This window comes from Prionailurus bengalensis, chromosome C1 (genome assembly GCF_016509475.1).
Source record: "Prionailurus bengalensis isolate Pbe53 chromosome C1, Fcat_Pben_1.1_paternal_pri, whole genome shotgun sequence".
NCBI lineage: Eukaryota > Metazoa > Chordata > Mammalia > Carnivora > Felidae > Prionailurus > Prionailurus bengalensis.
Genome location: NC_057345.1, coordinates 63,355,420 through 64,508,852, shown reverse-complemented (window position 1 = coordinate 64,508,852; position 1,153,433 = coordinate 63,355,420). Strand labels below are relative to the sequence as shown.

The following is a 1,153,433-nucleotide window of genomic DNA, read 5'->3' as shown; positions in this document are numbered from 1 at the left end:
GAGTCGGATGCTGTACCGACCTAGCCAGCCAGGTGCCCCGATACGTTATTATTTACTAAAGTCCATAATTCAGATTTTCTTAGTTTTTCTTGGTGTCCTTTTTTGGTGCCAGGATCCCATCAAGGACACCGCATCACATAAAGTTGTGCACCTCACTTTCTTCTGAAGGTGCAGTATTGAGAGGAGGCTAAAGCAGCACAAAACTGCCGACCTTTTCCTTGGCTTTAAGTCTGAGTAAACGCTAGGGCTGGGGCTGCATTTGGGTTTTGGTGTTCTGCCTGACAGGTGTCAGCTGAGTGGGGCTCTTGGGTCCTTTGCAAAAGGAAGGGCACTGAGGAGAAGCCCCACACCCCAGACTATCCCCTCTCAGAACCGCCCCTCGGGCGGGGGGTGATGGGGAGTTATGGTTTAATGGGTTGCAAATTTCTGTTTGGGATAATGGAGACATTCTGGACATGAATGGTGGTGAGTGAGGGCTGCACAAATTTACAGATTTCCTTAGTGCCCCTGATTGCACACTTAAAAATGGTTCAAATGGTAAGTTTTATGTATTTTCACCACAATTGGTTTTATTTCTTTTTAACGTTTATTTGAGAGAGCGTGTGTGCATGCACAGGCGAGGGGCAGAGAAAGAGGAAGAGTGAGAATCCCAAGCAGGCTCTGGGCTGTCCATGAAGAGCCCAGTGCAGGGCTTGATCCCACGACCTCAGGATCACAACCCGAGCTGCTATCAAGAGGCGGACACTTAAGCCACCGAGCCACCCAGGCGCCCCCACGATTTGTTTTAAAGCTGAAGAAACAAAGATGCAATTTAAACAAGACTTCTGCTCCTTGCTTTTCAGTAAAGCAAACCTGTGTATTTCACCGCAAAATGAAGCTGTCCCTTGAAGGCCTTCTGTTCCCCAAGTCGGCTTCCTCCACAGACCTGGGACCTGCCATCGGTGCAGATGGGGCTCCGGCACCGTCACCTTTACTGTTACCGCTAATGGCGTCAGTAGGACAGCCTGTGATTGATCACTCCCTGTGCTGGCAGCCTTGCCACTTGACCTCACACAGCCCCAGAGGCGGTTCTGCTCATAGGCCTCATTTAAAGAAGGACACCTCAGCACAGAGAGATTAAGGGACTCACCTGCGGTCACACAGCTGGTGGCAGCAGTGCCAGGATTCTACGTGAGCCGGGACTTTCTCGCCACCCACTGCAGGGCCAGCGAGGCAGCCCAAACTGCAAAGCCATCCTCATAACAGATGTGTCCTTCGACAAGCCGGGCGTATGGGGGAGGGGGCGGAGTGAGGCTGGTGTGTGGCTGCAGAATACTCCCTCTGGTCAAAATAAGGACTGGCAAAAGGGACTGGTCGCCTTCCTTACAAGCAAAACAAACAATGGGGTGCCTGGGTGGCTCAGTCAATTAAGCTTCCGAGGTCGGCTCAGGTCGTGATCTCAAGGTTTGGCTCAGAACCTGGAGCTTGCTTCAATTCTGTGACTCCCTCTCTCTGCCCCTCCCCCATTGCGCTGGCTCTCTCAAAAATAAACAAACATTTTTAAAAACCCTGCAATAATGGCCATGTTTATCAAACACGTGGCTCCGGGTTCTAGATAGTGCTCTCCAAGTATCCCCATAGATCTCTAGCCCCACTGTGGCTGGGTATTGATGTTCCACCAAAAGAGGCCCAGAGCCAAGTAGCTTGGGAAATGTTGCACCTGCGCCTGTCCCCAAAGATTCAAAGGACTTCCTAGAGGCTCTGAAAAGTCTTGTCATGAGGAAACAGGTTAAGCTTTGTCTAGTCCAGAGATTCCTGAACTTAGTTGACCCCCGCCACCCATTTCGATACGAGACCCATTGACAAGGGTGCCTGGCTGCCTCAGTCTGTAGAGCGTAGAGCATGCAACTCTTGGTCTTAGGGTGGTGAGTTCAAGCCCCACACTGGGCGTGGCACCTACTTAAAAAACAAACAAATATTGACAGCCTCCAAGTTGCTATGCACAGACAGCTCCCTGTGCCTTGATGGGTGATGTGCCTCTTAGTACAGGGTCTTGCTTTTGTCTTCACTCTAGGTGAGGAATGGAAGTGCTGGGTCCTCTACATACTCAATTTAGAGATAAATACTAGGGGGGTGCCTGGGTGGCTCAATCGGTTAAGCGTCTGACTTTGGCTCAGGTTGTGATCTCGCGGTTCGTGAGTTCAAGCCCCACATCAGGCTCTGTGCTGACAGCTCAGAGCCTGGAGCCTGTTTCAGATTCTGTGTCTCCCCACCCCACCCCCCGCCCCTCTCCCACTCATACTCTGTCTCTCTCTCTAACATAAATAAACATTACGAAACAAAAAAAGAAGATAAATACTAGGGATTTCTGGCTGGCTCAGTTGGGAGAGCATGTGACTTTTGGTCTCAGGGTTGTGAGTTTGAGCCTCACACTGGGTGTAGAGATTACTTAAAACCTTCATACATACATACATACATACATACTAGAGTGTTCAATATAGAGAAACAGCAATTGATGTCAAACTTAAAGCCTAACTGGCAATGCCAGGAGATGCCAGCATCTATTGTGATAAAAATGTTGACATGTTCCCCTCCACCCATGGTGAAAGTGAGCATTGCACTAAAGTTAAGCAAAGTCCTAACCTAGCAGGACACTAGGTGTCCTGTGCTTTACATCTCACTAGACCCAGCGCATTCTGCTGGAAATTTTGGGTTGTCTCTGTAAAATGTTTACATTTACTCTTTGGAGTAAAGTAGGAGGTTCTTTCTTAAAAGTGAACACTAGTGGGGCACCTGTGTGGCTCAGTCAGTTAAGCATCTGACTCTTGATTTCAGCTCAGGTCATGGTCTTGCTCTGATGGGATCAAGTCCCACATCGGGCTCTGTGCTGACAGCACGGAGCCTGCTTGGGATTCTCTGTCTCTCTCTCTGCCCCTCCCCTGCTCATGTGCACACTCTCTCAAAATAAATAAACTAAAAAAAAAAAAAAAAAAAAACAAAGTGAAAAAAATCAAACAACAAAGAAAAGTTTTAAATACATTCAAAAGCTAATAACCCCCCAAAACATAATCAATAAAATAAAATTAAAAATCCCAGTGATTGGAAGCTGAAACCAGAATGGTAAGCATATGCAGAAAGCTGGGCTGGCCTGAGTGGGGAAGGGGAGAGAAATGCAGTTCCCAGTAAAGTAGAGCTTCGAAGATTGGTCACATACAGAGATGAGGAATATGAGGCCTCAGGCCTATGCAGTGTTGGCAGCTGAACAGGTCAATGCTACGTACGTTTAGAACACTGTAAGGAGGCTGACCCTCACCGAGAAGCAGGGGCTAGAAATTGACAATGAAACTGGCCTATCTCTGCCAAGCAGAAAAACAAAAGTATCTCCTGAGAATTTGCTACCATAGATTTACTCTTGTGTAGTGTCTAGGGCTTAAATTTATACTACCTCTGTGGCCAGGCAAATATCAAGCCAAGATATTAAATTAAACTGGTTCTGGCATCTGAAGCTTTTGCAAATTTGAAGATGGAGAAAGCCATCTTAAGCTTAGGCTACTTAAATTCTCCAAGATTAAGTTCAGGCAAATACAAGCTCATGATTAAAAAACAAAACAAAACAAAACAAAACAAAACAAAACAAAACAAAACACCACCAAAAAGAAAAACTTACCAAAGATATGAGGAAACAAGCTACCATATTTGAAAATCAGCGAAACAGCCAATCAAAGATTTGGACTCCGGAAGCAGCAGATATTTAGATTAGCTGATATAGAATATAACACACCTATGTGTGAAGTATCAAAGAATGGAAAAAAAAAGCAAACAACAAGATGCTATCAAAAACCAACCAGAAATATTTAGGAAAAATACACATATAATCATTGAAATTACGAATAACTCAAAAGAATCCAGAACACCACTGGTAGGAGTGTAGATCGGTACAAATACTTGGGAAAACTGGATGTGTCTATTAAAAGCAATGTATAGCAAAGCCTTTGACCTGGCACTCTACAAGCTTAGAAGATATGTGGATTTCTGTGCACCAAAAGCACAACCTAGAATGTTCATAGCAGTACTGTGTACAATAGCTCTTACCTGGAAACCACCCACATGGCTGTCAATAAAGCATTATGATGATAATGCATATATGATGATATACATAATGATGTATATGAATATAATAGAAAACTATCTGGCAATGACAGTGACCAACCTAGAGCTACACACAACATGTATGAATCTCACAAACACCTTATTGTGTGAAAGAAGTCAGACAAAAAATACACTTATGATTCCCTTTAAAGTTCAAAAATAGACAAAACTCATTCATGCTGGAGAAGTCAAGATAATAATTACTTTTGGTGGGAGTTAGTGACTGAAAGGAAGCATGAGGGGGCTTCGAAGGAGTTGGTAAAATGTTTTTTGGTCTGGGTGCCAGTAACACAAATGTGTTCCATGTATGAAACTTCATAGGTTGTATATTTAGGATATGTAAGTGTACTTTTATGAATGTATGTTGTACTTTTTTTTTTTTAATTTTTTTTTCAACGTTGGTTTTTTTTTTTTTTAATTTTTTTTATTTTTGGGACAGAGAGAGACAGAGCATGAATGCGGGAGGGGTAGAGAGAGAGGGAGACACAGAATCGGAAACAGGCTCCAGGCTCTGAGCCATCAGCCCAGAGCCCGACGCGGGGCTCGAACTCACAGACCGCGAGATCGTGACCTGGCTGAAGTCAGACGCTTAACCGACTGCGCCACCCAGGCACCCCTGTTGTACTTTAATAAGAAAGGTTGAGGATAAAAATAATTCTACCTTAAGAGATACTGAGTAGTGTATCAACATTTATTCATTCATTCAATGAATATATTTATGCACTGTTCTTGTCGTTACTGGCAATATAGCAATACACAAGAAAGATCTTGCCCTTAGAAAGCTTATATTCCCCTAGTGGGGAGAGAAAAATAAATAAAAAAGAAAAGAAAAAGCTAGTAAGTACATTATAAAAGCATAGGTAATAAGTGCAGTGAGGCAGAAGTTAAGAAAATGCAATGAAGAGTGTAAGGGAATAGATAACATTGGCGGGGGGCCATCAGAGTTCACCATAAGGAGGTGGAAACAGTGCAGGAACTGGAAAGGGAGAGCAAACCACGGAAATATTTAGGAGGAGACAAAAGCCCTGAAGTATGAAGAACCTTGAGCTTCTGCTGGAAGAGGTAAAAACTCTCCTTAAAAAATAAAGATTGGGGGCGCCTGGGTGGCGCAGTCGGTTAAGCATCCAACTTCAGCCAGGTCACGATCTCACGGTCCGTGAGTTCGAGCCCCGCGTCAGGCTCTGGGCTGATGGCTCAGAGCCTGGAGCCTGTTTCTGATTCTGTGTCTCCCTCTCTCTCTGCCCCTCCCCCGTTCATGCTCTGTCTCTCTCTGTCCCAAAAATAAATAAACGTTGAAAAAAAAAATAAATAAAGATTGGCAGTCTTTAGCTATTTTTTCCCTCATGAAATGAGATATTTAGCTAATTACATGTCCATAAGGTTTCCTTGACAAATACTTGTGATAGTATTTGCTTCTCCATGAGATGGGGGGTGGGGGGTAAGTGTTGGTCACCAATGGGTGGGTTCTAACATCTGAATGACATTTGTCCTGCGTGTTGCAGTGGGGAAACCACTGAGAGAGCCACTGTCCTAGGCCATGACAAGTCACTGTAGGGAACTAAGTGGAGGAGTGACATAAGATTCATGTTTTGGAAGGATTATTCCAGCCATGATGTAGAGGATCCAGAGAAAAGAGAAACACATAGCCAAAGAGCATGTGGCATACAGAGAGGGCAGGAAGGAGGGCCTTTTTAGACTTGACAGCACAGGGCAAAAACAGTCAACAGCATGGTCTAAGTAAAATGACACTGCAAATGTACCTTATTGCATATTCTGTGACACTTGTGATGCCCGTGGAAGGGTGAAGCTGTTCCAGGTTATCTTTCCCTCAGGATAGGAGCTGTTAAGGAGAGATTGTTCTGATAACATAGGTTACCAACTTAGTTTTCATTTAGTTGAGTGCGTTTTCACTTAACGTGTGTAAATACTGATGGAAGGCTTCTGTTTTTGTTTTGTTTTTCTTTTTTAACTTTTATTTAAATCACTCTTGAGATCCAAACCAATTTAGTCATTCATTTCCAAATTCTTACAGATATTGAATAAAATGCTGGTTGGCACCTTTTTAACTGAATCCCGTGCATCAAGCAAGAAAATCTATTTGCTGAATTATTTAGATAATCCAGTAAGAAAATAGTCTTAACTGGACATTTCCTCTCTTGTTTTTCTTAAAACAACCTGTATCTAGAAGAAAGGTTCCCCTCCGTCTTGCCTATTCTCATAGTGTTTTCCCTGTGTAGACTCATACAGAGTGCAAGGGAAGATAAACCCCACCTTCCCCATCACCTTCACCATGACTGGTTTTTTTGTTTTGTTGTGTTTTGTTTTGTTTTTTTGACAGAGAGAGAGCGCACGCACGAGGGAGCTGGGGAGGGCCAGAGGAAGAGGAGGAGGAAGAGAGAGAATCTCAAGTAGGCTTTGTGCCCAGCTCAGAGCCCAATGTGGGGTTCCATCTCATGACTGTGAGACAACGACCATGAGATCATGACCTGAGCAGATGTCAAGAGTCGGAAGCTCAACTGACTGAGTCACCTTGGCTTTTAATCTTCAGTAATGCAGTGAGAGAAAAATGTCTGTTACTTTTCAATGTGAGTGGTTTTTGACTTCTCTCTGCTAAGTAAGTCCAGTCCACCTGGCATCTAAGACACTTTTGTTTCTATATGGACATCAGCTCTCAACTTCCTCCGGGTCCCTCATGGACACTCACAGGTGCTCTGTAGTCACTCTGCTCACATAAAGAGGAAGCACTCCTTTGTTCCACCAGTTTAATTAAGAAGCACTTGTTGAGGGCCTACACATGTACTGGTCACACTTTTTTAGTTAAGGAACTAACTCTTCCAGATTACCTTTGATAAGTGGATTTATTGCAAGGATGCACAGGACAGTGGATTATTGTATTTTCAGTCTGTGAAAGAGACAACTACCTGCCTCCCACTGTTTTTTCTCTCCTTTCTGTTGTAAAGCCCCCCGCCGAACCCCACCAAACTTTAGCAGGGTACATAACTGTAGGCTACCCAACCTCTCTTTGCCTAGAACATGACTTCCTTTCCCTTTGCAGGGATAATTCCTTCATTTTAACACTCCGCTGAGGCATCTTCTCCTCTGCAAAATCTGCCCTAAGCCCTTGTCTCCAGCCAAGCAGGCATCTCACATCTGTGCTCCCACAGCACCCCATGCTTTCTTTCCTCTGAAGTAGGATCTATTACTCTATGTCACAACTTTATGCACACTGACACATTTCTCTTAATCAACTGTAACTTTCTTGAGGGTGAAAACTGGGCATCTGTCAATCTCTCTGGTTTGCAATCAATGTTTAAGGAACCGAACTGAAGAATGTCAGTACCTAAATTCGACACTGCATCTACATCTGTCTTTAAATTCAACATAAATTCTATGCCAGGTTATAATTTCCTACAGGCCTTCGCATTCTTTGACATTTGCCCAAGAGTAACACTTCATAATAGGAAGGAAACAGATTAGATCCCCTCTTCTGGTAATTACAGAGACTGAGTGAACAGAAGTTACTCAACGTTAAGTTAGAAGTTACTCAATTGTCAAGTCTGGACAATTGTTCTGGCCTCCAAGGCATCATCGATGCAGCTCAATCTTGGAAGCAGTGGTGCTTGGAGTGACTTTGTGGTTGTGTGCTAGGACGGAAGTTGAGCTGCCCTAGCAAAGGGAGCCCAACACGTTCAAGCTTAAATAAGATAGAAGTTTATCTTTCATATAACAGGCCCGAGTTGGATGGATGGGTATACCAGGCTGAGTAGGTAGATCTGCTACCAAGCCAAAGACTAAGGCTTCTTTGTAGCTCATTTCTCACTCGAGGTTGTTTTTACATCTCATCTTTTACCACTTGGGGTCTGGAAGCAGTTTTTTCAGTCCTGCAAGATCCCACATTTCTAGACTCTCTACTACATTTCTGCTTGGAATTGCCCATTTTCCCCCCTGAAATATTGTCTTATAATATTGCCAAGTACAGCCAGAAATATCAAACATGAAATTAAATTGCAATTGCCCTACCCCTCCCTCTGAGGATTCTTGTTCAGTGGGCACATTATCTGCTCCCCGTGTTACCTCAGGAGATGGTTTTACCAATTACGTGACATGGATCTCCATCTCTCTGACTTTACATAACACTTTTCTAAACACCTCAGTGCCATGTGTTATAGGTTTTGTTTGTTTGTTTTTGCTTTTTTATTTGGTGACAGCTCATTGCTCTTGTTCCCAAAATGTGTATTAGCATAGGGAAGTGTAAGAGATTGTATTATTGTTTCCAATTATTTGCTGCCCTCCCTGTGAGGAGATTTTAGTTCTCTGCTTCATTGTAGCAAGGCTTAACCATGTGACTTTCTTTGGGCAATGAACTGGGGACAGAAATGTTGTGTGCCACTTCATGGAGGTCTAAGAGCCATCATGTGGTTCCACCGGCTATCTTGCTGTGTCATGAGAACAACAGTGCTCCAGATAGGGGCTGCCTCTTCACTCTGAAGGAAGAAGACACATAAACCAGAGAGACAGCCAATCTATAACCACCCTGGTATTTTGGGCATAACTTAGTGAAAGCTAACTGATAAAGATAGACTATACTGCAGTAATAAATAAATCCTCAAATCATAATGGTTAACATAAAAGAGTTCAATGCTCTCATTTAGGGTAGGGTAGGGGTGGCTTTGTTGTCTTTAGGATGCAGCCTCCACTTGAGATTGCTTGTCAAATTGTCACGGACAGCCAGGGCTTTGAACTTATCTGACCAAGTTCTCTTGGTACCACATGTAACTAAATCCACTAGGATGGAACCTCATCATGGGCCGAATTTTTATTTTTATTTTCTTGTACTTCAGATCCTCTTAGCTTGTTTATATAGTTCGACTCTTGCCATTTTGAGATTTGTTTTTATCTTGGATGCATGATGTTTGTAATCATTAAAGAAGGATTAATTTGGTTGCTCCAAAATGAATTCCATTCTATTTTTTCAAATTTGATATTCTTTTGAACTTATTCCAGAAACTGCAAAGGGCTACTGGCCTCATGGTGTGGAGAGCTACTTGGGCTTCTACAATTTTGGTATGAGGGGGAAGGTTTAGACTCAGTATTCCACCTCTCTACTCTCAGTCTCGAACCTCCCATAGAATTTCTAAATGTACCAAAGTGACCTGCTTATTTCTTTCTTATCTAAAGATGGTGATTAAAATTAGCTCAGTGCTAAAGCTCTAAAAGCCTTTGAACAGATTTTAGCTGCTCAGTCTAACTTTGATTAGGATATGTTCATTTAGGTGTTCCAACTCTTTTAAAAACTCTTCAGTAAATTTCCAAGCCTCTTGTCTAATACAACTGACCGATTGCCTTTCCAACTCCCAGCCCTAAAGGAGTCTAAAATCATTCTCTGACATTCTCATTGACTAATTGGACTTTGATTGGTGTCAGCTGCTGCCAGCTGTGATAAAACTGTTTTTAGTAAGCCTTGACATTCTAGAGGTGACATTAGGTCACTTCCTCACACTTATATACAGCAAAGTTTTAGAATTGAGAAAAGAGTTGATGCTACAGATAGTCTTTCATTCAACAGACCTAAATTAAGAACTGACTTTGTGCCAGGTACTTTTGGATTGGGGTAAAAACTTATTCCTTCTTCCAAATTCCCCCCAAAAAGAACAAATTAACATAATTGGAAAAGATGGTGAGTCTAGACAGAGGGAAGAGCTATCCAGCTTTGAAACTGCTCTGTGGGCAGGAAGATCCCATGTGTGGCTAAAGAGGAGGAGATGAGGGGCTCCTGCATGGCTCAGCTGGTTAAGCATCAGACTGTTGATTTTGGCTCAGATCATGATCTCACGGTTCGTGAGTTTGAGCCCTGCATCAGGCTCTGTGCTGACGGTGCAGAGCCTGCTTGGGATTCTCTCACTCCTTCTCCTTCTCTGTCCCTCCCCCAATCTCTCTCTCTGTCTCTCTGTCAAAATAAATAAATAAACTTAAAAAAAAGAGGAGGAGATGACATGGAAATCTACAACCTCTGACTTACAACCTCTGACTTACCCACCTACCCAGCAGTGTAGGTGATGTGGCACATGAGTGTGTGTGTGTGTGTGTGTGTGTGTGTGTGTGAGAGAGAGAGAGAGAGAGAATCTTCATGCAACCCTTACAACACTGCCAGCAGGTGAGTATCAGCATCTCCACTTAGAAATGAGGAGATCAGCCCCCTCATAGTACTCACTCAGAGTTTGTAATTGGATCAGATGGTAAGTTGTGCAGGCGCCTAATAAAGGCAGTTGTGCCAGTTAGAGAAGGGATGCAAGAGCCGCAGCTAACTTCCTGGATGCCATGAAACACATGGGAAAGAACCGCTCACACAGGGATGAGGCTCCCCGAAGTGATGAACCTGGGGCTGCAGCTTCCTCCAATTTCCCTGAGGGTCGGCCAGACTTCTAGTCTTGCAAAATGAAACTGCAGTAAATCTAAATGCTCTCCTTTTCTATTGGAGCCTGAAATATTTGATCAGGGACCCATATTCTCTGTGGCAGAATCTGCCTGACCTCTCAGTGCTGGGCAAACAGAGAATACTTGCTGGATGTGTGAGAAGGTATAGCAGCTCAAAGACAGTGTGCATGCTAATGAACCAGGGCAAATGCTGCCCTTTGAATTATGGGAAGAAGGATCATTCATGATGAAAAAGCAGGCAGTCCTGAAAAAGGAAGGATCTGAAAGTAAAAAACTATTTCTTGGAGATGAAAAACATCAACTCTGGGGGCGCCTGGGTGGCTCAGTCAGTTGAGCGTCCGACTTTGGCTCAGGTCATGGTCTCACAGTTCATGGGTTCAAGCCCTGCATTGGGCTCTGTACAGACAGCTCAGAGCCTGGAGTCTGCTTCAGATTCTGTGTCTCCCTTTCAATCTCTGCCCCTCCCCAGCTTGCACTCTGTCTCTGCCTCTCTCAAAAATAAACATTTTTTAAGAATAAAAAAAAAAAAAAGAAAAACTCATCTCTGAATTCCTGCAATAGAAGAAGCAGACAATGAATTGACCACAGGAGAGAACGGAATTAATGAATAAAAAAGTAAGCTTGATTAATTGTCCCAAGATGCTAGGGGAAAAGGGATAAAAGAATAAAAACAATGAGAGCAAAGAGACACGTGACATGATCTAAGTGAGCTGATGTTGTATAAATGAAATACTTTTAGGAGAGGATACAGTTGGTGGAGGGAAGTAACAATCAAAGAAATAGTAAAAGAAAAATATTTTTAAGTGGAGAAAAAAACTTGACTCTTAGAGTTGACATAATCAAAATGATTGGATATTAGGGCAAAGTTTTTTTTTAATTTAATGATTTCTCAATGCAATGAAACAGGTTCATTATAAAGGAAAGTAATTGGCATCAGAATTCCTCTTGAAAAATGAACACTGAGGTTGCCTGGGTGGCTTAGTCATTTAAGCCTATGACTATTGATTTCAGCTCAGGTCATGATCTCAAGGTTGTGAGATTGAGGCCCACATTGGGTCCCTTGCTGGGCATGGAGCCTGCTTGGGATTCTCTCTCTCCCTCTCTCTCTGCCCCTCCCTCTGGTCTCATACACCCATGTGCCTGCACTCACTCTCTCTCTCTCTCAAAAAAAAAAAAAAAACACTGGCAGAAAACAATGGACATTGTCCATATAAAGTCAAGGGGCAAAATATTGTATTCCCGGAATTCTAAACACAGCCCCATCAGCCTTCATATGGGAAGATAGAGGAAAACAATCTCTAAAGTGCAAGACTTCAGAAAGCGTATTCTTAGTGTACCTATCCTGAAAAAAACTATTGAATAAGTGCTCCAGTGAACCAAGAAATTAATCACAATAAAACATTTATAAATCAGGAAGATTTATAAAAGAAAATGTAGTGGAAGATGGAACCAATGAAATAGCATTAAATTTAGATTACTGTTGCTAATATAGTTATGAAAGTTACTGCAAATGTCAAAAATAAAGGGAAAGAGTAGATAGGTAATGTCAAAGTGTATTAAAAAGATTGAGATCTAAAATCCTAGATTATTTTAACAAAAACTCAGTGGTAAAGAGCAGGGTAGAATTTCACATTTTACAAGAGGTTACATTTTACACTGTTACATTCTTGATGTTGATACAAATATGTATCCTTATATATGTTTTTAAAACATTTTAAAGATGAATACCAATCTAGTAGGTTAAACCCTCTTTTTTTCCAGCGGCTGAAATCCTCCCCTCTCCCTACACCCCTACCCACGCACCTGACTATGTAAGAGGTACCAGTGAAGACTGCTGTGGTTGAGCCACAACCCAGGGCTCTAAGCCCTGGGCTGCACTTTCACCCTCACAAGGGCCCGGAGGCCATGCGGCAAAACACTGCAGTTCACAGACAGAAACTTGAAAACCACGTACTCGTAGAATAAGATGAAGAAAACTTCCATTAGATCACAACTTTTGCCAAGGTGCTATGGGTGGGTTACAGGCGAGCCATGAGATAATGATCTCTGACTGTGTGGCTGGGCAGGCCTGGGGCTAAGGTTTAACCCGCAGCTGCCTCCTCCAGGGCCCCTTGAAGGCTGGAGTGGTCAGATAGTGTGCACCTTCGTCCCCACAGGCTGGCAGTGTGTCATCTCATTTGCATTCTGCTCACTATGCTGTGCAGAGCCAGGGCAGGGACTCACTCGTAGCACCTGCATATCTCTTTCGGCAGCTACAGTGTTCACAAGATAATGTTGGGGGGTTCTGTAGTAGCTCCAGGTGAGGTTGGTCCAGTGCAGAGACTTCCTGTTTCCACATGTACACATATCTGAAGCCTCTGTCCATTTGTGGCAGAGTGCCTCTTTAGTAGCAACTTAGCTAGCTTCAGGATGGCCTGTCCAAGAATATATCCTTATCCCGAAAATTAGAGCATTGCCATATATATATATATGTATATAATATATATAGTGTATATGTGTATGTTGTATATATTATATATATTATTTTGATATACTTAATATGAAAGAAATTCAATGGATTCAAAATCCATTCATATCGTCATAATCAATTTGAATATTACATTAATACATAAAAGAAAAAGGAAGAGCCTAGTTTCTTTAAATATAATTTGAATGTGTACATTTTTGTATAATTATAAAATTGCTTTAATTTTTTAAATCACCAACTTGTGCAAACCAAGTTTCTTATTGATGGTGCCTATTCATAATTTGAGGGGTGCCTGGATGACTCAGTCAGTTAAGTATCCTCTGACTCTTGATTTTGGCTCAGGTCGTGACCTCACACTGACAGCAGAGAGCCTGCTTGGGATTCTCTTTCCCTCACTTTCTGCTTCTCCTCATCCCTCAAAAATAACTAAAGAAACTAAAAAAAAAAAAAGAATTTGAAAATATCATCATGAAAAATTCTTTTCTTCTTTTAATTTGAGAGAGAGAGAGAAAGAGAGAATGTGGAGAAGGGCAGAGGGAGAGAGAGAATTTTAAGCAGGCTCCTGGAGCCACATGCAGGCCTCGATCCTACAACCTGGGACCATAACCTGAGTCAAAATCAAGAGTCAGACACTCAACTGCCTGAGCCACCCAGGTACCCTGAAAAATTCTTCACCAGGAATTTGGTGTAGTTATGTCAAGCATAAAATATAATAAAATAAAATTGAAAGCACATTCAAATTTTTATTAAACACCTTGAGAATATTTTATTTGGAAGCTTTATACATATTCAATATTCAATGTGTTCTTCAATTTTACTCTTTTACTATTTTACATTTTAATCATAATTTTATAATATAAAGAAAATATATTTTACACCAAGCCCTATATAGATGCCTTTATATTTCCTCCAGTTTACTGATTATGCAGCAAAAGTACTATTTTCCTTGCGTGTGTGCCATAACGTGAGAGATTGGGAAGCACTGTATCAGGGAAATACACATGCAGAGAAAGTCTGATCAATAACCAAAATAAAGGGGGAATAAAAGAAGCCCATTTAAATATTAGCCCAGAGTTATCAACTGAGAAGGGGTAGTTATAAAACAATATGTATCGGGGCGCCTGGGTGGCGCAGTCGGTTAAGCGTCCGACTTCAGCCAGGTCACGATCTCGCGGTCCGTGAGTTCCAGCCCCGCGTCGGGCTCTGGGCTGATGGCTCAGAGCCTGGAGCCTGTTTCCGGTTCTGTGTCTCCCTCTCTCTCTGCCCTTCCCCCATTCATGCTCTGTCTCTCTCTGTCCCAAAAATAAATAAACGTTGAAAAAAAAATTAAAAAAAAAATAAAACAATATGTATGGTTTATTTCCACTTCTGCAAAATAAAAAAAAAATATTAAAAATACTCCTAGTGGACATCTGTGGCTGTCTTGCCAGCTTACTGTGATTCCTCACTTCTGGTTACTGCCCCTCTTCAACTCGAACGTTCTGGTAGGATGAAGGCAGCCATGTTTGTGGAATGTAAGCACGCCCCATCCATGGCTGGTTGGATCAGGGTGGGTTCTTTAAAGAACCCTTATTCCTTTCCCAGGGAGCTTTGGGATTGTGACCCAGAATGTCCAGTCTCAGTCTGGCTGCTCACTAGAATAGAGAAGATTTAAAAATCACATGATGGTGGTACTTGCCATTTTCTGCCACAGGATGAGGAAGCAGAGATGAAGGATGGAAAGAACAGATTTTCCCAATTCCCTGCAGTGTTTTAGTCTGTTTCTAAGACCTTCTTGTAAATTCAGGGAGACATCCTACTATCCTTATTGTAAATCTCCCCCGTTTGCATTAATTTCTTCAGTTAGGTTTCCTATGCCCACATCCAATGAATACATTATATATTAATTCATATGAAAAGATGAAAGACAGCAATATCTACATTAAAATATTATCAGAGCTTAACTCTGGATGGTAGACTATGGGTGAATTTTACTTTTTACTTTGTTTTTAGCAAAACTTTTCCAAAAAGCGTGTATTGCTCTTGTGACAAGAAAAAAGTTAAAAAATGTATTTATTTAGGGGTAAGAATTTGGGTAATTATGTTTATGTCTAGTTATTACATTTGAGCTCCTAATTTTGAGCCTTATTATACATGACATAAAATGGAAGACTTGAAAAATAATTCTGAGAATACTGGTCTTTATTATTTTAACTATGATACTAAAATAAAATCCTGCAATATACTCTTTAAATATACATAAAAGAATGCTTCCAACTTTGGCTCAAGTCATGATCTCACGGTTTGTGGGTTCAAGCCCTGCATCGGGCTCTGTGCTGACAGCTCAGAGCCTGGAGACTGCTTCGGATTCTGTGTCTCCCTCTTTCTCTACCCTCCCCCTGCCTTGTGCTCTGTCTCTCTCTTTCTCTCTCTCTCAAAAATAAAAAAACATTAAAAAATTTTTAAATTATTATATATCTCATTTGCTTGTTAAGGGAGGAATTTATAACCTTTTTATTGCTGTATAAGTTGTACTCCATTTACAGATTTTTTTTTTTTAAGAGAGAGAGAGAACATGAGCTGGGGAGACGGGCAGAGGGAGAGAGAGCATTGTAAGCAGGCTCCATGCTCAGCACAGAGCCAGATGGGGGGCTCAATCCCATGCCCCTGGTTGGGATCATGACCTGAGCCGAAATCAAGAGTCGGTGCTCAACCAACCAAGCCACCCAGGTGCCTCTAGAGAAATATTTTATGAAAATAAAGGTATTTCCACTCAATTTCTTTTAGTTAGTCAAAGTGAGCCGTCAGAAAATCAACAGATTCCCTATCCTTATTCTCATAGTGGACTTCCACTTCCCTGCAATGTCTCTAACATCAACAAAGTGAGATTTCAATGAACTTCAGCCAATGTTATTTTCCTAGGGGGATGGGGAAGTAAGAAAGCATAGTTAATTTGGGGAGCTGCCCACTGGTCAGTGGTCTACTAGGAAAGTATGTTTTTAATGAAGCACAAGAAGAAAAAAAACGGATACTAAGTCTCAAACCTCAGACTGCTTTCAAAATACCAGGAAAATCTGAGCCACAAAACACCTGATTTAAATTTAAGATACTAAGGAGGTGAGAGTGAGAACTTCCTTCTCAATGGTCTCTTTCTGAGGTAAAATAAAAACACCCAACACATTAATAATTTGGCAAAGTTGGCCATCTGACTCAAAAAGCTTAAATGATGCAGTAATTCATCCTGAAGACTGTGTACTTTTGTGCTTAGCATGGACAGGTTTACCTCAATGAATTTTGGTGCTTATTTAATGTTGTCTTTAAGATGAGAAATGGAAGGGTGACATTTCCTGATACATTTTCACTGGCAAGTCTTGAACAGAAATAATCCCTAGCATGATTTGTCTGATAACAATACAATGGAGTAAATGGCACCTGTATTTTGGGTGAGAAAGGAAAAAGAGTTTGCCCAGTAGAGAAAGGAAATGTTTGCTTAAAACAAAAAGGTATTGGATAAGACAGTGTGAATAATTCTGGTTTTTTTTCTGAATACTAACCCTAAATGTTGCTTCCATCTGGTTCTTGAGTCTGTCACAGACCTTGGCTAGTGCTAAATGTAGGCTTTGGATTCAGGAGACCTGGTTTGAATCCCTGGTGGTGAGACTTTTGAAAGGTAGTTTAATTTTGCTAATTATAATTTCTCTTCTTTGTAGAACAGGATAATAATACTCACCTCCCAGTTGTGGAGATTAAATCTGATGAAAGTATCTGTCGCATTCTCTGACATAATGCACACTCTTGCATAGTATTTCCATTCTTTATCTATATTATATCTGGAGGCTCTAACCTTGTCTGCCTTGAAAAACTTCCACCACACAGCCTCCTTATCTTTTACAAATATATTTTGTTCATTGCAGCTGCATTCACATTTCTTCAGGATCACTTATATATTTGCTATTTGAAGATTTTCTAGAATATTCTTCTAGGGACACCTTCCTCTGTCCAAGGACACAGATTCCATTAGTTGTCAGGATCTGGGAACTATCAAGTCAGTAGCTTGGAAATACTCACTTTTCAAACTTGAAACTATCATAAAGTAGGGATTAGTTGTCCTTGCCTCATATGGTTGTTGGGAGAACTGCATGAGACAATGTCTAAAGCCCTTTGCATATGCCTAAACATGGCTATGTGGGTGATGATGTTGATCGTGTTGGATAGTCCAAAGTGTGCATGCCAAAACAATAATTTAAACGAAGTAATGATGTTGAATTTTTTTTTCAATCAAAGATTAGAGTATAGCTCTAGATTGCAAATAGGATTTGACTCCTTTGCCCACATGCTTTCTGAAATGGCTAGGTTAAGAAGGATTCTGAAGCTGCATCTTAGCTCAGTGGGACTGAGTGCTGTATCTGATTAGAGATGTCAGCCATGAGGAAAGGGGGGAGTGACATTTACTTAGCATTCTTCTTCTAGGTAAGTTTTGTTTTGTTTTGTTTTGTTTTTTGACAACTGCTTAGGTGGAACAAAAGATTCCTTGATCCATTTATCTTACCCATTCCCACTCTCTAGTGTAAAAAAAAATACTCTGTGGTAACCAAAAATTGGAGAAGAAGGCCCCCCAAAAGTCATTACTGATTTTAGAATTATTACCTCACAAACATAGAAGTAAAAATAAGGAAGCTAAAAATGTATCAGTAACTTGGGTAATAGTAATTCAAAAGCAAGCATAGCACTGCCTGAAAACCCTGATAAATCAAGACAACACTAATTATATCTTCATAACAAGCCTTGTTCCCCTAAAAAGTGGGGATATTGACTATGTGTATATTCATGCAAGAAAAGGTTTCCAATGTTGCCAAGGCTTGAAGAGTGGTCAGACTTAGAAGAATCCCAAATCAGAGGTTTCTACAATTTCTGATTACATACTAATTTTAGTTTAACATGATAAATACTACTAATGGCCCCCAATATCCTCAAAAGGACACTGGGCATAATAATTGTATATATTCACAAGGCTTGTGGAGTTGAATGAGATGCTAAATCTAACAGTGAGCACACTGGCTGGCACATAGCATAAGCACAAAAAATGTTAGTTATTATTAGATCGTGCAATTTTAGGAATTCTGGTGAGATGCTGCTAACTCCTTAAATTCTTTTCTATCTTCTTTGTGAGCCCCACTACACCACTTGAATGCACTTCCTTTCATTTAAGGTTTTGATCTATGTTTTTTAATTTTTTTTATTTTTTAATGTTTATTTATTTTTGAGACAGAGAGAGACAGAGCATGAATGGGGGAGGGGCAGAGAGAGAGGGAGACACAGAATCGGAAGCAGGCTCCAGGCTCTGAGCCATCAGCCCAGAGCCTGATGCGGGGCTCGAACTCACGGACCGCGAGATCGTGACCTGAGCTGAAGTCGGACGCTCAACGGACTGAGCCACCCAGGCGCCCCTGATCTATGTTTTTTTTTGTTTTTGTTTTTTGTTTTTTGTTTTTTTTAAATTTTTTTTCAACGTTTATTTATTTTTGGGGCAGAGAGAGGCAGAGCATGAACGAGGGGAGGGGCAGAGAGAGAGAGGGAGACACAGAATCGGAAACAGGCTCCAGGCTCCAAGCCATCAGCCCAGAGCATGACGCGGGGCTCGAACTCACGGAGCGCGAGATCGTGACCTGGCTGAAGTCGGACGCTTAACCGACTGCGCCACCCAGGCGCCCCTGTTTTTTAAAAAGGCATATTGTGGGGCGCCTGGGTGGCGCAGTCGGTTAAGCATCCGACTTCAGCCAGGTCACGATCTCGCGGTCCGATCTCGCGGTCCGTGAGTTCGAGTCCCGCGTCGGGCTCTGTGCTGACAGCTCAGAGCCTGGAGCCTGTTTCAGATTCTGTGTCTCCCTCTCTCTGACCCTCCCCCGTTCATCTCTGTCTCTCTGTGTCTCAAAAATAAATAAACGTTAAAAAAAAAGGCATATTGCTTTGGGAAAACTGACACTTTTTTCTTTTGTAGGTTTAACATATTTATTAGTGTCTATAATGAGCTAGACACCATGCAATGCCCTGTATGTGAAAGAGGGTCACAAAGATGAATGTCATGGTTCCTGACTTCAAGGAACTATCAGTCTTTCTGGGATGTGTGTGGCTGCCTGGATTAATCTGATAACTTCTATGATCAGGCCTAACCCACCTTCCCACATGAATTCTCTATAACGGTACGTTATGCTGCGTCCACATTGAACCACCATATTTCCTAAGCAATCTTTATGCTTTCCAATCTCTGCCTCTTGTCACTTTCTATTTCTTCTAACTTGGAAAGATTACTGTTCTCACTTTTAGGAGAAATAGGTCAACTGTAGCATCACCTGTGAAATCTCCTTTATTATCACAGTCTGAAAGTGAGACTCCCTTCTTTGAATAGCTGTTGTGGTATATATTTTTGGTGGATGAATCGATGTGTGGATGAGTAAATAAGTTTGTATCTTATAGTCGTGGGGCATGGGTAAAATCATGTCTTAGGCATGCTGAGTGAATCTGCAGAATGGCAGGAGATTCTGAAGGCAAGTATCAGAGGTTTGGGAGTTACACATGCGTACAGCAAGATGTACTGTGTACTGGGGTATAAGGGCAGTAGCTCTGGAATCCAAGCCCAATTCTACCACTCTATGTATGACCTCAAGCAAGGTTTTCAGTTTTTCCATCTGTGAAATGGAGATAACAATAGTACCTACATCACAGGGGCATGAAGATTAAATGAGATAATAACTGTTAAGCTCTTGAGATGATAAGAACTCCGCATATGGTAGGAAATCAATAAATGTTAATTATCATTATCATTTGCTATTTTATGAACTTCTCATTCTCTGTGTATCTGCAAGACTAGACACAGTGGTGGTCTTGAATCCAGCTCTTTAGGTCCATCTTTCTTCATACAGAAATTTTTAAATTTCTTATGCAAATGTAAAACTGGAGACCATTAGGAGACTATTTGAAGTATCAGGAAATGCAGCCTGTCGAACTTCTATTATCTGTTTCAGAGGAGCCCGTTCTTCAGTTGGAGTAGTTCCTGCTCCACTCTCTTTCAAGTGCATACCTACAGCACTTGATGTTCACCTCTTTCTATTAGCTGGTAATAGTTGAAGCCAATTAAAATGCAATTAATAAGTGATAACTCTTGTGTAGAATGATGCTGGCTTGTGGCAGAGGCGTTTGGAGACGAGCTGCCCGGCAGGCCTGTCAGGTTGGTGGATTAGCTGGAAGCCCATTTAAATGCTCTTTGAAAAATAACTGAAATGCTTTCCTCTGAGTGTCACCAATAAAGCACAAAACACATCCCCAAGAGCAACTTGATGTGGTGCTGTTTACAGCAAATTGCCCTGATCAAGAACAAATGCATCATTTATGTTATGTGTGTGTGTGTGTGTGTGTGTGTGTGGGCGTTAAGTAATGTACGCCAGCCACTGTAACAGGAAATTTAGATAATGTAATTTGGAAAGAAGAGCACAGATGAGAAGATTAGAACCTTATCTTCAACGCTACAGAGGATCAGAACCTAACATTTGAGGTCAGTCAGAGTTTCTTTCAAATCACTTTTCATTCGGTACTTAAGCCATACCTCACTGTGGCTTCACAGTTTGGTGTGGACTGGCAGGTTGGATGGTGGATGAGTAGCGCTGAGGGACATCGGAATGAGGGATGAGACACGACAGGAGGAAACATGGTGGGGGAGAGGAGTGGGAGAAAGGGATGGCACTCTGAAAGGGGGATAGCCACATGGTTAGCTCCCCCGGGTTTTTCAGGAGAGTTCCGGTTTATACCTGTGTTCAAGCATCTTATCTATTTAGCACCCTCTTCATTCCCAGCATCCCAGTTTATGCAATAAATTATATACCGACTAGAGTTTCAACTGCAATGCTCAATTTCACTCTAATAAGCCAGAAAAAAGTAACGTAGAACAAAATCTGTCACTGGCTGCTGAAATTCCAATTTGTCTAATAGGGATTTAGAAGGAAAGGCAAGAGACTGCATGCCGAAAGGCGTAAGCACATTCACTTGGTTACTTAAGTGATAAAGGTGACACATCTGGGGCTAGCAAGATAATCAAATGTATTAGTACCTAATGCAAATTTGGTCCTCTGGAGGACTGACAATCCCTTCGCCTGGGACCTGCTGCTGCTCACTTTGTGATGGAAATGTTGCCTCACTTTTCAAGGTAGTTGAAGTAAGAGAACACAGACAAGTGTCATGGCTGCTTAAGAGATGAAGATTTTATTCAAGGAGGTGGGCTCCAGGGAGATATAGTCAAAGGGCTGATTCTAGGCCAAAGACTAGAACTTGTTGCCCTGGAAATAGTACCTCCCTCCTCAGAAAGCAGAGCCCACTTGTACAATCATCAACTTGGGTCCCTGCATGACCACCCAGGAGGGGCCAGTTGCCACCCGAAAGAGCACAGAGTATAGCTGTGTCTCACTCCATCAGCTCACACGCTAACAATGGAGTGAATCAAGAGTGTTAACATGGCTCTTGTCCAAGAAGGTTATTACTTTATCTCATTTTTTTGAAGCCAAGTGTTATAGCTTTTATCCAGCATTGTAGTGGAGGCTCTAGCCATTGAAGGTAAGAAAAGAAATAAAAGTTACCACAATTGGACAGAAATAAACAAAACTAATTATTAAGAGATGACATGAAAATTGTCCAAGTGAAGGACCTAATTTATGCACATGTACACACACACACACACACACACACACACACTCACACACATCATGAGAATTTAACAAGATTGCTAGATATAAGACCAGTTGTGTAGCCACACAATAGCAACCAAAAGTTATAAAGTGTTGTTAAATTTAATTAAAATACAGTTTAACATAACAAAAACTGTGCTACCAAGAAAGAGATGTCACAAAAGATGTCTGCCTTTTATGTGGAAAAGCACACAATTTTACTGAAAGACATGAAAGAAGAGCTAAATAAATGGAGACATGACATGTTTCTAGACAAGGTGATCAGGTTTTCCATAATTGATCTGTTAACATAGCAATTGAATTCTTGATGAAACTTGATAGATAGCATCTAAGTGCATATTGAAAGAGGAAAGGATGAACAAACAGCCAACAACAGCTTGAAAAAAGAAAAATGTAGGGGAACTTGACCCACCAGCTATAAGGATTTGTTATCATGCTTTCCGTTAGTTCAGTGGATGGCTACACAAAGGGATCACCTAAACAGAATGAAGAGCCAGGAACAGAGCCGCCTGGATGCAGACCTGACTTTACAGAGCCCACATTGCAGACCAAGGGGGGACAATTAACTATCCCCGTGGAAACAAATAACATTGGATCTCTGCTGCATATTCTAAACAAATCTAGTTCAGGTGAATTGAAAGTTGAAAAGTGAAAGAAATTTTAAAGCTTCTAAAAGAGAATATAGGATAAAATCTTTTACCTCAGGTAGGGAAGTATGTTTAAACAATTCACACAAAATACAAGCTATGAAAGAAAAGGCAGTAAATTTGATTATGTGAACATAACATTTTTTTGTTTACTGTAGGCAGAGAAAAAGAAAACCTCAAGAAAATTGGCAAAGGAGATGAAAAAGACCTTCTATAGCACAAACATCCCTGATGCTGGTAAATATATGAAAATATTTAGCCTAATTAGTAACCAGAGAAATCCAATCAAAACTACAACGAATTTGTGTCTTACACCCATTATACTGACAAAGTTGGACCACATTAGTCTTGATGAGAATGTGAGAGTGTAAATCAGTACAACCACTTTGGAACATTCTTTGCCATTATTTTTTAAACTTGAACAAAACATATCCTATTAACTAACAATTTCATTCTTTTTTTTTTAATTTTTTATTTTTGAAAATTTACATCCAAATTAGTTAGCATATAGTGCAACAATGATTTCAGGAGCATATTCCTTAGAGCCCCTTACCCATTTAGCCCATCCCCTGTCCCAAAACCCCTCCAGCAACCCTCAGTTTGTTCTCCATATTTATGAGTCTCTACTGTTTTTCCCCTTCCCTGTTTTTATATTATTTTTGTTTCCTTTCCCTTATGTTCATCTGTTTTGTCTCTTAAAGTCCTCATATGAGTGAAGTCATATGATTTTTGTCTTTCTCTGACTGACTAATTTCACTTAGCATAATACCCTCCAGTTCCATCCATGTAGTGGCAAATGGCAAGATTTCATTCTTTTTGATTGCCAAGTAATACTCCATTGTATGTATGTGTGTGTGTGTGTATATATATATATATATATATATATATACACCACATCTTCTTTCTCCATTCATCCATCAGTGGACATTTGGGCTCTTTCCATACTTTGACTATTGTTGATAGTGCTGCTATGTACATGGGGGTGCATGTGTCCCTTCAAAACAGCACACCTGTATCCCATGGATAAGTGCCTAGTAGTGCAATTGCTGGGTCCTAAGGTAGTTCTATTTTTAGTTTTTTTGATTTTTTCTATTTTTAGTTCTATTTTTATTTTTCTGTTTTCCAGGTTGGCTGCACCAGCTTGTATTCCCACCAACAACGCAAAAGAGATCTTCCTTCTCCTCATCCTCACCAACACCTGTTGTTGCCTGAGTTGTTCATGTTAGCCATTCTGACAGCTGTGAGGTGGTATCTCATTGTGGTTTTAATTTGTATTTCCCTGATGATGAGTGATGCTGAGCATTTTTTCATGTGTCTGTTGGCCATCTGGATGTCTTCTTTGGAAAAGTGCCTATTCATGTCTTTTGCCCATTTCTTCACTGGATTATTTGTTTTTTGGGTGTTGAGTTTGATAAGTTCTTTCTAGATTTTGGACACTAACCCTTTATCTGATATGTCATTTGCAAATATCGTCTCCCATTCTGTCAGTTGCTTTTAGTTTTGCTGATTGTTTCCTTCGCTGTGCAGAAGCTTTTATTTTGATGAGGTGTCAGTAGTTCATTTTTGCTTTGGTTTCCCTTGCCTCCAGAGATGTGTTGAGTAAGAAGTTGCTGCAGGCAAGATCAAAGAGGTTTTTGCCTGCTTTCTCCTCGAGGATTTTGATGGCTTCCTGTCTTACATTGAGGTCTTTCATCCACTTTGAGTTTATTTTTGTGTATGTTGTAAGAAAGTGGTCCAGGTTCATTCTTCTGCATGTCACTGTCCAGTTTTCCCAGCACCACTTGCTGAAGAGACTGTCTTTATTCCATTGGAAATTCCTTCCTGCTTTGTCAAAGATTAGTTGGCCATACATTTGTGGATCCATTTATGAGTTCTCTATTCTGTTCCATTGATCTGAGTGTCTGTTCTTGTGCCAGTCATACTATTTTGATGTTTACAGCTTTGTAGTATAGCTTGAAGTCTGGGATTGTGATGCCTCCTGCTTTGGTTTTCTTTTTCAAGATTGCTTTGGCTCTTCGAGGTCTTTTCTGGTTGCATACAAATTTTAGGATTATTTGTTCCAGCTCTGTGAAGAATGCTGGTGTTACTTTGATAGGGATTGCATTGAATATGTAGATTGCTTTGGGTAGTATCAACATTTTAACAATATTTGTTCTTCCTATCCAGGAGCATGGAATCTTTTTCCATTTTTTTGTGTCTTTTTCAATTTCTTTCATAAGCTTTCTATAGTTTTCAGTGTATAGATTTTCCACCTCTTTGGTTAGATTTATTCCTAGGTATTTTATGGGTTTTTGTGCAGCTGTAAATGGGATTGGTTCCTTGATTTCTCTTTCTGTCGCTTCATTGTTGGTGTATAGGAATGCAACCGATTTCTGTGCATTGATTTTATATCCTGCAACTTTGCTGATTTAATGGATTAATTCTAGCAGTTTTTTGGTGGAATATTTGGGGTTTTCCATATAGGGTATCATGTCATTTGTGAAGAGTGAAAGTTTGACCTCCTCCTGGCCGATTTGGATGCCTTTTATTTCTTTGTGTTGTCTTATTGCAGAGGCTAAGACTTCCAATACTATGCTGAATAACAGTGGTGAGAGTGGACATCCCTGTCTTGTTCCTAACCTTAGGGGGAAAGCTCTTAGTTTTTCCCCATTGAGGATGATATTAGCATTGAGTTATTCATATATGGCTTTTATGATCTCGAGGTATGCTCCTTCTATCCCTACTTTCTTGAGGGTTTTTATCAAGAAAGGATGCTGTATTTTGTCAAATGCTTTCTCTGCATCTATTGAGAGGGTCATATGGTTCTTGTTCTTCCTTTTATTGATGTGATGAATAACGTTAATTGTTTTGTGGACATTGAACCAGCCCTGCATCCCAGGTATAAATCCCACTTGGTCGTGGTGAATAATTTTTTTAATGTATTATTGGGTCTGTTTGGCTAATATCCTGTTGAGGATTTTTGCATCCATGCTCATCAGGAAAATTGGTCTATAGTTCTTCTTTTTAGTGAGGTCTCTGTCTGGTTTTGCAATCAAGGTAATGCTGGCTTCATAGAAAGAGTTTGGAAGTTTTCCTTCCATTTCTATTTTTTGGAACAGCTTCAAGAGAATAGGTGTTAACCCTTCCTTAAATGTTTGGCAGAATTCCCCTGGAAAGCCATCTGGCCCAGGACTCTTGTTTTTTGGCAGATTTTTGATTACTAATTCGATTTCCTTACTGGTTATGGGTCTGTTCAAATTTTCTATTTATTCCTGTTTCAGTTTTGGTAGTGTATACGTTTCTAGGAATTTGTCCATTTCTTCCAGATTGCCCATTTTATTGTCATACAGTTGCTCATAATATTTTCTTATTATTGTTTTTATTTCTGCTGTGTTGGTTGTGATCTCTCCTCTTTCATTCTTGATTTTATTTATTTGGGTCCTTTCCTTTTTCTTTTTGATGAAACTGGCAGTGGTTTATCAATTTTGTTAATTCTTTCAAAGAACCAGCTTCTGGTTTCATTGATCTGTTCTACCATTTTTTTTAGTTTCAATAGCATTAATTTCTGCTCTAATCTTTATTATTTCCTGTCTTCTTCTGGTTTTGGGTTTTATTTGTTGTTCTTTTTCCAGCTCCTTAAGGCATAAGGTTAGGTTGTGTATCTGAGATCTTTCTTCCTTCTTTAGGAAGGCCTGGATTGCTATATATTTAACTCTTATGACCGCCTTTGCTGTGTCCCAGAGGTTTTGGGTTGTGGTGTTATCATTTTCATTAACTTGCATATACTTTTTAATTTCCTCTTTAACTGCTTGGTTAGCCCATTCATTCTTTAGTAGGATGTTCTTCAGTCTCTAAGTATTTGTTACCTTTCCAAATTTTTTCTTGTGGTTGATTTCGAGTTTCGTAGTGTTGTGGTCTGAAAATATGCATGGTATCATCTCGATCTTTTCGTACTTACTTAGCACTGATTTGTGTCCCAGTATATGGTCTATTCTGGAGAAAGTTCCATGTGCACTGGAGAAGAATGTATATTCTCCTGCTTTAGAATGAAATGTTCTGAATATATCTGTTAAGTCCATCTGGTCCAGTGTGTCATTCAAAGCCATTGTTTCCTCACTGATATTTTGATTAGATGATCTGTCCATTGCTGTGAGTGGGGTGTTGAAGTCTCTACTATCTATGAGTTTCTTTATGTTTGTGATTAATTGATTTATATATTTGGGTGCTCACACATTTGGCACATAAATGTTTACAATTGTTAGGTCTTCTTGGTGGATAGACCCCTTGATTATGATATAATGCCCTTCTGCATCTCTTGATACAGTCTTTATTTTAAAGTCTAGATTGTCTTATACAAATATGGCTACTCTGGCTTTCTTTTGTTGACCATTAGCATGATAGATGGTTCTCCTTCACCTTATTTTCAATCTGAAGGTGTCTTTAGATCTAAAGTGGGTCTCTTGTAAACAGCATATAGATGGGTCTTGTTTTCTTATCCATTCTGTTACCCTATGTCTTTTAATTGGTGCATTGAATCCATTGACATTTAGAGTGAGTACTGAAAGACATGAATTTATTGCCACTGTGTTGCTTGTAGAGTTGGAGTTTCTGGTGGTGTTCTCTGGTCCTTTCTAATCTTTGTTGCTTTTGGCATTTATTTATTTATATATATATATTTTCATCTTTTCTCCCCTCAGAGAGTCCCCCTTAAAATTTCTTGCAGGGCTGGTTAAGTGGTCACAAACTCCTTTAATTTTTGTTTGTCTGGGAAACTTTTTATCTCTACTTCTATTTTGAATGACAGCCTTGCTGGATAAAGAATTCTTGCCTGCATATTTTGCTGATTCAGCACACTGAATATATCCTGCCCCTCCTTTCTGATCTGCCAAGTTTCTGTGGATAGGTCTGCTGCAAACCTGATCTGTCTTCCCTTGTAGGTTAGGGACTTTTTTCCCCTTTCCCCTTTCATGATTCTCTCCTTGCCTGAGTATTTTGTGAATTTGACTATGATAAGCTTTGTTGATGGACGGGTTTTTGTTGAATCTAATGGGGGTCTTCTGTGCTTCCTGGATTTTGATGTCTGTGTCTTTCCCCAGGTTAGGAAAGTTTTCTGCTATGATTTGCTCACATAACCCTTCTACCCCTGTTTCTCTCTCTTCCTCTTCTGGGACCCCTATGATTCTGATGTTCTTCCTTTTTAATGAGTCACTGATTTCTCTAATTCTCAAATCGTGCTCTTTTGCCTTAATCTCCCTCTTTTTTTCTGCTTCATTATTCTCTATAAGTTTGTCCTCTCTGTCGCTGATTCTCTGTTCTGCCTCATCCATCCTCGCCGCTGCTGCATCCATCCGTGATTGCAGCTCAGTTATAGCATTCTTAATTTCATTCTGGCTATTTTTTAGTTCTTTTATCTCTGCAGAAAGGGATTCTAATCTATTTTCGACACCAGCTAGTATTCTTATTATCATGATTCTAAATTCTGGTTCAGACATCTTGCTTGTATCTGTGTTGGTTAAATCCCTGGCTGTCGTTTCTTCGTGCTCTTTCTTTTGGGGTGAATTCCTTCATTTTGTTATTTTGACAGGAGAAAAGGAATTAATGAGGTAGAAAAATTGAAATTAAAAAATTAAAATTAAAAAATATTAAATTTAAAAAATATATTAAAATTAAAAATTAAACACACACACAAATCGAATAAATGATGCTAGATCCTAGGTATATTTTGGTCTGGGTGTTGAAAGTGGTTTGACAGATTAGAGAAAAAAAAGGGGGGGGGGGGAAGAAGGGAAAAAAAAAGGAGATCATTTGAGAATTTGAAAAAATGAATACACTGAAGTAGACTAAAATGAGATGATGGGGGTAAAATAGAATTTGAAAAAATATACACAAAAGTAAAGAATATAGTAGAAAAAAATTAAAGAAAAATATTTTTAATAAAAGTTAAAAATAAATATGAATTTTTTCTTTTTCTGTATTTAAGAAAAAAGAAAAGAAACAAAAAAGAGAAAAAAAGAAAAAAAAAGAAATCGTTTGATAATTTGAAAAAGTGAATACACTGTAGTAGACTAAAATAAAATGCTGGAAGTAAAATAGAATTTAAAAAAATTTACATAAAAGTAAAAAATAGGAATAAAAATTAAAGAAAAATATTTTTAATAGAGATTGAAAGTAAAAATGAAGTTTTTTTCTTTCTGCATTCAAGAAAAAGAGAAAAAAAGAAAAAGAAAGAAAAAAGAAATTGTTTTAAAATTTGAAAAGGTGAATACACTGAAGTAGACTAAAATAAAATGATGGAAGTAAAATAGAATTTGAAAAAATTTACACAGAAGCAAAAAATATAGTAATAAAAATTAAAAATATTTTTAATAAGAATTGAAAATGAAAATGAATTTTTTCTTTCTGTATTCAAGAAAAAGAAAATTGTAAAAGAGAAAAAGAAAAAAAGGAAAAAAAAAAGAAGGAAAATTGAATGGGCGAACCTGCTAACAGATTGAAGTAGGACTGAAATTGCTTCGTTTTCCCCTAGAAGTCAGTCTATGTAGCGCTTTATAGTCCATAAACTAAGCCAGCAGTGAGACTTGTGAGTTTGAAGAGCGAAGTTGGCCCAGTTGGGCGGGGCTCAGTGTAACAGCTCTGCTCTCCACTAGATGGCGCTGCTAGCCTACTGGGGTGGATTGTTGCGGGGCTTGTAGGTGCGTATGCGCATGCGCGGGAGTGGTGACAATAGCGCCCCCCCCCCCCCCCCCCAGCAACCGAGTCTGTTCTCCCGGATCGTGCACCTGTCCTCTGTCTTCAGCTCTTGTCCACTCCCCGCTTTTTCACTCTCCGTGACCAGGCCGCAGGCAGTACCTCTCTCCCGAGTTTTGTCTCAGATGCAGCTGTTTTCCCCGGCCCCTTACTTCCGAAGGACTGTGGCTTTGACCTGTTCTGCCCCTCTGCGGGAGGGTCTCACCGAGCAATGGCCGAATGAGCAATGGCCGAATGTCGGCTGCACCCAGGAACGCTTGCTGGACCCTGCTGCCGCTGGTGCCCTGAGACTGTGGCCAGGTGCCAGCCCACCCCAGAAAAATTTCACGAGATAGTGTAGCAGCAGCTTTTCAGGGATTATGGAAAATCGCAACACACATCTGGCACCAGTCTTCACCCTCAACAACCTTGCCCCAGCACCAGCGAATGTGGCTGCCTTCCAGGGTCTGCTGGGACCAGGTGGCTTCAACAGTCTCTATCAAATGTCCTTCCAGCAGCGGAACCGCTTTCCCCGTGTGGCCCGAGAACCTCCCAGATCCCACTCTGTTCCTGGGGATTTGCCCTTCCCACCAAAGCATCGCCAGGTATCTAGCTGCGGAGTTGCAGCCTTTGAGCTCCCCTTGTTTACAGTCTTACTGGAATTTAAACCCTCTCCTTTCTCCCTTTTTAGTTTAGTCCCTGCGGCTGTTTCCAATTTTCCACTTTCTCTCCAGCTGCTTTTGGGGAGGGGTGCTTTTCCCATATTCTCCGCCCCCCTCCAGTCTCCCTCCTCCCTCCGCTCACAAAAGCACCTCCCTTCCTGCTCCTTCTTGCTCCCCAAGTCACCTCTCTGCGCCGAGTACCTGCTGAATTCTGTGGTTCAGGTTGTGCAGATTGTTGTGTTAATCCTCCAGTCAGTTTTCTAGGTGTGTAGGATGGTTTAGTGTTGGTCTGGCTGTGTTTCAAGGACGCGAGACACACAAAAAACTTCCATGCTGTTCTGCCATCTTGGCTCCTCCCTCCTGACAATTTCATTCTTTGATGTATAGGTATGTGGATAAATTCTTGCTCATGTGCATAATGTATAAAAATATTCAGGGCACCTGGGTGGCTCTGTCAGTTAAGCGTTTGACTGTTGATTTCGGCTCAGGTCATGATCTCATGGTTCGTGAGTTTGAAGCCTGTGTCAGGCTCTGCACTGACAGTGAGGAGACTGTTTGGGATTCTCTCTCCCTCTCTCTCAAAATAAATTAAAAATCAATAAAAAATCAAAAAAAATATTCATCCTGGTTTACACAAATGTCTATTCAAATGTCTGCTGACAGGAGAATGGATCAATAATTTGTGGACTATAGAGAGGTGAAGATGTTTGAATGCAGCTTCATGCTTCAACATGGATGAGAACCACAAACATAATGTGCAGTAAGGAAAATAAGTCACAAAAGGACACACAGAGTGTGATTCTACTTAATAAATTTCAAATGCACAAAAACGAGTAGCATATATTTCTGGGTTACATGCATATGTAAAAAAGTATTTTAAAAAGCCATAATTTTTGGTGGGGATGGAGGAAAGAAGAAAAACTTGTGGGTAAAGATATCAGGGGCTGTGTCAGAATTAGTAATTTGCTATTTCTTAGGCTCTCTTGGACATATGGATGCTCACTTAATCATTCTTTATACCTTAGCCATTCACTAGGTATACTTTTTGAATGTATGAAATATTTCATGAAAAATACATTTTTAAAAAGCTTCCAGCTGGCCACAGACTCCCATCAACTGATGCAGGCAGTCCAATTATTTCCTTATTTACAGCTGGATTTTATACTTTTAACTTTGGCTCATCCCTGAACAAATTTACCGAACATGGTCTAGTGATCAGATTAGCAGCCCTCTATAATGTTTTAGCTAATCCCAACCTCAGCATATGCATAATACAATTTTAATGACCCAGAACAACATATTTAGTCATCTAGTATAGGCAGTTTCCCCATTAGCAATTGCATCGGAAATCCCCCAGTATGTAATTTCTATTAGTGACTTTATTATGAAGTTCCATCGCTGCCTGCTGGGGGCTATACCAGGAACCAGATTTGATGATCCCAACAAATGTTACTTCCTCCATGAAGCCTCTCTCAACGCCTGAAGGCAGAATTTGTTGTTCTCTTCATCTCAGTAGCATTTCCTTGTTTGCAAAATGGAGAGTACTGACTTACACCTTATAGGTTGCCATGAGGAATAAACGAGATAATGCATTTAGGCTCGTGGTAAACACTCAGCAAATATTAGCCATTCTTGTGTTTGTGTTTGTATTTGTATTCTTGTTATTATTCTTATGCCCTTATTGGAATACATGGCGTCAGATGACTTGCATTAGCTAATCATGTGTAGCTCTATCTCCCTCTGCATCTGCAAGCCCATTGAGGGTGTGATGTGTGTCTTTGCCTCTATGTGCTTCTGGTGCCTAGTATTGTTCTCAGCATGTAGTAGGCACTTGATACATACTTCTTGAATTTCGTCAAAATATAACTGTTTTTACGATTTCAAATTCTTTTAAAATTTAGGATTTCCAGATCTATTCCAGAATCCAGGCCCTTGAAAACCCCTGAAATTTGTGTCTCAACTCTGTGCCTAGGGGATGCCAGTCGTATTTGGACTTGGCCCTTGCTGGCTATAATCAAAGGTTTGGTGAGATGATGGCAGGGCTCCCATAAACCCTTCCTGAGGAAAATGAGAAAGATTCACCCTTGGCTGGGCAGTTCGCTATTCTGGTAAGAAAAAAAAATTTTTAAACGTCATTTGTTACCGCCTGGCTTGGTCAGAAAACATAGGACCCAAACATGAACAAAGCCTTCTTTTCCTAAGTCAAATTGTTTTCTTGAAAAGATATATTTTGGAAAGAAGGAAAAGAACGCAGCATTATTGATCATAAGGCTATAATAATGTTTTCGTAGAGAATGTAATTTGCTGCTGAATATAATCCAATGAACATTTAGAGCTAGAGCTTGGGTCACTGATGCTACTCTGCTACTCCATGTGGATCTGAGGAATAAGTGATAGCTGATATGATGTATGGCAAGGAGAGGGCCAGAGAATATAGACATTGAAGACATTCAGTTAGTCTGTTCCTCCGAAGATCTTACATGCTAATCTTGATCTGTGACTAATTCTAGTTGTATAGTCACATGCTAAATATATCCAAGAATTTCCCCATTAGAAAGAAATAGTGTGATGTGATATGTAATATAGATAAGTATGAAATTTTATTGGGAATGTTATTAGTTTAATTAATAAGCATATAAAATGTATTTGGTTAGAGGGTTTATAAAGATATAATTATGTGGTTATATATGCTTAAAATAATTTGTGTAATATTAATAGAAATAGAATATAATAAATCAATGAATTTGAGGGAAGAGATTTTTAGATAGTGAGCTATTTTAAGGCCCTATCAAGATGGAGAGTTGGACGCCAAGAGGATCTCTGTTTTTGCGATCATAGCAATGGCAAGAGCCAAGGACAGCAATCAGTTTCACTAAGTAGGGCAGAAATCTTGGATAAAAATGGACTCTATAAGCATTACTCTTGTTGGTTCAGGTACTGAGTCCCTCTTCATCTCGAGATACGAGGATGAGCAAAACTCCATGCAAAGGCAGTAAGCAGCCATCGAGGCAGGGCAGAACATGGTCTTATCAGTTGACCCCTGGAGTAGGACTTGGACTGAAGGAATGGTGGGAGGAATGGTAATGTGTGAGATCAAATGGGGAAGGGTTTTCATGGTTAAAAAAGAGGTACCACCCTTTCCCCTTCAAGAGCCTAGGATGCATTGCTCTTAGTATTCATTTTGTCCACCAGAGTAGCCATGATACAAGTCACTAAACTGAAGTTTATAAACTCACGTTGCCTCCTTGGTACTGTCACATTAGTGACAGGGAAGGAAACCCTAGAAGTAGCATGTACGGGAGCCCACATAGTAGAAAGAGTATGACTTTGGAGTCAGGCAATGCTTTCTTTAAGTCCAACCTCTGCCACTCACAGGATCTCAGATCTTGTGTAAGTTACTTAATATTTCTGAGCCTGTTTCTTAGTTTTTATAAAATGCAGTGGAAACAGGGTCTTCTTAAGCACACTTCTATTGATTTTTGTTTTGTATTTTAATTAAGAACTAGAGATTACATCTATCAAATGCCTGGTACATTGGAGGTGCTTCAAATTCTCCTTGACTAATAAACGTTTATTGAATGTAACTCTGGTCAGGCCCTGGGCTAGAATGTGGGAAAGAAAGATGAATGAGATGCTATTGTATTTATTTATTTCCTTCAAGAAACCTGCTATCTGGTTGAGAAAACAGGTGAACCGGTGTGGTAACCATTTCACAAGAAGGAGCAGAAGAAACCAGAAGGCTGCTTTCTAGTATCTAGCTGTTCCTCTATTTTCTTACAAAAAAGAACCTCAAATTTTTGTTGGGGACATTGCCCTTCTGCTAACCTTTACGATTAAGTTACAGCCAATGGGAGATAGTAAGTTCTTTGTGCAATGTCTGAGATGTTTCCTGAAGGTGAAGGGATATTCCTTTATTGCCTCCTTTTCTTTTTTTGCGGTCTGGAATGTGGGAGCTGGAGCTGGAGTGGCCAACTTCGACCTGAGGTGTAAGTCATGTGAGGAGAGAATAGTGTGGCAGCAAAGCAGATTTACCATTGAATCTAGATCTTTGGTAATAGTGAAGCTAACCTCCAGCTTTGAGTGTCTTACCTTCCAATGTAATTTATATGAGAGAGGAATAAACATATGTTTTGTTTAAGCCTCTGTTCTTTTGAGTTTTCTATAACTTGCAGCCTAACTTAATTGACTTAATGCAATAGGATACAGTGAGGAATACTAAGGAGAGACTGGAGACTTTTGAGTGGGGGGGGGACCAGGAAAGGCTTCTCAGAGTAGGTGATGGTTAACAGGTTGGAGAGGATGGGCAGGGGCTCTGTCACCTGATATGGTATTCAGACATTAGGAGTTTGGTTCTGTATCTGCTTGTATATATTGCTGGCATTACCTAGGCAACTTTATTAGAAAGAGGGTTTGAGAGTTCTTATATAAATTGACCTACCATTTCCCAAATAAGAGAATGCCGGAGATTTTCACTGAGAGGCTGAAACATTTTAAATTTACACTGGTATTTTTAAATTTACACTGTGTGTGTGTGTGTGTGTGTGTGTGTGTGTGTGTTCATGTGTGTGTGTTCATGTGTGTGTGTGTTCATGTGTGTGCATATGTTATGATGCTTTGGAAATGCTAATATCTGCTTTCTCCTAATATTTCCTCTTATTCCTTGACCCTTCTCCCATGTTTTGACCAACTCAATTAGTTTGTGTTCACTGGCTCAAAAGAAGAAAGTGGCCACGCAGAGCAGAGCAAAGGGAATTGTTTTGCTGGCTTTTCAACTTCAAAAGTATAGGCTCTGAGAAGATTCTCAGACTGTCCAATGAAGACTGGAAAAAAATTCTGTCACTGGAGATAGGATCTGGTCAGACAAGAAGCACTGATGGGTTCGTTAACAAGTCCTGTGCACCCTGGTTTCTGAGCCCAGCCCTGGGCCAAGGGAGTGAGGCCACTGGAAATGGCAGATGGCTTTGTGGGATCTGAAAACAGAGGGTCTGTTAGCCCTCTCCTAGGTAGAATCCTGGGTTGGTGATAAGGCTCCAGAAGAGAAGTGACTGTATTATGTCTAGGCAGAATGAACCTTAGATACTCAGAATTCCCTTGAATTCCAGTATGATATGAGAGCTGCAAAGTGATTCCAATGTGTCCAGAAGTGACCAGAAGTAGCAGCAAGAGTGCCTCTAGATCCATAGAAGTCTGGGGGAGTCAGAGGAGTGACTCAGAGGTGACTGGAGGGCATAATTCTGTGGATCTTAACATGGAACAATGACTGTGAGAATGTGGTGCCCACCCTCAAACACCTTGATACTGTGTAAGGCCCTAGACAATAGACGTGAAGGGTGATCCCACCATAGAAGAATGGAGCTGAATCCCACGCTGCCAATCTTGTGAAGGGAAGCTCAGTTCAGTTATAGAAAAATAAAGAAAATGATTGTTCTTGTAGACCTGAGTATGAGGAAGGATAGAGATTAGAACCTGCTGCATATTCATTCCCTCAACAATAGTTTATTGTTTACGTATGAAGGAGTTGGCACTATACTAGGCATTTGGGATACTGCAGCAAACAAAACAAATGAAATTCCTGCCCTGGTGTAGCTTACTTACTTGTCAGGGAGACAGACAATATATAGAAAGCACATAAATGTTATATTATTCACTGAGGTAGTCATAAGGATGAGGTAGAAAAGTAAAGCTGAGTCAGGAATAATTTATCTATACTAGAACGTGAATATTCATACATTAATGACAAGTCTGGATAGAATTCCTTCCTCTTATTGCCAATCTTGTGTGTCATATTGATCCTGTGTAACTGATGAGAACGCACAATCATTGATCACTCTCAAGGTGGGGGATGCCAGAAATGATGATGAAGTAGGTAAATTGTCTATGATACCTTCTAAAGATCAAGGCCAAAGCTGAAGTTGAGTGCCAGATTTTGGTTAAGCCCCAGGGCTGAAACTGAACTTCAATGCAAGCCTCATGTATCATCTGTTTTAACCCTTCATTCACCCCACTGGGTAGACATTTGTATTCAGTTTTCTAGATGACAGCACTGACTCTCAGAAAGGTTAGTCAATTTGGCTAAGATTCCACCAGGATTCAGGCCCAGGACTGGAAATTCATGGCCCTCACTCTACACTAAACTGGGAAGAACATTCCAGCAGGATCCATGGGCTTCACTGCTGGACTCTCTCTAGCTTTGCAGCCAGTTTGGGGGTTTCAAACAGAAGAAGGGGTTTTGGAAGGGGGTAAATAGGCCTGAGAAATCCTCTGCCATCCTCTGTCTACCCTCTCTTGGCTTAGGGAGGTCTCAGAAAGTCATTGCACAGCCATTCAGAATGGAGGGTAGAGTGGGTTAGGAGGGGCAGGAATGTTTTGCAGTGAGACTCGGAAGCGTAGATTATTCTGCAGCAAACCTCTGTGGATTGCATTCAGCTATAATCAATCTGCAGACCATGGCAGAGACATATGTTACGGTATTAAACAGGAGGATTAGAAGGTTTGAAGGGACCTTGGGGATCATCCAGTCCAATCACCACCCTAATCTATGAATTTCCTCAGTAGGATCTCTGACTTGGAGACACCTCACCTTTTTGTTCTCCCATCTCTTATTAGAGAGCTTCTAACCTAGACTGAGCAAATGCCTGTGCTCAAAAAGGTCTTTCTGTTCTAGAGGTGAGTAAAGGGTAATGACCAGCTACAAGGGACAAGTAGCCCTGGGTTGTTTAAAAGAGACATCTAGGGACAAAACTCAAGGGTCTCTGTCCAAATTCCAATGTATCCACTGGTAATGACAGAAGAAGAAAATTGGAGCTGATTTTATCATAGTGGGGGCTATAGACCTCAATTTCATGGCCCTCCTCAATATAGATATCAACACTTTGACAAAGTTATTGGCCAATTGACTCACAGAATATGCATTAATAAAAGAATTCAACCCGAACAATGTGCTGTTTTATGGCCAGTACATGTAGGCTCACCTGTATGAATTTACTGTGCTTATTTAATATCCTCTTTAAGATGAAAAATGATGCCAGCTCAGTATTAATAGCATTTTTTGACACTGAGAAAGTATTCCTGTGGATTGAATGGCAGTTGCTTCTTCCTCAGACAGAGATTGGAAACTTTATCTCGAATGTCTTGCACAGGTGATGGCATCCCAGGCAAACAAATGTTTGCACCAGGGAGCTTGCTTATGGAACAGTGCATTACCGCAGGCACCTTGACTTTGCAGGCTCATTGGTCAAGGTTGTGCTCTTTCAGAGAGTCTTTGTCCATTGCCAACAAGCCAGTATAAAAGGAACTTCTAACTCACTCCTATATCAATTTACATGTTAGCTCTTGAGATATTCTCTATCAGATGGCATATTTTGCTTTTTCATTATTCTATAGCTTACAACTTCTTTGAGTCGTAGAATCCTATCATCATGAATAATGCAAGACTTATAGAGACACCCTGGGTATGAAATTATTCAAAGTTTCCTTCGAGATCCTGAAAGTGAGGGGGGAAATGCTATGGAAATACTTCAGGGAACATGGGGAGCACAAGATAGTGATCTTTCCCAAGGCTCTGATTCTCTGCATATAAACTCAGGGAGAGTCTGAAAGTAGCTTCTAGCCCTAATATCTCAAAAGTCTATAATTTCTTTCCTGCTTTTAGGAACAGATTCTTAGAGAAGTCTTCCTATTCAGGCACATGACATTTTATTTCTCATTATTTTCTATGTAAGATAGTATAGGCTGGATAAGGTGTTTGGCAGAAAATAACATTGGATTAAGACTCAGGAAGCAGATTGTAGCTTTGGCCAATGAAAGTTGTATGGCCTGAAATAAATCACTTAAGTAAATCATGAAATTTTGGTTTGTTCATTCATAAAATGAAAGCTCTGGATTCAACTCTATTTTTTGTTTTGTTTAGTCCTAAGAACTTAGGTCTTTCAGACCATTGGAATACATAACAAGTCACAAAAACAAAAGAAAACATAAAATTGTTATTTTAACTTCTTTCTAAAAGGATTACATCCCTTTAAATAGAGAAAGAGTTAATGCATTGGGTTCTTATTTGGGGGAGGAAATACTAGGTAAATACTAGGGAGGAATACTAGGTAAACCAGTGTTTTTCACAGTGGTATTCATGAACTCTTGAGAAGCCATACCTGTATTTTGAGAGGTCTGCAAGTTCCTAAGTCACTGGTGTAGAGAGACACCAAACCAGGCAGTACCTAGAACTGGGAACGGGTGGGTGGTAGGTAGAGGTAGATGGTAAGAGGGCATATGGGTCAAGGTTTTGGCAGTAAACAGAAAGACATTTAAATTGAGTAATTTGAGGAGAGCTTACTAAAGAGAGTATTTCCAAAGGTGCATTGGGTGCAGAAAAGCATAAAGGGAAAAACAGTGCCCAGATACTGTTAACACTCCTAGGTTAGCAAGGGCGGAGATAGGAACAATCCCCAGAACAGAAACAGAAAAAGCTGTGACCTTCAACTGAGGCACACAGCCAGTGCACAGATGGGGTCTGAGAAAATACTTTAACTTCACCCTCCCTTCCACCTCAGTCTCCTGCAAGGTTCCACTACACTGAACTGGACCAGGGCAAAGGAAGCCACAGTTGTAGCCAGACAGGTCTGCCTCCAGGATGGCAAAGCAGGGAGATGGGTCTGTAGAAGCAAAATGAAGATATCCAATACAGATAGGTAGAGAAAAAGGAAAGTTTCAGACCTTTTAAAAGGATGACTCAAATGTTCAGTACCATCTATACTGAAGGTTGGCTTTCCTTAATGTGTTTCTGTTTCATAAAGTCCTATAAATTAACATGGCTCTGAATTTCTTCTCTCCTTCCAGTACTTGATGCAACACATTGCCCACGAGAACCTCAGCAAAGACACGTTAATTTGATTAGATGGATACTTATTAGTGAGTACTTTGGAGGCAAAATCTAGAGGAAAGTGATAGTTTCTCAAAACTCATACATTCCCTTACAAATTGAGAAAAGGAAGAGAAATAAAAATATTCCAGATTTGAGGTTTCTGAGGAAATGAAATACAAAGAGGAGAGGGATGCCAAGATTTTGTTTTAACTATTAACCGTTATTAATGAGGCCGTTCTGTTTTACAATGCCATTTCATGGTTGCTATCTTAGTCTGGTCTTTAAAACAACTTTTGAGTTTCTTTTGGTCCGGGAGTTTGGGGGGGACTTTTTTTGGTTTCGGTGTTGGTTTTTACCGCCATTTTATAGATGAGGCGGATGAGGCCCAAGGAGGTAGAGCAATTTGCCCAAGGTTACCTACTAGTGCTGATGCCACTGTTCATTCCACCACGCTGCTCATTACTTTAAAAAGACTCAATGTAAGATTCCCTGAGGGGGGATGTTAGCCTACTAATTTATTCATTCTCCTTTTTGTAAGTGGAAAATATGACAATTTTATTTGAAACCTAATGGACTATTTTTTTTTTGAGGGGGGGAATTGAATTTAAATGATATCATCAATCACCTAGCCAGATGATGTATGGCTTCAGGAAACAAAATTAAAGGAGCTAAAGCAGTTAAGCATTTATTTTATTTCTGTTTTGCATTTTTAACAGAACCAGAATACAGTACATTCACCAACACCTGTTTGTTATTTGCAAAATACTATATTTAACTCGTTCTTTAATTGAGCCAGGATTTCATGTCAAATTCAGATTCTGCAGATGGATTGTTTAGAAATAAAATGTCACATTTCTTGTTCACACATCTAATTTCTTTTTGACCTCAGAGAATTCCTCAAATCTAATGAAACTGGTAGGTAGAGGAGCGAGGAGAATCCGGCTGCTATCAGGCAGTTTTCTTCCTCTTTATGTATTTTTATGATATCTATTTTGCAATTACCAAATGGTGGTCTCAGGGATACCCATCTGTCATGCCTAATTAGGACTATTAGGGATGATTTTATGATCTCATTTGTATAAAAATCAATGCATATAAAAATATTTATACACCTCCACCCCCCCACCCTATATTGGCTGTTCGTCATGATGACATACATTGAAACAGGGAAGGGAGGGAGAAGACTATAACTTTCTACCTTTAGCATTTTTTTTTTACAGTATGCATTTGTTTTATAACCTAGTAAATGTGATCAAATGCTTTAACAATTTAACAAATATATGAAAGATGAACCAACAATAGAAATTACCTTAAAATTTAGCAATGATTCTGACCCCAAATACTGGGATCTATGAATTACTGCCTACCATCTACAGCGGACTACCAAAATGCTGTCATCGCAGTGTCCCAGACAACTAGGTCGTACATGAGAATACCAAGTCAGGCTGCTGCTGCTGCCGCTGCCACAGGCTTTGGGTACTTTGGAAGTCACTAGCACTTTCCTGTAACCAGATCAGGTCAACATAGTTCTATTAAATTGTTCTTTTTAGTCCAGTCATTTTGGCTCATCTACGTAGGAAATTATTCTGATGAAAGTTAGAATTTTCAATATCCTACAATATCCTACAGTTCTTTCTCTTTTCAGGCAAGTGGAATACGAGAGCAAGTTAGGAAGAGAGTTCGACAAAAAGCAGGTAGTTAATTCCTCACATTTAGGAAAGATGCTGTTATGCGTGACATCTAATTTCACCAGGGACATTTTTGAAGCTCCCTTCTGGTTTTCTCTTTGGAATGAAAACCAATCCAAGGTATGACCTTGCAACCAACACTACTTCTCTTTTAACAAAATTTCTTTTTTTTACCTTTTTGGACATATGAAAAGAAATTGTTTTTACAACACAAACCACATTTTCAACTCCACTGATGTGTTGCATTTGAGCATCCGTGAAAATTTTAAGCCAGGAACGCTGAACGACAACATGTAACTCATATTTTGTGTGTGTGAAAAATTCCAATTCTCTAAGAAATGCTATTTTTCTCTAAGATGATTTACTGAGAATGGAAGTTCAGTAACTTCTCTTTGATAATGATATTTTTATGTTATTGATGATTTTATGAATTATTGATATGCAGTCTGGCTGTCCAAAATGCAGACAAAAATGTGTTTTGGTTTGTCTATTTGAGTTAGGGTATGTGTGTGTGTGAGTGTCTGTGTGTGTGTGTGTTTGTGTGTGTGTGTGTGTGTGCAGTCATTAAAATTTGGGACTGACAAAGCAAGGATGATCCTCTTACCTTCACCATTTTGGGTTTTCCTCAAGCTACTGAGACCTGCATTAGAGCCAAGAAGGCAAGAATTTACCTGAGGGTACAGAACTCAGAAATAGTTCTGTCATGGGCCTTGTCAAATTAGTGTCCTTGGGGTTCAATCATTTATTCAACAAGTATTTAAGAACCTGATATGTGTCAGGCAGAACTAGGCACTGGGGATACAGCTGAGAACAAAATTAGGATTTCAGTGTTTTAAGTAATGTTTGCTCCCCAGGGAGCAGACTCTGAGCTGGAGATTTATTAGGTTGTATTCTTGGCTTCAACACGTCGGGGAGAGAGGCCAGGAAGAAGGATTGGACAGAAGGGAGAGTGAGCTACACTATAATCTCAGTAGATTATAATTATTTTGTGCTCTCTAGAGAAGAAGTAATTCTTCTTCTCTAGAACTTGTTCCTGAGATTCCTATCTTTCTTCTCTCAAGCCCTTGCCGAACCAACCAAGTTTTCATCAGTGTCCATGAGTCCACTGATATCTTGCTTTTAACACAAACTGGATGACCCTGTAAACTGCTCAAAGCGCTGCCCATTGGGAGGATTTCCAGTCATCACTGTCTCTCAAGGACACCTCTGAATGAGGTGGTATTGCTGTTACCATTCCTTTTCAGCTTTCACTCCCATACCAAAGTAACCTGTGAACCAAGTTTCAGGGTCTTTTCCTCATCCGTTAGTACGTCATGAGAAATCTCCCAGGCAGCCTTACATGTTGCACTGCACGTGAGGGAGAAGTCCTGGTACAAAAACAGTAGTGGATGACATGTGTCTTACTTCCTCTGATAGATGGCACGTACACTCCAGAATTACTTGTGCTCAGTCCTGGTTGTACCACTTCCAATTTAAGATAAACTTCTGCTGGGCCCATCCAATCTTATGACTTGGTGAATCTGACAGAATTCAGGTCATGATGGACAGTTCTGGCCACATGGTCATTTGATGCCCCATAGTCTGTCTTTTCCCTACAGCCCAAGGACAAGACTACAAATATGTATTGCTGTCTGTTCAAGTGAGTGCAACTATTTCTGATCCTCTTTTCTGATGGGGATGGGAAAGAATTCATTGCCAGATCAATAGCTGCCTAGCATGTATCTGAGGTTGTGTTAATCTGCTCTAGAATAGATGGCACATCCAACATAGCACTGCAATTGGGGTTCCAACTTTCTGAGTTTGCAGTAGCATACTGTCATCCTCCAGGATCCATCTGTTTCTTTATAGCGGCCAGACTTATGAATTAACTGCTGTTCTGATGAGAATCACCATTTCTACATCCTTTAGGTATAACAGTGGCACTGGTTTCTGTCACCCTTTTGAAATGTAACATTATTTTTCATTTCTTAGCTTAGAATGCGGAGCAATTTCACAGCCTTCCGCTTGGCCTTCCCCGCTATGATAGCTCTTGCCTTGCAGGTCAAGCATTCTCTGTGTCAGTTGTGCCTACTGCTAGGTATAGTGAGACTATTAGTCCAGGGCTATGATTTTTCTTGACCTTTCTATATCCTCATACTAATGGGGGACCATGATGCCACCTTTAGGTGTCAATGTCAAGTCATACTCTGTGTCCAAGAGTCCTTTCAATGTTTGGGCAATCTCTTTTCTTTAGTGTTCAGCTACTCAGGTAAATGGTAATAGGTCACTTTGGGGGAATTATTAGTGTGCACCCTTTGGTGGTGTAAGAAAGCCCTTATTCATGGGGCCACCCTCTTTTTTAGTCTGTGGATTCTGGGTCTAACACCTGGCTGAGGCCTGGAAACTGGGCAAAGACTTGTGATTTTTTATCAGGGTGACTGACTTCCTCCTTGATTCTCATCTTTGCAAGATATCACTTCATCTATCCTTCCCTGATACTTTTGATTGTGTATATTGACAAGTACCCTTGTTGAATGCTCATTTATTGTCTACACCCCCACCCAGGGATGCTATATATAATTAACCATCTCCATAATCCTCAGTAGGTCCAGGCCTTCCTGCCTACACTTCTGACTCTGTCAACCACCATAATTGCATCCATTAGGTTTCTGGCATCTGGACTTTAATGTTTAAGTATCTTATCATCCATCTACTATTGATGACTCACATACTATAAAGGAATCTCTGATTTCAGCTCTGGCCTACGGAGAAGAACCACTATTGAACCTCTTACTGATACAGGAACCCATCTCACTAGTGCATTCTTTATTGCTCTGGTAATTGGTGTATCATTTGGGTTCTTTCATGGAATATAGTCCTCTAGTTGGTTGTTTTCAGCCTTGTGTAATGTATCCACTTTATTATGGTTCCCTTCTCTGAGTCTTTTCCTCCCCACCTTTTTAAACCATATGTCATAGTTATTCTAGCTCACTTTGTGGGGATCATCATTTTTGCCATGCTCTAGGTGTTATCCTAGTAACATATTCACATTATCTTCCAAAGTCCTTGCCAGGGTGTTAAATCTTGTATCCTGGGAGAGTGCTCCCAAATTGATAAGCTTTTCCTTTTTTTAAAAAATTTCAAGTTTTTATTTAAATTCTAGTTAGTTAACATATATGGTAAAATTGGTTTCAGGTATAGACTTAGTGATTCATCTCTTACATATAACACCCAGTGCTCATCACAGATAAGCCTGAGGTGGTGACTAATGTATCAAAGTTTTGGCAGGGGGGGGAGTGCCGTTAACTGTAGAAAGATGCCCAGTTGAGCAGAGAAGCATTTGAACTGGGATACAGTCCCAGTGGAGGCTGAGCTGATCCTAAGGGGAGTTCCAAAGCCAGGATAAGCCTTCAGAGTTGTCCTGACTTGGGGTGAGAGAGATGGGGCTTTGTGTCCCCTGGGGACCAGTCATCAGATGCTTAGTTCTCCAGGAAGGGTCTGCGACCTAGGGCAAGGTGGCTGTCTGCAATCAAGGCTATTCCTGTTGAAGTTGACCCCTAAGAGCTTTCTGTTGGAAGTGCTCTCCATTCTTCCTGAAGAGGAATCTGGATGGTAGTGTATCAGCATCAAACTGCAGTTATAATAAATGACAGTCAGCATCGCCTGGGTCTTGGTCTGTCCAAGCACAGTGCTATATGCACTATTAACATTATTTCATCTAATCTTCTCAAGAATCTGATGGGATAAGTACCATTATTTTCCCCATTTCAAAAATGAGAGCACCAAAGCCTGTAGAGGTTAAGTGGCTTTTCTGGGGTGATACCTAGTAAGCAAAGGAGCTGGAATTTGAACGTAATCACTCACACCAAGGGATCCACACCCAGCCTTCCTCATATTCTGAGTTAAAGATATCTATGCATCAGAATGTAGCCCAACTGAATGAAAATGGTGGTAGGTCCTTTGTTGCCCCTGCCCTGTTTTCTGGGTATTCTTTCATACTCAGGAGTGCTATTTGTTTATCCTACACTTCTGTGCAAATTAGAAAAAGTACTCCCTGTAACTGTGGTGGGTGTCACAGTTCCTTGGGCACATGGATTGCCTGGCAGATAACACCTTTTAGTGAAGAATAAAACATCTTTATCTCCAGGGACCTCAGACTTGCTCTAGTATACAAAGCTTGGCAAACCAAACTCAGGCTGGATTTCAGCCTCTCCCTACCCCCTTGGATAAGTACCAGTGTGTATAGCACTTTGTCATATAAATGACTTCCAATGCTGCTGTCAAATACAGGTGGCTCTTAAATCCCCATTTCCAGCCCATAGCAGTGCCCTGAGCTTTATATGTGTTTAGTCAGTGGGCCACTAGATACCCCCATTCTCCAAAAACTTAAAACTGACACTTAAAACTGAAAAATTTTCAAAGCAGAATTCCTCATCTTCCTCTTCCATCTCCACAAAAATCTGTTATTTCGTCTATATTTTCTAACTCTGTCACTGGCCCTGCATCTCTTAGTTGCCCAGTTTAGAAACATGAACTCAGTTAACATTTATTATGCACCTACTATGTGTCTGGCCCTATGCTGATGAACAAGACAAACAAGGTCTTTCTCCTCTTGGAATTTACAACCTAGTGAGAGAGACGGACAAAGGCTAGTAAACAAATAGGCAAAATAATTCCCAGTTGAGATTGCTATTATGAAAAACATTAGCAGGGTGATGGTGATAGACAGAAAATGAGGAAGGGCCTTATTTTTAATAAAGTTTTCATGAATTACTTCTTTGAGGAAATGACATTTTAAATGAAACATGGAGAGAGAAAAGAAGCAAGGGCAGATGTTTCAAGTTTGACGAGTCATTTATAATGCTTCACTCTGTTGCATCTCACACAACCCTGGTCTAGTGCTTTTATTTCCTAAACAGTTCATAAACCAACCTTCTTCTTTCCAGTTTCCTTGCATGCTGTCGCATTTAGGACATCATGTTTTCTTTCCCTAATCTCTTCATATGCATCCTAGTCCCTGCCATGCCTTTGTCATGGTCTCTCTCCATTCCAGGCTCCATAAAAAGACATAAATTTGATCATATCATTGCCCTCCTTAAAATCTGACTATGGCTCCTCTTCTCCTTCAGTATAAAACTTAAGTTTCCTGGCATGGAGTACCAGATATTCCTACCTTGGATCTTGCCAGGCCTCTGGACTCGCTCCCATAGTTCTCTGTGTACATTCTGCTTTTCAGCCATATTGAATTGCTTACTATTCACCAGGCGCTCACCTGCCTCCATTCCACTTATAGTTGCTTTCCTGGAACACCTCACCACCTCCCGTGAAGCATATCAACACACCTGGTGCTGTGCAGATTGTGATTGATTCACTTCCTCACAGCCTTTCCTTGAGAATTGTCAGCTGTACCCTCATGATGGCACCTTTCTTTGTCACACTGTCCTCTGTAAAATGTGGCTTGGTGGTTTTATTTTCTTTTGCCCGTATCTCGGTTAAAAACACTCTTGTTTCAGGTTACTGAGTCTTCTTCCAAACATATTCTTCCCAGTTTTTTGATACGTATTTCATCTCTTGCCAGAAATTGCATCCAACAGCTAAATCTTGTTCATCTAACACCCTATGTAGAGCTATGTGACTTGATGTGATCCTCTCTCTCAGAGTCAGAAATTTTTACTGGGAAAAAGGATTAAAATGCCATGAGACTCCCCAGTTCCCTGATTTCCTAGCTAGAACTTTAAACTCTCCATGGATAAATTCCAAGTTTCTTTTGATTGCATCATTGGCTTTTGAGATCATGTTACATTCAGTATCTATTCATGTATTCAAATATTATACACTGAACACCTTAGTGGTTCTGAGTGCAGCTATGAAGCCAAACATATGTTGGTCCAGTTCCACTCCACCATTTACCAATACTTGGGCAAGTTATATAAACTCTGGGCACCAGTGTCTTTATCTGAAAAGTGGAAATAAAAAGTCATTTTTATGTTACAAGGATAATAGTAAAAATATGATTTATCTGTCTACTAGGTACCTACTTCATGCCAACCTATACTAAGTGTGTCACATATCTTGTCATTAATTTTCAGTTATCCTACAAATGGGTATTATTAGCCCCTGTTTTATAAATGAGGAGGCTGAGGCTCAGAGATTGTGACTTTTCTAAGATCACTCAGCTGGAAAGTGGTGGTAGTCTAGGTCTGTGTTACTCCAAATCATGAACACTTAGCTGGTTCTCTGGCAACTGCAAGAGAATTTATCTTATCACTTAATACATGCCTCCCTTCTTTGATCTTAATAGAGATGCTGATTTCAAATTTTCACTCCAGAAGCAGTATCATATACTTATTACATCTCTAGTGTTATTAATTTCCTTTTATTTTAGTTCTGTTAAATTTGTTGAACTCACCAAAAGCCCAGGTCATTTTTTGAATAGCGTTATTGTTTTATCTGGACACAGGTAGTACATACTTAATGAAAAAGAAAAAAAAAGATAGGGATAGAAATGAAGAACACTTTTACCTTCCAGGTCATTATTAATGTAGAATTTTATTTCTTTTGCCACATTTGTAATATTTTTTAAATATTAAAATATTTTTTAAAGTTTATTTATTTATTTTGAGAGAGAGAGAGTGCGAGAGAGAGTGGGGGAGGGGCAGAGAGAGAGGGAGAGAGAGAGAGTCCCAAGCCGGCTCCCTGTTGTCAGCAGGGAACCTGAAACGGGGCTTGATCTCGTGAACTGTGAGATTATGACGTAAGCTGAAACCAAGAAACCGAAAAGCTCAACTGACTGAGCTACCCCCAAGTGCCCCAAAATATTTTTAAGTAATATTGTTTGTTGCTCAACTCCTAGATTATTTATTTTATCTTGCCCAGGTTATCTTTTTTTTTTTTTTCTGTCTTTTCATCTTAATTTGAATATCTACTTAATTTGATTTGATTGCATTTTTAACATCTGCAACTGGTCACCACCTAGAAAGGAAGTCAAGTAGAATTCTTTCCTTGAAGACAAATAACTATCATTTCCTTGAAAACATTGGAGACTTCGGAGTTATCCTCTCCTAAAAATGCCTGCTTTATGGGTGGTGTGGTTATATAAAGATCACTGGTTGTAGATAAAAATTTTAAGCTTTTTGTTAGTCTTCTCAATCTTCGTGATCTCTTTGACCATCTTCTAAAATTTTCTTAGTAACTTAGGGGCGCTTGGGTGACTCAGTTGGTTAAGCGTCTGACTTCAGCTCAGGTAATGATCTTGCAGTCAGTGAGTTCAAGCCCTGTATTGGGCTCTGTGCTGACAGCTCAGAGTGTGGAGCCTGTTTCCGATTCTGTGTCTCCCTCTCTCTCTGCCCCTCCCTCGTTCATGCTCTGTCTCTCTCTGTCCCAAAAATAAATAAACGTTGAAAAAAAAATATATAAGGGACTCATAAATCTTTAAGAAAATTAGCAAACTGCCCAATAGAAAAATAGGTATATAAACATATTTTATAAAAGAAGATATTTAAACCACAAATAAAATATTTTAATTGATTTCCATTAATAATCAAAGATATATAAATTTTTTTTTCAACGTTTATTTATTTTTGGGACAGAGAGAGACAGCATGAACCGGGGAGGGGCAGAGAGAGAGGGAGACACAGAATCGGAAACAGGCTCCAGGCTCTGAGCCATCAGCCCAGAGCCTGACGCGGGGCTCGAACTCACGGACCGCGAGATCGTGACCTGGCTGAAGTTGGACGCTTAACCGACTGCGCCACCCAGGCGCCCCAAAGATATATAAATTTAAATTGCTATTATTACTTATTGGAATATTGAAGATTTAAAAATTTCTAATACTTAAAGCTGATGACCATGTGATGGAATGAACTCATACTGGCAGTGGGAAGCAATTTGGAAATATGTATTGAAAACCTTACCCTTCATATTGTTTGATGCAAAAATTTCTTCTCCAAAATATGGCTTAAGGAAATAATGATGTATATAGACAAAAATTTAATGCAAAATGTTTATTGTGGTGTTATATAATAAAAGGAAGAAAAGGGACATACTTTGAATTAGGACTAGTATTAAGTAAAATATGTATATATTTATAATGAAATACTATGTTAGCTATTAAAATAACATCTATGACATTTTTTAATGACATGGTAAAAAGATAATACTATAATATCTTATAAAAATAATACAAAATTGTATATTTAGTTGTTAACAGCTGTGTAAAATGTTTATATAAAATACTGAAAGTAAATATGTCTGATCAAAAATTAAAAGAGGTTATTCCTGGGTGGTGTAATTATTTGCTAATTTTTTTGTTTGTTTTTTAGAGAGAGTGAGCAGGAAGAGGTGCAGAGGGAGAGAGAGAGAGAGAGAGACTTTTAAGCAAGCTCCCACGACTCTGGGATCACTACCTGAGTCAAAATCAAGAATCGGATGCTCAACAGACTGGGCCACCCAGGCACTCCTATTTACTGATTTTTAATCAATGTCTTTCTACCTCTTATATTATATTATCATTTCTTTCAAATCCTCAGTAGCAAAACAGTAAATGTTGTTTTTTATAAAGCAGTACACTAGAGCATTGTCCATTCTGTGTATCACCATTTACAAGTTATTTTGGTCATGTTGAATATCTCAGAAAAACTGTCCTGATTTTGTTTCCCTCCTGTCCTTATTTGAGATGAGGAACCAGAGTAGCTGGTCATCAATAAGCCATGACATTTATCATCCTCAGAGTTTCTGCTCCTCCTGCTCTTGAAATGGTCCCCAAATCCCAGTCTGCCTTTGTTATTGCCCTCAGGACTGGGGTCCTCTTGAGACCCTAAGTAAGGATGCACCCCCGCCCCTCTGCTAAATAGAGGGATATACCATGTTTTTACCTAGAGGCTACCAGCTCCCAGCTACAAATCAAAGTAATTGGCTGGAGTTGGTCAGAAATACTGGAGGGCACATTTCGCAGAGATAAGAAAATGATGAGTTGGTTCTGTCTGTGCTCATCTTCCTACGCCTTAGTTCTTTGTCTCCACCATTACGTCCTTGATGAGTTACGGGGTTCTGAGATGGGGAGAGTTGAATAAACTCTTCGTTTTATCTGGTTCAGATCAGAACACTATATTTATTATAGAAATATTTAAGAGACATTAATAATCAAGATGAATTGTGTTTTTGAGCCATTGCTATCACAAGGCACCTAACAAAATACTAGGTTCCTGAGACTGCCAACCAAACCCAAATGCAAGGATGCTGCTAGTATGGTGCTGTGCAAGACAGGTTGTGTAGATACTTCTCTCTGTCATTTCATATTTTATATTGATGGTGGGCAGCAAACTGCCCTTTGTCCTTCCACCCTAGATGATAATGATAGAAAAAAAAAAACCCAACAGCCAGTAACATCTTTTACAAAGTACTCTCCCCTACACTGTCTCATTGAAGAGAGGACATCAGCGTGGTGAGGTAGAAAGAATTCAGGCTTTGCATTCAGACAGACCTGGAGTTAAATCCCACCTCACCACTTACTGCCTGTGAAAGCCATCTGCAAATTTGGATATACTGTCTACTTTGCAGTTTTGATATGAAAATTATCAAGCACATATGTGACTACCTGGTTTGTTCATTCTTTTGTTTACTATTCAAAACTCACTATGCTTGTTAAGTTTTAGTAACCAAAGAAATAGAAATTAAAACAAAGTAGTACATAGGGCACCGAATCAGGCATTGTTCCTCTTTACATAGAATTTATAGTCTAGTGGGTTTAAATATGCATTAATCAAATGCTAACAAATAAATTAAAAGTTGCCACTGTGGTAAATGCTATCAAGGACAGTTTCATGATCTCAACCAAGTAGAAAGTTGTGCTTAAGCTGAGATGTGAAGAATGTGTAAGAGTTCCCTAGGGAAAGAGGAGAAAGACAAACATTCTAGAAGAGAAATTGGCAAGTGCAGTGGCTGGGGAGTGTGGCAAGTGAGCAGGACAGAGAACAAAGGACAGGGTGACAGGTGTGCCTGGAAAGATGGGCAAGCTCCAGACTGTGAAGGAACTTTTGGATGAGTTAAGGAGTTTGTCTTAATCATAATATGTCATGTTGAAAATTATGACAAAATTGTAAAAACTATATTAGAAAGGACCCAGAGAATATGCAAAATACTAATTACGTAGCTCAGGAGAGAGATCATAGTAGCTTCGACCAGGATGGTGATGGTGGAAATATAGAAAAGTGGATGAAACCCAGAGTCTTATAGGAGGCAGAATAGCACTCGGTTATGGAAGGAGTGTGTGCATTGAGCAGAGTATCTACAAAGCCTACTAAATTTCTGGATTGCATAACCCAAAGCCATAAAAAAAAGGTTGAATGGCAAATATTAGGAGTTTCTTATTTGGAAATGTTGAATCTGGGGTACCTTTTGATATCCTAAGGAAGAGTTAAGTAGAAAAATGGCGCACAGTCAGCTTTTTAGAAAATGGCATGTATTATTCATCATATTATATAAACATTTTATATTCACAACAGTACAAGAAGCTGTCTATAACCCGTCCCACTGGTCAGCATGTCCTATACTGAATCCACCCTAGCTACTTGTAGCATGGCAGTATTCATTAAAGAAAACTTGGTTAACTAAGAAAAAAACTTTAAGAGAGCCACAGTGGTAGCAGCACAGCAACACATTCAGGACAAATCCCAAACATACCCCTGGACTGTTCAGTACCTAGGAAGCTTAAGGATGGGACCCCAAAACCCAGGCAGCACCAGGAGAGCAGCTATTTTTGTCAACTGCTTGTTAGGAAAACTGAAATCCTGATGAGTCTTGGTATTGCTCACTTCTACATCCAAAATTTGGGAGACTTTGTATGATGGGTGTAAACTAGATAATATGAAAGCATCCTCGCTGCAAATGAATCTAGGAATCCAGTTCAGGAAAGCAAGTTAGGAGAGGGTGCAATGGGTTTTGAGAGAGCCAATCTACAGTATCTTTCAGGCCACCTTTTGAGCCCTTTTAAATTCCAACACATTTCTCTTTTCGTCATTCAACTTATGAGCAACAGCACGCTTCTGCCTAACATAGCACAGCTGTCCCTCGCACAAGCAAACCATGCTCACCCTCCCTTCGAGAGATGGAAAGGGATGAGCAGGGACCCAGGCAACTTGCAGCCTGTGAAATATTCATTTTTGTCTTCTTCCTTTCAAAGCCTGAATTAGTCTGGGCTGGTAATAGACCCCATCAAAAAAAAAAAAAAAAAAAGATCAATGTTTCTCAGGCTCTCTTGCACATAGTGTTGGGTGTGGTGACACAGTTCTGAATAGTTGAATGTAGGTAGAAGTTACTGTGTAGAATTCTGGGAAAGACTTTTTAAAGGGGGTTCAGATCAATGCTGACATGTTCCATTTTTGTCTTAGTGTTTCCTTTTTCTTCCTGCCTGAAGTGTGGATGTACTGGTAGATGCTTTAGTGGTCACCTTGTGATCACCCCATGAGAGAGAAGCCCAGATAATCATAGAAGTCTCAGCCCTGACATACAAAAGCCTCTGCCCCAGCCCTGGGTTACTCTTTCAGGCTTACTCTTACACAAGAGGAGAGTCAGCTGCCAGCTTTTTGTAAGCCATTGTCTCTGGGCTATTCTATTACAAGCAACCAAACCCAAATTTCTAACCAAAATGTCTTCTCATTGGGCTCTCATATTCCCTTTTGCCCCTTAAAATCCATTTTCTACACCACAGACCAGTGATCTTTTAAAATGAAAATGACGGGGTGCCTGGGTGGCGCAGTCGGTTAAGCGTCCGACTTCAGCCAGGTCACGATCTCGCGGTCCGTGAGTTCGAGCCCCGCATCAGGCTCTGGGCTGATGGCTCAGAGCCTGGAGCCTGTTTCCGATTCTGTGTCTCCCTCTCTCTCTGCCCGTCCCCCGTTCATGCTCTGTCTCTCTCTGTCCCAAAAATAAATAAACGTTGAAAAAAAATTTTTAAATGAAAATGACTATATAATTTTATCACTCAACCCCCTTCAATGATTTCTCATTACTTGTAGAGATAATTCTATAGTCTTTAGCATGACCTGATCTCTGCGTACCTCTCCAACCACATCTCAGGGGACTTCCCCTTTTTCACCAGGCTTTGGACACACCAACGTTCTTGTCAGAAGTCATTCTTAAATGCCTTCCCTTAGCAGGAAATGGTTTCCCTCTGTCTTTACCTCCTTTATACTTATTAGATCGTAACTTTAAATATCCCTTCACAATATGATTTATTCTGACCCCATAATTTAAAAGAAATCTCCCCTGTTAATCTCCCTTGCTGTGCTATGTTATTTTTTCTTCCCTGGCTCTTATCACAAATTGTATTTACGCACAAGCTTATTTCTGTATGTCCCTCATTTGATCATAACTCCATGAGGGCAAGGCCTTTATCTACATGGCTGATACTTAACACTGAGTACAGATCCTTATACACAGTAAATGTTTAATAAATATTGGTTGAATGTTAAGTGAATTAATCTGTAAGATTCTGCCAACAGCAGACATGTTTGAGCAGTTCAATCTTATGCATGTTCATAGACAGCGTCAAATAGAGTTATGGGATTTTATTGTGATAAAGGACCTTAGTTATCAATAGCCAAACACAAAGATGGAAAAGATCAGGATGATTAAATGAGTTTTTCAAGGGTCATGGCACCCCTTTCCTCAAATTCTAAGATAATTAGATAACTAACTTGCTAAGCAACTTTTGTTCATTTAGTCATTCGACAAACATTTATTGAGCATTTCCTATGTGTCAGACAGTACACTGGAGAGAGGTATTACAGATGAAAGACATATGTTGCCCAAGAAGAGTGCACACACAGGTAGATATGGAGACAAGTGTTTCTGCAGAAGGAGGTGTAACATCCTCTGGGACCACAAAATGAGGGCACCTCAGCCAGCCGAGGAGTGTAATAGAAGGCTTCAAGGAAAAGATGATGTGTGTGAAGTCTTGAAGATAAATAGGCATTCCATAGGCCAATGGGAATGGAGATGGGCATTTTGACTGGAAGAAACAGCATATATAGATATGGAAATTGAAAAGAAGGCCAGAGCAAAGTGGGGCATTTATGGGAGATTCAGTCAACTCCTGACATTCCCTTAGGACTCAGTTCAGCCGTCACCACACAGGGGAACTCTCTTGATTTGGTTTGCCAGGCCTTTCCCTATTATAGAATGTACCACACTGTATTATGACTCCTCACTTGCTTCTCTGTTTCCTACATAAGACTGCACATAAAAGTCCGTAATGAATATGTACTAAATGGAAATTGGGGTTTGGGCAAGGACCAGATCATAAAAAACTTGAGCAGGTGAGTTGTGTGCCTGAAATTTTATTTTTATTTATTTAAAATAAAAAAAAAATGTGTATTTATTTTTGAGAGAGAGAGAGAGAAAGGGGGGGCAGAAAGAGAGAGGGAGACATGGAATCTGAAGCAGGATCCAGGCTCTGAGCTGCCAGCACAGAGCCCAACGTGGGGCTGAGATCATGACCTAAGCTGAAGTTGGATTCTCAACTGACTGAACCACCCAGATGCCCCTATTTATTTAAAAATGTTAAAATTTTTTTATTTGTTTTAAGAGAGAAAGAGAGGGATATGGAGAGGGAGAGCGCAAGCAGCAGAGGGTCAGAGAGAGAAAGAGAGAGAGAGAGAATCCCAAGCAGTCTCTGTGCATCAGTGCAGAGCCTCTGTGGGGCTTGAACTCACAAACCTTGAGATCATGACGTCAGCTGAAATCAAGAGTCATATGCTTAACCAACTGACCCACTAGGCACCCCTAGAATTTTATTTTGAATGGATTACCATGGTCTTGGGAATTGAGGGCAGGTCTGATTCAGAGAGGCTGAAAGTGAAGGCAGGGCGAGTGACAGAAAGATATTGAGAAACTATTTTTCAGATCCACTTTATGCTTAAGGTAAAATCTCTTTAAACCAGAAAATGAAAAAATGAAAATTTATTTGAAAATAAAAAAAATAATTTTCATTAAAGAAAAACTTGGGGTCAGTAAACATGCATGACTCAGGCTGTCTCCTACATGTTATATAATGTCAATGCAATGCCTCTTAAGTAGTTCCTTACTGCAATTTTATAATGAAATTCTATAAGTAATACTGCCCTCTCCTGTGGTTCCCTTTGGATGCCCTGTCCATCTATCCATCCCCCTCTTCCTTTCCTCTTCACCAGCAAACTTCCTGGAAAAAAGTCACCATTTTTTTAAAAAACTCAGCCACTTCTCAAAGATGCCAAAATGTGCTTTTACTACTTGCCTAAAAATTCTCACATTGTCTGAATTGTTCATTCTGTTGATAGCTTTTGGGCTTCAAAAATATGTTTTCTCTCTTCCTGCCCCCAGCCTTGTCCCCACTCAACAAATGATGTGCTGCACTGAACTGCTCTTTAAATGTTACAATTCCCTTCCCTTCTTTTCCCAGTCTACACAGAACAATGTCATTGTCATTCACCTCCCATGCTTCCAGTATAACCAGCACATCTAACTTTTAAATCAATATTTCCTAGTCTCTGTTTCTTTCAAATGAATGTATCATGATATCTCAAACTCAGTAGATCCTAACACAATTGCATCATCTCCCTCCTCCCCATAATGCCTTCTCTTCTCCTGTGTCCTTTATCTCAGGTAATGAACTCGCCATCTACTCCAAATGTATACCTCAAGAGTCAAGGTGTTAACCAAGCCGAGGTGTAAACCTCAGAGTCATTCTTGGATCCTCTTTCTGTGTTTCATACCCTTCCCCGCCCCGCCAATCCAGTTATCACCAAGGCTGACTCATTCTCTATAAAATAACTTTTGGGTTGTGGTTGTAATGATCAGAATTGTCCAAAAATGACACTGGAAGCTCACCTTCATTGTTTGGACAATGAGCTAGTGGGACTAGGGGTTCCTCTTTCAAAAGAAGGGCTGCACCCAAGCACCACTTCCCATGGGTCAAGAGGTTTTCTCTTTCTAGGAAGGTCAACTGCATCATTTCATGGGCCCAAGCTTTCTAGATTTTGAAGAGCCAGCATTCTTGGTCACTTTCCAAACTGCTGCCACCTCAAGTTCAGACAATTTTGTACTGGGCAGCCTGCAAAGCAAGACTGTTTTCTCAAGCTTGTCCTATAAAGACAGAGACCTATGGCTGAGTAGGGGGCATCTTTCCGCTGGAACGGAGACCCACAGTGCGTGTCCAGCTGAGCGTAGACTCATGCACTTCTGTGGAATAATGTACAGATCCAGAGACCTTCTCTCTTTCTTGGCTTCCTGATCCAGCTTCTAAGTTATTCCCTTTCCAGTAAAGGCTGTTCCTAAACCCTGACCATATGCTCTTATAAAACATATCCCAAACCATTGTAAAGAACAGGAAAGAAGCCACAAGGGACCCAGCTGGCATGTCACAGTTCCTCTCCATCCTAAAGCAGTAGGTTTTGTTAAAATCCTCATTACTTCTCACTTGGAATAGTGCCTGCTAATTCAACTCCTGTCTCAGGTCTTACCCCTTTTTCATTCTAACCTTCATACACTGTCTCAGGGTAAGTTTAAAATGGAAATGTGAGCACCTACTCCCCCTTTTAAATCTTTTAGTAGTAACATAGGGCCTATAATGGTGTTTTTCTTTCAAAGGAAAAAAATTCTTTCAGACTCCTCATGCTGACTTAAATTATTTATTATATTATTAACAGAACCTATAGATAAGGCTAGGTATAACAACTCCTTTTTCTCATAGATAATATACAAATCTAAATCCCAAAATAAATATACAATTAAATATAAACAAAACTATAGAGCCAATACAATTCTAATTAACAACATTAATTTAACGTGGAAGATTAATAGTAGAAATATAAAGCTAAATCTTTCTATATTTCTATGTTATGTCTTTAATCTGTTTCTGTATCTTAAATTTAAAAATACTAAGGAGGATAATACTGCTTACCCAAGGATGCTGTCCATAATGGTATTACGTGATATCACATTATTGTTTATCACTTTAGGATATTCAGACCACCTATTTATTCTAATTCTGCCCGTGCAATCATCATCAAATGCCAATTTTAATGAACGGTCCCTTGATCCCTCTGAGGCTATATTGGCAATTCCAAGATAAGGTGATCATTATGGCAAATTTAAATATGCATTAAATGATTGCTTAATCCAATTATTGCTGGGTTTTTGAATGGGAAAGTAATATTAAAGTTATTTTTTGTTTCTTATAGTTGTTGAAAAATATTCATGGCTGCAACACAGAGCCAGTGGAAAGATGTCAGTAAATACTGGATATGACTCATTCAGACCATTTTGAAATGACTTGGCCATAAATCAAGGTTTCTGTCATTGTTTCCATTTTGTCTTAAATCTAGAAGTCTATTCAGTCTAAACAAGTACAGTACATGTATATGTACAGTGCCCCATGATGTTGTATGGCCTTTATTTGGAATAAACAAAGCATTTTATTTAATAAATCTGTCTCAGATAATTTGTTATAAACCAGAAACACCAAAGGGCACGTCTTTCCCCAGTACAATGTTGTTTTCATGATCTCACATCAGAGCTTCAATTTACCATCCAACCTAAACAAAAGTCATATTCTAGGATGTGTTTTATTTCAATTATCAATAAGAAAGAAACAGTTTTTCATAATAACTGGTAAAATAATTCAACATAAATACAATGAATTCAATGTAGGACAATTGCCATTCTACCCTTAGGCTGTAAATGTAACCCCATACAATCAAATCAACTTACTAACACATTACAAGTTGAAAACTGTCACTTTAGGTTGGGATGCAAACTGATTGTACAGTGTTTTGTCTGGACTGCACAGAATTATTTTTTACAATCGCACGTGAATAGTTTTTTAACTGGCACGTGATCTCTAATATACCATGGACTCTACCACTCTTGACTATTTTATAGCCAGTGTGAACATTTGTTTGCAAAATGGAATCAATTGAGTATTCAACTCCTGCATTGGATCTAAGGTAACAGTGTAACCATGGGCAACAACTATGGTGGTAATCAAAATGGTCCAGAATATACCTGCATTCATTGTAGGACTTTTGCTTGTTTGCTTTTGTTTTGTTTATTTTGATTCTTATCCAAATGGGGGGAAAAAAGCTTTTCTGGGAGAAATTTTGCATCTCAGGTGTGTGCTTCACTTCTTCCACCCCAAGGGTATGGACTCCTTTGAGAACTACTGGTCCATAGGATGAAATCCAATTTCTTAATTGAGTGTTTATTCCATTTTAGTGCCATCTCAATTGTTCAACAGATCTTTCCTTCTCTCCTATCATATACTCTATCTTCCAGCCAGATCAATTGCTTTGTTTGTTTACATTTCTGTACTTGACATTGTATTTTCAAAAATTGGAGGACTACGATAATGATACTTTTCTCCAAAGAGGATTTGGCCTCTGCCGGGAGCTTGAGGCAATACTAATCTCAGACAACATTCATCTGAATTTAAACTTTGAGGTTCCCTGGGTGTGCCTGGGTGGCTCAGTTGGTTAAGCATCTGATCTTGATTTCTGCCCAGGTCATGATCTCAAACTTTGTGAGTTTGAGTCCAACGTCGACCTCTGTGTTGACAGCATGAAGCCTGCTTCAGATTCCCTCTCTCTCTCTCTCTCTCTCTCTCTCTGCCACTCCCCCACTCATGCTCTCTCTCAAAAATAAATAAACATTAAAAAAATTTAAGCTTTGAGTTTCCCTGGACCCCCTAGTCTCCATGAGCCTAGGCTGCAAGTCCAGGAAGGTTGGTTTATTTCTGGTCCACTATTGACACCAGCTCCTTAGGGTCCCACTTGAATGTGGAACAATTGCTGGACTCCCCAGATGGGGCAGGTCCTAAGGTTTTATTTTTTCCCTCTGTTCTTTCAAGACCACCAGAACCACAAATTGGTTTTATAGCTGTTGATTCCAAATAAACAAGTGCTCAGGACAAAAGCAGTTTTGGATGCTTCCTTCTCTGGGCTTCCTTCTCTAGATCCTGAGCAACTCCTAGACTGTGTCTAAGTTATTCTTGGGGTCTTGTTAGTTCTCATGTGCTTTTAAGAAGATGTTTTTTACATTTCATCCCTCCTCTTTGTTACCTGCAGTGAGAGGGTTAATTAAAATCACTTAGACTGCCATCATTAGAAGAAATTTCACTATAGTACTTCTCTGAGCCATCAGTTTGATCATCTGGTACAGAACAAGGCATACAGTTGAGGCTCAGTAAATGCTGTCGAAAGAATCTGTAGCAACACCAAACCTAAAGAACTATATTAAGGAAAAAAATGAGATAACACATGTAAAAACACAAATTCAAGGTGCCATTGGATGGGCCTAGCTAGAGAGGTGTAGTGACCTGCCCAAGGTCCCAAAACCAAGTGTGGGAAGAGGCAGAAGTAGAAATCAGAATTCCTGATTCCCTCTCTAGGGTTCTAGGAGAAACAATGCTCTAATGAATAACTGTGTTGTGGTCTTAGAAAGACCACATTCTGGGAGTGATGGAGCTCATTGCTAATGGCCTCCTGTCAGGACAAAACTGTTTCAGGGCAATGTGACTGCTTCCCAGGATGTCTCTGGTTGCACATAAATTGACTGTCTCAACTCAGTCTGGTGAAACTGCATATGGCACGCGCAATCCAGTGAAACAACAAACCAAATAAATGGAACATGTATAGCCCTGCTTAAAAAGGACAAAAGCCTCTGGCCAGTGTCTCTGCCTTTAAATTGAGCCAAGATCTGTGTTGAATCTGACTGGGGCTACATAGTGGAATGTGATAACGGGTTTGTTGTTGTAGCCTGAAACTTTAATGTATTAATCTTCTGCTTCACTCATTAAGCATGGCTTAGCTAACATCCTCTCAGTTCCACTTGCCTTAAAAAGTCTTTATTGAGGGCCTGCCATGTGCACTGCTCTAGGGGGTCAGAGGTCAGGAATATTGGTAAGACACACACAACCTTCCTTCGAAGAGACTGTACCACATGGAGACAGGCATAGGAACACAATCATTATATTCCAGAGTACTTCACTATCAATGTCCCCAAGGGTCAGGGTGGGGGGCCTTTCCTGCAGATGGGTTTCTTTGACAGTTTTGGTCATAGATTACATGTTAGATCTTCAATCCGATGAAAGCTAACACCAGAGTAAACACTGATGTCTGTATTAGGCTTAAATTGAACTCAAATGGTGCTGACTACAGACTCACTTAATATTTCTAAGAGCACATTTGTTTCCCTCAGCTGTGTGTCCTTCAGCTGTGAGTCCATTCTATTTCTCCGGACCTGATTTCTCAAACTGCCAGAAGGAAAGAGTGTTCCTAGTTGAAAATTCAGCCCTAAAGAGAAGCTGGAGACTATGCAAATCTTTTGAGAAATCTGTTTCTCACCAAATTATTCATTCACTTCTACAAATTCAAAAGCTGGGATAAGTTTCAGGAAAAAAAAAAAAAGAAGAAATCTGATCAGATAAGCTTCCATGCTTTCTAGCTTTTGGGCACTAATTCACTCTGAACTGATCCAGCTCTCACCATCTAATATTTCCAGCCATTTCTAAAGGGTATAAAGAGTAGATAGTTTCTTGATTTATCGGTCAGGCAATGGTCAGGAAAGTGTGTGTGTGTGTGTGTGCGTGTGTGTGTGTGCGTGTGTGTGTGTGTGTGTGTGTGTGTGTGTTGTGAGTGTTATGGGAAAGACAGTGGGAATAAAACCTACCTTGAATAAAAATAATGCATATCTAAAGTGGATCTGGCATTTGACACTGAGCAGGATGAATTTTCTGCACAGTATTTGATATAAATGGGAAAATGGAGGGAGGGAATGATGCAGTGTCAGCACATGGGTTGCAAATGCAATAAAAACGGTATCTGAAACTAAGCAGGGGAAATGGGAAACAGTTTAAAATACTCTGAGTGGAAAAAGGAAAAGGAGGAAGAGTAGTTTTAGTGGAGAAAAAGAAATGTGAATCAGAAAAGGAAGCAAGGGAGGAAGGAATGGAAGGAAGGAGAAGGGGATGGTGGACAGAGAGACAGAGAGAGAGATGGAAACAAAGGGAGACAGAGACAGAGACAGAGACAGAAACAAAGAAAAAGACCTGCTTTGCTGTAGACACTTCAGTACTTACCAAATCTTGGAAACAACTCTGCAAAGTAGAGGTTACCCTTATTTTACAGATGAGGATACTGAGGCTTTGAGGGTACAGTGAACTTGCCCAAGGTCATACAGCCAGAAAGGGATGGAGTTGGAATTTAAAATTAAATCCACCTAACTCCAAGGCCTGTGCCCTTCCAGTTTCCTGTAAGGCCCCTTGAATGTGTTCCGGGGAGTAATCCTGTGCTCACAGTGGGGCAGGGGATTAGAATTCTGAACAAAGTGCTTTCTAATCATTTTACTGTCAGAGGGCCTCCACTTTACTTAGTACCAAACTCCAATTTTTTCCAGTGTGAAAGGAGGGTTTTGCAAAATAGAAAAAGTGCTTTCATTCCAGAGAAAACCCTAGGAATAAGAAAAAAGGAATCCGTAAAGAAAAGCCGTGGGGGAGATAGCTAATACCACTAGTTTCATTCTCATGAGGGAAAAAGAGACATTTTAGAAAAGATCTATTGTGTGAACTTGAAAACAAGAAGTAAGGTCAGAAGTGCTATGGTGGCAGGTCCGTGGAGGAAGTAGCCACCAGAATAATAGCCTTGATTGCAAGCCAGTGTTAATTAGGCTTGTGGGCTCCAAATGAGCAAAGAAGATTGAGCTCTAACCATCAGTTCCCATGTGGACATTTTTTTTTCTTTTTTTGTAGTACAAAAAAATTATTTAATTTTCCTTTTACGTTGTTCTTTTGAATCCTCACATTAATAAAATCATTTTTAGTGGAAATAGCAGCAAGAAATATAAAATACTAACAGCAAGCATTTTTTTTAAATGCCCATGAGAAGAAGCAGCTAGGAAATTGACACCCAATTGCCAGGCATGTTTTACAGCTTTGCTCTTTACCATGGATCAGAGATGGAGCATTTGCAAGTTTCCAGATGGATCATGCTGAGGATAGCCAGATCTAGCACAAGGCAAGTGCCTGCTCCATGCCTGGTTGAATCAATGAGAAAAAACACTAAGGCAAGGGGCCATGTACCAGAGACGAGGAGGGGTAAAGCATTCAGGAAGAGAGAAAGGGAGAGACCATTTCCCCTTGGTTCATTCTCCCTGTAGCTTGCACGTCTAGTTCTTGATAGTCATTAACATTATTTGCTTAATGCCTGGCTCCCCAAATAAACAGAAAAGCTGCATGAGGTTGGGGCTGTATCAATCCCATGTAAGGCACAGTGTAGTGGTTAAAATTTTGGCTGTGGAGCTAGGATTACTGTATTCACATCCCAGTCCAATACCTATTAGCTTTGTAACCTTGGGAAAGTTCAGTTTTCTGAGCCACATTACAGGGGTGATAGTGTAGAAAAATGGCATGATTTAATATTTGTTATAATAGTGGCTGCTACCTATATAAACTAGATAAACTTTTACTGCTATAATTATTCTTTATAGCTGTATACCTAGTACCCAGCTCATGTAGAATTGTTTTTTTTTTTAAAGAATGAATGGATAAATAAGTGAAACAAAAATTTAATTTCTTTTTCCTCCTTGAAGGAAATGATTTTCTTCTTAAGTGAAGAGAAAGCCCGGATTTGCCAGATTACCTTAATTTTGTGGCAAATGCTAAAATAAAGTCAAATTCAGGACAAATGCCCAACGTGGTACACTGATCTATTTTGTTCACATATCCACACTTCTAATGTTTCCACTAATACACATAACTTCTGTTTCATGATTGTTTACAGGGCACTTATGCCTGTGAAAAGGCAATTCACATCCACCCTTGAATATATTCTGGTTCTTAGTGAACATGCTTTAGCTTTACTTCCAAATGGAATCAACATTGTCCTACTGGGAATTCTGTAGAACAAAGAGCTCCCCTGTTTAGAACAACCTTTGAAGCCAATTCATTATTCTTACTGTGAATTTTAATGTCTTTATCCTTTTCCTCTTTCCCTGTTTTCCTTAAAGTTCTACTCCAAAACGTCTATTGCGGACTATATATCTGACCAAGGAATGAATAATTCCCCTCTGATGGTGGTGGAGAAGGCTGGGTCAAGACCACTGTTTACTCATGGAAGTGACACCATCATTCAACAATCCCTATAGTATGAGATGAGGCTAATAAATGTGGAACACTCTAGTATTTCAGGCTGGGCTGTACCAGCTCTAGATAGCCTCTATAATCTTTGTTGGGTGCTTTTGTATTCGATGGACGTTCTTTTAAGAGTTTCTCTTCTCCTGCACTGAGAAGTGTCTCCTGCACTGAGACATCCTGAAGAGATGAAGCAAGGTTGCTTAGAGGTGCTGCCTGAGGTTCATGATCTCCCTGAATTCTAAACAACATAAACATTCTTGGTGACCAGTGGCACCGATGTCACCTCTGTTGCGTGTATTCTGAGACTATGACTTCTTGCGTTTTTGGAAGAGTGCTGTCAAGTAGCATCTGACAGGAATAACTTTGAAGAGTATGGCCTAATAATAATGAAATGATAATAATAATGAAAAACCAGGAATAGCATGCAATATGAGGGCCCACGTACAACCTCAAATTGCTCATGTAAGAGAACAGGGCTCATTTCCATATTTCAACTATTACCAATTTAGTACTTGGCTTCCTTTATTATTTATCTCAAATGATTGATGTTAAACTTGAAGTGTGTCTTTTGTTGATTTTTTTTAAATTTTTTTTAACGTTTATTTATTTTTGAGACAGAGAGACAGAGCATGAAGGGGGGAGGGTCAGAGAGAGGGAGACACAGATTCTGAAACAGGCTCCAGGCTCTGAGCTGTCAGCACAGAGCCCGACGCGGGGCTCGAACTCACAGACCGTGAGATCATGACCTGAGCCGAAGTCGGCCGCTTAACCGACTGAGCCACCCAGGCGCCCCGTCTTTTGTTGATTTTTAAGGATTAAACCTTTTACTTTTAAAGAATTTCAGAGTCCCATGCAGTGGTAAGAAATAATACAGAGAGACCCTGTGTATCCTTTATCCAGTTCCTCCTAACGAGAATCTCTTAAAACTGTAGCACAATATCATAACCAGGAAGTTGATATTGATACAGTCAAGACACAGATCCACAGCAAGAGTCCCACACACCCACTTCCTCCACCCTCTATTATCTTTAACCCCCAGCAATCACTGATCTATTTTCCATTTCTACAATTTTGCTCTTTCAAGAACATTTTATAACTAGAATCACACAGGATATCTATTATTTTAATCTTTAGGAGAAAGAATGCTGTAGCTAATGATGGGGATAAAAGTTAAAAATTAAGGTCCTTGCCTGGTGCCACTGCTAAGTAGTACTGTGACCTCAGGAAAGTCATATCATTTCATCTGTAAAATGAATTAGATCTGAGGATCTCCAAGGTCCCTTCCAATTCAAAATTGTTATGATTCCATGACTCACATGCTACCACATCTGAATTGAAACGATAGGAAGGCCGAGCTAAGGCATTGGGAATGAGGAGGGAATTAAGCCTGTCCAGGCTTCTCTCTGAAGATGTTTCCAACATGTTCTCATCTTTTCTACTAGAATGTCACTCTTGGATACTCTCTGCCATGTAAAATCTCTCTCCATTTGCAATTATAGGAAGTAGTAGAATAGTCAGGGATTTTTCTCTCTGCCCTTTCATTAAGTGGGGTTATAAAGGCTTCTCTGAAATGCACCAACATAGGAAAACCATAAAAGCTTTATCAAAACTCCATCTTCTCTCATTCTCCATGAATACTAAGAAAAGACACTGGGGTAATCCATATATAGGAACACCTCCTGGTCATGAAGAGTCCAAGAAGAATGGAGGGCAAAGCAGATGGGAGGATAGGCTGTTGGCTGCTGTTGCTCCAAATGCAAGGTGTAGCAGTTCAGGGCCAGCTTCCTGGTGTCTCACATGTACGCTTGCACAGGGGCCCAGGTGTAGAAGTGGTTTGTCCACTCTCGCTGCCCTGAAAGTCTTAATAATTTTATCTTTGAACTTATATTTTATAAGTAAATTTTGATGAGATAATGAAGTAGGTGTGTGAGTAGAGAAGGGATGGGCAGTGCATGTTCACTGTTTGCCACCCCATTTGCATGGAGCCTTCCAGTGCCCCACGAGCACAGAATTCTTGGGGATATACAATGTGTGGGTGTCAGAGAGACTCAAAGCCAGTACAAGCTAACTATGGTATGTCTACAACTGAGTAAATGGGGTGCTGAGCTCCAAGAGACCATGCTTTCCATTCAAACTAGAACCTGCTTTGAATGCTTAAAGAAGGCAATTGTTTCTCTCTTTTTTTAATTTTTATTTATTTTTGAAGGCAGAGAGACAGAGCATGAGCGGGGGGGTGGGGGGGGAGAGGGAGGGGCAGAGAGAGGGAGACAGAATCTGAAGCAGGCTCCAGGCTCTGAGCTGTCAGCACAGAACCTGATGCAGGGCTTGAACTCACGGGCTGTGAGATCATGACCTGAGCTGAAGTTAGATGATTAACCGACTGAGCCACCCAGGTGCCCCAGAAGGCAATAGTTTCTAAGAAACACGAATGACCAACGGACCTTTGCGTATCTTTTCTTACTTGTATTGCTTCCCCATGACGACATAAGGGGAAGGTTCCTGTAATTCCTACTCCTTTCAGTCCTTCCTTACTCATTAGCAAGTCAAAGGTGGACTGTACATGTGCCAAGGAGTGAAAAGAAAAATTGTCTTAGTGTTGTGCACTGTTCTGGGAAGAACAAAATATATATATATGGATGAGCCATAAATGGTGTAATTTTGGTGATTCTGCATAATAGTTAAATGCTGTGATGTATGTATGTATGTATGTATTTATAGAGAAAGAGATAGAAACAGCACAAATGGGGAGGAACAGAGAGAGGGAGGGAGAGAGAGGATCCCAAGGAGGCTCCACTGACAATGCAGAGTCCTACATGGGGCTCTATCCCATGACCTGAAAACCATGAGATCATGACCTGGGCCAAAATCAAGAGTTGGTCACCTATCCAACCAAGCTACCCAGGCACTCCGTGATATTTGCATTTAAAACAGACCTTGCACAATATAAATATAAATAGTAAAATTCATCATAATAATTTCACATTTTTTTTTACTTGGGACCACATTAAATAAAAAAAGAAACTCCATGATGAACTGAGAGACATATCACAGAAGAAAGGAAGAACTTTGTATGTTAGTGCCTTTAATGACACTCTCCCCTGTTCTGTATAAGAAGCCCCACATTTTCATTTTGCACTGGGCTCACAAGTGATGCAGCCAATCCTGGGTGGTCTGATGGTGGTGGGATGCCAAGCACATGCAAATAGAGAGAAGCTTCCTTAGATGTACTTCTTGAATTTTTTGGTTTAAAGAAAGAAAAACCAACTTGGCTAACTCAATCAAAATATTTTTATTTTGTTTGGGAAGGATACAAGGTACTCACAGACCTGAAGGAACAGCTGAGAAAACAGGCTCAGTAAAGGCAGAAGTCAGGAAAGCTCTAGAGATTCAGGTGCAGGAACCAAAGGTCAGTCCTGTGGGTATCATAGTGGGAGTGAATCTGTTCCAGCTGGTTGTTTCTGCTTGGGCAGCTCCACTCAGCAGCCTCAGTCTGGAAGGAGACTTGGACTGGTCCACTGTGGCTTGCCATGTGGTTAGAAGAGGGCAGATCTCCTTGATTGATAATACTCGAAGATTGCACACAGTGGGGAAGAAGTCATTCCCCAGATAGAAATTGGGCTGCTGTACTACAGGAAGAGAAAATGCAAGCTGAGTTGCAAAAGCAACAAATGCTCATTGCACGAGCTGAGTATTTGTACCACCAAAGTGTTTGACTATTTGTGCACATCAAAGTCCTTATTTTAATAATCAGATAGAGACCACCAGTCCACATACCTATGTACAACAGAACTTAGATTATTTTTATTTATTCCTTCATTATTCACGCAAGAACATATATTGAGAGTTTACTGTAGATTGTACTATATTAAATACTATTGTTAAATATTGATGATACAGTCATGTGAAAGACAGACATGTCCCACCTTCAGGGAATTTATAACCTAGAAAGAGATGAGAGATACAGTATTATCAGAAATTATGAAATCCTAACAAATATACACCAACACCTGTGAATGTATGCACAAAGGACATATGGTAGGATTCTGACATTGATGTCCACATCCTTCCATCTGAGTAGCTGATGGAAAGCTGTAGTAGTGTCTGCAAAAGCACAGTCTTCTTCATTTTCCAAACGTCACTGGCTTAAGCTCCATCTGTCTGGCATAGCTAATTCTTTTGCAGGCTCTGTGAATCCTTTTCTATAGCCCACATAGTGGTTGAGAGAATGAGCTCTTGAAACCCAACTGTCTGTATTCAAACTTGATACCACTACTCATAGCTGTGTGAGCCTGCGTATGTTACCTATGTTCCCTTCCGTAAAATGAAAATAATCCCCCTACTTACCTGGGCTGGTGCTTAATAAATGCTAATCTATTACTCCTACCACCACTATTTGACGCTACTTTGTGATGTCGCCTTTATTGGCCGCACTCACTAAACTCTCTAGCCCCTCCCCTTTCTCTCCATTATCTGGATTTACAGTGCTGTTCACTAGAATTTTCTCCAGTGATGGAAATGTTCTATATCTGCATTGTCCAAAGTGTAGCCTTTAGTCACACATGGCTCTTGATTTCTTGAAATGTGGTTAGTGTGACTGAGGAACCAAAGTTTTAATTTTATGTCCTTTTAATTAGTTGAAATTTAAATTTAAATAGCCACATGTGGCTAATAACTACCATATTGGATAGTACAAGTCTAGAGAAAGGAGCTTTGATTGAATAGAGGACAACATAGGAGCTTTGAGTCACATGCAGGGGATTTCTCTGATAGGGACATAGCTGAGTTGGAGGAGAAAAGATATAAAGGTTGTTGTATTCTCCCTCTCTTCATCTTGCTTCTCTTTTTCTCTCTTTTGCTCTTTTTTCTTCCATCTCATACAAGATTGACATTAGGGATCCTGGGTTGTCAACTTTTTCATCATTTGAGGAGTCAAAGGTGGGCCCCAAGGTGAAGGTGAAAGGGAGGTCAGCCCCTAGCCTTGACCTTAGCTTGAAAGGTTAAAGTGTTTGTGCAGTCTCACACATACCAGCTCAGTTCACTGGCATAGAAGACCTGAAAGAAAATGGGAACAAAAGCCTAGCTGGTGACAAGGAGGTTGCATTTTTCTAAGCTCTCTATTGGACTGCTCTATTCATTAGAAGCTTAGTTGGGGGCCAGGATTCAAGGACTTCAGTTCTTTGTTATGAAAGTTTAGAAAGGGTTATCAGCTTTAAAAAGTCCCTATTTATGGCCCTGCTCTTAGTTCCCTTTGGTTACAATCTTTAGAAATAATATTACCAAGTTTTTTTCCCTGCAGAAGACTGCAAAATGCTGGCCATCTGATTCCTATTAGGATAGTACATTAAAATAATGCCAAGAAATGTGCGCTTTTGTCCTCAGCATTTCCTTGAAGGTGATTGACATGTTCCTTAGACTGTCGGAGGCATCCACACAGTCTTGAAAAGAATTTAAATTGTTGTAGCAGAAATGCAAAGAGGGAAAAGAGCCAAGTGGAGGGTTTTTGACTTCTGTTACAGGCTATTGGAGTCCACAGCAGAAATAAGTTTTGAAAGACAAAACTTCTGAGTTTTCATCAAGAAAGGAGAGGCTTTGAAAATCACAAGGACAGCCCTCAAGCATACAGGACCTAAAGATTATGCCAGAATATTATACTGGAAAGGGAAACAAACAAAAAAAATCAGATGATTTTATCTCCAGGGGCTTGACATGAGGATCACTGAGATCTAGAGGTAAGCAGAAAGTGAAATGGGGCATGGGCTTAGAGAAGGAGCTGGGAGAAGCACCCCACATAAGGAAGCCACAGGGAAGGGAAAAGTGTCAGCAACAAAAGATCACTCTCCCCTTACACAGTGGTGCCTTGTGGAAGCCAGACCAATCCTGTAGACCACCTATCAGCATTCCAGGAGGTACTGCCCATCATCTAGCTAGGAATCCACATTAACCCCTTCGTGTTGTCCCTGATGGCTCGTAGTAATGGCTTCCAGCACACCCATTATTGGGTTGTTCACCAGAAGAAGTGAAATTTTATACACTTTGCTAAGTGAAATTTTGCGAAGCCCCACCTGAACTGTTCCAAGTAGACTTTCCTCCATTTTTCAATCCCCCTGGGACACTCACAAGCCCCTTAATTACAAGATGAAAATATCTGATGCTGATAGGCATGTGGCCAGCGTGTAGGAGAACATGGATGGGTTGCAGAGTAGAGAAACCCACCCCAGTTATATAGGGAATGCTTCATGGGCTTACTTTGTTCAGAGCTCAAGTTTCATCTCTTTATAATCTGGATGCTTTAGTCACCCCCATCTATGTTTTGTCTTCCCAGTTTTGCTACCATGTAGGAGATACTGTTTTGACTTTTTAAATTTTTTTTTTCAACGTTTATTTATTTTGGGGACAGAGAGAGACAGAGCATGAACGGGGGAGGGGCAGAGAGAGAGGGAGACACAGAATCGGAAACAGGCTCCAGGCTCTGAGCCATCAGCCCAGAGCCCGACTCGGGGCTCGAACTCACGGACCGCGAGATCGTGACCTGGCTGAAGTCGGACGCTTAACCGACTGTGCCACCCAGGCGCCCCCTGTTTTGACTTTTTAAAGAAAAGTACCTTTCTGATTTTTTTCCCTTTTGGGTAGAAACATGGGCTCCATGTATTAAACATTCACTTCTGGTTGAGAGCACATTTGATTCAATTTAATCAGCTTCACCAAGCGTGTATTGAGTTCCAGTTCTAAATCAGGCATCATGCTACTTACTGGTGACACAAAGTTGAATGAAAGATGGTTATTTGTACTCATGGTCTGGATAGAGCTTAGTTCTGTGTAACTCCTTAAAGATCATGATGTTCATTGATATATTCCTGTTGCCACTGTGGAGCAACTGGTAGGCATTAAAACATTCCAGTAAATGAGTTTGGCTTTTTTTCTTGGCCACAACTATTACTTGACTTATTGAATAGTGAGTAATATGGCTATTGAAAAGAGGTTAAAGAAGGTATTTGGTGGTTCTGCCTACTTCAGTTTCTCTTTTTGCCAGTTCTTACATTTGTCATTCAAACTTCTCAGCTCTGAAACCCTTTCCTACTCCCATGACTACCTCGTGCCCCACCTGCCTGGCACTGGGTCAGGCTCCTGTATGCTTCCAAAGCTGAATTCCTATTGTCTTGGTTGTTCCCATTTAGCTTTTGGAGACAGCTGCTTGAGGGTAGTTGATTGGGTAGCTGGAGGCTGTCCAGCTCTATTTGGCTTGTGCTAATAATTTAGAAGGTTTTCTTTTATTTGTTTCCCATTCTGGATTTTAAAAATGGAACTTTGCTGAGTGGGATGGAAAGGTAGCAGGTGGGTGAGGCTGGGAGAATGGGACCGGGTGCATCATTCCTGCCACCTGTTAGGCTGAGAAATTCATTCCTTTCTCTTTTGTGCTTTGTCCCCACCATCTGCCAACCTATATTAGTTAGGTCTCTTTGGTTACAAGTAACAGGAATTAACTTGACCTCATTTAAGTGAAATGGAAGTTTATTGTAAGGACATAGGGATCTTCACAGGACCCAAGGACAGGTGGACTTCAGGAGGGATTTTGAATGAGCATTTGGAAAGACTGGCTTTCTCCCTTTTTCACTCCTTACCTTTATTTCACATGATTCACTGGCTTTCTCTCTCTCTCTCTCTTTCTCTTTTTTTGAAAAATTTTTATTACATTTATTTATTTTTGAGAAGCAGAGAGAGACAGAGAACAACTGGGTGAGGGGCAGGGAGAGAGGGAGACACAGAATCTGAAGCAGGCTCCAGGCTCTGAGCTGTCAGTGCAGAGCCCAATGTGGGGCTCAAACTCACAAACCAGGAGATCATGACCAAAGTCAGAGGCTTAACCAACTGCGCCACCCAGGTGCCCTATCTCTTTCTCTTTTCCTATCTCTGTTTCTGTCTTTGTCTACAGACTCTCTTTCTAGGTATCTTGTCTGACATGTGGAATGTGGCTACCCCAGAGCATTCAAAGTCAGCTTCAGAGACTGACCAGTACTTCTAAGTCCCAGTTCTGCATCCACTTCCAATTAGTAAGTATTGGTCTGGTGCTTATTCCTTGTACAGTCAACCAGGAGGAGAGGTGTGGGGACACATAGTATAAAAACTTGCTGGAAAGATCCACTTCTTGGACCAAGAAACAATCCCCAAATAAGGGAAGATAATTGAGAATACAGGCAGATTTACTAAGTTTACTTATCCCTAGAGATGTGCTGTATTATATGCTTCCCCCCCACCCCCAGATCCATCCAGTTCATTATTTATATGATTTTTCCATAGGAAGATGTGATCACTGCAATTCTTCAAGGCTACCCATCTGCATCCAATCAGACTCATATGGGGTTAGGCATTGAAATTCCACTGGCTAAAGATCTCCACATAGTAACATCTTGGTCTCTAAATTCTTGAGTGGCTGGTTTTTCATTAAAGATGCTGAGGCCTAATAATGTCTGAGTATCTCTGCTCAATTAAGTATTGCATATCCAATAACAACAATAAAGGAACAATAGCTCTTTGCATTTCTGGGCCCTCACTTCTCCTACTCACCAAAAAAGGGCAATAGTGATATTTGGAAGGTCAGGGTATCTGACTTAGAGCCCTGACTCTAGTGATCATCCATAGACTAATGTGATCGTAACCTCAGTTTTCTCGTTGTCTCCAAGTAGTACAATAATATCCACTTCATTAATTAATTCTGGGATTTATTAGATGCCTACTATGTGCCAAACATTGTTCTAGGCTTATGATACAAAGGTTCTGCCCTTATATATTTTATAGTATAATTTGAAGACCTACACTAAGGAAAAAATATTTTAGTAATCATAAAATATATATTTTATTATTATTATAAAATATTTTAGACATAAAAGAAATGACAAATAATACAGTAGATACTTGTATACATGATCAGCTAAAGAAATAAAATATTCCCATGGCTTTTGAAGTTCCTGAACACATCTCCCTCCTTTTCCTTTGAAGTAATCACTTTACTTAATTCAGCATTTATCATCACCGTGCATTTCTTTATATATTCATGTTATAAATCGAATTGTATCCTCCCAAATATGTTTAAGTCCTCACCCCCCCATACCTATGAATGTGACCTTATTTGGAAGTAAGGTGTTTGCAATTGTCAAGTTAAGAAAATATTATTAAGGTGGGCCCTCACCTATTATAACTATGTCCTTATAAAAGGGGGAAATTATGACACAGAGATGGACAGGCACACTGCATGCCAGGAGAAGCCGGCAGAGATCAGGGTGATGTATCTACAGGCCAAGAAACACTAATAGTTGCCAGCAAACTGCCAAAAGCTAGGCTAGAGGCATGGTACGGGTTCCCTTACGGCCCTCCTTGCTGACACCTTGCTGGCCTAACCTTGCTGGCACCTTGATCTCAGATGTATAGCCTCCAAAACTGCAAGACAAATTTCTATTGTTTAAGCCATCCAGCTTGTGATACTTTGTTACAGCAGCCAGACCAAACTAATACAATTTTATCTATATATTCCCCAAACAAGTTATAATTGTGTTGAGATATTTTTAAACTTTATATAGACAACACCATGCTACAGATAGTATTGTATGACTCAAGTTTTTCTCTTAGAATTATGCTTATGAGATTCATCCACTGGTACATATAGCTTTAATATCTCTATTTTTATTGTTGCGTAGTAATCCATGTTATTAATGTATACTAACACCTTGGATTGCAAGTAACTTGTTCTGTGAATGTTCTGCAAGATGAGGAAACATTTCTAATAAATTTTAATTTGATAAATGAGTGGTCTTGCAATACCAGTAGTATGCGATGCTGAATGCTATATGATCACACTGGGCCAATGGTTCTTCTCTCTCTCTCTTCCTCTCTCTTTCTGTCTCTCTCTTTCTGTCTCTCTCTCTCTCTCTCTCTCTCTCTCGCTGTGGGATTGTGGGTGATCATCTCCCATGCTTGGATGCTTGGTCTCAGGCTGAGAGGTGTTTGGCAGAAATTAGTGATTTTTCAGAAAGGTGGAAGGTGCTCACAACTGGCATTAGTGTATTTTTTGTCACTTCAAAGCATCTGTGGATAGTCCTTTGCTTTTCCATACAAGAGTAAGCTTAGGAAGGCTTTGCTTCATTCTAGGCCAGGCTGCCTGCAGCTATAGACTCTTTCTTCTGCTGCTTTATTGCCAGTTATATTAAATACAGCATATGCCAAGAGTTATTAATACTGTACTATAGTCAACAGCCATGGGAGTGTATACAATGGCCCCCATGCAGAAAAAGATTCCATTGAGCCAATAGATAGCAGTGATTCTGCTAGTGATAGTGAAAGTCGTCCTATAAAATAACTCCCGTCTCTTGTCTCCCTCACACCAGCCATGAAGGTTTTCAGAGGTAAGTGCAGATTGTTTCTTTTTCTTTATATTTTGTATTTTCTTTATTATTTTGTATCATATTACAGTATTTTAATCATTTTTATATGAATATTTTTGGGTTGTGGAACGAATCATCTGAGTTTCCATTATTTCTTATGGGGAAATTCGCTTTGATATACATGTTCTTTGGATACAAGAATGTTTCTGGAACGAATTATGCTCACAAACCAAGGTTTTACTGTACTTTGGTTAATATATTTTAATTATCCATTTTCCTGATGATGTACATTACAAACAATACTACTATGTACATTCTCATCAATATGTCCCTGAATACATTGAGGTGGTTTCCCTGGTATTTATACTTCGGAGTTGAAATTCTAGGCTGTTACATATTGTGCAAATTTTCACTCCCACCGGCAATGTTAAGAAGTTTGTATTGTTCCTGTTGCTGCACAACCTCACTAACATACAGTATCATCCAACTTATAAATTGTTTCCAATCTGGTCAGTGTGCCTAGAGCAGATATTGAAAATTATGAAGGGTCCTATGAGCAAGTAAATACAGGGTCCAATGAAGATGCATAAAGCAGGTCCAAACTAACTTGACTGGTGTGGTAGAGAAGGCTCCCTTGAGGAGTTACCACCCCAGCTGAGACTTGAGACACAAATGGGCATCAGCCAGGTGAAGAGAGGGTCAGGAGGGTGGTGGGGGTAAAGGAAGCAGCTTGACCAAAAGTGTAAGAGAGAGAATAAATGTAGCATTGTTGAGCGGGGGGACAGAGAGCACAGCCACTAATGTTAATATAGACCTTATGTGGTAATTCAGGTAGATCCTCTTCCTGGAGGGGCAGCAATGGTCAAAACGTCTTTTTGAGCTCAGTAATGGCTCCTGTTGACTCCAAGGCTGGGACATATGCTTTCAAGGACATATTCTTTTCTCAATAGGGATTTAGATCAAAGTCCAAAAACTGGGAACAGTGGGCTGACTTAGATTTCTCAATTGCATTTTCTTTGTATGTCACAATAATTTTTTTTATAATTTTTCCATTTTAGGCCTTTGGTATTTGTGATACCTACTTTTGTATGTTAACTTGACTGGCCACAGTGTGTGCAAAGTAAACATTATTTCTGTGTCTATAAGGGTACTTTTAGAGGAGATTGGCATTTGAATCAGTGGACTAAGTAAAGTAGATTGCCCTCCCCCTTGTGGGTGGGCACCACCCACTATGTTGAGGGCCTGAATAGAATAAAAGGCAGAGGAAGGGAGAACTCACCCAGTTTTGCTTCTGGCCTGCCTGCTTGAGTTGGGTCATTTCATTTCCTCTTCTCCAGCCTTTGGACTGGGATTTAAACCACTGGCAACCCCCATACTCAGGCCTTTGGACTTGGACTAAATTACACTACTGGCTCTCATGGGCTTGCAGACAGCAGATTGTGGAACTTCTCAGGCTCCATAAATGAATGAGCCAATTCCTCATAATAAATTTACGTTATGTATATATGCAAACATATATATGGAAATACACACACACACACACACACACACACATTCATATCCTACTGGTTTTCTTTCTCTGGAAAACACTAATATAGTGTTAAAAAGCATTAAATGAATTAAGCCACCAATATTCTTTACCATCTTATACTCACTTATCTCCCTGACCTCTGAAGTTATTTAAGTTTGAGAACCCAAACTAAGACTACAGTGATATGTGTAAGGAGTAGGAAGGGACAGATAGCTTACTCTGGACATAGGTTGCTTAATTGCAGATGCTCTAGCTGAAGTCACTGGTAGGAATACAACTCTAGTGGTCAGCTACTGCACAAAGAAACCTTAACTGGACTATCAGGGATCACTCTGGCCCCTGGGACTGGATCTCATTACTCCTCTGGCAAGTTGAGGAGCTTGGAAAGCTAACAGTATCCCTGCCCACTTGGCTTACACATATGGCCACTTCCCAAGACTCAGAAATCTGATTTGGAATATGGTGTAATGGCGGGAGGATCTAGGAGTGGGGAAGGTTGAGTTTTCCAGAGAAGATAGAGATTTCTACTGAGGGACTTTAAATAAGGTTTTTAGCAAACGAGCTTGCTACCATGCTGGCAGGGAGCCTTGGTAAATAGTGGGGGAACTACCCATGAGGGATAGCTTCTTTTTGAGGCTCAGGAAAGTCCAATTCAGTAGGACCTCCTGTTCATTTCTAGATTTATAACTCCTTCCCAAAATTGCCCTAACCCTTTCCTTAAGTTTTCAGCCTATGTGCTACATATCTGGTGTATTGGATTTGGGGAGACTGAGAGGTCAGGTGGCAGGGAGAGGGGAGCCTAATTCATCTATGAGCCTCCCCCAGAAAAGGGCACCAGGTCCATTCACTATGTTACAATTCGGACTTACAGTATCAGAGATGATTCAGGAAAGATGCCCATGGGGAATCCTGGAAGGTCGGGAAAGGAACAGGGTATTAGAGATATAGGTCTCAAAGGACAATCAGCCCGCATGCTATAGGTTAGTTTCATACTAGTTCTCAACCATGGCTGCAAATTAGAATCATCTGGGAGCTTAAAAAAACCATAATGCCATACTGCAACCCAGACCAATTATAAATCAGAATCGCCAGGGAGGGAGGATCCAGGCATCAGAATGTTTTTTTACAAAACTTCTGAGGTGATATCCCAGGTCAGCCAAGATAGAACATTGAGTTAGAGGATGCTGCCTTCTGGAAGTCTGTGGAAGGCAATGGTACACTTGTCTTACAGTTAGCCTCCATGATAAAATAAAGTGTATTTGAATAGAAATTCATCTTAGGACTTGCACATTATTGTTAAAGTGGTTTATTAGTGGAAACAAAACAGAAAATGGGTGGCATGGGGGTGTGAAAGGGAGAAAAACTATTAGAAATGAAATGCTTTGTGGTTCTAGGTGGCTCAGTCGATTAGGCATCTAACTCAGTCTTGGCTCAGGTCACAATCTTGTGGTTTGTGAGTTCAAGCCCATGTCAGCATCTGTGCTGACAGCGTGGAGCCTGCTTAGGATTCTGTCTCTCCTCTCTGCTCCTCTCTCGTTCTTTCTCTCAAAATAAATAAATAAACTTAAAAAATGAAATGTTTTGATTTCTTTGCTCGTGAAACTTTGCAAAGCAAGACTATGAACTTTGCCAAATGAGATTAGATTCCCACCATGTTTCATCTCTTGTAACAATTGTAATTCTTAGCAACAGAATGTCCTCCTGCACCCCCCTCTGGTTCATAGATCCCAAAGAGGTTGGGTACTCCATCTCAGAAATTCATTCTTCCTTGAACTTACAACATGTTCCCACTCTGGGGGCATTTGGAAGGAATTGCTTAGAAAAAGCCCTGCAGGGATGCTGTCATAATGATGCAGTTTTAAAGAATACCCCAGACCACTTGTGGGGAATCACTAACCATCCTCCTGCGTTTCGTTTTCTTTCCCAATCTCCAAGCTTTTTGCAATCCTTTGGCTTGGCTTCCAAGGCAGAATTTACGATATGTTGCTGACAGAAGAACAATTGCATTTTATCCAACAGTCTTGTTGGGTTTCAATTTCTCACCAGGAGAACCAAGGTTCCCTCTGTGTGTTCATCTTTATTTTGTTCCACGGAATGGAGAGGGGAGGCAGGTAAACATGTGTGCCCTTGGCAAGCAGGTCGCAGGACAGATGTTTTTCCTCCTTTTTCTAAATGGGGAAGCAGAAACTCTTGTGTGCACGTGTTCACGTGTGTGTGTGTGTGTGTGTGTGTGTGTGTGTGTGTACTGAGTCGTCTGCAGTGTGAGAATAGGAAAGACAATGGATCTTCTTCTTTGGCTTCAAATAATGGCCAAATGGGAGTTCGGGCTTCTCTTTCAGCCAGTGCTTGCTTGAGTTTCATGACACTAACACTGCACTGGCATCTCAATCTCTGATCTGTTCAGCTAATCATTGCACCTGGCAAGCAGTTGTTTCCCGTGGATAAGGGCCTATGTTTGGAATTTAGAGGCTATAATTGAAAGCCCTGGAAATTTGCTTTCAAAGCCTCATTTTTAACCAGAGGATGCCAGTTGCCTTTTATTACGAGATCGCATTGCCTTTTATGTGAATTCAGTTGAGTGGGTTTTCTTTAAAAAACAGACATCGTGTTCTTCCCCCATCTGTTTTCAAATGTTTTATTCAATATTTGTGTCTCATCAAAATTCGGGTATCACTTTCCACATCTTCACATACCTGAGGCTAGTTTGCCTTCCAATTAAATGCCCCTGGTTGGCTGTCCTTCTCCTCTTGCACTACTGTTGTTCATTTCTTCCTTTTCTGTATCAGGCCTGAAAAAGACTCCACAGGTGTTGTCTCATTTAGCATATTTTTACTTTTAGCTCTGAATGAAGATAGTGGTTCTGCAGCGTCTGATATGAGTCTATGGGCTCAATCGATAATGAGCCTGTTGAGACAAACAGGCCGGCAATTGTTCTGGCCAGGCCAAAGGAGGTGAGCAAAGTGCCAATTGAAGACCCAGTGGTGAACCAGATGCGGAGAGCAGAGGCTGTACTGGATTAAGGAAAATCGCACGGACTCAGCTTGCACCCGGAACTAAAGCAGCTTTGGGAAAGGCATATGGCGAAAAATAAGCCAAAGTTAATCGCAACGTCAGGCGTCCAATAAAGCAGCATCTGCTTGAGAAGGAAAGCATATCGGCCCCTGCACAGTGACTTCTCTCTAGCTCCTGACAAGCAGGGAGATGTGCAGAGTGGGATTAGCAGGGCAACGAACCAGTGCTGCTGTGGCTCCCAGGGTGGCAGCCGAGCTCCAGCCCATGTGCGCCCGGGGCCCAGAGACCGCCGAACACCTGCCAGAGGCGGCCAGCTGCGGATCTGATAATTGGCAGCTGTAGGGCAGCTACCGCGCTTGTCCCCCCTCCTTTTCCTCCCCACTCGTAAAACAGCCACCACCGTGCTCTATTGTTTCCCACCAATTCTGCCTGCACTGCCGGTTATCAGCAATAGTCTGTGCACTCAAGTACATGACCTCATTTAAAGAGCTTTGGCAGAATGTCAGCATCATGTTTTCCCCTCTGCCTTTAATGATGGCGTCCCTTTTGGCCACTTGATTCTGAGTCTGTCATAATTGTCACAAAGAGCCTCTATGTCCAGGATTTGTAACCCTCCTACTCTCCTCCCAAAGAGACAAGAAGGGGCCAGAAGGTTACAGACTGTCATAGGCTGGCTGCCATGCCTAGAATTGGTTTTCTCAGTTATGGTTTCAGCTTTGGGCTGCTCTCCTGCTTGAAATTCGATGACGTTTTCTGAGGGGCATTTCATGGAATATTGAGGTGGGATATAAATAAGTGTCACTTAAGAAAATAGTTTTCCAAGTCACTAATTTTGAGAAACACTGGGTTTTATTAAGTTTTCTTATATACAAATTTTATTTTATTTAAAAAAAACACTTTTTTAATGTTCATTTATTTTTGAGAGAGACAGAGACAGAGTGAGAGCAGGGGAGGGGCAGAGAGAGAGGGAGACACAGAATCTGCTGTGAAGCAGGCTCCAGGCTCTGAGCTGTCAGCACAGAGCCCAACGTGGGGCTCAAACCCCTGAAGTGTGGGATCATGACCTGGGCTGAAGTTGGACGCTTAACAGACTGAGCCATCCAGGCACCCCCAAAATTTTCTTTATTTTAGAGAGCCTTAATATTTTTAAAATGTGATGTGCCTTATGGATGTGGATAATGTGGAGTTGACGACATTTCCCAGTATCTTTGGACTTAGGACTCTTTTGGAGGAATATTTGTTATGGGTTGAATTGTGTTTTCCCCTGCTCCCTGCCCAAATTCACATAATGAAACCCTGTCTTGTCAGTGTCAGCTGTTGTAACAGAAATACCATAGACTGGGTGTATTAAACAAGATTTATTTCTCACGGGTCTGGAGGCTGGAAATCCAAGATCAAGTCACTGGCAGATTCAGCGTTGGTGTGAGTCCCCTTCCTGGTGTATAGAGGGCCATCTTCTCTCTGTGTCTTCACATGGTAGAAGGGGCAAGGGAGCCTCAAGGGTCTCTTTTAAAAGGGTGCTAATTTCATTCATGAAGATTCTGCCCTTGAGACCCAATCACTTCCCAAAGCCCCCACCTCCCAATACCATCACCTTGGAGATTAGGTTTCAACTCATGATGTTGGGAGGATGGAAGCATTCAGTCCTTAGCAAGCCCTGATTCTCAGTAGCTCAGAATGTGACCTTATTTCCAAATAATTCCAAATATTTACAGATGCTATTAGTTTAAGACGAAGTCATACTGGAGTAGTCTGGGCCCCTAATCCAATATGACTGGTGTCCTTCTAAAAGGGGCAGATTTGGACATGGAGACAGATACATACACAGGGAGAAAGAACTCCATGTGATGTGATGATTGGAGTTATGTTGCCCCAAGATAAGGAACACCAGAAGCTAGGACAGAGGCCTGGGACCTAGCTTGCCCTAGTGACTAGAGAAGGAAGGTGGCTCTGAGGATACCTCAGTCTCAGACTTCCAGACTCCAGAACTGTGAGAGGAAAAATAACCGTTGTTTAAACCACTCAGTTTGTCGTAGTGTGTTATGGCAGCCCCAGGAAACAAATACAGTATTCAGGGCAATACTGTTTTGAAGAACCTACTTTGAGAAATTCTGCTTAACAGGCTTCCCTGAATAGCAGTTATAGCAGCCTGTGATCATATTTGCAGAAGTTAGAGATTTTAAGAAGTCTAAGGCTCAATATAAGATGTTTGATATATTTGTGGGAAGAGTTAATTCTGATTAAATTGATGTTATTTCACATTTAGAAGACAAATGTTGGGTCAACCATATGAGATCTTTTTGTTAAGCAAATGGACACACTGCCTTCTTACATCCCCAAATGCTCAAATTATAAAACTAGTTTCATTACTTAAGCTGATGGTAATCTTTCTGCTTTGCCTGAATAACTGCTGCAGTCTTTAATTAGATGGGTTGGCAAAAGTGTCCCAGGAGTTACACTAGCTGTCTTTATTGTATTCCTTTATCCCACTGACTTGAATTAAAATGGAATGTGCTACGATCTGCAGCTGCATGTGAGCAAGTGGTGCAGCTATTTGAGAGAATTCCTAAGGTTGAACAGTGGTACCCAAACTGGGGGCCTTCACGGATAAGCACATTTTAGAAATTCATTTGGAGAGTGGCATAGGTTTGTAAATTTTTTCTTTTGCTAACTAGGGATATTAAAACAATAAGTGATGAAATGAACAACCATCAACAACCACCATGTGCTAATGACATCATTCACACTTTTTGTTTTATCAAATAAGAATATTAAAACAATAGCCAACTAAATATGCCAGAGAAACACCCCAAAACAACATCTGTAACAACCCCATACTAGTGATACTGTTTATAAAAGTGAAGAATATTTCCTGAACTAAGAAGATAGAAAGATGTCATGATTATACCAGTGAGTTGTTTTGAGTGCTATGTTCCAGGCATATTCTTAAATGTTTTATATGCACGAACTCAATCAATCCTCATAAAAAAACTATAAGTTTCTATAAGAGGGGAAACTGAGGTACCAGGGTAGGTAGTGAGGCTGGGATTTGGATTGGCAAGTCTGGCTCTGGAGTGTGTGATGTTGTGATCTTCAACATCTCATGATCCTGCCTCTCTAACAAGACAGTCCTTTCCAAAAAAGAAACCTCAGCAAACTGAGTGTGTATGGATGTTTTTATTCTCTTTTTTCCATGTTGGTGCAGACCTGTAATAACATCATCACAGAGCAGTCTGGACTGGCATTTGAGAAGCCACTATAGCTGAAGTCTCTGTGCCAGCCAGGGACCAGAATAGAAATGGCTTGTACTATTTGGGGAGGGAATTCCTAAGGTATACAGGGAAATGGCTCATTTTTCTTTAATCAGTCATCTACGTTGTGTGCTAGAACTTGAGCAACCATAGCAAAGTGAGGACAAATCAATCATTTCAGCTGACATTTTGAAAATACTTCAGGGTGGCAGAAAGTTAATGTATCAAATGTTATTAAAGGTTTAAAACAGCCAAACCCAAACTAGCATTCTTTAAATGTAACCTCAGAATCTGGGCTGTGATTCAGTGCTGGGCCTGGTGTAGGTTTGTGTGTATGTGATATGATTTGGATTCCAGAGCTGAGATACATATGAAAACAGACCACATAAGCCACTCAAAAGTACATACATGGTCTTCTGTACCTGGAAATTGCTACAGAGATGTAGCAAGTGAAACCTTCACTTTGCAAGTAAAAACCTTCATGGTGTAGTGTGAGTTAATGAAAAGAGCACTGCTTTGGGAGCAGATAAACATCCTGGCTCTTATTCTGCCTTGCTGAGTGACCTTGGAAAATTCACTGAGCCCCCCTGAGTCTATTTCATTTGTGAAATTGGAACAATTAAACCTTATATTATAGGTTTTAAATGAGGATTAGGCTAATTGAAGTCCAATGGTTAGCATTATTACTGACCAAAAGAGAATTTTATTTTTCAAACAAGTATTTTATACAGTGTTCATATTACCAGATCCTGTTCTAAGTGACCTATAAATATTTATCACATTCTATGAAGGTAGATATTATTAGCCTTTTCATTTTAAAGTTAAGAAAAATGAGATATAGAGATAGAGTAACTTGCCAAGGTTACAGAGCTGGTAAGGGTCAAAGGAGGGGTCCCAACCCAGGCATTCTGGTGCCAAAGATCATGCTCTTAATCACTGTGCTGTAACGTCCTGATAATTGAAGTTGAAATACTTACAGTTTTAAGTACTTATCAGTCCACCATAATTGAAAGATGTGCTTTACCAGAACTTTAAAAATTTTTTTTAATGTTTATTTATTTTTGAGACAGAGAGAGACAGAGCATGAACGGGGGAGGGTCAGAGAGAGAGGGAGACACAGAATCCGAAGCAGGCTCCAGGCTCTCACCTGTCAGCACAGAGCCCGACCCGGGACTCGAACTCACAGACCATGAGATCAAGACCTGAGCCAAAGTCAGACGCTTAACCGACTGAGCTACCCAGGCACCCCTTACCAGAACTTTAGAAACAAAGGAAATAGTTGGGTCTGGACAGATTGTATATGGATTTAACTAGCTGTGCATCTGCACTGCTAAATGCATAGAAATTGTACAGTGTGGGTTTTCCTACTAACCACCACTTTCTTTGCACTACGGGTTGGCACTAGTGTGTGGGCATCAGCTTCCCAGACGGCTTCTATTCCTCTCCCATCTCTATCTCTTCCCATTTACCCGCTATGGTCTGGCCTGACTCCCTCCCTCCCCACCACTCCAGGTTCTGCCCTGTCACTAGACGCAGGAGTTCTGCAACTCTCTCATGGGCTCCCTGCCTTTATTAATGTTTTCAGCGTGGGCCTCCACTCTCCTAACTTCTTCCCTGATTCCCGGCCACTTCCTCTCCAGATATCCTTTCCTCCCCTTGTCAGGCTCCCACTTGTATCCGGTCCCCTCGCTGTCAATACAGGACTTTGCCTCCTTGTTCTCAGAAGAACAGAGGCCAGTGCACACAAACCCCTAAGCTTGCCTCATTGCCATCACTTTGACACAGGCACAGCAGGATACAAACAAAGGTCCTTCCGCCTTTCCAGAGCTTCCCTGCACTTGTGCTTCTGGTCTCACTGTTTGGTCTACAGGGCCTTTCTTGGTCCATGATTCTCCCTCTTTCTCTTCAGCATCTTCCTTTTTGTCAGGTTTTCCCCATCTTAAAACAAATCCCGAGTCAGCCCTATAGTGCTTCAGGCTCTTGCCCTTTCTCCTTTCCTTTGTTGACACGCATCTTGGAAGAGAGTTGTACTAGCTTTCTCTCTTTTCTCTTGTGCAATCTAATTCTCAATCCTGCATTTGGCTTCTTTCCACAACACTTGACTAAATTGCTCTCCCGATGGTCATCAATGGTCTGTTAATTGTTGAATCCAATAGCATCTTCTCAGTTATCACACTTGACCTCTCAGCGAGACCCTGCATGGTCTGGCCCAAGGCCAACTCTCTTGCCTCATTTCCTATTACATCCCCCTTACCACACCACAGCTACACTGGCCTACCCACTGTTCTGCAAACAACCCAACAGTGCTATTTCATGGCCTTCGTATGTGCTGGTGCCTTTGCCTCTAGAATATTATTCTCCCAGATATTTGCATTGCTCTCTTTTTCTTTGTTTGGATCTCTGTGTACATGTCACTTCTTAAAGAAGCCTTCCCTTCCCATGTTATCTAAGATGGCAGGCATCTCTTCTCCCATCACTTTCAATCCTCTTGCCTATTTTAGATTTTTGCATAACATGTATTACCACCTAGAGGGCAGGGACTATTCCTTTTTTTCTTCTTTGACCATATATTTGCAGCACTTATGGTAGGTCCTGGTGCATAGAAGTTCTATCAATGTTAAGTCAAATGAACCAATTCGAATGTCCCTCACCTCTTAGCTTCTATGACACCACACTTTCTGGTTCTCTCATTGCTTCCCAACCATGCTTTCTCTCATTTGCCCTTGTCTTCATCCACCTTGGATGTTAGGGTTTTATTCTTGGTCCTTTTTCTTCTGTGCTCTGTATCTTGCTGTTGGCAATCTTACCCATTCTGATGGGTAAGCCCTTGCTTACATGGTGATGTCTGCTAGGTCTTTAACTCTTGGATCTTTCTACCCAGAGGAGGATCCATATTTCCAACAGACTACTAAACACCTCCACCCAGAGATACTCAAACTTAATACGCATTATCCTACCTCCAAGTTTCTTTATTCCCATCTCAACTAATGGCACTGCCACCTACTGAGTTGCTCAAGCTAAAAACCTCCCATTTCATGTCCAAATTCTTGTGAGTCTACTTCAGAAGATGCCCATTTCTTCTGCCATGCTTGAGTCCAGATCCTCATCATTTCTTGTTTGGACTATTCCAATAAGCTATTATATGGTCTCCCTGCCTCCAGCCTCTCCTACCTCCAATCCAGTGTAGCTACATAAACTGTTGCTAGAAGTATTTTTCTAAAATGAAAATTTGATCATCATTTCTTCCTGTGAGAATCTTAGTGGTTACTTACTGCCTTGGGATTAAAACCCACCTCCTTAGTGTGACCCATAGGCCCTCATGATTGGGCCTAAAGTACTTTGAATCAGTTCTAAGGTCAAGACTCAGACTCACCAGTTACTTGGTGAGCCATGTTCAGGTGAGAAGACCAAGGCCTTCTCAGTGTAAGGTGGGAAAAGGTTGGGATAGTTAACCTAAGGAGCATATTGACACAATGCCAACTGGCTAAATGTCCTTTCCTCCAATGATGTGGAACTTTTCCTGAGTAAGATTAATAAATATCTTTGTGAAGTATGCTTACCTCAGAGGTAACAGTGGTAATATTAACCAATTACTGTAGACTAGCATTATTCTAAATACTTTATATATTTTAATTAGAATAATCATAAAACAACATCAGGTAGATACTATGTGATTCTCCCCACTTTACACGTGAAGAAACTGAGGCACAGAGAAGTTAAGTAACTCTCCAAAGTTCTTATAGATAGAGGTTAGGTTAAGTAACTCTCCAAAGTTCTTATAGATAGAGGTTAGGTTAAGTAACTCTCCAAAGTTCTTATAGATAGAGGTTAAATGGGGATTCAAATTCAGGTAACATGACTTACTATTAGTGAGGAAGTCAGGGGGAACCACAGGATTTATTGAGAAGGAGACGAAATTGGAATTGAGGAAGCCCTAATCCCTTCTTCCTTCTCTGGGGCCCTCTGACTGGGCTGCAGAGAATGCCATGAGTAATGGAGGCAGGAATGTACAGGAAAAAAAATTATGGGGAAGATGTTAGTTTTTTTGAACAATAGTTTAGATGACTGAACAGAGATATGAGGGGGTGGTATGAAGAAGAGAGAGTGAGAGGAGGCAAGGAGCCACAGAGGAAAGGAGAGAGACAGAGACAGAGACAGAGATAGAGACACAGATAGACGACCAAGAGTACTTGGTGGACTTCCTTCCTATGAGGCACTGAGTCTGAAAAATCCTTGTTTGGTACAAGTGTATAATTCAGTTAATTAAAACATGGCCTTTCATCTCTCTGATCCTGGCTTCTGCTATCCTTGCAACAAGCCACAAGCCAGTGCATCTTTCAGAGTGTTTGGTCAGGGGGAAGTGGGAGGATAGGGTAGCTTAGAAGAAGGGCCAATTTTACCCCCCTGTTGCATTTTGAATAAGAGAGGACTGAAAAATATTGGGTTTTTTCAATCAATTAAACTTGGATACTGGAGAGAGCAGTAATTAAGGGGGTGTCTTAAATGGTCCCAGGTTCCAGAGTCAATGGTACTATACTAATTGTTGCCCCAGGTTGGTGTCCAAGTACAAAGCAAGGGCCTGCCACAAGAGGATTTGTGCATTTCAACCACATCCAAAGGCTCACTGCTGACTCATCAGTCAGGATCTCTCCCATATCTGGGAGATATGTCACTCCATGTGCTTGCTGCCCTTTCTGTCTCAAAGACCTTCGTTCCCCCTCCCTTATCCTCCTGCTTTTGTCACTCCCTTCAGTTCCTTCCCCTTTTGATGAGGGTCTTAAAGGTATCAAAGGATGTGGGGTATATTTCTATGACCATAGAAAGCACATTCAAGTATGATTTTCTCATTGAACTTTGAGCTTCTAAGAGTACACTTTCCAATTTTATTCTTGGTATTCCCAACAAGAAGCACAGAGCACATGGTAGGTGCTTAATAAATGTTTGATGAATACATAAATGAATGAATACCTGTAAAACATTTAATGGTGCTGCAGCTGTTGCTGCTGTCACTCCTCATGCATCTTGGTGGATTTTTTTCTTTCATTCTTTTTTTTTTTTTTTTTGCACTGGCACACTGCTGCCACTAAGAAGTAAACAATCCCTTTTCCCCTTGGGGGATTCCAAGAGTGTCATTTGTTACATGGCACTCCTTATGGCATGCAAATAATCCTTGATCCAGGGTCCTTTCTGTTTCCTTATTTGAAAAAAAAGGAACTGGCTTTGCATTAGAATTCTCTGATTGCAAATCCACACTAAAAAGACTTTGATTCTTGATAATGATGATGGAAAATTCCACTGAGGGATTAATTGACTGTATGCTGGATACTGTGCTGGCTACACTTTTAACACATTTTCTTATTTAACCCTGAGAGTAATCTCTGTTTGAAAAAGCATTATTTTTCATTTAAAAATGAGGATACTGAGGCTAGGTGAGGTTGAGTGACTTACTCAAGACCATCTTACTACTAAGTGGAGACATTAGAATTTGAAACCAGACTCATTTGAACCCCAAAATCGATGCAAGGGGGGAGCCATGATGAGATTCATGTTCAGAAGGCCCTTCCAACTGCTACATGTTGGGTGGCTCCGAGGTGAAGGGCAGGGCCGGGTGAAGAGGCAAGTATGAGCACATGACAGTGGTTCCTGGGACAAATGACTAGGACTTCAGCAGACGTGACTGTGATTACTGTGATTGGTTAGATGGAGGAGGTTAGGCAGAGGAAGACTTGCCCATGACATTCAAGTTCCTGGTTGGTTGTCTGGGCATCATTCAGTGAGGAGGGAACGTTAGAAAGAAAACCTGGGTTGGTGAGAAGATAATAAATTCAACTGGGGCGTTGAGTGTTATGTACTTGGAATATTTAAGCACAGCTTCTAGTAGACATTTGTATATGTGAGTCTGAAATTGAGAGAGTATACCTTGAATCTTTTGTATAGTCATTTGTGCTGTGCCATCATTCAATTTGAAGTTCTTTTTAGTTACCAAAAGTTTTCCACTTACTGGTAAGAGAAAATCGTGGGAGTGTCCGTTAGTGAATAAAAGGCTCCTGGGGAAAGTTTTCCATATTATTCTGCTAAATGCTTGGGTAAGATTTTCCCATTTGTTGCATTTTCCCATTGCCTGAAATCCTTCTGCATTCTTAAATGTATTGTATCAAATATTGCTCATTATCAGGACAAATAGCTGGTTGTGTCATAAGTATCCACCTTCTATGAGTTATCACCACTGTCTTTTTGGAAATACATCTTGTAGAAATATCTATTTTTCTTCCACACCATCATCTAGTTTGAACAAATTACTATCTTTCCCTTTGATTAGGCATTTGGCCCTTCAATATAGCCTTGTTTATAATCCTGGGCACAACCCTAGAAGTCCCAGCTCAGACTATCTCACCAAGGAGACTGCTAAATGCTCTAAGATAAAAGGGATAAAAGGATGCTATCAAGTGATAAAAAACATTATCTCATTGGGCAAAAGAAAGAGGACATGTAAGCCCAAATGGGCTGCTTACAGATCTCCTTTCCTTAAAATGGGTGTCCAGTATAGCTTGCTTGATATAGTGGATGCTGCAATGAATTTTAACCTCCCAGCATCTGAATACCCTTCCTATGTTTGTGAATCCCCCTCTACAACCTATCCAATTATAAAAAGCTGGTTCCTACTCGACAAAGTGAAAACATCATGATTATTCTCCCAGACCCTTGAATTTACCATGTAGGCACATGACCCCGATGCTGGCAGTGAGAGATAACCATTGAAGGTTTGCAGCTGGATGCTGGTGACGTGGAGAAGCAGGAACTGCATGGGTTCCACTCTGATGAGAGGGACAGCAGCAACACTTGGTTTTCAGAGAATGCAGAGTATGGCTCTGGGGCCAGAATGCCATACCCACTGTCTGTGAGTTGGTAGTAGATGTTGTGGAATCTGTGTTCAGCAATCACGGCAGAAGTGCTTTCATCAGACAAGCTCTGTGGTATGTGATTTTGGACATGGCTTTTATCTGCAAAGCCTCCACGCCTGGCTCTCCTAGAGAGTTTGTAAGCTACCCAACACCCCTTTATTAAATCTACTTTCTGCTTACATTAGCCAGGACTGTTGTCTGTTGCTTGCAGCTGATCGATGCCTCCCAATTCCATGTGATATACTAAATTTTAAGGATTCTCAACACTTGTCCACCTACAGTTTCTCTCATGGAATGTCTTTAAAATGAATTTCACTTTTCCTTGCATTATAGTAACATGTTTTGTTTTTTTTTTTAAAGAAATCAGATTTTTGAGATCAGAGACTGTGGCTTCTTATCTTTGTATTCTTCTGTTAATGCCCCATCCCAAATGCCTTGCACATAGTAAAGATTATTTATAAAATTCACTTAAGCAGCCGTAAATAAACCATACCTTTATGGCTGCAGGGAAATTACATGGGCTAAGTCCACATGTAAGAAGGGACTGTGGAACTCAGAAAAACATTGGTGGGAATGGTCAAAGGGTGTTCTCTCACAGTTAAGAGTTAGGCAGTGAGAAGCTCCGTCTGAGGCTTTGTCTGTTAATAGGCATAAGCCACTGGTCAGAAATAGCCAGAGTGATGGCAGTAATCCCTTCTCTAAAACTTTCCATCAGAGTTTACTCACTGAGCAGTAATAGTCTGCATCTCAAAGCCTACTGGGTCTTCTGGTGAATTATTGTAGTGCACCTAATGCTATTTCTCTTTTCAGCAGAGTGGATAGAAGCTTCTATCCTTGTTAGAGAAAAAAAATGTCCATAGCATCAGCAGCATGTGCTCTATATTGCAGTCTTTATTTCTTGGGTCTGACTTTCCTTTTATGGGTAGAAAAGAAAACATTGTGTGAAGTTTGCATTTATTTCTCATATGCAAACAATTACCAGCCTAATTTTTTCATAATGCTCATTGGACACATGCATAATATGGCACCTGAAGTCACATTTCACTGCTGTTTGGCACGATTCTAGTGTGCAGACCTTTACTAAGCTGTGCTCATCAAACCTGAAATTGATCATAGATCTAGCTTGTAAGTCACAGGGATGAAAGATACAGCATAGGGGTGCCTGGGTGGCTCAGTCAGTTAAGTGCTGACTTCGGCTCAGGTCATTACCTCACCATTCGTGAGTTAGAGACCCTCATTGGGCTCTGTGCTGACAACTCAGAGTCTGGAGCCTGCTTCGGATTCTGTGTCTCCCTGTCTCTCTGCCCCTCTCCTGCTTGTGCATGCTCTCTCTCTCTCAAAAATAAATAAACATTAAAAAATTTAAAAAAAGAAAAGAAAGATACAGCATAGAGAATACAGTCAATGGTATTGTGAATTGAACTCCTTTCTCTTTTACCCCATTTCTGTGAAGCTAATTATTGGTGTTATTACATATCTGTTTTGTAATTTCAATTTGGTCTTGATCCCTTCCCTGCAGTATGGACTTAGAAGGCATGTGAATTCCTTTCCTACCCCTCCTCTTACCTGTACTGTATATTATGACTTACCAAAGACTATTATATAATATACTTGCCCTATACTCTAAAGATAATAAATAAATATCATTTCTTTTATTTTCCTAAGGGAACAAAATCAATGCTCATTTTAAAATATTTTTTTTTGTTTTTATTGAAATATCATTGATACACAATGTTGTTAGTTCCAAGTGTATAACAAAGTGATTTCACAACTTTGTACATTGTGGTAGGCTCCCCACAAGTTTGGCTACCATCTGTCACCTTACAATGCTCTCACAATACCATTGACTATATTCTTTATGCTGTATCTTTCTTTTTTAAAAAAAAATTTTATGTTTATTTATTTTTGAGAGAGAGAGAGAGAGAAAGAGAGAGAGAGAGAGAGAGAGAGAGCACAAACAGAGGAGGGGCAGAGAGACAGGGAGACACAGAATCCGAAGCTGGTTCCAGACTCTGAGCTGTCAGCACAGAGCCTGACACAAGGCTCGAACTCATGAGCTGTGAGATCATGATCTGAGCCGAAGTTGGACGCTTAACCAACTGAGCCACCCAGGCGCCCCTATGCTGTATCTTTCATCCCTGTGACTTACACATTCCATGACTGGAAGCCTGCACCTCCCAGTCCCCTTCATCCATTTTGCCCATCACCCCACACCCTCCCCTCTGGCAACCATCAGTTGGTTCTCTATATTTATGAGTCTGTTTTTGCTTTTTGTTTGATTTAGATTCTTCATATAAGTGAAATCATATACTATTTGTCTTTTTCTGTCTGAATTATCTCACTTAGCATACTACTCTCTAGTTCCATCCATGTTGTCACAAATGGCAAGACCTGTCTTTTTATGTAATATTCTATTGTGTGTATGTATGTATGTATGTGTCTATCTATCTATCACATCCTCTTTATCCATTCACCTACTTAGGGACACTTGGAAATATAATTACTTTTGCTAGAGAGAGGTCTTTTCAAAGGATTTCAGAGTAGAATAACTTCTAAGTCCCACATTCACATTTATCCTGAAAAAATATAAAAACTATCCTAGTTCCCCTCTCTCTCACTGCCCATTTGTTAAGTGTGAGTTTGCCTTTATCTAGCTATGGTCTTCAGTACAGGGCTAAAGAGTATAGTATAGTGCAGAAATTAAAAGTATACCCTTTTATATCAGAGTGCTGGGGATCAAATCCCAGCTCTTCCACTTAATGGTTTTGAACAACTAAAATAATAATGTCTTGGTTCCTCCTCTGTAAAAGAAATTAGTAACCTACCTCAGTGTTGTTATGAGGGTTACCTTTTACATGTAGAGACTTAGAGCATGGTTCTAATAACCCCTGAATAAATGTGAGCTACTGTTATTCAATTTTCCTTTTATTTATAGCATTTAAAACTGCAATGAAAAGGCCATTCTTTAGGTCTACTAAAACAATAACCATTGGAATTCAAAAGGAACCAAAACATTAACATTGAACCATTAAATATCTGAGCATATAAGAGATCTAGAAGTTAAGTCATAAATTACTTTTAAAAATGTGGGAACTTCATCACGTATTTTAATTACCTCCTATGCCATTAAAACATTCTCTCATGGACTAATACATTTTGTCAACTTAGGTGTTAGTTTTTTGTGGATCATAAACATATGACTCAAAATGGGCTCACAGCATTGCAGATATTTTAGATTTGGAAGAGGTCTTCAGTATTCAATGTTGTCATTTTTTATCTGAGAAGGAAACATCATTGCACAAGGACTCATGATATTTGGGGGTTTCAAGCCCGAGAAGGCACATATTTTGAGCAGCAAAAGGACTAACTGGAAGAGAGTTGGCTTTTCCCTGACTGTCAGAGTCTAGCAATTTAGAGCATACACACAAGGACAAAAATTTAGTCTTCAAGGAAAGAGTATGCAGAAATAGACAAAATTAGACTGCTATTCAAAATAATTTTTATGAAATAAAATTCATATATAGGGAATAATGAGTTCATAAAACTGAATTTCATAGGTAACTAACACTTTGAGTTAAGAGTTTATAATACTATATGGGGTGCTTGGGTGGCTCAGTCGGTTGGGTGTCCGACTTCGGCTCAGGTCATGATCTCAGGGTTCATGAGTTTGAGCTTTGTATCTGGCTTTGTGCTGACAGCTTGGAGCCTGGACATTGCTTCAGATTCTGTGTCTCTCCTCTCTCTCTGCCCCTCCCCTGCTCATGCTCTGTCTCTCTCAAAAATAAATAAACATTAAACAAATTTTTAAAAAGCGTTTATAATACTATGTAATTATTATAAACCCTTAAGTGTTTAGTCACCTTGTCATTCAGGTCTCAGATCAAATGTCATCCCGGCAGGGGCGCCTGGGTGGCTCAGTCGGTTGAGCGTCCGACTTCGGCTCAGGTCACGATCTCGCAGTCCGTGAGTTCGAGCCCCGCGTCGGGCTCTGGGCTGATGGCTCAGAGCCTGGAGCCTGCTTCCGATTCTGTGTCTCCCTCTCTCTCTGCCCCTCCCCCGTTCATGCTCTGTCTCTCTCTGTCTCAAAAATAAATAAAAACGTTAAAAAAAATTTAATAAAAAGGTCATCCCAGCAGAGTTCTTCCCTAGTCACTCTACCTAAAGACCCCTTCTGCCAGCTACTCTCTATCTTATCCTTCCTTATTTTCTTCATTGTTTATATCAGAAATTATATGACTCGCTTAATTTTATTGTGTCAACCTCCCACAATAGAATGTAAATTCCATAAGGGTATATGACTTCTTCTTTAATATTGTATCTCTGTGTACTAGAACCATGCCTGACATATAGGCATATACTGACAAATGTCAGTAAGGCACATTTGTTTGATTGAATGACTAAATCAAGTTTTTGATAAGGAAGTTTAATTTTATTCTGAGTGCATAATAAGGGCAGCCAAAGAATTTTACAGCAGAGTAAGATGACAGATTTACATGTTAGAAAGACATGCTGGGAGAATGTTGTGCTTTCACTGGCAACCAGGAAATTCTGTTTACTTTTGGACTTAAATTGAGAATACTAGCAAATGTCATTTGGGGCAAAGAAAGCCATGAGAGTTGAGGAAATAAGAGATTAGAAGAATAATTTAAAGAAAGAAAGAAAGAAAGAAAGAAAACATAATGGGAAAGGTTTATGAAAACAAATGCCTAGGAAAATTAATTCCAGACAACTGAACAGGTACATCTCAATGAGAGGCAGTGAAGCTTAGATGGATTAAAAGAATTCCCAGGCAAGAGCTTGAAGTTATGAAGTGTTCTACCTCTAGAGATTAATTTCAGCCCTTACAACGTTATTTTCAGAGCTGCTCTACCACCTTTTCCCTCCTAAAGTTTTTGTGCGATTTTGTGCTGATACATGGACTCAATGATCCAGGAAGTTGCCTGTATCTTGGGAACTCTATTTAGCCTCCCAGGTCATATATAAGCACCAAGCAGCTGCTGGTGGGATTGGGGGAGGAGCTGATGATCTGAGCTGACTTCTGTGTTTTTCAATACAACAGTGGTGGCTGTCGACCACAGCAAAGAGAAACAGGGCCTCTTACAATGCTGGATTCAATTTGAGACTCTCAGGTGGTGTAAAGAAGAGGTCACATAATTAACTCTGAGTTAATAGAAAGAGAACGATGTCATGAATCACGCCAAACAGTAGATCATTTTAAAACTGCATATAAAACAGCCTTGGAATGCACTATATGACTTCTTTGGCAAAGGATTTATGTATTATTTGCTTTGCTTAAGCTAATAGTTAAATTAGTTTATATTCTGTCTGCATTGGAAAGGTGTTTGGCAGCAAGTAGATTGGATAGAAGGAGAGAGTAGGAGAAAAGGAAGGGAAAGATGGAGAAAAGCAGCCTGGAAGCAGGTTGTCTGGCTGAGAAGTTCAGGTGAGGCCCAAAACTTGCCACACGAACCTGCATGGTGCAAAACATTTAGGTGCGTGATGAGGAATGAACTATATCATCAACTGATATAATTATAAGCACCGGTCTGATAAAACCAGCATGCAATAAATACTTGTTGAATAAATGAAAATAATCATTGTCTGTGATTTTGAGGTAATGACTCCTTATTTCATTGGAAATCTGTAGAAGTTTTATTCAATGCTGTTTAATTTTATTTGGCATTGTTCTGGTAAGAAGACACAGAGATCCCCTTCTTCTTCTTCTTCTTCTTCTTCTTCTTCTTCATAAACTGACCCCTGGTATAGTGGAAAAAAGTTTTAGGTTATAAAACCAGTTGTTGTAACCAGAGCTTGATATATCAGTTTGAACTCAAAAATGCTATTTTTGAAAAGCAGTATGTGATTGGCTTTTAGGTACATGTCTTTAAATTTTTTTACATTTATTTATTTCAAGAGAGAGAGAGAGAGAGAGCATGAGAGGGTGAGGGGTAGACAGAAAGGGAGACAGAGAATCCCAAGCAGGCCCCACACTGTCAGCGTGGAGCCCGACATGGGGTTCAAACTCACAAACCTCAAGATCATGACCCAAGCCAAAACCAAGAATCAGACGCTCAACCGGTTGAGCCACCCAGGTGCCCTTTTTCGGTATATGTTTTTAAAAGACTGGAGAATTAGTTACTTTAGTCTGGGGTCTCCAGCTCTTGAATGTCTGGCCATTTTTGCTACCTGTCCATACAATATGTGTACACCTGGTTACCACTGACTGAACCGGAAGCCTGATCTCTGCATGCTCTGCTACCTCTTAAGGTCAAGGCTACTGTCACCTAGCCCTATCAGAGGAGGGTGATATGGCCAACTCTCAGGACAGCCTGGGACAGCAGGACACTGAACCAACCCACATTGCTAGTCCTTCTACCAGTTGGGACCCACTGAGGATGTGATCCAGATCAGAGAGTATCTGTGGAACCACACCCACCAGCAGGTCACTACACACCCTGCCTGGAGTAGTGAGAAACTTGAAGCCTTAATTTCTTCACTGGCAGGGATCCTCCGTTCTCTTTTCCACTGGATCTCAGCAGGACCAAGACATTAAAGCTTGCTTGTGTTTGTATCCAGATGGTGTGAATCTGTAACTCCATGTAAATAGACTAATCTGGAAGATAATCTGTTTTGCAACCCTATCATGAGACTACATAGGCATCTGTTCTAAGATACTATGTTTCTAATAGCTCACATACACCTATACATAAGTATGCAAACTCTATGTGTCATGGCAATACAGCATGATACAAATAGGGAGAGGCACACAGGGAACAATTCTGACCAGACACCATCCTAGGGATCACTATGCTATTCCTAAAATTGCAATCTAGCAGCCATAGCAATAGAAATTTTAAAGAAGTCAGTTAAGAACACTTATTGTCATAGATTATTCTCATTTTTTGCTTTCAAACTGCTAACATAGTACAGAGAGAAATCAAAAGCCTGGGCTTCTCTGTGACATTTATCAGCTTTCTTTTATGGCAAAGAAAGCTGGTGGTGTCCCTCACTGCTAATAAAAGAAGGGCTGTGTGTATATTGGTAATTGCACTTGGCTGCTTGTAACAAAAATTTGACCTCAGTGGTTTAACAGAATAGAGTTTTAATTTCCATAAAGTCCTGAGGTTTGGATGTTGATACTCTAGTGCTATAGGATGGCTCTGTGATATCACTAAGGACCCAGGTTTCACCTACTTTGCCACTTTGACTTCCTACTGTCAACTTTCACTCTTGCTCACAAGATAACCCATTCATCTCTGGACATCACATCCAATTCCAGGAAGTAAACTGGGGGGTGGAATAAGGGAGGGTTGGTAAAGGGAAAAATAGATATGTTAGATAAGCTTGTCCTTTTTTAATCAGGAAAATAATAATTTCCCCCTAAAATCTTAACTGAGTAGATTTCTATTTCCATATATTTGGTCAGAACAGGACCAAATAGCCACCTTAGCAGCAAAGGGAATTGGGACACTTGTTTTTTATTTTTTTTCTTTTTCTGTTCTAAACAAATTCAGGGTTCTATTGGTAAGAAATATAGGGAAGATTTAATTGGTAAGGATATTGGTTGGGCAACTTGTGTTTGCCTCAAGCTATAACATGTGGGATACAGTTTTTTCTAATTCATTAGAATTTGTTGACACTTGAACTGATTCATCAGAGAGGTTGTTCCAAGCTTCCAATATGTGAAGCTAACAGATAATCAGATTCTGACAAACTTTTGTTGGGCCAGTGATGGTGTGGCAATTACGCCTAGATCTTAAGGGCCTTATTCGTTTTACTTCCCTATTAGGCTGGCAGCTCTGGCGAGTGGTGGGGAAGGCAGTGGGGGAGCACAGAACGTATGTTTTTCTTTTTCACTGTCCCCACCCACCCCAAGCATCTAGTGCATCATATACATTAAATGCTTTAAAAAGAACACGTTTAATGAAGAGTGAATAGACCTAGGATTCAGCACCGTAACCAACTGGCTATAGGATCTTGAACACATGACTTGACTCTTCTGTGTCTGCTTTCTCCCATTTCTGAAACGGAGACGTCACATGTGCAAATGTGCCTCATGGGGCTGTAGACAAAGTCAAATAAGGTAACACATGACATTTCTTAAGCGATGTAGGTATGCAGAATCCCGTAAGATGCTTTAGCTCCATTGTCTCTCTAGACTACTTTTCTTCACCACCCAGATCCACCCCTCACCTGTGGTAGAGTGAAAGCAGGCACCACTCACCCACTTTTGATAGATTAAGAAAGTAAGGCTAGGATGGCTTGTAATTGGTCTAAGCTCAAATAAATTGAAAGAGGCAAATCTTGATGTTTAGGCTTGAAAAAAATGTATTCAATAAGTCTTCCTTATTTACAACCTTTTTTTCCCTCCAAAAAGGATTTAAGGAGGTGGGAAATTGTTATTTCTTTAATTTGGTTACTCTGAGAAACACATACATTTGATAGCTTATACATAGCTTAATAAATAAGGTGTTGTTTAGCTTCCTGACTAAAAGACTGAAAGCCCTTATGAAGAGTTTCAAGAATATAAGGACATACGGATATAGAACAAAAGGAGTTGAAGCTCAATAAAATGAGGCTAAATAGTAAGGGGTTTAAAACTCTAAAATGGGTTAATAAGGTTAATTTCTCTGTGGGTTTTTAAAAATAAGATAGATTCTCATCTGTGGGAGGTAGTTTAAGTGCAAAACACTAAGAACAGACCATGTGGTCTGCCTTCTTAAGTGTGCCTTTGAGCCTTATAATCTCCAAACTCTTAGAATTCATTATCACTTCTGTTTATTTACTTCAAAATAACAACTGACACTTTGCAATTTACAAAGTGCTTTCACACATAGCCTCTCATTTAATTCTCACAACAACCTTCTAATATATTATGCACGTTTCCCAGAAGGAAGTAGCAAAAAATGAAATTTAAACTGAGTTCTTCTTGAACTACATGTGATGCTCTTTTCTGAATATGTCATCTACCTCTCACTTCCATGTGGTCATGCTACAGCTGGAGAACTGATGAATTCACGGGCTTCTGATTCAAACCTGGCTTCTCTTATTAGTCTGCGTCTTGGTTGATGGAACCAGTTGCCTGAGTCAGAGACTCCAGACTGGAAATAGACTATGTCCTGTTTTTCTCTCCCATTTCTGCTCAGTCGAGAGTCCTGTCAATTTTAGCCCCTAAACATATCTCAAAAATTCGCCTTATCTACTCCACCACCACTTTTTTTTAGTTCTAAGTGTTCACCACCATTTATCTGAATTATGAAACCATTTTTCTTCTTAGATTTTCTCCTTTCTGCATCACTTCCTTAACCACAACATAGGCCAGAGTGAAGAGCCTTTAACAACAGAGTAAGGTGGGGAGATTCCCATGGAAATTTCTGGTCTAGAGCCCTTCCGAAGCTCCCTGCTTCCTACTGTAGTGTTTCTTAGATTTTTACCATTTTCCTAGTCTTTTGTATTGTTGCCATAGTCTCAACCATGAAAAGTGATATTCAGCATACTGTTGAAAAGAACACATTGCAACCCATAATATTCAATATAGCAGAATCCATATGTTTAGTCCATACCATTTGCTCTTTCCAACCTTCCATAGAATTGTGAGAGAAGTTTCAGTTCTTCAAGCTCTGTAACATTCCTGCTAGATCACTGGGCCTGATGCACTGGGTCCAGGTAGAATGGCTCATCACAGCAATGACTATTTCAGTCCGTCCAAGGCAATAATATCTATGAATCTTGAGTGTGATATGTTAGCTATGTTTCCTTCCAATATACATTCAAATATGCTTATAGACAGGACAATAGTAATATTTTATATATTTATATATATATATATTTTTCAATATATGAAGTTTATTGTCAAATTGGTTTCCATACAACACCCAGTGCTCATCCCAAAAGGTGCCCTCCTCAATACCCATCACCCACCCTCCCCTCCCTCGCACCCCCCATCAACCCTCAGTTTGTTCTCAGTTTTTAAGAGTCTCTTATGCTTTTAGCCAGGACAATTTTTAAAAGTTTGTGTATTACTGGGGCGCCTGGGTGGCTCAGTCGGTTAAGCGTCCAACTTTGGCTCAGGTCATGATCTCGCAGTCTGTGAGTTTGAGCCCCACATTGGGTTCTGTGCTGACAGCTCAGAGCCTGGAGCCTGCTTTGGATTCTGTCTCCTTCTCTCTCTGCCCCTCCCCACTCATGCGCTCTCTCTCTCTCTCTCTCTCTCTCAAAAATAAACAGTAAAATATTTTCTAAAAAAGTTTGTGTATTACCTAAAACTATCTCCTAATCCCAGTGGCAAGCCCAACATGCTTTTGGAAGCTTCTTGGTAAGAGATAAATGACTATGCTTTGGCTTCCATTTCACTCTGTAGCCTTGTATTCAGGGTTATTGTAAGGTGGCCATATAATTTATCACCCAAACCAGGATACCTTTGAGTGTGAAATGATATTCACACTTAGTTGGAGCACCAGGTATGAAATTATACCATCTGGGCCCATGGTCACCCTATTCTCCTGCTCATTCCCTAATTTCCACTTTATTCCTTGAGTGATGCTTAGATATATCCACCAGATGATTTCAATCTTCTGAGTTTTTGTAAATCCTGTTCATTTAGCCTGGAAACCCTTTCTTACATTTCTTCAGATACCTAACTTCTATGCATTGGCTTCTCCAGGGAGTCTTTCCAGCTCCAGGTTGGACAAAACGACTGTTGCCTGTATTTCCTGAAAATTCTAAACATATCTTTATCTCATTTGCACATTAAGGCACTCTCCAGGGCAGGTACCATGTCTTACTGATTTTGTTCCCTGCAGCACATACAGACAGGGTCAAGGCATACATAAATGGTGCATTTGACTCTCTATCGACCAACCCAGCATAGGGATCTATGTTGTTCTCTGTAGGTAACACCAAAGTTAACTCTAGCCTGTCTGATGATGCTGGCATCACTTGAAAGTATTGCTCTGGAGACAATTGCTTGTCTCTTCTCTCTTTTCTATATTTATCTTCACCTTTGGCACAGAAGAAGAGCTTCTCTGTGCTTAAGACACGGCTTAGGGGTTAGACAGAACTGGTACTTACTGCCTTTGTGACCTTAGGCAAACTACTCTAACTTCCCACACCTCAGTTTCCTTGTCTGTAAGATCTGGATGGTAATAAAACCTTTCTCATGGTAATGTTATGATTAAGGGCTGTGATGCATCTAAAAGGACAACACAGTGCCTGGTGTGTGGTATGTATTCAATAAAAATTTCAGAAAAGAGCCATGGGGAGATGTGGTGAGATTATAAAGACAGTAGTATCTTTCTTCTGCTGGCTCATTAAGGAACCTTGAATTTTCTTTTTCTTTTTTTAAAAAATGTTTATTTATTGAGAGAGAGAGAGAGAGAAAGAGAGAGAGGGAGGGAGAGAACATGAGTGGGGGAGGGGCAGAGAGAGAGGGAGGAAGATAATCCCAACCAGGCTCTGCGCTGACAGCATAGAAGGGGGAGGGGGGTGTGCTTGATCTCATGAACCCAACCATGAAATCATGGCCTGAGCCAAAATCAAGAGTCAAATGCTTAACTGATTGAGCCACCCAAGCACCCCAAGAAACTTGGATTTTCAAGGTCACTTGGTTTTTTTTTTAAATTTTTCTTTTAAGTTTATTTATTTTTGAGACAGAGAGAGACAGAGCATGAATGGGGGAGGGTCAGAGAAAGAGGGAGACACAGAATCGGAAGCAGGCTCCAGGCTCTGAGCCATCAGCCCAGAGCCCGACGCAGGGCTCGAACTCACGGACTGCGAGATCGTGACCTGAGCTGAAGTCGGACGCTTAACCGACTGAGCCACCTAGGCGCCCCAAGGTCACTTGGTTTTAATCAAAGTCATAAAGTAAAATCCAAGGCTCTGAAGAAGCATAGAATGAGCACAGAGAATTAAGATCTTCCTTTAGGCAGCATATTTTTCCTGATGTAGAAAAATGAAGGTTTTAAAGACATTAATGTTTTTCTCCCACAGTATGGCACTGAGATTATCAGCTGCCAGAGTTTGATTTGGAACTTTTGATGTCACAGGTTCTGTGTACCTGAAACAGTAGATTTTAAGTCCGTGATGCCATCGTCTCTACCCATGAACAACCTGGTTAATTAATCAATCATGCAACAATTAATTGGTTAACCAGAGTTATTGTACGCCCATTACATGACAGATGCTTGTCTGTGCTCTCATTGTGTGTTAGACATGGCAATACGTACCATGGATAAAATGATGATAAAGTAAGAATCTGGCCTTGGGGGTTTAAGTGAGTCAGACAAAGCTTACATTACATAAGCTCCATAAATGTAGTAGGCGGGTCCTGAGAAAGCTGTGTCCAAGTGCTAAGGGAGCATAGAGGGGTGGTATCTCACATCCCATGGGTGTGGGGATGGCATCAGTAAAATCTTCTGTTCTGTTTCCTTAAGTTACTCCTCAGTGCAGATGATTTGACATGCACAACGTACTTATACAGTGTTGACCTCACAGGGTCAGAGGCAGGGCTTTTTTCACTGGGTCCTTGGACCTCACCTTTTAAAGAGACTAGGCGATTGCCATGCATGGCTTTGGGGACTCAGGCCTGTAGGTCTGCAACATACCATCCTCCCCTCCCCAGTCCTCAGTGCCAGGAACAGAGATAATTAGGTACAGCAGGCAGGAGGGTAATTTGATTAAGCAAGTTCTGCAATGCTAGAAAAAAAGCACAGGTCAGAACCCATGGAGTCGAAGAAATCTGAGCTTAGGAGGCAACAAGAGGGAGAGAGACACATAAGTTCTGATCCAGGTTTGAGCCAGGGTGACCATCTGATGATGGTGAATAGTAGTAAGAGTTAGGGAATCATAGAAGAAGAGGGGAAAGCAGCAGTGAGAGCTTTACCCTATTTTTTTTTTTAATTTTTTTTTCAACGTTTATTTATCCTTGGGACAGAGAGAGACAGAGCATGAGCGGGGGAGGGGCAGAGAGAGAGGGGGACACAGAATTGGAAGCAGGCTCCAGGCTCTGAGCCATCAGCCCAGAGCCCGACGCGGGGCTCGAACTCACGGACCGCGAGATCGTGACCTGGCTGAAGTCGGACGCTTAACCGACTGCGCCACCCAGGCGCCCCTACCCTATTTTTATAAGATACAATTTTTTAAAAGAATGAATCTTTCTGACCACAAATGGCAATTGCCTTCTGCCCAATGTTTACATTTTCTTCGGGTTCCAAACAAAATGAATACTGTCAAACATGTCCTAGTACTACCTAAATATACTTGGTACAGAGTATATTTAAACAATGATTAAAGGGACAGTACAATTCCAGTTCGTGTGCAGCTCCAATCAAGCTCTGTCAATGGTTAGCTAATGATTTCCCGCAATTCATCAGTCTTTTTTTATGTCTCTATAGACACATGTTTAAAAAATACAGAGATCAAATCTATGGTGACTGCTAACTAATATTTGGCATGCTATCCTTGACCAGCTTGTGGGATGTGCATCCTTGAAATGTTCTTTGAACGACCCCAGTGTTGATGACTTAACATAAACCTTGTCACATTGGCATTCGGTGCAAAAGATCATGTCTAATAAACAGTTCCAGTTTGGAGTAATTAGTAACATGTCTGAACTGTGGGCTCTTTTAAAACAATTACAAACATCACTCTGTGTGGTGTCAGAAATTATTCCAGCCAATGTGTTGCTGGACAGCTGTCCTGCCCTAACACAGAAATAGAAAAATGATTTCTAACTATTAAATCTAAGTATGGGCATAAGCATTTAGATGATCACAGAGTTGGTATGAAAACGGGTGCTTCCAAAGTGTGTATAAAAGCTTTGTTCTATGACATAGCCAAGATCCTCTTGAAAATCTTGTTTATACATTTCATTGTTCTGGAAGCACATCACTTTCATCTCTATTAGTAAAGAATTACATTGCAGACCATCTTCCATTGAATTTTATGATACCACTTTCAACAAATACTTATTGAGGGTGTGCTTCACATTCAACACTCTCCTAGGTCTAAGAGATGCAGCATGGACTGTATGCCCCATGTTCCTGACCTCATGGGGCTTTCATTCATTTTGGTGTGTGGGGGTGATGAGACAGAACATTTCTTATAGTAGCATGTTTTTATATTGGTAGATCTTACAAACACACCAACTAGAGGGTTGGAATAGGGGGTCCCTAGGGGAGTAGAAGCCACTTTAGTTTGAGTGTTGGGGAAGATATCTCTGAGCTTATGATTTTGATCTAAGATCTCAGTGATGACAGAAAGACAGTCAAACTAATATGTGGGAGGAAGAGGATTCCAGACAGAGAGGACATCGTGTGCAAAGACCTTGAGACATGATTGAAAATGATGTGTTCAAGGAACAGAAAGAAGGTTTGTGTGGCTAGAATATATCAAGTGAGAGAGAGGGAGGAGGAGATGATGTCAGCAGGAGATAAAGCTTTCCCTACTTCTTTACCATGAAAAGACAGAAGTGGGTGGTGTGGTTTACTGTAAGCATTGAGATCACCATGGCTGCAGTGTGGCACATGTGATTTGGGAGACAAAAGGGAAAGAGGGAAGCAATTAGGAGATGATGCATTAATCTAAGTGAGACTAACTGAAGCTTTCCACATTAGAGATGGTGAGGAGTGTTTGGGTTGGGATTTATGTTGACAGTCAGGTCTACAGTACTTGCTGAAGTGCTGAATGAAGGATATGTTGGAAAGAGAAAAATTAGAGATGGCAATTTTGAGGTTTTGGTTTGAACTCCCTGGATGGCAGTACATTTAGTGAGTTGGAAAACACCGGGAAAAGTTGGGCAGATGAAAATCAAGAGCTTAAATACATATTAAGTTTGAGGTGGCTTTTTAGACATCCAAATAGAGGTGTCCTGTAGGTAGTCATAAATATATGTCTGTAGCTTATGGAAGGGTCATAACTGGAGAGGTAGATTTGGAAATCATGAGGAGAGTGAAGGTGCGGTTTAGTAGACTGACCATTCCTGTGGGGTCAAAAGAGAGTTAGATTGGGAGGTCCTAAGTAAGAGAGTTGGAAGGGTAGAAGTATTCAGAGGGTAGGATGAATTGAGAGGTTGTATTTGTTATTGGTAAAAATGATGCCTAAGTTAGGACCATAGGAGGGAGGTGTTCGAGTAGAGGGTAGAGGATAATATGTCAGGCAATAGTGGTTGACATCCACTGGGGATGTCAAAGTCACTTAGAATGACTGCAGGAGTAGAGGCAGAGATGGAGTCAGAGGTTCAGATACTCTAACTGCCATAACTGAAGAGCTGGAACCTTGATGCTGATAGATGGCAACTACCCAAAAGGATGGTGGGCACCAAACTTTGATGACCTGCATACTAAACGTCTGGTCGAATGGAAGACAGTGGGTTTGGGTGCAGGAGGGCAGAACCAGCAGGACATACCCTCCCCCTATGCCTGAGATACAGGTTGTGGGGGAGATTGGCAGGGGTGGGAAACCATCTTTGAGAGTGTTGATAGGAAAGCAGCATCTTCTAGGGAAATCCTACTTCCAGTTACAGCATCGATATCCTCTGGGGGACTTTTTAAAACACAGACCTCTGGGCCCCATCCCCAGAGTTTCTGTTTCTGTAGTTCTGGGGTAAGGCCTGAGAGTCTACATTTAAAACAAGTTCCTGGGAGCTGCTGATGCTGCCAGTCCACAGATCACACTCTGAGAACCATTGAGTTAGAGCCAGAGAGCAAAGCAAAGTTTCAGAGAAGAGGTTGAGGTATGCGGAAATTGCTAATAACAGACTGAACACCAGAGGATGACACGCAAGCTTTGGGAGAACAAAGAGGGTGTGATGATAAATTAAAATGATCAGGTTGGCTCTCTGGCGGTGCCTGAAGAAACCAGAGATGTGAGCTCTCTGGGATTAGTCCTTCTTGTCTACGGGAGGGTAGTGATCAGTGAACGCTTCATGGTTGGGGTCACCAGGCAGCTCCTTATTTCTGTCACTTGGTATGGTGTGGAGACCTGGAGGATAGTCAAGGGCCTCCTGAGGGGCAACTCAACATCCAGGGAAGCTCTTGAGTGCAGAGGCAGTGGAAAGGCATCTTCCTAGGAATGGAAGAAAATGTGACCTCCAGGCCACTGCTCTCTCCCTGGAAAGGGGCTGATTCAGCAGCAGGATCAGCCTGGTTGAAGAGCACCAGGCAGCCGAGGTCATTGGCTCAGCTTGAGTTTGGGGTGATTTGAAAATGAGTTAGCTCAAAAGACATTGAGCACCCCTTTTGCATCACCAGTAGCAGCAGGGCTGTTGTGGCAGGGTGGGCTTTGCCCACTGGGATCTCAAAATCCCGGAGGCGCTGGAAGCAGAGGAGCTTGTCCAGTCAGGACTCTGTATGTGGCCAGTCACGGGCAGTGATTGTTTTCAGGCACAACTAGATCTAGGTGCTCAAACCTTATCATTTGGAATCTCTCTGTCTCCCTCCACCCCCTGCCCCTGTATCTCCATCTCCCTGTCTCTGTATAATTTCAGCTGTGTTGGTTTCATTTCCAGAAGGGCCCTCCCTTTATCCCTGCCCCATACTGAAAATGTGCCCCACCCTATGTGTACAGCAATTGGCAGCCCCAAGCTTACATCTCACCATGCAGAAAATGCAGTGAAAAGAAATCTTCCCTTTCCCAATAGTCCCTCATAAATTAGGGCAGTATACCAGTCACTGTGGCCAGTGGGACAGATGCTCTGGTTTGACCTTACGTCATGCGCTCGCCTCTGGAAAAGGAGGGGATGCCTGGAGGTTCTCTGTCAGCTCCATCTGAGCCACATACACCAAAAGTGGAGGAAATTGGTTTCTTAAAAAGAAATGAAGATGTTATGATTTAAAAAGATAGTAATATCAGTGTTTATTGAATGTGTACTCTTCCTAAGTCACGGTGCTAAGTATTTTACATGCTTTATTTCATTTAATTTTCACAAAGCTTGGTGAGAACAATACTGTTATTATTTCCACATTACTGAGGTGTGGAGGGGTTAATTCAGGCCTTAGGTTTATATGGCTTGTGAGGAGTAGGGCAGAGCCTGGAGTAAAATACTGGGTGAGGAGCAAGGACAAAGGGCAGCATGAGGACAGGGATGTCGGGGAGAATTTCTGATGAAGGAGGCTGGGGACAGTAGCCTTGAGGTAGATGGAAGGAGTGGGGCCCACAGGAGTGGGGGCAGGTGGACACGGGGTGGACACATTTTCGGTGTAGGGCGTGCAGCATAAACAATGACAGGGCAATGCTAGAAAGCAAGGTACTCCAGGGCAGAAGAGAGTGTCAAAGAGAAGTGCTACCAAACTCAGAAAACCAAATAAGTGACGATGGACTTAATGAGGCTTCACTGCACTAAGCTGTTGCTGTCATGATCACTTACTCCCTCTGAAAACGAGTTAAAGCTGAGGTAGCACAAATGTCGAAGGAGAGAGGATCTGAGTCACATGGCTTATTGGTACCTCATTGATGTGTTTGTGCAAAGAATCATACATGTCCCATCTGTTTTTCAATTTCACTCAATGAATCTGGATCTTTTGTTTACAAATCCCACCCCCTTTTTCTCATACACAAAGTTGTGCATAATTGTACTGAACTTGAGTAGAAAACATGATTGTGATTCCAGCTTCAGCCATAAGAATGTTCATTTTGTTATCACACACAACACTTTTAAGAAACATCATGGGAATGAGAAATTACAGGGAAATTTCCGCAACCGTGAAGCTACAAAACATGCACTGCACTCTTTGCTGGTTTCCAGATGGAAACGCTTTTGGCGAAGATTCACCAGGATCACAGTCAGTGTCAGGTGCGATTAGGCCAACATGGCGAACTTCTAGATTCCCTTGGGAGGAGCCCCTCCTCTCCTCTGTGTAGATTTCTCTTTCCCTTTTTTTTGCCTTCAATTGATCATAACAGCTGCAATAAAACCCACTTCACCTTAATAAAAACAAATCTGAGACGCTCCCTCTATATATTCCAACCTCACTTGCACAAAGGCTGATTATTGATCTGAAAACATGCTAAGTCTTAGCCTTGTAATGTTTAGCTTCATTTTCCCCCTTCAAGCTTCACCCTTGGCTGCAATGGAATTGCCCTAGCAGAACGATATGATAGCAGACTGGTCAGAAAATCTATCTTGGGTCAACAATTTGTCATAATGAAAATTGCAGAGGCCCAAATGTGTTCACTGAGCAGTTAGCTAACTTATGTTTTTCTCACCGATATATTGTATGCATCAGGCTTGCTGACTCTCACTGATAATTTCAATTTTTTTCAGAATAGCTGATAATTAAGGTATTGAACAATTGATTTTGCATAACCTCATAACCAAAGCTGATATGGTTGTCACTGCTGAGAAAGAGGAGATGACAGTGGTTGCCACTGAATGCCATGTACCCCTGAAGAATTGTTAAGGAAGGCAAAACTCAAAACCATCTAATTCTTCTTTACAGATGAGCTGTTTTCCCAGCTCCTCATTGTGAAGTGAGAAGGAAATACCTTGGAAGTGATGGCAAAACGATGCCAGGGCCATGGTTACCTTTACTTTTATTCCATAATTTCCATCCTCTTCAAACCACAAGATCTAGGTTTGTGAGGTTGATGAGGTCATTTTGCCAAGGGCAAGAACCTCAGAGCCATTCCAGGATGGGAACATCAAGCTGTGTGTTCTGCCTCTTATTTTATTGTGAACAATAAAGGCTGTAATATTCCATTCTATTCAATAGAGGTTTATTGAGTATCCACATGTCTCAAACTCTCTGCTAATGTCTACAGATTTGTGTGATTTGTATGTACCTTGTCTCTGTGTTTGAAAGTACCACGGGGATATTTCCTGGGGTAGGCATTTCACTCAGCTAGATTTCTGCTCAGCTCCATGGCTGTCATAGTGTGTGATTGTGTTTTCCACATTCTCACACAAACCATAGACTGAGGGGAGCAACTTCACAGTTGAGATCCCAGGTACCTGTAGGCGGGGAGGTGTTACTGGGCTATACAGAGGTGGGCTGTCCCCCCAATTTACGCTGCTGGGCAGACTCAGTGAAAGTATTGAGGAGTAAGAGCTTGCTAGGGAATCCCAGGCAAAGGTATGATAATTAAAGAATACTTAGAAATTACAAACATTATCCAAAAGAGAAGAAATGATAAAAACTGTTTATAATCACCTAGAGATAACCACTGTTATTATTTTTGCTACTTTAATATTTACTTTGTATGCACACACAGATACATACACATATACTCCATTTACAAAAAATGTAGATGTGCTATAGTGTAGACTTTTTTTTCATTAAAAAGATACTGTGAATGCGGATTCCTTTATTCTACACTTCTAAAAATAAAGTACCTACTATACACCAGGCACTGTTCTGGGCATGGAGATTTGTGAACAAAAGAAGCAAATTCCAGATTTCATGGAGGACGCATTTAATGGAGGTAGAAAGCGAACAGAAAATAAAGAAACAAGCAAGAAAATATGATGAAAACATAACAGGCTGGTGTGATGGATGGAGCCTGGGGGATGCTTTTGTTTGGATAAACAGAGAAGGCTCCCTTCATTAAACAACATGAAACAGTGACCTGAATGACAAAAGGAACTGGCCATGGGAAGATTTCAGGAAGGCATAGGAAGACCAGCTAGTTCAAGGGCTCAAAGAGAGACCCAGCTTGGCTGACTGTAGGAATGGAAGGAAGGTCCTTGTCGCTGGAGTAGGTGAGGGAGGAAGACCAGTAGGAGATGAGGGTAGAGAGGGAGGCAGGTACCAGCTCTTGTCCACAGAGTTTTTTCTGTGTGTGAGCAAAATCACTGGAGAGTTTTAAACAGGGCGGTAATATGAATGGATTTGTATTTAAAAAGAAAACAAAACCAAATTCTAGTTGCTGTGTGAGAATGGATTACAGGGGGGAGACTGTAACTAGGGATGCCACTAGGAGGTCATTAAAGTGGTCCTGAAGAAAGGTGATAGTGGCTGAACCAAGGAGTTCAAGCCATTTCCCTAGAAAAGGGTTACACATACCATCTAGGGATATTAAATTATTCCAAAAGTAACAAATGTATGGTCAGAATATAGTAGTATGTTCTTGAGAAGAAGAAAACCCATGGGAATCTTTGGATATTTTAATCAGAGATGAGAAAACTCTTTAGCCTTGAGTGTCACTGATAGGGTGGACATTGGAAAGAGAGGAGAGATGAAAAAGACAAAGTCAGCAAAAAACAAGGAAGAGGAAGAAAGGAACATGTCAAGAGGGGAAATTATAAAAACAGATATTAAGTGGTTGTGAGTGGTAATGCCATTAAAAGTTTCTACTCATTGGCACCTGTGCCCCAGATCATTTACCTCCTCTAGCATTGTGTCGTTGATAAAATTATCTAATTGTTAGGAATTGGTAAAGAAGTATGGAATCTAGTGGGTTGTTCACAGCTGTAGGTGTTGTTCTATTGTCTGAACTGTGGTGGAGCCTTATTAGAATATGAACACAAGCAGCACAGGGTCTCAGACAGGAGTAGACATGCAGAGCAACAAGATATCAGCTCAAAATCACTTTCCTGATAATTACACATAAAGGGCTTGGTCCATGTTCTCCTTTATGTACTTAACTCCCAAATGAAGCCAATTATAAGTCGAGAACCTGACATTCATGGTTTCTCATAGTTTATTTTCATACCCTTTCTTCTAACGACTCCCTTTACTTGTTCTCCTGTGTTGGCTAGTCCATCTCTACAGTGTATGAGAAAGGCAGAGAGGAAGGGGGTGCAGAGAGAGAGAGAGAATGACATATTTAGAATCTAAGTGACTGTCTCCTTACTGAGACAAATATCTTCTAAGTGGGAACTGTGTGGCAATCTTATTTTGCTTGAAATATCTGGGCAGTAATTAGAGAAATCCTCTATCATAGAATGCTTAACATAAGGAAGAGCAGGAGAGCTGCAGAAAAAGCAGGCATTTTGGTGCCTGGGAAATGCTGATTTGAATCCTGGGTCTGACATTACTCTGTGGCCTTGTCGATTGAGGCAACTTCTTTTGGGGTCTTGGTTTTGTCATCTGCAAAATAGAAGCAGGATTACCTCTCCTGCAGAGCCATTGGGAAGAATAGATATGTTCATTGTGAAAAATGCCTCAGGTCCAGTAGCCATTCTTTTCTCTTCATTGCTTTCTATTGTTTGGGCCATTTACCCAGTCTAGCACTACATCCCCAAAGCCTATTTCTGCATAGGTATAGACCCCAACACTTCCTTGCCTCTCTCAGTTGTAACTTGCCTCCCATCCACTAGATCCTGCTGCCGCTTTTGGTGGATGAAGCTTTGATATTTCAAGCTGTCAGCTCATTGGACCACAGTTTGGATCTGTCAGCTTTGTTATGGGCCATGTAGTATGTAAATAATGACACCTCTTAAAATATTTTTAATCCTTCATCTTGATGGATGCTTTTGTGTCTCATATTTGTCCTTTAAGGAAGAAGGAAAGTAATAGCTCCTCTAGGTGACAGGGTAATTGCACACCCAGAGCTGCATTAGCACCGAGAACTACGCTGAGATATCTTGGTAAAGGACAGAGTTGTTCAAAATTCCACCCCTCTTCCTAATGGTTTGAAGAGAAGGTGGGTGCACTTTTAATTACACTTAAACATTGGATCATAATGGGAGTGAAAAGCTGTGGCTGACTCAGCCAGTTTCAAAACTGCCCAGCAGTGGAGTCAGGAGAAAACGCCTTGGCTTCAGCACCAGGCTAGGAAAACCATTTCGATTGGCACTTGGAGCTGAGTTCATGCACTGCATGCCTACAAAGTCACACAACTAGAGGAAAAGATTTGGTTCATGGTCTTGGTTCTGTTTCCTTGTTTCTGCTTGGCATAACCTGATTTGATTTGATTTGATTTGATTTGATTTTTTATTTGATTTTTTGTTTTGTTTTGGTATAATTTATTGCAAATTGGCTAATATACAGTGTGTACCGTGTGCTCTTGGTTTTGGGTGTAGATTCCCATGGTTCATCACTTACATAGAACACCCAATGTTCATCCCAACAAGTGCCCTCCTCAATGTCCATCACCCATTTTCCCCTCTCCCCAGTGCCCCCATCAACTCTTAGTTTGTTCTCTGTATTTAAGAGTCTTATGGTTGGTATAACCTGATTTTAGTGAAACAATCCTCTCCTGCTCTGCAGTTGCCGAAGAGTAGGTTGGCTGTAAAGCACCCCACAGAAGGGATCCATGCAGGTTAACTGGATGAGGCAGTGTAATGTAAGAATAGCTAACGTTTACTGAGCACACTCACCATGTGCCAAGCACTTTACATGTATGTATCCTCACAATAACCCTGACATAGGCAGTCTTAGTCCCTTTTTAACAGATGAGTAAACTAATGACTAAATGATTAAGTAGCTTCTCCAAGGTTACATAGAAATAGGAACTAGGCAGCCTATGTCTAAAATCTGAGTCATTAGCCACATCGCTGTGTTGCCTAGTGTAGACTCACAGAGTAGAAGCCCAGTAGATTGAGAGTCCAGAGATCTGGGCTTGAGTGCTGTCATGCTTGTGTGCGCACAGGAAAGCCACTTACATTCTCCAGTGTTTAGTTAAAAGGGTGATAATACTGCATTCCCCAGCTCTGAGGACAAATAACTCTATATTAAGAATAGATCATGTTTCAGGTGTCTTATATACATTTTATGTATTTCTTTAAAGTACCTGAAAGGTATGAACAATTATCCCCAGTTTCTGGCTAACATTTTTAAGTAACATGCCCAAGACATGTTGGAGCCAAATCCATCTGGATGCAAAGTTTAAACTCTTTCCAAGCTGTGTAAATTTAAAGTATAAACCTGAATACAAGTTCCTGAAGTTGACAGGTCATGTCAGTCTGCATGTACTCCTTATGTCCTGTGTGACCAGCCTGAAGCTCTTCTCTGTCTCCCTGACCCACAGTGACTGGCTTTTCATCTCCCCTCATCTTTAAAAAAATTTGTTTTAAGTTCATGTATTTTTGAGAGACAGAGAGAGACAGGGCAAAGGAGGGGCAGAGAGAGAGGGAGACACAGAATCTGAAGCAGGCTCCAGGCTCTGAGCTGTCAGCACAGAGCCCGATGTGGCGCTCAAACCCATGAACCACAAGATCATGATCTGAGCCAAAGTTGGACACCCAACCTGACGGAGCCACCCAGGTGCTTCTCTCCCCTCCTGTCTTGTACCATTTTGTGATTGCTTACATGTTAGGGATTGTGCAATGTGCTTTTCCTCCTTTTGATTCTCAAATAACTCTAGAAAGTAGGAGTTTAGAGCTCTTTTCTTGGTTGTTCTTTTATGAATATAGAAGGGAATAAAGGAAGGAACAATGAGAGCAAGAAATAACATTTTATTAAACACTTACTATGCACCAAGCAGTGTCTTAAGAATGTTAGGTACCGCCATCCTTCCATTTTATAGATGAGAAAACTAAGGTATAGGGAGATTAATAGTCCAACAGGCAGTCTGACTCCAGTTCCAACAGTCTCAGCCACATTGCATTCTCCCAGAGCCTCGTCAAGGTAGATAATTTGTTGAGGAGCAAACTGAAGCTCAGAGAAGTTGACTTAGCACACACGCCTATTGTGCGTCAGAGCTGTGATGCAAACTGAGTCTCCCTGACTCGTGAAGGCCACCGTTTTTTTATGGTACCCCACTGCTTCATGGCCTCTCAGTCACTCAACTCTGCCCTGTTCCCAGAATTTCAGTTTGAGAGGCGCTCTGTGACATGTGACGCCACATTTACATAAATTTTCTGTGTGTGACCCCAAGAGCCAGATGACACTCACTCCTTTGCCTTTGGCACCACCATCAGCTCTATCAATTTGGAGGCAAGCACTACTGTGGGGTAAAGTAGCCTGGAGGGGATCAGACTGAGATTGAGCAGTATGAGGCAGGACCCCTGTTCTACTGCTATAAACTCCCAGACATGTGGTTATGCCTTAAAGAGGCACGATCAGCAGTGCACGTGTGAGAGATATTTAACACCTCCCCAAACACAGAACTCTTCCTGCTGCTGACAGGAAGAGTTGCCTCATCTTACGATGTCTCAAACAAAATACCTTTTTTTTTTAAAGTTTATTTATTTTTTTTTAGAGAGAGGGAGCGAGCATGAGCAGGGGAAGGGCAGAGAGAGAGAGAGAGACAGAGAGAGAGAGAGAGAGAGAGGAGGGAGAGGATTCCAAGAAGGCTCTGTGCTGTTAGTATGGCCTTGAACTCAGAAACCATGAGCTCATGACCTGAGCTGAAATCTAGAGTTAGATATTTAACTGAGTGAGCCACCCAGGCGCCCCAACAAAAAAAAAACCTTTCTAAATTGGTTGTTCACCCCAAAACATAGGGACATTAAATGATTTTATTTAGCTCATGGTTCTATTTGGACAGGGCTCAGCTGGGTGGTCTTTAGTCTGGGAAAGGCTTGTCTATTTCTACTTGGCTGCTTCACATGTCTGGGGCCTCAGCTGGGAAGGCTGGAACCACTGGGGCCCTTTCTCCAGAAGGTCTCTTAGTCTCCAAATAGCCAGCTTGAGCTTGTGTACAGGTACGGAAAAAGTCTCCTTGCACAAAGGCACAGCCTGCAACCAATGGAGTCCTAGGCTGGAAACTTGCACAATGTTATTTGATACATTCAGTTTGTGCAAACAAGGCATAAAGTCAACTACAAGTAGTATTCATGGGGCAAGGAAGTAGAGTCTATTTCTTGAAAGAAAGTTTCAAAATTGTATGGTCATATTTGCCGTCACATTTTCCTTATTTGACTCCTCCCATCAGAAATTTCCAAATTCTTTTCTGTTCATAAATCACCACGTATCTGGTTCGTTTCAAGGACTCAATCTTACTTGAAGCGCTCTCAGTTATGCAGACCATTTCTAGTGTCCTCTGGCTATGGTAAATAATTTAAATCATAATTACACATTATCTTGTATAGTGCTTCCAATTGAATTGTTTTGTTGGAAGCGGCTATTGCCACTCCTGCTTTCTTCTTGCTGGCATTTGCCTAACGGAACTTTGCCTTCTTTATTTTCAATATTCTATGTTATTTTACTTGAGGTATGGCTCTTGCACACAGCACATACCAGAAGTTTGGTTCCAAATCTATTATTAGGAAAATACAATACATTTGGATTTATTATAACTCTTTTACCTTTACCTACATTGCTTTTCTTTTTTCAGTTTGCTTTTTTCCTCAGGGATTTTGAAGGCATGTTTATATCTTTCTGTCTAGGCTCTCCTTCCTCTCTATGGCTTCGTTATATTTTCTTACACATATTTCATCTCCTTACATCTTCCTACTTTAACCAAGACCTTTGGCATGCTTTTATAACTCCCCTATCTTCTCCTGTGCTTTATTGAGAGAACTTCAGATTTTAGTTCTAGATACTTATTTGTTCCAATAATCCTGTATTCTTCTTAGAAACCAAGTCTTTCAATTTATCTTAATTATCACCATACGTTTATATGACATATTAAGGAAAATTAATAAATGTAGGTAAAAAATGTTGTAGACATAGGTACACTCCTCAAAGTTCAAGTTCGTATGGTCAAGAAATCTATTTTGATATAATTTTTCTTTTCATGTTTTGAATGAGTCCTATCATAGCTTAAAAATAATAAAACTCACCAATTTTAAGTAAAATTCAGTGTTTTGGTAAATATAAGTTGCTGTGTAACCACAGCCCAAATCAAGATCTAAACCATTTCCTTCACTCCTGAAATTTTCCTAGAAATGCTTTGCAGTCAGTGCTCCCCACCCAACCTCCACCTTCCTATGGTAACTTTATCAGAAACCAAATGACCATATCTGCATGTGTCTAATCCTGGACTTCCTATTCTGTTCCACTGATCAATTTATCTCCTTTCACCCAATACTACACCATCTTGTTTTCTGTAGTTTTATACTAAGTCTTAGAATCATATAACATAAATGCTATTACTTTGTGCCTGGCACCTGAAGTCACTGTTCCATTAGTTTAGTAGTCAATAATGACTGGATAGAGATTTACTTAAACCCTTGGAACCAACAAAAATTCAAGTCTTTGCTGAAGTATATTCTCGCAGAAGGGATTCTTGGATATGCCTCTGAACCTTCATGTGTCTAAAATTATATTCCTTTATTTGTTGGCTTGACAAAGAAATCTACGTTCAAAATAGATATAGCTTAAAGACCTTGCTTTATTGTTTTCCAGAATCTAGTGTTTCATATAAGATTTCTCACATCAATTTTTTGATAGTCTGTTTGTATCTCTTTAGAAGCATTTAGAATTATCTGTTTTCCTTGGTATTCAGAAATGTACCAAAACTCATTTGCTTTGGTGGGAGGAGAATACAGGAAGATATTTTAAAAACCTATAATTCTGGGGGAAAAACTGTGAAGATTGCCTTCCCCCCACGCCCCCTCTAGATCTTTGTGAGCTCCTACTCACACGGAGGAGTGATGCCTCTCAGATGTCCCAGTATCTTTGTCCCCAGTATTCCTGTCTGTGTCTTCATTACTTTGAAATTCCTCATTCAGTCTGTCAATGGCCCTTGCCTTTTATAGGATATTTTGAGTCCTGTGGACCAAGCCTGGGCTACTTGTTTAGCTGACAGTCATTTTTGCTTTACATAGAAACACAGTCTGAAAGTTTATTCCCCTTATAAAAAATTAAAGCTCAGAGAGTTATCTGCTATAACTTATAGATTTTTACAGTTTGGCATACAAATATTCTGAAATTAGATATATCAACTTTGCAGCTAGGTCTAAAAGAAAAACGTTTCAGGTAGAAACCCAATTTGCAATACGGGATGACATATACTTACTGGTAAATGTTATTGCCTACGAAATTAATTTGAGGTTTAAATAGGCACAAAAGATGATCTTAGAGGTGATAACGTGTTAAAGGGAGCATTGCATGCCCATTTTCATTTTGCGAATTGTTCTCAAATTATGTAATAGCATTAAGATTGAAGCCAACCTATGGAAGGCCGTGGCTACTTATTAAAAGTGGTTGAAACAGCTTTGCCTTTGTGTGGTGTGTTTAACCTAGTATGTCTGCTGTTGTATAACGTAAGAAATGGCTATTCCTTTCCCAAACATTCAGCAGAAAAGAGGGGAAAAAAGATAGGATATATTCTAGGGTAGATGCTTTTTGTAAAACTGTGGTCTCTGAGTGTAAGTTTTAATATCATTCTATTGTAGCATATTCTAACAGAGGTTTGATGGATACGTGGAAAGTAAGAGGAGGGTAAGTTACCTTCTCTTGGAATTTTAACAGGTGTACAATGAAGTATTCATTTAAATACTTTAATCAACAATATTGATTGTGTTGGTGTTTTTCGTTAGTGTTCTCTAGGGCTGCAGCACAAACTATTTTTAGTGCCAAGTATGTGTCCTTATGGTGGAAATTAGTTTACTAGGGGTTCTGTTTCCCTTAGGGACTCTGGACAAGTTGCAGAGTTCAACTGTGTGCTCTTAAAGAGGAGAAAATGCAAAAGGAGGTTAGAAGAATAAAATAAAAGAAGAAAGTGTGAGAGAATACACATTTAAGAGTTAATCTTAGAAAACAAGGTAAAATCACCTCCAAATTTCTGGCGTCAATTTCAGTGTTTTCTCTATGCCTCTCCAGCAGGTATGTGGATTCCCTGATGAGGTATTTTGAGTAGGCCTACGCATAACTGGTCATGTCACCAGGATACTGTGATGGGCTCCCACTGGAGCAAAGAAGCCCAGACCTGGACTTACTCAATGAATCCTGTTCTGGACTCTAATTTTCTTGTGCTTCAAAATACAGACAACAGAAAGTGGCAATGGCAGGATGGTAATTCCATATAGCCCTTTCCTATGTGGAAAGACTGGCTGAAAAAGAGGGCTTTTTTGAAAAGAAATGCTTTCAAAAAATAAAGGATAAGATACAAACAGGACATGCTGTAGGTGGTATAGGGAGAAGGTTAAGGTCCAAGATTTAGACAGAAAAACAAGCATAGCATTCAATATAGAAAGTCTGTTTGGGAACAAAGATCTTAAAAAAACTGAGATATACTTGGGCAAGGCAGGAATCCTGTGCAATATAGACTCCTTATAACAAATGCCTGGTTATAGCCATTATGAGCTCCTCCCACAAAAGAAACAGCAGGTGGTGGAGATGGTGAGCCTACTGTTGTACCAGATCCAAACTATTATGGCAGGGAACCTGGGTGGCTCAGTGGATTAAGCGTCTGACTTTGGCTTAGGTCATGATCTCATAGCTCATGAGTTTGAGCCCTGCATTGGGCACTCTGCTGTCAGTGGAGCCTGCTTCAGATCCTCTGTTCCCCTCTTTCTCTGCCCCTCCCCATTCTCTCTCTCTCAAAAATAAATAAACATTAAAAAAAAGTTGTGGCAATACAGTTTAGCTGGTGAAGAAATTTTGGACCAGCTAAAATCAGGGATTTTAATTTTTCAAAAGGGAGAAAAGCAAGGAGTCAAGAATTTTTATCTTGGGAGAAAGAATTTAGAATGGCAGAAATGATTAATCCCACAAATGCCAGATAGTTACATTCAAATTGGCATTTTGGTACACTGCCAGTGATAACTGTAAACTAGTGTGATTCTCTCGAAAGCAATATGGCAACACAAAGCAAGAGCTGTAGAGATAGTCATAGCCCTTAACCCAGGAATCTCACCCCAGGGAATGTGTCCTAAGGAAATAATTCCACAGAAGCAAAACATCCACATGCAAGAAAATATTCATTGTAGCAGCTTTATAATAACAGTTGCAAAAATGTCTCTGAGAAACAATATATGTATAAAACAGTTGCACAATTGTTTAGTAAATTATGGAGCATTAGCCTATGGAATATTATTCAGCCATTAAAATTATAATTATGAAGACCATGAATAACAAGGAGAAATGTTAATATGATGTTAAGGCGAAAAGTGGAATTGAAACACTATTTACATTATTATCGCATCTGTTTAAAAATATGCGAGTGGAAAGAAAATGTGCAAAACAATATAGTTATGTTAGTTTGGTGGACTTAAGATTTATTTTCTGTTCCAAAATTGTGCTTAATAAATGATAAATATATTTTAATAAAGTATAGTGGAGAAAGAACTGGTCAAGGAGGATAAAAATAGTAAATAATGGAGTACTGGCAAAGAGGCTCTAGAAAGCAATCCTATCTGATACCTGTGGAAATTTTGTTGCTGCGATGGAGATGTTCTAAGCCTTGGGTTTAAGTGTATAGTTTTCTTCCCATAATAATCAGTTACAGACATGGAGTGCAAGCAAACTGATGAAACCACTAACTTATTGGAAACAGATTTGCAGACTCCTTATCGTGCATCCCCAGTAACTATTGCCGTTGTCCGCTTCCACCACAACTCACCCCCATGTGTTTAATATATACAAGTGAATATGCAATATGTACATATACTTGTGTCTGTATGTGTCTGCTAATTTGCTTTTGCCTTTTAAAAATTATGGACTATTTTATACATACAGAAAGAGGCATGAAACTTATAAGTGCAGTTTACTAGATAGTTACGAAGTGAGCCCTTATATAATGACCATCTAGATTGGGAACTGGAGAGTTTCCAGTACCTTAGAAGCTCCCAGTCACAGCTCTTTCTCTCCACAAGTCATAGCCATGGTCAGGAAGCACTACCCTGCTTTTTTGGGATAATCATCCCCTGGGTCCCAGGTGCACAGAATTGTATTAGTCATAATTCTTGGTTCATGGCACACTATCCTTGTGTCTATGCATAGAGTGCTATTTTCATTCACTTTCGTAATAATATAATGAAGCATATGAATTCATCACCTACCCCAAGAACTAGGACATTATCACTAACTTACAGCTTCATAAGTGTTCTTCAACTATCCCATTCCACTGCTTCTTTCTCAGAGGTACCCAGGATCCTGAATTGTGTATTATTCTTCCCTTGCTCTTTTTTATTTTTTATTTATTTTTTATTTTTTTTAATGTTTATTTATTTTGGGGACAGAGAGAGACAGAGCATGAATGGGGGAGGGGCAGAGAGAGAGGGAGACACAGAATCGGAAGCAGGCTCCAGGCTCTGAGCCATCAGCCCAGAGCCTGACGCGGGGCTCGAACTCACGGACCGCGAGATCATGACCTGAGCTGCAGTCGGACGCTTAACCGACTGAGCCACCCAGGCGCCCCAGCCCTTGCTCTTTTTTAGATACAGTTTTAACATCTGCAAATGTATCTTCAGACAATAAATATTTAATTTTGTCTAGTTTGAATTTACATGAATGGAATTTGTATCACATGTATTCTTCAGTGACTTGATTCTTTCACTAAAATTGTGTTTCTAAGATTCATGTCTGTTGATGTGTTTATCTCAAGTTTGTTTCTTCTTGCCTTTAAGTAGCATTTGATTGTATGTATATACCACAGTTTTGTTTCAATTTAATGTTGATAGGCATTTGTGCTTTCAGTTTTTAAAATTATAAACAGTACTGCTATGAACAATTTGAACATGTGTCTGGATGTACATGTATAAGACATTCTCTAGGTAATATTCTGGAAGTACAGCTAATGTGCATTTCAGTAGGGTATTGAAATCAATATTTAACCAAAATTGAAGCCAAACATAAATGCCATACTAATAAAATAAGTTCTGTTGTATGAAAGTAAAATTTTAAATTTTGCCTCAAATTATAATTTCATAATTTAAATATTATAATTTTAGTAACCAAGATATTGTTCAAATTTTTAAAATGCTTTTATTATTTATTTTTGAGAGAGAGAGAGAGACAGACAGAGCATAAGCGGGGAAGGGGCAGAGAGAGAGGAAGACACAGAATCCGAAGCAGGCTCTGACATGGGACTCAAACCCACAAACCATGAGATGATGACCTGAGCCAAAGTAGGACACTTAACCAACTGAGTCACCCAGGCACCCCTAGTGACCAAGTTTTAAACATTTGGAATGGCCCACTGATTTCTCAGTGCTGTTGATTAGTATCAGTTCCGTTGGTGACACTGTGACCACCATATTGCATTTTTATAATATACACTTTGAAGTAGGGTCAGGTGAGAAATAGGTATCATTTCTTTCACTTGGCTACTATAGGGCTTTTTGATGGGAATGTTGGCACCAGTTATTATGCATTCTGTCTTTCTAATGGTAATGGGTTATCAAAAACATGGCTTTACTTCAACTCAAGAACTTGAAAATTTGGTCTGTGGTGATGATGCAATTTCACTGAAGCAAACTGCAGTTTGGGGTATGGCTTGAAGAAGATTATGTCTGACTATTTCTGAAGTAGATTTAAGACTAATGTCCACACATATGCTTTTTATTTCTTTTTTGTCTTTAATAGTTCCTACAACCATCAAATTGAGAAAAATTTTAAGTATTGGATTTAGAAATGGAGCAAAGCAATAATGTGATTAGCTTTCAAGATTAAAAAAACAAGTCATAAAAAATTTTCTATCTCTGTCTCAACTTTCACTGCATGCACAATAACTTCAGATTCTTCTTTTTTTTTTTTAATTTTTTTAACGTTTATTTTTGAGACAGAGGGAGACAGAGCATGAACGGGGGAGGGTCAGAGCGAGGGAGACACAGAATCCTAAACAGGCTCCCAGACTCTGAGCTGTCAGCATAGAGCCCTTCGCGGTGCTCGAACTCACGGACCGCGAGGTCATGACCTGAGCCGAAGTCGGCCGCTTAACCGACTGAGCCACCCAGCTGCCCCCAGATTCTTCTTTTGAGTAGAATGATGGAAGAAGTTTTTCAGCAAGTGTCAGGTAAGATATACTTGCACTTTTAAAGCAAATGAACTTGGTTGCTTCTTCCGCAGCTTACAGCAAATAAATTATTTCATTGTGTGCTAATACACCCTCATTTATTGATATTGGTCGCTGCAATATCTAGTACTAAAGTTTTTGTTGTTTTTTTCTAATGTTTATTTATTCTTGAGGCAGAGAGAAAGAGAGCCTGAGCAGGGGAGGGGAAGAGAGAGAGGGAGACACAGAATTGGAAGCAGGCTCCAGGTTCTGAGCTGTCAGCACAGAGCCTATCATGGGGCTCAAACTCATGAACTGCGAGATCATGACCTGAGCTGAAGTCAGAGGATTAACTGACTGAGCCACCCAGGCACACCCCCTCTCTTTTTTAAATGTTTATTTATTTTTGAGAGAAAGAGAGAGAGGGAGAGAGAGTGAGCCCGGGCAGGGGAGGGGAAGAGAGAAAGGGAGGTGTTTTTTTTGATCAGCACATAGTAGCTGCTCTTCTGGTTTTGTTTTTTTTTTAAACATTCTGTAAGTATATATCTGTATACTTATCTGTGTAAGTATAATACAAGTTTGTTCCATATTCTCTTGCATATCATTTAGGTTGACTTTAATGAGTAAATAATAATGAAAGTAGCCCAACATCAATCTGTCTGTGACCACTAATTCTGTAACATTAACGTCAAAAATTGAACATACCACTGGAGGGTGTGAACAAAATGTCAAGTTAATGATTTTGTGAACCACTCATAGTCTTGGCATATGGTTTCATCATTACTGACAACGTGCCATACTTAATGTTCATTGATTTTTCCTGGGGTTAAGCCATATAAGTAGTAACATTCATGCAATGGACATACGTAGAACACTGCATCCAGCAACTATAGGGAACACATTTTGTTTAAACATATGCAAAATTTGAACATTATCTGGTTCATAAAACAAATCTCAGCAAGTATTTAAGAATTGGAATCATATAGACACATTCTCCGACCATAGTACAATTAACCTAGGAATCAATCAATAATTTATAAATTGTGTATTTGGAAATTAAAATATATATATACATTTGTAAAGTAAACCAGTGGATCAAAAAAGAAATCAGAAATCAGAAATTAGAAAACACGTTGACCTGGGGTACTTGGGGGTGGGTCTGTCAGTTGAGCATTGAACTCAATCTCAGCTCCAGTCTTGATCTCAGCGTTGAGTTCAGGTCCCTATTTGGGCTCAATGCTGGGCATGAAGCCACTTAAAAGAAAAATTATTTTGAACTGACAATAATTAAAATGGTACATATCAAATATTGTGGGATTCAACAAAAACTAGGGGGAAATATATATAGCTTATAGCCTTAAAATGCTGACATTTGAAAAGTAGGAAAAATTTAAAAAATTAATAAAGTAGTTATCCAAATTAAAACTAGAAAACAACAGTGTAATAAACTCAAAGAACAAAAAAAGAATAGTAAAGTAAGAGTGTTAATTAATGAATACAATTAAAATTTTAAATATAGAGAACTAAAAGGACAAACTGTTGGGTTTTTTTTTAATTTATTTTTGAGGGAGAGAGAGAGAGAGACAGAGAGAGAAAGAGAGAGAGACAGAGCATGAACAGGGGAGGAACAGAGATAGAGGGAGACACAGAATTGGAAGCAGGCTCCAGACTCTGAGCTGTCAGCACAGAGCCTATCATGGGGCTCAAACTCATGAACCATGAAATCATGACCTGAGCCGAAGTTGGACACTTAACCGACTCAGCCACCTGGGCACCCCAAGAACAAACTGTTTTTTAAAAAAACTAATCAGGGGGGCGCCTGGGTGGCTCAGTTGGTTAAGAGTCCAACTCTTGGTTTCAGCTCAGGTCATGATCTCACGGTGTGTGAGTTCGAGCCCTGCATCGGGCTCCGTGCTGACAGCACAGAGCCTGCCTGGGATTCTCTCTCTCTCTCCCTCTCTCTGCCCCTCCCCCACTCATTCTCTCTGTCTCTCTCTCAAAAATAAATAAATAAAACTTTAAAAAAAAGTTAAAAAAACTAATCAGGATGCCTGACTGGCTTGATCAGTAGAGCACATGACTCTGGATCTCAGGGTTGTGAGTTTGAGCCCCACTTTAGGTATGGAGATTACTTAAAAATGAAATCTTTAAAGAAAAGACTAATTTAATTAAGAAACCTGTGCATGAGAATGAAGAAGCAAAAAAGAAATGACACAAACTATATAAAGAATGTAAAAGTGTAGAAGCTGCAGACATTAAAGAGATAATAAAATATTAATTTATAGGCAGTTTCATGGAAATAAGCTAGAAAATATATATTAAATAGGTTATATTCTATTAAAATGTAAGGTACAATATAAAAATAAATATAATAGATTGTATTCTATAATGGGTTCTATTCACCATTCCAACTCAAAAAGAAACAGGAAACCTGATAGAGCAATAAACATTAAAGAAATTGTATTAGTAGTCAAAATTCTTCCAACACTGTAAACTCAGGGACCAGGTGACTTCCCTGGTAAATTTCACTAAGCATTTAAGGAAAAGTTATTTCCAATCTTCAACAAACGATTCAAGAGGCACAAAAAGGAAGGAAAGCTTCCAAACTGACCTTATGAGACTAACTTAATCTTGATACTGAGAATTGGAAAAGATTATTCAAGAAAGGAAAAATGTTGCTTATAAACATAGATGCAAAACTCTAAAAATATTAAATTGAATCCAGCTGTAATATAAGGGACATCATAATACATTATGGCCATTTTGGATTTAATCCAAGAATTAGAGATTGATTAAACATTAGAAAAATTAATGAGTATAATTTATCGTGTCAAAAAATAAAAGGAGAAAACTCACATGATTATCTCCATAGATGCAGAAAAATTCTTTAACAAAACATCTACTTATGATTAAAACTCTAAGCAAACTAGGGAAGTTTCTTAACCCCTAAAGGTATATACAACAATTTTCATTAAACCTCATGTTGAAAGTGAAATGTTGAGATCTTTGCCTTTGGAATCGGTAAAAGACAACAGTTTCTCACCTTTCCTTCTTTTGGTATTTGGTGGAGATCCCAGCCAGCACAATAAGGCAAGAAAAATAAAAGGATTATAAAGAATTACATGTCATTTTCAACTAGGATAATGAGCATTATTAGCATTCATATTATTTTACATTAAGTGTATAATTTTTTTTATCAGTTGTTAAACCTCATCATTATTTTATACTAAGAAAAACATGATGCCATATAAAATCTGACACTGCCTTAACAATAGTCCTGCATACTGTATGAATTGCTCTTTATATGTACCAAGGGATTTGTCAATTTCTCCAGTCTTTCCAGAGTTTGGGGAAGATCTTCCTTCAGTGTTATTGCTTGACATATGGTAGATAATTATTTTGCATTTATTGTGGTAATAATCTGTCACACATCTTTATCTACTAATGGGAACTTTTCTTTCTTTTCTTTTCTTTCTGAATAGCTCTCAGTTATTGTTTTGTAAGTAAATATGATATTTTCATTATCCCTCCTATAATGAATATTTACTATATTATTATCTAGTTTATGCTCTGTTGCTCTGTTTCTGGGCCTTTTAGTGTATTCAATAACTTTCCTTTCCAAAACTTAATAATAGTGTAATTGTTTTAAAGACATTTTAACTGACAGTTAATATTCAGCACATGTATTACTAACTATATATACAATTCAACTGAAATGATGACAATGGCTATGACCAAGTTCACTCATGCACAGGCAATGATGACTACTACCTAGAAAATAGTGATTATAAATTAGATTATAAGATTCATTTCAATTTCAGAGATGTTAAAATGTATAAAAAGATGCACTTTGGAGACAGTTTAGTTGGTTTTCAGGATACAAGATCAATATAGAAGAAAGATTGCAATTTTTTTACCAGCAAGAGACAGAACACCCAATTAATTGAGTTGGAGTTGCTGAGTTGTTGCCCTATGTAAGGCAATACAAAATGGAAGAAAGAGCATTATAAGAAAGTTTTTCCTCACCTCCCTGCTCCTCTTCCACCTTAGGTTCTTCCCTGCCTCCTTCCCACCCCAACACACATACTGGGACGTAACTACCTTCTGTTTCTCCAGAGGTTTCCTGCATTGCATTTGTAATGTTTTGGCACTGTGAATCTTTCTATGGATTCTGTGCCTCTCCAGGATTGGACTTGGATAATGGAATCACATCTGGATAAGTTTTCCATAGAATCAGTTTAGACTTTTCTAAACCTCTTTGAATATCTCATACTTAACGTGTGTATTTTTATTTCTTATAAGAAACAAGGGTATAAGAGGGGTTTAAGTCATTCAATGTTTCTATAGAACAGGGAAAAACCCACCATATGATCCCTTTATCTGTGTCACCATTTGAATTTTCATACATATGTACCAAATAAGTACTTTTTATCAAACTCTGTCATTTAGAATAGTTACTTTTAATAAATGAACACAGTTTGTTACTGGAACTTTCAACGATCTGATAAAAGCTTTTGAATGTACTAAGTAGTTAGAGTGACAGATCTTGTAGCTATTTTCTCTAGTTGTGTTAATTCTTGGTGACACCTCAAACCTAAAGAGAACTTGAGCATAAAAGACATTCTTTTCTTTAACTACTTTATACTCAATCCTTTCAGAAAACTTTCAAGAGTTGATGAGCCAGTTTTATCTTGCACTGAGTAGACTGTAATGATAGTCACTTTATGATTGGCAAATTTTTCACAAATTCTATTTTTGGTAGTTGACTATTTTCTAAAATATGGCACCACCAAAAGATCACCTGCCTAATGAGACAGGCAAGGAAGCTGTTTGCAGACATGTGGATGCTTATCTTTTCACTCCCTCTCCAATTATTTCTGTAGCCATTGTAGTCATTCTCCCTGGGTGATGCCTTTAACTTCATCAGGTAATGTGCTTCTCTTTGTTAATCACACAATATGGCTTTCTTATCGACCCTACCTATGCTGTGCTCTTTTTTTTTTTCCATCTTGACCATTGTGTTGTGAGTAAATGAGCAAAATAAGATACATTTACTGTATTGCTTTGGAAGAAAAGTGATTGTCAAAATAATACCATCCTACTCCATATATCTCTTCCCCAAGTGACACAGCTGACTGCTTTATTGACAACAAATGTTCACTTTTGGGAATGTTGCAAAGCCAATATAGCCAGGGAAGAGAAAAAGAAATGTCATTCAGTTTTTGTTGTCACCAATCAAATTATATCTAAAGTCTTACTACAAAATTTATGTTACTGATATGTGAAAGACACCTGAACACTTTGGTAGAGTTTTTAAGATGGACTCAACTGTGTTAAATATATTAAGTCTATTTTTGTCTTTATAGGAAAGTTACTGGGACTAATAAACCATAAGCCACTCTCAGGTCAATTTTAAAGTTATTTCCTTTAGTCTATTTTGTGACCAGGCTTATTATGGAGGAGAACTGACAGTGGAATAATTCTATCCTGGGTGTCTATTTTGCCCTGTAACCCTAGGCAAGTTGTTTTCCTGATCTGTCTGGAAAGTGGCAGAATTCTCAAAGAGTTATTTAGCATTTACTGCTTCATCAAGATATCTAAGTTCTTCTCACTATTTATAGAAGGATTCCCTTTACTATAATGTCAAGATGTTAAGAATGTGAATTCTGAGCTCAGTACTTAGTTATTAACTTTATGCAAATTACTTACCTCTCTGAGTCTGTTTCCTCATCTGTAAAGTGGGAATAATAAATTTACTTACCTCATAGGGATTAAATGAGAAAATGTATGTAATCATGTAGTACAGAGTCAGAATGAGAGTAAATACTCAAAAAATGTGTGCATTAAGAGTGGTTATGACATAAGGGGTATAACTTGATTAACACTATATCTGATACCATGAACCATATTATTAAAAGTGCTACTATTGGCATGCCTGGGTGACTCGGTTGGTTAAGCGTCTGTGAGTTCAAGCCCCTCATGGGGCTCTATTCTGTCAGCATGGAGCCCACTTTACATCCTCTATCCCCCCTCTCTCTTTGCCCCTTCCCTAGTTGCATGCATGCTTTCCCTCTCTCTCTCAAAAATAAACATTAAAAAGGGGCTTCTATTGTTCTTACCAAAAAATGAAATTTGCTTTACATCACAAAAGATTCCCAAAAGAACATAGAGCTGAAGTCACTTGGATAAAGGTATAGTGCTAACCCATTGACTGTAAAAAATATTTTCAGCTTCAGAAGGAAATAAAAGTTAATGCAATGAATGGATGTGAAATAAAATAACCTTTAAAGTGATGATTAACTGATGAATAGATGATTAGAAAACTGTTTAAAAATAAAATGTGACCTAGATCAAAGCTTTGGGCTAATATTTGAGTACTTAAGAAATATTAGATATCTTAAAAAAGACCTTTCAGCCTAATGCTGAAACCTCAAAGCAAACAAGCAAGCAAACAGACAAAAAGAAACAAAACCAAACAAACCGAGAGATGCTCAATTGTAATACAATAAGTTAGAATATCTTACCATTTCCCTATCCATCTTTATTAATATAACTTCCCAAAGTAACACAATCCATTGCAGACAGAATAGGTAAGCCCAGACCCGAGGATGTGACATATCCAGAAATGTCAAGCAATAAACGGAAGGCATTTGCTTTATTACCATGAACATCGCAGACAGGGGGGTTAACAATCCCATAACCTCTGACCAAGATATCTCTCATTTGATGAAAAAGTCCTACAAATTTAACATGATAAGAGATAAATCAAAGCTTTTGAAAAAACCATTAAGTCTTAAGTGTTAATTTCCTTAGTGAAATCTTCACTCGATCACCTTGTTATATATGAATCATGGCATTAAAGTGAAAAAGCGGTGGTCACAGGCATTGAGGGCTCAGTTTTATGTCTCCCAGCCTAGGTCAGATCCTCAAACTTCTAGTAAAATATACCAGTTTGGGAGAGCCTATTTAGAAGATTTAAAAAAGGAAATGGAAGGTTGGGGAGGGGGGTATCTGAACAAATAAAAAATGAAGACATATTTCACAGAGATCTCATTGACTTTTAGAAATACTTTGAACAATAGCCATGGCCACTGGGGTGCTGTAATGACATGCCCCATTATAAAATGTAACACTAAGTAAACGTAGGAGTGGAAATTTAACAATTGAACATTTAATGGCTGCAATTATGGCAAAAGAATAATGAACCTATTAGACAGGAGAACTGGCAATTACTCTACAGCTTATTGGAATACAGCTGTGAAAAAGTAATACAGCAGCATACTTAAGAATGGTTATTAAAAGAGGATAATGCATTCTGTTTACACTGACAGAAGCAATTTTTCTTTTGAAATGAAATGGGGCTTTTTGGCTATCAGACATATGAACTCAGATATGATGAATCCTACTATTTAAAGGTAATGCATTTTCAGATATGCCTCTCTAGCTATAAATGATGCCTCTACTAGGATCATAAGGGTGAGACTTTTTTGGTGAAAGAAATGGAAGAAGATGTCAAAATGGACTTATAAACACTAAATAAATCACCTGGAGAAAAGTGGGCTAAGTTTTAAATGATCCAAATAGCTGCAATAAATGAAACAACTACAAGTTCAAAGATGAGGGTTATCAAGAGAAGGTGTTCAGAACAATTACATGATCTATGAAATCATCATCTTGGTGTCCAGGAGTGATGGATGGGCCCCATTAAATTTTCAAATGTATACACTTCTAAGTACAATTTATGTGGCCCTCTCCATTTTCAGATATACCCTTCCAAATGTAGTTATCAGAACCCTGGGAGTCAGCCAATCACCAGGCTGGCTGAAAACAATATCTAGACAAAGGGTCAGGCACTGAAGTGTAGGTGAAATGTAGGAAAAACGTCCTATCTAAGTGCATTTGACAGAACAGAGAGAAGGCTCGGTGCCTCCAGACCTACACACCTGCTGGAGACTGGTTTTAAAGATCCATTCTTGTAACAAGGTGTCATTTATGGCCATTTTCAAGGTAGGCTGGAGGAATACAAGATAGAGGCCTCAAGTTTACAGAATGCTGGATATTCAGAGACCTTTGGAAGAAGTCCTCTCATTTATCCCTCTGCTAACCAGCAGGACCATGTTTAAGCCATCTAAAACATAGAGAATCTTCCATTTTGTCTTTCACTGAGGGAAGACTTGCTCAGTGTTTATGATAATGAGAGCCATTGTGTACCTTCCTCTCTGTGGGGAAAGTTTGCCTGAAGCTCAAGCTCAGATCCCCTTTCCTATTACTCTCCATAATTTCATAGGACAGGATTAAAGCAAAGTGAACCAGGTCTTGAACTTCAATTTCCCTAGAAAACTAGGGTGTGCAGATGCCCCACCCACTTCAGTCTGCATTTTGCAACAATCTGGTCTCATCCCTGGAGCTTCAAACCTGCTGTGCTCAGTATGCCTTAGATAACACGCTTATGCAGAAGGGACTGTTTTTAATGGTGTATTCTGTCTGGTCTAGGACCATTTTGATGCCTGGCCTACGTAAAAAGAACAAAGTAAATTATCTTTTGACCCAGAAGGAAGTTGCTTAGGGCAGGGAATGAATGTGAACTTAAAAAACAATAAGATATTTTCTACATTTCCAGTGTCCTTAACCTATTTTTTAGGATCTAATGGAATGTGTAGACAATAACCCCAGAAAAATGCATATGCATGCTAGTTTTGCATCAAATTTCAGGGCTAAAAACATAGTAGGAAGTTTACAGTATACAAGAAGTGGCCAGTATCAACCTCCCCAGATAACGCTTATGCAACTGCCGGTTCTAAAACATGTGATTTAATGAGGCCAATGATAGTGGTGAAATTAAATCCATATAATGAAAAAAAACAACACTTATAGCTAAATGGTTTTCTCAGCCTTCTTACCAAGTCAGATTCTAGCTGGTTTGGATTTCACCTTCCCTTCCTTTCCATGTTTACCCTGGTAGAGGAGCAATGGAGAACAAATGTCTAGTGTGTGGACAAGAGGATTTTAGATGGCCAGCTCCTGAGTAATGGACATCGACTATTAGCCTTGAGTTAGGGAAGACATGAAAGATTTGAAATGGTTTTGCCCATACTTTCCCACCAACTCTGGCCTAGCCTCTGAACCAAACTATTCCCCATTTAAATTCAAGATGATGGAAAGGAGTAAGAGCCCCTTCTTTCATAGGGGGCAATAAAAATGGGCTGAAAAGGACAAGCCCTTTGTAGAATTTTCACAGTGAACTCTAGGGTCTGACCTGCTCTACTCAGTTCAGTAGCTGCCCTCCTCTGCCCACACCCCTTGGCTTTTCATTCAGGTTTCTCCTTGGACCTTGGGTCTGGTCTCAAAATCAAAATCATGGTTACCTTGTTTACTTTCTGACTTGGTTTGCTCTTAGATTTTGTTCCCTTGAAAGGTTGTTGGTGTTTTCTTGCGTGAACTCCCCTTTTTGGTATGCAGCTGCCCGACTAATCTCCACCTCCCAGACTCTGAACCCCAGAGAGAGGGTCGGAGAGTGGTCCTGATCTTGTGCTTCTTGAAACCACTCTGCTGTCTCTGGATACAGGCAGTGGAAGAAAAGGAAGGGCTGTGATTATTAAGGTGGTGTACAAGGTAGAGGGAAGGGGTTGGTACTTGGTTGGTGTGTGCACAAAAATTCCTCAACTTTAGACTTTTGGTTTCTCTAATCCAATCAATCACACAGACAGGTTAGAAAGGTGCGAAATGCAGGTTAGAAAGAGGGCATCCTTCTTAGAATTTTAGGCTTGTGCACCATTTCAGATCACAGGGTTTATTGTGCAGTGAAGTGATTCTTTTAAAATATAATAATTATCTTATGAATTGTGCAATTATATTGGTTTGTGTGTGTATTAAAATTGTCAGTTTATTAAATGAGACCATTTAATATGCAATCCTGATTTGTTATTTCTTTATTTTTATATACGTGGAGCCTCAAAAAAAGAAATTAAAAACAGAGTGAATATCCAAGACCCCTATTTCTGAAATAGTCCAGACTTCTATCTATTTCTAAGTAGTCCTGAGGAAAGGAAAGAAAGGATAAGAATGGGGAAATAAAAATGGGTAAAAAGAGAAAGGAAGCACAGGGCTTCCAGTTTAGGTGCAGAACAGATTTCCTCTGTCTTTCCTCATAATCCCTTTGTTATCCCCTTCACTTCTCATGAAAATGGAAATGCTCTCTTCCTTAGTGCTGTCTATTGCCTGATTGTGTGCTGATGAATATATGCAAGTTAAAATATGCAGAGGACAGGGTGTGGCTTCCTTGAGAGTATTCGATAGGGTTTTATTAGATGTTAAAATACAAACGGCCAAAATTCCCTGATTCTGTGATTTCACATGGTAGGGTCACCATAAACATTGGTTATAATGAATTCAAGTGAGTAAGTTTTCATGCATTTTTAAGTTCCTCTCCAAATATCCATAGCACATCAATTAATAGCTCTCCCTACAGGTATCCCATCAATTCAGTACCTGTAGGTACTGAATTGGCTTCCATTCACTCATGACTTATCTGGTCAACCTTATGCATTGTATGCAGAAGATAAATGTTTGACTATTTGAAAGACCTGAATTTCTAGCCCCAGATCCACATTTAACCTGCTGTGTGATCTTGCATAAGCCACGTTACCCTTCTAAGCTCTGGTTCTTTCTCTAAAAATAAAGACATTGAATTATGACAGTGTATTTTCCAGATCTAAATGCTTGTGATTCTGTGATTGTACTTATCATTCAATATGATGCTCTTTATGCTATATGACACAAAAACTCAGTCCTACATATTTTGTTGTCTGAGTACACTATACCAATATTTCTAAAGCAGATTAATATTTCTATCCATGCATACAGGTGGAGTCTTTGTTTTTCTGAATACATCAACAGTTTATTTTCACCTGGCATGTCAATACAGAGGTAATAGGAACTTGGTCTGAGGGACGGTTGAAGAAGTAAGGCTTGTGATTATTAAGGAATTTATGCAAATTTTCAACTGAGCACGGTCCCGTCCCAGATTGCCATGATGAGATTTTTAAAAGTCTGACGCCAGCCCTAGCCTACCTCTAGAGATTATGATTATATGTTTAGACACATTTTATCATATCACAGTAGGAGATGGTTGAAAGCGCCAACCAACTGTGCTTTCCTGCACTAGAATTTTCAGCCACGCAGTAATGGGACAACCTGTTTTCTTTAGGAAGTGCATTTAGCTGATTAGAAAAGACAGGAATAAAGCTAAAGCCTGGCAAATGAGGAGCTCAGAAAGGTGATTAATAAGAAAGAGGAAATTACACACTGACAACATATCTTTATGAATGTGTACTCCCTGTAGCTAATATCTGTGGATTTTGAATTGACTCATAAATGCAGCTATCAACAGAGGGAGAGTAGCATAATTCTTAAAGAATGCATATGTTGCTTAAAGAATAAACATAGCTCTTTCTTATTAAGGAGTGAAGTTTGTTGCTTATTAACAGAAAAACTAAAAAAAACAGTAAGGGAAATATTCAGAAGAAACCTTTCCAGCCCATGCCACTCTAGATCAAGTGTGTTTTACAGAAAAGAGAAGCAGAAAATCCTGCTTTGTTGGTATTGCAGCATCATCTTTTCAATGTTTTCTTTGCCAGCATTCAATGTTCATGATGAAGAAACTAGCTGTTTACAACCAAGGTAACTTTTCTTGGCTTTCTTCATCTTTAGCAGACTTTGAGAAAAGAACATATTTCTTTTACAAACATAATACAAAAATTCCTGCACTAGGAATAGCTCTACCCTCTCAAATCTAACAAATTGGTGCATGGTCTTTATTTTTTTCTCATTTACTCTCCCTATAGCATATCACTGCATATATCACTGCTGGTGTATTAATAATATTTAATGATAATTATGTTAGCAACATTAATAGAGCATTTTAATTCTCTTTCCCAATTAAATCAATTCCCTTGTGCTAAAAAGAAATCATTAGTAATTCCACATTGACTCACAAAATTTTCCAATTATTTTAATGTTGAATTTTCAGACTTCCACAGAGATGTGGTAAATAAACAAGGCCCTTGCATGTGATAATTCAAGCCTTCCATTTCAGCTCCTACATGTGGAATTGGAAGAGTAAGCTGGTGACGTATTGGAAGGGGATAGGGATTTGCACCTTCATTTGACAATTTCAACAAGAAGCTTCTTCAGTAATAAACAAGTGGGGTTGGGATTGTACTTTTTCCTTGGTTTCTTTTCTAACATTTTAATGAATCATGTTCATCTTTTACTGTTTTCCTTTGTCTCAACATAGAGCACAGTCTTTGGTGTTTATAAGAAGACTGCTCATTAAATAAAGCCCTGAATCTAGTTGGGTTAATGCAGTCAATGTTTCCTTCTTACTCATGGCACAGTCTAATGTGGATCATGTGGCAATCCTGCATAGCTCTTATCCAAGCTATGTCTTGGGGACCAGGATATTTCCAACTTGCAACTGAGGAATCTCAGAATCCTTTGCTTTTAGCTTCTTGGTTGGAAGATGGAAAGAGTGTGTGTGGAGAAGACATATCCTCTTATCTGCCTCAGATAAGAAAGTATGCAGACTTCCTTTAATTTTCTGCCAGGGGGAATTAGTCATATGACCCCACCTACTTATATGAGGGCAGAGAAATACAGTGAATCACAATGATATTTTGTGAGTACCAACACTCTCAGCCATATCTTTAAAATACATATAAATATTTCTATTGGGAAGGGGGAAAAGCAAAATTCAAGGTGTAGCTAAACAAAACAAAGAAATTTTCCATTCTCCTAAGAGTGTAGAGGACTTTTTGGATTAACAAATTCTAGACGCTCAAAAATACCAATAATTCTGACCTTAATAATGCTGGGTATTTCCACTTTGGAAAACACTTTTACAATACTGTATATTCAGAAACATTTACAGTTTTTGACATATACCAATTGCTCAAGAAATATTTGTTGGATTCAAAAATGCATGTCAATTCAATTCAAGTCTTTGATGGCCTTTCATCCCATCACTGGCTGGCTGATGAGGCCACTGGTAAATATAACTTTGGTTACAAACTCTTTTGCCACAATTTGTAAAGATCATCAGGCAGCAAATGAGCAGAGTTACCCTCTTCTCTCTTTGGCTCTGCCCAGCCAGCTAGTGAATATGGAACTGCTCTGGATCTGTTCTCCAGGGAGAAAACAGAGACATACATTTGTTCCCTCGGTTCTCCTTTTTCTTTTCTTAACTAGCTCTTCTGATATTGATTAGGATAATCAATGGATTAGGCTGTTACAGATAAACCCCAACATGTTTGAAGTATCTAATCACTGAAGTTTATTCCTTTCTCATGGCATCCAGTGCAGGCGCTCCCGGACAGGCAGGCTCTTTTGCAAGTTATGTTATGGTGACTAAGGATCCTTCCATCTTAAGGCTCCACGGCTTTCCACTTGTGTCCCTCAGGTTACAGTGTAGGGCCTTCTCCACTCAAGCCAGCTGGAAAGAGAATGCATTGCAGATCCTACCTGGGAGGTTTTGTATATCAGTTTTTTTAATAGGCCTGAAAGGTTTTTTTAATTAAAATTTTTAAGTTTATTTATTTATTTTGAGAGAGAAAGAGCTGAGAGGGGCAGAGAGGGAGAGAGAGAGAATCCTAAGCAGGCTTCCACACTGTCAGTCCAGAGCCTGATGTGGACCTCCAACTCATGAACTATGAGATCATGACCAAAGAGTCAGACACTTAACTGAGCTACCAGGCGCCCCTGGCCTGGAAGTTTTGTATGTGATTCCCACCCATATTCCACTGACTGAAATTCAGTCCTATGACCTATGACCAAGGGGGCCTGGGAAGTGTTTTTGAGTTAACATTCTCGGAGAAAAATAGGCAGTCTCTGTCACAATAATCAACACGGATTAAACAGACATGGTGTTCATAAGTTAGATACGAATTCCCAGGAAACATGAGATACTTATGTTAATAGGACTTAAAAATTTTACCCAGACTACACACAGATACATATTTTATCTATTAGCTGGTCACTCTTTTTCACAAGCTGCCATCCACTGGATAATGGAAAAAAGAAATGAAACTAGATTTTAGCTTAATCCCATGCTACAATACCACAGAAGCCTTCTTATCTCATGTTCTTATTATCAATATTTGGTTGGTTACTAGAAAAAGGTTAGTAAGGCAGGAAATCATGAAAATAGATTCATAAATACATCAAGGATTTTAACTTAAGACATACAGATGCACATTGCTTTGCCTAGCTTATAATATAAATACAGATTTTCATCTATGTGTGGATGTATTGATTAAAGTGCACCTTTTCAGGGCGCCTGGGTAGCTCAGTCGTTTGAGTGTCTGACTTCAGTTCAGGTCATGATCTCACAGTCCGTGTGTTCGAGCCGTGTGTCGGGCTCTGTGCTGACAGCTCAGAGCCTGGAGCCTGCTTTGGATTCTGTGTCTCCCTCTCTCTCTGCCCCTCCCCTGCTCATGCTCTGTCTTTCTCTGTCTCAAAAATAAATAAAAACATTAAAAAAAATTTTTTAAGTGCACCTTTTCTTCCATAAACTACCTCCACTATGTGTTTTCTATAATTTTCATTTTCTTAAAAAGGAACAAATTTCCAACTCCTTCTATTTCTTAAAAATATGTATTCATTTTTGAGAGACAGGCACAGAGCACAAGCGGGGCCGGGGTAGAGAGGGAGAGGGAGACACAGAACCTGAAGCAGGCTCTGTCAGCACAGAGAGCGACACAGGGTTCGAACTCACAAATTGAGTGGATAGTTTGTGAGTTTTGCTACTGTGAAAATTCTTGTACATGTCTCCTCATACATATATACAAAACTTCCTCGGCTGTATCTAGGAGTGAAGATACTAGTGGTAGGTAATGGACATGTTCAAATTCATTAAAAATGCCAATCAGTTTTCCAAAGAGGCTGTATCAATTTACAGTCTTACTAGCTGTATATGACAGTTCTCATTATTCCATAGGATAATCAGTGCTTGATGTTTTCCTACTGTTTGTCTGGACACTAATCACTTGTGGGATAAATGTAGTAAGCATCTTTTGAAGTTTTTTTTTAATTTCTTTTTTAACATTTTATTAAAAAAATTTTTTTAAATGTTTATTTATTTTTGAGACAGAGAGAGACAGAGCATGACCAGGGGAGGGGCAGAGAGAGAGGGAGACACAGAATCCAAAACAGGCTCCAGGCTCTGAGGTGTCAGCACAGAGCCCGACGCGGGGCTGGAACTCACGGACCGTGAAACCTGAGCCGAAGTCGAAGGCTTAACCGACCAAGCCACCCAGGCTCCCCTGCCAGCTTTTGGATTCTTATGCCTCTCTTCATTGTGCCTTCTAGTGAAGAGGAGGAGTTAAAAAAAATTCTACATAATTAAGCATACTGTGTTTTGGTTTATAAATTGATGTCTTATTTAAGAAATGTTTCCTATCCCAAGGTCATAAAGGAATCCTCCTATATTCTGTTTTAAAGGTTTTATAATTTTTCTTTCACAGGTAAATATTTGAACTATCTGCAATTGATTTTTGTGTCTGTGTAAGGATCCAATTTCATTTTCTGTTCAGTGAAGAATCAATTGTTCTAGTGCCTTTTATTAAACAATCCGTCATTGCTCCTGCCCTACACTAATCTGCAATGTCAATTTTCTCATATATCATGTTTCCACATTAAATAGGGTTATTTCTAGACTCTTGCTGTTCTAGTGGGCTATTTACCACTGAGACAATTCAAAGCTGATAATTATACTTTTATAAAAAGACTTTTTTACTACCTTGCAGGGAAATGTTCCCTAATTTCCCTTATGGAAAACAGGCAACTTTATGGTATTGATTTCTTCTATCCATGATCATGGTACAGTTCTCCATTTATTTACATGTTTTAATGCCTTTCAACAAGAGTTTATAATTATATCCTCAAAAGTCTTTTATATCTTTTCTTAAATATATTACTGGATAGTTTATATATTTTTTAATATTATGAAAGTATATTTAATGCTATATTTTCTTTTTTTAAGTTTATTTATTTTTAAGAGAGAGAGAGCAAGCAGGGGAGGAGCAGAAAGACAGGGAGAGAGAGAGAATCCCAAGCAGGCTTTGCACTGTCAGTGCAGAGCCCGATGTGGGGCTTGAACTCACAAACTGTGAGATCATGACCTGAGCCAAAATCACGAGTCAGATGCTTAACCAACTGAGCCACCCAGGTCCCTTTAATGTTATGTTTTCTAATATAACATTATTAGGTGCTGTGTAGAAATGCCAAACACATTACTTTAATAACTCAGTAGGATCTTTTGGGCATCTATGTACATGGTAAAATATAATTATCAAATAATGACAATTTTGTCTCTTGCTTTGTTGAAATTCATTAAATGCCTTTACTATAGTGTTGAGATGATCATATGTTTCCTCTTCTGTCTGTTTATGTAATGAACTATATTTATTGGCTTTCTAATGTTAGGCCAATCTTGAATTTCTGGGATAAATACAACTTGATAATTAAATTGTTCTCTAACTATGTCTGGATTTGGTTGGCCAAATAGCACTTTACCTTTATGTTCATAAGAGACATTGGACTGTCACTGTTCCCTTCCATGTGGTCATTGTCAGATCTTATACATTGTGTCAGCCTCAACAAATATGGAAAGGAATGTATTTTTTTCTCTACTCTGTGAATAGTTTGTGTAAGGTTAGAATCATCTTGAATATTTGATAGAATGCCAGCAAAACCAGCAAAAATAAATTCTGGTTACCAGGTTTCACAGATGGTTATATGACTCTTCAGTTTTCTTATTTATTTGTGAATGGGGCATCTGGGTGGCTCATTCGGTTAAGAGTCCAACTTCGGCTTAGGTCATGATCTTGTGTTCATGGGTTTGAGTCCCACATTGGGCTCTGTGCTAACAGCTCAGAGCCTGGACTCTGCTTCAGATTCTGTGTCTCCCTCTCTCTGTGCTCCTCCCTCACTCGTGCTCTGTCTCTCTCAAAAATAAATAAATATTAAAAAAATTATTTGTGAATCAACTTTGGTAAGTTAGAGTTGTTAAGGAATTTCTCTACCTCATCTCAGTTTTCAGATTTTTTGGCATGAAGTTGATTCTAATATTGTTTTTTATTCTTCATCTCCACTCTATGTGTACTTATGTTACCTGTTGCCTTCTGAGAATTATTAATTTGTGACCTTTTTTCCTCTGATTATTCTTCCCATCGTTTTGCTTGTTTTGAAGTAAGTTATCTTTCTTAAAGAATCAGTATTTGATTTGTTCATAGTCTTTATAGTAGCTTTTTTCCCCTCCATTTCATTGATTTTCTCCATCTGCTATTTTAAGGTTTACCTGGTGTTGTGATTCTAACTAAATAGGTTGAATATTTAATTCACTAATTTTTAGCTGTTCTTACTTTCTTTTTTTAATTTTTTTTTTATTTTTTTTAATGTTTATTTATTTTTGAGACAGAGAGAGACAGAGCATGACCAGGGGAGGGGCAGAGAGAGAGGGAGACACAGAATCCGAAACAGGCTCCAGGCTCTGAGCTGTCAGCACAGAGCCCGACACGGGGCTCGAACTCACGAACTGTGAGATGGTGACCTGAGCTGAAGTCGGACGCTCAACCGACCAAGCCACCCAGGTGCCCCTTCTTACTTTCTAATATAAGCATTTCAGGCTATAAATTCTCCTCTCAGTAACACATTAGTTGCATACCACAAGTTCTGACAAATACTCCTTCAACTACCGTTCAGTTATAAATATTTCTTAATTTCCATCGTGATTTTTGCTTTTTTAAATATTTATTTATTTATTTTGAGAGAGAGGGAGAGTGAGGAGTGGGGTAGGGGAAGAGAATCCCAGAGTATCTGTCAGTGCAGAGCTCAATTGGGGCTTGAACTCACAAACAAGCAGATCATGACCTGAGCCAAAATCAAGAGTCGGATTCTTAACAAACTGAGGCACCAAGGTGCTGCTCATTGTGACTTTTTCCACCAGGAGTTTTTTTTTTTTAATTGATTTTAAACTTCCAAACATTTAGGGTTTTAAGGGGTTTTTTGGTTATTAATTTTTAACAATATGCATTGTGATCAGAAAATAAACTATACTTGGTACTAATCCTTTAAAGTTTATGGCCCGGCACATCATTAATTGTTATGAATATGCCATATGTACCAGAGAAGAATGTGTGTTCTGGAGTTTGGGGATACAATGTTCCTACCAGTCCTTAATTATTCATTGTGCTGTTTAAATTTCATCTATCCTTATTCAATTTTGGCTGCTAATTCTACCAATTATTGAGATCCTGTGTCATGTACCCCATTTTGATAGTGGATTTTCAATATCCAGTTTTAAGGTAATGACTTTCAAAACTCTTGAGTAAGCAGGTGCATACATGAGTGTGGAGTTCAGAGAGGTCCAAATTGGGAGTGCAAATATGGGAATTCTTACTTTGAGATGATATTTTGGGTAAAGGCTAGATGAGATCACACGACTGAAAATAAGAAAAAATATTAGAAATCTAAGGATTGAGCCACGGGGCACTCTAGTGTTTATGGGCTGTGGAGATAGGGAGGAACAGACAGAATGACTGAAGACAAGAAAGAAGCTAGTGGCCCTTATCAGGGAAATACAAATCAAAACCACACTCAGATATCACCTCACGCCAGTCAGAGTGGCCAAAATGAACAAATCAGGAGACTATAGATGCTGGAGAGGATGTGGAGAAACGGGAACCCTCTTGCACTGTTGGTGGGAATGCAGATTGGTGCAGCAACTCTGGAAAACAGTGTGGAGGTTCCTCAGAAAATTAAAAATAGACCTACCCTATGACCCAGCAAGAGCACTGCTAGGAATTTACCCAAGGGATACAGGAGTACTGATGCATAGGGCCACTTGTACCCCAATGTTTATAGCAGCACTTTCAACAATAGCCAAATTATGGAAAGAGCCTAAATGTCCATCAACTGATGAATGGATAAAGAAATTGTGGTTTATATACACAATGGAGTACTACAGGGCAATGAGAAAGAATGAAATATGGCCTTTTGTAGCAACGTGGATGGAACTGGAGAGTGTGATGCTAAGTGAAATAAGCCATACAGAGAAAGACAGATACCATATGTTTTCACTCTTATGTGGATCCTGAGAAACTTAACAGAAACCCATGGGGGAGGGGAAGGGAAAAAAAAAAGAAGAAGTTAGAGTGGGAGGAAGCCAAAGCATAAGAGACTCTTAAAAACTGAGAACAAACTGAGGGTTGATGGGGGTGGGAGGGAGGGAAGGGTGGCTGATGGGTATTGAGGGCACCTTTTGGGATGAGCACTGGGTGTTGTATGGAAACCAATTTGACAATAAATTTCATATATTGAAAAAAAAAAAGAAAGAAGCTAGTGGCTAGGAAATAAACCCAAAAAGAGTGATATGCTGGCAGCCAAGTGAAGAAAGTTCTTCAAGGAGTGTGGCCCAATTAACTGTGTCCAGTGTTGTTGAATGACCAGCGAGGACTAAGAATTGAACAACAGACCCAAAGCAACTTGTAGCCGTGTATCTCAGTTGAGCAGAAGTCTATGTGTGAATGGTGCCAGGGAGGACCTAGAACTAGCTGTCAGCACTCAGGGTGCTGGCCCCTGTCTTTGCTATCAAGGAACCAATGGAAGAGGAATCTGATAAGAGCACTCAGACTCTTCCTGTCTGCCCACCATTCACCTTCACTCTGATTGGGCTGCCTCCACTCTGTTTTTCACAAACCTATGAGGTAGACTCCTTCAGCTGCCTATAAGGAGAGTGACACAAGAGTCCTTGTGCCCTCAGAGTTCCAGTCCATAATCCAGAGCCCTTGTTCATCCTCTTGGGGTAGAGTTTACAACACAATGTTGTCACTGACAACCTCTCTCCTTTTTCTGGTGGACTCGTGCCCAGATTTCCTTGCAGCCAGAAGACATAGGGCTTTTCTTGTTACCTCTATTGTATTATTTTCTAATTTTCCAGTCTTAGTTATACAAAAGAAGTATTCTTCTCTATACTGGTACAGAAACATGTGGTGAACTAGGAGCTGAAGAAGTTTGCCAAGTGTTTAATGTTTGATAATTAATAATCCGTCATATTTAGCGTGTAAGAAAGTTGAATTTCCTATCTCACCCTTCCCTCCTACACGTGCTCACACACACACACACACACACACACACACAGGTTGTTGACTCTGGCTTGGAGGAAGATGGCTGCAATAGACAGACCTTTACAGGGAGATTAAAATTAACGGTTAAACGAAGGAGTCATCTGACTGGAAGCTTTGGGAACATCAGCATAAAAAGTCCTCAGTTCTAAACATCAGGACTGTGCTTAGAATAGTAAAGGTCTTCAGATAACTCCATCAGTACAAGGAAGGGTGAGGGAAATACTGCTCTGAGACCTGGATCAGAGGCCCCTTTCCTGTATCCTGCACTTTGGGGGACCCAACTCTGGCCCTTCTCTGTCCATACCCCCTCACTGGGGTAGAGTGCCAGGGGCAAAGGAACGGCCCACCAAGAACCTGCATCTCCCCTAACCCCAGCTATTAGGTCACATTTTTGGTATCAATGATTCATGGCTCAAGTTCATCACTAAGGTATATGCAGAATTCTTCCTGGAATCTGTTCTCCCAAGAGTAGACTACACCTCAGGTGAACATCCCTCTAGGTCCTGGGTGGGCCAATGGGTGGTGGTGGTGGTGGTGGCGGTGGTGTGCGTGTGTGTGTGTGTGTGTGTTGGTGGGGGGTGGCTATAATGGAGTTCAGCAAGGACAGAAGTGTCCAGATACGTTTGAATATCCTACAAACGTGGGAAGTGAGATAGAATCGGGGTGGCAAGAGTGGGCAGTGGATTTTTCCAAACTACCAGATTCCAGTCTGGAACTTGGAAGATTCCAGGAACCCTTAAACTCAAAACTGATCTTCCGGCTTGTTATGAAGGTGTATTTGTCAATGGAGGAAGATAGAACAGTTTTCACTTAACATTTTGTTAGATTGATTTAGAAGTTGTAAATGTTTAAACACATTGTATGTCTTGCTCTGAGTCCTATACATGCTAGGGGTAGAGTGTAGGTGGTGGTATGGGTGTAAAATAATGTCATAAAACAATGCGTGTACATGTAATATAAAGGCATAAAAATGATTTCTGTGTCCCTTTTAGTACAACACAGCATCTTGCAGTCCTTCCCAGTACAGCATCCTGGCAATACCCTAACTGCCAAATCTCTGATCAGATTGGCTTCCTCATTCCTCTGAAATTCCCCTCCAAATAACAAGCCACTTCCCTCCCCAGGCTGTGCACCTTTCCTACCCTCCTGCATTTCTCTTGTCCTCTTACTGAGCTGAACAGTGTCATCCTACCAACTCCCTTGTGCTCTGCAAGTAGTAGAACTTTACTTGTCTTTCCAGTCCTAACATAAAGCCCAACCATGATGATTTCTAATCACCCATTTATGTTTCTGTCACTCCGAGTAGCATTCGAGCCCCTGAGGTCAGGGAGAATGCCTGATTCATCTTTGTTTCTCTCAGCCTCCACCAGTATCCTACACATGCAAGGCATTCACTGAATGTCTTTGGGATAAATGAATAAATTCCTCAAGTCTTACAGCATACGTATCTAGCACAATGGGTTTAGTTCTGGATGATATACTGAATATGTCAGCAGTTTCCCCTCTGTATCCTCTTTCTTACCAACTGATTTAAAATTCTAAAAAGGATCCAGGAGTTATCTTTCTGTGAATCTTTCAGAGTAACTAGCATAGTTGTGAGATCACAGTTGGTTCCTGATAATATCTCATTAAATTGATTAGAAAAAAAAAGATGTGAAGAAAATGATTTAGAGTAAAAATGAGACAAGTAGTTTAAAATGATGGTAAGAATGTCCTATGTCTGCACATGTGTTTTGGTTAGCATGGGGTGGGAAGGAGAGAAAAATTGGAGAAGATTAGAAATTATCTCAAGATCCTATAGTGAGAATTTCGTTTCTATTTCCTCCCTTTCACTGTCCTTATTTTTAGGATTCAAAGTGATCTTTGAGGTGATCCCCACTGTCACTGCACCCTTTCCTCTTAGTGCAGGCTGTCACATTGCTTGACAGTTGCATATTTCTATCTAGTTTATACAACTTGCAAATACCATCCTAAACATCATTCTGTCTTGAAAAAAAAAAAAAAATGATGCTAGTGGTTTTGACTTTGTATCATCCCCTAGACTAATAATAGAGCTTTAAAACCCCTTCTACTAATTCACATTGGTCTCTGGAATACTTTTTTTCTGAACATTAGCACAGCAATGAATTAATTTCATCATGACTTTAATTAAGTTTTTTAAAAAAACCATAATCACAGATAATACAGTTAAGATGGCTAAAAAGAGTCAGTATCAAGCCAAAAACTACTCTATGATTAGGCAATATATCAGGACAACACCTTTTCTCACAATTCAAGTCAAATAAAAATGAGGAATAGAGAGTGAGGTGGCCGCTGAGACAAGGGAATCTTATACAGTCATGCCCCTTTTGCATTAGTGGGGAGGGCAGGGCTGGAGTGTGAGGCAAGCCAGAAACAGAGGTAGTGAAAAGTAGATTTGGTAGCAAGAGCAAGCATTGGATTTGCACGCATTTTTTTTCTTTTTCAAATGGCTTGTTTTTAATGGCTCAGAAAATAGTGCAAACTCATCCACTTTGCATACATTCCTCTTATTCTTCTTGTCTAGTGAAGTAAGTATATATACACACAATATATATATATACCCCCTACAGTTATGATACACCAAACTTTTAATTTGTTTTCTTTTTTTTGGCTTTTTAAACTTTTACTTTAATTATAGTTAGTTAACATCCAGTGTTATATTAGTTTTAGGTATACGATATAGTGATTCAACAATTCCATACAGCACCCGGTGTTCACCACGACAAGTACACTCAACAATAGCAAAAGCTTCATGAATTTGTGTGTCATCCTTGCGCAGGGGCTGTGCTAATCTTCTCTGTACCGTTCCAATTTTAGTATATATGCTGCTGAAGTGAGTACTTGCATGCATTTTTAATGATAGAACTGAGTGCAAATTCCACTTACTAAAACCTTGGGCAGCTTAAGCATCCTTAGTCTCGATTTCTTCATTCTTCATGTTTTATTAAATATTAACATGAAACTAAGACTAACGAGCAATATTTAGCACAGCACAAGATTTTAATAGGTTGCAGCAACTAGGCTCAATCTTGAAAAAAAATTTAATAGGGAAATATAAAATTCTACTCCCATGATTAAAAAAAAATGACCCAATCATCAAACACACAAATATGGTAGTAATTACACACACACTCCTAAGTGGGACCATCAGAACTTATCAAAGAAAAAAACACACCAGCTTTTAACTGTCACACACAAAAACTTTCCAAAGAAATGGCATATGAATTAAGGTGTTGGAGGACAAATTTAAATTCCCAGGAAAAGGCTTTTGGCAACAGACAGATTAAACCTTCTTATTACTCCAGAGGCCTATCTAGGTAGAAATATTAGAGAAGAAGACTTTAGGTCATTGGAAGACGTGTCTAACTACCAGAACAGACAAGAATGAAATAGTCTATTCCTAAGGCTAGTGAACTCTTCATGCCTGAAGGTATTCAAGCAAAACCTGAACTGAAGGTTGTATAATGGGCCATCACACATCCTAGAGACAGATTGCCTGGGTTGAAACCCCAGGTCTGCCTCTTTTACAAGCTGTGTCTTTTTGTCCCTCAGTGTAAGATGAATAAGAAAGCAATGCCTGCCTCACATCGTTGTTGGGAGGATTAAATAATTAACAAATGTAAGGCATACTAGTGCTATGTAAGCTTTAGACATTATTAATGATAGTATTTCTTGGAGGGATTATTGTGGAGGAATTCATGCTTTGGATGGGTTTGGTGAGGTAATCAATAATGGATCTGCCTCCTCTGAGTTCCCAAAACCTATGTTTCTATAATCCCTGACTTTAAGGGATTGAAATTGCCCATCGATTGAGTGCAGGCTGAAGCATCTTTGAAAAACAAAACAACAACAAAAACCCATGTTGCTCTAAAAAAGATCTCCAACATCCTTTCTAAAATAGTAATGAGTGACATATTTGAGCAGTTATTTATATAATTATTTTATGACTCCCAAAAGAAAGTAAGTGGCTCCCCTTAAACCTGCACCTTGGAGCCGCAGGGGTAAGAGGAAAGGAGAGGGGGGATAGGAATAAAACTTAAATTTATTTCAGAAGAAATCAGTCTGTAAATGATTTTATAGTGTGAGGTATGTATAAAATGAAAGATGGCTGGTTTGGGCCATGGTGAATATGTTCATTTGCTGTGAAGAGTGAGCCTCATTAGGGGTCAGGATGGCAGCCCTAATGGGTGTCCATACCTTGAGGTAATGCAACAATTCCCTTTTGCAAATAGCTTATGCACTGTTCTCACCTACCTCCATCCTCCCTGTCTCCAGTTCAATTGTGTGCTAGTATCTGAGTGTTCCTTCTAAAATGCTGATTCACCCCCTCCTCACACTTCACAGGGGCTTCCCAAAAGACATGGCAATTCTCTTTCTAATGACTCATCATCAGCCATACTAAAGTTCTGTTTTGACTGTTTTCAAGTAAGGCTGCTGCCCACCCATGAGGCTTGTTAAAATGCAGCTAACTGGGCTCCACTCAGATGCCCTAAAATCAGAGTCTTTGCAGCTGGACCTGGAGGTTAAGAAACTCAACCCAACTATCTATCCACATCTGGTCTGGCTGCCATGACCGAGGGGGTCTTTTTTCATTCCATTTTAAATGGAATGATGTTTGGCAGCCTTCACATCTACCTCCCTATCAACAGCAGCAGCAGCAAGCCCTTAACAAAGCTCTGATTGAGGCAAATAGCCAAAGACAGCTTAGCCTTTCTCTCTGGCACTGTGTCTTCCAGCTGAACCGGAGATATAATTCACGGCAGCAAACCTGAAACTGCAACTCTTGACAGATTAATTCCATAACAAAAATCAATCATGGCACTTGTTGCCGGCATACATAATATTTTGAGTTTCCTGTCTAGCACCACTGAGAAGCAGACCTCCTTGACCTTGACTACATTAAACGAATGCGCTGATACGGTAATGTAATCAGCTGATCACTGCATGTGCCAGCATCCCAGGTCTGTATAACAGTGATCAGCATTGAGCTCTTGTTTCCTGTGGCGCCTCCTAACCCCACCAAGTTGCCATCCTTACTAGCAGAATGTCTCTTCTAGCCAAAAATAGTAGTTGCAGCAACATCCTGAGAAGGTCTTATTTTTCGACTGTTCGCCTCAGGCAATATGTCACTTGATTTGCCTGCTAGCTTCTCCCTGAGCAAATATCAGCCAGCCAAAGTGTGGTGGGGTTGGGGGCGGGGGTGTGGAGCTCACACTGGAAAATCCCACTTTGACCACAGATAAAATACCCTCTTATTTAGAAAACTTCTTGTTCACTCCTTGGGCCAAAGAGGCTAAGCAGGAAAGGAAACATGGATAGGCAGCTGGGGGAACACATCTCTTATATAATGAGCAAATTGCAAAGGCTAGAGCCATGGGGGGTGCCAGGTGGATGGAATGGAGAGAAGAAAAACACTTCTCCTTTTTAAGATTAGAGAAGTTGAGGGACTAGATTACAACTGACAATGTGAATTGCATTCGGTGGAAGAACCATCTGGAAAAGGGCTACTGACAATTCCATTGGATTGCCTAACATAGGATGGGTCAAGAACTAGGTGAAGACTTCCATGGTTGATCTCTCTTGAGAGACAAAGCTTCTAAGTAATAGAGTGAACTTCACTGGAAGTATCTTCCCAGAAACCAGAATCACTGTTGCTGATTTGCCCGATTTGGTTATTTCTCAGATAAAACAAGTGATATTTGGGCTGCTGAGGAAGGAGAGCTGATGTGGCCTCCATCAGCCAGCAACCAATACCAATATCAATAGAAAAGTCTTGTGTATCATGTCTAACCAGAAGCATCCTTGCATGAGTATTTCAAGTATTCAAAGATGGTTAGGAGGCATACCTAGATTTAGATACCTACGTGCCAAATGGAGATGTTTCACTTTCAAGTCTCTCAATTTACCTTTTAATCAAATGATCCTGTGGCAAAAGGGAAGAGCTAATTAAGTATTTCATTATCTGACTGATATAACAAAGCACAAAGTGACAGTGGGGAAAAAAAATCAGCATTGGGAAACATCTGTCTCACTCTAATGCTGAGAATGTCACAGCCTAGGACAGCATCTGCAGATGGAGGATTTTAAAAATTGAAATAGAGGAATCTTCAAATAGCATGTTATAGAAATACCTCCAGGTAATAAACTCCAGGTAAAATTTGCTCTTTAAACCTGTACATAGAATTTACTGTTCTTAGCAATGATAGTGTATCTATACAAAGAAAATCATGTTCAAGTTGGCAGTGATTTAATGAATACAAGGAAATTATACTAGAATTTACTGTGTATTGTCTCTCTCATGCTCAAAGCTTTCCAAAGTGTCTTACTAACAAGGAATTAAAATGCCAACAGACCAGGTATGGTGGGCAATGGTAAAATATCTGCTCTTATCCCAGTAGCTTACAAATTGCCTCTCCTTGGTTGCTGAAGAATGTTGATTGTGGATGTCACAGCTGTCCCTGCAATTCTTTGAACAGGAAGTGAGATCTGGGATTCTCCCTGGTTAGTGTAATTTAAGAGAGAACTCCATTTGTAGCCTCTTCTACTAATATTGGAGTAAACCAGTATGCATATAGGGCTATGCATTTATCCTGAAAATGTGCTGCCCAAAGTCAAATCACTCAAAAGTACCTAAGCAAATAGAAACCCACAGCTAAATTATTTCTAATGTATAGAAATGATAGATCACTAGCATAGAAATATAAAAAATACAGATTAGCAAAAGAAGAAATAAAAACAATTTATAATCTGACTCCAAGAAGAGTTAATTGGCACAATGCCTGGTGCATAGTAGGTGCTTCAGAAATATTTGTTGGGGTGCCTGGGCAGCTCAGTTGGTTGAATGTTTGACTTCGGGTCAGGTCATGATCTCGCAGTCAGTGAGTTCAAGCCCCGCGTCAGGCTTATGCTGATAGCTTAGAGCCCAGAGCCTACTTTGGATTCTGTCTCCCTCTCTCTCTGTCCCTCTCTTACTCATGCTCTGTTCTCTTTGTCTCTCAAAAATGAATAAATGATAAAAAAAAGAGAAATATTTGTTAAATATTTCCTATTCTTTTAATGCAAATATATACATTCTTTAAATAAAAAATTGTATCATATTGTAGCTACTTTTATGAAACCTGATTGTAAAAACTTTGGCACTAGATTGTAAATAGCTTTCCAAGTCATTAAATATTCTAATAGTTTACCCGACTGTTTAGCATTATAATTTTGGGACAGATTTGGACTAAAAATTACACAGCATTTAGTAACATATTCTCATTCTTTCATCCATTCAATAAATATTTTTTGAGTACTTACTATATGCAAGCCTCTATTCTGAATACTTGTATGCATCAGGGAACAGACAAAACTCTTGCCTTTCAAGGAACTTACATTGTATTTGAGGGAGACAGGTCACCAAATTGAGCATAATAACTAAGTGTTTGAAGATGGATATTCACAGACGAGAGTACAGTGGGATAAATAGTATCAGGAAGATAGAGGAAGAGTAGCAATTTTAAAAGATGAAATTTAAAGTCTTAAAGAAGGAGAGGGATTTGGTTACAGGAATATTTTTTGAGGAAAGCGTTTCTGGCAGAGGAAACGGTCAAAGCAAAGGCCTTATAGTTGGAATCTAACGGGCATGTTCAGGGATCAGCAAGGTGGCCAGAGCAGGTAGAGTGGAAGGAGAGCAGAGGACGTGGTTGGAAAAGCACAGAGGGAACAGGAGTTTTGGCATCTCCTCTAAGGGAAACTGGGAGACCTTGCAGTGTTTTGAGCAGAGAAATGACACAGTAGGACTTCTATTTTTACAGGATCTGCCTGAGTGCTATGTCAAGAATAGAATGTACAGGAAAATGTGTGAGAGGCTACTGCAGTGAGGCAAGCAGCAGTGGTGATGGCTCAAACCAGAAAAGGACTGTGAAGGTGGTAAGAAGTTTACTTTTGGATAGATTTTGAAGGTAGTGCTAGTAGTGTTTACTGATGGGTGGGATGTGTGCAAGAGAAAGAGAAGTGTGAAAATTAACCCTAGGCATTTGGGCTGAGCAACTGGAAAGGTAGAGTTTCTTTGTATTAAGACAGGAAAACTGTGGGCGGGGCAGATTTCAGGATTCCGTTTGGGGTATGTGAAATTTGAGATGTTTATCAAACATTCAAGTGGAGATATTGAGGATGTAGTTGGATTTAAGAGTTTGGAATTCAGGAGGAGTTCAGGAAATATGAGTCCAAGCTGGAGATCAATTTTGGGAGTCATGGACATAAAAATGGTATTTAGGTCAATGGACTAGGTGAGATCACATAGGTGTTAAGTGTAGGAAAAAGAAAGAGAGAGAGACAGAGACAGAGGCAGAGACAGAGAATCCAGAGGGCTGAGGCATTCCAACATTACCATGTCCACCATGAGAAGATAAAGACCTAGCAGAAAAGACTTAGTGGGAACCCCTGGTGAGCTAGAAGGAAAACCATGTGTGTGTGTGTGGGGGGGGGTGGTCCAGGAAGTCATAAAGAAAATGTATTTAAAAAGAAAGGTAGGATTATGTCAACTGCTGTGAACAGGATCACTGCTACTAGTCAAGATCTTTGTGTGAGGTAGGAAAAGTCACCCTCTCCAGGTGGTAAGACCAGTGGGGACTAAACTGACGTCCACTCATCCCCTTTTTCAGGAGCCAGGTACAGGTACAGCTGCACAACTGTATGTAGTATCCCTCACCAATGGTGGGAAAGATAAGGTCCAAGAATTAACCACTGAATTTAGCAACACGGATGCCACGGATGCCCTTGACAGGAAGGATTTTGGAGGAGTGGTGGTTATAAAACCATCAATGTTAAGGGTTTAAGAGAGAATGAGAGCAGACGAATTAGAGACAGTGAAAACAGATAGCTCTTTGGAGGAGACGTGCTACAGAGAGGAGCAGAGAAGTCAGACAGTAGCCGGTGGGGGGTAGAGGGCCCGAGCAAAGGAAGGGACAGCGGTGTATTTGTGGGCTAATGGGACCGAGACACGGTATCATCCTCTTGCCTTGACCACTGCAGTGACTTTCTGTTTCTTATATCCACTCTTGGATCCTGCAGTCTTTTCTCCAAATATCCCCTTGGTGTGATCCTCTTAGATTATAAATTCAATAATGTCATAATCTCTTCCCATCACACTTAAAATGAAATCCAGAGTCTCGACCATGACCTGCCTACCAAGATCCTGCCTGCTTAAGTCACCCCCATATTTCCTACCTCTTGTTCCCTCAAGTATGCAGCTCCAGCCGCGCTGGCCTGCTCCCCCTGCCCCCCCCCCACACACACGCGGAGTCCTCCCAGCTCAGGTTCTGTACTTGCTGTCCCTTCCATCTGGAACTCTCGGCCAGGCCAGTTTGCACAGGCCTCGCTTCCACATCTCACCCAGATCTCCGCCAAAACGTTGCTTCCCTAGTCCTTACCTGACACATTAGGGTCTCCCTATCACAAGCTGTTACTGTGCTGTTGGTCTTTCCATGGTGCTAATCACTATTTGACTTTGTGTAATTCCTTATTTCTGTTTGTCTTCCCCCAAACGTGCAAGATCTGTGAAGACAGAGATGTTGTCTTATTCACATGTTTACCCCCAGCCGTTACAGTAATGTCTGGCACATGGCAGACACTTAGTAAGTATACTTTACATACACGAAAAATGGGAAAATTACCACAATTGCCATTTTTTTAAAGTTTATTTAATTTTAATTTATTAAAGTTATTTATTTATTTTAAACATTTTTTTTTTAATGTTTCGTTTTTAGAGAAAGAGACAGAGCATAAGTGTTGGGGGGTGGGGGGCAGGTGGAGCAGAGAGAGAGACACAGAATCTGAAGCAGGCCCCAGACCCCGAACTGTCAGCACAGAGTCCGACGGGGGCCTGGAACTCCCAAACCGCGAGATCATGACCTATGTTGATGGTGGATGTTTAACCGACTGAGCCACACAGGCACTCCTCTTTATTTATTTTGAGAGAGACAGAGAGCATGAGTGGGGTAGGGGCAGAGAGAGAGGGAAAGAGAGAATCCCAAGCAGGCTCTGTCCTGTCAGCGCACAACCTGACATAGGTCTCAAAGTCATGAACTGTGAGATCATGACCTGAGCGGAAACCATGAGTTGGACACCCAGACCCTATGAGCTCTTTAATGATTTTTAATATATTGGCAATTAAAGGCCAATTAAGGGTCATTGGCCTTGACAGATGAGCAGAGGGGAGCTCCAGTGCACACCTTTCTTTTCAGCATATGCACGCATGTGCCCTGAAGATGGGCAAAGGTCTTGGTTCAACCTAATCGCGCTGTTTAGAATTTTAATGTAACGGAAAAAGGTTGGTAGGCCACAAAATCAGCGATGTCCTCTTTTGTAGTGGAGAGGACACTGGCTACGCATCAGAATGCCCGGATTCCAGGCTCCACTCTGCCAGGTGTCCATGCTGGGTGCTTTCTGCAAGTCACTTAATCTCTCTGTGTCTTTGGTCTCTAATTTTAAACTTGTGAGAAATAATACCGCATGTAGTTCTCTCACCTCATTGCTTGAGGGCCAAGTGAGATATCTGGGATAGTGCTAAACAAATGTGCATAGATATTTTCTCTGGATGAAAAGAAAGTGTTTGAAGTGAACTAGGCAGGGTGGGGGGAGAGAACGCAGAGTTCTGCTGCAGTGTAGGCACCATCTGGCTCTTTAAAATGTGTCCCTCAGGAAGAAAAATGAGCCTGTTGTTGAGGCTATGGTAAAGAATCATTCCGAAAGTGATATTTTCCAACTCTAATAAGTCTGTGATCAAACAATCAGTTTCTAGGGTAAAGGCCACTACTTTCCACTAACTGACCTGGAAGCATGTACCATATATTTAATGTCAAGACTGTGCAAGCATAGCAGTTTCTGCCTGGAGAGAATGGAAAATAAAATCTGGTGGAAGAGACCAGACACTCCCATCTAGCTGGGAACTGGGAAAGAAACATGCCTCCAAAGACCTCCTGAGGTGCTGCCTGGCAAATGCCAGCCTGTCCCTGGAGTGACCAGAGGTAGTATTTAAAATGCAGTAACTGTGTACAGCATAGTTGCCAGAAAGGATGAGCTGCCTGAAGGGATGTGCAAGCCAGGAATGGCAGGGGAGTCGGCATAGCTCGGGGCTCTCTTTACATTCCCTCTCCCTCCCCACAGCATTTTCTTCCTGCTCTCCTTACCTGCTCCAGTCCTCTCTTCCACCATCACCTTCCTCTGCTTACTCATGCTTCTTCCCTCAGTTACCTCAGTGTATGCATGACCCATGGGGGTCACCCTGAACCTGTATCATTCTATGTGCAGGGGCCCAGATAACTAAGATAGCCTCTTAGTTTCCCAGGTCCAAGTATCTATGGAGAAACATTCTGAGTCTGGCCACATAAATCTAGGGCTCCTGGTCTCTCTATTTTGCACTGTCCTTGAGGGAGAAGTCCATCCTGGACTATAGCTGTGTGTGGCTGGAGTGACATCACATGGTGCAGAATGGGGTTCTGCTCATTGGCAGAGACTGTGGACATGGGCAGATTCCCTGAGCAAGGATTAGGAGGGACAGACATTTTAAGTGATACCTTGTATAGGTGAGGTCTGTGTGTGGGCTGCTCCCATAGTCTCTTCTAGAATTGGTATTTATTCAAAAAGTAAAAAAAAAAAAAAAAAAAAAAAAAATAGAAGACTGTTAAAAGAGACAGGTTCAATAGGTTACCAAATCTCACACTTAAAATCTTTCTTCTTGTCTATCAGTCTAGAATATTTTATGTCAGTCTTATTCATTTTCAAGGCTAACAAACTGGTTTCTAATATGTCAAAAAAGGGGACTAGACACTAGTCCCATTAAATTGTAAGAGCTATTTGACTATACACACTTTTATCATTGTAGGCTTGAGCTGCCCATGCCATGTAGCACAACTGGGGATCTCTTCCTCTGATACCCACCCACCCAGCTCTTAGTCAGTTCTCCAAGAGGCTCTTCCTGGTTCCTAGCAGTGAGAAATGGACATCACACTATGACCTCATATTCCCAGAAACACCCTTTTGGCTGTACAGACAACCAATGTTTGGCAAACATTCAATTCAAACGAGGAAATCCTAAAACTTTTTCACCTGCCAGATTGAAAATAGAAGCTTCATTGGACAGATGGAGGAGATCAGGACTCCCTGCTCTGACCATCAATGCCCCTGATACCATCCTTCTATAAAAATGAATTTTTGTGCCATTGTCATAGAGATGGAAACTGGGAATGCTCTCCTCTTGGCACTCAGCTACCGGCACTGCCTGAGTGTGCAACTGGCCCAGGGCTTGGACAAGTATGTGGCCTCTTAAGAGATTGTCTCAGAGCAAGAGTGGGCTTGGAACTCTATATCCCAGAATCTGAATTTCAGTGAAACTGTCACCCCCACAAACCATTAACAGCCAGAGATTTATCTTTTGGGATTGTCTTGAAGTGGGGGCTTCTAGGGCTTTCTTGATTGTACCCTGTAACCAGCCACTTACCATTTATTTAAAAAAAAGCATGAGGACCTCTGGTTCTGCTCAGTTAGTGGCACTGATTGTGAAAGGTTGTTATGACTCCCATTCAATCCTAGATTTCTGGACTTGTTCAGGGAGGCATTCACACAGATAGATTTCTAGCTGGCAGACAGCCTCTTTATGGTTGAGCAAGCCACCAGTGAAAGATGGAATTTCACACCTCACCCTGGCAGTTTGACTACCACTAATGGGTGTCTTAGAACACCTGAAAGTAGAGTCTTTAAATAATGTTCTTTCTGACCATAAAGTCCAGATGAGGATGAGGATGATGAGGATGATGATGATGATAGTATCAGTAAGCCCCATAAGATACCTGGGAGTGTTAAGTGACTTGGCTAGGGTCACATACATAGTAAATGGCCCCAGTTTTAGAAAGGTTTCTGTTATCATTAAGGATAAACATACAGGTGTTTAGAGTTCTACATGTGCATAGATGATTCACTCTCAATTTTTCCAACCTAGTTTCATTTCTGACTTTCAAAAGGGGGAATATTGACTTGGATTCTAGATATTTAGGGGCTAAAAAGGTTCCATCCACCTCTCTTTACATCCTGAACCACCTACAGGATGCACTGTGGCATGGGGGGGGGTGGTGTTGGAAGACAGATTTAATAGCAGAAATTGCCCTTAGAGGGCTGACCTGTGCCTGTGTTTACTCTTCAGACAAGGGACACTGGCTAAGAAAGCACACATCTTTGCAGGAAGGATGGCTTTAGAGGTTCTGAGACTGGACTGTCATGTGCAGCTGGGCAGTCTGGTACTACAAAAGGCACCTGGCTTAAATCAAGTGTGGAAGTATTAAATTACATGCCTAGGTCATAGGGCTGTTAAGTGACAGAACTCCAAAGACTTTGCCTGAAAAACAGCAGACTATCAGTATATGGTTATTGAATGAATGACAGAATCCAAATCAAACTTTCCATTCCAAAGGCAATGTAGTTTCCCTTTGGACAGTCTGCTTCCGTCTTAAATGTCTTTTATTAATTAACATCGAGAATAAAGGGGATTCTTAATTTTACATGTTATCTCTGAAACAGAAACATCATGTTTCAATAGTAAATAATCACATCAGAGCAATGCTATTATGAAGATTGTAGGAACTTAGTCATTCTGACTATCCTCCTTGTCGACCTGGAATTTCCTTTGTGTTTGGCAGTGGAATAGCAAATGAGTCTAAAATTAGTTTCAATGAATATCAGAAGAAAAGAATCCCACTTGAGATGATTATGTTACTGTGAATATGATAGGCTGACTGAGATGTCAGTTACCCCTACTGAGAAGAGCAGTGTATCAGATGGAAATACACAATGACTCACACCTGAGTGGGACCATTCCTGAGATCCATCAGGTAAGCTAATTCAGGACTGCTTCATGTTTTAAAGGCCAGTTGAAAATGATCACTGTGGTATTGCCATAACACAACCTGTCACAGTTTAGAATGCAGCATACAGTTAAATAACCTATCCAAGGATGTTACCTTAATCCAGTAGCAGCATGAAAGAGCTTGTCCACTAGTAAGGCATGCCCATAACATGGGTGGAGATGGCGCTTGGTGAGCACTCCACTTGGTATTTAACAGAGGAGAAAAGGCTTAATGAGGTCCTTTTTGGATTTAAAAATCTGAGAAGTGGTGCCTGGGTGGCTCAGCCAGTTAAGTGTCTGATTTTGCTCAGGTCATGATCTCACAGTTTGAGTTTGAACCCCGCATTGGGCTCTGTGCTGAGTCTGTTTTGGATCCTCCGTCTCCCTCTCCCTCTGCCCCTCTCCTGGGTGCATGTGAGTGTTCTTTCTCTCTCTCATTCTCTCTCTTTCTCAAAAATGAATATTTAAAAAATATCTGAGAAATTTTTCTCTCTCTACCTCTCTACCCCACCCCTTCTTCCTTTTCCCCCTCCTCTTTTCTTTCTTGAGCTCCCAGGATCAGTGAAATTTGTAAACTCCTAACTATGTTAGTGAAGTGCTCTGTAATGCAATTCTTAGTGCTAGAAATGGAGCCATTGAGCCCAGTTGAAACCCTATAAAATAACTTACCTCCCTGGATTACTCCAGTGGTGATTTGTCTTCTCATCAGTTGATCTCACTCAACAACAGAGTGAATTTTATTTTTCTTTGAATGCAAGCAAATGCTTTGCTGCCTACTTGTCTTCTGACCTGTCTGTGGATATTGGGAACTGAAGTAGGGAAAATTGGCAGAAGGAATATGGAGGGGTAAGGGCAGAGGGTGCCAGAAACATGGCTGGAATCCATGTTTCTGCATTCCTAGCCAGAACGGACTTATTAAACCATTTAGATATGCAAAGGGCAATCGCACCTCCAAGGTGACCTTGAGGGTGAGGGTGAGGGAAAGGCTCACTCCTGTTCCAGTTCTGTCTCACTGCATCTTCCTTTCATTATGGCATGACACAGCCATAGTAGGCAGCATGGGAGGGGGGCTGAAAACAAGTGATGCACCACCCAGGATAGGCTTGTATCCATAAAAGGACCCATCACAGAGACCCAGGGTCTGGCCTGGACTAGAAAGAGGAGATTTTCAAGTTCTTGGGCTCCAGCATCTCTCTTCTTCAAAATGGAGAAACTGATCATTTAAAATGCTAAATGATCTTCAAGGTCTTTCTAGCTCTGCACAAACTTATTGAATCCAAAGTATGATTTTAATTATTGTTCACCTAGTGCCCATCACTAGCACATCACCTCCAATTTTCCCTTGGATATATTTATTGACTTAAAGGTTTTCCTCCCCCTCAAGTTTTAGGAACTTAAAATGGAATTAGGATTGTCACATGTCACATTTGAATGGTGTCTCTGTCATACAAAAGCACTCTGTTCTCTCAGAGGAATAGGATGCAAAATAATTCCTTAATTAGTTTAGGGGTTGTGAACAGGGTGAACAGAACTTGAGGATGAGAAGTGTTATAAAATTTTTTTTAGTTTAAGCAGAAAAAAATATTTCTGGGAAGAGACTTATTTCATCAGATTGTCACTTAACAGTTTAGTAAGATTTATAAAATGTTGACTCCAAAATGATGGTTCAATAGCCACGTTTGGGTGGTCTGTAGTAAGTGAACTTGGGGGCTGGGTAAAAACTAGATTCCCTTTGGAGCAAGGCAAAAATAGCCCAAGTAACCCCACAGCGTGTGGGCGACTCATTTCCAACCATATCTCACATTAACAGGTCACGTGGAAAAAGTGTCATCTTGGTTAAAGTCAGTTGCATAGTTTAAACAACAAATCCTGCAGCCCAGAGATCACCTGGGGGGCTTAGTTCGGTGACTAGAATACTGATCTAGAAAACCTTACAAGTCTGGAGAAAATTACCTGCAACTGCCTGAAAAGCACGATGAATTTCAAGAAATATCATTTTTATTTTTAGAGTTTGGTGACTAACACCCTACTTAACCTTAAGATACTGATATTACAAGGAGCCATGGTGTGGTCCAGCATTGGCATATAGACAAAGCTGCTTTGTCAGAGATAGATTTATGTGAGGGCTATTGTGTTGTTATCATGATGATTATATGATTATGTTATTCTGATATTAAGATTGAAAAAATATGTATATGTAGGCGGGTAAGCAAATCAAGCTTTGTATTTTGATCTGAGAGAAACTGAAAGACATCTTCTAAGGCAAAGAATTTTCTAAGTTCCTTTTGTTTGAATGAATTGTCTGCCTCCTACACTTGTGTAGGATATTTTGGGTGCCGATTAGAGGTTTAGGAAAACTTTTTAGTGACATGGTTTCTACTTGATAAGACTGACTTCTGCAATCATCTTTTTTTCCCCTTTGGTTTTTGCTTGTGAGACACATGCACAGCTTAGGTTTTGCAAACTTGCAAAATTAAGTTTTGTCTGAAGCACAAGAAGGCATGCCACCTCCAGCTGGGAGTGAGCAGTTCGTTCTCTGGCCCTTGCTCAGCATGGCAGTACCAGTTTAGAACTCACATTTGGAGCCAGTGTCAGTCGAGTTCTTGGGTAGCATGGAGACCATTAAGTAAGGTATTAAAGCTAGAAATGACTTAGTTGAGGCTACACTTGGAACCTACAACCACAGCTTGGAGTTTTAGGCCATTAATATCTCTAGCTGCTTATTCCTCCTCTTCTTCTTCCTCCTGTAAATGAGCAACAGAAGACCAGGCAATACATCTACCGCGTGCATGGAATTCTCTGTTAATTTCCCCAGGTCCTTTGAAGACACCTCTTCTTTCCCTTGCTAGCTTTTCTTGGGTCTGATTGCCTAAGGAAATCAGAAAGAAGATTTGAATGTTTAGGGTCATTTCCAAGGACAGAAGATGTGAATATTCAGCAGGGTAAAGGAAACCAAAACAGAAAGAGTATAGACACCCAGGGAGACACTGGGAAAAAACAACAACAACAAAGTTAAACAGAGACTGGCTTGAGGCACAAGGAAGTGGAACATTAGTCATGAAAATGGAAAGAAATCTAACAGAATTCTTATTTGAGAGATGGTCTCCAGATGTACAGCCCATGTGTTTGGTGAAAAATGCATTGTATCATCATTACTCCCCAGAACTGGTATCAGAAACCTTTAGAGAATTAAACTCTGCTTTTACATAATTGCCATTATCTTAATCTTTTGTTGTTTTGGTGGTGGTAAAATATAAGTAATGTAAAATTTGACATTTTAATCATTCTTAAGATATAATTAAATTCAATGGCATTAATTACAATCACAATGTTTTATAACCATCACCACTGCCTATTTCCAAAATATTTTAACACTCTGGATAGAATCTCTGTAACCATTAAAGCAGTAAATCACCATCCTCCCCCTACCCTAGTTAGTCCTTGGTAACCTCTAATCTACTTTCTGTCTGTATGAATTTTTCTATTTTAGATATTTTATATAAGTGAAATTATACATCAGTCCTTTTGTGTCTGGCTTATTTCACATGCCATAATGTTTTCAAGGTCATCTATATGGTAACATGTATCAGAATTTCTTTATTTTTTATGGACTAATAATATTCCACTGAATGTATATACCACATTTTGTTCGTCCATTCATCTGTAATGAATATTTGGGTTGTTTCCATCTCTTGGCTCTTGTGAATAGCACCACAATTACCTAGTCTTTTAAAACTTACAATAGCCATTTTTTGAAGAATCGTTCTTTCCTGCAAGGTTAATTCTTCAAGGGACAGTTTTCAAATAACTTTGCTGGGGAAAAGAATTTCCAGATCCATTCTGGCTGCTTAATATGGTGGGAGCCACATTCTTGATCTGAGTATCAAGTCTGCAGAATCACTTCTGAACTTGTTCTTGTTCCACAAGGTGAATTGAGGGTTATCAGAGAACATTACTGCCTTAGGACCCTGAATGAACCTGGATGGTAAACAATGCTCAGCATCAAGTCCAAAAATAGAAGAGAGGTGAGATTTAAGAGAAGAGTGAGTGACTGAATTATCAGCTGAGAGAGTTAACAAGAGGAACTATGTGGTTTTAGAGCTAAGGAGAATGAGTCAGTCAGGGATTCATATAGAAGACAGACCCACTTTAAATACTTAAAGCAAGAAGGGATTGAAGATGGGGAATTTGTTGCTTCCAAAATTGTCAGAAGGATTGGTGGAGTGGGTATGAAGAGGGCACTAGAAGGTTCTCAAAACCATTCTTCACTGACCCCTAAGAGAGTTACCATCTGAAACCATCCCTGGAACTAAGAATTCAAGAACATGCCTTTGTACCAGTGATATAGGGTTCTGGAACTGGAAATCATTGCAGTTGGTGCTGCTTCTGCCTCAACTATCCATGGCAATTGACTTGGGAAATGGATTCTGGATAATACCTGCAGAAATGTCTCACATTCTACAGCCTTGCTTGGCAGCAGAAGCGAAAAGGGTATCTATCTCACTTTCACCTAAGTTCAGTCTGCTCTTATCTTGGGAGACTTTGCTTTCCAACATAGTAGAACAAACTTGGACAACACTGCAATTCTCCTTCCCTGAATTAGTCTGATGGGCATTAAAGACAATTAGGCTGAATCAAAGGTCATGCATTCCCTGATGTGATTTTCTTTTTTTTTTTTTTTTTTTAGGTAGGATCAAAATAGAGATAGATTGTCTAGGGCTATTCACTGAAATCTGAAGTTTGTTAGGAAATTGAAAATTAGAAAGAGATCTCATCACTTTGTAGATAATTTTTTTTAATTACAAACTTACAGATGGTGATGAAAAATAACATTTCCATACTAATGAATTTAGATGAGTGTCTGGGTCTGTGCAAACAAAGAAGAACTCTATGACTTTAGAGAGAAGTTTCTCCTGGGGAAAAGGGTGGAGGCACCACTATGGGAGTCTAGGGCATCCCAAGCAGAGCTCAGCAACCTCTGGAATGAGCCTCCTAGTTTCCAAGGACAAGGTTCTAAGTTGGAGACTCAAAACACAGTTCTGCTGCTTTCTAACAGAATGAAATTGGTCGTATTTTCCACAAGTGTTAAATGGGCTTGAAAGCACCCATTCTACCTAATTTTCTTAAAAGATGTTGAAAAGACCAGGTGCAGTAACAGCTCTGACAGTATTATGTGAAAACAATTGAGAGCTATCCATATATAAGGTATTGTTTTTATCATTCTCTTGAGATTAATAAAGTGCCTTATACTGCAGGATGCTCTGTTTAGGTAGATTTTTTAAAAAATTGCCATTGAGTTAACTAATTAACTCAACACATATTCATTGTGTTATGTGTCAAGACATCATGCTGGGGCTGGGAAGACAGAGGTAGTTCTTGCCCTTAAAGAACTCCTAGTCCAAAAAGCTCATAAACAGCATGCCCACTAGATACATAAACAGATCATCTCACTGCCAAGTGGAAAGAGCAATAATTGAGGAATACACTGGGTACTGTGGGACACAGCAACAGATACCTCATGTGGCCAAGGAGAGCTAGGAAAGGCTTATTAGAGGAGGTGAGACAGAGAGAGAGAGGGACAGCATAGCATAAAGGTGCCCTTTGACACTGGTGTCCAACTTTTATTTTTTCTTTCAAGAAAGAAGTCTGTTCAGAGAGAAACAAAAATGTTTCCAGGTCACATTAAAAATGGTTTTGGGGTGCCTGAGTGGCTCAGTCTGGTAAGTGTCCGACCCTTGATTTTGGCTCAGGTCATGATCTCATAGTTCGTGGGATCCAGCCCCGTGTTGGGCTCTGGGCTGTTGGTGCAGAGGTTGCTTAGGACTCTCTCTCTCACTCTCTGCCCCTCCCCCATGCATGCATGCGTGTGCTCTCTCTCAAAATAAATAAGTAAACATTAATTTAAAAATTGCTATATTGAAAAAATGATTTTAAACTAGGAAATGTAGTACAGTTGACCCTTGAACAACATGAGTTTGAACTGCATGGGTCCATTTATATATGGATTTTTAAAAACAAATATAATACAGTACTGTAAATGTATTTTCTCTTCCTTATGATTTTAGTAACAATTTCTTTTCTCTAGCTTGCTTATTACAAGAATACAGTGTACAATACATACAACACACAAAATATGTGTTAATTGACTGTTTATGTTCTCATTAAGTCTTCTTGTCAACAGTTGCCTATTAAGGGTTAAGTTTTGGGGGAGTCAAAATTCATACATGGATATTTAGCTGCACGGAGGGTCAGTGCCCCTAACCCTCACGTTGTTCAAGGGTCAACTGTACTTTGTGTCAAAGCAGATTTTGGTGTTTCTTCTGTTGCTGAAAGATTTTTGGTTTTGGATAAAATTTTAGAAACTACATTTACCATACTTTGCAGTATCTAATTGTATGTAAGTAGCATCTCTGCAGAAATAGACATTGAGATCTGGTAGTGAGGTAGTGAGACTGAGCAATTAGGAGAGGGTGATGAACTGGCATCCAAATCCAGTCCCAACACATGTAGAGGAAGCCATGGTAGAGAATTCCTAGGTATGAGGAAGTCAGGAAGAGGGGAGCTGACATTGGGTAGGTGTGGGTCTAAGTGGGTTGTAAAGTTTCTGAATCCCAGCAAGAAACGGATCAGGGATATATGCAAAATTCCATGTGAATTCTGAACTCGACTTCTCTATTCTATTTGTAAAATAGCAGTCTTGCTGCAACACTTCTGGGAAGTGTGTATGTGGGGAGGAGGGGGATACTTTTCTGAGCTGCCTTCCTTGAGGACCTCTGCTAGAGTATCACTGGTGGGTGAGTTTGGGAGAAGGAATAAGGCAGGTATGATTTAGTATTTTATCTCTCTCTCTTGGGGAGCTGGCTGCCTTCAGAAAGTACACAATGTACTTTCCTCTGTTCCTGGATGTTCATTGTTTTGCAACGGCCCAATGGAGAGGTAAGAACTATTAGTGTTCAGCATGGCCTACACTTCTTTGGACTTTAATCTTTGAACTCCAATTTCTCCTTGGGAATTCCATAAGGGAAGATGGCTGAAGTTCAAATATGTTGCAATCTTTTTGGTACTACTGGAGAGTCTTCAGGTTGTCATGTAATCTCATTGCAGAACCACTAATGAACTAAATCAGACATTACGACTGGACATGATTTAGGTGGGGAAACCAAATGGCAGAATGAATTGTCAGCTTTGAGTCTAGAATGAGCTTGTACTGTCCTGTCCTGTCCTGTTCTGACTGACTTCAGAGTCTTCTGGGGGCAAGATCTAAACTCCCTGCTAGTGCTTTGTAAAGGGTGACTTCTTCCCTCAAGAAAATAACCACACCCCTGATCAAATTGTTAGGTTAGGGAATATCTGGGGGAAGTTCATTTTTCCAGCTTCATGTTTCCATATGAAAAATCTCAGTTAATTGATGCATTTGGGGACACTGAGTTCACAATGTTCAGTTTCTCCCTCTCCCTGGGGTCTTTGGAGAGAATAGTTGACAGAAAGTATAAATTATGTTCTTCTTTGCTCTCCACCTCCAGGGGAAGCCTGTGGTTGTTCAGCACTTTCAGAGATTGTGGGTGGGTAAGACAAAGTATTACCAGGACCACTACCGGTAGTTCTGAATCACCAGTCTCCAATATCAGCTTTCATCATAATCTCCCTGACTTTTGTGTCTCTCTTTTTATTGATTCTAAACTTGGGTCTTTTTTGTTTTTTTTGTTTTGTTTTGTTTTTGGTTCTGAACTTGGGTGAGGAGGGGAGAGGAATGTTAAGGAATAATCCTCTCAAACCCTTATAGGTGCCTGTTGAGAGGCTGTTCCCCATTCCTTGAGCCCATGCTGTCTCATGGTGTGTACCAAAGAGGGTGCCAATGTCACATCCTGAGTGGTTGATTCTGCCAGTGATGCATCTCCCTAGTTCAGGCTGTGAGGTCATCAATTTGGGAAGGGCTTTTGCAAAGAAATTCCAGGGTTTCACATAACTCAGTGTCACCAGTGTCTCACATAAAGAAACACAACCTGGCAACCAAAAAAATTTTGTATTTTCCAGGTTCTGTGATAGTCACATTACATAAATCATCTCATTTAATTCTCACCGTGAGTATTTTTGACCACATTTTTATAGATGAGGAAATGCACACACGTGTGCACACTCACACGCACATGCACACACACACACACAAATAGAGAATGGCTGCACTGTACCAGGTATTCTGCTAGGTGCTAGGGCTAGAAGGTGAGTGAACAGTAGTTATTGCCTTCTGGTAATTAACAGTCAGGTGTGTGGAGGTGAGGGGAGGAATATAAATATCATAATATAATCACACACTGTAACTAACATACAAGCTAACCAAGGACTGGGGGGCTAGGAAGGTTTCCCTGAGGAAGGTGCATTTCAGCTCAAACCCAGTACATTTGATAGCAAACATTTAAAACCCCAGTTAGTTGAGAACTGTTGAAATCATGATTTTCAGGTTCCAACAGACCTGGATTCAAATCCTAGGTTCTTATTTTGTTTTGTTTTGTTTTTCACTGTCTGTGTCAAACCGATCTAAGTCTCAGTTTCACTTTTGTAGAGTGGTGATGGTGATGATGATGATGATAGTGACACAGTGACAGAGATCTCATTTGGTGAGGATTAAAAGCAATTATACAGAGATGCCTGGGTGGCTTAGTAGGTTTAGCATGCAACTCTTGATTTTGGCTCAGGTCATGATCTCATGGTTGATGAGTTCAAGTCCCCCATCAGGCTCTGTGCTGCCAGTGCAGAGCCTGCTTGGGATTCTCTCTGTCTCTCAAAACAAATAAGTAATACATTTTTTGGGTGCCTCGGTGGTTCAGTCAGTTGAGCTTCTGACTCTTGATTTTGGCTCAGATCATGATCTCACATTTGATGAGATCCAGCCCCTGTTGGGCTCTGAGCTGATATCACAGAGCCTGCTTGGGATTCTCTCTCCCTCTCTCTCTGCCTCTCCTCCCACTTGCTCTCTCTCTTTTTCAAAAATAAATAAATAAACATTTAGAAAACAGTTAAATATGTAAACATTTAGCTCAGTGTCTGGCATATGGATTTTCTTTTCTGTTCCTCTTGCTTTTGTCCACTTTTTCCTTCATCTTAGTTGGGCAGTCTTAATTCTGATTCCCAAGAGGCTGACTGTTGATTTTAAAGTTCATTTCCTTTTGGAATGTCCCTTTTGCATGGGAAATTCATGCAAATAGGATTGGTAGAGGTATGTTCTCATACCCAAATTCCCTAAAGTGGATATGTAGATTAAGTGCGCACATTGCAAACCAAAGATCCATGCCTTATGAGAAAAAGCCCCTCACCATGAGCCAAAGATTAAAAACAAACAAACAAACAAACAAACAGAATAGCTTATCTCTGACAGCATCCTTGCCAGGTGGCCAGTTTTTCTCAGCCCTGATTCCCTGGGGTTTTACTTTCCTTAGGTAAGTTAGAGACCTCTGCTCATTGCCATTGGTTATGGACCTCTGTTCATTGCCTTTGGTTATGGTGCCTTTGGTTATGGTGCAGGTAGTGGCAACTTTGCTGAGCCTTGCTGCCCAGGACACAATTACTCCCAAATGCACTGGGATATTTTGTGTGAGAGAATGCCCTGTTACAAAACACACAGAGAGAAGCAAAACACTGCTTATTTAATTTGCATTGTTTTCCCATGAATCTAAAGAAACTCCCTTCTGCAAGGAGCGTGGAGGCAAAATGATTAAGACAAAACAGCCAGAATAGAATAAAATAAACCTAGTTGCTTACAAGAAAAAAGTTGGGGGGGGGGGAAACTCATGGAAGCAGAAGCAGTCATAAAACACAATGTTATTTAAATAATACTATATCTCTCCTGCCTTATCATTCTGATTACATTCAACTAATCTACAAAATTGAAAGGTAATGAGCAGTATTTCCTTAAAGCACATTAAATAATAGTGTCAAAATGCAAATTTATTCATTAAGTATAGATGAGTGTGTTAAATATTCATGAATTGTTGTTCACAGTATATAATTAATCCATGGTCTTTGTGTCCAAAGCATTGAGAAGATAAAGGGTTGCACCACCACTGTTATAAAATTATATCATTCCCCCCAAATACTCCTCAGGGTAAAGGTCAGGCCCCTAGCAGATCCCAATCTGAAACTTCATTTTATCAATACATTGCATTGTATTTTAATAGGAACATGGTCATCTGATGACACAGATTTATTTTTCCAACTCGTGCTGTTTGATAATCTAGGTGGGAAATAAATATTTCAGGCTTGAAGAAGATCTTGTTTGGATTGAATACACCAGATCTGAGATTCTCTTTGTGTTTGGCCTCGGGCAAATGGAAGCATTTTATAAAAGTCCCCTTCTTAAACAGAAAATGTCATGTTTCTACCACCTTTTCTTCTTTTTTCTTTTTCTCTCTTTCTCTTTCTTTCTTTCTTTCTTTCTCTTTTTCTTTTTCTTTCTTTCTTTCTTTCTTCCTTTTCTCTCTCTCCTCGCTCTCTTTCTTTCTTAGTTTCTAAGATTAGCCCTTTCAATGGGGGTGGAGCACCTTAATTTTATAATCTTTTGAGAATACAGCCCATTTTCTCTATGTGGCCCATCTTATCTAGGGCCATATGGAGTTTAAAAATCATTTCTCTCCCAAGATAGCTAATGTATCTTTGTAGGTTCTGGAAGGTTAAAATCATCCATTCGAAGTGTTTCTTATTTACTTTCTAAATTATTTGTATTACTGTTTATTTTGATTCACGAGTATTGTTGGTCTCTGGAGAAACTCATAAGTGCAAAACAGCAAATGAAAAAAATCAGATTCATATGAAAAGTCAAAGAAACTATATGTTTTATTCCTCTTCATATCTAAGTTTATTAATAAACTTTGTAGTGTTTGGCAATTTTAAAGTTAGAAACCCGGTTCTTCCAATTCTGTGATTTATCAGTTATGAACTAGATATGCATGATGTCTTGTATGTAAAACTACATAAACATATCTTTATGTCAGTGTATGCATTGGATTCTCGTTCTCAACTCTTTACCCTCTGTATGTTATAATTTACAGCTCTACCTTTTGCCATGTGATTTTTGCAATATATTCCCCAAGAGTAGCCAAAGTATATTTCTCTGCTCCATTGATGCGGGATTTAAGCCATATAACTTGTTTTGTCCAGTGAAATGTTGGCAGAAGTGAGAATGGGCCAGCTCAAAGCCAAGGCTTAAAGAGGTATCATGTGCTTCTACTCTCATTTCTTTATGCTTTTGTCATTCACCACAAGAAAAACATGTCCCAGGGAGCTGCTAGTCCAAAAAGTATGAAAGGAAAAATGGATCTCTTTTCGGCTGGAGCCAAGACCAAGTTAGTTCCATACAAACTCTAGCATACCTGCCGATCTGTGAGGGTGAACACAAATGTTATAATAGACTACTGGGTTTTGGAAGGTGTGTTTTTTTGTGGTAAGCATACACGGCATAAAATTTACCATTTTTACCAGTTTTTAAAGTACAGTACTGTGTCACTAAGTACATTCACATTGTTGGGCAACCATCACCACCAGCCATCTTCAGAACTTTTTCATATTCCCCATATAAAACTCCTTATCTGTGAAACACTTACTGCGCTTATCTTCCTTCTACCTGCCCTTAGCAACCACCATTTACTTCTTCTTTCTCTGAATTTGATTACTCTAAGAACCTATATAAGAGGGATCATACAATTTTTGTTCTTTTGCGGCTGGCTTATTTCACTTGGCATGTCTTCAAGGTTCATCCATGTTGCAGTTTGTGTGAAAATTCAGTTCTTTTTTGAGACAGAATAATATTCCATTGCACGTATATACCATATTTTGTTTATCCATTCATCCACCAATGGACAGTTGAGTTGCTTTTACCTTTTAGCTATTGTGAACAATGCTGTTATGAACATGGCTGTACAAACTTCTACTTAAGTCTCTCTCTTCTTTCTCTTCTTTGGAGTATATATCCAGAAATGCAGTTGCTGGATCATACTGAAATTGTATGATCAAGTTTTGAGGAATTTCCGTACTACTTTCCATAGCTCTGGACCATTTTATATTCCCACAGTTTTCCACATCACTTGTCATGGTAGCTTCATTTGAATTTGTGACTCCTTGGAAACACAGAGATGTATAGGAACTTGGGACATTTAACTTTCCCATTTACTTTCCCAGGTCTCCAGATTTCATGTGTAACAATGGGCAACATGGAGTAGTGGAAAGTATATAAGATTTGTAGTCAGAGAATCCTGAGGTCAAATCATGTTTCTGTCTTGGTCTCTTGGAGACCTTGCATAAATATCTTAACTCTTCAAAGGCTCTGCTCTGTTATTTATAAAATGGAATTACTCATATTACAGTGTTACTGACTATACACACACACACACACACACACACACACACAAATATATATATAAAATGCCTAGATGAGTACTTGGCAAAAGGAAGCCCTTCTATAAATGAGTTCCCTTCCCCTTCTGCTGCCCCAGACTATCAGTGTTTAATAAGGACAATAGCAGCAGCAGCAATGATAGCTTTCATCTTTTGAGTGCTTATTAAATGTTAAATACTGTTAACTACTTTACAATCACTATCTGGAGACTCATGATTTCCAGTACTGCTTGGAAAAGTCTTCCTATGGATATCCATGTGGTAATCAATGTCGTTGCCTTCTTCAAATTTTTGCTTAAAGGTCATCTTCTCAATAAGACCTATCCTGACCACCCTGTCATTTGTGTTTTCTCTCTGTGTTTCACTTTGGATAGATTCTATTGCTTCAGATTCTGTTTGTACAGATTCTATGTCTTCAAGTTTACTAGTTTTTTCCTTTCTCATTTATCTGCTGTTAATTTTACCCTGTATCTTTTTAATCTCATACATTGCAATTTTCATGTCTAAAAATTTAATGAGTCTTTTACATATATTACATGTCTTTATTTAACTTTTTTGAGCATATTGAAATAATTATAATAATTTTTAATATCCTTGCCTGCTAATTCTAGTATTTGTGTCAATTCTGGACTGATTTTAGTTTATTAATTTTTCTTCATTTTTCCTACTTCTTTGCATGCTTAGTCATTTTTTATTGGATGCCAGATGTTGTAAATTTTACTTTTTTGGGAACTGGATATCTTTGTATTTTTATAAATAGTCTTGAGCTTTGTTTTGGAGCACAGTTAAATTGCTTAGAAGCAGTTTAATCTTTTCAACTTGTTCCTACAACTTGTTAGGTGAGACCAGAGCAGTATTAAGGCTAGGACTAATTATTCTTCCTACTCAGTCGAGAACTTTCTGAGAACTATACTCAGCACTCTATAAATGATGAGGTTTTCCAGACTTGCTGATAAGAATGGGTAATATTCCAGGCTCTGTGTGAACCCTGGCAACTGTTTCCCTCCAGTTCTTTTAGGTAGTGAATTACCTAACTTCAAATGTGTGCGCTGATACGCATCTGAAAACTCTAGGGGAACCTGCTGCAAATCGACAGAATTCTCTGTCCGTGTACTTGTCTCCTGTCTGGTACTCTGTCTCGCCAACTATTATCACCTCAGTCTCTCTAGAATCCCAGCCTTCTCCTCTTTACTCAGGGTAACCACCAGAATTCATTTGGGTTCCCCCTTCCTGAGAAATGGCCTGGAAACTCACGTAGTAAGCTGGGACAGTCATAAAGCACACCTCATTTGTTGCCCATTTCTCAGAAATTACTGTCCTTTGCTGCCTGGTGTTCAGTATCTTGAAAACATTTCACATATTTTATTTTCTTGGCAGTTTCAAGAAGAAAGGTGAATTCAACCTTTCCTTTTCTTGGTCAGAAGAAGAAGTCTTTGATTATTAAATTTTCTTATTAAAATATCTTTCATGTATATATCACAGAAAAAGTCAAAGGGCTTTAATTCACTTTTGTCATTAGTGGGAAAAGCTACTTTTGGTATGTGTAGTGGTCCATTCCATTTTTTTTATGATAAATTTAAGAATTTGGAACCAGACACCACATGAAAACCTGGAATTAAGCATCTTTTCTGTAAATAGCACACCATCAACAACAAAAGGTAAAGTAAGAATGCTTTTGTTTTCCCTTGTGAGTGTTTAGAGGTGGAAGGGGCAGAAAAACATCTGGATGTAATTGGAATTACCAGAAAGCAGGACTACAGACACACAAGCTGAATTTCAGGACATCTTTTATCATCATCAGATTATTAATAAGACAAAATAATACACTGTGTAAAGCATTAGAATAGGATGGTGTCATTGTGAAGGACATCTCTTTGAGGTGTCATGATAGATGGAAATGAATAGTGACCACATTGATTCTTCTCTCTGGAGTTGTGAGACCATAGATGCCCAGCATGATAAACAAAAGGAGTCACTAAGCAGGGCTGCATTTGTGTGGTCTTCAATGGGGAAGCTGAGCTTAAGTTGCTTGATATAACATGGTATAGGCTATAAAGTGGGCTGAGAGCTATGGCACCTGGAATTTCCTCACATAGTTGGATATGGAGGTAAAGGTGAAGAAGCATGGGGGAAGGCACACCTGTCTGCCTAAGTATCACTGGTGATCCAGGGACATTTCTAATATTTGAAAAGTGATACTGGATTATTTGCTTATCTTTAACTTGATGCCTCATCCCAAATGTTTATATCTTCAGTTCTGTATTTATAACCCAAATTGAAACATATTGTCAACTATCTCCAAAATGAGTACCTTAATCTGAGCAATTCAATTTGGTGGTATCTCTTGGATATAATTGACTAGGTAGTGTTTTTGTTTTGATTTCTTTATACCATATATAAATGATTCACATATGGGAGTGTGGAAGGTAACAATAATAGTATTGGCAGAATGCTCATTAGACTCACTAGAGACCAAGTTCTTTATATGTATCAACTCATGTAATCATGTCAATAGCTACAGAAATTAAATATTTTAGCTTTGTATGTGAGGCTTCGGAGAGTAAGTAACTTGCCCAAAGTCATACGCTTTGTGTAGTGAGATCTGAAATGCCTCAGATACCTCATCCGGCAATGTGGGTGTTCACTGGATTCCCCTGAGTTGTTGATGGTGTTAAATGAGATATGGTGTGACAAGTTCTTAGCCACAATGCCTACCACAAAGTAAGTATCCAATACATGATAGATAAGTACTAGCTTCATTATCAGTGTTCTGCTCAAGATCATGCACTTAGTAGGTTGGAATGAGGATTTGGAAACCACTTCTGATTCCAGAACCTAAGTTTTTTTTTTTTTTAACGTTTATTTATTTTTGAGAGAGAGAGAGAGATAGAGCATGAACGGGGTGGGTCAGAGAGAGAGGGAGACACAGAATCTGAAACAGGCTCCAGGCTCTGAGCTGTCAGCACAGAGCCCGATGCGAGGCTCGAACCCACGAACTGTGAGATCGTGACCTGAGCTGAAGTCGGACGCTTAGCCGACTGAGCCACCCAGGCGCCTCCAGAGCCTAAGTTTTTAACCACTGCTTTCCTGACTGAAATTTATTCATCTTGCCATATATTTTTAAAATATATATATTAGACAATTATTTTTGTTGACATATGATAACTCCAATCTTTTATTTCCCATAAGTTGCTTTCCATTGTCTGCTATTTTCCCTGTTGATCCCTTCTACTACTTTGTCTAATAGATTTTTTACTTTTTAAAATATTTGGGTTTCGCATATAAAAAAAATAGAAATAATCTGACTCTGCATCACATTGTTTTCTTTGAAAGAGAGTTTTTTGTTGTTTGTTCATTTGTTTTGTTTGTTTTCCTGAAAGCAGTTAGGCTGGGGCCAAATCACTTTAATTCAACTTGAGATCAAGATGATTAGAATCCAGTTTCAGGTGGGCTGGTCTATTTCTTTTTCGGCTTTCGTCTATGGAGAGGTCCTTTAAGGGTCTCAACTGAAAGTCTTAGGTGTTTACCATAGCTCCTTCTTTTTTTTTTTCTTAAGATATTTTTTAAATGTTTATTTATTTTTGAAGGAGTGAGAGACAGAGCACAAGCAGGGGAAGGGCAGAGAGAGAGGGAGACACAGAATCCAAAATGGACTCAAGGCTCTGAGCTGTCATCACAGAACCCAACACAGGGCTGAACTCATAAACTGTGAGATGATGATCTGAGCTGAAATCAGATGCTTAATTAACCGAATGAGTCACTCGGGCACCCCTATCTCCTTCTCTTTAGTAGGACTTGAACTTGAATTTTTTACTCCCAACTCCACAGACTACTGAAAAGTTTGCTTAGCTTCTCAGTGTCTCAGAGGCTGCCTACAAATCAACAAATATTTTGAAGGGAAAAGCAGACATAAATATCTGGCTTATGTCTTTATTTCCCTTCTTTAAAGGTCTTGGTTCCTTGCATCCTTGATGACTCCCCAGTGTTATCCAACAGATTTTTTTGGGGGGGGGGGTTCATATTTTATCCAGTTTTCCCAGTTGGTCTTGGCAGTAAATGTTAGTCTTGTGCAAATTAGTATGCCGTTGCTGGAATCAGAACCTCTTATGCTTTTTAAAGTGTAATATTTGATGTACATATTTTATCTTTACTACTAGGTGGTAAACTCCCAGAAGACAGGTCCATTTTTTATTTGTAACACCTTGCCCTACTTATAGTATGTACTCATATTGTCTGACCGAATTAATGCATTTTTTATTGGGAATCTCCCAATTTAAAAAATAATATTAAAGTCATTTTCTTCAGGAGTTAAAATTTCCCATAAAGATGCCATTAAGGAGTCATTGTGATAAATGAATATAGACTCTTAAAAGTGAGCCAAGTAAAGTACATCAAAGTTTTAAAATAATGTCAGAGAAGTCAGACACAGAAATTCTGAAAACCTTTAACTTCCTAGGATTTATTCATTTTATACCAAATAGGTGTTCTGCTAGTGACACTTTGATCCAACATTCTTGTATTGTCAGAGTTCAGAAGCCTTAAGGCTTCAAAGTGCTCCTCTGATTTTGATCCAAAACCATAATCAGGTTTTGATCCATTGCAGACAAGAGATCTAATCTCTAGAGTCCAGTGGCAGCTATGGCACCAGAGGAACCATTAATGCACATACCAAAGGCCCAGTGAAGAGCAAACAACTGATAGACGTGTTGCTAAAAATGTCCCCTTCCTTCTTCTCTTTCTTTGATTACTTGCCATAACCATATTTGTTTCTTTTTTTGTAGTTTTTTTTGAATTATAGTTTTTGTTATTTATTTAAGAAATATATTTAGTGTTTACCATGAGCTAAGTTCCACGTAAATATTAGGGCTGGGTAGATGCAGACAGGGTTATAAAAAAATTAAATAGAATACTTGACCTCCAAATGAGGAAACAGATTTGTGTGTGTGTGTGCGCGCGCACATGCGTGCGTGATGATGAAGAGAGTAGATACCCAGACAGGATGAAACCAGACCCAGCTTTTAAATTCCAGATTGAAAAAAACTTACTGTGGAAACTATGTTTATTGACTGAACAAATGGATTTCAAGGAAATTGTTAAAAGGTGGGTTCGGATTGCTACAGTACATGCTTAGATCTGAGGTGCTTGTAACTTAAGTCACAGGAAGATGGTAAGTTAGGTTCGCAGGATTTGGCAAAGGATATTTCAAAATAAAAGCAACTCTGAATTTTTGCCTATTTTTGTAAGTGTAAAGAGGGATTCTAAGATTCCAACAGACAAGAAAGTTTGGGAACTCACAGATCCTAAAACTAGAGTTTTCATTTAAGTCATACAGTCCAGGAAAATTTGGGCAGGGGAAGTCTCCGCAGGGAATGTGAGACTAGAATCAGGTTCAGAAGAGAGCTGTCTCCACTCACAGCTGATCAGTCAGAGTCCTGGAACCTGAGCCAGGAGAGTCAGACTGCTTTAGATTGAATGGTTTTAAACAAATTGAGCAGATTATATAGTTTGGTGGATCCATAGATGCAATGACTGATTTATTCAGGATGGGCTCAGTCAAATTCTTTGTTTTGCCAAAGAGGAATGATCCTGGACAACATTTGTCTTTCAACTCATTAGTGAAATGCTTCTAACAATATTTTATAACTGGCCAAACTGAGGAATACAATATTTTGATAATTAAGAGCTAACATTGTGTTAATCTTTCTTTGTCCAATGTTTATTTATTAAATAGGTATGTGTTACTAGATACCTGGGGAATCATAAATAAAAGATATTGATTATTATTTAGAACAGTTTTGACTGCTACCGATGGAAAACCTTCAAATAACAGACCTCCCAGTATAGGGCTAGTATGTTGCTGATTTCCAGGTAATTTTCACCATCCATGTTGTCATAGTTCAAGTTCATATTCATGTTCCCAGGACAAAGTAGAGGGGACAAAGGATAAGTGTCAGTTGTCTAGTTTTGAAAGACTTCATCATTATTTTTGTTTACACACAAAAAAATTCACTCTTTGTGCACAGTTTTGAGTTTTTTTTTTAATTTTTTTTTAACGTTTATTTATTTTTGAGACAGAGAGAGACAGAGCATGAATGGGGGAGGGCCAGAGAGAGAGGGAGACACAGAATCCGAAACAGGCTCCAGGCTCTGAGCGGTCAGCACAGAGCCCAACGCGGGGCTCGAACTCACGGACCGCGAGATCATGACCTGAGCTGAAGTCTGATGCTCAACCGACTGAGCCACCCAGGCGCCCCCCAGTTTTGAGTTTTAATATGTATATAAGTTTGTGTAACCACTCCCACAAATAGGACACAAAACAGCTCTATCAGTCCCCCAAATTCCTTCATGCTGCTCCTTTGTAGTTAACACACACCCCCTGACAAACTCAACACTTGGGAACCACTGATTTATTCTCTATCCCCTCCCCAGCTCGTGCTCTCTTTCTCTCTCTCCCTCTCTCTCTCAAATTAAATAAGCATTAAAAAAGGTGGAGAAGGGGGGGAGAAACCATTGAGGGCATGCTCTCTCTCCCTCCATCACATGACCACACAGCAGGAAGATAGTCATCTGCAATCTAGGAGGAGGGCTCTCACCAAACACCAAATTGGCCAGCACCTTGCTCCTGGACTTCCCAGCCTTCAGAAATGTGAGAAATAAATGTGTGTTATTTAAGCCAATCTGTTTGTGGTTCTTTGTTATTGCAACCCAAGCTGACTAAGACAGTTTTATGTAAAAATCCTTTGTTAGATATGTGATATCCAAATATTTTTCCTGAGGGGTGCCTGGGTGGCTCAGTCGGTTAAGTGTCTGACTTCAGCTCACGTCATGATCTCATGGTCCGTGAGTTCTAGCCCCACGTCAGGCTCTGTGCTGACAGCTCAGAGCCTGGAGCCTGCTTCCGATTCTGTGTCTCCCTCTCTCTCTGCCCCTCCCCCGCTCATGCTCTGTCTCACTCTCAAAAATGAATAAATGTTAAAAAAAAAAAAATTTCCCCTAGCTATAGCTCTTTTTTCCCCCAATTCCCTCAAGTGTTTTTCTCATATCAAACATTTTCAATTTTTATGAAGTCCAATTTTTCAATTTTTCATTTGTGGATTGTGCTTCTGGTGTCATATGTGTAAGAATTCTTTGCTCAATCCAAGATCATATAGAGTTTCTTCTAAAAGTTTTAGTGGTTAAAGTCTATGACCTATTTTGAATTTAACTTTTGCTTGAGGAATATCTACGTTCTTTGTTTTGATTTGCCTAGTGATGTCCAATTGTTCCAGCACCATTGATTGAAATGACTATCCTTTCCTTATTAAATTGCCTTTGTACCTTGGACAAAATTCAATTGAAAATACTTATATGGGTTTATTTTTAGACTCTTAATTCTGTTCCATTGATCTATGTTTCTATCCTTTTACCACACTGTTCTCATTACTGTAGCTTTATAGTAAGTCTTAAAATTGGGTGGTTTGAGTCCTTCAACTCTGTTCTCATGTTTTCAAATTATTTAAGTTATTTTATTTCCTTTGCTTTTCCATAACATGTTAGAGTCAGCTTGTCTAGATCCACAAAAATATCCTGTTGAGATTTTTATTTATGTTTCTTTAACTATATAAATGTTGAAAGGGTAGTTTGGAACAAAGAGCAGCCAGTGCCTTGCTTACAAGAAAGACATCAGGAATGTGAGAGACCCATAAAGTATTGTCTCTACAAAATTTACGCCTAAATATTTCTTATTCATATAGCTATTATAAATTTATAAATGGAGTTTTTTAAGTTTCCAATTATTCATTGTCAATGTATCCCAATACAATTGGCTTTTGTATATTGATCACTTTTCCTGCAATTTTTCTAAAATCTCTAAGACTAGAATTTTTTTTGTAGATTTGTTGGGATTTTCTATGTAAAAAATTCTGTCATCTAGGAATAGGGAGACTTTTGTGCCCATCATTTGCTTTTTATTTCTGTTTCTTGCCCTATCATGCTGAACAGAACTTCCAGTATAGTGACAAATACGAATGGTGAAAGCAGACATCCTTGCCTTGTTGCCAAGCATTGGCAGAAAGTCATTCAGTCTTTCACCATTCGGTATGATGTTAGGTTGTGGGCTTTTGTAGATGCCACTTGTCATACACAGATTTAAGGGACTCCTTTCCTCACCTCCTTACTCCCTGTGATTTCTCCCATAACTCTGGCTCTCAGAAGCACACTTTTCTGATGCTGTGTCCATAAATCCAGGCCTTAACCTCCCTGTTTGCTCAGCACTTCCCCCTACTGGGTCTACCTTGAAGTGGAGAATTCAGAGAAGAGCTTTAGGTGCCATTTCTTTTTTTTTTTTTTTTTTTTTTTTGCAGGTTACATATTCATTTATTTTATTTATTTATTTTTTTATGAAATTTATTGACAAATTGGTTTCCATACAACACCCAGTGCTCATCCTAAAAGGTGCCCTCCTTAATACCCATCACCCACCCTCTCCTCCCTCCCACCCCCCTTAGGTGCCATTTCTATTCCTGCCACCACTATTGTAGGGATGCAGCTTCATTACTGAGGCTCCATCCCATAGAAGGCTATCTTTATAGCCTTCTTATTAGAGAGAGAGAGAGAGAGAGAATTTTGGGAGGCAATTTTTCTGTTCATGCATAATGCACTGTTCTAGGATTTAGGACACCTAGAGTGTAATCCAAGAGATACAAGGAGAAAAACAAATAAGGAATCCACTGCTATATGGAATATTCTTCACATTTTTGTTTCTGTCTCCAGTCTGACTGCTAATATTTACTTTTCAAAGATCTCAGTTCATTTATTTTTTTGACTAGGGATTTTTAGCTGTAAACAGTGAGGGATAGGATGTTCACTCCTTAAATGAAATCAGAAAACTATCAGCCATTTTGTAAGGTTGCAGCCTCAAGCTTACACAACACTCAGGCTTACACCTCATTGACGAAAAAACTTAATAATTTGACCATACTCACTGGCAAAGGTGCATGGCCAAATGGCCAGCCAAAACCTAGAGGCTCTGTCACCACAAAAAAAGAAAAAAATGGAAAAATAAATATAGAAAACATCTAGCAGTTTCTGTACCCCTATTCTTTTGTTTTTATTTATTTTTGAGACAGAAAGAGACAGAGCATGAACAGGGGAGGGGCAGAGAGAGAGGGAGACACAGAATCCAAAGCAGGCTCCAGGCTCTGAGTTGTCAGCACAGAGCCAGATGCCGGGCTCGAACCCACGGACTGTGAGACCATGACCTGAGCTGAAGTCGGACGCTCAACCAACTGAGCCACCCAGGCGCCCCTGTGTACCCCTATTCTTACCTACAAAAATTTCAATGTCTAATAGGGGAAAACGGCATGCAAGCCATGAGTTACATTATTATGTTGTAAGTACTATAAGGAAGATTTGTCTTTGTGAGCATAGTTTCCACAATGGAGTCTCTGGAATCTAGGGCACTCTGAAGATAGTCATGTAGGTCCCAAATCATTGTCATATTTTGCAAAACTTCACAGAAGCCTTATGTTTATCTTTGATTATTTTTCAAAAGTTAGCAAAGCATTAAATATCTTTCTCTTTGGTTGGAATTCTGTCCACTCAATTAATAATCATAGTTTTCTCATCCTGATTAGAAATTTAGAATAGATGTAAAATTTCTCAGTTATTAAAAATATAAAACAAATACTTTTCATGTAATAAGTGCAATATAGTAGATAGTATCTTTCAAAACATATTGTTGGTAGATTTTATTAGTCTAGATTCTTCTGACAGCAAATAAAATAGTAAAATTCAGGTTTTAGATGGTTTTTATGAAACAAAAAAGAAAAGGGGCATTTATTGCTCATATAATTGAGAAAAACATACTAGAATAAGCATTATTCATGATTTTTTGAGGGTTCAAAATATCACCAGCTAGCTTTTTGTCTCTTCACTTCTATGCAGCAGGGGCATTTTTCCAACTGAAGGGAAGATCGTTATTGGCCAAATAGGCTACCGGTCTACTTTCATAGCTATATCACTGGGAAGAGTCAATTCCTTTCTTCCAGAATCTATATTTCAATCACAGGAATGAGATCTGATTGACCTTGCTTGGGTAGATACCCATTCCAAACCAATTACCATGGGCAAGATGGTATGGTCCAAAGTTTGACCCATTATGGATTATAGGCTCACCCTTATGATCATGGTGCGGTTTCTAGATGAAGAAAGAAGACAAAGAAAAGAATGTGTGTTGGGAAAGGAAAATAACAGGTACCACGAATTAATCTAGAGTATAATAAGAGAACTAATATTACACCTGAGATTATTTACTTGTCTTTTAGTTGGCTATCTTATTTCTTATTCACCTCCATAGTTATATCATTCACCAACATTTTCCATTGAGAAAGATCATAATCAAAAAAGTTTCTGAAATTATTAGTTAGAATATATTCTAAATTGAACTTTCTTCTTTCTGTCAAGGGTTCTGAATTGTCACTTTGTATCCCCAAGTCAAGAATATTTTCTGTCATTAGAGCCAGAGAGGAAATATCAACTTCATTTTAGCTATAGGTGGTATAGATCAGAAAGCTCTTTATTTTATTTTTTCTCCATTCCTTTGCCACATTCCAGCTGTGAGAGATAACCTAGCACCAGGCCTGAGTGTTAATTTGAAATATTATAGTTTCCTACTTAAAAAAAAGTTCCAAACTGTTTTTACTTAAATTTTCAACTGTCACCTAATAAATATATATTAAATGAGTAAATTATAAATGAATACCCAATAAACATTGTTCATTCAGAATATCAAATACAAAAGTTTTTTGTCTTTTTGTGAGATCTTGTAATTTCTCCTCTATACACTTAATGTTTGTGATGCATGCTTCACCCTAATTTAAACTGCGATTTCAGCTTTTTTTTTTTCTTTTTCTTTTTTTCTAGCCTGTGGCTCATGCATTTCTGGAAACAGTATTCCTAACATCACATCAATTTTAAAAACTTGACTGCATTTCTCATGTTTCTGTCCTCCTTCCAGCATCTCAGAATCTATCCAGTGCCAATGTGTCTGGGATTCTCAGTTCCCAATGTATTTGTTCCAGTTTGGGAAGCCAAATAACAATGTATACTTAGAAACAGATTTTACTCCCTTAACTAACTCTTGATAATGACTGAATTAATATTCCTTCATTTAGACCTATGCACCCTGTTACGCTTTTTACTACCAGAACTCCATTCTAAATATGTAACGATCTTTTCTCCATTCTGTACATGTGTTAACACGATAACTTCTTAAAAGCTTTCCCCTTCTGTTTTTTGTTTGTTTGTTTGTTTTTGTTTTTGTTGTTGTTGTTGTTTGGTAAAGGCAAATCCATGGGATTATTTTTGGCTGTAGTCTTTCTTTCTTTCTTCTTTCTTTTTAATGTTTATTTATTTTTGACAGAGAGAGAGACAGAACATGAGCGGGAGAGGGGCAGAAAGAGAAGGAGACACAGAATCTGAAGCAGGCTCCAGGCTCTGAGCTGTCAGCACAGAGCTGGACACGGGGCTCAAACTCACGAACTGTGAGATCATGACCTGAGCTGAAGCTGGACGCTCAACCAACTGAGCAACCCAGGCTCCCCGATTCTTTCAGTTTTATACTAGATTTAGTACAACTTTGTGTATTTCGGTCATTTGATCCATGAACAATCCTGACATAGGAAAATATGGAAATTTTTGGCTAATCAATATCAAGATGAGAAATTGAGGCATCACCAATCTGCCCTTTTTTACTATGTAGAATTCACATATCTTCTCTCATGTTTATGTGTCACTTTCATGTAGAAACTTTTTTTTTTTTTTTTTTTTTTTTTTTTACCTCTTCTAGGTAGAGATGGAGAGGTAGATAGCTTGTGGGTACTCTGTAATGATCCTGACTATTGGTATTCATGGCTTTGGGAACTTGCTTCTAACCAATAGAATACCTCAACATTGAGGTGATGTCATGTCCATGATTAAATTAGAAGAGATTATAACTTTTGATAGCAGACTCTCTTTTTTGGCGGCTTTGATAAAGCAAGCTGCCTTGTTGGTGAGCTGCCCTATAGAGAGGCCCACATGACAAGGGACTAAGAACAGCCTCCAGCTTACAGCCATCAAGCAACTGAATCTAGCCAACAACCACATGAACTTGGAAGTATATCCTTCCCCAGCTGAACGTTCAGAAGAGGTATATGTCGTAGTCAAGACTTGATTGCAGCTTTGTGAGAAACTCTAAAGAAGAGGTACCAGATAAGCCAAGCGTATATTCCTGACTCACAGAAATTGTGATATAATAAATGTGTGTTGTTTGAAGTAATCGAGTTTGTGATAATTTGTAACACAGCAACAGATAATTAATACAGATGGTCTTTAGGCCTTTATAATATTCTGTACATATTCTTATCATAGCACTTATCACATCCTATTCTCTATTATACGGATGACTCCCAAATTTGTATCTCTAGACTAGACCTTTCTCCTGAGCTTCATATGTAAAACTTCATTTCAATGTCCTATACATACCTCAAACTGATTATGTCTAGGATTCAATCTCTAATAGCTTCTTTTACTATATTTCCTATCATAAATAGTGGTATCGATATCTGCTCAACTGTTGAAGTTAACTGGTGAATTATTCTTGATTTTCCTCTTTTCTCTGCGATCCTTTTAAAAAGCAAGTCAGGGGTGCCTGGGTGGCTCAGTCGGTTAAGCGGGCTGACTTTGGCTCAGGTCATGATCTTGAGTCTGTGAGTTCAAGCCCTGTGTCGGGCTCTGTGCTGGCAGCTCAGAGCCTGGAGCCTGCTTCAGATTCTGTGTCTTCCTCTCTCTGCCCTTCCGCTGCTCATGCTCTATCTCTCTCTGTCTCAAAAATAAAAAAACATTTAAAAAAATTTTTTTTAAAAAGCAAGTCAGATATCTGTCTTTGTTTAAAACCTTTCTATGTTTTCCATGGATTGCTCTTATAATAAAAATCCTTATGATAGCCTGTAAGACTTATTAAGTTGCTTATTTATCTCTAACCACCACTTTCCACTTCTCACCTTATGGTTTTTCTCAAGGCAGCCATAGTAAGTAAACATCTAGATTTTTGAACTTGTCGTGCTTCCTCTTTTCATGATTTTCTATATTATACTGTTCCCTGTCCATGCTTATCTACTTCATATGTCCTTTGCTCAATCTGCTTCCACTGATCCTCTGATCTCAGCTTAAATTCACTTTCACCAGGAAGCCTGCCTTGATAATTCCCTTGTCCAACCTGTCTGTGTAAGGATCTCCTCTGTCATCACCTCCAAATGACCTGTATTTTTTCCTTTCCCAGCACTATCCCATTGTTATACTGTAAACTTCATAAAGGCAGGGACTGTGTTGAATTTTTCCACCCAGTGAATCCCTTATGCCTGTTTTAATTTATATTTCCTGTTCACTGTGATGATCAGCATCTTTTCATGTGCTTATTCGCCATTTATGTATCTTCCTTTGTGAAGCATATGTTCAAATTGCCCATTTTAAACTGAGATGTTTATCTTTTTTTTTTATTTATTTAAAAAAAAATTTTTTTTTCAACGTTTATTTATTTTTGGGACAGAGAGAGACAGAGCATGAACGGGAGAGGGGCAGAGAGAGAGGGAGACACAGAATCGGAAACAGGCTCCAGGCTCTAAGCCATCAGCCCAGAGCCTGACGCGGGGCTCAAACTCACGGACCGTGAGATCATGACCTGGCTGAAGTCGGACGCTTAACCGACTGCGCCACCCAGGCGCCCCTGAGATGTTTATCTTATTGAGTTGTAAAAGTTCTTTATATCTTCAGGATACAAATCCTTTGTCAGCTATGCATATTACAAATATTTTCTTCTGTCTGTGGGTTGTATTTTCATTTCCTTAACAGTATCTTCCAAAACATTTTTAATTGATTAAATTCCTTCTTTATAATATTTTTCTTTTAAAATGATTTTTGCTTTTTGTATCCTAGGGAATTTTTGTCTAATTCAAAGTGATGAAGATTTTATACTTTGTTTTGTTCTAGAATTTTTATTGTTCTTTTATACTTAGATCAATCATACATCTCAGGTCAATTTTTCTATATGTGAGGTAAGAGTTAAAATTATTATTATTATCTTTTTCCATATAGATACTCAGTTGTTTCAGCACCATATGTTGAAAAGACTATTCTTTTTCCATTGGATAACTTTGGCATCCTTATGAAAATCAATTGACCAAGCGTATGTGGATTTCTTTTTGGACTCAATAACCATAGCTCATGAGATCATTGGGTAGCCTTTTCAACTTAATATATAATGTAGAAGAAGAACCTTTTGGAAAGAACATAAGATTTCAGCAGAGACTGAGAAGAGACAAGGAAGATAATAATCTTACAACTAGCTATCTCCTCTCCCTTTACTCATTCTCCACTCAGAATAACTCACCTACCACACAGGATTAGTCACTTCCAGGAAGACGGAAGTAGGTTATTCAGGTCACAAAAGCCACTTAACCACATAAGTGTGACTCCTCTATTAGATTTTCTTTGGAAGTTGTAGATAGCAAGTGAAAGTCAGGACAGGTGCATATTATGATTTTTACTTTCTCAGTCTGTTTCTTAGCCCTGCTTAAGTCTCCAGTTAGATGCATATAGCTATCATTACATTAGAAAATTTTCATTTAAGCTCAGTAGATAAGTATAGATGAAACCATCATAAGAAAAAAAAACCTAATCAGGGTAATTCACATTCATGGTAACTACTAAAGCGGAGAGTGAATGCATATCAAGAATAATAATACAAGACTAATTGATCTATATGGATAAAAGGGATAAAACGAATCTATATTTACACTTACATTGGTTCCACATCCTATGCTATTTTAATTCACAGCTTACTTTGAAATGTCTTTGAAAGGTATTGTTTGTTCAATGAATACATTTAAAAATAGTACCTTGACTGAACCCTGGGGTCCCCTAGCAGATTTCAGAGCAGATAGAAGAGTTTTTAGCATTTTGAATAACTCCTAAATTTTCAAGTAAACATTGCCCTTCTATAAGATACTTCTGTCAGGAAGCCTCATGTTGTGTTAGATGAAAGCATCTTTTTGTCTTGGTGGCTGTCTCCTGTATTAACCATTTCTATAAGGCATTGCTAACAGAAGTTCAAGATGCACTTCCTGAGATTCACTGTGTGTTGGGTCATCCTAAGAGTAAGAATCACCCTGTAGGTATATTTGAACATTACTTGCACATATAATGTAATGACAATTTTTATATTTGAATCATTTCCTTATACTTCTTTTACTTCCGTATCATATGCAACATTCTTATTTGCATCATTTTTGTGGCCATTAACTTGTTTTGGGTTATCTTGGTTATTTGGAATTTTGATTTATTCTTCTATTTTTTTGGTAAACTTCATAAAGATAAGTACTACAGCTTACTCATCTCTGTATTCTCCAAAGCACTAATGAAGCACCATGCATTTGGTTATATTCAATGTATATTTGTGTAGTATTAATAAATACCAGGACTAATTCTATAGTTATATACTAATCATATTATGAAGCTTCCAGTCTACTTACATTGCCAGGAACACAATTAAGCTCATGGCCCATTCAATTCTCAATAATGAGAAGACAGGTTCGACAGTGTGGGATGATTAAAATGTTTAATGTTCAATTAGTCTTCTTGGATTAAGTCTAGTAAAGAAAAAGATAGGTAATTTAAAGTTATATTATAGAGAATATTATTTTACAAAAACCTTAAGAGGGCAATTTGAAAAGGGCATTGATTGCTCAAAACATAAAATATCCAAGGCACCATTTTTGAAACTACAAAGACCAGATAAAAGGATTATAAATATACTGAAAGTGAGTGATACAGACTAGAAACCTGAAAAATGTGGCAAAACTCGGTATGAAGAATTTATTTAATCTAGCAGAAATAGGAAAAGGTGGACAATATAAATGACTCTTAAATCTACAGTGACATCTATTATCATAAATTACCAACATGAGGAATGCCATGATATCAAAAGTAATTTTCTTGAGTCATTACATTTCAAAGACATAGCACAATAGCAAATATATAAAAATATGAATGTGTGAAATGTGAACAATTTCCCCCACTGGGAAGCGAAGGAAGTTACAGGTCTTTGTGAAGCATTTCAAGAATGAAGTCAGCAATAAACAGTGGTAGAGTTGGGGTTGGGGGTTGTGGCGTGTACTTGTGGGCACCTACCAGCAATGGAATGTGCTCCCAAAGTTTAGGAACATGAATTTGGTGACATTTGCCATTATTAGAAATAACTTGTTTTAAGAGATGGTATGTGAATATGCTGCCGCTAAGGCAAGGAGCCCCCATAGCACAACCATTTTAGGCTAATTTTTTTAAGAGCGCTCATGTCAAATCTCGCTTTTCCACATGGAATTGCATTCCATTTGACAGAACATGTGCTTTGGAGGAGACCTTGGGGGCAAAGGAGTTCCACTTTCTGTCTAATTACATAAAATACTGAACAAGTAGGTAGTCTTGGTCTGTGAAAACTTTCTACAAATTTACTCATTCTAAAAACCTACACTCTAATTCTGGATTTTTTTCTGAATGTCCTTCTGAGATAAAATCTGCAATTTGACTCATTTTAAAATGAATTTTATACCTGAATTAATGCCTTTCAAATGTTTGAATTTAGTTCTTCCTGAAAACTTCTACCAAGCTAGCTAAGTGTTTCCAGTCGCTGGTGCAACATGACTTCCAGTTCTCTCGTGATCCTGGTTGCTCTTAACTTGTTCCCTTTCTTTTGAACGAATTCTCATTTTTCTGTATCTTTTAAAATAAATTTTTTTCAACGTTTTTTTAATTTATTTTGGGGACAGAGAGAGACAGAGCATGAACGGGGGAGGGGCAGAGAGAGAGGGAGACACAGAATCGGAAACAGGCTCCAGCCTCCGAGCTATCAGCCCAGAGCCTGACGCGGGGCTCGAACTCACAGACCGTGAGATCGTGACCTGGCTGAAGTCGGACGCTTGACCGACTGCGCCACCCAGGTGCCCCTCATTTTTCTGTATCTTTAAAGTATTGTGACTCCCACTGCCATAAATAATGGGCAATATATTGGAAGAACTAATTCATGAAAGAAGAAATATAAATTTCCAAAAAATATGCAAAAATGTTTAATTTCCATAGTAATCAACTGGATGCCAATTAAAGCAAGATACCATTTTTGGCATATGTGAAATTGGCAAAGATGGGAGAAACAACACAAAATTCTGGCAAGGGTGCGAGGAAGCAGGCACCTCAGTACATTGGTACACTAAAAGAAAAAAAAATCAGAGAAGTGCCCAAAAACTCTTGAACAAACCTGTTCGTATAGAAAAAAATGAAAATGGGGGAATGGTTAAATAGATTATGGCACAATATAGCTATTAAAAGTGTTTTAAGATAATTTAATGACATTGGGGAAATGCTTGCAATTTCTTATTAAGGATTAAAACAAGTTTTAAAAATACTTCCAGAAGTGGTCTGATCAATTCTGAACCTTGCTATCTCTTCTTGGACTTTTCTATGCATCTTAGGGCACAGTGACCTTTCAAATTGCTATGTATCATATTAGAGTGCTCTAAAACCTCCAAATATTTTTCATGAGTACTGCTGTAAAGTCATGCTCTTGTCTTTTCTGAACCTAAGTGCCCTGCTTTACATTTGTTCCTGTCAGATTTCATTTGGTTTTATTGAACCCATATGTTTGTGTTGTTGAATGCTTTTTTTCTTTTTATATCGTTCCATATTGAACAGCCACTCACAGCTCTGCATGATCCACAGATCCATTTGCATGACATTAATGTCCTCATCCATCATTAATGCCCTTTTATCTATCAAAGATTATAAAGTATGTCCTTTTTCTTTTTTTTACTAGAGATGAAAACCACTACAATCAGCGTCACCAAAATATGTCTTGGACAAGCCATTTTAATTTGAGGTAAGACTGGCACTAAAGATGGAAAACCATTCTAAGCGAATTGAATTGTATCTGTTACACTTCTGGGGAAATGTAGGCATGTGGAGGAAAATTATTTTGGAAGATTACATAGATTTTTAAGTGACTTCATAAGCATAGAAATAGTATGTTTGCAAAGTTTTACAATGATAGATGCAAGAACTCTCAACGATGCATGGTGTAAGAGGCTGCTGGTGTGCACACACTGCATATTTGTATTACTCAACAATTTTAGGCATGGGTTCAGGGGTAGTAAACCTCAATTTAATCCTGTAAAGGACCTACAGATATTATCACCAGTTACAGCCCTTAAACAGAATGTCCAACCTATGTCATTCATCAACCAGATGCTATAGTTTTTTTGTCCTTAAAAGGAATTTCACATTGATCTGGAAGAAGGAAAACACTGGCTGCTTCTCTTCTCTAATTATTTTGTTTTTAGAGTCTCAACTAATCTCTCTCAATGGACAAACTAAGAAAATTTATATGCTAACATGCAAAGCATTTTTCCCAAGACAGCAAATAGTTTCCTATTAGGTGAGAAAGAACTTTAGGATGTGAAATTCTGTTTGCATTAAGGGAAAAGAATTTCTAGATAGCTTAAAGAAAATAATGTGCAAAACCAGAAAGTATTGAGAGGGGAAGAAAAATGTTGGGAGCTAAAGAGAAAAAAGTATGAAGGGCCTCTCTCCGGGGGAATATACCTTATGTCATTTTGGCATGGACAACCAAATATGGCATATTAAGTCCCTTTTCCCTGAACAAGCTCATATGCCAATGTGCATAGGGAAAGGGAGGGGTGTGCAAGAGAGAAATTTGTTATTTTCAGATATAAGAACGGCCAGTTTCATTTTTTACTTTAAAAAAATCATCGCAACATTGCATAGACCTGAAGACCAAAGGGAAGTTGAAAAGGGAACTTAATTTTTGCAACATCTTACACGAGAAGGAAAGAGGCATACACACAATATTGGTTGATCAGAGGCAAGGATAGATCTATCTTATGTTAACCAAAGATCACGAAGACATTAAAAGTCATGTTACTTCTACTGTTGGTAGAGTTAAGTCACTTGAAAGTATTTCTAGCATATTAATTTCTGTCTTTATTTTTTTGGGTAAGGGAAATCATTTCCTCTCTTTTTGGCATTATAGGACCTAAAACAATATTCCCTAGTTTATTTTGTTTGAGGCATGGATACTGACATCCATTTAAAGAGAAATTTTTCTTAGGTGTTCTTAGTAAGGACTATCAACATAATTCATCTATACAGTTGCACAAAACTGAGTAATTTTTTTTTAGGCTATATGTCATCATGACTAAGAATACTATGCCAGAGACTGCTACATATTCATCAAACTCTGTTCCTTTTCCTCCCAGGCACATCAGACAACACTGCCCACCTCTACCAGGCCACGTGACTGAAACTACCCAGTGGAATATGGATGGAGTGTTGCATACTTGTGGACTTGTCCACAAAACCCTCCAACACAGAATCCTCCATACTCTTTCACCATTAGCAGGCCAAATGGAGAGGTTTCCAAGAATGCAGAGGAGGGCAAAGCTACATGATGGGAGAAGCCTGGGTCACTGAATCATCCTCAGAGACAAGCTGTTTGGAGAGAAGCATCTAAACAAACCTTATTCTCTTAAGCTACTGAAATTTTGGGGTTGTTGTTTACATCGATTAGCCTGCCCCAATGAGGTATGGACTTTGGGTCAAATTGCCTGAGCTCAAAACCTCATTTCATCACCAGCTATGCAACCTTGGACAAGCTACTTAGCCTCTATGTGCTCCTGTTTCCTTATATGTGATATGGTGATAGTAACATTACGTACCTCACAGAGTATTTGAGGATATTGAATGAGGTATACAGCCCTATAATAAACATGGCATATAAGTTATTACTACTTTGTTCCCAAAGAAGACTTTCATTTTAAGATCATATCCAAATAAGGGTCACCTACAGAGCTTGGTAAAGTACTGTAAGTTGATCTGTAAAATGAGAAACTGTCTACATATAATGTTCAACTTCAAGAGTGTCGAATTTTCTAGAAAGAAAATCAGGGAGGAGCAGAGGAGGAAAGGAAGGGATGTAATGAAGGAGGGAGAGAGTTAAGAATGAAGACTTTTGTATTTTAAGCAGCTTATGTACTAACCCAACTTGCTAACAGGTCTGATACAGCAAGAAAGGAAATATACCTCAGCATTAGATAGTTAATGTGGAAAAAACTCATTCTGGAAGCTGACCAACATTTTCTCTTGTCATTGTTCACGATAGTAGCCTAGACCTAGCCTTTCTGCCTTCAGTACTGAGTATATTGAATATCTTCTCCCCCAACCCCAGCCTTGCTTTTTCTCTTTCAATGACAAATACTCTCTGCTTTATTCACATGTCCTTGCTTATCTTGTAAAAGCAAACCAAACTGAAATGTACCGGTAGCCCTTTGCCATTTAGTACGCTTTATTCTATGGCATGGTGCCTATAAATAAAGCAATTTGATGCTAGGAAAAAAAAAACCTCACCAAGTGCACAACTCTGTGCGTTTACAGTCTCTTCTATAAATAGATGAAGATTACAGGTTTTTAAAGTGAATGAGCGACTACAGCAAAGATTGTGAACTCAGAAAAATGAGTGAAGCATAAAATATACTGTATGTAATAGAAATGGGTATTTACTCAGTAGCAATGACAACAAAGTTAAACACAAGAAAATTAGTACTTTGAAGATTTGGTAACAACGAACCATGAAATGCCCTGGTTTGTGTCCCTTTGTAGTTTCTCAGAAGATACTGTTCACTATGTAGACAAATACGTGAATATATGAAGTTGGCTATTTATTCGTTAAGATGTTCTTCACTTTTATGAAAGTGAGCTCCTATTTTTCTGAAGTCTCCAAGGCACAAACAAAAAGAAACCTATCTGTAGAGAAAGAAGAGCTTTTCTACTCCAAAAATAAATTGTGCCTATTCTGAAAAGGGGGAAAAAAGTAGAGGACTTAAAAAAACACAACTAAATGAGATTTTCTGCAAAGTTACAATGCCCAAGGACAGCCCTGATTTGATGCTTTAGCAATTTACATGGAATTTTACTCTGGTGGTTTCTCTAAGGTTCCACAGAAACAAGCAACAAAACAATATGTTATCTCTGAGTCAAAGAAACCATTTTCAGAGCCTAGTGACTATAGTTTCAAAATTCTCCACTTCTAACAGTATCATATGAGTGGACTATAAAGAAAAAACTCTTTCAGTTTTGCATGGTGATTAAGTCGTGTGGGGCATTTGGGGCTTTGATTTATCTTCCCAGAGGGTATCTGGCTCAAAGATCTTGTGTGGTACAGAGAGGATGAGAAAACAAAGGGTAGCATTTCACCAGCCTGTGCAGTTGGATAATTTCACTAATACAGGCAGCCCAACTGGTGTGAGAGATTAGGTCACGGGGTCTGGGGATATTTCGACATTAAGATGTACCAGTTCCACCAATCAACCTCCATAATCAACACCTCTTAGAAGAAGAGTATCAGTGACATGATCATCTTCAATAACAAAGAAGCAAGAAACTCACTTTTACATTCTCTAAATTAGTCCTAGAATTCATGATAAAAGAATGTGGTGTAGTCTTAGCAATAAACATAGAGAACAGAGATATGGACAATTACTGGGATATGTTCTTTCAATTATGTGAATCTTTCTGCACTTCAGTGTAGGGATTTCTCTGACCATAAGTAGAATCAACACTAATTGGAGCCTTAGGATTCCAGGCATAGACTTTTTCAGTAAGTCTTTTATGCATGTTTCCAGCTACTGTTTTGTTCTTTAAAAAAAAAATAGAAGTGGAAAAAGTATTAGAGGAGACATGAGGTAAGAATTTGACTCTCAGTATTGCCATTAGTCTATTTTAGAGCTGTGGACAAGTCACTTCACTTCTATAGGTCTATTTTTTTCAAGACAGAGCGGTTGGATTGGCTAGTCTCTAAAGCCCCTTGAAGCTCTGAAAGTCTAGAATACTTAACAAAGGCTAGCACTGGCTTCTTCAGTCACTGGATCTATGAATACTATTAAAATGATGAGGTCTTGACTTTTAAAAATGCAGTTCAGGGAAAGCATCTTTATCCCCCCTCATGTCTCTGGGACTATAAATCACTTGTGCTAAGGCATGCAAACACCTGACACTGGACGACATGGTTTGTTCTTTGCATTTGACATGCCACATTAAACGCTAGATGGGTATGCTAAATAAATAAATAAATAAACCATCTGATTATATTATCTTGCTTATTAAAGTTAAAGCTGAGCTTACTATTAGCATCTAATTAACACCACCAGGTAAAGTACTTAGTGTTGTCTTTTTTCTAAGGAAATAACCAGTGATTCTCTTCTGATGCCTTTATACTTCTGGAAAGGTCAGCAAAGTCCCCAATTCAGACTCTTGCTCTCACAATGGCTGATTCATTCCAAATCTTCAAAGAACCATCTCCTTATATATTTTTCTCTTCGCACAATGGTCACAGTTCTCTAACCATATAATAAAAATCATGCAAATCTGAGTTCTGCTTATGCTAAAGACAGGCTGATTTTAATAAGGGGGTCAGTGTTCATTCACTTCAGTGTGAATGCAGCTTGATGTAGTGTTTTTCCATGTGACTTTGGCAGAGCTGTGATTGTCAGAGCCTACAATACAGAAGGTTATACTTGCGGGTCTGATCTTTGACGACTGTGGCATCTGTGTTCTCGGTTCCAGGTTAAGCAGCTTCTCTTTCTTCAATGGGCCAGCCATTGAATATTTTTATGTACTCTTTACAATTGGTATGTTTCATTTGGACTTTTGCTTTATTTTTTCATCAGGATTCAAAATGTAAACCAACACATTTCATTGAAGTCTAAAATAGGTTTTCTGTGATTCATACACATCACTGAAAAATATAGGATTACATGTATGCATTTAAACATACACACAACACACACACACACACACACACACACACACACATGGACTCTGTGCATATATACAAACATCCTTGGTTTTTCTTTGATAGGTTTGATAGCAAGGTAAAACATAGTCTAGAAGGTTTATAATTTCCATTACCATCATAACAATATAAATCATTACTACTTATCACTATGCTAACTTAGAAAGGATTCAAACGTTCATATTAAAACCCTTTTTAAAATTTCCTTGCTTTCTTCTAAATTCTGCATAATTAAAAATAATATTTACTCTATTATTTCTAGCTTGCATGCTTTTACACTGATTTCAGCAAATTGTGGCCATTTTCAATAGTCCATTTGTCTAGAGCATTGGATGGAATTGAAATGTGTTTGTTTTTTACAGATGTTAACTCCTGGAATACATATACATCAGTGAGAGAGAGTTCAGTTGAATTTTTCAATGTTTAGCTGCTGGGTGAAGCCTTTTAGTTGACTAGAACTAGTGGAAATGGCCAGAAATTTGTGTGACAATTTTGAATTGCTCCTTTGTCGTTCTCTTCTCTATCAGTAACTCTTGGATGAAAAGTTTCTCAATATGAGAGAAATTAGACTTTGTATTTCCACTAGAATTAGGAAGCCAAGGGCAAAAAATACAGAACATGGAAGCAGAGAACATTAAGACTGCAGAGAAAAATAAGCTATGTGATTCTATCAAAATTCTGATTACACTGGAAATCATCCAATTAGGTCTTCAAATTGAGAATAATGGTTTTTGTTTCCCACTTTTAGAAAAAAAGAGATGAGAGACAATGACAATAAAAAGTGGGATTGAGGTTTAGTTAAGAAAAAAAAAGGGGGGAAGGGAGGGGAGGGAGGAGAGGAAAGGAGAGGAGAGGCCACCCCTACCCCTCCAGAGGAAACACTGCCTGCTACAAACAACTCCTGCCACAGAGCGCTGTGGCCACTACAAAGTCTCCTGCTAAGTCTTCTTCATAGAGAGACAGGAGAGCAGGCAAGTGCTGAAAGTTTCTTTTTGGTAAGGACTGAAACAAATAGGTTTACCCCTGCATTTACCAGAAAACTAAATAAATTGTGTCATTCCCTGAATCATTCTGAGAATCACATGTTCCTTTATATTTAAAAGTGGAACTTCTATATCACAACAGGGGGTTAAACAGTCTGTATAACAATTTTAACGTTTGCATCTGTTTATTTTTCTTTGCGTGGGCAATTCTATCCATCATTAGCTCAAAAAATCTTGACATACACAGAACTAAAAACCATATGAGGAAACAACAGAAGAATAACAACAGTAACAGTTCCACCGTGGTGTTTGGTCATTTTCATGGATGTATTGGTGTTATCAAAATGGCAGCAGAGAGCAGCAAAGAGGCTTTGGTCCAAGATGGCTCATTTAATGAGAACTAATCATGGGACCTAGCATGGTAAAGACCTCCTAAGGTGAAATGTATCATCACTCTCATCCTCCAAATCATTCTCTGTAAGTTAAGCTTGGCTGCATCTTTTGAATAATTTGCAAGGATATTTTTGATCTCTCAGCAACTCTCTCAGCAAATCAGTCCTCTAATATTTAACGAACAATGACTATATGGAGAACAATGTCATCTCAAGATGGGGACAGGAGACTGTATTTCTCTGCGTTCATTCCCTCCTGTTGTCCTGCTTCCTCATTTTTCTCTACCTAAAAAGAGTCATTTAAAAAAAAAATCAAAAGTACTTACGTTCACAGGAGTCCTAGTGTATGGCCAAGACCATCCTTGTGATACTTTTTGCATATCCTGATGTATTATATTTGGCACTGAAATCAATTGGTTACTAGTCTACATAAATGCTATTCTATACAAATATTAGCAAAGGGAAGACCTGGAATATATCAAAGCAATTAACAAATTACAGCTTATCTGCTAAGGAGATGTCAGAATGTGCAGGCAATAGCCCAATGGATGGTCACAGGCATCACATGAGACAGCATATGTATGAGGACTCTACATGACAAAGCACTTTGGACATTAAGGTCATTATTATTGTTGTTATTATGGTATAACAACTGATACACTGTGGGGAAAATAAACCCCAAGAAGGCAAAAGTTCTGGTCAGATTTAATACAAGGAATCATCTCCTCTCCATGTCTAACAGTTGGCACTTGGCAACGATAATGTAATGTATGGAGAGATGCATCTTGAGCCTATAAAATAGAAATTTGAATATACAAATATATATTATGAAGTATGGTAGGATACAAATTGATGTAAAAATATGCTTTGCTTTCCTCGTTTCATGATTTTAAAAAGCATATATTTTTGTGTTGTTGGATGTTGAAATAGAGTTAGTAAACCCTTTTGGTTATGTTTTAAGAATGTTTTCACAGTATATGTTATTACAGTGTTGGTATCTTACATGTTAAATAGCTTTCTGAAATATTTAGGACTCAACCAAAAATAACTAAACAGTAATAGAGATCACTCTAGTACCAGGTTAGGTTATATTGTTTGGGGTAGTGAGAATGGAGTGGTGGGAGCAGAAATCCATCAAGATTTGCTAGTTGGCCCATTTTGAATTAAGTGTTTGAATTGTTGAATAATCCTGATGGGTACGATGGCCATGATATCTCCCTTGTTAATCAAGAAATGGCCTGAGGCTTCAGCTGTAGGAGGTACTCTAGGACCATGGTATGTCAGGAAGATTCCTTCACTGCCTCTAGGCTAACTAGTAAGTGTGGTACAATACTTGTACCCAGATAGAATTTCTTGGGTCAGTGTTTGACAATCAACCATTCAAGATGGTGGAGCTGCTCAAGTTGAAGAGACCATAGAGTCAATAACCTAGTCTCACGAGGCCAAATCCCATGGCTTTTGAAAGTTACTCACTGTTCAAGAATACTGGGCAGCTATCTTGAAGGATAATCTTCCCATTTCTTAGGTCACAGCTGTCATGTTACTGGCCTTCATTTCAATTCCAGTTAAATTATAAAGTGCAGTATGTAATGTTGAACCTTCAGAATAAATGGAAAGAGCACAACCACCCTCCATGAAATCCCAAGTTCAAATTACTGGCAGGGTCACCATCCATATCTGAGAATGTACAGACTTGATCATCATTGTTGTCCTTGTCATCACCGTCATCGTCATTAGCATCAATATCATCACAGTTGTGGTATTACCATGTCAAGTGTTGTGGCAAGATCAGAAAAACTAACATCAAGACACTGTCCAGTTTGGGTGTGTGAATATTATCCTGTGTTTCTTGGCCCATTTAGCAAACACTTTCTTTTCAGTGATAAACCTATGCCCCCCATATGGAGCATGTTCATGAAGAAAATATTCATCACACTCATCTCTTCCTTGTTCATAGTAATGATAGGGGACTTTTCTATATCCTTCTGTCCTAAAAAAGAACAAAAAAAAAAAAAGAAAAGAAAAGGAGAGAAGAATTAAGATGAAGAATGAAGCAGTGATTTGCAAGAATCCATTATGTGCCCAGTAAATGCATTTACTTGCAAACCCATGCATGATTCTTGTCCATGAACTCAGTTAAAAGCTATTATGTATAAAAGCTTTTAGGAAGATGTACCAGACCCTTAGTGCTTTAATAAATCAAATAAAATTTATACATCACACCAATTGCATTCAAACATATACCTATCCCTTGAAGGAGGAAATGGTATATAATGGAAGCAAACTTTGGATAGCCTGATGCTCTTGCAGAGCTTGAAGAAGCTTTGCAATTTTTCAGGGTAAGATATTCGGTTCATCTGTGCTCCATTATACTTATAGTTAGGGTAGAAATATTTGATCATGAAGATTGTGGTTTAGTTACCATTTGGACAATATGATTACAATACTCTCTGAATTACATTATGCCAATTCTTAGTAGGAAAATCCATTTCATTACTTTGATGAAGCATGGAAGGTTTTTTTTTTTATTAAATAATTAGAAACAACCCCTCCAGCAGGGATATACTATGGACAAACATACACATTTTAAATAAGTATCTGGCAGATTACTCACTTATTAGTGAAATATAATTTCCAGGAATTCTTGTTAAGCTGTCAGCTTCTCTGAGGCTTCAGGACATTTTGTCCTTCATGATCAAATATAACCATTGAGTAGCTAGCTATCCATCAAGCCCTTAGAGCAGCAGAAATGACAAACTTGCTTTGCAAATTAAATAACCACTAAACTTGTTCTGTATTTCCAAGCCACAAATCCCTGATATGCCACTGATTAAGGGAAAAATGTTCCTTCTGACATTTGACATTAGATTGTAGTAAATATTTTTCTTTTTATCACCCCTAAAAGTCACAACTTGATGTGCTGACAATAAAATGTCATGTCAGCAAAGAGCACTGGGAAATAATTGTTGCTTTATCTGTTTTTCCGATTTATGGTATTAAAATGAATTGTGATATTTTGACAAGATATCAGAATTGGAGATGCATAAAAATAATTTCCTGTGATCTTACTTGCAGTAGGTGTCATTTATCATCCCGTAGACGTGAATGCCATAGCAGGCATCCATGGCCAGAATGAAGGTAAACCACCCCGTGCTGAGATAAGAGCCAGACTGGACTCTGTGGGGGGAACAAAAACAAACAATAATAATGAACAAAACAAAACAAACAAAACACATACACAGAACAACAATAAAGTGTGGTGAGAAACGAGCAACCTTTTATCAAAAACATAGCACTTGTTATCAGGAAGAAGCATTAAGAAACTTGACAATCTGTCAAAGATACACACTTATTTTGAATTATCTCTGAATAATTTATAGGCATGCTCTCACTCTTACTACCTTAAGCCTAGGAGCTATGCTGAATGGAAGAGAAGCCATATGGCAAATATCTGAAGTCAAATAATTCTGCTCCCTTCGGGTAAAAAAATAATTTATTTGATTTTCCGTAAGACACAAATTAGTGCTGTATATCAGAGGACAGGTTTTCTAAAGCTGCTTGGAGCCCTGATGGAAACTGAATGATAATGGTGTTATCTTGCTTACCTGGACATATCACTTTCTTTAAGACTTGTTGGGTTTCTCAGTGTAAATTAGATGCAGTGTGTAGGTGAATTACTTGGTCTAGGAAAGCATCTGCAAAGTTTTCCTTTACTGATTTCCAGACATCATGAGACAAGACTTTTCCTTTGTAAGACCCATGTTACCAATCTTTTCAACACACTTTTATTGAACACCTACTATGTGCATTCACTGTTGTAGATGCTGGCGATACAGCAATTATCAAAACAACCAATGCTTCTGTCTTCATAGATTTTGAGGTGGCTGTGTTTATAAAGGTTGGCCAGAGAAGGCCTCTTTGATAATAGGAGCAAAATCTGGGGGTGGGGGACAGGGGACGGTTGTTGGCGGTGCGGTGGGAATAGGAAGAAGCTATGGTGGAACATATTGGAAAAGACAGTCTCATGCGTACAGTCTTCCAGCTCTCATCTTGGCTGCATTAAGAATGAGCCTTGAGCCTGGAACACTTCCTTAATAAGAGATACGGAGCCCTCACAGCCTGTTCCAGGCTATTGCCTTGTGTGGGAATATCTTTCCTTGTTTCAGACTCAATATGTACTCCTTTGTTCTGCTTAAGTATGCATGTTACATGACACCTGACCAAACCCACTATTATATCTGTCCCCTGCCAAGAGTGGACAGGGTTCTTTGTTCTGCATCACAAAACAGGTTGCATGTAGGCCAAGGGCTCTGAATTAGCTGCCAGGAAGGACCCATTGGCCGTGGGGACCAAGGCTCACTATTGGAGCTGATCTTGTTCTGTCTCTTCTCAATGTGAGTAAAGTAATGCTCCATCCAGTGTTTGACCGTGTTGTATTTTTCTTGCCAATTCAAATAAGGTACAGTGGGAAGAAGTGCTTGGATTTCTACCTTTGGTGATAGGAGACAGATGCCACTTGCTCAACAGACCATAGGAGAGGAAAGTGTTCCAGGAAGAGGAAATGTAAAGGGCAAAACCACAAATGTGGAAGTGCGCTCGGTATGTTTAAGGAAAAGATGGGAATCACAGTCACTGAAGGAGGAGAGTGGCTGATGTAGTTAAGATGTAGTGCTGACTGGAAGAGTCTGCCAAAATTCAGCAGCTCAAGGGAGCATTGGATGAAAAGCTGGATCTCCATGCTTGGCTTTAGTCAAGGGGACCCAATCCATCTAAATGAATGACTGCCTATCTCCTTAATGTCTTTCCATAGGGGCATTGGGTCTTGCCAGGTTATCTGGCAACTGTGCAGCACCATTTCTAAAAAAGACTAAATTTTGTACCTTCCATTTAGACTTCCTGGCATACGGGAGCATAGCCAGCTCTTCTAGAAGCTGACACGTAGCCACTGATAACCACTCTCTAGGTAGAGCCCACCAGCCAGCAGATGCTGCCCACTGATGTCCTATATTGTGGATACAGTTCTCTAGTACCAAACCATCGGTGTGCTATAATTAGAACCCCGAATCCTTTGATTCTTTTTTTTTAAACAGGCATCATTTAGTACCAAATTACTTACAACATGTAAGCGGTTCAGGAGCAATATAAGCTCACAGTGGGGGTTGGTAACTGGATTTTCTCACTTTCATTTTAATTGACTTGGATGATTTGTAAGGAGAGAAAAACCCAGTCCATATATATCCATCCCCTCTGCTCATTTGCCACTGAGTCTGAAATCCACTATGTAAGTTGTCTTTCTTTGTATTTCCTGGTGTGCGTCCTAAATGGGAAATATTCCAGAAACAGGACCACATTGAGTTACATGCACTTTCCTCTGTGATAAGAAGAGCAGCAGCCGCATGGGTTAGGAATCGGTGTCAAATGGATGGGAAGATGTACCAGAGGGAGGCTAAATACACTCAAGAGCAACTTTGCTTATTATACAACTTAACTTGTGGTCCACCCTGTGTTCTGGGGCCTGAGGGGGAGCAGCAATGATAACTGCTTAAAGCACCATCTGCTTAAAAGTCCTTATTTGAAAACTGGGAGAGATCAGAATAGGCAAGAGTCTTGATTAAAAGCTCCCAAATCGAATCTAGAAATTTTGTCTGCGTGCTGAATTTTTTCTGGTTATATTCCTACTTGAATTGTATACACCATTTACTCTTCTTGCCTTCTCATTCTATTTTTTTCAAGCTTTCTATCCTCTCTTTCTTCATTACTAGGCTGACCATGCACTAGCAGAGATCAACTAAACATTACAGCATTTATTTGTACATGAGGAGGAAAACAGGTCGTACTCATTCACCCATTTATTGGTATTTTTAACAGACATTTATTGGGATCCTATGCTAGAAGTTAGTGATGAATACTTTCTTAAAGAATATATAGTCTAGTAGCACACCTGTTAAAACAATCACAATACAGTTTCACAAAACACAATCCCATGTGTTCCAGAGTCAGTAGAGAATAGGTATGGAATTGAGAATGTGGATATCTGGTTTCACATTCCAGGTTTGCCACTATCAAGCCTTGGAAAACATGTTTATCTTAATTTCCTTGTCTCTAAAATGAGATGGTTGGACTAAGTCACATCTAAGGTTTTTTCCAATTTTAAAATCAATTGCTTCTGTGATCATCACCCTTAATAGCTTTACCCATCTACAGTAACATGCTCCACACATGTTGAATGTGTAATTAATGTACACCTTAATCAGTGAGATCACATTTAATGTCCACTTCTGTGGTGGGTCTGCCACTAAATGCCTAAGGCATATATAAAAATGGTACAAAGTTTTTACCTTGCAATGGTAGTGGCTATAGCCACTAAACTTTTGGAGGAAGGAGCTCCGTATTTCCTTCTTTCACACTACTGCTCATGGAATGTGCTGGAATGGATGTCCAAGACCAAGGACACAACTAGATCGTAGTATTGAGACTAAAGCTTAATTTGAGAGAAAAAGTAAACCTAAATTAGGGCAAATTTTCTTTTTATGTGGTTTTCTTGGGAGTCAGTTTGGCGTTGGAGTTGCTAACTGTTAAGGCCAAGATAATATTATAACTCCAGGATAAAGGAAGGAAGATATTTGTGTGACATATGGACTCTATTCTGTAAAACAACTCTCCTGGCTCATTCTGGTTCAACTTAGATAGTTGAGAGCTGAGCAACAAACCTTCAGAACAGAACCCAAGGATAAATAGGATGCAATTGTCGAAGTGGGTCCTCTACGTATCTACCTTCTCTCTACCACAGAAAAAGAAGGTCAAGAATTTCAGAGTTTGGCACCTGGTTAAATATCTTTCCATGTTACCAACTACTAAGGAAAATTTACCATGTCTCTGATACTTAATTACCTTTAAGCCTAACCTGATTTATTTTATTTCTGGATAGACAGATCATAATTGCCTGAAAATCTTCAAGCAAGCTGTGTTGCATTTGATTCAGGCTGAGGGGGCTCATACTGCTTAAGCGTCCTGTCCTAAAAACAGCACTTTAATTAGACAGTTGCATTTTCTCTCTCTGGTTCCTCTGATAAATTTGGGATGTGAAATCATGTGAGGTTTCCTACCCATGTCGGTGACTGCAAAGTGGTTTCTTCTCAAAATACTTGGAGCTAATGTCATCTAAAGACACTTGCAGTGGCATAATGGCAACTGCTACATTAATCCAAGAATTCTTCTGAATAATTGCCCTGGTGATCTGGGTCTCTAATGGAACTCATTGGGCCTGGATGGCACTGGCCCTGGGAATTTTTGTAGCTACACCATTCCAAACTCTCCTGCTGTGTGGATGTACTAGAAATAAGGATATATAAATTTTACTCAAGTAGACCTTTTGAGGTTCAATAAAAACAACAAAAAGACTTAAGCTGACATATGTGAAATTGTTTATGCTTTTCAGATAGAAGAGAACTAGTAATAACTATAAGATGCTTTAAAAATTCCTAAAGGGTCTCCTCTGGGGCCAAATATTGTCTTGTAATTTGTCACTTGTGCACGCAGCCCTAACTATGTACCAGCTGGCCATCAGCTATAGCACTTTTTACACCTTCTACATTTGGGGATCGATAAAAACAATTATTGTCATTTACAAATAAACAATCAAAATTCCCATAGGGATGATAAGAGAATTTAAGCCCCTAATTCAATACAGTAAGAAAGCTTAAATTAATGTGGCAGAATAATGAGCCGTGCAGAGAAAAGTAAAGGCAGGAGTGTTAAGAGGAAGCTATCAATCATTTGTTTCCACTGGCCACACTTTACATCCCATTGCTCTTTGGTAATCAAGATACTTACTACTTGGAAACTACTTAAATTTACTTGCTCATCTCTTGGAAAAATGATGCTGTCAACACCTTGATATAGCACATGCTTGAAGGCATATCATTTAAAATATGATCTTTCATCTAGTTTATTACCAATAAAATATAAGCTACCTTGCCCCTTGATGTTTACTTACTGTTTCTTGATGTCTAAAGGTCATCACATGCCCACAGGGATTCGTTGTCTGTCAAGCTATCCTTATTTTTACCAATCTCACTATCTTTGGCTGTCAGCATGCTTCATTCACCTGTACTTTTGCTTCTGAGCATGTTCTCTCATCTTCTCATTTCTGGAAACATATTGTGAAGCATTTTTCTCCTATTACCTGGCAAGCTGGAACTTTCTAATGAGTGAGATTTCCCTTTTGGCTAATTTCAGGGGAGGAACTGAAGAAACTAAAATGAATACCCTTCAAAAGAAAACTGGATTAAACTGAATCTACTATGTATTCACAGGATGCTCTGCTAATTATTGAACACATTAGCTCAGTGACTTGGGTTCTGAACTCAAGAAGCTTATCTTTGATGGATGAAATAATAGCACTTTCTCTATGTCAGAGTTTCTCAATCTCAGCACTGCTGATATTTTAGATGAGATAATTCTTTGTTGGGGGTGTGTGTGCTGCTCTGTGTGGTAACTTCTTTTTGATATCTCACCAGATTCCCCTCTGTTCCAAGATCACCTGTGCCCTAAAAGGGTAATAGATTTCTCGATTCCCCAGTGCCTACTCTTGGCTTAGAGTAGTTTGCCCCAAAGAAGTCCCTGATCCTAAAAATTCAGGTTATCCCTATCTACAGTTCCCATTCTGCCCACTCTGTTGACTGTCCCACTGGTTCTCCTCATTCAGCCAAACATCTTATTCTTTCTCTTTACAAATCTATCTGAAGCCATTCACGTTTGGCTAATACTAAATCATTATCTCAGCTTCTAATACAGCCCTAGGAATCAGCGAATTCACTTGGCCTAGGCCCGAAGGGCAAGTCCTGACCTGTAGTGGGGAATGTGCAATGGGAAAAGGAAAAATGTGTCAGGTAGGGGCAAGGATGAGGAGTCTAAGTTGCTTCAGTCGCTAGCTGCTTCCTCCTCATGGAAGGGTTCCTTTGGGGGTCTTTAGCTCAAACTTTGCAGCCTAAATTTTATTGTTTCTTACTCATTTCTTCTATGAACTGATGAAAACAAAGCCTGGGGCACTCCAAGCTAACATTTTAAAAGCATAATTATCATTTATCAAAGCCCAAAGGGGATCAAGACCCTCTAATAATGGAGGTTTATTGGAGAGCACAATATTGGCAGCAGCTTCTGAAATCTGCTATACTCAGGAGTAAAAAGGGAATTTAAAAAAAGAATTAATCAATATTTCATGTCTTGTTTTAACACTATTGGATCTCAGTTCTCTCATCAATATACGATACTGGCAGGATAAATAAAAATAGCAAAGTAAGTTTCCATATACTCTCCTAGGGAGGAGGAATACCTGACAGAATACAGATTATTCAATTAAAAACCTTCTTTCCCCCATTTTTTCAAAGGCCCATGGATAATGAAAGAACACATTTAAACAAAGAGACTGGGCAAGAAAAACAGCTGATGATTATCAGTAGCACCTTGGGATTCAATCTAATATTGTGAACCAGTCTAATGGAAGCAGAGCTCAAAGTGTGGAAACAATTTCAGCTGTCCCCAAGTCATATATTTTTGTATATTATTCGATAGTCAGGAGCTATGGAAATACTCTGGAGTTTTCCCATTATATTAACACTGTATATTTGCACTATCTATCAATGGTACATGCCCAGCAAATCTTTAGGCAGCAACAAGTTTCTGCAAATGGGGCAGCAGAATTCTTGATGTTGGCTTGAATCACTTGTAAATGGACATACACTTCTCAAATGGGTGAAAATATCATATTGTGGACAGTGATTCTTAAGAGAATGCATCAAATGAAAGAAATCTAGGCCTGAAAAGTAATGAAAAATGGACCATGAGTAAATGGAGAAATCCCAATCAGCAAATATGATGCCTGGGCTAATCAGTAGGCATTTGGACTGTGAATATAACAAATAGTTTTCCTGCCATAGAATCAACAGGACTCTCTGGCTCGTGATGAATGCAGTGAAATTGTACAAAAGGAGCATAATAAGAAACGACTGTGTTCTTTTCAAAATGTACATTTAAAAGTAAAATGGTACAGCTCCCAAAGGTATGATTTATGGCTGCTGTAGAAATAGAAGATACCACTCACAAAAATTACTTTGTTCATTCATCTCAGAAATTAAAAGGCTATTTTGCTCTTGCCCTTTGGCTTTTAAGCCCCTTCAATTGGAAATGTTGATTTCTGGAGTTTCATTCACTTTCTTAAATGAACAATGTAACCTCAGGAATGTCAGGGATGGACGGTGAGATCTCGTTGGCCCACTTCATTAAGGCCAGTCTGGCTCCTTAACCATACACTATTGACTGAATGGTATTCCCTCCAAATTCTTATGTTGAAGCTCTAATGCCCAATTTGATGGCATTTGGAGATGTGATTTTGGGAAGGTAATTTGCTTTACACTAGGTCAAGAGGACGGGCCCTCATGATGGGATGAGTGCAAGTAGAGGAGAAGGAGGAAGAGGAGGAGGAGGAGGAGGGGGGAGAGGAGACAACAGAGCTCTCTTTTTTCTGCATCATTTGAGAACACAGTGAGAAGGCTGTGAACCAGGAAGACAGCTTTCACCAGAAACTGTCCATGCTGGCACCAAGATCTAGGACTTCCAGGCTCCAGCACTGTGAGAAAGTAAATTTCTGTTGTGTTCAGTCTAGGGTATTTTGTTATGGCAGCCCAAACAAGCTAAGACAATGGGCATCTCTCCCACAAACCTAAACTCCCCACTGTATTTTCCAGGACTACTCGTGAACTCCCATCTCGTCATATGTGTTAATTTTTTGAGCTTTAAACATATCTTGTACATGCCAGTTTTTGTCTTTTTACTCATTTTGCTGATATACACCTTCCTTCTTCCTGAAATGCTCTCTCCCACGTTCCCTTCAGTTTCTAATCTCATCAAGCTCATTCTGCTTACTCTCCTCCAGTCACATGTGGGTGTGAGGCACAGTACGATAGCCTGGGAAATACCAAGTTGCCCCTGATCTCAACTCAGGGTCAAGTGGGGGAGACAGGCTTAATGACCACATTCAGCAATCGAGCTATCAAGGAGGTAATTTCCTTAAAGTGCTGTGGGACTACCGTGGGAAGAGCAACAGACACAGCTGAGGGGAACTGGCGATTCTTTTCCCAGCTAGAAGTAAGAGTTGGGCTGTGGATTAAGGTGAAATGAGAACACCAGGCAGAAAAAGGAGAAGGAAGAGACTCTCAAACAGAGGGAATGGCTCTGTAGTTGCACTGAGGTATGAGAATAAAGGGAATACAGAGTAGTTCTCATATGTCCTCTAATCTGGAATGGACCTCAAAACATCATGCGTTTGTTTATTTTCATAATAGATTATTGGTTAGAGACAGGATACATACATAACACTGATTTATTTTTCTTCCTTACATTATGCTTTGAAATATTAGAGATATCTTGATGTTCTATATAGTTAGTCTTTTCAGATGATGGAAATTTATGGATCTGGATGAAAGTATCTAGGGAAAAATTGGCAGAATTATGTTTTTTCCTTCCTCATTAAATTCCTCATTAATTCAGGATTGAGAACAAATGTAAACAATATATGACTAAGAATAAAAACAATTAAAATATGTGTGATGATAACAGATGTGCCCAGTAGTGTCTGTCTGTGTTATAAACTAAGTTACAAGTCCTGAGCAAGCAGCCTTCCTCAATACCTACCTGGAGGCTCTCGATCTATGCCATTTTAAAGGGCAACACTTTTGATATAAACATTGAATTTACTGGATTTTTCTGATGAATGAAAATTTAAAATGTGAACCTTTTAAAATACATTTCAGCTCTAGAGACACCGAACTAAATGACCTCAAAAGCAACATCTCCACCAGCAAGGAAAGCTTGTACAGGAAGAGATGCTACTGTGTCCCCTTATAACCAATCTCTGTCTCCAAACTCTGTTGTTTGCCTTGGACCTCTGCTTTCCCTAATGGCCCATAATTTGGAAGACATGAGAAGTTATGGACAGCCTGTGTAGGTTCTACTTTCAAACTATTCAAGCTACCTTAGAGGCCCTTGTCTCAATAACCATAGATTTTTTTTTTCATCTTTCCTGTATTACATTGTATTGTTCATTCCCTCCCAGAACATGGCTTGCTTGTGAGTGCAGTAACTTCCCTGCCTCACTGACTTTGGACTTGGCCAAATGACTTGCTTTGACCAATGGAACAGAAGTAGTATTAATAGTTCCCAGTAGAACATTTAAAAAGCATCACGTGGCTCCCATTTCTTACAAGTCTTCCCTCCATCATAGGAACAACACATCCCAGGAGGGGGTGCTTTTTAGCCCGGGTCCTGGGATGAGGTAACGCATGCAGCAGACATGGGCCCAAAACTGGAGCCAAGTTCAGCTAAGCTTAGCAGAGTTATAGCTGATCATGACCTGTGAGTAGGAAATAAGTGTTCTTATAAGCCATTGAGTTTCAGGGTTATTTGTTATGCAGCAAAGAGCTGACTAAACTTTTCTTTTTATTATTAATAATAATAACTGCTACCACTCATGGAGCATTTATCTGTAAGAGACATTGTTCCAAGAGCTGTGTATAGGTCATGTCATTAAATCCTCACATCAACCCCAACCTATGGGGGGTATTAATATCCCCATTAAACAAATGAAGCTTCAGGGAGTTATAAATGACTTACCCAAGGGCAGTTGACACCAGAAAATTCAGGTTCTTAACTAAACTCTTTCTCAGCCGTGGGTCTCAGAATCGCCCAAGGCGATCAGACACCACTGTCTGATAGGACAGTAATCAAAGAACTTCAAGTCTACAGATTCTATTGTTAACCCTCTAGGAAATCTTGAACATGCCACTTCTTGGGCCACAATTTTTTTTTTTTTTGATGGCAGAACAAGAATAGCATAGGTAGGCTTAGGGTCTTTCATCACTAAAATCCTGTAATAGCAGTCATGGTAACATAGCCCATGCTGGAGGGTACAGCTGTATATTTTAGCACAGAGTTACTACCACCACTTTATAGATTTGTATTTATAACTTCAGGATTCAAAACAGTTTTTAGAATTTCAGCCATGGTCATGTTCAAACAATAGCTGTATGCCACAGGTGCAGATATATGCATCAACTTTAATATTTTTATATTTTTTATTGTTTTTATTCCTTTTAGAGAGAGAGAGAGAGAGAGAGAGCATGAGTAGGGGAGGGGCAGAGAGAGAGGGAGACACAGAAGTCAAAGCAGGCTCCAGGTTTTGCGCTGTCAGCACAGGGCCCTTTGTGGGGCTTGAACTCATGAACTGTGAGATCATGACCTGAGCCAAAGTCGGATGCTTAACTGACTGAGCCACCCTGGCGCCCCTGCATCAACTTTAAAAAAAAAAATGAAGGCACAACTCCTGAAATAATGATCAAGTTCCTAGATCTACTTCATTCCCCAGACATGGCTTTCAGCCCTTAGGTTCTATAACCTTTCAATAAATTCTTCTCTTTGGCTTGTGTCTGCTGGAGGAGGAGTCTGTTACTTGAAACCAGAGATATGATGTTGGATTGGTTGACTTATAAGACCGTTTCCAAAAAAAATGAGTCTATTAAAAACTCTAGGTATAATTAGGGGCTTTACTTCTAACTAATCTTTAACTCTTATTAACAATCATTATTTGATCTGATCCTAGTTATACTTTGGCTTAAGAAATTGCTTCTTTCTAACTTACCCTTCAGCTTATCTTGAAATCATGCCCTTCCTAAATTGATGTGGGCTTCAGTATTCTGAATGCTAATCACCTTCCTCTACCCAAGGCATAGGTGCCTGTTCCACTGCTAACCTGATAAAGGTAATTAATAGGAGGTTTTGACTTTTTCTTCTAGTTCTCTTATCCACTTTTTCTGCATATACTTTCTTTAAGATTGAAGCAGAAAAAAAAAGTAAAGATTGTAATCAGGTAGGAGTACATCTAAGTAGATAAAAGCCCTTTCTTTCCTACTTTTCATTTTTTAAAACAGAAATGAAATGAGTCACTTTCCCTTAGCTTTTTGACTTAACTGGAACTTGAATGAAACCAACCAACCAATATTTCCTCAAGAAATAATCCTAGCACAGAATCAGACTCAAACTTGCTTCTGACAAAAATGCTTTCTGAGCCCTTGTTTCTCTTTCAAAATGAAAATTTGTGTTTAGAAATAACTCTTAAACAACTGAAAGTTTTAACAAGGATTGAAGACAGAGATTTGAGGTTATTTCACACCATTGAAGGAGAGTGGATATCCAAGCTTCTTGCTAAAGCCTCCAATACCGCTGGGATCGTCACTAAACCAGCCTCAGCCAGGGCCTAAGCAATCAGCTATACATAATTGTGAAACTTAAAAAAACACAATGTAGCTCTCACATTCTTCTGGTTAAGAAAGACGAATTTTGCTACCTATCTGAAGCTATTACCACTTTTTTGACGGAGTTAAATGGCTCAATAAGTCCTGAAATAAATTATTTCGTGTGGCATATTTATTTTTAATAGGAAAAGCTAAGCAGTATCCCCATGTCCCCCATTTATTAAAATTGTTTTTATCTGGCTCACTAAAGAAGGATAATTCAATTAGAAAAGGTCAGAAGCAACAACTAACATACAAATCTCCAGGCACTGATAAGTTTTGTTTCTAAGAGAAGGAGGCCTATTTGTCAGTTTTCCAACAGGCTGACAGTCACTGACTACCTTACACAGCACCTTTGCAAATGATAGGCCATCACCTGTATATCCAAGCAGGCACTCATCTAGTTCTTCTACTCTAGCATGAGCAAATTCCTCGAAAGGGAGTCTGTCTGCTGTGGCAGAACACCTGAAGTCAAATGATGTGGTGATGGAATCTTCCTTGAAACAGTCAAAGCTACTGGAGTCTCACCTATAAACCAGCTGTTTGCCCACTAAGGTAGAAAGTTTTCCCAACTTAATTTTGTTCAGGAATTTCAGTCCTAAAAAAAAAAAATCCATTTTTCTCTCTATTCTTGAGACAGGATGTGGTTTGAGAGGAGAACATTCTTACTTTGAAATCTAATCCAGATTTTCCAGTTGAGCTAGACTCCCTGCTTAGTGAAGTGAATAATTTCTTTCACGGAGGTGGTGTTTTTCCCATAGTGTTGCCACACAGCTTAGCCAGCAATCTATGGGGGAAAGGACCTGTGTGTGTTGATTACAGTAAATTCACACATGGGAATAAGTCTTTCTGTGCATACTCTCTCCACACCAGAGCTTCCCCCATACCTGTATCTCCAGAAACTTACAGAACCAGGGTATCCCCTCTTCTTTTTCGCAGTAACTTACTCTACCCATATAAGGAAAAAAAATCAGGAATATCAAAAAATGTAAGGAAGAGAGAAGATAACGGCAGTAATTCCTTTGCTCCAGTCAGAAGAGAACACTTTCAGGTGTCTCCAGAATTCTCATAGCCCATATTTTCATTGATCCAGAGTAGACAAAATGCCATAAAGAGAGAACTACAACACAGAGCTAAGGCAATATATCCTAGAAAGGGCCAGGAAGAAAGAAATACAGAGTACAACTCAGAACTTGAGTTCTAATTTTATCGGATTGAAATGTGAGAGTGTTATCTCCCCGGATCTCCCTACATTGAAACAGTGGCACAATGTCAGAAAAAGAAATCTCCACACCCAAACTATAAAGAGAAGGGCAGAGGAAACAGTTGAAGATATCGTCCACCTGGCATATTTGTTTTCATCAGCTGTTGATAACACTGTGAGCCCATGTTTCTGATCCCTGACATTTTAACTAAAGATGTTGCAAGGGAGTGACCAGGAGTGAGAGCTACAGAACTCTGGAAGCTGTTGGATAGTGACAGCAGATGGACAGAATCACCAGCCTACTCGTATTTTTGGAGTCTGTTTATTGGGTTTCATCCATTCCTCTTCCATTCCCCTTAACTCTGCTTAGTCCTGAGGGTCCAAAATCATGTCAAAAGGATGAAGAGAACCACCACATTTGGTTTTGTAGAAGGGAAATACAAGGCATGAAATTCTGCCTTACCCCAAAATAAGAAAGTGATTTGAAGGTAGAGCTGCCTTCCTTCCTCATGAACTGGACAAAGACAACTGGTGAGTGATGCTGACGAACCGGGTTCTCACCAGCTCTCTCCCCATCATTGCTGCACCAATCCAATTCTGTGTTCCTGGAGCTGAACCCTTTTCTCCTTCCTGAAAAACCCTTTACTGTCACCAGAGACCAAAATCTCCCAAAAGTTCTGAGTACACAGTCTATTCCTTCTCCAAGGGGCATCCTTTCTTTTTATTTTATCCATCAGTGCCACAATACCCAGACCCCACCATCTATCCCCCACTGGAGCACTGGCCTCCATTTCCTAGTGATAGCCCTGATGCCACTCTCCTTGGAGACCTTCTTTCCAGTCTTCTCCACCCTTTCCCAGGCTCCATTTCCCACCACTGCTCTGAAAATGGATTCTGACTTTATTGTTCTAAGGATATGGTCTGAGTCTTTGTATTTGTTTTAAAAAATAAATAAGAAAAAAAGCCTTCCTAGGTGATTATAGTGTGATGTGTGCAGCCAGGGCTGAAAATCACTGCTATAAATGGTAGTTAGGTTTGAGGATTCTATTAGAAGTTGAGTTCCACTTTATTATAAATTAAATTAGCTTTTGAATATTGGCTTGGAAATCTAACCACTATTTTTAAATTTGTTTCTTTAGCAAAATGGGTCCCAATTTATAAATAGCTGACTTGCAAACCAACTGCAAACTTGCCCGTGAAGGGATACGGGTTAACAAAAATGTCCCATCTTAACTATGTCTGGCACACAGTAGGCACTCAATATGTCCAATTTAATGGAAAAATTTTGGAATGAAGGATGTTCCTAAGTGGAAAATTGCCAATATTTTTTTCCCAGGGAATTTTAAACAGTTTGCCAATGTGTTCTCATTGATGATGTAACAGAGAGGCTTACTGATATGCCTATGGATACACCACACGTCTGGGATGTGGCCTAAATCACCACTCAAAATTTGGTAAGTCTCACACACATCCCTTGCAGCCATTTACCTCCAGAATCAGGTCCCCCCACCCAGCTTTACTGAGATCTTAATGACATATAACATGTGTAAGATTAGTGTACATCATGATGATTAGATACACATACATATTGTGAAAAGTGATTCTCACAATAAGGTTAGTTAACATCTCCGTGTCTTACATTATTACAATTTGTGTGTGTGTGTGTGTGTGTGTGTGTGTGTGTCTGTGTGTGTGTGTGGTGATAACATTTAAGTTCTAGTCTCTTAAAAGTTTTCAAGTATATAATACAGTATTGTTAATTGTAGTCACCACAGTATGCATTCGATTCTTAGATATTACTTACCTTTTAGCTGGGACAGAATCAGGTTTTAAACCCCCTTTTCTAGTCAGTTGACCCATAACTTAGCCAGAATTCTGATTTCATCTATCAGGATTGAACTGTGCTCTGTACATTTTATAAATAACAAATCATAGCAAAGGGCTGTCTACATGTAGTATGCTAAAGAAAAGAGAATAAATGAACCCACAGTAGATATATCAACATCAAGAGGCATAGTCACTATTAAATCCCTGAAATCATAAGATAAAATATCAGCTTAACTAAATTAATTTCAGTCTCTTGAATTTTCACTGCAAAACAAACTCAGAAAATTAAGAGTGTCATTTATATCTTCCTGATTTGGTAAAGCACATACTTAATGAATCTCATGGCAATTAATGTCTTAGGTCATAATACAGACACAGGCAAGACTCAGGCACCTCTCCTACTGGTATGGTCTCCAGTTTCACAGTCAACAAAACCCAGAAAGTGACATTTGTATACTAGCCTCCCATAGGAAAGCGTCCTTAGTCTTCTGTCAGCACAAAGCTCTTTCAATTATGTTCAGACTGAGAAGTGCCATTTCATTTATCAGAAGGCCATTTTCCAGTTTTTAAATGGCTTTGGACCTGCCACTTCTCTGAGTAACCCTGACTAAAGAGCATTTGCCATTCACCTTGGACTGGGCTTGTAGCAATCCCCCATGACTAGCATGCTGTTAATATGGCTAATGTCTTCAGGATGATGCCCTGACTTACTGAGGCTTCCTAAAACCCAAGCTTGCAACTGATGATTTGTACATTGTAAGAGAAGAAAAACTAAGTGCTCACAACTGTGGTGCTGCTGTGAATGCTGTTTCCTTCTGCTTGCTTATGGTTCAGGAACTAATGATGATATTAATGCAGCCAAGAGGTATATCAGATAGTAGATGGCTCCAGCTCCTGAATTATTTTAATTTTTTTGGATGGTGGCACCATTGTTCTCCAAGCTATGTGCATCACCCTTGACTTTGCCCTCTCCCTCATCTTTCATGTCCCATTAGGTACTGAGTCATGTGAGTTCTTCCTTTATGTTATCTTTCCTGTTTCTTACTTTGCATCCCACTGCTACTTTAAAACCCTGGGTAACAAAGTGGCTTAGATGTAGGCCTCAGATAACTATATCCACCCATTGTGGTATATCTATGAAATCCATATTCACCTTTAACAGAAGGCAATGAGGTGATGACTGTGCTTGTAGCAGCAGTGGAAAGGAGCCCAATCCCAAGGAGCCACCATCAATACCCAAGATGTCCCTTCACAATCTTGGCATTTTCTTTAAAATCATGGAGGGGCTTAAAAAATATGTATATATATACATACATACATGTGTATATATATATATTTGGATAACACTCAAGTATTTCCATGGAAAAAGATGTTTTCCTATCTCCCTATCCAATAATTTTCTCTAGTCACAGGTGACTTTATTGTGGAAACAGCCTCTATGTATTTCCCAGTGAGGTGTTGGAACTGAGAAAGTGCAAGCTGGGTTAGACACAAAATCAATATTCTTTGATTCAGTCTCTGCTCTTCACCATGGCACTTCCCCCATCATCTCTTTCAAGCAGGCAATGCAACAGGAAAATCAGATTTTTCTCTAATCAGGGGTAAGGAGTGATTTTCAGCTTTGTGATTGATAATCAAGGAGCTTCAAAGAACTCAGTGTTGGTTAAAATATTGCAGCCATTCAAATCCTGGGTTCATATTGCTTCACGCCGCCAAAATCTTCTTTTGATTTTTCTTTTTCCCTTTGTGCACCACTACAGAAGTAGTAGTATTTTATAAGCATGTTAAGCATTGGCCTAGCACTGTTCAGTGGAAGGATCTTTGAATAGATGAATGGATGAGTTAGTTTCTCCCAACAATTCACCTTTAGACAATGTGCTTCTTTGAAGGGAACAGTGGTGCATGGAGGGGAGGGAACCACTTTTCTACTGACAGGCATTATTTTCCTCTAACATACGTGTTTCCTTTTTTTGGCATTCATCACATTATAGAGTCACTCAGGGATGTATAATCTTAGCAGTTTCTTTTTGTCTTGAAAGAAAATACAAGCTGGATTTGGTTAAAGAATTGTATTTTGTGCAATTTGTGCTTTGGACAAAGGTATATTCTTTTTATGTTTATTCTACCCAGCATGTGAAAATACAATTAGAAAAAAAAGCTGGCAACTTATTAGCTTATTTGTAAAAAATCATTTTGAGTAGTAAGTTCCTGAAATATTTGGGACCATTATTGCACCTTGAAAGTACTGAAATTTAAAGTTTCAGGGCTAAGAAATGCACTAACTAATGAAGGATTACAAAAACCCCATATATTTAGCACTTAGGGAGGGAGTTATTATATATAAACCTGGAAAAAAGATGCATTTAATTTATGTTCCACATTTTAGGAGCACATCGTTGCATAATACCGGGGAAAGACAACACATAGGCCTTTATTTAACAAACAATATGCAATTATTCAACAAACACTAAACACATCAAGTTGCCTGCTACTAGTTTGGCCCTGCACAGATAAAGTATTTTGCCTTTTACTGTTGAGTAATCTTTGTATTAGAAGGGAAAACATGTAAGCATTTTTGTGTGTTTTTATGCCTGAGCTTTTAGAAGATCTGTGAAGTATTCTGTCTATGATCATGTGGCATCTCTCTGAATAAAAGGTTCTGTGGTTTGGGGAGGAATTTGTCTCCAAAGGGACCTTAACACCCCATTTCTCCCCTTAATATTGGACCATAAAATGTCCAATATCATCCCAACACTGCTTCAAAGTGTTAAAAACCAAATCAATAGTCTTCAACCCTCTTCTTGGGATTCTAGATCCATAATTCACCCAGCTCTGTTTCCTCTCTCCCTCCAGGCCTTCATTCCCGTCACCTCACTTTGTGCCCAGCGTCAGTGACAATATGCTCATGGAGAAGTGTGGTGATTCTTCCTGTCTGGGATTCTATCATTTCCTTCTTCCCTGACCTGACTTTGGTGACCCCCTGTTCTGTGGCGAACTGGAGTGACAAGAGCAAGGAGTTATTGCTTCTAAGCAGAGTAGGCTGTCTGCACCGTTAACCCTCTGGAGCAAAGAGCAATCATGTTTACTCGGAGCGAGGAAAAATGGAGACACTTGAAGCCTCATCAGTAAAGAAAATAGAGCTAACAGGGGGATTCATTTATAAGCTCACTGACAACCAGTTAGCACTGTGTTTGGGTTTGTCTCTTTTTTGGCTATTTTATAAAAAAATATTTCAAATTAAGAAAATAAAATCCTATGATAATTCCCATGTTGCATAAGTTGTTCCAGAGCCCAGAAAAATATGGAACATTTCCCAATTCATATTACCAATCCAGCATCACAGTGATACTGAAACCTGGAAAGAGCCAAAAGGGGGTAGGGATGAAAAATGACAGTACAGTTACACTTATAATTACAGACTCAAAAATCCTCAATTAAAACCCAACCAACTGATCTTAGCACTAAATTAAATAGTCATACTCCTATGGCCAAGCAGGTTCTATTCCAGGAGTGCGAGGATAATTTAATATAAGGAAAGCTATTAATATGGCATTCCTCAAGTGTGTTAGACTGAATGAACCCTAAGTCAATGGGATACTAGTAAGTATTATACGAAGGAAGGGGGAACATGCAATGTTTGGAAATATAATGGTGGGTTTAACAAAATTAACTGGATTGTTTTCTTTGTACTGAGATATAATTGACACACAGCACTGTATAAATTTAAGGTGTACAGCATTAATGACTGGATGTGTTGTGAAATGCTTAGTTAACATTCATCATATCAATACACAGCACACAAATGTTTCTTTTCCTTGTATGAGAACTCTCAGGATCTATTCTCTTAGCAGCTTTCAAATTTACCATACAGCAGTATGGGGTGTGCGTGTGTGTGTGTGCGTGTGCGTGCATGCGTGCGAGTGTGTGTGTACTTTTTTAACTGAATTTCTTAACTGCCAAATTCAGACTTCTCAGCATCTTTCACATGATAATGAGCTAATGAATCTGTAAGAAAAGAATATGCTATGCAACATTTCCCCAAGTTATTTGAACAGATGACAATTTCCTCCCTCCCTCAGTTTTTTTCATGGACCAGCCTGTGGAAAAAGTGTTCTCTGGGAAAACATTTTTGGTGGATCCTACATTAAGTTAATTCACTGTGCCAATCATTCAAGAAAACAAACACTACATCATTTCTTCAACAGATGCCAGAAAGAATTTGACAAAATTCAATATTCAATCCAAATAAAATTTTAATCTAGGACTAAAGAGATATCTCCTAACATAAGAACACCTCTCTTAAACGAAGGGCCAGCATCACAAGTAATGGTAAAAGGCTAGAAAATATGTGGCATTAAAATGAAGAACAAGTGGGGGCACCTGGGTAGCTCAGTCAGTTAAGCATCTGACTCTTGGTTTTGTCTTGGGTTGTGAGTTCGAGCCCCACATCAAGCTCTGTGCTGACAGAATGCAGCCTGCATGGGATTCTGTCTCCCTCTCTCTCTCTGCCCCTCCCCCACTCGCTGTCTGTCTCTCCCTCAAAAATAAATAAACATTAAGAAAAATAAAAATGAAAAATCAGTGCTCCTTTAAAAGAATGAATAACAAGAAAAACATGTATGCTATTATCTTGTTTTTCTTTAACATTGGTCTGAAGATTTTAGTGAATGGAATAAAACATGAAATGTTAATGATAAGAAGAAACAGAGATATTACAACTACAGGAAAGATTGTATAAAACTTGTAGAATGAAGCTAAAAACAATTAGAATACAAGAATGTGGGGGCGCCTGGGTGGCGCAGTCGGTTAAGCGTCCGACTTCAGCCAGGTCACGATCTCTCGGTCCGTGAGTTCGAGCCCCACATCAGGCTCTGGGCTGATGGCTCGGAGCCTGGAGCCTGTTTCCGATTCTGTGTCTCCCTCTCTCTCTGCCCCTCCCCCGTTCATGCTCTGTCTCTCTCTGTCCCAAAAATAAATAAAAAACGTTGAAAAAAAATTAAAAAAAAAAAAGAATGTGATAAACTGGTCCAATACAAAATACATAGATTTAAAAATGAAAAGTTTTCTCTCATAACCAGAACCAATAGGTAGAAAATATAATGTACTGAAATAATCCTAAAATTCATATTAACAGTAAGAATATTTTTAAAATACTACATAATAATCTTAATAAAAATTTGTGGGACTTTCAGGACTGGACTACCAGTTTCACTGACTGGGAAATATGTCCAGTCTCCCAAATGAATACATTCAAATGCAATTCTGACAAAAATTCCAGAGGTGCAAAGACAATCGCAAAGGTAAAATGCATCAACAAAGTTGGAGAAGCAACATTGGTAACACATATGAAATGCAAAGAGTTGATGTTTTAATATAAAAATTACTCTTTAAACATCGCTGGGAAAAGGCAAACATGGAAGAAAATGGCACAGGTACATGTCTCACACATTTTCAGTGTAATGACTTGGTCTTCTTTCTGACAAATGCTCCTTCTTAGTGAGCTCTCCTCTGCCTTCTGTGTCAGTGTCAGATGCCCCCCACCCTCTCCTCTGGCCCTCTCACCCAGCTTCATTCTGCTCCACCTGATACTATCTGATATAGCAGAGGTTTGTTTATTTCCTGTCTTCCTCTTCCCACTGGATTATAAATTCCATGAGTATCATTTATTTGGTTAATCTCTGTTTTCCCAGGGACTAAATAATATTCATCACATAGTAGTGGCTCAATTAATATGTGTTGATTAAATGAAAAAATACCATTTAGTTTCCTCTGTTTATTTAAGTATTTCCTAAATTCTTTGGACTTTTGACTCACTTAGTCTATGTGTACCTGACCTTTTAATTCATATCAGCATGTTCATGACTTTGGTTCATGTACTTAGGGCTACCTCATTGACTTGGGATGGACTTGCTATTTTGTAATGAAATTATATTTCATATGAAGTAAGGCACTAAAGCTTTGGGTAAAAACCACATTTTAATCGGAATCTGTCACAGGCCCATGAAAATTCCCATTTGTGTTGACTGATTGGCTCATTTCAATGTATCAGAAGATTCTTATAAAGGAAGTAGTTTAAAAGGAATTGTCACCTAGCAGCAGGCTGGCTGCCAAGTATAATTAGGCAAGTGGTATGCTTGGTTGGGGCCGTCACAGGACCATATAAGGTACAGGGCTGCTGAGTCAGAATCAGAGCTGTAGGTCATGGCTGTGCGGCTTGTCTGCTCCACAAGGGCACAAGTCTAGGAGGGAAGCTCAGGGCACATGGGGCCTGAAACCAGTTTTTAGTCCACTTGCCATGGTTCTGGTTGCAACAGCCCAGAGAAAGGAATGCCTTCCAGGAATCTCTCACCTAGAAGGGGCATCTTTTTCTATTAGAACAAAGTTTAAGAGTATGATAGCATTGGGCCTGAACATAATGGAAACTTTCCTTAGTAATTTAACCACTAGTTCAGAAGGCAGAGAAAAAAGGAAATTATTAGCAATTCCACAGCTAGAGCATTTGTTGTCAATGAAGGGAAAAAGAAAGCTCCTGGGAAGAGCCACTATTCATTAGCAATAAGGAGAGCAAAATGCCTTATTTTAATAAATCTCAATAAACGTAACAAAAAACAATTTTTTAAAATAAAGAGACTTAAGTGAGAATAATCTTGGAAACATGACCTTAACAAAGACTGAATAAGTTTATACTCAAAGTTAAGTTTAGTAAGATTGATAATAAGAAAGGTTCAAGTACAGAAGTACCATCTGTCCTTTTATTCATTAATTCTTACATTTAGTGAAATTCTTCCAAGTGCTAATAGGTAATGGAAAATGCAAGGAAGATGGAGTTTAGGTGAAGGGACAGTACAATGGGTTAGGTGAAGGTCCAAACAGATTCTTGGTAGTGTAGAAAATGAATTGTCTGGCTTCTACTTGGAATGTTGGAGAAGGTGTTCTATATGAGGGATATTTATGGGTATATAAAGTGTGAACAGGAGTTTGCTTAGTAGATAAAGAAAGAACATTCCTGGCAGAAGGATCAGTATATGATCAAAGACAGAACTTAAACTGTGGTACACTCAGGGGATGATGAAGAGTTTAATATCACCACACCATAGAGTATCTATGATTGGATAACAGAAAATAAGGCTAAGGAGGTAGATTTTGAAATGCCGGACTGTGAAAGAGTCTTTGCTACGTGTGTGTGTATTTGGATTGTACCTTTTAAGCTATAGAGGTAGCAGATGCTTATTAGAAAATAATATGATTAAATTTTATGATAATAAGCTTATGTGGATTATGAATTGCATTTGGGAAATACTGGTGATAGAATGACAAGATAGGAAGCCCGGTCAAGCCATAATGAAGATGGAGACTAAGGTGCGACAAAGGATTCGAGAGAATAGAGGCCACAGCTAAGGAACATTCTAGAAGAATAGCAAGATGGATGCAAGTAGATGATGCAGCAAAGAATCAAACTAAAGTTATTTCTAATTTGAAAACTAGGTGGGATGACGACACCATAATGGAAATGGAGAATCCAGAGATCACGTTATTTTAGGGTGTAAGATAACAGAGTCTGGTTTGCATGTTTTAAATTTGAGATGCCTGTGGGACTTCAGTTTGTGAAGTTCCAAGATGAATTTAGAACAGAAGTTTGGGTAAGTCAGGTCTAGATAGAGAGATCTTGAAATAATAAGATTATCAATTGTAAGGGAGGAACTGACATCAAGGAGATAAATGGAACAAGAATGGGTGTTTAAGAAACTCCAACAATTGATGTGTCAACAGAGGGCACAAGGTCAAATATGGAGATGGAGAAGACACTGTTAGAGATGTAATTTGATGCATGATTCTTTTAGACATTTCTAGAGATGACATTTATGTTACCATTTCTCATAGAGAATATTTAAATTATGCATACTGTTCTTTCCATTAATTTTTTTAATAAAAAAAACCATTCTAGTAGGCAGATTAGGTGCTTACTTATGAATTTCTAAGAGTGGGTGTAGTATCCAGCGTTTCCTGAACACATTTGATTACAGAACCCTTAACATCTGATGTTTTATAGAACATATTCTGCAAATATTACACCGCATACTTTTAATCTTGTGTTATGTACAGAAGCTAAATTGACAGATTCATTATAATAAAGCACTTCTTACCTATTAAAAATGAAACACCAAATTCACCTGTTCTCATAATTCATATATTCAGCCATTCTTTAAAGACCTGTGACTTTGCAAGACCCAGCCAATTTTTTATGTAGTTCAGAGTGAAAGTTGCAAAGATTTATGCATTAGAACCAAACATGTATGTTTATAGACTAACACCAAGTTTTCTTCTATATGCTCAACTTTTCATTTCTCATTTAACTTTTGCCCAAATTTACCTACATTATTATTATGAAATATTTCATACATATGAAGGGCTAGAGGTAATGTACTCATAGGTCCATAGAATAATAAACTAACAAGCTTAAGAAATACAGTATTATCAGTTCAGATCCTAGTATTCCAATCCCATTTCCCTACCTGGGGTAATCATTATTTTAGTTTTAGAATTTATCACTCCGTTTCTTTTTTCAGTATAGTTTTACTACATGTGTATGCGTCCATGAACAAGACATTATTTGGTTTTATGGGTTTTTTGACTTTGTAGGAATGGCCTTATTTTGTATATATTCCTCTGTGACTTGTCTTTTTCACTTAATATTTTGTGAGGCTCATCTCCGTTAATGAATGTGGCTTCAGTTCATTCATTTTTTTTTTTACTACCATAGTAAAATCCATTTATGAGTACATAACAATTTACTTATCCATTCTTTGTCAATGGATATTTGAGGCGTTTCCAATTTTCTTTTTCCTCTTGCAAGTATTACAATATGAATATTCACACACCTGTACTAGTGTTTCTCTAGGGAAATATCTATGAGTGGAATTGCTAGGTAGAAAGGTAAGCAAATGTTCAACTACAAGATAATTCCAAATTGTTTTCCAAGGGGCTGGGACCGATTTATATTCCTATCAATAGCATAGAGGAGCTCCTGCTGTTCCTTATCCTCAGTAATACTATATATTTTCAGACCTTAGCATTTTTGCCAATCTGGTGGGTGTAAAATGGCATTTAATTTTGGTATAAATTTGCATTCCCTGATTACTGATGAGGTTGAGAATATTTTCACATGTTTATCAGCTATTCATGTTTCTTCTTTTGTGAAATGCCTGTTCTAATTATTGCTTAATTTTTTTTCCAATGAGATGTTTTTCTTTTTCTTAATGATTTTTCAGGAATCTTTTATGCTACTTGCAAATGTATGTGTTAAAAGTATCTCTTCTCACTGTGGCATATATTTTTACTTTTTTTCCTTAAATCTTTTTAACTTAAAAGTAATCAATTAAATTGAAATTAGTTACACAAAAATTTTAAAAATAAAAATCACTACATTAATTTATTAGTAACGTTTATAAGAGTAATCAAGTGTATCAACCTTTTTTTTAATACTTTGTGCTTTGAAGGCTGTTTTTAAGAAATTCATTCCTAATTGGATGTCAAATTAAAGATTCTTTAAAAAGCACATTTCCTCTGCTTGCCTTGCAAATCACAAATCTATCATTATACCAACAACTAACAAAATGACTTAGGAAGTCTCAAGTACAATTTTGTGCCTTTCCTCCTAATATTGCTCTTCCTGGACTCCACATTCACTCATAATCTCCTCCTTGAGGGTGCATGTATGCACACAACACACACATACATGCACACACCCACACGCATGCACCTGCCCATTCTCCTTTTTCCCTCCCGATGCTCAGCTCCAGTTCTGCCTCCCCACTAAAGCGGTCCCCAGTGATAACTTGGCTGAACTGGTAGCAATCAGATTTTCATACTTAAGCTTATTCCCAGGTGCTTGCTTCACACAGTCTTTAACCAAGCTGTTTGTAGTTAGGGTTGTCTTTAATTTTCTCCAATCTTTTTCCTCCTTTCTTTCTTTTTAAAATACAATAGTATTGACTTTTATTCATTCATGTTAAGTCACTTGAAATTATATCTGCTGCATTTAAATATTCATTAATGTAAATGCAGAACAAATCCATTCCAGTGGATACTCAATATCCCATAGAGTTAAATCACTTCAACACAGACTCATGACAACTCCCACACCAACACAGTGCTTTTAAAGTTTTGACCCACTATTACTCCCATGTTATGTTTTTATTCAGCAGTCAAGTGTACATGTGACAGCTTTTCTCTTTCTAGAGGCCCTATTAATATCCTCCTTTACTCACATGATGACCTCATCTCCTAGTTGGCAAAGCAATTAGAAACTATTTAAAAGTCTCTGAAATGTCTTCCTCTTTGTCTTCTCTGTTTCGTTCCTCTGAACTTTTAGGCATTTATTCTGTGTTCTCATTCATTTGAATAGAAGAAGGATATCTTCCACCCCATAGGGGACCCAGTGTTTGGATCCTGTCCATGCCAGTTTAGACTTCTTACCCTTTCACCCTTCGCTTTTTCCTTTGTGAATGATGCTGCTCTCATCTCCCCCTCAGCTGGTCACTTTCAGCACTGCCTGTGCTTATTTCCTTCTTTCCACCCCATTTCTGCTTCATTCCACTGCAAATTGGCTTCTCCCATTAAGTCTACAGGTGATGGACTCCACATGGTTTTTCTTAGGAGATCTGGGTTTGAATCCTAACTTGGCCAGTGACTGGCTGTTCCGAGCTTCGGAAGAAAGATGAGGAACTTCTCTCAGCCACAGTGCCCTTGTAAAATGGGAATAATTATCCCTACCTCATTAGGTTGTTGTGAGGATTAAATAAAACATAGTGTTTGAAATTGAACTTCATGCCATACAGGATAGGAATTCCCTATGTGTAAATTCTCTTTATCTTTTAATTTAATTGCCTCTTTAATCTCTTCTTTCAACATTGGAAAAATAAATTCCTATGGCGTCTTGAGCTAATGATTGAAAACTTTTACCCCATAACTGTCTTTTTTAACTAAGACCCAATGTCCTAATTCCATTATTTATTTAAAATAACTATACATTTTCCTCAAATTACTTTACTCATTTTACTTTATTCTTACTATTTATCCAGTTACATTTCAGTGAACACTAGAAAATAAAAGGCAAAGAGAAGTAAAGCTAGTGAATTTTAATATGCTGTTTTCCTCAAAGAGAAGACTTTTTAGGAGGTATCTTGACCTCATTACATTTTGCACATTTTGTAGATGACCATTTCCTGGAAATTTTTCAGTGAAATGGGATTTGGAAAAATACATTAGATAAATGGCTTCTGAAGTAGTGTTCTAATCTAATTATTAAAGCCAATCCATATTCATAAGTTGAAAGCTGGCAAAAAATGTCTTTGATGCATCTATTTTATAATAACCTTGACGTTTTAAAACATACCAGACAGCCATCTACCAGAGACAGCACAGTGCGCTCTCAGCAGTGAGACAGCCACAGAGGGGCACAGATGTATATATAGGATGATGTAGTGACTGGTGTGCACTTAGATCCAAAACTTTATTGGAGTATGAAGGGCACAGAAAGATGAGTAGGGGTTGTGTCTTAAAAGACCTAATACGCCTGCTTCCAGCAGAATGTATATACTTGGAAAACGCTGGGCTGAATAATGAGGGTAGGGCTGACATACGACTCTTCATTTGAGAGAGGGTGAAGGTGATTCCATTCCCAGATTAGTGTACCTTTAAAAAAGTCTTTAAAAGAGATTTTTAATTCTTACCTATTTCTGTCTTTGCCCTAGATTAGCTTCCTAGCTACAGAGAATAAACAGAGCACATAAGATATCAAATTGTATGTTCTGAAAATTGAGGATTAATGATCATAATCTCATTGATGTGTATAACCCCGGATAATAAAATATGATAGAAAATGAAGTACTCTTCATATTTTCTAAGCGACACTCTTCTCGTGACACACACACACACACACACACACACACACACACACTGGACTGAACAATAAAGGGAATAATAAAATAACCAAACAACCTATTTTACAATAATATCTTGGATATTCCAAATAATCCATGCTTCAGAATTGAATTATACTTGATTTTTCACATATGAACATAACACTCAGCTCTTTTTCACCACGAAATGTTGACTCTACTATAGTTCCTTCACAATAAGCTCCACCCTAAACCTGAAAAAAACCCACACAATTTATATAAACACTTCAATTATTTTATGCAGAACAGAAGGATAAAAGATGACTTATTTTAATGTGAACAGCTAATGAAAAATAAATGAAAAGAATTAATGATATTTCTTCTATTAAATTTATGGAAATCAACAATCCTAAAAATATGTGTAAGAAAAAAAGCAATGCAAGGAACCTACAACCATGAAAAAAAGAAGCAAATCTTACTAATAAAGGTAGATTACTCTTGAAAAATAAATTCCAACACTCACAAGTTTCATCCAGTGTTTTTACTTTCCGTGAAAAACACAGAAATGCAGTGACAATTAGATATACTTAGATTTCACATATTTTCATCAGAAATTTATCATTTTATAGGTATAGGAAGAAGTATATGGTAGGTATTGGTATTACTGAAGAAATGTCCCCATCGGTCCTCACTTAAGTGCTTAGTAAAAAGAATCCTTTCCTTTCAGTCTAACAGAGGCTTCCATTTATTTTGTAATTTGTGAAGCATTTATGGCAGGAGTTCGCAGTGAGGCTCCACGCTTGTCTATGAAGCACACATGAATCATTAAGTATAGACAAGATCAGTAGAAGGATTAGTGGAGGTGTGAAAAGGTGTTTTATTTTTTCCCATCATTGAATACAATGAAGTAGATATGAAAATTTTTTTTTTGATCCAGAAAGATTGAAATAGGATTAGAATTCCTATTTCTTTCCCAAGGCCTCACCATCAGTTTAAATTCTGAATATGTAAGCAACATTTTGCAAAACGTTTCTACTTGTCAGCTTGACTCCAGTCAAGCTTTGGTACCCTGGGGGCAGCTTAGCCTCCTGAAAGCCCTGGATGCTGTGGGGTGGGCAGAAGCGCATGAATGCATGGGATCCCCGAGCTCCTGGAGTCTGATTGACACCCTGCTCATGGAGTAACTGCCATCTTGGTTGACAGTGTGCATTTAAACTGAGCCTGGATGACTAAAATCAGGGCCCGGTGGAGAAGGGGCATGCCACACAGAGTGAAGAGCATAAGCAAACGTATTCTGTTAGGAATGGCTCAGCAGAAGGAGCACAGACCCCATGGCTTCAATCCCAGCTCTGATACTTACTAGTAGTGGGAATTTGGGTCCATTACTCAATCTCTTTAAGTCTGCTTCTTCTTTATAAAACAACAGTCAAAGTACAGAAGCCTTCTGCCTACAAACAGTTTAGATTTTCAGCAGCTGTTCGGATGTCCATTTGCTTGTTAAGTCCAAAGTATCCACTTTTTGAATTTCTTTCAAAGTAGCAGTCTAAGCTGATCCTTCAAAATTTAAGGCCAAGAATATTTTCTCTCCTTCCAATGGGTATATGATATTATGGTGGTAACTGTTTTTCAAAATAGAGTCCTTTTGCTCATTGTAAATCTGAACAGAAAGGTAAAAAAAAATCTCCCCCATGCCTTCCCAACACAAATTATGCCCACAACAATCAGAAGGAGCATTGCCAGCTCCCCTATCTGTGCTCAATGCCTAGCCCACTTCCTCACGTGCTACAGAACCATCCTCAGCACAGGGGAATAGTTTTGCCAGTATCTATTTTCCCATGCTTCTCAAACCATGCTTGACCCCTCCTGAATTAATATACAGTGGGTCTGAATCCCAGGACACAAAATCAGATGTGGAAGACATAACTTTCTTAACTTGTATTCTGAGTTTCTGTTCAATTTCATATGGCAAAAGTCATGAGTGTGTGTGCACGTGAGCACACACACATGTGCTTGTTTTGTGTATGACTCTAACTTTCTACCAGAGAGGGAAGGAAACTTACCACTCTTATCACCAGGACTCGACACATGATAAGCAAGAAACTTACATTTATTGAATAAATGAATGTAAGATGACCCATACACAAATGTGTAGTCAAAGTGGAAAACCTAGTTCTCTGCTACTTCATTAGAACTTCTCCTTAACCCCAGAAAATTCTACGTAGGAGTGTCTTTGGCAGGCCTCCTACACCGATCACATGAGAAAAAGAATCAGTAGAAAACTTCCCAGAATCTCTTTGCTTTATGCTTTCAGACTCAAACTAACCTATGGATTTTCTTTGCTTTTATTAATGTCCCCTCAAATTGTTTAGTCTGGTGAATTTCTCTGAAAATACAACAGTAGGTGAAAAAAAAAGAAGAAAGAAAAAAAGAAATCTTTTAAGCCACCTCTTAAACTCCAGAATAATTATAAGCTCGCAAGTATAAACATATTCAATCAAAATTGAATTCAGGTCTAAAGAGACTGACAGCATCCCATACATCTCTCTGTGTGGAGCCCCAGATTGTGGCTGGCCAGGTATACAATCCAATGACAGCAATAGTCATAACAAATATTCTGACATGTGAAATACAGGGGGGAAAGTCCTGGGCTGGTGTTGTTGCAACTTTGTTGAGGCTCAATGGAACTAGTCATTCACTTGTTAGCAATCCCTATTTCGTGATATGCTGTTTTGTTTTCTAAAATGAGATGATAGGCTAAATTATTTAAATTAAAAAAATATGACAGCTGCTGTATATCTTGTATGTATCAGTCACAATACAAGTACAGATTTGTCTACAATGAACTTCTTAGAATTTGAAGCCAGTGTTTGTCCAAGAAGGATTTTTTCAGTTAAGACTAAATAATACTTTGTTCCCCCACCCCAAGTTCATGCCCCACCCTTCCTTCCTAGGACACTTACTGAGCAATTACTATGTGCCCAAAACTTTATTAAAGGTTGAGGATATCTCACATAAACAGGACATGTTCTGTACCTCAGAGATAGACTGTTTAACTGAAGAGACAGGCATTGATCAAATAATTATAATTTCATAGGATAAGTAAAATAATTGTTGTTGTTTTGTCTTTGTTTTTGTTTCTCTCTTTTATTGAAATGTATTTTCTGAGCAGTGCTCACCTACCTAACTCAGCATGCTGCTTTGGCACTGAAAGCTGGAGAATAAAAAAAAAAAAAAAAAAAACAGTAAAAAAAAAAAAAAGCCTGGATTTTTCTGACAAGAGGATGCATAAGTTTTCAAGGAGGGAGTAATTAATTCTGCTTGAGAGGCAAAAAGGAAACAAAAGCTAAAGCAGGAGGTCCTTGAAGAGTTTTCTAAGAGTCTTCCAGGACTCATGTTAATAAACAAGGCCCCACATTTCATGTGTTTGCCTGAATTAAAAAGATAAACAGCATTTTCCAATGCAGTGGTTCTCTGCTTTGGTTGTGCATTAGAATCACCGGAGGAGCACTTAAAAATGGGGATGAGGGGACTCTACAGGTCAATTAATTCAGTCTCTGGTGAGTCTCAGTTACTGGTACCTTAAATAAATGTCCCCAGTGACTCAAATTATGTCACTAGGCCTGAGAACTACTTTTCCATAGTAAACAACTATATGACACTTTCCTTGCCCTATGCCAAGAGGACCATTATTTCGAGAGAAGGATAAGAAATGGAGCAGAACTATATCTGTGTGGGTCCTTGAAAAGAAAAACACAAATCAATCCTGAAAATGAAGAACAAAACTAAAGGCATCACAATCCCAAATTTCAAAATATACTACAAAGCTTTAGTATTCTAAACAGTATGGTATTGGCACAAAAATAGACACATAGATCAATGGAACAGAGTCCAGAAATAACCCCACACTTTTATGGGTCAATTAATCTATGACAAAGGAGGCAAGATTATATGATAAGAAAAAGGCAGTCTTCAACAAGTAATGTTGGGAAAACTGGACAGCTACATGCAAAAGACTGAAACTGAACCATACACAAAAAATACACTAAAAATGGATTAGAGACCTAAATGTGATATGAAACCATAAAATTCCTAAAAGAAAACATAGGCAATAATTTTTTTGACATCAGCTGTAGAAACATGTTTCTAGATATGTCTCCTCTGGCAAGGAAAACAAAAGCAAAATTAAACTATTGGGACTACACCAAAATAAAACATACAGTGATGGAAACCATCAACAACAAAAAAGGCAACCTACTGAGGGAGAAGATTTTGAAAATGACATATCTGATAAGGAGCTAATATCCCAAATATATAAAGAAATTATACAAGTCAACACAACCCCCCCCCAAAAAATTCAATTAAAAAATGAGCAGAAGACATGAACAGAGATCTCTCCAAAGATATATAGATGGTCAAACGATGCATGAAAAGATTCTCAACATCACTTACTATCAAGGAAATGCAAATCAAAACCACAATGAGATATCATCTCATACCTGTCAGAATGGCTAAAATAAAAAACACCAGAAATAACAAGTGTTGGCACAAGATTGTGGAGAAAAATGGATCCTTGTGCACTGATGATAGGAATGCAAACTTGTGCAGACACTGTGGAAAACGGTATGGAGATTCCTCAAAAAAATAAAAATAGAATTAAACCATATGATCCAGTAATTCCACTATTGAGTGTTTACTGAAAGAAAACAAAAACACTTCAAGAAGAATTGTTTTGAATTCAAGAATTCAAAAAGATATGTGCACCCCTATGTTTATTGCAGCATTATATACAATAGACAAGATATGGAACCAACCCAAGTGTCCACTGATAGACAAATGGATAAAGAAGATATCATACATATGAATATTACTGAGCCATAAAATGAAATCTTGCTATTTGCAACAACATGGATGGATCTAGAGGCTATAATGCTAAGTGAGGTAAGTCAGTCAGAGAAAACAAATACCATATGATTCTACTCATATATGGAATTTAAGAAACAAAACAAATGAATACAGAAAAAAGAGACAAACAAAACCAGACTTTTCAATATATAGAAAACAAACTGGTGGTTGCCATAGGAGAGGTGGGTAGGAGGATGTGTGAAATAGGTGAAGGGGATTAAAGCACACTTATCTTTATGAACACTGGGTCATATATAGAATTGTTGAATCATTACACTGTATACCTCAAACTAATACAAAAATAAAATAAAATGAAAAGAGAAAGACAGAAACACAAAGGTTTAAAATCCATAGCTCACTTTTGTACAACTAACTGCAATCAAATCCAAAGTGGCATAGTATATATAAATGATGTTTATTCATAGTTACTGGCTCTTGAGAATTACAATTCAGTATGTGGACTTAAAGACTTTTACATGCTCAACATTTGGGGGTTATTAAAGACTGTACTTGAAATGATTCCTGTGTCAGTTAAACAATCCTGAGTGGTTTCTGAACATATCTGATTATGTAATGGATTAAGTGTAGACTATAACACCAACTAAGAATTTTTCCTTTTTTTTTTTTTGAAAAAATTAGGTAATCTGAATAAAATATGGATCTAAATTAATAATAATTTGATATATAAATCTTGGTTTGTTAATTATGACAAATGAAAAATATTAATGTTAGATGCAAATAATCGGGGAAACTGGGTGTGGAGTATACGGGAACTCTCTCTGTACCACAATCTTTACAACATATTATAAATCTAAAACCACAAAATTTTTAATGTTTCTTTTAAAAAAATCTCTCCTTAATAAATATTGTCAAAATGTCAATATTACCCAAAGCTATCTACACATTCAATGCAATCCCAATCAAAATTGCACCAGCATTCTTTTCAAAACTAGAACAAGCAATCCTAAAATTCATATGGAACCACAAAAGGCCCCGAATAGCCAAAGGAATTTTGAAGAAGAAGACCAAAGCAGGAGGCATCACAATCCCAGACTTTAGCCTCTACTACAAAGCTGTCATCATCAAGACAGCATGGTATTGGCACCAAAACAGACACACAGACCAATGGAATAGAATAGAAACCCCAGAACTAGACCCACAAACGTATGGCCAACTCATCTTTGACAAAGCAGGAAAGAACATCCAATGGAAAAAAGACAGCCTCTTTAACAAATGGTGCTGGGAGAACTGGACAGCAACATGCAGAAGGTTGAAACTAGACCACTTTCTCACACCATTCACAAAAATAAACTCAAAATGGATAAAGGACCTAAATGTGAGACAGGAAACCATCAAAACCTTAGAGGAGAAAGCAGGAAAAGACCTCTCTGACCTCAGCCGTAGCAATCTCTTACTCGACACATCCCCAAAGGCAAGGGAATTTAAAGCAAAAGTGAATTACTGGGACCTTATGAAGATAAAAAGCTTCTGCACAGCAAAGGAAACAACCAACAAAACTAAAAGGCAACCAACGGAATGGGAAAAGATATTCGCAAATGACATATCGGACAAAGGGCTAGTATCCAAAATCTATAAAGAGCTCACCAAACTCCACACCCGAAAAACAAATAACCCAGTGAAGAAATGGGCAGAAAACATGAATAGACACTTCTCTAAAGAAGACATCCGGATGGCCAACAGGCACATGAAAAGATGTTCAGCGTCGCTCCTTATCAGGGAAATACAAATCAAAACCACACTCAGGTATCACCTCACGCCAGTCAGAGTGGCCAAAATGAACAAATCAGGAGACTATAGATGCTGGAGAGGATGTGGAGAAACGGGAACCCTCTTGCACTGTTGGTGGGAATGCAAACTGGTGCAGCCGCTCTGGAAAACAGTGTGGAGGTTCCTCAGAAAATTAAAAATAGACCTACCCTATGACCCAGCAATAGCACTGCTAGGAATTTACCCAAGGGATACAGGAGCACTGATGCATAGGGCCACTTGTACCCCAATGTTCATAGCAGCACTCTCAACAATAGCCAAATTATGGAAAGAGCCTAAATGTCCATCAACTGATGAATGGATAAAGAAATTGTGGTTTATATACACAATGGAATATTACGTGGCAATGAGAAAAAATGAAATATGGCCTTTTGTAGCAACGTGGATGGAACTGGAGAGTGTGATGCTAAGTGAAATAAGCCATACAGAGAAAGACAGATACCATATGATTTCACTCTTATGTGGATCCTGAGAAACTTAACGGGAACCCATGGGGGAGGGGAAGGGAAAAAAAAAAAAAAGAGGTTAGAATGGGAGAGAGCCAAAGCATAAGAGACTGTTAAAAACTGAGAACAAACTGAGGGTTGATGGGGAGTGGGAGGGAGGAGAGGGTGGGCGATGGGTATTGAGGAGGGCACCTTTTAGGATGAGCACTGGGTGTTGTATGGAAACCAATTTGTCAATAAATTTCATAAAAAAATAAAAAAAAAACAAAAAAAAAAGAAAAACAAAAAACAAACAAAAAAAATCTCTCCTTTTTGTTTTTAAGGCTGATATACATCATTTGATACTTTCTCCTTCCGCATGAGAATTTGACTTTCACTTAACTTTCTAGCTCTCTTCCCCTGTAACCTAATAAGATAGAATATTCAACTATGTTACTAGGCCAAATTGCTTATGATAAAAATGACACCTGGTTGATAAATTGCATCTGATCTGGGAGAACTATAAACACCTGATAGGAAGCCATAGCATTAAGCTTACTTGAGAGTGGGGACTCCTATCTAATTGGCATGACCCTGTGGGGGTCTTGAAAGCTGTGCCTAAGGCATTATAGGGGACATTGGCTCCTGTGAGGTATGACACTTTTAAACCATGGTAGCTCTCATACTTGTATGGCATGAAGCTACATTCCTTATAAGGAATGTCAGCTATCACCTGGATGCCAAGAGAATAGCTTCTGGACAGCGATATAGATTCTGCAAGGTGTTTTCCAAGGAGGACAATCTGATACTGTGCTATTGGCAGGGTATATTTCTTGTCCTAGAGTTTTCTGAGTCCATATTGCCAAGTATGGTCTATAAGAAACGTGTGAGTCTGTTAGAGGAACACTGCTGATGAATATTGACTACTATTACTACCTCCTTGGAGAAGCTGTAGACAGATGAGAAATGCTATTACATTTTCTTTCATACATCCCAGACAAATGCTCATACAGCTATTGAATGGTCACATATATCAATTCAAGGAACAGTACTAATATGGGTATTTATTTATGCTAATTCTGTGGAATCACAGTTAATTCAAAGATAATCAAAGAAAAGAGTTAAAGGGCCCAAAAGAATACCTCTATCTATCATCTATCTATCTATCTATCTATCTATCATCTATCTATCTACCTTTCTGTCCATTCATCCACCCATTTGTCTATTGTTATTGAGATTTTCCTTCATGAGAGGACAATATCAACATACAGTTAAGAATAATTTATTATACAGTATAATTTGATAATACAGGTTTTTTTGGAAAGCTAAAAGAGAATACTAGATATCTTTAGTAATTTCAAAGGTCTTAAAAGTCAAGAAAGATATTGAGGGACAATATGTTTCTTTCTAACAGGAGAGCAAAACTTTTCAAGAGTTGGGTAGATGTGGTATGTTCTTCTTTTTTGTTTATCCATGAATAGTATTGCAAATGGAAATTGTGGGATATCATATTTGTAATACTGACTGATGAGACTGTTAGCTCATTAATTAAAAACAAAATTAGGGGCGCCTGGGTGGCTCAGTCGGTTAAGCGTCCGACTTCAGCTCAGGTCATGATCTTGCGGTCCATGGGTTCGAGCCCCGCGTCGGGCTCTGGGCTGACAGCTCAGAGCCTGGAGCCTGTTTCAGATTCTGTGTCTCGACAGCTTTGAAAGATGGCGGCTTAGGAGGACGCTGGGCTCACTGCTCGTCCTGCTGATCACTTAGATTCCATCTACACCTGCCTAAATAACCCAGAAAACCGCCAGAGGATTAGCAGAACGGAGTCGCCGGAGCCAAACGCAGACGAGAGGCCCACGGAAGAGGGTAGGAAGGGCGGCAAGGCGGTGCGCGCTCCACGGACTGGCGGGAGGGAGCCGGGGCGGAGGGGCGGCTCGCCGGCCAAACAGAGCCCCCGAGTCTGGCTTGCAAAAGCGGAGGGGCCTGACGGACTGTGTTCCGACAGCAAGCGCGACTTAGCGTCTGGGAGGTCATAAGTTAACAGCTCTGCTCGGAAAGCGGGAAGGCTGGAGGACAAAGGGAGGGAGAGCTGCTGAGCTCCCGGACGACAGAGCTCAGTTTGGTGGGGAACAAAGGCGCTCGCCAGCGCCATCTCCCCCGCCCATCCCCCAACCAAATCCCAAAGAGAACCAGTTTCTGCCAGGGAACTTGCTCCTTCGGCGCAAACACCCAACTCTGCGCTTCTGCGGAGCCAAACCTCCGGCAGCGGATCTGACTCCCTCCCGCTGCCACAGGGCCCCTCCTGAAGTGGATCACCTAAGGAGAAGCAATCTAAGCCTGCCCCTCCTGCCCCCGTGCACCTTGCCTACCCACCCCAGCTAATACGCCAGATCCCCAGCATCACAAGCCTGGCAGGGTGCAAGTAGCCCAGACGAGCCACCCCACCCCACAGTGAATCCCGACCCTAGGAGAGGGGAAGAGAAGGCACACACCAGTCTGACTGTGGCCCCAGCGGTGGGCTGGGGGCAGACATCAGGTCTGACTGCGGCCCCACCCACCAACTCCAGTTATACACCACAGCACAGGGGAAGTGCCCTGCAGGTCCCCACCACTCCAGGGACTATCCAAAATGACCAAGCGGAAGAATTCCCCTCAGAAGAATCTCCAGGAAATAACAACAGCTAATGAGCTGATCAAAAAGGATTTAAATAATATAACAGAAAGTGAATTTAGAATAATAGTCATAAAATTAATCGCTGGGCTTGAAAACAGTATACAGGACAGCAGAGAATCTCTTGCTACAGAGATCAAGGGACTAAGGAACAGTCACGAGGAGCTGAAAAACGCTTTAAACGAAATGCATAACAAAATGGAAACCACCACAGCTCGGCTTGAAGAGGCAGAGGAGAGAATAGGTGAACTAGAAGATAAAGTTATGGAAAAAGAGGAAGCTGAGAAAAAGAGAGATAAAAAAATCCAGGAGTATGAGGGGAAAATTAGAGAACTAAGTGATACACTAAAAAGAAATAATATACGCATAATTGGTATCCCAGAGGAGGAAGAGAGAGGGAAAGGTGCTGAAGGGGTACTTGAAGAAATCATAGCTGAGAACTTCCCTGAACTGGGGAAGGAAAAAGGCATTGAAATCCAAGAGGCACAGAGAACTCCCTTCAGACGTAACTTGAATCGATCTTCTGCACGACATATCATAGTGAAACTGGCAAAATACAAGGATAAAGAGAAAATTCTGAAAGCAGCAAGGGGTAAACGTGCCCTCACATATAAAGGGAGACCTATAAGACTCGTGACTGATCTCTCTTTTGAAACTTGGCAGGCCAGAAAGAATTGGCACGAGATTTTCAGGGTGCTAGACAGAAAAAATATGCAGCCAAGAATCCTTTATCCAGCAAGTCTGTCATTTAGAATAGAAGGAGAGATAAAGGTCTTCCCAAACAAACAAAAACTGAAGGAATTTGTCACCACTAAACCAGCCCTACAAGAGATCCTAAGGGGCACCCTGTGAGACAAAGTCCCAGAGACATCACTACAAGCATAAAACATACAGACATCACAATGACTCTAAACCCGTATCTTTCTATAATAACACTGAATGTAAATGGATTAAATGCGCCAACCAAAAGACATAGGGTATCAGAATGGATAAAAAAACAAGACCCATCTATTTGCTGTCTACAAGAGACTCATTTTAGACCTGAGGACACCTTTAGATTGAGAGTGAGGGGATGGAGAACTATTTATCATGCGACTGGAAGCCAAAAGAAAGCTGGAGTAGCCATACTTATATCAGACAAACTAGACTTTAAATTAAAGGCTGTAACAAGAGATGAAGAAGGACATTATATAATAGTTACAGGGTCTATCCATCAGGAAGAGCTAACAATTATAAATGTCTATGCGCCGAATACCGGAGCCCCCAAATATATAAAACAATTACTCATAAACATAAGCAACCTTATTGATAAGAATGTGGTAATTGCAGGGGACTTTAACACCCCACTTACAGAAATGGATAGATCATCTAGACACACGGTCAATAAAGAAACAAGGGCCCTGAATGAGACATTGGATCAGATGGACTTGACAGATATATTTAGAACTCTGCATCCCAAAGCAACAGAATATACTTTCTTCTCGAGTGCACATGGAACATTCTCCAAGATAGATCATATACTGGGTCACAAAACAGCCCTTCATAAGTTTACAAGAATTGAAATTATACCATGCTTACTTTCAGACCACAATGCTATGAAGCTTGAAATCAACCACAGAAAAAAGTCTGGAAAACCTCCAAAAGCATGGAGGTTAAAGAACACCCTACTAACGAATGAGTGGGCCAACCAGGCAATTAGAGAAGAAATTTAAAAATATATGGAAACAAACGAAAATGAAAATACAACAAACCAAACGCTTTGGGACGCAGCAAAGGCAGTCCTGAGAGGAAAATACATTGCAATCCAGGCCTATCTCAAGAAACAAGAAAAATCCCAAATACAAAATCTAACAGCACACCTAAAGGAACTAGAAGCAGAACAGCAAAGGCAGCCTAAACCCAGCAGAAGAAGAGAAATAATAAAGATCAGAGCAGAAATAAACAATATAGAATCTAAAAAAACTGTAGAGCAGATCAACGAAACCAAGAGTTGGTTTTTTGAAAAAATAAACAAAATTGACAAACCTCTAGCCAGGCTTCTCAAAAAGAAAAGGGAGATGACCCAAATAGATAAAATCATGAATGAAAATGGAATTATTACAACCAATCCCTCAGAGATACAAACAATCATCAGGGAATACTATGAAAAATTATATGCCAACAAATTGGACAACCTGGAAGAAATGGACAAATTCCTGAACTCCCACACTCTTCCAAAACTCAATCAGGAGGAAATGGAAAGCTTGAACAGACCCATAACCAGCGAAGAAATTGAATCGGTTATCAAAAATCTCCCAACAAATAAGAGTCCAGGACCAGATGGCTTCCCAGGGGAGTTCTACCAGACGTTTAAAGCAGAGATAATACCTATCCTTCTCAAGCTATTCCAAGAAATAGAAAGGGAAGGAAAACTCCCAGACTCATTCTATGAAGCCAGTATTACTTTGATTCCTAAACCAGACAGAGACCCAGTAAAAAAAGAGAACTACAGGCCAATATCCCTGATGAATATGGATGCAAAAATTCTATACTAGCAAAATCGAATTCAACGGCATATAAAAAGAATTATTCACCATGATCAAGTGGGATTCATTCCTGGGATGCAGGGCTGGTTCAACATTCGCAAATCAATCAACGTGATACATCACATTAACAAAAAAAAAGAGAAGAACCATATGATCCTGTCAATCGATGCAGAAAAGGCCTTCGACAAAATCCAGCACCCTTTCTTAACGAAAACCCTTGAGAAAGTCGGGATAGAAGGAACATACTTAAAGATCATAAAAGCCATTTATGAAAAGCCCACAGCTAACATCATCCTCAACGGGGAAAAACTGAGAGCTTTTTCCCTGAGATCAGGAACACGACAGGGATGCCCACTCTCACCACTGCTGTTTAACATAGTGCTGGAAGTTCTAGCATCAGCAATCAGACAACAAAAGGAAATCAAAGGCATCAAAATTGGCAAAGATGAAGTCAAGCTTTCGCTTTTTGCAGACGACATGATATTATACATGGAAAATCCGATAGACTCCACCAAAAGTCTGCTAGAACTGATACATGAATTCAGCAAAGTTGCAGGATACAAAATCAATGTACAGAAATCAGTTGCATTCTTATACACTAACAATGAAGCAACAGAAAGACAAATAAAGAAACTGATCCCATTCACAATTGCACCAAGAAGCATAAAATACCTAGGAATAAATCTAACCAAAGATGTAAAGGATCTGTATGCTGAAAACTATAGAAAGCTTATGAAGGAAATTGAAGAAGATTTAAAGAAATGGAAAGACATTCCCTGCTCATGGATTGGAAAAACAAATATTGTCAAAATGTCAATACTACCCAAAGCTATCTACACATTCAATGCAATCCCAATCAAAATTGCACCAGCATTCTTCTCGAAACTAGAACAAGCAATCCTAAAATTCATATGGAACCACAAAAGGCCCTGAATAGCCAAAGGAATTTTGAAGAAGAAGACCAAAGCAGGAGGCAACACAATCCCAGACTTTAGCCTCTACTACAAAGCTGTCATCATCAAGACAGCATGGTATTGGCACAAAAACAGACACATAGACCAATGGAATAGAATAGAAACCCCAGAACTAGACCCACAAACGTATGGCCAACTCATCTTTGACAAAGCAGGAAAGAACATCCAATGGAAAAAAGACAGCCTCTTTAACAAATGGTGCTGGGAGAACTGGACAGCAACATGCAGAAGGTTGAAACTAGACCACTTTCTCACACCATTCACAAAAATAAACTCAAAATGGATAAAGGACCTAAATGTGAGACAGGAAACCATCAAAACCTTAGAGGAGAAAGCAGGAAAAGACCTCTCTGACCTCAGCCGTAGCAATCTCTTACTCGACACATCCCCAAAGGCAAGGGAATTAAAAGCAAAAGTGAATTACTGGGACCTTATGAAGATAAAAAGCTTCTGCACAGCAAAGGAAACAACCAACAAAACTAAAAGGCAACCAACGGAATGGGAAAAGATATTCGCAAATGACATATCGGACAAAGGGCTAGTATCCAAAATCTATAAAGAGCTCACCAAACTCCACACCCGAAAAACAAATAACCCAGTGAAGAAATGGGCAGAAAACATGAATAGACACTTCTCTAAAGAAGACATCCGGATGGCCAACAGGCACATGAAAAGATGTTCAGCGTCGCTCCTTATCAGGGAAATACAAATCAAAACCACACTCAGGTATCACCTCACGCCAGTCAGAGTGGCCAAAATGAACAAATCAGGAGACTATAGATGCTGGAGAGGATGTGGAGAAACGGGAACCCTCTTGCACTGTTGGTGGGAATGCAAACTGGTGCAGCCGCTCTGGAAAACAGTGTGGAGGTTCCTCAGAAAATTAAAAATAGACCTACCCTATGACCCAGCAATAGCACTGCTAGGAATTTACCCAAGGGATACAGGAGCACTGATGCATAGGGCCACTTGTACCCCAATGTTCATAGCAGCACTCTCAACAATAGCCAAATTATGGAAAGAGCCTAAATGTCCATCAACTGATGAATGGATAAAGAAATTGTGGTTTATATACACAATGGAATATTACGTGGCAATGAGAAAAAATGAAATATGGCCTTTTGTAGCAACGTGGATGGAACTGGAGAGTGTGATGCTAAGTGAAATAAGCCATACAGAGAAAGACAGATACCATATGGTTTCACTCTTATGTGGATCCTGAGAAACTTAACGGGAACCCATGGGGGAGGGGAAGGAAAAAAAAAAAGAGGTTAGAATGGGAGAGAGCCAAAGCATAAGAGACTGTTAAAAACTGAGAACAAACTGAGGGTTGATGGGGGGTGGGAGGGAGGAGAGGGTGGGCGATGGGTATTGAGGAGGGCACCTTTTGGGATGAGCACTGGGTGTTGTATGGAAACCAATTTGTCAATAAATTTCATAAAAAAAAAAAAGATTCTGTGTCTCCCTCTCTCTCTGACCCTCCCCTGTTCATGCTCTGTCTCTCCCTGTCTCAAAAATAAAAATAAAAACATAAAAAGAAAAAAACAAAAAAACAAAATTAGTTCTGGATATGTAGAAATAGCTTCATTTTTTAATAGCTTCATTTTTATGTTAGTATTTTTTCATTCTCTACATTTGTCAGAAAATATATATTTATTTCCAGAAGCCACACTTAAAATCACGTGGCTAACAAACAATATCAGCAGCCACTGAAAGTTATCCCCCAACTCACGTTCAGAGCCATGTCCAAAGCCAATTCAGGAGCTCATTGTGGATGAAATGTGGGGAGGAGGCAGCATGAGGGCCCCTTCCACTCCAGGTTCTTTCTTGTGCTAATTGTTGTCAGCTGTGTGTGGGTGTGGGTAATTTTTAGAGATTTCCAAGGTGACTAGGTGTCTTTTTCCATGTGGATAAGTGGTCTCTTTTGTCATTGTTGCAATCCATGATCTACTACATCAGCATGCTTACTACATTGTAATGAAACCATTTGTCTATAGGCCTGTGTTTCCCATTAGACTCTACTGTGAATACCTTGAAACAGAGATTGGGTCCCATTTATCTTTGATTCCCCAGCAAGTATCAAATTTGAGGATTAATTATTAGAATGAAAACAAACTTTGGGGGAAGTAGAGCAAAGAGTCTCCTCAAAGAGTCTCCTCAAAGAGTCTGGGATGTGATCGGAAAACTCTGGACAAGGTCTGATACGTTCTTTACCAAGAAAAGAAAATATAAAAGTAGTTTAGAAAGATGGTTGATAAAGTACTTTTTATTCTACCAAATTCAGTTTCTTAAAATTGTGCTCTCTTCAAGGCTATCAGAGCCTTCTGTGTCTCTCTTTTTTTTTTTTAATCTTAGATGGATGTTTATTTCCAAATGTTCACCATACCAAGATTTTGTTATCTAATGTGGGCACTAAGAACCCTAGGTAGGCGCTAATAACCTTGTTGCTACTAAGGATACCAAATTAAAAATTAACAATGCAATCACATAGAATTCCAGCGATAGCATCACAATTAGCTCTGCAAAACAACACAGTTCTTTACAGAATCTTCCTTTGCTTCTATACTGCATTTTGTCTGATAAGCACTTGCCAACAAAGACATCATACTAATTACAATTTGTTACACAAAGGGCAGGAAAACTGATAAATGATTCATTGATTATTTTCTTTCAGAAATAATTCTTCCATTCTTGTCCTTAAGTTGCATTTGGATAATAGATGGGGGCTTTAAGTGCTTTCCAAAGGAGTTATTTAGAAGAAATCATGTTGACAGATTTAATTCTTAACAACTTAGCAAATGTGAGTGGATACCCATTAAAAAAAAAGAGGAGGACAAAATACACACAAAAGTATTTTGCATTCTTTGTGTGTGGAAATACATGGTTCTTTTAAAAGTAGATTTGTTCTATAGAATGTTCTTTTGTTTCTCTGTAAGATTCTTCAATCCCAACATTCCATGTTATATAGGGTGCAACTTTCTCTCCTCTGTGTTTCCAGATGGGTGTCCCAGCAGGGCAAGATGTCACTTAGCATTTATCCTGATTTTTCTGTCCTGAGAAGGTCAACACATGGAAGCTACTATGTGCAAGGCCAATGGTTGGGCAACAGCAGGATTTGGGGCGGGGAGGGGGGGGGGATGTGTGTCAGTTCACAAGTTCTTCAGTGTCTAGGAAGGCGTGCCCAGGAGGTCTGAGATGAAGAAGGGTGGAGGGCGAATAGTACAAGAGTCAGGAGACCCCAAGTTTCTCTTTGATGCCTTCTTCCCTAAGTAAGTGAGTGTTCTTTTTTCTTTTTCTTTTTTTACGTAAGCTCTAAGCCCAATGTGGGTCTTGAACTCATGACCCTGAGATCAAGAGTCACATGTTCTACCAACTGAGCCAGCCAGGCACCCACCCAAGTAAGTGCATGCATAAATGAGTGAATAGGTAAGTTTATGATCTACAAATCTATACAAGAAGCCCCAGGGTTCTTTACATCTAGACATTTCTCCTGTGTGTATATGATGCTCCCTATCCATAACATGCCCCCAAACAATCTTTGTATGTTTTCTCAACCTATTTCCCAGTTTGCTATCCCCATCTCAGTTAATGGTATCAGCAGACATGTAGACCAGAAACATCTCCCACCATCCCTGTCACTTTGTTCTCCCTTAAGCCAACATGTGACTGCTGGATTTTACTGCATAATATCTCTCAAATTCTCTATCCGCTTCATCTTCATTCACTTGGAACCTCATCATCTGTGTTCTAGGTCTCTCAGATTTCAGTCTTTTTTGCTGACTACCCATCTCCTGAACTTCCACCATGGTGATTTTTCTGCATGCAAAATTCTCCTTGTTAAAAATACTTCAGTTGCTTCCCACCATCTAGACCAGTGAATATAATCTAGGATTCCTCATCTTGCCTTTAAAAATCTTCACTGTTTTACCTCTGTTTACATTTCTGGGCTCATATCTGAGGTTGACTCTCTACTTGCTCGGTTTATTTGAACCATTCAGAATAATTTGTAGAACTTCTTACTGTGCCACTTGTAAACTAAACTTATTTATTGTTTAGGTACTAGATCCCAGGCACTTTTCTAGGTCCTGGGGATATGGATGTGGTATCTTTGCACATGCTTTTCTGGAATGCCCATCTTCAGCTTCCTTTAAAATTCTGCTCACACGTCACCTCCTCTGTGGAGATGTCACTGACTCATCCAGGCAGAGACAGTCAGGCCATTTGCTTGCGACCAGAATTTATGGACCAAATGCACATAGCTCTGATATGGCACATTATAAATATGTGCTTTGGTATCTGTTTTCCTCACTAAACTCTGGGATTGAAGTCTTTGAGGACAGAAGCTGTGTGTCATTTATCTCTGTATCCTGAGTGTTTAAGGTAGTGCCTGGCATAGAATAGATGGCTGGCAAATGTTTTCTGAATGAATGACAACACATGCCTATCATATGTGTCCAAGAGAACTATAATTCATGCACATTGGCCCTGCCCTCTGCAAAATATATGCATTTCACCAGAGGACCCACATATGTACCTACTGTGGAAGTAATTTCCTAAATTTCTGGATCAAAATAAACTTGTTTTGTTGAAAACTAAAAATAAACACAACTAGAAGGAAGGTTGACAATGGCTGTCTCAGTGTGGTGGGCTTCAGAGAGAACTGGAGCACATGTTCTCTCTGCCTGAAATGTCTACCCCCACCTCCACCCCCATGCACCTGCCTAGTTAGCTTGTAAGAATCCTTCATATCTCAAACTCATCTGCATTTCTTCAGAAAACCTTCCTTGATCCTCCCCTCTCCCCACATTAAGTGAAGTCCTCTGTCATATATAGTTATAATATCAAGTATCTTTTTTTAGCTCTTATCTACATGTAATTATATTTATTGGTGTAATTATTTCATTAATTTCTATTTCTCCTTCCAAACCATAAATTCAACAAGGACTGGCTCCATGTCTGCTACATAGGAGATGTTCAAGACATATTTGTTGAATAATGAGCAAACAAATGCTCCACTTTAAGCCTCATAATAATTATCCAAGGTAAACACCATTATCATCCTCCTTTTCCAGAGAAAACAGACACTGAATACAATTAAATAACCTCCCCAAGGTCACACAGTCAGGGATGAAACCCTGGGGCAGTTACTGGATTTCTGCATCCTGGCTTCCTATATCACAGAGAACTAATCTGGAGCTATTTTAAAACTTTAAATAAGTGAGCTCAGCTTTATTATTCACTGTTGAATGACTTAGAAAATCATTAATTTTAAACATGAGTTTAAAAAAACTATGAGTGGATCCACAGAGGGTTTGTCTTTTTTGATCTCTCCGCTCTGATTGGAAATAAGTCAGTATTAACAGTGTTGCTGAAATCTGCACCATGAAGATCCGTGTGGATGCCTGGAGTCTGACAATAGGAAAGGTAAGCCTATTTTCCTCTCTAATATGAGGGTCTTGCATAATTCCCAGTGTGGGTTTGAAATAATTAAAAAAGTAATCTGATATTTGCAATTTAGTGAAACATATCTGACAACTGGGTATTGAAGAATTTATTGTTGCGTTATTTTATAGCCTTTCTAAAATCCTAATCCTATTTCTTTTACAGAATGGATATATTCTTTTCTGTTAAAAGACACGGAAAGTAATGGCAGATGAAACGTGGTCACATTAAGCAGTTGCTCAGGACTTCAGGAAAGTATGGGTCTTGATTACAGACTGCTATGAATCCTAGGTAATGGGGAGTAGAAAGAAGTACATCTCGAGTACAGATGTACCACATGGGTACAACTTAGCCACATTGAACACATTTTCCAAGGCCACATGCTGATTCTGCTCTTAGCTGCCATTGGACTCAGCTGGAGATGACTAAAATACATTTCCAGTTTGCAGGGTACTGAACCCACTGAAAAGAAAGGTGCCAATGAATATATAACAGATTACAAGAATAGAACTGGAGTCCACCTTCTACCCCTCAGAGAGAAAATAGGGACTATCATTGTCCTTTATTCCCCAGACTTGGTGTGGACAAAAGCTGTTGCATGAAGGGGTGCTTGCTGGTCATCAAGGAAGAACTGGTTTATAACTTATTAAGTATCTAAATGCCCAGTTTATCTGCTTCTAGTGGGATCTTGCTATTTTCAAAGCTAATTTAAGCCATCCTTAAAAACAGGCCAGTTTTTCTATTTCTCTTATTTCAGATGGGTTCTCAGCATTACCCAAACAGCCATGAGGTTAGGACTTAGTGCTCTGAGTGAGGGGTCAGCTCCCCCACTCGACATGTTGTATCATATTAATGCTGGATTTCAGACATGAATTATTTTAATGGCCCATTTTATAAGCTACTGTCTGAATTCTTACAAAAATTAGCAAGTTTTATTCTCTAACCACTTAACAAAATCTCTTTCCAGGTTTCTTATTCAGGAGATAGTGAAAAGCAGGTCAGGTCACATTTGCCCTGTGGACCATGCAAATTCCTATCAGGGCAATGGGCAGGGCTTCTGGTGGGTAGAAATGGACTGTATGTTAGAAAGCACAGGGTGAAGGGAACATTTAGTTCAGAGCTGTGTTTCTCACCTAGAAAAGTGTAGAATTCTCACCAGCTACTGTAGAATTATACAATTGTCATGTGAAATAATTTAGCCCTAACATAAAATCCCCAGAATAACAAACAGGGAGATATTTGCAAATGGCATGAAATATTAGAGACCAAAGTAGTGCTTTGCTGTGATAGAATATCTTGGGACATTATTCATGCATTTTTGTTTTTATTCCAAGCTGTGTAGACATATATCTCCTTAAATACATTAACACTCCTATTCTAACTGAGTCATTGGGAAAACGTAGGTTCATATCACCATGTGTAGCAGTATCAATCAGGGTCTAGACAAGAAACAGAAACCACTTTAAGTTCTGCAAATAAAGAAAATTTAATACTGGAATGGTAACTCAGTTGACCGAAGACCAGAAACACTGATCAGGGAAGACGAGACATCCCAAGGACAGGCAGCAGCAGGAAGCAACTACCCCTAGGAAGTGGTATTTATTTCCAGAACCTGCCCAATCAGTCTGGAATAAATACTACTGTGGAGACCGCTTTGCAGAAACTGGGGCCACTGAGGGAAGAAACATCCATTGGGAATGGAGCCAGCAGAGAAAGTTTCTGCTGGAATTGTCCCCCAAAGGCAGAGTATTTCTTGACTTTACAAGAAATACTTGATTTCTCCTTCCTCCTATCCTCATCTTCTTCTACTACCCCCTGCTGGCCAAAGCTATCCAGGAGCTGATTGTCTAGGGAGCCCGAAAAACGGTGTTTCCTGTGATGGACAGCAGAGCAGAGAAGGGAGGAAATGGACCAAAAGACAAACAGGCAAATGGCCCCCCAGCATCCCATACACAGCAGATCCCAAGTACATGCCTTTTGTGCTATAAGCTTTGCAATTCAGTTAACTTTTCCCCCCTTTCCTTATATATCCTAGTGACTTTTACTGACCTATCCTTTGTGTTCTGTGTAACATAGAGACCCTGGAATTTGCTGTAGTAGATAAGCAGAGATCAGGAGGGGATGTGCCAAGGGTGGAGAAAGGTGGGGAAGGCATTGTACACTTTATTTGGATATGGCTTCATTAAAAAAAATCTCTGGATGGGCCACCTGGCTCGCTCAGTCAGTTAAGTGTCCGACTTCGGCTCAGCTCATGATCTCATGGTTTGTGAGTCTGAGCCCCATATCAGGCTCTGCACTGATAGTGAGGAGTCTGCTTGGGATTCCCTCTCTCTTCCTCTCTCTCTGCCCCCCCCCCCCAATTTCTCTCTCTCTCTGTCTCAAAATAAATAAACTTAAAAAAAAATTCAGTGGAATTCTTTTAAGTGTATTTCTTTTGACAATCTCTACATTTTTAAAAAAGGTATTCATGACTATTGAGCACTTACTGGGTCCATCATTCATTTTTAGGATGGGTTTAGGGGCACACAGAGCACAAAGAGAAATGAGCTCTAGGCTGAGATCTGTTCTAACAAAGAGCAGAGTGGCTCTGGGTATAAAAGGGAAATGGAGCAAAGTGTAATTCTATGCATCCATCATTCCTGCTTCCTACCTCTATTCCCTCTGGGCATACCCTGTGCTTGCTGGAGGACAGTGCCCCCAGTACCCTCCTCATGTTCTTAGAGGTCCAGGTGAAGCCTCGTTGGCAGATGCCAGTGGCTTACACTGCCACAACCAGCAGTGGGATTTGTCTGCCCCTCTTGCCAATCCTAGCCTCCAGGCTTTGCCGTCCACATGCCATTTCTCTTGTCCCACTAGAACTCATTAGACCTGAATCTCACTGCCTGAGGGCCATGCTCTCTTTATAACTTCCATTTATCAAGAGCCCATTATTTGCCTGGAACTGGACTAGACACTTTGCTTGGATTATTTCATTTAATCCTCATGGCACCTCCCAGTTTACAGATGAAAGCACAAAGTTACAGATTAAATAATTTTTCCAGGGTCACCCAACCAGTAAGTCATAGAAGGGGGATTTGAACCAGCTTCTGCATTCAAGTATAGATTTTATTTACTGTCTCAGACAGCCCAGGGCCAGTACAGGGCAGCAGCGCTGAGGGCTGCTCCTTATTTATACCAGACTGTCAGCATCTAGACAACTTTGCCCTTTAAACAAGATCTTAAAGCCACAGTTACAGTTCTGCACACACACAGGAGCTGAGGAGAACCAAACAAACAGTAGTGCCTTCCCAGACACCCCACTGACCAGCATACACACTCATGATGGCTGACCAGCACCCATGCAATATATTCTCCCAGTCCCTGGGCTCCTACTTACCCTCCATCTCACAGAGTGAATTGGTGTCAGGTAACAAACACGTTTCTTTCCTTGTCTATTCTCATTTAGAGGGCTCTATCTACTTCCTGCTACTTATTTTGTACCACTTATCGAGACTAATATAAAATCATTCTAATAATAATCCGCCCAAACTGGCTTTCATATCTGGTGCCTGCTGGAAGATAACAGAAATCTTTTCATTTCAGTTTTAAAGCATTGCTTCATCCAACCAACTGGCTACAAACTGATGCACACTCTAACCTAAAGGTTATGAATCAGCAGCTAAATGCAGAAATTCTATTAGTTTTCAGACCTGGGGTTTCTGCCATTCATTAAAAAAAAAAATCAAAATCCAACCAGGGATAGGAAAATGTACCATGGATAGATTCATTTTTAAAAGCATCCACTTAACTATTACACAAGCCCCAAGAAGGCAGTAGTTTCTGTATTACCAAGTAGATACTTTTTATTCCTGTTCACTGACTTTGACAAAGACAGTAAATAACACACAGAGAATTGGTGCATTTTGAGGAAATAGTAAAATACTGATAAACGTAACATTAAGAAATGTAAAGTTCCTTGCATAAAGAAAGAGAAAAATTAAAACACCTTTAGTTCTTAATGAAACTGCACCAGGCTTATATAAATCTAAATTCCTTACCTTAACTTGAGCTTAAAATAATGGGCTTACTTGACAGAGCTTTACAAATCCTAGCAATGAACATTATCATTTATTACCAGAATGAGTAATTATAGGTGGAGCAGGGAGATATCACATACTAGGAAATGTCCAAAGAGTTTAGCAAGACAATACTTCTTTTTCACAATACAAAGATAAAACAGTCATAAAACTGAGAGTTCATTTCATTCACTTGGAAGAGAAGGGCAGGTGGGTGTTCTCGTTACAACAGATTGCAGCCCTCTCCTATAGAGTGTAAAGGAGAATGAACAAACACGGGAGGTAATATTCACTCCACAGTGCAAGAAGGTACGTGGATTTAAAGTCCATCACAGTAATTAAATTTCAGTGTTGACACAGTGCATCTCAACATTCAGAGTTCTAAATATAGTTTATACAGTGCCTGTGAGCAAAATGCAATGCACATGAATATTTATCTCGGTGGTGCTGATTCTTCTGCCACATGCTCAGAAAAGAAGGGTTGAGATTAGGACAGATCAGAACAGAGTCCACAGAATTTGATGATAATCATTTCAAATAGTTGAAATGATCTTGCGGCCTTATGTGAGGCAGTGGTTTTCTAAACATTTTGGCTGCAAAATCCTTTGTACAGACGAAATCTAATTAGAAGCCAAATATTTGAAATAGACTGAAGTGGTATAGGTCAGTTGATTTATGGGGGCACTGGGTAAGGGGGAGAGGGTGTTCCAGACCCCTTGACTGCTCAGTGCCACAGCAGACTCTGACATGCACTATTTGACCTATAAATAAGTAAAATAAAAATCCATTTGGGATTTGATTGATTTTAAGGTATTACAGTGATTTTAAGGTACTGACTGATGGTGGAGAGCTATGGATTTCAAAGGAAGGGCTTATGAAACTGATTGATTATGATAGGGAAGAAGCAGTAAGATTAGAAAAAGTAATGTTATTTACTTTTGGCCACTCTCCAGGAAGATACCATCTTCTTTCATATTATTCCCAAGCCCTCGACCACGGCCCTGCATCCATTCCATGTAAGCTTCTGTTCTCAGTCTGTCCAGATCTGCCCTAAGAGACGGTGTCTGCATTTGGGCCCACTCTTTGCTCAAAGTGGATGGGACTGCAAGGTGCTGCTCTTCCTTTTATGCCTAACATGTTTTTCTACCGTTAGCTCACATATTTTTTCTACCAATGGTTTTTCTACTATTACCTCACGTATATTCACTGATTTGTTAGTCAACTTAGGTGAAGCACTCTGTGGTAACAAATAACCCCAAGTCCTCAGTGACTTATAACAACTTGTTTCTTGCTGGTATTACATCTCCATAATGGGCTGGCTAGATGGGTCTGGGACCCAGGCTAATGGAACTCTCATACTTGGGACATTGCTGGCCTTGTGGCAGACAAAGGCCATATGGCACCATACTCCATAAGGGTTCTGAAAACTTTCTGTTGGAAGTGGCACACATCACTGCTGCTCACATGCCACTGGCCCCCAAAGTCAATTGTCCAAGTTTGAAATATAAAAAAGGGAAGTGACGTATCATCTTTCCATAGGGAGGTGCCCCATAGGTAGGGACCCAAAAGGAGAAGTGGCAATATTTTCAACAATCTACTACAACTAGTTAGTTGTTAAAGTTGACCACCTACCCCCACCCCTACCCCCCCCCAGCCATTGAGAAAGCTCAATCAATGACCTTGCTTTATTTCTTTTGTCACATAATTCCAATGGTAGATATCATATTTTTCTGGAGTTTCCATGACCCATGCCAATTTCCACTGAAAGGCAGAAGTATAATTTCTTGTATGTTTCTCTTTTAGAGCTTGTTCTTCCTATTAGGATTGCCCACTAAATAATTTCATGCCTGAGGCTGCTGCTAGCTTTTAAGATATTTAGAAAACAGAGATACATAACATGTCCTGAACAAAAGGATTGCTCTGCCTTGGTGCTGCTCGCTCTTGCAGGAGGATGTTTTTACGGGATCCTATAATTTTGAAATTACAGCTTTAAAATTATTATTAGTATACATTAAGAGTAACAGACCTGATTTGCATCAAGAGGAATTGGGCTTTGCGTCATAGATGCTTATTAGTGGATTAATGGATTGACTGACCCATAACATATCCATTCATTCACTTGTTCACTATCTACTGTGAACCAACAAACACTGTGCCAGATCAAGTCCTGTTCTCATGTAGTTTACAAGTACGGCCCAACCTGGGAGGGATAGCTGACATCATAATGGGCATATTCAACATCTCTGATATCATCCCAACTGCTACTCCAATCCCCATTCTACCATCTGACTATAAGACCTACCTAGATTCTATAATCTCTTCATACTTAGATGGGGAGAACATTAAGTAACTACCTCATAGGTTTCTTATGAGAATTTTCTGAGATGGTGAAAAACAATTGTTCCTAGAGCATAGCAAACACCCAATAAAAGTTAATCATACACCTCATCATGACCGTGACCAGATTAAGTGCTAGAATGGAGATGAGGAAGAGAATCTGGCTTTGTATAATTTCACCTGAAGAAGATCTGGAGGTCTTCACTGAAGTCGCTTGCTACGGGTCAACTGTGTAATGTAGCTTTAAAAAGCTAAATCAACTCAAGTAATAGATGAAAAATGTTGTATTGTAGGAAAATTAAATTCTATTTCAGTGTACCCTGATCAAAACTCACCCAGAATATAGAAAAATGCTTTTTGGTGTGGGCCACACATTTCTGAAAATGGAATACTAGCTGTTTCTGCATCACACAGGGTCCTACGAACATAGTCCCTATAAATATTTATAGTCTCTATAAATATTAGTTGTTGGTATTATACACTGGCAAGCACTTTCATTTTTTAAAGTTTTTTTTTTTTTGAGAGAGAGAGAGAGAGACAGAGAGAGACAGAGAGAGAGAGAGAATGAGTGGGGGAGGCCCAGAGAACACAAAGAGTGGGCTCTGTGCCGACAGCAGAGAGCCTGATGTGGGGCTCGAACTCACAAACCATGAAATCATGACCTGAGCCTAAATTGGAGCCGTCCGGGTGCCCTGAGGCACTTTCATTTGTGTCAAATCACTAGAAGTCATGACGTGCTCTAGTTTCAGTTTCTTCTAGGATTTTTTTTCAGACAACTGTTGGTCAATCCCACAGAGATACTTTACAATGCCCTTCAGAATGTCAAAAGGACTTACACCAATCCCTAATTTCCTGCTGATCTTTACCATCTGTTACCTTGACCTTTTCATCAAAGGCTCCTTAAGCTACTGGAAGCCCTGCATGTTAACACCCAGTATGATCCTCTTCCTGTGTTTCTTTGTCTCAGTCTCAGCACTACCACTCGCATACATTTTGCCTGCCATCATGGTTTAAAGCAGTTCACCAGAACACAAAAATATGTGGCAAAAAGAGATGCTCCCGAAGGGTATATAACACACATTGCTGAACACTTTCAATTCGGTATGGTGCAGTGGAGTGTTCACTGGCTGAGAATATTTGCCATATGGGGCACAAATGTTTGCTGCCTGAAAGCATGTAGAACAGTCTACCATACCAGCTCTTACTGCCTCAGAGTGTGCCGGCACTTTAAGGATCTGTGCTCTAATGACTTGTTCTATAAATGCATATATTTTTCCCTTGGGAAACTATTTTATATACAAATTGTATTATAACAACCCAGCCAGCAAGGGGCAGTATTAAATGGAACATGTATTCAACCTTAGCCACACTTTAAGAGGGATAGGGATAAACTATTGCTTGCTTAGAGGATAATCAGGTAATGAAGGATACAGGAAACTTGGTTCCTAGAATGACCAGGAATGTGAGCATCCAACAGAAAACATGGTTTATTTGAAAACTACTCCTGAGCAAAAAGGGAGGTTGACTTGCCCTGTTTAGTTACCAGAGGTGAAAGGAGGACCAAAGACTAGAAATTATAAGAAAACATGTATTTGTCCAGCTTGAGAAAAGGTTTTCTAATATTTAATAATGTCCAAAAAAGGAATAGTTTGTATTGTGTTAATGAGGTCCACATCACTAGAGGCAATAAACTTCTATGACCATTTATTAGGGACCCTAGATGGGATCCATGCATTGGGTAGTGTGGTGGTTTATAAATAATGGCCACAAATTGGAGTTTGACATATTGACATTTCTTTCACGGAGATGTGGGGCCTTTGTCCACTCTCCTTGGATCTGGGAGAATATGTAATTGTTTTACTTAATTAAAGATGGTAGTAGTCACACCACGTGACTTCCAAAGCTGCATCCTAAAAATCTAGACAGTGTCTGCCTTGTGTGCATTGAATGCTCACTTTTGACATGCTCCCTCTCAGAACCAGCCACAAGCCTTGAAAGCTCCAAGCCATGGGAAGAAAAATTCCAATTAAATTTAAACTTTCATTTATATCTATTTTGTCACATGAAAAATTAGAAATAAATTAAGTTCAACTAAAATGTAGTATTCTACTTAACAATGGCACCGTCACTCATCCATATGTCAGAGAATCCACATATTAAACATTCTCTTTAGCTTATTGCAAAATATTTTCATTTAGGTAGTCTAGTCAAATTGGCTTACCTATATATTATATTACTTATTTTTGACTTACTAATTAGCCCTCTTAAAGTAGACAAGAGGCTTAAAGAGATTCCTGCAAAGAAAGCACAGATTGACAAAGAAATACAATGTAAACACATGCACACAACTAGAAACGGGCAGAGTTGATACTTTCTTCCTCCTGTGTCAAATTTCTAGCCAGCCACAGTACCAGAACTCAAACTGTGACAGTGTGATGAGAACGAACTAAACAGTTTGGAAATTGTTCAGCTTTACATCCACTATATTACTGACCCGCACTGTAAGAGTTGTGCTTTGTATTATATTTGTAAATAATAAATACAAGTCAAAGGTTGAAAAGTATGAAATCACTGATGTCCATTTTTGACCCACAAAATGTCAGTTTATGTGGTTCGACCTACTTCGTTGAGATCAAATGCTCCAAAATTGTTTGCCTGTGAGTGAGTGCAAGAGAAAACTGTATGTAGACTACTTATTTAAGGGATAAGACATGTGGCAAGCATGGGTTTGGTAGGGTGCACAGGAACCTGTTTACCATGGCTCTCTAACTGTATGTATCTCTTGTGTACGTGAGCATTGACATGTGACATGTTACAAAATTATTGCTTTCTTTGGGGGGATAAATAATTTTATTATAACACATGGACTCTTTCCAATTAGAGTGGCTCTTAGCACCCGGATATATTGTGAATCACTGACTTGAATGACAATGATTATTCTTTGCCTGACTCCATTCTGCAACGATCTATCTAGAAAATCAACATTCCTTAGGAAGAAACAAGGCTTTAAAAAGAATGATCTTTATGGGAGCTGGTGGTTATAGAGAATTTTAGTGCCAATAAAAAGAAGATGAGGATTACTTGTTCCTTTGAGGCCGTGAGGTAATTAAAAAACAATATTTAGTGGCTTTTAGAACACCTATTTCCATGAAAACTCGGCACTAAACAATTCAGGGAAATCAGAATAGATAAATCACCCAAACAGATCAGAAGGAATGGATAAAGCAACCATAACTCTATGCTACCTCCACCCCTTTCAGATTCACTAAATTATTTCAACCTCTTGGCACAAAATCCCATAACACTCCAAGGCATGTGTCTTGCTTTGGCGCTTGTCAAAACTAGTGTCTGAAAGACTGCCCAGGGAATGCTTTCCCGCACAAGGGACAGCTTCCTGTTGAAGCCCTCCTCCCAAATGGCTCAGGAAACCCACTCTCATCCAGTCCTGTGGTATCAGCGCTCTCATATCAGCTATATTGTGCTGTGCACATCAACAATATCAACAACTGCACTTAGGCTGAAAGTAAAAGGATAAAGTGGATTTTTTTTTCATGCTCTTTTAGTTACGGATTCATTCAACAAGTATTCCAGTGGCTACCATGTGCCAGGCTGTGATGAGAAAGACAGAGAAGAACACAGCAATTTGCAATCTGGAGCTAAGAGACCACCCCAAAGTTAGAATTCCAAACACCAGGCGAATTTGGTTCCCTAAGATAACATAAAAATGTGAAAAGAATAAGACATGTTGTTGAAAACTAATGTGTTCTGGCACTTTTGTGTATCTCAATAATTGACATTTAAAAACTAGCTTCTTGAGAAGCTATCCCAGTTAAAACCACGTGACAGAACACTTGGAATGTTCAAGAGACAGCAAGGTTAGGCTGAGTAAAAGGGAGCAGCCCATTTCCAAAGTCTCTAAAATACAATATTGGAAACAGAGTTAAGAGTAGATAGGAATGTATCAAAAGAACTTAGCCAACTTTAAGAGGTGCCTACTGGCCAAAGATGAAATGATTTTGAGTAGCCATAAGGATAATGACTTATAATGGATTGAAATAATTCAAAAAAAATTTAATTCCTTTGTTCTTCATGGTATTAAAAAATACTGAGTACTTATGAGGAATGTCAGGGAGCTAAGTTATTATTTCAAAAACTAGAAAGAGAAGAATCAAGAATTTACCCTTCTTCTTCTACACTAACAGTACCACTGTTGACCAAAGAGTAAATGATGGGAATTTTTAAATTACAGAATTATTACATCTAATAAGTGACAGATACATGAGAACATAAGAATATCACCATTTTATAATCTCTAATGAATTAATGGAGCTAGGTATTGAACACCAACATCTCTTTAAAAGAGATGACTAGATATTATGTGCTTTCTATTAAGTAGATAATATCAGATATGTAGTTGTCTTACCAAAAAAATATATGAATACGATCAAGTCTGTAGATCCAACTACAAATTATAGGAAATAAGAGGACCAAAGAACACATTAAACTACACTATGAGGAAGGAATCAGCAAAAGCTAGACTGAGAAGCTATGGTACAAACAACCTGGTATCTTCAACAAGTGAACTGCAAGGAAAAGAAGAGGAGGGGAGTACCTACATATTTTTAAAAATATTAAAAACTATCAATCAACTGCAATATATGGACTTTATTTAAATCTTGACTAAAAAAATTTAGAGAGAGAGAGAGTGCAAGAGAGAGAGAGAGAGAGAGAGAGAGAGAGAGAGAGAGAGAGAGAATCTTAAGCAGACTCCATGCTTAGCACAGAACCCAATGCAGGGCTTGATCCCATGACACTGGGTTTATGACTGGAGCTGAAATCAAGAGTTGGATGCTCAACTAAGTGAGCCACCCAAGTGACCCTAAATTTTGATTTTTTTGGAAGCAGAAGCATGCATGACACTTATGAGACAATTGGAGATGTAAACACTAACTAGATATTTGATGGTACAAAGAAGTATGGTTAATTTTTAAATGTGGTATTGGCATTCTGGCCACATATAAAAACTGAGTTTTTATCTTTTTGAAGTACGTACTCAAGTATTTGGAAAATGGAATAATATAAAAAACATGATTTTGGATTTGCCTTGAAATAATACAGAGGATGGGTTGGGGAGATGTTGCTAATAGTGGAGATAGGGCAAGGTAGACCAATGAGTTGATGTTTGCTGGGCTGGTGATGAATATGTGAATGATGAATGGTGATGAAAGATATGAATATCCTTATATTATCCTGTTCATATTTCTGTGTTTTTTAAATTCTCCACAATAAAAGGCAAGAAAACAAAAAATTAGTAGAGATATACACTTACACACCAAAAGACTAGCAAGAACTGGCTAATTTAAGCTGTTTCATATTCTCCAGTCAAGTTACTATACATCTAATGGTTTGGTTGCCCCGGATCCAAAGCTATAACCACATGGAAGGATACGAATATATGTAAACATGATAGAAAGAAAATAGAAACTCTCTTGTGCATTTGAATAGAATATGTGTACGTCTACATACACACAAATGTATGCATGCATGGATATATCCTCAGATGTGTCTTTTTGATATTCTGCTTGACACTGCTTCTAGCCTTGTCAAAGAAGGTTCAAATCAGGCTGAAAACAAATAAACCAATATTTCAATTAGTACAAAAGCACATTTCAGATTATGTACCAGAAAAATGACCTTGGTGGCATGGCGAAGTAGTGTATATAAAGTGTGTCCATGTGAATGAGCATGCAGATGTTGTACTTCGAAGATTAAGGGAATTCAACACCACCAAATGTCTGTGTGTAGGTCAATTTTAGCCTGGAGAAAATGCACTAGATCTAGGAATTCATACTTCAGAGTAGTTCCAAGTTTCCTGGGGATAATCTTTAAAACTGAATACATATAGAATCTTCTCCAATCCAACAAATCAGGCAATACAAAGATGGTTCACCTACCTTTCATATCAAAGGTCAAGGCATCTATCTCAATACTACACTGTGAAAAGCTAGCACAATGAAATTAAAACCAAGTGACACAGGCAGACAAGTTAAAAAAAAAACAAACCCAAAACTCCAAACTCCTGAAAAGTAACAGAGTTTAGATTATTATATAATGGCCTCCTGCGTCTGACTGTTTACCACAACTAGTTGTTTACACAACATAGAAACCCTTAAGGGCCCTGCATTATTAGAGCAAATTAGCACGTTTCAAGAAAGTAGTGGATTATTGCAGATGAAAGTGTTTTACCAACAGGGGTTTTATGGTTGGCAAATGTGATTATATATCCATTAGCATCTGCAAGCCAAACAAACATGTGCCATGTACCTCCCAGAAACACCTCAATGCGGATATTCTAATTTCCACCCTTTCAAAAGAACAAAAGGATTTTTATCCAGGCACAGCCAAAGATAATTTTAAAAGACTGAGTAGTAAACTAGGGCAAATTATTTCTGTAACTTAAACAATTATCAACTCCCCATCTGCTATCTAAGGATAAATGGCAAAAAGAAGCGTCTGTCATTTTTTTGAAACGTGGCAAATGTTGACCATCTACTTAATTAGTCTACTGTGCTCACTCACTAAACATATTGAAATTTTATAGAAGAGAAACTAGGGGAATGTGGTAAATCCACTTTTTCTCCATCCAAACAGGATAGGGTCATATAAGACCTCCTCAGAATCACTTGCTGTATGAATACAATTGTATGGAACCCTTTCAATGCACTGAGGCACTCTTGCTGTTGTCATTCCCACTAATGGCAGCGATGTGTGTGGGGGGCTGAGAGGACAGCATCTTGAGGCTTTGAGGGTTTTGGTGCTAAATATCCCCCTACTTTACCTCAGCTGTATTTGTAATGAACTTTGAACAACAGCTGGAGGAAGACATGCCCAGTTTTCAAGGTCTATGGGAAATGAATGTTTTTATGACATGATTTATAAATGATATTATATCTATGAAATTTTAATGCTTTAATTTTGGCCCACATGGCATGAATTAGTGAGCCAAGATAACTATCAGGCCCTATTTTCACAAGAGCAATTTCCACTACAAGATTAAGAGGCCATAGCTCTTACTAAAGGTTACCTTCCCAGCAGAAGGACACAGTGGTGGTGCAACCTAGCATGGCCTTTTCTACAAAACAATCCCTTTGGAGGAATCACAAAATGCTCTGTTCTACAACCTGATAATCAAAATCAGAGTAATAGGAAGATGAACAAGTTTTGCTTGAATAAGATTCAATGAGAACAAACTAGATAAAACAAAACATCAAAAGAGACAGAGAAACCTTTAAAAATATTTACATAGAACAATTTCCCCTCTTTTTTTGGTTGTCATCCACTCTGAATAATTGTGCAAGTCAACAAAGGAAAAGAACTTTGCATAAAACCACAATTTTAATCTTTGAACCACAGAAATAGAAATTTGTCTTGTTTTCCTTCCTTCCTTCCTTCCTTCCTTCCTTCCTTCCTTCCTTCCTTCCTTCTTTCTTTCCTTCCTTCCTTCCCTCCTTCCCTCCCTCCCTCCCTCCCTCCCTTCCTTCCTCCTTGCCTACCTGCCTGCCTGCCTGCCTTTCCTTCGTTTTTTGGGGGAGTGGCAATTGTGGTGGCAGATGCTGTTCAATCAATCAACATGGCATGTGTTCCTCTTTACTAGACCCTGTGGCAGCAGGGAAGTACAGTAATGTGAGAGCTGGTTTTAGTCTTACAGTCTAGGAAGGGAGGGGGAAGGAACCATCCTAGAACAATCTGTCAAAGGGGATGGTTATATGGTATATGTCACAGACTCTAAATAGTTCAGGGAGAAGGGAAACCAAGGACATCTACAGTGATCAGGAAAAAGCTCCATGAAGAACAGATGGGGAGTTAGGGCTTGACTGTGATATGGAAAAGGCCAGAATTTTGATAGCTATAGTGACAAGGGACACTCTTCCCAGGCAAGAGATCCTATAAAGTCAGTAATGGAGCTTCTAGCCTCCAGGTGATAAGTGTATATGACTGTTTCAGAAGAATATACATTCCATATGTAAAAATATTATATACACACAGAGAAAGAGAGAGACTGAAGAGAATTAGTTACACATGCAAATCTACTCCTTCAGCTGTGACAACCCTCTTGTTCCTTGTGGCTCCTGTGGAAATGGTTAATCAAGATCCTTAGAGCTCATCCTTCTGACATTTCTTCTAACATGTCATCTGTATATTCCAGAGTTATTAGGTAACTTTTATGAAACTAAGTCTACAAGACAGCTCTAAGGTGTGACTGATGTCTCTTTTGTAAGTCAGAGAAATTTTCACAGCCTGTGTCTCAGGAGACTAATATTTCAGCTCTTCATGGGGTGTTATTACCTGTTTGTGTCTGGCTTCCACAGCACTAGACTGCCAAAATTCCTTGGTCTATCTGCAGCAAGGGAAAAGCTATCATCAATTATGGATTGGGAGCAAACAATTAACTTTGCAGGAAGCAATTCAAATGAGAGCCAAATTTCTTTTTGGACATTCTGTGATATCAAAACTTTAGTTTATTAGGAGATACAAAAACAGTTCATTTTCCATAGCGTCTATGGGTTCCATTAAGTTCTATCCCTTGGCCCTTCCCTATGTTGCTTAGAGAATAGAAGCACCATCATGAAGAGAACTATTCATTGCCAAATACCTAATAATCCTGTTCTCCACTGCATCTGACAGTCTCCAGGGAAGACATTCTTTGAGCAGAGTTGCCTAAGGTTTCCCTAGCTGGCCCTGACTACACTGGCCACCTGTTCCCTGTTTAGAGAAACCATCCTCCCCCACCCCAACCTTCTGTTCCTTGTCTCAGACTAACGATGATATATGGGGTGCTGTGTTCCTCCTAATTATGAAAATTGCTTTCCATTGGTTCCAAGATTTTTATTTGGTATATTCTCAGAATCTTGGCTAGCCTCTGTGCCTTGGCGTCCTTAAGTAAAATTAGATCTTAGAGCCCCCATATGGGATCTGACATACAGCTTTTAACCAAGAGCTCTTATTTTAAAAAGGAAAAAATAATGCTTCAAAGAAAAGATGCCAGTTATTTACCCTGTAGTCCACCATACCACCAAGTCTGGGCCTCGATACCTGAAGAAAAGTTCCCTGAGCCTGGTGCGTGAATGCCATCACCGGTGAACACATCATTGCTCATGTTCTCTTCCTGGTAGATTTTCATCCGTATGAAAATCTACTTTCATGATTCTTCACCTATGTCTGTGGGGGCACCACCATCCCCTAATTTCCCAAGTCAGAAACCTGCGAGTTACTCTTTATGCCTTCCCTACTCTCTCCTCCTTATCCACTTCCATATTTAGTTAGCATCAAACCTCCTTCCTCAATATCTTCTAACCCAGTCCACTCCAATCCACCCACACTCTGCTACTCTATTTTAGGGTCTTATGATTCCTCACCGGAATTATAGAGCACATAGGCAGCAATCCATTTTTAGCCCCACTCGTCCTTATTGCTTTAGCTTTCTTTCTTTCTTTGTTTCTACACAGTGTAGTCCATATGATTGCTCTGAAGTGCAAAGCTGCTATTATTAGCCCCTTCCTTCAAACCCTTCAGTGGTTCTCCACTACTATCAGATGATCTACAAGCCTTTGGTCAATGATGCCTGGAATGTCTTATCCCTTTTTCTTTTAAGTAACTTTGATTTGTCCTTGGAACTCATTTCTAAAATAACCTGTTTGCTTGTATGTCTCCATGAGCTTCTTTGGGGGATGGGAGGATGCTCTGTCTGATTGGTCAGTAAATCCTCAGCACAGTGAAAGTATCTGACATAGACTGGATTCTCAGTATATGTTTAGTGAATGAATCAATGATGCAATTAATGAATGGTCTTTTCTCCTCCTGACTGGCCTCTTACTCATAAGAGGCTATGAGTAGTTTTAGATGCTACTGGAAATCACAAGATGGAGAGAAAACTCAACTGTTTTCATTTTTACAATGAAACTGTTAGTGTGTTTGCCGTGTGTTGGAAGAGAACTTAGAAATGATTATCTTTCCTTTGGTAACTATAGTGAATTCCCATTTCCTCTGTATATAAAGATAAACTTTCATTACGGCTCAAACCAAGACATTTCATCACTGGCTTCTCCATGAAAGCATAGTCTGCATGTTACAGTCTCTTCTCATTTATAAAAATAGGTATTTAGACTGCTTCAAACTTCCGTTCCAAGTTCAGAGTTTCTATTAAAATGGCCTAACTCTTCAGATACCCTTGAGCAAAGAAGATCCCAGATACAGCTTAGAAGACCAGCTTCTTTGCCTTAGTATACAGCTTGAGGCAGGCCACACACAGATCAGTGAGGGAGGAAGGGGCCACCTTTCCAACTAGCTAAGTCAGATGGGAAGTCAGCCCTGCTGACAAAGGACTGATAGATGTTAAAGCCAGGTCACCTTACCCCTAGTCCTTCCATACACTACTGGAGTTTCCTTATCCATTCTATTATCTTCTTCACTGGTTTTATGAAAGAGAGTTTAGTGCCTTAGACATTTTCAGGGTCTCCTTGGCTGGTTGACCTTGAAGGCTTGGGGAAGTAATATGCTCCTGCCTCAATTCCATTGCTTGAGACACTTCCTGGGACTTGCATATTACTTTCAACTGAAGAAACTATAGGTCATGGATTTTACCTTCATAAGGAAGAATATTTTTAAAACTGGAGCTACTGAATGGTAGAACGGGCCACCTCTGGAAGAAGAGAGCACCCTGTGCCTGGAGATTTTGAAAAGAGGCTGATAATTCATGTTTTGTATGTTGGGGAGAGGATTCAGCCCAGAAAATGGGGAATAGAGGTTTAGAGTAGGTAGGAACAGGGAGGGCAGACCATATTATATTCAAGTCTCTTCTATCTCAGAGAGTCTATGAGCCTAATAGATTTGACTCAACTGATGATAAATTCTATCCATGTGCAGACTTAAGTAATTGTCAAAAGGCTATAAAATATCATCTAGGAATAAGACTGATAAGACTTTCTCATTTTTATGTGATCCACTATTTTAGACACACAGATTAGATAAAAATTCCTGATCATGAATTTAATGGATCATCATTCAAAACTATGCCAGACACCAAGTCCTGTAAATGCTTATTTAGAATAGTTTGGCTACAAATTATTGATTGGATTTTAAAGTTTTGCACTGGGTATTTCTACCCTTTCTTTTCCACTTTCCATTATTATGACCCTTACAAAGGCATTTTTGCATTATTATTATTATTATTATTTAAGGTTTATTCATTTCTCAGAGACAGAGAGACAGTGCACAAGTGGGGGAGGGGCAGAGAGAGAGAGGGAGACACAGAATCTGAAGCAGATTCCAGGCTCTGAGCTGTCCGCACAGACCCCGATGTGGGGCTCGAACTCATGGACCACGAGATCATGACCTGACCCGAAGCTGGATGCTTAACTGACTGAGCCACCCAGGTGCCCCTCATCATTATTATTTTTAAGTTTATTTATTGAGAGAAAGAGAGAGGGAGAAAGGAAAAGAGAGAATCCCAAGCAGGCTACATGCTGTCAGTGCAGAGCCTGACGCAGGGCTCCATCTCACAAACTATGAGATCATGACCTGAGCTGAAGTTAAGCATCAGACACTTAACTGACCGAACCACCCAGGCACCCCAGGCATTTTTGCATTATTAATTGTAGTATTTTTAGGACCTAAAACAGTAATTGGCTCTTGACTTCAGCTCAGATCAAGATCTTACGGTTCATGAGAGCCCCATGTTGGGCTCTGCCTTGAAAGCACAGAGCCTGCTTGGGATTCTCTTTCTCCCCCTCCCCTGCTTGCACACACACACACACACACACATTCTCTCTCTCAAAAAATAAACTTAAAAAAACAGTAATTGGTATATAGTAGGTGTTCAATTAATACATATTGAATGGTGAACATTTTCTTACCCACAAGATTGAACAAAAAAGATAAAGGTATTTTTCTAGGGTAAATATTTTCCTTGGATCCTTCTCTGCTGCCCCGCCACCACCCACTCCTACCCAGAATAGTTCTAAGTACTTAGAGAACATGACGAGATCAACCATTACTTCCTAGAACTGTTAGGCCAGATGATAAACACAAAATGTTAACAATAATTGTATCTTGATAAGCAAATTATAAATATGTTTATTCATTTTTAATAGTTTTTCTAAAAAGAACTTTTATGACTTTTATTAGTTTTGTATGATAAAAAAATAAAATAGAGAAAAGGAATGAGATGGCATCTTGGCCATACCTTCATACAAATCTGGCCAACATCTCTCTAAACATAGAGTCAAGAGGATGTTTTATCTTTTCTTCCATGTAGCTGAAGCACAAGCAGTGTGAACTAGGCCACACAGTCAGTCACACAAAGACCTAGGTAGAGAACAAGTTGAACACTTAGGCTCCCTGGTTCAGGGCAGGGTCCAGTCTTGAGTTGCTCCCTACTATGCAATTCACACGAGAGCCCTGTTTCCTTGAAAATAAGGAGGCTGCCTCTGGGTGTTTAAAGTATATGGGATTTTGATGCCAACTTCTTGCCAATCAACAACAGATTTGCAATGTGGATGGAGGAGGCAAGTGACATAATGACCTGTCAGAGAGTTCATATTGCCTTTGGTGTTTCAACAAGTAACTTTATGCCTGTGAGAGGAACCAAAAGATAGTTTCACTAACAAAGACGGGTAATCACTTTTAAAAAGCATCTGTGAGGATCATCAGGTGCCTTACATGCTCTCTCGATGAGAGATGGCCAAGTGACCACTTTTTTTAATGTTTATTTTTGAGAGAGAGAGAGAGCAGGAAAGAGGCAGAGAGAGGGAGGAATAGAGGACCCGAAGCGGGCTCTGTGCCAACAGCACAGAGCCTGATGGGGAGTTTGAACCCGCGAACCATGAGATCATGACCCAAGCTGAAATTGAGTCAGACGCTTAACCGACCCAGTCACCCAGGCCAAGTGACTTCTAAGGTTTATTCAGCATTGTCTCCAGCCAGAAGTACAACCAAAACAATGAAGTCTATTTTCCCACGACCCCTCTGGCAACACATTTCTAATCTAGCCACACTGATCACTGAGAAAATATTATCCACTTCTACAAAACTTAGTTAACTTTCTGGGCTATGGTCGAGATCAGCAAAGCTTCTCTTAACTGATAAGACAAGCAATTTCATTTTCTTCTCTAGTGAATTTAAGGTACTAAGTCACTACCTAGAAGTGTTCAAAATGGTATCATCTTGTCTCTCCGCCAAGCTGTAAGACTAACAATCCTTTTGACAAGCTGAAAAATTTCTTAGCTGCTTGCTGTTTCTGCAACAAATTTCCTTCATCAACTAATTCACTAATTTGGGCCTTCTTGAGGACTCAGCTAATTTGTAAGAACAGGTGGCTCATCCCATAAGTGTTCAATAAAGATTCACACATGATTACACATACAGCATTGCCTTAAAAACAAATGAAGAAATGTGTGTATTTATGGAGAAGCTAAAGAGACAGACAAGAGATTCTTCAGTAGCTAATGGCATGCATCTGGTGATCTGGTAAAATTATTTCAAAAACTGGTGGGGGAAGGGAATGGAGGCCAGTGACATAAGGATATAAATTCCTTGTTACATGGACAATTAACTGTTCTTGGGAAACCACTAAGAGATCATGGATATGAAAACAAACAAACAAAAAACTACTAATTACAGCTTCATTTTTATTTTTTTCTCTATTCTTATGTTTACCTGGATTTGTGTTCATTCATTCATACGTACCACATCTTCTGAGCACTTCCTATGTGCTGGGTACTGTTTCAGCCAATCAAAGTCACCTACCTTCTTTTGTTATAAAAAGAGGAAAAGGTGTGTTACATGGTTAAGAAAACATCATAACCTTGTTTAAAAAGTAAATGAGATGTTGAGACAGACAAGGAATATTCCTTACCAGAATAGATAAGAAAAAAAATAGTTCATGTACAAAAATTATAAAGCCAATCAACAAGAAGACAAGAGAAGAAAAAGAGAAGATCACAGCAACAATTCTGGCTGATGTTTTTGTTGACTTAAGGATGATTTTCCCATGAGAAAGATATAACTTATTTAACAAAAATGCCTAACATGTGAGAAAAATAGAAGATACAAAGTGATGTTATTCTGTATTTTGATTTTGATTAAAAAAGCAATAATTTCTGCTAAGAGAGTTACCACAAGGGAATATAGGAACTTTCTCCTCTTTTTTTTCTTAGTAAGAGAATTAAGAAAGCCCATGTCGATGTTACATAAATTATTCCCTTATAAACCATCAGAACCAAATAGCACAAGGTATAGTGAGGACCACAATGTTGTTGTTGTTGTTGTTTTTAATGTTTATGAGAGAGACAGAGACAGAATGCGAGCGGGTTAGGGGCAGAGAGAGAGGGAGACACAGGATCTGAAGCAGGCTCCAGGCTCCGAGTTGTCAGCACAGAGCCCGATGGGGGACTCGAACTCAGGAGCTGTGAGATCATGACCTGAGCCAAAGTCAGACGCTCAACAGACTGAGCCACCCAGGCAACCCAGGCCACAATGGTTTTGAATTAAAACATACATAACAGGGTGACAGTGAAGTCAGTCACTCTTTACACGTGGTAAATAAAGAGGATCAAGTCCCTCGGGCAAAGCGGACCTTTCTTTCCTATCTGCAATTCTAGCTTCCATTTCTATTTGTCTAGGAAAAAGGAAAGTTTGCATTTATAAGATAGTAAATACTTCTAGTGCTCTGAAGGTTGAAAATACAGGTTAATGGAAGCGAGGAATACAACACAGTTCCATATAAAACCATGATTTTCCAAAAGAAAGAGGGCCCAGTGGATCTACAACTCCTGATAAATTCACCGCTGTGAAAATTATTCAACCGGTAAAAGGATTACCGGCCTTTATAAATGTGGAAGTTACCTCTTAAAAGTAGATGGATACGGAGGTAGTCCACATTTTTTGGTCCAAGGGATCGAGAGGGGCTCATTTACTCACTTTCATTAATTGGTTCATTTATTCTAAAAACATTTATTGAACATCTAATAAGAGCTACATATCTTGATAAGCTCAAGGCATATGAAGGTGAAGAGAACATCACCATTAACGAACACAGTAAAATTTAGTAAGTGCTAGAGAAGGGTACATAAACGAGAGAGGGCGTTCTAAATCAGATTTCTCAGTAGATAGATCTAAGGTCTGAAGAATAAGTGGGACACAACTATTAAGAAGGGGGTTGGAATGTAGAGTTATTCCAGGGCAAAGTGAAGGCAAAAAGTGGTAAAAACAAACAAATGAGCAAAACAAACAACAAATACATAAACAAAAACACCAAAATGTACTATGAAAATGAAAGCAGTTTGGTGTAGCTGTGGAGATGGAAGGAAGCCAAGGAGGTAACTGCTTGCCTAGGAGGTGGGAGATAAGTTCAGGATGAATTCAAGAAAAACCTCATCTGCTAAACTAGCGTCTAGAAACAGTTGGTGCACAACAAGAAAAAAGAATGAAAAAGAATGAAGGTAACTTAAGCGACTATGGGGCAGCATATGTAGACCAATACATACATTATGAGAGTATATTGTGTATATTATTTAGGAGAGGAAAGAGAGAGAAGGAAAGGGGCAAAAAGATTATTCAAAGGAATAATGGCCAAAAACTCCCCAAATCTGGGGCAGTAAACAGACATCCAGTTGTCAATAGTCAAAGACAAATAATCAAATTGTCAATAGTCGAAGACAAAGGGATAATTTTGAAAACAGGAAGAGAAGGGTGACTTGTCTCAAGGGAACCCCCATGAGATTACCAGCAGATTTTTCAGCGAACCCTTCATGCTAGAAGGGTTCAGGATAATATAATCCAAGTGCTGAAATTAGTCTGCTGGCCAAGAATACTATTCCTGACAAAACTGTCTTTCAAAAATAAAGGAGAGGTAAAGACTTTCCTAGACAGAAGGCTGAGGGGATATATCACTACCATACCTGCCTGACAAGAAATATGGGAGTTCTTCAAGTTGAAAGAAAAGGATGCTAAACAGCAACATGATAGCATAAGAAAGTATGAAACTCATTGGTAAAGGTAAATATATAAATAAATACAGAATATCAGAATACAGAATACAGAATAAATACAGATATAACAATGGTTATATCACTTTTTTTCTGGTTTGTATTTATCCTAACATTTTTAATATAGTGTCTACCTAATTTTTCATTCCCCACATTTCTTTGTTTTTAATTTTAATTAGAGTGAACATACAGTGTTATATTAGTTTTGGGTATACAGTACAGTGATTCAAGAATTCTATACATTACTCAGTGCTCATGGTAAGTGAACTCTTAATCCCCCCTTCACCTATTTCACCCATCCCCCACCTGCCTCCTCTCTGGTAACCATCAATTTATTCTCTATAGTTAAGAAAAAATCACTTTTAACTCTAGTATAAAAGGTAAAAGACAAAAGTATTAAAAATAACTAAATAAAATATTTATGGATACACAATATAAATAGATATAAAATATGATACCACTAATATTTAATGGGGAGGGGTAAAGGTGTAGGGTTTTTTGGATGCAACTGAAGTTATTATCAACTTAAAATAGATTGCTATAATTATAGGATATTTTATGTAAGCCACGTGCTAACCATAAAAAAAAATACCTGTAGAAGGTACACAATATAAATAGTAGGTGTGGTGATTAATTTTATGTGTTAACTTGAATGGGCTAAGGAATACCTACTTAGCTGGTTAAATACTATTTCTGAGTGTGTCTTGAGAGTGTTTCTAGAAGAGGTTAGCATTTTGGTTGGTGGATCAAGTAAGCTAGATGACCCTACTCATTGTGGGTGGGCATTATCTAATCCATTCAGGGCTTGAGTAGAACAAAAGGCAGAGGAAGTTTGAATTCACTCTCTGCCTGACTGTTTGAGCTGGGACATCAATGTCCTTTTCTCAGAGCTCTTTGTTTTTAGGCCTTTGAATTACACCACCAGCTCTCCTTCAGCCTGCAGATGGCAGATTGTAGGACTTCTCAGGCTCCATAACTGTGTGACTCAATACCTTATGAACTATCAATTCTGTTTCTCTGCAGAACCCTAATACAGTAGGAGAGATTTTCATCAGGAGTGTGATGTAATTGCATCTGCATTTTGGAAGAGGCCATACCAGAAGTAGAGATAATATTTCAGGAGAAATTTTAATAATTCAGTGGAAAAATGTCAATTAAAAGGCAGTGGGTTGTAACTGGGCTTATTGTGGGGATCATTTGTAATGTATAATAATATTGGGGTGCTTTGGTGGCTCAACTGGTTGAGCGTCTGACTCTTGAATTCAGCTCAGGTCATGATCCCAGGGTTGTGGGATCAAGCCCTGAGTTGGGCTCCACACTGAGTGTGGAGACTGCTTAGGATTCTCTCTCTCTCTCTCTCTCTCTCTTTCTTTCTCTTTCCCTCCATCCTTCCCTTTGCCCTTCTCCCCTGCTGGCTCTCTCTCTAAAAAAAAAAAAAAAAAAAAAACTAAAAATAAAAATATTGAATCACTATGATATGCACCTGAAACTAACTGTATATTGTATGTCAATTACACTTCAATAAAAATATATATATAAAAGAAAAAAGGCAGTGGGAATGGGGAGAAGTACAGACAAGACATAGAATAGATAAGATTCAGTGTCAAATGAATGCAGAAGACAAGAAGCTTTGTCTATCACCAAGAGTGCCCATCATTTTTCTTCATTTTTAGGAAAATAAGCCAAGGAGAAGTTTTGGGAGAAAAGAAAATGTGTTCAATTTCAGGCAGTTTGAGTTTTAGTTGCCTACAAAGGTACTGAAGTATAGACATCTAATAGATAACTAATATTTGGGTCTGGATTTCAGCAGACATAGGCTGAGAATATGAATATATCAGTGGTATCTGAAGCCATGCACATGGATAAGGCCACCTAAAAATTACACATAAAATGAAAGGGATAGAACCAAGAAAAAGATCCTGGGGAGAATAATATTTCTGGATTAAGAAAAAGAAAATCCAAAGGAGATGAAAGAAGAACAAACAGTGTGATGTCCCCCAAGGCAAGAGAAGAGAGAATTTTGTATAAAGGGAAATGGGTCAAGTGCCCCAGAAAAAGAAATAAAAATGAAGAAAATGTCCATGCACTTTCACAACCTAGGATGCCATTGGCAAGTTTATTGGTATGGTATTGTGAAAAATCAGCTTCATGAGTTAGCGAAGTCGATGAAAATTTAGGGAGAAAGACATTGAGAATATACACCATGTCGAAGTAGCTTACATGAAGTATAGAAGAGTTTATCATAGTAGAGAGAGGAGAGTATGAGACTGAAAAAAATGAAAAGTAAAAAAAAAATGGAATTAAGCATCCTCGTAGGTTGCATGGAGAAAATCAACAGTACAGAGAAATAACTGCATGTATGGAAGGAAGGAAGGAAGGAAGGAAGGAAGGAAGGAAGGAAGGAAGGAAGAAAGGAAGGACGGGGGAGGGAGGGAAAGAAGGAGCGAGGTAGGGAGGAAGGCAAAATTAGGACCCTCAGACTGAGGGCAGACGATCTAAAACATAGGTGAAGAACTACCCATTACTATACATACATTTTTAGTGATATTTCATAAAGGTTTATATATTTTATAAAGATATTTTTATTAAGATATTCCAGGGCAGAAGACATGAATAGACACTTTTCCAAAGACTACATCCAGATGGCCAACAGGCACATGAAAAGATGCTCAACATCGCTCCTCATCCGGGAAATACAAATCAAAGCCACACTGAGATACTACCTCACACCGGTCAGAGGGGCCAAAATGAACAAATCAGGAAGCTAAAGATGCTGGCGAGGATGTGAAGAAACGGGAACCCTCTTGCACTGTTGGTGGGAATGCAAACTGGCACAGCCGCTCTGGAAAACAGTGTGGAGGTTCCTCAAAAAATTAAAAATAGACCTACCCTATGACCCAGCAATAGCACTGCTAGGAATTTACCCAAGGGATACAGGAGTGCTGATGCATAGGGGCACTTGTACCCCAATGTTTATAGCAGCACTTTTAACAATAGCCAAATTATGGAAAGAGCCTAAATGTCTGTCAACTGATGAATGGATAAAGAAGGTGTTGTTTATTTATACAATGGAATACTACTTGGCAATGAGAAAGAATGAAATCTGGCCATTTGCAGCAACGTGGATGGAACTGGGAGGTATTATGATGAGTGAAATAAGTCAGTCAGAGAAGGACAGATATCATATGTTTTCACTCATATGTGGATCTTGAGAAACTGAACAGAAGACCATTGGAGAAGGGAAAGAGGAAAAAAAAAAGATACAAACAGAGAGGGAGAGAGGCAAACCATAAGAGACTACTAAATAAAAAGAACAAACTAAGAGTGGATGGGGGGTGGGGGAGAGGGGAAAAAGGGTGATGGGCATTGAGGAGGGCACTTGTTGGGATGAGCACTGGGTGTTGTATGTAAGCCAATTTGACAGTAAATTATATTCATTAAAAAAAAAGATATTCCAAAAAGTTTAAATTTCATATTGACTTCAGATAGACATTATCAGCTCAACCAACACGAGTGCATGCTACTTAGAAATGGCTGAATTACCTATCTAACTTAGATCCATTACTTCCGCAGCTCAGAGTATGGCCCAGCCCTTCTTTAACTTTGTTGCTTCATTACAGAAAGCAGATTGAGTTCGCATCTAGCGTCACACAGGAAATGGCTTGTGTTTCAAACCACCTAGACCTGGATGAGACACTAAGTCACTTGATTCTTGAGAAAAGTAGACGTAAGAAACTGATTTCCTTAATTTTATGAACATCAAATCCAAGAACACAGAAGTTTCGTGGCTTAAAAAAAATCACTGATGCAAACAGCACTAGTGATAAAATATGGGTCTAATCAAAATGACTCAGTATTGAACATTAAGCCCAGCAGCACCCAATTACTTAGTGCTGCTTCTGGTGAGAAATATGATATTTGGGGGGGTATAGCCTAACCTGCAGCCATAAATAATACACAGGGTGAGAAGTAGGAAGAAGCTCTCTAAATGCTGTCCTGATTTTAACTGTGGTCCTATTAAGAGAGTAATTATTTGGGAGTGTTTTTTTCTTCAAGCAATCAGGTTTTCACATCCAGACTGCACTTCTCTTAAAGTTGACTTGCTAATAAAGTTGCATTTGCAACCCATATTAACATGATTTTATTTTGAACATGTCATTTTGATTTGCCTAGAAGTCTTGTTTTGATTTGCTTGGGCTAATTTTGCAGCAGAACAAACACAGAATTTTCTTTAGTTGTCTCAGCTCACACAAGGTTAATCTGGCAGCCCAGGTACTGGGTTAAATAAGTGACTTACCGTGTCTCTATTAATTCATTTTTGTCAAGCTGAAATCCATTTTCAGTCTGGAATACTTCCTCCTCCTTGCATATACTGAACTTGTTTTGCTATCAAAAGAACAAAATATGTCTTGGAAGGAAAACGTAATATTTTTGAAATTATTATTTTTTGTTGTATTGCTTTGGTTGCCTTCTCTTCAAACAAGTATATATTTAGGCAGCAGAGACAGTAGTATATGGTTCTTCATTCATTTCCCTAGAGAATGGTATATCAACAGCTGAAAGGGGTTATTTTTTTTCTGCAAAATGCATAGCAGATCCTTTGACAAGTGGGACTCATCCAGGTCCCTTCAGAATGCCCAGGATGCTTCCACAGACAAGCCATCCCCTGGAGCAGTTTCACCCATTTATTCTTCTCTATCTCTCTCTAGGTTTCTAGCCACAAAAAGAACAAAATCAATTAAATTAACAAAATGCATTTGGGAAACGAATCTTTTGTGATAGGTTCCAGGAAATGCTTAGCACAGGCATGAACACTACTAGAATTTCCACTCACACCCGAGATGGCTTTGCTGTGATATTCTCGGCAAACCTGGGATTTGAGGCAAGGGCTCATTAATGCACCTGCACACTAAGTAACGTATGGTGTGTCAGTATTTCCACTATGCCCTTCCATCGCTATCTCTCCATAGTGTAGAACCTCAGTCTGCTATTGTTTGGTTGGGTGAAAACTGCTGGTATGGGTGGGGAATGGTTTTGTGTGTGTTGAACTAGGTGTTAATCCATGCACTGGTTCAATATAGTCAGCTCCTGTAGAGATTCCAAATTACAATGTGATTGCACAGGGTTTATAGACCACTCTCATGCTGGGATAGAGATGGTCTGCAAAGAGAGCGTCAGGAAGAAAGTACACACACAGTACAGAAGCAGGCTCAGCCACAAACCTTCCATACGTTTCTGTAGATAGGCTTTGGTGTGTTAAAACAATGTGAAATGGTTAACATATGAAACAACTCAATGGCTAGAGAAAACACACAGCTGTTCTGGAACAAGGACCAGACTGGAGCTGCAAGGGCAAGGTTTGAATCATGCCTCTACCATGTACTTGTTGTCTGATCCTAGCAAGCCAGTGGACTTCTCTGAGCTTTACAAGCAGGGTGTGATAACACCTGCTTTACAGGGTGGCTTGCAAGAGGGAATGACATAATAGATAAGGGACCTCCTAATGCCCACAGCAAGTCAGTTGGGTGTTCTGCCAGGCACTGGTGATACAAAATAATAAGATGTGACTCCTGTCTTGAGTTTAGTGTTTTCTTCCTTGCTTTTATTTCTAAAGCCTCTCTTCTCCCGTTAAGGTGGCAATAATCTTATTTCTATCATACAGATGCAACCACTGACGCACAGAGGTACGTAGTTATTTGCTTAGATCACATGAAACAGACACTCAACACAGAGTCTGTGGTCCTGATACACAATTGACAATTCCAAGCACAGGAAGACAGATCTTCCTTTATTACATCCCACAACTGGTTACAAATTTATACACCCACCCTAGATAGGTTGAAGAATTGTCAAGGTAAATAACTTAAATGCACCCAGAAGAGGCACCAGTAGGTTCTTGGGACCACAGTATAAGGACCCACAAGAGACAGTACCAGTTTGATTTGATTTGGGCTGTTCACAGACAGAACATCTTTGAAATATCGAAGGAATTAAAAATTAAAACTGCAATATTATTAAGTACCTTCACATTTTAATATTATTACGTCTGGTGGAGTGGCTGCCTAGTGGTGCAGTTTTAAAATGTTTTATTGTGTAAAGGGGAAAAAAAGTGGCGTTTTATAACATTGTTTTGTTAGTTTCAGTACATCATTGGAAACAGTCTTTCATTTTGCTTCAGTTTTTCCTGTAAAATGTCATAAGTAAATAACAATTGGTACTCCCCCTGTTTCTTTGATTATTGTTCTCTTGTTAGTACCTTACTTTGCCAGTCATATCAAAAGTAAGGGCATGATTGCTCCCATGAATATGCATAATTATAGAGCCTACACCAGCTTGCATAGTATATTAAACCTGAAATTGAAATTCCAATCAGATGTGTTACGGTACTGTGAAACATCAAAACCAAGAACAAGAGGGTCTCACTGCTTTAAAAAACATATTTAATTTGATCCAGGCATCTCCTGAAAATAGTACAAAAATATTTTTCTGGCTTTCCACATATATAATAGGGAAATGTTAATATCCTTTCCCTCTTTTTCCCTCTCCCTCCTTCCTTTCCTTCTTAGCTCCCCCCCCCCCCGTCTTTATTCTTTTTTTTCCCTTTCTTTCAATTTGACAACTACTTACTGAGAGTAGTGTGGCCAATAGTCTGGGATTTCCTGGGGCAAAGTGGATTCCAAGGATGTGAAATTTTTTGTTAAAACTTAGAAATGTTAAAGCAACCTGGGATGAGTTGGTCAGTAACTGATGGTCTACTTTGTGCCTGGTACTCCTCTAGGAGCTGGGATTTCAGCAATAAATAAAGCACATCCCATCTCACGGAGTATACTTGCCAATGGAGCAAGAGAGAAAATGAATTCTGACAATGTGAGGAAGTGCTAGGAAGAATAAAACAGGGTAAGAGGCAAATAGTGCTGTGTAAGGCAAGGAGAGGACTTCATTCAGCGTGGTCCAACAACATCTCTCTGATTAGGTGACATTTCAGCAGGTGTGAAGGAAATGAGGGTATGAGTCACAGAGTCTCCCAGGGAAGAGTACTCCAGTAATTGGAAAGGCCCTAAAGCAGGGATGTGCAGAAGGGCTGGAGGAACAGCAAGGAAGCCAGTGTGGCTGGAATGGAGTCACAGGAGGCAGGAGGTAGGATATGGGGGACCTGCTGGGACACTGTAAAGAACTTGAGCTTGAGTTCTTGAGAGGCCACTGGAGGGTTATTTAGGTTTACAAGAGAAGTTCTGGTTTCTGTGTAGAAAATAAACTGTAGGGAGAGAGGGTAGATGCAGGAAGACCAATTAGGAAGTTATTGCCATAGTCCCCTCTATTGTTGGGATGTCTTAAATATGAATTGCTCTTTACCTTCAAGTTGTTAAGCCAGGCCCCTTTGAAAGCTACTTATATATCACGTCATGTCTGAGAGATATACAGATTTACAGCCATATATATATATATATATATAGCATGTCACTTCTGGAATAGAATCTGGGAAAGCCTTGATGGTTGGAATTCAACCTCCAAGGATGCAAATGGTACCTGCCATTCACTATTACCTAACATCTACTATCCATAGAAGTCATATTTGTTAACTAAACATAAATATGTACTTATCTCACTAGTTTCATATCAGAGTACCAAACTGTCACTTAGAACGATAACTGAAATAAAATAAAAACATACACTGCTTAAAATAGAAATACTTTCAAAAGAAAATCTGAAAAAAAAGACCTCTTAATAGTCTTGTGGTAGAGAAAATAATTTTAAATTATGTTAATGTGCCTTTTCTTGCTGCAGTTTTTTGTGCACATCCTCACATTGTTCCAGAGGCATCCATATGGCCCAGAGAAGATTAGGATTATTAGGGCAGGATTGCAAAGGTAAAAGGAGAGTTGATAAAGAACTTTGGATAGCCAGATCTTTGCTAGAGGCAGTAAGACAATAGTTTTTAACAACTGTTTCTGTTGAAAATGAAAGGGATTTTCTAAAATCTTTTAGCTTTAATTAACACATCAAGAACCAGGCCTGGAGCACAAATCAGGCTTATGTATGCTTTTTCCGTAACACAGCGGACATTCTATTACTTCAGTTGAGGTTTATTGTTCTGGGGAGAAGCATAGGATTTAGAGGAAGCCCATTCAAGAAAGGAATAGAAATGGGGATTGGGCAGTAGGAGGGATGTTTGTCTGTCAGTGAGGAATTCTTCCGTGGGAAGAAAACAGGGAGAGGTAGGGGAAGCCAATGAGAAGACATGTGTCCTGATATCTCCTGGTATGGAGGGGGAGTTGTGGTTGTGCTCGGGAGGAGACTTCAGTGGTGGCCCCACATAGTGAACTGGACTGTGTTTAGCTATCCAGAAACTTCCTCAACTCAAGTTTCCTCTTGTATTCTGGAAGACAGCAGGAGGATGATGGCATGTGTGTTAAGCTTTAAAGAGGGTATGCCCTCAAATGGAGTAATTTTGTTCCCAACTTGGCAAGCCTCCATAAAGTTTACCCAATGAGGGGTGCCTGGGTGGCTCAGTCAGTTAAACATCTGACTTTGGCTCAGGTCATGATCTCAAGGTCTGTGAGTTCGAGCCCCATGTTGGGCTCTGTGCTGGTGGCTCGGGGCCTGGAGCCTACTTCGGATTCTATCTTCCTCTCTGTGTGCCCCTCCCCTCTCATGCTGTCTCTGTCTCTGTCTCTCTCAAAAATAAGCATTTAAAAAATAAAAACAAAAAAAATTTACCCAATGAGAGCCCAGAAAAAAAAATAGGCATAATCAGTGAGACCAGAGGGGCCCTCTGCCCTTGGATACGAAGACCAAGGGACACCCCCAGCCCCACTCCCTATAGCCAGGCACCAACTTTGCACATCTGGCTAACACTTCAAGTTTTCCAATCATAGATTTCTAATTTGAGAATTAGCCTGACTTTTATGGTATAGGCATTTATATAACCTGGAAACCACAACAGATTCTGATCGTTTACTAAACAAACAGAAAGAGGGAGGTGGCTAATTCTAAAACTTCAAGCATTTTCCTGGAAAGGAGTATTTTAAATGGAAAGAACAAGAAAAAAACAACAACAAACAGAACTACCAAGCTGAAGTTTCTCTACTACCCAGGAGGAAGATGAGCCTGAAGACTAGATCAGTTTCAGAAAAATAAAGACGTGGGATTTATTTTGCATATATGAATTTGGCGTGTTATCTTTTGATCTCGCCAGTTTTGTATCACCAGTGGATCTACCACCAAATCTGGCCTTGCTATGAATATTGAAGCCTTTTCTGTGGTATTTGAATCAAGTACTTTGCAGGAGTGGGTCTGGGTGGCATGAGGCCTAAAACCTGTATGATTAGGAGGAAGGAAGGTCTTTTAAAAAAATAAAATTACAAATACAAATTAGGTACAAAAGTAAATATTTAGAAAGAAAAAAATAAATCACAAGTTACTGGATACCTGAAGATTCAGTTCCTTCTTCTGTGATGCCTTTACCTCCAAAAGGGACCCATGCAAGTTAAGGGACCTGGGGCTCAAACGTTATTAGCTTCATGTTAAATCTCTTGTGCTCAGTTCATCCCAATAGGTTATCCAGTTTTCTATAAGAACCTACACTGCAAGATTAAGTCTATGGTCTAACGAGAGGCAAACTATCAGATGAGAAGTGGATAGCCTACTTCTTTTCTACGACTGTGTTAGAGAAATGTGATCAAGTTCATTATATGCTCACCCCCATACCTCTTGTCTATTCTTCTGGGGGCCCGGGATGCTCAATGGATCCTCCTCGACAAAATGGGAGAAATTATTGTTACTCTTTACTCCTGGTGAAGGTATTAGGAACATTTACTATTAGCCAGAATATGTTTAGGGGGCAGAAGGGAGAAAGAACATTGCTCAGCATTGCCATGGAAGCTATGCTAAAAATTCTTCTATGGCCTTTATTTTCCTATGGAGGAAAACTTTTTGCTTCGTATTTTTTCATAATAAAATCAAATTAAACATATATTGAACAGTTAAATAGCACAGTTTTCTCCACTGGGTAAATTAAATGAGACAATGTATGTGAAGTGCTTTGTAAGCGTACCATGCTAAATAAATGTAAAATATTTTTATTATTGTTATTATTGCTATTATTTCTACTGCTTTGGAGTATGAAAGCTAAATTGGTCACTAAATATGCCTAACTTTGTCATCAGGGTGTTGCTGAGACTCTGAAATCCCAACTACTATCTTCCTTTGGGGAATACCAGAGAAAACTGTATGGGTGAAAAGAACATTTTAAAGAAAGTGCTGGAAACAATCAGCATGCCTTCTGTAACACTTCTGATTTTCCAGACAAAAGCGATGTCAGGCATCTGCCTCTCCAAGTTTGTCCCTTTGATGGCACACAGAAAGGGATGCAGGTTTTAAAGTAGATGGACCAACAGAGATTTAATTCCGTCTCTGGCTTAAGGCCTAACATCCCTTCCTCTCATTCTACAGGTTTTTGCCCGCCTGGTTTAGTGAGAGGGTTGCCAAACAGGATTGAAAACTAATTGATTTCCCATTCTGATACAGCTACATTGCTGGACATATTTTTCTTTAGTGGTGTTAAATATTTAATGGAATCTTAACAGAAAAATTCTGTGTGTGTAATGTAAACGTATTGTTAGGTTGCCTAAAAGGATCTCATCTTGATTAACCTGGATGTCAGGAGTATCAATAGTTCCTTCTCAGTATTCCAAAGAGATGCCACCAGTGAAAACCCCACATGGTGCTGGGACTACTATGCCTTTTCTGTACAGCCTAGATGTAATTACGGTGAGAGAGCTGGTCCAACACTACAAAGGGTTCGATCCCTTCATCTGCACATCTGGTTAAGTTTTCAGTGTTCCAACTATAGATTTCTAATTTGAGAATTAGCCTCTCTGACTTTCATTGTACATTTATATAACCTAAAAACCACAACAGATCCTGATCATTTACTAAACAAACAAAATTTTCAAAACTTAAAGCAATGTGTCTATTTTTATGAGGCAGACTTAAAACAATCGGTAAATGTTGCAGACAAGAAAATTTTGATCCTAAACAATAAAATTATTTAAAAATGATTCTCCAGTTAGGCCAGCTGGAAGATAGGAACCAATGACAGAGGCCTCAGCTCTGGGTGTTTCTATGTTTTTTAACGTTTATTTATTTTTGAGACAGAGAGAGACAGAGCATGAATGGGGGAGGGTCAGAGAGAGGGAGACACAGAATCCGAAACAGGCTCCAGGCTCCGAGCGGTCAGCACAGAGCCCGACGCGGGGCTCGAACTTACAGACTGCGAGACCATGACCTGAGCCAAAGTTGGCCGCTTAACTGACTGAGCCACCCAGGCGCCCCCAGCTCTGGGTGTTTCTAAATAAACTGACGCTTACCAGTCATCAAGGATGGTGTTGAGTTAGTTTGCCTGGTTACCTTCCGATCCTGGACCTGTCCCCAAAGTACCACTGTTAGTTCGGGCCCAGCTTATCACTTCCTTGGATTATATCAACACCTGTTTGGTTTATTTCCTTATCTACAGTGTCAGTCTCTAACATCCTGTTTTCCGTATTGACACTTAACAATCTTTTTTTTTTTTTTAAATAGCTTTGTAGTAATTCACATACCATATTATTAGTTCCTTTAAAGTATACAGTTCAGTGGTCTTTAGTATATTCACTGAATTGTGTATCATTGTCACAATCTACTTTTTGGACCATTTTTATCAGCCCCAAAGAAACTTTGCACCCATTAGCAGTTCACCTCATTCCTGTCCCAGTTCTATGTCCCTGCCCCAATCTACTTTCATTCTCTATAGATTTACCTATTCTGGACATTTGATAGAAGTGGATTTTTGTGACTAGCTTCTTTCTCTTAATATAATGTTTTACAATGTTCATCCATTTTGCAGTACTTATCCATACTATTTATTGCTGAGTAATATTATTGCTGAGTAATAAATTATTGCTGAGTACTTTATTGCTGAGTATTCTATTTTATGTATATACCATATTTTTAAAAGATATTTATCACTTGATGAATATTTGGGTTTCCACTTTTTGGCTGATATGAATAATGTTGCTATGAACATTCATGGCCAAGTTTTGTGAAAACATGTGTTTTCACTTCTCTTAGGGTAAAATTACTCTATATGCAACTGGATGTTTAACATTTTGAGGAAATATGAGTGTTTTTTCAGAGTAGCTGCACCATTTTACATCCCTACTAGCCATATGTCAGAGTTTCAGTTTCTCCATCTTTGTCAACACTTGTTATTGTCTATCTTTTTGGTAATAGCCATTCTAGTGGTTACAAAGTGGAATCTCATTGTAGTTTTGATTTGCATTTGTCTAATACCTACTGATGTTGAGCATCTTTTCCTGTGCTTATTGACTATTTGTGTATCTTTTTTGGAGAAGTATCTATTCAAATCCTTTCTCTATTCAAATCATTGTTTAATTAGGTTATTTATCTTTTTGTTATTGAGTTGTAGTAACTCTTCATATGTTCTAGATAAAAATCCCTTATCAAGAATACAATTTACAAATATCTTCTTTCATTTTCTGTGGATTGGTTTTTTCACTTTCTTGACAGTATCTTTTCAAGCACAAAAGTTTTAAATTTTAGTGAAGTCCAGCGTATCTACTTTGTTGTTGTTGCTTGTGCTTCTGGTGTTGAGTGTAAGAAACCATTGTCTAATCCAAAATCATGAATATTTACTCTTATTTTTCTTTCAGGAGTTTTATTTATTTATTTGTTTATTTACTTATAAATTTTATTTATTGATTTTGGGGTAGAGAGAGAGAGAGAGAGAACAAGTGGGAGAGGGGCAGAGAGAGAGGAAGACAGAGGATCCGAAATGAGCTCTGTTCTGACAGCAGGGAGCCCAATGTGGGGCTCAAACTCACAAACTGCCAGATCATGACCTGAGCTAAAGTTGAATGCTTAACTGACTGAGCCACGCAGGCACCCCTCTTTCAGGATTTTTACAGTTTTATTTCCTACGTTTAAGTCTGTTATCCATTTTTTAAATTTTTGTATATTGTGTGAAGTAGGATTCTAATTTCATTTTTTGCTATGTGGATATGCTGTTGTCCTAACACCATTTGTTGAAAAGGTGATCTTTCTTACATGTAAACCTAAGGGTTTCATTTCACTTCACACTCAAAATTCTTCAGGAGCTCACTATTTTGTATGGTACTGGTTTATAGACTTGGGCTTCCTGAAGTAGCAAAGTAAAATAAACAATTTTGGGAGACTTACATAGGGTTTTAGACTTTCCATTATTATTCAGAAGAGGAAAAGGTAAAACAAATAATGTTTATACGTTCTCTACATAATTTAACAAGAATGTTTTACATAGATGCACCTTCCAGTAAAGAAAATAATCTCAGAGGCCAAGTATTGTAAGTAAATTTAACTTTATTAAAAACTGAGCAGACTGCCCCCCTAAAATGCTTTTGTGGAATATGAAATATTTATCACAGTCTGCCATTTGGGAAACACCATGGCTCCTCCTATCTAAGAAGCTTTATCTTTTGTCATGTTCTTCCTATATGCCTTTATGATTCAGCCATACCACACAAACTTGATTTATTTTCTTTCTAATAAGAATGTTATAATAGTAATACAAAGACCATAGGTGTGTAAGAGTTAGTTTCCAGATGATCTGATCTACATTTCTTGGGTAAGGAATTGGAATAGTCAACATGAGTTAAATCTCAACATCATTACCAAGTAACTATGGACAAGATTTTGACTCCGATTTATCACCTATAATTAGAGATCATAGTGACTGTCGCATAATGTTATTATGGGGGATCAAATGATTTAAGAAAAAAATGTAAGTTACCCAGTGCAGAAGCTAGATGCATATTAGTAGATCAATAAACATCATTTGTGTTTCTCAGACCTATATCAGTGATTTGCAACCCTGACTACACATTAGAATCACCTGTGTAGTTTGAAAAAGCCCACATCTCATTTATAACCTAATCATAAAATTTATATGGCAACTTAAGGAATATGGAGTAGCCAAAACAATCTTGAAAAAGAAGAAGAAAAAGTTGGAGGACTCACACTTTTTGATTTCAAAATTTACTCCATGCATCTATGATCAATTGATTTTTGACAACAGGGCCAAGCCAATTCATTGTGGGGGGAAATAGTTTTTGCCACAAATAGTCCTGGGATCACTGCATATCTACGTGAAAAAGAATGAAGCTGTACCCCTTCCTCACACCCTCCACAAAGATTAACTAAAATGGATTACAGATCTAAGTATAAATTAAAGCGATAAAACTCTTAAAAGAAAATACAGGAGTAAATATTCCTGTCTTTGGCTTAGGCAATTTCTTCTTAGATATGACATCAAAAACACAAAGGACAAAATTAATAATGTGTAAATTGGACTTCATCAAAATTAAAAACTTTTGTTCTTGAAAGGAAACTGTCAGGAAAGTGAAAAGACAGCAACAGCAAATGAGAGAAAATATTTGCAAATTATCCATCTGATAAGGGATTTGTGTCTAGAACACATGACAAATTATGATAACTCAATAACAAAAACAAAAGGATGCTCACTTAAAACATGGCAAAGGATTTGCATAGACTTTTTTCCAAAGAAAATTGACAAATGGAAAATAAGCACATGAAAAGATGTTCAACATCATTAGGTATCAGAAATGCAAATCAAACCCAAATAAGATACCACTCTACATCCACTAGGATGAATAATACCAAAAAGATAAGATAATAACAAGTGTTGCCAAAGATGAAGAAACTAAAATTCTCATACATTGCTGCTGTGGATATAAAATGGTGTAGCTGCTCTGAAAGACAATCTTGTCGGTTCCTCAAAATGTTAGCACATGATCCAGTAATTCCACTTCTAGGTATATATCCAAGAGAAATGAAACCATGTGTTCAAACAAAATTTGTTCATGAATGTTCATAGCATAATTATTCATATCAGTCAAAAAGTGGAAACAATACAAATGTTCATTAGCTGATAAATGAATAAATAAAATGTATAGGTATATATCCACATAATGGAGTATTTTTCCATTATAAAAAATAGAGAAGTGATGATACATTCTACATACAGCATTGATGAACCTTAAAAATATCATGCTAGATGAAAGAAGCCAGTCACAAAAGGCTATCTATTATATGATTCCACTTATATGAAATATTCAGAACAGGCAGATCTGTACAGACAGAAAATACATTAGTGGCTGCCTAGATCTGGGAGGTGAATTAGGGATATTGGGGAGTGACTACTAACAGGTACAGTTTTGAGGGGACTGATAAAAATTGTTTTAAAATTGATTGTGCTGATGGACACACAGCGCAGTACTAAAAAACCCTGAATTATAAACTTTAAACAGGTGAAATATGTGATATGTGAATTATATATCTCAATAAACCTTAAAAAAACACACACCATCCTACTTCCCAGAGTTTCTGATTTGGTTGTTCTGACACACAGGGGCTTAAAACAAGTTGATCACTGGTAATCCTAAGGTGCTTTATCAACTTCTTCCTTCAATTTTCCTGACCTGTCTACTTTAGAAAAATTTATTCAATCTGTCACTCTGCACCTTTCTTTATACCTGCTATTTTCTCACTCTATCTCCACTTCGATCAATATCCTCACTCTACCTTTACCCTCATATCTGAATATCCCCTCTGAACTAATCAATATGTCTCACCTTCTTTGGATCCTGTTCCAATCTCATCTCCAGGAGATCTTGAATGACCCGCCCCACTTTGCTTTGATAGTCAGCACTGGCTGTGTTCTCCAAATTGATCTGTGCATATGCACTCAGGCTCCCCAACCTCTGTCAGGGAGCAGGAAGAAACTTTTCTTTTATTTATTTTTTTTTTAATTTTTTTAATGTTTTTATTTATTTTTGTGACAGAGAGAGACAGAGCATGAATGGGGGAGGGTCAGAGAGAGAGGGAGACACAGAATCTGAAACAAGCTCCAGGCTCTGAGCAGTCAGCACAGAGCCTGACGCGGGGCTCGAACTCACATACCGCGAGATCGTGACCTGAGCCGAAGTCTGACGCTTAACCGACTGAGCCACCCAGGCGCCCCAGGAAGAAACTTTTAAGGGAAGTAGTTGTCCACCCCGCCCCATCGTTTCATTGCTGATACAAATGAAGTCCAGAGGAATTACAATTCACTTCTCAGTATCGGCCTACCTTGCATCTCTTGACATTTTGTTTTTTAATTATTTCAAGTAATTCCTCATGTATTTATCTGCCTGATTAGACTACTATCTTCTTGAAGGTATATAGTAACTTCATCCCACATGAATTTCTTGTGTCTGTGAACAATAACATATATGCTTGCTCTAATGAGCTGATATATCTACTGTCTTAATGAAATCTCTTCTTATATGATCCAAGGAAGCTTTTACTTTTAAGGGCATTAAGGCTATTTTACAAAAGGCAACAATCAGCTAGTCTATTTTCATTTCACAGAGGAGAGAGGGAGACACTTAGACAAACTTGGGCAAATTATTCTACTTTTCTGAACCTCCATTTCTAACTATAAAATGACAGAATACCTATTGTGTATGCTTTTCATGAGTATAAATAAGTTAATGCTTACCTAATATCTAGGAAGAGCTTACATATATGCCTGCTCAGGCAATATTAGTTACTTCAATCATCATAGTCATTATGATGATTGGAAATTTCTAACCCGAAGTTAGTCCTTAGCGGCCCACAGACTTTTACATAGTTGGAATGTAGTTTTGCTTCAGAGCACTGAAGCAGTTTTTCACTGGCCTGTTTGAGTTAATACAGTTTCTTAGATAGTTAACTTCCATCCAATGAGTATAAATGCTTAGAAAACTGTATGCAGCAAATGTTCAAAATACTAATTTCCACCTGCTCATGCATCAAACTATATCGCTTAAGGAACTGGCTTTATTAACCAAGTAAACCTCCTGACTCTAGCTTTCAGAAAAGTAAGAGCCTGTGTCCCAGAGCACACAGTGTCTCCAACAAACAATAACATGTGCCATGTGGAGTGTTCTCATTAGTTAGGTTCTTCCATCCATTGTTAAGTTGAAGTTTTGTTTCGAAGCTGAGTAAACCTGAGTTAATTGGCTTTCCCCCCCATAGCAGAAGTTTTGGGTAAGATGTATATCTTGAAATCTAATTACATATCTTAACTGTAACCTGAGAAGCTTAAAATTCACAGATGCATTTTATCTGTCAAATATGGAGACAGTTGGCAAATGCGGGCCATAAAGGTGGAGATTTAGTACCCAACTGCTTGAGTTGTTGCTGCCTTCCTATGTTTATTACTTCACAGTTAATCAAGGAGATAACTCCCAGGAGTTTGGTATCTTTCCCCCTATGCTCTATAGAATGAAGTGGGAAGGAGAAAAGAATATTCTCTCTGTAACACGTTTCCAAGTGGAATGAGTCATTTGCTTCACAAGTCCTTGAGTTAAAAACCAACATTAAGTGTTTTAATCAATTTCTGAAATCTTTTTTAAAGCCAACAGACCAGGACATCACATTATTGCTACTATTTGTATACAGTTCTTTTGGTAATACAGTAATTGTACGAATATGTGCATACAATTAGAACAGATATTCAGAAACAGGACTGTTCAACAACCATCAAAACCTTATTTCTACAATGACCTGGCAGTTTTACCACCAAGAGCAATTATATTGAAATAATTTTTAAAATATGGAAGCGCTAATCATTGAACAGAGCATAGTTCCTTTGCTGAGTATTAGAACTACAAAAGGTTTTACATGTATGTAAGTTTCAAAACTGATGTGATTACCAAAGATGAATAAAAACAGAGAAAAACCAAAAGTGGCTCTAAAAGAATAAGAGCAGATGCATTCTCCATCACCAGCTACCTCAGTGCTACCCAGGATAGCTTTTAGGAAGACAAGCCTTTCTACTTCACAAGCAATTCCCAGCTACCTGGGGCAATTACGGATTTCTTTCTTAAATGACTAGATACAAGTGTCACCAGGTTTCTAGACAAATGGCCAGCATGATTCACCTACTCAGGAAATAAACTAATTATGCCACTCAATCAAGTTACCCTAGAAATTCTGCTGATCAGAAGTTCTTCCCCTTCATTTCATGGTCCAAAATAAGCAGAGCTAACACTTCCATCTTCCTCCTCTCTCCCTGTGCATATATTTTGTTACTATTATACAACTTTCACATGTTCCATTTTTTAAAATATAGAAAATCCAAAAAATGAAAGAAATAAAGAAATGATGTGCCAAACACACACAGATCTAAAGAGAAACTTACATGAAGTCAAATCAAAATAATAATTGTTCAAAAATGTTAAGGTTTCTTGTCCTTTAGGAAAAGACCCAGGTGTTTCTTTGAAACACCCTTGATAACCAATGTACATTATCTTAGGAATGAAAAGATGTTTCAACATTAGAAAATCTATTAATGCATTATACAATATTAGTAATCAACAAATTAAAGAATAAACAATCCATGGTGAACTCAACAGATGTCAAAAAATATTTAATGAAATTTAACATTTACTTATGTTTAAACTGTTAGGAAATTAAAGTAAAAGGGAACTTTCTAAACTTGATAATTATTATTTATCAAAAATCTACAGCAAGGATCAAGCTTAACAATGAAACTTAATGTCACCATTAGAGTTAGAATAAGACAAGGATGCTTGCTGTCACTATTCTAATGCTGTTAGAAAGTCTCAGTCAACACAATAAGACAAGAAAAATAAAACGAGGTACATATTAGAAACAACGCTGTATTTCTGTATAAATGGTCAGTTTGTTTACATAAATAATCGATGAGAATCTACACACTGTTAGAATTTACTACGTGTTCAGCAAGGTGGCTAAATACTGGATCAACATAAAAACAATGGCAGGATTTTTACAGAGCAGTAACAGGTCATTCAAGAATAATAATATAAAAAGTACCTCATTCACAACAATAACTAAAATATAATTAAGAATAAATTTAACACATGTGTTGATCTCTGTGAAATGTGATATCACTTTGTATCAATAGATTGACAAAAATCAGAGTCTGATATCAAGTGTTGAGTACAGAACAGTTTCTCTCATCCACTACTTGTGAGGATATCAATTGGCACAACGTTTTGTAGTACACTCTTGCAAAATCAAAGAAAAGTGAAGACATATACTTCCTTTATGTTGTAATTTTACTTCTAGGTATACACTTTACACTAAGAAATCCTTACACATATGACAAGGAAACATGTTGAAGAATGTTAATGGTAAGTATCATTATTTGTAATACGAAAAGACTTTAAATGATAAATCCAAACGTTTATGGAGAGAAAAATGGGTAACTGAATTGTGGTATATTCACACTGTGACACTGCATAGCTATGTGCAAAAATATGGTTAAACATCAATAACAAGGTAGATTAAAAAGGTTGGACAATAATACTTTAGATTTATATAATGTGAATAGTGTTTGAACAAAATATAGTATTTATAGACAGCTTAAGAACACACAAAATAACATGCTATAGTTTTATATTGCTTAAGGATGTATATAGACAGTCATAATATAAAAACACATACTAGACTGGTAAACCCAAATTCAGGGCAGTGGTTGCCTCCAGGCAGAGAAAGGCAGGAGCAGAAGCAGGAGCAGAGAAACAGGAAAAGAGACACAGGGACTTCAACTGCATCTGCAGTGTTTTGTTTTTAAATTCAACAACAATATTAACAGACCTCAAAGGCCTCTGGCAAAATCTGTGAATTTGATAGAGCTGGGTGGCAGGTATTTGAATGTTCATTATTTTCTTTCACATATACATATCTCCTTATATTTGAAATATTTTTTAATAAATAAAAAAGGATCTGTGTGAAAATCAAATGTCGACAGCCAGAATCCTAGTTTCCTGGGAGGTTGTGATTACATGATTTCAGAGGTGGCTTCTCTTTTCTTCTAGCAGCCAACTAGCCTCTGAATTAAGTGATATTTATTAAGTGCCTTCCATTTGTCAGGCACAAAGCTAGGTTCTGGTGATAGAATGGTAAAACAGCCAGGCATAGAAAGAATATGTATCACATTCCAGTGGGACTACAAATGTGCATCTACAAACTATGAGAAATGCCATGAAGAGAAGCAGGGAATTATGAGACAGAATAACCAAGCAGGGCCAGGGCAAATACCATGGAAGGGCAAATACCATGCCCTGAAGTTTGGCTACCTGAAAGTTATCCACGTGCCCCCTTCTTCCTGGCCTTGTTCTACTACAGAGGTTGGGAAGCTAATATTGATTTCCCAGACTCTTTTGCACGTGGCACAGTTCTAACTAATTAGACATAGGGGTCTCTGGAGCCAGTGGCCCTTTCTGCACAAAAAGAGCATCACTAGAAAAAAAGCCTTTCACCCTCCTTTACTCCTCGTATATTATTCTGTCTGCAGCATGGATGTGATGCTGGGGATGGACCAGACATCTTGAGATGATGCAGATGGAAGCCATATGCGGTGAGGGGTGGAGCACAGTAATGGGCTCCTGGGTCCCTGAAGTCAGAGCTGAGCCATGGTTTGGACGGACTGTTTACTCTGAACTTCTTTTTAGCTCCTACTGGCTGGAGCCTCTATTAACATGATTTCCTCTTATTTGGAGGCAAAATCACTCCAAAAAGATACCTTCTAAAAGAGACGATATTTAAGTTGAGAAGAGAGGAATGAGAGGGAGCCAGCCCTGCAGAAAGCAGGAATAGGACAAGGAAGTGGGTGGGTAAGGAAGCCCAGCAGAGAGGGAAACAGTAGGTTTCAGAGGGTTGGCGTGTTTGAGGAGCGCAAGAAGCCCACTGATGCTGGAGCTTAATAACAGGTGTGTGATTGCTTTGCAACTGGCTGGGAATCTGAATACTTGACTATCTCGGGCTCCAGGTTAAGAACAGTGGAGTTGGTCTGAAAACAAAGACTCAATAGCAGCCAGGTAGTTGCTGTTTTCAGAGACTTCTTTCTATAAAACAAAGAACTCCTAATCCATCTACTTGGATTTTTAAAACTCAACTCCACCAAGTCCACCTTTAGTTCAGAGGTACAGCTTTCACTACCCACCTCCTCCACCGCCTGGGAGGGGAAAAAATTAGCATCCCCCCAGTCCCCTTGACATAAAGGAAATTGCAATGATAGGATTTAACCAAAGGCTATCCAACCGTGTCTTAGGCATTCCCTGTGCTCCAGAGCTTTCTATTTTGCTCTGTATTTATCTGAATGGGAAGAGGCAACTTCATTGTTGAAAGAGTCTGACTTGAAAAACACAACAGAAATCTAGTTCCTTTAATCCTGTCCTCACTGGGCACTAAGGAAAGGGTGGAAAGGGTTGGCTGATTTTCTAATGTGCTTCCTATTGGTCTATTTCCCGGATCTTATACTCTTCTGGCAAAGGAAGGTTATTTTACAAGACAGTATTTACTGAGCACCTGGGTAGGCAGAGTGCCAGTTCAGGCAAGAAGCCCATGGCTTGGAAGAAAATGTCCATTTTCATCTGAAAGGTCTCAATTTGATGGGTACTCTGCAAGTTTCCAGTTGGTTATTTCAGAGTAGACTTGGATATTTGAGTTTCCAGGCCTTTCCCTCCTCCTCCCTTTAGCTTTCTGCAACTAAACTACAGCTATCTAATTCTTTTGATCTTTCATCCACGTCCTTTCCTGAATTCATTCACTCTTTTTGCTATTCTCTGCTCTTCTTCCAAATTGCCTGAGCTTCCCCAGTAATGAGGTGGTGGGAAGAGAGCGTGTGGTGCCAGGTGCTGCCCAGCTCCAAGTGTCCACAGAGGAACTGTTATTCCGTGCCCTTCTGCACAGGCAGCCTCAACCTGGCCTTCCCTTTCATTCTGCCAGACTGCCTGGCTGGCCTGAATTTAATTTGCAGACCACTATGCCCCCTGGGCCTACTTTGGCATTGCTGTGCTCTGGCATCTGCTTCCCTGAGAACAGCTCTGTGTTTGGATTCCCTTCCCCCAGGTGAATGCACTGCCTTGCCTTTTTCAAATGCTCACAAAGTTACTATTCCCAGCCGACATACCTCAAGTCTCCCAGGTTGTTTGCCTTTTATTTCTGTTGTCTGAGCTGCTCACCATACTTTCCAAATTGAAATTATTAGTGAATTCCAAAAATGAGCAGCTTCTTCCTTTTCTCCACCCAGGTCATGAATAAGAATGCTTCAGTAAGAATCAGACCCACAGTTGCCGCCACAGCATATTAGGTGATGCATCTTCTTAATCCTCCTTTGGTGGTAATCCCTCCACCAGCAGTGCCGTCAGAACCTTCTTAGTTTCCAGGAGTTTTTCGGCCCATTTTAAACCCACATATTCAACCTTCCAAATATTTATGGAGAATTATGCTAGAAGCTGCAAGAGATTCTAAATCATCAAAGACACAACCACCACCCTTCAAAAGGGTTCTGTCACTATAGAGTATATACCATCTTCAATATTTATCAGGCACCTTAAATGTGCCAAGCACTATTAGGTGCTGAGGGTTTGAAGAGGAAAAGTATGGAGTCCCAGCGAGTTTCCACCATTGCAGATAATGGCATGTTATTATAAAACAATGTAAAAACAATAATGGGATGTACACCTGGGAAGTCCATCTTTCAGACTCTGCCTCTTCATCTGTAAGATGGAACCAACCTTCTAAGTTGTGGTGAAGGCTTACATAAGTTGAGGAATGGACAACCCTTAGTGCAGAGCATGACACAAAGCATTAAGAATATTACTAGTAATAATAGTTACAAGTATGATAATACATGGTTATTATTGCTAGTAGTATCATTACAATAATTTCCACATTCAATCTGATTGATCATGGCTGTCTGGAACATTGTGATGAGACAATTCAGAAACCCTTACTAGGTCCACTAGCAAAGAACACCAGGATGGGTGCCATACTATGATGGACAGGAGGAAGAGATGGCTATGTAAGTGTTAATTCACCCCGATGCACACATATAACTACACTACAATTGACAGTGTAGCCCTCTGACTTAGGAATGCCACAAAGTGTGTAGGTGGTAACTGACTTTACATTTCAGGATAGGAGGGAACTGATGTCATATGGTAGGATCTTAAGTCACTCTGTGGATGACTTTGGTTTAGAAACCCCAGAAGTGTTTATTTATTTATTAAAATTTTTTTAATGTTTATTTATTTTTGAGAGAGAGAGACAGACTGCAAACAGGGGAGGGGCCAAGAGAGAGGGAGACACAGAATCCGAAGCAGGCTCCAGGCTCTGAGCTGTCAGTATAGGGCCCAACGTGGGGCTTGAACTCACACGTGGTGAGATCATCACCTGAGCCAAACTGGGATGCTTAACCGACTGAGCCATGCAGGAGTGCGAACCCCAGAAGTGTTTTTAAGCCTGAAAAGTCTAAGAGGTCAAGTGAAACTGGGAGTGGATAAGAAGTTCTGCTACCAAAATGAGGTCCTTCCCACCCAAGGCAGTTGCAGAAACTCTAGGGCAGTGGTTTGCAATGGCTGCTCCATGACAAACTTCTGACTGATCTGAAGCAAAATAGGAATGGTAAGGACAATGGAGGGAGGATTTCATGCAATGAAATGTCCTTAATTTAAAGAACAGATATTATGTTCTTCCTATTTTGTGGGTGTTAAAATGCTGTCCTCTTCATAGAAAGATGCTCTGAAGATTCTCCCTTCTGTATCAAGTCTCAGAATGTTCTAAGTTCCATAATGTTCATTTCTCTGAAATCTTATCTACTCCCATGACTTTAATACCATCGATATGCTGACAACTTCTAAATGTGTATCTAGCAGCAAAATACGTCTCCAAACTTCTGATTCATATATCTGCCTGCTTTGGATATCTCATAGGCACCTTAAACTTAACAAGCCCAAAAAGGGATCCTTTCTGCTTCTATGTGTTCCTCTCTTGGTCCTTCTATCCCGGTAAATGGTATAGGAAATGGCAAGTTGCTCAAGCCAGGAATATTCAGTCATCCTCAATACCTTTCTCTTCCTTCCCTCATCCCTCATCTATCAATGAGTTTTAGTAGTTCCAGTTCCAAAATATCCCTCAAATCCAACGACTCACCATCACATGGCTGTCACACTAATCATATCTATAGCACCAACATTCTGTTCCACCTGATCTCACTCCTTCCACTCTTCCTGCCCTCCAATCCATTGTCCAGTGGCATTCAGAGGACTCTCTTAAAATTCTTTAATAATTACTTTCCATCACTCTTGGCATAAAATTAAAAATCCTCATCATGGGCTACAAGGCCCTGTATAGTCTGAGACCTGCTGAAGCCAAGCACAAGTTTATTTTATTTTATTTTTTTTTTACTCTTACAAAAGTTTATTTAACAAAAAAGTTCAATATGAAAATGCACATGGCCTGATTTTTATATTGTAGTAAAACAGGTGCTATGGAGAGGGGATATTCAGAAGCAGCTGATTTCTTCTGGTGAACACACTCATTGTTTACGCTCATTACAAGGCTTCTAACATGATGACACTATTCCCTCATATTACCACCAGTCTCATATTGTGCTGTTGCCCACAGTTGCCATCTGCACACATTCATCTATCACAAGATTCAAAAAAGGACTGAACCCCTGCAATATTCCTTGGAAATGTCTGCCACAATTCAATTTCAATGATAATTTCTTGTCCATAAATGTTTTTAACTCAACAGGGTAGGCTTTGCTCATGGTGTCTACTTAGCAAGCTCAAAGATGCCTCCAAACCTCCCAGTACAATTTTAAAGTTTATTTATTTGTTTTGTGAGAGACCGAGACAGCATGAATGGGGGGAGGGGCAGAGAGAAAGGGAAAAAGAGAAAATTCCAAGCAGGCTCCATGCTGCCAGTGCAGAGCCCCACATGGGGGGGGGGGGGGCGGGGGGGTGCTCAAACTCAAAAAACCATGAGCTCATGACCTGAGCTGAAATCAAGAGTCTGATGCTCAACTGACTGACCCACCCAGGCAACCCTCTCCCAGCACGTTTTAAAGAAGAAAGGTTTCCTGACCTTTTCTGTCTATATAAAATTAATGTGTTACGTGCTCTAAGAGAACCATTTTATTTATTTCCTTCACAGTCCCTATCTCAATGTGAATTTTACAACTATTAGTATAATTTATCAATAACTGTCTCCCCCACCAAGCCCATAAAATATTTGAGGGTATAGATTACATCTAGCTTTGTTTTTCATTGCATTCCCAGGGCATACTTTAGTAGCAGCAGATAGTATGTGCTCAATAGATAGTCACAAATTAACAAATGAGTGAAAAGGGAAAAAAAATTACACATCTTTAATTGGTAAACTAAGAAGGTGAACTTAGTAGGGTTCCAATTAAGAATTTCTTTCCTGGTCTCCAAAATCCAAAGTTTGAGGACTACTGCTCTGTAGTTGAAAAAGATCCCTCATCTGGGACCTCTGGATATTGTAATGGCCATACAAATGACCTTTGAAAACTTATGGGAGGTGCTAGTAGGGACCAGCCATTGTTGAACTGGTTCTCTGCTCTTTGGCATGCAGCAGTTTCTTTGGTCTAATTGTAGTTCTGGAGCTCTGGAACTCTTAAGTGAATGCCAAAGGAGAAAAAAAATAGAAAATCATGGTACCCATCTCAAGTTTAAGCTTTGTGTTTCAGAAGAACTTATTTGCATATTTTATCTGTTGTGCTGATAGTCTAAAGAAAGAAAAAAATTATTTATGGTAAAACCTGTCCAAACACCCATTGGCTGTACAGTATCCCAATTCATAATATGTGGGCTATAAATTAGAAAAACGAGATTCTAAGCCAGCCAATCAGATTTACATTCCCAGTAGCAGCTTGTGTTATAGCACTTGGATTGTTCTGTCAAATAATTTATTGAGATCCAGATGCTCCAGTTCCCGATCTTCCCTGAATAAGTGGTTGTCAGGTACTCCTGTCCAAAAAACAAGGCAGTTGGTATTTAATATAGGCTCCCACACTTGTCAAATGATCTCCAAAGAATATGAAATTGCTTGTCATCTTTGTCAAAATTACATATGAATGGGATATTTGCTGTGTTGTAATTAAAAACTCAATTAAAAGAAATTCTGAAATCATTATCAACTTTCTCAGGCATGAGTTGTTCTACCAAAAAGCAAGCTGTTTATAGCTTAGGCTTTTACCAGCATTCAGCAGATGGCTGAATCCCAAAACAGGCCCAAGGAAAGGATGAGATCTGGACCAAGGTGGAGGCATCCTAAAGAACAAGAGCAAGGTGCAGGCAGTGACATTACCTGTTAGGTGGCAAGTCCTCTAATTCTGGCACTTGTGTGTGTAACTGTAATTCTAAAATTAGATGCTATCATTTCATTAACGCTGAGGACCACTGTCCCTAATGAGTCTCTTCAAAATGAACAAAGAGGAGGTAGCTTATCATTATGGACCTCACTTATCCTGGGCCTATCTACTAGATGAACATTATTGGAAAAAAGTAACTGCATTACAGTGGGTGCCACTGAATGTAAGCACATTTGGTTCTCAGGGAAACGATTACCCTAAGTGGCCAATCATTAATGACTCCAGACAGTAGGCATCAGTGATGAGAGAGAAGTAAGCATGTGGGTATATCCGAAAAGGAAACCCATCATTTTACAGCCGTACAGCTGAAGCTGGGTGAGAAAGCAGTTCCAGCCTCTTCCTGAGGCCAGTTAAGCCAGGCAGTTTCTTAAATCAGAGCATGAATTGTTAATAGTAATAATTCAACAGCAGCCTCCATTTATTGAGAACTTACTATGTACTTAGCAAGAACGCTAAGCCCTTTAAATTCATGATCACACTCAATCCTCGCAACAGCCCTCTGAGATATGTCCCAGAGTTGTGAAGTCAGGAAGCAAGTCAGTTTGACTCTAAAACCAGTACCCCTCATCATAAAGTTGTACATTCTAGATCCAGACTCAGTAGAGACCAGAGCCACTGGGATATTTTATTACCAGTGCATAGCTAGTAGATGGGGTTAAGGCATCTGGGTATGACGCTGAGCCCAAGAGCACCTGTGGGCATTTTTTTCTTCTATTCATTTGGAGATTGTTTGGGCATAATGAAAAACACTTTTTTTTTTTTTAAGGAGAAAATGGCTTAGTCTTTGCTTCTGTGATTGTAACACTAACCAGCAAACAGCAGTAAGCTTGATTTTTAAAAAGCAGCGCTGATTCAAATTTTCCTAACTTCCTACTAAGGAAATACTACTACTAAGTAGTAGGGGAAGTACCCCTACTAAGGGGTAAAGAGTACTCCTAATCTGTAGGTTAAATCTTCTAATGAATGGAGGTAATGTATATTGGATTATGTTGTATCAGAAGCTGCAGCACCCTTTTGTACAGAGCTGCCTGTACAGAGTGACAGGTGTTCCCCTGCCAGGTAGGACAATGGGGATGACTCAGAAAATCTTCACTGTCCTAATTGTTATTCCAACTATATGATTTCCATACCACGTGCTTCACTTTTTGAAAAAGTGAAGACAAGTGCGACGAGACCAGAGTATGCATATTGATGAAGTGTGGGAAGAAAGGTTGAATGGAGGGGTGAGGTCTAATAAGGCAAGGCCCCTGACAGCCAGAATATCCATCTAAAGGGCAAATGCTCCTGGGAAGGTTGGCCCAGCTAGCTGGGTGTCAGATATTTATATCTTGGAATGAAATAGTTTATAGTTTATTTGAATGAGGACGGTCAATGGGTATTCCAAGGGGAACACTGTGTGTTGGGGGTATCCAGCACCGCTGGAGAAAAGCCCATGCATGGAGATGGGAGAGGAGCAGCATGAGAACCAAGGGTACAGAGGGAATGTTTCAATGGCTGGTGAGACAGCAACCCTGAAAGGATTATGAGGGACTTCTGAAGGGTATTTTATCTGCTAAGGCATTGTATGGGTCCTCAGGTGAATGAGTAACTAAATGCTATGAACTCTGTCCTAAATCCTTGAAGCATGACCTGCCTCTCCTTCTCCCCGACAATCATCCTCTCTCTTCCTTCTAGTTGTCCTTCCAGTCTCAGAGGCTTAAGAGTTTAAGTCCTTCCTGCTTAAGACTAACCTTTCCTATGGATAACCCCCTGCCTGGGCCACCTCTCCCACTTTCCTTGGGAACACACTACATCATTTTTTTTTTCTCTTTTACCATGTAGGCTTCCCTTTTCCCACTATTGGTTCATTCTCTTCAACCTCCACCCTTCCTTCAACGACTCTGCTCTTAAAATAACCTGGTCCTGATTCAGAATTTCCTCCAGCTGCCATCCTATCCCTCTACTTCCTCCCATCCCAAATTCTCTGCAAAGAAAGACTGTGCTCACTCACCCCAGATTCACTCCTCAACTGACTGCAGTTAGGTTTCTCCTGCCACCTTGTAGTGAAACTGCTCCAATAAGGTCCCCTAAAGTCATGGCTTTCTAAATTTACAGGATTTGTTTTAAGTCCCTATACTGGATTTCATTGCTTTGGTTTCACTTTGGATCTTACCACTTTCATGAACCTCTACTCTTCTGGCCTCTGTGACATGACACTGCCCTGGGTCACCTCAGACCCCATTTCACTGTCTCCTGGTATCTTTCTTGGCTTTCTCATTGGCCCAACTTTTAAATGCTGGCATTCTTAGGCTTCCGTCTTTACCTTTTTTTTCTGAGGGTTTTAACTACTACTTTTATGCTTATGACTTACAAATTTGAATTTCCTACCCAGATCTGTTGCTCACAAGTCAGGGCCATATATCCAATTGCCTCTTGGACACCTTCAATCAAATGTCTTATAGAAATGTTGAGATAAACATGGCCAAAAAATGGACATATATCTTATCCCCTCTACCTGATTCTCCTTCAGTATTCTGTATATAAATTGTACTGCAAATCATCGAATCAGTCAAATTATAAACTTGAGGGTCATCCTCACCAGTGCTCACAAAATTAATCACCACACATTGCCATTCTTTACTCTTTCAGATTTGCCTTCTCTGTTGTATCCAATTCTCCCTGCCTAGGTTCCTGCTCTCACAGACTTTCACCCGGACTACAGCAATATCCTCCTCATGCTCTCCCTGACCCTCGAATGAACCTCCTGTACTCCCCCTGAGTGCCTACGTTATGCCTTGGCCTCACCGGGTTTCCATCACCAACAGGGTAAAACCTGAACCTTTAACCGAATATACAGGCCTTCTATGATCTGGTCTCTTGAGACTCACCTTTTGCTATTTTCTGCTTGATATTTTAAGCTCTAGTCATACTGATCCTTTTACTGACTGGGAATATACTGTGCTATTTTTCAACTCAAGGCTACAGTCATGCCATCTTCACCTGGGACTCTCTTCTTCTCCTCTCCTTAACCTTCTCTGACATCTGACTCTAAAAACTGAGTCAGGGATCTCATTCTATGTTCCTAAGCACCTGGCTTGTCTCTTTTATTGCACTTACAATACATTTGACATTCTCTATTTCCCCAATATAATCATAAATCCTTGAAAGTAAAGATCAGTATTATCATTTCTCTGAATCATCAGTGCCTAAAGTAGCTCCTGATACATCATAGGCATTGTTCTGATTTTTATTGAATACAATAACAGCAGAAACAAATATGTGTATAGAACTTTAGATTTTTCAGATTGCCTTCCACACATCTCCTTTAATTTTCATGGCAATCCATCCTGGCTATTCAAAATCTATATCTTAAAAAAAAGTTTTTTTAAATGTTTATTTATTTTTGAGAGAGAGAGAGAGAGAGAGAGAGAGAGAGAGAGAGAGAGAGAAAGCTGGGGAGGGGCACATAGAGAGGTAGACAGAGGATATAAAGCAGGCTCCAAGCTGTCAGCACAGAGTTGGATGTGGGGCTTGAGCCCACGAAACATAAGATCATGACCTGAGCTGAAGTCAGACGCTTAACCAACTGAACCACCCAGGCACCCCCAAGACGTATATTTTATTTCACTTTACAGCATATGGAAATAAATGGCAGCTTTAGCTGAGAACTACCTGAGAAAACAGAAACACATTATTAGAACACAGCTCATCTTTACTTTAATACAAATTTTTGGTACCCTCCTAAATTAAGTTTATGCATCCAGAAATACCCAAAACCATCACCACCACCACCAACAACAACAACAACAACAAAAATAAACAAAACCAAAAAGACAAAGTGTTTTTTGAAATTCCCCATTCACCGTGTAAAGTCGTAGTTTATTCCAGTGTTTCTGAGTTCTCAAACCAATGATTCATAGTTATTTCCTATGTTGTTTGTAATGGGTCATTTTACCTGTTTCTTCAACTTTTTGAGTAGAAGTTTTAATCTTTCCTTGGTTAAAAATTTCCAGTTCATTTGCAGTTCCCAGTTCCCATTTTGTATTTTTACCTGATTTTTTTTTAACCTTTAGATGACAGACAAATTCACATATTGGATTTTTATGTAAAAGCATCAAACTGAAATGCTGTTTAAGACTTCTATTGTCCAGTAACAGTAGAATAAAATAGTTATTAAATGCTATTTTTGCTCATGAAGCAAATATAGTTAAGTTATAAAACCTGTAGCCCATCACCAATACTATTTAATGTTTTTTTTTTCTTTTAGACAAATAGCTTTACCTCTTGACCTAGAGAAAAAGGAGCCTTAAAGCAAAAAACAAGCTCATGCATTAAAAGCTGCTCAGAATTTTAATAATGGTTTGTCCAATATTTGAATTCACTTCCCTAAAGATAAGAGAAAGCAAATTAGATTATTTAGTTACTTCTTCCCTACTAAGGGGAAAAATAACATCTGCATAAGATATTAACACATTCATATTCTGTTTCCATTTCCAAGTGATTGCTCTACAGAAAAACAGTTATTGTTTTGATAGACAGCAAACATAAAACTCAGAATTCTTGTCCTAACATCTTTATTGGCTGCTACATGATCTTGAAGGATAATACTCCTTTGCTGCATTTTACAAAAGCCATGAAAATTAGAACTTGGCCATTACCAAAAAGACAACAGTTTGGGCCTAAAAGAAATCAGACTGTTGTCTGGTGATTACTGTCCTATAAAAGAAAACTATTAATTTCAGCAATGACACTAGAATTTCTGGGGCTTTGTTTGCACATAAGCATGAAGTCCAGATTTGCAAATGCCAGACATAAGATTGTAACAAAGGCTAGTAGATTTTCCTAAATTTATAAAAATAATAGTAAAGATTTATAGAGCACTTATTTTGTGCTACTTTTCTTTTTTTAATGTTTATTTATTTTTGAGAGAGAGAGAGAGAGAGAGAGAGAGAGAGAGAGAGAGAGAGAAGAGGCAGGGGCAGAGAGGGAGGGAGACACAGAATCCAAAGCAGGCTCCAGGCTCTGAGCTGTCAGCACAGAGCCCAATGCAGGGCTCAAACCCAAGAACAGTGAGATCATACCTGAGCTGAAGTTGGACGCTTAACCGACTGAGCCACATAGTCACACCATGTGTTAGATACTTTTCTAATCACTTTACAGGTGGCAAGAATTTTGTCCTCCCAATCATTCTGGGAGCCTAAGATCAGAACTCGTAAGATTGCTCTCTCACCTCTACCCCTTCCATGCTCTATTGTCTTGAGTATGTCTATTCTGTATTCCTTGCAGGTGATTTCATACTGAAGACTCTCTTACTTGAAAAATTGTTAGTGAAGTCACAGAAGCTTAGCAAGTTAGAGCGAACAAGGATCCGTGAAATCATTCAGTTTAACCAGGACCTAGAGAAGTTCTCCAACATGCCAGGTGTTGTATACTTAGTTGGTGGCAGATTAGAAACTAGAATGTACTATCTTGACCTCTGTGTATCCCATGATTCCATATTCCTTTGTTTCATGTGAAAGACAAGATACCCATTTGCTTCAAACAAATCTGATCACCTGCAACGTGTCAGGCACTAGTTTAGACACTGGAGATATGAATAGGAAGAGACAATACTTATCCTTAGGAAGTCACACTATTCAATTCACTAAATAAACAAGGATTTATTGAGCACCATTTATGCACCCAGTTCCAAAGAAGATCTACAGAGGTAGGGATGGGTGTAGTGGGGAAAGGAAGAGTACAAGAGGTGGTCCCTGATCTTTAAGGAGCTACACAGAAGACAACAAGAAAGCAAGAAACACTCAGAGGAAAATTTAAAAAAAACCCAGCATATAGTTAAGCTGTAAGGTAAGTGAATACCAAGGGATTTCAGAGAAGGGAGATCCAGAGAGTGGGCGACCTGTGTGTGTATACCATGGAGAAAGTGGAGAGATGGCCTACCATGGAGTATGAAACAGCCCAGAGTTAGAGACACACACAGACTTTAAAAGACAGTGCATAAAGTAAGAAATGGATAAAATGTAATATATACCATTTGTGTAAATCAAAATACAAACAATAATAATTATTTGGCAAAGATGTACGCAATCAAAAATGCACATAAAATACAACAGAATGCCTGTCTATGTAGAGGAGGGGAAGAGGAATAAACATAATACAGTAATTAATTGATTGATTTAAAAATAAGATCAGGGCACTCACAGACCAAAGGATAAAAATGTGTCATGGCCTAATTATATCAACTCTGTTGTCAAGTTTCAGGAGAAAACTCAATATAGCCTGGGATAGATGGAGTGCTGCTTTGTAGGATGTACAGACCATATTCACACTGAGAGAGGAATGGAAAGGTGACCTGGGTAAAGGGACAGTATGAGAGGAAAGAGACCATTACGCCAGGAGAGGAACATACATGTGGAGAAAGTAGAGGAACTATGAGCAAACACAGGCTTGAGTCTCTTATGGGAACCCTCTGAAGTCAGGCAGAGGCCTGGAGCTGATGTGGTAAGAGACAGGCACTGAGGGTGTTGCCTGAGTAGGTGACTGATCCAGAGAAAGAAGACACTAAGGAAGGAGAGCCTCAGCGCCCATCCTCGGGATAAAGGACACAGGCGGTGAAGCATATGGGAATTCAAGTTGTGTACGGATGAGTGGTGTCCCTGGGAAAGAAAGGGAGACGAACAACGGACACCTATGCTGTGAGAAGATCATAAAATGGTTCTCTGTGTTAAGACATTTGTGAAAGTTCGCTTCAGCGAAGACGTGGTTCCTGGAAACAGTTAAGTGGGTCACTTGCTTAGCTTTCCTTAGTGGTAGATTAATTAGCCAGCTGTAACTCCCGGATCTCTATTTTTAAATAACGACTTGCATAAATCTCCAAAGAGAAGAACTCGCCACTAGTATACAGCATATTCCGGCAGCTGCAAGTTATTATGCCCAGTGGAAATTAAATATCTTTTAGGGAAATCATGCAAGATCTCATGACAAATATGAAATTAACCCCCGCCACCTCTCTGCCCAACTCATTTCTTCGCTCGCCTGCCATCCTAATAGGCAGAGTCTCTGGGGTCCTGAAATGACAGCAGACTTGGCAATATTTTAAAAAGGCATTATACATCTATGAGCATTAGTATAACATAGAGCCTTTGTCCCTGATTGAGCTAGAAGCTCTGGAAATCAAACATCAATAAACACACACGATAGGCCCCTCCTAAAAAACTATTAACTCATGGTCAGGCTGAGATGCTTATAACTCCAGAGATGTAAATAAACAAACGAACAAACAAGCAATTTTATTGATCATTTTAGCCGTTTCGTTTCCTTTGCTTAACGCCCCCAAATTCCCACTTCTCTCTCTTTCCCTCTGACCGAATGCATTCTCATTCAGGTTCTTTATTACTTCTTTATTTTTTAAGCTCCAGATTTCAGATAACATGTGACTTTTTACTTTCCCTTTTCATTGCTTGCTTTTTTACATTAGGTTTGGGCTCCTGTAGTTTGTGAAGATATGAGACACCGTGTCCTCCCTCAGAGTGAAACAGGAAAAAGAGCAAGAGCAGAAGCTGGCCATGAGTGACTCTGATAAAGCTGCACACAGTTGGGAAGGGGCCTGAGGTCTGGAACAGCTTTGGGTATTCAAATGCATTTGGAGGGGCGCCTGGGTGGCTCAGTCAGTTAAGCATCCAACTCTTGACTTTGGCTCAGGTCATGAGCTTGCTTGGGGTACTCTCTCTCTCCCTCTCTCTCTCTCTGCCCCACCCCGACTTATGCTCTCTCTCCCTCTCTCTCTCTCTCTCTCTCTCTCTCAATAAATAAACTTACAAAAAACAATAAAGCACAAATGCATTTGTAAATGTGTGTTTAACAAAATGACTGGCTGATGCAATAGCCATAATCACCCAGTGAAGGACTTGATTTGTTCGGCTGTTTTCAGTAAAGGGCAAAAGCCACACATGACTTTGGCAGGAAACCGGTTCCCTGGGTGGGGGAAAATGGAATCCTAACTTTCCCAAGTTATTCTAAAGACTCTGTAACAAATCTTTAATTTCCCACTTGAGCACCATCAATCTTGGATTCAGGAGAGAAAAAGAAGCAATGCCTCTATAGAGACACTATAATTTTGGGTCAGATGCAAAGCAGAGGAGATCAGTAAGGACCTGAAAGGAGAAAGGGAGGGGATGGCTATCACAGCACTCCCGCATGGGCAAGCCCACCACCCAGGCGCATCTCCATGGAGATCTGCTACTCCTTCTTCAGTTCCCATCTTGATCCCCAAGCCTTCCCTTCACTTTCCACAGGCTCTGGGACATCTCTACCTCTCACAGAGGCTGCCAGGCAGCACTGCTTTCCGAGTCCAGAAATGGCTGCAGCCTGGGTCTTGACCTTGACCTGTGACCTCCTATGTCAAGAAGTTAACACAGTTTCTGCCTCTGGCTAATGGTTTCCAACATCACCAAATGGGAGTCTATCTTATCAATTACATGAACTTCAGTCTTTGGCATAAAGGTCATTATTGTGTTATGCACCTGGAATCACACTGTAATGAGGCACATCACATTCTCTTACAGTCAATGAGGGGGAAAAGAAGCACACAAAATGGAAATTACTCCTCAAATGACCTTGCTAGATTTCTACATCTGGCTAGCAGAGCCTGTTTCTATACATCAAGAAACTGACATGGCAGCTTTGTCATACAATCAGGCAGCCCAGTCCCATGTTAGCAAACATGCTATTATGGAACATATGGCATCAGCCCATTAGTTGTGTGCACATTTGATGAATTCCCAGTGCAGTGTACCCATGAGGTTTACTGATTCACTGCCACCCTGCCCCAGGCTGCTTCCAAACATGTCAGAAAAATAAAATGTCATCCATATTTGCATTCAGAAGTTATTCCGTATTTACACATGCTAATAAAAACAAAAGCCTGCTTTTTAAGGAAGAGGCAAGATCCATAATCAATTTTCTGAGAGGCCCAAGTGTTGGACATGTACCGCATACATCACATTCACCGGAATAGCAACTTGGAAAACACGGGTAGGCTGGCTCTGTGGCTTCTCACCCCTTGTCGGGCCAGCAGTAGCTGAGAGCAGACGGGTACCCAGGAGAGCCAGGGGTACCTGCGATCACTCATGTCCTCTATCTAGACAGCTTGTCTTAGGTTGTTTGTTAGTGACTGAGCAAGTGTTTGATGAACCAGTGAATGAATTACCTATGTGGATAGCCATGATCGGACGGTGCCTTGAAATTTCTCTGCCCCTTTCATTAATAACCAGCTTCCTCTCCAAGATCTTCGCGAGGCCTTGCTGTCTTTACTGGCATATAGCATTTGGGGTCATTCAATAGGACATGAAGTTCTGGCTCTGAAAACCACTGATACTGTGATTTTCATGAGCAAGACACCTAACCTCTCTGAGCCTCAATTCCCTTACCCATAAAATGGGTGGATTATAGTATTTGTTTTACGAGAATCCTTTAAGTCACAAAAGACGAACCAATTCAAATTATTTTAAGGGAACACACAGAACAAGTTTTTTTTTAGCTTATATGGCTGAGAGGAATATTGGGTTATCTGACCAAACCAAAGGATGGGGATCTGGGCCTCAAATGCTACAATCGAGACTCAAAGCCACCGGAACTTCCCTTCCTCCTCAATCTCACAGCTCAGCCCTGCTCTGCTTGGCTTCATTCTCTCCTATTGCAGCCATATCTTCTTCGCTTGAATGAACTTGGCCACTTGTAACCCTAATTTCACATTCTTCTAGAATCATGAACCCAGAAGCAAAGCTGTTTTTTTCTTCAAGTTCAAATCAAATCTGTCTCCTGTATTCCAAGGGAGGCCTCAGATCAGCCATGCTGGTTCAAATGCTTCCCTCAGGATGAGAAGTCTGTGACTGACCAGGCACGGGGTCATCCCTATTTTGTACGTGGGATAAAAGGTAGTGGCTAGAGTGAATTATTACAAGGGGTTTCAAATCCTGCTGAACAGATAAGGCAAAAATAAAAGCTACCACTCTGCTAAGCTAACTCACCAAGTTGTGAGGATCCAGGCAAACAGCAACTGCCAAACAACCATTGGTTAATATTATAAGTAAATGGCCTTGTAAGCTGCCAAATGTCATATGAGTCCTGGGAAAATAACCACCAATTCTATTTATTATTTCTCTATCCAAGGGTGGAAACTGCTTGAGTCATATTAATGACAATTAAAATGATAATAGCCAACATTTAAGAAGTTGGGCCCCAGCTGGGGCGTCTGGGTGGCTCAGTTGGTTAAGGGTCCGACTTCGGCTCAGGTCATGATCTCTCTGCTTGTGAGTTCAAGCCCCACATCAAGCACTGTGCTGACAGCTCAGAGCCTGGAGCCTGCTTCGGATTCTGTGTCTCATGCTCTGCTCTCTCTCTCTCAAAAATAAATAAACATCGAAAAAGATTAAAAAAGAAGAAGCAATTGTTGCATGTTTGGAACTGCTTTTCCAAGCACCTTATATCTATGAAATAGGTACTATTATTGTTTCAGTTTTTACATATTAAACTAATGCAAAGAGAGGTAAAGCAGCTTCCCAAAGTCAGTTAGCTAGCAGTGGAGTGAGGGTTTGGACCCAGGGAGTCTGGGCCAGAGTTCACACTCCCAAACACTAGGCCTCAATAACTCCTGTGCTAGAAGTATGAGGTGTAGGTTGAAAGGCAACTACCATTTTGCATTATCCTGTGTGTTTTTCCTCTGCTGCACTGAAAACTCCACAAGATCGGTAATTGTATCTGTCTTACTCAGAGTTGCGTAAGTATGCTACTCTGAAGGTCTACATGACTGGTATGAGAAAAGTAGAGATAATTAGAATTGGGCTAGACTTTTATTTGAGTGCCTGAAGATCATTTAAATAACAGTGCCTTTGAAAATGCATATGCACATCCATTTTTCTAAAATTCAGAAAAGATGCATAATATTCAGGTGCCTAATAACTTGGCTGCTAGTTAATCATGCTTGACACTTATATAGCACTTCACCTTTTAAAATCACTTTAGAATATGTTAGTTCATTAAGCCCTACAAAATCCAAGTGAGACAGGGAAGGTTTCTGCACCTGCCTCTGATCTCCCTACCTTCTGCTATCTAAATACTTGGTGGACTAGGGAAGGAGGAAAAAAATTGGATAAACCAAGCAAGGAAACACACGTAGCCAAGAATGACAGAAACTTGTAGGCAGTGAAAGTAAAAGGAACATCCTCTGATTTTGTAGAGGTTTGCCCTTGACACATGAACTTACAACATACAAAAATCCATATAATAATTACTCACTCTGATTCGTTAAAATCTAAGAAAACAGCCATCAACCTGCTTCTTCAAGTTCAAATGCCTATACGCCAATCATTTGACCTTATCTTATTTGACCTTATTTGACCTTATTCATTTCCTTTGAATAAGATGTGCCTTTAACTGTACATTTTCATGACCTTTTAATACTTATATTCCAAGTTCTGTTGTCCATTCTAATTTTTGCTTTTCTCAAAAAAGGATCCGCCTAATGTCAACATGTAGTATGACTCAGGCCATATTCAGCATAGATTCTTTCATGTTGTTTTGTCACTCAGTTAACAACTGGTTCCAGGTTTGGATGTGATGCTGAGCTAATCCCAACAGTCAGCTGAACATTTCACTCATATATTGGAACTACACCCACTTCCTCTCAGGCATGGATGCTGGTCAGCACTGACAGTTCATAAAAGTAGAGACAGAAAGGTACCTGAACAAGGTAATAGGGCTAAAAACACCACCCTAGGATGTTATGGAACCACAAAAAATACTTTCAAAATTAGTGAGAAGCCATCTCGATGAAAACAATGGTACAAAAACCAGACCCGCCCCACCCAGGTCCTCATATAGTAGACATTTCTAATTAGTTGAAGTCATCTTATTTCTGGCATCAGCTCATCCTCCTTTCTCAAGGTACTGAGGATTAAAGGGAAGGCACAATAGGTTTATAATCTGAGCTCACATTCTAGGATCGGGAATACCTGGGTTCAAATTGATTGAACTAATTACTAACTCTGTGCCCTCAGACAAGTTGCTTAATCTCTCTGAGGATCAGTTTCCACAAGATAGTACTAGAAACTACTTTACAGAATTGTTATAGGATTAAATACAATAATCACTCACAGACTTAGCACAGTCCCAGGGATATAGTGAATGCACAGAAATAAATATTATTAACCGCCTCCAGGTTTCTTGGATATTCTCACACTCAATTTTGAGGTATGATTTTGAGGCTTCTTTAAAATGGTACACCTAAGAATTCTAGGTGTTGATTGTCTGTGGAAGAGGAATATGTTGTGGTCTGTGTTAAAACATAATGATCTTTATCCACCCAGGCTGGAAACAGAAACATTCCAAATCACTCAAAAGGTCAGATACTTTCCAACAGTTAGTAGACTAATATGCAATGTTGACCCCAGGCAAAGTCAGGGAATAGTTAGATGATTTGTCTATGATGAACCTGTGTTTTTTTTTATGCTTGTACACTCTTCCGTCTTCTTGAGATGCTACCCTCACCTTATTTTATTTGGGGGAAATTGAGGGCCTCCCACATGCTTTGGAAGTCCCAGTAAATAAAGACCACTTTATTTACTCATGAGTGCTTCTCTGGCAGCTGAAGACTTCCAAGGTTACTGATAGCACCTTTTGTCCACTTCCTATAACCACATCATTAACCTGGAAGATTTTTCAGCCCCTTTTCCCTGCCTTCGAACAGCTTCAAAGATAATCCATGATAAAGGGATTTGGCAGTGTCTCTGATTACCCATTAGCATGGGACATGGCAAGGATGTGGGGGGTTAGGAGGATGTGTTATCGAGTTCATGGGTTAATTTGCATTGGTACAGGGAAATCTGAACAGACCTTTTTAGAATCAATCCACTGGAGGAAAATATAGAAGGAAGCATTTAAACCACGGTGCTCAAGCAGAATGAACACTTATTTCACAGACACAATTACAACTGCCAGGGGAGAAAATTTTTCCAAAACTATTTAATCTCCGAAATGGGCAATAAGCTTGTCAGCCTCTTGGGCATTTCAACCTTGGTGCAATGGTTCATAGCAAATCTTTCCATGACCAAAACCCATCAGATTCATCAAGTGTCTCCATTCTCTCACAATAAAAGTCATTTAAGGCTCTGAGGATGAGGCAAGCATTGTGTGTGCAATATATGCTCCTCTCTGTCACCAGTGCAAAACCTAGGGACGTGCTGGAGAAAGGAGCCTTAAAAAATGAGGATATTCGTCTTTCAAGTGTTTGAGATGCTATTCCTAAGCTAATCTCCCCTACAAATCAGGAAGTCCAATTCAATTCAAGTCCAATTCAAGCTTGTCTTCCAGAATGTCTAGTAAATCCTCAAAAACATGAACTATGTACTTGCTTTGTGTCTCACTTTCTACCCATCCTCCTCTCAGCCCTGTGAGTTCATTGTTGCTTTGGAAAGTATTAAGGTTCAGACTAGAATTAGCAGCCAGAGAATTTACTAGAACTAGCCATTTCCCCGCCCCCCCCCATCATGTCTATTAATGACTGCAACATCATAAACAATAAAGTTTAATTAGGAACTAAAGTGTCTATAGCAATTAAATATGAAGGAAGTATTCAAAAACACAGCAGGAAGGATCATATTTTTAAGGCATTTAAATTGCAAATGATGTTATTGACGAACTTTTAAAAGAAATTTTGTGATTGGGGGAAAAAGTGTCTAAAGCGAAGTGTTGACTCCATGACATTTACAGACAAATAAATATCTAGGATGGATCAATTTGTAAGTAGGAGCAGATGCTTCAGAAAATATAGAGAGCTAATGGGGGCTGTCTTTAATTTCTACCTCACTTAGACAATGGGGGAAAAAAACAACTTAAAGGATTCCAGAATAATGACATGGCTCATTAGTGTTAAGGCCACTTCAAATTAAAGGATTTATCTTCAGTTACTAAGAGAGGAAAATTACTAATGAGCTTCATGCATGAATATTTGGAAAGGGCTACAGCCCACTCTCTAGGTATGAAACTACCTGAAGTTGTATCCACAGGTATTTAGGTTTCTAAGACCATATCCTAAATAGATTTGGTTCTAGAGCTCACTGCTTGATAAACACTGCTGGGAAAGGACGTTGTGTGCTCACTAATCCCCTGAGAAAAGTGGGGAAGATTGTGAACCACAGGGACAGGTTACATGCTGGAGAAAAAGGGAAGCTCTATTATTATGGAAAGACACACAAAGGAAGGGCTAAAGATGAGCCTTTGCTCAGAGCCTTCGCTTAGAGCCTTTGCTGCTCTAAGTTTATGCTGTTCCAAATACAGTGGCAGCAACTTCAGAACACAATGTAGGTGAAGATGAAGAAATGTTAGGCCTCTCTTTCTGGATACTCTGAAGCACTGCACAGATACGGAACCTGTCACTGTTTTTGGCATTTACTCTTGAGCTTGGAATTCGACAGTCTTCCATATTTAACTCCATTGCATATTAGGCCCTTTCTGGAAAGCTGTCCATGTGAAACCTCTGGTAATGAAAGTCTGGTGTTTGAAGGAACTGGGCTGAATAAATTGTTTGGTTCCTTGCAAACAAGTTATATAAATAGTGGTCCAATGGAAAATGAAATACTCAGGTGTAATGTCAAAGGAGAATTCTAGAATATGAAGACTAACTGGGATTGGAACTTTGTAGGTAGTGGCCCTGTCTCCTGTACCCGTTATGAAGAAGACATTAGATTAAGGTTCTCTTGACAGAGTTGGAATACTGCCAAAATAACTGGGCATTTGTTCATTGGCTCCTGGGATGACCTATATCTGTAACTCATTTCTAAGTTAGGGAAGAAAGCAGAGGCGGTTCTTTTTGAAAGGCCTTTCTGATGGCCAGGAATCATGGCAATTTTATTTTCTAGCACAATTATGTTTCTTCCTACTCTGTGTTTGAATTGCAAAGGAACAGAAGCATGGCATTCCCAATTGAAGTTTTTAAGTTGACAGTCTGATAGTCTGATCTATTTTTATTTACTTTTAAATTTAAATTCAAAGCCAGTGTTCATAGGTGCCTTAACAACAAGCTGCGAGCCTGTGGGAAATATTCCCTGGCTCCTCTGTTTATCTAAAGTTTGGCCTCCTCATTATGATCAATTAATATTTCAGAAGGTTCATTTTTTTTCTGAGGTTGTTGGAATAGATGTCACTTTCCAGAGAACCATTTCCAGTGCTATTCATTTTCTTTTCAGTGTCTTGTTTATGACTAAAAAATGCACTGATGATTTCATAATGAGAGTACATTATGTAGAAATGGAAATATAATCTTTGAAAAGTGTGACTTTTTATGTGTTAGGTAACATTTCTCTTCAATTTCCCTTTTCATCTGATTTTTTTTTCTTTTCTAAAGGGAAAGAAGTGTTAGGAGAGAACTGACATATATATCGGGAATTTAAAAAGCATATTTTTTGAACTACTATAAAATCTAAAGGGACTAGGTGATTAAAGTTCTTCATATTTAAAGAATTCTCTTTGAGAAATCCCAGAAGCTGGAGAAAAAATTGTTTTTATTATTGTTTAAGTTTTGTTTAAGGGCATAGACTATACCAGGCTCTGTAAAGAAACAAAATATTTGCCTCTAATATTATATATAATTTTTAAAGGCAATACAGTTCATGATGTGAAAGATACCAATAAAGGCAGACCATGAACATCAAGAGGTCATTTATTCACTTATTTCATGATTTATTTAAGAAGTAAATGATGAGCATCTACTATCTGTGATTGCACATGCTATTATGCCAAGTATGAACATGAATAATATATGTCTTTACCTTTAAGAAATTTATAATATCTTAATAGAGATAGATGTAATCAAATAACTATAATATAGGGCAGAAAGTTCAAAATGTTACGGGACTTCTAGTTCAAGATGGCTTACTGAAGGCACATGTAAACCCGTCTTCCCTCTGAAATTACTACTGATACGACTTTATTACAAACCATTATAAAAGCCATGATAAGACAAGAAAACCAGATGTCCTAATAGAGCAATATACTGATAGGAATTTGGGAAGACATAAAGAAGAGAAGAATAGATTGACAGGAATTTCTCTTTCACGTAGCTAAAGGTAGTTTTTGGTAGACCAAGTCATCTACTGAGAAGAGTTATTTAAAAAAAGCAAAATAAACACAAAAATCCTCTGTTTAAAGATATACACAGCTGCAGAAATAATGAAGTCTGGAGAGGTTAAAAGCATGGCAAGGGGAGACTCTTAGAAAGGTGTAATAATGATCTTCAGCTGCACTATCCTTGGAAGCTTGTGCTGATTCTTGCCTGAGTAGACTGGGAAAATGGGTTTATGGGTTTTCACTGGGCAGAGGGCCATTGTTGAGGATACAGAAACCAATAGATATTCTCATCTTAGACGAGATGGAGTTATAAAATTGGATACTCGAGGAGCTTCAAGAGAGACCTGATCCTCTCTCCCTCAAAATATGTGCCAAATTCTGAAGGTGTACAAAATAGGAGGCTTAAGAACTAAGCTACAAACTCTGTGAAGTGGAAAATTCTGTAGTCTCCTGATGCTGAGATGACAAAGACTGGCTAGGGTAAATGGATCTAGTGAATAGAGCAAGCTCTTCATTGGAAGCAATGGAAGCCTCTGGACTAGAGACAGGGAAACCAGATATAAACTCAGTTTTAGTTTAATCTAATTTAATTTAATAAAAACTTCAATCCAGCCTAAAACTGGCCCTTTCTAAACGACTTAAGATAGCTTTTAACTCTACCCCCCTAGCAGAGTAAAGGATAATCCTTTTTTGATGCAAGGTCATAATATCTGGGGTTTCTTTGATATTTACATTCAGTGTGTTTCACTTATTAAAATCGTTCTAGGCATGACAAGAGACAGGGTCATGTGTCTAAAAACCAAGAGGAAAAAAATAGGCAACAGAAAGAGATTCATAGGTGACACAGACATTAGTGTTATAAGATACAGACTATCAAAAACTGGTTGATATGAAAATCAACGATGACGTGTTGGAGTTTTTATCAGGTACTTAGAATCTGAGTCAGTCATATTTACATTCTATATACATATAAACATTGCAATATATATGTGCATATATATGAACATATATGTGTATATATATGAACATATATGTGTGTGTGTGTGTATATATATATATATATATATATATATATAGTTCATTATAGGGATTTGTCTTTACACAACTGTGACTTGTATCTTTACACAGCTGGTTAAAAATTCATTGTATGATGGATGTCTTCGTTTTGTACTGGAGCTTCCTGTCTAAAACGTTAAACATTTTGGGGAAAAAAGACATGCAATTCAGGGCAGTGAGAATAAACTGGAATCCAAAAGAATCAACCAGAACACAGGAAGATGGACTAAAACCCATGCTAGCCTTCCACTGCCTCTAATTTAGATGGCAATTGTCATGCACAAGAAGTTCTCACCCTTCATCACAGTTGAAAATACATCTGGCTGAAGAGTCAGAGAAGCAGGAATAGGAAGAGTAGCTGAAGACCTAGCTGCTGCCTAACACCAATGAGATGAACCAACAGATCAGTGACAATGTGTGTGTGATGCAACAGCATCTGCTGTTACTTCATGACATGCCAGGTATAAATCAATATGGCTGCTGCTTTGTTTCTACCTTCCGAATCTCACATATAATGTCTCTTGTGGATTGTTTGAACTTAAAACATGTAAGGAAGAGCACTCTTGAAATGTAGTTTAGCCTAGCGGAACTGACATAATGCAAAGCCACCCAAAAATCTGCACAAAGAATTAGATGGGGATTCCAGAAATAAAAAGTGTTCTATATTAAAGTAAAATTTAAATTAATGCATATAACACCAAACTGGACAGAGTTGTGTACAAAATTAGTGAACCTGAAGACAACTGAAAAGATCCAAAAGGAAGCACAGGGAGATAAAAGAATGTATAGAGGGCAAGAGTAGAGCAAAAGAGAAACACTATAACATATATGTAGTGGATACACCAGAAAGAGAGTAAAGAATTGGAAAAGAAATGATATTTGAAGAGATAGTGGCAAAAAACACTCCAACCTGAAGAAAAACATTAATTCTCAAATTCAAAATGCTCAGCAAACTACAAACAAAATAAGTATTTTAAAAAACCAGTAAGGCACATCATAGAAAAACTGATTTTAAAAGAGACAAATAAATAAATATTAAAAGCAACCAGAGTTGTTAATGTTAGCGTTCCTGACAGGTGTTACTGGAGGGGTTGTGGGAAGGAGGATGGGCTAACTGGGTAAGGGGAATTAAGGAATCTACTCCTGAAATCATTGTTGCACTATATGATAACTAATTTGAATGTAAATTTAAAAAATTAAATTAAATTAAAAAAGAACTAGTGAATAAAAAGGCAACTAAATTTGTGAATACAGATGCTAGTAAAAATGTTAAAGTATAAAAAAAAAGCAACCAGAGGGGGGGAAAAGACACAATCTTCAAAGGAACCCCAATTAGAAAATTGGTGACTACTCAGTAGAAATGGTGTAAGCCAGAAGACAATGAAAAAATAACTTAAAAGTGCTCAAAATTACTATCAACCTAACATTCTACCTCCAAAGAAAATGTATCTCAAAAATAAAGGGGAGATAAAAACATTTCCAGAAAAAAATTAAGATGATTCATTGTCAGCAAGATGCACTAAAGAGAATATTAAAGGAAGCTGCTTAAGCCAAAGGAATATGGTCATAGAGGAAAATAGAGAAATGGAGAAAAAAATTCATAGTAATACAAAAATAAATAAGTAGACAAATATAACTGAATGTAGATGGTTATATCTAGGGAATTTTAAATATATGCAGAATTAAAATGCACGACAACAATAATACAAGGGGGTAAATAAAGTTAAAGTTTTCTAAGGTTCTCTCATTACTATGGAAGAGGTAAAAAAATCATCTTTTATATTAGGCCGTAATAGTCATTACAAATATTATGATTTCCTAATCATTAAACATTTGTTTAAAAATGTAAAACTGATAAGGTGATAGAAAAAACTGAATGACAAAATCACTTTATTAATCCAAGAGGATGCAAAAAAGCAAAGGTCAAAAAAAGCCAAAAACAAATGGGCCAAATAGTAAATACACAATAAAATGGTGGATATAAACCCCAATATCCATTAACTATAAATGGACAAAATAGTCCAAAATAAAAGATCAATTTATTTTTTTTTTTTCAATTTTTTTTTTTCTGAAATTTATTGACAAATTGGTTTCCATACAACACCCAGTGCTCATCCCAAAAGGTGAAAGGATCAATTTATTAAGCCTAGGTTTTAAAAAGTTACATGTGCTTACAACAGTAATGAGGTGCCATGTACCATGTAAATACTAAACAAATAAAACTGGTGTCACTGTACTGATATCAGCCAAAATAAGTTTAAGGGAAAAGGATTACTAGAGATAAACAAGGTGATATCATAATAAGGTGCTAGTCTACCATGAGGACATAACAATGATAAATATGAATGCATCCAATATAAAAAAATTAGCAGGTTTCTGCTATAAGCCAAAGGCATAAAAAAGCCTCCCAAATCAGTGATTTTTCCAGAAGAATCCCAACTAACCACAAATGAATAGTAATGAAGGTTGTACGTAGTAGAGTATAGGTGGTTGGTGAGGTAATTTTTATCTGTGTGTGTGTGTGTCTGTTATGCCAATCCTCTGCTCTTGGAGCAGCCAATTTCCATGTTTGCTTCTAGGATTAAGCTGTAAGTATAGCTTTATAAAGTGGGAATTTGGAGAAGCACCTTTGGTAACTTATGGTCTTCTGTGCCAAGACAAGAGGTTATGAACTATCTTTAATCAGAAGCCCATCTAGTTATGGGTTTCTCTTGTCTTGTCCAGTCCCTGGAACTAAGGCTCCTGTTATTAGAGCCTGTATTTGCTGCTAGGTCAATAGGAATTCTCATTTGTGCTAAGTAAATAAGATGTCACTATCAATACTTTTCAATCAAGGTCCTCCGATACAAATATGAGCAAACATGCATGAAACACTAAACATTTGAGGAACTACAGCATGAAAAAAACAGTCACTGAGTCAAGAAACAAAAGTAACCACTAAGAAAACAGAAGTTAACAGAAGAAGCAAGGAAAAAAAGTGTATATTATATACATAGACATTTTTTTTAAATCTCAAAAATATTAAAATATATATATATTATCTATGATAAAAGCAATTAGCTTCTCTGAAAAATAAATGAGCAGAATTCTTGGAAATTAAAAACAGAATTACCATACACCTAATAAATCAGAATAGTTGAAAACTGAATAATGAACTTGAAGATCAAAATGAGGGATTCTCCTACAAAACAAATGACAAAGGGTTAAAGGGTATAGAAAAAGCGATACGTTAGTTTATACAGAACAACAAAATGTTCAAGAATCTCAAATAGATCTTTGAAATTGAATCATAATTAACTGGGATCTGTCTCAGCAGATATCAAACTTAAAAAAAGCAATAAAAGGACTTAGAAAAAAACAAAGAAAAAACTAATTTTATTATATATATATTTTTAAACTTCTATATTGAAAGGCTATGATAAACAAAATGAAAAGATAACTAGGAGAAGATACCTATAACATGCATAACATACAGTTATTGTTTATTATTCATTTTATACAGAGTTCTTTCAAAAAAGTTATAAAGACAAATAAGCCAATAGAAACCTGAACAAAGGACCATTCACAAGAAAAGAAATACATGTGGCTAGGAAACTTATGCAAAATTCATCAGTCTCACTAGTATGAGAATAAAAATTAAACTAAGAATATGTCATATTTTGCCCATTTGTGAATGTAAAAAACAGTGATAGTATTTTTGAAAATGTGGTGAAGAGTAAGCTCAGATACTATCCAGTCACAGCCCTTTTGGAAGCAATCTGTCAGTGTGTAGCTATCAAAATATAAAATGCACATACTCCCTGACCAAACATCTAGGAATCTCTCCTAATAAAAATCTTGCATTTATCTGAAAGTCACATATATTCAGTAACAAAAGGAAAAAAATAGGATTTTTTTTTTCAATTGCCAGTTATTGAAACCCAACTCAAATAGTTTAAGTAACAAACAAAAACAAAAAGGAAAAACCATAAATCCATTAGAGCAAACAATGAAAGAAGAAAGTGCATATATGTACATACCTGTATATGCACATTTAGATGTGTATGTATGTGTGTATCTGTATATAGATATATCTACAACATATTGTTAGATACCACTTAAAAAACAACCCAAATGACAGATTAATGCTGACAGCATAATTCCATCTAAGAAGCAGCAGCAGCAGCAGAAAGAACAAACACTACGTAAGCCAGGGTGTGTGTATGTGTACGTATGTCCACAGATAAAGCACTAGACTCTTACTAGAGTTTACCTAGGGGAGGCAGTGTGGATTTGAAGGAGGAATGGAGGCAATCTTTCACAATTTTAATTCCATTTTCCATATTATTAAACCCCTCCCCTACAAAAATCATAACAACGTACAAGTGTGAGGTTTTCCGTGTAAAAACAATCATTTGAAGAAAAAGAAACGACGTTATGTCAGCACAGAGGAAAGAAGAGACTAACGCCAGGAAATAATTCCAAATTTGGAGACTAAGACGCGGCCTCTGCCCTTTAGGAGGTTAAGGGAGATAAACAGTTCTCGGACCGCCATGACACAGAGTATACAGGTCTGTAAGAGAAGTAAAAACAAATTGTGGAAGTCAGGAGAGAGCTATTACTTCAAATATGTTATCTAATAATTCATTTTGTCCAACCACTTAATGTTGAGAGGAAAATTCAATTCAATTGAAATCATTTATTCATATTCCTAAACTGAACGGCATATTGATTTTGATATTAATTTTCACTACATTCAAGAGGCCTTCGATGTGGAGCCCTTTCCATTTTTAAGTGTCCTCAAATCACCCACGATTGTACCGCCACTCTCTGAATGCCAAAAAGGCACAGTCACAGTAAGGGGACATGGCTTTCTGCTCAGTTTAGCAGAATTTAACAAACATAGGCCAAATGGCATTTATGTGCCAAGTACTGGCCAAGGGCTGAAGAGGGGAAGATGCAAATTCTATGTTCTTGCTCTAAAGAAACTTCAAGTCTACTGGGGAGAGCAGAGGCATAAATGCCAGAGCTGTGTTCAGGGCACATGGGAGACAAGGAAAGGGGCACCATACACAGGTGAGGATGGAGAGGACTGACAAAGAAGTCCTGAGGGGGAGCAGGCATTGAAGGTGAGACTTGAACAACAGCAGGGTTTACGTGGGGGAAAGAGGTATGGAGGGAAGGTCCATGGTGTGAAAGAGCACAGCTGCCTGCAGTGGACAGAATCCACTCTTTCTGGATTGCCAATGGTAAGAGGGAATAGGGAAAGAGAGGGTGGAGGAGAGGTCAATGAGGAGGATCAAGTTCAGACTCTCCAGGGTGTAGAATGGAGAGTTAAGGAATTCATGTTTTATTCTGGGCAGGATTTGAAGGGGTTGAAGTTGCAGGGTTAGATTTATTTTATAAATGGATCACTGTGTGTAGGATAAGAAAGAGGGCAAAGACATTAGTTAGGAGAAAGACCTTATGTCCTGAACTAGAGTGGTAGCAATAGGTATGGGAAGTGGAGATGTGTTTGAGAAACTACACCTGGGAAGTCAACTTACCAGAGTTGAGTTCTGAGGATTGAGTTCATATATACAGAGGCTGTAGACCAGCAAAAGACATATAGTAAATGCCACACAACTATTTGGTATTATTATTGTTGGGTCTCCTAGTTTCTCTGTACTTCTTCACACTTTCTGCTCCCAATTCTTGGACCATCCTTTCTTTAGCACCCCTCTTTCCAGTCCCATGGCTCACTCTACTGTTCTTATCATGACATATCTTGAGATTATATGTGCTCTGCAGCAGGCTGCTAACCTGCAGGGTCTGTGTCTCATTTGCATTACCTTCCCCAGCACCCAGCATATTACCTTGCACAAGGTCCTCAAGGTATTTTTGATGAAGGGTAGGAATCAAAACCCATGCCTACACAGACTATTTTTAGCTCAAAATCATATCTCCAAACGTGGGTAAATTGAATTCACTAAGACCACCCATTCTAAAGTTCCTGTCCAGAGCTCCTCACTTGCCATGGGTTAAATCTATGCCATCCAATCCTGTGATTCCATTAGCAGCAGATGACATATCAGGACTGCCCACCATGTTTTAACTGTGCTCTGGAAAGTCAGGCTTGGCCCTCACAAAAGAAATACACTCTCCACCACATTCAGGCTGATATTCAAAAGGTTGGGAAAATCCTTCCTTCCTTGTGATAGGTAGAATATTGGTCTTACAGATGTCTACATCCTAAGCCCTGAAACCTGTGAATATGTTACCCTACATGGCAAAAGGGACTTTGCAATTGTAATTAAATTAAGGATCTTGAGTTGGAGAGATTATCCTGGATTATTTAGTCCCAATGTAATTACAAGGATCTTTATAAAAAAGAAAAAGGAGACAAGAGAGTTAGGAGTTGACTTGCACCTCCAGAACTGCAAGAAAATAAATTTGTGTTGTTTTAAGCCACAAGTCTGTGGTGATTTGTTACACCAGCAATGGGAAACTAATACATTCCCTTAACTCAAATCTCATCGGTACAATTTACAAATCAGTTTATTTGTTCCCTTTGATGTAGTTCCAGTATCTCAAGAACTGCTCTTACATTTTAAAGTGTCAGATTAAGAATGGATCCTCATTTTTTCATGATTCTAGCCAAGATATTCCTGTAGTATCATCCCAAACAATCCCAATATTATAAATTTCCATCGATTCTTTAAAAAAAATTTTTTAATGTTTATTTATTTTTTTGAGAGCAAGAGAGAGACAGAGCATGAGCAGGCAGGGACAGAGAAAGAGGCAGACACAGAATCCAAGCAGGTTCCAGGCTCTGAGCTGTCAGCACAGAGCCTGATGCAAGGCTTGAACTCCTGAACTGTGAGATCATGACCTGAGCCAAAGTCGGCCACCCAACTGACTGAGCCACCCAGGTGCCCCTTGAATTTCCATCTATTCTTAATATAAAAGTCAATTTGACCCAAGCCAGTTCTCTGAATTCCTGCAATATTTTCTGAACTATTTTTTTAATGCATATTGGCTAGGAATTATTCTCATCTTTTCTTCATCTTCAATTTTGTGTTCACTCATTTGTTTGCTGTTTCCCACCCCCCCCCACCCCCGCCTTAGGCTGCATTCAGTGATAAAAGATATTTTTTTAGACCACCAGCATTCAAATAATTTCATACTATAGCAACAAGTGAAGAATAATTCTGTTGGTCTTTCCAGAATAAATAATCCCATTCCCATTTCTTAATGAGCTTAAAAATGACAAGCTCTTAAATTCTTAGTAAGTTGACACTCCACACTCACCATGTGGCTTGTCCTGCCAATTTCAGTACATTTTTTATATGACCAAAAAACTTTCCTACTCGTTCTTAAATGAGATGTCTCAGACACCATCTGAAAATGATGTCAACTTATCATTAATGTAAAAATGGCACTGTGTTCCAAAATCTGTAAAATTTCAGAGTATAAAACGAGGAGAAAGGAGACCAGGGGATATATGCTACCTGGTGTTCACCTAGAAATGTGAGTTCTGGCTTAGCTGCCAGCTGATGCCTGCTATGAAGCCCTCCTCCCTCCCTCACTCTCCTTTCTAGAGCCTCTTCTGGATGCTTTTCTCAGCAGCACATTGCTGAGACATCTAGATGTCAAGCTTCAGCAATGCTAGGACCCAGGTGATCAACTTCAAACATGATGCAGCCTTTCTAAGTCTTTCTGTAGACAGTCTACAGGCCATTTTATTCACAAACATTAGAGTGTCGAAACCATTCTGCCATCATGACTGCATTGTGCTAGGCCAAATATACTTAAGGCAAGTTAGCTAGTCAAGATAAAGAAGTGAAAGGCACATGAGAAGATGCTCAATATTATTAGCCATGAGGAAAATCCAAATCAAAACCACAATGAGATACCACTTCATACCCACAGGAATGGCTACACTAAAAGTGACAGATAATAGAAAGAATTGGTAAGGATGTGGAGAAATTGGAACCTTCACATACTGATGGCTGGAAAGTAAAACAGTTGCAGCTGCTTTGATAAATGGTCCTAATGTTTCCTCAAAAGTTTAAACATACCATTCGCATATGACCCAGAAAATCCACTCTTAGGTATGTACCCAAGAGAAATGAAAACTTATATGTCAACACAAAAATTTGTATATGAATGTTCACAGCAGCATTATTCATAAGTCAAAAAGTGGAAACAATCCAAATGTTTACTGATGGATGAATGGATAAGTAAAATGTGATATATCCACATCATGGAATATTATTCAGCCACAAAAAGGAATGAAGTGCTGATACTTGGTATAACACAGATGATGCTTGAAAACATTATGCCAAGTAAAAGAAGCCAATCACAAAGAACCACAAATTGTATGATTCCATTTTTAAAAAATTTTTCTAAGTTTATTGATTTATTCTGAGAGAGAGAGAGAGAGAGAGTGAGCAAGCAGGGGAGGGACACAGAGAGAGGGAGAGAATCCCAAGCAGGCTCTGCACTGACAGTGCATAGCCTGATGCAGGGCTCAAACTCTCGAACCATGAGATCATGACCTGAGCCAAGATCAAGAGTCAGATGCTTAACCAACTGAGCCACCCAGGTGTCCCTGTATGATTCCATTTATATGGAATATACAAAAAAGTAAATCCATAAAGACAGAAAGCATATTAGTGGTTTCTCAGGGCTAGTGGGGGCTAGGGGACTGAGGGGTAACAGCTAAGTGGAATGGAGTTTCATTTTGGGATGATGAAAATGTACTAAAATTAATTACAGTGATGACTGTACAACTCCTAACATACTAAAGCCATTGAATTGTGCACTTAAGTGAGCAAATTATATGCCATGTGAATTACATTTTGATAAAGCTGTTTAAAAAATGAAAAGAATTGGAATGAATGAATATTTCCCACCAAGTTATTTCCTGAGCTGTGCCATGGTTTGACTAACCCATATTCTCTCCTCCAGCCACCTCTCCCTCCAGGCTCACCTCCTCTTTACTTGGGACTGACAGGATCAAACCCAGCAGCTGCCCTTTGAGAGACACAGCACTGGACTGCCCAGAATTTCAGGCATCGTTTTGTTTGTCAAAGAATGAATAGCAAAGACAGTTGCTTAATCCTGCTTGCGTCTTCCTGAAAAATCCTGCCAGGGCCCAACAGCATGTCACTTTTCATTATTTCCAAAGGAACATTCACCTTAGATATTAATTTCTGTTCTCTTCTATGCATGCTCCAAGGCTCTACTCTACTATACCAACATTCATATATATCTACTTCTCCTGACGTCTAGTCATTTCTCCAGGATCTGCTTTCCCCAGAGGGATGACAGCTAATTGCCTTTATGACATGATATGACTGCTGTCCCCTAATCCAAGCCTCCTTAGCCAGATTGTCTGCAGCCTCCTCTTTTCACTAGCTAAGCCACCTGCCTTGGACCTAAAATCCCCATTATTGGTCTCTCTTTTGGAATAAGACATTGAAGTCCTCCTTGAACTATAAATGTTCAGGAAAGAAAAGCATATTAGTATTATCCTACATATGTCCCCCAATATAGAGTCAAACACAATAGTTGCTCGATAATGTTTTTTTAAAGAATGCGTTGGGAAGGTCTGGGGCATGTGACATAATTTAGGGAGGGTTTTGCTGTTTTGGTAACCTCAGCCCTGGAAAGATGCACAGAGTCAAGGAAAGCCCCTGAGCAAGGAAAATCTGTGTATATGTGTCACTGAAAGAAAGAAAGGGACCATTTAAAGAAAGATGATGTTTTGGTGTAAGGGATCTTTCACTTACTTCTCAATTTTGCCTGGGATGGGCCCAGACTCCTTTCTTACTGCCACAAGAGTCTTCATTCTTTATTCCATGTGAGTGCAGTAGTACTCTACTACTGTTGAACTTCTGTCATATTTCAGTGGTAGAGGTAGCTGATCTCTCCCCTAGGGGTGTACATCAGCTAATAAAAGATTAGCAAGAGTCCCCAGATTCAACACTGTGCAGGGTTCTACCTAATGTAAGCAGAAGACCATCCTGATTTCACATGCTCCATTTCCAAGGGCTCAGCAACACTCTGGAGTTTATTAGCATATGATGTGTCAAATAAAACCCATGTTTCATATACAGCGCATTATTAAATAATGATTATGTCTCAAGGTAGGAGCTGAACATATTTCATTTTCTCGTCTGCCGTTAAATAAGGAGGTTGGCCTCAGCAGCTATTGACAAGTACAAACGGTCAAATCAACACTGTGCCTGGCACTGAAATTAAGTGGCTCTGCTTCCTCCCCTGCACTGGCTGTTCCACATGTCTACTTTCAAATTATTTCTGATTGTTAAGATTAGCAAAGGTGGAAGATTCATGGTAGTGAAGCCTAAGGCCCTCCACCATTCTGAGCTCTCTTTTCAGTGGTTTTAATGTGCAGTACTGTATCCCAAGCAATGCATAGCCAGAGGGATTAGCTTGCTTCTCCAAGGATGTTGAGATGACTCTACATTTAAATGTATTGAAGTCCTTGCCTTTTTGGAAATAAGATTCTCAAATTAGGCTGAGTCTTGCCCATTTGTGGCCCAGTCTAGGTTTTACGTGGATCTGTTAATAAGAACAACCACTCCCTGTGCTGTCAGTAATTGATGATGTAGGACAAACTCTGGTGTGATTACATGCTAAATGTTATCTGACATATCACCCCAAGTTTTTCAAGGAAGTTTTGGCTGCCTGTTTCTTACCTAAATATGCTAATTAGCACATCACCACTGAAAATAACACTTCTACTAGGTACTGGAAAATATTTAGCCACATTTCAGAATAGAGAATTGTTTTCTGTTGAGTACGACATTGCTGTAAAGATACTTCCTCACTGGCCATGTTGTTTCATATGCTTAATTACAACATGGGAGAGAAGGACTAGAGGCTTTGAAGCCCTCTGTTCTTGAAGAGGGCCATCATTAAATAAGCTAGGAAAAAAATGGCAGTGGGTATGCTCCTACTAAAATGCTTCACACATCAGAACATCTCTCTACAGTCTAAGTCTTTTTGAAATAACTGGAGAGTATTAATTAGTATCAAGCTAATAGATAGTATCACTTTATACTTTAGTGAAGTTCAAATAGCAAATAACGTAACTCCAGAAATAGTAAACTCTCATTGTAATATAATCTGTTATGCCACTGGACCATAAATTACATTAGGTTCTTTCAAACCTAAGGCTCCAAACAGTGAAGGGCCAAAATACCCTCTAAATGTTCTCTGAGCATCCATTATTGTGTTTTCTATGTTTTGTGAATGTTTTACCTGCATTTACATTTCTTTCTTTTTTTCTTGATAAGATTAGGATCTTTATTTTATGACCTATTGCATTTACATTTCTGTGTACTTTTAAAGATTGGTTACTTTCATGTAGCTATGAATGCATAACTGTTCATACTAAATACTGAAGCCACATCGAGTATTCATTCATTTATTACTTGAGATATTGATTCAATACTGTAGTGGGTTGAATTGTGGCCTCCTAAAATATGCCCACCTGGAACCTCAGATTGTGACCTTATATGAAATAAGGTTCTTTACAGATGTAATTAAGGCATCACTGAACGGCTTTGCCCTTGAATAATCCTGCTTTGTGATAGTGTTTGGTGGGCTAGTTATTCTTTCTGCCCCACTTCCTTGAATTCTTTCACTGACTTTACTTATTTTTGTGTACAGAGCTTAAGGCACATTTAACTTTTATGTTCGCTTACATGTTATCTGATCTACAGTTATAATTTAAACTATATCTACACTGAGATACCGATTCAAATGTTTTAGCTGCATATGTATTTTTTCACATATCCCTATACATGCAGTCACACATATTAGAAATATTATGATATTGTTTACTCACCCTATTTTTCATACATTAGCTTTTGTTGTCTTGTGTTATGGTGGGAAGAACACAAGTCTGTCATAAAACAGACCTAGACTTGGAGATTTGGTGGTTTTAGAAAAGTTATCTAATCACTACAAACGTCAGTTTTTTCTGCACAATGATGTTATGGGCTAAATTGTGCCCTCCTAAAATTCATATATTGAAATCCTAACTTCTAATACCTCAGAGTGTGACCTTACTTAGAGACAGAGTCTTTACAGGGGTAATCAAATTTAAATGAGGTCATTAGGGTGGGCCCTGATACGATGTAACTGGTATCCTTATAAAAAGGGGAAATTTGGACACAGAGACACCCATAGATGGAGGATGATGTGAAGACAGCCACCTATAAGCCAAGGAGAGAGGCCCACAGCCCTCAGAAGGAGCTAACCCTCAACACCTGGATTTCTGACTGCTGACTGCTGGCCTCCAGAACTGGGAGGCAATACATTGGTGTTGCATGAGCTACCTACTTTGTGGTAATTTGTTATGGCAATCTTAGCAAACTAATACAAATGGCAATAATAATACCTCAAAAAATGGGGTGCCTAAGTGGCTCAGTTTGTTTAAGCATCCAACTTCTGCTCAGGTCATAATCTCACAGTTCGTGAGTTTGAGCCCTGCACTCGGCTGTGTGCTGACAGCTCAGAGCCTGGATCCTGCTTAGGATTCTGTGTCTCCCTCTCTCTCTGCCCCTCCCCCTCTCACTCTCTGTCTCTCTCAAAAATAAATAAAATTTTTAAAAAATACCCCAAAAACTTATTTTGAGAGGATCAAAGAATGTGGCACACCTTGTTGGTCATTTCCCTGAAGACCATTACCTTTTGTTATTTGCTAATGGGGCTCTGATTTTTCCTTAGGTATCAGGAAGAGGACCCGTGATCTCAAAAATGTGGATGCAGTCCCTGGAATAGGGTGACCACGTGACAGGGCTATGGCCAACGAGATGTGAGGGGAGACTGCTGGGGGTTCTGAGCAAGCTATCTTTCCCTAATAATTGAGTCACAGGTGGAGAAACACGGCCTTGTGTCCCCCTTTGGCTCCAGGCTCGGAAGTGGCTTGTGGGGAGGATGTGGTGCTTGACCCTGCCACACCCAGCTCTGATTGTGAGAATGTCAAGAAAGCCAAGCATCATGGAGATGCTGATTTCGTCCATTGGCTGGATCAATTCCAGTGACTGCCAATATTCAGACTGCTTGTTACACGAGAAAAAGAAACTTGTGTTGTTTAGGCACTCTTAGCCAGGGATTCTCACACGGAACTGAAGCAATAAGGCTCCCATTTCATGTAGTGCACTTATTAAACACGGATTCCCTTTCTTCTTTGTTCTTATGTCAAAGCTTCTGTAACTTTGTTCCTCTTTCTTCTTTTTGAGGCTTATTTGTTTAGGCTGTCTTGATATCCTGCTTCTCTATCTTTGGTTTCATTAATTTGAAAAAACTGCATTTAGCTTGTTCATCAAGCATGTTTTGTTCTTTTAATTTCCTTTACTCATCTCAGAAAATTTGCTTGCTCCAGTCAATTTTCCCCAAACTGACCTCCTTTCCTGCTGTTTCAGCACAAGAAAAGACTCAAAATGGCTTTTGTGTGACTTGGTGTCTAATCTCCTGGGATAAGGACCTTGTCTTTTGAATCCTTTGCCATGCAGAGCATCATGTATGCGTTTGGGGATTTACAAATCACACATGGAGCATAAGCAGGGCTTTGGTGAGCGTCTACAGTGGAGAATAGATGGGAAACAGGCTGGGACCATTGAACAGACTCTGGCCTTTTCCACCAGGAGGTCAGTGGTTTATTTGGGCTCAAGGTAATAGCAAGCAAAACTCCAAATAAGAAACAGCTTGTGGAGGGGACAGAGGGGAGAGAGGAAAAGGAAAGGAGCATATTTTAAATGAATACCCATTTAGTACATTATTGTTAATGTTAAGTAGTGTATTAGTTAATGTGTGGTCTTCCCCCACCATCCTAGGAGTTTTTGCTATGCATTATTACAGAAAATGTTCATGAATATGTGGTCATATATGATCATAAATAATGTTTACTGGTATTGCCTTTCCTTTACCTGGAAATTACGGTAAACATGATTCTGCAAACTGTTCTTTCACTTCAAAATGTATCTTGGATATTTTTTCCACATCTTTTTACATTCCATAAATGCTTGAGTAAAAGGTGAAGTTACTTTCCCCAAATTATCCTTCAGAAGAAAAAGGATAATTATCATTGGGTTCTTGCAAAATCTCTCAAATTATGGGAGGCTTTCCTCATTGCTTAATTTTGAACAAAAGATTGTTGTTTGGAAAAGAGGCATTAGCCTGAAACAAACTCAGTCAATAGTCCTTCCAGATGCTTATTGAGTTTGTCTGCTGGAATTGATTTAAAGAGGGCAAAGAAATTTATCACAGATTAGTCTTTATTCCTGGGGGTAAGAACTCAAAATTTCAAGCCTGAGATTGGAAACAGGACTTCCAAATATCATTTAATAAGTAACAGAGTAAGTAGTTGTGTTGTGAAATTCCTATACCCCTACCGGATGAGTGATAGGAGGACAATTTTCCTCCTGTTATATAGCTGGGACTTGTGGTTTGGGATAAAATTTCTAGTGGAACATCATCTGTGGGCCAACAAATGTTGCTTCTCAAGTAACAGATGGAAATAAGTCAAATGTACACCGAAAAATATGTTAGATGATTCAGAAAAGAGCTCCCATTTGTTAAAGATGTATGTGAAACATTTAAATAATACTGATTCAAGAAATGCAGAAAGTGGAAATACTTCCAAAACAATACATTATATGGTATATGATCTTAAATGTGAATGTGTAACTAGATTAATAAATATAAGTCAATGTCTAATAATTTCATTTGTAATTCTACAAGTACGTACATTTAGGTTGGCCAGTCTTTAAAAAATAAAATCTTCACACTGGAGGATACAGACTACTTTATATTCTAAAAGACTTTCAGAAAGTATAATGGAAGATCCACTCTATTGTTAAGCGCTGCCTAGTAGTCCATACTAGAGATGCACCATGGTTTATTTTGCCAGTAATCTAACGACAGCGATTTATATTTTATGTTCTGCAATTATAAATAATGTTGCCTCAGATTAATTATCTCTTCAGATGTATCTTCATGCACTCTTGCAAGTATGTCTACAGAATAAATTCTGCCAAGTGTAATTTCTGGGTGTATTTATATTATAGTGAAATAGAATGTCCTATTCCTTCTTTATTTTCTCTTCTTCACCAAAGGGGTTTCTATCAGGGTAGTGCATTTGAGTTGCACTATAAGTGATGGTCAAAATAAGCAAGGGAGATGTTATATTATCTTATATTTTTTCACTCTTAAGTCCATAAGGCCCCTTGCCCTTGGCTAACGCCCAGGACACAACAGGGTCCCACTAGGGTAGGATCTAATAGAGTTAAGATCCCAGAAGCTGCAAATCTGGGGGAAGACTAGAAAGATAAAAAGACCAGCTGGGGAAGGAAAGAACCATGGAAAGAGGAGGTGAAAAAAACAGGTGGTAGAAAAGGAGATCAGAGCAGAGATTTCCTGATCTTCTTCTAAGTTGGACCCTATAGTCTGATAAGTGACCTAATGGGCAGATCAAACACATCCTCTGGGCTCTGTGAATACTTTATTTCTGGTGATGGGATTCTACTTTCACACTTTACCAGATGTTATGAGCATTACTAAAAGGTTAAATAAATACTGCCCTCCAGAAAAGCTGTTTGAAATTAAACTCCCACCAAGACTTTCCTCCCATATCCTCACCAATGTTTCATATCATCAAACTTTTAAGTTATCATCAGTTAGTGATAAAATGATTATCTCAGTGGTATTTCTTTAATTGTCACTTCAATTCCCATTGGTCATTGACCAATTATTTATCTTCTTCTTTGCCTATTTTTTGGTTGTTTATATTTTTCTTATTGACATGAAAGAATTTGTTGTATATTAAAGAAAACAACCTTTGGTTAAATGAGGCAAATCACTCCTCCACTTGTTATTTATCTTCTCATGTTGTTTAATTAATATTGCTATATAAAAGATTTGTATTTTTATGTAATCAAATTTATCAACTGCTTTTCTTACATCTTCTGTTGTGCAGTGTTGTTATTTTTAAGGCCATCTGGTTAATGTATCAGAACGCAGAAAAGCAGTCAGAGTCTCATTCTGGCCATTTACCAGCCAAGTGACCTTGACACGTCACTTCAATAAGTTTCCTCCTCTACATAGAGGAGACTTTATCTCATGTCTTAGTTAGTTTTTCTTTGCTGTCTTGATAATTGGATGAGGCTAGGTTTATCAAAAGCTCTTGACCCTATTCAGTCTACATGAATGGTAAAGTAGTTTACATCTGTAAATGAAGGATAAATGTGAAGTATTTTTAGAAGTTGGATTTCTAAAAAATAAAACTGAATTTAAAAAAAGTAATGCAAATTTGTCAGATCAATTTCAAACTCCAAACAAGGCTTCAAGCAAGGCCAAGAGAGAAGTGTGAAAACCTCTTTTTCCTGTGGGTCAAGACTTCCTTTAAACATTCCCAGACACTCACTATAAGCTATCGGGTCATCTTAATGACTTCACATTCAGAAAGTTCTTCCATGTGTCTTGTCAGTAATACAGACTGGTGGTAGGAAAAAAATGAAAGCAAAAACCTAACCACTCACTCTTCTTCTCCTAAGGTTCTAAACAATTGAGGACAGAAAGAACCAGCCAACTGATGACCACAATAGAGCATCAGCTTTACTGATGATAAGTCAGTGGGTAATGTGGAAGGACCTCCTGCCACCTTGTTGCAGTCACATGCCTCTGATGGGCACCAGGTACAAACAGAAATGCAGAGACTGAGAGGGCAGATTCTTGACTGGGCTGTTAGAAGTAGCTCCTGTGTAGCCTGTTTTTTGGGTGGAGACACAGGCCAAGGCCCTCAGAGCAGAACAGACTGATGTACAGGGCATGAGAGAGCTCAGCCATAGGGGTGGCTTGGGTGGGTTTGTGTTGTGGTCCTGCCCTTGGCCAATATGGTAAAAAACACGCAGGTTCTCCATATTCTCCTTTTTTAGATGAGGCCCTCCCTTGGGGAAAGTGAGGGTATTGAGACAAAGAAGGGAAGTGCCATTCTCTTCAATACTGCAAATGCAGGGGTGCTGAATGGAACTCCCCTATCCTGTATTGGAAACATAAAGGGGAGAAAGAGATGTGTATTTACCTCCTAATATATAGCTTTGATGTGGACACCCTTGGGTTGGAATCTACCAACACTAGTTGGGCACCTTTAGGCAAGCTACATAAACCATCTGAGCCATAGCTGCCTCCTCTCTAAAATGGGACATGGATAGCTACCTCCCAGGGTAGGTGAGAAAATTAAAGAGACAATACATGTAAGACACTTAGAGTAACTGAAGCAGAACATGAACTCAAGAGATACTGGTTTTCTTTCTGTATCCTCCAAAATCTCTGTGTGTGTGTGTGTGTGTGTGTGTGTGTGTTTTATTTTTTTAATAATTTATGGTCATGTTAGCTAACATATAGTGTATACAGTGTAGTCTTGGCTTCAGGAGTAGATTCCCATGATTCATCACTTACATACAACACCCAGTGCTCATCCCAACAAATGCCTCCCTCAATGCCCATGTCCCATTTTCCCTGTCCCCCAAGCTCTCACCCCATCAACCCACAGTTTGTTCTCTGTACTTAAGAGTCTCTTATGGTTTGCCTCCCTCTGTATTTGTGACTTTTTTTCCCTTCCCTTCCCCTATGGTCTTCTGTTAAGTTTCTCAAATTCCACATATGAGTGAAAACATATGATATCTTTTTCTGACTGGCTTATTTCACTTAGCATAATACCCTCCAGTTCCATCCACATTGTTGCAAATGGCAAGATTTCATTCTTTTTCATTGATAAGTAGTACTCCATTGTATATATGAACCACATCTTCTTTATCCATTCATCAGTTGATGGACATTTAGGCACTTTCCATAATTTGGCTATTGTTGATGGTGCTACTATAAACATTGGGGTACACGTGCCCCTATAAATCAGCACTCCTGTATCCTTTGGATAAATTCCTAGTAGTGCAATTGCTGGGTTGTAGGGCAATTCTATTTTTAATTTTTTGAGGAACCTCCACACTGTTTTCCAGAGTGACTGCACCAGTTTGCATTCCCACCAACAGTGCAAGAGGGTTCCCCTTTCTCCACATCCTTGCCAACATCTGTTGTTTCCTGAGTTGTTAATTTTAGCCACTCTGACTGGTGTGAGGTGGTATCTGAATGTGGTTTTGATTTGTATTTCCTTGATGATGAGCGATGTTAAACATTTTTTTCATGTGTCTGTTAGCCATCTGGATATCTTCTTTTTTTTTTTTTTTTTTTTTTAAATTTTTTTTCAACGTTTATTTATTTTTGGGACAGAGAGAGACAGAGCATGAACGGGGGAGGGGCAGAGAGAGAGGGAGACACAGAATCGGAAACAGGCTCCAGGCTCCGAGCCATCAGCCCAGAGCCCGACGCGGGGCTCGAACTCCCGGACCGCGAGATCGTGACCTGGCTGAAGTCGGACGCTTAACCGACTGCGCCACCCAGGCGCCCCATGGATATCTTCTTTGGAAAAGTGTCTATTTATGTCTCTGCCCATTTCTTCACTGGATTATTTGTTTTTTGGGTGTTGAGTTTGGTAAGTTATTTATAGATTTTTGATACTAACCCTTTATCTGATATGACATTTGCAAATGACATTCTCCCATTCTGTTGGCTGCCTTTTAGTTTTGTTAATTGTTTCCTTTGCTGTGCAGAAGCTTTTTGTCTTGATGAGGTCCCAATAGTTCATTTTTGCTTTAATTTCCCTTGCCTTTGGATACATGTCAAGTAAGAAGTTGCTGTGGCTGAGGTCAAAGAGGTTGTTGCCTGTTTTCTCCTCTAGAATTTTGATGGTTTCCTGTCTCACATTTAGGTCTTTCATCCATTTTGAATTTACTTTTGTGTATGGTGTAAGAAAGCGGTCCAGTTTCATTATTCTGCATGTTGCTGTCCAATTCTCCCAGCCCCATTTGCTAAAAAGGCTGTCTTTTTTCCATTGGATACTCTTTCCTGCTTTGTCAAAGATTAGTTGGCTATACATTTGTGGGTCCAATTCTGGGTTCTCTATTCTATTTCATTGATCTATGTGTCTGTTTTTGTGCCACTACCATACTGTCTTGATGATTATAGCTTTGTAGTAGAGGCCAAAGTCTGGGATTGTGATGTCTCCAACTCAGCTTTGGTTTTCTTTTTCAACATTACTTTGGCTATTCAGGGTCTTTTGTGGTTCCATAGAAATTTTAGGAATGTTTGTTCTAGCTCTGAGAAGAACGCTGGTGCTATTTTGATTGGAATTGCACTGAATGTGTAGATTGCTTTGAGTAGTATTGATGTTTTAACAATATTTGTTCTTCCAATCCATGAGCATGGAATGTTTTTCCATGTCTTTGTGTCTCCTTCAATTTCTTTCATAAGCTTTCTATAGTTCTCAGCATACAGATCTTTTACCTCTTTGGTTACGTCTATTCTATATCCTCCTAAATCTTTTGAAAGGACCAGGCTTAGTTTTGCTCCTTCACCTCAGTGAAAGTGAATAGTCACATCAACTGTCCATCTGTGGTTAGGCTTCATGTTGTTGAAACTAAGTAATACCCTGTCTTTGATTTTCTTCCACATGAGCCCAATTTCCAGCCCTGGACTTTACCATAGATCTTTTCAGAAAGAACCCTCCTCTAATCCTCTACATTTCTCTTACAACAGACTGGCAGTGGGCTCCACTACCAATGACCAAGAAGATCCAACAGGCACAGGTACAACAGACTTTCTTCCCCTGGCTCCCTGACAGTTGCCCACAGTTACATGTCACTCATGGCCAGGAACTGGAGTCTCTTTCTCTGAATTCATGTGGTGTCAGTGACTCTTCATTTCCTGTCATTGCAGATACTGTAGCTCCCCCTTCCTCAGAGAATCCTGAATTAGGGTTATTAATACTCATGACTAGGTCCCCTGAAGGAAACAGACCATCTGGCACCTTTGGCAAGGTTCCAAATTATAATCGTTCAAACTGAATCCCCCTAAATAAATTAAAAATAAAAGAACAAATACCAAACTTTTCAGTTTCTTCACAGCAAACAGCAGAATGGCCTCAGCATTGGACAAAGCTCCCACCCATAGCCACAGAGCAGTCAGCCTTAGAGGACAGTGACTTCAGGATGCAGACATATGGAGAGGTCATTTGTTTCTCATTTACCCAACAGATAAGAATATGGAAATAGTCTCAGTCCATTTGTTTGATGGGCCTCCTAAGCCAGTAATAAACAAATCAATACAATTAGTTTTGGCTCATCATCATTAAGGAACCTTCACTGCTGGGACACAATTTAATTATACCTCTTCCTCCATAGGAAAGGAAACCTGTCAAGATGGGTGGCTTCTCTTGGGGTTGTATCAAAGTGGCAGTGGTGGGGGGCGGGAGGAGGCTCAGAGGCAGCGTCTCTATGACTCCCTGAGAACAATATGCTTGTGTATGGCAGAGCAGGGGTCTGTCTAGGATGGTTCTACGTGCTCCTGTTACAAGTTCTTGGGAATTCATTTGAGCAAGTCTGCATTCAGTGTGGAACTCATATGCTAACAAATTGAAACAGCAAATAAAGATTAAAATGATGATGTCTAATCTAGAACTGAAATCAAACTAGGGGACAGAATGCCTGGTTTGGGTCTTCTGTGCTCCCCTGTGAAGCCAGTGAAGTCTCTGGCATATTACGACTAACAAGCAGCTCTACCACCGTGTAAATGTGACCTGTGAACTTAACGTGGTTCACACAAAGCTCTCTTTGAACCGAGGTTGATGCTTGGTGGACTTCCAGTTTTGAATCGCACGTGTTTACATCTCAGGTGGGGTTGTTTCACGAGGACACAGGAGGCACTTCATATCTCTTCACTTCCTTCCCTCACCTCCAAGTAGAACTTATCTTTAAACCAAAGCCAAAGAGGTGATTTTCAATTGGAATAACTGCAATTTTGATTTGGAAACAATATCAGAAAAATCAGTGTAGCCAACATCTTAAGTTTCAAATTTTGAAATAAAGGCCCAGAGCAATTAACTGGTTTTCCTGGGCTAGTCAGCTTGATGAGGACAATTGGTACTTGAATTTAAAACTCAATCTGTAAGTTACCTCTGCTATATCAGCCTAGAAAGTCCACATTTCCAATGCTCTCTGTTAAGGAAGACTCCCTCATAACAAAGCCTATTGAAAGTTTAACTTGCTATTTCAACTTATAGTCTTTTCCCACTGGGTTCCACAGAAGATCATTAATAGAGAAAAATGATTTTTCCAAGGTTATGCAGCTTCTAACTTATAGGGGCCAGTAATCAATTAAATATTTAATTTTTGGAATTAACTTTATATCTTTCCTTTTCAAAGTAAAGTGACAGACATTTTGATTTTAAAATCTATATTTAAACATATGGAAGTGTTCTATAAGTGGATATTATAACTTGGAAGAGAGGTACCTAGGAGAGCCTCCTGACCTTTATCAGACTGTGAGGTAAATGAGAAATAACTTTTTTTAAATTAAGCTATTAAAATTTAGGGATTGATTGTTATAGTACTTAGCAATACTTTCTCTGACTAATACAAGGAACTTTTCACACCAGTGTTTGGGATTATAAAGGCAGCCCCTGCCAACTACCAACCATGACAAGAAATGTTCCTCTTAAGCATCTGACTCCTCATATGCAACACTATTATGACAAGTATGCTGTTATTTTCAGTAGTCTTCTCTAATCATAGTAAAATTAACTCTCCATTATTTTATTTTTTAATAATAGTAAAACATTCTGTTAAATAAGTACCTGATACTCAGACATATATACTCTGTGATGGTTAAATTCATGTGTTGGCTTGAATGGAACACAAACTGATCAAACATTTGATCAAATGATCAAACATTTGATCAAACATTTGATCAAACATTATTCTGTATGTGTTTGTGAGATTTTCTGGAAGAGATAAGCATTTGAATCAGGAGACTGAGTAAAGCAAATTGCCTTCCCTAATTTGGGTCTGCCTCATCCAATCAGTTGAAGGCCTGAAGAGGAAAAAAAAAAAGGAAAAGAAAAGAAAAGACAAGACAAGACAAGACTGATCTTCACATGAGGGCGTTCTTCCTGCCTGACTACTTTAAGATCAGAAAATTTTTTCCCTTACTTTGGTTTCAATATCAGCTCTTCTTGAGTCTGAAGCCTACAAACCTTTGGACAAAAATTATACTGTTAGCTCTCCTGGGTCTCCAGTTTGCTACCTGAAGATCTGGGGATTTGACAGTTTCCACAATCATGTAAGCCAATTCTTTTAATTTTTTTAAATGTTTTTATTTATTTTTGAAGGAGAGAGACAGAGAGACAGAGCATAAGTGGGGGAGGAGCAGAGGGAGAGGGAGACACAGAATTCGAAGCAGGCTCCAGGCTCTAAGCTGTCAGCACAGAGCCCGATGCGGGGCTTGAACTCACAAACTGTGAGATCATGACCTGAGCTGAAGTTGGACACTTAACCAACTGGCCCCAGGCAATTCTTTTATATATATATGAACATTTGAATAAATAAATAAATAAATAAATAAACAAATAAATAAATAAATAAATACACACGTGTGTGCTCACACACACATACACACAAACACATACACACATACCTACCTCTTATTGATTCTGTTTCTTGGGAGAACTCTAATTTACACTTGATTATACAAGTATATAGCTTGCATGTTTGTAAATTAACAAATGGACTAGAAAATTTAATTCAAGAGGCTTAAGTGATTTGAGAAGACCAACATTTTCCAAGAAATAAAAGCAACTTGACCTAAAAATAGGATTCTCTCAGTAAAATGTTAGAAATGAGAATGCTAGATATTCAAGATGGTATGAATTCTAGAAAGCACAGGATGTGGTCAAGATACCATTTAGCCCTCAAAATGGATGTAAAAAGTATTCGGAAAATGGCATCAGGGATGTGTTCAGAAATCCCACCACCAAGATGGAGTCACAGTTTTGATAAAACACCAAGACATTTTGATAGGTATTCTCTATTTGAAAAACTTGAAGGAGTTGCAAAGATTTAGAGATATGGAAAACAGTAGAACCCTACTAAGGATCTGTGCAGAGATGATAAAGGAGCTCTGATGAGAACAGGAAACAAATCTGGAGGTGTGGGACGTCTACATGAACCTGCTCATATCCTTGAGGAAAGGGCTCTACACATAGACAACACTTTCAGATTAAGTTTGTTGGTATCAATTTGAAAAAGTTCTGAAGACTGAATTCAATACCTCCTCTCTTTAATACACATGCTGAAATGACAAAGTGGGCCAAATAAATAAATTAATACATGTTAAACAGGTTTTTAAGGAAGACTAAGCTGTACAATAAAAAGATAGAAATCATACTCAGTATTTGCACTGTCTTTTTTTCTGAATTCCTGAAAACATACGTATATCTATTATTTCATTTAAAGCAGAGAACTAGGCATTTCTTTTGGACAGTAAAGGAAGGCTCACATTTTAGAAAACTAGAAAACTTCAACATAACAGTCCATTTGAGTAAAGGTAAATCAAAATCAGTAATCAGTGTTTTGAGATCACAGTGCAAAATCAGGAGCAAGCACAGGTTGGAGTAATGAGACCAGAGGCAAAGGGATTATAGTTGAATTTTTGTGTTTTTCTTTCACACTAAGATCACATTTCTGTTTCTGGTATTCCCTAAATTCCCTTGCCTTACAAAACCCACACCAAAGGCTATTTTGCAGTGATGTCCCCTTATCAGTTTCTCTTGGCTTGGTGTGCTTCTAGGACATGTCTTTCTGACTTTGCCACCTCTATATGGCAGCATCTACTACCTCTCCAGCCACTTGAAAAACCTCCAGCACAAGTAGTTTTATATCACATTCTTTACTTCCAAAGACAGCATTCAATTTTGAAAGGTTGCTGAATGATATAAGCAATTGAAAAAAAATCTAAAATTGAACTTGATAGGGAGTAAATGATACATAAAACTAGGTCTAACGGTACTTTAAAAATAAGTCAACAAAAGAAAAGATGTTAGCTCTCTGTTCCATATCCCCTTCACCTGCCTCCCCGCCCCGGGTGAAATAAGGGTGTAGAGCTCAAAACAACTTAGACTGCCCCATTTCCAGGGCACTAGAAGATGACTTTTCCTTTCAGGAAAGTCAGCTAGTTAGTAGAACAGGCAATAAAACATGGCTTATAAATGATATTACTGACATTCCCCACAAGAGATCTGTACTACTCCAAAATTTCTCAACCCCTGTGCTTATTAGTCTTACATATTTATTTAAACCCCTCCCAACACCACCATTTGGTTTGTACTGTATGGTGGGTAGTCCCACATCAGGGCTTACACCCATGCCCAAATTAAATTTGTACATTACAACATGGAGGGTGGTTCGGTTTCCCAAGACACTTCCTATGGCACAGGTGGGGTTCATTGTTGATGATATGCTACCCCTAATCAGTTTTCTTTCAAACGTGGGCAAGTCACATTTAGCTTTTATTACCAAATAATCAGATATATCGTTTCCAATAATACATGATGTTTTTCTTTTCAATTTTTACTGTGCTCACATTGTTAGGTCTGTATTTTTGTTTCTTTATGATGTAAGGCTATTTTTCTCAATTAAGCCTACTTATTCTAAAGCATCATTAAGCCTACCATTTTATTTTACTTTGCTGCCCATTAATTATGTGTTTTATTTACTCAGTGTAAGTGTCTCTTGGAAATTCTATAGGGCTATAGAACACCAATAAGATTATTCTTGCTCATTAGCTCACTGGGCCTCCTCCAGTCCATTCTTAGAAGGACAATGAGTTAACTCACTGGCAAGAAATGAGCAGAGGCCACGGAGCAAGAAAACCTAACTGGTCGTAGTGCAGGTTACTTAGCTTGACTGAACCTTCATTTACTCACATGCTGCAAATGCCATGGGAGTTGTGCATATCAAATTGTATATTCATATCAGGATGTTAAACTGGAAGTTTTGACTGAATACTCAGCTCTTATAGCTATCAGACACCAACGTGATTTATGAGACAGACTAGCCTGCAGGAATTGAAAAGGAGACAACTAAAACCCAAAGCAAGTCAACCACACAGAATATAAAAGGTTTGAGAGAAGAAAGAGCTTGAGATGGAATTTCTTTAGCAAGAGCTAAGTTGTGAGGTCCCTTCCCCAAAGGGGTTATTGTCCCTTCACATCTAATCAAGTAAAAGAAACTTTGACCTGTCACTTGGAAATTTGGTATCTGTTCCCTACAGCTAGGGAGATGTAATAAACTGACATGTAACTTCCAGTGGCAACAATGGCTCAAGAAATGTCTCTCTGAGTTTCTTGGTACAAATGTTGAGTGAGTGCAACCCTTAGATTAAACATAGGCCATGTAAACAAGGGAACCAGATACAGGTTGTATTAGTTCCATTCTGTTCATTAGCACCTTTGAGATGGGAAAAGTCATAAAATAGAAGCTGGGGGTGGGTTCTCCACTCATTCCTCAGGATTATGGAAGGAGTAAAAAACCAATCAGAGGACAATTCATGATCACCTATATCAAGATAACTGTGCAGTTGGGAGGCTGCTGGCACTAGGGGAACCCATGAAAGTGGTCCATGAGAGAAAAGGTTTTAATATAGGCTAGGCTCAGGGGGAATGGGGTCACCTTACAAAGAATTGGCCATATAAGAGCTTACCTCTCCTTACCTCTTGCTCCAACTCCAAATGATCTATAGATCACAGCAAGCTGGTGCAGAGAGGAGCAAGAAAGGAAAAGAAATAAACTGCATCACATTTCCACACTGTGGGCCTACTAGGAGGAGAGAGTTGCTGCAATTTTGGATGAATTTGGAAGGTCTGACCATTACATGGGACTGGACATTTAAAGTACCAAATTGTGATAGTATTTTGTTACTTAAAGTGACCAGAATATATTTATTACTTAAGAAGTATCAAAAAAGCCATGGGAATACCTAGTTTTCATGTAGGAGCAGAGGAAAAACTAAATGTATTTTAAAGAGAGAGGTGACAAAATAATTTTATCATTACATCCCACAAATTGTTTTTGTTCAATATACTTGAGATACACACACACACACACACACACACACACACAGTACAAATATACAAACTATATAATGTTATGCTAAAAATTTTAAATCTATAAAATAGATGAAAATTTCCAAGGTCAATCCATCATGTGCAGATTAAAAAAAAAAAGAGTTCCTGTATTCTATAAATTAATCTCCACTTTGAGAATCCAAGAGGGTCTACAGTGTGGTGTAAGGGAAAGCTGAGTGGAGGAATTTCATTATAGAGCTCTTGCTTTGCTGAAACTCCACTTTACCACTCTTACCACAGTAAGGTGAGGGCATCTTGAAGAAGATCATTGGGAGGCTTGTGAGCTGTGTCTCCTCGTCAGGAGATAGAGAGGACTGATGCCTGACACCTGAGTAACTAGCCTATCCTCTCAGAGTCAGGCAGGGTACAGACGAGAATGTTTCCCATGGTGGAGATCTCTCTTCTCATAGGAGAGAGAGCAGGCATGGGATTTTCTTACATCACCCCTAAGAAGTTCATCTAGAAGGCTCACACTTTGGATATATGCTCTCTAGTTCCTAAGGGCTGAGGGGAGAGCCACAAGAGATCACCTAGGCTGGAACAGATACACATGCTTAGAATAAGGGTCCCCCTGGGGCTACTGGGTGGCTTAGTCACTTGAACGTCCAAATTCGGCTCAGGTCATGATTTCACGGTTCGGGAGTTTGAGCCCCGCGTCAGGCTCTGTGCTGACAGCTCGGGGCCTGGAGACTGCTTTGGATTCTGTGTTCTTCCTCTCTCTCTGCTCCTCCCCTACTCACACTCTGTCTCTCAAAAATAAATACAGATTTTTAAAAAATTAGAAAAAAAAAGAATAAGAGTTCCCAGAGGAAAGGGCTCACTGGGAAACCTCTGAAGGATCTATGAAAGCTTCCTCAAACAGGCAGATCAGCTTGAACCACTCATCAGGCTTGGAGAACTAACAGTTAAGTAAGAACTAGTGAGGCTAAGAAACTATCCTGTCAACTTTGCTCCCATCTCTTGCCCAACCCTGGGTTGAAGGGATCTGAAACAGCAGGTGAAGAAGGAGGTGAGCAAAACAGTAGAGAAGGAGCCCAGGCCCATGATGTCCCCTCTGACCACAGGGCTCCACCTGCGGGAGGGGAGAAGACTTAATGTTAACTCAAGTTCAGGGATTTGATTATTCCACGGAACTAGAAATTATAATTACTGAACTGCGACTGTGTGTGTGACTTCAAGGCATGTTAGGGCTGTTTTACCCATGAGTTGAGAAATTATAGAGCCTACTAGAATTTTCATTCAGGAGCAAAGAAAGAGAATTCCTCTCCAAAAAAATAATGTAAAGGGATGGCAGAAGACAATGTTTCATTGGGATTGTTGAATGGTCAGCAATTATATATCCAAATGCCTAGAACAACCCCATAGTAGGTACTCAGCAAATATTTATTGAATAAATCAATAACATGTTAGTTTCTCACACACACACACACACACACACACACACACACACACAGAGGCAACCCTGGAAACTATAAATCTTCCTATAATAAAACTTTTAAATAAGTATATTATTATAATAATTATCAGTGGTAATAGTATCCAATTACCTGCAATCTTGAGAAGTAAGGTTTTCAGTGAAAAGCATTCATCCATTCATCTGTTCATTCACTAATTTAGATAATAAATATTGACTAAACAACTACTTTATTCCAGTCACCATGACTGGGCACTGGAGACATAAGGATGACACATCTCCCATCTTCACAGATTTCACTATTAATTAATTAAATGTTTATTTATTTTTGAGATAGAGAGACAGAGTGTGAGCAGGCAAGGAGCAGAGAGAGGGGGAGACACAGAATCTGAAGCAAGCTCCAGGCTCTAAGCCATCAGCAGAGAGCCTGATGTAGGACTTGAACTCGTGAACCATGAGATCATGACCTGAGCTAAGTTGGATGCTTAACCAACTGAGCCTCCCAGGTGACCCCAGATTTTACTATTTAAAGGAGAAGACAGGGGCACCTGTGTGTCTCAGTTGGTTGAGTGTCTGACTTTTGCTCAGGGCATGATCTCGGAGTCTGTGAGTTTGAGTCCCAGGTCCGGCTCTTTGCTGACAGCTCAGAGCCTGGAGCTTGTTTCAGATTCAGTGTCTCCCTCTCTCTCTGTCCCTCCCCTGCTTGTGCTCTGTCTCTGTCTCAAAAAATAAATAAATATTAAAAAATGTTTAAAGGGGAAGGCAGATAAGTAAACAAACAGTTGTTTCCAGAAAGCCTGAAATTCTGACTGAGGAGGAGGAGAAAGTAGAAGTAAGTTGATCACAAAAGTTCATGGGAAGATTTTGGCCTGGGCTTGCTAAGTTCTGTATAGCAAGCAGCCAGCATTAAGAACAGCATGGTCTTAGGAAGCAGCAGTATCAGTGAAGAACGAGAAAAGGCAGAGGCCACCAAACAGGCATTTTGCTCTCTTCAGAGGTAGGTTCAGCACTGGTTTTGGAAGTGGAAGCCAGGGTTGTTATTGCAGACTCATGGACAAGTGACAGATGCTAGAATGGGCTAGAATGGATGACTGGTAGTGGGGGGAAAGAGGGGGTCAAAAGGCCAGAACGCTCTGTAAATTGCCTTACATTATCTTGCATTCATTCATACAGTCATTCATTCAATAAACATTTATTAGCGCTGGCTCTGAGCAAGCCCACATAACCAGAGAGTGGATCTGGGCTCTAAAGAGCTGTCTACTGGAAGCCCACCCTTGTCTTCCTCTTCCTTAGTTTTTCTTGCCAGGGCTTTTTGCTCTACTCTTAAGAGAAGGCAGTGGTGTATTTGAGCAGTTAAGAGCAGAGGCTTGGAGTGCACCCTGTCTGGATTTTGTCTAGGTGATCTAGACAAGTTATTTCATGTCTCTGAACCTCAGTTTCCTCGTGGGTAAAAAATGCTATAGTAAAAACCCCTCCTTGGAAGGCTGTTGGGTAGATTAAATGAAACAATGCCTGTGAAGGAGCTGGTGCCGTTCCTTGCACATAGGAAGCCCTCCATAAAGGTTAGTTATTTATCATCCTCTTCTTTTCTTTCCTGCTCTGCTCCTTGGGAAATTGGGCACTTTATTTTACTTACCACAGATGCTGTGGTGTTTAAAATATTCCTACTTTGTGAAGCCATTTAATATTGGTATGTGGAATATCTCCTCCTTTTTTCTCCCCTTAATCAGTGTTATTGTTAACAACTCAGAAGCGACATAGTGATCATGGCTCGGAAAGGAGTGAAATCTCAGGGGCTCATAACCTTTCAGAAAATGAAGGACCTCTTGGGCTGAAATTCCAAAAGCTGGCTCTTACTGCAAAGGTGAGTTTCATGTGTGTGTGTGCGAAGAAAATTTGATAAAGTTCTCTTTGACAAATTTCTGAGTCACTGGAGCATGAAAAAAGGTATTTCTCATCCCTTGAAAGAAATTCTGGGTGCCTTTTTCAGCGCATGAATATCTCAATAAGCAGCTTGATTTTAAATGTCAAACTTGCCACAGAACTTGGTTCTTGGGTAGGACAAATGCCTTTGATTTGTTTGAAGAAATTTGATTTGGAAATAGCCAAGTGATTAGCTGTCGAGACTAAAGCTTTGAAGTCACAGAGTATGGATTTCTATTATAGGCCCTTACAGAGCCTCGACATTTGCATGTAAAATATTTCTAGAACTTTTGCATATGCTTAGATATTAAAATAAGCATGCTTAATGCATTTATAAGATCCCATCTGTCACATACATAATACACTTTAAAATGTTACCCAATGAGGAAATATGGTCTTGTTGTTTAACCTTAATCAAATAGGAGAACAAACACACAGTATAAATGAACTATGATTGTTGGAAGTCCTAAATGCACAGTTGTATTTAATTCTGTGCATCATGCATTTGGGATACTGTTAAATAATAGTTCTTACGACATCTCCATTTGAAAGAGACTCTAGAATGTGAAGCTGAACCAAAGAGAGTCAAGAATCATTCAAGCATAAAAATAGAAGCCTAAAGACCTTGAAAGGTTAAAACATCCAATCCCTACCTAAAGTTACAGACTAGTGGGATGTGAGGGCTGGGGGAGGCCCAAGGGAGATCACCTACTCTAAACCATTCATTTTTATAAAATCAGGAAGCAAGTGTCCAAATTCATTTGTTAAAACCTTATTTGTGCTTTTCTTTCAGATTTCAAAAGAGACAATTCTACAACTTGCACTAGTAACGTATTCTTGTGAGTAATCATCAGGAAACTGCAACTACCTTAATTTCTACCAATTAGGCCTATTTTCTTGATGCCTGTGGATTTAAATAACAGTATGTCATACATCTCTGTTAGTGACTAATGTTAGAACATGACACTATGGCAAAATGATAGAAACTGGAAACACAGTAAAACCTTGGATTGCAAGTAACTTCTTTTGCGAGTGTTCTGCAAGACGAGCAAACAATTCTAATAAATTTTAACTTGATAAACGAGCAATGTCTTGCAATACGAGTAGTGCATGACTCTGAAAATCACTTGATCACAACTGAGCCAATGGTTCTCTCTCTCTCTCTCTCACTCTCTCTCTCTCTCTGTCTCTCCCTGTGGGATTGTGGGTAATTGTCTCTCATGCTCGGATGCTTGGTCTCAGGCTGTGGTGTTTGGCAGAAATCAGTGATTTTTCAGAATGTTGGAAGGTGCCCACAACTGGCACTAGTTTATTTTTTTGTTACTTCAAAGCACCTATGGACAGTCCTTTGCTTTTCCATACAAGAGTAAGCTTTGAAATGTTTTGCTTCATTCTAAGTCAGGCTGCCTGCAGATATAGACCCTTTCCTCTGCTGCTGCCTTATTGTCAGTTACATTAAATACAGTATATGACAAGAGTTCATTAATACTGTACTGTGGTTGGGGCGCCTGGGTGGCGCAGTCGGTTAAGCGTCCGACTTCAGCCAGGTCACGATCTCGCGGTCCGGGAGTTCGAGCCCCGCGTCGGGCTCTGGGCTGATGGCTCGGAGCCTGGAGCCTGTTTCCGATTCTGTGTCTCCCTCTCTCTCTGCCCCTCCCCCATTCATGCTCTGTCTCTCTCTGTCCCAAAAATAAATAAACGTTGAAAAAAAAATTAAAAAAAAAAATACTGTACTGTGGTCGACATCCGTTAGTGATAGTGAAAGTTGTCCTACACAGTAACCCTCTTCTCTCTTGTCTCCCTCACACCAGCCACAAAGGTTTTCAAAGGTAAGAACAGGTTAATTTGTTTATTTTTTATTTATATTTTGTATTTTATTTATTATTTTGTATTCTATTACAGTATTGCAATCATTTTTATTACAAGTATTTTTGGGTTGTGGAATGAATCATCTGAGTTTCCATTATTTCTTATGGGGGAATTCGCTTTGATATGCAAGTGTTTTGGATTACAAGCATGTTTCTGGAATGAATTATGCTCGCAAACCAAGGTTTTACTGTAATTAATCCAGAGATAAGAAAACTCACACGGGTCCTAACTAGAGTTTTTAAAAAATAGATTCATAGTGTGTGAGTAGATTCACAGTACTTCATTATATGATGATGCAGAATCAGGAAGGGTATAAGTGAGGATTTGGAGTAAATGGTCTGAATTCTCACTTTGTCCCTTACAAACTGTGAGACTGGGCCAATTACTTATCTTCTCCAAGTCTCTATTTCCTTATGGATAATAATAGTGGGTACTAATAGAATAATGCTTTCTTTTAAAAAAGGACTCAAAAGAATGTCTAACCCATTTAAACATTCAATATATGGTGATTTGATTGTGGTTGGTATTATTGTTATATACCATACTTGCAGGATAATAAAAAGGAATAGTGATTACCTGTTGTCCTCACCTCTAACAATTCTGTTATTTTAAGCTATATACATACACAAGAATTGATTGTTATAAAGAGAGTTTGAGGGGCTAGTGTTTGGGTAAGGGTGAAGGCACTCCTAAAGGTGATTACTGTAGGATCTTTTTCTTCTTTCTTCCTCAGAGATCATGAAGTATGACAACACTTGGAAGTCCTATGTATCCCATGCAGGGGAATGGACTGGGTGACATTTTAGCATCTTTCAATCTGTGATTTCCTGACTTTAGCCTGGCCATCATCATCAATGCACTCCATCTTATTTTGTTAGTTTCATGTAGCATTAATTCATGTTTATACTTAAAAAAAGCCACACGTGTAAGGTGTGTGTCTAATCTCAAGAGCCAGTTATACTAAATAGCTATCATTTTAATCTTTCCTCAGGACTGCAGAAGAGAAGTCCTGCTTGTTATCACTGGAGACTCCACTTTATCTGAGTGAAATGAGTTCCAAATGATTACTGACAGTGGTAGCTTATGCAAATCCATTTCAGATCATTGGTTTTATGTTAATTTGTACCACAATCGAAAGCAAATCCTCAAAGTTCTCACTCTCATTATTTAATACAATTGATGTCACAACATGATCAGTAAAAAAAAAAAAAAAAAAAGAAAAGAAAATTTTTTCTATTATTTCCATTTGCTGGTTTCACAAATTTAATTATAGACATGGGAACTGTCAATTCTGTTGGTTTTATTAACCAACTGCTATAGACGACTTCACTACTTTTAGGTCGGTATGTTATATAAAAAATGTGAATTTTTAAGCAGTGGACTGACCAGTAAAGTGATAAATTTGGATAAGAGCTTAACAACAGATACTTAGGGGAGTGTTTATAGGCCAAGAAAAAAATCATCTTGTTCGACTATATATGGCTATGTGAGGTATGGGAAAAGGGAAGAAAGTTGATTTTGTTTGTGTCTACATTTCAATGACCCCCCCCCCCCCCAAAGCTTATTTCCTGGAGTAATCTCTTCTAGTGATGTAGAGATGTATGTGGAGAGGATAGTATTTCAGTAGTTCTGTATGTTTCCAGAAAACCACTTTTAGCCTGTTGATTCTGTCCTGGGGAGGGTATTATGAAGGAAGGGCTGTAGCCACAAATCTGACCATGGGAAGAAGGTCAGTCAGAGAAAACAATGTAGAGGGACATGACTGGAAAAGATAATGGTACTTGTAGTATATTGATTTTACAACAGGAATTACATGCAATTTTGTCTTGTGGGTAATTAACGCCCATTCTCTGTCTGGATGGGAGTTAGAGATACAGGGCCTGCTTATACAAGGAACCTGACTTAACAGAGGAACTGAAGTCTCCATAGAAACTATGTACAGTAGATCAGTCAGAACAGAAAAGCCTGGATATATCAAACATAGAACAAGCATTGGTTCAGCCTGGGAGTCAAGAGTCCTCAGAAAATAAACCAGAAGGGGTTATAGAAAACAGAAAAGGATATGTGTGCAAAAGCTCAGGAAAAGTGGTCTACAACCAGCAAAGGAACTTCCCTACCACACACATAAGACCCTTTACTGCCAAGACATGATAAAGATGGTGCTTATAATGTGAGTGCAACAGCCCTGGGCCTAAGTAAGCTGAGGTTTAATTTAAGATCCTAACATAGGCTAAAGGGAAATTAACCCAACACCAGGCAAAGAGAACACAATGAGATGAGGTTACGAGATGAAACACAGGATTGCACATCTTCTCGAGACCTAGGGGAGGTAGAAATGAGAAACCATTATCCCTATGAAGACAACGGGCCTGTAGGCAGAAGGTCATAGAACCCTCTTCACCATTCCTCCTTCTCTACTCTTCCAGAAAGGGCTGCACTAGAGATTAGCCTGATTCAAAGACGTTTTCCTTGGTCAAAGGCCAGGTTTCATAATACTGAACACAAGTGATCAAGGACAGAGCCCAGGGAAGGATGGTATCTTCCAAACAAGGAATGGAGTGAAATGGCAGACACGGTGTCTCTCACACTTCCTGCTTTATCTCCAGTACTTAGAAGAGCATCTGGGGGTACCTGGATGGCTCAGTCAGTTGACTGTCCTACTTTGGCTCAGGTCATGATCTCGCAGTTCTTGGGTTCCAGCCCTGCATGGGGCTCTGTGCTGACAGCTTGGAGCCTGGAGCCTACTTTGGATTCTGTGTCTCCCTCCTCTCTCTCTGCCACTCTTCCGCTCATGCTCCATCTCTCACTCTCTGTCTCTCAAAAGCAAATAAACTTAAAAAAAATTAAAACAAAAAGACCCGAAAAAGTTCTAAAAAGAAAAAGAAGAGCATCTGGTACACGATAGCTACTCATTACATCTGTGTTAGGTGGATGAGTGACTGAATAAGCATTGAATGGAGACCGAAGGGTGCTTTCTCCCTTGTTGCAGCTCATGCCCTGAAAACACCTGAAGCAAAGGGCCCCAAGCTGGCTAGGAGAGGCAGACCAGGGCGGCTTTGTTCTAGGAACTTGGACAAATGTGCTCAGGCCCTCTTGGTATGAAGCTGCTTCTCTTCCCTGACAAGGGCTCTTCTTGAGCTCACCTTTTCTCCCTGCTGGATGGGTGACATGCCAAAGGCCAGGCTCCAGTGTAGGCTTAGGGTGAAAGGGACAAAGGGAGCTGTTTGCTTTATTTGACCCAGACTCTGTTATACTAATATCAACCCACCAAAATGAATTTTCCCGGTATAGCCTGGCTTACAGATGATCGCATTACAGCACAAAGCCAGGCCTCAGCCAAGGGGTCCCTTTGCCTGACCTCGTGTTCTCAGGGTAGCAGAGAAATAGCTGAGGTAGGATTGAAGACACAGATCCTGGGTCAGGACTCCATCTGCCTCCTTAAACATAAAATATGGGATTCAACAAAAAGTGCCGGATTCCAAGATAAGAATGTGGTTTGCTCTCAGCATGTCCAAGGATAAATATTTGGGGGTACTTTATGTTTTAAAATCATTTCTCATTTTTCTTTACCTCTATACTCAATGGAAAAAGAGAGGGAAGGTGAAAAACAGAGCAAACAGGACAAAAGACACTCTACAGGTATCTCCAGGGAAACTTCTTGAGATACTAGTCAGAAAAGAAAAGATCAAGACAATCCTAGATCATGCCTTCCAGGAGAGTATTTCTCTCATAGGTCCACAGAAAGACAGAAGCCAAGGCAAGTCAGGCACTGAGACAGACCACTCACTGCTGGCAAAGATTTCTTTTGCAATGGATGATTGACAAATGCCTTAAAAACCCTTACTGAGAATGGATACTACAGCTACTTGTACAGACACAAATAGATCTGGGTCTGACCAGCCGTTCATTTTCATAAAGGGCAACACCATATTCAGTTTAGGGTTTTAATGGCAGCTTATGCCTGATGCTATAAAGCCTGTTTCCAAACTGCTCCTCTGAGAAAGAGAAAGAAAATGTGTGCAAAGCACAGGGATGTTGTTCAACAACTAATGTGCTGAATGGTCTCCAGTCCTCAAAACCGTACCTAACCTCTTTATGTCTCAGTGAAAATGGTCCTCTGCCATAAAGGGAAGCCATCAACGATCTTACTTAAGCCCAGCATATGTCCAAATTAGAATCAGAATAACTTACATGTTATTTACTTAATGTATCTTCTCATTCTCTTTGTTTCAATACTTATTGGCAGAAGTATGCTAGCAATAAATAATACAAATTTACACTGGAACAAAGGTCTCCAACTATAGCCTGTGGGTCAAATTCAAGCAGTAGCCTGTGTTCATATGAGTTAAGAATGGCTCGAACATTTTTAAAGGGTAGTAAAAAGTTAACAAAGAAGATGTGACAGAGATCATATGCGACCTGCAAGCCTAAATATATTTACTCTAGTCCTTCACAGAAAAAGTTTGCTGAATCCTCATTCTAACATTGTGTATTTTCTTACATTTAAAATTATGAGCAATGAAATAAGAAGGAACCAGTGTGTCAGTCTGATTTGCCTACAGATTCACAAAAATTCTGTGAAACAATAGAATTTGTCCCCAGGAAGGAAATCTTTTTTTTTTTTAATGTTTATTTATTTTTGAGGCGGGGGAAGGGATGGGCAGAAAGACAGGGAGACACAGAATCCAAAGCAGGCTCCAGGCTCTGAGCTGTCAGCACAGAACCCGACGTGGGGCTCGAACTCATGAACTCATGAATCATGAGATCACAACCTGAGCCAAAGTCAGACGCTTAACCGACTGAACCACTCAGGTGCCCTCCCCCCCCCACCCCCCCCCCCCCCCCCCCCCCCCCGCCTCCCCAGGAAGGAAATCTTCATGACACTCACTTTTAAATGATAAAATGACCCATTGTTATATAATATATTAAGCATTCAATACATTTAAAGCATTGACTAAAATGTAGTCACACCCATTTTCTTATGTAAATATGCCCGAAAAATCGTCTCAGTGATTGGCCAAATATATGAAAAGCCCCAAATTACCACTAATGCCAGCGACTATAGTCACCACTTATTGTGCCCATACTAGATTAAGTGCTTTGCATACAATATCTCATTCAAAGACACTTCAAAATTACCCCATGAGGTAGACCGTGTTCTCCCCATTCTACAGCTGAAGTGACTGAGGCTCAGAGGGGTTAATAGCATGCCCAAGGCCTCAGGGATAGTAAGTGATGGGACAAGGATTTGAACCTAGTTCTAGCTGACTGCATGGCACAAGCATGTAACCTTGAAACTACACTGCAGAATCACTATACTATACTGTCCCCCTTAGAAGAGAGACCGTATATTTTATTTTTCCCTTAAAAAAAAATAAATATTGCACAACTTGGCGAGTGGGAAGTCGCACCATTGCCTGCCAGATGAAATCTCATCACCTCAGCATCACCTCATCACCTGTGCACACAGACACAGCCATCCTTCTCAGGACACAAAAGTACCCTTTTCGAAGGTTTAAGAATCCATAAAAAGAAAGCATCTCTTGTCCTTTCATTGTGATTTAAAAAGCTGAGGTTGGGGTTTCGCATTTTCATTTGGTGATATTTAAAGGAAGAACCTTTGAATGGTGGTAATTTTAGTTGAGTGTGTATGTGGCATTCCTTATTTTTACTGAAGCAATGCAAGCTTCCAAGAAGTGTAACTAAAATAAGGTATAATCCCACAGGACACCACGTTGCCTTTTTCTCTCACGTGAGCCCTTTCCCTTTCTTTTCTTTCTCCCCTCTGCCTTCGCTTGATGTCTCTACCTTTTACCAGAGAAAGAAGTTAGAAAGTACCCTTTAGGCTGGATCAAAAGGGTAGGAGAACTGGTTGCATCTTTTTGTTTGAAACTTCTAAGGGCTCCAGCCCCGACTCAGCTCTCAGCTTCAGGCCTGTGTCTTCAGCTGCTAAGGGAGCATTTTTACACGGAAGTTGTGCTGTCACATCAAAAAATAACAACTGTAAACTGGACTTTTCTTCCTCAAGAATCCAGCTCTTTGTCTAGACATATTGCTGTCCGTACAGCATTATATCCCAGATGGAGCCTCATAAAATCTTTTATTTCCCTTTCTTCTTTGCCCCCCATCCAATCACTAGGTTACACAGAACCGTGTGGCCCACGGTTCTCCCACGTCTTATCTTACCTCTCTTTCTATACTTGTCAACTCATCACCTGACATCTGGATTCTGTTCAAGGTCTTTTCATTTGTTCCCCTGCCTTGAGACTCTTCCTCTTCACATCCTACTGCAGCATAATAAATAAAGCTCTCAAAACTCAAGAGGTTTAAACCAACAACCACTATTTATCTGCTCATAATTCTGTAATGTGGGTAGGGTTCAGTGGTAATGGCTTGTCTCTGTTTCATGCATAATGGCTGGAGCAACTTGATTTGACTTCAGGCTGGTGTTATGGACATGTCTGGTGATTCTGCTGGGGTAGCTGAATCGGATGGGGCTTCCTGAGCCTATATTTCTCATAACTCTTTCAAACCACCAGAGCCTTTCTCTACCTGGCGTCTCTCTCCAGCAGGTCGGAGAAGTTGGGCTTCTGTACTTGGTAGCTCAGGATTCAAAGAGCAAAAATGGAAATTACAGTGTCTCTTAAGGCCTAGGCATGAAAAGTCACAGTGTGTCATTTTGCCTCATCCTGGTCAAAGCAATTCATAAGCCAAACTCAGGTTCAAGGGGAGGGGATCTACTCCATCTCTTGATGGGAAAAGTCACAAAATAACATTGAGGGAGGGTATGTAGAATGGGAGGGCTTTTTAAAAAAAAGTTTATTTATTTATTTTGAGAGAGAAAGAGAGCACACATGTGGGAAGGGGCAGAGAGAGAGAGAGAGAGAGAGAGAGTGAGAGAGAGAGAATCCCAAGTAGTGTGGAGTCCGATGCGGGGCTTGAGCTGACAAACCACAAGATCATGACCCGAGCCGAAGTCTGATGCTCAATTGATTGAGCCACCCAGGTGCTCTGGATGGGAGGGATTTTTGTGTGACCATCACAATGAGGTAAAATCTATATTCTGCCATTTAAGTTCCAATATTAATGGATATAGAGTCTTTTCAAAAATAGAAATGATCAGTTCTATAAAAAGTGCACTTCCTATCTGTAAGTATATTCAAGGATGGATTGGGTGGTATAGGGATAGGGTCTAATCCAACTCTCAAAGTCTAACTTTCTAATACCATTGCAAATTTATATATAGGAAAAAGAAGTGTGATTCAAAAAAGCAAGACAAGTGTGAATACAATCAATCCTCAATTTGTGGTAAAAATATTTTTTTTATTTTTTTGGTGAAGAATTATTTTAAAGTTTAACTTCACACTGTGGACCAAAAAAAAAAAAATTCAAATAGTTCACCTTAGATTGTCATGTCCTTAAACTGTTCCATCTATGGAAGCAAACACCAATCTCACACTTTGTGAGGGCAACTTCTTACCATAGAGGAATTCTCACTCCTTTTGTCAGATACTACCTTCTGGCCAGTGTCATCTCATCTCCAGAAGTTACTGCTGTGTACCTCCTTCATTTATCAGCCCTACGCTATTCCTCAATTCTGCCACCTCTTTTCTCCCACCAGACAGCCTCGTTCCTATTACACAAAGACAACTGGCTATTAGTCTTGAAGGTCAACTTTCTGCTCCACTCACAAAGGTATGCATCCTTAGCTTTGCCCCTCCTTATTACCCCACTCTAGCCCCTGCCTTTGAACACAAGAAGTCTCCCCTCTCCAAGGTCCATCCATCCATCTACCTCTTCTCTGAGTTCTAACCTTCCTCATCTTCTCAGTAATATTATTCCATCAATTAATATCTCTTTTCTATTATCTTCAAACTGTCAGCCTCTAAGAGCCATTTCTTTTCCCTCCAGCATAGAAAATATCCATCTTGGGGTGCCTGGGTGGCTCAGTTAAGTGTCTGACTCTGGATTTTGGTTCAGGTCATGATCTCATGGTTTGTGGATTCAAGTCCTTTGCCAGAATTCTCGGTGACAGTGCAAAGCCTGGTTGGGATTCTCTCTCTTCCACTCTCTCAGCCTCTCTCTCTCTCTCTCTCTCAAAATAAAGAAATAATTTTTTAAAAAAGAAAATATCTATCTTTTACCTATTTGGAATAAACTTCTTAATCTCTGCCCAATATCTGACTATGACCTCATTTGCTCTCCAGTTTTCATAGCCATGCTTCAAAAGTAGTCTCAACTTGTCCTTGTATACTTATCAAAAACCAGAGCGAATATTTACAAAAAACTTCAAAGGAAACTGGCACTGTTCTAAGCATTTTACACACTTGAACTCATTTACGCCTCATAACAACCTTGAGATAGTTCTATTTTTATTTTCACTTTGTAGAAGAGGAAATTGAGGCAGAGAGAGGAGAGAGAGAGGGGGAGAGAGAGACACACACACAGAGACAGAGGGAGAGAGAGAGAGATATTTAGTCATCTGCTTACAGTCAACAGCTAGTGAATGGCAGAGTTTGGGTTTGAACTTGGGTGGTCTCCAGATGTGAATGACTCAACCATTCATGCTATTCAGTTCACTCCATTCTGGCTTCTGCCTTCACCATGTCCCTGCACCAGCTCTCACACAAGTCACCAAGGCCAGGCTAGTGGCTAATTTCAATTGATACCTGTTGGCAGTCATCTAAGGTGACTGACAAATTATTCATGAAGAAGAATGAAGAGGGAAACTGAAAAGAAAAGAAAGAGGGCAGAGGATTCCTGTCTTTTCTTCAGGCCGGCCGGCCTAGGATGGGAAACTCTGTCCTTGTCCATCATGGCTGAAACTAAGAAAATAAATCATGTCTGCCACCCATCTATGCCTTATGTATTTTAGACCAAATTCCTGCATGGAAACATCCTACATGTTAGTCAGTTCAAATCACAAACTCACAATTATAGGCAGGGGCTCGATTATACCTGCAAGTATCCCATAAATCTAGTGTTTACCTCATTAAACACCAATTTTTCCAGGACCATTGAATACTCTTACTCACTAACACCTGCACAGAACATGGGTCTGCAAAGCTTTTTGCTGTTGGGAGCATTTTATAAAACTTGGTCTTTTAATAGTGGGTCAATAGCATTGGCATGTGCAATTACTGAAAGAAGTCCCCATTGTTAAAAAAATGACCTTAATCCTATTCAAGTTAGAAAACCAGAACAAAAAGCTGTTTGGAAAAACATATAACAACAAAATGTTTCAGAAATGATGCCAAGAGACTAAAGAATGTAAAACAAAGGGAAAATAGTTCACTCTTAGATATTTGAATATTTTTCATTTCTATCTCATTTAGGTGGTCAACACAAGTTTACTGAATGCCAAGCACATGCATATTGTTGTATTATGTTCAGAGAGTGGTCTCAGAGGAAACAGGGCTCTACTCTCTTTGACTTTAAATGCTATTGCTCAATATGTGCAAACTGGATGGACATTTATTCATCCATGAGGCATATGCTGACAGCCCATGAGGGGTAGGTAAGTTACTGCCCTTTAAGGATCCCATGAAGAACACTATGAATGATAATACAAATTGTAAAAAAAAAAAAGTTTTTTACACATTTACAACAGGAATAAACATACAGTAAGCATTCGGTAACACTTGTTGAATAAACAGTAAGTGTTATAACTTAGGTTCATGTTATATGTTGCAGACATTAGAAAAATAAAATCAGTGTGTATTTCATGGAGATGACATCTGAACTGGACGAGGAAGAGACTGAGACTACCATTGACAGACATGGAGAAAAAGATCTCAGGGCAAAGCCACGGAGGCAAGAAAACCCAAAAGATATGTGATCAGTTGCTCCGGGAGATAAACAAGAAGTCAGATTAACCAAGAAGTTAGTGTTTTAATCAATAGGTAGGAAGGAACCAGCAACACTACTGGGGAGGGGGAGGACGGGATTAGAACGCTGACTTAAGAAGGTGCATTGATGAAGTTTTAACACAGATTCAGAGAAGGAAAGAGACTAAATCATGTCTGTCTTTGTAACAACAGCCTGCACCAGGCCTGGCTATCAGTGAGTAGAGTGGATATCTGTCCTCTGCTTTCAGCATCTGGCCCTAAGCAAAATCATCCCTGCCCCATGCTCAGCCCAATGTCTGTGGAGCTGAACTTAGTTTCAGAAGAGGAAAGGCAACCCAGATGCAACTTTGGCTTTAGTGATGGGTTCCTGGGATAGAAATGTGATTCAGATTGGACTAAAGAGATCAGGCCTCGAATTTCTGTCTAAACTCTTAGGGAAGAAAAGCCCTTGTTTTTTCTTGTTCCCTATTGGATTTGGGGAAGCATGTAGGAAAAGTCTGTTTAAAAATAGAGATAACACTAGGCACCTAGGTGGCTTACTCAGTTAAGCGTCCAACTTCAGCTCAGGTCATGATCTCTTGGTTCATGAGTTCGAGCCCCACTGTCAGGCTTTATGCTGACAGTGTGGAGCCTGCTTGGGACTCTCTCTCCCTCTCCTTGGCCCCTCCCCAACTTGTGCTCTGTCTCAAAATAAATAAATAAACTTAAAAAAATAGAGACAATACAAGAGAAAGTATATTTCATATTTCATAATAACTTCCTTAGTTACTTAAAACATTTTCAGCTAGAAGTTTTTTCTAACTTGCTGAAGGATCCTGACACAATAAGAGCTTCATTTCATGAATAAACATAGGAATGGATGATTTTTTTTAGATGAAGAAATAGAAGAGATCTAGTGGACAGGACACCAGTCTTTGTGTAGCAAATCTACAATATCATTTCCTGTCCCTAGATGCAAGCAGTCAATTAGCTTCACTCAGAATCCCTTTCACCCACGAACTATGGTTTACTTCTACCCAACAATATTATGATCTATGTTTCCATCTAGTCAATTGCAGAGAATCACACTACTAGGCACACATTAAATCCTTTGGATTTATTGCAGAATCTAGGCTTTAGAGAGAAAACAAGTCATGAAAGACTGTGTTCCAAAAAATGAAAAAGTATTGTTTCACTGCAAGTAAAAAGTGATTAATACTGGAAATGTCACTCAGCTGGCCCAAATAATCTCTTCTGGTCCAAAGCTTGAGGAGCAAGAGGGGCCGTTTTCACACACACTCACCTAAAGCAATGGCCTCATTAATAAAAAAAAAAAAAAATCAAACATCAGTCAGAACATTTCAAACTTTTTTCATTCTAGCTCACTGCCAACTAGTCACAGCCACTCATTATTCCCATGGTGGCATTATATTGCCAAGGCTTTGGATATTCTGAAATAAAATAACTGCTCTCCTCTGCCTTACCTATTGTTAAATTGGTGGGCTTTATACATCATTCATAAGCCTCCTGGTGTTATTTATTGTGAATCTCTCTTGCTCAAGTCACATTTGATCAACATACTGAGAAACAAGTGTTCCAGCCACTAAACAAAACTTTTGTAAGAAAAATGATTTGAAACATGTTCTGGATTCAGCTTACCTTAATACAGTTAACTGGATTAGCTGCCAGGGATATGTCTCTTTGTGAATTATTTGATAAATTTGTGTCTCTTTTCCCCAGGGTTCTAAATTGAATTCATTCAATATTTACTGAATGCCTACACTATGCAAGATACTGTGCTAGGTCCTGGGGCAATCTGATGTTTTGTACTCTTAGATATCATTCCTTGAATCCATAAGAAAGTAACAAAAATGTAAATGATGAGGACATGAAAAGGAAACAGGAGGGGGTGTGTTGAGTTAGGGCAGCAATAAATAGGGAAAAAGAAGTCTTTCAACAATAGTCTTTTTGATTAGGGGAAAAACATTTTTGGTTAACCCCCAAGCAAAATCATTGCAACACGTAACCGCAGGAATTTAAAAGAAACAGATGCAATATTGTCTTCTGCATAAATAACATGTTTTTACTACCTAGCTAATAAGATTGTAATAATGAACAGGTTACCCTTTTGTGAGGCTTTCTCATTTACACCACTAAGGTAGAAAAAGCAAGTGATTCTCCATCAGCAGATACAGTAGTCAAGGAAAGACTATTATTTTTTCATCGTGATGCCGGAGTATTATCTTCTCTTCCTTCTTTTCTCCCTCCCTTCCTCCCTCCCTTCCTTCCTTCCTTCCTTCCTTCCTTCCTTCCTTCCTTCCTTCTTGTCTTTCTTCTTCTTTTTTCTCCATTTTATAAATATTTACCCAATACCACTAAAAAACTAAGGAGAAATTTTCATAGTTTTTGCTATTATCAAATTATATTGATTAGTAATCCCTTCTAATGATTAAGTACACTGGCATATTCACACTCTGGACCTCGAATTCCACAGTCCCTTGACCTCATATGATAGGAGTCTAGATTCTCAAGTATTAAAACCAAAGGTAAAATATTTTTGGTAAAAAAGGGGTAAAGAACAGAAACAGAACTGTAACAAAACTCCCCCTTTATCAGTACTTGTAGAGGAGTGGGTGAATGTAGTAGCCTTGAGAGTTTACATCATTTCATTAACTGCAGGTCAGGTATGTTCAGTGATGAGAAAGCAGACAGATCTGGGGACAAGTCTCCTTCAGTATATTCACCAAAATAATACAACATTTTCCTTTCGCAGGGTGTTCTCGAAGATTCAAAGCTAAAAGAATTTTTGTTTCTTACTGTATGACTCCAGAAGGCTAACATCAAGCTCCTCAATGTGCCCCCATTCAGATATTTAAATCTTAGGCATTAAAGTATTTGGCGAGAAAAGCTTTAGCTAGTTGATAACCAGTACTTAAGCTATTGTCTTAAGTACTGTTACTTTCATTTTTTCAAGATTGTATAAACCCAAGAATTTTCACAAATGGGCAACTTGAGCTAAAGTCATCCTTCCTCTCGCTGCCTACTGTTGTAGAACTGAATGGAAGGAGGCAAGTGAGGAGAGGAGCCAGGGAGGGAGGGAGGGTTGAAGAAAGAATTGATTGATTCTGGTATATATAACACCATAATTTTAGCAAAAAAAAGTTTCAGAAAAAAAAGAAAATATGATAGTGTCAGCAAGAGACTGCATATACATAAATACCAATATCTGGCATTTTTCAATGCAAACTCTTCACTGGTGGAGTGAAATAAAAAGCAAATGACCTTATCTGAACACCGCTGTAGACTTTTAGTCAATTGCTGCACTCAAATTGTATTTTATTGATTTCATTTTATTTTAATTCATATATGTTACCTCTTCTAAAATTATTTCAGGCATCAGTTCAATCATTACGTATTTGAGTGCCTATATTAAATTCAATTTAAAAAACAATTTCTACAGACAACTTCTTCCTAAATTAGGGAGGAAAAAAAAGGAAGGATATGGACATGAATAGAGAATTGATTGCCTGCTATCCCACTGTTTCGATGACCACTATTGACAAGTTTATGACATTTAAATTTCTTATTTCCTTATAAGTAAGAGTGTAAAAGTTGGAGTAATGTTCTATGCATAGTTTTATATCTCTTTTTTCATATAACATTACTATAGACATTTTAATCAGATTAATATATATTTTTCTACTTGACTTTCATGCCCATTTAATAATAGTCCATTGTACGACCACAGCATGCTTTATTTAACCAATTCTGTATCGTTGGGTATTTAGGTTATTTCTAATAGGCCTTTTGTTATGGGTGTTTTTAGGTATGATTCAAGCCTCGCAGGGAAGTTTTCATATTTCCTTTTCTGTTCTATGGTTCTTTGGGATAGAGCCTCTTCTACTTCCACTTCCACTTACCCCACTCATATAAAAGATTGCTCAGTTCATGGCTACAGGCTACACTGTTGCAACATGTTAAAGGAAAAGACTTCTGTCTAAATTATCTGATGAGATTTTCTTACTCCAGGCACCAACATTAAAACATTTAAAAGAGAATAAGGATAGGAGGTTTCATTATTATAGAAAGATGTCTATGGGGTGCCTGGATGGCTTAGTAAGTGTCGGACTTCGGCTCAGGTCATGATCTCATGGTTCATGGGTTCCAGCGACGCGTTGGGCTCTGTGCTGACAGCTCAGAGCCTGGAACCTGATTCGGATTCTCTCTCTCTCTCTCTCTCTCTCTCTCTCTCTCTCTCAAAAATAAATACCCATAAGAAAGAAAGAAAGAAAGAAAGAAAGAAAGAAAGAAAGAAAGAAAGAAAGAGAAAGATGTCTAACTCTTTTGCTTAGCTGTTTGGTTTCTCTTTTACTTAAATTTAATTATTTAAATGCCAGTTTTCCAAATTCTTGACACTTTCACCCCTCAAGGTTTACATTTAACAACTACAATATTTTTAGCAAAGTTCCAATTAAAAAAAAAACCTTTCCATTGATATTAATCTTCATAATCAAGTAATTTTAGATTCTAATTATTGTGACATGTAAAACGACATTATAATGCTACAATGAAATTTAAAACCTAAATTTGGACACATTTTACCAAATGCCATTCCTTCATAGGCATGTGATAATTTTATATGCTCATAATCAGAATTTTTTTCTCTGAGCCCTATATCATAAAATTTTACATGATACCAATCAGACTTCATGCATATAACCCACACAGATTTTCTAAAAACTGACTGGAAGAATCTCAGTTGTTGAGTACGTGGGTTGTTTCTAATTGTTCACTCATATAAAACAATCTGCAATGAGCATCCTAGCTTTTTTTCTTCTTCTTCCCCTAAATGATTTCCTTAGGCTAACTTCCCAGAAGTGTAAATATAGTATCAAAGGATATGGACACTTTTATGTGTGCTGAAATGCTTTTCAAAGCATTTACATTGCTACCAATAGGATAGGAGTCTGGCAGTTTCACCAATATTTTAGCAGCAGTGACTGTTAAGCTTTAAAAATGATTTCTAATTTGACAGATGTAAAATGGTAACTGCTTATGGTTTTTAATCTATGTATTTCCGTGGGTTTGTCTCTCCAAAACCCAGGAGAGCTCTGTGTAGGATGCTCCTTGGCACCACGTGTGAAGCAGCAGTGAGAATAAACAGATACATAAATAAAACGGGTCACTCCAGAGCCATTCCAGTTCACTGAGACGTCTCTCCTCTTCTAAATAAAAGATGATCCAGGGAGTTGATACAAGTTTGTATCTCCTTATGTCTAAGGCTGTGTCATCACCGCAGTGATTTAACCCAACTATCTGAAACTGAAGGTCGGTTTTTCAGGAGACTAACAATATTCAACCTAGATTTATTTGATATTAGGGCTATTACAAACCATGACAGGGAGAAATGTTTGTTACGACACAATTTATTTTTATATGAGCATCCTTTATACCAAGAGTCATAAAGCATTTTACAGTGATGCATAAGCTAATGGTCCTTGTAGAATGCTGATTTTTCAATGTTTATTTAACTTGTGATGAAAAATTGGTTGTTTTATGTTCTGGCAGGTAACAGCCGACTTTCCAACAACTGTGTTAAAGAAAATAATCCCAGAGGTTAGGAAAGACCACAGACCCGGATCATCACGATTTACCCTTTCCCACTGCCTCACACAGCACTGAAGGGACGCAACTTTGCGGTGAAAACATAGGAAGGAAAAAAATTAGGAAAAAGCAACAACAATCCTCACCAACAGAGAAAATCTTTCAACCAAGTCACATTTTTTTTCTAAAAGAAGTGAAAAACACTCTCTTGTCTTTCCCCAGTAGGTGCACAGCTCCTCAGCTGCGTTCAGCATAAGGCTGATGTGACATTTAAATGATAAAGTAAGACAATTTGAAGTTCACCATATCAAACACAGCAACGGCTCCCCAAGGAACAAGAAAGGAGAATCAATGGCTGTACTGGTGGATGTTCTAGGCCTGTGGTATTATTTTCATAAATTAAATTTATAACTGGCTGGCTTGCTTTCTTTTGCCTTTTTATTGAAGTCAAAACATCATAACTCCCCATCGAGATGAAACTGACAGTTTTCAGATAGACTTGTTGGCTTTCTCTTTTCTTTTAGCCCCAGTCCCTCATCCTAATGCAGAAACTCTGGGAAATGCTTGCTTCCAAGGGAATAAAGTGTAGGTAGGACTCTTCTAAAGCCCAGAGAAGTGACTCAGCCAGTTAGTAGTAAAGCCTTTATTCTCCAAGGACACAGGTTCAAATTCTGGAATCAGAAGAAGGTCTCATTGGGTCACAGGGCAAGTAACTCAGCACCTAACATGCAGAAAATTCAATGTTTGCTTGTTTCTCACTTGAGGGTTCCCCAGGTCCTTTGTTAATATAAAGTTCACTTATTCTTTTCTCTTTCTCCATCAAATTTCATGCTCTACTCTTTTACTACTGGAAGGAAAGAAAATGAATTCCAATCAGATTTTTTTTGGCCATTTATAGAATGCCTGATTTTAAAAATGTTTGAAGATCAAACATGATGGTAAAATGCAACCTTTGGAAAAGTTAATGGCACAAACAAAGAGGCTTTTGAGAGAAGAAAAGAGTAGAAAGCACATTTCTGGGACTGAGTTCAAATCTTAGTTCTGAAACTAGCTGTGGAACACTGGACAAGTCACTTACCCTCTTTAACTTTCAGATTCTCCATCTATAAAATGGAATTAAGAGCTACCTCATAGAGTAATTGTAATGATTAAATAAGATGATAAATTTAAAGACTGTAGTATGATGCCTGTACAGTACAGTGCCTGGCATACAGCAGGTGATGAATAAGTGGCCACTGATTCTTGCTATTGCTGTTGCAAGGATTTTAAATTATTACCTCATCCTTTTTCCATCTTTCCTGAGAATAGACAGCAACACCCAACTAGGACTCACAAAGTGGGGGCTGCGGCAAATTTGTTAGCAAGGTGGTGAGTTCTCTTACTCTCCTCCAAGACTATTCCTCCCAGGAAACTTACCACAAAGCCTAGTGAACTAGGTAATTAACAACGAAGGCTATGAACACTTCATGGGTCATGATCAGCATCACCTACAATGACAAATATTTACTGAGCTTTTCAAAGGTATCAATTGGATAGAGATAAAATATATTTGTAGGAACCAGAGGTTGTGGTTTTAAATACCTTTCCATATTGATTAATAAGACAATTTCCTGGAAACAGATAAAAATAAATAAGTTTCTTGAAATTGTTTCAGCTGTGTATGTCAGAAAATTAGAAGGCATTAAGTCAAGAGAACTAAAAGATCTTAAAGAAAGAAGTTTCGAATTAAAGTAGTGCTCAGTTAAGGTATACAGTGCTGGGGCACCTGGGTGGCTCAGTCGGTTGGATGTCCGACTTTGGCTCAGGTCACGATCTCACAGCTTGTGGGTTCAAGCCCCGCATCGGGCTCTGTGCTGACAGCTCAGAGCCTGGAGCCTGCTTTGGATTCTGTGTTCCTCTCTCACTCTGCCCTTCCCCCACTCATGTTCTGTCTGTCTGTCTCGCTCTCTTAAGAATAAATAAAACTTAAAAAAAAAAGGTATACAGTGCTGAAAAGATAATAAAAAATGTGGTCAGGGTGTAGCGAAGCCATGATGGGTAGTGGTGTATCCCCAGCTGGGTAACAGCTGGTGGCCAGGGCGGTGGAGGAGTATTGGAGGACTAAGAGGATGGGGAGGGGTCACTGGAACACAGAGAGAAACAGCTGTATGGAGAGGGCATCTGAAAGGAGGTATAATTTTGGCTAGAGCAATAGACCCAGTCTTGAGTGAACTTGAAAGGAGGGAGCTGGAAGATGAAATACTCCAACCTCAATCTCCTCCCTCCTGCTAGTGTCCTGCTAGTATTCCCATTGTCTAAACTCAACCAAAGTCCAGAGAGCAAGACAGCCCTCGGCTGTAATCTATATGAGTCAAACTCATATAGGGACAGAGAGAAAGGTGAAGGGTATAGAGTGGGTCTGGGAGGGCATATGGAGGATCTTTAAGTCTACCCATAGACCCAGGCAAGATGAAACCACGTCCTAAGGTAGGAAGGCACCTGGACCAGATGGTCCTTTAGAACCGAAATTGTGTCTTGACCACTTTTGTAACCCTGTTGTCCAATAACTGCCTAGCTCAGAATAAGCACTCAACAAATATTTGTTGTCGGAAGAGCAGTATTGCTTGGGTATTCGCTTCAAAACTACATTTTTAAAGAAGAACATTTTCAATTTGCTACTGAAACGATCAAAAGCTTGTCTCTGCAGAGTCTTAGAGAAATATGAAAATAGACAAAGTGACAAAAGTTTGGCATGTGAAGTCAAAACTGTCTTATCTCCAATGAGCTGTGCAAGGCAACTCTGCACATGAATGCATTCCACAGCACAGTTCAGCTCCTTCACAGCAAGTTCACGTTTAAATCCTATATTAATACTATTGACTGATATAAGCGGAGCCCCCACGATTTACCTAAAGCAGCAGTGCTTTTAGGTAAACATTTGGAAGAGCAAATTTAAAGAAGAGTACAAAATGGAAAAAGTCTGCAGACTTAAAGGTAAGCTTCTACTATAAAAAAATTTAAAACCTTCTGTGCTTTTCCTATTAAAATTACCTGTTGTATTTTTATTTTTGATCAGATGATGTTAAAATAATTGTACTGGGATTAAACTTCCTAAACCTTGGTAATATTTTTTTTAAGTTTTTCATTTAAATTCTAGTTAGTTAACATACAGTGTAATAGCAGTTTCAGGTGTACAATATAGTGATTCAACACTTCCATACATCACCTGGTGCTCATCACAGCAAATGCACTCCTTACTCCCCCATCACCTATTTAACCCATCCCCTCATCCACGTCCCCTCTGGTAACCATCAGTTTGTTCTCTATAGTTAAGAGTTTGTTTCTTGGTTTGCGTCTTTCTCTCTTTTTTTCCCCTTTTGCTCATTTTGTTTCTTAATTTCCACATATGAGTGAAATCATATGGTGTTCATCTTTCTCTGACTTTTTTGCTTAGCATAACACTTTCTAGCTCCATCCATGTCATTGTAAATGGCAAGATTTCAAGATTTCATTCTTTTTTTATGGCTGAATGATATTCCATTGTGTGCATGTGTGTGTAATATATATAGAGGTTGTGTATTTATGTATTATACACACACAACATCTTCTTTATCCATTCATCAGTCAATGGATACTTGGGCTGTTTGCATAATTTGGTTATTGTGGATAGATAATGCTGCTATAAACATAGGGAGGCATACATCCCTTTGAATTAGTATTTTGGTGTTCTTTGGGTAAAAACTCAGTAGTGCAATTGCTGGATTATAGGGTAGTTCTATTTTTAACTTTTTGAGGAAACTCCATGCTGTTTTCTGGAGTGGATGCACCATTTTGCATTCCCACCAACAGTGTAGGAGGGTTCACCTTTTTCCACATCCTCGTCAACACCTGTTGTTTCTTGTGTTTTTGATGTTAGCCATTCTGACAGGTGTGTGGCGATATCTCATGGTTTTGATTTGCATTTCCCTGATGATTAGTGATGTTGAGCATCTTTCATGTGTATGTTGGCCATCTGTATGTCTTCTTTGGAAGAATGTCTGTTCATGTTTTCTGCCCATTTTTAAATTGGATTATTCATTTTTGGGTGTTGAGTTTTATAAGTTCTTTATATATTTTGGACACTAACCTTTTATCAGATATATCATTTGGAAATATCTTCTGCCATTCCGTAGGTTGCATTTCAGTTTTGTTTATTGTTTCCTTTGCTGTGCAAAAGCTTTTTATTTTGATGTAGTTTATTTTTTCTTTGTTTCCCTTGCCTCAGGAGACGTATCTAGAAATAAGTTGCCATGGTCGATGTCAAAGAAGCTAGTCTGTGCTCTCTTCTAGAATTTGTGTGGTTTCAGGTCTCACATTTAGGTCTTTAATCCATTTTGAATTTATTTTTGTGTATGGTGTAAGAAAGTGGTCCAGTTTCATTCTTTTGCATGTTGCTATCCAGTTTTTCCCACACCATTAGTTGAAGAAACATTATCCCGCCCCCCCCCCCACTGATTATTCTTTTCTGCTTTGTCAAAGATTAACTGATCATATAATTGTGGGTTTAATATCATTTCTGGGTTTCCTATTCTGGTCCATTGATCTATGGGTCTATTTGTGTGTGTGTGTGTGTGTGTGTGTGTGTGTGTGTGTATGTTTTAACCTTGGCCACATTTATACCAAAGCTGACTAAACAGAAAACTTCAAGAACTGTTTTCTTTTTTAAAAGATTTTATTTTTAAGTAATCTCTACACCCAATGTGGGGCTCATTTTACAACTCTGAGATAAAGAGTCACATGCTCTACCAATTGAGCCAGCAGGCACCCCTTTAGGAACTGTTTAAGCAGGATAGTGATGTTTGACCACAAGTCAAATATTGGGATGTCATTTAGGACAGTGTATTTCAAACAGTAGCAATATCCTTCACACAGTAACCTAGTACACACTCAGATATATACAGGGTCACAATGTAAAATGTTTTTCTTAGTGTAAATAGTGGTCAAACATTTAGAAATACACTGCTTTTAATGCCAATATGGTATTTGCCCTGCTTAAAACATGCCTTAATATATGATAGTTAATCAGTACTATTGATAGATATGTACTCTTTATTCACCCATCAAAAACAAATACGGTGTCTTTCTATGTGTCACACATACTGATAAGTTGTATTCTTTTCTAGTCTGTTTTTTTTTCTTTTTAAAAAAGTGCTGACTGCCACCCACCAAATTAATTTCAAGACATACTAATGGGTAGAGACCTATAGTTTTAAGAGGTTTGATTTCATTAGGCTCATATATAAGTGCAAAGTGTGGAAAATAAGAGAACACAGGCTGCCTAAAAAAGAAATGATAGGGATTGAAGAAACTAAAGAGAAAAACAATGCTGTAATTTATCCAGGGCCTCTGGAGATGGCTGGGCCCATTTTATATTAAGAGTTGGGAGAAAGAGCAGAAAACAACCTATTAATTCACTTACACACATTAATTTTTTCCCAATTATTCAATCATTCATTCCACATACTTTGAGTTCCTGCTCTGTGTTGTATCCTGAAGACAGAGATAAAAGACACAAGCGCCTATGTTCTCCAGATGTTCACAATCTGGGGAGATGGAGACAAGTATGGAGTTGATTACTATATGGATGACAATAGCTGCTGAAGAAATATACAGATATACAGGGTGCCGAGGAAACAGGAGGCCGTGGGGTCAGCCCAACCGGGAAAAACAGGTACACTGCCCAGAGGAGGCCATGCTAAAGACATGCTAGGTACCTTGGAGAACCTGACCAGCTTGACTTTTCGGGGCTACGGTCAGGGTAACCCAGTTCTAAATCTTTATTCTGCCTTTTATTATCTCATTGGCTTTGAACAACCTTCTGAACCTCAGTCTTTCCACCTGTACAATGAGAGGATAATAACACACACCTAGTGAGGTTATAGTAAGGATTAAGCAGAGTGATGCACAAAAAGGAGCCTAGCACAGCACCACGAGTCCAACACATGCTCACTGCTATTATCAGTATCACTGTCAATGTCAAGATCATCATTCTGTTTTCCCCCTTAAAGTTGGCAGCAAGATCTTCCTTACAAAATGGTATCCTGAATAAGAACAATTAGACTTGGAGGCTAGGTCCCCTGAATTTGTAATAAGCATGGTAGATGCTTAGGCTGAGACGGAGACCGTGGCCTGAAGTCTTTAGAGAAGAAGGAAATGGAATAAAGGCTCCAGCATCATGTATGATTGCTCCAGAGTGTCTTTTCCTGAAGTTTTAATACTGTTATCTGAAGTGTTTAACTGTGTAATTTTAAATATTTTGATGCTTTTGAGGCTTAAGGGCATAGGATATAATTACTTACAGATAAAATGTAAAGTAAGGAGTGAAGAACTAACACACTCCAAAGTCTGCCATGGGCAACCGCCAGGGGAGAAACTACTTAAATATAAAACACAGCTTATTAAAGTTGTACTGAGATTCACATGATAACTGATCACTGTGTGGTTTGCATAGTTAGAGAATTCTGTGGAGGGTATGAACTACCGGCAGATACAGAGTACCATAAAGAACAATTTTATGGGTGAGAAGAAAAGAGCAGAACCAGATTAAATAAGACAATGACCAATCTTGACTTCAAGATTCCATTTCCATGTCTAGCTTTCCTACATTAGATTCTTTCTGTGTTGTGATCTTACTTCAAAAAATAAGGCCTTCAAATAAAATGGTCACCAATATTACTTCTACTCACTTGACTCAAAACCCACAGAAGCCTAGCCCAACCACTGTAAAATCTGCTACCATTCCTTCTCTTTATCCATTTACCCAAAAAGCTTAAACAAAATCAGAAATTCTGAGTCTCCTACCTAGTGATTGGATCTGAAAAAAAAAATTCATCCACATTATCAGGCTGTTTGCATTGAGAATAATTTCAGTGATGTGAGGAAGAAAAGTAAATGCTCTTTAAAAGACTCCATTTCTATATTAAATCAAATAAATAAAAGATAACAGGATGCTGGTTAGGGTTATAATCTTGTTACTGCTTAGAGCAACTGCTAATGCAAATGAAAAATAATGAAGTCAGGCCCATTTAGCAATTGTCTTTGACAGTAATGCCGACTCCTGGAAACCCACAGTGATGAAACTTCAGATGCAACAGTGAGACTAGGTTCTGCTGAGGCTCATTTGTTTGCTGAAATCAAAGACTGGCTTGTTTCTTGACAGATGGAGCCAGAGGACCAATGATCAAAAGGAAATTAATGAGAAAGGGACTTTTTAGTGAATAGTGGACAAAAAACTTAGCAAAATTTATCACTGAGACTTTTTCACCTTGTGTGATTTCTAATAAAATGACCGACCAGTAGCTTCCATTTGTCTCGAGTTTTATGCTTAAAACATCATGGCACAAAGACAAACAACCCAATTAGAAAATAAGCAAAAGATTTGACATGTCTCCAAAGAAGATATATAAATGGCCAACAAGCACATAAAAAGATGCTCGAACTCATTAGTCATTATGGAAATGCAAACCCAAACTATAATGAGATGCCACTTCACACAGATTAGGATGGCTATTTAAAAAAAAAATAATAACAAGGGTTGGCAAGGATATAGAGAAATTGGAACCCTCATACATTGCTACTAGGAATGTACAATATTGCAGTCACTGTAGAAAACAATGTGGCAGTTTTTCAATAAGGGAAACATAGACTTAGCCATTCTACTCATATGTAAATATCCCAAAGAATTGAAAACTGGTGTCCAAGCAAAGAAATCTCAAAAAATGTTCATAGCAGTACTATTCACCATAGCCAGAAGGTGAAAATAATTCACATGTCCACCGACTGATGAACAGATAAACAAAATGTGGTATATCCATACAAAGGAATATTATTCAGCCATTAAAAGGAATGCAGCACTGACACATGCTAAAACATGGATGAACTTTGAACATGGCATGCTAAATGAAAAAAGCCAGACCCAAAATACCACATTTATGTGAAATATCCAGAATAAGCAAATTCACAGAGTTAGAAAACACAGAGGAAGTGACTGCCAGTGGCTGGGGAAGGAAGAATGGGGAGTAACCACTTAATGGGTATGGCTTTCCCTTTGAGGTGATGAAATGGTCTGAACCTAGATAATAGTGATGTTTGCACAACATGGTAAATATACCAAATAGCAGTGAATTGGATACTTTAAAATAGTTACAATGGTAAATTTTATACAATGTGTATTTGAACACACACACACACACACACACACACACACACACACACACTCCTCATGGCAATTCCAGAAGTTCTGTATAGAATTGAGAGAAATGGTTAGGAGTAGCAATATGTCTGAAGGGCTCTAGAAGATTTGCATCAAAATTGTGTTTGCTAAGCACAAATAATGGTTTTCATTTAGACTGGGTATTTACTTCGGACAACTAGAATTAAGGGATTGATGGAGATCAATGAAGGGGGGAAATTATGGGAACCACCCGATAGCACCACCGATGTTAAAGCATCTTATAGAAGTAGCCAGTTTGGGGGCACCTGGGAGCCTCAGTTGGTTAAGCATCTGGCTTTGGCTGAGGTCGTTATCTCACAGTTTGAGTTCAAGCTCTACATCAGGCTTTTTGCTGTCAACGCAGAGCCTGCTTGAGATCTTCTGTCTCCCTCTCTCTCTGCCCCTCCCTGGCTTGAGCTCCTTGTTCTTTCTCAAAATAAAACAAACATTAAAAAAAAGTAGCCAGTTTTTCCATTTAAAATAATCAATATGGGATAGTATTCCTTGTAGTGGACACACAGAAAGTAAAGCAGACTCCGTGTACTCAACAAAGTTCACATTTTGTTATCTATATTTATTTAAATGAACCTCGTTTATAATTGCTGTTCTCAGTGTCACTGCTTTTCTCCTCTGCAATACAGAAACACTGCTAATTTCCTTCTCCACTCCCCTGGCATTTTTTATTGTTTTGAGTAGCAACAGGGAGCAGGCATGTTTACATAAACATAATAAGCTACTCCCCTCGGCAGCCCACAATCAATCCCATTCTATCCCCATATTTCTCCATTAGACAGTGACGCCTTATTGTCTAAGGACACTATTTTAATTTGTCAGCCCATCTTGAATCTAAGTTTCAAAACAAGCAAATGAAAGGAACCAAATTTCTCAGAGCTGATGGCTTACAGGTTGTTTCTGTACAACTTAAGCATAGGTATGTGCACTCCCAGGGATATTTACCAATGTGCTAGGAGGTATATAAATCCCAGAAATAATACAGTACATCTTCCTGAGTTGTCAGTTTCGCTCCATGATAAGGGATCTAAGAACATTACTTTTATATTAAAACAGATACATTATGGAGCAAGATGCAAGATCCACATGTATTTTTAAGATTATACAAGACTTAAAAGAAATTGCTCGCTGGCTTCCAGACTCTGAAGGGGCAAGTTCATTCTCCCCAGCCCTTAGGAATATTTAAAAGCACTTCATAAACTGCACCAAACCATACAAATCTGAGCAGTATAGCAGTATAGCACTGGGCATGCCAGTGGAAAAGTGTGAGGGTCCCCTCTAATACCACACTGACAAGTTACAATCTTGTTGCAGAATGGTATTGTGCTTTATAGTTTTCACACATTCAATCAATGTTCCTGTAATGTTTGCATTTTACAGAGAAAGTAAGGTGGCTCTCAAAACTTAAGCAATTTTCATTTATTTTTTAAAAATTTATTTATTATTTTGAAAGAGAGAAGGAGAGAGAGCCCGTGTATGCATGAGCAAGGGAGGGGCAAAGAGAGGGGAGAGAGAATCCCAAGCCGGCTCTGCACCATCAGACTCATGGTCCAGGGCTCAAACTCAGGAACCATGTGCTGAGATCATGACCTGTGTGAAATTAATAGTCAGACGCTTAACTGAGTCACCCAGGCACCACCAATTTTCATTTATAGGGTTAGTAACAGTCAGACTTAGAATCCAAGGTACTCTAAAAGGCAAAGCAAAATGCTGAACTAAAAAAAAAGATGCAGTATTGGGGCACCTGAATGGCTCAGTTGGTTGAATGTCCAACTCTTGATTTTGGCTCAGGTCATGGTCCCAGGGTTGTAGGATTGAACCCCGCATCAATCTGAGTGTGGAGCCTGCTTAGGATTCCCTCTCTCTCTCTGTCTCGGTCTCTCTCTTTCTCTCTGATTCTCTCTCTCTCTCTTCTCCTCTTACCTCCCCCACTCACATGCACTTTGTCTCTCTCTCTCTAAAAACAAAAACAAAAACCCAAAAAGCCCAGAGATGCAGTATTGATCCAAGTCAGTACTTAGAGAATCATCCAGCAACTGAGCTCCTCCCCCAGAAAGACACCAAGGGTTCTCTAGAGTGATTGAAATAAAGAGAACAGTAGGCACAATGGAAAGTGGGGCTGAAACCTTGTAGCTGAAACCCCTGAGTTTGCACACTGAGATCCTCAGCATCCTACTAACCACACTGGGGGTGTTTCCTGGAAAAATTAAGTATCTCCCTAAAGTAAAATGTACATATGCAAAATTAGGAGTCCTCCAAAAAAGCTGGCTCAGCAAGACCAAACTACAGTGAACACAAAGCGCTCCATGCAAAACACAACTTTCAGTCAGGCTTTATTCTTTGCTGTATTCTTAAATATGAATCAGCGGCAGAAGGTTGCCATAAACCAAGGAAAGCTGACAAAATAAAAGCCCAAAATCAAAACAAACAGAAAAAGGAAACTAAAAAAATAATATGAATACATAATTCGTGCAGGAACAGAGGAAAATGTAATGGCATAATGGAAATAAGAAAAAAAAATACTGCATCCATAAAATGAGAACAGGCTATTGTGCAACAGAAGCAATTGAGAATGCAAAAGAACTCTTGAAAATGAAAAATTTAATTGCTGAATATTAAAAACCTAATAATTTGAATGCATATTTAAGTAAATCTGCCAGAAAGCAGAATAAAAGAGCAAAGAGATGAAAGCTGACAAGAAATCTAGAGAACAAATCCATATCTAGTACAAAAATTAACAGAAGTTCTAGAAAGAGAACTGAAAAAAAAATGGGTTGTATGAAATTATCAAAGAAACAATTCAAGAAAATTTCCCAGAGCATAACAACAAACTGGAGTCTCCATATTCAAACTGCTTACTGAAGTCTCATACAATTCACTTGAAAAGACCCCAACCTAAGCATATCACATTAGCATATCTCCAGAGATACATACAAATTCTTTCAGTTTCTAACGAGAAAAAAAAAAAGTCAAGAACAAAGAAGTAAAAAATCAAAATAGTATCAGACTTCCCAAGTAGAAAATGATGGAACAATTCCTCCAAAATTCTTAGGAAAGGACTTCCCAGCTAAATTCTACATGCAGTCAAACTGTCAATCAAGTATGCAGGTAGAAGGAAGGTTCTTTCCGACAAAAATACAAAAAGCATATCTTTTTAATCCACCCTTTCTTAGGAAGCTTCTTGAAGATGTAATCCAACAAAATGAGGACATTAACTGAGAAAGAGGAAAAGAAAATGTTTCAGGAATGAGAAGTCAGACAACAAATATAATGTGGAGATCCTGTAATGACAACCTCGAGGCCTCAAGGACAACCTGTCTGGATGTGGCACTATGTTTAAATATTAGGTGGGGGAGGGAAATCAATGTGTGCGTGAAAATGTGGATGGATTATTCAGAAAACCATGTAAGTAAAAATATTAGGCCACTGGGGCACTTGGGTGGCTCAGTCAATTAAGTGTCCAGCTTCAGCCCAGGTCATAATCTCAAGGTTTGTGGGTTCAAGCCCCGCATCGGGCTCTGTGCTGACAGCTTGCTCAGAGCCTGGAGCGTGCTTCGGATTCTGTGTTTCCTTCTCTCTCTCTCCCTCCCCTGCTCACTCTGTCTCTGTCTCTCAAAAATAAATAAATGTTAATTTTTTTAAATATTAAAAACATATATATTTAAAAAGTACTAGGCAACTAAAATCACTCCAAAAAGTTTTTCAAGAAAAGAAATGTAACCATAACATGCGATGAATGATAGTCATACGGTTTTAAATATTGAACTTTTGCATTAACTAAAAATTATGGTAAAGCTGTATTGGAAGAGTGGGTAAAGAACAGGTGTGGGGACATGACGGAGATAAATTCTCAACTGCCAGGCCAGAAATTTCATAGCACATGTCTAAAATTGAGACATCAGAGAAGTATATGTATGTTACTTAGAAACACTGATATAAATAGCATCATCTAAAGGTGTGAGAAGTGATTGCTTCTATAGTTAGGAAGGAGGAATTGGGGAGGGGTGCATGGGTGCTATTTTAAAACAGATTTTTAGTAGTAGAGAATTAAAGAAATTTGGATACAACCAATGCAATATGATGCTACACAGCCATTGAATATCATACCACAAAATATCTGTATCCAAAAGAAAGAATGTTCATGATATACTTTGGGGGGGGGGAAACAAGGGCAGGTTACAACCATATATAGTGTATGATCCTATTTTTTTTTGTTTTTGTTTTTTTGTTTTAATGTTTATTTATTTTTGAGACAGAGAGAGACAGAGCATGAATGGGGGAGGGGCAGAGACAGAGGGAGACACAGAATTGGAAGCAGGCTCCAGGCTCTGAGCCATCAGCCCAGAGCCCAACGCAGGGCTCGAACTCACGGACCGCAAGATCGTGACCTGAGCTGAAGTCGGACGCTTAACCGACTGAGGAACCCAGGCTCCCCTAGGATCCTATTTTTGTAACACACACACATACACACACTAACATACACACACACACACTGTGTATATACATCAGATACAAAAATAAATGGTCCTTACCCACAAATGACCTCTAGTCTAGTATGGAGGCACACATATAAACTGATCGTTTTAAATGATGTGTTTACCAGTAAGATTCAGGGGTTCTCAAACTTGAGCATGTGTCAGAATCCCACCTAGAGAGCTAGCTTGTTTCACCAAAGATTGCAGGGCTCCATGCCAGACCTGACTAACAGGTCTGGGGTGGGATGGGGGGGCAATAATTTATATTTCTATCATGTTCCTAGGAGATGCTAATGCTTCTGGTGTGGGACTACACTTTGTTTTTTAAGTTTTCTTATTTTTATTTATTTTGAGAGAGAGAGAGAGAAAAAACAGAGGAGGGGCAGAGAGAATCCCAAGCAGGCTCCGCGCTGTCAGTGTGGAGCCCTATGTGGGGCTCCATCTCACAAACTGTGAGATAATGACCTGTGCTGAAATCAGGAGTTGGTTGCTTATCCATCTGAACCACCCAGGCACCCCTGGGACTATACTTTGGATACCACTGGTATTGTTATATGCAGAGTTCTCTGACACACTTGGCATAGCAAGGGCATCACGGAAGTTTTCTGGAGGACATGCTCCCATAGCATCCTAAATGGTTCTCAGTAGTCTCTGAAGTCCTCACCAAGGTGGAAAACCATCTTCAAATGCAACAGAGCTTAATGGGAATTCTGGACTTACTAATGATAAGATTGTATACACTAATAGAAAGAACACATTTCCTTGCTTTAAATTAGAATTCTCTAGTCAGTACTTGTAATTTCAGACAACTCAGCATCTCTGCTTGGCGTTTTGTATGCCTTTGATTGACAATATGAGGAAATGGGGGGAAAAAGACTGCTTAAGAATTGTACTTTGATAACCAAAATTTTCTGAGCTAGGAATGACTGGGAGGGGCCCATGTAAGTATGGGGGCCTTGATTTAGTCTAGGCTAAAGGAAGGGAGTCTTGATTTAGTCTAATAAGTAGAGGATATAAGACTTGCCTTGGCTGGTTCAGAGTCAGCCAGGACTACTTTCTGCTGGGGCTCTCCTCACTGTAGATGCTGTTCCTCTGTTCATCTCTCCGGAAGAGAGGAAAGAGTGGAAAATGGAGAGGACTAACATTAGTGACTTCCTACCAGAGCCCAGACACTATCCCACACACTTGATAGTCCCTGCAGAGGTAGGGGCATCCCTGATTATGTAGGATGGTAAGGACTCATCAGAAAAACTAATCTCTGCTCTCATGATGGCCAGTTAATTTGTCCTCATTGATTTTTTTTCACATTTGTTTCCCCCTCCAAAGGACAAAAATAAAGGAGACTTACGATGTAAAATCCAAACAGTATAAAATACGTCACACAGATAGTCATCTACTGAGCACTGACTAGGATGAAGCTACTGTAGTGAGCAGTACCTAGGATAGAGAGATGACCCTGTCATCTTCCAGAGCATAAGCACTAGCCCATGAGCAAGCAGATCATTAGTGGGAATAACACCATCTGCACTCAAAGTGTGTAAGCAGAGGCTGAATGATAAAATGTTTTTCATTTGGGAATCCACAGCCTGGCATCTCATGGCTGTTCTGTCTGTCGCTCACTAGCTATGTGACTTTGGCCAAGCCTTTTCTTTATCTGTAATCAGGAGACACAAAGACCCTTTCTCTTTACTTCACAGGGTGGACATAGAAATCCAGTGACATCAAACCCCCCAAAAATGTTTTGGAAAATAAAGGTTCTATGCAAATTTACAGTAGGTACATTATTGCCAGTGTTATCTGCCAGGGATTTTCAAGATCAGAACAGCATCGAGGCTGTGCATGAGCTAGTGTCTGAAAGATTCTCCAGTTTCACTACAGTGTTTCATGAATTTGCCTGTCTTTAACTGGATGGTGTCTTAGCACAGTGGGTGTCCCAGAATTGGCACTGAGTAAAAATTGTTAAATAAATGGGTAAACAAATGTTGTACACACTGTCTGGAAGAATTGGGGAATATATTGAGCACACAGGAGGTATTCCTTCCTCCAGCCTCAGAAAAATAGGGAAAGAATCTAATATCCTTTCATCTAACTCTAAGGGTCTATAATCTGACCTGTTTTTATAGAGATGAATACTTTAGTATGGAGGGTTGCCATGTTAGTAGCTGGTAGCTGACTGACTGGTAGAGAAAAATTGGGTGTGAATATAATGAAGATTGTAGTTGGCCAAGTCTATCACAAAGTAAAAGCTAACCCTCCTTCTCTAGAAGGATGCCACTTTTTTGCTTCTTATTCTGGAAAAAAAAAGCTATTCCATTTACTTGAAGCATTGGTCTCAACTACTATAATAAAACTACTTTAATGAAAATTTGTGTTGAGAAATAATTGGAAACACTATTTACTACACTTCCATAATTGTGAATATGCCAAATTATACCTATTATAGAGTCTCCTAGACAGGGAGAGTAAACAGCATTTATCTGAAATATAGTTCTCTTGCCATCTCTCTGGGGTGGAAGACTGACCTCTTTGTGATGGATAAGACAAGATCAGAAGGCTACTTTCTATCATAATATCATCATTTTCAAATCATTTTGTTTTACAATTCATAGAATAATTTTTACAGAGCATCAGACTATGCTTTAAAAAACTGACAAGGCCAAAAAAGGCTAAACTACAGTCTTTCTCACACTTTGGCCAAGGCTATTAAAAATAGGAAATAAGATACTTTTTGGTATAGGGATTCTTAGTGGATGTAGTGGGTAGGAGTAGAAAGGTGTTTAGGAACTACAGAGGGCCATGAATTAGTTCCCTGCTCTGGTTAGCATTTCTAAGAAGTCCTGCCTTGTGCTCTCCAACAGAATCTTGCAGACAGGAAGCAGAGCCCTTCTAATTCTAGGCTGAATGAACTGATACAGTCATCATTCTTTAAGGCCAAGTTGGATCACACTGCCTTAACTTGTCCCAGGAACTGTTTGAATTAACAATGACAGGCCTGCCTTTGGCTTTGGTTTGGCCAAGACTCTTGGATCTTATAATTAAAAGGTATACCAGTAAATGTGTTGGAATGAAACCAAGTTGGTGATCTTAAGACTTCAGAAATGGAGACTTCAAGGAGGAGAAATCTTGAATTATAACTATGATACTATAGATGTTAGAGATCACAGAAGGAAGTTACAGAAAGCCAGTAATTTAAAGAAAAAAAAGAAAAGATCTTAAACACAGTAGGAGCCCATTTTGTTCTTCCTCATCAGTCTTATGTGTGAAAAAAAAAAAAAAGATGAGGGCTGAATTTCCCCAGGAGTCTGATAAAAGACAAACAGCCAAGTGGTTTCCACTCAAATTTTTGAGTCTTAAGTTCATTGAAGAAATACACATTTAGATTGGCAGTCATATTCTGTTGGTGGAAGTCAAAAGTGGGGTCCTAAAAGAAGCAGTGAGCCAAGAGAATAATGCCAAGCTGGGTGCAAGTTAGGGGGCTCTCATCAGATAACAGAGTTGTTGTTGAGAACAGATGGGAAAAATAGAAATGTGTTCTTGGTTGAATGGGCCAAAAAGCAGATACCTTTTCCCTGTTCCACACCATGGCTCACTAAAGCCTGAGATGAATTCTACCATAATACACATAGACTGCTTCCTAGAAGTGTACGGAGTAAGGGGCGCCTGTGTGGCTCAGTTGGTTAAGCATCTGACTTCGGCTCAGGTCATGATCTCATGGTTCATGAGTTGGAGCTCTCCACAGGGCTCTGTGCTGACAGCTCAGAGTCTGGAGTTTGCTTCGGATTCTGTGTCTCCCTCTCTCTCTGTCCCTTCCCCCACTCTCTGAAAATTAAATATTAAAAAAAAAAAGAAGTGTATGGAGTAAAACCAATCTAGTCAACTCTGAACCATGTCGTGCTCATGAAAACAATCAGTGATATGGATATTCCAAAACAAAGCAAAATCAGATCACTTAGTTTTGGTTATACACTATACCATATTGTTTACAAAGTATCAGGTTTACTTTTGTGTTTGTATTTTGCTTATGAAAATGTGAAAATTGGTGTGTAGCCTCTCAATACACATCATCTGGTGGAGGAAACAATTAGGGTGGAAGAAATAAATCAGCTTGGAATGCAATATTTCTGTAGACAGATTCCAGGTGGCAAATTTAGAAATAACTAATCATTAGATCATAAAGGAAAGTAGACATCAGCTCATTTTTTGGAAGGGGAAACTACAACTGTTATTTCTTCTATCCCATGACACACAGAATCCTCCACTTATTCTACATATTTGGGTATCAGTACTTATCCAGAGAAGACTGGAAGAACACAAATGGGGTGACAAAAGGCTCTAATAAATTGACAAATGAGAGATCATTGAAGGGTTGTTTAGAGAAATTGTGCTTTGAAGATGGAGACTGACATCAAGGCAAACTTACCTTTCTAAGGTATGTCCTTCCCCAGAGAGAAAGAACCATACCTGGTGAAGGATAATGGCATTTGTCTCCTTGTGAAATTTTTTAGCTTTGCACATAGTGTTTCCCATGAATATTTGTTGGGTGCTCCAGTATAGGACAGTCAAGTGTGTGGGCTCTAGAATGAACTTTGGATTCGAATCCTGCCTTGAGCACATTTTTCCCTCTACAGTTTCTTCCCTGCTAGCTTACGCTAAAATTAACATAATCTTTCCGAGGCAAACTTTCCTTACCTATAAAACAAGGATAATAATTGTGCCTGCCTCATAGGGTTATGGAGATGATCACATGAGATAATGTATCTGATACATGGGCCAGAGCCTGGCATATAGTAAGGGTTTAACAATAAATATTTATTATTATTAAAATAATAATTACAGATACATACACATTTGTTCAATCTTTTGAGTGGAACAAATCCATGTTCTGTCACATTTCCTTAATGTTTGACATCCATGTTGCTTTTTCTTTCCTTTTCTACTCAGTGGCTCCTGAAAAAAAGTACCTCTTTTATCTTATTTTCTCTGCCTAGTTACTACCAGACAGGGGCTCTCATGATAAAAAACAAGTTTAAAACTTCCATTCACTTTAAATAGTGAGTCATAAAATTAATTAATTGTAATATATGAGGCTATAATGTTCCTGGGTAGTTTGAAGGTAAAAATCTAAAACAGAATTTGATGAAGAACGACAGATTTTATCAAATACAATTCTATTTTCTAGAAAGGGAAAGAATGTACCTGTAGTGGGTATTCTGCTCTTGGTAGGGTCTCTGCTTTCAAATCCTGGTTCTTGTTGCCTTTCCATGGACAGCATGTCCCCATCCTGGCCCCATCATCTCTAACCTTGGCTCTAGCAATAACCAATTAGTAACTTGAACTGGGCTCCTTAGCTACACCCTTTTTACAAGCCATCATTTTTTTTTTTGCCACAAAGCTCACTTTTTGAAAATATAAACATCAAGGTTAAAATTTCTTGATCTGATATACAATGCTCTTTCTAATCTGGGGCCTAACAACATTCCCAGGAACTCTTCTCAATATTTGCCATTAAAAGAAAGTTCTAGCAACACTGAATTCTTCCAGTGCACATCACATGTCCATGCTTTCATGTTTTTACTCAAGCTGTTACCTCTGCCAGGGAAATCTTCTCATCTTTCCTCCTAAAAATCTAGAGTGTCTTTGGAAAAACAGATCTTATGCATATTCTATTGAGTACCTACTTGGTGTCAAGGATAGTTGTAAGCACTTACCACATACACACTAGTTCGATATCCACTAAATCCTAAGAGGTGGTATTATTATCATCTCTAAAGAAGAGAAAAGTATGGTGCATAGAGATTCAGTCATGTGTCCAAAGTCACATTGCTGGTAAGTAGATGCTACTTCTGATCAATTGGAATTAATTTTGTCCTCTTTTCTACTATAGAATCTTGTTTATATCACCACATCAGTGCTTGTTAGAGACTGGTGTGTTATAAGCTCCTTTTCTTATTTACCTTTGGATACTCAGTCACTACACTTCACACTTAGCACTTAACTAAAAGTTACTAACTGCATAAATCCCAATAAGGAAAATGCAGCTACGTTCTCTACATGTTTTCCTAACATCATGTATGCTATCATATCTTCATTTGGCTGCAAAAATAGGTTTACTGTCAATGGAACAGAAGTAAGAGTGGGTAGGCGAGAGGACATAAAGAGTTTCAGAGAAGGTATACTTTTGTAAAAGTACATACTTCAACGTATAGCAATAACCAAATGCCTTACACACTCCTAAATTCTGAAGAGTTACTGAAGCATATAAGGAGAAATTGAAAACATAAAGCATAGCTTTTCAATGCCCCAAACCTTTTTAAATAAACTTCCCTTTTTTCATTTCTAAACATTAGGTTTTATTTTAAGCTATACATATTAGGGAGAGTCAAGAGTGTCTTGAGACAGCTTAGTTTAGTTTTGACAGTAACTCTTCTGCAAAGACTCTTTACTACACCATTTCTCCAGGACTCACTTCTCCCCTTAGCTGTCACGGGAAAACCAATGATAGATGACATTTCATGCTCTCCCTTGGACATCACTTATCTGGACCAGTAGTTTAGGTGAACAGTTACCATGGGAGGCTTACTATGGCAGAGTTACTATGTCACTATTCAAAACCTTCAGACATTTCCAAAGACATCATCTCGGTATCCATTTCAGCATTCAAGAAAGGCATATAATGATGAGCAACTGGGTCCTTATTGCAAAGAAGAAAAAGTGAACCGTGGACATTCAGCTCCTCATACCACTACATTTCTGATTTCCAAGTTAAAAGTTATTGAGTATGGTGTTGCACATAAAAAAAGAATAAAATTGCCTGTTGCTTTCAAGAAAGCTCACATTTTAGGTGGTCAGAAAGACATTTACTCAAATAGCCACTCCATTCCATAATCTCACCAGAAATTTGAGAGCCCAGAGGAAAGAAGGAACCTCCCTGTGTAGACGTGGGCATAGCAGGGAGGGTTGGTGGTGGAGGTCCCACTTCTGTGCCCCAAGGAAGCACCAGATCTGGCCTGGGAGACAAATATGGAAAAGGTAAGGTGGGAACTGGAATTACAGATAGAATAAAATGCGGTCATGAGCATAAAGGCAAGAAGAGAGGCTTAGAATACTGTTTTGTTAGAGCTTGGGGTGCTTAATGATATAAAAGAAGGAGAGAAAGGAAGAAAGCAGAAAAAGATTTTTTTTCTACTTCATAGAAGGAGGGCAGAGGCTATAACTGTGAATCTCATACAAAAATATGAAGGAGAAAGTCAGAGTTTATAGGGCTTAAATGCAATTAAATGATTTTTTAGGAAGCCAGGCTATGTTGTTCGATAGCATTGCATTTAATGATGTCAGGATTCATTAAAGAAAATCATAAGGCCTTCCTAACCGGACAGGTCATCAGTATCTGAAAAATCAGATCAAGGTTTGGTTCAAAAATTTAGAAGACAGAATATGTTAGGCAAAAATAAGTTTAGATTAGGCCTTTGTCACACCTCAAATACTCAGGTCTGTTTTATTTTAACATTAATTTTTAGAAATAAAAACTTATTGAGAGCCTCTTATTTACCCAGTAAATTTTTAGAACTGATTTTAAGAAATTGAGAAAATACAAAAATGAAAAAAGTTCTACATGAAACTAAACAATCAATTTTATTACTAATGCAAAATTTTATATATTTTTTTCTGCAGTAAGGAATTCATCAAGTTAAAGAAAAACTTGACACTAACAGTAAACCAAGGAAATATTGATTACAGAACAGAATCACCTTGGAAAGCAGAAAAGCACATCTGATTATGAGAACAATCAGACAACAGGAAATCTTACTGAATAGGGTTGGTGGCAAGCAATGATATCAAACCTAACAGAGCTACTCGAATGGAGAATCCTGTGCTTCAGAGGAAGGGCTGTGAGTCAGTATCTTGAGAGACCTGAGGAAGCTGGACCTAAGAAATCAACTTCCATGGGCAGGTCCTCTCTTCTATTAGGTGGGGCTTTTGCTTTCTCATTCACACCTGATTTCATAAAATATATTCCCTTTGAGCATGTAAACACTTAAGGAAAAAAATTAAAAGGAATGCTGAAACTGTTCCTTTTGTGGTATCACACCTTCTACTGGTATGCATAGTCATATGGGATTATAGGAAAAAAGGAGTTGTAAGAATCCTGTGTGACAATAATAAGAGTAGATCAGTGGAGTGCACATCAACTTCTCTGGTCAGAATGAAAGTCCACTTCCCTCACACCAACTGGATTGAGGATTGGAGATAAATATCTCTATAAATTTTTTTTTTTTTCAACGTTTATTTATTTTTGGGACAGAGAGAGACAGAGCATGAACGGGGGAGGGGCAGAGAGAGAGGGAGACACAGAATCGGAAACACGCTCCAGGCTCCGAGCCATCAGCCCAGAGCCTGACGCGGGGCTCGAACTCACGGACCGCGAGATCGTGACCTGGCTGAAGTCGGACGCTTAACCGACTGCGCCACCCAGGCGCCCCGAGATAAATATCTCTAGAAAATGCAATGGGTCAGTTCCTAAAAGTGATGATGCCATAATCAATAATTGTTTCTGTTTTCAAAATAGGGACAATTTTTAAAGTTAAAAAAGAAATTCTCCAAATGTTATACATTGTCTCAGACAAAAATTTTGACTACATGTAAGGTCTCTATGTCTCAATTTCCTTATGTGCGTGCGTGCGTGTGTGTGTGTGTGTGTGTGTGTGTGTACAGGGAGTAATATTTTTCCTCATGAAGTTATTGTTAAGGATTAAATGAGATCATGTAAGGAAAATAACTGGCACGGAGTCAAGTAAAAATCAAGGATTTGTTAAATTATTTTTTAAAAAAGAAGGCCTGACATTTATATATCCACTATATTTTTGGTTAAGAATTTATTCCCAATATTTAATGTATAAAATAATAGCTGACACATCCAAATCATGTAAAACAGAAATGTTGACCCTGATTTCTTAAGAGTTACATAGTCCCATTAAATGAAAAAATTGTGACTGAGGATACCTCAACAATAAGACTGGTTAAAGCATTCTAAAAAAAGCAACATCCCTCTAGGCGTAAATTCACAACCCATAGCCTTAATGACCAGCAGTTTCCCAAATGTGATATTCTGATGGACTTCGAGATCCTTCAGGAATTACTGCCATACTCAATCAGTTATCCTTTAATCTAGCTTAGAACTCGGTCTCATTTGATTATTAGCAGTCTGAGCTTAAGTGAGTTTAGAAAATTGCATATTGACACAGAAAATTTATGCTTTTTGCAGTCGAACGCTCTGATATAAAGGCACTAGGTTACAAATTTCATTTGAAGGAGTTTTTAAAACCAACATAGTGATTTCGGTTTTTAGTCCATGTGAGAAGCTTTAGAAGAAGATGAAGCATACAGCAATGGGTCTATTTTCTATTGATATTCTCTATGATTTGTAGATATTTCATCATCAACAGAAACTAACTTACTAATATAAACCATGAACCCATCAAAATTAATATAATCTTGAAATTACACAGAAATACTGACCTGAATCCTATGAAAACTACTTTTGCAGGAAGGAAAACAAAACATTAATTTTAGGAGAATTACAGTCAGGTCTTTTTAGTTTTGACCGAACAACAGTATCCAGGGAAGGTATCATTCAGCACAATTCAGTTCACCTTTTTGGATTTATTAAATTATTTACCCAGCATTCAGGACAATCATATCTATGATCTATCATTCAAACATGGGAATGTCAAATCTCTAAAACTTTCTTTAACCTTTGCTCTAGCAATTGAATAAGAATGTTCCTTATTTCTGAAAGAGGAGATACTAGATTTTTCTATTTGTTATATGCACATATTTTATAAATTTGTATTCCATAATATGTATATATTAATTTAATCACTTGTTTTCCCCATATATAAGCTATTAATGATAACAATTATAATACCTTTCATTTTATATACATTCTCAATTGGTCTTTGATTCATATTTTTACTTGATATTTTCAATCAACTTTATGGAATATATTTTTAATAACCCTAACCTATATACTTTTTGAATATTGAATACATGAATTATTAACTCAACTTTATAGGTAAGGAGAATGAGATATTGAAAAACTAAGTGACTAAGAGTACTGGGTATGAATTACCAAAATATAAAATGGCAATGAAAAGTTATCTTCCAGTGACAGCTTGTAATATGCAAATGTACCCATATATTACTCAGTTGTAGTGAATTCAACACAATTTTGTTCATTTGACAATAAAAAATGGCTTCACATAACTTTAACTTATTTGTACTGTATCCTGTAAATAGCTACGTCTTCTTTTTTCTTTTTTTAAATTAATTTTTTTTAATATGAAATTTGTTGTCAAATTGGTTTCCCTATAACACCCAGGGCTCATTCCAACAGGTGCCCTCCTCAATGCCCATCACCCACTCTCCCCTCCCTCCCACCCCCCATCAACCCTCAGTTTATTCTCAGTTTTTAAGAGTCTAATAGCTACCTCTTCTTAAGATTCTTTTTTTTTTATAATCTTGCTTGGCATTTATTTGTTAACATGTCTATATTTCTCACTAGAAGTACTTTTAGGAAATTTGTGTTACTCATTGTTTCAGAGTTTTTAGCATATAGTGGATGTGGTGGATGTTCAATATATGCTTGTTGCAAAAATAAATGAAATGCTGGTTTGTCATACTATGGGAGTTAACTTCTTAGGAGGGAAATTTACATTTAAGCTAACAGCTTAATAGGCCAAAGAACTTAGAATACGACAGCTCATAGTCATGAAATCCCATGCCTATGTTCACATGTTTACAATGAGTAACAACAATTTTACTGGCAAGTAAAAATGGGCCTGCCCTCCGGCCAAAGTTTATTACCTCCGTCTCTGACCCCTGCCACCTTAGTTTCTGGGTGACCTGCCATGGTTTGCTTTTTGATTTTGTTATCTGTGAGGAGTGAGCAAATAGCAACACTGGTCACACAACTTAAATGAGCATACAGTAATCAATAAGAGCAATCAATAAGAAAGCTAAAATAAATACATGAATGAATAAATAGATGAAACAATTTAAAAAATCTGAATCACAATGTGATGCTATTGAATGAGCAAAGCCTCATTACATCTCACCACTATCTGCTATCATCAGCAGGTTTAAAAAATAATTGCCATATTGGACAAAGTTTGCTGGATTTCATAAGGTAGTGAGTATTATTTCCCTGCATTTCTTCCACTTAGGAACAACTGGCAGCAAGAGCCTGGCCTTGGGGAATCAATAGAAGTGACCCATGACTTGCAGTCTCATAGGCGGCAGCTAACCATTGGCTCTTTTCTACAATCCCCATGGACTACTGTCCATCTCCAGCTCAGCCAGCCATTTGGTCACGCTTGGTGGTGAAGACAGAAAAGGAAAAGGAGGTTTGATGGAGAGCGAGAAGCAAGATGCAAAGCCAAGCACTCATAGATATTTTTCTTTGCCAAATGGAAATAGTTTTATTGCCTTTCCTTTCTCACTATAAATATTTGCACATATGCACCATGAAATAATTTCAGAAAATATCGAATACCAAAATGAAAAAACCAGAAATCATGCACGACCCCCACCACCCACTCTGCTATCTATCCTTTTGGTCTGTAAAACACATTTCTCATTCACATTATAAAACACGACAGAAAGGAAAACCTGGAAGAAGAGTGAGGATGAAATCTCTTTCTCTCATACAGTTAAAGAAAAAAATAAGGAAAAATCAAATCGAAACAAGAACAAAACCTAATAAGAATGGCAAGCATTATCAGACATTCAGAAGATATACAGGACAGAGAAAGCTTTCAAAAGGAAGAAGAAACGATAGTGATCAAACCAGCCTGTCTCAAAAAACCATGGCACTGAAAAGCAGAAGCAAGAGCTCTGAGGAAGAACAAAGAGGTATGGAGAGAACAGAGTGAGCAGGTACCAGGAGGAGAGAGCAAGGAAAGAACACAAGAGGGAGAAGGCAGCAGGAATGGCCACAAGAAGAAAAGCAACATAAGAACGGAGATGCCCCCTACTCCTGATCTGACCCTGGAAGACCACCTGTGTAAGTTCGTGAACTGCTCAATTTCTTCATTTTATTTTTGTTAAACAATCAAAATATTTTAAGGTGGTACAGATGAGAGAAGACACTTCCATTTATATTTAAATCTGTAACTCAAAAAAAGGTAAATCACTCAGCATTATAAAAGATAAAAAAAATTAATGAAGGCAACTTAGCTACATATTTCAGCCAGAATTTTTTTGGTGTATACAACAAAACATTCTAAAAAGGAAGTCAGCTACTTATCCTATTCCTGGGTCATATTTCATTGGCAGCTCTTTCCACATAGAGGAGAACCGAGCATGCAAAAGCTTTCTGGGAAGAAAACTGCTTTGACAGAGAATTGTGTGTGTCTATGGGGCGGAGGTGGGTGGGTGGGTGGGTATGGGTGTCTGAGAGAGAGACAGAGAGACAGAAAGAGACAGAGATAGAGACCAAGAGAGACAGGCATACAGAGAGAGAGAGAGAGAGAGAGAGAGAGACGGACAGACAGACATAGACACAGACAGAGAGAAGGGAGATTTGTGATTTATTTGCCCTTATGAGATAAACAGCTACAAAAAAAATCAGGTAGATTTGTCTTGAATTTAATTTTTTCACCACAATAACAATTTCCATTTTATTGGATCTATCTAGTGGGTGATTAAAAATATAAAAATAATCACATTTTAATGTCAGAGTTCTTCAACCATTTTAGAGTGCAGGAAATGAAGCCTTGTGATTGTGGGAAGTGACTTGACCAAGGTTGCCTAGTTAGTAACAGAGTTGAAGAAAGAATACTCATTGTTCACTGCTTTTATTTTTGGGGTTTGCTAAATGTCATCTGCTACACATGACCTCATGACCTGGCCTCAGTTCTTTCACAAACAAGGTAAGTTTGGGACTCTTCTGAAATGGGAAATTGAGAAAGCTGCCTTCAGCAGAAGATGGGGCTGCCAGGGCTATGATGCTAATCCCTGCATGTCTGTCTTCTCTCATAAATTCACAGCTAAAAGGATACTTCCCCAAGGAGGAGGTCTTTGAATTCAGGGCAGAGGAGATTGTGCTTAATTCTACCAAGAGGTTTTACAAGACTCCTATAAGAAGGAGGCTCAGAAAACATTACTTCTAAGTATGAAATCAGCTCCAGGCAGATTCCGGTAGTTGCAAGAAGGCTTTTGAGTATCGTCTCCAAGTGCTTAAAAAATTGACATTCTCATCAACAAATATTTGTTGAGGACCTAATATACACCTAGTACTCTGCACAGAGAAATGTAAGACAGCCTTGAGGGGCTTCTAATCTTGCCAATCTCACTGGCCAGCCAGAACCATACATAAAGGATAAGAAACAGCCAAAGTGGCCTGTACAGAGTGCAGATACAGGGCAGGAAAAATAAATGCCTGAGGAATTCATACGAGGGAGAAATAAATAGGGCTGTTAGAGACAGTTGCATGAAAGAACTGACTCCTGAGCTGTGCCTAAACAGGTTTATATGATAAGAATACAAACAGAAGGGCATTGCAGCTGGGGAAACAGGGTCAGTAAAGATACGAAGCTCAGAGTGTGTTGTGGATAATGAGAAGACTCATTTGGTTGAGCTAGAGAGTATTTATAAAAGCTAGTTGGTGACAGAGTTGGAGAGAAGGTAGGGAAAAGTTCTCAGGACAAAAACGCCAGATGAAAGATGCTATAGGCAATGAGGAGCCATCAAAGATTTGTGGGTAGGCGAATGAAATGCAAACGTGATTCATATGATTAATCTGCTGAAGTACAAAATGTGTATTGAAGGGCAAAAGATGGGAAACAGAGAGAATAGAGGGAGAAAATTTTAATAGTCTAGACATGAAATAATGAGAGTCCTGAAAGAAAAATAAAGCATATGATCATATAATCAATGCTATGAAGCAAGAAATCAAGGATTTGGTAACACGATCAGAGTTTGGTTTGGAAAAATGAGTCAAGTTTCAAGACAAATTAAGTTTCACAAAGAAAATGCCTAGTAGCTAGTTTGAGAGAACAATGTTCAGAAGTGATATCAGACATTGAGAGAACATGTAACACTGTTAGTTGACACTATGCAGCTGGATAAGTCCTCTCAGGGAATGAACATTTCCTTTGTGCTTAACATACAGAAGGAACAGAGAAAAAAAAATAAAGGCCATAAATGTCATAGCTTCTTGGAAGCACAGTAGCAACGGACCAGTTGGCCAACCTCTATCTGAAATTCCTTCCACAGTCTCTGTTTCCTGATGATCCAAGACTGGTGATATTGGCCAAGGGTCTGGAGGGAACCCATAGTCCATCATTCTGAAAGTAAAACCTGAACAGGTAGAAGCCCTGGTGACTTGGCCAATGTCTACCATGGTTCAAGCATCTCAAAACTCCATTCTGGAGAATATAGCTGATCACTTATTGAGGGTCCCATGCTGTTTTCAATACGATATGTATAATAACTTTTTTTTTAAGTAACGGAATAATAAAAGTCTGAATGATTACTTGAAGACATAATAAACTGTCAGTGGAGGAAAAGTGACACACTAAGCTTGGAATTGTTCTCTTGATATTATAATATGGCTGTAAAATAAATCATAATAATTAATACTTGCTAATGCTTTATGTGCCAGGCCCAGGCTAAATAATGTTATACATTTATAAATTAAATTTATAAACAAAATAAATGTTAATTCCAGCAAAGCAAAGGAAGCAGATGTTATTCCTTTCACTGTAACTTCACACATTAAAAAAAAAAATGAACAACACAGAGTGCACATAGGACACAGATAGGATATGGGATAATCTATGGCAAGACACTAACACATCAAACTCCATCCATTATTATAACCCAAATCCAAGTGAATGCCCTCTGACTTGAAATTTTAGTGTAAGTCTAAAAGACAAAACATAAATTAATCAAGCACACACACACACACACATTTGTGGGAGGAGGAAGGTTAATGGATACTTCAACTACATGAATGACACAATCCAAAAAACCTTTTTATGAAGCTACCCTTGGTAAGCTTCATTTAACAAAAAGGCACTAAATTATGGTTTCTAGTAGGACTGATGGTCACGTTCAAAATTCATAATAGTGATGGACCTCAGCTTCACTAATGTCTCCACATACACTGTTTCAAGCAAAATATAGTCCATTTACAAGAAGTGCAGAAATGTTGTTAAACTTAATTAGATGTAATTGTCACACTTTCATTAGGTATTAACATTATGTAAAGATAAACTAGCGCATAATGAGTTCTTTCATTGTCATATAATTGTAATTTTAATGATTACATTATGACCATTATAATACAGTGCATATTTTCAATTTTCCCATTAGTGGGCAATTATTTATAAGGTTTTCTATTACAATCTGTCCACAGAGACCCAGTTATTAATGCCTTCATTTTCCTAGAATGATGACCACAGTGTTCAAATCAATATGATGGCCACAGGGAGAATTGCGAAGCAACATGGAAAGAACAACAAAACTACAACCATGAAGTCAGCTCATTCAACACACGCCTGAGGATATTTCAAGATGGAGAAAAATAATATATTAATATTCTTCTGAGAAGGTCTAGTTTATAAGGTTTTCTCAAGTATATTTTCCCTCATTTTTTTGTGGCCTTAAGTAGCAAGTCTTTCTTAAGTCAGTTTCCATGGTATGAAATATTCAATAGCCTAACCTTTGAAAAATGTCTTCAGCAGTTTTCACCATTCAGAGAATTAAATTAACATCCCAAAAGCCATTTCTGGGAAATTTTTTGAATTGCTCAAGGTTGTATGTCAAGAAGCAAAATGCTGATGAACTGTATGATTCATCCCCAAAGATGATGAAGAGTGGGAGACATCTCTTAGAACAAAGGCAAAGGGTAATGCAACTGGACAGTGATTATGGCAACCGTGATTATGAGTTCTGCAACCTAAAAACAATAGCAACAACAATAATAACATCAAACAAAGTTTTCGTTTTTTAACCACTACCTCAGAGAAATCGCAGATCCCCTCGTTATTCTTTTGGTGAAGTCTGAGACCATTTGGTCGGCTTGGAGAGGTATCCAGAGGCATGGAAAGGGACTTAGAAATGCAGCATAGAAAACACCTGGCCTTAGCTGGTTGTGTGAGTTGGTCTCGAGGCCTTATACAGAGGCATCACAAGCCCCTCAGGGTTCCCTGCAGTCCTCCGAAACCAACTTCACTATGTCTCCTCCAACTTCACTAGGGCTGTTCCATTATCTCTGAATCCTGGGCACCTTGCACTTTACAAGGTTAGTGGAAGAAATTAATGAACCAGTTAGACTGCAATACAAAACTTCAAAGTAGCTCTTAGTTTATTATCTAACTTGATGGTAAAGTGAAACAGATTTTAACATGGCCCAGTGCCCCTCTCCAAGAAAAGCTATTGGTCGAGGTACCTGGGTGGCTCAGTCAGTTGAGCGTCTGACTCTTGGTTTTGGCTCAGGTCATGATCTCACGGTTTCGTGAGTTCAAGCCCCGTGTCAGGCTCTGCGCTGACAGCATGGAGCCTGCTGGGGATTCTCTCGCCCTCTCTCTCTGCCCTCCCCCACTCACGCTGTCTCTGTCTCTCTCAAAATAAATAAATAAACTAAAAAAATTTTTAAATAAAAATAAACAAACAAATAAATAAAGGCTATTGGTCAAAGTGTTCAACAAATATCTACTCATATATTTTGGTGATAAGGTTTGAATATTTTATTTTTCCATTCAAATGGAGAAGAAGCAAGAGTCCTGGCACACAATAGGTGGCTTGTCCTCAGACACTAGTAATGTGTAAGACACACCTGAGGAACTGATTAAAACACAGGTTCTATTCCCAGAGATTATGTATCTATAGGACTGAGGAGCTGTTTTTATCAAGACATTCCAGAAGATTCTGAAACAGGTGGTCCACAGAATATAGTTGAGAAACACTGCTGCAGCTGGTGCTCAATTCAGTGGAGGGGAAGCCACACAGACCAGTAAACACAGCACTAAAGTAGGATTCAGAAGACCCTGTGATAGAAGCTCTGCTACCATAAGAGGTGTGACCTTGAGAAAGTCATTAAAGCTAGCCTGGTCTTAGGTTTCCCACCCATGAGATGCGTGTTGGGCTCATTTTGGAATTTCCTTACTGTGATCTCTTATAAGGAGATCATGAAGTTGGCAATAGACATTATTGAGCTATGTATAAAATTCTGAAATGTCAAAAAGGAATCATTTATTTATCCAATTCAAAGTCACGGACACATCTACAGTTTTGGTTTTCAGCTGGAACTGTATCACCTCTGGTTATCAGAATTTCTGATGGCAGTTATATTTTTTTCAGATTTATGTAGATGGAAAAATGAATACTACTTAAAAAATGTAGGTTGGTTTTTTTTTAAGGATCACATTTTTCAAAGCATAAAGCCTGTAGGGGTAAAATCGCACAAAGGAATATTGGTATGAAAAATGTCGGGACAGACTAGGATAGAGATTTCTAAGTTCCAGTCCAACCCTGAAAGTTCTTGATGAATATTTCTTCTTAAATTAAGAAACTAACAATTCCAAATAGACTCATGTCATCCACTCAGCAACTGGGTAGTAAGCATCACTATGTGGTAGGTGCTACTTGAGGGGGTAGAGATATAGCACGGGGTAATATGCAGTCCTGATCTCCTGGTGCTTACAGTTAGGTAGGGGGAAGACGGAGAAGAGCAAACACATGATGCGCCAGGCCATGATAAGTGACAGAAGGAACAATAAAGTTTGGTAAGCAGGCTGTGGGGAGGGGGCCAAATGGAGGATGTTTTCAAAGAAGGGCTCTCTGACAAGGCAACATTTGAATCAAAACCTAAAGAAAATGAGAGTGCAAAATCATAGAGGTCTCTGGGAGGACTCCAGATGTACTAAGTTACAGAATACATGTTTTTCAAAATAGGGAGATGATTCATCTTCTATATTATCATAAGCCTTACTTTAGCTAACATATTTATGAGCTCATGTTCTGGGCAGACTCCAGGCTTGTAGAAAGCACATGGTCATTATTTCTTAACAGGGCTTGTGGAGAGTCCAGGTGAAATCTCTAGCCCACTGATTATCTGACAACGAGGTAAAGCTTGGACTTTGGCACAACAGTAATTTTTGCTGCTTCGAGAACACATCTTGGTTTGCCTCACATCCTTGCGGTCAACATATTTTTAGTTCACTCTGGGATTTGTTCTGTCTTGGCAGGGGTTTCTCAACTACTTTCATTTCCTACCTGCTGACAGCCTGATGAGCATGATTTATAAATATTAAAAATAAGGAGGTGAGACCGGATGCAAAGAACCTGCCAACACATGCCAGAACCTCTGATGAGTTCCCAATAAAACTAGAGAGTATGTTTCAAAGTATCAGTGTATTCCCCGTGTCTAGGGCAATGTCTGACACCTAGTTAGCACCCAGGGAATATGTGCTCAAAGAATGAATGAAATGTTTGTAAAAGACTTAAACACGTCTGTGCTGTCTATCTCAAACCAAAATAAAAACTCTGCCTGAATAGAATAGCTTGGTGTGAGTGTAGTGGGTGAGGGCGTGTGGGTGTATGTTAGTAAACAGGATGTTTTCAATCCTTCATGAGAAAGCAAGGCAGCTGCTCCCTAAGCTCCTAGTAGAGGAAGCTGCCAGTTTTACATCCTTGAAAGCCCCTATTTGCATAGACCCTTTATAGAAGGCAGACGTTAGAAGTAGAAATAGTATATGATCACCGAATCTCACTTGAGCTAGAAAGTTCTGCCTGTGGTTTGTGATTTTTGGAGATGTGTGTGCTGACAACAAAATTAACTTCTCCAAGAGCCGAGAATTGCCTACTCTCATCATCCCTCTTACTGTAATTTACATGACTTGACGAAATTAGACTGTTATTTCCATTGGGGTGATCTGCAAAATCATAAAACGATGTGTATTTTGGGAAGGCCTAATTAACTCTCCTCAGTTCCACTGAGGTTTCAGCTACTAATATAAGCATTGCAAATACCATGGAGGTGTTCACATCTAGTTTTAGAAACCAGAAAGAGATACTCAAAGGACTTGGAAGAAAGATTTCTTTAGAAATCAGGCAATCACAAGAATTCAAATCAAATGGTGAGCCTATGGGATAAAACAAGATATACACTGATTTGCCAAAAGATGCCTTGCAGCAAATAGCAAGAAATACTTTTATAGTTGAAGTCAATATTAATAATCAAAACAGTAGAATTACACACACACACACACACACACACACACACACACACAAAGTCCACCTCCATTCACAGTTTTTATCACAAACATTAACTAATATTGATCAAGCTGTTTGGCATAAAAGTTTGCTTTAACATATATAATCAGCATCTGAAGTGAGAGCCACGTTTCCTAGACAATTGCCAGCACCTTGTGTCATACTTGTAAATAATGGGCTACTCCTATTGAGCACCATCTGCTTAATATAGAAAAATGTTCATCTTAATTAGGAAATTCTTCTTATTATTTAATATTTACTGAACACCCTCAATGTGCTTGGCAGCAAAAACACCAGAAACACACTCTGCCCACCAAGAATCCACCTGCTAAGGAAAATATGATGAACCAGTTAGGCAGGCATTTCTGTTTTTCGTAATACTTTCCAGGTGACAAAATTGCCAATGGTTCAGTCTTTGGAAGGGTCTTCTCTTCTAATCAGGGTGGGATGGTGAACTATCAGATGAGTTATGAGTGAAGTAAAGATAAAGAGGAGATAAAGAGCAAATTAATTACAATCATGTAAGTGAAATGTGCTCCACTGACAGGGGAAAATATAATGCACTCCCAAGTAAACATGACTGTATTTGTTAAAGGCTACACAACACATTAGAAATACAGAATAGAGGAGCACCTGGGTGGCTCAGTCAGTAAAGCATCTGACTTAGGCTCAGGTCATGATCTCACTCATGGTTTGTGAGTTAGAGCACTGCATCGGGCTCTTTGCTCTTTAGAGCCCCACATAGGGTCCTCCTGCTTCGGATCCTCTATTCCCCTCTCTCTCTGTCCCTCCCCCACTTGCACTCTCTCTCTCTCTCAAAAATAATAAAATAAACATTAAAAAAAAACAAATACAGAATAGGTAGTGCAAAAGTCACCTTGAAATAGCAACCTTTTTTGTCTTGCATTTACCTTGCCCCTACTCTTGCCCCTCCACAATGATACATGTAGGCTGTGGAATATTCATTTCACCACAAGGATATTAACACTGTACTTAAGAAAGATATAATGCTCAAGTATCTACTGTCAACTGGAAGAATTAAGACAGATTGACAATCCCTCTCAGAAGTCTTCCACTATGTCTGTCCCCTTCTCTTTTCCCTCCTCTCTGCTCAACAAAAGTTCAAGAAAATTTGACATGTTCAATATTGCAATGGTATAGGGAAACATTCTCAGGGACAATAAACAAACTGTTTGCATCAGGAGACTATTACATATATGCCTGTCATTGTGTCTTTGCATGAATTATCTAGTAATAATTTAAATTATCCTTTTAGTGAAAATTATAAATGTTTTTTGTTACAAGAATTTAATGCCTCGGGTATATATTTTTTTGGATCCTGAATTCTAACTAGTTCTTCACTTCCCATGGTATGAAGGTCCCTGTCTACCCTGCCAGTGTCTCGCTAAGTATTTGAGGTTTGGCTTTGTTTTTTAACACTTTTCTTTCAATCCTATGTTTTCCTCATTGTGTTTTCTTCCTAAGAAAAACATACAATGAATGAAAAGAATCCAATAATTTTGGTCATAATGCTACTTTTTCTCCCCCTCAAGTTTTATTGTTTCTCACAAATCACCAATGCCAATTGTCCCAATTATCCATTTGGAACATGGGAAGTCAGAGAACGGAATGTTATCCAGTGTCTTAATTTTATGGATATACTTCCAAGATAACCACCTTACCCGGATAATTCAGGCAAAAGGGAAATCACATATTAGTGGAGGTAATGCTGTGATGATGGCAGTTGTCAAACAGTGCCAATATGAACGTTAAATGAATATAATTTGAAAGAAATACTTGACAGAGGGATAATGACTAGTTCATAGATTGTCAGGGTAATAAATACCTAATGAGCAAAATTGTAAAGCAAATAGTAGGTTGAACATATACCCAAATGTTGATTCTTGACTCAAAGTTGGAGAACGGAATGATTTGTCTCTCTGTCTAGAATGATAAAGCAGCCTTTCCTCATAAGCTAATGAGCAACACCATCTGGCATGATTACAGAGGAGCAAGATCTTAAGAAAGTGAAGAATAAAATGACAGAGCTGTAGCTGGATTTTCACAGGAGGTTAAAAAATTCTCATCATTAAAAATATCATAATAAAAATCACTTTAGGTGTTCACATAACACTGCACCAATAGTATAAAGATTATAGAACCAAAGGTTTTCAAAATAATTGAATATAATTCCTGATATCTTAGACTCTTTCTCTACCACAGTGGGTTTCAAAGTGCGGTCCTAGGACAACAGCAATAGCACTACCTGGGAATTTGTTAGAAACACAAACGCTGTGGCATTGCCCCCGAAACCAACAACACACAAACTCTCAGGATGGGTCTAGCAGTCGGTTTTAAGCAGTCCCTCCAGGCGATTCCGATGTCAGCTCACATTCGGGATCCACCTTCCTACCAAATCAAATAAGAGTCAAAGATTGTTGCTGTTTCTGCCGTGTGCTAAAGAAATGAGTTAATTTGGTCAATTCTGTTTAAGCTGGTCCAAGTGCTAAAGAATAAAAACTCGGTCAGACCATTCCTTGAGTGACATGATGATCTCTTTGAAACAGAGGGCTATCACACGTAACCTTCTGTAGAGCAACAGAACAAACGGCCTTACTCCTACCTTAATTGCATAGTTTCCGAAAGTATGTATTTTCTTCTTTTTAAGCTGAACTTTGGTAGACCCCGCAAGATAAGCTATGCAAGTTTGCCTCAATCCTTTATTTATGTGATTGTTTTTTGCTTCTCTTGGACATTCATTCAGCAAATATTAAATATGTATTCTGTGCTATACACTGTTCTAGGTGTTTATGATTTATCAGTGACAAAAATAGACAATGATCCCTGGCTTAAAAAACTTCTATCCTAGTGGGGGAGTCAGACAAATGATAAAGGATGAAATAAAGAAGCATATTCTATAGAATGTTAGAAGGAAACAACACTATGGGGGAAAAGAAGAAAGTAGAACAAGATAAGGATAGGTGGGAATCCTGGTTATGGAAAGTAGGATTTCAATCTTAAGTGACATTACGTTACATTTATTGACTGGATGACAAATGAGAAAAGGATTGAAGGAGATGATGAAGTGAATCATGCAATATATGGGGAGGAAGGGTCATCCCACAGAGAGCTAAAGTAGAGGCTAAAGGAGGGAGCATGCCGATCGTGGGTGAGGTGCAGCTAGGAAGTGTGTGTGGCTGGAGCGGAGTGAGCACAAAGGAAGTTTCATAAATGAAGGTCAGTGAGGCTACAAGGGGTCAGATCACCCTAAAGGTAATTGTAAATCACTGTAAAAACTTGTGCTTGTACCCTAAGGGATATAGGGGGCTATAGCAGGGTTTTGAGTGGAAGAGTGACAGGATCTGAACTATGTCAAAACACTTTCGTTAAGTTTCCTCTAAATCCATGTACAAATTCACCAACCATTCATGCAGTGGTTTAAAAAGAATTCTCAGTAAGGCAATTCACTTTCTTTGTTATCAAAGAAGAAAATGTTCTGTGGGAGATAATTAAAAGATAAAGCTGGGTGGTGATCAGTTCTCCTTTACTTGGTCTTTTGTCCCCTGCCTTCTGTGATGGTTGGTTGTTGTATTTGCTTCCTAGAGCCCAAGAGTATAACCCTGGGTGTGGGTACTAGGAACTGATTTTTCACCAGGCAACTGACAGCTAACAGAATTGTGAGTGAAGTCTCGGAACCTGCTTTTCCACTGATGTGCAACTAAAATGGAAACCTGTATTTGAGGAATGGCTCTGTCAGTGACTTATTAAAAACCCAGTGCCCAGTCACACAAAATTCCTAGAGAAGGTAATAGATTTGCCAACCTTTGGGTAAGGCAGAGCAAGGGGTAGTCTGTCTGAATAGAACTGTGGAAACTTTTCTATCAAAACACAATCCTGGAACTTGCCTCGTTGTATTACAGTGACCCCTATATACTGAAGAAAAGTGTTTGGAAATTCACAAGTATTTCAAAGAGTGGCAAAGGGACTTGAAGACTTAAAAAAAAACACACTACCAGTTATTATTTTTTGTGCTCATTTGCTCATCTATTTATCCCTTCCGAGTCAAATATTATATCAGGTGCTAGGGAAACTAATACATAAGAGTTGATATTCCCTCAAAGAGTTTATGGACTGCCTAAAGAGATTAGACATAAGTGGCAATAATGCATGGTAGGGAGTGATGATTTCCATTTTTAAAAAGTCCAAATGCTATGGATTTTCTGAGGAGGGAATATGAGTCCTAATTAGAGATATTATAAAAGGCTTCATGGAAGAGGTAACATTTGATTTGGTCATAAAGGATGCATTTGTGTGCATGGTGATGGGAGGAAGTACAATTTAGGCAGAGGGAACAAAATCTGCAAAGCTGTGTTAGTCAAGGCCGGGTTAGCTGTCACCGTGTGAGAGGCAAACAAGGCCTACACTGCACCATTGGTAGTGATAATGACAGAACAAAGAAGACGAGTTATTGCTGAGGTCATTTCAAGGAAACCTGAAATATCTCTGGGCCATTTAGCTGATAGGAGTAGAGTAAAAATAATACATTTGCTATTTTGGTGGCAAACCACCACCATGGTAGGTCTGAGAACAAAATGGAGCTGGGCACAGTCCCTGTCCTTATGAGGTGTGTCGTCAATGAGAGAAATGGATAAATTAAGCATGGTAAGGTCAGATAAATCGTTGAATTCTTAAGGATTTAAGATTCAACTTAAGATGGTCACCACACTTAATTGGCCAGAGACAGAGCATAGTCACAAAATTGGGATTCAACTACAAGCAGATTACCAAGGTATTTGGGAAATAGCTATTCTTCACTTCGGTATTTCTCTGGCTCAAGGATCAATGAAATGTGGTCTTATCCTTCAATCAAAGCAATCTACAATAGCACAATTTGCAGTATCATCTTCAGATTAACAGCCCTGGCCTGGCCTGGCAACTTCTTCAAAATGCAAATTCTCAGGCTCCACTCAAAATCACCTGAATCAGCAGGAGACTATATGCACACTTAAGTTTGAAAGTACTGTGTTGAAAGAAAAAGAAAGAAAGAGAAAGAAAGAAAGAAAGAAAGAAAGAAAGAAAGAAAGAAAGAGACTGTATTGATCTAGAGGACCCATTCTTTTTCTGAGAAAAAGAGCTAAAGGGGGAAGCCCATTTAGAAGGTCAATAATACCACACCTGATAAGTCTCTTGTTTTTGTTTGCAGAGAAGCAAAAAATTCAATTCTACAGACACTCGTAGAGCCCCTACAACATCTTACACACTATTTTTACCTTGAAATGGTTGTCCAAGCAATTAAAAATCTAGTCATCCAGATGGATATAGTATAGCACGAAAAGTCTCAAAACAATCAACTCTGTCTTGAGAGTCTAGGCATGCAACAATTAAGGAAAAAGAAAAGAGACCGCTCCTGGTTCATAAGTTTTTTTTTATAAACAAATATATAACCATTCTTAATTTTCACTTTAACCTAAACTTGAAGAGAGACAGAGATGGTTGGAAAAAAATATCAAAGGAGAGTAGAAATCCAAATTATGGGAGAGGAGTAAACCAGCTTAAGAGATAGATGACTTCAAACAAACAAACAAGAGAAGTTAAAAACCTCCAAAGCCCTTATAAAGTTTAAAAGTGTAGATATATTCTAGTGGGGTTTCTAATTTGAAGCCTATTTGTCTCTCAGTTTCACACCCTCTGCGGTGTTCAAAGGCCTTTATATCGAGAGCATGTTCAGCGTAAGTGTCTATTGGGACTTTCTTTCTCTACAGTATAATCTGGCCATGTATCTAGCTATTCTGTCAAGTCATATCCTAAGGCCCAGGAGAACTTACTTCCCCAAGTACACTGGTTGCAAGTCTTGATTTCTGCAATATCAGTAGTCTGCACAGCCTTCCCTTTAAAAATATGGTCACTGAATCTTAGCTGTTTCTCTTGTTTTAATCCTCAACTAAGCTGTCTTGTCAAATATATCAGTGTTTACTCTGTGTATGTGTGCACACATGTGTCTGTTTTTAAGCACATGGCAGGTTGGTACTGATAGCTTGATAAATTACAAACATCCTTTCAAGCATTCTCCCATTATTAAAATAGATTCTTCTCCCTCTTTTATTGAATTTTTAATTTTCAGTGATGTGTATTATAGAAGAAGCCTAATGTAGGTCATTGGATGCCATCATGAATAATGGGAAAAACAAAATCCCTTGTTTCCCAATGCTTGTTAGCATGAAAACAGAGCCCTGGATGCCTTATTATACTTTTTGACTCAGGAGTCCTGTGGGTCTGCCCATGACTGCTATGTGAACTTACTGTTCCTGCCAAATATATCAGCTGGGATGGGAACATTAATTCATTTTAACAGAGGTGTGTCAACGTTGCTCTTGAAAAAGTGCTGAGATGCTGAATTTTCAAAGACCATCTTCAAAAAGGAAAAAAAGAAAAAAAGAAAAATACTATTTTTAATACTGTGCCCAGCCTTTCAGTCCAAGAATCTTTCCACTTTGCCTATTTTCTGTTGGTCCAGGATTTCCTGGAGTTATACCTATTATTTATTCTGAGTTACGAATAACTAGACATCTTTGTTTTCAGAGTCCAGGTAGAAAAACAGTACTAGTTTGGGTGAATTAGGCACATTTCGGTGCCTTGTGGCCAACTCTCAGGCTAGCACAGTTTTTTCTTCTATTTTGATTTTGTTTTTGCCCCTGCCCCTTGCTGTCCTCCTTTTGTTGAGGCAGCTTACCTGCCTTGTAACCCAATGGAAGGGACTCTCAGAGAGTTCCCAAATTCTCAGGGCGAGGGGGCTTGAAACTTCTTCCCACTCTAGAAGCCACTAAGGGTTTGCAAACCTAAGGGATGTGAGCCAACTTAATCCTAAGAAACTTTCAAAATGGCCAAGCTGAAATAGCAAAACCCAGGCTGTACTTAAAACCATGCCAGATGACAAACCTGTCTCCAACAGAAGGCAGTGAGAAATGACGCCTCACTGATTTCTTTTTCTCTCCTTAGGATGGAGTGGGAAAGGATGGAACATGCTGGCAAATATTAAACATGGCAGCCATCTTGATATTTACGAATCAGTTTGCCATTTTGATAGTGTTTTCTGAAAGTGACTTTTGTGCATCCTGTTTCCTAAACAATCCTTAAAAGTAACTCCCTCCCTTCTCAACCTCTGCACCTGAGGCAGTAACATCTTAAAACATTGATCTATTTGCTACTAGCTTTCATTAATTTCATCCATCCCTGAAGGCGGAGCCACATTGGTGCCAGCTAATTAAGACCTATTTAGGGCAGCTCAGGGCCCTTTATCAGCCCGAAATTAGCTTTGCGTTTTTAATGGGGACTATAGCTTTCTCAATTATTACTTAATTAAATAATGTGCTTGCATTTGCCAATGTATTTCTAAAGTGGGAGGCAAGCTGCAACTGCCCACCTGCCTACAGGTAAGAAGAATAGCTCCCACTGGCTCTCTGCTGCTTCTCCAGGAGAGTTCACATTCATTTTGTGTCAGTACATGGCCAGGCACATAATCGCATTCTTCAGATGCTGAGTGTGGCGCCATGTGCCACTGTCAGCCTGACATCACCTCGAGGGTATTTCAGTCTTAAGATGTATTAATGCAAATGTGTAAATGTCAGCAGGCTAATGTTATTTATGCATACCAATCATTCAAAGAGGGAAGAAAGATCCATTTGGGTCCAGTTTATTTTGAATATAAGACCTTTAATTCCAAAGTTTTCTGGTTTGTTGAAGGTTGTTTCCTAGAAAAATATTTGGTTAAGTGAAAATGTAAAGGTGACCACTGTCCAAAAGACCTAGAATTCCAAAGAAAACTGGGCCCCAGAAGATGAAGAGAGAAAAGACAAGCTGCCTTCTCTTTCTTTTTCTCAGCCTTTCCCATAAGGTCACTCTTTCTAAGTGACAAGCCAAATAATTTTAGTCAGTAACTGATAAGAAAGCAAATTAAATTTCATTTGGTTTGAAAAAAGTATTCCAATATGCTTATGAGTTGGTCTAAACTTATTCTAAGAAACTTAACACTATATACATTTCTTTTACTACTTCATGTTTCCACAATGAAGAATCCCTTAAGACAAATTAAAAAAAAAAAAGAAAAGCAGTGGACAAAATGAAAAGATGCCCACCTTACGTGGGAGAGAGGTTTATACTTCTTTAAAAAGATTTTGACAATTTGAAGAAGCAAGCTGAGAGTCAAATTTTTTCTTTGAGAAAGTCCATTTAGTCATTTTCCTACCATGAATCATTTTAACTACTAGGGACACAATTTTTTTAGATTCTATAAATTATACATCATAATGGTGACATAACCTCTCCGTTAAAAACCTGATGAAGAAAATGAGCACTTGCTAAAAAGTTCCAGTAAGTTCAGGCAAATCAACCAAAATAGCTGTACAACAAAAGTCAAATTAAACTGAGGTCCTTCTTCATTACTCCCTCATGTCTGCAATGACATATCCACTGGCCACATTCCTATTTACTTAGGAGAAAAATATTTAAAACTTTTGTTAGGGTATAAGTAACACACATTTTGTGAGCATGGACCCCCATGAATGCTTGGCATTAATGCGTCTTCTTTGATGTAAAAGAATCTGAAAATGCTGACTAATAATATTGCTGGTTGTGATGTTATTCTAAGAGTGTTGTGTGTATGTTGTGGAATGAAACAAATGAGTAATTACATTGGTATCTCTAAGACCTGTGATTGCCAACATGGCAAAAAGGAGAAACACATGTAAAATACATGAGGTAAAATTAAAACATGATAGCCCTGAATCTGAATCAGAAGTTTCAGTTTGAAATCATGATGATTTTATCTTTGAACAATATAGGCATTGTTTCTACACTAGCTTTGTCCAATGAAAAGGCCAAGAAACAAAGACAAACCTAGTGGCAACGCGCACATGTAGCACCAAGATTTTGCTCTCTTAAATACTAAAAGGACCAAAGTTCTTTGGAGAAATGTCTGGATCTAGCTTTGCATCAGAATCTGTACAAGAAAAGCCTAAATCAACCTGTAATACCAGGAATCAAAGAAGCTATCCAAAATTACTAAAGGCATGTCAAAAGGACTCCAAAACTAATTTGAAGAGGTTCCCATGGCACAAAGTAGGACACTTTGAGCGTAAAGACATAATTCTAATAAATCAAAATATTCCAAATATAGTTAAATATATGTCAATATGTAAACATTGATAGTAATAAACTGGTCACTCTTGGAGGATGCTAGGGAACCAGTGCCTTAGAACTGATAAAGAAAAAGGATTGGTCCTATCTTCTATCTCTTGGTTTAAAAAAAAAGTTAACAAGGACAAGTTTCTCTTTATAAAGTTTCAGCTAATATAAATGAAAACATGAACTATCACCATTTCACAACCTCTAATGAACTACTGAATCTAGACAATGATCGTTAATGACTGCTAACGTAAATGGAGAAAACTGGTCAGTATACCTGCTGATAGAAGTACCATTTAATGGTCTTGGTAAGAAGAAAATATGGCCTGAATCCAGGAAAGCCTCACTATAGTAATACCAATATACAAAAAACCCCATGGGAAGGTGCAATTAGCAAAAATTAGGTTGTAGAATACTGTATAGTACAAATGACTAGTTTTTTTTCAATAATGGGGGGAGAGAGATATTGATTAAGAGAAATACAGGGGACATATCAATTAGTTATAATGTATAGATCTTATGCTAATCCTGATTTGAACAGCGTATGGACCTTAATGCTAATTAATCCTAATCTGAATTAAATTTTAAAAATATTAATAAGATTATTGGAAAAGTTTGAAAACAAACTATATAATGTTATTAAAGAAATCTTGCTGGTTTTTATGTAGGACAATGGCATTGTACTTATTTTTAAGAATCTTTACCTTTTAGAGATACATGCTGAAATGTTAATGAACAAAATAACATGATGTCTGGCACTTGCTTCTTAATAATCCTTGGGGAGGGAGAAGGCGTGTAGGGATATAGATGAAACAATATTGGCCACGAGTTAATAGTTATTCAACCCAAACAGTGAGTATACAGAGGTTCATTAAACCACTAGTCTCTCTACTTTATAATTTTGACGTTTTCCTTCATAAAATGTTAAAAAAAAAATCTTTGTTTGAAATTTTGCAATGAACATCAGATCACTATGGGAAATCCTTAGACAATAAAATCCACACAGCTAAAGTTAGGATACAGATTTAAATTATAGAGCACATAACAGCCTTTGAAGTCATGTTGGTCAACCTTTTGCCATCCAACCAGATTTTACCAAAACCATCCATTCTGCTCATTTCTCAAACACTAGCACAGTTGTCTCTTTCAGTCTGGTTGCAGGACTCTATGATGCAACCAGACATGAATAGACTTGGTGAGGAAAACAGAAAGAAGCATTATAAAATCAATTTGGCTTTCTTCCTCCCTACTTTTATTTTGGTAACTTTACCAAATGAATGATACCTGGACATTAATTTGACCAAGCAAGCTCTTTCCTACTATACAAATAGCTTTTCTCATCACAGCCAGTAGGAAAATGAATCCTCCAAAGCTATTCTCTCCCAATGCTTGCTGTACAATCCACATATCTTTGACAGTGTGCCGTCTCACTGAAAGCTCACAGCAAAAGCCAACATGATATAAATACACAGGAGCATACGGCATGCTGAGTGCTTCTCTGATAGCCCCAAATGATTCTAGGGCATATAGTTATGACTGGGGGATACCCTGAGGGCTGACTATGACTAATGAAATACCAAATATATCTAATTAATTGCATTGCTCTGGGCTAATGAGAGACCAGAAATTTCCAACCCCCTTGAGATGGTCATATTTATATAGAATTGTGCTACATACCTACTCCTTTATCCTGCCTATCTCTTTGGAACGCTTATTCCACACTGATTCAAATCTAACTATTGGGATTCTTTTTTCAAACTCTAACAGGGAAAAGGGCCAGCATTATGGTTATTCCTGCCTTGTAATTCATTAGAAGCTGTGCATTTTGGGTGCTCAGAAATAGAAAATGCTATGTTCAACTTACATTATCAATAGGAGAATTGGTCCAGATAAGGTTTTAAAATAATTATCAGCATACAAATTACACCTAGAGATATCAGAAACTTCCCCCCACAAGCACGTACCCTAGTGTAATTAAAAACTTAGATTTGATAATATTAAGCAGTGAAAGATACATTTTGAGGAAATCAGAATGTTAATACTGGAATTACAGACAATGCTCAATTTATCCATGGTATTACATGAATAAGTAAGATTCACACATGACTTAAAACTCTTGCAATTGTTTTCAATATTTTCCTTCAGTGGCTCTTTATTAGAATGAGAAATGTGAACTAATAATTCTACTTCTCTCTCATACACTGGTTGCCTTTCTCAAAAGAAAGAAAAAAAATGGTAGGCAGTAGAGTTATATGGGAAAGGGGAATAAGAGGGAGCAGAGAGGAAACGGGAGATGTAAGGAGTGGGAGAAAAATGAGGTGAATAGGCCTCAGGACAAAGAAGTGGGAAGGGTGTTTTACAGAAGGCTACAGAAAAAAAATGGATGTAATGAAAAATGCAAATTGGTTTGTTGGATAATTGAGTAAATGGTATTTATACCTCATTTCTCTTCAAGAATCCACTGTTAATGATTTTCAGTAATGCATAATTTCAATATGGTATTCTGCTGAACATACCAACATATCTGTTAGATACCAAGTTATGGTGCTCACGATCATAGGGTCTATTTGCATGCAAGAAGCCGTGCAACCTTATTAGACAATCAATAGCCTGTTCTGTCTTGTAGTCTCAGGTAAATTTTTACCACAACTTCCAAAGGAGTTTAGGTCCTAAAGTTCCTTAATATGTCTGTTTTGAAACAGAAAATGTGTAGACTTCCTTTCGGCTAACATCCAATTTAACCAATAGCAAATTGAGCTAAATAAGAACAAATCTAAAGATATCTTGGGGAAGCATCCAGTATTTTTTGGATCCTCAAGCCAATCAAAATGGAGAGAACAGAATGTAGTGTAGGTGGAATAAATGGGGCTTAGCTGCTGGCTCATCAAGTAATCATAATAGTCAAGAAAACAGAACAATCAATTTGAAAAATAACTCTGTTCATTTGATAGCTGGCAAAAGAACTCAGCAAGGAGCTAGCAAAAAAGACAAAGGCTAGACAAAAGACACGAGGCTGCCTCTCAGAGGACTCACCTGTCTTTCCCAGTTTCCTTCTTAAAAATGCCATCACAGTAACTCATGCGCTTCTCTGTGGTCACGTAAATTTGGGCATTCGGGTAGATGTCAACAGTCTTTTTCAACATGTTGTAAACAATGCCATTGCCGTCTTTCCTCATATTGCGGAAAGGGCCCCAAATGACGTAGATAGTAGTGTTTGCTTCCTTGAAAAAATAGTCAGGATTTTTTAGCAAAAGAGGAACGCTGGTATGGGACACAACTCGAATCATTGTCATGCGGCCAACATCTTCTTCATAGCCCTTGGTGGGGGCATTGTTCATTCTCCAAATGCAGGATGACTGGTCTATCTCATTCCCCACCTTCTGGCCAGCCATCTGACCTGAGTTTGACACTATGGCGCAGAGGTCACAGTCCAGTTGCAAGGGCTGAAAAACAGAGAAATAAGACAGGGGGAGAAACATGTACATTAGTTAGTTCCACCTATCCAAACAAGTTCTTCTGGGAAGACAAAATTCAGATATTGTGCATAGCTGCTGGGTGTAGGAGTTTCTGAAATATACATACCGATCCTACAGTAGGGGTTATAAAGCTAGGGGCATGCTTCCATTTAACAAGTGAATACAGATTGTTAAGAAATAATTTTATTTAATAATAATTTCTATCCCCTTGTGTCAGTTTAAAATTAAATGGAAAAGTAGTCATTTGTTTTCCATTCTAAATAATGACTTTTCATTTCAAACAGTAATTTCAAATGAAATGAGGAAATAGGGAGATTTGATCTCTTTAATAAGGACAGTGGCTAAAAACAGAAATGCAAAGGGAATATATCCAGGCATCAATTCTGTATTTTACTTATACGTATGAATAGTTATATAGCAGTTGATGAAAATATGAAAAATTCAGCAAATGATGAGGTTCTGGAAAAATTGTTCAGAACCAAGAACTATTTAAGACAAGTCTCAGGCTAGCAAAAATTTTACAGAAACCTTTAAAAAATTTCCTTGTATCACCATGTTAACTGGCCTTTGTGTTTATGCTTATTTTTGATGGATTAAGAAAGGTTTCTTTTAAGAACTCAGGGAAAGTATATACAGAGATAATCCCTAGTGCTGGCCTAACCACCACCCTCCTTGTTGTAAACCAACGAGGTAACAGAGACTCCGAGGTTAAGCACCAGCTTTCAGAACTTGCAGATGAGAGATTCAAGTTGCAGTGTTAGATTCAAATCTAGATCTTCTAACTCTAAACCCATTGCTCTTTTCACTATTCCCCGCACTCCTGCCTCTTGAGCAAACCAAATAAATTCCTTTTGTTACTTTCCTCCTACATGAGGAAAAGTCATCCTATCTTTTAAAACAGTGATAAAGGAGCAATGCACTTTGTTGATATATATCTTTCTCATCTTCCTTCCATGAGATTCCACATTTTTTTAAAAATTTTTTTTTCAACATTTATTTATTTTTGGGACAGAGAGAGACAGAGCATGAACAGGGGAGGGGCAGAGAGAGAGGGAGACACAGAATCAGAAACAGGCTCCAGGCTCTGAGCCATCAGCCCAGAGCCCGACGCGGGGCTCGAACTCCCGGACCGCGAGATCGTGACCTGGCTGAAGTCGGACGCTTAACCAACTGCGCCACCCAGGCGCCCCGAGATTCCACATTTTGTATCTGACATTTGATCCTGTATTTTCATTTTTATTGGGCCTATTGGTCATTGGCTCTTCTCACACTGGGTACTGCTCTTATTTTATGAGTTATGTTGTATTTTATTGTTTAATTATGTCTGTCCACTACACCATAAATTCTGTAAGAGGCAATGTCTTCTTCATTTTAATCCCAGAAGTCCTTGGATTACTACAGCTCAGTATATCGTAACTAAATTAGGAAATGAAAGCAATTGAATTGAGATAATTTATTGGAAACCTGAACACCGAACTTGATATTAGGGAAAAAATGGACTTTTCTAATTCATTGAGAATTGTTATTTAGATGAAAAGAGAAATGTAATCCGCAAGAAACCTATCAATATACAAACAGGTTCAATCTAGGTGAGTAAATGGAGAGGCAAAGTACCTCAGACAAGTCGCCTGCATAATTACCACACAACTGTATAACAAGACGTCTTTCCTGTCAATGGTAGGAATCCAAAGTAGTTACTGAGCAACTATGATGTACCATGTTCTGGGGGTTGGGATTTATTCAGCTGTGAAAATCTTAAGTAGAAATCCCTGACCTCATAGATCTTACATTCAACTGGGGAGGAGAAAGGTAATAAATGAATCAGCATAGTATATAATATGATAGATGAAGACAGGTGCTAAATAAAGAAAATTAAAGCAAGGAAGGGGGTTAGAATGCTTCTGTGTGTGTGTGTGTGTGTGTGTGTGTGTGTGTGTGTTAGTGGAAGGATCAGAAAAGGTCTAGGGGTGGGTGGGGAATGATATTTGAAGAAAGACTTGAAGAAAGTAAGAGGGCTGGCTTTGGGGATTTGGGTGGGGGGAATATTCCTGCAAAGCAAAACCAAAAGCCACTACAAACGCCCCCATGGCAGGTAGGAGAGGAACAAGGAAGAGAGCAGTGTGGCCTGACAGAGCATTGTAGAGAGCCAGTGGGTACTGGGGTCAGAGAGATGACCAGGGAGACATCATGTAGGCTCTTTTACTTAGGAACCTTTGGAAGGCTCTGAATGGGGGAGTGGCTGATCTGCATTGTATTTTAACAGCATTGGCTGCTATGTGGAAAACTGACAAAGAGGAGACAAGACTGCTGGCCACAATCATGGCATAGTGTGTGGTATGATGGTGGCTTGGACGACATCAGGTAGCAGAGGAGGTAGCAAGACGCTGGCCACACGCTGGCCATATTCTGAAGGTAGAGCCAATTGGGTTGACCGGTAGATGGAATACGAGATCTGAGAGATAGAGACGAATCAAGGAGAACTTCAGATTTTCAGCCTAAGCAACTGGAAGATTGGAACTGGCTTTAAATAAGAAGCCAAAGGCTTGGGGCGCCTGGGTGGCTCAGTCGGTTAAGCGTCCGACTTCGGCTCAGGTCACGATCTCGCGGTCCGTGAGTTCGAGCCCCACGTAGGGCTCTGGGCTGACGGCCCGGAGCCTGGAGCCTGCTTCTGATTCTGTGTCACCCTCTCTCTCTGCCCCTCCCTCGTTCATGCTCTGTCTCTCTCTGTCTCAAAAATAAATAAACGTTAAAAAAAAAAAAAAGAAGGCAAAGGCTTGAGGAAAAGCACAGGATCAGAAGAGGAAAATGAGCACATTTCCAGCTCTGTTAGATTTGAGATGCCTTGAACACAGACTCCTACAGCTAATGTTGTAACAGAACTACTCAAACTGCTTTAAACACTTATTTTTTCCTGATTATTGAAATAATATGGGCTCATTGTAGAAAACCTGAAATAAATAGATACAATAGAAAACTCTCCATATTTCTGCCACTTGACAATTGCTACAATACTTTGTGGTATTTTCTTCCTCCTAGATACATTATTTTAGACAGATTGAGAAATATCATTTATAAAGTTTGGCAACCTTTGTTTTTCATTTAATCTCACATCATTAAACTCTCCCATGCCAGTAAACAGTCTTACAGATATTTTTAATGTCAACACAATATTCCATTTTGTGGGCATACCATAATGTACCTGTTTGCCCACCACTGGGTATTTAGCTATTATCTGTTTTTTGTGTGTGTTATAAAACTGCTTTGATGACCATCCTTGTGTTTTGGATGCTAGCATTTATTAAGTTAACTTAACTGTACTTCTTTTAGTTTTTATTGTGCACCTGTGAAATATGCTAGGTGGACAAAAGTATTTAATATCAAAATTAAGGGTTTTGAAAACAAACTTGACTTGTTGAATCCACAAAGGTCCATTTATGAAATGTCTCCTTTTTCCCATATAAAAAGAGATTTCTTGAGCTGTTAGAATCACATAGGGATTGGACAGGGCTGGACATTAAATACCACAGCTCAGCTGTGGACTGGATGTTCCGCTGAGGTCTCACCAATTATGAAGGGTCTTAAAACTCTGCTATCAGAGGGACTGTCCCTCACCCCTGCTGCAATAAGATTTCTGAAAAGTAGGTTAGAATAGGTCTGCTCAAGGTGAGTGAGTGTATTGGTGCACTTAGAAATGGGTCCTGTAGATTGGTGCCACAGTGAAAACTTCACCGACGGTCAGATGGTGGCATAAGTGGATACCTCTTGGGACCAGACATTGATCTAAGACCTTCATGCATCTAGGAGCCTACAGTTTCTCAGGGCAAGAAGGAAAACACGATATTCTTTCTGCCAGACGATTTGCAGCAGGGCCTCACATACATTACACTTAGCTTAAGTCCTCCAAACCCACTTAGAGTCATGCAAATCAATGCCTGATTTAAACTGTGTGTGTCATATGGCACACTCCAACTTATCACCAAGATGCATATGGTGCAGGGAGGTTACATTCCATTTTCTGTTCCAAGAAGTTGCTTCACTGTATAATAAAAGCATTTTTTTGGGTATGGCCTCTACAAATTAAAAAAAAAAATCAAAAAGAAAGGAGAGAGAGAGAGCCTTGGATGTGTTCTGTTCTACAAATTTGCATCGGATTTCCTAGTCGTTAGAGTGAATTAGCTGGTTGTGCTGTAACAAGACTTAATTTAACTAATAAGAATCAGCACACTGGCTTCACTTGACAATTGTAACCTCTGAAAGTGATCAATTAAGACATCACAATCTGTTTCATGACAACATATCGGGATGCCGCAGCTGTGCAGATTATGAGGTCAGCAGCTGACTAACAACTTGAGGGCAAACATTGGCAACAAGAGCCTCTTGTTTATGTAACAAATATGTAATTGGGCAGAATGCTAGGAATGTAATGGCTTGGGGGGATAGGTGGTGATCTTTAAACTGTCCCTTTCTTTTATATATTGTCACCATAGCCAGAGTCGTAAAAGCCTTCCACATATGTATCCTGCTTGGCCACTGTCCTGCCTAGCTGCCTGACCTCCTAAATGAGGTAGCAGGAGATGTGGCTGCACATGGTGACACTCTATTTGCCACTTGGCTGCAGGGACCATTTTACAGTATGCTGGGAGAGCAGGGCTGGATGAATGAAACATTCCTAATCATAATCAGAAGCTGCAGGTAACACCAAGAGCTTGCTAAGGCCCAAGGGACTCATTTATACCTTTGAAGACACTTCAAACTACGGTAAGCCATGATAAAAAAGAAATACCTAGCAATGAACGGACGGTTTGACCCAAAAGCTGCTCTTATCTGGTTATCTCCGTTCCTTTTATTAGCTTTATCGCTACATCTTGTGATCTCAACTTTCTTTGTTAAAATGTACTGCTATTTCTCGAACTCATTTATATTATTTGACTTGGGGCCCTTGCTCGAAAATGTATTCCATATGTTTCCACTCGTTCGGTTCTGCCTCAGTAAGCAGTTTCTTCCCAGATTGAGGCCCTGAATTTTCTGAGACCTTTGGAAAGATTTAGCCAGCTCCACTTTATCAAGCCTTATCTTAATTTTGAATTCTCCTTTTTAGTTGCCTTGTCCTTATTTTTTGTTTCTTTTCATTTAAAACAAACTTAACCTCTTCATCTTTTTTTATTGCACACTCAAAACATCATCAAGGCAAATGCTTCGGTTGGGCTCGCACTGTGTCTATAAACCGAGATTGCTGCAATATTCAGCTGACTGACTGGGCAATTGTGTCCCCGTTAAAAGAAAGCCCACAAACATCAAACATTTCCTTTTATTTAAAATCTAACACATTGAAGGACGCCTGGGTGGCTCATTCAGTTAAGTGTCCTACTTTGACTCAGGTCATGATCTCGTGGTCCGTGAGTTCGAGCCACGCATTGGGCTCTGTGCTGACAGCTCAGAATCTGGAGCCTGCTTTGGATTCTGTGTCTCTTTCTCTCAAAAATAAAGTTAAAAGAACATTTTAGAAAAAAAATAAAAATCTAACATGTTGAGAGGCACCTGGGTGGCTTACTCAGAATGAGTCGGTGGCTCACTCTTGATTTCAGCTCAGGTGATGGTCTCAGGGTGGTGGGATTGAGCCCCATGTTAAGATTCTTTCTCTCTCTCCAAAAAAAACAAACAAAAAAAATTCTCTCTTTCTCTCTCTAATATATATATATTTAAATTATATGTATGTATATTATATGTGTGTGTGTGTGTGTATACATATATATATATATATATATATATGTTGATTTTTTTTAATGCTAAGATCACTACATTTGATTTGGGTATTTCTCCCTTGAAAAAGTATACAAACTCTGTACCTGCACATCTGGTTATGAACACTCAGCTTGTGGAAAGTTAAGAATTTGCTGACATCTATTAAGCAACCAAGTAATTTTTACTTAGTACTTATTCTGTGAAAGGCAGCATGAAGGATAAAATAATTTTAGAATTCTAATCAGTGTGAGCTTTTAATCTTAGTACACAGCTCTGAGGCATAGTGGAGTTCGATGATTAACTAGGGTCCATTCATGCACTATTTTAAAGGCCTGAGGGATTGCCTTGAAAAACAAGTCCTTTCTCTGCTAAAATGAATCATGACATTTGCCTCCTTACAAGAAAAAAGGACTCGGTTCCTGTCTTGGGCATGGGAAAGGATGCGAGAGGGAGGAAAGGAAGAAACAGTGAGAAAGATAAATAAGCTTTGTGTATTATATTTATTGATAGAAACATAATTGAACACCTATTATGGGCCAGTCACCCTACCCAGCACTTTATTACATAATTCCATTCATTCTCATAATAAATTCTTTATAAGTTACATTTTTATTTCCCATTATAGAGTTGGGAAAATTGAGATGAACATGATATCCAGTGGGTACCAGATATTTTTCAGGTTAAAAAGAGGAGTATATGTTACCTTATATAAAATGTACTCATAGCTAAGAAGGAAATATTTATTATTAATTTGCATTATTCCTAATATACATATGGGCAAACACCTCAAGTCTCACCCAGTATTATATTAAGATTATTTATATAAAATTACAAATTGATGCTTTTAAACAACTTGGTGAACAAGAATTTCACCAAAAGAGGACAGTTTCCCAACTGATGAAAGGCTCCTTAGGAATAATAGGGTTTTCATATGAGCAGAATTAACCTCTTTTCTCTGGCAATGGTATTAGCATGGCATATGGAATTATGTGGAAAATTTTTTATTATTTTCAATTTCAAATATGGCTGTAACTTCAATCTAAGATAAACTAATCACAACCAATTTTATTAGTCTCAGATGGTTCTCCACATATTTTTGGTTTTAATCTGTTTATTTTGAGAAGGAGAGCATGAGTGGGGGAGGTGTAGAGAGAGGGAGAGAGAATTCCAAGCAGGCTCTGCACTGTTGCACAGAGCCCGACTGGGGGCTCGATCTTAGGAACCGTGAGATCATGACCTGAGCTGAAACCAAGAGTCTGATGCTCAACCAACTGAGCAACCCAGGCAACCCATACCTTTATTTAATTCTTTTTCAAAACTTTTTCATAACAGCAGTGAATTGTATTTCTTTCTGAAACATTAAGTGATTATAGTTCATGTCTGAGGTAAAAAAGGCCATGCCAGATGATGTTTTTAGAAACTGTTCTCTGTGGCCAAAGGGAATATCTCCCCCCATATGAAAACCTCCTTGAGGTAAATACACTTTAGCAGCCCACAATGCCTGCTTTCAAGTCCTTGGGAATCCAAGGTAGCTCAAGACTGCCAAGCCATTCTCTAACTCAGTAGTCATTCTCTCCTCTGTGTTCATAAAGATTCCAGAACACTTGCTGATTGGGATCCTGTGTCCCTAATGTCTATTTTTAATTTTTACTTTATTAGAAGCATTAGTGTTTGGCACAAAATGAATTCTGTTTGCAAACCCAAGGAAACCAAGAAGGTCCTATATTCTCTGATCCTATGGGGAAGGGTAGGAGGAAGGTTGGCTACTCTTTCCTTCTTTTTAAGAATCTGTGCATTTTTATGATTAGTCAGCTTTATTTTTCTGTGTTTAAATATTATTTTAAAAGGCTCTAGAAACCAATTTACCATGACATGCCCTATTGATCCTTACCTGGTTAAAAAAAAAAAAAAAAAGGAAAAATTACCCAAACTAACAGGCCATTCTCTCTGATTGGCAAGTTTATCCTTTTTTTTTTACTTTTCAGTCACTTATCTTGAAATTAATACACATATAGCTAAAGAACTCTCCTGTTTCTCTCTCTCTCTCTCTCTCTCTCTCTCTCACACACACACACACACACACACACACACACACACACACTCATACACACACAGTTACCCTCATCCAGCTAATGAGATCACTCACTCTACTGGCCACTGTTTCCATCCTGCTCCTTACCAACTGCTCTGGAAAATTCCCCTTCTCTCTTCTCTGGGTAAGAACCTGACGAATTGTCCTGTCTTTTTTGAATGATATATTGGGACAACTGCCAAGCACTTTACATTTTAATCAGCAAGAAGAATGAAATATTTAACCTTTCTTTTTTTTCTCTGTGAATAAGCATATAGACAAGATAATTAGAGCTTATAGAATAGATAATTAAAATCTGTGAATTAGAACTTGCAAAAAACAGTGTGGTTTCTCCAGCAAAGAGAAATGGCCATGTACGAAAGGTCACCTGTCAACCAGTTCTAGTTATTAAATCTCTGTATTTATCACTAAGGTGGCTCTATGGAAAACGAAGGTCAAGACATTAAATTATGAAACAGTCAGGATTAGAAAAGGTCACCAAAAACTCAAGTAAAATTTAACCAACCCTGCTAATTCTGCACCCTAGAAGCAGGCAGACATAGCCGGGGATGAAACGTAACACTAGAGAGTGCAAATCTATCTCCCCATTTTAGCCCCTAAAAACGAATTTCTACCTGATGCCTTGAAGTCTAAGTGAAACTCGCTCATCGCAAATAAAAACAGGAGCTTCGATAAATATTTCAGAATGAAAATCATGTTTGAATCGAACTAGCTTAAATTATTAAAAACATTTTTTTACATTAGTCTAACGGTTGCTTTCATTTCAACCATAAGAATGCAATTTAAAATATTGGCCACAGGGCACTCCTGGCACCCTAAATGCTTTACAGGACAATTAGCAACTCACCACTCACTAATTTACTACTTTAATATTGAAACAAATGAGATCTTTGCTTTTCATCATCCAATTTGAATGAATTTGAACAAAGCAAGTTGAACAAAGCTCCAGAGATGCACTCTCCAGTTTGCTGTCGTTTATTTCTCCACTCTTCATGAATGTTTTTAGAGTTTTAGTTTTAGAGGCTTCAACATGTATAATGACGCCATTGGGGAATAGATTTTGCCTTTATTCTCCTTGATGTTCTTTTGAGGTCTTTCAAGTAAAAGGTACAAAAGAGGCATTAACAATCTGGCATTGTTTTTATTGCTTGACAAAGAAAAAAATGTATTTTAATTTTTCCCGTGTTTCAGGAATGATTAAGCAAGCTGTTTTCATCTACATCAAGTCACTTTCAGCAGACCTCTAACTGTGAGCAAAGAATTGTGAAGACTGTTCTAGAGAGAAATCAACACAGTTCAACCAAGCCAGCTTGTAAATGCACTTCTTTGCCCCTCTATGAACCAGCATCTTTCAGTTAATGCAGCTTTCAAAAGTAGTGTATATAAATCACATATTATGAGTAACAGCACATAAAAAGACAGATTTGATAACCCACAGCTTGGCTCTGATTCTCTGTGGATTTGGGATATGGCATCTACCTTGATTCCTACCTGGTGGCATTACATCTAAACATAAAACTTAATATGGGGGTACATAAAAATGTTAATGTCAAGAAATAATTCTAAAACAGGTAACATAAAGCTATGTTTCTCAGTTGCCATTGATGATGTGTTCTTTTTATTTGGAAGTTCCTTGAGGGGAATGGATCTGTATAATCATGTAGGCATGCCAAAGAAAACAGCTTGCACTCTGTGGACTGGAAAGCAAAAAAACAAGTCTTCTCAAACCAAGAGTTTTCTCCTACAGGCTGGAATAATGAAATAATTCACACTTTACTATCACTATTATGTCATAAAATCTGACTAATTTTGTGACCAACTTACCTCTGGATTCTTTTCTCTCAGGAAGATGAGCTCAGGACACTTTGCTAACATTCTACCCTCTATGTCATACAAAGAAAGTAAAAAAGAACACTGATTCATGCTATAGTATTAGTATCTTTTTTTCCCCCAATTAGTTTATTTATTTTTTTATTTTCTTTAATATAATTTATTGTCAGATTGGCTAACATGCAGTGTGTAAAGTGTGCTCTTGGTTTTTGGGGTACACTCCCGTGGTTCATTGCTTACATACAACACCCAGTACTTATCCCAACAAGTGCCCTCCTCAATGCCCATCCACCATTTTCCCCTCTCCCCCCACCTACCCCTGCATCCACCCTCAGTTTGTTCTCTGTATTTAAGAGTCTCTTGTGGTTTGCCTCCCTCCCTCTCTGTTTGTAACTATTTTTTCTCCTTCCCTTCCCCCATGGTCTTTTGTTAAGTTTCTTGAGATCCACATATGAATGAAAACATATGATAATTGTCCTTCTCTGATTGACTTATTTCACTCAGCAAAATACCTTCCAGTTCCATCCACGCTGCTGCAAATGGCATGATTTCATTCTTTCTCATTGCCAAGTAGTATTCCATTATATATATAAACCACATCTTTACCCATTCATCAGTTGATGGACATTTAGGCTCTTTCCATAATTTGGCTATGTTTACAGTATTAGAATCTTAACATGTCACTCAATTAGGGACATAGTTCTCAACTGAACTCAACAATAACCAGGAGACCTTTTAAAAAATTATAATGGATATACTCCACTTCTGACCAATGGAATCAGACAACTCTTGAGGATGGCACCTACAAGTAAGCATTTTTTTCAAGTTCCACAGATGATTCCAGTGGGTATCTAGGTTTGAGAAACACTTTCCTAGAGGAATCAGCAATGATAAATGAGGAGACCAAAATGCCAGATTAAAGAGATGAAAAACAAAATGGTAAAGTTGGATCCCTGGGGTACTGTGTGGAGAAGATCCTAGGGTAGTAAATCTTTCCAATTACAACCTCGACTACTACCAGCTAGATTGGTAAGCAGCACTTACCACTGAAATCAGGCCAAGAAGTCAGATGTCATGAAGAGCATATGGAGAGGATATTGCAAGTATGCATGTAGTACCAAGCATGAGAACTTTTATTTCCCACACAGTTATGTTTATTATAGAGCATTAGAGGTCTTCCATATGTTCTGGCTAAAATTTGCTTTGGAAGCATGGAAGAAAATTGTGTTGCCTGAACAATTTTCTTAATTGTCATGTGGAATTTTGGCGAGCATTTAAGGCTAGTGACAAATTGAACATTAACTAAATACAATCTTTCCCATCTTGTTTCATTTTCTAGGCTGAAGGATGCTTTGAGAGGAAGGGGTTGGTGGAGATGGAGCAATGGCAAATATCAGAGAAAGGCCCATGAATGGAGTGAGAACCCAGGGAACATAGGAGGCAATAATTTAAGAATATAGTTTAATGGCTATCCTTTGAAAAGACAGAGACACCTCTTCCTCTGAGACAGGAAAAAAGAATTAAGAACGAGAGGAGAAAAGACAACCTTACAAGACTTGACTGCAATTAGAGTTCACTCAGGATTCCCTTGCATTTCTAAAAAGCAAGTAAGGGTTAATTATGGAAAGATGGGATACTTAGAGGTAAGGTTAACAGACTTTAGGAGAGGGATGAACTTTTGAGAAAGAGTATTTTGAGCAAGAATAAGAAAGATTGCAGTAGTGCCACAGCTGGAATTTAGAAATTACAGATTTTTGATGAATGTATTGAAAGGTTATACATTCTTTCTAGTGCTGTTCAGGAGCACAGAGACAGGAATGAAGAAACTAGCCAGCTTGATCTAGAGCTGGAGATTGTGGTAAGTGATAGACTGAAAGTTCACAGTTGAGAAGTAATTATGAACACTAGTAACATGGATTCCAAGCTGAAAGTGGAAGGAAATGGTGGCAAAATGAGCAAGTGGAAAAGATAAGGCAACATGAATGTCTTAGTGGGGTTATGTTCATTCACTGGAGACAGGGAGAGCATGCATGTACTGTATGTCCTAAGACTATGCTTATTTAGGAATAAGAAAAAAATGTGGCTTATATAGGCTTTCAACTGGCTCAGGCTTCAGGAAATAAACTATAGTATAAGTCATTCCTTCTAGTTTGGAAATGCAAAACCAAAGTACGAGGGATATTCAAATTCATTACTGTTAACAAGTACCAGCATGAGAATATCTGCTTCAATAAATTAACTTATAAAATTCATACAAACTTTCCATGGCAGATAAAAGAGCTGGAAAAAAATGTAAAAACAATCTGTTTAAGATCATCCAAGACTTAACATAGCGAGAAATTGCCAGCCTACAGAAATCTGGAACTCAGGGAGGTAGACCAACACTAAAGGCTGCTTTTGCCCTTGAGGCATTTGTGGCTCTGGAAGAAATGGTTGAGTTCTGCTTCTGGCAGAAATCAGAATGCAAACTCCCAAAGGGGAAATCAACATCTACTTTGTTCTAGGACTCCTAAGATGTGTGCTAAAAATTAGTTTGAAATAAACCAGTCTAGGGGCGCCTGGGTGGCGCAGTCGGTTAAGCGTCCGACTTCAGCCAGGTCACAGTCTCGCGGTCCGTGAGTTCGAGCCCCGCGTCAGGCTCTGGGCTGATGGCTCAGAGCCTGGAGCTTGTTTCCGATTCTGTGTCTCCCTCTCTCTTCCCCTCCCCCGTTCATGCTCTGTCTCTCTCTGTCCCAAAAATAAATAAATGTTGAAAAAAAAAAAAAGAAATAAACCAGTCTAGCAAAATTTGTCATCTTTTTTCATGCTGGTTGGTTGGCTCTGAAAACTCCAATTTTGGAAATTGCATTATGTAGTCCTGGACTTCTCATAGTTTTAGACACCTGGAAAAAGCAAAGAAAAATATCTTCTCAGGAGGAAGATAATAGCATACTAGGCCTCAAATTATTGCTACAAATAAAATTGTAAATACAATGCCCAACAGACAATCTAAAAATCCAGACACATGAAAAGACAAGGCACCAATAGAGAAAACCAAAAGCAAGAGTCCCATGGGAGCTCCACAAATGGAATTACAGGGCATAGACAGAAACAATCTATGTTCACTACATTCAAGGAGATAAAAGCCAAGTGAAATACTGGCAGGGAAATGAAAACTATAAAAAGTGATGGAGTGTACATAAAAAAGAACCACTTAGAAGTTCTAGAACTGATAAACACAATACAAGAAATGAAGAACTCAGTGACTGAACATATATTTATCTGAAATACCAGAGGAGAGGAGAAATGGAACAGAGGACAATGGCTGAGAATTTTCTACAATTTATAAGAATCCACACATTCAAAAGGCTGATGACTCATAGGCAAAATAAATAAAAAATAAATCTATATCTAAACATAGTATAGTGAAGCTTCAGAAACACAAAAACAAAGAGGAGATTCTAGAATTAAATTTACCATAAAATAGCATATAATTTGGGAGGCTGTAAGTGGACTTAAAATACTTTCAGTTTCTTCCATAGTCATGGGAAGAGGGTAAATGTGCCAAATAACATTATACTTTCATAAGCTTAGATGCTGTTCTTAGGGCAGTAGTTCTCAAATGTTTTGGTCTCAGGTGCCATTTATACTCTCAAAATTATTGAGGATTCCAAGGATAGTATGTTTACATAAGTTGAACATATAGTGATATTCACCATGTTCAAAATTGAAAATGAGAAAAATTAAAAATATGAATTCATTTAAAAAAAACAAAAATATTACCATATCATATTAACATATCACATTTTTAATGAAAAGTACTATATATTTTACAAAACCATAAAAAGAGTGAATTTATATTACATTTTTGCAACTTTCTTTAGCATCTTGCTTAATTGAAGATAGCTGGATTCTCATATTTGTTTCAGCTTTCAATCCATTACAAATGTGTGTTTTGGGTTGAAACAGAAGAGAAAAAAAATCCAGCTTCACACAGATATGTAGTAGGAAAGGGGGGATAATTGTAGATATTGTTCCTTGAATCTATACCAAAATTGGCAATTTCTTAAATTTTATTCACAATATGGAACCTGAAAACATATCAATAAAATTTTCTACCATTACATTAGAATTCATCGGTCTATCTTACACTTCTCATGCGTCTTTAACACTGTGCATGCATGATTTTGTAACATCACACCCTGGTTTTGAAAAACATTAGTGCAATGAGTAATGAAGATATTTGAAGTGTTGAAGTTTTCCAATATATATTATAAAAACATTCATTGATATTACCACTGATCTCATCAGAAAAGTCTTTAAGTTTTCAGAAACCAGAAAGCTGATGGTAACAAATACAAATTTTCCAAAATGCTAATTTTGACTTGAAGGCTCAATTTTTGTCATTAGTAAAATATGCTGCCTGTTATTTTTTGAAATGACAGGTTCACGTCATTCATTTTCAAGAAAATGTCTGCCAAATACCTAAATCCGAATATTCATAATTTGTCTGTTGGCTGTTATTTCAAGTAAAAATGGTATTCAATGAAACTTGCAACACATATAAAATTTTTCAGAATAAAAAGTGTTGGGGAGAAAACTGTATCAATGTAATTTGTAACATTAACACTCAAATCATATAATCATCTCAAAAGTAAATGCATACAAGAAATATCATCTCAGTAAACACAGAAAAAGAATTTGATAAAATTCAACACCAACTAATGATTAAAAACTTTCTTTTAAAGGGGAAGTAACAGGGAGCTTCCTTAGTCTAATAAAATATTTTCTACAAAACAAAAATTCTAGAGTCAACATTGTACTTTCACATTTAAATTTTTTTTAAGTTTATTTCTTCTTGATAGATAAAGAGAGAGAGCATGAGCAGGGGAGAGGGAGTGGCAGGGGGAGACACAGAATTTGAAACAGGCTCCAGGCTCTGAGCTGTTAGCACAGAGCTCAACGTGGGGCTCGAACCCACGAACCATGAGATCATGACCTGAGCCAAAGCTGGATGCTTAACTGACTGAGCCACCCAAGCGCCCCAATGTACTTTCACATTTCATGGTAAAATGTTGGAAGCTGTCTTTCTGAAATTGGGAATAAAACAATTATTTCCACTATCACCACTGTTACGTAGTATTACACTGAGGTCCTAACCAATGCAGCAAGGCAAGAAAAAAAAAATGGAAGGTATAAGGATTGGAAAAGAAGAAACAAAATATAATTAGTCACAGATGATATAATATTAAATAATGCACATGTAATTTGTTATAATTTTTGTTGGAGTTAGTAGTATTGCTAGATACAAATCACTTATATTTCAATGATCTCAGCAACAGTGAAAATTGAAGAAAGTGTATCATTTATAACTGTCTCACAATATAAAATACCTAGGAATAAATTTAGTAAAAGAAGTGTAAGACTTCTGTTGAGAAAATACAAATTTTATTAATAAACATTATCAAAAACTCATATAAATAGAGATATAACATGTACATAGACTAGAAAACTTAATGATGTAAAGATGTAAATTGTCCTCAAATTGATCTATAGATTCAAAGAAATCTCAATCAAAATCCCCAAATACCACAGAATTCTAACATGCATATGAAATGCAAAGGGCTAGAAAAGCTAGGACACCCTTGATAAAGAACAAGATGGTACTGGCACAGGATGGACAAAAGAGACCCATGTAACACAATAAAGGCTCTAAATAATTTGGAATCAAAGTGCCAAGCTGAGTAGTGGAGAGAGGGAAAAAATCAGGCTTTTAAAAAAGTGGAGTTGGGGTGCTGACAGCTCAGAGCCTTCAGATTCTGTGTCTCCCTCTCTCTGCTCCTCCCTGCTCATGCTCTGTCTCTCTCAAAAATAAATAAACATTTTTTTAAAAAGTGGACTTGGAATAATTGAATTTTAAAAAGTAAATATAGACCTTTCTTTATATAATGCAGGTGAATTGGAAACTTGTATCTGAAAGACAGTAAAGCTCTATTGAAAAAAAGTAGGAGAGAACTTTTATACCTTCAGAGTAAGAATATTTTTTTTCTTAAAAAAGATATGAAAGCACTAATAATAAAGGAAAAGATTGAGAAAATAAACTATATTAATTTTAAGAATGGCTGTCTTTCAAACGACAACATTAAGAGAGTAAACAGGCAGGCCACAGATATGTGTGTGTGTGTGTGTGTGTGTGTGTGTGTGTGTGTGTATCTTCTCTCTCTGTGAGGTATGTGTGTGTGTGTATGTATATACATATACATATACATATACATATACATATACATATACATATACATACACACACACATATATACATATGTATGTATATATATACATATATATATCCTAAAAAGAGTCAATATACAAATATATAACAAATCCTTACAAGTCAATAATAAAAGATAGACAAAGCAACAGAATGATGGGCAAAAGATTCAGTCATTACATAAAAGAGGAAGTTCAAATGGCAAATAAGTATCAGAAAAGGTGATCATCAGGGCACCTGGGGGACTCAGTTGGTTAAGTGTCTGACTTCAGCTCAGTTTATGATCTCATGGTTTGTGAGTTCAAGCCCTGCATCAGGCTCTGTGCTGACAGCCCAGAGCCTGGAGCCTGCTTCAGATTCTGTGTCTCCCTCTCTCTCTGCCCATCCCCACTTGTGCTCTGTTTCTGTGTCTCTCAAAAATAAATAAATGTTAATTTTTTTTAAAAAAAAGGTGCTTATCATTAGTAATCAAAAAATGCAAATTAAAACCATGAGATGTTATTGCACCTCTGTCAGTTTGCTTGAAATTAAAATATCCGACAGTGCTTTCAACAATAGCCAAAGTATGGAGAGAGCCTAAATACCTATCAACTGATGAATGGATAAAGAAGATGTAGTTTTATACATACAATGGAATATTACTTGACAATGAGAAAGAATGAAATCCTGCCATGTGCAGCAATGTGGATGGAAATGGAGGGTATTATGCTAAGTGAAATAAGTTAGTCAGAGAAAGGCAGATATCACATGTTTTCACTCATATGTGTAACTTAAGAAAGTTAACAGAAGACCATGGGGAAGGGGTAAAAAAATAGTTAGAGAGGGAGGGAGGCAAACCACAAGAGACTCTTAAATACAGAGAACAAACTGAGGGTTGATGCGGGGGGATGGGTGATGGGCACTGAGGAGGGCACTTGTTGGGATGAGCACTGGGTGTTGTATATAAGCAATGAATCATAGGAATCTACGCCCAAACCTAAGAGCACACTGTATACACTGTATTTTAGCCAATTTGACAATAAATTATATTAAAAAATAAATAAATTGAAAATAAAATAACGTAAAATAAAATAAAATATCTGACAATATCAAGTATTAAAAAGAATGTATAGTAACTGGAAGTCTCAAACAATAACTGGCAGCCATGTGAAATCTGCATTAACACTTTGAAAAAGTATAGCATTCTCCTATAAACTTGAATATACATACACACCCTAAGACTCAGGAATTCTACTCCCTGCCATATCACTTACAAAAATGCATTATTTTGTAATCCAGGATTCATATACAAGAATATTCAGAGCAGCATGGTTTATAACACCCTCAAATTCTTGTGCAAAGGAATTCTGTCCATCATTGAAAACAAATGAACAACATACATGTATCTCAAAAACACGTCAAGCGAAAACCAGACACAAAGGAACATAGAGTAGAAGATCCTATTTATACAACACTCTGAATAAGCTAAGCCGGGGAGATTTTCTTAACATCACTTTGAAACCATAATGAACATCACAGTTAACAACGCCCTGCCAGAATAGCACTGATGTGTTATAAGATGGTGGTTAAGTGTTCTTCAAAAATGGTGTTCCGAGGACAAATATGTTGGCAAATGTCACATATATTCTCCACCTCTCAGAGACTGCCAATGCATATTAAATACCTAAGGCTAGGACAAGTCATTCACTGAAAAAATTTGTTTCATTTTGTTTAATTCAGAGTTCCAGAAAATTATTTGGAAACATTACCCTCCTTTTTTTGTTGTTTTTTATTTTTCTGGTAGCAGACTGATTAATGTCTTATGAAATAATGGTTTGGAACATAGTTTGGAAACTCCATGATAGATATGGTCTTATTAGGTCTGGGAACAAGACATGAATGCCCAATGATTTCACAATTATTTTACATTGTTCTGGAAGTTCTACTCAATATAATAACTGAAGCCCGGAGACCAGGTTGGAGGAAGTATTAATACTGGAACAGAGGGCGAAAATCATCATTGTTTGTAGATGATATGCTAGTCTTCCTTGCAAACACAACAGACCAGAGAAAACTTTAGAACCAGCAGGAAAATTTTAGAATGGTTAGCTGCTACAACATGGATATATAAAATTACAGATATTTATAATTGTTAGCTCTTCCTGATGGATAGACCCTGTAATTATTATAGAATGCCCTCCTTCATCTCTTGTTACAGCCTTTAATTTAAAGTCTGATATAAGTATGGCTACTCCAGCTTTCTTTTGACTTCCATTAGCATGACAGATAGTTCTCCATCCCCTCATTTTCAATCTGAAGGTGTCCTCAGGTCTAAAATGAGTCTCTTGTAGACAGCAAATAGATGGGTCTTGGTTTTTTTTATCCATTCTGATACCCTATGTCTTTTGGCTGGAGCATTTAGTCCATTTACATTCAGTGTTACTATTGAAAGATATGGGTTTAAAGTCATTGTGATGTCTGTAGGTTTCACGCTTGTAGTGGTGTCTCTGGTACTTTGTGGTCCTTGCAACATTTCACTCACAGAGTCCCCCTTAGGATCTCTTGTAGGGTTGGTTTAGTGGTGATGAATTCCTTCACTTTTTGTTTGGGAAAACCTTTATCTGTCCTTCTATTCTCAATGACAGACTTGCTGGGTAAAAGGATTCTTGGCTGCGTATTTTTCTTGTTCATCACATTGAAGATTTCCTGCCATTCCTTTCTGGCCTGCCAAGTTTCTGTAGATAGGTCTGCTACTACCCTTATGTGTCTACCTTTGTATGTTAAGGCCTGTTTATCCCTAGCTGCTTTCAGAATTCTCTCTTTATCCTTGATTTTGCCAGTTTCACTATGATATGTCCTGTAGAAGATCCATTCAAGTTACAGCTGAAGGGAGTTCTCTGTGCTTCTTGGATTTCAATGCCTGTTTCCTTCCCCAGATCCAGGAAGTTCTCAACTATGATTTGTTCAAGCACACCTTCAGCCACTTTCTCTCTCTCTTCTTCTTCTGGAATTCCTATGATAAGGATATTGTTCCGTTCGATTGGATCACTTAGTTCTCTAATTCTCCCCTTGTACTCCTGTATTTTTTATATCTCTCTTTTTCTCAGCTTCCTCTTTCTCCATAATTTTATCTTCTAATTCACCTATTCTCCCCTCTGCTTCTTCAATCTGCACTGTGGCTGACTACATTTTATTTTGCACCTCATTTATAGCATTTTTTAATTCATCATGACTATGCACCAAATTTGGAAGCACCCAAATACACAAAAACAGTTAATCACAAACATAAGCAACCTTATTGATAAGAATGTGGTAATTGCAGGGGACTTTGCTACTCCACTTACAACAATGGATAGATAATCTAGACACACTGTCAATAAAGAAACAAGGGCCTTGAATGATACATTGGATCAGATGGACTTCACAGATACATTTAGAACCTGCAAACCAAAGCAATGGAATATACTTTCTTCTCAAGTGCACATGGAACATTCTCCAAGATAGATCACATACTGGGTCACAAAACAGCCCTTAATAAGAATAAAAGAGTTGAGATCATACCATGCACACTTTCAGATCACAAGCTATGAAACTTGAAATCAACCACAGGAAAAAGTCTGGAAAACCTCCAAAAGCATGCAGGTAAAGAACACCCTACTAAAGAATGAATGGGCCAACCAGGCAATTAGAGAAGAAATTTAAAAAATATATGGAAACAAATTAAAATGAAAATACAGCAATCCAAACGCTTTGGGACGCAGCGAAGGCAGTCCTGAGAGAAAAGTACATTGCAATCCAAGCGTATCTCAAGAAACAAGAAAAATCCAAAATACAAAACCTAACAGCACACCTAAAGAAAATAGAAGCAGAAGAGCAAAGACACCCCAAACCCAGCAGAAGAGCAGAAATAAACAATACAGAATCTAAAAAAACAGTAGAGCAGATCAATGAAACAAAGAGTTGCTTTTTTGAAAAAATAAACCAAACTGATAAACCTTTAGACAGGCTTCTCAAAAAGAAAAGGGAGGGTACCCAAATAGATAAAATCATGAATGAAAATGGAATTATTACAACCAATCTCTCAGAAATACAAGCAATTATCAGGGAATACTATGAAAAATTATATGCGAACAAACTGGACAACCTGGAAGAAATGGACATTTTCCTAAGCACCCACACACTTCCAAAACTCAAACAGGAAGAAGTAGAAAATTTGAACAGACCCATAGCCAGCAAAGAAATTGAATCAGTTATCAAAAATCTCCCAACAAATACGAGTACAGGACCAGATGGCTTTCCTAGGGAATTCTACCAGATATTTAAAGCAGAGATAATATCTATCCTTCTCAAGCTGTTCCAAAAAATAGAAAGGCAAGAAAAACTTCCAGACTCATTCTATGAATCCAGCATTACTTTGATTCCCAAACAGACAGAGACCCAGCAAAAAAAAAAAAAAAAAAAGAGAACTACAGGCCAATATCCCTGATGAATATGGATGCAAAAATTCTCAACAAGATACTAGCAAATCGAATTCAACAGCATATACAAAGAATTATTCACCATGATCAAGTGGGATTCATTTCTGGGCTGCAGGGCTGGTTCAATATTCACAAATCAATCAATGTGATACATCACATTAATAAAAGAAAAGATAAGAAACATATGGTCCTGTCAATCGATGCAGAAAACGCATTTGGCAAAATTCAGCATCCTTTCTTTTTTTTTTTTTAATTTTTTTTCAACGTTTATTTATCCTTGGGACAGAGAGAGACAGAGCATGAACGGGGGAGGGGCAGAGAGAGAGGGAGACACAGAATCGGAAACAGGCTCCAGGCTCTGAGCCATCAGCCCAGAGCCCGACGCGGGGCTCGAACTCACGGACCGCGAGATCGTGACCTGGCTGAAGTCAGACGCTTAACCGACTGCGCCACCCAGGCGCCCCTCAGCATCCTTTCGTAATAAAAACCCTCAAGAAAGTCGGGATAGAAGGAACATACTTAAAGATCATAAAAGCCATTTATGAAAAGCCCACAGCTAATATCATCCTCAATGGGAAAAAACTGAGAGCTTTCCCCCTGAGATCAGGACCACGACAGGGATGTCCACTCTCACCGCTGTTGTTTAACATAGTGTTGGAAATTCTAGGATCAGCAATCAGACAACAAAAGGAAATCAAAGGCATCAAAATTGGCAAAGATGAAGTCAAGCTTTCACTTTTTGCAGATGACATGATACTATACATGGAAAACCCAACAGACTCCACCAAAAATCTGCTAGAACTGATACATGAATTCAGCAAAGTCACAGGATACAAAATTAATGTAGAAAATCAGTTGCATTTTTATACACCAATAATGAAGCAACAGAAAGACACATAAAGAAACTGATCCCATTCACAATTACACCAAGAATCTTAAAATACCTAGGAATAAACCTAACCAAAGATGTAAAAGATCTGTATGCTGAAAACTATAGAAAGCTTATGAAGGAAATTGAAGAAGAGACAAAGAAATGGAAAAACACTCTGTGCTCATGGATTGGAAGAATAAATATTGTCAAAATGTCAATACTACCCAAAGCTATGTACACATTCAATGCAATCCCAATCAAAATTGCACCAGCATTCTTCTCAAAGCTAGAACAAGCAATCCTAAAATTTGTGTGGAACCACAAAAGACCCCAAATAGCCAAAGTGATTTTGAAGAAGAAGACCAAAGTGGGAGGCATCACAATCCCAGACTTTAGCCTCTACTACAAAGCTGTAATCATCAAGACAGGTTGGTATTGGCACAAAAACAGAAACATAGACCAATGGAATAGAATAGAGATTCTAGAATTGGACCCACAAATGTATAGGCAGCTAATCTTTGACAAAGCAGGAAAGAATGTCCAATGGAAAAAAAGACAGTCTCTTTAACAAATGGTGCTGGGAGAACTGGACAGCAACATGCAGAAGAATAAAACTAGACCATTTTTTTACACCATTTACAAAAATAAACTCAAAATGGATAAAGGACCTGAATGTGAGACAAGAAACCATCAAAACCCTAGAGGAGAAAGCAGGAAAAGACCTCTCTGACCTCAGCCGCAGCAATTTCTTACTTGACACATCTCCAAAGGCAAGGAAATTAAAAGCAAAAATGAACTACTGAGACCTCATGAAGATAAAAAGCTTCTGCACTGCAAAGGAAACAATCAACAAAACTAAAAGGCAACCAACGGAATGGGAAAGGATATTTACAAATGACATATGGGATAAAGGGCTAGTATCCAAAATCTATAAAGAACTCACCAAACTCCACACCCGAAAAACAAATAATCCAGTGAAGAAATGGGCAGAAGACACGGATAGACACTTCTCTAAAGAAGTCATCCAGATGGCCAACAGGCACATGAAAAGATGCTCAATGTTACTCCTCATCAGGGAAATACAAATCAAAACCACACTGAGATACCACCCTATGCCAGTCAAAGTGGCTAAAACGAACAAATCAGGAGACTATAGATGCTGGAGAGGATGTGGAGAAACGGGAACCCTCTTGCACTGTTGGTGGGAATGCAAACTGGTGCAGCCACTCTGGAAAACAGTGTGGAGGTTCCTCAAAAAATTAAAAATAGATCTACCCTATGACCCAGCAATAGCACTGCTAGGAATTGACCCAAGGGATACAGGAGCGTTGATGCATAGGGGCACTTGTACCCCAATGTTTATAGCTGTACTTTCAACAATAGCCAAATTATGGAAAAAGCCTAAATGTCCATCAACTGACAAATGGATAAAGAAGATACTGTTCATATATACAATGGAATACTACTTGGTGATGGGAAAGAATGAAATCTGGCCATTTGTAGCAAAGTGGATGAAACTGGAGAGTATTATCCTAAGTGAAATAAGTCAGGCAGAAAAAGAGATACCATATATTTTCACTCATATGTGGATCCTGAGAAACTTAACAGAAGACCATGGGAGAGGGGAAGGGGGAAAAAAAGTTACAGAGAGTGAAGGAGGCAAACCATAAGAGACTGTTAAATACTGAGAACAAACTGAGGATTGATGGGGGTTGGGGGAGTGGGGAAAGTGGGTGATGGGCATTGAGGATGGCACGTGTTGGGATGAGTGCTGGGTGTTGTATGGAAACCAATTTGACAATAAATTATATTAAAAATAAATAAATAAACAAACAAACGAACAAACAAACCAAAAACACAATTACATCCATAGTACCCCAGCAAAAGAAAAGAACTATAACTGAAAACTATTTAATGTATAATAGCAACCAAAATGCAAAATACCTAGGGGTAAAAACTGAATAAGAAATTTGTGAATGCTCTAAGAAAAACAAACATACAGGCTGTCAGTGCAGATACGGAATGATAAGTGTTTTTTAAGAAAAAAAAATTAATTTCTACATCGAGACTAGATGCTTGCTAAAGTTTATTTCAGGTCTTAGATTTTGTGATCTACTACTGGACAAGCTAAATAAAGCCTTTGAATGATAGGAATCTGATAGTAAGATTTAAATATAATATTTATACTTGCTTCGGAGACTCTCTTTCCTTTATTACTGCAGTAACTATAGTTTGAAAGCCCTTTCTTGGTTGAATAATTATTTTTAAACTATTTTAAATCTTCTTCTAGATATCATGGTTATTGACCCAGTAAATGAAATTACTGAGCCCCCAGTATTTTAATGCTTTAATGAAGTGGCTTTCTAAAATGCTCACTCCCTGTGACCATGTAAAGCATAGCAATTAGCTAAAACTGAAAATTACCACCCTTCTAGTACCCAAGACTCCAGCAACTAGACAAACTAAAGACCTCGCTCAGGCCTCAGAAGAGCAAGAGCAACAATAAACAAATAATTATTCACAGGATGAATGAACCAAATGTTTTATTGAAAATTATGGTGCACAGTCATCACAATTTTAAGAGATTTCAGACTTCCGTAGAGTCTTCTCCAAAACCTATGTAACTGGACTTTAGAACTCTCCATGGGATCATTCTGATAAAGGGCAATTTGAACATCTCTCAAGCACTGAGTATTGTAGCTTTTTTACATATTTTGACGCTGAAATAAAAAAATAAGGCCCTGAAGTTAAAACAGGGTCAGTTGCCATAAAACATTAAAGCACAGGCAATCCAAAATGTAAACAATTTTTTATTTTTTGTTTCATTTACAAAATAGGTTTACTGACAGGCTATGAAAAGAATGGGTGTCCTTGCCTTTGCTGAAAAGAAGGAAATGTAAACTGTGCACAAGTCCTGGCTGGGTGCAGCAGCTGAGACACAGTCCTCGTCACAGCCCCCCATCTCACGCTTGGGCTCCCGTCTGTAGCTGCGTATCTAAAGCATAGGGCCTAATTAAGCTAATGAATTATGTATGGATATATTATTGAATATACCAGCCTGGCCATAAAAATAAATAAATAACCTTTCTGTTTCCCAGAATTTCATTTGCGACGTGGAGAAGTGAGAGGGAGCTGTGAAAAGCCAAATAATTTTTCTAGTTCTAATTGTTATGAAAATGATATGCCTCTGTGTGTGTTTGTGTGTGTGTGTGTGTGTGTGTGTGTGTAACTGCTGTCAACAAATACTAATTTTCAGCAAAGAATAGGTAACACTTCACAAAAATAGGACTTGTTCCAACTGAATATTTGTTTCTTGTGAGAGGAGACAGGCAGTTTGCTATACCATGGCCATATCATTTCTCTATCTTTCCAGTGCTGGAAGCATATATTTGCCCATAAACCAGATTTTCCAATACAGATTAAATAATGAAGACATGATGGGGTACCGGGGTGGCTCAGTCAGTTGAGCATCCAACTCTTGATCTCAGCACAGGTCATGATCTCGTGGTTTGTGGGTTCGAGCCCCCACATTCGGTTCTGCACTGACTGTGCGGTGTCTGCTTGGGATTCTGTCTCTCCCTCTCTCTCTCCACCCCTTCTTTCCCCACTTGCACTCTCCCTCTCTCAAAATAAAAAAAAAACCTTCAAAAAAAAGATGATTAAAAAAAATGAAGACATGATTCAAAATGAAAGCTATTAATACCAGGACTTTGAAAGTTTAGTATGTAAACTTTCATATATAAAAATAGATCACTGCATATAGTCGTTTCAATACAACCAACATGCACCATTTCATCATATTCCACTTCCTTCTTATCTGAAAAGAACTTAATGTGTTTTAAGAAAATGAGAATAGAACCATCTTCTGGCAGCATAGTACAACACAAATAAGCACTGACTTTGTTATCAGACTTGTGTTCAGATTCCTCTCTGCCACTTTCTAGGCTGGGTGCTTTTGCATACATTTCTCAACTTCATGATTCTCTGTTTTTTAAGTTCTACAATTCATTTATTAGTTATCCATGGGCAACCACTGTATTTGCCCACCTGACAACCTTGAATAAAATTCAACATTACTATTCATCTCCCATAAAAGAGGGGAAAAAAAAACTACAGTCATTAGTGGGCAATACAAATTTAGTGGAAGACCGTTTGGGGATATGAAAGAGGGCTTTCCCCTCCCAGATCTTCATTTCTTCCTAGTGACACACCCCAGACTCTATTTCTCTGCATTTCTTCACAAAGCGATATATTTCTCCTGATGGTTCTTCCCAGCTGGACTCTCACAACTATCACTCACTCAGCCCCCTAGACTCTCTTGTTACCAAGATCGACCCTTCTCAGGAGTTAGTAGAGATGTATCAATAACAAATCTTGTGATTAATAAATAAAAGCACACATACACACACTTTGCAAGAGGAAATGAAGCCTTTTTATTTTCTGCATTTGTGTCATCTGAGGATTCCCTTCAGGACTAGTAAAATCTTTCTGCTTTGGCTTTAGCTTTGTTATTTTTCTTAGAAGATGTTGGTAATAAATATGTTTCAGAAGTACCCATACACTTGCTTCTTTCATTTTTCCCCCCACATAAGTCTGCTTGGTAAAAAAAAGTGCTACGTAGAAAACATCAGATGCAGCTTAAGGACACACAGAGTGAAGGCTTTTCTGTGTGGGCTGGATCGTGAATGTAGAGCACGCATTGTGACGAAAATCATTCCTCTAGCTCATGATGGGAATAATTTCTCAGATTGAAGTTCCCTTTCTGCCCCACAGAGAAAACCTAAGTAACAGTCATGATCTTTTCTTAACACTGCATGGCAAGCTTCAAAAGACAACCAAGGCCAGGAAAATTCCTCTAATGGTTATCTGTCTCCTCCGAGCGACAGTGAGGCAGTTCCAAATCAAACATGGCACTGGGCTTGGTTTCTTAGAAACAAAAGGATAGATTACACTACAAATTTTAAAAAGAAAATTAATTTCATAATAGATTTCCTGGCTGGATGTTAGGAAGACTATTCTCAAAAAAATAAAGGGCTATTTGTAGTCTTTTTGGAAAACTAGTAAAGTTTTATGCAGAGTATGGATAACCACAGATGGCAGTAAAGTGTATAATGTATGCAAAGGGGAATGGTTCCAAGCTGATATTTTTTCCCCTGGGAAAACTTACTAATACTTTCACATTAATAATGGGCCATTATCTTAAAATTGAAGCTGGTAAGTCCAAATACCGTAGGTCTGGTAGTTACGATTTGAATGGGTTCTTGCAGTTTTCCAGCTGTTAAGTTAAATGCGGGGTAGCCTGTGGCTTCCCAAGATGAGTTTTGACTCTTATTTCTAACCGATTGACCTGTGCTCTGGTTTTTGACTGCAACATTAGGTCAGTCAACAAAAATATCCTGTGTGAATGGGTTGACATGGCCACCAAACTCTGATTTCCAACTCTCAAGCTGGAAGTCTAACCCCTAATTTACTCTAGTCCCAGGCTGATTAGACCCATTATTTAATGAAGTCTCTCTTGGTTGTCTGTCTATCAAATTATTTGTATTCATGGAGAGAAAGTGATAAGCCAAAATGCTAATTATCCATTTTTCTAAAATAAAAGGTCCATGCTAAGAATAATAATGAGTTATTAAAATAGCACTTTTCATCTGACATAATACATCTTAACAAGCTCTTTAAATCCAGAGATTTTCATTGCTGGACATCTTATCTAATAAAAAGGGAGATGTTTACTTTCTATTCAGAATTTTGCTAGCATTGGGCAATGGCTTTTGAATTTGAATGTTATTGAAAATAATGAGATAAGATGGGGGAAATCCAGTCTCTAAAAAAAACTTTAAAAACCCCTACACTTAATGTATTGATTTATAGGAACATTTTTCCAAGTACCTGGGTCTAAAATAGTGATTCTCAACTGGGATAAATTTTGTTCCCTAGGGGATATTTTCAAATGTCTAGAGACATTTTTGGCTGTCATAACTGGGGGTGGAAGGTGGCAGTGGTACTATTGGCATCTAGTGAGTAGAAGCCAAGAATGCTGCTCAACATCCTACAATGAAGAGCAAAGCCACGCCCCCCCCAAGAATTAATCAGCCTAAAATGTCAGTAGTGCTGAGGTTGAGAATGTATATGTATATGCATATGCATATGCATATGTATATAATATATATGTAATATAATACGTGTAACATATGTAATATATTATATATAATACATGTTATATATAATATATAATAATATATAATATATGTTACATATAATATATATTAATATATAATATATGTGTATATGTGTGTGTATATATATATAATATATAATAGCTTTGCAACTTGTTTCTAAAGAATATGCACTCCTACAAGGAGTTCTGTTGGCAAGTAAAGGCATCTCCTACTATCTCATCAGCACTACCTGTCCACATAAACCATGTGCATTTGTATACAACCAACCAGTTCGGATAAGCTTCATATCCCATCCTACACTCACAACACACACTCACACCTGAGGCCTGTCACACACAGGGGCTGCTTAGCTTACCACCACCACCACCACCACCACCCCAACAATTACACTGATCACTTTTTAAAAAAATACACATTTCAGGAATTGGGAGCACAATGATTTGGGGAGCATAAATCATGCACCAATTTGTTTTCTATATAAATATGTAGGATTAAAGTTCCAACATAACATCCTAAGTCATTTTTTAACCACAAAACAACTTAGAGGTTAGCTTCTAGTCTTCCTAGAGGAAAAGTCAAGAGAAAACAGTTTATTTTCTAGATAGATTTCTGTTTCCTTGGCACACAGAGTTTTGGCACTGGAGGGCTGTGAGAAACACAGTGGTTTTGGGTTGGCAGGCTCTGAGCATTTCAGTTCCCAGCAGCGAGGCTCCTCTGAGGCCTGCCAAATCCACAAAGCAACACTTAGTCTTTGGAGCCAAAAGCCCTTGGGAGGGAACCATCCTCTGTGCAAAAAAAAAAAAAAAAAAAAAAAAAAAAAAAAAAAAAAATCAATATATGCTCCATTAGCTAAAAGGTTGATTACCAGTAGCAGAATCTTTAATAAATCTTAGCTAAGTTTTAGAATTTGAAGGATACTAGTTTTATATATTTTATTTGAGAAAGGGAGAGTGAGCGCGCAGAGGGGAGATGGTCAGAGGAAGAGAGAGATTCTTAAGTAGGCTCCATGCTCAACGCAGAGCCCAACACAGGGCTCGATCCCACCACCATGAGATCGTAACCTGAGCCAAAATCAAGATTCAGATTCTCAACTGAATGAGCCACCCAGGCGCCCTGGGATACTAGTATTATAGAAGTTTGACAGTTAATCAAGTACCAATAATGTAGATGCCAGGGAAAGGCAGCCATCTCTAATGCCATCTCTTTAGTTAACACCGAAGTCCCTCCCACTGGCTCAGATTTAATTCAATAAATTCCTTTAAAAAGTAAAACAAACAAACAAAGCCAAAAAAAAACCCTTGGAGATTAAAGACAATAATAGATGCAGATAGTGGGTAGAAAAAATCATGAATGTTTATTTATCTGCAACAACTTACCTAAAATTCATGTATACCCGGTGAAGAAATATTTGTTAGAATACAAGGTGGCTCCACCAATACAAAACACAGAAATAAAAGCGCCATGAAACCAACATAAATAATAAATCATTATATAAATAAATGAGCACAGAAAAATCTATCAAAACCCATTAAAACAAGAATCATACGTATCACCGGGTTTGTGTGTAGAGGCTGGATTAAAGGTCAGTATGATACAATGATAGGAAGTGGGAGCACATCATTGAAAGAGGAACAAGCAAATATCCAGCTGTTTTAAACTGTTGGCTACTATGAAAAATTAAATTATATACATTCTTAATAAATGGCACCAAAAAGCGAGGCTGAGTGTACAAACAGTATTCTGTAAAGGCACAATACTAAATCATCTAGACAACAAATGCATTGGGATGTTTGGCACTTGATCTTATTTTGCATTATTTACTCAAAGTATGATCATTTTGTCATTTCCTCCGTGACAATTAAATTCTGTCCAATACAACAATCTTCCAGAAGAAAGTAATTAAAATGTTGATGTGTGCCATACTTTCTTAATAGAAAACTTTTTTTTAAAGGGTGAATTAAAACTGATCTCAAAGGTTAAATGTAATGAAGTGTGTCTAAGATACACAGCTACCAATTAAAAACATATTTGTGGTAATTAGCATTCAAAATAAACATGGGGATTGTAGGCTCTGGAATTCACATATCCTACTCTCACAAAGCTATAGGTCCATAAAAGTAACTGAATCAGAACACTAACTACACACAGTAAGATGCTGCCCTCTGGCATTCCCTGGTAGAAGAAACCTTACGGGGATTGCGTTTTCACTTTTGTTAACCACAAATCAACAAGGCTCCCGCTGTACGTAGAATAAACTCTAAACCCTTCATGTGGCTTCAGGCACCCTGGACTCTGGACCTCTTAGTCACAGCCAGACAGCAAACTTAATTTGTTTCTTGACCATGTCATGTTCTTGCCACAGCCTCAGGACTTGGAACATTGTCTCTTTTTTCCTGGAATACTTTACGCTCTATTGTCAAGCCATTTTTTGCAAATTCCTTCTCATCGTGCAGGACCCAACTGAAATGTCAGCTTCTGAAAGAAGCCTTTTCCTGCCCACCTATTCAAGTTCAAGGTAAATCCTCCCCATTACGCCCTTTTATAGCACACAATAGTGTACCTTCAGATATAATTGCGTACTTCTTAATCCATTTACTCATTTATTGTCAGTCTTCCCCATTAGTTCCTAAATTTCTTGGAGGTTAAGAGAACATTCCGTTTGCCACTATATCAACAACACTAACACGTTGCCTGGCCCAAAGTAGATGTTAATAAATATTTCTGAACACATAAAAGTAGTTTCAGATGCACTGTAAATATCACATTGGTTAAAAGACTTAGCTGTGATGTTTAGTGATAGAGTGGTTTTAGCACCATTACCCAATATCAATGTTAAGTAGGATCCTACTTTATTCACACAGCATCTTATATTTTTCAGAGCATAAATCTTTTTTTACTGTCTTTTTTTTATTATATGAAATTTATTGTCAACTTAGTTTCCATACAACACCCAGTGCTCATCCCAAAAGATGCCCTCTTCAATGCCCATCACCTACCCTCCTCTCCCTCCCACCCCCCATCAACCCTCAGTTTGTTTTCAGTTTTTAAGAGTCTCTTATGCTTTGGCTCTCTCTCCCACTCTAACCTCTTTTTTTTCTTTTTTCTTTTCCTTCCCTCCCCCATGGGTTTCTGTTAGTTTCTCAGGATCCACACAAGAGTGAAAACATATGGTACCTGTCTTTCAGAGCATAAATCTTAAATTTTGTTAAGTTCAACGAATTCAGAGGAATCTCCAAGAATATAGAGACCTCTGATACCAATGGGATATACAATTCATTCCATTGAACTGAGCAACAGTATAAAATACACTGAGTGTAGTCACTGTCTAAACCACATATATACATGTCTGTGTGTACAGGAGTACATGTGTGTACATGTGTCAAAACCCACCTATAAGTAGATTCCTAGTCAGGGGCCCTGCTGGACAGATTGTCTTGAAATAGACATGTCAGGATTTAGCCCCTGAGTTCTTTCTTCTCCTGAACTTCTCAAAAATTGCTTTCTTAACCTACATTTTACTTTAATATCCAAGAGGTCTAATATGAAATTTCAGATAAAGTATCACACTGAGTTAGAGGGAATGAACCTAAAACAGACTTAAATTTGTGATGAAAAGGTTATGGTAGCTGGAGAAGCCAGGATCACAGGACTTTTCTTGTTTAAGCAGGCCAGTCCAAATGGGCACAACATGAAAACAGAAAAGAGGTTAGAAAACAAGGAAAGTAAAGAATAAAAACACAGTAGGATATTCATCTGCATACAAGAGTATAAAATCATTTTTAACTCCTATGTTTAATGAAGAAGAGAAAAAGACAGATTTTAAGGGTCACTGGATAAAGGTAGAAAGCATAACTTTTAATTGCAGTTTTAATGGTTATTTAATAATTTTATGATAAGTTTTATAAAAGCAAGGAAATTGTTCTGTTCCCTATATGACTCCAGCATCCATAATTGTGTCTGACATCTCGCAGGCAATCAGCAAATATTTGTTGAGTGAATAACAACAATAATGGCAACTTCTGTTAACGCTTTGTCAAATACTGAATAGAACAATTCATAAATAAATACCAATAACCATCACAGCAATCTGAGGAGGAAGCCTTATCATTACTGTTTTATAAATGAGCTAATGAAATCCTAATAACTTCTCCAGGATCAGAGAGAAAAACCAGCATTCACATTCAGGACTAGATGACTCCAGAGCCTGCTTTCCTAACCACTGCACTAAACAGGCTTCTTGAACATGCAGAATTGTACAGAGGACAAATGCAGGCACATTTAAAAGGCGGTGCAGGAAAAAAATATCACAATATAAGATGAACTATAGTGCTGAAGAACAGGGCCTGTTTCTGTATAATCAGTTCACTGAAGCTGCAAGTACAATGCCATAGGATATTATGAAGGTGGCTAAAGGCAGGACAGGGTGAGATAGGGAGTCCAGAAAAAATAGATAGCAAATAAATAAAGAGCTTATTCCTTTCCACAGTAACAACTATACCACTAGCTGCAACATTGCCAGAGCTGCCAAAAGAACCTTACAGAAATGAGGCAGACCCTGTTTTTCAAAAGAGTAATAATGAAAAAATAAAGTCCTGTGGTGCTGTTCCTCTATTGGCCCTGCTTATAAATTCATAGCACAGCATGGAGGTTATTAAAATCCCATATGTGAGAACCACACACAGCACAAAGAGATATGAATTGGCGTTCCATGGAGATAATGCTATCTAATGGGCAAAACAAGTAGTGGGGTTTCATTTTTATTCCGACTACATGTGAAAAGGGCTCAGCATCAAACTACTGTGCACGGATAGTTGACCATCCAAAAAACTGTTTCTCCCCTTCCTTCCTATGGATTAATAAGTGGGATACAAAGAGGAGGGCTATTATCTGCCCAAGTCTGGATATTCCCATGATATTTTTTCTTCGCTTGCAGCTGTTTGAAATAGAGTAGATTAAAAGCTTTTCCAGCTGCCCTGGAACAGAAGGGAAGCAGGGAAAAAACCTTCCCCTACTCCCAGGGGAGCATCATGGAGGCCCAGGGTTCTGCAGGCACTCAGGACTTAGAATCCAGAGTCTACCACCTCAGTGCCCAGCATAGGCTGGCTTACACTTTGCTGTTGTCGAGTTGGTTTGTTCAATGTTTTTCGTTGGTTGGTTGGTTGGTTGGTTGGTTGGGTTTTGGGGGCCCAGAAGAGGTGGCTCAATGTCCTATTATGGAAGATCAAATATAACTAATCATAAATGCTATTCTGTATGATAGGCAATGAGAATGGAAACAGCATCTCAGACTAAAAAGCCAATTTTAAGAATATCCTGTGACCTTAAGGAACAGAAAACCTTACATCTGAAATTTCCTAAGTAACTTAGAGCCTGAATTTAATTAAGACAAAATAATGCTATTTTTCATTCATTTAGTCTAAAATCAACCTTCAAAATCAGGTAAATTTGTGGTCATAAATACCTGGAGCAGGGTATGGACAGGAAACACTACTCTAAGGAGCCAGGGATAGATAGATAGATAGATAGATAGATAGATAGATAGATAGATAGATTTATTTTTAATTTTTTTAACATTTATTTATTTAAAAAAATTTTTTTTTCAACGTTTATTTATTTTTGGGACAGAGAGAGACAGAGCATGAATGGGGGAGGGGCAGAGAGAGAGGGAGACACAGAATCGGAAACAGGCTCCAGGCTCTGAGCCATCAGCCCAGAGCCTGACGCGGGGCTCGAACCCATGGACCGCGAGATCGTGACCTGGCTGAAGTCGGACGCTTAACCGACTGCGCCACCCAGGCGCTCCAACATTTATTTATTTTTGAGAGACAGAGAGAGACAGAGCACGAGTGGGAAAGGAGAAGAGAGAGAGAGGGAGACACGGAATGTGAAGCAGGCTCCAGGCTCTGAGCTGTCAGCACACAGCCCGATGTGGGTCTCAAACCCATGAACCGTGAGATCATGACCTGAGCTGAAATCTGATGCTTAACTGACTGAGCCATCCAGGTACCCCAGAGCCAGGACATTTAAAATCCAGTTAGTAGTCTTCCTGGCAACCCCAAACCCAAATATTTTAAATAGAATCTAAACCTAATCTAACTTAATGTAACCCAATAAATGTATTGTAAAAGGGATAACCAAAGGTAGAAAAAATGTGAGTGGTTTCTGATTTAAAACATCATTCATTTATTCAGCAAATATGTAATAAGCATCTCCTCTGTTCTGTGACCCCTCCCCACCAGGATTCCGCAGGGAAGACAGACAATGTCCTCTGTCCTCACAAAGCTTACAGATAGTGCTGAGAGGGCAAGTAGATCACCTCCTCCAGCCCTAGGGTCACCTTCAAGAAAATTCAATGGCATGGCTGTTGACCTACAGGTTCCTCAAGGAACCTAAGTGTCCATGTAAAAACTGAGGATTGAGTCTCTGTTGGTGGCTTGAAATGAAGAGCAACAAACTGGGGAGCCACAGGTAAGATAACCATCTCCAGCCTGGCAGGTGGAGGACCAGAATAAGGCCACTTCAGAACAAGGAGAATGTAGCAAGATGAAAGGCTATGCTGGGAGAGGCTAATGTGAGCTCTAGTGTGGGAGAGTGAAATACTGGGTTCAGAAGGAGGGGGCATCCTTAAATGAATGTCAATATCAAACCTCTTAGACCTCTTAGAAACCTGTACTGACCAGTGTCAACCATCTTACTACCACATCTGAAAAGATGAGATACTGTACTACTAATTTAGGATAATATCTCTGTTTCCAGACTCCTCTACATGGGGGTGATGAATACTCTCTCACTGGTTATCAGAGGTAAGAATATAGACAGAACAGGAAGGAATATAAATCTCAAGATTAGCGTTGAAAAGGCCAGGATCTTCTCTAACACCAACAGTCATGGGATTGTTAGACAAATAAGTTTATCTTCTTATATTATTTTTTCATATGCCAACTGCAGATAATAGTGCCTATCCTGTCCAAACTCTGAGGGTTTCCAGAAGAATAAAAACATAACAGAGTTTAAAAAATAAGGAAGGGACACATTTGTAAGGCTTGCACCTAATTTTCACAATTCAGTTCAGCCAAGTTTAAGTCTCATGGCTGAGAGAAATTTAAAATATAAATAAATAACATCCACAATAACAGTAACTGCTATGATTTACTGAGTGCTTAACACATGTATCAGATATATATCTCATTTAATCTTTACATCAATCCTATGGGGTTCTTATAATCATTGACCACATATTACAAATGGAGAAGCTGAGACCCTGTGAAGTTAAATGTTTTGTGAAAATACATACATCTGGTATATGAAACTCAAATCCATCTGACTCCAAAGCCTGAGACTTAAGCAATTAAGCTATTCTGGTTCTTAGTCATCTTTCAAGATTCACTTCAGTGCAAATCAGTACAATTTGACTCAATTAAATCTACAAACCTTATTGGTAGTAGTAGTACTTAACATACAGGCTTTCAGGGTTCAGATAGTTTACACATTTGCAGAAAACGACACACGAACCCTCGCTGGAGGTTCCTAGCCTACTTGGCCATGAACGAAGAATACAGTGGAAGCAAGGTGATTGCACAGAGAAGGGACTGAGTTCACATGTGTTGGGACTCGCCATTTGGTTCCCTAGCAGAGCACTAAGCTGCTCTTGACACTAGGGTTGTAGGGTGCCGCCAGTGTTGAGAAAACAATTTTTTTCCATCTTATTCTTAACACACTAATTTATGCAGCTCTATTTATGCTTCTGGTTCATGAGCCAAAATTGTCATCAGTGTAAGCTCATCCTCATCCATGCAGAGAAAACAGAGTCAGTTCTCAAAATATATTTGCCTCTAGCTTTCCAGAAATCCCATCTTCTTGATTGCTCAGTATAGTTCCAGGTATTAGATGGCTTTAAAACAAATAGAAGGAGTGGTCCAATCCCCCCCAAGGTAATTACAATAACAATCGCAAATATTTGTGGAGTGCTCACTTTTGTACCAGACATTGTTTTAACTAATTATTGACTCAACGAATCCTGAAAACAACACGATGACACAGGTACTGCCATCACCTCTCATTACAGTGAAGAAATCAAGACCCAGAAAGTTTAAATGACTTGCTCAAATGTTAAACTGGGGTTTAAATCAGGTAGTCTGTCTCTAGGGTTGTGTCTTTAGTCGCTACATCATGCTGCCCTACATGCCCCACATGATGGGGGAGAGCAAAGATCTGAGACAATTAAATAATGCAATTAGCTAGAATATTTATTTCCATAATAAATTACAGATGAAAATGATAATGGAGTTTAACAGTAAGTTTAGTAGGTGAAGGAAAGTTCATGGAGAATGTAAAACTTGAACCCAAGAAATTTCTGTTTGCAATGTTTGCACACCTTTCTTCACCCAAAAAACCCTTCTACTTTTTTTATCTTGAGGAGGTTTTGGGTTTTATTTTTTTTTTAAAAACATACTTTTAATGAGGTATAACATGTATATGATAAGAAAACAAAATACTATTCTGACTTGTATCATTATAGCTTAATTTTACTTGTTTTGAAATTTACAAAGGGAATTATACAGTATGTATGCCTTTTTTGTGCCCGGCTTTTCATTTCTTCACATTACACCTGCAAAACTCATGCTGTTGTGTGTAGAAGTAATTCATTCATTATTCTATTATGAACATATAACGTAACTTTTCCTTCTATTATGGATGAATAAAAGGGTATATGTTCAACTTTATAAACATTATTGTATAGTTTCTTTCCTGCGAAATGTAGCCATTTGTGTTAAGTTGGCAGGTTTCTAGGGTCATAGGATAAGTGTATGTTCTCATTATCTTTTTGTTATTGATTTATAGCCTAATTCCATTGTGACCAGAGGAAATACTACATGTGATTTCAATCCACTAAATTTTTTAAAGATTTACTGTAGTGACTAGTATATAATCATTTTTGTTAAATGTTTCATGTTTATTTAAAAAGAATGTGTATTCTGTAATTTTGGGATGCAGAACTATATACATATCATTTAGGTCCAGTTTGTTAACTATGCTGTTTACATCTACTCTATCCTTACTTATATTTTTGTCTGCTAATGCTAACAGTTAAAGAGAGAGAGATCTATTAAAATCTCCAACTATGATTGTTGGATTGTCCATTGTTCTTAGTTTTGCCAGTTTTTGATTTAACTGTTTTAAGTGCATATCTTTTTAGGTTATGGATATTGCTGTCAAATTGCTCATTTTGTTACTCTTGACATGGCTTTTTCATTTTTAGCATGACTTCTTTCCTTAAAATCTAAAATGTGTAATATCAGTATAGCTACATCAGCTTCCTTTTGATTAGTGCTTGCATGGTGTATCTTCTTCCATTCTTTTATTTCAACCTTTCTGTGTCCTGATTTAGGTAGCATAATAGTATTTTCACATATTAAGTCTTTTAATGGAAATATTTAGATCATTTATATTTACGATAACTATGGATATATCTGGATTTAATTTTACCACATTCTTGTTTGTTTTTCATTTCCATTTGTTCTTTGTTCCTATATATTAATCTGTCTTTTTAAAAATTAATCAAGTCAATTTATTTTTATTTTTCCACTTTTTTCTCTATTAGTCTATTACTTCTACATTCTTGGATTATTCTTTTTAGTTGTTGCCCTACAAATTACATTATTTTTTTCTTTGACATATTAAGGTATAATATGGTTTAATATTTTCACCAATTCCCAAACACTGCAAGGCTCTTACAACACTTTAACACTTTACCCTGCTTCTACATTTTGACTATTGTTGTTGCCATGTATTTTAATTTCACTAGACATTAGTATTTTTATTTTGCACAATGTTCATCTATATTTAGTTTCATTTAAAACTTTTTTTAATTGATTTTCATTCCTTCTTTCATTTCAGCACTTCCATGTAAGATCATTTCTTTTTGGCTAAACAGTTCCCTCTAATGTTTAGGGTGAGTCTGCTATCAAATTCTCAGATATTGTCCACAAATCTTTTTCATCTACACTTTGAAGAATATTTTCACTTGATACAGAATTAGGTTAGCAGCCTGATTATTATTATGTGCTTTCAATGCCTTGAAGATGCCACTCTGCTGACTTCTGATTCCACCACTCCTGTTGAAAAAGCATTTTCTGTCTTACTATTGTTCCTTTGAAGGTTTTCTTTCCTGTCAGACTTCAAGATTTTTTATTTTGTCTTAGGTTTTCAGTAGCTTCATTCTGATGTGCTTAGGTATGGTTTTATTTATATTTCTGTTGCTTAGGGTTAATGGAGCTTCATGAAGTGGCACCTTGAGGTCTGTTTGAAAAATCCTCAGTCAATACAATTTCAAATGTTACTTGTGGTACATTCTTTCCCTTCCTCACTTCTGGAACTCCAAGTAGATATATGTCATGCTAGTATCTGTCCAACTATTTATGATGAACGTTTTCTCCTTTTATTTATAATCCCTTGCAGACCAATTCTGTCATAAAGTACATTAAAGATTTTCTGTCTAAGTCAGTTGTAAATATTTATTAATATTCTATCTTTTTTTACTTCTCATGTCAGGGACCAGTTCTAGAAGTGGTCTCAGAATCATACTTTGAGAAGCACCATGTTAGATTTTTCCTACTGGCCTCCTATGTCTGTTGTGGTCTCTTTGTGTGTGTGTGTGTGTGTGTGTGTGTGTGTGTGTGTGTGTGTTTTAGATTTCTGTTCTCTATGCTTCAATCTGTTATGTTTTACTAACATCCTCAGCTTTACTAATCTTCTCTTTTCCCAAGTGTAATGAGCTACTAAACACATCTCTTGCATTCTTAATTTATGTTTTTCGAAAATTCTAGGATTTCTATTTGATCCTTGTTTACCTTTTAGGTTTTTTTAAAACATATTTTTAATGAGGTATAACATGTATATAATAAGAAAACAAAATACTATTCTGAATTGTATCATTATAGCTTAATTTTACTTGTTTTGAAATTTACAAAGGGAATTATAGATTGCTTATAGATTCCTGTAGTCTATTTCTATTTTCTCTTGAAATTCAGGTATCTGGTCTTGTATCCTGACATGCCTGGTAATTTTCTATTAACTACTTGTACATTTTAAGTGAAACAATTATTTAAGTTCTTCCTCCATTGGGGATATTGTTTTATTCTGAAAGGTAGAGCATAGACTCATTACCTTGATCCAGTAGAGAATGGTCTATTTCCAGGTTGCCCTTACTATTACAGTCTAGCTCTTCCAAGTCTCCATTGAGAATTTGTAATTTTTACCAGGCCCGTTCCTCCATGGGAGACTCTGAACCACAATTTCTTCCTCTTCAGGTATATGGGATTGCTTAAATACCTGCTTAGACTTTTGGCCTCTTATTTGCTGCATTCTTCTTGGCTTCTCTTGCACAGAGTGCAAAGTCCACAGGTTCTTCAGGGATTGTTGCATGCAGAATGTTGGCTCAGATATCTCTGGTTCCCTTTTCTCTGGGATCTTGGTCCTTCATATCATGGCTGTGTTGGTATTCCTGAACAAGAATTTCTGTCTTCTAATTCCACTGAGATTTCTGTAAGATCTAGGCCACTACTTACTGTGTGGCCTCTATGCTCCTTTTTGTGTATTACAAATGAATCAAAGAAAAAGAGCCACAGAGAGGGTCCTGTTCACCTCAATACATTTCCCTTTCTCAGTTGTCCTGACTTCTCAAATTCTAGTCTCTTTAGGTGCATTCTGATGCCTCCAGGTAGTAATTTATCCGGCTTCTTAGTGGGAGAGACAGTATGATGTCAGCTACTCCATCATTTCTGCAAGCAGCGTGCTCTTATGAGGATTAAATACTGTCTAAAAAACAGCTAACAGTACTAAATAATAGTAAATATTCAACAAATACTTACTAATATTATTATCACTACATATAAACTAACTTTTAGTTCAGAGGAATCTTTTAGTGTAATGTTCCTAGGAATCCTACCCCAAACTCCCAATTCCAAGTGCTATTTATTCTCATACTTGTCCCTGGCATTACAAGTACACATATATTACCTTTAGGTTACATGGTCTTATGCACCAGACTTTCCCCTGTCTGGTAATCTTTTATCACCACATTAACAGTCCTCTAAAGAAGGGATTGTCTTTTTGCTTTTTCTTTCTTATTTTTTTTTTAGCTGCCCCAGCTATTTTCAAACCAAATCTATGTAGATCCCCAATAAATGATCCAAAGCTGCCTATTTTACTGTTATCTCAACCCTCCAGATGGATGGATAGATAGATAGATAGATAGATAGATAGATAGATAGATAGGCACTCCTGAGTTATATAGTAGTCTTGGAGTCCAAAAGCTCTTGAGGAATCTAGTTTAACAACTACTACCATGGCGGGATGCCTGGGTGGCTCAGTAGGTTAAATCTCTGACTCCTGATTTTGTTCAGGTCATGATCTCACAGTTTGTGGGTTCAAGCCCCACAACGGGCTCTGTGCTGACAGTGTGGAGCCTGCTTGGGATTCTTTCTCTGTCCCTCTCCCTCTGCCCTTTCCCTCCTTGCTCTCTCTCTCTTTCAAAATAAATAAATAAACTTAAAAAAAACTACTACCATAGGGACAATTTCTGGACATTTCATCTCTTAGAATCAAATAAGACTTAAACATTAATACTATAATTTGGAAAACAATGCTCAGTATTTTATCCCCTTTGGTCCCGCTATAGAAAGGCTTGGCATGGCCCAAGCAAAATTTCTGGTGATTTTTACGCATCACTCCACTTCTTTAGTGCTCACCAGAATCCAAATTATCATTATATTCATTCCATAATACACTAAATATACATCATGGCCTAGGTATCATGCCTGTTTATCATCCAGAATAAACAAGCATCAGGTGAAACAGCAAACAATGAGAGAAATCTGACTCAGGATGGTCTAAATGTCAATCTTAGATTGTTTGTTGCTAGAAGAAAACTACACAGAAAAACTGGGAAGGAAGAAGAAAAGAGAAAAAAAAAGACAAGCAATCAAATATATTATATAGACGGGAAACTTCCTGGGTCCCATGTGCTATTATTCAGGCACAATGTCACATTAAAAGGAATAGAGTTGTTGGGGGCGCCTGGGTGGTTCATGTGGTTAAGCGTCTGACTTTGGCTCAGGTCATGATCTCACAGTCTGTGAGTTCGAGCCCTGCATCAGGCTCTGAGCTGACAGTTCAGATCCCCAAGCCTGCTTCAGATCCTGTGCCTCCCTGTCTCTCTCTGCCCCTCTCCTGCTTGTGCTCTGTGTCTCTCTCTCAGAAATAAAAACAAAAAACAAAAAAAAAACATTAAAAAAATTTTTAAGGAATAGGGTTGAACAAATATAACAATTTTAAAACAATTTCAACTTTACTTTGGCTTCTCAAAATTTGATAGATAGATATCTAATTTACAGTCCAATTCTCCTCCCTCTTTTTAATAAACTTTTAAGTTGAAAAACACAATTTAAAAAAAGCATAAACAATAAATATACAGCTTAATAGATTATTTCAAACTGACCATGAGTAGGTAACCACCCCTCAAAGTCATGAAAGAGAATGTTAGAGACCTCAGAAACCCCTCCAATCCTGTCACCATACTCCTCTTTCTGTGCCCAAGAGGTGACCACTATCCCAAACAGTGATTAACCTGGTCTGCTTTTGAATTTCATATAAATGAAATCACATAGGTAGCTTTTAACACCTGATTTATTTTGTTATATTTTGTGAGACTTGCCTACATTTCATTCTTTTTCAGTGCTGTATAGTGCCCCATTATATAAGTAGAGAATTTGTTCATCCATTCTATGTTGATAGACATTTTTATTATTCCCACATGTGGCTATTATTAATAAAGCTACTATAGACATTTGTGTGCATGATGTTCAGTGCTCATATATAGTCATTTGTTGGAGTATATATCTAGAAGCAGAATTGCTAGGTTATAGGATATGCATGTGTTCAATTTTAACAGACAGTAATAAACAGTTTGTCATGGAGGTTGTACTAATTATACTCACATCAGCAGTGTAAAAGAGGTGCAGAGCTGCATATCCTTGCCAACACTTGGTCTTGCTGTCATTTTTGGTTTAGCCATTCTGGTGATATTTATATCTCATTGTGGTTTTAATTGGCATTGCCCTGATTAGTAATGCAGCTGAGCATTCTTTCACTTTTCTATTGTCCGTTTCACTATCCTTTTTTGTGAAGTGCCTGTTTACGTGTCTTTCCCACGAAGAACACTTCTTGAAAATCTCCTTCTTCCCTTCTCCTCTTCTCTCAGGAGCCTCTCCCTCACCTCAAGCCCATGTGGCTAATGTGACACACTCCTTGCCCCCTCACCTGCTCTCATGTATTTTGCTTAACATGGATTGATGTGGACTAGCTGCCATAGTTATTTTCTTACCTCTTTCCTTCCTCTAATATTCAGATTCTCTCTCTGACTGAGATACAGTCAGCAGGAATTCTCCCCCTTTCTTCTCTGCTGCTATTCTCTACCATCTTCCTGTTTCTGCATCACCAAAAGCCTGCGAAATTTCTCTTTCACATAGAAGTCTTTTGTAAGTTCTGTGAGGTTTTCTAATTCCCTTTCATGCCTCTACCACTCCCTTATGTCATGTTGGCCACTTGGCACAGAATGAATTCTGAAGATGAACTAGTAAAGAAAGGACACACGCAGGAGGCCACTCTAAGGTCTCGGATGTCAAATTCGATCCTTTCCCAGAAGAAGCCTGTTTTTCTGGGACAGGAGCCACACATTACAAAGAGCACAAGCTGCCTAGCAGCTCTCCTAATCTTCCTCTAGGGTAGACTCATGTCTCAGTAACCTCAAACCAAAGCCGTTATCAGATTCTGTCTTTCCCCACCATGGAAAACTACTTGGCCACAGTATGACAGGCACAGATGGTACCACCAGCTGCAAGTTTTTTGAGCTCTTGTTGACTCTAAACTGCCCTTAGTCTTAATCTCTTTGCAGTTTGCTCAGTAGAATGAGAGATGGGGCCAAACTTCTAATCAGGGAATGAAATTTACGGTGGGAGATTTAGCAGGGTCTGGTGAAGGGTGAGATGGGGTTAGGGATATTGGCAAGATGCTTGGGGACAAGCCCTGAAAGAAATCTATGGATAGTCAAAATGAATTTGAAATTGTTTAAGCAAAGGATCAGGGAAGAGACATAAGTAGAGAAAACTATTCTTAGTTCTGATGATAATCTTTCTGTTGGTCCAAAAATGGAGCCAGGTCTTTGTACCATGAAAGTTATGTATTAAGTAAGGAATGAAAGAAGTAAAATGAAGGACCATTCTAAGGAAGTGTTCTCTGTGTGGTTAGAATAGCCTAACATGACCATTCTGATTGTGGGAAGTGCCATCCAGCAGACCTGGATGACTTTTTGTATGACAGAAGATACTAAAAAAGCAACTGTAAGAGTCATTTACATGGATTCTGGGTCCTATATAAAATAAGTAAACATCATGCATTCCATGCAATTTTTTTACGTTTATTTATTTTTGAGAGACAGAGCGTGAGCAGGGGAGGGGCAGAGAGAGAGGGAGACACAGAATCAGAAGCAGGTTCCAGGCTCCTAGCTGTCAGCACAGAGCCCAATGTGGAGCTCGAACCCACGAACCGTGAGATCATGACCTGAGCTGAAGCTGGACGCTTAACCGACTGAGCCACCCAGGCGCCCCCCCCCCATGCATTTCTATCCAAAGATCTTCTATCCCCCATCTTCTATCCAACGATCTGTCAACAAGGAAACATGAAAGCTAGAAAAGATTGATCATGTATCTAACTGCTGGGGACAATGCTACCAGTTCAGACAGCTTTCTCTCATCCTCCAAAGGTAAGAACCTATAGGTCCTAACCAAATTTTTTTTACTCTTCCTTTTTGATATCCAACTACTATCAAACACCAAGACCACCAGTGTAAATGTAGGGAAATGAGCCAAAAGGCCTGGAATAAGCCCTTTTTCCTTAAATATGGTTATATGTAATATCTGGCCTTAATGAAAAAAAGTGGAGAGATAGTGCCATCCATGCAAAGGAGTGAGCAGTACCAAAAGGGCATATCTACGGACACTATCTTCTCATCCTGACGAGTGACACCATGACATTATACATCTGCAACCCCTGAACCCAAGTAGGCACTCAAGAGAAAGTTCAGTTACATAATGGCAATGAATTGTTTCAGTTTTTGCCATGTGCCAGATACAACACCAAGAACTTTATATACACTCTCTTGGCAAATCCTCACAACAATTCTATGAAGTTGGCTCCATTATTGACTTCCTCTATAGTTGGGACTTAGAGAGTTTAAAGAATGGAATGAGTTCCCCCAGGTGGTACATGTGAGTGGCAGGTTTATAAAAACCCAAGGCCTGGATACTCAACAATGTGGCTTTCTTTATTCCATACTTCAGAGGTTCTGGACAAATTCCCAATTTTCAATTTCTCAAGCATGCCCTGGAAATATTTGATTCAGTGCTTTCTTCCTTTTCAAGATTTCTTTGGGCTATTTCTTTTGAAGTGCTTTGATCTTCATTTTTCCTATCTATAGTCTGACTATACACAGGTGAGTTTTTGTTTCATTTCTTTTGAGTGAGTGTGAATGGGGGAGGATATTTTGGTTTGCTAGTTTTATTTATTTTTAAAATGAATTTTTAAGCAATAAAAAGTAACCCAAAAGGTAAAAAAAAAAGGAATATAATGCTAGTAGATTTGGCTAATTTATATATGTATGTTATAATATCCAGAGGAACCACTAAAAATACTCTATGGAGTGATATAATCAAAAACACTATAAATAAAGACATACAGAATCCTAAAACCTGTTCAAGTAACCCTCAGGAAGATAAGAAAAGAAAAACATACGGATCGAAAGTGGAAGAAACAAACAAAAACCAAATAATAATATGGCGGACTTAAGCCCTAACAAATCAATACTTTCTTTGCATGTAAATGGTCTGAAAACAGCAATTAAAAATCAGAGATTTCTGCGGAGTGGATAAAAACAACAATCCAAGGGCACCTGGGTGGCTCAGTCTGTTGAGTGTCTGACTTCAGCTGGGGTCATAATCTCACAGTTTGTGGGTTCGAGCCCTGTCAGTGAAGAGCCTGCTTTGGATCCTCTGCCCCCCTTCCTCTCTGCCTTTCCCCTGGTCACACTCTCTCTGAAAAATAAACATGAAGAAAATAAAAACAAACACAACAATCCAATAATATGCTGTCTATCATGTCTCAAGGAAATTATGCTGAGATTAAAAGGCCAATATCAAAAGGCTACTTGATCCCATTTATGCAACATTCTTGACATGACAAAATGATAGATACAGAGAACAGATTAGTGGTTGCCCAGGGTAAGGAGAGAAAAGGAGGGAGGTGGGTATGGTTATAAAACAGTAGCACTAGATCCTTATGGTGGAACTGTTCTATATCATGACTGGGATGTTGGTCATGCAAACCTACACGTGTGATAAAACTGCAGCAAACTGAACCTCCCGCCCCCCCCCCCCGCCACCACACACATACACACACAACTGCATTAAAAACCAGTTAAATCTGAATAAGCCCTGTAGATTATATCAGTGTCAACTTTCTGGTTGTGATATTAATCTATATTTCTGCAAGATGTTACCACTGAAGGAAACTGGGTGAAGGGTATATGGGGTATATCTGTATTATTTCCTACAACTGATGTGAATCTACAATTATATCAAAATTAAAAATTAAAAATAACTGATGGAGGAAATATACATTAAGTAGGAAATCTCATTTACTTCTGTCTCTACATCCCTCCATTCTCTTCTCCAGGAATAACCATTGTGGCTCTCTTCTTACACATCTTGTCAGACATAAGCTAGAGTCTCTCCACATATAAATATATTGAATGCATATACACATATAGATTTATAATTTTTATACAAATTTCAACACCATACACACTTTTCCCCAACATTGCTTTATCAATTTACCTTTTTGAAAGTTTTTATTTAAATTCCAGTGAGTTAGCACACAGTGTAATATTAGTTTCAGGTGCACAATATAGTGATTCAACACTTCCACACAGCACCTGGTGCTCCTCACAAGTGCCCTCCTTAACCCCCATCACCTATTTAACCCATCCCCCTGCCACCCCCGCCCACACCTCCCTTCTGGTAACCATCAATTTGTTCTCTATGGTTAGAAGTCTGTTTACCAATTTATCTTTGAGCTTTCAGCCATGATAGAGCTCCTTGTTTAATAGCCACACAGGATTCCAACTTATGAAAAACTCCTGATTGACTCAATCAGTCCTTTCTTCATAGAAAAACACAGTTCAACCAAAACCAGACATCTAGTTTATTTCCAAATAGTGCCTATTACAGACAAAGCTCCAGGGTGGGCCAGTGCACACTGATTTGATTTTTTTCTAACCATGTCTAACCATGACCCCATACATATCCCCTCGAAAAGCAACCCTTGGTCCTGGGCCCCTGGGAGCTAGGCCTAGATCCTCCAGTCACTTCAGAGCGTGCTGGACCCTGAACTTAGTACATGCTGACCAGAGGCTTATTTATCTCCATGACCATGCCCCTGGCTTTGCATCACCCAGCTTCCCATTGTTATTTTTCTCTATTTTTAGGCTTGTAAATTTTCCTTAGCAAAAGTGAACCTATGTATAGTTTCCTAAAGATGTTTGTCTCTACTTTATGAAGATGTTCCCTCTCAGTTCGCTCCCAATTACCTAGAACACCCTTTTTCCTTATTTATTTACCTCCCTGCCACCCCTGCCATGACTTGTCCTCCTAGAATGAATGAAATAATTTTTCTTGCAACCCCATTTTGACAAGCAACTCAATCAAAAGTATAATTACCCTTTCTTCTTGAGTACGATGGAAGGAAGGTGTTCTAATATGCCTTAAAGGTGTATAAACGTACAAATAGTGTGGTGTTTACAATAATGGGGAGCAGGTACTCATATTTTGACATCATATGCCCCCTCCCCTTTTGTTCTTCACAAATAACCTCCCCTTATCTCTGTGTAGTTTGTGATCTCCCAAGGAGGCACTTTAGACAGAATGGTGGGTATAAATTCATGAATTTTGTTGTTAAAATAAATAAAGAGAAAAAAAATGGGCACCTGGGTGGCTCAGTCAGTTAAGGATCCAACTCTTGACTTCTGCTCAGGTCTCACGGTTCGAGGGTTCAAGCCCCACATTAGGCTCTATGCTGACAGTGCAGAGCCTGCTTGGGATTTCTCTCCCCCTCTCTCTGTCCCTCCCCCACTTAGGCTTCCTCTCTCTCTCTCTCTCTCAAAATAAATGAATACATTTTAAAAAATTAAAAAAAAATAACGAGATAAACAAAATCTGGCCACTTCCCAATGCCTGTTGTAGAAAGCCACAACAAAAAAGCATTTTTGGTTATTTTGTTTTCAAAACCAGTCACAGCTCAGCTCATGTACTGGAATGTTGGCTCATTTCTGCCAGTGAGCCAACGAAGTGCTGACTGAATTGTGTGTGCGTGTGTGTGTGTGTGTGTGTGTGTGTGTGTAATATTAGTGTCAAATTAAGGTGCCATACATAAATGGCATACCGTGACATATTTATAATCACTTTTAAATTGTTCCATGTAATTTAAAAATATACGTCTCCAATGTTTAGTAAGTGCTGTCTCTATATCCATTGAGTAAACTTGAATGAATCAGTGAGAATGCCTGTTCTTGTCAATGGTTGTTCTTAGATCATCTGTGTCTCCATGTCAGATGCCTGTTTTATTAGTGTTGTTTATTAGTGTTTTATTGCCTGTGATTATGAAAGTTTAGTAAAAGTTAGGTGATACAGCTTTTCTTTGGCTTTCCTTCTTCAGACAAATATTCTGTAGCCCTTGCTATATTCCATAATGTGCAAGCTCTGACTCTCCCTAACCATTATTACTCGGCACAGCAGGACTACTTTAACGTCTGATCTATTCCACCAGGTGAAGCAAACAATTTAGACAGAGCACCACAGCTGCTTGATATAGGATGTCCTCATGTTTTGGCTCCCTTTTTTTAATACACCCAAGCACCACATTTATTTTTTCAACAGCTGCTGCACATTGCACGGATTTCTTAATTAGCTAATGTTTGGAAAGCCCTTTGAAGATAAAAAGCCCTATATAAGTGCTAAGTGTTATTATTACCTTGACAAAAGAGTTCTCTTTTACCTTGGCTCCCTGCAAAATGTGTGAGCTTTCCTTCTCTCTAACTAGCGGTAGTCAAACCATAGGTACATAAATCACAGGAGAAAGAACTCAGAAATTCAGCTGTGGCCCCTGAACGCAGGCATCTGGGCACCCTGGAGTGTTTCTCATGTCTTAATGTGATCTTTGCCAGGCACCATAAGAAAAAAATGCTGAGCGAGAAGACACATTTTCAGGCTCTAGAATGCTTAGGGGGGAATGCAAACACTTCTAGGACTCTCTTTCTTGTGAGAGTGTTTTGCGCGTCAAACTTAACATTTGTTTCTCTTGGCTTGATTTTGGAAAACAAAGCAAATGTTGAGCTATCACAGATTGCGTCCTTGCAAATAGATTACCCATGGCCTAGAGATGAAAAATGATTTTCCTGAGACATATAAATGTATGAGGTGCCTTCTCCCTTCCTCATTACCAGGAGGCAGGATACTAAAGAAAATCTACAAAATGATGGGAAAAGGCAACGAAAGCCTCCACAGTTCAATGCTCACACCTTACCCCCACCCCACGCACATCTTTGCTTATCAAAAACACTATCCTTCAAAGGTACAGAAGATGCAGCTTCTGTCCTGGAGAATTTTCCATTTTACTGTTAATAAAACAACAACAATGATAACTTCCATTGGCACCTATTTACTAGGTCTTGTGCTATGTGCCTTACACATACTATTTACTCCCCACAACAACCCAGAAAGGTATTGATTATTATCATCTCCATCTGCCAGGGGAGCAAAGAGGTCAGGGAGTTCAAATGACATGCCCCAAGCTATCAAGTAGATGATGGGAGTCATAATGTGAACCCAGGTTTTCTTGGCCACAAAACTAAGCTCTTTCAACAAACGATAACACTTCAAGGTCATAGTCATTAGAGCCACAAGAGAGGTACAGAATAAGTGTGGCGTCACTCCTGGTGCAATTTTTTATTGTAGAAAGGTAGCGGAGGCAAGGAGCACGTCTGGCTGGTACGATCAGGGAAGTCATTGCGAAAATGACTTTGATCGCTTTGTGAGGAGATAGCGTGGCTACACTCAGCACAGTATGAGAACTGGCACTCTCAGATCACCAACTCATGGATTAACGTTTGCTGTCCCTCCCACTTCAGAATTTAGTCAAGGGATAGAAGGCCAAAATAGTGGAAGATGAATAGAAAGACCAAATACTCATGTCATGGAAATTAGCTCTGCCCTTCAGTGCTAATTCATATACATTTTTTTTGAATTTTTAAAAGTAAATACATTACTTAAATTTATTTACAATAAATTACACAGTTAGCAGTTTTTCCTAATGGCACTGGAGTTTCAAATCTGAGTGCCTGGGAAGACAGAGGACAGTGGTGGCATTAACTGAGAGAGAAGGAATTGGGGACGGGGGAAATAACAAATTCTACCAAATGATCCAAAATTGGAAAATTTTCCACTAAAACCCCCGACTGGTAGGCGAGGACTATGCAAGCAGCTTTAGTGCCGTCTGCCCACGCAGAACCCTTAATCAGCCTGCTTCTCCTATCACTTGAAAGCTGCTGTCTCTGCTTCCTGGTGCCAAAGTACACTTATGGAACAAGGACACACTCGACAGGCTCACATGCCAAGAGAAAAACACTTTCTGGTGTCCTCCCTAAATGATACTACGAGTAGAAAATGCTGTCTGTTATTACACCGCTCTAGGGCTGAAACTCTTATGAAGGTAGAAATCCATACTCCAGATCAGCTTTGAAAAAATCTCTGGGAACTGGGGACAATTCATAGTTCCCTGCTGAGAAGCAGGAATAGGGACAGTGAGATGCTCAGTGGCGAAAGCTTGTTTGTGGCTAACAGATTAGATAATTTTTTCAAGAACAACATCCTTGTGAGCCCTGTGATTACTGTCAAGTAACTGAGCTTGTTGACCTACAAAACATAGATCAAAGACTAAATCTGCATTTCACACAAGATTCCTTCCAGGCTCTAGAAGCAAAGTTGGCCAAGCTGCTGATTTAAAACCAGAAACATAAAACATAAAATATTGTCACTCAGAAGTTATAATGTAGGGGAGGATGGCAGGGTTCAGAGATCAGAGAAAGAGAACCTTGAACTCACTGCTGCCAGACAGTGCCATGAAAATTCTCTGTAATTTCGTTCAATCGTCCTTCCCAGATAAATGGTCCCTTATTCCCTTTTAGGTCTCCAAGCTTCTTCCAATGGAACCACTAGCCTTTCTGTCTCCCATAGATCTTGCATTTCCCACCTCTACTTTTTAATTCCAACTATCACTTTTTTTTTTCCTGGAATGCCTTTCCAACCCATCTCCCCATTTCCGATCCTTTCCCTTGTTCAATGTCTACTTCATATGTCACTTCCTCAGGGAAGCCTTTCTCTCAGGGAGAAGTATAAATAGCACTTCTGATTCATTTCTCATATGGGAACAAGTACTTTTCCCTGTGTAATGATGCTGTTTAAAGGACATATTTTGGTAATGGTTTTATTAGCCTGGAATCACCTTGAGAGTGAGATCCTTATCTATTTCATCTTAGATTCCTTTGGCTCTCAGTCCAGTACTTTGAAGAGCAGCAGATAGTAAATAAATATTTTTCCAATAAAAGTTCACTCGACAGTCCTCACATTTATTATCCCTTATTGCCAGGTGCTATTCTAAGTGCCGGAATATGCTATGAACAAAGTTGGCTAGCTTTTCTGACCTAATAAAATTTACATTCTAAAGTATTGGACAGACAATAAACAAAATAAGTAAGCTATGTAGAACAGCAGATGATTATAAGTACAATGAAGAAAAACAGAGCAGAGAAGGAAGATAAAATGGGTCAGGTGGTTGAAATTTTAGATTGTATGGACAGATGGGCAGATGGATGAACGGCTGGATGGATGCATGAATGGTTGGGTGGGTAGAATCCTAGGTGAATGGATTCATTACACAGTAAACAAACAAACAAACAAACAAACAAACAAACAAACAAAAAACTGGCTTTATCAGTTTGGGGGAAAAAACCTTTCCCCAAACACTGTCTACTCTCCTTCTAGAAATCAGTTTCTGGAGCCAAAAAAATAATGCTCATCTCATCCACAATAATTTTAGAGAAATAGAGGACAGAGAATTTGATTTCTCAGTTTATTGCCATATTGACTTCAGGTGCCCCTGAGCAAGTCATTTTTGGTAACCCTGTAAAAAATATTTTAATGCCTAATACTTTATGAAGAAACAGTTTCTTTGGGTCAGAAAAATCATGTTTTAGTCTGGGGACTCTCCCATAAAAAGAATGATCTTTTCAAATGAGAATTAGCCATTGAAGATGGAAATATGAGAAGGGAGATTTTTACATTGAAAAGTGGATGAGTTATCTGGGTATGCTAATTTAATCAAGTCTAGAATAAAGATAGGTTCCCCAAAGCATTTGGGATTTCATATCTTTAGACCCACGGTGGCCACTTCCTATATCCCAAAGGAGTTCATTGATTATTACTAATTTACTAATTTTTATTTGCAACATGGAATGGTGAGAATAATTTCATGTGTCACCATTCTAGAGATGAATGAGTACCTAGTCCAAAAGGATGACTAAACTTCTCATGCTTGGTCTCTGTTGCATTGTTACTGGAAAAACAGCAACAGGCATGGCACTCTCTACATAATTTCACAAATTGATTTCAATGTTAGGGAAAATATCTCTTTATGGCTAAAAGTCTACTTTAGACTCAGTGGAAAACATTCAGTGTATGAGAACATCTTTTCAGTGTTCCAAGCTAGCTCTTTCTTTTTAAATTTTTTTTTTCAAGGTTTATTTATTTTTGGGGCAGAGAGAGACAGAGCATGAACGGGGAAGGGGCAGAGAGAGAGGGAGACACAGAATCAGAAACAGGCTCCAGGCTCCGAGCCATCAGCCCAGAGCCTGACGCGGGGCTCGAACTCACGGACCGCGAGATCGTGACCTGGCTAAAGTCGGACGCTTAACCGACTGCGCCACCCAGGCGCCCCGCAAGCTAGCTCTTTCAAAAGCGAAAGCAGCATAGCCATTCAAGGGCATTTTCATTTCAGTCATGATTTTCAAGACTTACAATATTATGGATTAGGAATTTTCTGCCTACTGTAGAGATAGTATTGCTTAATGTCTAACGTGGCCTCTGAACATTTCAATCCAGTCTCCGTTTCCACTGTAAGCCATGCGCTCTTGTTTCCTTTCCCACTTCATTCCTATTTTCTTAGTTTCTAAGACAGAAGCAGATAGAATGGAGTCTGTATATGCTACCAAAGTGGGGTGGGGATCGGGGGAGGTCGCGGGTCACAGCTTCCGTGAAATGGTTTAACGCAAGGACTCAGAATCAGATTGTCCAAGTTCATCTGCTAGCTCCACAACTGCTATCTGTGTGACTCTGGGCGAGGTAGCTCATTCCTCTGTGCTACTGTTTTTCCTTTGGTAAAATAAAGATACTGCAATAAAGTTTCCATGAAGGTTCAATAAGTTACTATCTATAAATAGCTTACAGATAGTAAATGCCTGGTGTGTGGTGAGCTCCATGTCAGTATTTGTTATTAGTTGTTCTTCTGCAAGTAGAAAAGGAAAAACCAGGGAGAAAGAGAGAGAGAGAGAGAGAGAGAGAGAGAGAGAGAGACAGAGACAGAGAGAGAGATTGATTCTTCTGTGGCCACCGTCCCAGCTTTCTCTGGCTAGGATTCAAAGTGATGTCTAGGCATGTTGACAGACTGGGAGGCAGGCCCCTTAAAGTGTGTGCCTGTAAGGGATGGAGGGGCTCTCTGGGAAATAATTCTTCCCAATTGCTGAGCCCCACAATTTGGGCCCAGTAACAAAGCCTTTGTCTTAGTGGAGAGAAGAGTTATTCCGATTATATCGGATCCGACTTCAGACTAGTCTCATAAGTTAAACAGACCTATTTGGTTCGAGGGAGATAATGAGCTATATTAAAAAGGAAAGAGATATTTTACTAAAAATTCTGTAAAACACTGGAGAACAGAAAGCACGGTGCTGAGTCTGTCTCTGAAAAGAGTGTAAGACAGTGATGTGAACAGAGAGCTGCTATCCTCCACTGCCACAGAGCAGTAAGGGCGGGGGGGGGGGGGGAGGCAAAGGTGGGGAATAAAACTTTCAGTGGTCGCAGACAGCCCAAATGGCACTTAGCTAGAGAAGGACTAAAACTATTGATTTCCACAGCCCTCTGAATGCTGCTGGAACCAAGATAATAGTGAAACTTCTGCTTTGTTACAATATAGTGATGGCAACGTGGCTCGTAAACTATAGTCATAAATAAATTTTACCTGCTAGGCTTACGATCCGAAAAAGTCAGGGAAAGGATAAATTATTTCATCCACAAACAAAGCATTCACAAGCATTAAACAAATACTTATAAAGCCCCTCCTATGTCCCAGGCGCCTTGTGTTAGGTGCTAGGGATACGAGGGGGAGATAAAGCAAGCATGTTTGTGCACTCCTGGAACTGGCAGTCTGGAGGGGTGAGAGACACAAGTCGCCAGGCAACTAGAAACAGTCAGTGCTCTGGAGGGGAAGGTACACGGTGCTATGGGAGCACATGAGGGGCAAACAACCTGAATTTGGAGCACTGGTGAGGGCTTCTTCCCTCGGGAGTGACCTCTATGCTGAGAGCTGAAGAATAACTAAAATCTAGCCAGGCAGAGAGGGAGGAGGAACATTCCAAACCATGGCAACAGTATGTACAAGGGTCCAGATGCTTGCCTTAGAGAAAACTGTTGTAACCAGGGGTCAGCAAACTATGGCCTCGGGCCACTGCCTGCTTCTGCAAATCAAGTTTTGTTGGAATACAGCCGTGACCATTTGTTTGCATACTGTCAGTAGCTGGTATAACACTGCAATGGCAGCATTTGCTTCTGCTCTGCAAAGCTTAAAATAGTTACTATCTGGACCTTTACAGAAAAAAAAAATTGCTGAGCCATGGACTAGATCAGAGAGGGCAACTGGAAAAGTGGTCAGCATTCTCCTGGTTAACTTCCTCCTGGTTTTGGATTGGACAGTAATATAAGCAGAATGGAATGAGTCGACAGGTACACTTTTCTGTGCACTTTACAACTCAAATTCACAGCAACAGCCCCTGTGGCACCATGAAATGTGCCTCTGTGGCATGTTTTTACATTTGTGCTTCATGGAATCCTTTTTATAAGACACATTTTTATCCAAGATACTAGGAGGCACTAACTCGCTTCATGCTGCTGAGACCAAAAATGGTTTCTAGATTATGGCTTCAAGTTTCCAGGAACATGCAGAATAAACCACACGATCTGAAAAGTCACATGACAAGCCCTCTTAGGGTGAAATGCTGAAGGCAGATGGAACACCCAGTGTGGCCACACTGTCAGTTCTTGACATCCGGTTCAGCAAAGGACACTTACTTTGGGGTTTTATAATAACAAAAGCTTTACTGAACTTTTGCCCTATTCAAAATTTAGTACATGCTTCTCTGGGAACCTTCTCCCCTACCCATCTGTAATCCTACTATCCTCTGTTCTTAGTTATACTTATTTCCTTTGCCCGCAAGGATTCAGATAAATATCCCCACTTCCTGTTCCCATAATGCACTGTGCATACTACACAGTACCATTTCTTTCCTGACATCTGCCCCATTCCTGTAAGATCTCTGAAGGCAAAGCTGTGTCCTTTTCACCACTGTAGGTCAGTGCCTGAAACACTCGTGGGTCCTCAGTATATATTAACTACACGTACTATGGAGTGAAAATTTTACATATGGTTTGCTCTATAGCTAACAAGCATAATACATGAATAATGAACCATATGTTTCTGGTATCAACCCCCATTTTCTTCACACTAAGGAATTATCCAGGTGTCACTCAGAGAATGGTCTCTTCTCTGGTGTCATTTATGTCTTCTTCTGGTTTCTTTGTCCAGATTAGGCAGGCCCCCTGATTCTCTGCCTCAGAGGCCACCCTCTCTTCTCTAACGCTGACCTGCTAGAATGTCACTTCCTTACATCAGAATTTTTAATACTAACTGTAAGTACTTCTCAATCTCTCTTATAGAAAAGAGATTTAGCTAACTGTATTTCTGTGGAGTTTTATTTGTCCTAATTTAAAAAAAAATTTTTTTTTCAACGTTTATTTATTTTTGGGACAGAGAGAGACAGAGCATGAATGGGGGAGGGGCAGAGAGAGAGGGAGACACAGAATCGGAAACAGGCTCCAGGCTCTGAGCCATCAGCCCAGAGCCTGACGCGGGGCTTGAACTCCCGGACCGCGAGATCGTGACCTGGCTGAAGTCGGACGCTTAACCGACTGCGCCACCCAGGCGCCCCTATTTGTCCTAATTTTTGTTGCAAAGTGCTGGTTTCCAAATCTTATGTCTCACAATGGTCCTATTCATCTGCTATAGTTTTCTGTTTTCAGCACTTGTATGTTCTGCCAGACCGGGGAAATGGGAGGCAGTTTTTACCAAGAAGAAAAAGTGATTTCTTGATTGATTTCAAATTATAACACCAGGGGTACTTTGGTACTTGCTGGATGGGAACTTTCTGTTTAATCATTTTATATGCATGACCATGTAAAAGAAATCAAACCAAACAGTGAAAGATCTAAAGCTTCTCAGCAAAGTAAGGTGTCCAAAGTAGGAGAAAGATCATGGTACATGGCAGTCGTGTTGCAACACTGTATCCTTATCCTTCTTACTTAATTATTTTAGTAGTAGATAATCCATGAGGGTAAAAAAAAAACCTCACAAGTAATGTTTCAACAAATGCATGAATCAACTAGAACTGACCATGTACATTTTTTGCACTTAGGATCTACTTTCAAATTTCTAAAAATATAAATAGTAGGCACTTCAGGGGCGCCTGGGTGGCTCAGTCAGTTAAGCATCCGACTTTGGCTCAGGTCATGATCTCACAGTCTGTGGGTTCGAGCCCTGTGTTGGGCTCAGTGCTGACAGCTCAGAGCCTGGAACCTGCTTCAGATTCTGTGTCTCCTTTCTCTCTGCTCTTCCCCTGCTCCCACTCTGTCTCTGTCTCAAAAATAAATAAACACTAAAAAAAAAAATTAAATAGTAGACACTTCATTTGAGAAGCTAAATAAGAATCAGAGGAAAAGAATTTTGGAGGGGTCAGTCATATTAAGTTTTTAAAAGATCATGGACCTGAATCCACACATTTCTTGCCTGCTTTGAAAGCAAAACAAAAAACAAAACAAAACAAAACAAAACAAAACAAAAAAACAAAAAACAAACAAACAAAAAAGTGCACTGGACGAAATTACACTGGGTTAAAAACTAATTTCATGCACAGATTGACTTAAAGGGAAAACGTGGCATAGGGGAAAGTAATTCTGAAATGGATTATGAATCAGTTTCAAGAAAATGAATTCAAGAAGTTAATTCTGAAAATAAGGAAACCTTCCAATATGGAAAGAGAGGGACTCAGTCTACGGTAGTAAGGCAACAGCTTTTTCTGCTGCTAGCAATTCTGTAATTTCACACCTAACACATATGTTTTGTCAAGGATTGTGGATAATATAAGGACTTGAGGGAAAGAACAAAGAAGAGAGAGAAAGCAAGTAAAAGTAGATTACATTTATAGATAAATGTATCTGTGCCATTGACACAGGAATGATAAGCATGAATTAGACTAATGAACCCAATGTTCAGTAAATTAAATACACTGTAAATGGCTCTGTTAGTTTATCAATTTTCAGAACGTGGAAAAACGAAAAGACTATGCTTGTCATTACTTTAAAAGAATTCTAGGGCCTAGTTTTACATACATACTCAAAGCCTTTGTGAATTCTTTCTTGAAAAGATCTTAATTATGTGGATGACACATTGATTTTCACTGGCACAGACCTCTGAGACTCTTGGGTCCTGGAATTATTTAAGATATCACAAAAAAGTCTACTCACTATAGTGTCAAAGCAAAAATAATAGTTTCATCTTCAGTAAGTATGGAAAGGAATCTAATTCGTAAAGAGTTTTGTAAAAAGATGGGTTTGTCTTAATGATTCTGTCCAAAGTGTCCTTGATCCTTCAGAAGGTCAGAAGTCCTTCATTTCCACAGTCTTTCTACCTAACTGCCCAAACATCCAAGATCTATTTTTAGAGTTTTAACTGTTCCTTGTACTGAGTTTCACAATATCATTCTGCCTAAAGTAATACTTGGTACCATTATTGCCAGAGACTAACAATCTAGAATAAGAAGCCTTAAGTGACAAAGAGTTTTGGAAACGTTTTAGCATATTAAAATATCCTTCCTTCACCTTATAGGGGGAAATTAAGAACAAGTCTGATCTAAGAACTTTAGATTTCAAATACAGTTAGTTTTTTTAGAAAATCTCAAGAACCAAGAAGTGGAAGCAAGCAACCCAAGTGTTCATCACCAGATGAACGGATAAACCAAGTGTTCATCACCAGATGAACGGATAAACAAAATGTGGTATATACATACACTGGAATATTATTCAGTCTTAAAAAGGAAGAAAATCCTGTTCTATGCTACAAGGTGGATGAATGTCGAGAACACTATGTTAAGTCAAATAAGCCAGTCACAAAAGCAAATTCTCTAGGATTCCACCCATATGAGGGATCTAAAGTAGTCAAATTCATAGAGACAGGAAGTGGAATGGTGGCTGCCAGGGGCTGAGGGTGGGGAGAAGGAGGAGTTGTTTAAGGGGCACAGAGTTTCAGTGTTGCAAGATGCAAAAGTTCTGGAGATTTACTGCACAATAATATGGATGTACTTAATACTACTGAACTGTAAGGGCACCTGGGTGGCTCAGTTGGTTAAGGATCTGACTTCCACTTAAGTCATGATCTCATGGTTTGTGAGTTCGAGCCTCGGGTTCTGTACTAACAGCTCAGAACCTGGAGCCTGCTTCAAATTCTGTGTCTCCCCCTCTCTCTGCCCCTCTCCTGCTCTCACTCTGTGTCTCTTTCTCTGAAAAATAAATAAAACATTAAAAAAAAGTTTAAAATAATACTACTGGACTGTATACTTAAAAATGGTTAAAATGGTAAATTCTATGTTATACATTTTTCACAATTAAAAAAACATAAGGTATGTTTCTGACTCATTTACATGTAATTTATCGCTCATTTGGAGAGAAATCAGAGAGCCATGAAACCCTTGCCACGAGTCGGTCCTTTAATTAGCTTCTAGCTCTTTTTCTTACACACAAAATCTCCTATTTTGACAGGATTAAATGAACAGGAGTACATGAAAGGAAAGGTTTAAATTTTCCTTGAAATTGAGACGCTGACTCCCAGAAGGCCAATGAGGTTCTAAACTTGAAATGTACACTTGACAATCACTATTAATAACTAAGATATACCATCAGACCAATTCCCCAACCTACTTACTATGTATGAACACAAGCAATTATGACTTTGCACAACACACATACCATATACTACAGAGCATGGAGCCAAATTAATGCATAATATAATCTAGCATGGATAATTGATAACAGGAATATTGATTAGCCACCAGAAATATTTCATCTCAACATTTTGTATTTTCATTATTAAGCAAGGAAATAGACAGGTATATTTATTACTGAACTCTTGAAAAAAAAAAAGCTGGAGTAGAGCATATTTGAAATCAGGGCCCAACGCTGTTCATTCTCAACAGAGCACTAGTTATTAAGTTGTATAACTTAGTGTTAGGCTCCAAGTACTGGCAGGATGAAGAAAGTGTAGTGTTTGCTCTAGAGATCTTACTACAAAATGAAGAAGATAGATAGACCTTTATAAAATTAGAATGTAAAGAGAATATGTAAGAGCTATAAAAAGGGGGGTGGTGGTGCTGTAACAATGCAAAAGAGGGGAAAAATCAGACTAAAGCCATAGACTTATGGTCATTTAGATTCTGCTTAATAACACGAGAAAAAAAATATATACTTCCCATATACATTCCATTTTGGAGAGTTCTGTTTGACTAAAAATTCTTTCCTAGGTAAAATGAAAGTATGTCCCCTTCAGCATACACTTGTTTGGAGGACTGACACATTAATTCTCTCCTCTCATCTACATGGCAACCCTTATTATCAGTAATTAATTAATTAATTTTAACATTCATCAAAGTGGGTGTGGAAAATCCAAGTGGAGCTGAGCTGGCATTTGGATATAAGAATCTGGAAGGTTGGAGAGAAGTTCCAGCTAATGATGTGCATTTGGGAATCACCAGGCAATGAAATCCTCCACCATTTCTCAAGCCTTCTTTCTTCTCTCAGCTCTACAAGTCTAACCGTTCACCCATCCTGGTAGATTCTACTTTTGTTTTAGCTCTCTCATCTTGCCTGCAGTCACTATCCTCATTCATTTTAATAGCCCCAAATTGCCTCTCTGTACCCAGCTCTGCACACTTCTAAACCATTCTCCATATCGCAGCCAGACTTGGCCTTACTACGTGAATTTGCTCAGTCCACTGTAACAAAGCATCACACACTGAGGGGCTTACACAGCAGAAATATATTGTCTTAAAGTTCTGGAGGCCAGAAGTCTAAGATCAAGGTGTTGATCTCAAGGTGGTGTCAAGGCCCGCTCCCTCTGCAGATGCTAGGGGAGGATCTGTCCCAGGCCTCTCTCCTAACTTCTGATTGTTCCTTGGCTTGTGGCAACATAACTCCAATCTTCACATGACTTTCTCTCTGTGAGCATGTTTATCTCTTTAAATGGCAGTTTTTAGAATAAGGACACTTAGTTATATTGGAGTAGGGGCCTACCCTACTCCAGTGTGATCTCTTCTTAACTAATTACAATTACCTTATTTCCCAATAAGGTGTCATTCTAAAGCACTGGGGTTGGGATTTCAACAAATGAGTGGTGGGGCTGAGGGATACAACTCAACTTAGAACACTTATAACATATAAATCAGATCCTGTCATTTTCTTTCCAAATGATCTAATGGCTCTGTATTGCCCACAGAACAAAGTCTAAAATGTCTTAACATGGTTTACTAAACCCTTTATAATCTGGTCCCTAGTTTCCCTTGTGTTTTATCTCTTGCGACCTTCTTCCCCAGAAGCTTACTCTCAAAGGGCTTTAACTAACAGAAATGTGAAGGTACGTTCATATATAAGTAAATACAGTGCGAAGTGCCCAAAAGAGTTTATTATTAACATTCAGAAGAGGTGGTGATTATATTCATTAAGTTTTTATAGAAAAGGAAACATGTGAACTGAGTCCAGAAGGGTGGAAAGAATTTAGGCATTAAAGAGATGGTGGAGAAAAATCTTCTCACTGAAAATAAAATAAAATAAAGTAAAGGCAGCAAGGAAAGAAATCAGAAGATTGGTGTCGGGGAATGGGCAGGAAAATTTTGGAAAACTAGATGGTGGAGGGCCATGAATATTACACTAAAAATTTTAGACTTTTTCCTATTGACAGTAAGAATTTGCTAAATATTATTCATGATTCCCATTTACGTCTCATTCTGGCCCTTGGAAGTCCCATCTCATGTACACTGACCTACCTATTTGGGCACATGCCTCTTTGGGTAGACCTTAGTATTTTCTCCAAGCACAATTTCTCCCTTCCTTCTTTCCTCCCCTCCCCCCTTTCCTGCCCTCCTTTCCTTCAGCCCACCTGCCTTCCTTCCATCCTTCCTTCCTTCCCTCCTTCCTTCCTTCCTTCCTTCCTTCCTTCCTTCCTCCCTCCCTCCCTCCCTCCCTCCATTCTTTCTTCTTTGTTTCCTTCCATACAATTATATTTAGATCTCCATAAGATTTCACTACAAGTACTGACCTAGGACAGAGATGGCTCAGAGAGAGGAAGAATAGCTTGGTGGCTATTGTAATAGCTCTTGTTGCATTATGCTCAGGTATAGATTATCACTATGATTTGGCATCACTACCAGGAGATTCAATTAACAGGTTATAGAATTAGAATGCCATTTGCTGTATTCTTTTTGTTCGTGATACTTGCTTAAGTTTTAATTAACTTTCATTATCATCTCATCACCTGCTTTATATCTGTAACTTCCCTGTCCATCTCAGCTCTCCCTATGTCCCTTCATTGCTTTACTGTCCTTCATAGCATTTAACAACATCCAACATACTTATGTTATTATACTTATGTTATTATACTTATGTTATTTTTTGTCACTTTCTTCCATTCCCCACTAGAATGTAAGCTTCATGAGGCAAAACAAAACAAAACAAAACAAAACAAAACAAAACAAAACAAAAAATAAACCTTACTCTATTGTTTACTGCTGTATCTCTGGAGCTTTAAACAGGGTTTGGCACATGACAGGCACTCAGTGTTGTTAAATGAATTACTTTATTTTGGTCTTTATATCTGGAGCCCATCAAAAGCATTCTTGCTTCTTGTTAAGACAACAGACAACATCAAGAGTCCAGTAAACAAAGGTGATGAAGGGTAGACTCAAGAAACATCCAGGAGGTAGCATCTAAAGGATTTGACAATTCAGTAGATGCTTAGAAAAGAGGAGAGAAATAAATCAAAGCCAATTCAGATTTTCAGGCTGACTGAGTAGGAAAAGTAGGAGCTACTGGCAAGGACAAAACCAAGAATACTAGCGAAGGAACAGGTTTGGAGATTAATGTTCTAAAAACTGATTAACAGTGTAATTATAATTCCCTATAAAATATCACTTTGCTCTGTAATATATTATTTTGAAAAAGCAGAGAAACGTGATAAATCCTCACATTCAAATAACCTTCTTTAAGCCAACAGTATACACATACAAGATAATACCATATGGGAAGGCGAGACAGAGAGAGGCAGAACAAAGGAATTCTGACTTTGATAGATTAAACCCTTGACTTGATAAATGGTTCATGCAGATCAGTAATGGGAAGCCTTACGTGCCAACACAAAGAGCCAAAAATAATCTTGTAGTTTTAAAGACTGAATGAATGATATGGCACTCTGAGCTTGGAAAAGCCTCAGCTGTGATCATAAAATATGTATCAAAAGCGTTGGCTCTCTGAGTGATACGTAAAGTTCCTGCCTGGCTGTGGTGGAAGTTATTTTTTCTGATACAGAGTTGGCCAAATTCAGATTACAGATTCTACATTTTATAATTCTTCTAGCATAAATTGCTGCAAACCAAGCGAAATCCAGAACACACTTTTTCTTGGTTTGTGGAGAAGGTGGCAGTCTATAAAGGGAAATGAGCCAGCAGATTTATCCTCTTTATCACAAAGGGAAATCACAATGCATATCTCAAAGTGGAAAAGAAAAAGATCATATATCAGAAAAAGGACTGAAAAGAAATCTACTAAAATGGAAAGTTTCCTTGGAATACATGTAATTTCTATTCTATTTCTTTGCAATGGATATTATTATCCAACTAGGAAAAATTAATTAAAGGTTTTTTTGAAAAATGATCACTGACCCAAGTTTCTTGGCAATAAGCTTATGGGTCATCTTAGAAATTCTGGCAGTATAGCATCTCTACTGAAAAAATAAATTAATGGGGGGGGGGGTATTTTATACCAATCCAAATCACTTGAGTTTAAGGGGGAAAAAAAAAGAGAATCTATATGATTGTTTTGGAAACAACCAAAGCATAGGCAATTCTTATCACTCTGATGAGATGCTAAGTATATTAAACTAAATTGAATTCCTAGATACTCCTTAAATTCTGTTTTAATCAACAAAGTCAACCCCTGCATCTGAAAATTATTTCAATAAATTCAATATTTTCTATCTCTTAAAATTTCCCCTCCTATCTCAGTAAGAGCCTACCGAAACAGTTTTGCTTTCTTTGTCTTTGCTTTGTTTAAGAGACCATAATAGAAAAGAAAAACAGCAGAATTCAAAGGGTAAATCTGATAGCCAAATACAGATGAATGTTAACATTCTCAATACTGGCTACATTCCCCATACCAATATTCATAGACTTTCCAGAGCAACAGTGGCAAAGCATAACTAATCATTTGAAAGGAAACAAAATAGAAACCTCGCCCCTATATACTCATTTGCACATGCACATACCTTATCAAATTCCATAACATTTTCGATACATAAAGGCTGGTTTGATTTTAAAACCAATCAACCAACCAATCAACAAAAACTTCAAAATACAGCATACTCTCAGCATTCAGTGATTTAAAATTCATCATTTGGATCTGAGAATTCAGCCAAAAGTCCATTATGTAACCTATACACTCAAATATCTACCTTAGGACAGGTTATAGTTCTAGCTATTGAGAATGTGTTGTAAATGGAGCAACAAGGTCCCCTCTTTACTAGAGCTGACAAGACAGCAGTGGAGGGCCAGCAAGAAAGAAGGGGCCATACCCCAAGCTAAGACCAACTCTAGGACTCCTCTATAGGATAGGTGATGGCTCAAGGGCAAGTGGACTAGTTGAAGCTCCAGGGCCAGGCCTGAGGTGGCAAAACTGAGAAGCCTGGGACAGGACAGTAATCACTAGGGTAGCCACTGTGGGTCCGTGGCAGTGGCAGCAGCATAAGCAGGATGGCAACTATAAGAAAGAGAAGGGTGGAAGCAATTTCAGCAGTGCCTTTGTGGCCATCGCCCCCATCAAGATGGGAAATGCCATCTGGCATGGTGCCATGTAAAGGAAAAATGAACCAGGCAGCGCTGTACAAGGGCAAGAGGTGTGCCTCTACCTTGGACTGCCCCAAGACCCACCTGCTAGCAGGTTTATGGGATAGGCTGGGGTTGTGAAGTCAAAAGGGGTCCAAGTCTATGTCTCAGTGTCCATGTCATGACTGGTGAATGGGTATGAGCCCACAATATGGAAGGCAAAGTTCAGCTCCTGGCTGGCCCTACTGGGACTTCTGGGGAGGGGGCAAATTTGTTACAAGATGCTTCTTTGCTGCCACTCTTTGAAATTGGTTGGCTTAAGGGTTCTCCATGATAATGGATGAAGGTATGGTGAAGGCCCTGAATACAGAGCCAGAAGGTACAGGCCTCACCTGCAGTCTGGCTTCCAGATCATCTTGCAGCTCTGAAGTCTACACCCAGAACACCTCCTTGTCATCTTTACTGCCTCACCTGCCCAGCCCTGGGCGGGAAGCCCTAGCTCAAAATCAGATGGGGCCACCCTGCTGGAACCTTGGCCAAATTTCTGCATTAATCTATGTGGTTCAAAACAACAATAACAACAACAAAACAAACTGGACATGGTAACTTAATAGTCACTGGAGAGGGGCCAGCGTGAGTTATGGCATAAGAAGGGAAGGTCTCTCTGAGGAAGGGACAAATGAGCTAAGATTCTTCAGATGACATTGACCAGCTACATGAAGACCACAGACTATAAAGTAGCCAGGTAGAGGAAACAGCAAGCAATCCCATGGCAGCGCAGCAACTTGTGAGGCATGTTCTGGGATCAGAGGGAGGTCAGTGTGGCTGAAGAGAAGATGTGGGCAGGGCTCCTTACTGGCCATGATAAGGAGCTTGGCATTTATTCTCACTGCAATGAAAAGCCAATAGAGATTTTAAGGAGAGAGGCCAACAAGTCTGATTTATATTTTTAAAAGGTCCCTTGACAGCTCTGGGGAATGGATGGAGGAGGAGAGTGGAAGCAGGAGACCAGTGCAGGTGAATCAGTGGTGTCTTGGATTAGAGAGTAACAGGGAAATTCCAGAGAAGTGCACAGGTTTGGAGATACAACTGCTGATGGGTGGGATGTGGAAGGAGGCAGGCAATTAAATCCCTAGGATGCTTTTTAGGGTTTTGGCTTAAGAAACTGAGTGGATGTCATTGCCACTTACTGAGATGAAGAAGAATCTTTATTCCTAGGTGTGAAGAGAAAACTCTATTTTGAACACGTACATAATTGGGATAACTCTTATACAACCACACGGAAGTGTCGACCAAGCAATGGGTTATTTTAGTTAGAAATTCATTGTAATCGTTCAGGCTGGAGACACGAATTTATAGAAGACGACTTAAAGCAATGAAATTGGATAAAATGACCTAGGAATGAGATCTAAAGAAGAAAAGAGGACCCAGGCTCAAGCTCTTTACACTCCAGCAATTAGAAGTCAGCTGGAGGTGTAAAAGCAATCAAACAAGTCTGAAAATAGCCAGTGAGGTAGAAGGGAAACCAAGAGATGCCCGGCCCAGTTCCGAGCAATTTGCTGTCAGCTCACTGACTCCTATGAGGCTGCTAATTATGCTGTAAGAAGAAAGGGTCAGAGATGGTTGAGAGGTGAAGTTAGCCACGGACATGAAGGAGACAACTGTGTTGACAATACTGATGTCCCAAATGTCAACAAGAGCATTTCAGTGTTGAAACACTTCTACAATTATTTTCATATTATAAAACTCCTGAGTAACTATTAAGCAAAACCCAAAAACTGGGCAACAAAATAATGAATGGCAGTATTCAAACAGCCATCAAACAGTGTTTCTTAACATTTATGCCATTATCGCCCCTTCAAGGAGCCTTGTTTCCTAATTGCACTGCCATGTCTATGAAATTTTAACACCATGGATAAATTGTATATCAATTTATGTACTATAATCCTTTAGATGGCCATAAGCCATTAAAATATCAAAGAACTTCTGCTCCACCCTTGAATCAATTTTCACCCCCCTATGAATGCAACATTACTCTGGTTGAGAATACACACATTATAATTATAGGCTACAGTTAAAGCTGCATTTAGGGGAAATTGTATAATTCACTCATCATTAGATTTATCATTATAATTTATTATCTACCTATATATTTATTTGAGAGGAAAGAGTGTGTTATCAGTAATTCTATCAGGACAGTAGGCATACACCAAAATGCCAAAATTTCCCATACAAAATGGAATGTGTGACCCTCCTACTCATTATAAAACTCTGAAAAAATTATAAACATAAAATTGGCAATGAATTAAATCAAAATGGACAAGTAAATAAACCTAAGAGCTGGTTTGTCAGAAAAACGAACAAAATGGTCAAATATGGAAAGTCTAAGAAAAATAGAAAACACAAAGCAAATTAGAAGTTATAAAAAGCATATAAAAACAGATATGATTTCAAAATTATCACAGAACACTATATATACTTTATACTAAGAAATTTGAAAGTCTAGGTAAAAGGAGAATTTTCTGGGAAAGCATATATTTTTTAAGGGGACTGAGGACTTAAAAACAGTTATGTTTTTGCTTTTGTTTCCCTTGCCTCAGGAGACATTTCTAGAAAAAGTTGCTATGGTGAAAGTCAAAGAGGTTACTGTCTGTGCTCTCTTCTAGGATTTTTATAGTTTCAGATATCATATTTAGGTCTTTAATCTATTCTGAATTAATTTTGGGGTATGGTGTAAGAAAGTGGTCCAGTTTCTTTCTTTTGCATGTTGCTGTCCAGTTTTCCCAATATCATTTGTTGAAGAGACTATCCTTTTCCCACTGCATATTCTTTCCTGCTTTCTTGAAGATTGACAATACAGTTATGGGTTTATTTCTGGGTTTTCTATTGGAACTACATAAAATAAAGGTTTCTGCACAGTGAAGGAAACAATCCACAAAACTAAAAAGCAGCCTATGGAATGGGAGAAGATATTTGCAAATGACATATCCAATAAAGGCTAGTATCCAAAATATATAAAGGACTTAGAAAACTCAAAAAACACCCAAATAATCAAATAATCAAGTTAAAAATGGGAGAAGACATGAATAGACATCTCTCCAAAGAAGACGTACAGATGGCTAACAGACACATGAAAAGATGCTCAATATCACTCATCATCAGGGAAATATAAATCAAAACTACAATGATATATCACCTCACACTTGTCAGAATGGATGAAATCAACAACACAAGAAACAAAAGGTATTGGCGAGGATGTGGAGGAAAAAAAAAGCATTCGTATACTGTTGGTGGGAATGCAAAATTGTTCAGTCACTCTGGAAAACAGTATAGAGGTTCCTCAGAAAGTTAAAAATAGAACTACCCTATGATCCAGCAATTGCACTACTAGGTATTTACCTAAGAACACAAAAACACTAATTCAAAGTGATACATGCACCTCGACGTTGATAGCAGCATTATGTACAATAGCCAAGATATGGAAGCAGCTCATGTCCATTGACTGTTGAATGGCTAAAGAAGATGTGGTGTGTATATACAATAGAATATTACTCAGCCATGAAAAAGAATGAAATTTCATCATTTGCAAGGACATAGATGGAATTAGAGAGTATAATGCTAAGCAAAATAAATTAGAAAAAGAAATATACCATATGATTTCACGCATGTGGAATTTAATAAACAAAAACCAAGCAAATGAAAAAAAGAGAGAGAGAGAAACCAAGAAACAGACTCTTAACTATAGAGAACATACTGATGCTTACAGAGGGGAGGTGAAGGAGGTTATGGGAATTAAAGAGCACACTTATTGGGAAGAGCACCAGGTGTTGTAAGGAAGTATTGAATCACTAAATTCTATACCTGAAACAAATATTACACTGTATGTTAACTAACTGGAATTTATTTATTTATTTAAAAAAATTTTTTTTTCAACGTTTATTTATTTTTTTGGGACAGAGAGAGACAGAGCATGAACGGGGGAGGGGCAGAGAGAGAGGGAGACACAAAATCAGAAAGAGGCTCCAGGCTCTGAGCCATCAGCCCAGAGCCCAACGCGGGGCTCGAACTCACAGACCGCGAGATCGTGACCTGGCTGAAGTCGGACGCTTAACCGACTGCGCCACCCAGGCGCCCCACTAACTGGAATTTAAATAAAAAAATTTTTTAAAGCAGTTATAGATAATCATGATAGAATTTGAAAATGTTAACAATGAAATATGTCTAGAAAAAAATTTAGGCCATATATTTCCTTAGAAAACAATTATTTAAAATCTTCAAAAAACACATAATATGCTACATAATCTGTTCTCAAGCTGAACAAAAAGATAGAAAGTTATCTAATTCATTTTATAAAACTAATATAAGCCTAATATATTAGGCTTGACAAAATTAATACACAAAAGAGAATAGTGACGCCCAGTCTCACATATGAATATAAGCATGCACATTTAAAGGAAATTCTAGAAATTAATCTATCATCACAAGCTGATTAGTATGCATGATCCAGGACAAAATCTGCCTTACTTCTCAACACTACATTACACTCTGAACTTTCATACTTAATTTAACACTTTTCTTAGAAAAGAATGTGATGCTGCAAGTCCTTAGAACTATAAAAGTGAAAAATGTGTCAGAAAATTGAGATGTGGTGTTTAAAATAGTGCAATCATCTAACAGAATAATAATGCTTAGGCAAGCCCCAGCAGCCTATGGTTTGCCTCACAACTGCCAGCCCTTTATTAGTGTAAAGTAATACAAGGCTTCATGACACTAATATTTCGCGTTTGAGATGAAATAAAACAAAACTTTTAATCCATTATCATTATTTTAAGCCATGTCACAGAGTTGGTAGAGTAGAAAGCTTATCTAAGAAGCTGGAAAATGTGTTTATTTTCTATCTGTCTCAGTTTAAAAATCTAAAACATGATTCACCTATCTACCCATCTAATGGATGGTTCTTTTTGTTAGATTATTAACTGTACTTGAGTTGAAGCAATCTGATTCAAACTCATGCTTCTAAAATGTGTCACTCAATGGATATTTTCATGGTTGGTTCTTAAACATTAACTCTCAGTAGATATACATTAAATTAATTGAAGCTAAAACAGTCCTTTAATTTATTTTAAAGTTGATTTATTTATTTTGAGAGAGAGAGACCGAGAACGCAGGTGGGAGAGGGACAGAGAGAAAAGAGAGAGAGACAATCCCAACCAGGCTCCCCGCTGTCAGCACAGAGCCCGATGCGGGGCTCAAATTCACGAACCGTGAAATCATGATCCGAGCTGAAACCAAGAGTCCAACACTCAACCGACTGAACCACCCAGGTGCCCCTAAAATAGTCTTTTTTGAATTCAGTACTTGGTAAATCTTGAGAGGGAGATGTAACCATGATTACATTCATCTATTTTAAACTTGTTCAAAATTCTGGACTTTGAAATGGACTTTATTTTCCTTAATTTTTTTTAAGTGTAAACCCACATAAAAGTTAAACGATGAAGGGACTGAGAGATGTATGTCCCCTGCACTTAGAACTGCAGTTGTTAACATCTTGCTGCATTGACTTTATCTCTCTCTCCATCAATCTATCTTTCTATATTTCTATATATACCTATTTTTGCTAAACTATTTGAAAATACATTGCAGACCTCAAGGTCTTCTCAATCCCCTGTGCACTGTTTCCCAGACCTCTGTGGGAGCATGCTGTAGTCCCTTGGCATGTGTATTGTAAGTATAATGATAGTCTCTATGTGAACAAAATAGAATTACCAAATTGAGGGAATTTAATAGTGAAACAATATTTTCCAATATAGAGTCCATTTTCAAAATTTGGTAATCAACATTAGAATATAAATCCTGCTTATTGGTTTTCAACTTTTAGAATCAAGCTATCTATAAAACTTGGAAACTTTAAATGTGGTTCTAGAAGAGGGCATTAGCAACCTCAACAATGTAAAAGAGAAGAGAAGAATAGGGCATATGCCTGCTCATCTTGGTGGATGGACAAGAGAGGCTGCTTACAGAAGATGGAAAAAAAATAATTTAATATTTAAAATGAAAAAGAAAACTAACAGAAGAAGCAAATACGAACAAAACCCTCAAACTTTGGGAAGAGAAAGAGAAAAAAAGTAGGGAAAAAGGATGAACTCAATTCCCCTTCTTCATTGATGGGAACGATAAACCATGTCTAACAGTGATAAATCAAGGAACAGTAAAATAAGGAAATAAGGCAGGACAGTTCTATCTCAAAATGTTTTCTTAGGTTGTTTATTTATTTAGTTATTTATTTTTTTAAGTTTGTTTGTTTGTTTAAAGAGAAGAGAGTGAGTGCGCAGGGGAGAGGCAGAGAGAGAGAATCCTAAGCAGGCTCTGCACTGATAGCAGATCTCAAGAACCTGTGAGATCATGACTGAGTTGAAACAGAGTCAGACACTCCACTGACTGAGCCACCCAGGTGCCCCACCAAAATGTTAATCTAGTTGTTCTCTGTGCATTTCCCTTCAATTACTTGCTTCATTTGTACCCCCAAGAGCTACCTTCCTCCTTCCACACTGACCCCCAGGCCATACCACAAGGGAAACAAAGATGAAAAGAGCCAGACTAAGAGGTTTGCAGAGTTTTCCTTTTCACAGAGACTGAATGTGACAGGTCATGGAGAAAGTGTGAGAGAAGAGAAGGGTCAACCCAGTGAAAGGAAAAGGAAGACATCACGGTGGGACAGAAAGGAGAGAAGCTCCCACCAAGGTCTGGACAGTGGTGCACAAGGGATTCGGAAGGTGAGCTCCCTGACTGTGGACTCCCCCACTCCAATTCATCCCCCTGAACAATAGGTCTGGCATCTGATAATTGTGAACACTTGTAAGACCTCCACCTGAGAAAGGGGGAGAGGGAACTTTGCCCCTAACCAAGGTGATCTAGACTGACCCAGCAGGGACCCAGCAGGGACCTATGAGAGAACATGAAGGAAGCATCACCCCGGTACATGAATTATTTAATTCTATATGGGCAACTACTGGAAAAACTGAATTGTTTTAACAATCAAAGCTCTGGAGAATATGACTGGGAAAGAACAGAAGAAGGATGGGGGAATTGCTGCTTTTTATTTCAACTCTTCTGCATTATTAGCTATTTTACTATGTACATTTTTACTTTTGTAAAATATTTAAAGAGAAGATTAAAACTAACGGTTTTCACTGCTAAATACCTACTATGAGCCAGGCACTGTGTTGGATACTTTAAAAACATTCTTTCATTTATTCTTCAAAAAACGAAGCGTAGCATATGTAAAGTCAGGGGCTCACTGCTGATTTAACGAATGGATTCTTAAATGAATGCACAGTGCATGAACTCCAATGTTGTCCACCAACCACTTCATCACATACATGATCATTTCTGCCTGGATTGCATAAAACTGGCATCAGCTTTTTCAAAGTTCTTGTTTTTTGGGGAAAGAAAAAAATGGGAAAATCTATCCTACGATGATAATTTCAATTTCTGTAGCCTCGCTCTGCCTTGGAAGTTCTCAGCCTCCAGTGGTTTGGAGAAGAGGAAGTTCTTCCTGGCACAGAAACCCTTAAATTACAGTGAATAAATGGACACTTGGCATAGTACTTCTGAAAGGTTGCCAACCTCTGTTCAGCTGCCTTTTCCACATCAACTCTCATGTGCAAAGGAAATCAGAATGTACAGGTTGCTGGGAAAGATACTTCCACATTCTGAATTGTACAAAAATCACAAGTGGTCTCTCACACTAAATTAGACTTTCAGGGTAAATCAATAGGGTCAGAAAGTGCACAAGACAATAAAACTACAGACTAGACAGTCAGTGCTAAATAATAACTTATCTCTGTCTGTAACACAGTGTAGAAAGTTGGAAAATAAATAACAAAGGCCATTTTTCAAACACATTCAGAATGGGCTATTTTAATTTGTAGGGCTAAGAATACAAGATCCTTCATGGTAAACACTTATTTCCAGAGCTTCTAGTTGGTAAGCTTCTAGGAAGAGCATGAAGAAAGTTGTCTTATTATATAATTTTTGCTGTAGTTTGCAGAGAGAGCATTACAATTAAAATCCATCAATAGATTTGTAAGGTTTCATTTTCTTTACATAAGTTTCTAAAATGAAAATCAAACATAAGTCATAATAACTAATATTTGTTAAACATCAAGTACCACACACCATGCGAACCACTCTAAATACATTACTACATTGACCCCTAAAAGTACCTTCTGTCATTAGATGTACTCATATGCCCCATTTTGTTGGCATTTAGTTAAGCAACTTAGCCAAGATCACTGGTTTAGTCTGGGTTTTCTAGAGAAACAGAAACAATACAACAATACAATGGATGGATGAATGAATGGAGATAGATTAGGTAGGTAGATAGATCCAGCTGGGTTGAGATATACACACACACACACACACACACACACACACACACACATATATATATATATATATAGAGAGAGAGAGAGAGAGAGAGAGATTTATGATAATGAATTGGCTCACACAATTATGGAGATTGAGAAGCCCAAAATCTACATTTAATAAGCTGGACACCCAGAGAGCTGATGATATAAGTTCCAGTCCAAGACCAAATCTAAAGGCAGGAGAACACCAGTGTTCTAGCTTGAAGACAGTGAGGCAGAGAGAGAGAGAATTCTTCCTTACTCAGGCTTTTATTCTATTCAGGCCTTCAACAGATTGGATGAGGCCTACCCACACTGGGGAGGGCAATCTGCTTTACTTTGTCTACTGATTCAGATATTAATCTCATCCAGAAACAGCCTACAGACACATAAGAAATAATGTTTATTTATGCACCCAATGGTCCAGTCAAGTTGATACATAAAATTAACCATCACAATCTCAGAGCTAATAAGTGCAGAGCAAGAACTTGAACCTAGGTAGTCTGACTCCATAGTCCTGGTTCCTAACCACTATGATACATAACCTTCTTATATCCAGTAAGCAAAAGTAAGGTAAACCTTATCATAAGCACTCAATTTCATCATGGGTAGCAGTATAGGAATTAGATAATTGTTAGGGTACACCAGCATTTCAATGGCTTAGGTACCATCTATTCCTTTTTTTTTTTTTTTTTTTTTTTTTTTCTGAAATTTATTGACAAATTGGTTTCCATACAACACCCAGTGCTCATCCCAAAAGGTGCCCTCCTCAATACCCATCACCCACCCTCTCCTCCCTCCCACCCCCCATCAACCCTCAGTTTGTTCTCAGTTTTTAACAGTCTCTTATGCTTTGGCTCTCTCCCATTCTAACCTCTTTTTTTTTTTTTTTTCCTTCCCCTCCCCCATGGGTTCCTGTTAAGTTTCTCAGGATCCACATAAGAGTGAGACCATATGGTATCTGTCTTTCTCTGTATGGCTTATTTCACTTAGCATCACACTCTCCAGTTCCATCCACGTTGCTACAAAAGGCCATATTTCATTTTTTCTCATTGCCATGTAATATTCCATTGTGTATATAAACCACAATTTCTTTATCCATTCATCAGTTGATGGACATTTAGGCTCTTTCCATAATTTGGCTATTGTTGAGAGTGCTGCTATGAACATTGGGGTACAAGTGGCCCTATGCATCAGTGCTCCTGTATCCCTTGGATAAATTCCTAGCAGTGCTATTGCTGGGTCATAGGGTAGGTCTATTTTTAATTTTCTGAGGAACCTCCACACTGCTTTCCAGAGCGGCTGCACCAATTTGCATTCCCACCAACAGTGCAAGAGGGTTCCCGTTTCTCCACATCCTCTCCAGCATCTAGAGTCTCCTGATTTGTTCATTTTGGCCACTCTGACTGGCGTGAGGTGATACCTGAGTGTGGTTTTGATTTGTATTTCCCTGATAAGGAGCGACGCTGAACATCTTTTCATGTGCCTGTTGGCCATCCGGATGTCTTCTTTAGAGAAGTGTCTATTCATGTTTTCTGCCCATTTCTTCACTGGGTTATTTGTTTTTCGGGTGTGGAGTTTGGTGAGCTCTTTAGAGATTTTGGATACTAGCCCTTTGTCCGATATGTCATTTGCGAATATCTTTTCCCATTCCGTTGGTTGCCTTTTAGTTTTGTTGGTTGTTTCCTTTGCTGTGCAGAAGCTTTTGATCTTCATAAGGTCCCAGTAATTCACTTTTGCTTTTCATTCCCTTGCCTTTGGGGATGTGTCGAGTAAGAGATTGCTACGGCTGAGGTCAGAGAGGTCTTTTCCTGCTTTCTCCTCTAAGGTTTTGATGGTTTCCTGTCTCACATTTAGGTCCTTTATCCATTTTGAGTTTATTTTTGTGAATGGTGTGAGAAAGTGGTCTAGTTTCAACCTTCTGCATGTTGCTGTCCAGTTCTCCCAGCACCATTTGTTAAAGAGGCTGTCTTTTTTCCATTGGATGTTCTTTCCTGCTTTGTCAAAGATGAGTTGGCCATACGTTTGTGGGTCTAGTTCTGGGGTTTCTATTCTATTCCATTGGTCTATGTGTCTGTTTTGGTGCCAATACCATGCTGTCTTGATGATGACAGCTTTGTAGTAGAGGCTAAAGTCTGGGATTGTGATGCCTCCTGCTTTGGTCTTCTTCTTCAAAATTCCTTTGGCTATTCGGGGCCTTTTGTGGTTCCATATGAATTTTAGGATTGCTTGTTCTAGTTTCGAGAAGAATGCTGGTGCAATTTTAATTGGGATTGCATTGAATGTGTAGATAGCTTTGGGTAGTATTGACATTTTGACAATATTTATTTTTCCAATCCATGAGCAGGGAATGTCTTTCCATTTCTTTAAATCTTCTTCAATTTCCTTCAGAAGCTTTCTATAGTTTTCAGCATACAGATCCTTTACATCTTTGGTTAGATTTATTCCTAGGTGTTTTATGCTTCTTGGTGCAATTGTGAATGGGATCAGTTTCTTTATTTGTCTTTCTGTTGCTTCATTGTTAGTGTATAAGAATGCAACTGATTTCTGTACATTGATTTTGTATCCTGCAACTTTGCTGAATTCATGTATCAGTTCTAGCAGACTTTTGGTGGAGTCTATCGGATTTTCCATGTATAATATCATGTCATCTGCAAAAAGCGAAAGCTTGACTTCATCTTTGCCAATTTTGATGCCTTTGATTTCCTTTTGTTGTCTGATTGCTGATGCTAGAACTTCCAGCACTATGTTAAACAGCAGCGGTGAGAGTGGGCATCCTTGTCGTGTTCCTGATCTCAGGGAAAAAGCTTTCAGTTTTTCCCCATTGAGGATGATGTTAGCTGTGGGCTTTTCATAAATGGCTTTTATGATCTTTAAGTATGTTCCTTCTATCCCGACTTTCTCAAGGGTTTTTATTAAGAAAGGGTGCTGGATTTTGTCGAAGGCCTTTTCTGCATCGATGGACAGGATCATATGGTTCTTCTCTCTTTTTTTGTTAATGTGATGTATCACGTTGATTGATTTGCGAATGTTGAACCAGCCCTGCATCCCAGGAATGAATCCCACTTGATCATGGTGAATAATTCTTTTTATATGCCGTTGAATTCGATTTGCTAGTATCTTATTGAGAATTTTTGCATCCATATTCATCAGGGATATTGGCCTGTAGTTCTCTTTTTTTACTGGGTCTCTGTCTGGTTTAGGAATCAAAGTAATACTGGCTTCATAGAATGAGTCTGGAAGTTTTCCTTCCCTTTCTATTTCTTGGAATAGCTTGAGAAGGATAGGTATTATCTCTGCTTTAAACGTCTGGTAGAACTCCCCTGGGAAGCCATCTGGTCCTGGACTCTTATTTGTTGGGAGATTTTTGATAACCGATTCAATTTCTTCGCTGGTTATGGGTCTGTTCAAGCTTTCTATTTCCTCCTGATTGAGTTTTGGAAGCGTGTGGGTGTTCAGGAATTCGTCCATTTCTTCCAGGTTGTCCAATTTGTTGGCATATAAGTTTTCATAGTATTCCCTGATAATTGTTTGTATCTCTGAGGGATTGGTTGTAATCATTCCATTTTCATTCATGATTTTATCTATTTGGGTCATCTCCCTTTTCTTTTTGAGAAGCCTGGCTAGAGGTTTGTCAATTTTGTTTATTTTTTCAAAAAACCAACTCTTGGTTTCGTTGATCTGCTCTACAGTTTTTTTAGTTTCTATATTGTTTATTTCTGCTCTGATCTTTATTATTTCTCTTCTTCTGCTGGGCTTAGGCTGCCTTTGCTGTTCTGCTTCTAGTTCCTTTAGGTGTGCTGTTAGATTTTGTATTTGGGATTTTTCTTGTTTCTTGAGATAGGCCTGGATTGCAATGTATTTTCCTCTCAGGACTGCCTTTGCTGCGTCCCAAAGCGTTTGGATTGTTGTATTTTCATTTTCATTTGTTTCCATATATTTTTTAATTTCTTCTCTAATTGCCTGGTTGACCCACTCATTCGTTAGTAGGGTGTTCTTTAACCTCCATGCTTTTGGAGGTTTTCCAGACTTTTTCCTGTGGTTGATTTCAAGCTTCATGGCATTGTGGTCTGAAAGTAAGCATGGTATAATTTCAATTCTTGTAAACTTATGAAGGGCTGTTTTGTGACCCAGTATATGATCTATCTTGGAGAATGTTCCATGTGCACTCGAGAAGAAAGTATATTCTGTTGCTTTGGGATGCAGAGTTCTAAATATATCTGTCAAGTCCATCTCATCCAATGTCTCATTCAGGGCCCTTGTTTCTTTATTGACCGTGTGTCTAGATGATCTATCCATTTCTGTAAGTGGTGTATTAAAGTCCCCTGCAATTACCACATTCTTATCAATAAGGTTGCTTATGTTTATGAGTAATTGTTTTATATATTTGGGGGCTCCGGTATTCGGTGCATAGACATTGATAATTGTTAGCTCTTCCTGATGGATAGACCCTGTAACTATTATATAATGTCCTTCTTCATCTCTTGTTACAGCCTTTAATTTGAAGTCTAGTTTGTCTGATATAAGTATGGCTACTCCAGCTTTCTTTTGGCTTCCAGTCGCATGATAAATAGTTCTCCATCCCCTCACTCTCAATCTAAAGGTGTCCTCAGGTCTAAAATGAGTCTCTTGTAGACAGCAAATAGATGGGTCTTGTTTTTTTATCCATTCTGTTACCCTATGTCTTTTGGTTGGCGCATTTAATCCATTTACATTCAGTGTTATTATAGAAAGATACGGGTTTAGAGTCATTGTGATGTCTGTATGTTTTATGCTTATAGTGATGTCTCTGGGACTTTGTCTCACAGGGTCCCCCTTAGGATATCTTGTAGGGCTGGTTTAGTGGTGACAAATTCCTTCAGTTTTTGTTTGTTTGGGAAGACCTTTATCTCTCCTTCTATTCTAAATGACAGACTTGCTGGATAAAGGATTCTTGGCTGCATATTTTTTCTGTCTAGCACCCTGAAAATCTCTTGCCAATTCTTTCTGGCCTGCCAAGTTTCAAAAGAGAGATCAGTCACGAGTCTTATAGGTCTCCCTTTATATGTGAGGGCACGTTTACCCCTTGCTGCTTTCAGAATTTTCTCTTTATCCTTGTATTTTGCCAGTTTCACTATGATATGTCGTGCAGAAGATCGATTCAAGTTACGTCTGAAGGGAGTTCTCTGTGCCTCTTGGATTTCAATGCCTTTTTCCTTCCCCAGTTCAGGGAAGTTCTCAGCTATGATTTCTTCAAGTACCCCTTCAGCACCTTTCCCTCTCTCTTCCTCCTCTGGGATACCAATTATGCGTATATTATTTCTTTTTAGTGTATCACTTAATTCTCTAATTTTCCCCTCATACTCCTGGATTTTTTTATCTCTCTTTTTCTCAGCTTCCTCTTTTTCCATAACTTTATCTTCTAGTTCACCTATTCTCTCCTCTGCCTCTTCAAGCCGAGCTGTGGTGGTTTCCATTTTGTTATGCATTTCGTTTAAAGCGTTTTTCAGCTCCTCGTGACTGTTCCTTAGTCCCTTGATCTCTGTAGCAAGAGATTCTCTGCTGTCCTGTATACTGTTTTCAAGCCCAGCGATTAATTTTATGACTATTATTCTAAATTCACTTTCTGTTATATTATTTAAATCCTTTTTGATCAGCTCATTAGCTGTTGTTATTTCCTGGAGATTCTTCTGAGGGGAGTTCTTCCGCTTGGTCATTTTGGATAGTCCCTGGCGTGGTGAGGACCTGCAGGGCACTTCCCCTGTGCTGTGGTGTATAACTGGAGTTGGTGGGCGGGGCCGCAGTCAGACCTGATGTCTGCCCCCAGCCCACCGCTGGGGCCACAGTCAGACTGGTGTGTGCCTTCTCTTCCCCTCTCCTAGGGGCGGGATTCACTGTGGGGTGGTGTGGCTCGTCTGGGCTACTTGCACCCTGCCAGGCTTGTGATGCTGGGGATCTGGCGTATTAGCTGGGGTGGGTAGGCAAGGTGCTCGGGGGCAGGAGGGGCAGGCTTAGATTGCTTCTCCTTAGGTGATCCACTTCAGGAGGGGCCCTGTGGCAGCGGGAGGGAGTCAGATCCGCTGCCGGAGGTTTGGCTCCGCAGAAGCGCAGAGTTGGGTGTTTGCGCGGAGCGAGCAAGTTCCCTGGCAGGAACCGGTTCCCTTTGGGATTTCGGCTGGGGGATGGGCGGGGGAAATGGCGCTGGCGAGCGCCTTTGTTCCCCACCAAACTGAGCTCTGTTGTCAGGGGGCTCAGCAGCTCTCCCTCCCTTTGTCCTCCAGCCTTCCCGCTTTCCGAGCAGAGCTGTTAATTTCTGACCTCCCAGACGCTAAGTCGCGCTTGCTGTCGGAACACAGTCCGCCCGGCCCCTCCGCTTTTGCAAGCCCGACTCGGGGGCTCTGCTTGGCCGGCGAGCCGCCCCTCCGCCCCGGCTCCCTCCCGCCAGTCCGTGGAGCGCGCACCGCCTAGCAGCCCTTCCTACCCTCTTCCGTGGGCCTCTCGTCTGCGTTTGGCTCCGGCGACTCTGTTCTGCTAATCCTCTGGCGGTTTTCTGGGTTATTTAGGCGGGTGTAGATGGAATCTAAGTGATCAGCAGGACGTGCGGTGAGCCCAGCGTCCTCCTAAGCCGCCATCTTGCCGCCATTGGTACCATCTATTCCTTATTAGGAGATCATATCATATCATATCATCATTCTATTCTATTCTAGCTAGTCTATTATAATATATTTGACAAAGTCAAAAACATAATTATTGTCATACAAATACATAAGAAACATTGTCAAAAATATATTAAAATCATTAGTGAAGGAACTAGCAAGACAAAAAAGCTGACTTGAAAGAGAATGCAAGAAGCTGATTGTAAGTAAATAGGTAGACTGGTAGGTAGGTAGGCAGGCAGATAGACAGATGGAGGGATGGGTGGGAAAAAGATTGCTGGAATAACTTTCTAAGATACATATCCAAAACCTAATGGTTTAGAAAGCAATAAAACCTGATCATTTGGAGTTACTGTCTCTACTCTCTGGAAATCATTTACTTCCCTATGGGACAGTAGTGATTTGCATCTTGCCAGTTTTATACACATTAACATCAACTTTATAGAGTCTGGACTGTAATCAATGGTAAATAATAAAGCAAACAAAATTGTACAGTCCAGAAAAGTCAGACAACCTTTAGGAAAGCATGTCAGATAATGTTCTGGTATGACAAGGAAAGGGTATGCAAATCATCTTTTTTCCTCATTTCCACATTTTAGATGCTCTTTCCTAAAAAATGATAATGCCTGAACAGATAACATTTCAACCAAAACCTTCGCTGCATATATACAGTAAGTCAACTCCATAATGATTATGGTTATAGTAATATCTTGAATGCTTACTGAACTCTTACCATGAGCCAGGTACTATGCTAACCTACCCTCTGGGGCAGGCATCCTTACATTGTGGGAAGCCCCAGGGGAACCACCTAGCATAGTGGTTAAGAGTGCTTACTGGCTCTGGACCCCAGCAGATGTCTTTCTGAAGCCTGACTTTACCACCTTCTATCTATGATGTTAGAAAATTTACTTACCTGAAGTAAGCTTAATTTTTCTATTTTGTACTATGGAGGATAAAAACCAGTATCCACCTTCTAGGTCTATTGTGAGAACATAATAATTTTTTTAATGCTTATTTATTTTTGAGAGAGAGAGAGAGACAGAGCAGGAACAGGGGAGGGTGTCTGCAGAGAGACAGGGAGACACTAAGTCCGAAGCAGGCTCTAGATTCTAAGCTGTCAGCACAGAGCCCCCAACACAGGGCTTGAACTCATGGAACTGTGAGATCATGACCTGAGCTGAAGTTGGATGCTTAACTGACTGAGACACCCAGGTGCCCCTACTGTGAGAACATAATAATCATGAGTCTATTATGAATCAAGAAGAAAGGTGACATAGTTCCGGTACTCATAGTCGAGAGTCAAAAGACAAACAATTGACATAAAATAATATTATATGCCAGGAGAGGATAAGTAACAGAGAAAAATTTTGAAAAAAAAGATGAGGAGGATGGGGAGCAGGAGGAAGTGATAGTAATGGGGAGTTGCCAGGGGTAAATTTGCTTAGCAAGTAAAGGAAGAAGAGCCCCAAAGGAACGAGGGAGGAAGTCATGAAGTCATCTGGGAGAAGACTGTTCTAGGCAACATAAGAACAAGTGCAAAGACCCTGAGGCAGGATAATTAGTCTGAGAATAGCAAGGAGGTCAATATGGATGGAATGGAGGGAGCAAGGGAGAGATTGGGAGGATTTTCAGAGATGGGAGTGGGAAGTGGATCCAACTGAGAGGTGGGGTTGAAGAGTGGTCCTATAAGGATATCGGCTTTTACTATGAATTCTGAGCATAGGGAGGACAGGATCTGCCTTCAGTTGAAAGGACCATACAGAGGAGATGATGTATATAAACTCTTAGCATTGTATTTCATAAATGTTATTGTGTTATTAGAAATAGTATTCCAAGGTAGAGATACTCCCCCTCCAGGATTTTCACAGACTTTGCTGTTAACATCTTCTCTGTGGGTGTGAGATATGCCAGCATCTAACAGGCTTGCTTACCCACTGCCTCTTTTCTGCTTTGCTCTTTCATTCACTCTCTTAGCTCCTTTCTTCTCCCTCACCCCTTTCCTCTTTACACTCTGTCCTCTCTCTATGCCTCTGCTCTCTGGCCCTGCTGTCTCCCTTCTTCTGCACTATTTTATCCCCCTGCGTTTCCTCTGAGGAAAAGGGATTCAAGAAGGCTTTTCTTGAGGTTTGTCAGCTCACGTGGGAACGGGATAGGTAGAGGCCAACAGCAGCAATGTCTGCCCCACACCACAGGGGAGAGGGAGGCTGAGTTCCCAAGCAGGGTGATGTTGTCTGCTGGCTTCTCCTGCTCTTACCCATACACGGTAATGAGGGCTGGCCTGCCCCCGGTGCAGTGACAGTCACTAGGGGTTCAGCATGAATTGGCTGCGAGTAATAGGCCATTCCTTGTACACCAGAGCCAAGGATCCTGAGGGGCTACCATGACAGACAGGTAGGACTGGATGGGACACGATGGAAGGCTAGACCTAGGTGCAGTGTGTGACGGAGGGAGGCTGGAGGAAGGCACTGGAATCGCCTAGGAGGACCCCAGCAAGGGAGTGGAGAAACATGTTACCTTCTCCTACTTCACAAGGTTTGTGGCTCTCACCCTCACTGAGTACGCAGAGAGAAAGAGAGATGGGGAACCGTGAGAGAACAGTATTTATTCAGGCCTTACACACCAGCATGACACTCATTCTTTATGTACATTTTCTCATTCAAATCTCACAACAACCTTGTAAAATATGGCATATTATTCCAGATCTGGCAGTTTTCAAAATTGTTGATCTTTCTTCTATGCCATACTCCTCTCTAGGGGCAAGAAGAAATAGCTTAGCGTAGTGGAAATGGTATTCTTTGAACACCTACTTATTCTTCTAGGCACTGGAGACATAGTCATCATGAATAAAACAGATAAAACGTGGGTCCTTATAGAGCTCACATTCTAGTGGGGAAGACAGACAATAAACCAGGTAAGTAAATTAGAAAGTACGTCACATATTAGTGATAGCTAGGGAGAAAAAATAATGCTGGGAAAGACAGTATGAAATACAGAAGGCGGGGTGGTATGGAAGGGGGGGGACCCAGTCTCCTTAGAAGCATATGGTGAAAGGCTCCTCTTAGACCATATGAGTCTGTAAATCAAAATCCCCCTTTTTAAAAAAAAATGTTTTAAATTCCAGTGTAATTAACGTATGGTGTTATATTAGTTTCAGGAGTACAATATAGTGATTCAGCAATTCCATACATTACTGCGTGCTCATCACGGTAAGTGGACTCTTCATCCCCATCACCTGTTTTACCCATCACCCTCTACCTCCCCCTCTGGCAACCTACAGTTTGTTCTCTACAGTTAAGTCTGTTTTTTTGTGGTCTCTTTTGTTGTTGCTGTTCATTTGCTTTGCTTCTTAAATTCCACACGTGAGTGAAGTCGTATGGTATGAAAATCCCCTTTAGTAAACACAGGCTTTCCTGTCATTCCCATAGTAGCCTGAGTGGACCCTGTTTTGTCGTCCCCGAGTAGCCAGCGTGGACCCTGTTTCCATGCCTGGCCTCTAGCAGTATACTTTGCTTCTTCTCAGATTACATCTCAGGAAGGCCATCCCTGGCTGCCGGAAGTTGCTTCCCTCATCCTACACCTGCCAGTCCTAACTCGGCAGCATGGTATCATGCCTGTCCTTTCATACCACTTGCAACAATCTGTAATTCTATTGCATATTTATTCATTTGCATGTTGTCTCCCTTGTCATTTATGTTATGAGTTCCAGGAGGCCCAGGATACGGTCTTGCCCACACCTGCCCCATGACCCACTGCTTAGCTCAGTGTCTGACATCTAGTAGGTACCACAGCCCTTTGATAAATACATGAATGAATATGCCACTCGAAGCAATTCTCAGATCGTCTTAATTCCTCTGTAAAAACTTGCTTTGCAATTACTTTTCACTCGCACATTTATCCTATAATGCAAGGGAATCCTGCTATTCCATGGCATTAACACACTGTTGAGGCTTTAAGAGAATAAAAGGCAAAGAATATCAAAGCACTTCAAAGCTAGAGGGATGAGTTTGGTCCTCACTTCTCTGTAGTCCACAGGGTTTTGCTTTAGATGTTGAAGAGAAGAAAGGAGAAGTAGTATAGGCATTTGATCTGACCTTGAGGACAGGGGAAGCTGCCTACATACCCAGAGTTGACAGGCTACGGTTCCTCGGGGTTCCTCTAGCTGTTCATCCTGGCCACACGCCTGGTTTCTCTCTGGTTTGCGCTATTTTCCCAAGCATTCTGGGATACAGATTCGGCTCCCACAGAACTCCGAGCACACACAGATCTCCCCCTCTGTTTATTTTCATTTGTCCTGATTTGGAGTTGCTCATCTTGCTTAGCCTTCCTTTACCTTTCCTGTTACAGTCCCTGCAGGCTACAGAACAAACTGGTATCAAAGTCTAAGTTTTATAAATGAGGTTCTTTCACAGAAAGAGTGGTAAGGCTGAAGATGTCCATTTTACTTTTGTTACTATGTCTCCAAAGAGAAAGCTTCCCCACTCAGATGATAAAGCACTCACATTAATCTTTCAATTCTGAAGATATTCCATTTATCTATCAAAAAGTAGGGAAAGACAGCTTAGAGAAACTCATTTAGGAAAAAAAAATTTAACAGGATAATCAAATAATGGCTGAAATGCCTTTCAGCTACAAGTGGATTATTCAGCATAAAGAAGGATGAAATACACACACATCATCAATGACCTTGCCTTGGTCATTATGAGATTAGAGATACAGAATGCATTGAAAAAGTCCCTTAAACCTAAGATGTTAATGGGTAGGCACAGGGGTCAGCTCTAGCCTCTGGGAATCTTCTGGGTGCTTCATGCCCTGAGCCTCCTCCAATCCCCCCATAGTTGGCCGAGGAAAGTCTTACTCCCAAACACAAGCCTTGTGCAGGATGTCAGCATTTTAATTTTCTCAGCCTTTTATAAAAACCTAGACCATTTCAGCACCTGCCTTGGAAAAAGAAGTGTGCAGATTATATTTCAAATATTTCAATTTCATCCTTTGGCAGAGCTTGATTCCTCCTGGGGGATTAGTTGCCAGCAAGGCTGGGCTGTCAGAAGCTATCCTAAGTGCTTCTCCCTGGTCCCTGGCCAGGTAAAGTTCAAGGTCTCTAAATTCCTCCATGATTTCTTTCCCAGAGTGGCTGTGAGCCTTCATGAGAGGCAAGGGGACTACTTCTAAGCCCCGCTTAGCTGGTGGAGAGCACCCTCCTGGTTGAAAGGTGGAAGAGGTAAGATTAGCCATAGATCTCCCATCTATCCTACCCTGTCCTCACCACTCCTCAAAAGTTTGCCAATCTGAAGGGCACACATACACTCCCCAGCATCTCCGGTTGGGAAAATGCTCCTCTTTCTGGGCCTCTGTTCACAACTTCCAGAGCCTTGGGCCATCAGCTGTTTCCTCCTCACTTTTGTTCAGACAGAAAATGCAGGTCACCCCTTGGGTCACTCGGCAACCCCACAAATACACTCTGAGGGACCAGAGCAGTGAAAATAACCATATTTGCAAAGTGCTTTGAAGTTCACCAAGGGGATTCATGTACTTTGCCAGGATTTCTCACAACAGCCTTGTGAAGTAATTATTATCATTATCTACACTGGCTCCCTCCCTGTACTTTGAATCCCCGAATCAGGCTCCTACTTCAGGGCATGCTTCTTACCTTTTCCTCTGCTGAGACCAGTCTTCCTTCAGATTCCTGCATGGCTTTCTCCCTCACTTTCTTGGGGTTTCTGCTGAAGGTCACCTTATCACAGAATCCTTGCCTGAATGCTTTCTAAGAAACAGCCGTGGACTCCACCTTCCTTATCTGCTCTAATTTTCCTTCACAGCATTTATCACATGTATCACTTACACATTCACTGACTTTTTGTTGTTTATTGGTCTCCTGTCACTAGATTGGAGCAGTGGTTGGAATGTGTTGTTCACTGCTCTACCCCATGCTTCAAATAGTGCCTGACACATAACAGGTAATCAGTAAATAACTGTTGAGTGAGTGAGGCCCATTTTACAATGGATCGAGCCCTATTTTACAGTGGGATATCAAGAGGAAAATGTCTGACTCAACATATTAGTTTATTACTGTTGCAATAACAAATTGCCACAAATTCAGGGTCTTAAAACAACCCAAATTCATTATCATTCAGTCATAGAGGTCAGAAGTCCCAAACTGGGCCTTACTGGGCTAACATCAAAGTACTGACAGGGCTGTGCTCCTTCTGGAGGTTCTAGGACAGAATACCTTGCCTTGCCTTTTCTAGCTTATGCAGGTGGCCTACATTCCTCACCTTAGGCCCCTTTAGCCAACTTCACTTCATCTTCAAGACTAGCAGCATAACATCTTTAATCTCTGACGCTAACTCTCTTCTCTCCATCTTTCACGTGTAAAGATCCTGGTGGTCGTACTGGGACTATTTGGATAATCTCGGAGAATCTCATCTCAAAATCCTTGACTTAATCACACCTGTAATTCTTTTTTGGCCAGGCAAAGTGACACATTCACGCATTCCAGGAATTAGGATGTTGACATCTTTGGAGCCACGATTCTGCCTACCACACACTCAAGCTCACTCAGTAAATAGCAATGCTGTGACTACCATGTAGGTTAGGCTTTCCAAACTAAGGGCTGATGCATCAAAAAGAAGGGGAAAGAAAGCTGAGAAAGATCCTGATAACAGCATCACTACCAATGACAGACAGTTGGCCGTAGCCTGGGAACCATCGCAGTCTCTTTCACTGCATGCTCCCGTTGGCTGCATCTTAGGTGGGTATCCTGGCAGATAATCATAGATGACTGTGATGCTCATAGACTTCATTTTTTTTATCTGTTGACAAACAGGATGTGGAGTTGGTCCCAATTCTTTGGGTCAGAATCAGAGGCAGGGGTGCTCTGGAGTAGAGTTTCTCAATCTCTACTCCAGATAGTTTGGGTCAGATAATTCTTTGTTGGGGATGAGAGGGAGTGCATTGCAGGATATTTAGCATCAGCATCATTCTTGGTCTCTGCCCACACCACCTCTTTCCCAGTTATGAGAATGAAAATGTCTCCAGATATTCACAAATGTCCCATGGGGTGGGGGAGGCAGTGAAAAATCACCTCAGTTCAGAACTACTGCCCTAGAGGAAACAGACCTAAATGCGACAGCCTCAGTGCAGGGGGAGAGGGATGCATCAAATGTCCAGGAGTCTGGAATTATAGGTGTCTTTGTTTTCATCTACGCTTAGGCCCATCACTTACAATGCAGGATTCTGGCTGAAATACATTTGGCTGCACCGAGTATAAAGTGCTTCCCCATACTGCTGGCAAAACATAATTAACCAAATGACAATGGCTTTCACATACACATTGATTCCTGTAATTTCAAGTCTCCATTACTAGATAAATCAACAGCAGAATTATATTTATCAGCAAAAGCCTCCTCTCCTGGCAGACTTTTTGTTAAATATATTAATCCTAGAAGAATAATACTTTCCCTCAGCTTTGCAAAGCAGCCCACCCATAAAAATGTTAATAGCCACAACATCATTTTCAGTATGCTGCTTCTCCATTAGTTACGTGGCTCGTCCACACAGGAAAGTGTGGGGTTTTCTGACGATAAGGTGCAGTGTATGTAGTAAGAGGCTGGTCTGCAGGGGCCACGTAGCTCAAGGACTTCTGGGAGAAAGCTCACGTGACCAGTAATTCCTTGTCTGGTCATGTACCACTTCACACAGCCCTCTGGAAATGTCACTCTGGGCCAGAAAGGACAGCAAGATTAATTTCACTCCATTCTCAGTACTGGGGTAAGACCCCATTCAATGTGATCAAGTTATATTATGAAAGTACAAAGCAAGTGTCACAGCCCCCAAGCGTCTCCCCAGGCTCATAAGTGTTGAGGTCAGGGCTTCCCAAACAGGCAAGCAAACCCTCTGGAGATCTTATTAAAAATCAGATTTTGATTCAGTAGGTCTGGGGTGGTCCCTGATTCCACATTTCTAAACAGGACCCAAGTGATGGTGGCCTGCAGGCCACACTTTAGGTATCAAGTGCTAGATAACCTGCTCTTAAACCCCTCACCCCTTAGACTGCTGAAGAGGCCCTCGTTCCAAGAGGGGGACATCCCTGAACAGAAGCTACCGGTAACTAGTTCTACTTCACACACAAAGAGAAGTTTGCTGCCTCGGTTACTCTGGATTCCAAACCCAGTGGGAGAGATAATTTCCCGACTTATTTCTGTACCACGATAATTGCACAGTAGCTCTTGCCATTTATTAGCACGCACATCTGGCAGCTCTCTTGCCTGCAGGCCAGCAGGCTCCAGACTCCAGAGTCCTGCAGAGTCTGGGCGAGTATCCAGTTGCTGACACAGCAGCCAGAGGGTGCTTGGGGACTGCAGAATGACTGTGCTTGGTGTCCAAGGGGGCTCAGCCTGGACTGTGCGTAAGCAACAGGATGGGACAGATCTGGGTGAAAGCAGAGTGCAGAGATCAGAGGCTGGCCCCTGCCCAGGACGTCATCTCTCCAGCTGCGGGCAGATTTGAATGACTGGGGCTGTGAGGCAAATGCAGATGCCTCCTTTGGCCCATGAAGTGAGCCCTGCTAGTTTCCACTCTGGCGGTGCATTAGCTAATCTGGAGGAAGCCCTGGCTCCTTGATAATGCAGCTGCTGTTCACAAACATGCAGCAGGCCAGACCAAATGGGGACAGGAGAGGCAATGACTGAGAAATCCCTTTGGTATGGCCGGGTGGGGCACATTTCTCCATAGATTCCGGACATGAAATTCCTGCAGCTCTCGCCCTTATCCGCACCACTGAATCAGCCTTGCCCTTTGACCTTGACCATGTCACCAAACTTTCTCCTCTTCATATTTCCTCTCCTCAGACAAAAGGGAATAAAAGGTGCTCCTCTTCACAGAGGTGCCGGGCAGTGCCACGTGGAAAATCAGGCACTGAGCCAGGGCTGGGAAAACCTGAGATGTTGTCACTGACCTCACCTCTCACAGCTGTTTTGTCTGGGACAAATCAGTTAACCATGCAGTGACTTCGTTTCCTCTCCTATATAATGGGGTTAAGATGCTAACAGTTATCTCCCCAATTTCTAATGGAGATCAAATAAAAACATGACTGTTGTCAATTGCCCAGCGTGCTGAGACTCCATCACTGATGCCGAATGGGATACAAGGGCCTTGTTTGTACCACAAAGATACACTACTGTTTAGAATTGGGAGATCTCTATACTACTGTCTTGGGATTCACTTATATCGTAAATTTAAGGGCATTCTATGACAATCGTTACAGAAAACAGGAAATATTCTGTGCCTTGCCATGCTAAGAAATATGATACTAAGAAACATGTTTTAGATCAAAGTTCCATTATTCTAACAAATAATTGAAAGGATGCCAAAAAATTTTGAGATAACGGAGCTCAGCCTTGCCTCCTCATGTAAATGCAATCTGCCCTGTGTTCTTCCTGGTAAGCTAATGGCACTCCAAGGAAATCCAGGTAAGGAACTGCAGCTTCCTGCCAGCCTTCTCAGCAGGTGCTTTAGCATTTTCATCTTTGCCTCGTGTCAGGCAGACATCAGGAGTGTGACCCTGCCCTCCAGACCTGTTTATCATCCTTCCCCGAAATAGGAGTCCTTATTAAAATCCATGCAGCCTGATCGGCTGTGGCACTGCTGGCTGAGCCCAAATTGGAAAAACTGAAAATAGCAAGTAAGAACAGGAAAACAATTTTATATGGCTCTTTTGGATTAATGAAATTCATAATCTTATCAGAAGTAAGTTATTAGTATTCCACCATGGTTAGAGATCTATGGTCAGTCAACCTGGTCTGGTGGAATAAGGCATTTATTGTAAGAGATAGTCATTCATTTAACAAACACTCCTTGAACATCTACTACGTGCTGTGCCACATATGGTAATTGGAAAAGGAGGTATTTTAAATCCTCCATTAATTACTTGCTTGGTCTTTATTGAGGTAGGCATCAGGCAGAGTTCTGCTCCTGAATGATCTTTTGAAGCAAGTAGGTGCAGACATGTTATCAAGTAGTGAAAAATGTAAACTGTTCCGGACCAAATTAACAAAGTCAGTAGAGGACTGAATGGCACCGACTCAAGCATTCTGAAAGAGTTAGGGTAATACTGTGAATATGTATAACTTCTAGGTGTGCATCAGAATCACCTGTGAAGCTTTCTAAAAGTACCTGTAATATCTGTGACCCGGCCTAACCTCTAAAAAGCCTAACCTCTCAAAGCATGGTCCCAGTACCATGTCAGCGTTACCTGACAATACATTCCAAATGCAAATTCTTGAAACTGACCTCAGATTAACTGAATCTAAGACCCTGAGTTTAGGACCCAGGAACCAGTGTTCTACCCAATCCTTCAGGTAAATGTTAAAATTTGAAAATTGCTTCTCTAAATTATACTTTACAAGGACCAATGTTTGCTTATAGAGGAAATCAATTTGTCGTTGGATTATTGCATACCATTGTGGTTCCCACAAAAGCAAAATACAAAGAGAGAAGTCTCAGGGGAGGATAATTAACATAATCATGGAGACAGAATCATATTCCTGAGTTCAGACTAAAGATACGTAGTTAGATAGCAAGTTTAGAAAACCATAAATGGTATATGAGCATGGTATATATGTGTATGTGTACACACACACACACACACACACACACACACACACATATATATATATACACCAGCTTGGATTGGGTTGGCCAATGCCAGAATACTCTAAAGCAATAACAACAAAGAGAAACCTGAAAGAAGAAATCTTCAGAATAAGTAAAAGCAAGGACTGCCTTCTCCATTATATAATAAACACATGTAATTCTACCAGGTGAAATCATCTTTGAAGGTAAGAGAATAGTATCTTATTAAATGTATTCATTGAGAGTCAGTAATGCTTAAAGTTGCAGGTTCAGAGTTTAGATCAAATTGCTAGTGTTCTTCCACCTGGTAGCTCTATGATCTTGGACAAATTAATTAACCTTCTCTATGTTTCAGTTTTCTAATCTATACAATGGGAAAATACTACCTACCACACAGCATTGATGTGAATAACAAAAATGTTGATATACGTAAAATGCCAGTAAGCACTTGATAAACATTAGCTCCCATAATCATTTTCATGACTTCTCTATACGTCCTATTACATCTGGCCTGCCATTCAAGTATGGGTCAACTTAATTTGAAAGACATTTTAAAAGTCTTAGGAATTTTACTATGTATTTATAGGCAAGGAGTGAAGCAAAACATGGATAAAAAAGGACAGCTAGATTCATTGCGGAGTGAGGCAGAAGATAATTGTTTCATTGACTTAGATTAATACAAAAAGTTTTAATGAAGGTTGAGATAAATTGATGGATATCAACTCCATAATTGGAAATTATGAGAACTTTAATGATATTTGAACTGAATCATACAGATAAAAATAGACTCTTACGATTAGAAAGAATCTTGGCAAGCACTTATTTCCAAAACAATGTAAGAATATATATTTAACAGCATCCCTGTGAGTCTTGGAATGAATACTTCCAGTCATGAGACCCCATTATTTGACAAGACAGCACATTCTAGCTTTGAACAGTTTCTTTTTTATTAATTTTTTCTTATTACATTTTTTTTTTGAGAGGCAGAGAGAGACAGTGTGAGTGGGGAGGGGCAGAGAGAGAGGGAGACACAGAATCCGAAGCAGGCTCCAGGCTCTGAGCTGTCAGCACAGAGCCTGACGCAGGGCTCAAACTCACGAACTGTGAAATCATGACCTGAGCCGAAGTTGGACGCTTAACCCACTGAGCCACCTAGGCACCCAGCTTTGAACAGTTTCAATGCCCAGAGAGTTATTACTTATATTGAGCTCAAATCTGCCTTCATATCTTCTGATCACTGGTCCTCCCTCCTGTGATTTTTATAAAATACAAATCTTGCTGAGCTTTTCCACCCATTGAATGTACTCTAATAGAGGAGACTCACGTGTCTGAACAAACCAATCTGGTTTTCTATCAGGGTTGAAATAAACACCACACCAAAATTCACACATTTTAAAATATTTTTGGATGTGCTTCCTTCTGAGTGGAGGTACTAACACTGACAGGAAGAGAATGGAAGGGACTTGAGGTCTAAAGAGGATCCTACTTTTAAGTAGCTTGTGGTTTGAGAGAGGAAGTCAGCTCTGCACACAAGTACTGGCAACAAATGGTTATAGACACTCTGACAGAAATATGTAGAGGCTACACAAGGAACAGAAGCACACGGTGAAGAAGGAGGTTATCAGAAAAGGCCTGGAAGCTGAGTAGTTCGCCAAGTAAATGAGGGGAGAGGCAGGCACTTGAAAATTCAGAAAGGTATGAAATATACTGTGTATTTGGGAATTCAAAGTGATTCAGCACAGCCAAAGTACTGAGCACTATGGGGAGCAGGGACCGTGAGAGATAAGCCAAGACATGGGCAGATGTCAGTGTCTGTAGACCGAACAGTCTCAAGGACTATTCATGGATTCACATCACAGGCTCTAACCTTGTAACCACCTTATCCACTACCTCATAAAGGACTGCCATTATCCCTGAAACACTTAGCACAGCCCCCACATGGTGAAAACCTGACTCATCATGGCCTGATTTCTTTCCAAGAATTGGTATCGACTCTGTTCTATAGAAGGCAACTTGGAGCCCAGGAAGTTAAGTACCTTATCTCAAATCTGAATACTATGGGGACCAACAAAGGAAAATCAATCTCACAATCTGCCGAGTCCCAACTTTTCCAAATGTTCCTGTGTCTCTTTCATGAATTAAAAAGCAAGATAAAAGAAATGACTGGATGAAGAAAGTGCACCACATCTCCTAGCTTCAGTGAAGAGGAATTGATGGGATACAGGATCTAGTTGTTGGTAGATTAGTGATGAGTCCCCCAGCAGAACATTCTAGCGGGTTCAGCTCCCACAAATCTGAGCCAAATGCCTTGTTTTCCCTTTGGGGATCTCCACTGTTATTAAACTGAGTAAGCTCCATTAAAAACACTGAGTTGGTGGAAGGTACTCTGCCCACACTAATGCACCGCCAACAAATTAACTCCAGGTAAAGAAAACTATAAGTACAAGGAAATTTATAACACTAATGACTTTAACAAATCTGCACCGATTAACAGGATGCCATGAACTGAAATCCTTGTGTTCCAATCAATCTCCCAGGAAACTTCACAAAAGTACACTTATGGGGAAAAAATCCATGAGATATTCTAGGCAGGGTTCTTCATAAAAAGAGGACTAATTGGAAAAGACACAATACACTGACAAGTAGGGTGATTATTAGCTAGTAATTCTTAAGTTACCAGTCTTTTTGGTAAACAAATGTCTACATTTACATTTACATTTATTCCCCATAAAAGGAGTCTCTGGCACTTTTTCAAAGGCCCACCCGAGACACATATTCATCAGTGCAAAGCCTGCCCTTATCAGCTGGGGGTAGTGGGGAAGATACAGTGATGGGACATTTCCATGCTAAAACTGTTTTCTAGAGTGGGAACCTGCAAGCAACTGATGATACAACATGTTAGATGAGCAACTGGTAGTAATCTATCCAGCATTTAAATCGACAAGTTGAAGAAAACTTAGGAGATGATGGTTATGAACAAGAAGTAAACCTAATGAAGGAGCATTTAAACAGGAAAAGGGAAACAAAGGTTCTATTCAATCATTACTTAGTTGAAAAATTGAAGAAGCCTTTGGGGGCATCTGGGTGGCTTGAGCGTCTGACTTGTTTTCGGCTCAGGTCATGATCTCAGGATAGGGCCCCACATCAGGCTCTGTGCTGAGTGTGAAATCTGCTTAAGACTCATTCTCTCTCTCTCTCTGTCTGTCTGTCTGTCTCTCTCTCTCTCCCCCTCCCTCCCTCTGTCCCTGTCCCCAGCTCACCCTCTCTCCAAAATAAAAATAAACAGATAAATAGATGAATAAATAAACAAATAAATGAAAAATAAGCCTTTGGATGGTTGCACACGCACTGAGTGACTGCAAGTAGGAAAACACCTGGATATAACCCTCCGGGCATCTGTTTGCCTGACTAATATTCCATTAAAGATAGAATAAGCTTGTTCTCAGAAGTTGTAGAAAGCAACCACTCCTTTTTCAGTCCTGTGTTTCAGTACTTGTTAACAAGCAATCTTTTCCTACATCAAACTATGTGGTCACTCACTTCTGCAGCGTTGGTCCAGTGAAACCACTACAAATCTGAGTGACAACGTTCCATGACCATCTTGACAGGGTCTTATTCTACAGGAATGGCCAAGGGACTCACATCACCATCAAAGCTATGCTAAGTATCATCTACTAGTGCTCCATATCTATTCTTACCTTCTGTGCTCTTCCCCTGTCCTGCAGAGCAAAGGCTGAAAAACTAACAGTTATATTTCCCAGGCTTCCTGATGACTAGGTCCTTGACGGCATTTGTATTCTGCCTATGGAATGCACTCCTGCAAGATTTGAAATGCAAAGGAAATGGAGCTCAATCTTGCTTTGATGCCTGAGTGTGGCTTCTGACAATTGGGAGTTTTCATAGCATTTTCACTGACTAGACACCATATTTGTGATGTGGAAAGACTGACACTCTCAGTAACTTCCTGCAGTTATCTGATCTTGAGTAGGTTACTTGAGTTCCCTGTTCCTTGGAATACTCATCTGTAAATAGTGGGATGATAATGATATCTATTCATAGAATTGTTTTAAAGATGGAGTATCTGGAAAGGAGGTGTTAGGTATTATTTCTGCTGCATATAACCACCTAGAAGAATACCTGGCAAAAAGAAGTGCTCAGTAAGGGTTAGCTAAGAAGAGGACAATAATTCGAGACCAAAAGGATACAGCTGGTAAAGGAAAAGATTTCATGTCAGAAGACAGAGAACAGTTATGCGGCATTTAACAAATTACTTAACCTCTCTGTGCTTCATTTGTTTAATGTTCTTAATTCAAATGGAGAATATATCGAGTTCACAAGATTATTTATTAAATGGGATAAGAGGTCTATAAACTTTGTAAAGCAAGAAGAATTATGCAAATGTTTATCAATATTAGTTACAATAGAAAGTGCTGAGGGGTTCATAGGAAGAAACCGTGACTTCTAAGGAGAATCAGGCAAACCACCATGGAGGAAATGGCCTTTGGACAGGGCTTTGAGGGATGGGTAGATTTTCTACATATAGAGATGGCAGATGGAAGCTTTCCAGTTTGAACTAAGGCATGAAGGTGAGAAATTGAAGGACGGATATAAAATATGCTGCTCTCCTAACATCTTTTTCTAGCTGTTATGCCACATAAGCTTAGAGAAACATTTAAGCAAGGAATCCTAAGTGAAACCTCCTAATTGGCTTTCTGCATACTTAGCATCACTTACAGAAAAAAAAAAGCTAGTTATGGGGGCAGGATGCATTGAAAAGAGAGAGCTCATGGGCATGATTATGTAGCCTACAGAATTTAAGATGCATTCCTCTAAGTTAAAAGCAGAAGAGAAAAAAGAAAGCTTCCTACTAGCAGGAAAATGTCAAGGTGGCTCAGATGGTGCATATTATTCTGTTGCCATGATTCCTATTTTTTGTCAGCATAAGAATTTGTAACACAGGCTCACCACTCACTGAAGAGATGAATGACCTCATGTTAGGTGACTCCATTCCCAACCTCTAAGTAGGGATAACAACAACAGGCTGAGAGTGGGTTATTTAATGAAAAGGAGAATTATAATGATCATGCTGGTTTCCAGAAACAAATAAGCAAATTGACCACAGACCCATGCACTAAATAAGTAAGTAAATAAATAAACAAATATGTAATTCTGGAGATGATGGGGGCAACTGGAATTAGTTCATATTCATGCTCCCACAGATATCAAAGGCAAATCTGCCTCTTTGAAGTAGATGCTTAAGAAAGAAATACAAGGGCTACTTGGCATACAGCTCAGCACCTAAAACTGTGCCTCATTTTTCATCTTCAATAGGTTTCTGACAAACTATACCAATTTCCACCTAATTTTAAATCAAGAGAATATATTACCATAGACCATGAGCTCTTTAATTTGGGAACATCAACATTTTCACTCTGAAAGGCTATCCTGAACACATCCTGCCTGAAGGCTCATATTATTTCAACAATACAGGGTTAAAAGCCTCAGCGCAGCCCAAGATAAAACAGTTACCAACCATACTGCTTTTGAAACAGGGCTTAAATAACTTACAAAACAGCACTGTTTCTTTTGAGAAATAAAAGGAGAAAAATATGAAGTCAATTCATCAGCAAGATAGCAAGAATGGTGATGTTGTGGTTGTTATGCCTAGCAGTACAATAAGTAAAAAGTCAGGAGAGTTTCACTTTTGTACTCAGCCCAGATGTGGACTACAACGAGATAACTGACTTACATCAGCTCATATCTGTAAGTAAAAATCTCAGCTCTTATACTCATCATCCAACTCAATACAAGCAATCAAGACCAAGTCACATATGAGAGATATAGGCAATTGAAGAACATGAATATGAAGAACAACATGTCAATACATTGGATGCTCTTGATCATGTGACTCAACTTGGGGCTCTGGAGTCCAGGTTTCAAGACTCAGCCCTGCCACCATGAGCAAGTGTGACTTGGAGCAATTTGTATAACCTTTCTTAGTCTCAATTTCCACATCCACAATATGGGAGAATAATTTTATATAACCCATATTATGAAACATTTTCATATTCATCGATTCATCAAAAGCCTTATACACTGTTATGCTTAATGTTGTGTTAACTTGGCTGAGCCATCATGGCCAGATGTTGGGTGAAACATTACTCTGGATGTGTCTGTGAAGTTGTGTATGGATGCAATTAACACTTAAATTGGACTTTGGGTAAAGCATATTACCCGCCATAATGTGGGTGGGCCTTATTCAATCAGTAGAAGGCCTGCTAGAACAAAAACTGACCTCCACCAAATGAAAAGAAACTCTGTCAGTAAGCTGTCTTTGGACTCAAACTGTAACTCAGGAATGCTAGCCTACCCCATCATATTTTGGACTTACCATGTCTCCACAATCACATGAGCCAATTCCTTAAAATAAATCTGTTTCAGAACCTCCTATGGGTTCTGTTTCTCTGAAGAATTCTGACTAATGCATACATTATGAAAAAAAAAAAGAAATTAATTGGTAAAGGTGGTTCAAAATAAGTGTCATCTTGATAAATTTCAAGAGAAAAATCATAGTTATTTTAAAAGATGCCCCAAAAGCCATTTGACATAATTTAACGCATATAGATATGATTTTAGAAAAATAATTCTAAGAACAATTGGATTCTTCCTTAATACAGTAAAGAAAACCAAGTCAGGTCAATTTTATACTGAGTGATCAAAATTAGAAGCACTCTTTTTAAAAATCTCTTTAGAAGCTGTTGTTTACAATTGTTTGATAAGCTCTAGTTAATGCAATAAATATTGAAAAGAAGTGAGAAAAACAGTATTTAAAAATACTGAGAGGGGCGCCTGGGTGGCTCAGTCGGTTGAGCATCCGACTTCAGCTCAGGTCATGATCTTGCAGTTTGTGAGTTCGAGCCTCACGTCGGGCTCTGTGCTGACAGCTCAGAGCCTGGAGCCTGCTTCAGATTCTGTGTCTCCTTCTCTCTCTGCCCCTCCCCCACTTGTGCTTTGTCTCTCTCTATCAAAAATAAATAAAATATTAAAAAAAATTTTAAAAAATACTGAGATTGCACACTAAAACAATCCAGAGGAACCTTCTAAAACTTAACTGGAAGTCACAGAAGAATTCAGTATAACAAACAAAGGTAAGACAAATATATAATGGGACTCCCAAAACAAAAAAGGATTATAGAATAATGTAATGATAAATGGTTAGCAATGTAAAAAAATATACACAAACTTTTATATGCACCACAATTATAACTTCATAAACATATTTACATATAGAAAAAGACTAAATAGAAAACTAATGCATAACAGGATAATTAAATGAAACTCCTATCTCAAGAGTTTTGGGAGAAACCATGAAGACCAGAAAAATATAATCATAGGTGCCCAATACTTCTATATATTAAAACTAGAGGCAAAATTACCTACAGAGGACATTTGAAATTTTCTTAATATTTCAGGTAGCATTTGACTATCTCTGGCATATATAAGACATATGAAAGAGGCATTTTTTGAGGAAGAAAGTAGTCCCTTTACCCATGCTCAAGTTTTACATAGCAGAGATGTGATTACTCTATATAAATATTAGCTATTATTACTAGAAGCAGTGTGTGTGGTGGTGAAGAACAGAGGCTCTGGAGCCAGGATACACGTCTCAGTAACTCTACTTAAGGACAACGTAACCTTGGAAAAGTTACTTATCCTTTCTGAGCTGCTGTTGCCTCATTTGCAAAATGTGATAATAATAACACCTAATTATTAGAATTATGAGGTTTAAGTAAATTAGTGTATGTAAAGCACTTAGAATGGTGCCTGGCACATAGTAAGCACTATATGTGTTGGCTTATCATCATCATTGTTATTATTATTGTTATGTTATTGTTCCTATCTTCTGGGGACATGCTGAAAAAATTTTCTTATGAGCTTTGGGAAAGATAATTGAAAGACAGGTAAGTGTCCTCAATTCAATAAACATTGTCGAGCTTTATGAGAGTTATTGGCAAAATGCAATACCATCCCGAACCACCAAAAAGTTATTTACTTGTACCTTTCCTTCCTAGGAATTCTACAAGTCATTTACATTGCCAAAAAGTGGGCTGCATTAACCATAAAGGAAACTGCCTAAGTCCATGAGTACAAGTAACAGAATTTAAAAGCTCAGATTGATTTCCAATGTGTTCTTGGAGGAATCTTTGAAGAATTTGAATTTCCTAAGATTTTTAAGGACGGCCGGAATTATTTCTAGAATACTTTTTTTTCCAAAAGTAGTTCTTGTATTCAGTATAGAAAATGAACACAGTGATGTATTCACAATACATTTGTCTCACATATCCCTTCCTGTAGGGCTGGAATAGTATACATTTCGAATTGTTTTGAACCACCTCTTTCTGTGGTCTTCCTCATCTCAGTTAATAGCAATTCCAACCATCTAGATACACAGGATGAAAATCTAATGCCATTAAAAAAATCAATTCCTTATTTTAGAACAGTTTTAGATTCACATAAAAATTGAGAAGACAATACAGAGAATTCCTATATACCCCACATTCAATTTCCCTTATAATCAAAATGTTATCTTGGGGCACCTGGGTGGCTCAGTCAGTTGAGCATCCAACTTTGGCTCAGGTCATGATCTCGCAGTTCATGAGTTTGAGCCCCATATTGGGCTCTCTGCTGTCAGTGCAGAGCCTGCTTCAGATCCCCTATCCCCCTCTCTCTCTGCCACTTCCCAGTTTGTGCACGCTCTCTCTCTCTCAAAATAAACATTAAAAAAATCTTATATTAGTATGATACATTTGTTATTATTAAGAAACCAGTATTGGTAAATTATTATTAACTAATGTCGATGCTTTATTGAGATTTCCTTAGTTTTGACCTAATGTCCTTATTCTATTCCAAGAACCCATCCAGAATATCACATTACAGTTAGTAGTCATATCTCCTTAGGATCCTCTTGCCTTTGGCGGCTTCTCAGACCATCCTTGATTCTGATGACCCTGACGGTTTTGAGTAGTACTGGCCAGTATTTTGCAGAATGGTCCTCAATTTATATTTGTCTGGGATTTTTCTCATAATTAGACAGGGAGTATGGGTTTGGGAGATGATCAAAGAGGCAAAGTGGCATTTCATGGCATCACACCAAGGGTACATACTACCAACATGATTTAACACTATTGATGTTGACCTTGTTCACCTGGCTGAGGGTGTTTGTCAGGTTTCTCCACTGCAAAATTACTATTTTTCCCTTTTCCATATTGCACTCGTTGGAAGGAAGTCACTATAAGCAACCTACACTTAAGGAGTAGGAGAGTACTCACTTTTAATATACTCCAAACAGGGGTGCCTGGGTGGCTCAGTCTGTTGAGCACTCGACTTTTGATTTTGGTACAGTGATGATCCTACGGTTCTGGGATTGAGCCCCACGCCAGGCTCCGCACTGAGCAAGGAGCCTACTTGAGATTCTCTTTCTCTCTCTCTCTCTCTCTCCCTCTCTCTCTCTGTCCCTCTCCTCCACTTGTGCTCTCTCTCTCTCTCTCTAAAATAAAAAAATAAGAAATAAAATACTCCAAATAATATATTTATCTACACATTTTAAATTCTATTTTTTGATGATGGAAACAGCTCTGAAATGTTTCACAGATGGATATTGTCTTAAAATAAAGTACTTACTTCTAGTAATTTTTTTCTAGTAATAAATACAATACATGCTCAGTGCAGAAAAACTAGAAAGCATGCTTAAGAAAAAGGTCGCCTAAAACTTACCATGCAGACATAGATCACTACAGCGAATATTTTGTGCTGTCTACAAACCTTTCTAGGTCTACACTTCAAGAGCTGAAACAAACCTCTACATAAACTCCTCTCACTTACCACCATTTAACATTATGAAAAATTGCTCTGTACTCTTCGACAAAAAGTATTTTGTCTTTACAATTCCAGGGCCTAGCACAGTGCCCAGGATGTAGTGCATTCAGCAAGTATGACCCAATGACCTTTCTAGCTTGATGAACTGACGAACCCTCTATGAAACCATGTAATGAAATCTTCTGACCAGTACACTCTCAGCCTCTGCCTTTGCCCTCACAGGACAACTAAAGTCGCTGGCACAGAATCACCAATTTGGGGCCTTGCAAAATTAATGAAATCAGTAAAATAGTAGGTAGTCTGTAAGGACTGAAAGAGATAATGGCAAGTGAAGTGCTTAAGTACACAGGTCCATGATCCTTTATCCCAAATGCCTTGAACCAGGTATATTTTGGAACTGAGAATTCTTCCATGGAGGAGGACAAGAGAGCAAATGTACACTTATTATATAACACCACAACTAGGTATAGGAAAATACATTATAATCAACTGTGATTATTCACATTAACCAGACTGTTTCCTTGTGTTTTATAATTTTTAATGACTCCCTTGTGTCTGAGTTGTGGGAACACCCTCCAGAGGAATTTTAGTCCCCTTCACCCGTTTATCACTAGCTAGAGATGAAATTTGGGGGTGATTTCTCATCTTGCAGCTTTCCTGGAAATGTAAGTAGTAAAATTCGAACTAGAAGACCACTAGGGTAGAGGTCTAGCATTTTGAATTTCCAGGGATAATTTTTTGTTATCCAAGGACCGAAGATATAAATAAGTCTCCTTATCTGCTCTCTGTGCCAGTTTTCAAGTCCTAGCCTCCCCTTTCACTAGGGCAGAGCTCGTAAAGGCCCAGCTTTAGGTCTGTGTGTGGAAGGGGACGTGGGGTGGGGAGGGCTCTGACTCTCTGCTTTCCTGGACCCAGGTCTTGCCTTCTGTTCCTATAGGATAGATATTACTCAGTTGTTGATACTAATAAAACCCCAGGAAACCACATACCATCAGTGTTCTTGCTTACCTCTCTTTCCGTTCTCTCTGGCAAGGACAAGCTGGGCATTAAATAAGGTATCCTATTTTATCCAGCAGGTCCTGGTGTTACAGCAAGAGAACTGTCAGCTATCTTAGTGTGCTATATTGCTAGAACAGAACTCTTAATTTCCTTTTCCTTTAAAAAAAAAATTTTTTTTTAACGTTTATTTATCATTAAGAGACAGAGAGAGACAGAGAATGAGCAGGGGAGGGGCAGAGAGAGGAGGAGACACAGAATCCGAAGCAGGCTCCAGGCTCTGGGCTGTCAGAGCAGTCAGATGTGGGGCTCGAACTCACCACGAGATCATGACCTGAGACGAAGTCGGACACTTAACCGACTGAGCCACCCAGGTACCCCCAGTTGCATTTTCCTTTTAAATCAATAATCTACTGGTTAAATAGTAAAATGTTTCTATTAGCCAGATTGCTCAATTAACCAGATATGCCACTTCCCAAGCCTTGTGGGATAACATTTGACATAGGAGCTGTAGAGTTGCTTTTTAAATGAAAATTCTTTAATAAATATCTTTCTTTCTTAAGTAAGCCTTTGTAAGTCTACTCTGGAAAATGATTAGGCTGGAGAAATCGCAACTTGATGCCATCTACTTAGTGACAAATTATCTTCCAGACATTGAGTGCAATTGTCTAATTGAAATTACTTGAATGTTCTCTATTCTTAACAGCAGTGGAATAAATCTGTGGTGCTGAAATATCAATGCCCTTTAGGTGATATTGTTCGAGGACACTTGTAACTGTGTCTATCTCATTCTCTTCCTTGTGAACCCCAATTTTAGTTTTTTTTTTAAGTGTGGTTTCTTGTGAATCCTTAGCACATGGCCTGTAACCGAGCAAGCCCTTCTTAAATATGTGGTGATTGATGAATATTCATGGAGAATACTAACTGCCACTCAATAAGTGGTTTTGTGCTTGTCATTATGTCAGGCTATTAGCCGGAACTTGAGAAAGCTGAACGAAAACACTTACCACTGGGGCCGTAGTTCTATCACCTATTTCAACTCTCAAATCAGGGTGCTTTTTTTTGTGGGTGCGCTGTTTGGTTTTTCTTTCTTTTTTAAAACAATTTGTTTTAAAACTTTTTTTAACGTTTATTTATTTTTGAGAGAGAGAGAGAGAGAGAGAGAGAGAGAGAGAGACAAAGCATGAGTGGTGGGGGGAGGGGCAGAGAGAAAGGGAGGTACAGAACTTGAAGCAGGCTCCAGGCTCTGAGCTGTCAGCACTGAGTCCAACACAAGGCTCGAACCCACGAGCCGTGAGATCATGACCTGAGTTGAAGTAGGATGCTTAACCGACTGAGCCATCCTGGCGCCCTGTTTTGTGTTTCTTTGCTTGTCGCAAGTGAATTTCAACTTCTAATAGGCCCCTTTCAAGTGTGTTAACACGGCAGTTGGCAAAATGGGCATTTATCTACCTAAGGTTTGATCATGAATAAAATTCCCTACATCTTCCTGGGGAACCAATTACTACACTGAAAACTGTGATAATGGATTTTTCATCAATAACGAATGTGATTTGTAAAGTGAAAATCAATCTATTTTGACTAATGATGCCTCGTAGCAATTGGGAAGATTTCATCTGAATGATTATAATAAAACTTTATGATTTATCAGTTGAGTAAGACTAGAAATTCAGTAAGTATTCAGTCTTGTCTGGCCATTTTCTGGCTTGACGACCTTGGGAAATTGTGACCTTCACTCTCCTCCCTCAAAAGAGCAAGCTAGTTTCTTGAACATATGTCCCTGAGCAGGAAGATATACAGCATTGCATCTCTGTGGACACCTGAGCTGACTGATTGACTGACATCCGTGTCCCCTCGTGCACAGCCTCCCTGCGTTTTGAAGTATGGATTTGGAAAGACAGCTCCTCTCATCCTGCAGGCAACACCTTGTTTAAAGATGAGCTTCAGAATGTTTGGCTGTGGTTCTTGTAAAATAACTATAAGCTGTAACATATGTATCAGCTAGGACTCCAGTTGCAAGTAACCAAATCAGCATAGTTCAAACCAACACATAAAAAGGAGGGATTTTATTAGCTTATTTGCCCAAACCACAGAGGAAGGCAGACTGGCTTCAAGAACCACTGGTCTCAGCACTAGAGTATTTGTTCATGCCCCTGCTTTAGCCCTGTAACTGATTCCTGCTTCTCTCAGTCTTAGTCTCGTTCTCTCCAGGGAACACAGCCATTGCCACCTATAGAATCACCTCTCAACAGCTCTAAAACCAAAGGAGAGAGCACAGCATTACCCAGAAAAACAATAAAATCTGGGAAGAGTTCAAAATGGCTCATCTTGGGTCATGTGTCTATCTCTTGACCAATTACTTGGTTGGCTAATCACTAGCCTGAATTTTCTGCTCACCCCTGTCATCAGAAGGGAGGGATTGTGGTAGAGGGTAGACAAGCCCAAGAGATACTACATACACCTAACTGGCTAATCACATATTTTAACCATTTTACTATCTAATACAGTATATATGCATATAGTCTGTGTGCTTATATTTAAGAAAGTATAAATTGTTCTGTAAGCATATGTGTGTATGTATAGATTGCAAGCATGTAAATATATATATATATATATATATATGTGTGTGTGTGTGTGTTTTGTATATTTGTATATGTTGTTTCATGAATATGAATGTATGTATATAATGTATGTGTTACTGTTTTGCCAAGTATGGGTGTGGTTTTTCCCTTTTCAGGGATCCCATTTATATCCTAGATCATCATTACCCAATGAAATTCATTTTCTATCTTTTATTCCCTACAATAAGTTGTATTCCAGGCAGAGTGGCCTACTTATTGTCCAGAGATGTGTCTCATTTCTTTCTCTGGAAAGTCAGAGGATCATGCAGGCCTATGGCAGTGCCTCAGGGTCCTCTTGGGCATGGGATACCATGCCCATGTCAGGGAACACAGAAGGAAGCATTATTAGAAGAGACCCCATATATAGTTTTCAGGACAGCAGGACCACAGTAAGAGCACTCCAAGACTGGGTAACTAGGGGCGTCTGGGTGGCTCAGTGGGTTGAGGGTCTGACTCTTGGTTCGGGCTCAGGTCATGATCTCACGGCTTCGTGGGTTCAAGTCCCACATTGGGCTCTAGACTGGCAGCACGGAACCTGCTTGGAATTCTCTCTCCCTTTTTCTCTGCCTCTCTCTCACTTGTGCTGTCTCTGTCTCTCTCACAATAAATAAACTTAAAACAAAACAAAACGAAAAGACTGGGTAACTAGCCAAGCAAAATGAGGAGGTAAGAGATTAGCAACAAGGGTAATAGAATCTGAAAGAGATAAGAAATGGATCAATGGAGCGTGAGGTGGAGGTGATGATCCACGCAGACCTTAGGAATTTACCTTGACTTTTGGTGTAGTACACTTGGCCAAATGGGAGTGGTAAGAGCTGAAGGAAAATGGACAGTGTCTATTCAGAACTTTGAATCTTGCTCTTTCCCCCAACTCTGCTTTCTTTCCTCTCTCCAGCCCATCCAAATCCTTCTCCTACACCAAGAGCACAGTTATGTCTGCCCCTCCCATTCAGCACTGGAGTATAGGTGGCCTTGAGATGCAGACATTGTTTGGGAATTGCTATTTCACAACTGGACTGAGAAACATAATCTCTTCTCTACTCAATATACATATGCCCTCATACTTAGGAAAAAGATAAATTATCTTAAAAATGATGAATCCAATATGCACATGCCAAATAAGTAATCTTTATGGTATGTTAATTTAGTTGTTTCCTTTTCTATAACAATTTGATAGTTGAAATTTCTTTTGCTTTATGATTACACAAATGTGAATATTCAGAATTTAATTAACAATTAAATTGATCAGATTTAAACTTTTGGAACATTCATTTGCATATAATTGCTCTCAATATACTTATGTAAAATCCAAAGCCTATATTCCCAAATATAGAAAGCCTATTCATGTCAGCTTTAGTTACATGTGTACATTTATTTGAATTTGTGGAGTGTGTGCTTTTATTGCCAAGAAAGTCAGCTATGTGCCTTAATTGTTGCTATAACCACAATTCAGGAAATTCTATTGCAACATCAATATGTTATGCACATCTTTAATTAGGCTAGTGCGGCCTGTCTGTCACAGCAACTGATCCTAAGTATTCTTATTTAGTCTACTTGAGGTTTTAAAATGTTCTCATTTTTAAAAGAGGCATATTTCGGCCTCATTAAATTGTTAAGCAAATCAATATGCAGCCCTACAACTTGATCGCTATGTTCCAGAAATCCTGTTTCTCTCCACTTAGCACATCTTTAGGTACCTGAAAGAGCACTCTACCACAAATACCAGAAATCCTCTGCAGCTCTAGCATGCTATATTCTCTTATCAGAGGTGAGGGAGACATCTGTCACCCCCACCAATCACCAGGAAGATCTGGCCGGGCATCCTATTGATTGCTAGAACTTGATTCTCTTATCTAGTAGTTAATGCAAATAAGTTGCAGGTTGCTTGCTCTGAGCAATGTCTTCACACCAGGTCACCCAACAAAAAAGGCAACACAATGACTAAATCCATGGTCTAGAAACTAAACAGAATCTAGCCTGAAGTTCATTTCCTTTCTCTTCCCTCAAAATCTGCCATGATTTCAAACAGGGAGAAACAATAGCTGCCTTGAAGCAAACCCTGTGGTACCTTAGGCTTTTACACCTTCTCTATCTGCCACAACTAATTAATTTAAAACAAATCATTAACCTTTGCATCAAGGAGAAAGCAGAGTTCATAGGTTATTGCCAAGCATAGATAGGGATTTTTTGGAAACACTGGGTATCATATGCTTTCTAACCATGTCCAAAGTCAAATAATAATACAATAACTCTGCCATAATGCTGTAGGTGGGGTCCCCCAAAGTCAGCCTTATTAAAATGCAGAGTTGCTTTACTAACACAGTAAATGACGTGGAAGGGCAAATCTGAGCAGCTAGTGGGGCAGGAATTAAAGTGAGGTGGACGCAGGGGGAGTGTAGGGCCTACTATGACACTTAAATCTCCCTGGGTCCAAACTTCAGTTTGGCACTTCCTCATGGTTACTGTCAGATCACACGTAAGTATTGATGAGGAATTCTGGGTTCTGCAGCCAGCAAGGACTTTCAGAATTTCAGCACTCACCCTGTTTGTTGTAACTCATTTTACTTCCCTGCTTCTCAAGACTTCCCCTCCCCCAAAGATAAGAACTGTAGCCTGTACTGGGTAAGAAAGAGAAGGGCCAGGGGACAACGAAGGTGGTGGGGAGGCAATCACCAACTGCATTATTTAGATTGTCATTGTTTTGCTAGGAAGGTATTTTAATTCTTTCAATTTAACTTCACTAGAATAGTCTTCACAGTTTTCAAAACTTGCTTTCTTATGGGTCTAGATCAGGAAAAAAATACTCCAACAATTTAACAAGTGGGCACCTGGGGAGCTCAGTCTGTTGAGCGTACAACTCTTGATTTTAGCTCCTGTCATGATCTCATGGTTCATGGGTTCGAGGGATCGAGCCCTACATGGGGCTCTGTGCTAACACTGCAGAGCCTGCTTGGGATTCTCTCTCTCCCTCACTCCCTGAAAGCCCCTCCCTCGCTTGCACACATGCTCTCTCAAAACAAATAAATAACCTTAAAAAGAAATAAAAATAAAATATAAGCAAGTCCACCTGGTTATCTTTCCTGTATTCCTTGTACTTTTACCTCTTGTACTTCCCTTGAGAATAGGTCATTTAAGAACTAGGTGAATTGATAACATTAATCCAAGCTTGAAAAGAGTAAAATTTATTCTCTGTGAGGCCTTCAGGACAGGCTGTCACAGATTTATAAGACTGCTTATACTTCTACTTGTGCCAAGCCAAAGGGACCAGAGTTCATCTTATTTTAAACATAACCAAAGAATCAGGTTTTGCTCCCAAGTAATCCCGCTCTCCCCAATGTCCACTAAATCTTCAAATTCTGCCATCCCACCCCCTCATTGTTTTAGACAGTATTGGAGAGATATTCTTTCTTGTAAACACTTTCACTCATAAAACTTTTGTTTAATAGCAGCGATGTCTGGTCCAGCTAAAGCATCAGGCAATAAAGCCATCATTAACAATAATCATGTTTGCAGATGTTCTAGGTCTGGAAATTATTGCTGGCATGTCTACATGTTTAAAAATTCTTGGAAGTCTGGTAGCTTCTAGAAAGCTTGTACTTTCTTCTGAGAAAACCTCAAGGACCAAGATATTAAAAATAAACACATCAGCTTGGTGACTACTTACTTAGCTAAGCCATGGCTATTGACCCTCCTCCAGATTAAAGTAGAGTGATCAGGAACATAGGAGTATGTAGTTACCTTTGAAGCAAGGTTTGAGGGTCACTATTGAAGCTGTTTGCACAGTAACATCAAGTGTACCACCCACCATTTAAGCTATGTTACTTTGGTTCTTGAAGACTTTTTCTTCCTTTATGTAATGCAAGCCTTATTTAAATGCAACCATCTCTGGGAAGGATTGCATCTGAAATCATTATTTGGTGAGGACCAGAATACAGAGCATCGGGGAGTAGGACTGAAGCCCAGACATGGGGGTGAGGGTGGGGTGGAATTGTGAGAAGGAAAGATGAAATCAGGAAAAAGGAGGTAGAGAACCACAATATTTTGTTTTCCTCCCAATGTAGCCTAAAATTGTTTGAGTTTGGAGGAAAATCTGTCATTCTCTTTGGATGTTATTATATTATATTTCAACATCCATGCAAAATTTTCTGTTCATCACCTGCTCTCATGTTACAATATGGAACTTCTCTGTCTATCATACACGTAAGTTACCCATATTATCTGTTTGTCTTTACGTAAGATGAAATTGCCTATTTCAAATATTTCTTGTTTTAGATAGCTTAATGCCCTAATGCTTCTTTTCAGTTACTTCTTGCTGTACATTAGGTGAGGTGCTTTGTGTGATTCTTGGTCAACAAATATCCTACCTGGGCTCAGAATATATTTTTAATTTTTTAATATGAAATATAAATGCATAAAAATGAAACAACATGAACACATACTTAATAAATAATTATAATGTGAACACCCATGTAACTTCCAACTGGATCGAAAGACAGGATACTGTAAACATCCCAGCAACCCACACTGATCACAAACTGTCCGTCTCTCTCGGAGGTAACTGCTCTTCTCATTTCCACAATGATAATCTCCTTACCTTTTTTTTCCTTTGTAGTTTTATCTCCTATATATGTCCCTAGGCATCATTATTTAGTTTTGCCTTTTCTTGTGATCTATAAATGGAATCACACTCTGTATTCTATTATTCTTGCATTTTTGCTCAAAATTGCTTGTGCAAGATTCACCCCTAGTGTCACACGTAGCTGCAGTTCCATCATTGCTGTTGCTGTGTGGTATTCCAGGGTATGCAGAGCGATTTTAAGCCATTGTCCTACAGAGAGACATTTCAGTTGCTACCAGGTTCTAGCTGTCATGAATAATGCTGCCCCACACGTGGTCCATGCCTCCTGGTGCCTATGCTCATGAGTGTCTCCCCTGGGTACATCAATGACTGGAAACACTGGGGCATGGTGTGTACAGATCTTCAACTTTACTCAAGAACAGGAAACTTTTTCCCAAAGCGGCTGTTCCAATTTATATTGCCCCTAGCAGTACATAAGAATTCCTGTCGTTCTATACCTCACCAACATCTGCTATTGTCAGATTCTTAATTTTTTTACCAATCTGGCATTTATAATAACTTAGCTAGTTGATGTTGTCATGCTTACTTTCTGCATGTCAGAACTGGCACGTAAACCATGCCTGTGTGCCTCCAAGGCTTAAAAACTCTTTCCAGTAACTATGCTTCCTCCCAAGATAGAACCTCTGCAGGAGCAAAATAAATGATCAATATCCTTTAGTAAAGTCATTGTATTAAAAAACTAATACCAACAGGGGTGCCTGGGTGGCTCGGTTGGTTAAGTGTTGACTCTTGATTTTGGCTCAATCATGATTTCACGGTCATGATATCGAGCCCCGCGTGTGGCTCTGTGCTGGGTGTGGAGGCTGCTTAAGATTTCCCTCTGCCCCCCTCTGTCTCTCAAAACTAAATAAATAAAATAAAATAAATTAAAAAAATAAAAACTATACCAACAGAATTCCAAAGGGTAGCCTGGTTGATGTGGTTAATTAAATAACTGCATCCTCAGGTCAGTTTTCCAGTAACAGTCCAAAATCCAATATATATAATATATATCTGTTTATTTTATATATATAAAAATATATATGTGTATATATATATATACATGTATATATATACATGTGTATATATATATGTGTGTGTGTATATATATATATATATATATATTTTTTTTTTTACTTATTTATTAAGAGAAAGAGTGTGTGCACATGCCCGTGCAGGAGCAGGGAAGGGACAGAGAGAGAGAGAGGGAGAGAGAGAATCTTTTTCTTTTTTTAATTTTTTTTTAATGTTTATTTATTTTGACAGAGAGAGAGAGAAAGAGAGAGAGAGAGACAGAGAGAGACAGAGCATGGGCGGGGGGAGGGGCAGAGAGACAGGGAGCCAGAATCTGAAGTAGGCTCCAGGCTCTGAGTTGTCAGCACAGAGCCTGACGTGGGGCTTGAACCCACAGACCGTGAGATCATGAACTGAGCTGAAGTCAGACGTTCAACCGACTGAACCACCCAGGCGCCCCGGGAGACAGAATCTTAAGTAGGATCCATGCTCAGGTGGAGCTCGACATGGGGTTCAATCTTACAACCTTGAGATCATGACCCCAGCTAAAATCAAAAGTTGGATGCTAAACTGAGCCACGCAGGTGCCCCGAATCCATTAATATTTGGATAAATGAAAGGGTCTTTAACATTTGGTGGGATTTCCCTCACAAGAGTAATTCATAAGACACTTTTTTCACATGTTTCATTTTCTACCTGTGATAGGCACTTGTGAAATGACCAACACAATCCAGTAGTTATAGAATATTCAATGACAGCCAAAATTGAAAGTACCAAAAAAAAAAAAATTTTTAAAAAAAAAAGGGGGGCGCCTGGGTGTCGCAGTCGGTTAAGCGTCCGACTTCAGCTCAGGTCACGATCTCGCGGTCCGTGAGTTCGAGCCCCGCATCGGGCTCTGGGCTGATGGCTCAGAGCCTGGAGCCTGTTTCCGATTCTGTGTCTCCCTCTCTCTCTGCCCCTCCCCCGTTCATGCTCTGTCTCTCTCTGTCCCAAAAATAAATAAACGTTGAAAAAAAAAATTAAAAAAAAAAAGAAAGTACCAAAAGACAAGAGTGACACAAACTATTCTCTAAGAGATACATTTTTATATAGGTAATCGATTTATTAGGACACTCAACAAATTCAAGCAATGGACACTTTTTAAAAAATTGATTTAAAACCAATTAAAGGTTAAACATCAAGCAAAACTCCTAAAAATTTATATGTTATTAATGGTGCCTTTTTCTTTTTACTATAAAGGTCTAATAAAAAGCCTGTAAACCCTGCAGATACAGAAACAATTTTCAAAGAATCAAATTAGCCAGAAGCAGTGACTCAGGTATGATATTGCCTACACAAGACGACAGACCAAGCCAGCATTCAGTGTCCCTCTCCGGATGCTAAGAATAACTCTCAGGACAGTAGCAGCATTCTACACCTAAGTTTCCTCTCTAGTATTTTTTTAAAAATTTTTTTAACCTTTATTTATTTTTGAGAGAGAGAGAGAGAGAGAGAGAGAGAGAGAGAGAGAGAGCATGAGCAGGGGAGGAACAGAGAGAGAAGGAGACACAGAATGCGAAGCAGGTTCCAGGCTCTGAGCTGTCAGCACAGATCCCGACGCGGGGCTCAAACCCAAGAACTGCGAGATCAGGACCTGGGCTGAAGTTGGACGCTTAACCCACAGAGCCACCCAGGAGCCCCTCCTCTCTAGTATTTTTACAAAATGACCTGTCGATGGGATCTGATCCAAAACTCTTCCCAGTGACATAGACATACTGATGACTTGTACCCTTGTCACCAACAATCAAACGGGCTTGGACTCTGCATCTAGGAATAGTAGCCTCACATTTACCGCACTCCATAGAAACAAATAGTAAAAACAATGTCATTAACCACTTCTATACACTTCACACATTTTGGGAGGTTCTTTACTTCGCTCTAAAATGCAAATTCTTTACTTCGCTCTAAAATGCAAATCTTGGCTTGCAAAAGTGCTACTAGAAAAGTGTAGCATACTTTCTAGTTGTCCATATACCTCCATCCTCTCCTGTGCTACCGACTGGCTACAAAGATTTAGAGGTTCAGTGATTACAGGATTTAAATGATGTTAACCCCTTTAAATTTGGCAACTCTTTAAATCCCATTATCTCGGCAACCACGGAGAATTTTAAAATCAGCTTGGCCTTTCTAGCTCCAGGTCTAAGGATTACAGAGTTTTAAAGAATATAAATGCTTCTCTGCCGTTCTACAAAGAGCTGTCCCCAACAAGCTGACCTCCAGGAAATAAAGCCAGCCAGTTCTCCAGCTGGTAATTGCTGACCAGAGTTTTGCAATAGAAAGAGATGGATGTTAAAACACCAGGAAAACAAGTAATTGCCTCCTCAACTCCACATGAAGCTAGACAATCAGAAGATTTGATGTAGGAGGGGCAGCAGACATTAGACATGTGTATGTCACAATGTCTAAGAATGAGAAAACAGAAGATGTCAGGGACCCAAAGAAGCTTGGAGAGGCAGAGGGAGTAAGTTCAGTGATTGGAAACCATCTTGCTCCTAAAGAAAAACTGTTACCATGGATATCCACAAATCCTAGGAAACCCTCTGAGGTCTTACCTCTTGTGTTCTCACATTTATGTATCCATAGTGAGTTCGAAGGGGCCGCCTATATGTGTAGGAGAATGGTATCCATTTTGTGCCAGGCTGTCCAAAGCAGTTTAGCAGCAGTGGGAAATTCACTTCATTTACAAGGCGCACAACCAGCAGGAAGAGGAACGCTGCTATGAAGCTCACTGCAATCATAGACTTTCTCTACAAGACATTAAAAAGAAGAATGAATGAATGAATGAATGAATGATTATCAACCAAAAGTAGTCACAGAGGGAGATTCCTTTATCTCCCTCTCTTTTTCTTTCAAAGGGATAAAAGGACTGTGTCATTTAGGAGATTTCATTTGGAGACAGAATTTAATCATTTGGTGACCAGTTTGCTTTAGCCAGCCTCTGAGAACAAGCAGAGAAGCCTTCTTAGATTATCTTTCCATTCCATTCCTACCCTTCCTTACTTCCCCACATTCCTCGACAACTTCTATTCAATTTTCGAAACGCAAATCAGACATTCCCAACTGTAGGAAACCCTTCCCAACTGCTGCATCCCCTCCCACCACCATCCCTTCACCCCAACCTGTCTAACCTAACAGAGTCCTGCACTCCCATACTTTGAAGGCACATCTATGGTTGCACAGTTTTCACTGCATAATTATTTATATGACTTTTCCTCCATCTAACTGCGAGTTCCTAGAGAACCAGAATATACTGTTATACTGATCTCTGGATCCCAGGTCCATAACACACTGCCTTACATATTGTAGGCACCCACGAAACATTTGAGTGAATGAATAAATGGATTTTTCCCATCCTTGTAGACAAATTATCAGCAATTACTTTATTTCTATATCTAGCACCCGCTACAGGCAGGAAGCTGCCTGTGCTGTGAAAGGCTATGCAAAAGTTAAGACTCAAAAAGCTAACAATAAAAGTAGGAAAAAAATCCATGCGAAGCAGCTTAAGAACATCCCCCTTAATGGGTTGCCATGGAACAAGAACGAGAGCAAATGCATCTGACTGGGGTGGGGAAAGCAGAGATGTATTTGAGATTGAGCTGGATAAAATGCATGAATTTTAATCAGTAGAGATATGTGAGTGAAGCTTTCTAGGTAGAGGGAAGACAGCAAGGAGGCAAGAAAACATGGGGTGATTCATAGCTACACAGAACTTTGTCTTCCTGGGGCACAGAGGATGAGAAAAGGCTGGAAACAACAAATGATAACTTTAGGGACTGCCTACAACAAGCTGAGAAGTCTATCGAGGGTGGTAGGTGATAGAAAACCAAAGGAGGTTTTGTTTGTTGCTTGTTTAATTATAATTATAATTATAACTGTTATAAGTTATAATCAAACGTCACTGTTTAAAATGTTTTGAAGCAGGGAGGAACTAAAGACAGACAGCAATGAGTTAGGAGGCTATTCTGACTGGCTAGGACAAAAGTAATGAGGGATGGAAACTAGAGCAGTGGCAAGGGGAGTACAAAGGTAGAAAAAATATGAGAAACTCAACATAGGTGGTAAGCAGAGAACATGGCTCCTGATTGGATAGAGGTGAGATGGAGAATTTTGAGTCCAGGTTACTACAAGAATACTGGTCATATTAGGAGAAACCAGAGTGGTCGGAGTAAGAAATGATTTAGAAGGGTACGAAATGATTTAAAAACCCTGGGCTTCCTAAGTCCTAGTTTTTATCCAGATGGTGGGTCACCTGAATGGAACCATCCAGGAGTCAGGTGGAGGGTCAGGTCTAGAGCAAGAAGAAAGAGCAGGGCAGAGGGCAGATGTCAGGAACAGCCATGCCTTGAAGTCCAGGGTGAAGACACAATCAGAGATTCCTCCACAAAGCTGGGATTGGCCCTCAATTCTTCTTCAAACTTAAGGGAAGCCAAATAACTATCTAGGAATGACCTGGTGTATGTTGTTGTGTTTCCAGCTTATCACTTCTTAGTGAATAAACTTCATTTTGCTCTTCACAGAATGTCCCAAAGTAGAAAAGAAACCCAAAGCCAGCCCCTGTTCCTCCCTGGCCATGATCACAGTCTCTGCAAGGACAGGAGACTAAAGCCCCCAGAAGTCAGAGACCCCAAAGGAAGTCTTAGCTCTTGCTCAGCTCCATAATTTGTAAAAGCCCCGTCCTTCTGTCTAGCCAGCCTAATTTTCCAATCACGTGCAAGTCCCTTGAGTTCTGCCTCCTCAAAACCCCTTATCTCACCACTAACTACCACAGCCTTACCTCATTTAACCTTCTAATCATGAAAAACTGTTTTAATTTGCTCCTCTGTGGAATCATTATGTCCACAACATTGCAATGTGTCAAGGTAACAGCTTAAATGAGGTGATGGATCTTACAAGTTTAAAGGGACATAGACCAGAACAGATGGCTAAATAAAAGCAAAGGGGCCAGTCACCCATTAAGTAAACAGGTAAGAACCTTTTTTATCGCTATCCGGTAGCTTGTTGCAAAACAGCAGTTTTCTTTGAAGGAGACCCAGATGGGATTTGTGTCTTTGTCTATTCCAAAGCCCTGCATGGCTCTCTGGTTCTACTGGTTGCTGCACTACATTGCATGGATGGGGGTTTGGGGACAAAGGTACAGAGGGCCTTTCTGAATTCACAGATCTCGCATAGCCACACATACATAATGCATACATGAGAGGAAAATAAATCAACCATTTTGAGAGCAACTTCAAAATGGAACGAGATCACAGTTGTAAAAGCCTGCTCCCTAGTAATCCCTGTCTGCCTCCCATGTTTCATCAAAGGGAACCAAGTAATGAGCACAGAGAGGATAAGGGGAGCAAATGGAGAGTGGAAGCCAGACAGACTCCTCTGTGCTTGACCTGGAATCATATTCTGCGGTGGGCAGAGGTGTTCCTTTCATAGCTCAGGCTTTGCCTGGACCTGATTCTTTGCCTTTCTTTCTGTTTCAACATTCTTATTTAACATGAAAGCATTCTCATAGTGCTGATATAAAACCACCCTGAAATTTCACTAGAAAAGGTATAATTTCAAACACATCCTGTACTCCAGACAGCAAGGACAGCAGGACACAGCATTGATGTGCATCCTTCTAGCAGTCATTCCTGCCAAATCGTGACCTTGAGCGTTAGCAATTACAATAAAAACCGTGGATGAGGCTTTTTAAAGCCTACCACACCAGAAGGCAGTGAGAATGTGTGTGTGGGGGGGTGGGGGGGGGAGGGATGCAGAGTTGGGGAAGTAACAAAACACAAATGTGTGTGATATATATGAATGTATTTATTCCTTCAAGTCACATGCACTCATTGGGCCCATATTCTGTGTAGATTTGGTGAGGGGCTGAAAAGGAGAAATAAAACCATAAAAGACAGACCACGCTTCAAGCTTCCAGAGAGAGACACCTTATAGCAGCTGGCAAGTAAACAGAAATGTGTAATGTCACCTATCAAAAGAGGTAGTGGAGGTACACACAGGGCACTGTGCCAGCCCAGAGGAAGTGGGAAGGGTGTGGGTGGGACAATTCAGGGAATGCTTGTTTGGGGAGTATTCAAATGGAGTCCTGAAGAATGAGGAGGAGTTAGACAAGTGGAGATGGGAAGGGCATTCCAGCAGAGGGAACAGCATAGACTAAGGCCTTAAATTGGTCAGAAATTTGCAAATCTCTTGGTAAAAAGAACACACAGACTGTATGTGGGGGAAGATGATGGTAGGGAAGCAGACAGGGTGCAAACCATAACACAAAATATAGTAAGCCAGATACATTCAGTCAGATGCAATTATCTGCCCCATCCATCTTAACATTAGGACAATGAAAGGATAAATGCATAAAAGTGCTATGCTTTATAATTCTAAATATTCTTCACATCTTATCTGAAATTGCCATCCACGTTGCCTTGTTTCCAGTAACTTAAGTTTATTCCATCAGTGGCTTGTTCTAGCAATTGTTTCAAGTCCATCAACACTCAGACAAGGAGAAGACTTTTTTATATGTGTTCTATGTCTAACAATCTGTGTATGGAAGTGATCACTGCTGCCCTGCTGAAGTAATCAGAGCCTCTCCTAGATCCAACAGCCAGCAACTAGGTGAGAAAAAACAACAGTAAGTACTCATCAAGTTTATAATGTGTAAAACTCACTCTGACAAACTCTTCATACTGCAAAAACTGGCATTACATTTAATAGGTCATTCCTTTAAGATAAGAAGTATGAATGTTAGGGGCATCTGGCTGGCTCAATGTAGAACATGTGACTTTCAATCTCAGAGTCATGGGTTCAAGCTCTGCCTTTGGCATGGAGCCTATTTAAAAAAAAAAAGGAAGAAGTATCAGCTTTTAAATGACATAACAGGTGCAAAATGCAGAGCACAGTTCTGGCACACAGGGAGCACTCAAAAATGGGAGATGTTATTATGATGATGTAACTACTAACTGTCAGAGCCTTCTTGGCCATTAGCCAGTTGGTAAGAATTGGCCAGCCCATGTGAATGCATGAAGAAAACTTGGAGATATCTTTTCCTCAAATATTCCAAGCAGCTGCACACCCTTGAACCACTCAGTGCAACTTAACCACACAAGCTCTGATAGAATGTCACTGTGCCCAAATAGATCTGATGAATTGCTTTAGGGAAAGCTCTCTCCTTCTTTGTTCCTCATTTTGGGCAAGTCTGAAGGGGCCTTTAACAGCTGAGACATTTAGAATTTAATCCCCTCTGTGCTGCAAAAATATGCATCAAAAATGTGGCATTCTAGTTGCTTACTCTTTAGAGTTGGAATATCATTTATCAGACTTATAGCAGAAATACCTATTTCAAAATAAAATCCACAGAGAATTCATGATTTAGGGAGAAAACAATTGCCAATATTTGTACCTAGCAAATTTGCAAGCTATATTAACATTTGTATGTTTTTATTCTTTCTACCACAGAATTAGCCTTTAACCTCAAGATAAAATCTTTATCTTTTAATATAGTCAGTTGCTAGATCTTTTGTTTCTTTTTCATAAATGATAAACAGTAGAATAAAGCTATATTTTTCTATTTAAATAGTATTATTTAATGACTGAAGTAGTTTTCTAGGGTAAAAATGTATATATTTTTGTCCATATACTGTCATTTATCTAATAACAAATATTTGGGTTGACTGTGTTATTTATATCAGTACTCAAACACCTCACACATTGACGAGTGCCTACCCATTGCGTATTTGTGACCTTATCAGATACAAATTCTTCTACCATATAGAAATTGTGTCATGAAATTAATTCTACCTTGTGTCATTGGCCAAGCTCCAAATGTGTTTCTCCCAAAATACAATAAAGCTGCTTCTCATTTGTACAAGGATGAATTAGCAAAGCTCAGAGTATACAGATAAAATCTTCATTTGTTCTGTTTATCTATTGAATCAACAAACTGGATCCTGCTTATTAAACTATAGTGAACTCTGGAGAAAATATCACCCATTTGTTGGGAGGGGGGTGAGGAAAGGGAGGTGATAACAAGAGGGTCAGACCTAATTTCGTGGAGTCCATACTTAGGCAGCACAGCTGGTGATAAAATCATTGAGGACATCTAGGAGAGTAGGGAATGCCAAACAAGGTCAACATGAGAGAATAAGCAGCACTTCAGAATCCATAAAGCTGTTGAAGCAAATGTGATAACCTAAAAGAAATACACTTTGAGAGTAGGCTTTGAGGAGGGCGGAGGGAGTGGACCTAGATAGGCAGAAAGGAATCTGATTGTGGAAGGTCTTGTATATCATGCCAGGGAATCTGGACTTATACCACAGAAACCAAAGAAGGGGTCTAAGTGTGAGATAGGATCAGGTTTCATTTTGGAGAGTTCACTCGGGACATGTGAATGAGGAGGTGGGAAACAGCCTATTGGAAAGACAAGGACAAGAGCAACATGCACCACATCATCAGATATCACTAACAGACGTTAAATTCTCAATATGAGAACTGCAATGGATACTTTTAGCAACTGGCTGTCCTTCTCCTAGTAGGGGCACTAGGATTAAAGTCCAGATATAGTGTATATGTATGAACAATCATCATAATCTTTTTTTAAACTTATTATTTTGAGAGACAGCATGCACACATGAGTGTGAGTGGGGGAGGGGCAGAGACAGAGGGAGAGAGAGAATCCCAAGCAGGCTCCACCCTGTCAGCCCAGAGCCAGATGCTGGGCTCAAACTCACAAAATGGGAGGTGACGACCTGAGCCAAAATCGAATCAGGCATTTAATCGACTGAGCCACCCAGGTGCTCCAATCACCGTCTTAATAGAAGATAATATTTAATGAGTGCGATTAGTTGGAGAAATACTTGTGTAACCCTCATTTTCCACACAAAGGAATAGAGATGTAGAGAGGGTGAGTGACTTGCCCAAGGTCACAGAGCAAGGAAATAATACACACAGGCATTGAACTCAAAGCCTGTGTTCTAGTGTGTGTGTCAACTAAGTTGTCCATTTTACTCATACCAAAGGGAATACTCTCATAGGAGTGGTTCAGAAATTTTAAAAACTGGCACTAGCCCTAAGTAGATTTTGTAATACATTTTGTCAATAAACAAAATAATTCATATGGAAAATTAAGTGGCTGATCTGAAGCATGGTAATTATATTTACCTCAAAATCAGTAATTTGTGGGCAAATTTAATTCTGGCTTTATTCCCAGTATTAACAAGACAACTTCAGGGTACCGTTGGTTAGCACTCAGGGAAAATAAAGCAATTATTCCTCTACTCCGGCTACAGAATATTCGGTGCCCTTTGTCAATCAATGGTATGGAGCCCTATTACAGGTAGTTTGTAGGGACTAACATGGTAAAACAGACATGCCTTTCTTAGCTCCACAGTTCTGCCATTTTCTGTTTATTCAATGAAGACACAGCTAAACAGCATAATGTTGACGGTTTCATAAAAAAAAAACCTAATAGACAACCTTCAGTATGGTGACCTCCTTTAAGAATTTGGAACCCATGGCAACATGTCACCATCAGACATAGGTAGAATCCAGCAAGAATTACAAATCCAACAAACGGAAACCAAGGCAATACAGTTCTCGTGGGCACCACTGTCATACGTTATTCTGTACAAAAAGCTAATCTGAGGGAAAAATTGTAAGTGGCCAAAATTTCTTCAGGTTTTTTTTTCCCCCAAAGGAGACTCCCTATAGTTGTAAACACTGCTGAGAAGCTTAAGTTAACCTGAGCATTATTAAGTCTGTCAGATGACATGATAAGAGGTCGCACTGAACTTTGACACCTATATTAAAACCATAATGAAAACCGTCAATGAGGTTTTTGTGTGCCTACACATTTTTTTCTTATTTTATTTGCAGAGGGGATTTAGGTTTTCTGCTCTGATTTGATTTTCAAGCTGCTAAAATATCAAATGAATACAATCGTGGCTACATTGACTGAGTTTGTTTCATTTTGAAAAATTATATAAAACCAGTTTATGCCATTTTGCCTTTCATCTTTATCGTACTGCTTCAGCACATGCCCTTCCACATGGCAGAAAGGAATCAAAGTTCTTCAGAAACATAAGATAGAGCTGAAGATTGGTATTGAGTATGTAGAATGAAGGGCCCGGAAAGCAAAGTCTCTCAGTGTGGCTGTGCCAATAGACACAGAGAATTTTAATCCAAAGGGCAGGTTCTCATGATAAGAACATCAGAGATTGGAGTAGATGGCCCTGAAGTTACCTCTGTTTTTCATTAAATTCTTGAACTTAGGGGAACCAATATCCCCTAGTCTGACTGTTATTGTCTCTCCATACCCCTGGCATTCTGTAGAGGGAAGGGAGGTGCTACATAAGCAGAGACAATGAAGATGATTAGGTAACCAGGGCAAGTGATTTTGTTTTATTCTCAGTCACCTTATGGCCCACCGGCCTTTGTTGGTTTCTGCAAACATTTGCTTGGCATATTTCATTCTTGCAGAGATGAGTTCATCTCTTAGAATCCAATTCTTACTTTCAAGGTGTTTAGTAAACAGAAGGATAAATTCTGGGGATCCTGGCGCCATTAGGGAGGAGGTCATTCCCAGAGGCACCACGATAAAGGCAAGAATGATAACCATGAAGACAATGATGATGGGGACCCTTTCTTTTTCTGTGTATCTACAGGACATTAACATTGTACAGCATATATATTTACAAACACTTTCAGACCCATCACCCCAAAGGATTCTCCCTGTAATCAGTGAAGTAGAGAGGGAAGTGGGGGTGCTTGGAAGTCTCATGCCCCTCTGTCTTTTCATGTCTCCCAGTTTCAAGCTTGCATTTCACCATTCTCTAAAGCTCCTTTGCTACCCAGGTCCTGTGACGTTGTCCAGACTGCTCCCCACTGGATCTATCATCCTCATCTCTACAAGTTCACAAATAACTCCACTCAAATGGTGTCTCCTCCTTAAAGCCTGTATCCCTCCCTGGCTTCCAGGTCATGGATGAGACTGAGTCGAGATGGAGTGGATGGAGAAGGAAGATGGAGGAAACAGGAAAGGAGGAGGTGGGGTGGGGTGGGGTGGGGGGGTGGAGATTGGGGGAAGGGAAAGGTTTCCCTCTAGTTTTGTTTGCAATCAGTCGCTGAGAATGTGAACAACATCTGAGAAACATCTCGAGCACCCTCAAGCACAACTTCTCGAATTTGGAAGATATTCAGTCAATATGTGTGGAAGAATGAAAAGAATGAAGGAGACAAGGAAAGATTGAGGATTAAAGATTATCCTCTCCTGGGGCGTCTGGGTGGCTCAGTCAGTTCGGCTCAGGTCATGATCTGTGGCTGGTGAGTTCGAGCCCCATGTCAGGCTCTGTGCTGACAGCTCACAGCCTGGAGCCTGCTTCGGATTCTGTGTCTTCCTCTCTCTGTGTCCACTCCCCCACTGCACTCTCTCTCTCTCAAAAATAAATAAATATTAAAAAAAATAAAAAAAATTATCCTCTTCTAAATTTAAGCAGTAAATTATCTGAAAAGTTTCAAATTGGGATCATTAGGGGAAATATGTTTTCTACACAAAGTATTCTTTTCTTTTTTCCTCTTAATTCACCTCGCTTGTAGATCTGACGTGGGTATGGTGGGGCGGTGGGGGAAAGTGTTAGGATGGGGGAATATAAAGTGAAGTAGGTAGAACTGGAATATTCTGAGAATTGCTTGGACGCTTGCAGATCTGAATGGTAGCAAACCTGCTTAAAGCAACATCCTTTATAGGGTACATAATGAAAAGACTTAAAGAATGCACTTTTTTAAAGAAAACCAACTCTTGTCTCTGGATAACACTTAAAGCTAGAATCCGACATCAGTGAATGAGATGTGGGTAACAAAAGGATACCTGTGGTAGTAATAAGGACGATGACACATTTTCTGAGAGGAGAGACTTGTGCTCAGCAAGCACTTTACAAAGATGAAACAGATTCTCACCAGCAGCCTATCTGTAGACTCAAGGTGGTCAAGTTACACTAAATGAGTCAATATATGTCAACTTGGGCACATTGTTCTTAAACTCTTTGTGCCTGTTTTCCCACCTAAGATTGGAAAAATAATAGTACCTACCCAGTATGATTGTTAACAGGTTTTTGTTTGTTTTTAAGAGAAAGCATGTCTTTAAGAGAGAGCATGTGAGCAGGGGACAGAGACAGAGGGAAAGAGAGAGAAAATCTTTTTTTTTTAATATTTTTAAGTGTTTATATTTTGAGAGCATGAGAGAGAGACAGAGCGTGAGCAGGGGAGGGGCAGAGAGAGATGGAGACACAGAATCCAAAGTAGGCTCCAGGCTCTGAGCTGTCAGCACAGAGACCGATGCAGGGCTCGAACTCACGAGCTGCGAAATCATGACCTGAGCCGAAGTAGGACACTTAACCTACCGAGCCACCCAGGCACCCCAGAAGAACCTTTAATGAACATACGAGAGAGAAAATCTTAAGCAGGCTCCACACTCTTTGCGGAGCCCAACTCAGGGCTCAATCCCAGGACCCTGGGATCATGACCTGAGGTGAAATCAAGAGTCAGACGCCCAACTGACTGAGCCACCCAGGCGCCCCCTATGATTGTTAATGGTTTAAATGATTTACTACATAAGAAGAACCCTAAAAGCACTGCCTGGCAAAGGGAAAGTGCTCGGTAAATGTTAGCGTTTATTGTTAACAGTATTTCATCAACTCTAAGATACCATCAATTGTTAGATACACAGTTACTCTAAATATAGTAAGAAAGAAAAGCAAGATGGGAAGTCTAATAATAGACCTCTGCAAAAAGCCAAGACACCAAAATGAGATTTCCTTAAAGTTAGAATATTCCAGAAATAAAGCTGCCATTCAGAAAGGCACAGCAAGAAAAGAGAAAGGGAAAATAGTCTCCCCTGAGAATTCGAACCACAGGCAGGTACTCATGCAGGTTTTTGATACAGCTTCACACTACTGGTATGACTCAAGAAAAATCTCAGTAAATAATTCAATTTAAAGTGGTCTCAGGTTGGTAGTATCCCCAGGTGACCGTTTGAAACAACGCAAATCCTATCTGGGAGAATTTAGCTTTGTTGCAGGCTGGTAGTGACTGCAAGGTGGTATGGAGTATACAAAGACACCTCCCTCTTAGATATGAGAAAAAAAAACATTTTAAAATCAATGAAGTATGGTGGTATCAAAATCATTGTCGTCACCATCATCATCATCATCATCATCATCATCATCATCCTAGAGAATAAAAAGAATCAGGAATGGGATCAGGATTATTTTAAATGCCTATCCCTTACCCTGTACTCTAAAGGAGCCATAACCACAGTGCACAAAGAAAGAATAACAAAGAGTCCGGGAGTTCTCTGGGACATTGGAATTTGCCAACATAAATGCCTTTTGGGTGTTTTTCCTTCTTTTTGAAGTTTCCTTGACATGGCTAGGTGACCCTGCACACACATGCATGTCATAACCCATCCATACACAGATGTCAACTGTGGCACCTCCCAGCATCTCCCTCGGGAATAGACACTGTCCTCTCGTAGGTCGAAGTTGAACCCTGGCAGGGGAACATATATATTCAAAAGTCTTTGCTGAACACAAGTAGAGTTTTGCCAGAGCACAGGCCTCCTGGTGATAATAAATTGTACTGTGCCAAGAACAGGTGAATTTCAAAGTAGGACAGTTTCCCCGTCAATTCTGGGCTTCATATTGCATTGGCAGTAATTTGAATCGCCCATGCAACATAAAGTATATTAGTTTATTACTTATGGTCTCCTGTGCTAGAATAGCAAAGGCAGAAAGATCTCCACTGTTAAGCAGAAGCCTAGAAATACATGTATAAGGTCTGTCATCAGTGAGTCTTTGATATATATTTTTATCATAAACAGATCAGTCAATGCCATTATTTCCAACAGCCTACAAGCCTTCTCTATTGAGATGTCCCAGAGGCAACTCAAATTTAATAGTCCAAATCTAAACCAATGATATCCTCCCTCCCCAATCATCTCTTCCTCATCTACACTGTCCCTCTACGTAGCTACCACTAAAGTTCCCTGAGAGCCCCAATAACTAAAATCTCACCCTACACCATGACTTTGAGCATCTTAATTTTCCTTGTCCACGTTCCTCATCTGTAAAATCTTAAAGTCATTTTGAAAATTAAATAATGAGATAATACATAAAAGGGCCTAGCTTAGTGTCCAGCACATAAGAGGCAATCAATGATCATTAATTTCCTTTTTTTCTTTTTTCTCCTCAAATTAGCTGCACCAGCTCTTCTGCCTTCGTGGAACATCTTCGTCTTTCCTTTCTCTGTTAGGAAAACTGCTAATCACTCTTCAAGACCAAATCTAAGTGTCATCTCCTATGAAATGGTCCTGACCCTCCAGGAAGATTTTAGACCACTTTGTTCTGAAGCATACTTCAAATCATGTGGTAATTATTTGATTACCAATCAACCTTCATCATTCAACCAAATTCAGAGAACACATGACCCCCACAGTCTCCTCAGACAGACACTGCTAATCAACTACAGCACCCCCTCCCCTTGAGTCAGGAAGCAACTTCGGAATCCTTTCAACACAATGCTCCAGGCAACAGTGGTAGTAATTAGACCTGGGATATTGACCTCTCTACCGCAAAAGAAGTAGCAGCTTGGAAACAAGGGCCTTGATTAGTCTATGACCAACGTGACCACAGGTAAGAGTGTTATCCTGTCCAGGCCTTGATTTCTTCATCTGGACGATGGAATGTCTTCAGGATCCTAGCTGGCTTTCATGTCTAATGACCCTGTAACGATGACCCAGGTACCCTGACTGGCAGTGCTGGTGTCACTACAAGTAAGACTTCTGGCATGGCTCTGGATGTGGCCCCACACGTGGTCAAGGCCCATTTCTTACCACAGAGTTAGGCATGCCTTCAGAAACTCATAAATTGAACCCAGTGTCTCTGAAATTGAAATCGAAATGGGGTGAGAATTTGTGATCTTTCAACTTGGTAGATAGCAGCTGCCACTTACCAAAGCCTATCTGATTGCAGCTATTTTGCACCTGCTGAGAAAAAGTTTGCAGCAAAAGAGATTATTTCCTTTTTAACCCTTATCTGAAAAGAAGCTTCCATATTTTTTCACCCAGTTGTGCAGAACAGAATCAGGTTCAGTCTCTCATACATATACAGACACTGATGGGTTAACATACCTGGTCAAACCACTCCCACTAAGCCCTGGCACCCACAGTAGGAGGGATTTTATTTTATTTTATTTTATTTTATTTTATTTTATTTTATTTTATTTTATTTTATTTATTTTATTATTTTATTTTATTTTACTTTATTTTTCTTTTCCTGAAATTTATTATCAAATTGGTTCCCATACAACATCCAGTGCTCGTCCCAACGAGTGCCCTCCTCAATGCCCATCACCCACTTTCCCCTCCCTCCCACCCCCCCATCAACTCTCAGTTTATTCTCAGTTTTTAAGAGTCTCTTAGGGTTTGCCTCCCTCCCTCTCTAACTTTTCTTCCCTTCCCCATCACGGTAGGAATTTTAAATGTTGAGTTTAGTTTGTTGAAAATCCGAAATCAAAGCAAAGTGAGTATGAAAATTTTCATTTCTATGCATATTTATTAAAATAAGAAAATATCTGTTTTTGTATCTTATACATGACTGCATAAATATGATTTCTCAGGGGTGCCTGGGTGGCTTAGTCGGTTAAGCATCCGACTTTAGCTCAGGTCATGATCTCATAGTCCGTGGGTTTGAGCCCTGTGTCGGGCTCTGTGCTAACAGCTCAGAGCCTGGAGCCTGTTTCAGATTCCGTGCCTCCCTCTCTCTCTGCCCCTCGCCTCCCCCCCATCTCTCTCAAAAATAAATAAACATTAAAAATGTTTTTTAAAAAAGATGATGATTTCTCTGGAGATTATTTGTTGGTTCTACAAGTCAAATATTCAGATTTACTCAGTAAACATCATCATAAAAATATTCACAAAGGTAGCTCCAGGGGAAGAATTACCAATAAACAGATGTGAAGGAACAAAGGCCATTTCCCCAAATTTAGAAACATTCAGTTGACAGGAATTAACTTGTGCTAGATAAAATCTCAGTTCTGGTGCCCAAGACCCAGACTGGGTGGGTGTTTTTTGGCAGAATTTAGATCCCAAAGATTGAACTTTCACAACTGCTAAAGGGCTTGCCCCGCGGTACACTGACCCTCCCCAGCATATCTCTGTTGACTATTGCAACGGCTGGCTTCCTATCTCTTTCCCTGCTGTATTGTGAGTTCTTGAAAAGCAGAGGCTCTATCTGCCTTGTTCACCAATGCTTCCCCATTGGCAAAAGCAGCCAAGCCAGAAGTCTTGTGCACACAAACCTCGAAAGCAATGAGTAATCTGAACAGTTTTGAAAGCCCAAGTGAGTGCAGCATGGTTCACCTCTTTTAACCATGTGTCTATCAGCCTAGCCCAGCCACAAGGGCAAGACCACCTCCATACTCTAGTGTATTCTCGAGCACCTGACCACCAATTCATAAGACAATGCTCAGAAAACACATAATTCCTGTTCACTTAAAAACAGTATTTTCCAAAATTTTCTCAAAGCATGAAGTTGGCCCATAATCTTAGCATATTTTGATATATTCTTGCATTTTGTTATTTTTAGGCAATATTTTGAAAATCAGGTTTTGCCTCTGATTTTAACAAAGGCTTTTCTTCCTGAGCAAAACAGATGAGCAGTTCAGCAAGACAGGGCAGCTTTTATCTGCAAAAAAATCTGCCTTTCAGCAGAGCAGACAATATGAGCAAAACGGAGGCAAGCACATTAAATATTTCCTATATGTGAATTGTGATTCTTTTCTCCCGTGGGATGTGCAAGTGGCAAGATAGTTTATTCCCATGTGGTGCTGATAGCAAGTCCTGAATACTTCTGAATATATCACTTTTATTGCCTTTTAGATTGAATTACTGTGAAAGAAAAAATACTTTCGTGAGAATTCAAAATCAAAATACTTTAGGAGCTTTTAGAATCCACCTCCAGGACATAAAGAAAAGCTTAAGAAAACAAATAATTCTGTTCTGCTAAGGGATACTAGGTACCACTCCCATTGAGAGAGGGCCCCTTCACAGAAAGGGAGACGTTATCAAATATTTATACTGACTTTCAGGGGAAAACCGGGAGTGTTCTACTTGGGATTCAGGTACTCTCAGTCCTTTCCCTGCTGCTGTAGAACTTGCCATGTAACAGACAAAATCTTTCCCAGGGAGCTATGACCTGTAACATTTCGGCACTAAATGTTCCTTCCAGACCTTGGCTTAACGGGCTTTTAATGGTATAGTTCACTAAAAATCTCAGCTGTCCATTATCCACTAATCATAAAGACTCTTGTTCAATATATACCATTTCTTGTGTTTTCGAAAAAATTTTTGGTAGATTTCTTTTTTTTCCCATGCAATCAAGAACTCCACCAACCAAAATTAAGTTATTTCAATCACTTTAACTCTAAGCTTGTAGTTTTCTTTTTTAGGAGAGAGAAAATTGTGCATATGGTAAGACAAGGTCCAAGTGACTTAGCATGATATAAAAGCCCCTTTATGATCTGACCTATGACTATTTGTCCAGCCTATCCCACAGCCTCCTCAAGCTCATATGTCCTACTTTAGCTATAGTAAGCATCTCATGGTTTTTGACATGCTTTTTGACAGCTTCATACACTGGTATATACCGTTCCTTCTACCTAAAATTTCAGTTCAGGGAAATGAAAAACAAAACAAAACAAGATCTGTCTTCAGACACAAAAAAACTTCACCTCCTCTCAGATATTTCCCCTGGCCTTTCTACTTTCTTACCAGGAAATTAACCCCTAGATTCTTAGGGAGTCCATAATCAGAGAGTAGATAGATAGATAGATAGATAGATAGATAGATAGATAGATAGATAGACAGGCAATAGATAGATGACAGATAGAAGATAGGTGGATAAAACAATTACAGATATAAAGCAAAATTTTATACACATAAAATTTGTACTGGCTCAGTCATGTTATTATTGTAGTACCATTAATTGAGCACCGGCTAGTATGTGGAATTATACTGGATCCTTTACACACATTTCCTCTAATATTTACAACTGCAATGCATGTTAATACTTTTATCCCCTATTTTACAGTTAAGGAAACTTTGGCCAAAAGGGATAAATGATTTGCCTAGGATAATAGCTAATAAATAGTAATTAATGTCAGGATTCAAACCAGACTGTCCAAAAAGCTAGTGATCTTTGCATTATACCCCAAGAATATTTTATCTTCTGGTCCTGTATTTGTTTAGTCATATGTCTGTCTATGCTAATAAATTATAATGCCTTGGAGAAAAGAACTGCATCTTGGACCCCTAGTACTGGAAACTCATTGCTTGGCACATATAGGTGCTCAATAAAATATTGGTAAATCAATAAATTAAATGAATATAATAATTTACCTCTGTGCTTTCAGGTGAAAAATAGTTATTGTAAGTGGAAATCAGGATGCTTGTATATCTCTTGATGCTTTGCTTTAATCATTTTCAAGAGGTAATAGTAGTCAAAAGAAAAGATGATTTCGAGACAGACTGTGGTCTAATCTCAGCTCCACATTAAACAAATTAGTTTCTATCTACAGATTTCTACACTGTAAAATGGAGATTATAAGAGACCCCCCCCTTTAACAGATTTATAGGGTTTAACTCTGATAAAAGCCCTTCCTTCATAAACACTAAAGTTCCATACAAATGTTGATTGATGTGGATTGTCAACTATAAAAGATGATTTTCCTTGAAGAATATTTATTTTAAAACATTACTTTTGTAACAAGAAAACTGAGGGCTGAAGAAATGTAATATTTTCTACAAATCAACACATATTTACTGAGCACCAACACTATGCTTCTACAAGGTCTGAGTTCTGTCTGTTCTCCTAAAATAAGAAACTTGATGGTGAGAGAAAATATGACGGAGGAAACTAGTATGTGTTCATTAAAAAATAACTTAATGTCTATCTTTCTCATTAGGGTTGAAATTCTACAAGGGCAAGAACTGTGTCTGTTTTTGTTGCCAATACATCATCCTAGTACAACATTTGGTATACAGGTGGTGCTCAACAAACATTTGTTGACTACACACTCATGGTGCATTCATGGGTTAGTAAAATATCATCATGGACAAAGGTTTCTAGGATAAGGTGGTCTGGAAATGGAGGCTTAAATCAAAGAGAAAAATTAATTTTCTATGTAAAAAGCCACAGGAATTTTCAGATGGAAACTGACAACAGGAGAGGAAGAGAATGATAACAAATGAAAAGACGCCCAGGAAAGGAGGAGCAAGGCAGGGTCTATGTGGGGTGACCAAAAAACATTTCTTTGGAAAGAAAAGACAGCCCCTGAACTATCTAGTGATACAGTTTTCAAAGCATTTTATTGCATGAAATTGTACTTTCTCCCTCCCACCTAACACACATGCATAATTTCCCCTAAGAAATTAGCTCTGATATACAGGCTTTATTCTCTTTCCACTAACTACACCACTCTGGAGCCTACCTTAGTGAGCTAACTGCGGACATTTAGGAAATTTGGGTTTGCTCCTAGACACATAAACTTTACCTCCCTGACCCTCCAATTTGGAAAATGGAGATAGTAACCTACCACTTCTCATGCTAACAATGAGGATTGAAAAAAGAAGCACGCATTGTGTATCTGGCACATAGCAGTGCTCCTAAATGTCTGTTCCATTCCCTGGCCACCATCCTCCGTCTATTCATCCTACATCATGAGAGCAACACTTTGTAACTATTGAGGTTCAGTTTAGCACAGGTGGGAATACACATAAGCATACCCTCACAAACTCAAACACCTTACCTCTTACCAAATGCAATAGTACTCAAGACCAACATCTCCAAAGAATAATCCACTTGGTAGAACATTCTTCGAGTTTTTAACTACAAAGGCCCGTGCTAGTAGCACCCTGAAATACAGCCTTTGGGTCTCTTTAGTTTGAAAAATCTTCAAGAAGCTCTTTGATATCAAAGAACATACCTATTTTCGGTAGCTTTAAACTGTAATTGCTAAGGCTCTCTCCTGGGAAAAAAAATAAAGTCTCATGAAGAAAAAGAAAACATCTCAATAAGGGCTTCTGGAGGAAAAATCTTGCACTGGTTTGCAAAATTCTTAACAGAGCTCTTCTTCCTCATACTCCAGAGTGAGGAAGCTGCCAGATAGAACAGAATTCTAACAGGAGGAGCAAGGAAAGAATCACAGGGCTCCATAACCTGATCAGGTTTTGACAAGTTGAACATCTTCCTTTCCTCATCACAGATTATGAAAATTTGACTTATTTTACCTCCTAACAGGTGAACAAAATATATAAAATAAATAGAATCTTCCCAGGATATTTCACTTTCTTAGAGTAATAGGCAAGTGCATTAACTTCACATAAATTATATGCCTAAATACACCAACTAACAACATGCAACCACACACCCATCACTCTGCTTCCCTTAAGTGGGCTGAACTTGACCTTCAAAGCCCTTGAAATGCAAAAAAAACTTACTCTTTTCTGACATTTATGAGTGTCTTTTCTGCTTGACTGCCTTTTACCGCCTGGAAATAATAGTGAAAGCATTGTAGACGAAACCAGCTATAAACACTGACAAATAACAGGAAAGGCAGACAGTTTTATTCCAGGCAGGTTAAAGCTAATCTAATCAAATCTAATTCTCTCTCTTTCTGTAAGCCTACCACTATGTTCAATTTATTTTTTGATTAGAAGTGCAATATGATAGTCCTCTCTTGGATTGCAGTTAAACAATACTGAGGTTTACATTTGCCCTACAAACAATTCTGATGAAACAACAGATTTTAAAGGTGGTGGGGTTTTTTTTTTGTTGTTGTTGTTGTTGTTTTTTAGAAGATAGTCTCATACGAAAGTTAAGTTCTAAGAAGATTCTACAGAAAACTTTTTCTCAGTGCTTTTTGACTCTAAAAATTTATGGATTGGTTCTATTCTACCCAATAATAAAATATACCTAAGAGGAAAGTATTCTTTGGCCCCGGGTTTCAGAGATTTAAGAAAAAAAGCTCTTTGGAAATACTAACAGTAGTGAAGACATTACATATGTGTATTTAAATACTGAATAATGGGAACAATGAGACTTGGGGTTGAAGAATATATTGTTAGCAATTAAGCCAGCAAGGTACAAAGAGCTATTTTCTTTCCATTGAACAAAGGTACAATCCCTCATCAAAAATAGAGCTCCCAGCCAAAGCATAAGAGACTCTTAAAAACTGAGAACAAACTGAGGGTTGACGGGGGGTGGGAGGGAGGGGAGGGTGGGTGATGGGTATTGAAGAGGGCACCTTTTGGGGTGAGCACTGGGTGTTGTATGGAAACCAATTTGACAATAAATTTCATATATTGAAAAAAAAATAGAGCTCCCCTAGTGAAGTACAAAGCAAGGCTCCATAGTCCCCCCCACAGTGGCTATGCATGAATGACCAGTTTGCCTTTGTGCAAAAAGTTTTCACTGACCAGCAAACCATTCTCTTTCTCCAACTCTTTATTTATGATAGAAAGCAAATATACATTGGCCTATCCACGCACAGACACGCTTACTTGTATCTGTAATGTACCAGTTTTTAGGTGACACCACCATATCATGTTTTAAAGTTTTACTTTTAGAAATAGAATTTCACTGATGGTCTTAGAAGAAGAAAGGAGATATATGCTAACTAATTTGGATATAAATTAAAAAAAAATTAAATGCTAAAAAAAGAAGAAGAAAGGAGAAAGCTCACCATTTTACTTTATCTTCAAATTAACATTAGTATATGACCTTTGTGTAAAAAAGACTAGGAAACTGAATCCCTGTTGTACACTTGAAACTAACGTAACATCGTACATCAACTACACTTCAATAAAAAAGTTAATTTAAAAAAAGACTAGGAAACCATCCACAAAATGATAGGATTTCAACAAGACATTTAATGTTTCTGTATTAAACTTGAAATAATATGAAGACTGCCAGGTGTGAAAGATAGTTTACTGGTTTCTTACAAAACTAAACATACTCTTACCACATGATCTAGCAGTCACACTCCTTGGTATTTACCCTAAGGATTTGAGAACTTATGGACACACAAAACCTGCACACAGATGTGAATAGCAGCTTTATTCATAATTGCGCAAACTTGTAAGCAACCAAGATATCCTTCAGTAGGTGAATGGATAAATGAACGGTGGAATATCCAGACAATGGAATACTCAGCACTAAAAGGAAATGAGCTATCAAGCCTTGAAAAGATATGGAGGAACCTTAAATATGTATTACTAAGCAAAAGAAAGCAATCTAAAAAGGCTATATACTATGATTCCAACCATACGACTTTCTGAAAAAGGAAAAACTACGAAGATAGCAAAAAGTTCAATTCAGGAGCTGGGGGAAGAGGAAGATGAATGGGTGAAGAACAGATGATTTTTAGGGCAGTGAAACTACTCTATATGTTACTATAATGGTGGATACATGTCATTAGAAATTTGTCCAAAAGCATAGAATGTACACAACCAAGAGAGAAGCCTAATGTAAACTATGGGCTCTGTGTGATAATGACATGCCAATGTAGGTTCATCATTTGTAACAAATGTACCATTTGGGTGAGAGATGTTCTTAAGCGGAGGAGGTTTTGTATGAGTCAGGCCAGCCAGAGTATGTGGAACATCTCTGTACCTTCAGCTCAAATTTGCTATGAACTTAAAAACTGCTCTAAAAAAACTGTCTATTAAAAAAAAAGTTCTCATAGAGAAGAAAGGACAACAGCCATTGGTATCACTTGGCCTTGGTTCTAGCCTGGGTGTTTCTACTAACCAGACGAGTAACTGTGGGCTCTTTTGAATTGATTTGGTTTCCTTATATGTGAAATTGGTATAGTATGAATACATGGAACATTTTCTAAAGTCACTTCTAGCACCATGTAGAAAATTGGGTAGGCTTAATGATCACAGAAGAGGGCTAAAGGATAGCTTACTGTCACCCCAAGGGGAAATGAGGACCCTGTATCCATAGTTTTCTGTTACCAACTTTGTTGCTCAAATCTGCAAAGATATAACATTATGGCAACAACATTGTTCACCAAACTGGCAAGTGAAAAAATAAGGTAGAAAAATAGGTAAAAACTAGTATGATTAAATTTCACAATGATAAATGGGAAAGGTTACAAATTAAGTTAAAACAAAAAAGACTTTGGTCCAATAAAAGATGGGTAGGAATGTTTCATTGATATTACTTAAAGGCAAAAAGACCTGAGGTTTTAGTTGACCAGGAAGTTCAAAATGAATGGCACAGCTGCTAAAGAAAGTAATTAATTGAGGAAACTGGGAATTAATCTGAAGCAGAGAAAACCAAAGGGGTGATTAAGAATGAAAATATTCACATGGAAGAAGGAGTTGGTATAGTTCTGTCTGGGGCAAAAAACAGAATTAAGTCTGCCAAGTAGAATTAAGTCCAAAAGGTGGATTTTGACTCTACATAAATAATAACTTTGGTTTCAAACATCAACAAAAACTTTGGTTTCAAGGGCATTTAATATGCCGCAGGCTTAATCAAGACGTGGAACTATGGAGACAGGCATGGACTCTCCTCAAGGTAGCTGATGGTCCAGTAATAAACAGGCTGCTTTGAGAGGAAATGAACACTCCAAAGGAAGAAGGCATGGAAAGGCTTACTGATGATTTTTAAAGGGAAATCTTGCATCACCTGATTTATTAAATTAAACTTCTTTTTTCTTAAATGCCCATCAATGGATGAATGGATAAATGAGATGGTATATGTATGTATGTATGTATGTATGTACACACACACACACACACACACACACAATGGAATATTATTCAGACATAAGAAGGAAAGCCTGCCATTTGCAACAATGTAGATGAATCTAAAGGACATTATGCTAAGTGAAATAAGCCAGAGAAACACAAATACCATATGATTTTACTTCTATTTGGAATCTAAGAAAGAAAAAAAAAGTCAAACTCAGAAACAGAGTGTAGAATGGTAGTTATACAAAGGCTAGGGGTGAGTGAAGTGGGGAAATGCTGGTCAAAGGATACCAGCCTTCAGTTACAAGATGAAAAAGTTCTGGGGATCTAACATACAGCACAGGCACTATTTAATAATACTGTATTTTATACTTGAAATTTGCTAAGAGAATAGATCTTAAACGTTCTCACCACACACACACACACACACACAAGTGACCATGTGAGGTGATGGGCATGTCAATTAACCTGATTGTGGTAATCATCTCACAGTGTATATATGTATCAAACCATCAGGTTGTACACTTTAAATATACACACCTATTTGTCAATTACACTTCGGTAAAGCTGAGAGGAGAACAACCACCTCTTTTCCAGCTTGAATTCCCAGCTACTGGTCCAAGGTGTGGCAGGGTGTTTCCTTTAAAAATTGCCTTATATGAGCTGATCTTACTGGTACTTATCCCCCAGTGTCAGGACTTCAGTCATAGGGAGTACTTAAGCAAAAAGAGGAGGACTCCTGGTTACCCATTCATTCATTCTTTCAACAAACACTTCATAGAAGTCGCTTCCTACCTGCTCTGTGCAGATCTGCCTTTGTAACGTCAAAAGTGCACGAACTTTTCATGACCATTCCTCCGTACCCAGGTCTATCAGTACATAATCTCTTACTACACTGAAGCCCCTGCTTCTAACAGTAATTTTAAATTGAGATCAAGAACACTTTAACTTCCCACGAGACGAGGCACCAACGACGGCCTGTTTTCAATGCTGCTGTCAGAATATTAAGTTCCTGAGAAGGTACACTACTCATTACTGGTTCCGGCAATGTTTTATGACAGGCTACAATGAATACAAATCCCAAGAATTATCTTGGAGGCTTCTCAAAATAGTACTGTAAGATTTCCTCAGTGAGGCTGCTAAGTCTTGTGGCTATAAATCTCCCCCAATAACACAGCTTATTCAATTTAAGGCTGCAAGCCCAAGAGAGATTAATGAGATAAGTTGTCCACTAGTCAAGGGAAGAACACAAGATCTTTCCTATCTTATTTCATCTTCTGGTTTAATCATTATAAGTGTTATATAATGTGACATTCACACATTATTGAAGACGTTCAAGGAACAAATTGCATATCACTAATCAGCAGATCATTTTTCATTTTCATTTCTTGCAGACTCAAAAATTAATGATACCCTCCCTTTTCTATTAAATCTTCTTTTTTTAAGTGATATTAAATAAGAAATTGAACGTGGGAACAATAAGCATTTCTTTTCTCTCTTTTTTTGTTCTTTTGTCATTTCGGTGCTTTTCCCCCCAAGCTAACGAATCCAGGCAGTGTTAGAAAAAGGCTTAAGAGCAGCAACTTATTTTGTTTCGGTTCGTTACACCTCTGACAAGCAACTTGCTCCTTCAGGATCCAAAATGCTCCTTTCCCCCTTGATTCTTTCATGTGTGTCATTCTTCTCTAACTTAGTGGTTGCAACACACTTGGATGCTATTTCCAATCTGCTAATTGGGTCCAGGGGAGCGTCTGCATGGATCGGGGCAGTGAGGCCATGACAAACTTGCGAGGCTCCTTGCTCTCTGCCAGGATCTTCTCTGGCTGGAATCTTCTCTGGCACGGCTGCCAGAGTGCCCCCTGGTCTGGGGCAGCCGATGGATGTGGGCAGTCTGGCCCCTGGCATGCCAACCTCGATCAGCGGGGGAGGAAAGGACCTTCCTGATCAGCAGCCCCAACAACGTACTGGGGGATTTTAATTAAAAAAATCCTTTCGCTATGCCATTGTAAAATATTGAAGAAGGCTCACCAAAAGAAGCTCGAGGTTCTCTGAAATTTAAGCTTTTAGTAGGCCCCAGGAACCTTTTTTATTTTAAAGTATGATGGCCAATTACAACATCCATCTCCTTCTTTCCTGCTCAAAACAAGCCAGTCACCATAGGTTATTATTCCCCACCCTCTTTAAGACCTTCTTCCTTAATAATTTAAGCGTTACTTCATCCTGACATTTCTCAGTTGGAGCTTTCAAATTTCAGCCATGGATGGATAAATCGGTGCCTGCTTTGGCACAATGACTTGGTAAACAGGTCGGGCCGGCCTTTCTTTGCAATCTCCTCCACCCCCATTTTATTTGCACATAACCGTCCACTTGCAGAAAGCACCCTTCCTGCAGGGAACATGTGGCAGCTGATCTATTATCGAAAGTGAGTAAAGAAGCAGCAACGTTTGGGGCAGCCCCTCAAACGTCACTGTGAGGAAATAGATCGCCCAATGCACGCATTTCAGTCTGGGAGATTGCGAGGGAGCTATGGAATGGGAGGGGACAAAAACCCATCAAACTTGAATTTGGAACAAAAATACCTGGGTTCTGATCCTAGACCTGCTACTTACTGATTATGTCACCTCTCTGGGCCTCAGTTTCCTCTGCTGTCAGATAATAATCTCTGCTTCAAAGAACAGCAACAGAAATACACCACATACCCAAAGAGGCAGCATTCTTAGCTATGGTAAAAGAAAAATACGGAAATAACATAAATATCTACCAGAAGGGGAAATGGGTAAGTAAATACTGGGATAGTCCTCCCATGGGCATGCAGCAGTTTAACAGAATGAGATCAGCATGTTTTATTAGGGAATGATCTCCAAGGCATATCACGAGTTAAAAAAAAAAAAAGCTAGTAGTATATATCATATATAGTATATTATCATTAACATATAAATACAAAATAATATGTACTTTTAAAAATAGGTTTATCTGTGTGTCAATGAACAGAAAAAACTGTCGTACATACACATATTGTTAATGGTGGTTAACCCTGTGGAGGGGAGCAGGGAATGAGGCCCAGAGGGAATTTTTATGCTTACATAAGATGCATGTAATATGTCAATTTTCTTATAAAGAATGTGTTTCTTTCTTTAATGTGTAATTTGAAGTTATTTTTAAAGGAAAACAGTGCTCGTGAGAGATAATGTGTGTGAAACTACTCTGACAAAAACAAAACCTACTTGGGAGATGTAAGCTTTTACTGTTCCCTCTGTCCAGGCCAAGCCACGCATACCCAGGCCACGGCCCTTTGGTCAAAGTGGGCAAAGCAATTCATTTCCATCTCAGCTCTGTTCTCCCACCACCACTAGCTTCAAGAAAAGACCCAGCTAAAGGGGGATCTTCCTTCCTTTGGTCACCTCACTCTGCAAATGACCAAGAAGTGACCTAAGACTGTGCCTACAACAGGCCCTGGTAAATGCCTGCTGATTAAATGTTCTGTTGATTCTTAGGTGTCAAAGTACATCTAAACGTCCTTTTGGATTCCACCAGTGTTTCACTGAGTCTACTTTAATAGAATTGATTTAAGTCAGTGTTTCTCAAACACTTTTTTTGTACACACACACACACACACACACTCCCAAAAGGGCAATATTTTTCCTAAGCATGCCATTCATGAATTTTTGCCCTCCTGGGGTGCTGTCACCCTATTGAGAATACAAGATTTAAGCTGATGATTCTTTATTGTGTACCAGGTACCGCTTAGAACATCAAACGTGAACTGGATGAGAAATCTGAGGCACAGAGAAGTTAAGCACCTACTTGAGGTTCCCCAGCAGTTAAGTGTCAGAGCTGAGATCCCAACGCAGTCCAAGCCCCATCTATGTTCACTCTGCCTCTTAGAGAAAATGTGCCCAAAATGCTCAAGAAAAATTTCTTGCCTCACAGAGAGAGATCAATGGAGTTTATCCTGAATGAAACTGTCACCTTTCCCTGTATTTGTAGCAAATAGAAGTGGGATTAAAGTGTGTAAGTAACATAAGGTCCTGTACACATAGGTTTCAAGAACACAAATGGGAGGAAGAAAAAACAAACACTTGTTTTTATTGGAATTTGTGGCATTTAAAAACATAGCTTCTTTGACAAGATCAGAACATAAAATAACACAAGACTTAACTTTGGCGGGTGAAGACTGATTCCACAAGCTACTCGTAAAAATCCGATTTTTGAGCTCCATAACCTTCATACGCTACTGAGCAAAATACAACATGTTCGTTTTCCTGCTCCCTGTGGGGAAGTCGGGTCAGTTGGTATTGTTCTAACTTCATCACCCAGGACTCTAAAAACAGTGCTCTCCTCCCTGGCTCCGGCCACTGCCAGTCTCTTCCATTCCCAGAGGCTTGTTTGCACACCTCTACACATGGAATGTCCTCTCCAGTCATCCAAGTCTAACCCAGTTTTTGAAAGTCTACCTCAAAGCCAATCTCACATCCTCAGAAAAGCCCACATCTTGCCCCTTCCTTGGAGATGCCCACCATTCAGCGAAAAAGGATTTCTCCTTCACTTGAGCTTCCTAGGATTCATGGGGTGCACCACTCACCTAAGGCTCTTTGCAGTAAGGGTGGCCTTGAAGTTTCTATGTGCTACTCTCTCTGAAAGACCTCAATTCCTTGGTGAGAGGGAGTGGCTAGGATATACACTTCTAGGTACTTTCTCCAGGGCCTGGCAATTAGTGCATTGCTGATGGGTTGACATATTTGGGCGACGGGTTCCTGATGTGGTTTGTGTTTAGAACGTGCCTATTCAAACATCTATATAGAGATCTGGGGCAGGGAGGCATTGTTTTGGTCACACTGAAAGCAAAAATTGGACCACTAGACTTAAAAAAAAAACCACAAACATTATTATTGGATATAAGATTGGAGAAAATAAAAAAATCCAAATTTCAGCTCTGAGCATCCACAATAATTTTATACCATCCTTTCCCCCTGGAGTTTCTAGGTAACAGTCATAGCTTAGGCCTACAGCCTCAAAAGTACTATCTAAAATCCTGGTAAGCAGAAGAACTTGCCCCATCAGTCGAATAATGAGTCAATATTCTCCCAACAGAGAGCTGGAGATGTTATTTCCTGTGCTGCTTCTGAGGAAGGCCACAGATACAGGCAATAAAACACTGGCTCCCAAGGCAGGCTGGTTGCTAACCTCGGCTGTGCTGCTTCCAAGCTGTGTGGCCTCAGATAAATGACTTAACCACCCTGTGCTTCAGTTTCTTCATGTCTAAAATGGGGTTGACAAATAACAGTATTCCTACTAAAAGGCTGTGGGAACAATTAAATGCGGCACACTTAGAAGGGTGTTGTTGGCTATGCTACTGTTTGCAAAAGCACAATCGTTTTTTTATTATATGATAAAAGGTGCATATAATCAGGAAAGAAGAAACTAGCAGATGCTGTTTATATCTGTATATCATGGAAGAAGAACAAATGCACCCAATGGATAACTTTTAATAATGCTTAAACTCTCTGGGCATCATTGTGTGCATTTCTCACATGACAGTCATAAAGCAGGGCTTGCTTTTATAATGCCTGTGATTTTGGCTAGAGATGATGGAGTCACTCTTTAATTAACCTGCTGCTACCAGATGATCCTAAATAAACTATTCATCTTCTAAATAGATGAGCTTCTCACACCTACTAAAATGAATCCAAAGTAATTGCAGTTAGCTTGGGGGGGAGGGTAGGCGGGGGAGGCTTCGGCTTAATGTGGCCATATAACTCCATTTTTGGTGGGATTTATACACCATACCACACTCTGATGCTGCCAACAAATGGCAGAAAAATAACCTACAACTGACAAAAACCAAACTTATAAATAACTTCAACTGCCCTTATTCTCTTAACTGAGAAAATTATCTCTATAATGCTGTTGGAGAGCGGCTGTGACTGAATTTACAAACAGACACATGCTGGGATCCTTCGTGCAAAATAAGAAATCACTTCACCTGAAAACACTTTCCACAACCAAGGACACGTGAGCAGTTTCTCCTCAAGGCTGGCACCATTTTCCAAAGCACCCACTGCCTATTGCTTCCTGTTGATTTCTTTCTGGACCTGAAAGGTGAGAAGGCTGAGTTCCATTCTGGTTTAATAATTTCTCTCTCTCAGGGTGCCTGGGTGGATCAGTCACTTAAGCATCCAACTCCTGATTTTGGCTCAGGTCATGCTCTCACAGGCTCACGAGATCAATCCTTGCATGAGGCTCTGTGCTGACAGTGCAGGGCCTGCTTGAGATTCTCTCCCTCTCTCTCTGCCCCTCCCACACGTGCACACATGCACACACGGGCTCTCTCTCTCAAAAATAAATAAACATTAAAAATAATAATTCTTTCTCTCGCTTGCTCTCTCTCCTCCTCCTCCTCCTTTTTTCTTTATTGGTTTCTTCCTACAGCCATCTCTGGCAATATTAGAAGGCTGGAATTCAGAACAGACTGAAGTATGTACACTTTTTAGTGTAATTATTTCATTTCACTGGGCTCTCTTGTAAGGCGTTTCAAATGGTATACATCTTCCTGGATCTTTTATAAATGATCTCTAACCCTTTTTCCTAGAGACAACACAAGTGAAAAGGAATAATGTGACTTTCAATTAAATGAAAAGGTCTTTATGTCCCAGTCGTTCCAAATTGTCCAGTTTCTGCTTTCAGAGCGACCGAAACAATGCCTCCCTGCTCCCAACCTCTATATACTTTCCTTTTTTTAAAAAGTTTATTTATTTTGAGAGAGAGGAGGAGAGTGTGCACAAGTAGGGGAGGAGCAGAGAGAGAAGGAGAGAGAGAATCCCAAGCAGGGTCTGGGCTGTCAGTGCAGAGCCCGAAGCAGGCTCGAAATGACGAACCGTGAGATCATGACCTGAGCCAAAACCAAGAGTCGGACGCTTAACCGACGGAGCTCCTCAAGTGCCCCCCCCAATCAAGGCAGCAATCCTAAGGCTCAGCCTGGAGCACCTCCTGCCTCAACCCAATCTTCTCAGTTTTGCCACTCCCATCTCTTTTGGGTGAAACATGGCCATGAGATCTGTGGCTTTGTAACATAGACTAAGGCACTTTTGTGGGGGAAGAGAAAAACCATTGTATTTCAGTTCACATGCAAAAAGAATGTGGCCCAAGGCCAAGACCAGGGACTGACACAAACCTTCTCAGGACTCCCATGTACCAAGAGCATGGGAAAAAAAGGAGAAGGACTGGCCCTCACTTCTCCCTCGATTCTCTGAGGCTGGGGGCAAAGGGAATGATTGAAGAGGACTGTAATCTTCAGACACATTTGCTCCTGAGTGGCTGGAAAAAAATCAGACTAAGATGATGGCTGCTCCCTTGTAGTAGAATGTCCCCCTTAACATCTTTGTGTGTGTGTGTGTTTGTGCACCTGCCTCTCCATCTGGGTAGGTGTCTTTCTTCATCCCCCTCTCTCTGTCTTTCTGTCCCTATCTTTCACTCTGTGTGTGTCCTCCTGTCTCTCTGTTCTGTCTGCCTCTGCAAGTCTCTGCTAGTCTGTCTGCCTCTGTCATGGTTGTTCAGTCAGGCCTGCATTCTAAGTTTTGTGGGGCCTAGGCACTTTTGCCCTCATGGGCTCCTTCCTTCATTTTATATACAAGTAAAAAGACCTATCTTATGGCTGCATTAGTAAAGAGGCAAGTATAATCCAGGATGGAGCCATTACTGTATATTCATTAATATCATACTCAGTTTTTCTCTCCTGATTAAAAAAATTAAAACATTTTTGTGGGCCTCTAAAATTATTGTGAGAACGGTCGGTTGGGCGTCCGACTTCGGCTCAGGTCATGATCTCACGGTCCGTGAGTTCAAGCCCCGAGTCAGGCTCTGTGCTGACAGCTCAGAGCCTGGAGCCTGTTTCAGATTCTGTGTCTCCCTCTCTCTCTGTTCCTCCCCAGTTCATCCTCTGTCTCTCTCTGTGTCAAAAATAAATAAACGTTAAAAAAAATTTTTAAATTATTGTGAGCCTCAGGCACTGTGCCCTATAGTCAGTGTGTCTCTCTCTCCCTTTCTCTCTCTCTCCCCCTTTCTCTCTCTCTCTCTCTCTCTCTCTCTCTCTCTCTCTCTCTCTCTCCACACACACCACCACCACCACACCCATCCAAACAGGGGACTAGCCTGCCTTCCCAGCCTAGAAAAGTGTAAGCAAAATCATACAGTCTCCTCCTGCCCTAAGTTTTGGGCCCAATGTGACCTTGTTCCTGGACATTCTTCTGCTTCTCATAGATTAGGGTGATGACACTTGTCCTTATGCTGGACGTTAAGACTGAGGCTTCTGGTGAAATAAAAATAGAAGTACACCAAGTGGGGGAGCCTGAGTGGCACAGTCGGTTGGGTGTCCGACTTCGGTTCAGGTCATGATCTCATGGCTTGTGAGTTCGAGCCCCATGTCAGGCTCTGTGCTGACAGCTCAGAGCTTGGAGCCTGCTTCAGATTCTGTGTCTCCCTCTCTTCCTGCCCCGCCCTCACTCACGCTCTGTCTCTCTCTCAAAAATAAATAAACATTTTTAAAAAATATTTGAAAAAAAGAAAGAAATACACCAAGTGTGTGTTCCTGCCCACCTTAGCTCTAGGTTAGGCACAAGGGCTTCTCCATGCAGCCAGGTTTGGTCCACTAGACATCTGCTTCAGGGACGCAGCGGAAGCCATGGGCAGGACTCAGATGCTCCTCTCCTCGCCTTGTTTCCTGCATCTCTTACCAGGAGTGCTGGCTGGGTGAAGGCAGAGGATATGTGGCCATCCAGCTCCCTTGTACTAGGCACCCTATTGTGACACAACTCACACCCACCACCATCTCTCTGGATCCCTTGGCATCTCATACTTGAATTACCTGTTTGGAGGACTAACAAAACAATGACACATGGTAAGGGTCAGGAACAATTGGATTTGATCACCTTGGCCTATGAAGACTGAGAAACTTACATGAGAAACCTTAAGAATCATGTGCCTCCGAACCTAACCATCATCCATACTCTATCCCCAGGACATAGTTTACAGGTTTGATATTTGGTTCTTCAACTTGTTTCTATAATAGTCCTAATTAAAAAGTCCCCTGCAAAATCCCTAAGCTTTTTGCTATCTCCCTGGGAAATAGAATAAAATGAAATTGATTTTCTTCTTTATCAGCAAAGCTTATAAATTGAAGGCACAAATCCCAGGAAGCCAGCACGTTAAATTTATCTTAATGCTACTAATTGGACCAAAAAAAAATGCCCTTTTTTTGCTGGTTAAAGTTTTGAAAAGCAACTAAATCCCACATGTTTCAATCATACTTTCCTATTTCCTTTAGTCCCAGTATAACAGAAAATAGTCCAATGTGTTTTTTAAGAAAAGCTTTCTCACTTTTGGAAGAATAATTTGACCATTTCTAGCCCCAAACCTTTCCTTTTTGTCACGTTTTTGTTTACAATGATGTCCTCTTCCTATTTGCTTTTATTTGCTAAGAGATTTCGCTCTCTGATCCTTTGCAGTTACCTATACACATTTACCTTCTAATTTCCTTCTGGTCTCAGAGACCTGTCAACAGTTCACCTTATCTAAGATTAGGGGAAAAAAATTAAAATTATAAATCTAATAATGGTAATAGTTTAAAGCATAAATTTCTGTCCTTTCAATATCCTCTGCATATCTAACTCATTTCTCTGACATTTCCATTGGTTTGAACCAATCACAAAATTCTCATCTTCCAACAAGCAAGGACACAGAAGGATGAATGACAAAGGGATCAGGTTCCTAATAACATATTCATGAAGGTTCCCTTTTGCATGGTCACATGGAGTCTATAAGTTAGGCCTAACATGTGAAATTTCCAGACAATTTGAATCCCAACATCTGAAGAAAAAAAACGCCATCTATTTATTTATTAGCAGCTATGATCACACTCATTCAGAGAGGTTCACCTTGGAAGGCACAAAAGAACTGCAAAGAAAACACAAAGGCAGATGCCTGCATGTCTATTTCCTGACTCCTCCCCTCCTCAGTATCATGGAAGAAGCATAGAAATCACAGGAAAACCTGAGCTTCGTTGCAAAGGAAAACAATCTGACTATTTAAAGTAATGACAAGATGTGCTGGGCTAACATTTCAAACCCTCGCTTAAGGTAGAAGATCAAAAGGTCAAGACACAGAGTAGCACAATAGTACCATCCAAGTTTTTCTTTTTCTTTTTCTTTTTATCTCCAGGAGATATGGTAGATCCTGGTCCCTTGTCCCTTCCCCTAAGTTAATGGGACAATGGACCCTGAACGGACTTCATGTCACTACTCAGGCATACAAAACACTTCAGTGAGTCTACCTCAGCTGCCTGAATGTGTTTGCATTTGTTGAAATATAAAGGCTCGGGGCGCCTGGGTGGCTCAGTCAGTTAAGTGTCCGACTTCGGCTCAGGTCATGATCTCGCAGTCTGTGGGTTCGAGCCCCGCGTCAGGCTCTGTGCTGACAGCTCAGAACCTGGAGCCTGTTTCAGATTCTGTGTCTCCCTCTTTCTCTGACTCTCCCCTGTTCGTGCGCGCTCTCTCTCTCTGTCTCAAAAATAAATAAATGTTAAAACAAAATTAAAAAAAAAGAAAGAAATATAAAGGCTCTATTATAACATACAGAAATAGATTTAAAAAATTAAATTATTAATTCTGCTAGCTAAGTACCACATCAAAACTCAATGTGAGTTAGAAAGAGAAAATACAGTTTCCTCCTTTAAATGAAAAAACAGATTTTCAGTACTATGTAACATGAGCAAATAATTCTATCGCAGAAAACAAACAAAGCCAGTACCTAGCTGATGGTTTTCCCACCATGTCCCAGGGTGCTCAGGACTATTGTGGGAGCTCAAGGGTCACTGGGGGTGGGGGAGGAGGCAAACCCAGGAAAGAAGGGCCACTTCTATGGGTTTCACGCAGTGTATCCTCCATAAGATACTGCTGCAAGAATGATTCCAGTGCTTTAGAAAATTAGCTTGAAAATATAGGTAATTCCTCTTTCTTAGGAAAAATCACAGTAAACCTTTTCCCTGATAAACAGAAATTTGTGCCAGTTAAAAATATTTTTTTTCTGGGGGCACCTGGGTAGTTCAGTATGTTGAGTGTCCTCTTGGTTTTAGCTCAAGTCATGATCTCATGTTCATGGGATCGAGCCCCACGTTGGGCTGCACACTGGCAACTTGGAGCTTGCTTGGGATTCTCAATTCTCTCTCTCTCTCTCTCTCTCTCCCTCTCTCTCTGCCCCTCCCCCGCTCATTCTCTCTCTCTCTCTCTCTCTCTCTCTCTCTCTCTCTCTCTCAAGTAAATAAAATAAATTTTTTTTCCAGGTGTCATTGCAGTGCTGTCCATAGTGCTATAAACTGGAAATGAGTTAAATAATAATCAAGCATTGGCATATACTTTATGAAGTTTAGGCAGTATTAAAAATGATATTACAGTTTTAAACATTCTGACATGGAAGAATGTTCATAATAAACTTAAAGGGTTTAAAACAGGTAACAGAAGCTTAAGCATGGTATAATCTCATTTTACAATGTTCATGTATTTATGACCTATGAAGTTTATATACGTATATGTAGAAAATATAAATGCACTTACACAGAGGAATATATATATATATATATATATATATATATATATATATGTCCATAAGCTTTTTGCCCCATTCTTCCCTCCCTCCCTCCTGAAATCCATCACAAAAGCTTATATAATGCGTCTCTCAGGATAGGACAAAGGAAGGAAAGTAATTGAATAAATGGAGCCGAGACTCCTTCCGCAGGAGGACAGAAAAGATGAGAAATACATGTAACATAATTTTTGTCTCCTCACACAAGGCAATTATATACTGTCGCTAATCACTTCAGGTGACTTGAAGCCATGGATTTTGGAATCAAAACGACTTCGAGATGTCCTACGTTTCCTGTTTCCAGTTTCCAGGTATCCTCCCTTTTCCATTAACCTTTTCCTCCCTTTTCCATTACTGCCTAAAGGCCTTTCTGCCTCTCTGCCATTATCAGCTAAGCTAACATTGGTAGAAGTGCCCACCACAGCACCTGGCACCTGGTATGTCCTCAATCTGTGGTCCCGTTTTCCCTTTCCTTACTGTCAATTATGCCTCGAAACATGCGAATGATCTTAAATAATAACAAACCTAGGCCACACAAATTAACATTTTCTTGAAAACTCCTAAATAGGCCATATGATTGTGCAGCAAAGGGAGGTCTGGGGTCTTCCCAAGGACCAAATATGTGAAAATGAGAACAAGACGCTGATTAAACCCAAACCACGACCAGTTTGTAGTCATTACTCTCTGGACCCGGCTCCAGAGTTCTGGCAAAACAGAAGGGCGCTGTCTGTGGGCCAGCTTTCACTTTGCAACGCTTTTCCCAGTGATTTTGGCCCCACTTGAATTCCCATCTGTGTGCCTCTGAACACTGTGTGCACTCTGCACAGATGAGGTGCAAGCACACTGGGGAGCAGCTGGCAGGGGCTCTCCCAGGCACACTGCGGGCCACTTCTGTCTGGCCAGCTTCAGGGATGAAGACGCGTCCGCCACTGCAGTCTGATGCTTCCTCAGACTGGACCCAAATGAGAACGTGTTTTGCGAAATCCATTCACCCCTTTACTCTATTAACGCAGAAAATAAACTCATAAAGTGTGCTCTTATTTCATGTTTTTTGTGTTTTTTTTCCTTCCCTAAGGCCTCTATGAGAAAATTTGCAGACTCAAGAGAGAAATTTATGCTGATTTCTAGACAACATCTCAGGGTAATGATATCTTCAATTAAAAGAATAGAAAACTTACATTAAGGTGTCCTCACACAAATATCAGTTAGTGGCTTTGGGCAAGCTATTAAACCTCTTTGTGCTTTTGTTTCCCTATGTGTAAAGTGTGTAATAATGGTGAGTACTCAGAAGGCGATTATGATATTAAAGAGTCAAGTTTATAAAACACTTAGAACAGTGCATGGCACAGGGAGCACCTGGGTGGCTCAGTTGGTTAAGCATCCAACTCTTGATTTTGGCTCTGGTCATGATCTCATGGTTCGTAAGATCAAGCTTCCCATTGGGCTGCGTGTTGATAGGACAGAGCTTGCTTGAGATTTTCTCTCTCCGTCTCTCTCTGCCCCTTCCCCGCTTGTGGTGCTCTCTCTTTCTCTCTTTCTCTTTCTCTCTCTCTCTCTCTCTCTCTCTCTCTCTCTCTCTCTCTCAAAATAAATAAAATACTACATTTTTGGAGCACTTGGGTGGTTCAGTCAGTTGAGCATCTGACTCTTGATTTCAGCTCAGTTCATGATCTCATGCTTCGTGAGTTCAAGCTCCACATTGGGCTCTGTGCTGACAGCGTGGACCCTGCTTGGGATTCTGTTTCTCTCTCTCTCTGTGTCCTTCTCTTTCTTTCTCTCTCTCTCTCAAAAATAAATAAACATTAAAAAAAGAACAGTGTATGGCACAAAGAAGCATTAGATAGGTGTTTGATCGGTAACTACACACATACGTAGACATACATACCTAAGTATGTCCTAGTGGGCCCAAGGAATAGACATAGGTGGGCAGAAGAAAGGCAATAATCAGTGAGCATCTACTCTTTGTTAGGAAATTTCACATGTTACCTCATTTGTCTCTATGACCAAATGGGTATTACTGATCCCCTTTTAAAGAAAATAAAACTCCAATAAAGAAGCTCCAATAGAATACAGGGACTTGTCCAAAACTGCAAGTGAATGACCTGGGATTTGAACAGAGGTTGATCCTAATCCAAACCTTTGTACTACACCATGTGCATAATATTAACAATGATAACAGCTAGCAGTTATGTTCTCAATTCCACGCCTACGATTTCACTTAATTCTTACAAGAATCGTTGGTGATAGGACAGAGGACTAGCCCTGACTCATGGTGCATCCAACTCAATCTTTTGGCTCCGGTGAAAGCAGCCAGGGAAGAGCCAACACAAGATCACAGTCCTCACCCCCAACACAAACAGTGACAGAATTAGCTCCCCAAGTGGCACACTAGGTATTCATTCACCAAAAATAATAAACACTGAAAGAACCACACAAGAAACACAATCCATGCACTCCAGCTGGAAAGGACGTAGGTAGTTCTACGATGAAAACGGACAGTTGAAAGCAATAGTCTCTTCCTCACTCCATTAGCAACGTATTTTTAAGAACATATCCCTGCTTTACTCACACAAAAGGTAGAGATATACAAGTGCTGAAATAAATATAAATACGAGTTCTGACATTTTTTCCAACTTTCTACTTTGGCATCACTGACTCAGAATCTCAAAAATGGTAGAGCGGAGAAAGAGAGAGACAGAAGAGAGGAAAGAAGGAGAAAAGGAGGAAAAAGGAGCCGGGAGAGACAAAGGGGAAAGAGAAGGGGAGATGACAGAAGGAAGGGAAAAGAGAATGACAGAGGAAAGAAAGAGAAAAGAAGGGGCAAAATGAGAAGGGGTGAGGGAGAGGCATGAAGGAGAGGAAGGGGGACAGAAAAAAAGTTTATTGAGCACCCACTTTCTCAAAAAGCCATTATGATAAAGAAGCATTTAGTGCTCCCCCAGTTGAATCGCCCTTATCTCTACCCCATTTCTGAAACTGCATCTAGGAAGAGGATCTCTACCAAGTTTTGGAAACTTCCTTCCCAATTCTTCATATTTCATATTTGCATTCTGCAGAGACCCAGGCGAGGCTCCTGAGGTCAGCATGCCTGGGGAGTGACAGTTGTGCTCTGGCTCTACCAAGCTGGGGAACCTCCTGAGGCAATGGACACTGAGGGCTCCGCTCCTGCATTAGACAGCAGCCGACAGCCCCTGCTCCGGGCACCGCAGCTGAAGCCAGCACTCTCAGGTGCTGTGCTCACTTGATTACGGCCACTACCTGCCTCTGACAAGCCACCAAGAACACTAATCATCCATTCCCCACAAAAGAGTCCTCCTTCCCATTTCTTCTGTAACAATATCCCCTGAAGCTCCGGTGGCCTGTTGGATAGTGCGGGTTGATTGATAACGACTGTGTCTTCCCGCAGAAGATTCCACCCATGAGGATCCCAGATGGTGAGATGACTTGTGGTAATTTTCTCACTGAAGAACATTGGGCTCAGGCATCCAGGCCATATTCAGCAGAGAATCCTTTCCAGTCGAATCCACAGAGGAGACTTTTTACAGCCATAAGCCTTTACTTGAGTTGTTATCGGAGTTTTCCATCACTGACTGTTTAAGAAAATATTAAAAGGCTCCACACAGACTTCTGCTTTACAATTTCAGTTCCCCAGCCTGGCTACGTGTATTGGCATACAGTCCAGGGGAAGCATGCTGCTGATGTCTGCTATCTGCTTCCTCACATGTGCAGAAACTATTCCCGGGGGCCAGTTGGCTTCCTCCGTCAGCAATAGGGACAAGGACCAGGATCAAGTGCTAGCCAACCCCTGCTGACTTAGTCGGGCGGGGGGTGGGGGGGGGGTGTCATGTCACATAATTGGGCTACAGAATGGTTTGTCCTTTCTGGTCATTGTACTCAGTGCTTAGAAAACTCTGAATGTCCTTTTTGCTTGAGGCAAAGCACAGTGTGATGAATAAAACCATTTTGGAGTGCAACTCTCCTCATTTTAAATCCTGGCTTTGCCATGAACACATTAGCTGTGTGACTTTGAGCAAGTTACTGGGCTTCTCTAAACCTTGGTTTCCTGGCCACTGAAAGAGGAGAACTAACACCTCCCTTGAGAGGTGGGGTTTAGTAAGATCATGTAGGTGTGGCAGGCAAATTTACTAAAATTACTTTTTAAATTGTACTCTTCTTTAGTTTTTTATTCCTTCTCCTTTCAAGCAAGTAGACAAACTCATTCCTTGTCTCAATGATTTGGGCTAATCAAAATGTAGAGGTGAACAGATATCAAAAGCCCCTCTTATATAAACACTAAAGTCCATTGAAAAAAAAATGCCCAACAATATTGGAAAATGTGATGTTGAGGGGACCCTGGGTGACTCAGTTGGTTAAACATCCAACTTCAACTCATAATCTCACAGTTTGTGAGTTTGAGCCCCACATCAGGCTCTCTGCTGTCAGCACAGAGACCGATTCAAATCCTCTGTCTCCTTCTCTCTCTGCCCCTCCCCTGCACTCTCATTCTCTCAAAAATAAACATTTTTTAAAAATGTGATGTTAAAAGATACCATTTATAATAGCAACCAAAGACATAAAGACCTAAATTAGTAAAGATATAAATAGATAAAGCTAAAGATAGACTCAATGCTATAAAATTATGAAAATGTCAGTTCTCGGCACAAAAACAGACATATAGACCAATGGAATAGAATAGAGAACCCAGAAATGGACCCACAAATATACGGCCAACTAATCTTTGACAAAGCAGGAAAGAATATCCAATGGAAAAAAGACAGTCTCCTTAACAAATGGTGCTGGGAGAACTGGACAGCAACATGCAGAAGAATGAAATTAGACCACTTTCTTACACCATACACAAAAATAAACTCAAAATGGATGAAAGACCTAAATCTGAGACAGGAAACCATCAAAACCCTAGAGGAGAAAGCAGCAACAACCTCTTTGACCTCAGCAACAGCAATTTCTTGCTCGACACATCTTCAAAGTCAAGGGAAATAAAAGCAAAAATGAACTATTGGGACCTCATCAAGATTAAAAGCTTCTGCACTGCAAAGGAAATAATCGACAAAACTAAAAGGCAATTGACAGAATGGGAAAAGATATTTGCAAATGACATATCGGATAAAGGGTTAGTATCCAAAATCTATAAAGAACTTACCAAACTCAACACCCAACCACACACTTTGTGTGTCTGACACAAAGGCAGACAAAGGCAAGCAAACAGACAAAGGCACACAATGGAGAGTCCAGAAATGAGTCCACACATATATGGAAACTTGATAGGTGACAGAGACGTCATTGCAGATCATTGGGAAAAGATAAATAGTGTTGAGATAATTAATAGCCATATTCAAAAAATAAATGGAGGGCGCCAGGGTGGCTCAATCAGTTGAGTGTCCAACTCTCGATTTCAGCTGAGATTATGATCTCAGTCGTGAGACTGGCCCCCATGTGGGGCTCTGCCCTGAGTGGGGAGCCTGCTTGGGATTCTCTTTCTTCCACTCTCTCTGCCCCTCTCCCCCTGCTCCCACACTCTCCCTTAAATTAATTAATTAATTAATTAAGAAATAGGACCCCTCTTTCATGTCAAGTCAATTAAAGATCTGTATGTGGGGGGGTAGGAGGGAGGGGAGGGTGGGTGATGGGTATTGAGAAGGGCACCTTTTGGGATGAGCACTAGGTGTTGTATGGAAACCAATTTGACAATAATAAACTTCACATATTGAAAAAATTAATTAATTAATCAACAAAAGAAAAAAAAAGATCTGTATGTGTATATAGAGTGTCTGTGTGTGTGTGTGTGTGTGTGTGCCTATGTGTGTAAAATAAAGTTGGAGTGTGAAACAATTTTTATAAAACATCAACCTATAGATCATGAGAAATAGTTTGTTAGATTTAATCATTTACTTTTTTTAACATATTAAAATACATTATTTTTAAAAATGAAAAAAAAGTAAAAATATGAATTGCAAACTGGGAAAAGATATTATAACATAACCAATAGTAGATTAGTAAGGAGAATATATAAGAAGTTCTATAAATCAATTTAGAAGAGTAAAACAACCCAAATGCAAAATGCATAAAAGACAAGAACAGGTATTTCACAAAAGAGGAAATAAAAATACTGATAAACAAAAATTTTTTGACCTAATTAATTTGTCAAAGAAGTAAACTGAGGGGCGCCTGGGTGGCGCAGTCGGTTAAGCGTCCGACTTCAGCCAGGTCACGATCTCGCGGTCAGTGAGTTCGAGCCCCGCGTCGGGCTCTGGGCTGATGGCTCAGAGCCTGGAGCCTGTTTCCGATTCTGTGTCTCCCTCTCTCTCTGCCCCTCGCCCGTTCATGCTCTGTCTCTCTCTGTCCCAAAAGAAGTAAACTGAACCACAAAATATAATTTTCACGGGCCAATTTGGCAACTGCTTAAATTCTGGGCAAAACCAATATTGGGAAAGATGTGGAACAACAGCATATCTTATATTTTTGTATTTCAACTTGTATTCAAAATAATTTTATTCTATATTGGAAAGTAACTTTGCTTTACCTAGTAATATTAAAAACTGTGCATGATCTCAGTTAGCAATGTCATTCTTAAATATATATGTGCATTTGAGAACTTCCACCCGGGCACCAGCACAAGAGACGCCTGGTAGCATCATTCATGATAGTCTCGAACTGGAACCAACTAAAGGTCCATCAACAGTAGACAGATGAATACGCTGTGGTTTCACTACACACTGAAATGCTGTATCACAGTGAAGACGTCCATCGACATAGACGAATCCCATAAACAGTGCGGAATGAAAAAAGCAAGTTATAGAAGAATAAACACAGATGGGATCTTTAGTATAAAATTCAAAATCATACAGCATTAAATAATATATTATTGGGGAATATATACATGGAGTAAAACCATATAAAAAAAAGCAAGATATTAATAAACACAAAGAAACCTTATCTCCGGTATTGAATGTGGGAGGCACAGCTAGCAAGGACTAGAAGCAGCCTCCAATGGAATTGGTAATACTCTAGCTCTTAAGCTTGGTCGTAGCTCTATGGAATTGCATTATGTATATTATTCTTTATATATCTTATATGTTACATATATTTTTATATGTAAGAAATATTTCAAAATAATTTTAATGACCTTGTGGGATCCAGTGAAGACTAATAAGTTAAGAGAAGTTTGATGAGAGAGGAAATCTTTATATTCTGAAAAGCTACCCCAAGCCAATTGTTTCTCTCTCCTAGAAGATGTGGTATGCAACTGTAAAATCTGGAATCACTTCAGCTATTCCCCTTCTCCTCAAAAAAAGGAATAGCTCTTAGGATCAACCTCACATCACAGTCACCCGAATATAGAAGAATCAAACTGGTATCCCGTGACACTGTTAAACTACCAAATCAAATCAATCTTAAAGCTTGCACTGCCAGTGGATAAGCTAGATATATACATCAGTAAATTTCCTTTTTGTTTAAAAAACACAAATGCTAGAGGAAGTAATTTTCTTAAATACTAAGAAAACCATCAAGTAAAAAAAGAAAAGATCTACATCCACATCTCCAGCAGTGGAGACTCCAGTACTGTCCAGGGAAGACCTCAGGATGGTTCCTAGGCACCATCTGGGACCAGAGACAACTGGTCTAGTGTAGACAAATGAACAATGATCAGAACTTTGGCATAGCACTAACTATAGCACAGCCCCAACGAAGGCCACAGTTACACTTCCTGCCACCCAGGAGGGATGGGGCTTTAAAATCAGAATTTAGGGGCACCTGGGTGGCTCAGTCAGTTAAGCGTTCGACTTCGGCTCAGGTCATGATCTCACAGTTTGTGGGTTCGAGCCCCACATCAGGCTCTGTGCTGACAGCTCAGATCCTGGAGCCTGCTTTGGGTTCTGTGTCTCCCCCCCACCCTCTTTCTCTCTGCCCCTCCCCCGCTCACACTCTGTCTTTATCTCAAAGATAAGTAAATGTTAAAAAAATTTTTTAATAAAATAAAAATAAGAATTTAAAATTTCAAAAAATAAAATGTGCTATTTCTTGCCTGAGTTTGTAGACCAAGATTCAAACCTGCTACATTGGCAAAGCTCCAACACAGAATTTCTCAAAAGTAAGCTTTAGAGAACACTACTCCCTCATGAAGAAAGGTTTCATGGTTATACAGGTTTAGGAAATGTTGCGTGCTACAACCTGTTCTTATTGATTCACAATGCACCTTAGAAAATTAAACCCCTGCAATGAATCTTTCCCTAAATGCATTTAAGCAATGAACTTTTCTAGAGGAGCATCTATCACAAGCTGAGAAACTGTAATTGCTAAATACATTTTAGAAAACACTGTTGCCACACAGCAGAGGCAGCTGGCCTCTCTGTCTACAGGGATGCCATACTATCATCCTTTCACGCCATGTTCAAAGCAGAACCCGAGGCGCCCTCTATTGCCACCTCAGAGGCTGACATTTTCCCATTCCCTAGTGGAGCAATGGCCTTCCTCCAGGTTTGAATTCACCACGAGATGAAGTTTGACATTCCCCAATGTTGAGTGCTTGCTTCTGCTGTCATACTAACAAACTGTGGGTGAGAGTCTCCACCAGTAACTGTTCCATCACAGAGGTCTGTCAAGAACACAGTAAGAGAGCACCCGGGAGAAGCATCCCCTTTCGATCCCCAGAGCCTTAGAATACCTTTACCCTTTCCTTTTACATTTACCCTTTCCTTCAGAGATTAGAAATGGGACAGAGAGGGCTGGGGCTAACATTTTAAAAATAATATCAGAATCATATTAGAATGTAGTAACTCCAAACTATAGAACTGCTGACATTCTTTTATTGATTGAAGAAGTTTGGGCCGCAGAAATAGCTTGAAGTCATGTTCCACTCAAGGTTTTTGAATTGCTTACTAGCGGATTCCTGATGTGGAATGATGAGTTATGGGAGAAGAGGCTGATCAGAGATAAGGTTGAGCAAAGTGAAATGCCTGAATTACTGGAGACTGGGAGAGGTTGGGCAAACTCATGAAGACTGCTCCTGCTGGCTCCAGCATGCTGTGCTATTAAAAGAGTTACAGAGACAGAGTTCACAGCAGGATCCTCCAAACTTCACTTTGCATAGCAGGTGTGTTCTTAAAAGGCTGTGGGTAAATTAGGATCTTTATAAAAACTTTAAAAATTTAATATGAGTTGGAACAGGCTCAGAGTCCAGTATTTGAGTTGGAGAGTTAGGATAACACTTGTAAATAATACATAGTATATATATATATGTACCCACAAGTGCATACAATATATAATCCAAGCATAGTTTGAAGGGGTTTTTCATTACTGAGCTATGACAACTAAGGAAAATTTTCTGTATCAATCCATTTTACAAAGATTAAAAGGGAAAATACTATAATATTAACTACGTCTGACTTTAGATGTGGTGATTATGGCTCATCTTTTTCTTGCTTTTAGTTTTATATACACTCCAAAGTTCCTGTGATAAATGGGACTCACTTCTGAGCCATGTAACATGTTCCCGCTGAATGAAGTTGTGAGGTGCCACTAGCTTTAGAAATGGCCAGAGATTTGTGGGGTTTTTTTTTGTTTTTTTTTGTTTTTTTGTTTTGTTTTGTTTTTTTTTTACAAGAGACCTCCATAGTATATACAGCACAAGAGTGGTACAAGGTCTATGTGTGTGGGGAAGCAAACTTTCAGGAACATCATTCTACTATATGAGTATAACAAAATTTACCTTCACATCTTGAGGGGATATTTAGATGGTTTCCAATTGTTCCCTATTGTAAATCAAGCTATGATGTAAATCTTGGCTCCAATGTTCCCTTTCTCTTTTTAGAAAAAAGTCTCAAAAGTAAGATTAATGGGTCAGTGAATATTAATGTCCTAAAAATCTCAATGCATATTGCATATTGGTTTCCAGGCTGAAATACCGAGGAATATTTCTACCAAGAACATACAAGTGGATCTGTCTTAATTTATTAGCTTTACATATTAAAATTTTTGTTTAACCTTTACCAGTTTGACAAACAGAAAATGATGTCTCATTCTAGTTCAGGTTTCATCTTCTTGGATTCTAGGAAGGTTATACCTTTTTTCCTATAAGTTTATTTGCCATTGGTATTTCCTCTTTTGGGAACTGTGACTTCTTCCTCTCAACTCCATTATCCATTAATGTTTGGGTTTTTCCCCCCCCTCAAGATGTACATAAACTTTTTTACATTAAGCTCATTCATCTTTTGTCAAATATGTATCGCAAATGTTTTTCTGGTTGTGTTTTAATTTTTTATGTGATAAATAACATGTTCTCCCCCAAATTTTTCTTTGCTTTTAAACCTTCAGAATCCTTCTCTATTCAGTGATCAAATAAATACTCACTAAATTCCCTTAGAGTTTTTGTGATTTTTTTCATTTAAATTCTAATCCATTGAGATTTTTATTTCTATCTATGATATGAGATGAAAATAGAACTTGATGTTTCCCCAGATATCTCATTTTCTCAACATTCTTTTCCTGGCAATACCCTCTTTATCAAATATATTAAATTATTCTATATAGCAGGATATAGTTCTCTTATAGCAGAACAAATGTTATAATTTTAAATTTATAAAGGTAATTAACATCTTGTCACTGAAAGGACCATAACTGATCCCTCAGAACATTTTTTCAAATGGCCTCTCTTCTCCCCACACACTCCCCTTTTATCTGTTATGTAAATACTGATCCACCCACCAGGTTTCCCAAAGCAAAGTATAACCTTCTGTTCCCATTTTATGGCGGCTCTGTGACTGGTCCCCTCACTGCAATGCCCACCAAACTAGTGAAGATGTTGAGCTACCCTTATCTCCTCAAGGCTCACAAGTGCTAGGGCACACACATCATTTATCAGTCAGTCCCAAGGGCATTCTGTGGGGTGACTGGGACAGGAAAGACTTGCAAGTTTAAGAGTAGGACACTTGAAGATAGAGATGAAGGGAATGTAAAATGAGTATATCAAGCTGTCTTCTTGGAAAAAAATTAAAAAGAGCATTCTACTCTGCAGGTGCTCACTCAAAGTGACATCAAGTTGAAAAGCGATTCGTGGTTCAAGTATAAATGTAATGAAAGAACACTGGACTACAAACAAGGAAACCTGAGGCTCTGATTCTGATTCTGCCTCCAATGACCTTGGACAAGTCAATGAACTTCCTATGACCTTGGATCTCTCATCTGTAAAATGAAAGGCTTGACAATGAGAGGATGCAGTTTGAAAGTTCACAGGCCAATTGTGCAAATGTATTTAGTTTGGCTCACATCGTGTTTTAATTTTTTTTTTTAATCCAATAGAGCATAGCATTCTGTTTCTAAAAGCCCCTGCTGTCATGCAGCTGGTTTCACCTACTTATGTTCCCTATCTGGCTTTAGAATAGAGCTAAATGATCCCTAAAGTCCCTTTCTATGATATAAATTTATAAATCTGAAATATCCTGGAATCCAGCCACTTCTTACCACCTCCATTGCTACCACCCTGCTCCAAGCCACCAGCATCTCTTGCCAGGATTATTGCAATAGCTTCCTAAGGGGTTTCCAGACTTCCAACCCAGCTCCTCTGTGGTCTTTTCCCAGGAGAAAGCCAGAGTAGTCTTTTCTAAAATATAAGTAAAGTTATCACTCAAATGTCACCTAATCAGGGATACCTACACTGACCATCCTATTTTACATAGCAATCCTGGGAGCACCTGGGTGGCTCATTTCGTTAGGCATCCGACTCTTAATTTCAGCTCAGGTCATGATCTCATGGTTTTTGGGTTTGAGCCCCACACTGGGCTCTGTACTAATAGTGCAGAGGGAGCCTGCTCGGGATTCTCTCTCTCTCTACCTTTTTCTCTCTGCCCCTCTCACACTCTCTCTCAAAATAAATAAACTTAGATAGATAGATATACAGATAGATAGACACATAGATAGATAGATAGATAGATAGATAGATAGATAGATAGATAAACAGATAGCAATCCTTTTCCCCCGTGCTCCTGATTCCCCTTCGCTGGCTTCATTTTCCACACAAAACTGTCCCCTCCTCACATACTATGAAATGTACTTCTACATCTGGGTTTGGTTTTGGTTTTTGTCTGTTTTGTCCAACTAGAGTATAAGATCACTGAGGACAGGCATTTGTATCTGTTTTGTTCAGTGGCTGCTATAGCCCCAGTGCCTGAAATAGAGATAGGCACACAGGAAATACTCAACAAATAATTGTGAATAATTATGAATCTATGAATAATGTCTCTGTCTCTTAGAATAAGCTCTTCTGGCTCCAAGGAGTAACATCAGTTAACTGTCATTTCCAAATGGAGCTAGGATCCTCTCTTTTAACCCTTCCCGCTGCAGCAAACCACTTCACACCTACTCTACAGCTTGGAAAATTCTCAGCAAGGAAGTCACTTGGCAAATCAATGAGGGTTGGGAAGACTTTCATGTGATAAGCAGGCTGGTCCTTTATTAACAGCAGCCCACAAAGACATGAGTTCAAACAGGAGAGAGACTTCTTTTCCACAGCCATCAAGTAAGAAATCGATATGGGGATTAATTTATAAAACAAACAAGGCAGCCAGTTCCAAAAAGCAGGCTCGGTGATGCTCATATGAAATAGGTCAAAGTTACATGATATCATCCATGTTCTTTGAGCCCATCATCCCTTGGGACCATCTCCAGGTCTGTTTGCTAAATTCAAGCATGCTAACAATAAGATCTTTTGTTTCTCAAGAGTAATACAGCCTCTTTCAAAGACTAGAAAAGGTCAAATCCCCCTCTCAAAGGCCCCCACCGCAACCCCCCCGCCCCTGCCCCACCGAAACCCAAAACCCTGAGCTGCTTGCAACAGCTTTTGGATAAATCTCTTTCAAGTGTGGGCTGAATGAGCACACTCTGCTCTTGGAGAGGTGACCACTCTCACTCCACCTCCTCCTGCCCCTGGGGCTCTCTGCTGCTCCCACCCTTCCCTGCTTCTCTGTACCTTTCATCAACTGAGGGTGTGGCTCACAGACTTCCATTTCACAGACCAACATAATCTGGAAATAAAGAAATAAAGAGAGATGGCAGGAACCATTCTAAGGTTGCCAACTTTTTATTTGGTCAAGCAAATGTACTCTTTCTAAAATGACCTCCTCGACTGGATATTCTGACACACTCACAGGAAACACTAGGTACCTAATCACAAAATGAGGTCAGTAATTTTAACTTTATGAAATACTTGTTGTTGTTGTTGTTGTTGTTGTTGTTGTTGTTGTTGTTTTCTCATAGCAGGAGATGTAGGTCAGGGGAATTTTCTCAGGTACCAACATTTGGGGAGCACTCATGTAAATGCTCCTGCATCCCTAATCTGAGGACAGAATCTCAGAGTGAGCCTGGCATTGGGAGCAACGCTATGACCCTAACTTGATGCTTTAGATAAGGACAAAAGAGAGGAACTTGGTCTTGCTGGGTTTCAGGCACAAATGTATTTGGGTTCTCTGCTAAATGCTCTGGAGAAGTTAGTCTGGGGGAGACAACAGAGCTCATTAGCAAGGTCCTGGATTTTGAACAGTGTATTCATAGATGATACAACATGGTCTGGCTCTTTGTAGAACTAAGCAACTAGCTTTCCTTTTTCCTATTCCTTTCCAAATCCTTCAGCGGCTTTTGCTGATCAGCAAAACAGCACTTGGCAAGTGACCAAATATGCATGGCCTCATACTAAAAGAGCCACGGTAGGATAGTCAATCCCATTATAACTGGGCGGCTACCAAATAAAACTTTAAAGCAGACAGTGCAAACCAGTGGTGCACAGGCTGAATATGGCAGCAAAATATTTGGGGGTAGGGGTGGGGGTGAGCAGGTACAAAGGAAGGAATATGTATATATATATATGTATATATATATATATACACACATATATATATGTGTGTGTGTGTGTATGTGTGTGTGTGTGTGTATATATATATGTGTTCCTGTGTATATATATGTGTATGTACATATTCCTGTGTGTGTATATATGTACACACATACACATATACACACGTTAGTTGACTATGTTTCAGAATTGTGGTATTTACTTAAGACTGGATTTGACTTCTCTTGAAAAATCTAAAAATTTGGCAACAATAGGCTCTCATTCCTGTGTGGCCACCAGTGCTCGGAGCTATGCAGGGATGGGTCACGCCCTCTTCCCTGGGCTGAGTCATTTCATTACCTGCCTGGAGTCTGGAGGCATCTGTGTTGATGACCCCTGGCTTCACGTATAGAAGGTTATTTATACTCTGCCTAATCCCTAAAAGGATTGAAAGAGGCTTAGAAGAGACGGACAACAAGGAGAAAGGGGAGGGACGAAAAGAAACAATGCAATAGAGCCAGAAATAGGGTCATGACCCACAGTGTCCACCACACAAGTCTATACTTAGCTGGAGATGGGCTGCAAATTTAGTTTCTAGCTTCTCCACAGATGACCATAGCTTAGAGCCTGAGACCAAAACAAAGTCAAATTTTCTCCCTTTGGTGAAATACAGTCTTTCTAGAATGATACAGCTAAATGCCATGAAGCAATTAAACGTGAGGCAGCAATACGAGGCATCATAAGGTGTCCAAATGTGTGGTATTAGTGATAAAGTAACCTGAGTGGTCCCTGGAGGCCTAGGGGTCTGACCAAGGATCCCTCAGTTGGGCCTCCGAAGATGGGTACAACACCTGGAGATGAATAAATGAAAACAATCACACCCAAACAAGAGGAGAAGAGAGTGTCAAATCTATTCTGCCGTCAGGCACTGCCCTTAATTTCCAGCAGCTCTACTTTTCTTCCTGAAGTGTTTTCTTGATTTGGGTTGTTGTCAAACTATGGGAAACACGAAGCTAGTTAAAAATGAAATGCCTCTTAAGAGTTTAGTGCCTAAGTACCTCAGCTTTGAGACTTCGGGAGCCAATTTCTCTCTCTCTCTTCAAATCAACATGCCTCACGCATGGCTTTACTGACTGGTTTGGCGTGGGGGCTGAAGGGAAAGGCTGACTGCCACTGGGCCAGGCTCAGAGAGGGAGGGTCCCACTCGGGGCCACAGTCACTGTCCCTGCTCCAGCACCCCAGTGTGATGTATTGCTTTTGCTTTCTTTCTCTCTTAAATCTGCATCAAGCATCATCATCAAGATACCTTCTGGCAACAACTCGAAAATCCCACCTCCATTTCTGGATGTCACTGATGTAGAGTTTTGTGGGGCCTGAGTGAAATTAACAGCAAATCCATGTGGCAAAGCAAAGCAAATCTTGAATTAACAAACAGCACCACTACCACTTCTCGGTTTATTAGTGGAAAAAGATACATTTCGTGCATTTTCTTCAGTTCAATATCTTATCTGTATCAAAATGAGGAACAAAGAGCTTATCACATCAATAATGGAATTTCAAGCAGCTGTGGGGACAGGACTACAGCTTTCCTCCCTATGTAAATGGAGATCTGTGAGCTCCACAGGGAATGGACTCTCTCCAGACAAATCAATTAAAAAATTATAAAGCATTTTGGTCGCTGAGTCAGATGGACATGAGAACACTGCGTACCATTTCCCTTCCTCTCTGTACTGCAGAAGGTAGAAAGTTGAAATCTTTTTTCATGAGGTATCGACTACATCCTCATATCAAAGCAGCCACAGTCATTACAGAGTCTGCCAGTATTTTCTGTAAGAAACCCTATCTAGGGAGGATTTACAGAATATTGGCTGCTTTCGATTCACAAAGAGCTGATTTTAAAGCCGTGGTCTCGGTTGCCATGAATTCATTTCATTTGCATATCACACATAGTCAGAACAAAGCCATTTCTTGGGCCTCAGACAGTCAGCAATCTTACAGGGGTGACAATTAAGATAACAGTAGACTTTCTTCAGGAAATATGTATTTTTTTTTAATCTGAGAGTCATAAAGATCAGATTCACACTCAGCCTCAGTACTGACATATTTTCCTTCAGAATCTTGATCTTATTTTCAGCTGGGCCTTGAAGAAAAGGTAGTCAAGGTCCAAGGAGGGGACTGTGGCTGCTCTTCCCCGGTAGAGAGGGAAAGGGGAGGAAGAGGAAGATACACTGAGGAATGCAGCAATTCTGCCTCCTCCAACTTTGGACAGCGGCATGACAGACCTTGGGACGAGAATGAGGGCGACAGAGCAGGTGACTTAGCAAGATCCCAAGTGAAACGGAAGACTGACCAAGTCCAGAGAGGTCACTATGAGCTGGAAAGAGATGGAGAGTTCCATGAGTCCATCAAGCAAGGGGTCATGATCAAGAAGTCAGGCCTTGAGGACTCATAATCTGGAGAAAGTAACTGGGGACAAGGGAGTCAAGGACCTAAGTCAAAGAGGTCAGGATGTAGGAAGGAGATCTTAACATAGGTGCTGTCTGCCACCGCTCCATATGGTACGTGCTGGATAGCTAGGTTGCACGCATACCCTGAATGCCCCTGTTAAATCACTATCTTGAGAATGTAGAGATACTGTCCTCCCTCTATATTCCCATCAAGCAGAATATGTAGAAGAACATTGTTATTCAGTGTTCGAGGTCAGGGGCTCTGGGAATGGCCAAACTGAAGCCTGTCCTTTGTAATGAAGATTGCCTGGATGGCAGCTCTTGACCTTAGAACCTGGTTGTGCAAGGAAGGGAGAAGCTACAGATAGTTGCTAGGCTAAGTGGCTACACTATAAAAGCTTGCTGCACATAGATTCCAGCAGTGGATGCTTTGTCCAGTTCGTAAGTTCCCCCAATAAACCTGTCATGGTCACTGCTTCCAGATCTTCTCTTTGGATTCACTAGACCATCACCCACTCCTGCCTAGAGTCTGCTGGGGTGTGGGTGCACAGCCCACAAGCATTCTGGGCTAGAAGGAGAGCTGGAACTCTCTAGAAAGATGTGGTCCTTGGCCCAGGTGGGGAGCTGGCTGGAGCAGAGGTGCTTTGGCTGCCACTGCTGGCTCCCAGCCCAGTTTTCTCACCACACACCATGCTGCCTTTCAGAGAGACCTGAGCATGGCCCTCCAGGGGATACGACCCAAAGACATGGCTTCCCTGGGCCATTTGTTCAGAGCAGCTGAGCCTGTGATTGTAGGTGGCCACAGCATCTAACACATGGCTGGAGAGGCAAACCAGATGAGAGGGCAGACTTCCTCAACATTCCAGATTGTTTCTGCCCACAGTGGGACTGAAGGGAGCAGAGTCAGTGGCTGGAGCACTCACAGGGAGGATGACAGAAGGAAGCTCAGATGGCTGGCTAGAATCTAGCCAGAGAAGGGAGATGAGAACTAGAGATGGCATCTACTGAGCCAGTGGTTAAACAAGGCCCTAAGAGCAACCAACTGTCTTCCTCTAAGCATTAAAGGGCCTTGCCTTTATAACCAGGAGGCCACATCTGCTCTCCAGGAGCCTGTGCTCCATGTCCAATGATAAGAATAGTAAATCTCCTCTTAGCCAGGAATGCAGGGTCTGGTCCCAACAAAGGAGAGACTTCAGGCTATACTTCCTCTGAGATAACTTCCTTGGAGACCCAGTATCTTTCTGGAGCAAAGGCAACAGTCTAAGCAGTGGGGACTAGAAAGGATCTATGGACCTACTTGAGAAAGACATGTTGATACTGAGGAAGAAAAGTCCTGGGAAACAGAGCTTCAGGCTCCCAGGAGAGGGAGGTGTTTATCTGGTGCTTAGCCTCCATGCTGGCCTTGTCTGCCATTGCGGTCCCTGCGGCTTGGAGAGGTTCTTGCTGGAGAGAATGTACCTGATAACATATGGTGAATGAATAAATGAATTCCATTACATCCAGTTTTCCACCACTAGCTATTTGCAGGTGGTGAAGCGACCCCTGAAAGTTACCATTTCTTTCTCTGAAAAGTTAAGGGAAGTTGACCATAACCTGGAAAAGTTGGAAGAACTCTTCATATAGCTCATTTGCTTACTCTCTCAAGCATGATTTTTCTAACTATGATCCTGAGACCATCTACCTGTGAAACTTCAGATTCCTGGTCCCTAACCAGACCTACTGCCTCAAAATCCTTGGCAGGGGATGTGAGTAAACATGAGAATCTGGAGTTTTCATAAGCACTGCTGGTGACACTTATGCATACAATAATTTGAGAAACAGTGAGATTTAATTTATTGAAAAACACTCAATACTAGGCCCTAAGTTTGATGTCTCGTACACATTTTCTTTTAACCCTTATAATTATCTTATGAGGCAAGTATTATCCTCCTTATTTCACACATGAGGAAACTGATTAGAACTAGAAGTCACACGACCACTAAGTAGCTGAGCCAGGACCCATCCCAGGTCTATCTAAATCCCAAACCCCTGCTCTTACACACTGGGATGTGTTCAGTGAATGCCAGCCACAGAACCAATGATTGATAGAATGCTCTGTGTGCCATTTTCAGTCTTATTTTACTTTAACTTCGATGAAAATGTATGCTTGCAGCATAGAACTGAGAAGAAATAGGGTTGCATTTGTGGGTAATGTTTTCACAGCCCATCAATGTGAAGAGCAGTAGGGGCAGAAAAAACAGGGAGGAAGGAAAATAGCAATACTGGTGAATAATGCAATGTTTGTGCACTGAAATGGAATGTTACAAGTGAATTTAGTAGTCTTGATTTAAAATGATTAGCAATGCTGGCTTAGTATGCTGTAACATGCTTAGAGCATGACATTGTATCAATATCACCACCCTGTATAACCACCATGGCTTGCCTACAGGCAACCTTGGAAGGCCAATGCAGCCACAAGTGGTCTCAATAACTTGAATTATGAAAAAAACAAAAAACATGATTCACTGAAAGCTGCCATATCAAATTTTAATCGTGCTTACTCTAGCCAAAAAAAAATTTTTTTTTCAAAGCATTTGTCAAAGTCAAATATCACCTGTATAATTATTCCTGGAGCAAAATGGCATTGAGGTTTAGCTTTTGGATGCTGTAAATGCTCTCCTGATGTTCCTGAAAGAGCTACTAGTCTTCATATAATGAGGAATAGGTAGTTTATCTTTTGTAATCCAGAAGGATAAAGACCACTCCTTAAAAGTACCACTATGTTATCAAGGAAAACACATCTCTAGGTAATATAATCTAGTAGAAAAAACATTGGAGTTACAGCTGAGAGTCATGGGGTATAGTTTCATAAAAAACCAGTTTGGTGTTTTTAAAGCCAAAAAAGATATCTCCATCTTGTTTTAGTCACCTGTCACAATACCTACCATTACTATTTCAGAAGAATTCAATGAAGATCTATCATTAATTCAAAATATGAAATAAGTTTGAACACCTAAGTTGATATTCTAATGTCACTAATAAGGATCGCATCTGAACAAGACCAAGTTAGGGTTTGGATTCTAGGAGCTCCTGGCACTCTTCCTCCACTCCTATTGAGCCACTCCACTGTAAGCTATTCCATATACCATCCCGAAGGATGGATTTAAGTAAGTGATTCCTGCAAAGTACTCTGAGCAACTCAAAGAAAGAGACATTTGAAGCACAAATTATTATTTTTATAGAAGATATTACAAGAGTAGGGCAGCAGTTACCACAATTACCATTCAGTGAAGAATCTCCTTAAGTGCATATGGCAGACGTGCTTGGTGAAGCAAAGTATTTTCATGGATCTTAAAGGTTTAAACTAATAACACCTATCTAGTTACTGAAGATAATTTGATGACTATAATATATATAGATAGATAGGTTCATTATAACAAATGAATTCAGCACAGTATGAAGAAAAATTGAAGCTACTCCCATTATGCTGATGTGGCTGCCTAGAGCTAACCCCAGCTCCCTCCTGACACATTCTCTGCTTGTTCTAATAGAATTCAGACTATTACTTAAGTAAGTTTCCTCATCTCTAAAATGAGGGGGATGGAGGTAATCTGTGTGGCTCCTTCCAGCTCCATCATTTTTGTATGTTGTACAAAGTAACAATCGTATTGCAATGGTATGCCACTTGGGGACAAAAGCCACAGATAGAAGATAGAAAAAGAGCATGTCCCAGGCCAAAAGAAGGGTAAGCTTGACTTTGGTTTAATGAGTGATTCTAATACATTAGCATAAAGAATATGTCAACTGCCAGGGATGAGCATTAGAGAAACATGGTGTTCAGAGGGCCAAAATGTGTTCACTCAGCAGTCTCCAAAAGAATGAGACCCTGGAGCTGAGAAGCTAAACCAAAATTCAGCTACCAGAAGGTAACTGTTATTGTGAGGCATAAATACTGTGTCACTCTCCCAGTGCTTCAGGATTACATGCCTAAATAATCTCCTTTCTTTGTTGATTCCATGCTCACTGAACTACCTTCTGATGAACAATTCAGTCTCCCAGCCACTTCAATAAGAGAAAGGGGGTGGGGGAGAGAAAAGGAGGAGGAGGAGCACAGAGAGCCCTCAGTATAGAGACCTGAGATTTAACATCTCTACAAAAAGGATATCACACAAGTTACTTCTGATTTATACACATGGCTGTATGTGTATGAGCACTAGCTATGTTCCAAGCACCCACTCAAGTGCTTTACACACATTTAATCAGCATGGAATCTTACAAGGAAAATCCCATGCTAATATGAGGAAACTGAAGCTGAGAGAGATTAAGTAACTTACCCAAGGTTACACGGTTACGAGTGGCAAAGGACTAGAACCATAACCTCTATATTGCCCTTACAGTTTAGTTTTCCTGAGGCAGAGACTGAACTGGGTCACCTGAAAATACTCAGAAAATTGAAGATCAGATCTGACACATGGTGACTCAGCTAAGGTGCTGTCCCTGAGAACCCCTGCCTGAGGTACTCTCAGACAATAGCCTCAGAGATATGGCTTTGGATCACCACATAACCATGGACTCAGTGAGCTGGAGATAAAAGGAAAAGCTTCCCTAACTAGGATGTGACAAATGGAAGATATCACTCCCAAAGTTTGGGAAACACCACTGGTGAATGTTCGCTAAAATTTTGGAAAGGGAAATTAGGGAATGTTTGGGTGCACCTTTTCAATCTCCAGGGAAAGATGACATTCTGAGGGATGACCAGCTATGCTCCCCACTCTCCACAATCCACTCCAGGTCTAATTACTACCTTATGTCCTGCTGCACTGTTTAGCACATTTGCTGATTTGTTTCTATTTCCACCACCACCCCTTTCATCCCAGATTTCCTGACTTCACGCCTAAAGACTACAACAGCCTCTTAGCTGCTTTCCTTGATTCTAGCTTTTACCACCTCTACTTTATTCTACACCAAGTAGCCAGAGCAGTCTCTTGAATATTGCATACACTTACTTAAATCATCCAAATATCAACATTGAAGGAGAGGCATCAAAATTAACAGAGTGATACTCTCTTCTTTTAGCTCTCCGTATGTCTCTCCTTTACTCTTGTATTATAGTAAAGCGTCCCAATATCTTTACCAATATAAATTTCCATAAAACTGGGCCCTATAGTACAAAATTAAAAGAGCATGGCATGAAATTAGCATGGTAGCTCTGATATTGGGCAGATCTGGGTGAGAGCCCTGGTCCCACCAACCCAAGCAAATTGGGTATATCAAAGAGTCCCGGTTTCCCCAAGTATCAGATGAGGACAATGAGGGCATGTTCCTCATGGGATTGCTGTGACAATTAGAGGATAGTTGGTAAAGGGTGCTGGGCACATTTTTCTGGCATAGAAATAAGTGCCCAGTAAATGTTAGCTATTATCATATCATCATTATTATGGCAATATGGCTCAGTGGTTGAGAGGCCAGACGTTGGAGTCATAAACACATGGTTTGGGCAAATGAAAATATGAGGCAAGATCTCTACAAATTTCACTCAGTCTTCTTTCCAGGTGAAAAACATTTCTTCGGCAAGATTAAACCCCTAAAGGTTCTCCATCCCAGACACACTTGAATATGGTCCAGCAATTTGTTATGATAAAGATACAGGAAAGAAGAGGCAAATATGGCCCAGAACAGTAGCCCTTTTTCAAACCACTTTGATCGACAAATATTTATTTAGTCTCTATAATGCACCAAAGATAAATGACATGGTTCTGGCCTCAGAGAACACATGTCCTGGTTCTCGCCAGAGGACATTTTTGCTAGGCCCCTGTAATACGGTTGCCCCTGTTGTATAGCACCTGCTCCACATGCCCAGCTCTGTGCTAAGCCCACTGCACACAGTATTCTGTTACTTCTCTGGGTTATTCTTTGAGAGCATCACTATTTCTTTCATTTTTCACATGAAGCAATTGAGATAGAGGTTGGGTGGCTGCAAGTTCACACTGCAGGTGGGTGGTAAGGCCAGGACTTGGACCAGGGTCTGGCTGACTCTACTGCCTGGGTGCTCATTACTGGGCTTAAATGTCTCCTGATTGTCCCAGCATCATCAATACTCAGTTTTTATCACATAGCAGCTGCAATGCAGACAGCAGCAACTTTCAAGTGGAAAATGTACCTAATTGGAAAAACAACATGGAGTCACATGAATGCCCATCAATAAAAGAATGGTTGAATAAATTACAGTGTACCCACCAACAAAAGAATCACTGAATAAATTATGGTGTATCCAAATCATATTATGCAACCATTAAAAGACAGACACAAATGTTTCAACCTGGATGTTCATGGTATATAGTTAACTTTTTTAAAAAAATGTTGAAAAAGTACCTCTTTTGGGGTACCTTGGTGGCTCAGTCGGTTAAGCATCTGACTCTATTTTAGCTCAGTCATGATCTCACAGTCATGAGATCAAGCCCCACATTGGGCTCCGTGCTAAGTGTGGAACCTGCTTGGGATTCTCTTTCTCTCCCTCTCTGCACCTCTCTCCTGTACTCACTCTCTCTCTCTGTCTCTGTCTCTCTCAAAATAAGTAAGTAGACATTGAAAAAAACAATCTCTTTATAAAAAAAGGTAAGATTGTTACATGAATAAATAAAGGAATAAGGGAGACTGACACGTTAAATTTAACCTGAGTCGATACCTAATTTTCTCTAGGCTCCTTCTGATTTATCAGCAAAGTAAAATATCCTTTCAGCATAAAGTGTACACCCAAGAAACATACATGAAGAAGTCTAGAGAAGTGGTTAAGAGCACAAGGTTTGCAGTCAGACAAAGTTTGCAGTCCGGGTTCATATCCCATCTCTGCAACTTACTATGTGTGACCTTGGACAAGGTACTTATCTCTAAACCACAGCTGCCTCAACTACAAAATGATGATAATAACATCCCAGCTCATAGGGATGCTGTCCTGATTAAATGAGATAATGTAAAGAGAGTGTTGAGTACAGTACTTGGCACATAGCAAGTGTTCAATAAGTAATGATTATTACTTTAACTGTTTTCTAATTGCCTTAGAGAACAGTCTTTGCTAAAAACAGAAATCCTTCTGCAGATTGACATTTAAAAGGCCACCACCACAAAGAATATGCTTAGGCTTCCAGGAAGGTACTTGTGAAAGCGTAGGCCTACGAATAAATGACATTTGATTTTCTATTCCAACATCTTTCCATTTCAACATTTTCTGATTAGACAGCCACATGGTGCTCTCTAGCTGCTCGGCTTTCCTCCCACATTTTCAAACCAGGACGATTTCAAATGGGAAGCATGGTCCCCAAAGCTTCCTGCTTGCCATGATCATAGATCACCCACAGGCCTTTGGGTTCTGAGACCCTGAAGTAGGTGAGCTCAATGAACACAGCCCAGTCATCCCGCACGTCAGTTGGAAAAAGGAAGAAAAAAGCAAAATGACACCAAGAGTGACAAAGGAGGACAGACGGACCAGCCTCTCTATTCACCCTCGGGAGAGCCATTGTAGGTTCTAGAGCAAATATATGAATGAATGAGAAAAGTCTTAATTATGTAGATTCCTCGATTTTTGGACAACCCTAGCTGCTTTGTAAATCAGAGCAAATAAATACAAGTTCATCAACAATGAAAATGCTACTGCCCAAACTTAATTAAATTCAGCTCCAGAGTGTATGTATGCAGCACCGACGTGTATATGCTAATAGACAGAAGTATTACAGTCAGTACCATATAGATGATGGCATCCATTTCACTTGCAATTTCCTCAATGTAATCTATGAAGTACTGTGTTGTTGTTGTTGTTGTTGTTGTTGTTGTTGTTTTTAACTTCTTAAAAGGAGCTATAGGTATTAAAGTATGGACTTATCCCAGATAGTTGGGTTTAATATTTGTTAGCAGAGGGTGGTGGTAGTGGTTGTGGTGATGAGAACAGCTAACATTTATTGACCACCGACTGGATGCCTGACGCTACACAGACAGCTTTGCCCAACAATGCATGTGGCAGGTACTATACACGAAGCACGAAGAGGTGCGATAACCATTCCCGGGGAGCAATGAGTGAGGATTTAGATCCAGGCAGTCTCTCCTTGGAGCCCAGGCTTTCCCACGACATCACCTTCCTTTTATGCCTCCAAGTAGTCCTCAGTCCCCACTGTATGCAGCATTCGATTTCTTCTGCCATTAGAAGTGTCGATTGCTGCAGCTGCTTTTGATTTTTTTTGTAAGCAAATGGTAACCTAGAGCATTTCATTCTAATGCTCCCCACCTACATATTTAATTTTTTCATCTCCTAAAAGAAATCATGGCCATTTCAGCTGAGCATCATAATTCTATATTCTTTCAGAACATGCATTCATCTTTTATTTTCCTGAATGAGGTTTTGTTTATAGCATCTAAGATAGGAAAACAGGAATGAAAAGGCAGGGAGAATATAAATCTTCTCAGAGAAACAAGATACTCCCATCACATTTGATAGAGTTTAGAGCTTTTTGATGCCCTCAGTTCACTAGAATATTTTGGAGGAAGCAAGTTTTGAAGGTCACAAATATGTCCAAAACAACCTTGCTCATTTTTCCAGGTCTGCTGTGCAACCTGGTGATTTCGATTTTTTCAATCATATTATGCATCGTGTAGTATGTAGAGTCTAGTCCCTTTCTTTGAGTTCATTGTGATCGCTTATTGCCAGATCTTTATTTCCAGCTAGACCGCAAGCCCCTTGTGGGCTGAAGCCACACCTTACAACGCCATGCACACCCAGCCCTCCCACAGGGCCTTATATATATCAGGTGCTCAAAAGACATTTCATTAAGTCAGAGATCATGTATTTGTTTAAGCAAAGTCCAACCCTCTGAAAAGTCGACACTGTAGACTGTATTGCTTCCTCCAATATTGCTTCATCCCAGGGGAGACTTCAAATGACAATAAAAGTGATTTCCTTCGCCAGCAACCTGAAGCCCTGATGGCTCTGGAACTATCATCTGGATATAAACCCATTCATGTTAAAGGTGCCCATTTCTTTAAAAAGCTAAGGAAGTAAGGACCCGAAGAAGCAATATTTGATGACAATATCTAGCCTTTCAATTTAAAGATTATGCAATTTTATAAGGGGGTATGCTGTACTTGTGAAACTGAATTGCATCATATCTAGAAAGTGCTTAATAAATATTTATTGAATGAATATCTCTTCCAAAAAAATGAAACTTAACACCTCATCTTACTTTACAATTGAATTTCCCTATAAAAGTTGGAGATAGGTTTATGATGAAAAACACTTTAGATTACATGTGAATCATTTTAATTAAAGACCAATTCTACCTGGAGAACATTTCAGTTAGATGAGACAATTCAAACATGAAAAAGCCACTGCAATATGCTATTGCTTTAGATGGGACACTAAAGCTTAAAGGTCACAGCAGATTTCAGGTTCATGACAAGGGCCTCAACAGGGTCTGAGTCAGAAGTAGGGCTGCCAGCCAGAGCAGCTCCACATTCATCTGCTTTACAGAGTGTGATTCTGCATAAGATTCAACTTAATGAAAGGAAAAGCATGCAAGAGTGCAAAGATACTGGACAGAAAATAAAATAACATCATCGGGCTTCTATCACACCCTTTTTTTCCAATATCATTCAGCAGAATAGCCTGTCATTTTTTTCTTGGTTTTTATCAACTGCGTGGCTGGGCCCATTTTAGAAGCTACTAGCTTTCCTTAGTTAACAGTGGGTACAGGCCAAAAGGACCGGGACAGAGCATAAGCAGAGACCCGAGTGGGGCAATGAAAGAACAAACGAAGGAGAGATATACTGGAGTAAACATGGCAGCACACAGAGCTACTCTTGCTGAAGGGCAACTGAAGAAAGACACTTGTAAATTCTTTGGGCTAAATCAGGTGCTACCCAAATAAGTGCTTTGCAAACCTAACTACGGTTCAGAATTGCCCATGGGGCTTGTTGAAAATATAGATGCCTGAACTCCACCCCAGATCCCTAAATCAGAATGACTAGGAGTGAGGAGGGACCCAACAACTGTATACTTAACAAGTCCCTCCAAATTATTCTGATGTACCAGGCTTCACTATGAGAAGCCATATCAGTGTCATTCTTGGCAATGTAATTCTTGGCAATGTAAATCTCTAACAATATGATTGTTATAAAATCAATTTTCTAAAAATTAACAAATATCAAGGCATTTTGATTGGTGATAATAAAACCACATATGTGTAATAGAGGTATTAAAATACCTTCCAACATCCAGGAAAATTAACTGTCACTTTTAAAAATTGGGGGTTTTACCATATGCTCTGAGACCTTCTTTATAAACATGACATCATGATGCAATCAATGCCTTCCTGTAACAGTTCTTTACTTGCAACAGTGAAAAAAATTTCCTGTCTCACTCATAATAACTGGCTGCTTTTGACAACTGTCAAATTTTCTCATTGCTAGGATTTGGAGATTCATCAAAATGAATTGCCAACCAGACATCTGGTTTTGTAAGTTTCTTTAGAAATATAATCTGTATCCCTGAATATGGACAGGATATTCAAAGTATTGTGAATGCCTCAGATTACTCTGATTCTAACTTTTGTGACTGGGTTTTCTTCCCCCACTCCTGTGAAATCACTATTCACTGTGTCCTGTTTATAACTTACATAGCATTTGTTTTCTCAAGTCTCCTGGAGATTAAAAAAAAAAATCCCAAGTAATTTTATGTTTTCAGAAATTTAATCTTATTAAAACAGAACAAAAATAAAAACTCTAATGTACTCGCATGTACCTCCAAATTATTTTTTTCATTGACTTAGATTTTATTTTGGGTTGATACAATTTAAACTCATGGAAGCGGTGGGATGCCACTTATGATATCACTTTAACGTGCACCTACCTTGCAGTAAAGCAACTTGTTCAGGAAATTTCCTTTCTTCCCACTGTTATGTTAGTCTCTGCTCTCATAATAGGGGTCTCTTCCTGCCTCTGAGTTTCAGTGTCTTTTCGTTATGATTAAAGAATATTACAGATAGCTGGCCTTCTCTTACATGAAGATTACCTTCAAAAATTACTACGATTTTAAAAAGTGAATGGATTTGCAATCAATTCCACAATGGTTGTTCCAAAGAAACAGAATTGGAAAGAGGGAGGGAAGATCATAATGTTTTTCTTTTCTTTTTTAAGTTACAAAGGTAATTTAATACTTGTTATAGCCAGTCAAATGTATACAGAGTAGAAACATGTTTTTAAACTATTTTAAAGCACCTTAATTTTTACCTTTAAAATATTAGACTCAATTTTGCTAAGTTTTATATTATAAGTACTTGTATTTTTTTTCTGATGAGTTAAATGTTAGACTTGGACTCCGCTTTAGCATTTCCTAATTGTACTTTAGTGTGTGTGTGTGTGTGTGTGTGTGTGTTTGTGTGTGTGTGCGCGCGCGCGCGCGTGAGTCTTACCACTGAGTTTTTCTTTAATTCTCTAATTCTGTTTTTGTCCTGTATCTTTATACTTTATTTTTCCTTTTCCTTTATAGAAGCTCTCATAGAAGTAAATGTATTTGATTTCTATTGTATTTCCTTGTATTATTATTTTGCTGACTTTTACATATTATCTTTTATGCTTTTATTTAAAATATTTTGGTAGGAATGCTTAACATGAGATCTACCCTCTGAACAATGTTTTAAATGTACAATACTGCATTGTTAACACTAGTCACAACGTTGTGCAGCAGAACTTAATCATGAATTTAATCTTGAACTTAATCATCCTGCATAATCGAAACATTACACCCGTTGAATAGCGCCCCCCCCAAACCCCCCCTCCCTACTATTGCCTTTTCCTTTTGTCCTTCTTTTCTCTCTACCCTTCCAGTTTTCAACTATTGTTCTGGTGCAGTTATCCCTTCCTGGCATATAAGAGAAAAAGATGAAGTACTTAGCATAAAAACACACAGCTTCTTGGTAGGAACAAGTCTTTCAACGAGAGGTTGCAAATTCACGTTCACTCAGGGAGCAGGAGACAATAAAGCAGTGAAACAGGCAGGGAGCAATGGGGACCTTAACAAACTGCACTGGAAAGCCACTTAAATACGGCTGAATTTAAATTTGCAATAACCAAATAGAATATATACAGGGGCCGAATTCAGCCTTACAGGGCCAGTTTGCAACGTCTGCAAGATTTCATTCCCAATCTTGGTTTATCTCTCTCCAGACAGGAAGTTCAATCGACTCTTTCCTACTTGCACCAATGGAAAAATACTATAGAACAGATAAAACAAAAGAGCAGATAATTCAAAATCTGCATGCAGATGGCCTCAGTGTGCACTGCTTTTCCTACAACATTTATCATTTAGCTATAATTTGTTCAAGCTAACCTTGCATTAAAAAATAGTTTGTATCCCTCCCAAGCCCAAATAACTCAGAGGGAATAAGGGAGGAAGAGGGTGATAAAACGGCACAGGGATGTAGTCAACATCACAGGGCCAAACAGCTTAATGTAAAATTCAGGATGGTTTTAAGAACTACAAAATTCACAGGCAGATTGTGACAATAACTAGATTCCCAATGTCTATGGGACATTGAATTTAGTCACTGAATTTAGCCTTTGCAGATGGTTGAACCTGGTAAAATAAAAGCCAACTACAGTCTCTCCCCTACCATTCTGCCATTGTCAGGAGGGAATAATTTGTCACAAAAACAAGCCTTTGAAATCTTATCCAATGTAAACTCTGCCCACTGCTTACCAAAAATGGAAACAACACAAGAGGAGGATAATTGTCATTTTCTCCTATCACGAAAAAAGGGACTTCTAACAAACCGAACAGGAGAGAAGAGTCAAAAACTCGGCAGGAGACAGCTTCACCATCCTGATAAAGGGTGACTCACTAATTCCACAGCAGCTCCTTAATTGCAGCTAAACACACCAACATCCAGCTTAACACTAGTTTTCTTCTTAGAGCATCAGAGTACTATCCTCCTCTGATCCACTTTTGCCTAGAAATAGTAACTGTCCTGAGAACAGAGGAAAATCACATCCTAGATGGTATATATTTAGCATCTCTACAACATTTTATGGTTCCAAGGTTTCGTATGACCATTTGCATGATTCTCGCCATCTGCAAAAGCAGAGAAATAAAGGCATTTGCCAAGGTCACAGAGAAAATTAACAGAATGAGAATCCAAACTTTGCCCCTTCCAGACCATTACTTCATTCACAGAAGTCTTCTACCTCATTTACCACCATTTCCCCCTTAAATGCCGATTGGCCACTGAGAATCCTTTCAAGAATCCCAAGGTCTGTGCTGCACGCACCATCCTTCCACAGAATCCCCTTGGAAGATGCAAGTCAGCGTATGGGGAACTGATTATACCCCAACAGCCCATGCCATCTGCTAGAATACTGGCAACTAAGAAAGTCAGAATGCTCTGCAAAGAGGGGCCTCCTGTGCTAAAAGTAAATGATGCCTGGTTTGCCTGCCTTATCGTGTTTTCAGCCAAGCTTAGAGTTATATGTCACCATGGCGATTAGGGTTAATGTAATTGCATCAATAATTTTCCATGGGAGGCTATGCTCCAATTAAGCCCATGTTAAATGAGAAATAGTAAAAGAATTCTGTAATTTGGCCAAATTTGAGATACAGTCTAGCAGTGTCATGCAATATACTAAGTCTAATGCTTCACAATATTTTCGAGAGCCAGTGTGTTGACATAATCAATCTCTTTCATGGTCTCAAAAAAGCTTTGATTCTGTGTCAGTTTGGGTGCATGTGAAGCTTTAATAATGAAAGATTTCACATTTTAAATGAGCTCCTCCATCTTCGTGTAAACCAAAAGACACCAATGACAGTGTTCTTGTCCAGGACTTTAGGGAACTCAGCAAACACTCACTTCTACTTCCTTCTTCCGAAAGGGAATAGGGCATATTCTTTGTTGCCAATCTACTGATGGAAATGATGCAGAACAAAGTTTAAGGTGGAATAATCCTAACCATAGAACCCAAGTCTCCGGAGACTTTTTGTAAGACAAAATTATAGTTTCCTCTATATTATATTTCCTTCAGATTTCTACTCTTAGAGTAGGTGTATGTGCACATGTTTCAGATGAAAATACTGACTGGTAATATTCCAGTACAGTGGGCCAGAGCAGTTCCCATACCATAAAGAAGCTGCACAACACAGAAGTGCTAAAATTCTATTTTATATCCTCATTTTTTTCCACCTCCCCCCACTGGTATTCTACCATCAAAAAGAGAACCTGATCGATCGGTTCATGACAGTAGACAGTGATTTAATTTCTGACACATGGCAATAAGGTAGACTTCATCAGCAATCTTTGATCCATGAAAGATTGCCTTATGATCCTCCTCTCCACAAACCTCATTTAAATTGAATGCTATCACAGAACAGCTTACCAATTAAATCACAATGTCTTAATATTACAGAAAAGAGATTCTTAAATGCAATAACAGCATTTCTCAGCTGTGTTTACAGCTTTGGACATTGCTATTTAAATACCCCCAAGGATATAAATTCTGGAATAATTTCACTTTGCACAATTTCAGTTCACTGGCTTGAACTGCACATCTCTCTAAGCATCAGTAGCATTCAGGAATGAGAGTCTCGTCCCCAGTCCAAGAAATTAAGAAAAGAGACCATGCTCAAGGGAACTGGGTCAGATGAGTTAGAAATATCACCTATATTTTTTCCAGACTAAACAATACATACATATCCTTCCAAATATACACATGAAATAGCTCCCATTTGACAGTGACATGCAAGGATTTGGCTAAACATCACACAAACATTATCCTAGTCATTCCCACAAAACCCTTAACAGGAGTGTTTGTTTCCTATCTCAGTGGTGGCCACTCAGTTTCAGAGAAGTTAGGAAAATGACCTCAAATGAGACCTATACACCAGTTACAGAAGTGACTGCACCAAGTATGGGACCAGATGAGCCACTCCAGGCTTGGCTCCTGGCCCTCCATGGCCAATTTAGCATCATTAAATTCCTCCCATTTGGTTTTCTGGTTTTTGTTACCCTGGCATAACTCTCTCCACCATCCAGACAAACAATTAGCACATGAAAAGCACTTAAACCACACTATGGACTAATTTGACATTTGGACATGTTTGCCTTTAGGTGGGAAGTATCAATCATATTTGGGGCAGTAAATTCAATCATCAGGACTTTTAACATCTTTTCTGAGACACTATGCTAGGTTCTGAGGCAAGACAGTTGCTGTTTATCTAGCAGCTGACAGGTTTATAAGTGGAGTTTGGGGATAGAGAGAGACTGAGAGAGCAAGAAAGGGGAACAAGGGATTGAAGAATGCACTGGAGAGACCAAGAGTGAGAGACCGGAGCAAGAGAAAAACTTGTAAACAATCACACAAGTATGATAAGAACCATAACAGAAATCTATGCAATGTACTATGAGTCTCAAGAAAGATTTTATAGAGTTCACTTTGGGTCTGGAAACTTAAAGAGTTGAGGAAGAGTTCAGCAAGCAGAGAAGAAAGAGACAGGCACTCCGGGCAGAGGAAAGAGAGTGGTCAAGTGTGTCAATGTACAGAAGACCATGATGTGATCAGAGAACAGAGAGGAATCTAGAACTGCGGGAGATAAGGCTAGAAAGGGAAGCTGGGGCCAAATTTAACAGGTCAACATAAGCTGTATAAAGACTTAGGACTATTCTCCAGGCAGTGGAGAGTCACTGAAGATGCCTAAACAAAGGACTGGCAGGATGAGGTTATAGATTTTGAAAAATAACTTTGGCAGAAATGTAGACCAAGGATTAGAGGAGAAAATGGGTATAGAGTAGCTTTATACTGTTTATACTGTTCAAAATCTGAATGAAGGCAGTGGGTAGGAAAGGAATGTAGCAGATTGGAAGTGATGACATGGGGGTGAAAAGAGAAGAATTCGGTAATTAGGGTACACGGTTTTGCCATGACCAGAGGAGTAGAACAGACGGGTGAGGGTAAAAGAGGTGAGAAGGAAGGAAGAAAGAAAGTTCCATTTTCAATGTGTGGTCCATGTGCTGCTAAGAATTCTATATAAAGCTCTGTGGGAGGCAGGTGGGAAGTCAGGGTGGAGCCCGGAAGAAAGGTCAATACCGTAAACACAGATTTGCAAGTTCATATTTGGCAACGAGTCGGTTATTGGTGACATTCATTGTTCTCTGGGTGAAAAATGTGTGTAGAGTCAACTGAAGCCAGAGTACACGAAGCTGAGGAGTGAGTGGAAAGTATCTTAAATATTTAGTGGATTATTTCTAAAACTTTCCTATGTGCATTTTCTATTCCTTCCAACGAGTAGAAGTTCCTCAGGGCAGGCACCATGACAGACCTCCCTTGCGTCGCTGGCGCTAACAAACATTTGCTGCATTGAAGAAGTGTGGTTGAGAGAGCAGTTAGATAAGACCTTTTTCCAGACAGCCCTTGGAAGAGTGCTTGGAAGCTCCTGAGACGGCAGACAACAGCTCTTTCTCTTTCACCTCTGCAAATGAAATTCAGGTTTCCTCCTGGCTGCCGGCCTCTGCTTATTTTCCATGGATTCACGCTTCCAAGTGAGCAAGAATTGACTCGCCAAGTAGTCTAATTCACTTGGCTGGTGTGTCTCACTTAAAAAGCCATTAACAAGTCAGATCAGAGAGGTGAGGAATGTCCAATTAAGGCAATTGCTGCAGTGTCCAAATGCCTAGCAGCTGTGCCCTCCTCACACCACCAGTCTGCTATGAAAATAAGATTTGAACAATCCTTTGATAGCATGGCCAAAACCGAGGCCTGACAAGGGCAGGCTAGAAATCATGAACCATCCTCTTCTACATATCTCTGTTTCTAAAGCCGTGAAAGAAACTTCTGTGAATTAGGCCATTCATTATCATCTAGGTGTGCCACCTAAAACACAAGTGACAGAGCAACAGAAAAAGTAGACTACAACAAAATTAAAAACTGTATGCTTCAAAGGATTCCACCAAAAAGCGAAGGCAATCCACAGATGAAAGAAAATACGTGCAAATCATATGTCTAATAAAGGACTTGTACACAGACTGTATAAAGCACTCTTACAACTCAACAACAACAAAACAAACAACTGCATTTAAAAAACTGGCAGGGAATTTGAATAGGTCTTTTTCAGTAGAGGACATAGAAATGGCTAAAGAAATACATGAAAAGTATTGAACATTATTAATAACCAAAGAGATGCAAATCAAACCACAAGATAACACTTCAAACCACTAAGATGGCTAAAATGAAAACAATGGGTGACAACAAGTGTTGGCAAGCACGTGGAGAAGTTATACCCTCATACGTGTCTGGGAGGACGTGGTAAAAAGAGGCAGTCACTTTTGAAAACAGTTTGGTGATAAAACATAACACCATCTGATCTGTACTTCCACTCCTAGGTGTATACCCATGAGAATAAAAAATGTCCACACAAAAGTCTGTATACAAATATTCACAGCAGCATTGTTCATAATAGCCAAAAAGTGAATACAACTGATGGATGGATGGATGGATGGATGGATGGATGGATGGACAAAAGGTGATAAACTCATAAAATGAAATTCATTCAGCAAGCAAAAGAAGGAAATATTGACACCAGCTACCATACAGATGAACCTCAAAACCTAATTCTAAGTGAAAGAAGCCAGTCACAAAGGGCCATGCACTGCACAGTTTCATTCACAGAAAACATCCAGGATAGGCAAATCAGTAGAGACAAAAAGCATAGGGACAGTTTCCAGGGGCTGGGAGAAGAGGTCATAGGAACCGAGTGCAAATGTGTACTTGTTTTTAGGGGTTGAAGAAATGAAGAAATCAGGCAGTGGAGATGGTTGTACAACTCTTTGAGTATGCTAAAAACTATTGAATTGTATACATTAAAAGAGTGAACTAAAAAAAAAAGGCACTGAACACATACATCTCTCAAGGTTACCCCCTCAAACAAGAACATAAACAGCTTCCATGCAGGAAGTAAGAAGGGTGTACTGGCCTCAAGAAAGTCTAGAGAGCCGTCTTAATACAAAGTACATCAGTGCTTTGAGAGGAAATGTATTGGTGCCTGATCTTAGTGACTTCTGGTTTGTAGGTAGCCACAAATGGGACAGTTTCTCAGTCTTCATAATGTGTCACCCTCTTTCCATCTTTGTGAACAAAGGAGGAGGAGGGAAGAGAAAAGGGGAAAGGAGGCAATGGGGGAGAGAGACAGAGAAGGAAAGGAGGGAAAGAAGAGAGATGTAAATAGCGGGAAGGGGAGAGGAGATGAGAAGAGACAGCAAGAGAACTGAGGAAACAGGAATTTGCTTCCAAGAGAGCAGTATTGGAAAACACATGCTTCATGTAGACAGTCCATATTACGGATCTTCAACCAAAAACAGAGAAAAATAAAACACTTCTGGGCTTAGGATAATAGCCACTTAGTTCCACCCCTCTTTCTTTAAAAATTAAGGGGCAGTGATTCGATTAAAGGAAAGCATTAGGTAAGCAAAGGGCTTTAAAAATAGGGATTGCTAGACTTGAAACATATTCCCCTAATTCCAATGAACCTAATTGCTCTCAGTTTCCTTAGATTAGATCCAGGGAGAGGTTAGCTGTTATAACTGCACACTTAGGGAGATAGTGACATTAAAAAGGCTGTAAAGGAGAACAAAAACAGCCTCAGCTTTGATATTGCAAATACATTTTAGAAGGGTTTTTAAAAGGGGAAACAGAAGAATTTTTTCCTTAATGAGAAAAGTTGAAGCCAATAGCCACTGATTGTGGAAACTGCTCTTGAATAAAAAGAAAACGTGGGAGAATAACAACATCTACCATTGCTGAACAACTTCAGTAAACCACAGACTACACATATAAAAATTGTAATACCAATAACAGCCCTGAAAGAATCATCATCTCCATTAAAAAACAAAAACAAACAGCACATGAAAAGATGTTCAGCGTCGCTCCTTATCAGGGAAATACAAATCAAAACCACACTCAGGTATCACCTCACACCAGTCAGAGTGGCCAAAATGAACAAATCAGGAGACTATAGATGCTGGAGAGGATGTGGAGAAACGGGAACCCTCTTGCATTGTTGGTGGGAATGCAAACTGGTGCAGCCGCTCTGGAAAGCAGTGTGGAGGCTCCTCAGAAAATTAAAAATAGACCTACCCTATGACCCAGCAATAGCACTGCTAGGAATTTATCCAAGGGATACAGGAGTACTGATGCATAGGGCCACTTGTACCCCAATGTTCATAGCAGCACTCTCAACAATAGCCAAATTATGGAAAGAGCCTAAATGTCCATCAACTGATGAATGGATAAAGAAATTGTGGTTTATATACACAATGGAGTACTACGTGGCAATGAGAAAAAATGAAATATGGCCTTTTGTAGCAACATGGATGGAACTGGAGAGTGTGATGCTAAGTGAAATAAGCCATACAGAGAAAGACAGATACCATATGGTTTCACTCTTATGTGGATCCTGAGAAACTTAACAGGAACCCATAGGGGAGGGGAAGGAAAAAAAAAAAAGAGGTTAGAGTGGGAGACAGCCAAAGCATAAGAGACTGTTAAAAACTGAGAACAAACTGAGGGTTGATGGGGGGTAGGAGGGAGGAGAGGGTGGGTGATGGGTATTGAGGAGGGCACCTTTTGGGATGAGCACTGGGTGTTGTATGGAAACCAATTTGACAATAAATTTCATATAAAAAAATAAAAAAAACAAAAACAAAAACAAAAACAAACAAAAAACCCCTTGCTTCCCAATTCCCACTACCCATACCCCATATTACAGGTATTAGAAGATGTCCATTTATTCTAAATAATAACACTTTAATATCTAGAACATCACTGTCTGATAGAAATGTAATAGGAGCCACATATGTGATCTTAAATTTTCTAGCAGCCACATTAAAAAATCAAAAAGGGAATTTATTTCAATAACATATTTAACCCAATATATCCAAAACATTATCATTTCGGCAGGGAATCAACATTAAAATTCTTGAGTAAGTTGACATTCTTTTTAAAAATTTTTGTTCGAAGGGACTCCTGGGTGGCTCAGTCAGTTAACAGTCCGACTTCAGCTCAGGTCATGATCCCAAGGCTCCTGAGTTTGAGCCCCGCATCGGGCTCTAGGCTGACAGCTCAGAGCCTGGAGGCTGCTTTGGATTCTGCGTCTCATCTCTCTGCTCCTCCCCTGCTTGTGCACTCTCTCACTCACTCTCTTTCTCTCTCCCTCTCTCCCAAAAATAAATAAACATTAACAAAATTTTTTTTTAATTTTTTGTTCGAAGACCATGAAATCTGGTGTGTATTTTACACTTATAGAATATCTCAATTCAGATTAACAATTCAAGTATCCAATAACAGCATGTGGTTTGGGGCTACCATTTTAGACAGTAACACTCTATAGGACTGTCCAGATTTAAAATTATGACATGTATTATCCAAATTAATCTTTATAATAGTTCTGTGACATCATTTGCTGGTAAATAATCTGAAACAAAAGAAGTTTAATGTTACACAGATTATCATCATTTTTTTTCAATAAGGAGATGGGTTGAATAAATAAATAAAAAGTTCACACAGCTGTTAGGTGCAAAGCCAGGTCTCAAACCCAGTTCTGCTTGTCGGTTCAGTGCTCTTTCAAAAGTGCTTTACAGTTTGGCATCTTCTAGCTATCTCAGTCACCTTCGGAGAGAGAAGGAGGGGAAAAAAATGAGTGTTAAGGTAGACTAAACAAAAAGACCCAAAATTAAATGGCTCAAAAACAATAGTTTATTTACAGATGTTCCATCCTATTCAGTGTGTGTGTGTACGTGTGTGTGTTAGTTGTGGTAAACGTCAAAGGTTTACTCTGTTCAACAGTTTTCAGGGACGCAGACTGAGAGCAATTCAGCTGAATGGCTTCCAAGATCACTCTGGGCAGCCCCATCCCAGTTGTCTGGAAGGGGAAGAATAGCACAGAGGAGGGCTTGTGGGAAATGAATGGCCAAGTCTGGAAGCGACATACATCACTTCCACTCACTTAGTCAAGTGGTTACACTTAATGATTAAGAAGGCTGGAAATGGAGAGAAAATGGTCAAACGAAAGAAAAATAGGAGAATGGATTTGGGTGGACATCCAGGAGTTAGTGTTCAACATGGCTAACTAGATAGAATTTACCAGAAACTGAGACAGAATGCTAGCAAAAAGTAAAAAACAAAACAAAACAAAACAAAACAAAAACAAGTTAGAAACTTTGTATGGGCTTGGAAGAGGAGGAGGGGCTGGTATTTTTAAGCACCTTTTATGTAAAACACCATGCTAAGTTTTTTCTGTAGGGTCCCCCAAGTAACCCACATGAAAATCCAATGAGGTGGGTATCATTTTTCCAATTTTCCAAAGAAAAAACTAAAACTAGTCAAGGTGAAATAAGCCTTCCAAGGACAAAAAGCTAGTAATTGTTGGAGACTGTTCTCACAGTCTAAAATTCTTTCTAGTATACCATACTACCAATAAAGAACTGGCAGAGAAAAAAGCAGAGCTGCCATTTATAGAATGTCTGGAGGATAAGGCACTACGTTATATATTACACATATTTTATCTTCTTTAATCTTCCCAGCAAATCTAAAGTCACAAATTTATTTCCTGCTTCCATTTAAGGAAGCTAAGACCCAGAGAAGTTAAGTAACATTCCCACTGTCATATAGTTAAATTAATAATAGTTCCTAGATTTGAACCCACTTCTGACTTCAAAGTATATATACTCTTTCCCCAGAATTAATTTATCAATGGCCATCCTAATAGAAAAGGGCAGGGGTACCTGGATGGCTCAGTCAGTTGAGTGTCCAACTAGGGATTTCAGCTCAGGTCGTGATCCCAGAGTCGTGGGATTAAGTCCCCATCAGGCTCTGCACTGAGTGTGGAGCCTGCTTAAGATTCTCTGTCTCTCTCTCTCTCTTTCCCTCTCCCCCCGTCCCCACTCACATACTCTCTCTCTTTCTCTAAAAATAAAAATTTTTTAAATTTTTTTAAATAATAGGGATAGGCAGAAATGAGACAATGGATTAAACCTGGGCCTGGGAGGTGGAAATAAAGATAAATAAATAGGTAAATAAATAAAAGAGGAGAGTCCAGAAGAAAACATGAAGATGCTGACACAGGAAATTTCTTTAGCACAGGGCCTTCTTTACATCTTATCTCAGCCTGCATCAGATTTTATAACAAAGTTGTGGTTGGAAGTTGAAATTTCCTTCTAGGAGAATTCAGGCTCCTGTCTCCATATCCTCCCCTTCTCCCCCATGGAAGAAGAGTATTGTTACTGCCAGGTCAAGTTCAAGGATCCAATTTGGGTCACATAATTTGGAAACTGGAATGTTAGAAGGAAAAGCATCATTGAGGTAAAATGCCCCTTCTTCCATGTGTTCTCTCCATATGGCCAGAGGAATAAGAAGGCTAGACCACTCCCTTCAGATTCTTCCTCCCATGGGGCCAAACTGAGGTCCCCAGGATTCAACTGGTGGCCTTCCAGCTCTGCCAACACTCTTGGGGCCAAGTGTGTGTGCTCTTGTGCTCACTTCTTACTTACTGGGCCTCATATTTTCTTCAACAGTAAGAATCCAAAATATTGGAGCAGGCTGAGAGGGAAGAGAAGACTGGTTATCTAGACTGCTCCAGATTAAAAAAGACTTTAAATACTTTGATAAAGCACGGACCAAAAATCCCTAGACATGTCAGTACATGTACAATCGGGCACTTCTGCATCTGCTATTTCCTGCCCCTGGAAAACAATATCTCATAGTTCTTTCAATTCTTCCACCCGAAAAAATCCTATCCATTCTATATAGTTGAAGTCGGCTGTCATCACTTCAATGGATGCCTCTCCCCTCTCCTCTCTATAGGTGGCTCCTTCCCCTCTGAGCTCTCAGAGATCTTTGTTTTTGTCTACAGAGGCAATAACATTGCATTACTATTAGCTATGGCTGTTTCATCTATTTCCCTGGCTAAACTGTTGATCTCCAGAATACAGAATGCCTCTGCATGTCTGGTGCCCAGCACTGGGCCCAGCAGGGGACAGACCTACAACAAATGTCTATGTATGAACTAAGAAACGAAGGCTTCAAAAGCCCTCGAGATGTCCTGCTTAGTCTTTGCTGTTTCAGGAGGCTCAGCTTCTCCTGGCTGAAGGTTGACTCATGCTGTGGGCATCCTCTTGTGCATTTTTCACTCACCATAATGGCCTCTTCTTATCATGCATTTTATTGATCTGTCTGAGCGCTGAAATTTATTATTTATTAGATTTCTGTAATAGCTTTGCTCCAAAGAGCACAGTGTGATATGTAGAGAACTGCAGGACAACAGCAAGGAAGACCAGAACAATGGAAGCACAGCATAGGAAATGGAGAGGAAGGGCAGAAGCCGCAGGCTAGGAAGGCATGACCAGAGACAGTCACTGCTCTCAGAAAAGTGGCAACCAGGCCGGGGTCCTGAAAATCCTGTGCCACTTTGGGTGTCAGCCCAGCCTAAATCCACACCCAAGCTTGTTTGACAGGCTGGCAGAAAAAAACAGTATGGGAAAGCACTTTGAAAAGTTAAAAGCATCCTCTAAATGCAAAGTAATATTATTCCATTATCATTAATCAACATCAGCATAATTCATTTGAGAGCAGGAAGTGTTTCATATTCAGACAAGTGCGGAGAAAAGTTTGGAGTATCTATCTTCCCCTAAGACTTATATGCTTTTTGAAAGCAAGGACTCTGCCACATTCACTTTTGCACATGGCACCAAACCCAGCATTCCCGTCTCCAGAAAATATTCATTTTGTCAGGAGTCCTGGTGGGTTACTGGATGTTAAATGTCCCTTAAATAAATTCCTTCCATTCCTTCTGAGTTTCAATGAAAGATGGCCCTATGAGAAAACAATTGGTTTTCATTCCTCCATTTGCAGTGACTACCTGATAAATTCTAGGCCTATGGTACCCATTTAACTTCTACCGTATTTCTGGAAAATCAGGCATGGATTAGTATAGATAAGCGTATCTCAAACCTTTCAGTTTTGTTGACTGGCCCTTTCCATGAGCCCAAAGACACAGTTGAAATGGATCTCCACCTCCCTGCACTTGCCATAAAAGTAAGATTCTCTTCAGTGTAAGAATACCTGAAGTGACTCATTGACTCCATGTAGGTTGCTCTGCACCCTCCCCACTAACCATCAATCTGACTCTTCCTCATTGGACTCCAGCCCTCCGCACTCAGCCAAACCTATTCCAATCCTGGCCAGTAGCCCAGCCCCTCAGCACACTCTTGAATCCAACCATGAGCTTTCTGAAGGCAGGACTCCCATTTTATTGTTCTGCAGATTCCTTACACAATATCAGGGACTGTTCCCAGAATGTTAACTAAATTGGAAACCCACCACTATTTTAAAGATATTGTTGACAAGATCAAAATGACTATTTTTATGTCTATTTAGTTAACAGTTTATATGCAACAGTCAAGCTTCCTGTCTAAAAAAATCATGGTGAATCCTTGATTACGCCAACACCATACATTACACAGAAAACTGCATTTACATACAAAAGCAAGATAAGAGTTAATACATTTTTGAAACATTCTTCCATTTTTCAAAGCATTTCACAATCAAGTGGGCTTCTGTCTTGTTTACAATCACAAACAACTTGTGAAGCTTCAGCCACATGAAAATCATATCACCTCTCCAGCCTCAGTTTACCCTGGGGATACTGGAGATAAAGAACCTACTTTGAAAGTTTCTATGAGGGTTAGAAAGAAATACAGCAATAGTCCCTGACACATAGTAGGTCCTCAAACAGTAATCATAATTGTTGTTATTCTTAGGATGCCTACTTACCAGTAATCATTAGAGGAGACTCTCATATAGCAGTTTATATACTCATTTAATCCACACAATAACCTGTGAGGTGTTAAAGGTTGAAGTGTGTGCCTGTCCTCAAATTCATATTTGAAATTCTAACCCCAGTACCTAAAAATGTCACCTTATTTGGAAATAGGGTCACTGCAGATTTATTAGTTACACTAAGATGAGGTCATATTGGAATAGAACAGGCTCCTGATCCAATATGATTGGCGTCTTTTATAAAAAGGGGAAATTTGGATACAGACATGTAGACAGGGATAATACCATGTGTAGATGAAGGCAGAGATTGAGAACACCAAAGACTGTTAATAAGCCACCCAAAGCCCTCAGAAGGAACCAACCTTGCTAACACCTTGATCTAAGACTTGTAGCCTCCAGAACTTCTAGCCTCCAGAACTGTGACACAAGAAATTTCTGTTGTTTAAGCCACCCTGTTTGTAGGATTTTGTTACAGCAGCCCCAGCAAAGTATTACAGCAGAGTATTCTTTATGATCCCCATTTTAAAGATGGGGAAAGTGGGGCATAGGGATTTATCTATCAAATGAAGTGAGAGACACCTATATACACCTCCTGTTCTAAGAAAATAACCCTAGCTTTCCCAGGTATCCAAGACAGCTAAGTTTTAGCACTTGACACATGCATGAATCTGGGCATTGAAAATGTGGGGAGTAATCTTTTTTCTCTTTTGAGCAATGGCTCAGAACAGTTGTTGCTTTTCTCTTGAGAACCAGAGACCATCAGTTGAGTGATTGACTCTTGGTGCCCTCTGCAGAGTATCCATGTGTTGAGTTCCTGCTTCCTCAGGTGTAACCATTAGCATCTCTGTGGAGATGTTGGAGCCCACTCTTCTTGGTTCTGGAGAGAGGGGAAGGATGTTAGCATCTGATTATCTAAGTAGGGCCCTCTAGAGTGCTCTTGTGAGGAAAGCATTTAAATGTAAATTTGATTGATTTGCTATTATTGCTTATATTCCTCATCCTCCATGGGCCCTTTGGGAAGAAGAGAAAGGAATCCACTCATTCCTGACGAATTGATCCTAGAAACCCTAGTTAAAAAGCCGAGGCTGTCTATTCAATTCTTGCAAAGCAACACCTTTCAAAGTAACAACAAAGTGTTTCTCGTGGCTGCCTCTGTGTACTATAAAATGTGCTTTAAGATTGAATGTTCTTGGAGTTGCTACACAGAGAAACTCAGGCGTTGAGCCCAGTTCACAGTATAACAGCAGGAGATTCTAGTCAAGAGGGTCAGATGGAGATACAGAGCACAAAGGGTTTCGGTTAGAGCTAGACGGCTCCCTTCCTGCTATGATTTGCTGTGTGGTTCTGCAAAGCACGCGGTTACAAATTGCTTCTCATTGGCCTGGGAGAGACCCTGAAATCCCACTGGGAAAGAGCCAGTCTTTTGGGCAATTCCTCTGAACATGCATTAAAATGCAAATACCTCCTCCTCCAAACCAGGAACCAAAATTTCTCCTGGGGCATTACTCAGCTAACAATTAAGCTCCAGAGGCAGGGCAGGGATGGGAGAGGAGGTTGGCTCAGAATCTAGAGGAGAAAACAGGGCCCAGGCCACCACCACTAGGGGGAGGACACAGAGGAATTTGGGAGGAAAGGAAGTCAAAAAGCACCTGGAAGCGGGTGGGAGGTTAGAGAGCTTGCCATTTTCCCACCCTCAGATCAAGCAGTGGAGTGTACTGAATAAAAAGCACGATTTTGCGTCACGCAGGGTTTGAGTCAGAGCTTTCCCACCTAATCATTTTGTGCTCTTGGGCAAATTATTTAATCTTGCAACCTACGTTTAAACATCTATTTCATAAAAATACCAGATGGCAGTACTTCTTAGGCTTCTTAAAAATTATTGCCCCCACAAAAAGCTCTTTTAGTTATCTTTTCTAATTTTCCCCCATTGAATGTAATACGATAGATAAACTGAATATGTGTTTATTATTGTTACGTACATCTGTGCTTTACACATAAACAAAGAAGGATTATTTGTTCATTTTTGCCCTTGGTGGATATAGTGTCCTGCTCTGGAATGAATGTTTGTGGCCCCCCCACCCCGCCTTCAAATTGATATGTTGAAACCCTGCATGATGGCATTTGTAGGTGCAGACTTTTGGGAGATAATCGGGGCATGAAGGTGGAACCCTAATGGTGGAATTCGTGTCCTTATAAGAAGAGGAAGAGAGCTAGCTCTTTCTCTTGGTGTTCTCTCCACCATGTTGAGGATATACTGGAAAAGGGCCTCACCAGTCACCAGGTCTTAAACTTGGACTCTAAGATCTCCACCTTGATATTGGACTTCTCAGCCTCTAAAACTATGAGAAATAGTTTGCCATTTAAGCCGCCCAGTCTATGGTAATTTGTTACAGCAGCCCTAAGACACTTCCCATTGATAAATGCATCTCATATAGGGTCATTGTTGAAGAATAAATGATACACTATAGATGAAGCCCTTAGCACAATGCTTGGCAACAAGGAGTGATACTTGAAATCTTTAACAATAGGCTCCACACTGGGGCACCTGGGTGGTTCAGTTGGTTAAGCATCTGGCTCGGGTCATGATCTCATCGTTTGTGAGTTGGAGCCCTTCATGGGGCTCTGTGCTGAGTGGTCAGAGCCTGGAGCCTGCTTCGGATTCTGTGTCTCCCTTTCTCTCTGCCCCTCCCCTGCTCGTGCACTCTCTCTCTCTCTCTCTCTCTCTCTCTCTCTCTCTCAGAAATAAACATTTAAAAAAAAATTTTTAATAGGCTCCACACTGGCACTAACCCGTCAAATATGGTCACTGCCCATTTAAGAGATAAATGTCCCAAACAACTGTTCATCCATACCAGTTCATACCCCTTGTGGTTAGATTAAATCAGAGGTCACAATTCTCCGCTCTCTTGTAAAAAGACATATATGCCCACACTTTGCCTTGGCCTCATATTTGATGGATGCCCTTCATCACTCCTCATTACAGGGCGGCCTGTATGCTTGCTTTGGCCAATGGATGCTAGATTATTCTCAAATGAAATTTTTATGTCTTTTTTTTTATAATGTTGCTGCTAATATACATCTCGTGTATCTTATATCCAGGCAGGTAAATTTTTGGAATCAAAAGTAGGTTTTATTCATTACTCTCTTAATTTTAATCATATGAGATACCACCAAATCTGACTGAACTGGACTCTTCTGGTGCTAACATTGTAAGAATTATTAGTACTAGTGGTGGTTTTAGTTAAAATAGTTCCAATATTGACATAATTATTACTGGAAAAGAATTTAGGAGGAAGTTAAGGAAGGAAGGAATAAGGGGGGGAACGGGTATAGTGTAGCAGTAGCAAACACGAATTGAGTATTTCCTATAAAGTAGGCACTATTCCAGTCCATTTAGAGACTTTGTTCTGATCCTATAACATGGGATATAACACTTCTCATGTGTCTGTGTCTGACGGCTTGGAAAGGCTAAGTGCACTGCCTAAAATCACATGGTTCCTAAGTGGTAAAACCAGAAATTGTTCTGGTTCCAAAGCCAAAGGCTTTAAGTTCCTAGAGTAGAATTATCCTTCTGGATTTCATACTGACTAAAGGTTCATCTGGGTCTCTCCCTACTTGGCTAGCTCCGGTTAACCACTCAAGCCCCGCGTAAATACTCAAGGCAAGAGTTCATCACTGCGAACCATAGGTCTTATCTGGTCGCTTCCAAGACACAGGTTACCCCAGTGGAGGAGGTACAATAGTCACCCAGTGCTGGGAGGCAGGGACTTGCTGTTGGGGAGAGACGACACTGAGAGCAAGTTATTCATAGCTCGACTATGAATAGTAGTAGTAGTCCACTATCCTGGGTAAGAGGATAGTAGTAGTAGTAGTAGCCCTACTATCCTGGGTAAGAGGGATTTGAAGCAGCATACACAGAGGATCTTAGAGAAAGAAGTTCTTCTTGTCAGATAAACTGCACAAAGGAGCCCACTCTAGGAGGGTAAATTGGATAAAGGGCCCTTCCTCCAGTGGCCAAGATGGCTTGGTCCCACCTGAGTGGAATGTGGCCTGGGATTCAGAACCCATTCATGCCCACCCCCTCCAGGCAAGTCCCTTTGTTCTGGTGCAACTTGCTCAGCTGTACCCAATAGCCATGGAATAGAGTGAATGGTCTCTGTCATCCCAGTACTATTCCCACCAACACTAGGTTAAGTCCTGCTGACAACACAGAAATAAGCCCAGAGGCACGTGCTATGGTCTGAATGTTTGTGTCCCCCTCAAAATTCATGTGTCAAAATCCTAGCAGCTAATATGATGGTATTAGAGTGTGGAGACTTTGAGAGGTAATTGAGTCCTGACAGCAAAGCCCTCATGAATAGGATTATTGCCTTTAAAAAAGAGGCTTCAGAGAGATTCCCTATCCCTTCCACCACATGAGGACACAATAAGAAAGCATCTGCTGTGAATCAGGAAAAAGGCTTCACCAGAACACGACCAGGCTAGCAGTCTGATCTTGGACTTCTCAGCCACCAAAATTGTGAGAAATAAATTTTTGTTGTTTATAAGCCACCCCGTCTGTCATATTTTGTTATAGCGGTCCTAACAGACTAAGATGCTACCATATGATGAATAAATACTGTCACCTTTGGGAAAGCACAGTTCCTTGAGCTACATTAGTCATAGATACTCATCTTTTCAATGTTGCTGCTTACTGATGCTTCTTCTCTCTGTCCAGTGTAGACCACTATAAATAAAACAATTCTGAACATGTTTTTTGTAAAGTACTACATCGTGCTGTGCCAAAAAGCTGGATTCTGATGCCAGACTTCCAGAGATTAAAGGCTGGCCCTGTTCTGTGCAAACCCTGTTCCTGCCTTTGGATATGCTTGTTTTTTTCTTATAAAATGGGAATGATGATAGTAACTAACTCTTGTTGCACAACTCAAACTCTAACTCTTGTTGCACAAACTCAGTTAGTTGTTTCTGCTGTCATTATATAATAAACTGCCTAATTATTAATGGCTTAAAACAACAACCATTTTAAAGATAGAATTACCATATGATCCACCAATACCACTTATGGGTACATAACCAAAAGGATTAAAAGCAGGGTCTTAGAGGGATATTTGTACATTCGTGTTCGTAGCAACATTGTTCACAATAGCCAAACTGAAAGCAACCCAAACATCTGAGAGATAAATGGACAAAAAATGGTATATACATACAATGGGATATTATTCAGCCTTAAAAAGGAAGGAAATCATGGCACATGCTACAACACAGATAAACCTTTAGGGACATTGTAAGTGAAATAAGCCAGTCACAAAAAGATGAATACTGCATGATTGCACTTATATAAGGTATCTAGAGTAGTCAAACTCATAGAAACAGAAAATAGAATGGTAGGTGCCAGGGACTGGTGGGAAGGGGAAATGTGGAGTTGTTTAATGCATGCAGAGTTTCCATTTTGCAAAATGGAAAAGTTCTGGAAATTGGTTGTATAGCAATATCAATATATTTGGCACTACTGAATTATACACTTAAAATGAGTAAGATGGCAAATTTATGTTATGCATATTTTGCCACAATTAAAAATTTAAAAATAACAAAAATTTTAAAAACTCAACCATTTTCTTGGCTTACAATTCAGTGGAACAGCAATTTGAACTGGGTCTTGCCTGTAGTCATTTGGTGGCTCAGCTTGACCTGAGTTGTTCAAGATGGCCTTTGTGCTAGTTTTATGTATCAACTTGACTGGACCATGGGGTGCCCAGATATTTGACAAACATTATCCTGGGTGTGTCTGTGCAGATGTTTCTGAATGAAATTAACATTTGAATAGGTAGACTGAACAAAGCAGACTGGCCTCCCCAACGTAGGTGGGCCGGATCCAATCCATTAAAGACCTAAATGAACAAAAAGGCTGAGTAAGAGAAAATTTGCTCTCTTTGACTACATTTGAATTGGGACATCAGTCTTTTCCTGCCTTTGGACTCACACTCAGACTGGAACTTAAACCTGTGGCTCTTCTGTTTCTGAAGCCTTTGAACTTGGACTCAAACTATATAATTGGCTCTCCTTGGTCTCCAGCTTGCCAGCTGCAGATCCTGGGAATTCTTAGGTCCCATAACTGCACAAGCCAATTCTTTATAATAAATATTTTTATAAGCCTAGACCTAGATATGTCTTATTGGTTCTGTTTCTCTCAAGAACCCAGGCTAATATGGGCTTACTCATAAGAGTCATGCTACCTCTTGGCTGGACCTCACATTCTGCATGGTCTTTCATCCTAGCCCTGTGTTTCAAGAGGGTAAGAGAGCAACGAGTGGGTCCTCTTGGCCCCTGGCTTGCAAAGTACAAAACATCCTTTCCACCTTAGTCACTTGGTCAAAGAAAGTCATGAATTTAACCTAGATTCAAAGAGTAGGAAAACAGACTCCCCTCCCCTCATGGAGTGAGAAGGGAAAAATATCAAATTTACATTGTAAGTGTGCATGTATAAGCTATACGGGAATTATTACAGTGACCTTCACAAAGAAACTACCATTTAAGGTAAATAGAATAAAGCACCAAGGATCAGTGCCTAATACATAGTTAGCACTGAACAAACGGCAGTTACTGTTTTGTTATTGTTGCTATTGTTATAATTCTTCAAATTCAAGAAATACTTGCCAGCTGACAAATCAAAATTGACTTTGATCTTTCCAATGTATTTCTTCTGATCACAGAGATGAGGATAATTCATCAGTTACTAACAGGCATCTATCTCACAGTCATTATATATCTACATACATAAGATATATGGCAAATAGATATACAAGACTTAACATATCTCAAGTCTTAAAAACGAAGGGAAACCAAAAACCAAAATATGAAATTTAATATGGTCATCTCATGCTTTTGCTATAAACTGATATAATTCAGTAGGCTTACCCAATCATAATTGCATAAAATTCAATTATTTTGAAGAAACACTTGGACTCTAGCATATTGCCATAGAATCCTAAAAGCTCAACTAATAAAATAAAAGATAATTTTAAAATACTGTAGATCTTTCACCATGAACAATGTTTAGGCATTTTTGCATCCTTCTTTTATTTTATGAAAGCTCCATAATTGCAATTTTTAATATATAGTAATAAGAGTGAATGCAGATAATGTACTCAATGCAGAAAAAAACAAATATAATAACAAAAGAAGGTGTGATATGGTTTCAAACTGTTCTTAGGCAATTTTCCAGCTTCTCATCTTAGTATTAATATGTGCTACTTAAGTATTAAGGAGAGGTCATTGCTGAAATGTCATTGAATTTTCATTAGAAAGAAAAGACTTGCTTTTGTTTCCCAGTCTTGTTGTACTGGGTCCTATTATCAGTACAAACAAGAGTATGAGGAAGTCGAAGCTTCGAAGCCAACTCATCTATAAGCAAGTACTAGCCCTTTGGTGACCTGCTGAAGTATCCTCAAATCTTTTGAGAGTAATATTTGAAAAGGTTTTCCTTTATATTCTAACATTAAAAAAAAAGCCATTGGCCATTGATCTCTGCGACAAAGAGGCCCTCTGCTTCTCCCTACTTGGTGCCATGAGAATGGGGTGCACCATCAGATGGTGCATTGACATTTAGTAATGTGTTTTACTGCTCTGCCCTTTCCACACATTAAATGGCAACTGGGGGCCATGGTGCATCTCTCTCAGGCCAACCACAGCTCCCTCAGAGCTAGGAAATTCTAACGCACCAAAGAAGCAACAGCCACACAGAATCACCCACCTGCAAAGTGTAAGGAGTGCTCCTGAATAATATCATTCCTTGTCCAACCGGGCCCAGTGGAAATAAGCAAAGACCAACCAAATGAGAGTAAGCATAGAGTAGTTAATTCAGAGCCTACTATTCAGCAAGGGAGTCAGCCACTGTCACTTGTATTTTGGCAGAGACTCAAAGGCAAGCAGAAGAGTGGAAGAGCTTCACAGTGGAAAAAAGGGAAGGCTTTGGGTGTGCCCTGATTGGAGGCTGCTAGAGTGAGGAAACTGGAGATGGGTGAACTAGATATGAGGCGTCTTATGTAACTGATGAGAACATACTTGGCTTTCTCTGATTGGTCCCAACTTAGAAGAAGAAGCATGAATGAGGGAAGTTGTCAGTCATTAATCAAGCCCTGGCCATTTATGGCTGATTATTATAGAAGTAATTGTTTAGCTTCCTGGACTGTTACTAGAGATAGCAGTCTGACTTTCAAAAGTCTGATTTATAGCAATTGGCTGCCTGGGCTATTTATTATAGATAGAGGTTAGTTTCCTAGACAGATTGCTGGGGGTCATTGGTCAAAGTCTACTTTTATGTATGGTCTGGCACATTGCCTGTTTGTATATTTAGTCTCTCAGCCCTAAATGAAAGCAGAGCAGTCACATTAAATATGATACTGGTGAATCTAATCTGAATCTGATAAAGCCTATCTAAAGGCAGCTCCATTCTCCAAGCTGCCTTATTAACTGTTCAAATGTCTATTCAACATTTATTACCTGAGAATGATCATCAGCATACATGGCTCTCTCTCTGACTGCTGTGAGCTTCTCCAGGCCAACACCATTGTTTATGTTGCTTCACTTCAAACTTACAAACTAATATACAGCAAACAATTTGAATCTAAATTTACTCTCAGCTAAAACAAAAAGAGTTACACACTTTATGTTTTCTTACAATAGAAAGCACATCTCATTTACAGAGATAACATTTTTCCTGGAAGTAAACCAAGTGGGATGTCTGAGGAATGGATAATTAAAAAATAATTTGCAAGACTGATATAATTGTTCCTCTAGAGTTCTAAGACCTGCTTCCTACAGAGTTTTAAAACGCTGCTACAGTTTGACCTAAAGCAGAGAACAGACAAGGAAATGGGGTGGATTAAGTTGAACATAAAGTAGAGCAGAAATAAATTTGAAAGAAGGCTTCACATGCATTGGCTCAAAACGGATGTTTCCAGGGGTGCGTGGGTGGCTCAGTCTGTTGAGCATCTGACTTTGGCTTAGGTCATGATCTCACAACTTGTGAGTTTGAGCCCCACGTCGGGCTCTGTGTTGACAGCTCAGAGCCTGGATGGAGCCTGCTTCGGACTCTGTCTCCCTCTCTCTCTGCCCCTCCCCTGCTCGTACTCTGTCTCTGTCTCTGTCTCTCTCTGTCTCTCTCTCTCTCTCTCTCTCTCTCTCTCTCTCTCTCTCTCTCTCAAATAAACGTTAAAGAAATGCACATTTCCTTCTGGGGTCACCTATGAACTGACCTGGTTAATACAAGTATTTAAGGAAAAGAATCGGATTTGTGTCATCAACTTCCCAGGTTAATGCAAGACAGAGAAGAATGAGAACGTAAGAGTAAGTGTGTGAGGGAAAGCTCTACTTTCCTCAGAGACCTTGTTCTTACAGGAGTCATGATCTGATTCATAGTATTACTGAAATCACAAGACTTTGCTTAAAATTTGGCACTCTTGAACTATAATGTTCTTAAAAATTTTTAAGTAGTAGGCAAACCTCTGTGCCATGGTCTATTTCAACATTTCAATAGAAAAATCTCTCCTCATCTAGAGCAAATGCATTTTGCTACAATAGGCATCTTTCTGCCTTGACATCCTAACCTCAATTCTCTTGGGCCTGAAGCATAATTGTAGCTGATTGGTGTTTACCTCCAGATACACACTTTGTTAACGAAGTAATGAAATTAAATGTTCCACAAATGAGTACTTGCAGGTTTTAGATATTTTCCCCCTGAACACAGATTCTAGAAACCACATCCCCTATAAAGGAACTCAGCACAAGATTTTCCAAGGTTTCTGTATAGTCATAGGTGTGAATCTCTTGTAGCATTTTGAATATACACTCTCTGGTCACAAGAGAGCAAGTATTACTAGAATACCCTAGTATTTAGGGTATTTACCCTACCCTTCGGAGATGATTATTACTGTAATTGAACTTTTAACAAGAGTAACAAGTTTTGAAATTTTCTTCTCAAGAGATTTTTTTTAAGTTTATTTATTTATTTTGAGAGAGAGAGAGAGAGAGAGAGAGAGAGAAAGAGAGCAGGGGAGGGGCAGAGAGAGAGCGAGAGGGAGAATACCAGGCAGGCTCCACACTGTCAGCACAGAGCCTGACATGGGGCCAGAACCCACGAACCGTGAGATCATGACCTGAGCCGAAACCAGGAGTCTGACACTTAAGTGACTGAGCCACCCAGGCACCCTTTCCCTAGAGATTTTTTAACTGCAGGTCAGAAACTCGTACCAGTCAATATTAGGGTGACAAACTAAACTGATGCTAAAATACATTCCAGTGAATGGGATTTAAATACTTGTGTACTCATGACACAAGGACACATTTGCATGTATCTGGAATAAAAATACTAAATATCCTTGGGGCGCCTGGGTGGCTTGGTCGGTTAAGCGTCCGACTTCGGCTTAGGTCATGATCTCACGGTCCGTGAGTTCGAGCCCCGCGTCGGGCTCTGTGCTGACAGCTCAGAGCCTGGAGCCTGTTTCAGATTCTGTGTCTCCCTCTCTCTCTGCCCCTGCCCTGTTCATGCTCTGTCTCTGTCTCAAAAATAAATAAGCGTTAAAAAAAAATTTAAAAAAAATACTAAATATCCTCTAAAATTTTAATTCTTTTTTCAAATATTTATCAAGTGCTGTCTCTGCACTAGGTACCAAATTGGTGATAAAGATATAAAGATGGGTAAATACAGACCCTGCCCTCAAGGACTTCACTGTCTAGTAAGAAATTAAGCTGGACAAACAGACAAACAGTTTTAATAATATGTGATAAATGACACGAGAGAGATTGATCTTGAAATTCTTAGGCATCCCAATTGAGAAGCCAATTAATTCTTCCAGGAAGGACCTGGGAAGGCTGACATTCAGCCCAGGCACCAGCACCATGCTGGATGCATATGGCCAGCATCCATTTTTGACTGATTGGGGCCATAGCTCTCCTGAATGTAGAGGAAGGAGACAAAGTAAAGAAGGGCATTCCAGGGTGAAGAATTAAAAGAAAACAGGGATATACTTCCTGAATGTACATGTCATTTCCAGTTTCCAACTGACATTTCCAGTTGTACTGGTTTTTTATTTTCACTGTAAATATTATTCTTTTTTAACACCAAAGTCAGTAAAACCCAACCCAGGAACTGGACTTATTCTCTGGTATTTCCAATTATTGGGACCCAAATAAATTACATTTGCCAACACAAACAAGCTGTTTAATAACTATATTTGTAATTACTTTTAATTGATTGAAACCCTCTAGAAGAAACAAAGAAGTCATTCCACCTAGACCAAGAGAAAACACCTAGGCTCTCATGAAAGCAAATAGATCCACATACGAGGGAAATCCATCCTTATGTTGCCACTAAGGGCTGGGCCAAACATTGATCAAAGATATACTTTAGGAAACAAAACAAAGCGAATTCTCTTTTTTCAAAGAAAACACAGAGTATTAAGTCAAATTTCAGTATTTCTCACCCTCCACTATCTGCCAGAGAAGAAGAAAACCCAGAGCGCTGTGTTTTATACTCACAGTCTGGGTACCATTGATTTACTTTCATCAGAATCATTCATCTATCAGGGCTGAAAACATAAATGTCAAAGCAGCTATAATATATTTGCACCAATAAAGTCATTGGTTATGTTTTCACACCACATAGAGAGAGAGGACTTTATTAACCTTCATGAGGATTAAATACAAAAATAATGTTAAAGGAAAACACTTGTGAGTATTTTGGGCAACTGGTATGTGGGTGGGCAGAGTGGGGTAGAATGAGGCAGTGAGCAAGATGCCTAAAGGAGGAGAAAGTGCCTCTTACAACAGAATGGCTCCTTTCAAAGCTTAAATCGTTGTTCCCATACAACACTCACTGCCCTCTCATCCCCATTTGTCATGATTTTCTCTCCATTGTGCAATCAGAGATACATGAAACTTATTAGCAAACTATTTACCCCACTTCCCCACAAGCTATTATCCAAGTAACATCATACACTTATCATGTGAGAGTGCATTAACTAGGTTCTCTAAATCCAGTGAAGCAGATGGCAGGTTAGAAACTGCCTTCAGAATGGTGACATAGGCAGGGCTACCTTTGGTGGCCTTAAGTGCTATTAGGGTGTGTGTGTGTGTGTGTGTGTGTGTGTGTGTGTGTGAAAGAGAGAGAGAGAGAGAGAGAGAGAGAGAGGAGGGGGTGTTGGGGGTGTTCTTTTCCTTCTTTAATGGGCCTATTTTTCCCCTGATGTCTGCACCAGCTCTCTCTCTCGTCTCCATCAATGGCTAATCTCAGGACAGGAACCTCTGATAGACTCATTCAGACTAATATGCACATCACTTAGAAAGCATAATGCATTCTTCACAAGGGATCAAGCCTTAAAGCAACAAGTTTCTAATTATGAAATTTCTGGCATCCACATACAGGCATGGGGACTGGGGAGGAGTTGTTCTTTGGGTAGAAGGCATAAGATTCAAACATTAGATTAAAACCCATTTCAGCAAACTTAGAAGTCCTTTAAATTCTTCGGGCATAGTAGACTTTGATTGCATCAAATATATTTTGAAATAAGGAAGTCTTTGCCTCATGGATTAGCAGGTAGGTGCTCTGTTTCTCAGTAGATGAAAAATAAAAGAGGGCTTCAGAAGAGCATTACAAGAATCACTACAGTATCTGCTGCTTAATCCAGGTTCCCAATGCACAAATCAGGGGGCAGCCACCTGTGTAGGTAGCTCCCTGTATTATAATGTCAGGTACACATCTATGCAGTCTGAACCATGCTGACTTTCCTGGGTTCTCCACTGTCATCACTGTCCACAGTATCAACTACATCTCCAGGGGACCATGATACCAGACCAGATCTCTTTTCCTATAAGGGATTCACACACCATCCAAAGTCACTTGGTGACAAACAGTCCATTTTAATATGAGATGAAGGCGATCTTGCCATGCAGAACTTTTCAAAGGGCTTATTTAAAAGAAATCTTTCGTGGTATGGGGCGCCTGGGTGGCGCAATCGGCTAAGCGTCCGACTTCAGCCAGGTCACGATCTCGCGGTCCTTGAGCTCGAGCCCCGCGTCAGGCTCTGGGCTGATGGCTCAGAGCCTGGAGCCTGTTTCTGATTCTGTGTCTCCCTCTCTCTCTGCCCCTCCCCCGTTCATGCTCTGTCTCTCTCTGTCCCAAAAATAAAATAAAAACGTTGAAAAAAAATATTTAAAAAAAAATAAAAGAAATCTTTCAGGGTACCTGGGTGGCTCAGTCAGTTAAGCGTCTGACTCCTGATTTTGGCTCAGGTCATGATCTCACAGTTCATGAGTTCGAGCATTGGGCTTTGTCCTGACAGTGCAGAGCCTGCTTGGAATCACATTCTCTCTTTGCCCGTCCCCTGCTCATGCTCACGCTCTCTCTCTTTCAAAAATAAATAAATAAACTCAAAAAAAAAAGAAGAAGAAATCTTTCCACTTGCCTTGTCCCCTTTGTTCCTCTTGGAGATTTAGTGAGAAGCTTGTAAGTACCCAAATCAATCTCTAGCACCAGAAATCTTTTCATAAAACTTAGAAGAATCCATTATAACCTGTTTGTGTTGAATGGAGAATCAGTGTACCATAATGAAAATAGAAGACCAACATACTCATCCAGGGGCAGGCACTTGATGTCCAGATTACATAAACCATTTGTCTACAGGAAGGCAAGACTGACTCCAGCACTAGGGCTCTGTAAGTCCATCTTCACTTCGCCTAAAGAAAGAATGTGTCTTTCATCCTTTTGCTTATTTGTTCAACAAATATTCAATGAGCATTTACCTTGGGCCACCACAGTCCTCTAGACCGGTGACACACAGAAAGAGAATACATTTCTTGTCCTCAAATCTACTGCAGAAACATGAGTGTTATTAAGGCAGCAAATAGATAAGAAAGCATCAATTTGTTCCTGGCAAAGGAAATAAAATTTCTCCAGACAAAGTGGTCCCGGAGTAAATTCTTAAGGGTAAAATAGAAGTTCACCATGCAAAGCCAAGGATGAGGAATGGACATTATAAGCAGAATGATCATCAGGTTCAAAAGCAGGGAGATATGTTAGAAAAGAGTGATTCAAAATGTTGAATAGGTCATATGAAGGAATATCATATGATAGATGGAGGTTACATGTCAAGAATGGCAGGTGTGTTCCTTATTAAAGAGCTAAGATATTCTACAGTGGATCAAGGATACCTGGAACTCTGACCAAAACTCTGGATCTTCTATACATAAAACTGCATACAAATTCAGAGTTCATCAATTTCCTAACTGCAATTTGTGGATCCAGGTTTAAGAATTCTTGGGGCACCTGGGTGGCTCAGTCGGTTAAGTTACCAACTTCGACTCAGGTCATAATCTCACAGATTGTGAGTTCAAGCCCCGTATTGGGTTCTGTGCTGACAGCTCAGAGCCTAGAGCCTACTTCAGGTTCTGTGTCTCCCTCTCTCCACCCCTTCCCCTCCCTTGCTCGTGCTCTGTCTCTCAATCTCTCTCAAAAATAAATAAACATTAAAAAAATTTTTTTTAATTTAAGGATTCTTAAAGCTAGAGAGATTTTAGCCAGAAAGCTTATATATAATCAAATTGTCTTGAAAAAACAAAAGCATCCTAACATCAATAATCAGGACAGACTGGAAAAGTGAATTAGTAGTGTCAGGATGACAGAAAGCTGTTGCAATATTCTAGAATACACCACCACACAGGTTCTTAACTGTATTGATCAACTGCAAGATAGTAACATGGATTTATATAAGCTCTGGCCTGGCCTGGATACTTCCAAAAGCACATTCCAAATGTCTCATTTTTAACACTTAGAGAAAGAGCTTTCACTGAGGCCAAAAATGAGAAAAAACACATAGATGAAAATTTCAGAACTCTCCTCTTCAAGAGGATGGCCACCCAGTAAGACAGCAATCATTCCCCTATTCATCACTCACATTAAAGAGCCAAAAACACAAGTTCATTCTTTCAACACAAAGTTCATGCCAAGAACTGAATTAAAAACTTGCAGGGAGTGTGAAATAGCAGTGATACTTCTTGAGTCAAAGGATTTTTATATTAATAGTATACAAATAATCTCTACCCCTAAGTTAAGTGAAAAACCTAACATTCATCATAGGGAACAAACAGAAACAAAGCTGATCTCTCCAAAGTTTACATTCACGTCTGACAAAAAATGCATAAGACACTTTTCTTTCCTCTTTGGTTTTGAGTTGCTGAGCATGTGAAATGAAAAGAAAGAGGGAAGGCAGGCAAAAACAGGGTCACGGATCCTTGTTGCTGAATCACTTAGGCAAGGAACTATGACTTGGAATGATGGATGGAAGATGATCTGAATGACATACAACAAAATTATTCCCAGGGAGCACTGGAAGAGGGAAGCTATGAAGCTCAGGAAGAGGCTAAGGCTGGATGAGAGCCATAGTTGCTCCCATAGTATTTTAAGTTGCCCAATCACAAATGGCTGCCCTCGGTACAGTCAAATCCATATAAGGGTGATGCTAGCACATGACAGTAACAGCTTCACTGCAGGTTAGTGCATCATTGGTCTCAGGGCATGTGGTTGGAACTAGAACCTATGACTCTTTGAACTTCTCCCAAGTCTAAGGCTCTTTGCACCATAAAACATGATTTTATGAGGGGCACCTAGCTAGCTCAATTGGTGGACTCTTGTGATTCATGCAACTCATACAACTCTTGTTCTTGGGGTTGTGGGTTTGAGCCCCATGTTGGGTGTAGAGATTACTTAAAAAGAAAAAAAATCTTAAAAAAAAAAACCCTGTGACTTTATGATGTAATATGACTTTGTAATTTGAAGGTAGCTTGGGAAGTTAATCGAATTATGCCCCATGACTCAGATCCTTGTGCTTCCAATATTTCTATTCATCGGAGGTTTCAGAACCAGAGAGATTTTTGATATTTACTCCTCCATCTCACACTCATCACTTCTTTCATCCCACTAGAAGCAGTCCTGGAACCTTTGATTTACAAGGACTTCTTGCCTCACCCCCAGGAGGATCCCTGTCCCAGGCTGTACCACCAATCTGCACCAATCACTCCAAAAGCAACCTGGCCATTGGGTGGGAATAAACTGTTCAACAGGTTTGTGCCTCAACTATGGGCAGAGGACTGCCTATGTGACTGCCACATTTGGACCTATCAGACTATGCACCTGTCAAGACTGGATTGGGGTTCACCAGGCAGCTTTTGCAATATTTTTGAAACTGCACATGTCACAACTGAGAACAATCTCAAGTTCTTGCTATTACAAGTATCTCTGAGAAGAGGAAGATCCTAACAACACCATGGCTTGCTCCTAGGTCCTGGCATCTGGATGAGCTATTTCTTTGATTCAAACCCGCTACTCCACCACACCCCAACAGCTTTACCAGGTTGACACTCACTACTCTTCTAGGACCTGGCTTACACCCTACTTCTTCCAGGAGGAAGTCCTTGCCCCTCCCCCAAGTCAGAGTTAGCTCACCTTACTATGTGCTCTCGCAGTTCTTGCCGCTAAATTATAATGATCTTATTATTTGTTTATGTTACGTCAATAGATTATAAGATCTGCAAAGGCTTTTTTAGTAGCCCTATTACCTGGCAAATAGTAAGACTCAAATATTAACTAAATGGAATGAATGATTCGATCAATCATTAACTAAATGGAATGAATAACTCAATTAAGGCATGAGATACCTTAAAAATGAACCAGACTTTGGGAACACTTGGGTGGCTCAGTCAATTAAGCGTCTGACTCTTCGTTTCGGCTGGGTCATGATCTCACAGTTTGGAGTTTGAGCCCCATATCAGGCTCTGCACCAACAGCGTGGAGCCTGCTTCCCTCTCTCTCTGCCCCTCCCCATCTTGCGCTCTCTCTCTCTCAAAACAAACATTTTTTTAAAAATGAACCAAACTTCTAAACTACTTTGACTCTGGGTAAAATGCATGTATTTAAAGATTAGCCATAAACAATGAGAATTTGTTTATATGATATGCATAACTTCACAATTCACTCTTTTCTATCTCTAGTATCTCACCAAAAATACAAAGTTAGGATAGACCTTCAAGAAATTATGTGTAATCATACCACTGAGTTTCAAGGCAAAAATTTGAGAAGTCTTACCCTGTCCTCAAAATTTTGACAAAATCTATCAGATTATTAAGTGAGCTTTTATGAAATGTGAACCATAGAACCCTCAAAAATTAAGAGAAAATTATATCAAAAAGAAATTAATTGGGAAAATAAAAAAGTTTCTACTCTAGCAGAGTTTGCCATTATAGACTTTCAAGCCAAAATTGTGTTTGCTAATAACAGTAATAAGCTTTGTCTTCATTCACTGATAGATGGTTTCTCTATAACAACTATCATGAGTCACAGGAATCACCCAGGGCTGGGACACACAACAACTCGGGACTCCAGAGCAAGATTCAGAATCACTCACCAGGGCTCTAGAAATCCAAGTTTCTAATCCCAACTTCCTTAAAACGGGAACTATAACTGGGTTACAGGAAGCAAAGTCTATGTGTCAAACGGTTCACTTTCTATTATGGACTTTTACTCAATTACAGAAAGAAAATTGCACACTAACAAATAATTCTGTCATGTGACACACTCTCCACGTCCACTTCTGCAGTTGCCTCATTCCACGTACAAGACATACTTCACGACTTATGGTCAAAGCCCACTCTTCAGAGCTCCTCATCACTATGAAAACCCCCATGTGGTGCTTCTACAGAGTGTATTTCTGTACACAGGGAAAGGCTGCCCTGGAAGGACCCGCTTGGCCCCCAGCACCTGCTTAGTTGCAGAGAAAACCTAGGAGAACACACCAGGCAGAGGTCTCACATCTACAAGCCCAGAGATTTGCATCTGTATCCATGCTGCGTCTGCCCCAGGATTCCATGGGACTTCCAAAACATTTCATGAGTCCTAAATACTTCAGGCTTCCCTGGGTTTTCTAGGATAACAAAAAGAACAAAGTCCCAAACTTAAGGAGGGGGCTAGGAAATAGCTAAAATCTTAATACCAGACAGCTAAAGGCAGAGCAGGATCAGCCATACACCGTGTCAACACTTATCACGTTATCATGTGCCAGGTACCCAATGAGCTGCAAATGTGAAGCACTTCTTCTCACTGAGTCACTCCAAGCAACTTCCTCAGCAGGAATTAGTATCTCCTTTTGCAAAGAAGGAACTGAGTCTCAGAAAGTCTGAATCACAAAGCTAGTCCCAGTTCCTTTACTTACTATGTGACCTTGAGCAACGTATTACATAAAAATCTCAAGGCACACTTTCCATAGCCATAAAAGGGAGACAATAATATTATCTACATCATAGAATTGTTATAAGGACTAAATGTAAAATGCATGCAAATCCCTTAGTGCCCGATACAGTAAATGACTAAGAACTATAAGTAGCAGAAGTAATTGTTATCTACAGTAAAAAAAAAAAAAAGAAAAAAAAGACAAAGAAAAAAAACAATAATAATGGTAGCAGTGATAACCAATATTCTTTATATGGAAATATGGAATGGCAGAGCTAGGATTCAAATATAGGTTTTTCTGATTCTAAAGACCTTGCTCTTAATTCTTCCAACTGAAATATAGTACTTAGCTAACAGGAATCAAGATGCATGAATGGATGGATGAAGGGAAGGGAGAGAAGGAGGGAGGGAGGAAGAGCAAAGAAAGAGGAGAGAGGAGGAAAGAAGAAGGAGGTGGGTAAGAAAAAGTCAATAAATATTTGATAAATACTGATATATATATATATATGTATATATATATGTATATATATACATATATATATACATACAGAATTGTTTTCTTTCTGTATGTGTATATATATATATATGTGTGTGTGTGTATATATATATATATATATATATATATATATATACACATACAGAATTGTTTTCTTCAGGAAGTGGTAGTCAGCTTTCTTTATTTCAAAGAGGTAATATGCACATGTTGCATTAGTTCTTTAAGCCAGGTATCTTATAGACATATTGGTTTCCTCATCACTGTACCTCCAGCCCCAAGCACAGAATCCGAGACACCAAAGGTACTCAATAAATATCTGTTGACAGAATTTCCTCTCAAAGGAGATTTTGATGAGATCAGACATCTAGGTGTTCAGGCCTCCAAGGTCTCTGAGCTGGACAGCAGGCTGGAAAGCCTCCCCCCTTCCTGGAAAGGCCACAGAGCCGCCCTGCCTAAAGAGGCGTGTCCCCCCACCCCAACCCTCAGGTTGGGCTGTCAGAACCACAGCCAGCCCTGACCTAGGTCTCTTCGAATTTACATTTGCAAAGTGAGGTCTTCAAGTTACAAGGAAGGTGAGAGGTAGTCACCCTGGATGGCAGTGAGGGGGTACTATTGATGCTAAGAATGAAAAATTCAGAAGTCAGTGAAAGGAGGAATAAAGATTTTGCTGGGTATAGGACAATAATTTAGACTATCTGACTGTGATAGAGATAATATATTTCATTCACAAAGCTTTTTCAACCTCCTTCTGGACTATGACTAAAGGAAAAATCTCCTTCCAAAAATGAAAGGGATCACAATTTAATTTCCTCTTCTCCTTGAGAAAAACACACAAGAACACAAAACAAAGTAAAAGAGGATTTCTTAAAATTTTCTGTCAATAAAAGAAAGTTATTAAAGAAGCAGAGAGAGGTTTAAGTTTTTCCACGGGGAATTAAAGGATACTATTATGACTTCAAAACGTATGTGTTAAAAGACCTTTGAATTGATAGATTTAATCGTGTATGAAATTAAAATGAGGTGTTATCTTAAAAGGCTGGATTTATTTTAGTACAATTTGGGCATTTTAATATATGCCCAAGGCTGACTGTTTATCAGAGCTGGCATTTTTAAAATAACAAGGGATGATGCTAATATTTTTTTTGTAACAAGATTTGTAATTTATGTAGCAGGAACAACTTAATGTGCCGGTGATTTGTCCTCCTGCATCTGTAATTGATGACAAGGCACTAATTTTTACACATCAAAGAAATTAAACCTAGCTTTCCTGTGCATTATTGACCTTTACTGTACCCAACGTGGTTCAGAAGAAAGAAATTATACTGCAGTCAAGTTTCGTATTTTCTTTCTGTATTGGATTTCCCTCAACAGTTGCCCAAAAACTGCTAATCAGTGAATAATATTTCATGTTTAGGGGATGATGTTCCCATTTGATGTGGGGGGAGGAAAGCAAAAAAGAAAAACAGTTTGAAAGTAGTCATTCTGCCCAGATATTACTAAATTTATCATCCAAAGATGCCAAGTAGGTACCTCCTCAACAGGAAGTTTATCCAGGCCAGAACAGAAAAATCAAAACAATTGGTGAGATCCTACAGAAGTAGGTGATCCTGGAGATTTATTTAACAAATATTTCTTGAGCACCTCTGAAAGCCCAGCACTATTCTGGCACTGGGACATATCAGTGCACACTTCTGACAGAAGTCCTGGACCACGTGAAGCTCACTATCTATTAGAGGAAGGCATACAAATTGTGTGTGTGTGTGTGTGTGTGTGTGTGTGTGTGTGTGTGTGATCTCAGATGGTGACAGAGAAAAACAAAAAAGAATTGGGGATAAAGAATCAAGGGAGAGGCTGTGATTTGAGCAAAAACCTAAGGGAAGTGAGAGTAAACTGTACAGATATCTAGAGAAAAAATGTCTTAGGATGAAGGAAGGGTATCTCTATCCAGAGATGGAGAACATGCTGGGGAATGGGGCCCTAAGAAGGACAATGAGAATAGCATGACTGAGGCAGAGTATGGAAGAGAGAGCAGGAGGTGAGGTCAAGGGCGAAAGAAAACATTCTGATAGTTGAACCCACCCATTAGCCTTTTAAATCCACAATAAAATCTGTGAGGTCTCTGCCAATCTCCAGAATCTGGCAATCCCTCATCTCTAGAAAGCACCATATTCAGCAAGCACTTTTCTACATCCACCTCCTAAAGCTTCTGCTCAGTGGATCCCTGTCCACCTTCTGGAATGACAGTGAGAGGAACTGAATCTAACTTCCTAAGACAGACCAAGCAAGCAATGTCCAAGACTGTTACCTCTTCCTACCGTTCTCTAAGAAAACCAACTTTCCCCTGAATGATACAATTATCAGTCTGCTCACTGTCCTGACACTATTGCCTGAATATATCCCAAGCATGAATGGGGCACTCACAACCTCATGCAGCATGCATTTTTCCATGCAAGTAATATTTATAGACTGTGCAAATATGGAGCAAACAGAAGTAGGCAGGACCTTGCTCAGCCTAGACCAGGGGTTCCCAAACTTGGCTGCACATTAGGATCACTGGGTGGGGGGTGGGGGGGGCGGGGGGGCGAGGTTAGACAGGGAAAGTTAAAAATCTCAGTGTCAAAGCTGCATCCCATGCCAATTAAATTAGAATCTCTGGCAAAGGCCCAGTCATCAGCATTTTTAACTTCTCAGGAGCACCAATGTGCAACATCGGGTGCTTTATTCCTATTGCTAAAACTAACTCTGGCAGCCACATCACATGGTGCATGACATTAATTGTTTCTGAAGTCCCCAATTTGTTTGCAAACTGAAGTTAAGCCACACGTCCTCTGTCCGCTACTGTTGCATTTTTTCCTTTGAGTCAATCAATATAAATCATCGCATTTCTCCTCATTGAACCTTAAAGGATTCGATTTAGACTATCTTTTCAGTCTACTGAGGTCCCTCTTAATCTGATTCTTAAAACAGGTATGCCACCCACAAATTCAAGCATATGTCCTCATTGTTGATGGAGATAGAAACATTGGCTAGGTCAGAATGGAGACTCATAACATTCTACTAGATACCACCTTCAAGGCTTTCTTCATCCTAGCCTTTTATAGCACCATATTTGATATTCACAACAACCCTAAGATGTTAAGTATTATGATGAAGAGGAAACAGTGATTCAGAGAAGTGAAATGATTGCTTGGGATCTCACAGGTTAAGTAGAGGAACCAAGAATTGAAGGTAGGTCTATATCTGATTCCAAGTCTTATGATCTCTTCATTAGCCACTTATGATTATTTAACTACTTGGCAACTCACCCAACTGTCTTATTACTTCAACCATTGCTTCAAAGATAGTATGAGAACTTTCCTCTTCTCTTTTAATAAAACTGAAATGAACAGCATCAAACTTATTTCGCTGATAGTCATTCAACAGATATTTATTGAACACCTTCTATGCTGCAAGCATATTGAAAATATTGAGAACCCAGCAATGAGAAAATAGAGCAAAAATTCCTTTCATGAAGCTTAGATTATGCCAGTCATAGAAGAAAACAAAATGAATCTATTATAACCTAACCTAGGGAACCCTTGATAGCTCCTAATTATCATCATTTTCTTTTATAAGTACTCAGAATCCTCCTTTTGTGATTTACTCCACAACCTTTTCTACAATTTATATCACAATAATCTTAAGAACATCTCATGTGCTTAAAAAAACAAAAGCAAAACACAAACAAATAACAATAACAAAACACCATAGTGCTGTTAAAAACAGAAATCAATTAAATAATTTTAAGATCTTACTGGCTTTCTTCAGCAATTCATGAGTCAGGCAACATCAAATCTAACAGATAGAAAGGAACTCCAAAGAGCTATATAAGGCAAGAGATTTTATAAACACAGGGTAACAGAAACAGGGAAGTTGTACTAGGCAAAAAAGGTGATTAGTTATTGCAAGGTTACTTTCCTTTAGGGCATGGGAGAGGTTTATCAGACAGATGAGATGATCTGATGATTAGATCAGATGATTCCTGATTGACTTGTTTAAGATCCATTTCTGAGAGAGCTGAAATTGTACTTAAGTTTAGGTTTGAAGATGTAGGCTTAGCATAAGTGACCCCATTCTGGGTCTACTGTCTGGTTTTGAAAAGTGCTTTTAAATATATAGTAGTGAGAGAAAACCTAAAAATGTGGTTGCATCATGAAAAAGATGAAAATATCAAAGCTAGCTGTCTGTACCAGTGCTAACAGAACTTTCAACAATGATGACAATGTTCTGTTGTCCAGCATGGTAGCCACTACCCACATGTGACCACTACACACATGGAATGTGGCTAATGTGACTGAGGAAATAACCTGTTAATTTTATTTACTTTAAATGGTAACATATGACTAATGGCTACCATAATAGGCCACACAGCTCCCAGGGAACCCAGGTGATAAAATGACTACCTCTCAAAGAGAGGATTGGGGCCGGGGGGGGGGGGGGGGGGGGGGGCGGGGACACAAAACAACTTATAAACTCACTCTTTACGGCCTGTGGTAATTACTTTTTCTTGGGTTTCTTTCAAAACAATCCTGAGAGGCAAGCAGTTCATTAATACAGTCATAAAAAGTATGCATTCACGTAAGAACTAAAACAAATTATGTGGTAGTCATACATGGAACTCATATGCTTTGACTGTGCAAACACACCTCTTTCATGGGATTTTCACAATTAAGAACATGTGCCTGAATTGGTGTCTGCCTTCCCTCCATCAGATGGTGATGGCCACCAGAGGTAGATGTTCTCATCTTCTGGGTTATATCCAGAGAAAGTAGGCTCCTAAAGATTTTAGAGGTAGAACAAACACCTGGCATGACTCACCTCTCTAAGACATTGTGTATTTATTTGTTGTTTTAGTGTACATGTGATTTTACAAGATTTCTGACATACGCTCAATTGGCCCGTAAGTTAGCACATCCCTGGGATTCCACTAGGAATAAGTAGAGCAAAAGAAGTATGCTCTTTTTTTTTAAGTTTATGTATTTATTTTGAGAGAGAGAGAGAGAGAGAGATAGAGAGAGAGAGAGACAGAGAAACAGAAAGAGAGAGAAAGAGAGAGAGAGAGAAAGTGGGGGAGGGACAGAGAGAGAAGTAGAGAGAGAATCCCTTCACTTCTGCACTTACAGTGCAGAGCCTGATGTGGGGCTCGAACTCACAAACCATGAGATCATCACCTGAGCCAAAGTCAGATGCTTAACTGACTGAGCCACCCAGGCACCCCAGGAATATGTTCGTAATAGGGCAGACACTGGCACACGTACTTCCATTGGTTACTGTGTTCACTGTTTTCGGGTCAAATATTTTTCTCTGCATAATAATACTGAGAAACAAAACCAAGGTGAAACTTCATTGTTAATTAACACAGGGTAACATAACAACCCCCAAATCAAATTTGGGTGGCTTAAAACACAATAACGATTTATTTCTTGATCACATTACAGTCTCATGTTGGTTGATGAGGGGGCTCTATTCCATGCAGTGTTTCCATCTTATGTCTCCACCAGCCCCTAGGCTTTCCACTGTACCTTCTGCACCCAATCACTGGATAAGGGAAGAGAGAAAATGTGCAGCCTCATGCAGAAGGACTGTTAGGAGCCAAGTTTTGTGTTTTGTTTTTTGTTTTTTTGTTTTTGAGAGAGAGAGCACAAGCAGAGGAGGGGCAGAGAGAGAGGGAGACAAAGAATCTGAAGCAGGCTCCAGGTTCTGAGCTGTCAGCACAGAGCTTGACACAGGGCTTGAACTCACGAACCACAAGATCATGACCTGAGCCAAAGTTGGACGCTCAACTGACTGAGCCACCCAGGTGCCCCAGGAGCCAGGTTTTAAAGTGTTGTATGTCATTCCTACCGAACCCCATTGGCCAGAATTCAACCCAATAGTCCTACTGGACATCAAAGGTAAATGAGATACCCAATTCCAGGTATATGCCCAGGAGGAAAAAGGACAGGAGTCTGGTGAACACATAGCACTGTCTTTGCCACTACCACTAATTTGGATTACTGGGAAATAGTCCAGCCTGAGTTAATGAAGTCATTCATTTACTCATTCAGTTACTCATTTCAAGCATAAGCAGTAGGTTTTGCCATTGGCCAAATGTTTCAAGCACAGAATGTGTCAGACTTTACTAAATAAGTCTCAGCTGTTTTCTTTCTCCCATCCTGTGTCTTTGACCCACCAGTGACACCCACAGATACCATCTAGCCCAGCAAGTAACTGATCAACTAGCACAAATAAAAAATTCATGACCGAGAAAATGGCCCTTATTTCATTAAACTGATAAGCTTCCTTATAACAACCCTGAAACATTTCATGATTAATCCCCAAAGAATTTACATTTTTTTTAGCATGCACCTGCATTTCAACATGGTCTGAAAAAACACCCTCTTCTCATGGAAATCATTTTTACCCCAGAAAAAAATCTAATGGTTGAATTTGTTCAATATTGAATGGTAGACATGAAAATAAGTTCTGATGAACCCTAAATATTTGGAGATTCAAATAATCAAACTCTCCTCTTCATCATCGTCATTACCAAAATTGCCCATTAATGCTATATACAAGGTGGGTGGTTTTTTCCTGAGACACTAAGGTCTTTACTCCTCTTCATGATCCAGTTCCCAGGAATCGAAACTCTAAAACATCGGGAAGTATTTTTCAAATGATCAAAAAAGAGAAGCTGCCAAAATAAGTCTCTTGATTAAAAATCAACATGATTACTACAAGCACAGGCTGGGGGCCAAGCCTGCCAAGCCCTTCGAGAATGCTGCTTAGGGGACAAATACGGTCCAGAAAACACCAATTTAATTTTAACAAAATGAGATTGCCTGGAAGCATTTCACTATATTTAACATAGGGGAGCAGTTTCCAAAAATGAGGCTTAGATTTTTTGGATATAACAATTAGGACACCATCTAAGGGGCAGGATCCAAAGTGTAATTATTGCTAAATGGAGTGTTTCTCTGAGGGTGGAAACGAAGTCTTTAACATGGCTGCATGAGCCCAAATGGACGGAAAAGGTATCACTAAAATGTTGTTGTTTTATTATCCACTGGATTTGTTCAAATGAGAAAGTCCAGGAAGTGTGGGTTACTATGGAGTGAATTGTGTCCTCCTAAAATTCATAGGTTGAAGTCCTAACGCCCAAGGTGATGCCAAGGTATTTGGAGATGGGGCCTTTAATTAAAGTTGAATGGGGCCACAAAAGCAGGGCCTTAATCCAACTGGTGTTCTTACGAGAAAAGAAAGAGACTCTAGGAGTGCACAGAGAAAGAGAGCCATGTGAAGACACAGGGAGAAAGCAGCCATCTCTGAGCCAAGGAGAGAGGACTCACCAGAAACCAACCTTGCCAGCACTTTGATTTGAGACACCCAGCCTCCAGAACTGTGAGAAATAAGCCTCTGTTACTTAAGCCACCCAGTCTGTGGTATTTTATTCTGGCACCTCTGGTGGACTAATACAAAAACGAGTACAGAAAGTTTTAGGCCACATTAGTACAGATGTCCAGGTGAACAGATACATTCAGTACGATGTAGAAAAGGTCCAAGTCATAGATCTCTGAACAAAGGGCAACATCAAGAAATGTTTGCTGAATGAAATTGTACTATCCTTTCAGCATAGTAGTCAGAGAAAGGGTATTTATGGTTAACATAAGGAAAACAATAAAAAGCCTAAGGTACATGCAGCTCTCAGATACAACTACAGTGTGGCAAAGAAGGCTGCCAAGTCATTATACTGTTGACTTCCAGAAAATGCCATCCCGACTCTAAGTGGGGCTGCTCCGGGCACTGACCAAACTCAGTGGAAAATGGAGGCTGGCTTGTCAGAGTCCCTGGGGACAAGGTTGTCTTAATAGAGCTAGGTTGCCTGAATACAACTTGGGGCAGCAATTGCCTAGGGAGCATGGAACTCAGCAGGCAAGGGTGTTTCAGGGGCTACACAGGCTAAAATCAGATCTATAGCACTGACTGCAAGTACCCTATTCAGTAAAGAATAACTGAGGGAACGTAATAAATCATGCTGGGCATATAAAATGCTAGCAAATGCCAAGTGGTTCTTTAACAACTTTTAAACCATTTCTTTTAGCTTCTAATGACTTCCTTCATCTTGGAGAACTTCAAGATCCCAGGTGGGTAAGCATATCTCAGCCCTCCACAAAAAACACCATCACCTCTTCTTCCATCTTTTCGTCTGAAGACACCCAGCCAAGTTAGAGCAGACCAGCTGCTGGCCCATATGACACCTTTGTGCATACTAGGAAAAGGCCCCTTCCTTGGGGATGCAGCCATGCACCAGGTGCACGACTTGGCGGGGGAAGCCCACACTGGCAGTCACCCCGCCCCCCACTTGGCCCCTTGGCCCAGCTCACTTGAATAGGATGCAATCTGCACAACCATATGAGATGCTCTGATGTAAAAGAGTTTGTGAAGCCTCATGAGCCACTGTGCTCATAACAGTAAAAAGCCCGTGCTTTTACTTACAGCACAAGCTCAGTGGCTGCAAGAAGCATTCCAAGTGCAATGGATACAGGACAGAAGCAGCTATTATAATGGGCACAAATCATGAATCTGCTCTCAAGACAATGCATCTTAGCAATTTACCAAGTGAACGTTAGACTATCAGCACAGCAAATTCTAAGAAATCTTTGAATATGGAAGAATCAAATAATAAAATGCCCGAGAAAGCTCTCACACGTAAGCAAAGTGAGCCACTAAACACAAAAGCTTTGAGAAGTACAAAAGATAAATTCTTCTCTAAAGATGAAGCACAGGAGGTTTCTGAGACCAAAGAAACTCAAAACTGGGCCAAGAAGAATTAAGGAAAACACCATTGAGAGAGAGAGAGACAGAGAGACAGAGAGACAGAGAGAGAGAGAGAGGGCAGAAGAGACACAGAGAAAAACCCCATAAAATCCTTATCAGCATTGTCTCAAGAAATAGGAAGGGGGTGGCTATAGAACACTTGAAGAGCACATTTAATGTGAAAAACACTTATGATGTATATTATTCCAAGTAAAATGACTGGAAAATGGTGGAGGCGGATGTTAAAAAGAAAAGACAAAAAGTAAACCAATAATTACTTTAAAATCCCCATCATCAGGGTCACCGGCGTGGCTCAGTCAGTTAAGTGTCCAACTTCAGCTCAGGTCATGATCTCATGGTTTCTGAGTTCAAGCCCCCCACATCAGGCTCTCTGTGGTCAGCGCAGAGCCGGCTTTGGATCTTCTGTCCCTCTCTCTCTCTGCCCCTCCTCCCCACACTCTCTCTCTCAAAAATAAATAAACATGTTTTTTAAAAATCCCCATCATCACAATGGAAAGAGAATCCTGTTACATACAATATAGGCACTCAGATCCAAGCTGAGGATAAGAATCAGAGACAGGAGCAATGACACACACTACCTTTCCCAATCCACATATGATGGACTTCTACTTGGGCCCACTCCCAGCCTTTTGAGGAGGGACTCAATGGCTTCACAGAAAACGTCCCCCAAATGCCTCCCTCAGAAAGTTAGACTGAAACTCTTGAATTTCATCTAAAGTGGCAATTCCACTGTAGGAGCCAGACCCTGGAAGGCAGAGGTGCATGGTTTGAGTCTATGTTCTGCTTCCAGTAAGTTGTAACCCACTAGATGCTAATCCTCTCATAGACCAATCCTCCAACCAAATGTCTTGTTTGGAGCTTTTGTTGCTCAAGCAGGCATGACATAACAGTGGCTAAATTTCTGTGATACCTGCTATGGTCTGCATGTTTGTGTCTCCACCAAAATTCATATGTTGAAATCCTAACCTTCAAAGATCATGACATTTAGAGGTGGGGGTTGGGGGAGGTGCTGAAGTCATGAGTATGGAACCCTCATGAATGAGATCAGTGACTTATAAAAGAGGCTCCAAAGAGATCTCTTCCCCTTCTGTTACGTGAGGATATAGTGAAAAGTCTGCAACCCAGAAGAGAGCCTTCATCCAATCATAATCGTACCCTGATCTTGGACTCCAGCCTTCAGAACTGTGAGAAATAAAGTTCTGTTGTTTATAAGCTACCCAATCTGTGGGATTTTGTTACAGCAGCCCAGTGGGACTAAGACAATGTCCTATTTTGCAAAGCATTCTGATATACAAATCATTGTCTTTATAGTCATCAGGACCACCTGCAATCTGCCCATGTGCCTCGGGCCTAGAGATGCTCCCTCGAGGAAGCCAAGGTCAGCCTTCAGGAGGACAAACCCAGAGAAGAAGTCCCAGCAGGACGCGAGATGCTGAAACGGCTATCTGGGTGTACAGGTCCAGGGTCTTGGGTCCCTGTGGTATAGAGGGATAGCATTGTTTCCAGGAGAGCTTTCTCCCAGGCTCTGGGGACTCCTCATGGTGGGGAGTAGATGGGACCAAGCACTAAAGTGAGTCCCTCTGCAGCATAGGGGCAGGACTCATGGCCTGGTTCTTCTTGCCCAGGTCTAAGGACAGTACAGCTTCTTTATGAAGCAGGTTCCAAGGTCATTTTATATGTTAGGCTTGTTGGAGCATTTAAGGTGAAAATTTAACAGTCAGTAAAGAATATGGGCCTATGGGGAATCAACACTAGAAAGAAGATAAATTCAACACTCCTTTTTTAGCATCAATTTGAAAGGGGGGCAGGTAACGACCCTTACTGTATATTCTCCCAAATGCTGCTAAAGTCCCATGTACAGGACCAGAGGGAACATATGGTGAGGTGGTGCAGCCCAGGGTTTGGTGGGTTGGGTGGGAGGGCAAGTGAGCTGGACACCATCAAAAGACGCACAGGGTGTGGAGCAAGACTGCCCCCCTATCAATCGTTGGCCAACTGGGCCATTTGGGTTTCTAATTTGTAAAATGGGGCTAGCATCTACTTTACAGAACTGCTAGGAAAATTAAATGAGATTAATTGGGTAAAATGCTCAGCACAGGCACTCAATAAATAGAGGTTGTTATTGCTAGTTACCAAAACGACAGAAAGAGGAACCAGAAGTCGAAAATAATGGATTGACAACACCCTCCTAATATGTGGTAGAAGCCACCTGAGGCTTCCTTCTTTGGGAATTCTTAAGAAATGTCAATGGGATGAAAAATAAAACAACATATTGCTTCCTCAAGGGGAACAAGCACTGCTCCATGATATATTGTGTAATGCTGCTAATTTAGGGGAATGAAAAGTACTAAATCTGTCATATAGAGAAAGACAGGTTAACCTGAGCAAGGTGAATGGAGTCATTTTGCTGGAAGTAACCGTTTAAGTATGAGTTTAGTGGCCCAGTAGAAATACGTTTACTGTTACAATTGTTGTTAATAACCGTCACCACCTATTGAGTGCTTTCTAAATGCCAGCACTCTGCTAACTGTGAACATTAGCGCTACGCCTTACACATCTCTGAAAGGTACACATGTATTTAGTTTTGCTCAAAATATTAAGTCTTCTGCCTAAAGCCATGCAACTGGAAAGTGGCAGGGGCTGGATTCAAATCCAGAAATAACTCCAATGACCATATTCCTTCTATCACCCCCACTCCAAAACCTAGTGGAGAATTGAGAGCCACTAGCCTTCAGCTGTCTCAAGCTGACAACAGACAAGGCATGATGATACTCATCGTAAAAGGTGGTGTTATTTTCTGTGCTGCTCCCCTTACTTCCAAGGATTCCTTAACTGTGGCCTCATGGAACTTCATCATGTAAAACCTCAGGATTATTTTATGGTCTCATTTTTCTGTTTCTTGAAATATAACCCTCTAGAGTCCAAAGACCATGTCACACACTTTGTTATACCCTTCTCAGTAGCTAGCACCAAGCCATAACATAGAAGGAGCTCAAGAAATATCATTTGAATAAGTGAATGATGTCCTAAGAGGGAAGTAATGTAAGAACAAAATTGGGAAAATATAATGGTGATGGCTAGGGTGAGAAACATAAAGGCAACATCAATTTATTCCAAGATGGAAAATAATACTGACATTTGCTGTTTGGGGATCCATGGTCTAATCTCCTTTAACGTCCCTAGTGCTTAATCTGTCAGTCACCACGCACAGATTTAGTACTTACTGCCAGGTATTCATTCTCAATTCTTTGAAGCATAAAATCGGCAGCATCGGATAATATAGCTGTGGAAACGCTTTTGGTTTCTTTGGGAGAAAAAAATATATGCACTTTCATTATTTCTCACTCCCATTATAGATGTCCCTCCTCTTTGACCACGTAAAAGTAGCAGTAAGGGTCCCATTCATAAATGCACACTAACTTTCCTTCATAGAATGCCAGATAGGATGAACAAGATGTTCTTTGGAAAAGGGGCTCAGGTGTCTGGCTGGCACATCACCAGGGTCACATCCTCTCCTCATCCCTGGTATCAGATCCACCACTCTTTGAGATTAGTCTTCTGTAGAACACAATGAGCCAGGGACTCACCTGTGCTTTGGGGAACACTGAGCAGGGAAGGTGGTAGACGGGGAGGTGTAGTGGCCTGCCCACCATTAGGAAGGCAAAAGGGGAGACCAGAGATTACCAATGTACACGGGGCCCCTTCTTCTAAAGCAGTCACTTTCTGCAGCATTGACATTGCAGGGCATTTGGAAGACAGGGAGCTCTTCACTCATGCAGAATACCACGGAGATACTGATGTAACATGCTTAACGTAATTGCATAAATGCTGTGGGCCCAAATCACATCGAAACTGGCCAAGCCTTCACTCAGCACACATTTAATAAATGCTGATTCTGTGCCAAGCATTGTGCTAGGGTATTGAGAATATAAAGACAAGGATGAGAACTTGCCTGCCTTAAAGGGTCCCACCATCCAGGCAACAAAAGATGATGGGAATAACAGCAGTAGTAGGGAAGTTAGAGAACTGCTAATATTTACTGAGTGCTCACTCTGTGCCCAGCATTGTCCTAAGTGCCTTTCCATAAGCCACTCCATTCAAATGGGTATAAGAACCCTATGAGTTAAGAAGCTATGATTATATAATATTCCAAGGCTATTGGTACTCTGATGGAGTACTGTGGAAATCCAAAGAACTCTCCAATAGCATCTCTCATTCAATTTTCTTAAAGTTCTATCAAGTAAATCTCCCCACATCCCATCCAAAAAGATGGCTATTGCCTGATTTCGGCATTAAGACACACGTTCTACAATATGGGACTTTCTGAATAGTGTACATTTGGGAAAAATGATCCTGGATATCCAGGCAATGACTTTCCCCTCTGCCCCCCACCCCCGCTACACACACACTTGTTCCCACCTCCGCAGTAAAATAAAAAGGACTCCTACCATCATAGCCCTGCCAGCCCTGCCAGCCTGGATCCACCCTACTGCCCCTACAAACAGAAACTAAGCTTGCTTAGAAACCATATTAATGGAGCAGTTCTCAATGTCAACTCTTCCACTTTCGAATTTAGGGTAATTCTGTCAGATAAGAGGATCAAGTTTTAATCTATAATGTAGAACAAATGGTGAAAATGTATGATACAAAAAGGAATTTCCAAGAATTCCTACATCCCCATCTGAATCAGCATGCTAAATACATATCATTTTTATTTATTCATTAAATATTTACTATTTATATTTTCTTATCATTAATTGCTTTTATTCATTTTTTGGCATTCAAACTTAGACTTTCGTGTACTTTTCCTCAACAGTTTCACAAATTAAGTCACCTTTTCCCCTCATTTGATAGTAATCCTCAGGAGGGCAAGGTCTATACCACTGGTACTACTCCTTCAATGTGCATCAGAATCACCTAGGGAGGTTATAAAACTTACTAACCCCAACCTGATCCCCAGAGCTTTATATAATTGATACTGGGTCATTTTTAGAACTCTCCAGAGCTTTGATCTAGTTCTCACAGGTGGCTGCACACTGGAATCATCTGGGGAGATTTACAAACTACTGATGTATAAGACCCTCTCCAGAGACTATGATTTAATTGATCTGAGTGCTACCTTCATTGATCTGAGTATGTCCTTCATTGATCTCAATGTGTCCTTCATTGATCTAGGTGCCCTCTATTGATCTAAGTGCCCCTCCTTTGACTTGAGTGCTGCCTTCATTGATATAAGTGTGTCCTTCATTGATCTGAGTGTATCATTCATTTATCTGAGTGCTGCCTCCATTGATCTGAGTGTAGCTTTCATTGATCTGAGTTTATTTAGCCTGGGTCTCAAAATTTTTCTAAAGTTCTCCAGGTGACTACTTTGAAGCCAAGGCTGGGAACAACCTTATATTCCTTTGACATATACCCTAAGACCTAGCCCAGCATTTGCACATGGATGAGAGTCATTAACTTTTTTTTTAACATATAATAACAGTTTCATTTGAAATATTCTAAACTCTCATTCTACATCTTCCCGCAAATTAATCAGGACCAATAAAGTGTTAATTACATGTTAAAAGTACTTACTGTGCGTGGATCCCTATAAAGCTAAAGACCTGATTATCTCAGGAAGTATATCCTTACTTGACAGGCAATTGCTTCACAATTAAGATGAACTGAAGAACATTTAGATCTCCGTATTTAACACCAATGGCCCAAAGAGCATGTCAATATATACTTAATAAATCAGTACTTAAAAAATGCAATGCACTAAGGCCACATACAGATGACTTGCCTACATTTTAAGACACTGGGCAGATTTTTCATAGAAAACACTGATCTCAACATCCAAGGCTGCCTGGTTTCATCAGCATAGAACAGGCAGTCTCTGATTGCAGACACTTCACACTTCCCTCCTCTCATTTCATGTTATGTAATATCACATCTACTTCCATTACCAACAACTTAACCACACATTCTTCAGTACCTCCTGCAGAGTTTCATGAAAGCCATGACTTGAGGACGCTAAGGCAGAAGGACTTGGAAAGGGTGGGGGTGGTCTTCACTCTCACTTGATGCTCAGCCTTATAAAAGCAAAGCTTAGGGCTTCGCCCATATATATTCCCCCTCCAAAACCTTGCAGAGGCCTTACACAAAGAAGGTTCACAATAAATACTTGCGTGAACTTCTTTAAAGCCTTAGAGCTAAATATATATGTCTGTATTTGCACATATGTCTACACACACACACACACACACACACACACACACACACAATACACGCATAATCCATCCATACCAACTTAAAGGACTCCCTTAGAAACATCAATGATTTTCCCCCACTCTCTAGGTAAAGAACATTGCCTTTGAGTTAAACTCGAAGTCAATGGTACATGCATGGCTCTGTCTCTCTGTGTGTCTTCCTTCTATTGTAGCCAGATAATTCCCCAGATTTGCCCTCTGTGTCCTTCACAGTTATCTCTGACATCGAGTCACTTTACCCATAAGGAGTGCTGAGTCAGTTAATTACCTTTGCTTTAATGGGGATTCCGTTATTTTACCAAGTCAATGCTCCCAGAGCTTTGGGATAGTTAAATTCACTAATGCATTTGCCAATATATTTTACACATGCTGAATGCCGTGTACATGGAGGTTATTAGTAATTATAAACTGGAAATTGCCAATCTGCATCCAAGGACAAATTCTTGCCATTTTGCATGTCTTCCTGTTAGCATCCCAAATGATACTGCTCAAAGGCACTGTACCACCTTTCTGCTGAGACCTCTGACTTCCTCCCATTTTTACCCTTAATTTCCCTCTTACTCTTTTAATTTAGTAGCTCCACAGAAATACAGTTTATTCTTTGTGGTCCTCCTTTTTTAAACAGCGATTTTCTCCCTACAACCTACATGTTAGATGCCAAAGTAGAGAAACCATTATTTTTTTCTACACTCAAGAGAACTACAAATAATTGTCATCAGCGCCAACTAGCCATACAACCACCTATAAATTCAGTTTCCATCTCAATGATGAATTCTCTTTTGCTTTCAGGTTCTCAGTCTCAACATAAGGATTTAGTAATCTGTGGGGTTTTTCCCTTTCTTTTTTATACACTGCCACATTTTCAAAGGCTACTCTAGCTGAGGTATAGTAGGAGAAGCCTAAAAATTCAAGTATAATGATATTTTTATGTCACTTTTTGTGGTCCTGATAACTTCTGGGTCTCAAAATATTTGTTTTTATTAATTATAACAGCAGCTAACATTGAGCACTTACTTTGTGTCAGTACCAAGCTTTTTACCTGTATTATTTCTCCACCCCATCAACCTTGTGTATTATTATTTATTTTAGATTTTTTTAAGTTTATTTATTTTTTAGAGAGGGAGAGACAGAGCACAAGCTGGGCAAAGGCAGAGAGAGAGGGAGACACAGAATCCGAAGCAGGCTCCTCCAGGCTCCAGAGCCCGAAGTGGGGCTCAAACTCACAAACTGCAAGATCACGACCTGAGCTGAAGTTGGATGCTTAATCCACTGAGCCACATAGGTGACCCAACCTTGTGTATTATCAACCCAATTTTTTAAACTTTTTTAAAAATTTATTTTAGAGAGAGAGAGACAGCATAAGCAGGGAAGAGAGGCAGAGGGAGAGAGAGAGTCTTAAGCAGGTTTCATACTCAGTGTGGAGCCTGACTCGAGGATTGATCCCACAACCCCAGGATCATGATCTGCACTGAAATCAAGAGTTGGATGCTCAACCAACTAAGCTACCCAGGTGCCCCTAACCCTATTTTAAAAGGCACCCCTAACCCTTGTCTCCTCACATTCATGTTCTCAACACTGCAGCCAAATGATAAAGTGATTTGTCTTAAAACACTAAATAGATCCTATCGCTGCTTTCCACTCCACTCTTCTTCCTTCCCCCATTTTTCTCCTTGGAAACATTAATGCTTTCCCACTGACCTTTGAGTAAGGGACAAAATCCTTAACATGACTCTGCACTGGCCCCCATCCATCCTCCAGCTTCAACTCATAACTTCCTCCCATCTCCCTAGTTGTCAGTACTACAGCCAGCCCATTTCTGGCATGGTCCGTGCTCCCTCCTCAAAACCTCCATCTGAAGAGCTGCCCTTCACCAACCTCATTCCTCCTTCACCCACTTATTCTCAACAATTCCTTCAGCTCAAGAGTTGCTTAATCAGGGAAGTCTTGCCTAACCTCTCAAAATTCATCTGCTCTATTCTAGCACCAGGACCCTCTCCTCTTCAGCCCTTAACACAGTTGGAATTTGACAACTTGGATTCATACCAGCAAGTGCTAGACAGGCGGCCCTGAAGGTGTGGTTCTGGGGCCAGCATCATCAGCATCATCTGCGAACTTGCTTGAAACACAAATGCTGGGCCCTCACCCCAGAGCCACTAAATCAGAAATGTGGAGGCAGAGTGCAGTAATCTGTGTTAGCAAGCTCTGTAGGTGATTACGATGCAAACTAAAATTGTAGAAGCAATGTAGACTGCAAGCTCCAAGCCAGATTTTTTGGATCATCGATGGATGAATGAATGAATGAATGATGAAAAACCTAAGATTCTGAAAGGTTAAATAACTTGTCCCAAATCAAAGATCCAACAAGTAACAAAATCAAGAAATATGACCCTTTATCACCAATTTTGCAACTATTTTTCTTCTTTTCCAAGAAATAGCACTCACTCATATTTCCACTGAAAAAAACTTGGGCCATCTTCTTGGATTTCCGTCTCCCTGACATATTTTAATGTGCATGCTCATTTATATGGACACATACAGGATATCACTTATGAGAACACAGTAAGGGTACCTAAGAGTTCCTAAGACCCTTACTTTGGGATTCTAAAGGCCATACCAGGATGATATGACGTGAGATTGTAAAAGTCACCTTACAAGGTTTTAATTAAATAAGCATAACTGACATTTAGAAAATAAAAACAAGCCACATAAAAGCCAATATGATGCCAATACCTAATTGGAAATTACATAATAACAGAAGTAGATTTTCACAATTTTCACTTCCCTAAAACACTTATACATGACAGATATAAAATTCCTCATTTTTTTAAATATTTTTATTTATTTTTGAGACAGAGAGAGACAGAGCATGAGCAGGGGAGGGGCAGAGAGAGAGGGAGACACAGAATCTGAAGCAGGCTCCAGGCTCCGAGCTGTCAGCACAGAGCCTGATGCGGGGCTCGAACTCACGGACCGTGAGATCATGACCTGAGCTGAAGTCCGATGCTTAACCGACTGAGCCACTCAGGCGTCCCTCCTAAATTTTTATAGTTAGAAGTCAATTATCATTTTCTTTACACCCCTACACGCATGCGTGCATGCTCACGATTCCAACAACCTATTTAGGAAGTAACCGTACTTAGGTAAGTGCTTACTTTTTAGGTTAAGTACAACCACTGATCTTTCATACCACAAATAAGTAACTTTAAACTTTTCTTTTTATAGTAATAAAAAGCTTGGATAAATGTAATTCTAATGTCACTTAAAAAATTAAGGTGGGGCACCTGAGTGGCTCATTTGGATGAGCGTCTGACTCCTAATTTCGGCTCAGGTCATGATCTCACAGGTTCACGAGTTTGAGCCCCACATCAGGCTCTGGGCTCTGTGCTGACAGTGAGGAACCTTCTTGGGATTCTCTCTCTCTCTCTCTCTCTCTCTCTCTCTCTCTCTCTCTCTCTCAAAATAAATAAACTGGAAAAAAATTAAGGCAAAAAAATGAAAATTCCCTCCCTTGCTCTGTCAATCCCACTTCTCGGAAGTAATCTTTGGAGGCTATCTATCACAACACCCTTCTAAACATACAGAGATATAAATGTATCACCACATATAAATACATGTGTCTACATACCAATATATATTTACACACAGACATATAAGCCTATATTTATTCACAATTTCTGAATAATAAAAAAGGAACACTAGATACATTGGGATATATTTTGGCTTTGCATTACTATCCTATGGACATAGGAATCTTGTGAGGATATTTATTATCAATAATCTTCAAATGTCAAAGATGCAAGAGCAGTCTTCTTCCCAATGATTAAAAATATTAGGTGATCAAAGGGCCCTGATTAGGCTGGGATCCCAAAGCACTTGTTTCAAGGAACAAAGAGGAATAGGACCAGAGAATAAGAAACAAACTCTCTTGGGAGAAGGGTTGGAAAAGACCTTTCATCCCAAAGGTACTTCTGGTCACCACACCTACTGCCTCCTAACTACCACTGACAGACTGTACTCTCTTCTTGTCTGCACATCAAACTTTCAAAGGTCTGCATTACTAGACCTAGAACCAATCATTGCTTATGCACACACACATATTTCCTTTGTTTTAAGAATCTTACTTCAAACTTTGTGTGTATTGTTACTTTTCTTATACTTACGGTTGTAACTTTTCAGAAAATATCAGTAACGTTTAAACCAAAGACTAGCTCAACCTAAAGCCAAGTAAAAGCCAACTTATAAAAAAGTTGGATTTAAGGATATAATCAGAATATTATAACCACCATCCATTCAAGAAACAAAACTCTAGGTAATGTATCCCATTTCATCGCTCCATGAGCAAGAAACCATCAGAGGTAATTCAAGCACACAAGGTGATTTATTAGAAGGATATAAGGGTCTCCTGCAACCCTCTTTATTGGAAAGATACAGGAATCTTTGTCTGTGAGAGGTCCCAAAAGCATGGAGGAACGAGGTCTTGGACACTGACTGGAACTAGGGATTGAGATGCCCCAGGGAAGTCTGGGAGTCCTTTCTCTCTGTTGCTAGTCTCTGCTTCTTTCCCTTTACTCTTCTATTTCTGTAAATCTGCTTTCTTAATTTCCCTATTTACACAGAAGAAAATGGCCACATCCAAAACATACTGAAAATTTGGTAGACCCAATTACAAAATCCTAGATACAGGGGCTGACTTAGCAGAGCTAGGATTAGAGGCCTACTTCTGGTTCACTCAGTCACTGCTGAAAAGTTGTATTATACAAAAATGGCTTCTCTCGTAGTTACCATGTGGCTAGTGAACAGGTGGAACTTCCAGGAAGGGGATACAGCACTAAATTCGGGAGATAACCACTACAAAGTGAGCACAAATTTTAGTTTGCCCAGCTATGGTCTTCCATTTGAATACACAAATAAGCTTTTACTTAATCAAGCGTCTTAACTCTTCTAGTTGGGGATGGCTGTAAATCTCAACTTCCCAACTCCTTCAGAACAAATGGGAAGCATAAATTAGAAAAAAAAAAAACAAAAATTGCCAGACCAGAAAATGTAAGGCTTGTAAGGGTTTTAAATTCAAAGATGAGCTACTGAGTGCATTCCATATTATGTGGGAAAAGTTATGAAGCATCTTATTTTAATTAATAGAGCATTGAAACTATTGCTGAAATTTTAAAGCATGAAATCCAAGTACACGGCACAGAATTTCCTTAAAGTCAAATTAGCATATGGCCACAGGACCCAATTCTGAAATAGTCATGATAAATCACAACCATTTAGAATGCACTGGATCTTAGTTTCATGTAAATAATACATTACTGCTTTCAAAGGTTAGGTATCTGGAGCAACCACTCAGGAAAAAAAATCATACAATATTATACAAAGCTGATCTTAGAGACTTGGTTATATGACATCATAACCCTTTGGTGATAGCTACGTGATCTCTAAATTAAAACTATTACTTTTTCATCAAAAGTGGCTTTTATAAAACAGAAACCCAGTTCCACTACTCATCAACTCCAAAGGAGTTTTTTTAAGGAAGTGGCAAGTGATCTCTGGCTCAGGAAATCTGTCTCCATTACAAAGCCTACTACATAATTCAGCAGGCTGGGCCACATCAATCCCGCAGAAGCACGGCATCTGTCTTCAACTCCAGATGTTATGACTCAGAGTCTCTCCTTGGGTTATATCAGAGGTAAACGTGGCGATCTCCATACCAATCACACCCTCTGTTTCTTGGATGTCCCAATAACTGTAAAATGACCCTACTGAGTATCTAGGATCAAATGAAACTTAAATCCACCAAAGGAAAGAAAGGACTCTGAGCCATGCACACAAAATTTGCTCCTCTTCATAGAGCTAAGCTCTTCTAAACTCCCCTGACACTGTTACATTCTGGTTTTCCTCCTCCACATTCCCTCTTTCATCAGTCCCTCCTTCTCTCGCTGGGAGCTGAACTTAGTTCCCTGCTCTTCACACTCAATGTATTCTCCCTCAGGCTCATCCAGAGTTTCAACTTCCATCTAGTTACGGATTGGCTCAGATATGTCTCCTAAGTTCCAGAACCAAAGCTGCACCTACAGATGAAAAGCTCCACTTGGCTCTCCCAAGGAACTTCAAATTTTCATATCTAAAATCTAAGACAGTCTCCTCTGATCCTCCCAAATAAATCTGTTCTTTCTCCTGTGCTTCCTTAATCAGTGAATAGCACCACCATCTTTTTCAAAACCCAAGCCAAACACTTTGAATCAGCCATGATTCCTCTCTTTTCCTCACTATTCGTGTAGAATTAGTCACCAATATCTGTCAATTCTATCACCAAAATATATCTCAAGTCTATCTATATACTTCTCTCTATCCCTACAGCCACTACCTTAGATCAAATGGCTGGTATTTGATCTAAGCACCCAAACTGCTACAAAACCACTCTAACCTGTTTCAGGTCTCCAGTCTTGCCAACCCCCAATCATTCTCCACATTGCTACCATAGTGACTGTCCAAAAGTATAAATCTGTTAATGTCACTCACCTGAATAAAATTTTACAACTTTCCTCCACTGCTCTTACTACAAAGGAAAATTTGGTTAACAATGGTTCTGAATCAGGGACAATTTTACCACACACCCCTCCCCCCACCCCCCTCCATCCACTCCCAAGGAACATTTGGCAATGTCTGGAGACATATTTGGTTGTCAGAACTAAGGAGGATTGCCACTGGCATCTAGGACAGAGACCAGGGATGCTGCTGAGCATCCTATACTGTTTAGGACAGCCACCCCACTTCTATCCAAATGAAGAATTATCTGGCCCAAAATGTCACTAGTGCTAAAACTGAAAAACACGGAAGACATATGGGGGAATTGCCTAACCTTTCCACCTTCTTGTGATTTCCCACCTTCTATACGACCCTCCTTGACCCAACCTTAATGAGCCAGCCAAATTAAACTCCTTCTCAGACATTGTGCTCTCACTCTCTTCCAGGTCTCCCTACATACTATGTGTTAGCCTGGAATGCTGTTCCCATAGTTTCCCTGCTTTCTTCACCTGACTAATTCAAAGTCACCCTTAAGGTTTCAGCTCCAATATCACTTATCCTAGGAAAATGCCCCTGCCCACCCCATGAATTAGGTGGCCCCTCGGCCCAACCAGCTCCCAATCCTTCCCTGTTTTATGATTGCCTGTTGATTTGTCAGTGACTCAGACTGGTTGGTAACCATCTTGGCTTTTGTTTGGTTCTCAGCATCTACCACAAAGCCTAGCACATGATTGGCACTCACATATTTGGGTTTTTTTGTTTTTTTTTAATTTTTTTTTCAACGTTTATTTATTTTTGGGACAGAGAGAGACAGAGCATGAACGGGGGAGGGGCAGAGAGAGAGGGAGACACAGAATCGGAAACAGGCTCCAGGCTCTGAGCCATCAGCCCAGAGCCTGACGCGGGGCTCGAACTCCCGGACCGCGAGATCGTGACCTGGTTGAAGTCGGACGCCTGACCGACTGCGCCTCCCAGGCGCCCCGGCATTCATTTGTTAAATGAATGTACAATTTTACATGAACATCAGTGGTAATCATCAAACTGCCAATACTCTTCAGTTAGCACATCTTCAGGAGCAGCTTAAAATCAGCAGCCTTATCTATACTTCTGAGCCCCCAAAGAAAGTAAGCTATGGCAAGTTCAGAAAAAGTGCCAAGATGTTCTGTGACATTAGAGTGCTTCATTAGAGCTGTTGAAATTATGCTGGTGAGTAAAACCATTGGCAATCAGGTGAATTTTTGGAACCCAGTCACCTGGCTTTAATAGCAATTAAACCCAGCAAAAGAGAGCATGTTTAAAAACGTAAATACTACATCAGTTTATTGGTCTGAGAAAATAAAAACACAAGAACAAGCAGGGAAATTTTCAATTCTTGGGCAAAATTAAATGAAACAAATCAAACCACACACGAAGAATAAATAGACATCATTTTCCACCTAAGGCTATCAGGGTAGTAGGTACTGGCTTGGTTAAGTGGGAAAGAAAAGGGACACCGAGTGAATTCCTCTGATTCAGAGTTACAAGAAAACATGCTACCCAGAAAAATAACATTAGTATCACCCAGGAACTTGAGAGAAATACAAATTTATGGGCCCATCTCAGGGTTCCTTAATCAGAAACTCCAGAGGTAGGGCCTGGCAATCTTTGTTTAAACAGAGTGCCCTGCACGGCATTCTGCCATCTGCTGATGTTTGAGGACAGCCCGCTAATTCATCCTATAACCATAGCAAAATTCCATCTTCACAATAACAACATTTAGATAGGTCGTACTGTGTACCAGACCCTGTTCTAAGCTGTGTAGACACTAACTCAAAAAATACTAACCCTATTACAGTCCCATTCTACAGATGAGAAAACACATGGACAGTATCATTCTGTCCCAACAAATTTTGGAAACTCCTGATTTTCCTGGAGGAGAAATCACCCCAGAATCTGAGCTTCTGAGCATTAGGACTCTTTGCTAAAACCTTTCTCCCTCTTACCAATCTCATCTAAGGGTTGCCTGTCCCCACGCCACACTCATTTCAGAGTTGCTAATCCCTGAACTTTATACTCAAACCAGGTGCAGGCCTGCTCCTGACTTCCTTTATGTAACTTATCCCATGTCAGAATTCCTAGAGCCCTAGAGTTCTCAAAGGACAGGCCACAGATCTTGGAACGGGGAAGGGGAGAGTCCATGAGACCCCAGTAGGGGGCTACGGACTCAAAACTGGTTCTGTAATGATACTAAGGTGTATCTGCCTTTTTCCCTTTGTTAACATTGGTGCCAAAAGTACAAAAGCAACAGCGGGTGCTAGTGCCCTCGCATGAATTAAGGCGCTGGAACCAAACTACTTGTAGTTCTCTAGCCTCAAGGCCATGCACTCGCAATAAAATAAATAGCAGTTTCACTTAAGAGTGTTCTTAATGGAGCAGTAAGAATTATTAACTTTCTTAACCCTGAGTACACATCCTTTTAATATTCTATGATGAAATGGGGAAAAAAGCATAAAGCACTTGTACATGTGCAAATATGATGGCTGTCACAAGGAAAAGCACTTGTGCAACTGGGTTGTGAGTTCAACTAGCTGCTTTCTTCATCGTACGTAATTTGTACTCAAATGGAAAACAAAGTACCATTATGTAGATACAGGCATGTGGCAGGCATTTGCTTGAAAATGAATGAAGTAATCCTACCACTTCAAGAAAAACAACCAACAGTATTTGATGTGGATGATAAAAATCTAGTTTTAAATGAAAATTAGGATTTTATAAACCTGGTATCAGCCACCAAGAGCTTGATGGCTTCCCTGTACTTAAAAGACGTTTCTGATGAGATATTTGAGTGATGATATTAAGAAATGCGATCTTTGGCTATTGTGTAATGAAATGTGTCAACATTTGAAAGATCTGCATTAACTCAGTGAACCGGTATTCTCAAATGACCAATTCGAGATGTTACAAAATCATACGTGGGTAAAAAATCCATCCGAAGTGCAAGCTAGACCAATGGATTTTAACAGAACAGAATATGAAAAGTTCATTGATTCAGTTTCAGATTTCACACTGCAACTAACCTTTAAAAAACTACCACTTGGACTTCCACTGCAATAACAAAGCAGAATGGCCACAATTATCTGAAAAGGCTATTCAAATGCTCATCCCTTTCCAACTACATACCTACGTAAGTCCGAATTTTCTTCATCTACTCCAACCAACACAACATACCGCAACAGACTGAATGGAGAAGCAGATAAGAAAATCCAGCTGTCTTCTATTAAAACAGACATTAGAGAGATTTGCAAAAACAAATGAACAAAAATTCTGTTAACATTCTCACTAACTTTTATTTTGGAAGATAAGATTACTTCTCTTAAATATATATTATTTGTGCTAACATGTAATGAGTTAATTATTATTACTTTTAAGTGACTTAACAACAAAGGGGCGCCTGGGTGGCTCAGTAGGTTAAGCATCTGACTTCGGCTCAGGTCAAGATCTCATGGCTCACAAGTTTGAGCCCTGTGTTGGATCTGTGCTGACAACTAAGAGCCTGCTTCAGATCCTGTGTCTCCCTCTCTCTCTGCCTTTCTCCCACTTGTGCTCTCTCTCTCTCTTTCAAAAATAAATTTAAAAAACATTAAAAATTTTTTAAAAATAAAATAAATGAATAAATATTTTTAAAATCTTCCAGTTTTAACTTCTAATACTATAAATATCAATAGATATCATTCACATAAACAAAAGTTTTGTAAGCGTCTCAATACTTTTGAGGAGTATAATGAGGTTCTAAGATACAAGGTTTAAGCAGTCTGTAGAACCTTCTGCCTTTCACACAGTTCTGTAAGATCCTACTCAGTATCTCAGATTACTTCTCTTCCAAAAGTCTTCCCTGGTTTATACCCAACCAATTCTAATCACTTCTTAATCTATAGCCCCTCATTGTACACACCTTTACACCTTTGTAGGCCCAATTTGAGTATACAAGTAACTATGACCCAGCTGGTTAACTAGTGTGACCTGGGCAGACTCCTTGCTCTCAGCCTCGGTTTCTTCATCTGTAAAACAGAGATAATCACAGCACCTACTTCATTAGGGTTGTTGGGAGCTATATGTGTCCCCCTAAAAATCAAAGGCTAAGACTTAAACCCCAATGAGGCTGTATTTGGAATCAGGAAGTAATTAAAGTAAAATGAGATCATGAAGGTGGGACCCTTATCTTATGGAATTAGATTCCTTACAAGAAGAGACACCAGAAAGCCATGTGTCTCTCTTTATGCTATGTGAGGATATCAGGAGATGGTGGCTGTCTATAAGCCAGGGAAAGAACCCCAACTAGAAACCAAATCAGCCAGACCTTATTGCGAACTTCTAACCTATAGAATGGTAAGAAAATAAATTTCCCCTGTTTAAGCCACCCATCTTATGGTATGTTATTATGGCAGCCTGACCAGACTAAGACAAAGGATTGATAAGATGGGTAAAGCATTTAGCACAGCTGCTGGCATACAACAAGCAGAATAAATATTCTGTTATTATCATTACTTATTTAACAACATGTATTTAGTATCTACTACAGTTCCACCAAGGCTCCTGACATCATGGAGCTTATAGTCTGGGGAAGGAAGGATGGGAGAGTCAACTTTCAACAAATAATTATTCAAAAAAATACACAACAATAGTTGTGTTAAATGTTGTTGAGGAAGTCAAGAATGTCAGAAGAAGATATAAAAGGGACACCTAACGTAGACTGAAAGGGAAATAGACACTAAGGCAGCCATCTTTGAGAAAGTGACATTTACGCTTTCACCAAAGGATGAAGAGAAGTCTTCCAAGTCTAGATTCCTAAAGAGAAGGGGCCACGTCTTTCTTTTGTGGACCCTGCATAGGGTAGAAGAATCTGCTGCTTTCATTACTAGATATTTTTTCCTACCCAATTTAAGAAACACTCAAAAGCACAAAGATTTCTAGTTTTTATATGACACTCCTAAACTTAAATGTTTATTCTGGCTTTTATATGAACGTCCTGAGCTTAGTGTTTGTTGAGAATTACTAAGAGAAGGAGAATTACCTTCTGGAGAAATTGAAAAATGACCTTTACAGGCAAAAAAAAGCAGACGATAAAAGAGATCAATAAACAAAAGTCCCCAGTTTCCCAATTCAGCTGACTAATGTTACAATCAAAAAGAATTTAATTCATAAGGTCAGATTCTTCAGAGAAGTAAAGACCAGTAGGTGAGAACAAGGACACAGGGGAGTCTATGAAAGTAGATTCCAGTCTCACTGTTAAGTGATTTTTCCTGATCAAAGAGAAAAAGCAGTGAAATGCTTTGAAAAATGATCCACAGTGCTGAGAAGCACATTGCCGTGAATATTTTAGTTAAGGCAGGCAGGATATTTGAACCACCTGGCCTCGGAAGCAAACCATCCTCTTACCACAACACAGGCCCCAGCAACAAGAAACCACCAGAAGGATGAAAAGCAGCTATGACTTCCTATTGGCAGTGGCACTGGAAGGGGCAGGCCTCTGAGGCTGTGTGTCAAGATAATAAAATATTAAAATGTCTCTCTAGCTTTTCCTTAGGCTCTCACAGATGTTCTGTGAGAGCAGGGCTCCTCAAAAATTCCTTTCCCAAGTCAAGTAGAGTGCAGGCAGGCTCTTGATAAATCATGAAATGTAAATAGTCTAGTGGAAGGAACTTCTAGCTGGAAGCCAGTGGCGTCTGGTACATAACCTCAGTTCATAACTATGGGCAAAATCTATCACACATCTATGCCCAAGATTCTCCATCTCTTACATGCAGATAGTGGGCTTTGAAGAAAATTTGCTCATGTATAAAGATGCTCTGGGTTTTTAGAAATAATAAAGCATTAATTTGCCAATGCAAGATGGCCAACATAAATATAAAAAGATGCCCAACATCACTCATCATCAGGGAAATGCAAATCAAAACCATAGTGAGATGGCCACATGGCTGGCTCAGATGATAACAGCATGTGACTCTTGATCTCAGAGTTGTGAGCATAAGAGAAGTTACTTAAAAAATAAAACCTTAGGGGCGCCTGGGTGGCACAGTCGGTTAAGCGTCCGACTTCAGCCAGGTCACGATCTCGCGGTCCGTGAGTTCGAGCCCCGCGTCAGGCTCTGGGCTGATGGCTCGGAGCCTGGAGCCTGTTTCCGATTCTGTGTCTCCCTCTCTCTCTGCCCCTCCCCCGTTCATGCTCTGTCTCTCTCTGTCCCAAAAATAAATAAACGTTGGAAAAAAAAAAAAGTTAAAAAAAATAAAAAAAAATAAAACCTTAAAAAAACACCACAATGAGCTATCACCTCACACTTGTCAGAATGGTTAAAAATCAAAATCATAAGACACAAGTGCTGGCCAGCATGTGGAGAAAAAGGAACCCTCGTGCACTACTGGTGGGAATGTAAACTGGTACAGCCACTATGGAAAACAGTATGGAGGCACCTCAAAAAAATTAAAAATAGAACTACCATATGGTCCAGTAATTCCACTACTGGATATTTACCCAAAGAATACAAAAACACTAATTTGAAAAGATATATGTACATCTATATATATATTGTAACATTCTTTATAAGAGCCAAATTATAGAAGTGGCCCAAGTGTCCATCAATAGGTAAATGAATAAAGTAGAAATGGTATACACACACACACACACACACACACACACGCGCGCGCGCGCGCGCGCACACACACTGGAATATATACACTGGAATATTACTCAGCCATAAAAAAGAATAAAATCTTGCCATTTGCAACATGAGTGGATCTAGAGAGTATAATGCTAAGTGAAATAAGTCAGTCAGAGAAAGACAAATACCATATGATTTCACTCATATGTGGAATTTAAAAAACAAAACAAAGAAAAAAAAAGAGACAAACCAAAAAACAGACTCTTAACTATAGAGAATAAACTGATTGTTACAAGAGGTGAGGTGGGTGGAGGGATGGGTGAAATGGGTAAAGGGGATTAAGAGTACACTTACTGTGATGAGTACTGAGTAATATATACAATTGGTGAATCACTATATTGTACACCTGAAACTAATATAACACAATGTTAACTAGACTAGAATTAAAATTTTCAAAAAACTAGTCAATACAGTCCCACATTTTGGAACAGCATTGTATTAGTTTCTTTAATTACATGATGCCTAGCACTGTAGTTTAATATAGATAGATAGATAGATAGATAGATAGATAGATCGATCGATCTAGAGTAACTCTTCCAATATAGAGATGCAGAAAGTGTTTTGAATTGACTAAGAGAATAGCCAAAACAAGCTATATAACTCAGGTCTCCTTACTCTCACCCTACAGTGTCTCCCCTATCAGTGTGTTTTTCCAAGGGCCCCTGCACTTTGCTTAATCCCGTGACCAACCCTGCCTTTTACTCTCCCCTCCATTGTCAGTGAAAGCAAACCACCATTTTTGACTATCCTCAACTTTCCAACTTCCCTCCTTAACCCTTCCTCAATATTCAGGTGAATTTTTGTGATTTCCATCCTTTCCTCCCTCCCTCTCACCTCAAAAGGACAAGTGTCACTCACCCAGTATCTGCACCTCAGTCCCTCCTACTTCACAGGAATCTCAGCCACTTCTCTCCCTTCTCTTCAGTCTCTTACTCCCAAAGCTCCCCTTCTCTACAAATATATAGTCAAGTCTTATCCAAGTTAAAAAAAAAATAAGTAGGGGCACCTAGCTGGCTCAGTTGGTAGAGTGTGACTCTTGATCTTGGGGTTGCAAATTCGAGCCCCATGTTGGGTGTAGAGTTTACTTAAAAAAATAGTATCTTTTTTAAAAAAGTGCCATGAAACCACACTCCATCTCTGGCAAGGGCTTTCTCCAAATCCATTCCACTTTGCACTCAACCAAAGTTTTGAAAGGATAGTCCATACCAGTGGCTCTCAAATTTCAATGTGCAAACAGATCAACTGAAGAGCCCAGTAAAATGCAGATTCTGAGTTAGTAAGTCTGCAGAAGGACCAGAGATTCTGAATTTCTAACAAGTTCCCTGGTGATGGTGATGGTGTTGGTCTGCAAGCCAAACTATGAGAAGGAAGTTTCTATACTCAGATTTCACTTCTGCTATTTCTACTAGTAGAACCAACATCCATTTTTTAATGAGCTACCAGGGATGGGGAACTGCCCTATTCCATTTACATATGTCCTTTGAGTAAGAGCACCTTGCTTCTGGGGGCCTCAAAAAAATATAGCGCACCCTTATTTACTCTTTCTATATATCCATAACAACAATGGCAAATAGCATATCAATCCCACAGTTTGTACTGGATGGCTAACAAACCTTGTCTTATGAAGAGGAGATCTGTGTGTGTAAAATAACTATGCTGAATAGCAAATTAAGTTTTTCAACAAATGAAGAAAACATTATTTTACAAATCTGTTCAATAAGGGTGGGTCAAATTCCTGAAGCCCTTGTGGACAACAGACAAGAATCATTTCGGCACATTTTAGCTGAAATTTGTAAGAAATTGCCTCGCTAAATAATTTCATTTGTGTTTGTTTGTGTGGGTTCTTTTCATGTCATTTTGTCTGCTTTGTTTGCCTTGCTTTATTTTTCAATATCATGTAAGCTAAATCCTTCCAACTGCTGGGCATATGTCTCAAAGCTTGCCAAAGAAGGAACTAACAACCATTTCGAAACAGCAAGGAGTCACTGGGCTGAAAGCTTGGTGTCCTGTGTACTTTTCTAACAATTTTACTTTGGTCTGTGAAATTTTTCCTTCCCATCTCTGAGCCTGACTCTCATCCTACTCAATCTCCCAATCTATTCACACAGATGGCATATAATATAGTCTTTGAGTCCTACCAATACCACAAAACACTCCTGAACAAATTACCATCAATTACTATACTGGAGAAATGTCTTGAGTGTCATGTACTACATTACTTTTGTTGTATTAATTAACAATTAGGGCACAATAAGTCATTTTAAAATGAGGATTGTTAAGACTCTACCCCAAAAGTCAGAAGGCACTCATAAGGAAAAGAGCATTCATCAATCAGATAGACTTTTCTTCATCGGCCACAACTGAGCTCTCAGAAGTCAACATTCTACTGTGATTCAGTGACTAGAAATTCATGTCTTCAGCAAGGCTCAGGATCAAGTTCCCACAATGGCAGTCCCCATGTTATGGCTTTCAGGGTCCCTTCAAGCCTCCAAGATAATGCTCAAACTTCTTAGCACGGACCATAAGACCCTTCACAGGCCAGGCCCCACTTTCCTCTCTCCACCTGCACTACCTGTACCTCTCTCTCAAGGGCTTTTCTCTCCCCCACCTCCATGTAGGGCAGCATAGAAATTAACATCTACTACATAGTAGTAGATTGCAAATTAACTAATTGCAAATTAAGCTAGATTTCCCATTTAAAATCAAGGAATTTCAAACTTCAGACTATTTTTTGTTGTTGTTGGATTTACTCTTTGCAGGCTTCTGATCTCTGATGAGTCATTCTACTCCTTATTCTTCATTATGTCTATTTTTCTCAGATTAAAACATTCTAGATTTCCTAATCACAATGACCCAAGTGAACCCAAGCCATCCATATTTCCCTCCACTGTCTGTTGGCCTGCTGACTTCAGCCCAGATCAAGGAGGGAACAAGAAGCCCAGGGTGACCACATACAAAGGGGATACAAAAGAGGCAGAAAGGCTTTATGTGCCCATGGATGGTCTCTGGCTCCTAAAGCTGTGGACTTATCCCAGGGGTGGTAGTGATAGAAATAAAGGATACAAATTCACTTTACTGCAGGAAAAGAATTTAAGTGTCTACTCCCATGAAGATGGGCACACAAAGTATATTCTCCCAGCACAGGAACAAATTCCTCTATAGAAACATACAGCTTGGGAGGGCCAGGATCTCTCAAGGTGGCTCCCTTAGACCACCTGGGTGGCTCAGTCAGTTAAGTGTCCCACTCTTAATTTCGGCTCAGTTCATGATCTCATGGTTTGTGAGTTCAAGCCCCATATTAGGCTCTGCGCTAGCAGTGTGGAACCTGCTTGGGATTCTTTCTCTCTCTCCCCCACTCCCTCTGCCTCTCCCCTACTCACTCACTTCTCTCTCAAAACAAATAAATAACCATTAAAAAAAAGTTTTTAAGGAAATCCCTGTTCCCATTCTCCTTTGGGGAAAGAGTGTGGGATTATACTCTCTTGGCTCCATCCAATTCTTCTGGAAAGATTGGTTATGGATCTGCCCACCAAGAAGCTAATACCTGGTTAGACCCCAGGCAGCCTGAGTGCTTGAAAGACTAAATAAATGGCAGATCCATTTCCCACATACAACAATCCCTTAGCAGACCTCGCAATCCCAAACCTACATAAACGAATTCCTTCCTATTCCCAAACACACTGTAATAATCCCTTTTGCCTTTACCTACTAAATACTACAGGTTATTTCTGAGTCTACTGCTATTTAGTAGCTGTTAATTAGTACTCATTTCTGAAAACAAATCAGATCCCAAGTTCCACATTCCCCAAAAAGCTAAGTCTCAGAGTGTTTTCAAGGGAAAAAAACAAAAAAAAACCCCTAAGGTATAGATAAGTCTCTATTAAAAGGTCAGAGGCTTGAGGCAATCCCTGGGATGGACACAGTGACTGGAAATTAGCTGCTCTAGACCTGTAGACATTGCCAGGGGTGGGTCTCTGGAAACACAGAGCTGCTCACCACTCTTTTCTATGATGGGAAAGGGTGTGTGTGTGTGTGTGTGTGTGTGTGTGTGAGGTGGGGAAACTGAAGAGTCAGGAAGAGACAGTCTTCAATCAACACAGCGATAATGCCTAAGCAGCAGGTCTGCATGCTGACATGCCGTGACGTGGTGCAGCTACCCCCTACCTTCTAGCAGGATCACGTAGTACTCCAGAGAATTCTGGAGTAAGTACATACTTTATTGCCCTTTGTAGTAAACATGGCTGCCTGAATTCGGTGGTTTATACAATGTCCAAGAGTGTTTTTAGTCACCAGTATCATAATCTACAGGAAAGTGATGCTTACATCCAATAATTAATTTATCTGGAGGTTACAAATCGATTGAATCTGTCCAGTTAACTGGAATGCACATACATACTGAGAGTGAAATATACATGTATACCACAGCCTAATCTTTACTTCACTCCCAGGTCTCACAATGGAATATCAAGAAAGCAATTATACAACTATAGGACGTAAAACAACTAGAATATTTTGGCCAAAGAAGCTATCAGTGTGAAGTGTGATATACTCATCTCTTGTGTGTTATAATGAAGGCAGTAATTTGTTTCAGTGCCATTTAGAACGCACAGCCATTCTGCAAAAAAAAAGCATCCTAAACATAAGAAGATCAGAAAAAAACTGTAATTTCTTAGGAACTGGTGCTGGAACTAAAACTTTAACAATAGCAGGAGGTTAAAATGGCACATTTTGAGTTAAAAAAAAAAACAAAACAAAACTCAGCCTTGAGGAAATCAGAGAGACGGAGGGAAGGAATGGATATGCAGTTTCCTTGGAAACTAAGTGTAATATTATTGCAGCAATAAGCCTCAGGAATCATTGTTTAGAAGGCAAAAATACTGCTCATCTGCTTAAAACTGGACAAGGGTAATTTAGAACCTAAATAATTGTGATCTCTATGAGAATCCTTGGGGAACTCTAAAGACTGCCATAGAGTGGAGGTGCTATGCACAAGCTCATAAATCTACAGAGGAACACGAGAAAGCCCTCCTGTGAGGTTACAGAGAGGAGACGACCACGGTAATGACTGCAGGTACAATTTCCAGGGCATTGGTATAAATAGGCACCACGGGGCAACTCACTCTCCAGCCCTCCCTGACCCTTATTCATGTTCTTGAGAATACACCACAATCCCAGACAAGCAAATTTGCAGGGAAACTGGGCTTCATTTCTCATCCCAGCTCTACTGCTCCCTTGTTCCCTGAACTTGGAACACCCCACTAACCTCAATGGGCCTCATTTGCAAAACAGAGAAAATACCACTTTCCTTTCAGGGTTACTATGCAAATTAAGTGAAGGAAGAAACACCCTAGAAGATTGCCTGGTACATAGCAGAGGGATCACACATGTGAATGACCTTTCTCTTCCAGTGGTCAGTGGGTTTACTTTGACCTGTCTGCTTCTTTCCACCACAGACAATGCCAGATGAACATAGTAGATTTTGTATGAGAATATATGGCAGAAGGTCTTTATAGAGAAACTCATAGGGTATGGCATCTGGTCAGGTCACAGTTGGGGTATGTTGGCCCTCTCTATCATTCAGATACTTAAGAATTAATCCTGTTGGGGCACTCGGGTGGCTTAGTTGAGCGTCCAACTTCAGCTCAGGTCATGATCTCTCAGTTCATGAGTTCAAGCCCCACATCGGGCTCACTGCTGAGAGTGCATAGCCCGCTCTGGATCCTCTGTCCACCCTCTCTCTCTGCCCTTCCCCCACTCGTGCTCTGTTTCTCAAAAATACATAAACATTAAAGAATCAATCCCGCTGATTCCATAAGGATGGTGTGTGGCAGAACAGAACTGAATCCAAATTGTCTGAGTAGAAGAGTATTCCTCCATGAGGACAGGGACAATGCCTGTGTTCTATCCACTGTTATGCCCCCAATGCTGACACAATACCTGGAAAACAGTGTATGTTCCATAAAGCACTTGCAGAATGAATACAAATGGCAGCAGGGTGTTCCAGGAGGTTGTAGGCAAAGCTATCCAGGGATCAGAAGTAGAATTTGGATTGAAAGCACAAATGAAAACCATGGACAAGGCAAAAAATGCTTCCCTCCATGACATGTTCATACATGCACTCAATAAATATTTACTGAGTCCCTACCATGTTTCATGGAATGTTTTACATGCTTCAGAACAAAAAAGACAAAAGCCCTCCTCTCCTGGAGCTTACATTCCAGAAACCCACAGTTATGTTACAGTACAGTAGCCCCTCTTATCCACGGGGGGTACATTCCAAGACTCTCAGTGGATACCTGACACTGTGGATTATAACCAACTCTAAATATTTATGTTTTTCCTACACATACATACCTATGATAAAGTTTAACTTCTAAATTAGGCACAATAGATTAATAACAGTAACTACTAATAATAGAACAATTATAATAAGATACTTTAATGAAAGTTATGTGAATGTGGTTCCTCTCGACCTATTTTACTGTACTGTACTTATCCTTCTTCTTGTGATGGTGTAAGATGGTAAAATGCCCACATGATGAGATGAAGTGAGGTAAATGATGGAGGCACTGCCACATAGCGTTAGGCTACTATTGACCTTCTGAGGATACACCAGAAGGAGGACCAGCTTCTTGGTCGACTGTGGGTAACTGAAACCATGGAAAGTGAAACTGTGAATAAGGGGGGACTACTGTAAAATGGCTTATTGGTCTGTCTCCTTCACTTATGTGTGAGTTTCTCCCATGGAAGGTCCATGCCTTGGTCATCTCTGATTCCCCAGTGCTGGAAATGAGCTAAAGTAAAAAAAAAATTATGGAAGAATATATAACTAGGTATTAAAATGGGTTACTTGGATGGACTCAGAGTGGAGAGCGGGAGGCAAAGCGACAAGGAGAAACAAGAGAGACTAAACACACAAACCTGTAGGTGTCACTTTATATGGACGCATACAGAAGACCATATGTTGATGCATACTATGTATGTTACAATGAACTGAGGTTTTAATAACATATATAACATATTCAATAACATATATATGTACATACGGTCATTACTTGTCTCTACCTTCCCAAAACATATATATAACATATATATGATAACATAACGTGTATAAATAGTTATTTCTACACCCCCTCCCCAAAAAAAGCATTTCTGAAATTTAATACAGAAATCAACAACAACAGAAAGAATATCAAAGGCTGAAAGGCTTGCGATGCTGATCATTTTTTAAGTAAATGATAATGCAATAATATATCAAAGAACAAACTGGAAAAATAAGCTTAAAATAAATCATACAAAATGTTCTCCAGACAAGTCTAAAATAGTAGAGCTAGACCAGTGTACAGAAAAGTCTCCTGAATTCTCATTACGTCAAGATTGACGGTAACTACTACTTCATTGTCATTCTTTCTATGCTTCTCCATAATCATATATTGAACAGAGCCCTGGATGGATGGCATTAGAACCGCATGGCACATGGCAGCGTCTGTAAACTCTGTGATAGTCCCCATGTGTAGCCTGAGACACCAATACCATAAATACAGACTCCATTTCTCAAACGGCAATTCTGCTCATAGGAAAATAAGTGGCAAGTCAAAATCCAAATGACTGAAGTTGTTTTAGGTAATTCATAGGTTGTAAAAACTAATGAGAAGTAAAAAAAAATTATGAGGGTGTTACAACTCTCCCATTAAAATGAAAATCTATGTTACAACGTTATGCTCTTCAAATATCATACCAGACTGAAGCATCAAGCAATATATCAAGTGTTCTGTTCCTAAAAAATTACTTTGTTTATGTGGAGTGATAACCTTACTTATTAATTTGCCTAGTGATCCTTTTAAACCAGAATCATCTCCAATTCTACATGACCATCAAAGCTTATTTTTACCAGCAATTCATTTGAATAACTAAAATGAAAATCATTGTAGGATACCCGGGTGGCTCAGTGAGTTAAGCATCTGACTTCAGCTCAGGTCACGGTCGCATGGTTCATGGGTTCGCATGTGGCATCGGGCTCTGCACTGACAGCGTGGGGCCTGCTTGGGATTCTCTCTCTACCTCTCTCTCTCTGCCTCTCCCCCATTCATGCTTCCTTATTCTCTCAAAATAAATAAATTTAGAATTAACAAATAAATAAAATTAAAATAATTGCTAAAAAGGCCAGAGGCCATTACATACATACATATAGACAGACATGCACACACTCACACACACACACACACACACACACACACATTTTCAAGTGCAACAGCATGAAACTAAAAGCATATAAACAATCATGCCCCTAAAAAGAAAAGAAATCCCTATGAGGTCATAATTATGTTTTATAAATAGTACTAAAGGTTTAGCACATGTACGAGAAATGATCATGCAACAAGACTCAATCAGCCAGATACTAGTTTCATGCTGCAGAAAAGATTATGTCTAGACTCGTTCTAGAACATGGCACTGTTGTTGCTCTTTTATTCTCTCCTAAAAGTGGCTACTCATGGGGTGCCTGGGTGGCTCAGCAGTTAAGCATCTGACTCTTGGTTTCAGCTCAGGTCATGATCTCATGGTTCATGAGTTCGGGCCCCACATCCAGCTCTGCACTAACAGTATAGAGCCTGCCTGGGATTCTCTCTCTCCCTCTCTCTCTGACTCTCCTCCACTCACTCTGTCTCTCTCTCTCCCAAAATAAATAAATAAACTTAAAAAATAAAAATTAAAAAGTGGCTGCTCAGTACACACAGGGAAGGCTGCATTTGGGTGCTGAATGGACAAATGATTGCCAATAATCAGATGGCATAATCTGTTGAAAAACCGTGGAGCAATTCTAAGGAATACCAATAATTTAAGTGCTAAGCATTGCTCACCCTGGTGGAAATGCTTATTCCATTTCAATCTTCACACCCAGGGTTCAGAGAAAACAGAGAGAGTTTGATACTGGACTCTCAAATTTCTATCAGTAGGATTTGCTGATAATTCAGGGTGATACTTGACCAGGTCGTAAGAAAGATTCAGTGACTCTTGCAGGTATGAGAAACAAGCTGATTCAAATTTCTGAGTGTTCGTGTCCTGTCATAGCATTAAAATAATCATGCAAATCTGCCTCCAGCTGGTCTCTGATTTGCATTCATTTTTTTTCTGCTTGAAATGATTTATACATACTTGTACTCGATTCTAAATTCTACTCTTAACATTCAGTCTTGGAAGAACATTTACAATATTTGAACTAAATTTACAATATTAATAGCTAGTAATTATTAACATTATAAGTGTGTGGATGACACCAAACCTGGTTAATAAGCAAACTATCTACATGAGTATTCTCTATGGAATTGAGCACTAACCATATTTTTTGGCGAATGTAAAAAAAAAAAAGCTGCTGTCTACCATATATTATGTCCTTAACACATGGATGATAAAGGCACATAAAATATTGCATATTGATTAAATATAAGAAGACAGGAATGAATTTTCACAAACCTATGTAATTGAAAAAAAAATAATACTTTCCCCTCTGTAGTGTATTTAAGTGGGAAAATTTACACTGTGGAGTTCTTACTTATGCAAAGATAATTCAAGCAAAAATCCAGGAGCCATCAGCAGGTAGCTCATGAACTTTTAGAAGAATAGAAACAACCAAAACTTCCCTTCTAGAAGTGACAGACAGTTCCTGGATTCTACTTCCACTGAAATCCAACCCTGATAAATTCAGTCTTAAATCAAAGCTCAATCAACACTAACAACAACAAAAATAAGAGCTATTTTATTTTTAGTGTTAACTTGATCTAAGACTTTTCTACAGAAACGTACGCATTAATTCTATTCTACAAAAGAATCCAATGAAATAGAAGTTATCTTAATTTTTAAAACGAGGAAACTTGGATTTGAGAAGTAACATGCTGAATGTCACGTAACAAATAAATGAAAAGCTAAGTTGAAATTCCATTTCTACTAATAATGCGTTAGTACTACTGATACATTCATTCAGTAAATATTTTCTGAATACCTCCTATGTGCTGGGTACTGTTCTAAATCCTGGAGATCTGGGGGTGCCTGGGTGGCTCAGTCGGTTGAGCATCCGACTTCGGCTCAGATCATTTTCTCACACTCTGTGAGTTCGAGCCCTGCATCAGTCTCTGTGCTGACTGACAGCTCAGAGCCTGGAGCCTGCTTCGGATTCTGTGTCTCCCTTTCTCTCTGCCCCTGCCCTGCTCACATTCTGTCTCTCTCAAAAATAAATAAACATTAAAAAAAATTTTAAGTATTTATTACTGCTTGAAAAATAAAATAAAAAATTAATTTATTAATTAATAAAATAATTTATTAATAAAATAAATAAATTAACAGAGTGCCAGATTATAAAATGTGCTATGAAGAAAAATAAAGCAGGATAAGACCAAAACAGCTCAAAATGAATGGAGGGGCTCCATTTTCATATAAGTTGGTCCAGAATAGACTCTCTAATAGGAAAATAATAAAAATATAAAACTATCTCAAAAACTGGTCAGACTTGAAGAAAAGTGAAGGAACCGTACACATATCCCATTAAAAAATGCTCCAGGCAGGGGCACCCGGGTGGCTTAGGTGTTTACACATCTAACTCTTGATCTCAGGATCAGAGGATCAAGCCCTGCTTTGGGCTCTGCTCTGGGTGCAGAGCCTGCTTGGGATTATCTGTCTCCCTCTCTCTCTCTCTCTGCCCCTCCCTGCTTGCTCGCTTACTCACTCTCTCTCTCTAAAATAAAATAAAATAGGGGCGCCTGGGTGGCGCAGTCGGTTAAGCGTCCGACTTCAGCCAGGTCACGATCTCGCGGTCCGTGAGTTCGAGCCCCGCGTCAGGCTCTGGGCTGATGGCTCGGAGCCTGGAGCCTGTTTCTGATTCTGTGTCTCCCTCTCTCTCTGCCCCTCCCCCGTTCATGCTCTGTCTCTCTCTGTCCCAAAAATAAATAAACGTTGGGAAAAAAAATTAAAATAAAATAAAATAAAATAAAAATAAAAAGTAAGAAGAAGAAATTTTTTTTAAATGCTTCAGGCAGGGGCACCTGGGTGGCTCAGTCAGTTAAGCAGCTGACTTCAGCTCAGGTCACGATCTCACGGTTCATGGGTTCAAGCCCCACGTAGGGCTCTGTGCTGACAGCTCAGAGCCTGGAGCCTGCTTCAGATTCTGTGTCTCCCTCTCTCCCTCTGCCCCCCTCAATTCACACTCTGTGTCTCTCGAAAATAAATAAATGTTTTTTAAAAAATGCTTCAGGCAGAAGAAACAAGGACAGTGGGCAGAGGCAGGGGCATGTTTGACCAAATGAGAGACAGCAAGGAGGAAATTATGGCCACAGTGAAGTGATCAAGGGGCACATAAGTCAGAGATGAGGTGAGAGATATAAAAGGGTGAAACCACATCATGGAGGGCTTTGCAATGTTTGACTTGCAGTGTTTGGCTTTGACCCTGAAAGAAAAGTCCTCTGAGCAGAGAAGGAAGGGAGTTAAGTTGTATTCTTCTTTTTTTCTTTTCTGAGAGAGAGAGAGAGAGAGAGAGAGAGAGCATGAGAGGGGCAGAGAGAGAGGGAGAATCTTAAGCAGGCTCCACGCCCAGTGCAGAGCCTGACAGACAGCTCGATCTCATGGCCATGAGATCATGACCTGAGCCAAAATCAAGAGTCAGACGTTTAACCGACTGAGTCACCCAGGCACCCATCAAGTTGTATTTTAAAGGATCACTATGATTACTGTGTTAGGAAGCCTCAAGGAACAAGGGCAGAAGCTAGGAGACCAGTTAGGAGATTGTGGCAATAATCCAGGCAACAGGTGATAGTGGTTTGGACCAGATGTGAACAATAGAGATGGTGAGAATAGAGGTTACTGAGTATACTTGAAAAATTTCACTATTTAAATGTGAACTGTGAAAGATGGAAAGGAGCTAACAATGACTTCAAGAATTTTGAGCTTAAATAGAAGGATAAGGGGACATTTACTGAGAAGAAGCCTAGAGAGAATCTATCAGACTTTTTTTTTTTAATTTTTTTTAACGTTTTTATTTATTTTTGAGAGAGAGAGACAGCATGAATGGGGGAGGGGCAGAGAGAGAGGGAGACACAGAATTGGAAGCAGGCTCCAGGCTCTGAGCCATCAGCCCAGAGCCCGACGCAGGGCTCGAACTCACGGACCGCGAGATCGTGACCTGAGCCGAAGTCGGCCGCCCAACCAACTGAGCCACCCAGGCGCCCCGAGAATCTATCAGACTTTAAAGTCCATGCTCTCTTGAAATCGCCATGACCCAAAATTAGTTTGGAGTTCCATTCAGACACACCTTGAGTGCCCAGTCCTGTCCACAAGGCTGGGGACACCCCCACATGAAAAGTGGAGAAGCAGACAGGTATCAGACTGAAGTACCATGGAGAAGCAGACAGGTATCAGACTGAAGACTAACTTGTGAGCAGACGCAGAAGAGACAGCTGAAGGGGCAAAAACCAGAGCTCGAAAAAATGGCACACAGGGATGAAACAGCCAAGAGACACTGAAAGTGGCAGTAACAGCCAGGGAAGAGGGAAATGATGGCCACACAAGACCAATGGGTGAGGGTTAAATCTGCATCGTTCAGTCTGGTCTTCCCTGGCATGGCCCTAGGAACCTAAAAAAATTCTGCTTCCAATTCAGCCAGCACTGCTCTGCTTTGAACTAATTTACATATTCTCTTCCTCAGATATTGGAACAAAGGATTCCAAAACTCATCCTCCCTTTTTCTTGTCAATTTCCCTTTGTCCTACCCTGTCTCTCATCTTAATTAAAACTATTGACCTTGACTACTAGTTTTCAAAACAAACTGTACACCAGGGAATCTTTTAGAAATACAAATTCTTAAACCCACATCAGATATGCTAAATTGGACTTTATAAGGAAGAAAGGCATTTAGTGAGCTTTGGAACACCCCCCCCCCAACGCCCCCATCATTTCTCAATAAACATCAAAGACAGTTACAACTTCTAACTTGAACATGGTCTTCTTTCCTCTCTCTCCATACCATTAGAGTCCCTGAGATCATCCCACATCTGCTGAGCTTTTATAATGTTTTTTTCAAGAAATCAAAGGTAGAATACTTTCCCCAGAAATTCTTCACGTTCTTGGGTCTAGGGAAGCCCTATTACATCCATCTCCAAAGTCCAATATGAGACCTTTCTTTCTAAAATCACTTTCCCTAGTGAGAAGGCCACATATTTTTCTGCTTCTTTACATGCTTTATTCTCCTGTGTGGTTGCTTTGGATACTTTAATTAATATTTAATCTTCCCATATATGTGCCTTGAGGCAGAGCCTATGAAGGGCACAGAGTTCAAAATCACGGCCTCATCACACTGCGCAGGTTGAACATTAAATAATCATGACAATTCAAACCAAAGACCAAAACCCCACTCAAAGTGCCAGGAATATAGGGTCAGTTTGCGCAAGTCTTCTCAGCTGAATCTGTAATTTTCTTTTTATTCTCCTACTGTTACACTGGTAGATGACTATTCCTGTTCCCTCCTTCCCAGAGAGGGGGCGTATTCTGTGAGAAAATTGCTCCGTCACTCAAGAGTGATGAAATCAGTGGAGCAACTCTGGGAGAGAAATGATTACTGAGGGCCTGTTAAGAGACGCCAACAGAGACTCTCTATTAACCATCATTCCCTCTGTACTCAGCGATCTAAAAGAAAAAGGAAAGAAGACTTTCAGCTGCTACGGTATCTTAGGGAATCATCTGACAGCTTATTTATTAAATGCATTTCAATATTAATTCTCTCTGCACCATAGCCGACCTTCAAAAAAATTTACAGAGTCTCAAGAACACAAAGCACGAGGGAAAGCTGGAATGGGAAGAAAGCTTCATATAAACTCGTTCTCTCCTGTGCAGTTACGTGCAAGATCAGTTAAATACGACCTTACGTAGCTGATCTTTTAATATAGAACCTAAGACACAGATAAATTAGAACCCAATTAATTGGGATCCCAATTATTTTTCTCCCTGCACATATAGCAGCAGAATGCAAATCACAAGAATGCACACCAACATGAAGAAATAACCTCCTTCTTAAACACGTCCTGTGTCTAAAGCACATTCTGCCTTCTCCAGTCCTATAAAATGAGAACTGCATGCAGAGCAATGACTCTCAAACAGCCACTATACACACAACTGCATTTAATTTCCCATATTTACTAAGTTAAAATGTGGGTCGAAAGGCTCTCCAAAAGCGGCTCCCATTTAATTCTGTTTTTGATTGTGATAAAATACACATAACACAAAATTTACCATCTTAACCATTTTTAAGCATATAGTTCAGTATTAAATACATTCACATTAGGCAATCATCACCACCATCCACCTCCAGAACTCTTTTCATCTTGCAAAACTGAAAATCTGTACCCAATAAGTAACTCCTTTTCCTCCTGTATTTCCCTCTTAATCAGAAAAAACTTGCTAAACAGAAGAACTTATTCTTTAAACGTGTGTAAGATTTCATTCTTACATAGGGTAAAACTAGAGCTATCTTTTTTTTGTGATTTAATCATATTTAAACCCAGTTTATGCATTATGCTCAGGAAAGAAGTGCTATTTTCATCCAGAAAGTCATGTTGAGCCGTCACGTACCCATATGCCAACGTTGATGGGTGTTATGGACTGAGGGTTTGTGTCCTCCAAAAATTCATGTGTTGAAATCTAATCTAATCCCTAATGGGATGGCAGAGCCCTCACGAATTGGATTAGTGCCCTTATAAGAAGAGGCCAAACAGCTCACCCTCTTTCCACCACGTGAGGAGACAACAAGGTTAGTCCATCCGGGCTGCTTAGAACACAGCACCGAAAACTGGATGACTTATAAACAACAGGAAATTGTTGAGCACACTGGCACTCCGATCCCAAACTTCACTTGCAGAACTGAAAACTAAAATTCCTGTTGTCCAAGCAAAGCCCTTCCAGTGCAACAGTGAGCAGGGTCAATACTGAGACAGGCCAGGTGACGGGCGTTAGTCACTATGTGGCAACAAGCTTGCAAGAGGGTGTGGAGGCTCTATGAGCCTTGTAGCCAGCCCCGCCATACAGTGAAGCTCTGTGTCAGTCTTTCTCGTTTCCGAGCCATTAGTTCCAGGGTGGAAACACATTAGAAAACCTTTCAAGCCACAAACCACATATCTTAGGGAGATGGCTAATTAGAATTCACCCTAAACTGTGACAGAATTAACAGACATTTAAATAATCATTATTTATAATTGGGGAATCAAGTTACCAAAGAGAAAAAAGGCAAAACTCAGACTGCCTTGGTTAATGTTTAAATCGGAAAACTAAAAGGGTAAGTAGTTCTTCAAATGACCAATAACTTATGTTCCTATAGTTAGTAACTTAGAAAGTTTGTTTTTGTTTTTGTTTTTGTTTTTGTTTTTGTTTTTGTTTTTGTTTCTGGAGAAGTGATCTTAAAATTGTGACTGGGGTCTTTGTTCTTAAAAGAGCACACAAAAATGATTTCATCCACATGTAGCCAAAGTATAGGACACACAGTGTGTCCTGAGTTCTGGAATAGTGGCCAAGGGGTAATATAGCATTTACAGGGGAAAAAGAAATTTTCGTCTCTCTTTTCATAGCAAAGTATAGACCTAGGTCCCCATCCTGGCCAGGCCAACCCCTATTCCTCAGGCAGCTGACCACAAGAGATTCAAAGCAAATGGATCAAACAAATATACGGATGAAATAAGCCTTCATATTTTCTATTTTACTCTAAAATGATAGCTCTGCAATATTTGGCCTCAAAAAAAGTCAAAGAAACTACGAGTAAGACATGAAAACATTCTCCTCTGATAGGCTAAAAATGTTACAAAAAGAATGGGACTATCCAGTATGAGAGGGTATGAGAGAATAATAACTTTCAAAAAACTCCAAGGCCGTGTAAACTGAGTACAGCCTCTTTGGAGGACACTTTGGCTATACATGTATGAAGTCCAAAAAAAAAAAAAAAAAAAAAGTAGAGCATTGACCCAGCAAAAAAAACACTGCTGAGAACTACACAAAAGAAGTAATCAAAGATGTGCACCAAGAACAATGTCTATAAAGATGTTTAAGATGTCACTTTTTAAAACAGAGAAAAATCAGTAATTTACTAATTAATGTAAATGCCCAACCAGAGCAGATTGTTAAGTAAATAACGAACGGGACTTCAATACAATGTAATACGTGGATACCAATAAGTAGCACATCATAGAAACACATTTATTGGTATATAGAAAAGCTTCATCATCTGTTACTAAGTAAAAGGGAAGGGTAAACTAGAAAACATATATACTTGTTATCTTACATGTATAATTTTATATTTTAATCTTATAATATATATATTTTATTATGTATGTATACCTATATAAAATAAAAATATTAGAAAGACATTCACAAAAATTCAGACCATGGTTAACTGCTTTCTTTTCCCTTTCTGCTTGTCTACAATTTTTAGCATTTCTGTACGAACCATAAAACTAACCTGACCATTCTATAATTACTTAAGAAAGGTTACTTTTTAAATTTAATGCAGAACACTAAAAGCAACAACATCAACAGCTCCGCTAGCAAAATGGCAAGAGGGAGTGGGAGGTAGAAGTTGTTGGGTATGAAGTATGGAGAGTTTGTAAGTGGGAGACTGTAGACTGTCTCTATGTGATATTAATATTTGGGATAACACTCTCCCCAAAATGCACACATACACTAACCTCAGTGAATATCTGTTGGGTTAAAAACAAATAAAATAAATATTTAATCCTTGAAAACACATTCCTACCAATATACAGTTCCACCTTTATAGTTTTCCCAAAATATTTGTTCCCTCTACTGTAAGAAATACTGTACATCTTGATGCTTTAGAACACTTGAAATCATGTAAATTATTCCTGGGGAATGTTTAAAAATTCATATTATTTACTCCTGAGAGACCATCATAACATCTTTCCAGATTGCACCAGACTATTCTGTGCAGCTAGGATTTTAATTTCTACGATGCAACAGCAATGCTTTGTACTAGGATCAATAAAAGGAAATGAACTACTGTGGTTTGTCTGCCTTTTACTAGGCCACCCCCCAACACTTATTCACAGTCCTGAGTGTATCAAAACTCCATTTGTAAACTAAACTAGCTTGTCTGATACATAAACAAAGCTAAACCGTGTACAGTGCAAACCACACTCATGGCTTTTTCTCAGCACCACAGACAGATCTCTCCTCCCATGCCAGATCCCTAACCAGTGAAGAGATCAACAGGCCAGCAATGAACCAGGCTCTACAGAATCCAAGGTTTATACAGACCTTTGAAATAATTTCTTTTATTTTTTTTTTAAATTTTTTTTTTCAACGTTTATTTATTTTTGGGACAGAGAGAGACAGAGCATGAACGGGGGAGGGGCAGAGAGAGAGGGAGACACAGAATCGGAAACAGGCTCCAGGCTCTGAGCCATCAGCCCAGAGCCCGACGCGGGGCTCAAACTCCCGGACCGCGAGATCGTGACCTGGCTGAAGTCGGACGCTTAACCGACTGCGCCACCTAGGCGCCCCGAAATAATTTCTTTTATAAACATTTTTCTCTCCTTCCTCCAGCAGTAGAGTTTATTAATTAGTACTATCTGCATTAAAAAAAAAAAAAAAAAAAAAAAGCTCTGGAGATAGATGCCCAAATTTTTCAATCAAATATTTTTTTTTTCATTCTGATCCCACAAAATCAGCCTTGATATTGATTAATATCCTCCTTTTTCCTTCCTAATTTGTTTATTTACTCCTATTCTTTAATCTTTAAGATTATGACACCAACTTCTAAATTTACCATACTCTCCTTACTATGGGCTTAAGGTAACTATACAATTTGAATTTGGTATGTAAAAATTGCTGATGTATTAATTTTGTAAAACCCATCCGATTTGTGAATTGCATAACTGACCGAGCAAGTGATGGCTGGGCTAAGAATACCTGGAACCAATGCTTAGAAATCCCAGACAAACATAAATACTTTTAAACATCTACATAAGCAGTATATAAGGTAAAAATGGAATATTTTCAAACTTTGAGATCACTCCAATGTCTGTAAACCTGTCATGTTTTCAATAGCTACCTTCTGTTAAAAGCCTACTCTATGCAAGGTGTTGCCCTACTCTGCAAGTTTCTTTTGGTTAAGTGGGGCCCTACTGGATTTCCTCTCCTGGTGTAGACAGATGACTTAGCTGATCTGTGAGCCTCCTTCTTCCTTCCTTCTTTCCTTGGAGTAAACTGTCCACAGGGCACCAAGATCTTCTATGCTTCTCCACACCTTCACCTATAGTGCATGTGGAACTTTATAGGTAATTCCAGGCACAGTGCCAGGGGGCCCACTTACTCACAGATAGGAGCCTAGAACTGTGACATTTTAGTTCTCCCTCTACAGGTTCTTTCACCTTATTTCTCAATTAGTTCAGAACCTAAGTAGGAGAGTGAGTGTAGCTATTTGGAGAGGAAAGGGGATTTTTCAAAGTCCCCAACATCTTGAGCATTCTGCCAACAGTGTTAAAATGGGCAAAATACATTTGGAGGAATTAAGGTTAAGGGTGTGTGGCTTTGAACTTCACTGCTTTACTAAGCATGGGCTATAACCATTTTTAACTGTAGAAGCTTGCAATGCTTGTACTGGGCCATGGGACTGGAAATTACAGTGTGCAGCTACCTTTTAGCTGTTATGGCAACGCTGGGTAAAGACCAGATGAATTGTGTACATTATCTCAAATTTTCACAACAATCTTCTTATATTTCAGCAAATCTTAAAATGCCCAAATGTAAGACACATCACAATTTTACGTAATCAAAAGAAACAAAGGGGGAAAAACACTGCCAACTTAACTGTAACATGTTCATTGTAAGACACATCCATGTTTTAGAAATGTTAAAATGTGAAGAAAATCAATGGTCTTACTCTCAATGAACTATAGTAGTAACATCATTTTTTATTCAAGGAAACTGAGGCTCAAAAAGAGTGAATTGTCTTTGATCACACACATAGAAAATGGCAAAGTCAGGGTTCAACCCACCCATTTGGATCCAAAATGCACATTCGTCCAACTCTAACACATGGCCCAGGGTACCCTATAATTTTTAGGTAGATTGCTTGTTTCAAACTGTAAGCAATAATTAAGCATTATTTGTAGATCCCTGCAGACTCAGCACTTTGCTCAGCCCTCAGGAGACCCAAATAATGTGAAATCAGGGCTCTTCCCTCATGGAACTTTCAATCATCTCTTTTGATGACTCAAGAAAGATACATAAACTTTAGGAATAGCTTCTTAAAGGTATGTTTAGTGTTAAAATACATAGCATCGACTAAAATGCTATAGGTCTTTAGAGTAGAATCAGTTCAGAGGTGGCGAAAGAACCCAAGGAATAAGGGGGAAGATGAGAATGAAAGAAAGCACCCCACTTCTGAGTCAGGATTCAGTCACCTGAGAGGGAATCTAGAATAAAAACTGCCACTCACTGGGCACCTACTAGGCTCATGCCAGAGTTCTCGCAGCTCTTCAAAACACACCACATCCTCTCCTGCTTCTGAGTTTAAACACACGCTATTCCTCCTGCCTGGACCGGTCTTTCCCTAGCTCTGCACCTGGTTACCTTTTCTTTGTCCTTCACATTGACCTTCAGCACCATGTCCTCTGTGAACTTGTCCTCTGTGAAGACCCAGCTGGGTTCCCTGGCTAAATGCTAAATGACCCATCTCTTCTCTTAAATGCTTCGCAGCCCTGTAATTATTTGTAATTATTTACTTCAAAGTTCATAACCATTATACTTACACATCCATTAGACCTGATCATTCCATGATGGCAGGGACTTCCAGTTTGCTTACCATTCTACCCCCAGGACTAACACATAACATGAACCCAATACGGTGACCCACAGTATCCTGACTGAGCATTCACAAGCCTTATCTCATTTAATCCCCACTACATTGTAAGGTAGGTACCATAATTTCTCCCATTTTACCAAATGAAGACAGTGGGACTTGAAGAGGTCAATTAACCCATGTCCCACAACAGAGAAGTCAACGTACAGCCAGATGTGCCTCACACCAAAGGCATGTTGTTAACCATTAAGCCATGCCCTCCTCCTGCTCAAAAGCAAAAGCTTGGAGGCAGGAATAAAATGGCATTTCATGGTATGGAGACACTTACCTGGCTACAACAGACAATGCATATGGAACAGATTCACATTAAACATTTACCGAGGACCTATCATATGCCAAGCAATGGGCTGAGCACCTCTGACATGTGTTATCTTATTTATTCTCACAATTACACTAAAGTTTGGATTTAGTATCTTTGCAATGGAGAAACAGACTCAGACAGTCTAAGAAACATGCCCACCCACACAGCTAGTAAGCAGAAAAGCCAATGTAGTGAGCTGTAAGTTTTGACAACCATGTACCCACAAGGGATTTTAGAGAATTTGGAAGCATGCTTTTTGAAAGAAAAAAAAAATTCCTGACCCTGTTTCCCAAGCTAAGCACCAACTGTCTTTGGCCAATTGACATTGGCAAATGTCAATTTCTAACAACTTTTTCTGACCAACTCTGATCTTTAGTTAAGAGGTTTTGACAAAGGCCTGAAAATTTAACTGAAACACTAATGGACACTGCCATAATTGAACAGCATTTAGAAAAGGCAACCAATAGAAATTCACAGACTCAGCGTTAGGCACTATGCTAAACTGGCATCTGTACAGACTCTGTCCAAATCAAGGGGTGGCCCTTCAAGGCAAATCATGTGGCTCATTGCTGGGGCAAGCCAGAGTTGGAAGAGCCAAATTACAGATCAGCCCCTCAGTAAAATTGAATTTGACACCTCTTTCCTCAGGAGATTGGGAATTATCTTCCCAACATGCACTTTAGAACATCAATGTCAGCCCATCTGCTATAGAAATTTAGATCTCAATACAGTATGTAAAGCATCTTTCTGCTGTGGTCATTAGCAGAGAGAAAAGCCTCCAAAGGTCCCATCATTAAATGAAGACCCACAGCATCTGTTCCAGCCTCTAGGGAACCTGTCATTTGTTCTTCAGCTCTTGGTGAAGGACTGAGGGGAGGTGGCTGGCAAGAGGCAGTGTGACGGACGGTCAGAAGTCCTAGATGCTGGCCCCATTCTGCTGTTCCTAGCTCCGTGACTTTGGTCAAATAAAAAAAAACAAAAAACAAAATCTCAGGACTGCAAATAGTTAAGGTCTGTTTACTCAGACACTTTACCAGTATTTGAATCCTTTTAATAACCTCACTACTAAGTGCTGATTTCATTTATGCTTTACACTCAGGTGATAGAGAAATCATGATTTCCATTCCCTCTCTAGTGCTCTATAACTTCAGAGAACCTTGGAGAAGGAATTATGACCCAAGCATTGGAGGTTGAAGAGAACCTGAAACCTGAAAAACAACTAACTCTTAACAATACTGGAGAATAGGAAGAGGGCACTAGACCATCTTTATGGAAAGATTTATCAATTATTCATCAAGGTTAAGTAGTCACGTAAAGTCCCAAAAACTAAAAAGTAAAAGAGGAGTCCTTGATACAAGTGGCTTTCCTGTAGAATGAAAAGAAAGGTCTTAAAATGTTGAAACCATGTTTTCTGCACAAGGTCTGGCCACAGAGAAAAAGATACATAAAGTATATAGCGTACATATAACAAATAAAATTGATTATATAGCAATGCTACTTTAATTGTGGTTGTGAACTGGTGAAGGTCTACAAATTGTTATCAGGCTGCAAAGAGATGGGAGCTTACACCAGATATATAAATCACCTTTGTCACAAAGCATGTTGTTTGCTCTGGTTGACTTTGTGTGTGCTTGCATGCATACCAAGATTTTCTCAGTAAAGGAAGCAGTGTATCGATCTACCTTGTGATGCGAGCCCCCTACATTGGCCCAAATGGTAATAAACAGCTCATAGACTGGCTGCTTTGTGGAGCACTGTTTAAGAGTAAGAGGGATGGCATTTCCCAATGGGACTCTAATGAACCTGTGACAGCTCTAACTCCCCAAAACTGCCAAGAACAGGCACATCCACTATCATATTCAGGGGCTGATGAACTGTCTCACCTAGACTACTGTAGAGCCTCAACAGGTCTCCCTGACTTCAAACTATTCTGACATGCACCCAAACCAGCCTCACACTGCTGCTACAGGAATCTTTTGCTACAGGAACATATCTAAACACCCACTCCTCTGCTCAAAATCCTCTGAGAAGTCCCCAAGTGCCTACTGTAGTAGCGTTAGCCTTTTGAGTTTAATCACCAACCATTCTCTGCCACCCCTCAATCCCTGGGATTATTAGTCAGTCCCAAAACACATACACTTTCGTCCATCTGTGCTTTAAACTGACATTGTCTCCTTTACTTGGAACCCTCTTTCCCTTCGACCCACCTATAAACTCCTCTTCCTCCTTTAACAGCCAGTTCAGAAAGCGCCTGCTCTAGAAGTCTCATCAACTCTCCCAGAAAGAACTACATACTAAGACCTTCTGTGGGAAGCAGTTTAGTGCCATGATAACAGGGCAGGCTCTGGGACTTGACTCCACAACTGTCTGTATAACCTTGGGCAAGCTATTTAACATCTCTGTACTTCAATTTCCCTGTTTTCTCCAACATATTATAAGCTTTGAAAGGTAGACGTTTGGGGTGCCTGGGTGGCTCAGTCGGTTAAGCATTTGACTCTTGGTTTTGGCTCAGGTCATGACCTCACAGTTCATGAGATCTAGCCCCTCATTGGGGTCTATGCTGAGGGTGTGGACTCTGCCTGGGATTCTCTCTCTTCCTCTTTTATTGCCTCTCTCCTTCTCTTTCTCTCAAAATAAATAAACTTTTTTTTAAAAGTCGACATTTCATGGGTTTTATTTATCTCTTCATCTCTGTATTTAGCACTGCGTCTGGCACACGGAAGGCACTAAACAAAATGGGTTGTGCAATAAAATGCGGAAAACTACAGATGGGGGACACCAGACACAGGCTGACTCCAGGCACTGTCCATGGCTCAGAAAAGAACTCCAGGCCTAAATCCACCAACCTAACCCACCACAACTACAGAAAGAGCCACCACCTTCGACTCAGACTATTGTACTCTCTGTCCCCTGGGAAGTGTCTGTACTTTCTCGTCTTCACTCTTGTTCCCTGAAAATGAGGAAAAGAAACAGCCTCCCCCTCCATTATGACTAATCCCTGCTCAAACCACATAGGAGGCGGAAACGGTGGTAGGACCCCTGTACGAGCCGACAAAGGGCCTTGCTAGGGTTCCGGACTCAGCCACTCAACAGCTTCGCGATCTTGGGCAAACTCATAAACATCATCCCATTTCCTCGTCCATACTATGTGGACACCATTTCCCCCCAGTTGTTAAGGAGAATAAGCAGGCAACACAAGAGTATATAGTTTACATTATAAAGCACTAGGTAAATATCAAGAGCTATTATTAGATACTAGTGAAAGCTACTAATTATCAGGTACTTACTGACTCACTGGCAGGCACTGTGCTAAGTGCTTTGTAAGTTATCTTATTTAATCCTCATAAGCAATGCAGAAGCTACTATTATTCCAGCACTAATTAAGGTACCTGTAAGCAAGAAGGACTGATTTTGCCTGGCTTAAGCTGTTGTTTTGTTTTAATAAGAAGACGGTAGAGAAGAAGAAGTGGGGAATGAGTTTTGTTTCTTTTTTTGTTTTTTTAAGATACTGGAGTTGTTCAACGAACTAATCAATCCCTAAGCATCCAGGCCAGGCTGGCTGAGGACCAAGGGCAATCCCCAAAAATTGCAGCAGCAGGAATTGATGTACCTACTCTCCAGACTGTAGCTATGATGGTATCTCAACATCGAGGGTCCCTTCCCTGTTTTTCAAATGTCTAGGCTAGCGAAGCTAACTGGACTGACTCAATCAGTTACTGTGGCCAGGGAGCAGAACTACGTTGCACAGATCCCTCACCACTGCTGAGAAGGGGGAATTATTTAGTAAGCCAGCATGACACTATTAAGGAGGCCTACTATGCTCCATTTTATAAGTGAAGACTCTGATTTTTGAATTTGTTTTAAGTTTACTTATTTATTTTGAGAGAGAGAGAGCATGAGTGGGGTAGGGGCAGAGACAGAGAAAGAGAGAGAGAATTCCAAGCAGGCTCCATGCCATCAGTGCAGAGCCTGATGCGGGACTCAAACTCACAAACCCGTGAGATCATGATCTGAGCTGAGATCAAGAGTTAGATGCTTAACCGACTGAGCTACCCAGGTGTCCCAAGACTCTGATTTTTGAACTCATGTTTGCCCAAGGTCCTGTGGCTTGTAATTGGTGGAGCCAGGAGTCAAAACAAGTCAGAATAAGAATTCTGAAACTCCTCACTGCCTATTTTCCCACAAAATGGGTCTAGGAAATAGCCTCATGAATATTTTCACTAAGTTGTCAAAAATAAATAAGGATTCCTTCTCCATTACTTTCAGTGACCATCTGCTAGGTGGTTATGCGCCAGCCTCTGTAGCCAACCCACCGAGACTTCAATCCTGCCTCCTCTGTTTTTTTAGCTATGTGACTTTGAACAGGTTGCACAACTTCTTTGGGCCTCTTTGGGGGCTTCTATGAGGATTCAGTGTAATAATATATGTAAAGCATTTAAAACCATGCATGGGCAAAAGATCTAGAATGGCAGACATCATACTGAAGAGCAACAAAGTTAGAGGAATCACACCAACTGACTTCAAAATTTACAATAAAGCTACAGTAATTAAAACAGCATGATATTGATGAAAGAACAGACATTAGATCAAGGGAACAGAATAGATGGTCTAGAAACAGATCCACACAATTTGAGTCAAGTGATCTTTGACAAAGGAGGAAAGAATTGAATCTTTTCAATGGAGAAAAGATTGTCTTTTCAACAAATAGTGCTGGAACAACTGGATGTCCAAATGTGAAATAAAAAGGAGAACGGAGGGGGAGGGGAAGGGAGGGAGGGAGGAGGAAGCTGGGGGGGGGGGACAGGAAGAAGAGAAGGAAGAGGAGGAAGGGGAGGAGGAACAGGAAGGGGAGGAGAAGGAGAGGGAGGAGGGAGAGGAAGAAGAGGAGGAAGGGGAGGAGGAGGAGAGGGAGGAGGAAGAGGAAGAAGAGGAAGAAGGGGAGGAGGAGGAGGGGGAGGAAAGAAGAGGAAGAGGAGGAAGAGGAGGAAGAGGAGGAAGGGGAGGAGGAGGTGGAGGGGGAGGATGAAGAGGAAGAGGAGGAAGGAGAGGAGGAAGAGGAACGGGAGGGGGAGGAGGAGGAGGAGGAGGAAGAGGAAGAAGAGGAGGAAGAGGAGAAGCAGCAGCAGCAGCTAAACACAGACTTCACAGGGTGCCTGGGTGGCTCAGTCGGTTAAGCGGCCAACTTCAGCTCAGGTCATGATCTCGCGGTCCGTGAGTTCAAGCCCCATGTCGGGCTCTGTGCTGACAGCTCAGAGCCTGGAGCCCGTTTCAGATTCTGTGTCTCCCTCTCTCTGACCCTCTCCCATTCATGCTCTGTCTCTCTCTGTCTCAAAAATAAATAAACATTAAAAAAAATTTTTTAATAAAAAAAAATAAACACAGACTTCACATTGCTCACAAAAATTAATTCAAAATGGATCACAAACCTAAATATAAAATGCAGAACTATAAAACTTGTAGAGAAGAACAAAGGAAAAAATCTAGGTTATCATGGGTTTGGAGATTTGTTTTTAGAGACAACACCAAAAGCATGACCTAAGCTAGACTTTATTAAAATTAAAAATGCCTGCTCTAGGGGCACCTGCGTGGCTCAGCGGTTAATCCGACTCTTGATTTTGGCTCAAGTCATGATCTCATAGTTCATGAGTTCAAGCCCCGAGTCAGGCTCTGTGCTGACAGCACAGAGTCTGCTTAGGATTCTCCCTCTCTGCCCCTCTCCTACTCGTGTTGTCTCTCTCTCAAAATAAATAAATAAACTTTAAAAAAATTAATTAATTAAATAAATAAAAATGCCTGTTCTGCAAAAGACACTGTTAAAAGAATAAAAAGATAACCCACAGAAGGCTGCAACTATTTGTAAACATGTATCTGACAAAGGACTTGTATCCAAACAACACATAAAACTTAACAAGAAAGCCCAGTTGAAAATGGATGAAAGATCGGAGCAGAGATTTCACCAAAAAAAAAAGATATATAGATAGGAAATAAGAATATGAAAACACATTTAACATCATTTGTTATTAGGAAATTACAAAATAAAACATCAATGAGATACCACTTCATACACATTAAATGGTGAAAATATGGGGAAAAAAATGATAATGACAGTTGCTGGAGAGGAAACAGGGCAACAGTAACTCTCATCCTTCACTGGTAGGAATGCAAATGGTACACCCAACTTGGAACACAGATTGACGATTTCTTACAAAGGTAAATAAATAAGTCTTAGTACACAATCCAGCAATCTCACTCCTAGGTATTTACCCACCTGATTTCAGAACTATGTCCACACCAAAACCTGAATGCAAATGTTATAGCAGCTTTATTCATACTTGCTAGAAAATTGGAAACAATCAAGATGTCCTTAAATGGGTGAATGAACAAACAAGCTGGAGTATATTCATACAATGGAATATTATTTAATAATAAAAGGAAATGAGCTATCAAGCCATGAAAAGACATCAGTAAGTTTTAAATGTGTATTGCTAAGTGAAAGAAATCAATTTGAAAGCGCTACATACTGTATTATTGCAATTATATGACATTTTTGAAAAGGCAAAACTATAGAGACAGTTAAAGAGTCAGTAGTTTCTAGGGACTGGGAGAGGATTAAATAGATGAATACGTGAAACAGAAATTTTAGCACAATGTTTAACATACACAAACTTAGAAGAATCATTTAGAAAATCAGGAGGATCTCAGGATGAAATGCAGAATGTGACAAAGCAATCCAACTGTATTAAAAATATATGAAACAACCTTACTAAAGAGTGAAGAAAGGGGCACCGGGGTGGGTCGGTCAGCTGAGCATCTGACTTCAGCTCAGGTCATGATCTCATGGTTCATGGGTTCAAGCCCCACATTGGGCTCTCTGCTGTCAGCTCAGAGCCAGCTTCAGATCCTCTGTCTCCCTCTCTCTGCCCCTCCTCCGCTTGCACTCTCTCAAAAATAAATAAAACATTTAAAAAAAAAGAGTGAAGAAAATAGGTACTACCTAATGACTTCAGAAATGCAGAGACTGTAAAAGTAAAGGCAAAAGAAACCGTACATAAGCAACATACTCTAGTTGATGAAGCTATTTCCATAGGGATATGGGTTAACAATTTGGATGGTGGTATACATGTGTACTGGACTGAACGATTAAGTAAACGCATGGCAAATGGAATGAAGTTCATCACTGCCGGAGCAAGAGCTTTACTGATAAGCCAGGGGAGAAGGCTAGAATTGTTCATGTGGTAATTGATCAGAGTTGAAGATATCAGTATGAACTCATGTTTAGCTTATTACAGATACAGATGGTTAGATGTAAATATAGTTATAGATTAGTGTACACACATATATTTCCCAGCTCTGACAGCTGAGAGGGCCTATAAGCAACAGCACCTTGTAGCAACAAGCACACGCAGAGCCCAGACCTTGGTTTCTAATACCATCCTCCAATAAAAGAAACCAGGGATCCTTGGAGAAATGACTGATTATAGGAATGGGTCAGAAGACATACAAGATGAGCCTTGAAAACCTTGTAGTTCCAGAAAATAAGACAGTGCTCAAAGAAAACAACAGCAACTAAACTCACAATGATGGAGGAATGTTAAAGGGACACAAGAGCCAAGTGAAAGAGCTCCCAGTGTCCAAATCTGAAAAAATTTGAGCAAACAAAATTAAGCAGTATTCTATTATTACTGGGAGTACAAAATAAATCTCCATGAATCCACATTGCTATAAATAATTGAATAAATATATGAGCCAAAAGAGACAAATCTCCTGTGCATAATTACAAAAAAATTGTGTAGATACTCTGCCTTCAAGGGGGTGAAGCGTATCTTCTTACTCCTTAAGTGTGGATAGTGTAGAATGAGTTTCTTTCAAGAGCATATTATGGATACAGGGGAGGGTCGTGACTCACAGGGAGGAAACCTGCCAAACACTAGTTCAGCTAGGTAATAAAGGTCAGCATCAAACATGATAAGTCATGTGTTTGTTTTGTTTGTTTGTTTGTTTGTTTATATGAGAGAGAGAGAGAGAAAATGTTGGGAAAGGGCAGAGAGAGAGGGAGAGAGAGAATCCCCAAAGCAGGCTCCATGCTTGACACGGGACCTGATGCAGGGCTCAATCTTAGGACTGCGAGATCACAATGAGAGCCGATACCAAGAGTTGGATGCTTAGCCAACTGAACCACTAAGGCGCCCCAATAAGTTATGCTGACAGTACGTGCCCTTGAAATGATGTGATGACAATGTCACTTTATTTCTGTGGTCTTCCTCTCAAAAATCCATAACCCCATTCTAATCATGAGAAAACCTCAGAAAAACTCCAGTAGAGAGACATTCTACAAAGCACCTCACCAGTGTTCCTCAAAATTGCCAAGGTCATCAAAACCGAGGCAAGCCTGAGAAACAGCCACAGCCAAGAGGATCTTGAGGACATGTAAGAACTAATGTAATGTGGTACCTTGGATGGATGCTGCAACAGAAAAAGGACATTAAGTCAAAACTTCAAAAATCTGTATAAAGCACAGACTTTAGCTAATAATAAGGTATCAGTATTGGTTCAGGAATTGTAACAAATGTGCCATATTAATGTAAGATGTTAATAATAGAGGAAACTAGATGTAGGATATATAGGAACTCTGTGTACTATCTTCACAGGTTTTCTGTAAACCTAAAACATAAAGTTCATCAAAATAAACAAAAATAAGCCATACCTGGAACCCAGTCATGGTATATAATTATTAGCTACAGTGACACATAGGTTCACAGGCTCACAAAATAAGGTGTCACTATACTGGTCACCAAGCAACAACCACTCCCAAACCCTGTACGTCAAACCAGGAAGAACACTGCCAGTAGCTCTCAGAGTTAACACTGGCCACCTTCTAGGAAAGAGAAACTCCTCTATTCCCACAATTAAAAGGCAGGTCATCTCATATATCCTCCAAAGCCGACAAAATAAAAAAATCAATCAATCAATCAAAAGACTGGTAGAAATGTAAATATTTCAATGAAGAATGCTTTGTAATCGGAAGGAACTTCTGACCAAAGGTCAAGGAGCTGACCCCACACAGTGGCTGCCAGATGACCTAGAAACCCCAGAAGTCAGAATGGTGGTTTTGTTAAATGGTAGCACTGCTGATGCATAGAGAGTGGAATACGGCTGATCTGCAGCCACACTTAAACCGCGTTACACGGGCAAAGGGGAAAAGCAGACTGGATGAGCAGCACTTCAAAGGTGCATGCTGCTCCAGGAAGTGTAAAAAAGCCCCAGGGTTACAATCACATCTCATTAATGAAATACAAATAAGCAGGGACTGTGCATAATTTACAACAGGAGTTTCCAGACACGAATCTTCCCCATGCCTGGCTGCGCAGGAGGGTGTTGTGATGTTCATAACACACCTTGAGAGTGGAAGCTGAGACACAAAGCGGCCTCTTCAAGGCAGTGAGCTTCTGGGGACTCCAGAAGCAACCCGAGTTCTTCCCAGGTACTATTGCTTTAAGAGTGACGACACTGCCCTCTAGTGGGAGAGAAAGGGCCCTGCACGCAGGGTGTAAACCTGTGCCCGCTACCTCGCTGAGCCGGTCACTACAGGTTCAGTTCATGTACAGTATACTTTGTTCCTGCTTCCTGCTTTCTCCTTTTCATAATCCTAGCGGTGTTGAAAAAGAACTGTCCACCCACAGAGTACAAGAAAATTCCTAGAGGAAAAGAACAGATCCATTTTCAGGCAGACCAGACCAGGTTCAGCTTTACTTCTCTTCTGATTAGCGTCGGCCTGGGTTTATAGCTCATTCTCAACACTGAAAATGCCACTCTGACTGCAGACCACAGAGTTGACCTCTCTTCACCACTAACACAGATGGAGCCAACTCACCAAACCAGCCGTAAAGGTGTTAAAGAAACACACCCAACTGGAAAATGTTGCCCATTTCCAAGAGGCCCACCTTTGGATAAACGCCAAAAAGGAGATTTCCTGATTTCAACAGACCATTCACTCAAACCCAGCAGCCCAGAGCATCATCTCTGGCATGGAAAAGTGAGAAGCAAAGGGGCTCCGAGTCAATGGTCTGGTACACAATATGACTGTCCCCATTTAGGTCACCTCATTAGAAGGCAAAATAAAGTCACTCAAAGAAAACTGTGTTTATTGTTTTAAGCAAAATATTTTTTAAAAAAGGTTAGCAACACAGGGATGCCTGTTTGGCTCAGTTGGTCAAGCGTCTGACTCTCGATTTCAGCTCAGGTCTTATGGTTCATAAGTTCGAGCTCTATGTTGGGCTCTGTGTTGACAGTGCAAAACCTACTTGGGATTATCTCTCTCTCTCTCTCTCTCTCTCTCTCTTTCTGCCCCTCCCCTGCTTGCTCTCTCTTAAAATAAATAAAATTTTAAAAAATCAAAATAAAATAATAAAAGTTACCAACGCAGAACTATACCAACAACAAAACACAGAAAAGTCTGACTTGAAGAAGGAGGAACGGACCACCTTCCCTGGACTCTTTCCATGTTTTTTTTTTTTAATTTGTTTTTGAGAGAGAGCAAGCAAGAGAGCATGAGCAGGGGACGGGCAGAGAGAAAGGGAAAGAGAGAGAACCCCAAGCAGGCTCCACACTCTCAGCGTGAAGCCCGATGCTGGGCTTGAACTCAGGAACCGTGAGATCATGATCTGAGCCAAAGCCAAGAGTTGGATGCTTAACCAACTGAGCCATGCAGGTGTCCCTCTCATTCCATGTTTTATTGAAGTGAATGAGGAATATGCCTGATGGAAATCCCCTCCCACAAACAGGTTTGTTAGCCTGGAGCAGCCATTCGCTCTAACAGGCATGCACAGGCAGGTGAGGCCCTGAGGTGGGAGCAGTTCCAGGGGCTGATCTGTCTCCCAGGGACTCACAGGTACTCTCTAGCCAGCCCGTATGTATTTGGAGCCCTGGGGAATCAGGGATGGAGTAACTGGCTTCACTGAAGTTATTCTGGCAGCAAAAAGGGAAGGACAGGAGGAGCGCATTATCAGTGTCCTCCAAGTACAGGCAAATGACATGCAAATGAGCAATGCCCACAAGTAAAAAATCTCCACAACTGAATTCAAAGGGATGCAAATTAAAGCAAAGATGCCATATCATCTTCCACCTATCAGATTTGCAAAATAAAAAAGAATAACACATCCATTACTGAAGAAGATCTAAGGAAAGAGACACCAGAAACCACTATGAAAGGAAGTATAAAAATGTTCTCCCCTTTTCTGGAAACCAGATGCATCCCCGTAAAAATGTGCACACCTCAGGGCACCTGGATGGCTCAGTCGGTTAAGCATCTGACTCGATTTTAACTCCGGTCATGATCTCATGGTTTGTGGGTTGAAGGCCCACATCAGGCTCCATGCTGACAGTACAGAGCCTGCTTGGGATTCTTTCTCTCCCTCTCTCTCTGCCCCTACCCCACTCTCTCTGTCTCAAAATAAATAAATAAACTTTTTTTTTTTTAAGTGCACACTTTAAAACCCAGCAATTCCCTTCTGGGAATTCTAAAGAAAGATTTGGGTAACCTTTTCCAGTATAAAGATCTTTTTCTCAAAAGTTTATGAATGATCACATAATAGGACTTAAACTTTTGGGTTCTCGTAAATAAGAAAATGAAGACACAAATCAACTGCCCAAATGCATCCAGGAATTAGGGGACATGAACTGATGAAACCTCTGGGTCTTTTCTTCACTCCTCCAGTGGACATGGTCTCTGGCTCATCCATGATTGAAAACTTCTGTGCAAAACTCAGAATAATTTGTCACGTTTCTAGCTCATTTCAGGAGCCTGGAGTCATGCGCAGGCATTTTGTTTCCAATGTAAATGTTTCTGGTTTGCTGGGGTCTTTGTTCTTGCTGGTGGCCACAGTCCACATCTTCAACAGATGTGTCCTCCTTGGCATAGGCTGGTTGAAGCCTCAGGCTCAGCCTTGAGAATCGCACAGATGCTTCCCTCTTGGCATTACCAAAGGCTTGGGGGCATTTCAGAATCTAAGAGAGCCCATCCTCACCCAGGGAGGTGCTTGATAAACAAGCCAGACCTTTTCATCCAGAGGAGCTCCACAAACGTGTGATGTGCAAAAGTCACGTGCTTCATCCCACCTGGCGGGTCTGTGATAAACATTTGTACCACATCTTAAATAACCTGGACAGTAATGAGCCATTGTTAAGGCAATGGCTGTCGGACTCTTCTAGAACGGATCAGCCGTGCCCTTGGAAAAGCAAAAAGCTAGAAGACCAAGTAAACACTGAAGACATGACAATGAAAAAAAGACATGAATAATAAATGCCTTCAAAAATATGATCTTCCTGGGAGACTTTATTTACACACTCAGCCTTTTTTTTTTTTTTCTTTGCTCTTTCTCTGGCTCTCAAAGAGGACTTAATCCCTCTGACAATTTTTCACTCAGAAAAAGACTAACAAACCCACATTGGGGAGGGAAATAGTGTTCCATTAATCGGGTGCAGCATGCCTCATGAATCTTACAGATATAAATTTCTGCCTCGAGTAGCCAAGTAGAAGGAGCACTAAAGTAGGAGTCAGGACACCTAGATTCTCAGGACCTTGAATATCAAAAACTGGCTCTGTGACCTCGGGGGTCAGTTGCCCTTCTGAGTTCTGAATTCATTCTCTACGTAAAAGAAACAAAACACACGTGGGATCCTTTAGAAGATGAAGATAGGACAAGAGATGGAGCAGGGCTCCCGGTGTCCCATCACATCCCCGCAGCCTTGATTATTTCAAAGCCCATGGACCTGACCTCCAACAGCCAGCCCCTGAGGCTCTCTGGCCAGCAGATCTACATGCCAGATTCGTAGTGGGATTAAGCGCCAATTGCCACAGGGACCACTAGCTTGGCAACACGACCTTTGCCTTCCTCCCCTGTCTCGTTCCCCAGTCCCTCACCAGTGTTTCCTGGGATCATGTCTCATATATATCATGTGCCCTGGAATCTCGGGGTCTGCTTCTGTGGGAACTCAAACTAGGACAGGAGGTCATGTGCCTTTCTACCAGGGCCTTACAGTCTTTTTAAACGGCGCATCCTTATATGGCTAATCCTTCCTTGTGATGTAGGGAGTAGGCAATTTTCTCCAGGAGGCTGACTGGAGTGTAAACTTTTGAAAGTGACACAGCTTGGCGTTCGTATCTCCCTGCTAACGTCTCAGGGCAGTTCCTGATGGTTCCTCCTGATTCCTAGAATCACCAGCAAAGGCAGAGGCAGTGATCGAAATGCATCTCCCCTTTCCACATCAGAACTTAGGGCCACGACCCCACTTTCTGTACGATAGGGTTTACCAATGTGCTACTGCACACTTCGAAAAGGGCTCAAACGTTGCCTGGGTGGATCAGTCGGTTGAGCATCAGACACTTGGTTTCAGCTCAGGGCATGATCTCATAGTTCATGAGTTCAAGCCCCACATCAGGCTCACACAAAGCCTGCTTGGGGTTCTCTCTCTGCCCCCTCCCCCACTCATACTATCTCTGTCTCTCTCAAATTAAATATGAAAAGAAGGAAGGAAGGAAGGAAGGAAGGAAGGAAGGAAGGAAGGAAAGGAAAGGAAAGGAAAGGAAAGGAAAGGAAAGGAAAGGAAAGAAAGAAAGAAAGAAAGAAAGAAAGAAAGAAAGAAAGAAAGAAAGAAAGAGGCTTAAACGCCAGGATCGTCAGGATGTGAAGCAGGCAGAGTGGGAGTTGTACAAGAAGATTCAAGCCCCTGCCGCTGCTTTTCAGAGTTCACGTGGCTGAAAGACCAGGGCTACAGCCTGGCAAATGACAAAGGTGCAAAAAGGCCCAGCCCCACGGAGACCCAGACAACCTCTGGCTTGGCAGAAACAGGGTCAACTGCAGCCAAGACCCGCTGAAGTCGCCACTTCTGGGTCCGAGCCTGCTGCACACACAAGCTACCTGTGAGCATCTCCGGAGGAACCTCAGCACCCGGTGTGAGGTGCTGTCATGGTCAGCATCCAGGTAGAACAGATGGGGACCCCGCAGTGAGTGCACGCGGTCTCTGCCTCTGGTGGTGTTGCACGGGGCCCGCTCTGCCTGGGCCAGGCTCCCGGTGGACCTGCTGGACCCTGCTCAAGCAGCTCTGCTCTCCATGGCAGACTGCAAGACACAGCCCCCTTCCACAGAAAACCTGAGATCACAAAGAGGTGAAGAAGGGAGAATATGCTAACACGTCAAGGAAATACCAGGACAAGAGATGTGAATGATCGAAAGGAAAAAGGCAATTAGGAGGGAACAGAGTCTGCCTAGACGCAGACGAGATGAAACTGCCACGCTCACGGATCTCATATCACCAAAGGACGAGCAGACCTGATTTATCACTGTGGGCTTTACGGACACCTTAATGAAGAGAGTGAGCAGGAATAAAAGAGAAAAGGTGAAAGGAAAGTTGACATCAACTTAAAAGAAATGCGCCCTTCACACCAAAGCACTCAACGTAAAAGCCAGCCCACCAGGGCGGTGATGGGCAAAGATGCCCTTATAGGTAATATAGAGAGGCTCTTAAATGTGGATGGAAAATGTGACCTTCAGTCCTAGAAGATCTTCGAGATAATCTCTCCTAGTCGCCTCATCCTGTAGAGGAGGCAGGGCAGTCCAGAAACGTGCAAGCTTTACATGCATCACACTGAAGAAGCCGCCACTCTAACAGAGCTCTTCCCAGCTAGTGGAGAGAACAAACTCAGGTCATCTTCATGCTGTAGGGAGGACCCCTGTATTTAAGAATGTCACCATATCATCCAGGAAATGTCACCCAACACAACCAAATGCCTCCTAAAAGCCCTCCTTTGTTTATAGGTCTGCTTATAAACTAATAGGAGATGCCAGGCTCCCAGAGAATATCCTCCTCTCTACTGCAATACAGAGTGACCTTCAGGTATGAACCTTTTTTTTTTTTTTTAACATTTATTCATTTTTGATAGAGAGACAGGGAGACAGAGACAGAGACAGAAACAGAAACAGAGAGAGACAGAGTGCAAGCAGGGGAGGGGCAGAGAGAGAGGGTGACACAGAATCTGAAGCAAGCTCCAGGCTCCGAGCCATCAGCACAGAGGCCGATTGCAGGGCTCAAACTCATGAACCGTGACATCATGACCTGAGCTGAAGTTGGATGCCTAAAGCGACTGAGCCACCCAGGCGCCCCAAGTCTTTTCTTTTAAATGTCTGGACCTGGCAGACTGAGACTGACAACACCCTGCTCCTCACTTTACTTAGCTGAATGGCTTCGTCTTTGAAACCCAAATGATTTGACTATTACCTGTCAGGCACATGAGGCTGAAAATGATTCAGGCCCTACGACCCCACAAACCAGAAAAGCAGAGAGCATAACCTGCAATCTCTCGGCCATTTAGTGAATGATCACCAGGTACCACACGCTGTGCTCCAAATTTTACATGAATTATCTGACCTGATTCTTGCCACCATACTACAAGCCAGGCATTGTTATCCCTGTTTCATGGATGAAGAAACTGAGGCTTAGAAAAGAAAATCGACTATGGTTCCACTACTGATAAATGGCAGAATCTGGGGATAAAAGTCTGCCTGGTTTCAAGCCTTTGCTATCCTACCTCTCAAATAAATACATATTTTTATTCATTTAATTAATCCCCACCTTGGAACAGAAGAGATTTAAGGTGGTGATATATGAAAAAATAGAAAAGCTGTACCAGAAGGGGCTTGGGGGATTAGGGAGGGTTTATGAGAGAGAGGACAAGGTATGGCTTGGCTGCCACTGGGGACAGGAGACATGCTGTGGAAGAGAAAGAATGACAGACGTTGCTGTGGTTCGGTGGAAAGCCAGTGTCAGCAGCCTTAAAACACACATGGGGCCTTATGCTGCCCAAGAAAACGTACTTTGCAAAAAAGAGCATTGCAATTTCCCAGCAGTTGTTTATACATTGCGGGAGTGTCTGAATTCTGAGGGAAGGGAGGGGAAGGCAAAGCACAGAGAAAGAAATAAAAAATATTGGGGGAAAAATTAAAACATATTTGCCTGAAAGTGGAAACCTGTTTGCCCAAAAGGGGGAAAAACAAATGAAATGTGAAAATGAATCCTCCCCCTGCAAAACAAAAAAACAAAACAAACAAAAAAAAAAAAAAAAACAACTCCCCGAGCTCCACACAACCCTCTCTTCTGAATTCTTAGACCATTCTCTGCTCCCATGATGAGCAGTTGAAATTTTTGCAACCCGAGCTTTGTTGCATGCCACAGAAATGCCTTTTAGGAGAAAAGAAATGTTGGGAAAATAAAAATTGCCATTTGCAGTCTCTTGAGGACATCAAGCGTTCATCTCCGGGGCTCAGTGAGGACACAGATGCATGGGACACAGCACTGTGGCCCATTCCGTGCAGCCTGAGACACAAACGCGGCTTATGTTACTGCAAACACAATGTGAGTTTGTTGTATTCGCTTATGAATTTACCGAGCATACTCCACAGTGAAGTAAGAGGCAAACGTGAATACCCCGTGATCCTTTCTCAGCTTACAAGTAACTGTACTAACAAGGCAGAACGGGCTTGCTGATGAGACAGGTAGAACTATGTTCCATATGAGGAAACATTTCAATGAGGAAAGAGTTCAGATTAGAAAAGACTTTGGGGAGGGGGAACAGCTGGGTGGCTCAAGAGGTTAAGCATCCGACTTCAGCTCAAGTCATGATCTCATGGTTCGTGGGTTCAAGCCCCGAGTCAGGCTCTGTGCTGACAGCTGGGAGCCTGGAGCCTGCTTCAGATTCTGTGCCTCCCTCTCTCTCTGCCCTCCCCCTGCCCCCCGCTCATGCTCTGTCTCTCCCTCAAAAATAAATAAACATTTTAAAATTTTTTTAAAAGAAAAGACTTTTTGGGGAGAAATGGTACTTAGGAAGCTAGACTCTGAAGGGTACAGAGAGATGATAACAGATCAAGCGAGATAAGGGACTTAGAAAGAGTGGATACACACAAGGAAAGAGCAGAGAATCAACTCTGAGCACAGGCAGGAGATGAAACTGAAAATTCTCATTCACTCAACTAGATCGGAAACATTTCCCGAGTACCTCCTAGGTGTTAAGACACTATTGCACATGCTTGGTGTACAGTACCATGGACAAAACAAACCTACCAGGCTCCTGGAGCTCATGTTCTTGTTGAGGGAAGACAGACAATAAAAATAAATAAATAACTGGTGTAGCGTATTAGGAGATGTAAGGACTATAAAGAAACACCAAGCCAAGCACCATGGAGGATATCAAATGCTAGGGAAGGGCAAAGTACGGCTGCCAGTTGTCAGTCCAGGAACACAGACAGTCTCGAATGAGAGGTGAAGGCATTCGAACTTGATTTCACAAACACTGAAGAAGTAAGGGAGGTTTTCTGAGAAAATGCTTATAAAAGGCTGGCAGTAAAAGTCAGTGGTCAGTGGAAGTTGGCTACTGGTGGTGGTAGTTAATTTGGGATGAATTTGAGGATACTAAATTTGCAGCAGCACATGGGGTCATTAAACATAGCATAGGATATAGAGAAGCACATAACAGAGATACCAAGGAAGAGACTGGAAAGTGTATTTCACAGCACACCGGTCTTGCTAAATACTTCCCAAGAGGGTTCCACCAGGAAAGAAATTTGGGAATGAGGCACACAACAACCCAACCCCACCTGGCAGCATGTTAAAGGTTCTGGACGGTCCTGTGGTTGGTTACACCAACAAACAGGAGCATGTTTAATTCTGTCTAAATCAGCATTTTGCATTCTTTTCCTGGCCAATTAACTTTTTAGGGGTCGAGAAGAGGCAGAATACCTATTAAAACCTGGCAGGATAAACTTTGTGAAATGCTGATCAAGAGGGAAAGTACTAAAACCCTGTAAATTGGAAGCAAAGGATGGATTTACAAAGGAGAGAGACACAGCTGATGACAGGCGGAGGCAACCACCTGATTGGGAACGGAGGGGCGTGCAGGAGGAGGGGGCAGAGGCGGAGCTGTCAAAGTCAGCGAGGACAGGAGGATGCCAGGATGCCACTAACAGAATCCTCAAGAACATCTCAATCAAAAAAGTTGAGCCACCTTCTGGGAAGGTACAATGAATGCTAACTCACTTCTTCTGAAAGCCTGCCATCTGACAGCAATAAAAACAAGGAATTAAGAACCGGATAATCTTCCTTTTATAAAAAGAAAGAAGTTACGGCTTTAGACAGGCAGCATCCTAGATCACCCCCACAATCAATGCTGAAGGAACGGAAAAAGACGGCGAATTTTGAAGAAGCAAGGAGAAAGTGTTGTCTTGAATTAAGCCTCATTTAATCAGGCTAGGAATGTAAAGAATATCTTAAATCATTAATCTTGAAAAACACATCTTATCCACTCATGCAGACATATGTAAGTCAAGCATCTGTTTTCTTTGGCTGCTGAGCAGGTTGTCTATCTATATTGACTAAATTGCCTTCCACCTTTTAGATGGCAATACATTTTTAAAAAGCAAAGACCTAAGAAGCTACTTATGTTTATTGGCCAACTTGGCTTAGAGGGCCAACCATCACGAGCCAGATTATCAATGTCAACTCCTACTCAGAGAGCAAATTTGTAAATTAATCACTTGTAAGTCCACACTGGAAAACACACACACACACACACACACACACACACACACACACACACACAACTCAGACCTGATATAAATTTATTTCCTGATTCTGCTACTCAGGAAAATGCATTGAGAAAGAAGACGACGACTTACACGTGTTAAAATTTTAAAGTCCCTATTACACTGTCATGTGAAATTTATATTTATCTAATTTTTCAACATATATAGAATTTACTTGCTAGCTCATAAATGCCACCAATTCTGTGATGTCCTTACAACAGAATTAATGTAGATATATCTATTTAAACAGCCACGTTGTGCTAAATTGAAGCGAGTTTCAAATCACGAATTATTACCATAATTTTAAAAGAACAACACACCTACATAGTACTTTGACCCAGAGGTATTCTGTAGATTGGTGCTTCTCAAACAGTAACGTGAGGAACTTGTTAAGCTGCAGATTCTGATTCAGAAGGTCTGAGGGGAGGTCTGGGATTCCACACCTCTAACCAGCTCCCTGGCAATTCACATCCTGCTGGTTCATACCCCACTCTTTGAGCAGCAAAGCAATAAACCATCTTCTAGGACTGAGGCTTAAGGGAAGGCAATGTGGTTTGATGAAGGAAGCTGGGTGACATCGACTGAGTTCTTTTTTCAGTTTGCCTGCTGATTCCTCCTGGCCCTTCTGGATCAGCACTGCCACCCCTTACGTCTGGGAAGACTTAGTTCAGGATCTGGAGTGCCTGAGTGGCTCAGTTAGTTAAGTATTCAACTCTTGATTTTGGCTCAGGTCATGATCTCAAAGGTCATGGGTTCGAACCCCGTGTCGCACTGTCAGTGTAGGTGCTTGCTTGGGGTTCTCTCTCTCTCCCCCTCTCTCTGCCCCTCCCATGCTTGCTCTCTCTCTCTCTCTCTCTCTCTCTCTCTCTCAAAATAAACAAACTTAAGAAAAAAAGTTCAGGATCTAAAATCAAGTGTGCAAAATGTAAAAGAGCAACTACAAAGGTAAAATATGACATTGTAATAATTGTATAGGTTCAGTGCAAGCCTCTCTGAGCTGCTAAGAACAATAAAGAGGGAGGTTCTTAGGTGGGTGGAGGCTGAGGTCTAAAATTTGGGTTTTTGTAAAAACCCAGCAGATTCTTAAGAGCACACAAGTTCTAGACAAGTTCCTACAAGATAAGTATTCTTCTCATTTTGCAAGAAAGAAATTGGAAACTCAGAAGATGCCCAGATCCACCCAACTCGGGACAGAGCTAAGATTCAAACCCAGGAGGTCTTTTGACATCAAGAAAGGAGCTCTTTGCTCTAAATCACACAGCTTGCCAAAGAGACCCCCCCAAACCATTATGGTTAACCTATGTTAGGGAAAACCATCGATGCCAGAAATACAGATATTCGGAACTACAAAGGAATTTGGTTTGCAAAAGTGGGGGTGGAGAGAGAAAGAGGAGCATTGTACTTATTAAAAGAAGTGGTGAGCGTTAGGAGCCAGCACAGGCTCACGGTCCGGAGTCTGTCCCTGTTTTCTTCACTGCCAATGGCAAGCTCCTAGAGTGCTGCCTAGTCCACAACAGGGACTTAATCAACAGGTGTTGTGTGATTGAGCAAATGAATGAATGAGGAACAGGCCAATACACTCCAACATTTATGGGGCTATTGAGTTCTTACTAGAGGCCAAGCACTATGGATATAAAAATAAGTACCAAACAGTCCCTGGCCGCCAGTGGTCAGCATCTATTTTCCTAATTAATACTTTGGAAAGAGTGTACTCCAAAATACTTTCCTGCTTACATGACATTTGATGTTCTGATTGCTCCTTCCTCCTCCCATTTCCTTGGCCTCTGAGCAGATGTTAGTGACTTTTTCTCCTTCCTTAAGGGGTATGCTCACCCACCCCCTCATTCTGTGCCCAGGAGCCTGCTGTTGTCCCCAGCCCTCACTTCTTAGTGAGGTATCAATATGACACTTCATTGTCATTTGCAAAACCATGGGCTCTGGACTTGTTCAAAGCTGGTTCCTTTACTGAGCACTTCCATGTTGTGGACACCACCCTGAGACATTATTGGTATCAATCATTTGGTTCTCACAGGTAACTGTGTGAGATGGCATGACTCAGCTTTGCAGACGAGGGCACTGAGGCCAGCAAGGCTAGTGACTTGCCCAAGGTCAGCCACCTAGGAAGTGGCCAAGCGGCATAAAACCTGGGTGGTCTGACTCTAGAGCCCACCCTCCCAACTCTAACTCCAACCACCTCTCAGCGTGAAGGCCTCGAGGACCCCACCATCCTCAGCACATATCAGAATCACAGACTTGGTCTCTGGCATGAGTTTGGCACCTTAGACTGTGTGGCAAAAATCCCACCTGTTTCGGTAGGAAAGACAGTCTTTACTTCTTTTCAAACAAAAGCTTAACACTGCTATTAGGTAATTGTTCTCCCAAGTTCTTACCTCTACATGAGAGTGAGCTGAAGTGTAATTTATTGACTTGGTAAAAAAAAACTGTTTATGGATCCTCCAACATAAAGAGGCAAGGGAAAAAAAAAGTCATAGTGTCTGACATTATATTCCAATGGAACTGCTTGATTTATTTCTTTTTCATATGTTTTATTAAGCCCTCTTCCTGGATATAACCTTTTATCAGAGGAAAAACTGGGTGCTATAAGTCTATTATACGGCCATGTCTGAATATCCCGATTTCAAATATACACATGGATACACACACACAAACACACACACACACACACACACACACACAACTTTATAAGAAAGTCCAGATTGGATCCTGGGCAAAGTACCTTTGTGATACCTAACAAGGCTTTGACAAACGAGTTTGCTAATTGGACTGTCGAGCAACTGGAGAGGAACTGCGTGGTCTACAAGCACTGTAAAAATTCTCTTTTTAAGGACAGAAGACAAGTTGGTGGTATAGAGATTACTTTTTAAATAAATCTAAAGTTAGTTTTAAACTCTTTACTGCCAAGTTCCATTTCATTAAGTGCAAAAATAGGTTCCTTCCCACCACCCAGAAAGCCTACCATAAGGGAAAACAGGGTAAGTTGAATTTTCCTAAAAATTTGTTTTAAAAGATATCACTATACTCTAGTTTAGGCATCTAATTTCCTTGTGATAAGAAAGTAATCCTTCCTTCCTTCTCTCTCTCTCTCTCTCTCTCTCTCTCTCTCTCTCTCTCTCTCTGCTCTGGCTGCAGGCCAACACTTTCAAACAGAACAAAGCCAAAAAATAAAAGACACAGCGTACCCAGGTCTAATCCTCCATGTGAACTGGCCCGATGTAGCTCATAGCAATGTGGTCCTGAAGCAGATGCAAGATTTTAGAAGGAAAAGCCAGCTGTTTAAGACAGTGAAGTGTGCCCTCTACCAGCTGGTTCTGCCCATTACACTCACCAGGTAGCCAATGTTGGCTGCTCCATCACTGGCTGAAAAGACATGCCTTTTTCTCTGATAAGGTATTTAAGGCCCTTCACAGTTTTTACTCCCATCCTACTTCTCTCCTGGCGGCAGAGATGGCTAACCGGCTCCCCTTCTCTCCCGTAGCAGCGAGACTCCATCATCACCCCTCCTTGCAACTGTGGGTGGCCACACATCTTAACTTGGCAGAGGGCAGGGGGGGCAGGGTAGCAGGGGATGCCATGTGACTTGGAGTGCCACGTGCAACCACTCCTCATGAAAAGGAGACTGCCTTCCCTCCCCTTTCCCCAGCACACCAACTGTGACCATGTGCACACAGAAAACACCCTAGGAGATGGTGGACCACAAAGAGGAAAGAGACCGGCGTCCCTGGAAGACATCTTGGGGCAGAACCAATCACCTTTTCTAGATACCCAGCTACATCTATACTATCATGGGAAAGAGAAACAAACTTGTATGTGATTTAAGCCACTGTTTTTTTTTGTTGTTGTTGTTGTTGTTTTTTAAATCTCTTTGTTACAACGGCTTAGCTTCTTCCATAGCAAATTCACTATCCTGGACTCCTGTCCCAACAAAGATGGAATCTGTCCACCGTTGCCAATGTTCCCTCCCACCTCCAGCTCTGTGCCTTTTTGGGTACCTGCCTGTTGTGGGGTGCCCTCCCCCAGACTAAATGTCTTCACTCTCCAAGGTCCAGGTGTTAGCAGATCCCTCTTCCTCAGAAATTCTGTTGCCCTTTTAATCTGAAACTTTGGCTCACTGTATAGAACTCTGTTTCGTGAGTATATTCCTTCATGTCCCTGTGGGATGGGCAATGAAGTATACTAAAAAAGCCTAAGACACTGCATTGCCTCTCTCACGAAGATGCGAACAAATATATTCTTAAATCGTGGTTGTCATGAAGAGACAAAAGCACATGCTCAAATACCTAGCATAATGGAAATACTCAAACAATTTTGCTTGTTCCTTTCATTTCTGGACAGGAGGAGCTGTGTGTTTTTTATTTCCCCCAAAACTTTGTTCTAGAAGTGGGCATATACTAGGGATAATAAATACTTTAAGTCACAAAAATACCCAAGTGTTTTTTTTTTTTTAGGCTCTTTTGCTACAAGCAAACTTGATGCTGATCATCTGTATAAAAGGCAAGCCTTAGTCTTTCATGTTTAAAAAAAATGCTATCTTTTGTTAGATCTTGACTCCCCTCTCCTAAGCTAGATTCTCTATGAGTTAAGTGACTTGAACACAAGCCTCCCAGGGACCATGGGGATACCAAGGAGTTGTGGTTTGCTTTAGGAGCTGGCGTAAGGAATATCAGACTCTCTCAGTTTAGCATGCCAGTGGTTGGGGCTGCCTCTCAACCTGCCCCAAGGTAGATAAGATAGACGGACATCCAGGTTCACTTCTTCCCTGGGTTATAGACAAGAGGAACTCTCTCTAAGCTGGGAATGGCACAGCTCTTAGAACTTGCCTCGATCCACTGCAGAAATCCCCGGCTACGTAGGGTGCCTCATTTCAGCATTATAAAATAGACCATGTTGGCCAATAAAAATGTGCTTTATGCCTGCCACAGAGGAGCCCAGCATGGTCCCCAGTGCCAGCTCAGTAGACAGAGCTACCAGGAACATCACAGCATGGTGCAATGAAACCAAATCTCCAAGCTACAAAAATTGCCCTCTATCCATCCCAGCTTGCATCCAGATTAACTCAAGCCATTAATTATTTCAAGAAATATTTACTGAGTACCTACTATAGGCAAGCCAGAGTATATACAATAAGAAAGACAAAGACGTGAGGTTTTTAAAGTTCTATATGAGAGGCAGAAATAAACAGGCAATTTCAATATAATCTAATAAACACTATGCTAAAGGAATACAAGAATTCTGGAGGTGGTTCGAGGTGAGGATGGAAAGGTAAGCAGGGGGCTAGCTGGTTAGCAGGGGCAGCAGCGATGCACCTAATCCTCATCAGACTCCAGGTAGGTGTTGAGCCACCTCTTTTTTTGCCCCTTATCTAGCAAGAAAAAAGCTTTTCCTTTTTCAGCAGCACTGCAAGGGCAGCCAAAAGTACAAGGGGCACGGATCGCCCACGGTGTTAATGAAATACCCTGTAAATGCCAAACAGGCAGAATGCAAAACTTCTTTCTGCTCCAGAGATCTTGATGTCTGCTTCCACAGGGCATCAGATTAATCCCTTTCACCATCAAAATCAATAAGAGCTGAGACAAGAGACAAGTAGGGAAAGCATCCGTTTCTGCAGTCTGAAAACCAAAATTAGACCAATTATATCGTTCAAGAGCCTAGATTTCATGGTGAGAGGCACCGTATGAATAAACCAATGATTGATAGATATATCTAACATGAGCACTGTGCAAAGCAGTGAGGAGATAAAGAGGCTCTCTTATTTGGGGATAGCTTTTGATTTTCTTACAGGTGGGGATTCAGATCTGATTCACATGCTACTCCCATCCTATTCCACTTTGAACTTCCTCTGTCACTGGGAAAGTGACATGAGTGGAATTCTAGAGCAAAAATCTTAGCGATCGTCTAGCCAGTCCCTCATTTTATGGGTGAAGAATCTGAGGTTCAGAGAAGAAAAATGTCTTGCCCGCTTAGTTAGTGACAAAACCAGAATTAGAACTCAAGTCCTGAACTCAGTTGAGTGCTTGTCCAACTAATCCACGATGAGCCTAGAAACCTCAACCAGACAAATACTTATTTGGGGAAGATTAATGATTTGCTTAGAGCCCCTTTTCCTTTAATACCCTTCTTTCTCTGAGGGGTTTAAGAGTTTAAAAGCTTTCAGCCTGGCTTCCTACAGATATGAAGGCCAAGGCACAAACGTGCAAACAGAGAAAAAGAAGCCACTGTCACCAAAAGAGGGTTTCCCCCAAGGACACAGTATATGTGCATGTGAGAGTATGCGTTTGTATGTGTTCCTACATGTTTTTACATATACACATATGTATGAGTGCTGTATATGTACACATGTGTCTGAGAGTTGTGAATATGTGTGTACATGTGTCTGAAGGTCTTGTTTGTGTATGTCCATTATGGCTGCTATACCAGAATACCACAGACTGCGTAGCTTATAAATGAAAGAAATTTATATTTCACAATTCTGGAGGCTGGGAAGTCCAAGATCAAGGTTGCCAGCAGATTCAATGTCTGGTGAGAACTCGCTGTCTGGTTCATAGGCAGCTGCCCTTTCACTGTGCTCCCCACATGGTGAAAGGGAGTAGGAGCTCTTTTATAAGAGCATGGATCCCATTCATGAGAGCTCCACCCACGTGACTTAATGACCTTCCAAAACTCTTTCACCTTCTTTCATCACATTGGATGTTAGGATTTCACATGAATTTGTGGAGGGGACACAAATATTCAGTCTATAGCAGTATCATATATATATGTGTGTGTGTGTGTGTGTGTGTGTGTTTACACGTATCTGTGAGTGTGACTGTGTGTATATGTGGGTGTATATATTTATAAATTTGTTTAAGTCCCTTATATTTATAAGGGGTGAAAAGGAAGAGAATAGAAGAATCTCTGAAAACTGCTTTTAACTGCTTTACAAGGCTATGCATCTATCTCACTAGAGAGTTACTGGGGGGTTGCCTGACTGCCAGCCTTTTTAATGTCCAGTGGATAGAAAAAGTCACTCTACTGAAGTTCTAAAGAGTAAATGGAAGCCTGGGAAACATACATAAGAAGTGAAGGCACACCAAGTTGAAAAGTACTCTGGAGATTTCACTTCTCTCCATATTTGACAGAAATCGTCCAAACACCTGTTGAAGTAAACACTGAAATTCTATTTGGAAAGTTGTTCACATCTGCATATAGTGAGCAGTCTGGGGAGGTGTTCAACAAGAGCATTAGAGCGGCCTGCACAAAGATCCAAGCATCAACCCTGACCCTGTGGCTAATGCTGCCTCCTTTAAACACTGGCCTGGAATCATGCATTTGTTTGAACTTCCTGGCTGGCCTCACCATGACCTTAGGAAATGTCCCACACTCTATTCTCAGGAAGAAACTTACAGGAGGACACATCATTCTGTGGACACTCTGCTCTGTCACCCCACTGATGCACTAACAGGTTCAATGTGCTTGCCTTCCTAAAGGACCTGCTATCTCCCTACTACAAACCCTTCAGAAAATGATTTTACCTCTTCTCATGTTTTAAAAAGGTGACATCTTTTCAATCAGCATATTTCGACATTCTGAAATGGAGATCTTCTTCATTACACTGTAAGATCTATGAGAGCAAGGACCATGCATTTTTTCCCTCCATATCCCCAAGACCTGTCATGGTGCATGGCATACATTTAAGGAAATGGAGATACTTCTTAACATATGTCTGAGTATCACAGAGACTGAAGTTTGACCACAAAATAATGAAGATCTGTTACTAAGATGATGCAACAGCACTTAGGTAAGGCTTCTAAGTCACTTAGCTACATGCCAGTACAGTCAGTATAAGCTACATGCCAGCAGCTTTAACAAGGAGTGTCTAGGTCAAGGATTTGGGATAACTTCCTTGGGACACCACTGAATTCAGAGCCACAAGCAGCTGAAAGCAAGAAAAGCATATTTAAATGGACATTTCCTGCTGAACCAGACAAGCATTCAGTGTTGGCTACAGGATTAAATCCCTTAGAAAGATTTCTAGCCTAGGGGCGCCTGGGTGGCTCAGTCGGTTGAGCAGCCGACTTCGGCTCAAGTCATTATCTCACTTCTCATGGGTTCAAGCCCCACATCAGGCTCTGTGTTGACAGCTCAGAGCCTGGAGCCTGCTTTGGATTCTGTGTCTCCCTCTCTCTGGGCCTTCCCCACTCGCACTGCATCTCTCTCTCAAAAATAAATAAACATTAAAAATTAAAAAAAAAAAAAGATTTCTAGCCTAGAGAATCACCACCTTGAAACCCAAAGAACCCATATTTTCTCTTGGCACAGGCATGGCCACAACTTATGAGAAAGGTAGCCAGTAATGCCTTTGGCTCAAATATTGGAGATTACACATAAAGGATTATTAAATCGAAATCTTTTGAGCTGATAGAAGTGCTAGGGGGTGTTCTGTTCTACTGGAAGCTTCTATTTTAAACAAAATGTCCTGAACTTGCATTGTAACTGCTTGGATCCTACCACAATCTATTTCATCTTTTTGACTATCAACACTTGGATCACCTGCCTGCTAGAAATGTTTCTACCACTACACTTCAACTGTGCAGCATGTTTATTTAGAGCAAGTTAAAGAAAATCTTCTCATCTGTACGCATCTGGCCATTGGATTCCAAGAACTCTTCCAAGCATCAGGTCTATAAAGCAGCAAACAACTGAAGGCACATAAAAAGGAGTAAGAATCTCTGCAAAAACTCAGGCTTTCCAGACAGACAGAACCTAATAGAAATGACCTTCTCTGCAGTTTTCTGCTAGGTAGTCATATGGCCTAGCAATGACCTCCTCTCTGCATTAACAGGGAGGGTAGCAGCACTGAAGGCAGCAGGATACAGGCTCCCCGGCAGGTAAACTTCACTTTCAGGTCCTCCTCTGTCACTTCCATAAATTTTTTTTAATGTTTTTATTTATTTTTGAGAGAGAAAGAGAAAGAGAGTGAGTTCAGGGAGGGGCAGATAGAAAGGGAGACACAGAATTTGAAGCAGGCTCCAGGCTCTGAGCTGCCAGTACAGAACTCAACGTGGGGCTCAAACTCATAGACAGCGAGGTCATGACCCAAACCCCAGTCAGATGTTCAACCGACTAAGCCACCCAGGCACCCCAACTCCTCTGTCACTTTCTGCTTCTACAGTCTTGACCAAAATACCAAACCAATCTGAGTTTTGGCTTGCTAATAAAAAAAAGGTAAGTTAAACATATCAACTTCATGAGCTATTGTAAAGATTAAATGAGATGTTGTTTTCCAGGCACCTAGAGCTGACTCTGACACTGGATAAAAGATGGTTAGGATGATTACCAGGATATGTATGAGAACTGCCATTCCTGAGGCCTATAGATTCAGCAAACTTTCGGGGAGGGGGGGCAGAAATCTCACTGAAGGGTTAGTGGCAAAGTCTGCAATTCCAAATCATTCTAACTAAGGCAGTGAAAAGAAGAACACAACTTCCCAAATATTTCAAACTTTTTCTAAGCAACAGTAAAAAGGTTCCTGGAATTGGTATGCACAGAAGAGGTCATATAATTTGGGGGTCAAATGTCTCCCTGGCTTCAATCCTTAAGCAACTGTGAAAGCTATTTATTATCAGGCATCTTCTGGGTCCTCTTCATCTAAAAGAAACATACAACACACACACACACACACACACACACACACACACACGCACACACACACTTTGTTGAACAGCCCCTCAGGGATTTTTTGTCTCCTGCAAAAACCAAGCAGGATAGAATTAGTGTAGGAACCTCTATACATAATCACACAAGATATCACTTAATAAGATTAAAATTGAGTTTGTCAAAGACGGCTAGATAATATACTACAGACTACAAGTTTAGCACTAATTTCAAACCCCTCACACATTAGCAAGGCCTATAAATTCATTTATTTGTAAACTGTACATCAAGGAACAAAGAGGCTATTGACAGCAAAGCTATTTTGGAGAAAGTTTGCCTCCCAAAAGAAATAAATGCATTTAAAACAGCTATTGACCAGGCTGCTGGCATTTAGTAAACCTTCTGAATTTGGATTCTAGAAGTGCATTTATAAATGGCCTATAGCTGTCTCTTTTTATTAGCTATTTACAATGAAGGATATAAACTTCTAAAATAGAGCACCTGTGTTAAAAATTCTACCATGAGCCTGGTAGTGGCAGGCAGTGCTGCTTCTGAGCTATGGGCAATGGATTCCGGAAGATTGGTTCAATCTTTGGGGAGTTTGGGGCTCAAACTCACCAACTGTGAGATCATGACCTGAGCCGGAAGTTGGATGCTTAACTGACTGAGGCACCCAGACGCCCGTAGCCATTCTATTTTTGTGTGGAGGGGTTCGGAGTAACTTTTCTCCTCCTTTCCCAAATTGTTTTAAGAAGAAAATACTACTTCAATAACATCAACATTTTATAGTTTTTGTAAAAGTTCGTTTTAAAACAGTTTTCAAAACAGATAGTCTGTCTGAAGATGGGTGGTTTTTATGACACAAAAACAGAGAAGTACGTTCTCTGGACAACCAGTGAAATTCTAACCACAGCAGGAGCCCAATCACTACACCTCATGGGGGACACAAACAGGGGTCAACACAGTATTCTGGAGAGGCTAAACAGAACTCACTGTTGCTGGCTGCACCCACTAATAAAAAGGAGGCACCATAGCCAGTGGGCCTCTCTGGATAGTGGAAGACAGCTCGTACGCTCTGGGCATCCTTCTGGCAGCCACCCCAGAATAGGGCTCCTCTCAACAAGTACTGGAAGCCATTCAACAAGCTGCAGCCCAGGCACTGGCCTTGGGACCTGTGGAGCCTGTTGGCCTATGGAACTGCAGGTGTTCGCAACCACGCATGCTGAGGAGAGCCTGTGTCGGCAGGGAACTACACTGAGGCACTAGGCACTCAGATTCTGGACACACAAGGTGCCTGAAACCGCTGCCTAGTATACACCCTTTGAACTGCAGCTACTCACCGATGTGGGGCTCTGGTAAAGACTGAACGTCTCACCATCAAAGCACCTTCTGTGACCTTGAGGCCTGAGGTCACCATTCTTACCTAGATTCTCACAAATCCCATGAATAAACTTGGACAAGCCCAGCAGAGTTCCATCACCAAAGGCAATGGTACATTCAGTTTCGAACCAGGCCAGGATCCCAAGGGATCAGTGGCCTCCGTGAGCAGGTGACAGCCCTGCCAGAGGAAACAGAGCATCCTGTAGGGGATATGCTGACCCCTCCCTGAGCCACTTGGGAGCCACCACTTGAAGAGGTTCTGGTCGAAGGCATGGCCTGGCTTACCAATGGTTCTGCAAAACTGAAAGCTCATGTAGTCCATTGGGCTGCGATGGCTACCCACCACATGACGGCCACCTCTTAATGAACACTAGAGGAAAATGCTCGACCCAATGGACTGCATGTGGTGGTGATGGCTGTGCAAGCCACCCCACCCAATACACCACACTAAATCCTTACAGATTCCCAGGCTGTGGCAAACTGTCTTGCCATTGGTTCAGGAGGTTGGCCACTAAGTGACTAGACTCTCACGATATCCTCTGTCCGGGGACAAGGACTACAGCAACAGCTCGCTGCATGGAATCAACAGATCTAGGTCACTCGTGGCATAGGTCCCTTCAAACAAGAACATGAACAGGACTCCTCAGCCAATAAGCTACAATGGCAGCCTACTAGGTGCATAAGCAAACCAGTCATGGAAGCCCACCTCAAATGCAGAAATGGGCCAAATCCAATAGGATAATCCTCAAGGATGCAAAAGCCAAGATGTGGGGCAATCTTGTGACTGCTGCCAATGAGCCCAACCAGTACAACAAAGAGAATTTAGCACATATTTGCAGGGGCATTTGCAGGCTATGTTTTGGCAGATTAATCACACTGGACCTCAACACCCAGCTCTTGATTCCTCTGGTGACTCACTGCCATTGACACCTGCTTTGAATATGGAACATATGGCACCCACATGTCAATACCACCCTAGTCATGTTGGAGAAAAATCTCTGCCTCGTGTTCAGGTGCCCTAATGTCCTTCAATTAGATAAGAGGTCACAGAAAGCCACAATAACAGAATTCCCCTGATATTGTCAGGAACTCCCAACTCCCCTGTACATGTGGGTAATGTTATAGGACATGCAGTTTGTACAGGATGTAACCTCCTTGTCTGGATTGAATGAGGGACCTAAAAGCATTGGGTAAAACAGCTAGAGCAGTGGGTTCCTGAGGAGGCATTGGCCCCTGGCTTAGGACAGATGGACTAGATGGCCATCCCTGGATACTCTACATCTTAAGTGACACAGGAGCATTTCCTACCTTAGGATGTATGGGGGTAATGGAGGGGAGGGGGGGTGGACACTGATTTCTCTCTCCCCACCCAGGACCCATAGTAATGCCTGGATTGATAACACCCTCACCAAAATCAGTACTGCTGTAGCAAAGGGAAATGACTAGAAATTAAACTGGATCTGGCACCCAAGGCTGAGATCCCTTTTACCTCAGACTCCTATCTTGGTGGCCTGCCTAGTACATAATCAGATCTTTCTCAGGCCATCAATGGATCCACCCATCAAGTGACCCACTGATACAAATTCGGGAGAAAAATCATTCCTGTGCCTTAATGTCACCCATAACATGGTTGGAAAGAACCCCTCATGTGTTTAGGTGTTGCCAACTCATGCAGGCAATTCGAGCAGAGGAAGATGTACACATTTTCTCTTTAAGCCACAAGCTGGCAACAACAGGTAGAAACAAGACATAACTGGATTAGTCAATGATCTAACAACCATACCATGATGGGGGTCACTTACTCTCCCCAGAATATGCTTCTCTGTCGACTTCAATGAGCAATGGAATGTCTTTCCCCTGAAGAAGAATCTTACTGCCTCGGGGTCCTAGGACCCCTGTCCACATAGATAACTGCATGATAGGTTGGAGAGTCACCACTCTGCTGGCTCACCACAGGGCAGCAGGTGACACCCTTCCCAAGGGGCAGACTAAGGGGTGGTTCTAGTTCACTGTCCAAGTTTTAATACATACAGGCCCTAGAAAAGACAATACACAAGCTAGACAAGCTGGTGATGGTAACTGGATTGTTCTTAATAACCTTCTGGCAGTACAGGGTGGAGCCTGCCATAGCCAACAACTCTTGCTATATGTACTTCAGTGTCTGTCAAGACAGAGCTGAGAAAATCCATACACTGTTATCAGTAAATCTCCTGTCCCCATTAAGACACATTCTTTGACATTTTTTAAAAATTTTTTTAATGTTGATTTATTTTTGAAAGAGCGAGAGAGACAGAGTGCAAACGGCACAGGGGAAGACAGAAAGGGAGACACAGAATCCAAAGCAGGCTCCCGACTCTGAGCTGTCAGCACAGAGTCCAATGTGGGGCTCGAACTCAGGAACCGCAGATCATGACCTGAGCTGAAGTTGTATGCTTAACCAACTGAGCCACCCAGACACCCCATTCTTTGACCTTTTTAGCCAGGTAAAGCCTGATACCCAGGCCACCTGGCTAAGAAGCATACCCCAGAGACGTTCTGATCATCCTCCTCAGAAGGTCCCATTAGTGGTCCTGACCACATGCTGTCTCCATTGGGCAGGGAGGCTCTGTGAGATTGGAATCACACCCAGACCACAAAAGATATCCCTCCACCTCCATATTCAGGGTAACCATCAGTCCTATCCAGTGTGACATACTTTGTTTTTCCCGGCATCAATGAGATTTGGGGGCGGACTACTAGCAAAGCATCTCAGGACAGTCAATGGATACTCTGGGCCTGGAACATTCCCTTATATGGAAGCCAGGTGCCAAGCTGCCACTTGGCCCCAGAGTCTTCTTCCTTATTAGGAGAAATTGTTCCCCGTTCTGGGTAGTCAACAAATTTCCTCATATTGCTTACTAGTGTGTGTTATATGGCACCTGGCCAGACCCACCAGCGTATCTGGCTCCCCTTTCCCCAGCCTTCACCTCAGGAAGTGCATGGGGTCTTTGCCCACAGAAGAGTGTATGCAGTCCAACCCCTCGTGTCAGCTATCAGGAGGAACCCTCTGGCCAAGGGAGACTGGCACACAGCACAGACACTGATCGTGCTCTATCACTTCTCTTTTGTAGCAAAGTGCTGTTCCAAGCAGCACTTTGCACATTGAGTCCTCTTTGGGGACTTGGAGCCCACAAGCTGGCATTGTCATGCTCTTTACCATCATCTTTCATGCAGTGGGAATCCTCGCCTGGGACTGTTAGCTAGATTTTCCTGCTCTACACATAGCATAATGTCAGGTAGCAATAATTGCTATGTAGAAACACAAAGCAGGATATGGAAAAGAGAGACATGGGCAGAATAACAGAAGATGAAGATGGGTCACATAGAGCCTTTAAGTTGACAAAAAAATCATCAGATGTGTTCTAATGTGATGAGTACCTTTGTGGAACGCATGCATGGTCACCTACCTTATGTGGACAGTCTCCGAGCACACATTCCATGGGGCCTAGCACCAACGGGAGGTTGCCTCCCTGAATGAACAGTCAGCCATTTCATCACTGGGTCATCTCAGAAGATAGACACTACTGATAAGTTATCAAGTGCCTTTGCAGAATCTTTATTCTAATCCTTTGATGTTACTGAAAATAATAATAATAATACGTTCCTCAGCATCATGGTGAGGAATAAAGGAGAAAATCCATGTAAAATGTTGAAGACAGTGCATGCCATAATCATATAATAAATGTTTATTATTTCAACACACAGTAAAATAGAATAGAAACGCCCACTTAACACATAAAGTTTATTGTAAATAAAGACAGAGCCTTGACTTTATTTCCATTTCAGATTTGCAATCAAGTCTACACTTTGAGTAACACAGTTCTTGCCATGCTCCTTTAGTTACCGTCTTAGTTCAGGCCGCTGTCACAAGATACCATAGACCGGGTGGCTTAAACAAACACTCATTTCTCCCATTTTTGGAGGTTGGGAAGTCCAAGATCAAAGTGCTTGTAGATCCGTTGTCTGACTTGTAGATGGCCACCTTCTTGATGTAGCCTCACATGGCCAAGACAGAGAGACAGAGAGACAAAAATAAAAAGAGAGAGAGACAGTGGACAGAAGGGAAGCAAGCTCTCCTGTGTCTCTTCTGATAAAGATACTAATCCCAACATAAGGGATCCACCCTCATGATCTAATTACCCCCAAAAGCCCTATCTCTGACTACCATCATTGGGGATTAAGGTTTCAATATATAAATTTGTGGGTGGACACAAATATGCAGTGCATAAGTTACCCCTTGACCATCCTCTGTTACCGAGAGGGTAGGAAATTCATATTTTTCAGCCAAAGTAGATACAGTATCACTCTGCTGCCCATAAAAATATTACTAATTCCCTGGAACCTCCAGGATGGCTTTGAATGTTGATGAAAAGCCAGAGCCCCAGAGACAGTCATTTCTTCCCAGAGGGAGTTTTTTGGGCATCTCCATGCTTCCTGGGCTCCTATAACACCAGCTTCCTCATTTGTAATTCCAGCCACATTTTTGAGGACATGCATTTCAGGTAGCCCATCACAATGAGAATACAAAAATCTTAAAGATGACCCAAGAAACCTATTTCATACTTCAAAACTTCCCTTTTAAAAGCATCAATGAAAAACTGAGAAACCTTAAATTTTGCTGTAATCATTTTTTTATATGCCTCATGAGAAGGTTTTGAGAGTACGGGATACAGTTGAATGAAGGCATGAAGATTACATCCTTGCTGGACTCAAGAAGGCCAATACAAGACATTTATCAAAGATTCTGGCTGGAGTTGTTTAGAACTACCACTGGAATGTCTACTAGGTACTATGTGCTTATTCACTCTTCTTTAATTCTTTTTTTTAAAAATGTTTTAATATTTATTTATTTTTGAGAGAGACAGAGACAGAATGAGAGTGGGTTAGGGGCAGAGAGAGAGGGAGACACAGAATCGGAAGCAGGCTCCAGGCTCCGAGCTGTCAGCACAGAGCCTAATGCGGGGCTCGAACTCACGAGCTCTGAGATCGTGACCTGAGCCGAAGTCGGTCACTCAACCAACTGAGCCACCCAGGCGTCCCGTCACTCTTCTTTAATTCTTAGCATAACATGGCGAGGTACATATTATTATCTCCACATTACAGACAAGTTAATGGAAATACACAGCAGTGACATCATGTGCTCAGAATAGTAGTAGAGCTAGGTCTCAAACCCATGGCTCTGATGCCAAGGCCCACACTCTTTCTTCTGTTAGATACTGTTTCCCAGAGCAACAGTCAGAGAACGGTATCCTTTATGTGAGTAAGGAGAGGCTCACTTGATTTAGGGAAAAAAGAAATGTACTTCATCATGAAATGTATTCACTTATATCTGTAAGAGACATTCATCCCTCATCAAAGGGGGTGAGGGGATGAAAGACTTTTCCCTTATGGGCATCACTTACCATGTTTCATGGTTAGTAATTAATTCCATTTGAAACCGGGGCCTAAGGTTAATGAGTGAGTGAGAGAAAGAGGAAAAGGAATGTAGGGGAGAAACATTATAAAGGCCCTAAAGAGATGGAAGGGCATGGATAGAAAAAGTAATAAGAAAATAGAAGTGTTTTTGTGTTCTATTTCTCTTGAAATATTAGAAGTAACTTCCTTATCAGCAAGGCTTTTGAGACAGACCTCTGAAAATGTCTTTCAAGACAAAGAAATGAGGCCCTACACTATTTGGGGGGTTTCTATATTAACTTAAGCCTTGCAAATCCAATAAGATTTCCAGACGGAATCCCAGGAGATCTTGCTGTCTCTAACATCAGCAGGAAGATTTACACTAACTGAATATGGCTTTTCAGCAGGGCCCGCTCAATTGGCTCCATCTGTCTAAATAGGATTCTAACATAGAAACTGGGAATAAAAAGTAGGAGACCGGTCTAGTGGGTGTCAGCATGGATACAAGTTGCATATCCAGATTGGTATTTAAAAATATACCAGAATGAAGCAGATCTTGGTGTTAAAGAGAAGGCAGACAAACAAAAAGGTATCACCCGCAGATCCACAAAAGGGGAGTAGATGCCAGAAGCAGTCAACAACAAAGATTTTGAACCCAGCTACAAAAGAGTCTGCTGTCTGCTGATGGGAAACACATGCTTTGTTGTACAGAGAAACCCGCTTCTGATCTTCCGAGTATATTCTAGGTACTAACATAAGACGACAAAGGATGCTTTATGGCTCTTTCCAGATGGACCACAGAATCTTGCACTGCAAGTTGAAAGAGGTTCAATGTGAATCTGAGTCCCAAACAACCATTTATATTCTAATCACAAGCTGTCTTGTTTTATCATCCTGTTGTATCTTTACCTAAACGTTTTCACATCCTCAGATCCTAACACAGTCATGAACAACTTGGTGGGATGCAGCTCAAACACTGTGCAAAAACAGTTCAGGACAATGAGATGCTACTTGTGTCTTCCAGCAGAGGCGGAGGCTCAGAAGGAAGGAAACAGGACTTAACTGGACACTCACTGCTTATATAACTGTTACACCATACTTCTAAATCACATCTTCAAGGAGACGTGAAATCCACTGTCCAGTGAGAAACAAAGCCCATTTCCTACGTTTCATGTTGTCAGTGTAACCATCTCAATTTCACTCTTGCCATGATTCCTTACAACTGTCTAGAAGTTAAATACATCGTTCCAGGGGTTCCAGGTAAGTGCACACAGCCAGAAAAGAGTAGGCTCCCATAGAGATCTTGTCTCATGTACATTTCGATTATAAAGTGTTCCAAACTTGCCATTGGGTCTTAGGAAGTTCAGGTACAAGCAGGTCAGGTAAATGAAAGCCCTAGTCACACACACAAACACAAAATAATTATTTTGAGTCATTAAATGTAAACTCTCCCTCATTGGATCTATCACCAGTATGTGTCAGTTCGACCACGCTGACGGTTGGTAAATGGTCACTAGGACCCTATGCCTCACTGTGAGCCAGCAGCTAGACACTGGATAGCTAGCTGGTAGAGCAGAGCCCAATGTAGGGCAATGGCCAGCCAGCACTTTTCTGAGTGACTGCGCTCTTACCCAACCAAAGGTAAGGAGCCAAGGGATGAGAGTCCCACTTCCTGTCCAATGTTATAACTATCTCTAGTAGCTGAAATAGTTATTCATTTACTCCACAAAGATTTACTGAGGCGGGGCGCCTGGGTGGCGCAGTCGGTTAAGCGTCCGACTTCAGCCAGGTCACGATCTTGCGGTCCGTGAGTTCGAGCCCCGCGTCGGGCTCTGGGCTGATGGCTCAGAGCCTGGAGCCTGCTTCCGATTCTGTGTCTCCCTCTCTCTCTGCCCCTCCCCCGTTCATGCTCTGTCTCTCTCTGTCCCAAAAATAAATAAACGTTGAAAAAAAATTAAAAAAAAAAAAAAAGATTTACTGAGGTTATTCTATGGGTCAGACATTGCACAGGACCCTTGTGATACAGATAAACAAGGACAGGTTCCCTGATGTCCTGGATTCTCAGAATGAAGGGCAGGGACAACCAATTAAAGTGGCCCAGCATCGTTGTCAGAACAGCAGTAGAGAGGAAGCCTGCAGAACAATGGAAGCGCCTAACCTAAAATGAGAAAGAACTAGCCAAGACAAAGCAAGGGAGGGTGGATTCGTGAGGCATAAAGAAGACTCCATTTGGCTGGTGCAGAGGGAGCTGGGGCTGACGGGGAGAAGAGCAAGAGATGAGTCTGGAAGGACTGGCAGGAGTCAGAAAACAAGGGTCCTTGTTGGCTACATAAAAGAACATGATTTGGTCCTAAGAGCAAAAAGCATTGTGTTCAAGAACAATCACAGCTATACTCACGAGAATGGTCAAGAGGAGAGTGAGACTAGAGACAATGAAGAGGGGAGAGGGGTGACTGAGGCAGACATGGATGGAGAGAAGGTGCCCTGAGCTAGAGCAGCAACAGAGACAATGGAAAAGAAGACACACTCAAAAGGATTTCAAAATAGAACTGACAGAGCCTGGAAGGAAAAATAAGATAACAAGAGAGAGGGAGACAAACCATAAGACTCTGAAATACAGAGAACAAACTGAGGGTTGCTGTGGAGCACTGGATGGGGGGATGGGCTAAATGGGTGATGGGCAGTGAGGAGGACACTTGTTGGGATGAGCGCTGGGTGCTACATGGAAGTGATGAATCACTAAATTCTACTCTGGTAATCATTATTACACTATATGTTAACTAACTTGTTTAAATAAAATTTAAAAATTAAAAAAGAATTGACAGAGTCTGCACATTGACTAGATGTAAGGGATGCAAGAGCATCAAAGATATTATTGCCTGGGTGACTGACTTGGAAAAGTGGGTGCATATCAGCACCATTCCCTGATCTGAAGACAAAGCAGGCCAAAACAAATCTAGGAGGAGGAAGAATGTGAGTCCCATGATGACACACTAAGCTTTGAGGGACCTGCAGGGTAACCTAGCGTACTCATCCAGGAAGGGGCTGAGCTAATGATGTCAGGATAGCGGTTGGGCAGGAGACACAAATTTGGGCGTCGCCAGTCTAAAGATAATAAATGAAGCCATAAGCACGAATGGGATCACCCAAGGACAGCATGAAGTGAGAAAGGGAGGGGTGGGAAGTGGACGGAAGGGAATAAAGAGGCTGAGGTCAGAACGGTGTGGTCACTCACATTTCAGGCTGCCCTACTGGGGGCACCTGCTGAGGAGTCCTAGAGAAAGACCAGAAGATGAAGCACACACCAACCAGCGGCCCCTCAGTGATCAGTAGTCTCAATGCCTAAAACCCAAACAGGATCCGATTAGTGGGTCCAGGACCACAAAGGAAGAAGTGAGGAGGGAAGAGGAAACCCTGGGGGAAAAATTACATTCACTTGACATTCAGCTCTAAAAATGGATTTACAGCAGACAGGAACCTTATTGGCTGCTTCCTGGTCAAATAGGCTGAGGGACCATCCCAGAGAAACATAACGTAAGCCACAAATGTAAGCCATATTTGTGATATTAAATTTCTAGTAGTTACATTAAAAAGTAAAAATAAATATGAGAAATTAATTTTAATACATATTTTATCTAACCTAATATATCCAAAATATCATCATTCACTAAGTAATCAAAATAAGAAATTATTAATGAGAAATTTTACAGTTTTTTGGTATTAAGTTGAAATCCAATGGGCACCTTACTCTTACAGCACATCTCATTCAGAATGACTACACTTCAAGTGCTCAGTGGCCACATGTAGCTGATTGTACAATGCAGGTTTACAGTTTGTATACAAACAATTTACCTTTCCCCAAATTTTACTTCACTAAAAAAAAAAAACCATGGGGCACCTGGGAGGCTGAGTCAATCAAGCGTCCAACTCTGGGTTTCGGCTCAGGTCATGATCTCACAGTCTGTGGGTTCAAGCCCCACATCCAGCTCTGCACTGACAGTGCGGAGCCTGCTTGGGATTTTTCTCTCTCCCTCTCTCTGCCTCGCTCACACTTGTGCACATGCTCTCTCTCCTCTCTCTCGAAATAAATAAATAAACTTAAAAATATATATTAAAAAAACTCTGAAGAAGTCTATGATCAACAGGAACTTTCTAAAAGATCTACGGAGCAAGCAGGGTATCAAATCCACATGAAGGAGAGTTAGAACATTAGGGAGCTTTTTCTTAACACTGTCACAAAAGGAAAAGAAGTTGGGGACAGGCCGACCTCACGTTCATTGCTGAAGAGTAGAGCAGATGGCAGCTGCTGCAAAATGGAGATCAGAGCTGGTTCCCTATTAGGAATAAGTCATTTAATACACAGTAGGTGTATTAAATAAGTCATTTAATACACAGTAGGTGGCATAGCACATGTCACCCTCCAGAGACGTGGGGGAAGGGTTACAACTTGCCAGTGGAGAGAGGCCCCTCCCCAGCCCAGTCAGTGACAGCTAAAAAGATTTCTAACTAGAACCTCTCAAAGTCTTTTAGTCATCTCTTCACATCACCTGGCAAGGGTGCGTGTGATTTCCTCATCATGGAAACACTAATGGGACTCGGCTTCCCTGCTCCCTATTTTCACTTCATCCACAGCAAGGCGGGCTCCCCAAGGAGGAAGAGCAGACAGGGGAGAATCACATCGCCCAGCCTAGGATCACCTGGCACTCCAGTGATCACTGAGGGCAGGAGCCCAGCTCAATTTTGCTGGCCTCACTTTTCCAACTTCTGGACCTCACTGCTGTACCTCAAGCCATGAACATTCTTTTTCTCTTTGGATAACCCCAAATGTTGTTAAGTGGAGAACTCACACCCCTGAGAGAGGGGAAAAAAGGGTGAAATGTGGACACCTAAACTTAGAGAAAGGAAGCACTATTAACCATAATAGCGGTTATATAGTTAACGGACCAGACTTTGAAGACAAATCCAAATCCCGCCGCTGACATTTGCTAGTAGTGTGACCCTGGGCAGAAGACTTGGCTCTGCAAGAGTTTCCTTAGACCAGAAAGACAGGGAGAATCACCATGCCAACCTCACAGAGACTTGGGAGGATCAAAATGAGTTCATGTATTAAAGCAAGTGTATTAGAAATTCAAATAAGTAGAATGGGCCTGGAACACGCTAAGAAGTATAGAAGCGATTACTATTATTGATTACGCTACTCTTGGGTGTTCCATAAATAGTAGCTATTGTTGGGGCGCCTGGGTGGCTCAGTCAGTTAAGCGTCCGACTTCAGCTCAGGTCATGATCTCACAGTCCGTGAGTTCGAGCCCCGCATCGGGCTCTGTGCTGACAGCTCGGAGCCCGGAGCCTGCTTCGGATTCTGTGTCTCCTTCTCTCTCTGCCTCTCCCCTGCTCATGCTCTGTCTCTTTCTGTCTCAATAATAAATAAATAAAAACATTAAAAAAAAATAGTAGCTATTGTTATTAAAATCCCTACTCCTTCCTTTAAAGCTTACCTCAGCAATTAACTCATTCTGTTGGCTTTTGCTGTCAATGCCACTCTAGCAACCCACTACGTTCCACACACAAAAGCACACTAACACACTCACATCTGATGCCCCTCCCTGGGCAGCTGGGGCTTCCCACACTTCCCATTCTTAACTCCGTGGTACTGGACATAATAACTATATGCCTGTTTGTCACACTCCACAGTGCTGCTCCTTAAATATTAAGGTGCAGAACAATCACCTTGGGATCTTGGGGGCCTGAGCTTTTGCACACCTAACAAATTTCCAGGTGATGCGGACACTGCTGGTCCATGGGCCATGATACAAACAGCACTGATGTAGACCACAGGGTCCTCTAGAGCAACAATTGGAGACGTTGGCTCCTGGTGTCTCCTGCCCTCATCTCAGTCCCTGGCTTGTGGCTGAACTAACTGGAAACAATGCCACCCATTCCCGGAGCTCAGGCACCTCCTTTGTAGCTCACCCACATGTCTAGAATCTGTGAGGTGCTTTGAGGTCAAGAGACTCTTCTCAAGCATAATCACCCCCCACATTAAGCTTACCCAAAAAGCTACGCTTAGTCAAGAGCAACTCTAGGGTGTGAAAACTATATGCAGGGTCAGCCTCTCTAATGAGAGGGTAACAAAAATGTGTGCACATAATTACAAATGGCGCAGGGCTAGCCAAGGAAGCTCTCAAGGAGTCACTCACCCTGAGAAATTCTCTGTGAACAGCTCAGTGCTTCCAGGCCAGGCTGTCCACCATCAGCCTATCCACCTCCCAGAAAACACAGGGACGCATGCAACCCCTGCTGACTGGTATGTGGGAAAGCATCAGGAAATCAAAACTTTGTTAACAAGAGCACTTTTCCTTAACCACCTCTTGAGAGGAACCACAAGGGAGGGGAGAACGTACCTCATCTAGAACCAGAAGACCTGCACTGAAAGCCCAGCCTTCATTTATGGATTTATTAAGTTCTTACTATGCACAAGGCACCATGGCAGGTTCTGAGAAAATGCAAAATTCTCTGCCCTCATGGAACTATGTTGGGAATGTTACGTGTTCATTCGGGAAAATAAAGCAGGATAAAAGAACAGGGTAGACAGGCTTCCATGGAAGGCAGCTCTGAGAAGAGACACCAAGGAAGGGAAGGAGTAAGCCATGCAGATATCTGAGTGAAGAATGTTCCAGGCATGTTTAAGAAACAGCAAGAAATCTGGTGTGGCTGAAGTATAGGGAGTGAGTCAGGGAGAGGAGTGATGAGAGATGCAAAGCCAGGAGAGCCACACAGTAGGACCCATGGAAAGAGATTTGATTTTTTTTTTCTGAGTAAGATATAACTGTCCTGGAGGGCTCACATGCAGAGGACTGGTGTGATCTAACCCACATTTTTAAAGGTCACTGCAACTTGTACCCCAATGTTCATAGCAGCACTCTCAACAATAGCCAAATTATGGAAAGAGCCTAAATGTCCATCAACTGATGAATGGATAAAGAAATTGTGGTTTATATACACAATGGAATATTACGTGGCAATGAGAAAAAATGAAATATGGCCTTTTGTAGCAACGTGGATGGAACTGGAGAGTGTGATGCTAAGTAAAATAAGCCATACAGAGAAAGACAGATACCATTTGGTTTCACTCTTATGTGGATCCTGAGAAACTTAACAGGAACCCATGGGGGAGGGGAAGGAAAAAAAAAAAAAGAGGTTAGAATGGGAGAGAGCCAAAGCATAAGAGACTGTTAAAAACTGAGAACAAACTGAGGGTTGATGGGGGGTGGGAGGGAGGAGAGGATGGGTGATGGGTATTGAGGAGGGCACCTTTTGGGATGAGCACTGGGGGTTGTATGGAAACCAATTTGTCAATAAATTTCATTAAAAAAAATAAAAAATAAAAAATAAAGGTCACTGCAGCTGCTATATGGAAAACAGAGAGAGGGGAGACAAAGGGTGGATGCAGGCTAACCAGACAGGGGGGAGGCTTTACCATCACCAGTCCAGGTGAGAGCAGGTGTGGGCAAGGGGTTATGACAGAGATCTCAACAGAATTTGCTGAGGGAATGGATGAGAGAATAGAGGTGGTTTTGGCCCTAGGACTTAGTGTGGTAAACAAAATGATGACCCCCAAAGATATCTGGACCCTAATCTCCAAACCTGTGAGTATGCCATCTTCCATGGCAAAAGGGACTTGCAAATGCAATTTAGTTATAGATCTTTAGATGGAGAGATTAAGATCATCCTGGATTATCTGGGTGAGCCCAATATAATCTCAAGGGTCCTTATAAGAGAAAAACGGAGGCAGGAGGGTCAAATCAGAGAAGGAGATGTGATGGTGAAAACAGAGGTCACAGTGATGCAGGGCAGAAACTCATGGAACACAAGCAGCCTCTAGAAGCTGGAAAAGGCAAGAAAACAGATTCTCCCCCCAGAGCCTCCAGGAGAAACCCAGCTCTGCCAACCCATTTGGACTTCTGACCTACAGAACTGTGAAGCAGTAAAATTTATGTTGCTTTAAGTTGGTGGGAATTTGTTACAGCAGCAATAGGAAACTATTACACCTGAGTTCACACTGGTGCCTTTTACTGAGACAGAAAGCACTAGAGAAGGAGCAGGAGCTGGGAGCTCTTTTAGGTCGTGCTAAATTTGAGTGCCCAATATTTATCCAGGTGGAGATACCAAGTGGGTAGATGATAACCGATCCCACAGTTCGAGGGAGATTCGAACTGCATGTGACCTTCTGTAAAACAGGTGTTATATCTTTTTTTTTAAGGTTTGTTTGTTTGTTTGTTTGTTTTATTTATTTGTTTGTTTGTTTGTTTGTTTAGAGAAAAAGAGCATGAGCAGGAGGCTGGGGAGGTAGGTGGGGCAAAGAGAGAGGGAAAAAGAGGATCCCAAGCAGGATCCACAGTATCAGCACAGAACCCGACTTGGGGCTCAACCCAAATAACTGCAAGATCATGACCTGAGCCAAAATCAAGAGTCAGATACTGGGGCACCTGGGTGGCTCAGTCAGTTAAGTGTCCGACTTCACCTCAGGTCATGATCTGACAGTCAGCAGGTTCAAGTCCCGTGTCAGGCTCTGTGCTGATAATTCAGAGCCTGGAGCCTGCTTCAGGTTCTGTGTCTCCCTCTGTCTCTGCCCCTCCACCATGCATTCTCTCTCTCTCTCTCTCTCTCTCTCTCTCTCTCTCTCTCTCTCTCTCTCTCTCAAAAATAAATAAGCATTGAAAAGAAAGAAAAAGAGTCGGATACCAACTGTGCACCCCTCTTCTTTTTTTTTTTAAGTTTATTTGTGTATTTTGAGACCAAGAGAAAGCACAAGTGGAGGAGGAGGAGGAGGAGGAGGAGGAGGAGGAGGAGGAGAGAGAGAGAGAGAGAGAATCCCAAGCAGGCTCCACCCTGTCAGTACAGAGCCTCACATGGGGCTCAAACCCAGGAACCTTGATTTCAAACCTGAGCTGCAGTTGGACACTAAACCAGCTGAGCCACCCAGGCACCCCGGATCAAAGGAGACATTTTATCTAAGTGTTCAAACTATGCCACTAACATAAGGCATTTATTATTTCTAGAAATCAGCCTCTAATCCAAAGGCAATGGGAGTCATTTTTCAGGGACATTTTAAAGACTTCTGTCTCCACAAACCTCATCATATCCCATCAAGCTCCACAGAATGGAGTTAGCAGCACCTGGGTGACAAATGGCCACAATTCTCAAGAACACGCCAGATAGCCCAGGGCATTCCCAGTTGATAAAGCTATAACGAAATCCAACCCCCACCACACTCCCTGCCTGACCAATGTGATGAGCTCATATCCAATGGCCAAGTGATGGGATGTGTATTCCATTTCCTGCTAAATTATTAGTGAGTTTTAAAGAGTGTTGGAGCCCAGAGAAGTCCGAACCCCATCAAATGCAGGATCCATTCAATTATTCATTCATTCATTCATTGCATGATGATCTGCTGAGCAGAACCAGGCCAGGTCCTGCGCATCACCAGGTCGGGCAGAAGGAGAGCAGGGAGTACTCACACAATCTATTCTTCCTACAACCTCTCGTCCACCTGGGAAGGAGGCATTTGCTCTTCCCAAGGCTCTGGTAACCTATGGATCCACCACTTCCAGTGCCTTTGGGCCAATTTCCAAACCTGTCTGCATCTCAGTCTCCCCATCCATAAAATAAGAATCATGATCCCTCAAAAGCATTTAGGATAGTATTTGGTCCCAAGGGCCCAATAACTGGCTGCCTTCTTTGTTATAGTTATTACTGTTCAAGTATCACCAATTTTTTTTATAAACAGCCTAAAATACGTCTTCCTGAAATATCCAGTAGACTAACTAAAATCCCTCCTTCTTCTGCCAGCACTGCAATATCTGAAGGCAGATTTTATCACTCCTTTTCCTCTTTTTTCCAGAGCAAATATACTCAACTCCTTTACCATCCCGCACAGAACTCACTCCCAGAACCGTTCCCCATCCTCGCCGTTGTTCTTATGTCTATTAGGTTTGGCCACAGTCCTCTTAAAATATGGCCCTCAATGGAACACACTGGTCTGACCAATGTCAAGTATAATAGAACTGTTACAGAGTAAATCTTTAGCATTAAAAGATTTAACAATCACCATTTCACTTATTCACAAGCAGCAATACCAAAGATCTGTGACATGTTCTAGCGTGAAATTTCACTGAAATACAAATTTGGATATTCCAGATGATGCACCTAGTGTTTGGTGGAGTTACTGAGGTTCCAGGGGGCCAGCATCTTTCTGCAATAAAACCTGGAGATTCTTCCCTTGTCCTGAGATGCAATAATGCCCATGATGTGATCACAAACTCAGGTGCTTGTGAAGACTTGACAACAAGCAAGAGAAGATACTTTAGTAAAACTGTATTCACATAAAAGGCTTTATACAGAAAATGTGATCCTAAGAGAAACATGATCCCTAACAGAAATACCATTTGGGATAAACAAGGATCCAGATAAGCATTTCCGGGTTCAGAAGTTTAGAGGTTTGTGATGGCCTCTAATGTATCTTTCGTAAATGTCATGTATCCTCTGTATACATATCAGTGAGGCTGAAGAACACTCTAGGTCTTCTGTACATGAAACAGGCAGTATAGTGGGTACAGAACTGAATTAAGAGACAGGCCCCTAAGTTCCAGACCCAGCTCTGCCAGGCACTGTCTGACCTTGAGAAGTTGCCACTCTTGTGGGTCTCAATCTCCCTGCCTGTAAAATCAAGAGGCTGGATGAAGTCAGGGACTCTTAACCTGCTATCCAAGGACAGATAGGTCAGGGGAGATGTTTATCTGGTGAAGTTTTAAGGATATGAATATGTGCACTTTAAGGGTCAGAGACCCACAGCATTTATCAAATTCTAGGCATTGTGGTAAGTGCTTTATAGAACAATACCTGTAATAATTGCTAATACTTAAAAAAGTTCCTATGTGCTTTATAAATATTATTTTACTGACTCGTAATATTCTAATGCAGTAGGCATTGTTATTACCCCATCTTACTGATAAGAAGGTTAGATTTAGAAACATCAGGTAACTTGCTTGAAGTCACCCAGCAAATGGTTCAAGGTGAAATTTCCACACAGGTCTCAATCCACAGGGCCTGTTCTTATCCACAATACCACACTGCTTCCCAACCAGTTTGGTACCTGGGTAACCAGACTAGTTGGTTAGCACACCATAGTGTGGAATTGTCTTAAATTTGCCCATTCTTCAGTCTAGCACTTTCTCAAATCTCAGCACTAATTGGCAGACACAGTTCATTCAAATTATCAGACCCAGGGGCCAGACCGGTATGAGTGACCCTGCCATTAGCAAAGCAGCTCTCTCCAAGAGCTGATAATGCAGCAAAGACAGAATTAGGAAAATGTAGTTAGTTACACATATAAATAAACCACATTTTTTAAATTTATGCTAATACGATTGCTGTTTGCATCACTTCCAGAAGAAATAAGACCTGAGTGGGCTGTAAAGACTAAAATAAGAGAGAATGCTACAGGTAAAATTTCATTTCTTAATAAGCTTTTACAATCAAATCCATAAATTATCTTGTTAACTTGTTAAAGTATTTCTGCTTATGCAGCAAAGTCTCCTTGGGTCACATTTCCATTCTTGAGAAATGTTAGATGAACTTAACTTTTCCTGCTCCTGTGTATCTTAAACAAAACTAGAGGATAATTGACTTTCTATGAATTAACAAGCTTTGAGGCCCAATTACAGTCAGAAAATGGGCCTAAAGCAGAATTGTAATATATGTCTATGAATATCTGCACACATAGAAAAAATAATTTTTACATTAGTAACAGAAACTAACTCTGGCTAGTTTAAACAAAAAGTAGAGAGAGGAGATTTTTTTATTATATTATCGAATACAAGGCTAAGATACATGCTGGAAAGATCTAGAACCAATGCCTGGAGCATGAGGAGAACTAAGAAATAGGTCCTCCCTCTCTGATTTTGCCTTCAATTTAAATTCTTTCTGCAGATTTGCTTCATTCCTCTGTTACTGTGCTACAGGCCACTTGACAGAACAGGGCCTCTGACACCTCTTCAGTTTGCTGCCTCACTGTTTCAGCTACCAGGAGAAAAACTAACTTCACTGTCTCAGCTGCAATTGCAATACCCCGAGGAATCAAATATGAAAAACCCCTGGGTCAACCAGCCATGTTTGGGCCACAGAGTAGCCTAAAGCAACAAGGCTGCTTCCATGATAGCCACAAAGCAATAAAGAAGCAATTTACAGAACTGGGAAGGGACTAAGCAGGGGTGGTCACGTTAGAGGTAAATACATTATGTGTCCCCTACACATACTTCCTGGGATAGACACCTTTTTTGTGGGCAGAAAGCTCCCAGCTCAGAGTCCAGAGTCTTCAAGGTGACCCAGGAGCCCTCACGATCTAGCTCCTGACCTCCATTCAGTCCTCCCCAAGGCAAACTCACCTTCCCACATGAGCTCCGGCCACTGCGTTTTCTTTTCATCTCTAGGACAGCCACTCCTGCTTACTTCTAGGCCTCCCCATAAGGTCACTAGCACTCTATCCCTCCCGTCTAGCCACCTCCCCTTAGCCTGTCTTCTCCTTACACTTCCTCATGATACTCAGGCCAACTAGAGCATGGATCACGACTGCAATTAAAGAGCTGTGTGGCCTTTGGTTCGACTTTTTTTTTCTTTCCTCTCACACTATAAACTTAGTAAGGGCAGAGGCTGTCTCTCCTGCTTGATTCTAATTCTATTGTGCCCAGTACAGTGCCCTGCAATTGTAAACACTAAAAAAAATATCCAATGCATATTTTTGAGTGAAGAAAATGAACAAGGGAACCAGGCCAAATCCTAAACTTTCAAATTTAATGGTATCCAAACGGTAGGAGCGGCCTCGACTCAAAGTATTTCTCACACCTCATTTTCCGACTCAGAACACTTACATAGACGGGACCCAATTGGCAGGTGATGGCTGGCAAGGACAACCCCAAAGGCATAAGAGATGCTTTGTTACACCAAGGCAACCCTGAAAACAAAGTCAAACTGTGGTCCACCAAGAAGCAGAATTCTTGCACTCCAGGAAGCCAAGTACATGTTCCCATCCCCAAGGCTTTTCTCAAAACAGGCTACTAGCCACTCATCTGAAAACCAAAAATCCCAACATCAAGGTTCTTTTCAACCTAAAATACACTGCCAAAAGATCATTGCTGAAGACCCACAGCCCCTGTCAATTGTAAATGACTCCTTCTGTGGTTTTAATACTAAGTGTGGCTTTGGAATACAACTGGCATGTAGTGAATTCCAATTCTTTCCCTTCTAACTGACCTTAAAAAGAGGAGTTACAGCTACCCCAAATCAGTCATGAATCCTTGGAGGGGCGAGGGGTACCTACCCAGTTTACTTAGAGACATACTGAAATATCCTGACACATAGAAAATATACGAAAACCAAGCCTAAGCTCCAAAAGCCAACTTTCCACCATGAAGTGCCAGGAAATACATGCTGAAACATACACATCTAATAAGTGATCCTATAGTAGCAGCCTTGTTCAGTTTTATTCCTTGACAAAACAAAATCCAATTCTAAAGGGCAGAGAACAAAATACAAACTGTAATTATTTTAAATGAAGATCAAGCTGTCGGATGTTGTGAGGATGGCCTCTCGTTTCCTCAGCACACATTAGACTCTTTTTTAGGATCCTTCTCTACTGATCAAGGTCTTGGGTCTAAGAAAGAAAACCTACCACTTACATACACTTCTCTGCCCCTTCTAGGTCTCCTCTTCAGCTGCACCAATTCGTCTCTTAAACGTCACACAGAGTGTTTAATTATGCCTGCTTCATTTGTGTAAGATTTATATTTTGTCATCAGGGAAAAAAATAAGCCCTTGTAGAAGCTACAATGCTAGAGAAAGTCAGGAAGAAGAAAATAAGCACCTTCCACTTCATTGCTCAGAGATTTTCATTACTCTAGGCCTGGCACAGGACAGAAAGTCCCTGTTCTAGGAAAGGAACTGATAACAAAACACACAAGTAATGAATTTCAATTTTGGTAAGTGCTACAAAGAAAGAGTATAAGATTAAATACAATGAGGGGCGCCTGGGTGGTTCAGTCGGTTAAGCCTACGACTTCAGCTCAGGTCACGATCTCACGGTCTGTGAGTTCGAGCCCTGCGTCAGGCTCTGGGCTGATGGCTCAGAGCCTGGAGCCTGCTTCCGATTCTGTGTCTCCCTCTCTCTCTGCCCCTCCCCCGTTCATGCTCTGTCTCTCCCTGTCTCAAAAATAAATAAACGTTAAAAAAAATTTTTTTTTAATAAATAAATAAATACAATGAAAACCGTAATGGGACCTTTCACTCTAGTTATTATTTTGAGACCCATGCTTCCTCCATTTTTTCAGAGCAATTGTTAAATACGCATACATTTTATCCACCTGGGATTGGATAGTGCATACTGCTTGAGGACAGACATTCCATTTGTCATTTCCAAAGCTATCTTTTACAAAGGAATTGTTTGTCTCAGAATCTTCTTTAAAATCCCAGGAAACAACAGTGGACAAGACAGCCATCAGTGAGTTACAAATGGCCACAGATGAATAAGGGAATTAAGTTTTTAGATCTCTCTTAAGCAGTCAACATCTGACCAAAAGGGAGCCATTACTGAGAGTTGGATGAGGTTCATCACATTATCTCAAAAGTACAACCAAAAGAATCAGATTCTTCTTCTTTCCAGGGTCTTACAAATTTGCCAAAACTGCTTTTCTACCATTACTGCATCGCAGATTTTCAGATAAGACCCCATAATAATGTCATCTGGTAACTCCTTCACCTGATCTGCCCCCTTAAGATCTGGCTAGATCTTAAAAATTGACTAGGGACCCCCTCAACTCCAAGCCCAAAGGAAATACAAATCCCTTACAAAGATTTCTGAAAATTTCTAAGTGATTTCTGTGTTCTCATTGTCAAACTTCACCTACAAGATTTTATTTCCATACCTGCTATGTCCATACTAATGCCCATTAATCTAGACACAAAATTCCAATATTTTCCTCAGTTTCTAAAAAGTAACCCACTTAAAAACCATTTAAGAGTAAAATTAGAGTTGCTAAAGATTAGTAGGTTACAGAAACTAGATAGCACACAGAAAACCAAATTAAAATCTCACATTAGACCTTGCAGTTCCTAATATCTCTAGGGTTTTCTTATTGACCTTTCAGAATACATAGCATCCAGTCTTCTGTCATCTTTCCAAACTCTCTCTCCTTTCCCTCTCTTGTCTCTGCTTCTCTAGTTTCTTCTCTACCTCTGCTCAGAGCAGAACAAAACATAAATCCTTTCACTTTATCATATTCAAAAGATGTGCCATCTTTTTGTGGCTTGGCCTCCTGCACACTAATGTTTTCACTACAGACTAATGTTTTCAGTGCTTCACCATCTACTCCAAATGAATGATTGTGATATTTCTCCCAAACAAAGGCAGTTCCCTCCCTAAGGGAAGGTCTGGTACGAGCTATAAAGATTATAATATTTTCTCTGTTTTATATTGGTCTTATAGGAACCAAAGACCACAATGAGGCAGACTTGTTACTCTAAGACCATACACTGGTAGACACCTGTAGCCCATCTACACAGCCTGTTCCTTCAAGACTCGGCTTCAACTCCTCAGACTCATAGGTTTAGAAGGGCCCTTGGAGATCGTCTAACTCAACCTTTTCATTGCATGGTAGTGCAGTCAGCTCACTTTCCCAAATCCACAGTGCAAACTAGTGGCAAACCTGAATTTTGCCAAGTCCCCATCTCTCCAGGATGGTGCTGTTTATAAGGCTTACTCACACACACTTCAGTGGTCCCAGGCATCGCACTAATCCAGGCAATTCAAGAACAGGGCAAAGCACGAAAGTTGCACGTTCGTTTTTCAAATGAACTTAGGTATTAGTTGCTGCTTCTTTTATAAAAGAGGCTAAGTCTTCTAATTCAAAATAAGTAACAGCATTCTAAATCCCCCGGGAGTATCAATATCTAGGTTTGCATTCACATTAAGGTGTCTAAAGTGTAGGTAACTGAGATCAGACTCTTTTCTGAGAGCAAGATGGCAGGGGAGGAGGGGATGTGGAGAATATGAAGGTACTAAAAGAATAAAAAGAAATTATAATGAGGCCCTTTGGGTAGAAGGTAGAGAAAGAGGAATTAAGCATGGCCAGCCCTGTTAGTTTCCATACAGGTATCTACAACCAAGCAAACAAATTAAAGTTCAATGTTAATTCGCAGGTCACTGTTTGATAGACTCATAGTCTGTCTTATAATTTTTAAAATGAATGTGTCATTTAGTACATTTTCAAATGCTTTCAAATGGCTATTTTCTTTCAGTGGAAATTTACCTTAATAATTTGTTAGTAGAGGAAACAATAGAAGTAAGGGCAATGTGATCCCCTTCTAAACCTTTGCTTGAAAGAACACACTCCCAGCCTGATTCTCAGCTAGGCTTTGCTTCACCTCTTAGTCAAGTTCCTAAACGTCAGGAGAAATTTCCCGTCTCGGTTTTCAGGGAGGAATGACTTCATCCAAAGTGTGCCTGGAAGCCCAGGCTCTGCACGGTGTCCCTGCACACAGGCAGTGCCACGACCAAGCAACGGGATGTAGTTTCAGCCCTTTCCCACGCAGACTGAGATGGGATCCTCCAGGCCACAAGGAAACCTGGGTTCTCCAAAATGCTACAGCAGGACAGTCAGACACCCAGCAGGACATACTGTCCAACGGACAGAAGCCACCAAAGTCTTCAGGAAGGTGAAGACAGGACTTGGCTTCTTTTCCTCTGAGGCAAACATTCCAGAATGACTTATAGAAAGCCCTGAACAATGAGCCCCTTTGACCAATTATGTCACAGCTCTTAATAACAAATGACAAATGCCCAGTCCTTGGATTTGATGCCCTTCCCACCTCAGCTCAGTTTACGGGAGGCTTTGGTTTTCTGCATGGAAACACAATGCCATTCTAGCTTGAGAATTCTCCAGTTACTCTTACCGGAGCAGGAGGCAGTGAGAGTATAACCAGAAGGAAAGTCAGCACAAAATTGTATTCATTCTTGTGATCAGCCAACTTCTATATATGTTGACAGAAGTCTTACATATCCAAGTCACCAACATAAACCATAACAGCAAATGAGCCCTGGCTACTGTTGTTTATTTCCTGTATTGTAGGACTCCAAGTTATAGATGATTCCTTCCAGGAATGCAAAGGCTGCACCAGGCCTGTCAGAGAAACTATAAATCATCTAATTAAATAATATGATGTAACCCCTCAGAGTATGGCAGCTTTCTGATTAGCTGTCATATTGCTGTGGACTAAAAAACCGCAAAGGAAAAATGCTTATTTCTTTAGATGTGAAAAATTTCATTTTCTTCAAACATTATACACTCACATACACACTACAGATTTAAGAACTCAATGTTTTGGAATTCCTCTCTTCAAAGCAACCAAGCCTTCTGCAAATACATAACGCACTATGCCTATCCATTACTGAGACGGCCTTTTTCATCCCTCCTAGGATCTTTATTTCAATCAAAGGATTTAAATTCCCCATAAAATATTTTAGCGACCCTACATACGAAGACTCAGATGGCTTGCTGGCTGAAGATGACACCTTTGTAAGGACACCTTTTTGATCGTGAATAATTCTGCACAGCTGCTTGGCTACTTTGTTTCTTTTTTAATAGAGTTGCAAAGTTGCAGTGATGAGCAAACAGAACTTGGCAATTCTGTTCCATCCAAGAATCCGGGATGAATATCTATCTCTATTCATAACGGAAAAGGCCTTGGTTTAGAGATCAGAACATGATTAAGCAGGAAAGGTGGTGCATCACAAAGCTGGGGTTCTTAGGAGTTCTTACGTGGGCTTTAAAGGGTCCGTGAACCCCCTCCAATTGCATGCAAAACTGTGTTACGTATTCTGTGGATTTTCATGTAAAAAGAGTCCATAGCTTTCAGTAGAAAGGTTGGTTGATTCAATGAAATTTAGGAACCTTGAGGAACACAGGCAGTAACTGTTTGTTAAATAAATGAATAAATGAACTCAGGGAGAACAGCTTCAGACCCCCACAAGTCCTGACCTACCATGATCAAATTCTTCTTTAGAAGCACTTGAAAGAATGCCAGAACGGAAACTAGAGATATTGAACCAGCATCACACATGTAAGCATCGGGCTTAGACGAAGTTGCTATCCTGTCCCTCAACTCTTTTACCAAATGTTACTTTAGTCTTCATAATTTTCAACTCAGCTCAAATATGTAACTGAAATCATAGCTCTTTTTCACACTTGAAAATCACTTCATGTATTAGAGATCTGTAGCCAAGACCCCCATAGATTTAAATGTCTCCAGACCAAGTGCCAGAAGGCGAGCTCCAAAGATGATGGAAAGGCAGACAGGAGCAAATGGACAAAGACAGTACACTGGGGTGCAGAAAGAAGGCGTAGGTGGAGGAAAAAACCCAGAAGCTTCCTTTCTTCACCACATTGCATATTCCCGTGAGCCCATGCATGTGGACCGCCTACTCTGGTCCACCCACAGGTCTATATGTAAACATAAGGTAAGCTAGGGAGTGGGGCAAGAGGAAAGAGGGGCTCAGTCACAAAAAGGCACATACTGATTCACGGGAAAGGAACGAGGAACAGAAGCAAGTGAAAAGAAGTCTGTGCATACCAAGAATAATGAAAAACAAGGGTAGTATCACATACAAGAACACTCACAAGGCGAGGAAATAATCACGGGATCGGAGGATGGAACAGGGGTAAAGACTGCATTCTCTGGTGTCAATCTGGGATTGAGAGCCGGCTGCACCTCCTAGAAGTGTGACCTGGGCAAGTTACTAAATCCCTCGGAGACTTCACTTCCTCCTCAGTGAAATGAGGATAAAAGTAGGACAGACAGCCCTGGACTGTTGATTCTTGAGAGAGAAAATAAGAATGTATTTTAAGAACAACGTATTTGATTAATACTTAATTAGCAATAGCTGCTTTTATTCTCCTCAGCCAGTGTGTTCATGAGATTAGTCAGGGAAGACGTTGGTCAGGAAAGAGGAACCAAGTCCGCTAGGACTCGAGGAAGTGCCCGCACTACAGCTGCAGACCGACAGTGAAAATTCCCTCCATGACCAATTAAACCCTACGCAGTTGGTGCAGACCCTGAATGAAGCCTGTGTTTCTTTCCCTAAACTCATAACGAGGGAGCATGTGATGATTACTATTTTGGTTCACAGGGAGGGAAAAACAGAAGTTAATTTCTCAGGAAGATAACAAGGAATTGTCTTTAGGCCTTGAAAGTGTTCAAAGGGAGTGGGCAAAGGGGAGTGTACGGGTATGTGTTCCCATTGGCAAGGGAATGCTGCCACGCACGCATTTCCCGTGACAACAGCAGTGGGGGCAGGGGGGAGGTCACTTAGGAAGCGCCCCTGTGGTATTTACTTATATACTTCAGCACACTGATTTCAATAATTAGAGAATGGGAGATCCCAGGCTTTTGTTGTTGCTAATAAGTCCACTCCCCAAAGCAACCTTCCTCATATTTGAATTACAGGTTTTTCTGTTTGCTTAACTCAAAAAGAGAAACAAAAAGTATTTCATGGCTATTGCTCTGCCTCGCCACACCAGGTGACATGACTATTTTCAGCTATACTATTGGATTCCTGCACAGAACCTTGCAGGCCATCAACAGAATCACATGGGGGACACAGTCATCCCAAGCACAAGGAACACCGCTAAGATCAAAGCACAGACCAAGACTTGCTCAGAGAGCTCCACGTCTGAGAAGCGTAGAGTAGGAAAGGAAATGGCAGAGTTGCCAAGGTCAACTTGTGGACTTACCAAAACTCACCCTGTCCACCCTCTCCCCTAATCAACACTACTCAGTTCATTTTTTTAGGGATGAGGGAGGGCTAGAGAGGAAACAGAGATTTGTTCTGAAAGAGAATGATCTGTTAGTAACAGTGACAACAACAATAACACCAATAAGAGTAATAACTAACACTCATTAACATTTACTATGTGAGAGACCCTGTGCTAAAAACTACATAAATCAACTCATGTAGCCCTTATACCCCTAAATCAAGTAGGCACTATTAATTATTATCTTGAACTTACAGATGAGGAAAGTGTGAGTTAGAGCACTAACCGGGTGAACCAGAAAGTGACCCCCAGGGGACAGGCTTACAGAACAAGCCTGGAATCCTAAAATCCTGCCATGGCATTACAAGAGGCTATAGGGTTCTCAAGAACATGGACAACATTGCTTTCTGCCAGGTACTTTTGTCTTAATAAACTTTACTCACTGCAATTAATGATGGGAAAGTGTAATCTCTACTACTGAAAAACCCAAATGATAGAAAATGTATACAATGCACTTAAATCCATCAAGATAAGTGCAAGTACAGGAGACAGGAAACCCAACTTAAACTGGCTTACACAACAAAACAAATTAGTTCAGGTAATAAAAAAAGTCCTACAATGGGACAGACTTTTGAGATGGTTTGATCAGTGCTTTGACCCAGTTTCTTTAATACTTTCACCTCTGCCCTCCTCCTTGTGTCTGCTTAATTCCTTGGCTGGCTTCCCTCATGGAAGCAAAATAGCTGCAGCAGCTCCAGGCCTCACATGGACAGCCCAAACTGTTTTGAGCAGGAACGAGGCTTTCTCTTTCTCCGGCCTTCCAGCAAAAGTCCTGGGGTTCATGCTGATTTGACCAACTTAGGTCATATGTTCAGTGCTGAACTCATCCATGTAAATAGGGGAAAATGCTAAGCACTGACTCAGTAAGGCCTGGGAGAGGTCTGCCCACCATTCCTCAAAAAGCATGGTATGTGGGAAGTGGCTCCATGCCAATCAGGGTCCATCCGTCCCAAACTAAGTGGCTGCTATCAAATGAGGTATAAGATGGTTCACAAAGGAATTTTCTAGGTGCTGTTAGGAAAAGAGGAGGCGGATGCTAAGAAAGTAACCAACAAATGTTTACCCACAGCAATTATAGTACTTTGCTAACCACAAGTGTACCAAGCAGAGAACACTGTAAATATCTGCAATCATAGGGGCACCTGGGTGGCTCAGTTGGTTACATGTCCGACCCTTGGTTTCATCTCAGGTCATGATCTCACAGCTTGTGAGACTGAGCCCTGTGTTGGGCTCCACACTCAGCAAGGAGCCTGCCTGGGATTCTCTCTCTCCCTCTCACTCTCTGCCCCTCCCCCTGCTCACTCACTCACACTTTCTCTCTCCAAGAGAGAGAGAAATGAATAATGAATAAATGAATAAATAATAAACTTAAAAAAATCTACAATCATAAACACATTAGAGCCATTTGCATTTAATTTTGTATATAGAGAGGTGGTAATGTACTTGGGAAAAGTTTATTTACTTAAATAGGTTCTATATTCCCCTTGTTCATATGCTTCATTTGCTTAACCACTGCTACCTTCAAAATTAGCACTACTGTAGACTTTTGGCCAAGCCCTCCATCAGCGTTGTCACAAATTCCAAATTAACAAGAACCATCTCCATTAGCAACATTTTTTGATTAAATTATCCCCATCCAATTTTAATTTTTATCAGACATGTTTTTGTTTCAGTGAACTCCCTGGCATCACTGTGACCTGCAGGTGTCCTGGAGGGAGGCAGGATAGCAGAATAGTTAAGAACATAGGAGCTGGGAAGACTGAGCTTAGTTTGAGCTCTGAAATCCCAAACAAATTATTTGACTTCTAAATTTCCTCACCTGTAAGTGAGGATAATAACATCTATCTCGTAAAGTAAGGATTAAATGAAACATTCTACACAAAGTGCTTAGGAACTCATGCTGGCATATAACAAATGTTCAGCCCACATTAGCTCTTTTATTAATAAAAATTTAAATTGAAGTTCATGTTCGTGCTTTGAGCCATTTTTTAATCTCATGAAGTGACTAATTAAAAGAAAAAAATGCCCACTTGCATTTATCACCATCACAAAAACAACAATATAGGATTTATTGACTGCTTACTATGTTTGAGGCACCGTGCTAGGTGTTTTATAGGTGTAAATTCTAAAAGGCAAGCATTTTGTTATTTGATAGAGGAGAAAACGAATTCTCAAAGAAGTTAGGAAACTAGCCGAATCCCACAGAGCTAGTAAGTAGCAGAGGAAATACGTGATCACACAGTAGTCTCACTCCATAGCTCGTGACAATTCTATTTTCTCAAGCAAGTGAAGAATTGTCTCTCATAAAAGAGAGCTAATCTTCCCAGTTAAAAAAAAAAAAGAGACAGAGAGAGAGAGAGAAAATTGTTTAAAGTGGTATTTGTACAATAATTTTGGGAAATGTAATAGCCAGATGATAATAGCGCTAGCAATCCGGGATGTATTTTATGGGGCTATTAATATATGCCTCGAGTGGTCAAAGGCTTTGCCACTCACTTGAGGCAAGTAGTAATGGCCAATAAAACTTGCCTTGTCGTGTCTTAATGTTACATTATATCATCACACTTGTAATGAAATGCTCCCAAACTTCGGTGTTACCAGAAGAACAGAAAAGAGTGGTGGTTAAGCAAGCTAGCAAAGTGAGAAGGAAGTGTAGAAAAGAGGAAAGAGCCCTGAGCCGGGACCCTGGCCTAACTCTGCTGTGCACCTGCGTGACTGTCAGCACATCTCTGTGTATCTCAGGATCCCGGCATCTCCATCTGTAAACTGAGGTTCGTTATGGCAGGCAAAGACCTCTTCCAGCTCCTCCAGCTCCAACAGTCTGTAGTTCAACAGAGAATGACATTCATTCAACAACAGCTCACGGGATGCAAATGAGGCAGCAACTATACCCTGTGCCCGGAGCTGAGGACACAGCAGCAGCTAAGGTGGAAGTCCTCTAATGATGGACTTCAGAGGTGAATGGATGGCTGGAGGTTGAAATACTGCCCTGCTTTACAATGGTCTCTTCTTATATGTCACAAAAACATTCTAAGCAAATGTAACAAAACCTGGTTAATGACTGAATTTGGGTAATGGTGTGGTTCTTTGCACTATTCTTTCCCCTTTTGTGATATTTGAAATCTTTTTTTTTATCATAAAAATTTCAGATAGATGAGAAAAGCTTCAGGGAGACCTCTGCTTCTATTAATAACCCACTAGGTGTGCCAGATAAGCTTTTTCATCAAATATAAGTAAGGAAGAGGGGCACCTGGGTGGCTCAGTTGGTTAAGCGTCTGACTCTTGGTTTCGGCTCAGGTCATGATCTCACTGTTCATGAGTTCGAGCCCTCTAACAGGCTTCGCACTGATAGTGTAGAGTCGGCTTCAGATTCTCTCTCTTCCCTCTGTACCCCTCCCCTGCTCCTGCTGTCTCTCTCTCAAAATAAATCAACAAACTTGAAAAAAAAAAAAAAGGATAAGGTGGAGAGACAGACAAAACATTCATTCAGTGCTTAAAAACATCCCAGAGCCTACAAGATGGTGTGTGGCGAGGGGTAGTGCTGGAGGGAAGAAACAAGTGAGGATGAAAGGAAGGAAGTCCAGAAGGCATTTTGGACCTCTTCCCCCTCCACAAATGGTTTCAGAAGTTAGGCAAATAGAGATTTGTGTCCACAGTCGGCTGAGAATGGGAGGAATAGACCTGAGCATAACATTTGTTTGGGGTTAGGATCTCCAAGGAGCTGCACCTTAGCACAAAGGGAGAACAGAAAGCTAACAGGCCCTTGCAGAGGACCCATGGCTTATCATCAAACCACCACAATCTCTGAAACTGAAATAAGGTGTTTCTAGAGCGCCTAATGCCCCACATACTCGTAGAAGCAAACATGAATCCTTTCTAGAGTTGAATAATGTTGACTTCAGATTACACCTGCAAAACACTGTGCAAAAATAATGACTCACACAATTAAAAATAATAAGCACATGAAGAGAGAAGATGCAAATAAAAACCAGCAGAAATAACAGAAATAGAAACAAATCCATAGGACTCCATATTTGGAATGATATGAAATAGACTTTTCGTTAAAAGTTTTACTATGTAGGACGCCTGGGTGGCTCAGTTGGTTAAGTGTCTGACTCTTGGTTTTGGCTCAGGTCATGATCTCACAGGTCATGAACTCAAGCCCCGCATCAAGCTCCAAACTGGCAGTGCAGAGCCTGCTTACAATTCTCTCTCTTTCCCTCTCTCTGCCTCTCCCTCTCTCTCTCTCTCTCTCTTTCTCCCTCAAAATAAGTACACTTTTTTTACAAAGTTTTACTATGTATAAGATAAAATAATAAAGTTGAGAATTTCAGCGTAGAATGGTACAAGGGGCTAAATGGCGACCCAGAAAAAAGATACGTCCATGTCCTAGTACCTGAGACCTGTGAGTGTTTCCTTATGTGGCAAAGGAGTGAAATATTACTTTATTGTAAAAGATCTGACTAACATACAGGTATTAAAAGGAGCAGCTCATCCTGGGAGTTTTAAGACAGAGGCACAGAGAAGAAGGCAATGAGAACACAGAGCAGAGAGGGATGTGGCCACAAGACAAGGCTGGAAGAGGCAAGGAGTAGATTCCTCTCGAGAGCTTCCAGAGGGACTGTGGCCCTGCTGACACCTTAATTTCAGGCCTAAGACTCCAAAACTATGAGAGAATAAGTTTCTGTTGTTTTAGGTCATCCAGTTTCTAGTAATTTAGGAAATTACTACAAATGCCCTAGGAAATTAAGATAAACAGGAAACTCAAGAAAGAGAGAGACTCAAATTGAAACTTCAGACATAAAAAAATATATATTAACTACAATTAATAACTTAATGAATGAATTTAAGTCTAGAAGAATAGATACAGCTGAAGTGGGAATTACAAGAAAACAATTAGAGTGAAGCACAAAAAGACAAAAGAATGGAAAAGACAGGAAAAGATACATTACAGAATATAGTGAGAAAGGAATTAAGCCCACATAATTAATAAAGTAAATACAAGTAATTATAGCCCAAGGAAGAAAGAAGAATGAATGGGGCAAAGCAATATGTGACAAGATAACAGTTGCAAACTTTCCAGAACTGAAAAAGAACAGCCGGCCTTAGAAGGAGCTAAGACAAGGAGCCCCAGACATCTTGAGCAGGATTCATAATAAGAAAACTTCATCTGGGCACACTAAGATAAGACTGCAAAACCCCACAAAGAATAAAACTTAAAATCAGCCAAAGGAAGGAGAAAAGGAACAAAAACTAGACTTTCAGCTAACTTATAAACAGAAACAAGAGAAGCCAGAAGTAAGTATCTTTAAAGTGCTCAAAGAACACAGTGACAGTGTGGAATTCTACGCCCAGAGAAATTATCCTTAGGAATTATGGTGAAATAAAGACATTCCAGACAGACAAAAATTGAGAGAATTTGTCACCAGCAGACCTACAATAAAGGAAACACTAAAGGGTATTTGTTCTTCAGCCAAAAGAAAGTAATCCCACATGGAAAACCAGCAATAAAAGAATAAATGAAGAGCAAAAGAACAGGATGAATATATAAGTAAATCGAAACAAATCAGGATTGTGTAAAACAAGAATAGTACCCTGGGCATCTAAAATGTATAGAAGCATGGGGCGCCTGGGTGGCTCAGTCGGTTAAGCCTCCGACTTCAGCTCAGGTCACGATCTCACCGTCCGTGAGTTCAAGCCCCACGTCGGGCTCTGGGCTGACGGCCCAGAGCCTGGAGCCTGTTTCCGGTTCTGTGTCTCCCTCTCTCTCTGCCCCTCTCCCATTCATGCTCTGTCTCTCTCTGTCTCAAAAATAAATAAACATTAAAAAAAAAAAATTAAAAAAATAAATAAATAAAAATAAAATGTATAGAAGCATGGGGCACCTGAGTGGCTCAGTCAGTTAAGCGTCCGACTTCAGCTCAGGTCATGATCCCACAGCTCGGGAGTTTGAGCCCCCATCAGGCTCTGTGCTGACAGTGCAGAGCCTGGAGCCTGTTTCAGATTCTGTGTCTCCCTTTCTCTCTGCCCCACCCCGGATTATGTTCTATTTCTCTGTCAAAAATAAATAAACATCAAAAAAAAATTTTTTTAATGTACACAAGTGAAATAAAAACGACAGACAAATCAAGAGAGACATCAATGGTACTAAAGTGTTTATAGACCTAAATCAAGGACACATACTAAAATATTTAATGTAACCATCAAAATAATACTATAAAAAAATAAAACTCCCATGCTAATAGAGAGAAAAAGTGGAATGGTAAATAAAACAAACTCAGTTCAGAAGAAGGGAGAAAAAATAGGAACATGGAATATGCGGGTCTAAAAAGAAGCATTTAATATGACAGTAAATTTCAACCCAGCTATGTGTGTAATTACATTAAAAGTCAGTGAACTAAGTTGGGGCGCCTGAGGGGCTGAGTCATTTGAGCATCTGACTCTTGATTTCTGCTCAGGTTCTGATCTCACAGTCATGAGATCAAGCCCTGTGTTGGTCTCCGTGCTGAATGTGGGCTTGCTTAAGATTCTCTCTCTCCTTCTCCCTCTCTGCTTCTGCCCCACTCCTGCTCTCTCTGTTCTCTCTCTAGAAAAAAAAAAAAAAAAGATAAAACTTGTCAAGCCCAAGATTATGTTATATACAAAAGATACATCTAAAACATAAGAATATATAAATGTGAGAACTAAGAGGATTTTTAAAAAAGATATACTAGGCAAATAATAACCAAAAGAAAGCTGGTATTGTTTTATTACTTATGGCAAAAATTCTTATTAGTTGTATGGAGAGTCACTTTGTAATATTCAAAGGTTTCACTTCATCAGGAAGATATAACAATTCCAAATTGCAAATTTCTCCAATATAGTTCCTAATTATGTAAAGCCAACATTGAAAAAAAACACAAGAAGAAAAATACAAATCTATAATCACAGTATGGAATTGGAACACACTTTTCTCAGAAATCTATAGAACAAGACAAAAGAAATCAGTAAGCATATAGAAAACTTGAAAAACATAAACAGCAAATTTGACCACATAAATATACAGAACTTCGCATCAATCAACTAGAGAATACACGTTATTTTCAAGCACTTAGCAAGCATGTACAAAAAAATGGGCCACATACTATGGAACCAAATGAGTCTCAACATTTTTTTTTCTTTTGAGAGAGAGAGAGACATAGAGAGAAAGGGAGAGAGCATGCACAAACAGAAGAGGGGCAAAAAGAAAGGGAAAGAAAGAACCTTAAGCAGGCTCCATGCCCAGTGTGGAGCCCAAAGTAGGGCTCTCTATCTCATGACACTGGGATGGATCATGACCTGAGCTAAAATCAAGAGTTGGATGCTTAACCAACAGGACCATCTAAGTGCCCCTCAACATATTTTAAAGTACAGAAATCAGAGTGTGTTCTCTGCTCATAATGCAAGGAAGCTAAAAATCAATAATGAAATGGTAGCTAGAAAATCCCCAGTAGAAATTAGAAAATACTCTCAACTGAATGATAATAAAATGATTTCATATAAAATTACAGGATGCGAGGCACCTAAGTAGCACAGATGGTTAAGCATCTGACTTTGGCTCAGGTCATGATCTCACCGTTCCTGAGAACAGCCCGTGCTGATCTCTGTGCTGACAGCTTGGAGCCTAGAGCCTGGAGCCTGCTTCAGATTCTATGTCTCCCTCTCTCTCTGCCCCTCCCCCCTCACAAGCACATGCGCTCTCTCTTTCTCTTGCTCCCAAAAATAAATATTGAAAAAAAAATTTTTTTTAATTTAGGATACAAAGAAAATAGTGCTTAAAGGTAAATTTATTATTTAAATACTGAGGGGCCCCTGGGTAGCTTAGTCAGTTGAGTGACCAACTTCCGCTCAGGTCATGATCTCGCAGTTTGTGAGTTAGAGCCCCGTGTCAGGCTCTGTGCTGACAGCTCAGAGCCTGGATCTCAGAGCCTGGAGCCTGCTTTGGATTCTGTGTCTCCCTCTCTCTCTGTGCCCCTCCCCCACTCATGCTCTGTCTCTCTCTGTCTCAGAAATAAATAAACATTTTAAAAAATTAAAAAAAAATACTTTATTGAAATATGATTGAAACTGACAACCAATAAACTTAGCACCCCATTTTAAGAGACCATTTTTAACAATCAACAAATTTAAAACAAATAAGTAGAAGAAAGGAAGTGGACAAAAATAAGAGCAGAAAAGAGCGAAGAAAAAACAAACATAAGAGGATCAACTAGGAAGGTGTTAAAAAGATTAATAAAACTGATAAACCCTTGGAATAGTAATGAGGAAAAACCAATGTCAGAAATTTTAAAAGGAGACATCTCTCAGATCATACAGACATTAAACATATAAGATATTATGAACAAATTTATGCCAATAACCTTGAAAATTTATTTTTAATATTTTTAATGTTTATTTGTTTTGGGGGGGGGCAGAGAGAGAGGTGGGTAGACACAGAATCTGAAGCAGGCTCCAGGCTCCAAGCTGTAAGCACAGAGCCCGATGCAGGGCTCGAACCCATGAGCTGTGAGATCATGATCTGTATCCAAGGGATACAGGTATGCTGTTTCAAAGGGCCACATGCACCCAATGTTTATAGCAGCACTATCAACAATAGTCAAAATATGGAAAGAGCCCAAATGTCCATCGATGGATGAATGGATAAAGAAGATGTGGTATATATATACAACGGAGTATTACTCGGCAATCAAAAAGAATGAAATCTTGACATTTGCAATGACGTGGATGGAACTAGAGGGTATGATGCAAAGTGAAATTAGTCAGAGAAAGACAAAAATCATATGACTTCACTCATGAGGACTGTAAGACACAGAACAGATGAACATAAGGGAAGGGAAGCAAAAAGAATATAAAAACAGGGAGGGAGACAAAACATAAGAGACTCTTAAATATGGAAAACAGAAGGTTACTGGAGGGATTGTGGGAGGGGGGATGGGCTAAATGGGTAAGAGACATTAAGGAATCTACTCCTGAAATCATTGTTGCACTATATGCTAACTAATTTGGATGTAAATTAAAAAAATAAATTAAATTAAATGGTAAAAAAAAAATCTACATATTTAAATAGATATGAAAAATATCCATGCAGAAGAGAATATTATTCAGAGAATTTAAAGGCAATACCACTTGAAGCTATATGCCATACTTGTAGATTGAAAGATTTAATTTGTGAAAATGTCAGTTTTTCCCAAACAGATCTATAGGGTTAATGGAGTCTTAAAAAACAAAAACAAAACAAAAATAAATTTTAAAAAGACAAATAAAAAAAAAAACCTTACTAAAGTATACATTACAATCAAATACACACTTTTTTTTATGAACTCTGTAATCACCACCCCAATCAATACCCAAATGCCTCCCCATCTCCTCTACCCCCTACTCCAGTCAACCACTGGTTTGATATTTATCGCTATAGCGTAGTCGGGATTATTATAAAACTTCTTATAAATGGAGTCCCACAGTATATATTCTTTTGTGCCGGGGTTTTTTGCTCAACATAATGTTTTTGAGATTCACCCACATTATGGGGTGTATCAGTAGTTCATTCCTTTTCATTGCTTAGTAATTTGACATTGTATAAACATATTGGTTCTTTCCAGTTTGGAGCAATTATGAATAAAGTGCTATAAACATTCAAGTACAACTCTTTTTACGAACATATGCTTTCATTCTCTTGGATAAATACCTAGGAGTGAAATTTCTGGGGATCCAATGCAGTCTTAAAAATCACAAATAAAATTCCAGTTATTGTGGAGTTTGATACACTAATTTTAAACTTCACAAGAAAATATAAAGAGCTTGAATAGTCTTCAAGAAGAACAACATGGGGGCACCTGGGTGGCTCAGTCGGTTGAGCGTCCGACTTTGGCTCAGGTCATGATCCGTGGTCCGTGAGTTCGAGCCCCGCGTCAGGCTCTGTGCTGTCAGCTTCAGATTCTGTGTCTCCCTCTCTCTCTGACCCTCCCCCGTTCATGCTCTGTCTCTCTCTGTCCCAAAAACAAACATTAAAAAAAAAAAAAAAAAAGAAGAAGAACAGCATGGTGGAAGAACTGGCTCTACCAGAGATAAAAACTTGTTATGCAATTTATTATAAAAACACTATAGTGTGGTATTGGTATAAAAATAGTCAAACAGAGAAGTGCCAGTTGGTTAAGTGTCTGACTCTTGATCTCGGCTCAGGTCTTGATCTCAGGGTCATGAGTTCAAGCCCCACGCTGGGCTTCACGCTGGGCACGGAGTCTACTTAAAAATTAATTAATTAATTAATTAATAGTCAAACAGATCAATAGAATTTAACAAAAGGCCCAGGGACAGACCCAAACACATATGAACACTTGATGTGTGACTAAGGTGCCTCTGCCAAGCAAGAGTGGAAGGATAGTTTTTGTTTGTTTGTTTGTTTGTTTGTTTGTAGAGAAAGAGAGACAGAGCATCCAAGTTGGGGAGAGCGGCAGAGGGCAAGACAGAATCTTAAGCAGGCTCCCCACCCAGTGCAGAGTCCCATGAGAAACTGGATCCCACAACCCTGGGATCATGACCCGAGCCAAAAATCAAGAGTCAGTTGCTCAACTGACTGAGCCACTCAGGTGCCCCTAGAAGGACAGTTGTTTAATGAATGGTGGGGGGATACTGCATACCATAATGGGGTAGGGGAGGGGGGGACTGATAGTTTATTTCACATTATACAGAAAAATAAATTCTAAATGGTTTTTAGGCTTGAATTTTTTTTTTAATTTTTTTTCAACGTTTATTTATTTTTGGGACAGAGAGAGACAGAGCATGAACGGGGGAGGGGCAGAGAGAGAGGGAGACACAGAATCGGAAACAGGCTCCAGGCTCTGAGCCATCAGCCCAGAGCCTGACGCGGGGCTCGAACTCACGGACCGCGAGATCGTGACCTGGCTGAAGTCGGACGCAACCGACTGCGCCACCCAGGCGCCCCTAGGCTTGAATTTCAAAGGCCAAATAATAATAGCTTCTAAAAGTTAATATTATACACTTGAATGTTTTCAAGAAATTAGGGGAATGAAAGATTTCTTAAGGAGACATTTTTTTTTAATTTTTTTTTTTAACGTTTATTTATTTTTGAGACAGAGAGAGACAGAGCATGAATGGGGAGGGTCACAGAGAGAGGGAGACACAGAATCCGAAACAGGCTCCAGGCTCTGAGCTGTCAGCACAGAGCCCGACGCGGGGCTCGAACCCACGGACCGTGAGGTCATGACCTGAGCCGAAGTCGGACGCTTAACCGACCGAGCCACCCAGGCGCCCCTTAAGGAGACATTTTAAAAGTCAAATGTAGGGGTGCCTGGGTGGCTCAGTCAGTTAAATGTCTGACTTCAGTTCAGGTCATGATCTCTAGGTCCCTGAGTTTGAGCCCCGTGTCGGGCACTGTGCTGATAGCTCAGAGCCTGGAGCCTGCTTCGGATTCTGTGTGTCCCCCTCTCTCTTTCTCTGCCCCTCCCCTGCTCGTGCTGTCTCTCCCTGTCTCTCTCTTTCTCTCTCTCAAGAATAAACATTAAAAAAAGAAATGCAAGTGAATTGTCTGATGGAATGCAATGGATTATTACCTTGGGGATAGACTCATTTTGCATTTACTTGTAAATTCATTTCAGTATCCCTATTGCCTAGATATGTGTAGTTCTTTCAATTCTTTCAACCAGTTATAATACCTTAGTGATTCCCTCATTAATTAATGAGTTAAATGATATCTTTGACACAGGTTCATTCTATATTTGTAGGAGAGTAATGATGTACTTTTTAAAAAAAGGGGCACCTGGGTGGCTCAGTCGGTTAAGCATCTGACTTCGGCTCAGGTCATGATCTCACGGTCCGTGAGTTCGAGCCCCATGTCGGGCTCTGTGCTGACAGCTCAGAGCCTGGAGCCTGCTTCAGATTCTGTGTCTCCCTCTCTCTCTGACTCTCCCCCATTCATGCTCTGTCTCTCTCTGTCTCAAAAATAAATAAACATTAAAAAAAAATTTTTTAATTAAAAAAAAAGAATTTATCCTTTAACATCACAAAGGGTAAAAATACATATATCCTATGCCCCAGCAATTTCACTCCTAGGAATACAACCAACAGAAATGCCTATATCTGTATCCCAAGGGACATGTGCAAGAATGTTCATAATATTATTATTCGCAATAGCTAGAAACACCCTCCAAATATGCATCAATAGTCAAATGAGATAAATCAATTGTGGTATAATAAAGTACAGCAAGTAAAATGAATGAAAGACAGTTATACACCTTAATAGGGAAGAACCTCAGATTAAAAGAAAAAGTTGGGAAAACATAAGCCAAACATAAAACAGCATTGTATGGTTCCATCTATGTGACATTCAAAACAGATATAAAACTAAACCACAGAGTTCAGAAATATATGTGATAAAACTTCTAGTACTAACTTCTTTGCTATTCACTATAAAGTCAAGACAGTGGTCTGTCTCCTTGTGGAAAGTGCAAGAAGGTAAGTATGGAGAAGGAGGAGGAGTGTTTCCCAGACACCTGCAATGTTCTATCTTCACCTCAGTAGAGGTAACAATTGTAAACATATCCACCTTATGATAAATCATTGGACTATTTAATTGTTTTGTGTATTTTTCTTAATGTACATTATCTTTCACAACAGAGAAAACACTAAAAACAAAACAAAACAAAACAACTACAGAGTGAAGGATCCAGTAGCCAATTAGAGACAAAAGCTACAGTATTCATTGTACTGTCCAACAAGCAAGTTTTCCATGTTAATATTCCAAGTCATTAAAGAAATGTCCTTCAGAGACTATTTTCTAATCCCCCAAAGCAGTAAAATAAATGCAATAAGCTTCTGAAAAGACAGGAAGCCTAACAACAGTCCAGCACCAGGGCTGTTTTTTTCTTATGAGGCTTTGCCAGGTTCAAAAACTGAGTATTTTCAGCCACAAGTTAAAGTTTAAGCTTTGTCCTGCTCTCTGAAAACAGGAAATTAGCTGTCATTCAAAAGAAATTAACACCTGCATCTATCTCATTACAAGAGAAAATTGTTTCTTTCCATCTCCCCCATAACTGGATACACTGATGCATGCCTCAGACAGTGGTGACAGCTCCTTTGTCATCAGCTTAGGTGAGTGTTGCCTAGGTAACCAAGCCCTCCACTGGTGCCAGGTCCTCCGATCTCTGGGCTGACTTCACCAGGCAGAGTAGGCACCATCCGTGCACATGAGGGGATGAAAAGTTAGAAAAGTCAATCAACAACCCTTGGCTGTTCATGCTTGGATGCATCTGTCAGAGTGTCAGAAGGGCATGTCTGATGGTGTTGTGATAAAGGCTGCACCACATTTACAAAATATCCAGTCTCATTCAGCCTGGAGGGGAAAAAAAGATTGGACACTGGAGAAAGTATATAAACACTTCTTGGGCTCTTCCAGCACTACACAGTGTTATTTCTTTTCACTAGTAAAAATAGTAACAGTTACCATTTATCAAACACCTGCTATGTGCCAACACTTTGTATCAAATATCTCATTAAATGTTCTTCACAATAGTCCTTGCAAGTTAGCAGCTTTGTTTTCAGCTTCTAGGAGGAAACTGACTCCGACAGGTTTAGTGATGTGTCCAAGATCACACCTCCTAACAAGTCTGACCCACTGCCTCCAGAAAACTCCACACATTGCCAATCTTCCATTCTGGCAATGAATCACCCAGGCTTCCTAAAAGGCAACTCATTAGCCAGAGTCTGCCAAGAACTGACTCCCCAGCTTTGAAATGATGTAAAAGTTGCCAGAAATGATATAAAAGAAGAGAAGAGAAGAGAAGAGAAGAGAAGAGAAGAGAAGAGAAGAGAAGAGAAGAGAAGAAAAGAAAAGAAAAGGGAAGCGGAGGGAAGGGAAGGGAAGGGAAGGGAAGGGAAGGGAAGGGAAGGGAAGGGAAGGGAAGGGAAGGGAAGGGAAGAAAAAAGGACAAGTGGTAGATAAAATTTCTTATGCTAAGGACAAATGTTAACAAACATTATTTATACAAAGTATATAGCCTTACTTTATATTGTTCATGACAACAAACGGTGAAGCAGTTATGATTCTTATGCCCAGGTTAGTGACAGAGAAACAAAGGTTCAAAATGGTTTGCTGCCTGCCCCCAGATCCTGCTGTAATTGGTAGAGTGAGGCCCCCAGCTGACTCCAAAGTCCTCAGTCACCTCATACACCAACAATGATGACTGAGTGTGCACATTACATCACTCTATATGTGAGGCATGTGTGTGACCAGGGACCGCATGGGTATTTATAACTTGTGTCTAAACCCTCATAAATGTCAGCTATGATCATCATAGTGATCCGTAACACACCGGGCTATAAACCTACACTCCCTAAGTTGGCGCACAAAGTTCATCAGTATGTGGTCCCCACCTTCCTTCCAACATCATCTCCAACACCGTGGCCAGGACCATCTAGTTGCAGCTCACCCTGACCACAATCTCCCTCGCCTCCTTGCTTTTGTTCTCACCGTTCCCTCCATCTTGGACACTCTCTCTCACCTCTAGAGAATTCCCGAGCTCTCTAGACTCCTCTGAATGTAGTCCAGATGATTTCCTGGGGCTCCTGGGGCCCATGCCTGCCTCTGTGAAAGCTCTGGGTGCCCTGTATCCTCACTCCTACCTCCAAGCTCCAGTGTTTTGCTGGCCTCTGCCTCTTCACAGAAAGTTCTCAGGAAATGCTAAGAGATGGATCTTGGGTTGCCTCCGATTGTAGCCACAGACCACAGAGGGACGATTTTTGCCAACGTGATATGATGTAAATTCTCTCCTGTCTTTCTAGATTTCCCTTTATAGCAATCCATGAAAGGCTAAAAAGCAGCTTCTCATAAAACAGTCCATAAAACTGTATGTGGTAATTAAGTGTCACCAATCCACAGAGCACCACAGGCAGATAGGCAGTGTTGGGGGACTGTTTCCCTTTCATATGCACAGGAGCTGTCGTTTTCTATTTTTTCTAATAAAGTTGTACAAAACAAATGTGTTACAGTATTTCCACTTTGTTCTCTTTTATTTTTAGGCTCCGATCTGTTCATTACGGCACGGATGTGCAATTCTTGCCATGTCTTCAAATCCTCCCTGCTGCTCTCCTCCCAACCTAACTGGGAAATTGTGTGTATCAGATAACCGGGCCCAACAAACAAAACTCAAATCCAAACAATTCAACAAAGATGCGTTAAACTGCCTGTCTCTAAAGACAGGTCCAAAGAAAAAGAAGGTGGAGGGAGCTTGCTTCAAGAATATGGGATATGGGAGTGTAAGCTTCAGGCCAGGCAGTCTGGGTTTGAATCCCGGTTCTGCCACTCCTCGCTGAACTCACGTAGGCAGGACCAGCTATGTAATTTGGGGGACCCTGTGCAAAATAAAAATGCAGGGCCCCTTCTTCAAAACTATGAGGAATTTTTAGACAGCAACTATAGCAATTAAATCAAGTGTGAGGTCCTTCTAAGCATGCAGTCAGTCCTGCAATCACACCTTGTGACGTCACAAAGCCGTCCCTTCATCTAGTCTTCCTGCATCTCAGTTTCCTCCTCCGTAAAATGGACACAATAAATAGCACCCATATCACAGGGTTGTCGTGAGGATCGGATTACAAACTTGCATGCAAAAATCCTCTTATTGGGGCACCCGGATGGCTCAGTCCAACCCTTGATTTTGGCTCAGGTCATGATCTCATGGTTCATGAGTTTGAGCTCCACATTGGGCTCTGTGTCAACAGTGCACATGCACACACCCAGACACACTCTCTCTCTCTCTCTCTCTCTCTCTCAAAATGAATAAACATGTTTTAAAATGCTCTTATAGAGCACCTGGTACATAACAAAAGATGCTTGATTTTCCATTATGTTTTAAGTCATATTATGCAACAAAATAACTAAGGCATTAATATTTAATTTCAAAATAATTCTTTACTTTACCAAAGGATTAACCACAAGGTCCTTTAAATAGAAAACCTCCTTAATTCTGATTGAGTTTAGAAAAGACTGATGCCTATACTACTTATTATAAAAAAAAAAAAAATCTATTAGGCAAAACAACGTCTTTTCTAATTAGAGAAATAAACCCAACACAGAAAGATGGGCTACAGACAGAATGGCCACAAAATGGGTTTTTCACTTAAGGTCCATGGGAAAGGAGATCTCTTTTTCTGTTCCTACCTACCATTCTGACCTATCTATAGGGCAGCCTCATGTCTAGAACAGGGCTGGGGTGAAGAGCATGGATTTGGGGAGTCAATCAGAACTGAGCTGACTAGATCTTCTCTTTCACTTAACTTCTCTAAACCCTTAACTTGTACATACTTCTCTAAACCTACATTTCCTCATTAACCATGCAAAGTCGCAGGGGACTTACAAAACAGTCACAGGGTTGTAGAAGCTTTAGCTGACATGCACGTATGTGGTGCTTGGCTTGATGTTTGGAGCTCAGTATTGCTCATAAAACGGCTGCCTCCAGGGCAGTAATAAGGAACCATGCCCCAAGGCAAGGGTGGGAAACACCAGGCGTTTAATAGGCAGTGGGCCGATATATCTCACACCCTTAAAATTACAGTTTAAGATTACAAACATTGTGTTCATCCATATCAGAAAGAAGCTGAACTGCCCCATCAATGATCTAAGAGCTCAAAAGATTACTTCTAAATTTAGGATTGCCCTGATTAAATGAAAATGTCAATCCCTGTATTATTAGCTTTATTTGCCAAGAATATTTTACTTTTATTAGCACTTTCAAATGGATTGATATATTTGCTTATCCAGATTTTTACATATTTTATAGATGACACAATCTCATTAAAGTATAGTCACACAGACTGTGGTCTGGAGCCCACACAAGACCCCAGCCTAGCACTTTGACTTCAACAAGGAACATGCTCTTTAAATGTGACTAACTCTACCACACCCAGGGAGAGAAATGGCACTGCCGTGCTTTAACTTACAACTCTCTGATAAAAACTCTGCCTGTGTCATCTTTAAGGCTGCCATAATTGGGACAAACAATTTCCAAGTACAAAGAACAATAACCAGACCCAATCCAAGGACTCTGAACATTGTAAAGAGTCAATAAGACAATAGGATTTTCTATCCCCTGCTCAATGGCTCCAGCACATTTAGTCTTCTGTGTAAAATGCTTCAAAAGTGTTCCATCATCCAAAATATTCCGAAGGTATTCTTTGGATGAGGTCAAGTCTAAACTGCTTAGTCTACCTAATCTCCCACCAGTCCTCCTCAGTCCAACCTAAGCTGGAGCCACACAGAACTGCCCACTGTTCCCCACAAATGTTGTTTCAGGTCCAGGAAAAAAATCTCAGAGGAGCCAAAGCAGAGATAGCAGGGATAAGTGCCTTAGAAGAGGCTGGGGAGGGGGGCAGGGGCAGGTCATACAGGCCTGCGGAGTCATGATAAAAATAATTTATTTCAAATGAAAGGGAAGCCATTGATCAGTTAAGCAAGGGAACAAGATCATATTAAATGCATTTTTTATTGAGACACAATTAATATATAACATTATATTAGGCTCAGGTATACAGCATAATGATTTGATATTTGTATATATTGCAAAATGATCACAATAAGTAAATTTTAACTAAAATCCATCACCAAAGTTACAAATTTTTCTTGTGATGAGAACTTTTAAGATCTATCCTCTTAGCAACTTTTAAATATGCAATACAGTGTTACTAACTATAGTCATCATGCTGTCTATTATATCCCTAGGAGTTATTTATTTTATAACTGCAAGCCTGTTATAAATTTATTCATCACTGGACACTTAGGTTGTTTCCATGCCTTGGCTACTGTTAATAATGCTGCAGTGAAATGGGAGTGCAGATATCTTTTTGAGTTAGTGTTTTCATTTTCTTCAGATGAAAACCCAGAAGTGGAATTTTAAGATTACATGATGGTTGTATTTTTAATTTTTGAGGAACCTCCATACAGTTTTCTGCAGTGGCTGCACCAATTTGCATCCCCACCAACAGTGCACAAGAGTTCCTTTGCTCCACATCCTCACCTGTTTAATAATAGCCCTTCTAACAGGTGTGAGGTGATATCTCATTGTGGTTTTGATTTGCATTCCCCCTATGATGATGAGTGACGTTGAGTATCTTTTTGTGTACCTATTGGTCGTGTGTATGTCTTCTTTCGAAAAAGGTCTACTCAGAGCCTCTGCCCATTTTCTAATTTTTTGTTGTTGTTGTTGCTATTGAGTTGTGGGAGTTCTTCATATATTTTGGATATTAACCTCTTATAATTTGCAACTTATTTGCAATTTTTTCCCGAAAACATGACTGGTTAGGCAAGGGAAGGAGATCAACTTACATATGTTTTTAAAAGTTCCTTCTACGGGGCGCCTGGGTGGCTCAGTCGGTTGAGCGTCCGGCTTCGGCTCAGGTCATGATCTCACGGTCTGTGAGTTCAAGCCCCGCGTCGGGCTCTGTGCTGACCGCTCAGAGCCTGGAGCCTGTTTCAGATTCTGTGTCTCCCTCTCTCTCTGACCCTCCCCCGTTCATGCTCTGTCTCTCTCTGTCTCAAAAATGAATAAAACGTTAAAAAAAAAAAGTAAAAAAAAAAAGTTCCTTCTGGCTGCTGCATGGGATTCCAGAATGATGAGGGAAGAGGAGACTGTGGAGGGGAGGCCAGTAGGATGCTCACGCTTCTCCATCCAAATTCTGTTCAGGTATCCATTCACCAGAGAAACTAATCTTACTAGGGCTGAATAGAGCTAAACAGGTGGAATGAAATGTCTGCCTAAGTGTAAACTAGTTTAAAAGTTCTCCAAATTAAAAAAGTGTTCTTAGAATTCTTTGATTTTTTTAATATTTGGTTTCACTCAGATCAAAATCATTTCTATAAGCTCCCTCAAAGTATAGTTATGTTTAGTTCATTTCAATAGTCCTATATGATTCTCTCCTCTACAGAAGTAGGAGAGCAGATTTAAAATAAAAGCAGGGCATTTTGAGTCAGACAGATCTGAATTTAATTCCCCAGCTCCAATACTCACTTGGGAGAATTACACCAGTCACACCCCCCTTATCCACAGGGGATACAATCCAAAATCCCCAGTAGATGCCTGAAGCCATATATATATGGTATATGCGTGTGTGTGTATGTATAAACACACTGATTTTTTCCTATACATACATACCTATGATAAAGTTTAATTCATAAATCAGGTACAGTAGGAGATTAACAACAATAGCTAATGATAAAACAATAATTATAACAATATACAGCAATATACTGCAATAAAAGTTATATACCTGTAGTCTCTCTCTCACTGAAAATATCTTATTGTACTGTACTCACCCTTCTTCTTGTGAAGATGTGAGATGATAAATGCCTATGTGATGAGTTGAAGTGAAGTGAATGACGTAGGCATGGTGATGCAGCATTAGGCTACTATTAACCTTCTGATGGTAGGTCAGAAGGAGGATCATCTGCTTCCAGACCACCACTGACCACAGGTAACTGACACCATGGAAGGCAACACAGTGGGTAAGGGGAGACTATGGACTTAACTTCCCTGAGCCTGTTTCTCCATCTGTAAAATGGGAATACCTCTACCACAAACAGATGCTTTTTACCACAAACAGATGGAACTGGAGAGTGTTATGCTAAGTGAAATAAGCCATACAGAGAAAGACAGATACCATATGGTTTCACTCTTATGTGGATCCTGAGAAACTTGACAGAAACCCATGGGGGAGGGGAAGGAAAAAAAAAAAAAGAGGTTAGAGTGGGAGAGAGAGCCAAAGCATAAGAGACTCTTAAAAACTGAGAACAAACTGAGGGTTGATGGGGGGTGGGAGGGAGGGGAGGGTGGGTGATGGGTATTGAGGAGGGCACCTTTTGGGATGAGCACTGGGTGTTGTATGGAAACCAATTGGACAATAAACTTCATATATTGAAAAAAATAATCTGTTTAAAACCCATTAGTGTTTCCTCATTTCCAGAGTATTAAGTTCATATTCCTTGGCAGGACCCACATAATCTTTCACGATCTAACCCATATATATAACCTCCTCCAGCTCCCAAAACCAGCCCAATGACCGCCATCCACAACTTTTCACTACTCCCAAAATGACCTGTGGCTGCATGCCACCATAACTTTGCACATGCTTTTTCCCCCCCTAAATTAATTCATTCAACCATTCATTGGTTTGTGAAATACACTGTGCTGTACATAGTGATGAATAAAATAATCATGATCCCTGCCCTTTCAGTCTTCTGACTGACAAGTAAACAAACAAACAAAAAAAAAAAAAACACATGCATTCATATATTAAGAAAGTGCTATGCACACAATAAACAGGGAAGCATAATACAGAATATCAGGAAGAATTATATTTTATTGGCATGATCAGCAAAAGGCCTGTCTGGGGCAATACATTTTAATTTGGGACATGGAAGAGGGGAAGAGATAGCCTCAAAAAGAATCTGGGGGCAGAGGACCAGCAGCCCAAAAGCTCTGAAGCAGGAAGGAACTTGACATGGTCCAAGAACTGGTTTGAATGAAAATGAGCAGTGGACTAAGGTATAGGAGAGGATTTCTCAAGAATAAGTAGGAGCAAGATCATGAGTACTGTGAGCCGTGGGAAGGAGTTTAGATTTTGTCCCAAGTGGAATGGAAAGCCACCAAAAGATTTAGACAAGCAACCGCCATAATCTGATCTACTTTTTAAACGATCACTCTGGCTGCCCAGTGGAGTTATCCAGGGGGATGGACGACAGAGAGGAGAACAGAGGGAGAGCAGTCAAGATGGAAAACTTCCTGGCATTCCCTATCCAGTCAGAATGATGGCCTTAGGCTCAAATTCAAATACCATCTCCAAAAGGAAATAATTTCATGTCTGATAACCTAAGTGGGTTTTCCTAAGGGTGATCTGATTCAAAATTCTTCAAAGGCAAAAAAAACACTGAAAAAAATTTTTTTTAATTCAGTTTCTCTCAAGTCAAAAATCAAGCAATCTCGGGTATGTGGGTGGCTCAGTCAGTTAAGCATCTGACTTGGGCTCGTGCCATGATCTCATGATTCATGAGTTCAAGCCCCACATTGGGCTCTGTGCTGACAGGCTGGAGCCTGCTTGGAATTCTCTCTCCCTCTCAAAAATAAATACACTTAAAAAAACAAAAATCAAGCAATCTATTTCATTTACATAATCTCCTTAGAAGCAGGCTGATTTCACACTGCGATATATTTCAACAGTCCAAAGTGATTCTCTACACTAAGAGGTAAACCACCAAAATGGCAAAACAGCAAACAAACAAAAAACCCAAACAAACAAAAACAACAATTAAAAACAAGGTGTGTGGCCATGTGCATGTTTGTTACATACAAAGATACCAGAACCAAAGTGCCTGTCATTGCTGAAAATAGTTTGCCAAAAACTATCATTGCCAAAAAGAGTTTGGTGGCCTTAACCATTCTCTGCTTCAGTTCCTTACCTGGAAAATAAAGATTAAACGAGTCAGTAAGTGTAAAGGGCTGAGAACAGTGCCTAAGCCTTAGCGCATAATAAATGTTAGCTAATAACAATATTTTTTTATTGTTAAAAAAAATTTTTTTTTAATGTTTTTATTTATTTTTGAGACAGAGAGTGACAGAGCATGAGCGGGGAAGGGGCAGAGAGAGAGGGAGACACAGAATCTGAAGCAGGCTCCAGGCTCCGAGCTGTCAGCACAGATCCTGATGCGGGGCTGGAACTCACAGACTGAGATCATGACCTGAGCTGAAGTTGGACGCTTAACCAACAGAGCCACCCAGGTGCCCCAACAATATATTTTTTTTTAAACTGGTCATTACTTACAATGCTATGTTATCGTTTATTCTGGTCTCTATTTTATCTATTTCTGATTTTTCTTATTCCCTTCCTCTACTAAATTTTAGCTAAATTTCTTCTTTTTCCAGTTCTTTATGTGGTAATGTTGTTCACTTGAACTTTTCTTCTTGTTTTAAATATTTTTATTTTAGAGAGAGAAAAAGCACACGCAGGGAAGAGGGGCAGAGTGGGGGCGGAGGGGAGAGATTGAGAATTTCAAGCTCCACGCTCAGTGCGGAGCCCAACCAACTGAGCCACCCAGGCGCCCCTCTTTTTTTTTTTCTTTTAAGTTTATTTATTTTGAAGGAGTGAAAGAGAGAGTGCATGCACACACATGAGTCAGGGAGGAGCAGAGAGAGAGCAACAGAGAGGATCCCAAGCAGGCTCAGGCTCAACTTCATGATGCAAGGTTACTACCTGAGCCAATATCAAGAGTTGGACATTTAACCAATTGAGCCAACTAGGCACCCCGATATTTTTTTCTTAATACAAGCATTTCTAACACAAATTTAACTCTAACACTCACTTTTGCTGCATCTCATAGGTTTCGGAACATTGGGTTTTCTTTTTCTTTTGAGATATATTTTGATTTGCTGTTTGAACTCTTATTTGGCCCATTGCATGTGCCGTAGTATGTTGTTTAATAGTTACATTGAAGGGGCGCCTGAGTGGCTTGGTTGGTTGAGTATCCAACTCTCAATTTTGGCTCAGGTCATGATCTCTGTCATCAGATAGAGCCTCATGATGGGGCGCCAAGCTGGAAGTGGAGCCTGCTTAAGATTCTCTCTCTCCCTCTGCCCTTTCCCTACTCACCAGCACATGTGTGTGTGCTCTCTCTCTCAAAAAAAAAAAAAAAAAAAAAAAAAAAAAAACCTCAAAAGAAACATATATTTACATTGCAAATTTTCCAACTTTGTTCTATTGTTGATCTTTTGTTTTGTACCATTGTGGTTGGAAAATATACTTGGTATGATTTTAGTCTTCTTAAATTTGTAATGTTTGTTATGTCTCTTTTTATGTGATTAAACGGGATTCTTCTGTACTTACTAGAAGAAAATGTGTATCCTATTTCTTTTGGATGGAATGTTTTATATATATCTTTTGGAACCACATATTCTGAAGTATGCTTCAGGAAAAAAAAACTGAGGGTACTCATTCAAGATAAAGCACATGGGGGGTGGAGACCAGGTGAAACAGATGAAGGGGATTAAGAGTACACTTATCATGATAAGCACTGAGTAATGTATAGAATTGTTGAATCACTATATTGTATACCTGAAACAAATACAACACTGCTAACTATACCACAACTAAAATTGAAATTTAATTTAAAAAAATTCTTTTTAAATAATAGCTACAAAAATAATATGGTCACACAAATTTTCTACTCACTAGCCATGGAGCCTTGGGCAAAGAAGATAAGTTCTGTCTAAACCTCAGAGTTTCCTCACAGGTAAATAAGATATGATAATAGTATTTTTCTAAATAGGATTATTGAATATTGAAGGAAATCATGTGCACACCTTAAATAGAGTACCTACAATAAAGTTAGGACCCAGAAAATGTTTATTGACATTATTTTACCATTAAAGTTATTATTGTGGACAAGTTACAAATAGGTTTGTCCATGCATGACTACAGGAAAATATTCTGTTACATATATTTTACCTCGGCCAGACTCCTGGATTCAAATCCCAGCACCCCCCCCACCCCCATGCTTGTACAACCTTGGGGAGGCTCCTTAACCTCTCTAAGCCTCATTTCCTCATCTATATCGGAATTTATAATAGTATGTACCTTATGAGCTTGACAAATGAGATAATGCAAACATATAAAGTCCAGAAAGCCCCAACATAGCAAGTACTCAGGAAATATAAGCTATTGCTACAATTAATATTATCATCCATGTAGACCCAAATTTCCCTTAGAAAAGAATTAAATTCTCAGCTTCTCAGGGGCACCTAGCTGGCTCAGTTGGTAGAGCACGTGACTCTTGCTTTCGGGGTCATAAGTTCAAGCCCCATGTTGGGTGTGGAGTTTACTTATATACATATATAAAATAAAGTAAAATTGTTTTAAAAAAATACACAAATAAATCATCAGCTTTTCTTTCATCTCCATTCCCTCTACCCCTCCTCTCACCCATAGTACTTGGGTTCTCTCTAAATGCTTGATGGTAAACTTCCTCTTCACAAAAGCCTCTATTTGCTGAAGATAAGAGGCAAAAATAGGTCAAACACAGACCTCTTTAACATCCCCAAATCTAGAATATACAGTGAATTTCGATTTTCCTAATACCGAATGGAACATGGTTTCAGATGTCATGTCTTTAAATAAGGTTTTAATATCAAGGGTCAAACATGGATGAGAGAAAAACAAACCTTACTTTATCAACAAGTGAGAAGTCACATGCAGAAATCTTGGCTCAGCTTAAGCCATCAACCAGGCTGCTGGGGTTAAACAGCATGGCAGAATTAAATAAACATTAAACCAGCTAAGGAACAAATAATTAAGTGACATAAACCAGGGTAGGAAAGAGAGATTCTCTTACTCCCAACTGAAAGAATGAAAGAAAAAATAAATAAGGCAGCAGGCGAAAGGTGGCAGGTAATTGCTGCTCCTGGGGAATGAATTTTCTCCTAGAAATAGGGAGAAAGCAAGGACGACAAGGTCGAGAAGGTCAGCAATAAAAAAGCAAACACAAGTAGTTGTAAAGTCAGCCTCCAGGCAGTGGCAAAGGTGTGTGGGATGACATCCCTGAGCTGTCATGAACACCATACCAATGATTTTATACCAAGCACAGAAATGAGTCACATTTCCCAGAGAATTCCTAACAGAGTGGCTTATAACCTGGGACCCTGCAAGAGGGTTTTATCTACTTGGTAATAGAATTCTGTATGGCTTCCCTTCTACTGAGCTGAGATTATGGTTCTTTAAACATACTAACTAATGGCCCCTGTAACAACTGCACTGGGGAGGGACCCAGAGGCCAGAGATGAAAGTGGGTGGGTTGGAGGGGGGCAGGTAAGAAAAATTAACTGCATAATAAATAAAGGCATGGAAATAGAGAGCCAGGAGAAGGTAAAAAGGTACACCTTAGAGATTTATTTTCTTTATGCCAACAGGAGCCTATGAGAAGAGATTAAATCAGCAGTTTCCAATGCTTTGTGTTACTTATTAAATCCCAAACAAGGCTGTGAATCATCAACATGAAAAAAGAAAAGCTATCATCTTTCGCTGGTCTTCATTCTCCCCATTCCTAATCCTTAAATAATGACTTTTTAAATATGAGACCAAGTAAGCCAATAATTAAGAGAGTGAACTCTAACACTAATGCATTAACTTTCATGACCAAAGCCAGTACAACTTGACTACAGAAGCTGTTTTCTGCACCCCCAGCAGAATGGGCTTGGTTGGGGGGAGGAGGGGACAGAGGCAGAAACAAAGAAAGAAAGGGTTTGACATACAATCAGCAGGAACCAAATCGCTGGTTTATAAATCAACATAAACTGATTTCACAACTGATCTGAAAGAAACTGAGTTTCCAGAAACACATGAGGGGTGCCACCAGCAAGGGGTTCATTTCAGCCCCAGTCCCTTGCTGTTGGACACAGAGGCATATGCATTCCAATATTCACGGTGGTCTGAGCCCCATGGCATTAGAAAGCTTGGGGGTTAATGAGAATAATGAAGGAAGAAATCAAATATTATAATGCCTAAAAAGTTTTATTTGAATGCACTTGACTTTCTAAACTGACTTAAATTCTTGTCAGTTTCTGTTGGCCATTGCAGGTGTGTTAAGCCTTCCATAACTCAACAACTATTTGTTGAACAGGAGGTAGCATGTCAGGACTGACGTCCACACATGGGCCTCATCAGCATCACCTGGGGGCTTTTTAGAAATGCAAATTCTTGAGCCCTAACCCAGGACTGACCTACAAAATCATAAACTCTCGGGGTGGGGATTAGCAATCTCTGGTGAAATAAGCTTTTCAGGGGTCCTGGCAGCGTTCAAGTTGAACAGCACTTGTGGTCAGCATATCTGTTAGAAGCAACAGCCTTATCGGGCTTTGGAGTCTGATTTCCAACCCCACTATCTGGCTTTGAGGAATCACATATCCTCCCTAAGCTTTAGTCCCCTCTTCCACATAGTGCTTGGCCCCATGCTCAGTAAATACCCCTGACACCCACAGTGTGAGGCCCCAGAGCTAGTGCTGAAGACCCATGGGAGAACCCACACCAGCCCTGTCTCCAGCTCTTACACTCTACTGAAAGAACTTAACAGTGTGGCCCACGGGTTGGCACACTTTATCTGTAAAGAGACAGACAGCAAATGTTTAAGGCTTTGCAGGCCTTACAGTCCAAACATCAACTTCTCAACCCTGCCATTGTAGCACGAAAACAGACACAGACACTGGGAAAGAAGCAAGCATGGCTGTTCCAGTAAAACTATTTATAGACACTGATATTTGAATTTCATACATTCCCACACATCATGAAATCTTATTCTTCTTTTGATTTTTTTCAACCGCTCAAAAATGCAAAACCCATCCTTAATCACAGGCTCTTTAGCGCTATGCATAAACAGGTGACAGGGGATTTGGCCCAAGGGCTCTCCTTTGAGGATCCTGGTCTAACACTCTTGCATTAGCAAAGTTGTTAAGCAATATATACCAGAGTCCCCTTGTCAGTCCAACAAAAGTAAATAATGCCCATTCTGAAATCTTGTTGTGAGCTGATAAACTGCTTCAAAATATCTGGCAGGCTGTCTGCCAGAGAGAAGGCCCTCAGCATACGGCACCTACTGTCCATCTCATGATCCAGAAAGACTAGGTGGAGCAGGGCAGGTATAAAATGCAGAAGTCTACACTAAACAGAGCTACAGGTTTACAAACTGATTTGCTCTAAGCACCACTGGACACACAGCTTTAGCATATTGCTAAAGAAGTGAAAAATAAGCCAAAGGAACTCCAATCACCTTACTCTATTGACTTAAAAGAAGACATGTGGTTTATTCTGGATGTTCAAATTGCTGCCATATGTGCACTGCCCTCCTAGAGCAATGGAATGGCTCAAATAAAAGTGTATAAAGTCTGTCTCTGACCTCAAAGACTACAGGAGTTCACTGCCACACGGAGACCAAAGCTGCATTCCCTGGGAGAATTCACAGCTGTTCAACACCTAGGGGGCCAATCGGGCTCAGCCTATGGAAAAACGTAGGAGTCCATTTTAGTTGAAATTCCAAGGGCTCAATAAAGGCTCTAATGTGTCCTTGGGTCCAAAACTCATTACTTGCTCTTCATTTGCTTTCCTCTGTTGCCATCAGTCTGACCAACAGGAGTGTCCTCCCCTTCTGATTCTCATCCAGTAGGCAATCCTTTCCCCTACCCGCTTACACACTGCTCTCATTGCCTCCATGGTTAGTGGTGTTTTCCAACGGTGAGGATGAACACCTGAATAAACATGCTGTCCGATACCGTAGCCACTACCCACATTTGGCTTTTAAGACTTGAAACAGGGCTGGTGTGCCTGAGAGGCCACATTTTTTATTTCATATTATTTTATTTAATTTACACTTAAAAACTAACACTAGATTCAACTCTTGGAAAACTTCTGACCACCTTTGGAGCAACCTGAACACGTGAATCCACACTTTTGACTGTAAATGTTATAAAACCTAAATCTCTAATGAAAATTTAGCATCCTGACTGAGAGATGCTGCAACAGTAAAATGTACACTGATTTTTGAAGACTTAGTGAAAAAAATATAAATATCTCAATAATTTTTATACTGATTACATGTTGAAATGAAAATGTTCTGTATATATTGGGGTAAATAAAACATACTATTAAAGTAAATTCTGCCTGTTTCTTTTTGCTTTTGTTTTTTACATGTGGCTCTTAAGAAATGTCAAGTGTATAAGTGAGCTGCGTTATATTTCTACTGGACAGCACTGCGTTAAATAAATGTATGACCGTCATTACTCATACTTATCACAAAGCTGGACTCAGACACAGAGTCGGTACAGCTCTTACCTCTGCACCCAAAACCTTTTACCACCCACACCCTAGAGACTAGCCCCTCTTTCTTGGTTACCATTTTCCCTGATTGATAAGGCAAAACCTTCACAGGGAGATTTCACCACTCTTTCTTTAGAGTCCAGTCTATTGGTGGGGCCAGGGATGCCAAACAGGGGTCCTGAGAGTGGCAGCCGTGCGGTCTCCAACTGTGTATCCCCCTTGTCCCAAGGAGGGGGCCATCCCAGAACAGCTATTTGCTAATTCTAGTCCTTGAAACCTAAGACGAGCTCCATGTGCACACTCTAATCCCACATCGTGACTCATCTCCAATGCAGGACACACACATTTTACTTCTAATTCCCTTGTGATCATGATGTTCTCAGGGCAAGATGCAAATATGATTTTCATAACAAACCAAAGAAGTTTTTATTTTTGTGTCTGGTAAAGGCACAGCTAATAAATGTACTAGGACTGTACAAGATAGCCTTTGAAATTACAAGTGTCTTCCAAGAAGGATTTTATGTGCAAGACTTTTCAAATCTGGGTAAATATTAAGATATGATGGTATGAATGTGGGTATATATATATTTTTTAATTGTTTATTTATTTTTGTTAGAGAGAGAGAGAGAGAGAGAGAGAGAGACAGACAGACACAGTGTGAGCAGGGGCGGAGGAGGGGCAGAGAGAGACAGAGACAACTCCAAGTGGGGTCAAGGCTCCACGCTGTCAGCACAGAGCCCGGCACGGAGCTCAAACTCACAAACTGTGAGATCATGACCTGAGTGGAAGTCAGATGCTTAACCAACTGAGGCACCCTGGGTATATATTTTTATTTACATATTTACATTACTAAGTATATGCAAAGAAATGCATTTCTTCTTTATCCAAATACTAGAACGACTCCAGTACAAGAACCCCTCTTTCCTGGCTCCCAAGCCATTTCTTTGGGAAATAACTTCCCCCACCCTCCCAAGTACCAGATGTTGTGAGCCCCCACCCATCCACATCACACAGGAAATGAGAGAGGCCTGGAGATGATGGGGTATGGGGCACAGGGCCTCTGTGAGAATGTTACCTAGCCCAAGGCTCCTGTTTATTGAAGTCTCTGGATACCCTGGGCCAAGGTCTCTGATGAGGCCACTTTAAATCAGTTTAAAATCAGAACCAGAGCCTACACTCAGTCCTCGCGCTGAGGGAAAAGAGAAAACAATAGTGAAAGCACAGATAATCCCTTCACCTCATTTGAGCCATTTCCTATAACCACCTGCCTGCTGACAAACCTTGACACAGCTATTAACGAGGAGAAGAATTAAACAATTTGGGGTGTAGCTCCTCTCCCTCTCCTGGCTCTGGTGGAGGTGCTAATTGGCAGTAAAAGGCATAAAAGGTGTACATCAGAACGGCCAGGGTTGACAGGATCTGGATAATCCATAAACTGAATAATGAGCCTTTTAATAACCAGGAGCTAACAGCAACTTTCTGTAATGGGATCCTGGTAGCACTTGTAAATCTACTCTCTCCAATTAGAAAAATGCCTTCCTCTACTTTTCCCAGAAGCCAGGAAACAGAAAAGAACTCATCCAACTCCCAGCCCTCAGGCACAAGTGTGTGTTAAATTTTCACAAACAGATAGAGGTTTTCCTCCTGGGGAGGAGATTTCATAATTTTCCCCAGCCATCTACGGGAAAGCTTAATAGGCTCCCTCTGCTTTCCCCAGACCTAAACCCTTCTTCCTCCCACCAGTCCCCAAGACAGGTTCCTCAACTCAAGCTGTTATCTAACTATTAATAATGCTAATAATAGTTTTGCCGTATGTGTGCAGTGGGTTCTGCTTAGAAGAGTGCCTTTGCAAGCATTAACTCTTTTGGACACCAACACGGCCCCAGAGGGGGTCCACTTGGGGAGCCTGAGTTTATATGATTTATGGGACTCTTTTAGAAAGTGGATATAAAATTACAAATACAAACATCCAGGGCCTCTTCCCAGAGCCTTGCAGGGGCCCTGAAGCTTGGCCTAAGGGCAAATCCAACTCTGTACTATCCCTCTCCTTCCTTCCCACCCCCAAAGGGACATGTGGGTTTCTCAGGCTAGGGGTAGAGGTCATGTGACTTGCCCAGGATCAAAGGGCTATTCAGTCTTGGAGGCAGACTTAGAACTTTCTTACCTCCTCAGTCTCTGCGGCCCCTCTGCGGCCCCTAGTTCCTCAGTCACAAAGGAAACTCTGAAGAAGGAACAAGTAAAAACAACACAGCTAAAAGTGATCCTCACCAGGCGGGTGTTAGGAAGCTGTCTAGACTGAGTACTGCCTGGGTAGAAGATAGTGAAGTAAACACAAAGTCCCCACAAATATTCACTTCAATGGGCACTGAAGGTAAAAAGACATTTACTAACCATATGGAGCCAGGTGAATTCCATCCTCACTACTTACTAACCACACCTGGGTTAGTAACCTGGGACAAGTTACTTAGTGTCTCTGAACTTCGGTATCTTCATTATAATACAAGTTTGCATGAGATGACTTCTATAAAGCACTCAGCACAGGACACTCTAGGTGTTCAATAAATAGCAACTATTATTGTTCCTATTGTTATCAGTTCATCCAAAGAGCACTGCTTTTACACAAGAGACCGGTTCCCCAAAGGAACGTTGCAAAAGCACGTAGAAGTTGCAAAAACATTCTGTTCGTTACCACAAGACTGAAAATTCGGCAGGACGGCTGCTCCCGAGACTTTAGCATCTCTTGCACAGCAGAAAGTAACATCAGGGAAGATTTATTAGACGAAGTGCCTTGTCCATCCCACTTGCTGGGGTTTTCTTAGAGTTTCAGATTTGTAATCTGCGGACCTGTGAAGTCTCTGCGGCTTTCCAGGCTCAGTGAAGCCACACCGTTTTCTAACACTTTGAGACCTCAGTTTGAGTACCTCAAATTGGGATTGTGGGTGTTGGTGTTTCGTTTTGTTTTTGCTTTTGCTTTTTTGTTTGTTTCTGTTAACCTAGAGAACCAAAATGATCAGAAGAACAAAAGATAAGCCACTACTATACTTCTTCCTTTCTTCCTCCCAGTCCAGCGCTCCCTTTCCCCTTCCCTTCAGATTTCAAATTGGCTCCAGGGTTTCTAGGAGACACAGTAACAGATGTATGAGAAACAAACTGAGAAGGCGCAAAGTAACTGATAAGCCCTACCTGCTTGCTTGTTGTATGTTAGAGTGAAAAATCCATGCTATATCCATGAAGAATTCAGATGTTTACAGAGGTGGATAGATCAGGCCCATGTCTATAAACATCTTAAAAAACAAAAAGATAATGCATTAATACATTCAACAAGCATTTAGGGAACACTTTACTGAAAGTCAGGCTAGCACTTGTGGATACCAAGCTGAATAAGGCAAGGCTTCTGCTGCCCCCAAGACTCATTTGAGTGGCCACCAATATCTCCATCCATATACTCCCACACTACCAGCAGTAGTCATTCACAGCGCTCAGTAAACACTAGCTGAGTGACCTACTGAAGGCCCCTGCCCTCTAGGAGTCCACAATCAAACAGAGGAGTCGGGCATGTCAACAGTTAATCGACAGTTCAGGGTAATACCTGCTGCTACAGAGATAAGAACTCATACCATGGAAGCAGAGAACAAGCCTGGTGAAGCACAGGAAGGCTTAACCGCAGATGTGACACTGAACTAAGAGTGGAAAGATAAGCAGAACTTTTGCCAGTGGAGGAGAAACAAATGACAATATAAAAGTTTTACTTCACTAGTAATTAAAAAAAAAATACAAATGAGATATCGTTCTTGTCTATTTTATTTCAAAGACGTTTAAAAAAAACACTCCTTGGCAAAAGACTGGTCCTTGATTTAATTGTTCACAACAGCACAGCTACCCAGGAGAGCTGCCTAACCAGGAGTGCGGCAAGAAAGGAACCGAAAACTTGGACTTGTTTTTGGTTTTGTTTATTTATTTTGAGAGAGAGCACGTGTGCTTGTGTGTGTTTGTGAGTAAGCAGGGGAGGGGCAGAGAGAGGGAGAGAGAGGATCCCAAGCAGGACCTGACAGTGTGCAGAGCCCAAGGCAGGGCTCAATCGCATGAACCGTGAGATCATGACCTGAGCCGAAATCAAGAGTCACTCAAGGAACACTCAACTGACTGAGCCCAGACTCATTTTTACTTAACTATTACTAGCCTATCCTCTCTAATGTGCAATATTCTCACTTAACCCCTAGCATAACCCATTGAGGAATGCACGATTGTCCCCATTCTAGAAACTGGAGCAATGAAATCAAGAAACTTGCTTGTGGTTATACAGTTAGTAAGTAAAACCCACATATTTCTGGCTTCAAAGCCCATACAATGTGGAATGAATATGTATTTCACAATTAAATGATTATTGAGGCCATTATCATCATTCTGTTACAAGAGCCAGCTTCGTGCTTGGGCAGAAAGGGCCTTCACCATACACAGCACATCAAGGGGATGGTTCTGTATGCTGCAAAAGCCCATCCCAGCTGCCCTGTCATGGGCTTATCTTCTTAGCTAGTCAGAGGTCCCCACTTTTAGGGTCACTGCTATGTAGGTAATAACCTCTCTTTCAGTTTTCTCATATATAAAAATGGATAATAAAATCTACTTCAAAAATCTGTTGAGAAAATTAGTTTCCACCCACAAAGTTAACACTGCCTCAAAAGTTATCTTACAAAAACACAAGCTCCATAATAGTAAATATGATTCAGTCTTCAAAATCTAGCTCCAAAATAGTAAATGGAAAACCTGCCTTTAAAAAATATATATATATGTTTTATTATTTTATTTTTGAAAGAGAGAGAGCATGAGTGTGAGAGGGGCAGAGAGAGAGAGAGGGAGAGGATCTGAAACAGGCTCCAGGCTCCAAGCTGTCAGCACAGAGCCCGACGCGGGGCTCAAATCCACATACTGTGAGATCATGACCAGAGCCGAAGTCAGACCCTTAACAGACTGAGCCACCCAGGTGCCCTGGAAAGCCTGTCTTGACTAGCCAATAGGAGGGTTCACTGCTCTCTACTTCTGTGCCCTATTATGCCTTCCACAGATCTATGTTACTCTTCACACTGTAACATAAATGTGCATTTTCTTTTCTATCCCCTTTACTATACTGTAAGCCACTTAGGAACCAAGTCAATGGTCCATACATCTTGTGATGTCAACACCAAGTCCAAGGCTGGCACGTGGCAGAAAATGTTTTGTTTAAAAAAGAAGAAAAAGTCCATCATTTTACCTTCATAAAACCCAGACAGATAATCACAATTATTTACATTCTAAAATGAGCAAGTTGCAGAGACTACCTAAAATCACGTACAGAAGGCCAAGTTTGCACTGAATTCAGGTCTCCAGACTCCACTCCACCATGTATGGCCTTTCAAAGACAACAAGGGGAAAAGGCCTACCATAGGCCATGGACACCATGACTGCACACAGGTACTTTGTCTAATACGGTAAGGGCTGTGAATGGTATTAGGGCATCTTAGAAAGTGGTCACCTGGGAAAGTACAGAGAACAGCATTAAAGTATAAAAAAGGTTGGCAGATTTGCATCTAACTCCATGCTTACTTTGTCCTTAACCCTGTTGCCTCAGGAACATCTCTTAAACTGAGGACTCAGCTTCCTCATCTGTAAGATGGGGTTTTAAACAATGTTACTCACCTTGCAGGGTCTGATGTAAGAATGAGAGTTATATTATATGAAGTAGGCAGAGAATATAGTAAGCATTCTTTACACACTCATTACATGTCAGAAAAAAAGTGGCACGTATTAATGCCTATGCCACAAAGTAGTTTTCATACCCTATCTTACTTTATCCCCACAGCAACTCTGTGGAGTAGCTGCTATAATTTTGATCTTACATTGAGGAAACTGACACAAAGACATTTAAGTAAGTTGTCCAAGGTCACACCAGTGGCAACTGGCCGAACCTGCATTCCGACCAAGGCTTTTCTGAGTCCAAACCTCTTTGTAGTTTACGTGTCTACCTCTCAGATGAATTTCGGTGGAGGAAAGATAATGAGGACTCAGATATGCCCCAAATGTCTGAGGTTAATGTGAGGTGCTTGAAAAGAAAGTTTGGATCAGATTCATGTGTAGCTTGGGATATGCATTAAAAACGTTTGGAACATGTGCGACATGAGGTGGGGAGAAACCAAAAGAAGATGGCCAACGATAAATGTCATGCTCCTCAATTGCCCTTTCAGCTAATAATATAATACATAGTAAAGACAACTCATATTCTTATTTCAGTACTTGTGCTCCAAGTTAAAAATACCATATTGTAATAGGGATGTATTTATTACGTATTTCCTCTTGATCTTGCTACCGTTTGTTATGTCCCAGAAAATGTTCCAAAACCAAACAGAGGAAGTTCAGAAAAGTCACAGGAAATATCCAACCTCTTTTACGCTAAGGGAAAAAAAAAAAAAAAAAAAAAAAAAAAAAACCTCTACTAGGTTAATCTCTTATTTGTATCATTACCACACATGTTTTAAGACGACTCAGGTAACTAGCTTAATGGTAGATGGCTTCAAATCATCCTGAAGAGAAACAAAAGCTATTTCACAATAAACAACAACTAAAATCTTTTTCTGGTGTTTTCCTCTATCACATACAGCTCCCCCAACCTTGGAACAAACAGGCCTTTGCTTTCTCCAGTCAAGGCCCAGGAAACCATGCTGTGAATGTTTTTGATTCAGGCAGTCAGGAGTCAGGTTAGGCAGGAGGAGAAACAGTTGTGAGAAAATGAAAACAGAAAACAAACAAAACACCTCTCTCCATGGAATGGAAAGTTCTCAAGTCAGGCACTGACACCAAGTCCTCCCACCTGACACCACAAAGCGGTAAACCCAGAAAGATGCTTGGTCCAGGCTAAGAACCCAGACTTGGAGAAAGAAAACTCAACAAAGAAGAGGTGGCTCGGCCAGCTCTGATATGAAGTGAAATCATTGGGTCTGTTCAAATTTATGAGCTGAAGGAGGGTCAGAGATTCTCTACTAATAAAAACATCTTTCTATGAACTTTTCCAAAGTAGAGTTAATGGCACCACAGAACTAGCAGGTCTCCTGGAAAACTCATTCCTAAGGGACTACCTGTAAACTCACAAGTTTTTGTCTTCACAAGATCAAATGCTCAATAGAACTCCCCCCCCCCCCCCCGCTCACTCTCGCCCCCATTCAAAGTGCTATATAACCTTTAGCACCAGTAACCCAAGTCCAGACTCTTCTCCATTCTCCTAGGCTCCTGAAAGGCCTCAAGCAACAGAACCGCGGGACCCGCGGGAGCACCCCTCCCCTCCCTGCCATCCCCATTATTCGGCACACAGCCCTGCTTTCCCCTGGAGCCAACAGTCTGCAGCTCCTTCAATGCAGGCGCGAGCAGGCAGGAATGGTGGGAAGAGAAGCTGTGCCAGCTGCACGTTTCAGAATCTCCCTCCATATGCATTTGCCAAAGGAACAAAAAGAAAATCAATGCCAGGAAAAGACAACTGAGATGAGGATGCGGTGGGACCGCGGCTGACTCCTTGCCTCTTAGCAGCAAGGGTCTGGCCAACCACGCGTCCGAGCCACAGATCCGAGTCGTTACCTTCAGGATGCAGGCCATGGCGCTCCGCCGGCCCTTCTGCCACCGAGCAGCAGGCGCGCCTGGGTCAGGGGCAGTCCCGGCGACAGGCTGGAGGCTGGTACCACAGCAGGACCGCTCCAGCCCACATTCCCGCAGATCCAAATAAGGGGACCGCGGTGCGAGCTGCGCGGGCACAGGCCCCGCCCCCCGCGCCGGGGCCCCGCCCCCGGCCTCGTCCACTGGCTGGCGGCCCTCGAGGCTCCGCCCCCGGATTACGTGCCGTCCCGGTCTCCCGCGGCTGCTCCTGGATGCTTGCTACTTTTTCTTTTCTCTCTCTTCCTCTCTCTCACTCTCTGTCCCTCTTTTTTTTTTTTTTTTTTTCCAGTAAATGTTCTGTGGTTCAACGTATACAAAATCTGCTCAGCAGCAGGCAGGGATCTGGGTCCGGCTGGGGAGAGAAAGCGGCCTTTTCTTCCCCATTCGGTCTCCTTCAACAGATCAGAGAACTCCTTGCAGACATTTCACACTTTTTAAAAAGTTAAGTGGGTTTGGAATCACCCTTCTACAGGTATTGGGCATATCAAAGGATTCTTCAAAAGTAGCAAATGAAATTCTCCCTGGGCTGTTTAAGGGTAGAGCCTTTACTCTGCTTAAAAATGCTGTGATGGGCTCGTCCAGAATTAATAATTTGCCACTAACAGGGGAGCACAAATACCTATCAACAAAAGATGCCAGGAAACGTACACTGTGTATGTTTTGTGTGTATGTACACGTACACACAGGTATGAATTGCCTTCTTGCTTTAAGTTTGTGTGTTCATGAAAAATGTGTATATAAATACATAGTAAGTAGAATATATGCATATATGTGAAAATTTAATATTTTCTCATATATATACATTGATTGTATATGTATATAAATTGTGTTTGTGGGGCGCCTGGGTGGCTCAGTCAATTAAGCTTTGGACTTCCGCTCAGGTCATGATCTCAGAGTTCATGAGTTCAAGCCTGCCTCCGGCTCTGTGCTGATAGTTCAGAGCCTGGAGCCTGCTTCAGATTATGTGTCTCCCTCTCTCTGCTGCTCCCCTGTTCATGCTCTGTCTCTCTCAAAAATAAATAAACATTTTAAAAAGTTTTTTAAATTGTGTTTGTGCCCACAAGCATAGGACTTTGCTCTTCCCTGCTACAAGTTTAGAATTTGAATGAACTTTGTTGTAACTTCAGTAACAAAGTTAAATCTAAACTTTCCTGTTAGGCTTAGAAATCCAGAAAGGTCATTCTTCATTTAACCTTAAGACCCTGATGACAAAAACAAAAGGTGCAGCTTTAAGAAGCAGGCAGCCTGGTAGAAGATATGTTTTGAATCCTTTCCACCCCTCCTTAGCAGCCCCCTTCAAATGAAAATCAACAAGGAAAGCCCAATCCCCAAGTAAGGAACTGGCTAAGAGAAACAGTTATTTCTATGAGGAAAGTGGCAACAACACTTAGAAGAAGGGAGAGAGAGAGAGCATTCTGTATATATACACAGATTTCCACCACTTGGTCTGTCAGAGAAATCTTAAAACCAGGCCCAAAATATTTACCCAAAAGAAGTTTCACTTGCTAGAAGCCCTGTCTGGTTTGCCTACATGGTACATGGAGTCAGGAAAAGCACTGTGGGCTGCTGGTGGCTGTGACGTCATGAGACTGGCTCACAAACCACAAGGCAGAAACCAGGCTTTCAAAGGATTTGGTGTTTTCTTGGTGTGAACATTCAGAATCCTGAGAGAGCAGGAGGCACCACAGGAAAAGCGTTGCAAAAACTAAAACTGGACAGACTACCTGCTCCCAGGGAAAGTTCCTTTTTTCAGTCTCCCTAAGGGACCACATCCTGTTCTCCCACTCCTTCCTCAAGCCCGTCCATGTGCTTCAGAGATATGCTGTGTTTTCAGTAAGAACTTCTCGATCAGGCATAAAATATATATATATATATATATATATATATATATAGGCTCTATATATTTCAAACCACTGCTTTAGCTCATGGTCTTTAGTAGGCCAAGAAAATTCCATATCTTATTCATTTATGAATTCAACAAAAATGTACTGGGCTGCTACTAGAAGATAAGTCTTTTTTGAGCTACCACTAACTGGAGGAGGGGGAAAAAATTGTATTGGGGTACTAAAAGACCTGTCAGGGATGAGAGAATGATTTTCACGGTCTCTAATACCATCCCGAGGTTCAGTCACGTGGGAAACACAAGAGATACGTGATCATATAACATGGTAAGGTCCGTAACCAAAGTGGAAGCAAGGCTCTAAGGAAAGAGAGACTGAGCCTGGCAGGGTGGCAGGTGAGAGGGGCAGGGTTAGGCAGATCATATCATTCTCTCTCCAGAAAGTCTGCTGGTCTGGGCAACAACACAGCTGACTAGTGAGCAACCTTGCTGAGCACTTCCTTATTGGGTGACTTTGATCAAGTCTTGTACCTCTCTTTAAACTTCAGCTTTTATAGTAGTATATATCCTTGTGACAATTAAATGATATGATGCTTATAAATCCACTCTCCCCAATTCCTGGCACTATGGACACTCTCAAAATGGTAGCTCTTTATCTGGAGGAGGAAAAAAAAAAACCTTTGACAAAGATAGCTCATGGAGGGGTGCCTGGGTGGCTCAGTTGGTTGAGCGTCCAATTCTTGATTTCAGCTCAGGTCATGATCTCAGAGTCCAGAGTCGTGGGATTGATCCCTGCATGGGGCTCCATTCTGAACATGGAGCCTGCTTGAGATTCTCTCTCTCTCTCTCTCTCTCTCTCTCTCTCTCTCCCTTTCTCTCCCTCCCTCCCTCCCTCCCTCTTCGCTCTCCCTCTGCCTTTCTTCCCTACTTGCTCACTCTCTCTCAAAAAAAAAAAAAAAAAAGATAGCTCATAGGAAAGGATGAATAGGATGATTGTCATTCACCATGAATGTCTCAGAAAGATAAACAATGATGAGACAAACACTTAGCATATTGTGACTTGAGTATACCCACGTGAGGGTCTGGTGAGGGCTTTACCAGCTCCATCAGTCTGGGTATCCCTCTCCCAATTCAACTATCACTCACCCATGCCCACACTTCCCAAAATGTTATTTTTTTAATTAACATCCACAGTTAGGCCTAAATAAAGGCACATTTATAACAACCTAAAAACAAACTCAACAGATTCTGCAATAAATATGAACTGAAGTTTTACAAATCTGGGCAGTTTTATGAGATAATAACAATCACTGTCTTAGATGGATAGCAGTTGGATGGAAAAAGCTGTTGGAAGGAAGTAAAAACAGGTTCTGAACCTATTAGATAATGACGGTGCAGGCCAGATTTGTGAGAGGATGGGGATGGGTGGACGGTATGCCCAGGATCTTTTTTTTGTTTTATGAGTTGCCAAACTATAGTCTAGTCCATAGATGTAACACAATTTTCCAAGTCTCAAGCTATATGACTTAGAGCCAAAAACCTATTTCCAAAAATAACAAAATGGATGCACCTTGCAATTAAATACAATAACCCATATGATCCGCACAACATCAGTATGGATATTGTTGTCCTCAGCTGGTAAGTGGGAGAACAAGGATTTGAACCTAGGTAATTTGACTTCTGGGTCTGCCATCTTAACAACTATAATCAGCTGCCCGGCATGTAAGAAGCCCAATCTCTACCGTTTGGTACCATTCAGATTTATTGTTCTCTAAAGGTAGTCAGAAAACCTAGGGTAAGTATATATCCTCCCTAAGATATAAAACCTTAGGGCAAGTATATAAGTATGTAGAAGATAGATATTCTTTGTCTATGTGAATGTATAGGGTAGGTACATTCACCTTGTATCTATCAGCCCTCAGTCCCTAGGTCCTTTAACAAAGACACGGTACCTCCCATCTAGATCTCCCATACAGCGAAGCCGTTACCACCTTCTGCCCATGAGAACTGCCTCCCACCAAAGACTCTCGCTATTGTATCTCACCTACAATATAGAGCCTGCCATGTAGGAACCTGCCTGCTCTTGCTTTCCTTCATGGCAAGATCCTTGGGCGCTGGTCCTATGGCTACCTGGGTCTCCCTAGGGCCTTTCTTGCCTCCTATTGGTCCATCTTCCCTCTCCCCACAGGACTTTCACCAATGAGATCTCAATATGCCTTAAGGCTGAGACCTCATGAGTTATGACCAGTCATGGGCTAAAATGTCCTATTTAAATTCAGTTTTGCTTCATTGTAAACAGCCCCATTACAAAGTAATTCTCAGTTACACAGTTTCCTGATAGAAATAGAATTAAAATGAAGACTCCCATAACTTTTCCAATTTCATCTTGCACACATATTAATTTAATATATTTATATTCAACACAGAGTCATTTATTAAGGTTTTAATTGGATCTCCATTTTTCCCATCTAAAGATTTTAAATGAATTCCAGATATCATAAACCTCTTCTTGTCATCCACTACATAAATTATGCTTCCATAGGAGACTGTGACTGGAAGATCCATTATACAATGTTATGGGAAAGTCATTTTTTTTTTTACACTCTGAGCCAGAATAGGAAAGGATTTTTTTTTTTTTCTAGAAACCATTGCACTGTTATAATGCAATGACCTAGGAACTTTTTATATCCTAAAGCACATGCCTATCCTGTCCATGTCCATGTGCATGTCTATATCAGTATCTGTGTCCAATTAGGTCTATAAATGTGCTCTTTTAGATATACGTTTATGAGAATATGTTGACATGTGGGGTAAGCTACATTTCCCTCCATTTTGGATAGCAGATCATTCTAAAATGGCATCCGTTTTGCATTCCGAAAACTGTAGCTTACTGCTTTTTTCAAAGCTTTATACAGTTCTAATCCAGAATTCATCATTATCCCTGACTATAGTCATACTTATCTGGGATGAACTCCAAAACAAGTTATGCATGCTTTAAAATTACATTTTAAAAATATTATATATTTTCTCCTTCTCCCTTAATGTTCTCTCTCAAGTTCATCTCAGCTCTACTCTCCCTGTTGGAAGTTCTCATCTTTTCTCCAATTTTTTTTTCAAATGAACCAAAAAAGAAAAAAAAAATCTGTTTTTAATTAAGAAAAAAATCTGAAATTAATGTTCTTTAATGTTCTAGGTTTCAACCAGATTTGTTTTTCTTAAGCAATTCCCCGCTAAGATTTTTTAATAATATAATCAATTGAAAGTAAATATGGGTGGAAGCACAGGCATGTAGTTTGAATTCGGCTTGTATTGGATTTCTCTAAGGCTATTGAAGGCTCCATTATTAATTGAGTTTGATATTTCTTAACCACGTTTCTTAGAGTTTGTTTTCTTTTTATTATGAGGTTCTTCCCCTGTGTGTTTCTGTACACTCTTCTTAGATTTCTCTTAGTGAGGTTTGATGACATACTGTCTTAAAATATTAGAGTGGAAATCTAGTATTTGAAATGCATCCATGGTGGATCTGATGGGGATACCCACAGGACAGGGTCTCACAGTTGGCCTCCGTATGCAATTTGTTTTGCCTGAATCATTTTTTCTCTAATGATTTGGCTCTCACAAACCCTCTGGAAAGAACTAGGATTTTTTGCTAATTCCCCATGTTAATAATACAAACCCTTATTTTTTCTATGTCTGGCTATTGTAGGAAAGGTAGGAGAAGCACAATGTCATGGAATCCAAAGAAGAATGGTCCAAGGAGAAGTCATCTAAATATACTCTTGGAGAAGCCCCCAAACACAAGGTGTCGTTTTGTGTCCAACAATGTCAAAATCTGTGAGAGCTGCTCACGCACACCTGTGTGAAGTTAGGATGGACAACCTGAGACACAGAGAGACAACCTGAGAGGGTCAAGGGGCACATCCCATACAGAAAAGCCATTCATTCTTTTCAAGAGTAACAACTATAAAACAACAGTACACTTGGGAATCTGAAAAATTTTGTTCAATTGTTGATTTAACAAACATTTGCAAGCTCAGGTGATATGTTCAGGAACCAGAGATAGTTGGGCTCCTTCCTATATGCAAAACCTTCAGTGGTGCCTCTTTATCTCCAGATAAAGATACAGATACAGGCCTGTCAACCTTTCTTTCCACCATTTTTGCCCAGTGGTCTCTTATACCAGGATTCAACAAACTTTGTCTGTAAAGATCCAGACAGTGAATGTTTTTGACTTTGTGGGCCATTTGGTGTCTGTTGAAACTCCTCAACTCTGCCACTGTAGCACAGAAACAGCCAAACACATAAATAAAGAGTGGCTGTGTGCCAATGAAATTTATTTATGGACACTGAAGTTTAAATTTCATATAATTTTCAGTGTTATGAAATATCATTCTTCTTTGTTTTTCTCAACATCTAAAACAGTACAATCCATTCTTAGTTCCAAAGGTGTACAAAAACAGTCAGGAGGCCAGATTGGGCCTAACAGTAGTTTGTCAATCCATCTTAATCTTTGCACTCTTCATTCTGCCATATTTCATCCTCAAGGCCTGGATCAAATGCTGTTTGGTCCTTGATGCCTTTTTAGAACACCCTAGCCTATTGCTGTTTCCCCGACTTGAATTCCAGCAATCACTGTTTGCAAAATTCTTTGGCAATTATTCACATCCTATCATTTCTTCTAGCATTAACTTGTCTTATTACCTAAATCTTTATTTGCCCTTTATTTTTAGCCTTACTTCCCAAATAGATTACGAGCTTCCTGATGGGTTTTTTTTTTTTCCTTGCATCCTATACCTGTCTGTGCCCCAAGCAAGGAAATACAGCACCTCTGAAGAGATAACTAAGAATGCCCAGTGAGAAGCAACCACAATTTTATAAAACTGAAAATCAGGCTGTCCTACCATTTTGGACACCACTCAAAGATTTTGAGAAGAGAATTTTGGATGTATTATTAAGTCCTCTACCACATATGATATTCTCAGGTCACTCCCTATAAGGAATGTATCAGATTATCTTAGTGGGTTTTTTTGTTTGTTTGTTTTTGGGGTTGTTTTTTTGTCTTGTTTTGTTTTGTTTTTTAATCAACAGAGTGATTACTTGATTTAGATGGATTCTGTAGTCTGTGTTTAATGACAAGAGTGGCCTGTAATTACCCCTGTGGGTGTTCTCAGTTGATTAGGAAATCAGTGATGCTTTTAAGTGGAAGCTGCCTTATTTCCAACATGATTTTTAAAAATCACCCTACAGTATTTTTTAATCAGTCACATTGCATTATGTTTATTCAATATTTATTCTCATTAAAAATGACTTGCTGACTTACACTATGATTTTTTTCAGTCCATTCCACTTTATTTTATCTTTATTTTCATTTAATGAAATGAATAGGATATTATAAATAAGTCCATTTTGTCTAATAGATGAAGAGATATGGGTTTTCAAAGGTATTAAATATTTAAATAACTGAGTTTGCAGTTTTCACTGACACCTCTGTAATTAAGAAATAGTAAGAAGTTACACACTAAATAATGGCATATTCCAAATAAGATTAGTCTTCTGTTCCAGGTGGTGAGTGCAGCAGTATTTAGAACAAGCATCACATGATTTGGACACCAGAAACACGTCACTTCCTGCATCTTTCAACAGCTTACATTTTAAATGAGTTACTTGCAGCTTTCTCCATTTTTGAATTGCAATAAAAATTTGCCATTTACAAATAGATGAAGAATAGTAAGCGACCTCTCTCTTGACAAACTAGCTTCTCTATATTCTCAACAAAAGCATGTCTGGTAGCACAGACATTGGATGAACCCCAAATTTTAAAACTGTCTAAACATATAAAAATGTTTAATACCTATGTCCTACTCTTTTCCTTGACCTGTTTTTCTTTTTTTCACTACTTTTGGTGTTTCCATCACTTCATTTTACCTTTACTTTACCCCTTTTCCCTGGGAAAGTTTTTCAATTTAAATTGAACAAGAAAATTAAAGACCCAGGGAGATCTTTAACCTTGAAAAAGTACTAGTTTGTCTCAAGTATTTGTCTGAATAAAATGTGAATACTCAAAGCAATTGGCCTGTTTGTGAAGAGCCTGAAATTTTATCGTACATGCAAACTATGAAGTTATCTGCACATTTTATGGCTGTTGGCCAAAGCCCAAGACTCCAGGGCCAGAGATACAGGACTATTTATTACCTATAGTCATAGAGCTATTTATTCCTCACAGGAGTTCCTCCCAGGCAGATCATCAGCATTTGCATCCATTCCTGGGGCCCCAATTCCCACAACAAAACTTGAAGAAAACCATATACTCGCACGCACAGGCAGCTCTGTTTCATAGAAGAACCCTGAGCTTAGAGAACTCAAATCTTTTATAATGGGCAATAGGCATGCTGGAAATAATATTTTTCTCTTCCAAGACCAGGAGCTGTATAAACACCTTTGAAAAGATTATCCAGGACAAAGGCATTCTATACCTCCATTTGCAAGATAACACAGAAATTTAAGAGAGAGACCAACTGAGAAGTGTCCCCTCCTACTAATCACATCACTGTACACGCCCTTATGAATTTTAACTGAATTTTAACTGTACCTATTTTCAACAAATTTAGGCAACTGGAAGAGAATGTAAGGCATTCAGTAGTGTTTGTTCAATGAATGTGAGCTGCTTCAATTTTTTAGCAAGCAGTTTGTAAAAATAGTAATGATAATAAGTAATTGTAAATTGTAAAGTAGACACAGGTTCAAAATATTTGTCATTTCTCCTCCAGCCCCTAATATCAGAATCCATCAAGACTTTGTTTTGAAATTAATTATTTACCCATTGACTTAAAAAAAAATCTTCTATGTTCTTTATGTTTTCTTCTGGTACACACACACACACACACACACACACACACTTCCTATCTTTCTCATGGCCAGGGATTACATAAAATATGACCAAAGTTTTAGCCATGTAGAGAATAGAGAATGGTGATTGAATTACTGATGAGTAACTGATGCTCAATTACACATTGAAGCTACTCATATAACCAACTAGATTTTTTTCTTCTAAATTACACTTGTTTTCCTTCTTATTTCAGCTAAACCCAAATATTCACTGTCAAGCTCAGGGAAGAATTAGAGAAAGTAAGTATAGCAGGGCCTTTATTTGCAGAATTGCTTTATCTATTTTTGAATGATGTGAAGTGGTCACAGAGACCTGGCTATCATGCAAATGTTAATGTCTTAAGTGGGCACTCGAATTATCCCTTTGTTATCAAGATAGTGCTAACTTAGTCTATCTCAGAAAGGAGAGAGCCCATCATATTTGAAAAGGAAATTTTACAACATTGTTCAGGAACCCTCAGCTCCATTACTTCTAATCTTTCCAAAATCCTCCTTTACATGAAACCTGGCATTTCCCTTGCATCAAATTAAAGCTCTTTCATTACACATAACTCTTATCTTCCAGTCTCTTCATGATCCCACATTTCCCTTGGATTCTCCACACTCACTCCAATGTCCATGTGTGTCTGAGTGTTCAGTGCACTGAGCCCTGAAATGTGTGTCTGGTGCTGACCTTCTGACAAGAGACATAAAATAAACACTTTCCATTTCCCTTCGATGGTAAACTTCCTCTCCTTCTCAGGCATCTCTTGCCTGCAGCCGGGGAATGGGAGTGACATCACTAAACATGTAATGTGTGGTGTGGCGTGGGGTCAGCTGAAGGGTAATTTCTAGGAAGCACGCCTATTCAGAAGTCAAATCAGTGTTGTCACTGAGCAGGGGCACTTAGCAAAATGATGCATCAGGGATGTCATTTCCTCAGGGTACCCAGTACCAGTGACCTCATAAAGTAACCATCAATGCAGTAGTGTTCTTTAGGGGCACCTCAAGTGGCATATTTATGGATTTGAAGTAGCAAAATAATGAGATTTAGCCAAGGTTTCATCTTGAATAAAAGTGAAGACATGCTGTCAAATGAAATACTTCTGGAATCCTGCAAAGCTTTCTTTTAGCTCTGTATCTGAGAGTGGATGTGCCCAGCTATCATTTTTGTTCAGAATACTTTAAGGCTAAAACCCAAACTGACCCTAGCAATAAGCAATGCTCTTTCTTCTAATCCACAAGGTGGTGTTGGGAGAGGGGGGTGAGAGAGGTATGTGGAAAAATAAAAGCACAAACATAAAATGACTCTCTCTCAAACCACCACCAAGTCTAAGCATGATATAAGACATAGGATAATCCATTAAATGACTTTTTCCAACTCTGTGCAATATTTTACCCCACCCTTTACCCATGACTTTCCTTTCCACCTCAGCATTTTTTCACATGCTTTCTGCTACCTGGATGGTGTTCCCGATCCTCGGCAAGCAGTTAAAATTCAACTCATCTGCAAATATCTAATTCAACAGCTATAATCTATATAATGATCCTTACAATAGTAAATATTTGACAGATTCATCCAAGTGCCTATTCTATGCAAGGGGGTAGACATGTAGCCCTGAACAAGGCAAACACAGTTCCTGGCCTTATAACAGTTGTAGCATTCAATTCCCCCTCAAAACTCCTAAGGTCTTTACTATGACCCTGACTCATTTTGTAGTGAGATATTCTCCTCTGTATTGAGCTTTACTGATGGATCTCTTTGATAGGCTTGTTTAGAGAACTTGCCATCCTCTTTAGAGATTTTGCCTTTCTTAGATACCCTGAGAAGAATGTCAGGACACAGAGCACTTCTCCAGACACAACAAAACTTAATTACTTCAGTAATGGTAAGTGAAACCACAGTTTCAGTAAAATGTACCAACTAATATAGAAAATTGTTTTGCCTCTACTTTTATAATTAAAAAATGTTTCTGCAGGTACTTGTCTACTTTATGAGAGCAATGCCGCAAACAGAATTGATATTTATTTAAAGGCTGGTATTTTCCAGTGTTATTCTTAGCAATAATAGTTTTCACTAAGCAGAACTGTAGATGAAGGTGAGCTAGGACACTGGACTTACTATACACTGATCTAAAACCATGCTCGAGGACTCAAAAAAGAAAAATTCCTCTTATTGGTTATCATCTTAGCATTTCTTCTTTTTCAGCAAACAAAAGTGCAAGGGGAAAAGTCAATCATTTGAAGGTTCTAGTTAGTTGGGTACCCCTGTGGCTTATTCCTATAGTCATCAGTCTACTAGACAATAGCTGGGTAAACACCAACTATGGAGAGTTGCTCTCTGATCATTTGTCTGAGGTGTGGTGGATTATCTCTTGTAGAATTTTATCAATAACTGCAAATCATCTATATTTTGAACAAATGGGTATTTAACAATTTAATAAAGGACTCTGTCAACATGAGAGTTAATAACCAATCAAGCCAAAGAAGACATCAAACACACACAACTAAAACTACTGGCTATAATATACTGGTTAAGTCTCTAATTGTTTCCTGAGTGTATGTCTCACGTGCAGACTCCTTGTGGAAAGGGACTATGTCTGTCCTTTCCTTGATTTCCTCTGAAAGACCTAGTGTGATACAAGACAAACTCAAGTCCTGATTGGAAATTTAAAGTGGTACCCTCCCTCAATATATAATTCAGCAGAGAAACCCTACTAAAACACAAATTGGCCATAAGGAGGTCAAGCAAAGTTCTTGTTTGTGTTTCTCATGGAAATTAGCTTGAACCCTAACAAAAAATACATATATATGAAATATATACAGGAAGTAAAAAATATATGAGAAGTATATAAGGAATCAAAATATATCAAAATATATCTTACTACACATAAGAAACATATATAAAGACGTACATATAAATACACATGAATATGTGCGCATGCACACACACACACACACACACACATACACACAATCAACTTCTTGCCCACCACAATTTTTTTTTTGATACCCCTATTTTGTTGATGCTTTTCGAATGCATATAGTTGCCTATTGGGTAATCCTGCAGTGCACAGAATAAAGCCACATTGGGAAAAAAAATACAACTAAAAATATTTTATTTTTGTTGTTGTTGTTGTTGTTGTTGATGTAAACTCTGTGTCCAACCTGGGGCTTGAACACATGACCCTGAGATCAAGAGTCAAATGCTCTACCCACTGAGCCAGCCAGTACCCCAACAAAAGGCATTTTATATGTACAAAGACCAGAGCAGAATCTCAACAACTGATCCTGTTCCCTTGGTAACTTTTATTAAAGAAGAGGCTTCATTAAGATATTAGTACTTAATGAACAGCCATATCAGACCAATTTTCCTAGGAAATAAAACTCCTTGGGATGATGTTGTTTTCATCACTAAGATACTTGGAAACAACAAGCCCTCTAAATGTTCTTGCCTGAGTCAATGAAGTTCCTAGAAGTTGAAAAGTTTTCATAGTCTCTATCATCTTACTGTTTCATGAGTGTACTTAGAATTGAAGATGCCTAAGAAAGGAAAAAAGGCAACTAAAAATCCATTGTCATAAAATTTACTTGTACTGTCAGAAGAGAAGAGTTTTGATTCCATTTTCTTATCCAAAGTATCCATGTGTATTATACTTCCCCTCAAGCTGACATAACTCATTTATCAGCACATTTCAAAGTTAGAGCGAACTTTTTACGATACTCTCATTGCAGTCCCTGATTTTTAAAGCCTGTATCACCATTTGTTATAATTTTTAAAGCAAACTTGTCCTATTCAAAGTCTTATGCATCACCTCAACTGTGTTTCTCATCGTGGTTGTGAGCAAATACACTGAGTTTAAAAACAAATATGATTTTGAAAGACACTGTGTTGTTCTAACAAAGGGAACATTGTTCATCTTTCCTGACAGCCTCTCTCTAATTAAAGAGGCCCTGATGCTCTGCAGAATGCCAGGCTCCTTAAACACTCCCCTCCTACCCGCTGTTTTCACTGCACAAACAGTGGAGAAAACAATTTGTAGCCTACTGGGGTCTCCTTCTTAGAAGAAAATTTAATAATGTCCCAGAAGGGATAAGGAAGCAAAATTTCCTGATGGGACATACATTTCTTCTTTCAAAGTACCACTGGCTGGGAGAGTTGGTTAGAAAGGGGCTCCCTTTACCACCATCTCCGAGCTATCTGTGTATAATCAGCCTGTTTGCTGCTGTTGTTGTTGTTGTGTGTGTTTTTAACAGTGGCCTTTCACTTCTTTCATCCACACTGAGAAACCATCTTTGACATTATATTTTCCAAAATCTGGCTCTGCAAAAACACAAAAGCTGAGATATCATTTCATGACTAGAAATGGCAAGGCCAACTTCTTCACTTTCAAAAATCATCTTAAGACAGACATTTTGCACAAACAAGCAAAGATGTGCTGGTTACACACTAACCCGTGTCTATTTTACAGTCACAATATTCCACATTAGAGCTTACAAAGGGAAATGTTTCTTTTATTTTTCTGAGCTTAATCCAGGTATTTCTACAGCACCTCACATGTGCACACATGTCTGTACACCTTTATAAAAAGAATGCAATAACATCTACATAACACCACACTGTTTCTAATTTCTTTTTATTTCGTTATGAGAAATATTTATTCAGTTAGAGATAAATCATAACATATTAACTTAGGGCAAAGTAACAGCAATAAAAATACTCTATATTTATGCCTTAAATGTTCCAAAAAAAAATTCATTCCTATTCTATCATTTGACCTTCACAGCAAGCTTGTGGATCAAATAGCTGGTAAATGTTAAGGGTGGTGATTCAAAGTCCAATTCTCATTCTGTAAACCAGAGATGAGCAAAATTTTTCTGTAAAGGGCCAGACAGTAAATATTTTAGGCTTTGTGAGCCATATGGTCTCTGTCACAACTAATCAACTCTGTTATCATAATGCAAAAGCAATCACAGAGAATATATTAATGAATGAGTGTGATTGTGTTCCAATAAAACTTTATTTGCAGAAATGGGCAGTGGGCTGGATGTCTAGAGGCTTGTAATTTGCCAGCTTCTGCTCTAAAGCACTATGCTGTAAAATCTGGAGAAGGTAGGAATCACAAGCCAATTACAAGTTAAAATTATTATTAGTCTTAAAGGGAGGAAGAGATTACATCTTGAGCCTTCAAAAAAGACTTCACGGAAAAGGAAGTACTTTAGCAGGAACTGAAAGATTGGTTTTAGCACACCATGGGGTTTTAATTACATTTTGGGCATCAGAGGGTTGGGTATGTCATGCAAAGAGGACAATGTGTGTAAAATTCTGCAGAAAGGATATGTAGTGAGGTATGTAGGAAAAAAATAATTCAGTTACTGAGGCACAAATATGTGAAGAGAATTAGTGAAATAGGTAAGGTGCAATCTTCATTAGGTACAAATATCTTGAAATAAAATCTCATTCCATAAAAAAACTGAAAACCATTATTTGTGAGTAGAGGGGTGGCATGGAGAGGAAATAATTATTCAGTATTCCTTATAATGATCAGAGAAAGTCATCCAGAGGTGCTGAGAAGTGGAGTCCTAATGAGTGGGGATACATTTCCAGTCATTGCAGTGAAAATGACTTGACATGGAAGGACCATAGTGAAAGGTGAACTGGAAAGGCTGTATCCATTAGGTAGTGATAAGACAGCTGCCATCTACCTACATCATGAGTGGAAAAGGGCCAACTGTAAGAATCAGAACCCCAAGACTGTGTGGTAGATTTAGATCATTTTTTTAATGTTTATTTATTTTTGAGAGAGCACAAGTGGGGGAAGGACAGATAGAGGGGGACACAGGATCTGAAGCAGGCTCTGCACTGACAGCAACGAGCCCGATGTGGGGCTTGAACTCACGAACCACGAGATCATAACCTGAGCCAAAGTCAGATGCTCGACTGAATGAGCCGCCCAGGTGTCCCTCACATCGTCTGCTTGTGATCTGTCAGTCAGGGATTCAGGTCAAGCCTTTGCTCCATGTAAGGCTGGGCTCATTTGCTCCTTACATTCAGGTAGTGGCTCAACTGGGCTGAGTGAAGCTGAAGGTCCAAGAAGTCTTCACTCATATGTTTGTTCTGGTGCTTCCTAACTTGGCCTTCCCCTCTCTATGTAGGCAGCAGGGTGGTCTTAATGTTGGCATTTTAACATGATGATGGGCCTCCAAGAGGGAGCATTCCAAATGGTAAAGGTGAAAGTTGGAAATCTCTTAAGACCAAGTCTTGGGAGTTACACAGTGTCACTTCTACCACATTAAACTGTTCAAAGCCTGTCAAAGGGCAGCCCACAATCAGGGGAAGGGAAAATAAACTCCACGTCTTGATGGGAAGTGGCAAGATCACACTGCAAACGAGCTTGTGGGAGAGGAGATATTGTTATGGGCTTCTCTGGAAACACTATCTACCATGGAAATTTAATATAAAAATTAGGGGAAGGCCAATGAAACTTCTAGGGATCTTGCAGAGTAAACTCAAAACTACCCCCGCCCCCCATAACTCGGGTCTCATGGGACTCACACGGAAAACAAACTGAAAATAAATTTGTGATAAAAAATTACAAACTACATAGAGAAACAGAATGTAGACACAGCAGAGATTGGAATTAGCACACTATGACCTGGAATAGTGGAAGAAAATGAAAGAGATTTAGAAATAAACACCTTTAAAATGTGCAAACAACTACAGGTATAAATAGAAGACATAAGGCAAGAACTGGATGGTATAAGAAACAAATGGGCATGTGTGAAAAGTATTACATTGAAATTTTAGCCATGAAAAATATATCCATTGAAGTAAGAGAACTTAACAGGTGAAAGAGAACTAATGAAATGGAAGGTAGTCCCAAAGAAATTATTCCAGCACGAGTGTAGCACGGAGATGTAAGAATTCAAAACATGAAATATAAAAGAGATATTAGGAAATTAGAAAATTAAAATGGAAAAGTCTAACATATATCTAGTAGGAATTTCAGGAGGAAGAATGGAGAGAATGAAGAAGAATCAATATCAAAAGAGATAATGGCTGAGAAATGAATAAAGAAATAAGTCACTAGATTTATGGATCACACCAAATCTCAACAAGATGAATAAAAAGCAAATTTGCGACTAGACACACTTTAGTGAAAATGTCCAACACTCAAAAAAAAAAAAAAGTAAAGCTTTCTTCAAATCTAGTGGAGTAGGAAAACAAGACATATTAGCAATTGGATTGACTGAATTCTACTCAGCAAAAATAGGTAGATAATAGAATAATATATTTAAAGTGTTAGGGAAAGTAACTATCAACCTAGAAATCTATGTAGTATTAAACTGTCCTTCAAAAAGAGGGGGGGAACTCACTGTGAGTTTTCTGTGAGTTTCTGTGATTAGACAGAAATCATCACATCTGATTTTTTTGTGTGACTCAACTTTACTGAAACATATTTTATGTACAATAAAGTACATCCATTTTAAGAGTATAGTTTAATGAGTTTTGACTATTACCATGATCAAAGTACAGAACATTTCCATAACCATGAAAGGTTTCCCTGTCCCCCTTCCCAGTCAATTCCTCTACCCAACCCTGTCTCCTAGCAACCACCAATCTGCTTTCTATCACTGTAAATTAGATTTACTTTTTTGTAGAATTTTTTTTAATGGAATTATACTGCATGTAATCTTTCTGTCTGGCTACTTTCACTCATCTTAATACTTTTGAGATTCATGCATGACATGTGTATCTCTAATTCATTTCTTTTTACTGCTGAGTAATATTCCATTCTACAGAAGGCTGATGCTTTCAAATTAATTTTAGAAAAAGAAATTACTTCTAACAGGACTGTTCATAATGATAAGAAGCAAAGTATATACCAAGAGAGTAAAATAAGTATAAATTTCCACACTTCTAACAATGTAACCACAAAACATTTAGGGTAAAAACAGGCAAAATTACAGAATTACAAATTCACCATCGCAGTATAATTTTTTACAAGACACTTCTCTCAGAACTGGATAGACCAGGCAGTCAATAGTGAGTAAGGATATAGAAAATGGGCAAGACGGATTGCTGACATTTTCAATAAGATGGTCAGTGAAGGCTTCCCCAAGAAAGTCATCCACTAGCTGCAGGGCCTCTCAAATTCTGACATGCTTATATGGCAAAGTACGATCACCTACCTGCAATGGAAATGGGGTTGATATGAAGGGGTTTATACTAATAGCTGTTTTGTAGGACACTGGTGACCATGCATCTGGGGAAGATTTAAAAACAAAAGTAGTATGCTTTTTCCTTCTCCATGAATAAAGACCAAAATACACAAAAGCAATAAATAACATTAACGAAACACTCAGCGTGTATCAGGCAATATGGTAAGCACTGTGCATGTGTTATCCCTTTTAGTTCTTGCACCAACTTTTGAGTTCAGGGAAGAGGAAACTAAGATTCAAAAAGGTGGCTAGTGAGTACCAACATCCGGACTTGAACTTGGGTCTGACTCTAGAGTCAAGGGAGAATTCACAAACTCCCACCATTAACCTCTTCCGAAAGCACAGTGCATTCCAGACCTGAATCCCTCCTAAACCAAAAGCCAGTTCATTCTTATTCACACTGTGGAGCTAACTCAGCTGGATTATTTCTCATGTAAAGCATTCCATCTGCAGGGAAGCAAGACAGACTTATTTTTTTTTAAACAGTCCGCCTGCGGCTGGCCTTGGGATGGAAGTGAGAATCAGTGGGGTGCCAAGGCCGTGGCTGAAAATGAAGCTGGAGATCAGAGCTGGGAAATGACATGCAGATATAGCACATCAAAGCTGTGAGAAGCCGCCTGAAAACAGGCAGCTCAGGGTAGACCCAGCTCCCTGCTGCCCAGGTGGGACTGGGGCGCTGCAGTCGACCTCAGTTAACCACAAACTGATTGCCCATAACCAAATAGCTGATGTCTTGCACTGCATTTGCATGGATCTTTGCTTCCCGTGACCTCAGTTCTTACCTCAACCTTAGATTGTCTTACAAGCCAGAAAAAAAAATTCTTTAATGCAAGACACACTCGAGTTCTCATGGATTTTAGAAAAAAGCTGTAAAAACTAGAACCCGAATGAATCCCACATGTTCGAGTTACCTCACCTAAACTTAGGTTTTTAAAATTGGCCCTTTCCCTAATCTGAATTATGTCTTACACAAAAGAATAGAAAGAAATAACTCATTGGTATTCTGCAGAGAGCTTGTCGTTTTCTGCAGAAAGATTATGAGGAGATACATGGAGAGGACCCAAATAAAAAACCTTAGAAGATAAACATTACCTTAGCTTTTGCCAAACACTGTGCGTTAGCCACCTAGTATGAGATGTGCCATGTGGCTGGTGCTAAATAAATGTTCAGTGACAATGAATGATTATGACATGTTAGGGAGCTTGGTGAAAAAGTGTTGAATTAAGCAAAATGAGTGCTATACTGTGCAAAATAAAGGGGCAGATGAGCAACTGTTAGGTGACTTTAATCAACCAGGATCATCAACCGCCTAGGTTCAAATCCCCATTCTGCTGTGTGACCTTGGAGGGTATTACTTGACTTCTCTGTTCCTCAGTCTCCTCCTCTGTGGAATGAGGACTATAAGGTTATCTCCTTCTAGAGCTGCTGTGAGGACTACATTAAATTATGTATGTAAGCACATGGTACAGTGCTTAGTATACAGTGAACACTCAGTAAATGTGGGCTCTTGTCTTTTTTATTATTTCTTTAGGTCTCGTCCTCTACTGTTTTACCTTTGTGAATAAAATGTAATCATACAACTTCAAAAAGTTTTTTAAACTAGAGGGTTCTAAACACTTAAAACTGAAAACTCCATACCAAAGCGGACTTTCTTCCCAGGGTTAATGTGATGAGTAGTATGGCCAGTGTTACATAAACACTGAAATTTTTAAAAAATATATATATTCTTTACATTTATTTATTTTTGAGAGACAGAGAGAGACAGAGCACAAGTGGGGGAGGGGGAGAGAGAGAAGGAGACACAGAATCCAAAGCAGGCTCCAGGCTCTGAGCTCCAGGCTCTGAGCTGTCAGCACAGAGCCCAACGCGGGGCTCAAACTCACAAACTGTGGGATCATGACCTGAGCCAAAGACGGACGCTTAACAGACTGAACCACCCAGGTGCCCCACATAAACACTGAACTTTGATTCTTTCTTCTCTTCACAAAATATACTTAATAAAAACAGAAAGCTTATCTCCTAACATATATTTTCAGATACACAGCCCTATTGTGCACCATTTTTAGTCAAAACAGATTAGTATATGAGAAATGTTCTCAAAGGCAGTGAGCAAACACAGCTTTGGCTTCAGTATTAGAAGGACTAGAGAGTAGGTATGTATGTTTTTATTTATTCCTGAGAGAGTGCAAGTGGGGGAAGGGCAGAGAGAGGGGGCTAGAGTATCCAAAGTGCAGCTGACCAGCTGACAGCAGCAAGTCCGACGTGGGGCTCGAACTCATGAATCTCGAGATCATGACCTGAGCTGAAGTCCGACACTCAAACGACTGAGCCACCCAGGGGCCCCAGAAAGCAGGTATTTATGAGGGAAGCACCTGTTTGTGGTCACTGTAGCTCACGTGCTTGGCACCGTGCCCGGCACAGGGGAAGCACTCAGAAAGAGTGTGCACGAGCGTGCCTAGTGGATCCCTCTCTGATGCCAAGTTGCCGTCTCCAACTTCATCCTCCAAAGATGAGGTGGTACAGTGGAGACCCTAAATCAAACAGGCCTGGATTCAAATCTCTACTCTCTTACAAGGTTGTGATCTTCAGGAAGATATCCTTTCTAAACTACACCACAGTTTTCCATATGTAAATGGGGCAGCAGGACTGCTGTTTGAAGTGAAGATAACACATGTAGAAACTTCCTGGACCTAACAGCCCTCAATAAATGGTACTTACTCTAGCATAGGTTTTCCTAAGGTTGTATAATCCATGGATTCATCTAAACTTTGATTCTATTTAAGTCAGTCAATACTTCCTCTTCCTCTCATTTTTCTATCTTTGTGAATTGAGAATACTGTGGCATAATAAGCTCACGTCCTGGAAACTGACAGATCTGAGTTTGGAGCCATCTCTGACACACAGGAAGAAGGTCTGCTCCAAGGGAGGCAAAGACAGAAAAAGATTCTGACCTATCATTTACTACCTCAGTGACCTTAGGCAAGCAAGGACTTAGTGTTCCTAAGCCTTAAATTTTTTTAATGGAAATAATAATAATAACCCTAACCTCCAGAGTTGTCAGGAGGATTGAATAAGGGCTCAGTGGGTCTTTGTCTTTAACTTAATCACCTCCCACAGAGAACCAAGTGTGGTGAGCATTTAGAAAGTAATCAATCAAATGGAGCACCTGGGGAGGCTGACTCTTGATTTAGGCTCAGGTCATGATCTCAAGGTGGGTTCTGCACAGGGCTCCTATGGGGCATGGAGCTTGCCTAACATTCTCTCTCTCCCTCTGCCCCTCCCTTGCTTGTTCTCTGTCTCTCTCTCTCAAAGAAAAGAAAGTAATCAATAATGAGGGATGAATAAATGACTGAATGAATAAATAAAGGAGAAGAAAGAAGAACAGACGGGGGAAGGAAAAAGGGAGAAAAAAAAGAAAGGAGGGAGGAAGGCAGGGAGAGGGAAGGAAGGGAGAAGGGAGAAATGAGAGAGGAATGGAGGAAGGCAGGCAGTGGCAGGCAGGAGAAAGAGAAGAAGGGATGGGGCAAAAACTGTATCCCAAGATAGTTGAGGACATAAATACCTTAGACTGAGCTTTTGCTTTTAAAACACAGGGTAGTGAAATCTTGAAGGCAAATCCTGAAGGAAACATTTGTAAAAATTATCACTTCCTATAAGCCTGTCATCTCATCCTTCCCAAACCTCATTAAGTATCCAGAATACCTTGGAAAAGCACCAAAGACCAAATCATGAAAAATGGGAGAAAAAAATTTCCAAGGCAAAAGGATCGTTTAATATCTTCCCAAGCATCTGTTCCTTCACACTGAAATATTTCATGCAAAACATATTTCATGTAATTCAAATAATTAACTGAAGCAAATATTAAACAAGTAACAGAATAGCAAATAACAAATCTCTTCTTATTTCACTGTCATTGTTCTAAGCCTTCAATAAGTATAAACACTGTTGTACTCAAATTGCCAGCAAAATTAAGAATGCATTATCAGTTTATTAGAAAAAAATTATTTGGAAGAAAATACTATTTGAGTTTTTTTTTAAATTATGCAAGAGCAAAACATGCGGTTAGCATTGTTTGTTCTTTAATGAAAAGAGCAAAAAAAAAAAAAAACTACTGAAATCAATTAAGCCTTTTTTTAATATAAAGGCAACACTCCCAAAATACATTGAAAATAGTCTACTTACAAGCAGTCATAGCTTTCATTTTTTCTTAAATGTATCAGACATAGATTTCACAGCTCATAATTAATTCCCAGTGCCCACATCACTATTAATTTTTAATCAAAGCGGAGCTGCTACGAGAGCTACTGCTATTACACCAAGGTTAGTAGGGGATTTTTTCCAGGCTCAGAAACCTTATTTGTTGTGCATAACAGAGAATGATTTCTAAAAAGGATGGCCAGATGCACCCTGTAATCCCAGCTAATTACATTCAGGTGATGGGGACCAAAATCTGTGCTTTGACTCAAAAAAAAAAATCTAGTTTCACAGATAATTACACATTTATACAGACTAGGGATTTGGAGTTTTACATTCTTGGCGGTGTTAGACTGAGGAGGTATATATTGTTGAAAAGTATTTCCTCTATATGTATAAAGGGAATTCTCCACAATCAATTTACCATCCTTATGCTCATAAATGTATGTTTACAGGAGCTCCCCAGATAGCATGGTAACATTGCACCAGGGAGCAAATGTGATACCAGTTCACAGAACTTTTATGGCATACAATCGCCAGACAAGGAAATGATTTCAGTGTGGGTTTAGGATGGCCCCAAGCAAGCTTTGCTCCAAGTCAACATCAAACAATGCAAGGCAAAACCAGAGGACTAATAATTTCAACAGGTAAGTATTCTAAGTAAAAACAAGTTCCATAAACCTAACAGAAACCCCACTGTAAGGAATTTCACTTTCCTTAAGTTTAATACTTTTGCATAAAAGGTGTAACTTGATCATTTAGATTTAAACTATGGAATATAATACATATTTCAAATTAATTTCTTTTTGAAAAACAATACAATATATATAAAAATCTAATAAAATGTGTAATAAGAAAAGGTTAAGTCTGGCTAACCCAATCAAATATAAATAAAAGTCAAACTGTTTTAATATAGTTTAGGAGACTTATATACATATACATACAAATACATCTTAAAGATACATATACTTTAAAATATTTATAAAATATATAGATATATATATCTAGTATCTTAAATATACACATATTATATAATTTATAAACATTTATAAAATAATTTATAACAAACATCTTAAACGGCTTAAAATATGTTTAAGCACCCTTCAGATACATACACAAAGATTTTCTGTAAGATCTAAGTGTTAGGGGTATTCATGATAATTTCAACCTTTATTTAGTATTCTCTGTAATTTCTAAATTCTTTTTTTCAGGTTTATTTATTTATTTTGAGAGAGAGAGAGAGTGCAGGGGAGGGGCAGAGAGAGGGAGAGAGAGAATCCCAAGGAGGCTTCATACTGTCAGCACGATGTAGGGCTGGAACTCACGAACTGTGAGATCATGACCTGAGCCAAGATCAGGAGTTGGACACTTAACCGACTGAGCCACCCAGGCACCCCTGTATTTTCCAAGTTCCTAAGATGAGCATGTATTATTTTTATAAGAAAAGAATTTTAAATGTTCAGCCTTAAAACTTTCAAACTTACTAACTCCCTTATATGCCAAATTTGGTATGTACTATAAAATAAAGGAACCCATCTCCCAATAAGCTACCTAAGTAAAATTAGTTTCCTCACTTAACCACGCGGCCTACTATCAAGCCCTCCATTATGTAACCATAAACATTCAATGAATGACTTATAAGTGCTTATATAATGGATACACCTTTCCAAGGACTCCGGGAGCAGATCTAACTGAGCAGCTATAGTCCAGTAAAAACAGCATGGATGAGATTTAATGTGGACCACTCCATGGAATTGTGTGGTTCTAAATTAAGTTTAGAATTCAATGTAACTTCAAATAACATTAATTGTGAAGACATGTAATTCTAGAGTTCATTAAATGAAATGCCCAACTCTAACTCATCATTCTCAACCCTCCCTCTAACACCATTAGCTCCCCACTATTTTAGAAAACTGGGTCACTCTTTGCATGGACGTGTAAGCCATTAGATAGGAGGGGCACTGAATTTTCTTCAAGATTAAAATATCTACACTGCCCTGTCAGGATACCTGACTTATCCTGCTATTTGAAACTCTTAGCCCAGACATTAACATCAGAAAGCAATGAACCAGGATTTTTTTTATATGAAATTTATTGACAAATTGGTTTCCATACAACACCCACTGCTCATCCCAAAAGGTGCCCTCCTCAATACCCATCACCCACCCTCTCCTCCCTCCCACCCCCCATCAACCCTCAGTTTGTTCTCAGTTTTTAACAGTCTCTTATGCTTTGGCTGTCTCCCACTCTAACCTCTTTTTTTTTTTTTTCCTTCCCCTCCTCCATGGGTTTCTGTTGAGTTTCTCAGGATCCACATAAGAGTGAAACCATATGGTATCTGTCTTTCTCTGTATGGCTTATTTCACTTAGCATCACACTCTCCAGTTCCATCCACGTTGCTACAAAAGGCCATATTTCATTTTTTCTCATTGCCACATAGTACTCCATTGTGTATGTAAACCACAATTTCTTTATCCATTCATCAGTTGATGGACATTTAGGCTCTTTCCATAATTTGGCTATTGTTGAGAGTGCTGCTATGAACATTGGGGTACAAGTGGCCCTATGCATCAGTACTCCTGTATCCCTTGGATAAATTCCTAGCAGTGCTATTGCTGGGTCATAGGGTAGGTCTATTTTTAATTTTCTGAGGAACCTCCACACTGCTTTCCAGAGCGGCTGCACCAGTTTGCATTCCCACCAACAGTGCAAGAGGGTTCCTGTTTCTCCACATCCTCTCCAGCATCTATAGTCTCCTGATTTGTTCATTTTGGCCACTCTGACTGGCGTGAGGTGATACCTGAGTGTGGTTTTGATTTGTATTTCCCTGATAAGGAGCGACGCTGAACATCTTTTCATGTGCCTGTTGGCCATCCGGATGTCTTCTTTAGAGAAGTGTCTATTCATGTTTTCTGCCCATTTCTTCACTGGGTTATTTGTTTTTCGGGTGTGGAGTTTGGTGAGCTCTTTAGAGATTTTGGATACTAGCCCTTTGTCCGATATGTCATTTGCGAATATCTTTTCCCATTCCGTTGGTTGCCTTTTAGTTTTGTTGGTTGTTTCCTTTGCTGTGCAGAAGCTTTTTATCTTCATAAGGTCCCAGTAATTCACTTTTGCTTTTAATTCCCTTGCCTTTGGGGATGTGTCGAGTAAGAGATTGCTACGGCTGAGGTCAGAGAGGTCTTTTCCTGCTTTCTCCTCTAAGGTTTTGATGGTTTCCTGTCTCACATTCAGGTCCTTTATCCATTTTGAGTTTATTTTTGTGAGTGGTGTCAGAAAGTGGTCTAGTTTCAATCTTCTGCATGTTGCTGTCCAGTTCTCCCAGCACCATTTGTTAAAGAGACTGTCTTTTTTCCATTGGATGTTCTTTCCTGCTTTGTCAAAGATGAGTTGGCCATACGTTTGTGGGTCTAGTTCTGGAGTTTCTATTCTATTCCATTGGTCTATGTGTCTGTTTTTGTGCCAATACCATGCTGTCTTGATGATGACAGCTTTGTAGTAGAGGCTAAAGTCTGGGATTGTGATGCCTCCTGCTTTGGTCTTCTTCTTCAAAATTCCTTTGGCTATTCTGGGCCTTTTGTGGTTCCATATGAATTTTAGGATGGCTTGTTCTAGTTTCGAGAAGAATGCTGGTGCAATTTTGATTGGGATTGCATTGAATGTGTAGATAGCTTTGGGTAGTAGAACCAGGATTTTTTAACAATTGGGAATAGGAACAGATGAATGACTAGAATGGGTGGACAAAGTTAACAGATGCAGAGAAGTGGAAAAGGAGGGCATACATATTTCCGGGGAGCAGTACTTAAGTGTAGGAAAAGTGAGGCACATTTGGGAAGACAGTTTAGGACCATGTTGGGGAAGACTTTGAAAGTGGGTCTCAGAGGACAGATTTTATTGTTAGAAGAAAGCAATCCACTGAAGACTTCTGACCAGAAGATAACAAATCAAAGTGATGCTTTATGCAGGGGATGGATCTGAACAGGAAAGACTAAAGGTGAGAAGACCCAGAGATGCCAGTCAGTGGTTCAAGCAAGGTGTGATGAGAGCATGAACAAAGGTGTAGGTGGAGGTAGAGGTTAGAGTGGGAGAGAGCCAAAGCATAAGAAGAGACTGTTAAAAACTGAGAACAAACTGAGGGTTGATGGGGGGTGGGAGGGAGGGGTGGGTGGGTGATGGGCATTGAGGAGGGCACCTTTTGGGATGAGCACTGGGTGTTGTATGGAAACCAATTGGTCAATAAATTTCATATATATATATATAAAAATAAAAAAATAAAAAAAATTTAAAAAAATTTAAAAAAAAAGGTGTAGGTGGAGGGAATGGAGAGAGAGGAGTTGGTAGGCATAGTTCAAGGGTAAAGGAGGATTTGAATATGACTTCAGAAAGCAAGAAGGTCAAGGAAGAGTTTTAGTGAGGAAAAGGAGATCAGAGTGTGCTTTAGGAGATGAAGAAGGAGCTGGTAGAAAGGAAGAGACTGAGCCAAAGCACGGGAGAGGAAGAGGATCAAGGCAAAAGAAAAAATTTGCATTTTCCGAACACTTACTATATGTCAGACCAAGGCTAGATGTTGTAAATAAACATCAATTAGATGTTGTAAATAAATACCAACTGAGTAGACACCTAGTAATTGTTGAATAAATGGCGGAGAGGAAAGAGGAGGGCTTAGCTAGCACTGGTGAGATAAAAGGACAGTTTCTCAAAGGCAAGAGTGAATGAAAGGAGTGCCTAAGGAAGGGGGGTGAGGGTAGCAAGCCCCAAAGGCTCAGAAAAATTATAGTCAAGTTTATTTGTTTAGATGAAGGGCAATGATGTGGCTTGTGAGAGTAATGTGATTAAGGCTCAAAGAATGGAAAGGGGTTTCAACAGCTATTGTAAATAGCAAAATGAGGATTCCTCTAGACATGAATAAAAGTGTCCAAATAGCAGAGTGGGACTAGCTGATGTTGGTATGACCCTGTAGGTCCCCATTTTCTGACTCCCACTCCCTAAACAAGGATTAAAGGTAAAGAAAGCCAGATAAAGACCATTCAGGTCTTCGGACCCTATAATGTCAGACCCAACTTTATAGAATGACCCAACTTTATCATGTATTTGTCACATTATTTGAGGTATTTATCCATATGAGTCTCTCCCAATACATAGTCATCTTCTCAAAGATAGGACCTATCTCGTAAACATCTCCAGTCCCTAATATGGTGCCCAGAACATCATCAGTGCTCAGTTAATACTGATGGCACTGTGAACCAAGGGCTGTGTACAACCAGTGGCAACAACAGAAGTTCAACACCAAGCAACTGACTGTGGAGTAGCAGACAGAACATCAGCCTGAAGCACATAATAGGGAATGGGGAAGGAATAGAGAGGTGGTGGTTGGGTGACTCAGTCAGTTAAGTGCCCAACTCTTGGTTTTGGCTCAGGTCATGGTCTCACAGTTTGTGACATTGAGCCCTACATCAGGCTCTGCACTGACAGAGTGGAAACTGCTTGGGATTCTCTCTCCCTCTCTCTCTGCTCCTGTCCCACTTATGCTCTCTCTCTCAAAATAAACAAATAAACATACAAAAAAAAAGAATGTGTAAAATGAAGACAGAATGAGGTGTGTAGATTGTAAGAACAGGAAAGGGAGTTGGCTGAAAGGAACAAAATGGCAGACTCTTAAGTGTCTAAAATAAATAAGGACATTTAATTAATCATGTAACAAGAAACGCAGGGAAAAAAAAAACAAAAACAAAAACAGAGTCAAGGTAGTTCCAGAGTTGGTACCGTGGCTCAACAGAATCTAGGACCAGTATTTTCCATATTTTTTGCTCAGATTTTAGCACATCATCAGCATTCACTCTTTGAGAACCAGCAGTTGTAGGCATCAGGCATTATATTGCGACACAATTAGTTCTGGTCAAAGAGCAAGAGGGAAAGAGAGACAGGGCAGCGGTGGGGGGGGGGGGGGGCATTTCTTTTTTGTATTAGGAAGGAAAACCTCGTGTACCTCTCAGGTGCAGAGCTCAAGTGCCATTGGTCACCTTAGGGTCATATGTCCCTGACTTAGCTGTACTGTGGGCTGGGAAGGCTCAGCATCTCCAGTTTATATATTGAGGAAAATATGTTCCCTCAAGAGGGAAGAAGCAGTGGTGGTATGGGTGGGGGAATGGCTGGAGGGTAGACCACAAACAGCATCCCCAAGAAGAGTTGAGGGAACAGTGATCACAATGAGAATTTCATGGCCTGGAAAAGCCTCAGAATAACTGTGTTGCCTACTGCCCCACCTATAATCCCACAGAACACAGAGGTATGTGGACTGTGTGATTCAATCTTTAGCTGACTGGACCAGGGTAGATATCTAAGGGAAGTTAGTAATATATGACATAGCTTAAAATCATAACCAAAGTAACTAGATTCCTCTTCAGTTATTTATATTAAGGACATTTGTAGCAAGGATGTTATATCCCCAATATATTGATGTACTTTATTCCCTGTGCCTTTCTTGTTTGTGTTCTTCTCTTTATTCAATAAGAGGCATTTGCAGTGCCTTAAAGAGAATTAGTATTGTTAAAGCAGAAATGCACGTGGAAAGAGAGGCATCACTTTTCAATTTGTGTCCTTTAAATCCTTTTTTTTTTTCTTAAGAAGTGGTGAGTGACTCTCCCTTTTCCTTGCTATTAAAAGTGCTCGATTATAACATGAGATAAAAACATGGGCTATTTCAGTACCAGCTATATGCCAAAGGACTGGACAAGGGGCTAGGATTTCTAGATACCATCTAAAAACAATAATAACTAACACTTGTTACTACTTTGCTAAGTGTCAGGCAGAGTATTATTTCATTTAAGGCGCACAACAATCCTATGATGATGGTACAATAATTCTTCTCCTTCTCCTTCTCCCCCTCCCTCTTCGAGAAGAGAAGGAGGAGAGAGAGAGAGAGAGACAGAGGGGGGGGGAGGGAGGGAGAGAGGAGTGCAAGTGAGCAAGGGGCAGAGAGAGAAAGGGAGGGAATCCCATAAGGAGCAGACTCTAAGTGGGGCTCGTGCTCACCCGAAGCAGGGCTTGAGCATACCAGTTGCAGGACTCGAATTCATGAACTATGATATCATGACCTGAGCCAGTCAGATGTTTAACCTACTGAGCCACCCAGGCATCTGAAGATGGTACAGTTATTATCCCCATTTTATAAATACAGTTTGCAAGTGGTCTGGGGAGAAGACATTGTTGGCCTACTAATATTTATCCTCACTCCCCTCTAACACTGCTCCATTGTATTCCAGCCTGCACTTCAGGAAAAGTTCCTGAAGCCTCTAAAGATAATCTCACCACCACCACTCTCTCTGTCTCTCTGTCTCTCTCTCAAAAATAAGTAAACATTAAAAAAAAAAATCTTAGGGGTGCCTGGGTGGCTCGGTCGGTTAAGCGGCCAACTTCAGCTCAGGTCATGATCTTGCGGTCCGTGAGTTCTGTCGGGCTCTGTGCTGACAGCTCAGAGCCTGGAGCCTGTTTCGGATTCTGTGTCTCCCTCTCTCTGACCCTCCCCTGTTCATGCTCTGTCTCTCTCTGTCTCAAAAATAAATAAACTTTAAAAAAATAAATAAAAATAAAATAAAAATCCTAGGTCTTTCTGAATCATGTCTGGGTACTGACTCCATAGTTCAGATCTCCACTACTATGTCCCCAGAACCTACATGAGCAGGGAGACAGTAATGGAGATCTGATTTGAATTACTTAGTTTCCAGTATGCCCTCAATTCTTGCCATCATGTTCTAGCAAGTCACCTGGGGGGATGAACTGGATTTGCTACCATCTCCTTCGTGAACACATCCTCTTTGCTGTCTCACTCCTATTTCTTTCCTCATGTTACCTGATATCACCTCTTTTTATACCCAAGTCAGGCTTTAGTTTGGGGAAAGTGAAAACAAAATAGTCACAAGTAGTGATAAGAATTAAAAAATAAAGCAGAAGGATTTGGTAGAAAGACGGTAATCTATTCCTTCATGTCGCTGGGGAAGATTTGAGAAGGTCTTGATATCAGTAGGCTATGATGAGCAGAAGGAAAAAGTGATGTGATCAGATCCTATTCAATCCATTCAGCTAATATATACTGAACACTTAATTCAGTGCCAGAAACTTCACTAAGGTCTTGGAATAGAAGAGAATAAAATTAATAGTCTCTGCCACTTTGGAGCTTGCAATCCTGCCTGGAAGGCAGACATTGGTAAAATAACCATACAAGTAAATATAAAGATACCTTCCATGAAGGAGAGGTATGTGGTGTGCAGTTTAAAAGAGAAGTTACTATAAGATGCACTGGGACAACAAACCAAACATAGCAGAATATAAAGATGATTTTCATTTCTTTGCAAGGGGAAGAGTAACCAAATAGTTCAACCTGTCCACTAGAGTACTGTCTAGTACATTAGACCTGTAGATTTCTAGTACCTTAGACATGAATGAAAAGAAAAATAATAAATTATAATTAGCCAGCCAGATAACCTGATTAGACTCACATGTTTGTCTAGCTCTCTTGTGTAAATATTAAAGAGCTTCTGCTCCTGTATAGTTAGAAAAGATGATAATAATGAATGTGCCCATTCAAGCATCTTCTAGGTTAACAGTGAGTCTTTAGTCCTCACAGGTCTGGGGAAATTGTCAGCGCTCCTTTTGGGAAGAAAATTGAGATTTTTATTTTGTTTCATTTTTAATGTATTATAAAATTTCAGACAAAAAACCCACAAAAGTAATAGAGTGAAGACTCATGTATTCATTATTCAACCTAAGAAATAAAATATTTCCAATATAATTTAAATTTAAAGTACCATATGCTTCCCCCTCCAGTCACATTTCCCTTCCTAACATGCAAAGGTAACAATTATCCTAACTGTGGTGACTATCATCACTGTGAGGTTTTTTTTAATACTTTCTATATAAATGTATGTACCCCTAAAAAATAGTCTCATTTTATATGGTTCCATACTTCATATTAATACAATTATATTGCATATATTCTTCTGGTTCATTTTTATGTATGTATGCTCTACTTATGTGAATGTAGTTTTCAGTGCTATTTAATATTCCAATACAGTCATTCATTCTCTTGCTGATGAAAATTTAGCATGCTTCAAGATGAGTCCTTGTATCCACAGCATGGTATGTTTCTCCTCTTAAAACACCTGAATTTTACTTTACTTCTTCAAATCTACTTCAAAAACATTCTATGGATGTTTGCATCATATCACAGAGCAAACATTCAATTAGTGCATCAGAAATCTAGCCCTGAAATTCTATATGCTTAATGTGTTACGTATGTGTGGGTATTTGGTCCAGGTATAATGGGAATGGGTCTGGGTCTGGGGACTACATCTTTAAAATGTTCTCTGTGATATCCTTAAAAATTTTTTCTTTACTACCATTGAAATTACAACAGCATGGCAGCATGATTACCCTATAGACTCAAAAGGAAATGTTAGAAGGCTTTTTCCTATGTGGATATAAATACATGCCAGAGAAGGTTACAATTATTTGAATCCATGACATACCTTTCTTCTAAAAGCACTTTAAAACTACACAAGTGAGTTTATCTGAAAGCACTCCTGAGAAACAGAGCTGCTTTTAGCCCAATTTAATAAGTGACGTTGAAGTTTGTTAGATTGCTTCAGATCACACAGACTAGCTTTGTTCTTGCTCAAAATGGCATAACTCAACTAAGCCATCTCATACAGTTTCATTTTTGATAAAAATAGTTAAAACTCACATTATTTTAAGTTCTGGCACAAGAAAAGCTCTTTCAGCAGTGGAATCAACCAATGCTCCAAATTCACTTAGACAATTTTATCAGTTATGGTCCATGTGGCTGGCAGCAAAAGGAACCCACTAGTTTAACAATAGGAAGATTTATTATCTCACAAAGGAGAAAATCTAGAAGTAGTTAATTGATTCAGTGGCTTGCTATTGTCACCAAAGACCAGGGTTCTGTCCGACTCTGCTACACCTTTCTCAATATCAGCATTACCCTCAGGCCAGTAGCAAAATGGCTGCAGCTGTTCCAGGCATCACATTCAGATACAATATTCAGAGGAATACAGTAATGTACCTTCTTATAATTCTCTCTCAAGAATGCTCCTCAGAACCCCTCTCCCTCACCCAGCAGACTTTGCCTCTAATTTTGCTGGCTAGGACTGAGTCACATGTCCATCATTGAACCAAATATTACCAAAGAGAGTGATTGATATTTACTGAAATCAAGCTCATCCCTAGAACTGGATTTGGGGTCAGCTTCTCCTGAAACACATGATATACCTAAACATAATCAAGGTTCTGATGGAAAGGATTCAGGGTGGGCAACCAATGGTGTCTATTAGAATTAGTCCTCTTCAAAGCCCTGTCTATAAAACTAAGGATAGATTTCACATACCAAGGAAGTGAATTTTAGCTCTGCTCTGGTCCCAGGAAAGATTTTTACAAACTCCAGACACAACCTCCAAAAAACTACCCTGCCTCAACCCCCTAAATCCTATTGACTTCTGATCCAGTGCTGCTATGACCTAAATGTTTGTATCTCGCCAAAATTTATATGTTAAAAACCTAATGATCAATATGATGCTCTTAGAAGGTGGGGCCTTTGGGAGGCAATTACTGCCCTTACAATAGAGGTGCAAGAGAGCTCCCTAGCTTCTGACAGTGAGGGCATAGTGAGAAGGTGCAGCCTATGAACCAGAAAGCAGACCTTTGCCAGACACTGAATCTGCTGGCAACTTGATCTTGAACTCCCCAACCTCCAGAACTATGAGAAATAAATTTTGATTGTTTATAAGGCACTCAGTTTCTGCAATTTTATAATAGCAGCCCAAAAGGATTAAGACAATAGCTTCAATCAGCAATGGTGATCATCAGTATTTGGTTATTCATGGTCCAAAACAGATGAATCTGGGCCTGGGTATTAGAGTTAATTAAAACAAGAATGACTATTTAATGGCCAGGGTAGCTGCAGTCTTATTTGGGAGCTTACATCAAATCTCACGTAAACCTGTAGGCTGGTATTCCACATTGCTTGAGAAGCTCTCCAATGTTCAATGTAAGATTTCAAGTACATGGAATTAAATTACTGGAAACACTTCCCTTCCTGCCCCTCCCTTCTATCCCCTAAGTATGAACCGCTCAGTTTCCAGACCAACTTGGAAAAAATACATCAGATTTCAAGTAGATATTTCAGATTAACTTGAACATTAGCTATCTTTTTTTTTTTTTTGAGTGACAGCTATGTATCTGCCAGATGCTATAGATAAAAACACCCAGACACTCTGTGGGGAGCTTTCCTAATCCAACAGTTTGCATATATGCTCTTTCTCAAATTCACATGTTCTTAAAAATGAGTGGATTTTAAGATGCTGCCAATATACTGAACGATGCCAGTCTTATTTAGTAGGAAACTTAAGTTTCTCAGTTTGGGTGAGGCAACTGTCAAAAATTAGAAGGCATGCGGAACATCTATGGATGAGGTACTGGGCAGGTACAATATAAAACCTTCTCAACTGCTTTTAGTGCCAGACTTAGATGCCTGTTAACTAAATTACAACTCAGGTCTTTAAATTATAATAAAACCTCCAAAACTGGAAAAGTTTTCCAACAAAAGGAAACCTCTGGTGCTCATGGAAGTTGTACATCAGTTTCTTCTAACCCTGTGATAAGCTTCTGCAAGCCTCAGTTATAGGCAGTGAACTAGTACTCTCTTCCCAAGGTTTCATGACTTCTTCCAGGTTTATTTGAAAATACACATGGTCTCTTCACTTTGCTTGAGCACCAGCTCAAAGGCAGTTCTGCTTACACCCTTAAACCACTACAACAGGTATTTCTTTAAAAAAAAAAAAAACAGTTTACTCTATTTAAGAATTCAAGAGGCACCTGGGTGGCTCAGTTCGTTGAGTGTCCAACTCCAGCTCAGGTCATGATCTCACTGTTCGTGAGTTCAAGCCCTGTGTTGGGCTCTGTGCTGACAGCTCAGAGCCTGGATTCTGCTTCAGATTCTGTCTCCTCTCTCTCTCTGCCCCTCCCTTGCTTGCTTGCTATCTCTCTTTCTCTCTCTTTCTCTCAAAAATAATAAACATTAAAAAAAATTTTTAAAGAATTCAAGAGAAAAAGGGAGGGAAGATGGCGGCGTAGGAGGACGCTGGGCTCACCGCGCGTCCTGCTGATCACTTAGATTCCACCTACACCTGCCTAAATAACCCAGAAAACCGCCAGAGGATTAGCAGAACGGAGTCGCTGGAGCCAAGCGCAGACGAGAGACCCACGGAAGAGGGTAGGAAGGGCGGCGAGGCGGTGCGCGCTCCATGGACTGGCAGGAGGGAGCCGGGGCGGAGGGGCGGCTTGCCGGCCGAGCAGAGCCCCCGAGTCTGGCTTGCAAAAGCGGAGGGGCCTGACGGACTGTGTTCCGACAGCAAGCGCCACTTAGCGTCTGGGAGGTCATAAGTTAACAGCTCTGCTCAGAAAGCGGGAAGGCTGGAGGACAAAGGGAGGGAGAGCTGCTGAGCCCCCGGACGACAGAGCTCAGTTTGATGGGGAACAAAGGCGCTCGCCAGCGCCATCTCCCCCGCCCATCCCCCAACCAAATCCCAAAGAGAACCAGTTCCTGCCAGGGAACTTGCTCGCTCGGAGCAAACACCCAACTCTGCGCTTCTGCAGAGCCAAACCTCCGGCAGTGGATCTGACTCCCTCCCGCTGCCACAGGGCCCCTCCTGAAGTGGATCACCTAAGGAGAAGCGAGCTAAGCCTGCCCCCCCAGCCCCCGTGCACCTTGCCTACCCACCCCAGCTAATACGCCAGATCCCCAGCATCACAAGCCTGGCAGTGTGCAAGTAGCCCAGACAGGCCACGCCACCCCACAGTGAATCCCGCCCCTAGGAGAGGGGAAGAGAAGGCACACACCAGTCTGACTGTGGCCCCAGCGGTGGGCTGGGGGCAGACATCAGGTCTGACTGCGGCTCCGCCCACCAACTCCAGTTATACACCACAGCACAGGGGAAGTGCCCTGCAGGTCCTCACCACGTCAGGGACTATCCAAAATGACCAAGCGGAAGAATTCCCCTCAGAAGAATCTCCAGGAAATAACAACAGCTACTGACCTGATCAAAAAGGATTTAAATAATATAACAGAAAGTGAATTTAGAATAACAGTCATAAAATTAATCGCTGGGCTTGAAAACAGTATACAGGACAGCAGAGAATCTCTTGATACAGAGATCAAGGGACTAAGGAACAGTCACGAGGAGCTGAAAAACGCTTTAAACGAAATGCATAACAAAATGGAAACCACCACGGCTCGGATTGAAGAGGCAGAGGAGAGAATAGGTGAACTAGAAGATAAAGTTATGGAAAAAGAGGAAGCTGAGAAAAAGAGAGATAAAAAAATCCAGGAGTATGAGGGGAAAATTAGAGAAGTAAGTGATACACTAAAAAGAAATAATATACGCATAATTGGTATCCCAGAGGAGGAAGAGAGAGGGAAAGGTGCTGAAGGGGTACTTGAAGAAATCATAGCTGAGAACTTCCCTGAACTGGGGAAGGAAAAAGGCATTGAAATCCAAGAGGCACAGAGAACTCCCTTCAGACGTAACTTGAACCGATCTTCTGCACGACATATCATAGTGAAACTGGCAAAATACAAGGATAAAGAGAAAATTCTGAAAGCAGCAAGGGGTAAACATGCCCTCACATATAAAGGGAGACCTATAAGACTCGTGACTGATCTCTCTTTTGAAACTTGGCAGGCCAGAAAGAATTGGCACGAGATTTTCAGGGTGCTAAACAGAAAAAATATGCAGCCGAGAATCCTTTATCCAGCTTCATTTAGAATAGAAGGAGAGATAAAGGTCTTCCCAAACAAACAAAAACTGAAGGAATTTGTCACCACTAAACCAGCCCTACAAGAGATCCTAAGGGGGACCCTGTGAGACAAAGTATCAGAGACATCACTAGAAGCATAAAACATACAGACATCACAGTGACTCTAAACCCGTATCTTTCTATAATAACACTGAATGTAAATGGATTAAATGCGCCAAACAAAAGATATAGGGTATCAGAATGGATAAAAAAACAAGACCCATCTATTTGCTGTCTACAAGAGACTCAATTTAGACCTGAGGACACCTTCAGATTGAGAGTGAGGGGATGGAGAACTATTTATCATGCTACTGGAAGCCAAAAGAAAGCTGGAGTAGCCATACTTATATCAGACAAACTAGACTTTAAATTAAAGGCTGTAACAAGAGATGAAGAAGGACATTATATAATAGTTACAGGGTCTATCCACCAGGAAGAGCTAACAATTATAAATGTCTATGCGCCGAATACCAGAGCCCCCAAATATATAAAACAATTACTCATAAACATAAGCAACCTTATTGATAAGAATGTGGTAATTGCAGGGGACTTTAACACCCCACTTATAGAAATGGATAGATCATCTAGACACACGGTCAATAAAAAAACAAGGGCCCTGAATGAGACATTGGATCAGATGGACTTGACAGATATATTTAGAACTCTGCATCCCAAAGCAACAGAATATACTTTCTTCTCGAGTGCACATGGAACATTCTCCAAGATAGATCATATACTGGGTCACAAAACAGCCCTTCATAAGTTTACCAGAATTGAAATTATACCATGCTTACTTTCAGACCACAATGCTATGAAGCTTGAAATCAACCACAGAAAAAAGTCTGGAAAACCTCCAAAAGCATGGAGGTTAAAGAACACCCTACTAACGAATGAGTGGGTCAACCAGGCAATTAGAGAAGAAATTAAAAAACTATATGGAAACAAACGAAAATGAAAATACAACAATCCACACGCTTTGGGACGCAGCGAAGGCAGTCCTGAGAGGAAAATACATTGCAATCCAGGCCTATCTCAAGAAACAAGAAAAATCCCAAATACAAAATCTAACAGCACACCTAAAGGAACTAGAAGCAGAACAGCAAAGGCAGCCTAAACCCAGCAGAAGAAGAGAAATAATAAAGATCAGAGCAGAAATAAACAACATAGAATCTAAAAAAACTGTAGAGCAGATCAACGAAACCAAGAGTTGGTTTTTTGAAAAAATAAACAAAATTGACAAACCTCTAGCCAGGCTTCTCAAAAAGAAAAGGGAGATGACCCAAATAGATAAAATCATGAATGAAAATGGAATGATTACAACCAATCCCTCAGATACAAACAATTATCAGGGAATACTATGAAAAATTATATGCCAACAAATTGGACAACCTGGAAGAAATGGACAAATTCCTGAACACCCACACTCTTCCAAAACTCAATCAGGAGGAAATAGAAAGCTTGAACAGACCCATAACCAGCGAAGAAATTGAATCGGTTATCAAAAATCTCCCAACAAATAAGAGTCCAGGACCAGATGGCTTCCCAGGGGAGTTCTACCAGACGTTTAAAGCAGAGATAATACCTATCCTTCTCAAGCTATTCCAAGAAATAGAAAGGGAAGGAAAACTTCCAGACTCATTCTATGAAGCCAGTATTACTTTGATTCCTAAACCAGAGACCCAGTAAAAAAAGAGAACTACAGGCCAATATCCCTGATGAATATGGATGCAAAAATTCTCAATAAGATACTAGCAAATCGAATTCAACGGCATATAAAAAGAATTATTCACCATGATCAAGTGGGATTCATTCCTGGGATGCAGGGCTGGTTCAACATTCGCAAATCAATCAACGTGATACATCACATTAACAAAAAAAAAGAGAAGAACCATATGATCCTGTCAATCAATGCAGAAAAGGCCTTTGACAAAATCCAGCACCCTTTCTTAATAAAAACCCTTGAGAAAGTCGGGATAGAAGGAACATACTTAAAGATCATAAAAGCCATTTATGAAAAGCCCACAGCTAACATCATCCTCAATGGGGAAAAACTGAGAGCTTTTTCCCTGAGATCAGGAACATGACAGGAATGCCCACTCTCACCGCTGCTGTTTAACATAGTGCTGGAAGTTCTAGCATCAGCAATCAGACAACAAAAGGAAATCAAAGGCATCAAAATTGGCAAAGATGAAGTCAAGCTTTTGCTTTTTGCAGATGACATGATATTATACATGGAAAATCCAATAGACTCCACCAAAAGTCTGCTAGAACTGATACATGAATTCAGCAAAGTTGCAGGATACAAAATCAATGTACAGAAATCAGTTGCATTCTTATACACTAACAATGAAGCAACAGAAAGACAAATAAAGAAACTGATCCCATTCACAATTGCACCAAGAAGCATAAAACACCTAGGAATAAATCTAACCAAAGATGTAAAGGATCTGTATGCTGAAAAGTATAGAAAGCTTATGAAGGTAATTGAAGAAGATTTAAAGAAATGGAAAGACATTCCCTGCTCATGAATTGGAAGAATAAATATTGTCAAAATGTCAATACTACCCAAAGCTATCTACACATTCAATGCAATCCCAATCAAAATTGCACCAGCATTCTTCTCGAAACTAGAACAAGCAATCCTAAAATTCATATGGAACCACAAAAGGCCCCGAATAGCCAAAGGAATTTTGAAGAAGACCAAAGCAGGAGGCATCACAATCCCAGACTTTAGCCTCTACTACAAAGCTGTCATCATCAAGACAGCATGGTATTGGCACAAAAACAGACACATAGACCAATGGAATAGAATAGAAACTCCAGAACTAGACCCACAAACGTATGGCCAACTCATCTTTGACAAAGCAGGAAAGAACATCCAATGGAAAAAAGACAGCCTCTTTAACAAATGGTGCTGGGAGAACTGGACAGCAACATGCAGAAGGTTGAAACTAGACCACTTTCTCACACCATTCACAAAAATAAACTCAAAATGGATAAAGGACCTAAATGTGAGACAGGAAACCATCAAAACCTTAGAGGAGAAAGCAGGAAAAGACCTCTCTGACCTCAGCCGTAGCAATCTCTTACTCGACACATCCCCAAAGGCAAGGGAATGAAAAGCAAAAGTGAATTACTGGGACCTTATGAAGATAAAAAGCTTCTGCACAGCAAAGGAAACAACCAACAAAACTAAAAGGCAACCAACGGAATGGGAAAAGATATTCGCAAATGACATATCGGACAAAGGGCTAGTATCCAAAATCTCTAAAGAGCTCACCAAACTCCACACCCGAAAAACAAATAACCCAGTGAAGAAATGGGCAGAAAACATGAATAGACACTTCTCTAAAGAAGACATCCGGATGGCCAACAGGCACATGAAAAGATGTTCAGCGTCGCTCCTTATCAGGGAAATACAAATCAAAACCACACTCAGGTATCACCTCACGCCAGTCAGAGTGGCCAAAATGAACAAATCAGGAGACTATAGATGCTGGAGAGGATGTGGAGAAACGGGAACCCTCTTGCACTGTTGGTGGGAATGCAAACTGGTGCAGCCGCTCTGGAAAGCAGTGTGGAGGTTCCTCAGAAAATTAAAAATAGACCTACCCTATGACCCAGCAATAGCACTGCTAGGAATTTATCCAAGGGATACAGGAGTACTGATGCATAGGGCCACTTGTACCCCAATGTTCATAGCAGCACTCTCAACAATAGCCAAATTATGGAAAGAGCCTAAATGTCCATCAACTGATGAATGGATAAAGAAATTGTGGTTTATATACACAATGGAGTACTACGTGGCAATGAGAAAAAATGAAATATGGCCTTTTGTAGCAACGTGGATGGAACTGGAGAGTGTGATGCTAAGTGAAATAAGCCATACGGAGAAAGACAGATACCATATGGTTTCACTCTTATGTGGATCCTGAGAAACTTAACAGGAACCCATGGGGGAGGGGAAGGAAACAAAAGAAAAAAAGAGGTTAGAGTGGGAGACAGCCAAAGCATAAGAGACTGTTAAAAACTGAGAACAAACTGAGGGTTGATGGGGGGTGGGAGGGAGGAGAGGGTGGGTGATGGGTATTGAGGAGGGCACCTTTTGGGATGAGCACTGGGTGTTGTATGGAAACCAATTTGACAATAAATTTCATATATAAAAAAAAATGCAGTGACAAATGGAGAAAAAAAAAGAATTCAAAAGTATTTTTGCTATATATAGGAAGAAATGCCTTTGGACTTCCAAAAATAAAGGCTGTAGATTTCATCAACATACATGAACATTGGCTAGTTGAAAGCTGTCAAGCATCTTTCTTCTGGAATACTTGGTGAAGAGATGCCTAGTTGGAAAAGCAAAATGAAGTTACTAGGTTAGGTTCCGATAGATTAAAGGAGACTATTCGGGGTGCCTGGGTGGCTCAGTCGGTTAGGCGTCCGACTTCAGCTCAGGTCATGATCTCACGGTTCGTGAGTTCAAGCCCTGTGTCGGGCTCTGTGCTGACAGCACAGAGCCTGGAGCCTGTTTCAGATTCTGTGTCTCCCTGTCCATCTGCCCCTCTCCCACTCACACTCTGTCTCCCTCCATCTCTCAAAAATGAATTAACATTAAAAAAATGTTTTTTAAAGGAGACTGTCAGTGACCCCAAAGCCTGGAATATGATTTTAGGCAATTTTACTGGTTAATTCTTATGATTCCTGAGCCTGGGCATTAGAGTTAATTAAAACAAGAATGACTAATGCCCAGAGTAGCTGCAGTCTTATTTGGGAACTTACATCAAATCTCATGTAAAACTGTAGGCTGATATTCTACAATTGCTTGAGGAGCTCACCGATGTTCAATGTAAGATTTCAAGTACATGGAATTAAATTACTGGAAACACTTCCCTTCCTTCCCCTCCCTTGTAGCCCCTAAATATGAACTGCTTAGTTTCCAGACCAACTTGGAAAAAATACATTCAGCTATTTTTCTGCATTTTTCTCCCTCTACACACCTTTTCAAAAACTAAATCCTGAGCCTTCAGTACCAGACAGTGGTAAGAGAAAAAAGTACAACCTAGGGCCTTCATGACTGTGGCCTATGCGAGAGGAAGGCTAGCATACAAAACACTCAGGGAGATGAGATACAAATCACCGGGCAGAGAGAGGTTGCCTAGAATTAGAAATCTCATCTTGGAGAGCCTGACCTGGGTGGCTTGGTCAGTTAAGCGTCTGACTCTTGATTTCAGCTCAGGTCATGATCTCATGGATTGTGGGATCGAGCCCTGAGCTGACAGCACAGAACCTGCTTGGGATTCTCTCTCTCCCTCTCTCTCTGCCCCTGACTGGCTTATGCTCTTTCTCTCTGTCTCTCTTCCTCCCTCCCTAAAGTAAATAGATAAACATTAAAACAAACAAACAAACAAACAAACAAACCCTCTTTCCCTCCCATTCCTCGGTTGCCATTCATTCCTTTATTATCTTTTTCTGTTCCTTTTTTTTTTCTCTGCTTCTTTCCCCTTCTTCAGTCTCTGAAACATGGAAAATACACTTTAAAACAAAAAATGCCATGCAGTTAAAAGAAAAGATACTAAACGCATGGATTATAGTGTTTGCAGTCTGCCCCCACCGTTCCCCATGCACGCCCCCATATACTAAAGAAAAGCCCTTCTTTGCAGAGCTGCTCTTTCTCCCTCCCCATTCCATATCCCACTGCTCCCTGGGAGGATAAGGGCTGCCTAAGAGTCATTAGGTTTTGCATGTAAAGATCAGGGCACTTGTTTTTAGAAAGAAGTAAAACTAAAATAAAATAAAACAAAAACCTCAGGATTAAAGGAGATAAAAAAAGACTTTCAAAGGGAGTGAGAGGCCATGGAAGTCAAGAGCCCCATCCGCCTGACTTGACAGTCAATCTGAGCTTGAGTGCAAGGAGTGTGATAGGGACTTAGGGGTACGGGCCATTTACGAGTTGTATGGGCACTGGGACATTGTCCACTCTAGAAGCACGTCTGCTACATAAGAGACGTTTAATCAATACTATTAAATTAAGAGCAAGAGAAATGAAGAAAAAAATTTTAAGTCCAGAGTTACAAATTAGATCACCCTGTATATTTTCTAAGAGTGTCCCATAAAGATTTGAATTGCTGTTATTTACTTTTGTCTGATGGATTAGAGTTCTCTCTGCGAGACCCCCTGCCCTCGCTTTTATTCCAGTGACACACACCTTGTCACCCCCTGTGCGGACAGGCTCATGTCATTTGGCAAACTGCAGAGCTGGGGTTAGAACTAGGTTTGGTGGTCGTGGATGAGCATTTCAATGACAGGATAAGTTTGCTTTTTACATGTAAAGATGTCTCTGCAAGAAAATGACAGAATTCTTACCACTTTAACATATTGTCTTAGAGGGGAGATAGTGATGAATGCTTTATTTTGCAGTTGAAGCAGTAGGAGGAAGGTAAAAATGGGTGAAACATTTTTATACTTTCAAGAACAGTGTTTGAACATCTGCTGGGTGCCAGACATCATGCTGGGTGCCATGTAGAATAAGGAAATATGGTTGGGGCCTAAGAAAATCAGAAATTCTCATTTAAATAGTGGTATGATAAATGCACTTCTCATGTGATGAAAATGGAAGTCAAAATTACATGGGGATGTCCTCTTATAAAACTAGACAGGACCTTTCCATTTAATAATCTCACTGAAATCTCACAGTATGGGGACCAGGAGACCTTCCTTCTGGGAATGCTAACTTTCTTCTTTTTGGAAACTTTTCTCTCTCTGACGCCACCCATGTGGAGGTTTTAATGAGCGCTACATGTGATAAAACCCCATTCTTTCAGCCACAGCTGGTGAGTCCAAAGATCAGCATGTGACCCAAACCAGGCAGGGATGCTGCTGGAGACTTTGTTTCCTACCAAGTGGAGGAAGTTTGTCTGAAAGAAAATACTTTTTGCATTTTTTTAACATATCCATTTACTCACAATTTACTTCTTAAAAAAATTTCTTGATGAGAATATGTAAGTTCTCTTAGCAAATTTCAGTTACACAATATAGTATTTTCAAGCGCGCAGTCACTGTGTTATACATTATATCCTCAGAACCTATTCATCACATAACTGAAAGTTTGTAACCTTTTACTAACCTATTTCCCCCACTCCTCAGTCCCTGGAAATCACTTTCCTACTCTGTGTTTCTGGGAGTTTGACTTTTTTTTTTTTTTTTAGGTTCCACATATAAATACCATGTGGTCTATATATTTCTCTGTTTTTTTTCACTTTAATGCCCTCCTGGAGGGGATTTCATCCATGTTGTCACAAGACAGGATTTCCTTCTGTTTTTCAAGTTAATAATATTCCATTGTATACATATACCACATTTTCTCGATCCATTCATCGATCGACAGACACTTAGGTCCTTTTTATACCTTGGCTGCTGTGAATAATGCTGCAGTGAAAACTGGAATCCAGATAATCTCTTCAAGATGATGGTTTTGTTTCATTTGGACATTTACCCAGGAATGGGATTGCTGGATCATATGATAGTTCTACTTTTAATTTCTTTTTCTTTTAAGTTTATTTATTTATTTTGGGAGAGAGAGAGAGAGGGAGGGGCACAGAAAGGAAGAGAGAGAGAAAATCCCAAGCAGGCTCTGCTCTGTCAGCGCAGAGCCTGGCATGGGGCTCAAACCCATGAAGGGTGAGATCATGACCTGACCTGAAATCAAGAGTTGGACACCTAACCAACTGAGCCACCCAGGTGCCCCTACTTTTAATTTCTTGAGGAACCTCCATACTGTTTCTCACAGTAGATGTGCCAGTTTACATTCCCAGCAACAGTGTCCGTACCTTTATCAGCATTTGTTATCTGGTGTGTAAAGCGAAAAGGTAAGAGATGGGCAGAGACCTGGGAGAGCAAGCGTCCTTGGCTCCAGTGTGCCTGAACTCAGATGCACAACTGGGCTCTCCTGAAGAAAACAGAACCATTGGATCCCCATTTTTAACTAGGCTACCTTGCGTTGAGTTTTTTTCTCCCTAGCAATCAAAATACTTCTAACTAATATACTTAATTTAACATAGTTTCTATAAATAACAAAGGACTTAGCTAACCAAATAATTATTTTGTGAGTCTTATTAAAATAGACTTTGGAAACCAAAGACTCTGGTTAAAATCCCAAGTTTGTCATGCACTAGTTTAGTAACCTTTGTTTACTGCCCTTGCAGTGTGGTTTTAACACCACTTGCATAAAGTAGTAACGATATCCACATCACAAGGTTGTCCTAAGAATCACATTAACAGTGTGCAATAAACACTGTGAGTGTGGGCCACTCCATGAGAGGTGGTTGTTGTTATATACCCACTGTGACAAACCAGAATTATTAAAGTAAACAAGAGTTACAGATACGCTGGTGCTATTCTGGAAGAATGTGGCCTGGAGTAATTAAAGGAGTTTAAGGGCATTCCTCAGTCAGATGCGGAGAGTGTTATGTCTGTGTTAAGTGAACTCACAGAAATTATTCACAGCAAAGTCAGAAGAATTATTTTGTCACAAGAGACTACAGATAAAAGACCTGATAGAGCACATAGATGAATTCTTTATAGAGTTTATGAGAAATTACTTGGTAAAATTATTTGGAAAAAGAAAGTGAAAGAAATAATACTTCTAGAAGTAATTAACAGTAATTAACTCTTCTCTGAAAATTCCTGTGTTTTTTTTTTCTACAGCGGTCTAAGCATATTAACTGGACATCTTGACTCTGTATAGATTAGAGATACCTAAGCCTAGTCAATAACCAGAGAAGTTGCACCATTAGATCACTGGGGAACTTTAAAACTAATCTTAACTATTGATTTATGCAAAGGATTCTGGAAAATTGTCTTGGATGAAGAATCTGGAACTGAAATGGCATTTGTAATTCCCAGCGGTGTGTGCATTCAACGTCACACTCTTTGGATTGATGACCTACTTTTCAAAATTTGGCAAGTGGTTCAGCCATTTGCGATAGCTACAGATGCATCATCACTATGTGTAACCAAAGTGTAAAAAGTCATTTGGGGCATCTCAAATTATTGCCAGTTGAGAACCACAAGATTGATCTCAAATTAAACTTTCAACTTTAATCCCTAGAAGTGAAATGCTCCACAGAAGATGGAAATGAACGAGTAGAACTTTCTCCCCACCACTCAATCTCCCTCACCCCTACCATGTGAAACAAAAGAGGACTCCTTCAACCACTGGCGAGTATCTGCAACCAAAATGCAGCTGCCACTTTCTGTATGATGTTCTCCCTGCACCTCCACCACGGATTTCTCCTCCCAGGAGAGCAAATAATTCCTGAATGGGCTCTTAACAGCACATTGTTCAACACCTACAAGTATGTCCCTTATCATGTCACATCACAGTCACTAAAATAAGTGTTCGTTCCCTGCTCATGACTTCAGGTGAAGTCCTAAGCCTTATTTGTTCTTTCTCCTAGAGAACTAAGACTTGGACTCAATAAACATTCACTGAATATTGCATTTTCCTTTTTTTTTTTTTAATTTTTTTTTTCAACGTTTATTTATTTTTGGGACAGAGACAGACAGAGCATGAACGGGGGAGGGGCAGAGAGAGAGGGAGACACAGAATCGGAAACAGGCTCCAGGCTCTGAGCCATCAGCCCAGAGCCTGATGCGGGGCTCGAACTCACGGACCGCGAGATTGTGACCTGGCTGAAGTCGGACACTTAACTGACTGCGCCACCCAGGCGCCCCCGCATTTTCTTCTTACAGGAAGGACACCTATCTCTGCTGAGAAGTTAAATATTGAGCCTTGAGTAATTTTAAAAGAGTTCCACCTTCATGATGACCTTAAGAGAAGTATTCTTTTGCCCTCATGTATGTGAATATTGAAGATACCTAATAAGAAACCAATGAATGTTTTAAGATAATTCAGCCCTTTTGGCTACATAGAAACCAAATCGTTTAACTTAAAAAGTGGCTGAGCCGGTTGAGGTGATAGTCATGGAAAATGGCCTATCCTGGGGAAAAGATGGCTTTACTGAGGCAAAGAGGAGTGTGCTTCTCCAAGACTGTGGATTATAGAGGTGAGCAGAGCTGAAGATGATTTCAAATCTGGATTAATGCACCAGGACAGTTGTCTGATTTAACTCAGCATAGAGAATGGGATTTGTTTATTCAGATCCTAGAGTATGAAGAAATTTTTACAAATTTAAAATTTCTAGATTGATCTTGAAGGCTCCAGATGTTTCATTATTCTTCAGAATGTCAAGTACTCTATCAGATAGAGGTTTGGGATCATGTGTTCTTTTAAGGCCACTCTAGGATAAAACATATTGTAATCTACTTTTGAAGAAAAGAATTAACAAAAGAAAGATATTTGCCTTCTATTCAGAAAGACTATTTAGCAATCACAAAAGCTTTGATGAAATCAGGATTTCCAGACAGTGATTCCTGAAGAAACATCTGAATGATCTGAGACTCGCCATACATTTGGAATCAATCCCAAAGCGAGACTCTGAAGCAGGTGGCAGCTGTGGTTTGAAATTGCTGTTCTAGATTAACACTGTACTGGTTTCTTGTTTGGGAAACGTAAGGAACAAAAAACAGCTTAAGAAAGAAGCTTGAAAAGCCAGCCTCTGTATTTTAGAGCAACAATTCTCTAACTTTGGCATCATTTGGGGCCCTCATAGTGTATATCTCTGGGACCAGACCTACCTTGAAAATCTGTATTAGATCACCACTTAAAAGCATTTCTTGTAGACTCTCTTTAAAAAGAAAGATGTGGGTTTGTTCAAGAAAAGATTTTATGTTGTGAGAAGAAGAATGAGAGTTGAAGTCATAATCTTAAATGTACGGAGTATGGTTTCATGTGCTACCTGTTGATTTATTAATGATGACAAGACATGGGTCAGACCGGTCAGTCAAATGATCTGTCAGCCCACCAGCTGTGTTCCTGAGTTGAGTGATCCATGTTCTTACAGCCCTTTTTGGCCCATGAGCGAATTTAAGGATGAAAGATTAGAAAGTTGTAACATTTCTGTGGGGAATAAGCAATGCTGTTTTCTGACACTCTTGCATTAAATAAAGTAGGTAATTTAATTTGTATGGATATATATTCTTTCCAACAGACCTGAGTGTATTTTAAATTTCCACTTTTAAAGTGGCTCATAAATATTGAACATGTCCTCAATTGGTCTTTAAGCCAAAGAGTTGCTCACCTCTGGTGAATCTGTGCTACACACTGGACACCCAGGGGCTATCATGAAGCCCAGTGCTGCATACTGTGCTTCAGCACCATCCCGCAAGGCGCTTTAAGAAGCTTTGCACATACTCCATTGCATTTAACCCTCATACCAACCCTGTGAGGTAGCTACTAATAATATTCCTATTTTACATATAAGGAAAATGAGACTAGGAGACGTTAAGAAATTTGAATCCAGTCATTTTGCCAGTAAGTGGCTGGAATTCAGATTTAAAGTCAGGCCTGTCAGACTCTGGACTTGTGCATCTCAAGAACGAAAAACATGCAGGCCTGGCTATCATATTTTCTTGTATGGTTAAGTTCAAACTAAGGGGCAAGCAAGCTGCTGTTCCCTTTCTAGACTAGGAGGGAGTATTAAGGAACAGTTTTGTGCTATCTGTTGTGATCTGTGATAGTGACAAGGCTTGGCAGGCAGTGGGTGAGGGGCTTTCAAACTCTACCCTTCAGTCCAAGTGCTGCCCATCATGAGTCTTTCAAGAGACCATCACATGCACGTCTAATGATGGAAGGTTCTCACACCTAACTAAAGGGGCTCCTTGTTTAACTTTTAATATATTGCTCCAACTAGCTTTCTGTAATAACAGGAAAAGATAACGAATCATGGGGGAGTCATGCAGCACTGATGGGTTGAGAAATAGACATCTGTGCAACTCTCAAAGGCAAGCAACACGAGGCCATTAACTCTAAGCTATCGGGCAAACCAATACCATCTCCTGGGGAAGCCAGTAAATTTTAGACCATGAAATCATAGAGGAGGATTGGTCGGTTACAAGTACAAAGTGCTAACTTGAAATGACTTGTCCGACAACCCCAAGTACCAAAATAAAGCCAGAAACTGTAAAACAATAGCAAATGACTTCTGAAAAGGCAAAAGAGGGATCAAAGCCTGCGTGCTTTTCTCATATAAAAAAGCTTGGCTCTTGCTTAGACATTACTGACTCCTATTTTATAAACAATTTTAACAGAGTTGGTATTCAGTGATAAGTGGAACAGATGGTAGTGGAAAGCACACTAATAGTTACAATAGTTGCTGATAATCTGGCAAAGGAAAATTTTTGAACACCCTTTTTAAAAATAAAAAAATTGAGGGTAGCTGGGTGGCTCAGACAGTTAAACGTCTGATTCTTGGTTTCGGCTCAGGTCATGATCTCAGAGTTCATGGGATTGAGCACTGTGTCAGGTTCTGTGCAGGCAGCATGGAGCCTGCTTAGGGTTCTCTCTCCCTCTTTCTCTGCCCCTTCCCCACTTGTTCATGCATGCAAGTGCACACTCTCTCTCAAAATAAATAAGTAAACATTAAAAAAAATAAGTAAGAAGAAACAAGTAAAATACATTTTTTAAAAATTTGAAAGTGGGGCGCCTGGGTGGCTCAGTCGGTTAAGCATGAGACTTCAGCTCAGGTCATGATCTCATGGTTCATGAGTTGGAGCCCCGCTTCAGGCTCTGTGCTGACAGCTCAGAGCCTGGAGCCTGCTTCGAATTCTGTGTCTCCCCCTCTCTCTGGCCCTCCCATGCTCATGCTCTGTCTGTCTCTGTCGCTCAGTAATAAATAAGCATTAAAAAAAAATTTTTTTTTTAAATTGAAAGTTACCACAAGATAAGAGGAAAAGAGTGTAAGGGTTCAAAGCTCTGAATGCATTGTGGTCATAAGAACATCACTGTGCTATACAGCCCATTAGTTTTCATTGCATTGCTAATAGACATATTAGTCATAAGTCTACAAGAATATTGCTCACTAATATTCTGCCCACTAATTTTTTAAGTTTTATTTATGTTGAGAGAGAGAGAGAGAGAGAGAAAGAACATGAGCAAGGGAGAAGCAGAGGGAGGGAGAGAGAGAGAATCTCAAGCAGGCTCCACACTAACCACGCAGAGCTGGATATGGGGCTCGAACTCACAAACCGTGAGATCATGACCTGACCCCAAATCAGGAGTTGGATGCTTAACCGACTAAGCCACTCAGGTGCCCTTGTGCCAACGAATTTAAAGGCGGGGAAGGGTACAATCATTTGAGAAAGAGGCAAGGGTAGTAGTGACTTTTCATTTTATCTTTTAATGTGCCAATCGTTTTGGGTTTTTTTTGTTTTTTTAAATAATGTCTACACCCAATGTGGGACTCAAACTCTCAATGCCAAGATCAAGAGTCACATGCTCTACCAACTAAGCCAGCCAGGCACCCTAATCAGTCAATCTTAAAATCCCCAGTGATTTTACTAGCAACATGAGTTTACGTGGGAATAGCAGAGGAATGGCAATTCAGGACATGCAAGCTATGGTGAACCATAGGCAAGTCTGAGAAGATAAAGGGAAGGTCAGCTTTTATTGGGTTTGAGGAGGAAACTGGGTAGGGTTGTTTTAAACAAAAGTTCAGTGGAGAATAAAAAGAGTTTCAGGTTGTGGTGGTTTCCCGCTGGCTGCAAGCAGTGATTAGTGCGTTGTTCCTGGGACAGGGATAGGTCATCCTTCTTTCTATTATGAGCAAGAGATGAAATTCTTATGTGAAAAATCTCTCCCCTTGTTATTTTTCTTTTGTTGGCAATGAGAGTTACAATGAGTAGCTCATGTGTGAGTTCCGCTTTCAGCATTTCCTGACTGTTTTAAATGAGGTTCCGTTACTTACTCTCACAAATCTTTGAACTAAATTGGACTAGCCTTTTGGGGCTGCCATACAGAATACTACAGACTGGGTGGCTGAAATGACAGAAATTTGCATTCTCACAGTTCTGGAAGCTACAAGTCCAAGATCAAAGTGCCAACAGGATTGGTTTCTGGTGAGACCTCTTTCCCTAACTTGCAGATGATTGCCCTCCAGATGCGTCCTCACATAGCCTTTCCTCAGTGTGCATGAACTCCTGGTATCTCTTCCTCTTCTTATAAGGACATCAGTCACACTGAAAGAGGGCTCTGCCCGAATGACCTCAATTTCCCTTAATTATCTCCTTTGAGGCCCTATCTCCAAATGCAGTCACACTGGGGGCTGGGCTTCAAGATATGGATTTTAGATGGACACAACTCAGCCCATAACACAGGTGAATAAAATGTTTATTCAAAAGATTAAATTAATTAAATTCAAAATTCAGACAGCTCATCTTACCCTGCCACCTTCCCCCTTCACCAATTGATTGAGCAGCTACTATGTGCTAGGAATGTGGTAATACTCTGGAAGAACGTGAATCATACTAGAAGGAACTCACAGTAGAGCAGAAGAAGAACAAATGTTTTAATATTTAATTTCCTGGAAAAGGAAGAGTCATGTCTACTGATATTTTTGCTGCATAGAATGTATCACATTAACTCTCCTCTCTCTCCATTCTTGTTCTCTTTTTTTCTTCTCCCATCTCTCCCCCCTCAATTCTTCCTCCATCTATTTCTTGCTCATATTTTCAGTGACTTTTCTGCGAAATCATGCATTTGATTTTTTCCTGATTCGAGTCTCTCATTCAAGAAGTAGCCTCGAGATTTTTGAAAGTTTCAATTCAGTCTTGTTCAGTTAAGAGAATTTGGGGTTTAGTAAAAATTCTCTTTTTACCTCACTCTGTTGTTTGGGTAGAAGGTAGCAAGGATTCTGGTTTTCCACCAAGAGACTGGCTTTCACTCCCTTTTCCTTTCCCACATCATTGTTATTGATGGATTATCTGGATAAATCCTCAGCCCTCTTACTTACACAAATGCATCCCAAAAGGTAGGATTTTGTACACACAAAAGTATTTCTTTTGTCCACCAAAGGACTGGAAAAACACAGTTCTTTTTTTTTTTAAGTATATGAAATTTATTGTCAAATTGGTTTCCATACAACACCCAGTGCTCATCCCAAAAGATGCCCTCTTCAATACCACAGTTCTGGTTTGACTCTTTGTCGTAAAGACCACAAGGCCAAGAAACTAAGGTAAATGGTGATGACTCTAAAGCTAGTGACTGCAAGGTGCAGTGCTCATGGCTACGAAATGTATCACTGCTGTTCTAATCAGATTCTAACTCATTGGCAGTTGAGGGCAGTTACTGAACAGTCCTAGTCATTTCAAGGAAATGTTTGAAAAGAATATTTTTCCATCTTTGATTTGTGAGTTAAGGTTCCTGTTTTAAATTTGTTTTTGCCAGACATCTAATGTACGTGAGGAAGGGCGTAATCTCAGTTCCACTGCAATAAGCCTGCCTGCCCATGAGACAACCCAGGATGGGTTATAAATATCCTATAATATGCTGAAAGTACTGAAGCACAGCTTTATATCAGGCTTTTCTTATTCTTCTTCTTTAACCCTCCTGGCATTTCCCTTATCAAGATTCGACAGCAGTAGGCCTGTAGCTCAGCTGCCTATTTATGCTTTGGTACAAGACCGAGAAAACATTTCACTGCTATAGATAACTTTCTAGAGAGTTAGATCCCTATTTAGTGTGGAAAGTTCAAGATTTGCCTGCTTGAAATTGTCTGTTAAGCAGTCACCATGGAATTTACATTTACTGAAGAGGGAAGACAAGATCGAAATGGCCTTTAAAGTAAATTTTATAAACAGGACAGTGAAATTAATGGCCATAAAATTGACCTGAGCAAGTCCCAGGCCAATGGCCAGCTGCAGCATCAATGTACCTCCATGCCGACCTGCGCCACCGTTCCTATTCTAATAGCACCTCTCACAAGTAAAGATTTTCAATAATGTTGAAATGCATGTGCCAGTGGGGAGTTCACTGAGATCAAAAGGGTCACAAATTGACATCCGATTCCCAATTTGCATTCTGGGCTCATAATGTTCCTAATCTGTTTAAATTTCTGACTGTCTGGCTGAAAGATAAGCTCACCTTTTAAACTAGCCTGATAAACACAATATTCTTGAGGGCTCAACTTCGGTGGTATGAAAATTTTTGTGATTTGAAGCAGAGATGCTTGTCTTACAAAATTCCCGGGGTCCTAACATATACACTGTGCCGAATACCTAAAGTTCGCTACAGTAGGGGACAGCTGTCCATGCCAACACTGAAAGGCTTACTTGGCTACTTCCCTATTCTAAGGATTGCAGGTGCCTCTTCTTGATAGATGGCAGGGAAAGCAGTGGCATATCTTAGAACTGCAGAGCTAAGAGGTCATCCATCTAGTGATTTCAAGTCACAGCTTCTCAGGATGGTTCCTGGCTGGCTGCAAAGAGCTTGTTAAAAACACACTGTTATATGTCCCTCCCCTGAGAGACCACGAAGTAGGACATAGGAATTTAAAGTTCATAAGGCTCCCTAAGCGATTAGGAGGTGCAGTCAGGATGGGAACTCTTGCTACAAATCCAATCCCTCCTCTAACAGAGATAATTCTGTTCTATCACCATTTATTCTTCCAAATTACCCCTTGAAAATTCTCAAACTTATGGGCAAAATACACAAAGGGCTAGACCACTGAAAACAGGCGCAACTCGATAACTAGGGCAAAAACAGTAACAACAGAAAAACACTAACATAGTTTTTAAAATGTTAAATCCTCAAAAAATTAGGTATAGTAAATATAAGACTTAACCTTAAAAAAAGGGAGGTAGATTTTAGTTTAATGAAAAAAAAAATCACAAATATTGGGAAGAACTACCAAGTTGGAATACATGGTCAAATTTAGCCAAGAAGAAGCTGGAGCATGTTCACACTGGATGCTGTGCTGCACCCCTCCACGTCTGGCTGTGTCCAGCAGTCTGAGAGCAGTATGAAAGGGCTTTGCCACCACTGCTTGATGGTGCAAGACGTCAAAGGGCTGATGAGAACCATAAATGATCCAACACAACGTCCATGTAATACTGATATTACAGTATTAATATCAGTAATATTAATACTGCTAGTGGCCAACTGAGTGTGAGCTAAGTCACATTCAGAAACATGTGTTGTAGCAGAACAGACTTAATCTTCTAGGAAACATTTCTACCAAGTATTTATTATGTTTCTACTTGAGTGCTTCTGCCTGGGGTAGCTTACTCTGTATGTTGAGCTAAAATTCGTCTGTCTGTAGTGCCCACCCATTTATCCAAGTCTAATTGCACTTTCCCATGACAGAGAGCTTTTCAGGTATTTGGAAATGGTAATCTTAATTCCTCTACCTCTTCTCTTTGCCAGGCTAAAAACATCCTCTAGGGTTTCACATGCTTCTCATTGGGTATTGCTTAAAGTTCTCTGACCATTCAGGCTTACCTCCCTTTAAAATGCTCAGGGTGTTTTTTTTTAAATATAATTTATTGTCAAATTGGTTTCCATACAACACCCAGTGCTTATCCCAACAAGTGCCCTTCTCCATGCCCATCACCCACTTTCCCCTCTCACCCACCCCCTATCTACTCTTAGTTTATTCTCAGTCCTTAAGAGTCTCTTATGGTTTGCCTCCCTCCCTCTCTGTAACGTTTTTACAGAGTTTGACTCTTTGTCGTAAAGAGTCCGTTCCCCTACCCCATGGTCTTCTGTTAAGTTTCTCAAGATCAACATATGAGTGAAAACATATGGTATCTGTCTTTCTCTGCCTGGCTTATTTCACTTAGGATAATACCCTCCAGTTTCATCCATGTTGCTACAAAAGGCCATATTTCATTCTTTCTCATTGCCAAGTAGTATTCCATTGTGTATATAAACCACATCTTCTTTATCAATTCATCAGTTGATGGACATTTAGGCTCTTTACATAATTTGGCTATTGTTGAAAGCTCTGCGGTAAACATTGGGGTACATGTGCCCCTATGAATCAGCACTTCTGTATCCTTTGGGTAGATTCCTAGCAATGCTATTGCTATATCATAGGGTAGTTCTATTTTTAATTTTTTGAGGAACCTCAACACTGTTTTCCAGAGCGGCTGCACCAGTTTGCATTCCCACCAGCAGTGCAAGAGGGTTCCAGTTTCTCCACATCTTCACCAGCATCTATAGTCTCCTGATTTGTTCGTTTTAGCCACTCTGACCGGTGTGAGGTGATATCTCATTGTAGTTTTGATTTGTATTTCTCTGATGAGGAGTGACATTGAGCATCTTTTCATGTGCCTGTTGGCCATCTGGATGTTGTCTTTAGAGAAGTGTCTATTCGTGTCTTCTGCCCATTTCTTCACTGGATTATTTGTTTTTCAGGAGTGGAGTTTGGTAAGTTCTTTATAGATTTTAGATAATAGCCCTTTATCCAATATGTCATTTGCAAATATCTTTTCCCATTCCGTTGGTTGCCTTTTAGTTTTGTTGACTGTTTCCTTTGCAGTGCAGAAGCTTTTTATCTTCATGAGGTCCTAATAGTTCATTTTTGCTTTTAATTACCTTGCCTTTGGAGATATGTCAAGTAAGAAACTACTGCAGCTGAGGTTAAGGAGGTTTTTTCCTGCTTTCTCCTCTAGGGTTTTGATGGTTTCCTGTCTCATATTCAGTTCCTTCATCATTTGAATTTATTTTTGTGTATGGTGTAAGAAAGTGGTCTAGTTTCATTCTTCTGCATGTTGCTGTCCAGTTCTCCCAGCACCATTTGTTAAACAGACTGTCTTTTTTCCATTGGATATTCTTTCCTGCTTTGTCAAAGATTAGTTGGCCATACATAAAATGCCCAGGGTTTTGGTAGCCAAAATTGACCATAATTCTCTATATTTGGCTGATCAATGTAAACATGAGTGAGGTTATTAGCTCATTTGAGCTGAATCCTATATTTCTAAGGCTACAGAGCAAATTGAATAGGCTTGTTTCTTTTTTTGACAGTTGAATCACACCATTGACTCAGATTGTACTTTCAATCACCTCTACCCTGACCTAGAGAGTGCATTTTCACCCTCAGGGCACACCTTGCCCTTGGCAAGGTACGGGAACCTTACAGAAGGCCTCTATGGCTACCTGACTGTGGGCTGGGAGTTCTGTCTGGCCTCACCTTTCCACATATCTCTTCACACCTCCCTAGGCAGGACTACTTGTGATTCTAGACTCTCCTTTGAAAATTATATCACTTTTATTACATCTCATTCCAGACAAGTTATCTGATTTTATTTTATTTTAATTTTATTTTTTTTAAATATACTCTTTTTTAATTTTTTTTTAACATTTTATTTATTTTGAGACAGAGGGAGACAGAGCATGAACGGGGGAGGGTCAGAGAGAGAGGGAGACACAGAATCGGAAGCAGGCTCCAGGCTCTGAGCCATCAGCCCAGAGCCCGACGTGGGGCTCGAAGTCACGGACCGCGAGATCGTGACCTGAGCCGAAGTTGGACGTTTTACCGACTGAGCCACCCAGGTGCCCCCAAGTTATCTGATTTTAGATGAACATGTCTCTGCACATATCCACATCTTCCTTGTATCCGTTGCTTCTGTTAGATGTTAGAGTCCCATTCTATCCACAAAAGGTACATGGATTACCCAAAAGCCCTAACTATGTGTTCTGTATGAACTTCTGTTAAATCATGTCACCCTAAGCACATTTATGGAGATGGGTTTTGGTACATAAATGTTGGGCCACACATTTATCCATATAAAGCTCTATGCTGTTAGATTTGTCTATCACATTGTAGTCCTTGTAGTTCTATTATCCAACATATCTGTTACACTCCCAGATATGTATCACCTGCCAATATGATTTGCCAATAGTCTTTTCCAAGGCATTAATAAAACTGTTGAAGAGAAAAGACCAGTGACAAATCCTTGTGGGTATCTCCCTAGAAACTTGTATCCATAGGCTATCTATCCATCAAAGAACACCCTGTGCTTCAATGATTATGAACCTATAGCTGACTCAAAAGTAAACTTACAATGAAATAAACTATATTAAAAACAAAGGCAAGGAAAGCCTGAGAAACTGTCACAGATGACAGGACACTAAGGAAACATGACAACTAAATGCAACGTGGTATGTCGGATGGGATCTTGGACAGAAAAAGGACATTAGTGGGAAAACTGGTAAAGTCCAGATAAAGCCTGTATGTTGTTTAATAGTATCATACCAATGTTCATTCCTTAGTTTTGATAAATGCACCATGGTTATGTAATGTGCTAATATTAGAGGAAGTTGGATGAAATGCACATGGGACTACTGTGTATTACCCTGCAACTCTTCTGTAAATCTAAAATTATTTCAAAACAGTACATTTTAAAAATTTAAAATAAGGTTTTTTAAAGGCAGTAAACACTCAAAACTTGTCATTTCCTAATCTTAGTACATTTTACTATCATCTATGCCCTAGCGATTATTTACTTCTATGGTACCTATTTACCAGCACTCCACTCCTGAAGACCTTCCTTACTAATCAGAAAAAACGTACTAGTCTGCTCATGTCCTTGACTATGGTAATCATTTTACTTTATTTATTTTTTATCAGTTTATAGCTATAGAAGAATGTGATCCTCTGATCTACTTGTAAACAAAGTGATTGTGTGATGATGTAGCTTTGGATGTCTTTTTGTCTGCCTTGTCTGTAGGTCTGCTTTCTTGCTGAAGCAATCAGTGTTTACCTCTAGTAATCTGAGAGCATTTTACATACTAAAACCGAAAGAATCACCTCTTTCTTATATTCCAAATTAAAAATAAATTCTCCTATTGTGCAAAAATGTTAACACCATTCATCATCTCCCTGGAAACAATCACTCAAGGCATTACTACCTAATCACTTCCTGACCTGTATGCAATGTGTTACAATCCTACACACCTGATCGCCATATGGTCAGGACCACATTTCCCAGGTCGACTGCAGAGTTACCACAATATACCCTGCAAATGCTTTTCTGAAATTAGGTACAATATGTTACTAGTGGTCGCTTCGCTAACTGGTCTATTTGCCCCTTTAAAAGAATTAGGCTGAGCTGATGCAATGTTTTCTTGGTAAACTCCATACTTATGTACTGCCGCCTTCTTCTAAAAAGCATGTGAGGTGACTCCCTTGTTTGTTAGTTTGACTGCAAACTGTCTGAGACTCAGACAAATGTAAGAGAACTGCAGGAAATTGCTTCCTAATTGTCAGGCTCCCACACTATGTTCAGGAAAATACGATCACAAGGCTTGCTTTGGAATTGCTTCTATTTACCTTCATTTTAATCGAAAGCAAGTAATTAAGAAATTTTCTCTCCGGAAGACTTCTAATAAGCAAATTTCCATTATCCTTAACCACATAGTGTGAGCTGACTTTTCTTTTCTTAATGAATTCTGTAATGTGAACGTGGACATGCATTAATCCAGCCATGGCTGAGCAGAGCTGAGCCCATGAAGACAAGAATCAAGGGTCCTCCTCCCTCGGTACACAGATTAATAAGTGCAGGATATAGACTTTATGGTCCAAGAGTTGAAAAGGACAAGAAAACCCATCTCTCTCTAGCCCAAGGGACTGGACACTATTTACATTTTTAATGTAACCATGTTCTATTGACACAGCTAAAAACGTGACAAATTGGATGAAAACTTCAATAATGGATTTTTACAAATGATAATAGATACTATATTGTGCCAAACACTCTAGTACGTACTTTAAATAAATTACCTCATTTAAAATACTGGGGATAATGATCGCCTTTTCACAAACGAGGAAACTGATGTTCAGAGATGTAAATCTGCCCTAGATGACCAAAGCGGTAAATGGTCAAGCCGGGATCCGAACCCAGGACTGTTGGTGCCAGAGTCTTTGTTGTGCCCCTGTGCCTCTCTCCTTGGATCTGAGTTCACCTGAATTAGTGAACAAGAAAACGACAGACTCACTTTTCTTCCGTGAGAGCCATATGAAGTAGTTCTCACGTCCCATTAGTAAAACCTTTCCAGAACAAACTCCAATACATGTACATGTATAGATTCATACGTTATGCACTTGTGGTGCTGCAATAGCATAATGTATACATCATAACGTATACAAAAGTAGGAAAATTGCAAAACGCTGTAAAAATTTAAATATATTCTAATATTTTCTTCTCCCAACCCAATGAGTCATCCTGTATACCCTGCAATCTATTCACCCCCTCTGATGCAGAGGCTGCCCTTTGCCAAATTTAATTAGCACACCTAATTAAATTATTGTGCACCACTTGCACTGGCACTGTTTACAGGTGGGTTTATTATTCCAAATATAATTAATATCACACAACACTGTCCACTTTTCAACTTTAGGTGACACAAAAGGAGCATGACTCTTGGAGAGGATCAAAGTGTAAGAGTGGAACCTAAATCCAACCCTATCCCATGCCTGTGACATGACCTGTCCCCTCACAACAGTCTCCCAGGCCACGTTACACCATGTGTACAGGAGGAGGAGTAATACCACTAAGCAGTGGGGGTTCTGAAGACTAATGCAAAGTTCAAAAGCACAGAGTTCCTGGTGGCATTCCAAGTGCCAGTGTTACTCTTTCCTAACTTTGATCCATTATCTCTTTTGTGGACTGTGAATTTTTACTAAATGACTGAAATATGGAGAATACAGGTAAAATCTAAAGAATTTTCCTTTTTCTCACAATAATCATTTATGCCTTTATCTGCTAGGATCCTCTATGTTTAGTCAGAACAAAATGCAGACTATACTTTCCCTCCTTAAATTCTCAGCACACTGAGGGAGAGTTTTCTAGAAGAATAAGCACACTATTGATGGCATAATTCATTTGAGAATGAGGGTGTGGTTGGGGCAACTATACTAAGAACCCTGGATGAGTGGCTGTCCCTATGGCAGTCCAGTTAAATATTCTTTGTATCACTTTAATTCAGTAGTTACCTAATTTGCGTTCAGTGGAGTTCAAGAAAGGTGCCTGACCTGGGAGCGGAGAGGAAGAAAAGGAGGAAGCCAGCAGGGGGCGCTCTGGGTCCCCTTCTCTAACCAAAAACAATTCTCTTCTGATCTGTTTTAGACAAGGGGACAGTCAGAGGATTCCATTTAAACAAAGGGACTATAAAAAAAAAACCTAACCAAAGTCCTAACATATATGGGCAATTTTAAATTTTATCTTTTAAGTAAAATGTAAAAGCTTCCTGCTGTTCATTTTTAAAACTTGGGCAAGAATGTGAGGTGAAATCAGATTTGATGAAACTACAAGGGCAAAGAATAATTCAGCAAATTAATAGTTTTATCGTTTCTACATATGCTCTAAGTTGAGATACAAGATACTCGTATCACCCAAAGTTAGAATTTCCACTGAGGATGACCTCAATGACAAAGTCACTCAGCCTGACACACTTCTGAGAGTCTTTATTCAGTCATACCTGGAGGATTGATAAGGGATATGCTGGGGTTTTGAACTCTGAATCACTTAATATCAATCTTTGTGGGTGCTTCAGGAGCAAAATCAAGATAGATGAATCTTACAGTGCATGGGGTGGGGAGATTATAAGAATTAAAACACACTGAAAGAGCCAGCGTCCTTGCTCTGAAGGATTTTTCTACAAAACATATTGGTAGAGAAGTGTCATTTCCAGTGGAGTGTAACATTTAAGCCTGTCGGTGCTGACAGGCTGTTCAACACAGGCCTTGTTAGCCGTTTGCTATGGGCAAGACAATAAACATGCAGGCCCAGGTATTTGTAACGAACATGTGATTACAAGCACAGACAGACTGCCATGAGCTTGGGGAAACAGAAATAGCTTTGGCATGAGTGACTCAGTCTCTCAAACAGTTCTAGTGCCTACGCACCTGAGGAAATTGCTGATCTACTTGTTTAACTTGGCTCCAGCAGATCTTATGGCTAAATAATCCAACAATAAGAAACATACCCTCAAGCCAGGCAAGCCTCTGGCCAGCACATTATCACTCCCATCTTTGATGCGGTTCCATCTTGCTCCTGAAATGTCTCCCTGCTTCTATCCAGATCATCATTCTTCAACAACTAAATCAAATGCTCTCTATTCTTTAACCACCTCTGGTTAATTTCTCTATTCTCATACATTCACTCAACAAATATTTATTGAGAACGTAGTATGTGTCAAACATGGCTATAGGTGCTGTGGATAAAATAGTGAGCAAGATACCCAAGTCTCCACCATTAATGAGCTTAAAATTCTAGTAGGGAAGAACAGGGTGCGCGCACACACACACACACACACTTATGTTTATATATTATGACTCCAGGAAATAGTGCTATGAGAAAATATAAACCAGGATAAGGGAGTCTCTAACATCTATGTCTGTGCCACTCACTTTTGACATAACACCTTGTATTCTGATTTAACTTTTAATTTGCAACCGTTTTATAAGTCTTAAGGGAGAGATGTACTATCTTTGTATCCTCCACGATGCCTAGCTCAGATCTTGCAACAGATGTTCAGCAAATATTTGTTGAATTTCTTCCATTTAATGAAATCCACTTGCCAGTATCATGGAGAGGGACAGACTTGATGCTGACTGATGGCCTGGCTTAGCCCCCACATAAAGAGGAGAAGCTTCAGGAATGGTTTACAGCTGGCATGATGACAGATGATAATTTAAGTCACAGAAATTTTGTTTTGAAATATGCATAGATTCCATCTATGCAATACCTATTGTAACTATACTGTGATGATTCTTAACATACAAAGTTCCTATTTTTACCATTATTCTTGAACAGTCTTGAATCCATATATTTTTATTCTTTTCAAAATCAAGTTTGTAACTGTTTAATTACACTGATAACTTTATTTTATAGGCCTTTAAGAATTTCTCATATAAGTAAATCCAAAAATCACGGAGGAAAAAATAATGCTAAGTGAAGTGTAGGTGCTCATTTTCAGTAATTCCTTCAGTTTCCTTACATAACCAAAATCCGATAGGCATGTTAATTATGCCATTCTTTGCTCTATGAATAAGTTGTGTTTTACAGTAAGTCAGTCTGGTAATATTTTGAGGGTCCACAGCCACAGGAATGTGCTGGATAAAGGACACAGAAATGTAGGCAGTGATGAAATTCTGCCCTTGCCCTTCGGTGTGGTGACCAGTCAGAAACTTAATGTAGCTAACTTCCTTGTCAGTGGCTTTCATTCTTTTCCATCTCATTACGATTCAGAAAGCAGAGCACCCTTCCAGGATGACCTTCATCTTGTGGTTGTTGTGAACAGAACGTATGTTCTGGAGTCAGACAAACAGAGATTTGAATCCTAATTCTCCAACTCACTTGCCAGGAGACCTGGGTCAACGTGGCCCATCTCTCTGAATCTCAGCGTGTTCATTGTAAAACGAGTAAATAACTAATTTTCTTAGAGTTATGGTAAGGATTAAATGAAATAAGATGCATATCAAATACTCTGTGCATAAGAGGCTATCAATAATTGTCACTTTTTCTTTATTTTTAACTTATAATCACTTTGTGGTAAGTACTAAAATAGAGATATGAACAAGACACCTTCCAAGATATCAAGAAACTCATTATCTAGATGAGGAGAGAAGAACATAAGCAGGCATTTCCAGCTAGGTGAATGAACAGAAAGTAATGAATACAATGTTGGAGAAATACCCAAGGTACTATGGGAGGAAAAGTCACTCATAGGGTTGGAGAAGGCTTCCTAGGAAATATCATTTAGGAAGTCTTGGAGGATAAATGGAAATTCAGCAGTGGGGAGAATGGAATAGTCCAGGTACAAGGAACAACATCAGTAAAAGCACAGAAGGAAGACATAACAGTGCACACAAGGAACTACAAGCCATTCAATGTTGTTGCTCAAAAAGTTCAAGGCAGAAAGGGATGAACAGGAAGAGGTGAGGTTGGAAAGATAAGCAGGAAGTAGATCATGAAGGTGAGGATCTTGAACTCCATCCTGTAGAAAATTAGTAGTAAATGCAACTAGAGCACTTAAATAAATAATTGACATAATTATACATGAATACAATGTATCACACTACTGGCTCTATAGAAAAGGGATTGGATAAAGATGTTAGGAGGTGGAGAAACATTTAATTGAGATCCTGAACTAGGGCCTGATTGTAGGGAATCAAGAAGTAATTAGGTAGGGTTTGATGTATGGAGGAAAGAGTTGAGTCAAGGAGAATTGACAGTTTTCTACATAGGTGGTTGAAATGGAGTGAGTTTAGAAGGTACAGGGAAATTGCAAGGCCCCCTGTGGGGGTTGACTCATCTATCTTCCAAGGTCCTGAAATACCCCATGGTTACTGCAGGGGTTGGCATGGAGAGGGATAATGAGGCTAGAGTCTTCTGTGAGTTAGTCAGAAATGACATTTGGGCTCCATAAACAACAGTTGCTAGTACCCCGTGGTACAGCTTGGTGGCGTCAACCTCCCAAAAGTATGCATCTTGCACAAGGATAGAGGAATGCATGTATGAAGTGGCAGTGAGGTGCCTGGGAAACACGAACACATACCCCAAGTTTCCACCTGTGGTGTGCACAGTGTGGGAGAACCGTAGCCTCACTGAGCAGACCTGGAAGGGCAGTCCTGCACTGAGGGGGAGCAATGGCGTTCAGCCAAGACCTAAGGGAATGCAGCATTGTGTGAAGAAAGCTTAAGGACTAGGGGTTTGTTAGTGGTGGCACAAGGTTTTCCCTCACCCTCAGACCCATCAATTCCCAGACCACTATCAGTGGTGCCAATATTAAGTGCTCTCTAATTTATTATCCCTTCCCCTCTTAACAGAGCAGGCTATTAAGTATTTTGACCCCTGCAGCCACATGCTCCTCTTCACTGATGCAGTGATCAATGCCCATAAGATACCTTTTTCCTGAGAAGTCTCAAGCACTTCAGAACTCATCACAGTGGATGGGCAGCTTAGAATGTGTGCTCCTTGGTGCCCCAATGTGGTCAAGATAGCAAGTGTCAAGGGTCTGCAGTCATGACCGATTATTCTGATGTGGTCACTGATGTGGTCACGTGCAACTGTGCTGGCACCCTGAGGGATACATCCTACTGCTACCTAGCAGTCACCTGAAGAGTGGGTTACTCAGTGCATCTGACCTCCTCTCAGCAAACAAGACTAAACTGGCTCAGTCCTTCTGAGAATTTCCATCACTTTGAGGCACTGCAAACAGACTTGTTAACAGTTCTGAATTTCTGAGTTTAAAATCCATTCTTATGAGGAGGATGTATATGAATGCTCTGATTTGGCTAATAAAACATTTAGAGGGAGAGATACCTGTAGATGCCATCAAGAGGTTATGTAAATTAAAGGAGGAGTTCTTCTACCCTTGAACATATATAAATTCAAAGCCATTAATATACAGTTGATCCTTGAACAGCGTAAGTTAGAACTATGCGGGTCCACTAATACATGTATTTTTTTTGAGAAATACAATACTATAAATGTATCTTCTTTATAATTTTCTTAATAACATTTTCTTTTCCTTGGCTTACTTTATTATAAGAATACAGCATATAATATATGTAACATACAAAATATGTGTTAATTGACTGCTTATATTATTGCTAAGGCTTCTGGTTATCAATAGGCTATTAGTCTAATATAGCACTGTATGTTAATTACATTTGAATTTTTATATATATATATGATATTTATATATATAGCATAAGTATATATATATGTGTGTGTGTGTGTGTGTGTGTGTATACACACACACACACACACACACACATATATATATATGAGAGAGAGAGAGAGAAAGAGAGAGGAGACTATATTAGTACTTAAGTTTTGGGAAAGTCAAAAGTCATACACAGATTTTTCAACTATGCAGACTTCGGAGACCCTGACCCTTGTGTTGTTCAAGGGTCAATTGTATATCTGTAAAAATACTGAATTCTATTTATCCTCTTAGGGCTAGATATGCTGCCCTTTTTTGGCCTTCTAACAAGGCTAACATTAACAAACACATCTACTAAAACATGTTACTCAAAATAGAGATTACTGAATATTCAGGTGTTACAGGAACTAAAAATAGATTCAGGCTATTTATTAAATCCTACTTTCAACTCTACTGGGGAAGTGAATGTATTCACATGGACACTTTTTCTTTCTTTCTTTCTTTCTTTCTTTCTTTCTTTCTTTCTTTCTTTCTTTCTTTCTTTCTTTCTTTCTTTTTGAGAGAGAGCATGCTCAAGAGCATGTACACAAGTGGGGAGGGGCAGAGAGAGGGAGAGAGAGAATCCTAAGCAGGCCCCATGCCCAGCATGAGCCCAAAGCAGGGCTCAATCTCATAACTCTGAGATCATGATCTGAGCTGAGATCAAGAGTCGGATGCTTAACTGACTGAACCATCCAGGTGCCCCAGGACAGACACTTTTAAGAAAACTCTTTCCAGCTCTCACATAAAAAGACAGAGACAAATCCAAGGCTTTGACTCCAGGCTTATCATTTTCACAAAATACCTCGACATAGTGTTACTCCTGCTCTGACTTATGACTCCCTTCTTGGCTGTTTGAGGAAAATAAAAAGAATTGACTCTAGGTTACAGAACTAAAAGATACCTATACTTTTATTCAAGCACCTGTGAACCCCCTAGTTGGTGAACTTATTTTAACAAAGAGTAGAACTAAGAGAGTTACCAACCTTGTAAAAGTGTAAATGAGGAGCACACTAGCATTGACAGTAGGCTATTTAAGGTATGGCCATGTAAAATTGCGGAAGCAAAGAGATTGCTTACTTTTTACAAAGGCTGGGTTGGCACAGAATACACTTTCCCTGGATATATTTTCTGACTGCTGTTTGGAATCAATTTTAGGGCAAAAGTGTGTGAGGCTGGAGGTAGGAAATGGAGAAAATCTTGTATAACAGCAGTTTCAAGAATACAGTCACTTCTTGGTAGAAAATAAGGCAGCGGACACTGACAGCTTATTTAAACAGAGTGAATCAAGTTGGATTTTGGGAGGAAGGATCTGAAGGAACTTGTGCTAAGCACATTTGCAAACAGAGGATGAAACCACTTGCATTTTTGCTTTTGTCTTTTAGAGTCACAATTGTGCTTTTTAAATGCTCTGGGCACCCCCGGTGCTGAAACAACTTTGCGAATGCTCATAGTCAATTGAAGATATGTAGACATTTACATTTCAATAACATTTGAAAGATTAATTTTGTTTTTTTTTTCCACAGCTGTGTGCATTCCAGAGAGCTTTGTATTTTCCCATGAATAATCATGGTTTTTACAATCTATAGTTATATCTAGCGGCTGCATCTTGAGGCATGAACTTCAGCAACCCACAAACCCTGCAGATTTGAAAAGTCCCATTCAGAACTAAGCATCTGTAGCCTTTCAGCGTAGGCACAGAAGGGTGACAGGTAACCAGTGTTCCCACCTTGGCCAGCCAAACATTAAGTTGGAAATAATATAGAAACCATAATAGTTATGGAATAAAGCACCAGTTTACCTTTCTAAAGTTAAATTTATTTTTTGACATTGAAGGCCCATCTTTTTAAAACATAAAGGACTGGATTGGCCTTTATAGTACTTTATTTTAATTAAATCCAACAACACTTATTAGCTATCTTCTGCATGCTGAGCAAAGTACAAGGTACAAAGTACATGCTAACAAGTTAGACTAAAATAGTACACCAAGGTGATGATCCATGAGACACGCGAGAGAAACATCTGTGTATGCTATTAAAAACAGAGTGCCAAATAATATTTTAGTTCTAAAAATTGATCTTTAATGTATGCGTAAGAAAAATACCACAAAATTCTTACAGTTGTTTTCATGATTACGCATGCTCCACTCTTACAAAATGGTGTCCTGTGCCCAAGAACACCAGGGAATCCTATAAGATAAGACTTGCTGTCCAATGCAGGATCTCTGCATCGATGCAGAGGCGGCATTCACCATCAAAAACCCTGAATTACTATTCTACACTGGCTACTTGCTGGTCTCTGTATGCCAGTAGTCTTCAAATTTTCTTGCTCATGTGTCCCCAAAGTAAGTATAAAACTAGATACCCCTTTGCATATTCACAGACCGTTATCTAAAATGCTTCATTATTAGTTTAAAATAGTTGCAAAGAAATAACTTCCAGCAAATTGCAAATATTCACATTTATAAACAGCAAGCATTTCATTACACTTTTAAATAAATGCAACAGAATCTAAATGCCATAGTGTTTGATACTCACCATCATGAATGTATGATTTATGTTTGAAAATATTTCATTGATCATCCCATTTCTCTGCTACAAATGTACGTCTGAAGTGAAATTTTTAAGAAAAAAAATGTTCTATTTTGAAAACATGAAGCTAAGTGTTAAATTATTTTTCTGTATTGTATTTTTCTTAAAATTATTACTTGCACATGGTTTATTAAAGCAGTATAACTATGTTTCCAATTTTGAAAAGGAATCATTAGACAAAACAAGTAAAATGATCTTTGGAATATACCTCCTCATGCAATAGATTTTTTTCTCAGTTAATTCATGCAAGCTTGGATGAATAATATGTAATACTGAAATGGATATAAGTTGAATCCTACATATTTTTTAACACATCTAAGTGCTGAGGAATCCTTCTATGGAAATGGACAGAATTCTATTATAACAATGTTATTCAATTTTTGATCTCCTGAGTTGGATGCCAAAATCACACAGTGATTTATCATCAAAAATTATTTTTTATGATCTTTCATTTGACAATTAAAAGAAGTCCTTTTCAATTTTGTTGATAACAAGGAACTGGGAACAATCTGACTTGTAAAAGAGTATGCTATCAAATCATTAGAGTCATTCACTTTTTAATTGTGGCACTAACCACAAGAGCTTTACAGAGACTTATCAAGTGACCAATTATTAATTAAACTCATTATAGTCTTTCACTTAGAGGCACCTTGTTTGTGGATGTAAAATTAGGTAAAATTTCAATACCAGATGTCAAGATCTACTACAAAGCTGTAGTAATCAAAACAGTATGGTACCGGCACAAATACAGACACATAGATCAATAGAACCAAATAGAGAGCCCAGAAATAAACCCATGGTTATATGGTCAGTTAATCTATGACAAAGAAGGCAAGAATATACAATGGGGAAAAGACAGTTTCTTCAACAAATGGTGCTGGGAAAATTGGACAGCAACATGCAAAAGAAAGAAACTAGACCACTTTCTTATACCATGCACAACAATAAATTCAAAATGGATTAAAGAACTAATGTGAGGGGCACCTAGGTGGCTCAGTCGGTTAAGCGGCCGACTTTGGCTCAGGTCATGATCTCACAGTCCGTGGGTTCGAGACCCGCGTTGGGCTCTGTGCTGACAGCTCACAGCCTGGAGCCTGTTTCAGATTCTGTGTCTCCCTCTTTCTCTGACCCTCCCCTGTTCATGCTCTCTCTCTGTCTCAAAAATAAATAAATGTTAAAAAAAATTAAAAAAAAAAAAGAAATGTGAGACCTGAAACCATAATGTTCCTAGAAGAGAACACAGGCAGTGGTTTCTCTGACATCAGCTGTAGCAATATTCTTCTAGATATGTCTCCCGAGGCAAGGGGAAAAAAAAGCAAAAATAAACTATTGGGACAACATCAAAATAAAAAGCTTCTGCACAGCAAAGGAAAACACTAACAAAACAAAACCAAAAAACAACCTATTGAATGTGAGAAGATATTTGCAAATGATATACCCAATAAGGGGTTAATATGCGAAATATACAAAGAACTAATACAACTCAATACCAAAAAAAATATGATTGATGGGGCGCCTGGGTGGCTCAGTCGGTTAAGCATCCGGCTTCAGCTCAGGTCACGATCTCACGGTCCATGAGTTCGAGCCCCGCGTGGGACTCTGGGCTGATGGCTCAGAGCCTGGAGCCTGCTTCCAATTCTATGTCTCCCTCTCTCTCTGCCCCTCCTCCCTTCATGCTCTGTCTCTCTCTGTCTCAAAAATAAATAAACGTTAAAAAAATTGAAAAAAAAAACCAATCTGATTGAAAAATGGGTAGAAGACCTAAATAGACATTTTTCCAAAGAAGGCATCCAGATGACCAACAGACACATGAAAAGATGCTTAATATCACTCATCATCAGGAAAATGCAAGCCAAAACCACAATGAGATATCACCTCACACCTGTCAGAATGGCTAAAATCAAAACCACAAGAAACAACAGGTGTTGGCAAGGATGTGGAAAAAAAGGAACCTTCATGCACTGTTGGTGGGAATGTAAATTGGTATAGCCACGTGGAAAACAGTATGGAGGTTCCTCAAAATATTAAAAATAGAGGGGCGCCTGGGTGGCGCAGTCGGTTAAGCGTCCGACTTCAGCCAGGTCATGATCTGGCGGTCCGTGAGTTCAAGCCCCGCGTTGGGCTCTGGGCTGATGGCTCAGAGCCTGGAGCCTGTTTCCGATTCTGTGTCTCCCTCTCTCTCTGCCCCTCCCCCGTTCATGCTCTCTCTCTGCCCCAAAAATAAATAAACGTTGAAAAAAAAATTTTTTTTTAATTAAAAATAGAAATACCATGTGATTCAATAATTCTACTATTGGATATTTACCCAAAGAAAACAAAAACACTAATTCAATATGCGCCTCTATGTTTATTGCAGTGTTATAGCTAAGATATGGAAGCTAAGATAGTTTAGATATGGAAGCAACCTAAGCATCCATCGATAGATGAATGTGTGTGTGTAATAGAATATTACACAGCCATAAAAAATGGGTAAAGGATAAGATGTTCCATTTGAGACAAAATGAATGGACCTATGGGCCTACAAAATATTATGCTGAGATAAGTCAGACTGAGAAAAACAAATACTGTATGATTCCACACATAAGTGAAATCTAAACAAATGAATAAATAAACAAACAAAACCCAGAATCAGACCTATAAGTACAGAGAACAAACTGATAGTTGCCAGAGGAGAAAGGGGTGGGGGATTGGGCAAATTCAGTGAAGGGGAGAAGGAGGCCCAAGCTTCCTGTTATGGAACAAACAAGTCATGGGAATAAAAGGCACAGCATAAGGAATATAGTCACTGATAACTATAATAGTGATGTAATGGGACAGATAGTAGCTACACATATGGTGAACATAGCATAACGTACAAACTTGTCAAATCACTATGTCGTATACTTGAAACTAATGTAACCTTGTGTCTCTACTCAAATTTTATTTTTAAAAAATTTTTAATTAAAATTCTTTTTAACATTTATTTATTATTGAGAGACAGATAAGAGCATGAGCATGGAAGGGGCAGAGAGAGGAGGAGACACAGAATCTGAAGCAGGCTCCAGGCTCCAAGCTGTCAGCACAGAGCCCGACATGGGGCTCAAACCCACAAACTGCGAGATCATGACCTGAGCCAAAGTCGGAAGCTTAACCGACTGAGCCACCCAGGTGCCCCATACTCCAATTTTTTAATTAATTAATTAATTTATTTATTAATTTATTTATTAATTTATTTATTTAATATATTAAGTTTATTGTCAAATTGGTTTCCATACAACACCCAGTGCTCATCCCAAAAGGTGCCCTCCTCAATACCCATCACCCACCCTGCCCTCCCTCCCACCCCCCATCAACCCTCAGTTTGTTCTCAGTTTTTAACAGTCTCTTATGCTTTGGCTCTCTTCCACTGTAACCTCTTTTTTTTTTTTTCCTTCCCCTCCCCCATGGGTTTCTGTTAAGTTTCTCAGGATCCATATAAGAGTGAAAGCATATGGTATCTGTCTTTCTCTGTATGGCTTATTTCACTTAGCATCACATTCTCCAGTTCCATCCATGTTGCTACAAAGGGCCATATTTCATTCTTTCTCATTGCCACATAGTACTCCATTGTGTATATAAACCACAATTTCTTTATCCATTCATCAGTTGATGGACATAATTTGGCTCTTTCCATAATTTGGCTATTGTTGAGAGTGCTGCTATGAACATTGGGATACAAGTGTCCCTATGCATCAGCACCCCTGTATCCCTTGGGTAAATTCCTAGCAGTGCTATTGCTGAGTCATAGGGTAGGTCTATTTTTAATTTTCTGAGGAACCTCCACACTGTTTTCCAGAGTGGCTGCACCAATCTGCATTCCCACCAACAGTGCAAGAGGGTTCCCATTTCTCCACATCCTCTCCAGCATCTATAGTCTCCTGATTTGTTCATTTTGGCCACTCTGACTGGCGTGAGGTGATATCTGAGTGTGGTTTTGATTTGTATTTCCCTGATGAGGAGCGATGTTGAGCATCTTTTCATGTGCCTGTTGGCCATCCAGATGTCTTCTTTAGAGAAGTGTCTATTCATGTTTTCTGCCCATTTCTTTACTGGGTTATTTGTTTTTTGGGTGTGGAGTTTGGTGAGCTCTTTATAGATTTTGGATACTAGCCCTTTGTCCAATATGTCATTTGCAAATATCTTTTCCCATTCCGTTGGTTGCCTTTTAGTTTTGTTGGTTGTTTCCTTTGCTGTGCAGAAGCTTTTTATCTTCATAAGGTCCCAGTAATTCACTTTTGCTTTTAATTCCCTTGCCTTTGGGGATGTGTCAAGTAAGAAATTGCTATGGCTGAGGTCAGAGAGGTCTTTTCCTGCTTTCTCCTCTAGGGTTTTGATGGTTTCCTGTCTCACATTCAGGTCCTTTATCCATTTTGAGTTTATTTTTGTGAATGGTGTCAGAAAGTGGTCTAGTTTCAATCTTCTGCATGTTGCTGTCCAGTTCTCCCAGCACCATTTGTTAAAGAGACTGTCTTTTTTCCATTGGATAGTCTTTCCTGCTTTGTCAAAGATTAGTTGGCCATACGTTTGTGGGTCTAGTTCTGGAGTTTCTATTCTATTCCATTGGTCTATGTGTCTATTTTTGTGCCAATACCATGCTGTCTTGATGATGACAGCTTTGTAGTAGAGGCTAAAGTCTGGGATTGTGATGCCTCCTGCTTTGGTCTTCTTCTTCAAAATTACTTTGGCTATGCGGGGCCTTTTGTGGTTCCATATGAATTTTAGGATTGCTTGTTCTAGTTTCGAGAAGAATGCTGGTGCAATTTTGATTGGGATTGCATTGAATGTGTAGATAGCTTTGGGTAGTATTGACATTTTGACAATATTTATTCTTCCAATCCATGAGCACGGAATGTCTTTCCATTTCTTTCTATCTTCTTCAAGTTCCTTCATAAGCTTTCTATACTTTTCAGCATACAGATCCTTTACATCTTTGGTTAGATTTATTCCTAGGTATTTTATGCTTCTTGGTGCAATTGTGAATGGGATCAGTTTCTTTATTTGTATTTCTGTTGCTTCATTGTTAGTATATAAGAATGCAACTGATTTCTGTACATTGATTTTGTATCCTGCAACTTTGCTAAATTCATGTATCAGTTCTAGCAGACTTCTGGTGGAGTCTATCAGATTTTCCATGTATAATATCATGTCATCTGCAAAAAGTGAAAGTTTAACTTAATCTTTGCCAATTTTGATGCCTTTGATTTCCTTTTGTTGTCTAATTGCTGATGCTAGAACTTCCAACACTATGTTAAACAACAGTGGTGAGAGTGGACATTCCTGTCGTGTTCCTGATCTCAGGGAAAAAGCTCTCAGTTTTTCCCCATTGAGGATGATCTTAGCTGTGGGCTTTTCATAAATGGCTTTTATGATGTTTAAGTATGTTCCTTCTATCCCGACTTCCTCAAGGGTTTTTATTAAGAAAGGTTGCTGAATTTTGTCAAAGGCCTTTTCTGCATCGATTGACAGGATCATATGGTTCTTATCTTTTCTTTTATTAATGTGATTTACCACATTGATTGATTTCCATACTCCAATTTTTAAAAGTCACAATAAAATAAAATAAAATAAAATTAGGTGAAACCAAAACTTGTATATTTTAGGCTTTCTTTCCCACTGCACATTAACAAAGACCTATATTCTTGATATACTTTCATTTATTAAAACATATCAAGGCAACTTTAAAAAAGCAAGGCAAATAGATAGCTACTTGATATTCATATCTAGACACCCATTTTAATTTCATAATGATTGTCAAATTTATAATTACGAATATGACAGAATTGGTATAGCATTACCAATATTGGAGAAGGAGACATTGATTCTTAAGTGACGTTGGTCTTCTAACATCCAGTGCATTCCCAGATTGCATTTGAAGAACAGGTTATTTTATACTTAGAAATGAACATCAAGAAGTAGTAAGGATAGGGCTTAAAAATGGATATGGGTGTATTGATGATTGTTAAGGACATTCTTTACAACAGAATCCACATATATTCTGGCTAAATTAATCTATATTGTATAATGAGATGATAGAAATGAAATAAATTTTCAGAAAATTGGTTGAAGAATTACAGTGAGTAGGAGTCTTGCTCCCAAGTTAAAAAAAAAAGATGGGGGGTGAGCCTGGGTGCCTCAGTTGGTTAAGTTTCTGATTTCGGCTCAGGTCATGATCTCGTGGTTCGTGAGTTGAAGCCCCACATCAGGCTCTGTGCTGACAGCTCAGAGCCTGGAGCCTGCTTTGGATCCTGTTTCTCTCTCTCTCTCTCTCTCTCTCTCTCTCTCTGCCCCTCTCCTGCTTGCAGTCTGTCTCTCTCCCTCTCAAAAACAAACATTAAAAAAGAAAGAAAAAGAAAAAGAACATGGATTTACAATATGCATTTATTTTTTGGTGCAAGGTCATGAAATTATTTCTCCTACAGATCTAGACAAATGTTTAAGAAAAGCTACTCCTGATACAAGTTTCATTTTCATAAAGATGCAATGTTGATCTGTCAAAGTAAACATGGACATTTGTATCTCCTGCTCTTTAAAATCGTGAAAAATACTCAACCAAACAAAAGCACTTGCTATTTTTTTCACTACTAAATTTTTTTCATTACTTAAAAAGTGAATATGCCAAGATGGTATACTCCATAACTAATTAATATTCCCCAGAATCTTTGTTGCAACTATTAACTATCTTAAGATAAACTGGTATATGTTTTGTGTATGTCAGTGTTCACTCAAAACAAATACGACAGGAGGCATTTTAACATGACTCTCACTACAGGGAATTGTGTTCCCAAAGGGTGGAGGAGCTGAAAGGGCAAAGGGGGTCACCAAGATAACTCTGATGTTCCACAGCAGGAGCAGCTGCTATCCAGGGAAGAGGCTGAAATTGTTAGAGCCCAGAAGCTCAGAGAAAGAGTCCCACAGAGCTGCGGGAGGGGTATGTTCCAGCGGCTATTAATGTTCTGAGACCATGCCCAGAGGCTGGTTCTGAGAATACCGAAACAGACTGGAGACCAGAACCAAATGTGGCTGTCAGCCATTGCTGGGGTGTTATTGACAGGAACAGCAAGAAAATAGGGAAGAGAAAGTCCCTTCCTCTATCCTTTCTGTGTCCCTCTCCATCCCCATTAGCAGACTCTTGTAGAAAGCCAGCTGGCAGAGGAGAAAGAGTTTACAGAGCCCCAGGCCAGCTCCATGGAGTAGTCCATAGGAGAGGAGATTTGCAGCCAAGAGGTAATATCTTCACAACTAGCTCAGCCTAAGGCTGAGTGAACCTCAGCTTGTCACCTGGATGATAGTGGCTGCCTTTCCAACTGGAAGGTAGACACCCACGTTTACTTTTTCCCTACTCGATGCATTGCGATGTCTTGAACAGAGCCCAGCACACACAGGCACTCAATAAATATGTGTTGAATCAATAAGTGAATAAATCACATAAACACAGATCTCTCTGATGGCAAAGGCTACAATATTAACTCTTTTTACTATTGCTACAACACTCACTGCCTTTGAGGAGGAATAAACCAAAGAGAATCTCTTTCCACTTTACAAGTGTGCCTGTAAGTGGCCTTGGCAGCCAGTTTTATTAATGTCTCTGATACTGCTGGAGTGAATCAGAAAGAAGTGATAAAACATCAGCAGTGACTAATGACTTCCAGTCTGCTTCTTTTCACAACAGTACAAAATTTTACCTGATGACCAAGTTGACATAAAATCTTCACACAGAGACAGTCCAGGTTTCATTTTGTGCTAACTGGAACTACAAATGAAACAAAGTGATAACTCTTACAAGAAACTCAGGAATATTTCAGACATACTTTTTTTCCAAGAGAACAATCTATGATATAGCCATTAAATCCTATAAAAACATAAATGACTTCAGTGCCCAACAACACTGAGTGCTAACCTGCTTAATCCCATGGCTTCATACCTTGCTCTTGAGAATGGCCACTCTCTGTCCTCTCTGCCTGTCCCCAGCCACGCACCATAGCCCAACCTGCTCTTCAAAATCCAGAGATGTTGATTACATTCTTGCTTGCATTTTAAAAAAGAGAAAGTAAAGGAAGTTTTCAGATTAAAAAAAAAAACCACAAAAACTAATTCCACACAACCTTATGACAACCCATTGGGATGTACCTGTTCTAGCTGCAAATAGGTAGGCATTGAGATTTTTTTTCCACCAGTCCTGATAGACAAGGAACCTTTCTCAGTGGTGTCAGACACAGAGCAGAATACCAAGCCCCATGCCTACAAGAGGAGTGATAAGTAGGTCTTACAAGCTCAGGCCACCTTTCACCCAGCACCAAAGTTTCAAGCTACATTACTTTTAGCAGTAGCCAGGTCTGTGTTCTGTGAGGCAGAGTGCATCTCAGTAGAACTTCTTTGGAAACTTGAACCTGGCCTTCTAATCTGTTCTAGTGTCTTTCACATCGCCTTGAAGCCCAAGGCCATGTAATGATGCTGTGAATTCCTATGGCTCCTTTCAGCAAAAGTTGGACATTATTGTAGTTTTGGTTTTGAATGTCATTTACTGATTGACTGTATTTTCTGGAAGAAAAAACTGGTTTTTGCCTGATGCTCAATTTGGAAGTGGATAAAGTTTCTCCCTCTTCCCTCACCTGTAGGGTTGCCAGATAATATTCCCTTTCTGATTCAAGTGCATGAGGCACTGGGTTATTTTACATTCAGTCACACTCACCTATGGTAGATTTTATGGTTATAGTATTAAAACTAGCATCTCATTTAAAGAAATGAAGTGTTGGCATCTGAGCTGGAAAAGCTTAGGTAGAGGTGGTTTTGGTAACCTATGGAGTGATGTTCTTCTGTGGGGAAGGTCTCAGGGCATGAAATTTGGAACTGGTGCCAGAGCAGAATTTACTACCAGAATTTAAAAGGTTGTGAGCCCCAAATTAAAGCAATCTTTATTTTTATTTTATTTACTTATTTATTTTGAGAGTGAGAGAGAAAGGAAGTGAGGAGGGGCTGAGAGAGAGAGAGGGAGACACAGAATCTGAAGTAGGCTCCAGGCTCCGAGCTGTCAGCACAGAGCCCAATGCAAGGCTCAAACTCACAAACAGTGAGATCATGACATGAGCTGAAGTCAGATGCTTAACCAACTGAGCCACCCAGGTACCCCTTAAAGCATTTTTAAATTGTGGTCTGGTTTTCTATATATCCCCAACGCTGGTAATCATAGGTGATAAATTAATTCCACAATGGTTTCATCATCTAATTTGTGGGATTGATGCTAATATCTTTTAGACAGAGTTGTGATCTTACCATCAAGATCACTTTCCTTAGGTTAACAGTTCTCAAAATGAAGTCTAATGAACCCCGAGGATAAAAGAACTACTTTCAGAGAGTCTGAGATCAGATTTTTTGAAAATAATAATACTAAGATGTTACTGGCCTTTTTTATTCTCATTCTCTTCCAAGAGTACAATGGAGTTTTCCAGAGGCTACCTAAGGTGTGATATTACAATAGACTGAATGCAGAAGCGGATATGAGAATCCAGTGATCTTCTGTTAAGTAACATAAAAACAACTTAGAAAGATGTAAAACAATGCCAATATTCTTACTAATTTTGTGTGTGTGTGCATGTGTGTGTGTGTAGAATATAGTTAGTTTTCACACACACAAAAAATAGGTTATTTCTGTTAACATGTAATGGGCCTATTAGGTTTATCATTATTTTTAAACGAATTAACAAGTAAATATTTGTGAATAGATCTGATCTGCATAAACAAACACAATAGCTCTTTGGGGCCTTCAATAACTTTTAAGAGTATAAAGAGTTTAGGGGCACCTGGGGCACCTGGGTAGCTCAGTCAGTTGAGCATCTGAGTCATGAACTCAAGCACCGAGTCAGGCTCTGTGCTGACAGCCGGAGCCTACCTCAGATTCTATGTCTCCCTCTCTCTCTGCCCCTCCCCCACTCACACTCTGTCTCTTTCTCTCTCTCTCAAAAATAATAAACATTAAAAAAATTGTTTTTTTTTAAATTTTCTTTTTCAACGTTTATTTATTTTTGGGACAGAGAGAGACAGAGCATGAATGGGGGAGGGGCAGAGAGAGAGGGAGACACAGAATCAGAAACAGGCTCCAGGCTCTGAGCCATCAGCCCAGAGCCTGACGCGGGGCTCGAACTCACGGACCGCGAGATCGTGACCTGGCTGAAGTCGGAAGCTTAACCGACTGTGCCACCCAGGCGCCCCCCAAAAAATTTTTTTAATAAAAAAAATGAGTAGAAAGAGTTTAGAGACCTAAACAGTTGAGAACCACTGTTTTGGATTATAGCCTGATTAGACAAGTATCAATCATCATTCTACAGTGGCTTCCATAAAGTACAGACTTTGTGGGAGTGTTAATGGGTCAAAGCAAATCCTGATAGTTTGAGCTTCAAACTATGTTGGGAATCTAACCACAACTCATGACCCTCATCACCTATAACCTCATTCACTTTTACTGGAGAGATTTTCTCTAAATGTGTTCAATTGCACCCACTTATACCCCACTACAATCCGTTCTGCACACTGACCAAAATGACCTTTTAGAAACACAATCTGATCATGTCTCTCCCTTGCCCCATCTTCTACTGTCTTCCCATTGCACCCACAGGAAACCTTTGCTAGCTTACAAGATCCCATGTGATCTGGTCATGCCAGTCTCAACCCCCTCTCCAACCATTCCTTGCTGATCACATTGGCTTTCTTGCAGTTTCTGGGATAAGCCTGCTTTGTTCTTGTCTCAGGACCTTTGCCCATGTTTTGGGCTGTGCTTGGAGTGTTCTTCTTTCAGATATATGCATGGCTTCATTTATCCCTTTATTATCTCCTCCAAGTTCTCTTAAAATTGTGTCCCATTCCCATCCCACCCCCTCCTCTTTATCCCCTTTATTTCTTTGTTAACATTTTACTGCCTAACATTATATTATGTATTCTTTTTGTATTGTCAGTCCCTCCTACTAGAGTGACACCTCCATGAAGGCAGACACTCAGACTATGCTACTCATCACAGTATATCCAATGCTTAGAATAATGCTTAGTACTGAGTAGATACTCAATGAATACTTGTTGGATAAGTGAGATCTAAAGGGCCCATTTCCTTGTAGCTATGTATTAAATCAACATATGCTATCTACTTAGCTATATACCAGGTACCAGGATACAGAGATGAATAAAACACAGCTAAAGCCTGTTATAAATCAGAATGATATTGATCTTAGACAAGAGGTACAGGTTGGATGATGGGATAGAAGTAGAGAGGAGAAAATGATTAATTACAACTGGGAGGTTTAAGGAAAGCTTCATGATGTAGGGAATAACTAAAAATGTCTAGTACACTGACTTCAACTTTACCTTGTTTGGGCTTTGCAAAAGAATCTTTTCACTCTGTGTAGTCCTAGCCACAACCATTCAAGGCTTTTACCTTAAAACAACCAGAGGATCATTGGTTCAATCCTGCTACCAAGAGTCAGTTGTTTCAACAGGTAACAGAAGCAAAGTAAGGGAGCTAATTTTTACTAAACAAACAAGAAGAACTGGATGAGCAGTGACTACTCTGGCCCCCTGCTGTTGAGGAAGTTTCTAGGTCTTTAAGCCCAGACACTTAGCCAAGTGATTTTTAACTTGGAGACAAAAATCATTACTAAATTTCACAAGTTCTCACCTGGTGTCAGGAAAATCCACAAGATCCAATCAACATTTTACTAGAGTTTTATATAAACATCAGATCAATGTGCTGTGAAAATTCCGATGAGTGTAAAAAGAAATGAAAATTAAATATGTCAATATACATTGCCCATGTCCACACCCTTGCTAGAATGAGAAACAAGAATTTGAAAGATTAACAAAGAGAGGGACCCAGAGTTGGGGGAGGGAGGGGGTGATGAAAGGGAGAAAGAGAGAGAGGGAGGGAAGAAGATGCAGAAAGGGAGAGAGAGAAGGAGAGGGAGAGGAAGAGGTGGGGGAGAGAGAGATAACAAGGGGCATAATGTTTACTGAGACTCCTTACTGTCTGAAAAGAAGTTTTTGCAATGAATAGCCTGAAATATCACATAAATCCATGTTACCCCTCAATATTAGATGACTTTTTGGTATGATTCACTTCAGAATAGTGAAGTGACTCTAGTGTCTCAATGCTATTCCACAATGGAGAGGTTTTGGTGACTCCCCCTTATCCCAGTTTGCACAGATTTTCCATATTGCATCCAAACCTCCCCAAGCCAGTCACAATTTTGATTTTTATTGCCATGTCTTGTTGAATAGGATGTTTTGAAACTAATAATATCTCACCAGACCTCATATATTGCTATCTGCATCATTAATTCTATCCAGTGGGGTCAGGCTCCTGAACTAAAAATCCTACCACATCAGAAACTAATTATAACCAAACACTCCTTGTGAGTGAACACTAGATCATGTTTATACAATAGTCAACTTGTTTTGTTGACATTCACTGCTGTTTTCTCTGAAATCTCACATATTACAACTTAAAAATTTTGCACACTGAATGGCTATCCTTTGATTGTTGGCTTAGTCAGGGTGATCCATAATTTCTCTTGATCTCTCCCCAAAGTATTGGTTTGTCCAGGAATCCTGATGATGTTATCAAAAACCTAGGTTCTTTACTCATGTTTCTTCTCTCCTGTCTACAGAGTGGGCTTCCTCCTAAGGCCGGTTCCCCTCATGAACAGAGGATGGTTGTTGGTAGCAATCCATGTCACATGCTGTTTGGTTCACATCTAGCAGGAGAGGGGCCCCTGGGTGGCTAAGTTGGTTGAGCATCCGACTCTTGATTTTGGTTCAGGTCATGATCTCACGGTTTATGAATTCTAGCCCCATGTCAGGCTCTGCACTGACAGCATGGAGTCAGCTTGGGGTCCTCTCTCTCTCTGCCCCTCCATTTATGCGCTCTCTCTCTAAATAAATAAACTTTAAAAAAAAAAGGCAAAAAAATCCCCAAAGCATTTAGCAGGAGAGACAGTTATTTCCAGAAGCTGTCTGAAGAGTGATAATATTCTTTGTCAAAAGCCTCTGGAAAATTCTTTATTGAGTCTCACTGTCCTGAATTAGCCCACCCAACCCTGAACTTATAATTGTGGAAGGGAGGATTGGCTCACCCTGACTGGAGGGTCAGCTCCCCAACCATCATGGCCATAGTGCAATGAGGAGAGTGAAACTGGGGTAAGAAATATAATGTCACAGTAGACTAGGGAGTCTGTTGTCTTACAATAGTCCAGGACTTCTTTTATAATCGTGGCTATCTAACTATAATTCTGTCAAGCTCTGCAAAGCAAAATAACTTCTGATTGATGAGCATCCATACTGCAGATCTGTAACGTGCCCTCCATCTTCTTTGTTTTTGTTTTGTTTTGTTTTGTTTTGTTTTGTTTTGTTTTGTTTTGTTTTGTTTTTTGTAGCAGTTTGGCTGGATTTACCAGCAGTTTTGTCTCCATCAAAACCCCCTTTACTTTGGCCATAACAGAGAAGATACTCTCTGGTTCTTGCCTCAGAAAAGAGAGGCCATATCTTTATTCAATCCTATGGCTGCATAAAAGAAGGCATTAATTAATGCACTGAAGTTGGCCAGCTCCTGCAGTGACCCTGATATTTAGGAATGTTAGATTCCTCATCCTTCTGGCTGCAGGATCTTCACTGCCCATGGAGCATCTGGAGGGGTCATAAGGTGACTCCAGGATGTTGATGTACTTTGTTGCTTTGATGCTAAAATTGCAGTCACTTTCTTCTATCACAGGCATAGTTTGAAAATGGCAGTTCACAGCTAATGTTACCGTTTGTAAAGATGTATACTTTACTGGATAACTTGCCATGTGGACCTATTTGGTTCATTCAAACACTTTAAAGCCCCTGAGGATGATGTGGGAGAGTTGGACCCAAAAGTATCTCCTGGGATATCGTAGATAGTCTAGAAGCATCCTAAGGGTACTGCTCTGATGAGGCTGAGACCTCTTATGGGTGGCTGTCACTGCAGGTATACTTGGGCATTCTCTGGGCACACACAGAGGCTTCCAACAGAAATCAAATCCAACATGATTCTCAATGGGCTTCAAGTCACAGAAAAGACTTCCTTCATGTCTGCTGAAATGTTCTACTTGGGCCTTTGCTACTCTCTCCTCTGGTGAAGGATGTCCAATTATTTCTAATCCAAATAAATAATCATCATCCTCAAATGGCAGAAATTTTATATAGGTTGTTTATTTTCCTGCTGTCCTTTTTCCAACACTAGGGACAACTAGTTTAAATTTCAACAAAAAATTCTTAGATTGCACATTATCAACATCCTCTTTTACCCAGAAAAAGGGAAAAAATGTTTACTTATATTCCTGGCCATTGTTTCATCATGAAAAAAAAAAGCTCTTCTTTATAAACATTTTATTCTCATAGGTCTTCACAATACAGATTTTACAGAATTGCTTCTTGGACATTCTTTGATCCAAATATTTGTTCAAGGCACTACAGACATCTCATGTGACCAAGTACCAGATTGAGTTATTAAATATTAACTGAACCAGTGATGGGAACATCTCTGTGAGATCTCATGTACAGCAATTGTAAAGCACAGGGTCCTGGGTGAGCCCTGACGCAGTCCTGGGGGAGATCCTAAATAATGCTTTTGCACTACCGAGCCATAAACCGAAAGAAGTCACAAAACATCTGCTTGTTATCCAGACTTCCTTTAGAGTTGAACAGGCCAATTCCATAAAATGTAGCTGTTTGCTTATTTCAAATTCAAAGATCATTAACAAAAACAGAAAGAAAAAAAAGGCCTCCTCAGGACCTAATCAGGGGCTGCAGAAAATTTTCTATTCTTAAGCCAGTACTACTATCCAAGATCATGGCAGTCTTTCGGGATCATTCTGTTTGCTGGCAAATTAGTTTGAGATGAGATAACCAAAGTTTCTGCACCATCAGCTGAAGGAAGTTACCACTTGCAAAGCCTAGCCAAAAGGAGGATTAAAATACATATGCATAAGAACTAAGGGACAATTTCCAAGAAGAGACAGTAAATTCCAAAGATAGGAGCGTCACTCAGCATCACTGCACAGCATTGGTTTTATCTATTGGTGACAGATGTCTGAGTTGGCTTGAAATTGGATAAGCCAAGAAAATAGACAAAAAAAAAAAAAGATAAATTTTGCTACTAAGCACAATCTATCTTCTACCATGATCACTCTGAAATATCCCTTAATAATAAAAATTTGAGATTTGAAGTCTGTTTCTAAGTTTGCTATTGGACCATCATCCCACTCTTTAACATGAAAAGAAAGAACTTCATCACGACTCCATTTTATCTGCACCTCTGGCCTTAAAAGGCACCTGTCCTGAAACTCAGAAAGGATCTGAGCCCTGGAGATTGAGACCACAAGAAAAATGACAATCATTTAGTGCCAAAATCTGCCTGATGAGGTTAGGAATGCCTTGCTTGGAAGATTTTTTTTTTTAATTCATTATTGAGCCTCTATGGAACATCTACTTAGCAGTTTGGTAATAGGTACAGAAGCAGGAGACACCACCTGGAATGAGGGCTACTGTTAACTTCAATTCTGAAAACAAGAAATGAAAAAAGCCTCCTTGCTTACAACTAGAAGTCTAAGAGACATTCTGGGTGTTCAGTCCCATCTTCCCATCTTCTATAACCCAGGGTATTTTGCACCTTCTGTAGAGAAGCCCCTAGGCAGTTTACATACTGGTTAATGGCACAGAGTCTGGAGCCAGCTATAAAGCCCAGTTCCTCCACTCAGTAGCTATAGGAGCTAGACAAGCATCCCTATACCTCAGTTCCCTCATCTATGAAATAGGAATAATACTACTACCAAACTCAAAGGGCTGTTGTAAGGATTATGTAAAGTGCTTAGGATAATCCTTGGCATTTAAAATCAACATATATAATAACAACAATAATAAAAATGAATAATAATAATATATTCAATAGCAATATATATTTAATAATCCATACATATGAAATATATCTCTCATATATATAATAAAGCTGCATAAATTAAATAAATTTTACAGTAAACAATATTTAATGTATATGATATAAAGCTGAATGAAATTACCCTATTCTCTAAAATCACTCAAAAAATGAAGGAATCCCTCGAGTCCTAAAAAACAAATACAAAAGTAATGTACATGAGGATTATAAAAGGGATCTCAATGTAGGAACACATAAAACTGCATAAAAAGTCTTATCTAGGGCTTATATGTTAGTAGAAGTAAATTTACAAAGAATATGTGAGCAAAAGAAAAGTTTTTAATGATCTAGATCTATCCAATGAAGGATGAGTTGATACTTTCTTTGAAAAAGAAAAAAATCCTTTTTAGTATTAAGTAGTCATTAAAATAATTTTATTAGCTTCACAGCTTAATGTAATAGCTACTCAGTAAATATTTATCATTGTTAATAATTATGATAGTAATAGCTCTCTCACAAACAAAATAATAAAATATCATTAGTAACAACTAACATTTGATTAGGTCTTTACAAAGTCCTTCCCATATATTATTTTGATAGAGCCTCATAGCAATTTTATAGGGACAACAGTATGTTTTTCTTTTTCTTAGATGGTAAAACCAATTCAAGATGGAAGAATGGCTTGCTAGAGGTTATACAGCTTGTAAATAGCAGACATGACTCTCAAATTCAGGTTCACATTTTCTATATTGCAGAGAAGAAGCTAGACATGTTCCCAACAACTTAAGTCAAATTGTCATCACTGGTCTATAAATGTCTGGTGGTGTTGATATGGTTAAAGGTAAGTAGAGCTGGAGTTTTTCTTTTATTCCTACCTCTATGTTTCTTCAAAGTTACCAATGTGGCTGACTGAATATCAGATGAAAGCAATGTTTGGAGGAAATAAGCCTACATGGGCTAAATAAGTCTTTCTCACATTTCTTTCTGGTCACTACTATACAACCTTATCTTGCACAAGTCTGTGGTTATTAAAGGCAACCGTAACCAACAGGATTACATATTTTATTTATCAAACTTAACTCAAAATTATTTTGAAATATTTTTAAAAAGTACATTCATTTTCAAAGAGCAAAAATTGGCTAAAAATCAGGGCTACCAGTATAGATGGGAATTCTTACAAAGGGGTCCCAGAAAATTTTTATCAAAAGCACATCATTAAAATAAGAGCTATATTCTGCTTCCACCTAGTATGTAAAGAACAAGGAAAAGCATTGCTCCTGCCCAATAGTGAGAGCTGGGGTCGTAGGACAAGAAAGCTGCCTAACTTCCAAGTAGAGACAAGCCCCTTCAAGGAGAATGGGACACACAGACTGGCTTGCTTATGGCAGAGTATGGGAGAAAGAGTTACTGGTCACCATGCAACTGGGTAAGAAGAAATTAATTAAAAGTTTAACAAGTTGCTACAAGCCAAATGTGGGCTAGTGTGACAAGAAAGAGCTCTGGGGACTCTCAGACACAAGGGGATTATGCATTCCTAGCAGTTCATCTCCCTGAACCACAAGAAAGAATGGGAGCAGATGAGATGAACACTGGAGAGAGTCAGCTTCAGCACTGCATGTATGCACAAAGGGACTGGCCCCCTTTGAAGGCAAAATGATCTAATCTGGATCCCTTCCTGGGGCCTTAAGCCTTAAGCCACTTGTGTGGGCACCAAACCCTGCTGCCCTCCAAGGCACATGTAAACTACCCACTGGTGCTGGAGAAAGAGTAGAAAGGAAAAAGCCCTCCATCCCTGAGGAAGAAGCAGAAAATGTCCCAAGTTCACAATCCCACAGCTCGTCATTGAAGTCTCCTACCACTAGGGGAGAGTCTGGGACTCTTTTCCATCCAAGACATGCCATGAATATAAGATGGCTGCCAAGAAGAGAGGGGACAGAAACATTGAGAAATCCCTACCCCAGAGGCCAAGGCATGCTGGATCTAGCATGGACTCAGCTAGACAGGACAAGAGAACAGTGGAAACAGAAGCCAGTTAGGAAGTTTTGCAGTAAGCCAGGGAGAGGCAATGGTGGTGGCTTAAAGGACTGTGGTAGTGGTGGAAACAAATCAGTAGATTTTCAACCAATTCCGAAGGTACAGCTTATATTTCATGATGGGTTACATGTGGGGTTGGAATAGAGTATTACAAATCTGCTTTGCCCTGGACAATCCCAGTTTAAACCTGTTGTCTGGGAATGTCTCATAGCACTTCCTTGCATTTTGAAAGTATCCTGGTTTGTACAATAAATTACATGGAGTCCCTAAGTTTAAAGGACAAAGAAGAGTCATAGATGCCTCTAAGTGTTTGGGCTGAGCAACTAAAAGAATAAAATTCCCCTGAGATAGAGTAGTTTTTGGGTGGTACAGGTTTGGGAAGGATAGTTAAGAGCTCGGTTTGGGATGTGTTGAATTTAAGATGTCCATGATACATCTAAGTGGAGAAACCAAGTAGGTAATCTGCTGTTCTAGTCTTTATTTTGAAAGGAAGAACTGGGCTGGAGATATGAATTTAGTAGCCATAAGTATATTGATAGTACTTAATGCAATTACACTGGATGAGATCACCATGAAAGTGAATATACAGAGAGAAGAAAATAGGATCGTGGGCTGAACCCTGGACTAGTTAGCAAAGGAGACTGAAAAGGCTCAACTACTAAGGTAGGAAAAATAAACAAAAAAAAAACAAGAGACTGTAGTGTCTTGGAAACCAAGTCAAAAAAGTGAAAGTCTTTTTTTTTCTTTCTTAATATCATATACTTCTGATTAATATCATATACTTCTGATAGTAGGTCATATTGACCTTCCTCCAAATTAAGCTGTTAGTGAGCTTTAAAAAACTTACAAGTATCTGGAAGAAGTATTCACCTTATTATGTGAGGTCAGAGATGAACTGAGAGCTAACATGATATTTACTTGGGGTTTAGCCCAAATTCTAATGTTAACTTGCTCTGTAACTTGAAGTCTTTCATAGTCTACTGTGTTTCAATTCCCTTCATTTGCTAAGTTTTTTAGTCCTCCACTCATTCAGCAAGTATTTGTTGAAGGCCTATAACTGAAATGCCCAAGTGGGATCAATCCCATATCACCTAATTATTGGGATAGATGTGATAATGTAAATGTTTCGGGAAGTGCACTGTGTAAATATTCTACATGTTACATATGATTTTGCTGTTTATTCTTTTCCAAAGACTCTTAAATCTAAGATGTGGTATAACCATATACCTTAGACATGATTAATGTTGTCCTTTTCAGAATTGGAAGAATGACCCAGGACCTTCTCTCAACATGAGCTCATTCATTTTTATGTGAATGTCCAGTGGGTGTCAAGCCCTGCACTATCTCCGGGAATACAAAGATGAATAAAACGCAGTCCTTACCCTCAAGTAGTTTATAATCTAACAGAAAGACAGTCAAGTGAACAAATACATACTGTTATGCCCAGAATTCATGATCCCCAAAGACCACTAGGGAGCCGAGTCCGATGCAAAAGCAAAAGAGCCTTTATTCGAGCTAGCTCGAGCTCAATCCCCTACTTGCACTGACGCAGCAGTGAGATACCAGGGAGAGAGAGCGAGTTTCAAAAGGACAAAGGTTTTATTGGGGCCTAGGGGCAGTTGGTGAGGTAATGGCTATGGCCTTAGCGATTGGCTGGGGAAGGGTCCAAGTCCTGTTAGGCAGGTGAGGGGGGGGGGTTACTCAAGGGGAGGAGGTGTGGTCAAGGTGAAGGACACAGAACAAGATGGAGTCAGCTGGCATAGGCCCGCCCTTTCAATACATACAATGCAGGGGGCTTTCCTAAGACTTTTCTCAGTAATCTCTCTTGACTGAGCAATGGTGAGATCTAGTTAAGAGACCACAGATGGTAAAACTTTATTCTTACTGACAAATTTAAAATATTTTAATACATTGTGTTACCAGAGAGGGAAACTGTCCACTTCTCATCAATTTAGAATAGTTAAGAAATCAAAATGTTTTAAAAACCTCCTGGAAACAAGTTGATTCCCTGACAACAACTATTCTCTTAAATGTTTCTTGACTGAAGGGTGAATAACTGTGACCAGGAAAAATAATGCAGAAGAAAGCTGGAAATAGAGTGACAACAAAATTAAGGTATTAAAGCTCCAAAGATCAACACCCTGACAGCTATTTTCCAGGGGCATTCATCCCTCTAAGATAGAGCCAAAAATACTTCCTTAGAATTCTTTTGGAAATTATCTGAAATTCTGCAGATGGCATTTTTGGTAGCTTATCCTCCTTGATAAGGAACCAAATATTTTGCTGACTTACAAGATTCCATCAGAACTGACAACCTCAGGAATGGGAAAGGAAGTGGAGGAAAGTGCCCTGGGTGGGGGTGGGGGTGGGGGGAGGCGTGGGGGGGTAGGGGGTGGGGGGGAGAGAAGACATCTTCTCTTCCTCTTACTCAGAAACAATTACTTTGTTACTAAGAAAGCAAGAACTCATTAAAATTATAAAGAGAAAAATGTTTGCCTTCCCAAGGGCAGGGCAAAAAGGGGATGAAGTAAATTTTGGAAGGAAGAATTAAAACTAAAAGTCCAAAATGTAAAGGGATAAGGACTTCAGAAAGTATTCAGCTGAATTAATAACCACAGCATTTTTATAATAACCAAAGTGCTTACTTCCAGGGTTTTCCTTTACAGCACACACTCAGAAAAGAAAGAAATGGTTATTTCTCTAGAACACTAAACTGTCTAAGTTTTCAAAGACCACAATGGGGCTAGTTGTGTTTATGACCCGGCCTTTAAAAAGGCAAACTCTACTTGATTGGCTTATTTAAATAAGAAACTAGTTAGAAAAAAAGTGCTTCTGACTCTCTACACTTCCTATCTCCACTCTTACCCTTAGTTTGTTAAATTGGTGGTTGCTTGGTGTTCACCCAGTTTCTCTCCTCTGCTAGATTGGGGGTGTTGATTTAATAGGAGTTTAAAGAAAGATTGCACATTTCCTTTGAAAATCCAATACATGCTACATTCAAACAATGACACTCCAAATTGATTTATAAGGCCAACCCATGTAATTTTCAAATATGTGAATAGACCTCAAAGAATGAGATTGCTTTTTGCCTGATAGGCATGATTGCAGATGAGGTCTCCATTAAGACCATTTCTTACCCTTTAGAAAATTTTAAATGACACCCTAATAATAGTTAACTTCCAAACATAAAACATTAGCACTGACACGAGCCAAGTAAAATGTATAGTTAATGTATCACAGAAAGCTAACACTTTAAACTTCCAATGCCCCCTTTCTCCAAACAAAAATAAAAAATATTTCAAAAGTAGGCAATCTTTATCTCCCATACCTAGCATTATTGCTATAAATAAGCAATGCAATGTAAATGCTGGAGAACCAAAGAAAATACTTTACTTGACTGGAGTACTTTAGCCATGGTTCAGGACCTTGTGAAGTCTTCCAGGAAATACCCACTCATGCCAGTATACATGGTCAATGTGACAGGGAAGAGGACAAGATTTCGTGACCCCAGCACGTCCATCTACCGAGTGTCCCACCACTAGCCTCTCATGATACCAAAGATTCCTCCCCACAATATCCTCGTTCAAAAGTAAAATATGAAACCTGGCAGGAAGAAATCAAGAGTTTGTTATCACTAGCTAGTATGTGACTAGTTGTTAGCATCTGCCTCTTTGGAAGAAAAGAAAAGAAAAGAAAAGAAAAGAAAAGAAAAGAAAAGAAAAGAAAAGAAAAGAAAAGAAAAGAAAAGAAGAAAAGAAAAGAAAAGAAAAGAAAAGAAAAGAAAAGAAAAAAGGAAAGGAAAGGAAAGGAAAGGAAAGGAAAGGAAAGGAAAGGAAAGGAAAGGAAAGGAAAGAAACGGAAAGAAAAGAACATAGAGTTGTTGTGAGGGTTGTAAGTGTTAGTACATGAAAAGTATTTAGAACCATGCCTGCAGATTCTAGATACCAAATAAATTATACATGTGAATATATATACATACATGTACATGTATCACAATAATAGCTAGGAATATTGAATGGAAATCTGCTCTATGGCCTAGAGAGAAAATGAATAAGGAAGAAACTCAAAGCACTATGAAGCTCTCTGTCCTCCCCAGTGAGACTAAAGGAAAGGTTTAAATGTGCTATAGTTTGTAGAGAGTTTACAAAAGAATAAATTATGTCCCATATTTTAAGTTGGCAATCATGACCATAGTTGCCCTTTTAGCCCTTTTTCTTCTATAGCTGTTCACATTTGAAGATGTCACCTGAAGATTTTGTGTGCTAATTTCCATATAAATACCTTATCTAAAAGGTGTCAAATGCATTAGAAGAATATTTCTTTACATTATCAAAGAGGGCTGTATTAAGAGGCAACCTCAGCTGTATCTGTACTTGCCAGTACCCACTCTCAGGGGCTGCTGCCATATGCATCATATGGAAGAGGATACATCATACAGAATCCATGTAGATACAGAAAAGCAAAGCCACCCAAGACTTTCCTGGGTTCAAAAATGACAGACCAACATCTGGACAAGAAAAAAGGCATTTCAACTCTCATTTTGCAATAATTAAAATATTTTGAATTTATTAGTACATGGAATCTTTTATCTAGTAAGCCAGGGCTGAAACTTTGGAATAAATATTAAAAATATGTAAAAAAAAATCTTTAGGAAATAATCAGTTCCAGACAGCTCTGTACACAGTACATTTTTAACACAAGTCAAAAACAAAACACAGCACTCAGCATTGCTTCCTAACAGAAAACTCTTTTGTGTGGCTATATGACGTGAAATCTGCTTCTGGTGAGGTTTTAAACCCTAATATAAATGGATCTAAGACAAAAGAGAAGACCATCCACAAAAGATCTCATGACCTCACTTATCACGAATGTTACTTCAACATGGGTCTTCTCATATAAGCAAGCTGAAGGTGAGTTGCTTGCACCACCATATTGAAAATCTAAGAAAGGCCAAAGATTTGATAACCTCAAAATAATCCATCTGATTATGTTCCCCAAAACATGAGAATACTGGCTAGCACTACACCCCTTGACCAGACCCCCACTTTTACTTTGACCATGACTCTTCACCATTCCCCAAGTCCATTTTTATCTATTAACATAAGCATTTGCAGCAAAAGGCCTTGCTTAATACCAGTTCATTTTTTAAAAAGCTTGAGACAAGCATCCTTAATGACACAAATCATAAAATGTGATGTTGAAAGTTGCCTGAGAAAGTTGTATATTTTAATATAACCATATTGATATGTCTTACAGATGTGGTCCATTCCCAAAACAAAAACCTCAGAGACCAATAAGAACATTACCATCTGAGCTACAGCCACAGCATATCAACTTCATGGCTATAAGATCCTAACCTGTAATTAGTAAAAGAGAATGTACAATTCCCCTTGCTTCAAGCAGAAACATAGTTTTGAAAGAAACTAGAACAGAGACTGCTGAAAGATATGAAAGCAGTCTGGTCAGTATGTCAGGTAAAAGTACACACATAGGGATGTTCACTTGTCAGAGTGAATAACAGATTCCATCGCATGGTTCATGAACTAGTTCTGAAGACCATTCTGAGAGTTGCAGAATAATCACAGAGGCTCTCTAGATATCTACTTTTAGCACTAATTTTATATGTGTAATTTCTGGTGTTTTAAAAGATCTCCTTACTTTATATAACCACATTCCTAATATGTAGCCATCAATTGGGTCTGGCCACTTACAACGATTTATCCAGCCTAACTTCTGTTCAGATAACCTGGCATTCCTCTGATAATGAATGAAACGAATAGATTAATCTATGATTTCCATTTTAGTCTAGGACAGAGGTCAGCAAATGTTTTTTGTAAAGGATTAGATAGTAAATATTTTAGACTTCATGGGCCAAGTAGCAAAATTGAGGATATCATGTAGTATTAAATTCAAAATATAATAATAGTGATAATACTAAAATACAATTTTTTTAATTTTATTTTTTATTTTTCAAAATTTACACCCAAATTAGTTAGCATATAGTGAAACAATGATTTCAGGAGTAGATTACTTATTGCCCCTTACCCATTTAGCCCATACCCCCTCCCACAACCCCTCCCATAACCCTCAGATTGTTCTCCAAATTTATGTCTCTTCTGTTTTGTCCTCCTCCCTGTTTTTATATTATTTTTTTTCCTTTCCCTTATGTTCATTTGTTTTGTATCTTAGAGTCCTCATATAAGTGAAGTCATATGATTTTTACCTTTCTCTGACTAATTTCACTTAGCCTCATACCCTCCAGTTCCATCCACATAGTTGAAATGGCAAGATTTCATTCTTTTTGATTGCCGAGTAATACTCCATTGTATATATATACCACATCTTCTTTATCCTTTCATCCATCGATGGACATTTGGGTTCTTTCCATACTTTGGCTATTGTTGATAGTGCTGCTATAAACATGGAGGTGCAAGTGTCCCTTTGAAACAGCATAGCTGTATCCTGTGGATAAATGCCTAGTAGTGCAATTGCTGGGTCATAGAGTAGTTCTATTTTTAGTTTTTTGAGGAACCTCCATACTGTTTTCCAGAGTGGATGTATCAGCTTGCATTCCCACCAACAATGCAAAAGAGATCCTCTTTCTCTGCATCCTCACCAACATCTGTTGTTGCCTGAGTTGTTAATGTTAGCCATTCTGACAGGGGTCAGGTGGTATCTCATTGTGGTTTTGATTTGTATTTCCCTGATGATGAGTGATGTTGAGCATTTTTTCATGTGTCTGTTGGCCTTCTGGACGTCTTCCTTGGAGAAGTGTCTGTTCATGTCTTTTGCCCATTTCTTCACTGGATTATTTGTTTTTTGGGTGTTGAGTTTGATAAGTTCTTTATAGATTTTGGATACTACCCCTTTATCTGATATGTCATTTGCAAATATCTTCTCCCATTCCGTCGGTTGCCTTTTAGTTTTGCTGATTGTTTCCTTCGCTGTGCAGAAGCTTTTTATTTTGATGAGGTCTCAGAAGTTCATTTTTGCTTTTGTTTCCCTTGCCTCTGGAGACATGTTGAGTAAGAAGTTGCTGCAGGCAAGATCAAAGAGGTTTGTGCCTGCTTTCTCCTCGAGGATTTTGATGGCTTCCTGTCTTACATTGGGGTCTTTCATCCATTTTGAGTTTGTTTTTGTGTATGGTGTAAGAAAGTGATCCAGTTTTGTGTATGGTGTAAGAAAGTGATCCAGTGATCCATGTCGCTGTCCAGTTTTCCCAGCACCACTTGCTGAAGAGACTGTCTTTATTCCATTGGATATTCTTTCCTGCTTTGTCAAAGATTAGTTGGCCATACGTTTGTGGGTCCATTTCTGGGTTCTCTATTCTGTTCCATTGATCTGAGTGTCTGTTCTTGTGCCAGTACTATACGTCTTGATGATTACAGCTTTGTAGTATAGCTTGAAGTCCGGGATTGTGATGCCTCCTGCTTTGGTTTTCTTTTCCAAGATCGCGTTGGCTATTCAGGGTCTTTACAAATATTCTGGTTCCATACAAATTTTAGGATTATTTGTTCTAGCTCTGTGAAGAATGCTGGTGTTACTTTGATAGGGATTGCATTGAATATGTAGACTGCTTTGGGTAGTATCGACATTTTAACAGTATTTGTTCTTCCTATCCAAAATACAATTTTTAAATAATACAGATCTACTAATGACAAGAAGGAATATTTTTCTGGAGGGCAATATTTCACTTAATTGCAGTCATAGTTAATACTACCTGCCATCATATTTATTTCAAATGTTCATCTGTAAAAACAATCGTTAGCCTGTATGCTGTACAGAAACAGCATCGCACTAGGTTTGGCACAGAAAACAGCCACAGTTTGCTAGAGGCTACATTGAGTCACCATTAACTACATGGGCTAATTTAGCTCCCCAAGAAGCAGTGGAAGGAACCTGCTATGGTCTGATTATTTATGCCACTCCTCCTCCAAATTCATATTTTGAAATCCTAACCCAAAGGTGACAGTATTAGTAGATGGGGCCTCTGGGAGGTGATTAGGTCATGAGGGTGCAGCCCTTGAGAATGGGATTAGTCCTTTTATAACAGAACTCCCTAGTCCCTTCTGCCCTGTGAAGATACAAGAAGTCTGTGGCCTGGAAGAAGGGGACTCACCTGGCCATGCTGGTACCCTGATCTCAGACTTCCAGTTTCTAGAACTGTGAGAAATAAATTTCTGTTCTTTATAAGCTATGCACTCTTTGGTATATTGGTATTTTAGTATATCCTGAATAGACCTGAATAGCCCAAGACAAACTAATCTGCATTTAGTCTAAGGACAAGCACTGTTTTGCTGGAAGCCCAGTACACTTAACTGTTAGCAGCCCATCTCCTCATTGTTCTAGGGTAGAGAGGGATTGAGGAAAAGGCTAAGATATCTAGGAGGCAGCTGGTTCTGAAACTCGTCCTCAGATTTACCATATCTCATTGAATGAAAGACACACATTGAATGAAAGTTTTTCACATTTTAATATCTCTGAAATCAGGTTGGGCCTTACAATCTAATTGGCAAGGTTTTTTCTCTTTCTTAGTACAAATAAAACAACGGGGAGGCTTATAATTGATGGCATCTTAGCTTCTATAAAACACGGCAACATTTCTTATTCAAAATGGCAATCCAGCTCCCTCCTGAGTTGCTTGACCTACGAGTAACTGCTTTTCTTACCAGAGTTTATATTCTACTTCCTTCTGTTGCCACAGAAATTGGCCCTTTTGGAAATGCCATTCCCAGTGAAGGCCTTGGGTGAACATCAAGAAGCTATCAATTTTGGATTACTTGGGGACTGGGTACGATAGGGCATGTTTAGGGGTGGATTTTACTGTGAAATTAGAGTTTACCTTTAAAAAATTAAAAATTCCTTTCCTTTCCAAATGATAGGAAGGAGAGAATTCTTGAACATGAGTGTACCCAGCATACGACCTCTCCCTTCTGGATTAACTACCCTGGATGGGGAAAGCCAGACTGCCTCCCAGGTTGCCACAGAGCCCCAGTTCTCTGGACAACTCTCTCTCCAAATCTGACCCCAGGCGCCACCTGGTGTCTGCATCAAGCAGGCACAACAAACAGGCATCAGGTTGAAAGAAGCTTGAAGGATATGCCAAAGTTGGAACGTAATCAATAGAACCAGGAAGTCAGGCTCAGACCAGATGAGGTATTACAATGTAAGTGTCCGCTTTACCACATGAAATATAAAGGACATATATGAGTGTGCATAATGTAACAGAACTGATTTTTTTAAGAAAACAATAACAGTTACTGTGGAGAGGGCATCACATAGAAGTCAGATGTCCTTGGTGTTAATTTTGGTTTTGTCATTAATCAGCAGATTGTCTGTTACATGGCAGGCACTTTAGTAGGCACTTGGGCCTAGCTAAATGCTCCACATAGATCATTTCATTCAAACTTTATACTAACTTACGAGGTAGACATTATACTTTCATTAGGAAACTAAGTTCAAGGAGGTTAAATAATTCGCTCAAGGTCACACAGCTAATAAGTGGAGAAGCTGAAAAAAATATAAATTTTTACTTAGCATCATGCCTGCTACACAGTGGGCACTCATTTATTCAATGAAAAAAAACCATATCTGCATGATGCCAGCTTCCCCCCTCATAACCACTACACATACTACTCTTGCTCCTGTGCCCTAAAGCAAGTTAGCCTAATGCTTAGGGTGTTTGCCTCTCCTTTCTATTACATGTGCAACATTCTGGGGAGCAGGAGCTGAAGCAGAACTCAGGAGGTTTAATACCATGGAAGACCCAATCCTTTTGGTCAAGGTGCATAAAAGCAAAAGGAAAGAGAAAGGAAAGAGGAGAAAACCTGATCATTGGTGTGATCGAGGGCTAAAATCTACACTATTGGTAGTGAAAGCTTTTGCTCATAGGCAAGCATTTGCTCCTATCCTGAAATTGTTAAAAAACTTTCTACCAATCTTGTGTGTGTGTGTGTGTGTGTGTGTGTGTGTGTGTGTGATCTCCTGGCCTCACCAAAAATCACATGACTTCCCAGTAAAAGTCAGGGTTCCCAGAGCTATTTCCACTACTCTGTGGCTATCTGAACTCTCCATCTTTGTATAAATGCCAAGAATTGTGTCACATCAGGGCAGCAATGGTCTCACCACTCCTGCAGCCCCCCTCCCAGCCATCAATCTCCCCAGCACCACTCACAGACAAGGCTTGAGCCAGCGATGAATCACAGACATAAGGGAAGAAAAATGTATAAACATATGGAGGAAATAAAACTCTCCCAGAAAGTGGCAGAATTTATTTTCACTCTCCAGGAGCTGTCCTCCAGACTTGCAAACCTCCACCTTCTTGAAAAAGCATCTGGAGGTTCAGAATTACTTTCATCTGGCAAACTCATGAACTGTGACTCCAATATTTTGTATCTAGTTTCTTACTTAAAACTTTTGAGGGCACTACAGGAAGGGCATTTTCTCACATCTTTTACCATCTTCATTCTTGAAAAGTTTAGGATTAGTGTAGATGGATTCATAAAGAAAAAAATAATAATAATTTGAATCCTAGGAAAGCTTTAGAGCAAATGAGATCACATGAAAATTATGTGTAATCTGAAAAGTACTGTGTGTCAGGGTTCAATTACGGAAGCAGAGTACTGGGGTGCCTCAGTTGAGCGTCTGACTCTTGATTTCAGCTCAGGTCATAAGCCCATGGTCGTGGGATTGAGCCCCATGTTGGACTCTGCACTGAATGTGGAGCCTGCTTGAGATTCTATCTCTCTATCCCTCTGCCCCTCTTCCCCTCTCACACTCACACACACACTCTCTCTCTCCAAAATAAAAATAATTTAAAAAAGAAGAAAGCAGAGTATTTGTGAATATTATGGAAATAAAGGATTAGTAGAGGAATTAGATTTTATATGAAATATGGAAGGAGTTGGGGAAGTGAAGGTCTAGAAGAGGAAAGAAGACAATAAGAGACATTATCATTAACCAATGTACTGGAAACTCTGGCACAGAGGGACAAGTTACTTCACCACTCCTAGCCTTGGTTCCCTCATCTGTAAAGGCAGGGAAGGGAGTATGTAGAACCTGTGCTCAAGTCCTGGATCTACCACTTACTAGATGTATAGCTGTGGGCAGCCTACTTCACCTCTCTATATCTCATATGTGCATTTGTAATATAAAGATAATAACAGCACTCATCCAATAGGGTTGTTGTGAGAATTAAATAAAATGATACTTAAAACAGTGCCTGAAATATGTAAGCATTCAATGAATGTAGCAATCTTTACCATCAGAGGAACATGGTGGCACTTGGAGCACCTGGGTGGCTCAGCTGGTTAACTTTGGCTCAGGTCATGATCTCACGGTCTGTGGGTTTGAGCCCCACAGCAGGTTCTGTGCTGACAGCTCAGAGCCTGGAGCCTGCTTTGGATTCTGTGTGTGTGTCTCTCTCTGCCCCTCCCCTGCTCATGCTCTGGCTGTCTGTTTCTCTCTCTCTGTCTCTCTCTCCCTCCTTCCCTCTCTCAAAAATGAATAAACACTAAAAAAATTTTTTTTAAAGGAGGAACATGGTGGCATTAAATGAGACATACATTAAACAGCTAGCTCATTAGCTGGAACATAACAGTGTTCAGTGAACACCAGCTATATGTTATGATGATTTAGGATTCAGAGTCAGAGACATTGTAAGGGCAATGTGGGAAACATTTAGAGCTTGGAAATGCCAGGACATGTTAGGGACAAGCAGTCTGGCTGAAGGATAGGTTCTGAAGGGGACTGATGGGCAATGTGGCTAGAGACACATGTCAAGTCTAAAATAGGACGCACTTGGCTATCATATAAACAAGAGCATGCCTTGGATACTGATACAATGAAAAATGTGTGTTTTAAAGATTATCTGGCACAACCTATAGACTAGAATGGGAGAATGAGGGTGGGCAATGAGATCTACAGGGAGAAAGACCAATTAGGAAGTTCTTACAATAAACAAAGGCAAACAGTAATTAGGACCTGGAGTATGACAGTCAGGAAGGAAATGAAGAGATGGAGTAAAGATATATCCTATGACAGAACAGACCATTGAAACTATTTGATATTGAGTAGAGTGAAGATGAGGGATCAAAGATAATTTTTAGGTTAAGGAAGTTAGAAAAAAAAAGTAGGCATTGATGGAAGATCATTTTTGATCAAGTACAAATGAACTATTTAGGTGACTATATGTAGTCCTGAGTTCAGAAGAAATGTCAGGGCTGGAAATAGTGATCTGAGTTTATCTGGTGAGATACAAGAGTGGAAGACAAAATGCCCTCACTGCCAATCTCTCTTTGAAATATGGAAAGAAGTCAAGAAAGAAAAATCAAAGGAGAATGAAAAAAACACCCTAAATATAGTATTAGCAAATCATATTTAACAATGTATATGTGTGTGTACAAAGGTAAACAGATATAGATGGCTAGAACATCATGATCAATAAAAATTTATTCAAGAATAGCTAAAATCAAAAAGACAAGAAATAACAAGTGTTGGCAAGGCTGTGAAGAAAAAGGAACCCTTGTGCGCTGTTGGTGGGAATGTAAACTGGTATAGCCACTGTGGAAAACAGTATGGAGGTCCTTTAAAGCATTAAAAATAGAAATACCATAAGACCCAATAATTCCACTACTGGGTATTTATCCAAAGAAAACAAAAACACTTATTTGAAAAAAAAAAACATTTAGGCACCCCAATGTTTACTGAAGCATTATTTACAACGGCCAAGATATGGAAGCAGCCTAAGTGTTCATTGATTGATAAATGGATAAGAAACACACACACACACACACACACACACACACACACACACTCAAACAACAGAATATTATATAGTCATAAAAAAGGACAAGATTGGAGTGCTTGGGTGCTCGGTTAACTGTCCAACTCTTGGTTTTGGCTCGGGTCATGATCTCACAGTTTGTGGGAATGAACCCAGCATCAGACTCCCTGCTAATAGTATGGAGCCTGCTAGGGATTCTCTCTCTCCTCTCTCTCTGCCCCTTGAGTGCGAGGGGGGGCTTGATTCCATAAACTGTGAGATCATGACCTGAGCCGAAACCAAGAGTTGGACACTTAACCAACTGAGCCACCTAGACTCCCCTGAAAAACCAAATTTTTAAAAAAATTTAGAATATATTGACCACGGGGTATTTGCGACTCTCACACAAAAGACAAAAATCACAAACCAAAAATAAAAGACAAACTAGGCAATGTACTTGCAATGCATATAACAACAAAAGTTTAGTGCCCATAATACTATAACAGTAAAAGACTCACACAAATTGATAAGGAAAATGACAAGCCATTCAAATGAAAAATGAACAAAAAGTATGAACAAGCAGTGCTTAAAGAAACCCAATGGCCAATAATACTATGAAAGGCAGCCCGCATATGAACAGATGATGAGCAACTTCAGTGCAAATTCACTGCGGTTGGATCTGTACGTCAGCAGGACCAGATACAGTCACTGCTGTTTCCAGTGGACTTAAAGGTGAGCTGATGCTTCACCCCGCAATATCATTCTAGGTGTGGACTTCAAGGGCATGGTATTGTCCCCTGAGGGCATTTGTAAATCTCACAACTGTCACCTCACTCCAAATTGCAAAACCTACCTTCACTCATAAAGATACAAGAAAATTAACAATTCCATCTTGAAAATATGAATGTAATTGGTTGTATCCCCTTAGCTATATATAAGGGGTGAGATTTCCTTCTGTCTTTGTAATCTCTTAGTGGATTATCTGTGATGTGCATCACATTCTGGTTGAATCTCATTCAACAATAAAACTGTTTTCCTTCCCTTAAAAAAAAAAGGCAGCTCAAACTCACTAGGAATCAGGAAAATTCAAATTAAAACCATAAGATACCACTACATACCAATCAAATAAAAACAACAACAACAAAATAAAATCCAACAATAGCAAATGTGGTGAGGTCATCAAGCAGTTGTAACTTTCATACGCTGTTGGTAGGAAAATGAACTGATATATCCACTTTGGAGAACAGTCTGGCATTGTCTAGGAAATGTGAAGAAGCATATACCCTACAGTCCAACAATCCCCTCCTTAGTTATATATACATACCCAAAAGAAACTTACATATGTGTACTCGAATGTTCATCGCAGCACTGTTTTTAACAGCCAAAACTTTGAAACTACCCAAATATGTCTTAAGAGGAAAACAAACTTCAGCATCCTGCAACAATGTGAATGAATCTCCCAAACATAATTATGTAGTGAAGAATTAAACTTACCCAAGGACACATCTGGCCTTTGCCCTTGGCTACTGGGAGTTGATCTTTAGGCTCCTGGAATTTCATATCGGGCATGTCTTTCTTTTCCTGGGGGCCCTGGTCATCAGACAATCTAGAGAAGCTGCATACTGGAGGTAAGCCATATGGGCAGTGAACCATGGAACCCTAGTAAAAATTCTGGATACCAAGGCTTGGGTGAGGTCTCCAGGCTGGCAATCCTTCATGAATATTGTCACACATTGTTGCTAAGAAAGAAACACTCTCCATGATGCTACAGGGAGAGGAAGACTGGGAGCCCCATGTCTAGTAGTTTCCTGGACTCTGCTGCATGCATTTTTCCTTGGCTGTTCTTAATCTGTATCCTTTCTCATTGGTAAAGCTCTAAATGTGACCATAGCAGCTCTCAGTGAATTCAGTGAATCTTTTAGTGAATTACCAATGTGAGAGTAGTTCTGGGAGCTCCAGAACTCACAATTGGTGTCAGAAATGAGGGTGGTCTTATAGGCCACACCTCTTCCCCCAATTTTGCAACGATGTTCAGGGAAAGAAGCAAGTTACATACATACATATATACATTCAGTATAATATCCACTTATAAAAAAACACCCAAACACCGACTTTGGCTCAGGTCACGATCTCAAGTCTTGTGGGTTTGAGCCCCATGTCAGGCTCTGTGCTGACAGCTCAGAGCGTGGAGCCTGCTTCAGATTCTGTGTCTCCCTCTCTCTCTCTCTCTCTTTCTCTCTCTGCCCCTCCCCCACTCACACTCTGTCTCTCTCTCTCAAAAATAAGTAATAAAACATCCAAAAAAAAATTTAAAAAGCTCCCAAACAGGCAAAACAATGAAGCCCCTGCATGTCCCTGTGCAGGATGTACACTGCACAATTTTAAGGAGCACTTTCCCTATCATAACCTTTGTAAACAGTGCCTCCCTAGATTTGTTCAAAGACACACTGCTCAACTGGACAAGGAAGTATGATAACAAACATTTTTTGTAACAGTATAAAGCATATATGAGAATGATGCCCCCAAAGTCCAGGACACTGGTTATCTCTTTGGGGGGAAAAAGGGGAAAATAATTAAGAAGGCACTCACAGGGGATTTCAGCTACAGCTGTAATATTTTCTTTCTTGGGGTGATGGGTACTTGGGTATTCTGTCTTTGCAGTTTCATATGCAGAAAATATTTCATTTTTTAAAACCCTATACTTAAAGGACAAAAGGAAGAAAATATCCAGAGAATGAAACAAGGTCAGAGCCAGAGATATAGAGAAAAATACAGTAGAGCACAACATTAGGGAAATCAAAAGAGGAGTCTTAAATAGGACACAATGTTCACAGTGCTGCCAGGAGCTGTGGAGGATGAGATTTGACAATTAGATCATTTTGGTCTTTCATGGCAGTTTCAACAGATCAGTGAGGGTGAAATCAGATTGTAAGAGGTTGTCAAGAGAATAGGAAGTGATGTGGAAACAATGAGTGTTAATGCCACTGTCTGGAAGTTCAGCAGCAGAGGCAGTGGAACGGGACCTGCGACTACAAAACCATCATGGTTAAAGTCTCTTAAGAGTCTGTGATGGACTGAATGTCTGGCCCCTAAATTCATACGTTGAAACCGAGCCTCCAGTGGGAGGCCATTAGGAGGTGGGGCCTTGGGAGGTGATTAGTAATGAGGGTGGAGTCTTCATGAATAGGATTACTGCCCCTATAAAAGCAAACCCAGAGAGTCCCTAGTCCCTTCTGCCACATGAAGACAGCTGTCACAAGAAGTGGGTCTCACCAGGTGACAAATTTGCCAGGGCCTTGATGTTGGACTTCCCAGCCTCCAGAACTGTGAGAAATCAATGTCTGCCATTTATAAACCATCTATCTTATCAGTCTCTGATATTCTGTTACAGTAGCCTGAAGGAGATAAAGAAGAGTCTTTTGTTTTGTATTGTTCTTAAGGAAGGAGGAGACTTGTAAGCTGGTGGTAGAGAGGGAGAAATCAAAGATTGGAAAGAAAAACATTGTCATTCTTTGGGAATATTTACTCTCTTCATGTGCATTCTAGAAGACTAGCTGGAAGTTATGTAAATAGTTTCTTTATCAAGGTCTAAATTTATAAGATAAATCATTTATAAGTTTGGAAATTTGAGTGCATTTCTATATCATACACCTGCTACAAAGGATGGCTGGTTTCCATGCAAGTCTTTTTAACCCATACAGAATAAGCAACAGGCTAAGATCCTGTAAATCGATCTTATTCTCTGTAAACATTGCCTTATTCTGACCAGCTGACAAATAGTCATTAAGACAAAATTAGGAAAAAATAGATTTTAAAACCTTTCTCTGGAACTCAGGTAACTGAGTGAAACACAGGGATGAAGGGTAGGGACAGCTAGATTGACATTTTTGGAAGGAGGGGCACCTGGGTGGCTCAGTGAGTTAAGTATCTGACTCTTGGTTTCAGATCAGGTCATGATCTCACAGTTTCACAGGTTTGAGCCCCACGTCAGGCTCTGCCCTGGCAGCTCAGAGCCTGCTTGGGACTTTCTCTCTTTCCTTCTCTCTCTGCCCCTCCCCCACTTGCACTGTCTCTCTTTCAAAATAAATAAACTTTAAAAACATGTTCTGAAGGAACTCAAGGCTGTTAATTATGATGGCCAATGGCCCTTTTGTTCGAGGCCACTAGATATGTCTGAGTATTCTTCCAAGTTTATGTTGGTACCCACTGTTTTTCACAGAGGCTAAGCAGCAGTGAAAAAAACTGTTTGAACCCATTCCACAGCTGTGGCAAGGACTAAACATGCCTGGGGCTGGGGCAGAGGTGGTGAAGGGAAAGGCAAACTCCCTCAGAGGGAATCTCTCTTTTGGGAAGAAGTCTGGCTTGGCATGCCATGAAGCAGTAGGGTAGGAGGATCTGAATGCAGCATGCCCCCTGGCAAGCCCACTATTTAGGGGGGGAGACTGTTGGTACATGAGCTATTTCATGAAACCCTGTAACATTCTTGCACAATGTTTTGTGAGATCCCAACACACACATCTCTCTCTCTCTCTCACTTACACACACACACACACACACACACAGAAATTACGTCAGAACAGAAAGTGCCTCCCTCTTGCCACACTTAAAGACTGAGTATAACTAGAGCCAGAATGAAAAACCTGTCTGCCCTCCATGTCAACACTGGTACAACTGCCATAAAGATAGTTGCTTACAAAAGTATTGCAGTAACCTGGAAGGAACTCGGTCAGCAAGGCCAGCAGCAAGTAGCTGCCAACAGCAATAGTGGTCTTGGTTCTATGTAAGACTTTGGGACTCGCCTATATGCCACAGGACTCTGCATCATGGAGGCTAAGCATGCAACCAACAAGATTTGGGGATTACTATTAATAGAAGCTTATTTATATGCGCAGACTGCTAAGGCTTGGGCTCCTTTGAGCAACACACCTACATCTGGAGCAATTACAGCTTTCTTTATCTTGAGGTCTGTGAACCAGGAGCTTCTCTTATTAAGGTCCAATTAAGGTCATTTTTAGCTCAAAAATGGAAGATCACAAAATTCTTCAAAGCAAAAGTTCTTTCTCATTCTGTATAGCTTTTTTTTAAATCATTCTGTATACATTCTTGCTTTCTATCTTTATTTCACAGTCCTGCTCAGTCTTTCTCAAGTTATTTCTATCTTGCTTTTGTTGATTCTTATACAAACAAGAATGCTGGCTCAGCTGGATGGAGTCATTCTTCAGATGCCCATATCCTGGCCTCTCACAGACCTCTTGGCTTTATCCCTCAACAGGGCACTGTGGCTGCTGAACCAGGCTGCTTGTCCTCACTCTGAGAATGAGGATCCTAAATGGCTCAAAACATAACTAACTTGGTACCCTTATCCTAATCCTCCAAATATCCAGCCACAGGCCACCAAAACCTAGGCAGGATGGAAAAACCAAAGGAAAGAGGGAGTTCCCTCTCCCCAAAAAAAGGGTGAAGGCAGTCCAAGCTGCACTTAGGATGGGGTGAGAAATTTAGTGTCTGCTCATCCAACTCCTTGAAGATTTAAAGAGCTGCATTTTCCATCAAAGGAATAAAAACAGAAAGAGGGAGCCATGGGATGGCAGGAAACCCTGAATTCCAGCAAGCAAATAAAAACTACCCAGTCTGTCAGCCAAAGGTACAGGAAGCAAGGAAAGAAGAAATGAAGAAAAGGGTTTTCCCTACACAACATTGAGAAAGGTTAGAGACGGTGAACACTGGCAGGAAGAGAAAGCAGGTAGGGTAATGAGGGGAAAGGAAGAGGGAAAAGGAGCAGAGAGGAAGGAGGGGAGAAAGTACTGTTACCAGCGTGACCATTGTCATACAAGGGGCATTCAGAAATCTAATATAAAGGATAAGACTATCCATAACAACTTTGTCAAAGAATCCACAGGGCAGACCCACTCCTTTCTTATCTAGTAATCTCTGTAGTAATTGCAGACTTGGGTAGAAAGCAGAACAATTCAATGTCATGAATTTCACAGATTCCCACCTAATATATGAATTCAAACTTCTGTGCTTGTGTAAGGCACGGGTTGTGCAGAAGGAGAAATAGGACAGCAAGTATCCCATAGATTTTTATTATCCCATGGGATATATCTACTAAAAACTGGCTGATCTGATCCATTATCCCACTTGCAGATGGTCTAGAATGGTTACATTGTCATATATATTACCTGATTTTAAAGTTAAATGTTCTCTGTTAACACTACTTACATAAATAACAAATTGCTTTGGCCATTAAAACCCAGCAAATTAGTATTCTGGATTGGGATGGAACAGAATACTATCTAGAACAAACATGAATGTTTTCAATCAAACAGGTTTTGTTTATCAGCTGTATGATTCCCTTGTGGCATCAGAAGGAACCCCTGACCTCCACAGGTATCTTTCCAGTCCTCCTCTCCCTTGTTCTAGGTTCCTAGAACCCATCCTTTGACTCATCTCTTGAACTCTCAGACCCTTCTTGTTCAGCAGTTGCCTCTCACTGTCCCATTTCTGACCATAGGTCTTCACTGCATACCTTCACTGGGGCGTTTCCCTGCTACACGCTTTTTACAGCCATTTTTCTTTAGCAGCTGTTGCTTGGCTTCCTCCCTGGTGTGCAGAGCACCTACAGGCTTCCAGGACAAGGGCTGCATTCTAGACTAGCTGATCAATAAAAGTCATACCAAATTAATTGTAACATCTTTGTTGTCCCCAAGACTAATTTTGGCCATTTTTCTTCATGCCTTTTAGGAATCCCCAGAGACCTCCTGAAATTACACAAATCAACTGTCACACTCATACTCATAGGGTACAGTAGGTAACATAAATGATTGAAATAAATGGATAGGGAGGCACCAGGACTGAGGCAAACTAGAGAGCACATGCCCCATCTCATGAAGGAAGGTACAGTCAAAACTCAGCATGAACCAATTGTTATGTGGTAACAAACTAGGGCCCACTCATTGCAGATCCTTTGACTTTTTAAGAAATCTCCCTTTTACGTTGGTAATTAATTCAATGTTGAATATCTATATACTGTATGAACCAATACAATGAGGGACAAAGAAACACAACCATAATCCCAGTTTGTGACATGTGACATGTTGGTTAATGATAGAAATGTCAATAGGGCATTCACCTGTGACTCTGTGATGGACAGCAGCAGTCAGACAATGACCATGGGCCACATCAGGACTCTCCAACTTCCATCATTTCTGATGAGGAGCACAGAGAAATTAATGCCAGATGGAAGCTACACAATATTATTTGCTTCCCTCCTCCTGGTTAGGTAAAAAAAAAAAAAAAGGAAAGAGATCAATGATATATTTTAGGGTCACGTCAATCAGGATGTATAACCATGAACTGAATTCTGGCTCCAAAGTAACAGGCAGCCATAGAGAAACTAAATTCATATCTCTGAACACAGGGAAGTTTTGTGAGTCTCAAAACCATTTGAAGGAGGGAGGGTTCAAAGTGAACACACTGCGAGCTGGAGCCTAGCCTCTGACTTTCTAACAGTTAAGGTACTCAAAGAGTGAGACTTACACAAATGTGATGGGAAGAAATATGCTTTACGTTTTTTTTTAAGTTTATTTATTTATTTTGAAAGAGAGAAAGCACATGCATGCGCAAGCAGGGGACGGGCAGAGAGAGGGAGAATCCCAAGCAGGCTTCATGCTGTCAGCACGACGCAGGGCTGGAACTCACGAACTGTGAGATCATGATCAGAGCCAAAATCAAGAGTTGGACACTCAGTTGACAACTGAGTCACCCAGGCACCCCAAATTATGCTTCACTTTTTATATGTACCAGTGACCATGTGTCTTTCTCAAATGATTCCTATCAGCTTTGCACCCTCCAAACCTGCCTTTATGACCTTAATTCACCATCTCCCAAGCAGTGTGCTTAGGCTCAGGTTATATGAATATGCTTGCCAAAACTCTAATCCTCTAAGCCCTGGGCTGTCAGGTAGGCATATGGCAACTGGAGTGTCTGAGCCTGTCTCCTCTGACCACAAGCAACCCAATCTGTTTATCCTAATGCAATGTAAAATATTATTATTTTTGACATGCCACAATGAAGAAAAGATTAGAAAGCACAGCTAATGCCTCTGTCTGCAGGGTTCTTTATGGATGCGTTTGTCTTGGAGGTGACCTTCACCTCTGTCATGGATATACTGCTCAGATCGCCTCTCCAGGACTGAGGCATTTGTTTCTGTAACCACTAGGGTGTTGGCAGCTGAAGCTCTTGGCTGAGTCCCTCATTGGGGTTCACACTCTGCTGAAGAGAGGCACCTAACTCAAGGTCACTGCCCTCCTCAAGGACAGCCTGCAAGCTGACTATTCAATGACTAGGGATGGGAATTAAGTCCTGGTCCCTCTCTCCAATTCTAATCAAGTTTAAAGAGCCACCCCCCAGCCACAGAGCTCCTATAAATTTAACTGAAGCCTCTGTTTCAATGCATCACTGTTTTATTTCCCTTTCTGTCCAATCCTGCCCTCTTCTCTTCCTACAGCTGTTGATCCCAGGAGCACACCCAACAATCTCCCTGCTTGCAAATCTCCATCTCTCAGTCAGCCCCCAGAACCCGCCTGTGACAACCTCTGACTCAATCTCTCTTTCACATAAAAGTCATCCCCTCTGGAAACATGTAGGAGCATAACTAAGCATAACCTTGCCATCTCAGATGAATCTCATTTCAACGTCCATTTCCCACATAGGTCATGAGGTCTGTCTGTTTTCACTCTACTGGACTTCCTCGGTGAGGTTTAGAAAACAAGTTTTATACAGCGGGGAAAAGAAGTAAATCCACAGGAAGTAAAACTTCCCATCCTAACACCCTCCCTCCATGTCAGGCCAAGCACAAGCATAGAGGCTGCTGTCCAGGGGTACAGCACTAGATTGTCCATGCTATTAACCTTACTTAGATAATAATTACAAGAATAATAACCATTACTGTCACCAACCACATACTTGCTATGTCATAAGCTCCACACTAAAAGTTTTTAAACAAAATATCTTTAATTTTTCCAACAAACCCAATGAAGAAAGTATTATTAACCTATATTAAACCAATAAAGTGAGGAGAATCAAATTGCCTGAGGCCACACCATTCTGGAGTCGGGATTAAATGCAGGATCATTCTCCCTTCATAGCCTAATCATGTTCCTCTGCACCAACTCTCCCTGTCCTTTATTCTTCCCAATGCCCAGATGTTCACAGTTCATAGCTCACTTTGGAGGGAAGTCTCTATGAGGGCTGGGATTTTTGTTCTCCATGTGCCTTACTGTCTACAATGGTGGCTGGTGTATGTGACAGATGTCCAACTAGTTCTTTGCTTGCTTGTTTAAATTAATGAATACGTGAGATACAGGGCTCAATCCTGCTAGAGTGGACTCGAGTATCACAGAACGCTGAGGAATATGTATGTCTGATTTCATTTGTTTCTGAGCCAGTGGCTGCTGCTGGTTCAGTGTGTCCAAAATTAGAAAAGAAGCCCCTTTCTTGAGGCAGTTTTATCCACCTATCAGAAATCTGTCTAACAAATGGATTTGTTAGAATAAGACACTTACATGCCATCTGCTCAAAGACACTAACCGCACAGATCTATGATACCTATGCTGTGGACACTGTCCTCTTTTATACGGCACTTTGTGCACCAGACAACCTGCACAGCCATGTGTGGCAGCTCTGTCTAGGACTGGCCAGTCCTAGTTTATGCTTTTGTCTAACAAGGTACTGGAGGCAGATTTGTCTTATTTTCTGACAGCTGGACTCTCACTCTCATGTGTTTTTAATCCCTCTCTCAGCTACCTTTTGTCAACTTTGAGATAATGGCCAAAGTCTCAGAAAGTTTGCTGGATGATGGTCTTGGCATCACCCGGGCTCCCTACTCTGTAAGGTTCCTGCTTTCAGAGAGCTCTCTTATCACTCTTTGATGGAGAGCTATTTTCAAGAGCCATACAATTTCCTGACATTCTTCTTTGCTTGTTCAAGACAGATTCTCTTGAGAGAGCACAATATCTAAAGTACTTTAAAAACACTGAGAATGCCATCGCCTCCCTTCTGAATCAGGCTTTCTTTCTCATCAGTAATCTTCCCCTCTGACCTGCTTTTTACAGTCTGTTTTACTCCCTTTGTCCCAGACAGATGAAACAACTGGCCTGGAAAAGGTCAAATTCAGCATGCCAAAATAATATATATTTCTACATTTCCAATGAAAAGAAAGGTGAATTGAAAGATAACATTAACCAATCTGTCTCTGAGGTTCTTAAGGAAGAGATTCCAGGATTGTGAAATTGTGAATGGCCTTTGATCAGGGATGCTCAGATGCCAACATATAAACCAACTGGATATTTTATTTTATATACAGTTCTTTAAAAACAAAGGCCAGGAGAAAAAGCAAAACAAAAGGGATATAACAGGCCATCCTGCTGTTAAAACATGTAACAAAGCCAAGGCAAATCTGACAGGAACCAAAAATCTAGGTGGCCTAATTCCAAAGATACTAAAGTGAACATGATTTGGGTGTATAAATAGGTCACAGTAAATAAATACCAACTTTTTTTGATGATTGGTTCAGCCCACTTGCCATGGCAACCAAACTAAATCTTAATATCCCAAGCAGATTTAAGTTGTTCCTACATTTGAAAACCCATTGCATTTTGTTTGTTCTTCTATTGGAATATTTAATACATTATACGGAATTTTCAGCTCACTCATCTATCTTTTCCCCCGTTGGATTGGTACTCCTTGTGGCAAGAACAACATCTTACACATTTTTATATTATTGGTGATGAGTATAATGCCTGGTACATCAACAGTGACCATGATGTTTTGTGGGTGTCAATTAGATATTTCTATGGACTGAATGTTTGCATCCCCTCAAAATCCATATGTTGAAGACTTAATCCCCTGTGTGATGGTATTTGGAGGTGGGGTCTTAGAGAAATAATTAGGTTTAGAAGAGACCATGAGAATGGAACCCCCATGATGGAATTAGGGCCTTAATAAGAGAAAAAGAGAGTAGATCCCTCTTTCTCCACCACACAGGAAGAAGGCAGCCATCTGCAAACCAGGAAGCGGGCCCTCACCAGAACCATTCATGTTGGCAGCCTGATCTCAGACTTCCAGCCTCCAGAACTGTGAGAAATAAATGTCTGTGGTATTTTTGCTATAGCAGCCCAAGCTAAACAGATGTTTTCCCATTGGTGCAGTGGAATCAGGCACCACTCTTTATTATGAAACCTTGTGTACAATGACTCAAGCAATGAAATGCAGGGTTCTAGTGGGAGTTTGTGACCCTCACCAAATTGGGCATGAAGCAAATGAACAGATTTTCCCTAAGCACTATACCAGAAAGATGTTTAGTGATGTTACAAAGCAAATGCCATGTGCTACATAAATGGAGGCTCTCAGAAAGAAACGCTGCCTACCAAAGGACTTCTAATATCCTATATCATTCCACCATATTCAAGGATAATCCAGCAGAGGGTTTACAGCCCTCCACCACAGAGAATATCTACTGTGTAAAAAGAGTGCAGTTTCTAGCACATTCCAGCACATTGTGATCAGCAATCATCAAGCTAACATTTGAGAGCTCTTATTATCTGCTAGGCACTTTGCTAGGGACTTGACAAATATGCATCCTTGGAACCACCCAGGGAAGGGGGCACTCTTATAATCTCCATTTTATAGATAAGAAAATTGAGGTTTCTTAAATGGGCTAGTAATTTACCTAAGATCTCATAGAAAGTAAGAAGCAAAGCCAGTCTTGAACCCCAGTCTGTCTGCTGGAACCCTGTACTTTGAACAAGTATATCAATAAAAATGAGGTGTGGTAAATAATACCAAAGCTTACTAATGTATTTGAGTTCTTCTCTCCTTCTGAACATGTGGGTGGATTACATGGCCTTACCCATTTAAGTTAGTCTTGATCTACCATACCATACTTCATGGTAGAAGCATTTAAGATCAAGTGTGCAATTCTCTACCACTCCTGCCATAGAAAAGCTTGAAGCCCCACATGGCAGCACTATCCAGTACCCACTTCAGATACGAGACCAAGGATTATAACAGAGAAGGAAGAACATCCTAGTGGGGTATGCCAAGGGCTGTGGAGATCAATGGACTTTCCTGGGGATCAGAATGGGGCTCAGTCTAGGAATACTCCTCATCACCATATGCCAGTGAGTTTTCAGAATTTCTCCAAACCAGTTATTGACATGAGTCTCTCATTCTTCCTCTTACAGAATATGAACGGTTAGTGAAGTTATCCTGTCCCTATTCTACTGGAAAGACACGAGGGGTAAGGGCAGATGACTTGTCTTTTTAGTTCACAGAGTTCCAAGGGGACTTGGGATTCTATCTTTTGCAGGGTATTATGATCTAAATGTTTGTGCCCCCTGCCCCCCAGAGATCATATGCTGAAATCCTAACTCTCAAGGCAATGGTATTAGAAAGTTGGGTCTTTGGGAGGTGATTAGATCATGGGGGCAGAATCCCCATGAATGGGATTAGTGCCCTTATAAAAGAGACTCAAGAAAGCTCCTTTTCTTACCATGTGAGAACACAGCAAAAAGATGCCACCTGTGAACCAGGAAATGGGCTCTCACCAGAAACGCCACCTGTTGACACCTCGATCGTGGGCTTTCCAACCTCCAGAACTATGAGAAATAAATTTCTGTTGCTTATGTACTACTCCACCCCTGATATTTTATCACAGCAGTCCAAACAGACTAAGACACAGGAGGCAGGACCATAGTACATGTAGGGAAAAAAAGTGAACCAGATAATGGTAGGCATTATAAGTGCTTGCCCAATACTTCTCTTCTTCTCTTCTTTTAAGAATACTAGAGGATTGTACTTCTCTGTCTCTTGAAGTTGGACATAGCCAATAATTTGCTTTGCCAGTGGGACAGGAGCAAAAATGATGTGTCACTCCCAGGCAGATGCATTTAAGTTCCAGTACATGACCGTCCATGCTTATTTCCCCTGTCAGAGCAAACTTTGAAGACTTGGTTGAAATAGCAATGTTGGGGTGCCTGGGTGGTGCAGTTGGTTGAGCATCTGACTCCTGATTTTGGCTCAGGTCATGATCTCATGGTTCGTGAGATCGAGTCCTATGTTGGGCTCTGCGCTGACAGCATGGAGCCTACTTGCAATTCTCTCTCTCCCTCTCTCTCTGCCCTTCCCCCACTCACAAGTGTACATGTACACTCTCTCTCTCAAAATAAAGAAATAAACTATGTATAAAAAAAGAAATAGCAATGTTGTAAGATGACAAGGCTTTCATGAACCTGGGCCCCTGGATGACCATTGATGAACACTGTTTCCTGCCAACACAATGTAGATGGGTATTATTAGAAGAGAGAGAGAGAGAGAGAGAGAGAGAGAGAGAGAGAGAGAGAGAGAGAACACTTTGTTATTTTAAACACAGAGAGTTTGAAGGTTGTTTGTTACCACAGCATAACCTAGCCTATTCTGATAGTAGCCTAATTAGCATTATGAGAGCCCTGACATTAGAGGTTAGTATCCCAGCTCAGACTGGACTGTGTGGGAGAAGAGCAGTGGGGGACACCTCAAAGAAAGCCTAAAATGAAAGCCTCAACTCTTCATTAGCACACTGATCAGTACCTGCTACTTAGTGAAGAAGAGGTGAAATAGAGTAGAGCTTATTGTAAATGCACATATAGTAAAAGATACACAGTCTAGGGAGTCACTCATTTGCCAAAGCACAACAAAACAAAACAAAAACCTTAATTTATTTTCAAAAAGAACTGCATTAAAGATCCCTTTAGGGGCCCCAGAGAGGACAATTCTCTACCATAGTCAAGGTAAGAAACCCCTGGAACAGCATTATGAACACAATATATCAGATTGACTAGAGTACTTTTTAAATTCCAAATCCCTAGGCCCTACCACTGAAACTCACTGCTTTAGCCAGTTCTGTTTCAAGGAGCCTTATTTCTGTTGAGTATGCCATATAATATGCTCTGACTTTTCCTAGAGTTATATGACTCCAATGCAGTAATCCCACAATCCCTTTAGGTCAGTCAATGTTTAAGACCATTCACAATTCCTTTGGAGTTAATGACCAAACTAACACCAAAACTGTATTATAATCATCCGGCCTTTCAGTAGGAACTCTTTTGGACTTGGAATAAGGAAGAACCCATTTCAATTACCAGTGAAATTATATTTGAAATATTCTTTGGTACTACTGTCAAGAATACTAAGCACCAAACATATTCTTAATTTTCACCATTATTCTGGGTGTTAGGTATACAAAGAGGATGGTCTCATCTCTAAAGGAATTCTACAGACACTTAAATATAACCGATTCTCATTATTTGTCATTATTATGTTCTATAAAGTCACCACAAACACTGACTTAGGAGGAATACTGAGCCACTGCTCCTATATGGGGAAATATGGGGTTAAGTCCCTGCAAGCATCTGGTTACATTTTTGTCATGTGATAAATATATAACTGTGTTTTATGTGTGTTTCTGTTCGAAGACAACTTAATATATATTGCTGGCTAATTAATACTGAATTCACGGCCAACAGCACTGTGACTCACGTTTCAATATGCAACACGTGTTTTTCTCTGTAAGGCACATCACCGTCTTCTTGCACTTAGAATACCACACAGCACTTCAGTGCTATGCTTGGCAGGGGGGCATTTTAAACAACAAAACCACCAACAAAAAGCACAAAAATGTGAAAGACATGTCATAAAACACACCAACAAAAGGACACTCGTTTACACTATGAGAGCTGAAACAAGAAGGCAGAGCAGTGCTTGGGTGACCTCAGTTGGGAACATTCATGATGAGCGGCTAAAATTTTTTGCTTATGTGAATGTACCCACAAGTGACAGTGAAAGGTCCACAAGTATTGATTTGCAGATTACAGACACATTTTAGCAAGCAGGAAAATTGATAAATATGGAATTGTGAATAAATGAGGAAAGACTGTCTCTACACCCATAACATGCAAATGCTGGAATGGGAAGTGCAGAAAGGTACAATGGAAATGCAAAGGAAGAAAAGAATTTGGCCGGTGGGGATGGAGGGAGGCAGAAAAGCCTTCAGAGAGGAAGTAATGTTTAGCAAAGACTTGTAATGTCAAAAGGAAATTGACCCATAGGTAAACAAGAAGAGAGTGTCCCAGGAAGAGGAACTGGGCTAGCCAGCAATAATCCTGAAAGGCCATGTATTCCATGCTAAGGAGGTTAGATTTTATCCTCTGTCAAGAGCATCAAATGATAGTTAATTGAGTAGACTCTCCCCATTTGCATTTCCCTTCTATTTGCCACCTTGCTACCCCACCAACTACCAGGAGAGTGTAAATGATTATCTTCAGAATAGCAATCGTTTGCCCTATTTCTTTTGTAATTTCTCCTACTTAAATTTCATTTCTAAGCATGGCTTGCCTGAAAGCTTTACATTATGATTTATTCACTGAGTAATTTCACATTTAGGAGACAATGTTTTGGCAATGTTTTGATTAGATGAGGATCCAAGACACAGAACATGACATGAATCAATATCTGTCTAATCCTCAGATAACTACAACTCAATCAAATAAAACCAGTCAGAGTGGCTATGATGTCTACTGCATAGCAGTAGCATGTTTTTAACTAAGGAGGGGAAAATACCATCAAGTAGTGAATTTCTGGGGGTGCCTGGATGGCTTTGTCAGTTAAGCGTCCAACTTTGGTTCAGGTCATGATCTCACAGTTCTGTTCCTGAGTTCAAGCCCCACGTTAGGCTTTGTGCTGACAGCTCAGAGCCTGGAGCCTGTTTCAGATTCTGTGTCTCCCTCCCTCTCTCTCTGCTCTTCTCCCACTTGCACTCTGTCTGTCTCTCTCTCAAAAATAAACAAACATTTTAAAAAATTTAAAAAGGAGTAAATTTCTGTGTATCTGGAGAGGGTAAATCAATTCAAAGACTGAACAATTTAACTGGCCTGCCAACTGAGTGGAATTTGCATAACTGGGGCCCTGAAGTTGTTACCCTCATTGTTTTTAAGTACCTGGGGTCCTTTTGTTGCTTTGCTAGCCTTAGAGAGTGCTCAGGCAGGTCTGTCTTTCATTCACCAAATGGAATTGCCACAGTTTCCCAGGTGACCAGATGTGGCCACCGGGCAGCAGTTCAGGCCACTGTCATCCATCATCTCTTTCATCACTATAATACCTTAACTGTCTTTCCTCATACTAGCCTTATTTTCTCTCCCATCCATTCCCAACACTCCTGCCAGAGTGACCTTTCTGAAGTGGTAAAAACAGCACACTGCTTCCCAGCTTAGAAATCTTCAAAGACTGTCCTTAGCATAGTTTGAAGACCCAGCTTGCTCAGGTTTCCCTTAACTCTCCAACACTCAGTGTTTCAGCTAATGCCTAAATAGGCCACTATTTAATATTCACTTTCCAAACCATGATTTGTCCTGACTCAGGACCTTTGTACATGCTGTTCCCTCAGTTCAGAACATTGTTCCCCATTCCCCACCATAAATTCCTACTTATTTATTCTGTCTCATCTTAGACATCACCTCTTTCAGGAAGCTTTCCCTGACCACCCCATTATACCCCATCATTTCCAGCATTTTTCCTAACAGAAGCATTTCAAGAGCCAACACAGTGTTCATAAATATTTGTTGAATGTTTGAGTAAATGAATAGTGAGTGAATCCATATGGACCTCTTCCTCTGAAGACAAGAAAGGATTTAGAGTGTAAAAAAATGGCCATGAATTCCATTTCCACTAGTTACTGGCCTGTGATCATGGGCAAGTCACTTATTCTTTCTGACACCCAATTCTTATCTTTAAAAGAGAAAAGACAATAACACCTACTTCACAGAATTGAAATGACAGTTGATTAAAACATGTATAAATAGGCACTATGAACTATAATTTGTTAAAAACGTGTTAGTTATTACATATGTAGAAAATATACATTGTAATTATTTGGAGGTTTACTTTTTTTAACCAATGATTTCATTTAAAAAGAGAGTTTAATTTGGTGCTGTGGGTGCTATTTTATTTTATAAATGAAAATCATTGTACCATGACTCAATTAGGATATTAGGACTCTCATGAAATGCAGTAGGAAAATGTTCTAAAAAGGAAAGAAAAGAAAAGGCTAAATGGAAGTTGTAATTCCAAGCTTCCAGCATTCACTGAAAACAAACAAACAAAAAACAAAGAAACACACTATGCAAAGACTTAAAAAAAACCCTCTATCCAGCATAAAAGAAATATGCTCCACGATAACTTTATCTGCTGACACTGAGACAATAACTTATAGCCAACCCATTTCCTGTGTGGTCAAGTGGAAAACTGGACATTGCAGATGATCTTGGGGCATACAGACAATGGGCATTCTACTCTTCAGCTTATTCAACCACATAGAACTCTCAGCTCTCTTTTCCACAGACCCTGCACAGAAAGCTTTGTGGGCAATAGCTCAGCTTCACTAAATGACCAGGGGAGCTAATGGACAGTCATGCTTATCTGAAAACTGACACATGGTATTTCTCACTGTTGGTTTTCATACCATTTCCAAATCTACTTCTTTTTCAATTTCTAGAGTAGCAATCATTTAAAGTTTGTGGAACTGGCTAGTTTATTAGCATGTGACCTACCGATGAACTCCAGTATGGAACAACCAAGTTGCTCCAATAAAATAAGGGCCTTATTCAAACCAATTCCTGCCCCCAGACCTCAACTGTATATGAAAGTCACGTTAGCAGCTGGATTTTTCAGCTGCTATTTTTACTAAATTGCAAAGTCTGACAGTCTAGAAAATATTTCCCTAATTGTTTCCTTTGAGCTCCGATAACAGATTGGACAGGCCCTTAGCTCCTCTCCTGTTTATCTTTACATATTCATTCTGGTTCATCTTTGCTTATCTATTTGTCCCTGTACTCTCAGAGGAGAAACTGTCCATCTTTCTCAGAAGCTTACACTTTCCTATGAGCTTTGTGCTATTTCATCTTTCTCTCTATTAGCAGGAAAAAGACAGTCAATAAACTTATTGATGAATTGATCATGATCCATTAATACGTCCCTCTGTGGCATCTTCAATACCTACATTGGCCCATATTTGATACCTTGAAATATGCCCAAGTTTCCCTACCTTAAAACAAACAAAAAGTGCCACTCAGCCAATTAATTTCAACAAATACTTACTTAGTACCTTGTTCAAAGAACTATGATGGTGCCATGTGGAACACAAAATAAGATAGTCTCTTTCCCAGTACAGCCGCTCTGGAAAACACAGTATGGAGGTTCCTCAAAAAACTAAAATAGAACTACCCTATGACCCAGCAATTGCACTACTAGCCATTTATTCATGGGATACAGGTGTGCTGTTTCAAAGGGGCACATGCACCCCAATGTTTATAGCAGCACTGTCAACAATAGCGAAAGTATGGAAAGAGCTCAAATGCCATCGATGGATGAATGGATAAAGAAGATGTGGTATATAGATACAATGGAGTATTACTCGGCAATCAAAAAGAATGAAATCTTGCCATTTGCAACTATGTGGATGGAACTGGAGGGTATTATGCTAAGTGAAATTAGTCAGAGAAAGACAAAAATCATATGACTTCACTCATATGAAGACTTTAAGAGACAAAACAGATAAACATAAGGGAAGGGAAACAAAGATAATATAAAAACAGGGAGGGGGACAAAACAGAAGAGACTCATAAATATGGAGAACAATCTGAGGGTTACAGAAGGGGTTGTGGGAGGGGGGATGGGCTAAATGGGTAAGGGGCACTAAGGAATCTACTCCTGAAATCATTGTTGCACTATATGCTAACTAATTGGGATGTAAATTTTAAAAAATAAAAAATTAACTTAAAAAAATAGTCTCTTTCCAAGAACCTTCCAGTCTGGCCCAGGAGATTAGACACATAAACAATAAGATGTTGGCTTGAAGAGACCTGCTCCTCTGTAGACCTGTGCAAGTTGTTCATTCCCTCCAAATCTCAGTTTCCTTGCCTTTAAAACAGAAGCAATGATGGTACAAATCTCAGGAGATGATTGTAGAACTGAATGCATTAATGAGTGTAAAGCACTTGGTACAGTGTGGTTCAAGGTAAATGTCACATAAGTGTTTTTAAAAATAATAAATTGAATACATAATACATGGTGGAAAGTCTTGTATCCCTATAACTACCAAATGACTTGCCAGATTAAAGAGATGTTCTATGATCTTTTTATAAAATATACTAAGTACCATGGAGAGCAAATGAAGGGTTTTTAAAGCAGGAGTCTGACATTTATATTAATTTATACTAAAAATAAAAATAAAAACTAACGAGCTGAGTAATGAGTATCTTATTGTTTTTCCGAAAGCATTAAAAAAGTCTATCTATCCATCTGTCTGTCTAACCATCCATCCATCTACCCATCCATCTATATGTATATATCTATCTATCTCTACTTTTACTATTTTTTTTTAGGTTTGGGTATCAAAGTTTAGCAGTTCTCAAAATGAATTGGGACTATAAAATGAATTTGGGTACTTTCTATCCTTTTCTATGACTGGAATAGTTTTAAAAAACTGGAAGTATTTGTTCTTTAAAAGTTAGACAAAATTCAGCTGAGAAGCTTTCTGATTCCATTGTCTTTTTAAACAGTTGGTCTTTAGTCATATTTCCAATGTCTGTTATAGACATTGGTCTATTCAAATTTTCCAGTTCTTCATATGCCAACTTTAATCATTTGTATTTTACTAGAAAAACATCTATTTCCACTAGGTTTTCAAATTCACGGTAGTCTCCCATTATCTACAGAGGATATGTTCTAAGACCTCCAGTGGACACCTGAAGGTACAGATAGTAACAAACTCTATATATAGAATATTTTTTATACACACATACCTACAAGTTTCATTTATAAATTAGGCACATTAAGAGAGTAACAATAATAATAAAATAGAACAATTATAACAATATACTATAATAAAAGTTATACGATGTGGTTTCTTTCTCTTTCTCTTCAAAATATCTTATTGTAGTGTACTCACCCTTCTTGTGATGATGTGAGAGGATGAAATGCCTACATGATGAGATGAAGTGAGACACTTGATGCAGGAATCTTGACAATGCATTAGGCTACCACTGACCTTCTGATGACAGAAGGAGGATCATTTGCTTCCAGACAATGGCTGGCCAGGTGTAACTGAAACTGCAGAAGATGAAGTCACAGATAAGGAGGGACTACTGTATTGCCAAAAAGCTACACGTAGTGTTCTCTCTATTGTATCTATAAGACTCCTTTATAGCTATAGTTAAGCCTCCTTTTTCCTAAACACTCTCTTTCATCTTCTCTTATGTTGAAGTCTCTGGGTTCCTTTGCTTGCTTTGTGTCCTTTCTCATGCATTTTCTTTAGTGGGGCGTAGTCACAGATATGCACTTCCAGACTATAGTCAGGGCTTCCTTCAGCTCTCTCATGTCTGTTTCTTTTGCTTTAGCTGGAATTCCTATAATTCTCATATTAGGTTTTTCATGAATCTTTCCCCAAAGTCTGTTCTCTTATCCATCATGATTTCCATCTCTGTGAAAATATTTTCTGTGTCTTGATAAATTTAATCTTTCAGACCAATATACAGCTCCTGACTGGGGCAATACTCTTCTTCATCTACTGACTGTTTTCATTTATAAGTCATGTTTTAGTTCCAGACAGTCTGTTTTGTGCTCTCCTTGTATATCTTTGAGTGTTCTTTTCATTGTTTTATTCCTGTTATCCTTTATCTTTTCCAACAGCTATATTTCAATAGCAGTTCTTTCCAAGAGTCATACTCAGTCCTTTTCTCTCTACCTTGGCGCCTGATGTACCTTCTTTTCTTTTCCCTTCTTATTAGGGCTCAGATGCAGCTGCTATGGCACCTTACATGGCCAAAGGTCTGAAAGTAGAAGAAGGCACATTGGTCTCTGCTCTTTTGGGTATATAGCAGGCAGGCTGTGAGGCTCCATTCATCATCTTTGTACCCAATTTCCTCCCACTTACTCATTCTCTGGAATACAGGGGATTCAGCCCGTCTTTTTAGCTACTCCTCAACTTCTCCAGATCCAGGGAAACCATGGAACCTGGTATCGATTTTCCCCTGGGACTGACCAGAGGGAAGATATTCCTGCACCAATTGTACATGCCCCTCAGAGCCTTCTGGAAAGCCCCCAACTACTTGGTTCGGAAATAGAGACTAAAGTTGAGAATAAAGAGTATGAGTAAGGTCATATTAAAACCACCATCTTCCCAGAATCCCCTCAGTGTGTGTGAGTACATGTTTTATGTTTATGTTTGTGGGGGTGTGTGGTAAAATGGGTGAATGTGTTTTACCTAACATTTATTGCACACTTACTAGGTATTCTGGGTTGAATAATGTTCTCCCAAAATTCAAGTCTACCTGGAACCTGTGAACGTAACTTTATTAGGAAATATAGTCTTCACAGATGTAATCAGTTAAATTAAGAAGAGGTCATACTGGACTAAGGTGAACCCTAAGTCCAATGCTGGTATCTTTATCAGAAGGCTGTGTGAAGACACACAGAGACACACAAGGAGAACAACATGGAATATGGCAGAGACAGAGATTGAAATGACGTGTCCACAAGCCAAGCCACACCAAGGATTGCCAGCAACCATCAGATGACAAGAGGCAATGAACAATTCTTCCCTAAACCCTTCAGAGGGAGCACAGCCCTGCTGACACATTAATTTCTGACTTCTAGCTTCCAGAACGTGATAGAATAAATCTCTGTTGTTTTAAGCCAGGCAGTTTGTGCTGATTTGTTAAAGCAGCCCTAGGAAACATAAAACATTTCACGTACAATGTGAAGAACTTTACGGTCTTGTTTAATTCTCGTATCAGTCCCACGAGGTAGTGCTATTATTCTTCTTCCCATTGTATAGACTAGGAAACAGAGGCATCAAGAGTTTAAGCCTCTTTCCCACGATCAAACCATTAATAAGTGGTAAAGCCTGGACTCAACCTAATAAGCAGGCTGGTTCTTAATCACTGTTCTCTATAATCTCTCATTGCCTTAGGAGTTTAAACACCCTTCACATGGTTGTTACTACAGGCAAACATGTGCCCAACACAGCTTGTTTTATGGTTGGGAGGATCTGGCTCACTAGTGTGAGAGAATTTGCAGTGAGCATCTTTCCACAGCAGGAGGAAGGAAGCTGGATGCGTGCGATCAGGGAAGCGACTCAGCAGCCCCTTCCTTCAGTGTGAGACAATGGGAGGAAGAGCTACCAAAATCTAATGGTGCTCATGGTCTGACTATTGCTCTTTGCTGGAAACATTCCTTCTGATGTGTGTGTTCATTAGTCCTACTACACTCAAATGCTTCTCTTTTTTCCCCCCTGTGATATAGTATTACTTGGCAAAGTCAGAGACACTAAATCATGTGGCAATTGTTTGGCACAACTCCTTAGATAATGCAGTTTCTCAGGGCTACCCAGGTGACAACAATGCACTCTAGCAGATGGGTACCTCCTTTCTGCTCCCATAATGCCCCGTTTCTGTTGTGCTACTGTATCTTCCTACCTGTGTGTTGCTTTTCTGTTTATCTGTGTCCCTCAGAAGAAGATAAGTTCCTTGGGAGTCAGGATGATGTTTACTTATGAATCTATCACTAGCATGGCTACTGGTTGTATATACCTTGTACCTTTTCATAGTTGCTTTTTTGGAAGATGGTTTATTTCCTCAGTTAAACTTTAATACCTTCAATGGAGAATTTTGACTAAGCTGGGCTCATTTGAAGTAAGGGGCCTGGGTTGCCCGAGAGGGGAGAAGAAGGCATTCTGAATGGAGACAACAGCACTGACACACTGTATAGAGACAGAATGAGGAGAGCACTGGTAGGAATCAGGTAAGGGAGATTAGCACTGCGATGAGCGTAGCTGGAATTAGGGCCCACATTAGAGACAAGGTAAGAAAACAGCAAGGCTGCACATAATGTCTAGGAAAGCAGAGAGAGCCTGTTCTCTATATGTTGTGATTTCAGCAACTCCAGAGAGGTCCCTCTGATTGTAGTAAATGCCCCCTCAATCTCATTGATGCCTATAATTAAAGCTTTTTAAGTTATAAAGCTGGTTAAATTCTAAAGGGGATTGGTAAAAAGAGCACAATAATTCTTAGAAGTCATTGTATCTTAATGGCTGTGAGTTTATCACATCCTCTGCTGAGAACACAAAATGTGGAGATGAAAGAACACAAGGATTTTGGATGAAGGATGGGAGGTTTCGTGGCAGAAGAAAAAGAAGGAAAAAAATATAACTAATTTCACAGTTTTGCCTGGGTTTTGCCCTAGAAATGAGACGAGGAGTCTGGGGGACAAAGTCGTTAAAAACCATTTATTCCCTAGAAAGGTAATATTTATTTAAATTTTGGAAAATCTGGTTTATTACTTCCTTAGAGCTCCCTTTACCAACATTCCCCACACCCTAGGAAAAGAAAGAGGCAAATCCCCCAGTGCCTGAATCATTGAAAGTGAGTATTTTATTTTTATCCCATAGAATAAAGAAAGGAAGTATGTTCAAGTGATTTCTACTCTTTCCCAGCTGCTTTTGATCTTACATTAGATTTTCCAGGAGGCCTTTTAAAAAAGGCACATCAAGGACAAACAAGTTCAAATCTGATTATTATTTCTTTTGACAATACTTATTAAAAACTGGAAAGACAGAGATGCTGTCAATTTCTCATTTTGGTTGACCTTGCCATTTTCTAACAGCATCAGCAGGAATAAAGTATATCTCTGCCAAAGGTAATATCATTTTTGCAAGAGGATATGTTGGAGAAATTAACTATCTAGTGATTTACAATTTTTTATCTTTATATCACAAAACCAAAGAAAAGAACAGAGAATAATATTTGGTCAAATATATCTTCATTTAAAGTACATTCTGGAATTCTCACTACTTAGTATTCTGAAGACCAAGGTTTGTTTGTAATAATAATTCTTTTAATAATAGAGGCCCCTTGGTGGCTCAGTCAGTTGAGTATCTACCTCTTGATTTCAGCTCAGATCATGATTCCAGGTTCGTGGGATTGAGCCCCATGTTGGCCTTGATGCTAATGTGGAGCCTACTTAAGATTCTCTTTCTCTCTCTCTCTCTCTCTCTCTCTCTCTCTCTCTCTCTCTGTCTCTCTCTTTCCCTCTGCTTTCTCTCTAAGATAAATAATACTAATGCTAATACTAATAATGTTAGTCATATATGATGAATTTATATGCCAAGCACAGTGATATGTGCTTTTGTATTCCTTTTTTTAAAAAGTTTAATTCTCATTAAAAAATCAAGGTCTGTCTAAATTCTAAGTCCTGTTCTCTTTTTTAAGAACCATGCTTTGGATAGTCAGACCTGGGTTAGAACAGAATCTATATCATTTATCCATTGTACATGACAAGGAAGTTACATCACCTCTCTCTTTTGCCTCATCTAAAAAGCAGGATGGTCATGGAACCTACTACAAAGGTGTGATGATTAGTTTTATATGCCAACTTGACTGGGCCACAGATGCTCAGATATTTGGTGAAACATTATTGTGGGTATGTCTATGAGGTTGTTTTTAGATGAGATTAACATTTTAATCAGTAAACTGAGTAAAGCAGATTGCCCTCCCTAACGTGAATGGGCTTTGTCCAACCAGTTGAAAGCCCAAATAGAATAAAAAAGTTGACCCTCTCCTAAGTGAGAAAGAATTCCTTCTGCCTCCCTCCCTGCCTTTGAATTGGGACATCAGCTTCTTTCCTGCCTTCAGATTCACACTGAAACATCAGATCTCCTGGGTCTTCAGTTTGCCATCTCTGCAGATACTGGGACTTGCCTGCCTCCATACTCATGTGAGTTAATCCCTTATGATGCACCTCTTTATATATATATATAATCTTATTGGTTCTGCTTCTCTGAAGAACCCTAATACAAGAGGGTAGTGAGATCTAAATGAGGCAATGAAATATTTCCTAGGTACAGCGCCTAGCACATAGTACCACAAACCACTATGCAACTGCCTCTCGTGTAATAGTTGTAATACATAAGTTGGTTTAAATGCTTTATGAAGAGGAAATATTCCAGGATTGTTCTCCTGGACTCAAAACACAGAATGAATATGATAGCATTGATCATCTTTGCTTATCATTCATTTCATGTGCCTTTGTTGGTTGAATTATTTATTTTACCTTTTCTATTTTTTTTTTTAATTTTTTTTCCACGTTTTTTATTTATTTTTGGGACAGAGAGAGACAGAGCATGAACGGGGGAGGGGCAGAGAGAGAGGGAGACACAGAATCAGAAACAGGCTCCAGGCTCCGAGCCATCAGCCCAGAGCCTGACACGGGGCTCGAACTCACGGACCGCGAGATCGTGACCTGGCTGAAGTCGGACGCTCAACCGACTGCGCCACCCAGGCGCCCCGAATTATTTATTTTAAAGAAACTATAGATTGGCTCATTTTAAGATCTATCTTGGGTTAGTTATGAAATCAATGCTATCAAAGTTGGCTTATTACAGTGTCAGAAATTTAGCAGCCAACTATCTCTTTTTTTTTCTTGACTTTGCTCATAGCTCCTTTATCTTTTAAAGCTGAATTTTTCTGAAAGAAAGAGAGTCTTTGAGACAAACAGCAGTTCAATAAATAAGCTATTCAATCAATACAGTGATACTAACCTATATCATAAGAGTGACAGGATAATTACTGTCTATAAAATATTACTGTGAAAGGTATGCAATCAGAGCATACAGACAGAACATGATGTAAGTGGTTTTAAATGACCTGCTCCCAAAATGAATCTTGCAAGAAAAAAAAAAAAAGAAGAGTAGACAGAGGGGTCCTCACAAGAGCAATGAACAAATTGGATATGGTAAGTTTCCTTCAGAACCTCAATTCAGTTCCACACTTATGTATTCCACACTTATGTTGTGCCAGGCACTGTGCTTGGCACTAGGCATATAAAGGCGAATGAGACATGCCCTCTGCCCTCAAGGAGACCTCCATCTAGGTTCCATTCAATGTGGAGTCCAGAGCTTAATGAAGATATGAGGAAGAAGTAGTCCGTTCATCCTGGAGTATAAGGATAACACAGGCAACAACAATGGTCATGCTGATGGAGAGAAAAGGAGAAGAGGAAGGAAGAGAGGTCTTAGAAAAAAGCAAAGCACTGAAAAGACGCCAGTGCATAAAAATAGCACGATGTGTGGGGAGCCTGAGTGGCTCAGTCGGTTAAGTATCCGACTCTTGGTTTTGGCTCAGGTCATGATCTCATGGTTTTGTGAGCCCAAGCCCTTTGTCAGGCTCTGCACTGGCAGTGTTAAGTCTGCTTGGGATTCTCTGTCTCCCTCTCTCTCTGCCCCTCCCCCACTCATGCTGTCTCTGTCTCTCTCAAAATAAATAAATAAATAAAATAAAAAAAAACCAGTATATGTGTGAAGCAAACAGATGCTTCTTATGATTCAAAGAGGAGACTGTTGCAGGACCAGTACAGATGTGGTAGATAGTGTTAAGATTATGGAAGGTCTTCAGTGTCATTCACAGGAATTTAGATGGGTCATAGAAATCATTCATATTAAGGCAACAGGATGATGCTGGTGTAAAATACTCTGATAACACTCATTGCTAAGAACAAAATACACCTCGTTTACCTTTCAAGTTCATTAACCTGTTGGTTCTAGACTACCCAGCATATGATTTGCTATATTGAGGTCTTCTAGCAGAAACTATTGGATAATTGTCCTTCCTTTTTCATCTGTATAAAGAAATCTAAAAATGGGAGAGGGGGAAAAAGAGAGTTGGGGAAGGAATTATAGTTACATAGTTGGTCTTTTCTCCATTTTACCATTTTCCCAATGGTGAAGCAGGGTGTGGAAACAGTGATGTTCCATCTGCCTCTCTCTTTCATCCTGGGAAAAGCTGAAAGTCCCAGAAGAGCCATCAATCAGGGTGATGATCACTCTAGGTCATGGGGAAACGGCCTGTTTTCTGCCTGGAGTTTCTGAGAGCTGGCTCATAACAGAGCTGATACAAAGCTTGCAGGGTACTCTGCAGCTCCAAAAAGGAGAAACAGAAGGTTTCCAGGATCCTTGGTGCTGAGGATTTGGAGATGGGTTAAGAGAAATATCATTCTGACTAGGACAGCCACCCACCTAGTCAGAAACCACACACATGATGGGGCATTTGGTACACTTTCTTGAAGTGAGGCTGAAGTGAGATGGGAGCATCTTCCTCTGGGGATTCCCCTGGCCCGAAGCTACATCAGGGAAACACAGCTGAGAGTGTATATCACCTATACTAAGACCAACTGGATGACGGGGAGACTGCTTCCTACTGCACCCAGGTGGAGATATCTGCAGATATGAGCATCTCTCATGTCACCAGCATCTGAGGGAGAAGCAAAATTAGCCAACAGAAAGGAGTTCACCTCCTTATCTTTAAGGTATAGGCAATCACCTGAGTGTACTCCTCTCTCTCCACTCCAACCCCATTTATGCCATGAGGGGCATAAGCACATGAGATGGGGAGGAAAAAGATGGAGGAGGAGGAGGCCACATCCTTTTGTGTGTCATTCACTGACCCTACTCAGAAGGCAAAGATAGAAAATTTACCGGACATGAGACTGAGATCTTAATAGCAAGATTAGGATTCCAATCGCTGAATTGGAACTGAGATACAATCAATTGACAATTTTGTTTTCTTTCCCTTTTCTCATCTAGAGATGTGGGTTTCTGAATTGCAACCAGGTGTCATGATTAATATGGAAATAGGTATGTGGAAATGGAATGCTGCAAATGACAGACCCTAAAGTGTAGGATTGGCTCGATTAAGGAGGGGTGTGGGCAGCAGGGCTCCCCCTTGACTCTAGCTGGGAAGTTGATATTCCCTGTGATGCAGCAGGACAGCTGCTGTTTATACTTGCCAGTTAACCTGTGACCTATTGTATCTTAGGATCTCAAATATGCCACCTGAGGCTTGTCTGGGCCATTGCCACTGGCTAGTGAGGATCTGGAGTTAGGGCTTCTTCTCTAGATTAGGGCAAATGCCTCTCAAAATGTGCCCTTGCAACAGAATAATTAGTAGTTGATCATGAGAAGGGAATTTTTAAATTTATTCTGGTGGCAATAAATTTGGAGCCTTTTTATATTATATAACTGTATTTGGGGCTATGCTTTTACATGGTGCTTATTTTAATAATGCTGTTTCACTGGACAATACAGTGGACCATTTTGAGATGACAGGAATGAATGAAAGATTTCACAGAGGAATGAAATCTCAACCTGGGGTACATGATAGCCTTCATCTCCAGGCTTCATCCATCTCAGAAACTTCTAGGGACAACATTAAAGGAACCTGGGGCCCAGACCCCCCCTTATATTGGCTCTTATACTGTTGTTGTAGGAAAGATTGCGAAAGGAGACCCACAAAAGGAATGAAATGGGACTTACCTAAATGCACTGCTTATCTTTCCCCCATGAAAGCCATGACCACGCTCTAGACTGACCGCTAGTAGGATTAAGTCAACAATATTAACAGGATACAAACCAAAAAAATGGGGAAATGTTCATCTTAACCCCCCTCCCTCCGCCCCAACCAACTTGTTGCACTGTGAAAAAGTGATGGCTGCTGCTATAACCTGATCAGTTTTAAGGCCATTATACTGGTCACTATACTACTGGGTAGAGCCACTTTGCTAATTAAATATCATACCATATACATGTTGGGTCATTCCTCCTTTCTTTTCTTTCACAGGCCTGGAATGATAAGAATACTACAGCTGCCCTACGAAACCTTCCCATCATCTCTCTTTCTCTTTTTTCATATTTTTCTTTCCTCCAACACAGATGCGGCCCTGGAGCTACTACGCTATTTGGAAAACCCTGAGGCAAGAAACTCTAGGCACTAAAGGAAATATGTCTGTCTGCTCTCCACGCTTCCCTTTCTCTTCTCTCATAGGTTCTCCTTCCACTTTTCTCTCACTGGAGTGGTTAGCTTTGGAGTGGAAGCATACCTAAGTGCTCTTTGGCCTGCTTTTGTATTATCATTTGGACCTATCTAGCTTCAGTTAAAAATTCTTCCACAAGGGCACCTGGGTGGCTCTATTGATTAAGTGTCCAACTCTTGATCTCAGATCAGGTCATGATCTTACAGGCTCATGAGTTCAAGCCACACATAGGGCTACACACTGTCAGTGTGGAGCCTGACTGGGCTTTTCTCTCTCCCTCTCTCTCTTGGAATAAAGAAATAAACTTAAAAAAAATTTGTCCACAGACCAGGGGTTATATATTGAGGTTTGGGGTCAAACTCCGTCTTTGCTTTCATTTTCGTGTGTGTGTGTGTGTGAGTGTGTGTGTGTGCGCGTGTGTGTGTGTGTGCGCATGAATCTGCGTGTGCATATTCCCTTGGGGATCTTTTTGGAAGAGTTAGTGGTAAAACAGGATTCAGATTACAGTGGTTTTTATGTCTGCAAATTCTTTGACACTCTTCCCTTCAAAAGGTGGAGCCAAATTCCTTTCCCTTTGTGTATTGGACAGAGTGACTTGCTTGTAATGAACAGAATGTGGCAGAAATGATGGCTTGTGACTTCTGATCCTGAGTCATAAAAGGCATTGTCACTTCTACCTTGCTTTCCTAGATTGCCCACCCTGGATGAAATTGGACATCATGTCATGAGAACATATGCAGTTGATGAACAGGCTCACATTGCAAGGAATGAAAGCTTCCAACAAAGCACCCAGCATCAAGTCAAAAGCACCATGAGTGAGCCACTTGGAAACAGATTCTCCAGCCTGTCAAGAAGCCTTCACATGAATGTAGCACTGGTCAAAATCTGGACTGCAACCTCCTGAGAGACCCTGAGCCAAGCCACTCCTGAGTCCCTGACCCACAGAAATTTGAAAATAATACTTATTTTTGTCATAAGCTAGTACATATTGGACAGTTTGTTACACAGCAATAGATAACTAATGATTTTAGTACTACAAATGATATGATACTGTAATAAAAACCTAAAATGTGGGAGAGGTTTTGGAACCAAGAAGTGGGAGAAGCTGAAAGGACTTTGAGGACAGTATTAGCAGAATCTTGATGGCCTTTGAAGAGGCTACTGGTGAGGGCTTAAAAGAAAGTAAAAAAAAAATGTTATAGGAAACCAGAGGACAGGAAATCCATGTTATGTCATAGTGGCAGAAAGCTTAACAAACACTGTTACATACAGTTACATGGAAAGTAGAAAATGTACAGGGGACGTGGGTGGCTCAGTCAGTTAAGCATCTGACTCTTGATCTTGGCTCAGGTCATGACCTCAGAGTTGAGATTCTGAACTGCATATTGGGCTCTGCACTGACTGTGTGGGGCCTGCTTGGGATTCTGTCTCTCCCTCTCTCTCAAAATAAATAAACTTAAAAAAATTATTAAAAATTTTTTAAAAATTGAAAAAAAAACCCTAATATTGTATGAGTCCATTTAAACAAAAAGAAAATGTGCCAATGGACTGGATTATCTAGCTAAGGTGATCTCCAGAAACAGTTTTGAAGGTGCCACTTTTTTTTTTCTGACTGATTATAATCAAATGTGAGAGAAGAGACATAAGTTCAGAAAAGGACTATTAAACGTACAGGAACCAGGACTTGCTGGTTTTGAAAATTCCCAGCCTTTCCAGATGGCAAACAGTACTAAAGTTAAAGAAATGTCCCTACATAGGAAATCAAACCCGGGGCATTACAATAAAAACTGAAAAAGATGAAGGTGAGGGAGTGGCTATAAAATCCTTTGACTAAACCTCAAAAAGATGTAGGGAGGTGCTGTAGAGAACATTTTAGCTAAAACACAAGGCTTGTAAGAAGCTTGAAGTCTGTTCTCTCAGCAGTCTCAGCAGAAGCCTAAGTAGAAAAGGGCGTATCTCAAAAATATTCATAGGTGTGGCTTTTGTTGATAGAATGAGCCCTCAATAAGAATCATAGGAGACCCACAAGTTTTAAAAAGAATTATATGGCAGAAATACCACCAGTATGGACTGAAAGGAACAACATAGTACAAAATAAAAAAAGACCTCTGGGTTCTCAAATTTCTTGCAGGAAGCAGGCTTATAAGATTACTCAACAACAAGTATAGGCTACTTTTCATGAAAAAAGGAAGCTGACTCAGAAGGTAAAACCAAGAAAACAGGGTGCAGACCAAGAAGTATAGAGAATTACTCCCAGGCCTTGATTCCCAAGTCAAGGAACTACCAACTAGTGTTCTGCTATAATATGGAATTTCCATGGATCTGTGGCTCCTTGTAAGCCTCCTGTTTTTGCCCTTTTTGAATGGGAGTATTTATGGCACTTATTCTATGCCTGCCCCATCATTGTGGGTTCACCATTTGTGGAGCAAATAACATGTCTCTTTGGTTCATAGGTCTTCATAGGTCAAGAACAACTGTATTTGAGGAAATATACTTAAGGAAAGACACCAGAGGAGCCTCATCTATACCTGGATATAATATAGATGATGGGACCCTATTCTTGATTTTGGCTCAGGTCATGATCTCACGATTCATGGGATGGAGCCCTGCATCCACTCTTTGCTGACAGTGCAGAGCCTGCTTGGCATTCTCTCTGCCCCTCCCCTGCTTGTATGTGGATGCATGAGTGCTCTCTCTCTCTCAAAATAAATAAACATTTTTTTTTAAAAAAAGCATGTCTGCAAACTCTTTAATACTTCTCTCTTCAAAACGTACAGCCTGATTCCCCTCCCTTTGTATGTAGGTTGGACTTGGTGATTCTTTTTTATTTTTTTTATTTTTTTTAATGTTTATTTATTTTTGAGAGAGAGAGACAGAGTGAAAGTGGGAGGGGTAGAGAGAGAGACACACACACAGAATCTGAAGGAGGTTCCAGGCTCTGAGCTGTCAGCACAGAGCCTGACACTGGGCTCCAACCCACAAACCATGAGATCATGACATAAGCCGAAGATGAACATAATCAACTGAGCCACCCAGGCACTCCATTGGTGATTCATTTCTAATCAACAGAATATGGACTTCTGCTACCTATTGAAATTTTTTCCACAGCAATAGACAAATCTTCTAAAGTAGTGTCATAATACTATTCCTAAATATCTCTAACTAAAAATCAGAATCTTGCATCACTGAAAGCACATTTCACACTAAAGTCTTCATTCATTTGAGACAACTCATACATGACCCCCTCTCTGTAATACTTTATTTCTCCTCTCTATACCCACAATTTTGTTGTTGAGGTTGCTTCTATGTCATCTCCCAGAATAATATGATGATTTCTTGAGAATAGGAGCCATTTCTACATAACCATGGTACTTTGCATACAGGTGACTGAAATTGTTTATTATCCAAATAAATGAAATCCAAAACAGATACTACACACTTAAAAATTACAAGTTAATAAGAGAAGAATGACGTTTACATAACAGGCATGTCATAAATACTGGTTGTATGATTGATAAATGAACTGATAAATGAAATGTTTACAGCAAAAAAATGTTAGAAAAGAATGCAAGAATATAGAGGTTTGTTCAACTGCATAAAACTAGCCCTGAAGCCAGGAACTAAATCGGTATAAAAAAAATTAGTAAGATGTTATTGAATATCTCCAAAAATACAGGATACCATAATAAGGAAGAAACGGGGATAACAGAGAAAATGAGCAAAATATATGGCTAGAAAGAATTCAAAGAAAAATGAATTCTCTTTTTTCTCTTCATTTCCAATATTATTGCTTTAGAAATGAAACACAATCATGTCTTTTTTTCTTAGTTAAAAAACATAAAAATATGATTTTGAGGTAGAAGATAGAAATTTTTCACTGAAGGAGGATATGTATCTCCTTAATATGTTTAAACATATAAATAATAATCCTATACATTTGGATGGTGCTTTGTAAGTCATGTAGGGTTTTCACATGTTGTCTAATTTATCTTTTGCAACAACTCTGTGAAGTAGGTATTGTGGGATATTTTTTTTTCATTTGCAGATAAGGCAACTAAAGCTCAGAGAGGTTAAAGGAGTTGGTCAAGGTCACACATAAGGTAAGTGGCAGAGCCAGTACTTAAACTTAAGTCTTCTTACTCCAAATCCAGCATTTTCTTGCTATATCACAATGAAAAACTGAGTTAAATACAGGGGAAAGTCAAGTCCGTTTATCAGTGAATGAATGATCTGCAAGCACAGCAATATATCCTCGCAAACCACAGCTATAAAAGCTCCATCTGGAACAAACTGCCCAATTCCAGAAATATAGGCCACATAAAAATCATACCTTACCCAAAATTAGAAGAGAAAACTCCCAACACTGCTGAATAATAGCCTCGTCTCATAGGGTGGCTTCTTTGACTTTATCAAGAACTGTACTTTCATTCATTATTATTATGTAGACTCATACTATCAAATATGTGAGCAGTAAGAAAATCTGAATAAGAGAATGATTTGAGTGGTGTGGGATAAATTATAAAGGGTGATAAACATAAACAATAGGAAATCATAATACAGATTCCAGAGGAAGACAGGATATTGAAGACAGAGGGTGGGAATGACAAGATCATATGTAGAAGATAAAAGGAGAACTGTTCAAAGTCCAAAGAAACAACAAATTAAATGCAGTGTATGAATTTCTATTGAATTCGTATTTCTTCAAAAGTTCTAAAAACTTATCGTAGGACTTGGAGAAATTTGCATGTAGATTAGATACCAGATGACTTAGAGATGAAATGGAGAAGAACTTAAAAAGTATGTGGTATAGGGGCACCTGGGTGGCTCAGTCAGTTAAGCATCCAACTTCAGCTCAGGTCATGATCTCATGGTTCATGAGTTTGAGCCCTGTGTCATGTGAGCTCAAGCCCTTGCATAAGGTAAGCACGAGCCCCACTTCAGGCTCTGCTCCCTCTGCCCTTCTCAGGCTCTCCCTCTCTCTGACGCTCATGGGATTCTCTCTCTCTCTCCCTCTCTCTCTGCCCCTCACTCACTTGTGCTCTGTCTCTGTCTGTCTGTCTCTCTTTCTCTCAAAAAAAAAAGTATGTGGTATAACATACTCACTTTACAGAAGAAGAAACTAAGGCCCAGGCAATTTACAAGTGACCCGCACAAAATTATATATTTAATTAATCACAGAACACGTTTGAGCTCAGGTTTTTTTCATTCCCAATACTAAGCTCTTTCCACTGATACAGACAGATGCTATACATACAAATCATGCCTATTATATGGGAAAACAAAATAATTAACCACATAGGAAATAAGGAAAGAAATGCTGCTTCTTGGATATCATTTACCAATGGGTTTTATTCACTGGCTGGAAAGGTGTGTGAGGGCTGACTAGTTCTCCGCTTGGTGAGAAGCATCTCTAATCGCAATCTTTCTGCATCCATGTATTGCCCACTGCCTTTTCAATCCTTTAGAATTAAATTCAAGAACCCCTTTTCTTCTATTTGTCTGACAATTAAAACCACAACTGAGAAACCACAGCAGAAAACACAAAGAATTCTATCTTGTCCCTCTTAATTATAAAATTGTATGCTGTCTCCCAGAGAAATACAAATGTAATGAAATGCTGGAACAAGGACAAAGATGTACAATAATCCACAGCTTAAAACTTTTGTGGTCTGAGTCCATTATTGTTGCTCTATCTCCCTCCACAGCTGATTTTCAATTCTTTTCAATACTGAGGGAATAGTCATATGTACATGAATACATACCCAAAATATGATAGACTTATCCAAACATAGGTAGACAAAAAAAAAGCCTACCACAATCAACAAAATTCTAATTTATTTCCATTTCATTAGGAAGCTAGAGCTGTGGATATACTTGTTTGTGGGTTACTGGCTTGCATTTCTGTTCACTTGCTTGCTTGTTTTCAAAGAGAAAGTTTATTGTTCCTCCATTTATTGACAATTGTTAGAAATACATGCATATGATCAGTTCTCACTTATGCACTGAAATGACAAGAACTGGCAAAATTCAATGACATTTCATGAAAGAATATACGTGTAATATATACTTACAAAACACTTTTTGACCAAATATTTTATTTTTAAAACAAAATTAGCTTTAAGAAAGCATCCAAACTTATCAATTTCATTTTATGTTCCCTGCTAGATGCTTCCTAGTCAATAAATATTGGTATTTTTAAAGGTGATCAGGAGAAATAGAAAAGAGAAAACGAAAAGCCTAAATAATATACAGGCTTTATAACCAACTCTCAGAAGGGATAGTCATAGATCTGCAAATATTTAAACTTCCCATTTATCTCAGAAATCTGCCCTCTGATCTAGCTTCTCATATTGAGATTGAGTCCCAGATATAAAGAATTGATATGCCCAGTCAAATCACAGTTCTTAGCTGTATTATTGAGATGAAAAATATCAAAACAATAGCCATATAGGAACACTGGGTGATGGAACTAAAATACAGGAAAGTTTTATTATTTTGGAGAAAGTTTAAGTATAAAGTTTAAAGCTAGCTAGAGATAGTGGATTTGCCCAAAACCAATTTTCAGAAAGTAATAATGAAAAGATAGTGATGCTTTAGGATCTAGTGGAACCCAGGAAGAATTTCCATAAAGCAAAATGCAGCTGGGGTCCTGAGGCAGCAAAATTGAATATGCAAAACACTATAAAATAATTAGACCCAATTCCACTTTTGTGTCCCTGCACAAAATGGTATCTTTGACAATGAAAAGGACATGCTATCTCTGATGATGTAAAGGTAGGACTCTCTCTGCACATCTCTACACTTCCCTTCCCTGCAGTGAAGATCCACGAGAGAGGGATCACAGCTGTTTTACCCTTTTTATTCCCAAGGCCTAGTACATTGACGAGTGGTTGGCATTCAATACATACTGGGCGAATAAAAAATGAAGTGAAGGGCATACTTAAGAAGATTCTTAAAATCTAGAAGAAAGAGAATTGTAGGGAAAAAGTGAGACATATGATGGACGTCATTAAGAAACCAGAAATAAATTCACAGAGAAGTAATAATAGAACAATGTTTTTAATTGATGTGTTTGTGTAGATCTAAAAAGCTTACCAGGTACCAGGTAAAATTATTGAAAAAAGACTACCATCTAGACATGATTCAAAGATATTTAAAAGTTTCAAGGATGAAAACACAATCTTAAAGCATTTAGAAAGCTAAAACACAAAAGCAAACAAAAAAACGTGATCTAAAATATTTCCCCAAAACATTGGGGAAAGTCAACATGGATGATAACTATGGAGCATTCATCAAACTTTGAGAAGAAAGATTATCCAATACACAACCAAACCACTGTGTACGAAGAGAAAGATAGTTCTAATTATACAAAGATATGGAACACATACCTCTAAACTTAACCTCCCTAAAAATATTTACTTGAAAATTTACTTCAAGGTTAAGAAGAAAATTTTAAAAGTGAAATCAAGATTGAGAAAATATAAAAATACTTGGGGAAGGTATTAAAACCAATTAAATATATATTGCCTAAATAGCTTTTGAAAAGATAATGGTAGAGCATAAAAAATATAAAGTAGTGAAGTAATATTTAAAGAACACATATTGGGGCGCCTGGGTGGCTCAGTTGGTCGGGTGTCTGACTTTGGCTCAGGTCATGATCTCACACTCCGTGGGTTTGAGCCTTGCGTCGGGCTCTGTGCTGACAGCTTGGATCCTGGAGCCTGCTTCCGATTCTGTATCTCCCTCTCTTTATGCCCCTCCCCTGCTCTCTCTCTCTCTCAAAAATAAACATTAAAAAATTTTAAGGAACAAATATAAAAATAAAGTTGTTACATAACATTGATAATACAGAATAGAAATAACAATAACGTGAATTTAAAACAGTACTTTGTATCACCAATGAGTCAATAGAATATTGCTTATAAATTGGCCAATAAAATAATCTAAAGACATTTCAAAAAGCAAAAACTGAATGAATCATATTCTCAGACAAGTATATAATAAATCCAGGAATAATGTAATTCAAAAATGCAAAACACTTAAAAATATTAAAACATCACCACAAAGCAAACATAGTTCCATAACTAGGAATTTAGTAAAATATTTTCCATACTAATTAATTGAAGAAGAAAAACCATGCAGTTGAGGATGGCTCTCAGGTGCTTTCTTCCTGCAACAGACTCTTTGGTCCAAAAGAGGTCAGCTATGAAGTCTTGTGAAATCACCTCACAGAGCGGGAGCCACCTTCCACGTCCCAGACCTGCTTCTTGATTGCCTATTCTTGAAATTATTAGTAAAGCTTGACACTGGGCCAGATCTTTGACTCACATGAGTCTGATTTGACAATCTGATCCTTTGTGCTATATCAGATTGTGGATTAGGATTTGATGCAAGGATGGCTGCCTATCCATTTGTGTAAAGTGGTGAAAGCTTTGAGGCAAATTACAGATGATAAATCTCACCAATCAGATTGGAGGAATTCACAGTTTGTAGGAAATGCACTTAGACCTAGGGAAAATGGCTAAGGAGATTGTCAGGGGGTGGCAGGCAGAAAGTAATAGATAACCACTATGACCAATTTAAACCTCTTCAGTGTATCAATGGCAATATGCCTCAGTGAAAATGTTTTTGCAAGCCAACCAATCAGTAGGAGGTGCTTGCTTCTGAAAGTCACCTAGTCAGGAACAGACTCCAAAAAGCTGTATCTGAATGTAATCTCACCCAAGTAGCTATGCTTCTGCAGATTATGTCAGCTCAGTTATACTTCTGAAAGTCCATCAATTCTTGAACTCCTGAAAATCCTTGAGCTTCCCCAAAAGCACTATATAAAATCAACAGTCTGCTCTACTCACAGTGTCTATGTCCAACATAGCTTTCACACAGTAAGCAAGAAATTCAGCTTTCTCTTTTTATTCAGATTTTATTATGGCATCTTCATCATTTAATATTGCTGAATGTTCCCTCAAGATCATTTTGAAGACCCTCGCTTGGCAGCATTCCAAGGGACCCCTGGCCAATCGAACGACTCACTGGGTCCCTTGTGCCCAAGCTGCTTTGCCATTTGCTGCCAGGTAAGTCAACGATGATCTGCGCTCTAATTTCAGTAAGCTCTTGATGCAACATTTTCTCACTTGAGGATTTGTAACCAGCTTTGAATAAGGGAATTAAGAGTATACCTTTATATAAGGTAATGAGACCTTTTGCTATAAAGATACACATTTGATTAATATTTTAGTCATTCACTTGCTTATTATTCCACTGCTTTTTTTCTTTGTGATTGTGTGTGTGTGTGTGTGTGTGTGTGTGTGTGTGTGTGTGTACAGGGTCTTATTTCATATGCTTTTGTTTTGTCCTACATTGTCTTACTTCTGGTTAAGTGTATAAGGCAGTGCTTGATAGGGATTGTGTAGAGATATAGGTCTGATAGGTCTCCAATAAAATCCAAGCTGGTCCTGACTACTAATGGATGGAAGTCCAGAACGAACAAAATAATCTGTGAGACAGAAAAAAGTTTATAAATTAAGAATTTTAAGATAGCAACAGCAGACAATGAAAGCAAGTGTTGAGTCTCTCTAAGCATGGAGCCCTGTGGGATGGCCCAGGTTGCAAACCCATGAAGTAAGTCTTGTGGAGATGTTTTAGATTGGCAATCAATTTGTGAAAAAAATGATTGATCAATATTTTCCTTGGATTTCCTTCAAACCTGTCTTGTTCATTTGTGAAAGATTACTTTGTTTAGTCCATATTCAGGGGTCAGTAGTTAAGCTCCCCATTGAGGCTGACATGGTATGGCAGATTTTGTTTTCCTGCAGATGGCCACAACAATATGATACATCCCATATGAGTTTCTTACAATGTGGCCTTGACATTTTCTCTGTCAAGTAATGGATCTATGTCCCCTCCCCCTTGAATTTGGGAAGATATTTATGACTCCTTTGATCAGCCAATACAACAGAAGTGACACAGTTTGACTTTGTAAGCTAAATTATAAAAATGACACGCACTTCCAACTTGTCATGTTAGGACACTCACCTTTGGAACCCTATGCTGCCATGTAAGAGAGCTAAGGTCACCATGCTGTAAGAAAGCCCAGACCATAAGGACAGACCATGTCTAGGTTTGCCAAGCAACAGCCAGTATCAAATGCCAGACATGCAATTGAAGACACTTCAAGATGACTCCATTCCCCAGCCATCAAGACATACTCAGGCTTTACATCATACCAGAAATGGCACCAGAAATTGAGGAGCAGAGAAAGGCCATATCTGCTATATAAATAGCAGTGATCTTAAGTCCAACACCTTAACCACATGGCCCCTATGTTTATAGCAGCATTATTTACAATAGCCAAGATATGGAAACAGCCCACATACCCATTGATTGATCCATGAATATAATAAAATGGTTGATTTATACTAATAAGTTTGAAGATTTGTTATGTAGTAAAAGATAACAAGAACAAAATTTAAGTGGAGATTTCCATACTCAAATTCTAAACCATGTGGCACTGACTTTGGGACCAGATAGGCTGGATGGCTATGAGGAGAGGGTTAGGAGCAGACTAAAGGGTTTCAAAGAGGCTTTTAATGAGTAGTTGAAAGATAGTAAGGAAAATGTTACTGGAATACAGAGGAAAGGGAAATTTGATAGCATAAAAATGTACCAAATGTACATGGCAAAGTATGTTGAGAATTTCATAATATAATTAAGGAGATTTCCAGGAATAAGATTAGAAGTGCTACCTGGCTTCTCACTATGATACACTATGAAAGGAGATAAATGAGTTAAATAATAAGCTGTTAAATATAAAGAATCTAGGATTTACTGGGTTTGAAAATAAAACTGTCTCTTATCCCTAGTAGCTTCCAGGCTAAGGTCAAATCCAGAGTAGGGCTATAAGATCTTTGTTAAGACCTCAGAAAAATAAAAAAACCATATATCATAGAAGGTTTCAAAGACAGAGAAAAGGCTTCTGTATCTTAAGGGCTATTTCCCTAACAATCTCACGGGACACCAAGGTAGAGAAGGGCTTATCTCAAGATAATTTGTGCTTGTGGCTTTTATCTAAAGAAGTGGATTATAAATTGATATATTAAAATCCCACAATGTTTTTTTAAAAAAATTTACCAGCTTTTATTGAAAGGTAAAGAGACAGTGAGAAATAAAAACAAGTGTTTGGACTCCTACAAACTACTAGTAAAGATGATGTCACAGGTGTCCATTCACACCTGTGAAAGTGCGCCACTCCCTGAACTCCATGCTTCAAAAAACCCTATATAAGATTGGCAGGTACAAGCTAACTTGCAAACACAGACAAGTTCTTATGGAAAAGGAAGGATGATTCAAAAGGCAGAGGGAGTGGAGCCATAATTCCAGGGATAGAGCCAAGAGTCATGGAAAAAAAAATTCCAGGAATTAAGGCTGAGACTTACAAGTGTTTCACGTGAAAGGGTTATGAACAGTGACCAGAAGGTGGGGAGAGGGTGGACCTAGTGTTTCTCGTGGATAATATCACATACAACTAAATGGGAAATTCATAATTCACACTAAATTCAATTCATTCCTTAATATATCAATTGTGTTGAAATAAATTCACATTTTCAAAGCAGGCATTAAATTGGAATTGACTACTTAAAAGGAGAATTAGTCTGAAGACTGAAAACTTAGCATGGAATTAGAAAAAAGAAAGGATTTACACAGGGGATATAGTCTGATGAAATATGATCAAAAGTTCCTGCCTCATAGCAGAGAAAGACTCTAAAAACCTTTACGCTCGTGTAATTCAGATTCAACATCACTCTAGAAAATGCTGGATGCACACTGCTGAAATGTGTTTATATAAAGCCTGCTCTTTAATATGCTGTCTATACTTTTTGGTAAAAGTTTTAAAATACGTATTAACATCACTGAATAAGCAATATGTATTATTTTCCTTAAGGTTTTGCACCAAGTACAGTCCCTCAACACTTTCTATTCTATGAATAGGTAGGTAAATAAAACAAATAAGTAAAATGAGACTTACATATATATAAAAAATGACAAATCTCTCTTATCTAAAATTTAAGCCATTCCAGTACATTGTTCTTTAGCTGTCCCCATTGCCATCATGTGTTGACCTCCTTGCCACTCCCCTTTATTAATTAAGATTTTGCAAATTTATTCACATTATTTACCTGTCCTAACTTCTGCAATCTTCATACCAACACCAACATGGACAACTCATATAATAACCTTGTCATAAAATTGCTGGACTCTTTTTGCTTTTTTAAAAAAATTATTAAAAATTTTTTTTTTCAACGTTTATTTATTTTTGGGACAGAGAGAGACAGAGCATGAACAGGGGAGGGGCAGAGAGAGAGGGAGACACAGAATCGGAAACAGGCTCCAGGCTCTGAGCCATCAGCCCAGAGCCCGACGCCGGGCTCGAACTCACGGACCACGAGATCGTGACCTGGCTGAAGTCGGACGCCTAACCGACTGCGCCACCCAGGCGCCCCTAAAAAAATTATTTTAGAGAGAGAGTGCATGCACACAAGGAAGGGGGAGAGGGGCAGAAGGAGGGAGGGGAGGGAGAGGGAGAGGGAGAGAATATCTTAAGCAGGCCCCATGCTCAGCATGGAGCCCAACTGCAAGGCTCGATCCTACCACCCTGGGATCATGACCCCAGCCAAAATCAAGTCAGACACTAAACTGACCGAGCCACCCAGGCACCCCTAAAATTGCTGTACTTTTTTTGGGGGGGGGGGAGAGCATGAATGGGCAAGGGACAGAGAGAGAGGGAGAGAGAATCCCAAGCAGGTTCTGCAATGTCAGTATGGAGACTGATGTGGGACTCGAACCTATGAGCCATGAGATCATGACCTGAGCTGAAATCAAGTCAGACGCTTAACCGACTGAACCACGCAGGTGCCCCTAAAATTTCTGGACTCTTAAACAGCAATAACCTTAACTCTACTCCCAGACTCTAGTGCAGATTCTTGTTTTCAGTAGAACTTTTCTACCTCAGTTATATTAAACTTTAATATTACACTCTCTGACCACAGCTTCCTATCCTGCCAGATCTTTCATACCTTAACTTCTGTTTCTCCTGGTCTTAGCACATGCAGAGATTTAGTCCCACCTTTTCTCAGCCCAAACTTTTCCTGACTTCTCTTCCTTGCTAACCTGGCCTAGATACCACTATTGATCACTTCAACCACATCTCTATTTGTTTATGTACCACAGTATAACCCAAAAGTTACAATAAAGAAATATAAAAGAAATCCATGTGCATTGGGGAAACATTTAGAAGACAAAAAAATAAAAAAATAAAATTAAAACCACCATTGACCACATTAGAAATATCCAATATTAGTTCCTGTCACTCTTTAAAATTCTAATTATGGGGGCGCCTGGGTGGCGCAGTCGGTTAGGCGTCCGACTTCAGCCAGGTTACCATCTCGCGGTCCGGGAGTTCGAGCCCCGCTTCAGGCTCTGGGCTGATGGCTCAGAGCCTGGAGCCTGTTTCCGATTCTGTGTCTCCCTCTCTCTCTGCCCCTCCCCATTCATGCTCTGTCTCTCTCTGTCCCAAAAATAAATACACGTTGAAAAAAAAATAAATAAAATAAAATTCTAATTATGATTATATTTTCTCTCTTGATTAAATATTTTTATATGTAGAGGTCATCTCTTATTTTAAACACTATTTGACTTCCAGGACTTGACAGAATTTTAAAGCATATAAGTCTGTGTTCTTTCTAGTATTGCCACTTTCTTCAAATAGAATATAATACCACCATAAGTCTCTGTATACTAATTTTCATGAGTACATATTTTCTTTTCATTATCATTACATCCTTATATTAAAACACATATTATTCTTTTTAAAAGTCTCTGCCCATTTCAAAGCCCTCTCCTCCCACTTCATTTAGGCAGGCACAAAAACCAAATAATAAAACTAATTTAAAATAGGTAAAGGGAAAAAGAAAAAAAAAACAGCCTACTTTGCAAGAGGTGAAACCATCAATGGTAAAATTTTTTAGACACTGAGTTTTTGCTTTAAAATACAAGAGAACACTAGGCCAGTAGTTTTCAAATATTATTTATTTATTTATTTATTTATTTATTTATTTATTTATTTGAGTGCATGTGAGCAGGGGAGGGCAGAGAGAGAGGGAGAGAGAATCCAGAGTAAGCTCTGAGCTGTCAGCACAGAGCCCGATGTGGGGTTCGAACTCACAAACTGTGAGATCATGACCTGAGCTGAGATCAAGAAATCAACACTGAACCAGCTGAGCCACCCACATGCCCCTCAAGTATTTTTGACAGAGTTTATTTTGAAAAAAAAAGTTTGTACAAAGCTAACACATAAAACACACAAAGTGGGCAGCTTCAGTTCAAGACACCATGAGCAGGTCCCAGACACACTCCAGTTGGCATCTGTTTCTCCCTGTGGTGGCTTTTGAACCACAACTACAGACTCTCAGGGTTCTGGGGAGCAGGTACTGAACAAAAACTTATGATTAAACACTTACGAGTGACATGGTCTCAGCAACAGGTAAGTCTCAGAAACTATTAAAAAATGTTAATACATATCAAGTATAATTGTTTTTTTATTTTTTAATGTTCAAAAGTCACCATACAGTTCTATTTTTAAGGTTCTCAGGAACCTCCATACTTCTCTCTATAGTGACTGCACCATTCAATGTTCCCACCAATAGTACACAAGTGTTTCAATTTCTTCACATCCTTGCCAATACTTTTTAAAATTTGTATAATAGCCATCCTAATAGATCTGAGGTGACATCTCATACTGTGGTTTTAATGTAGCAATCCCATTTCTGGGTATATAGTCAAAAGACTTAAAATCAGCATCTCAGAGAGGTCTCTGCACCCTCATGTTCACTGTAATATTATCCACAGTATTCAAGACATGGAAACAACCCAAATGTCCATGTACAATGAAGGGATAAAGGAAACGTGGTCTACACATACAATATTCAGTGTTAAAAAAAAAAAAAAAAGGAAATCCTGTCATCTGTATCAACATGAATGAACCTTAGAGGACATTATGCTAAGTGAAATAAACCAGTCACAGAAGGACAAACAAAAATACAAGGATATCTTTGAAGTGACAGATATGTTTGTTTAATACCTTGGTTATAGTTATGCTTTCATGAGTATATGCATATGTCTGAACTCAGCAAGATGTATACATTAAATCTGTGAAATTTTTTGCATACCAATTATATTTTAATAAAGCTAAAGAAAGTCAATATAAAGGCCTTTTACAATATAATTTTGTTTTCATCTACACAAATATATGTTATTTCTATATTTTTAGAAAGAATTTAACTTTTGAAAAAAAATTTGGATAGAACTCTGTTCAACAAATAAATAGCTCAAAAAATATATAATTTTTGTTAGCTCTTCCTTTCACTCTCAAGTGATTCCTGGTCTGGATAGTAAAAATGCATTTTATGGTTAAGAAATCTGATGTATTGAGACCTTTAGAAAACTTTTTATATAAGCCAAAATACTGATTGAAAAAATACTCTCAGTAAAGATGCTACAACACCAGATAAGCTCAGGGCAAAAGCAAAGTATACTAAATGGAGGATATTGTCAATTCTATTTTTTACAATGAAATGTCGTGTTAGTTCCAATTCTGTGAGAAGCTGATATCAATAGGAGATTAGACATGGAAGGGTTTTATTAAGGGAATATTGTGAGAGAAAGTGGGGAAATATCTGGAAAAGGCTGGGAGAACTGGCAATGGGGATGAATGTTGAATGAATGAGAGAGGAGGGAAGGCTGAATGGAAGAGACCTAGGCTCAGGTAGGAGTGCTGCCAGACAAATCTCACGGCCACCATAAATGCATAAATATTTCAGTCCAAACATTTCCACAAGCACTACATTCTTTTCTAAATTTACTTATTTATTTTGAGAGAGAGAGAGAGAGAGAGAGAGAGAGAGAGAGAGAGAGAGAGGATGCACAAGAGGGGAGGGGCAGATAGAGAGGGAGAGAGAGAATCAGAAACAGGATCTGTGCTGTCAGCACAGAGCCTGATGCCCTGCTGGATCTCACTAACCATGAGATCATGATCTGAGGTGAAATCAAGACCTGGATGCTCACCTGGAAGCCAACCAGGTGCCCCCCAAGTACTACCTTTTGGCACCATTCAGAATATCTTTCTACTGCAATTATCAAATAAGTCACCTAATGATTCTTTTCCATGTTTTGCTAAATGTAGATGCTGCAAAACTGTTTTCTAAATGTTATTCTTTCAAGGCATATCATAAATTTATCCATTAAAAGTTCCTACAAGTTGAATTTTACACAGTGGAATTATAGAAACATCTCCCTGTTCAATTTGTTCAATATTTCCCTTACTTGTGAAGGTGAAGTTCAACCTCTTCCATTGTGCAATTTTTGGCTTAATAATTGCAATTTTCTAAAATCTCCAAAAACTGGAGGTGTTGAGTGCTTCATTTATTGAATGATTTCATTAAAGATCTCAAACTGATTTTGAATAAATGAAACAAATATTGGAAGACCTATTTCTAAAAATAGTCTAATATCATTGTGATAGCTTAGGTTGATTTACAAAATAGTTCTCCAAAGCCACAAGCATTTATAAAATCTCATTTTGATGGATCAAGAGGGACAGTTCATACCTTCTAGGGTATGTTTTATAATTCAGCAAAGGGCACCATCACAAAAACTTTGTACATTAATTATCCTGTGTATATATGTATCTCTACGTTTTGGCAACCAAAGCTACTTTTTAGATCAGTAGAATATCAGATCTTTTTTTGGATGCAATTGCACATCACATGTGTTCCACAACAAATTCCTAGTACATTTCTATTCCATAGGCTCCTTAATTTACTAAGAACTTTGATTTGTTTTTACCAAATGGCTGTACTTATTAATAAAATCTGTTTTGTATTACCATCATTAAACCCAATAATTTTCTGTTTAATGAGAAACCTTATTATTGACCTTATAATAAGATTTGCAATATTTCACCTTGACCAACAAATTCCCAAAAGTTTTACTTTAATTCTATAAACTGGATAAAAAAGCGAACCATCATTCAAACTGATTTAACTGATCTTACACTGGAACCATGAGGACATTAATAAAAAATGGCAATATCTGACTTTTTGTCAAGTTCTGCTAATGAAGCCAACATGTTCACATTCCTTAATAGTTTGTTACTTGTAATTCTCTAATACTATTCACTGACAAAGTAAACTCTCACCTCACTTTGCATACCTATACATAAAAATGGAATAAAAAATAAAGAAATTATTTTAGAAAACTTGTTTTTTTGATCTACACAAAAAAATCATGCTCTCTAGGGTGATACATAAATGCACGTTTTGAAAGTGCATATGTAAAACCATTAACTTTGGACAGACTTTCCTTCATGTAACTACTAATCTTTGAAATAGATGATACTGCTTCTTCAGCAGATTTGTGTCTCTTGGTTTTCAAGTGATAAGACATGGCCCCCATGTGGGTTTTTATATTGACAATCATTTTGTGCAAATACAATCTGCTCATCAATTTCTTTGAGAAATGAAAATATTGTACTTAATTTATTATTAAATAAGTAATGCACTTTACTTAGATCATTATTGCTAAACAAGTACATTGGAAAATACGATATTGTTAATCAAATTATAATTTCACTGTATAATAAATGACAAAAAAAATTGTAAAAAGCTTTCAATATGTCCTGTTGCTCTAGAACAAGACTATTCAGCCTCTATTTTATGCACATATTTCCTATGTACCTGGCCAACTGATTCTGTCTGCGGTGGCATGGTAGCCCTGGGTATCTTGCATGTTGTAGCACAAGCCACATCACAAGTAGCTAGAACACTAGGTGTTGTCAGGGTCATTATCATTGCCGCCAACATCTGTGTCCAGAAAGAGTTACCTATTTCTAGTCTATAGGGAAATAGATTTATTTATTTTTAAAGTTTTCTTTATTTATTTTGAGAGACAGAGAGAGAAAAAGAGCATGAACATGAGTGGGGGAAGGACAGAGAGAGAAGGAGACAGAGAATCCCAAGCAGGCTCTGTGCCATCAGTATGAAGCCTGACATGAGATGTGAAGCCTCCCACAAACCATGAGATCATGACCTGAGCTGAAATCAAGAGTCAGACACTTGGGGTGCCTGGGTGGCTCAACTGGTTAAGTTTCGACTCTTGATTTTGGTTCAGGTCATAATCTCACAGTATTGTGAGTTCCAGCCCACATGGCGCTCTGTGCTGGGAGCCCAGAGCCTGCTTGTGATCTTCTCTCTCCCTCTCCCTCTGCCCCTCCCCCACTAATGTCTCTGTCTCTCTCAAAAAAGTAAATAAATAAACTTTAAAAAAACCCAGATGCTTAAGGAACAGAACTACCCAGGTACCCCAAGAAATAGATTTAACCATGTGTTGAAATGTTTCATTTTATCAGTGAGTCTTTGAAAGGGGAGTACTACCTTGTTGCACCTAAGAAGGGTCAAGATACAGATTCAAGATATCTTTGGTCATCTTGCAGATTTCACCATGTGCCAAAGTGAGAAATCTGTTAATTACACATACATGCCATATATTACGATTTCTTTATTTATTTACTTATTTTGAGAAAGAGAAAGAGGGAGAGAGAGAAAGAAAGAAAGTGGGGGAGGGGCAGAGAGCGAGGGAGACAGAATCCTAAGCAGGCTCTGTGCTGTCAAGTGCAGAGGCTCAAATCCTCAAACCATGAGATCATGACCTGACACTTAACTGACCGAGCCCCCAGGGCGCCCCCATATACTACTAGATGACACCATGACAATAGCTGGAAGTGAAAAGTGATTACTGCCACTGATCAGGTTATCCATGAAGCAGACAGAGATCTGAGGACTGGTACACAGGAAGTTTACAGAAATGTATTCTTGGAATCAAAACATGTAGTAGAAGTAAAAGAAGTACAACTGGAAAGAGAGAGAGCTGGGTGGCAATGCAATCACAACAAAGGCCCTGGCTTATCCCATGGGAATTCTGGAGTTAGTATGGCTCTTATGAATGTCAAAAATTAGGAGAGCACAGATCTTCATACCCCTACATTTATCAGTCACTGGATGTAGTACCCAATGTGGGATCATATTTATCAGTCACTGGATGAGGCTACGTGGCTGTATCTGAGGACAAGTCTTGGAATTAAGTTAATACATTTTATATTTTAAGCATTTAGAAAAGAATTCAGATTAGAGACATTTGTTAACCACCCCCAACAGCTGGGGAAATAGGTGCTTTGGTTGTTGGAGGAATCAGGGGGGCACAACTCCTCATTAAAAATGAAAAACCAGGAACACTGCTAAACTGGAGAAGAGTCAGAGTAGCAAGCATAATTCAGCACTGTCCTAGACACTTGGTATAACCAAGTACTACCATTATCTCCTGGTTCTCTTTACTGTGGAGAACCTTTGACAACCTTGTGGCCTCTATCATACAGTCTCTCTGCCTACTCCAAATGTTTGTCTTCCCTTAAGGATCCAATATTTGTCACCTTCTCTCATTACTCTATATTCAGTTCAATTGTGTCCATATCCATGGCTTCATTCATTCAAAAAAATGTTTAGTGGATTTTATTTGACAAACATTGTGCTAATTTCTGGAGGTATTTTTAAAAATAAGATCTCATTTATGTTGCTGTATAGAGGCAAACAAACGATTCTATGGGAGTGTATAAAAGATTCATCGGGGCACCTGGGTGGCTCAGTTGGTTAAACTTCTGACTCTTGGTTTCAGCTCAGGTCATGATCTCACAGTTCATGAGATTAAGCCCCTTGTTGGGCACTGCGCTCACAGCATGGAGCCTACTTGTGATTCTCTCCATCTCTCTCTCTGACCCTCCCCTGCTCTTTCACTCTCTCTCAAGATAAATAAATAAACATAAAAAAAAAAGATTCATCAAACAGCACCAAACCGGAATCATATGGAGGAGTGTATGATCAGAGAAGATGTTCTGCCTTAAGGGACACACGAGAATAGGAATTAGTGGATGAAGAGTAGGAAGGAAGATTTTCCACACAGAGAAGCAGCATGGCACATTCAAGTAGGTACACATATTTCAACACGGATGAAGTTTGCAGGGATGAAACAGTGGGAGATATGACTAAACAAGGACATATAGGAGTTTGAGACTTTATCTTGAAGGTTACCATGAGGCTTAGAAAGATTTTCAGTGGACTACCATCATCTGATTACATTTTGCAAAATCAAACTGGCAACACATGGAAAACGATTTGGATTGGACACAATATAATAATAATTGAAGAATCCAAAAAGAAAATATGGCCTAATATAAATCAGTTCAAGTGATTTGGGGGGAAAAAGAACTAATTTGGAAGAGATTACAGAGATATAATATAGGAAAACTGAATATAGGAGTGAGGACAATGGAAAAGTTATGGATATGCTAAGGTTTCTCAACAGGGTAACTGACTAGGTAATAGTGCCAGGCACTAAGAAAATAATATAGAAGGAGGAATAAGTTCAGAAGTAAGAACTGGTGAGTGAAATTTCAACTTGTTGCATCCAAAATGCTCATGAGACATCCAAGAGATGATTTATAACAGGCAGTTGTATATATGCAATTAGGGTGCAGAAAAGAAATGTAGGCTGGAGACACATTCCGGATGATCAGTACTGATATAGTTGATGTGGAAGACATGCAAGAGATAAGACTAACCAAGAAAAGTCTATAGATTGAGAAGAAAAAGGTAAGTTAATCTTTTAGGGCCATCAAAATTTATGGACTAGGGAAGAAAGCCTTCCAGACAGGGAGACAGGAAACATCTGGAAAGTGAAATACCACGGAAATCAAGGGGTTTGATTTGAAGGAGTCGGTTTGACGAAGATAGAAGTTATCAAAAAATCCAATCAGGCATTAAGTTTTTTAATAGAAGAATTAAGACATGTCCATTGATTTAGCAGCAAAGGTAGCATTAAAAATCTTGACAAGAGCAGTCTCATTGGTGGGACAGAAGCCAGATTTCTGCTGATATATATGATAGACACACTTTCAGAGATGCAGAAAGAAAGACAGGAGATAAAAAGAACTGTAGGATTGAGATAGGTAGGATTTTTTTGTTGCTTTTTTTTTTTGTTGCTTTTAATATAAGAGACTTGAATATGATTATATGCTGAGAGACAGCCAGAAAAGAGATAAAGTTTGAAGACACATGAGAGGAAAATGGTACTTGGACAAGGTCACTAAGAAGAAAGAAGACAACAAATTTGACAGAAATATCCTTAAACAGGAAAGTTATATAGGGAGGTTTGAAAAACAAAAGATAAGGATGGGTACTATTGTGGGTTGAGCTATGTTCCTAAAAAATATATGTTCAAGTCTTAAACTCTGTTACTTGTGAATGTGATAGTATTTGGAAATAGGGTCTTCAGAGTTGTAATCAAGTTAAAATCATGTCATTGAATTATGGAGACCTTAATTCAATGACTAATGCCCTTATAAAATGATGAAAATTTAAACATATACAAACACAAAGGGGAGAAGGTCATGGGAACATGGAGATTAAATATAGTATTTTGTTTTAAAACTAAGTTCAGCTGAAGAATTTTTATATTTGGTTGAGGTTGGGTAATATGCAATCTAAGGTGTCAAGGCTCTATTTATTTAACCAGTGAGGCTAACCAACAGAATGGTTGCTTGAGACCAAATGACCAAACCTCACTTAGCCTCACTTAGCCTCACTTCTTTTACTCTCTGGCCTGGAAAACAAGAAGTTGATGTTCACAATATGACTCGGGCCTCACGTAACTGGTACTTACTTCTCAGGTACTGATAGTGGTTAAAAAGTTTGCTTGAGTGAATAATTTAATCTCCCCTATAAAACCTTATTGATTTTCATTGTAAATTATTTTGTCCAATGTCTTTTATTCTCTGTGTAGATCATCAGATATTCAAAAATAAGAAATTTCAAATTAATGTTTTACTCTAGTCTTTCTTCAATATTTTAGTCAACTGCTTCATTTCTTTCAAATGATTTGTAATGCAAATGAAAGAATCTGAGAAGTCACAAGTTGGAATCTGACCTCTTAAATTAACTTCATTTAAATAGCTCCAACTACAGTAAAGAGTGGACCTTCTTGCTTTTGGGGTGAAAAGAATCATAATTTGAAATGTCAGTTGCCTCAGGCAGGCACGTCACATTGGGTTGTATTTAAACACAGCTTAAAGCTAGCTTCACGCTGAATTATAATAGAAAAGTCACTGAAGTCATCTCTTTCCATCCACAGTAGAGAAAGGAAAAGAATTTTCATACTACTTAACATAGGAAAAATGTTACATGTATATATAACAGTCCACTAGGTTTACCTTTATATAATGACAGTTTTTCTCTGAAAAATCTAAAAACTTATAAAGTTATCCAATAATAGATATGATTTGGTACAATATCAGTGCATATATGAATTAATGTGATGAAAATATAGTGATACAAAATTAGTTCAGTAATCACTTTAGTTGGCAATGATGAAGATTTGTGGTTAATGATTATCTAGGGGGACACAACAACACCTTTTTGAAGTCTAAAAGTATAAATCTGTGAAAAAAAAAGTAAAGCCATTTTAGACAAAACAGTTTTAAAGAGATTTCTTAGGGCACCTGGCTGGCTCAGTTGTTACAGCATGAGATTCTTGACCTCAGGGTTGAGGTTCCAGCCCTACATGGGGTGTAGAAATCATTAAAAATAAACTCTTAAAAAAAATCTTTTCTATTTTATGTAGATTCAGGTAGATATCCTCAAAACATTAGCACTTTGGGCCAGTAATATATTCTTACCATAAATTCTTTGTAATGAATGTATTAAAATATTTGCTAATTTTTTCTTAATACAAAAAGAAATCAAGTTAATACAAATAGAAAAAAACCCTTAGAGAATAAAATAACAAGAACACATCAAATGAAAAACTATGATTGCAACCTAAGTTATACTTAAAGGAAAATGTATAACCTTAAATATTCTTAGTAAACTGAACTAAAGAAATAATAATAAAGGAAAGAAAAATTACTAGGCTGGAAGCTATTTAAAAAACAACAACCATAGAGGAGTAATACTAATAAAAGCAGTAATCAAAATATTAGTGAAAGACAACAATAGGACTTAGCCATACTGGTCTTTTTAGCTTCCTTTTTCTGCCTCAGGGCATTTTTCATAAACTGTTTCCTCAACCTGGAATAATAGCTGCCCCTTCTTTTCACCTAAATAATACTTACTGAGTGTTTAAAGATCTCAATTTAGACAATACTTTGTTGGAGAGGTTTCCTTGACACCCATATGGGTTAATTCCTTCTCATGTATGTATCTACACAGCCTAGTGCTTATCACACCTCTGATTACTTGTTCACTGCTAGACTGTAAGCTCCACCAGGGCAAGGACCATATCTAACCATTTCACCACTGAACCTCTAGTGCCCAACATAGTGTTCTTCATATAATATAGGCTGAAACATTTGTGTTGAATGAGTGCATAAGTAAACAAATAAATAGAAGTCTTCAGAAAAAATTAATAAACTACACAATTTTCCAGAAATGTAAATCCACAAATAAAAAAGAGCCACAAATACATAAAATTAAGAATGAAAAAAGGAAAAACATATGTTAAAAAGATATTATAAATTGCCAGAGATCACTATGTCTAAGTCTATGTAAACATATTTTAAAATCTCATTTAAATCAATAATTTCTTGGAAATATATAAATAATTTTTAAAATACACAAAAAAATAATCCAATAGCCAGGGGAATTTTTTGTTTTTCAAATATAATCTCTACAAGATTTCTTTTAAACATTCAAAGAACAAATCTAATTTTGTAAAGCTTGCATAATACAGCTTTATAAACTAGATACAGCAAATACAGTACCAAAAATCATCTTAACAGTTCAATCTCAATTATCAACATAACAGTAAAAATACTAAGTGGAATTCTATCAACTCAACTATAGGAGAATATTAAAAGAATCATGTACCTTGACCAAGTAGGATTTGTCTCAGGAATTCAAAAAGAGTAGAAAATTTAAGAAATATGGTATTATAGTATCAATAGGCCAAAAAAGAAAAACTGTATGGTGAGATCAATAGATGCATAGGAAAGGACATTTGATCAAGTCTAGCACACGTGCCTCATTAAAAACAAAACAAAACAAACAAACGAAAAAAAAACACTCAAAGAAATGTCATTGACTAGTTATAGCTAAGGTGATACTTCATAGTGAAACAGAGCAAAAGGAGAGGATAACAGAGAGGTTCTATTAGCCGTGCCTCAACCAAATGGTAGAGGCTACCATTAGTAGTCCTGGGAAGGAGAATTCTTAAGCTTCTTCCAGACTCAGAAGGAAACAGTGCCATGATCTACCCCTATGGGTGCCAAGGAAACCACTCTGAATAATGGTTAAAATGACAGTTCTAAATAATTAATATTATTTAGGTGAAATGAAGAGGTAAGTATCATTCCAGCTTGAGGAAACACCTCATGAAAATGCCCTGTGGCAGAAAAAGGAAACTGAAAGTAAGATCTGTATGGTTAGAGCATAACAAGGTCTTTATTGATACACTGAAGGCAGTTTCTTTAAAATCAGTAGCAGGGCAAGGAAGTCCAGCAGTGACAATTATTAAACACTGACCTGAAATTTCAAGAAATAAATCAGAAAACCAAAATATGACATATAGCTATTGTACAGAGTCAAAATTATTTTTATTTTCATATGATATTGTTATCCAACTAAAAATGGAAAAGAAGCTAAACAACAACAACAAAAACGATTAAAACTAACAAGAAAGTCTAGTAAGATACCTGGTAACAAAATAAGTATGCAAAAATCAAGAGGATTTTTTATAGAACTAGAACAAACAATCCTAAAATCTGTATGGAACCACAAAAGACACTGAATAGTCAAAGCAATTCTGAAAAAGAACAAAACCAGAGGTATCACAATCCCAGATTTCAAGGCCATAAGTGATCAAAATAGTACAGTACTAACACATAAATGGTGCTAGGAAAACTGGACAGCTACATGCAAAAGAATGAAAGTGGACCACTTTCTCACACCATACACAAAAATAAACTCAAAATGGATTAAATACCTAAACGTGAGACCTGAAATCATAAAACACCTAGAAGAGAGCATAGACAATAGTTTTTCTGACACCAACATTTTTCTAGATATGTCTCCTGAGGCAAGGGATACAAAAGCAAAAATAAAATAAACTACGTAAAACTAAAAAGCTTCTGCACAGCAAAGGAAACAATCAACAAAACTAAAAGACAACCTACTGAATAGGAGAAAAATTTTTTTTTTAATTTTTTTTTCAACATTTATTTATTTTTGGGACAGAGAGAGACAGAGCATGAACGGGGGAGGGGCAGAGAGAGAGGGAGACACAGAATCGGAAACAGGCTCCAGGCTCTGAGCCATCAGCCCAGAGCCTGACGCGGGGCTCGAACTCACGGGCCGCGAGATCGTGACCTGGCTGAAGTCGGACGCTTAACCGACTGTGCCACCCAGGCACCCCGGGAGAAAATTTTTGCAAATGACATATCTGATGAAGGATAAGTATTCAAAATACACAATGAATTTATACAACTCAACCCCCAAACAAAAATAATCCAGTTAAGGGCGCCTGGGTGGCGCAGTCGGTTAAGTGTCCAACTTCAGCCAGGTCACGATCTCGCGGTCTGTGAGTTCGAGCCCTGCGTCAGGCTCTGGGCTGATGGCTCGGAGCCTGGAGCCTGTTTCCGATTCTGTGTCTCCCTCTCTCTCTGCCCCTCCCCCGTTCATGCTCTGTCTTTCTCTGTCCCAAAAATAAATAAACGTTGAAAAAAAAAAATTAAAAAAAAATAATCCAGTTAAAAAATGGGCAGAAGACATGAACAGACATTTTTTTCCAAAGAAGACATATAGATGGCCAACAGATACATGAAAAGATGGTCAACATTACTCATCATCAGGGAAATGCAAATCAAAACCACAATGAGATTATCACCTCATTATTGTCAGAATGGTTAAAATAAAAAAACACAAGATAAAACAAGTATTGGTGAGGATGTTGAAAAAAAGGAACTCTCATGTACTGTTGATGAAAATGCAAACTGGTACAGCCATTGTGGAAAACAGTATGGAGGTTCCTCAAAAAATTAAGAATTGAAATACCCCTGATCCAGTAATCACACTACTGAGTGTTTACCCAAAGAATACAAAAACACTAATTCAAAAGATATATGCACCCTTGTGTTAATTACAGCATTATTTTCAAAAGCCAAAATAATGGAAGCAGCCCAAGCGTCCATCAATAGATGAATGGATAACAATGTTGTACACACACACACTGGAATATTATTCAGCCATAAAAAGGATGAAGCCTTGCCATTTGCAACAACATAGATAGATCTAGAGAGTATAATGCTAAGTTAAATAAGCCAGTCAGAGAAAGACACATACCATATGATTTCACTCATATGTGGAATTTAAGAAATAAAACAAACAAACAAGGGGGAAAAAAAAGAAACAAACCAAAAAAAAAAACAAGATTCTTAACTATAGAGAACAAACTGATGATTACTAGAGGGGAGGTGGGTGGGGGAAGAATGAAATAAAGGAAGGGGATTAAAAGTACACTTATCTTGGGGCCCCTGCGTGGCTCTGTCAGTTAAGCATCCGACTTCGGCTCAGGTCACGATCTGGCGATTTGTGAGTTCGAGCCCCGCATCGGGCTCTGTGCTGACAGCTCAGAGCCTAGAGCCTGCTTCGGATTCTGTGTCTCCCCATCTCTTGGCCCCTCCCCTGTTCATGGTCTGTCTCTCTCTGTCTCTCAATAATAAATAAATGTTAAAAACATTTTTTTTAAAGTACACTTATCTTGATGAGCACAGAGTAATATATGGAATTGCTGAATCACTATATTGTACACCTGAAACCAGTATAACAGTGTATGTTAACTACACTGAAATTAAACAAAACAAAACAAAACTGGTGGGGTGCCTGAGTGGCTCAGTCAGTTGAGCACTGACTCTTGATTTTGGCTCAGGCCGTAATTCCAGAGTTGTAGGATCAAGTCCCATGTTGGGCTTTGTGCTGAGAGTGGAGCCTGCTTAAGATTCTCTCTCTCCTTTTACCCCTCTCCCCTGCTTGGACTCTTTCCCTCCCTCCCTCCCTCCCTCTCTGTCTCTCTCTCATTAAAAAAAAATTGTTTTTTAATTGGTAAAACTTTTTTGAAGACTTTGGTAGAGAGAGTAGTGGCCCTCCAAAATATCCATATCTTAATCCCCAGAATTTATGAATATGTTACTTGATATGTTAAAAAGAGATTTGAATTAATGATCTTGAGATGGGGAGATTATTCTGGATTAAACATGTAGACTCGAATGTAATCACAAGGATCCTAAGGAAAAGATGGAGGCAGTAAAGTCAAAATCAGAGGAGACAGGATGAGGGAGGAAGCAGAGGTCAGAAAGGGAGATTTTTACATGTTACACTACTGACTTCGAAGATGGAGGAAGTGGTCATAAGCCAAGAATGCAGGTGTCTTCTAGAAGCTAAAAAAAGGCCAAGAAACAGAGTATCTTCTAAGCCTTTAGTAGAAATATAGCTCTTCTGACAGCTTGAATTTAGAACTCCCGACATCCAGAACTAGAAGATAATACATTTTTGTTATTTAACCAAGTTTGTGGTAATGTTACAGCTGCAATAGGAAACTCATACAAGAGCAATGGATAGCTTTGAAACTGTAGCTATTCTAGGACAGCAATTTTACGTGTAGGAATTGATCCTAAATATTAGAGAGTACATATAGCTAAAAAAAAGTACATTTATAGTTGTTAACAATTGGAAACTACCTAAGGGTCAAACCGAGGGGATTTATTAAATAAATCATTATATATCTTCAATAAAAATATGCAACACAGCAGGTATAAGTCAGAAAAATCTAGAGAGGTTGGAAAATTGTCACAAGTTTTTTTTTAAAGAAGATACAAACTACACTTTCATGTCAGTCTCAGCCTATCAATAATGCTTCTAGTGGCTGGAAATGCCTGGGGCACTTACCTGGGCCTGTAGGAGTTGTGGTTAAGTCCCAACAGGTATTTCTCCACCAGGGCCAATGTTGTTACTGGATCTACCTTTGTGGTTCTTGATATGATTCCAAGAGCCACCTTAGCAACAACCATTAGGGATTTGAAAAGACAAAACTTATTACTCACAAGCCTTGGAGCGTACTTGGCATACCCAAGGGCCACACAGGGAGGTTGCAAGGAGAGAGAGAGAAGGAGAAAGACAGGACCTGACATTCTGCTGTTATTGGGGTCAAGAGTGAGGTACCTAGACTTTCACGGGTTTGCTCTTTATTGGTAAATTTAATGTAAGTGCAGGAATTAGGGTGCGGGAAGGGAAAAGGGTTCATTCAAGCTGTTGGTTATCTAGGTCAACCAGGGCTTCCTAAAAGGGGAACTTCATGAATGAGGGCAGCCTGGTTCCTCATCTAGTTATTTAGCTAGTAGCCATGTCATATAGCTAGCAATAAGTTTATTCAAGACAGATGTCTTCGAAAAGGATGCCTCAGCAATTGCAAGCTTCATGTCAGGCACTTACATTATAATCAAAAAAGCTTACTGTCAGACACATATATATATATATACACATATATATATAATAATATATATATAATATGTATAGTTTATATATATATATTAACAATTTTTAAAGAGATATATTATCTGATTATATTAAGGTCATTTATAGTTATCCCTAAGTGGTGGAAATATAGGTGATTTTCCTTTATGCTATGAGACTAATTTTATAATCAAGAGTTATAAATGTATAAAATATATACATATCTACTAGCCAAAAAGCTTATGAAGAAATAATTATATTCATAAATATCAGTATCAATTATTATACAATATAAAATAGCCTCAAGGTATAATATAATTGTGTTTTCTTCCACAGTAAACAACCCCAGCCTCTCTAATAATTGGAGTCTTGTTTACATTAGCTCTACTTGTAAAAGGAGAACCTTTCAGTGCTACTTGTCTGGCTCTACCTACTACCTCTCAATATAATTTCCAATTTGAGGAAATATGTCAATCATGAAAGTTACCTGAGAACAGCAAATAACCAAGTTTTTAAAGTGACTAGCCCTAATGTTATGTATAATAAGTTATCTGGCCTTTGCCTGTTTTAAAGCGCATTGGCTTTATAAGGAGTTCTTTTTTTTTTCCTTTGATTTAAAAAGCTTTTTTTCACTCCATGCTTGTGTTTTGGATAGGTTAGCCTATCTCAGTTAAGTGAGAAATACAAATATATTTTAATAATAATATATATTTAATTTAAATGTAATTTATTTACATATATACATATATATACATATATATATATATATATATATATATATATATATATATATATATAAAGTTTGGGGATTTTTACAAAATTCTAGCCAAAAACATTGCCCATTACACTTTAAAAGAGTGAATATTATGGCATATGAACTATATCTCACTTTTTAAAAATTGCTTGTTACACAATTTAGTGTCCATTATCAAAAGGAGCCACATGACAATGGCTTAACAAAAGATCTAGAAATTTTAATTCCTGCTAATCTAGGAATGCAGACATAATCCTAGTATAACCTAAAGAAATATGTCATTAATTTGTCCCCTAGAGTTCTCTCTTTCAAATATCAGCTCTCAATTGACCATTGGTGAAGTGCTAGATCCCAATAATTTCATGCTTGAATTCTTTAAAATGCTGATTTATTATGGTAAGTTCTTGATACAAGACACAGAAGTAAGAGGTGATAACAGCAAGATAGTATACTAGGTAACACCAGATTGTTCTTTCCCCACTGAGACACTGAATTAACAATACACAGACCAGTTCCCTTTGTGGGAAATCCAGAAACCAGTGAAGAAGCTCCTACACCACATGCAAGCATGAAACCAGTTACATTGAAGCCATTAGAAAAAGACATGGCACCCACTCTCCAGAGCTCTGCCCCCTGGCATTGCAGGATTAGAGGGAAACTCCCAACCCCCAGCTTCTTTGAAGGAAGGGAAAAAGTTAGGGAGTATATGCAACATTCTGGCTTTTGCGGGGGGCTGCCCCAGGACTTATTTCTGTCTGGTCTGAGAGGGCACACTTCCAATCTTATGAGGCCAGTATGACCCTAATACCAAAGCCAAACAAAGAAAATAGAACTATATGCCAAATCCTTATGATGATATATGCAAAAATCCTTATGAATACAGATACAAAAATCCTTTACAAAATCTAACAAACTAAATGCAATAGCACATGGAAAGAATTATATACCATGACTAGGTGATATTTATCCCTGGAATGCACGGATGGTTCAACATACAAGAATCAATCAATGTGATTCACCACATTAACATAACAAAGTCAGGAGGGCAGATCACACGATTACCTCAATAGATGAAAAAAATATATTTGATAAAATTCAACACCCTTTCATGATAAAAAAAAAAACCACACTCAATATAAATTAAGAATAAAAGGAAACTACCTCAACATAATAAGGTCCATATATGGTAAGCCTAAAGTTAGCATCATACTTAGTGGTAAGAAACTGAAAGCTTTTCCTCTAAGAGTAGTAACAGGGCAAGAATGCCTGCTCTCACCACTTAGTAGTACTATACAATATAGTACTATAGTTGTTTAACAGAAGCACTACTGATAGGCTGAGACTGACATGAAACAGTGTAGTTTGTATCTTTTTTTAAAAAAACTTGTGACAATTTTCCAACTTCTCTGGACTTTTCTAATTTATATCTGCTGTGTTGCAAATTTTTATTGAAAATATATAATGATTTATTTAAAAAATCCCCTATTGTTTGACACTTAGGTAGTTTCCAATTGTTAACAACAATAAGCAGTGTGCAGTGAATGTACTTTTACTTAGCTATATGTACTCTCTGATATTTAGGATTAATATAGTGCTATAGTCCTAGCTAGGATAATTAGGAAAGAAAAAGAAATAAAAGACATCAAAATGGGAAAGGAATAAGTAAGATTATCTTTGCTCGTACATGACATAATTTTATATGTAGAAAACCCTAAATATTCCACAAGAAAAATGTTAGTGACAATGAAGAAATTCAATAAAGGTGCAAGGTATAATACCAGCATATTAAAATCAGCTGTGTTTCTATATATTAACAATGAACAATCTGAAAAGGAAATTAAAACAGTCCCATATGCAATACCATTAAAATACTTAGGAGTAAACTCAACCAAAAAGGTGAAAGACATCACACTGAAAACTATAAAACATTGCTGACAGAAATTAAAGATGACACAAACAAATGGAAAGACATCCTGTGTTCATGGACTGAAAGGCCTAATGTTAAACTATCCACATTACCAGAAACAATCTACACATTCAATGCAATCCCTATCAAAATGTCAATGCCATTTTTTTACAGAAATAAGAAAAAATTCCTAAAATTCATATGGAACCACAAAGGATCATAAATAGCCAAAACAGTCTTAAGAAAGAAGAACAAAGGTGGAAGCCTCATGCTTCTTGACTTCAAAATACACTACAACACTACAGTATTCAAAACATATGGTACTCACATAAAGACAAACCTATAGACTGTAGGAACATAGACAGAGCCCAGAAATAATTCCATGCATATGTGGTATAATAATCTTCAGTGAGGGTGCCATGAATACACAATGAGGAAAGAATAGTGTTTTCAACAAATGTGTTGGGAAAACAGGATATCCACACGCAAAAGAGAAACTGGACCTTACCTTACACCATACACAAAAAATCAACTCAAAATAGATCAAAGACTTAAATTCAAGACCTAAAACTCTAAAAATCCTAGAAAAAAAAATAGGGAAAGAGCTTTAAGACATTGCTCTTGACTATGATTTCAAAGAAAAAATAGACAAGTAGGACCTACAGCACATTTGACAACTTTTGTGCCGCAAAGAAAACAATGAACAGAGTAAAAAGGCACCCTAAAAATGGAGAAGATATTTACAAACCACTTCTTTGATAAGGAGTTAACATCCAAAATATATAAGGTACCCCTACAACAATAATAAAAAAAAAATGAAATCAAAAAACAAAACCCAATTTAAAAATGGGGCAAAGGACTTGAATAGACTTTCTCTAAAGAAGGCATACAAATAGCCAATGGGCATATAAAAAGATGTTCAATATCACTAATCATCAGAGAAATGCAAGACAAAACCACACCTGTTAAGATGGCCATCACTGAAACAACAGAAAACAACAGAAAACAAATGCTGGCCATGATGTGGAGAACTTAGAACTTGTATGTAATGCTGGGAATGTAAAATGATACAGCTGTTATGGAAAACAGTAGGGAAGTTCCTAAAAATTTAAAAATATAACTATCATGTGATCTATCAATCCCACTTTTGGGTATTTATCCAAGAGAATTAGAAACAGGATCTCTAAGAGATAAAGAAAAAGAGAAACAAAAAGACACAGAGGCAGCAGAAGTAACATCTCATTACAGAAGGGAGTTAAGAACCTTACTTATATTCTTACAAGTGAGAGACCATGTGATCTCCACACAGAAAAATGAAGTTTGGACTTTAATGTACTTTGATGATACCTTCTATTACATATGTTCATCTGAAATAGTTTTGCATAGGTCAACAGAAGAATGACAGGTAAGGATCTGTTTGTAGCCCTCAGATCCTCATAATCCCAGAACATGTTATCATGATGAAATTTAAATAAATTAATAAATTAAGTAAATTAATAAATTAGAGGGATTTAACATTAGACTTGAGTTTTTAAAGAGTTAAAAATTTCATATATGTGCTTATTATTCTTTTGTAAGTAATATTTCTAATATGCTTGATATAAACCATCTATATGTTTATTTATTTTTTATTATTTTCTAAATGTTTATTTTTGAGAGGAGGAAGGGGGAGAGAGAGAGGGGGACAAAGGATCTGAAGCAGGCTCTGCGCTGACAGCAGAGAGCCCAACGAGGGGCTTGAACTCACAAACTGTGAGATCATGACCTGAGCCAAAGTTGGACACTTAACTGCCTGAGCCACCCAGGCGCCCCTATATGATTATTTTTACATTTTAATTGTAATATTAAATACTTTGTGTTGTCTGCTTCATATGGCCACAACTGACTAGACTAAGTGATAGACACAGTCCCAAGTGGTAGACATATAAGTTGGCCAGGAATCTATGACTTAAAGTGGCCTACCTCAAATATTTGACTTAAAAATTAAGAAAAATTTGAGTGGACACCACAAGGTAGAGAGAAGCCTGACAAACTAGCTCTGTGCAGCCCAAAGTTCTGAGGGAGCCAGAATTATGAGTCTAAGTATTTTTGGAGGGTTGTTCAGTGCATGAATAAAAGAGTAAAAATTCAGTTTGCCATGCATTTTAAGATACCCTTTAAAACTGACACAGAGCTATTAAATATACATTTAAGGCATTATATAATATATACATGTACTTTTTATTTGGCCTTTGTAAATACACAGTTCCTGACCATACACAGAAGTAGGAAAATTTCTCTTCTCTCAATCTTGTTTTTATTTTTTATTTACTTTTAAATATGTAAATATGTAAATCTGATTAAAAAAATATTCACTGACATTCAAATCATAAAGAAAGTTATAAAGAAAAAAACATTGAAATTATACACTCAGAGATATACATTGTTATTACTTTAATAACACTCTTTTTCCCCAAAAGCAGGATTTATCTACTATCTGTTTCCTTTTGGTTTTGAATATAATTGTAGAGCTTTTGTTTCATGACCACTCTTCATAAATGAGCCATAAAAATGGAAAGGTTCTCTTTCTTGAGAAGCAGAGAGAATATACATAAAACCTCTGGTACTATCCTGCCTGTGTCCAAATCCCAGCTTTACCACTTACTAAGACTTTTCATCTTGGGCAAGTCACTAAGGCTCTGAATCTTAACCTCCTTATCTGTGGAGTTGTTATAAGGATTAAAGGGGCTAATATATAAAGTACTTAAAACAGTGCCTCATACATAGTAAGTAATACATAAGAGTTACCCATTATTATAAATGGTCATACAAAGGTGCACCTATGATATGTTGTTATATAAATACAAAGAAACTCATAGAACCAGTTATGTACAATATTGTATTTGTGTAAAAAGAACAAGGTATATAATAATATATCTATTTATATATATAAGCATAAAAATATTTGAAAGACTATACATAAAACTGTTAACATGATTATCTCAGGGAAGAATTTTCACTGGCTCTATAATGTTTCCATTTTTTACCACCTTTATGTATAGTATTAAGAAATCAGCAAAAAATAGTTCAGTTTAAAAATGCATTTTTTTTGAAGTGGAGAGAATAAAAAGAGAAAGCCAATAGAGGAAAATAACAGAACTCTTGGTTTTCAGAAAGATGACAATAGTTACTAGTTTTTCCTGCTATCCTAGGGAGAGCTTAGAGCTTACAGAATTAAATGCAGTATTAGTGGAAGTATATTATAGTAAACCCAAAGTTATAATTTCCTTTTACTAAAGAAACATTATTTCCTGTGATCTAAAGAAGAAAAATGTTGAGAAGGATAAAGAAAACATTTAAAATTGCTAATAAATACATGTAAGGTATTAAATTTAACAGAAAGATGGCCGAAGCATAAACTACTAAACAGTGATAAAACAACCATATTTCCCCTTTATTTTCCTGGAACAAGGATGCCACAACAAGCTTGATATACCTTTAATGTACAAACTGTATATGTTCTGCCTAATTTATAGAGGCACAATATATATAAAATTTTAAATTCTAAAACAAAGTTTCTGAATTTTGTTTAACACTGGATGTCAGCTTTTCTCTCTGAGAATTAATATAGTGCCTTCTGGCAGGTCTCTTAACCTTCCTAAGTCTCAGTTTCTTCAACTATAAAATAAGGAAAATATCCTATGAGGTTTAAGTGAGAATGCAGTACTCATGCAAAACATGACAACCTAAAAGGAATAATCAACCTGGTTATTACTATTATTTTGTCTAATTTATAGACTGTATTTTCAGCACTTCATAAACATACATACTGGCTTGAGCTAAAGTTTTAGACTTAAAAATATTATATCTTAGCTGCCACACATGCCATGTATATCCAGTATGTCCCTCTCAAATGTCCCCAGTTACGTATATTATACCAAATTCCTGACCTATGCTGATGACAGATCACCATCTATTGTGATGTCATCCAGTACCTTATGGTAATATTTCACATGATATTTTTGTGGCTACAGCTTAAAGGGCACTTCCTGTTTGTGGAGTAAAGCCTACCACATTATCAAAATATGTAACTGAGGGATTACAGTATGACCTCCTGTGATTTGATTTCTATACTGTTGCCTTAAATAGCAATGAGTAAATCTTTCAAATTATGTCACAAGACTTCTTGTCCAAGAAGCAATATATTCTGCAATCTCATTGACAAAATTGTTAAAAGACCATCCTTGCAGTTTTTGGGTCAGTGGGGATATCACTGTTACGAACCTAGGATTTACAGAACCCTGGCAAAAATTCTGAGGTATGTCGACTTGGATGGGTTTGACATACTACTCTCAGACTATATTGCATTTGTGGAAAAATCAGGATACCGTTTCGAACTGAATTTTAATCTTGAATTTACTGAAATATGTGTGAATACTATTCTGTACTGGGTTTTTGCGAGGAAGGGTAATCCTGACTTTGTGGAATTGCTTCTCAAGAAAACAAAGAACTATGTTCAAGATAGAAGTTGTAACCTGGCACTGATATGGAGGTAATAATCTCATGTTTTTACCATAAAAGGACAAAATTTCTCTTTGGGAGATTATATTACTTCTTTTTTTTCTAAAATAAATATGCCTGGTGGCTATAAGGATAAGGAATCCTAACTTGATTGCTCATCCATTTGTACATTCCTCATTATTTGTTCAATAAATGTTCCCCTATATGTACATTACTATGTACCAATAAATTGCTAGTGGTTCTGCTCTATAAAGTATACATGCTAGTGCTCAAGGTAATGGCATGTTAGACAACTTAGATTTCTCTAACTAAACAAAGACATTGTTTGGGGTAATACTGTGATCTCTTCTTGAGAATACCGATAATGCGTATCTATCTAGTACATATAAAAAATGACTTTAAAGTATAATTCAGAATACACACACACATTCACTTAGTAATAGTTAATAACATAATAATTCCCTATTTGTATGTTAAGCATTGATAAATTTGACTCCAAATTCTCCAGAATTGAGCACAAAGCAAGTTAAATACTTAAGTCTGTCGGAGAACCAAATTTTCACATAGTCTGAACATGTCAATCTAGCTAATGAACGAGGATCTTATAGAATATAATATTCAATGTGACCTCTTTGTAAAGTCCATAATATGTATTGTAAAGTTACTCAGTTTGTACTAACTCCAATATACTCTTCAGTTTTTGGTACTAGTTTGATTAGAACAAATGCGCATTTGTTCATTCATTCAATAAATTATTTATCTACCACCTTACTATGCATAAGGCATTCTACTAGCTAGGCACAATGAATAGAGTATGAATGCAGTGAAAAACAAGACAGATAAGATCAGTTAAAGACTCAACCAATTTAGATTCTGCCTGAAGCAGAGGTGTTCTCTTGATTGGGTATCACTATGGTATTGGAGAATCACTAGATTGCTTTCCTTAATGATCACCCAAGTACATAATCTGATAGCTGCAGTCTGGAATATCAATAAATAAAATTCCCAAACAGTATTTTTTTATTGCTTTAAGGACCATTATATTTAGCTATAGCAAAGATCAGCAGCTTCTAAAACTGAGTGTCCCTTGCTGGGCCAAGTAATGCCTATGTATATCCCTGGTAGGCTCATGGGAAAGAAAAATAGAGTAAAACAGAAGAAGAGAAGAAAAACTTCAAAGTGTTTTAAATAGAAGTCAAAAGGGGAGGAAGGAAAATGAAAGAAACACACACAGTGGGATATGATACAGTGCCATTAACAAGTGTCTTAAGTGACAGTTTTAAAATCAAGAAATTCTAACTTAGATGCATCCACAAGGTGAAACACATTACTGGCCAATTCTATGTACCATGACATCATCTGGATCTTTCAGTATCGTCGAATTTCAGATTCAGATGGGATCTAAGAATTCATTAGCAAACCTTCACCCTGGGCAGCAACTCTATATCAAACATCCCTGGGTGATGCTCATATGATCTCTGCTTGAACAACTCTAGTAGTAGTGAGTTAACTATTTCATGAGGTAAACCATCCCTTTGCCCAGGACCCCTTCTTTTTTCCAGGTATACCCTTTCCCTCAAAGATTTTACCCAGCCCCAGGACTTAAATACTATGTATATGTATATGTATATGTATATGTATATGTATATGTATATGTATACGTATATGTGAATGTGAATGACTCTTCAGTCTTTATCTTCACCCCTGACCTCTCCTCTGAGCTCCAGACTCCTTCTATATGAAGTTGTCTATTCAACATCTCCACAAGTCACCTCAAACTTAACAGAAATAAAACAGAACATTGATCTAACTCATTCTCCCCTTGTCAACCTGCTCCTTCTCCTGAATTCCCCACTTGATTAATGGCCCCTATTGTTCTATCCTGTTGCTCAAGTTAGAAATCCAGGATTTATTCTTGGTTCTTCTTCTTTCACCAACACGTCAGCAAGTACTTTTGACTCTGTCTCTAAAACATATCCCTCTTAGCTAAACATCTTTTCATTTCCTCCATTTCTAACCTAGGTGAAGCCATATTCATCTCTTGCCTAGGCAACCGCTACAGACTGCTCGAGTCTTTCAGCTTCCACTCTTCCCTCTCAAACTCTGCAATCTATTCTTGACTCAGAACCCTGTGAAAACCTTATAAAAACTGAAATATGTCATACCACTGTGCTTAAAATCTTCCAAAACTTTCCCACTATAAGTGGAATAAAATTCAAACTCAATACCCATTGTTTAAAAGCCCTACATGATCTGACCTCTCACTATATCAACCAAATCCAAACTCATGTCATTCTTCCCCTTGAGCACTATATCCAGCCATACAGACCCTTTTGTTTCTTGAATATCTTCAATTTCATTCCTGTCTGAAGGCCCTGTAGTAACTGTTTACCTCCAAGTGAAAGAAGTCAGACTGAGAAAGACAAATATCATATGATTTCACTCATATGTGGAATCTAATTAGCAAAACAAATGAATAAAGAAAAACAGAAAAATAACCATAAATACAGGGAACAAACTGATGGTTGCCGGAGGGAAGGGCATAGGGGGATGGGTCATATGGGTGAAGGACACCGGGAGATACAAGCTTCCAGTTATGGAATGAATAAGTCGCAGGAATAAAAGGCACAGCATATAGAATATAGTTAATGATACTGTAATAGCATTGTATGGTGATAGATGGTAGCTACATTTGTGGTGAGCATAGCATAAAATGCATAAACTTGTTGAGCTACTGTGATGTACATGTGAAACTAATGTAAAATTGTATGTCAATTATGCTCAAATTTAAAAAACTAAAATTGAAAAAAAAAACACTGTTCCCTCTGCCTGGAAATTTCTTCACTCAGTTCTTCCAATGGTTAGTTCCTTTTTATCAGCTGGAACACAGTATAAATGTCATCTCTTCAGACAGGTGGTCACACCTTCTAAAGAAGCCACTCATTCAAATATCATAACACTATTTAATTCTCTACACAACATCGATCACTATATGCTCATTTGCTGCTGCTGGTTCCCCCCCGCCCACCCTGATTTGTTCACTGTCCACTGTCATTAAAAGTAAGCTCCATGAAGGGTGCCTGGGTGGCTCAGTCAGTTAAGCATTTGGCTCAGGTCTGTGATCTCATGATTTACGGGTTTGAGCCCTGCATTGGGCTCTGTGCTGACAGCTCAGAGCCTAGAGCCTACTTCAGATTCTGTGTCTCCCTCTCCCTCTGCCCCTCTTCCACTCACATTCTGTCTCTTTCTCTCTCAAAAATAAGTAAACATTAAAAAATTTAAGGGGCGCCTGGGTGGCGCAGTCAGTTGAGCGTCCGACTTCAGTCAGGTCACGATCTCGCGGTCCGTGAGTTCAAGCCCCGCGTCGGGCTCTGTGCCGACAGCTCGGAGCCTGGAGCCTGTTTCAGATTCTGTGTCTCCCTCTCTCTCTGCCCCTCCCCTGTTCATGCTCTGTCTCTCTGTGTCTCAAAAATAAATAAACGTTAAAAAAAATTTTAAAAAAAAAATTAAAAAAAAAAGTAAGCTCCATGAGAGGAAAAAATCTCAACTACTTCCTCAACATTGAATCCTCAGTGCCAAGAACTATGTACATACACAGAAAGTGCTCAATCAAGATTTTGTTGAATGAAAAAGTGAACTTTTTATGCAACGTTATTAGATATTTCTTCCTCATAGTGCATTGCAATGTCTCCATTTCTCCAGTTCTGCCCCCAGAACTATAGAGAACAAAGTCTATTTCTCTCCTACATGAAGATCTCTCAGATATTTGAACACAGCTAATATGTCCCCAAAATGAATATCTTAAGTTTCCTATTACCTGTTGTTCTTTATTCCTAAAGCAGCATCATTTTTTGGTCACCCTCCTCTGCATACACTCCAATATGATAATTTTCTTATTATAATAATGAAGTGTCTGAATAAGTCCTTGAAGGGGAGGAGATAGAACTAATGAGGGAAAGGAACTTAAGTTTGTTCATTTTTACAACAAACCTGCAATATTAATCTAAATGCCACTGTATGACAGTCTACAAGTGATTAAAGAGAGATGATGTCATTCAGTTAAAATGACAATAATCATTTATTAAGAATTTTCTAAGTGCCAAGCACTGTGTTATTTGATGGGAATACAAAAATAAAATAGCCATATATCCTGATTTTGGAGAGCTCACAGACTAGTAAGTGAACAATAAATATTGTAATTATACCATAAATGCAAACACAAAAGCATGTGCGGGTGGAGAGAACAGAGAAACAAGTTGTTAAACACTACTGTGGAGGAGTAGATACAAGGCTATCTAGAAGATAGGATATCTTAAATTGGTTTTTAAAAAATGAAAGGGAATTTTCTGTTCTTTTCCCTTGAAGAATTGTAACCTAGGCAGAGGCAGGATGACTAAAACCAAAGGAGACACAAACAACATGTTGCATCCAGTGATTATGGACAATTGCTAGAAAGTGAGCTAGGAAATCAGGTAGTAGCGGGATATGAAGCCTAGAAGTGAAAGCTTGCAGGACTTTGTAGGCCATACTAAGGAATTTGAAATTTACACCATGAGTGATGCCTAACTAGTGAAGGTCAGACTTGTAGTATGAAAAGATTCATCAGCTCCCATTTGAAGACTAGACTGTAGGAAGGGGCTAGAGGCAAGGAGACCAGTCAGAAGGCTGCTCAAATACTCCGGCACAATGGCAGTTCCAGACCTTCTATATAAAAAGGGTTGGGGAAAGTAATCTTATCAAAAAGGTGTAGATGGTTAGAGAAGTTGCTTGAAACTGAATTTGCATAATGGGCACCCCATGCTAACTTAGCTTACATGTGTATATAATAGTTTGGGGAAAAGAATTAATTCTGCTCTGCCACCGTCTTCTCCAACTCCTGGCTATGCTTTGATACCATAACAGTCCAGGTAAAACATAATAAGAAGTTAAACTAAATAGCAGTAGGGGAAAAAAGAAATAATTCAACTTAATAATTTAAGTTGAATAACAAAACATTGTAATTAGAAAAGAAGCATCAAAAAGAGAGAAGTGTTAATTTCAGATTTCTAAATTTTAAGACTGGTTGATGTTTGTATTAGTTTCCTCTTACTGTTGTAATAAAATTGCTACAAACACAGTGGCTTAAGATGATACAAATGTATTCTTTTATAGTTCTGGAGGTCAGAAGCCCAAAATGAGGTTACTGGGCTAAAATCTTTCTAGTGGCTCTTCAGGAGAATCTGTTCCCTACCGAGCTTCTAGAGGCTGCCTGAATTCCTTGGTTCATGGCCTCTTCCTCCATCTTCAAAGTCAGCACTGTAGAGTCATAACTCCTTCACTGGCTCTGCTTCTACTGTTCTCTGACACTTCTTGTAAGGACCCTTGTGATTTCATTGGGTCCACCTGCATTATCTCCCATCTTTTTTTTAATGTTTATTTATTTCTTTTGATGGGGGGAGGGGCAGAAACAGAGAGAGAGAGAGAGAGAGAGAGAGAGAGAGAGAGAGAGAGAGAGAATGAATGAATGAATTCCAAGCAGGCTCTACTCTCACTGCAGAGCCCAATGCAGGGCTCAGTCTCACAGACTATTAGATTATGACCTGAGCTGAAATCAAGAGTTGGAGGCTTAACCAACTGAGCCACCCTAGCACCCCTCAAGATCCTTATCTTAATTACATCTGCAAAATCCATTTTGCCATTTTGAGAGGCATTATTCAGTCTACCATAATGGTCATACCACAAACCTATCAAGATTATTACAAAGGATCTAAAAAGCCAGGTTGGCTTTTAGAGAGTTTGCATTACCTAAGAGATATCCAGGTACAGATAAGCAGTAGGTGATTAGATAGTGTCATGCTTGAGTCTCTTTCTTTTACATTCCACATCTTGTATGTCAGGATATCTGTTGGTTCTATCTTCAAACAGTATACAGAATCTGACTATTTCTACTGTTATTGGCTGGCACCAAGTAATTTTCCTCCTCATATAAATTTCCTCCTCATATAAATAATTTTCCTCCTCAGAATAAATTCTCAACAAATATAAGATCACATTGCTTTTCTACTCAAAATCTCCAATGGCTCCTCCATTCCACTTAGAGTAAAAGATGAAGTCCTTTCAGTGATCTACAAGGCTCTACATGATGTGGCATCCCATTACCTCTGTTCTTGTTTCCTACTACTCCTCAGCCTTGTCACTCTTTCAGCCACACTGGCTCCCTTACTCTTCCCTCACCACTCCAGGAACACTCACTTGCCTTAGGGTCCTTAAATATCCAAGTGGTCAATTTCTTGATCTCCTTATTCTTCATCCAAATGTCATCTCTCAGTAATTCCCTCTCCTATCATCCTATTTTAAAATTGGAAAATACCCTCAGTACACCCTCCAGCACTTTCACACTTCCTACACTGCTCTACTTTTTTTCTTATCAAGTCTTCTAACATATTATAAAATTTGCTTTTCTGTGATGTCTATTCTGTATTGTCTGTTTTGTCTCACTACAATACAAGCAGGAAAGTAGGCATCTTTATTATTTTCATTCACATATCCCAAGCACCTAAAACAGTATTTGGCATACAACATGCATTCAATAAATATTTGTTGAATAAGTTAATAGACAGTAATTAAAGTTATGGTCATGGATGAAATTGCCTAAGAACATAAATCAAATGAATTGGTCAAAAGGCCGTATCTTCTTTACTTATGTTAAGTGGAAAGAAAGAGGAACCAGTAAAAGATTACTGACAAGGAATAGCCAAAGAGGCAGGTGGATAGCTTGGTGAAAACAGCCTTACTAAGTTAGGACAAAACGTGGCTCCAGGAAAGTCAACTGTGCTAAATATCAGAAATAAAATTATTACAGAGAAGCATCTCTTAAATTTAGTGGCTAAAAACTAAAGGAGAAGGAGTAGGAAAAAGTAGAAATAATTAGTATAGCTACAAAACTGAATCATTCTCTGCATGTCTATATGGAAATATTATGCCCCATTTAATAAGCATATATGACAGGTTTTCAGACACAGAGGGTTCAGTTCATTAACTTCACATTTAAAAACTAATTCTTGCTGTGCTCGCCTTACTCCATCCATATAAGTATTGCCATAATTAACTGTCAGTACAGATTAAGCAAATTTTGGTTTATAGTAACATGCTCTTTAAACATGAGGATTAATCATGTCATTTGGGTACAGATTAGACTTTTAAATCTCATTTTAAACCTATTTGAGTTTTAGTTATGTTTTCAACATTTGTGGTCTAAAATATCTTTGGCACAAAAACAGACACATAGACCAATGGAATAGAATAGAAACCCCAGAACTAGACCCACAAACGTATGGCCAACTCATCTTTGACAAAGCAGGAAAGAACATCCAATGGAAAAAAGACAGCCTCTTTAACAAATGGTGCTGGGAGAACTGGACAGCAACATGCAGAAGGTTGAAACTAGACCACTTTCTCACACCATTCACAAAAATAAACTCAAAATGGATAAAGGACCTAAATGTGAGACAGGAAACCATCAAAACCTTAGAGGAGAAAGCAGGAAAAGACCTCTCTGACCTCCGCCGTAGCAATCTCTTACTCGACACATCCCCAAAGGCAAGGGAATTAAAAGCAAAAGTGAATTACTGGGACCTTATGAAGATAAAGAGCTTCTGCACAGCAAAGGAAACAACCAACAAAACTAAAAGGCAACCAACGGAATGGGAAAAGATATTCGCAAATGACATATCGGACAAAGGGCTAGTATCCAAAATCTATAAAGAGCTCACCAAACTCCACACCCGAAAAACAAATAACCCAGTGAAGAAATGGGCAGAAAACATGAATAGACACTTCTCTAAAGAAGACATCCGGATGGCCAACAGGCACATGAAAAGATGTTCAGCGTCGCTCCTTATCAGGGAAATACAAATCAAAACCACACTCAGGTATCACCTCACGCCAGTCAGAGTGGCCAAAATGAACAAATCAGGAGACTATAGATGCTGGAGACGATGTGGAGAAACGGGAACCCTCTTGCACTGTTGGTGGGAATGCAAATTGGTGCAGCCGCTCTGGAAAGCAGTGTGGAGGTTCCTCAGAAAATTAAAAATAGACCTACCCTATGACCCAGCAATAGCACTGCTAGGAATTTATCCAAGGGATACAGGAGTACTGATGCATAGGGCCACTTGTACCCCAATGTTCATAGCAGCACTCTCAACAATAGCCAAATTATGGAAAGAGCCTAAATGTCCATCAACTGATGAATGGATAAAGAAATTGTGGTTTATATACACAATGGAGTACTACGTGGCAATGAGAAAAAATGAAATATGGCCTTTTGTAGCAACGTGGATGGAACTGGAGAGTGTGATGCTAAGTGAAATAAGCCATACAGAGAAAGACAGATACCATATGGTCTCACTCTTATGTGGATCCTGAGAAACTTAACAGGAACCCATGGGGGAGGGGAAGGAAAAAAAAAAAAAAAAAGAGGTTAGAATGGGAGAGAGCCAAAGCATAAGAGACTGTTAAAAACTGAGAACAAACTGAGGGTTGATGGGGGGTGGGTGGGAGGAGAGGGTGGGTGATGGGTATTGAGGAGGGCACCTTTTGGGATGAGCAGTGGGTGTTGTATGGAAACCAATTTGTCAATAAATTTCATATAAAAAATAAATAAATAAAGTCTATTTTGTCTGAAAAAAAAAATATCTTCTAAAGGTAGTATCAATCTTAATGACTTAAAATCAACTAATATTTCTAAATCTTAACCAGGACCACTTGTGCTATCTTTGTCCTGTAAATCCCCTGAATTCCTATACTTACAAGATTCTTAGTCAAATATCTTAAGAGTGAGCAAGATCAGAGGTGGTTCAAGATGACAGTGTAGGAGAATCCTAAACTCATCTCCTCCAGTGGATACAACATAATCTACAGCTACATATGCAACAATTCCCCCTGAAAACAAAAAACGAAAAAACAAACCCAAAACTTAGCTGAACAGATCGTCCACAACGAAAGATTAACAGGCCACATTTAGATGGGTAAAAGAAGCAGAGACATCGTCTTGCCAAAACCCCACCCCCAACACGTTGACTTACAGACTGGAAGAGTCAAGAGGGATCTCACAAATAACACAGCTTCTCTGTAAGGAGAGGGGTTTGTGCCCCACATCAGACACTCCAACCCTTGAGACTTGCATTGGAGAGATGAACTCCCAACATATCTGGCTTTGAAACCAGCAGGATTTATGTCCAGAAGAAATAGGGCTGTAGGGAATGGAGATTCCACTCTTAGCAGACTCACAAGCAGACTCATTCACTTTGGGACCAAGTACAAAAGTTGCAGATTGAAAAATGCCTAGAGCATATGTGAAGGAGATTCATTTGCTAACCTTAAGTTATCTGCCAGAGGGGCAGAAACCTGTTGAGACTCTCCAAGAGCAAAGGTACCAGCAGGCATCTTTTCAGCATTCACCATCTACTTTGCTAGTGCCAGCACAAATAGGTACCAACCATCTTTGCACTATCCCTCTACCTTACTGTCTACAAGAAACTCATTTCATGTATAAGGACACACACAGACTGAAAGTAAGGAATGGAATAAAATGTTTCATGCAAATGGAAACCCTCCCCCACAAAAAAGTTAGGGTAGCTGTACTTATATCAGATAAAATAGGCTTTAAAACAGACAAAAATGGGCATTAAATAAAAATAAAGGGGCCAATCCAAAAAGAAGATCTAACATTTGTAAATATTTATGCACTCAACATAGAAGATCTAAACATAAAACATATATAAAAAATTGACAGCAGTAAAACAATAGAAAGGGACCCTATTTACATCAATTGATTGACGATTCAGACACAAAATCAATAAGAAAACATCAACCTTAAGTGACACATTACACCATATGGACTACACACACACACACACACACACACACACACACACACACACAGAGAACACTGCATACAAAAGCAAGAAAATATACATTCTTCCCAAGTACACATGGAATATTCTCCAGGATAGATTATGTTAGGTCACAAAACAAATCACAATAAATCCAAGAAGATTGGAATCATATCAAGCATCTTTTCCAACTACAATGATATGACACTATAAATAAATTATAAGAAGAACATTGGAAAAATCACAAATATGTGGAGATTTGAAAATGTACTACTGGAGTGCCAGGGGGGCTCAGTTGGCTAATTGTCTGACTTCAGCTCAGGTCATGATATCACCTTTCATGATCTCACCTTTCAGGCCCCACATCAGGTTCTGTGCTACAAGTGCAGAGCCTGCTTGGGATTCTCTCTCCCTCTCTCTCTGCCCCTCCGCCATGCTCATGAGCTCTCTTTCAAATAAAACTTAAACAAAAAATGCTGCTGAACAACCAATGTGTCAACAAAGAAATGAAAGGAGAAATCAAAAAATACCTTGAGAAGGGCGCTTGGGTGGCTCAGTTGGTTAAACGTCTGACTTCAGCTCAGGTCACGATTTCATGGCTCAGGAGTTCTAGCCCCATGTAGGGCTCTGTGCTAGCAGCACAGAGCCTGGAGCCTGCCTGGAGTCTCTTTCTGTCCCTCCACTGCTCATGCTTTCTCTCTCTCTCAAAAACAAATAAACATTAAAAGAATTTTTTTAAACACCTTGAGATAAATGAAAATAGAAATACAACTTACCAAAATCAATGAAATGCAGCAAAAGCAGTTCGAATTGGGAAGATTATAGTGATACAGGCCTACTTCAAAAAAAACCAAAAACAAAAACAAAAAAACAAGACAAATCTCAAATAAACTAACTTTACACCAAAAGGAACTAGAAGGGGCGCCTGGGTGGCTCAGTCGGTTAAGTGGCCGACTTCAGCTCAGGTCATGGTCTCGTGGTCTGTGAATTCAAGCCCCACGTCGGGCTCTGTGCTGACAGCTCAGAGCCTGGAGCCTGTTTCGGATTCTGTGTCTCCCTCTCTCTGACCCTCCCCCGTTCATGCTCTGTCTCTCTCTGTCTCAAAAATAAATACATGTTAAAAAAAAAATTAAAAAAACAAAAAATAAAAGGAACTAGAAAAAGAAAAACAAAGCTCAAAGCTATGAGAAGGACATAATATCAGAGCAAAAATTAAATGAAATAAAAACTAAAAATAAAACAAAAAAAGATCAATGAAACTAAGAACTGGTTCGTTGAAAAGATAAACGAAACTGACAAAACTTTAGTCAGATTCATCAAGAAAGAGTCCAAATAAAAAAGTCAGAAATGAAAGAAAAATTACAACTGATACCAAAGAAATACAAAGGATCATAAGAGACAATTATGAATAATTACACATCAACAGTCAACAACCTAAAAGAAATGGATAAATTCCTAGAAACAGTCTTCCAAGACTGAATCATAAAGAAATAGAAAGCCTGAATAAACTAAATACTAGTATGCAGATTGAATCAATAATCACAAACCTCCCAACAAACAGAAGTCCAGGACCAGACAGCTTTACTTGAGTTCTACTAAATATTCAAAGAAGATTAGATACGTATCCTTCTCAAACCCTTCCAAAAACTGAAAATGAGGGAACACTTCCAAACTCATTTTACAAAGCCAGAACTACCCTAATGGCAAAACCAGACACAGACACTGAAAATAAAAATAAAAACTGAAATAATAGAAATAGAAATAATAAAAGAAAACAGCCCAATATCTCTGAAGAACACACATGCAAAAATCCTCAATAAAATATTAGCAAGCCAAATTCAGCAATACATCAAAAGGATCACACATTATGATCAAGTAGGATTTATTACAGGGATGCAAAGATGGTTCAATACCTCCAAATCAATCAACATAAAATATCTCATTAACAAAATGAAGCATGAAAATTATATGATCATCTAAATAGATGAAGATAAAGCATTTGAAAAATTGAACATCCATTTATGATTTAAAAAACCCAACACAGTGGGTATAGACAGAAGGTACCTCAACATCATAAAGACTGTATATGACAAACCTACAACTAACATCATACTCAATGCTGAAAAGCTGAAAGCTTTTCCTTTAAGATAAGGAACAAGACAAGGATACCCATTTTCAACACTTTTAGTCAACATAGTATTAAATCGTAGACAGAAGAATTAGGTAGGTAGGTGGGTAGGTAGGTAAGTTAATTAATTAATTAATTAAAAGACATCCAAATTGGAAAGGAAAAAGTAAAACTGTCACCATATGTAGAAGACATGATTTTCATTTACAAAGCCCTAAAGATTCCACCAAAGTAGTTAAAACTAATAAACTCAGTAAAGTTGCCATGTATAAAATCAATACACAAAAATCTGTTGCAGTTTTAAATACTGACAATGAACCATCAGCAAAACAAATTAAGACAACAATCTCATTTACAACTGCTTCAAAAAGAATAAAATACCTAGAAATAAATTTAACCAAGGTGGTGAAAGATCTGTACTCTGAAAACTATAAGACACTGATGAAAGAAACTGAAGAAGATACAAATAAGTGGAAAGATACTCTGTGCTTATGGATTGGAAGAATCAATATTATCAAAATGTTCATATGGTAATCTACAGATTCAATATGATCCCTATCAAAATTTGAATATCATTTTTCACAGAATTAGAACAACTCTAAAATTTGTATTGAACCAGAAAAGATCTTGAATAGTGAAAGTGGCCTTGAAAAAGAAAAAAAAAACTGGATGCATCATGCTCCCAGATTTCAAACTATTATTTTTAAAAAATTTTTTTTTTCAACGTTTATTTATTTTGGGGACAGAGAGAGACAGAGCACGAACGGGGGAGGGGCAGAGAGAGAGGGAGACACAGAATCGGAAACAGGCTCCAGGCTCTGAGCCATCAGCCCAGAGCCCGACGCGGGGCTCGAACTCACGGACCGCGAGATCGTGACCTGGCTGAAGTCGGACGCCTAACCGACTGCGCCACCCAGGCGCCCCTCAAACTATTATTAAAAAGATAATAATCACATCACAACAGTATGGCATTATCATAAAAACAGACACATACATCAATGAAACAAAAGAGAGAGCCCAGAAATAAACCCATGCATATATAGTTAATTAATTTTATGAAAAAGGAGACAAGACTATATAATGGGAAATGATAGTCTCTTCAATAAATGATGTTGGGAAAACTGGTCAGACACAAAAGAATGAAACTGGACCACTGTCTTACACCACACACAAAAATTAACTCAAAATTGATTAAAAACCTGAATGTAAGACCAGAAACCACAAAACTCCTAGAAGAAAACACAGGCAGTAATTTCCTTGACATTATTCTTGGCAATATTTTTTACAATCTGACTCCAAAGACAGTAGCAACAAAAGCAAAAGTAAGCTAAAAACTTCTGCATAGTGAAGCAAATCATCAATAAAACAAAAAGGTAATCCACTGAATAGGAAAAAATACTTGCAAATGATATATCTGATAAGGGGTTATTATCCAAAATATATAAAGAACTCATTCAACTCAATTTTTAAAAATTGTATTAAAAAGAGGTAAAGGATTGGGCACCTGGGAGGTTCAGTCAGTTAAGTATCCGACTTCAGTTCAGGTCATGATCTCACAGCTCATTCAAGCCCTGGGTCAGGCTCTGTGCTGACAGCTCAAAGCCTGGAGTCTGCTTGGGATTCGGTGTTTATCTCCCCCCAGCCCCTCCCCTGCTTTCACTCTCTCTCTCTCTCTCCCAGTTAAAAAAAATAATAATAAACATTAAAAAAATTTTTTAAATGGGCAAAGGATCTGAAGAAACATTTTTCAAAAGATATACAGATGACTAACAGGCACATGAAAAGATGCTCAACATCAGTAATCAGGGAAATGCAAATCAAAACTATGAGATATCATTTCACACCTGTCAGAATGGCTGTTATCAAAAAGACAAAAATTAACAAGTGTTGTCAAGGATATAAAGAAAAGGAAACCTCTTATGCAGTATTGGTGGGAATGAAAATTGGTACAACCACTATGGAAAACAATATGGAGGTTCCTGAAAAATTAAAAATAGAACTGCCATAGGATCCAGCAATTCTACTTCTGGGTATTTACCTGAAAAAACAAAACAAAACAAAAACAAAAACCCAAATTCAAAAAGATACATGCACCCCTTTGTTCATGACAGCATTATTTACAATAGCCAACATATAGAAACAACATAATATCTATCGATGGATGAATGGATAAAGGAGATGTATTCAAAAGACCCTGAAGCCAAAGTAATCCTGAAAAAGAAAAACAAAACTGGAGGCTTCAGGATTCCAGATTTCAAGCTATATTACAAAGCTGTAGTCATCAAGAGAGTATGGTACTGGCACAAAAACAGACACGTGGGTCAATGGAACATAATAGAAAACCCAGAAATGGACCCACAACTATACAGTCACCTACTCTTCAACAAAGCACGAAATAACATACAAAAGAAAAAGAGTCTCTTCAACAAATGGTGTTAGGAGAACTGGACACTGACATGTAGAACAATGAAAGGGGAACACTTTCAGCACTGGATGCTGTATGTAAGTAATGAATACAGAAAAATAAATTCAAAATGGATGAAAGACCTAAATGTGAGACAAGAAACCATCAAAATACTAGAGAACACTGGCAGTGACCTCTTTGACCTTGGTCACAGCAACTTCTTACTAGACACATTGCCAAAGGCAAGGAAAATAAAAGCAAACATGAACTATTGGGCTACTGGAACTTCATTAAGATAAAAAGCTTCTGCATAGCGAAGGAAACAATCAACAAAACTAAAAGGCAGCCTATGGAATGGGAGAAAATATTTGCAAACAACTTATCTGATAAAGGCTTAGTATCCCAAATCTATAAAGAACTTACAACTCAACACCCAAAAACCAAATAACCCAGTTAAGAAATGGGTTAGTATATGAATAGATACTTTTCCAAAGAAGACATCCAGATGGCTAACAGACACATGAAAAGATGCTCAACATCACTCATCATCAGGGAAACACAAATCAAAACCATGAGATAGCATCTCACACATGTCAGAATGGCAAAAATTAACAACACGAGAAACAACAGGTGTTGGTGAGGATGCAGAGAAAGGGGAACCCTCTTACACTGTTGGTAGAAATCCAAACTGGTACACTTTGGAGAATAGCATGGAGGTCCCTCAAAAAACTAAAAAAGGGGTGCCTGGGTGACTCAGTTGAGCATCTGATTCTTGATTTGGCTCAGGTCATGAGCCCCATATCACGCTCCATGATGACAGTGTGGATCCTTCTTGGAATTCTCTTTCTCCCCTCTCTCTGCCCCTCCCCTGCTCATCTGTCTCTCTCTCTCTCTCAAAAATAAACTTAAAACAAACAAACAAACAAACAAAAAGCACACTAAAAATAGAACTACCCTATGATCCAGCAATTGTACCATTAGGTATTTACCCAAAGGATACAAAAATACAGATCTGAAGGGTACATGCACCCCAATGTTTATAGCAGCATTATCAACAATAGCCAAACTATGGAGAGAGCCCAAATGTCCATCAATTGATGAATGGATAAAGAAGATGAGAAATAGATATACAGATATATAGATACATAGATATAGAAAATATAGATACATAGATAGATAATGGAATATTACTCATCCATCAAAAAGAATGAAATCTTGCCATTTGCAATGATGTGGATGGAGCTAGCTATGCTAAGTGAAATAAATCAGAGAAAGATAAATACCATATGATTTCACTTATATGTGGAATTTAAGAAACAAAACAGATGAACATAAGGGAAGTTGGGGGGAAGAGAAGAGAGGGAAATAAACCACAAGAGATTCTTAATGACAGAGAACAAACTATGGGTTGACAGAGGGAAGTGGGTGGGAGATGGGCTAGACGGGTGATGGGTACTAAGGAGGACACTTGCTGTGATGATGAGCACTGGATGCTGTATGTAAGTGATGAATTACTGAATTCTACTCCTAAGGGGCCAGTAGTCCACTGTATGTTAATTAACTAAAATTAAAAAAAAAAAGATGTGATACACACACACACATTGAAATATGACTCAGACATAAAAAAGAATGAAATCTTGTCATTTGCAACAACATGGAATGACGTTGAGGGTATTATGCTAAGTGAAATGAGTTAGAGAAAGACAAATACCATATGATTTCACTTAAATACAGAATCTAAAAAACAAATCAAACATGCAAACAAAACTTATAGACACAGAACAGGTTGATGGTTGCTAGAGTGAAGAGGGGTTAGGGGTAGGTGTAATGGGTAAGGGGGTCAAGAAGTATAAACTTCCAGCTTAAAATAAATAACTCATGACAATGTAACTTATAACATGATTACTATAGTCAATAATATTTTATCATGTTTGAAAGTTGCTGAGTAGATCTTCAAAGTTCTCATCACAAGAAAAAAATTTTTATAACTTTTCATGAGGACAGATGGTAACTAGACTTATTGTGATATTCATTTCACAATGTATACAAATATTGAATAATTATTTTGTAGACCTGAAACTAATATGATGTTATATATCAATTATACTTCATCAAAAAAGATTAAAAAAAAGAGCAAGATGAATAAATCAGATTGTCTTTGAAAAATGGCAATAATTGTGCCTCACTAAAAGTCTTGTTAGATCCAGAAACCACCAAATAAATTTAATTATATATATATATATTTCTGAATAATAGTAAAAAATCAATTAATAAATATTTAAATGTCTACTCTAGGGTAAGATTATAGGAATTTTGGGATATAATAGTGGATTAACCAGACAAAAAATTGTTGCCTTTGTGAAGATTTAATTTTTTTGCTCATCTTGCTTACCTATTTATTTTGAAGATGAGAAAATGAAAGATTAGAGACATTAAACAAGTTGTCCAAAATGATATGGGCTTAATGGAGGAATATACAAAGTGTCACATAAAGAGGAAGGTTAGGTCATCAAAGAAATCTTCACAAAAGTTTATTAGAGTCTTATACGATGAGCAAGACTTGTCCCAGAATTGAAAAGGGAGGGCAAGAGCATACAAACCAATGTGAAAAAGATGCATGCAATAGTTTTGGGAAAGTGAGTACCAATAAGCAAGGTAGGGAATGCAGAAGGAGAAGTAGTTTAGGAGTTCAATTGAGATACATATTAGAAGTATGTGTGAAAAAGATGAGATGTCCAGGGCAATACTGATCTGGAGATGATTCCCATGTGCACATTTACATACAAAACTTAGAAGCATATATTCAGTATCACTGTCAGAGTTACAGCAAAAACCCACTCTTTTTTTTTTTAACGTTTTTTTTTTTAATTTATTTTTGAGACAGACAGAGACAGAGCATGAACGGAGGAGGGTCAGAGAGAGGGAGACACAGAATCCGAAACAGGCTCCAGGCTCCAGGCTCCAAGCCGTCAGCACAGAGCCCGACGCGGGGACCGAACCCACGGACCGCGAGATCATGACCTGAGCCGAAGTCGACCACCCAACCGACTGAGCTACCCAGGCGCCCCATCCACTCTTTAATTTCTAATATACTACTCTCTACTACACCACACTATTTTTTTAAATCACAAAATCTTGGCATTTCAAGACTCAGTGAAGCTTTGGAGATGAACTGGTTGGTCTAGTGATTTTCAAATGGTTCTCCTGGAGCTCCTTGGGAATTACTACAAGGGAGGTATTTAGGACTTCTAAACACACTTCAACCAGAGAACTTATCAAACACAAAACATTCATTTTATACAGTTAGTTCAGGTATGATAATCCTCCAGTGTTGCTTTATGCTTATAAATGAAACATTCCTTCCAATCTTTTCATTGATAAATACCCACTAATCCTTCAAATCTTAGCTCCAGGATAACCTATAAATAATTGTTATTCCAGGTAAAGCGCTCCCCTTCAGCGCTTTTATAGCACACAAGAATGTTTCTATCCTAGCAATTATCATTTTGTGTTGTATTATTGAATTATTTATCCATTTTCCTTACTAGACTATGATAAACATCTTGATATGAAGGACTGTAACTTTCATCTCTGTATATCTAGTACTCAGTACACTCTGGAAAATCAAGTGTTGAATAAATTAATCATGAACAAATGAATACATAAATGCATAAGAAAACTAAGACTCAGGGAGGTGGACTGACCCAACACCATAGAGCTAGTTAGGAGAATCAAAACCTAAAATCTAGAACCCTTAAATCTCCATTGTCTACCACATTATACCATGTTGCCTCCCTTATTAAGTACATGCAATCTTAAAGTTCCTCATTTTGAATAATGCTTTCCTTGCTCTACATAGTTGTCCAAAACCAGTATTTATAGTTTATACGCTGTTCTGCAAAACATATTAGTATTTTATTAGACCAATCAAGAGAATTCCAGAGACAAAAGATCATGAATGAAATTTCCATTTCTTTAGTCCTATAAGTTATTTTTATTTGGCCAAATCAAGGTTTGATAATATAAAATCCCCTGTGGGGGTGCCTGGCTGGCTCAGTGCATTAAGCACCTGACTTTTAGTTTCAAGTCAGATCATGATCTTGAGGTTCATAAAATCAAACCCCGAGTCTGGCTCTTCACTGACACTGGGGAGCCTGCTTGTGATTCTCTCTCTCCCTCTTTCTCTGCCCCTCCCCCTCTAGCATGCACTTACACTCTCCAAATAAACTTTAAACAAATATATAAAATCCCCTGTAGTTGGTTATACCATGTCCTATCTACATATAGAGACCAATTGATTAGCAAACATAAATGTCCATTAACTGAAAGAATTGCAAAGACTACCTCAAATTAGAAAAAAATAAATAAAACTTTCATTGCTTCAACCTACCTGCAATTACCAACTCTAATTTTATTAAAGCAAAAAAAAAAAAATAGGGGATACATAGGTGGCTAAGTTGGTTAAATGTCTGACTTCGAAATGTTGATTTTGGCTCAGATTATGATCTCACAGTTTGTTGCTTCAAGCCCTGAGTCAGGCTCCATGCAGTGCAGAGCCTGCTTGGGATTCTGCATCGCTCCCTCCCTCCCTCCCTCCCTCCCTCCCTCTCTCTCCGCCCCTGCTCTCAAAATAAGGTGAATAAAAAAATAGAATTAAGGTAATTGCACTTATCTTTTCTCATCTAATCTCCAAACTCAATTCACGACATATATGATCAAGAAGAAAAGCAAACAAAAAAATTGTGTTGTTTTAATAAAGTGAAATTTTAAAAAAGACTTTTTCCCTTTTCTGTTTTAAATTTTCCAGAGCTACATGACTTTTATAATACTGGTTCTAGTAACAATGGATTTGTCCAATGAGAAACAAAATTGCTATTACTAAAAGGAAACACTTTCCACACATTTAAATCTTTTTTTGTTTATTTTTACAAGTTCAAAGTTTAAATGTGTAATAAGGATTTTCTCATTTTTTAATTTACAGTTTGGTCTAGATTCATAGAGTGAAAAACCCTTGTTAAGACATACATTAAGGTAGGGGCGCCTGGGTGGCTCTGTCAGTTAAGGGTCCAGCTTGATTTCGGCTCAGGTCATGATCATTTAATGGCTCATGAGATACAGCTCTGTCAGTGCAGAGCCTGCTTGGGATTCTCTCTCTCTCAAAATAAATAAATATATTTTTAAGTCATATATAAGGGTAAAGTTACATTAAAAGTTATTTAAGACATTTAATACTTAAGATAATATTATTATTTTCCCATTACTGTTAAGAAAAAATGTTTACCACGTTTCTTAATTCTGTATTCAATGAAGTTTTTGTTTGTTTGATTCACAGAACTTTCACACCAGTATACTGTCCAAGCCCACTAAGTGGTATTACACCTCTACTCTATGTAGCTCAGACAAGACAATCTACTATCTTAAAAATACTCCTGCAATATGGAATCTTAGAAAGAGAAAAAAACCCTATCAACATTGTGATAACAATATTGCTCTACCCTTCAAGAGTGAGAATAATGGTTGATCATGAATTAGTAGACATCCAGGAAGATGCCAAAACATGTTTACAGCTATGTTCCAGAGTGCTTTCTGCCATTTCAATTAGGGAAATAGAGGTAAGCAAAATACTGTTCTTTGCATGTGGGCTCAAATATTGATCAATTTTAAGATTAAGTTGTGAGACAAGAATGAAGTTAATTTCTAATCTATGAACTATATCCAGTGAAAGATTAATCATTGAGTGTAGGCTTTTAAATTAAAAATAGGTAAAATCTAAATTATCTCAGACCTTAGTCCTTTATTTCATAATTTTGTCTTCTAAATATGAAATAATTTTAGCCCTTTATTTTACAATTTTGTCTTCTAAATATGAAATCATTTAAAAAGTTAAATCTATAGTTTTAGTAGTTACTAAGTAGGTACATATTATTACATTCTAATTACATAACAACCTGTGTTCATTAGGATTTCTATGTCTTAACACAATAAAATAAAAATTTAATAGACCCTTTTGAAGAATATTTTAAAATGAGAGATTTTTTTCTCACAATCACATGCTGAGAAATAAAAATATAAAGGCTTAAAATATTTGTGCAACTGAAAATATCTGTCCCTCGGGGTGTCTGAGTGGCTCAGTTGGCTGAGCATCTGACGTTGGCTCAGGTCATGATCTCACCGTTCATGGGTCTGAGCTCCATGTTGGTTTTGTGCTGACAAGGTGGAGCCTGCTTTGGATTCTCTGTCTGCCTCTGCCTCTGTCCCTCCCCACCCCCCCCCCCACATGTGTGCTTTTTCTCTCAAAAATAAACATTAAAATTTTTTTTAAAAAATACCTAGCCCTCAGTTTTATAAGCAGAGACTATTTTGCATACCTTAGCAATGATCCCAAGCACGGAGCTCAGTGCTAAGCATATACCGTTCTTTAATTAGCTGATTATTGAATAGATAATAAAATATTATATATATTTTATTTATTTATTTTTAATGTTTATTTATTTTTGAGAGAGACAGAGACAGAATGTGAGTGGGTTAGGGGCAGAGAGGGAGGGAGACACAGAATCCGAAGCAGGCTGAGCTGTCAGCACAGAGCCTGACGTGGGGCTTGAACTCAAGAACTGTGAGAGTATGACCTGAGCTGAAGTTGGACGCTCAAACGACTGAGCCGCCGAGGTGCCCCTTATATATCTTTTAAATAAAAGTACCATATAGTCTGTAGGGTGTAGGTTCTATTGGAGAAATCTCTCTGTAATACAGCAATGTCTTTTACTCTTAAGTCAACCGCATTAGCATTTGACTTCTAGAAGTAAATCTTTAAAAGGGATATCCTAACTAAAACTTAAAAATGTATCGTTTCATTTCGTTAAGCCTCCTATCAGGACTTCTCATGGTTTAGCAGTATTCTACAACAGAATTACCTAAGGGGACTTTTAGAATTTCTGTTTTTTGTACCCAACCTTAGATGAACTGAATCAATATTTCTGGAGTAAAATCTCAGTGTTGGTATATTTTAAAATCCCCTAGATAATTCAGTGTATAGCCAAGTTGACAACACTACTCTGGAAGGAAAAGCTGATAAAACTTAAGTGTGTGATTTGTCTAAAATGAAAAACATACACAGATTCATAGTTGTAAGAAATTATGTTTTGTGTCCTTAGACATATTATTTAAACTTTATATATCATTGTGAGAGTAAAATGGGAATAAAAATACTTTGGAAAAATGCTTTGGAAAAAATATAAGGGTTATAGAAATTTAAAATCTATTTCTATTTTAATCTTTATTTATTTTTGAGACAGAGACAAAGTGTGAGCAAGGGAGGTAGCTGAGGGGAAGGAGACACAGAATCAGAAGCAGGCTCCAGGCCCTGAGCTGTCAGTACAGAGGCCGACATGGGGCCCGAACTCACGAACTGACTCAGGTCAGATCATGACCTGAGCTGAAGTTGGATGTTTAGCCAACTGAGTCACCCAGGCACCCCTATTTTCTGAATTTAAATACAAAATAAAAATACTGATAATTTGAACTAACCAATGATTAATGTTACAAAATTAAAATATCTCTCCTTTCTTCAGACACAACTAAGTTTAGGAAGACGTCCAATTATTTCTAACTGGCTGGACTACATTCCTTCAACAAGATACAAAGATCCATGTGAACTATTACATCTTTGCAGAATAACCATCAGGGCTCAACTATTGACCAACAATATGCTCCCAAATGGAATATTTTCACTTCTAATACCAGTTCGTCTGCAGAACTACCTGAATTTAGAAAGTTAATACACATCTGTGTCCTGAATTCTTTAAGGTACTCACCATTGTATGGTTTAGAAGTTAATAAACTATTAACTTCATATAAATTCTTATTGCACTGAATATTCCATTAGAGGGTCGCCTATGTGGCTCAGTTGGTTAAGCACCCGACTCTGGCTGAGGTCATGATCTCACAGTTCATGAGTTTGAGCCCTGCATCAGGCTGTCTACTGTCAGCACAGAGCCTGCTTCTGATCCTCTATTTCCCTCTCTTTGCCCCTCCCTGCTTGCACTCTCTGTCTCAAAAATAAATGGACCTTTAAAAAAAAGGAAATAGAATTTTGGGGTGCCTGGGTGGCTCAATCGGTTGAGCATCTGACTCATGATTTTGGCTCAGGTTAGGATCCCAGAGACATGGGATCGAGCCCCAATTTGGCCTCCGCATAGGGCGTGAAGCCTGCTTGGGATTCTCTCCCTCTCTCTCTCTTTCTCTCTCCCTCTCTCTCTCACCCCCCTTTTTTCTCTTCCCTTTTCCCCCATTCACACTCTTTATAAATATAATTTCACATGACACCCTAAATAAATCAACTTTAAATCAATATATGGCTCTACCTTTCTATATAGTGGAACAAATTATATGTTTTTTGTTATATTTTAGATTTACCTTTTTAATCTGTTCTTAAAAATCATTCTTGTGGGGTGCCTGGGTGGCTCAGTCGATTGAGCGTCCGACTTCAGCTCAGGTCATGATCTCACAGTTCGTGAGTTTGAGCCCCACGTCGGGCTCAGTGCCGACAGCTCAGAGCCTGGAGACTGCTTCCGATTCTGTGTCTCCCTCTCTCTCTGCCCCTTCCCTGCTTGCGCTCTGTCTCTGTCTAAAATAAATAAACATTAAAAAAAAAATCATTCTTGTTATTTACGGAAATTTTGGTCATATTAATATTCTGAAGCTTCTATGTTTAGTATCTTCTAAGCTAGGTAATATTTTATATTGTGCATTCCTATCAACAAGTATTTATTAAATTCCTTTGCAAATAAAATATTGTGCTTGGTAGTAGGGAATAGTCAAGGAAATTAAGCTATGATTCCTTTTTTGTCACAAAAAATACGAGGTGAAGAATTAGCCAATAAAAGGTGGGGGTCAGGAACAAGATGATAGAAATGTGTAATATTTAGAAATAACTAGACTCAAATAACAATATTGAGCTTTGGTGTTTGGTATGTGATACTTCTAAATACTATACCAGTAGTATATTTTTAATTGAGATATAATTGACATATAACATTAGATTACTTTCAGGTATATAACATGATTCAATATATGGATATATCGCAAAATGGTCACCATAATAAGTCTAGTTAACATTCATCATGATACATAGTTACAATTTTTTTTCTTGTGATGAGAACACTTAAGATCTACTCTCAGCCACTTTCAAATATGCAATAATTATTAACCATAGTCACCATTCTATATATTACATCCCCAGGACTTATTTATTTTATACTTGGAAATTTGTACCTTTTTACTACATTTACCCATTTCACCCACCCCCAAACTATATGGAATTTGGTATAAAGAAAGCAAAGAATAATTTTTATCCAATATGATGTCAGAACGAAAATATTAATTAAATCTGTATGTTCTTTGGTTACAAAGAAATTTAACTTTAAAAAATAAATGTATTCTGCAATATTTTTTAGCTTATTTTTTTTGAGTGTGGAGGATACTAGACCTTTCTCTGTATAACTATGTGGTCAAACTGCTGCAACACACAGAAGAAAACTGGGAGACAATTCTCCATGGGTCTCTCATGTTTCTGCCTGTCTTATGAGCAGAGGTATTACCTGCCTTATACTTGACTACCTTTTTACGGATGTGTGTGTAATAAACACCCTTGGAAGATAGAGACAGCGTCTCTCTCTGAACAGAGGCAGGTTTGCTCAGTGTCTAGTATAACAAAGGTAATGTCTTCCTCTGGAAAAAAAAAGGTTGAACAGGTTTGCTAGAAGCTCATTATAAAAGAGTTTCCCTAGCTTGGAGTTTCTCAGCCATAGTATAAATCCCCTGTGTACATATCTAACCAGACCACTTCATGTCTTAAAAGATGGGGATACCTGGAACCAACACAAACATGAAGCTCATGCTGCATCATGTGCCATTAGCAATAAAGTCTTTTGTTTCTGAACCAAACATCTTTTGTCTTCTGACAGCAAACACAAAATTGTCATAAGCTAAACTGCTACTTTGTAAGTAAGGTAAAAATCTCAGACCCTTCACAGTTCTTTTCTTTTTAATCAAGGTGTAATTGACATATAACATTATATTAGTTTCTGGTATATGACAGAGTTATTCTGTAAGTCTAGTTACCATCCATTACCATATACAGTTATATCTTAATAGTTCTTGACAATTAAAATCTGTTTCCCACCTCATCACTGTGTATTTTAGGATCCATTCTAGTAGATTATGGCACTTAGTAGCTGTTTTCACTGTCTACTTGCAATCTGGGGACTATCAAAATTTTGACAATTTATAGGAAAAGAGTATTCATTCTGATCCTATAGCTAACCAACTGTGTGATTTAAACTTCTAAAGAATAGAATGGAAATAGCAAAGTAGCAATATAACCAGATCATTTGTTTTTCCTTTCCTTCCATTTTCATTCCTATGAGGTACAAATGCATTACAGGATTGAATTTATACACTTAACTAAAGTACATTTAATTATAATTGAGCATATTTTAAGCTCATAAATATGCACAAAGGAAGTTCATACTACATACACACTATTAACATTTGAATATTTTTTTAACACTAGCATATAAAATAGTGATTTAATTTGGTTAAAAAGGTCAGACAAGTTTTTGCTTGCTAAAGAATTATCAGAATAGCTTTAAAATCTAATTACTCACCTATATTACTCACCTAGATACTCAGGTATCTAATTACATACCTATTGGAATGACTAAAATTAAAAAAAAAACTGATAAAACCAAGTGCTACAGAACATGTGGGACATTCTCATCCTTAGCTGATGGGAATGCAAAATGGAACAGCCACTTTAGAAATCAGTTTGGGGAACTCTTATGAAGTTAAACACATATTCTACTCCTATTTAACCTATGTAAATTAAAACAACACTAACACAAGAATCTATACATGAATGTTTTTTTAACAGTTTAATTCATAATTGCCAAAAACTGGAAACCCAACTGTCCTTCAATGAGTGTACAGGTAAAACTATGGCACATATAAATAATGAAATACTAGTCAGCAATAAAAGAGCACAACAACATGGACAAATTCTAAAATGCATTATTCTGGGCAAAAGTAGCCAGTCTCAAAAAGTTCCATCCTATAGGATTCCATTTGTTGGACATTAAGGAAAAAACAAAACTCCTGGGATGGAATGCTTAATTTCCAGTGATTGCTGGGTTAAAGTCAGGGGTCAGGGAAGGATTTGACAACAAAAGGACAATACTAAGGGAATGATGTGAAGGTGAAGGAATTGTTCGGTATTTGATGAAGAAACTGATCATGGTAGTGATTTCATGAAGCCATAAATATGCTAAAATTCATATAACTTTATACAAAAAGGAGTTAACTTTACTGTATGTAAATTTAAAAATAAATGCATGACTCCCAGGCATGAGGATAAGCTGCCATTTTCTTCTACTCTACATCCTTTAACCCTAGACTTGAAAGAGACTGCTTTATGTGAGGAGAAAGGTAGGACAGACTAAAAGAATGGCTTTGAGGCGGAAATTAAAAGAGTTTGCTACAACGTTATGAACATTTATCTTAAAAAGCTTGATTATGAGATAATGATCTATAATTTTAGAGAAAGGCAAAGTGAAAAGTTACTGAAGAAAAAAGCAAATAGACCTTAAAATTAAAGAATGGATGGTCTCCCTAGTACTCACTTCTATTCTATAGTACCATAACATAATAATTATATCTTCATTTAATTTGTTTTGTATGTCTCAGCTACACACAAAACGACTGAAGAAAAAGTAATTTAATTTTAAGAAGATATAAACCTATTTTTATTTCAGTGTTCTAAACCTAAAATAAAATAAAAGGGATTAATCAGTTGGCTACAGTTTCTTTAGCAAAAGATCTAAATCATGAAAAATTTCTTAAAAGTCTGGTGGAATCTAATATTGGGGTTAAATCTAAAGGGAAATTAATACATTTAAGGAAATGATATTCTGCATATTTTATACTCTGTACTTGTCTCTGCTTGCCTGTTTTTTATCCTACTGCCTGCTCCCTTTCTGCCTTTTATTATTACTTCCCTTTTCTTCTCAGACCATGTGCCACGCCCTTGTCATCCTCAGTACCTTTTAGAAATTTGCTGCAAGCCTAAATTATCTAACTGCTTTTAGGAATGACTGCATAACATAGAATTCATTTCAAAGACTGAATTAAAACAATGGTTAATGGTCAAATTAAAATATTGTGGTACTCTCTAAAACATGACAATAGGTAATATAAGTAGTCTAATGGGATGTTTAACATGTATCAAATTTAAATACTAACACTAATTTACAATTACATTTCAAACAAGCATGTATGCCAACCAAATTATAACTTTTTCAATATCTCGCTGCTAGTATGTACTTAGAATGCTTAAAATTTAATAAAGTCAAAAATATTAAATTGTATAAAATATGCACGCATTGACAAAAAATAGGGCCCTAACCAGTCTGTAAATATATTTTTGGGGCTAAATTACTATGAATTCTGCAGTTTATTGAATGTATGCCCTGAATTCCAGATACTTCATTGTCTAAGAAAAGAATAATCTCCCTGTCTTGGGCTTTTGGGATGGGATTATGCAAGTCAGTCATCTAGTGAGATGGAATTGTAGAAATAAGGTATTTGAAAAGACAACAGCCCTACTATTTACAGTTACTGAACAACAGCTGGTCTTCTGTCTACTTTTGTCCATTTAGGAAACAAGAATGATCTGGTAAACTCTGAAGTAGTGGTGTAAGCCACATGCTCTGGAAAAATGCTATAAATTTTTACATTCTATAAAATTTTATTCTATAAAATTATATTCTATAAATTTTATATTCTATAAAATGCTCCCTGAGGCAAATGAACCAATATTACCTTTATGCTGCTTTGGTTACTCACCTAAAAAAGATGGCCAAAAATGAAAACTTGGAAAACAAAATCAAATGCCTGGTATTTGGAAAACTGAAAGGGTGGGTGATGGTGACTCCTTCCAAAACCATTCTCTGTATTACAAAATATCTGTTTGTTTCTTTTCACCCTTTAGACCTATTCAGAATGGTCAAAAAGAATACTTTAAAATTCCCAATATTATCCTAACAAACTTCAGAAGCATCCAGTGTTGGAATTTGGGGGGTACTAATTAAGAAATTATTGAGCCATAGGGTCTTACTGCTTCAGAAGAGAGCATACAAGAACTCACATAAGTTTCCAGACTGAAAAAAAGTGTTTTTTTTTAAACTAAGGTATTTATAATAGCATTTAAAGCATAACTTGTAAGTATAAATACAGTTAAGACATAACAACATGAATTTTCACAAATGAGAAAAAAATGTCACATTGACGTTCTTCTAACATAAAAATCAGTCCTTTAAATGGTTCCAATATGTTAAGTTATAACAAATATTTTCTTACACAGAATACATAGATGATAATTCTAAGGTTAATATAATGTAATTTTCCATTAAAATATAAAATTTAGCAAATATTTTCTCTTGCTCTTGAGAAAAATGAATCCTAGTTTCCTCATATTAAGATATATTATTTCATTAGTACATGATGTGAATTGTTATTATTCTTCAGTCTTTCCTGAAAATTGTTCAGCCCTGAGAAAATCTGTTTCATACTTCTTTTTGAGATTACTTAAATATGTTCGTAAACTGTCTGGATCCAATTGAGAGTTTCGAGCAGTTTGAACAAGTCTAGTGGCTAGATGGTACACAGCTCTCTGTCTTTCCATCTCAGGGGTACTTCTTTGGTTTTGCTGTTTTTGAAAAAAATATAGATAAAAATTAAAATATGGTTACTATGACTTTATTTTAAAATTCTGGCGATTTTCTCTTTTCCTTCATAGAAATACAGAACTCAAAGGTAACTAATTCCTTTGGATAAGTCAATTCCATTCAACTAGTAAAAAATATACCAGAAAAAATAAAGAAATACTGTTTTGAAAAAATTAACTTTTTCATGAGTATTTACTACTTTATGACAGATTCTTATTTTTGAAAATCACTTCTGAATGAAAAAAAATCTGCTAAATAGGTCAAATTTCTCACTCAACATAACTGCTCATTGCTATGCAGCATTCATTTTAAATGTCACACAAGAGTACTACTCTGCTATCTCCTATCTTAATTCCCCAGCAGATAAACTGGTGGACAGAATGGGTCATCAGTAAATTGCCTATCCCTCAAGAGATTTCATATATGGAAACTGCTAGAGCCTAAGACAAAATTCTGTTTGAGGGGTAAATTACATGTTGAAAATAAGCACCATAAATAGCTGCTTGAAATTATACCTTAATTCTTAAACTATACTTAAGAATACTCAAGAAACAATGTTTAAAACAGGAATCTTCTAGTACTTTACAAGGCCTTTAGATATTCAGTCTTTCAGAACTAGTTCAGGGTTGTGAGTACAGCTAGAAAATTCTTCATTCACCTGGTTTCCTGAGCTAGATAGAAGAATCAGCATTTTCAATCTTAAACTGTTATTGGCAAGTCAGCGAATTTCCCTTCACTAAGAGAAATAAAATCCCCCAACTCTTTTTCAATAGCAAGGAATTCAAGGTATTTTTCTTCGTTCACTCTAATAGAATAAAACTCCATGAGGTAGAATAAGATTATCATTTATTCACCCATCTATATGATACACTGAATGATCAACTATCAGTTTACTATTTAAATAACAAACAGTTACTGAATATCTATTATCCTCTATATTCCAGGTCCCAAACCTCATGTTAATGTCATGGGGGATACAAAAATGTCTACCTGACATGACAATGGAACTCAAGAAGCTCAATGAAAGAGACATATTATTATAGTGAAAGAGACATATTCATAAGCAACTGCTTTAAGAAATTATGATAAGTCTCATGAAAGAGATATAAAATTCTCAGAGGAAGGAGAACTCATTTCCAGCTCAGGTTAAGAAAAGTTTAAATAGGATGGAATATTTGGAAAGAGTCTTGATAGAAAAATGTAGAAGGAAGTGCATTCTGGATAGAGGAAACAGCTAGAGCAGACATGTTAAAAATCCCGATACACAGTCAGGTCAAAATGATGGAATGACAAGTAACTCAATGTGGCAGAAATGTATGCTATAGTTAAACTGAGAAATGTTATGTAGGGTTGGGGAAGTTAAAAAGGGAGATCACAAAGCAGTAATTAACAAACTTTAGTGTGTTGAAGAATCATTTGAAGACTGCTTAAAAATGTAAATTCCTAAGCCACAGGAAATCCTTGAAAATCTAAGATGATTCCCAGCACCGTGGGTGATTCTGATGAAGGTAATTCTTTTTTTAGATATTTATCTATCTATTTATTTATTTGAGAGAGTGGGAGCTTGCACACATGCAAGGAAGGAGAGAGAATCTTCAGCAGGCTTCATCCCCAGTGTGGAGTCCAATAGGAGGAGGCTTGATCGCACAACCGGAAGATCATCATCTGAACTGAAATCAAGGGCCAGAACCTTAACTGACTGAGCCACCCAGGTGCCCTCTGACATAGGTAATTCTAAGACTATATATTTTGAGAAATAATCATAGAAGACTTTTAACACTAGACTAAGCAGTTTGACTTTTATTTGGTAAGAAACAACCACAAAAGATTCTGAACAGGGAAACATGATAAAAGCTATGCTTAGGAGTCAATCTGGTAGAAGAAGGATAGACTGGAAAAGAGAGAGAATCTACTGCACGGTCCTTACCGAGAGGTGATTAAGGATTCATAGATGATCCTAATGGGTCACTGGGAGATTTGGAAGTAAAGAGATGAGAAGATTTTTCAGATGATATATTTAATTATGGTCCTATTAAAGAGTGAAAACATAAATTGAGATTTCAAGAAGAAATAAGAAAATATATAGATTCAAAGTCAAAAAGAAGTGAAAACAGAAGTTGAGGAAAAGATGAGCTCACCAAGAACACAGTTTTAAACAAAGAAAGGAGGGCAAAATCTTAGGAACAATTCCATTTAATAAGTGGAATGATAAAAGCACTGGTGGGGCGCCTGGATGGCTCAGTCAGTTAAGCGTCTAACTTCGGCCCAGGTCATGATCTCACAGTTCCTGGGTTAGAGCCCTGCATCCGGCTCTGTGCTGACAGCTCAGAATCTGGAGCCTGCTTTGGATTCTGTGTCTCCCTCTCTCTTTGCCCTTCCCCTGCTCACACTCTGTCTCTTTTTCAAAAATAAATAAACATTAAATTTTTTTTAAAGCACTGGTATAGGAAGGAAAGAAGGGGTAACCAGAGGTAGGAGAATGAAGATATCCAAGAGATGACAGTTCCCCAGTGGCTAAGACAGGGAAGAATTATGAAAAGTGAAAGAAGGATAGTGTAAAATACCATAGAAAGACCAGGGAAGATGAGAAGTGAAAAAAAGGTTGGAAGAATTTATCATCAGTTGGTATTTAAAAGAAAGTTTCAGTGGAATGATGACAAGATCCAGTTTGCAAGTGGAAAATGGAAGAAGCACGTAGCTATTACTCTTAAGAAGTTGGCAGTACAAAGAAGAGAAATATCATTTGAGAAGTAAGGTAAAAAAGAAAGATTTCTTAGGAAAAAACCTAAGCATATTCGTAAGAAAAAAGAAAAGCCAGTGAACAAACACTAAGGATACAAAGAAAACAAAAGAAACAAGGGGTGCCTGGCTGGCTCAGTTGGTAGAGCATATAACTCTTAATCTCAGGGTTGTAAACTCGAGCCCCACATTGGATGTAGAGATTACTTTAAAAAAGTAAAATAATTTTTTTTAAGTGGGGCACCTGACGGGTTCAGTCAGTATAGCATGCAACTCTTGATCTTGGGGTTGTGAGTTGGAGTCCCATATTGGGTGTAGATATTATGTAAAAAATAAAATCTTAAAAAAAAAAAGAGAGAAGAAAGGAAACTGATGAAGTTATATTACTGGAGATGGAAAGAAGGTAGAAAAGTTAACTTCAAATAAGTTGAAAGGTAATCTCTTCCTCTAAGATAGAAAGGAAGAGAACTAGGTAAAAAACAAATTCCAAAACAGAGTTTTTAAGGAGAAAAAATTCAAGGTCTCATCAAGATAACCTCAAGGCTCTCAAAAAGCATAGGAGGTGAAATAAACTTAAAAAAAAAAAGTGGGGGGGATGTCTGGGTGGCTCAGTTGGTTAAGTATCTGACTCTTGATTTTGGCTCAGGTCATGATCTCACAGTTCGTGGGTTCAAGCCCCGCATCTGGCTCTGTACTGTTGGCAAAGGCCAACAGTAAGCCTACTTGGGATTCTCTCTCTCCCTCTCTCTCTGCCCCTCCCCTGCATGCTCTCTCTCTCAAAATAAATAAATAAACTTAAAAAAAAAAAGCACAGGTAAATTTTCTGTACACAATGAGGATATTGAGGGTTTAGGAAGAGTAGAAATGTTTTCAAAGAGTTAAGGTAAAGAAACTCTACAGGGATCAATAAAAGAAAAGGGTAAAAACTATCCAGTACAATATTGAACTAAAGGTAGAATATCTGAATTTACAGTAGATAAAATTAGCTTGTCTTGAATATATTTAGAGCATCATTATTAGGAAAGCCTAAGCCTATAAGGCAACTGGAGAAGACCTGTCATAATTGGAATTTGGCAAGATGAAGTCTGAGGAACTAGGTAATGAGAGGTCTTCAGAAGTACAACACTGTCAAAATTGCTGAAGGGATTCAAATGAGGGATTAGGCAAGTAAGGTCATAAAGACAGTCTAGGAGCTCAAGAGACTGAAGGAATGCAATAAAAATTGAAAGGTTAAGAAAGAACAAAAGACAAAGGAAACTGTTACTACTGAAGAAAATTTCATAATGTACCTAGCTTTTAGTTTATGGAACACAATGCATTCTTAAAGCATATAGCAACTTGACTTAAAAAAAAAAAAAAGATTTCCAAATTTTGAAATAATACATATAAGTTCAGTGTTGAATCTATTGCTTCCTAGCAAAACCTCTGCGAACTTCAGCTGTAAAAATGTGAAAAAAATAACACCTTTATCATATATCTTATATTAGAAAGACCTAACTGCTTCATGATGAGTTATACAGCTTATATAGTTAAAAGATAAAAGAGTATTAAAAACTATTTAAGAAGATATGAAAGTGTGGTGCATAGTGATTTTTAACACTTATTTTATACAGATTTATTTTCTCATCATAAAGTTAGTGTAGCAATAAGTATAATAGGGACCGACCTGTTTAATTTTTGTCTACTATCTTATTAATTGGTCTGCTGGGAAAGGTTGAAATAGACCAAACCAAAAAAGTTGTGGGAAATAAAAAGGGTTCAACTTACTTAGGATTAGACTTTTTAAATTTTTAAGTTATTAATTATTAAATATTTGAAAACCAATTCTTATTGCTAAAAAGTTTCTTACCAAAATTTGCCCGGTAATTTGAGTTGTGATTTCTTTGGCATCCAAGACAATTGATGGTGGGAGTGATGACACCTCTGCAGCTTTTAATCCTAAAATTACGTACAATGGGATTTCAATATTGTTACTGTGGGTATTATGTTTATTTTGAGCAGTAATAATCTTTTCTTCACAGCTTTAACCTTCCATTCTGTAGGCATTTCTGAACTACTTAACAATTCTCAAAACTGAGTTTTCCAAAGTTCTGAATGAAAATTTCCCAATTTTAGGAAATAATTAGTTGTCTGGGAAATATGACAAAGTAGAAGTTCACTTGTTTTTCAACATACTTCTGAGATACCCAGGAAAACATGATAAGGAAAACAAAAGGGATAATTAAAAAACTGAATAATAACATTGGAATTCCAACCACAAATGCAGTTGGTTAATAGAAGATCAAAGGATAGAGCTTTGCAAGGGATAAGAGATAATCCTAGTCACAGAGATAACCCTACAGCTGAATGTTCACCTTTTTAGCAGATCATTAAGAGAGAGAGATTTCTCAGAAGATATAACTGTAGATGACTAGTCTTCATGTAAATTCAAAGTACAATCTAGTATTCTCCTGTTCCCTGAGCTTAATTTTATTGTATAAGTGCCACATAAACCTTTTACTGTGTGCTAATAGTTTACTGAATATACTACTTAAGAGGCAATAGAAACAACACTAACACATTTACTGGGAAGTTACTAATTCCTGGGCATTATGTTAAGCAGTTCATATTTGATAATTCCTTTAATCTTCATAGGCCCTATATATATAATTATCTCCATTTTAATAGATGAAATTAAGGCCTGTAAAAATATCTGATATAAACTAAGTTATGCAGGTGACTTCCCATTTCAAATAGCAAAACAAAGATGCCTTTTACCCCCCCTCACAAGGATCACATTCATAGCTAAAATAATTTTAGGGAGATGCCTGGATGGCTTTGTCGGTTAAGCATCAGACTCCTGATTTTGTGTCAGATCATGATCTCAAAGTTGTGAGAATGAGCCCATATTGGACTCCTGTTGGGTGCTCATGCTGCTTAAGATTCTCTTTCCCAATCTCTCTGCCTGTCCCCCAATCACATGCATGCACTTTCTCTCTCAAAAAATAAAATAAAATAAAATAAAATAAAATAAAATAAAATAAAATAAAATAAAACAAAACAAAATAATTTTAGAAACTTTATATGTATAGGTCAATTGAAAATTTTCTGAATCCATGAGATTTTATGCATGTCACATAATGTTTTAGATAGAAAATATCTAATCAACTTTATAAATATCATATGGTTTGGTAATAATACATTCTCTTTTAAGACTTTAGATTTAATTATCAAGTTCCCTGCATCTGAAGAAAACAGATGTTACTGAAAAAGTGTGTAAGAAATACACAATCTTCAATTCATTTATAACTTGCAAATATAGGCTACATTACATTTTTCTAAGAATAGAAAAATGAGGCTTTCATGTGTTGTAATTCTACATAGGTACTGATTAATACAAGTTTAAATATAAGCTTGATATGTATATAATGTGAACTTGACATAGAAAATATAGTCTTAGAGAATGTAAGTGCCCAAAAGAATGACAGGAAAAGTTGCTTACATGACAGCTAAGTAAAGGGGAGAATTATGAGAATATGTAGTGTTTCAATAAATAGATATTATATAGATATACTTTCTATATGCAATACCATAATTTTTTTCTTCTGTGAGTCCCCTAGACAGTTTGTAGGTATACAAGATTGCTTCTTTATTTCTTGAGGTGTTCTTTACATGCTGAACTTCAAAATGCATGTTTTCCACATTAGGATACAGGACCTCTATATGACATAGTTCCAGAAAATGTGTAGCAAACAGTGTAAATGCCTAGAATATGTAACAACAAATATCAGTATTTTCAAAATGAACTAGAAAAAAAAAATTAGTTTGATTTTCCAAGTACCTTGGCAGAGATGCAGAGATGAAACTAATAATGGTCAATTCATTTCAAAATGTTTTGCAAATTTATATTCAATGAAAGAAACATGTTTCTTATGTTTACACATTTTGTGAATGTTACAATACAGGAAAGACAGCAAATCTAAAAATAAGATCCTAAAAAAATATCTGAAGATATTGAAAAGACAAAGTTTATCAGAAATAAAGCTGTTAAGTGAAGTAATCATTTATTAGAAAAGTAATCTACAAACAAAATCATACCATTTCTCTCAACTTTGAAAAAACTTTACTTTAAAAGTAGCTTCCCTCCATATAACTATTTTTTGGAAAGTGGAATCAATGGCTTGTCTTAGGTATTCAAAATTACAAAGGTTTTGCATTTTTAGATTTGTACTGTGTTTGGGTTAGGTACTTACAGGAAAGAAAGAAAAGATTGAGAATAATGCTTAAGACAATGATTCTCAAACTTTAGTAACCCCTTGGAGAGCTTATTAAAGATGCAAATTCTTGTTACTTGTCTCCCCCAAATTCTCAATCAGTAGGTGTAATGTGGAATCCCAGGAAACTCTATTTGCCAGAAGTATTTAAGTGATACTGAGGCAGATGGTTCAAGTGACTTACAACCAGCACACGGTTTTCAGCCCTGAATTATTAAACTAGAGATATGAATAATTGGTTATGTTAAGATATTACCCATGGAAAACTATAAATATGTGATTACTGGAAAAATAAAATGTTAAGACATTAAAAAGAAAATATTTGGCTGGCAAATGGCATCAACCATGTAAAAGGGGTTTCAAGAGGTTTATTACAGAAAAATGAAAAAACTCAACTACTAAATAAATCAAAAGAGGCATAAAACAAACCTAATTTATAAAGCAACAGGAAAATATTTAGAAACCCAGTAAACTAGAAGCTAAGGAACATGTTTGTTTATTTATCTTCAAAATTTATTTATCAAACCAACCTATTATAGTAACTTAGAAAATAATAATTACTTCTAAGCACCTTAAAAGTAAACAGCAATAATTATATTTTTACTAAGTTATTTATACTGGTAAAGGATATTATTATGGGCTAAATGTCTGTGTCCCCCTCAAATTCAAATGTTGAAATCATAACTTCCAGTGTGATGGTGTTAGGAGGTGGAGCCTTTGGCAGGTGATTAGGTTGTGAGGGTAGAGCCCTCATGAATAAGATCAGTGCTGTTTTAAAAGTCACCCCAGAGAGCTCTTTTGCCCTCTCTACCATGCAAGGACACAATAAGAACTTGACAGTCTACAACCTGGAAAAAAGGTTCTCCCTACCATACAGAACCCTGATCTCAACATTCTACTTTCCAGAACTGTGAAAAATAAATTTCTATTGTCTATAGCAGCCCAAACTAAGACAGGTATTCAAAATATTAGTAAAAGCATTATTTTCAGCTGTTACATAATATCTCAGAAATGGATACTATAATTACTGTTCTCTCAGGAAACAGAACCAACAGGAAATACATGTATCTTCTACTATGTAAGTGTGTATATCAATACTGCATAAAGATTTTATATATATATATATACATGTGTATGTATATATATATATACATGTGTATGTATATATATATATACATGTGTATGTATATATATATATACATGTGTATGTATATATATATATGTATGTATGTACATATAATTTGTAGATTATATATACACATATAAAAAGATTTATTATAAAGAATTGGCTCATGTGATTATGGAGGCTGACAAATTCTCAGATCTACTGTCAGCCAACTAGAGATCCAGGAGAGTTGATGGTGTAGTTCCTGTCTGAATGCCAGCAGGCTCAAAACCTAAAAAGTGCTGATGTTTCAGTTCAAATATGATGGCAGGAAAGAACTAGTGTTCCAGATTGAAGGCAGTCAGGCAGAAGGAGTTACCTCTTACTCCCAAGAGGGTCAGCCTTTTGGTTCTGTTCAAATCTTCAACTGATTGGATTAGGCCCACCCACATTAGGGAGAGCAATCTGTTTTCCTCAGTCTACCAATTCTCATGTTAATCTTATCCAGAAACACCTTCAGAACAGATACACCCAGAATGATGTTTGACCAAACTGGGCACTCTGTGGTCTAGTCAATTTGACATATAAAATTAACTAACACAAGGCCAGCTCTTGTCAAATGGGTACCTGTACACCATCTCTTAAAACCATACCTAATCTCCAAATAAAGACAACAACAAGGTCATAACTCCACCTAACATGTTTCAACTATCCTGCATACAAGAGAATGTACCAATCCCTTCCCCTAAGGGGACATAAAGTCCTTGAGTGACGTTTACTCTTCTCCTTGATATCTTGTAACTTAAATACTATTGACATAAAAGTAATAATAGTTAAACATACTGATATAAATTCAGTACATCTTATGTCACATGATAAGGGAATAAGAGAGGAAATAAAACAAATACATACAAATTCATAACAAAATAAGGAAGAAATACTCATTATTCATGACAATTACAGTCCTCATCTGTAACTGGTCACATGCTCATAGTTGGTAACTACCTTCTTCCACTATGTATTTCGTATTCCCTTTGCCTTCAGCAAACACCTCAGCTGGTCATGGTTCTTTACCTGATGGAATGGCCTAAACCTTCACTCCTAAAGGATCTGGGCCATTAGAAGTCATGCCAGGATTGCGTTGCTGTAGTTTTCAATTGACATTAATCACAAGGAATGCTAATACCAAGACCCCTTAGGGATCTCCTGTATTCCAGAATTATTCTTTCTTACCTCCATTATGGATTGGTAATCCAATTTCCCACTGGAAGTCAGGATCAGTCACTACAGCCTGTGCAGTACCTCCCTTCTTTGCCTATTGATTCAGAGGCATGAAGAACCCAGAATGGCTTGGTGGCAGTCTTAACTTTCAGTGGAATGAAATCATTGTTGTGTGTTTGTGGAAGCATTTCTCCCTTTGGAACTAAGCTCTCTAGGCCAGTAGTGCATAAGGTCCAGAGGACAGGAGTCAAACATCTTGCAAGCAGGTCACCAGGGGTAATAGTTGAGTGGTGCTACTCCCATTTCCATTTCTTAATTCCTAGACCCATGAATCCTGGCTCTAGGAAAAACAGCACCATATAATGGGTGCTGATTCAGAGCATATACAAGTTTCTAGAAAACCTTGCCCAGCCATGCAAGATATTGCCATCTAGAAATTGCTGTAACTTAGTCTTCAAAAGGCCATTCCACCATTCTATCAAGCCAGTTGCTCAGGATTGTAGGGAACATGATAAAACCAGTGAATTCCATGAGCAAAAGGCCATTGCTGCACTTTGATATGAAGTGAATTCCTTGATCAGAAACAATTCTGTGTGAAATACCACAATGGTGGATAAAGCATTAAGTTCATGGGTAATAGTTTCAGCACAAACAATATGTGCAGGAAAGGAAAATCTATATTTAGAGTAAGTGTCTAGTCATTAGTAAGAACAAATTGCTGTTCCATTCATGATGGAAGCAGTCCAATGTAATCAACTTGCCACTAGGCAGCTGGCTGATCACCTCAGGGAATGGTGCCATTGGAGGCTCACTGTTGGTCTCTGCTGCAGGCAGATTGGGCACTCAGCAACAGTTGTAGCCAGGTCAGCCATGGTGAGTGGAAATCTGTTACTGAGTCCATGTATAGTCTCCATCCATGCCACCATGGCCACTTTGTTCATGAGTTCATTGGATGATGGCAGGGGTAAGTGGGGAAAGAGGCCAATTGGTATCCAAAGAATGGGTCATCCTTTCCACTTGATTATTAAAATCCTCCTCTGCTGAGGCCACCCTTACACTATGGATGACTAGTGCTCTCTACTACTAGAAATAGAGTCCTTAGTATCTTTAAATCTAATCAGATTAGAAGTGAGGTGGGGGCACCACAGTGCAGGGACCTGAACACTAAGAGGATCCTTGTGGCTCTGGGGCCTATACACAGTTCCAGGCAAGCTGCTTCAACCACATGAAGATGGGCTTTGTGACAGGCTATGCAGTGGGCATGGCAGCCAGGGTGCTCTTCAATATTTCTTCCTGTCTCAGGATTGGAATGTGAAATTGGTTGCTGATGAGCAGCATCAGGAAAACCATCATGCAGAGTGATGGCACCTTTAGCATATCCATGGCCGTCCGTATGGGCATCCAATACTAATCTGGACCATGGTTGCCCACTACATCTACCCCTTCCCATCAGTCCCAGCCCATGTATATAATAAAACAAAAGTCTTTGAGTAAAATAAATAAAATAAATCTAATCAGATCAGAGAGTCAATTCCAGAAACTCCAGAACCAATTCAGAAAATCCGTCCTTAAAATTCCTCTAGAACCACTTCAATATCAAAATCTGAATCAAAACCACACTCAGATACCACCTCACGCCAGTCAGAGTGGCTAAAATGAACAAATCAGGAGACTATAGATGCCGGTGAGGATGTGGAGAAACGGGAACCCTCTTGCACTGCTGGTGGGAATGCAAACTGATGCAGCTGCTCTGGAAAACAGTGTGGAGGTTCCTCAAAAAATTAAAAATCTACCCTATGACCCAGAAATAGCACTGCTAGGAATTTACCCAAGGGATACAGGAGTAGAGGCATGATGCATAGGGGCACTTATACCCCAATGTTTATAGCAGTACTTTCAACAATAGCCAAATTATGGAAAGCACTTAAATGTCCATCAACTGACAAATGGATAAAGAAGATGTGGTTTATATACACAATGGAATACTACTTGGCAGTGAGAAAGAATAGAATCTGGCCATTTGTAGCAATGTGGATGGAACTTGAGAGTGTTATGCTAAGTGAAATAAGTCATACAGAGAAAGACAGATACCATATGTTTTCACTCTTATGTGGACCCTGAGAAACTTAACAGAAGACCATGGGGGAGGGGAAGGAAAAAAAAAAGTTAGAGAGGGAGGGAGCCAAACTATAAGAGACTCTTAAAAACTGAGAACAATCTGAGGGTTGATGGGGGGTGAGAGAGAGGGGCGGGTGGGTGATGGGCATTGAGGAGGGCACCTGTTGGAATGAGCACTGGGTGTTGTATGGAAACCAATTTGACAATAAATTTCACATTAAAAAAAATCTGTAAGTCAGGGTTCTCCAGAAAAACAAAATTAATAGGGTGTGTGTGTGGAGGGGGGTGGTTTGTGTAGAGGGAGGGAGGAAGAAGGAGAGAGACTGATTGACTGATTTACTATTAGGAATTGGCTCATATGATTATGGACACTGATAACTCCCCAGGTCTGCAATCAGCAAGTTGGAGACCCAGGAGAGGTGACTGTGTAGTTCTAGTCTGAATCTAAAGGCCTCAGAACCAAACTTCTGCCAACTTGAGCCAAATGCTGGCAGACTCAAGATCCAAAATGAGCTGATGTTTCAATTCTACTCCAGAGTCAGGAAAAAATGACTCTAGATTAAAGGCAGTCAGGCAGGAATTAACCCTCTCACTCCCAGAAAAGTCAGCCTTTTTGTTCTATTCAGGTCTTCAACTGGACCCCACTCAAAACTGATTAGATGGAGCCACCCACACTAGGGAGGGCAATCTGCTTTACTCAGTCTACCAGTTTAAATACAAATCTCATCCAGAAACCCTCACAGATACACCCAAAATACTGTTTGACCAAATGTCCTGTACTCTGTAGCCCAGTCAGGTTGACGTATAAAATTAACCATCACAGATACTAACTAGCTTTTAATCCTAACAAGTAATGCATATATCTTATTTATATGAGAAATTCTGATCGACCAACACAGATTCAGTTTTACAAACACTACTGTTCTCTATTAATATTACTTCTGATTTATCATATACCCTTCAAGTATAAGATTTTTCTCATTCTACATAATAAATCTCATTTAAGGTAAAGAACATCATTTTAGGGATATTTCAAGGAACTTTAAATATGGAAAAGTATTTTTAAGTTTTTTCATATCCATATATATTTTGATATTTTACATATTAGCTTAATAACAGATCAAAAATCATAGTCTGTTTTACATACTGGATTTTTAAAAACTTGTTTTCTTTAAAGGAATGAAATTTTAGTTGGATAAGTAAAATAAATTTACCATAAAATGACCTCAGATGCCTAGTTTTTCACTTCATGTTATGACATCCTAGTCAATGTTACTACACACAGAGACAATTATTGAAATGCTTTCATGTTTTGCTATTTAATTTGATTATAGACAAGTGACTAGTTTTAATATTATTTGTATTTCTTGATTTCCTCCTTTCTACACCATGATTATCATACTAGCTGTTCTGCTTCCATCAGAAATGAAATAATAAAAATATAAATGCTATGGTATGCTTTTACCACCTAAAATTGTTTAAAGAGCTTTCTATAGGTGTCTGTAAAATCCATTCATGATAAATATATAAAGGATACGTCAAAAAAGGACTAAGAATTAATACACTTAAAAGAGATAGAGAATACCTTTAAACTCAGCAGATATTCACAAACAGCATAACAAATGCCAATACCTTCTTCTGTATTAGTACCTCTGCCAAGCTCATCAATTAATATGAGTGATTTGTTATTAGCATTATGTAGAATGTATGCTATCTGGAAAATATAATTTTAATGTTATTCATTGTAACAAACAGCTGTCACTACCATTTAAAAAAATGAGGAAAAATCCAGTCTCTAATAATTCATCCAAAACATATTTTTATAAAGATATCCTGCTAGGCAGAAACTAACACATTGCTTTTCTTCTAAAAATCTCATGACTAATAATTTCAATAGAATAACTGATATATACATAAACAAACATGCATATGTGCATGAGACAACAGAGAGTAAATAACCATTATCTAAAATATTGATGTTTTAGATACAGTGAAGTAAAACTAAGCAATGAATTAAATATCTAAATAAAGCACAAAGATGGTCATTTTCTTCTCCACAAATGACTAATCAATTGTCATAACATACTCAAAACTATTTCTCAAGTTTATTTTAACATCTCTCTAGAGAGTAAAGAGAGAAAAATTAAAGAGAAAGTACCCAAGCCCATTGATTCCTATTTAAACCAATTTAAATACATGCTCAACAAGGACTAACTTTGACAGAAATGCTACTTCTCAACTGAAGAGTATTAATCTCTTTCTCAAAAAATAGAATTCCATCCACATTATGTCCTGACACAAAAGTAAATTTCATGGCCATTTTACCTTTCTGTAAGGCTAAGCTTCTTGAGAGCTAGGACCATTTAAAAATACACCTCAAGCACCTAGTATATTCTCCTACAGATACTCAATACATACTAAATAATTATGTAAAAGTCATACACAGTGTCATAAATAATAACCATTCTCCCCCTATCTACAAAAAGTTATCTAACTCTACAGTGGTCCATTAATTTCTACCTACTTAAGATAGCCCAAAAACTATACTGAATTCCTTTAGCCCTTCAAGTCTATTTGACATCTGGCTCAGATCAGAAAAAGGTGAGGACACATGGATTTTTACAGAAAGTGAAAATTCTAAAGGGGCATACACGATGGTGATTTTTAAAAGCATCCAATCATCTTTTATTTTAAAATCAAGCCTAACAGGAATGATAGATACTATGCAAAATGGTCTTGAATAGGTCATTGTTTTCTGAAAAGTCTTTTATATATTCCATGTAAAAACATGAAAGCATGTTTTTTGTTCAATAATACTAGCTTTTTCTCTAGAAGTGTATTTTTCAGTAAAACCTCTTCCATTTCCACATAAGACAGAAAGTAGGAAGCTGCTGTCTTTGACTGCCCTCTGTCTCTTGTAGAGGAGTATAAGCACATCTGCAAGTTTTAGTATAAGGAGAGTTTCTTACATAAAAATTGGTCATTAGTGGAAGAATTTAACATGAGTTTAACATAAGAAAAGTTTAGTTTAGGTACCTCTTTCATTTCCTTCATGAATGTTGATGAATTTGTTTCAATATCGTCATCAGTACTGATTCTTGTAAAAATCTGTTCAGCAATTCTAAAGGAAGAATATTCTGCTGGAACATATGATCCTGTAAAATAGAAGGTCAAAGTCAATTGAAATGTTTTAAAATATAAGTACTAATATTTTTCACTTTTCACCAACTCATTACTTATTAGCTGATCTAAGGATTACGTAGTAGAAAGAAGATCACTGGATGTAGAGTTAGATGACATGGTCCCAGCTCTGTCACTTATCATGTATCTTTGGGCACCAATTAGACTCTCCCAGTCTCATCTTTCTCATATATAAATGGAAATACTTGCCCTTACTATTGCACATAGTTATTTGGAAGTTAAATAATATAGCATAAATTCAAGTACATTAGAAATATTATAAACTTGAGCACCTGGGTGGCTCAGTTAAGCCTCTGACTCTTGATTTTGCCTAAGATAATGATCTCACCATTCTTGAGTTTGAGCCCTGTGTTGGGCTCTTTGCTGACAGGGTAGAGCCTATTTCGGATTCTCTCTCTCTTCCTCACTCTCTGTCCCACTCTCTTGCTCTCAAAGTAAATAAACTTAAAAAATACATTGACTTTAAAAAAAAAGAAATATTATAAGCCTCATAAAAATATAGTTAGATGAAAAACATTCAAAATATGAAAATTTGAAGGAAATGCTTATGAAGCCTAAATTGATATAACTGTTACAGAAAGATATATAAGGAAATATCTGTTATTAGAAATGTATAGAAATACCCAGAATTAGAATGAAAGCAAAACATTTATTTTTTTAAAAGTTTTCACCCATGAGTTTTCATCCATGAGACTATTTCTGCCTGAGAAGTTATCATACTAACTAATCTAAAATATTCACCCTTTGAAAGCAAATCAATCTGATTAATGCACCTATCTCTGTACAGAATGAGACATAAAAGGCATTCCAAAATCATAAGAGGATGAAAATATACAATGGGAAAAGTAGCAAGCATATAGAACAAAATGGTGAAATAAAGGGAGTGAAGAAACAAAACCCTGATTGTTTGAGGACTTAAAGCCAAGATAAGGATGAAGAATAGCATTATTCTCTAAGGAAAAATGACCAGCAGGAAAAGAAAGCATAAGTCAGGATAATACTACTAAAAATAAAAGTAACAATAACAATAGTGATTATAATGATCACACCTGAGAAAATAGATCTCTTAAATACAGCTTACTCATAGGATTTCCGGAAGGATCAATTGGGAAAATAAATGTGAAAGCCCCAAGTGGAGAATACAGCATATACAGAATACATTTGTACTTTCTCCTCTTAGTTCATTTGTATTTACCTTTACCAAAAAGGCTTTCTACATTTTTTTATCTAATTTATTACAGAAGCCCCCAGCTGATATTTTGCTTCTGGTCTGGCTCTCATCTAACCATACATCAGTCAGAGTGATCTATCCAAAGTCAAATCCAATCAGGCCATTCTCTTGTTTAAATTTCAAAAGCTCCCTATAGATCTCTGGGTAAAGTTCAATCTCCCCAGTGAAGTACCTAAGGCCCTTCATGATCTGGCTCCTGCCCATGTCTTTGGCTTTGTATCCTACTACTACTCACAGCCACTCTTTGCTCTCCAAAGGAATTACAAAACCTCTTGTACTTCCTTGGGCATACCATACTGTTTTTAGAACATGTTCTTACTGTGTCTGGAAAGTCTCCTTCTTTTTCACACCCTTACCTTATGTCCATCATATTTTATACACATTATTTCACTTAATCATTACAACAACTGTTAGAATTAGATACTATTATAATTTTCACTTACAGATAGGAAAACTAAGGAAGTTAAGTAATTTGCCTAAGATCACAGAGCTAGTAACTAGACAAGCTAGGTCTAGCTCCAAAGCCTATGTTCTTCATCTCCATGCCTTTCAAGTTCTACTATTTCCTTTACAATCAGATTATGTGAGATACTATATATACTTCTAGGTATCTTAGAGGTTTAAAATGAGTGACAAGTAGAATGATTTTCTTCTAATATTTGATAGGCTATTATCAAAAGAGACTAGGTTATTCTATGATACATAGAAGAATTAGGACTAATGAGTAGAAGTTATAGAAAGTCAGATTTCAATTCAGTATAATGAACGCTCTACAATTAGAGAGACCCAGCGATTGCATACTCTGTTCTTTTAAAAGGACAGAGCTCCTCACAAATACAAGCAAGATTATTATGTCACATATGAATCAGAACAAGATTAGCTAAGATGTCCTTTTCAATCCAATGAAACCATAAACCAAATAAAATATTTACTCTTCATTCACTCCTATCTGATTTTCTTTCCCAGTAATAAGGGTAAATCAGTACTATATCACCAATATTATTATTGCTGTATTCCCCTTACAATTCATTACATTAGGCCAGGGTTTATCAACCACCACACTACTAACATCTTGGGCTGGATAATTTTTCTGAGGTCTATCAAGGGTTGGGAGGAGGGTGGGGAGAAGACTGTTTTGCACACTGTAAGATGTTCAGCAACATCCCTGGACTCTACACTCCTCTCAGCTGTGACAATCAAAAATGTATCCAGATCGCCAAATTTGTGGGAGTGGGGGCTGGGGGGAGGCAAAATCATCCCTGATTGAGAACCACTGCATTAGGGCAAATCATCTCATTTCGGATTCATAGAGTTCTCAAGGAAACCTAGTTTTCAGAGCTAAGTTGTGCCTCTACACCAAGAAATACATGACAATGTTGGGCTAATGACAGCCATTTATATGCATGTGTGTGCACACATGTGTTAATGTATCAACTGCTGCGCCCAAGTTACTGGTAGCCCTTAATTAAGTTAAAGATGTTTCTCTCCCCAGTGTTATAATTTGGTAAAAATCTTACATGAGTTATTAAAGGTAGCAGCTTATCCTACTTATTTCACTTTTTCACAACAAAGCTCGGTTTTCAATCAGAAATAATGATATGATTCAGTTTAGTAATAATTGATACAACATTAATAGTTACAGTAAGGTGGTTTTAACTTGTTACATCCAACAAAATTTTTAGTACAGTACAATCCAAACTGGATGGAGCTTACCCAATACCAAATAGCAAAAGTTATAGTCTACATAGTAGACACATATACTTTTAAGTAAGAAAACCTCCTCCAAATTTCCTTGGGTTAATTAGGCACCTGGATCTAAAATACCAGGCACAAGGCATTTTAAATGAGGAGCAGAACTGGTAAGTATAAAGCAAAGCCATAACTTACCAATCTGGGCCATAATCTGACAAAGAGCAATCTGTTTTAAATATGTGGATTTCCCACTCATATTAGGTCCAGTTATGATCAAAAAATTACTTCCTTCTGTAATAAAGGTATTGTTGGCAATAGGTTTTTCCACAGATATTTTTTCAAGAATGGGATGCCAGCCCTGTTTGATTGCTAAAGTATCGGTAAATTCTGGCCGGACTGAAAAAACAAACAAACAAAAAAAAGAATTGTAAGATTAATATATTTAATGGCCTGTGGTGTTGTACATGGGACTTTACTAGGGTCAATTTGGGACAATAACATTAAGATATTATTTTACCCTAATCTCTACCTAAATCCCTCTAGATTATAATAGACACATTCTAATCACCATCACAACTTTTATTCACTTCCAGGGAACTGTAGGATTGAGTTCCTTGTCATTGTCCTGGGCTCTAAAACAGTTCATAACATTTTCAAATTTGTGTAGAATAAAGAATCAACTAGCCATTGATGACACTTTTAAAAAAACAATTAATCACCAGTACTACAAAATTGCACATTTACTTAATTCCCACCTTCAGCATTATTTCAAATTTGGCGTACTTAGCTTTTCAAGTGGGGTATGAATATAGAGTAAAACCAAATATAAAAATAATTTTATGTCCGAACCTTTATAGAAGTTTTGCCTAAAAAGAATACCCAGATAATAGTCAAAACAGACATAAAATATATTGTTAATTTATAGAAACAAATAGTGATGAGGTCTCCATGAATACCTTCCAAGGTAAAGGGAAAAAAAAGGGTGTGGGGACAAGTAAACACTAAAATCCTATGTGCCTCTAGAGGAAACACATGGATAAACTCAAAAGTATTCATTATAAAAGGAAGTTGGTTAGAAAATAATTTTTAAACTATTTCAAAAGCATTTTAACACCCAAAGTCATTATTTATAGGTTTGAGTTTCAGGATGATCCCTCTCAAATTAAAATGGGGCAACATCAAATATCTTAATAGTTAAGAAAACTATTATTAAAATAGTTAAGGTTTTTGACTCCAAAGGAGATCAAACAGACCGAAAAGCTCTGACTTATAAAATACCAATTGAGGGCGCCTGGGTGGCTCGGTCAGTTAAACCTCCAACTCTTGATTTCAGCTCAGGTTATGATCTTACATTTCGTGGGATCAAGCCCCACATCAGGCTCCATGCTAATAGCATGAAGCCTGCTTGGATTCTCTGTCTCTGCCCCTGCACTGCACTGGTGCATTCATGCACACTTTTTTTTTCTCTCAAAATAAATAAATACCTTAAAGAAAGAGAGAGAAAATAAAGCAACTGAAAAAGTTAACATTTCCATAAGAAATATAAAAATATGAAACAACTTTGTAAGATACTTATTTCCCATCAAAAACTAAGTGGCATAAGTACTTGAGAAATGTTACTGGTGATTTTAACTAGAAATTCAAAGTTATTAATGATACTAAGTCCACAATTATTCAACCTTAATTATCACATACTAGTTCTACAAATTTCTATACTGGATTATAGTTACTACTGGTAAGCTGGATAAGAAATTTCAAGGGGTTAATTTGAAGTCTTCATTTAATATTAGAAAATCACTTAACACTTATATTCAAGGCTTGTGTACAGACTTGGGATACAAAAATATATGACATAACTCCTGATCTTGAGATGCTCACATCTACAGAACTAGTTCAGAAAATATTCACTTTGGAGGTTCATTTCCCTCGTCCATGTCACACTCCTTCCAATTAGTCTTCAGATTTGCACTTTATCAGTTTGGATCATTGTAATTTCTACCAAGAAGGCAGCTTTTCGATCTTTCCTATTTGGGGAACATTCAAGTTTCTTGTAGTATTTTATTTTTCATTTATCAATTTCTCAGTAAACAATTTTCCAACTTTTAAAATGAATTTCAAGGGTAAATTTACTTTATTTTGAGTCTTAGTCTAAGACCACAGGCAAGAAACTACATTTCAGGTAAAAAAAAAAAAAAAGTACAACATTCATAATTGTTATATAAAATTGCTTGAAAGGAATACAAATTTCAGTATGCAACATATTTATCCCAAAGAAAGTAACCTACCATAGTCAGAAAGAGTGCAGGCATGAGCAAATGACAGTAGCATATCCAGCATTGACACAGTGTCAGATAGTTTATATAAGCAATGAATATGTTCATAAATCTCACTAAGCAATTTGCACACTATCCTGAAAGAATATGTTTGGTAAGTCAGGTAATGCTTTTAAAAAGGGACATACAATATAATTGTAAAACAATAAATTCATTGCTAACATAACATTCACAGTTCAGGTGTACACTATAGGTAAAGTCTACTGTTCTTTTGCCTCATTTTAGAAATTAAGAAATTGAAGTTCCTTGAGTTCACAGCACTTAGTAGCAAGAATGCATCTTCTGTGGGCACCTGGTGGCTCAGTCTACAAGAGTCAGCTACAAGAGTAGTTTTAACTCTTGATTTCAGCTCAGGTCATGATCCCACTGTTTGTGTGATCGAGCCCCAGGTCAGAGCCTGCTTGGGATTCTTTCTTCTCTCTGTCCCTCTCCTGTTTGTGCTTGTTCTCTGTCTCTCAAAAATAAATAAACAGTTTTAAAATGTTTAAAAAAAGAATGCATCTTCTGGTGGATTAACACTATGTTTTTGAAATTATTGGTTACTACATATGAATAAAATGAATTTTTATTAATAAAATTATTTTTATAGTCAAACAAGCCCTCACTATACAACAACAGATCCCACCTGCTAATAATTTTGTGCTCTTGCAAATGTGAAATTCAACACAAAAGTTACATATTTTCCCCTCTCTTTCTCTCTCACCACCCCCGCCAATATACACACACCCTAACAACATAATTATTTAAGCTTTTAATATGGGAAAGTTATTATACTGTGATATAATATACAAGGTTTTCCTTGGAGGGCATAACTGGCTCAGTTGGTAGAACATGTGACTCTTGGTGTCAGGGTTGTGAGTTCATGCCTCATGTTGGGTATAGAGATTACTTAAAAAAAAAAAAGTTTTTCCCTTACAAGAAGAAATATGCTCCCCAAAGCTACATATCCTTAATTTCTGTGCTCTATGCCCTAAAATTGTTTTGAAAGTCCAATATTTGTCTTTATCATTTCAGGTCACCAACAATGAGTGATCAATTTTTTTGCCTCCCTTCCCCATGAATGATCTATTTATTATTTCTATCTGTATTGCTACTGTTTCACGAATAGCAAGAGATTGACACTATTGTGATATATATATGCATGCCATGAGAAGTTGAGGGCTTACATACCATAGGAAAAGAATAAACTGAATCAAGCCCAAGATAAGCCCATGATGTGTCAAATTCTACAACATGGTGCAATGCATACTACAGAAGTATCAGTTACATATATATATGTATATATGTATATATGTATATATGTATATATGTATATATGTATATATGTATATATGTATATATATGTACATACATATGTATATATGTATATATGTATATATATGTACATACATATGTATATATGTATATATATGTATATATATGAATCTGATATATATATATATACATACATATATACATATATATATATATTGCAATTAGATTTGCCTGAATCTTCTATGAGGCTGAGTGATCCCAATCACAGTGACAGACTTTAAACGTTTTACTTGTTCTTCCAGGAAATGATCTTTCTTTGCTAACATTCATAATTTTATAATTTTCTGCAATCAGACAAAAAGCCAACTAATGAAATTTATCATAATGCCTCAAATTAACCAATTTAATATTCAAAAATTTCAAATGTGCTTACATATAAGTCATGTGATAGATCTCTCTCAAAGACTCCTGACATCTTTCATTCATTTTAATTAAATCTGTTGATGTAAAGGTATAAGAATTTTTCACTTTAGATATCTGCTAGGAAATGAAAAAACAAATGTCAAGATATGTGTACACTCATAAAATAAAACCTACAGATTTTAAACTGTACAGGTATTTAGGTTAATCACTTTAACTTTTGCGACAAAGCATCACAAAGAAACTCTCAAATAATGCCTGCAAAAAAGAAAAGATCACTTTTAAAGTTAAAGCAGGATTTTTTAACCTAGTCTATTCTGGCACAACTATTTTTACAGGTCTTAAAATTAAAATAGCCATGTAGAAATGTTAAACAGTACATCTTATCACCAAGCAACATGCATGACAGATGTAACTTTCACTCCATCTCTCACCCATCTTAGCCCTTGCCCTACTTTTGAACCTCACTCAAGCTCTAACCCCATTACTGTCTCCACCCATTCTTTACTTCATCTATCCCACATTATTTAGTATTACAGTGTTGTATTTAAAAACCCTAGAAGTTAAATGGTTTGTTTTTGCCAAAAGTTACCCCCTGGGAGCAGAGAAAGCAAAATTAGAGTGGGTTAGACTTTCCCAAACTGGTGTATCATGGGGAAGTTAATGTGTATTTAGGAAAAAAAAAATTTCCTGGTGCAAAGGTTTGGCAATACTAGACTTTAAAAAGTTAAGCAGATTTCTTTACTTCAGGACTTTTAAACCTTTAATAGGCAAATATGCACTAAGAACTACCTAAAACAGGAGATGGTACAATATTTTCCAAATTCCTTTGATCAAAAATATCCTTGGACTTTCTTTTTTTCATTTTCCTTTTTATATATACCAAGCTTCCAGAACTGTGGAATGCACTGTTTGGTCTTTCTCAAAAATAAACAAATAAATAAAAAATTTCTACCTCACTCTTATATTAATATATAACTGTTAGGTGAGTTGACAGGAGTAGAAGCAATATACAGAACATTCAGAAACTTGACATGTAAAATTCAAAGAATGTCTGAAAATATGTAAAATGTAATTCTGCAAAATCAGAAACAACAATTTACTAGCCAAAATGCTAAAATGAACCTTAATAAACTCTGAAGGAAGTTGATTATTGGGAAGGGCTGCACAATCTGTAGTCATCTGGATGAAAAATCCTCGAGCAGAGCTAAAACTTGTCCTTAAAGGAAGACTGTATTTTTCTGCGAGCTGTGAAATCATTCCTAGTGACCAGAAACAGGAAAAACAAAAAGAATTTTAATAAGAAAATTACTCTTTCTGTTTAAAGAAATCACATTTTCTTATTATTTTATATATAAATATGAAGGTCTTACTACTCTTAAACTTATATATAAAGATATTTAATGTCTAACATATATTTAAGCATTCTTTTAAGAAAAAATTGGTAGTACAAAGGTAGACATTTTGATAGGTACTTTGGAAGTAAAAACCTCTAAAAATTAAAATAAAAAATAAAACTATTTTATACTTTCTGTATTAGAATATTAGATTTTTTATTCATTTTTTTATTAATTAACTTTTTTGAAAAGGAAGAGAATCATATAAATTATAACAATCATTATTTCACAGTAAGAAATTCTCTCTACAAAACATATTTTGCAAAACAAAATATTTCAAAAAAATGGGTGATGTGACAAATAAAATTCCTAAAAAATCAAAATCTTCCTATAAACTTCAAACTCACCACAGAATTACGTGTATGCATATATATATATATATATATATATATATATATATACACACACACACACACGTGTGTGTGTGTGTGTGTGTGTGTGTGTATTTTTAATTTAAATCCAAGTTTGTTAACATATAGTGTCATAATGGCTTCAGGAATAGAACTTAGTGATTCATTCTTTACATATAACACCCAGTGTGCATCCCAACAAATGCCCTCCTTAATGTCTATCACCCATTTAGCTCATCCCCCACCCACTTCCCTCCAGCAACCCTTAGTTTATTCTCCATATTTAAAAGTCTTTTACGGTTGGCCTGCCTTTCTGTTTTTATATGATTTTTCCTTCCCTTCCCCTATGTTAATTATGAGTGAAATCATATATTTATCTTTCTCTGATCAACTTATTTCGCTTAGCATAATACATTCTAGCTCCATCCACATTGTTGCAAATGGCAGATTTCATTCTTTTTGATTGCCAAGTAATATTCCAACACACACACACACACACACACACACACACACACACACACTGTACATACCCCATATCTTTGCTATCCATTCATCAGTTGATGGACATTTGGGCTCTTTCCATACTTTGGCTATTGTTGATAGCACTGGTATAAACATTGGGGTGCATGTGCCCCTTGAAATCAGCATTTTTGTATCCTTTTGGTAAATACCTAGTAGTGCAATTGCTGGGTCATAGCATGCTCTATTTTTAATTTTTTGAGGAACCTCCATACTATTTTCCAGAGAGGCTGCACCAGTTTGCATTCCCATCAGCAGTGCAAGAGGGTTCCCCTTTGTCCACATCCTTGTCAACATCTGTTATTGCCTGAGTTGTTTATTTTAGCCATGCTAACAGGAGTGAGGTGGTATCTCATTGTGGTTTTGATTTGTATTTCCCTGATGATGAGTGATGTTGAGCATCTTTTAATGTGTCTGTTAGCCATCTGGATTTCTTCTTTAGAAAAGTGTGTGTTCATGTCTTTTGCCCACTTCTTCACTGGATTATTTTTTGAGTGGGGAGTTTTATAAGTTCTTTACAGATTTTGGATACCAACCCTTTATCTGTCACTTGTAAATATCTTCTCCCATTCCATAGGTTACCTTTTAGTTTTGTCCATTGTTTCCTTTGCTATCCAGAAGACTTTTATCTTGATGAGGTCCCAAAAGTTCATTTTTGCTTTTGTTCCCTTGCCTCTGGAGACCTCTGTAGTAAGAAGTTGCTGCAGCCAAGGTCAAAGAGGTCGTTGCTTGTTTTCTCCTCTAGGATTTTGATGGTTTCTTGTCTTACATTTAGGTCTTTCATTCATTTTGAATTTATTTTTGTGTATGGTTTAAGAAAGTGGTCCAAGTTCATTCTTCTGCATGTCACTGTCCAGTTTTCCCAACACTATTTGCTGAAGAGACTCTTTTTTGCATTTAATACTCTTTCCTGCTTTGTTGAAGATTAGTTGGCCACACATTTGTGGGTACATTTCTGTGTTCTCTAGTCTGTTCCATTGATCTATGTGTCTGTTTTTATGACAGTACTGTACTGTCTTAATGATTACAGCATTGTAATACATCTTGAAGTCCAGGATTGTGATGCCTCCAGGTTTGGTTTTCAACATTACTTTGGCTATTCGGGGCCTTTTCTGGTTCCATACAAATTTTAGAATGACTTGTTCTAGTTCTATGAAGAATATTGGTGTTATTTTGATAGGGATTGCATTGAATGTATAGATTGCTTTGGACACTATCAACATTTTAACAATATTTGTTCTTCCAACCCATGAGCATAGGATGTTTTCCATTTCTTTGTGTCCTCTTCAACTTCTTATATAAGCTTTCTATAGTTTTCAGCTTTTATCTCTTTGATTAGGTTTATTCCTACATATTGTATGGTTTTTGGTGCAATTGTAAATGGGATCAATTCCTTTATTTCTCTTTCTGCTGCTTCATTATTAGTGTATATAAATGCAACCTATTTCTGTACACTGATTTTATATCCTGTGACTTTGCTAGATTTATATATCAATTTTAGCAGTTTTGGGTGGAATTTTTTGGGTTTTCACATAGAGTATGACGTCACCTGCAAATAGCGAAAGTTTGACTTCTTCCTTGCTGATTTGGATGCATTTTGTTTCTTTGTGTTGCCGGATTGCTGACACTAGGACTTCCAACACTATGTTGAACAACAGTGGTGAGAGTGGACATTCCTGTCATGTTCCTGACCTTAGGGGGAAAGCTCTCAGTTTTTCCATTGAGGATGTTATTAGCAGTGGGTCTTTCGTATATGGCCTTTACGACCTTGAGGTATGTTCCTTTTATCCCTGCTCTCTTGAGGGTTTTCATCAAGAAAGAGTGCTGTATTTTTTCAAATGCTTTTCTGCATCTAGTGAGAGGATAATGTAGTTCTTATCCTTTCTTTCATTAATGTGATGTATCATGTTGATTGATTTGCAGATACTGAACCACCCCTATATCCCAGGAATAAATCCCACTTGATCATGGTAAATAATTCTTTTAATGTATTGCTAGATTCAGTTTGCTATATCTCATTGAGAACTTTTGCATCCATGTTCATCAGGGAGATTAGTCTGTAATTCTCCTTTGTGGAGGGGTCTTTGTCTGGTTTTGGAATCAAGGTAATGCTGGGCTCGTATATTTTTAACTTGATGACCATTAATGCTTTGAACATTACTTGTGAAAATTAACATCTTCATTCCTCAAAAATAGTTCCTCCCAACAAATTTCTTGCTCTTCTCAGTCATACAACCACTCTCAGGCTAGAAATTTCAATCAGCACCAATAGCTACATTTCCCTTTACCATGGCTATACCTACTCAATTATTAACTTGTAATTTCTTCCTTCACCTTTTGCATTTCTCTCTTCTCATATACATTGCTATCACTCTAATTTTTTAACTTGTAATAGTTTAAAATGGCCTCCCTGTCTCCATCGCTTCATCCAAACTCGAGCCTTCAAAGACTAAATTCTGGTACCTTAGTTTTGTCAAGGAATGCCCTATTCCATCCTAACCAATTGCCTTCCTTATCCCTTGAGATTTCCTTAGCTTTTGTCATTTGGTCTGTACCACTACTGGTAGATGGAATTCCTTTCTCGGCTATGCTATCTACTAAAACATTCTCATCCTCTATGCTTCCATATCCAGTCACTCTCTTGACCCCTCTAACTTGTTATATTTTTCTCATATATCTTATACCCTTGTGATATTATATGATCTATGTGGCTGATATACGTATCTCTATGTATACCTATTATACACAAACATGTATGTATGTGTGTGTTTCTTTATTGTCTGTCTCCACTACTATAATATAATCTCCATGAGGACCAGGACTTGGTCTTGTTTACTAGGTAGTCCTAGTACCCCAAACAGAATTTTTCTATATTTATAAGAAACTCCACAAATTTGCTTACTGAATTACTATACTTGCTCAAATGCCACCTCTTCTAGACAAATGTAGCTCTTCCCCTGAAACCACTTCATACTGACAGCCTGCACTTTTCATGTAATTTATACACAGTGTTATATGAAGGTAAACAAACATCTCCCGATTTTCAGGTAACTCTAAGTTTGAAGAAAATCTATATTTAAGTTTTAAGAAAAGAACAGACATAACACTTAAAGATATTTACTTTCATAATCATATTTTAATATATTTTAAATGATAATATGTGTTAGCCTTATCTGTTTTGGTAACAAAAATTTAATTAAAAATATGTATGGCTAGTTATCACCAGCAGAAAAGCACAGCATGTCCTAAAAAGGTTTAATTTCTAAAAAAAAACCAGAAAAATATGCTGAAGTAACTAAATTACCTGCTATGTCGTCTACAATCTCTGTATATGTTCTTCTAGCAATGTCAAGAAATTCATTTATGTTGGATCTCACTGCATAACACTTCTGAGTCCTCATGTTCAGGCATCCTTTCATGTATCTTGCATCATCATTAATTATGGTTTTAATCTTTTCAAGTATGATTCCAAACCTAAAAAAGAATATTAAAGGCAATTAAGTCAAACAATTATTTTAATTTATAATCTGAGTCACAGTTAATGATATATTTTCTTGAAATAATTTAAAATGTAACAAGTAATATATTTTCTTGAAATGTCTTAAAAATGTTTTTGAGGGGCGCCTGGGTGGCGCAGTCGGTTAAGCGTCCGACTTCAGCCAGGTCACGATCTTGCGGTCTGTGAGTTCGAGCCCCGCGCCGGGCTCTGGGCTGACGGCTCAGAGCCTGGAGCCTGTTTCTGATTCTGTGTCTCCCTCTCTCTCTGCCCTTCCCCCGTTCATGCTCTGTCTCTCTCTGTCCCCCAAAAAATAAATAAACGTTGAAAAAAAAAATTTTTTTAAATGTTTTGAAAATAAAACATACACACATTAAGTTAGAACTGTGGCTATATAAATTTTAAAATATTTTGTTAATCAAGATCAGTCTTTTAAAGTAACAGGAAGTGGGGGCGCCTGGGTGGCTCAATAGGTTGAGCTTTCGACTTCATCTCAGGTCATGATCTCGCGGTTTGTGAGTTTGAGCCCCAGGTCGGGCTCTGTGCTGACAGCTCGGAGCCTGGAGCCTGCTTCAGATTCTGTCTGTCTGTCTGTCTGTCTGTCTGTCTCTCTCTCTGCCCCTCCCCCACTCACACTCTGTCTCTCTCTCCTTCGAAAATAAATAAACATTAAAAAAAAATAACAGGAAGCCACCAAGAATAATTCTACAACTGTTAATAAAAAGCTCTCCCAAATTATTTACATTGACTATGCCTATGAGTATAAAATATGTCCACTAAGAACTGTTATTCTGGCTTCATGTTCATTGACTCAATAAACATTTACTTATACCATGTATCAATCAATGTGTCAGGTGCACAGATTCAAAAAAGAATTAAATGCATGGTCCATGCCCTCAGCTGGCAGCACTAAACACATACTGTAAGACAGTGTAACAGAACCTCACAATAATCAGTAATTAACTGCAGTGATCATGCAAACCAAAAGTCTGATAACATCTATTTTCCTAACCTTTTGTTTTACTCTGTTCTGTATTTTATTTGTAATTCTGTTTTATTATTAACTTCAATTTGTGACTCACAAAAGATGTGAATCCTGAATCAATAAAATAACAGTTCTTACTATCACAAGTCTTTTTGGTCAAGAATCAAGGCACCACTGCTAAAAAACAATATTAAAATTAAACTGTATTTAGATCTTATTAAACATTTATATCTACTATTTTTTGGTTACATTGGGCCTTTTTGGTTTACAAAAGAATATATTTTCATATTTGCAAGTCTTTCCATGTGGAATGGCTAAAAAAATTATTAAAATTGTGTATGATTTCAATTTTTAATAACATTCCAATCTTCCATTAACAAAAATACTCAACGTGCTGTTTCCTTATTTATGGGTATTTATAAGATGTAATGTATAATTAGAACTTTGATGAATAGCTTAAAGGTACTGTTAACCAGATTTCAAGTAATTGCTCTATAGATTACAATTAGAGTCTTTAACATCAGTTATGGCCATCTGGATGTCTTCTTTAGAGAAGTGCCCCTACAAGAAAGGAGTAATTAGCATGGATATTTTATTAACAGCTGAGTGACAAAGACCTCTTATCTTCTAAGGAACCACAGTAAGCTCTTAATAAAGGTGTGTTACAGTTCTTCAGAGCAATCTGTTAAAAAATAAAATAAAGATAATTAAAAATAATGAATTATGACACTATTCAAACATATCATTTTATATTTGTTTACAACTTTACAGTTTACCAAGGGCTTTCTTGACTTTCTGGCTTCATCTTCTCATGTGTGTACCCATAATGGATAATTTAGGTATGTGGGTGAGGATAAATGGTATCTTTCTTATTTTCAGATAAAGAACACCTGGCTAATAAAGGGGATCTACTGCTTTACTATTATGACTTTAATTTTTCTTATCTGTCAACTAATTGTTAGCATTCAAGTACTTTTTAGAGGTAGGTACTTAAATAGCTATCACTGTATATTTATTTATTTTTTTTAAGTTTATTTTTGAGAGGGAGGGCATGTGCACAAGCAGGGGAGGGGCAAAAAAAGAGGGAATCCCAAGCAGGCTCTGCACTGTTAGGGTACAGCTAGATGACATCACTGGGCTTGATCTCCCCAATAGTGAGATCCTGGCCTGATGAGAAATCAAGAGTCAGACGCTTAACCGACTGAGCCACCCAGGCACCCACTATCATTGTACATTTAGAGTACTCTACATATAATTCTAAAATCTGCGTTTTAAATATGCATTAAACTAAAAAAGTGCTTTACATATTTATAAATAGAGCAGTTTCTCCATTCTTTCTAATTTTTTTAATGTTTATTTTTGAGAGAGAGAGAGAAAGAGAATGTGTGTGTGAGTGGGGGAGGGACAGAGAGAGAGACACAGAATCTGTTAACAGGCTCCAGGCTCTGAGCTGTCAGTACAGAGCCAGATGCGAGGCTGGAACTTGGGAATGGCGAGATCATGACCTGAGCCGAAGTCAGACACTTAACTGACTGAGCTACCCAGGCGCCCCAGAATTCTCCATTATTATATGGAAAAAGCAGGGATCTAATTTTGCTTAATGGAAACTGTAAGTGGTCACTATTTGAATAAACAGAAAAAAGAAGAAAACAGTTAACCTGACTTTTACCTATTTTAGTTTGCTGTAAGGCAATGGCAGTAATAACTTTTGCTTATGAATAGAAAATATTTAAATACTTTCAAAAACTGCAAAACTCATAAAAGCATAAAGAAAAACATTTAAATTACTTCTACCATTCTTCCAAATAAATAATCGAAACACGATGGTATATTTCCTGTCACTTCTTCAAATAAAAAATCATTATATCATTGCATACTCCTTTTCTGCATCACAAGCATTAGAAACTTTTAATAACGGGCACCTGGGTGGCTCAGTTGGTTAAGGGCCAACTTCAGCTCAGGTCATGATCTCAGGTTGTGAGTTCGAGCCCCACGTCAGGGTCTGTGCTGGGGTCTTCCTTTCTCTCTGCCCCTCCCCTGCTCATATTCTGTCTCTCTCTCTCTCAAAAATAAATGTTAAAAAAAGAGAAACTTTTAATAGTATAAATTTTTAATAAGTCATATTTCACCCTCTTGAAAAGTCTCTTCCCTTAATTCTGGAGTTGTATGCTACTTATAATTTCTCACTAATATAAATAATGCTGCAATGACCATAACTGGGCATAAATCTTGGTCAATATTTCTTAGGAGTTCTTTTGTACAGATTTCTAGTAGTATAACAGCATCAAAAGATAGATGTTGAAAAACTTCCTTGTGAAGTATGTACAATTTGTACTCCTACCAGCTGTCTATGAAGCTGTATGTTTTACTATTCTCTCATTAGCAGTAAGTTGTATCCATTAAAGGAAAAATAAACCTTTGTTTTTTTGATATATAAAAAATGACTTTAATTTGTATTTCTTTGACTAATATTGAGGTTGAATATTTTTGGTACTATTTATTAACCCCTTTGATTTCCATTTTAGGAGCATTCTGCATATTTCTATTGGTATTCCAGTATTCTCTTATGAAATTACATGAGTTTTATGACAGAAAGTAATATTTTGTCTGTTATAAATTTTTCCTATTTTTACACCATGAAAGTTTTTATTTTATTTTTTTAAATATGAAATTTATTGTTAAATAGGTTTCCATACAACACCCAGTGCTCATCCCAACAGGTGCCCCCCTCAATACCCATCACCCACCCTCCCCTCCCTCCTACCCCCCAACAACCTTCAGTTGGTTCTCAGTTTTTAAGAGTCTCTTATGATTTGCCTCCCTAACTTTTTTTTTCTCCTTCCTCACCCCCATTGTCTTCTGTTAAGTTTCTCAGGATCCACATAAGAGTGAACACATATGGTATCTGTCTTTCTCTGCCTAGCTTATTTCACTTAGCATATCACTCTCCAGTTCCATCCACGTTGCTACAAAAGGCTATATTTCATTCTTTCTCATTGCCACATAGTATTCCATTGTGTATATAAACCACAATTTCTTTATCCATTCATCAGTTGATAGATATTTAGGTGCTTTCCATAATTTGGCTATTGTTGAAAGTGCTGCTATAAACATTGGGGTACAAGTGCCCCTATGCATCAGCACTCCTGTATCCCTTGGGTCAATTCCTAGCAGTGCTATTGCTGGGTCATAGGGTAGATCTATTTTTAGTTTTTTGAGGAACCTCCACACTGTTTTCCATAGCGGCTGCACCAGTTTGCATTCCCACCAACAGTGCAAGAGGGTTCCCGTTTCTCCACATCCTCTCTAGCATCTATAGTCTCCTGACTTGTTCATTTTAGCCCCTCTGACTGGCATGAGGTGATATCTCAGTGTGGTTTTGATTTGTATTTCCCTGATGAGGAGTGATGTTGAGCATCTCTTCATGTGCTTGTTGGCCATCTGGATGTCTTCTTTAGAGAAGTGTCTATTCATGTCTTCTGCCCATTTCTTCACTGGATTATTTGTTTTTTGGGTGTGGAGTTTGGTGAGCTCTTTATAGATTTTGGATACTAGCCCTTTGTCCGATATGTCATTTGCGAATATCTTTTCCCATTCTGTCGGTTGCCTTTTAGTTTTGTAGACTGTTTCCTTTGCAGTGCGGAAGCTTTTTTCTTCATGAGGTCCGAATAGTTCATTTTTGCTTTTAATTCCCTTGCCTTTGGGGATGTGTCAAGTAAGAAATTGCTGCGGCTGAGGTCAGAGAGGTTTTCTGCTTTCTCCTCTAGGGTTTTGATGGTTTCGTGTCTCACATTCAGGTCATTTATCCATTTTGAGTTTATTTTTGTGAATGGTGTAAGAAAGTTGTCTAGTTTCATTCTTCTGCATGTTGCTGTCCAGCTCTCCCAGCACCATTTGTTAAAGAGACCGTTTCCTAGATTTCTTTGGCCTTTACTTTGCCTTTGACATGTCAAAGCTTAAAATTTGTGTTTTTTCAAATCTATCAATTGTGGGGGATGATTTATTATACTTCTTTCATTCTAAGAAAGATGGCAACATTTTTTAAACCTTTTGCCAAATTGTTTTCATTATATAGTATTTATTAGAATGAACTCTATAACAAAATTCTTCCACATTTTCCATTATTTTTTCTTTAAAAAAGCAGTTCTTCTTTGTCACCTTAATTTTTAAAAATGTTTTGCACAGGGGTGCCTGGCTGGCTCAGTTGGTAAAGCATGAGACTCCTGAACTAAGGGTTGTGCATTTGAGCCCCACACTGGGTGTAGAGATTATTTAAATAAATATATGCTTAAAAACAAGTTTTGCACATTTTAGTATTTAAAATATAGTATTTATAAAAAAATCACATCAGAGGTACTTCAAGTAAGAGTTAGAAATAAATACTAAAATCAAGTGAACAGGATATTTATAGTCTCAAAGTATCTCTCCATAGATTAATAACTTCACAGTGAATTGATCAAAGTTCATATCACCAGAATGTGGAATGGTATCACATGCCTCCTGATGTGATGTACTAAGAAAGGTACAACTTTTCCCATAGAGTATTACTGCTGAATATGTACAAGCTAAATTTAATCATGAGAAAATAACCATACACACAAATTGAGGAATATTCTATAAACAACTGCTACTCTTTAGAATGTTAATATCATGACAAAGAAAGGATGAGAAACTTTTAATTTAAAAAGGTATAAAGAAACATGACATTAAATACAATGCATGGTCCTGGGGTTGACCCTGTATCAAGAAAAAAAATCCATTAAAAATATTATTAAAACAATTAGAAAATTTTGAACATATTGTACACATAATAGTATTGGATCAATGTTAAATATCCTAATTTTTTTTAATTACACCATGTTTATTTAAGAAAACATCTTTGTTCTCAGAGATATACACTTTAGTATTTAGGTACTGTAATTTTCAAATAGTTCAGTAAGAGTAATGATAAGTATAATAATTGGAAGTGTCTGTTGTGTGAGTAAGGAGAGAATATGGAAATTTATTATACTATACTTGCAACTTTATCTAAATTTGAAATTATTTGGAGACAAAAAGTTTTTTTAAAAACTGATGCTAGACATGTTTTGTACAATATACAGCTAAAGTTACCTTTAAAGGATCCACAAGTTCCAAGGTATGTTTTAGGTATATTAAATTTGTTATCTTTGATTCAGCTGCATTAACCTATTAAGATAAATGTGGACACCATAAATACACAATACAAGAATGGGTTTTCCTCTTGAATATTCTACACTGATCATATTCATACATTTTTATATATGAACCTACCCAGCATAGACAATATAGACGATAGTTACAATTACTGACCCATCATAAGCCTAGTGCACTAGTTTCCAGAAAGTCTGACAATGAGGAGAGTTCATCTCATTGTGTCCAACTTTCATTTCTACTTCAGCCCTTTGGGTCCAGCTTAACCTACAGTAGTGACAGGAGATACAGTTCAATCCTGAACGGTACCAAGAGACTAAGATTAACTGAAAAAGGCACAAAGGGTATTTGTGGCAAGATGATATTTGAAAAGCTTCATCCAAACCTCCCAGATAGCTACAGAATGACAAATTTCCCTCACTGGTTCCTGTTTGTGCAAGTAAAACAATTTCCGTAATTCTAGTTGTCCAAATTAATTATAGTTTTTCAAGGTAAAGCAATATTAGCATTCAAACTTTAAATCAAATTATACTATCCCTAGAACAAAACAGTGGTACTAAACCTGGGGAAATGAAGAATTTTTTCTGAATGGACAAATCTACCAATACAGACAAGGGGTTTCTGGATATCACATTATGATATAATGTACTTGATATAGCACTGTTTCTTTTTGTAGTCTTCTGACCTATATCCTTATTGCACAATACCTGGACTGTTCAGTGACCATATGAGCCAATTAAGAAGAAATACCAAAATAAATGTTATTAGCCCCAAAACAAGTTACCTCATGCTCAGAAGATTAAAAATAAGTAATAGTCACCAAACAGAAGACAACTTTCATCCCTATTACCAAAGGAGAATATCTTCCAAAAATACCAATTTGCCCTTGAAGAACAAGGCAGAAGGATTAACTCTAATGAATATCAGATTATAATAAAGTTAGAGCAATTAAAAAAAACTGTGGCATTAGCACAAGGACAGAGAGAAGGACCAATGGGACAGAGTCTAGAAATAGACCCAAACATATGATTTAACCCAAGCATTTGACTTATGACAAAGGCTGACTATAGAGTAATGGGGAAATGATAGTCTTTTCTATAAATGATACCAACAAGATTATGAATCTGTATGAAAAAAAAGGAAATGTGGCCCCCTTCCTCAAACCACATAGAAATATCAATTTCAAATGGATTACAGATCTAAATACAAAAAAGTGAAACAATAAAACATCTGGAATATATGAAAGAAGAATTTCTTTACTACCTTGGGTGTTCTAACTAAGTTATTTAAGTTTCTTTATTTTAAGGGAGAGAAAGTGTGTGCATGTGGGAGAGGAGCAGAAAGGGAGAGAATCGCAAGCAGGCTCTACACTGTGAGCACAAAGCTAGACACAGAGGTCAGTCTCACAAACCATGAGATCATGACCTGAGCTAAAGAGTCAGATGCTTAAATGACTGAGCCACCCAGGCACCGTTTGTTTTTTTTTTAAAGTTTGTCAACTTTTAGAAATGTTATAATTGATGATTTGACATACATTAATCACAGGGCCAACTAATGGCCAAAGTTGCCTATATCTCTCCCATGGTCTGGTTTTTGTGGGTGCACAGGAATCATATTACAAACCCTACAACCACAAACTCCAACATTTGTGTTTTTACTTTCTACCTAATAGGGGACATTTCCACCTAACAACTTCTCACTCCTGTAGTAATAAAGGCTTTTGTGATATTGTCCCCTCATTGCTTTGGCTCCTGACCAACGCTGGTACTTCCCCATGTGACCCCATGTTGCAAGCTCCCCTCTCTCAGAAATCGTAAGTAATAAAAATCTTCTTTTAATAACATCAGCCTATGTCATCACTTAGTCATCTCCATAAATTAAAATCCCACGGGTACAGTCAAGACATTGGCGTAGGTAAAGACTTCTTATGCAGAATACAACAACCACTATAAAGGAAAAAGCATAAACTAGGATCTACATTTAAATTAAGAACTTCTAATAAGTCACGCAAAGAAAGTCAAGAAAGATCTCACTGATATGTGGAATCTAAAAACAAAGAAAAAACCAAGCTCATAGACACAGAGAATAGACGAGGGGCTGCCAGAGGCAGGGGGTGGGCAAAATGGAAGAAGGAGGTCAAAGGCACAAACCTCCAGTTGTACACTAAATAAGTCATGAGGATGTAATGGACAGCATGGTGACTATAGTTAATAATACTCCCGCATATTTGGGGCACCTGGGTGGCTCTGTCGGTTAAGCGGCCGACTTAGGCTCGGGTCATGATCTCGCCGTCCGTGAGTTCAAGCCCTGCATCGGGCTCTGTGCTGACAGATTCTGTGCTTCAGATTCTGCGTCTCCCTCTCTCTGACCCTCCCCCGTTCATGCTCTGTCTCTCTCTGTCTCAAAAATAAATAAACGTTAAAAAAATAATTGAACAGTGATTCTAAGAAGTACAGGCAAGAGAGTAGGGAAGAGCAGCAATACGGGATACACTGCTGATCATGATATCGCTACATGGCACCGTGGCTCAATCCTGGAGACCATTCAGAGATGGTGTAGAGTAAGCTTCAGAAGCTATCTCCAGAGGTAAGGAAAATGGCATATTTATTAACCAACTCCTGTTTGGTATTGGTTAAGATCTATTGCTGGGCAACCACTCCCTGATTACCCTCAAGTTTCTCATGTGGCTAAAGAAAGTCCTCAGGCAGTGAGTTTCAGTTGTTTGTAGTAAGAAGACTTCCTTGTACAAAAGTGAACGCCAAGGGGATATAGGTGGCACAGCAACAATATCTACTCTACAACACTGGGTAAAAAAGTCAGTGAAATGGGAAAAGATTTGTGCAACACACAAAAACAACCAAGGAATCATAAAAGCTCTACAAATCCCCAAAAAAATATAACCCAAAATCGGCAAGAGACATTCACAAAAGAAGATATTCAAATGGTCAATATACATATGAAAGGATGTTCAACCTCATTATCAGAAAAATGCAAATTAAGAACACAATGAAATACCACTAGCTACCAATCACTATGGCTAAAATTTTTAAACTGATAATATTAGGTTTGGGGGAGGAGTAATGGGAATTCACATACACTGCTAATAGGAGTATAAATTGATACGATCATTCTGAAAAACATTTTCATTATCTACTCAAGTTGAAGATATGCATTCCTCATGACTCAGAAATTCCACTCCAAACTATGTGCCCAATAAAAATATGTGCACAATTATATAAGGAAATATTTACAATATTGTTTAGCAATATTATTTGTAATTTCCAGAAACTGTCAACAACTCAAAAGTCCAACAGTGAAGGGGCGCCAGGGTGGCTCAGTTGGTTGAGCATCTGGCTTCGGCTCAGGTCATGATCTCACAGTTTGTGGGTTCGAGCCCCGCATCAGGCTCTGTGCTGACAGCTTGCTCAGAGCCTGCATTCTGCTTCAGATTCTGTGTCTCCTTCTCTCTCTCTGCCCCTCCCCTGCTCATGCTCTGTCTCTCTCTGTCTCTCAAAAATAAATAAATGTTAAGAAAAAATTTTTTAAATAAAAAAAATTTAAAAATTCCAACAGTGAAATAAATAATGGCATATTCATACAGTGAAAGATTACATAGCAATAGAAATAAATGAGCTATAGATAAATGCAACAACATAGTTAAATCTCACAAACATAATGTTGGCCAAACAAAGCCACATATAAAAAATGCACATGAGGGGCGCCTGGGTGGCTCAGTCGGTTAGGCATCCGACTTCAGCTCAGGTCAAGATCTTACAGTCTGTGAGTTCAAGCCCCGCGTCAGGCTCTGTGCTGACAGCTCAGAGCCTGGAGCTTGCTTCAGATTCTGTGTCTCCCTCTCTCTCTCTGCCCCTCCCCTGCTCATGCTCTGTCTCTCTCTCTCTCAAAAATAAATAAAAACTTTAAAAAAATATTAAAAAAAATGCACATGAATGTTTCCTTATATGTGAAGTTTTTTAAAATAATGGGTAAAACTAGATTAGAAAGAAAAACAAGAACACCATTACAAAAAAGTAGTTTCTTTTTGGAGGGAGGGAGAGAATAATGAACCGAAAGAAGCAAAACTGGAGTTTTTAAAGTAATGGCAAAACACCCATTTCTTTACCTGAGTGGTCATTACGTGGATGTTCACTTTGGCAATGCTTGAAGGCATTTTTGGTTGTTACAACCGGAGAGATTCTATTAGCATTTAGTGGGTAGAAGCCAAGGTTACTGCTAAACATCCTAGAACACATGGGACAGGAAAAGAATTATCCAGCCCAAAATGTCTATCATGACAAGGTTGAGAAATTCTGCTGTAGAGGAGCTCTTACTACAAGCATACAGATACTCTTACACTTTCATATCACTGATGCTTTCTTCCCTGTTTGTTCCTTCTCTGTATCCCTCTCTAATCTCTCTACACTCTGCTGGCTTCTAAGAAGTAAGCTGCCATGAATCCTACAGTTGCAAGAAACTAAATACTGCCAACACCACAAGAGTGGGTACATAGATCCTTCCCTAGTTGAGTACTCCACGTGAGTATTCCACCTTGGATGACATCTTAACTGCATGCTGAGAGACCCTAAGCAGAGAATCAAGCTAGAATGTACATAGATTTCTGATTCACAGGAACTTTGAGATAATAAATATGTGCAGTTTTAAGCCACTATGGTCATGGTAATTTGTTATGCAGCAATAGACAACTAATTCAGGGTCTCTTTACAACTTTCTTCTTCAAAGCTGACAAGAGAGAGAATCTCTTCACGGGGAATTAGGAGCTAATTCTCTATTGGCCTTTTGCATTTTTGCCTATCTTCTGAGCAAAGACACTGACTGCCTTTGTTCTGGACAGTCTTTTCAAAGATGTTTGTATAGTGAGTAGTTTTGAAAGATACAGTGTCTCCTTCTAAAGCAAAGGGTGAGTTTGTTTACAGTCTCAGAAGATTAAGATGATATCTCCTCCAGAACAGTAGGCAAAATACTTATTGCTCGTTATAAAAGATCCAGGTTCCCTAATCTCTGAAATTCTCCCCTGTATAACACACTGCATGTGCAGGGGTCACCTGGCTCTCTTCACTTCACCCAGTGGGAAATGGAGTTTGGGGAATCAGTCTAAGAAAATGCTAATACTCTAGCTACTGCTTGTTCTAAATACTAAAGTCCTGTCTCTCTAACCCAGGAGTCTTGTGTCTTCTGTCAGCATCTACCAAATTGGCAGGCTAACTTGTTAGCTTGCAATTAGGTTAGAATATTATATCCCTTAGAGTTTCTGATAATACTATGCTGTAGTTGTTTTTTTTACCCCAATCTCCACTGGATTATAAATTCCTTTGGATTAGAGACTTACTTCTTATTGGATCCCTAGAACTTGTTGCAATGCTTAGTAAAATAACTTGTTGAATAAATTTTAAAAAGCAATGTACTGTACTAGATATTCTATATGGCAGCCTAACGTCAGTGGGAAAAAAATTAAAAGTTATTCAAAATAACTTTGCTTTTATTTTATTCAAAAGCAAAGATATTTGGATAAGAACTTGGAAAAACTTGCTTTGTTTTTTAAAAGGGTGTAAATAGTCCCCTTTTTAAATTAAGTGAGGTCTATGCCCAATGTGGGGTTTGAATTCACAACCCTGAGTTCAAGAGTCACATGCTCTGATGGAGCCAGCCAGGCACCCCAGAAAAACTTCTTTAATATCAAAATTTTCAAATGTTGGAGGAAGTATTTTGGATGTTTAAAATGGAAAATATGAGCATTCTTTATGAAATACATTGAAAGTAAGGTTATAAATATTATATAGAAAGAAAAGACATGCAGGTTAATCAAAATAAGAAATTTAAGTTTCATTCTCAGGGAATACTGATGATCCAGAAAACACCATTTTCTAAAATCAATATTCTTTTTTTTTTTAAAAAATTTTTTTTTCAACGTTTATTTATTTTTGGGACAGAGAGAGACAGAGCATGAACGGGGGAGGGGCAGAGAGAGGGAGACACAGAATCGGAAACAGGCTCCAGGCTCTGAGCCATCGGCCCAGAGCCCGACGCGGGGCTCGAACCCACGGACCGCGAGATCGTGACCTGAGCTGAAGTCGGACGCTTAACCGACTGCGCCACCCAGGCGCCCCTAAAATCAATATTCTTAAGAAGAAAGTATAAGAACTCATTTTAGGCAAATAATTCCACACTGGAAATTTTCAGAGAAAATTTAGTTCGTTTAGAAGTTTAAGATAATCATATAATTCAGCCAATGGAAGATTTAGTTCATTCACAAGTTTTGGCAAATCATGCAATTTAACCAGCACAAGTCTGAACTAATTTAGTAAATATTGTGTTTAATTAAGATATACATGCTTATATCAAATGAGGAAAGAGCTTAATTTAAAGTATATCTCCAGATGGTTAAGAAAAAAAACAGCAACTAAGAAACAGTATAAGGAATACTGAAATTCATGAATCATGTATGAAGTCAATATATTGCTTAGGGTTCCTCAAAAATTAGCAAATCTGAAAAGTATTTTAAAGGCTTCCACAAAGGACTGATGTGCTGATTAGGAAAATATTTACAGCTAGGACCAGTCCCTCCAAAACTAAAAAGGATGGAAAGTAACACCGATCCTTAAAAATCTTATGGAAGTAGCTATTGATTTTCTTTTCTGGACAGGAAAAAAGGAGTCCAGATTCTCAGCTTACATAATTACCTTAAATCTTCCCCAAATGACTTTCCTAAAGTCTGAGAGTCAAACTGATTACAGATGCTGGCTAGCTAATCAAAGATATTTATGAGAGAGCTAGTTGGCCAAACTAACATTCCCTTCTTAATATTACCAGAAACAGTCTAATTTAAAATAAAACAAAACGAAAACATGTATGTTACTAATTCTTATAGCTAGTGACACTAAATTATGAGGCTGTATCACTATATAATACTATATATTACATGAGTTAACAACAAAAAGACTGCTCTTAGGTATAATCTGAGGATTTTTTCCTATTAAAAAAAATGAAATGAAGTCTTAGTTTATATACTGTGATGGGTTGAATTGTGTCCCCCCAAAAATATTTGTCAAAGTCTTAACACTCAGTACTTCAAAATGTGATCTTATTTGCAAACAGGGCCATTGTACAGGCAATGAGTTAAGATGATATCATACTGTAGTAGGGTAGACTCTTAATTCAATATGACTGGTTACATGTAAAAGAGAGCCACGTGAAGACACACAGGGAGACTACCATGTGACAAGGAAGGGAGAGACTGCAGTTATGCAGCAGAAAGCCAAAGAGCAATAAAGACTGCCAACAAACCACCAAAAGCTAGGAAGAGGCAAGAAAGGATTCCCCTATAGGTTTCAGAGGAAATATGGCCCAGCCTGTTGACATCTTGATTTCAGACTTCCAGCCTCCAGAACTGTGAGGCAATATATTTATCTTGTCTCAAGACATACAGTGACTAGTATTTTGTTTCAGAAGCCATAGGGAGCTAGTAAACATACTAATTGTCAGTATAGAGTGGCCAGTATCAGTAGTATAGAGTGTCCTATTCCTATGCTGCATTGCATTTTTCTGTGTAAAACATGTCATTCATAAGTAAAACTGTTTCTCAAGTTAAGATATTTTTTATTTGAAAATATCACCCAAGGCAGTGGAATCTGGCAAAAGATTATAAAGGCTCTCTATGTTTATATTCATAACTGTTCATTTTAAGTCTCTGAAAGTCCTAAAATATTTAACGGCTCCAAAAAGACAGCTAAACAAGTAAAAAAAAAAGAGGTGTGTGTGTGTGTGTGTGTGTGTGTGTGTGTGTGTGAGAGAGAGAGAGAGAGAGAGAGAGAGAGAGAATAAAAGGTTAATGACACACATTAGCAAAAGTATATCCAAAAGTAAAATGAAGAACCTTCCCCGTATATTAAGAAATAATTTTATTTTAATATGAACACTGTGTTTTAATATTAGTTTTCAGGGTCCAAACAGGAAGAAGAGAGCATCCCTGGTATGGGAGAAGCAAAGCCAGAACAAAGTAAGAATGGAGAGGTGGTACAGCACAGAAGGAGAAGGAAGGTACCATAATGGGGGGCTGCCCAGCACAGAGTATATGAACCTGAACAAGGTCAAGAGGGTATCCACACAAGGGGAGAGAAGGCAGCCTGGTGTAGTAAAACCTATGGAAAGTCTCTGTGTAGGAGGGCATTTTAATACAGAGTATCAGAACCCGAGAGAGGTGAGAAGGAGAAGGATGGTTTAGTAGAGAATGCTAGAACACAGGCAACAATGAGGATGACATCATAGGACAGAGTGGCAGCAGTGAGAGACTGGTCACATAGATGGGTCAAATATGCTAATATATTAAGGATACTGAGAGCCAGATTTCTCATTGTCAGAGAAGGGAGTTACTAATATTGAAGTAGAGAAAACGAATATGAACCTTGGGATGTCAAACTGAAATTGGAGGTATTGTTGTGAACTGATAGTTTTCAATTGTACAGATGGATATAGAAATAAATATAGAGGTAAATGTGTATATATTTACACATTACTCATATACGTACACTTATTCCCTATTCATGAGAAGGCTTGGGAGCAGTGACACCCCAAAAGTAAAGACTGCCAAGTGCCCAGATCTTGATTTCTAAATGTCATAGCCCATTAAAATGAACCAGAGCTCCTGGGGGGAGCTGGCTAACTCAAAGGCTAGGCAGAGAAAGTACAAAAAAAGCCTGGTTCATTTTCTTGAGCCAAAAAGTGATAAAGGGCTCAAAGAATGATGGGTGTATATCCAAAGGACTTAGAGACCAATTAAAAGGGGCTTGTGCTAGTCAAATCTGAAACAATTTGAGATTCAAAATAAATATTGATAGTAATATTGACCGTAAAGGATTAAAACCAATTTAATATGAAACCATGAATCCACAGAGATTAAATACAATGAACATTTGATAACAGGATATTTACATAGTCTCAAAGTACCTCCCCAGAGAATACTTTTAATTACATAAGGAAAATAGTAATTTTATAGTGGAGAAGCAAAAAAAAAAAACCCCTTCAATCAAGTACACAAAGTTATCATCATCATAATGGAACAAATCAAAATCATGAGCCATCTAATAAGATGTCATAAGAACACTGCCTCATTTCTGTGATATTCCTACCAAAGATACATTACCTGAATCTAATAATGAGGAAACATCAGATAAACCCAAACTGAAAGATAATAACAGACCTGTAATTTTCAAATGTCAAGGTCATGACTGAAGTCTAAATAGACAAAAAACTAAAGGTAATTTTCTGCATCTCAACTGAATCCTTTTCCTGTGAAAGGACATTATCAGCACAATTAGCAAAACTTGAATCGGGCCTGAGAATTAAAGGTATTACCACTGTTTATTTCCTTACTTTGAAGATTTATTGTGGTTGACTAGAAGAATATCCTTGTTTATAAGAAATACTAATGTATTTGGCAGTGATAGAACATCATGTCAGCAAGTTACTCTTTTTTTTAAAAAAATTTTTTTTAACATTTATTTATTTTTGAGAGAGAGAGAGAGAGAGCATGAACAGGAGAGGGTCAGAGAAAGAGGGAGACATAGAATCTGAAACAGGCTCCAGGCTCTGAGCTGTCAGCACAGAGCCTGACGCGGGGCTCGAACCCACAGACTGCGAGATCATGACCTGAGCCGAAGCCGGACGCTTAACCGACTGAGCCACCCAGGCGCCCCAGCAAGTTACTCTTAAAATTAAAAAAAAGAGAAGTTTTTTTGTAATGTATTTGCAAGTTTTCTGAAGGTTTGAGATTTTATTTAATTTTTATTTTTTTAAATAAACCTTTTTTTAAAAGGTTGAAACCTTTTAAAGATCTTACATGCTACCAGAGAATGGAGGGGGCAAAGTCAGGAAATCTCAATGGTTTCACCTTGTCAATAGGAACATTATAAGCTACAAGGCAGTGGAGAAGTACCTTCCAATTCTGAAGGAAAATTATTTCCTGTATAGAATTTGATTTTCAGCTATCAATCAATTATGAGAGAATAATAAAACATTTCAGAAATGCAGTCTCATTCTTTTTCAGAATGTGCTCTAGAGAATGTGCTCTATAAAAAAGGAGAGAGTAAGCCAAATCAGAAGACAATCTGGGACACAAAAAAACAAGATTCAACACAGGAGAGACAGAAAAATGCTGAAGAGAAACCTGGGGCCACAGCTGTAGACTAAACAGAGGGGCAACCAGTCCAGATTGGAACAGGTCAGAAACCAATGAGAGAGGCATCTTCAAGGTGTTGAAACTGATTATCTATAGTGAATCAATACACTGAGAGCATATTTTAAATCTGCTGAGAGGATATTGAGATACTTGATGGAAATATTTATGCCTGAGTTAGTGAAAGCATACAGTAAAACATACAAATAGAAAAAGTTATTCATTCTGAAGAAAAAACATGTAAAAAGTAATGCAAGCTCAACTCTGTGTAGCATGGATAATCATATTAATTTTTATCTACTAAGATTATGTTGTAACCCTACTGGGTGATGAGAGGTAAGGAAGTGTCCATGTTTATGAGAAAATAAAGAGTTAAACATTCATCCTTCTGCCAGGAAGTTAACATGTAATGTCAAAGGATATCATCAAGAAAGTAAAAAAACAACCTAAAGAATGGTAGAGAACATTTGCAAACCATATATTCAATAAGGGCCTTATATCTGAAATATATAAAGAACTCTTATAACTCAATAATAAGATAAAGAACCCAATTAAAAATTAGAAAAGGATATGAATAAACATTTCTCCAAGGAAGATATGCAAATGGCCAATAAGCACATGAAAAGAGGCTCGACATCATTAATCATCAGGGAAATGCAAATCAAAAACACTAGATATAAAAGAGGTTAGAGTGGGAGACAGCCAAAGCATAAGAGACTGTTAAAAACTGAGAACAAACTGAGGGTTGATGGGGGGTGGGAGGGAGGAGAAGGTGGGTGATGGGTATTGAGGAGGGCACCTTTTGGGATGAGCACTGGGTGTTGTATGGAAACCAATGCGACAATAAATTTCATATTAAAAAATAAAAATAGGGGCGCCTGGGTGGCGCAGTCGGTTAAGCGTCCGACTTCAGCCAGGTCACGATCTCGTGGTCTGCGAGTTCGAGCCCCGCGTTGGGCTCTGGGCTGATGGCTCGGAGCCTGGAGCCTGCTTCCGATTCTGTGTCTCCCTCTCTCTCTGCCCCTCCCCCGTTCATGCTCTGTCTCTCTCTGTCCCAAAAATAAATAAACGTTCAAAAAAAAAAATTAAAAAAAATAAAAATAAAAATAAAAATAAAAATACCACCACCATTTGTCACAGAGCTATCCTAAAATTTGTATGGAACCACAAAAGACTCCAAACAGCAAAGCATTCTTGAAAAAGAAAAGCAAAGCTGGAGACATCACAATTCTGGACTTCAAATTGTATTACAAAGCTGTAGTGATCAAGACAGTCTGGTACTGACACAAAAACAGATACACAGATCAATGGAACAGCATATAAAATGCAGAAATGAACCCACAACTGTAACAAAGCAGGAAAGAATATCCAATCGAAAAAGACATTCTCTGCAACAAATGGTGTTGGGAAAACTGGACAGTGACACGAAGAAAAATGAAACTGAAAACTGGACCACTTTCTTACATCATACACAGAAATAAACTCAAAATAGATGAAAGACATAAATCCTAGAGAAGAACACAGCAGCAACCTCTTTGACCTTGGCCACAGCAACTTCTTACTAGATATGTCTCCTGAGGCAAGGGAAACAAAAGCAAACATGAACTTTTGGGACTTGATCTAGATAAAAAGCTTCTGCACAAAGAAGGAACAATCAACAAAACTTAAAGGCAACTGATGGAATGGGAGAAGATATTTGTGAATGACATATCAGATAAAGGGTTAGTATCTAAAACATATAAAGAATTTATAAAACTCAACACTCAAAAACCAAATAATATAATGGGCAGAAAGACATGAATAGACATTCTTCCAAAGAAGCCATCCAGATGGCTAACAGACACATGAAAAGATGCTCAACATCACTCATCATCAGGGAAATACAAATCAAAACTACAATTAGATATCATCTCACACCTGTCAGAATGGCTAAAATAAAAAACACAGGAAACAACAAGTGTTGACAAGAATGTGGGCGGAGAAAGGGGAGCCCTCTTACACTGTTGGTGGGACTGAAACAAGTGCAACCACTCTGGAAAATAGTATGGAGGTTCCTCAAAAAGTTAAAAACAGAACTACCTTATGACCCAGCAATTGCACTACTAGGTATTTACCCAAAGGATACGAAAATACTGATTCAAAGTGATGCATGTACACCAATGTTTATAGCAGCATTATTAATAGCCAAATTATGGAAAGACCCCATATGTCCATTAACTGATGAATAAAGAAGATGTACATATATACAATGGAATAGTGCTCAGCCATCAAAAGGAATGAAATCTTGCCATTTTTCAATGATGTGGATTGAGCTAGAGAGTATTATGCTAAATGAGATCAGTCCAAGAAAGACAAATACCACATGACTTCACACATGTGGAATTTAAGAAACAAAACAGATGAACATAGGGGGAAAAAAATGAGAGAGAGGCAAACTATAAAACAGACTCTTCGGGAGCCTGGGTGGCTCACTTGGTTAAGCACCCAACTCTTGATTTTGGCTCAGGTCATGATCTCACGGTTGTGAGATCAAGCCCCACAAGATTCTCCCCCTTCCTCTCCCTCTGCCCCTCCCCTGCTGGTATGCACACTCTCTTTCTCCCTCAAAAAAGAAAAACAAATAAATAAATAAACCAGACTTGTAACTATAAAGAACTGAGGATTACTGGAGGGGAGATGGGCAGGGGTATGGGTTTAAATTGGTGATAGGTATTAAGGGGGACACTTGTGATGAGAACGGGTGTTGCATGTAAGTGATAAATCACTAAATTCTACACCTGGCACTAATAGTATATTGTATGTTAACTAAAATTGAAATAAAAACTTGAAAAAGAAAAAAAAATGAGGGAGAAGGAAATGGTTTTGAACTTTATATATGCAAATTAATAGTATATACAAAACGTCCACTGTATAAAAAAGAAAAGAACTTCAGAGAAATAGACAAATGAACAATTATAGTTGGAGATATCAGCATCTGTTTCTTAATAATTGATACAATAAATAGATCCCCCAAAACAATAGATATATAATTGATACAATAAATAGATCCCCCAAAACAATAAAGATATAGATACAGACACTATCAATCAACCTGAATGGACATTCATGGAAAATTCAATTCCACAACAGCAAAATACACATTGTTTTCAAACATACATGGAACATTTACAAGAAAGATCATATTCTGGGCCACAAAAATGAGTCAATAAAGCTAAAAGGATCCATATTAGACAATATGTGTCCTTGATCACTATGAAATTAGAGATCTCTACAGAAAGATATCTAGAAAGTTTCCAAATACTGGAAACCAAATAACAAAAAAATAGCCCATATGTCAAAGAATTAATTAAAAAGGAAATCAGAAAGTAGTTTTAACATTTTTGATTGGAAAAGGAAACACAACATATCAAAAATTGTGAAATATAGCTAAAGCATTACTCAGAGGGAAATTTATAGCACTACAATGACTATATTAAAAAAAAAGTCTCAAATGAATGATCTCAGCTTCTCTCCTCACAACCTGAAAAAAGAGAAAACTAAGTACAGAGTAATCAAAAGAAGGAAAAAGGGAGAGGAAGAAGGAGAGGGAGAGGAAAACCAAGAAACAGACTTCAACTATAGAGAACAAACTGATGGTTACCAGAAGGAAGATGGGTAGTGAGTGGGTTGGGTTAAATGGGTAATGGATATAAAGGAGTACATTTGTTGTGATGAGCACTGGATGGTGTGTGTGCAAGTGTTGAATCACTAAATTCCACACCCAAAATTAATGTTACACTTTATGTTAACTGGAATTGAAATTAAAAACTTGTAAGGGAAAAAATAACAAATAAATAAATATTCAATAAAAAAAGACTGATAAAAGCAGAAATCCATGAAATGGAGAACATGAAAAAGAAATCAATTAAATCAAACAATGGTTTCTTGAGAAGACCAATAAATTTGATAACCTCTAGTCAGAATGACTAACAAAAAAGAGAGAGGCACCTGGGTTGCTCAGTTGGTTAAGCAACCAACTCTTGATTTTGACTCAAGTCATGATCTCACAGTTCATGAGATCCAGCTCCTTCTTGAGCTCTGCACTGACAGTGTGAAACCTATTCGGGATTCTCTCTTGCCCTCTCTCTGCTCCTCCCCTGCTTGCATGCATGTGCATACTTGGTTGCTCTTACTCTCTCTCTCAAAATAAATAAACTTTAAAAAACCAAGGAAAAAGAGAATATTCAATTACCAACATCAAGAATAAGTGAGGGGGAGCACCTGAGTGGGTCAGTTGGTTGAGCCTCATACTACTGATTTTGGCTCAGGTTGTGATCTCACAGTTCATGAAATCTGGCCCCTCCTTGGCCTCTGCACCAACAGCGAGGAACCTGCTCAGAATTCTCTCTCACCCTCTCTCTCTGCCCTCCCCTGCTCACCTGCACGCATGCTCTCTCTCTCAAAACAAATAAACTTCAAAAAATAAATAGTAAGAGAGGTATATGATGCAAACTTTAGAAATATAAAAAGGACAGTAAGGAGGTTATTGAACAGCGTAATGAGGGTTATGAAGTAAGGAGGTTATGTACAAGTAAGGAGGTTATGTACAAGGAGGTTATGTACAAGGTTATGTACAAGTAAGGAGGTTATGAACAATGTTAATGCCAATACATTCAACAAGTTGGGTGAAGTGACAAATTATTTGAAAGACACAATCTACCAAAGCTCATACAAAAAACAGGTAACCTGAATAGCACCATATCTATTTAAGAAGTTGACTTTATAGTCAAAAACCTTCCTAGAAAAAAAAAAAAAGTCCAGGTTCTAATGGCTTCATTTGTGACCTCTACCAAACATTTAAGGTAGAAATAATACCAGTTCTACACAAACTGTACCAGAAAGTTAAAGAGGAGGGAAAGCTTCCAAACTCCTGTTATGAATGTAACTAATTTGGTTCCAGACATCAGTTGTTTTAGGTTACTTCCCAGTTGTATATATTAAATTATAAGGTATTTCAACTATTTAAGGAAACTTCTTATTCTGTGCCTGGCCAACAGCCAAAACATTTCCATCCATCAGATAATGTTTTTATTATAAATGAACCTAAAGAGGTTATCTCTACAATATGGAAAGACTCCTGAAACATAGATTAATTAGATTTCAGTGGATTTGCAAATTAATCAATTTAAAATCAAACTACTGATGTACAAGATTCTTTTCTTTTTAAAGCATATGAGCAAAAATATGCATGTATTTCATTAAAGTAAATATTTTTCTGTTCACTTTAACAGAAGAATAAAAACCATATATGATTTTCCTTACAGGATGTGCCTATAAGCACTAAGTATTTAAATCTGAAAAACATTCAAAGATGTTTCATCTTAAAGTTTAAGCATATTTGAAGGCTAATCAAACTTCACATGATGTTCACTTTTAAGAAGCACCTATCTCTTTGGATCTAATATAAATCTTATCTAGTTATTTATTAAATATTATAATCTAAGTTTTAAAAAATTATATATAAAACTAATACTTAATGAAAATATGCCAATTCTCCAACTAAGAATCTTAATTTTACTATAACATATAATAGAAAATTAAGAAAAAAATGTTTCTTTTAAAAAGGCATAAACATGCTCCAGATATTAATAATGAAGTACTTTTCCAAAACTTTTTTTTAAAGTTGGTTTATTTATTTTGAGAGAGAGAAGGGGAGCAAGTGGGAGAGGGGCAGGGAGAGAGGTAGAGAGAGAATTCCAAGCACACTCCATGTTCAGCACAGAGCTAGACACAGGGCTCAATCTCACAACAGAGAAAACACGCTACAAGATCACAACCTAAGCCAATATCAAAGAGTCAGATACTTACCCACTGAGCCACCCAGGTGCCCTCCAAAATATTTTGATACTTTTTTATTATTATATCACATTAAGACAAGTTATATCAAATAAAATATAGTAATATAGTAACATAATATATAATATATACATAGATACATACCGTGTCTTGCTTTGGAATCTGGACTAAAACAGAAAGAAGCTGCTCTGTATCAAGAAATCTTGATATAACTGAAACAAGAAACATGTGCATTTAAACTTTGTGTTACACAAATTTTTGACTGTGCAGGGAGTCAGTGCCCCTAACCTCCATGTTATTCAAGGGCCAACTGTATATCTATGTCTGTCTATATCCATAACTATATCTATATCTATATGTGTCTGTCTATCTATCTATCTATCTATCTATGTATCTATCTATCTATTGCATGTTCTTTATCCAACATCCGTTGACACTTAGGTTGTTTCCATATCTTGGTATTATAAATAAAATTGTAATCAACAACGACAAAAAAATTTTAAAAAAACTTTGTGTTACAGTTCAAAATATAAAGTATTTATATAAAGCATTATCCTCAAATAATAAAACAGAACAGTTCTACCTACATACATTATGTGTTTTAATTGTCTTTACCTATCTTACATGTCAGGAATAAAACAATAAATTCTAATGATCTTTTCTTAATTTTATTAGTTATAATCCGTCTTCAAATCTGACACTATTGATTACCCTTTCCTTCTAAAAACTACACTTCTCTGGCTTTTAGATGCTAATTATAAATTTCTTTTCACCTTTTTGATCTCTAACTTTTCTTCCTGATACTTAAGATTAGTTTGTTTAAAAACTCAGTTCAATCACTAACCATGTCACCTAACAGAATTTACCTACCTTCTCTGAACTTTGGTTGTTCTTATTTTTAAAATGTGGATTGTAACATCTACCTCCTATGGTTGTTGTGAGGATTAAAGGAGATAATATGTGTAAAGTTCCTTGCACATACCCAAGCTCAAAACTGTTCTTTTGTTTTTTTCAACTCACTTTCCAGCTTAAAATATTCTATAAAAGTAACTGTATGATAACTGTAATCTATCCCTTTTAAATATCTCCAGTTTTTTTTTAAACCTTGCCATTTAACATACAGACTTTTTAATGAACTCATTTCCTCATACTTAAAATACAGTGAACTATAGTAACTCTTTCTTAATAACTCATGATTATTACCATCACTGAAACATATGACCTCAGAGCTTTTGTGTAGACTTATTATTGATACTTTCACAAAGTGGCTCCAACCTGTTACACTTAAAGAAAACAAAAAGACAAAAACTGTACATTGCTTTCTTCCTGTTCAAGTTGTCAGGTTTCTTGTGATAGTTTTCAGTTGCCTACCTCTAGAACTCTGACCCTTTCAATCTGCTGCTTCTAATTACTTATGTTAAAACTATGTTTAAGAAGTAAGAGTAAATAGACTGAGCATGCTACTGTTATTACTGCTCAATAAAACATAATACTATTATGACATTTTACATGTGATTCCACTAAACAGACTCTTAAACCCTCATATGGATTGGCCTTTTTCTTTTTTGGTCTTTTCTTCTTCCCTTCCCTAAATCTACCATAACAACCAGACTAATGTTTCTAAAATAAAGGTTTGGTCACATTACTCTCCTGGTTCAGAATCATCAGCTCCCTACTACTTGCAGGAAAAAAAAAAACAAATTTCCTAGCATTACATAAAAGCCCTTCATAAGCTAGCCCCAATCCTCATTTCCTGCTATTTCTCAAGGCTTCAAATTGTAAGTAACCACCGGCCATGCCTTAAACACATCAAACTCTTTCATATCAACTGCAAATATAACTGCAGAAGCTTATGGTAACTCTATCTTCCCCCAGTTCCTAGAAAAGCAAGTGTACCCTAGAAAGTAATGACCGCTCAAGATCACAGCCAATAGCAGATATTTATCCCCGCCACTACATCCACAAAAACATTTTTGTCGCCCTATGTGCATCAGCATACCTCGCACAGGTATGTTTCCTTTGTCTTAATTACCATTTCTAGGCCTCTCTTGTCAAAATCCTACCCATTCCTTTAATATAGAACTGAAGTATTATCTTTGGATCCTGGATTCTGTCTTTATCCCAGCTCACTCTTCTGTGTTCCCATAAAATAATACTCAATTATTATTGCATTGATTGCATTGTATCAATTATTTATTTAGAATTCTCCTCCTCTAACAGGAGTATAAGATCCTTGAGGACAGAAACTTATAGCTTAATCCTCCATGTTTTTATCCCTAATACCTATAAAATGCCTAAATAAAGTAAGTACTAGGTCATTGTTGTTTTAATGAGATTCAGATTCTCCTATTTTAATGAAGTATAAAAACTACCCTCCCAGGGCACCTGAGTGGCTCAGTCAGTTAAGTGTCTGACTTCGGTTCAGGTCACGATCTCCTGGTCAGTGAGTTTGAGCTCCACTTTGGGCTGTGTGCTGACAACTCAGAGCCTGAAGCCTGCTCTGGATTGTGTGTCTCCCTCTCTCTGCCCCTCCCCACTCACACTCTGTCTCTCTCTCTCTCTCTCAAAACTAAACAAAAACAAACAAACAAAACTACCCTCCCACCTTGCTCTGTCTCTGTTCTTGCTCCCATACTTTATTGTATGTTAAGATAAATTATAAACTGTCAAGATATAGAAAGCATAGAAGTGTTTTACATATGTAGATGCAAATTTTAAAACTTTCAGGTATAAGAAATTATAAAGCTTAGGGCCCCTAGGTGGTTCAGTCAGTTAAGCATCTGACTCTTGATTTTGGCTCAGGTCATGATCTCAGTTTGTGAGTTCAAGCGTTGCATCAGGCTCTGTGCTGACAGTGCAGAGTCTGCTTGGGATTCTCTCTCCCTCTCTCTCTCTCTCTCTGCCCCTTCCTGCTTGAGCTCTTTCTCTCTCAAAATAAATAAATAAACATTTAAAAAGTTTTTTAGAAATAGTAAAAAAAATGAAATTAAAGCTTAAAATATATCAAAATTAAAGTTTCAAACAAAGAAAATTCAAGTTTTTCATTAATATCCTATAAAACACAATCTTGGAAACAACAGAATACAATTTTCAACAAGTTCAACAATAAATCAATAGTTTAACAAATATTAACACCTGTTATATCCTAGCCTCTAATGGGAATCCTCCAATAAAACATGCACTTACAATCCAGTAAGGTAAGTGACAAAATAAGATACTACATAACGAGATGTAGAAAAAATGCCTAGCACAGACTTGAGGAGTCAGAAAGCCTTCTAGCATAAGTGACATCTAAACTGGAATGGTAAAAGATGAACTGTAGTTAGCTAAGGATTGCTAGGGAGGAGAGGTCGCAAGCTATGGAGAAGGAAAATTCTAGGCAAAGAGTACAGAGTACCAAGCTTGAACCATGAGAGAGGATCTGTTCAAGTAACTAAAAAAGGTCAATTATACTAAAAGGCAGAATGCAAAATGAAGAGTAGCAAGAGATGCTGTGGGAGATGACAGGGGAAAAGTCATATAGAAGAGTCTGGACTTTATACCAAAAGTAATGAGAACAGATTGAATAATTTTATGTAAGTGGGTTATGTGGTACCCCCAAAGATGTCCATATCCTAATTGTTGGAACGCGCAAATATGTTATCTAGTAAACAAAACTCTGAAGATGGAATTAAGTTAAGCATCTTGAAATAGATTATTCTGGATTTTTATTGGTCCTTAAGTAATCACAAGAGTCCTTATAAGACAGAGGCAGTAGGATCAATTAGAAAAAGAAGATACAAGGACAGAAGCAGAGGTCAGAAAGTAGAAAACATACTATACGAATGGCTTTTAAGATGGAGAAAGTCCAATGAACCAAGGAATAGTATACAGCCTCCAGAAACTGGAAAAGGTAAGGAAACACATTGGCCCATAGAACCTCCAGAAGGAATGTGAACTGCTAACATTGATTTTAGCCCAACAGAACTGATTTCTGACTTCCAGAACTCTAAGAAAATAAATTCATGTTATTATAAGCCACTAAATTTGTGGTAATTTGTTATACCAACAATAAAAATCAAAACAGAGTAATATGCTAAGAATTATATTTTCAAAATCTCATTCAGGCTGCAGTATAGAGAAGAGACTATAAAAAGAAATACTGGAGGAGAGAGATCAAACACAAGGCTGTTACAATAAATCAAAAAATATATAAATGGTAGCCCAGGCTGGAGCTGCAGCACTGGGAATAGAAGCCAACGCATTCAAAAGATATATAGGAAGGAGACTTTGCAGAATTTGATGATTGATTTCAGGGAAGAGAAAAGAATGACTTCCTGGTATCTGTCGTGGTAGAGAGGCTGGATGTATAACTCTTCACTGAAATAAGGAAGAATGATTTAGAAAGGAGGATGGCACAGTTTGGACACAATGAATTTGAAATGATTGGGAAAGATCTAATAAGTGTTCAGTAGACAGTAAGATATACGGGGCTAAAAGTCTGTAGAGATGTCTGGGCATGAAATGTACATTTGGAAGTCATGACTATGTGAATGATAATTATAAAACCAATTATAAAACCTTGATTTTGGCTCAGATCATGATCCCAGAATTATGGGATTGAGCCCTGTGTCAGTCTCCACGTTTAGCATGGAGCTTGGGGTTCTCTCTCTCTCTCCCTCTGCCTTCCCCTCTGTTCACCTTATCTTTCTCTTCTTCTAATTTATAGGCTAACTTGAAAGACAAATTTTTCACACTCGCTATCTTCTCTTAACTACATTTCAATCTGCTGCAGTCTTGTTTCTGTGCTGTGTGAGATTCCTCTAGTCAAGGTTACTGTAGTAGATATTCCTGGTTCTTTGTCAAGATCCTCTTGGGTCTCTTTTATCTTTCTGTGTACCCCTTGTCTTGCTCTGCGTGGCTTTTGCTTCTGCTGGCCCACACCTGGAGTCTTTTTGGAGTCCTGCCCCTAGACTGTTACAGCACTTTGCTCTCAAGCAGAGGGCCAAAAGCTCCCTGCACTCCTTAAGTCACTAAATGAAGTGGGAGTGTGAAAGCCCCACTCTGAAAACCCTAAATGCAACTTAATGTCCAGAAGTATCAGTTGAAGTTACCTTATTTAGGATGTTGCCTGAAATTATACTTTTGCTTGGCTTTTCTCCCCTTCCCTGTCTTTTTCTCCTTTCCTGTTTTCTCTTACAAGCACATACTTATTAATAAATCATTTTCACATCAATCCTCATATTAGGATCTGCTTCTGAAGAACCCAGCCTAAGATAGTCATCCACAGGTTCACCATTGTTAAGTTTAATGGACACATATTAGTTCTATTTGAACTCCAATTAAGATGATACTACTAAATATCTCTCCTTATTGAATTACTGCCTTTCTTTATAGTAATTTTCTTCATACTTCTTTGTATTTTCCTTCTTTTTTTTAGCTCTGAAACTTATTTCTTTAAAAATTTACACATGGGGTACTTGGCTGACTCAGTTGGTGGAACATGTAATTCTTGATCTTGGGGTTGTGGCATTTTCCCAATGCCTTCTAGATTTTCATGTATCACTTCAGTTTAGACTACCAGAACACCAGGTGGGATGGCTAGGATGGTGGGTGTATGAAAGACTGATCAAGCTGCTAGGAACCAGGAATTGGACTGGGAGCAGTGCATATATATTCTCCTTTCGTCCATACATTTTTTTTTTTTTTTAGAGAGAGAGAGAGAGCACAAGGAGGGCAGCAGGGGGTGGAGGTAGAGAGAGGGAGAGGGGGATCGAGAGAGAGACAGAGAATCCCAAGCAGGTTCTGTGCTGTCCTGACATGGGGCTTGATCCCACAAACCTAGGTTCATGACCTGAGCTAAAATCAACAGTCGGATGTTCAACTGACTGAGCCACCCAGATGCCCCCACCCATAGATTTAAGAAGAGAACTGTACTTCCCTATGAGTGAACAAATAGCCAGGTGCAAAAGGCAATTCTCTTACCTTATGTTATCGGGCTTGAACTGTGTCCCCAAAAAAGATATTTTGAAGTCCTAAACCCTGATATCTGAATGTGACCTTATTTGGAAATTGGATCTTTATAGATATAATCAAGTTAAGATAAGGTTATTAGGGTGAGCCTTAATCCAATATGACTAGTATTCTTATAAGAAGACAATGTATTTATTAAATAATTTGTATTCATAAAATTAGATTATATTCATTTACCTGACTGAAGTCCAAAGAAGAGTTCTTCATCTTGAAGTAGCTCTTGAACACAATCTAATCTCATGTTAATGGTTTCAATATCAACTAAAGGTTCTAATATATTAGAACGAAGTCTTCTACTTCCTCCAGGAGTCTTAGTGTAATTTAAAACACCAAAGAGTGTGTGATTATTCCTTTGAAAACACAAATTAGGAAAATTTCATAAATTATACAGGAAAAATCCAAATAAAAGTTACCATTTAACTTTCTAAATAATCCTGTCATCTACAGTAGTGATTCTCAAACTTTCAGGTGCATACAAATCACATGGGGATTTCTAATTCAGTAAGTCTGAGATGAGGCCTGAGAATATATATTTTGAATAAGCTTCCAAGTACACTATCAATGAAGCATGCTTTCATTAACAAAGGATAGACATATCTTCTTGCATTTAATGAATTTTCTCATAGGTCAGCTATAATATTCAGACTCATATAAAATGTTCTAGCCCATGACATTTCATCAATAATAGAAAGATATCAGTAATTTCACACTGGAAAAAAATGTATATTTAATATAATCACTTTGTTCTAACTTAAGAAGAAAACTACAAGTAAAAGAGAAGAAAAGAATTTCAGGTACAGAAAAGCGTTAAGCAAACCAACAACCAAAACAGGATTGTATAGAGAATGATCAGGAAGGTTACTTTAGTTAAGTTCGTTGAGAAAGACCTATATGTGTATTTGATAGTTGAATTCAAAAGGTATCATTGCAAAGATGATGATGGGATGGGGATGATGCTGACAACAGGTAACATATACTGAACACTAAGCATGTGCCAGGCATTGTTCTAAGCACTTTGCATATGTCAACTTATTTAATTCTAATAACCACTACGAGGTAGATGTTATATTTACATTTTACAAGATAAGGAACAAAGCACAAAGAAATTAAGTAACTTGTCCAAGGTTTCCAAATAAGTAAATAACAAGAAAAGAGTTATCAGTTAAAAAGGGCCCATCAGAACACTAATTTAAGCCCAGCAATCCTTTCTGGTTCCAGAACCAAAAAGAAGATCAAGATTGGTGGGAATCTGCAAGTAAAAGTAAGAATGGAGGGAAATAAAGAAGTTGATAGAGGTCAGGACATATAAGTCCTTGTATGCCATGGTAAAGACTGGATTCTATTCTAAATGTAATGGGAGCCACTGGAAGATTTTTAGCAGGACAGTTCCAAGATCTGATTCCTAAAGGATCACAGTCTGTCCACTAGATCAAGAATAGACTAAGTGTAGGAGGGTAAAAAGAAGGCAGAGAAACAAGTTAGGGGCTATTACAATAGTCCAGACTAAAATGACAGAGGTTTGGGTTAGGGTGTAGCCTTGGAAATGGTTAAGATGTGATCCAGAATTGGTATGTATTCTAAAGGCTGACTCAAGGGGATTTAGTAGTGGATTGAATCTGGGTTGAATATGAGTTGAAAAAGGAGAGAAAACTAGAATGACTCTTAGTCTTAGTAGATTTTTGGTATATCTGTATTTTTTTTTAAGTAAACTTTACCCCCCAACATCGCCCAACAGGTTGTGGGCGAACTCACAACCCTGAGATCAAGAGTTGTATGCTATACCAACCAGCCAGGTGCCCCTAGTATATCAATTTAAACAAATTTTTAAAGAACTACTCAAACCAAGTCCTGGTGGAGTAGGATTGGGGGTTTCAGCACAGGCACTTTTTTTTTTTTCAACTTTTTGAGAACTGGCCTTCTGTAGGAAAAAAGGAAGTGAGCAACACACCCAAACCTGCCATTTGCTATAGAAATTGAAGGGTGAAACTGAACAGGTTACCAGCCTATAAAAACATTAAAGCTATTCAGATAGCTCAGGAGGTAGAATATCTATCTTTTAACCTGATATTCTTTGGCTCAAGTCTGTGAAAAAACCTCAATTTCTCCTTTTCAACTATAATGTGACCTCCCAGAGGTCAAATATCCTGTCACTTAATATACAGTAGGAACTCAAGCAATGTTTGACAATGATAATGATAAATAATGATGAACTATGAAATGTGACAAAGTATAAAACATTTTGTAATAATTACCAGCCTTAGTTATGGACTTTCTGTTTACTGTTATTGTAACATAGAAAGTAACAGAGAAATTTTTCTAGATATTATTTTAATCCTTTTTTAAGTAGCAAGAGGAAAAATATTACTTATTCACTAAGCTGAAAAGAAATAATAACTATAATTAACTATAAATTCTTTAATGCTGTAATTTTAGACCATCAATAATCAATGGAACTGCAAAGGTACTGAGACCACCATACTGATAGATAACTGAAAGTAGTATATACAGTACCACTCTTACTAAAAGTTGTATCAACAGGTCCTGGATAGATCTAAACCACTCTTAAGAATTAGAATATAAATAATTTAACAAAATTAGCCTATGTTTCTAAGTTTACAACAGCAAATAATGTCTGACAATTTCACATAATGGAAAGTGAAGCCAAGATAAGAACATACAAAATGACAGAGATATTTAAACAACTATGGCTCTAAACTGGCACTGAGCACCTTAAGGTTTTAACTGTCTAAAGTGCTCTTTATTCCCATCAATACTCTTAATATTAAAATTCATAATCATTTTAAGTTTATCCCTTTCATTGATGACTGATGTTATATTTAATTACCAGAAGCTTAGATTTAACTACTTCAAGCTTACTTACTCCCAGCCTGTACTTTACCAATTCGTAATACTGTTTCCTTGTATATAGCATATTATTCCATCGAAAATCATGCTTTCAAGACTTTGTTTTTCACTGTCATACCATCTTTCCTATTTCTTCATCTGGGTAACTCCCATTTATATTTCAAAACTTACCTCGTGTATTATCTCCTCTAGAAAGCCTTTCCTAATTACTTTCCTTTAACCCTTAACCCAAGCCCAATTAACTCTCTCTCTCTGCTATGAGAAATGCATCATTTTTATGCAAACTTTTATCACCATACTTAGTATGTGCTAATAATGCCATCTATGTGTCTCCTCTAGATTGTAATTCCTCAAGGAGAAAAACCATGGCTCATTAATTATTTGTACCAAATTGAACCCATGTTAATACATCCCCACTACACCGTCACATGTTGATTGTTATTTTCTATTAACATTTTAATTCTATTTTAAGTACCCCACTATGAAATCTATAAACACTGTGTCTGTCTGCACACATCTCTCTCTCTGTCTCTCATGCTCACCATCAATAACTCTAAATAAAGTTAATAATAAACCAATAAAACCAGCAATCTAGTCATATACCATAGACCCAGTTGATCAACTATTTTTATCTTCTCAAATAATTACATAGACCCTTAAATTTCCTGTACTTGATGCTTTTAAAGCTCATTACTCCAACTTTGTGGTATTCTGGATACAGTATCTTCTTTTCATTGTGGTAAAACACACAACATAAATTTTATATTTTTATCATTTTAAGCACACAATTCAGTGTCAATGAATATACCCACAGTATTGTACAACCACTTCCACTCCCCATTTCCAGAACTTTTTCATCATCCCAAGCAGAAACTGAATCCACCAAATAGTAACTACCCATTCCCAACTGTCCCCAGTCCCTGATAATTTTTGCCTTTCTGTCTCTGTTGATTTGCCTAGTCTAGGTACTTAAGTGGAATTATAAAATATTTTTCCTTTTGTGTTTGGCTCATTTCACTTAGTACAATGTGTTCACAATCCATATATCTTGTGGCATGTATCAGAATTTGACCCATTTTTAAGGCTGAATGATATTCCATTATACATTATCTATATATCTTATTCCATTTATCTAGTCAGTCACTCATTGTTAGACATTTGGTTCATTTCCACCTTTTGGGTACTGTGAATAATGCTGCTATGAACATTTGTGTGCAAGTATCTGAGTCTCTGCTTTCAATTTTTTTTGCTATATACTTAGAAGTGGTGGGGCGCCTGGGTGGCTCAGTCGGTTAAGCGTCCGACTTCGCTCAGGTCATGATCTCACGCTCCGTGGGTTCGAGCCCCGCGTCGGGCTCTGGGCTGACAGCTCAGAGCCTGGAGCCTGTTTCGGATTCTGTGTCTCCCTCTTTCTCTGGCCCTCCCCTATTCATGCTCTCTCTCTCTGTCTCAAAAATAAATAAATGTTGGGGCGCCTGGGTGGCGCAGTCGGTTAAGCGTCCGGCTTCAGCCAGGTCACGATCTCGCGGTCTGTGAGTTCGAGCCCTGCGTCAGGCTCTGGGCTGATGGCTCAGAGCCTGGAGCCTGTTTCTGATTCTGTGTCTCCCTCTCTCTCTGCCCCTCCCCTGTTCATGCTCTGTCTCTCTCTGTCCCCCAAAAAATAAATAAACGTTGAAAAAAAATTTTTTTAAATAAATAAATGTTAAAAAAAATTAAAAAAAAAAAAGAAGTGGAATGCTGGATCATACAGTAGTTCTACATTTAACTTTTTGAGGAACAACCATACTATTTCCCAAAGTGACTGTACCGTTTGATATTCGCATCATAAATGTACCAGGGTTCTAATTTGTCCACATCCTGGCAAACATTTTTTTCCATTTACTTGATAATGACCTCTTAATGGCTGGGAAGTAGCAATTGTAGTTTTGATTTGCATTTCTCTCATGACCAGTGATACTTATTATCTTCTCGTGTGCTTATTGGCCATTTGTATATCTTCTTTGGAGAAATGTCCATTCAAGTCCTTTGCCTAGTTTTGAAATGGATTGTTTTTTTGTTGTTTCATACAAATATCTTTCTAAAATTTGACTTAGTGAAACATCTGAGCAGTTCAGCAACAATGGTACAATGATTAAAAATATGTTTATTCAATATTTCTACAAGTTTTCAAAATGTAAAGTAACTATTCATAGAAAAATAGGACATAATAAAATACACTGATACATTTTTTAAGAAAAAAATTGGATGATCTTACCTACAGTCTTGATTATTAATTAGTAATTCAAGGTTTTGGGCTGATGATGAATCTATCATGGCTGTCTGTTCACTACCCTGGAAACAAATCTTCAGCGATTTTGGTGCATAAACTGAATTTTGAATAAATTCAACATATTTTAATAAAGCTGCAACAGCTGCAAGACAGTAATACCTGAAAGGTGACCAAAGATACATCACTATACAATAAATAAAAATTTACAATAAATAAATCTTTACAATAAATAAAAATTATTGCTATAAAATAAAACATTTATTTCACCTCAATATTAGGAAGATTATAAATACTTGAATAGCATTGCTTAAATTCAAAGGGAAAAAACACACCAAGTGTTACTTTTGACAACTAGCTAAACAACCTCTAAAACATAAGAATTGATAAAAATAGACAATTTTCTGAAGTCTGACACCTAAGGACTCCAATAAATCATGTGTTAGAAGACAATATTCAATTGTGTGTCAATTTTTGATGTACCATTCTAAGAATTTAAATAATGCTGAAAATGTCTGACAGCTTTAAAGGTAGAATTAGGAAGTTCTAATATATAGAAAACTGTCATGATCTTGATGAGGGGAGTCACTGTGATTAACTGAGTAAACAAATAGTCTAACCTGGCTCAAAGAAAGTATCTATTTAATATGTTCTAAAAAATATCCTTCCTAAAAATATCATTCCCTGTCTTAGCTGAGTCTCTTAGGAGTACAAAGTTACAGGAACACAGCTCTATGTCTCACATTTCTAGGTTACGGTAGCTACTTGAGCATTTCACTCCAAAGTAAAGTGAGCAGCAACCATAATGGCCACAGATTATGACTTATTTGGAGAAATTCAATACAAATTAAGTTACCAAGATATGCCTTGTGTATAAATTTTAGCTAAGTATTTTACTATTTTAGTAATTACTGAGTATGTATTATAAGCCAGACTTTTGTAAGGATACAGCAGAGAACAAAAAAGATGAAAGACCTTGCTCTCATGGAACCCAAACTAGAGATTTATTACTTTCATTGAGTCATAACTTACTTGGACTGAACCTCCATTAGGACAGTACTAAATTCTGCTATGCATAGCTGTTCAATGTACTCTAGTCCTTTTGTTTCATTGAAGTATTTCCTTTGGATAGTAGTAAAATTAACGTTCTGAAAAGAAGTTTTAATTTCAAAATAAATTTTAAGTTTCATGCATTTGCCCAAAACTGCTTTCCTAAATACATGTAGGTACATGGATAAATACCATATAAAGTTTATTTTTTATTATTTATTATCTTCCAGAGTTAAATAGGACATTTTCTTATTTACGAAAAAAAGTGACTGTTTTGCTAAGTGAATTATAGTAATCTATAGCTCTTATTAGACCATACTCATATGACATATAACTGAATATGGTAGGTACAATAATAAAAAATAAACATGAGAATCTCTGCCTTCTACTAATTTTATTCTACAGCAGCATCACCACCCAGGCTTTACTTTCAGTCTTACATACTCTAACATAATTAGAGAGAGTAGATCCTTTTAATATATTAGTTGCTGAGACTGAAAACACCAATTCCAGCCACCAAATCTAGGAGATGCTACCTACATGGGATGAATTTATTTAGAATAAAGAAAAGGAGATAAAGGAACTTTTTTAAAAAAAGAGTAGGAAAAAAAGCATGGAGTTGTAGAGTAAAAGATTTACCTACTCTGAATAAAGATAATAGGTAAGAAAGGTTAATATAATAACAATGGACTATGAAAGAGCTAGAAGAAAGGGAAAAAAATGAGGAGGTAGGGAATTTCTTATGCACCAAGATTGTTTTAAGTTATTTCAGCTAGTCTTTCACAATACCCTTTGACATAAGTCTTGTATTAACTATAATTGTCTTAAAAATAAATTCTAAAAAGTAGGTTTTCTAACACCATACATTTGATATATGCCAGAGATGAAACTTGAAACTAGGTTTCTCTGCCTACAAAGTCCTTCCACTTCATATTGCTTCTCATTTAATGAAATAATTTTTATGGTAAGTATGGTAATGATGATGATATTGAAAAATATACTGAAAAAGTTAATACTTTTACCCTAAATACTTCTGTGGTTCTCTCTCTCTCACCTCTTTAGGACTTTGCCCAAAAGTAAACTTATCAATGAGGTCATTTCTCTAGTTACCTTACATAAAATACCAATTCTCTAAAAGGTAGATTATTGATGGAAAAAAAAGTAACTTAACTTGCACCTGGTCACTCAACTTGCACATGGTCACTCAGAATCAAGATCTGAAACAAGCACATTCTGACTCCTCTATTCATAAGCACTCTGCCATACTATCCTATATCTCAAGTGTGGTAAATGTATGTTGTTTTTGCCTTTGAAGGGCTCATCTATCTTATATTCCATGTGGTTTTGGTAGGACTGTCAATTACAGTGCTCTGTGCCCCACAGAAAGCAAATGATCAGAAATTAATCAATCACAGTGCTTCTACCCTGAGAAATAGTGATTAGTCTAACATGTGGGAATGTGAATAAAGTAGGACCTATTGGGGTCCTTCCCTGGAATTTATATATGGACACCAGAAGAAAGAATATATTTTTTCTCTGAGTTGGCTAAGCTGAGATGACATCAATCTGGAGCCATCATAATCATCTTAAAACTCACAGAGGTAATCTGTCTACAATTAAAAAAAGATGGTTGGGAATGCAAGCTGGTACAGCCACTCTGGGAAATAGTATGGAGGTTCCTCAAAAAAACTAAAATAAAACTACCCTACGACCCAGCAACTGCACTACTAGGCATTTATCCACGGGATACAGGTGTGCTGTTTCAACGTTTATTTATTTTTGGGACAGAGAGAGACAGAGCATGAACGGGGGAGGGGCAGAGAGAGAGGGAGACACAGAATCGGAAACAGGCTCCAGGCTCTGAGCCATCAGCCCAGAGCCTGACGCCGGGCTCGAACTCACGGACCGCGAGATCGTGACCTGGCTGAAGTCGGACGCTTAACCAACTGCGCCACCCAGGCGCCCCCAGGTGTGCTGTTTCGAAGGGACACATGCACCTCCATGTTTATAGCAGCACTATCAACAATAGCCAAAGTATGGAAAGAGCCCAAATGTCCATCGATGGATGAATGGATAAAGATGATGTGGTATATATATACAATGGAGTATTACTCGGCAATCAAAAAGAATGAAATCTTGCCATTTGCAACTACGTGGATGGAACTGGAGGGTATTATGCTAAGTGAAATTAGAGAAAGACAAAAATCATATGACTTCACTCATATGAGGACTTTAAGATACAAAACAGATGAACATAAGGGAAGGGAAACAAAAATAATATAAAAACAGGGAGGGGGACAAAACAGAAGAGACTCATAAATATGGAGAACAATCTGAGGGTTACGGGAGGGGTTGTGGGAGGGGGGATAGGCTAAATGAGTAAGGGGCAGTAAGGAATCTAATCCTGAAATAATTGTTGCACTAAATGCTAACTAATTTGGATGTAAACTTTAAAAAATAAAAAATAAAAAAAAATATTTCTGAATTACATATTTTAATAATAATATGATAGGACCAGTTAATTGGCAAAACTTTAAATTGTACTAGTATATATATTTTTTGCAACATAATAAAAGCTTATAGGAAAAGGCTTAAATAAGCTATGGAGATAGCCTGTGTTCTCCGTTTTAGCAAAATTCTTCGAAATGTTCTGAACAATGTTGACAACGTAAAGCTAATTATATGATAGTAACTGTGATTTCTGTTTTGCATGTGGGGATAACTAAATGTCAAAAATGTAATGCCTGTGTTGCCCAAGTGACTGCAGGCTGACAGTCCAAATCATCCCAAAGCTGGTTGCTTTATACCTTTATACCATGTATATTCTTAGAAACATGTCATCCCAAGGTAATTTTAGCACAAATTTCCTTCAACAGGATTAAAGTATGATTTAGTGTTCTTAAAAAAAAAATCGTGGTAAGGATGGGAGTAGGGGAGAAGATCTATCCAATCATTCATTTGGGTTCTCAGTTACATAAATCAATAAATTCCCACCCACTCCCTTTTTTTTTTTACTTAAGCTAGTGTAAGTTGAATTTCTGTTACTTAACAACCCAAAAACCTGGAATGCTTAAGCAGAGCAAAATAACAAAAGTTAGAAAAGTATATATAAATAGAGGTGATGAAAAGAAGTTTGAAGTAATGAATAAAAGAGATAACAGGTAAAGAGATCTGTATAATAGAAAGAACAGATTTATAATAGGGGCCATTTCTAGCAATAAGTCAAAGACAGCTGAGCTACACAGGATCTCTAAGAGCATGACAAGAAAACTTAAATGACTGCAGATGCTGAATATATTAACAACTACACTGGAATCAAAATCACAGCGTGATGCCAAATGTGTTAAAGATAAGGCTATAGACATAACAAAGTATAGTATATTCTGAAAATAATTTGCACTCCTGAGGTGTTATTCCAACTGCAATGCTACCTACTTGATTAGGGAACTACAACCCCCATTCCACAAAACATTTGCTAGAGGAAAGAGATAAACTGCATGTTGGAGACGTCCTGGCTTAGAGGGAGAACATTCGCTGGATAAAGTTTCCGAGCACTTATCTGTCACAGTCCCACAGATGGAGGCTTAGAGCAGTAGGCTAACTGTGAGGAGTACATGCTACCAGGGGAAGCTGAAACAATTCTGTAATACAGATCAAATTCTCTAAAAGGAAAAGTACTTGCTGATAGTGCTATTCCCTAGAATAAGAACCTCAATTTCAACTAGTCTGGCAGCACAATAACTAGTTTCCACAAAGCTCTACCTAAGGAAATTCAGTTTCGTTTTGTTTTGTTTTTCCTCTAAGGATCTACTTTCTATATACTCTGAGAAACCTCATTATCTGAAATATTTTCCCTTTTGTTTAAAGTAGATCAAGGGGCGCCCGGGTGGTTCAGTCAGTTGAGTGTCCAAGTTGGGCTCAAGTCATGATCTCGTGGTTCAGGGGTGTGAGTCCCTTGTGGGGCCCTGTGCTCAGAGCCTAGAGCCTGCTTCAAATTCTGTGTCTCCCTCTCTCTCTCTCTCTCTCTCTCTCTGACCCTCCCTCACTTAGGCTCTGTCTCTGTCTCTCAAAAATAAATAAACATTAAAAAAATTTTTTAAGTAGATCAAGGGTGCCAAATCAAGTAAGTGGATGTCCTGTCATTTTTTTATTTTATGTATTAATAGTCCCTTAGCTTAGGACTTGTACTTAGTACTTTAGGGTAAATATAAAGTTACTCAAATTATTGTTCTCCAGAATGCCATTATAGAATGGATTTTAAATAAAGACCTTGGGGCGCCTGGTGGCTCAGTCAGTTAAGCATCCGACTTCGGTTCAGGTCATGATCTCACGGCTTGTGGGCTCGAGCCCCACATTGGGCTCTGTGCTGACAGCTCAGAGCCCAGAGCCTCCTTCAGATTCTGTCTCCCTCTCTCTGCCCCTCCCCTGCTCATGATCTATCTCTCTTGGTCTCAAAAATAAACATTATAAATAAATAAATAAATAAATAAGACCTTGAGTGTTACTATTGAGAATAAAAATCACTTACCTTGAAATTTTCTGTGATCAGAGTAAACAACTTAGTTGAATTCCCCACAACACAAGCAGTATTTGACATTATTATTTCCAAAGGCGATAGAATTTTGAGTTTAGTGATCACCTAAAATCATTTGAATAAATAATTTCTTAAATGTAAGCTTGGTATTCTCTAAAACCAAACAAGTGACATACTTTTTCTAAGAGATAAGTACTTAAAATAATACATAGTTACACAAAATTACAGCTGTTCTAATTATATATTTGAGTTAAAAAACATATATCTAATAATGATATATTAAGCATTTCTATATAACTACAAATATAAAATATCATAAACATAGGCTATATTTTAAGTCACAATAATTTGTAACAGCTCTAAACTAAAAAATTAATTTGAACTTATCAAATATATATTCCTAAAATAAGATGTTTTAAAATAAATTTTTCTACTCGTTATTTTATCTATCTCCATAAAAAACATACATTCAATAGTGTAACTATGGTGATTTAATCAATATAGTCACACTGGTACAGCTTAGAAGTTGAGCAGTATAGAAACACCGAAGAGAAATACCTGTGTTACAACTTATTCTTTTCACAATATAGTTGCATTTCTTAGAACCATTCTAGACACAGAAATTCTTAATCTGCCAAACATTCCTATTTTTAAAAAAGCTTTTTTTCCTATTTTTTAAAACTGCATAAAAATGTGAAACACCTGGCGATAGTTAGCATGCAGTACTAGAATCATTTAGGCTGTCAGGTATATTAAAAAATTAATTACTGGTAGGAAAAGGAAACCTATGTATTGAAAAACCATAAAGAGGAATCAGGGAAAGGAAAAAAGAGGAATAAAATGCTGAAAATAACATTGTGTATATATATATATGTATATATATATGTATATATATTTTAATAATAGTAATTGGGTCAAATAACTTTTTAGAATACAGAGATTAGAAGCAGATTACTTCCACCTGGTTAAGGGACAGAAATTCCCATGACAATAGGCCAGTGGCCCAAATTAATGATAAGTGATAGGAAGTGAAGGCAAGAAGAGGTTAAATTATGACTGACCTCAAAGACCCATTTCCCGGAACTCTGGAAAATAAAATTCAAATACTGTCCAGTGGAAACAACCCTTTGGAGATGGCATTACTAATATACAGTCTTGGGAATGAGACCAGGAATTATTAATTTGAAGATGTTAATTTTAGAAACTAACAGTAATTTGAAATGTTCAAGTAACAGCAAAGCACATTATTTTTAGGACAAAATACATTCAAAAAATTAAAATCAGATGTAAAACAATTTTAACTCAGAGTAACCTACATTGGTGCATTGTAAATTACCTTTATTCCATGAAAAAGTAAACTAATTAGGAAAGCAGTGACTTGAAAATCTGCGTGCTGCTGAGTAAGTCAACCACTTTCTAAGAGTTTAATACCTACCTTCGCATATGTTGTGTTGTCTGCAAACTGAGATAATATAATTTGTGGGCTTTTTAAATCAATACTTGCCATTCCTATTTCACCTCTGGCAAGTCCTCTCCCTTCTACAACAGCTACAATAACTGATGGGGAGTGTATTGATACTGCAGATGAGGATGTAGCTGTTAAAAATTTTGTAAAAAGAAAATGTATAAGCATTAATAGTAGTACTTTCTCATTCTTTCCTCAGAAGATTCCAAGCACCAAGTTTAGGACACAGTTATTAATATCCAAGGAAATAACCTTTTGTTCCTCATCAAAAGCAACTTTTCACATCCAGACCAAATAAAAATGTTAACTCTCAAAAGTATTTTGCCAAAACTTCAAAATAAGAAGTAAGTTATATGTTGCCTTATGTTGCATTTATTGGAATGGAGTTATGAAGGAACACTGAATTTGGGATCAGAAAACCTAGACTATTTATCCTACTCTGTCGTCTAAAAGCTATATGAATTTGAGCAAATTATTTCATGATAAGTAATCAAAAATTACAAGGCATAATGTAATAACTGCCCTGCCCAAGAGCTGGCTGAAAGAATCAAATGGGATTATATATATAAATGCATTTTATAAAAAATAAAATATTATACAACTATAAACTCCAATTATATGTATTGTGTATTAAATGTGTAATGTTGGATACTTTATTAATGTGTCAAGACTACTCTAAATTCTTTATTTGGATTAATTAATTTGTCACAATTCTATCAAATAGATATCATTATTTACTCCATTTACTTATAAAGAAATTGATGCATGGATGGAACTAGTAGAGTCAGAATTTGCACACAGGCAGCCCGGCTCCAAATCTGATGCTCCTAACCTTTACATATATTACAGATTTTGAAATCTATGCCTTCCAAACTATGAATGTTTAGGTAAGTTGTTTAACCATAATAAAGCTACCATTTCTTCATCTGTAAACCAGAAATACCAAACCTTTTTCACAAAGTTGTTATAAGAATTAAATGCAGTAACATAGAAGGGTTTTTTTGTAAAGCATATGAAATTACTTAAATATGGGACATTATCCATGCATGAAAAAAATGTGTAAAATTTTATTGTGAAAAAACAAATTTACCTTTGATTTCCTTGTCAATCTTTCAATAGACCCTTTTCCCCCTCTTATCCCTTCCTGACCTAGATTCTTTTCTACCCTTCTATTACAATGTCTACAAAATTATCCATTTATGTTATCCGACTCAGTGGTTAACTTAAGAGTTCATTCAAAAATTTATTGTGTCTAGATCTTGAACTGAAAGCCAGCTTATACATTATGATCAAGTTTATATTAGATCTATGAAATCATTTTAAGTTCTGCAATAAAATATGACCTTCCTATTTTTAATTGGAAAATAAATACTAACTTCCAGTGAAAATTCAGTACACTCAGAAGATACCTCCCCTTAAACTTCTAAAAGAATGCTTACACTGTCATGCTGATATAATTAGCATCCTAGTGCCTAAAGCTCTTATTATTTCCTTAAAATGGATCCTTAGGAGTCAATCACTGGAACAAAGGAAAACCACCATTTGTTACGGATCTCCTATATACTGTCAGATTTCTTTCAGAATTGTACCGATTTTTTTTTAAGTTTATTTGAGTAATCTCTACACGTAATGTGGGGCTCAAACCCACAACCCTGAAATCAAGAGCAACATGCTCTACCAACCAAGTCAGCCAGGTGCCCCTGTACTGATTTTTTCCCCCAATTCCATCAGTAGTATAGGAGATAAACCAATTTTACTGTATATTTACCATTCTTAACTTCTGAAATGGATTAGTAGTAGTAGTAGTAATATTGGGTAATTTAATGGACTGATACTAAATTTGTATTTTTGAAAATTACTATCAAAATTGAACATAACTTAATATATCCATTTGCTTTCTATTTTTTAAAGAAATTCTTTCTCTTTTTTTCTTAGTTCTGAAGTTTCCTCCTTTTTTGAAATTAAAAAAAAATTTTTTTTAATGTTTACTCATTTTTGAGAGAGAAAGAATACTAGCAGGGGAGGGGTAAGAGTTAGGGAGACACAGAATCTGAAGAAGGTTCCAGGCTCTGAGCTGTCAGTACAGAGCCCGACATGGGGCTCAAACCCACAAACTGTGAGATCATGACCTGAGCCAAAGTCGGACGCTTAACCGAGCCACCCACGTACCCCTCTATATTTTATTTTGAGATATTTGTCCTTATAGAGTTTTTACTAAATTTTAATGTTTTTCATTTATGAGAATTTTATAAATCAATTACAATGATTTATACTTGCTACCAATCTTGATTTGGTATCTCAAAGATTTCTGCTTTTGTATAGATAATCTTTTCCTTAATAATTTCTCCATTGCTTTTTTGCTTTCACTGAGACAGTTGATATGCATTATTATTTTATTCTAATTTTTTTTTAGCTGTTTTGTTCATTTTGATCTTTCATATGAGCAGAACTTTGAGGAGTACATTTGGTTGTCTACCATGTCTGGAATGAGGTAGTACTGTACCAGAAGTATAGATTTAGACTCATTCATAAGCAGTTGGTAATGATCTAGCTGGGCAGTCAGAGACCTGGAAGAAACAAGATTGGAAGATAATGTCAAGGAAATCTGGGGGAAATGTATGCAGATGGGCCTCTTTAAATGGGCATAAACTCTGAAAATATTTGTGTTTCATGTGAATGCCTACTAAAGGGCATCTACTAGATGCCCTAGATAATTAAGACTCAATTATCAGGTAGACAATGATAAACTCTATGGACTTCAATTAGCCTCTTTTCCCAGCCACCCTAGGGCTTCTTTAATAGACTTATGAACAAAGCAGCCATGGTGTCAAAGATATGCATAGGCTCAACATCATGAACTTCCTCTTAACAAGGCTGACCTGGTCAACCACACTGTCAGTACCTAACCTGCCCTATATAGCACCACTCCCCAGTGGGACAGTAAACCAGCTTTTTCTGGCCAATCTGTATCCTCTGCTATTCAACAGGTTCAATATCACCTTCTCCAAGGAGATCTATACCTCAGACTTTGAAATGGCCCCTGGAAAGGGCCTGCTTCCAAGTATGACCTCTTGGGCCTCCTCTCAGCCCTAGGGCACCTAACAGAGTTTTCTTATAACCTATAGTGATTCTTTTATTATAATTTAATAATTCTTTATATTAAATCTCCCTTGTTTAAATCACCATATGGTTCTATCTTCAGATTGGATCCAGACTGCTATAGTCTCTGCCTTCATAGTGCTATAGAGAAAAAAGATAATTAAAATACCCATACTATTAGTAAAATGCAAAGTTAAATGGCAGCACATAGCAGGGAGCCTCAAGCTAATCTTACAGGATCACAGAAAGCTTTCTGAAAGGAATAACATTTAAGCTTAGACTTGAGGAATAAATAAGAGTAGACTATATGAAGAAGAGAAGAAAGAGTTTCTAAGCATAGGAAATACCATGTAAAAGGCCTAAGGGTAAAAATTTGGAAGTAAAAAATAAATAAATAAATATATATATATACACATATACACACACATATACATATATATATGTATATACATATATACACATATATGTATACACATATATATACATATACACACATATATATACACATATATACATATATGTGTGTGTGTGTATATATACACACATATATGTGTGTATGTATATATATATATATATATATATATATATATATATATACACACACATCCTATAAATACTAACCAAAAGAAAAAGAACTGCTAAATTAATAGCAGACAAAATAAAACTTTTAAGGCAAAAACTGTATCTATAGATGAAGAGAATCTTTTAATACTAAGATAGAACAATGCTAAATTTTTATGTTCCTATTAAAATAGCTTCTGAGTGCCTGGGTGGCCCAGATGGTTAAGGGTCCGACTCTTTTTTTTTTTTTTTAAGTTTATTTATTGATTTTGAGAGAAAGAGAGCACGTGCAGGGGAGGGGAAGGGGCAGCATGAGAGGGAGAAAGAGAGAATCCCAAGAGGGCTCTGCACCATCAGCACTGAGCCAGCCCAATTCAGGAACTTGAGTCAAAGTGGGATGGACACTTAACTGACTGAGCCACCCAGGCACCCCTTAGTTGGTTAAGTGACTGACTCTTGATCTCAGCTCAGGTCATGATCTTATGGTTGGAGCCCCATGTCTGGTTTTGCCCTACTGCTTAGGATTCTCTCTCTCTCTCTCTCTCTCTCTGCTCTTCCTCTGCTTGTATGCATGTGTGCATGCACTCTCTCTCTCAAAAGAAATTTTAAAAAATAATGAAATAGCTTCAAAATAGGCAAAACAAAATATTAACAGAACTACTAGAGAAAATAGACAAGTCCACAATCATAATGGGAGATTTTAATATACCTCTACAAAAGTCTTTAGTAATACAGACTTAACACAATTAAAGAAATAACCTAATAGGGGCACCTAGCTGTCTCAGTCAGTAGAGCATGCAACTCTTAACCTCAGGGTCATGAGTTCAAGCCCCACGCTGGGCATAGAGCTTAAAAAAAAAAAAAAAAAAAAAAGATGACCTAATAGACATATAAACTATGCATATTTACAACTGTAAAAGACATTTACAAGTGGAGACAAAATGTTTACTAATGTATAAAATTAAGAACTTCTGTCCATCAAAGAACATCATAAAAAAAGGAGGAAAGAAGAGAAGTCACAAACCTAGGGAAGATATACCCAATAAATGTACTCATCAAAAAGAATATGTATTCTGAATATATATTTAGAATATATAAGGAATTTCTACAAATGTAGAAAATAAAAGTAAAGAAAAATGGGAAAAACACACAGTCATTTCGCAAAAAATGAAAGCTAGATGGTCAAAAAGCAACAAAATGTAACCAGCCTCGGGTGCCTGGGTGTCTCATTCAGTTAAGTGTTCAACTCTTGACTTCAGCTCAGATCACCATCTAGAGGTTTGTGAGTTCAAGCCCACATAGGGCACTAGCCTGCTTGGGATTCTCTCTTTCTCTCTCTCTCTGCCCCTTCAGCATGCATGTTCTCTCTTCTCTCTCAAAATAAATAAATAAACTTAAAAAAAAAAAAAAAAGGTAATCAGCCTCATTGATAACCAGGAAGATGCCAACTCAAACTACACTTAGGTTGTATCTTACAACTGCTGGACTGGTAAATATTAAGTCTGACAATACAAAATGTTGGAGAGGATGTAAATTAACAAGAACTCTTATACATTGCCAGTAAGAGTGTACCCTGGTAGAAGTACTTAGAAAAACAATTCATCATTATCTTGTAAATACAAACACTATATCCAAGCAATTTCACTGAATGTACCTTAGAGAATGCTTACACATGAAGAAATTAGTTCATCCATTTTCCCCTGAAGAAAATCTAGTAGATTTATATAAAAACTAAAATTTAAGTATAAAAAAACCCCACAGGATGTACTAGCAGGATCAATTTCTAAATTTAAATAAACATCATGTATAAGAGAGTTTTCTCCTTCATTTACTTTTTGTCAGAATAGTTAAAATAATGCAGACCTGGATATATTAACAAATAATATCAGAAACTATGTAGCATTAACTTAACCTCAAATTATGGATAGATGTAAACTGATGTGTTTTTTTTCAGTCATCCATATCAATTACAAATAACTTCAAATGAATTTAACTACCCTAACTTATAAATCTTAAAAGTTTCAAAAGGTCATCTAGGTCAACATTCCACTCATTTTACCTGAATATCCCATTTGTGGTGTCCAACTTTTATAACCTGATCTCTGGGGATTTCCAGCAGACAATGGAGTTTTTAGTATTTGAGGATAATTACTATCTCGTGCAGAAGATGAGCTTGTACCAAAAGTAAAATTTGATGCAAATATGTTTTCTGCATTAGATCTTTTGTTTCCAAAATATGAACCTAAATTTGAAAAATGAAATATCAATTCTTAAAGATTCAGAATTATATACAATGATGTTTTAATCGCTGTAATTTGTATCATGTTCACTTTCTATAAAACTTCATCAGATAACAACTTTATTTTATTTAAAAAAAATTTTTTTTTAACGTTTGTTTATTTTTGGGACAGAGAGAGACAGAGCATGAACGGGGGAGGGGCAGAGAGAGAGGGAGACACAGAATCGGAAACAGGCTCCAGGCTCTGAGCCATCAGCCCAGAGCCCGATGCAGGGCTCGAACTCACAGACCGCGAGATCGTGACCTGGCTGAAGTCGGACGCTTAACCGACTGCGCCACCCAGGCGCCCCAGATAACAACTTTAAAAAAATAGCCAATTATGACAAACTTAATGGCATTAATGATAAATAATCTGGTACCAAAATATAAGGAAAGTGCTTGCTAATGTGCTTCTACAAGCTGAGACTACTCTTGATAAAATCATAAACTACCCTCTACTCTTCAAATACACCAGATGTTTACTTTGTATAGCAATTATGAGACTTCTTTTCTTGGACTGATTTCACTTCATTGAAACTCTCTCCTGCCATGCAAATAGTACAAGAGTTTTAACAACTTTTTAAATGTGTTTGTTTATTTATTTATTTATTTATTTATTTATTTTAGCGGGGGGGTGAGAGAGAGAGAGAGAGGGAGAGAGAGAGAATCCCAAGCAGGCTTGGCACTATCAGCACTGAGCCCGACGTGGGGCTTGATCTCATGAACCCGGAGATCACAATCTGAGCTGAAAGCAAGAGTTGGACACTCAACCAACTGACCCACCCAGGCACCCCCCAAAAGTTTTAAATTCATTTGGATTCATTTCCCTGTTTGGGAACTTTCCTAGAGTTGTCCGAATATAAATAAGTCGAACTCGCATTGAAGTATATACATTTTTAAACTACTTAAACATATTATTCAACTGAATTAGATGAAACGCTAAATTTAATCTATTTTCAGGGCGCCTGGGTGGCTCAGTTGGTTAAGTAAGCCTCCGACTTCAGCTCAGGTCATGGTCTCGCGATTCTTAGGCTCCAGCTCCGGGTAGGGCTCTGCGTCGGGCTCTGGCTCTGTGCGGACAGCTCAGCTTCGGATTCTGTGTCTCCCTCTCTCTCTGTCTCTCCCCTGTTTGTGCTCTCTCTCTCTCTCAAAAATAAATAAACATTAAATTAAAAAAAAAATCTATTTTCGTCCTATCCTAGTTTAGGAGCCAAGCGGTTTAGCATTGCTATCACCAAACTCTTGCACAAATTCTCCCATTTGTCATACACTTGGGGCGGGGCATTACACCGTAAGTTATTTCAGTCTTCCTCAGAACTGAGCCATTTACCATTGCGGCCTTGTAAGAAAACCAATTTGCCGAGTCCAGTCACTCAGACCCAGCAAATTCCTAGAGCACCCCATTCTCATCCTCCAACCAAATCCCAACGGAACCTTCTCTGTGGTAATCGCCCACCCCCGCCCCCTGAACCTCCAGATACTGCAGACCTCCGGATGACAGGTGACTCCACCCAACCACTCCTTGCCTTGGGCTGGTCGAGTGCGGGGCGGGTGGCCATGGACACTGCTGCTGCTGCTGCTGCTCTGGTCGCCGGCGGCTCCAGACGTGCCCGGAGGTGTGGACGCGGAGGCCTGCGCTGAAGGGCGGCTCTGAGGAGTCTCCTGGAGTCCGAAATTACAGCGACGACCCTGAATTCTAGCCTTTCCCAATGCGGGGGAAGCCGCAGGGGCAGAAGACGAGGTTGACGAGACCTCAGGCCTCAGCATCCTCACGAATCTTTCCAGACAGAAGGTTGGGATTTCTGAGCGCCGTCACCGCCCCGAAGTACGGAAGCGTCGAAGAACAGGGCTGGAGCCCCGTGCGCAGACGCACAGAGCCCCAGCGCGCAGGCGCACCGACCCCAACTTCCCCCATCCACACCTGGGATCCTACCCCCACCGGTGTCCAGTGCCTCCACCTCTCCCAGGATTTGGCTTTGTGGCTTTGAGCTTAATGAGGCACAACTCGGCTGAACCAAATTCTTCAGAGCCCATCGATGTCCATCCAATTTGGTAGCCCCGTTGTTAGTTACCACAGCACTCTATTTTACTGAAGGGGTTTGGTGCTTTTTAACATTTCCCACATACCCTCAAATACGCTTTTGAAATTCTTTTTAAATTTTCAAACTCTCCCTCACTGGACACTCAATGCCTGCTGGTGGAGACAAATTCAGTTTTCAGCCTAACATTGCTTCTATAGCAAAACACAGAAAAGTGCCACGAACCTCCTACAGCTTCAGTATCCACAAGGCTGATCACAAGATTGCCCTTCACCCATTAAGCACAGAACTATATACACAGTGCCCTAAGAACCAGGTCAAAAAAGATGAGCTCTCTCCCACAGTTCTCTATTTTTCATACCGTAGGTATGAATTAGTTAAGAACAGACTATACAAATCCAAGCTCTAGCTTTGCAACAAATGACTTTCAGGGCCTTTTACTTTTCTTGACTATGGACATAGTACCAACTTCATAGAGAAGCTAGGATTGAGAAAATACTCTGGATACTATTAGAAGATACTTAAAAACATTGCTAAACAGGGGCACCTGGGTGGCTCAGTGCTGACAGCTCAGAGCCTGGAGCCTGCTTCAGATTCCGTGTCTCCGTCTTCTCTGCCCCTCCCCTGCTGGTGCTCTCTCAAAAATAAACGTGAAAAACATTTAAATATTACTAAACACAGCGTTTAAGTACAGACTTGTGACATCACTGTTGTACACCTGAAACTAATGCAACATTATGTAAAAACTGATTTCAGGCAGCTGTTCCCTCAATAAATCAGGTGTTTACAGCCTAGTTCACCCACAGTTCCAATGGCACCATTTAATTATGTTCTATCCAATTTCAAACTTTCAGAACAATCAAAATAGTGGCAATTCATCCTAAACTCTTCAAATTAGTTAACTGTCAAAATAGTTTCATTTCAACAATCTCATGTTAAGCACCTTTTCTTCAAAATGTTAAAAATGGACATTGGTGAATGAGGTCTAAGTGAACCATCACTTTCACTCTACCTCCAAAGTGGGGCTTGAACTCACCACAAGAGTGCCATGCTCTACCGACTGAGCCAGCCAGGAACCCCACTAATCCTTATTCTTAAAAGGACTATTAATATAGAATATTGCCAACATGCTTGAGAAAATTTCAACTTCCATACTTCATTTTCACCAAGAATGTAAAACTCACAGAGAATACTCATCTGTGCTTATGTTTCTGAAAATACAGGTTCAAAAAATATTGTGGCAACTATCAACTTCCATTTCCTTGAAGGCCAACAATTCCTTGGGAATAGCTGGCACTGTGACATAAAATCATAAAAAGTAAGAGTAAAGTATATTCAAATTGCAATCCTATACCTAAATTACTTTGTGACCAATTCAGAGTAGCCATAAACTTATGAAACAGTCCCGAATTTCAAAAGCCATTTATTCTTGTGCATCTTTTAATTCATATATGGATGGGTTTATCAATTTTTATTAACATTCACATTCTCATTGACATAGACCAATTTACATTAGCCATTATTATATAACATGAAAGAAGCACATGAAAAACATCAAGTAGAACACAATACTTCTTTAAATAGTTCTTTAAACTGAGCTTGCTGTTAAGGAAACATACAAATAAATACACTGAAGCAGAAACAAATAATTGTACTCAGAATAATACCATTGCAGAAGGTAATCTAAAGCTGATACAATAAAGATCTTTATTTTACATTATGTATAAGTACATAATTAATATTCATATACAAAATAGTAACACAGCTTTTAAGTCTGATAAGCACTTTAAGCACATTAAGTTTGATAAGCACTTTTGTTAAGATAGCAAAACTATACTAAGCAATGTCTCACTGTCTAGCTCACTAGTTCAGGCTGAACATTCACTCTCCGAAGTACTTCTTCAGGCATGCAGAAAACAGGACTAACAGGTTTGATCTGTTCTTCTCCCAAAAGTGACAATCCAGCAATTCCAAATAAAGTATGAAAAGGATCCACCTATTTAAAAAATAAGAATTTATAAAGTATTACAAATGAAAACTTCTGAAACTCTACTTCCGAACAAGTTATACTGGATCCCATTGTATTTTACTTTAATAAATGCTTAATTCTTCTAAAACAAAAGTGATGGGGGTGCCTGGGTGGCTCAGTTAAATGTCCAACTTCAGCTCAGGTCATATCTCACAGCTGGGGAGTTTGAGCCCCATGTTGGGCTCCGTGCTGACAGCTCAGAGCCTGGAGCCTGGTTGGGATTGTTGTATCTCCCTCTCCCTCTCAAAAACAAACATCAAAAAAAAAAACAAATAAATAAATAAAATAAAATATGTATGTATAAAATAAAAATGATGGCTTCAAATTGTTTTTAACACAGGACCTTCACCATACACTACTTTTCTTGACAAGTGATAAGAAATTTCTGTACACTTGTTTTATATCATCTGTTCTCAAATTAAAATTATCAGAAGGGTATCTATCCTACTTTGCATACTATCCCACTTCCATGTCTGGAAATGCCTGGAAACATAAAAGTAACTCAAAGCAACATTGAAAATGTAACTAACAAGATGTCAGAAATATACTTGCCATATCTCCTGGTCGATCTGCAAATCCTCCTGTTTCTTCATCTTGACATGCTAAAATGAAACTTCGCAGTTTCTCTCTATCAATCCAATGAAGCCTTCCAATTATCTTTAGGGAAGCCAACACCCACCATGAATAGCATACATCTGGTAACTAGGAGAAAAAAAAAAAGCCACAAGAGAATTGCCACAATTTTATTCTCTAGTCCAAACATGGGGTGGGGGAGGATTAGAATTAAAGATAATCTTTAGAATTAAAGTTAATCACTGGAAAACAAACATTTCAATCCAGATACCCATGCTAAAAGTTTCAGAGCTTTGTTACTCAGTGAAAACTATACCTGTACCTCTATTTTATATGCAAAGAATGCCCCTTATGCTAATGTTATGATATACCTGCTTAAAGACAGTCTAAAGCCCAGTTCCTCAAAATATGGGTCACTTGGGTTTAAAAAACGCAGAACATCTCACCTTCAATTGAAGAATCATTTCAACAAAATCAGTGGGTGATTCATAGGTGTATTAAAAGCTCTCCTACACTAAGTGTAGATTCCTGGCAATCCCCACCCTGACCCATTTTAATAACCCAAAAATAATAATGCCTTATTATTTTTGGTCAAAAATCCAGCTAGCTACAGTCTTTGAGTTATTATCTAGACTACAATGTTTTGTTTTGTTTTTTTAAGCTTTATTATTTATTTTTGAGAGAGAAAGCACGAGTCAGAAAAGGAGAGGGAAAGGGAAAGAAAGAGGAAGAGAATCCCAAGCAGGCTCTGCACTATTAGCAGATCCCTATGTGGGGTTTGACCCCATGAACTATGAGATCATGACCGGAGCCGAAGTTGGATGCTTAACCAAATGAGCCATGCAAGCACCCCAAAAGATTTTATATGCATAAATGGTTTTTATAATACACAAATCTTACAATTTGCTTTTCAGGATAATTACATAGTTGCAGTAAGACTGTATGTCCTACAATGCTAAAAACATTTGCTATCTGGCGCTTCCAGACCCAATTTAGAGAATGTGTGATAACTAAAAAGAAATGCAAACTATGAAGGAAAGCTGGATTCCCTTCCCTCCAAATCAAAATGTCAAAAATTGGGTTTTTCTTTTAAAAAATTTAATAAAGGTTTTAAATGAAAACTTTGTAGGATTTTTAAAAATCATTGATTTTCTAAGTTACTTGTCCTTTCACCCACTAAGTAGACATGGAGATTTCTACACAAGATACAGGTGTTCACTTAATAGCCCTCCTTGGGGGGGCACCTAGGTGGCTCAGTTAAGTGTCCAACTTCAGCTTAAGTCACAATCTCAGAGTTCGTGACTTTGAGCCCAGTATCAGGCTCTGTGCTGACAGCTCAGAGCCTGGATGGAGACTGCTTCGGATTCTGTGTCTCCCCCTCTCTTGTAGCCTCCCCACCCCACCCCCCAAAATAAACATTAAAAGAATTTAAACACAGTAGCCCTCTTTGGGTCCCAGATACAAACAAAACTTTTAATGCATGACTGATTTTCCTTGGTATAGGTCTAGAACTAAAAGTTTAAAGAAATAGCTACATTTCTATCCCTGGAAAATACAAGGCCTTCAGGATAGGGAAAAAGACCCTTTAAGAATTCATATAGTAAGTCTAAATACAAATATACTTTAAAGCTAAGAGTTATTTGCCATTTTTTTTTTTGTTTTCCCTCAGATTCTACTTCAGGATAGGGAAGACTGAAGACAGCATCAGAAATTAGCATACACATCTTTTCTTCAAGAGTCTTTTAAATGGATACCTTAATAAGTATCTCAACTCTAATTTCTTGCCAAGGGCATTTTTTTAGGACGTACAACTGAAAATTTTCAATGGGGGTGGAAAGACAAGCTCATTAACAATTTACAAAAAGCTATAATAATAAAGCTACTAGAACACAGTATATCTGATGAAACTATACCTTCTCTGGCCTTCCATTGAGTCCACCTGATGGTAACTGTCGTTCACAAAGCCACCAACCGAGTAAATCGGAATTTACTTGATGCAACTGGCTAGTAATAGCCAGAAATCCTGTGCAACAATAGATCTAAAATTACAGACATAAAGTACATGTATATAATAATTTTTCAATAGTAATAGTGATAAAAACTACTCAAGTAAAAAGCCAATTTATGTCTAAAAACTTGGTTTCTATTAAAAAGTTAGAATTGCAAACATGTAAATATCACCTAACTACCTGAACAAATCCAAACATACTAATTCTAGGATCCAATTCTGCGATGAAATACTATTGTCAAAATTTCTTCATGGCTAAAAGCCAATTTTTTTCCCCAAGATTTTATTTTTAAGTAATCTCTATACCCAACATGAGGCTCAAACTCACAACTCCATGATCACAAGTCACATGCTCTATGGACAGAGAGCTAGGTAGGTGCCCCTAAAAAGCAAGTTTTATTTGACAACTATTTACAGATACAATGTACAACAGTACAAATACTCTTTACAAACACAATTTGCCTCTCTGGCACAAGCAAATAGGTGTTCAGGAGAGGTGGGGAACAGGATGCTAGAACATACTACTGTAAAAATGCCTTCCTTTATCTGCATTTAAGCAATTCTTACGTAAAATCCCACATTATAGTATATTTAACTTCATTCACATTTAACAGACACAAACTGCTATTAATATTTTAGCAGTTTACCACACTAGTTATCCCTTCAAAGTTGACAATTTTAATCCACATTAATAAATTACCTGTCCAGCATGGGATTCAGAACCTGGCCTGCAACCAAATCCACCATCAAAGTTCATACACGATAAAACAAATTCAATTGCTTTTTCCACATTAATAGCATCTAACTTCCCCTACAAACAGAAAAAAAAATAAGCCTATTAGATTCCAGAATAATCATGGGCACTTAATTATTCCAATACAATATTCAAAACTTACCAACAGGGCCAAAGTTGCCACCGCACAAAAAGAGAATCTTGTATCAATTTCTCCTAAAAGAAAATGGAATCAAATCAAAACATAAGTGCTACCAGAAGAACCTGACCCTAATATATAATGCAGGTTAACTAACAAACTGCAAAGCTACCACGGTTAAATTTCCAAGAGTGCAAGCTTAATATTTACTTTTTGGACACTAGGAGGAACGCTAAATCTGAAACAAAATCACTTCTGAGGAAACCAGTAACTAGAAAATAGTTTTGTCAAAAATACAGCAATTTATCTAAAGTTGCTTAGAATGCCCAGAAAGGGAAGATAACTAACACAGAACCAAAAGGACTATTCAATTTCTAATAATGACAATGAACTTACCCTATTATATAAAAGTGCATTTTCACATCCCATGAAGCAGCTGGTCTCTCCGGCCTGCACTGTATTCAGCCCTAAAGCAGAGATTATCTACATTTATCAAATATAGTACTATGTACTATTCCCTCCCTCCACTCAAATATCCAGTAAGTTTGTAAAGTTTTTTGACTATTTTTCCCTTGCCAGTAAATAGTTTGAAAAAAACTTTACAAAGTCACCAAATACTGGGGAAAAAAATTTCACCTACCTCATCTTTTAGACTGGCCCCCTCTGTTCCAGTTCTCCTGTATGCTGATATAACTACACAGTGCATGCTGGAACTTCCAGCAGACCATTTAACTTCAGTTAGACCAGCTGCTTAGTGGGACCTGAAAAGATCAAAAACTTAAAAGTCTCCTTATAATTATTAGCAAAGTCTCCAATTCATTGTACTTAAAATTTTTCAACAAAGTTTATCACTACAATCAACACCAAAACAGAATTTAAAATTGGTTATTTTGGGTAGCATGGCTTAGAATGACATTACCCCAAATATCTCCAGCAAAAGAACCATCTTCTTTCTGTAGACTCTGAACATATTCCACAACTTTATTTACATCAATAACATTAATACTATCATATAGAGTAAGAATCTGTAACAAAAACAAAACATGTTAAGTAAATACCTCTTCAACACTGCTAAGTTTGTTCTGATGTTTTCCTCAATGACATTTTAAATTGTTAAGCAAACATGTCCTTTTGTCTCTGCATACTGCAAATCTGCAGGCTATCTTCTATTATGCCACAGGCTTTATCAACAAACCCAAATTGGTAACATAAAGCATTCATCCCCTACACACAAACTATACCTTAGCATTCTAAGGCCTTTAAATATACTAACTATTTAAATCCCTAATTGTGCATTTTCACTAATATGAAAATCAACATTTAACTCTACCTGGAGATTTTCAAATTATTTACATATAACAAAGATAAACATTTTACCATTCAAGGTCTCAGTGGAATTTTACTATTTACATCAACTTTGGATTCAGCTAATACATGCCATCACATCATTGACCTTGTAGAATACAGGCTTCATTTGAAAAGAGAAACTTGTTTGACATAGACATCAATTTTGTCATACTCCTAATACCCAATTTTTGCGTTCTCAAGTAAGAAAATACACTGCCAAGACTGTTAAATTTTAATAAATATTTACCTGGACAGCACTTAGAGTGTACAAAAGATGAGGATCATGTCCGATACTAGCACTTATTCCACCACACTCGTGTTGACATGACTTAATAAATGTCAGAATTTCTTCTCTATTCATCCGATGTAGTTGTCCCATGAGATCCATTACAGTCAGACCCCAATAGATACCACTCATTCTCAAATACTCAGACATACAGTATTCCTAAAATACACAATGACTTTAATGTGCCAGTTTGAACTGATGCAGGGTAAAAGTGATGGAACATACAAAGCTAACTAACCACACATACTGTTTAATTCAGTTGATCCTAACATCATCAGTATTGATTTTAAATTTGTGGCTCTCAAATTTGGTGGGGGGACAGTATCTGAGAGGCATATGATAAATTCACCTGTGACTGACAATACAAACAGGACTTCAATCTCTCCTAAGAGCCAACCAGAAGTAGAAGTGAAAAATATACCAACCATTTTCAAATTTGGGGAAAATATTTCTTTCAGAGTACTTAACATCGTTATTTATTAGACATCTATCCCATTGATATATGGAATATGTACAAAGCCCATCTATTACCTATTAGTTACTGATACAACTACTTGAAAACCAAAATGGCCAAAGCATGCAAAAGATAAAATAGCCAACAGCTCATCAAAGAAAAATAAAAACTGGTAGACAGAGAGTCCACCGATGTTATTACATACTAAAATTTTGAATCAGGTGAGTGGTCTTAGTTTGCTGTGAACCCAAATTCAGGGTTTAAATAATAGGTTGGTAAGTACTAGATTAAAAAGGCAGGGATAAATTAAGACTTAATCCTTGAGTCATCCAGGGAAAAGATAAACATGGTCCTTAACAACTCCATAATGAGGTTATGAGAACTTAAGTCACAAATTCATCAAAACTAGCCAAGATGGTCCATTCAATTGTTGTCTGGATACTACTAGGAAAAATATTTACTTTGAGTTGTATGTTACTCAACGTTTCTGAGATCGTCCCAGAGAGGAAAACTATTCAAGGTTTTGAAACTTAGGGTAAGGACTTTTTCAAGGTCTCAGCGTAATTCTAGAGCTAAAGTATTATTACACATCAGCCATATACTCAGGTAATACATGCCAACACATCACTGACCTTGAAAGTAATACCCACAAAGTACAAATCTCTTTTGTACCTCAAACCTCTTACAAATCTAGGCAGGTGGTAATCTATTTTGTCTGCCAAATCTTCTAAGAACCATCGTTAATGCTGATGTACTCTCAACCTGATGTCCAAAGGCACACTGAATGCACCTCAGAGAGGGATCTTCAGTGCTTTGGCGTGCAGGAGTTACCATTTTTAAGAAACATGGGCCATTACTGACCTACTGACTGCTTATGCATTATAGATTCACTTCAAAATAAATTTCCAACGTAAAATCATATACATACATAATCGTCTTTCTTTGAGCCATAGGATGCAATATAATCTGCATGCTTCTCTAACAAGAGGGTGTCAGGTGCATCTGATTTGATAGTAACATCCTTCTGCGGTGTGCCCTTTCAAAACAAAAAAGCAGTGATTTCATAACTGTTCTTATTTTAATACTTGACCCCAGTTTGTATATTCAACATACATTTGAATTTTTCACTTTGATTTCATCTTGCCACACAAAAGCTGTAAGCACTAAAGCCGTGGTAAGATTCGGGTAATTTTTCAGGTCTCAGAGTAATTCTAGAGCTAACGTAGTAATAATCAACTTCGGATTCAGAATACATGCCAGCTCATCATTGACCCAAAAAATTATTACCCATATCTGCTGTTGCTTACCGTTCACTTAAGACTTTTAAGTAAAATAAACACCACAGAAAATCCAAGCTTATCAATTCAGGCCAACTGAAGGTTTACATGTAGCAGTAAGTTGAAGCATAAATATATATATACCTAGCGTATAATTTGCAGTTAAGTTCTTTAATGAAATTTTACTAATCCTAGAAATTCAGGTTTCAGAGCCACCTCTACACGCTCCAAAGATTATTCAATTTATCAAGGAAATATTTCCTTTAGCCTCATCTTTTCCAGCTTTTTAGTCTTAGTTTCTTCATTTGCAGCAAGCTCTCAGGAAATGAGGACGTTGCTCCAGTTCCTGCACTTCTGATCTAGCTCATTGTGATCGAGACAGCACTACCTCATTGTTAAGTAGGTCATGACGTAGATTACCAAAAAAGAATTTAGTGAATTTCCACCAGATCCCGCCTAAAATTTACATCTTCAAAGAGACCATACCAGTAATGACTCTACAGATTTTGAGCCATACAATATTAAGAAAGGAAACAGGAACCACCAACTGGCGCGGCTTTTTGAGCGATTAAGAAATCGGGCCGTCGGACCTTGAGGCCTGCCTCTTAGGAAGAAGCCTAGATAAAATTAGAAGCCGTAATTGAGCCCGCGAGATCTGCAGAAAACGCTGAGTAATACTTCACCCTCTCCTAGCCCTAAAGAAACCTTGTAAGGCCCGTATCTCAAGCTAACCATTCTCTAATACTTGCGAAAATACCCTAAGGTAACTGAGCCGCTCGGTATCATTCCACCTGCACTGCACCCGAGCACCAAACCAAAACGCAACCTCACTCACCATGTCTGAGACCGAAAAGAGAACGCGGGTCGGTTCCTGGGGAGAGTTAGGCGGCACGCGCCTGCGCAGAAGCGTCCCTTAGGTCCCTTCTGAGCACCAGCATAGCTGACCACACTTGAGCCTGTAGGATGATGGACCCTTTGCGTGGCTGCTCTAGGACCCTGCCGACTGCTCATAGCTGTCCTCGCTGCCTGAGCCCAAATTCTTTGGCGCCCGTTTCTTCGTCCCATAAACATCTCGATTTGTCTAAAAGTTTTAAGTAATGTTTAAATGTCTAAATTACTTTTAAGAAATCATTTGATTTTGACGTTCTTTGAACTCTGAAGAGCTGAAGTAGCTGGTAATTAGTAGAGTTCTTGCGCGTAGTAAGTATTCAATAAACGTTTTTTGAGTAAATGTTAATGAAATAAATGTTCACATTTCCCTCCTGTTTGCCTTCGTACCGGATGCGACTCACTCGCCTACTCCCTTCTCTTCTTCAGGAAGTGCTAACAGTTGGAAAGTTTTGTAAATTACTTTTGAAAAAGAAACACTCGTTCCTATCACAAGCTTTCCACTAAATTCAGATTTGCTAGGGGTGTTATTGCAGCTGTTTTCGTTTGTGCTTTCTTAGGTCGTTCATACTTTGGCATTTTGAGCACCCATTAGAAAATATTGGCTCCCATACCCTTACAATTTATTACCTTCAGTAACGATTTGGAGAAGAGTTCCTGACAACAGTGGGCTATCAATATAATGGGCTATCAGTAATTTAGAGTGTTGAATCTGCTATAATGGTAGATTTCATTATTTCTCCCGGCAATTCCATTGATACTCCCATGTATGTTTGAGGCTACTTTATTTTTTTTTTAATTTTTTTCAACGTTTTTATTTATTTTTGGGACAGAGAGAGACAGAGCATGAACGGGGGAGGGGCAGAGAGAGAGGGAGACACATTATCGGAAACAGGCTCCAGGCTCTGAGCCATCCGCCCAGAGCCTGACGGGGGACCTGAGATCGGTGACCTGGCTGAAGTCGGATGCTTAACCGACTGCGCCACCCAGGCGCCCCTGAGGCTACTTTATTAAATGCATGTAAGTTTAGCATCTATTTCTGGTGGGTTGAGCCTTTTACCATTAAGTGATGACTGTCTCTAGCCCTAAAACTTTTTATCTTAAAAAGTCTTCCCTAAATATTAATGTGATTTCGCCAGCTTTCTTTTGCTTCTAAGTCAGATCGGGGAGGGATGTAGAGGGAAGGAAACCAAGGAAGAGAGGGAGAGGTCACACTTCCTGGGAAAAGCAATGCTCAAAGTAGGAATAATGCAAGCATCAGATCCAAAAAGTAACATTCAGATTGAGTCCATAACTGCTGAAAAAATGAAGAACAAGCCTCATTTCCTACTTTATAAATTCATTCAACAAGTATTTATTGGATGTCTAGAATGTGCCAAATAGTTTTTTTTTTTATTTTTTTTTTAACGTTTATTTATTTTTGAGACAGAGAGAGACAGAGCATGAACGGGGGAGGGTCAGAGAGAGAGGGAGACACAGAATCTGAAACAGGCTCCAGGCTCTGAGCAGTCAGCACAGAGCCCGACACGGGGCTTGACCTCAGCGACCGCGAGATCATGACCTGAGCCGAAGTCGGAAGCTCAACCGACTGAGCCACCCAGGTGCCCCTAGAATGTGCCAAATATTATTCTAAGTTCTAGGGGTGTGATGATCAGCAAAATGGAAATCTGTGTAGGAAGCATAAGTTCTAGCAATTCTTTTAATTACATTCAGCAACTCTATTTATAGATACTTATCCTACAAATAGTCTTTTGGGTATGAAGTGACCTATGTGCAAGAATATTCATAGCAGCAGTCTTTATTAGCAAAAGGTTACAAATACCTTAATTACCATCAAAAGGTTAAATAAACTACACTGTATTCATTATGCAGTCATTAAAGAGAGGAAGCTCTGCATACATTGCAATGGAAAGATCTCTAAAATATATTAAGTGAAAACAAAAACAGAAAGTGCCAAGCTATGTATGTTGTGCTACTATTTGTGTGGAAAACAAAGTAGGAAAATATATGGATGTATTTGTAAATGCACAGAATTACTAAAAGCAGTTGCCTACAGGAGGAGGATAGCTGGGGACAGGATTTAAGGAAGGCTTCTTTTTCACTGAATATGCTGGTACTTTTGAAATTTGGTATATCTTACCTCCTCAAAAAATAAAAATATCCCCCCCCCAAAGAAAAATAGTTACAAAAATAAACAAAAACCCTAATTTTGAAAAAACAAGTTCATCTCTGTCTCTAGGCCTGTGCTGTGTAATATAACTAAATGGGACACTTGAGATGTAGTGAATCTGAATTGAGATGTTATAAAGTATAAAATGCACACCCTATTTTATAGACTTAGTAGGAAAAATAAAGTAAAATATCTCATTAACAATTTAAAAAGTAGATTGCTAAACTCATATTTGGATATATTGGGTTAAGTAAAACATATTCTTTTTTCAAAGTGTATTTATTTTGAAAGGCAGAGAGGGAGACAAAAACATACTCTTTTTTTAAATATTTTTTTAATGTTTATTTTTTTTTTAATTTTTTTTTTAACGTTTATTTATTTTTGAGACAGAGAGAGACAGAGCATGAATGGGGGAGGGTCAGAGAGAGAGGGAGACACAGAATCCGAAGCAGGCTCCAGGCTCTGAGCTGTCAGCACAGAGCCCGACGCGGGGCTGGAACTCACGGACCGTGAGATCATGACCTGAGCCGAAGTCGGCCGCTTAACCGACTGAGCCACCCAGGCGCCCCGGAATTATATAATTTCTAAGAACCTTAGAAAATTTAAAACCTTGGACTATACTGAGTTAATTAATAATCATGGCAAACCTAGATTGTTTTTTGGATAGAATATTAAACCCTTGATTACCAAGCCTGATTTTAAGTTTATATACTTTTGTTTCTTATTTTGATATGCTATGTAGTAAGTGATACCTTTGGGTCAAGTTAATAAATGTTTCTTTTTGTTGCATTAATGTATAAAAGGATATGTATAGCTGAACAAAGTTGTGTTAATGCTCATGAGTTTTGATGATCTGCTGAAATATTGATATGTGACAAACAATTCTCAATGATCTGCCTCCCAGGTTTCTCTGGGAGTTGGTTTCTCTGGGAAGTTAGTTTCTTTAAGTATAATAAGGATTACTGTATAACTATAATAGTAGCAATCGTTACAGAAAAATACAACTATGTATGTGTTTTTATTTTTCAAGAGAAAAGTGCAGTTTTGTTCCAAATTATCAGTTTGTTCTACAGTATGAAAAAGCATAGTGAAAGACAATTTCAGGAAAGTGAATTTTATTTGTCTTGATATGTAGTACCTGCATCTGAAAAGACACTGGAATACGCTACAATTTTGGCAAAGTTCAGTCAGTTTTAAGGGGCTTGCTTCCTTGGTTGAGCCATCAATCCCTAAGGTAAAAGGTTAATCTTTACCTTCTGCCTAGATAGCAGAGATTTTGTCTTAACCAGAATAAACTTTCATTGCTCTATGTGTCATATCTTTAATTATTAAAAAGAAACAAGGAAAAAGGATTTGTATTTGAGAAACATCTTAAACTTCTTATAATCATGTTATAGTACATTCTTCTGTATTTTTTAAATTTATTGTCCTTTAATTAAGTATATAACCAAGTATTCTTTGTCAGTATTCAGTATTCTTTGCACCTATAATCCTATCTTAATCAAATGATCAATCATCTCTGATATCATGACCTTCCCAGGGTCAAATCTTGAATGAAGAAAAATCAAAATTTCAGGTTATATTTTACACGTAAATGTATCTTTGAAATTTCCTGGGGGTTGGGGAGGAGATCTTTCACCTTTTAAAAAGAAAGATATTAGAAATAATAAAGTTTATGTATTCCATATTTAATTATCAACACTATTGTGTGAGCTTCATAAGAAAAGTTAGTAAATAAATCAGATCAACTCAGCCTTCTTTAGCTTAAATTTGTGTAAAGTGTTGTTAATATAAAAATGGCCAAAATTATGTGCTTTATAAAAAAGCCCTGGAGATTTGCCAATGTTGTTTCCCTTAAGGGAAATAATGGTTAAAGTCTTGTGAAACAGTTACGCACTTTGCTTTCATAGAGACTTTTCACTTACTTCCATTCTTTTATCGGATATAGTAATTAACTATAATCTTCAATTTTAGTCATTGCAATGGATTGAATGTTTTTGTCTCCTCAAAATTTATATGTTGAAATCCTCGTCCCCAAAGTGATGGTATTAGGAAGTGAGGGCTTTTGGAGGTAATTAAGTCACATAGAGGTGGACTCCTCATGGATGAAATTAATACCCTTTAAAAAGGGGACCCCAGAGAGCTCTCTCACCCTATTTCTTCTTTGTGAGAATATAAGAAGTTAAGAGTCAGGTGCTTTGATGTTAGACTTTCCAGCCTCCAGAACTTTAAGAAATAAATGTTGGCTGCTTAAGCCACCCAGTCTATGGTTTTGTTAAAGTGGCCTGAGCTAAGACAGTCATATTTTACTTTATAATACTTTACAATAGTTTCTGATTTACTCTGATGCTAACTTGAAGGCTGTACTGTAAGCTACAGGTCAAAGTTTGTGCATGCGGGGACAGTCTCAAAGCCTCATGGAAAGGCTCAGTTACTTTAAATTACTGATAGATACTTCAAAGAATAGTCTTTTGGGTACAGACTTACAAGTGGGCATAGCTTAGGCAAGTTTCACACCATACCATTAGACTCAGTCAGGATTTTTAGAACTCTTTAGTTTGGAAAAAAACAGCTTCTTGAAAGCAGTTCCTTGACTCAAGATCCCAGAGAACAATTACAGAGAACTGAATGAGCCAAGGAGGGGAACTTAATCATGGTTACTTGTTTGGAATATTGGTTATGTAGTTGTAATGTTCTGTTTCTATGGGTATATGAAGAAGCCCTTTTTAATTCTTAGGCTGTCTTCAATTTAGTGGACTGTGCTTTTGTAAACTGGAAGTTTAAAATGGTGTCTGATTCCCACCTAGTCCCTAGAATTCAGAAACATTTTCTGAATCTCCTTACATTTTATGGCAGTATTCAAAATGAATCTTTTTCTTTTTGAGTTTATTTATTTATTTTTGAGAGAGAGCACAGTGGGGGAGGGGCAGAGAAAGAGAAGGAGAGAGAGAATCCCAAGCAGGCTCTGTACTGCCAGTGCAAAGCCCAACTCGGGGCTCAAACCCACGAATTATGAGATCATGATCTGAGCAGAAGTCAGGTGCTTAACTGGCTGAGCCACCCAGGTACACCATGATTTTGTATTCTTGTTTATAATTAAGCAAATTGATTATGTAACCAAGGCCATACCTGGAGTGTCATATTTGAGAATAATTCTCCTTTAATCAGGTTTGACAAGCATATTATCAAAAAAACAAGTTGACTATGTATGTTGAGTCAATGTTTACAATGCTGTCCTGGTAAAATTGGAATTGGTAACTGGCTTACAGGATTCCAGTCTTACAGGTGGTTAGGAAGGGCCCGTTTGGGCAAGCCAGGAACCTTAGTAAATTTTGGGATGCTGAGGAGAGAAAGTCACTCAAATTCTTAGGTACTACTTGAGAACTCTGGTGCAGAATTGCTTGACTTTGGTTCTACATCTAGCCTTGAGATCGCAAATTATAGAGGCTTTTAAAAGTCTGAGTGTCTCTATGAAAACTTTCAGACAGAAGTTAATTCTGCAGCTTTGGTAATTGTTCAGCACAGTATGTCTTTGGATTTACAAAGTAAATTCAAGGAGGCCTACATGGTTCATTAACACTGTGGCAGTAATCAGGCCAAACCTAATGAAACCTGCCTTTTTAGAACAAAATAATCTTGGCAGGTTATTTATGATCACAAGGAAGAAACTGTCAAGAAACACTGTCAAAAACTTGGAGATGGGTAAAAGGAATTACTGAGTGTCCATTTAGTGGAGTGCTAGGTTTTATCTAATGGATTCTGAGGGTAGTATCTGAAGTGCTATGTATCTATAATTGTCTTCCTATTGACTAGGCTGTTTTACCATTCTGTAAACTCAAAAAAAGTTAAATTATAGAAAATGGATAGTAATGTAAATGAACTACAGTTGATTTCTGCTCAGTGGAAAAGATGACCCCTTTAGATTTTATTGCCCTATAAGATATTAAACAGTTTTATATCTATTAGCAAATATTAAGCATTTCTAATTGCCTATATGTTTGTTTTTCAAATTCTCCCTTATGCCAGTTTAAAAAAATTTTTTTAATGCTTATTCATTTATTTAGAGAGGGAGAGAGACAGAGTGCAAACAAGGAGGGGCAGAGAGAAGGAAAGAGAGAACCCGAAGCAGGCTCCAGTGCTGTTAGCACAGAGCCCCATGCAGGGCTTGATGTCACTAACTGTGAGATCATGACTTGAGCCAAAATCAAGAGTAGGACGCTTAACCCACTGAGCTTCCCAGGTGCCCCATCCCTTATGACAGTTTTAATACCTCATTAATTCCCTCATTCATTAATGAGTTAAATGAAATTTTTAACACTTTTTAAGTGTTTCCTGTAGGATTTGATTTTTTTTTTTTTAGTGTTTATTTATTTTGAGATAGCATGAGCAGGGGAAAGGCAGAGAGAGAGGGATAGAGAGAATCCCAAGCAGGCTCCATACTTAGCACAGAGCCTGATGTGGGGCTTGATCTCGCAACTGTGAGATCATGACCTGACCCAAAATCAAAAACTGGACACTTATGTAGGATTTAATGTTCAGTCTCCAAAGACCTTTTGTAGTACTTGATCATGGGTAATACATTAAAATAAATGGATGTCATTCTAAATGCCATATAAATAGCCATTTTTTAAACCCAGAGAAGGCTTGGTATAATCTCCTCTCCCTTTATGCAAATTGATGACTATGGCACATTCCTTATTCATTAAAATTGCCAGAAATATACCAGCTCTGCTACAAAACTATGCCTTTTCCAGAAACCATCAATTCAGAGATATAGGCAACTAACAATCATGTTTACGGTCTATGATTCTTCCTACCCTCCTGGCTGTAATGGCCCTAGCCAGTCAGCTTATATAAGTGGTAGGAAATCTAACATATATAAATATTAGGTCTTGTTCTATTTTAGGATTGAAGAAACAGAGAAAGCTAGGCTACAGAACGAGAAAAAAAATGAAACGTGACAGAAGTAGAGTTGAAAGGTAGAAAAATATTATTGCATGGATTTCTAAAGTTATTTGGCTTCTAGACCCTTTCTAAAACTCACTTCATTCCTGCCCTTTTGATCCATGAGGCACTTCAATGTACTTAAAATACATTTGTTCATTTTTTTAAAGTAGGTTCCAGCCCAATGTGGGGCTTGAACTCATGACCCTGAAATCAAGAATCAAATGCTCTACCAACTGAGCCAGCCAGGTGCCCCTGTTCACTTTTTTCTTAAAGTAGTTTAAGTTCATTTGTGTTACTAGTGACTAAAAAGTCTTAATTGATAGTTATATAATTGCTTAATATTTATAATTGAGGGTACATTAATAAATATTATCATCATATGGCTTTGGAATACATTTATATGTCTAGAAGCTTTATGTTTAGAATTGGTAGGTAAGTTTTTGGACTTATGTATTATAAATTCCAATCTGCATTTGGAATATATTCTATTTAACTTGTAATTTATTTGTAATACTCAGGAAGTCTCTAAATCTCCTTACCAATCTCTGTCATTGAAGTACAATTTCATAACTGAGCATGAAAAAAGCAGTCTTTTAAATATTTTTTTGTAAAAGATTAGATTTTTATTTTTATAATTAAGTGGCAACAGAAGAATGTATTTGGTCTCTGCCCTCAGTCCCTGGCTCTGAACTTCTAAAACTCTTTGAATTTGCTGAGTATCTGTTGTTATTCATGACAAACACAAAAGATGATATCTGAGTTTATGCTAATGAGGTGACTTCAGGTGGGGCCCCTAGATGGGAATTTAGGATGGGGCTGATCACCAGAAAGATTAAGCAATCAGATGATTGTGTTAGGGATTGAATTGTGTTCCCACAAAATTCAACAGTTGAAGCCCTAACCTTTCCCCATATGATTGTATTTGGATGTGGGCTGTGAGACAAGTGGTTAAGGTCAAATGAGGTCATAAAGGTAGGGCCCTAATCTAATAAGACTTGTGTCCTTATTTGAAGAGAAAAACACCAGAGCCTTCTCTCTCCTCATGCATGTGCACAGAGGAGGCCATGTGAGAACACAGTGAGAAGGTGGCACTTGATAAGCCAGGAAGAGATCTCACCAGAAACCAACCCAGATGGCACCTTGATCTTGGACTTGTAGCCTCCAGAACTGTAAGAAACTAAAGTTCTGTTGTGTAAACCACCCAGCCTGCAACATTTTGTTCTGGCAGCCCTAGCCACTAATACAGGTGGGAACTTTCAGCCCCACCCTTGACCTAAGGGGAGGAGATAAGGGCTAAAGATTTTCCATAAAAACTCTTGAACAAGAGATCTATGAGTTTATAGGTTGGAGAACTGAGGTACTAGGAGGGTGGTGCAATGGGAGAAGGTATGAAAGCTCTGTGTCTCCCCTTATAGCTCGCCCTATACATCTGTCTCTTATACTTGGCTGGCTGTTCCTCAGTTGTATCCTTTATAATAGTGTTTTTCCTGAGTACTGTGTGCCATTCTAGCAAATTATTGGATCTAAGGGTGGATCATGGGAATACCCAAATTTGTATCCAAATTACACAGAAGTGTGGATAGCCTGGGGACCCAGGACGTGTGACTGGTGTCTGAAGTGAGTATGGAACTGAGGCCTTAAACCTGTGAAATCTTGATAGTAACTCTTCAAGTTAGTGTAAGAATAGGATTGAACTATAGGATGCCCAATTGGTGCAGAATCAGAAAATCAGAAGTGGTGTTAGAAATAATATAACATATTTTAGCAGCATTTGATGTTTAATATTACAAAGAAATATTAAATTCACAAACCTTTGTTCTTACATGATTTTATAATTTTTGAAATACCTAATAATATAATTTAGTGAAAAATGGGTAGGTAACTTCATGCAGTTCATAATCAAAGCATGACTTTTTTTCATCACAGTAAATAAATCATAAATTCACTTTTATATGAAGTAAATAAACTTCCGGGAAAGAATACAGAGACACTAATAAGCACTGAACAATTTTATTTCTTTTCATAATGCACGCACATGAAATGAGATTGTGTACAACAGACCAAAGGCTACTCAGATATCAAGAATCATAAAAATATTTTAAGGCAAATTTTATTGATTTATTTTTAAATAAGGCCAAGTGACATGTAGGCTCAGAATTAAACAAGATTCCAATAACTTCTGGTCATTGTATGATGAGAATAAGAACATCAAATTTTTGACTATTACTATACAAAACTGAAAACAAATACTTTAAAGTCACCAGTAAGTTATTTGATGGCATCCAAATCCTACAATTCTTTCTCAATGTAAATTTTGGAAAATTCTGAATATTTTTACAAGCCCACTTTTCAAAAATGTCACTGGAAAAATACTGAAATCCAAAAAATTTGTTACTTTAAGTGGTTAGAATAACAAAACAAATGTACTTTTCTAGGTTAATGTAATTCAAGTACAGTGGTATATGGATAACACATAATTTTAGTGAAACCAAACCTGTTTGAGAAAAAACAAGTCATTTAAACAAAAGCGGGAAGCTAGTATTAGAATCAGTAGTATGGGTTCAGTGTAAGAGCAATTATTTTAAAATTTTACCAGAAATATCGTAAAGCCCTTTATCTTAAATAGTAGATTATGTTCTAATTACTCAACAATTAATCATGTTTTATAGCAATCTCTTTAATTTTTATACTTGCCAATGTGTTCACGGGCTATAATAAGTCTTTGAATCTGTGCTGTACCTTCATAAATCTGCAAGAAAAAAATAGATGTACATGAAATATCTTCAGTACATGAATAATTTACTCAATATTTTCGACAGTAGTATAAGCTTCATTTGTAACATCAAATTGAATGAAACCATATAAAGGGTCTGTAGTCTATAGTGATTCCAAAACCCGATTCTGTGAAACCCATGAAAATGCATAATTCTCTAAAATAAAGATTAGTTAAATTATAAAAAGTCATTTACCAAAATTTTGGGAGTGTTAAAAAAATTAAAGGATATCAACATTTCAAAAAGTTTGGGAAACCTAAAAGTTAAACGTTGCAAAAATATTTATTCAACTTTTCTGAATTGTTTTCAGCCAGTTGTCCCTTTCAGTCATTTTCCATTTTTACTCTTATACCTGATTTTCTCTTTTGCTGCCTAAGGAACAGAGTTGCTAAAGAAAAAGATGCTGGGAACATTTGGCTTTAACTGAGAACAATCCTAGTAGCCAGCCCTTACTTCTAGTTTAAACCCTAGCAAATTTGTTACAGTTCATCTTCTCAGATGAACTTCTAATAAATGACTGATAGCAGCAATAATTATAGGCTTCAGGAGAGGGACAGTTTCACAAGATAAACCTGTAACTTTGTATAAGGCACAAATTCTGGTCCTCAGTTTTTCATGTCTAAATTCAGAGGCTGCAATGTCTATTTCCTTCTTACTCTAACATTCTAGGATTCTACCTCCAGATTTCAAATGACTGGATTTCCCAAATAACTGGTTGTGGATAGAGGGAAGCAAGGGAAGGGATACTGAGGACGATGGGTTAAAATTACTTAAGCGACATGTGAAGAACATGTGCATTTATATTTTATTTACCAAATTATCCCTATCTCTAAGTTTTTCTAACCACTACATCACTGTCTCTCCATGTTGTTTTCCTCCCAAATATGGTTTTAATCAATTCAATAGTTGTCAAGCAAGATTAAAAATAAAATAACTTATTATTATTATTTTTTATTTGAGAGAGACAGAGAGAGAGAGAGCACACGAGCCAGGGAGAGGGTCAGAGGGAGAGAGAGAATCTCAAGCAGGCTCACGCTGAGCATGGTTCTGATCCCACGACCCTGGGATCTTGACCTGAGCTGAAATCAAGAATTGAACATTCAATCAACTGAGCCACCCAAACACCTCTAAAATATTTTTTTTAATTATATGCATATTTCTGGGAGAGCAAAGAGTAGACTACGATTAGCTAGGATGTTAAGCATCAAAGATGCCTGACCCAGACATAAATGTACTTGTCTGTACCATTCACTTTGTTACTTTATTCTCTCTTAAGGCATATACCTAAAAGTAACATTCTTCTGTGTTAGTTTTAAAAACTTCAGCTTACAGCCATGTATGATAGTTTATTTTATTAATGGCACAAAATCCTAAATTAGAAATCTGCTCTGTCATCTATGAATATTATTTTACCTAAAAAACAACAGAAATCATTTTTGACCTTACCTGATAGATTTTGGCATCCCTCATTAGTTTTTCTACAGGATATTCTGTATTAAATCCATTGCCTCCAAAAATCTGCACAGCATCAGTAGCTAACTGATTTGCAACATCTCCAGCAAATGCCTTTGCTATAGAGGCATAGTAAGTATTTCGGCGACCAGAATCAACCTCCCAAGCTGCTCTCTGGTAACTCAATCTCGCTAGTTCAACTTTCATTGCCATTTCAGCCAGCAAAAATGATATTCCTTGGTGCTAGAATTAAACAGAAAAAAAGTTTAAGGGTATCTGTTAACTAAAAAATCTCTTTTTTAATGTTAATATATTTCTGAGAGAGAGCTTGAGCACTCAAGAGGGTGAGGGGCAGGCGGGGGGGGGGGGGGTGCGGGTAGTGGGGAAAGGATCTGAAGCAGGCTTTTCATGGATAGCAGCAAGCTCCATGCAGGGCTTACATTCCAGAAAGGTGAGATCATGACCTGAGCAGAAGTTGGATGCTCAACCTACTGAGACACCCGGGCACCCCACTAAAAAAAGTTTTTAAACGTTCTTCTCCTGGAACTTTTTTTTTTGTTTTAACTTTAAAACTAATATTAGACTTAAAAAATTACACTCTGCCTCCTCTAATGGTAACATATTACCTAACCATAATGTAATGATCAACCATTAATATTACTAGGATATTAACCATTAACATTACTAGGGTATTATCAACTGAACTATAAACTTTGTTCAAATTTGGCCAAGTTTTCCACCAATGTCCTTTTTTTTTTTTTTTTTTTTTTGGTTCAAGGATCCCATCCAAGATTTCAACTGTTATTTCTTCTTAGTCTCCCCCAAGCTGTTAGGATTCTTTAATTTTTCCTTGTCTTTCATGACCTTGGCACTGCTAAAGAACACTGAGTGGTTGTTGTTTTTTTTGTAGAATGTCCCTCAACTTGGGTTTGTTTGATGTTTTCTCAGAGCTGGAATGAAGTTATGCATTTTTGCAAAATACCACGAAAATTATATATATTCTTTTGGGTATCTGCTGGGACTTTTTTTTTTTAATGTATCTATGTATGTATTTTTAAGTAAACTCTATACCCAACATGGGACTTGAACTCACAACCCTGAGATCAAGAGTCACATGCTCTACTGATTGAGCCAGCCACGTGCCCCTGCTGGGACTTTTCAAAGAACATTATTATAGATACAGTGAAAAATAATGTGGCAGTGTATCAGATGCTGACAGAGGAAAGTAAGTGCCATGACAAAGACAAATAAAAGATGCTTCTTATTCTCCCTCTAGTAGAGGTTCATAATCAAAGAGGAGACCTAAGACAAGTACCTTCAATAAGACAGTAAGTGTCCTATGAGTTGTATGGCCACAATGGTATAGGATAGAAATACATCACCATGTATTGATTGGTAAAAATTTCAAACATATTGTATGGTTGAAGCTTTTGAAAAATAAATTCATAGAAACAAAGAATATACAGCAAGATGGTCACTGTAATTATCTCTGGACAATGGGATCATGGAGCAATTTTATTACTCAATTTTACACACACTGTATAACATAAATTATTCCACACTGAACATGGAATGGAACATATGCTTTAAAATAATACATATTAAAAGAAGGCTTATAGGCATTCAGAAACAAAAATACTAAAATGATTAAGAAGATGCTTTCTGTAGTAGGCAACATCAAAATGGGTTTTGAAGACCAAGAGGTTATAAAAACCATACAACTTATGACTGTGTACAGAGTAATATGAACCAAAGGTCACAACATACAAAAAACTAAGCTGTTCAATTTCTTATATTTACTGTATTAAAAAAAACACACACACACTACTTTAGAATGTGACAAGCTGCTTGAGATTAGCATGGTAATTGAGTCTTAAGAGGAGACAATTATTAATGTAAATAATTCATATGTGGAACAAGGAGAGTAATATCCTCCCTTACTTCTACCTGCCTGATTGTGCCCATTCTTCTAAGCCAATGATTCTTTCAAGTTGTTTTGTTTTTAGTTTTTACTGTTTTTTGAATAGGTAATCCATCCACCAGTTTGAATTTTAACCTTTCTTCCTTCTATCATCCTGCCCACCCCAACCCCATTTAATTCCCCTTCCTAGAGGTAAACAGATGAACTGTTTTCATCTTCTCAGAGATATTATATACACAGATAAGCAAATACATCCATAGTCTCTCCCTTTTTTACACATACACTTGCCTGCTATGTTGATGGTTCTTCATTTTGCTTTTTTTAAATTTTTTATTTTTTAATTATTTTTTATTAAAAAAAATTTTTTTAATGTTTATTTGTGAGAGACAGACAGACAGATAGAGACAGAGTGTGAGTGGGGGGAGGGACAGACGGAGAGGGAGACACAGGATCTGAAGCAGGGTCCAGGCTCTAAGCTGTCAGCACAGAGCCCAACTCAGAACTCGAACTCATGAACCGTGAGATTATGACCTGAGCCAAAGTCAGACCTTATTCGACTGAGCCACCCAGATGCCCCTTGCTTTTGTTATCAATAAATCTGAGTGCTTTCTATATTAATACATAAAGAGCTTCTTTATCCTTTTTTATAGCTTCAAAGTATTCCACTGTATGGATGATCAACATCTTGGTTGTTTCTATATTTGGCTGTTCTACACAATGCTGAAATGAATAAGCTATAGGTATGTTATACTGTCCATATGGAGTATATCTGAAAGATACCTATCTTATGAAATACAGCTGTAGGATAACCACTGTACTGTGGGCCCAAAATTAGGTACTTTTGATATATATTGCAAAAATATGGTTCATAAAAGTTACACCAAATTATATTTCCACTGGCCATATATAGAAACACTTATTTCACCACAGCCTTGGCAACCTGGTGTAAGAGGCACATTCTTCTCTTGTGAGATTCTGATGAAAAAATCCCAATGAGTCTCATTCAGTTTCTTTTCAGCCTATGCTTTGAGAAACCCTGTTCTAAATACAACTCAGAATCCCTGTAATGTGTCTGGCCCACCCACAACAGTCTCTCCTCTTGGTTTCTCTAACCCTGTCCATAGCTTTCATTTAGAGATTTAATCTTATATTGCTCTGTATTATTTCTTAATACTTGTTTTAAGATATGTATCATATCTCCATCTCTAAAGTCTCTGAGCACAGAGACTATGTCAAACTTCTTTTCTTTCACAGAAATAGCACATGTAGTGTGCAAAAGAACACACTCTTTAAGTGACTACTTGGGTTCAAATCTTGTTTCCATTATATATGAGGTTGGACGTAATGTTTATACATGTGGTAAATGGGACTAAAAGTCCCCACTCCACAGTACTGTGAAGATTAGATGAGTTAATACATTTAAAACCCTTAGAATAGTGCTTGGAACAGAGAAAGCATCCAGTTATTAGTATTTTAATATAGTAGGTGTTCAATTACTATTTGTTGAATGCATGAAATAGAAGTTCATAGTGGAAATATATCCTAAGTACTAGAAGTATAAGGGTTACCAAAACAAATCCATAGCCTGTGTGGAGCTCACATTCAAGTGAGTTAGGAGAAATAATAAACAAACACATACATGATATAATGTTGAGTGGTATTAAGAACTATGAAAAAAAAACCAAACAAGTGGGATTAGTATATAGAACGTTGGAGATATTATTTTTCATTGGGTGACTAGGGTAGATTCTCTAGTGAAATGAGTGAGGAAGTAGATTTTGGGGGGGGAAGAGTAAAAGTAAATACAAGCAAAAGGCCAGTGTGGTTGATAGAAGCCCATTGTAAGGACTCTGGATTTTAATTTCAGTGTGATTTGAACTCAGATTTTTATCTGAGTGTGAAAATTACCTCTAAAGGCGCCTGGGTGGCTCATTGGGTTAAGCTCAGGTCATGATCTCATGGTTCGTGGGTTTGAGCCACATGGTGGGCTCTGTGCTGATAGCTGGGAGCCTGGAGCCTGCTTCAGATTCTGTGTCTCCCTCTCTCTCGGCTCCTCCCCCACTCACACTCTGTCTCTCTCTCAGAAATAAATAAAAATAAAAAAATTAAAATTAAAAAATAAAAATTACCTCTACAAGCAGCTTTCCAAAAGTTTTCCTCTCCAAGGCATACTTGGTAGCTTCATCCAAAGCCCTTTGTGCTAGTCCCACAGCACCAGCTGCTACCTGTTGGTTTAATATTTTACAAAGCAAAAATTCACGTTGTCTTTAAAACACAGTACAATGGCCATTTGCGTAAATTCTAAGTGAAGGATTATACAAAGAGAAAATGACTATACATTCAGGCCACAAAAGAAGGGATGGGGGAGAACAAGCATTTAAATTTATATTGTATAAATTAAAGGCATTAGTGAGGCACAAGACCATACCCTAGAGACAAGTCATTTCTTCTGTTTAACAAGGGAAAGCTTCTTAGGGGAAATATTCCTACTGAGTAAGGGAAAAGGAAATGAGCACCTATTAGCAGGAATGATTAAGTATGGACTGCCTGTCTGTAAATCTAGCAGTGACTACAATAATTTTGTATTTGCTAAAATAACAGGTGGCAAGACAGTTGAAGAATTCTAAAAAATAAAGAAAAATGACAGTATCTCTCCATCCTTAATAAAAGAAGTAAATATTTAAAAAGAAATGCACACCAGATACGCCATGTATAAATAAAACTGAATGTAATGAATAAAAGAAGATCCTAAAAAAAAAAAAAAGATCCTATAAAGATTATCAGGTCATTGATATTACTTACTGGTGGTCTGGTTTTATCAAAAGCTCCCATTGCAATTTTAAAACCAGCTCCCTCACCAATTAAAACATTTTCTTTAGGCACTTTCACATCTTCAAAGACAATTCCTCTTGTATCTGAACATCGCTGACCCATATTTAATTCCTAATGAGGAAAACAATGTATGTTAAGGAACACTTTTTGAGCTGGCATGAATTTTTGCTTTAACCTGTTTTAGGATTTTCTGCAATTATCTAAAACGGGTTGACAAACAATGGTTTATGCCTGTTTTGTAAAGAAAGCTTTATTGGAAGAGTCAATACCTATTTGTTTACATATAATCTATGGCTACTTTCTTGATACAGCAGAATTGAGTAGCTAGGACACAGACCTTATGGCTCTCAAAGTCTAAAATATTTATAATCTGGATCTTTTTTATTTTTTGAGAGAGAGAGCGTGAATGGGGAGGGGCAGAGAGAGAGGAAGACACAGAATCTGAAGCAGGATCCAGGCTCTGAGCTGTCAGTACAGATGAACTATGAGATCATGACCTGAGCCGAAATTGGACGCTTAACTGACTGAGCCACCTAGGCGCTTCTATAATATGGATCTTTATAAAAAGTTTGTCAACCCCTAGTCTAAAACAATTGTTCCCCAAACTTTGAAACCAACAATACTCTAAAGGTCTACATGTACATATTACCTTACAAAGACAAGTTTCATCATGTTTGAAGGCTATCTTTTTTACCATGAATGTCAGCAAAAGCATTTAGCAAACATAATCTGATTTGGGATGTTTAATTTCAGCTTAATAGAGCTAGCAAGCAAAGTAATGTACCAACTTGTTCTTAAAATTAGGTTTACTGAAGTAGAATTTACATACCGGAAAATTCACCCTCTTTAAAATTTCTAACAATTTTGACAAATGCATTATGTATTTGTCAAAATACATAGTAGCGGTACATAGTAGTGGAACCACTACCACAGTCAAGACAGACTATTTCAGCACCCCGAAAAATTCCCTTGTGCTCCTTTTAGTCAATACCCTTACTTTAACCCAGTCTGAAGCAACCAGTGATCTGATTTCTGTCCATATAAGTTTTCCTTTTCCAGAATATCATATAAGTAGAATAATAATGAGTAATAAGTGCCTTCTAGGCCTGACTTTTCACTTAGCAGAGTGCTTCTGAGATCCATCCATATTGCTTCTGCTCAGTAATTTATTTCTTTTACTGCTGAGTAGTATTCCACTATATGGATGGATCACATATCCATTATCTGTTCACCAGTTGGACATTCCCCTTCTACTCCAGTTTTTAGCAATTATAAAAAGTTGCTACAAACATTTGTGTATAGGCCTTTGTTTTCACTCTTGGATAAATACCTAAGAGTGCTGGGTATGTGGTAAATGAATATGTAACTTTTTAAGAAACTACCAAAGTAGCTATATTCCCTCAATTTTTTACTTCAAAAAATTTCAAACCAACAGAAGGCCTATGGGAGTAGTATAACAAATACCTATGTACCCTTTATCTCAATTCACCCATTATTAACATTTTGTCACATTTGCTTTGTTTCTGTGTTTTGTGTGTGTAACTATTAGCATTATTTGCTGAATAGCTGAGAGGGAGTTGCAGATATTGTGACTCTTCTCCTTAAGGAAAAAACATTTTAATCTAATTTTTAATAAGCAGTAATAGAAGCAGGGGAAATGGGAATACATAGCTGTAAACGAGCTCTTTTGCTTGCTTGCTTTAATATTAATCATCCGCTTCTAGGCTTGAAGAAATAGTAACAATAATATACAGTTTTACCAAGAAAGAAACCAACATCTTTCTTTTTTTGTCTTTATAAGTCAATAAACTCTACTGCCTTAGACCCTTACTTAATATAATGAGAAAACACTGTTTATGAAAACAGTTTATCCTGTTTCCCAGACTCACTCCAAACACTAGAGCATTTCAAACCAAAATGCTTGCTGGAGTCATCTCAAGCCAGATAATTTCTAAAACAAAAAAAATTTGTAAGTATCAAATTTCACAAATTTGTAAATGCCCATATATTTAAAAAAAAAAAAGATTTACGGAGTTTAAGTTTATACAATATAATTATCTATCTCTCTCATTAGAAAGTAAGCTCCCCAAGGGCAGGGATTTTTGTCTGTTTTGATCCATACAGTATCCCCAACACCACAATAGTGCTAAGTATTAACTCAATAGTAAGTATTTATTGAATTAGAGATTTTTTTTTAAGTGGGAAAACTGAGAAAAAATTAATGAGACTAGAAACAACATAATACAATGGAAAGTGAGTTTATACTACTGAAAAAAGTATAAGCTATTTGGTCCTTCACACTTTCTAGAGATGGCCATAAATTTGGCCCTAAGTGGTGGGGTGCCTGGGTGGCTCAGTTGGTTAAGCGCCCGACTTTGACTCATGTCATGATCTCGTGGTCCATGAGTTTGAGCCCTGCGTCGGGCTCTGACAGCTCAGAGCCTGGAGCCTGTTTCAGATTCTGTGTCTCCCTCTCTCTCTGACCCTCCCCCGTTCATGCTCTGTCTCTGTCTCAAAAATAAATAAACATTAAAAAAAAAAAAAAATTGGCCCTAAGTTTTCTAGTAACCATCCCTAAAAAAGAAACATGAATAAAACATAAATAGCACCTGGGTGGCTCAGTCGGTTAAGTGTCCGACTTTGGCTCAGGTCATGATCTTGCCATTCATGAGTTCGATCCGTATGTCAGGCTGTGCTGATAGCTCAGAGCGTAAAGCCTGCTTTAGATTCTGTGTCTCCTTCTCTTTCTGCCCCTTGCCCGCTCATTCTCTCTCTCTCTCAAAAATAAATAAACATTAAAAAAAAATTTGCTTGGAAGAAGCACATCCATTCTTATACTTTGTTATATACAACAACCTCACTATAGTTTTATTTATAAAGTGCAGTCTATAATATCTACTCTTAAAATAGAGAAAAATAGTGTCAGCAACCACATTGGGCAAGTTCCTAGGACACCTCAGTAGTGATCTCAACTCCACTTCTGAGTGTGTTACACTAAGTAAATCATTTACTTGGATCTCCGTTTCAATATTCAACAAACAGACTGAAATATCGTGTACATCTTCCACCTTTAATATTCTACAACCTAAAAGAAAAGTTACCCCTCTTATATATTCTACCATGTTTCCATTTTTTTTTTCCCCAAATGTTTCCATTTTCAAGAGGTGTGGGTACAACAGAGAGATTCTGATGGCTTTTAATAAAACGTGTATTATATGAATACACATGACTGGTTCAGAAGTTTGCATAAGTTGGTCAATTCAGATTAGCCTTTTCAGTTCAGGTTACGCCACCCTTAGTCTAATATCTCACTGGGTAATATGTACCATTCCCCATGAAGAATATATATTCATGTAACCTTTAGGAACTCTTAATAAACCTCCATAATTTCTCCTTTGCCTTCAATATAGACAGTATTTGGTCATTAATAGGTTTTCTTTTTTACAAATTCATTTTGCAAAGAAGAGTTTTACAATTGTAAAATTGAGTCTTCTCTTCCTGTTCTCAGAGTTAAATCCTAATCATATTTACTTAGCTCTCACTAGGACTACTTTAATGACTTCATTTCTTTCCTACTTTGATTTGTTAAATTTTAAACTCTTTTCTTTAGTCTACTTTAAATGCCACTGCTAAATTATCTCCACACACTCAAATTATAATCATTTTCAAATACATTAAATTACCTTTTCTTATTTAAACAAAATTTTTCTTGCCTTCCCACATTCAAGGCTCTTTACCATTTCCACACTTTCCTCAAGGCACAGATTTTTCTCTTATGACCGTAGGTATTGTTTTAATCAAAAAGGGGCATAATCCCAGTTATCCTAACCTAAAAGGCTGCTGTGAGGAAGGAAAAGAGTGGAAACGTCTTTGGAAATGTCTAAAACTCTATTATTGGGCAGGCCATATAAATGACAGTTTGATTTCTGCTTCATTAACCCTCACAGCTGTTGTTAGCATTCTCTATAGACTGGCACCATGAATGGCCACTTTTTCAAATAATGAGTCAAAAGGATTATCCTCAACTTAAAATCTTCAGCAATATATAGACTATTTCACCCGATAACACCAAAACACAGTTTTATTTTTAGGGGTGGGTTAAATAGGTGATGGGGATTAAGGAGTGCACTTGTTGTTTCGTTTTGTTTAAATTTTTTTTTTTTTAACGTTTATTTATTTTTGAGACAGAGAGAGACAGAGCATGAACGGGGGAGGGTCAGAGAGACGGAGACACAGAATCTGAAAGAGGCTCAGGCTCTGAGCTGTCAGCACAGAGCCCGACGCGGGGCTCAAACTCATGGACCGCGAGATCATGACCTGAACCGAAGTCGGCCGCTTAACCGACTGGGCCACCCAGGCGCCCCTGAGGAGTGCACTTGTGATGAACACAGGGTGATGTATGGAAGTGCTGAATCACTAGATTGTACACCTGAAACTAATATAACACTGTATGTTAACTGGAATTAAAATAAAAACTTAAACAAAAACCAGCTTTATTTTTTTGCAATTTACTACAAAAAAAAATGGTTTCAATAAAGGAAACTGAAATAGTAATTTTGAAATGTATACCTAAAATAGTATTTGAAACCTTAATCACTGATAAATATACACTTTACCTTTCTTCCAATCTGTACTCCTGGGGTATCTGCTTCCACAATAAATCCAGTAAAGGCTTTACCAGCAGGAGTCTTAGGATCCGGATCAGAACGAGCCAATAAGAAATACCTAATATATATACATGATATAAATACAATGATAATGACCTCAACAGATAACATACACTGATGGCTGTCTCATTTAATTCTCCCCAAAACCCCAATTATTATTCCCTTGTTTTACAGATGATGAAATAAAGAATCAGAGAGGTATAGGGGAACCTGGGTGGCTCAGTCAGTTGAGTGTCTGACTTGGCTCCCATCATGATCTCAGTTTGTTGAATTCGAGCCCCATATCAGACTTGCTGCTGTCAGCACAAGAGCCCACTTTCGATCCTCTGTCTCTCAGCTCCCACTCATGCACTCCCTCTCTCAAAAATAAATAAAAACATTAAAAAAAAATTTAGAAGCTTGCTCGAGTCAGATATTCATGATGTGACAGAGCTAGTATTTTAACCCAGGTCTACTTTTTTTTTTTTTTTTAATGTTTGTTTATTTTTGAGAGACAGAGATAGCGCATGAGAGGGGGAGGGGCGGAGAGAGAGGGAGACACAGAATCTGAAGCAGGCTCCAGGCTCCCAGCTGTCAGCACAGAGCCTGACGCTGAGCTCGAACTTACAAACTGCGAGACCATGACCTGAGCCTAAGTCAGACGCTTAACTGACTGAGCCACCCAGGTGCCCCAACCCAGGTTTACTTAAATAATATGGTATTTAACTTTATTTAGAAGTATGAGTTATAAGTAAAAATTCCTTGTATTCCTTTTAGATTATGTAATCTAAAAAATAAGTATGTGCTGTGATGGAAATGGTACTTTTTCTTTCCCAAAACTGGTTTCATTATTTAAAGGACAAGCTATCTGGAAAAGAACAATAAATAGGGCTGCCTGTGAAAGGAATAATATGAGATGATGACCCCTACATTTTACCTACTATCCTCTTTTTGCAGCAAAATCAGTGTTTTTGTTATACTGAGTTGTTATGAATATTTGCTAGGTTTTCCCTCCAGAAGAATTTTTCCCAGAAAGATTTTAAAATGGAACATGAAGTATGAAAACTAAAACATCCAAATATCCATGTAACCCATGTTCTAAAAAGCCTGATATAGGAGAATTTTTAAAGAATTCCTTAAATACCAAATTTATTTTCTATGCTTAACATTAATAAATTATTCACTCTACAATTTCACTTAACAGTAAAAAAGAGAAACTGTTTTCTAGTTTCACATATTACCTAATTTGTTTTACTATGAGTTGTACTTAATGAGTTCTTAAAATTATGAAAACTTTAAAAAATTTTTTAAAATGTTTTATTTTTGAGAGAGGCAGAGCGTGAGTCGGGGAGGGGCAGAGAGGGAGACACAGAATCTGAAGCAAGCTCCAGCCTCAGAGCTGTCAGCACACAGTCTGATGTGGAGCTCGAACCCACGAACCGCGAGATCATGACCTGAGCCTAAGTCAGATGCTTAACCAACTGAGCCACCCAGGAGCCTCAAAATTATGAAAACTTCTAATTGCACTGTTAAATTTCTCTCAATTTGTTAAATTTGAATGGTTTCTTCACTTTTTTATTACTTTTGGATGTTATGAGGACTTTAAAATAATGATCTAGCATTCCTTAGTACTGGACAGTCATAGAGGAGTTATGTTTAAATTAAATAACTTCCCAGTAGGCTCATCTCCAGGAAAAATGTATACTTGCCAGAAAACTGCACTGCAGAGCACGCACACGCATGTGCACACATATATTCTTAATGTTTATGTATTTACTTTGAGAGAGAGAGAGTGTAAGAGTGCACAAATGAATGGGGGAGGGGCAGAGAGAGAGGGAGACAGAGAATCCCAAGCAGGCTCTGTGCTGTCAGCCCAGAGCCCAATGCAGGGCTTGATCTCATGAACTGTGAGGTCATGACCTGAGCTGAAATCAAGAGTCAGACACTTAACCAACTGAGCCATTCAGGAGCCCCCAGCACACATATATATTGAATAAGAATTTTTGCAGACAAGGAAAGATAGCCCTTTTGGTTCATTATTCCAATCACCACAGAGTCCTTGTTCTAGGGAAGTCTCTGTCTACATTCTTGCATATTTGTAGTGATGGGTAAATACATTATTTTCCATGACAACCTAACACATATTGGATGGCAATGTTGTTGGAAAGCTTGTCCTTATGTTGAGCTATAGTCTTCATTTTTCTAACTTTTACCCATTAATTCTAAACAGGCTTCCTAAAGCAAATGCACAAGCCTACTCTTCTTTCTGTGTGACATTATTTCAAAACTTTCAAAAATTTTCTAAATAATCAAACTTAATTCCTTCACTCTTCACAGCACATATTTTCTACATGCTTCCCAATGGAGGATACTTACTTGCTTCTGAATTTATTTCATTTTGTCAATATAGCTCTTAAAATGTATCATACAGAATTGTTACCATTTTTTTCCTCATTTGTGCTAGCTATACTTCTATCATTTCAGCAAGAAGTTACATTAGCTTCTTTTTTAAAAAAATTGTTTACTTACTTTTGAGAGAGAGAAAGAGGGAGTGCAAAGGGGGAAGGGGCAGAGAGAGAGGGAGACAGAGGATCCGAAGTGGGCTCTGCACTGACAGCAGAGAGCCTGATGTTGGGCTGAAACTCCCAAACCATAAGATCATGACCTGAGCTGAAATTGGAGGCTTAACTGACTGAGCCACCCAGGCACCCCTAGGTTAGCTTCTTAAAGGCAGATACATCACACTGTTGATTTCTACTAAAACTACAGTTATCCACTTTACTTTCTTTTTTTTTTCTAAAAGTAATGGTATAAATGTTCTTCAACATTTTATATTTATACAAGTGATTTTATGATCCTTTGTTGAACTTCATGTCATTATTTTTGGACCTATACATTTGGACCTTTAGATTTCACTACAGTAATACTTTGTCTCCTCTAAAAGATAATCTGAGTTTTAAGATTGCCTTTGCTTATCGTTCAGAACCAGGGAAATGTACCCTACCAATGGTTTTCCTTTTTCCTCAGTCTTAGGAAAACATTTTCAAGGAGGTACTGGTATAGGGTACAGATGTGGAGAAGGACAGAGCCAAGTAGACAGAGCTCTGGCTTTCCTAACCACATTCAACCAGAGCAGGTGTTTTTGTTCTATTTGCTTTTACAAATTAAACTTCTGAAGAGTTAGTTTGAAGAAATAATTCAAGGCTTAAAAACAGTTTTTAAAAAGATTGAACTAGGAGTGCCTGGGTGGCTCAGTCGGTTAAACATCTGACTTCAGCTCAGGTCATGATCTCACGTTTCGTGGGTTAGAGCCCTGCGTTAGGCTCTGTGCTAAGCCTGGAGCCTGCAGCCTGCAGCCTGCTTCAGATTCTGTGTCTCCCTCTCTCTCTGCCCCTCCCCTGCTCACACTCTCCTTCTCTCTAAAAAATAAATAAACATTATATATTGAGCTATTTATGATTTTTGCGGACATTCTAGTTCCATGAATACAACTTACCTTAATTGTGGTGTTTTAATAATAAATGAAAGGAGGGAGGGAAGATTTTGAATATAAAGTAATTAACAAGCAATATACAGAGATGTTTAAACAACATACCAATTAGCTTTTCCTCCATTGGTTATCCACATCTTCTGACCATTAATAATATATTCATCTCCTTTTTTTTCTGCTTTGGTCTTTATACTAGCAACATCGGAGCCAGCTCCAGGTTCTGTTACACAGTAGGCCTTAAATGTATGGAAACAACAGAAAAAAATTAAATATTATTAGACTGTGAATGTTTAAAACCAGGAGTGCATTTTATTTTTCAAGCCACAGTGTTAAATATTTTTAAATACCTAAAAATAATATATTCTTAGAGAATCAAACTGCTGAAATGTAAAAACATTTATTTTTTTTTTTTAAAGTTTATTATTGAGAGAGAGCAGAGAGAGAGAGAGAGAGAGAGAACGAACAAGTGGGGGTGGGGCAGAGACAGGGAGAGAGAATCCCAAGCAGGCTCCACAAATGCAGAGCCTGATGTGGGGCTTGAACCCAAGAACTGTGAGATTATGACCTGAGCCGAAATCAAGAGTTAGACACTTAACCAACTGAGCAAACCAGGTGCCCCTGAAAAGATAAGTTTTAAGGATGAGTAAGTGAGGCAAGCAATAAAATAGCAGTTGTACAGAAGAAACTACTACAGTTCAGTACTAGAATGTGAAGTGTGAAACAGTTGATCTCAGGGTCGTGAGTTCAAGCCTCATGTTGGGCCTGGAACCTACTAAAAAAAAACCCAAAACCCAAAAAAGAAAAAAAAAACCAAAAAAAACCCCAATGTTGGAGTGTCTGGTTGGCTTGGTCAGTAGAACATGCAACTCTTGATCTTGGGGTCATGAATTCAAGCTCCATGTTAGGTGTGGAGCCTACTTAAAAAAACAAAAAATACCCCAATACTATCAAGGGTGGATTTAAGGGGGAATAACAAATCATATGGCATAGGTACCAGGTATCTACATTTTACAAATAAGGAAACTGAGGCATAGTGAGACTAATTTGCCCAAGTTCACAAAGCTAGTAAATAGCAGAAGTACCCACATAAGACTGGAGTCAGAGACACAGATTAGAAGGCTTTGCAATAGTACAAGCAAGAAATAAAGCTTTAACTAAGAAACAAGAAAAAATGGAGAGAACTGTGGTGTGAAATCTACAGGACATGATGACTAAATAGGATGTTAGGGAGCTTGTGAAGAATAAGCTTAGGAATTCTCTGAGCTTGCAGATAGGCTAACAAGGCATAAAGAAATAGAAAACCACAGCATGAATGCATCCAAGATTAGGTAAACAGGGCAAAGGCCCCCAGTATAGGACAAAAGCATAGGAATAGGAAATCTCAGGATGAAAACATCTAAGATGAGGTAAACAAGATTAGGTATTCAGGGCGTTAGCACCCCTCAGCTTTCTACAATAGCAGAAAGCTGCTTTCACAAAAAGAACCAAAATAGGTAAACAGGTAAACTGGACTTTAGACTACAGAAGGGTGAAGTTGCCCAGAGCAGAGCCTAGTTAGCAAAAGAAAGGTGCCTTGTTGACCCTGAGGTAGCATGCTCTTTCTTGTCCCCTAGGCCAGTTTAGGTAAACAGAGGTGGTGCCTCACGTCTGTTAACAACCTTCCACCCAGTGCCAGGATTTTGTTTTGTATTGACTCAAACCCCTAATACTGAATATCTTAAACCCCCCCTTCCCCCACACCCATGAGTTAATGTTCACAGTTTCATTGTCTCTGTGTGCACATCCATCATGCTTGTAAGCCTTCTGATCCTAATAAAAACGGAGCAAGGACCCTTAGAGCTCTTGTCTCCTCTCAGGTATTAGCCTCTCTTGCATTCTAATCTTGTGTCTGCTCTCTTGCTGGACAAGAGAGAACTCCAGACCCAGAGTCTACGACAGGAGCTAAAGAGGATGTTATGATCACCAAATTTTTTAGTTTAGGCAACTTCCAATTAGGGATAACCTAGAAAGGAAGTAGTTCTAAGGAGTGGAGACAAGACAATTTGGTTTGGGACATATTTAGTTTAAGCTATTTAAGTCTAGACAAGAAAAAAAAGTCTAAAGGCAAGTACATATAGAAGAGTAAAGCTCAAGGGAGAAGCCAGGGCTGAAATTAGAGTTAATAGACTACCCAACGAATATACCACAACTTAATGCCAGATGAAGAAACGAACTTGATAATTTTAGTCAAGAGTAAAATTTATATAAGTCAACAGTGCTAGGGGTGCCTGGGTGGCTTAGTCAGTTAAGTGTCTAACTCTTGAACTTGGTTGTGGCTCAGGTCATAATCTCAAGGTTCGTGAATTCTAGCCCCACATTCAGCTCTGCACGGACAGTGCAGAGCCTACTTGGGATCCTCTCTCCCATCCTTTCTCTGCCTCTCCCCCACTCATGCTCTCTCTCTCTCTCAAAATAAACTTAAAAAAAAAATAAGTCAACAGTGCTAATGCTATAAGCTATGTTTACAACAGTATCTAAATAATATAAATAAAATAAAATAATAAAATACCTAAAATAAAAGTGATAGAGAAACACCTGGGTGGGCTCAGTTGGTTGAGCATCCAACTTGGGCTCAGGTCACAATCTCATGGTTCATGAGTTCAAACCCCATGTCAGGTTCTGTGCTGACAGCTCAGAGCCTGGAGCCTGCTTCAGATTCTGTGTCTCTCTCTCTGCCTCTCCCCCACTTGTGCTCTGTCTCTGGAAAGTAAACATTAAAAAAAAAAAGAGTGATGGAATCCTCCAACCTTCATGCTAGAGTATTATATTTCCTCTGTATTTCAGAGTGTGGTTACTAATGATGGGACTTTATTGTAAAAATAAAAATTAAAAAAAAAAAGGTGATAATTAGCTTAGAAAAGATTTACATGATAACTATATTCAAATATCTCAAGGGCTATACAGCCAAGGGAGAGAATTTGAATTGACAGAACTACAGTGAAATCATTTGAACTTTTACTGAATATCTATTATACTGTGAAGTGGCAAAATTATGAAAAAAATGACAGAATCTTTTTCCTCAGGACCACATAATCTAGAAGCACTTTCTAATTATCAGAAATGTTCCCGAATGGAACTACTTCAGCAGGCTCGACTTGCAAGCATGAAAACTGAAAACATGAGCAAGATGGCCTTTTGACAGGGTTGCTATAGAGGGGATTCAGGTGTCATAGGAGTTAACTAGATTGATCTCTTACCTACAGATTTAAAGATGTTTTCAGCATTATAACAACAACAAAAAATACTGTATCAATGAACTGTCCAGGAAAGATAATTCTGTAAAGTACTAAAATTTTATTTTAACCACCAGTAGGAATTTTTTCCCCTGAAATATTCTTATTAGACATTTCTCTATAATAAGGCAAAGTTTTTAGAGCTTATGAAGTATACGGATCTGTGTGTTTCTATACAAAATGGCTTGTTACAGATAATTCTTCAGAGTTGTCTTACTGGATTGCTTCCTAGTAATTAAAATTAATTTTATAATGCTCTTTCAGCAGAAGCCTTCTTTTTTATTTCAACTGCAACTTGTTTTCTTCTTTATCACACTACACAGTATTATATATAGTATTATTGTCATTCATGTGTTTTTCCCTTGTGCTGTATCAGAGCTTCCTGAGGGTAGGAAAGGTACACTATTTGGCATCCCTAATGCCTATTAATAAGTATGTCTCTGGCATTTGTAATCCTCACTATTGTAACTAGTTTGACTTATAATATGTAAATGATGCCATTCAAACCAGAAAAATCAAGTAAATTAGTAATTTTTATGCATAATTTTACTTATTTGCATAATTCTATGCATAGTAAGTTAATACATTGTGGATGAGGATCTGAGAGTCTATCAGATTGTTAAATTCTTGTGACCAGGATCAAAATTTATTCACTTTTATTCCCTGGTGCACAGTATTAAGACATTTGAATGAATGAGTACAACAGTGTAACCTATTAGTGATGATACCAACACGATATATATATATGTGTATATATATATATATGTATATACATAGATATATACATATATGTATATATATACATATGTACATATGTATATATATATAGTTTACAAAGAAGTTCTGCATTTATTTTCTATTAAAAAATTTTTTTTGCCTTATACTCTAGAGTGATTTCAGGTAGTTTATACATGTTTTTTTAAAAAATTGCAGTGAGGTGAAAATAAAGATAAAACCAGAAAAATACTATACCACATGCTTTGAGGTTCAAAATAATTACTAATGGAGGACTGTAAAATTAGATCTCTGCTTCCATCTTGCCAAAAAAAACCACTAGTTAAAAGTATAACTTTGAGGTGTGAAATGCCTATAAGCTGAAGTCTGGCATAGAGCAGGCAATTCACATACTGAGTAAATTAGTGAATGAATGAATAGCAGTTAAAGAGAAATGAAGTTTCCTCTGGTCATTAGGTACGATGGAAACTTCTCTAATATATTTTTGCAAAAGGAACACTATTTAGAAAAACAAGTATTTTGTTTTATCTTTAGTATATCCCTTTTAAATACTATACTCCCTATTTTCAGAAGAGACAATGAAGTTAAATGACCAAATGAGATCACATTGCTATTATATGGCTGAGTCACAACTTGAATCAAGATTCAGTGTTGTTTCAGTTGCATTCCAGCTACTTCTAAGCTCCACTGGAAATGCATTATTTTATGGCAGTAGTTTTCTGCACCATTACCAAGCTTTTTACAGACTTCTAGGTTCTAAGACCATGCTTGGAAAAGTAAGTTTACTTAAGTCCTGCCCATAACAAGCTTACTCTAACAGTTTAATACTTGTTCCTAACTGTCTGACACTGCATATATTTCAGGTATACATTTAAAATACTTACTCCATTCTTGAAAAAAGAAATATGGTTTCTGTGGCGCACCTGGCTGGCTCAGTCAGTAGAGCATACCCCCCAGTCTTGATCTGGGGGCTGTAGGTTTGAGCCCCACATTGGGTGTAATAAAGATTACTTAAAATCCCCCCCCCCCAAAACTTAGAAATATGGTGTCTAATTTACTATTTTAATAGTTTATATAATAATATCTATGCAATAACAGAATTACTTTTCATTCTTGAGAGTTTTCTTATACCATATGGTATTGAAAAATAATTATAGTGTCCTTAATTATCTCCATACTTGCTTCCTCGGTATATCTGAGGCTGTATATCCAGAGTATATCTGACTGCACCAAGCAAGAGATTAAGTCTTATGAATATACAATGACAGTGTATCTGTACTGCAAAGTTAAATCCAAAACCTTGTATTAACTTCTTCTGTATTGATGTTTACCATGACATTATTTTTAAAAGCCAAAACCTAAGGAATTTAAATATCCAAAAATAGGGAATAGTGAAATAATTTATACTACAGTACATCCATTAGGTGACATATTATACAGTAATAAATATAATAAAATTTATTTTTTATTTTTCAAAACACTGCAGTATTTAAAAATTTATGTAAGAAAATGCTCATGTTAAACAGGATATAAAACTGCGTATATAATATGACTCTATTAAAAATACATTTATATGTATTAAAATATCTGACAGCATGGTTTGTGCCCACCCAAGGACACACACACAAAATATCTGACAGCAAATATAATGAGAGGAAGACCACTTAACTTTTTTTTTTTTTAATGTTTATTCATTTTTGAAAGACAGAGACAGAGCACAAGCAGGGGTGGGGCGGAGAGAGAGGGGGACACAGAATCTGAAGCAGTCTCCAGGCTCTGAGCTGTCAGCACAGAGCCTGACATGGGGCTCGAACTCACGAGCTGCGAGATCATGACCTGAGCTGAAGTCAGATGCTCAACCAACTGAGCCACCCAGGCGCCCCAAGACCACTTAACTTCTTATCTGAGGGACCATACATAGTTTTATAATCAAAAAAGTTAAAAATATTTTTAAGAAATTTAAATAAAACACATTATATGTAGTATAATTTTATAAATATTTATTGGGAGCTAAATAACTGTGTAAATTGTGAATCAAGACATAGTATGTCTACTGACTGTTTTCATTTTTACCCTTGACTTCGTATTTTGAGTACATTTACTGCTATTATGCACTAAAACGGGGAAAATGTATAGTAAACCTTTATTAATTCAGAAGTTAGAATAATTTTTACATAAACTGAAGGTATCCATAACAAAATAGCCAAAAAAATTTTTTAAATATTTGAACTATTTTTAAAAACTTTTATCTTAGAAATACCAATTTATAAGTAATAAAATAATTACAAATATTCTTATCAGTACATCTGGGTAGGTTCTCCTAGGCATCTCTATGCTATAATTTTTTACCCTATTTCTAGTATTATATATGCTACACGATACAATCTAAATTTTTACCCAATTCTTAGACAATACTGAGAATTAGTCTCCTAAACTCTCATTTGTTGAAAAGTTACCAATTAAGAGATTTATACAAATGTTTTTATTAAGCAGTTTGCCTAAAATTCAGGTACCTAAAATTAAAAACATTGATTTAAAAAAAAATTTTTTTTTTAACGTTTTATTTATTATTGAGAGACAGAGAGACACAGAGCGTGAGCAGGGGAGGGGTAGAGAGAGGGGGAGACATAGAATCTGAAGCAGGCTCCAGGCTCTGAGCTGTCAGCACAGAGCCTGATGCGGGGCTCGAACTCACAAACTGCGAGATCATGACCTGAGCCGAAGTCGGTCGCTCAACCAACTGAGCCACCCAGGCGCCCCCAAAACATTGATTTTTAAATGTTACTTTCTACTCTTTCAGACCAATTTTTACCATTTACCTCAAACTAGTAACCATTTACTCTATTTTGGGATCACAATCACACTGTAGATTGAAAATATATTCAACTGATAAACAAAAGAAGTCAAATTCCTTATGTAAAAACTTTCAAAATAGATCTTCTGTGTGTGTGTATGTATAAATATCTTTTTATTTTTTTATTTTTTTATTTTATTTATTTATTTATTTATTTTTTTAACGTTTATTTATTTTTGGGACAGAGAGAGACAGAGCATGAACGGGGGAGGGGCAGAGAGAGAGACACAGAATCGGAAACAGGCTCCAGGCTCTGAGCCATCAGCCCAGAGCCTGACGCGGGGCTCGAACTCACAGACCGCGAGATCGTGACCTGGCTGAAGTCGGGCGCTTAACCGACTGCGCCACCCAGGCGCCCCGTTTTTTTTTTTTTTTTTTTTTTTTTTTTTTTTAAATAGACTCCATGCCCAATGCAGGGCTTGAACTCTCGACCCTGAGATCAAGAGTCACATGCTCTACCAACTGAACCAGCCAGGAGCCCCTATAAATATCTTTTTTTGATCCAATTTAAAAATTAGTTGAGTAGTGCCCAGAGAATGAAATAAAATCTATAAACATTCTCAAGTCATTCAATCATTCAACAAATAAAATGATTAACTTTTCAGTCCCATTAATTTCTAATTAGTTCAAAAGACTACTAGTTCAAACATCTAGTGTCGTACGTTCAATCTGAACTTCCTGACACAATCACTCAGTTCTTGAACTGCAGAGTGCTCCATTAAACAGGTATTTCTTTCCTGGAAATGAGCTAGGAGATGATAATGACATTTGTCTGGAACCCCAGAAACATCCTAAATAGACAACTTTCTCTTGAAAATAAGCAAGAGGATTATTATGACACTTCTCTTGGCATCCCAGAAACATCATTATACCTAAATATGCTGCTAACTTCTGTCTTAATGTGTTCTAGCCCAGTGTATACACATTGATTGGAAAGGAGAAATAGTACCCTTGTTCCCTTCTTTAAATGTGGAAAAAGGAGCAGCCGCACATACTCACACACATCAATGGCTCCTCAGTCATCCTCCCCAAATACTTCTTTTGTTGTTGATCATTTCCAGCAATGATAATAGGCATTTGCTACCACAGAAAAGTGACATTGAAAAAAGCAAGATATTTTTATTAGGTATGTAAATTTAGAGATTCTATAATTCAAAACCAGAGAACTACTTTTTCCCAAGGGGTAAATCCAAAGAACTGGCCTTTATTCTTCCTTTAAGACAGTTAAAACCATGAGGAAATAAATCTGTTAGTCCAGTATTTTCATAAAAGTTATATAGGATTTGTCAATATAGTATGTAAAAATCTACTGTAGTAACATGCACAAAGAATTAAATTTAGGATAAGTGATGTGGTATATATGATCAGGTCTCTTAAGAATTGCTCACTAAATTCAGCACTGCCAGCAGTGGCAATAAGCCATCCTGATCCTTCTCCTGAATGCTGGTTTTTGGCCTTGCCCTTACCTAAAAACTGCCACTGAAGCAGCAGCCAAAGTGTACAGTTTCCCCACAAGGACAGGGAGGACTACAAGTACGGAGACAACAGGGCCAGAATGATCAATTCTGGGAATAAGAATTCTAGCCTTCACTGCAGAATCTTGTGTTCATTTTAAAGAAGATTGTGTTGCACCAGCTAACCTAACCTAGCATTACTATCTCATTAACACCTGAGTTATACAATTAATTTTCTAAGAAACTTACCCCCAAAGAATTTGCTTCAATACAAGTCTGAACCCCTGTACATCCATAAGCCAATTCTTCAGTAATTAAACAAGCATCAAAAATTCCAAGTCCAAGACCTCCTGTAGTATCAAAATGTTTTAAGGCCCATTATAATGTGTAGTATTATCTCATCAGAAATAAAGGTGAACTATTTTAATTTTTTTTAATGTTTATTTATTTTTGACAGAGAGAGCACAAGCTGGGGAGGGGCAGAGAGAGAGGGAGACACAGAATCTGAAACAGGCTCCAGGCTCTGAGCTGTTGGCACAGAGCCCAGCGAGGGGCTCGAACTCACAAACCATGAGATCATGCCCTGAGGCAAAGTTGGATGCTTAACTGACTGAGCGATCCAGGAGCCCCAAAGGTGTTATTTTAATTAACAAGAAACTAAAAAAGTGTTCTGGTTATCACAGTAACAAATTATATTTATTCAAAATAAGTTTTAAATATTTCAAAAAATTTTCTATTTGTAATCTGCACCTGTCTACCTGTTTCAACTGGATTTTGTAAAAACTTGATTCAACTGTACCAAAACTTTGGCTCTTTTACCTGAAGGAGTGACAACCTCACAGGAAAACAAAGTCTTAACAAAATGTAAAATCAAAGGTAGAATTAATTGCAACAAACTGACCAACTCTAGAGAGAAATTACCAACGTTTAGGGATAAAGTTATAGTTGAAACCAGTTTAAAAAAGGAAAAATGCCTCTAGGTATTAGTACAAGGTTTCTAAAAGCAGGCAAATACTGAAGTCTAAAGAGAAAGATAAAGGCAAAAAGCCCTTTATCATAAATGACTTACATAAATGGCAACTAATATTTGAAAGACTAAGTAGAGTTTTGCAATTTCTTCCTATTCATATACATTCTAGGATTAAAAATGTGAACAAAGTCGGGCTCCTGGGTGGCTCAGTCGATTAAGCATTGACTCTTGATTTTGGCTCAGGTCATGATCTCAAGGTTCATGAATTCAAGCCCCTTATCAGGCTCACGCTGACAGTGGGGAGTCTGCTTGGGATTCTCACTCTCTGCCCTTCCCCCACTAACTCGCTCAAGCGTGTAACCTCTGTCTCTCTCTCTTTCTCACAAAATAAATAATCTTAAAAAACAATGAGAACAGAGGCCCCTGCGTGGCTCAGTCAGTTAAGCATCTGACTTCAGCTCAGGTCATGATCTCGCAGTTAGTGAGTTTGAGCCCCGCAATGGGCTCTGTGCTGACAGCTTGGAGCCTGGAGCCTACTTGGGATTCTGTGTCTCCCCCTCTCCCTCTGCCCCTCCCCCACTTGTGCTCTGTCTCTCTGTCTCTCAAAATTAATAAATAAATGTTAAAAATAAATAAATAAAATGTAAAAAAATGTGTACAAAGCTTACCACAACTCCCTGGAATGTGTGTATTCATTAAACCAAGTTCCCATGCTTTTTTAATTAGGGGCACAGGGTACTACAAGGAAAGAGAAAGGTAAGGAAAAAAAAAAGTTACATTAAAATCTAGATAGTTCAATTGTATAATCTTATAAAAATGTAAAAACAACTTTTTTCTCCTTAAAATGAACATAACTACCTCGCCAGTTTTATCATACTCTGCAGCAACTGGGATTACTTCTTCCCTGGCAAATTTACGAGCAGTAGCTTGAAACTCTTTCTGCTGTTCAGTGAGCTCTAAAAGAAAGTCATTTAGAAAACATTAAAATAAGACAATGAGCTGAGGAAAAAAGTCCTATGATATTAGTATGTAAAAATTTATAATGGAGTCTTTAATCCTTGATTAACCAGAAAGTCCACAAATAAACCACAAAGACCACAATGCACTTTCAGACTAGCAAGATTTCATTGTATAATATAAACAAATTTATGTCAACACAAGTACCAAAGGAGGTAGGTTAAGATTTCTAGCTTTTACCAAGGGGTAACAGACATAAACTCATTTTTCTCTTCCAATTCGTGAGGGTAAAAAAAAATTTGTTTTTACTTATTACTAGTTCCTAAGCAGATTTACCAAACGTTTACTAACACTAAAATGAAACTAATATGTAAGACATGCTCTGATCTCAAGAATCAGTCTAGGGAGATGAGACATGCTCGGTGAGACCATAAACCAGCAAAACTTGTTCCAAAATGTAAGGGTTAAATTGTAGTGTTAGGGCTAACCTGTAGCCTTGAGAAATAACAGCTTTGTTTTAACACTGTAGGTTAAGAGATAACAGCCTTATCCTATCATCAATCAAGGGAACAAAAGTTCAAGGAAAATCAACTGGATTAGTGTTTGATTAGATTGTGGCAAGGGCATGTCTGAACTGTTTCCAACCCCATCTGGGAACTATTTCTTTGTTCTGTTTCCAGGTGAAGATAAGACGATGTGGTAGGCTATAAAAACTCTGTATCCTGGCTGTTCCAGGCCACACTCTGATCAAGAGTGTCAGTCCCAATCACTCGGCCTTACCTCTCACTGCAATATACTTTGTTGTGACTGTCACTGGTGCCCGTAGCATTCTGTTTCAGGAGTTGTGTGGATGCAACACAAAGTATCATGTAAGAATCCCAACACTATAATTTCAAATTTTACTCTTCCTTTAAACTGAGATAATTTGAGGTTATAAAATTAGCACAAAGCAACTAGTAAAATGTGGGACTGTTTCTCAAAAGTTAACAATAACATAAAACTCTAATTCAATTACATAAAATATGAGGTTCTGTTGTTATAAAATTAATGGAGTGAATAAGGTGGCTGGACTGAGGACTGGAGCCAGTCATTTGCATTTTTTTTCCCTTTTTTTTTTTCTATGTAATTTTTTTTCCAGGCATAGAATTCACTGATTATTCACTTACATACAATACCTAGTACTCATTAAAACAAGTCCCCTCCTTAATACCCATCACCCATCTGGCCCATCTCCCAGCCACCTCCCTCCAACAACCCTCAGTTTGTTCCCCATCATTAAGAGTCTGTGGTTTGTTTCCCTCTCTTCTCTTTTTTTCCCCCTTCCCATATTCATTTTTTTAAATGCACACTGTTACAGGGTTTTAATGTGATTGCATCCAACATCAAAGGATAGGTAAGATTCAAAAGAGATAGAGGGTATTTGGGGCAAGAAAAATAAGAGCAAAAGCAAAGAGATAAGAATGAGCAAACATGCTCAAGACTATAATCATTTGTATAGGGATGTGAGAAATAAAATGTAAAAGACATGAGAATTTTGGTGTTGAATCGAATAGCCTTAAAATCAAATCTTTCATTTTATAGATAAGGAAACAAAAGCCCAGAATGAGGAAATGATACCCCCACAGTCTTATAATGAGTTAGCAGTAAAAGTATACATAAGAGTTTCAGTCACTGTTCTCTACATCACAATTTTTTTTTTTTTTAAGTTTATTTACTTTGATGGGGGTGGGACAGAGAGAGGGAGACAGAGAATCTGGAGTGGGCTCTGTGCTGTCAGGGCTCAATCCCTCCATCTTGAGATCATTGACCTGAGCCAAAATCAAGATTTGGACACTTAACTGACTGAGCCACCCCAGTGCCCCACAATTTACTTTTAACATTGGGGCCAGCAGATACTAAGGTTATAGGTGAATAAAAAGAGAGGGAAGGCAGAGACCTAGTTTGTATTATTTATTGAGAACCTACTTAAATACAGTCATGCTGTACTAGGGATTTTACATATATATTAATCTTAAAATAAATCCTGTGTTATAGACATTATCTCCATTTTATAAAGAACTGGATACAACTGCTCATAGACGTTATCTCTATTCCTTTTCTTAAGTTTCTCAGCCTCCTTCCTAAATACTATATCTATCTCATCCAGTTACCCAGCATACCACCACAGATTTCTCCTGCTGGTGTCTTGCTACTGACTATGAATCTGTATGTGACAAACTGAAACTAAATAGTACTTATACTTAACCTATGTTAGTAACAGAGTAAGAAAGAAAACCCAGTGGCCCAAGCTCCTATCCTCACATGGCTTGAAATTTTTAATTCTAAAATACGTTATAAAGAAGCTAAAAATCTTAAAAAATAAAAAACAAAAACGGATAACCCTAGAGAGCTTTGAGTTTGTCATTTGTATCTGGTTAGGAGTTAGTTATCTGAGCTGCCTTTTACCTATTTTCTGAGATCAAGAAACCAAAGATAATGGATTTCAACTAAAAGAAAGGTAATAATTTTGAAGGAAGAAGCACTTTAGGAGACAATGGATGCTAAAAATAGCATCCATTTTTTTGCCTAGGGTCTTCATTTTAGAGAGGAAAGGGGAAGAGAAATCTTACTACTTTCCCCTCCAACACCACATGACTCCCTGATCCCACACTTTAAACCTATCAATTGGCATCAAAACTGCAGTGCAGATACAGCAGGGCCAAAACAGGCTTTGGCTTATTAGCAGGAAGCTAGCACTGTCTATCTAAATGTTCAAAATATATTTTTTGCATTCAAATTTCTAACTTGAAGACTATCTGTATCAGTAAATTTGTTGTTTATTTAGGGCTACAAACTTAGGGAAAAGGGCACAGATATATATGTCTCCTGCTAACGCAGATCTATGTGTAGGATATTAGGCTGAAAAAGAAAAGGAGATCAGGAAGAATGGGTGTGACTGACTGAACAATCTGTGGATGGTCACTGGCTCTATTCATTAGACATTACTACATGTTTACAAATACATATATTCCAGACAAATACATATACAGAGCTGCATATATACAACAACTATGTTTAAAATCAAAAGACAGAACAAAATATACCAAAATTAAATCCCAATCCTGGTTCACGTTGTAGGGCAGCTTTTGTATGCTGTGATCTCCAGTCAGAACGAGAAAGACTTTTTAGGACCTGTAAAGGACAATTTTATTAAAATAAATTGGATGAATTAAACATCAAATAAAAGAATACTGACAATTACAAGTGAGTACAGCAACTTGTGTGATTTATATTCAATAAGTCATTAAATGCCTTCAACTATAATTTGATTTGTACATTAAATAAGCCACATACCAGATGTCTGAACATGTATTGCAGAGATTTTTTTAAGTGATGAAAATAAAACTAATCAATAGTATTAAAGTGGAGTGTCTCTAAGACAAATAATAGTCAGGGGTAGTATCAGACTTAGGACCGCTTTTCTGGAAATCTCACATACAAGCTCTCGGACATCTGTGATTGAGAAGCTGGGGAGAGAGCAACAATAGGATGGTGTAGTCTATCAGCTTTGATACCCTGTCCCAGGTGAGCCTTGCAGGTATGCCTTTGGGAATTGTCCCTTGGAGGATTCCATTTTCTACTATTTAACAAAACAAATTAGCCTAAAACTAGTTCTATTTATTTTCTGCTGCTGTCTGTAAGCATTCTTAGAATAGTCTAAGACACACTATGGCAGTCACCAGTTTTGTAAATAAGATTTTATTGGAACACCATGTCTATTGCTACTTCTCCAGCATAGTTGTATAGTTGCCAGAAACCACATGGTCCACAAAGTCAAAAATATTTATTGTCTCTTTACAAAAAAAATTGCCAACCCTGTTCTAAACTATTAATAGGCTACTTTTCTTAATATCTGGAATATACTCATATTTCATCAAAAAAAGTATAATCAGATATACATGTATTATTCCTTTGCAATCCATTATTATACTCATGATAGTTGAATATACATAAAAGTAATCATTTGCATTTATTTAAGTTAATGGAAAGCATACTAGAACTCCCAAGTATATGTTTGAGGACAACAAAATCACACAGTTTACGCTTCAAAGTATTTGATGGAAATATCCATAGGCAATTCTAATATTCCAAAGAAAAGAGAAACTGAACAATATACTAAAAGATTAAGAACTAAGGGGTGCTGCTGGTATGCCTGGGTGTCTCAGTTGGCGAGGCATCCTACTTCGGTTCAGGTCATGATCTCATGGTTCATGAGTTCAAGCCCCATGTAGGGCTAGGTGCAGCACAGAGCCTGGATCCTCTTCGGATTCTGTGTCTCTGTCTTTCTGTCTCTCTGTCTCTGTCTCTGTCTCTGCCCCACCCCCACTTGCACTCTGTCTCTCAAAAATGAATAGACATTTAAAAACAAAATTAAAAAAAAAAAGAATGGTGGAAAGCCTCGCTGGCTCAGTTGGTTAGGTATCCAACTCTTGGTTTCAGCTCAGGTCATGATCTCATAGTTCCTCAGTTTGAGCTCGGAGTCCAGCTCCAGTGTCAGCCTCAGAGCCTGCTTGGGATTCTCGCTCTCCCTCTCTCTCTCTGTCCTTCCCCTGCTTGGAGACTCTCTCTCAAAATAAATAAATAAACTTAAAAAAAAAAGAACTGAACTTACATTTTTCGAAACCTGTAAAAACAAACCGTCTATTTTGTAGATGACCACAGCTTACAAAGAGAATCACCTACATTTAACATGACATTATGGATAGTCAAATATCGTGAATACCCTTTCAAAATAATAACACTTTATACAATTTTGAAAAGAATAACCAGAGTATAAAAATACATATTTTCTTTGCAATTTTCATTAAATTTATTTTGGCAGTAAAACATGGTTTCTCTAATGCATACTGTTCAAACACCATAGATGAAACCTGTAGTTGTTTACAGTCACATTCCACAATTAATTCACTGAATCTCCAAGTCAAGCCTAGGATTAAGGCACTATTTTTATTCCTATTTTGCCTATGAAGAAAGTGAGACTCAGAAAGGTCAAGTGAAATTGGACAAGGTCACTCTGCTATTACATAGTATAACCAGGATTCTAACTGCAGCATTTACTATAGAGAATCCATACCATCAACCACCTTGCTATCTGTTCTTTCAGTTTAAGTCTCCTATTCGGTTATTACATTCTAAAAAGAAAAATATCCCACAAAAATCAGACCAAAAAACTTGGCTCTTCTAAGTGTGTGTTTACATACTACTGAACAAAAATTAGACCTCACAAAATAAGTAAGTCTGCTGAGACTTTAAATACAAAAATTATTAGTGGAGGGGCACCTGGATGGCCCAGTGGGTTGAGTGTCTACCTTGATTTCGGTTCAGGTCATGATCCCAGGGTTGTGGGATCAAGCCCCACATTGGGCTCTACCCTTGGTGTGGAGCCTGCTTGGGATTCTCTCTGTCTCTGCCCCTCTCCCCCCACTCGCTCTTGCTCTCTAAAATAAAATTGAAAAATTAAAAATGAAAATGAAATAAAAAAGAAAATTATTAATGGATTTAAAATAATTTATAAAAAGTTTACATATTATTTTTCAGGAAAATATTATATAAAATATAAAAGTAGCTACACCCTGGGGACAATCCCCATCAATCTAATGATATAATAATGTTATCCATTTAGAGAGGTGGCTTAGTAGACAGAATATAGAAATTGTAGATTATTTGGATTTAGAATGCTTTGTGTCTAGACTCCCCAAGTATTTTTGAGACCCTGGACCAATTACAAACTTCCCTGTGGCTTCTTTTCAAACTTTGAAAATGAGGCTTTTCTTACTGGATAATTTGTTGAGATGATTAAAATAAGAAAATGTCTTGGAAGCATAATGCCATATAAATACTGATTTTATTACTTTGGGATCTCTGCCCAGAACAATGGAATTCCAAATCTCCAAGAGATGGCAACCTCAGTCAAGCATCAATTCTGCAATAATAGCACAACTATGTATTTTTAAAACTAGTTATGTATTTTTGAGAGAGAGAGAGAGAGAGCGAGCACAAGACAGCATTCGTGAGCAACCAGGGGAGAGACGCAGAGGTGGGGTGTTGGGGGACGGGGAAGAAAGAGAGAGAGAATATCCCAAACAGGATGGAGCCCGATGCCAGGCTGGATCCTACAACCCTGGGATCATAACCTCGGCCAAAATTGAGTCCTTAATTCAGCCAACTGGGCCACCCAGGTGCCCTCCCAGCACAATTATAATTAAACGCTTTCGCCCATTTCTTAGGAACGTAAGAATCTTAAATTTTATGGGAGTGTCAAAGATGAGATACAGCTGTGTAAGTTTTCTGGATCAGGTTTTTCTATATACCTTATTGGAGATTGAGAAATCGGGTCTTTTTTTTCTGGTGTGAGTTAAAAATAATTTTTAAAATGTCCAGATTTCTGCCTTCAGAGCCCATTAACGTGTATAGCAATAACAAATATGGGGCAGCAATCCATTAGAATTATTATAAATTCTAAAGCTACTTTTTTGGGGGCCAAGAACATAACTTTCTTAACTCAATTATTAAATACATTAAGTACCCCAAGAAGCAGCTGCTCTACTTTCCTTTTCCTCCGTAACTTTGCAAGCACTCAAGATACGAGTATCTGAAATCTGCACTTTCTATCATGTATCAATTGCATGATGACATTTACTTTATGATTTCTTCTTGGGCTGGAGGCATAAAGCCAGTAGAGAGTTTTCTCAAAATATACTGCAAAAACATGGCCTTTGCTCGTTCTGAGATGCCTGCCCAACTTAGACACAGTTTACTTTCGGGAAAGGGTGAGATTCCTGGGGGAATTATATAGAGAGTTCCTAGGCCAGAGGGAAAATGAAGGACATTCCGAAAAATGACGGCCTACAAAGAAACCGACGAGTTGCGAAGATGATAGGGCAAAATTGAAAGCCCGGACTGGATAATAAGAGAAGAGGGTAAGCGTGAAAGCAAGGCGAGGATCCGGACTTGAGGCCCGCAGCCAACGGTGACGTCAGGAAGGCCAAGGTGTCCGATAAGCTCCTTCCTCACCACAGCTTCCTACTCTCCCGGGGAAGCACCTCTTTTCGTCCCAAGCTTCCGCCCCCCCAGCCCCCTCCAAACGCCACAACCACCATTCCCCAACCCCACCGAGCCTTGCTGTCTCTCACCCCGCAGCATCGCCTAAACATCGCTGCCATGGTTGACTCTTGATCCTGCTGCTCGGTCTCCAATTCTCTGCGCAGCTCCGGGACTCTTAAGGGGTGCTCCAACCCAGAGGAGCGACACCCGTCTGGTCCCGCCCACACCCTGGTCCCGCCCGCTGGTGTGGATGTGGGTGGGGAGCGGGTAGCCTAAAAAGGGTACTGTAAAGGAAAAGGAGGATGGGGGTGGGGGGCTGCGTGCTCGCTCCGAGCCAGCGCGGACCAGTGGGATCTTGGGCGGTTTGGGAAAGAGTGTCTAACGACCTCCTTTGGCCGACGTGTCCCGAGGGGTGGTCCCGGAAGAGGCGTCCCTTCCCTCGGGCCCACAGAGTTTCGGCAGCGCGACCTTTCGAGGACGCGGAAGCCTTTAAGGCTCTCCGAGCGGGGCTGGCGGCGGGAGCTGGAGGGTGGACCCGCGCCTAAGGAAGAGGAGCGAGTGCGGCGCGGGGCCTGTTGGGAATCTGGGTGAAAGGGAGCGGCTAGGGTGCGCAGTCCCCAGCCAGTTCTGGTGGTAAGATGCTCTCCCTGGCCTCGTCCCAGAAACTTACCAATCCAGTTTTTTCTGCCTAAGTATTACAAGTACATTTTACTTTCGAAAGCTCGGCCGAAGCCATAGTATGTGCTGTGTTTCAGAAAACAAACGGGAAATCCCTTAGGTAAATTCGACCTTCCCGAATATTCCCGAGGCTATTTATTGCTACCCACGTGTGTGGATGTGGACCGTGTCCTTGGAAATAAATTGAGTTTATTTAAAGCTCCTGGCTCAGCGAATGAATGAATGTTGGACGTGAATGTCTGCCTGAGGAATTCTATTTAAAGTCACCCTCTCTTCCTGTTAGACCCTGAGTTCGCAGTGGGTAGGGTGTGATGTTACAGTGTTGGGGGATTTGTAAAGCTGTCCAAGGTTTGGCTAGCTTTTTGTGAAAGCTAGTAAGAACGCCACCGCAAGGAAGGAGTGTAAATGTTTCCCATAATCCCCAGGACTTTTCATTTTTATTGCTATCATCCTAGTTTAGGGTCTCATCACTCACCACTAAATCCTGTAAACTTGCTTAACAATCTTTTTTGCCTGATAAGTCAGGCCATAATCTCATTCTAATTTAGCTTTTCAGTTCCTATATTCTGTTATGGTAGTCCCCTACAAGAACCTTCTACCTTTTCATCTGGGGATTTATAATGTATTTATTGAGACTGGGCATAAGGCAGAATGTTAAGTGCTAAATTAAAGTACCAGGGAAATTCGGAAAAGGAAGAATTCAATTGGTCCTGGAATCATCAAGGAAACATTCAAATAGGTGAGTAAAACACAAAGTGGACTGCTAAAGTTGGGTAGGAGTTAGTAGAAAAAAAAGATTTGACTATGCACCTCTAGTTTTTAAAAAAACATTTTTTCTTAATGTTTATTTATTTTTGAGAGACTCAAGCATGAGCAGGGAGGGGCAGAGAGAGAGGGAGACACAGAATCCAAAGCAGGCTCCAGGCTCGGAGCTGTCAGCACAGAGCCCGACATGGGACTTAACCCAATGAACTGCAAGATCATGACCTGAGCCAAATTCAGACGCTTAACGTACTGAGCCATCCAGGCGCCCCTAATTTTTTCAATTTCTTATTCTGAACATTTAAGCACAATGAAGATGAGCAAAAAGTTCAAATCAGCCATATGATTTTATTACCTAGATTTAAAAATCGTTATTGCCCACTCGTGGGATTTAAAAGACAAAACAGATGAACATAGGGGAAAAAATAAAAATTGTTGTCGCACTTGTTTTATTCATGTGTGCGTGTCTGGTGTCATTTAGTTTTTGTCAGAACTGTAAGTTGTAAACATTAAGACACTTCATTTCTAGTGGTGCTTGCATGGCTCAGTTGGTTAAGCGTCTGACAGTTGGTTTCAGCTCAGGTCATGATCTCATTGGGCATGAATTCAAGCCCTGTGTGGGTCTCTGTGCTGACAGCATGCAGCCTGCTTGGGATTCTTTCTTTCTTTCCCTCTCTCTCTGCCCCTCTCATGCTCACGTGTATTCATGCTCTCTCTAAATAAATAAATAAATAATCTTTTTTAAAAGAAGATTTAAAAAAAGAGTTCTAACCAAAGTTTAAGATAAGGTGACTTGAAGCCAACCTGATTTTTTTTCTCTTTGCTTTTTCAAATAATACTTTTGTTTTCCCTAGCAATAGTAATAAAGCCATACATACTACATTATTATGAAAAATGATTTCATAGAAAAGGAATTTATGAAAAAAAATTATGATGATACCTCTTCCAAACCTCTGGGGATCACTTAAGGCTTTGTCAACCTTGACAATGGAAAACCAGGATCTCTTTCAGTGACACTTCCGTTTTTAGAGCAAAGATTATACTTAAAAATTGTTGATCCCGCTTTAAACACTAGGTGTAGCTATTTGGCTTAGATCCCAGGAACTAAGACTCAATGGTGAATTTTTCGGTTAAAGACCCCTTTCTTTTATGTGTGAAGGATTAATCTGTATATTCATTTTTAATTTTTTATTTTTATTTAAATGCTTATTTTTGAGAGAGAGAGAGAGTATGAGCAGAGGAGGGGCAGAGAGAGAGGGAGACAGGATCCAAGACAGGTTCCATTCTGACAGCAACAAGCCTGATGTGTGGCTTGGTGAACTCACAAACCATGAGATCATGACCTGAGGCAGTTGGGACGTTCAACCAACTGAGCCAGCTAGGTGCCCCATGTATGTTCACTTTATTTTTTAACCTGCAGGTTCAGAAATTTAAAATGATCAGTTTTCCCCAAATAAGGTCAGAGTGTAAACTAAGATTCTGGTTTGGACCACAATATGTAAAGGAGCTAAGATTCACCAAAGGAAAAACCAGTTTTTCTAGCATGTATTCCTCAAGCCAGAAAACAGAGAAACATGCTAGGAGTAAGGGTAGGATTTCCTGGATCCTAGGAACTGATAGAAGGATGAAGAGAATGCTTATAAGATCAAATTAGGTGCATACTTCTTAGTAAATGTTACCTTCCCAGGGAAAGGTCTTTAGAAACCTTTTCTGTCACTGTACATCAGTTTATATTGTATTCTAGAATTTCATATAAATGGAATCATAGTAAGTACTCTTTTCCAGCTGGCTTCTTTCACTTACCACAATTTTGAGATTCATTCACACTTAGTGTATCACTAGTTTGTTCCTTTTTTGCTGACTGCTATTCCATTGGATATAGCACAAATTGTTGATAGACATTTAGGTTGTTTCCAATCTGGGAGTATTACAAATAAAAATGCAGTAAACATTTGCGTGCAAAAGCAGACATTAATACAGTAGAAAATAAGCAGTGAAATCAGCAAAATCAAAAGCTGATTCTTGAAAAAAAGTAATCATAAAAGTAATCATAAAAGACATGCCTCTAGCAAGACCAGTAAAGATAAGAAATGTTAAGCAGTTTTAGAAAGTATAAGAGTTAACCATAGATTAAGGGAGATTTTTAAAAATATTTATTTATTTATCTAATCTCTACACCCAACATGGGGCTTGAACTCATGACTCCAGGATCTAGAGTCACACATGCTATACTGACTGAACCAACCAGGCATCCCCAGATTTAGGGAGAGGTTTTTTTTTTGTTTTTGGTTAATTTTTTAGTGGAGATTTTTTAAAATTATTTTTTTAATGTTTTATTTATTTTTGAGAAAGAGAGCACAAGCAGGTGAGGGCAGAAAGAGACAGGGAGACACAGAATCCAAAGCAGGCGCCAGGCTCCAGGATGTCAGCACAGAGTCTGACCTGGGGCTCGAACCATGAGATCATGACCTGAGCTGAAGTTGGACGCTTAACTGACTGAGCCACCCAGGCACTCCTTTAGTGGAGATTTTAAAATATCACAAGAAAATGCTGTAAGTTTTATGCCAATAAATTTAGGAACAGACAAAAGATACTTTTCTAGAACTCAGTAGAAATCAAGAAGAAAGAAAGAAAAGGCTGGAATAAGCATTAACCACCCTCCCAACTATCCTACCTCCAGATGGTTTGTAATAATTCTTTCCTATATGAATGTTTTGAATCGGTAATGTTATTTCAGCATATGGTTCCCTTACGTCTAGTTATTGTTTTTTCTAAGTATTATATATTTTTCAAAAATTTATTCATTAAAATAGATTTTAGATAGTCAAAATCTCAGCATTTACTGTTTATCTCCTATCTAGTCTAAGGAGTTAGGATCCAAAGTAATACAAACAGCTTGGCTGGTTGCCTGTGGAATATTGTCTTTAGTTTGGAATACAGGGCCTATAGAGTCCACAGCTGAGCTGGGTTGTTACAGATAGTCAAAACTTGCTAATGGGATTACCTGTCAACGGAATTATCAGTGAGTGAATCGGATGTAGCTGAAAGATCAAGTCTTCAACTTGAGAACCAGTTTATACTTCCCTGAGAGCTGTGTATATTTAATTATAGGGATGAAGAGTCATGAACTCTAACCAGGAAAGTCTCATGGATTCAAAGTTAAAACTCTGAGATCAAGGTTATAAGTGACTGAGTGGTATGCCACAATCATGGTGCAAGAAAACCTTATCCAGATCTAGGGTTAGCAAAGGCAAGTTTAGGCATAGGCAAAGTACCTAAGAACAGAGAAGACAGTGGAACTGGCACCATGGCCAATTGTTTTCACAAGGTCTAAACTGACTTCTATTCAGAATAAAAATGATTCATCAGATTATAAGTACTCATTAATTATTTAAAAATCTCAAAAATAAAGGTAAGTACATATGAGGAAGAAAATAAGCAATGGTTAATGTTAATATTTTGGTATATAGCTTTTAGATTTTTCTCTGCATAGAACACACATTCATAATGTTTTTCTTATAGAGTTGAATTTTATTACATATGTAATTTTGTATCTGCACTTTAAAAATGTAATAGATCAGAGGGCACCTGGGTGGCTCAGGTGGTTGAGCACCTTATCTTGACTCTCGATTTAGGCTCAGGTCATGACCACAGGGTTGTGGGATGGAGCTCTGTGTTGGACTTGTGCTGAGTGTGGAGCCTGCTCAAGATTCTCTGTCTCCCTCTGCCCCTATATGGTATACATATATGTGTGTGTGTGTGTGTGTGTGTGTGTGTGTATATATATATATATACACTGTATATGCATATTCTTTAGCCATGGAAAAGAAGTAAATCCTACCATTTGTAACAACATAGATGGAACTTGGAAGTATTATTCTGAGTCAAGTCGTAGAAAGATAAATACTGCATATCACTTATATGTGCGATCTAAAAAAAGGTGAACCCACAGAAATAGAGACTTTCGGGGCCTGGGGGCTGGGAGAAATGGGGAGATGTTGGTTAAAGAGTACAAACTTCCAGTTATAGGTGAATAAGTTCTGGGATCTAATCTATAACATGGTGATTATAGTTAGTAATACTTTATTACATACTTGAAAGTTGCTAAGAGAGTAGATCTTAAATGTCCTCACCATAAAAAAGAAATTTTTATTATTTGGCACGATGGAGGTGTTAGCTAACACTATGGTGGTAATAATTTTGCTGTATATTTTTACAAAATAAACATGTTATATACCTTAAACTTATACAATAATGTATATCGATTATATCTCAGTAAAGATGGAGAAAAAAAGCACAGAAAATAGTCAGAGACCAAGTATTTGAATTATCACCACTTAAAAAAATTTTTTTGTTTACTAATTTATTACCTTTATATGTACATTTTTGAAACATACTTAAATACATATATGGTTAAATGACAATTTTAAAACTTTCATCTTTAGCTTTAAAATACAATTGCCTTCCTGAGAAACTTAACAGAAGACCATGGGGGAGGGGAAGGGAAAAAAAAAGTTAGAGAGCCAAACCATAACAGACTCTTAAAAACTGAGAATAAACTGAGGGTTGATGGACGGTGGGAGGGAGGGAAGGGAGGGTGGGTGATGGGGGTTGAGGAGGGCACCTGTTGGGATGAGCACTGGGTGTTGGATGGAAACCAATTTGACAATAAATTTCATATTCAAAAAATTAAAAAAATACAAAAAATACACTTGCCTTATTAATATGTAAGATATTGTATATATATTACATTCATCATCTTAATATAATTTTAATAGTTCCCTTGATAAACAAATGGATAAAACACATTCATCCTTTTATATTCATATCTCTTTGTAATGAGTATATCACCCATTTTAGCTACATTTTTAACCAAAGTAACTAACTTCTGTATTCTCAGTCACAGAAGAACTAGGAGATAGGTAACTGAGAATTACCTATTATAGACAAGCCCTTTAGCCCTGAAAGGAATCTAATGAAAGTTGCTTATTTGCTATGAGTACCTATCTACATCTCTTTTATATTTATAAAGTATAAGTGCAAACATGACCATGTGTATTAGACATGACCTAAAGGTATTTACATATCTCTTTTAAAATAGGGGTATCTGGGGGCACCTGGGTGGCTCAGTCGGTTGAGGGTCCAACTTCGGCTCAGGTCACGCTCTCGCGGTCCGTGAGTTCGAGCCCTGCGTTGGGCTCTGGGCTGATGGCTCAGAGCCTGGATCCTGCTTCCGATTCTGTGTCTCCCTCTCTCTCTGCCCCTCCCCCATTCATGCTCTGTCTCTCTCTGTCTCAAAAATAAATAAATGTTTAAAAAAAAATTTTTTTAATAAAAAAATAATAAAATAGGGGTATCTGGGTGACTCAGTCAATTGAGCAACTGACTCTTGATTTCAGCTCAGGTCATGATCTCAGGGTTCATGAGTTTGAGCCCCACATCGGGCTCTGCATTGACAGTGCAGAGCCTGCTTGGGATTCTCTCTCTCTCTCTCTCTCTCTCTCTCTCTCTCTCTCTCCCTCTCTCTCTGTTCCTCCCCTGCTTGTGCTCTCTCTCACTCTGTCTCTCAAAATAGATTAATAAAATTAAAGTTTTTTTAAACTAGTAGCTAATGGATGATGAAAATGTATATAATATCATACATATGTATGATAAAACTATGTTTACTTGTTTTTGTATTCTGTATTTTATGAATTTATATCTACTTATGAATTGTCGAGGTAGTCTAAGGCTATTTTAACTTAATGAACTTAATTTAACACTAGTCAAAGTTTTCAGTGAGTTAGGGATTTTGGAAATCTTGTTTGAGGTTGATCTTTAACACAATCTGTTGATCTCAATTATTCAAAGAACTATGATATTTAAATTTTTGGGGGGAGGGGGGGTCCTGGGTGGCTTAGTTGGTTAAGCATCCAACTCTTGATCTCAGGTCAGGTCTTGATCTCAGCATCATGAGTTCAAGCCCCATGTTTTGTTTACTTTGTTTGGACTCTGCTGGGCATGAGGCCTACTTAAAAAAAAATTTACAGGCAGTATGAACAGAGATACTAGAACTGTATGATTTGCAGTGTTGTCTGAAGTTCACAGAAGTAAATCTTTCAAAAGATAGTTGAACCATAATTTTTATATTTTTATAACTTTAAACATTTAATGGAGGTAAAACATCAGTATAGGAAATCTAAGAAGCTAGAATTAATCTTTCCCTGAGAAAATAATATTATGCTAACATGTTTCACATTATGTTAAAATCTGGGAGAACATATAACTATTTTTAAACTCAAATTACCAAACCGATTAATTTGTTCAAGGATTCGCCTTGATAGAAATAAAACCTAAACTTATTCTTGTATAATTTTAAATAACAATGATTTAAACTTTAAAACTTTTGTTTAACAATACTGTTTTTTGGGGCACCTGGGTAGCTCAGTCAATTAACCCTTAGACTTCGGCTAAGTCTAAGCTCGTGGTTTGTGGGTTCGAGCCCCGTGTCAGGCTCTGTGCTGACAGCCTGGAGCCTGTTTCGGATTCTGTGTCTCCCTCTCTCTTCCCCGTTCATGCTCTGTCTCTCTCTCTCTCTCTCAAAAATAAATAAACATTAAAAAAAATAAAATACAAATACTGGTGTTTTTTTTTAGCGATGGGTGGCTCAGTTGGTTGTATAACTGACTCCTGATTTCAGCTCAGGTCATTCTCCCAGAGTCATGGGATCAAGGTTTGTGTTGGGTTCATGCTCAGTGCAGAGTCCACTTGAGATTCTCTCTCTCCCTCTGCCTCTCTTCCCCACGTATGCTCTCTATTTCTAAAATAAAAAAATAATAATAAAATAAAAGTACTGTTTTTTAAGAATTCTCCCCCTCCCCCCATTGTTTCTCAGCCTGATAACCACTGGTATTTCTCTGGCTTTTATCTTGAAATTTTATAACCAAAGCTGTTAATTTAATTTACAGTTAAGTAACTCCTCCTCCTCTTCCTCATATTTCTTCTCATATTCCTCCTCTACTTATACTTTTTTCTTCTTTTTCACCGAATTACAGTGTCAACAAGGCTCTGAAGCCTTTATAAATTGTCAGCAAACTTAAAGTATTAATATGCTTCCTGAAGATTACTGAATTTCTTATTAGTCTTTATAAGTTAATCAGAACAGGATTTCCTTTAAGATTTTACAATTAAATTTAAAAATGTTGTCTCTTTTTTTTAAATGTTTATTTAACATTTAACAAATGAGGGAAGGGCAGAGGGAGAAGGAGACACAGAATCCAAAGCAGGCTCCAGGCTCTGAGCCGTCAGCCGAGAGCCTGATGTGGGGTTTGAACCCACAAACCGTGAGATCATGACTTGAGCCAAAGTCAGATGCTTAACTGACTGAGCCACCCAGGCACCCCTAATTTTAAATTTTTCTTAAGAAATAGACAAAATTGTGCCATTTGTTTAGAAAATATTTCATATTCAGCAGACAAATCTCATTAAAACCATGGGCAAGGAAAGGCACTCTGGAAGAATGTAAAGTTGCTTTTCCCCATATTTTATTATGTGTTTTTTGGGGAGTACTTTACAGACATGGTCAACTTGGAGGTTCTACTATAAGATTTTGTTATACCTCCTTGTAGTTTACACAAAGCTCTGCCTCACATCTTCACTCAGCTTATTTGTGCATATTTCCATGGGACTTCCTTATTTCTTTTCCAAGAGGAAGGAATTAAACCAAACCAAACCAAAACAAACAAAAACCATACACTTTGAATCCTTCAGTTTTCTCAGATTGTCACAAAGCCCCAGAGAGGTCAGAAGCAGTCATTCCCATTCCAATGACATTCAAGCCTATGCGCAGAATTGATATGCACACCAAGGAAAGCTATTTTAGAAGTCCAGCTCTATTTTACAACCTATAAAAAACTAATTTCAATTTTTCCATGTTTTCTTTCCTTTGAAGATAGATATTTTTGAACTGAACATCCCTATAGTGTGCACAAGCCGTAGATCTTTATCATCCATTAACCTTGAAAAGGTTTCCAAAAGAGAAAGAGAGATAATGAGAGGGAATCGGTCCAGGCACAGAAAGAGCTGCCGTTATAAGAAGAGTATTTTATAAAAGACTAATTTTCTTGTCTTATCCTTCTGTATCACACTTCTCTGTATCCGTTACATATCTCTTCCACATTTATGCTGGACTTGGCCATGTGACTTGCTCCCACCAAATAGATATCAGCAAACACAGACAAGCAGAGACTTGATAAGCATTTGTACATTGGGTCTTGTCTTCTCTAAACACTTCTGCCACTGCATGAACAAGCCAACATGAAAGACATGGAGAGGCCCAGCTGGCCTAGGAGTCCAGCCATCCCAACTGAGATCCCAAACATGATTGAGAAGTTATTCTAGAACATCCAGCCTCAGTTGAATTCACAGATGATTGCAATTGTGTGAGTGAGACTTGGTGAGATCAGAAGAACCTCAACAAAAATTTGGAAAAATAATAAATTGTTTCAATCCACTAAGTTGTGTGTGGTTTGTTACACAGTAATAGATAACTTAGATATCCTTTCTAAAGAAGGGAAATGGCTTTTTTCTTTCTTTCAATACAAAGACCTACAAAGAACTGACAAAAGAAAATAAAGGGCATAAGACAACAGGAAGTTCTAGCAGTGGTTGGAAAAGTTTAACAGATCAGGGAGGTAGGATGTGACAGGGGCAGTTTTTTAACTCCAAGGTTCAGACCAGCCAAGTTTGACTATATTATCTCAAGATCTGGGAGCAAACAGATATGAGCGAATATCAGAATTTCTAAGACAGACAAGCAAACAATTAAGGCACATAAAGGAACAACCACATTACCCAGTCTCCTGTCACCTGTCAGAGACCACCATGAAAACAGCTGCCCAACATTAAACAGCAGCTGTGGACAAAAATCAGATTTGGTCAAGACTCAGGTTCAGCATCAAGAGCCAATAAGGTTGATCCCTAAATAATGACACTCACAGAAGTGAGAAAAGGCAACCTAGTACTTAAGGGGTCTAGATGAGGTGCTTTCTTAGGCTGTATGCTTCTGCTGTTTCAATAGGCTTCTGATAACTCAGAGTCATTTAGTTGGGTTGAAAACAGAGCTGAGAAAAACAGAGCTGAGTTTACTTAGATATGAGGGAGGTAATCAACCATAGACTGTCATTGAAAAAAAAAAATAAGGCAGGGTTTATTAAAACAAGAACCATAAGCTAGTAGCAGAACAATGAATCTTCTTTGTTGGGAAGGTTGATTGGCTAAAAACTAGCAAAAGAACAATTTGTCCTGGAAAAGGATAGCAAGACTTATTAGGGAAAGCACATTCAATTATTTATGGGTTTTCTGAGAAACCTTATGCTTTCAGCTATGGAGTACATTTGATTGCTAACTGTGTAACAGAGGTTAGATCATTCTTCAGCTTTTCCATCTTAGTTAAGCCTCCATATTCCTCACCATGAATCCTCAGGTGGGTATTCTGAAATTTTTCCTGCTGTCTGCAGTGTTTATTTCATTGTGTTTCCATATTAAGACTGTATATACATATTATAGCTTAGATTATATTGTAATGGCTTATTTGTGATTAGGAGGACAAAGATTAGAAATGGCGTGGAAATAAAGGTGAAGTGGTTGGATTCTGAAGTCAGGCTGATTTGATGTGACTCCACTGTATCTTTATCATCCTATCTAGTAAGTATCTTCACATAATTAATATTCTATACATGTTTGATTGATAAGTTGTCAATACAGTGAATTTTGGGTAAAAGTTCTCAGGAATCCACTTCAGTCCTTTCTGTCTCATCAAATACTCTTCAAGTTTACAAAATAATGATTAGAACTGGAGTCCACTTGCTATGTTTTAATCACATAAGTACTTCTTGTTTTATTTGTGTACTTTTGAAACAATGATATCATATAATATACCTGTAAGATAAAAATTACTTTAATTATAACTATTAACCTCTAATATTATGATGAAATAAGATAACAAATATGGTGTCATAGTCATTAATAATCCTTTCATTTTTTTATCATATTGACCTCATAGCAATGTTGTGACAACTAAATGAGTTAATAGAATAATTGCTATATGAGTGTAGCTATTATTTTTTTTTTTAATTTTTTTTTTTCAACGTTTATTTACTTTTGGACAGAGAGAGACAGAGCATGAACGGGGGAGGGGCAGAGAGAGAGGGAGACACAGAATCGGAAACAGGCTCCAGGCTCCGAGCCATCAGCCCAGAGCCCGAGAGTGTAGCTATTATTATATAATTGTAATAAACATTATAAAAAGAAGGTCAAAAGTGTATACAATAATTTGGCAAGACTATATCAAGTGCTTAGGCTGAATTATAAGTATACCACTGAGGTACTAGATAGTGGAAGAAAGGATGCCTTGAATAAACTATGCCTTGAATAAAAGTACTAAGCACTATTGTAATGTCTTTTTGGGAAAAACTAACTCAAGAGAATCTAATGGCTAGTCCATTTAAAGGCACGCCTGTGTGCCTTATTATGGTTTAATTCTTATAAATTTCCCCACCAAATTCTTTACTTTTTTGGTCAGTCTCAACTGCTGCCTCAACTTTAGACACTATTGACAAATCTTAAATACATAATTATCTTCTGATCTCTGATATACCATAAGCACCTCAATCAAAACACCTGTAAGTATTAAAGAACCTTCTCCCCTAAGCATGTTTTTCTTTCTATACTCCTATTGATTAATAGTACCATTATCTAGGACATCACCCAAACCTAGAGACCTTGTTGTCCTCATTGATTCACACTTCCCCTTTACAGCCTCATCTAACAGTCATTAGGTACTGCTCGTTGTGCTCTCCCACACATTTCTTCCCCATCCCTATTTCCCCTCTGTTAGTTTAGGTCTATAAACTTCTCTTGTCTGGCGTGCTACAATAATCACAAAATTAATGTCTTCTCCTCTAACGTATTCTTTACATTGCTTCTAGAGTTATCTCTCTTCAAACGTAAGTCTAGAAATTCTGTTTCCTTGCTTAAAACCTTCCAAGTTTCCTAGTCCGTTACAAATAAAGTTTAAATGCCTTATCATGGGGCACCTGGCTCAGTAGGTATACCATATGGCTGTTGATCTCAGGGTTGTGGGTTCAACCCCAAGTTGGGTGCGGAGATTACTTAAAAATAAAATAAAAAACAAATAACTACTCATGCCCTAAATTCCCTTTTTGTTTGTATCTCAAAGCAAGTTTTCCTCATTCCATCATATTAGTACTTAGTACTCTGTATTATCATATAATGATTTACGTACTTGTTTTCCATCTAGGTATTCATTTCTTGAAAGCAAGGACTATGATTTATTTAGTTTTATACTGCCAGAGCCTAACAGAGTACCTGGCATTCATAGCTGAAATTCATTAGCTTTATGAATAATAATTCTAATAAATATTCATGGAGCTCTTACTATGTACCAGGCACTGTTCAGAATTACTTTTACATGTAAGTAAGGCATTCTTCACAACAATCCTGCAAAATAAATACTCTTAGCATTCCAATTTTACAGGTGAAGAAACTGAGACTCCGGACAATTATTTAATATGCCCCTAGCTACACAATTAATGAGTGGCAGTACTGGGTTTCAGATCCAGACAATCTGCTTTACAATAATTAGCTCCTATCAGGAGCTAATATCCATAATAGTGTGGGAATATCATGGACCTTGAAGAGGGAACCTCAAGGGCAGAGCTCCACAGTATTAGTTACATGTCCTAAGCCTTTTCCTCTTATATACCTCTTTGCTTATCTTTCTAAAATGAAAATTCGATCCTATCTATAATTTTAACACCTACCCTGGCTTGTTATTTATAGGATAAATTTAAAGCTTCATTCCGTAATAGAAAAGAACCTTTACTTCCTAACCTCATGCTACTTATCTGCTCCCTCTCCCTCATATTTCTCTTCTATGCCATGCTCTTTCACACCACCATGCCTCTCCATAAACTGACCCCCCTACATATAATATCCTGCCTCTTGCATCCCCATCTGATTATTACTCATGCTGTGAGAGGCAGCTCAAATGTCACCTTGTGAAATTCTCAAAGTTGCATGTCAAATCAAGTAGTTTCTCCTGTGTGCTCTCTGTACAAACCTCTTTTACAATATAAACTTAATAAAGGGCTAGAGACCCACATAGCCCAACCTGTACACAATTGTATAATAGAAATAATAGTATAGTAATCAAGTTATGCAATAGGAAGAATCGTAGTATTTTACTTTCATCTCTCCAAGAAAGCTGTAGATCCAATTTATAACCCATGGTCTGTTTGGTCCCTCTATTTTTTCTATTTATTTATTATCTTTCATTCTGAAACTGTGTTCAAGTCTCTCTTTATAACCCTCCCTATATTCTTCATTCCTTATTGAGGGAAAACTCCACAAGTGCAGCCCTTGCTTTTCTCACTTTCTCATCTTCTTTCCTCTCCTCTTCTCTATACTACCTTCCTCTCTTCCATCCCCTTCTCCTCCCCTTCTCTCTTTTTCTTTTCCTTCATGGCTTTATTGAGATATAAATCATGTACCTTCAAATTCACACATTTATTTATTTATTTATTTATTTATTTATTTATTTTTAATATATGAAATTTATTGTCAAATTGGTTTCCATACAACACCCAGTGCTCATCCCAAAAGATGCCCTCTTCAATACCCATCACCTACCCACCCCTCCCTCCCACCCCACATCAACCCTCAGTTTGTTCTCAGTTTTTAAGAGTCTCTTATGCTTTGGCTCTTTCCCGCTCTAACCTCTTTTTTTTTTTTTCCCCTTCCCCTCCGCCATGGGTTTCTGTTAAGTTTCTCAGGATCCACATAAAAGTGAAAACATATGGTATCTGTCTTTCTCTGTATGGCTTATTTCACTTAGCATCACACTGTCCGGTTCCATTCCGTTGCTACAAAGGGCCATATTTCATTCTTTCTCATTGCCACGTACTACTCCATTGTATATATAAACCACAATTTCTTTATCCATTCATCAGTTGATGGACATTTAAGCTCTTTCCACAATTTGGCTATTCTTGAGGGTGCTGCTCTAAACATTGGGGTACAAGTGCCCCTATGCATCAGTACTCCTGTATCCCTTGGGTAAATTCCTAGCAGTGCTACTGCTGGGTCATAGGGTAGGTCTATTTTTAATTTTTTGAGGAACCTCCACACTGTTTTCCAGAGTAGCTGCACCAGTTTGCATTTCCACCAGCAGTGCAAAAGAGTTCCTCTTTCTCCACATCCTCACCAACATCCGTTGTTGCCTGAGTTGTTAATTTTAGCCATTCGGACAGATGTGAGGTGGTATCTCATTGTGGTTTTGATTTGTATTTCCCTGATTGATGAGTGATGTTGAGCATTTTTTCATGTGATGGTTGGCCATCTGAATGTCTACTTTGGAGAAGTGTCTATTCATGTCTTTTGCCCATTTCTTCACTGGATTATTTGTTTTTTGGGTGTTGAGTTTGATAAGTTCTTTCTAGATTCTGGATATTTTATCTGATATGTCATTTGCAAATATCTTCTCCCATTCCGTCAGTTGCCTTTTAGTTTTGCTGATTGTTTCCTCTGCTGTGCAGAAGCTTTTTATTTTGATGAGGTCCCAATAGTTGACTTTTGCTTTTGTTTCCCTTGCTTCCAGAGACGTATTGAGTAAGAAGTTGCTGCAGCCGAGGTCAAAGAAGTATTTGCCTGCTTTCTCCTCTAGGATGTTGATGGCTTCCTACCTTACAGTTAGGCCTGTCATCCATTTTGAATTTATTTTTGTGTATGGTGTAAGAAAGTGGTCCAGGTTCATTTTTCTGCACTTCGCTGTCCAGTTTTTCCAGCACTATTTGCTGATGAGACTGTCTTTTTATTCCATTGGATAGTCTTTCCTGCTTTGTCAAAGATTAGTTGGCCATACGTTTGTGGGTCCATTTCTGGGTTCTCTGTTCTGTTCCACTGATCTGCATGTCTGTTTTTGTGCCAGTACTGTCTTGATGATTACAGCTTTGTAATACGTCTTGAAATCTGGGATTGTGATGGCTACAGTTTTGGTTTTCTTTTTCAAGGTTGCTTTGGCTATTTGGGGTCTTGTCTGGTTCCATACAAGTTTTAGGATTGTTTGTTCTAGCTCTGTGAAGAATGCTGGTCTTATTTTTTTTAACTGTTTTATTTATTTTTGAGAGAGAGAGAGAGAGAGAGACAGAATGTGAGTGGGGGGGGGGGAGACAGAGATAGAGAGGGAGACACAGAACCTGGAGCAGGCTCCAGGCTCTGAGCTGTCAGCACAGAGCCCAATGTGGGGCTCCAGCTGTTAGCACAGAGCTCGACATGGAATCTCGCAAACCGTGAGATCATGATCTGAGCTGAAGTCAGATTCTCAACTGACTAAGCCACTCAGGTGCCCCAAGAATTCTGGTATTATTTTGATAGGTATTGTATTGAATATGTAGATTGCTTTGGGTAGTATTGACATTTTAACAATATTTGTTCTTCCAATCCAGAAGCATGGGATATTTTTCCATTTTTTTGTTTCTTCAATTTCTTTCCTAAGTTTCCTATATTTTTCAGTGTATAGATCTTTCACCTCTTTGGTTAGATTTATTCCTAGGTATTTTATGACTTTTGGTGCAATTGTAAATGAGATTGATTCCTTGATTTCTCTTTCTGTTGCTTCACTATTGGTATTTAGGAATGCAACGGATTTCTGTACATTGATTTTATATCCTACAACTTTGCTGAATTCATGGATCAGTTCTAGCAGTTTTTGTGGAATATTTTGGGTTTTCCACATAGAGTATCATGTCACCTTTGAAGAGTGAATGATTGACCTCCTCCGGGACGAATTGGATGCCTTTTATTCCTTTGTGTTAACTGATTGCTGAGACTAAGACTTCCAATACTATGTTGGATAACAGTGGCAACACAAGTCAATTGTGTTCCTGACCTTAGGAGTAAAGCTCTCAGTTTTTCCCCATTGAGGATGATATTAGCAGTGGGTATTTCATATGTGGCTTTTATGATCTTGAGGTATGTTCCTTCTATCCCCACTTTCTTGAGGGTTTTTTCAAGAAAGGATGCTGTATTTTGTCAAATGCTTTCTCTGCATCTATTGAGAGGATCATGTGGTTCTTGTCCTTTCTTTTTTGATGTTATATATCACATTGATTGTTTTGTGGATATTGAATCAGTCCTACATCCCAGCTATAAATCCCACTTGCCGTGGTGAATAATTCTTTTAATGTATTGTTGGATCTGGTTGGCTAGTATCTTGTTGAGGATTTTTGCATCCATGTTCATCAGGAAAATTGGTTTGTAGTTCTCCGTTTTAGTGGGGTCTTTGTCTGGTTTTGGAATCAAGGTAATGCTGGCTTCATAGAATGAGTTTGGAAGTTTTCTTTCCATTTCTATTTTTTTGGAACAGCTTCAAAAGAATAGGTGTTAACTCTTTAAATGTTTGGTTGAATTCCCCTGGAAAGTCATCCGGCCTTGGACTCTTGTTTTTTGGGAGATTTTTGATTACTAATTTGATTTCTTTGCTGGTTATGGGTCTGTTCAAATTTTTTATTTCTTCCTGTTTCAGTTTTGGTAGTTTATAAGTTTCTAGGAATTTGTCCATTTCTTCTAGATTGTCCATTTTATTGGCGTATAATTGCTCATAATATTCTCTTATTATTGTTTGTATTTCTGCAGTGTTGGTTGTGATCTCTCCTCTTTCGTTCTTGATTCTATTTACTTGGGTCATTTTCTTTTTCTTTTTAATTAATCTGGCTAAGGGTTTATCAATTTTGTTAATTCTTTCAAAGAAGCAGCTCCTGGTTTCATTGATCTGTTCTACTGTTTTTTTATTTTGATAGCATTGATTTCTGCTCTAATCTTTATTATTTCCTGTCTTCTGCTGGTTTGGGGTTTTATTTGCTGTCCTTTTTCCAGCTCCTTAAGGCATAAGGTTAGGCTGTATATATGAGATCTTTCTTCCTTTAGGAAGGCCTGGATTGCTATATACTTTCCTCTTATTACTGCCTTAGCTGCGGTCCAGAGGTTTTGGGCTGTGGTGTTATCATTTTCATTGGCTTCCATGCACTTTTTAATTTCCTCTTTAACTTCTTGGTTAGCCCATTCATTCTTTGGTAAGATGGTCTTTAGTCTCCAAGTATTTGTGATCTTTCCAATTTTTTTCTTGTGGTTGATTTTGAGTTTCATAGCGTTGTGGTCTGAAAATATGCACGGCATGATCTCAATCTTTTTGTACTTGTTGAGGGCTGATTTGTGTCCCAGTATGTGATCTATTCTGGAGAATATTCCATGTACACTCTAGAAGAATGTGCATTCTGTTGCTTTAGGATGAAATGTTCTGAATATATCTGTTAAATCCATCCAGTCCAGTGTGTCTTTCAAAGCCATTGTTTCCTTGTTGATTTTCTGTTTAGATGATTTGTCCTTTGCTGTAAGAGGGGTGTTGAAGTTCCCTACTATTATGGTATTATTATCAATGAGTTTCTTTATGTTTGTGATTGATTTATATACTGGTGTCCTTCTACAATTGGAGCATAAATGTTAACAATTGTTAGGTCTTCTTGGTGGATAGACCCCTTAATTATGATATAATGCCCTTCTTCATCTTTTATTACCTTCTTTATTTTAAAATCTAGATTGTCTGATATAAGTATTAACATTTTATTTTTAAGGAATCTTTGCATCCAGTGTGGGGCTTGAACTCACAACCCCCCCCCAGATCAAAAGTCATATGCTCTACTGACTGAGCCAGCCAGATGCCCTTTCAGTTTTTAAATTTAAATTAATTAAAATTAAAGTAAATTAAAAATTGTGCTTCTTAGTAGCACTGACTATATTTCAAGAACTTAACAGTTACATAGGGCTAATGACTTATTAGACTGTGCAGGTCTACATTAGAACATTAGAAACACTCAATAGTTTGGTGAAGAACTTCATAATAAATCTACCAATTGTGTCCCTCTTTCTCTACTGCCCAAATAAGATTTATGCATCCTACTTTTCAGTTTTTGTTCACCTTTCTTCATGTCTTACTTCTTTTTGCCTGGGACGTCTACCTATTTCCTATTTTCCCTTTGGAAATTTTATCTCTTTTAGGCAATATCACTGCAGCCCATGTTGATATCTACTAATAAATTATCAAAGCATTTGTTAACTTTTAGTTTCTGTGACTTTACTTTACATTATAGTTCTTTATATATTTCTTAGTTTCTTTTCTAGATGTTAAATTCCTTAGTAGCAAAGATATTAATAAAAACAAGAACTACATCATCAAACAAAATCACTTGTCAAATGATTATAATACCTCAGGCACAGTGTTAATCATTATATATATTCTATTTAATCTTCACAATAGAGGTAAGAAAGGAGATAGTATTATCTGCATTCTAGATCAAGACTTAAGGCTTAGAGGTTATATAACATGTTCAAGACACATTTCTAATGAGTGGTAGCATCAGTGATAGCAGGCTGCCTGGGTCCAAGGACTCAGAGGGGATCCTGCAGGAGCAGCCAAGAGGGTCCTTGGCTTTTCACAGGATAGAAACCAAACACTAGCCAACAGGAAGTGAGAACAGAGTTTACTGAAGTTATAGAGAGGGTGCAGATGCACCCTAACCAAGACAAGTGTTTAGATATCCTCCATAAGTCACTAATGCTCTGGAACCAGGGGTCTTGCTGAATCAGTGGTCTAGAAAACATACATGATAACCTCACTCAATCACTCCTTAGATGTTATTTTATTGTACTGGAAGTCTCCAAAGAAATCATTAACTCCTTGACCTTTACAAGGAGGACATACTATAAGGCACATGTAAAGCTGGGTGTACATCCTAGCATCTTAGCAGGAATAGAGGCAGGAAAAAAAGAAAAAAAGAAAAAAAAAAGCAGTCCTTTTATAGGGTCCCTTTGGTTTCTCTGTTTCATCTTGCTGCTATGGGATTTTATCCTCCTTATTCTTAAGGGCTGTTGAGAGGCAAAGGTCTCATCCTTTGTAGCTTCTTCAAGTTGAAAGGGATTGTAGACCCTGACTATTGGGAATCATCAAAATCCTGGGCTATCTGATTAAATGAAGGGTTCCTACTTGCATATTGTCTGAATCAGAGGTGTGCATGAGGCCTCATCATAATTTGTTCAACATATTTGTGCAGAACATGCAATGACAATAGCTCCTGCAGTGAAGAAGAAGACCTAGAATAATTACTATTAGTGCTAGTAAAAATATGTGTTTTCCACCAAGATAATCCATTTCTGCTAAACCAGGAAGAAACCCAATCATGGAGAAGCTTAGAGGAATTAGATATTGCCTTAATTTGGATACATTAGCTGAATTATATGGGATATATACACAACATTCAGTTTTAATAAAGCACAAGTTCTATCCATTCATGATAAAAACCCTCAACAAAGTAGGGATAGAGGAAACATATCTCAACATAATAAAGACCATATACAAAGACCCCACAGCTAATATCATCCTAAATGGGCAGTAGCTGAGAGCTTTCCTCGACAGTCAGGAACAAGAGAGGGATGTCCACTCTTACCACTGTTATTTAACATAGTCCTGGGAGTCCTAGCCTCAGCAATCAGACAACAAAAAAGGAATAAAAGGCATCCAAATTGGCAAGAAGAAGTTGAACTTTCACCATTTGTAGATGAAATGATACTTTATATAGAAAACTCTAAAGACAAAAAAAATTGGTAGAATTGATACACGAATTCAATAAATTCTCAGGATACAACATAAACATACATAAATCTTTTGCATTTCTATACACCAATAATGAAGTAGCACAAAGAGAAATCAAGGAATTGATACCATTTACAATCCCATTGATTGTACACCAAAACCCATAAGATACCTAGGAATAAACCTAGCCAAAAAGGCAAAAGATCTATACTCTAAAAACTATAAAATACTTATGAAATAAATTGAAGAGGACACAAAGGAATGGAAAAATATTCCATGCTCATGGATTGGAAGAACAAATATTGTTAAAATGTCTATACCACCCAAAACAATCTACACATTTAATGCAATCTCTATAAAATTCCACCAGCATTTTTCACAGAACTAGAACATACAGTCCTAAAATTTGTATCTAACCACAAAACACTCTAAATAGCCAAAGAAATCTTGAAAAAGCAAAGCAAAGCTGGAGGCATCACAATTCTGAACTTCAAATTATATTACAAAGCTGTACTGATCAAGACAGAATGGCACTAGCACAAAAACAGACACATAGGTCAATGGAACAGCCTAGAAAACACAGAAATGAATCCACAACTGTATGGTCAACTCATCTTCAACAAAGCAGGAAAGAATCTCCAATGGAAAAAAGACAGTGTCTTCAAAAAATGATATTAGGAAAACTGGACAGCAACATTCAAAAGAATGAAACGGGACACTTTCTTACACCATACACAAAAATAAATAGAAAATGGATGAAACACCTAAATGTGAGACAGGAAACCATCAAAATCCTAGAGGAAAACACAGGCAATAACCTCTTTGACCTTGGCCAAAGGAACTTCTTACTAGATATGTTTCCTGAGGCAAGGGAAACAAAAGCAAAAATGAACTATTTGGACTTCATCAAAATAAAAAGCTTCTGCTCATTGAAGGAAACAGTAAACAAAACTAAAAGGCAACCTTTGGAATGGGAGAAGATATTTCAAATGATATATCTGATAAAGGGCAGTATCCAAAATCTATAAAGTATGTATCATGGGGTGCCTGGGTGGCTCAGTTGGTTAAGCATCTGACTTCAGTTCAGGTCATGATCTCATGGTTTGTGAGTTTGTGCCCCACATCAGGCTTTCTGCTGTCAGCAGAGCCTGCTTCAGATCTTCTGTTCCCCTTGCTCTCCACCCCTCCCCCCCAAAAATGCTCTCTCTCTCTCTGTTTCTCTCTCTCCCAAAAATAAATAAAAACACTAAAAAAAAAAAGCTTATCAAACTCAACACCCAAAAAACAAATGTTCCAGTTAAAAAATGGGTAGAGGACATGAATATATATTTTTCCAAAGAAGACATCCAGATGGCTAACACATGAAAAGATGCTCAACATCACTCATCATCAGAGAAATGTAAATCGAAACTACCATGAGATATCACCTCACAGATATCACCTGTCAAATGGCTAAAATGAACAATGTAGGAAACAACAGATGTTGGCAAGGATGTGGAGAAAGAGGAACCCTCTTGCTCTGTTGGTGGGAATGCAAATTGGTGCACCCACTCTAGAAAACAGTATGGAGGTTCCTCAGAAAGTTAAAAATAGAATTACCCTATGATCCAACAATTGCACTCCTAGGTATTTACCCAAAAGATACAAAAATACTGAATCAAAGGGATACATGCACCCCAATGTTTATAGCAGCATTATCAATAATAGCCAGATTATGGACAGAGCCCAATATACCCATCAGCAGATGAATGGATAAAGATGTGGTATGTATGTGTATATATATGAATATTATTCAGCCATCAAAAAGAATGAAATCTTTCCATTTGTAACCATATGGATGGAGCTGGAGTGTATTATGCTAAGCGAAATAAGTCAGTCAGAGAAAGACAACTACCATATGGTTTCACTCATGTGGAATTTAAGAAACAAAACAGACAAACATAGGGAAAAAAAAAATAGAGGCAAACCAGAAAACATAGACTCTTAATTATAGAGAACAAACTGAGGGGTACTGGAGGGGTGGTGGGCAGGGGGATGAGTTAAATGGGTAATGAATATTAAGGAGGGCACTTGTGATGAGCACAGGGTATGTATGTGAGTGATGAATCACTAAATTCCACACCTGAAACTAATAGTACACTGTATGTTAACTAACAGAAATTTAAATAAAAACTTGAAAAAAATATATATATATGAAGAAAAACACTGGGGAAAAAAAGACACAAGTTCTTCCTTGAGCTGCTTGAGCTCTTTGAGCTGCCTTATATCCAAGGCCATCCTATTGTTCAGTTGTTCAAATAATCATATGCCCATGGGGTCCTGTTATTATTCTCACAGGGTAGCAAGCACGAAGACTGTCTATATGAGCTATTGTGGCAATTTCTCTGAAGTTTTACCTCAAATTATCTAGCTTAGGCAAACAACAACATTTAAAGACAATTAATAACAACTAGAATTTTATATCCACAAAGATGTGTTATTGAAACATAATTTTTCTCTCTAAAATTGCCTTTATTTCCAGGGTGCCTAAGTGGCTTAGTTGGTTAAGCGTCCCACTTTGGGTTTTGGCTCAGGTCATGATTTCATGGTTCATGAGTTTGAGCCCTGGTGGGACTTTGTGCCGCCAGTGCGAAGCCTGCTTAGGATTCTCTCTCTCCCTCTCACAGCCTCTCCCTCCACCCCCCTCTCTCTCTGTCTCCCAAAATAAATAAATGAACTTAAAAAAATTAAATCATCTTTATTTTTGAAGATAGCCGAATCAAGACTAATCTGTAAAACAATTTCAGTTTTAACAAACTTGGCCTCATTATTTATGTAAGTTCAGTAAGAATAGTGATTGACCACATACGTTCTTTAAAATTTGCTTTGTTGGACCTTTTCATAAGGAATCTCTAGATTGAACTTTTGATAGCCTCTCAAGGCCAGAAGTCAAGCCAAATATGTGCTGTCAGATTTGCCTGCAATGCCTGAAGATTTGAGTGAGTTTCTCTTCTTTCCTTGAGGTCCCCAAAATATTCTGGGGTTTCCTGCACCTGCACCTGTACTCACCTGGTAAAGCTGCTGAGAACTCTGTAAGCAAGGTATCAGGCCAACATTTCCAAGGGGCTCTATTGGCTCCATAAAGTCAACCTTAATTCCTTCAAGCTGTCTGGTCATATCCGAGTCTATGCATGTCTCTCTTAAATATGACATTCTAGTCAAAGCCTTGGTAATATAACTGATGTCTCTAATAGCATCCTGTTACAAAGGAGAACAGATTCTTATTGAACTTATGTAAATATTTATAATTGCTATGAAAGGAAGAATACTCACTAAGAGTTTCCAAGATGTTAGCCTTGTTCTAGGAACAATCTTAAAACAGAGTGATTTCTCAAATTGCATGGGACTCAATATCAGGGTCCATATCTCTCTGAAGATTGGAAAGTGGACTTTATTCAAATGCCTGAAGCTGCTAGAAATATAAAGTACTTATTAGTTTTTGTGGATACCTTTTCAAATTGGGTTGAAGTGTATCCTATCTCTTGGAGGTGGTTATGGGCTTGTGGAAATAATGGATGGATTTATCCTCCCTACAACTGGACTGAGGTTTTGCACTTGGGGGCATCCTTGTCTCTTGGGACAAATTGTCTTCCACTTGCCAGTGAGTCCTCATAACTGAGATACTGTTAAGGCTAGACATCAGGTAAAGAGGGGTTCTTGGTGGTTTTATCCTTTAGCCTTATTTGTCCCAGGAGCTGCCTCTATTGATGTAGAATTACAAGTAGAGGCTTTTGTGAACATATAGCAGCTGCCTTTAACAAAACTCAGCATGTGATCACCCTAAATGGTGAGATAACACAAATGTGAAAGATGGTTCTCTACCTATCCACAGATACCCTAGCTCTAGATCCTTTTGGCAGTTGGCTAAATGCGATTTCTTTCAAATGTAAATATACCTTGCTAAGCACCACTGTATTTCTTTTTCTCTTTGGTTGTTTGACTTTTTGTATCTGTCAAACAGGAAACTGCATTATTTCTACTAGCTTGGAGATGCCCTTACTGTTCTTTTCAGTGGGAATGCAAAAAAATTCTCTCACCCAGTCAAAATCTCCCATTCCAAAATCCCTATGTCATCTCTGGTCATCAGGAAGTAGCTACAAAAGAATTGACCAAAGTCCCTTTTCCTTCCATAGGAACCAAGTGGTGTTTTGACAGTGGGGACTTGAAAGAGGAGTCTAGCTCCTTCCTTTTTGACCTCAAACTTTTTAGTTGGGTTCTTCTTTCCAGTTTGTCTCTTGGCTTGTTACAGCAAACACTGGGTGCCTAGGAAGAGACAGGCCACAAGCACTCGGGGAATCAGGAAAAGACTGTTTATTTCGCATCAGTGCCAGCCCAGTGGAGTCACCTTCAAAGGCTGAGCCCCTAACCTTGGCTTTGGCTTCCTTTTATGATGGGGATGGTAGGGGGTTGGGAGACAAAAGAAAAAGGAGAGGGGTCACTTATCTGTGGTGCTACATGGGTAGTTGGTGGACACAGAAGGCAAGCAAAATTACAGAAGCCAAAAGCATGCAAGGGGAGTACCCAGTCTCAGACATCTGACTGGCCCCTTTTATCTTGTTTTTACTAGCTTTTCTTTTCAGGCTCAGGTGGAAGACCTTGAAGCAAAGCATCCCCAGATGGGAGCATCTGAAGCAATAAGGACTGCCCTGAAGGTAAAAAGACCTTTATGGTGATTGATTTGACCTTCACTGCCTGCCTGCATGTACCCACCCACCTTTGCCCTACATTTTCCTTATAGAAACCTGGAAGTATTTTCACCATTTTGTAGACAGTCTTTGAGACACTAGTCTGCTGTCTTCCTGGCGTTGGCCTCACTGAGATAATTCCTTTCTTGTTTTACAACCACTTGTTTCTCTGCCTTTGGATTTTGCCAGTGGCAAGTGGCTGAACCTGATCTGTTTGGGGCCCCCAGACAGGTGTTCCTGCACTCCTGTGTACCGGCTACAGTGGGACTCAAACTCAGGTCTGTCAGATGCTCTTACATGTCTACTTATCTTACTTTATAAACATTACTTTGGGAAATCCTTACAAATAATGTAATTTAACATATATTGATTGTTTACTATGTGCTGGATCTTATTGTGTTTTTCAGGTATACGATAATTTAATTCTTACCATCATCTTATGAAAGTAGCAGTTATAATCACCATCATTGTATGTATGTAATAATGGTATAGGAAAGTTAAGCCTAAGTTAACTTAGCTAGTAAATGGCAGAGCCAGAATTTGAACAGAAGTAGTCTGAATCCAGAGCTTGTATTCTTTTTTTTAAACATTTTTAAAAATATTAATTTATTTTTGACAGAGAGAGAGAGAGAGAGAGAGAGAGAGAGAGAGAGAGCAAGTGGGGGAGGGTGCAGAGAGAGAGGGAGACACAGGATCCGAAGCAGGCTCCAGGCTCTGGGCTGTCAGCACACAGCCCGATGCGGGGCTCAAACTCATGAACTGTGAGATTACAACCTGAGCTGAAGTCAGATATTTAACTGACTGAGCCACCCAGGCGCCTCCAGAGCTTGTATTCTTAATAATCACTAAATAATTCTTAAATCAATTATTTATAAATTGCATTTAACAAACATTTGCTGAGTGATTATTATGTGCCAGCCACTGTACAGAGTGCTAGATATTTAAAGATAGAGCAGAGATTGTGTGTGTTTTCTAGGAGCTTAGCCTACTAGAAAGAACCAAATAAAAAACTTGTCGTTGATATGAAATTTACTAAACACAGCTACCACCAGCACCAAACAATACAAATAGTGAGGTCTTGCTATTTTCCAGGTACTATTCTAAGTATTTTGCGGGCATTAATTCATTTAGCCTCACACAACCTTACAAGGTCATTATTCTTATTATTCCCACTTTCCAATCAGGAAAATGGGTGACAGAGATGTCCAAAGAGAATTGGCTTAGGAACACATTCTGGCTACAGAGCCCAAGTGCCTAAATGAATATTACCTATGGATAACAGAATTTCAATTTTCCTGGAGTGGAACAAGTAGCATTATACATAACATATTAAAAAACTGGCTTTTGCCAATTTTAGGAACTTGGAGAAATGGTGGTCATTCTGAAATGAGATTCAAAAAGGTGCAGTTACTAGAATGGTCAACAGAGGGTGAAGGGAGGCAACATACTAATGCACTGCTACATTAAAATGGGGTAAACTATGCAGAATTGATAATCTCTAAAGCCCTCTTGCTCTAACGTGCTATGATGATACTTGTCTGAATTTCACTAGTTCAGTGCAATAGAAAACACAAGCAAAAAAATGGAGGTGTTCCTTCTCAAATATGTGTAGAAGAAATGATTTTTATATGATTTAACATGGTATTCATATTTACTGACTACTAAGAACTTCTCTGTAGAAGTAAGTATAAGATGGCCTATAGTATTAAAGAACTCAGGGTCACACTGAAGAGGCAAGATAAATATACATTTAAGTAGTGATATAAAACAGCATATTAACCAAGCTTTGGAGATGTTTGGGAACAAGGAGAAATTCATGGGGCTGAATGGGATGGGACTACCTCATGGGAAAGGTAGCCTTGTTTCAGTACTAAAGGCAGAGTGAGGAGGAGTAGTATGTGCATAGGTAGAAAGGAAGGGCAAAGTTGGTCTTTCCTTAAAATTAAATTCAATTTTTCAAGTATTTATGAACTGTCTTGAGAGGGTATCATCTCCAGCACTTCAGAGAAAATAAAGATGGATGATACAGTTTCTGCCTGAAGTAAGTCACAAACGCCCAGCAGTTTTAATATAAGTCAGGATACGGTAGACAAATAACTGGATGCTCTATCTGGGGGCCCCCAAAGCTAACAACAAACTGATATGTGCCTATCGTTCTAGAGAGAGGTGCCAAACCAATCATGTAGAACTTTGCTACATTCATGATCCTAAGCTAGTTCTGCCAGCTTTAGCTGTTCACTCGTCCCCAGCCTATATATGAGGCTGAAATTGAAGAGAAAGAGATATCTTTAAAGAGGAGGTGACAGAGTACTGGCATTTCACCCACCTCACTACCTCCCTCTGATGCGGAAGGAGGAAGATGTGTTCCGCTATGGCAGAAATCCCCTAAATAGACACAAAGGGAAACTCCTAGATACTGCAGAGCTTGCTGAGAGGAGACTGCCCCAGTGCAGACACAGCAAGACTTTCATGCGCTGGAGAATATGGCTCCTTGCCTAGCAGAGTTATAGCCTTCTGTTAGTGTTCTTAGTTGTTTCTGAGTATCGATGCAGCTGACCTGAAAGACAGTGAGTCCATATTCTTCTTTGACCTGGAACATTGGTAGGCTGCCAGTCCCACTGACTGTCAAATGGGCTTCTGTGGAATGTACAGAAACCATGGGGAGCTGCATCCACTGACCTCTTCTTATTTTATTTTTATCAATGGCAGTTTATTTGCTGCTTTGGGAATAAGTAGGAGTAAAGGCAACCTTGTATTCAGGTCACGTTATCTTTGAACTTTAACCAAATAGCCCAATAATGATAACAATAATAATAATAACAAAAGGCAGAATATGGCAGATGCCCCCTTCTCTCAAGCCAAGGAGAGGCTTTTCTAGGGAGACACTTGGAAAGCTTTATGCTTGTCTCTAGGGACTTGAAGGTCTTACCAGTGAATACGCTAAAGGTGAGATGCTGTGGCTGGAATTGCCCTGTCTTGTGGCAAAACACAAAGGGGCTTTGGGACTAGGCAGTACTTCCTCCCATGGCAGGATAAAGGGGCATATTTTTGAGATTTGATTAAGGGCCCTGTGGAAATGATTTTAACCAGGTGTGCTGACTGAGGGACATGAACAGAGGGTAGATCCCAGAAATCCCGGAGCCAGACAGAAAAGAGGCCAACCAGGCAACCACAGGGAATTCCTGAGGGAGCCACAAAGATACTTTATAGAGTGAACACTATACACTGCCACCTAGAGGTCTCTTGGGTGGATTACAACTGAAGCTGCCATAAAAACTGCCCCATTTCCCCAACACCTGCCCTCCTACTCCTCAGATATCAGAAACAGTGACTAGCAAATTGGAGGGATGAAACCAAAAAGAGAAAAGCAGCTAACTTTGACCCACTACCTCACATAGGTTAGGAGATAGAAGGAATTTAAATTTGAATGGGTTTGAAGTTTAAAATTATATTTGATGGAGCTGTTTCTGGGCTTTCTAATTTTTTTTAGTTCTATAATTGTTTGGTATGGTTCTTTGTTTTCTTAGCTTTATTGCATTTTCCCCTCTTATTTCTTTAATAGTGCTTTACATCTTATTTTTAAAAACGGATTTTATGTTCTCTTTAACATCTCTATCATGAAGCAGTTGCAGGATTTGGGGGAGGGGGCTCTGCTAACTTCTAGAATGGTTTCTTTATCTGTATTCTCCTTTCTCACATTTATCTACTGTTGCTGACATGTGTTTGTAAAGCTGTGCCCTTTTTATCTTTTTTATATTGCATATTAGCAATGTTGTCTAGACCTCCTATTTGCTCTGCTATCCTGTGGGTGAATTCCACTTGCTTTTGTATTACTTTAAGTTCAGGGACAAGGGAAGAGATCAACTGTGGCTGTATACTGTTTTGGCTGGACGACCTGTGGCTCTGCTTTCCTGGGTTTTATTAAATGTTTCTTGTACTAAACTCTGTCCACCTGTTGGGGTTTACCTTCATCACACTAAGAAATATCACTGAGCTTTGGGGGCACATGGGTGGCTCAATCGGTTAAGTGTACAACTTTGGCTCAGGTCATGATCTCATGGTTCGTGGGTTGGTGGGTTTGTGTACTTGTGGGTTCGAGAGTTCAAGCCTTGCATGGGGCTCTGTGCTGACAGCTCAGAGCCTGGAGCCTGCTTCAGATTCTATGTCTCCCTCTCTCTCTGCCCTTCCCAATCTCGTACTTTGTCTCTCTCCCTCTCAAAAATAAAAATTAAAAAAAAAAAAAGAATTGTCATTGAGCTTTGGATTATACCTTCTAATAATCATCAAAGTCCTGGGTTCTTTGCTTCCTTTAGAGCAGGTAATCTAAACTTTTGTTTTGTTTTGTTTATTGGGTTCTCTACTTCAATGTCACTGATTTTCCCCTTTTCACCCATTTCTCCCCGGTAGCAATTTCTTTTCCTCCCAGACATGGCTTTTTCCTCCTCTGGGGAAAAGATAAATAATAAATGGAGAGTTTTGGCCCTCTATCAATAATACGTGCATAGTTACTTCCTTTCAGGCATGAAGCATGCCTCTGCTTTCCTTTCCTCAGAGACTCTTGTCCTAATTACTCTCTCCCTCTCTTTTTTCCTTTCTGCTAAATCACTATTTATTGTTGAAGATAATTAACTCTGGGTGTTTATGATTATTCTGCTATCCTGTCCATTTTTCTCACAGCTGGAAGATCCTAAAATAGAAGGTCCCAATAGCTCCCTTTTCTGGTCATACACAAAGATAGTTGGAATGGGACTTTTCCTCCAGTGGAAAATTCTTTCTCTTCAAAGTGCTACCCATGTCTCATCTGAATCTCTCTTCTCCATGTTGTGGCACAGGTTGTTGGGGGTGGTTTAGATTTTTCAGGATTGTGTTTGCTCATCTTCTCCACATAGTGCTCATTTGGAGGATGATGTTGAGAGCCTTGCATACTGCTCTGATCAGTGTTTGGGAAATTCTTGGAAGCTCTTGTGTCTTTCTTTACTTGAGAACCACCAATTTTTTAAGGTTATCACATGACCTTTCTCCTTGTTTGATTGCTATTGATATATTTTTGTTGCTTTAAAATTTTTTCCCCATTTACTATTCATATAATTAAGTTATGTGAAAGGGGATTTTTAGATTTGGTTGAAATCTAATATCTAAACCTTACACTTTAAAAAAATTACATTTTTTTAGTAATTGTATACATCCAAAGTGGGGCTCAAACTTGTCACCCTGAGATCAAAAGTCTCACATTGCTCTGACTGAGCCAGCCAGGTTCCCCTGCACCTTGAACTCTCTTATCCCCATTTGTCAGTTGCATAAATTAAAGGTCATAATGTTTGATTTGTTTGAAGCACGGCTTATCAAGGAAAGTGGCAGGGAAGAGCCATGATTTGAATCTAGACCTGTCTTTTATCCTTTAATCAATCTTCTGTTCTATAATCAATGGAGAACAGTCAGGATTTTTAAAAATGTGACCAATGAAACATTCATTTTAGGTTTGGGAGCTGTCATGAAGTCTGAGAGAGAGATGAGATGAATTTGCAGAGAGGAAACTATGAAAGTAACGAAATAAGTTAGGAAGGTTTTATAAAATCAGATATAAAGCAATGAGGGCCTGAGATAAAGAGGAGCCTTTTTCATATTTTTGAATTTTGAATTTTGTAATCAGGGTCTTTTTCCTCATATGTTTCTAAGGTGCCATCAATTTGTTTATTACATACATAAGTATGTAAGAATTTTGTATTAAATTGAGAAGCTTAGGGTTAGGAAGTTTTCAATCCAGAAGATTAGCTGCTAGTCATTTCCCCCCCTACATATGTTTTATGTTGTAAAACGTATGCCAGGGGTGCCTGATTGGCTTAGTTAGTTGAGCGTCCGACTCTTGATTCAGCTCAGGTCATCTCAGGGTCATGGGATTAAGCCCCATGGCTCCATGCTCAGTGTGGAGACTGCTATTGATTCTCTGTCTCTAAAACAAACAAACAAACAAACAAACACCCACAAATCTACAGCAAATCATTCCAATTTTCTGGGCCTCATTTGAACTGGGGACATTTAGTTGGATGGACTATAAGTTTTCTTCTAGCTCATAGTAAACACTCAGAAGAAGGGGAGTGATGTCAATATCATTAAGATACCTCTCCTTTCTGCTTCCCTCCCCATTTAAATAATTCAGCATCCATCCATGAACAAAAGTACCTCTGTAAGAATTGTGGGGCTAGCACCATATACCAAGGTACCCAGGAGGAGTCTTGCCCACCTGTGCATCGGGTAATAAGTAGACAGATCTTGGTATGGTCTGTGGAACCACCAAGATCTTGTGAACTAGTCATAGCCACTCTCCCCAATGGTTGAGGAAAACCAGGAAAATGCTGACTTGGGAGACACCCATGAACAAGAGAGATTTTATAGAAATTCAAGCTTCCCAAAGAAAGATTCTAGCATTCCATTCAAGCAAAAAAGAATACAAAATTGGATGCACTGAAGAGGGTTAAGAGGAGCTTTGCCAGGGCTACTCCTCCCCCAAGGCAACAGTGTGGGGCTGAACTGGCTAGCAACAGTGATCTACCCTGTGGGGGGAGGGGGAGAGCAGGGAATGAATGCTCAGTTACCTTAGGTGTTCTGCTGGTGACACTGCTGGAGAAGCCCATTTCTCTCCTGCAGCATCAAGAGTATTGAAGCAAGGCCTTCATGACTGGGGGAGGGAGATTAGGAAAGGGACACATAAGAATATCAGAAGGGAATTAAAGGGATGCAGTTTTTGATGACTGCATTCAAGACTCCAGTAGGAAGCGTATCCATAAACCACTGGGAGAAACTTACCTGAGGATATCCCCACCTAGCCTACAGGCATCCCCAATGCCCTGAGAGCTAAACCCATAGCCAGCTCATTGTGTCTGCTCCTGAGTGCCCCAAGCTCCTATAAAGAGTTCCCTTACAAAAGAAGGCAGCTGTGGGCCAGGGAGAAACTATTGGAGCTATAGCTCCACTTTCTGTAAAACAAAAGTAAGTTTTCCAGTAGCTAGCCTTCTGAGCTCTAAGAACCAGGTAAGACATATGATCTTAAGAATTATGCCACAAGAGGGAGCAAGAAGTATAGAGCAGGTATATCCATACAAGGCTGGAGAAATTACCAGAGATAAGCTGGTCTAACAAAAAGACCTGCCACCAGGAAACAGTAAGTAAAGATTTAAGGAAGTGTCTGCTGTTCAACTGCCAAAAGAGCAATGCAAAACCCCAAGGAACATGAAGAATCAAGGAAACATGTCATCACAAAAAGAAAACAATAATCCTACAATATCCAAATTCAAAGGCATAAAATGTTACAATTTAGCTGATAAAGACTTCAAAAATAGCTGCTTTGAGGGAACTCAATGAGATACAAGAAAACACAAAAAGTCAATTCAATGAAATCCGGAAGATGGTACATGAACAAAATGAGAAATATAACAAAGAGATAGAAATCATAAAAAAGAACCAAATGGAAATTCTGGAACTAAAAAATTCAGTGAATGAAATGAAACATGCAGTAGAGACCATCCACAGCAGAATAGATCAAACAGAAGATAGAAACACTGATCTAAAGGGTAAGAACTTTGAAATAATCCAGTCAGAGCAGAACAAAGAAAAAAAATGAAAACGAGTGAAGATAGCCTACATGACCTATAGGACACTTTTAAATGTACAAATAGTAGAATAACTGGAGTTTCAGAAGGAGAAAAAGGGGAACGGGAGAAAATCTATTTAAAGAAATAATAGCTGAGAATTGTCACAACCTGGGGAGAGATTTGGACATCTAAGTTCACAAAGCTAATAGATCACTCCATTACCTCAATGTAAAATGACCCTCTCCAAGACACGTATAGTGAAAACTATCAAAAATCAAAGAAACCTACAAAGAAACCCCCACTAGGGTGTCGTTGGATTTCTCAGCAGAAACCTTATTGGCAGGAGACAGTGGAATGATATGTTCAAAATTTCAAAAAAGAAAATTTCCAGCCAAGCATACTCTATTTGGCAAAGTTATGCTTCAAATATGAAGGAAAAATAGACTTTTCCAAGAAAAAATGAAAAACAAACAAATGTTGAAAGAGTTCATTACCACTAGACCTGCTTTACAGGAAATACTTTAAGGAGTTTTTCAAGAAGAAATGAAAAGATGCTGATTAGTAACACAAAAACATGAAAATATACAACACACTGGTAAAGGTAAATGTAGTCAGATTTAGGAACTCTGATTCTGTACTATGAAGATGTGTTAACCATTTAACTATAGTATGAATGTTAAGCAAGTGATTATTAACTATAGCCACTATAATTTAACGCATACACAATATAAAAAGAGGTAAATTGTGACCTCAAAATCAAAAGAAGGAAGTTAAAGGGTGAAACTTTTGTTTTTTTTTTTTAATTTTATTAAAAAAAATTTTTTTTTTTAACGTTTATTTATTTTTGAGACAGACAGAGACAGAGCATGAACGGGGAAGGGGCAGAGAGAGAGGGAGACACAGAATCAGAAGCAGACTCCAGGCTCTGAGCCATCAGCTCAGAGCCCGACGCGGGGCTGGAACTCACGGACCGTGAGATCGTGACCTGAGCTGAAGTCGGAGGCTTAACCGACTGAGCCACCCAGGCGCCCCAAAGCGTGAAACTTTTGTATGTGATTAAAGTTACATTGCTATTGGCTTAAAATGGACTTTTTTTTTTTAATCTATAAGATGTTTTATGATATAAGCTTCATGGTACCATAGTGAAAACACCTATAGTAGATTCACAAAAGATAAAGAGAGGGATGTGTTCCACCATGGAAAATTACCAATTCTCAAAGGTATGAAGAAAGAGAAGAAAGTAGAACAGTTGAAATACAAAACAACTAGAAAGCAATTAATAAGATGGTATTAGCAAGTCCTTGCATATCAGTAATTAATAATAAATAAATAAATAAAAAATAAATAAATAAATGTAAATGGATTGAATTCACCAATCAAAAGACCCAAAGTGGCTGAATAGATAAAAGAACAAGACCAACTGTATGCTGCCTACAAGAAAATCACTTAAGATTTAGGACACAGGCTCAAAGTGAAGGGATGGAAAAAGATATTTCAGGCAAGTAGAAATCAAAAGAAGGGAATAGCTATGTTTGTATCAGACAAAATAGACTTTAGGCCAAAAATAGTAACAAGAAAGAAAGAGGATCATTATATAATGAGACAGGGGTCAATTCATCAAAAAGATAAAACAATGGTAAATACATCCAATCTGACACTGGAGCACCTAGAAGGATTAAGCAAATACTAACAGATCTGAAGGGAGAAATGGACAATAATACAATAATAAGAAGGGAGTTTAGTATCCCACTTTCAGCAGTGGATTGATCATCCAGACAGAAAATCAGCAAGGAAACATTGCTTTGAACCATGTATTAGACTAAATGGATCTAACAGACATATAGAGAACATTTCAGCCAATAGCAGCAGAATTTAGTTTTCTTAAGTACACAGAGGACATTTTCCAGGGTAGACCATATGATAGGCCACAAAACAAGTCTTTGCAAATTTAGGAAGATTGAAATCATACCAAGAATCTTTTAAATATTATTTCAACCACAATAGCATGAAAGTAGAAATCAACAAAAGGAGAGTTAGAACATTGCAAACAGTCTTGAAAAACCAATGGGTCCAAGAAGAAATCAAAAGAGAAATTAAAAAACAAAACAAAACTTGAAACAAATGAAAATTTGGAAACACAACACACCAAAACCTATAGACAATGCAATGGTAGTTCTGAAAGGAGAGTTCATAGTGATAACTGCATAAATTAACAAAATAGATAGATTTCCAGTAAACAATATAACTTTACACCTCAAGGAACTAGAACAAACTAATTTTAAAGTTAGCAGAAGGAAGAAAATAACAAAGATTAGAATAGAAGTAAATGAAATAGAGGCCAGAAAAACGAATAGAAAAGATCAGTGAAAAAGAGAGCTGTTTTTTTGAAAACATGCACAAAAGGGTACCTGGCTGGCTCAGTCAGTAGAGCATGTGATTCCTTGTTTTTTTAGAGACAGTTTAAAATATTTTTTCATGTTTACTTATTTATCTATCTATCTATCTATCTATCTATCTATTTATTTATTTATTTTGAGAGACAGAGAGGGAGAGAGAGGGAAAGAAAGACAGAGCGCATGCACGTATACACATTGTGGAGGGGACAGAGAGAATCCCAAGCAGGCTCCACACCTCCAGGCTCTGTCACCACAGAGTCCATCGCGGGGCTCAATCTCACAAACCTTGCTATCATGACCTAAGCCAAAATAAAGAGTTGTACCCTTAACCAACTGAGCTACCCAGGCACCCCAAACATGCAACTCCTGATCTTCAGGTTTTGAGTTCGAGCCCTATGTTGGGTGTAGGGATTACTTAAAAATAAAATCTTAAAAAAAAATACACAAAATGGACAAGGCTTTAGTTAGACTAAGAAAAGGGAAGACTCAAAATCAGAAATGAAAGAGGAAATATTATAACTGATACCACAGAACTACATAGCATCATGAGTCTACTATGAATAATTATGTGCCAAATATTTCAAATATTGAATCAGTAATCAAACACCTTCCAACTGAGAAAAGTAGGACTGGTGAATTCTACCAAATATTTAAAGAATTCATGCCAACCTCAACTTCCAAAAAATTGAAGAGGAGAAAACACTCCCAAACTCTTTTTATGAGGCAAGAATTAACCCAATATCAAATCCATCTAAAGATACTATAAGAAAAGAAAACTATAGACCAATATCTATGAAATTCTCAACAAAATATGATCAAATCAAATTCAACAACACATTAAAAAGATCATACACCAGGGTGCCTTGGTGTTTCAGTCAGTTAAACATCCAGCATTGGCTCAGGTCATGATCTCATGGTTTGTGAGTTCAGGCCCCACATCAGGCTTTCTACTGTCAGCTCAGAACCCACCTCAGAAAACTGTCCCCTGCTCTCTCTGCCCTTCCCCTTCCCTCCGTGGACCCCACGAACACATGCATGGGTGATCAAGTGGGATTTATTCCTGGGATGCAAGGATGGTTCAATATATGCAAATCAATAAATGTAGTATACCATGTTAATAGAATGGAAGACAAAAAAAAATAATTCTTAATTATTAGAGTGGAAGATAAATAATAAAAATAATATGATACTGAAAAGAACATTTGACAAAATACATCATTTCATGATAAAAAAAAAAACCCTTGACAAATTTGGCATGAAGAAATATACCTTAATATAATAAATTCTATATAGGACAAACCCATAAATAACATCATACCTAGTGGTGAGAGGCTGAAAGTTTTTCCTTTAAGATCAGGTATAAGACAAGAATGACCATTCTCACCACTCTTAATCAGCATAGCAGACACTCAAGAAAAATAGAATGAATGAATGACATTCTAAAGAATAAGGGAAAACTTTCCTTCCCTATGTAAATGGGAAAATTTGTTAGAATCTGTAGAATGAAAAAGAAGATATTTGGATTATTGACTGCTCTTCAGTTAAAAAAAATATTCATTAAATACCTTTTATATACTAATGGCCTTTCTTCTTCATAATTTGACATTCAGGGACTCCCTGACCTGATCCCAAAAGTACTCTTTCAGTAACATCGCTCACTGTTCTAGCCAAAGAGCTACTTATCAGTAAATTAGGAGCTAAGGAGCTCTTATAATGGCTAAAACAAAAATCTCAACCCTAATGGACCATCTAGTCAATGGAGAGACAGACATCCACACGATTTACTAAGATATAAGATAAATAAAATGTATATTAATGATAAAGGCACAAACAGCATGCTATATAATGTACAAAAGGAGTGATTACTTCTTAGCAGATTGGGTTGAATATTATATATTCCAGGATGAGTTAGACTTTAAAAGGTGGAGATGGAAGGTGAAAACAAATTTGAAGAAGGAGCAATGTAAACAAAAAAAATATGTACACATGTGACATATTTATGGAATAGTGGAGTTCAGTTTGATGAGAATATAGCATTGAGCACAAAATGTAGAAGAGAGGAAGCTGGAATAATGGAAAACTTTGCATGATATGGGAAGCTTATGCTTCCATGATATAGGCTTTCAGGGTAGAAGAGTAATGTGCTTTGTTCTGTGTAATAGGAACATAACCAAGGAGTCTGTGAATGTGAACATGGATCAGAGAAGTGAGGGAATGGAGGTAGAGAGACCAATTAAGCTTCAAGGAGAAAAGAAAAGAAAAATCAACAGTGGGGTCGCTAGTAATAGAGAAAAGGGGCTTAGCTAATGAAAAATAAGTTCACAGAAGCCAAAAAGATTTGGTTAGAAAGTCAAGCTGACGGGATGCACATGGGAAAGAAAGAAAATAGTATTCATTGAAATTATATATTTGCATTACTTTCTTGCAGCCCACTCTGGCATAGCCTGAGTGTAGAGACCAAAGGGAAAAGTGACATAAGAGGAGGAGGCTGGATCAGCTCATTCCCAGGTAGGCATGTTGAGGATTTGGGACATTTTTCTACAAGCTGTAGAACCACATTCCTGTGATCTTAGCTGGAGAGTGAGATGATCAGTCTCTGCTCTTTGTCACAACCATCCCTATTCTGACTAGATTCCATAATACATTCTTCCTCTTCAATTTACTATCCTTCTCTCAAATCCTTGTTGATCTCTTCAACGTGCTACCTTTCTCTTAGATCATTCCTACAAATCATACTCTAAAGATTAATTCAACTGTCTACCTTTTCTAGTACTATACATTGACTGAGTAAAATAGTTTAGTTCTATTATAAATCCATTGTCTTCGACATCATCTTGTCTTCAACAATGCTCAGGATTCCTTCAGTGTTTCCTTGGTTATCCCTTTCTTCTATTCTCCACAGTGGGCATGTCATATTCTATTCTTCTCAGGTGTTCTTCTCTACAATTTATTTCCTCAAACTCAGCAGGTAACTTTATCTCCAACTTCAGAGAAAGTAGAAGCCATTAGAATCTTTTCAAACTTTCTGCCACCGTATCTACAAAGTGCATCTATACCCACCTGTATCAGGGAAGTGACTGTTTATGTCAGAAAGCACATCAGCAGTTTAAACTGTAAGAATTGATTTTTTTCTCACATAAAAAGTTGGGGCCAGAGACTAGAGGAAAATAGTGAAGATTTAGAATAGTAATTGGGGGCTGGGACAGGAGTGCTGAAAATAAAAGAAATAAAAGACACGGTATCATTAGCCATCATAATAGGAGATCAGTAATTACTGCTGTGGTATTATTTTTTTAATCATGGTGGTCAACCAGAGTCCTAAATCATATCATAGACAAGTGGTGACTAGAGCTCAGATTTCGCAATTCAATGTACTATTTTTTTTTAAATAATGTCTACACTGGGCTCAAACTCAGGATCCTGAGATCAAGATCAAGCATGCTCTACCAACTAAACCAGCCAAGCGCCTCATCTCAATTTAATGTCCTTTGGTAACCCTAATGAGGATAATGTTTTTGACCTAGGAAACCAAGGAATATTTAATTCTTTGTAAACCATTTGCCTAAACCTTGACATTCATTGCTTCTGAGAAGGTATAATCCACCTAGAGAAAAGGGATCTTTGCTTAGTTTTGAATCTCAGAGCCAACTTTCTCAAGTCCCTTGTGAAGAAATTGTGTTGAAATCCAGGCTTTTTTTTTTTTTAATTTAAATTCAAGTTAGACAACATACAGTGTAGTCTTGACTTCAGGAGTAGAACCCAGTGATTCATCTCTTTTGTGACACCTAGTGCTCATCCCAAAAAGTTCCCTCCTTAATGCCCATCACCCATTTAATCCATCCCACCTCCAGGAACCCTCAGTTTGTTCTTTGTAAGTGAAATAAGTCAGTCAGAGAAAGACAGATATCATATGATTTCAGTCATATGTGAAATTTGAGAAACTCAACAGATGAAATCCAGGCTTTTTGAAAGGTAAAAGAGGCATCTAAATTCCAAAAGTATCCTTTTACAAACCAAGATGAAAGTTTAGTTATTTGGAAATAGAGTTTTCAATAAGCCATTATGGAGAAGGGATGGATGACACTATCCAAGTGAAGCCCCACCATATGAAAATTAGAAAGTGCTAGAAAAAGAATTAAGGGGTATGTGTGAGAGACAAGTGAGCAAGAGATAAAGACAGTGTCCTTTACTCACAGTGGAATTCAATGTGTTGATAGTTCTGGGAAGAATTTGGGAACATCACTGGAAGAGAGGCTAGAAGCCTCTGGGAGAAGCCCTTTGCTAACATGGGGTAGCACAGAGGCAAAAAAAAAAAAAAAGAAGGAAAAAAAGGCATAGTATGTTCGGCAGAACAGTAGCTGTTTTCTCATAGCTAATGCATATTGTAGAAGAAATCTAGAGGCTCCTGAGCAATTCTGAGGAGGTATAAAAGTCAATTTAGAAATAAGCATTAACATGCTTGTCAGAAAATCACAGCAGAGGAGGTCTCAGTAGAAGTCTCTGTTCAAAGGAACATCACAGTGGTAGCTATGAGTGGGCAACTCCAAGTTGAGGTCCAGATGGATGATACTGCTAAGTCTCAGAGGATCAGCAGCATCAGTGAAAATTAATGTAGACATCCTGGTCTGCAGGAGGAGATGCCTGAGTTTCAATCACCATGCATTGTCTATGTCAAGAGATCAGACTCCTGTCTCTTTAGCAGTGATCACAGTGAACATACAATCCAATGCCCAGAGCCCAGGTGAGGCAAGCTATTTATTCATCAGCCAGGCATCATATGCATGCCTAGAGAGAAGGACAACATATAGACCAGACAACACTCCCAGAGTGCTATTGCTAAAATACTATAAACTTCTTCTGTGCCCTGATCTCAAAAGATGAGAGGGTTAAGAGAAAGAATGAGAGGAGGGAAAAATTTTTAAAAATTGAGCATTAATCTTCTAAGAGACTGAGTTTATCCTAAATAAACTTTTTTGAAACATTTGTTTTTAGGTAATCTCCACACACAATGTGGAGTTCAAACTCACAACCCTGAGATCAAGAGTCACATGTTTTACTGACTGAGCCAGCTAGGTGTCCCCTAAATAAATTATTTTACCTTTAATTGGTAAAGACTGAGGTTTTCACTTTCTTCTCCCATTTATAAACTTTGTACTTTGAAAATTTTCAAACCAATAAAAAATTTGAAAGATTTTTACAATGACCATTCTGTTTTTTTGCCAAGGTTCATCAATTTTAACATTTTGCCTTATTTGTTGTTCTATTTAGCTAGCTACCTACTTACCTATTTATATACCATCTACCAATTATTTTTGCCTAACCATTGAAAGCAAGTTGCAGACATCATGGCATTCATGTCTTAATATTATGTTTAGCCTTGTGAAATTGTTGATATTTACTCATTTTTGTATGTTCAACTCAATACTTCAGTATCTATCTCATATAAATAAGGACATTCTCTTATACAACAATACTACCAACACATGTGACAAAATTTAATTCTGTAATATCTAACATACAGTCAATATTTAACTTTATCCAGTTGTCCAAAATGTCTTTTATAAGTGATTTACCTTCCCCACCCTGGTCTAGAATCCAGTTGAGTTTCATGCAGTGTATTTGGTGTTTATACCTTTTTATTCTATAGAACAATTCTTTGGCTATTTTCATGTTATTGATTAAAAACAAAACAAAACAAAACAAAACAAAACAAAACAAGTCCAGGCCAGTGTCTTACAGAATTGCACATTTTGGATTTGAGTTGTTTCCTCATAAGTAGTTTTAGGTTAAATGTATTTTTTAAAAGTTTATTAATCTCAACACTTAATGTGGGGCTTGAACTCATGACCTCAAGATCAAGAGGCACATACTTTTCTAACTGAGCCAGCTAGGCACCCCATAGTTTTAGGTTAAATATTTTTGATAAGAAAATTACATAGGTGACAATTGCATACTTCTTAATGAGTCTCATCACAAGACACATGACACATTGAACAACTATTAGTGCCGCTAAATTTGATTATTTAATTAAAGTGGTAACCACACAAATTTTCCACTATACAGATACATTTTCTCCTTTTCAATTAATAATTAATATATGGAATAATATTTTGAGATCATATGAATATCACATTCCCAACAACTTTCTGTCCAAAGGCTTTAGCAACAGTTAATGATCCTTAGCTATTATATTGGACATTGTCAAATGATAATTTTCTAATTCTATCATTTCTTCTACACTTAATAGCTCTCTTCTTAAAAAAAAAATAGCTCAAATTCTCTTTCTCTTTCTTTCTCTCATATCACTGTGGATTCATAAATTTTATTTTATTTTATTCAATGTATTATAATCTATTATCATCATTATTCTTTTTGAGGCTCAAATTTTCATATTTTGATCAGTAAGCAACTACTTCAAGTTGGCTCCTTTGTCCTTTTGGATGATCTCACTAGTCTTGAGCATTTCCTTGCTTTCTGGCACATTAAGATGTTCCAGGTTCGCTTAGTACTTTGGGTGTTACAGACCTGGAGTCATTTCTCCAAGAATCATTGTCTCTTTTGAGTGGACAATGGTATTTAGAAACCAAGATCTGGGCACTAGTTGTGTTCATTACTATGGAGTGCATTGCTTCTTAGCCCAGATGAGCTCCAGAGCATGTCTGAGTCTTAGTGTGCAAATTTGACTCTCATGCAACTCCCAAACTATATAATTATTAGGCTATTCCAATTACTCATACAGTAGTAATCAGAGTGGTATTTTAGGATGTAAAGTGGACCATATTTTCCCTGCTTAAAATCATCACATACTAAACGTCAGCCACATTAATCTTCCTTAAGTTCCTTTAAAGCAACAGTCTCTGAAGGTGTTCAAGAAAATGCATTTTTAAAAACCTTATCCTTTAAAACACCCAACTTTTTGTGTATATTTTATAATGTATATAATATATTAATTGTATACACAATGTAAATGCAACCAAATAAATATAGTTGGAGTTGTGTGGGCACAAATTTTTTTAAATGTTTATTTTTGAGAAAGAGAAGAAGAGAGAGAAGGGGAGGGGCAGAGAGAGAGGGAGAGAGAGAATACCAAATAGGCTCCATGCTGTCAGCACAGAGCCAGACATGGGGTTTGATCTCATGAGCCATGGGATCATGCCCTGAGCCAAAATTACCAGTTGGTTGCTCAACCAATCAAACCACCCAGGTATCCTATAAACAATTTTTTTTAATTGATGACATGCCTGGTAACTTTGGAATTTGGAAACCACTGCTCTAATCCTGAGTTTCCTACTGGGGGGCCTTTGGACATGCTGTTTCCATAAGGACTTTACAGCTTAATTTTGTCTTTCCTATAAAATTGTGAATATCATGAATGTATGGACCATGTTGTTTTACTTCTTCATTGTATAACCAATGACCTAGAATAGTGACTGGCACATAGTATAACTCAATACATATTCGTTGAATAAATGTTGAATAGAAAAAAATAGAGAAGAGAAATGGATGGGAAATATAATTTGGCCCATTGTCAATATAATTATTTTGTATGCCATTTATTTCACAAGCAAATTCCTCACTCACATATGAAAGAATCAGTTGGTAACTGGTAGACTGAGTAAAGGAGCAATGTAATAAACAGGAATTACAATGGAGGAAGTTACTGTAGTCAGTTTTAGAATATTTTAGGGGTAAAGAGATTAATTGGAAACTAGAAGAGGTCAGATTAAACATTCTGTCCTTGAGTAGGCCAACTGAAGTATCAAATAAAACTATTTTAGTTGTTTATATATATTGCATAAAATCTTGATTGTTCATCTGTGTATCATGCATAGCAAACTATCTTTATATAATATCTGACTATCCCTCCATCCATATTCTGCCTTATTTAGGTCAGGTCTGTGCCACTTCCCTCAGAGGAATTTCTGGGTAATTTGAGCAAAGACCTAGCTTTAGGGTTTCTTGGTCCTCCCAAATGCCTTCTTTGGTTTCTTTTGGGTTTCTATAGGATTGAACTATAATAAGTATACATCTTATTGTGGGTGCAAAAATGCTCCCTGTTAGCTTCCTTTTAGAGGGGTATGGTTCTAGAGGTTAGATGACAGTAAATTGAATTTAGCAAAATTAAGTACAATTTTTGGGGCACCTGGGTGGCTCAGTTGGTTAAGCTTCTAATCCTTGGTTTCAGCTCAGGTCATGATCTCTTGGTTCATGAGATGGAGTCCCATTAGATCTAGAGATTTTCTCCCTCCCTCTGCCCCTCCTCTGTTTGTGCACTCTCTCTCTCAAAATAAATAAATTTAAAAGAAAAGAAAAGAAAAGAAAAGAGGAACTTGTTTCTGGTCTGAAGCAGAAATATCCTATTTCATAGACTGATATCATGGAAAGAGCCTGGTATTGAGTTAGTAGAGTTGCATAGAAGTGCTGGAACCTGTATATAAGTCCATAAACCTTCATGAACCTCATTTTCTTACCTATAAACATGGAAGACAGGACCAGCCCTCTAAACTCATAGGTGTGTGGACAGGATTAAATGAAATAAAGTATGTAACAGTAATTAATAAATTGCAAGACATTGTTCTAATACAGGCAATAATTAGTACTTAGTGATAAAATATGAACACATAAAATGGACTAAGAATATTTACAAGCTTAATATTTACACACCTTAAGAGTTTGAAGAGATGATAAGGTAGCTTTTGTTGTTGTTGTTGTTGTTGTTTTAAAGTAAGCTCCATGGGAATGCAAGCTGGTGCAGCCACTCTAGAACACAGTATGGAGGTTCCTCAAAAAACTAAAAATAGAACTATGACCCAGCAATTGCACTACTAGGCATTTATCCAAGGGATACAGGTGTGCTGTTTCCAAGGGACACATGCACCCCAATGTTTATAGCAGCACTATCAACAATAGCCAAAGTATGGAAAGAGCCCAAATGTCCACTGATGGCTGAATGGATAAAGAAGATGAGGTATATACATACAATGGAGTATTACTGGGCAATCAAAAATAATAAATCTTGCCATTTGCAACTACGTGGATGGAACTGGAGGGTATTATGCTAAGCGAAATTAGTCAGTCAGAGAAAGACAAAAATCATATGACTTCACTCATATGAGGACTTTAAGATACAAAACAGATGAACATAAAAGAAGGGAAACAAAAATAATATAAAAACAGGGAGTGGACAAAACAGAAGAGACCCATAAATATGGAAAACAAACTGAGGGTTATGGGAGGGGTTCTGGGAGGGGGGATAGGCTAAATGGGTAAAGGGCAGTAAGGAATCTACTCCTGAAATCATTGTACTATATGCTAACTAAAATGGATGTAAATTAAAAAAAAGAAATAAAACAAGTTTAAAAAAAAAATAAAGTAAGCTCTACCCCCAAGGTGGGGCTCCAATGCCTGGCACTTGAGATCAAGTGTGGCATGCTCTATTCACTGAGCTAGCCAGGCATCCTGACAGAGTAGTTTTTTTTTTTTTTTAATTTTTTTAAATGTTTATTTCTTTTTGACAGAGAGAAACAGAGCATGAGTGGGGGAGGGGCGGAGGGAGAGGGAGACAGAATCCAAAGCAGGCTCCAGGCTCTGAGCTGTCAGTACAGAGCCCCATGATTAGGGCTCCAGCTCACCACCAGCTGTGAGATCATGACCTGAGCCAATGTGAAACGTCTTAACTGACTGAGCCACCAAGGCACGCCAGAGTAGTTTTTTTAATGTTTATTTATTTTTGTGAGAGAGAGCAGGGGAGGGGCAGAGAGAGAGGGAGACAGAGGATCTGAAGCAGGCTCTGCACTGACAGTGGAGAGCCCTATGTGGGGTTCCAACACAGGAACTATGGATTACAACCCTAGTGGAAGTCTGAAGCTTAACATACAGAGCCACCAGGCACCTATGACAGAGTAGTTTTGAATTAAATCAGAGATTGGGCCTATTTTCTAATTAAAATAAGCTTGCTATTTGTGTTTTATATCTGATACATGCTTTTGTTATGAGAGGAATTGGGTATTTCACATGTGTGTCAGATTACTTCAATATAATACATTATGTGAAGCTAAATTCAGAAAGAGTGCAAAAAATAATGTGTGAAGATTTTGTGACAAAAAAAAAAAAATCTCAGGACATTTATTAGAGCTGCAAGGAATGTTTGAGATGATATTTTATAAGCCAGAAAACAGAAGAATAGAGGACTTAAACGACTTGTGCAAATTTTCAGAGCCATTAAGTTCCAGGGTCAAAAAATAAAACCAGGGGTTTGGACTCCAGTATTCTTTCTGTTACACCACATTGATGCTGGGGCAACTTCTGGCTACTGGTCCTGAATGGAACCACTGGATATTTAGATAATCAGATTAGGTTGGAAATGTAGGGAAAGGAAAGAAGTGTTAATAAGATCACTGTGAAATAGCAAGTAGGTTTAGGGGAAAACTCAGCTCCTGTAAAGGAAAAAAAAAAAAAGAGATTTTGTATCCTTCCACACTGGTAACCTCCTCCCCGCTTTACCCCTTCTGCCCTTCTTTTAAAGCCTGGTTACATTCTCACATGTGTCTTAAACTTTTGCATGCTCTTGCAGTCCTAGGACACTGGAGAGATTCCTCGTCTGATCAGCACGCCAGAGGACAGCTCCTCCAGGAAAATGAAATCTTTCCAAATCCCCAATCAGAGAGAGAAAGAACGCGGCCACTGGGACAAAGTTTGTACCGGAGGCCACGAAATCACCGCCCCAACCCCCTCCCCGAGTCCTTGCAACATCTGAGAGCTTGAACTTTCTTCCCTCTATTCCCACAGCCCCAAGGAAACTGTCTTGAGTCCTCGTTATAAGGAGGCTTAGGGCGTGAACTAGGTCATTCTTCCAAGTGTCTGGGGATGGGCTGCCTCGAATTTAATTTCTCCTCTCCACTAGCTTCCAGTTTTACTCTTTCTTCCCTTCTCGGTTCTGGAGGGAGGCATCCGCGCGCCCCGGGGCTAATCGCCCGGTTGGAAATCAGGATTGGTGCCCCGGAAGAGGCCTTTTGGGGAAAACGGTGGTGGGGCCGGGTCGATAGTGCCAGTGCTCGTTTTCTCGCAGTTGGCTGGAGTTCTTGTTGGCCAATGGATACCTGTGTCTTTCGCCCCCACCCCCGAGCCCCCCATCGCGTCTTGCCGCCTGGGAGAGGGTTTCGGAGGCCCGGAGGCAGGCAAGCCGGCAGGATGCGGGCTCCACCAGAGTCGGGCTGCCTGGCTTTCTACTTCCTGGCCCCAGAGAGCCAAGGGCTCCCATCTTCCCCTAGCAGCCCCCCGCTGCCGCCACCGCCACCTTCCCTGGCAGCGGCTGCTAGATGACGGCGCCGTCACTGGTTGGATTGGAGCTGGCGGCTCAGACGGGACACCAGGGTGGGGGAGTTGGGGAGGGAGGGTGTGGGCAAGGGGGAGGTCAGCTCTGGGCGGGCGCTCCGGGGACCCTGCGCTGCCCCCTCCAGCAGCTGGAGCGGCACAGCAGCATCAACAGTCGCCGCCGCAGCCACAGCGGCCACAGCAGCGCGAGCGCCAGGCTCGCAGCGCGGCCGAGAGCAGAGGGGCGGCGGCGCCCGCCCCAGCAGAGCCGAGCCGAGCCGAGCCGAGCGCGCAGCCGGGCCGCCGCCGCCGCCGCCGCCTCGCAGATGCCATCACAGCAACAAAGAGCTCACTGAGCTGAGTGCCGCGGCGAGAGCTCGCCGGGAAGCCTCCGAGCGGGCTCCGGGAGCCGGGCGGCAGCCGGAGGAAACGCGCGGGGGGTCTGGGGGAGGGACGGGGGCAGAAGATGGCCAAGAAGAGAAAGCCCTCCAGCATCAAGGGTGAGTTCCGCTCCGTTCTCATCTCGGCCCATCCCACCTCGCACCCGCGGTCCGCCCCTGGGGCCGGCCTGTTTACATCCAGGCTCCACCAGGTGGTAGGCAGCCTGCAGGGGAAGAGTTTGCCTTCTCCGGGAGGTGGAGGGACCTCAGCACTGCTGCACCTCCCTGTGCCTCCGGGGAGACTCTGACAGGAGTTTGTCCCCTTTTTCTAACGTGGGGAAACCTGGAGATTCTTTCTCTCACCCCACCCTTTTTCCTACTCCGAGAGCTAGGTTATCTGTTGCACGTTTCCCCCTCAGGGTAGTGGGGATACAAGAGACTCTGGGCTCCTAGCGTCTCATCCTTATCGGAAACAGGATGCATGTGTGTGCGTGTGCGTGTGTGTCGGTGCGCGCGCGCGCGCGCGGGAGAGAAATTGAGAGAGGGAGATTGAGAGGTTTTCCCCGTGTGTGTGTGTGTGTGTGTGTGCGCGCGCGCGCGCGCGTTTGTGTGTGTGTGTGTGTGTGTGTGTGAGAGAGAGAGAGAGAGAGAGAGAGAGAGAGAGAGAGAGAGAGAGGGAGGGAGGGAGAGAGAGAGAGAGAGAGAGGGAGAGAGGGAGAGGGAGTTTTTTCCCCTTGGTCTCTTCTATTCCCACCTCCCAACCTTCCCCCTCCCACCGCCCCTTCATCCATAGGGTGGCAAGTTCTGCATCCATTTTACCTCCATCCTGAGGAGGAGGTAGCAGCTTTCTGGGTCTTCTTTTGCCCAAAGGTCAAGAGTTGCTACCGGCCAGGTCCCTGCGGGCTAGTTCCTTCTTCCCGACGTGGGTTGGCAGGCAGTGACTCTAGTCTAGCAATTCCCCTCTGTTGCTCCTTTGCAACCAGGGGTTCCAAAGTTGGAAAGTTCAGGAGAGGAGAAGCGATAGCAGAGAGGACAAGAAAGAGCTCGGGAGGGAGCCTCCTGAGCTGCATCTGGCTTTGTGGGGCGGGAGGGTGCGCCTGGACTCTCAGAGTGCGGTGCGCCGGGAGCCGGTGTACTGGCCTCAGGAGCCCGCAGCGGGGACTCGTAGAGGTCGCCGGTCGCCGGCTCCCTCCCGCTCCCAAGCTCGTGCAATGGAACCGGTAGTGGCCGAGAGGTTGTGTGCAGCACTGTGGAGAGGTGGAAGTCGGCTCCACACTACGCTCGCAGAAGGCTGTGACCCTGGGTGGGTGGGGAAGGGCTGGACCTCAGCAACTTGGGAAGGAAGAAGGGACGGTGCTTGAAGTTGGATTTCGACCCATTGGGTCTCGTGGCCGGGGAGGCGGAGACTTCTTGTGCTTTAGGGTTATATGAAATAGGACCACCCCTCTGAGATGCCAGTGGATACATTCTTGAAGGTAACGGCTTGGTTTTAGCAGCGCGTTAGGCTTTGGCGTGCTTCTTGCTTTTTCCCCAAGTCCTGCTTGTGGGAGCTTAGCTCCACTCTAGAGGTCACTAGGGGGACACAACTTTATCTTGGTGCTTCAGCTTGCTTTTTAATTGCTCCGGGGTTCTCAAATCACTTATTGGAAAGGGCTTAAAACCATGATCCTTAATCTTTTGGAAGATGTTACTACAAAACACCGGGGTTCTGTTTGAAACTGTAATATATGTATAATAATTTTCTTGCAATGTATTTTCTTTAAAATATTACAGTTCCTGTAAAATAGAAAAGGTCTTAAGCCTGAATTTTTTTTCTTCCAATGAATCAGTACATATTTAAAGTGGTAGATGACTAAAGGAAGAATGAGAGAATATACCCATCTACAATTTCCTTACCACAATATCAGATCATTACTCTAAACCAAGATTGACAAGGTGCATTAGTTGCACTTTTGGTTAGCTCCTTTTTTATGGAACCATATGGCATGATGAGCGAAACAGAAGGACTGTTTTTCAGCATTGCTGATGGGACTATCCATTGGCAGGAATACATTTCATACCCACCCCAAACCTTGCGATTGTAAATGGTCCATGAACAGTGGAAAAAATTTTACAGTACATGGCAGCTAGAGTTGGTCTTACTCTTGAAATTAATCTGGGCAGAAGCACAAAAAATACAAAAGAGACCAAATTAATGAGAAGTGAACTAGTATAAGAGGTTTGATGAAAAAGACACCTCCTCTTTAGTTCCTCCCCCCCCCCAAAAAAAAACCAAGAAGTTTTTGTTTTGGATGCCAAGATAGGATTGTGTGTATTAACTTACATTTAATTTGATAGTGAAATAATTGAAGAATAGAGGTTAATAGAGTTTTGTCATTTAAGTGTTAATAGTTCCTCTGGAAGAATTAAAAATCAAGCTTTCCTAGGATGTGTGGTTTCAAGAAATTTCATTGCAGTTTTTAAAAATAAGCTTTTCTTATACTACATGTTTTCCTTAAAGGGAAAGTTATGTTATTTAGCGCTTACTGATTTGTGGGTATTTTTTTCCCCTCTCTACTAATGTTGGGTTCCTTTTTTTAAAACCGGTATATTTAGTAATTCTTAGAAGGAAAGATGCCCCCCCCTTTTTTTTAATCCTTGGAGTTTCACTTTAGCAAAGCAGGTTTAGTGGTGATACTTTATAGATAACAAAAGCAAGCCCAGAAAGTTGTAACCCATTGACTTGCCTCAATTTTTCCTTTTAAGAGAAGATCTCTACAAAAGCATTTGACTGCAGGCTTGCTGAACTGCTTGCTCTCAGACCTCTGCTTCTAAGTTACAACCAGCTAAATAGGGACTGCCTGGTAGAAAACCAAACTGTTAAATTGCTAGCCTTTTTCTTTCTTTCGGCAGCCTGCTCAGGTAAACTTTGCAGGATAATAAACCATAGGTTTAACAATATTCTATGCTGTGTTGGTTATCATCTTAGGAAAGCTGCTTCTCTGCTTAGCTACACTGCATGGGGGAAGAGATCATTTGTTGGAGCATGTGACAGGCAAGTTGCTCATTGGCTTCTGAAGTCCTAGCAATAGATGCTACATACCTAGAACAGACAGAAATTGGCCAAAGGGAAATGTAATTTCTTAACACTGACAGAAGGATAAGATGAGTTCGCCATATTTCTCAGGGAATACTGACATTTATTTGTGATACCTCATCAAAAGGACAGCTTTTCAAAGAGGGAAATGGAATATTTATCAATCCAATATTAATAATATTTTGTTAAAAAGTGCTGTAGTCCATGATCAATCAAAGTCTTACAAACACAAGTTAGTTATATTAGTTATGGTGATATTAAACACTGCTCCCCTCCTTTCCAATATTAGTATAGGATTTCTCAATTATTTAAGTTTATTGGTTAAATTATGATTGGATCATCTTCATGCATTCATTCAGCACATATTTACTGAGTACTGGATATGTATCAGGTCTGTGCAAAACACTAGGGACACAGTGATGAACGTGATGGACAATGAAGAGTACATTAATAAGGGACCTAGAAGGAGCAGGTAAACAAATACATGAACAGGAAAATTTCACAATGATAATAACATGAAGAAAATAAAATAGGACTAACAAAGGGAAAAAAAAAAAGAGAGACAAACCAAGAAATAGACTCTTGACTATAGAGAACAAACTGATGTTACCAGAGGGAAGGGTGGGTGGGGGGATGGGTAAAATTGGTGATGGGGATTAAAGAGTACAAATCATGGAAAAAAAAAAAAAGAAAATAAGATGATGTGCTAGAAAGCGATTATATGGTTACTTTAGATTATCTGAAGAGATGACATTTGAGCTGGGAACCAAATGAAGTAAAATTTGCATGCCAAGTACTGAAACATAGCAGTCTTAAGGCAGGAATGAGGTTGCAGTTTGACATGTTCAAGTACAGAAGGAAAGCTGGTTTGGCTGGAATGTAAGATCTGAGGTAAAGACAGGTAGGGAGAAGCCAGATCTTTCTGACCCTAATCAGGATTATACATTTTATTTTAACTGCAGTGGGAAGCCAACTGGATGGATGCTCATTAGATGTTTGGGATTATATTCTTATCCTTAAGGATGATTTAAAAAAAAATTTTTTTTAACGTTTATTTATTTTTGAGACAGAGAGAGACAGAGCATGAACGGGGGAGGGGCAGAGACAGAGGGAGACACAGAATCTGAAACAGGCTCCAGGTTCTGAGCTGTCAGCACAGAGCCTGACGTGGGGCTCGAACTCATGGACCTCGAGATCATGACCTGAGCCAAAGTCGGCCGTTTAACCGACTGAGCCACCCAGGCGCCCCATCCTTAAGGATGATTTTAGAGAGAACAGCTTTCATATGTTTGGGAGCAAGAATAATTCCTGTCTCTTCAAAGGTCCTCCTAGCTAGACTAAGAAATAAATTGATCTGAGACAGATTAACAGGAGAAAACCAAATTTAATAGATGCATAGACATGGGAAGTCCAAAGACAACCAGGCAAAATGAGCTATCTGTGTTACTCTGAACTAAGGAGAAGGTGGGTAGAGGTCTGGGGTTTCAGAGGAAAGGAATGCATTTCACAGGGTGATAAGAAGAGCGGATGTTTGGTAATTAGATGTTTGTCATACCATACAGATGGGTCACTCCAATAAAATCTATTTCTATTAATAACCCTTATTCTGGGAAAGACCCCCCAATTTAGATTCTTTGGTGTGGTTAAGGGAGGGACAAAAGTTTCTTTTGAGCGGGCAGGGTCTCAAGTGCCTTCAGCTCAAATTAATCCATATGCCAAAGTGGCACATTGTGTGTGTGTGTGTGTGTGTGTGTGTGTGTGTGTGTGTGTATAGGGGTGGTCTGTCCTGAACCCCTACATGTACATCAACTTCTTAGGCCAAGTGAAGCAACCCAATGAACTTCACTTTTCTTTTTTTTTTAATGTTTATTTTTGAGAGAGAGACAGAGTGCGAGTGGAGGAAGGGGCAGAGAGAGAAGGAAACACAGAATCAGAAGCAGGATCCAGGCTGCAAGCTGTCATCACAGAATGTGGGGCTCAAACCCACAGACTGTGAGATCATGACCTGAGCCGAAGTCAAGCTCTCAACCAACTGAGCCACCCAGGCGCCCCTGAACTTCACTTTTCTGAAAGGTCTAGTTATACTCAAGTGTCCTCTCTACTACTTACCAAAATACCTACAATATTTTGTGCTGAGATATTGATAGCATTTCTAGAAATTTCTGATTGAAAAACAATTTTAAAGAGAATGTGGTAAAGATTATCAGGTTAGTTACCCACCTAGCAAGCCTCTCAAAGAAATTAAATCTTTGGAAAAACATATTGTAATGTTAGAAAGGAGAATTATAAAAAGTCTGGAACATGACTGACTGTGCAGTGGGCAGAATGTGGAAGGCAGTGGGAGGGATTCCTAGGAAACAGAATGGAGTCCATGGAAGAAGAATGATGGTGGGAAAGGAGACCTGGGAAAGCCTCTAAGACAACATCAGCCAATTCATGATTTTGCCAAGAGACGCAGAAGCCTGATGTGAGGGTGTTCCAAAAGAAACACTCTAATTCAAGCACAAAGGAAGTTCAAATCAGGGTACCTTTATGCTTTTGACTGATCTTTTACTTGTGAAGCACTTATAACAATAAAAGCATACAGGTTTTAAAAGATAGCTTTGATTTTATTAATCATTCTTAGGTTGTTCTTATGGATTACAAATCTTACAGATGAAAGCAGCATGAAATAATTAATGATAAAAACTGCCATTTGTTGGAGGTAGCCGCTTGACAGCTAGGTAACAGGGAGAGTGGCTCTTGGGTCTCTGATCTTACTGTGGAGATGTTGGCAGGGGGAAAATGGGGTCTGTTGGATGATTTTCTGCTCCCTGAGCATTTGTGACTAGAAAGTGCCATGGTACTTATGGAAGATATAATTATTTTGAAGCTCTCCACTGCCTTCTCCATCCAAACTGCTTCTTTGCCAAGGATTAACAATGAGAATATACTAAGAATTTTTATAGCTTCAGGGCTTTGTTTAGCCCCCTCCTTCTCTTTTTTGTACTCCAAGTCTCTCTTTTGAGTCTAGCAAGGCTGGTATACCTCAAGGATTATGTAACTAAGGATGAATCTGGCCCTTAGTGATACTGTAACACAATGTGTTTATGACATCATCTCTTTTCCATACTACTGACAGTCATAGTATGTTTGAGTTAGAAAAAATTCTCAGAGTTCATAGAGTTATTGGAGGAATGAGAAAGAGGTGAGTGCTGCTGCGACATATGAATAGTCTATGTAAGGAATTTGGTTAAGATTATTATTTGTGAATACATATTCTATATAAGCCAAGATTTATATCTTTAAAAACATTTTTTTTAATGTTTATTTATTTTTGAGAGAGAGAGACAAAGTGCAAGCAGGGGAGGGGCAGAGAGAGAGGGAGACACAGAATCTGAAGCAGACTCCAGGCTCTGAGCTGTTAGCACATTGCCTGATGTGGGGCTCGAACTCATGAACCGTGAGATCATGACCTGAGCTGAAGCCGGTTGCTCAACTGACTGAGCCACCCAGGTGCCTTTCCAAGATTTATATCTTGGTTGCGTATGTTTATATGTATACATGCATGTATATTATTATATTATAGTATATATTATTATATGCATGTATACGTATATAATTTAAGTCAAGACATATATGTCTTGTTATATATAATTATATATACAATAAGATATAATTATATAATTTATATCAAGACATATATATCTTGAATTTGATCAAGTTTACTCTTTGTAAAGGCATTCTACATAATTGAAGATATATATCTTGATACATATAAAATAGAGCTCAGTTCCCAATTTATATTCACACATCACTCTTTATAAATGTGAATGAATATTATCTGCATTTTGCATATGAGGAAATTGAGATACAAAGACTTAGATGCTTTCTTGAGGTCTAAGAGTAAATTGTGTACTCTGGATAGAGGCATAAGCAAGCCCTGTGACTCTTTTTCCTCTGTCTATGTCCAATATTTTAATATCTGTTCATTTTCCTCAGGGTTAATCAACTCTAACATAGAAAAGTAGATCCTCAAGTTTTTTTTCCCCTGCTGAATCAAGAGCATGATATATCTTCTTATATTTTCCTCAGAAGTGTCACAACTTTATTGTTTGCAATCCACTTTTAAAATTAAAAATGGGGGTCAGTTAAGCATCTGACTCTTGATTTCGGGTCAGGTTATGGTCTCACAGTTTGTGGGTTCAAGTCCCGCATCTGGCTCTGCGCTGACAGCCCTGGGCCTGCTTGGGATTCTCTCTCCCTCTCTTTCTGCTCCTCCCCACTTGCGCACACTCTCTCTTTCTCTCTCTCTCAAAATAAATAAGCTTAAACAAATTAAATTAAAAATACATTGCTAAGGTGATAGAGATGAGGAGGCAAAGCAAGGTGAATAAAGGATCTTACGTTTTGAAGTGATGTAAACAGAAATGATGCATCCTAGTCAACTCTAAGATAGATCAGGATTATTTTGTCATTTATATGTGAAGCCATTTGACTGTGGTGGTAGCCAGCTTTCAGGATGGCCTCAATGCTCTTTGCCTACTGGTATTCATACCCTACATTCTCCTTTCCCACACTGAATCTGGGCTGACCCGTGTAACCAGTAAAGTACAGTAGAAGGCTATATTGTACGTAAAGGCATGTGGCTTCTGCCTTGCTCTTGTGTATCCTTTGCTCTCTTATATTGCTTACTTTGGGGAAAACCAGCTGCCATGTTGTGAAAACATTCAAGCATCCCTGTAGAGAGGCCCATGTGGGAAGGAGCTGAGGCCACCTGCTGAGAGCCAGCCATATAAGGGATCTACCTTGGAAACAGATCCTCCAGCCCAGTTAAGCCTTCAGTTTTCCCTTGCTCAGTCAACATCTGACTGAACTTTATGATACCCCAACCCAGAACTGCCCAACCAAGCTGCTTCTGGATTCCTGTGTCACAGAAACTGTGAGGGATAATAAATGGTTACGATTGTGGTAAGCCACTAAATCTGGGGGTAATTTGTTACATAGCATTAGATAATGAATACATATGTGTTTCATTACTTTTGTGCTTCTATCTTGGGAGATAGAGACCCTCTCAGTGGTGTGTGATATATATATATATATATATATATATATATATATATATATATTAGGGAGATGTGTATGGAAGAATGTGGTTTTTTTTAAAAAAACCCTCTACTATAATGGGATTAATTTACTTATTTATACAGTTATTCTAGGGCTTCTCCTGTACCCTATCTGCCACTTTCAGTCTCCTGAGATTAAAAGGAACACTCTGATTTACAATTTTCCTTGCTAATATCAGCACTGGCCTTAAATTTTAGCCCACTGTCTTACTTTAGTGAGCTTACTTTAGTGAATTGTACTGAAAACCTCAAGTTCTTTTTTCTGTTTTCCTTGAGTTCTTTTTAGCAGCCTGTTTCCTCTCCTTTTTTTTTTTTTTTTTTTTTTTTTGGTCCTCATCCCTAGCTCCTTTGTTTCACTTATTTTGGAACGTACTTCCAACTAGAAGCCCCAACAAACTAGACATCAGAGTGATAAACAGGACATAAAAGTCCTAAAATCCCCCAAACAGCCCAAGACTTCACAGATCCCCAAACTGAAAAGGCAGAAAGTCCCTTAAAACCTAAAATCTTCCAATAAAAACCTCTCCTAAGTTCTATTTATCTGTTCCTTTCTGCCAAAAGGAGATCCTTCTCCCTCCCAGGCCAACTAGTGCTTTGATGTATGACCAGGAAAATGAGAAAAAGGATCAAGAAAAAAAAGAATGCTGCCATCCCTTTTACTTCAGAATGGGATATTTGTGCACTTTATTTAATTCATTCATTTGACAAATATAAGTTGTATGCTTACTCTGTGCTAGGCACAATTCTGAGGGACTTACCAGAAAAAAATGGAGCTGTGGTCAGGTTTACATTCTAGATAGGGAAGACAGACAATGGAAAATAAACAATTAGCAAATTGTTGATATTAAAAATTGAAAAGTGTTGTGAAAAAAAGAAAAAAATTATTCATGGTGAGGGGGATTTGCAACACTGGTAACAGGATGATGGAGGGGTCAGTTTTAAGTAGGAATATGATGGTTAGGCTAGGCCTAATTGAAAGGCAATAGTGAAGAAGATGAAGTAGTTATTCATGGCAGGACAATAACCTTCCAGAAAGTGAGAAAAGCCAGTGCAAAGACCCAAAGTTTGGCATATATCTGGAATGTCTGATAAACACAAAGGAGGCTGAGTGGAGTTAGAGAGGAGAATAGAAATAGGAAAGGGGTCAGGACGATGAGACAGGACCTCTAGACAATTTAGACAATATAAAGGACTAGTTGGGAGTGCCTAGTTGGTTTGGTTGGTGGAGCATGAGACTTTTGATCTTGGAGTCATGAGTTTAAGCCCCATATTGGGCACAGAGATTACTTTTGAAAAAAGATCATTTGCTTATTAATAAAATAAAATAAGGGCTTCAGCCCTGAATGAAATGGAGTACCACTGCAAGCTTTTAACAGAAGAGTAATGTGCTATGACTTACATTTTATTATTTTATGAATTTTTAAAAAAATATATTTTTAATTTTAACTTTTTTATTTTAGAGAGAGAGAGCACACACAAGTGAGGGAGAGAGGCAGAGGGAGGGAGGAATGGAGGGAGGGAGGGAGAGAGAGAGGGAGAATCCCAAGCAAGCTCCATGCTCAGTGTGGAGCCTGATGTGGGGCTCAATCCCATGACCCTGGGATCATGACCTGAGCCAAAATCAAGAGTCAGACGGATGCTCAACCAACTGAGCCACCCAGGTGCCCCAGATATGACTTACATTTTAAAAGAATTGTTGTGACTCCTGTGTTGAGAATATCCTATAGGGGCAAGGAGAGAAGCTGGAAGACCAGTAATGAGATGTTTGCAGTATTTCAGTTGAGAGGTGCTGGTGGCATTAGCATGGCAGCAGTGAAGGACATGGGAAGTGAAAGGATACTGAATGTATTTTGAAGTGAAGCTAATATGGTTTCCTGAATTAACTGTATGTGGAAGGTGAGAGAAAGCTAGGTGTTATGGACCATTGCATAGTTTTTGGCCTGAGCAACTAACAGGATGGAGTTGCCATCAAATGGTGTTAGAAAGTTGTGGGTGGGGCAAGTTTAGGGGGAAGGATCGGGAACTCACTTTTGGATACATCTGGGTTTGAAACATTTATTTGATATTCAAGTGGAGGTGACAAGCAGGAAGTTGGATATATGAGTCTGGGAGAGAGGCAGTTTGGGAGTCATCAGCACATAGGTGGTGTTTAAGAGCCTGGACTGGGTGACTCACTAGGAAGTGAGTGCAGATGGAAATAAATTATCTGAGCCCAGGATTGTTGCATTATTAAGAGAAAGGGGAGAAGAGGAGGAAACTAGTAAAGGAGATTGAAAAAGAGCAACTAGTGAGTAAGGAGGAAATCAAGAGAGTGTGGAGTTCTGGAGCCAAGGGAGAAATTGTGCAAAGGAAGAGAGGAGTAATCAACTGTGTCATATGCTGCTGCTAAGTGAAGTATGATGAGAGCTTAGAAATGGCCAGAGGATTTATTAATGTGAAGGTCACTGCAAACCCGGACAAGGGTGGTTTAACTGTAGTGGTGGCAGTGATGGTCTGAATGGAACAGGTTAAAGGAGATGGGAGGAGATTAGAGACGACTTAGTTAACTCTTAAAGGGTGTTTTGGCAAAGGGAGCAAAGAAAAGGTGCTGTAGCTGGGGTGGGAAAAGCAGCAGAGAAGAGAATTTGATTTTCTTAACGTCTGAGAAATAATAGCAGATTTTGTTCCTTGTCGTGTGTTACTGTGTGCTTTTTGTCTTTGACCTCTCTTACTCTTTTACTTTATGGCTGCTTTTCATGACAGTTTCCTGGGGAGGTAAGGAAGAATTTTTGTAGAATGACTTTATTTCATTTCTTTTTCTTTTTCTTTCTTTAAATATACTATCTTAAAAATGAGCCTGGGTGACTCATTCAGTTAAGTCTCCGACTTCAGCTCAGATCATGATCTCCTGGTTCATGGGTTCAAGCCTCGCATGGGGCTCACTGCTGTCAGCATGGACATAGGTGTCATCCTGTCTCCTTCTCTTTTCGCCCCTTCCCCGCTCTCATTCTCTCTCTCTCAAAATAAATAAATAAATTTTTAAAAAAATTTTTATGTTTATTTTTATTTTTGACAGAGAGAGAGAGAGAGAGAGAGAGAGAGAGAGAGAGAGAGACAGAGCATGAGCGGGGGAGGGGCAGAGAGAGAGGGAGACACAGAATCGGAAACAGGCTCCAGGCTCTGAGCTGTCAGCACAGAGCCCGACGTGGGGCTCGAACTCACAGACCGCGAGATCATGACCCGAGCCGAAGTCGGACGCTCAACCGACTGAGCCACCCAGGCGCCCCAATAAATAAATATTTAAGAAATATTGAATATAGCATTAAAAGAGGTGTATCAATGGACCTCCAGGTGAAATATTTAATAAAATATGCCACAATAGGAGAAAGTTGCCAGAAGAGAAAGGTTTATCAGTCATTGTGTTGCTGGCTGCAGTAGTCTATCCTCTCAGGTGGAAGGCTCAAAAGAACTAAAGAAAATTTTAAAAATACTGTAGTTCTGGACCAGGTGCACTTCTGCAGTGACTGTGGGCAATCTCACAGTCATGACTTGGGTAATGCTATTGGGATCTAGTGAGTAGAGACCAGGGATACTACTAAACATTCCATAATGCCCAAGACAGTCCCTACAGCAAAGCGTGATCTGGTTTGAACTGTCAATAGCGCTGAGGTTGCAAAATTCTGGGTTAGCCCCATCATTTTTCCATTCTTCCAGAGAGAGGCTAGGAAGCTACTTCTGAAAAAGGAATCCAGAAGAGCTGGCTTTACCTATCTCATCCTCTATGTTTGGACAAGGTACAATTTTTTTTTTAACAATAATTAGGGTTCAAACTAAAAATATTTCATTTTTTTGTTGGTTTGTTCTCTCTTTCTCCTTGCCTTTCTCCTTCCTTCTGGTGGTTACCATTGCATATTGCAGTTTTTAAATAAACTCAGGTAGTTGCTCATTAGGGCTCACATTATTAAAGAAGCATTGAAATCACAGTAAAAATTTTGTTGTTCAGTTGAGGAACAACAATTTCACATTGCTGATTCCTGTCCTGCATCTGTCTGAATATTTTGTGAAACACAGGATCAGGAACACAATGCTTTGTTAAGTTTTAGCTCTCTTTCTCTCTCTCTCTTTAATGTGAAAGGATGAGTAGCCTCCCAGATTACTTTTTTGTGGCTTCTTCTGCCCACTAGGACTTTAGTGGAGAGCTGCACTCTTACTAATCCTATCAGGTAAGGAAGACTCTGACCAAAGTCAGGACTGGTCCTAAGTGCTAGAGCAATTTTCCTGTAGGATCAAAACTAATGTGGGGCGCCTGGGTGGCGCAGTCAGTTAAGCGTCCGACTTCAGCCAGGTCACAATCTCGCGGTCCGTGAGTTCGAGCCCCGTGTCAGGCTCTGGGCTGATGGCTCAGAGCCTGGAGCCTGTTTCCGATTCTGTGTCTCCCTCTCTCTCTGTCCCTCCCCCGTTCATGCTCTGTCTCTCTCTGTCCCAAAAATAAATAAACGTTGAAAAAAAAAATTAAAAAAACAAAACAAAACAAGAAACTAATGCAGCACTATATGTTAATTATATTAGAATTGAAAAATAATAATAAAATAAAAATTTTAAAAAGTATTGCCATATTCACTGTGTAAATTATTTTTCAAAATCCAGTTTTATAAGAAGCAATTAAAATGTATGCATTTGGAGAACTTACAGGACAGGTTCTTTGTATAAATTTTGTAGCTCATTGGCTTGTGTTTCAGTGTTCAAATCCAGAGACATCCCCTCCCCACTGAGAATATAAGATTTTGAAATTGACTGCACAATTTTATTAAAAATTTATTATCACTCCATGTTTGCCTTACCAAAAAAACTCAAAAGTCATTTTAAAGTTTATCCTACGATAAAAAAATTGGATAAAAAAATAAAAAGTCATAAAATGAAAAAAGAAATACTATGGAAGCTATTTAATAGATATTCATACTTTACAATTTCAAGTATTAATAGCATTTTTCAGTTTGAATTAAGCTCTTTTTCTTCTTATTCACTGATCTCCACCTCTTATTCACAGTTCTTTTGTTTGGCTGCAGAAGAATGTCATCATATTCTTTTCCCATGGCAATGACATTGATTCTGCTGATTTAACACCTTTACTATAGTGAAAGAGTATCAGTGAATAAAGAAGGACCATTATGTTGTTTAAGGAAGTTTTTGCTCATAAATAAATGTGTCCAGAGATATCTTAGCTGTTTGAGGTAGGATAGACTTGAAGTTACAAAGAATAGCATTGGGATCTACCTCTTTTCTCATCTTCTTAACCACTAAGAAAGTCTGACATTGAAATGTATACTTTGTAAAACTTTGTGGAAACATTAAATTGAATAATTACCACACTGCCACACATAAACTTTTATTTAATGATCTGTAGAAACAACACAAAGACTAAAGGACATAGGCTTCACATACCTAATTCTAAGATCAAGACTCTGTTTTAACTTCTGTAAATTCTCACTACCTGGTCCTGAATTAATGCCCTAAGTATGATGAAGAAACAAATTAATAGATTATACACAAGTATATGTGGGTCAGAAGAGGCATGTAACCTTTTTAACCTACTTGGGAAAATCCATTTTCAAGTTTGGGGCAGCATTAAATGGTAGAAAGTGATATAAATTAGAAATAATTTAGTAAAGCAAGTCTTTGAGAAATTCTAATGGGCATTTTAAAAAGCTAATTGCTTACAGTAAAAGGACTGAAATATCATGAGTATTTAGAATTTTTGTGAGTCTAGACTTCCTTTCCATTATTTGGTCCTATTTAATGGGTTTATACTACATCTTGTATTTTTGAAAACTGTTTTTTTTTTTTTTTTTTTTTAACATGGAAGCAGAAAAATCTTGAGAATTGCCATTGTTAGACCAGTGGTTCAATAATCATCAAGACCTTGGGGATGGGAAAGTGGTTAGATGGCGTTCTTTTTTCTTTTTTCTTTTTTTTTGAAGTTTATTTATTTATTTTTGAGAGAGAGTGCAAGCTGGAGAGGGGCAGAGAGAGAGAGAGAGAGAGAGAGAGAGAGAGAGAGAGAGAATCCCAAGCAGGCTCTGCTAACAGCAGAGAGCCTGGTGGGGCTCGATCTCATGAACCATGAGATCAAGACGTGGACCAAAATCAAGAGTCAGAAGCTCAACTGAGATACCCAGGCACTCCAGATGGTGTTCTTGAGTAATTTTATGGGAGGACTCTTTAGGAGGGATTTCCTGAATAAACATGTAGTCCTTTCATTCCTTTAGATATGCTAAAACTTTTTCTTGGAATCAGCCAGTCCTTGAAATAGCTCCTTGAAATAGCTTGTGCTATTTTGGCCCCCCCCATAGAAGTGCTTTTGCTGATTTGTGCTTAGCTGTTGTAACACTGACTGATCTTGAGATACTTGACATCATATTAAGTTTCCAGATGTTATTTCTTGTGCTGATCACTGTTTTACAGAGTATCTGTGTTGTGAGTATCTGATGGAGAAGTTTCTCTGAAATGTCATTAACTAACGATGGATAAAGTGAGTCATAGAACTCATGATGTCTCTCACTAGGGGTGGACAGCTAGGAAGCTTGGAACTGAGTCCGAGTCCCCTTCTTGCTCAAGATTATGAGATCATAAGTCATTCACTTATGGATTTATTTTGTTTCTCATCGTCTCTCTTTATATATTTTGTTTTGTTGAATTGTATGTATTTCTAGAAATTATTTTATTTGTTTTTAAGAGAGAGAGAGAGAACGAGCAGGGGAGGAGCAGAGAGAGAGGGAGAGAGAAAATCCCAAGCAGGCTCCACGCTGAGACTGATGCATGGCTGGAACTCATGAAACTGTGAGATACTGACCTAAGCCAAAATAGAGTTGGATGCTCAACCCATTGAGCTACCCTGGTACCCCTAGAAACTATTGTAAATCTTCTTTGAAACAAGGTGAATTATAAACAAATTAATATTGGCTGAGACTAAATCCCTAGAAGTTAAATAATCTACTCAAGTTATAAACTAGTAATTTGCAGAACTTTCATTTAAACCTAGATGTAGCCCTAAATAATTTTGTACATATGATAGAACACTGAAAAAGTTTTGGGAAACAAATCATCCTATGGTCCTCGCCACCACCATTTTTTATGCATCTATTCTTTGTTGATGTATAATTTTGCATAACTGCAATTTTATTTTATGGCATCTTTATCCACCTGGTTTTACAAGTTGAGAATCTGAAGTTATCCTTGATTCTTTTTCCATGCCTCTACTCAGCCCTGATCAAGTCAGTCACTATTATTGATCCTAAGTATCTACTTTTCTGTAATTCAGAAATATAATTGAGTACTCATCATTTCTAGTAAGGATTGAACCACCTATACACTAACAGGTCTCCTCATGTTTAGCTTTACATCACCTCTAATTTTTTTTTTTTACATTGCAAATCTGATACTCCTATAAGGCAAATCTGATCACTCCACATCCCTAAAATTCAATAATGGCTCTCCATTACCTACCCAGGATAAAAACAAGGCATACAAGGCTTTCTAGGATCTGACCCATGATTACCTTTTCTCCTTCATCTCCCACCACTTTCTGCATCTATTCTAAGCTTAAAGATCTTACCATTCTAACACTGAGGACCACACACATTCTTTTATACTTCTATTTGTTATACGAGATTTTTTGGTAATGCTGAAAAATCTCTTTTTATCCATCAGGCCTCAACACAAATGTCACTACTTTCTCTATGACACTTCCCCCATCTTCCTCTCTGGCACTGCCCTGCCCCTACCCTACAGGCACAGGTAAACATTTCCTCTTTAGGGCTACCAGACATATTGCACATGCTTCTATTAGTGCTCCTAGATGGATTTAAAATGTTGAGTCCATCTCCTTTCTCAGTCTTCCTGTGGGTCTTTAGCTTTACCACCAAAGAACCAGCTTTACCAAAAAGAACCAAAAATCTGACAAAATCAGTAGCTTAACATCCCAGGGTCAGAGTGTCACTGTCGCTGATGCCTGCCTCCCACTCTTCTGGTGACACTATCAGGCAGTTTCAGGCCAGCCAGTCTGTACTTGGTGCCTGGGAGAACAGCACCCTATTCCCAAGCCAGTTGTCTAGAAACTCTCTGCTCTTTCCTAAGGTTTCTTTCAGTCTTTCTGTATCTTGACTTAGTTTTCTTGGGTCAAACCTGGCTTTGGTTAGGTTGTAATGTGCCTGGATTTGGACCTGAGTTTTAGTGGATTGCAGCAAAGGACTGCTACCTCATGGTGCCTGGGATTTGCCATGTGCCCATTGGCTATCCCCTTCTCTAGGTCCCTCCACAGATACCCACTACTAGGCCATGAGCATCCCTCCTTGAGGATCCTGATTATATAAAATGTCTGGTGTAACTCTGGGCATGTCACAGAGACTAAATGAATATATTATTGAATAAATCAAATATACATATTTATAGTTTATATATTCTTCTTAATTTTAATGGTTTAATGATAATTGCATTGTGTTAACATAAATAACATAATCAACTGAATTTTCTAGGATTTCTCTACAAATATAGTAGTTTAATAAACATCTGTCCCTGTGTGTGTATGTATGTGCGTGTTTACTGTGTTGAACTATGTCTTTAGGTTAAAGAGACCCAGTAGCATCTAAGTCTAAAAAGTTAAGTGTGGCCCATGAAAAGGAAAGTTAATTTGTAATTAATATATCTAGGGAATTGTACTGGTTAGTTAGTAGAAGATCTGATGTTAGCTCCAAATTGTAACAGTATTATCTTGTAATAATGTTATAAATTATCAGAAAGTTCACTAGAAAGTTATTCCAAGGTCTGATATGTACTAATAGCTTGGGTTCTAAGAAAAAAAGGTACAGAAGAAAGTGGTGCTAAATTATCTTCCTTTAACCAGAACTCCTAAGGTTTATATACTCATTTTTCTTTTTGTCCTATTCTTCCTTTATTGACAGTACATTTTCACATGAATATGAAATTAAACTTTAAACATCTTAAAGTAGAGGCAACTAAATCTTTATCTTGGTGCCTAACAGTAAGTGTTCATTAATAATTAGCTGAATGAATAGATGAGTGAATTTTGGGATGTCGTTCTTCTGCAATGAATGGATACAGTTCTTGTTCCTGCCACTGAACTGAGACCATAGATAGAATTCAGAGCAGGTGTTGCTGTTCCCATATGTAGTAGGAATGGTTCCCCAGACCATGTCTGAGTAATCCATAATGTGAATCTATTTCTGGATTATCAGGAACTGTTACTGTTTTTATTTCTTTAAGACTTCAAATAGGGAACTATTCAACTCATCAAAAGTTTTTTATTGTGGGGGCTTCTGGGTGGCTCAGTTGGTTAAGTGTACATACTCCTGATTTTGGCTCAGGTCATGATGCCAGGGTAACGGTTCCAAGCTGAGTGTGAAGCCTGCTTAGGATTCTCTCTCTCCCCCTCTCTCTTTGCCCCTTGCCCAGCTCGCTCATGGTCTTTCTCTCTCTTTCTCTAAAATAAAAAATTTTTAAAGTTTTTTTATTGTAGAAAAAGTTGATTCCATGATCTACAGGGAATAAATAACTTCTGGGTCAGGCCCTTTGAGATGTTTTTGAAACACTGAGAATCTGGTATGTTTAGACAGGAAAATTCTGATTTAAAAATATAGACGATGGGATGAAGGTGGTGAATAAAGCATGAAAGGCTGCCCTTAGGCAATGTCTTTTCCAGAGGATACATCACTGTCACCTAGAGATACTCTTTAGTTAGTTCCTAATAAATGGCTTTTCCACATTTGGAATCTTTAAATTTCATTACTCTAGAATTATTTCTGAAATACCTGGAGAGATATTTTCTCTTCCCTCCCACCCTCCCTACTTTCCTTCCCTCCTTTGATATAATTATTTTCTTATTTTGGGTTAGTCTTGGTTAACAAAAAGTAATTTATTGAAAATGGTTTCATTAAGAACTGCAGCTGTGTAATACCAAGTATGATCTTAAGGATTATCAAATGAATTTATATATTATATCTTGAAAAACTAGCTTGATATGCAGTTCATTATTATTTAACATTGTGATTTTAATCTTTCTTTTTTAAAAAATGATGTAAAAGAAAAAGGTATATTCCCTGCCTATCTCTATTGCATTATTAGCATTCTTCCAAGGTATAAAACCTTTATAATTGTTAACTCATTAATCTTTAGGAGGGAGAGAAAATTTATAGATACTATTTTTACCATTTCAAAGGATGAGGAACCATCTTTACCAAAGAATTTTTGTTGCTTACTATCAATTTACATATCACTTGGTGATTTCATTATAATTTTGAATGTCAGTTTACATTTGACATATGGACACTTTTTAAAAAGGTTGATGTACAAATGAAATACTATTAACACTGAAATTCAGCTTTCCTAACTTTTAGTCTAATTTTTCTACTCTGTAGATAGTCAGATATTATGATACAAGATGAGGAAAATTCTATCTTTTAATATTTCCTTTCACTTGAAGACACTAATGACATTTGGATCTGACTTACAGACTCTCATGCTATATTTAAACATGGTCTTTTTTTCCCTTTTAGAACTTCATTTTTCATTTCAATTTTTCAAAAGCTGATGTATTTCCATTTGTGATGTCAGTTTTACTTACCTTCTTTAATATTGATTGTGAAATTCATGTGACTGTGGTTCAGCACACTTTTAAAATAATGTAACTTGAAATAGTCATAAGTATTAAAGTCTGAAGTTTTAAGATAGTTTTCAACCAATTTCTGATTAGCAACACTCCAGGATGTGTTAAAAATGAAAGAGATTTTATAAATGATTTAGCTTAACTTCTTTTCAGATGGGTAAACTTAGGCTCAGAAAGGTTAAAATCATTTTCCTGTGTTACACAGCCAGAACTTGGCAAGTCTAGATTAAAATTCAGATCTGACTTTTAGATCAATGTTTCTTTCACCACATGTTCTGGAATTGGCTCTATTGTTTATGGATGACATGGCCGATGGAGCAACAGAGGTCTTGCATCTATGTCCTGGAATTAGAGTGGTGTGTGTGTGCGTGTGTGTGTGCATGCACACACGCACGCAAATACACACAATACAAGAAAGTGGAAGAAAGGTGCTTTAATTTTGCTTATGCATGCCTTAAGTATGTCCATACCTCCTTGAGGTTGCACCTGTTAGCATTTATCAAACCATTTTAATTGTATGTATACTCACTTTTCTTCCCTACTAGACCAAAAATTTCATGCCTTGTTCACAGGTGTATCTTTGATGGCTACTAGCAAAGCGTCTTACTCACTCTCAGTGCTCCACAATGATTTGTTGAGGAAATGAATGAATGTTTTTTTTTAATAAGAAAAACATAATGGACTAGGTTTAGGACTCAGATATCTTATTCTAGAAAGAACAATCTCACATCTCAATTCAGTTTCCTATTATTCCTGCTCATATGTTCCCTCCCTGAAATGATATTTCTTATCATTTTTAACAACATTTCCCAGAGCCTACCTGCTTTATTTTTTTCTGGACTTGGGGTCAGACAGATATGTGTTCAAATTCCAGCTATATGATCTTGAACAAATTACTTAACCTCATCGAACTTCACTTTCCTTATGTGAAAACTGAAGACAATAATACCTACCTTACAAGACTATTGTGTGGTAGTTAAATAACATAACAAATGGCAAAGTATATAGCATTATGTTGTGTGTAATAGGTGTTCAATAAATGCTTGTTTCATTCTCGTTTCTTGTTTTCTCCTCCCTCTCTTTCTCTTTGCTCCTTCCTTCTTCCTCTTTCCTTCTTTCCTTCCATCTTTTCCTTCCTTCTTTTCTTCCTTCCTTTCTTCCTTCCTTTCTTCCTTCCTTCCACCTTTCCCTTCCTGCCTGCTTGCCTTCCCCTACTCCCCATTTTCTGGAAATGGGAGAACTGCAGAAAATTAGAATTATAGTCAAAGCTAGCTTTTTTACAACAAAGGTGCTCCACCCAGCTTGCTTCCAGGTCAGCCTGTGTGTGTGTGTGTGTGTGTGTGTGTGTGTGTGTGTGTTTTAACATTTATTTAATTTTGAGAGACAGAGCATGAGCAGGGGAGGGGCAGAGAGAGAGGGAGACACAGAATCCAAAACAGGCTCCAGGATCTGAACTGTTAGCACAGAGCCCGATGGGGGGCTTGAATCCACGAACCGTGAGATCATAACCTGAAGTTGGATGCCTAATCGACTGAGCAACCCAGGCGTCCCAAGGTCAGCCCGTGTTTTCATACTTCTTTTTTCTGCCCTGTTTGTACCCACAGCTGACTCTGTTGACATTCAGTTTCTCACACTGGCCTGAAACCCAATTATGCTGCCAGATGTCTGATGCTCAACATGTATTCTGTATCAAGGTAGCAAGAGAAGGGACTAGGGACGCCTAGGAGTGCCAGAGGCAGTTCCCAGAGGCAGTAAAAAAACTCTGAGAGATTGTGTTGATTGCAGAATAGCTGTTCCAGGAACAGAGTCTTTGGAATGACCTTCAGAGCTCTTTTAAAAAAGGGTAAGGTCACAGCTGTTTGTTTTTCTTCCTCTTAAGGATGCTGTTTCGTTGTCTTTAAATCAGGCTATGTTGCAAAATGTTTCTAATCAGGATTTGAATTAATATTTAAAACAATCCTAGCCTGAAAATAAGAGCTGAGCCACCTAATTGAATGCAAAAAAACCCCACAATAATAATAACAAAAATAAGTAAATTATCAAGGCACCATCTGAAGGAAAGCGCTCTCCTGACATAAGCAATCTTGCCTCAGCACAGAAAGTGAGCTCTCAGTGGTGCAGCAATTACTGATGAGGTTCACATTAGATAGTAGATGAGCTGGCAGAGAGTGAAGAAGAAATTCTTTAGGAGTGTTCGGCTCAGAGTGAGACTATTTTATTTCTAATATTCCACTAACTAATTTTGTGAATTTGAGCCCTCAGGTTACAAAACCTATTGGTAAAACAAACTGTTATATGCTTGTAAATTGTTGCTATTGATATTATTTCTTTGGTTGAAGGCCAAACTTCTGTTCAAGAGGGTGATAGGAGAGTTTAACTCCTTTGAGAACCTTTGCTCTAATGAAAGAAATATGACAGGGAGATGGTTGTCTGTATACCACTAGACTTTCCTGGGGAGTTACCAGGGGATTACAGTTAAAAAATCACAAAATTACTCTATCCAAATTGAGTTTCCATTCATTCACTAAGCATTTTATTGAATGTCTGCAGGTACTGTGCTGGGCTCTGAGGGTACAGAGATATGTATGACATGATCTCTACTTTCAAGGAGTTTGCTTTCTACTCAAGGGGGAAAGTAATGCCTTACCAGTTCATTTCCATACAAAGCTGAGTGAAACGATATTTGGCAAGTTGATACAAATTACAGTGGGACTACAAAGGTATGACCTTCCCATTCACCCTAGGGAGTCAGTTGAGGCTTTGTTGAGAAAGGTGTAATCGTATGAGACTGTACTTCAAATCATCAAACAAAATTAACCTTGCTGACATCTAAACTATAAAATGTTGACACTTTATTCCCTGCCTATTGTTTTTACTTTATATGTACATAATTTTTGGATGATTAATGTTTCTCTAATGCACTGATACTCAAGTGTCATCAGCAGCCTCTGGGAACTAGCTAGAAATGCAAATTCTTGGGCTCCCCCTCAAGACTACTGAATTGGATAATCTGGGGACAGGGCCCAGCAATCTGTTTTTAAAAAGCGTTCTGACTCCCCACTAGAATTATGCTGAGTTTGAGAACCACTGCTTTAATAATTCACTGATTATTTCTTAAACATGTTATATAAAATATTTTTATAAATAAATTTGTATAAAATGTTTTATAAAAGCAGGATATAATCTATACAGTTGCATGAATTAAGTATGTGCTCAGTGTCTTTATACATCATCTCATTTAATCTTCACAATAGCCCTGAGAAGGAGGGCTTAGTGACTCTCCCTTCTGGGTTAGTTTCCAAATACGTGTGAAGCAGAAGTGTATTATTTGTCTAGGCCTTGCCTCAGACCTACTAAATCAGAGACTCCAGAGTTTCTAATTTGTACCGAGATTGAGAAGTACTGAAGTAGTTATTCTTATTTGTATATTTTACATACATAAAAATTGAGGCTTGGAGGTGATACATAATTTGACTAGGGTTCTGACCTAGGATGAGGCAGAACAAGTATTTCATTATTTGTTCAGCAAATACTTACTGACATTGAATGACTACTGAGACTGTCTGACATCAAGGACTGTGCTCCTAATTAGTCAGGTAAATTCCTCTTGTATAATGTACCAGAAAAAAAGTGCTTTGTTAAAGAGAGAAAGGTAATATTGGCAAAATGATTTATAGCTCCTTTATGAAGCATAACAACCTTGCAATGTTGTTATCATTGCAATGTTACAAATTAGGAAACCAAGGCTGAGTGAGATGAAGTGATTTGCTTAAAATTGCACAGCCAGTAGGTCTTAGGCCCAAGAATGTGAATCCAGATTTTCCGACTCTGGATCTCAGCTTTTTCCCATTCTACTTAACTGCATTTATATGTATAAAATTAGAGTAAGGAAGCTAGTTATGCGACATTTACAGGATTATTTACCTTCCTAATCATTAAATTTACTTAGAAATTGTAAACAAAATAAAACTAGTATAGTATTTATGGTTGGATTTTATTTTCCTAAATCTTTTTTTTCCGAAAGTTTATTTATTTAGAGAGAGACAGACAGACAGAGAGCGTGAGTGGCAGAGGGACAGAGAGAGTGGAAGAATCCCAAAGCAGGCTCCCTGCTGTCAGGCAGAGCCCGGCTCAAACCCATTAACTATGAGATCATGACCTGAGTTGAAACCAAGAGTCAGATGCTTAGCCAACTGAGCCATCCAGGTACCCCTATTTTCCTAAATCTTAAAGAAAATGTTAGTGAATTATCCATCTTCTGAATATGAGGACTTTAACTTTTCTAATTAGCTAATAGATGTACTGAGAGTGTCCTAATTCATTGCAAATTCAGAATACCTTTGCCAATTTTATGTTATTTTTATTTATTTTTAAAAATACACTTTATTTTTTTTAAGCGTATTTATTTATTTTGAGAGAGAGAGACCGCGCGTGTGCGTGAGTGCACGCGTGCTTGCGCACATGCAAGCAGGGGAGAGGCAGAAAGAGAGGGAGAGAGAGAATCCCAAACAGGCTCCCTGCTGTCAGCATGGAGCTCCACACAGGCCTTGATCCCACTAATCGTGAGATCATGACCTTAAGCAGAAACCAAGAGTCCGTTGCTCAACTGATTGAGCCACCCAGGTGCCCTGCCAATTTTATTATGGTACAGATTTTATACTCTAGTGTGGTGTAGTACCTGGACTAGTTTGCTAGTGTAACAACTGAAGCAGATGGGTTTAGTTACACTGGGAAGAATGCAGTTAGGATAATGTGCTGCTGTTTCTGTTGACCTTTTAATGACCTTTGCCTTATGCTCTTTCCGCCTGGGCTGAATCACAGAAGCAGTTCAATAATAGTTTTTAAAGGAACAGAGCCATTTAAGGTGAGGGCCTCCAGCTCCATATTTTGAAAATTTTTTTTAATGTTTATTTATTTTTGAGAAACAGAGAGAGACAGAGTGCAAGCAGGGGAGGGGGAGAGAGAAAGAGAGGGAGACACAGAATCTGAAGCAGGCTCCAGGCTCTGAGCTGTCAGCACAGAGCCCAAACGCGGGGCTTGAACCCATGAACCGTGAGATGATGACCTGAGTCGTAGTCGGACACTCAACCAACTGAGCCACCCAGGTGCTCCTCCAGCTCCATATTTTGGATTTCTCCCTTCAGGGTAGTCTGGCGGCAATTCAGAAAGACTAAGTCCCATTATAGTAGCTTTATTCAAAAGTCACTTCACATCTATAACAACATAAGGAATGGGAGATGATCTATTGTCTTAAAAATTTGAGAATTCAAAGCTTAGGACACTAGGTGACAATTACCTCCTGTGCGTTAGACACAGCCCCACTGGATTTACTGAAAGTCGGTCAGATCACCAATCCTGTCGTCTGTCTGTGGTCTATCTATCTGTTTATTTATTTATTTATTTTAACGTTTTTTATTTATTTTTGAGACAAAGAGAGACAGAGCAGGAACGGGGGAGGGCCAGAGAGAGAGGGAGACACAGAATCTGAAACAGGCTCCAGGCTCTGAGCTGTCAGCACAGAGCCCGACGCAGGGCTTGAACTCACGGACCTTGAGATCATGACCTGAGCCGAAGTTGGACGCTTAACTGACTGAGCCACCCAGGCGCCCCATGTCTGTGGTCTATTCAGAAGAGAGATTCATATAAGATCTTTTGAAGGAATTCATAGGCATTGAAAGCAATGTGGCATTTCTTTTTCTTCTTTTATAGGGAGGGGATGGAGATGCTTTCCTCATCCCCAAATCAAGTATTGGGGATGCCCAACGACACTGCTTTTAAAAGTTAGAGTTATCTAAGAATTGGTGGATTGGCAGCTCAGTCCCTGGCCAGATGTTTGCAAAAGTGCAGAACTATTAGGCTTTACCCATGCCTCTACCTTAGCAGAGTATGAGCATTTTCTGGAAGGAAGCTGACTTGTGGACCCCCATAACTTGGGGCAAAGTATGATCATAACAGGTCTCTGCTTCTCTGGCGAAGACTGAAGATAGGAAACTAAATAGAACTGCCCTTGACTGCAGGGTCAGAAGGAAGGAGTCAGCAGTTTCTCAAACTGCACTAACATTGTAATTTCTGTGAGCCAAGTGAACCCAATCTAAAAGGGCTGCTTACCGGGACAAAGCTGAGAAGGGCTGGATTATGACAGGTCAGTTGAAGAGTTCACTGTCCATTGCAGGAAACATAAAGACCAAAGGACTCCACAGACATGTCTTGTGAGGTCCAATATTTGGAAGCCTGTCATGCAGAGTGCATTTAATAGTCAAATGAGAATTGTAAACAAAACTTTTGTTTTAGATCCTTGCATCTGCATCTTCCAGGATCTAGAAACACAAGGGGCAAAGATGGGGGTGGGTTAGGAAGGAAGAAAGGAGTGTGAAAGAACAGAACAGAGCCCTCCTCCGTATTTTCCTTCTGCTTCTCTTCCCACCCACCAGGAGTCATTTCTGAGCAGGTAGGGAAGGAGAAACCCCAAATCTTATATGAAATTAATGCTTTGATTTAGACAAGACTGAATTTTTAAAATACCTGATAGTGAAACTGTTATGAAGACATTTGAAAGAGATGTTGTCAAAAAGTAGAGGAGGAGAGACCTGACACAGTGTTTGCATGAAATGATGAGAGAAAAATGAAGCTCTTTCTTGGCTGCTGCTCTCTCTACTTCATGCAATAATGAATAAGGAGGGTCCTACTTTCTTTAACAGGTAAATTGTAAGGAAAAGAAAAAAGATGGAAGAGGATTCTGCTTTCTGAATTGTAAACAATATAGAAAGCTAATATATAGAATCATTTCATTTAAATGAGAGGCGAAATTAGATCATATCCATGAATATGCTTTTGTATATAAGTGGGGCCCATATATTATTTTTGGAATACTGGCTACCTTTCCCTACTATCACATCCCATATACATCATTTTTATGAGTTATGATAGGAGACTTTTCATTATAATTCTGAAATTACATTCTTCATTGCTGACAATGCAGCTTTTAAATTGGTAGTCCTAATTGTGGTATTAACTACTTGGCATTTTTATTATTTTATGCCAGTGGGCCAAAATGACTCAAGCCTTTTGAATATAGGTCTGTTCATTTTAGCTAGCTCCATCATTTCTTTCTTTATTTAAAAAAAGTTTTTAATGTTAATTTATTTTTGAGAGACCGAGACAGAGCATGAGTTGGGGAGGAGTAGAGAGAGAGGGAGACACAGAATCTGAAGCAGGCTCTAGTCTCTGAGCTGTCAGCACAGAGCCCCGTGTGGGGCTTGAACTCACGAATAGTGGGATCATGACCTGAGCCGAAGTCGGCTGCTTAACCAACTGAGCCACTCAGGCACCCCTCCATCATCTCTTTAAAGCCAAGATACAACATGGAACAATTTTAACAGATAGATTCCATTACTAATTTTTAGACAATGAGCTTTGGTTTTTGAAAAGTTTAATCGTACATCGTAATGTAAAGTGTTAGGTTCCCCTGCAATTTCTGTTTTAAGCCTCCATCTACTAATGCTAATTGTCTCTCTGGGTAATGAAAGAATTAAATCATTGGAGTCATTATATGTTGAATTTGGCTGTTTTCATCAGCCTTCAGGGTCTGTCCTGTCTGAGTTTTAAATGGGCAAAATTGAATAACATCATTTGTTTTTAAAAACTTTCATTGCCTTAGGATATTTCTAACTTTTTGACACATACTTACAGCTAGGCATCATGGGTACTAGGTATCTGAGAAAAAGTTTTTTTCTGCCCATAGGCACTAATCCTATCTTTAAGGTTTTAATTAAAAAAATTATTCTCTAAAATATTCTAAGTTACTGATCCTAATGCATATTCTCTGTAGGTCCTACAAATCCTTTAGTAGAACTAACTCTGAGATGTCGCGTTCCTTTCTGCTAATAAGCCTGGTTATCTAATGCTTACTCTATTTCTTCTCCATGAACAGAGGACTATGGGCTATATGGATGGGACAACATAAGAACTCTTAAGTACTTTGTATATGATTCTCAAGTTGCAAATTTTAGAGCTAATCATATGATAAGCTCACCCTCTCTGTTTTAGGGGATGGTAATTTATTGTTCAGGATGCTGCAAATTTTGCTTCTTATTTATTGCCTAGGCAATAAGTTGCCTACAACTGTCCATAAATATTCTTTAAAGCTTAACTTCAGATTTTCTGTTTTATTTTTTGATACTTATAGTAAAAGTAGTATATCTGGGACTTAGATTTGCATCTTTTGTCCCTAGAAATATAATCTTTTTGCTCTCTGTTGTAGGTAGTTGGTTGTTTGTTTCGTTATGTTATCTTTTGTTTTGGGAAGTGCCTGGATAACACTCTCTGCTTTTAATGTTTTATAAATATATGCTTATCTAATGTTAGTACAATCATAGAGACATGCTTATCAGATTGTTTCCAATTTTCAGACAGTAAAAATACATATGCAAAATGCTATACTAACTCTTTAAAAGCTGGATTATTAACATACAAAAGCTTGACTTGAGATTTTAAGAGTTAATCTTTTGTATTACCTCCCTGAATTCCTCACCACCACCCCCCACCCCCCTGCCTTTTTTTTTCCCCTCCTGGTTGGCAGATTGAGATAGACTGACTACTTTTTTTAGTGTAGATAATTGAATTTTGGCTGCTCAAAATTTTTTCTTTGTTAAAGCGAAGTCTGGAGTCATTTTAGATTTGTTCTCTTATGTATTCTGGCTTCTCCAATCCCTATCTATTGAGAAAACTATTTTCATCTTCTGTCATTTCAAAAACATTCCAAGGTCTTAACCTACTATATATGACTCTTGACAAGAGGTGTAATTAGTAGGAAAGTCATTTCTTAAATGGATTGGGTCCATGAAAAAAATGGCATCCATTTAGAATTCATGATGAATAGGAATATATTAGTATTGGGAAGGGAGTAAAGGAGATCTTTTTAAAATATTTTCCCTGGGGCTTAGAATTTATTCTTATTCTACGGTTTTTGACTTAAATTTATATATTTAGGCCAAATGTAGCTGATCCATTAAGGCATTTCCCTTCATTTTGAATTTCAGTAGTTTTCCAAGTTGTGACACTTTTCTGATTACAACCAACTCTTTCCTGGTAAATTAATGGTCATAATTCAGAGACCATTTCATTTCCTGACTAAACCCCCTATCTTTAGGAATTTAAACTGTGGATTTAAATTATTTGGTTTAAAAAAATTAATAAATTCTTCAGTTTAAAATGAACATTTAAAGCCCAAATACCCAGTTTTTAATCAAGAATACTGTAATTGATTGGAATTTTTATGATAACATGTACCATTTTAGCTCACATGGTAGATTTTGCTAATGTTTTTATATTCCAAATGCTGAAATTTGGCTACGTAGATTTTTTTTTTTGAAACTTAAAGTACTGTGTAAAAATGTATGTGGTACAATATACCTATATTATTGGTTGGGAGGAGAATGAGGTATTTGATAGGTAAAATTTTGGGTTAATTAAAGATTATTATATATACATTAGAAATTCATACCTGTAGATAGAATTACATAGATGTAATTCATTACATCATAAATTCATTCATATACTTGGCAAAAATTATAATACAATAAAATGCTTATATCACCAAAGCTATGCAAAATAATCAAGGCTTTCTAATAGAATAAATACGAGAACATTTGCTATCATTGTGCTACTGACATGGAGAAGCACTAATTAAGAGAGCTCTAGTTGTGTTGGATTCCAGCTACCTAAGTACTGTTCATATTTTTGACTTATGATCCTAGTTTGTATGGAACTTAAACAGAAGCAAAGAGAATGATAGAGGAAGATAATATACATGAGAAACAAAGGCAAAGGAAAAAAAATTAAACTTCCTTACAACCTAAAGCCCATTGACAAGTCCTTGAGACAGGCAGAGAGACCTTCCTCTAGGAGTTAAGCTGCTCATGGGTCCTGTCCACATGCTTTAATAAAACCACCTTTTTGCTCAGAAGGTAGCTCAAGAATTCTTTCTTGGCCATCTGCTCCAAACCCTAACATTTCCACATCAATAATCATGCACCAGATTGTTTTCTTTGCTCCTTTTGTAATTTATTTCAGAGCTTGAATAAAATTCTTTTAATTGTTTGCACTCATTTAGCTCATAGCCTTTAAGAAATCATAGAAAATGAATAGAGAAATGTATACAAATTATATATCACTAGGAAGTTTTGTAATTATCCTTACTTAAAATATACTTAGGGAAAATGTATTTAGAACTGTGTAAAGGGCATAAAATATCTGTTTAAAGGCAATTAAAAACTAGTTTTTAACTGATCATCTTTGTAGGGAATGTCTTTGGACCTTTATGATCATGAGTTTTTAATGTTAGATTAATTGCATATTGAAGACATAAAAAACAAAACATTAAGAAAGAGTAAACTGCTTTGAAGCTAAAATAATCTATGATCAAAGTATATATTGAGGAGACTTAAAAAACTAGACGTGATTACATGAGAAAATGCACTGATAAACAACACGTAATACTGTACACTTAGTATGTGTCAGATACATTTTAAAATATTTTGTACTTATTAAGTTCAATTACTTAATAACTTAATAAATAGTTATTGTGAAACATCTCTGTGATGGGTATTAGTTTAGGCTCTGGAAGGTGTGTACTGGAAAATAAACAGAGAAAAACCTCTGCCCTCTGGGAATCTATATTCCAGTGGGAGAAGACACACGATAATTAGAATTAATAAGTAAAATACAGTGTATTATATGGTGATAAGTTTTGCGGTAAAATAAAGGAGTAAAGGAAGAAAGAGCGTATAAGTGAATGTAGGAGTTCTTTAATTGTAAAAAAATTAGTCAAGGAAGCTGTCATTAAGACCATGACATTTGAGCAAAGACCTGAAATAGGTGCTGAAGACATCCAGATAGCTAGAAGAAGAAAGACCCAGATAGGGGGAACAAGTGCAAAGGTCCTGAGATGAGAGTAGTTTTGCACATTCATTGCAAGTATAGCAGAGAAGTCCATGGAGGCAGGGATGGAGCAAATGAAGAGAGTAATAGGAGATGAAGTTAAGGAGACAATGAGGGACCCAATCATGTAGACTGATGGGTCTTTTATTTGGAGAGAGATGCAAAGCCAACGAAGGGTTTGCTCAGAGAAGTGACACAACCTGACTTACATTCTAACAGGATTCCTCTAACTGTTGTATTGAGAATAGACTGTGGGGAACAAACATAGGAAGAGGAGGTCAATCAGGAAGCTGTTGGAGTAGTCTAAGCAGAGATTATGGTTCCTGGAACAGAGTTGCATAGTGGTGGAGGGTAGTGGGAAGTGGTTGGATTCTGGATCTATTTGGAAGTTGGAACCAATAGGATGTGGTATCTGAGAAGAAATGAAGAATCAATTATGACCAAGGCTTTTGCCCTGAACAGTGAAAAACAAAAATTACAGTGGAGACACAAAGACCATGGAAAGAGCAGGTTTGGAAGGGGAAGATCAGGAATTCATGTTGGACATATTGAATTTGAGATGCTTGTTAGACATCCAAGTAGAGATAAATCCTCACTACTACAATACTATGAGGTAGTTAGTATTATTGTCCCATTTCTGCAAAGTTATCAGTATAGAAAGGTTAATTTCTCTTTATTCACTCAGGAAGTAAGAGGGCCAGGATTAAGACCCACACAGTCTGATACCACAGCTCTTGATTTTAAACACTGAGGTGTCTACCTCTAAGGAATTTAGAAATGAATATCATCATATTGAGTCATATAAAACAATAACATGGAAAAGTCCTACCACCCATGAGATCTAGGACATCTGGCAGTATAGATGGTTCTTTTTCATTATTTTTATTTGCTTTTGAGAGAGAGCACACACACATGAGCTGGGAAAGGGTGGGTGGGGGAGAGAGAGGGAGAGAGAGGGAGAGAGGGAGAGGGAGAGGGAGAGAGGGAGAGAGGGAGAGAGGGAGAGAGGGAGAGGGAGAGGGAGAGGGAGAGGGAGAGGGAGAGGGAGAGAGAGAAAGGAGAGAGACAATGTTAAGTAGGCTCCACACCCAATTAGATCTCTTAATTGTGAGGTCATGACCTGAGCTGAAATCAAGAGTCAGAAGCTTAACTGACTGATGCCCCTAGATGGCTCTTTTTAAAGGACCTTTTTAGAAAAAAATTTATTTACTTGTTTTGAGGGAGAGAGATGTACGTGCGCATGCACGCATATGAGCAGGGGAAGGGCAGAGAGAGAGAGGAGGGGGAGAGAAAATCCCAAGCGGGCTCTGCACTGCTGGGCTCAGTCTCATGAACCCTGAGATTATGACTTGAGCCAAAATCAAGAGTCACTTAACCAACTGAGCCTTAAAGGACCAAACTTAAGTGGTTTGCACTATCTGTGTCTGTGTCTATCTCTAGCTCTATTTCTCTCTCTCTTCACCTTAATCCTAGACAGCTACTTCTCTATATTTGTTTAGCTGGAGAGGGAAATGTGGTGCCTAAATGGGGTGTCTCTTGATTGGACAGGGCCCCCAAATGTGGGGCGGTGATTGGGTGGAAGCCTGTGGCATGAGAGGTGAAATAATTCACCTGAGGCAGAACAAAGGTGATAGAAGTTTACTGAATACACAGCAAGGAAGCGTAGGGCGGGACAGCAGAGGAGAGGCTATCTGCAATGAAGCAGTGCGAGGGGGCTACTTTTAAGGAGTGAAGGTGAGGAGATATGGCTACATATGGAATTTTCCCTTTCTTGGTAACTGTGCCTAATTTTAAGTAGCCCATTGGTCAGTTAGGGCCTATGGGTATTTTGAGGAGGGTCATCTGATGGGCTTGTCTGTATTCAGCCAGGTGGTCACCTCGACCCTTTCTGCATTCCATTGCTCAAGGCTGTTTGCCTAAGTTTGGCCTCCACAGGAAAGACTTTTCCGTATTACATAGCTCTAACCGTGGTAACAGTTCCTATTTTGATCACTGTATTTCTGGCACTGTTTGTATCATGCGTCTTAATCTCAAGCTTTCCAGTATCTTAGCTTCAGAGAAACTCTTGATACTTCTTAAATGTTTGTTGACCCAATGTTCTGATCTCTCAGGAGTCCATAGCTAATGGCATTGTTCAGGGTTAGTATATCCTTACAGTTCCATTTGCCCCAATGTGCTCATAATTGTTCAACTTACCACATGGCAGCTATTTAGGTATCCTCTTGTCAGTTAATTTCTCCATATAAGTCCAGCCCAGCCCAGATAACTTGTGTTACATTGTGCCATATATAATTCAGCAAAACAAATTATTGCAATTTAAATACCTACCCTCTGGGGCACTTGGGTGGCTCAGTCGGTTAAGCGTCCAGCTTCGGCTCAGGTCATGATGTCGCGGTCTGTGAGTTTGAGCCCTGCGTCAGGCTCTGTGCTGACAGCTCAGAGCCTGGAGCCTGTTTCGGATTCTGTGTCTCCTCTGACCCTCCCCTGTTCATGCTCTGTCTCTCTCTGTCTCAAAAATAAATTTAAAAAAAACGTTAAATACATACCCTCTGTATTAAGTAGGATAGCGTTAGTATGGACTATATATAATTTGTATAAACAGTCGTGGAATTTCAGGTTTTAAAGAATTACTTATGATCTAGGCTAAGTTTCCTACTAGCTCATGGGAAATGTTTTATATCTTGGCATGATATCCCTGGAAATATGTATTTCTAAATGAATGGCTGACATACCATTAACTACTCAGCAATACATTCACCAAATCAATATAAATGTAGTGCATAGTCAATAATATGAATCATTTGTCACTTGGTGGTTGGTCCCATCAGAATAAGTACAATATTGTGAAAAGCTAATTTTTTTTCTTACATTGTATGCTGTGTTACTGCATGATTAAACCAAAGCATTAAAGTCTGAGCCCATTATATTTCATATGTACAAATAAAAATACATGTGGCTGGAAGCATTTAGTGAAACAATATAATTTATTGAGGGAATTTAAACTTATGCTGCATTGAAGCAGTGTATGACTTGGAGTTAAGCTTGATTATATATTAAAAATGTGTAGGGTGTAGAAATTAAGTAGCTTTAAGAAAAGAATATGATTTTTGAATTTTGTATAAACTTTTATAAGCATCTTACTGTGTCATAAATTTTCTCTAGAAAATGGGAGTGATAGCACCCCTCTTCCCTGGACTGTGCTTTCCAGAGTCCCCTTCCCTAAGACTTCCTTCAATTCTTCATTGTCCTTGTTCATTACCCCAAAGGCATGAATAGTGCTGCCTTTTGTGTTGACTCCTGTTAGTTCTTAGGCATATTGTATACAAATATTCATAAATGCATAATCGATCTTTCTCCTTCTGTATCTTTCATCGTTTAAATAATTTTCTTGTATTATTTAAATTTTTTTAACATTTATTTTATTGACTTTTGAGAGCCAGAGACAGAGTGCGAACAGGGGAGGGGCAGACATAGAGAGAGGGAGACATAGAATCAGAAGGAGGCTCTAGGCTCTGAGCTGTCCAGCATAGAGCCCAACGTGGGGCTTGAACACACTAACCCTGGGATGGTGACCTGAGCCAAAGTCAGGCACTTAACCTACTGAGCCATCCAGGTGCCCCTGCTTGTATTATTCAGATTCCCACAATATGGGCATAATACTTCTGCTTAATGAACTGGGTCCAGAAGAGGACAGAGCCACATCTAGGAGAGATGTGTTTTTATAATGTAGAAAAAGCATTTGGCTAATTTTGAAGGGTGCAGGTGTCGGATTATGGGGTGTTTGTAGGAGTGAGGCTCCAGTAGAGATGGGTCACTGAAGTTTACTTACTGCACAGCTTTGCCTAAAAGCCAGATCTGTTTCTGCTCGTAAGTTATTAAGCAGTTTGCTTTATCAGCCCTGCTGGGTTATAGTTTAGTGTCAGGAATATTTATTATTTTTAATATTTCATCAAGATTTACCTGTTTATCCGTTATTTAAAACTGCATAAATTTCAGGTTGTACAGAATTTACTCTTAGGATATTCTTGCTTAAGTCAGGTATGCTAAAGCCAAGTGGCACTGTTAGGATCACTCACCAAACAATATCAGTGTATATTTTCCGTCCAGGTTTCCTTGAGATTTGTTTGCTGCAATGCAGTCTACCTGGAACAGCTTTAGAAAATGCAACTCAGGAAATGAGTGAGGCTTGATTTCTTTCTTTTTCTTTTTCTTTGAAATTTATCTATTTATTTTGAGAGTGCAAGGGCGGGGAGGGGCAGAGAGAGAGGGAATCCCAAGCAGGCTCCCCACTCCTAGCTCAGAGCCCATCAGCTCAGAGCCAAGTGCAGGGAGCATGTCATCATGGAGCCTGATGCAGGGCTTGAACCCACAAACTGCAAGACCATGACCTGAGTAGTCTAAGACGTTTAACCAACTGAGCCACCCAGGTGCCCCAAGGCCTGATTTCTTAATAGGATAAGCCACAGGGAGAACATTGTTCTCATCTTCTAGTTCCACAGGTTACTCCTAGGTGCAATTCAGGGTGCTAGTTTTATGTATTCTGCTTTCTTTGCTTGTTAACTTTTTCCAAATGCTGCCTCATGAAGCTTATTCAGCTGAGACTGAAATGAGTTGAGACTTTTGCTGACAGTCTCTAGATTTGCCATGTTTGCTGATGCATTGGGTACACCAGTGCATGGGGTGCACAATTATCTTTATCATAAATATTGGACCCAGGTAGAAGATGCAAGCACTATATTCGAACCTCAGTTTGGTGAAAACATGGACCTATTTCTCAAAGCAGCAAACATTCTCATAGGAAGAGGAATGAAACTTTTTTCCTGGCTTCATTGCTTGAATTACACTCCATTTTGTTTTATTTTGTGCTAATTTACATGATATTTATTAGAGCAGCCTCTGTTTTATAAAATGAACCTGCATCATTGTAGCAGTAGGGCTCATTTGGGGTGGGGTCACTCATCTTATGTCACCATTAGTCAGAATGAGACTCTGTAACATTTAAGGACATTTGTTTTACATTACCTGTGAAGGGAACACTCTGAGGAATATTTTCATTTATCCATACATTGACAAACATGGGATTTGATTGAAATAATAAATTAATGTGGTTAAAAAGGTCCAACAATACAGAAGAATTTATAAAAAACTACTCTATCTCAGAGATACAGTGGTAACTACTGGAAGAATCAAAACAGAAACTGTTAAGAGCTGGTCACCTCTGGGGGTAGGGAAGGGTGTGGGTGGATATTGTGTCTTTATATAAATATATATAAAGAAATGTGTTTTGTAAGGTAGATACACCAATATTTATTGATTTATTTAATTTTTACAAATTTTGTTTCCTTCTTGATATGCTAGATTAGGACTGAACTCTTCTTCACCTCCTCATTGTCCTTTATCTACATTGAATAATCGATAATCTGTTTCCATACAGATTACCTTTGGCACTTGAACAACATAATTAAATCTTCACTTCCTATTCCATTAGCTGTGGACAGTACTCTTCACTACCCACTTTATAAGATAAACTATAATTTAATTCTCTCATTTTTTCCCTCCTTCTACTTCCCAATCTTCTAAGTCAATAAACAACATTTTCATTAATATGACCAGATAATTATTATTTACTGCAGAGTGTTGATATTACATTTCCTTCCCTATGGGTCTAATGTTGAGTCTTCTCTGCCACTCAGTAGAGAATGTTCTTAATTTCAAATCCCAATGAATTAACTATTTAAACTTTCCACCTATAGACTTGATCACATCTTTATCTTTTTCAGTTCCCCTTTCCTCCTTCTTGGGACACAATATCCCTTAGGTATAGCCTGTATTGACTCCTCTCTAGGGCCTTTTTAAAGCAGTGGTCCTGAGACTTACTTTGTCCCTCCCCTGAATAGCATTCTTTGTTTCTTGGATAGTATATTTTCTTTCTGGCTTACATCCTCAAGTTAATTTTTTAAGGAAGGGCACACAGGAGGTAAAATGGTCAGAAAAGATAGCTCAGACTTTTCGTGCATGGTTAAGTGTTTGACTTCAGGTAGTCTTACTTCTTGGGATGGGGGAGGGACTTGTATGTCAGTTGAGTGTTCTATAAACTGGGGCTCAGTAAATGTTTTCTGTAAAGATCTGATGGTATGGGCATCTGTGTGGCTTAGTCGGTTAAGTGTCTGACTTTGGCTCAGGTCATGATCTCATGGTTTGTGAGTTTGAGCCCCATATCAGGCTCTCTGCTGTCAGCACAGAGCCTGCTTTGGATCCTCTGTCCCCACCCACCACTGCCCTGAGCACTTTCTCTCTCTCTCTCTCTCTCTCTCTCTCTCTCTCTCTCTCTCTCTCTCAAATAAATAAACATTAAAAAAAAAAAGAGCTGATGGTAATATTTAGACTTTGTGGACTACATACAGCTTCTGTCACATAGTATTTCTTTTTAAAAATTTTTTTAATGTTTTTATTTATTTTTGAGACAGAGAGAGACAGAGCATGAGCAGGGGAGAGGCAGAGAGAGAGGGAGGCACAGAATCTGAAGCAGGCTCCAGGCTCTGAGATGTCAGCACAGAGCCCAACGCGGGGCTCGAACCCACAAACTGTGAGATCATGACCTGAGCCGAAGTTGGATGCTCAATTGACAGAGCCACCAGGCGCCCCAGTATTTCTTTTTTTTAAACAACACTTTAAAAATGTAAAATCTCTTGGGGCACCTGGGTGGCTTGGTCAGTTGGGAATTTGACTTTGGCTCAGGTCATGATCTCACTGTTCATGGGTTTGAGCCCCGCATCAGGCTCTGTGCTGACAGCTTGGAGCCTGGAGCCTGCTTCAGATTCTGTGTCTCCCCTCTCTTTCTGCCCCTCCATGCTTGTGCTCTGTTTCTGTCTCTCTCTCAAAAATAAATAAACATGAATAAAATGTAAAAACTATCTTAGCTCACTAACTATGCAAAAACAGATGGTAGGCTATATTTTGCCACTTCCTGCAAAACAGACTTACAGTTAACTCCTGTTTTCAGCCCGGTATTTCACTGTCAACTTCTGAGTCTCATTCCTGACATTGGGATTCCATAAAATAGATTGAGCCACCATCCTAGCCTCCCTGACCCCCACTGCCACTTTTCCTGAGGTTTAGCTTTTCTGCCTGTGTACTCTGGGCTGTTTCTTTCTTAGTCACTAGCCTTACATCTGCTTTCTGTCTTCCCAGAATCTGTTGAAAATTCATGCCCACTTATGGTTCTCTCCCCATTCTTCTTGTTGTTGTGTGCAGTAGATGCTGTTGGTATCTATCCTCTCTTCACTTCCAATTGCCCAGCATCTATCCTATTTTTCACCTGCCAGCACCTTCAACTCTTAGAAAGTTCTGTCCAGCTGTAGGAGTTTGCTCTGCCTGCCCATGGGGGCAGAGACAGTGTGTCTCCTCCCACCAGCCCTTAACTGATGTCTAACAAGAATTGATGAGTAAATACCACAGATCCCTTACACTACTGTTGGGATAATTCTCAGGTGCATGTTCTATACTAGCTCCAGAGTTGCCTAGTGGGAGTGAGACACAGGTGCTAAGGTCTTGTTTGATAATGAAGCCTTTATTGGCTCTCCTCTGTTCCAGAACTCTCTTTCCCTCTTCCTAAATTTCCTAAGATTACTTCTCCCATAAATTGCTTGTATCCAAATCCTTATCTAGAGTCTGCTTATGAGGAGTCCAGATGGAGATATCATGGGTTAGTTTTTTAAATGATTATTATAACTTTAACGAAATCTCAGAAGAGCAGATAACTTTGAGTACTTATTTTATTATACTGAATCTGAATCCAACTAACCAATATTATACTGAGCATTTACTATGGATCAGGCATTATTTATGGAGGGTAAAATAATATATTAGACATGAATTCTACCTACAAAGAGCTTGTGTTCTACCAAGTAGATAATCCACACAGAATGCTTTAAGTGTTGTGAAGAGAGGTTAACGTGTATGTGTCATGGACTTAGCAGGCATGAGGTTATTTGCAGATGTGTGATCAGAGATGACTTTAAGGGGAGGTGATATTTGAATTCAGTGAAGAAGAAACTAATTTGAAAACAGAATGATGGGGGGTGCCTGGATGGCTCAGTTGGGAGAGCATGCAACTCTTGATCTCAGGGTCATGAGGGTGAACCCCATATTGGGTGTAGAGGTTACTTTAAAAGGAAATTGAACATTAGAGTTTGTATTTAAACTTATTTACTGCTGTAGTGACAACAGTTATTTTGCTGACTTCCATGAGAAGGCTTCCTGTATAGAGAAAAAATACAAAACAGTATCTACTGCTTTCCCACAATGTCCATTTCTTAGGCATCAATCCATAAATTAGTGTTATTAGTAGGGAAGGATGCCCTGTGTTGAGGTACATGTATTTAATTATATGCTGAAAATATGTGCTCATTATTGCAGCTATAGGGTAGCTATAGCTACACATTAATAAGTTATGAGCTTCTATTTCGGAGAAATTGCTCTACCAATAATAAGTAGCCTATATTCTATTTTTCTTTTCCCTTGAATATCTGTATGGAATAAAATTAATTCAGAAAATAATCTCAGAGAAATGGGAAAGCTTAAATCATCCCCAAACTGGCCTTTGCTTCCTTTCCTCAACCTTATTAAGCTGCATTTGGAATTATTCTAGTCTATTAGTTGCTCTTTCAGACCTTAAACCTTAGGCATTTGTTTTAGTTCACATGTCCCTTCAAAGTTACCTGCAGCTACCTTTTCTGTTAGCAACTGGTAGAAGTGTTATCACACTCTGCTAGTTTTCTTTTTTACCTAGTTGTAATTCACTCTGAAGATTCTTTTCCTTTCTGCTTACATCCAACCATATGGAAGCAGACTACCCTATAGGAATTCTGCTCTTTTCTTAGGATTTTGGAATGAGCAATTCCTCAAAAGCCGCTGGGTACCCTATGAACGTTCTTTTTCTGATTTCACCTATTCTTTTAGCAAATGTTGCTTATAATCTACTGTAAAAGAATATTGCTGCTCGGCTGCTATCAGATATTTCTGCTTCCAAATTATGAGAAAGGTTCTAATGCTAGAGCAGGAGGTACGTTTTCTGGGAAACTTCTAAGGTTGTCCTATATGTGGTATTGAGCTGTGCTTAAGAAGGTAGCATCTTTTCTGTTCCACATTTAGCTTTGGAAGAAAGTGCAACAGCCTGAAGAAACCAGGGATACTGAGTACTTGAAGAAGTATGACTCTTTCTGAACTTACCCACTTCCAAGATCATATAATTATTAGGCTAAGGAAACTAAAAGAGGCCATGTAGATTGAGTACCCACCTTTGCTTCCATTCAACATTCTTATGCAGCACTTGGCCAGTGAAAACATAAGGTAGAGATGGAACAACATAACATAATAGCTAAAGTGTAGCCTCTAGAGTCAGACATTGAAATCCAGATCTTCCACTTACAATTATATGATTTCTGGACAGATTCACTAACCTCTTTTGCCTTTATCCTCTCAACAGTAAACTAGGGATATTAATAATACCCACACCATAGAATTGTTAAGAACTTTATAAATAGTAAAGTAGCATTTGAGACACAGATTTTGGAAATTTTGGTTATTCATTTTTTATTTTTAAAAATTTTTTTTCAACGTTTATTTATTTTTGGGACAGAGAGAGACAGAGCATGAACGGGGGAGGGGCAGAGAGAGAGGGAGACACAGAATCGGAAACAGGCTCCAGGCTCCGAGCCATCAGCCCAGAGCCTGACGCGGGGCTCGAACTCACGGACCGCGAGATCGTGACCTGGCTGAAGTCGGACGCTTAACCGACTGTGCCACCCAGGCACCCGGTTATTCATTTTTTAAAAATATTAAATAAGTGTTAGCTGTTGTTATTTGTTACTTTCAGAACATATAAGAGCCATTTCTTTAAGTTTGTGCTAAAATCTTTTATGGCTCTTGTTAAAGAAATACATTGTCAGTCCAAACTTTTTAAAATTTATTTTATTATTTTTTATTTGAGAGAGAGAGAGAGAGAGAATGTGTGTGTGTGTGTGTGTGTGTGTGTGTGTGTGTGCGCGCTAGCAGGGGAGAGGGGCAGAAGGAGAGAGGGAATCTTAAGCAGGCTCCATGCTCAGCATGGAGGCCAATACAGGGCTTGATCCTGCAACCCTGGGATCATGACTTGAGCCAAAATCAAGAGTTAGTTGCTCAATGGACTGAACCACCCAGGCTCCCCTGTAAATCCATCTTTTTGAAGGAAAACCTTTCTGCTGTGTTCTGTATTGTATCAAAATAACGTAATAACATAATTTACACATGATTCACATGTAAATACATCTTTGAGTTATTTTTAAAAATGTAACTATATTTTCGCAAAGGTTTTGATAAAAAAGGTTGTTAAAGATGATAAAAATATTTACCTTTTGGCAGCATGATTTATTTTCACACTGGTAATAGGGCTTTGTACCATTGCTATTTTGTATGACTGCTTAAAATTACAATGAGAAAAACCGCTTTAAGTATACTTGGCATTGACCTTTTTTCTATAGACTCAGCCTTAGACCTTTGAAAAATAAAGGCATTTTTATTGATAATTTGATTCTGTCTAATGATTTCTGAATTTCGTAGAAGAACTTTAGTTGTTCCAAGTAGACTCAAGATGACCATTACGCGTATTTTTATCCTGATATAACTAGTACTGGAATAACTCCTGCCCCTTTTAATTTTGTATAAGTTGATGCTCTAATCATGAGGCACTGGGTCTCAATAACTTCTGGTGGTGTTTTATTTCTCCCGGTTCTCACAGGCCTCAAAAACTGATTTCAGAAGTGCCTCATTATAGCAATAATGTTCCTGGATCATTGTCATGAACAGATAGCCTGAAGTGGAAAGCATGCTATTTAAAAATAATGATGTTTTTCTTTTCCTTTTTCTTTTTCTTTTTTACATTTGAATAGTGCATCAGTGTGAAAAATAGATAGCACCTTCAATATTAAGTTTTGGAAGAAAAATTGAATAGCACAAAATTTCAAAAGTTTGTGTCTCAAATGATACTTTACTACTTATAAAGCTCTATCCATACCAGGTCGGGAAAGCCTCTCATATTTATTTAGTAGCTTTCCAATGCCAGGCACTTTGGATAAATCATATTATTTAATTCTCATACTAGCTCCCAGAGGTAGGAATCATTACCCTCATTTTATGAAAGAGGAAACTGAGAGTCAAAGAGGTAAAAAATGATTTGCAAAAGTAGTAAGTGCAAAGCTAGGACTTGAACCTGGATCTGACACCTTTCCACTCTACTGCCTTGAGTGAAGGAGAAAGAAATGTGTGTAGTAAAAATGGAAATGACTATGACCATCTGGAAGGATAGTTCTGCCAAGTTCTAATATGAAAAGTGCTGGACCTCGTTATGGCAAACATTAACATAAAGCTGCACCATTTACAGAATGATCCCATTTCTATAAAGCACTCATATAAATTTTAGTTCTGAGTTTTGTTCCTGTACATGAAGGTATGGCATTGGCCAATACTTTGTGCATTAATGACAATTTTGTAAGACGAGGTGAATTTTCCTGTTTAGCATGAGCTTGATTGTTCTCTTTAGACTTCCCTTAATCTCCTGCTGAGATCTTGTTAAACATTTTGAGGATGAACTAATCAGTGTTTTGCATCATTTCAATAATGTGAATGCTTGTTGTTTAGCATAATTTAATGTGAGACTTTTCAGATGGAAATAGATGGAAAGATTCCCTTACTAGTTATGGTCTAGGAAAATGGTCTGGCTTAGCGATGCTGATGGATAGGTGACCTCATTAAGATTTAACCTGGGGTAGAGATTTCAGGTAAATATTTGTAATGGGCAACAATTTATAAATAATTTTTAATTATTTGTTCTCTCATTCTCAAAATTAATGGTTCCGGGTCAGTTTCAGATACTGATATTCCATCTGGGGTTATTGTGAGAGGAAGGTGATCCATTCATAAAATCCTCATAGCCAAACTGATAAGTTTTTACAAGTGCCCATTGATGCTTGAAAATCAAATTTGCTCTTCCCCAACCTGAGTGGATCACTTCAGCATAAAATTAGAATGCCTAATTTGAAACTAATTCTCCACAAAGGAGAAATAGCTCTAATTTTTTTTGCAGAGGCCATCAGTAACTTCTTTGGTTTTAGTGTTAGTAGATCACAATACTTTTCATGTTGCTCCTGGTTCAGGATTCTCAATTAGCATGTTACAACTTGTAACAAGGAGCCAGCATGTATTTAGATAGTATTCTGATGTATGAGGTGAAAATGTTTTGATATCTTTGATGGCCATAATTTTTTACTATAACTTTATACCATTTAAATACATAGAGGGGCGCCTGGCTGGCCTGAGTGTCTGACTTTGGCTCAGGTCATGATCACATAGTTTGTGGGCTCAAGCCTTATGTCGGGCTCTGTGCTGACAGCTTGGAGTCTGGAGCCTGCTTCGGATTCTGTGTCTCCCTCTTTCTCTCTGCCCCTGTCCTGCTCATACTCTGTCTCTATCTCTCTCAAAAATAAACAAACATTAAAAAAATTTAAATATGTAGAGACATGGGTAATAAACCAGTCTTTTTTGGGGCGCTTGGGTGGCTCAGTCAGTTAAACATCTGACTTTGGCTCAGGTCGTGATCTCATGGCTCATGAGTTCAAACCCCACATTGGGCTCTATGCTGACAGCTCAGAGCCTGGAGCCTGCTTCGGATCCTGTGTCTCCCTCTCTCTCTGCCCCTCCCCTGCTCACACTCTGTCTCTCTCTCTCTCTCAAAAATAAATAAACGTTAAAAAATTAAAAACAATAAACCAGTCTTTTTTCTTCTTCTGTATACTGTAGGGTACAGATTTTAAATTTGAGCAGTATAATTCAGATTTTTGCCTTATGTTCTCTATTACTTATCTGAATATTTCCCAATCAAACTTTTCTTTTAAATTTATATATATATAAATGCTCATATATATATATATATACACACACACACACACAATTTTGTTTAAGTTTATTTATTTTGAGGGAGAGAGAGCATGAGCAGGGAATGGGCAGAGAGAGAGGGAGAGAGAAAATCTCAAGCAGGTTCTGCACTGTCAGTACAGAGACCAATACAGGGCTCGAACTCACGAACCATGAGATCATGACCTAAACTGAAATCAAGAGTCAGACATTCAACTGACTGAGCCAGCCAGGTGTCCCCCACCCCACAATTTATCTTACCACATTTCTTTAATTATTCTCAACTAATCTTTATGACTATCATTTAAAGTATTATATAAAAATAATTTTTCTAAATAGTATTAAAGTATCTAAACTGGACTGACAGGGTAGAACATTTCATTCAGGTTTTTGGAGTTCAGACTGCATAGAACAGATAAAATACTTCTTTGTTACAGACTGGTTTCTGAATAAGGCCCTTTTTGTTCAGGTGTGCCACATCTATTCATTTAAAAAATACTCATCTACACTTATCATCACTATGTACTTGCTTTCAATGTTAATCAGTTGATAAGGCAATTGGTTCTGTATTGTTAACCTCAGCAAATGCTTAACTTACATCTCCCACAAAACTATCCCTGAGAGTTTTACATCTCCCACAAAACTATCCCTGAGATTTTACTGTGAAGCTTTATTTAAATCCAGATTCCTTTTATTTTCCCACCCAAACAAGGATTAATCTATTTGCATACTTTTATAAAATGTTCTTATATAAAACTATACTATGCTAAACTATACTATCTTAATGATATTAAGATATATGTGATCTACATTTTAAATTCCACAAAACCTAATTATTATCTACAAAAGAGAAAAAATGACAGACGCTTTAGTAGTGGAAAGGAACCCAAACTATATAATCTCAAAACAGACAAAAATTTTAAAATGTGAGATACCAGTATATTTGGAAAAACTTCATGATGTTTAACTGTGAACTATTTTTTGAGTTGTTTCACATACTGAAGACCACTTTGGTTTTTTTTTTTTTTTTTTTGGATTCAGATGGCTTTTATTATTATTTTTATTTATTTATTTATTTTTATTTTTATTTTTTTCAATATATGAAGTTTATTGTCAAATTGGTTTCCATACAACACCCAGTGCTCATCCCAAAAGGTGCCCTCCTCAATACCCATCACCCACCCTCCCCTCCCTCCCACCCCCCATCAACCCTCAGTTTGTTCTCAGTTTTTAACAGTCTCTTATGATTTGGCTCTCTCCCATTCTAGCCTCTTTTTTTTTTTTTTTCTTTTTCCTTCCCCTCCCCCATGGGTTCCTGTTAAGTTTCTCAGGATCCACATAAGAGTGAAACCATATGGTATCTGTCTTTCTCTGTATGGCTTATTTCACTTAGCATCACACTCTCCAGTTCCATCCACGTTGCTACAAAGGGCCATATTTCATTCTTTCTCATTGCCACGTAATATTCCATTGTGTATATAAACCACAATTTTTTTATCCATTCATCAGTTGATGGACATTTAGGCTCTTTCCATAATTTGGCTATTGTTGAGAGTGCTGCTATGAACATTGGGGTACAAGTGCCCCTATGCATCAGCACTCCTGTATCCCTTGGGTAAATTCCTAGCAGTGCTATTGCTGGGTCATAGGGTAGATCTATTTTTAATTTTCTGAGGAACCTCCACACTGTTTTCCAGAGTGGCTGCACCAATTTGCATTCCCACCAACAGTGCAAGAGGGTTCCCGTTTCTCCACATCCTCTCCAGCATCTATAGTCTCCTGATCTGTTCATTTTGGCCACTCTGACTGGCGTGAGGTGGTATCTCAGTGTGGTTTTGATTTGTATTTCCCTGATGAGGAGCGATGTTGAGCATCTTTTCATGTGCCTGTTGGCCATCCGGATGTCCTGAAGACCACTTTGATGTCATGATAGATAGAACAAAGTGCAGCAGCAAAAAATAGACAATTAAGCAAAGTGAATGGTGTCACTTATTTAATAGAGGAAGATACTGTGTGGGAGGACACAGATCCTGAGTTGGCAAAAGGGGAAGATTAAGGGAAACTTTCATAAAGATTAGAAGGATAAAAATTACAATATTATCTTAGCAATTACTTTAAAAATCTGTTTTATAAATAAAAAAAACAGATTAGGCAGAAAATGGTGATATAATTTTTGGATTTATTTTTATGTTTAAGAATTGAAAACATTTTCTGTAGAGGGATGACAATAGGAGTAGGGCAAAGAAGGAAGAAAAGATGGATAATAAAAATCGGAAATACTAGAGTCTAATATGACTACCTACAGGGATGATATTAATCAAAATTTTACTTAAAAAATCCTAAAATTATATTTGTTATCGTGAAAAATCTTACATTAATGTGGTTTTCAATAAGAAATAACCTGTATGTGAATCAGATCATAGCCATTGCTTCATGGTAAATTACAACAATAATAAGCAATAAATTTAAAATAACCATAGTATGACAGTAAACGATAATCATTTGTGTTCATTGTGTGGAAAATGCCAAATCTTGTTCTGCACATAGTAAAGTTGGGGTCCTCAGGAAATTGGAGGGATTATGTGATATAAAATAGTAAAAATTTAAAAGCATTTGATGTTCTGTTTTTAATTTTATTTAGCCAAGGATCATAGGACTCTTCAATGCTTTCTGAGTGATAAATTAATTAAATATTTATTGATCACCTACAATATGGGAATATTGAGCCCTAAAGTGTTGTATGTTATAGGTGCTGAAGATATGGTAGTAAAAAAAACAAAGTCACTGTTCTTGTAGTACTTACAAATTTTCCTGGGAGAAGAAAGACAATAAAATAAAATGACAAATGCATGTAAAGTATGCCAATTTGCATTAAATACTATTGAGGAAAAAAATTAAGCAGGGTAAAGTAATTTCTTTTAAGATAAGAGTAATTTGAGTAAATTACCCTACCATAGCTTCATTGTAATATTTCTATTCTTGCCTTTTCTATTGTCAAGAAATTTACTAATAATAAACTCTAATAGTATACTGTGAGACTCCATGTCTAATTACACATAATTGATTTCTCCACTTTTTCACATGTTACAAAGAACACATTATGATTCTAGGAAATTTCGATCATGCAGAGAAAAGATTTCAGTGAAAAGTGATCCATGAAAATATAGACTGACGTGTTGCTTGCTGCCAGAAGCCACAATCAAATAGCTAGCAGAGTGTTGAATTAGCCCATGGACAGGTGTATAGGAGTCTTCAATTAGTTTTAGTCAGAGCTGATTTTTTTTTTAACGTTTATTTTTGAGAGAGAGAGAGAGAGAGAGAGAGAGCGCGCGAGCCAGAGACCCAGTGGGGGTAGGGGCAGAGAGAGAAGGAGACACAGAAACTGAAGCAGGCTCTAGGCTCCAAGCTGTCAGAGCAGAGCCCAATGCGGGGCTCGAACCCACAACCTGTGAAATCATGACCTAAGCCGAAATTGGATGCTTAACTGACTGAGCCCCCCAGGCACCCCAATCAGAGGTGATTTTTAACCCTATTAGAATTGTTTCATTAGGTGTAGCTAAATAGAATTGAGTATATAATTATCAACCTGGTTTAGGTTTTGGTCACTGAAAGTATACATCTTAGATGTAACTAAGTTAGCAATATAAGTAAGAGGTAGGCCCATTTGTCAATATAGTAAGTGATTATAGTAAGTATAGTAGGTGATAAAAAGATTTTGAGGGACTAGTCTGTTTAAGTGAGCAGAAATTGGGATTACTTCCATCCCTGGAGGCATTTGCTCAGTCTTGGGCCATAGGAAGGTAGAGGACAAAATCCATCATAGATAAAACTTTGTTGAGACAAATAGAAACCAGCCAAAAATTTTATGACTTTGTTTTCATAAAACCTCTTTTTCAAGATTTAATTCATATACCACACCATAACCCATTTTAGTGTCCAGTTTTTATTTATTTATTTATTTATTTATTTATTTATTTATTTATTTATATTTTATCTATTTTTGAAAGAGAGAGAGTAGGGGAGGGGCAGTGAGAGAGGCAGACAGAAAATCTGAAGTGGTCACTGTGTTAACAACAGTGAGCCTAACTCGAGGCTTGAATTTATAAATTGTGAGGTCATGAACTGAGTTGAAGTTGGTCTCTCAACTGACTGAGCCACCCAGGTGCCCCCAATTTTGTTTTTAGTATATTCATAGGATTGTGCAGCCATGATCACAATCTTCTTTTCTTTTCTTTTCTTTTCTTTTCTTTTCTTTTCTTTTCTTTTCTTTTCTTTTCTTTTCTTTTCATGTTTATTTATTTATTTTGAGATATACAGTGAGTGGTGGGGGGATGTCCAGAGAGAGAGACAGAGACAGAGACAAAGACAGAGAATCCCAAGCAGGCTCTGCACTGTCAGCATAGAGCCTGATGTGGGGCTTGAACCCATGAACTGTGAGATCGTGACCTGAGCCACAATCAAGAGTCTGATGCTTAAATGACTGAGCCATCCAGGCATCCCATCACAATCTAATCTTAGAACATTTTGTCCCCTCTCAAAGAAACCTCAATCCCATTAATAGTCACTCCCCTTTCCCTCAAATACCCCAATCTTACCACTTATTTACTATTTCTATGGATTTGCATGTTCTGGACATTTCAGAATTTTTGTGGCCAAATAATATTACACTGCATGGGAATATGCCACATTCTGTTTATCCATTCATCAATTGATGGACATTTGGGTGTTTCTACTTTGGGGCTATTATGAATAATCCTTCTATAAGCACATGTGTAAAAGTTTTTCTCTGGATATATATTTTCATTTTTCTTGGGTACATACCTAGGAATAGAATTGCTGGGTCACATGGTAACTCTATATTTATCTGTTTGAGGACTTTCAAAATGTTTTCCAAAATGGCTACACCATTTTATAATTTTTTTTTTTAAGTAAGCTCCATGTCCAATTGGGGCTTGAGCTTACGATCCTGAGATCAAAAGTCCCACGCTCTACTGAGTGAGCCAGGCAGGTGCCCTTCATTTTACATTCTTATCAGCAGTGTCTAAGGGTTCCAATTTCTCCATATCCTCACTAGCTCTTTGTTACTGTCTTTTTTATTATAGCCACTGAAGATGTAAAGCTGTACTCGTTGTAGGTTTTTTTTTTTAAGTTTATTTATTTATTTATTATTTAAAAAAAAAATTTTTTTTTTCAACGTTTATTTATTTTTGGGACAGAGAGAGACAGAGCATGAATGGGGGAGGGGCAGAGAGAGAGGGAGACACAGAATCGGAAACAGGCTCCAGGCTCCGAGCCATCAGCCCAGAGCCTGACGCGGGGCTCGAACTCCCGGACCGCGAGATCGTGACCTGGCTGAAGTCGGACGCTTAACCGACTGCGCCACCCAGGCGCCCCTAAGTTTATTTATTTTAAGAGAGATAGAGAGTGAGGACAGAGAGAGAAGGAGAGAGAGAATCCCAAGCAGTCTCTGCACTGGCAGTGCCCAGCCCAATGTGGGGGTTGCATTCAGGAACCATGAGATCATGACCTGAGCCGAAACTAAGAGTTGGATGCTTAACCAACTGAGCCACCCAGGCACCCCTCATTGTATTTTTGATTTACATTTCTGTAATTACTAATGATGTTGAATATCTTTTCATGTGCTTATTGGCCATATGCATATCTTCTTGGATAAATATCTATTCAAGTCATTGTCCATTTTTTAATTGGACTTTTTATTATTGAGTTGTAAAATTCTTTATATATCCTGGATACAAGTCCTTTATCAGATATATAATTTGCAAATATTTTCTCCCATTCTGTGAGTTGTCTTTTCACATTCTTCTTTAAAAATTGAGTATAGCTGACATACAATGTCTTTTCACTTTCTTGATTGTATCATTTGCAGCACAAAAAAGTAAATTTAGATGACATCCAATGTATCTAGCTTTTCTTTTTTCACTTGTGCTTTTGATTTCATGTAATAAACATTTGCATGTGTAGTCACTAAGCACCTACTTTATGCTAGGCACTATACAAAGTGCTAAGCATGGATGAATTCAGGGATTGGCAACTTTTCTGAAGTTATATCATAAATAATCATGAATAATTTTGTTATATTTGAAAGGATGTTTTGGGATAAGGGGTTAAATGTCTACGAAAGTACTTTGATTTGAAGTGGCCTGATCAAGCAAGCCACTCAGTAGAAGTATGGATGGTAATGCAATGAGGTAGTTTAAGAGTAATAAGATTCCCTTCCCTGTAAGATTGTGGAGGTGAGGTTTAACACTGGCCCTGAATGTGTCATTAAATCATTTATGTGTTATGCACTTTATCTAAATTACTCATTTAATTTTCATTAGATCCCATGACCAACTTCTCCAACTCCTCAGTCCATAGAATGTTTCCTCTATTATTTCCTTGCTGTTTCAGAAACCTGATTGTGCCACAAGGACAGTTTCCCATGGGGCTTCCTAGAGTGGGTGTTATTCATTCTCTCCTGCTCCCTGTATCACAGATCCTCAGAATCTCATTTGAATTGCATGCTATCTGGAAATCACTCCCTATCTCTTCTGTTTGCTATAAGTTACTGATATATTGGTTCCTCTCTCACATCCATCAAAGCTTTAGCATTTTCCTCACGGGTTTCCCCTCAAACTTGAGACTTACTATTATTCTTGTAGGTGTCTTCATCTGTATATTGACCATTTATTTCTCCTTTATTACATCCAGTCACTCCCTACTGCTCACTAGATCAGATTCAGACTTCTCCATATAATACTCAGTGCCCCTAACTTAACTGTCCAACATTATCATACCCAGTGCTTGGTGCTAACTGACCATGAAAGTCAGTGCTATCTTTTTTGTGACCCAGCCAACTCCCATGACCTGTATGTGTTTCCAGCTTATGCTTTGGCTTATGTAGTTCCTAGCACTTAAATGGTTCTGTTCTTTTCTAATTCAAATTTTGTCCATCATTTAAAAACCCTGTTCCAGGGGCGCCTGGGTGGCGCAGTCGGTTAGGCGTCCGACTTCAGCCAGGTCACGATCTCGCGGTCCGGGAGTTCGAGCCCCACGTCGGGCTCTGGGCTGATGGCTCAGAGCCTGGAGCCTGCTTTCGATTCTGTGTCTCCCTCTCTCTCTGCCCCTCCCCCGTTCATGCTCTGTCTCTCTCTGTCCCAAAAATAAAATAAACGTTGAAAAAAAAAAAAAAAAAAAACCCTGTTCCAGTTCTGCTTTCTTTTCCTTGACTACTCATTACTATTTTGTATTACTCTTGTCTGAGCCAGACAATTAATACTTGTCAGGAACTATTTATTTATTGCTAGTTTCTAAGACTCTATACAGTTCATTTAACACTTTAAGAATAATACAGTCTTATTTCCCTATGGTGTTGTGTTGTGTTTGTAAGACTTCTTTTCAGTAGATAGCTGGCTTCTTGAGAGCAAGTCAGTGTCTGCACATCTATCTGTGGTAGGTACTGTTGTCTGAACTGGCAGATTGTTGGTAAACACTTAATGTTTATATAGTGAGTTCCTGATCCTTTCAGTAATCTTGAATCTCTGTCAGTGAGTTTATGAGTTTTATTTAATAATAATAGTTACAATGAATAATAGTAATAATAATAATAATAATAGAAGAAGAAGAAGAAGAAGAAGAAGAAGAAGAAGAAGAAGAAGAAGAAGGGGAGGAAGAGGAGAAATAAAGGGGAGAGGGAGGAGGGGGAGTTATTTTATATTTTGTTGATTTTTTTTGGGGGGGGGGATGTGTGACCAAGATCAGTCTGCACTTTCCTTCCCTTTGGATGAGTTTGATTCCACATGAATATTTTTCTCAGATTAGACAGTGTTGGTTTTATGATACTGACTCAATATTGAGGTCTCAGGACCTCCATCAAAATATCACAAAATTGATGATCATAACAAGAAAAATTATATATAGCTCACGTCCTATAATTCTATATGAAAGTTTGGGGATTTTCTGAATATGATCTTTAATTCTTTTCTTTTTAAAAAGTAGCTAACCAGTAGTATTAAGGCAGGATTTATATATGAACGTTTCCTTTTCTCTGAGTGGAATAGCAACTCAACAATGTGCAAGTGCCATGCTCATAGATGACAAAGGGTAGTAAACTGTGCCCATTTTGAATACCCACTTCTGTTGGTTTTAGTTCAATGTGCTAGTTTCTTGGCAGCAGTCTGAAATCTCCAACGGAAAATAACTGATATGTCTCTGTAACCAACATGCTTGATCTTTGGCAAAGTGATTTGAAGATTTGTGTTACATTTTATCAAGTACTAAAAATTTTAGATAGCACGTTTTTATAGTTCAGAAGTAAATTTGGCAGTGCTCTTGCTATTACTTGAGGTTCTTGTTCAATTGTCTTGCTGTTGTTACTTCTAAAGAAATATTGTATACATATATACGTTATATATACATACATATACATATATACATATACATATATACATATACATATATACACATTGTATACATATATACATTATATATACATACATATACATATATATACATATACATATATATACATTATATACATATATACATACATATATATATATATTGTTCTTTCTGTTTGAAATACCTACCCCCTTTTGCCATTTGAAGAACTTTTCTGAGGAATTGTTTGTGAAACTTTTCCTGGCCCTTCTCCTTCCAGCAGAATTAATCATTCTCTACTCTGCTCTACTTCTGTGCCTTATATCCTTGTTCTGATGCTTCTTGTGCCCCATTCAAATTCTCTTGGCCTTCTTACTCCAGCCCATGACTGCTGTGACAATTTCTGTGAAAATGCTGTCCATCTTCATGCAGGTACGGCCTGACAGTACCTTGCCTCAGGCCTGTGCACTTTTACCTCTCACTGGTTCCCGCCCCACATCCCCATGGCTTCTTTACTGGATGGTGAAGTAGCAGGGTACACCTCTGGGATTTTGCTGTGTCTCATGCATGTGCAACCCAGGAGTGATGGGGCGTAATGCCCTGAGGGAACACTCTTGATTAGTGAGGAGCAGAGTAATGGACAGACGATTTCAGCTTTTTTCCCCCAGGAGGTGTTCTTTAAGAATGAGTATCCAGCCATCTCTACAGCTAGTCAACTCAATAATGAATCTTTTTTTGACTCCTTCTTTTCCTGCTTTGCTCCCTCTTTCTTAACTCTTATCCTCTGAATCATACTCCTTTGTCTTAGGTCCTGTATTCTGGGTAACCCAGGCTGAGAAAACACCATTGTTACTTGTAGAATACTGCATTATATTTATTTAAATGTCTCTTGCTGCCTCTAGATCAGTGACTTTTTAAATGTCTCAAAACAGTAATATCTTAAGTCAACCTCCAAAACATACAACTGGTAAAAGTAGAGCAATTCTGGTTGAAATTGGAATGGAACAGAGGCTTTGAAAAACAAACAAAAAATAATGTACTAATTAAGCTATGAACTTCACGAGTTAGAAAATATGTCCTATTAATCTTTGACTCCTAATAACCTGGCATAGTGGCTGGCCCCAGCAGGGAGTCTATAAGGTTTGTTAAATTGAACTAAATTGAACTGAGGGGAACTGAAGTCTAGAAAATATAATTTCATTTAGGCTACAGCGATTATGGATAAAAGAAAAAACAAAACAGAAATATAGTTCTAATACTTTTTCTGGAAACGTGAGTTTTATTAGAAAAGACAACGAAACTTCTGTAAGATTGTTTTCTCATTCTTGAACTGATTTGTTAATTTTCAAACTGTTGTCCTGTTTTTTTTTGTTATATACCAGCAGTAATAGATTTAAATTGAATTTTTAAAAATCCCCCAAATTCTTAAAAAAATTTTTTTAACGTTTATTTATTTTTGAGAGACAGAGAGAGATAGAGCATGAGCGGGGAAGGGGCAGAGATAGAGGGAAACAAAGAATCTGAAACAGGCTCCAGGCTCTAAGCTGTCAGCCCGATGCAGGGTTCGAACTCACGGACTGAACCACATGATCATGACCTGAGCCAAAGTCAGCCGCTTAACCGACTGAGCCAACCAGGGGCCCCGATCCCCCATATTCTTTAAATTGTTTGTTAACAAAGGCAAAAGAGGTGGGAAGGTTATCATTTATAATTATTTCACAGTCACAAATATGGAACAGGTGAGATAGAGAGCTAAAGATCATTTCTAGAAAGTAAATATGCCACTACAAAATCAAAGAGCCATAAACGGAAGCTCCACTTACATCCTGTTATTATAATCAGTGTTGAATGGTGTCATCATTTCTTAAACGTGACAGAAACTCCAGAGGGATAGTTATTGCGAGCAAGGCTTTCTGGTATTCTGACATGGGGAAAAAAGCCCCAATGAAAAAATTGCTGGCTGGGAAATTCATGCTTTAAAAAAAAAGTATATTTTTAAAGTATATTTTTTGTATAAAGGATTTTGTTTATTGACCCATCAATCCACCCACTTGTTCACTCACCCATCATAATGGCGTTGAGATTCGCATATTGAAAACCTGCATGAGAGTTTGTTCTTTACCATCAGTCAATGGACTTTTTGTCAATCATTTTTCTTTATACAAGAACTTTAAACTTTTATGGATAACTAGTGACTGGTTTCCATCTTCTTTATTGTAAAAAAATGGGCTTATTTATCAGATTTTTGAACAAAATATAGCCCTAACATCTATCCATACAATCATCAACATAAATGTCAATAACACCTACTTTGTGGTTAAGTGCTAAGGATTCAGTAGTGAATATAGTTTATGAATATT

General features: G+C 39.0%; 5 protein-coding genes, 4 long non-coding RNA genes, 4 other non-coding genes and 1 pseudogene across 15 annotated transcripts; 5 read left to right on the top strand and 9 right to left on the bottom strand.

The window, feature by feature from the left end:
• Positions 1–142,146: 142,146 nt before the first annotated feature.
• On the bottom strand, positions 142,147–142,253 carry LOC122482235. Its single transcript, XR_006297042.1, has one exon. It is a non-coding gene; the product is annotated as a U6 spliceosomal RNA (small nuclear RNA).
• Positions 142,254–183,547: 41,294 nt separating this feature from the next.
• On the top strand, positions 183,548–185,546 carry LOC122480660. Its single transcript, XR_006296612.1, has 2 exons — positions 183,548–183,619; positions 185,016–185,546. It is a non-coding gene; the product is annotated as an uncharacterized LOC122480660 (long non-coding RNA).
• Positions 185,547–188,446: 2,900 nt separating this feature from the next.
• ST6GALNAC3 (ST6 N-acetylgalactosaminide alpha-2,6-sialyltransferase 3) lies at positions 188,447–737,684 on the bottom strand. Of its 3 annotated transcripts, none has more exons than XM_043575303.1 (5): positions 737,503–737,684; positions 505,731–505,925; positions 394,800–395,209; positions 193,050–193,157; positions 188,447–191,970 (listed from the first exon to the last, which is right to left on the bottom strand). In XM_043575303.1, exons 1-5 carry the CDS (start codon positions 737,518–737,520, stop codon positions 191,784–191,786), a joined length of 918 nt encoding a protein of 305 aa, XP_043431238.1. In that variant the 5' UTR covers positions 737,521–737,684; the 3' UTR covers positions 188,447–191,783. The 3 variants fall into 3 exon arrangements, with proteins under 3 accessions (XP_043431238.1, XP_043431240.1, XP_043431239.1); XM_043575305.1 differs by lacking the exon at positions 737,503–737,684 and adding an exon at positions 603,177–603,549; XM_043575304.1 differs by having other exon boundaries at positions 191,800–191,965; positions 737,503–737,670.
• Positions 283,667–285,224, bottom strand: LOC122480658 (annotated as a pseudogene).
• On the top strand, positions 399,320–404,513 carry LOC122480659. Its single transcript, XR_006296611.1, has 2 exons — positions 399,320–400,000; positions 404,268–404,513. It is a non-coding gene; the product is annotated as an uncharacterized LOC122480659 (long non-coding RNA).
• A 118,477-nt stretch (positions 737,685–856,161) lies between the features above and the next one.
• On the top strand, positions 856,162–863,432 carry LOC122479601. Its single transcript, XR_006296373.1, has 3 exons — positions 856,162–856,395; positions 858,285–858,366; positions 863,146–863,432. It is a non-coding gene; the product is annotated as an uncharacterized LOC122479601 (long non-coding RNA).
• Positions 863,433–897,765: 34,333 nt separating this feature from the next.
• On the top strand, positions 897,766–920,532 carry ASB17 (ankyrin repeat and SOCS box containing 17). The gene is made up of 3 exons (XM_043575302.1): positions 897,766–898,301; positions 918,010–918,289; positions 920,246–920,532. Exons 1-3 carry the CDS (start codon positions 897,901–897,903, stop codon positions 920,450–920,452), a joined length of 888 nt encoding a protein of 295 aa, XP_043431237.1. The 5' UTR covers positions 897,766–897,900; the 3' UTR covers positions 920,453–920,532.
• A 3,051-nt stretch (positions 920,533–923,583) lies between these two features.
• MSH4 (mutS homolog 4) lies at positions 923,584–1,003,417 on the bottom strand. The gene is made up of 20 exons (XM_043575301.1): positions 1,001,622–1,003,417; positions 999,877–1,000,059; positions 994,128–994,288; positions 992,687–992,797; positions 988,141–988,256; positions 987,097–987,270; positions 982,155–982,327; positions 976,110–976,177; positions 959,882–959,956; positions 955,387–955,451; positions 953,593–953,762; positions 949,148–949,284; positions 948,036–948,139; positions 946,301–946,425; positions 944,211–944,411; positions 940,928–941,046; positions 939,477–939,605; positions 932,764–932,938; positions 931,044–931,132; positions 923,584–926,436 (listed from the first exon to the last, which is right to left on the bottom strand). The coding sequence occupies exons 1-20, from the start codon at positions 1,001,860–1,001,862 to the stop codon at positions 926,245–926,247; spliced, it is 2,808 nt and encodes a 935-aa protein (XP_043431236.1). The 5' UTR covers positions 1,001,863–1,003,417; the 3' UTR covers positions 923,584–926,244.
• LOC122480654 lies at positions 967,815–994,970 on the top strand. Its single transcript, XR_006296610.1, has 3 exons — positions 967,815–968,386; positions 970,002–970,175; positions 994,357–994,970. It is a non-coding gene; the product is annotated as an uncharacterized LOC122480654 (long non-coding RNA).
• Positions 1,003,418–1,003,542: 125 nt separating the features above from the next.
• On the bottom strand, positions 1,003,543–1,012,182 carry RABGGTB (Rab geranylgeranyltransferase subunit beta). Its single transcript, XM_043575300.1, is given in 10 exon segments — positions 1,003,543–1,004,130; positions 1,004,716–1,004,865; positions 1,006,650–1,006,775; positions 1,007,445–1,007,555; positions 1,007,641–1,007,693; positions 1,008,536–1,008,641; positions 1,009,211–1,009,408; positions 1,010,632–1,010,739; positions 1,011,816–1,011,859; positions 1,011,862–1,012,182. Coding segments are annotated over 10 exon segments (1,227 nt in total). The 5' UTR covers positions 1,012,052–1,012,182; the 3' UTR covers positions 1,003,543–1,003,989.
• Positions 1,008,999–1,009,070, bottom strand: LOC122482351. Its single transcript, XR_006297138.1, has one exon. It is a non-coding gene; the product is annotated as a small nucleolar RNA SNORD45 (small nucleolar RNA).
• Positions 1,010,253–1,010,336, bottom strand: LOC122482349. The gene has a single exon (XR_006297136.1). It is a non-coding gene; the product is annotated as a small nucleolar RNA SNORD45 (small nucleolar RNA).
• On the bottom strand, positions 1,010,898–1,010,976 carry LOC122482350. The gene has a single exon (XR_006297137.1). It is a non-coding gene; the product is annotated as a small nucleolar RNA SNORD45 (small nucleolar RNA).
• Positions 1,012,183–1,020,979: 8,797 nt separating the features above from the next.
• ACADM (acyl-CoA dehydrogenase medium chain) lies at positions 1,020,980–1,053,987 on the bottom strand. Its single transcript, XM_043575299.1, has 12 exons — positions 1,053,515–1,053,987; positions 1,049,426–1,049,513; positions 1,046,244–1,046,341; positions 1,046,054–1,046,123; positions 1,044,665–1,044,765; positions 1,043,961–1,044,041; positions 1,036,206–1,036,336; positions 1,032,581–1,032,689; positions 1,027,935–1,028,075; positions 1,027,262–1,027,357; positions 1,023,206–1,023,454; positions 1,020,980–1,021,734 (listed from the first exon to the last, which is right to left on the bottom strand). The coding sequence occupies exons 1-12, from the start codon at positions 1,053,542–1,053,544 to the stop codon at positions 1,021,663–1,021,665; spliced, it is 1,266 nt and encodes a 421-aa protein (XP_043431234.1). The 5' UTR covers positions 1,053,545–1,053,987; the 3' UTR covers positions 1,020,980–1,021,662.
• Positions 1,053,988–1,153,433: the final 99,446 nt, after the last annotated feature.

Coding starts and splice junctions, on each gene's coding strand:
- ST6GALNAC3 (XM_043575305.1), bottom strand. CDS start 603,341: ATGCCAGGTGTTTGTTCTACCTCTAAAATCTTTAGGAGCCTACTTTCT. Junction 395,210..505,730: donor TAAATGTGAGAACACAAGAG/GTAAGACCTCAG, acceptor TCTGTTTTTCAG/CCCTTGCAACTGGACTGTGA. Junction 191,971..193,049: donor ATAAATGACACCTACTGCAA/GTAAGATCACAG, acceptor GTTCTTTTTTAG/GACAGAAGGATATAGAAAAG.
- ASB17 (XM_043575302.1), top strand. CDS start 897,901: ATGAGTAAATCTTTCAAATTATGTCACAAGACTTCTTGTCCAAGAAGC. Junction 898,302..918,009: donor AACCTGGCACTGATATGGAG/GTAATAATCTCA, acceptor TTTGATTCACAG/AACTTTCACACCAGTATACT. Junction 918,290..920,245: donor TTTCAATTAGGGAAATAGAG/GTAAGCAAAATA, acceptor TCCTTTCTTCAG/ACACAACTAAGTTTAGGAAG.
- ACADM (XM_043575299.1), bottom strand. CDS start 1,053,544: ATGGCAGCGATGTTTAGGCGATGCTGCGGG. Junction 1,032,690..1,036,205: donor AATGGAGGAAAAGCTAATTG/GTATGTTGTTTA, acceptor TATATATATTAG/GTATTTCTTATTGGCTCGTT. Junction 1,023,455..1,027,261: donor TTGGAAAGCTGCTTGTAGAG/GTAATTTTTATT, acceptor GTTTAATTCTAG/CACCAAGGAATATCATTTTT.
- MSH4 (XM_043575301.1), bottom strand. CDS start 1,001,862: ATGCTGAGGCCTGAGGTCTCGTCAACCTCGTCTTCTGCCCCTGCGGCT. Junction 992,798..994,127: donor ACAACACAACATATGCGAAG/GTAGGTATTAAA, acceptor AAATGATTTTAG/GTGATCACTAAACTCAAAAT. Junction 939,606..940,927: donor TCATGAAGGAAATGAAAGAG/GTACCTAAACTA, acceptor TATATTTTCCAG/ATAGCATACATTCTACATAA.